General features: G+C 44.1%; 9 protein-coding genes, 8 long non-coding RNA genes and 1 pseudogene across 64 annotated transcripts; 10 read left to right on the forward strand and 8 right to left on the reverse strand.

Moving 5' to 3' along the window:
* Nucleotides 1–9,231: 9,231 nt before the first annotated feature.
* On the reverse strand, nucleotides 9,232–14,777 carry LOC140844472 (uncharacterized). Its single transcript, XR_012122848.1, has 4 exons — nucleotides 14,594–14,777; nucleotides 11,389–11,618; nucleotides 10,048–10,146; nucleotides 9,232–9,555 (listed from the first exon to the last, which is right to left on the reverse strand). It is a non-coding gene; the product is annotated as an uncharacterized lncRNA (long non-coding RNA).
* Nucleotides 14,778–14,931: 154 nt separating this feature from the next.
* YWHAQ (tyrosine 3-monooxygenase/tryptophan 5-monooxygenase activation protein theta) lies at nucleotides 14,932–52,059 on the forward strand. Its single transcript, XM_037026503.2, has 6 exons — nucleotides 14,932–15,077; nucleotides 15,453–15,810; nucleotides 46,252–46,375; nucleotides 48,339–48,502; nucleotides 49,170–49,265; nucleotides 50,989–52,059. Exons 2-6 carry the CDS (start codon nucleotides 15,517–15,519, stop codon nucleotides 51,046–51,048), a joined length of 738 nt encoding a protein of 245 aa, XP_036882398.1. The 5' UTR covers nucleotides 14,932–15,077; nucleotides 15,453–15,516; the 3' UTR covers nucleotides 51,049–52,059.
* Nucleotides 52,060–68,569: 16,510 nt separating this feature from the next.
* Nucleotides 68,570–127,917, forward strand: ADAM17 (ADAM metallopeptidase domain 17). Of its 10 annotated transcripts, none has more exons than XM_037026450.2 (19): nucleotides 68,582–68,822; nucleotides 78,431–78,563; nucleotides 85,435–85,565; nucleotides 86,349–86,437; nucleotides 91,010–91,178; nucleotides 92,068–92,201; nucleotides 93,994–94,083; nucleotides 96,002–96,115; nucleotides 98,412–98,556; nucleotides 98,659–98,747; nucleotides 102,819–102,971; nucleotides 105,497–105,696; nucleotides 106,593–106,696; nucleotides 120,476–120,610; nucleotides 122,134–122,264; nucleotides 123,089–123,167; nucleotides 123,895–123,983; nucleotides 125,494–125,544; nucleotides 126,032–127,917. In XM_037026450.2, the coding sequence occupies exons 1-19, from the start codon at nucleotides 68,726–68,728 to the stop codon at nucleotides 126,380–126,382; spliced, it is 2,484 nt and encodes an 827-aa protein (XP_036882345.1). In that variant the 5' UTR covers nucleotides 68,582–68,725; the 3' UTR covers nucleotides 126,383–127,917. The 10 variants fall into 10 exon arrangements, 9 of the variants coding, with proteins under 9 accessions (XP_036882350.1, XP_036882345.1, XP_036882349.1 ...); XM_037026459.2 differs by having other exon boundaries at nucleotides 68,771–68,822; nucleotides 78,431–78,495; XM_037026453.2 differs by lacking the exon at nucleotides 68,582–68,822 and adding an exon at nucleotides 69,113–69,310.
* IAH1 (isoamyl acetate hydrolyzing esterase 1 (putative)) lies at nucleotides 127,916–139,599 on the reverse strand. 5 transcript variants are annotated; one of them, XM_037026462.2, is made up of 6 exons: nucleotides 139,124–139,260; nucleotides 137,828–137,880; nucleotides 133,868–134,016; nucleotides 131,649–131,810; nucleotides 129,624–129,745; nucleotides 127,916–128,287 (listed from the first exon to the last, which is right to left on the reverse strand). In XM_037026462.2, the coding sequence occupies exons 1-6, from the start codon at nucleotides 139,202–139,204 to the stop codon at nucleotides 128,105–128,107; spliced, it is 750 nt and encodes a 249-aa protein (XP_036882357.1). In that variant the 5' UTR covers nucleotides 139,205–139,260; the 3' UTR covers nucleotides 127,916–128,104. The 5 variants fall into 5 exon arrangements, with proteins under 5 accessions (XP_036882357.1, XP_073072969.1, XP_073072974.1 ...); XM_073216868.1 differs by having other exon boundaries at nucleotides 133,868–133,984; nucleotides 139,124–139,259; XM_073216873.1 differs by lacking the exon at nucleotides 137,828–137,880 and having other exon boundaries at nucleotides 139,124–139,599.
* Nucleotides 139,600–141,490: 1,891 nt separating this feature from the next.
* On the reverse strand, nucleotides 141,491–173,401 carry CPSF3 (cleavage and polyadenylation specific factor 3). The gene is made up of 18 exons (XM_037026543.2): nucleotides 173,065–173,401; nucleotides 169,933–169,996; nucleotides 168,772–168,869; nucleotides 167,992–168,120; nucleotides 166,534–166,711; nucleotides 165,248–165,337; nucleotides 163,734–163,884; nucleotides 161,059–161,234; nucleotides 159,917–160,075; nucleotides 158,829–158,975; nucleotides 157,721–157,873; nucleotides 155,260–155,368; nucleotides 153,992–154,090; nucleotides 152,755–152,849; nucleotides 151,133–151,220; nucleotides 146,018–146,087; nucleotides 143,389–143,485; nucleotides 141,491–141,675 (listed from the first exon to the last, which is right to left on the reverse strand). Exons 1-18 carry the CDS (start codon nucleotides 173,112–173,114, stop codon nucleotides 141,574–141,576), a joined length of 2,055 nt encoding a protein of 684 aa, XP_036882438.1. The 5' UTR covers nucleotides 173,115–173,401; the 3' UTR covers nucleotides 141,491–141,573.
* ITGB1BP1 (integrin subunit beta 1 binding protein 1) lies at nucleotides 173,345–184,394 on the forward strand. 3 transcript variants are annotated; one of them, XM_037026546.2, is made up of 8 exons: nucleotides 173,345–173,499; nucleotides 176,465–176,547; nucleotides 177,485–177,589; nucleotides 179,810–179,888; nucleotides 181,144–181,280; nucleotides 182,859–182,951; nucleotides 183,493–183,647; nucleotides 184,151–184,394. In XM_037026546.2, the coding sequence occupies exons 3-8, from the start codon at nucleotides 177,518–177,520 to the stop codon at nucleotides 184,203–184,205; spliced, it is 591 nt and encodes a 196-aa protein (XP_036882441.1). In that variant the 5' UTR covers nucleotides 173,345–173,499; nucleotides 176,465–176,547; nucleotides 177,485–177,517; the 3' UTR covers nucleotides 184,206–184,394. The 3 variants fall into 3 exon arrangements, with proteins under 3 accessions (XP_036882441.1, XP_036882440.1, XP_036882442.1); XM_037026545.2 differs by having other exon boundaries at nucleotides 183,493–183,642; XM_037026547.2 differs by lacking the exon at nucleotides 182,859–182,951 and having other exon boundaries at nucleotides 183,493–183,642.
* Nucleotides 184,395–184,839: 445 nt separating this feature from the next.
* ASAP2 (ArfGAP with SH3 domain, ankyrin repeat and PH domain 2) lies at nucleotides 184,840–346,365 on the reverse strand. Of its 5 annotated transcripts, none has more exons than XM_073216809.1 (28): nucleotides 345,915–346,365; nucleotides 284,121–284,193; nucleotides 262,708–262,853; nucleotides 247,763–247,837; nucleotides 246,042–246,091; nucleotides 243,475–243,604; nucleotides 241,015–241,100; nucleotides 235,768–235,843; nucleotides 235,431–235,517; nucleotides 228,383–228,486; nucleotides 228,216–228,285; nucleotides 222,844–222,931; nucleotides 221,044–221,092; nucleotides 220,797–220,963; nucleotides 218,481–218,614; nucleotides 211,774–211,868; nucleotides 207,350–207,539; nucleotides 205,916–206,001; nucleotides 204,045–204,160; nucleotides 203,007–203,074; nucleotides 201,598–201,711; nucleotides 199,279–199,531; nucleotides 196,397–196,531; nucleotides 194,809–194,980; nucleotides 190,211–190,260; nucleotides 189,662–189,750; nucleotides 189,111–189,233; nucleotides 184,840–187,268 (listed from the first exon to the last, which is right to left on the reverse strand). In XM_073216809.1, exons 1-28 carry the CDS (start codon nucleotides 346,038–346,040, stop codon nucleotides 187,194–187,196), a joined length of 3,027 nt encoding a protein of 1,008 aa, XP_073072910.1. In that variant the 5' UTR covers nucleotides 346,041–346,365; the 3' UTR covers nucleotides 184,840–187,193. The 5 variants fall into 5 exon arrangements, with proteins under 5 accessions (XP_073072910.1, XP_073072908.1, XP_073072912.1 ...); XM_073216807.1 differs by having other exon boundaries at nucleotides 189,662–189,753; nucleotides 345,915–346,364; XM_073216811.1 differs by lacking the exon at nucleotides 201,598–201,711 and having other exon boundaries at nucleotides 189,662–189,753.
* A 58,974-nt stretch (nucleotides 346,366–405,339) lies between these two features.
* Nucleotides 405,340–502,623, reverse strand: LOC140844481 (uncharacterized). Of its 2 annotated transcripts, none has more exons than XR_012122870.1 (4): nucleotides 502,255–502,623; nucleotides 498,518–498,659; nucleotides 422,198–422,418; nucleotides 405,340–405,725 (listed from the first exon to the last, which is right to left on the reverse strand). It is a non-coding gene; the product is annotated as an uncharacterized lncRNA (long non-coding RNA). The 2 variants fall into 2 exon arrangements; XR_012122869.1 differs by having other exon boundaries at nucleotides 501,736–502,623.
* On the forward strand, nucleotides 457,044–624,343 carry MBOAT2 (membrane bound glycerophospholipid O-acyltransferase 2). Of its 12 annotated transcripts, XM_073216961.1 has the most exons (15): nucleotides 503,104–503,354; nucleotides 538,181–538,428; nucleotides 544,024–544,169; nucleotides 551,690–551,767; nucleotides 579,867–580,003; nucleotides 590,623–590,718; nucleotides 601,031–601,086; nucleotides 601,843–601,897; nucleotides 604,893–605,076; nucleotides 608,853–609,045; nucleotides 609,385–609,488; nucleotides 612,357–612,421; nucleotides 614,297–614,429; nucleotides 616,526–616,677; nucleotides 618,397–624,343. In XM_073216961.1, the coding sequence occupies exons 7-15, from the start codon at nucleotides 601,035–601,037 to the stop codon at nucleotides 618,620–618,622; spliced, it is 1,164 nt and encodes a 387-aa protein (XP_073073062.1). In that variant the 5' UTR covers nucleotides 503,104–503,354; nucleotides 538,181–538,428; nucleotides 544,024–544,169; nucleotides 551,690–551,767; nucleotides 579,867–580,003; nucleotides 590,623–590,718; nucleotides 601,031–601,034; the 3' UTR covers nucleotides 618,623–624,343. The 12 variants fall into 12 exon arrangements, with proteins under 12 accessions (XP_073073027.1, XP_036882425.2, XP_036882424.2 ...); XM_037026531.2 differs by lacking the exon at nucleotides 579,867–580,003; XM_073216926.1 differs by lacking the exons at nucleotides 503,104–503,354; nucleotides 538,181–538,428; nucleotides 579,867–580,003 and adding an exon at nucleotides 457,044–457,175.
* LOC108384272 (hepatitis A virus cellular receptor 1-like) lies at nucleotides 586,209–587,204 on the reverse strand (annotated as a pseudogene).
* A 6,194-nt stretch (nucleotides 624,344–630,537) lies between the features above and the next one.
* Nucleotides 630,538–747,073, forward strand: KIDINS220 (kinase D interacting substrate 220). Of its 9 annotated transcripts, XM_073217009.1 has the most exons (32): nucleotides 630,538–630,697; nucleotides 641,665–641,810; nucleotides 648,339–648,437; nucleotides 649,150–649,248; nucleotides 660,955–661,053; nucleotides 662,108–662,209; nucleotides 666,279–666,377; nucleotides 668,007–668,204; nucleotides 670,414–670,512; nucleotides 672,486–672,584; nucleotides 673,849–673,947; nucleotides 679,778–679,955; nucleotides 682,643–682,807; nucleotides 683,819–683,998; nucleotides 684,769–684,934; nucleotides 686,551–686,702; nucleotides 686,881–687,170; nucleotides 687,902–688,042; nucleotides 688,795–689,038; nucleotides 689,198–689,286; nucleotides 690,802–690,946; nucleotides 695,397–695,559; nucleotides 719,526–719,704; nucleotides 720,646–720,872; nucleotides 722,958–723,068; nucleotides 723,812–723,868; nucleotides 733,816–733,944; nucleotides 737,634–737,732; nucleotides 738,728–738,964; nucleotides 741,282–741,362; nucleotides 745,999–746,055; nucleotides 746,938–747,073. In XM_073217009.1, the coding sequence occupies exons 2-31, from the start codon at nucleotides 641,703–641,705 to the stop codon at nucleotides 746,047–746,049; spliced, it is 4,185 nt and encodes a 1,394-aa protein (XP_073073110.1). In that variant the 5' UTR covers nucleotides 630,538–630,697; nucleotides 641,665–641,702; the 3' UTR covers nucleotides 746,050–746,055; nucleotides 746,938–747,073. The 9 variants fall into 9 exon arrangements, 8 of the variants coding, with proteins under 8 accessions (XP_073073110.1, XP_036882489.2, XP_017496642.3 ...); XM_037026595.2 differs by lacking the exons at nucleotides 745,999–746,055; nucleotides 746,938–747,073 and adding an exon at nucleotides 641,274–641,414 and having other exon boundaries at nucleotides 630,541–630,697; nucleotides 741,282–744,308; XM_037026594.2 differs by lacking the exons at nucleotides 745,999–746,055; nucleotides 746,938–747,073 and having other exon boundaries at nucleotides 741,282–744,308.
* A 7,095-nt stretch (nucleotides 747,074–754,168) lies between these two features.
* On the reverse strand, nucleotides 754,169–770,939 carry ID2 (inhibitor of DNA binding 2). Of its 2 annotated transcripts, none has more exons than XM_017641157.3 (3): nucleotides 770,449–770,939; nucleotides 770,070–770,133; nucleotides 754,169–755,850 (listed from the first exon to the last, which is right to left on the reverse strand). In XM_017641157.3, exons 1-2 carry the CDS (start codon nucleotides 770,794–770,796, stop codon nucleotides 770,077–770,079), a joined length of 405 nt encoding a protein of 134 aa, XP_017496646.1. In that variant the 5' UTR covers nucleotides 770,797–770,939; the 3' UTR covers nucleotides 754,169–755,850; nucleotides 770,070–770,076. The 2 variants fall into 2 exon arrangements, with proteins under 2 accessions (XP_017496646.1, XP_017496645.1); XM_017641156.3 differs by lacking the exon at nucleotides 754,169–755,850 and adding an exon at nucleotides 768,535–769,294.
* On the forward strand, nucleotides 770,895–834,287 carry LOC118973920 (uncharacterized). Of its 6 annotated transcripts, none has more exons than XR_012122903.1 (5): nucleotides 770,895–771,033; nucleotides 771,293–776,992; nucleotides 777,376–777,462; nucleotides 801,958–804,695; nucleotides 825,472–834,287. It is a non-coding gene; the product is annotated as an uncharacterized lncRNA (long non-coding RNA). The 6 variants fall into 6 exon arrangements; XR_012122905.1 differs by lacking the exons at nucleotides 801,958–804,695; nucleotides 825,472–834,287 and adding exons at nucleotides 779,172–779,223; nucleotides 779,646–780,727; XR_005063448.2 differs by lacking the exons at nucleotides 801,958–804,695; nucleotides 825,472–834,287 and adding an exon at nucleotides 780,759–781,707.
* Nucleotides 808,617–811,676, reverse strand: LOC140844492 (uncharacterized). Its single transcript, XR_012122913.1, has 2 exons — nucleotides 811,141–811,676; nucleotides 808,617–808,973 (listed from the first exon to the last, which is right to left on the reverse strand). It is a non-coding gene; the product is annotated as an uncharacterized lncRNA (long non-coding RNA).
* Nucleotides 834,288–853,767: 19,480 nt separating the features above from the next.
* Nucleotides 853,768–922,871, forward strand: LOC140844497 (uncharacterized). The gene is made up of 3 exons (XR_012122920.1): nucleotides 853,768–854,494; nucleotides 918,584–918,714; nucleotides 919,879–922,871. It is a non-coding gene; the product is annotated as an uncharacterized lncRNA (long non-coding RNA).
* Nucleotides 922,872–933,213: 10,342 nt separating this feature from the next.
* Nucleotides 933,214–937,292, forward strand: LOC108399026 (uncharacterized). The gene is made up of 3 exons (XR_001853563.3): nucleotides 933,214–934,095; nucleotides 935,170–935,286; nucleotides 935,415–937,292. It is a non-coding gene; the product is annotated as an uncharacterized lncRNA (long non-coding RNA).
* A 26,586-nt stretch (nucleotides 937,293–963,878) lies between these two features.
* LOC140850629 (uncharacterized) lies at nucleotides 963,879–966,647 on the forward strand. The gene is made up of 2 exons (XR_012133594.1): nucleotides 963,879–964,081; nucleotides 964,818–966,647. It is a non-coding gene; the product is annotated as an uncharacterized lncRNA (long non-coding RNA).
* Nucleotides 966,648–981,572: 14,925 nt separating this feature from the next.
* LOC118973939 (uncharacterized) lies at nucleotides 981,573–1,021,204 on the forward strand. 3 transcript variants are annotated; one of them, XR_012122916.1, is made up of 5 exons: nucleotides 987,815–988,376; nucleotides 992,078–992,366; nucleotides 1,002,061–1,008,066; nucleotides 1,009,462–1,009,670; nucleotides 1,011,181–1,021,204. It is a non-coding gene; the product is annotated as an uncharacterized lncRNA (long non-coding RNA). The 3 variants fall into 3 exon arrangements; XR_012122917.1 differs by lacking the exons at nucleotides 987,815–988,376; nucleotides 992,078–992,366 and adding an exon at nucleotides 981,573–982,757; XR_012122914.1 differs by lacking the exons at nucleotides 992,078–992,366; nucleotides 1,002,061–1,008,066; nucleotides 1,009,462–1,009,670; nucleotides 1,011,181–1,021,204 and adding an exon at nucleotides 988,920–989,804 and having other exon boundaries at nucleotides 987,802–988,376.
* Nucleotides 1,021,205–1,153,433: the final 132,229 nt, after the last annotated feature.

Consider the following 1,153,433-nt stretch of genomic DNA (forward strand, 5'->3'; position numbering starts at 1 on the left):
GATAGTTCGATAGCATCTGAGGGTGACTTTGAAAAAGAACAGGTATGGGCCAGAAGCAGCTCACTCAAAGACAGTGAAGTCAGCGGGAGAATCGATAGAGGGATCAATATCCTTCTGGTAGATTGTGTACAACTGACAGCCTGGCCTCAGAAGTGGGCTTCTCGGGAGCCTGGAAGGAGGCCTTGGTGCTCATAAGCCAGTGTTTTTTCAAGCTAAGAATTCGCTTATGCATTGGGAGTGTGTTCAACAAGTCGTAGGTTTCATTGATTCTCTGAACTTCAGGTGAGATTCAGGATTCTTTTGTCTTGAGTATCACCTCATAGCCTATTTCAGTTCCTAAATAAGTAAAAAGTGTTTTCGGCTCCAAAGGGTTTGCTTTGCGTGCACAGTGCAAGGGCCTGGGACCCAGTATTGGGACATTCGTAGGTCTTGGTTCTAGTTTTGGCTCTGCCACCACTTGGGAGCTCTCAGATATCGTATTAACTAGTCTGAGTTCAGTTTCTTCACCTGTAAAGTGGATCTAGACTGTGTGGTTCTAAGATGTCCCCTTCAGTTAGCAAAAGAGGTAAACAAGGATTGATGGGAAGATCAGAAGACAAATATCTTACATACAGAAGGAGCTCAATAAATGATTGTGAGTTGAATTACTGTAAATTACAGAGCACTCTGCAAATATGAAATCTGTTACAATCTTTCACATTCTGGCTCCCACCTCCCTCTTCAGCCCCATTTCTCATCTAGCTGCCCTAGACTTGAAGTTTCCAGCACCAGCACCTGCTCATGCTTTCCTGAGCACACTGTTTTCTACATATGACTCTGAGTCTTTGCATGTGTTCTTCCCCCTGCCTAGAATTCCTTTCCACCCTGCACCCAGGCACTCTCTGGGCTGACATTTATTCATTCTTTAAAAGCCAAATTAGATGTCATTTCCTCTGGGAAATCCTCCCCCACCTACCCTTCCTCTACATTACATGGGCATTTCCTTTCCCAGAGACCATTATCTTGTCCTCTTTGGGGTTACTACAGAATCTGGGCAAACCTCCCTCCTGTAACTACTGTATTGTTCTGAAATGTACTGTATTATCCTGTCCCCATGGACCTAGGAGCTCCCCAAGAACAGGGGCTCTGTGCTCCCCTCTGTGGCCCCAGCCTGGGCAGTGCTCAGGAAAGCGGGTGCAGTTCTGACAGGCTCTCAGCGTCGATTTGTCTGAGGATGTGCCAGATGCCCTGTCTAGGGAGGTCCCTTCCTCTTCCTTTAAGCTCTGAGGCTGGTCCCCCTGAAGTGTCTGGGCTTTCCTGCACCCAGGAGACCCCTGTCCCCAAACCTCCCTGAGATGGGAACCTGCATTTAGTTATGTTCTCCTCACCCCTAACCACAGCCAAGGCTATGGGGCAGGAGCCAGGTGAGGAGCCCACCTGACAGCCAGGAAGCACCAAGACCACCCTCTTGTCCCCAGCTGTGCCCACAGCTTCCCGTCTTCCTTCATTGCTGCCACTGTCCCTGAGAGGAGCTCAGAGACCTGAGCACTGGGGACTGAGGTGTAGACAATTCCCTTCCTCCCAGCCCTCCTCTCTGTCCCTGTAGTTCTCTTTCTTCTTTAGGCAAACATTTGTGGACAAACTGCCATGTGGTGCAGCCACTCGGCTAGGTGCTTGGGACCCAGAAACAAACATTACAGGCCCCGCCCCTGGAGAGCTCACAAGGAGACCCACAATCAGTCAAGAGCAGGAAATGCTGACGTCCACAAGGGCACAGGCATACCATCAGGGAGTGATCAGCAGGCGGCAAGTCCCACAGGAGGCCCAGGCTTAGGAGGAGGACACTCAGGAACAATGTGCGCTATCGAGGCTGCGTCAGCTGTGCCTCTTCTCCGAGTGCCTCTTCCTGAGCTACGCAAAGGTGCCATGTGGTTGAGTGATGGCCCCGGGTTCAGAGCAGTTTGAAAAAGAGGGCAGTTCTGGAAGAGGAGAGCCTTGGTCTCAGTGGATGAGTAAATCTTGTTGGTAACCAAGGAGGCAGGACATTCTAAGTGGAGGGTCGAGCATGCTGCTCAGAGTCAGGGAGCAGGAAGCCAGCCTGAGGGGCCTGGGGGCAGGGGCAGGCAAGGACCAGGCCTGGGGGCTTGGATTTATCCTTCATGTGGTAGAGAGCCTGCGTAGAGGTTCAGGTAAGGTGAGTGGCATACTCCTCTCCTCCCCGGGACCCCTCTCTGCAGATACCGCCTGTCTACCTCCTCATGGGCACTGCCCAAGTGCCATTGTCTGAGTCCTCAACCTCCTGCTACCACACCGCCAAGCGTTAGCCCACGGCAGCAGCTGACTTCCCTCTCCTAAAGCAGCCGCTGCTCACAGCTTCCTTCGCCATGCGCCCACTAATACAGCACCGGGGTGCGTCCGATCAAACCCAAAATACGCAGTTTTGTTGTGATATCCAAACTATTTCACCACCAAGCAGCGCAGGTTCCACCACCTGCAGAGTAGACGCACATGGGGCCAGGCACTAATTCTTTTGTTTATGGCCAGGGGTGTGGGGAATCCACAGGGTCCCCAGGAGGAGCTGGAGCCCCAGGGGAGAACTCACGGGGCCAGAGGCAGCAGCTGCTCACTTGTGGGAGCAGCAGGTTCCGGTATGTCAGTAACCCACACCATCACTCTGGGGCACGTGCAGCCTCGCTCTGCGCCCCATGTGACCTGCGCACGAGCTCACACCTCCAAGGTGGAGACTGGAATCATTGCTCACTAAAGCTCCCTTCATCAAGAGATGATGTGGGCCCTGATTGGAGTGAAGAGCATTCAAGTTAGACTCAATAAAGACAGAACTGGAAGGAACTTCTGCTTGTCAGAAACATTCTTCCTTGCTAACCAACAGGACAGTTCTTTGTACTCAAAATTCTGGCTAGTGATGAAACTACGCTTAAAAGAATCTGCAGGGCATAAGGAGCTTCCTGTGTGAAATTATCTGTGAAAGCTGTCAGGGGCCTAGAATCTTGCACCAGGAAATACAGACAAATTCTTGCTGTCATCAGAAACCAGGAGAACGGTCACAAAGTGAAGGGCATGTAAGAGAAGAGACACGTCATGTCTCTGATAAAATGATGATGCCTGTAATGCCGGCTGACTGCACACTCCCACTCTCAGTTGGCTACACTGGAATCAAGGATGACACCAAAGGACACATATGTGCTTATTCACAGGCACCCCAAATGGTGTCTCACTTGCTTGAATCAAGGAATCAGATGTGGCTGTGACTATGTTGAAGGCGTTTCTGAGTTTAATTACCTGGAATGAATCATTTTTAACCACCAAATTCCTGACATTGGTATTTATTGAGTACCTACTATATGCTGGGAGAGAGACACAGTCTCTTCCCTCATGCTGGGGAAATACCATGGCATGTAGTGAACACTAAATCACTTTTCAAAGACTCTGAAAGATGCAAGGAACCGAAAAGTAGCCTAGATAAGGCAATATAGAACCTCAAGCCTCGCAAAGTACCTTCAGAATCTGTGATGCTTAACTTCAGTGAGTACTTTTAAAAAACCACCTTAAAGCTTTTCCATCAGCAAATATTTGATTCTCTAATCAATCAATGGAGTACCTGCCCAGCACTGTGGATTTTGCCTACAAAGCCATGCTTCAAAGCTACACCCGGTGAAGAAGGAGAATGCACAGTACTTCTCAGGCAGACAGAGCCTCGCCCTGGGAGAAGAGACAAGGTCTGAGCCATTTCCTCCTTGTGTGAGTTTCTGAGATGCCGCCAGCCTGTGTCCCACTCCGCGGGCACTGGAGTCTCTTCTCACCCCTGCCCCCATGCTTGGTTCCAGATGCTGCCCTGCACCTACGCACACACCATCAGCCCACTTAGAGCTCTGGAGCCTAGATGGTCCTTGCAACCTGGCCGCCCAGACAGCCCATTACCCAAGGCTCTAGATGGGATCCTGTCCCTGGAACACACCTTTCAAAAGGGCACCGGAAGAGGAGCTCCAAGTGGTAAGGAAGGCAGAGCAAGGCTGCTGGGCAGGCCCTGGCGGAGCCAGCTGAGAGAGAGGACAGTGCTCACTCCTCCAAGGCTGTGCTCCCAGGCCCAGCAAGAGATTCCAGCATCATGAGGGCGGCCAAAGGAAACATCTCAGTTGCCAAGGTAGACTTGGGGAGGGTGATTTGGGACCAGAGCAAGCTGGGGTGAGAAGTGAGAACTGGGGAGAATGAGGCTGGCAGAAACGTCATGTGCACACTTTTTTTTCTGCAAAAAGTTGAGTCTGAGTCTTTGGGGAAGGTGGGAGAACCCGCAGGGAGAGGGTGACCCCTTCCTTCTTCACAATGACATGGAACAGACAATTCCATCTCCCTTTCAAGAGCAACTGCAAAGGAAGGAGTCCTTCCTGGTGAAGGGGGTAAAGATGGCCAACATGTGCCTAACAACAGCCGGCACAAACTGAGCCCTTACTGTGGGCCGGACGCTCTTGTGCTTTACACAAATTTGCTCATTTAATCAACAACCACTTTACTAAAGAGGATGCAGAGATGCAGAGAGGTTAAGTAACTTGCCCAGGGCCACGTGGCTAAGGAATGTCAGAACTGGGCTGGAATCCAGTTTTCTGACATCCACTCCAGACTCTGTGTGGAATCAGCTGTCTTTTGAACAAAAGCTTCAGATTACTTTTTCCCAACACAGAAACTGTTCCGAATTGACATTGCACATTTAATGACCACTAACTACTCTTGTAAATTATTTCTCTTTTGTAAATTTGGTCAAAGCATGCAATGATCAAATCTGTCCCAAAGTCTCCCTGTGCACCCTATAGTAATGGTATGGGGGATGTACTTTTCCATATATATAGGCTATAATTTGGAAATATTTGTAAGCTGATAAGGTCAGAGGATTATTTGAAAATCAATTTTACAGGATTTAAAATCTTCTTTCTACTTCACACAAGAAAGGGTTTGGGGGTCAATACAGAGAAAATTAACTACAAAAAGATGCTTTGGAGTGATCTGGGATGGCTTTCAACCCCTACATCTAGTCAATGTCTCTCACCCCCATCCTCCTCCCCTCAGCCACCATCACCAGAGCCTTCATTCATCTGCCTCAGCTTTTCTGGAGTTTTCTGCAGCAGCTTCCTCCCTCATCTTCTTACCCATCTTTCACACTGTAGCCAGAGGGATCCTTCTGGAAAATTCCATCAGGTCGTTTCTCTTGCTTCAAAGTATCTGACAATAGAACGCAGGCGGTGGTCGCCGGAGCTGGGCTGGGCAGGGGGAATGGGGAGTTGTTTAACGGGCACTGAGTTCCAATTTGGGAAAGTTAAACATTTGTGGACTCTTGGATGGTGGAGACTAGTGCAAATGATGTGAATGTACCTGTGCCACCAAATTGTATATTTAAAAATGGCTAAAATGGTCAATCTGGTTATACATATTTTACCATAATAAAAGAAGAGAAACAAGAGTCTCTGATGACTCCCAGTGTTCTCAGAATTCAATCCTCATTTCTCAGTAAGACATTCAGGGCTCTTGGCAGTGTGGCCCTCATCTTCATTAGCAGCCTCGTCTCCTGCCTCCTTGCCTGGGCTACACCCGAGGACCAAGTCCCACGCATCTGGTCATGCTATTGTGACTCTTTGCCTCTATCTATGCTGTTCCCTTTCTGGGGTGCACTACCTCCCCTCCCCTCAATGGCCAAGAACATTCTGTCTCTAAGGTCCATTTAAACCAGGTCATCTCCTCGGGGAAGCCTTCACATCTCCACACACCTGGCTGCAGCTACGACTTTCTTCCCTAAGGCATAGATGGTGTCTTTGTCTCCTCTGTCTCCCCAAGGCCTAGCAGGCCCTCAATAAATGTTTGTTAACTGTTTAATGAATAAGATTTTTGTCTCCATCCTGGGAGAGCATTACAAGACATACATAAATGAAGTAATTCATTTCTAAAAAATATGATGCAATCTAGAGGTGGAATAGCGTCTTTGACAAGAAAGAGAACTTCGTGGACCTGGGAAGAGGTCCAGTTTGAGTGGAGACAAGCCTTCCAGGCAGGAGTGTTAATGACAGCAAAGTCCCCACTCTTTTTTCTGGAAACGGATGAGATTCAGGCTACAGCTTTTTCCAGGCTCCAATGTTCATGTGCCCTCTCCCCCATGGCCCCATGGCTTTTGCTTTTCTGCACCATGCAGATCAGAAGCTCAAGCATAATTAAGGGGACATGGGCAATTGTGGGGCTGCCCAGCATCTGAAACCCGTTCCTTTGCTTGAGGAATTCCCTACTGTATGAGTCTTAGTGGGAGGGGGAGCCCACTTTCCACTCTGGAAGGTATGTATTCCAGATAACTATTTCCCCATCTTGTTCTGTAGTGAGGTACGGCACAGGACTCAGGCCTGGCCAGACACCCCACCCCGGATTCTGAATCCAGAACAAGTGAATTGTGAAGCAGTAATTGTGGAGAATCCTTTTTGAGGGAAGTGGCAAGGCTGCCCCAGATTTCAGATAGGATGGGGACAAGGCAAGGTGCAGGTCCCAGTGTCTGGTGTCCTGGGAGTGCAGCAGGGAGAGCAACAGGGATCTCGGCGAGGTCTGCAGTGTGATTTTGGCCTGGTTCTGACTGCACACCCTCCCCTGTGCCCACCCATTTTAGAGGACCGGCTCACCCGTCTGCCTCACAGTCAGTAAGAAGTAATGGTAATGGTCTCACAGTTAAGCCCAGCAGAGTCAGTTTCTATTACTGGCAACTAAGGACTCTGATGTAGAAATTAACCTTGACCAAGCTGGGTCCCTGGTCTTCAGGAAGGGGAAAGGCAGCATGCATTTTCTGAGCATCTACTAGCTAATGTAGCTAAAAATGCTTTTTTTGAGGAGGGTCTGAGGACTCTGAGGCCCCTGTGATTATCTCATCTGGACTGGTCAGATGAACTGTGAGATGCAGGGGCTGCCAAATCCCTGCCCCCAGCACAGCCAGGCTTCAGCACTCAGGCTCCCAATCCCCAGCCCTTCAGCAGCTTCAGTGGCTGCTAGGACTTTCCATTGAAGACCCAAGATTACTGACGATGGCCCAGTGAGCTAGGTTTTTCTTTCACTAATTTTCTGTTTATTCTCTTTTGTTTTTTATCTCCCTTATTTGGTCTCATATTCTGAATCCACTGGCTCAAGAGGCGACAAGTTGATGCCTTTTCCCCTTTATTTCAAGAAGCTTGTGAAACAGCTGAGCAGCTGCGGCATTCTGTTTGAGCACATTTCAGCCGTCCGCCTGCTGTGTGATCCTTCGAAGGGGTGCTGGGTTCATCAGTTTGGCTGGCCATGTATTTGAATTTCAGAACCAGGAGCGGAGAGAGTGGCTGGGACCATTTGCTCATTAGCATTGATTAGAGCAATCAATCTCCAGGCACCTCGTGGCATATTAATCCCTGAGCTGGGTGGCATCATCTCCTTTCTTCCAGGGGTGGATTTCAACGGAACAAGCTCTTAGGTATTTTGTTTAGATGTATGATGTCCCCAGATTTCTTACCTGGACTTACTGTTGCTTTGAGGAAGTCCAGAGGAAAAATTGTCCAAATAAATTAGGGGGTTATTCGTATTCAAAAGGATTGTTTCCTCTGCAAAAGTTTGCTTCACTGGGTTCTCTTAATTGTCAGGCTTCTGGTGCACTGGGGAGTTTGTTTACAGAACTGGACTTGACTGAGGGGAAGGAGGGCCATCAGGGGCTGCCTGGAGCTTCCAGCCCCTCCCAGCTAGAGTCATGGGTGCCTCCAGCTGGGGGCTGGACCCTGGCCAGAACCTGAATTGTACTGATCAAGCAGCCTCAGCTCACTCTGTCTGGCGGCCACAGTGAGCTTGCCCGCGAGTTCTCCTCGCATCCTTGGTTAATTTGTGTGTTTGGTTGTCCATTTCTTGGCACCACGTGTACCTGCCAAGCACTCTGCCAGGCTCCGGGGACATAACCCTGTCTTCCTAGGTCCCAGGAGAGGTGGTGTGCAGGCTTCATGCTTGGGGAGCACAGGACAGGGGGATCTCACCTAGCTGGAAAGGGAGAGGAGCCCAAGGACAACCCCGAGAGGAGGTATCATTTCTGCTGAAACTCAGAGAGGAGAGGTTAACCAGGTGAAGGTGGGAGGCAAGAGGGCAGCAGGAGCAAAGCTGGTGCAGGAGAGGAGTCGGGGGAGATCACTGGGGGCTTATGAGTCAGTTGAAGATTTTGAGTTGATTCTGTTTATCTAACAAACACATGTGCAGCGCTCTTCAACACACTGCACCAATATTATCACCAAATCCTCAAAACAGCCCTGTGAGGGAGGTGTTATTATTACCGTCATCCCCACCTTACCAATGGGAAATGGAGGCACAAAATAATTAGGTAACCTACCCAAGATCACATCTAGTGAGTGGAGCCAAGATTCAAACCCTGGCCATCTGGCTTCTGTCTAACCAGGAGCTGTAGCTAAACACAGTTGAAGGTTTTAAGCAGGAAAGGGATGCAAAGGTCAGAATTGCATTTTTTACAAGATCCTTTCCACTGCAGGGGCCAGGAGGTTAATGTAACCAGCCTCCCCGTGTGACCTGCACTTGCTAGGCTGCCTATGTGGCTGGGCTGCTTGGGGCAGAAGGAGGTGGAGAAGGCAGAGGAGCTTCTGCCTCAGGGCTCCAGATGCCTAGCTCTCCGCAAGGGGTCTGCATTCCAGCATGTTGTCCAGAGCCACCTTCTCAGGGTCAGCCGTGTCCAAAGCTGGCTCCCACATAAGGAGGAGCAACCGTGACCTTCCTGCCCTACCAGAGGCCTCTGCGGGGGTGGCGGACAGGATGAGGATGCAGACCGTCGTTGCCTCAGTGGCTCTCCCCTTTGCCTATGGGGACTCCTTCTCCACAGTCTTCTGATGCTCACAGCTTCTGCAAAGCTCCAGCCTGCACGCATGTCTCCCTTCTCTCATCTCCTACAGCGCTTACTGTGAGAGCCACACACAACCAATTCCTGTGTGCATTGTTCTCAAACTGTTCTGTGCTCATTCATCCGTTCAGCTGCCCAGGAATTGTCTGCAGATGAGTCATAATTTGGAAGATGGCTGAAGATTTGTTGCTTTATGTACCAAAACTTTAAAAAAAATCACAACACTTTAGACAGCAAATATATATATATATATATATGCATACACACACACAGTATATAACATCTTCAATAACAACGATGAAACGAGAACCTCATGAACATTTTGGGCGATGGCTATGGCTCACTGCTGTCCTTAGGCCCTGCCCAAGACATATGGGTCATGTTTCCTCCCCCAGAGTGGTGCCCGCCTTTTGAGCTTTTTCATTCGTTTTTAGTGGGGTTGTTGTATCCACCCTGTCAACTGACTGCCTTTCATAGACCTTAGAAGTGGAGCAGATCCCAGGTGAGCCCGTGGGGACAGGCTGGGCTTTTCCCAAGGCCCCAGCTCTTCCTCTCCTCGGGGTCACCTGGTGAGAAGGTGGAGTGTATTCCAGAGGGACTCCAGGTGTGATTCTGCTCTTCCTCCCACACAGCCACTCTAGGCCACTGTGGCCTTGGGAATCAGGTAGCCAAGCATCCGAGAACTGAAAAGACAGGGGGACCTTCCAGGTTGTTCCCTGAGTTCCAAATACAGGGCCCCACCTCTTTGCTCTCTGTCAAGGTCCTTGTAGGCACAGACTATGTCTTAATTATTTTTGGAATCCCACCCCTAGGACAGTGTCTGGCACATGGTAGCCCCTTCAATATTTGGTGAATGAACTTATAATAGTTGAACTGAGTTAGGGGTTGGGAGTATTCCTTTGAGTGTACTGCGTGTGAGCATTAGTGCAGGAACTTTCTGGCATTTTTTGACTATTCAGGGGCCTTCCAGGCTAACTTCAAGGTTTTTAGTGTGTTCTTCATAGCAGATGCAACTTGTGTTTATGGAATACCTGTGGAATATACAGCTTTCTTTATGAATTTACTACCATACTAGAGATTTCTTTTGGTTGGGCACATAGTAAACATGCAATGTAAATAACTGCTCTTATTAGAAATGTCCCCCTTGATCGCCTGGATTCACTTTCAAAACCAACCTTCACTGAATGCTTTTTATGAGGAGTCCGAGTCTCGACCAGGGTCATGGAGAGAAGATGCAGCTCTGCCCACTGGAGCGTCACAGTCTAACGGGGTAGCTGGGAGAAGAGAGGAGAGAAAGATGCGTAAGTTATTAAAGGGAAGAGAAAAGGGACCAGCAGTTACCCTTTCCTTGCAGATACACGGAGTGTAAAAACAGTAAAATAAAAAATGAAACAAAACAAAACAGTAAAATCAGCCACCGACTCACTGGCAGATACATACTTAGCCACCCACCAGACTCGAATAACTAAACACTGCTCCTAGCCAGGCAAACAGCTAGGCTCCCATCTTCCTCTGCGAGGAGCAGAGAGTCTGGTTTATTCTTGGAGAGGAAGGCTGAAATCAGACAGACCTGTTTTTGAATCTAAACTCTATTGCTTACCAATTTGGACAGGTAATGTAGCCTCCCTGAGCTTCAGTTTATTTAGCTGAACAGTGGAGATGATAATACCTAAGTTTGTTAAGGGGCCCTAGGGATACAAGATCAAAGAAAACCCTCACTTTCAAGAAACTCAGTCTGGCTGGGAAAGACTGATAGGTCATAGACATACTCTTAAAGCCATTAAGAGATACATCATTTGTTGAGTGAAAAAAGAAAACTACTGGATATATTCATCAAATTCTCCAGAGAAATGGAACCAATAGGATGTGTACGTATAGAGAAATATATTGATTCAAGGAATTAGCAAGTCTAAAATCTGCTGGGTGGGTCTGCAGGCTGGAGACCTAGGAAAACTGATGTCTCCGTCTGAGCCTGAAGGCTGTCTGTGTGGGCCCAGGAGGAGCTGATGCTGCAGATGGAGTCCCAAGGCCAGCTGCTGGAGAAGTCTCTCTTCCTCGGAGGAGGCCAGTCTTTTTGTTCTTTTCAGGCCTTCAACTTATTGGACACGGCCCACCAACATTATGGAGGGCAATCGTTTCACTCAAAGTCCACTAATCTAAATGTTAATCTCTCCCCCAAACACCTTCATGGAATAATGTTTGATCAGAAACCTGGGCGCCCTGTGGTCCAGCCAAGTTGACATATAAAATTAACCATCACACTGACCCATGTAATGGATGTAATCACATGCATATAAAACCACATATCCAAAGGAAAAGAGATATTTAGGAGGTCACCAAAATGCTAACAGTGGTCACCTATCAGAGGCAGAGTCTCAGGTTCTATTTACTTTCTATTGTACATTTATGTATTGTTTCATTTTTTTGTATAATGAAAGCTATCACATTTTTACCAACATTTTCATTATCATCAATATAAAAGCAATCATGCACTTTAAAAAATACTCAATTATTACCTGCCATATAAGAAATGCTGGAGGGATGTCAGAATGCTGGAGTCCTTCCTCAAGAGCTGGGCTTACAGAAAGCTGGTCCAGAGGCCTGAAATTCTACACATGAAGTTTTATTCTTCAACTGTAAGAGCTTTCATTCCTCTTAAAATCCGAGTTATGACAGAAGAAATACCACTTGAAGACCTCTCTGCTTTTGTAATGATGGAATGACTTGATTCGTTTTTTCCTGAGAGCTGGAAAACAATATGTGGCTGAGAGGTGTCGGGGAGAAGCCAGAAAGGAGGCAACTGCGGGCACAGAGGGAGGCCTGCAGAGGGCAAAAGTAGGCCTCACCTGCTGCAGGCCTGATGGGAGACTGACCCAGCCCTGACCAGGGAATGGGTGGGAAGACCTCACAGACCGGGCTCCCTTGATTTCCCCACCTGTTCTGGCTCTCCGTGAAGCGGACACAGCATCTCTAGGTGGAGTGGACAGGGAGTGGCAAATTTTACCCACTAAATGTAAATATTGACGATGATCACATAGGAATTGGGGGTGAAAAGTCCCACTCAAATATCTGTCAGTAAAATATCTGCCACACGGCCAGAGAAGGAGTTCCCCGGCATGACCCATTGCTCTGAGCAAATAATCCACTGAAACAATTTAGGAGAGTAAACTCAACCAGGACTCATTCATTCTGGAATGTACACTGAATGCAGCCATTATGCAGACCATTAACTCCACTAATTACAATAGTGATTCAAGAGCTAAGGCTCCTTGTTCCCTGACATGCATCTCCCTTCCGCGCTCTGCTCTCCACCCCCAAGCAGAGGGAAAGAAGGAAAAAAACTAACGTTTACTGAACACTTGCGATCTATCCAGCATTTTCCTCTGGGATTGTTCCACCAGTGTTTGAGGCAGGGATTATTTTTACAGGTTAGGGAACTGAGGTTCAGAGGGAATCAGTGTCCCGGCTCAAACCACAAATAAACAGTACTGCTGAGATTTAGATCTTTTGGCTTCAAGTGCAGGGTGCTCCCTCTTGCTCCAGCAGCTTCTTCTCACCAAGTAATTTAGAAAAAAATAATAAGAACATTAAACAAATAAAGTAATAACTTCTCAGTACTTTGTTAGCTGTCTGTTCCCTACAGTTCTTCCCAGCACATTGGATGTAGATATCCAACACCTTTCATATTGACTGGGATGAAACTTCTGAAGGACAGACTAGTCTGATCTTCCCTAAAGTCCTTATAGCACTGAGCAAAGATCTGGCATAGTGGTTGCATGGATGGGCTTCCATGCCCAGACTCTGCCACTCACTAGCTGTGTGACTCTGTGTGTAATAATTAACCTCCCTGTGCCTCAATTTTGTTATCTGTGAAATGGAGATAAGGAACATAATAGTACCTACTTCATAGTGGCATTAGCAGGTCAAATGAGTCAATACTTGCAAGACTTTAAATAGTGTTTGTTGCATGTGATCACTCAATATATGTTAGCCTTTTATGTGTCCAGGGACTTCAAGTCCCAGAGCTTTAATTGTCTGCCTCCTGAATTCTTTCAGGTGCAGAGGTCTGTAAATTTGCACTTATCCCTCTAAACCTTCATAAAATACTTTACAGTTTTATAGTGTGTCATGGTATCCAAGGAGTTTTCACCCATGATTCCAAATGATCACTAACTATATGAGTTGGTGTTCAATAAATATTTGATGATTGAATGAAAACAGATATTCTGGAGACTGAGTTACAAAGAACAGCAAAAACTTGCCCAAGGTCACCCAAGATGACAATAGAGCCCAGACTTTCTGACAAAGAATTAGTGTGCTTGCCCCTTCACGCCTCCCTCCCACAGAGGTTCAGTCCCCTGACATTTCCTCTCATGGGTCACTGTTTCCCTATCCACCTCCACTGTTCGTCCCCTTGCCTGATCTGTGTCTAATTTCAGTAAGCTTGAAATTCACTGGTCATACAGAAAGCATTTTATCTGACCTTCCACGTACAAATTCTTTCCATTGGGATTTCTTGGTGTCCAGCTCCACCCCAGCCCACATGGCCATAAACACTCGTGTGTCTGCAGCCTGGCCCCAGGGATTCCAGAAATAACAGCAGGGCCCGCCATTAGAATGCTGGAACATAGTAAGGCATTTTTGCATTGACACAGGTCCTTTCCAACCCAGGCCTCTCCTGTCTGTCAAAGCACAAAGCAACCTTTACAAGTCAGGACAGGGAGGGGCAGCTGGGAGGGAGTTTAGATTTCTGGAAAGTCTGCACCTTCTTCTGCCACTGTACTCTCAGATCTTCCATTCTAGAGATTCTCCAGAGCTGCGCCAGTCTCCACTTAGCATTTGAAATTCTTTCTCAGCTGTGGCATTCTTTGGCTTTCAGTGATCCACTCCCTTGGACATGCTGACACTGGAATCGTAGCACTGAGCACCCACATGGCAACTTTCAACTTAAGATGGCACAAAAGCCACTTCCCTGAGTCCCAGGACAGCCACCTTATTTGCCAGGGCACTGTGGATGCACCAGGACAGAAGGGAGTGGATGGAGGGGAGTGCCTATTTAAAGAGAAGGCAAAGTGCTAGAGATGACCCCCCACCCCCGAAAAAAGGGCATCTGGGGCAAACTTTGTCACTTCAGAAGGGTGTTCACTAGAAGGTCAAAAGTCAACATACACAGAGAGAAGTTTAGCTTTTCAGGTGTCCTCTCAGTAATACCAGAAAACAAAAATGGTGCACATAGAAAACAGTGGTGTGGAAAAATATGTACCTAGATGCATAAATACGAAGGCTGGAAAGAAAGAAAACAACGGTTGCTTTTTGGGGGTGAGTGACTTAATGGGTCTTTTTCTCCAAATTCTCCTTAATGTCATTTCCCATTTTAAAGACAACCACGATATTGGGCATTGCCCGCGAAACCTGCCTGGATTTTCTTGGGAATTTTAGGTTTGAGACGTCCAGCGGAAAACTTGAATTTATCATGTAAAAGCCATTCCTAAGTCACTTTCTCCAGAAACAAATGCCTCTTTTAATGAAGATGGGACTATTTTTAATTCGCAGGACAATAGCAACGTCATTAAAGGCTGGATTCAGTACACTGAGCTCCGAACCTTTGTCGCGAATTGGAAGGTGGAGGAAAGAAAGGCGCTGATGATGTCACCCTCCCGGGCCGGCCTCACAGGGACCGAGTAGGGCCGCAGCTGCATCAGCCCACAGGACGCAACGCACCATCCTCGCGGCCCTGCAGCAGGAGACGCGGCCACCGCGGGAGAGGTCGAGAGAGCCTCCTACTCGGGTGCCGCACCCACGAGTGCCGGGGGTGGCGGGGAGGATGAGGAGAGTTGGTAACAGCATCGCCATGGCAACAGTGACGTCCTTTTACCCTGGATCTAATTGGAGGAAACCCCGTGGCCGAAGCCGCAGCCTGCAGGCCAACCGAACTTGCCCAAGCCGACCCACCCTCCGAGCCTTCGCTTCCCCACCAGCCCCGCCCCTGTCGCCCCCATCGCGCGCTCAGTCCTCACTGGCCAGAGGCTGGACGGGAGGCGGAACTCCAGGGGCAGCGCGGCGCATTATTGGGCCATGGGAGCGACGGCAGGGCGCTGGGATCCGCCCCTCTGCTCCAGGCTAGGCTGAGACGGGAGGGTCCTCGGCTAAAGCCAAAAGCGGATCAAAGTGGTAGGACTCGCGCCGCGGCCGCGGAGACGTGAAGGTGAGTGCCATTGTCGCCCCTGTCCCTGCCCGGGCCTGGCTGGGCCTGCGGGCTGGGCGGGAGTCCGGCCCCCGAGAGTGGGCGGCCTAGACGCCGCTCCCCTCAGGGACGGATCCGGCGGGAAGGCTCGGGTCAATGGCCGCTTCCATCTTGGGCCGGGCGGCGCGGGAGCGGCCCTTGCTCCCTACCGCCGCCGGGCACCTCCGCGGGGCGCCCTTCGGCTTTTGGGCGCCTCGCGGCAGCGTGGGCAGGGGAGGGAAATTCAACTGGGCCGCGCGTGCGGGGAGGACAAAAGGGACGGCGGGCGGACGGGCGGCGGGCATTGTCTGACGGCGCCGCCCCCGCCTCTCCGTCCGCGCGCCCGCCCGCCCGCAGGCCCTCCGCACGCCTCCTCCCGATCCGGGTCGGTGCTCGCCCTCGCTCTCCTCTCCCGGGCCTCATGGAGAAGACGGAGCTGATCCAGAAGGCGAAGCTGGCCGAGCAGGCCGAGCGCTACGACGACATGGCCACCTGCATGAAGGCCGTGACGGAGCAGGGCGCCGAGCTGTCCAACGAGGAGCGCAACCTGCTCTCGGTGGCCTACAAGAACGTGGTCGGGGGCCGCAGGTCCGCCTGGAGGGTCATCTCGAGCATCGAGCAGAAAACCGACACCTCCGACAAGAAGTTGCAGCTGATTAAGGACTATCGGGAGAAAGTGGAGTCCGAACTGAGGTCCATCTGCACTACGGTGCTGGTGAGTCCGCCGCGCGCCCCGGTGGTAGGAGAGGGGGCGGCAGGAGCTGGGAACTGGGCGTCCGGGCGCCGAGGCCCTTTTGTGTGAGTTCTTTCATTGAGAATTTCACGGGAATGGGAGAGAAACGTGCTCTGGGGCTTTTCTGTCTGCGGATGTAGAGGTTTTGAAAAGATCAGTCTTGGTCTCCTTAATATGTAATTTCAGTTCTTGAGATTCAAGAAGCTGCTTTTCCAGGCAAGTGAGTAGATCTTTTCCCAGATGTTGGGTTGCTCCACGCAATGTCAAGTTGGAACCTCCAAGTAGGTTTGTACAAGACAGAATCATTTTTAAGCTTACTGAGGAAATCAGGTAATCCTTTAAATGTATTTAATCGATTCATTGGCAGCACCTTTTCGATGGAGACCCTGTAGATTTTGCCCAAAAATCTGGTAATGGAAATTTACTTGGAAAATCTGAACGGATACTGCATTTATCAAGTAGGAATATCTGTATGAGCTTTTCCCTGTTAAAAACGGGGGAGGAGGAGAGGGGAGAGCTGGTAAATATGAAAAAGGCACAGCAAAATTTGAAGAACAAAATGTCCTGGCAAACTTCAGTATTTAATAACATTTCCTTTCTGTAACATAGCCACACTTAAACACTACTGTGTTGAATTCATTTTTGGTGTGGAGTAGGCCAGGAAAGCTTTCCAGGTTTTGAGCTGTCCAGTCTTAAGGGTGGCTTGGCTATTGGGTGGAGTTAGGTGACTGCTCTGATTCACCCTTATTAGTGAGAGAACATTTTTAGCTTTGTCATTGCATGGATCTTTTGATCGGTAAGATAAGTTTTAAAACCTAAATATCAGCATTATATCCTGGACTGTTCTTAAGTGTTTTAATACTGCAAAGAGTCATTTTTACCGATGAAATGTGAACCATCTGATGTAATTGCCTTTTTTTTTTTTTTTTAAGTGTCACTTTTGTAAGAGGCCTACTGATTCTTGAGATGTTTTTCATTGCATTTTAGGCAGGCTTTGAAAGATAGGCATGCTAGTTGGGTGATTTTTTTTTTTTTTTTCCTTACCCAAGCAGGAATAGAGGGGAAAATGCCTCTTTGCTCCCAGCCTTCTCTTTGCCCCTATCAGATTCGTTGGGCAGGAAATTTTTAACTTCCTTAATCTGTTTTACCCAGTACAGATTAAAGGTGATCTGAACAAAATCATAGTTGGTGGAGATAGCTGGTAAAGGGTCAAAGAAAGCAACATGGAGAAGTATGTACTAAGTGGAGGAGGCTTCATTGAGATTTTTTGCTTTAAGTTACATTCATAGGTTTTCTTAGCTTCCACTCCCTGCCTGGCATGGAGTAAGCACTTGTAAAAGCTTTTTGAACAGAATTACTTATATTCCGTACACTGGCCAACTTGAAAGTGATGGTAGACTTCAATAGCATATGGTAATGGTTATTGACAACACTGTGTTATCAAGTAAAGACTCAGAAGCATTCCATATGTTAAGGAGAAGCTTTTCTATATATGTGTCATATAGGGGCTCTCACAGCATATTTTGGTCTCTTTTTCTGTTCAGCTGTTACCTTGCAGTTTATTGGTTACCCTGCAGCAATTCAGAATACCACAGAATTTTTTCTGTTCTCTAGCAAGTTGACTCTCAGTCAAAGGAATATTTGTTTTATTTTGTGGTTCTTATAAATCTTAGATTGTATGATGGCACAAGTGGTGGAAAGTTTGGCTCACTTGATAGGTGAGTTGAAAGAGAAACCCAAGTGTATTAGAATAGAGCTTTCATACAGATCATTTCAATAGAACCCCTAAAGTTACAGTAATTTTTTTATACAAAATGAAATACAAGAGTTTGACTATTAATTGTAGGTACCAGGGCATAAATAAAATATTTTTATTAGTAAAATGACTTTAGACTTAACTGACTTACTGGCCAACTGATAAGAAAAATCCTTGGGAAAGCCCATCTTCAAGTTGGCAACTTTATTTGAGAACTTATATGTGCAAGGCACTGTGCTGAGCATATGGGAAAGAACAAAGCTGAGAATCATTGATTTTGTTTTCCAATAATTTATACTAAGGAGTGCGTATGAGACATACACAAGTGTAAATGTATAATTCCCTTAAGGTGGTTGTGAACAAAGCAGTGCAGAAGAAACAGACCTTAGGAAAGGCTTCACAAAGAGTGGCCCTTGGAGTGAGCATTGACGGTAGAGAATCAGCGGAGGTGGGGGTTGATATTTTAGGCAGAAGGACTGACTATACAGGATAGAGCTCATTCAGGGAAAAAGGTTTCTGTGTGACTGGAGCAGAATATGTGTAAAGCTGTTGAGGAGAAATGCCTGGAAAGGAAGGTGGGAGCTATAATTTAGGAGGGAATATCAGAATTCTCATTTAATTGAAAGCTGGAAGACATTGAAGATTTTTGAATGGGGTACATGTGGGAGCATCCAGAATTCATGGTTTCAGTGTTTGTTAACAGTTTCTAATCTGATAGACAAGGAAGTGGTGATAGCCTAGTGAACAAGAGTTTAGTAATTGATAAGACTGCATATTAAATTACTACTTTATCAAAGTAATGAGGAAAGAAGAGTAAAACTTAAAGTTTCTGAACATGAGTGCTAAAATGAGATATTCTCTTTTTTTCCTTGTTGAACAGGAAGGGATTTGGTAAGAAGAAAGTAGGTGAAATGATCTGTTAAAGATGCCTAGTAAAAGAGTAACGTGAAGGATAGGCAAAAGTTTGATCCAGAGATTGTCCTCTTCCCTTTCATAGAGTAGTTGGGGGTGGTATTATTTGGACTATTTACTCAAACTGATCGTGCTAGACAGCTCTCAACCTTTTGGATAATCACTGTATTGAGGGCAGTTACTGAACAGTGGAGGCAGAAAAAAGTGAAAATCAAAATAAGTAATCTGAAGAGCAGAGGAGGTTAAGAGGACCCAAATGGCCAAGACCAAACTCTTCATAGAATTTTAGAAAAGAGAATATTTCACCAAGTTACCTGTCAGTGTCATTTGTGAAATCAGAGGGCCGTGTTAAATTTCTGGGTCTCTTCCAATTCTAATTTTTGGGGACTATAAAGTTACATAGATCCTAGCCATTCTCTCTCTGCTGTGACCTAATTCCTCCCAACTCTAAAATGCATCATTTTCAAAAGTTCAGGTTGAAGAGCACATCATCAACTGTATATGAAATGTTGAAAAACTAATTTTAGTGAAATGGCTTCAGGAGGTGATGCAGAAGTCATCATCGTTTGTAAATTAAGTTGTATGACAACCAGGAAGTGGTTAGAAAGCATCTGTAAAGTGGAAGTCCTTTAGAACTTGGTGTGTGAGATAAAGGCAAATCAAAGGGGTCACCAAAGCCCTTCTAGGATTTGGGGACAAAATCTGTCATTTACAAAGGCGGTGCCTTGGAATAAAAACAGGACACTTAGAAAATGTATACAGGATAACTTCTGCCTTAAAAAAAAAAACCCATGTCATCCTTGATGTTGATTGTCTCTTAATAGACTAATTTCGGTAGGCTGCCTCAGTATACTGTGAAAACAATTTAAAGAACTAAGGTTAACAATCTTTTAAAATAGCATATAGAAACTGTTGAACCACTGTGTTATATATTTGAAACCAACATAAGATTTGTATATCAACAGTACTTAAATTTAAAATAAAATAGCATATAGAAACTGAAAGTTGTTTATGCCAGTGTGTGTAAAAGCTCTGTAATCTTAATTCAGTAATGTGCTTGAATTTAGTTAAGTATTCTATGAAAATGTGTCTTGTGCTGGTTATTATTTTGAAGTAAGACTGTTAATGTTGTTCTTGATAGTAAGTGAATCTTGATGTAGTTCCATTGACGTAATAGAAAATTTATGAGTCTGGAATCAGACAGTTTTTGAATCATTGCTCTGTAACCTTGTACTTTTATGATGAATGACAAGTTTCTTAATCTCTCAGCCTCTATTTGTTCTATAAATTAGTGATGGTGGTACCTGCCTCTGTAGGCTCGTAGTTAAAATAAAAGCTAGTACCCGACATTTATTGGGACTTTACTAAACACTGAGCACTATTTTTAGTACTTATATGCTCACTTTGTTCTTATAAATTAGGTTGATAGTATTGTTTCTGTTTTAAAGTTGAGTGATCGGAGGCATAAGGCAGTTAAGTAACTTGGTCAGCATCACAAAGCTAGAAAGTGGTTAGAGCAAGGATTTGAACCCCTGTGGTGTGACTTCAGATGAAACTAAATGAAATACTTTTAGCCCTAAATACATGGTAGCTGACAGGATCACAGTGTGAATCTGTATTGGAGAATTTGTACAGTTTAATGAATACAAGAGATGATGTTTGTAAGTTACATACAAGGGAAGATAGAACTGTGGTGGACAAAACTCCTTAGCTGGATCTTTTATCTTTTGATTTTGAACTCTTTGAGGCAAAGAGTTCTATTTTGAAGAGGGAAATAGAATGGAATATTGTAAATGCAGGCATGTAAGTGTAAGATTAGATTAGTGGTTCTCAACCAATGTGAATTTACCACACCTCCACCCCTTGGGGGACATTTGGCAATTTCTGGAGACAGGTTTTTGTTGTCAAGACTTGTAGGGATGGAGGGGGTGCTACTGACTTAATAGTGAGTTTAAAATTAAAAGCCTGAAAGCTGCTAAACATACATATACTGCACAGGAAAATCTGCCACGACACAAAGAATTACAGCCCCAAATGCCTCTAATGTCAAGTTGAGAAACTCTGGGTTAGATCGTAAGTAAAAGGAGCATCATAATAGTCTTTTGGGTTATTAACATGATGGCAGCTTCTCAGAACACTTTGTGTAGATTTCAGTCATTTGTTTCCTTGTCACTATGGTGTATGCTACTTAATTCTACAGTTTACCATTCTGGAATTTAGTGAGTTCTGTATCTTCAAAGTTCCACCTCATGGTTGCTTCCAAAGCCATGAACTTTGTTCTTTAAACAAGTTGGCAAAGAGGAAAAAGATCCAACTGAATTATAATGAAATCTGTTAGGAAGAGGTGGTTAAAATTGATGAACAGCAAATACTTTCCTCTTCTTCATGACTGCCATTAATAGTTTTAACCCTAGCTGTGTGTGTATTTGGATGTCATGTAATTACACCAATGCCCTGTTGAATATTTAGGTTGTAAACAGCTTATCTTCATTATAAACAACACTGGAAAGAACATCTTTGTTCAGGGCATTATGTAGGATTTACTTACCTTAAGTTCTTAAAAGGGAAATTTCCAAATCAAATGATAGGGTTTCTTTTCCCAAATGCCTTATGTATTTACACTGTCATCAGCAGTTGTTGGGAATGGCCATTTCTTTCCCCATACCCTCTCCAGCACAAATAGATTTTTGAGAATAACAAAAATCTAGTGACTGGAAGGGTTGAAGTTTACCTCCTTGTTCAGTATTGGATGTAATGAGGACTACCTTTGTTCTCACAAAGGGCTCTTTACCAGACTGTTTTAAAGTCTTATATGCAGTTTCACTTATAAAATGATACCATAGCATGGGATTAATTAATTCAGGGTGCTTGACAGTTGGAAAATAAGCTTGATCATATTGACGTTCTTTTATGATGTTTGTCAATACCAGTTTTTGCATTTAGCTCTAGTTCTTTCACAGTAACAACAGGAAATATCTTTGTACCATTGACGTTCTAGGGTTGGGGGTGATGCATCACTTAAAAGATGTGAAGAGAAGAAAAATCGTAGTTCATCCATTGCAACTTTAGTTAAATGCTTAATTCATAGGAAAATCAGTGATGAAGATTTCATTAATATTTTGTGATAAATAATTTGAACAAATTTGAAAACATTATTTGCATATTTGAAGTATTTAAAGACAAAATAATGATGATAATATCCAGGACTTCAAATTATGGGTGAGAATGGGTGTAACAAGAGCATCTGTGCATTAATATAGTTGCAGCTGGCTTTAACGGTAATTCATTATCCTATTCTTTTTGTTCTTATGTATTTCTGAAATTTTCCATTATTAAAAGCTCTACTTCCCTCTGAAATTCCACTCCTAGGTATTTACACAAGAGGGATGAAAATGTAATTCCAGAAAAAGAATGTTAATAGCAACTTTATTCTAAGTGTGAAAACCTGAAAACAATTCATTAATAGGAAAATGGATAAACTGTAATATACTCATGCAGTGGGATACTACCTAGCAATAAAAAGGAATGAACTACAGATATACATGACTATATATATATATATATATATATATATATATATATTTAGTCATGAATTTTAAAACCATGCTAAGTGGAAAGAAGGTTCGACAAAAAAATACGTGGTGGGATTCCATTATATACATTTCTAGAACAAGCAGAAGTAGTTTGTGAGTAAAATCAAGAAAGTAGTGGCCCCTAGAGATAGAGGCAGGGATTGATTGGGAAGGGGCAGGAAGGAGCTTTCTGTGGGGATCGTGATGGTCTTTTATATTGATATTTGAGTTACGCAGGTGTATGCATTTGTCAAAATTCAGTAAACGTGCACCTAATATTTGTGCATTTCATTGTATGTAAATGGCTTCAGAAGGAAAAAAACCTCTAGTTAGTGATGTGCAGGTACTGGTATCTTCAGTTTATACAGAAACTAGTAGAAATGAATGGGTACATGATAAAGGAAGTATGGTAGAAGATTAATGCTTTGCTCCTATTGTTGGTTGCCATGTTTAAGGGTGTGATACTCTACACTGCTCTGGTTAAATGCCCTTAAAACCTGTAGCAAGAAAAATAGTGAAACCTGTATTTTGCAGACCTCAAGATATAAGAATGTTTAGAAAGGTATTAATATCTACCTAGGAGATAGGACTGATAGACTTGGCTCCATAATATTTGTTTTTATTTGGTAATGAATGCTAATTAGGATGATGGAGTTACAGGGTGCAGTGGAAGATTTGCATACTTGACCATAAATACCCTAGGGCAGTGGTTCTCAAACTTCTTGGTCTCAGGACCCCTTTGCACACCTAAAACATGGTGGAACACAAAAGTCTGTGTTTGTTATACCTGTATTTACATTATTAGAAATTAAAAGTTTTGTGATCCATTTGGAATAATTACTAATTCATCTGGAATAATAAACCTATTAGAAGTTAACATGTCTGGTTTTTTAAATTCTGGTGAAATATACATAAAAAATTTACCGTTTTTAAGTGTACAGGTCTACAGCATTAAGTACATTCACATAGTCATGCAACCATCACCACCATCCATCTACAAACCTTTTTCATCTTCTCCAAGCTGAAACTCTGTACCCATTAAATAACTATTTCCCCATTCTCCCCTCCTGGCAACCACTGTTCTACTTTGTCTCATAATTTGACTACTCTGGATACTTCATTTAAGTGGAATTGATGTATTACTCTTTTTTAAACTTTAAATACAACAGAATGAGAATAATGGCATTGCTTTACATTCAGTATGTTGCATTACCACATCTCATGAGAATGTCAGCAGTGTAGCATCTTAGTACTGTGAAAATGATTCGACTTTGTGCCACACCACCACCAAAAGAGTGTTGAAGGAAAGACCCTTAGAGGTCCCCAGAACACACTGAAAACTGCTGCTCTAGGGGAATTCTGTCTTGATCACTGTGATGGGTATTGAGCAGTTTTCTTGAGTAGCTGTTATTATGTTGTGACAATGAGATTTGTTAGTGTTTCCCTCACTTCCCATTGTCCTGTTCCTTTACCCACCAAATTATTCCAGGAAAATAAGTGTGGAGATCAGAAAAGCACAGACTTGATAATAAAGGAAAGAGAAAAGTTGAATATTTAGGTACTAAGTAATAAATAGTTCTGAGAAACTAAAGAACTGGTATTGTTGGAATGGCTTCTTCCTTATATTGAGAATGGTAATGTAAGCATATTAAGATCTCTGTCCACTCCCCAATACCCAACCCAAAACAGTTGGCATGAATGAAATGTGTAGATACTGGTCTTTAGGAGCTGGGTGCGCTTTTTGAAAGTTATGCAGCTTTTGGAGACAGTAAGCTAGGTTAGCCATAAGCCAGCATTCGTTGAAGCATTTCAGTGAAACTTGTCTTGCACACAGATCTTGACTATCCATTTACCTTTTTTCCTATACAGATGAGCAGTATTCAAAGACCTCTCTGTCCTCTGGACCTTTTGCTCCAGTTGGATTTGGCATAATGTGGCATATGTATTGTATAATATCCTTAGATTGCTGACCTTGATTTGAATTTTTTCTCCTGTATGTTTGCTGCAGACTTTACTTAGAGACATGGAGAAACAGTGCAGGTGGCCAGACCATAAGTAAGGCCTTCTGTAAATTTAATGTAAAAGAAGGTCTTAGATTGCTGTTTGTAAATGTCTGGGTAATTGTGGGAAATAAGTGGGAAAGTCTGTGAAATGTTTTAAAACCAAACTGATACTCATTTTCAGATCAGACTTTTTACTACCCAAGTAACTTTTTGATACTCATTTAGAATTAATTTTTCATTTTCCCTCTTGTTTTGCTCATTCCACCAAAACAGTTCTGAAAAGTTTTGCTCTTTTAAAAACTACAGTGTTAGACACACGTAGTTGTAAAATATGTATTAGATGTTCTGATCTTTGGTCCTGGTACTTTTTCCAAGTATATGGCTATAAACTGTTTATAGCTTCAATACTTATGTTGCCTTCCCAGAATTCTGGTGGACTAGTGAAGAAGGTAGTGAAGAAGGTTACAGTAAGGGTTTACGCATTATTTAATCAGAAAATACTCTGATATTTGGGACTGATTGCAGAGACCAGGTATTTGATTCTTGGTGATGTCTTTGGCAGGACTGACTATCCCATTAATAAAGCTATGCTATGTGAAAGTTAATTTTTATGTAATTTAGTTTTTAATGTATTCTTAAAGTTCTTTGTACAATGTTTAAACCTCCAAGGACTGACATTTGAAATGGGAAATGGTACTGAAGTGACTTTCTTGAACAAATTGTGATGAGAATCTTTATCAGATGATCCCAGTACTTTTCATTTCCTCCTGTCCTTTCCCACACCTGCCCAGATACTTGAAAATAGTTTTTTTTAAACTTGAAAATTGTCTAATTAGAGAAAGGATCAAGTTAGTAACAACTTCGGTAGATCAGGGAAGGGGATAGAGGAGTGTGCATTAGCTGGGCGTGATGACTAAGTCTGAGTAAAGAAAATATTTAAATGGCAGTATCCATTTGTTCAGCAAATTTCTTCAATTGTTTATCCAAGTTTGCATTTGATCTGTTTTACACAGAGATGACACTGTATCAGAAAAAAACATTTTCTGTGTTACTTCTTGTTAGGATTTTCAATCTTTAATGGTTGCTGTATTAAATACTACAGAGTAACCTTGTGAATAACTTAGTAGGTGGAAGTGAAGCTGAACCTCCATATTATTGTTGATGATCAGCTGTACAGCTTTGGAAAGAAAAAAGATAGAGGTGATACTCTTTATAATGTATATCAAAAATAGTGATTTGTCTTTGATCTAAATGGCTTGGTAGATCTTTATAAAGCTTATTTCAACTATTGGTAGAACTGATTTCTTTTTGGTTTTCTGTCAAGATACCAAAGCAGCATATCCAGCCCCCAAATCTTTTGAGTCTTCTACTAAGATTATTAGTATAGGTTCTCAAATATTTTCTGTGGAATATAGTACTGTCTTTCCTGTGTTAGTAAAATTTATAAGTAGAGAGTTTCTGGGAAAAACAGGATTAAAGGGATGGATGGAGGTCACAAATTGATCTATAAAAGCCCTGAATGTTTTGATTTAACAAATATTCTCTGATCACCTTGTGTGCTGTTTTTGTTCTGTTTTGAAGTATTTCCTACAATAAAGATAACACTAAAAATTTTAGTGACATTTTACATACATTTTTAAGTCATAGTAATGAGTGCTATGCAAATCATTTCCTCTTTTTCTATTCTTTAAAGAAACTTAATGATCTCCCTCCCCTAAAGTTTCAAAGAAATGCTTGTAAAATAATTTGGCTTAGTTACAGATACTATCCACATTAGGGAAGCTCTCAATCTTATTTTCATTGTCTTTTACTAAAGGATTTGGAACATCGTTTCATATTTATTTTTTAATTCAGTATAATTCAAATACCACAAAATTCACCTCTTTAAAATATATGGTTCAGTGGTTTTTACGAAGTATATTCATAAAGTTGTGTAGCACTGCTTCTATCTAATTCCAGAACATATTCATCACCACCTAAAGAAACCCTTTACCCATTAACAGTCAGTCCTCATTTTCCTTTCCCCTAGCACCTGACAACCACTAACCTGTTTTGTATCCCATTAGACTTACCTATTCTGGACATATCATAAAAAATGGAATGCTTCAATATGTAGTCTTCTGTGACTGGCTTCTTTGACTTAGCATAATGTTTTCATAGTTCATCCATGTTGAAACATACTTCTTTTCTTTGTTTCTTGTTCTTTCTTTTTTTAATAAAATTTTTTTACTGTAGCACACACAACATAAAATATACCATTCTTAACCATTTGTAGTTGTGTAGTTCAGTTGTTTTAAGCATATTTATATTGTTGTACAACCATCACCACCATCCATCTCTAGAATCATCATGTAAAACTGAAACGCAATACTCATTAAACAGTAGCTCCTGATTTCTCCCTACCCACAACCCCTGCAGCCACCATTCTACTTTCCATCTCTGAATTTGACTACTATAGGCTCCTCATGTAAGTGGAGTCATGCAACAGTTGTCTTTTTGTGTCTGGCTTATTTCATTTAGCATACTGTTTTAAAGGGTTATTCATGTTGTAGCATGTATCAGATTGCATGCCCTTTTGTGGCTGAATAATACTCCACTGTGTGGCTATAACACTTTTTTTTTTCTATTCAGTCATCCATCCATGGACATTTGGGTTGCTTCCACCTTTTGGCTGTCACAAATAACGCTGCTGTGAGCATTCATGTTCATATTTTTGTATGGACATGTTTTCATGTCTGTTGGGTATACAGCTGAGTCATAGGTTAACTCTGTTTAACCACGTGAGGAATCGCCAGACTTTTCCAAAGTGGCTGCACCATTTTAAATTCCCACCAGCAGTGCATTACAATTGCTATATCTCTATGTTCTCACCAGCAATCCTAGTGGGTGTGCAGTGGTATCTGCTTTTGATTGGCATTTCCTGATGATTAGTGGATGTTGAGCATATTTTCACGTGCTTGTTAGCCATCTATCTTTGGAGAGAATTGTCAGTTCCTTTGCTCATTTTTAAACTGGGTTGTCTTTATTGGTTTGTAATAGTTCTTTATATGTTCTGCAATCTAGACCTTTATGAGATACGTGCTTTGCATATTGCTTTCTTTCATCCAAGAGTTTTTTATCTTAGGTCTTAATTTTATGATTTTGATCCATTTTGAGTTAATTTTTTGTAAAGGGTGTGAGGAAAGGGTCCAACCTTCATTTTTTTGATGTGGCTGTCTAGTTGTTCCAGCACCATTTGTTGAAGTATTAGCTCATATATCGTTGATCTGAAATTCTCAACTTCTGGAAAAAATAACCAGAAGTAGTTTGACATAAAAGTTTACTTAAGGAAAACTTGTGATTACTCCAGCCAAATTATTCTTAGTGCTCCAGCCAAATTGTACCTCCAAGATACTCCATATTTTGTTTCTGTCCCCCTCCTCACTGCTTTTCTCACTGGTAAAGCCTTCCCTCTCCCATTTCTGTATGTTAAAGCCACACCGATCCTACAAGATATAATTCAGGTTCCACTGCACTGTTCCATAGTCACTTACAAATTATAAATTATTAATACTTTCAGATCTCTTTCCTTGTATTTATCCTATGTGTAGTAATAGGCAGATGGGACTTGGTTTGCCTGTAAGGAAACTGAGGCCTGTTGATTTACTTACATAGCCACTTAGCTAGGAACTAAAAATCACCTTTTCCAGAATACTGCTCTTTCCTTTCCCTCTGCCTTTTATTGTAAAGCCTTCCTCTACAAACCCCATTCTTTAGATATGCCTCTCCATTCTCTCAGTTCTCTCTCGTGGAAGTGGGGGAGAATCAGGGCTTTATAAGACATCCATTCCCTTCAACTAGAGCAGCTTCCCTTTATCTCTTTTAATATATACTGGTATTGCTTAAAGAGACTTGGGGTGTGGGGATCGGGGTGGAATAATGACCGCTTCTTAAATTTTACAACTGTTAACCTATTAGATTTAGTCCAAGTTCTTTAACAGATCTAAGGAGACCTTCCAGCCTTTCCCTTTGGTCTCCTTTCTCACTGTTTCTTCCTTCTATGCTACAGCCATGTGGAACTACCTGTGGTTTTCTCCTGTGTTGTGTACTTTCTTACCTTTGCTCTAATTCTCTCCCCTGTGTAAGAATGTGTAGTTACATTAATACTTTGTTAATGTAACACATTTATTAATGTAACAATAAGAAGAAAGTACTTTCTTTCTCACCATCTAATAGTGAGACAGCGTTCTGTATTATCTGGAGTTTCCCAGGGTCCTGAGTTTCTCTTGTGGCTACCCCCAAAATAAATAGCAGTCAATTCAGATCAATAAGGGTATATAAAAATAAGGATTTCAATAAACACCCTCTGTAAACTGCCCCCCCCCCCCAAAGAAAAATGAGGACTCCATCTTTAGTTTGTCCTCTATATACTGTTAAGCACTGATTTATTTTTCAGGGCTGTTTTTTGTACTCTACCCAGTAGTTGAGTTGAATATGTAATTAATAACTCATATAAGTTTAGTTGCAAATGTGGAATAGTTTTCTTACCAGAGCCTCTTAAATTCCTGTTGACCCTGTTCTTCCTTTCCCTTTGTGCCCTGTAACATAGTTGATAGACTAGGGAGTTGTATATAATAATATAGTTGCAGATAGAAACTTAGGTGTCATGGGTTAGTCATAGGTGGAAAAGTAGTCTTCAAATAATTATGTAATTTCTATAATATAGAAATGGCTTAATCCAATTTATCATAGACTTAGAAAACACAAAGGCCATATGAAAGTACACCGGTGTCTTTGCTAGTATAAGCTATTATCTATTTTTAGTATTTTTTCCTAGGATATAGCAAGACTTGACCCAAATACTAAACTAGCAAGGCAGTTTTGACCTATTTTTAATTACTAGAACATCCTTTCTGCTAGATATCAGTATGTCTCTCCAGTACCAAACTAAGGTTAGATTTACTGTTCTTTTTGGAGTTGGGCCCCCCATCCCCATCTTTGAAGGAAAACTTGGTCTCGCTATCATTTGTCTTTTTCTTTGCAAATCAGTGGCTAAAGTAGTTTCTGGGTAATAGTCAATTTCAAGTTCTCTTTTAAGGGGAAGATGCTGGTACGTGCCTTGGTTCTCTGGTAGCACTGATCTGTAAATATTGGTAAATTATGGTTGTGTGTGTAATTGTTTTTGATGCAGATTGAGGTTTTCAAAGTAGTCACCAGTGGATGTATTAAGCTTTAGAAGGATGTCCTTCCAAATCTGTATATGTTGGCCAGAGAGTTGGGGATCTTTGAGCAGAAAACATAACATCTCCTATATCCAGCTGCTAAAATGTAGGGATATAGCAAACACAAGTCAGAGATGAAGGGCTGGGCATTGCATTGTTTCTGATATTCTGGAATTGGCTCAGCTGCTTTGGGTGAAGTGAAGGGACAAAGACCAGGATATTCTTTAATTAATGTTGGCACATTGCAGTTCACATAATCCCATATTTGTCAGTGGCTAAAATGTGTGTCTTCACCACTGTGTTCAGAATAGCTCTGTAGCTGAGTTCGAAGACAGGGTGAGCATTCTTATACAAGAGCATTTTATTGATTGGTATTTTTTAAAAGTGTTCATTATTTACAGAAAGTAGGGCTCACAAAGGGCCATCCCAGCCCCTAAAAAGCTCCACTGTGCTATTGTAGTATCAATAACTATACCATTGTTATGGGTAATAATCATTTTGCATGGGTGTGGGATGGTGATGGCTGGAGAGCCTGTGGACCAGGAGAACAGTTAGAAGCATTTGGAGCAAGGAGATAGATAAAGCTTTCTCTCCTTTTTTTGAGAGCCTTGGATTCTTGTCATTTGTTTCCTCCCTTTCCTCTGCTTGTTTATCTTATGGGTTTCAGCTCTTCAGTTTCTTGTGCCCACAAAAATACTTAACCACTTGACTGCATCGACTACTCTGGCTTATTTTCACTCTTACTATGACTGTGCTGGCACATACTCATGTGGGTTTGAGGAATGCATATTAATTCTCTAACCATGCTGACAGTTCATCCTGACACATTAATTCATATTAATTTTGATTCATTAATTTGACAGATAATCCAGCCAGTGTTGTGTTTCAGGTCTTTTGTTATTTTTAGAATTATGTCTCAAAAGAGAACACATTTTATACAAGGTGGTTTCCAATCTACACAAATAATGTTAACCCTTTCTCTTAGGAAGGCATATTCACATTCATGAATGCTCCCAAGTTTTATGAATGAATCCTAGTGTATGTATGAATTATCATAGAAACTGGAAATATGAAGGCCCAATAACACTTTTTAAGGGATTTTGCACTCTCGGGGCAGGCTAAGGAAGAGTTTTGCCTGGCAAGGGTGTCACATGAGTAAACCAGTAGTATATGTTGATGGCCCAAGGTTTGTCCTCTCGGCCTTTTGGGCTCCAAATCTAATTTGTTGACACTGAAAGGGGAACTGAAAGAATCATAAATTGGTTAGCGCAGATTTACGGGAGGACCCAAATTAGCATTAGGAGATTGCATGGTGAGCCCAGAAATCAACAAGATGGGTGACCCTAATGACGGGCTACTCTGAAACAGCTGCATTCAGCTCCAAAGAGGTGCCTCCCTGTGTTCGTAGACCCAAGAACCCTCTTCTGAAGAGTGCTGGAGGTACTACTGTGTTTGCTTTTTCCACTTGCTCCTTAGTACCTGCTGTATTCCCAGCATCTAACTTCATGAATGCTTATGCGCTCTGCTTCTTAGAGTGCCACGTCTCGTATTTGGGAGGCACCATGTTACCCCATGCTCTTCTGCTGGTATAGGAATGATCATAATAAAAATAAGGCCGCATGTCAGGACAGTGCTTCCCAATTCCATCTGTGCTGTGACACACAGAGAAGAACCGTATTTGTGTGACACACTGGGGAAAATGGATTTCTCCCCCAGCTTCACCCTGCTTCTGTGGTGGCTGAGAGGATAAGTCTCTTTTTTACCATTTGTATTAGTTGGAAGTCCTAGATTGGAGTCTAATCCTGCAAGACTGTGAGTGCTAGGCTATAAATTTATTCTTTAACAGGCCATTGGGATTTTGAGCAGGGGATTAACATGCCCAGAATGAATTTAAGGTTAATCTGGCAGAAAGGTATAAAATGGATTAGAGAAAGAAGAACCCCGAAACCTGGTAGATCAGTTAAGTTATTGGATTAGTTGAGATAAAATGATATGGTCAGCTCAGGTGATAGAAATAGGAATGAGACTGAGAAGATAGATCAAAATGCTGTTAAAGAGGTAAAATCAGTAGGGCTTGACAGCTGGTAGAGGATGGGAACTACAGAGTAAAAAGACAAAGGTACGACTAAGCAGCCTGGGATCGGCCCATGTGAGCCCGCAGTGGCGGCGCCAGAGGGGTCCAGGAGCGGCTCACGGAAGCTGGCAGCGGAGGAGCAGCCCAGGAGCAGGCAGCCCCCAGCAGCCGCCCAGAATCTCAGCCCAGTGCACAGCTGCCCAGGCCAGACCCAAAGGCCGCTGCTGCCACAAGCTGCCTGGCAGGGGTACCGCTTTTGCAGGAAAGTGCACCTGGCACGCCTGCCACTCCCCACAGGGCTCTGCACTACTCTGATGGAGACCCCGCCCACAGGCACTTAGGGGATTAACCCGGAAGCTGCTCCCGGAGTGCGGGTAACTGACACAGGCAGCGGAGAAGGGCAAGGTGACCAGCAAGCAGGAAAGGACTTTGTTCTCTGAGCTGACACATGTGCTACCACTACAGCTACCTATATCATGAAAAGGCAGAAGAATTTAGTCCAGTCCAAAATAGTCCAGAAAACCCCTGAGAGAGGGCTTGGGGAGATAGACCTAACCAATCTCCCTGAAAAAAAATTCAAAATAAAGGTCATAACCATGCGGATGGATCTGCAGAGAAATATGCAAGAGCTAAAGGAGCAAGTACAGAGGGAGAATACAGAAATAAAACAATCTCTGGAAGGCCTTAAGAGCAGACTGGACGAGGTGCAAGAGGCCGATAACGGAATAGAAATCAGAACAGGAACGCAGAGAAGCTGACACAGAGAGAGATAAAAGGATCTCCAAGAATGAAAGAATATTAAGAGAACTGTGTGACCAATCCAAACAGAACAATATCTGCATTACAGGGGTACCAGAAGAAGAGAGAGAAAAAGGGATAGAAAGTGTCTTTGAAGAAATAATTGCTGAAAACTTGCCCAAATGGGGTTGGGGGGAATAGTCGCTTAGGCCATGGAAGCACACAGAACTCTCAACAGAAGGGACCCAAAGAAGACAACACCAAGACACATAATAATTAAAATGGCAAAGATCAAGGACAAGGACAGAGAATTAAAGGCAGCCAGAGAGAAAAAAAAGGTCACCTACAAAGGAAAATCCACCAGCCTATCAGACTTCTCAACAGAAACCTCACAGGCCAGAAGAGAATGGCATGATATATTTAATGCAATAAAACAGAAGGGCCTTGAACCAAGAATACTGTATCCAGCACGATTATCATTTAAATATGAAGGAGGGATTAAACAATTCCAAGACAAGCAAAAGTTGAGGGAATTTGCCTCCCACAATGTACCACCTCTACAGGGTATTTTAGAGGGACTGCTCTAGATGGAAGCACTCCTAAGGCTAAATAGATGTCACCAGAGAAAATAAAATCACAGCAAAGAGAGCAGACCAACCAAATACTAACTAAAGGCAAAAAATAAAATCAACTACCCACAAAAGCAGTCAAAGGAAACACAAAACAGCACAGAACAAAACACCCAACATATGAAGAATGGAGGAGGAGGAATAAGGGAGAGAAATAAAGAATCACCAGACAGTGTTTATAATAGTTCAATAAGTGAGTTAAGGTAGACAGTAAGATAGTAAAGACGCTAACCTTGAACCTTTGGTAACCACAGACCTAAAGCCTGCAATGGCAGTAAGTACATATCTTTCAATAATCACCCTAAATGTAAATGGACTGAATGCACCAATCAAAAGACACAGAGTAATAGAATGGATAAAAAAAAACAAGACCCATCTATATGCTGCTTACAAGAGACTCACCTCAAACCCAAACACATGCACAGACTAAACGTCAAGGATGGAAAAAGATATTTCATGCAAATGACAGGGAGAAAAAAGTAGGTGTTGCAGTGCTATTATCAGACAAAATAGACTTCAAAACAAAGAAAGTAACAAGAGATAAAGAAGGACAATATATAATGATAAAGGGCTCAATCCAACAAGAGGATATAACCATTATAAATATATATGCACCCAATACAGAAGCACCAGCATATGTGAAACAAATACTAACAGAATTAAAGGAGGAAATAGAATGCAATGCATTCATTTTGGGAGACTTCAACACACCACTCACTCCAATGGACAGATCCACCAGACAGAAAATAAGTAAGGACACAGAGGCACTGAACAACACACTAGAACAGATGGACCTAACAGACATCTATAGAACTCTACATCCAAAAGCAACAGGATACACAATCTTCTCAAGTGCACATGAATAGACCACATATTAGGCCACAAAAAGAGCCTCAGTAAATTCCAAAAGACTGAAATCCTACCAAACAACTTTTCAGACCACAAAGGTATAAAACTAGAAATAAATTGCACAAAGAAAGCAAAAAGGTTCACAAACACATGGAGGCTTAACAGCATGCTCCTAAATAATCAATGGATTAACGACCAAATTAAAATAGAGATCAAGCAATATATGGAAACAAATGACAACAACAACACAAAGCCCCAACTTCTGTGGGATGCAGCGTAAGCAGTCTTAAGAGGAAAGTATATAGCAATACAGGCATATTTAAAGAAGGAAGAACAATCCCAAATGAATAGTCTAAAGTCACAATTATCGAAATTGGAAAAAGAACAAATGAGGCCTAAAGTCAGCAGAAGGGGGGACATAATAAAGATCAGAGAAGAAATAAATAAAATTGAGAAGAATAAAACAATAGAAAAAATAAATGAAACCAAGAGCAGGTTCTTTGAGAAAATAAAATAGATAAGCCTCTAGCCAAACTTATTAAGAGAAAAAGAGAATCAACACGTCAACAGAATCAGAAATGAGAAAGGAAAAAATCACGACGGACCCCACAGAAATACAAAGAATTATTAGAGACTACTATGAAAACCTATATGCCAACAAGCTGGAAAACCTAGAAGAAATGGACAACTTCCTAGAAAAATACAACCTTCCAAGGCTGACCAAGGAAGAAACAGAAAATCGAAGCTGGCCAATTACCAGCAACGAAATTGAATCAGTAATCAAAAAAACTACCAAGAACAAAACCCCCGGGCCAGATGGATTTACCTCGGAATTTCATCAGACATACAGAGAAGACATAATACCCATTCTCAAAGTTTTCCAAAAAATAGAAGAGGAGGAAATACTCCCAAACTCATTGTATGAAGCCAACATCACCCTAACACCCAAACAAGGCAAAGACCCCACCAAAAAAGAAAACTACAGACCAATATTCCTGATGAACGTAGATGCAAAAATACTCAGCAAAATATTAGGAAACCGAATTCAAAAATACATCAAAAGGATCTTACACCATGACCAAGTGGGATTCATCCCAGGGATGCAAGGATGGTACAACATTCGAAAATCCAGCAACATCATCCACCACATAAACAAAAAGGACAAAAACCACATGATCATTTCCATAGATGTTGAAAAAGCATTCAACAAAATTCAACATCCATTCATGATAAAAACTCTCAACAAAATGGGTATAGAGGGCAAGTACCTCAACATAATAAAGGCTATATATGATAAACCCACAGCCAACATCATACTGAACAGTGAGAAGCTGAAAGCTTTTCCTCTAAAATCGGGAACTAGACAGGGATGCCCACTCTCCCCACTTTTATTCAACATAGTACTGGAGGTCCTAGCCACAGCAATGAGACAAAACAAAGAAATACAAGGAATCCAGATTGGTAAAGAAGAAGTTAAACTGTCACTATTTGCAGATGACATTATATTGTACATAAAAAACCCTCAAGACTCCAATCCAAAACTACTAGAACTAATATCGAAATTCAGCAAAGATGCAGGATACAAAATTAACACACAGAAATCTGTGGCTTTCCTATACACTAACAATGAACTAATAGAAAGAGAAATCAGGAAAACAGCTCCATTCACAATAGCATCAAAAAGAATAAAATACCTACGAATAAACCTAACCAAGGAAGTGAAAGACTATACCCTGAAAACTATAAGGCACTGTTAAGAGAAATTAAAGAGGTCACTAACAAATGGAAACTCATCCCACGCTCCTGGCTAGGAAGAATTAATATTGTCAAAATGGCCATCCTGCCTAAAACAATGTAGAGATTCGATGCAATCCCTATCAAATTACCAACAGCATTCTTCAAGGAACTGGAACAAATAGTTCAAAAATTCATATGGAAACACCAAAGACCCCAAATAGCTAAAGCAGTCCTGAGAAGGAAGAATAAAGTGGGGGGTGGGGGGGGAATCACACTCCCCAACTTCAAGCTCTACTACAAAGCTACAGTAATCAAGACAATTTGGTACTGGCACAAGAACAGACCCACAGACCAATAGAACAGAATACAGACTCCAAACATTAACCCAAACATATATGATCAATTAATATTTGATAAAGGGGCCATGGACATACAATGGGGAAATGACAGTCTCTTCAACAGATGGTGCTGGCAAAACTGGACAGCTACATGTAAGAGAATGAAACTGGATCACTGTCTAACCCCATACACAAAAGTAAATTCAAAATGGATCAAATACCTGAATGTAAGTCATGAAACCATAAAACTCTTAGAAAAATAACATAGGCAAAAATCTCTTAGATATAAACATGAGCAACTTCATGAACATATCTCCCGGGCAAGGGAAACAAAAGCAAAAAATGAACAAGTGGGACTATATCAAGCTGAAAAGCTTTTGTACAGCAAAGGACACCTTCAATAGAACAAAAAGGTACCCTACGGTATGGGAAATTATATTCATAAATGACAGATGTGATAAAGGGTTGACATACAAAATGTATAAAGAGCTCACACACCTCAACAGAGCTCACACACCTCAACAAACAAAAAGCAAATAATCCAATTAAAAAATGGGCAGAGGAGCTGAATAGACAGTTCTCTAAAGAAGAAACTCAGCTGGCCAACAGACACATGAAAAGATGCCCCACATCCTAATCATCAGAGAAATGCAAATTAAAACCGCAATGAGATATTACCTCACACCAGTTAGGATGGCCAGCATACAAAAGGCAAACAACAACAAATGTTGGCAAGGTTGTGGAGAAAGGGGAACCCTCCTACACTGCTGGTGGGCACGTAAATTAGTTCAACCATTGTGGAAAGCAGTATGGAGGTTCCTCAAAATGCTCAAAATAGAAGTACCATTTAACCCAGAAATTCCACTTCTGGGAATTTACCCTAAGAATACAGCAGCCCAGTTTGAAATAAGACATATGCACCCCTATGTTTATCGCAGCACTATTTACAATAGCCAAGAAATGGAAGCAACCTAAATGTCCATTAGTAGATGAATGGATAAAGAAGATGTGGTACATACACACAATGAAATATTATTCAGCCATAAGAAGAAAACAAATCCTACCATTTGCAACAACATGGATGGAGCTAGAGGGTGTTATGCTCAGTGAAATAAGCCAGGCGGAGAAAGACAAGTCACAAGATTTCACTCATATGTGGAGTATAAGAACAAAGAAAAACTGACGGAACAAAACAGCAGCAGAATCACAGAACCCAAGAATGGACTAACAGTTACCAAAGGGAAGGGAATCTGGAGGATGGGTGGGAAGGGAGGGATAAGCGCCAGGAAAAAGAAAGGGGGCATTACGATTAGCATGTATAATGTGAGGGGGGGTGCATGGGGAGGGCTGTGCAACACAGAGAAGACAAGTAGTGATTCTACAGCATCTTACTGCACTGATGGACAGTGACTCTAATGGGGTTTGTGGGGGGGAGTTGGTGAAGGGGGGAGCCTAGTAAACATAGTGTTCTTCATGTAATTGTAGATTAATGATACCAAAAAGAAAAAAAAAAGACAAAGGTAGTAGTACCAGTCACCCTGGGTGGCTGGGAGTTAGGAGGATGGAAATAATTCGTAGTAGTAAGGAATGTAACCACAAACAGCTTGAAAATAAATTTACTTCTGTTTGGGGATATTGAGGTCTAGTAGATACTCATATTTCAGAATGTAAAAGAGTACTCAGTCATGTATCACTACGGGGAAGTTGGGAGTGTGGATGAGATGGTGGGGGGGGTTGCATTACTTCCATAAGCTTACTGCAGTTTATAGTGTGGCCTTTACCCATTTGAACGGAAACCACCAGGGTGGGGCCATCTTTCAGCGATGGATCCACAGTAATCAAGCTCATGTGATTGGTGTGTAAAGCCCACAGTCATTAGTCATTTACAGTGCGGTATAACTAGCACAAAGTCAGAAATACTTGTGTTGGCATAACCAGTATATTCCCTTTCAGGAGGCAGATACATTCCTCCCATAGGAATCAAATCATAATCAGGATGTTGTTTAATAATTGTGATATCAGGATAAGAGGAATTGGAGGGCTGCTCAGATGTTTAGTGACCATCACTTCCACAGCAGGGCATGGATTTGTCAGTCAGTTAGACTGACTGATTCACACTCTCCTAGACTGTATATTGGATTGTTTTCCTTCAGTGTCTGTGTTCCTTTTCTATTTCCATGTCTCTCGCTGTTCTGATCGACTCATCTGTATTTTTAAAGTATATTTATTTTACATACTTTTAGATTATATTCAAAATTTTCATTGTTATTAATTTGCTCTAGAAATATATATATCAAATCTAGACAAGAGAAAGTCTTTTCCTTCAGTGGTTGAGATATGTGTTCCCAAAGTATGCTGTGTTTATTTGTCTGAGAAGGTTTCCAAAGGAGGCCTTGACTTGGAGAAAGTTAACATTCGGTAACTAAATATGGGAGGCCAAGGGAGTGAGCCCGAAAGAAGCATTAGGGTGACACCCAGGTTTCTAACTAGGGCAGCTGAGTTCTTTCCCTAAGACAGAGAATACAGGGGGAGGAGAATCAACAGTAGAGTGTGTTAGGAAGGCAAATCTAATAATTTTTAAATGAATAAAGTTTTAATTCTCAATTGCCCATCTGTGGGTGTGTATGCGGATGTGTGTAGGAACACTGGGCCCAGTGCTTAACAGAAAGATTGGTGTGGTGCATGATGATTGAGGTATGTGTACTTAGCAGAGCTCTAAACAATTTATATTAACTCAGTCTTTGCAAACAACCCTGTGAAGAAGGGACTGTCATATTAACTCTGTTTTCATAGATTCATAAACAGGCACGGAGCTGCAAATCGCACAGCTAGGTAACAGTCAGATCTGTGAGTCATTAGCATGTACATATTGGTGTAAGTCATTCCAGTAAATATCTCAAGTGAATCCATGTCTTCCTTCAGTGGTTCATAGTTAAGAGGAGGAGATATATGTTCCCAAAGTATACTGTGTTTATTTGTCTGAGAAGGTTTCCTCAAAATGGATAGTGGTCTACCGAAATATTTGAGATCCTTGATTATTTTAATGAAATATTTTCTCCTGGCAGCAAATTATCAGTCAGATTTTAGAAACTGTGGTCTTAAAAGCAGACACTTAATGGATCAAAGGAAAAAAGAACCCATAACTATCCTTAAAAATTTAGGTAGTCCTCTAAAAGAGGGTTGGGAAACACGTGCCTTTTATAGCCACCTCTTACTTTTGCACATACTTAATAGGAAAGAGCTTTAGTACTTCTAAATAAATCTGAAATATTCTTTGCAAATGTGAGGTATATGTCCCATACATAATGTTATTCAGCATCTTGGATTAGCTTTGTGTTGCAGATTTGGGAGAATGGCAACTCTTCACAGATTGGTGACCAGAAATTTTAGTTACTCTAATCACTGATTGATAACTTCTCTTTATTCCATTACTTCTTCCTTCCCACTCTAAAAAGGTCTTTCAGTAAAGGTCTGAGTGGGAATTCTTTCTTTGTCTGGAAATGTCTTTATTTTGCACCTGCTTTCGTATGGTACTTCAGTTGGTTATGGAATTCTAGTTGATAGTTTTTCTCTGCATTTTGAAAATACTTGATTGTTTTCTAATGAAAAATCAGCTGTCAGTCATATTGTTGTTTCTCCCTTTATAGGTAATGTGTCATTTCTCTGGTTGCTTTTAAGAATTTTCTTGTCTTTGGCATTCTGCAGTTCTACTGTGATAGTCTAGGTATGAATCTATTTTTATTTTATCTTGCTTGGGATTTAGTGTGTTTTTCTACTCAGAAGATAATTATCTTTATACCACTACTGGGAAACTCTCAGCCATTACTTCAGAGTAGCATCTCTTCCATACTCTTTCTGTTCTCTTCTGGAGTTCCTGTTGTACATTATCTTAATTTAGACTGGTATCTTAGACATCTCTCTTTGCGTCTTTTGACTTATCTACAATTTTTTTATCTTGTTAGTTCTTTGTTCTGTTAGGATAGTTTTCTTCAAATATGCCTTATGTTTTACTAATTTTCCCTTTTTTTACTCAAAAAACTCTCCCCTTTCCCTCCCCACTTACAGGCTGCCTTTTCTTATTCATTGTATCTTACTCTTTTCCTTGGCTTGTTTCTTGTTTCTTTTTTTAAAATTTCTTCGGTTATTTTAATCAAGAAAATTTCAAACAAAAATAAAGAGAATGATAAAAATAACCTCCATGTGCCCATTACCCAGCTTCAGCAGGTAAGAATTGTTTTGTTTACATGCCCATCAAACATCCCTCCCCACCTTAATTTGAAGCTAGTCCTGGACAGCATCTATTTAATCCATAAATATTAAAATATATATCTTTAAAAGGGTTTTCAATTATTTTCAAGAGGTTTAATGTTATATTACACATTGTACACTATTCTATTCTGTAATTTCATGGTTACTAACCATCCTGTTTGCTGATTCCTCATTGTGGTGAACCTGTCTGTCCCTTGAGTAGCTTGGTTATTTTTAATATAGATGTAACTTTTCTTTGAAACTTGTGTGTGCCTTTACACAGTGGTTTTAAAGATTTGTTTCTGCTCTGCATACTATAAGCTTCAGCACATTTTACACACATAATCAGCCTGTGGACTGACACATGGTACGAAATAAAAATTTGAATAGCACCTGCATAGAACTCCAGGGTTTGGGTTTGAGTTTCTCATGGGAGACTACACCCTTCACTCCCTGGAAAAGCCCAGGAAATAGCTTTTTTGCTATTTCTTAGCAAAGACACAGTTTTTCTAGGGTCCCTACCCCTGCACAACACTGTCATTGTATTGTAAGCTTCCACTTTTTGCTCTGTTCCATCTTCCTATCGAGTACCTGGATATCTCTTCTTCCTTTGGAGGTTGCTGTACTTTTTCTTCTATTTTGTCTATTTCTACTTACTATTTTAGAAGAAGGGAAAAATCTGCTCAGACTCACTGTGTCAGGTTTTTTTATTCATCTATTTTAAGGTGACAACTCACAGATTTCTTAAGTCTTCCATACCATGAGTGAGTGAGGTGTACAGGCCTCTGTGTGTATTTTAGTCTGGTGTACAGCTATTTGGGTAACATTTAAAATATGTTACCGTTTCATATGGTCAGGTAGACAATACACTAAACACATCAAGACTTGTCTTTCAATTGGAAGTCTTCTGTTCATGTATTTTAGTTGTGTATGTATGATTTATGATTTAAATCAAAAGGTCACATTAACTTGTTTCTCATATTGGTCAGAAATGTTGATAATGTTACATCTGATTTAATATAATAGAAAAATATTAGCAATTGTAGTTTTATTGCCAAAATCTTTAAATACATGAAGTTCATATGAGATACATCTGGAAAAATGAACTAATATCATTAACATATAAAGAGTTATTACAAATCAATAAAGAAAAAACTCACTAGGAAAATGGCAAAGGATATAAACAGACTGTTAAGAGAAAAGGACATTCAAATGTTCAACTTCATTTATAACAAAGCAAATTGCAAATAAAACTAGAGTAAGATATTGCTACCTTATTAGATTGGAAAAGTTTTTTTTTAATGTTTGATAGCACCTTGGATTCAGAAGGATGTTGAGATACAGGAACACTCATAAATTGCTGGTGGGAATACAAATTGAAATTGCCTCTAGTGTGGACAGTTTAATAATTTATCCTAAGTTTCAAGTGTACATTTGGTGACATTGCTGGAAATTTTGAAAGATTTGATGCAACTTAAATGTTCATCAGATAAGGCTACTTAATAATTATGCTATGCCCATATATTGGGTACTGTGAGACAAGTTATAAACATACAGATATGAAATGGTCGTAGATGATTAAATATGGGAAAAGGAAGGTTAATTAAAACATGTGTTGTATGCTAACATGAGGGAGGGCGGATATACATGGATTTAAAAGTATAAAATACCCTAGAAGAATGTGCAGGATTAGTCATGATGGTTGTCTTGAGGGAGGAGAACTAGATGTTTAAGGACTCAGGGAAGGGGGGAGAAACTTTATTTTTCACTTCTAATTTTGTGTGATATGTATGTATTACCTATTGTTTTAATGGAAACTGGAGTTTCGTGCGTGAAGTTACAAATAAGGGGGAAAGTCTTGTGTCAAATTTGGATATGCCACCATGAGTCATGATTTTTCAATAGAAAAGTTTGCTGATGAACAAATCAGTGAGAGAACAGAGTGGGGAGACTTATTTTTCTTTAAAAATACTAGAGGGGTAGTTAACTATTGCATGTAATTTTGATAAAAAAAATAATTTAGAAAAACAAAATTCAAGGGAGTGCCGTAAGGTAGTGCTATGTACGAAACTGTTGCTGTTCCATCCATTTCAGCATGTTGCCATGCCATGACTGATGTTCATGAGTCTTCCTGTGTGATAGGCACTGCGCTAAATCCTTAACATACCATTTACAGAATTTTGTGAATAAAAAATATTAAGCATTTTTATCTAGAATGCCCTCTTTCTCCATGCTTTCTGCCTATTTGTAAAATCCTATTTACCCAAGTAATTTGATATCATCTTAAGAAAAACTTCCAATTCCTTATGAAATAGTTACTTCCTCATTTGCACTCCTATAGGACCTCTGTATTTACCTTTGACTCACCCAGTGTTTCTGAACAGGTATAAGGGAAGCAACAGTGACATTGAGTGGGTGGGGATCAGTGATATTAGGCGTCCCTTAATGTTTAGACATATAGTCCTGTGTAATTAATTGTACAACTGCTCATTCATTTAGGTAGGACACTCACAGTTATCTGAGGCCAAAACCTGATTTTGTTTTGTATTTAAACATAAAGTTTCTTTATTTTGCTGGTTTTAATGCATATAGAATTAACCAGGAATGTAACTACCATGTAAAATCCAAGAGAAGATTGAACTTTTAAATGAATTTAAGATAAAAATATTATTCTAGTTTGTTGAATGCCATGGACTATTATCACTGAAAACAAATGAGTTGTTTTGGAAACATTTGAAGTGATGGTAGGATTATTCAGAATAATTCACTTCTAGAGGTAGAATTAGTATTGGTGTTTGGTTTTTTTCCAAATGTTCTCTAAGACATGGGGTTGAGGAGGAATAGTTACTATGCTAAATTTGCATCAGTATTATTTTTGACAACTTTACTTCTTTACAGTGTTTATGATATATTGCTTTGTATTACAAATCCCTACTTATTTTTCTGAGATTAAGTTTATTCTAAGGTCCTTCAGCATCTCCTAAAGTGACCTGTAGGATAACTTACATTCTTCTGACCTTGTTCATCTTTGGGTTTCTTTGGTTTAGAATGTCCTCAATACTAGTCCATTTTGTAATTCTGGGTGATAAGTACACTGACTAATTCACAAACCTCAGATTCTCAAAAAGGAATGCGCTGCTTGTACTCTACCTCTCAGTCAGGTAACACTGTTGGGATTGGAGGGAGCCCCAATCTCAGCTCTCCAACCCTCCCAGGATCATAAAATTTGTTGGTTGAAGAGTTACAAAGGTGATCTGCTTAATTGACAAGAATAACTGTGCAGGAGAAATTAATGAGAGAACTTTTAACTACATAAATGGTCCAACAAATTCCCTTTCTCTCCTGATTTCTTACCAATGACCTTATTCAGAAAGAGTCTCTTAGCATGTCATTGTTTTTTCTCTGATTTGTATTTTTCTAATCAAAACATTTTTTTTAAAAAAAATGTTATGCCTAGGCTATAATATACCTTAAGTATTTATAGTCTTTATTTTATTCTATCTGGTATTACTAAGTGGTATTGATAATACCTGATGCAGCCATGATTGTTTTGGTAAGACATGAAGCCGAATCCAGTGTCTTTTAATTAGGCTAAAATATACGTCTCTACTACTGCTAGCATACGAAAAGACAGAATTATTCTGTACCTGTTGTTTCCTTCACAGAGAGCTAGTGGCATCTGACAAAGAACCATGATACCTGGCTGAAACTCCAGGATGGAAGTAATGCACAAGTCACTTTATAAAAGCCAACACTGTCAATCGTACGTAATGGCTATATGCAAACTAGTAATCAAAGTTGATAATTTTTAGAAAGGAAAAGTTTATAGTTAGCTTGTGAGCGGCTGTGTAGTTGCTAACGCAGTAGCTGTTCAGCAGCTTTCCGAATCCTTGGAAGGCCAGTGTGCTGGTGACAGTCCTCGTGTGCCACGCCCGTGTCTGGCTGGGTGACTGAGGAGGGGTTGGTGCTACAATCACATTCCTTTCCTCATCCCATGTCCTTATCCAGACTTTTCTCAGCCTCTGCTACCACACTTATACCACACTTAATCACAAAGTACTAGGTCTTAAAGATAAGTAGTAGCTTTTTTTGTAACAGTAAATCAAGTCTTCACCAGAGCTGATACCTTTTTGGAGATTCTGTGTAGGATCTGGTCTTAACTGACTCATTTGGGAGAAAAAGAAAAGTGAATTCTTAGTGTGAGTATAAACAGGTGGTGGTTCCCACAGTGTTAATACTGTTTGCATTATTTGATGCTACCTTTCAGAATCCACTCTTCAATTTTTTTTGTAAAGATAGTGATTACTGTGGGTCAGTTAGAGATTTATAAATAAATGATCTCTTTTTTGGCAATATATCTATTGCCACTCCCTCCCCATAAAAAAAAAAAAGCAACCCTATAAATTCAGTTGTTCCATAGAAATAGTTTTCAAATTTAAAATCATTCATGGTATATAAATAACAATGGTGTTAGAGAAAAAGTTACAGTAGTATGATTTTCTAAGATTTTGGGGAAGTTTCTCAGGTTCATTTTTTAAGAATAACTGATAAAATTGTATTGGTGCTTAATAAAAAGAAAATCTTAAAAAAAATTGTATTGGTGATGTTGAGCAAAAGAAATTACGACAGCCTGATCCTTAAATTCATTGTGCACTTAGGAATCTGGTGGTAGGAAAGCAGCATTTGTTTTCTCAGTTACCCTTAGTGTTTGGGTGTGGCTCTGAATGACATCTATTGCTGCAGTTTCTGGCCCAGCAACTTTCCAGATTTAAGCCACAGTTTTGATACTTGCCACTTTTATAATCTATAAACTTCTGGAGCTATGTCATTATATAAGTTTACTATAATTTTAACTTCCCTGAGCTTCAGACCTTAAAAAAGATTCTTTAAGTAAATTTAAGAATTTAAAGCATTAAAATAGATTTTCTGTTTATTTCCTTTAAATAACTTATAGGTGTAATGTTGCATTTTGTTGATCAGGTGAACAACAGAAATGTTCTTTGTTAGAATTACATTTTCTGAACTTACCTGTAAACAATTTTTTTTTAACTTTTCAGTCATATATTTACATGAATTTGAAACAGTCTTCCTGGGTGCTTATTCAAACTTTACAATTTTGTATTATAGTTGGTATGTTTATATAATATTAACTGATGATATCTGGCTATTTTTCTAAACTGCAAACATGATCATATCTGTTCCTTGATTAAATTTTTTCACTGGTTTCACATTGCCTACCTAGATCAGTGCTTCTCAAACTCTTGTGTAGGCAGAAGAGTGGAACACCTAGCTGGCTAATACTAACATTTACTGAGCATGTAACATGTGGAACTATACTATGCTTTTACATCTGCTTATTGGTTTTACTCCCAAAACAAACCTATGAGGTACAGTTGTTAGTATCTTAAAATTTCTATGAGGATTTTGTTCTGCTTCATAATATTTGTTATTAAAAAAGTATTTTAAAATTACTTAGCATCAAATAAAATTGGTAATCCCAAGAAGATACCATACTTGTCTTCTCTGACTTTATTCTCCCTGGCACACCTTGTACAGATACCTCAGTTCGAGATGCACTAACTCATTGCATCTGAGTGCACATTTCATTGAATGAAATGAGGGATAAAAGACATACTTAAGTAGTAACCCAATTTTTAAAAATAATTATATTCAGTAGACATGACTGTTGAATCACTGTGTAAGTTTCTGGACCAGGGCCATGATGACTTACTTGTTCCATGATTATGCTATTCTTTGTACCTGATGTCTTAAAATGTTTTGTTTCCCCTTCCTAAAATGATTTGCATAGCCCTGTTTTCTAACTGCTACATTCCTGTCTTTCCTCCTTGACAAGTCAAACATCCCTTCCCTAGGGAAGCCTGTCTAACCATCTCCAGCAGAGCCAGTTACTCCCTCTCTATGCTTCCCCAGCCACCTTTTTACATATCTCTTAACGCCTGGAATATGGTTAATGATGTGCTTACCTCTTTTCTTACTAGACTGTGAGCTCTTCAAGGGCAAGAACTCTATTTTGTGTCTTCATTATACCTCTTCTGGTCAAATACAGTGCCTGGCACCTAGAAGGTACCAGTAAATGCTTGCTCGAGTGAACGGATGAGTGAGCAGACAGACTTTCTAATTAATGTTGTATGTAATTTAGTTTTAATTATTAGAAGCTATGATTTGCTATGAGCCAAAGCATTCAGCTAATGGCAACCACCTGACCAGCCCATGCTCCAAATCCAAGGTGGTACATGCATAATTACTGTGATAGTTAATGATTCAAATGCATATTCATTTGTGTTCTTGTCTCTAATTCAAATACCATTTTATTAAGTGCCTAACACTTTATCTCATTTCTTTCAGGAATTGTTGGATAAGTATTTAATAGCCAATGCAACTAATCCAGAGAGTAAAGTCTTTTATCTGAAAATGAAGGGAGATTACTTCCGATACCTTGCTGAAGTTGCATGTGGTGATGATCGAAAACGTAAGTATATTTGGTTTATGGGTAAAGCTGAAATACAAAAATGGAAGGGGGAGGATAAATGGGACACTCTGACAGTAGTCTCTGAGTAGTCTCCAGGCCTTTTGTAACTAAAGATTTTGTAATCTACATGTAAAAAAATATTACCATATGTTCTCAAAAATGAAAACATAGTCATAAACTTACATTAAGTACCCTTTTTGAAAAATTAAACCCCAACTCTATGATTATAATCTGGTAAGATTTAAAAAAAACAGAATTTTTTTACTCTTTAGGATTTTGTTCACCATACCTTCAGCCACGGAGTCTTTGGTATATGCTTTGAGCCATTCTTTTATGTTACATGGCCTTTGGTGTCATCATATCTTGAAACTTAAAAGACAGCTGGAAATCACATGCAGAATATAGGAACAGAATGTACTTTCTCTATTTGACATATTAATTTATTAACTGCTACCTATTTTGAAGGATCATAACATTGCCTACTAATTATATATAACCGAATTCCTAAGGAGGAAAGGTAAAATGAGAGTATTATTGCTGTTACGTAATTTGTCATAGAAATCATATAGGAAAGAGAGTAACCAAGTTGCTAACTTGATTGTAAAAAAAAAATCAAAGTAAGTATATGAGCAGTGAACTCAGTCTCCTGAAGTGTTGGTATCTGAATATAATATAGGTGCAATTAAATATTGTATATGTGCCTACTATGAAATTTATCAAGTCATAGGTAGAAGTAGCACTTAATTCCTTTTATTTTTCTAATAAGTTTATTATTTTGTGCCTAATTTTGTCTCATCTAAAGAGTGCCTACTCCCACAGAATTAACTGCAGTGAGACAATTTTACCATCCCAAATATCAGTGTAATTGAAGATGTAAGGAGAAAACTGCTGTACCCTGCTGTAACAAAATCTGTATGCTAAACTTGTTATTGTGTAATTTCTGTTGCCATAAACATAAACAAAATTGAATGTGACAGATATTTACACAGAACTGAACATTTGAATGTCAGCAAGTCAAGGGGATGTCTAGGAGACTGGGACACAGCCCCAGCATTAATCTGATTTAACCGTTTTTGGCCGATTGACATTTTCTAGGTATTTACAGCCTTGTTGCTGAGACATTTTACTACTACTCATTGTAGTGTTTCCTTACAGGCCGGACAGCAAAAGCTTCTTAGTATGTGAGAGCTATACTAGCCATATTCAGATCAATTAATGTACCATTTCAGAGGAAGTTAAGTTCACGTATTCAGACCATAAAAGGGTAACTTGGTTTCTTTTAGGTCATTATTTCTAAGGCTATAATGTGCCAGTGGTCTTGTTCAGAAAACCTACCCTTTACAAAACATGATGGATATAATAGATTAGTATTGGGTAGGGGATGAGGAGAAGGTGACATTTTAGGCCAGCAATCAAACTGATCAGAGTAGATTTTGTTCTCTATATTGGTACTTTAATACTGCCTTTCACATAATACATCTTGATACCAAGGATTTTACAGAAAAGTCACAAAAAGATTTTGGTAGTGATGATCTTTGTGAAGTGTTTTCATTATTTTGGGAAAGAGTGTTACAGCCAAACTTACCCCTCCCCCCCCCCCCCAGTTTTCTTGAGATACTGTTGACATACATCAGTCAAATGATTTTTAATTTTCATTTCCAAGTAATAAAATAAGACATGAAGTAAGAAAATTATTTTAGCTCCAGAGATAGAAAAATCTGATAGGCTATCTCATGGTTTTTTTTTATTAAACTGATTATAAGCAAGCAACATATAAACTAGTTTTTAAATACCCAGTACAAGATAACGTGTTTTGGTTTGCTATGGTGGTTTTAAAAGAAGGCTACAGAGAAATACCTGGTTCTGCATGAGCTATCAGCATATGTTAAAGGTGTTAACATGCGGTATACTGGATGAATATTTTCAGTATCATGCTTTTTTATTTCTTTTTTTCCCCTCACAGAAACAATAGATAATTCCCAAGGAGCTTACCAAGAGGCTTTTGATATAAGCAAGAAAGAGATGCAACCCACACACCCAATCCGCCTGGGTCTGGCTCTTAACTTTTCTGTATTTTACTATGAGATCCTTAATAACCCAGAGCTTGCCTGCACACTGGCTAAAACAGTAAGTTGTGAGTCCAGAAATACTGTCTTTAGGTTATTTGAGATAACAAGTAAGTTGATTTCTAGACATTTTACTTGGATATCCAGGGGTGATTTCTACTACATTTGGATATCTCCTCCTTTTCTTACAATTATGACCATCTACCACTGCCCCTCTCAAAATTTTACTCTCTCAACTATGGTTTATGATCAATAACATCAGTCTAAAGATCATATTGGTCAGAGTAACCAAGGAAATGTGAAAGAAATGTAAAGGATTGGAAAGTAATGTCTGCCAGGTTTGATCACTAGAATAGCTGCATTCCTCAAAGTGTTCGAGAGTGGGAGAGTATAGAAGGGGTTTTGCAATACTAGTTCTTATTGGTAAAAAGTACTCTAGGCATAACCACCGTGCTGTGTCTCCTGTGAAAGAGTTAAGAAGTACTTGTTTCCTGACTCAAGTACAGATAGCTCTGTAAGTTTCGGGTCCTGCCAGCAAATTCTTACTCATACTCATAAGGTCATTCTCATAAACAGAATCTGAGGAAATTACTCCATTGAGCTTTGTCTTTAATTAAAAGTAGAATATAAAGGGGATGTTCATCTGTTATAAAATTGGCTTATAATTGTAGAGTAACCACTTTGTGTCAATCTAAATATTGTTTACCGTGAATATTAATGTTTATCAGGCTTTTGATGAAGCCATTGCAGAACTTGATACACTGAATGAGGATTCATACAAAGACAGCACCCTCATCATGCAGTTGCTTAGAGACAACCTAACAGTGAGTTGTTCATTCTTTTAATTTTATTTCCTTTTCAGGAACAAAAGTACTTTTATTTTGGACTCCCTATCTCTGGGGGGGCATTTATATAAGAACCACACTTTCTCTTAGAAAATTAATATATAGAAATGTATTAAGTTCTTTCTAGTATTTGGTAAAAGAGGGCCATTCTTCTGTATGCAGATTTCCAAGTTAATCAGGCAGTTTTGTGAGACCTTCCTGAGAGGGTACTAACATTGCAGGAACTCATAATATTAATGTCATTGGCCATCTCATTGGAATGAAAATGTTGATAAATTATGTTAATATGGAGAATTAACATAGTTTCAGTATTTTCTTCTTTTAGGTAAACTAGCTATAGCAACTTAAAGCCTCTGTAGGTATCTGACCTTTCCTAAAATCATGTGAAGTGCCTGGTTCTAAAAAACTTTTACTATGTGAATTGTACGTGATGTTCTACAGGCATTCGATAGGAAGTAAACCTGAATCTCAGTTTTCTTCCACCTCTGCTGCTAGGCCAAAACCTCTGTTTTGCTTCTCTTTTTAAATTTTTCTCCTCACTTCTTAGATAGGCAAATGATGAAGGACAAAATAATTGGAAAAAATACATAGTTTGAGCTTTAACTTCACTGCTTTCATAGGTTCAAGTAATTTGATATTTCAAAATCTTAGACAAAATGTGACAGAAAGGAATACTTTTTAATATAAATGTAATTCTCCTGGTCCCCCAGTTAGTGCTTTTATCTTTTGCTGGATAGGATTTTTTTTTTTTTTAGCACCATATTTGTTCAACTTTGCTAACCAGAGAAATTATGAAGACACTTCATTCCCAGCCACTAGAAATGTCTGTTGTTATGATGTAACAACAGAGGAATGATCAACATAAAATAAACATGTTCTATAGAAGAAAGGCAAACTGAGTGATTATACCTCTTCCCAGATGTACAGTGGAGCTCTCTATCTTTAACTGGTTTTGTTTTTCTCTCTTACAGAGACATTTCTTCAGGGATATTTGTTATGTTTGTGCCATTTATTTTAGTACCTTAACAATAACTTAAAGATCATGTAAGATTCTAGCCTTCTAAAATTGGCAGTAGCATCTTGGTATTGTGGTCTAATATAGAAGTCCATTTTGTGAGCTGTTGGTTATAGCCAGTATTCACTGTTCCCTTCTTCACTCATCATTGCATCCTAAAATTAGGCCCTCAAAGATCTGTTTAACTGAATACCCGACCTAATCAGGACCTCTTCCTGAACGTCTTTATTGCGCACATGTTGCGTCCTTGTAGCTTTATCGCCCACTGCTGTTTAACTTTTGGCAGCACACAAAGCCTGCCTGCCTCTTTCCCATCTGGTAGCCCTTCAGACACTTAGTATGACCATGTTTCCCCCAGAATGGTTTGCCTCATTAATCTAAAAAATTATATTTCAGTAGTTCTTTCAAGAAGAGCCTTAGGCTGCTGGGGATGGAGAGAGCATTAAATTCTAAGGATGTTACCTTGTTTTTTCTGAAATTAGAATACTTTCAAAAATAAAGAGAGAACTTTAAAACACTCAAGTAGGGCATATATCTATGTCATTTTGTAAATACATAGTGAAAAGTCTACAGAGATATACTTTTGGAGGAGTTGGTGGTAGTATTTGGAGTTTTGAGAAATAGAACTTTTAGTCTTAGTCATAGTCCCTCATTTGAATAACTTCCTCTGATTTTTTTTTTTCCTAGTTATGGACATCAGACAGTGCAGGAGAAGAATGCGATGCAGCGGAAGGGGCAGAAAACTAAGTGCATACAGGGTGTCGTCCTTCCCCCCATCAAGAAACCTTTTTACTCATCTCCATTCCTTCCTCCATTTGGATATCCTATAGCAAGGAAGCCCATTCATGTGTATGGAATCAACTGTTTATAGTCTTTTCAGCTTTGGGAAAACTCCATTCCTTGATTTGTGTTTGTCTTGGCCTTCCTGGTGTGCAGTTACTGCTGTAGAAAAGTATTAATCGCTTCATTTCATATAAACATACGTAACTTCCAGACACTTATGTAGAGGACTCAAAGTGTATCTGGTATTTAAGTAATCTGAACCAGTTCTGCAGGTGACTGTGTTTTGTATTACTGTAAAGATATGAACATGTAGTTAATTACAATTTAAAGAGTGTTCTACATAACTTCTTGATTTCTACATTCCCTCCCTTCTCTTTGGAGCTTTCCTTTCAGTAAGCAACTTTTCCATGTTTTTCATGTATTCCTTTTTGGTAGGAATCAACAAGTATTAGATTGAATGGAAAAGCATTTGACACTTCTGGGCTAGGGTCACAAATTGAAATGCCTCCTGTGTCATACATGATGGAGGTCTTGTGTGTCTGACAACAGGGAGCTTCCTTATTCACTCTTCATTTGCTGCTGTTTAAGTTGGCAACTTCCCTTCCCAATAAAAATTCACTGACACCTCCTGCCTTTGTAGTTCTGGTGTTCACTTTACTATGTAATAGGAGTAGCATGTTGCTGCCAGAATAAAAGCATTGCTTTTGGCAAATTAAAGTGCATGTCATTTCTGAATACACTAGAAAGGGGAAATGAATTAAAGTACACAAGTCCAAGTCTCAAACTTTAGTACTTTTCCATGCAGATTTGTACACATGTGAGAGGGTGTCCAGTTTGTCTAGTGATTGTCATTTAGAGTTGGACCACTATTGTGTGTTGCTAATCATTGACTGTAGTCCCAAAAAAGCCTTGTGAAAATGTTATGCCCTATGTAACAGCAGAGTAACATAAAATAAAATTACATTTTATAAACCATTTACTATGGCTTTGTAACAATTGCATATTCATATTTTGAGGGACAGGTGAATTTACTACTTTCTGAAGTTTATTGATACTTCCCTTTTATCTTCTGTAAAATGCAGTCATGAGACCCATATTTCTGCATTGTGATTCACTTGTTAGGGATGTCTGGAAATGTGTAAAATTGGATTTACATGGCTTAGAAGTAGTGTTTTATCTTAGGTCAGTTTTGTGGGTCATGTCTTCCTCAGATGTAAATGGTATCTGGTGAAATATTACATAGAATAAAGTGGACCTTTTAAAACTAGAAAAGTTAATTATGTGATTGTGAGTGCTTTGGCTGGTGGTAGAAATATGCCTTGGTGGGTATTCAGACAGAATGTCAGAGTTCAAAAGAAACTTGTCCAGTTTTCAAATAATTCCCTTTGTAAACATTCAGTTGTACCATGAGTGATTCCATATAATTTTGGTTTTATTATATCGCAATGGTTGTTACACTGATCTGTCTTAAGTATTGACCTGAGAATTTATTCTAAAGTCAGAAAATAATCTGAAAAATTAAGCTGTGTAGGATTATCTTTTCATCTCCTAAAATGTGACTATGAATGAGGTTTCATTTGCACTTGATTTGTTTTCTGAGGGGAAATAGAGACACAATTGGATGGGACTTGGGGAAATACCCATTTAAATGCAGTTAATAGGACTTCAGTCCCCAATAATCTAAATCAGTAAGATACTGTTGAAATAAAATTTTCAGTAAACATGGGAAGAACATTGTGAATTAGAAAAAATTTTCATGTCTTAATAAAGTAAGTGCTGAGTAATCACTGTGAGTACCAAAGTAGCCTTCCTTCTTAAAGGGCAGATTACTCTCAGCATTTAGTCCCAAGTTTTAATGTCTCCCCTGCTTTAGGAAAAATCAGCATCTTCAAAAAGGGTTCAGTATGTGCTATCTCCTTTTGACCATCTGAGTTGGGGGCCCCCTTGCATTAGACACAGAGGATATGTACAGACCACTGCCGAAAACTCAGCGGGAGAGGACACCTGTCCTCGGGAGAGGGGCAGGTAACTGAAGTTTCTGGGTGAAGAGGATTTAAAGCCATGTTTGAGCTTTCTCTTTAACTTTTTTGATTACTTTCTGAGAGTTCAGAAACTTTAAATGTTAAACCTGTTTTGTAGTTAAAAGTAACTTAGCAGTTTTTCCTTTAAAATGTCATTTAGGTTTCAGTAACTGAAAATAATTTGGGGTTGGGGGGAAGGGTGCATTCTAACACTGACCGTCCGAAATAGAAGCACTTAGGATTTCTGCTCCCACCTCAGGACATTCAGCTGTGATTTGTTCTCGGGCTGGGAAAGAACAGTCCTTTTTTATTTTTTTTGACAGGATTTGGTAGAATACGTTCATGTCTATAACATTTTCAGGAGAGACTGGTACTTTGTTTTTTAAAATTAAGAATAACACTAGGAAGGACATTTAAAGATGTGTAAAAATTCTGATAGGACAAATTCATTTGAGAAGATCAGAATCCTATTCACTTATTTTTAAATGGTATGATTTTTAAGCAGTTGAGCCAAACATTCAAAAATACTCGAGAAGGCCTATAGTAGGCACTGAAATGTGACTATTTTTGTCAAATTATGAGCTTGATTTTATTCAGACTGATTTCAGGTATCATGAAACTAACACTTAACCTTATTCTTTATGGTTTAGGAAGACTTTCATGTTAAACTTATTAAGACAGTTGTGCTGTATGTTTATTCTGCCATTTATTGTCATCCCTTCTGTAATTTGTGTTTAATGAGCTTTTTAGGAGGGTTATCATGTATGTATATCATGTCTATTACTATTGAATTTTGAGGACATTACAATTAAGTATTAATATACATCACTGCCACAGTAACAGTGATCCATTCAGCAAGTGCTTAAGGACCCTGTAGTACCTGAAGAAAATGGAGGTCATCATGAATCCACTTTGGGCAAACGGCATCCTTTGCTTAGCCATATCACACTTATAAATAGCTATGCCTTCAGAGCTGTAAAGGGAATAAATAACCACCTAGGGGAAAAGGCTGGAGGTTTCCCCATCATAAGTTTGAAATCGTAACACCTCAAGCATGCCAAAAAATGATGTGCTCCTTTTGCTTCAATTTTAGGGGTCCAGCATTCGTTGAATTCCATCTGGTGCCAGGTCATGTGCTATGCACATTCGTAGCAAATAATTTCCCCTTGATAGACAGGACATCTGATCAGGAAAAAAAATGGAATTAAGTGTCCAAAGTTAATTGTCCATTAAGTAGCAGACAGTTTTGAGTACAGAAGCTGCATCAAGTTCATTTCTGTGTCACCTGTGGGTGCTTCAGCTTGCTTACTATGGTAAATAATAGAATTATCTTTTTTTTATCATATTTGGAAGTTTGAGCTTTTTTTTTTTCCTCCCCTCTTCATCAATTTTCCCCTTAATTTGTCAGTTTTGCCCTTGAGGAAAATCGCAAAAACAGGTCAAGGAAAGCTAGGACATGTTGGACCTAACTTGCAGTTACAGAAACTAGTACAAAAATATTAACTGACTTTCCCAAGGTCCCAGCAACTAGCTGTTTGGCCTGAAACTAGACAACCAGATGAAAATAACTCCTAATTCTCTAACTCCTAATTCTGGCTAAATAGAGAATAATTAGAGAATAAATAAAAATTATTTCTTCTTGTCATTCAGATTTAGAAAATGAAGCCTTTGTACTTCTCTGGAAGTGTTTTTAAAGTTGTAAGCCCTCTAGTCTTCAAAAAGTAGGGAAATAATATTCATGACCAAGCATTTGTCAGATTTATGGTTCAAATACATTTTTTTATGTTCACCCTGAAGGCCACCTGTATTGTATGCTCAATGCTTCAGTAGAGTGGAAAGGCCATTAGCCAGGGTTCTAGCCTGTTTCCCACTAACCAGTAGTAGCTGTGTTCTTGGGCCAGCATACTGGGGGCCTGCCTCCTATGTTCACAGACCCTGCTTTTAAGCATCTTCACAAATATAACTCAGTTTCATAAAATTGTTGAAGTAGATTTTCTCCTATGGGTGAGAAAACTTGCACGGAAGCTAACGACATGTCCTTGGACTTGGGTCCTCGTAGTGGTGTCAGGGTTTGGACCTGGGTAATCTAAAATTGGTACTCTTAGCTACTGTGCTGAGGTGCCTTTTTTTAGAGATTAAAGCAGTGACAGTAGGTAAGTGCTCTGAAGCTTGAGGTTATGACCACTTAACAGATTACTGCCAGCTTTTTTTTCTCTTTTTAACAAACGAATGGAAAATACATGGTATGTTAATAAGGGTCACAATTTGTGAAGTCAGTTTATGTGAACAGTGGGTTGTGATGTAATACTGATTTCACATGAGTTTGAGAGCCATTGTTTCTAGACGGTCTTAAAGGCTTTGCAGTCCATGTCCTGGGCCTGTAAGTTGTTCACAATTTCACTGTTGTGAATAATAACCAGACTTTCTTGGTAACACTGGGTTTGCTCCCTGTACAGCATTGTAATGATGGCAATACTTTCTACTTTAGATTGTGCTGAGCAATGAGTTCCTTAATGCTCATTGGAAGAGAGGGGGAACTTTGTGAGAGTGATACTTTTATCCTGCATTGCTCAAAGTAGTATGTGAAAATTATGTAAAGATTATTTTATCTGTCCTCAGACACTTCTTCAACTTATCACAGCCTTGTCTAAGACTACTAAGGAAATATTTAAACCCCAGAAGCATGGCAGTTGGGATTTATTCAACTAGGAAAGAGACTTACTAAGGGCTTTCATGGGATACGAATTACTAAGTGGGTTTTGCAACTCAATTGAACCCTGAAAATAGTCCTTGCTACTTCAGGCTCCTAAATTCTTTTATTTGAGCTGGAATACAGCTCTTTCAGGGATGTCTGGGGTTCTTAAATGCTTATCAAAAGGATTAAGTACTGTAATTTGAACTAGAAATTTTCATACTTCCTTGCTTGTCCAGATAAAATTGTATAGCATAGACTCGTTTGAGATGGTAGCTGTGACAGACAGGTTTAGGTCTCCGTTTCGTTCAGGCGTTTGACTTGCTCTTGCTCATGGTAGGTGCTACCGAGGATAGCTTCTGTTCTTACCCAGGCCAGTTAGAAATGCCCTGTTGTGGCTATTAATAGTAGAAGTTCGCCTATTTATACAAAAATCATTTTTCTTTCTGTGACAGTCCATACTTGTTTCATAGATGATGTTGAAAGCTTGAAACGGCTTGTTTAGGTCCAGCTGCAATTTAACTTAGAAGTGCAGCCTGGTTTTCTTTCCAGTATGGAAATGTAGGGAAATGAAACCCACTCTGAAGCACCAGTTTATGTCCATTTTAATGGATGTGTATGCTGGAAGTTGGCATTCCAAAAATCCTGCCACTCATCTTGCGAGCTGTACGCCACCCCATTGATTTGAATGACGTTGGTCTGAAGGAGAGCAGACCACTTGTTTCTCATTAGCTGCTGACATTCCCAGGTGTTTGATCCATCTAGAATTAGTGCTGAGCACTCTCCATTCTCCACCTGCGGGTCTTTAGGCAGGGTTCCCAGCTCTTCTTGACACATGGTGTTCTTTTCAGCTAGTCTGGAACTTGGTAACAACCTTGGTTGGAGGACTCAGCAGAAAGATTTCTGAACACTTGTGTTCTGAGTCGCGTGGCAACACTACTACTTCGGAGATGAGAAAATAAATGGAACAAAATCATCAACTCTTTTCTGAGTTGGACTTGTCTGTTTCCACAACTAATATGAGAGACAGTGTGACCTAGTGGGAAGAGCAGCAGCCTGGAAGTCACAGCTTGCATGTTCTTTCATTCTTTCATTCACTTGTTAAACATGCCAAGTGCCTGCTAGGAGCCAAGGACTGTAGTGGGTACTAGAACTTGCGATTTTCACTTTATAGTTACAGGCTTTAGCTCTCAGCTTCTGCTTTCTCCTATAAAAGGTGGACACCTGTCCTGCCTGTGAGTCACTTTGTTTATGTCCAGGTATAAAGGGTTGTAGAATATATGTATGTAGAATACTCAGGTGGGAAAGAACCTTTTCTCAGAATTGAAAAGCTCTGACAAAGTGAAACCAGTCTTGTGGATGAGAATCAACCACACTTTGAGCAGACCTATTGGCCTAGATTTTCAAGGGCAGAGACACAAAAAGAAAATGACAGTGTAACTTGGGAATGCAAAGTTAAAAAAAAAAACTATTAAGCAATGGTTTTGCTTCTAATTAGCATTCTCTCATGGAATTGAATGGAGAAAGGTCATTCTGTTGAAAAAAGAAAAATCAAGACCCAGAGAACAAGTGCCAGGAAGAAATGCCTTCACTTCTCAGGTGTTACCTGTTCGGTAAGTGATTGATGGTGCCTCAAGGCCATAATTATCAAACTTAATATTGTATCTGGATTGCCTGGAAGGTTTGCTAAAATTTTTTTTTAATTCTGTAAGTCTGGAATAGGGTCCATAGATGATGTACATTTCTAACAAGTTCCTAGGTGATGCTTAAGCTGCTGGTCAGGAGATGGTACTTGGAGAAGCACTGCTTTAGGGAAGCACGAACAGTTAAGGCCAAAGTCAAGATCAGGTGAGTTTCACCGGAGGGCAGTAAATAAGTCAAAAGGATTCTGGATTGCACAGCACGTTGTTGACATTTTTGCCCACCCAAAGGTAGCAGAGGAGAGGCTCTCCCCTCAGCAACTAAAATTGGGTTGTGTATGCAAAAGAGCACAGGGGGCCCTCTGGTTAACTCTGCCTTAGCCCTCGGTCATTGCTCTTGTTAAGTTTGTATTAAAAATAAAATATGGTTTTACTCTAATCCAGAGCATGCAGATTTCATGAAAGATGCCCAGGGGATGAGTTAGAATTGATCCTTAAGGTGTTAGGTGAGGCTGGGGATCTGTCTGATGGGTTTGAGGTCGGAGGTCTGTATTCAGTATTAGTGGGGGATTAGTGATGAAGGGAGATTGGCCTAGAGCTTGAGGCAGGGAGCCAGGGATGTATCTCACAAAGATGGGCAGGAGGCCCAGAAACTTGGTAGGGCATCATCTGAGCTGACTAATGGCTATATGGATCACAAGGTGAGTCAAACTAGGCCCAGTATTGCTGCCAAAAGATAGAACACTTGAGTTCCTTCCTCTATTATTCATCGATCCCTCCAGTTCCTAAATTGTTGATTTAAGGCAAAAAATAAAATAGGAATGAGCCTTCTCTCTTTTTTAAAGATAAATAATATGTAGATGTTTAATATTGTGTCATGTTGACATACTTGTTTTTAGGGTGTAGAGCTGTAGAAAAAGAATCAGAAACCACAAGTGTTTCTTGTGACAGATACCCTGCGGTTAGCTCTCTGAGTTTTGCTTAAATTCCTAAAAAATCAAGTTATTGGAAAGGATAGAGAAGTGATATTCAAGTCTTTGTTGCTTGCCTAGTATATTTCCAGTCCTGTGTTTGGCAACAGAGAATTTGAAGACATAAAAGGGCTGGCCTCACCTCTCAAGTTTACTGTGGGGAGACATACATAATGAACCACATGAAACATCAAACACACCGAAACAGTGCCTATTACATGTGGCATAATGTAATTCCATCAATGAATAAATGTGTCCAGTATGTTAGCAGAAATGTCTGAGTTTAGGAATGGGAGAATATAGCCTGGAGAAGTGTGGGAAAACTAGGATGATCCAAATATAGTATGTTTTCTAGGACTTTTTTTTTTGTACTACCTGCTAATAAGGAGAGTTCCTGAAGTTATGCCAGATTCCTACAGTACTTGCCAGGAAGCAAAGGGAAGTCATGTGGCTCTAGATTTTCAATCTTGCCTCTGCCACTTTGTAGCTGTGTGACCTTGAGCAAGTCACCTCATCTGTAAAGAGGGATAATGCTCCCGAGGAGAGAGAATAAGATGGCATCATTTATGCATTCTGCATGTGGTATATATTTAATTGTAATATGCCAGGTGAACAAAACAGACGGGCATGGTACAGGCAACTAACCCAATAGATGTCTCCTGAATGAACCTTGTTTCATGCTGCAATATCATTTTGCTTAAATTCTTTATTATGAAATAGTTTATTTCTCTTTGCTGAAGTATTTTAAAGCAACGGGCATTATGTCTTTTCACTACTACATAATTCCATGTACGTATCTTAAGAAATAGGGCATTTTTTCCCTAATAACAGTCATCATCACACCTAACAAAATTAGATTTCTTCTTTGGCATCTATTCAGTTTCTAGTCTTATTTCACAATTGTCTGAAAAAATCATTTCTGGTGGTTTGTCAGACTGGATTCAAAAAGGGACCACACATTCCATTTGTTGCAGTGTCTCGTCTCAGTCTAGAACATCCTCCTCTTTTGGGTGGGGTCATTGTCTTATTGCAGAAGCCAGGTAGGTTCCTTTAGTATGTCTCCCATTTGGGCTTTGTGTTACTTGTGGTTTTCTTTAGCTAGTTCCTCTCTCACTCATCCATGTCTCCATAGAAGTTAGCTCAAGAGGCTTTATTAGATTTAGGTTCAGCTTTTCTGGCAAGAAATCTATGAAATGTGTTTCAGACTGCAGTACCAAGAGACAAGCTTGTGGATCTCTGTAAATACTGTTCCCTGTGTCTAGGGTACCCTACCTTTCCCTTTCTGCTTAACAAATTCCTATTCATCCTTCAAAACCTGTTTCACTGAAGTAGGGCTAGAGAAAACCCATGCTATCTTCTTCAGTTCCAAGTGAAGAAGGTTCTGGATGGCTCTGGGGAGATACTACTTCTTAGGTAAAAATGGAGGTACTAATCAATTTCTCTTCAATTCTTTACAGTTTAAATTTTAGAGTATGAGAGATGACAAACCCAAATTAGGCTGCCCTCTGTTGTAAGAAAAATCTCAAGAGCAAGTATCATCTCTTCCTCTTCAGGAGCTGAGAGCTCTTAACTCTATAAGGGAACATCATACCCTCTCATGTCTCCCGAAATAATGCAAAATTCAAATGAGTGAGACACTTAAGTGCTCAGCTTGAGTGCCCTGTTACTGAGGCATTGGAGGTGACAGTGACCAGCCTTCCAGCTGTTCATTTTGCATATGTGTGTTGGGTCCGTGACCCTGTTACTACCAACCGTTGGATTGCATGCTCATCTGTCAGATGGCAATCAAACAGTAACCTGTGTCAGCCCAGGTTCGTTTCTAGGAGTTGTCTGTAGTTACCTTGGATGAAAGTAGAGCATAGAGAATATGGTCGATAGTTCTGTGACATCTTTCTTTGTTGACAGATAGTAACTACAGGAGTTAGGATGAGCATTTAATAATGTATAAAATTGTGGAATTACTAACTTTTATACTTGAAACCAATATAATATTGTGTATCAACTATATTTCAATTAAAAAAATATATCAAAAGAACAAAAACGTTACCTTGGCATAAGCAACAGTCCTGGATTGGATGGAAGTCAGATGCCTGAGCTATCATTCCTGCTATTAACTAATGGGACTTTGGGAAAATCACTGAACCTCTTTCTGTAAACCTCTTTCTAGGCCAGGAAGGCCTAGGAATTTGATAAAGTTGGTTCAGGAGTACTTCAGATCCCATAGCTCTGCTTTGATCTATTTTATGCATTAAATTTCTACAAAAGATTTCTTTTGGAGATAGGGTGCCCCAGCTCAAAACAATAACCAAAAAATGGCTTTAAAATACCACCAGAATAGATGAGAGTCACATTCCCTTGTATATTTAAAATTTATATCTGTGTCACTAACTGGAATTTTTAATGGCTGTATGCTTTGAAATTATTCCTAGAACAAGGCAGAATATAAGTAAATCAATAACATAACTAGAGAGTCATAGTGATGAAATATCAAGCACTGTACGTGATACTGAACATAAGCCAGTGTTGTGATTCTGCACCGATGCAGAGCTTGTCTGATCCGTACTGCTTCAGAGTAAGCCTAAAAGTAAATGGTAGTGTCCGCCCTAGGCAACTGTTATGTTCTGGCTCCTCAGTGTGACCAGTCCCTCAGAAGCAAAGCACCGGACTGCACTGTGACCACACAGATCCGAATTAGGGGCTCCCATACCTGAGAGACACCACGGGACAGGCAGTTCTCCCTGGTTGTCATGCATAATCTGAACAGCATGGAAGCGAGTGCTTCTTTCTGTTTAAATTCTAAGATATTTATAGAAGCAGATCTCATTGATGGGGATCCCAGGGCCCCATCTCGTGGCTCCCTGCAGGGATGCCACGGTTAGCTGTGTAGATTGCCCACTGCCCAACTCTCCAGACACCAGTCACATCAGCTACAATGTGATACCACCCCCTTAGAGCAAGGAGTCCAGGACAGACACCCACAGTTGATTTTGACCTCCTTTTCCTAAGCCACATGATGGGTAAAAGATACATTTTTGTATAAAAAGGATGGGCTCATTCCCAATCAGCCAGGACTTCCAAGCCTGACTTTGTTTCTTTGTTTAATACACTTTTATTGAGCTCCAACAGAAGGCGGGGTACCGCTCTGCTGGCCCCAAGCCAGCATGTCCTGGCAAATTACTGAGGTATCTCAAAGGTATGAAAAGCTCTCACCTAAGATACTGACACTTTTCGTTTAGGGTCCTCGTGGCCACCGCTTTGCTGCTTTTCTTTCAGTCTCCTGCTGCCTAATCTCTTGGTCATTTTATGACTCATAGGAGGCTCTCTGCCAGCAGGCAGGGCAGGCAGAGAGGAGAGAAAGGCCAGTCCCACAGCTGCTTTACAGTAGCTTTGGGAAGTGGGCAAGGACGTTAAATTGCTGGGCCAGATTGAAAATGTGAGAGTTACTTGTGGATTTTATTGTTCACCCTCAACCGAGCATAAACTCAAATTAACCAGTTATTTCATTTTTGGGGTGCAGATTCATGTTCCTTAAATGGAATCACTCCTCATATCCAATAACATTTTCTCTGAACATTGTATGTGACCCATGACAGGGAGAGCCTTCCCCAAACAAGACCAGAAGCCAGGAGCTTGGGGAAAGAGGGGCTGGTCCACCTTGTCCACCTGAACTGGCCTCAGGGCTTCATGGAGAAAATGAGCTCAGTTGAGGAATAATAATTCAATCGTAAGAGCTTTAATATTAAAATTCAGAAGTAGACAGGGAGTAGTAGAAGGAAATGTAAATGTATTCCCTTCTGGCTTCGTGATATCATCACCTACTGTCAAAACAGCATTGTAAAATCAAATATTTTCATAATGAATGGCTTTTCTGTTTAAGTTGGTCATGCTGGTGCCCCAACAAATAGCTTTAAAATGCTAGTTATTTCCCCACATCGCTACCAGATAAAAACCAACCTCTCACTTAACCCTATGAGGTGGGTAGTTAAAACTACCTATTTTTAAAGTGAGTCAACTTGCCAAAGGGCTTGTGGGGTGTTCAGATCCAGGCTGTTTGCCTCCAAATTCCATGCCTTCAGTTCTAAGCCATAATGAAATTATAAATCATGAAATACGAAAGGATGAGACATGGGTCCAGAACCAGATAACATTTGTCCCTCTGCCCCCTTTGTTAGGAGGGCTGCCATGGTTTGGCAATTAACACAATATTTAGAAGAACCTGTGGAAAATATTGAGTATAATGTCAAAACTATTAAATCTACTAGGAGCTTCTCTGAGTTGGATTTGGATTAGGGAATTGCCTAAGTCACATGGGTTAGTAGATGCTTTGAGTCCAATAAAAAAGTCTAAAATTCTTTTGGTTAACAGGTCTCTGCCTTCTCTTTTTCAGTTACTAGGGGATCTTCAAAAGGTGACAGCTTCTAAAAAATGGTGAAGGAAGACCTGGAATCTACAACTGTATTTTAAGATGGCCACTAAAGGATGGTTAGGTTTTTGATAGCTAGAAATATGTTTTGGGCAAGAGGAATTTCAGAAGAAAAGCAAAAGGGGAGGAAACCTCATGGTGTGTTCCATGAGCATGAATTAGTGTATGTTTGTGTCTCTTCTCCTTCTAAGAACACTGGTCATTGGATTTAGGGCCCACCCTAATCTGGTATGACCTCATTTTAGCTTGATTACATCTGCCAAGACTTTCCAAATATACTTACTTTCCCAAACATGGGGGGTTAGGACTTGAACGTATTTTTTTGGGAGGACACAATTCTACGTACTACATGCTTTATATTCTCTAATTTAATTGACTAAAATGGGGGATATTGTGAGATATCTGGCTGTATGTCAGCCAACCTACTGCTATTTATTTAATAAATATTGTTGGCTGCCATATGCACTGCACTGTGTCACTTACTACGGAAGGTAACCAGATCCTGCCTTAGGAGTGTATGCTCTGGTAGAAAAAGCAAGATGGCATCAGTAGGCAAGAATGCAGGATAAAGTGAAGGATAGACCATAAAAGAAGCAAGAAACATGCTGTGAGGAGAAGACACTTGGCTAGTGTTATCTAAGACAAAGGAGATGCTGGTGGAGAGGAAACAACAACCAAGAAAGTCGCTACGTTCTTAGACTAGTAACGAGTAGAAATAGAGGGACTGAGCCAAACAGCTTCCTTGAACACCAATTCACCATATTAACTAGTGCTTCTCTGTAGAGTGCAATATTTGGAAACAGCTTTATATGATTTAAAAGTAAAAGGTTAATGTGACTAAAGGCAATGTGGTATCCTGTGTTGGATCCTGGAACAGAAGAAAAGTATTAGTGGCACAACTGTCCAATCTAATTAGTGGTTGCCCTGGACTGGGAGGATGGGGTAATGGAGAGTGCTTAATAGGTAAGGGATTTTTCTTTTGTGGGGATTAAAATGTTCTGGAACCATGTAGTGGTGATGGTTGTACAACACTGAATACACCGAATGTAAGAATGGTAAATTTTAGGTTATGTGTATTTTAACAAGTTTTAAAAGGCCATAAAGAGACATTATTTTTAAAATAGTGAGATCTGATGTTAATATTTCAATTTTGACAAGCATCCCAGGATTATTAAGACACTAATGTTAGGGGAATTTGAGTAATGAGTACATGGGAAATGTCTGTACTATCTGTGCAATTTTTCTGTAAATCTAAAATTATTCCAAAATGATAATTCTATCTGAAAGAATATAAAAATATATGACTTCAGTTTTTTTTAGGCCAGTATCACATTTTGTGTGTTTTTGTATCTATGTACCTATGTGTCATCTTTTAGAATATAAGTCCATTGAGGGCAAAGATATCATGTGGATCTCCTTGGTATTATTTTTTTCCCAGCTTTCTTGAGGTATAATTGACAAATAAAAATTGGACATACCTGTACATTGTGAGACAATCACCACAAATTAACACAATCATCACGTGGAGTCACCATGTTTTGTGTGTGGTGAGAACATTTAAGATCTGTTCTCAGCAAATTTCAAGGCAACAACACAGTATTATTAACTAGAGTCACCACACTGTTAGATCCCATTTTTCACTTATAACTGAAAGTTTTTATCTTTCCCCAACATTGTCCCATTCCCCTCCTTACCTCCTCCACGCCCCGGCAGCCACCATTCTAATCTCTGCACCTTTAATTTTTTTAAGATTCCACATATAAGTGAGATTTTTATAGCTTTTGTCTTTGTGTCTGATTTTCTTCACTTAGCAGAATGTCCTCCAGGTTCATCCATGTTGTTGCAGACGGCAGGATTCCTTTTCTCTAGGCTGAATAATATTCCCTTGGATGTACAGACCACATTTTCTTTATCCATTCATCTGCCCACAAATGCTCAGGTTGTTTCCTTGGCTGTTAGTGAATAATGAACACAGTTATGTGCATGTATTTCTTCAAGATACTGATTTCATTCCCTTTTGCATTATTCTTAAAATGCTAGTGGAGTTTTCAAATTTTAAACATTCCACAACTGAGTTCTGTTTTTCTGAAGAGCACTAAATAGAACAGTTTTCAGTTAAGGCCTCTGGTCACTGTAGAACTGGAGGGTACTTGGTGATAGCCTCTTCCCTGGGGCCTGTCAACCTAAGAGTAGTAACTTTTGGCCACTTCAGACCTGAGGTAATGTCAAACCAGCACAAGTTTCCATTTTTTCTCTTTATCCAGTCTATTCTCTATGTTCAGTTACTCATGCAGTTCATTTACTCTGAGATCTCAAGGGAGAGAGAAAGAACGAAAAGAACCAGCAGAGCTCCCTGTTTTGTATGCGTACAGTGCACAGGAGGTGTGACACCTCTGTTCACCATGTTCGGGTTAGCCGTTGCCGATAATTCTGTGATACAGGATGCCTGATAAGAAACATAAAAAATTGTGTGTGTATGTGTGTGTGTATGTATGTATGTGTGAGAAATGGTTATGAAAAATTTTTAAACTGAATCTTAAAATATTTTCAATGACATGGCTGGTTTCCTTCTCTTTTTCAGCCAGGGGGGAAATACTATTCCAGTTTCAAATAGGTCTGATTATTTTCTTGCCCATTGGAAAAATTCCCCAAAGAATCATCTGTTACCAGTGAGGATCCTCAATATTCTGTTTTTCTCCATATGTTTTCCATTTTTCTTTCTAAAAGGATCTGAAATAGGTTAAGATTTCTGAACTAAAATCTTGGAAACGACTTCTTGGTATGACTTGGAATATAGTCATATTCTAGTAAATAGGGTCTGTTGTCTGATGGAGATTTGTGGATTGACTCATATTTCTTGAAGTGCTAGCTTCACATAGATTTGTTCACTAGCAAAAAAACCATACAAATGTATGAACACTCAGCATTTTGAAATAGAGTGATGGAGCTCTATATATCTCTAAGCACTGCTGGGATTAGTATAGGCGAAAAGTGGCTAATAAGAGAAATAAAGCTAGGATGACAGAAGAAAAGAACCCCAAACTCAGCCAGAACCAAATAGCTATTTCTCTGATCATTTAGACAAGGTCTTATTGATACTGGGTGGATCTGGTAGTTAACTCCAGAATTATATGTGCCTGTACGTGTTTAATAATTGTAAATATTTTACTCTTTATATTTTACACTTAAATTCACTTTCAGTAAGAATTTATGTAAGTAATTCATTCTATATTCTATGGCATGGGATCAGTGAATCTCAAGAACCTTTTACTTATCCTTATTAAATCCTGAATTAAAAGAACCATTCACATGTCAAGGAGAGGCAACTGAGATCCAGGCAGCTTGGTCGTGTGATTTTTAAGTAGGTCAACGAGTGGGTGTGTAACAAATTATCCCTAATTTAGGAGCTTAAAACAACAAGTATTTATTCTCTCCCATAGTTCCTGAGGGTCAGGAGTCTGAGAATGACTTGGTCTGGTAGTTCTGGCTAAGGGTCTCATGGGGTTGCAGTCAAGTGGTTGGGCTTGGGGACTGAAGCCACCTCACAGGTCTCGTAGGGCTGGCGACATCACTTCCAAGCTCACTCATACAGTCTTTGGCAGCTCTCAGTTACTTGCTGGCTGTGGGCTGGTAACCTCCATAGGCTTCCTGAATGTTCCCTTGATAAGAAAGCTGGCTTCTCAGAGTGAGTGATCCAAGAGAGACCAAGAAAACAAGAGAGCACCCCAGATGGAAGGCACAGTCTTTTACGTCATCTTGGAAGTGAAATACCATCACTTCTGTCATATGCTATTGGTCACACAGATCAACATCGGTCCAGTGTGGAAGGAGACTGGGTACACAGGGTGTGAATACCAGGAAGCAGCGATCATTGGTGGTCCCCTGGGAAGCTGGCTCCCAGAGTGGTTATCCAGTTTCTCAGGTATTTGTATTCCACTGGACAAATTAAAAGACCTAACAATTTCAATTTTAAATGTCAGTATTTACGTTATGGTAGAAATGTCACCCTTTCCAACTACCATTTATGATGAAACAATTTTTAATGCATCTAGGAGGTATACATATTTTTTAAAAGTCTTTTGGGTCTAAGAGGATAAAGTTTCAAGACCACTGGCTCAGACTACTAGTTCTATTCCATGTGTCCCTCTTATACTTCTGGCTCTTTATCTCCCCCACGTGGTGCTCTTTTATCTTAAAGTTATGGGCACTTGATTAATGAAAGACAAACCTCCAATTGGAAATAACTTGCGCTCTGATTTGTAAATGGGAGAGATTATTTGAATCTGGATTGTCCCTGAAAATGTAGACTTCTGGATATGAATAAGAAAATGGACCAGGAGCTTTACTTTTTAAAAATGGGATTTATTTTAAAATGGGACACCAAGAGAATATAATCTAGGATCTACCAAAGTTATAAGCTGGAGAGCATGGTTCCTGGATGATCAGAATATAAGATGACATTCTTGTATTTAAAAAATTGTATACAATTGTCACATTTTTATAAGAAGCAATTTTTAAAAAATAGAATAGTTTGCAGAGGTGAAGTTCTGCTTACAGTTTGATTGTATATGCCATCAGTTTGTTTAATGAAGGCATAAACCTTAGATGAACCTCCAGGTTCAGTTAAGCCAAAATGCAGTCAGTAATTATGGATAACCGTTGGAAAAGATGCTGAGATTTTACTGAGACATAGCACAATGAACCTAAAAATTAAACCGATGTTTTGAGTATTTTATTAGGAACTAGCCTTGAAGCTTGACAGACAGGACTAACCTCTATTTTATTCCTAACAATTGTCCCCCCTCATTCTTAAGTGGTGTGTTGTACCGCACTTGCATAAACTTTAGATGAACCAAAATAGCAATACATATTCAATGACTCTTGAATGTTTTATTCAGTACCATAAACACTGAACTACACAGAGCTAAAATTTTTGTAAAACAAAACGCAAACTGCCTTGGGAATTTTCCAATCTAAACTAAAGGGACCAGGCAGAGTTGAATTTTAGTAAGGTAGCTGGAAGATTTTCGCTCCTGTACCCACCGATGAGGAGCTCGGTCTCGATTCCGGTACAGAGGCTACCTACGGCGGGGCCAATGATAAGCTCTGCATGAAGAGAGCTCCTGTTTATTTCTCTCCCTCCTCAAAGCCCTTTTCGCTACGATGCAGAGAGGCCTGTGGCGCTGGTGGTCAGGCGCTGCGCGCAAAGCCGACCTGGACCATTTGCGTCTGGGAGGCTGGTCTCCAAGCCGGTGCGTGACACACGCGGGCTTCTCAGGAGTCGGGAGCAGCGCCCTTCCCCCTCCCGAGAGCCCGTCCTTCGTCCTAGGCACTTAGCTGTTGGTCATGACCCCGGGCCTGGCGCCCCTCGTGCGCCGTGGGCCCCAGGGCGATGTCCACAGTTCGCGTAGTGAAAAGGGTGGCAGAGATCCTAACCAGATGCGGGACCAAGACCGGGGAAGCGACCTGCTTGTGAGCTCCCACCTCCCTCCCTGCGGTCACCCAGGGAGAGCGACGAGGCCGGCCGGGTCGGGCCAGGTCGCAGCGGTAGCATCCGGGCCTGCGCCGGCCGAGCCCCAGCGGGACAGGACACGGGCGGGAGAGCCAGGGCCTCCCGCTAGGCCGCGCGGCGCCCGGCTTCCGGCTGCGGGCGGTGCAGAGGCGGAGGCGGCCGGAAGTGGGCTGAGCCGGCCTCCGGGAGCGCGGCCAGCACTTCCGGGGGCCGTGAGTCGGGCTCTAAGCGTCTTCCGGTAGGCGGCGCGGGAGCCAAAAGAAGCTTGAGGGGCCGGGCCGGGCCGGGCGGATCCCCTTCTTCCCCAAATGTGAGCAGTGTCCCGAGTCCCCGTCAGGCAAAGGCTGCCCAAAGAGGTGAAGCCGGTGGCCGGGCCGGGAACATGAGGCAGTGTCTCCTCTTCCTGACCAGCTGGGTTTCTTTCGTGCTGGCGCCGCGGCCTCCGGACAAGCCCGGCTTCGGCTCCCCGCAGCGACTCGGTAAAGACCGGGGGAACTTGCCTTAGGCCGGCGCCTGGCGCGCGCTGCTGTCGGGGAAAAGAGGGCAGCGGGATCCATCAGGTGTTTGGGGGCGGGGTATGGGACGGCGGTGGCGCGTCCCTAAGTTTTTAGTGTAGGAAGGGGGTGTGGCTCTCGCATTTTGAAGAAAGAATGAAGACGGGCTTGTCTAAACGGGAAAGGGATGCCGCAGGGGGTCTCTCGTATTGACTAGGGTTCTGGGAGGGGTCTGCCCCCTGGGTGTGTATTTGGAGCGGGTGTCTGGAGGCGGAGATGTGGTCCCGGGCCCTGCGCTGCCAGGGTGTGCTTTCCTGTCAAAGCAGCCCTCCGGGAGGAGGACGGAAGGGCCGGCAGCCACAGCTCCCCTGGCTCTAAGGCGCGAGCTAGACTTTCCGCTGTAGGAAGTACTTATGCAGGCATCTGGTTGGAAGGCGGTGGCTGGAGAACTCAGAGTGCGTTATGTGAACACCGTAAGCCTGTATTTAGTTATTTAAATAGTAGCTTATTGAAGGTTCTGGGGGGGAAGGGGCGCTGAAACTTGTCAAGCCAATTCGTGATACTGTTAACTGTGAATGCCTTCCTTGCCATTTTAAACAAAGAAATGATCAGGAATGACCAATTTGATCAGTTCTGAGCCTATAAAGTAGAGGATTCTTACTTAGATTTTCTTAGAGATTGGCTTTAAGGATGGCTTTAAGGATATGTTTGTTGGAAATTAGTTTGTCTAAACCTATAGTATCTGTTAGGGGTCTTTATCTTTCAGAAGTTGACAGGTAAGATAGTTTGACTAATTAATAATAAAATACGAAACATAGTATATTTTTGCAGTGTGCGAAGTCGTATCCTCTGATTTTTCATGGTTGTATTGGTCCCCAAATCCCACCGTGATTCCATGTATAGATTGTGCAGATTGAGACACCATGTGGGTTTTCTTTATGGTTAATAAAATTTTTGCATTAGTTTACCTAGTAATTCCTTTTTGTTTAACGGACAGAAATTGTAATTATGAAGTTATTAAAGGTGTTGAGTGTGCTCACCCGAACAGGTGCTTTGTGGTTATCTCAAATTGAAGTGAACTACAGGTGACTAGTTTAATGAACGGCAAGGGAGGTTGTTAGGAGGTGGTGCGATGTGGTAAGTTAATACAAACTGATGAAAATTTTTGAGATAGGAGTGATCAGAAGGGAGGGGTAGGGGAGGGGTAGGCTGTGGATCCATTTCATAATGATAAATGTTAATAAAAAGAACATGTATTTTGAGATACTAAAATTACATTTTCACCACTCTAGGACAACTGTTTCACTTTTATTCTCCTTTTCACAGATGGAAAAATAAGCATGAATCCTAAGGGTGCACATCATATAGGGAAAAACCTTACTTTAGGTCTGTTCTCAACAATATTCATAGACCATAAGAGTGTTTTGGACCGTGTGCTTTTAATTTGCAAAGTGCAGACCACCAGGAAAATGTATAGACTTACTTGTTTATTCACCAAATGTTTGAAGAACACATATTGTATGCAAGTATTATGTGTGGCATTGGAAATACAACGATCAGACTATCTTCAGAAAGCTTTTGGCATAGTGGTATAGAGAGATCTAAAACAGGCAATTCTGAAGCAATGTGGAGGAACGTGGTAGAGTCCATATGGCAGGTATTATCATCAAGGGGCTCTCTGAAGGTGATACTTGAGCCAAGACTTTAAGGTTTAGGTAGGTGAAGAGGAAAAATAAGAACACTCCCTATGGGGGCACTTAGAGACTGTTAGAGTTGAATTGAACCTTTGAGATCATGTCTAGATTTTTAAATAAAGCGGCAGGAAAAATGAATCTCTAAGGGTGTAGTGAGTTTTCAAGTTCACGTAGTGATAAATATATGCCTTGTGGATATTTTTTTCTTTTGAAGAATGACTTTTTTGTGTGTTTTTTGACAGCTCAGGATTTGTTGCTTAACTTAACCCTACCATTATTTAAATTGAATTGGTCAAGACCAATGAATAGTTTCATAGTTAAAGAGGGTGTTTTATTATTTATTATCCTACTTATCATATAAATGTTACCATAACCACAGTACTAAATACGGATTAGGGAATTGACAACATTTTTCTGAAGGACAGAAATATGTAATAGAATCCTGGTTTTCGGAGTACTCCCCAGGTCACCCAAAATGATTGCAATTGAACGGTTATGAATTGCTTAATTTAGGAAAGTTATGAGTCATGTGAGCTTAGTCATGATGATATCTTGTTAAGTTGTAGCTGGGGTGTATAAAGTCCCACTTGATTTCAAAAGTGTTTTCCCTTTGTGTTACTTTTAATAAAAGAGGATGTAGTGGGTGGAAGGAAAGAAAATGTAGGTCACAGATGAGGGATGAAAGTTTGTATCTGAAACATGTATTTTGAAGTTTATTTTGAGGTTATTGGTGTGGGGCTTCTGCACATCTCAATACTCATTTCTCATTATTAACAGCATTGTTTTGCTCAATATTCTGACATCTGGCTTCCTCTTTTGATGTTAATTTTGCTTACAAGCTGCATTCCTTTAAAGCTGAAACACTTACCCTTACTGCTCCAAGGAAGATTTAACGCCGCTCTGCTTTGTACTACTCAAGCAGGTAAACTGTGTTTCCAGAATAAAATGAAGAGACGAGTTAATCAGAGAGTCATGGTGGAGAAACTGGAGAACTTCTGTTGGCCATTACAGGGTTTTCCAGAACATTAAATTTAGGTGTCTTTCTTCAAAGCCAAGTGGTGGTTGATTTTTGGATTCTTTACCATTTTTTATTTGTGAGAGATGGTGTTTTTAGTTGGAAGTATAATTTGAAGAAAGTCTGAAAAAGTTGGCATGAAAGGAAGGACAGGTATAGGCTTCACTGAGGTAGGGAAGTGAAATGACGTTTTTCTTCTGTCCCTTAATACTAAAATCATCCAAGGAGATGGTATCTCCCTCCCCACACATCTCTCTCTTCCCCCGCCCCCACCCCTTTAACATGAATTGTAGGCTCTGAGAAGTCTCATCTGCTGCCCTGGTTTCACTTCCCATTTGAGTGTTTTCTCATGACTATCAAAAACTTCTGAGGTAGACTTGTTCTCTGAAGCTTCACACTCATGTGTCCCACTTGATGTTTCCACTTCATTGTTCACAGGCACTTCAAATATAACATGTCCGAGATTACTTCCTATCTGTTTGATGAGAAGAATGACTATAGGAGACAAGGTTTAGTTTCAGAATATGCAGTACTGCTGAAAATTGTGGAAGTAGTCTCATTGCTTACCCTAAATTCGCATCCCTTTCATCCATAGAGCCTTATGGACCAATCCAAGTTTCTTCAGAGGGTCCCTTGGGCTGTGCTGACTTTCATGGACTCAGAGTTCCCATGTGACTGGTCTTGTGAAGAATCTTGGCCTAGGTTAAGTCCCAGCCTGGTGAAGAGCTCTTGACACGGAATTATTTGAGGCAGCACATCTTCCAACCTCCCTAACTGATACAGACCCATAGAATTAAGTTTTAGTTCCCAGGCTCTGGGGTCCACTGCCTAGCGGAGAGTTCTGCTGTCCTTTCGTAGTCCCAAGGACAGATTCACCCTTGGGTGGGGCTTGTTGCACAGTAACCTGGCCAGGCCACTCCCTTGTCCTGCATGTGTTGGGGAGTGCTGAAGAGCACTCAGGTTTCACGTGTATTCTGCACAAGCAGAATAAACACTTGACAGCAGCTCTGGTTGTATCTTTTCTGCTCTGACACCAGAAGTGGGAGCATGGCATTGATAGTTTCATTTTGGGGCACTCTTTGTACTCCATGCCCCTCAGCAGTGGAGAATGCACAATGCTAATGGAGTTCCGCATTCCACTTGAAGGTTGTATTCCAGGAAAAAGCCGTTTATTGTAAAAATAAAAAAGGCAAGCAAAAAGTCCACAAATGTTCCCAAACTTTTCTTATATAACACCTCACTGTTCAAAAATCAGTTTTATATTTAAAATGTTGATTCCGGGGTTGGTGAAAGAAATATGAGTATGCTTCATTGAACAAAGTCAGTGGTCATAAAAGCTTATCCTGGAGGTGAACAATTCAGATATAAGAGAACGTGAAGTGGAAGGTTTATCAGGTCTTAAGCAGGCCAATCCACATCTACATCCAGAAAGCCAGTTTATTGCAGGCCTGAAGGTCCAGCTTTCTCTTTATTCTTTGAGAACATGTGGAAGGAAAAAAGCATTGCTTTCTTTTTACCACCGATGTTGATGTTGAAAATCATACCGTAACAGACTTTCTTTCTCTCCACCTAAAATCACTCTAAAGACTTACCAGTAATTTAATTGCAAACATATGATGACTTAATGCAAAAAAGTCCTATGGAAATGAACAAGGTAATTGCAAACTGTATATAAGAACAAGATAATAATATGGAACACCAGAATCTTTTAGCATCCAGTTGTTCTCTTACATCAGCCCCTCCCCCAAACCTCCTACTCATGTTTTTTTTTTATCTCAATGACTGTGGTACCACTGTGTACCCAGATACCCAAGCCAGAAACCTGGAGGTCTTTTTGTGATCTCCGTTTGAATTACTCAGCAGCTTACTAGCCAATGTCCCAAACTCCAGTCTTGCTCCCCTCTGGCCTCCTCTCCACACTGCAATCACACAGACATTTCTGACAGCTGTTGCCCTCATCCACAGTCCCAAATCCTTACTTAGTTCCATCGCCCTCTATGAGTAGACCTGACTCCCTCTCAAGCCTCACACCCTGCATACCCTCTGAGCTTTCCGCACCTCTGCCTCCCAAAGTTGCTTTCATTTCTTTGAGTAGTGTGTTCTCTGTTGCCTGTGGACCTCAGCATATGTTACGCCCTTCACTTAGAACTCTCTTTATTTCTCCTTTTCTTGGCTGCCGCTTCATTCTTATGGTTTTAACTTCAATACTGTTTCCCTGGGAAAGCATCCTTGGCTCACCCCCAGGGGTCATGCTCCTGTGTCCTTCCATCACTTCCTGCAGCTTCCTCTCCCTTGGTGCTCAACATATTTCATAGTAATTTTTTTGTGTGGTAGTCTTGCTCCCAGTGTTACCATGTCAGGAATATATTTCTCTTTCCATTATATCCCTAGTGGCTGGAAGATAGGAGGGTTTCAATAAATGTTGAATAAATCAACAGGTTGGGTCTGATGAAAGGGAGAAAACTAAGTGCAGGATGTATGTGTAAGAAAGGAAGGAAGGGGGTGGAAAAAAGATTCAAAAGCAGTGAAGGGTGGGGTCTTTAAGGACAGCTAGACACTTGAGGCCAGGTGGGAGAAACCATAGCACCTGTCAGAGGAGAGCAGGGAGGAGTGGGTAGAGGATACCTAAATAATATCATTTGCTAGTGAAAGAAGAGAGGGGATGCGAACTGAACAGTCAAAGCAGGTTTATTGCTGAACCTGAGAGGGACCCTCTGTCTCGGCCAGCAGAACAAAGGAAAAAGAGGGTTTCTAACAGGCCAGGGGGCTTTTTTTGGCCAGGGTTTTGGTGGGCTCTTTGAGGGGAGGGGTCGGGGGAAAAAGTGAACTTGTGGCTTGCTGATGCGTCCTCTCGAGGATGCTTATAGCCTAGGTAAGATGACACCTAGGTCTCTCTGTGATGGTGGCTGGGCTTATTCAAAAGGCGTACTCAGGTGCGGATTGTATCAGCTAGTCTGACCACTTTAATTGTGTGTGTTTGCTCATTTGTGTTGGTAGCCAGCTGAAATGAGAAAAACTCAATTGTTTAGGGTGATTGCTGGAGCAACTTGTAGAAAGCGAGGAAAGTGTTCTCATTCTAGAGAGTACTGGGCAGCCACTGTGGAGTTTCTAAACGAGAGAATCTGACTGTATGCTGAACTAAGAAAGATAGTTAAGTGGTTCAGACTTAAGTTATATCTTAAATCGTACTGAGAGATTTGGATATGGATAAAGGATAAACTCTTGGGAAGTGGGAGAAATATAAATTCAGTTGAAAAAGCTTAGAAAATCGAGATTACCAATGGTTGGGAGTTTGGAAGTGAAGTGCAATCAATGCTGAGTAGCTGAGAGGCCACTTGCTGGTGAAGGGCAGTGGCTGGAGCAGGAACTCTGTTGGACGAGGGGAGCGTTGTTTGGAATGGCTCCAGGACATCCAATTTGAAAAACATCAATCTAGTTATTGAAAGAGGACAAATTACAATTGAAGCATGCTAATTAAAGTGCTTTAGTGAGCTACATTTTAAAAATGCTTATTATAGAAAATATACCTAAAGATAACCAGTGATGTTACTATCTTGCTCTTGTTTTCTTTTCTAGGCTTATTTTTCTACATAGTTAAGATCATGCCACATGAATAGTTTTTAAGAAAAATCTTCTTTTGTTTATTTAATATTATAGTGCATTTTCCCATGTTCTTAAAAACGTGTTGTTACCATTATTTTACATGATTACAGGTTTTTTTTGTATGTGTCACTTGCAAGTACTATAACTTGTCTGTTTCCCAGTTATTAATTTACCTTTTTTCTGATTTTTTTTCTTAATAATGCAAGGCTAAACAGTGAACATCTTTGTGCTTAATGCTGTTCACTTTGAACTATTTCCTTACTTTAGCCTAGTTCAGTGGTTCTCAAAATTGAGTGCGTCAGTATCACTTTGAAGACATGTTAGCCACAGAGTGCTGGGCCTCCCCCCAAGACTGTTCTGATTGAATAGGACTGAGGAGACCTGAAAACTGGCCTTTAACAAGTTCCCAGGTGACACTGGTGCTGCTGGTATGGGGGCTACACTTTGAGAATGACTAGCTATATTATTGACAGTGAAAATTCAGTGTTTGAGGTTAAGTTTCTCAGTCAGAAAGAGCGATTGTGATCTTGACTGAAACTGAGTTCATGTACCAACCTGTATCAGGGAAGCTGAGCTTAAGGATTGTATCACAGCATCTCAGCATTGAGAATTTGTGCAATTTGTGAACATGGGAGTGTTGATTGACGCAGAGTTCTGTGCTGGGTATTGGGAACTAAAGATATTGTGATGAATAAAACAGCTCCCTTTTGGTTGTTTTACAGTTTGTTTGTGAGTTAAATATAACTCAGAAGTGCCAGAAGAAAGGTGTAAGGAAAGGGCTTTAGAATTCAGAGGGAGGCCAGGTCATGTTTGGTTGACATGTTAAAAAGCAGGAGACCAAGAAGTAGAAGGTCCAAGAAGAGTTAGGCTATTTTTACAAAGTTTCAAAAGTATGATATCATTAAAACTTGGGGTGCTCAGCTAGACAGGCCCAAGTTCAAATTCCAGTTTTGTGCTACATTAACTTTGTGATGTTACTCTCCCAGAGTCTGTTTCTTCATCTGTAAGATGGGTTAATATCCCAGGGATGTTTGTGGAGATAATATCAGAAAACACCCAGAAATGGTTTTTGTAAATAGTTTGTAAAATACTCTTGTAAAAAACTAACACCCAAAATTGTTGAATAAACAGCATCCTTCTTGCAGGTTTTTCATTGGCTCTGCTAAGCAGTATAATTAGTAAGGACGAATCACCAGCAGCCATCCATTGGCATAAAAGTTGGTTGATGCCTTCTGAAACAGCTTTCCTCTGGATTAAATTGAAAAGGAAATTTTGTTAGCAGAAAATGGGTGAAACTCCTTAAGTGTGAAGTTTGCTGCCACTTCATTTAATGTTGTTAGAACCTTGAATGAACTTTGAAATTTACTTTCATCAGATAGTGGCATGCTTACCCCTGCTTTTTTCAGGTTTGCTTGCACCTTATCTAGCAGTGAGGCATTTTTCTTTGACACTATATAAACTGTCCCTTCCCACTCTCTGTCTCTGCTTCTCCGCTATCTTGCTTTAATGGCCATAGCACTGGCATATTATATATTTTCTTGTGCATTTTCTGTCTCCCACATTAAATGGGTGCTGTATTGCATTAAGCAAGGACTTCGTTCTGTTTAATGCTGTATCTGAATACTTAAAAACTAGTGCCTGGCACAAAGCAGTATGTGAATGGACCAATTGAGGGTATTTAGGGGAAGTGGAAGGGGAAAAGTATTGGGTGGATTCTGCCTTTTAAAAATGGTTTTGTGAGCATATTTAACCTTAGTAGCAATATGCTTGTATTTTAGGCTCCTGTTGCTATATTCTGAGGACATTCTAAGTCCAGTGGAATGATTTTGAATAGCATAGCTTCTGCAGTGGTATTTGTTGAGAGAAAAGGAAAGCATCAGCTGAAATATTTTTAGAGTTTTTACAGACATTAAGTTGCCAAAATTGTCTTTCAAAAATCCATCTGATTTTGGATGAGGCAGCAGTGTTGCTGTTGATGAAAAGTGACTTAGAAGAGTAGCATACACTATTACATCATAGTGTCTACTCTTGCTCTACCAAGTAAAAACTCTTTGTAGTCGATCTTTGGGGTAGTGAGTCTTTGCTTTTATTGGGTGCCAAGTCAGTCTGGTAACATAATTAAATTTTTTTTCCCCAGGGCTTTGTTTGGTTTTACCATTATGCTTCCTGATGTGCAGTGGATCGATAATCTGCCCCATCTGTTGAGGGCAGCAATGATAAGGATATTACCACTTTATTGTTCTTTAATTTAGAATATGTGATTTTTCTGTAAAAGACTTACTTTGCTACTTTTGGTTTGCTCAGGCCATTAATGTATTTGTTACTCTTTCTTACTACACATCAACTGATAATTGTTTGTGAGATAAATATAACTCAGAAGTGCCAGAAGAAAGGTGTAAGCAAAGGGCTTCAGAATTCAGAGGGAGACCAGGTTATGTTTGGTTGACATGGGCGGGCAATGGGCAGTTTGGCAATGGGCAGGTTGAGTTGCCACCTTGCTTTTAGACATTCTAAATACAAGCCAGAAATGCCTTTAATTTAGAAATTAGCTCATTGTATAATATAATTCTCTTTGAGATACCAAAATTATTCATATCTAATAAGAACATGGACTCATGTTCAGATTTCCCTAATTGTTGCAAATATCTTTCCACAATTGATTTGACCTAGAATCTAAAAAATTTCACACATTGGCTTGCTTGCTGTATTGTCTATTATGTCTCTTTCCCTCCCTTCTTTCCTATGCCATTTATTTCCTGAAGAAATTGGGTCATTTGTTCTTAGGAATTCTAACATTCTGGGTGTGGCTGATTGTTTCCCAATGTTGTTATTTAACTTGGTAACCTCTAAACCCTTTATGTCCTAATTTAGATCTGATTAGACTGTTCAATCTGTTTTTATTTTTGTGGGATTTTTTTTTTTTTTTGGTAAGAAGAATTCATGGGTTAGTACACATGGTGTGGGGGGATCATGGGGAAGACAGTGTAGAACAGAGAAGACAAGTATTGACTGTGGCATCTTACTACACTGATGGACAGTGATTGCAGTGGGGCATGGGGGGACTCGATAATATGGGTGAATGTAGTAACCACATTGTTTTTCATGTGAAACCTTCATGAGAGTGTATATCGATACCTTAATAAAAAAAAAAGTAATTCATAGGTCAGGTTGGCATTTCATAATGAGTTACATCAGGAAGAGTTTATTCTCTGACTCATTTTAGTGATACTATAATTGATTGGTAGGTGTAGGTGTTAATAACATTTTTCCCTTTATTTCAGAAAAGCTTGATTCTTTGCTTTCAGACTACGATATCCTCTCTTTATCCAATATCCAACAGCACTCGGTAAGAAAAAGGGATCTACAGGCCTCAACACATTTAGAAACACTACTAACTTTTTCAGCCTTGAAAAGGTAATTTGAATTATTCATAGAATAATGTTGGTAAACTGGGGGACTTGGTGTGATGAAGGAGAAAAATAAGGATGCTACTGAAATTTCACTTAGGGAGTTACATTTTAAAGATTTGTAATTTATGTAATTACAGTCTGTCATGATTCCTGTATATAGTGTATTGCTTATTCTAAAATTTATACTGATGAGTGTTAAGAAAAAGTCAATGGGTATTCCAGAAGCATTAATGATGATAATGCAGTTGTGGAATTCTAATAAAGAATTTAAATTAATTTAATTATTATAATACCTTAAATTTTTTGTCCTACTTTAGAACTATCAGCCATTTACTGAGTACTATTTTTATTTTATACATGAAGACACTGAGCTTTAAAGGTAAAGAATTTGTTCAGGACCCCACAACCTGGTGGTGAGCCAGGTCTAGAATTCCGTGTTCTTTCTACGTTTTCTTTTACATAATAGCATGAATTCATAGATGTAGTCTATTTGGGTAGTAATCTTAGTATCTCTTATGTTTTGTAGGTGTAAGTCCTGTTAGATAATTGCAGGCCACTTTCCAAAGTAGTGAAGCTTTATAAAGAGCTTTACTAAAAAGAAAAAAAACAGAATATAAATGGGCTGAATTATTCTTTATATAGGATAAACCTTCAACAAATTTTTTGAAAATAAAAGAAATACATGCAAACTACAGAAAGAGTAAGAAGTTTTCACTTCTTATTAACTCAGTGCACTTCCCAGACCCAGAGAGGTATCCTGCCTAACATCCAAAAGATTTTAATGCATATTTTTGCATACAGATCGGTACATATAGGCATACCTTGTTTTATTGTGTTTCTCAGGTATTGTGATTTTTACAAAGTAAAGATTGGTGGCAACCCTGCATTGAGCAAGTCTTTTGGCAACATTTTCCCAACAGCATTTGCTCACTTCATTTCTTTTGTCACATTTTGGTAATTCTCAAAAGTATTTCAGACTTTTTCATTATCATTACATTTGTTATGGTGATCTGTGATCTTTGGTGTTACTATTGTAATTATTTTGGGGTGCCATGAACTGTGCCATGGTGAACAGATAAATGTGAATTCTGACTACTCCACAACTAGCCATTCTTCCATATCTTTTTTTTCCCCTCCCTCTCTTTGGGCTCCCCTATTCCCTGAGACACAACAATATTGAAATTACGCCAAGTAACAACCCTATAATGGCCTCTTAAGTGCTCAAGTGAAAGGAGGTCACATTCTGTCACTTAAAGTTGAAAGCTTGGAATGATTAAGCTTGATGAGGAAGGCATATCTAAAGCTAAGACAGATCGAAAGTTAGGCCTATTGCTCAAAACAGCCGGGTTATAAATGCAAAAGAAAAGTTCTTGAAGGGTATTAAAATTGCTACTCCAGTGAACATGTGAATGATAAGGAAGCAAAACAGACTTCTTGCTGATACGGAGAAAGTTTGAGTGGTCTGGATAGAAGATCAAACCAGCCACAACTTTCCCTTAAGCTGAAGCCTAATCCAGAGCAAGGCCCTTACTGTGTTCCATTCTGTGAAGTCTGAGCGGTGAGGAAGCTGCAGAAGAAAAGTTTGAAGCTGCAGAGGTTGGTTCATTAAGTGTACGAAAAGAAGCCGTCTTCGGATGTAACAAGGTGAAGGAGCAAGTGCTGGTAGGGGAGTTGCAGCAAGTTATCCGGGACATCTAGCTGAGAGAATTCATGATGGTGACACACTAACCAAGAGATTTTTAATGTGGACGGAGCAGCCTTGTAATGGAAGAAGGTGCCCTCTAGGAGTTTGTTAGCTAGAGAGGAAAATCAATGCCTGGCTTCAAAGGACAGTCTGACTCTTGTTAGGGGTTAAGGTAGTGACTTTTAAGCTGAAGCCAGTTCTCATTTATCATTCTGAAAATCCTAGGAACCTTAAGAATTATGCTAAATCTACTCTGCCTGTTTTCTCTAAATGGAACAGCAAAGCCTGGAATGACAGCACATATCTTTGTAGCATGATTTACTAAATATATAAAGCCCACTGTTGAGACCTACTGGAGAGGAAAGAAAGATTCCTTTCAAAATATTACTGCTCATTGACAGTACACCTATTCACCCAAGAGCTCTGAGATGTACAACGACATTTATGTTTTCATGCCTGCTAACACACATCCATTTTGTAGACCATGGATCAATGAGTAATTTTGACTTTCAAGTCTTATTATTTAAGAAATATATTTCATAAGGCTATAGGTGCCATAGATAGTGATTCCCCTGATGAATCTGGGCAAAGTAAATTGAAAACCTAGTGGAAAGGATTCACCATTGTAGATGCCATTAAAAGAACATTTGTGATTCATGGGAAGGGGTCACAATATGAACATTAACAGGAGTTTGGAAGAAGTTGATTCTAACCCTTATGGATGACTTTGAGGGGTTTAAGATTCCATGGAGGAAGTCATTGCAGATGTGGAAATCACAAGAGAACTAGAATTAGAAGTGGAGCCCAAAGATATGACTGAATCGCCATCTCATGAAAAAATTTTCATGGATGAGGTGCTTCTTGTGGATGAGAAATCTCCAAGTGGTTTCTTGAGATGGAATCTACCCCTGGTGAAGATGCTGTGAAGATTGTTGAAATGGCAAAGTATTTAGAATGTTAGTGTAAACTTAGTTGGTAAGGCAGTGGCAGAGACTGAAACTATTGACTCCGGTTTCGAAAGAAGCTCTGTGGGTGAAGTGTTCTCAAACAGCATCACATAATACAGAGAAATTCATGAAAAGAAGAGTCAGTCGATGTGACAGATTTCATTGTTGTCCTACTTTAAGAAATTGCAGTAGTCACCCCTACTTTTAGCAACCACTACCCTGATCAGTCTGCAACCATCAACATCAAGGTAAGACCCCCCCCACCAGCAAAAAAGATTCCAGCTTGCTGAAAGCTCAGATGATGATTAGCACTTTTTAGCAATAATGTTAAATTAAGGTATATACATTATTTTTTGGACATAATCCTGTTGCACACTTAGAAGACTACAGTATACTGTAAACATAACTTTCATTTGCACTGGAAAACCAAAAAATTTAGTTGACTTTATTGTAAGGTCTGGAACCCATCCACAGTACAGTACCTTTGTGGTATGCCTGTATGCAGGTGCTGTAGATAACAGATATATTTCATTTTTAACAGCTGCATAATTATTTCTATTGCATAGAACTGTAGCAGTTTATTTACTAGTACCCTGCACATGGATATCATTTAATCAAAATGATTTTTTTCTGTAACAATGTTCCAGTGAGTTTTGTTGTAAATATACCTTGTCTAGGTATTTTCATACATTCCTAAATACATTCCTAAAAGGAAAGCTACTAGGTCAAGGATATACATATTATAAATGTTTCTTTATATTGTCATGTTTTTTCCTAAAGACGTTAGACCAGTTTATTCTTCTAGCAGTGGTATATGAGTTTACTAGTTTCCTATTATCCTTGCCAATACTAAGTTTTATTAACCTGTATATTTTGTCCCTCTGAGAGAAGATGGTATCTTATAGTTGTTTTGATATTCATTTTGTGTGAACTTGAGCATATTTTCATGTGTTTATGTCATTTGTTTTATTTTTCTGTCTCTGTCTTTTCATATACTTTTATCATTTCTCTATTGGTTTATAGAAATATTCTATTTCTATATATGTGATTTATCCTTTTGGTTACTGAATTGTAGTAGTGTTTAGTATATTAAGGAAATTGGCTTATTATGACATGTATTTCTGATACATTTTCCTACATGTTTTTAATTTTTCCTAGTTATTATCATCATCCTTAGATTATTTTTGAATAATTTATTTTTATTAGATATTACATCAAAATATTACCATCCAGCTTTCAAACTTAAATTAGAACAGTGATGATAATAATAGCAGCTATAGTTTATCAGGTGCTTATTTTGTATAATTTATTTCAGTAAGCACTTACCATGTATTATCTCTCATTCTCACTATACACTGCATAGAAGTTTGTGTTATTTCCTTTTTGAAGTTCCCCCATCCCCTCCCCCACCCCCAAATTGAGGCTCAGAGAGGTTAGGTAACTTATCCAAAGTTCTCAGCTAGTAAATGGAAGATAAGGGACTTTAACACAAGTCTGACTCCAAAACTTATGTTATTTCTGCTACACTGGTAGGAGTTTGGTGAAGGGGTGGATACGTATAGTAGTAGGAAATGAGTAGGAGCAAAGAAAGGGAAAACTGTAAGCAGATACAAACTCAAGGTTTAACTTTCTGGTTTCTTTTAAAGTAAGATTTGAGGTGGCCTGCAGAATCCTTGTTAAAGGAGTAAATACTGTCATCGCCATACATACTTTTTTATGTTTCATATGTGATATTGATTCATTAAGAAATGTTAAGCATTATTTATTCTCTCTGTGTAAGGAAGCAGAGAAATTTGTAATTTGTTATAGAGTTTTGTCTTAAATTTTAATGGGATGTATCCAAGAATGTATGAGAAGTTTGTACTAGGTACTTTAAAATAGTTTATTTCATTTAATCCTCAAAATCATTGTTAGTAGGTAGTATTATTTCTACTTGTAGATGAAAGTGCAGAGGTTAAGGCCAAGATCAGACACTGAATAAGTGATGGAAGTAGAGTTTAAGCCAGGCTTGTCTGACTCCAAAGCCTATACCCTTTCCTTTCTGTTATACTGTGTTATTAAAGCTTAAAAGAAAAAAAATGGGACACCTGACATGATCAGTTTGTATAGGGCTCAACTTATTTGTGTGAAAGCCATTTGTTAGTTGATGGTTATGGTAAATGATTAATTTCCTGTTTTTTAGGTAGTAGTGGAAGGCAGAATAATTTAAACCAAGATCACAAAATTAAATTCGACTGTGACTATTAGCAATTGAATAAGCATGGAAACACAGAGATTGTATTATAAGTTAAAAAGAAATTTTTTGAAAAAGAGAAAAAAACTTTGAAATTTGCCTACAGGTTATAATTATTCTTTTTTATAAATCAATAAACACTATTATTCTTAAGTAATGAAAAAGATAGAAATGCTGTTTTAAGTTGTTTTTTTGATAAAATTAGATATTGGTTACTCTTTCAAATATCTCAAGTTACTTGAAGGGGGCTAGAACTGATAAAGAAATGAAAGTGATACTTTTCCAGCTAAATGGACCATTAAAAGTAGATAGGGGATACAAACTTCCAGTTGTAAAATAAGTCCTGGGGATGTAATGTACAACATGGTAACAGTAATTGATAATATTGTATTGGATGTTTGAAAGTTGCTAAGAGAGTCGATCTTAAAAGTTCTCATCACAAGAAAAATATAACTATGTATGGTTACTGATGTTAACTAGACTTACTGTGGTGAACATAATTGTAAGTCAGAAGATAAATGAAAATGCTAAAAGAATTCTGGAAGTAGATGCCCTCACATAATTTTGAGAGGATAAAGTAAAATATAAATTCTGACTGACATCCTGTTAGAGGTTTTATAGCTCTAAGGTGAGGATTAGAAACTTTGAACACAGGAATTTTACCATCACTCAGTCCTTGTCTTTAATATAGAGCAGATTCTTAGTGTAGAAAATGAAAGAAGAGTGCAATTCTAGTGATATTTCTGGAAAGAACATTAAGTAAAAGTAACATTGAGACTCTTAAAGGCTCTAAACTACATAATAAGGCATTTATAATGGGGATGCTTTTCAGAGTTCTCAGCATAACTGACAGGGTAAAAATCATAGCTGTGCATGTGTGGGAGGATACATTCTAAAATAGGAGAAAATGTTCCAAGATTTTCTGAAAAATATTCTATTGTCTCTCTTTACATATGACCATTAAAAAAACCACAAGCAAACTAAAATTACCTTGTTGTGCTCAAAAAGTTAAAAATATTTGTTGCCATGGAAACAATCCCAGTCTAGATTCTTCTTTGAAGTTTATGCAGACCCATGGGGAAAAAAATACTTTATATTTTCAACACCACAGCTGACAAAATTTGTTCCTGTGCCTGAGATGAAAAACATACCTATTCTTTATCTTTGCAATTCATGGGCACATTGAAAGGGCTGTGGAAGTAATTGAACAATTCTTATATCCCACACCCAGTTTTTAGGTCAGGACTGAAAACTCATAGAAAACAAAGGAATACTAAGCCAACTAAGAACTAGAGTATGTATTTTAATGTCTGTGCTGGATATATTGTACTTATTTTCCTTACTGTATTTGTGGATTAATTTTTTTTCCAGATAAGTCCTCTTTAGGAAAGAGAAAAAAAAAGCATGGGTGCTTTTAAATACAGAAAGTAGCACTTACTAATTTTGCACAGCAATAAGAGTAGCTTGACTGCTAAAGGCAGCATAGTACAGGCTTTTGAAGTAAACCAAATTCAACTTTCAGTTTCACCATTTGCCAGCTGTGTAACCTTGAATATTTTAACTAACTTCCAAGCCTCAATTTTTACTGTGTGAAGTGGAGATAACATATACAGAGCATCTTGCACTGAGTAGGTATTCAATAAATGATATGAAACGATATCATTCTTTAATAAATTTTTAGGATAAGCAGTACTCCAGTTGAACTGTCCAGATGTGTGTGTTTCCTTATTTATTCTTCAGTCTCTAGGAAAGATCACTGCGTTAGTTCTTTGACTCTTTTTCCCCCAGTTCTACTTTCTTTTGGTCTGCCAAATTCTAAAAATTAAAGACATTTGTCTTTACAGGAGATAACAATGCTCTAAGTTCTGAGTAAAACAATAGTTATAACTTGCGTAGTGTTTGTTTATTAATGTCAACTCTTCTGTCAGATTCTTAAGAAAGTTTAATTAAATGAAAATTAGGCTTCTGTTTTATGTGCTTAGAGTGAAAAACAGATGTATTCTTTCCTTAGGCATTTTAAATTATACCTGACGTCAAGTACTGAACGCTTTTCCCAGAATTTTAAAGTCGTGGTGGTAGATGGTAAAGATGAAAGCGAGTATGCCGTCAAATGGCAGGACTTCTTCAGTGGACATGTGGTTGGTTAGTATGGAGCGAGTTTGTTTGCCCTTGTGTCTGGGGTGTTAGCAATCCAGATATAACTTGATTGCATATTCTTTTATTGGGGGGAGGAGGAAAGAGTGTCCAAGAAGTGCTTTTCTTTGTCTTATTTGAGCTCTAGCTATGTTAAGTTTGGAAGCAGAAACATTCAAACAGGAAGCATTGGGTATTTTCCAGCCTATCATACTAACTGGCTATTTTGATGATTAAAATGAATTTCCTCTTAAGTGTTAAGAATTGTTTTTTTTTAATCCATGGAAAGATTGTAGGCTTCCCTTATGAGATAGGAGATAAAATAATTTACTTTATGATCATTGTTATGTATTTACTTAGGAAAATAAACAAGCAATTGCAGTTTAAACTTTTTCTGAAATAAGTAAAAAGAAATGATGTTTAAATCCCCAAATAGTATATATAGTTCAGGCCTGTACATCCCAAATCATGCCTTCTGTCCTCTCAGTTATTTCTTACCTAAAAGTAGGTAGTTATTCCAGAAGAACATTGACACATTTATTTTGGTTTTGTTCTATAGTATACTCTTGAGGCTTGAGGGAGAGAGGTTTTAAATGAGCTGATTGAGGCTACCCCTTAGGAGTGAGAATACCTAGCTCTTTGCTGGGGCCTGTGTTGCTTGCTTGTAGATCTCTGTAGTATGTAGGGAGATGCCACTCTGATGAAGGGCTTGGTTGGTTTTTATTGACAGTAGTACATAGTTTATTTTTTTATATAAATATATTTTAATGATTAATTTTTTTTTCTCTTAAGGTGAGCCTGACTCTAGGGTTTTAGCCCATTTAGGAGATGATGATATTACAGTAAGAATCAACACAGATGGGGCAGAATATAATATAGAGGTAAATCTACATGTGCATTTTTTTTTCAGGCGTATGTATCTCTGATTTTTGAAATGCTGTTTTCTCAGTTGTGTTAAGACAAAGGTCTTTAAATGTTTTTTTCTTGCCGATGCTTAAAATTTTTTTTTTTACCAAGAAAGTAGATGATATTTTTAAAAATAATATTTTTTCATGTCTAAGAAGCTGTCCTAAGATGCACCCTGTCTTTTCTAAGTACCATGATTGAGAGGAAGTCACATGTGGGGTGGGTGAAAACTTTCCCTTTGGATATGGTTTCACTTTATTCTTTCCCTAATAATCCTACTATAAGTGTAAACATTCTCAAAGATGAAGGTGAAGTCTTATTTCTCTATTTCTCCCTTTCTCTTTAGATGCTCTGGAAATGCAAGACCAATAAAAGGTGATAGCTATAGTGTGAGAAGACAAAAGAGGAAACTGTAGGAGATACAGGCTCTGGCTGCTGTGCCATTGAAATACTAGCAGTAGACAAACTAGCCACATTTGTGTAACACATGGCCCTGTGTCACATATTAGTCCAGAAAACAAAACATTTGCCACAACTTTGTGGATTAGAGTGTTTCTGTGTTCCTAGGAAAATGAGAGTACTCAGAGTGGTAGTGATATCACCAAACAGGGCACCTGTGGGAAAACCGTGAGGATGATCACATGAGAGTTTTGAGTACATTTGAGTGCCTATTAGGGGTAAGACTAAGGTGCTGGTGCTGTACATACTATACGTTTTCTAACATCCAAACTGCATGGCCATTAGTCATTTGTGTCTCTAACATTGTGAAAAAGAAATGTCTATCTCTGGCCTTGCAGTCTATTTTGACTTGTTAATGTTTAGACTAATGTCATGGTTTTGGGGAGCCTAGCATAACAGAAAGAATCAGAAAACTAGCACAAAGTAAATGAGCATTTGTCTGGAATAGGCAAGTCACTCAACTCTTAAATTACTTACTCTTTCCATCAATTCATATTTTAAAAATACATGCTCCCTGAAAAATTCAGAAAATATAAAGGTTACCTGAAATTTCACTACTGGGAGATAAAACTTATTAGCATTTTGATGAATGTCTTTCAAATTTTTTCTCTCTTTCTCTCTCTCTATATATATACACAAATAAGTAGTTATAAGACTGTTTCTTCTTGTCACATTAGGACCATGCAGTATATACAGTTTGTCTTCATTTTTTTTTAACAATATAATTATGAACATTGTTCCATGTTAGTAAATGAAGATCTAAATTAGGGTTTTTAATAACTGCTGCCCGTTGGTTCATTGAAACATTAAAGAATTTATTTAACCAATTCCCTGTTGATGGTTAATTGTTCTGCTTCTAAAATTTGAAGTTAAATAATGCTGTAGTAAACAGCTTTGGGCACACCTTTTTGTGCATACATTTAGTTAGAATAGTCCGGTGATAGGGAGTAGTCTGGAAAACCACAGGAAACTATGTCTAGGCTGTGCCAGGGTTTCACATCAGCTGCTCCCACAACAGAGGTTCATTGTTTACTTTCATTGAGATTGATGTAGTCAGGTGGTCCTTTTCCAGCTTTGATACCTGGACACATGTCCTTTGCGGTTTCCATAGGAGGGAAACAGAAAGTCCCACAGGGGATTTTAAAGGGCTAGCCTTGGAAGTGGCATATATCACCTTCACCCCCACCCCATTCTAGAACTCTTATCTGTGACCTGCCTGCAAAGGAGACTGGGAAAGATAATCTCTTGCACTCAGAGTGATAAAAGAGTGTAGGGAATGCACAGCTTTGTTTCTGCTACAATGTGTGTGTCTGCGTATTTCCTTAGAATAATCTTTTAATTTTTAATTAAAAACGTGCATTTAGGATCCAAGTTAAATTTGCTCAGGTTCCTCACTTGTACTGTTTCACTAAGTACAAAAACTGCTATAATTAACATTTTACTATGAGATGTTTACTTAAAAGTAAACCCATCAGGTTATTGAAGGACTTTGGCATTAGATTAATTTTTAATTAGAAAAGTAGTTTATTACTTAGTATGGTGGTTCTGATATTCTTCATCGTATAATTCTTCTCTGCATTTACCTTGATAGAAAAATTGTTCATCTGTGCTAAAATCTTAGACATATGAATGAACAGAAAAGAAATATTTTTTTTAACACTTAACCATTAAACTTTTTAAGCCATGATTGATTTTATCACCATAGCTTATTATTTATGTAAATAAGCCTAGGCTAAACTTGAGTCATGAGATGACTTTTATCCTACCCAACTTTTTGCTTTAAAATGTTAAATCTGCAGGAAGATTAAAAGAATGCCCTGTAGTCCTTTATTAACTGGTAACATAATGCCATGTTTCCTTTATTGCTATTTTGCTAAAGGTCATTTGAAATAAGTTTCAGACCTAATGACACTTCACCCCTAAATGCTTCAGTGTGCATCTCCTAAGAATAAAGCTACTCTTATATGTAGCTTTAATAAAAGTAACATACCTAAGAAAATAAAAATAATTCCACAGTATTATCTAATAGTCAGTGTTGTTAGTATCTCCAGTCATTCTCAAAATCTTTATAGTTTTCCAGTTCAGGGTCCCATCAAGATAGTTGGCTGTTAATTAGTTATTCATCAGATGATTTTTTTTCTGGCAACTAATCAATAATGGTGATAATAGGTTTGCTTTTATATTAGTAGTAGTAACTATCTTTATTTTGAAATCTTAATTTATAAATGGATTCAGTAACTTACATTATCTTCAAGAAAGGTCTGTCACTACTTTACCCAGTGAGAAAAGTTATGCTCATTTAACTGAGATTTGGAACCCAGGTATCTCTGATCTCAAAGCCTGTTGTCTTTTTCTATGGTGGACTGGTTATATTAGGAAACTATTAGTATGAACTGAGAAATGTTTGACCCAATGGAAAAATTCTTTCTCTTTCTATTCATAAACCAAGTGAAGGTCCCTGTAGCCAAGCAGTTGGTTTGTTAACTTTGAGTTAACTAACAGTCTCTGCTAGCCCTGAGGTTCTGTAAACATTGTTTCCTAAATCTATCTCATACATGGATTATGAAAGAAGATATATTTGTTTGACAGCTTTATTGAGGTAAAATTCACATAGTATACAATTCAGTATTTAAAGTTTTTAATTCAGTGGTTTTTACTATATTCATAGTTATGCACACTTCACCACAATCAAATTTTAAAACATTTTCATCACCCACGAAAGAAACCTCATACCATTTAGCAGCCCACTACCCTTTGCCCCAATTCCCTAACCCTAGGGAACTGCTGATCTACTAGAGACTGTCTGTCTCTAGATTTGCCTTTTTGTCCCTTTAGATTTGCTTGGTCATTTGTATGAATGGAATCACACAGTATGTGGTCCTTTTTGACCGGCTTCTTTCACTTAGAATGTTTTTAAGGTTCATCCATGTTGTAGCCTGTGTCTGTACTTCATTTCTTTTTATTGCCAAAATATATTTCATTGTATAGATACATCGCATTTTGTATATTCATTCATCAATTGGACATTTGAGTTGTTTGCACTTTTTGGCTATTTTAAATAATGCTGCTATGAACATTTGTGAACAAGTTTTCGAGTGAGCATATATGTTCATTTCTCTTGGGTATATACTAGGAGTGGAATTTTTGGGTCATATGTATCTTTATTTTTAATCTTTTGAGGTACACTGGACTGTTTTCCATAGTGGCTGTGCTTTACATTTACTGTGTTGTTCATTCGCTATTCTCACCAGCAGTGTATAAAGGTTCTGATTTCTCCACATCCTTGCCAATACTTGTTATTATCTGTCTTTTTGATTATAGCCATCCTGGTAGGTATGAAGTGGTGTTTTTGTAGTTTAGATTTTCATTTCCATGACAGGTATGGGGGGAGATATATATCTTTCTTGAATGTTTCTTGCAAGCTGCCTGGTTCTGATGAGACCAGTGTCCTCACAGAGAACTTTGTTGTGAAAAACAGAAATATCCTTTTGATTTGGGTAATCTTTCATATATCTTAGTTTGATGTACTGTGGCCTTGTAATATTATAAGTGAAGATTTTTTAAAACCTGCCTTCCCTGAAATAATAAGTTTTAGGCGTACTATTGCAGGTTTCCAGTCTTTTTCATGAAAATGTTGGCTCTTTCTTGTGTATGAAACCTATCATGACAAAAAGATGTTAAGGAGACTGGAATGTAAATGTCATCAGATAGAACCTTTGTCTGACTTTCCTTGCTGTGTGTTCATCACCAGAATGGTGCCAACATACTGTAGGCATCATGCAACTATTTTTGAATGAATGAATGAATGGAAAGGAATATACATTTTTTTCTTTAGGATCTCCTAAAAGATTTCATAACTTGTGCAAAATAATGCTTTTCTCATATACAGATAAAAATCAAAGAGTCAATAATCCATTGTATTTATCAGCATAGAAACACTATAAAAAAAATTGAAATGATATATTTTTGATAAAATGACTAGTCAGTTTACTTAACCTAGTAAAGAACATTATCCAAGGACAAGGAAAGGATGTTGTAAGAATTTAATGTTTAGGAATTCTTATATTTTCATGTGTTTTCTATTTTAGCCACTTTGGAGACTAATTAATGATACTAAAGACAAAAGAATGTTAGTTTATAAATCTGAAGATATCAAGAATGTTTCACATGTGCAGTCTCCAAAAGTGTGTGGTTATATGAAGGCAGATAATGAAGAGTTGCTTCCAAAAGGGCTAGTGGACAGAGAGCCACCTGATGGTAAGACTTAAAAGATATATTTCAAGTAAGAAACAAGCATTATAGCTGTCTTCAATAGGGGTGGTTGTTTATTGATTAAAAACAAAAAAACACATTATTTTCAAGTACCTATAGTATTTGCCTTGAAAATGGAGTTTTCAGAAATTCAAATTAATTTTTTTGCCTATAATGTAAGAATTGAAAAGACTAGAAAATAATGATAACAATAAAGATTGAGAAAGGGAAATTGAATAATCTGAGGTAAAATATTTTTTATTTGTGGGTATTTAGAAATTACAAAATAATACTGTTGAAAAATAATCTTTAGGTAAGTTCATAAGATATTAGTTGGTGCCAGGAGAGGTCTAAACTGTTTAGAAAGAAGAAGGATATCAGTCTTGGGATAGATCAATTTAGAGTCATTTAAAAACAAAGCACCATTTTGGAGAAATACCCTGCTGTCCTCATTTTTTAAAACCTTAGAAAATATCACCAGTATTTTAATATATGAATAAAGAAGTTCTTAAACTGATAAAAAATCTGTTAACATAAACTGATTTTTAATGTTTGATTATCTTGATATTTTTACCATTACTTTGATTAATTTATAGACTTCTTCTAGAAGAAAATGAAAGCTTCATAGCCCAGCAAAAAATAGTTTTATTCTGTTAAGAATTTTTAGAGTTTCCTTGTTTTAAAAATTAAGGAGGTACTTTTCCTCTGTTTTAAATTCATAGCCTCATTTTTTCACTTTTCTCTCTGGCTCTGAAGCTTAAATATACTTAAATAATGTTTAAATAATACTTAAATAATGTTTGTTTAAAAAATATGCTAGATTGAAAGTGTTGCTATAAAAATACTCCTTGTTTTGATGAATTTTGATTTAATAGTGCATACAAATTCATATTAGAGCTTGTTCACCGGGTGAAGAGAAGAGCTGACCCTGATCCCATGAAGAACACATGTAAATTACTGGTGGTGGCGGATCATCGCTTTTACAAATACATGGGTAGAGGGGAAGAGAGTACAACTACAAATTACTTGGTAAGGATTTGATATTAGATAAGGTAATTGGATCAAAATAATCCATGTAGGTAGGCAAATTCCATTTAAGAGAAGACTGCTCTAAATTGGAAACACAGTGTGACAAGACCTGTTTCAGATGTTCTGTCATTTCCTTAAGTAAGGTTCTTACATTACTGTATAGAGATTCTGTTTTCAAGTGTTTGAGAACCCATTTTACCTTTGAACTAATTCTTTTTTGCACATTAGAATTTTGTGCATATTAGGTTTAGGGGAGGGTTCACAACATAGGCCTCCCTTCTTCATGCAGGCGAACTCTTTGAAAGCATCACAGCTTTAATGGCAGTGATCCTGTTGGTGACACATGTGGATGTGTGCCCCAGAGGAAAAAAAAGTATTCATGTGAATCTGTGTGTGTTATTTTTGCTTATATGTGTATTTCAGAGAAGATGGTCAGTTTGGTTTGTCACATAAAGTAGCTAATTGTTGGAATGAAACTGCATGAAATACATGGAACTTTCTTGGTCATAACTAACTATAGGCAGAGATTTAAAGTAAAGATTATAGAAGTATTGCTGCTGGGTTTCTAAGTACTTACCATTTTTATCTTTAAAAGTCAAGGGAATCATTTCATTGACATTTTCTGTTAGTATGACCTCATTGGTCATGACAGTTTGGCACTGAGCAGAATGCTGTTGAGGGAAGAAAAGAGAATGCAGCTATTCATAAGCTGTGAGCCTAGTGCAATAAAGCCATCTTTTTCATTGCTTTGCCTTTCCTGGTCTCTGTTTTATTCAAACCCTCCCTCACCCTGCTATGCCTTCCCTTCCCTGTCAAGTGAAAGAGTTTATTATGAGGGTAGTAGGAGTGGTGTTTGACGTCACTATAATTCTTGTTCTTAAGAGAGATTTTTTTCTGGAAAAACCTTCTTAATAGGGGTTTTGTATTAAGGGGCTCTTATTTACTTCTTTGTCCATTACACTAAGAATATGAATATAATGAGAGGTCTAGTCTTAAAGTTGTATTTCTTAGTCTTACTATAAGCAAAAAATGATTTCTTACCTATAACATGTGCTTCATAGTTGCTAGAACAAACCTTATCTACCCAGTTTTTGAACGATAGAATAGTATCTCTTTGAGGAAAAGATGAATAATAGGCACTTTATTCTTGTATATTTGAATCATCCCTGTCTATTAGACTGCTCCTCCCCACCCCCCAGTATTCTCTGCCCGACTTACCCACTTTCCCAAACCAGAGGACAGAAGAGAGGAGGAATGGTAAAACCTCATTTCTGTCTCCTTTTTTACCTGTCCTTGGTGCTGACTTTTGTCCAGTGAGGGTTGGGGATAGGGTCAGCAGCATCTGTCAGTGGTCCTTTCCTCCTTCCTGAGGGAGGCATTTGTGGTACTTGCCAAGAAATGGGGTGAGGACATAATATTTCTTAGAAGGAAATATCTTAGGTAAATTGACTTTGAACCTTCATTTTTTATAGTTGACTGGACTGGCAGTTTTCAAAAAGCCTATTACTTGATATTTTGATTCCAAATCCAATTGATACCCTGAAATTTGGAATTCGCTCTACCACTGTTTGGTTCTGCTAACAACACTTTTAAGTTGGAGGCTAGGAAGAGTATCTTTTTTGGAGCTGTCAATGAGGAAGAGTGACAACACTAGCTTCAGAGTTGGTGGAAACTTTTACAATGGCATTTTCTGATTAAACCGATATTTTTAATCCCTGCAGAATTTATATTATATTGCAGAGTGGAAAAGTTATCCATAATGTCTTTCCCTCACTTCTTCTTTTATAAACAGATAGAACTAATTGACAGAGTCGATGACATCTATCGGAACACTTCATGGGACAATGCAGGTTTTAAAGGTTATGGAATACAGATAGAGCAGGTATTTATCAGTGGATGTGGCTTATATTACTGAGTTAAGTTATATAATGTAAATATTTGTTGTTGGTATTCAGAACCCTATAACTTATCTTTAATAATAAATAAATATTCTCAAATGCCAGTGATTTTTTTTTCAGATAAATTGTACAGTGTTTTTGATATTAGTTATTTACAGGTTGTGAAGTTTTCTGTTCTTAGGCTGTTTTAGACAGGAAACCTTTTTATGCTGTTGTTATCTCGCTTTTCTCTGAATTCATGAATTCAGTTTTATCCCCTGCATGTTTTATTTTTCTTAGATTATGCTTTATGTCTTTAGTTAGAATTCTAGCATGTATTATTGAATACTTAGAAAATTTACTCAAAAATACTGTACATTTGCAAAGGCATTTGTACATTCAAAACTATTTGATCTCCTTTCTCCAAAATCTGATTTCTTATAATCTGTTCATAGATCACATCCAACAATAATGTACTGCTGTTGTCTTAATTATATCTCATAGTAAAAACTGTTCCAAATTGATAAGACTAATTAAAAAGATTAATTTGATATTGGGTATTGCTTTGGATACACATTTTAATATGTAAATTATTGTCTCTATTTTTCCAGGCTCTTTGTAGTAAATCAATCATATTCTTATAGTTGTATAATATAGAATTTAGAGGTTAAAGAAAAAGCCTTTGAAATCATGCATCATACTTAAAAATGTTTTTATAATACTTGTATAAACCTAAAAATTATTTTTCCCTTTTCCATTCTTTTTTACTCTTTCGCATTTTCTTTTTTAAGTTATTATTTGAATAGGTAATATTCACACATGGTACAAAAAGCCAGTGAAAAGTAAGTCTTCTCAACCTCTATCCAGTTCCTTCTCCAGAGACATCCATGTCATTAATTTCATATGTATCTTTCCAGAGAGAATTTATGCACGTATAGCATGTGTATGTATATATATGTGTATTTGGCACATTGGTGGCTTGCTGTACTCTTACGCTCCTTGCTGTTTCATTTCACAAATATGTTGGCGATTGTGGTACATACAAAGCTGTCTCACTTGTTTAAAATAGCTGCATCATGTTTGAGTTTTAGGGGACCAATAATAAAGCTTCTTATTGCCTTAGGAACTTGTAACCAATTGAAAAAAATAGGTGTGATATAGGAGGAGGTAAAGATAACAGCTTCTTTAATGATATTAGCTGGATCGGAGGCTGTGGTGTAGCTGTACAGTCACAGTGGGCTTCCACTCACTTCATCCCAGGATTGATATTAACCTCCCTCCACCATAGCTGCAGAGCCCACCCCAGTGAGCGTGCCCTATGGGGGCAGAGCCAACCAGAACAGACCTGCAGTAGGCAGGCGGTCCAGAGAGAGGCCAGAAATGACTGAGCTGGACATGGCTTTGTTCCTTTTCCTTGACTTGCAAATTGACACATTTCATCTCCTTTGGAGAGAAGCCTTTGCTCCTTATTTTTTATTTATTTATTTATTTTAAAGCAAGATTAATATGAATTTGTGCTCTCTGAGCTCCTGTTGTCTATAATTTTTTATTCCTGTGGTACGCAGTGATGCCCATCTAATTATGCTGAATCTCTGAATCATTTGGCTATAGTTGAAATACGTTAGGCTTATGGAACCCAAGTTCTCATTCTTTCCAACTAAATATTGAGGAAATGAAAGTTTAGGAGTATATTTATAAAGGTATAAATCATTCATTGACGTGTTTTCCATACCATTTGCTTCTTGGTTTGTTCTTAAACATTGAATATTAGAACTGAAAAATTTTATGGAATTTTTGTTCTGAAACATTTTTTCTAGAATGGTAGATGGTCTTTTTCTGAATAGCTAAAGCAATGCAGTATTATTTCAGAGTCTTGTGACTTTATTCTGAAGTGTTCTAAGTATGTTATCTCTTTAAGTATAGATTCGCATTCTTAAGTCTCCACAAGAGGTAAAACCTGGTGAAAGGCACTACAATATGGCAAAAAGTTATCCAGATGAAGAGAAGGATGCTTGGGATGTGAAGATGTTGCTAGAGGTAGGTCGTAGAATCCTGGATGTGAAGCTTTTAGCACCCTTTGTCATTTCTAATAAGTGGGTTGTGTCTGCATTAATGAAGGGGAACATTAGAAAGGTAATTGAAAACTAGGAACAACCCATCCTAGCTGATCCAACAATGACTCAGTCCCTGCATCAGGGCACACAGCAAGATGAGCAAAAAAAGCTGTGAAATGAAACATGCTAAAAACAGTGCTTTTTAACCTTTTTGTCTTTGAGAATCTAATGAAGTAATGGGACTTCAGAAAATAGATGGATACCCAGTATATAGAATTTTTGCATACTATTTTGTTAGTTCAGGTCTCTTTGAAACTTCCAGTTGATTTCTTATGTCAGTAATTGTAAAGTAGTATGAAAATACATTAAAGCATAGAAATATAACTTGGAGATCTATAAGTTCTCTACAGGAATTTGAAATTTTTGTGTTTTATTCTGGTAATGAATCTAAAAATATTTAATCTATACATTCCATGCCATATGGTTTCTTGCCTGGACAGGATATGATTTAATCTTTTTTGCCTTATCATTTCAGTGTCTGAGTTTGTGGGCAGTCTTGTTTTGTTGTAAAATGACTTTTTATGAAGTGAGAGTGTTTGTTTTTTAATATGTTAGTGTATTAGTTTCCTATGGGTGCTGTAACAAATTACCACAGATTTAGCAATCTTAAACAATAGTGATGTATCTGATAGTTTCCATAGGTTAGTCCTCACACAGCCTGGCTCATCTGGATTCTCTGATTAGAGTCTTGCAAAGTTGAAATCAAGTGTTCAAAGCTTGGATGGAATTAAAGGGTATTACTAACTCTTTACCCAGGTTGACATCATAGAGTGCTGCATCTCTAGTACTCCTCTGTAGTACTCCTACAAGCTTATCTAATTTGGACCCCTGCCACCCTGAGAGGTAGTTGAGACAGCACTGTTCTGCTTTTAATGAGGCTCAGCCAGTGCAGTAGTCTAGTAGGGCTGCCAGAAACAAAGCACAACAGACAGGGGAGGCTTAAACAACAGAAATTTATATTCTCATAGTTCTGGAGGCTGGAAGTCCAAGATTAAGGTGCAGTCCAAGGTCAAGGTAACAGTAGGATTGGTTTCTTTTGAGGTCTGTCTCCTTGGCTTGTAGTTGGCCATCTTCTCCTATGTCCTCATACGGTCTTCACTCTGTTTCCCAAGCTCTTATAAGGATACTGGTCATACTGGATTAGGCCCTCTCATATGACCTCATGTATCTTAATTACTTTTTTAAGGCCTTGTCTCCAAACACAGTCCCATTCTGAGGTACTGGGTGTTAGGACTTCGACATGTGAATTTTGGGGACAGTTCAGCCCATAACAGCAGGGTTAGATGACTTGTCCACAATTTGTTGTACAACTAGTAATAGCAGAGCCAGAATCGAGTGGCCAGATCATCTGACTCTTAGGATAGCTGCACACTGTACCTCTTTAGTTCTCCATGGGCTCACATCAGGGGAGAAACAAAAGGGAACCACTTGACTCCACAGATGTTCCTCTCCATTTCTCTTCCCTAAGGCTCCTTGCAGATTCCTAGAAACCTCAACCTGTTCCCACAGAACTATCAAAATCTCAATGTGGCCAGGATGGCATTTCCTGGGATCACCTCATTCCTCATGCAAGGCTTATTTTGAGCATTTTAAAAATCAAGGTCTTCTTAAGTTCAAGTCTATGGGCTGTTACAGTAGAGGTCTTTAGAGTAATATGGGGAGCCCTTTTAAGGAAAAAAAGTCCTCCTGAAGCACCGGTGCTGACTTAAATGGACTTTGTCTTTATTTTAGTAATGTAAAACTAGGAATATATGCTTTCCTATAAGTTTATAACTCTTATGCATTGCAAAGCCAAAGCAAACCTAAAAAAACCCTACAAAATCAGTAGAATCCTCAAAATACTTCTGAGGGATCTGTTTGGGTGTAAGACGCTGAAATCCCCTGGGAGAGCTATTGAAGCACTGGGGCTTACAGGGTTGGGAAAGGTGCAGTGAGGGCTGCGTGTCTTCACACCAATCCTGGCAGTTCTGTCCTGCTATAAAAAGCTCTCAAGCTCTTCCCTTTTGTAGTTCATGCCGCCCCTGGCCACCAGATGACAGCCTGCTTCTCACCTGTATAGGTGGGTGAGATGCTTAGGTAAGGAGCATTGTACTGCATGATTTTGTGCTTGCTGGTACAGAACTGCAGTCAGTCATAAGGTACTCTTCTGGAATATTTGGTTGTAACATCTTTTAGTCTAATACTATTATTCTAATTAAAAATACTTTTTTTAAAAAAAGCAATTTAGCTTTGATATAGCTGAAGAAGCATCTAAAGTCTGCCTAGCACATCTTTTCACCTATCAAGATTTTGATATGGGGACTCTTGGATTAGCTTATGTTGGTTCTCCCAGAGCAAACAGCCATGGAGGTGTTTGTCCAAAGGGTAAGTTTTCCATTTGTTATGTGTGGGAATAGCAGGCTGATTGGGTTATATTATAATTCTTTATTGAACAAGCAATTTGTCTCTGTTTCCTTTTTCCTTTAGCTTATTATAGTCCTATTGGAAAGAAAAATATCTATTTGAATAGTGGTTTGACCAGCACAAAAAATTATGGTAAAACCATTCTTACAAAGGTAAGTTCTTTTATCTTTTGAAAGGATAGATTTTGAGTTCATTGTAGTAGAATCTCAGCTGTTATATATTTATGTAGGTATCTTTTTAAAATGTAATACATGTTTTCTGGTGAGAAATATGAAAATAAAAAGTATAAAGTAGATAAAAGTTACCTGTTAAGCTTCTTTTGAGACCCATCAGGACCATTCTTCTTCCTGAAGACATTCCCCCTGGAGCCCTTCATCCTGCAGCTCCTCTGTGGGCTTCTTGTTTCCCAGTCCTGCAGCATAGCTGTCATTTGAGTATGTCCCCAAGCTCTCTAATTTCCTGGGCCTTGTGTTCTTCTTTCTTGATCCATTCCACCATTTTGGTGTAGCATATCCTCCAGGTGCTTCCTAGGACAGGACAGGCTACATGAGAGAAAATTGAGATTTGGCATGTGTGCAGATGTCTTTAACCTTCTCTTCAACTTGACTGATAATTTAGCTGGGTATATTCTCAGTTCTCTCAGCATTTGAAGGCATTGCTACATTGTCTTCTAGTGTTCTGTGTTACTATTAGAGTCTGAAGTCATTCTTATTTTTATCCTTTGTATGTAACCTGTATTTTCCTTGGATGATTTTAGGATCTTGTTTTTGCTCAGATACATTCTTTAAGAATGTGTTAGGCACATTCCAGAAAATCTAATAAACAGTGACTAAAATAAGGAGTGTGTTTGTCTTAGTTAGCAAGAGGTTCATGGATAGCATTCTGTAGGTGCTGCAGCAGCTTAGTGAATGCTCCCAGGATCTTCCCAACCTTGACTCAGCCATTCTAAGCAAGAGGCCTTTGTCCTCATTCATATCACTTCATGGTCATGAGTTGGTTCTCTTCTGTATTGCAGAAAGGAGGTCAAAGAGACCATAGCTAGTCTACTCTGTCCCTTTTAAAAAGGTTCTCTGGAAGCCCCAACCACTGTCTTCTGTCACTTGAGTGCCTGTACCTTCAGAGGAGTAAGGGAAGGTGACTGTTTTAGCTGAGTGCATTGCTTCCTGAGCAGAGTTAGGGTTCTTTAAGGAAGGGAGAAGGGCAGAATGGATATTGGTAGGAAATAGTAGTATCTGATACACTGGTCATTTGACCGTGATTTATACTTGGTATTTTTATTCCACTGTTTTGGGCAGGTGGGCCTTTCAATCTAGACACTCATGTTTTTAAATTATACAGAATTTTTTAGTTTTTTGATTAATTTTTATCCTTTTTTTCTGTTGTATGTGGAACAGCATTAAATCAGATATTTGATATCCTAGAATGATAGTCTGATTTTTCTTAATTTCTATTTGTCTATTTTCTAGATGCCCTAAATTTTATCTTCATCTTTTGAATTTGTTTTTCCTGTGAACTTTTTTGTTTTCAGTACCCTTGTTTTCTATTTTTATAACTTCCTATTCTTTCATCATTGCAGTATTTTACTTTTTTTTCTCTAACTTGTGTACTTCTTTTCACCTTCCAAAATTTTGTTGCCATCTGTTGCTTGCTCTTGTCCTCTCTCTTGTTCTGTATCTTTGTTGGGCTCCATCCTTTTTATTCTTTGCTGCTGTTTTAGTGAGATTGCATGACAGAGTAGAGACAAGTACAGTGTGTACTGTTCAACTGGAAGTTTCCCATAATTGATCTTTACTCTCAGAAATAAAAAAGTTAAAGGCTGTCAACTCATGTATCGGCAGAAGAGTGCAATATTGAAGAGTGGTAGAAAAATAAATTGTGTTGGAGTTGGAAACATAAATTATGGAAGTGCATATTCAGTTTTTAGTGTTTTGTGCTGCTGTAATGTACATCCTTCCATCTTCTTAAACCTTCTGATAAGTCAGCCACATAACAAAAAAAGAAATTAAAGCGTATTAGAAAGTTTTAGTTTGAAGAACCTGAAGAACAGTTAAGATGAAAGTGCATGATCCTGTAGAGAGAATAAGGCAGAAGAAAGGAACAGGGAAATATAATGGATATTGAAGAAAAAAATACTGGCATTTCCTGGACTATAAAAATGTAAAGTGGGACCGGCCGAACTAGTAGCAAGTATTTTAAAAGACATACCTGATAAGGGCTGCTTCCTGAAATACACAAGAAGCTCAACAGTATGCTAAATAACAGTAAGAAAACAAACAACCACATTTTTAAGTAGCCAGAAGATCTTAACAGACACCTCACCAAAGAAGATACATAATATCAAATAAGCTTATGAAAAGATGGTCAGTATTATGTATCAGGGAATTTGCAGATTAGAACGAGATACCGCTATACACTTATTAGAATGGCTAAAATTCTAAATGCAGATACCACCAAATGCTAGTGAGGATGTGGAGCAACAGGAACTTTCATCCACTGTGGGAATGCACAGTGGTACAGTCACTTAGGAAGACAATTTTGTGATTTCTTACAAAACTAAACCTACCCTTACCATATGATCCAGCAGTTACGCATCTTTGTGTTTGTCTGAATGAGTTGAAAACTTAAAGGCAGACAAAAACCTGCACATGGATGTTTGTAGCAGTTTTATGCATAATTGTGAAAACTTGGAAGCAACAAGATGTCCTTCAGTAGGTGAATGGATAAATCACCTGTGATACATACAGATAATGGAATACTATTCAGTGCTTAAAAAAAACCTATGAAGCCATGTAAAGACAGAGGAATCTTAAATGTCATTCCTAAGTGAAAGAAACCAATCTGAAAAGGCTACCAATTCCATCTATCTGACATTCTGGAAAAAGCACAACCGTGGAGGCAGTGAAATGATCAATGGTCACCAGGAATGGAGGGATGGATGAATAGGTGGAGCCCAGAGGATTTTTAGGGCAGTGAAACTACCCTGAATAATACTGTAATGATGGATGTAAGACATTATGCATTGTCAGAATCCATAGAATGTACAACATACTGAGCCCTAATGTAAACTGTGGACTTTGGTTGATTGAAAAATAAAATAAATTGGGATGAGAAAAGAAAAACATACTAATCAGTTTTTGGAAACCTTTTAATTTACAAAATTTTTTCTGATGGTGCTCAAAATTGTTTCTGATGTAACACCATTTTGATGTTACAACATCTTCAGTGTTTCAATTTCATGACATACTTTGCTTGGTCTTTCAGAATTTTTCTATTATGAGACAAAAATTTTTCTATTATAAGAAGAGCAAAAAATAAATTTACTTTGAAATTTTTTGAGATGTTTGAATGTCATCTCCTGGAGAACCCACTACTAAATTTTCCCGAAACATAATTTTGGAATTACTTCTCTCCAGTACACCTTTGGGATTTGAGTACCTTTTGATAAAAATGTCTCTAGCACCATTTTAATGTAAACATGTGGGAAGCTTCAGGGCCTTGGCTTCAGAATCAGGACTCCAATTTGTAAGTTCCAATGACTTTCAAAAAATATAAGTCTTTCAGGTTCTGTGGATTTTTTTGCTCCCTTACAGGGAAAAAAATCAGTAATTTAAATTTGTTATTCTTACTTTATACAGATAAAAACAGGAAAAAATTTTACTTTATTGGCTAAATTCATTGTTATATTCAGATAGAAATCTTCTGGTGACCTGATAGATGCAATATAGCTCTTTAACTGGATTCTAGTAAATGAGGTCCCCCAGGTCATTAAGATTGATAATGGACACGAACTCAGTCACTGAGATAAGGAACATTGTTTTTTTGTTCCTCAGTTGTGTTGTGTTTTCACCCCTTACTCTCACCCCCTCCCTGGTGCTTAGGTTTAACAGGATTTGATTGGGATGGGATGTGAAGGGAGGCATGGGTAATTAACCACAGTGTATGTTTGGAGTGGCCAGTGTTTGGTGCTTAGTTAAGAATGTTCCAGTATGTCTTGTTTTATTTTCTTAAATTGATTTAAATTCATCCTTACAATACTATGTAGTAGTATTAAATCCTGCTTATTCTGTTTAATGGTTATAATTGATAAAAGAAGTTATAGTCCAGCTGTTACTCTGTTGATCTTATTAATCATGCCCCCATTTAAGACAGTAGGGCCAGACTGGCCAAAGCAGGTAATTGTTGGGTATTGAGAAAAAATGTTTTCTGTTTTCTCTTTCCTTAAGGAAGCTGACCTTGTTACAACTCATGAATTGGGACACAATTTTGGAGCAGAACATGATCCGGATGGCCTAGCGGAATGTGCCCCGAATGAGGACCAGGGAGGCAAATATGTTATGTATCCCATAGCTGTGAGTGGAGATCATGAGAACAATAAGGTAGGTGTCTTTTTGGGCTTTTTTATTGTTAGGAAAAGAAAGAGGTTATGTAATTAGAATGACAGCTCAGAAAAGCATTCCATTCTAGGAATGCAAATTACAAAGTACCCTGAAATTTGGTTGTGTGTTTTAGAGTCAAAAAAGGTCCATCTAAATCTGGTTTAAGCTGTCATTTGGACTGTTTGTTAATCAGAGTTAATCATGTGTCACTTTGGGCTATATGGAAAATTAGTAATAGTAACAGCTTATGTTGAAGTTCTAGAATTTAGGATCTTGTGGGCTCAGATTTTAAGTTAAAAATATCCTGTGTTTTCATACATGGGTTGTCATTCATTTTAAATCTATAGTACTTCACAATTTGCATGTTTTCATAAACTTTTGCAATAGGGTACATAATTTTGCCAGAGTAGAAATCTCCTGTTGGAAGAGCCCTTGCTTTTCTTATTCATGGCTGTGTCTCCATGTCTGATAGGGGAACCAGGCACATAATAAGTATTTGTTGAGTACATAAGTAAATTGAGGATATACTAGTAGAGTACACTAGTTAACTTGGGGTAGTGTAGAGACGTTAGTAACTGGGACTAACTTTTAGTCCCAGCTCTTAGAGCATGAACTGAAAGTGCTCATAGATGTCTGGTCCTTTCATGTGACTGACTTGAGGTCGAGCAGCACAAGGCATGGTGAGGAGGGAGGCTTGCTGGTTCTGTTGCTGAGTTTAAGAGGGTTGGGGGAGGGGCTGAAAGTCGGGCCTTCCTCAGGAGAGATGGTACCATGTTTCTCCTGACTCCTCTTTTGAGCCAACCTGTGGCTGTTTATAGCCTGACCAGGAGCTAGAAGAAAGGGTTACTTGTGTGTTTCCCTGGCCTTGACAATGCTTTTAAGAATATTTTTCTTAGGTTCTTTTTGTCATCTTTCTTGATGTTGTATCTCATTTTCTTTGGCTGTTACATGTAAACAGCCCCTTCCTCTCTTGCTTTGCATTCATGTTTTATTTTTTCTGCCTGAGGAACTTTTTTCCCTACCCATTTTTGCCCATTCTCCAACTTGGTGCACACCCTGTTGCATTTTCCTCCTTTCTTTCAAATTTGTCTCTGCACTTGTAATCGTGTACATTGTAGTTCAGCATTGTTCAGTAGAAGGTTCTGTGATGCTGGAAACGTTCTGTATTTGCTCTACCCAAAGCTTTGCTATAAGCAGATGGTATTAGGGATTGTAACTCTTAGGAAGGTTAACTGGTGGGAGGAGGAGTGTATGTGGAGGCAATGAAAGTGAGTGCGTAGGAATGGTCATTTTTCCCTTAGCTCTGTTCAGGAGTCTGGCTGCTTGGGGCTGTGACTCTCATTAATGCATTCAAATTCACACTGAATCTGAATTTATTGGGATCCGATCTTTCATAAGTGAATTGCTAAACTGAGTTCATTAATCTGCAATGCTTATGAGTGAACCCAGCGAAACACTCACTACCTGAGGCCTAGACTGAAATAACCAGGCCCCTCAAATATCTGTACTATAAAAATAAATTGGAAGGTCCTTTTTAAAAAGTCCAGTTAGTGCTTCTGTTTAGAGTGATAAGGTCTTCAAAATCTTTCTGACATTTGATTCAGTGGTCACGGTTCCCTTTGAAGGTCCTGTGTTCTCAGCTCCTCAGGGGCTTCATGGCTCTTGTCTAGGGTGAAAGTAAAGCTATTTTAGCAATTTGCAGAGAACTGTGGAGACCCAACCTCAAGAAATAACTACATAAAGTTTTCCCCAAGAGTCTTACTCCTCTCTTGATAATTTCAGGTGATTTGGAAAAAGGGCTCCATTTTAGAGCTCCTGGTAAAAATCCCTAAGTTTATAAGGAGGCCATTTCTGTGGCTCTGTGCTGTAGCTGAGGCAGAGGCTCCTTTGAGACACCGGTCAACTGTAGAAAATGCAGAAGAACTGTTAAAATCTCAGGGATCCATGAAAATGTTTAGGTAACAATTTGGAATTTAATCTTTCAATAGATTCTATGTAATAGCATGCCTTTCACCAAGCTCAGCTGTTTAAAAGCTGCAAATATGGCTCATTTATATAACTGGCCAGGGAAGGAGGAGGAGGTAAACTGGAAACAGACCCTGTTCTGCATGTCTGAATCGCATGTATAGGAAGACAACTGTCTGCCCCATCTCACTGCCTCTTCAGCAATGCCAGGCTGAGGCCAGGCCTGCGTACAGTCTGGAGGAGATGAGCAGCTCTCCACTTGTGACTGACTGCTTATGGTCCCAGTGGGACTGTCTAGGATGTCTGGTCTCCGTGTTTGCATAGCCTGCCCTCCTGTGAAAAACTTTAGGCTCTTAACCATATTCACACCAGCTTCCTAGTATCTGTAGAGGATAAATGACATTTAGAGGCGGTAGTGATGGAACTTGACATACCATCTAGGCAGCTCTGATTGTGGCTCTCACATTAAGAGTCTGTCCCTAGAGAACAAGCATAAACACTGCATAGGAATGAATTTTTACTGTTCTTTTGGGGTCCTTTGTGGCCTTTTTTCTCTTAAGATGTTTTCAAACTGCAGTAAACAGTCCATCTTAAAGACCATTGAAAGCAAGGCCCAGGAGTGTTTTCAAGAGCGCAGCAACAAAGTATGTGGGAACTCCAGGGTGGACGAAGGAGAGGAGTGCGATCCTGGCATCATGTACCTGAACAACGATTCCTGCTGCAGCAGCGACTGCACGCTGAAGCAGGGCGTTCAGTGCAGGTGGGAACGCCCCTCACTGTTGTGTAACCAGGTGTCCAGATAACAGCGGATAGGAAATACAGGAGCTTTAGAATCAGAGGGTGTGTGCATATGTGTGTGTAGTGCACATGTGTGCGGCGTGTGCATGCGTGTGTTTATCCCTTTTTCCTCTTTCTTTCCTTTACAGCAAGAAAAATACTTTCTGGAAACCAATTTGACCTTATGTAACAAAATCTTTCATCTTGCATACTCTTTGAGGTAACAATCACAGTTCAAAGAGTCTTGTCTAAGGAAACAGAGGTACAAGAAAGATGATGTAACAAGGATGTTCATGGCTACATTCTTTTATAATAACAAAATATTGGAAATAAAATGACAATCCTGGAATATTATTATTATTTTTGTTTATATATACAATAAAAGAGTATTATAGAATAATGTTTAATGGCATAAACTAAATGTGGAGGACACAGGTTACAAATGAGAATGTACCTGTATGTCCATTTCCCACAGATAGATCAGTGCCTAGCTTAGAAGTAGAAGTGGAATCCTTTAGTTTATTGTGAATAAGTGATTTAACTGCATACAGTACATAGTACACTGTAAATCTGATAGGGAGTGGGCTCTGCCTGTCTAGTTTCTTAACCACTGACTCCCTTGTGCCCCTGTGTCATCTTTTTTTAAAAATTACTTTATTAATGAAAACTAAGGATACCAGGATGTTTTAAAGACGAGTCACTCTGGACCTTTCTGTACTTAATCAGACAGAGTATATGCAGGTGACATCAGCACCTGAGAAGTCCGAGTATGCAGGAGTGGGTGCCCCCTGTGACCTTCAGGGCCCTTTAACATGACCCTAGTGATTGCTGTGGGCTATCTTTTGACTTGAACTGTCCCCATCTGCTCTTCTTCTGCAGTGACAGGAACAGTCCTTGCTGTAAAAACTGTCAGTTTGAAACTGCCCAGAAGAAGTGCCAAGAGGCTATAAATGCTACTTGCAAAGGCGTGTCTTACTGCACAGGTATGTCCTCCTGTTGGTTCTCTCGGAATGCTTTGCTCAAGTGAGTATGTGTACATTTGAAAGCAGGGTTGTTTCGTTTAGGTGAAAACAACCTTTATGAACCTCATGTGCAGTGTTGTTTCAGTCATACTCTGTAGTTTGAGATAGGCTTGTTGTTGGTCTGTTTTATTCCTTTTCATTACTTTTTCCTCTTTTGTTCACTCCATTCCCATTACCTCCATTTTCCTCTCTCTCATAGGCATGTATTCTAATGTGTTTAATATTTGCCTGGATATATGTATTTTCTTGAAATATATCATAGTGTTATTTTGTGTATTTATGTGTTTTTAACATTCTCAAATGCTATTCTACTTGAAATCACTTTTTGAACTCAATATTATGCTCTTATTATTTCTCTTGCACTGTGTATCAATGTCTACATATCTGTGTCTGTATCTAGTTCATTGTTCTGGGTACCTTCTGTGTCTGTTTTCAGTAGTTAGTCATGTGATTTACTATATTTTATTTACTCATTGACCAAGTAATGGCTGCTTGGACTGCCTTCACCTTCTTGAGACTGCAGGCAGGACATGCTCTTACATCTCCGGGTGCTGTGGGAGCACCCCGGGTGCAGAGGAGGAGTGGAAATGCTAAGTCATAGACACAGGTACTACACTGGTCTCTAAAACTGTGGTACTGGCTTGTCAGTGCGAATGGGTTCCTGCATCTAGATGTCTAATTTTGGCCAATCTGATGAATGTAGAGATTTATCATCCTTATTTATGTTTTTCTGAACATCTTCTTTATATTTGTTAGCTATTCAGGTTTTTCTTTTGTGAATAGCCAGTTCATTTATTTGGCCCATTCTAAAAAGGTGGGTTTCATGTCCTTTTGCTATTATTGATTTCAGAGTTTCAGTATAATAATCCATTTGTTTTAAACACTGCCTATACATCCCTCCTATTTGTTAGCCCTGACACAGAACTCTTTCATTTAATGTAATCAGATATGTCACTACAAATTTTTCTGAATTGTGGATAGTTAGAGATTTCTGACAACTTCTGTTAGCTTCATAATTTTACTTTTACCTGCATATAATGTTCTTTTTTGACCCTTGTGGGTCAAAAAAATTTTTTTGACTTAAATTGTTTTATGTAATACTCTTCTTGCTACCCCCCCTTTTTTTTCTTATTTATTTGGTATATCCCATTCTTATATACATTTTTTAGCTTTCTGTATCCTTCAGTTGCTTGGTTTGATTTTTGTTAACAGCTTTATTGACATACAATTAACATACTGTACCAGTCACCCATTTCAAGTGTACAGTTCAGTGGTTCTAAATATATTCACAGTTGTGCAACCATAGTCAATTTTAGAATGTTTTCATCACCTCAGAAAGAAACCCATGCCCTTTAGCCCTCACTCCAGATCTCATCTCCCAGCCCCAGACAACCACTGATCTACTTTCTGTCTCTATGGATTTGCCTGTTCTGGACAGTTCACATAAATGCAATCATACCATACATGGGCTTCTGTGTCTGGCCTCTTTCACTTAGAATAATGTTTTAAGATCCATTCATGTTGTAGCATAAATCATCACTTCATTTATTTTTTTATATTTTTATACTTTTTATTTTTATTTTTTTATTAAGGTATCATTGATATACACTCTTATGAAGGTTTCACAAGAAAAACTGTGGTTATTACATTCACTCTTATTATCGAGTCCCCCCGATACCCCAGTGAAGTCACTGTCCATCAGTGTACTAAGATGCCACAGCATCCCTGTTTGTCTTCTCTGAGCTACACTGTCTTCCCCATAACCCCACAGATACCATATGCACCAATCATGATACCCCACAATCCCCTTCTCCCTCCCTCTCCACCTGTCCTCCCCAACCCCTCCCCTTTGGGTAACCACTAGTCCCTTCTTGGAGTCTGTGAGTCTGCTACTATTTTGTTCCTTCAGTTTTGCTTCTGTGTTATACTCCACAAATGAGTGAAATCATTTGGTACTTGTCTTTCTCTGCCTGACTTATTTCACCGAGGATAATACCCTCTAGCTCCATCCATGTTGTTGCAAATGGTAGGATTTGTTTCTTATGGCTGAATAGTATTCCATTGTGTATATGTACCACATCTTCTTTATCCATTCATCTACTGATGGACACTTAGCTTGCTTCCATATCTTGGCTATTGTAAATAGTGCTGTGATAAACAAGGGTGCATGTCTTTTTGAATCTGAGAAGAAGTTTTCTCTGGGTAAATTCCTAGGAGTGCAATTTCCAGGTCAAATGGTATTACTTCATTTATTTTTATTACTGAATAATATTCCATTTTACGGATATGTCATGTTTTGTTTCATTCATTCATCAATTGATAGGCTTTGGATTATTTCCACTTTTGGGCTATTATGAATAATGTTGCTATGAACATTGTGTGCAAGTTTTTGTGTGGACTTAAGTTTTCATTTCCCTTATATATACCCAGAAGTAGAACTGCTGGGTCATATGGCAACTATTTAATCTTTTGAGGAACTGTCAGACAGTTTTCCAACATGGCTGTACCATTTTACATTCCCATCAGCTGTGTATGAGAGTTCCAGTTTCTCCACATCTTCACCAGCACTTGTTACTGTCTTTTTGATTGTAGCCATCCTTATGCATATGAAGTTTTGCCTCCTTTTAGTTTTTCCTTTGGCTTTAAATTTGCATTTTGTAAGCTGTTACTCCAGATTTTACCTTGTGAGATCTCTGAGCACCACTTGAGTTAGCCAAATGTTAGGGACCTGAATATCTAAATCAAGCTTAAAAAAAACATTTTCTAGCTATGCTCTGTGTTTCTCTTTTTTATAATAATAACAGATTCAGAAAGATGTTATTTTTTTTAAATTAAAGTATCACTGATACACAATCTTATGAAGGTTTCACATGAACAACATTGTGGTTTCAACATTCACCCATATTATCAAGTCTTCACTGCCTCCCATTGCAGTCCCTGTCCATCAGCATAGTAAGATGCTATAGAGTCATTACTTGTCTTCTCTGTGCTCTACTGCCTTGCCCTTGACCTGCCTATATTGTGCTTGTGAATTATAATGCCCCTTAATCCCCTTCTCCTCCCCACCCACCCACTCTCCCCAACCCCTTTCCTTTGGTAACCACTAGTCCCTTCTTGGGGTCTGTGAGTCTGCTGTTTGTTCCTTCAGTTTTTTTTTTTTCTTTTCAGAGGGCATCTCTCATATTTATTGATCAAATGGTTATTAACAACAATAAAATTCTGTATAGGGGGGTCAATGCTCAGTGCACAATCATTAATCCATCTCAAGCCTAATTCTCATCAGTCTCCAATCTTCTGAAGCATAATGAACAAGTTCTTACACGGTGAATGAATTCTTACATAGTGAATAAGTTCTTACATGGTGAACAGTACAAGGGCAGTCATCACAGAAACTTTCGGTTTTGATCATGCATTATGAATTATAAACAATCAGGTCAAATATGAATATTCATTTGATTTTCATACTTGATTTATCATAGTGCCTGTCTGTGCCTGTCTTAGGTTGTTCCTCCCTTGAGGAATCTTACCCGTCTCTGGCTAACCAGCCATCTTCCGGGGCCATACAGGGAAATGTAAAGTTGGTAAGTGAGAGAGAAGCCATACTGTTTGGAAAGGTTAGCTTTTTACTTCTTTGCAGATTTATGCCCTGTGGCTTCTATGCCCAGCACTTGTCTCGAGGTATCTTTACCACCTGGAGAAATTATGATACTTGGTAAATTCGATATGAGGCACGAATTCTATTTAAGGGTTGTAATTAGGAAGGAAGAAGAAAAGCTATAGAGGTAGCATATGGAAGAAAACATGGGAGGATTGATTATTTCTTTGACATATCTTCTTGTAGAGTACCTTAAGCATGTATAGGTTTTAAACTACTAACTAACTTGTGCACACATATTAACATAATAGGAATACGGTGACATAAACTAAGCAAATCTATAATTACCAGCCATCTCCAGTGAAGCCAAGAAAACCAGTTAGGCACCCTAGGCATTTGTGAGAATTTGTCTATGATAAATTCTCCCTTTATTATTATTATTATTTTTATTTTTAATAAAATGCTGAAGTGGTAGGTAGATGCACGATAAAGGTAGAAAACATAGTTTAGTGCTGTAAGAGGGCAAATGTAGATGATCAGATGATCAGGTGTGTGCCTATGGACTAAGTATTAATCCAGGCTAGACAAGGGCAGCAAGACATCCACGGATGCAGAAGATTTCTCTCAAAAGGGGGGGGTGAGGTTCTAAGCCTTCCCTCTGTTGATCCCCAATTTCTCACCTGATGGCCCCCCTGCGACTGTGCCTGTCTTAGGTTGTTCCTCCCTTGAGGAATCTTACCCATCTCTGGCTAACCAGCCATCTTCCGGGGCCATACAGGGAAATGTAAAGTTGGTAAGTGAGAGAGAAGCCATATTGTTTGGAAAGGTTAGCTTTTTACTTCTTTGCAGATTTATGCCCTGTGGCTTCTATGCCCAGCACTTGTCTCGAGGTATCTTTACCACCTGGAGAAATTATGATACTTGGTAAATTCGATATGAGGCACGAATTCTATTTAAGGGTTGTAATTAGGAAGGAAGAAGAAAAGCTATAGAGGTAGCATATGGAAGAAAACATGGGAGGATTGATTATTTCTTTGACATATCTTCTTGTAGAGTACCTTAAGCATGTATAGGTTTTAAACTACTAACTAACTTGTGCACACATATTAACATAATAGGAATACGGTGACATAAACTAAGCAAATCTATAATTACCAGCCATCTCCAGTGAAGCCAAGAAAACCAGTTAGGCACCCTAGGCATTTGTGAGAATTTGTCTATGATATGATGGATATTGTCCAACTGTACTTGAACAGTCTGAGAGAAATCAGACAAATTAAAGCAACCGATTTCTGGGATCTGTTCACATCCTATATGTTCTTTTAACCATAGATAGTCTATAGTCGTAAGATTTTGGAGCACTACACCTTGCACCCCTCCCAAGTCCTGGTTGAGTTCCAACAGTACAGATCCGATCAAATTCGTTGTCTCACTGTATGCACATGCCAGCCTAGACATCTCCCTCCTCATTCCAGTGGCAAGTCCAGGAAACGGTGGGATGGACGCAGCCACAACTGCAGCATCGCCCAGATCCCTGTGGAGGCTTTTTGATGATCATCCCCAGGCACGAGTCCTCCAGAGAGTGCTGATGCCGGAAGCTCCTCCTCATATCGTATCTTAGTTCATTTTCTGGGTAGCCAAGCTAGTCCTTGATCTTCTGCATAAAAACAAACAGACCCTTTGCCCACACTTTGACATACCCTCTATAGCACTGTGTAGAACTCATTGGAGGTCAGCACACAGGAACTGCTTTTTTTTTTTTTTTTAATTAAGAGAAAGGAATATTATCAGAAAAGAGTACCTCCATAGCCGATCATCTGACACCCTTTAAGTGATCAAAATTAAGGATATTTAAAGCATGCGTTAATCTTTGATTTACCAATAGTTTTATCCTATCAAGGAGTAATCCCCCTTTTCTTTCTTTCTTTTTTTTCCTTTTTTTTTTTAATCTTTAATCTACACTTACATGAAGAATACTATGTTTACTATGCTCTCCCCTATACCAAGTCCCCCCTAAAAACCACATTACAGTCACTGTCCATCAGCATAGCAAAATGTTGTAGAACCACTACTTGTCCTCTCTGTGTTGTACAGCCCTCCCTCTCCTTTCTCCCTCCCCCCCATGCATGCTAATCTTAATACCCCCTTTCTTCTCCCCCCCCCTTATCCCTCCCTGCCCACCCATCCTCCCCAGTTCCTTTCCCTTTGGTACCTGTTAGTCCATTTTTGGGTTCTGTAATTCCACTGCTGTTTTGTTCCTTCAGTTTTTCCTTTGTTCTTATACTCCTCAGATGAGTGAAATCATTTGGTATTTCTCTTTCTCCGCTTGGCTTATTTCACAGAGCATAATTCTCTCCAGCTCCATCCATGTTGCTGCAAATGGTAGGATTTTCCCTCTTCTTATGACTGAGTAGTATTCCATTGTGTATATGTACCACATCTTCTTTATCCATTCATCTACCAATGGACATTTAGGTTGCTTCCAATTCTTGGCTATTGTAAATAGTGCTGCCATAAACATAGGGGTGCATCTGTCTTTCTCAAATTTGATTGCTGCCTTCTTAGGGTAAATTCCTAGGAGTGGAATTCCTGGGTCAAATGGTAGGTCTGTTTTGAGCATTTTGATGCACCTCCATACTGCTTTCCACAATGGTTGAACTAATTTGCATTCCCACCAGCAGTGTAGGAGGGTTTCCCTTTCTCCACAGCCTCGCCAACATTTGTTGTTGTTTGTCTTTTGGATGGCAGCTATCCTTACTGGCGTGAGGTGATATACCTCATTGTAGTTTTAATTTGCATTTCTCTGATAATTAGCGATGTGGAGCATCTTTTCATGTGTCTGTTGGCCATCTGTATTTCTTTTTTAGAGAACTGTCTGTTCAGTTCCTCTGCCCATTTTTCAATTGGGTTATTTGTTTTTTGTTTGTTGAGGCGTGTGAGCTCTTTATATATTCTGGACGTCAAGCCTTTATCGGATCTGTCATTTTCAAATATATTCTCCCATACTGTAGGGTTCCTTTTTGTTCTATTGATGGTGTCTTTCACTGTACAAAAGCTTTTCAGCTTAATGTAGTCCCACTTGCTCATTTTTGCTGTTGTTTTCCTTGCCCGGGGAGATATGTTCAAGAAGAGGTCACTCATGTTTATGTCTAAGAGGTTTTTCCCTTAATTGACCATATATGTTTGGGTTAATTTCTGGAGTCTCTAATCTGTTCCACTGGTCTGTGGCTCTGTTCTTATGCCAGTACCAAATTGTCTTGATTACTATGGCTTTGTAGTAGAGCTTGAAGTTGGGGAGTGGGATCCCCCCTACTTTATTCTTCTTTTTCAGGATTGCTTTGGCTATTCGGGGTCTTTGGTGTTTTCATATGAATTTTTGAATTATTTGTTCCAATTCATTGAAGAATGTTGCTGGTAATTTGAGAGGGATTGCATCAAATCTGTATATTGCTTTGGGCAGGATGGCCATTTTGACGATATTAATTCTTCCTAGCCATGAGCAGGGGATGAGTTTCCATTTATTAGTGTCCCCTTTAATTTCTCTTAAGAGTGACTTGTAGTTTTCAGAGTATAAGTCTTTCACTTCTTTGGTTAGGTTTATTCCTAGGTATTTTATTCTTTTTAATGCAATGGTGAATGAAATTGTTTTCCTGATTTCTCTTTCTGTTGGTTCATCGTTAGTGTATAGGAAAGCTACAGATTTCTGTGTGTTAATTTTGTATCCTGCAAGTTTGCTGTATTCCGATATCAGTTCTAGTAGTTTTGGAGTGGAGTCTTTAGGGTTTTTTATGTACAGTATCATATCATCTGCAAATAGTGACAGTTTAACTTCTTCTTTACCAATCTGGATTCCTTGTATTTCTTTGTTTTGTCTGATTGCCGTGGCTAGGACCTCCAGTACTATGTTAAATAACAGTGGGGAGAGTGGGCATCCCTGTCTGGTTCCCGATCTCAGAGGAAATGCTTTCAGCTTCTCACTGTTCAGTATAATGCTGGCTGTGGGTTTATCATATATGGCCTTTATTATGTTGAGGAACTTGCCCTCTATTCCCATTTTGCTGAGAGTTTTTATCATGAATGGATGTTGAATTTTGTCAAATGCTTTTTCAGCATCTATGGAGATGATCATGTGGTTTTTGTCTTTCTTTTTGTTGATGTGGTGGATGATGTCGATGGATTTTCGAATGTTGTACCATCCTTGTATCCCTGGGATGAACCCCACTTGGTCATGGTGTATGATCCTTTTGATATACTGTTGAATTCTGTTTGCTAATATTTTATTGAGTATTTTTGCATCTACATTATCAGGGATATTGGTCTGTAATTTTCTTTTTTGGTGGGGTCTTTGCCTGGTTTTGGTATTAGGGTGATGTTGGCTTCATAGAATGAGTTTGGGAGTATTCCCTCTTCTTCTATTTTTTGGAACACTTTGAGGAGAATGGGTATTATGTCTTCTCTGTGTGTCTGATAAAATTCCGAGGTAAATCCGTCCGGCCCCAGGGTTTTGTTCTTGGGTAGTTTTTTGATTACTGTTTCAATGTCTTTGCTCGTAATTGGTTTGTTTAACTTTTGTGTTTCTTCCTTGGTCAGTCTTGGAAGGTTGTATTTTTCTAGGAAGTTGTCCATTTCTTCTAGGTTTTCCAGCTTGTTGGCATACAGGTTTTCATAGTAGTATTTAATAATTCTTTGTATTTCTGTGGAGTCTGTCGTGATTTTTCCATTCTCATTTCTGATTATGTTGATTTGTGTTGATTCTCTTTTTCTCTTAATAAGTTTGGCTAGAGGCTTATCTGTTTTGTTTATTTTCTCAAAGAACCAGCTCTTGGTTTCGTTGAGTTTTGCTATTGTTTTATTCTTCTCCATTTTGTTTATTTCTTCTCTGATCTTTATTATGTCCCTCCTTCTGCTGACTTTAGGCCTCATTTGTTCTTCTTTTTCCAGTTTCGATAATTGTGATGTTAGACAATTCATTTGGGATTGTTCTTCCTTCTTCAAGTGTGCCTGGATTGCTATACACTTTCCTCTTAAGACTGCTTTCGCTGCGTCCCACAGAAGTTGGGGCTTTGTGTTGTTGTCATTTGTTTCTATATATTCCTTGATCTCTATTTTGATTTGTTCACTGATCCATTGATTATTTAGTAGCATGTTGTTAAGCCTCCATGTGTTTGTGAGCCTTTTTGTTTTCTTTGTAGAATTTATTTCTACTTTTATACCTTTGTGGTCTGAAAAATTGGTTGGTAGAATTTCAATATTTTGGAATTTACTGAGGCTCTTTTTGTGAGCTAGTATGTGGTCTATTCTGGAGAATGTTCCATGTGCACTTGAGAAGAATGTGTATCCTGTTGCTTTTGGATGTAGAGTTCTATAGATGTCTATTAGGTCCATCTGTTCTAGTGTGTTGTTCAGTGCCTCTGTGTCCTTACTTATTTTCTGCCCAGTGGATCTATCCTTTGGGGTGAGTGGTGTGTTGAAGTCTCCTAAAATGAATGCATTGCAGTCTATTTCCCTCTTTAGTTCTGTTAGTATTTATTTCACATATGCTGGTGCTCCTGTATTGGGTGCATATATATTTAGAATGGTTATATCCTCTTGTTGGACTGAGCCCTTTATCATTATGTAGTGTCCTTCTTTATCTCTTGTTACTTTCTTTGTTTTGAAGTCTATTTTGTCTGATATTAGTACCGCTACCCCTGCTTTCTTCTCACTGTTGTTTGCCTGAAATATGTTTTTCCATCCCTTGACTTTTAGTCTGTGCTTGTCTTTGGGTTTAAGGTGAGTTTCTTGTAAGCAGCATATAGATGGGTCCTGCTTTTTTATCCATTCTATTACTCTGTGTCTTTTGATTGGTGCATTAAATCCATTTACATTTAGGGTGACTATTGAGAGATATGTACTTATTGCCATTGCAGGCTTTAGGTTCGTGGTTACCAAAGGTTCAAGGTTAGATTCTTTAGTATCTTACTGCCTAACTTAGCTCGCTATTGAGCTGTTATATACACTGTCTGGAGATTCTTTTCTTCTCTCCCTTCTTATTCCTCCTCCTCCATTCTTCGTATGTTGTGTGTTTTGTTCTGTGCTCTTTTTAGGGGTGCTCCCATGTAGAGCAGTCCCTGTAGGATGCCCTGTAGAGGTGGTTTGTGGGAAGCAAATTCCCTCAGCTTTTGCTTGTCTGGGAATTGTTTAATCCCGCCATCATATTTAAATGATAGTCATGCTGGATACAGTATCCTTGGTTCAAGGCCCTTCTGTTTCATTGCATTAAGTATATCATGCCATTCTCTTCTGGCCTGTAGGGTTTCTGTCGAGACGTCTGATGTTAGCCTGATGGGTTTTCCTTTATAGGTGACCTTTTTCTCTCTAGCTGCCTTTAAAACTCTTTCCTTGTCCTTGATCCTTGCCATTTTAATTATTATGTGTCTTGGTGTTGTCCTCCTTGGATCCTTTCTGTTGGGGGTTCTGTGTATTTCCGTGGTCTGTTCGATTATTTCCTCCCCCAGTTTGGGGAAGTTTTCAGCAATTATTTCTTCAAAGAAACTTTCTGTCCCTTTTCCTCTCTCTTCTTCTTCTGGTACCCCTCTAATACGAATATTATTCCTTTTGGATTGGTCACATAATTCTCTTAGTGTTGTTTCGTTCCTGGAGATCCTTTTATCTCTCTCTCTGTCAGCTTCTATATGTTCCTGTTCTCTGGCTTCTATTCCTTCAATGGCCTCTTGCATCTTATCCATTCTGCTTATAAATCCTTCCAGGGATTGTTTCACCTCTGTGATCTCCTTCCTGACATCTGTGATCTCCCTCTGGACTTCATCCCACTGCTCTTGCATTTTTCTCTGCATCTCATCCCATTGCTCTTGCATTTTTCTCTGCATCTCTGTCAGCATGTTCATGATTTTTATTTTGAATTCATTTTCAGGAGGACTGGTTAGGTCTGTCTCCTTCTCAGGTGTTGTCTCTGTGATCTTTGTCTGCCTGTAGTTTTGCCTTTTCATGGTGATAGAGATAGTTTGCAGAGCTGGTACGAGTGACAGCTGGGAGAGCTTTCCTTCTTGTTGGTTTGTGGCCTTCCTCTCCTGGGAGAATAGCGACCTCTAGTGGCTTGTGCTGGGCAGCTGTGCGCAGAAGGGCTTCTGCTTCCTGCCCAGTTGCTATGGAGTTTATCTCCACTGTTGCTGTGGGTCTGGCCTGGCTGGAGCTGCTCCTCCAAAATGGTGGAGCCCTGTTGGAGGGGGAGCGGCCGGGAGGCTATTTATCTCCGTAAGGGGCCTCTGTGCTCCCTGTTGCCCAGGGGGTTAGAGTGCCCAGAGATCCCCAGATTCCCTGCCTCTGGGCTAAGTGTCCTGTCCTGCCCATTTAAGACTTCCCAAAAGCACTCTCCAAAGCAAAACAACAACAGCAACAATGAAAGAGAGAAAAAAAAAAAGGGAAAACGCGCGATTTTCTTTGTCCTCAGGCGCTGGTCTCAGGCACCTGCTCACTGGTCTTGCTGCCCTTTTTCCCTAGTATTGGGGTCCCTGTTCCTTTAAGGCTTCCAAAAAGCACTCGCCAAAAAAAAAAAGTGCTCCCATTCCTTTATTCTCCGGTGTCAGCCTCAGGCACCCGCTCACCAGTCCTGCCGCCCTGTTTCCCTAGTATCCAGGACCCCACGCATGCACTGTGTCTGCGCTCTGGTCCGGAATCCTGGGCCTGGGTGTTCAGCAGTCCTGGGCCTTCTCTCCCTCCCTGCTGACTCCTCTCCACCCGCCAGGGGCCGGGGGGAGGGGCGCTCTGGTCCTGCCAGGCCGGGGCTTGTATCTTACCCCCTTCGCGAGGCGGTGGGTTCTCGCAGGTGTGGATGTGGTCTGGATGTTGTCCTGTGTCCTCTGGTCTCTATTTTAGGAAGAGTTGTGTTTGTTATATTTTTATAGATATATGTGGTTTTGGGAGCAGATTTCCGCTGCTCTACTCATGCCGCCATCCTGGCTCCGTCCCTGTTCCTTCAGTTTTTTATTTTTATTTTTTTTATTAAGGTATTATTGATATACAATCTTATGAAGCAACATATGAGCAACATTGAGGTTTCAACATTTATCCGTATTATCAAGCCTCTGCCACACTCCATTGCAGTCACTGTCCGTCAGCATAGTAAGATCTATAGAGTCACTACTTGTCTTCTCTGTGCTGTACTGCCTTCCCCATGACGCCCCCCCCAAACACTATGTGTGCCAGTCACAATGCCCCTCAATCCCCTTCTCCCTTCCTCCCTGCCCACCCTTCCCTACTCCTTCCTCCTTCCTCCTTCCCTTTGGTAACTGCTGGTCCCTTCTTGGAGTCTGTGAGTCTGTTGCTGTTTTGTTCCTTCAGTTTTGCTTTGTTGTTATGAGGGAAATCATTTAATACTTGTCTTTCTCTGTCTGGCTTATTTCACTGAGCATAATATCCTCTAGCTCTATCCATGTTTTGGCAAATGGTAAGATTTGTTTGAAGATGTTATGTTATTTAACATTTGGAGAAAATTTATTCTTACCACATAGCCTTTTGTTCCTTGATATTTCATACAGAGTGCAACTAGCAGAGGGTAAGTTCATAGAAGGAATCAGCTTTCCTGACCAGCAGCATCAGTGTCACCTGGGTTCTTGTTAGAAATGGAAATTCTTGGTCCCCTCCCCAGGCCTACTGCACCAGCAGCTCTGGGGGTAGGGCCCTGCAATCTGTCACAATGCTTCCCCAGTTGATTCTGATGCACACTTAACTTTGAGAGCTATGGGAAATAGGTGATGCTGTGCTTTCAATTATTTTGTGTGTCTGATACTCATAAAAACATGTGATCAACAAATATTCATTGAGCATTTTTTATGTATCTGTTCAGGACAGCATCATATACTGAGAATACAATGGCAACACAGAGTATAAACCTTCCCCTGAACTTGCTGTACCTTTCCCATAGCCTTGAGGAGTAGTGAGCTTGTTGCATGACTGTCTCATTGACACTGAATGCTCTGCACCCACAGAGGGTTTCTAAGACCAGAGGCAGATAGATGTGAAGTGCCCCAGGAAGTGTCTGGCATGTAGTAGGCACTTAAGGAAAGGCTGCTTTTATTTGAAACAGGGAGGACTCTTTTTAAGTTCTTGTCACTACTCCACAGACCTTTTAGCCTGAATTGTTTGGACTGGTTTCATTCCTCAATTGAAGGTCCAGCCTCCAGAGCTCTGGGCAATGTCCATTGTTTTGGTGCTGTAGTTTTTCTCTTCTTGTGTGGACTCTTAACTGCTTATGTTCCTCATGTTCTAGAGTGTGTCAGTCATTTCATCCTCTCCTGAGTTGGACTTGCTCTGGTGGCTTCCCTTCGTCCTTAAGCATCACTGATTCATTTAAGAAATACCTGTGGTGTGCCTGCTGTGTGATAGGGATTGGGCAGGAGTTGATGCATTAATAGGTTTGCCCTTTGCTCTTATTGAGCTTAGCCTGGTGGCGGAGTAACATCATAACTAGATAATCACATGGATGGCAATCACAAACCTTGTGCTGTGAAGGAGAGAAGCAGCTTACAGTGATGGGGCTCGACAGTGGGGAGCAGCAGGGTCCTCAGGAGGCTGCAGAGAGGGCATCTTTGAGATAAAACCTAATGGGCGAGAAAAGCCAGCCAGTGCCCCCAAAGAGTGGCAGTAGTGTTCTGAGTAGACTGACCAGCGCATGTCAGGGTTTTCAGGTGAGAGGGACCTTGTAGGGGGAGGAGCCTTAAACATCAGGAGATTTTTATGTGATGAAGTTGGAGGGAGCTAGAGCCAGGCCAGCAGCTTGGAAGCCTTCAAGGGAGTTGGCATTAGTCTAGGTAACAGCATATAGCAATTTATTAGTGATAATAGTACATATATATATCATGCTTATATATGTTCTTTTATATGTAGGTTATATTTCACAATAAAAAGGCAAAAGCAAAATGCATGGCAGATGTTAAACAGTGACTGAAGTGAGGCTGCCAGTGTAGACATTTGGGAGCCTGAGAGCACAGGGACCCGCACAGCCCAGGGCTCAGCGCACAGCCAGGCCCTCAGAGCTTATTGGCTGATGGGATACGTGCCACTGTCGTCCTTGCCCGGGTCACTTCTGACTCTTTGAGGCAAGGTGCTCACTTTCAGTGACTTGTCTGCCCATTGTATGCTTTCAGGGAACAGCAGTGAATGTCCCCCTCCGGGAAATGCTGCAGATGACACGGTGTGCTTGGACCTCGGCAAATGTAAAGACGGGAAGTGTGTTCCCTTCTGTGAGAGGGAGCAGCAGCTGGAGTCCTGTGCGTGTAACGGTGAGCACATCCCCGTGCCCTGACCTTGCAGCAGGACAGAGGATGGCCTGTCTGCCAGGCCCTGTCCCCCTTCGTAGGACACCTGCAGGGCAGCCCTCACTGCTGGTCGGGGCAGTAGTGAGAACCCTGCTGGGGCAAGGCAGAGTGCTACGTGGAGACAGAACCCTCTGGGTTCAGATCCTGGCCCCTCCACCTTGTCTGTGAAAACTGTCCTGTGGCCTTCTGTTTTCAGACCATGTGGCAGGCTTGGGGGTGGGGTGGGGACCAGAGGCAGCTTTGTTGTGGTTGAGTAGGTGGAGGTCTGCCCCCCCACCCCATCCTGCCACGCGTACACACTGTGAAGGCAGCAGTAGCTGTCTGCATCCCGTTGGCACTGGACTGTGGTACTGCCTCGGAATTCAGAGTGAGTTCAGGACCTGACTCACTGTGCCAGGGTGTTCTGCTGCCCTCTGCACCCCACCAGATGTCTGGGACAGGGGCCTCTCTTAGCGGTGGCTGGTGACATCGTGCTGGCCCCTCAGACACTCGTCCTCAGGTTTCCACCCTCTAGTTTTAGAACCCCTGGATCTGAGGGGCCTCAGGGGCTGGCTGGGCTCTGAACTTCCTGCCCCATCGCAGGAGGATTCTGCTTTCAAAACAAAAAATCCAGAAGTCAGAACCCACTGGGTTGGGAACTCACCATTGGTACCATGGAGTGAGCGCTGCTTCCAGGTGGAGTAACATGTAAATAGGGAAGAGAGCACATGGCAGGTGCCACATAAATAACTTACCGAGTGAGTGCCAAGTGGCCTGGGATGCCCTGGAAGGACACAGAGTAAATGCCCAGGAAATGCGTAATGAATGATGGAAAGGCTTTAATTTTCCCTTTAAAGTGGTTTTGCTTGTTTTGTGTCCTAGTTGATTTCAGTTTCTCCTAAGTAAGTATAAATATGGGATTTTCCCAGGTCATGTTAAGACTGTCCCGAGTCACAGTGCCAGTCAACTTTTGGGACATTTCTGCCACTCGTATGTGTGTCAGATGGCTTATTTGATGCCCAGTTGTGTCCTGTCCACCCTTGTGCTGTTGGAGGGTGGTTTTGTGGAGGGGATAGTGGAGCTCAGTGCAGGGCTCATGGTTTGAGGGGTGGGGCACTGAACGCCAACCCGCAGGAGGACAGTTTACCCCCACCAGACTTGTGCTGGAGCCTTGGCTGCCGCAGTGTGTGCGTTTTGAACTGAGAAGCAGGGATTGAAATCGGCAGTGGAGTAAGAAAGTTGTGACAGACGGAAGCATTTGGCATTATGAAGGATTTGAAGCAGAGCAGTTTGGCTTTTATTCTGTTAAAGAAATGAAACAAGTTAGACTGTTTTTTCCTCGTGGCGTCTCAGAGGGCCAAGGAGCATGAACTCTGAAGTTACTCCTTGGGGGGTGAAATATGGATGGTATTAGCTGTTGGAATGGAAAACAAGTGTGATTCCTTCCTCTCTGGGAAGTGTGTGCACGGCTATGAGTAACGGCAGCTCTCGGGCCTGTTCCGTTGCAGAGACTGACCACTCCTGCAAGGTGTGCTGCAGGGACCCCTCAGGTCGCTGTGTGCCCTACGTCGATGCTGAACAGAAGAACCTATTTTTAAGGAAAGGAAAGCCCTGTACAGTAGGATTTTGTGACATGAATGTGAGTATTTATGTAGAGCTTTTTCTTTAATAGCTAGACAGGAAGTTATGTAAATACTTGACTTTGTAAATGAAAGGCAATCAGTACACAAGTGCTGCCGTGTCTCTCCAACCCAGTGCTCATCCCTGTGTGTCTGTAGGTCTGACTAAGGAAGGGGCCAGTGCTCTCAGATGGGAGCACTCTCAGGAGCAGGGGACCGGGTCCACAAACTGGGCAGGGCCTGGGGGCGTTGTTTGGTCAGGTCGGTTGGTTTTAGGCAGTGAGTCTTAATTATTTTGTTTTCTAGGCTAATTTTAAGATTAGCTGAGATTGCAGAATTGCACGTTTTGATTTTGAAACAGGTGCTGAATGAGTAGGAAAGACCTAGAGGTGGCTTGACCCACCTGAATCAGACCCTTTTGTTCTCCACAGAAACAATTTTATTCTTGCAGAATCACGGGACAGGACTTAAAGGGTTAGGGAGGCTTCCCTAGGCAGCGCGGTTGTGTTCTTCCCTCACTGTGTCAGGGGGATCATTGTAGTCCTTCCTGGAGCGCCCCATCTTCACCAACCAACTTTCTCCAGTTTTGTCTCCTGGTAATTCTACACTGATTTATAAAAACAGACTGTGGAAATGGCAGTGACAGTGTGTCCCACCTCCTTATGTACTCACTAAAAAGTTCCTTGGGTCAAAGACAGTCCCCTACATGCTTGATTTAATGATGCCCTTTCATGTTAATTATTTCAATAAAAACCACATGGCTGCTAGCTTTCAGAAGCAAGGATATTTCCTCTAGGGTTCATAATGCTCTTAGGGGTAATGCTGTTACATTCTGTCTTCATAGGGTAAATGTGAGAAACGAGTACAGGACGTCATCGAGCGGTTTTGGGACTTCATTGACCAGTTGAGCATTAATACTTTTGGTAGGTGATTTCCACAGGGGGTGGCTTGCTTAGAACAGAGCTAACTTTGGCAGCGATACCAGAAAAATATGGTTTCAGACTCATATGATCTGACCCTGCAATAGAAACGGAAGTATTCCCCACTGGTTTTTAAACAACTGTTGGCTAAAATAAAGTTGACTCATTATAGATCTGCCCCTGTGTAGGTGGATGCACTAATTCCCAGACAACAGAAGGCAATACTGAGTCAGAATACTGGCTGTCTTCTTTACTAAAAACAAGTATGTGACAGCCTAAGCATGGTTCAGTCCTATAGATTGTAAATCTGAATCCTGTTTGATATAAGAAACATTTGTTTAAAAGTGAGTGTCAGATTTTTCAGAAGCAAGGATATTTCCTCTAGGGTTCATAATTTAGAGTTTAGTCACAAAATTATATCTAGAGAGCAGTAACTTTGTCTTCTTAAGCATCATTACAATATTCTGTATGATGAGTCCGCTGCTAGGGATTGTACTGAGCTCTCTCTAAGGTAATCTGTTCTAATCAGCAAGTCCGTCAGGGCTGTTTCTGAAAAAGCCCCCGTGGTGGGGAGGTGGTTGGGTCTAGTGTGGTGGCAGTCCTCACAGTGCTGTCAGGGGTGCTTCTGTGCCAGCGATCTCTGGCATTTGACACAGTCATGCTCTACTAAGCCCATTTAATTTTAGATTTCCAAAGTACTTGATCAAGACATTGTTTGGAATGTTCACAGGGAAATTTCTGGCAGACAACATTGTTGGTTCTGTCCTGGTCTTCTCCTTGATATTCTGGATTCCTTTCAGCATTCTCGTCCATTGTGTGGTGAGTCACTAGGTTTTAAGTAATGAAATGTTACATTAAAGTTTTGAGCAACTCCAAATCAACCATACAAAGTTTAGAAAAGATAAAATTTGTTCTTAGTGAGATCTGATGTGATGTCTCCAATGACATTTTTATTTTCCCTAGGAAAGCATATTTTGTAAAAAGCTTAATTTACAATCTTTTTAAAAAAATTATACTTTGTGAATGTTTTGTTCTCATGTATCATTTCTGAAGAATTTTATATTTCCAAGCACAAGAGGCTGTTTAACTGGATTTGTCTAGGATCTCTGATGAGTGAAGTTTCTAAGCAGGCATTTTCAGGCATAATAGAGCAGACATCAGCATTCCATAGCTGGCACCCCGATGCCACATATAGATTCTTGGCACTTTCATATGGGGTATTCTCATCCTTCCAACAAGTAAGAATGAACAGTCTTTCTTATTTTCATTCAAAATGAGTAACAGCTCACAAGACGAATTGGGCTTTGTCTGAGGAACTCCAGGTACCTGATAAATTTGGGACACTTCTTCAAATCCCTTCACCTTGTTTCCATGGGAAAAGAGGATGTGTCTGCTCTAGACCTAGGCTTCCAGACTGACACTTTACCTAAAACTCTTGGCCAGTGCTTCTCATATGAGCACTAGGAGAATCCTGGCCTAGTTCTCATTACTGCCTTTCCCATGGCTTCTCCTGCCTGGGCCGTCTGCCCGAGCAGTGCTGCTTTGGATGGGGAGCAGCTCTGCTATAGCAAAGCTGTTCAGGGTCACAAGGTTCAAGCTTTAACAGATGGATGGCAGTGCCACCCGTTATGGTTGCTTTTACTTGGGAGTTGAACCTACTTTGTTTACTGTAAAAATTATGAATGTGGACCACAAGGCCTGACCAAGTTGTGACAAGAGGGAGGGTAGTGGCTTGTTTTTGACCACAGAATACATTCAGAGTGAGGGCTGGAGGCCACTTGATTCTCAGGCTCAGCCTCCTGCCTCCATCCTCCCCCCGTGTCATCTGTGGCACATCAGCCACAGGTAGGGACGTGGGAGGGGGAGGAGGCAGCAGATGGAACCACGTGTTCAGCCTCCTGCGCAAGAATGATGCAGGGACGTAAGGCCCAGTTCCTCCAAGAGCTTGGGCCACAGGAACTCCGCAACAGCTGGGAGAGTGTGGCAGCTGTGGTGGGCTGGGCAGTTTGAGGCCGGTGCTGAATGAGACAGCAAGCGGCCCCGGCCGGCCCCACCGCAGGGAGCGGCCCTTGCTGCTTCCTGCCATGGGGGAATCTCTCAGAAAAGTAGCACCGAAGCCTTGCCTCTTTCTTGATGTAATGCCAAGAATGAATTTCCTTTAAGTACTAAGGAAACACTTGCAGGCTGGTGGCAGAACTCTTGTGTAAGAAATTCATTCTCATCTATTGGACTTGCTATTTCTTCTATTAGTATTAGGAGAGCATCTAAGGAAAGAGCACCTCCCTGAATTGTGTGTAGGAATGACCTTTCTCCTGCCCGTCTCTCCTAGGATAAGAAGCTGGATAAGCAGTATGAATCTCTGTCCCTCTTTCACCCCAGTGTAAGTATACCGCGGGAAAGAAAGTCACTTCAGTGGCACTTTGGGGCCCTGCTGAACAAAGGCCTGCAGGTGGCCACCCCAGCAAGAGCCGCTGTCACCCTGTGCAGCCCTGCTCTGGCTGGTGGATGGTCATACTGCAGCAGGGTCTGGGTTGGATGTTCAGGTAAATTCTCCTGACAGCACCAGCCCTGAACATTTATTTTTTGTGTGAACAGAGCAGGAGTGGCATTGCTCCTACCCAAGGCTGTGACTGATTTAGCTGCTGACTGATTTGAATATGTCGAGGTCTTTTTCTATCTTGGGATCTTAACTTGGTAGGGTTGTTTCTTACGAGTGCTCTTGGGCTTCCAAATGGCAGCTCACTTCTGAGGTGAGGGAGAGCCTGTTTTAGCTCGCAGGGTCACGGTGCCAGCAGTGTTAAGGCCACTTGGTGAGGAAGGTTGGAGCTGAAAGACCTGGATTCATCTTTCACTCCATTTCTTTCCAGAATGTTGAAATGCTAAGCAGCATGGACTCGGCATCTGTTCGCATCATCAAACCCTTTCCTGCACCCCAGACCCCCGGCCGCCTCCAGCCCCTGCAGCCTGTTCCTGTGATACCTTTGGGGCCTGTGGCTCCAAAACTGGACCACCAGCGAATGGACACCATCCAGGAAGACCCCAGCACAGACTCACACGTGGACGAGGATGGCTTTGAGAAGGACCCCTTCCCAAACAGCAGCACAGCCGCCAAATCGTTTGAGGATCTCACAGACCATCCGGTCACTAGAAGTGAAAAGGCCTCGTCCTTTAAGCTGCAGCGTCAGAATCGTGTTGACAGTAAAGAAACGGAGTGCTAATTTAGGAATTCATGTTCTAAGCTCTTCAACTGTGCAAAAATATTTTTATAGATTTGACCTAAAATTACTGCATATATTTTGTGAAGATTTGGGAGAAATAAGGAAGTGACTTCACAGCAGATGCTGGTCATGTGTTTGGACTTCCTTCGCATACAAGGTTAGGCCCTTTTCCTTTTGAAGAGGTAAGGTGAATGAATCTAGCTTATTTTGAGGCTTTCAGGTTTTAGTATTTTTGATTTTTAAAATATCCTTCAACCTGTGGTGCAAAAGCAGAAAATACAGCTGGATGAAGTAATATGAATATTTACATTTTTGTAAATTAACTTTTTATACTGGTAATAGCACTGATTAAGGGAGGTGATCAGTTTTTTTTTAATACACTGTAATGATCCGCTGAATATAATGAGGCATTTAGCAGGTACTTAATGAGGATAACAGGAACACAGATTTACTTTTTGCCTTCAAGACAAAGGAGATAATGTGAAGTATACATTATCTCCAAAATGTTGGGTTCTAAGTATTACCCAGAGCTTTTAGCAGTAGGGAGAAGTATACATCTAAATCTAGGAATAATGTTGGCTAGTAATTCTAAGGTTAGTATTTGCTAGAATTAAAACAATCTAGCTTATTGTGAGGGTTACAAATAGTAGCCAAATTGCGTTTACAGAATCCTGCCAACTGCTTAGGGCCATAATTTGCTGGGCTGTTTTTCTGTGTTTTAGAAGTATCTTCAAGTATCTCTAATTCTGTTGTCATGCTCTTAAAAAGATACCATTCACAGAACTTAAATGGAGTATGGCTGCCTCTTTTCAACAGACACTAGTTGCCAAGAGGGTACATGAACTATTTCTCACCCAAAGAACATGTGGTTGTGAATGGGCCATGGGGTGACATGCTGGCCAGGGGAGGGAAGCTGCCGCCCATGGGCTTTATCCCTCCATGGCTGGTTCTGAAAGTCCCTTTGCAGTGACCTGCAGGTGGACAATGGCATTACTTTTTGCTTTAGTGCTTTGGGATGGTCTGCATTTACTGTGTGAAGGATAAAAATCATCAGATCGAATTGATTTCCTTAAAATTATAGTTAAAAGTTTTTTTCCCTACATACTGAGTTTCTCTACATATTGAAATGTACTCACCAGCCAACATATTTTAACTGAGATAACTTGTAAATTTTGAGGGCAATTAACCAAACCTGTGACAAACCCTGTCCTCCCTTCTGAGGGTGTTTGTTCTGCAGATAACCTGTTACACTAATACTTGAACTTGTTACCTTGTGGTATTTGCTGTCTTTAACTAGTCACAATATCCTTATATTTTAGTTACACTTTTAGAATCTGATAAAGGGTGTGTGGGTGTATGTATGGGAGAGAAAGTGTCCAGCTGAATGTAAGAAAACCATTTTTTATAAAATTGTGACAAAGAAAAACTTTAGCTTTTTTGCCTTTATAAAATTAAGCTGCTCGGGGTGTATTTTTAGCTGTGGCACTGACGACACCTGCATCAATCAATAAATACTCATTGTCAAACACGCTGTACTCAGGTACAAAGCTTCCCTGAAAAATTCTAATGCTTTTATTAATGTTAAGAAATACTAGTGTTTTTTTTGTTCTAGGGTCATGAGCAAAGACTTAAGCTTGAGAAAAAAAAATCTTTGATCATCTATCTTTGTTGACTGGCGACTTCCCATTTTATAAATTAACAGCCAGACTTGGTTTTCTCTGACTAATGATCCCCGTCTCCCAGAAGACTCAGTTCCGGTCCTGCTTCTGGTATGTCTCGCCAGTAAGGGAGCAGCAAAGGCAGGGAAGACACTTTCTTCTCTATCAAAGGCCATAGATGGGAGAACAAAAACTCATTTCCCTTTGGTGATAAGTGTAGTCCATCTGATAAGTAGGATGAAACGTCCTGTAAGGGAGAGGACTTGGTTAGAAAACTGGCTCGCATATCTTTAAAGGCCAGTGCACGCCTCTCCCTGCCGTGGCCACACCTGGCAGACCCCGTGCCCGGCAGCCTTCAGGTACTGCAGTAGCATCTGGGTGCGTTTTGCATTATCAGATGCTCACAAGCCCTTTGTAGATGTAGGTTTGTACAGATGGAGCTTCCTAAAACCGCACACCACTGGCATGTGAGCTGAGACACCTTTCTAGGTCGTCATGAGTGAATGTGCATTAATCTAAGCAATGAAAAATGTGGTGAAATTGCTCAGAGCCCAGTGTGTCACATAGGTTTTGACTCTCTCAGCCTACATAGTAAACTGATAGGCAAGTTACTAGGTAAAAGAACCATTCAACCTGGAACAATAATTGCTGGGATGTTAGAGGCCAGTCTCCCCACGCCCAGATCTCAAGAACATTCCTCATTCAGCCCTTTCTCCTTTGACAAAGAACCCTTCTCTAAGCAGAGCTCCCTGCCACATCCCTGTTAGAACTGGGGTGCGCAGCCAGTTCAGACTGTTTGCAGACCAGGGGTTTCAGTTCTCACTGCGTATCTCCCAGGCCTTGGTTTACATCCGATGAGCTTTAAGGAAGCCCCTCTCAGTGCTAGAATCGTCATGTGATAAGAAGGACTTTCTCATTTTCTCTAGCAGCACAACTTCTCCAAACTATCTCAGGTAGAAGCTTAACCCAGATAAAACCAGAACTCTGGCTGCAGACCCCCTTTAGCACTCAAGCTGCCAAGGCTGCTTCTGACCTGGGAGTCCACGGAAGTCAAGTCTACCCAGAGAAATGAAACTTAGGCTAAACACCCAGGAGTGAAATTGCTGGGTCTCATGCTGGTGTGTATTTAATTGTCTTCCTAAGTGGCTGGGCTTTCTGCCTTTAAAACAGTAGTTACAATTACATATCTCAAAATACAGATTTTAGCTAATACCATATTTTACTCAAATTCATTATTTTGCCTGTTAATGGGTTTTAACTATACTCCATATTCTAAATGCATCTGGCCTGGATGTTCTTAAACATGAACCATTTATTGCTTATTTCTCTAAATGCTAATTCCTCACTATTTAGTGGGTTCCCAGTGTGTGCTGCAAACCGCTGAATGCAACACCCTGACTGAGGAAGGGGCTGGGTCTGCAAGCGGTCCTGGCGCCTCTCCACCTCCCCTCTGCCCTGGCATTTGTGTTGTAATTGGTGAAAGGGCCAACTATCTTACCTACTCTGAGCTGCTCCAGGCAGAGCCACACGTACACGGGTCACCTGTGTGATCCTATGCACTCTGAACCGAGCAGTTAACGTACCTGCCTGTCCTTCTGCATGAGGGTCCACAGGTCAAGGGCATCAGTCCCACAGTCTTGGGCTACTTGTAAACAGGCACTGGCATATTCGCCAACAACTGAGTTCAGGCGATTTAGTTTGCAACCTGAGAAAAGCCCAGGTAGAAACATGATATAAACAAATCCTGTGTGAGTTCCACTGAGCTGGACAGCTTTCCTGTTCAAGTAAACAGGCACGTGTGCATGGCCCTGGCATGGGCCAGCACAAGCAAGGACAGGTTACTGGTATACCACTCCACCCACCAACAGGAGCACGGACAATGGGGACGAGGGAGCCGGTAGGGGTCACTGTGGCCTCTTGAGGGGCTTGGCGGGCCACCACCCTGAGTTTCTATGTGTAGCAGGAAGCCATTGCAAAGTGGGAAAATCATTTGTAGACTTTAAACCAGCAAAGATATCTTAAGAGCTGGAAGGGACCACAGAGGTCATTAGGCTAGTGCAGGGGTTCGTGACCTCTCCTCCAACAGGCTGGGTAGTAATTATGTTAGGCTTTGCAGGCATAAGGTCTCTGCCAACTCTTTGCCCTGCCACTGCAGCTCACAAGTAGTCATGGACAATACGCAGTCAGTGGGCCCAGCTGACTCCCAACAGTCAGCAGGTTGACCCCCAGTCTTATGTGGTGAGTCTCAAACTTAAGCATACGTCAGAACTACTCGGACTCCACCCCCGAGTTCTGATGTGGCAGGTTTGGGACAGAGTCCAACAACCTGCATTTCTACCAGTTGCTTAGGTGATGTTGATCTGCTGACCTAGGACCACACAAGAACCACATGCTGTCTGATGGCTCATAAACCTGGCTGATGCAAACAATAAATGTTTGACATCAGAACTCAATACACATCTATATAAGTATAGCTGATCTCACAAAACAATGCCTACTGCGTTCTAGATGTGATTTTCTATTTCAGTTAAAAAAAGGTGACTCAATTGGCTTCAGGATCCACACATGGACTGTTAACCTGCAATCTGAGAAGCACTGACAGTTCTGACTTACAGACCTCTGGCCATCCAGGCTGTGAATGTTCCTGCAACAGCGGGCTTCCTGCCTCACAAGCAAGCCCTTGACACAAGGCAGAATGCCACTCTGAGCTAAAACAGGCCACACCGTCCTCTTCCACGACAACACCCTTCAAATACCTGAGGGTGCCTGGCCTAGCTCCTGCTGTCTGTCCTCTCCTCCAGGGTAAGCTCTCCCATTTGCCCCTGGAGAGCGTTCCTTCACAGCTCTAAGTTCTGCTTCAATACTCTGAACAGACCTCTGTTAAAACACTATCACTTGCTGCAAGTATCTATTTACTTGTCTCCCTTACTAGCCCAAGAGGCAGGAACTGGGTTCTAGTCATATCTGTGTTCTGAGCATCTGGCCAGGTCCTGGCACTGTGCAAAGGTAGAGTTTGTGGGCACAGAAGTGCCTCCAGGAGGAGCAAGGCAGGACCTAGTGCTGGCGCACCCACTGGCTGCATTCCGGGGCTCCGTCACAAGCAAGGCAGCAGGGCCTGCACCCGAGCACCCCTGCCGGTGAGCCTGCATGGGACCTTTGCTTTGGGAAAAAGAGGTCCCACCGCTGCAGGGAGCTTCCACAGGCGAGGTGCAAAAGGGCCACACCACACCGAGGGCAGAGCGGCCAGCTACAGGCACTTCCGCTGCTGTGGAGCAAAGCACATCCCCAGGCTCAGAACCATGTGGGGAACCACAGTTTATCTATTTGCTCACAGACCCTGGCTCAGCTGTCTGCACAATTCTCAACAGCTCCAGGTGTGCACCTTGGTGTTTGGCAAACACCGGGCCAGAGGCTCAATTTGTCCAAAGCAAGAATCCCTTTTCTATGTTGAAATGATCTCAGGCAGGACTAACAGAAGCTATCCTTTTATTGTTGAACCTCAGTTGATTGAAAACAGACTGGTATGGATTCAGCCCTAAGAACCCGAGGTGCACAGGATGGAAACCACCGTCCCATCAAATGCTGGTCTGACACCGCACCTGGCTTACCTAGCGTGAGGCACTCCTTTTCCCAAGCTGCCTCACAGAGTGGAGGTGGCGTGATGAGGACGATCCTGTGCTCAGGGACGCCCACAGACCTCAGGTACTGCACCATGCTCTTTAGGTTCCCACTGTACTCGCGCAGGGGGATGTGCTGCTTGGGATTCTCATCTGTTCAGGAGGAACACGGACACTTCAGCCCAGATGCAGGTTTGCTCTAAGTGACAACAGATTAGCAAACACTCACAAATAATTATGATTCATCATGTCCCTGGGGACTTGTTTGGCACAAAGGACAGCAAGAGAAGGAAGAATTCAAGTACACGGTTCTTTAAAATACAGACTTCAAAAGCTCTGCCCTTTTAAGTACTCACCTCTTTTCCAGCAGAGAAATGAATCCTTTGGGTTGAATCGGTAAAGAAATGAGCCTGGGCTGCTGCCGAGACTCCCTCAGGACTATCCCGGTTCTGTCACTGAGCAACGACCTACCCACGGGTAAATGCTCAGCCTTCTGTCCTGGCGCTCTACCTGGTAGAACGAGGACAGGGCCCACTCGGGACCGTCGTGAAACTCACACAAGCCAAGCCTGCGAAGCAGAGCGAAGCGCCTGCGGCGAGCAGCACACAAGTGCATGTTGTAGGTCGCCTCTGCCGCTGTGGTTGGGAAGGACCGGGGTGGGGCTCACACCGAGAACCAGGGCCCCCTGCAGGCCACCTGCCAGCTATTGGAGAAAGGGTATCACCCAGAAAACCTCTCTTGGCACTTGTATGTACCTCTTTCCCGTCTTTTCCATGTGGATTGGTATACTTAAAAAAAAAACTGGGGACCACACTGAAGACACACACCAGATTGTTTCCGCATATCAGATGAGCATTTGTGTCCACAAACAATCCTCAGAAACATGGTGTTGAGTTGTAGGGTGACTACGATGCTTTTTCTTTACAGCATTCTACTTTTTTTTGCTATTACAAGTAACTATTCATAGAAACCCCTGCATGTATACTTGCTGCATTACTATTTCCTTAGGCTTCATTTCTTGATGAGGGAATTCTCAACAGATGCTGTCAAATAACTTTCCAGGAAGCTCACAGGTTTGTCCACCAGTAACGTAAGGGCCCCCATTGGACTCCACGCTCGGCAGCTCTAAGTATTACTGCTTAACACTGTTCCCTTCCTACTGGAGTCAAAAAGCAAAATTCCTCGTTTCAGTTTGCAGCTTTTGAACTGCTGAGGTCGGAACACATTTTCAAACCCATACTGACTTGCTGCCTTGCCGGCTTCTCTACTGGAGTATTTTTCTGATTGCCACCTTGAAGACATGAGACTTTTCGCCATGTTTTTGCAAATATTCTCCTCAATGTTTCATGTTTTTTCTGTCTTGACATAAAGCTATTTTATTTCATATTCCAGTTTTTCGCTTTGCAATTTCCTCCATTATTTTTAAGCTCAGCAAGTATTTTTCTGTATCCTAAATTTGATAAAAAATTCATCTTAAAAAAAAATTCTATTCTTGGACTTTTCCTTCCTACAGGTTTTGGTGTAAGATGTGAAGGGTAAGACCTGACTTTCCTAACTTTTGGTTACATTCTCCACTAGCACCCGTGCCTGATTCTTTCGCAGAGGCAGCACATGCTGCTCCTTCTCTCCAGCTCCGCGACTGGCCCCAGAGCGCCCACGAGTGGCCGCTGTGAGGGGAGGGAGGCCCGGGAGAAACCGGACGCTGACTACCCAGCCTTCTAAAATGACAGGCTGGCTTTCTTCCTTCACGCTGCGCAGAGGGAAGGGAAAGGGCTGCTCATGGCCAGGCCTGGTCACAGTGGCAGTTCTCCCAAAAACACGGGAGACGAGGCTCCTTCACTGCCACCCACGGTCCAGGTCTGTCCCTGGGGCAGGGGCTGCTTCCCTGCAAGGCTTACAAAGTGAGCCCTTGCTGCCAACTATGTCAACTAGCGAGAAGAAAACACAGGAAGTTTAGCACGGTACTAAATGGGCGTGAGAAGACATTACTGTTTGAAATCTGAAGTCTGCCAACAACCCAGACATGTAGGAAATCAAGTCAGGTATAAAATTCCTTGACATTAAAACCAGAAGAAATACACATAAGTAAACTCAGTGAACTCACTGTAAATTTGGCAAATTTTTATCTACTGGGAAATAACAGTTAAAAAAAGTACACAAATTTGCTATAACATAAAAATACTGAACTAGGAAAACAAAAATGCCTTTACCTTTTAGTGCACTGTCATTGGCACCAAAGAAAATTGTAACTGCTACTGGGGTGTCCAAACTGTTCCCTTCCCTGATTAAGCTTGGAAGGATAATTTTGGCCCATCTGGTATTATAACCTGAAAATCCACGATTCAGAACATCACATTTTCTGCAATGAAATTTTAAAAGAACATGAATTATGGGCAAAGAATTGTTCCCAGTCCCTGTAGCCAATCTCTGGTGAGTGTGCTCTCTGGGCTTGCAGCGCCCTTTGTCACGGCCCTGTTTCACCCTGACAAGAGCAGCACACAGTTGAAGCACGCCAGGCTTCCTTAAGTCATTCAAATACAGGTGAGGAGGAGACAGTTATGAACAAAGGGGCTGTGTCGGTGTGCAGATTAGCTGATCTCATGCACGGTCAGTGAGGTACTGCTTTAAAATGGAGTTTATTGCAGACAGGTACTAACCTGAGCAAGAATCTTAGCTAGAAAGCCACTGATTAACTGTAACAAGGTTTAGAGAAGATTCAGGTTCATAGCAAAACTGAGAGAAAGGTAGAGATTTCCCATATCCACCCCCCCACCACACGCAGACTCCCTCCCTATCAGCACCCCCCAGAGTGGGGTATTTGTCACAAGTGATAAACCTACACTGACACATATTATCATCTAATGATTTTATTATGATTTGATGATTTTAGTAAATATATTAGTCATGTTTCCATTTAAGCCAGTTCATTAATAGGCCCTTTTTTCTTCTAAAACCGAGTACACGCAGTACCCGGTGGTACAGTGAAGACAAACCAGGGGTCCTGAGCTGTCGCCTCATCACTTAGTAGCTGTGACCCTGGGTATGTTTGTTGATGCTTAAACTTGTCCATAATAGATTTTTTCTTACCAGTCTCGGAATTGAACTTATGGTTAGCAAATTGATGTGGCTCACTTTGGTGTATGGTTCAAATTCCTACATAGAAGCAACTAAGCAGAGATGCTCGGGCACCATGAATAACCACAGGCCTCAAGGCCCGGCAGCAGCCGCCACCAGAGGGGAGCAGGAGAGGCCTTGGCTTCGATGTACTCGAAGTTCCCAGCATTAGTAAATCTTGGTAAAACTGACAAAATAATAAAGTCACATTTCTAAGTGTGATTCTTGGTGTTTTTAATATGTGATGATTATTAAAAGCTAACTAGCCATTTTAAAGACCCAATTTACAATAATTCAAAATGGAATTCTCTGGAATTTTGACAAGGTGGTTTTTCTTAAATCCATCCAATGGTTTAGTCAGTGCAGCACTTAGAATCCAAAAGGCAAGGCAGCTTCCTCCCTGAGGCCCATGTGCGCGACAGTGAAGCTGCCAGGCCCAGAATCAGAGCGGCCAGTGCCTGGGTCTCCCACCCTTGACTAGCAACGGGGCCTGGGCCATTTACTTACCTTCTCTGCACCCTTCCGCCCCGGCAGCCGATCGCCTAACCTGCCAGGTTGTGTGAGGATTAAAAGTAATGTAGTGGCCAGATACACATAAGCAGCTCAATGAATGGCAGCTGTTACAGAATTTTTTCTTTAATTACTATAAGGCTGTGAACCAGGAAAAAAGTGCTTGTGAGAGGGTCAGGGTTGAAACTGTTAAGGTTTGCATTTGAAAAGGGAAGAATATTTGAATTTCTCTGGATTGAATAATATATTAAAAATGCTTAAGAAACTGGAAAATTAAGAAAGGCTATTACATAAATTAATGGCTAGTAACAGGTATTTTTCAAATGGAGATGGGAAAAGGAGGGGTTAAGAACTTAAAGATTCCTTCCAAAGCATGCAGGCTCTGTAACATTGCTTTCCAGGGAAAATGTAAATCAGGTGTTTTATCAATAACAGGCAAGAGTGTATCTTCAAAAGCAAACAGCAGATGCTTTACAACTGGAAAAGGCAAGTTTATTATAACTTCAAATCTTTCAAACCAAGTATTTTTAAAGAAATATTTTAAAATTGATGAAATATGTAAATCAATTTAAAAAGGATCTCAATGTATTTAAGAATTGTTAAAATGCTTTTATGAGTATACAAAGATCTTATTTAAAGCTAAAACTTAAAGATGTCACTATGAGACACAGGCAGTACCGAAGGGCAGTGACAGTAGGGGGGTCCCTAAACAACTTTCAGACTTAGAAACAGAGTTAAAACACTGGAACCGTCCAGGACTGTGCAGATGTCTAAGCAGACATGAGGGGCCTCGTCTGCAAAAAATTCACCCCAAGTATTAACAGCCAAAGAACGAACGCGTCCATCAGAAGGGCAGCTGTCTGCCGTGGAGCAGGAGGAAGTCACCAGTTATGGAAATAACCAAGGAGGGTGTCTGGTCCCTGGGCGGTGATGCAGACGGTGCTCTGAAGCCAGGCGCCGCCGAGCGGCTTGATGACCTGAGTGACTCAGCCTCTGTTTCCCCACAGCCCCCTAGTTCACCCTGCAGATCTGCCTGTTGGACAAATGGGGGCATTCCATTCTTCACCTTTTGTTCAGTTGGGTATTTAGTTTGTGATATGCTTGTGAGCTTGGCTTTCTTGAGTGTAGCCAGGAACAAGGGGAAGTCACACAAATAAGGCACAGCAGACCATAGCCTGTCCACAACTTTGTCTTTTCTTGCAATTACTTTCAATTTTGAAAAATAACTAGTTAATTAAGTGGCCTTCTAGCAACCACACCTATAAACTATCAATTCTGACAAAATTTTAGTACTAAAATTAACTATTTTTGAAACGTGTTGGTGAAACATTTGAAATGCCTACTAGAGTTTTTCAGGTCATCTGAATTATTATTTAGCCTTTCAAGTCTCTTCTATTTTGAAATTCAGAAAAGGTTAATGGACTAATCAAACAGTTACTGGACTACTAAAAATCAAAGCTAGTCTTTACTGAGCACTTTAGGCCCCGGACATTTGGCTAAGCCAGCACACATTAGCATCCGCCCTCCCCGCGGGAAAGCAGGTGCCCTGTCATCTCCGGAGGCTTAGCAGCAAGGGCCCCAGAGCCAGGCCACCTGCCACTTCTTAGCTGGTCAGACTTGCTATTTAACCTCTCTCCACCTTATTTTTCTCAGCTACAAAGTGGAGAGAATGACGCATCACCCTGTACAGGGTAACTGTCAAGGTTAAATGAGACCATATACATGAAACATTTTAAGTGGTCTCTGGCACATGGTAAGCATTCAATAAATGTTAGTTATGATCCTACTTTATAGAAAACAGGAATGAAATGATACTTTCATGTTTTTAGATTAAGTCCACTTAAAAAGAGAACGCATTTGGGAACAGAGAAAGTTAGGAGGTCAATTTTTTCATTTCTAGTTTATGGGATAAAAGGAGAAAGTGAAGACATTTTAAAACACATTTTATATTTAGAAATAAAATAATTTTCTTGGTGTGTTAATTATACTGATGAAGAAAATTATCAAGTATAAGAGGCTGGTTACTACTGGTTCTTGGGTCTACTGTCTTAATGTGGAAAATAATTTAAATATTTCTGAATATCAACCTCAAATTGGGTCATTGTTTCTCTCTTAGTGACTTTAAGTTGCTTAAATTAAGTATGGCAAATAAGAGACCAAAAATCATCATTTGGTACATTTTATAAAAAGAATTTGGGGAGGAAAAAACTATCCAAAAATGAATCCAACTTTGGTTTAAGAATCTATTTTGCTTTCAGCTGAACTCCTACTAATCATTCAAATCATAACCACCATAACTGAATAAGAACGTTTCTTCTTTAGAGGGTGAGCAGCTGTATTTTTTGGATCCAAACCCCTAATATATTTGTCAGAACCTGCAGTTTTTACTTAACCCGAGTGCTTGGCCTTCCTCCTCCTACCAACTCGGTAGGAGGGGCCAGCGAGGGCGAGCAGAGGGTCCGCGTCGCTCGCTCTCCTCTCCTGAGACGCAATTACATTTTCCATCAACAAATACTCAAGTTACCGGGTCTAGAAACTGTTCTCACCTGACCAGCTTGTCAGCCAGCGATGCTCCCCATCCACCCTGCTGGAAAGAAAACTGAGAAGAAAAGCCCATTACTCCTCATCAACGTACTCCGGACATTTCAGTAAGAGGCATCTGGTTTCCTCTTCGCGCTCCCAGGCTGGGCCTCCATTTGCTTTGCCCAGAGGTCACTTCAGGGGTTACTACAGCTACGCTTCGCAGCACCCTGGAAATAGGGGGCAGTTTTCTTCCTTGTCACTTGGAGTCACCTGCGTTGTATTTGACACCTAATATGAGAGTTACTGCTATTTAGAAAAGCTACTCAAAGCTGTGCACAATAAATAAAAACTGTATGTTCAGTTAGGAAATGAAGTCCACGCTGTACTACCTTTCCATAGTTGTAAATATTGAAAAGGAAGTTACAGAACTCGGGGTGTACACTTTTTGATACATGGTCACGTGCAATTCGGAAAGCCCGTACTGCCCTAGATGCCTAAAGATGTTACCAATTGTTGGCGCAAACACAGAAAACTGATTTAGGCGCGTCTGCATGCGAGGAAAAAAAAATACCCCAAAAACAAAAAAGTCACGGGAAAGTAACTCCCTCTCTGAAATGAGAACATATATTTTTCCTTACTGTGAACTGAAATGACCCTGGGTGAAAAGATCACCTTCTACTTTATTTGCGGAGGCATTTTATTCAAAATCAACCAGTTCCACCGGAGGAAGCACAGGGGCGCACTGGTTCCCAGGGCTCGCTGCAGCGAACAGGGTGTGCAGAACCGCGGGGTGCGATTCGGCCGCCGCCGCGGGCGGTCCGGGTGAGCCTCCGGGAAGCCCCCGCGCGGGACACGCAAAGCGCGGCGCCCTCGGGCTCTGCCACCCCCCCGGGCGTGGGCGCACGCGGCCCGGCCCTGCCCGCGCTCACCGCACCCGCAGAACCGCGCTAGGACTAAACGGGGCGGCGCGCACCCACGGCGCAGCCCCAGCGGGGCCGACACCGCCCCGGCCCCGAGGCTGCGGCCCGGCAACGGGAGCCTCCCCGGGCCCGGGAGGCGGCCGGGAGGGGCGTTCGGTCAGGCGGCTGATGTAGCGCGGCATCCGCCCAGGCCTGCCTCGGGGGCGCTCGGCCTTCGGGGCAGCTCTGCCGGGGCGGCGGCGGCAGGCAGGTGGCCTCGACGGCTCGTCCCGACGGGAGGAAGGGAGGCGCGGGGCGCAGGCGGAGCCGGGAAGACCAGCCCCGCGGCTCAGCGCCCGAGACGGGCCACGCGAGGGCCGAGCCGGGCTCCGCGGCCAGGGCCGGGCTGGGCAGCGGTACCTGGGTGATGGAGTCTCCGAAGAGCAACACCCGAGGCCACAGCAGAGGGCTGCCGCGGGCCACCGCGTCGCACAGCGCCATAGCTCCGGGGCGGGGCCAGGCCGGATATCCGGGAGGGGCGGGGCCAGGTCGGGATTGGGGCGGGGCGCGCGCAGCCTTATGCTCTGGTGGCGCCGTCGGGGCTGGCGGCCCTTCGTCCTCTGTGCCCCGCGGACCTCCTCTACTAGCGCCTCTTTGGCGCCCAACCAGTCACTTATAAGACGTGTTGCTTCTTGGAAAGCTCGGCCTCGTCTTCGTTCCTCCCGAGTTTGGTGCGGAGCCCACGTGCCCCCGAGAGGCGCCGCGAGGCCAGAGGGCCGCCCAACTGCCAACCCACCCGCCCTCTGGCCAGTGTCCCCGCAGCTGCCCCGGCGGACTCCCAACCCCGAAAGGAGGGCTACCGGGCTACTCCCAACAACCATCTCTTGTTAAGTAAAAACCACTGGGCGAAGGTTTTGACCTTGTTAAGGAAAACATTCCTGACATTTGCTCAAGACAGGCAGATTGTGCACCACAGGGGTTCGCAGTAGGGGATTCAGGAGGTAAAAGGGGATTTGTATAGCCAAGGAGCAGGGCGCGGAGTCGGGAGGGTGTAACATCACTGAGGCAGGCTCATTTTTTGCTGAACTGACCTGACAGGACTCAGGCTGAAGGCAGGCCTGCGTGACCTGGTACCGGGTGGGGGATTTTCGCTAAGGGCACCCTGACAGCAGGGTTCTTGCTAAAACTGGATGGGGGTGGCCTACTCGGAAGGCTAGAGCTTGACTCGGGTTTGATCAAAGGAGGGTCCTTGTCACCTCAGCCAGGCGGTGGAGTGTGATGGCTGTGATGAAAATGAGCCACAACGATGTCTTGAAACAACCCGGCTTGAGGCGAAAACCAGAGCAAGGGGCGCAGTGCAGTTAGAAAGCCACCATAACTGGTGGGGCTGGGGCGTCGGATGGGAGGGCGATGCAGCCAGGACCAATCTCAGGCCGGTGGTTCCCAGGCTTCGACTAGGATCCACCTGCGGAGCTTTAAAAACGTGCTGAAAAAGGACCCTCCCTCCAGACCAACTGACTTAACTAATGGTGGTTACATTACACATGGCACAGCATGTCTGTAATGCTCCCCAGATGATTCCAATGTGTAGCCAAGGTTGCGAACCCCTGTTAGGCCAAGTTCAGGTGTTTGCACTCCATCCCACTTTAGTCCTTCAGGGCAGGAATCAGAGAAGATGACTTGGGCTCAAAGAGCCACAGTGGAGATACAGATTCAAGGACAGTTTAGAACCTTAACTAAAACTGGTTACCTCAGGAGAAAGGACATGTTCCCTTTTGCTGTATACATTTTGTTCAGATATTACAAGTGTGAATATTGTATATCAACTATATTCCAATACAAAAAGATACTACCAATGTGTATTTTTTTGGTAACAATGTTTTTAAATCTATTATAACCAAATCTTAATGACATTTACAAAAAGTGACCTATAGACCTTGGATTTGGGCCAAAGACAAAGTAGGGTATCCTATAGAAATAAATATATTTCAAGTAAAAATTCAGATTCATGCATTGAAGTTTGTCACAAAAGCACAGGAAAAGAACAGTTAATGGTTTTAAGTCACCAAAAGGTGAGACCAGATGAAGACTAACCAGTGTGAGTGGGATTTGGGGACTATGGAGAACCAGTGCCCGAAGCGTGGCAGCGAGTTAGGTCACTAGCTTGTGCATGTGCTCACTCCCCTGCAGGCGGGAGCAACCAGAGCTTTTCCTTGGAGGAAATGGCAAAGGAGCCCCTAGCAGAGTTGACCTGCTCCTCAGCATTGGACACTCCTGTGTCTGACTTGTTCAGGTAACTGGTTAATGACTTACTTACACATGGAGCAATTCAACAAATGACACCTGAGTACCCTTGAACTTGCATCATAAAAATGATATTCTGAATCTCTCTGAATTGAATGTATGGATATTATACAAAGAAAATACTGAATCCCAGAAGTCATAATTTTACAGATGTATAAATTAATGAATTTGGCAAGAGTATCAGGAGAGAATAGAAAAGGGGCTTAACTTTAAGTAATAATCTCTATTCCAAATTCAGAATACAGATATGAAAATACCAAACCATCATTATTAAACAGGGTAAGATTCTGATTTAGTTGTTATGAGCAGATCTTAAAGGCCTCAGTGGGAAGGCATTACATGCCTGGAAGGAGAATCAATAAATTCTAAAATAACAGGCAGTTTAGAAGTTCTAGAATAATGGACAAATTAGTTGGTAATTTAGCAGAATTCAAACTGTTGGAATAAAGGTCATTTGACTTCAAAAGTAAATAGGCTACCCCACAGAAACTAATGTATTTTATTTTAAGTAACAGAAATAGGTCAAGCATTAAAAAAAGTTTCACCATATACAGAGACACAGGTTCTCAATGAACTGGCGTAAGGGCCTCATACAGTCTCTGGGCAGCCAGCTCCACCATTTCCCGGAGGGATTCATCATCTTCACTTCCTTCTTCACATTCTACAGCCTGACGGCGAAAGAACAAACACGCCTTTCAACTTACAGCGTCTAGAACTATCACAGGGAAGATAAACTTACACTCTTTAAAAACAATTGTCCCCTATAGGGGTGGGAGTCACAGGTGCACCCGGCCATCAAGAACCAGAATGGCTGCATCACACGCTTGTGGGCCAGTGTCTGGAAAGGGATTCCCAGCAGAACTGGATCTAATCCGTGATGAATTTTGGAGAAAAGAAAAATGTCTAGTGAGCTGTACTGACTTGAAAGCCCGTACCTGAGCCAGTAATTGGATCCTCTGATCCAAGGAATTTAGTCTGCAACACAAATTACTTAGCAAGCAATGGAGCATCTACTCAACATGTGGTATTAAATTTGATTTAGACTCACTAATAATCTTCTAGTTACTTTTTAACTACAAAACAACTGTTATTTAAGCAAAAAATTTTTTATCATACCACAATATTCCTTAAATAAAAACTTAGGAAAGAGAAAAAAGTAACACCTTTAATTCTGAGCAAATGATAACTACTGTTAACCTTTCAGTGTATGACCTCCTAGACTTTGGGCTTATACACACATATTTAAAACAAAAATGGGATAATTTATCACACTTGCTATCTTTTGACTCTTCACTCAGTAATGCAGCTGAACAACTATGCACGTTGGTAAAGCTACGTCATTGTTGATGACTGTACATGTGGTATTCCACATGGAAGGGCACCCCATACACATGATTTATTAGTCTCCTACTCTTGGATATTTAAGTCTTTTGCAGTTTTATTTGTTATGATCAATGCTAAAATAGGTATCTTGGATACATATCTTTGGGTCTAATTTTCTTTGATTAAGGCCAGTAAGTGGAATAATGTTTAAGGCCTTTGTTATCTGTATCGCCAGACTGCCCTGCAGAGAGAGGGCACCACCCTGCTGAGCACCTGGGAATAGCTGTTTTCCTCCCCCTTCACTATCCCCCAGTCATACTGCTCTTTACTCATGCCACTATGATATGCAAACAGTAATATTTCTTATGTTAAATTTGTATTTCCTGTAATTATTAGTAGATCTGATCTGAACACCTGTTTCGTGTTCATTGGCTATCTTTATTTCTTCTCTAGTGTATTACTTGTTTACATTCTCAGCTTATTTTTCTACTGATGTAAAACCTAGTTTCTTGAAAATCTAGTCAAAAATATAACAAAAGAAATTTAAAACATGTTATTTGTTTAGTAGAACTGTTCTAATCTTTCAAAACAGCCCCATGAGGAGGACACACTTATTCATTTATGCTTGTGAAATAACCCTGCAGTATCTGCTGCTGGGAGACCAGGAGGCCCCACGCTCTTGAATCTTATTGTTTGGAAAAGCCACTTGGAAGAAATATTACTGGCGCAAACAGAAGAGCAACCTCTCTGAAAAATCTGGAATCTACTGCACGTCAAACCACAGAAATGCCAAGGTGGTTTAAGGCGTATTATGGAAAACGAGAACAGTGGAGTGACTTACACATGAGAAACCCTGTAACAGAATGAGAACTAAAATGTAAGGATATAAAACTCTCCATATAATCATATAAACACAACCTGTGAAAAAACAAATGTAGGAAAAACTGGAAGGAAATACCAAAATGAAAAAAGTAAACTGTTAGGTGTGGGACCACAGATGATTTTTACTTTCACTTTACTTCCCAAATGTCGAAATGTAGGAAGGAACAGCCGCATACCCGTGTCTCCAAGTTAATATTTGCAGTTTTTCCATCCACCGTGACACCAAGAATAGAACCATCTTTTACACTTACACAGTCTTCTCCAAATATGTCCCTTAAGATAAACAAAGAAGCAATATTAATGGAGAATGCATTTACAAATTTGTATAGTTCTGTATATTTGGGAAAAAATAATACTGATTATAGGCCCTAATTCTGATGTAAAGCACTTATATCTGTACTTTCATCTGCTCTGGAAATGTACTGTGTAATTATTTACTATTATATATTTATTATTAAAACAGGTAAAATACACAGCTATCCTTTATTGTGAATGATTTATTCAGCAGGCATTGTGTTAGGCATTTTATACATATTATCCTAACCTTTTTGTAAGGAGCCCCTTTTATACAAGAAGAAAACAACACATAGTAAAGTGATTTGCCTAAAGCTCGTGTCAATTAAGTCAAATCTAGGTATCTAGACTGACCTGGCTCCCAGGTCCACTGGCTGTCTACTCCATTTAATCAATTACCAATGTCTCCTCTGAGTTAAATTTTGCATTTTCTGAGCTTCTTTTCCATGCCCACTGCTGTGCTAGCCACTGGGGACATGGAAATCCCAAAGACATCGCCTCTGTTACTGAGGATCATGAATTTCCACATTCATGCCCATCAGTTACAACAGCAGCCCAAACAGGAGGCTGGACGCAAGCGAGAAAAGATAGTCAGTGCATCTAAAAGAAAATCCATCGAGTCAAGCTGTGGCCACAAAGTATTAGACTGGGGTCGGAGGCTATCAGCTGCCTTCTCAGGCAGTTAAGTATGTTTGAATAGATTTGGCTGGGTAACCTAGTACTCAGAAAAAACACTATGATAACTACAGAAATATATTCAAAAGGTTTAGAAAAAAAGACTTTATTTTTATGTAATCAATTGTTGGTTTGTTAAAGAAACCAGTAAGTTTATCCCTATATAATCCTAAAGCTATGAACAAGTGGAGTGATAAGCTACAGTTGTTGAACTAGGATCGACTTGGAAGTTCAAGCACAGTGGTACCTCACAGTCATGGGGCAAATGTAAGCTCTGGCCCTTTATTTCATATTTATGTTTCTAATAGTTCAAATGTATGTGTGGGAGGGTGTGGGAGAGGGAACTGGGGGGGTGGTGGTGGCAGGGTTGTACCACCAGCTCAGCTCTTCCCGGGCAGCCCAGGCTTCTCTCCTGCACTCTGGGAACAGAGCTCAAAGCAGCAGAAGGGATCTCGTTACACGCCCTGGGCAGGTACAGCAGAGACTGGCAACTCCTTACAAAAGGGCTTTTTGACCTGGGCTCCGGAAAGGCTTCCAGGCAGGGGCATTGAACGAACCCCTTGAAAGCAAAGAGTATGTGGTTGTGTGCTAGTGTGTATTTCCCCCCCTGGGTGAAGTTCCATGGCCTCACCCAACCTTGCCCAGGGAGTCAAAGAACGAAAATGATTAAGATATTCAGACCCCAAGGATAGCAGGTCAGGCTTCCAGAAACTGCAGAGTAAAGCCCTGTGCAAAAAGACTAATGATTCCGGGGCCACTATAGCCACAGGGTTAGAACCAACACGGAACCTGCTGCCTTCTTCACGGCGACAGGAATCACTGTTCTTACAGCTGGTGTTCTCCTTTGCGGAAAGAGATACTTCTTAAAGTCAAAATGACAACACCAAGAACCCTTTTCTGAAGACGTGTGAAGGCTTCTGTAAGCAAAGCCATCATTTAAAGCCTATCATAAAAACCACTAAATGGCTGCTTTAAAAGATTACCAGTGTAGAATTTTGGGGAGAGGAAGAAAGGAACAGAAATGTTAACATGAAAACCTCCAAACATGCAGAATACCTTATTTTGGTAAGATGTCTAGCTAAGTAACTTTCAATTTTAAGAATAGAAGCAGTCATTTATTCAACAAATATTTGAGAAATTACTTTGTTCCAGGCACTTGCTAGGTGCTGAAATTAATTTGTATTTGTAATTAATTGTTTATAAAATTAATTGTAATTGAAATTAAATTGTGGTTATCTGCTATGAGGCAGTTTTATATGATCATTTTATTTGGAAAAAAAATTCTGAAATCAGGCTTAAAAAGTACTTGAGGAAAGGGGAAAGACCCAATGGCTGGTGTTTAGAAAAATACTGAGTTAAAGGTTATTCATAGTTCACAGACTGAGAAGAATCTAAAAGAAAACCATCCTTAACATTTAATTCACATTTAAGAAGTAAATCTATAATAATTCTTAAAGGCTTTGCAATGCAAGAATTAAATCTTAATAATTCTTAAAAGCTTTGTAATTCTAGGTTAAGATGTTAGTACTTGTCCTCAATAACAGTGTTTCAATCTTTACCGACTATGCCAGCCAAGGTAAAAGGGTCCTGAGGTGCCGTATTAAGTAAAATGCATTTCGTGGAGGAACGGATAACAGAACAGGTCACAAGTCCTTGGAGCTCACCTGGCACTCACTAGTGTTCAGCTAGAAGGAAGTGGTTTAAACTGCTTTACTGATGAAAACAGGCCCTCAGAGTTAAGTGCCCTCATCTGACCTTCCGACCATCAGCGCGGAATCAGGGCGCCGCCCTCCCCACTGGGCCCCGCAGCCCCGCCAGCAACGGCGCCACACTTACTGGAGCATGACCTCCAGCCTCTTGCTGTACACGTGCATCTCTAATTTTTTAGAGACCTTCTGTACTGCACCTGGGGAAAAAAAAGAATTTCAACTTCCAAATCCCTGTTTAGGATAATTTCCAAATCAATAATCAAAACAGAGTTCCTGAGAAGTCAAAGCGATTACAGAATCCTTCACGTGACAGACAGACAGACACAGCTACCCGCCGAGGCACACTGCTGTTTTCACCATTTTCTTCAAGTTCTTATTTTAAACTGTATGGCTAATGTTTCTCAAACATTTCCACATTTAATTTATGAGCAGAAGTGAGTGAAATTGCAACCAGTAGTGGAGCACAGCCAACTCAAAGATCTCAGAAATTTTTGTTTTGTCTAAAATGTCATATAAATTTAGCGTTCTATTACGTACAATGCACCTATAACTGTTTTAATAAAATCAACATTTAAAATCACTTGCCAGTTAGATTACTTAGCTTTCTCTCCAAAACAAAATAATCTGACATTTCAGGAAGATGAGCCACATTTGATCTGGAGTTTCGAGTACGCCTGGGCACGTCACTCAGTCCCTCTCGGGTGGTCAGCAGCAGCGCGACAGCGCAGAACAAACTGTCTGACAGTGAAAGTTACACGGAGTTAACCTATGACAGGGTAACTCTTCTCCTACGTGTAGTCCCGAGAGAACTGAAAACATATGTCTACACAAAAACCTGCACATGAATGTTTACAGCAACATTATCCATATAGCCAAATGGTAGAAACAACCCGAGTGGCCATCAGTGAATGGATGGAGTGTGGCCTGTCTATACAACGGGAAATTATCTGGCCATAAGCCGAATGAAGTAATGATCCAGGATACAACACAGATAAGCCTTGACAACAGGACACTGAGTGAAAGACGCCACTCCTGAAAGCACATGTATCATGTGATTCCATTGATGTGAACTGTCAGGACAGGCAGATCCATGGAGACAGAGTGCAGGCCAGTGGCAGCCTGGACCGGGGGTCACAATGGGGGGATCACGGTGTGAGCCTCTCTGGAAAGCAGCCAAGCTGTCATTCTTCTTAAATCATCCTATAATTCCTATTATAGTCACTGTAATTGTTTTTAATTGAATCTTTTCCTTCTTTTTTAAAAATTTAGATAAAATTGACATATAAATTATATTAGCTTCAAGTGTATGATGTAATGATTTGGTATTTGTACATATTGTGAAACGATCACCACAGTATGTCTACTTAACATCCATCACCATACAGAGTTATGAACTTTTTTCTTGTGATGAAATTTCATGAGTTTTAACTGAATATACAGCTAACAAGATGCCAGCCAATAAAGCTATATAATAAAACTTTATACTTTAATGATGATCATTAATTCTATTATCAAGTACTAAATAAGCACTTAAATGATACATAAAAACCATCTAATTAAAAAATACCTAAGCTATGAAAATATCTATTAGAAGAAACTTTCCAAAGTAAATATTTGCATACGTATCACTAATATTTATGACAAACTCTTCAGCTACATAAAATTATATATGAGATCACACAATTATATAAGAACACCTACCCTTACTAGGTCTTTGTGTCAGAAGGCCATGCACATGCTGAAACAGGTGCAGTGTGAAAGAGAGGGATGTGATGGAATAGAAGACTGTTACACACACACACACACACTCACACACACAGTTATTCTTTCCAGTGTGTCCTCGGTGAGATGGGGGGTATGACACACACACACACACACACTGTTTCCAGAATCTAGAGTGTCAGCAGGCTGAGACTAAGATCGGGCTGCTTCCCAGCCACACACACACACACACACACACACACACAGTGTTTCTTCCCAGACACGCGCACACACACACACACACACACACACACACACACACACACACACACACACACACACACACACACACACACAGTGTTTCCAGAATAAGATCGGGCTGCTTCCCAGACACGCACACACACACACACACACACACACACACACACACACACACAGTGTTTCCAGAATAAGATCGGGCTGCTTCCCAGACACGCGCACGCACGCACACACACACACACAGTGTTTCCAGAATCTGGAGTGTCAGCAGGCTGAGACTGAGATCGGGCTGCTTCCCAGCAGGTGCCTCCCGACTACAGTCGGCGAGCCGTCAGTGGCCGGATCAGACTTGAGGCTCTTTGCGGGCCCTACGGTCTCTGTCGCGACCGCCCGACTCCGCCTTGGCCGCTCAGAGAGCAGCACTGGGTGGTCCGTGTGCACATGACACTCGTGTGTTCCAAGAGAACCTTACTGATGAAAAGATGCAGGCCCTGTGGGCCCTGGTTGCTGACTCTGCTCTACATGTTAAAATACCAAGTTCGAGTAGGATAAAGCCAACTAGTTGTAGAATGAACGTGTAGAATGGACATCCTCAATATCCCCCACGTGCAGCCAAAGAAGCATGGGGGGGTGTCAGTCCTTGCAATGCTGTCATCTTCTGGGTGGGTGAGCACTGCTTATGAAAATTCCTGTCACTTCGTCCCACAGGTGACAACTTTCCATGCTGATGCATCACAAACACCCCCTGGTCACTATCTTATCTCTTTAAAATCCACGTCTGCTTTCTTTCTCTCACCCTCTAGGTCTGATCCACTGGAAGCACCACTGGCTTTACTTCCAAACTACCTCCAGAATCCACGGGCTGCCAGCTGCCCCCACCACGCCCACCCCAGCCTGCACCTCCCCCCCACCCGCGTGAGCAGACAGCACCCACCTGGAACCTGCGCGCTCACACTTGGCCTCCTCGGTCTCCTCTCAACAAGCACGAGGGTAAGCCTTTAAAAACTTTACAGTGGAACGCATTTCAGACTGTAAGGCCAAAGTCCTTAAATAGCCGAGGCCCCGCACACCTGCCTCACCCGGGCCCCGGGAGGCTGCCCCGCCCGTGCCAGCGTTGGCTCCTGGAGGGCAGCAGCCTGCGTTCTCACTAGTGAACCCTCAGCACCGAGAGTAACAGCTGCCGAACTAGAGTGCTCATAAATACGCGTTAAATGCAAGTACGCAAGCCCCTCCCTACTCCGGAAGGGTATCAAATCTGATTCTTGATACACTATAAAATGGGCAAGAATTAGGCCATAGGAGGCAGGCAGCTAGTGTCACAGAATGAACTCACACACAAGTCTATACTAACCAGTCTGCAGGGAATCTCTGTTGAAAAGCGCAGAGGCTAGCCTTACAAATAAATGTTTCTATTATTATGATGGATCACTAAAAATATGATTATTTTTAATTCAACTACCACAGATCAGAGTAAAGGCACATTTTTACTTTGTAACAGAATACTAAGAGAAATAACTGAGATAAAGTCAAACCAATCTGTGATAGTTCATGTATTCCTTCCTGTCCAACACAGACACTGAGGATCATCAGGTGATTATATGTTAAACCTCAGCACCTTTTTTTGTTCTCTAGCACAGTCATCAGCGGAGCCATCAGCAGCAGCTGACACGTGACAGCGTGCTTGACCGTTTGAGGCCAGCATGCTCTGTGACCCCTCTTCTACCACACAGCAGGGGAAAGGCCTTGGGGGAAGGAGCTCAGACATTCAACATCCCTGAAGACTTCACAATATTTGACTTGGCCTAGAAAAATACCAGTTTTGTAGAGAAATTTCATTTTTCAGAAAAGTATACAAATACCTGACCAAAATATTGACATGAGGTCATTATATTACAAAACAGACTTCATTTCACAAAAGGGTTCTCAGACTATAAAGAACAGAAAGTAACCTTGGAAGCTAAAACAGTTCAATTCAGGAGTGTTTGATTGGAGCTGAACAAATCCAAGACACAAATGCAGGCCAGCCGTGTCCTCAGAGAAGGCGTGGGTGCGAAAGGTGTGCCCACAAACCCTGGGTTTGATCTGTTGGGTCCTCTTCTCCGCCCTTCATCCCCGTCCCTCACTGCCCTGTCACAACTCCTGCACCACTAGCAGCTACGACCTTTGTCAAAGGTCCTCCCTCCCACATGCCCCTTTGTCCTTTGTGCTTTTATCACCTAAGATAAGAAAAATGTAAAGTAATAAGAGAAAACTGACAGCTGCCTTTAAGACTGTCCTGTCAGGAATGTATCTGTAGCCCAGGGCAAAGTTTGTAACCCGGGACACCATGTGACCATCGAAGGCGCGGAGCTCTTCTGTGGCTCGTATAAACATGCAGCTCATCTCCTCTGTTACGTGTACACAGGCGAATCCACCACCCACTAATTCATTCAACTAAAATTATCAGGGGTGTCCAAATTATAATCTTAACAATGACTATTGCTCAAAACAAATTTAAACACTTACCAGTACCTTGAATGAATGATTTCCATTTGTCTGGGCATTTATTTGTTTCACATTACAGATGCAGCCAGTTACAGGGGGATGGATTATTATTTGGCAAAAAAATTTTTTCTCGTGAAATCAAAGAACTACCTACTTTTTTACTTTTAAGAAAGAGAACTATTCTATCAGAGAGTGAGATCTGATGCCACGTGAAGGTAAAGGCCAGGAGGCTTCCCAGCACACTTCAAGGGTGACTCCTTCCCCTAGTAGCAAACACGGCTACCTTGATGCATGGCTTAAGACAGGTACTATACTAAGTTACGCATAAAATAGAATCAAATTGTAAAGAAGTAACACAAAAATATTTTCACTGGTGTTTTCTTTGATTGAAAATCGCTACTTAAAAAACAGTTATTGCAAAACTGCCCTACAGAATGAGAGATCCCATTCTATTCAACAAGTTTCATTAAACATAAATATATCAGGATATTTTCCTATCAGACATGCTGGCTCAATTCAGCAATATTTTGAAATTTCTGATTAAATTGTTTTTAACAGGACTGTTCCTAAGGAATTTTACCTTGGGTTGATGGCAACCACATTTTTACAGCACAAATGAAGACCCAGGACAAAAATTAAGTAAAATATTAGTAATATGCATTACTATGCATATAGTGTATCTTCAAGATACACTTGGAATGGAAACATCAGATTTCACGTTCTTTAGGATTCTATTTTAGTTCATAGAACAATGGGAGAAAGGAAAGCATTAATTGATAAAAATGAAATAATTCTGTACCTTTCCTTATTTTCGGGTTTGACTGGACTTCTAGTATCACAGTTGTTACTGTGTCTGCATACATGTCATTGGAAGGGTTTGCTAACCACTGTAAAGCAAAAGGCAGAGTTAGGAAGGCACATATATAGCCAACCACAAAAGCTGCAAATGCTACTCACCTATCCATGGACTCTTATTTCTAGCATTTTCACTGAAATTTAATTGACTCGCTGTTTACTGAAATGAATCATGCTGGACTTTTTACGTTTCCTACTTGTAGTAACGGTGAAATGGACTGAGCACGTCCCTTGTGGCAAGTGCTTTAGACGCGTTACTCACTCAGCTCTCACAGCATCTTCATTTTACAGAGAAGCGGACCGGGAAGTAGCTTGTGTGAGGCGATACCAGAAATAATTGCCGGTATGGGATCCAAACTCAGATTCCTGATCGCTGTATTTTAGTAGCTCAGATAGGAGGATAAGAGGGTATTTTAAACATTTACTTTTATTTCTCATATGAATCTATGATCCCCCAACACTCTTTCATTTGCCCAGGGCTCCAGAAAGTTTTCCAAATCTCCTGGGTTAGGACAACTAGCTGAATTATTTGAGGAATGAAAGTCTACCCAGTTTTTATCTCTTCAAAGAGTGTTTTCACAACCAACCTGATGCAGTTGAAAAACTTTCTGTAAGATTGTCTTTGACATGTTAATACTGGGGAAAAAAAATACATTTTCTAATAGTATTTAGTAGTAAGAGCTAAATTAATTTCTTTATCAAGTAACTTTACCCCTTTCTCAGATATATGTTTTATGTTACGGTATATAAGTTCTTGTTAGAGATAACCACTTTTTTTGACACTTTTTTCAGTTTTTTTTAGCCTCATAAATCAAATTTCAACTTAAATCACAGAACTACAGTGGGCCCAGAGCTGACAGTTTTTTTTGTGTTAAAAAATGACACATATGAACAGAGCAGGTGACCATTTAGCTAGGAAATTTATGCATATTTCTACCTGAAGGCAGAGAAACAGACAAGGTTACCTCCCTGGATCACTTAGTTCCAGGATTCACTGAAAGTCCTTCTTTAAACTTAACAGACACAACCTATCAAAATCAATCATCAAATTCATTTGGTGTCTGGCTTTCAAATTCTACCAGTAGAAATTTAAAATTCTAATAGTAGGAACCACATTAACCTAAATCAGTAGTTTTTACCCTTTGTGAAATTGGGTCATTTTAATGTTGCCTATTTGAATTTTCAAAATTCCACTCTCTTAAGGGTGCTACATGACAAGGCTATTTATTTCAAGGTAACAAGTAGATTTTTATCTTGAGAATGTAAAGACATTCTGATATAACTGAAGACATCTGGGACTACCACAAAATCAGTTGAGATTTACTCATGAGAGACCTATACTCTTTACACATACTAAAATATTAAGCCTTATTTAGTATTAGGTTCTATGTCATTATAATTACATAGAAAATGCCTCACTATGTTATATTCAAAAGAAAAATATACACATGTATATTTTCCTACAATTATCTTACTGATCGGGAAGAAACTCATTTTCTCTACAATTATACATGAACTCTTAAAATGTCTGTTTCCTCCTCTTCTGGGTAAATGATCGTATCTTACTTCTAATACCACCATTCCTGGCTCCTGTATTACAGTGATATTTTTGAATACTTTCAGAGCAGGTTTTTCTTGAATTTCTAATTCTTCTACATCACCTGAAAAAAAAGAAGAACTATTAAGATGTATATAATTTTCTCATAATCTTCCAGAGATATAATTATTCATTTGTTTTGGAGACAGCAGAAATAAATCTGATACACAATGAAAAAATATTTAATAACTCATTTGTATAGTCAAATTTAAACAGCTAAGTAAGTTTTTCATGTTAACTGTTTATAACAACTGAAAGATGTCAACATGTATTACAAAAATTCATATAATGAGAAAGGATTCACCTTAGACATTAAACATTTGATCAGCTACAGATTCTGGTGACTGTCACACATCTACCGTTTGTACAGGGATTCAGCCACTGGCATTTTTTAACATTCCACTCGTATCCTAAATTTAGCATGAGGCTAGTCAACTACTGCCAACTAGTCGCTTTTATCTGCTGTCTTCAGATATTTAACCATATTACAGTGAAACTCTCCTGTCTAAGATAAGATTTTCCTGGTCTTCCTAGTAACCTCTTAATTAAGGATTAATTCAGACATATTTTATTAATTTTCTATGTTATAACCTGAATTCTAATGTGAGGATCTGAGGTCAAAAAATATTTTCTTTCTGCCGGTTTAATTTATGGTAGTACTTTTTTACTATGTGAATTATGAAGAGCATCCTAACGGAAGGTGTGACTTGAAGTGCTCTTGCGTATCAGAGTTCACACCGTTTAACTCAGCCATCGCCCTCATGGAATACATACAGATCTTCACCTCGAAATGGCCTAATATGAAAACAGAATAGGTTTACTCTTTATTGGCTTTTGGCCGTAGTCATGCACTCTTAAAAAAACGTGCTGTATCCACTGGTATTGATGGAATCAGAAAGCTTATTTACCCTGAACAAAAAGTAGATAAAATTTAGGTACAGTAGACTAAAAAAGATTTTGAACACAAGGAGCAGGCACTACTGATATTTTCAGAATTTTAGGTGGATCAAGGATAGGAGGCAATGATGGGATTTCAAAAAAATGTGTATTTCAAACTTTTCATCCAAAGGTAGTAATAACATGTCCAAGTGCAAATAAAACTTGTGCAATTCTGAGACAATTATCAAAATAAATAACATCCCTTCCTAAACATATAATTATCTTTCTCAAAAACAGAAAATAAGTGAATTTCAATGAATAACACACCTGTCAATTTCTGTAGCTGGTAATAGAGCAAATTAAAAGGCCCAGTATACGGAATGGCTTGGGTCTGTTTCACAGTGCTCATGGCCAAGTCAGTATAATCTGAGGAGGAAATCAGAATATACTTTAAGTAACAGAACTAGCCCCCCAAAAACAACATGCAAATACACAGCAGGAGCAAAGAAAAGAGCAGCAGAAGCAACGTCAATGAGAGCACGTTTCTCAGAAAGCTCCCACGGTGCTCGGCAACCTGCTCCTACCCTGCATTTAACCGCTCCTCTCCCTCCCTGCCCCCCACAGTCAACTTATGCTCCAGCGTAAGGGGGCACCCTCATTTCCCTGGATACAGGCCTCGGACGCCTCCTGCCAGTAAGCTACCCATCGCCTGTCATCTTCTCTGCTTGGCATCTCCTGACAATCCTTCATCACTGGGCCCAAGTGCCACCAGGTGTGCAAAGCTTCCCCTGGCTCTTCTCGGCCCGCTCTCTCCTCACATACTCATCATGTGTTTCTATGTGTCACTCATCAATACTGTCATTAGCTCTTGACAGGACTGTTTCTCTCATTAGGCAGCTTTTCAAGGGCTGGGACTGAGCTTTTTAAGAAATCTTTAGTCCTCCAGCACCTAGCGCAACACCTGGCACAGAGTAAGATCTCCCGAGTCAAGGAACAAGTTATGTCCCACTGTGTCATGGTCTGCAAGCTGAGAGCTGGCTTATCTGACAGATGAAAACCCAAACACTGCTGCTAGTTCTTATTCCTTCATAAAGCACTTAAAATGTATTAGCAGTATATAAATAAAACTGAACACAGCTATTAACTTGAAGATAATACCATATTTACTAAAGTAATAACGGCTTAGCATTTACACAGGAACAGAGCACAAAGGCCCAGCAGGCAACATAAAACTACAAGTCATAATCAAAATGCTTATGTGGGGAGCCTAACTTTACTTCAGAAAACACAACCCCTGTGCCCCACTGTGAAAGGGGAAACAGGCTTGAAAAGGGTCGGCAGGGGTAGTCAATCTGTCTCAGAGGTGAACTTATGCTTCCAATGAAGAAAAAGATAGTTCACAAAGAATTTAAATGTTTCAATAGTTCAAGGAAGATTTTTTACCCCCATGAAGCTAATTGGATTATCAAATTTCACCTCCTTCCATTTTATTATTTGGTTGTTACTTAAAATTTGGTCACTAGTAAGGGAAGTTTTCATAGATTTTGTTCCAATGCTAAAATCATTTTATGCTTGATGTTTCTTAGTATACTTACTGGAAAGGTCACAAGGAGAAAGTATGTGATAATTAAAGTTTCTTTTAACAAGTATTCCTGAGACCCGCTGGCCTTGTTCTGGTTTTTTGTCTGCTAAAAAGCCCATCACCTATTAAAAAAAACAACTTTTAAGGAAACAGAATCTTGGAAAATGCAATTATTCAGATAATCATAATGATGGCTGTAAGATATCTGAACTATGAAAATAACACGAGTTTTAACATGAAAAATATAAAACCTTATATAGCTCTACCACCAGGGAAGTAACATGGTTACCGAGAGGACAAAGGAAAGAGTCACAGGAGCAGACCTGGTCAGAGTGATTAAGGATTCAGTTCAGTTCCAATCAGTTCAGCAACCAAGTAAACCTAATGGGTGCTGGGGCTTAAAAATTAGCCCTTAGCAGGTCCAGTGGGAAGGACGGCAGGGGAAAGGCAGGAACGCACGCGTCCCAAGGCTGGCTACGACCCGAGCGGGCTCCATCCGACCGAGGTGTGCGTCTGTGCTAGACCCAGCACTCGAAGGAACGCGTCTGAATAAAGGGGTCAGTAACTATCTGAAATACCTCATCAGTAAAGATAGTAAACAACTATCAATACAGACAGGGAAGAGCTCGTACCTCTGAGGAGGAAAACTTTTTAAGAGAAGAGAGTAATGATTGCTTACAAACTAACAAAAATGAAAACCTTATAAACATGAAATTCAACATTCTTCAATAGTAACTTCTCTCAACTACAAATAAGTGAATTCAAAGGGCACAAAGACACTGTAGTTCATACTTGTTTACTTTTCATGCAGTGACCAGGCAGCAATGTCTGTTCTTATGCCTACAATGGGAGAAAGCTCTATTTTGCACCGTTTCTTAGTGTTATTTTCTCCTTAAATGCTTGGGACTTCATGGAAAGGAGCCCTGCTCCCAGGAGAGGGATTCTGACACAGTGACATAGCTTGTCTGCCTGCAGAGGGAGGGCCTCAGCGAGCAGATGGGGGTGGCGGTCACTCTGGCTTCGCCCGCTGCTGCCTGCTGTGTGTTCTCTCTTTGATTCAACAGTGCACTTAGTTTCCAATACGCTGATTGACTAACATTTATATACCTGGTTGGCCTGACATTTCTAAAAAGTAAGGTGCATGAGTTTTGATAGTTCTTGGTGGATCTGACTTCCTTTACCTACTTCTCAGTTTTACAGGGTTGAGGATGGCTGCCATAAATCTCACTTCTCCCTAAGTAAGATTATTGCATTTGAGGAATAAAATAAAGCTAATGATTTTGAATAAGTAAAATTATGGCTGAAGTAACAGAACACTCCAATACAAAACGATATTTGGTAAAACAGATACTGACAATAGTTTCTCTATGTATACGTAAAGTTAAATATAAGAATGACATATATACCCAAAGTGTGTTCTCAGTTCTGCAAAGATTTTTTTGATGCTGCACACTATATTTCTTGAGGATTTATAATGTATAACAGCCTTAATAAAACCTCTGGGAAGTCCTGCTATAAAGAAATCAGCTTAGTTTCATTCAATTCAGCTTTCCCTTAAATTGTCTGATTTTAAAACTTTTCTCCCCTTCACTTCTCAACTAGCAGAGTTTGGACAATTCAGTCTTAGATTTCCAACTGGATATATTTTTCTACAGGTGTAAGACCCCTTCCATTAAAATGGTCACCTGAAAGTTCTGTGAATAGGAGTAAATTCAGTAGTAAATACAACCATTTGCTCTTCTTTGGCAACAAAAGCCTCACATTCTAGCTTTTGCTCATTTATTTTTTTCCCTCAAATTCAACCACAAAAAAAGATATTAATCAGCTAGTTTCCTCATATCTGCCTTATTATATATTAAAAGAATGCTATAAAGTTGCCTATTAATATAGATGTGATATTTAAAACTTCAGATTTGTAAGTTTTCCTTAGAAGTACCTTAGAAAGATTTTTAACAGAAGATAAAAATGCAGATTTCTTAAAGCATCCCTCTAAAATCTCAGGTATGATTTTTCTTAACTATTCCATCTTTAAAATCTGAAAATATTAGATTTCACCATCAAAAGGGACAAATTTTTATTATCCACAGACATACATGTTTAGAGACGTGGCTCCATCTTTAGATCTTTAGGGAAGATGACAAGAGGTGGACAGAATGTTTTACTGGATATAGTAAAAAAAGTAGTAATGAGTATTTGCTTACCCTTAGATATGGGAGGGAAAAGTGGGGATGTGGATTAAAAAGATCAAATTCAACTGCAGTAAAATCTGATTTATTTGAAAAGTTTCTACATGAAGAAATGAATTAGTAGAACCAAAGCAGCATAAGGACAAAATTCTCGTAGATACAAACTAGACAGAACTCACCATCAAGCACGTTATCTTGATTTGAGTAAAAGACATCTATTTTTTTTTTAACAAGCATAAATTTCCTGAAGAGAAGACATGCATGGGATTAGCAAACATCACCTTTTACCTTGGCTAGCTTTTCTCCTCTAAAGTTCAAGGTCACTGCTTCTGTGTTCCGAGGATTATGAACTTCTATGTGAACTTCATCATTATCTTCATATTCCCGAATCAGAGCTGCTTTCAGTCTAGCCATTTCATTCTGTTCTCCATGGACTAAAATCTATATAGAATACATTTTGAAAGAGCATAGGGAAACATTCTTAGTTCAGCTTAATAATGGCCTTTATCTGAAGTAGTTGAAAAATATGAAATAGAGATATACTTGAAGTTATTAAACTTTACTACTTTTAAGAAGCTCTAATCAACTACTTTGTATATGGTCATTTCTGTTTGGCTTTAAAAAGATCCTTAAATGGAACTATTTTAAGAGAAAGTAAAGAAACTTCTTTTATGCTCCAGTTTTGTCACTAATGAGATGTACAGCTTTGTGGAAGCCAGACTTCTGGCGTCTACGCTCAGACTGGTAAAGAGCTGGGCCGGGTGACTTCTGCAGCCTCTGCCAGGTTCTGACTCATGATTCTGTACAGAATTATTGCTACTCCAACTATCTTAGAAAACATCCATAGTGTCTGTTTGGTTTCTTAATACAAGACTTTTAAAAGAAGATTTGTTTAAAAAAAAAAGAAAGACCTCTGATATTTTCTTCTGCTTATTAAAGCAATACCAAAAAATATTTCCAAAGCACATGAAATTAAAGGGGGATTTACAACTATTGCCTGAGCTACCAGTCTCTTTCTACTCACTTTTATAGCCTGTATTTTACAAGAGATCTTACCCTACAGATACTGGTGATGATTCCTTGTCTGGGTTAACAGAGTCTAGCCAGTATCACGCAAGGGACAGGCGCACGGCCTCGTGGTGAAGAGCCCTGGCTTTGGGGCCTGGCTAACTGAGTACAAATCCTGGCACTGCCACTTACCAGCTGTGTAACATGGGGTAAGTTACTTAACATCTCAGTTTTCTCATCCACTAAACAGTTGATACAAGTTGATACATGTAAAACACTAGTCCGGTACCTGACACATGCTAACTAATAAATGCTACCTATTATTTTTTACCACTACACTGTTATTGTCTTATCCTGTAGATATGCTATACATCAAATTCAGACTAACCACATGAGGTGGTTTCAAAGCGCGAATAAATTCACTGGTTTGCTGGTAATCTGTGTGAGCAGAGAAAGAAATGTAATCAACAGACATTTTTAGTGGTAACTTCTGTCCAGACATGGTAGTGATTTCTTCTGGTTCAGACATGATATGCTGTTAAAAACAAAGAAAAATAAAAAACAAAACAAAAAAATTTATCCAATTAGCAAGAAAAAGTACATTTTCTGTTTTTCATGTAGCCATAGACTTTTATGTAATTTAGTTGAGCACAAAAAACATGCTGACACTACTGACTTAGTATCAAAACTTATTTTCTTGATTAAGCCAACAATCAGGAAAGGAAGTTCAGATGTCAAACCCAACACCTTTGGAGTACTGGAAATGAAAATTGTAATTCTTACAACTAAAAGGCAAACTTGTACTCCCAACAATGACCTGCTCTCAAAAAGTCACTTTCCAGATAGGAAGGCTTTTATAAAGAACAGATATTCTATTCTGGAAATCTATTTTAAGTACATAGCCAACATTGCTTAAATAACTTACAGAATAAGGTCAAGTAATAAAAATGATCAAAATGGCTAACCATAATGTATTTTAAAAAACAAACTATAAGTCGTAGATAAGAGGAGGTAAAAGAATATGATGCTTCAATGTTCAGGAATTGCCTTTACAGTATTGCACCTATTTTCTACAATGTCTACATCTTGAGTTGACATCAACCACTTTGTATCAACAGAGTGTCAGGCAAGCAACCCCAACACAATCTCCAGCTTTTCATTAGTAAAACTTTTCTACACTGGATGAGGGTATCCATGTGTTTGTCTCAAATAGCTTCCTTTCCATTTTTTTCTTTTTTTTACTAAAACCAGATAAATGCTTCTGAAACTTATCGTGCCTCCCAATCACCTGGGGATCATGTCATGCCATTCAGGGTCTGCATTAATTCCTCAACCTTGTGAACATCTCCGACTACCTATTTCCATCCTCATTTTTTGAAATCAAACCTGTACAATTCAATGGAAAAACCTGTCAGGATACTGCCACCTCTGTAGTTCTGGTCAAGAACAACACAACAGTCTGAGACTGTGACTGACCTTGGCGAGTGTCCCTTCTACACAGTACCCTGCTATGATGACGCCGTTCCTCTTGTCAGTACACCAGCTTTCAAAGAGCTCTCTGGATAAGCCGCTCTGCATCATGCCCGGGGAGGCCATCACAACACTGGGCCCGATGTCATCAAAATGGTCCATGCTCTGAGAAAGAAAGAGGAATGGGGAAGTATGTTAACGCTGGGGTCTGACAAGGCAGCCCTGATTTTGTAAAAATAACAAAAACTAGGTAAAAAGACTAATCACACTATTGAAAGGGCCTTGACAAGACTAGTAAACATTTTAAGTCCAATTTCCAAGTTCCTAGACAGCTTAGGCTAGAAATGGAAATAAAACGAAGTGATGAAAAGCAGTTAGTTCACACTGATCTAGAGAATCTCCCACTGGTAGCCAACAGGCCATCATTAGGACCATTTTCAGTGCCCAGCAGGCAGGCAGAAAGGCAGAGTCAAATGGCTTTCTCTCCACCCAAGACTGAACTGAGAGAATTTTCTCAGACTCACAATGGCTTTGCATACTTCATGAATATTTTGAGCTGATCTGGAAATCTGACCAAGAAGCTTACCATTGCTTATAAGGACAACTTGGCTCTAATTCTTAAACAATTAAACTTTATGAACAGAGGCTATTTTTAACTGGAAGACCACTTATGACTTGAATTATTTGGGGCAGTATTTTACTATCATTAAAGCATTAGTTTCAATGAAACAACATTTTTTAAATTAAAGATGATCAAATTTTATTGAATGTTCTAGAAAAGTAAACATGGAAATTTTCATCCATGGAATTTGCAGTGTTAATCAAAAAGATGTTTAGGTTTAAGTAAGAATAGAAAAACTTAATATGTAACAAGATATTTTTCTCACCAGCAGTTTTCACTTCTAGGGCACAGAGATCCCAGTTATTTAGCCATTGTAAATACTGAGAACATATGGAGACTTGAAGAAATGGCAACATTTGTTTAAGCAAAAAGAATATCAGTTGCTACATTTTTGTTTTCCTGTAGAAAAATGATGCCTGCTAGAGAAAAGGTAGGGCTTCAGCAGGAAGGATTCAGCCACAGATTCAATGACAGGCATCTCCCCCTACTGCTGAGGTATTTGTCTCCTCTCTTCCTCAGTACTCACCTTGAGGTTACTAATGTGTTTGAAAACAAAGGGATTGTTGATGTTGATCTGTTTGCGGATTTTGTCATTCATGGCATTTACATATGTCTGGTACACCGCCATACACTTCTTGGCCAAAGACGACGCATAGTATATTGGAATATCATGGAGTTCTGGGTGATTCTGCCAGTACTCATCTAGAGAGATTTCACAAGAAACAAGTGTCGTTTTGTTATGTGGGGTAAATAATTTAAAAAATATGATATATGTGATTAACTTTAAGAAGTTCTGACAACCAAGAAATAAATTAAAGCTATATTTTAAAGAGTTTAAGAAAAATTAGTCTGGTCCTTACTAGCCTACTAGATTTATAAAACCAAAACTTATTTCTAAATATTAGTGCACAACCTAAAAAAGAATGCCGTGATCACAGATCCAAGATGCGGAGGCTTTAAAAATGATCCAGTAGCAGTTTACATTGCTACTTGTTGCCCAGGAGATAGTAAATTCTGGATGGTTTTAAATGAAAATGTACTTTTATTATTTCAAGTAGAGTTATCAAAATTAGACTTTTTATCATTAGAACTTGCTAATTATAAAACAGGACTGCCAAAAGAGTTGAAACTGATTTTCAACACTTAAAAAAAAAGTATAAATATTCACATTATTCCCTGATAGCATTTTAAAAAAACTGCTAAACAGTTTCTGATAATTAATGAAAGCAGTGGGCAAAATACCTTCAAAAGAAGGCTTATTTTAAGGGAAAAAGCTAACTAAACCCCAAATAATATAAGGGCAGTATGCCCAGAAGATATCATTTATTCCACCAGGTGAGCCAGCATTTAAGGAAGGTATTAAATGTTTCACAAGCAATTTACATTTATTATTTCTAATTTTCAAAACAACCTTATCAAGAATTATCTCCATCTTGTTGATTAGGAAACTGAAGCTAAAAAAAAAGTTTGAATAGTTTGGGAATGCTATTTTTCTACTTGATTTATGAGTGACAACTCTACGGAAGGACAGAGACTTTCTCTGCTGTGGCTGTTACAAATATATTTCCTGCTTTGCCCTCTGGTTTATTGTACATGTTTTTATAAATGTAATTAAAATTTTTAATGGTGTTAAAGTTTTACATATACTTTATGATTTCTCAAATACAGTGCAATGCATACTTAATCCCAAGATCACATCACAGTCTATTTTTGTGTATTTTCAAATTTTAAATTTCAAATTTTCAGTATTAAAAGAAAGTTGAATAACATGCTCAAGGTCTTAAGGCCAGAATACAGATGAGATCTGACAGCCATTCAAACGGCTGTTCTCTTTCCGTGCTGTATCACAAGGGAGAATTTAAGGGAAAAGGAGTGACCAATTGCACAGAGCGGTCTCGGTTCACAGAAAGACTCATAATCTATGTTTTGATGGTAAGGTTGCCAGATAAAAATACCAAATTCCCAGTTAAACATGAATTTCAGTTAAACAACAGGAGATTTTTAGTGTAAGAATATACATCAAATATTTGAAGTATGTATTCAAAAATATTATTTATTATTTATCTGAAAATAAGATGCAATTGGGTGTTATTTTCTTTTGCTAAATCTGGCGACCCAACTGGACAGTGACAACATGGCTTCAACTCCCTAATTTCCTCTGCTTTTCAGATTACTTTGTTACTGAGACATCTCATTTCAAGATTTCTCAGGACAAAAATGACTTGCAGTTAGAAAGAAGGACCAAATCGGGAACATGAGAAAACTGGACTGGATTAGGATCTAGAAAATGTAGCTTCTACTAAGTCCTGTGGCTCCTACAGCTTTGCTTTGGATCTGAGGTCATTTATTTCAGTTCCTTCGTTTTCCTGAATGTAAAGGGGATAATACTTACCCTGCCACAGAGACGGAAGAACTGAAAGCAAGAGCTTGAGATGCGATCGTTTCTAGTTCTTCGCACTGAAGCTACATACGTACAAGGTACTCACTTGTTCTTTAAGAAGAGTGCCTCCACCCAACAGAGTCACAGAATGTTTGGGTTAGAAGAGAACATTAAATGCCAATATATGCAAAAAGTGATACTCATTGTTCCTCTTATTACAAAAAGTTATACATGCTCACTGAAGTATTTGGAAAATGGAGAAAAGCAGAAAATGAAAACGAAATCATCCACTTTCTCACTATCCAGATTAATACCTTTCCAGTCATTTGTGTATTTATACCTAACAAGGATCCAAGTATAGACTGTTCTGAACCCTTTTTTGGTCCACTTACTACTTTATGTGAAAGTATATAATTATTCAACTGTTACATGATTTTTTCTTACAATCTGGTATCTACTGACATGGTATTTCCTTAAAAATACTAAAATGACGAATACCCTTACCAACAAAGTTTTCTGTGCATGTCATTTATTTCCGAAAAGTGAAACTGTTGGGTCAAAAGACAGCATATTTTTAAGCCTCTTGAACACTGTCCGAAAAGACTTCTGATGGCAACAGAGGGGCATGTCATCATGGTCCCCACAGCACTGCATCAGAGTCACTATTTCTCTGTGCTCTTACTGGCAGCAAAATGTCTATTTTTAACTGCAGAAACGGAAGTCTAAGAATGTTCAGTGACCTATCCAAGGCCACGCAATTACCTTGACGTAACAGCACTCCAAGACTGTGAGATTCTCCAATGAGAAAGGAAAAGGCATACCTAAAATCAAGAGCAGCTCCTGAGCCCTTCCGAGAGCAAAGACAGGAATGAGACCTCTGCCCCCTCTGTTGACAATGTCGTGAACAGTGTTACAGAATCTTGCTTCTCGCTCTTCACGCTTCTCGTGGATGTGGGTCCCGTAGGTGGACTCCTAAAGAGCGCATCGCAAGTGTGAGACCAAGATGGATGGTTCACAAAGAAAACAGAATTCATACACCCATGAAATGCAGAATTGAAGTGGTTCATTTCCCCATAAATGTGCCATTTCTTGGACGTGTATTGTTATAATCATAATTGAAAGGAAGAGTAAAAAAAAAAATGTTAGAAATCAGATCTGGTTATATAGTAAGAACTTTTGAGAAAATGGAATCAGAAAATAGGCCAAAAATGTATCTTCTCTGCTCAAGACAATTTTGCTGTGTCTTTTAATTTTTTAAACCATTTTGCTTTCCATGGGTGGGAAAAAGGATATTTCTCCCACCTCTGATAAGTCAAGGCTTATAAATAAGCAGATAATGTTTCTTACATTCCTTCTTGTTTGTTTCTCACAGTTCTGTTTAAGAATCACCCCCAAACCTTGCTAAGTGTGGAACACTGGCGCGAAAACACGGGCATCCCCAGGAGCTTATCAGCCGTGCTGAGCCTCGGGCCCCACCCGGACATCCTGGGTCAGAATCTGCATTTTACCATTATCACCAGATGGCTCATAAGCACAATAAAGTTTGGGAAGTTCTGCTTCTATCTAAAGTACCAAATATAATGAAAACAACTACTTTTTTTTCCTGAGGGTTAAAAAAAAATTCCCTTAAATTAAGGTCAGTTTATATGGTGCTTATGAGTTGAGCCAAACTGAATTCACTTACAAATAAAAAGAAAAACTTATGGACTGCAGCATGCACTGTCCCTCACACTTGGGCAGTGGGGGCCTCTGTAGGTTAGTGAGGGACAAACAGCTCTTCCACTTGAACCACATACAGTTGGTAATCTTATATAAGCCACAGGCCTGAAAGATCTCTTTCCCAACCCCCTCCCCCAGAAGTTTCTGTGGAGTTAATTTTTTTTTCTTCCTCGGATTTGCAACCTAGTAGGCAGATAGGACACACACATATAAAGTAAGCAGGTGCTGTGGGCTAAAAGACGGTCACGATGGCAAAAGCAGTGGAGGACACCCTTTCTATGCAACCCTTAAGATGTTCTACCAATTTGGGGTAACTCACCTAGAGAAAAATATTTAGGAGCTAGCACATTATCTCTGATACTTGATTACAGTTAATACATTTAACAGCAAGAGAGTAGAGCTGTACTATGAAGAGAAACCAAAAAAATAATTTTTTATACTAAAAAACCAGATACATTTATATCTGATAACATGAGATTTTTCCCTACTAGAAAAAAATTATACTAAAAAACCAGATACATTTATATCTGATAAAATGAGATTTTTCCCCACTAGAAAAAAATACTGCTTATATTACATTAATTACAATAATTATATTAACTATACTAATACTTACAATGATAAGAATATCAGGTTTAATATTAGGAATTTCAGCTGCCATTAAGTGTCTGTCTTCTTGTCTTGAGAAATCACCTGTGTACAAAAGCTGTGAAAAAGATAAAACTAGGAAATTAGGATTTTGGAAGCCTTCATTTTAGTAGTGAGTATTTTTAGCTCATGAATATGAAAGTGAAGTTCAATAGAAAAAATAGCCTACAACCTATGAAGTTTAGATGCAATGCTTGTGTCTAATTCAAAATGTGTAACATCGGTCACAAATCATCCAGTGTTTCAATTATTCAGTCTAACTAAAAGGGAATAATATATTCCCTGAATCATCCCATAAAGGTAACCTGTGTATTAATAAACTTGAGAAGTGCTCTGAACATCTTTGAGAAAAAGGTCATGACAAGGCAAGATATCTAAGGTATATGGGAAAATCATCTAAAATGCAAAATAATATCATACGAGGATATGCACAAACTTTTAAATCCAGTTTCAAATTAAGCTGTGCATTTGTGCTGTTTTCTGCTTATATTCTTTTATGTCTTTGAGCAAACATCAAGAGTAAATGCTTTAGCAATACAAGGTACAGTTCCATGTGTAAAAATGTCAACTGTATGAGCACCTGCTAAAAATTTATGAAATGTTACACTAGAGCTCTGGTTCTCAACTCTCGCTGCACATAAGAATCACCTAGAAAACGTAAAAAGAAAACGACAGGCCACAGCCACGCCCTCAGACCTTCATTCAATGGGCATTTTAAACCGGCTCCCTAAGTGATTCTAATGTGCAGCCAGTTAGGAACTGCTCTTCTAGAGTCAGTCTCGAAACCTGGTAGTCCACCTATGTTTTCACAAGTTCATCAAGACTTCTGCTAGTCTTTTCCATCGGGGCAGCTGTGAAGATCCGTTCTGATGAGCAACTTTCCCTCAAGCAGTCCGCCCTCTCGGGGCTTACAGGCGAGTCCTACGACATCAAGAGGACGCGAATGCCAAATCACATTTCAGTGTTAAATACGTGCGGCCACAGAGAAAGATCTTCCCTGATCAGTTTTCTAAGGGATGTGGAAAAGGAAGAATCCTGTAGTGCGAGGGACCTTTACTCTTTTGAGATGCTGATTTTACTTTTTTCTAATCTTGGTATAAAGAGTTATTACCATGGGAACATGAACTATGATATTTAAAAGGAAAAAGTATCAACCTCATTTTATCTTATGTTTCTGCTGTGACACTTTGCAAGTCTTGGGGAATTTTCTTGAGTGGCCTCAAGTATGCCTCCCAAGGGCTGGAGCCCGAGTACCTTCACGCCTGCGATCTCTATCATGAACATGGCCGCTCCCAGGACGTGGCCTGCGTGGTAACACCAAAACTTGATTCCTGCAACTTCCTTAACTTCATGAAAGTTGATGGTTTCAATCTTGTCCATGCTCTCTTCCAAATCTGTCTCCGTATACAGCATGTCGTCTGCTGATATATTACTAAATTTTAAAAGATGCCAATGAAAAGAATTAAGGGTGAGATTTTTTTTAAGTCTTTGAATTCCAAAGTAATTGTGGATGATATATCCATGAAGTTATTTCTTAAAACTATATTGTATAGATTATGCTTTGTAGAATCCCTTGGACATTTTGTGTATTTTTTTTTGCTCTGCAATTATAATAAAAATGTGTATTGTGCAGCTACCAAGCACGATGCTAAGCAAAGCACCAGTAAATAAAGGCAAAGTACTCTTTAGGATAGTATTTCTCAAACATTTTTTCTGCCCTACACATTTGAGAGATATACCCACTCACATACACTGAACTACGACAGGGTTTCTGACACTAGATGTGAAAAGATTTCTCTACAGAGTTTAGCATAAATTTTCTCCTGAAAATTACCTACTTTACTTCCAAAAAAGCAAGAGAGACTGATGGTTAAGGACACAGGCTCTAGAGCCAGACTGCCTGGGTCTAAACCCCAGCTTTGTCTCTTATTGTGGTTGTCTCGGACCATCTCAGCAAATTACCTAACTAACCTCTCTGTGCCTCCGTCTCACCATCTGTAAAATGGGATTCATAACAGAACCTACACCATGAGGTTGATATGAAGAATAAACACGTTAACATACGTTAAGAATTGAGGACTATGGCTGCATGTGGTAAGCATTATTTTAGTATTAACTAGTGTAATTATTACTTAGGATAACTCTTCCATTCTTTTGTATTTATACATCAAGACCAACAAACTGCATCTTGGCTGACTTTGGAATGTACATATTAAACAGTAAACTTTTGAAGGTTAATAATTTGTGCTCTAGGTATTACAAAGCTCCCAACTTTCTGAAGGAGTAGATTTTCCTCTTAACAACTGGAAACAACTTTCCCAGAGAACTTTTTCATTTAAGGCAATTTGCTCTGATCAAATAATCTAAGATTTTAGTATATATTACTGTATAAAGTATATTGGTCTGACATTTTAATAAAATTATGAAATTCTGTTTATGGAATATTGTTATCATACTCTTTAGCTCACCTAAATTACAAAGACTTCAAAGGATGTAAAAACCGTGTAAAGATTTTAAGGCCAAGAAGGTGCTGAGTACACAGTGGGCATTTGATGAGTTGTTACTGAATGACTAAATTAATGACATCCTTTAATTAAAGGATCCTTTAAATAAAAAGAGAATGTCTTATTTCAAAATACAAAATGCTCCATGTCTTGAATCATATGTATTGTGGAGAATCAAATACATGCATAAATCTATTAAGTAATTTACCTAACTTTGACATAATCTGAAAGAAGCCATCTGTAAATAGCTTTGGTAGCATGAGTCATGAATGTTCTTCCTTTGAAACTTGTCTTCTGTAGAAACCAGGGCAAAGCTCCACAGTGATCCAAATGGAAACTGAGAACAAAACAAGATTCGATCAAACTATTATCCACAATATACTATGTAATGAAGCTGTTGTTCACTGTACAGAAAAGTTCGATGCAACAATTACATACTGATTGATACTTTCAGAACACCAAGGGCAGATAGAAGGGATACTGTATCCAGTTTTAGTGCAAGGAGACATTAAAAGCATTTTTAAACATCAAAATACTTTATCAATGATAGAGGGAAGAAGAATACACCCAAACCTACTCTCAACCCCCAAACCTACTCTCAGGAGCCAGAATTATAGAGCACTTCAGTGGTATAAAGTTGAAACATGTTGCTGTTTATAATAAATATCACGTACCCCTAGAAAGGGGCGGGATGGTGTGCTCCAGGAGATATGCTGGGAAAGGACTTGCTTGGTCTCGGTTTTACAACGACCCAAGGCATATGCTACCTCCTTCTCACTCTGGAGGCAGATAAGAGTAAGGTTTTCATAGGAAACTTCTCTAACCCGTGATGACAATATGGAGTGTCGTCTCTGACTTAGATATCTGCAATATGCTTCCTAGTCCAAAATACTCTTTCAAAACATCAGAATCTTAAAATCTGGTAAAGAATGATCTTCACAGTAAAAGTCCTTGAAAAACAGTGTCATTAATAAAAAAAAAAACTTACTGACTAATTAGTAGGAGATCAATCTCAGCTGGGTCAATTAAATCAATATAAGGAAGAGCGTCCATTCCTTCTAGGCCAGGGTGGATCCCACAGTCCAACTGAAATAGGCAGAAAAGAAGATCGCAAAATCCACATTCTATTAAAATTCATTCAACAGACACACTTATGTCAGATCCAACACACACATAATCAAGATGGACTCTGGAAGGCAATTCTTATTAAATGTGGCAAATAGACCACTAACAATTCTAATTTCCCAAGCACGTAAAAAAGACAGCTCACAATTAGGGTCACAGAATACAAAATACAAGGTATCTTCTTTCCAGCTAGTTTTCGTAGTCACTCTAACAATGAATGAACTCTTTTTTTAAAACTTTGATACCAGAGGCATTTGAAAAGTTTATAGATTTGCTACTACCCGATCAGGTTGTGAGAAGAGCATGATTAGAAATGGGAAACTTCCCAGGGTGATTTAAGTATTTTACAGCATTAGGGAACAAATTCTTAAGAGTCAGTCATTAATGAGTTGTCTACTCATTTTGGGGGTGGTATTACCAAATTAATACAATAATGACTAACAAAATGACGCTGTCTGACATATGCATGTTCTTTTAAGATTGGAAGACACAAAGAGGTAGAAACCAGAAGAACATGATGAGCTGTTGAACTGCCTTTCTAGTGGGGCCACAGAAACCATCTCCTCTAACCCCCCCGCCCTCTCTCTCTCAGATAAGGAAAGGGGGCTAGAGGAGCAGACGGCCTTGCTCAGGGGCAGGGGCCCAGTGCTAATGCAGGTGTCTCAGGTGCCAGACCAGGGCTCTATCAGCACGCAATGAAAGGTGTTGGGGCAGGCAGTTCTGTGGGGTCTTTCCTGGGACTGGGCCAGTCAGGTTGGTTAGATACTCCAAGAGTGGAATAGAAACAATAGCTCAGGAGATCTCGCTGACAATTTTACCATCTTGGAATATATCTTCTCAGTCTCATCAAAGCGCTAAGGAGAAGTCTGTACTGGTTTTTCACATTAACAGTGCACAGCACAGACTACATGCCAGTGGTGGCACTTTCCTGGGAGCTAAACAGGCTACCTACTGTACGAGAAGAGACCTACCACCCAAGTCGGACAGAGCCAGACTAGTAACCTGACTACAACATAATATTTACCATTATTTTTCTTCCTTTGAACTCCAGAATAATACAAGATCTTCCTACTTCCTGCCCAGCTCCACTGTAAAATTCAAGGGGAGAAATAAAAATGATTAAAAACAATCAAAATCAAGCCCAATGAATCCAAACTGTTTTACACCTTACACTATGCCCCATCTGGTGATGAAACTCACGTGAGGCAAATGAGAGTCCCACACAATTACAGAAGGAACAAGTGTTACTGTGGGAAAAGAGGGGAAGTGAGCCCTGGGAGCTCAGGGGTTTTGCAGTTATTAAAATCATGAGAGAAGGTGGTTAAATTCAATCTTTTGAATGTTAGCAGAAATTATGTATTGAAAAACTAAGTGAGCAGTTATGCAAGTTATTTAATAATACTTTCAGAATCAGCAATTAATTTAAGTATAAACCCATAAGCACTTAAACTTTCATTTTAATATATAATTGCATTTACCAAATACCTTAAATAGATATCTTATTCATAATTGTGATCTCAACTCCTTTTCCTTTCAGTGTATTTGATGCCAAGTACTTAAACATAAGACAGCCTTAATTTCCAATTACCACAAGATGCATTTTAAGCCAGATATCACGTTTTTGAAATCCCTCTCCTTTGATGCCTTTCCCCAACCATTCTAGGTCACAGTTCATTCACTCAGCATTAAGCAGCTTGCTTGCCAAGCACTCCATTAGGTGCCTACCATCTGGATATGGCTGCTGCAAGGCCCCTGACCTCACAGAACTCCTGGTCTGCTTACTAGGAGACAGACAGGAGGCTGATCCATCTCAGATCAGGCCACTGATAAAAGCCAGCAACAACGGCGCTGCTGTGAATTCCTTCTACTGAACTGGCCCTATACGCATCCTTGTAAGTGTTGCTAGCTCAGTCTTCTCTTAATGTTTCCATAGCAAATATTTCAAACTTTGTCCTCCTTCCTAACTTTTCCAGCCCTCTGTCCTCTTCTTCACTTGAGGTGTGGACCTTCTCTGCATCAAAGAAATACACAGTTCATATGTCAGTTTCCTCAACTTCACTTACCAACACACCCACACCTTCTGCCATTTCTCCTGTAACAGCGTAACAGACCTGTTTCTAAGGTTTTTTTTGCCATAGTTCTCCATGCATACAAGAAACTGAACACAGCTTCCTCACCAATGTTCCTTTACCATCTGCTCTTTACTTTCAGAATAACAACATTCTGCAGTCATTCTCATCCTAAAATTAAAATCCCTTAATTCTTATCTCCTGTAGTTCCCACTTGATTCCTCTTTACAGCCAGCTTCCTAAAAGAACCGTGTACACTCTGCTATTTCCTCATGTCCACTCACCCAATTCACCGCAGTCTGGCTTTTCCAACCATTCTCCAGAACCTCTCCTTGCAAAGCAGCTCTCTGGTGCAAAGTGCCAACGGCTCTTTTGAGTTCTCACCCCACTTGCTCTCTTGGCAGCCTGGCAGCCCTCACTACTCAGGCGCTCTCTGAAGTTCTCTGACTCATGCTTTCGTCTGTCTTGCTGGTTTCCCTCCTTCATTTCCTTCACACTCAGCCTTCAAATGTTGATGCACCGAGGGTTCCCTCCTGGGCCCTCTCCTCAGTCTTTGTGATCCTCATCCTCATGTTTCTGACACACTGATGACTTCCAAGCTTGTATTTGTGGTCCACACTGTTCTTCTGAATGCCAAACCTCTACAGACCCCTGGTCTTCAGGTATCTCTACTGGGATACTTCCCAGGCACCTTGCATTCAAAACTAGTTTTCACCTCGAGGTCCTTGCTCTCCTCTCTCCCTGGAATGCTCTGCCCCGAGGGGCTGACATGATCATCGACTTTGTGTCATCTGGGTCTCAGCCCAAATGTCACCTTCTGAAGCCTTCTTTCGACTCCCTCCTCCCATCTGCCCTTCCCACCATGCTGTCATGACACTTGTACTACATGAAACCACTGTATTTACCTATTTGCGGCTGGCTTATCACTATTAAAGTGAAAGCTACACAAGAGCAGAAACATGGTCCATTTTGTTCACCACTGTATAGCCACCATGCCTGATATGCAGAAAGCCTCAAGAAATAGTTACTGAATGAGTAAAAAACCCCAAATTATGACCCTTGGAAAGATTATGGTGAGTGAAAGAAGCTAGTCATGGATGGTTACATATTACATAACCCTGTTTACATGAAATGTCCAGCATAGGCAAATCTGTAGAGACTTAAAGCAGATCAATGATCGCACAGGGCTGGGGCGCTGCGGGGAAGTGGCTGTGGCTGCTTGTGGGGATGGGGGTTTCCATCTGGAGCGATGGAAATGCTCTGGAATCAGACAGTGGTGATGGCCACACAGCTCTGTGAATATACTGAAAACCACTGACTAGTACACTTTAAATGAGCTGTATGTATGTGAATTATACCAATAAAGCTGTTACAAAACAGCAAACTCCCAAATTTACTCCAGACTTGGCCCATCTCCTGTAGTTCCTGAGTGATTGACATGACCATTTCCCAGCTGTCCAACCTAGGAGTGTGAGTCATTCTAACACTCTTCTGCCGGCCTTCCCTCCCCACAACTGCCCCTTTCCAATTCAAGTGATCAGCTACCAAGTTCTAAAGAGTTTACTTCCTTAATCTATTTCTTTCCAGCACACTGCTACTCATTTCACTCATTCCAAGCTCTCATTGCTTATCACTTGGATTATTTCACTTATGTGTCATTGGATTCCTTTCACTTAATCCATCCTTTTATTCATCTGCTACATCGCCACTAGGAGCAATCTTCCTAAAACGTAATTCCCATTATATCTCATTCCTGCTTAAAATCCTTCGTTGGCTCCCTGTAACTGACATGATAAACGCTCCAACTCCGTGTGCATACAAGGTCCTTCGTAAACTGGACCCGGAGAGCATCTCCCATCTCATCTGCTAAAGTTTCAGGCACAGCCATGAGGAAACTGGCCGCAAACCATGACCATCTCATTTCCCATGTGCCATTTCCTTCAGCCTGTGTGGCCTGGCCCACAACTGCGGACTATGGGCAGGCTGCCGAGGCGGGCAGCCGCGGAGGGACCGAGGCCAACCATCCGGTTACCCCCTCTGCCGCTCGCTCACAGCCCGGGCTTCATTCCCTCCCGCTGGTCCCTTACAGGGGTCGGATCAGCAGCTGGTCACTCTCCTCAGCAGGAATCGCGGACATCTCGGGACTCTGAAGGCGAAGCGGGGGTGAAGAACAGGTCGCCGGAGTCTTTCCAGTTTGCAGGCACAGCCACGGGAACCTACAAGAGAAAGAACCCCATCCACCGAGAGCACAGCTTCCGGCATCCCGGCATCCCGGCGCCCGCGCCGCTAGGCTCCTCCCCCCGACTTCCGGTCGGAGAACCCCGGTCGTGAGGCTCCTCTCCGCGCAGAAACCGGGGGCGGGGTCAGCCTGCGTCTGCGCAACGCCTCGGAGGCGGGGCCCGGCGGGCGGGGCCGGGGGCCCGGAAAAGCTGGCGCTGGAATTCGAGCCGGAGTGGCGGCCTCGATAGTGGGTATCTGACCCCGACCGCAGGCAGCCGCAGGGACGGGCCAGCGGCTGTGAGGTGAGAGCCGGGCCCTGGCCGCTCCGAACTGAGCCCGGCGGGGAGGGAGGGCCCCGAGGGTGGCGTGGGCAGGAGGCCCGCGGCGGGGCGGATGGGTGGGGCTGTGGGGCCGCGTCCCCAGGACCCAGACTTCCCGCGCCGGCACCGCGGCCCGCGGCGGCGCGGGGTGGGCGCGGGCGGGCCCGCGGAGGAGGCAGAGCCCGGGTGCCGATTCCCCTCTGCGGCGCCACTGCGGCTCTGTGACAGGCGTCTCACGGGCGGGTTCCGCGGGACAGGGCGACGCGCGTGGGGCCCTCGCTTCTTGTGCTGGCGCCCCTTGGCTTCCCGACCGCTTCCACCCGCTTCCCGCGCTGCGTGGGGCCGGGCTGTGTCTGTTTACTGTCATCCTCGCACCTGCACGGCGCACGCGCAGCACGACCGGCAGAAGACGGGGAAAGCGGGGTGGGGTCTGGAAAGAACTCTGGAGCCTGGTCCGTCTAAGTGCCAACTTGGCCCCACCCACAGCTAGCCTGGCGACCTTGGGCAAGTCGCTTATTAATATCCGCGTTTTGAGAGGGGCTGTAATACTGCCCGCTGCGTTGCTGGTTTATATGGAGGGTTAGAGGTAGATGATTAGATAGATAGATAGATAGATAGATAGATAGATAGATAGATAGATAGATAGATAGATAGATAGATGATAGATAGATAGATAGATAGATAGATAGATAGATAGATAGATAGATAGATAGATAGATATAGATATATTTTATATGGAGGGTGATATATGGAGGGTGATTGATAGGTAGATATAGATATAGATATATTTTATATGGATTGTTATATATATAGCAGCTGGACCTGCGCAGCACCAGGTCGGTGTTCAGTATGTGGCAGTTATTCTTTGGATGTCATCTCCTAAGAAAGTTTTCCAGTTCGTTAAGCATGCCGTCTGCCAGGCTGTGCCAGGCATTGGGTACCCAGAGATGAATAACCTAGACACCTTTGTGACCAGCTCACAGGTCCACGTGAGAGAGAGATCAGGGTGTCCACTGAAACTTGTGGAGCACGGGTCACTTAGCCCAACCTGGAGGTCCAAGGGAGGCTTTCTCGAACTAAGTCTCGAAAGGTCACTTAAGTTAGCTGAGTGAATGAAAGGTAGAAGGGCATTCCTGGCAGAGGGAATGGTGGGAGCAAAGCATGGAGACATGGGGCAGAGTGCGTGCTGCCAGCCCCCATCAGCTTTGCACTCCTTAGAGATGAGGTGTGAGGCTGGTGTTGAAGATGAGACTGGAGAGGTAGGTAGGAGCCAGGTCATGGAGGACCTGGCATGTCTTGGTACAGAGCTTTGACTTCAGTCGCTAACTTGGGGGAGCCAGTGAAAGATTTTAAGCACTCAGTGACATCAGATTGGAATTTTAAAGAGATCATTTTAGCTGGAGCATGGTGGTAGATTTAAAGTGGCAAGGAGTCCAGCTGGGACATGAATTGCTTCCATTACATGCCATATTTCATGCATATGCATTTTCATGGGTTGAGGATACACCAGTTTCATCAGATAATAAAAAGCATTTCTACACAGCAGTGGCCTAGTGATTTGGGGCCCTGTTAGGAACATGGGTGTGAGGATCATTCAGGTGGTCTATTCAGTGGATCTTAGTGCTTGATTCCATGTGGGCAGGACAGAGAGGTGGGGATGACTTCCTGGTTCCTACCCAAACTGATATAATTTACAGAAAGGGAGAGGAGAGCAGGTGTGGAGGGGAAGATGATGGGTTTGCTTTCACATTTTTGCATTTGATTAGGTGGGAACATCCAAACGACTATCAGTATGTTTGGCCTCAGTTTTATGCATGAATAATTTAGAGACAAGAATGATTTGCTTAAGAACACACATCAAAGTAGCAGCAGATATCAAAGACTTCAATAAGTGGGGTTTTTTTTCCCTAAGCTCCTAGATTGACAATGGAAAGAGAATCTTGAGAGTTGCAAAGGCATTATAGTATAATGCAGTGATTTTTCAGTTCAAATATTCTAGGGATGCTTCAGGATTTCACTAACAATGGAACCAAATTAGATTTTAAAATCATATTTGAAGTTGTTATACATAATTTAAAATATAATGCACTTAAGTATGCTAACACCAACATTTTAACCCATCGGAGACCACCAGCATGGTATTTTATGCTGTTAGGTTAGCCCCAGTTTGTGCAGACCTCGGACTAAGGCTCTCCTGCCATGTCTCTTACTGAAAGGTATCCTTCCACGGCAAGGCTGTCACATGCAACTAATTAACCATGGAGGCCTTCTAATCAGTCTCCCTCTTTCTACTCTTATTCTGTGCAGTTGGTTCCCTGTCCAGCGGCAGCCGGAGTCATCTTTCTAAAACAGAAATCTGGTCATATCACTTGACTGTTGTAAAAGCTTCTAGTCCTCCTGTGAAACCCAAAATAACCCCCAAACTTTTGTCGTGGTCCGCAAGGCCTTCTGACACTCCTCACCTGTCATTCCCTCCCTCCTGTGACGTCAGGCGTGGTCCCTGGGGCCTCTGCACTTGCTGTCTACTCTCTTTCCCCCCTCTATTCCCCGTTCCCTTAACTCTCACCTCCTCCGAGCATCTTTTTCTATGGAGAGGACCCACCCCTCCCTCCCATCACTTGCTCTAGCTTCCCTTGTACCAGTCATTCTTTCCTACTGATGTGCTTTATATATTTTTTGTTGTTCTCTGAAAATGCGCTCCCTGAAGTCCAGGGCTTTTTCTGCTTTCCTCACTGACGTATCCCAGCTCCAAAGGGCTCCTCACTGAACCAGTCAGATTTTCTTGCTACTCCACAGATTAAGCGGAAGTATAGAAATAAATTGGATGGTGAGGCTGTTGAAAAAGCTCAGGCTCGGGAGTCTGTCTTGGGCACGTGGACGAAGGCCAGATCTGGTGAGTGGGATTCGTTGACCATCCATGGTTTACTCCTCCTGTTTCCTTCGCCAGGTACACTAACTGTGCCAGAATGGCAGGATGCCACCTGTGCTGACTGCTGTCTGTGAAGGCGATAAAGTAGCATTCGTTCTCCAGTAAGTAGATTCCCTGATCCCTTTTAAAATCTCTTTGGAAAACTTTGTTTGGTTATCTTACTCGTAATTCCTCTTGAAAGATGAGTCACAGGTCCCTCATCTATAAAAAGCAGATTATAAGCTATCTTCTGTGACCCCCGGACAGTGCAACTGTAGTATGTGGCACAGAAGGACCCTCAGAAAACATCTGGAGCAAGTGAATATGTCACCAGGTTGCTGTGAGGACAAAATGAGACAATGTATTTGGAAGTACTTCAACTAGGAAATGCTACACAGTCAAAAATTTTCTAAGTCTAATAGATGTGCTCCAGTGAAACAGGCAAGGATAAATCTTCTTTCCAAAGCATGAATTATTTTTTAAAAAAGATTTATATAATACTATCCCCAGGAACTTATGGTCCCCTCCTTCCCTGGCCTTACTGGGGTGAGGAGGTGAGAGCCAGATCTAGGAGTGGGTTTATGTCCGCTTTACCTAAAGATAGTTGAAGACTTAAAGAAAAGTGCACATTTCTGAGAGGAACACAAGCCCTACCATTTACGGGATGTGAACCTGAGACATAACTGAATCTCAGTATCTTGGTTGGTAAAATAATATGTCACTTACTTTAATTGATTAATTGTCACTTACATCTTGAATTGATTAAGGAGGACTTAAATATTTTGAGAACTAGATGACATGACATATGTCTGTTACTTCTGATTAACAGTGCTTTTCATCCCTCTAGATAGGATGAGAAGTTTCCTCCCCTTTTGGGTTAGATATTTTATAAGTCAAAGAGAATAAAATTTAAATTTGGGGGTCAAAGGAAAATATGTTTAAGTAAGAGCAGTATTTCACAGAAGGAATACTGGAAGGAATTGACTTTATTCTTATCATGCATAAATAGGTTTAAAGTTGCTTTTCTTGATAGATGGCTAACCAACTTTGTTCTTCTAGGGGAGCTCCTCTGGGTCAAGCTATGGTGAAGAAATGTTTCGGAAAGGCAAAAAACGACACAGCAGTAGCAGTTCCCAAAGCAGTGAAATCAGTACTAAGAGCAAGGTGGGGGAAACGGAATTAGGGGCAGAATCATAAAGCTATGAGGATTCTGTTTCTTCTAACAGACACGGTATAAAGGGTACTAGCCATGGGAGACTTGATGGTATTCCTCAAACTAGGTGTGTTATAACATTTGTTTTTCGCACTAGAGACACATTCTGTGCTTGATTTAATTTTATTTTGTTTGGTAGATTTTTCTAAAAGCTTAAATGCACTAAGATGGGACAGGACATTAATGGTGTCATTGAAAGACTAAAGTTTTTTTACATTATAGAAATTGTAGGTAATTTAAGGGGCTGGATCTTTGAATTCTAGGGTTTGTGGTATGTGTGCATAACTATAATTCTATTTACTTAGGAGTTAGTTGAATAGTGAGGCATACGTCATGATTAGAACCCTAGAGAAGTGAAGTATTTGAACAAGGGACCTTAGGGTCCTAAGTTCTAGTTTGCTGGAACTTGTCCAGCGAGCCCCATATTTTTACTACTAATGGGGCCCTTTTATCATTTTCCACCCTTGTGAACTTTCTATTTTTAAAGATGGATGGACAGTGCCAGGACTTGGAGAGGCAGTAGGGCAGCCCGCGGCACCACACATAGGGAGGCCACCCCCAGGGGGCGCCTCACGCTAACCTGCGGCCGCCCTTCACCAGTGAGGACACACCGGACTGCCTGCCTTTTGGGATTCTCAGTCAGGTGATAAGCAGTGCTTTCACTGACCTGATATGCTTCTAGCCAAAAGCACAGAAACTTGACAATTTAGGAATCCTGTGCCACCTTAAGAGTAGGAAAATTGAGTTTTCTTTAAGGTTTTTGAACTCCTGAAGTTAGTTAAGACCCTCTCTGATGTTACCTTCCCAGCCCTTAAGGGTGAGGACCCCAACCCGAGTGAGGATCCGTGGCTGGGCCAGCTTCTTGTTTTGTAGATCAGCATCTGGAGAAAGGGAGAATTACCAACTTGCGGCTGGCAGAGTAGGACTAGAGCCCTGATGTTCTGACTCAAGGGCCTTGCTAATGGCTGGAGACGTCAGTTCCAGGCCTTGGGTTCCTGGATGTGCTCACGGGGCTGGGGAGGTACGGAAAGGGACCATGCACCGTGGAGGGAGGGGCTTGCCCCAGAGATGATGGTGAGCCACCCCGCGGCTTCTAAGCAAGTGTGGCTGTGGGATTTGTCCTAGGATGCTGTAAGCTTTTGTTGTATATTCTGAACGTGGGAAAAATAGGCCCGTTTCTCCCTTCCTGTTCCGCTCGCTCAGAGGGTCGGCAGGTGCTGATGTTCGCCGGTGCGGGCTTGCAGAACAGCAGCTCACTCTGCTGCTCACCAGGCTTGTGCTTGTCCCAGGAGTCAGTCTAAATTCGTAACAGCATCTTAATTCCAGCTCCCCTTCCCCATTGAAAATTAAGGTCACTTCTGATTTTCAGCACCGCACGTGACATCATGGACGTCTCTGTGCATACAGCTCTGTTCTCATTCTACATTATGTTCCAACACGTGCACTTATTGAAAAGGGGCAGAAACATATTTAAGACGATACGTTTTTGCATTCACCTTGATTTACTTACTAACTTTGAGGTACCAAAGAGTGACTTTTTGGAATCAAAAGTTTTCACACAGTGCTATTTCTAAATAAATTAAGCACATCCAGAGTATAACCCTGTAGAACAAACTATATAGGAACATACATGATTCTACTTCGCTTAACAGTATTGTTGGGGTTTTTTTTCTTTGCAGTTCATGTTGATAGTTATGCTCTGTCTGTAGGCAGCCTGGGTTCCAACTGCTGCGGACTGGGTGCTAGTTGGAGTGGTTGCAGAAGCACTGGGGTGGGAACTAGAGATCTGGGGCATTTTTTACATGTAACACTGGGTAAATCACTTCACCCTTCTGGGTCTCGTTTATTAAACAGAATAATATTCTCTGCTGCTTTTTACACAGAGTTCTTCTTTGGTTCAGTAGAAATGATGGGGAAGCAAGGTGTGGATTTTCATGTTAATTTCAGGTATCTTGTGAGGATACAGGTAATGGCTTTGATTTACACTGGTATGTTGACATCACATTTATCCAAATATTGTTATGGGAAGAATAGTTGGGATTACCTGTTTTTTGAAGTTTGCTATAGAATTTATCTTTAGATAAAAATCTGTCCAAACTAATTTGGATGTTTGGTAGTGAACTTAAGAGAAGATGGTGCTTCTAACTGTTTAAATTTTTGTTACTTCTCAGTCTGTAGAGTCTAGCCTTGGGGGGCTTTCACGGTCCAGCACTGTGGCCAGCCTGGATACAGATTCCACCAAGAGCTCAGGTATGGAAAAAGGCTGGCTGGTTATTAAGGCTTTTAACTGAGGTTCATTTTGATTTATCAGGGTAGCACAGTACTTCTTGTGTATTTGGGGTTTTCTCTCTCTCCTTTGCTGATTTTCACAGGAATTTAGGAACAGTCCAAGATCTGGTGGGAATGTGGGTTGGGAATGTGGAGTGGCTGACACCCCTGTCCTGGTGGGTTGCTAGGGCACATGGGCTTGTGACGGGTCCCAGAGCAAACAGGCGGTGGCAGTGTATGAATTATATTGGAGTTATCTTGCTTGTGGGTATAGGATAAATGCCTGGCTGACGAAAAGGACTAAGGAGCTACTGACCAAGAGATGTATCAGGTTGTAAACATCAGCAGCACATGGTAATTACGTGCAGCATCTGTCACAGACCCTTGAAAACATTTATGCAGCCACCTGAAATTAGTAGCTCCTGAGAAACCAAAAGGTGAACTTCTAACCCAGGTCCATTAAAGGCTTGTGTCTAATGGCAAATATACTTACTATGTTCATTTTCTTGTCTAAAATCCTTCCATTTTCCCTTCAGGATCATAGACTAGTGAGCCTATAAAAGATGGTGATGGGGACTTAGAAGAATCATGTGATGTAAAAGAGAATATGGTAGCATCTCTATGCTTCCAGATGCTTTAAAAATACCAAAAATGTAGGCATCTTTTTATTATATAAACACAACCTGCAAGTAATCACATAGTCCTCCCATAACTGGTAGATAATGTAAATACTTTGTGATAAATTCTGTGTCGGCTGGTTTTACAGCAAGTGTGTACGCATGTGCATGTGCGCACGCACACACACACACAGTTGCCATCTGTTAAGAGATTTCCTATCTAGCATTATTCCACCAATATGGAAAAAAATGTCTTTTTTCTGACTGAATGGTAGAGGTAGACCAGGTCTGCTGAATCAGAAAAGAAAGTTAACATGGTAAAGAGGGAGGAGAAACCAAAAAGAAATTAACTATCATTATATATGATAAAAGGAACTCAATAATTATCTAGCTGACATTTTAAATTCCTACTGAGGTTTTTATACATTTAGCATATTGTCAGTCACTGAGGAAAAAGTTGGTAAAATTTAAAGTTTTTTCCTGTTGCATCATAAAATCTTTATTTTTATTAAAGGTTAAGATCTGACGAGACAGTCTGCTTTGGGAAAGGACTGAGGATATCCTTATATAATGCAGATACTTTTGAAGTCTTATCATTACAATTTTCCTTTCACCTTTAGGTCAAAGCAACAATAATTCTGATACCTGTGCAGAATTTCGAATAAAATATGTTGGTGCCATTGAGAAACTGAAATTCTCTGAGGGGAAAAGTCTTGAAGGGCCACTAGACCTGATAAATTATATAGATGTTGCCCAGGTAAAAACATTTTTTTCTTCAATTTTAGAAGATTTCCAGAGTAAACTCATGGCTTTAGAGACAGACTTTTGCTCTTCCAGGTCTTCCTACTGTCTCATCCAGAAGCCACACTTTTCTCACTGTTACAATGTTTACTGAGCGCTGTGAAGGCCAAGTCGCACATGAGCACAGACATAGTTCCTTCCTTCAAACCGTAGTGCATTAACTATTGTAAGATCTGTCCCCTTGCCAATGGTGGAGTGGACAAACAGAAAGAACACTGTATATAGTTAGTGAATTGCTTCCTGAATTTCTAGAAAATGGAATCACATGTCTTTGTGTCATTACCAAAGGGGTATTACTGCAATGGAAGATTCTTTTACCAATTCTTAGAGTGTTGGTTACTCTTAAGAATGTATGGTCTCTTAAAAGTCATGGAGAATGGGGTCATTAAATATAAATGTCTCATATGCTTATGGAAGCATAAGAAGTTTCTTCTGAGGGATGTCAGCCAGTTGAATTTGCCACTTAACAGAGAACTCTTGACAGTCTGGACTAATGCCATTAGTATCCCAGCTTTTAGTCTGGAATACAAGGTCATTCCAACATGCAAGCGACAACTAATCAAACTAACATGTTATACTGAAAGACGGCTAGTAATTCCCCCCTCCTCCGAAAGTTTCACTAGGGTTATTTTCATTCTGATAAGGACTGCTAAATTTCTCATATCACTGTAGAATTTGGGCTTGTTGAAATTCCATTATTACCAATAGCATTACTATTTTATTATTCATCTTTTGATTCTTGGAGTGCTTTATATCTGTGAGGTGACTGGAAAGAAGTCACCATAGCTGCGTGAGGGCCCGACAGGTCAGGCGCGTGGCCCATCCGCCATCCTTTTTAATGTAGGGAAGTGGTTCCACAAAAATATTTGTAGTCTGGAACATCCAGTGCTTGTAGACTAGATCGTAAATATTTTAGAGAAGGCAAGTAAGGTGGTATTCTGACTTAGGAGATGAAGCTGGATAATCTAAGGAAACCACCAGGTACTATCTGCTGCTTTGTCTCTGAATAGCTCAAAATCGAGCTACTGATTTTTTTGAGAGCTGAGTAACCATCAAGCAGTTTGCTTGCCCAAAGCCCTGGGGCAGAGGGATGTTATATCCTCAGCTGGGCAGGATATGAAATGGCTGAGAAAAATGGTGCCTGCGGCTGTTTCCTGGCCATTTCACTTGCTGCCATTAGTATAAGCTTTGCGTATCCTTAAATCTAAACAGACTTTTATTTCTTAATGTAAACATGTTACCCCTCATTGGGATCTGTGACGAGTACTCAGTTTGTAACTAGGGTCAACACCAAGGCCACGGGAGAGGGCAGTCTGCAGGGAGTGCTCTGAACTTCGCTCAGATTAGTGGGTGTAAAAAAACATGGGGGAAAAATTTCCTTCGGACTCTGGAGAGAAATTCTTGCTGGGTTATTGTGTATCCCCCATTCTTTAAAGGGTTTGGTTTTCAGATGGCCAGATATCAAAATTGTCTATCAGACTTAAGAAGGTTAACAATTTTAATGTGTATCATGTAATTTATTTTCACTTTAAAGCAAGATGGAAAGTTGCCTTTCGTTCCTCTGGAGGAAGAATTTATTATGGGCGTTTCCAAGTATGGTATAAAAGTATCAACATCAGATCAGTATGTAAGTAAATAATTAAGGGAAAATGTGTTTCAGGTATTCAGGAGTTGAGGCTGGTATGGGCTTACCTGTCGTTAGGTCTGCTCCTACCCATCCCAGACAGGTTTGTAAACTTTCCTGGCAATGGTCTGAACAGTGACTAATTTCTTAGGGTGAATGAACACGGCTCCTTTAGCTTCCCTGTGTAATAGGGCCCAAGCCAACACCCCACTGTGGCCCCTAATGCATTTTCAACTTCAGACCCCATGCCAGCTCAGAGTAGCTGTCAGTGTGGAAGCTGGGCATAGAGAACAGGATTGTGAACTTAGATCTTACTCCTGTCTTTCTGGAATTTAAGTAGGAAAGTATAATCCTGAAGGCACACTATCTCACAACTACGCACACCAGAATGACCCTTTGGGTGAAAAACCTATATAACTATTTTCTGCCAGATCCATGGGTAGGTTCTGTTAAAAGCCTCATAATACATTCTGCATGGAAAATGTTGTAAGAGTGGAGAAACACAGAAAATAGTCACGATCTTTCTTTTTCCTGACTTCTGCAGGATGTTTTGCATAGGCATGCTCTGTATTTAATCATCCGGATGGTGTGTTATGATGATGGTCTGGGGGCAGGAAAAAGCTTATTGGCTCTGAAGACCACAGATGCAAGCAATGAAGAGTACAGCCTGTGGGTTTATCAGTGCAACAGCCTGGTAAGGTCTGTTGCCTTGGTTGGTCCCTTATTCATCAAATGAGGTGGCAGTGCCAGAGACTACAGTCTTCTCCAAGGCTGAACAGATGCGATCCACCATGTGTCGAATACCTGGCATAATACAATGAGTGTCAGGTCTGCTAGCTTCCAGACCTGCTGCAGGTTGTGCACTATTCGTTAGGCCAGCAGCAGCACTCCTGCGTGTGGGGATCGGGAGGCCGGGCTCTTCACAAAGCTGGCGAGCAAAGGCGGTATGGGCAGAGGCCTCCTCCTTTTCTTACTCCTGATGCCCCTTCCCCAAGGCCGAGTTCCCGTGCCCCATGCACAGGAAGGGAGCCAGATGGAGGTGTTGTGCTGATCCTGGCAGGCTGTGTCCTGGGCCTTCCAAAACTGCAGATATTTAGGTCTAGGAGAGGTGTTAAGAGGGTCTGATCTATCCCTCTGCTGGTCAGGTTAGGTCCAGGGAGAGATTTATGGGCTCTCTGACTGTATCTTGTCACTTAATGCAGGAACAGGCACAAGCAATCTGCAAAATTTTATCCACCGCTTTTGACTCTGTATTAACGTCTGAGAAATCTTGAATTCTGCCTTCAAGGGGAAGTCCACTTCTTGTGAAACATCAGCTGTTTTCCATCTGCAATGTTGAACTATTTGGAAATATGAAATTATCCTTTGATGTAGATTTTCTGAGGAAAATGCAATGTATAAAACACTGATCATTTGCTTTTCTATTAAAGTGTGTATTAACAGTGAGCTAACTCTTAGTGAAGTTTTCTACTTTCTGGGACAAAAAAAGAAATCTCACCTGTCACTTTTAAACATAAATAAGCTTACCACCTAAGTGTCACAGAAGTGCACTCAGTGACAAGGAGCACGAGAACTTCCCGAGGGAGACTAATGCCGTCTGCTCTGAGTGCTGAGGACAGGCGGGGGGTGGCCTGGGGATCCAGATTAGGCTGGTTTGGAACAGTGACCCTGCTAACTGAAGATGCAAAAAGCAAAACTGTTAAGTGTCTTGTCAGGATAACATGCTTGTAAACCACATTATTTACCTCAGAGTTAAGAGAGCCTTAAAGATTACTATTCATGTTAAAAGCAATAGTATACAAAGAATCTCTTGTACACTAGGCTCATGAGTAAAAAAAAGAACTCTTTTAACATATTACTCTTGAAAGACTTCAAACATTAAAAACAATACTTTCGTCCATTTAAAAGTATTTTATTTCTTTCTAGTCAAATGACTAGTTAACAAGAAGAGTAAACTTATTAAACATGCTCTAATTATAAATCACTGCAGTAAGGACAATGAAAATAGGAGTTGATTTAGGTTATACAATATATACAGTTGCGCTGTAACTAGACAAAGTAATCAGGTGAATAAATTGAATATCATACATCTCAAATAGTATTCCAAGCTGCATATTATGTTACCCACCCCTTGACAGATCACATAGTAATTGTCTGTGCAGATATTCTGAGTCCATCCCTAGAAGTCAGATCTGATGTAAAATGGCATGCAAAAATGCCAGAACCCTGTAGCTAAGTTAATGAAATGTAAACTTTAAATATAAATAGATATCTACAATGTTTTCCTTTCTCTCCATTGCTTTTTTTTTTTTTTTAATTTGCAAAGAGCAAATAACTAGGAAAGAATGTTAGCAGGGAAGTTAATATAATTTCTTCTCTGGCAAGAGTAGTATTAATTACTCCACAATAGCACCACCAAATTGTAGACTGGAAAAGTATTTCCTAAATCCTTATGTACCAGTGACCCTGACAGATAAGTCTGGGACTGGTGATAAGAACCAGCTGTAATTCCTTACATAGCTGGCACAAGCAGTCAAAAGGCTGACTGTGAGATGCAGATGCAGGAGGATTGTGGTAAAACAGACATAAGAAGTGCACTGTGCAAAATACATCTGTTTACTTTCTTAAATCTATGAAAATTAACTAAATGAAAGGTTTAAACAACAGAAGTTAACAATTAGTGAAAACAGATGTAGTGCTTTAAAAAAAGCCTTTAATTACAGATCTACCATGTTTTTACTCAGAACTTTAAAAGACAAAAACCAATTGTCATACATCAAAAAACATTCCAGTTCTGTCTTCTTTTATAATAGCAACAAAAAATAAAATGCAACTTAAAAAAAAAACCCTAACAAATTCTACATTTGTAAGAGTCTTACCTAAGGACAGGCTGCTTCAATCAAATGTACCATCGTAACATATGCAATAAAAGCATTGTTGCCTCGCTTTCTAAGCCTATACTTAAATTTATCCCTTTACTTTTAGTAAAAATCCAAGTGGGCATTTTATGCCTATTTATTCTCTAGAGTGCCCAAATTCCATATTCCTACTATGAATCTTAGGCTCACAGTTACTAAATAGAGGTATGACAGTCAAGTTCATTAAACTAATGAATTTGATTTTACTACATATAACCTAATCCCCCCACCCCCAGTAGCTTCAGTTTAAGAATGATAAGATGGGCTTCAATAGTAAAACTGGGATGTGTTTGGGAGTTTTTATTATCTGGGACCTACAGATTTCCAATACGCTCGATCACGAACAATGAACTGATTAGATTTCAAGACAGTGTAACCACCATTTTTGGTATATTATATAAATACAAGACACTAAACTGAGCAAACATTCTCAGAAGCTAGAAAGGGAAGGCAGCAGTACACTTCAACAGGAAACAGCAAGTCTGTGTCCACACGGGGTCTGTGCTCTACCTGTGACGCGGGAGGGTCAGGAACACAAATCCCAGAACCCCTAAAGCATATAAACTAGTTTATTTTAAAGAAGTGTTTTGCAATCCAGCATCCCATTTTTAACCAAATTCTGAAAACGCAGTTGTATATGACCTGGAACAGAGCGGACTATTACCATATGCTGGAATACACCATAAACGGGTTCTGTGAACTAGGATCGTTCACAACAGGCCACAAGCACACGCAGAATACAATGACAGCTGCATCCTCACAAATTAGGGCTGGCAAGTATGACGCTAAGGTGTAAGTTTTCAAGTTGCTTTAACTAAACACTGAGTGGATTTAAAAGGAAATCTTTAAATGTATCATTTAAAAAAATGTCCTTAAAGGTGAACTGATTGCATTTTATCTAGGAAGTCCAGGGGATGGGTTACAGACTTCTAAAGTAAGTTTACTCAGTTGTGCTGAGGATCACGGACTCCAGAACTGGAGCAAGGAAAGCAGGATGTCTTTCCAATACTAAAACATTTATCTGTACGTTCAACTAATTCTGTACATTCAGGATCTTGATTATGCCATCAAAATAACTTTTCAGTTCACCTTTTAGGAAATTCAGGTTCTCCTAATAAAAGTATAGCAGTATTTCATGAAAACCACAAATTATAAAAACAATTAATTTATACATATAAATTGCCTTGATTTTTAAAAACAGAACAGTGGCCTTATAGAATGTGGGCTACTGTACAGTTCAAGAAACTGGTTATCTTGTAAGAGTTTTGGTACCAACAACGAAACAGGAATATAACTGTTTAAAGATGTGTTTTTGTTCAGTAGCAATTTAGTCAGCAATAAAGTGCACAAATGATACGGGAAATGCTCCTTTGCGACTGGGATCCCCATCAATGTGGCCAATCTGAAATAAAAATTTAGGTTGTTATAAAAATTCTAAATGTTGGCAACTCTGCAGGACATTATAGCATTTCGAGGGGGGGAAAAAGATATGTTCTAAAGAATCTCTTTTGAGAAAGAATTAATTGGGTAAAGTGTCTAAACTTTTTCCTTTTTTCTTTCACTACATTTCAAAACAGTATGTCCCTGTATCTGCCAGGAACTCCTGCTAGCGTGTGTCAGGTGTCTTCACAGAAGCACACTCCCCACTGGGTCCTGGTGTCTTGGGTGCAGGCAGAACTGCCAGCTGACCACTGCCTCCCACTTGCCTTTTTTTTTTTGTTAAGGGGTGAAGAAACAGTGCCAGAAGTTTGTGAGCTGCAAAGTCACAGAAAGTGGCAAACATGTGACTTGGCCCTATTTAAATGTAGTCAAGCATTTATGGAAGACTTCAGTAAATCCATTTATTTTTGCTCTGGGTAAATTATATAAATTATGCATCAAGTATGATTTCAACAATGTAAGTTACATAGGTAAGTCTAAAAGAAAATCACCAAAATGTAAGTGGTGGGGGCTAAGATTATGGGCAGCATTTACCTTTTTCTTTACACCTTTCTGTATTTTGCACAACTTTTGAATCAACAGTTTAGGTGACTGTGCGTGCTGTCAGGCTGCAGGCCCATCCTTCATGGTGGCTTGTACGTAAGTGTGAAAGCCAGATCTGCCTTAGATCCTGGGTGTGCAGGCAGCTGGACAGGGAGTGAGTTCAGGCCCTCACCCCCGTTGGTGCAGGCTGGGCGCTCACTGCCTCACCAGGGCTGGCCACACAGCAGGAGCTCAGTGAGCCGCGGCCCAGTAGGCTGCCAGAACTAGGACACTGGGAGCAGCGGCCCCCTTTACTGCCTATGATACACGTAGCAAGACTGATGGAGGCAGTTCTGGACCAACAGACATGTTAATCCTTTAAGGGGGGCCATGGAAAGACTCCAGAATCCGGCCGTGCCAGAGTTAGTGTTGTGAAACACCCAATTCACAAGGGTCCCAGAGGCAGAGTATCTACAGTTCATGCAGGTGGGAGGCCCACTAGGCATACAGACTGACACAGCTTGCACTCAGTAAAGCACAGCCACTTCCATGAGTCCTGTTCACATCATCATGACATACATGACCTATTTGAGTCTGGGCTCAGTCTGCAGAGCCAGGCCATTTCTGTTGTGTGGCAGGCACTGCCAGATGCTTTGTGTACACTCCTGCGTTACTTAATCCTACCGACTTCATTTCATTACAGCTGCCTCTCAGCAGGGGCCTTCTGCATTATCTCTATGCCAGTGCTGTGGCGACCTTTCACAGGCAGATGGCTATGCTTAGTGACATAACAGCTTGTCCATGGTCACCCAGCCTGCAAGTGCTGAGTCTGGATTCTCAGGGTCACAGGGAAGTGCCATGCTCATCTCACGAGGCCCACCTGGAGGTCACAGCTCCTTTCAGGACTAAGACTGACACCCGGGCAACCCGGCCCCAGGTCACTATGCCTTACTCCACCAAACAGGTAGCTCAGGGAGGACGGCATCTCCTACAAAACACGGCCTCAAACTCAGGGCCCTCCTGTCAGACCCTCAAGGGCCCTCTGGAAACAGCAGCTCAAGTGGCCTGCCCCCCCTGAGGAAAGACCCCCAACCCCAGGATAAATCAGGCCCACTCAGAAGCAAGCACACATGGGTAAGACATCTGAGGCTAGTATCGGGCAGAGCAGCCAGCAGACCTGAGAGCTGGGCAGAGAGGGCCGCACCTGGAACGATTCTCAGGCCAGGTGGTCAGGGTCAGCTCTGCCCCTCCCAGACCTGTGCCAGGACCAGCCCCGACTTACCCACCACTCCTGGTCCTCCTCCCCATCCACGATGATCACATCCCCCTCGGAGAATGTCAGCTCATCTGGGTTGTCAGCCACGCAGTTATAGAGGGCTTTGACCCGCTTGGGCTTCAGCTTGGTCTGAGGAGAGGAGGGGCCAGAGGTTAGTGTGGCAGGGAAGTATTGGCCCCTGAAGCAGGGGGACCACTTTGCTTTTAACTGGTCCCAAGTGTCCCAACCACAGGCCTGGAAACCCACAGATGTGAAAACGGGGCGGGTTAGAATAGCTCAGGGGCCAGGGGCTCTTCTAGGAGGAGGCCGGAAGACGAAAGCTAAGGGGTCCCTGCCGAGTGCAGAGAGCAGAGAGCATGCAGCTCAGGGTGCGGTGGGGTCTATCCTGGGCTGGGCTGGAGGCCAAACCCACCAGCTGGCGAGCTCTGGGGTCATGTCCTGCCCAGATTCAAACCAGGTATCTGGGAGGAAGCCTCCTGCCCACCAGCGAGGGGAAGAGAGAATAACCCGCTGTGCTGGCCAGAACAGAGGCACAAAAGGGGGACTCGTCCTCTTACCGTCTGCGACTTCCTGGGCATGGGCGCTGGGGGCTGCAGGACCACGGTGCTGGACAGAAGACCCAGAGCTTCTGTTCCAGAGAGATCCACTGCTTTAGGGCCAAAATAAATCAATTTTACAATACTCCCCTCAGTCATGACCATGAGATATGAACAATATAAAAGCTACAGGGTCATATCTGAAAGGCGAACGCCCTGAGACCGATCTGTTGAGGGAAAAGTTCCTCACAGGCCAGGCCAGAGAACCTCGGGAGTCTGTGCTACTTTTGCAGAGTATCCCAGGTGTGCACGTGTCAGCATGACAGGTGCTGGCACCTCCTCCACAGGCGTTCAGATGGCTCCCAGGGCCTCCCTGCTCACCCCCATTAGCAGAAGGGGGCAGGACAGAGCAACCCCAGGAGAGAGGCGTCGGCAGCTCTGAGGGGGCAGGGTGGCTGCTGAGTGCAGGACAGCTGAGCCCTGATACAGGGTTGGCCACAGCTGGGAACACCCACGTTGTCCCTACAGACCAGGTGTGGAAAAAACCCCAGTTCCAAATGAAATCATTACCAGGTCCTCTTGGTTGGCCTTTGTGGATCAGTGGAGTTGACCTGTCAGCTCTATAAAGAAGGAGAAATAGGTTTACTGATGTCTGAGGCCTGAAAGGCATCTGCCCCTACCTCGCCCTGTTATAAAGGGACCATCTGTGTTCAAGCTGCAAACAGGTCAGTGGATTTTTATCAACTGTCACTCAATTACCTCTTTTTGAGAGGCTCAGAGGACAGTGCTAGACCCAAGGTTCCCAATACAAGCAAGGCTCTTCCCTGTCTGTGTAGGTCTGCAGGTGATGACCCAGTCCAGGGCCGGAAGCTGGGTACCAGCCACTGGCTCTGCTTCCAATGAGCTCAGCCATTCCCCGTGGTCCCTTCCCTGTTCGGTTCCGGGGCCCTGATGGCTCTGCCGGGACCTGCCCAGGCACTGTCGGTCAGCATCACCCACACCTCTGTACTCCTGCTTCTTCTCCTGCCCGTGCTCATGGCTCAGGCCTCACCCAGGAGCCTTTGGGCCCAGCACATCCCAGAGCCACAGGAAGAAACCAGGTAAGGGAGTCAGTTCTCAGGGCTAGCAGGCAGGGTCTGTTGACTCAGACTTGCCACTTGGCAGACCTGAATAAATGGGTTCCTGTGAGTTGGCATTTTCATCTGCAAAAGGTATGACACCAGTTCTGTGATCTCTCAAAATGAGGACAAGTGACAGTGTTTGTGAAGAGTCAAGAGAGAGCTCCATCTCGAGTTCCCTGGTGAACCTTACTACAGCCGGCCCAGAGCCAGGGACACTCCCGGGGCTGACACATGCCAGGGTTGGGGGGCAGGAGAGGATGACTGGGGGAGAAGCACAGCAGGACACTTGGCTGCAGCCCACTTCTGCCTGAGCACTTCCTTTGAAGCCCTGGGTGAAACCGATGAGGGCCCTTAGAGCTCAGTCTCAGAACGAAGGTGAGGAAAACACAGCAGTGATTTGTTCATATTTTCAAGGAGCCAAAAAGGCATAGCAAGTGAAGGCCCTGCCAACCTGACTGGTCTCTCCATCTGATTCCCGGCAGTGCTGAGACAGAAATCATGCCGACTGTAGGCCCCCTCACCGTCAGCCACCCGGCTGCAGAGGCTCACGAGACAGCCTGATACTCTTAAGACACCAGGCAGCAACCTTTTTCTTTAAAGGGCCAGACAGTAAACGTTTTAGGCCCTGTGGTTATAAGGTCTATGATGTGACTACTCAACACAGCCACCACTGCGTGAGAGCAGCCATAGGTAATGCGCAAACCAACAAGCATTGCTGTGTTCCAGTAACACTATTTATGGGCACTGAAATCTGAATTCCATATATTTTCACGTCATGAAATACTGTTCTTTTGTTTTTTTCTGACCACTTAAAAATAAAAAACCATTCTTAGCTCATGGGCCATACAAAACAGGCGGTAGGCTGGATCTGACCTGTGGGCAAGGTCTGCCAACTCCTGCTCAAGAGAACACATGTGAAATTCCAGATTTGCACCCGGGACACAGAGGGGTGGGGTGCTTCCTGTACAAAGAGGACACTCTGGTGAATCTCTTGAAAAGAGAGCGGTGACGACATGCTTCCATCCACCCAAACTTATCTTGGAGCGACCCCAACATCATCTGCTTGCCTCTCCCCACTGCTCCTTTCAGCCAGAGGAGATGAGAGGCACTGGTTCCATGGAACAGAGATAACCAGGCAGGACTGTCCTGGAGAGGGCACTCATCTGGCAGCCCAGTGAGAACTCAGTCCTGAGAACCAAGGGAGCAGCAGGAGGCCACTGAGTAGCTGGACAGAATGGGCCTGGCATGTGGCACAGCACCCACAGATCTCAGGGCTCCCCAGTGGCTGCCGGCACCAGCTGGGTCCCATCAAGAATTTCAACGCATGGTTCGGTCTCTTACAGCAGCTCAGAAGAAGTGAATCTGAGGGTGTCACAAGGGAAAAGAAGCAAGCTGAAGCATGGCACAGACCGCAGGAACTGAGAGAGAGAGAGGCACAGCCTGCAGCCCTTTAACACGGACTTGAGAGCATAGTCCTTACAGCCTAACTCAGGAACTGATCAGGTTTTGTTCACGCTGTTTAAAAACATCAAGGCAAGGACACGGATGTTTTATTTTAGAAAAAGACCTTGTAAAGCAGCATTAGACAGGTAGAGAACCCCAGACTTGAGGGAAAAGCCTCTAACAGAAGTGAAAACAAAGTGAAAAACATAGAAGAAACAAGTCATGCAGAAAAGCAAAAGCTAATAAAATAAACGAACACCCCTCTCAAGCCCATTATTAATGTGCGATGAGAGAAAATGATCCCATGAAACAAATTAGATGCTATTAACTTGAAAATTATTTAACAGCAGGAATGAAAAACTCAGCAAAAGAACTGGAAGACAAAATCGAGAAACTCTCCCAGAAAGTAGATTTAAAAAGCAAGTAAGCAAGGAACAATGCCAGAAAGGGAAACTAGAAAGCGGCAGAGCTGGCCCCTGTATGGAGCCGCAGCGAGCAGGCTGCCCAGCGGGGGCTGCACTTCCAGCCCTGGCCTCTAGGTGGGGCCATGGGACTGGCTCCCATCAAAGGAGCAGAGGCATCACTGAGGTTAGCTCGCCTCCCCAGTCTCTTTCCCTTGGGAAGTCACCCCAGGCCCAGGAGATAAAGACGGTGTAGCCAGAAGCAGAAGAGGTCTGAGTCTCTGACTCACCCCATAGGTCTGCTGCACAAGCAAGAATGTGGATACCCAGCCTTTTGTGGGCAAAAAGTGAACCTCCCTATGTTGAAGCACTGAAATTCAGTGGTGGGCTGCTAGAGAACTTAGCCAACCCAGTAGAAAGAGAAAAGATGATTCACGTAGAGCAGAGGCCAAGGGGGGGGTCTGAATTATATTCAAAGAACAGAAAAAAATAACAGTTATAGGCATTAAAAAAAATCAATGCCATTTCTGAGAACTGAATGATGTAGTTTATATCCTGAAAAGGCCCCATCATCTACCTGGTGGCATGGATGAAAACAGACCAAGCCTAGGGAGTCATCCTGAGCAGGAACAAGAGGCCTGATGGGTACATGAGTGGGACTAGGAAGGCATCTGCCTGACTGGGGACAGGGTGGCCTGGTGGGGGAGTGAGAGCACCAGCAGGCTGGGGAAGGCCCTCCATGTGGGGTCCCAGGTCTCAGCAGGCAGAGGCAGCTTCTGCACAGAGGAGGTGGGGGCAGACAGGTGAGATGTTTCCTAAGGTACTGACCAAGCAAGTAAACAGGGGAGCCAGGTATCTCACCATCAGAAGAGGGACTAACAGATACAGAGAGGGAGAGAATCAGAGTGAACCCTACAATGTGATTAAAACATTGCCCCCAAATCTTTACTGAGAGCTGGAGTCTGTGACCACCTGGTGCCACTGTACTGCCCCCACCCCACCTCTGGCCCAGTCTGGGCTCTGCCGCTGCCTGACCAGTAACATCTTGCTTCATGATGCCCTGCCCGACTCCAGGGCCAGGCCTATCTCTTAAGCTTGTTCCTGATCCCAGTTACCATGAAGTGAGGAAGCCCTCATCACACAGAGAGGCCACATTCATGCAAGTACTCCAGCCAACAGCCGCAGGCGGGGTTCCAGCTAACACCAGCATCAGCCACCATAGTGGAGGGCAGAGGCCTCTGATACCAGCCTGCAGCTGAAGGGTCACTTTCTGTGTCAAACCGGACCCAGCCTTTGAGTCTTTTCAGCTATGGCCCCAGAAATCCCAATAAAATGGTCGTGTCTTCTAGCAGTAAGGTTTGGTGTGGTTTCTTTCTACAATAATTTAAATGAAAATAGTGTGAACTCATGGATTTCAATATAGATAGAGATAGGGATATAAATGTTTATATGTGTGTATATGCATGGATGATTATGTATGTGTGTGTGTATCCCTAGTTCTGACCACTCAGAGGGCTGGTCTGGGAGCAGTGACACTCCAACAGCAATGAGCACACAAAGCATCCAGATCTCGGCTTCTAAATATCACTGCCACTAACAGGAACCATTTTCCATGGTAAGAATCCAGATTGTGAGCCATGGATGGGATCCCTTTGCAGTAAAGGGTGTTATTTTAACAAGTAGATAAACTTGAATGGGGTCTGGAGACTGGAAGGTATTAGTGTATACATGTTAATTTCCTGATTTTACTGGTTGTATTATGAAGGAGAATGTCCTTGTTTGATGGAAATACAGGCCCCACATTGCAGAAGGTCCAAGTATGCTCAATAACCTTTTGAGTCAGCAACAGAACTCAGAGGCCTTGTGTCCTGAGGACTTTAAATAACTCCAAATCCCAGTGTCTGTACTAAAGAGAATCTAAATTCATTATGTGGATATAAGATATACATTTGTATGAAATGTTACAGTTTAAAATTTTTTGATAAATTATTTTTAAGACACCTGAAGCCTGATGAATTAGTTATGTAACACTTGATTCCAGATGTTACAGTGGTAGAAATGTTGGAAATTTCAGATGTTCATACAGAAATCTCAGCAGAATAATAAACGGGGCCATTGCCACTGGGAAGTTTCTTGGGGGCAGGAAGCATGGGGATGCCGATTTGGCCAGGCCCCGGGAAGGAATTTGAAGAGGGGTGGTTACCCTGGAGTGGGCCTCTTCTGAGGGAGGCGGCTGGGTGGCTGTGGCGGCAGGGGTGGGGGGGCAGCTTTGCTCAGTGGGGTCCCAGGCTGGGCTGGCTTGCCCTGCTGGCTCAAGGCTTCTATCACACTGGGTGTTTTTGCTACTGGAGGGGGTGGTGTGGGAGCCGAGGGATCTGTGGGGAGAGAAAAGGAGAGAAACACGGGTCAGAATTCAGGTGTCAACATGCCCAGCCTTCTCGCCAAGGCTCTTCCCATAAGGGCTTCTTTTTTCTTGTCAATATTTCATAAAGGAAAAAACTACTCTCATTTAAGATTTTCAGGAAAAAGTATTGGCGGGGAGACCCTCCAAGCCTCTGGTTAGGAGTAAAATGGTTCTCTGAGCCCAGGTGTATTTTCTCAGCAGTGGGGAAGCCAACAGTCTTCTGCTCTCCACCCCGAGACTGGCAAAAGAGCAGCAGGAGGCTGACAGGCGGGTCTGGCGCAGTCCTGCCCCGGCCCCGCCACTTCCCAGGAGGTGGTGAAGAACCGACTGTGAAGGCTCCACAGGCTGGAAGTTGGGGAGGAGGAAGGGCTCATCGTTCCCTACATTTCACAGGCGAGGAGGATGAGACTCGAAGACGGGAGCCCTCACCAAGGGTTCCAGAGCCGGCAGGCCTAAGACAGGGATCTAGACCTCAGGGCTCTGCTTCGCCCCCTCGCCCTCCCTAAGCGTCCAGCTTCTTAGCCTCATGTCCTTCCTGCAGCGGCAGCCTGCCTCAGGACAGGGCACGACACCAGGGGCAGGCGGCTCCTCTCCCAGGCCTGCCACTGGTTGAGGAGGGCTCCTTGTTTCCTTTTTCTGCTTTAAAGGAAAAGTCAGAATGCCGACTCCAGCATGCGGACCTACAGCCCCAGACGACGGGCAGCACAGGGACTTCTGGGACCTGCTGTGCCCCCAACTCGGGGATGTGCCAGGCCCCTTGCTGTCTGACTCGGAGGTGTCCAGGCTGGGCCCCCCTTGCTCCACCCCAGCCTCTGGAAGACACTCCCAGACCCGCTTCCCTGCTCTGAAGGCGAGCAGGAAAATCCTGGGCAACTCTCTCAATGCTCAGTGCTTTCAAAACAAACCCAGAGCAGCAGAGCAGGAGGGGGACACAGGGGCACCGGGGGCCCGCCTCCTCGACCCAGGAGAAAAGCCCCTGCTCCAGCCCCCTCCCCTGGGTTCTGGCACTTCTACCCACATGTTGACACTGAAGAAAAATACATACCAGATCATAATTCAAATGACTGTGCCGAAATATTAAGAACCACCAAGTGGCCAAAGGGAATGAAGCCCTGTGCCAGTGCATGAAAGGAGGAAGTATTTCCGAAGTGGTTGGGAAGACAGAGGGAGAGTGAGGGGCCCCCGCAGGTGGGGTGCAACAGACGGGTGTGCAGCCGGGGGCGAGGCTGGTGGGGGGCGGGAACACACAGCGCCGGGCTCCTGGCAGTATCTGCACCAGGGGGCGCGCGGCTCCACAGCGCTCTCCCCACGTGGCCGCCGAAGGCACCCCCAAGCCATCCAGATCTACAAAGCCCACCGGCAAGGAAGGAAGAAGGAAACAACGTACTGGTAGATGTCACTCGAAGAGGGGGCAGCGGTGGATGGACAGCTGGCGGATCTGACGAAGATCGCTGCCGGCTTACACCGTCCACACCTACAGAGTTTGTCTTCCACAGGGCGTTAGCTGAGGAGGCTGTCTGAACTGCACACGCACACACACGCACACACACACATGCACGCACAAGCACAGAACAAAAACAGAAACAGAACACTGCATTATTGTCCTCTCTCTTATAAAATGGTATGATCCTTCTAGAATAGCCTTAAGACCAAAAATAGAATGATTTTTAAAAATTCTTCTCTCTGTTATCTGGAAGAGATGATACACACCAAAACAATGATGCTCCTGGAAATTACTAGCTGTTTTTCTCAATCATTCTGACTTTACTTCTCACATATAAATACGGTTTGAAGAGGGAAATGAGTAACGACAATGACATGTCCTGAGCACTGCCCTTGGGGTCCTGAACGTACGCTTGTCTCTCCCACCTGTAAATCCTCCCCCAGGGGTGTGGGTCACTGCCTTGCACAGGGAGAACCTGTCCCAAGAAGACAGAGCCCGGGGAAGGGCGGGTGCACATCAGAGGCATCAGGTGGAAGGCTCTCTCCCACCTCCTGCTGACACATCTGCGGGCTAAGCTGGCACCCAGCAGGCTCAGGTGACACTCAGGGAGATGGTGCTGCCCTGGTCACAGTCTTCTGCCCCACAAAGCTCTGTGCTCTTGCTCCCTGAGCAGCATCTGCTCAGGCACTAGGGTGACTGTGTCTGAGGCTGTGCACGGCCCGCACAGAGGGTCAGGCCTGGAGATGGAAATGGGCCATATGGCAAAGACAGGCCCTGGGGACCAGGGGAAGCCTTTGTACTTCTCTGCCCTGGCGCAGGGCATGACAACGTCGGCTCCCTTTTCTATTTGTGGTGTGGGGACTCTGCTGAACCAAGTACAGACTAGACAGAGAACAAGAGAGACCCTCCGGGCGGCTGGCAGGGAGGAGGCACCATCTGTATCACCAAAGGAAGACATGGGGCCGACCCTGCGAATGGTGAAGAGAAACAGGAGGAAAAAAACCCAAATCCTCTCATTCTAAGACCTCAGGAAAACAAGAATAAAGATGAACAGTGTTCCATTCCTTTTATGTGAACCAACAGAGCAAAAGAAAACCTTTTCTCATGTGACAGAGTCTGTAAAAGTCACCAAAGAGAGTGGAGGTGACCAAATCATTTTAGCTCCTGACTGACAAAGTTAATACATGCACACAGGATGTGGGAGGAGCTGGGAGAAGGCAGTGAGGCCCCCAAGGACTGACCACAGCTGCTGCCCTGGGCCCCCAGCATCCCCGGTGAGGATGACAAGGGAGGAGGGGCAGCCTCTGTCCTGCTCAGGGACCTCCCCATCAAGCCAAGGCGCGGCACAGCCGGGGAGGCAGGCACTGGTGCGGTGGGAACTGCGGGGCAGCCGAGTGGGCTACCTCGGGGGCTTAGCTGGTGTGCACCTGCTCTCCTCCTGGGGGTCTGCTCCTGAGGGTATGATTCAGTGGCCCAGACAACAGGCTCATCGGCCTTCTCTTGGCCTTGCTGAGTGCCAGGGGCAGAGCTGCACGGGAGGGTCTGCGAGGCACCAGGGCGAGAGCGGTAGAGGGGCCCGGCCCCACTGTGAGCACAGACCTGGTGTGATGGCACGCTGCTGAAAGTGCTCACCACCACCCACCTCTGCTGACCTCCCAGAAAGCCCTGCTCGCAGGCCGTCTGCGCCCTGGCTCTGGGACCACCAGCAGCCCCCGGCCCCTGTAGCGCCCGGACAGCATGGCCGGGCAGGCTCCTGCCCTACTTTCCCACAGGAAGCCCTCTGGAGGCCACTGGCCCCGCCGGCAACCCCAGCCCAGAGAGGAGCTGGCCACTCGCTGGACCTCTCTTCAAGGAGGACAATGGCCAGCCGGTCTTCAGTGTTGGGCAAATTACTTGACTTTGGGGGGTTTCAGTTTCCATTTTTATAAAAACAAATGACAGCTCCTGTTGAGTCCCACTTGTATGTTGTGAGTGAGTGCAGCAAGCTGTGGCACTCCAGGCTCCCCAGAAAGGCGGGACAGGAGCCTGCCAGGCCATGCTGTCCAGGTGCCACAGGGGCTGTGGACTGCTGGTGGTCACAGAGCCAGGGCGCAGACTGCCTGCGAGCAGGGCTGCTTTCCGGGAGGGCAGCGGAGGTGGGTGGCGGTGCGCACTTGCAGCAGCGTGACATCACGCCAGGTCTGTGCTCACAGTGGGTGCCTCGCAGACCCTGGCACTCAGCGAGGCCAAAAGTAGGCTGATGAGCCTGTTGCCTGGGCCACTGAATCATACCCTCAGGAGCAGACCCACAGGAACTGCTTTGTCATTTTATAATTAGGCTGAGCACAGTTCCTCAAATTAGCATCCTTTTATCCTTCATTTCATGGGGAACCTGGAGATAAGAAATAATCCCAGGTGCCACACACTGGCAAGTACAGGCCAGGGAGAAACAGACAAGGAAAGGATGCAGGCTAAGGGAGGGGCTGTGAGCAGTGAGAAGCAAGGAAAGGCACCGAAGGTGTGCAGGAAACACCTCAGGGAATAGCGTCGTGAGTGGGCCCATCATCTCAGGCCTACATGGTGGCATCCCCGCATTCCCTGAATCACACAGATGCCACCCCTCTGCCCAGAACAAGAATAGAGTCAAGATACTCCACCACCATTCATCATCCCAGAAGGGAATTACTTTAGGACGTAAACAATCTAACTATAAAACAGAAGAACCAGATGAAAGTACCATCCTGATGCTGGCTCAGGTGTCGTCTGGGGGCAAGGCGACCAAACTTCCCCAAGAAAAACCCCAACAACAGCCCTTGTGCACTGGCAGGGCCACCACAACTCTGTACCTTTGGCAATGTTCCTCGGGGGGAGTGGGGGGGCACTGGCATTGCTGGGGGCCACAGGCTGCGTGGGCGGAGGGCTGCCGCTCAGGATGGCTCCATACGTCTCGTTCTGCAGGATGCTGGGCATGAAGCTCCTCTGTTTGTCCTTGGCCAGGCTGGCGGCATCTCTGGCCAAAGACACGGCATTAGACTGCAGCTGGTTGGACCCCAGCTGGTAGAAGCTGACAGGCCGGTCTTCTCGCCGACTGGGACTGGGCTGCAGAGGGGTGTGAAATGCAGACACACTGACCTCCTGGTCACAGCGTTCAGTCTGCTGGTGACCACTTCTCATACCCCACTTCTACAGCCTGGTGCGTCTGTGGCTCTCAACTGTCACATGAGAGCTGCAACTTACAGCTCAGTCTATGTCACTTAGTGGAAACACATACACTCACCCCCAAAAAGCCATGACTTATAATCTACAATTCTCCATTCTGTGAAGGATTTAAAACAAGCTATTTCACCTTTACTAGGCAGAATGATTGAAACATAGCTCTGCATTTTCATGATATTTCTCTTCACATACATGATTTCTTAGATGACAGAACAGTACAGCCGCTCTGGGCACCTAGCTGCCATTGATCCCCAACAGCTAAGCAGTGAATTCAGGGCAGATCAATGCTTTCTTTCCATTACGAACTGGAACTCTTGAAATTCCTCTAATTCAGGGGTCAACAAACCATGGCCCCTGGGCCATCACCTATTTTTATAAATAGAATTTTATTAGAATACAGCCATGCCCAGTCATTTACATACTATCTATGACTGCTTTCAAGTCACCCTGGCAGAGCTAAGTAGTTGCAACAAAGACTTATCATAAGCCTAAAATATTATATGGCCCTTTCAGAGTTTGCTGACCCTTTTTCCACCTGACAGTCATGTGTATTGAATCATGACTCAGGGAAATTAGATCTAATTTCCATTTCAAATGTCAGCTTCATTATAACAGCTATGACTTTGACCTAGTTGCTTATCCTGGCTGACCTGTTAAATGGGTACAACTGTAACTGCTTGTCTAGCACAGTGTCAGGAGCTTGGCAGGCATCAGCATCAGCTGTTGCACCCACCCTCCCCTCATAGGACCACTTGCCCAGTCGAGGCTCTGGCCAATGAGACGATCAAGTCCAGCTCAGGTGTGCAGAATGTATGGCTGGTGGCTCTTCACACACAGTATTAAAGTCTAACATCACCCAGGGCCCTGTGAGCTGCCCAGAGTCAGTGGGTGAGTGTTAGCGCGTGCTGGGGATTCTCACGTGGTCTGTGCCCTCTGCTGAGTCGCTGCCCCTGACGAATGTGGCAAGTGCCTGATGAGGAGGCACCACTCTGGGGCAGCTGCTCACACTTCCTCCTCTGTTTAAGGTAGGTAAGCATAAAGGGAGCCAGCTCTTCTCCCACTGATAACACTTTATAGCTGACTTAGTGAAGAAGTTTCTTATTCTAAGAAATAGTAAGTATAGATATTAACTGCTCCATAAACAAGGATAGTCCAATAGGCTTCAGAAATGCCACACACACACACACACACACACACACACACATATACATATATAGCTAGACATCCTCAATACACATCAGGTTACTAAAGTCCCACAAAAATAAAAAACTTTACATGACATTCCCCATTAATTTCATAGTGGCTGGGAGTGTGGGCTTTGGAGTCTGTCTGCTTGATTCTGCCTCTCAGCTTGAGACTGGTGTTCAGCTGGCAGCCTTCCAGGGGACCCCAAGTGTGCTAAGAGTGTCATCAGAAGGGAGCTGGACTTGAGGCAAATGCCCTCGGGCCTGACCCAGATGGCCTTTCAATAGCATGTCACTGCAAGAAGTCAATCTCTCCTGAGGCTTCAGCGACCCTATCTGATAAAGGAAAGAGTTGGACCAACACGCTCTAAGGGTCTGTTTAGGATTTCAGTTGAGGATGTAAGATCAGCTAGGTGAACATGATCACCAATACTGGGGGAAACCTGGCTCCTTATCGCAACATCCACAGTGAATGAGCTTCCTCTAAAACCCAGCAGTCAAAGGCCCTTTCCTTCATACAAAAGATAAGCAGCTACCTATGATTACATAACTCAAAGCCCTTTATATTAACATGTAGAGGAGCTGGGAGATAGGAGGCAGTTTGTGGGAAGTTTGAAACCAAAACCTACTGATATCTATGGAAGCAAAAAGTAAACTCTTTCTTTTCTACAAAACAGCTTTCTGCTCTGATTACAGGCTAGGGCCCACATTGCTCTGAATGAAGCTTGTCATAAAACTCCTAACGTTTTACAACCTGGCACAGACCTGCAATTTCTCATCCACATCATCATCACTTTCATCCAGGTCTTCATGGAGCAATCGCCATTCATATTCGACGTGCACATGGGAATTAAACCTTCCAGATAAGGCTTGGGTCAGCTGAGAAGAACAAAAGATTGTCGGTGATGCTGCTCAGGCACTCAGCCACCTGCAGCGGGCATCTCCCCAGTCATACAAAAGACAGCAGGCAGTGGCACAGGGAGGTCAGGACCCCTGGCTGGGGAGGCAGAGATACCGCACCCTCGTTCAAGTCCAGCCAATTTAAATCTCTGGGTCTCAGGTTAAGACCCTCTCCCTAATTCACAAATGACCTTGAAACTCAAACCTGATAACTCCCATTAAGTGCTTTGTACATCTACTGTGTGCAGGCAAGGGATATATGAGATCCAAAGGATGACGGTCAGCCTGTGGGTACCAGCAACTGCACACGGACACAAACTCAACCTATGGAGAATAAACGTGTCCACTAAATGTTAACCCAGCCGTTTTTGACCAGCATGAGAGAATGATGTGGACAACTATTTTTTCAAGGAATGTAGATAGCCAATTCCATTCTAGATTGCTTAGGTGAAAAGTTAATTCATTAGATAAAATGGGTGTCTTAGCACCCATTAAAGCTTAATTTTCTCCATAGCCAGAGAGCAGCTGTGTGACCTTGGACAAGTTACTTGACCCTTCTGTGCCTATTTCCTCATTTGTAAAATAGGGATAGTAGTAGAAACCATGGGATAAGGTAGTTATCAAGATTAAAGTGCTTAGACTAGTACCTGTTACTTAACCTACATGTCTTCAGCAGTCACTATGAATAGTTGTACTTATTGAACACTTACTATGTGCCCACTGTTTTACAGAGCTCAACAATAATTATGCCACAACCTTGCACAGTGATAGAGCTGACTTCACCATACAAATCAGGGAGTCCCAGTGGAAAGAGCTGGCCTAACTTTGCCAAGTCACAGCATTCTGCAAGCCCACATCTGCCTGACCTGGTGAGCTCTGTCCACTGGCCACCCTGCTGCTTCTTCTAAAATGGGAAAATATGGTGCAGAATGACCCCAATGATTTGGGGATAGGGAATAAAACCAGAAGTCCAGCTGTGGCGAGCTTCTACATAGAGGTGAGCCAACAGCTCATAGATTCCAGAGAATAGCCAAAGTGGTGGCAACCTCCTGGCCTCTGCTCCACAGCCCCAGATCACACAGGCTGCTACCAACATGGCCAACCAGCAAATACTGACTTGGGTTGCTTGCAAGTGTGACTGTCAGAGTGGTGGTCACCTCCTCTCTAGAGACTCCCCATTACACTTTCTCCAAGTCTTCCCACCGGGACCCATGCCATGGGGCTCAGAGAGGTGGTCCTCATGGGGCAGGCCAGGCTTGACCCAGGAGACTCACCAGCTCCTCACAGCGCTCGTGCCTGAGGCGCCTGGCAATGTCCAGCGGCGTCTCTCCTGACTCATTAGCTAAAAGGCAGGACAACAAGAGGCCATGTTATGGCAAAAACAAGCAAAAGCCTGACATTGAATGGCAGTTAAAAAGAGATACATTGAAACAGCACTGAAGTAAATTGAACGTGACTAATGAAATCCAGATAGTTTGACTTAGCTGGGTTTGAATTTGTCTTGTAATTGCATGGACCTGCAGCAGTATACAGTCAGTAAGACCTTTAACACAAGGTCTGAGTTAATCATGAAAACAAATAAAAATCAATATGCAAACTACAGGTCATTGCATAAAGCAGCCACCATAATTCTCTAACCAAGAAGACTGCTACTCTAGTTCCTGGCACCCAATTATAATCAACTTTACACCTCTTTTTAAGCAGTATGTAACCTGAAATTGCGTTTTTTCTTCTAAATAAGCCTCAGACAACAAGGTTTGATTATTACTTTTTAAACAAGAAACTCGGCTCAGGCAGGTGCTGCTTTCTTCTGCTCTCTTTACTATCTGCTCAATGGTTCTTCAAAAACACTTCCCCTTGACATAATCCCAGCTGGTGCCCTTGGCTAGGCTGCCTGGCTGATGGTCAGTACGGCACGGCTCCAGGGTAGAGGGATGGATGAAGGCCACACAGATCAAGGGGTCCCTCTCAGAAGTGACTGGGTGCCAATGACAGGAGGGCAGTAAATAGTCTCCCACCAGAAACCTTGCAACCTGGAGCCAGGAAGAGGCTAGATCTGGTTCCAGGTGGGTGAGAAGCCCCAAACCTTGTCCACGTTCCCCTCTGTATCAGGGACAGCTGCAGGGCCTGCCCTCTGCCTCTCACAACCCTTAAAGTGCTTCTGAGTGATGGAGAAGTGCTGGTGAGGATGCGCCATGCTGCTGCTCAGAACATGCACAGAGGCCCCCTCTCAAGGGCAGGGCTTCCCCTAGCCCCGGCCAGGGCCCCGCAGCAGTGCAGGAGCTACACACAGGAGACAAGAGGCGGCTCACCTATCTCAATGGAGGCCTTGCCCCGCAGGAGGAGCTTGAGGCACTCGGCGTTGTCCGTCAGGCAGCAGTAGTGCAGCGCCGTGCTGCCCTTCCCTGTCTGCTTATCCAGGTTCCCACTGGCCAGAGCGGGGGTAGAAAGAGAAAGTGAGTCACCAGAGGCCGGGGGGCAGCACAGGCAGGCGCGCCAAGCAGTCAGAACCACAAGAGGAGGATTTCTCCCAATCCCCCACAAGGTGGGTGAGATGCAGCACCAGCCCTGCTTGTGGACGTGGCACTGTCGGGGAGCTAACGGCAGCAAGGGCAGAGAAACCTTGAAGGAAGAGGCATGTGCTGTTACTGAGCAGGGCCAAGGGGCTGCGTCCTGCCTCCCCCGGGGCCAAGAGCATCCCTCCTGCTTCTCAGTACCCAGAAGCCTGCATGACTTGGGACGAGGTGGGCATTTTTCATTAAGCTTGTTTCACTGACACTCTCACCAGGAAGGGGAAAAGCCACTTTTCCAAAATCCAGAGCCCTAAAGCTCCCCTCTGAGCTTGTTTGCCCTGGACTGCCGTGAAATAGGCCTAAGGGGGGATCGGAAGATTTCAGAAGTGCTACCAGTGTAAAACAGGAGCAGGTTATCCCAGAAAAGGCACTCATGCTCTCCGACGTGAGGCAAACTACTGGCCCTACAGGCAGAGGCAGCCCTGATTCTGAGGAGGAAGGACAGCAGGGCTTCGTGCTCTCTGCACAGACAAGTGGGAACAAGAGGGTGGCCACCAGAGGTGATGCCCATTGCTCCCATCAGGATGGAACCTGCTACGCTTTCAGCGTGCAAATAAGCCTTACTTTGTGATCTCTCTCCTGCTGAACTCCTTCTGTTCTCCCTTCTCTTGCCCTCTGAGAATTTACACTGAGGCATGGTGGCAGCATTCATCTGTTTAATCCACTGTTTGCTGAGGCCCTGTGGCGCTCTAGTCACTGGGTGGGCATCAGGCTCCATCAGAGCACAGGGCCACCCTTGTGGCTTCCATGGTGAGTCCAGCAAACCGCTGACCCCAGGGCAGGGAGCTGACCTGCCCCAAGATCTGCTACCCATGCCATTTCTTCTCCCCTCCCCCAGGGCCAGCAGGAAAAGGCAGACATGCAAATTACCACCTTGCTTCTGCACGAGGCAACTCCCACTACATTTGAGCAATTTCAGTGGCTTTTAACCTGCATTGCCCCCTCCAGTGCACCCCTAAACCACAAGCAGGTCAAGTACACTCTGACAGGTCTTCACCTCCAGCTCTCTGCTGTTAGGTAAGCAATGCACAAGTAAGGCAGGACGCATGGAACAAGGGACAAGGGTACTGCAGGGGCTGGGCCACTCTACATGTGCACCTGCTCTCCAAAGGCAACTTCTAATTAAAATGTAAAAATGTGCAAACCAAACAAAATGCTACAACCTAGTGCTGTGGGTTACAATCTCAGCTTAGGCTTGTGGCTGAAGTGTTGATCTCTGAGTACCTCTTAGCTCTCTCCTCTGCTCAGGGTACCCTGCTTGGGTCTTGTGGGACAAGTCTGAGGATGGCACAGAGAGTGGTCATGGGGGTCAGAGACACAGTCTGCTTCCCAGGGGCCCAGAATTCATCAGACGTATCGACATGGTATCTTGCTGAGACCCAGACACAGTAAGTTGAATCTTGCAGATACTGCAAAGGGTCTCTCTCCTCTCCCTCCAGGACTTTCTTAGGATTGTATTGGCAGCCCGTGCCTGGTAGTGCTTTTCCTGTCCTTAATTCATGTTTAGACCTTAGAAAACACACAACTGAAACAATGAGGCACACCTGATTCCTTCTGCAGAAACACCAAGGAACTAAGTCAAATGCCTCCCCTACCTTTAGAACACCTACCTGTTCTGAACTAAAAAGTCTACGATGTGAAGAGACATCCTGTCCACAGATCGGACTGCGAGGTGGAGGGCGGTTTCATCTGGCTCCTGAAGACCAAACAAAAACATCCCAGAATCCCAGGAGCCATCAATTCCGTGCCCAATGTGAGTGAGGTTATGCATCCTTCTTCTAAAAGCCTTTTATTCTTTCCTTCAATAAACTTCTCTCTCAGACATACAGGGCCCTGTTCATCTCCATGGCAAACTTGCTGCCCTTAGGAAGCCGCAATTTCGAGACTGGTCCTGTTCCTAACTTGATGGGAAACGAGGAATTCAGGGGTTTCCTTTAAAAGTCGCCTCAGCCTTATGTCCCAGTTCTTGCACCAGCAGCATGAGGTGCTCCCTGTAAGCAGGGGCCTCAGCTCCATGACCCCAGGAAGGCTCCCCAGGCCTCCTGTGCCTGAGTCTCTTATTCTTGCTCTCTGAGTAAACATTAAGTGTTTATTCTGAAAACAGGGTTTAAGTTCTTCATTCTATACTTACATGGAAGGCCATCAATACTAAAACATGACTGTCTTCAATTCATACTAGGGGCACGTGATTACCACTGCCTTTTCTGAAAGGAAGTTCTGGTAGGTGGGGGAGAGACCAAACGAGTGTTGCTTCAGGTAGATGGGTGGGTGGGAGAGCTAGAGGCAGAGGGAATATCCATGGACGGGGGACAGTGGACGGAGGAAGGCACTGTCCCTTCCGCCTGCCCAGCCTCTCTGTTGGCCGGGGCCACACCTGTCCTCAGGCTGTGCACAGCACAGAGCCGAGTGTGCCCCACCCCACCCCACCCCACCATGGCTTGAGTCCCCTCTCTCACCTTCTTAGTCTCAGACACTGAACATTAAGGCTCCATAGAATGTGCTCAGCTGCTAAGGGGCAATCCTAGCTCTGGGCAGCTTTATTCAAGGGTAAAGAGATTTCAAGGGAATACATGTGTGAGTCCACAAGGGCATGTGGTAGAGAAGTAGGACACACACCGACTTGTGACACTTGGGTTGTTTCCTGTGGACCTGATCCTGTCTCTTGCACTCCTGCTCCCTTAGAAGGTGGGTGTGGGGGGCTCAGGCTGAAGGGCTATCAGAACTCTCCCTCCCAGTGTGGCCTCGGGGCTGCTGCTGAGCTCCCCGTGTGCCTGGGGTAGGGGGGCACCACAGCTCTCGTGGGAAGCAGGTCGGTCTTCCTGCAGGTTGCCTGGGCCACTGAGAAGCTGCTCCCTTCCCCCAGGGAACGGGCTTACTTTCCAGATCTGGTACTACGTGTTTTGTTTAAGAAGAAACCACCCATTTCTTCTCCCTGAACTCAGTGATGTTTTCTTTTAGAGAACTACGCTGCCAGCATTTCTCGTTACACTGCCTTGCCACTTCACCAACACCTTTTTTTTTAAAGTAGCAAGCCACACTCTTACATGTCCATTGGCCAGTGGGATTTTTTCTGTAAGATCCACACCATCGGCATACGCTTGGAGCAATCCAAAAATATCTCTCGTTTTGACGGCCTCACAAAGGCTGTGAAGTCTGGCCGTGTTATCCGCATGTTTTTTCCTTGCATACTTCCTCTCAATGTACTTGGCAGTAATGTAGTCCTTTCTTACATTCCTGAAATCAAACATAATTGCCCTGTAAATGATTAAGTGCCTCCTTTAAACATATCTAACCTTCAATCATCTACAACAACTTTTAAAAAAACCCTGCCCACACCTCCTCATAGGAAGCACTGGCCGAAAAACCTGGAGCGGGGACACGAGCTGCCGTGTGACTCTGCTGCAGGGCCTGCGTTCACTGTGACTCCTTGGAACACTTTCAAGAAGCACTGAAATACGAGCTTCCAACACAAGAGGCATCAGGCCCAGTGCGGGGGTCCGGGGGCCTTGCCCTGGCCAGGTTATGGAGGCTGCAGGCCCCTCCAGAGCAAAGACTACATCTTCTCGTTTATGAGCACCACACCTGGCAGAAAAGGTATCACTACATGTCTGATGGACCCAAATGAACCGCCAGTCCTTGACGTCCACTTTCTGGCCTTTATGTGGCAATGTGTTCACAGACTCCACCTCTCCAGGGAATGGGAGAGGGAGTAACCTGGAAGGAGCCAAAGAAGCCTGTGGCTCAGTCTGAGCATGCAGGGAGAGCCAGGCTCTCGGTCGGATGGCTGGATCTCAAAGCGGCCCCGACGCTTCCGTCTGGGTGACTTGTGGGCAAGCTACTCAACCTCTGTTAGCCTCCCTCCCTAGACAAGGCTGTGCACAGGGCTGTCACAGGATTAAATGAGACAGAACATTTAAGTATTTAGCACAGACTTCTGGAAACCAGATGGAGTTACCATAACAGGGAAAGAAGACAGGGCTAATGGCGGCACAGGGCAAGGGGAACCTGGTTGGCCCTCCTTGGCTCAGTCACTGCTCATGGCAGCCCTGCATCAGGGCTGTGCCAACTGCATCTGCTTTACTACAGTCAGTTACCAAGCCCCTCACATCACCACCACGGGGGACCTGGCTGAAGCACACCAAAGTTGGGGAGTGGACAGGCCAACTCCAGGCCTCCAGGGTGTGGCAAGAGTCCACCCCAGAGAGAAATACCTCTGATTAAGTCACCTAACACATCCAGCACCTGGGTGTTTATGCACACAGACTCTGCGCGAGCTGTGATGCATTCTCACATGTCACCTCCATGTTACCCTTCCCGGGCCTGTGCATTGAGCTGAGATAGGCTGACTCATCTGATCCACACCACAATGCTGTCGACTGTTTTTCATCTCCAACTTGCAACTTGCAGATAAGTAAACAGAAGTTCATTGAGGCGACATTAAATTCTATTTCCTTAAGCAGCTGGTAAGCTCCCTTGAGCAATCTCAGCTCTACTGGCAGGGCCTCCTAGCACAGCATGATGCCCAGAGATGGCTCAGGGACTGTACAGGCTTGACACGCGATATCTGACAACCGTCTGATGATTCACATGAAACTCCATGGGTTCCTGACAGGTGTCTGGACTGGATGGTTGTCAAGTTCTAGGCAGTTTGAATAATCACTGTGGGACAATCATCACTATGACACCCCCCCCCACAACACCCTCACCAGGAAGGGGCTAGAGATAAACTGGATCTTTTAATTATGTTTTTAACATATTATTAATGGGTCCAGGGCTTTGTGTCCCATGAAGGTTGACCCCACACAAGCAGGGGCACCAATCTGTGATACCACACTCCCCAGCTTTGTGAGGGAAGTTTACTCTGCCAATGAGACCTCCTCTTAGTCCCTTTTTTTTGAAAGGCTTAGGCTTTTGGAAAAAAGCGATGAACTTAGTATAACAATGCACTTGGCATATGGTCAGGAGAGGCTGCTTCTATTCCCATAGGACAGGGCTTGGAGAAGCATCCCAAATTGCGGAAGAGAACAGTTGTGCCTCCGTAAGCAGATACAAATCTGGCTGCATCCCTTCCTGACTGCTTATACCTCTCGACACCCATAAAACCCAAAGTCTGGGTGTTCACAGGCCCCTAGAGAGTCTTTGGCTTCTTCCTTCCACAGACATATCTGCAGGCGGAATGCCGTCTTGAGATAAAGCCAGAAACAATGCTTCTTTTCATCTGGAAGTAAAATCTTAGATTATAAAGGAAACAGAGGTGGGACTTTATCTTGACTTTGCTGATTAATTAAATATGTACTGAACCACCATAAGCACACACTATAGTGGGAAATACCAAAATGAGTAGGAAGCAATTTATTATAAAAATATACATAAATACCTGGGTCTGACATAAAGTGGAATGAAATGTTTTAAAATAGAGCTGAATGCCACAGGAGCACAGAGCCCAGTGATTAATTCCAACTGAGGAGCTGTGAAAGTAGGTGGCATTTTGCCAAAGAGGGGGAGGGGTAAGGTTCCTTTCCATTTGTGCCACGGGTGTGGGGGGAAGCGTCTCAAAGCATTTACATTTATGCATTTCTACTGAATGATTCCAAGCAGACAGTATTTATTTTTTATAATCATCTAGCCTCAGAATAAACAAATTCTCTGCTTTTGAAAGGATCCTTGGTACTGGGAAGAAATTATTCATTATACACTTTGTTCAAAACTGATCAGTATCTCAGAGCCCTGGCACTTTCTCCATGACAGCAGGTGTCTGTAACAGTAAATAAGCCCACTATACTGGACTGTGAAGTTTCCCTTACTAAACAGGACCTTACAGCTATCCCAGGAAGAGCTGGCTCACCCCCGGGTAACTCTCTAACTGAAACCTAAGCTGAGGGGACCCTAGCATTTCAGGGTCTGTGGAAGCAGTGCACGGAGCTGAGCTTCTATGGCCCAGACCATGGCGAGCAGGCAGAGCTGTTCATGCCAAGTATGGCCCATGTTACCTCATGATCCCACTGATGTCCCATGGCTCTGTGAGGTGGGGATTTCCCTGTTTATATTAGAGGAAAGGCCCTGAGAAGTTATCAAATCTACCCAGGTCCCACCATCGGATAAGGCATGGGATTTTTATGTCCCTTACTGCCTCTCCAGGTCTGGGTAAGAACAGAGTTGCATCTCAGACCTGCATCCAGAGAAGGTAATAACCTCGTAAGCCACGTGCCTGGCATCTAAAACCACACCCTATCATTCTCATGGAAATGCGACACCACAAACATCTGCTACAGGGCTCAAACATGAAAAGCTCCCTGCAGACACCGATACCCATGAGGGTGCAGGATGGACAGGGTGCCCGCTCATTCCCACTCTTCTCAATTAGCTGACCCAAACACCAAAGAACACCGACCCTGCAATCTTAGCTTTCTCAAGATCCCTGAAAATGGTCACAAAGATCTAAATTCTCTGCTTTTGCAAAGGGCCCGTATACCACCACCTGTATGTAAAACCTCCCCTAAAGCCTCTGCTCGTTGTTCCTCGCCCAGTGTCCTTTAGAGAACTGGTGCCATCAATTCCATCTCAGGCTTATTCCAAGGGAAAAGCTTCCTTATAAATGAATTCTTCTACTCTTAGCATATATTTCTCATCTCCCCCTTTCCTGCCCCAATACTTGACCCAACTCAGCACTCAGATGCAGGCGCTGTCTCTCTGACCTGGCCTCGGGCCATCCCCTCTGCCCTCCTCCGGCTGCCTCACTTGGCAGCATACTACGGTGGCTTGCACCCCCAGCTCTCTTGCAAGCAGACAGGCCCTTCACACCTAACAGGGCTGAAGTCTAAAGAGGGACGGGAGTGCACTGCCCTGACAGGTCAGCCTCCCAGCCACCTCGCTCTCAAAAATCAGTGCAATCTGGGCAAGTTACGCTTTGTTTGGTAAGATTGGCAGGAAAATCCCCTACCATTAAGCTCTGCCTCAATGTGCCAGCTGGACGCATGAGGCACATAAGATTCTCATTTAGGTTTTATGTCAACAGTGCAACAGAAACAAAACTTTGATGGAAACAATGTCACATTTGCAAGGACACTGGGAAAGAGAATTATCCATGTATCTACGACAGCCAACCACTAATGAACCCTCTCAGAGGCTCAGAATTCATGCCGAGACTAAGACAGGAGAGTGCCCGCGCTGCCCTATGCAGATGGCAAGGGTGTCCCGCACACCACCAGCGGAGGCGGAAACTCACTGCACCGCCTTCACAGACAGAGCCTCCTGCGGCCTCTTCCTAAGAAAAATAGCCACACCAAACTTCTATTTGGACACCCAAAAAGAATCAAGTGACTTAAGAGAAAAAAGCACCTTGGGCTGACTTACTCCCTAAAGAAGCAACGACTGATGTACTCTGAACTTGTCACTGCCCAGCTCTCTGGGGCTTGGGTACAAGGCCAGCCTTTGCTCAGAAAGCAAGAACAGCTAGTCCCATACTTACATGTCACTGCATGGGTTGGGCTTGACCGAGTCCTCAGCTGGAAGGCAGCACTCCATGATCTCATTAAAGCCTGCATTCCCAATGTTCTTGGCAAGCTGCAAAAAAACATGAGTCTGTTTCAAGGCACTCAACTATGAATACATTCCCCTGCTACACACCACTCACACATCCAATGATTAATGGCCACTAAGAAATAGGGCAATACAGTGGTTTGCCTTTAATGAAGATGGGCAAAACCCAACCCCAAAGGTGCCCATGACACCAGAGGGAGAAAGGGGCATGCCTGTCACAGGAGAGCGTTCTTGTAAGCCGGCGCCGGGATAGAGCACCAACATGCGCAAGGGCCTCCGCCCTAATCCATCTGTGCTCCAGCTGAAACCGAGCTGACCGCCCTTACTTACCCCCTCAAGGGAGGTGGCTCTGACACAGAGGAGAGGGGGCTGGTCTCGGAAACAAAGATACAGGTGCAAATCACAGTCCTATTTGCTGCCTTTGTGACCACAGGCAAGTTCAGTTTACCTGAGCTTCATTTTTCATCAGTACAATGGAAATGACACCTACCTCACTGGTTTATGATAATGATGACATGGGACAATTTAGGTGAAAGCATTCAGTAAACTTAAGCACTAAAAATGTAATGCATTTGTTCCAAATATAAGGTCCTCCCCGGCCAATCAGCCTTCTGACTTGTTAAAAATTAAATGAACACATTTTAATTAATGCTTACTGCATACCAGGCACTGTGCTCTACACAGCAGACACTAAGGTAAGTGTTGCCTTAGTCAAGCTACCCTGATAATGTGGCAACTGGCCATCTCCAGAATGGAAGCATAAACACAGAGAGACCAGGAGCTCCCTAGAAGCAGGGATTTAGGCATCTTCCAGGACCAGCACAGCACCTGACAGATCAGTTTCCAGATCAGCTTCCTCAGTGTTGCCTGTTGACTGAAATAAACAGAACCAGAAGGCAGCATGTGGCACAGCGCTTTGGGGAGAAAGCACATTGGCAATGGTGTTGTTGGGGTGCCAGTGGCTTCCAACGTTCTCCTCTCAATGAATTATGCAGACAAAGGTTATGGGGGATGTGCTGGAGGGTGAGGCTGCTGCCTGAACTGCCCCCTCCCTCTGGGAACTGGCTCAAGGGAGTGGCCAGAAGGATCTGGGTGAGACACTGTGGACCATCATGGTGGCGAGTGACATGACGCATTGAAACAGGATCATGAGATGCCGAAGGACAAAAGAAACATACAGGACAGGTTAATAACTGGGTGATGAGCCTTCCTAACTTGACTTTGTCCTTGATAAGTGAGCAGAGACTCCTAGATGCTTCCTTCATGCTTCTAAAGCACCACAACTCCACCTTGGTTCTCAGTCCTGGTGGCCTCAAGCCATCGTCAGGTGGCAAACTGCAGCTTCCCTCAGACATGGGGCTGATGGTCAGGGTGGCTCACCACGCCAGGGGACAGGTGCCAATGCACCATGGAGCCAATGCCTGGGAAGGATTTCTTGGGTAGTCAGCATCAAATACAGGACTGGCCCCTAGTATCAGAGCCTATCAGAGCCAGGCACATGCTAACGCTGTCGTCTTTCAATATAACGTGGACGCTGTCCCCCAGGCCAAGCACTTTGAGTCATTTTCTGAAGGTGAGTGGCAGCACAAGCCAGTGTCTCCCTGTGAGCGAGGGGCCCACATGTCTCCTAGCCTGTGACAAGCAGATGGGAGGTGGTGAGAGGAGGAGAGTTCCCGGGGAACAGGAAAGCTGCTTCCCTTCTGCTTGGGTTTGGCTGGTTTACTTGGGGACAGCTGGTCCAGGGAGCCACCACCTCCATGCGTCACACTTGTCCAACGCAGAGAACCGTGTTGCCTCCATTTGCCAAGCTCTGGTGAACATTTCGGCTTGCTGAGAGCTCCCTCAGAATCCTCAACAGAGCAGAGCCTTCGCCGATGGAGACTACACGGTCATGTCCAGAGAATGTCAGTCCCAGCAGGCCAATGGGGCGGAGCCAAGGAAGCAGGCAGGCTGGCGCTAAGAGCTTCCAGCACACACGCCCTCCACTCCCAGAGTACCAGCCACCACAAGCTTGAGGGTTGGGCCGAGGCAGACACAGGGTACAGTCAGATCCAGAAGGGCCTGAGTGTCCAAGTGCTACATCACTCAGAGGGGTGACTCCCAGTCAGCCCATGAATGCACATGGACTCCTCAGGTGTGCTGGGCACTGGGCATGAGACACGACCCTGCTCGAAGGGGCTCTGTCTAATGAGACAGAAATGAATTAAAAAGAAAAAGAAATGTCCAGCAAGGAGGGCTGGAGTAGAAGTCTGCACTGGCCGTGAGAACAGAGGCAGCAGTTACCTGATCGGCTCTGCCACACTCACCTTGCAGGTGAGCCTCCCTGCACAGATGCACCCTGAGGAGAGGTACCAGGAATCCCTGTTTCCAGACACCCTGAACTTCTACCTGCAGGGCCCTCTGGGCCAGAAAGAGGCCTTAGATTTTCATCTAGAAATTGTTTTTCGAATTTGGAGTGAAGATAGGGGAGGCTTCCTGCCCTGTTTGCATGTTTGCATGTTTCCAGGTGGAGGGACATCAGTTACTGTGACATTCTTCTCTGTTCTTACCCACCTAGAGGAAGGGCAATGTACAGAAAGGATTCCCTGCCTGGAGCTCAGCCTCTCCCCCAAGAGGACACCACAGGCCTCAGAGGTTGGTCAGGCTGCTCTGCTGCCTGTACCTGGGTGGGCGACACGGGGTCGGAGGTGCAGAGGCCAGGGTGCTGTCACTGCATGTGTGAACCTCATCAGCCAGTTCAGCTTCTTTCAACAACAAATCAGACTTTTGATTTCTCAACTGGTTTCAAATCTGTGGGGTGTTATTTATTCGGCCCCTCCAGTCTCAAGAAGTGTGGAAGGCTTAGGGAGCATGTTGCTCCTGCAGCAAACATATAATTGGATAAAGGCCCAGGGAAGTGAAACAATTTGACCCCAGCAGGCAGAGCTAAGAATTGCAGGCAGCTCTAATTTTTTTGCATCGAAAGAAGGGGGCACAAAAAAATACTCTAAGTCTCATGGAAAAAAAATTATATATTCTGTTTTTTACCAAAGCCTTTAAACATTCTAATTTTGATATATTTTGCAAAGTATATACTTTTTACTTACTTAAGTAGGATAGATAAAAATTATTTTATATATTGTATATGTTTTGGTGCTCAACTTTTTCTGATAGAGTTTGTGGTTAAAAAAAAGTTGAGAGTTGCAATTTAAAAGAAAGAAGAAACACAGGCTCTGGCGTCTGATGGTCTGGGTGTAACTCCTGGCTCAGGTGCGTGGGCCAATGATTTCATGTCTCTGGTCTCCTTTCTGAAGACAATTCTTGTTCACGTTGGCTGGGAAGGGTGTAAAGCACCTAGAGCAATGCCTGAAGCATAAAGTTGCTCAATAAATGGCAGCTGGTAAGACATTTCTTGTTGCCCTTGGTATGCTGAGGGGCTTCATTTCAGCCTCAGGTGATGCACCAGTTATCCCCCGTAAGGGAGTTCCTAGTCTCTCCAGGGCGTTTCTCCCCCCACGCTCTTTTTGATCTGGCTGATGGCTGACACTCTTTCTACTCGACAGCTTGCTAACCACCTCACGAGAAACTCACGGAACAGAGGCCTGAGTCAGTAACATGTGCTTCTGAGGTTCCTGACCCTGTTCTTCAATTTGATGGAAGATTTGTAAATTATCGACTTGAATTCGATTCTGCAATATCAAAATTTCTTATATTTATTTCACTTATGTTGTGAAATGGATCATATGATACTAGGACCCTGGAACCAATGACACTGTTTTATGTGTGAATTGAAAATCTTTGATGAAATCATGAGCATGTGAAGGAGGAAATTTACCTTTTGAAATCTATGCTTAACAGGAAGCTTTCTGGAAGTAGGCTGTTTAAAAGTCTACAGTACTGAGCTAGTGAGCACTTAATTAGAACACCGTGACTCCCAGAACTCATCTCATACTTCAATCAACCTAGTTTCTTTCCATTGAATAAGAAATAATCCTAAAGACAGGTAAAGGGAAGAAAAGATTACTGCTAACCAGTTGCCCTCATAATTGCTGCTGAAATCCATTCAATTAACATGGAAATCAAGCATGCTTTCAAATAGAATCAGATCATAAAGGAAATGGTGAGACCGCCCAGAATGCCATCTGATGAAAGTGATTGCAAACCCAAGGCCAGAAAATAATTTACAGATTTAAGCAAAAGACTTCTACCAAGAGGGATGTAGTGAGGCCATATGAGAGGACAAGAGTGCCACTTTGTGGGGTAAGCAGCTGTCTATTTAAGACCATGATGCCAGCCAGAGAATGAAAATTCCTGCTCAGGTACTCGCTGTCTGTTGGGCCACTTAAAAATCCTTCTGTCACAGCACAGCACCCCAAGATGTGAGCGCTGTTCCTGGTTTACCTGAAAGGTAGACACACTGTTCCTATAAAGTAACTCTGTCCAGCCTGCACCCAGAGAGGTGCTGTGAAGTTCTTTTCCAGTTCACCCTCTTATTTCCTTTAATAGGGTAGGAAGAGATTTAATGAGTGTTTGCTGCTTAAGAACACATACGATGATAAACAAATTAGCTCAAGACACTGACGTCACTGCTCTAGGAACCTGAAAGGTTCAGAAGTGGAGGAGACAAACCCGAGTGGGACCTCCCGGTGGAGGCACACATCAGAACACACAAGTCAGTTTTGTGAAAGAATTTTCTTAAAATCATCTTGGAGGAGGAGATAATAATGATAGCTGATATAGTTCTTAACATGTGCCAGAGGTAAACCTAAATACACACACACACACAAAGAAAAGTAAGTGTATCAAGCCTTCAGGAAATCTTGTTAAAGCATCTGACTGTCTAAGCAAAACAAAATAACCCAGCTGCTCTAAAAAGGCTCAAAATGCTCCTGCTTTACAAATGAACACTAGTACTTGACACACGCACTCTATCACTCTATCACTTAACCTAATGGCTGAGCAATGAGGGTTTTGGACAGGATGTCATATCTGCAGTCCTGGCACATGGTGAACAGGGCTGGGGAGAGAGGTGAGAAGACGTCCACCTGCTGTGAGCGACCAGAAACCAGACACAGGTCAGGGCACACGGAGGGTGGGAAATAAATGCCATGTGATTCCAGCGGCCTTTTACCGTTTGCTTTTCCAATGATTACAGAGGAAAGAGACTTAGATAAGGAGTGTGAGTCCTGGAATCAGAGCAAAGGGGTCCTCACCCCAGAGCTGGCACTTCAATAATTACGTAAGCTTGAGCATATTAATATAACATTCTGAGCCTCAGTTCTTCCTTTGTACAGTGGGGGAAACATACCAAGGTCACAGGGTTGTAGTGAAGGGCAAATGAGCTCTTACAGATTAAGTGCTTTGCCAAAGTGCTAGGAAAAGATAAGCAATTACTATTTTGCCAGTGTCTCGAGGAACGCAGTATGGCAGTATAGCCACTCTGTTGTAGTTTACCAGTGCTTACTGAGAAGTAATTTGTGTTTCTTTGAAAATACAGTGAGAATCTCAAATCTACGCCATCATCAAATCAGCCAGGACACCACTTGTACACACACAGCTCTGCACAGGCTGAACACATTATTACATTAACAGTAACCACAGCATGTAACTAAGAATACAATGCTTGTGTCTTGCCAAGTCTAGCTTGGTTTCAGACTTTAAGCCATTACAGTGGTTACTAACTGGGGCTACCAGAATCCACTCCAGTTTCTCCCAACTTTGTCTTTCAAGTTCATAAAGGAATCGCTTGGAAAGACAGGAAGGATTTGACCAGATAGTTCAAAATGCATTACAAGTTCAGACAAGGTGGATCCAGTGTTGTCATCAATAAGATTTATGGCCCCTTGAGAGCTATACTGACCACAACAAATGATTTTCTGTCAAGACAACTGCTCTTTTCATTAAAATCAATAAACTTACTGTTTATTGTCCAACCCCAGCCACTCCAAGAAAGAATTTTAACACTGCTTTCTAAGCAGCAATTACAGACTCTGACAACAGGCCACGAAAGCTCGTGTCTTAGGTGGCCCCAAAGCATCCAGGTGTGATATGCCTTGTTTCTTGGTAGGGCCACAGTCTCAAGTCTCTGGAAGTTATTTCACAGAAAATGCTTTTAACTCCGGTATCATTCTATGTCACTTGGCTTATGTGTTATTCCTAAACCAAGAATAAGGTTCTTTTAGAAACAAAGTCAGTGAAAGCAAAGACCAGTATCTCTCCCAAAGGAAGCCCAGGAGGGCAGAGGAGAAGTCCACTGGAGGATGGACACCGCATGCCTGGCAGAAAATCCGCTGTGACTCAGGGAGGATGAGTCCTTTGTAGCCTCTGGCTCTGTTCTGCATCTGTCCAGCGGGGGAGGTGGACCTCACAGTGCCATCACCCTACTCCAAAGTCTTACATCCATCTCAGTGCTCCCTTCTCACTTTCACTTCACTTGATTCATTTAAGAATGAAGTTTTTGCAACAACAAGTGCCTCAACCAGTAGTAACTAAGAAGGAGGAATTATCAATGAGTTTCTAATTGCCCAAATCCATCTGAAATATTAACCACCACCAGCCCAGTGGAATTTCAAGAAACAAAGTGAATTTGAAAGCCAAAATAAAAACTTAGATTTCAGCTCATGTACTTCATTCCAAAATCAAGGACTTGAAAATTACCAGCAGCTCAGATGTTCCTAACACATCTAACGTCAGGGACTGCATCCTGGAGTAGTGAACGCCCAGCTCCCGATGGATTCCAGAACACTCAATGCAGGTCAGGATGCCCAGATTGGTGGAAAGCCACGTAGGATCTGCCAAAGACAACAGGAAAAATTGGAGCTCATAGCAAGTAGAGGGCCAGGGGTCAGAATGTTTTCCTGCACAGTTACTGAACATGGAGTTTTGAGCACGAGCATGTTCCTGATCCTTGGGCAGCCAGTCCCCTCATCCATCCGTAATTACCACCACTGGCACAAAATGCACATGTGCCCACATCCGTTCTCCCTCCTCTTCCCACCCGTCCATTTACTTACTCATTTCTCCTCCTACCCTCCCCTTCCTTCACAAGCATTCCCAAGTGACAGGTGCTGTTGTGAAAGAGAATAAAGAGGGCTCAGTGCCCTCTAGTGGCCACGGGAACCTCGGGGGTCCATCCTGAGTACAGACCCGGCACGTCACCCACCTGCTAGTACCAGCAAAGTGGGGGAGGGGGAGCATAGGAAAAAAAAGGCCTGTCTAAGTCTAGTACCATGTGGGGAACCAACTTAAAACATTCATGTCTGCATGGTTACAAAATGCTAATAGTAAGGACAGAGGACACACTATGAGCTGATGCCATGCTCTGTGTTCAGTACTTTGGTAGTAGCAATAATAGCTCTGATTGTGAGAGCTTCAGAAATTATAGGTACTTTCACACATACCTCACTTAATGCATGTAAGAGCGCCAGAAGGCAAACGGGGGGTGTCATCTCAGAAAGGAGAAGGGCTTGCTCGAGGTTCACGTGGGTACAGGGCCAAACTGCAGTCCTGCCTTGACCTGGGCTCAAACCCATACTTGCACCGCACCATGACCTGCATCACAGTCTTTCCCCTCAGAGCACCTGTATTTACTCAATGAAGCATCCTACTAGGTGCTTGGCACACAGTAGGTACTCAAGAAATGCCTGACAGATGAATACTGAACTTACTGAAAATGGGGCTTTCAAAATAAAATGCAATTGAGCACATTATCACAGCCTGTAAGTTCCATTCTTTGGAACTGCTTGTCCTTAGAAAGTCACAACAGGTAAATACTGTAACCTTGGTCAACAGATAATTGTGAAGTTATTTTTCAGGTCATAAAAAATGTTGTCGATGGAAGGAAATTCTCTGGACACCTGCGTCTTCTGTTCACTAGACCTAGACTAACATCTCTACTGTTTCATGCTTTTGGTAGGTGTGAGTGTACATTTAGACTTCACATCAACTTTCACTTCACCTCTATGGTCTTAGCATGTTCAAACAAAAATGTACACAGATTCAGCTTCTTTACAAGAGTGTTTCAAAAGTCCAAGTATTATAATTGTCCTTAGGAAAAAGCACAATTCACTGCTTATCATTTCCTATTTCATCTTCTGCTTAAGGTATTTTTCAATGGGTCTAAGACCCCATGGGGTAATCCCCTAAATCACCCTCAAATATGGCCTTTAGGGTAACAGGAAACTCATGGCACTTCTCAACTGTTCACTCTATTTGGGTTGTTTTTTTAATGAAAAACTCATATAATGAAAGAGTAAGTGACCATGCTGGCCAAGCCACCATCTTTCTCATTTAATAAATGTTTAGAAAAGGCTACTCCACAGCTCCCCGACTCCCCAACACCATACCAACTTAATCAGAATAAGTCAACTCCATAAACTCTTAAAATACTAGCTGTTAAAACCTACAATGATACTCTGTCCATTAAAAAACTATGCCCTTACTAGGCTTTATCTAAAATGCTGAAACAAACATCTCATTTCCCAAAGTGTGACACCTGGAGGGAACCCAAAAACAATCTTGACCAGTTCCTTCCTTTTCCATATAGGAAAAGTGGTAACTAACAGAGGAAGTGCCCCTTCCAGGGCCACAGACTAGACAGCAGCCTAGCATTACTGCACACGTTCTACAAGTAGCACAAGAGGAGGATGGAGTAACTCCCAGGAAAGGCCATCCCTACCCAGCCTCCGGAGCCCACGTGATGGCCAGATGACCTTGGTTTCACCCCACTCTGAGCTTGGGGTTTCCGGTCTCCGAAAGCACTGAAAGGCTGACTTCAGTCTCAGGCCCTCTACCCGCCCTGCCCTGAGGCCCAGAGACGAGTAGCTTCCCACTCCCACCACCAGATGGCATAGGATGTGGTCAGGCTGAGCAGAACTGAACTTTGTATGACATGAAAGGGAGACTCAGTGACAGGGTTTTGTGAATCGGAAGGAGACTGAAATGCCCTAGAGCAGGATGGGGGCCCTAGGTCACCTGGCGCCCCGCAGTCACAGCACACATCATTGCCCGTCATCCTCTGGACTTCAGAGATGATCTCCTTCGTCAGTTCCTGGACTATGTTATTCTCCCCAGTGTTGTCATCTCCCTTAAATGCATTATTTAAAGCTTCTTCTTTGCTGTTTTGCAGCACAGACATCCAGCTAGCAAACAACAGAGACACTGTGTTAAATCCCAAGTACTGTTGAGTCCCAGCCCCAAGTCCCACTTCCAAATAACTTACATTTGACATTCCTGTTCATCTTCTGCTTGAAAGTGGTATGTCCTGTCATCTGCATGGCAAAGGAGTTTTGTCAGTTCTGAGCCCAGACAGAAATCCGTAAGCAATTCCAAAAGGAAATGTTTCATAATTAACCCCAGAAGTAATCTTAACTCTCTGCTAGGACATTAACAATTTGTATAAAATCAAGCACCTTCTCACATCCTTTATATGCCTGCCCTTGACAGGTTAACTGTGGCTTTGTAATCCGCATTAATTAACCTGCCCTGTTCTCCACTCAAGTCTAAAGAGATTCAACTTCCAAAGACTGAAGCTATTCAATTAAATTATCACCATCCTTTCAAAAGCTTTATTTTTTTTAACATGCTATATAGTAGTTGGCCCCCAAAAGTAATTGTTAGAGCCCTCTGAGGAGTAAAAGAGTTTTCTAAAGTGAATACCTCAGGAATTCAGACTCAGTAAGTCCTTCAGGGTAGCACAGGCTGGAAGCACTTGCCTAAAGACATTTATTATGCATGAGGCACTAGAGCAAAGCCATGGATGGAATCTTGGCAAATGCCAGCTTGCCAGAAAATCAGATTTACCCAGGACTGCCTTCCCACACATCCAAAGAATGCGGTCATTCATGCTTGGTAGTATTAGGCACTTACCAGCTACAGAGCCTCCTTCGTACCTAACGTGCTATTATGTATGTAGGTTGGGGAATGCTTTGAAGTTGTTTTTGAGGCTGAAATAACTGCTTGTGCACCTCCCTAAGCGGGGTTCCATGGGCAAGCAGAGGGGTGCCTGCACCCACCTTCACCCGTGCAGGATTCAGCAAGCTTTGTTAACTACCAAGTGCCAATCAAGTCCTGAAGGGTGACATGATGCTTGTCACGGGTTACCTCTTCAGAAAATGGAAAGGTCTAAAACCCTCCAACTGTTCCCTGGCCTCTGGTCAACATCAGATTATTCTGTCAGGTTCCCTCCCTTTAACTCAAACTTTGGCTCTCTAGAGGTCGATAACCCCAATAGCAACCACATTTTCAACTATGGTCAGTTTTACATGCGTACACCATCTTGTACGAACAAAGGATCTGAGAGCATGCTCCAATGAGAAGGGTAAGTGAATCTGTGGCCTTACTAGACTGGGTAGGGACCCGGGATTATACACAGAATAAAGTCAACCTGTATTTCACAAATCAGTCTAGCATCTGAAGAACAGAACCAACACCACCCAAAGCCCTTCCACACATCACACTGCTCAGTGCCTCCCTGCAGCCCAGTGCAGTGCGTGTCAGAATGGGGAGATGGGGTACAAGGTATAACTACCATGGGCCTCTGTTTCCTCACCTAGGAAGGGGGAGATGGTCATAATTACTTCACAAGTTTGCAGTAAGCATTGAGTTATACAGTAAAAAACTTCCTAGCCCTCAGTAATACAACCCAACAGACATCTTCAGGCTCAGGGACGCTGAGGCAAATACAAGGCACTCCTCTTTCCAAAATGCTCGGTCTAGAGTTTTTCTCTACAAATACAACTTAGGTGCCCAAATCCCTAATAATTGCCTTCCGAAAGGGGAGCCGGGCCTTCCTTCCCCCAAAACTGCAGCCCTGCGGCCTAAAGCTGCCGAGGACAAAAGGGCCGCCTATGGTTTTCCAGAGACACGCTGGAGTTGAAAGAAAAAGCATGTGTATCACTGGAAATTAAGGCATTTCTCTTCAAAAACTGCTTCTTTAAAATGCACTGTCTGCAATGGGACTGATGTTCTAGAAGAGAGTTCAAATACTTTCTTTGTGGCTCAGCATCAGAAATAAACTTACGTGAAATAAGGTCAAAACACTTCTTCTCCTCGGGGTTGGTCTTCACCTGGCAAGTTAATAGGTTGAGCTTTGCAGGAGGCCGGTTAGCCTGTTTAAAAAAACAAACAAAAAAAAAAACAGAGATGGGTGGGAAGGAATGGAAAGTTATATAGTAAATTTTCTCATTAAAATACAGGATTTTCATTCGTTTGCAAAGATAGCTTTCAGAAGGCAGACCTCACGTAGAAAGGCACATCCCAGTGTGTCCTTGAATCTGGGCACCCCGAGGGCAGCCGCTCCTCCCTGCAAGGGACACTTGGTGGTCCACACACCACCCAGACAGCAAGACAACTAACGCCGGCTTTGAGGCAGATAGCAGTGGGCTTTCTAGGATGAAAAACGCTCCACAGCTAGAGCTCTGAGCCATTCCATCCTCAATCTACTGATGACTCACATAGTTGGCTGCATGACATGGGCACCCAGCTCAATTTCTGGTGATTTTAAAAGTGTTTTCATGTATGTAAACACTCACTTCCAGTGAAAGTAATCTCACAGCACAAGAATGACAAGAGAAATAATTTCCCCTACATTCTTATGTGATGAGATAGTTGATTCATAACCCTACATGCCAACCATCTGTCACTTAATTTTCAACAAACCCACCTCATTCACATACATATCCCCACCTCACCCCCCAACAATGGTAACAAGAGATCAGAATATATTTTTGTCAGAGATGTGTCAAAAATGGCTATTTTATAACTCTGTCAAAAACTATCATAATTAGTTGAAAAAAGCAAAGGACAGATGATAATTTCAGGAAAAAAAAGTTTGTGAACAGCAAAATTCCTCTCATAAATCTTGGAAAAATTTCCAAATCTTGGAAAAATTTCCAAATGTGAATGGCTTATCCTACCCACCTACAAAGCTGCTAAATTAGGAAAGGTCAAATGAAATGTCTTACACTTTAATTGTTCTTGTTCATCCCTTCCCGTGGCCACTAGCTGCATTAAGAAATTGTAAAAGCTTGGATTTAGGATTAAGTGAGATACATACATGTGCGTCAACATGAGGGCAGACCTGTGAGGTCTGTAAATGAAGACCTGCATTTACAGACCCCATCTACTAAACTCCAGAGGTGGGGGTGAAAGAGTAGAGTGTCCATTAAACGAGGACTGATCCTTGCAGTGTGAACAATTTGGGTTTGATAAAAGGAAGTCTGGATAAGCAGGACTTAGGTAAACAGGGCTGCACTAGCCTCTCCTGGTTCATGGTCAAGCTGACCCCATCTGTTACATGGAAGCCACTGGATACTCCCCACAAATTAGATGCCTAACAGAATCCTCAGATCATCAGAAATAAGAATTCAAAGACTCCAAGTTCTGCCTAATCTTACAAACCTTGACAATTTTAAGTAAAAGCACCATCAATCCAATTTTGGGTCTTTACCAACAGAATCACATGGCTCCCCGAGCAGCCGAGTGACTGGTGGTGGGTAGAAGCCCACCCCACAAAGCAGCCAAGCCCTTTACCACACGTGCTCGGCCCATATAAAGTCAGCATCTACTCCTCTCACCTGCAGTGATCAAAAAACTATATATGTGTAATTAGTGACATTCTTGGCCTACTTCCAAATTGTTGGTATCCACTGAGTCTTAGATACAAAAGCAATAAAAGGAACTGGTGCACTCTGATAAACACAGGAACATTTTCATTGACAAGAGGATGATTCTAAATAATAATAATAATAATACTAGCTACTAGCTACATTTACTCAGCTATTAATAATAATAATAATGCTAATAATATTTGCTTATCTGAGACAGGCACTGTTCTAAGCATTTTTAATGAATCAATTCATCTAATTCTCCTAACTGCCCTTTGAGGTAGGAACTATTCCAATTGTAGATAAAGATATTGGCTACATTATATATAAAAAAAGTTACTGGGCAGGCTAAATAAATTGATCAAGCCTGGGAGCAGTGGAGTCAACATTGGAAAGAGCCAGCCTGGCTCCAGAGCCCAAGCTCCTACCTGCCCCTCCCTCCTGTCCTCAGAGTGGTCTTGCATGGTGAGCACTGTCACTTACCGAGGCAGACCGTTAGGTATCCTTGTGCAGCAAAGAAGAGTTTGAATTAATGCCACCTCTTCTTCACTGCTACCCTCCTCCCCATCCCTGCCCCGACTGGTATTCTTTTGCGGCCCCTGTGCCATTGGGGATAATTGGTCATTCTGACTGAGACAACTGCCATCGGACAAACTTCTTACTTCACAGTGTATGACTACCACAAAATATGGAAGGATATTCAGTGCTTATCTGTGAAGCAGGAACAATTATAAACGCACATGTGGCTACATACTGAAAAGTAAAAACTATAAGAATGGGTCCACAATGATACCTTAATAATTAAAAAAAAAAGAAAAAGAAAATAAGTAAGTAAACAAACAAACAAACAAACAAATAAATAAATTCAGGAAGGAAGGAGACCAAAAAAATCCACAAAAAAACAGAAGGGGTCCACAGAACATACAAGCTGACCACTTTAAACAGTATCAGCTGTTCTGTTTTACATTAATAGTTATGTGCTATTTGTCTATTCAGATTAAGTATACAAGAAAAATTTATGGGAGAAAAACTTTAAAAACAAAATTCTATCCATTTAATCCCCTCCTACCCCTGCTATTGTAATTTGGGAAAAAGTGTCATCATTTAATTCAGCTATAGAACAGTTCTGTCTGATTCATCGGATCCCAGCATTCCTCGAGAGCCTAATTTGAGAAGTTCTAGAAGGTTTAGTAGAAGACTCAGGAAGGAGTGAAAACAGACCTGCAGACGCAGTGTCTGCCATGAAGGTCTAGATTCTTAGTGAAGCTCCAATTTGTATCATGCCAATCCATTGTTTCCCAATTTGTCAGGCTTCAAAAGTAAGTTTATAACTTGTTTCTGCATGATTGATAATCATTTTTAAGAAGTTTAGATTGTGTAAGAACCAATGGACATTTTTCCAGCCTAACCCAGTCCCCAGTCTTTGGCCTTATTAATTATTGTGTCCCAAGCAACACTTCTTTCCAGAGCCAGAACACACAACCAGCCTTGGCTAACAGGTGCACCAACTTGGGCTTTCACTGAATTCCTCCCAGACGGCATTGTTTGTCCCTCTGCTAGAGTACACAACACAACAATCTCATACCCTCTGAAGGCTGCCGGCTTCCTGGGAAGAAGCCAGTTTCCTAACAGAGCAAATACACCTTTGTGCCTCCATGACTTAAAGACCTGCTTCTCTACTGAGTACCAGATGCGGCTCTTAGATTCCCATTGACTCAGTAATGTCTTCAAAAAATTGCCCCTTTTTTCCCCTAGTGGTAAATCAGTCGGGGAGATGCTGGCTAAATAGGTAAGCTACCCAAGGAGCAAAATTAAAACAAAACTCAATAAAAAATGCATCTCTTAACTCTTTCTTAGTGGAGGTTAATTCAGGTCACCACATGCAAACACTCAGGAGACAGAGGAGCAGGCGGCTGTTAGGATTTGGCCTCCCAGAGCACGAAAAATGCACATGGGGAAAGGGGAGGCAGAAGGGCTTCTATACCAACACACTCATTTTCCTGGCAGGGCAGAGTGGCATAGCCCCCTCCTGCTGCCACTCCAGCCGCCCGCTCAGGGCCCAGGCTGCTTAGGGCAGCGTGAGCCATCAGATAGCACAGATTCCCTAGAGAGGGTTCCCCGAACACAAGGCACTTAACTCCATGTGCCAGCTGTGTGACGAGTGAGCTGTCAGCATGCTAGTGGAGCTAGTTTTAACTGTACCATCTGCCAAACTGGGGCAACTTATCAACATTTAGAAAAACTAAGCCTCTGTGTCATTTGAGAGGAAGCACAAGCAATGCAAGCTGATGCTGTCCGGCAAGGATGGCCAAGCCTGTTTCCATCTCTTATGGAGGTATAGAAGCATTCATTGGCTTAAGCTGAGGCCCTGGGTTCAGTGAACACTTTAATCAAGCAAATATACCAAAGCTGTAAACAGGTACAAAATGAATCTCATAGTCTTATTTTATGAAATTTTCCACACTGAGGCAGTAAAAATAAATTCGTTGTACTCAGTTCATGGCACTCAAGCCCGACACACACCCACATATCTATACAGAAAGAACATATCAGGATCCCAACTGCGTGGCCCCAGGACTGATGTGGCAATCATAACTAAGGCCAGTAAAAATTGGATTTCAGAAAAGAGATGATCTTTCCTTGCCCAGGCAAGATGCACATTAAATCCCCTAGGCGAGAGGCCCAAAGAGATCCTTTGAGATAACCTGATACATGCTAGTTCTACTGTCTCACCATCCCACAGCAGTCAGTGAAAAGGAGGAGCCCCAATGCAACGCCATTCCCCAAGTGAGGTTTCATCCTATTTCCCTACTCATAAGCACCGAGAAGAGCTGTTTCTCTGAAGACTACACTAGGCATGACCTTTCTAGAGGGGCCTGTGCTGTCTTTCCCCAGGTACCCACTTAGGACAGGGAAGGCAGGGGGAGACCCAGCATTCTCTTCACTACCACCTACTCACAGGACTGAGGCTGCCAGCAGACACATGGTGTAGGTCTCGGGCCTGGGGAGCACAAATGCAAGCCATCCCCAGTGTTCTCATTAGCAAGAAAATGGCAACCACCTCGGCCTTTAGACATTTTCAAAGAAGTCTACCAGCCTACACAGTTTTCACCAGATCCTATCATACCAGATAAGGTGATCATAATCCTAAACCACTGTGGAAGGAGCACCATGTGTGAAGGGCTGTATTTGAAACTGTGGTTAAAATCCTTGGACTCTGAAAGCTAGATCAGTAGATCATTTTTCTCTGATTGGTTTCTTAATAGATTCATTATACATGGCTCCATTTCCTGCCTGGGCTCTGATACACAAGATGACAGAAAAAGGACTTAAAGTTGGGTGCAGTGTGTTAGATTTCTATAATAAAGTTACTGAAATTGCTCTTTTCTTGAATTTCTGACTCTCAAGAGTCCTGACCACTTAAACACTTTCCCCTTAATGGAAAAAGGAGAAACCTTCCCAAGACTGATGTTCAATTTCCAGAGACAGAAAGCAAGAGAGCGCCTTGCTGTTTGTTCCTGAAAGTCACAGGCTTCTAACTGAAGGCCACTGGCTTATCAGGTGTTCCTGACTCCGTCAGGCAGTGAGTGAATGATAAGGCTTCCCTGGCTGCAGAAGCATAAATGCGGGGCAGGAGTACCCTGTCAAGAAGGGCCTTTTCTCAACAGGTAAGGCCTTTGAAATGTACCTTTGGTGCCGTGACCCGCGTAGGACAGAGTGTCCTCTGCTTCACTAGGCTCTTCACGCTCTCGCCTCATTACACTGTGAACTAAAAGAACATACTTACGGTACCATGGGATATGGTCAGAAAGCCATTTTTAACTGAACATTTCCTTTTCTGCCACACTTTTCGGATCCTTACAGATAAAGGGGGAAAAAAATAAGAGTTCAGAAATTTTGGACACAGGGGCTAATGAGCATACATTTGAACTGTAGTAACGCCACTCCACGTACCCATCGCTTTTCTTGTAGAGGTTGCCACTGCGCTCGGTTCCGTGTTCTTTGTTTCCCTGAGGCTGATGTAAACTATAGGCTGTACTCTGACGAATTTGTGAATCCTAAAAACAGCCAAACAAGTTGTTTTCAATGCTATCCAGATTCCAATTTTTAGAAAAGCAGTACACAAAATGACATTTATGCCCTTAAACTTTTTTTTGAATTACAAAAATTTCCTCTCACCACACCACAAAAGTGGCATAGAATTCATACCCAGGAACTCATAAATACCATGTACCAGCCTGGAGAAGGAAATGTCAAGAAACCAGCATTCCCACACAGGCCAAAAGAATGAGCCATCTGGAAGTTTCAAGGTCTGACTCGATTATGAGCCTGAAGTCCCTGACAGTGGCTGAGCGGCCCTTGAGAGAAAAGGTGACCTGACACTGGAAGGGGATGGCTTCAAGCAGAACAGAAACAAAAACAATGTTCTGCCTCTGAATTAGGCTGCCTGCCTCGGTTTCCTCCTTGGAAAAAAGGAAAACAATACCCAGTAAGAATTAAACAGAGTAAGGTTTGAGTAAAACAACAGGTGGGGCCACCTGGCACATAGCAGGTATTCACTTTCTGACCCCATCATCCCAGCAGGGGGATAATGAAACTGAACTTAGGTTCAGGGTAGGCCAGTCTCTAGGTCAGCTGAGAATCTGACGGAGTTTACGACAACTGGGAGACTCCAGACTTCAGCTTCTTGAGGGCCAGGACCATCAGTGAAACCTGGGTATCCAACAGGTGCCCCCTGTGTAACAGGTGGAATCAGAATCCAAGCCAGAGTGGAGGGGACTGCCAGTGCAGGCACTGGCTATGCTGGCAGACGGAACCCAAGGGGAGCAAAACTGAACAGAGAATTCCCAGGCCAACCAGGCAGGGATGAGACCTGCCTGTTTACTGAGGGACCCCTCTACCCAGTTCATTTCGTAATGGAAGAAACAGAAACACAATGAAATAAGTGATTTGCTCAAGATGCAGAGCTTGTCAGAAGCAGAGCAGAGGGTGGAAGGGAGCTCTGCCTCCCACTCTGACAGCCCTGACCTTACACCACATGCCCTGACCGCAGGGTGTCCCAAAAGACAGGGCCAGTGTCACCTCCACCATCACTCAGACAAGATTTCGGGAGACCAGGCACTGCCTAACCAATGAAAGAGCTAATGAACCACAATCAACGTGATCTGGAACCGACAGAGCCGAAGGAGGGAGAAAGCCATGGGGGAGTTTGCAGGAAGCGAGCTTTAAAGATGAAAGCAAGAACGGGAGGAGAACGAGGGAGGGTGATCAGGGCAGAAGGGACGACACACAGAGGCCTGGAGAGGAAAAGTGACGGCTATGGCCATCCTCCAGGGACACAAGGACAAACGGTGTGGCTGAGAATAAAGTGGGCCAAGTGGTAGAAGGGGCAGATAGACTTCAGTCAAAGTTTAGACTTCATCTGAAAACAACAGATGAAAACAGATACTTGACAGCTCTTAAAAAGATTTCTGAGTTGTAAGAGTTTTTAATTTTGATGAAGTCCCATTTATCTACCATTTCTCTTGGCATTTGTACTTTAGAAGTCACATCTAAGAAATCGTTGCCTAATCCAAGGTCATGAAGATTTATACCTATATTTTCTTCAAAAAGTTTTATAGCTTTAGCTCTTACTTAGGTCTTTGATCCGTTTCAAGTTAATTTTAGATTATGGTGTGAGGAAGGGGTACAAATGCATTCTTCTGTTTGTGGTGATCCACTTGTTCTAGCACTGTTTGTTGGAAAGGCTTTTCTTTCACCATTGAATTGTCTTGGCACATTTGTTGAAAACCAGATGACCATAAATGTAAGGGTTCATCTCTGGACTTTCAATTCTTTTCATTGATCTATATGTCTATCCTTATGTCAGTATCACACTGTCTTGATTATCACAGCTTTGTGGTAAGTTTTGAAATCAGGAAGTGTGAGTCCTCCAGCTTTGTTCTTCTTTTTCAAGATGGTTTTGGCTATTCTGGGCCACTTGCAGTTCTGTATGAATTTTAGAATCAGCTTGTCAATTTCTGTTGGGGTCGCTAGAAAGGTAACTGGGATTTTGATAGCAATTGGGTAGAAGCAGAACTTAACATATGCAGATCAATTTGGGGAGTATTGCCATCTTAACAACATTAAGTCTTATACTCCATGAACATGGGCTGTCTGGCACTGACTTCTGAACTCTAAAATATATATGGGATAACTCTTCAAAAAATTTTAAAAAATATTCAGCTGAGAAGTAATGTATCAGGTACTCCATTATTGAACTGACAACAGAGCCTGAACAAGCAGATGCCAAAATAGGAGAAATGTACTCATTTTCCATGGGAGTTCATGCAGTACTCATGCCTGCAGACAATTAGGGCAAGCAGCTCACTCATTAGAATAAGAATGGTCCCAGTTTCCATATTCTCTCAAAAGGGTAGCTTATTAGCACTAGAAATTGAGAGCAAACCCAGCCTTAAGCACCAGTGGGAATAAATGCAGTGGAGGAGAAATGGAGAAATACTGCTTACCTACATGAATCTCTGTAAAGGACTAAAAATAAACCTGTCAAAGGACTAAACTGCACAACCAAAAAATAGTCTATTAATTTGGGGAGAAAAAACCTGCACAAACTGGTGAAATCATGTGACAAACGCAGCTAGAACTGTTCATGCCAAGCATATTAATCAGAACTCTTCATAGGTCCTAAGAACAGGGTAAAGGACATTCCTCTCCTCAATAGAATTAGACCCTATGCCAGAGTTCAGGAAGAAATTACTGTTTCATTCTTTAGAGCTGGCACTTCTGGAATCCGGTAAAACATGCAGGCAAATCTGAAGCTGTGCAATTTAAAATCTGTAATAAGAAGAATATAATTTAGCAAAAAATGAACCTGTTTTAAACAAACTACATGTCAGCAGCTTCAAGGTGACTTGTAGGTGAACTAAGAAAAATAGCTTTCTTCAGCTGTTTGTACAGGTGTTTTATACAATACCTGGTCAAGGGAAGGGGCGGCAAATGAAGTCAACCCTTTACGTAACCACGACTTCAGTTTAATGAATATAATCCAAGGGAAAAAAGCCTTTCTTTCTGGGTAGAAGCAGAACTTAACATAGAGTGATGGATGCAGGGGTGGGGGGTGTCTGTGTCACCATGACTGACAGCCTCCCCAGGATACTCTGTACTTCCCAGGACAGCCAGGGATGACCTAAGCCTCGACTGAGTGAGCCACGCAGTATAGAGACTCAACGTCCAAAGCCTGCAGGTTAAGTGGGCATTTTATGGGCCTTTAGAAGACTCTCATAAAATTCTACCAGTACTCACATATCCCCCATCCTGTGACATGCAGACAAGTTCTCAGATCCCAGGAACCCTCTGTGGTCTTAAGTTTTGTGTGACCTTATGAAGTGTTAACCACGGGGTCCTGATGATGAATGACTGCCAAGGAGTCACTTCTGGATGCTTAAATTTTCTCTGTCAAGGGAGGGCTCAATGTCCAACTCACTGTCTTCCCAAGATATGACGGGTATGTCCACCCACATGGACACCAGCAGGAGCTGGAGGCTTTGCTGAGCAAGCACCAAGCCATGGTCTAAGAACAGCGTTTTCAAATCTCATTACCACTATTCTATTATTTGTGGGTAATTTTTAAAAAGATTCTTTCTGACATGGATATTCAAGTCAATAATATAGCTGCAAGAGAATGGGCTTGCACTGGAACAGACCAGGGTTCAAATCCTGGCTCTGACACTACTGAGTGCGCTCCAGCAGAGGCATTTATCCTCTCAGACACAGGCTGCAGTTGCGGACTAACATTACCTGCCTGCAAGTGATCCTCTCGGAAGGATCACTGCCACATTCATGAAGTGCCTGGAAAAGTGAGGCAGGTGGGAACTGCTGTGGCAATGGAGAGGCTCCCTGACACAAAGGGAGAGCGCAGGCGCAGAGTGCTGGTGAAGCTGGGAGTCGCAGAAGGGGGTAAGCTGGGCGAGACCTGGAAGCTGGGGTCAGGAGCAGGGGCTCAGCCTAGAGCAGGATCTGGCAGTGCCTACATCATAGTGGGAGGAAGGCAGAGGTGGGGGCCAGTCATGAAGACAAGGTGGCAGATGACAGGCCAACAGGGTGGGTCGAGCGGGCAGAAGGACCTATGTAGACACCACCTCCACCCATACTGCCCAAGAAGTGGGGAATTGGGTCTTTTGTCTAATAAGTTTCCTCAGCATCTAGGGGTTTGTTGAATGAATGAATAAACTACCAGCTGTTCATCAAGTCAATGGTTAAGTGGTTTACAGAATTATCCCTCTGATCTCATAACAGCTCTCTAAGGTGACATTATCACACCTGTTTAAGATGTAGAGACCAAGGCATGGAGAGGTCAGGTAACTTGCTCAATGTCATCCTGGTACAAAGTGAAAGATAAATGATTCAGAGTAAATCCATGCTCCTCTGCTCTGCCAGGCAGCTGCTCAGGCAAATTTTCTGTCCTAGTCAGAAGCTGGCCTACCTGTGCCCACCTGCTGGGACTCTACAGATTCTGAATCACCCTGTAAACCCTATTCCTGACACACACCTGCCACCCCACACCTTCTTAGAGCTTCCAGTACATTGCACCCCAATTAGTTTTCTGACTCTACCCGCCAACTGTAAGCCCCTTAAGATGTGAGAACTATTAACTTTTATTTTGTACTGTATCCAGCTTCGATAACTGTTAGGAAAATGGTATTTGAATGTGAATCAATGAACAAGTCTTCCACTGAGGCCAAATCAAGGGCCAGTGCTGGGCCACCTCAGTCAGTCAGAGAATCTAAAACAAGAGAGTGAGAGCTACACAATAATACAAAAGATGAAACCCCAACCACAAAAATTATTTTTAAAAATATAAAATTTCACTTACACACATTTGCTTGTTATTTGTAACTGTGTGCACTGACTGTCCAATTTATAGAATATTATCACTAAAAAGCAATGCAGAGTATCACATACAGAAAATACAACACAACAACAACCAGGAGATCGGTGAGTTTGATCTTGGGACATAAAGCCCAAGGGCAGTAAAGAAGGTTCTTATGACCCTCGGTGTAATCCGGGACAGATGGCCTGGTCAACGAAAAACCACAGACACAACAAACCATGAAGACTTCTCTGATCTGTGCTGGTAAATTTGTTATACTTTTCTGCAAAGCTATAAATAACCAGCTTTCTGACAACAGCCAGTTTTTCCAAATCTAATTCTGCACAGCCAAAGCAAACATAGCCCTTGCACTGTGCCCAGAGGACTACTGAGTGCCAGGATCTGTTCTCCTTTATTTTAAACCTCAGCTTTGCTTCACTCCAGACAAAAGATGCCCTCAGTTCCCACCAGTGTACAGAGAGCTGGCTGCCTTGGTGGCAAGCTGGCTCCCACACCTCACACCGCCTCTGCTAGTTAGCTGAAAGCCATTCTTTTCTCCACACTCCAAGTTCTTTTTCTTCTTCTTTTTCTGCTTATATTCCATGTTGGGAATATCGAAGTGTCAGGATCATCTATATTCTCAAGGTTGTGAGCAAGTCGCCACACTGTGGTAATTTCTAGCACTAACATATAACCTCAATCTGCCAATCTCTCACTTAGCAGACCTGTGTTTACCAAGAGCCTACTAAGTGAGCAGTATAGAACTCCAACATGATGGCAGAAGGCAGGAGGGCATCCTCAAGCTGCTTCAGGTCTAGCTGGAGAAAAAGCATCTGTGCACTTAAAGACACAGCCAAAACCCAAAAGGAGGAGCTGCGATTGAAGTAAGTCTTGAGAATGTGCTGTCTGGACTCAGATCACTGGGGCTGGGGTGAGCAGAGGCAGCTCAGAGGAGCTGTGGCTGAAGATGGACTAAAAGGACTCAAAGAATTCAGCTCTGCAGGATGCGAGGGACGGGTGAGCTGCTTCATTTTCACAAAGGAACAACAGCAAATGTGTAAGCCCGTAGACTTGGAAAATCTCCATTTCACTAATATTTGTGTATTCAAATTCTTTAGACTTTAATAATAAAACCCACTGCTATTGAAGGAGGAAGGGTTGTGAGTTAAAATGCTACTAGTCATTAATATATACACAGGATAAAGTGTTTCTTGAAGTTTATGAAGAAAGCATGCAAAAATCTCTAATTTATTAAGAACTGAACTACTTACTCTCCTAGACTTCGGTCACAAAAGGCAAATGCATTTGGGAGAAAAACAATAATATTCAGTTATAGTACAAGAACTTAAAACAAAATAGAGCATACCAAACTGTCAACAGTGAACTTTATGCTCTGAGTAGTAGTTTAAGAGTTATCTATTTAAAATCTATTAGCTATATATTTAGACATATTCCTTTACTGACAAGCAAGTGGATTTATGTTCAGTTCTACATTATAATGTCTACAATACAGTGAACATATCATAAAATTACCTTAAAATATTACTTTAAACAAGTTTTTAATGAGCCCCAAAACATAAATTATCACTGAAAATATGTTAGCGGGCAGAGAAGTGATTATGTGAAAGAGACGGTGCCAGAGACACTAAGGTTTTCTGGCCATCAGAATACAGCTGAAAGAAAATCTAGCTTTTCACATTTTACAGAACCTCAGGGCTGGGAGGCTCAGACAGCCACCTTTCCTTGTCGATGCCCACGTGGGTGGAGTCCACAGGTATCAGGGTAGGGAAACCATGGAGCACCAGGTAGGAAACCAATGGCATGAAGAACACGTGTCTATGTGATAGAGATGCTAAGAGCTACTCATCTGGCAACAAACAGCAAAAAAGGTTTATACACTGCCATTAAGGCTGTGCCTTTAAAGTAAATGCTTCCACCATGAAATAAACAGACCGAAAAAGATGGCTTTATAAAACCAAACTTAAAGAACAAGTAAGTGCTTGGTGTGGCATGGTATCACCCCAGAGTGACCTGTGGGGCACCTGGAGGACATGGATTTCTCACTCCTCAGCCCCCAAGCCCCCAAGACGTAGACACAAAATAATATGAGCTTTCAAAATTAAATGCCCTCACCTCTTTCTGTTCAACCTGCAAGGCTGATTTCAAAATATCCCGAAGCTGTATCAGCTGCCTTCTTTCTTCATCCTGCGCCTGTTTGATCTTCAGAAAAACAAAACAAAACAGAAGTGCAGTAAGATGCTGGAGGTCACAGGGCATTTCCACACAAATGCAACAAAGGCCTCCCACAGGACTGAGGATGGCGATGGGGACTACGAGCTCCAGGTGGCTACAGGGCTGCTAACGTCCAGGCAGCGCAGCATGCAAGCATAAGATTCACATAAGCAACATTCAAAAAGTGTTTGTTGCATAAACACCATTTCCACACTAATGTGGGAGGGAAGCTACTTACCGTGTGAAGATCTGTTGAGAGTGTTTCAATAGAAGGTTTGAGGCTTTCAACTGCTTTCAGTCCATCTTGGAAAAAACTAGGAGGAAAAACAAAGGGACACACAGTGTATTTCATAAAGAGGAAATAATTCTGTTAGAATGGAGAAAAAAACTTCTTCAAAGGAAAGTGACCCAAATCACAAGTAATTCCTGGGGGTGGGGGTGGGGGGGTGGGCGGTGGAGAGGACTACAAACAGAACCTTAAAATATCGGGCAAACCAAGAATGAAATGGCTCTCAAAATTATGAGGAGTGAATAGAAAAGGAACTGCAATTAGCCTAAGTATTTGTAATTTTTCTTGACCCATAAAAAATGAGCCCTGACTTTCCAGGCCTTTATTGACAGAGGTGGGAAAGCTTTGGCTCAGGAGTGGAAGAGTCCGAGGTCAGAAAGGCATGGGGTGCAAACGAGAATAAGACTAAAAACTTTGCCTTGACAAGTGATGTGGAAAGAGAAAGAATGCAGGAAAAACGAAGCCAGTTTGATGCCCATAAATAGCTATGCCCCATCAACAGAGGGAAATTGGTTGGAGAACTTGAGATCAATATCAAAAGGAATTTTTTTTTTAAAGCTCAGAACTCAAACCTTGTGAAGTCATTTATAGTAAGTGATTCAGGAAATGTGACAGAAGCTACATGAGTTTTTCTATAGCCAACAGGGGGCTGATGTTCACCATTGCCTCTGAAGCATGCTGTATATAACCCTTTTGACAAGAATGAAGAAAACACTTCCCAGTGATCCTAGGAGAGTTCAAAACCCATAACAGGACCTATAATGCCTATGTGATTTGGCCCCTGCCTGTATTATATCCATGCTTCAAATCCACACCAGTTGCCCCTTCACCCACCAGGTTCCAGACACACTAGCCTGGCTGTGGCCACCAGATCCTTCCTGCCCCAGGCCCTTTACATTTGTTGTTTTTTCCCTCTAGAGTTTTCTCTCTGCAGTATATCTTCTGTTTCCTCTGGCTGATTCCCACTCATTCTTCAAGTTTTAAGTTAAACACCACAACCTCATTAGTGAGAATCCATGATTCTCTACTTTAGAAGAGGTCTCCCTGCTCTTCTCTTAGAATGTTCTGTCTCTTGCTTCAAAACACTTTGCATAACTGCCATTATATATTGATCAGCATGATTATTTAAAATGAAACCCCCATTAGAGCTGAAGTTCCGGGAGGCTAAGGGCACAGTATCTACAAAGCCTGGCACATTTCAAGCACGTGGTATTTGTTGAATGAGACATAAACTGAGGAAAGAGGGAAGGAGTCTCCCACTTCGACAGCTGATTGGACACCAAGGTGACCACCTTGAAACGTGTGCTCATGTGAGGTGATGTTTATCACTTCTAAACTCTGCAATGGTCCTGTAGGACTTCCCCATATCAAGTATGTGATAAACAGAAGGGGTCATACAAATAATGCAGCATGAAACTGAATACAATAGTTCCAAGGAGGAAGGAAGGGGAAAACACACACAGGATGTGGGTTGAGAGCCAATTACCAGCTCAGTATTAGGTGTCACAGAAGCTGGACTATTAGAATTTTCTTACCTTAGCTTTTAGATTCATGCATAATTCCTCATTTTATATTTTCAGTCCTTTATTTACCTAGTTCATTTTTTTTCCCGGAATATAGAATATGCTTCTGGTATAGCAATTGTGTCAGCATGTTTTAATGATCTCTCCATGTGTCTGTGTCCACTGTTAGAGCAGAAACGCCATGCATTGTGCAGCTCTGTGCCTTCCACTCCTAGCAGTGGCCAGCACACAGCCAGTATGCCTTTTAAATGAAAAAGGAAATTTGGAAGAACAAATGCAGGAATGAGAAACTGAGCTTTTCCCTCTTCTTATGAACTCTTCTGATACTTATATTTTGTCTCAGTTATACTTCTTCTTCATATAACTATTACCATAATCGCTTCAAATTCTTGTGAAATAGACAGGAAATCAAGAGAGGGAGAGAAACAGGAAGAGCATTACAATAGGGAGTAGGAAAAATGTCACAGGAGACCAACACGGAAGGCCTGCTCCTGGGGAAGGAGGAAGCAGGCACACGGCTCCAAGGACACCCCCCTGCCTGGCAGCGGTCCCCACGGGGAGGAGAGCCTCACAGTACTGCTCCTCGTCGAGTGCTCACAGACCTGCTCCTCGTCACGGGTGTCATTTCCAGCATGACACTGGACAGTGTGCTTGAAATAATGATACAAATTTGGATTTAAGATTTGGATTTCATCTTTGTAATCACCTACCTAATCTTGACCATCTACCTGGAAAATCGCCTCCCTCTGATTTTCAAAATCCCAGTCTTTCTATACCCTCCTCAGTGACGCATCTTTTGGCACCTAGGTATACCCACCCTGGCATTAAGGAAGAGTTCAACGACAGGGGCCTGCTGCTTCGCTGCTGCCATCACCGTGACCTCCTAAGGACAGACCACTCTGGGGAACCCATTAACACTCCTCCAAGCTTGAAACAGTGCTTACCATCAACACTACCAAATACCAAATTTTGTTTTTCATTAAATGTTTTCTACCTTGCCTAACCAAATTCTCCAGGATTTCAAATATACCCACTGAGATTCAATCTTCAAGCTCCCACCAAGCAGGATGGCTCTCCCTGCTGCTACCACCTGCACGACAGTGCACCATTCTCACGGCCGGTGCCCATCTGCCACCTGCACCCTGCCCCTCCATCCCACTGGGCCCTGAACCTGTGTCTCATTCAACTCTTTCCCAAGTTCATCAAGCAACAGCTGATCATGGTATTTGTTTAAAGAACAAGTCAATTCAACACCCATTACCACTTTTTAGAATGTGACCATGTTTGTTGGTCTCATTACTGTGTTAAAGACTGCCCTACTTCTAGATTCCACTAGACAACAGGATCCTCAATGTTTAGCAGCAAAGGTTAGTATGACAAATTTTCTGGATACTCTATGAACTAGGTAGAAATGTAAACTCTTTCCTTAAATAAAATACAGAGAACATGTAGCACTCTTCAAGATGCTTAAAGCAAAGCTCAGCAGGAAGCAAAATAACACGCATCTAAGCGGTTCTATGGGTGGACACTCAAACGTGGCCCCCAGGATCTCATTTACACAGAGAAGCCTCTCTTCATTCCTGCCCAGAACAGCAGCATGCATGGAAGCACGTGGGCTGTGCAGGCTGCCTCTGGCCCTGAATGGTGCCTGCTCAAGCTCAGCCAAGCATCTGGGGGTGAGGTGTGGATGCTGAGAATGCTGAGTGGGGTGTGAAGAAGCTACCTAACAGTGCACGGCCATATGCCACTCCTCTGTCCCTGGCCTGAGGCACTCAGGCTCCAAGTTTTAAGCCCCAAAATGTGGATTCAAAAAGTCAAGCTGTTTGAATGATTTGAAGAGCATGCAGTACACACACACTCTCTCTCACTCTCATTCAAAAAGGAAGTAATGGAAGATTCATCATTTTTAAAGGTTACTGAGCTTATGCCCATAAAAGGCCAACTAGTTCACTTTTCCACAAGAGTTCTGTTGCTACCCAACTGATCAGTTTGGACAAAATAAGAAAAAAAAAAGGGAAATCCCAGAATAGCTTCTTTTTAAAAATAAAATATCAGCAAGGAAGCAACCCACTTCCTAAGCTGCCTCACATAAGGTTACAAGGATAGAAGGAATTTATATGTTAATCACAAAGTCAGGGCTTCAAATTTCTGTAAAATATTTCATCTTGGAAATTCTACAAATTAGGGGTCTTTTGGCATCCTCTGAGACTGTTTTTTCAAGCTTGGATCTTCTTTTAACCTAGGGTGAATGATACAGCACATCCTCCTTCGCTGTTTGACCTCAACCTCGTTAGCAATGCAATGTCACCAAAACTGTGTGAAGAATTCCAAAGCAGAGCTCAGTTCAAAACAGTGCAATTCACAGCTGAAAGAATGTGTCATGCACTATACAGATTAAGGAAATCAATGTTGCTGCCCCTCTCCTTGAAGAGAATATACGGTTCAGTGGGAGACACGACACGGTATTTAGGATGGCATCGTGGAGACAGGTAGAGCAAACAGAGGCAACATAGGCAGGACCTAGGCACCTAAGTCATAGCCTATGTCCACACTTGCCCCATCTGGTTCCTGCTCCAGTGTGCAAAGTAATGTTACTGGAGGAGCCTCCCCTGACACTTCCAATCAACACTACTCCCTTCTGATCACTGTCCCGTATTTGCTCATGTGCTTACTGTTGCTCTCCCCCACCACAAGTGAAGGCCCGTGCGCAGGAGAGCTTTGTTCTCTTCTTCCTCTATTACCAGAACTTCAAAAAGTGCCTGGCACATAGAGGGAGCTCCAGGAGCACTTAGAGAATGAATTCTCTGCTTAAAACCTTCCAAGAGCTTCCCAATAGACTTGGGGTAAAATCTGAAACTTTATAAGACTTCTAAGGCTGTCCCCGTCTCTACCCCATTTCATTCGATGCTCCTCCTGTGAATGAGCCAGGGCCTGTTTATGCTGGCTTCTTGGGGCCAGGCGGTAGAAGGAGGGCGAGGAGTAGGAAGAAAACGTGGCTGAGACAGGAGGCCCAGCGCGCGAAGGGCCCTGCCCCCCACCCGAGGCCGCCCCCCAACATGGGAGCTCCTCCTCCTCTTCCACCCACAGCCTCCTTTGCCATCACTGTCACTGCTCTAAGGATAATATAGGAAAGTATTTTCTTGATTCAATACACTGCACTGACACCATCTCATTTCTCTTTTAACAAACAAAAAACATCTGAGAACCATATGTTAGGTCAGACTACAAAAGAAGAGCAAAAATAAATATATTTGGTAATTACTGCAGATTTATATATTTATTTTTTGAATTTTTTATTGACATAATTCTGAAACCATAAAATTCACCTTCTTAAAGTGTACAATCCAGTGGCTTTCAGCATATTCGCACAGTGGTGTAACCACCAGCACTATCCAATTCTAGAACATTTTCATTGCCTGCTAAGAAACCCTGTCCCCATTAGCTGTGATTCCCCACTTTCCCCAAGCCCTGGCAATCACTCATCTGCCTTCTTTCATTTAACGTGCTGTCAAAGGTTCACCTGTGACATAGCGTGCATGCAGCAGTACCTGCTTCTTCTCACTACAGATTTTTAAATGTGTGTTTATTTTCCTCAATACAATACAACTGATCTACCAGAAGTTGCCGTATAGAAATATATGAAACAGCATTATAACAAAGAAAAAGAACTTACTTGCACTGGGCATGAAAATATTTGATCAGATTCTGAAGTAAATCCACTCCCTTTTTAATCTTAATTTCATTGACCTTCAGCAGATACTGTTAAAAAAACAAAAAAGGGAATGTCACAGATATAAGCAGAATATGAGCTTCTGAGGACAGATTATCTTTTCCACTTCTTTTACTATGGGCAGTGCTCATGGTGGGTGCTTAATATTTTCTGAATGCCATATTAAATGTTTCTTTTAGTTTGGTATGATATGAATTATCCGACATGCAGGTAATAAAGTGTTTAAGTAAAATTAGTAAGACATTATACCTTAACCTCTAGTTGCATTAGGAAATGAGGGTGGCCAGAATGAACGGGACCAACCTCCCCAACACTTCTGTCCCAGGGCCCTTTCTTTAGGCAGGTCACCATCTAGGACACTAACTGCTCATCTTCTGTAGTTGAGACTCTTGTCACTATGTCTCTAATCCTAAGACACTTCCCTGATGCTTAATAAAAGTGTGATTGCTATAAAAACCGAATTTTAAATTGAAATGAATTAAAGCCATTTTTAACTTGGAGAATTCATTAACAACCATTAAGACATCAGGAAACTCAAGGAATCTATAAAACCAGCATCAGGAAATACATTTGTTCTTTGGTAAAGGTTTACAAAACAAAGACTCCATAAATTCCCTATCTTCTCCACTGTCAGGATATGGTATAAAGAACCCTGAATACATGACATCTCTCATCTGTAATCTGGGAAACTCTTGTTCAAGGTTTCCTATCTCCTACTAGACTATGGATAGATACTATAGATCTACCAGAAGTTTCCATAAACTTCTGGTAGACCAATAGCCACACAGCCCAGTAGGATATGCTAGTAACCTGCTGACCGGGCTTCATAATTCACTAAACCTTTTTTAACAAGCTGTCTTGCATTGTTTAGGTAAAGAGATTTCTTCCTTCACAGCCAAATACAGAGCACAATCTGAGAAGGCAAACACACATCTTCTGGACTGATTAACACTGTGAGAAACAGCCCAGGCAGGTATTATTTTTATAATGTCCGTTTATAAAACAACATGTATAAAACAGCCTTTCTCCTATCGTAGTAAGACTTTGAGCTTAGTTAACTTCCTAAACAGTCACTGAATATAAAAGCAGCAAAGGAGGAACAAAGGAACAAGAAAGATATGAGACATGAAAAACCAAAGAAGACAGCAGATGCAAATCCAACCACATCGATAGTTACATACAACAGGAATGGATTCCACAGTTCCATCAAAAGGCAGAGAGAAACTGGATTAAAAAAAATGATCCAACTCTACATTGTCTATAAGATACACACTTTAGATTCACAGATATACCCAGGCTGAAAGTAAAAGGGCTGAAAAAGAAATTGCTTGCAAAAACAATCCAAAAGAGGGCTGGAGTAATATCAGACAATATGATGTCCTTGATCCTGGGGCCAATTCCTCCATTGACTACTTAGGAGATTAGTCTGGAATAAAAATTCACTTAAATATACTCCTGAACTATACATTCACAAAGGCTACCTCCCCACTGCAACTGACACTCTAAAATCAAAAAGTTCTTTTTGGATTAGCTTTGCTGTTGACTGATTAATAGGCTGAAGAACAACTGAGAGAGGCTGAACCCAGTCCCCAGACCTGTCACAAGTATCACCTGTGTACCCTGTACATTTACAACACGCTTGCACAGCTACAACACAAACAACATCGGGCACAGGGGCTCCGCTACCACGACCAGGAGGGCCAAGGCTCAGGCAAGGGTGGGGACTGTTCCACCTGCTCTTTCTACAAAGAAACCCACAAGCAAGGCATGAAAAGGCTGGAGCAATGGCCTTCACGATTGGTCTGTGATATTTCCCATCCCTAAGCATCCAGCAGGGAAATGCTCCCAGTGGCCCAAGGGCTCAGGCTGCAGGGTGGAGTGGAGCAGAGGGGCAGAGGAGCTCCCCAGGGCGCCAGGGCCTGTGCCTTGACGAGCGGAAGGTGTGTGGAAGCATTTTAGAGCATTTAGAGGCAGAGGCTTGGGTGCACAATGCTCTCACTCACTCACACTGAGAAGGCCAGAGGATGGCAGGTTGCATTTCTCTCCAGCTGGTTTCTCCCTGCCCTCCGCACTGATTCCACTGGAACAAAGGGAACCCAGTAACCTCACGAGAGAACACGAACGAGGGAGTATTTAGCTGAATTCCAGGGAGAGGGGGCAAGTTTGAGTGAGTATGTATGTGAGGTCAAAGAGAATGCTGTTTAGTGTTTCCCTGTCTTTAATAAGAGGTTGATGTTAATCTAATCCCACCACCTCCAGGAGACTAAGGCTGCCCTAGGAATAGAAATCAGACAAGCGGAGTCCAGTAATGTACTTGGTGAATTCTCTGAAGCCTCGGACAGAAATCAGACAAGGCTGCCTGGGCAGCCGCAGGCCCTGCAGGGCCCGCCCATGGCCTCTTACCTCGCACATCTGGAGCTGGAAGAAGCGCCGCTCCTTTTCCATCTCTTCGGCGATCTCAGCCCCACTTATTTCAGTACGTATCATCCCGTGGAGCTTGGCGTGCTCCTTTTTCTCCTTTTCTATTTTGGTTCTGCAGGTGAGAAAAACCAGGCTAAACGGACATGCCTCGGCACAGCGATCCACACGGGACAGGCTTGGGTGACACAAGGGCTCGCCAAGCCTTTTAGAAACAGGACAGCCTCCTGACTTACCTAATTTGCCTGGAAAGGAACATGCATTTGGTCATCAAAACGCCAAAATTGGCTTAAAAAAATACCTCCTTCCACAAAGCACCTACTTTGGGCCAGATCTGGGTCAGAGAGGTAGAAAGTCTGCTCGTGTCTCAGCAACAGCATTCCGCGTGTGGGCCGGCCAAGAACTCCGAGGGGCGCTGTGGCTAAACGATCCCCCACCTGCCAGCAGGGCTGCCCCCGCACCCTATCCCTCGTCCTCCTCTCCTCCCCCGCTCTTGCTTAGTGAAGTCACACCGGCTCTCTGTTTTGATGAGAACAGTGATCATCACTGTAACATTTCTTAGAAGTCGTTCAACACTACATGGGTTCCAGTGTGCCCATCATTAGGGGGCGGTTATATAAGAAGGGGCAAGAAATACAGTTTCTAATTCTTGTTTTTACCTTGAGGCACAGCCTGAATGAATATAAATAAATGTGAGAATGTAAATAGAAGACACCATTTGGCAGGGACCCCTGCACCAGGGGGGGAGTGTGACCGGAGGCCCGAGGTCCCTGGGGCTACAATCACACAACGCCCCGCCCCCTCCTCCCCAGCCTCCCTCCCCCGACACACACCACCTCAGATGGACCAAGAAACGGTCTGACAATGGTTATTCTTTAAAAAACCAGGTATGGAACTACTCCTCAGGAATTTTAAGGATATCTTATTCTTGTTTGTTACATATCACAGGACTTCTTGGGAGAAATCAATCTCACATGTAAATGGGTAAAGAGTTACTCACCTAGAATCACTTTGAGTTTTGAAGGGTGCTACTCCCTCATTCTCAAATTCTGGGATCTTGTGAGAAATTCTGTCCCTACCCTATCTGTGTGTGTCTTGCTTTGAAAGAATTTAATCTCATTCCCCTTTCAAACCTTTTCCTTCCAGAACCAGACGCCTCTTTCAGGCAACCTTCTTCAGAAACCCCTTCATGCCCTGGTGCAGTAACGACGAGCAGCGTTTTCTATGAGGCACCTGATGGTGGCAGCAAAAGGGGCTGGATGGGACCCTGCAAATTCACCTCCTGGCCCCAGCTCAATTACTCTTACTGGCTGACCAGCAGCAAACTACCAAGTCTTGATTTCCCATCCGTAAAGGAGGAATGGTGACCCTCTCCATTTACTGCACAGAATTGGCATGTAGAGGAAGGATGCTAAAGGCCAGGGACAGCAAATTTGGAGTGTCTCTGGGCTGAGCGGACCCTCAAGGTATCTCTTTAACCTCTATACACTCTATCTGTGCCTACACACAAATGCATGCTTAGTGAAACTCCAGAATGAGGGAATCCTGGCATCTTTCGGTATGGAAATTTAAGATATCCAGGATGGGACAAGTATCAAAGGTTTGGTGGTCCTTGGCTTGAGCTTTGTGATTCTTCACCACAGAACAGCTACCCAAGGCTGGTTTAAAAAAAAACCAACAAACCCAATTAAATCCTTGTAGTTACATCTGGAAGTGGCTTTCTTAACACTTCTCACTTTACCAGATGGCTTCATATTAAAGTTTCAGAAAACCCTACACTATTACCCAATGCACAACAATTACAAAGCAAACACAAGGCATTTAAAAATATTTTCTCTTTTGCAAGTAATTAAAGTAATTGAGACTGTTATCCCCACAATCACCAGCTCATTCTGGCTAGCCAATCCCTTCCACTCTGAGAATGACAAATCAATTGGAAATGTTACAACCACTGCCAGAGGTCACCCAGGGACAGCCTTGTCTACCTGGTGTTCAGTGGCAACTGTGATGCACAGAGAAGAGCCAACCCGCCTGTTCCTCATGTCCTCTGCCAGATGCAGCAGTCAGACAAAGCTGGAAGCAAGGGTCCCAATCTCTCCTTTAAAACCAAGGGACTGTACTGGTGTGCAGAAACACTGACAAAGCTGAAAGAAGACGCTTTCACAAATGACCAGGAAGATGACATCCAAAAATTGTGCTGCTGTCATAATGCTGATAAAATGGGGAAGGTAATTAGGGAAAAAAAAAAAAAAAGAAACACCTCAAGGGAAATTGGCCTTAGCTCCCTTTAACTTTCCTGAAAATTACATTTTGGAACCATATGACATAAAAGAAAAGGGACAGGAAAAACTTGTTTCAAGAGGAATTTATCACTGAATTTAGATACCAAGTATGAAAGCATGTGGCATCAAAACGAACCACAGCAACACAGTTTTAAGTGAATTTTCTCCAGGATTGAGGTGTATTTAGACAGTTCCTTTAAGCAACTGAAGTTTGGTTTAAGACTGAAATCTCAAATTACCTACATTAACTTTTTTAAAAGGAACACTCACATTTTTGTTTCATAGTCCTTCCAAGCTTTATCAAATGGCTTTTTCAGATCCTGTAAACAGAGAGGCAGAGGCATAAATTAAACAGGACTAATCATTAACTTCTGAGCAAGATAAACTTACTAATCTCTAGACTAGTCCTGCAGAGAGCATTAATTTCTGTAATAAATGATGTATGTGTCCCATGAGAAAAACCTAAATAAAAGTTTTAATGAGACTAGTGGTAGAATTTCCTTTTCTTTCCAAAAAAATTTTATAGAATATGCCAAATTTTGGCACACAAAGAAAAACAAGAGAATGTGGTATTATGTACCTGTCACCCAGTTATAGATAACAAGTACTAATTCATGGCCCATCTTATTTCACCAAAACCGTGCCCTCTGCCCTAAGATTATTCTGAAATTAAACCCAGAAGGACGTTAACATTTAATCTGCAAGTATTTTAGTACATCTCTCCAAAAGAAAGGGACTCTGATTTTTTCTATTAAAACAGGAAATCTCCCTAACATATGTCATCCTGATTTGGGCCCCAACAAGAGTATAAAAGATCTCCTGGATCTCCCAATTCCCTTTTCTGTCTGCAATTTAGGACCTGGTACTGATAAAGCCTGGCTCAGAAGTGTACTAAGCCACTAGAAATTCTATCAAATGCTATCTACCTATGTATGCACCCTTTCACAGGGTTCTTTTGGGACAAAGACCCCTTTTTTGGCAGGGGTTGTGGGGGGCTTATTCTTTATTTGTGGCTGTTCTTCGGCCCTCTGTTCACCGCTTGCATCTAAGGCCTCTGTGAACTGGGCCTTCCCACCCCTTAAGCCTCCCACTGTGTGGCTTCAGGCTACACTAAAACCCTCTGGAGCAGCACTGCATGCTTCTGGGTATTTGCACGCTCTTCCCTTTCCTCCCATTTTTCCTGGCTGGCTCGCTGACATGCTCTCCTGGCCCCAAGGGGAAAATGAATGATGTTCCTCGGGGTCCTAACAACTTGCTGGGCCCAGCTCCCTGCCCCAGCACCTCTCGGGGCTCACTCTGTGAAGGAGAGACTGAGAAGTGCCTGCAGTGGCCAGCCTGGGCTTCCAAATGGGACCAGGACATGTGCAAATCCAATCACAGTTCTTAGGAGACCGCGATCTTCTAAGAACACGGTCTCCTAAGAACTCGGGCTACATCATCTCCCTCCCATACTGCACATCTGTTTGTGCTGATGACACGCAAAAACAACTACTGCTCAGCATCTGGTGTCCAAATGCCACTTGAACCCTGACTGTTCCTGCTCACATCCTCGTGAAACAATTGACAGCTTAAGTGTGTATACTCAGCAAGGCACTTCCTAACAATAAACATCCTTTGGAGGACACAAAAATAAAGTTAGCTCAAGCCTAACTGGTGTAGCCCTTCCCATCAGGAGATACTGTCCTTGCAAGGGACCTTTTCTCTGGTCAGAAAGACCCCAGCTGGAAAACCAGACTTTGCACAGGCTGCCCTACTCAACAGATAGAGCCCCAAAATGGCATGGTTTCCAAAAGAGCTACTTATTTCCCTTCAGGTCCTCCCCCCTTACACATCAAGAGCACCGCAGGACACCCAGAAAGGCCGCGTGTCACCATGCCTATGGATGACAGGTGGTGCCAAGACGGCAAATCCAGGGAAATCGAGGCAGCCAGCAGCCCGTCCTGCCAGCCCAGTGAGAACGCACACGTAGCTGAAAGGTTTCTGGGCCATACCCCTTTCACCCCTTTCAGGTCACCCTTCAGCAGGCTGTCCAGAGGGAAGGAGATGATGTTGTTCATATTCTGAATCTAAAAAACAAAAACAAAACCACTCTTACTCAATTTCCTTTTTAATCTCAAATCAGGGCAGCAAGGATATTACAGAACACTTGGTAATAATTAAGCTTCATTTAAAACCTGACCAGTATTAAGTATGACTGCCTTATTCATTCTTACATTCTTTGTAGCATTTTCACCTTGCAAATGAATATAGAACTAATGAAGTCTACATCTGTTTTCCATAGTAATAACCTATTATTAAACTATGAAGTTTGTGGAAAGATAATCATTACAATGAAGAAAAAAATATTTCAAAATAATCAATTACAAGATCACTTTAAAGGCCCTGAAATAGAAGTGCGAACACCCACTTCCTGCTCTCATTCAGGATTCCATCAGGATGCCTTGGGGCTGGGCTTTTGCTCAGTTCCTGGGATCCACAGACTCTTGTCTCCCTCTCACAACCCCCAACAGGAAACCAAGGAAAAACAGAGCAGTGGGGGCTTCTGTCTCCTATGAACGTGTATGAGTGAAGGTTGAGAGAGAAGGAGAAAAAAGGCCAGTGTGTGTGCATGCTGCTGGTGACAGCAGACAAATTAGAAAAGGAGGGACAAGCAGTCTTGAGGTCCTGGTTCTTCTTCCTGAAGCAAAAGGCAGGAGACGGTGGCTTGGCAAGTTGTCACCATGGACTACACTGAGTGGAATCAGGCCCTCCTGAGACACAGCACACTCGCAGAGAGCAAGCCGTCCCTGCCGGCGGCTCACAGGAGCAAACTAAGACACAAAGCTTCAGGCAGGAGGAGCTTCAGGCACAGGCTCCCCGTGCTGGGAATGCTCCAGGAGTCACTCTCCAACAAGAAAATAAGCTGAAGAACTACTTTCTCTTCTGTGCAGGCTCAGAACACTCCCTTACAACACAACTGCCAGCTGGCACCGCTGGGGCCTTGTGGCATGTGTCACTTCGGTTCACACACACTGAGATTACAGGCCTGGAAAAGGAGAAAGACGAGAGGAAAGACTTTGGAACCTTATGCGTTCATTCTCATAGCTGGGCAAAGGAAAATTTTAGTTGAATAAAATTACCTTGAATAGAAGACCAACTATAGGCAAAATTTTTAAGGCAATATGACACCTGATTTCTATACACTATCCAGTATGTTGAATTTCAAGATGGGGAAAGAAATTAACTGGAAAAATATTGGTAAGCTGTGTAGTAATGTCTGCACCATCTATCCTGCCAAATAAGTGATCAGTTAACGACTGTCATTTCAGAAATGCTTTTTTTGGGTAACTTCTGTCCTAGACTTACACCACTTAACATTTGTCACACACCTGGCAGTCCTCCAAGGTACAAGGTAATCAGCTATGACTGGCTAGGACCAGCCTGAAGAGTCAAATTTTTAACACTGAAAAGCTGAGGTCAGGGCAAGGTCCTGTGGGAAGTAATGGTGACAAACAAGCTGTGCTGATGAGAGTATGACAGTGAGCGCACCTGGGTTTCCATGGTAAACTCAGGTAGGGATGAACACAAGTGAGTTGGGCAGGGCTGCCCCCTTTCCACCCACCTGCCAGGACACCTGCTGGCAGCTATGTGTGCCCAAGCCACCCCACAGCTACCCTGCTTCCTCGGGGCTCTTTACTCCTGTGACACAGCCCCTTACTGCCCTCCCCGCTGGCTCCGCTCCTAGGAGACATCTCTCCTCCTTTCCGTATTGCTTCTGTAGCTGCTCATCTACAAATTGCCCCTGGCCCTCCTCGCTGCCCAGTCCCGCAGCTGGCCTCTCTGCTCCTTTCTGGACTGAGGCAGCTGCTTCCTCTGAAGCCAGCCTCCAACCCAGTCTCTGCCTGCCTAACCCGTCCTTTGCAGTCCCCATGAGATTTATTTGGCATCATGTCCCTAATAAAGAACTAAACTTACTCCTGCATTTGAGACCCTCCACAATCCAACCTCATTTGCCACTTTTCACCTTCACATCCAACCAAATGGAAGTCTTTGCCATTCTCTGCTTGTCTGGTTCTCTGCTTGTACTCAGTGTGTCCTGAAGTGCCTTCCCCAGTCCAGCGCCGTCCCATCCATCAAGACTGAGGCAGATGCATCTTCTCCATCAACCCCTCTACCTCCCAGCAGGAAGTAACCCCTCCCTCCCCAAATCCTAGAATATTTCCTTTTTTAAAAATTTCCCAAGGCCCTTGAGGTTCTACTCTGCATTCACTTATCAATCTCACACCATAAATCTAAAGGGTGGCTTCAAGTGTACTCATTTTTACATTCTCCATAGCACCCAGCAGAGAACCTCACCCAGAACAAACACTCAATAAGCATTGGCCCAATAAATCAACATACTTAAGTATTTTATGAGCATCTAATACATGAGAAACAGAATCTAGATATACATTAATACATTGAAACCAAACATATATAGCCAATGCAAGTGTGGATTCAGTAATTCATTCATCATTTATTTACCAAGTACCTATTTTGTAGATAGCAACAAGCTGGCTACAATGAAAATCAAAACATGATGCATGCCATCTCAGAGAAGAATAAATATATATACACCAAGAATTAAACAAAAAAAATTTTTAAACCACATGCAGCACATTTTACTCTATATAAGTACCAGTGGCTCCTTGTGGAGAGACACTTTGGCCTTGAGGCGTCAGGCAGGCTGACCTGGGCTTGGGAGGAAGGGGACTGTCCCAGTTACTGAGTCCTGAGACCACTGCCAGTTCCTGCACATGATCACACAGCCACAGCTAAAGTCAGAGACACAGGCAGTTAGGTCCTGAGCATTGCCAGGAGAGGAGCCAATGGCACTACCTTGGACAAGGCACGGCAGGAAAGAGGAAGCAGAAGTAGCCCAAGGTGGGGGAGGTGAGCTGCTCAGGGTGGCAGGCTGAGCCACAGGCATCAGAGCAGCTTAGTCACATGGCGGGCAGGGAGGAAAAAGAACAAGGTGCTTGCAGTTTAAACTGTGTTTCAGGGAGAAGTCTAGTACACTTTTTATGCAAGGTGTATGTAAGTAAGAGTGCATGCACAGTCATACGGGAAAAGTAGGGGAAAAGAACTCTAGTCAGAATTTGGTTACTGTATCTATTTTTAAACTATTTGTTATTTAATTCAAATTAGAACTTAGGCACTCATGACAGGTACTGGGGTCAGAAAAGGTAAACTAAGCTTTGGTAGCCAGAGTGAAGTACTGAAGTGGAGAAGTGGCGACTTATGGACGCCCAAGCACACTTGGCCAGCTTCCTTTTGTTTGATACCAGGGACAAGGCCCACAGCCCAGCAGTGAACATGACATTAAGCAGCAGTTACAATGGTGATGAGCACAAAAAAGGAGGCTCAGGGGGCCTTAGGGAGTGACAGGAAGTGGAGCGGAAGACACACAGCGGAGGGAGACAAGGACCAATTAGACAGAACCCCAGTCCTCAGGAATTCTCTGTTTAATAGGGGATATATAGCCCACATTTGAGTAAATAAACTGCCACATGAACTCTAAAAGCCCTAAATAAAACACCATGGAATTTCTGAGAAGAGCAAATTGCTTTCAGTCTGGACACTGGGAATTCTTTGTTCATCAGGGGTTATGTGAGATGCACATTCAAAAGGTAGAGAGACCTGCCTTACAAGATGGGGAGGAGGGTGTCTCAGGCAAAAGGAACCATGTGGAGATGTGGACAGAGGCACATGGGTACCAGTGTGTTGGGCGAGAGAGCAGAGGGGCTGGGAAGACGGGGCCATCAAGGGAAGCTGGACGCTGGGTCAGACAAGGGGGTTCTGGCCTTCATTCCAGGCGATTTTTCTTTCTGGAGTTATTCATATGATCTAAAATAAGAAATTATTACTTCTCTAATCAGAACATAATTAACTAAATTATTACAGAAGAGACAAAGTAGATTAGTGGTCACCTGGGGCTGGGGATGGCAATCAGACCTTATTGGGGGGAAGAAAACACCCTCAAACTGCTTTATGGTGATGACGGGACCACTTTATAAAGTTACTAGTAATCACAGACTTGTATACTTGAAATGGGTGAATTTTATGATACAGAAAATACACCTCAAAGTAATTTTTTAAAAGAAACTGTTGAAATATAAACAGAGCACTCATCAATGGACTCACTGATAAAGTGTCCATACTCCTGGACACTAGACTCTGCCTGCCCCCCACATTTACGGTGCTGACAGATGTACCCGTAGGCATTAGGCACCCTGACTCAGGGTGAGCGGCCCAGGAAATGAGTGCCCCCTTGTCTGCCACGTGTGCTGGAGCCCGGATGTTCTCTCGGCAGGAGTGCTTGCAGCTTGAAGGCGGGGCTCTGACTCCTCCTCTGACTGTGGGTGCTGGGGCAGCCCCAGAGCCTCGGGTCCCCTGCTGACTGCACCAGCCTCTGCTCTGTCTGAGAGGGATCAGAACCACAGCCAGGACCACACACATCCAGCCTTGACTCGTAACATAATTTGTATGATCTGTGGGAAGAATTAAGTTGTCCTGGGTAACCTGACCAGAATATTTTCTTTTATGTTCTGACTTTTAACAAGTACATTATATATATAAAACTGCTTTTGGAAACACCAAGCATGATTTGAATACAAAGTATTAATTTTTACCACTGATATTAACTATATAATAACATAAAACAGGCAATATTTAGAGTAAACAAGCCTCCCTTCTCCCTCTCTTCCTGTCTTCCCTTTTCCTGGGTTCACCTGGATGTGCCTGGTAAGATGAGCCAATATGCAGTTACAGGTCTGTGACCGCTCAGGAGAAATAAAATGATTCAATTGGTGGGGCAAGTGGACGGGCCACCGGAGACCAAGAACAACCTTGGCAGGCTAAGGCCACAGCTGACTGGCAAACACAGACAAGGAGATGGGGTGTGGATTGGAGGAGATACAGCCAGCTTTCCACTCTCTTCTTCCTAATTATTACTTTTTTTTTTGGTTTAAAAATTCCTTGACTCTAGCTTTGTCACCTCCACATTCTCCGAAACCTTCCTGCCTTTCCCCACCCTTCCTCGGCTCACAGGGCCCTGTCTCACCTGCTTCTTTAGCTCCATTCCCTGGTTACCACCCCTGCTTATCCAGCCAAAGCGTCAACCTTGGTTCTCCATGCTGCCCCGCCTCAGAACCACCGTGCTGCTTTCTCCCTGATGTGGGCAAGGGGTAAACTGGCTGGGCAAAATGATCTTGCCCAGGGGGATCCAACTAGAAGCCTGAACCCAGACAGGATTCTCACACTGTAGCTCTCTGTTTTTAAGGATCAGCAATGAGAAGAGAGAATGAAAACAAAAAAGTCAGTAAGCAGACTGTTCCCAGTTCCAGGCTCATAAATCTAGAAAAGAACAGGGTCTTCCTCCAAAATCCCTAATAGAGTCCAACTCTCTTTGGGGATAATCAAACTGGTCTTCCTTAAAAGACCAATTTATTGCTACATAAACACAGCCAAAGAATCTAACTGAAACTTATCTGTGTCATATGAGTTCATTTTAGTATGCCTAATTTATGAGAAACCTGAGAGGAGAGAAGACCATACTCCGAGATCTGTTTTCCTTTTGTTTTTGGTTTGGGCAAATGCTGTTCAATCAGAGTCAAACAGGTAAAACTAGGGCTTCAAAGAAGGGAAAACCATCTATTTGCCTTGGCACAGGCTGCAGCAGCACCTCCTTGCCAAAAGGGAGGGTGGCAAAGACCTCAGACCTCAAGCTTCAGTTAGGGGCACGCTGAGCAGAGGCATCAGCAAGGACGCATCCGCATGTAACAGCAGTCACTGCTGGCAGCTTAGACCTAGTTCCAGGAGCCACAGCCTGAACCCAGGAGTATGCGGGTGGTGCTGGGAGTGCTATGGGGCAGGTCAGGCCACACACCTGTGCTGTCCAATGCACTGGCCACTAGCTCCATGTGCTCATGCAAACTGAAATGGATTAAAGTTAAATCAAGTTAAAAACTGAGTTCATCAGTTGCACTAGCCATATTTCAAATACTCAGTAGCCACAAGTGGCTAGGGTCTTATTATTTTGGATAGAGCAGATACAGATGATTTCCATCAATGCAAAAAAGTCCTATTGGACAGCAATGCTTTGGACCAATGGCCTAGGGAAAAACAAAGCAGCTTTATTGAGGTGTAACTGATATACAGCAAACTGTACACATTTAAAGTGTACAATTTGGTAAACTGACATATGCAACCACAAAACTGTTGCCAACATCCAGAGAGTGAACATATCTGCTACCCCCAAGTTTCCTCATGTCCCTTCTGCAATTCCCATCTCCCAGATCCTGACCCTCAATCTCCAGGCAACCAGTGATCTGCTTTGTCACCACAGAATGTCCTAGAATTGTATATACAGGGACTCTCACATTCTTTTTTGAGACTGAGCACACTTACTCTGAGTCCATCCATGGTGCTGCATGGCGAACCCATCCTTTTTTCCTGCTGAGCAGTATTCCACTGTCTGGCTATACTGCTATATGCTTATCCTGTTGACATCCTGTCCTATCTGTTTAGCTCTGTTGACAGAGTTTGAGTTGTTTCCAGTTTGGGGGCAACTACAAATCTTACCCATAAAGCTGCTGTGATGGGATAGGGCTCTCAAATAGTGGCCAGGAAGGCCTTTTTAAAAGGTGACATCTGAGCAGATGAGGGAAGCAAGGCAGAGCCAGGTGGAAATCTGGTGGAAGAACATCCTCAACAGAGGGAATTCTTAACACAAAAGCTGTGGGCCAGGCATGTGCCTGGAAGGTTCAAAGAACAGTTTTCTAGGTTCTTTCCAAAGGCTGCTTATTTAAAAGAATGAGCACCCAACCAAAAAAGCTTTCAGAGAAGCAGAAGGTACTAGGCACAACAGCTTAAAGAAATCACTCAACAGTGTACTGCCATTAATCTAATTTAATATGCATTACAACCACACTGAGAAGGGGGTGTTATCCCCATTTTACAGATAGGGAAACAAAGAGAGGACTTTGCCACCCATGTTGCCCCAAAATCACACAGAGCGTTGCCCCAAAATCACACAGAGCTGAGCTGAGACACTAAAGCCAGAGCTCTACCATCACTTCACTACCAACAGGATTTAGAGCTCAGCCTCGCACGGGAGGGCAAGGCCAGAGCAGGAGAGACTGAGCAAGGCCTCCTTCCAGCAGTTCCCCCAGCCCTCCTTACACAAAGCAGCCCCCAGGTAAGCGTGAGGAGACTACAAAGGAGAGCCCCATGGGTCACTTTCATCCCGGGGTGCACAGGCTTCTTCCTGCGCCAGCTGTGCATGGTCTGCATGTGTGCAGTGTGCCTCGCACTCACACAGGGCCCCACGGACACATGCTCCCAATCCTCGCCTCTGGCAGAAGTGCCACTCTGATAGCTGAATTACAAAGGGAGGGGGAACCCACCCCCGTTATGACACAAATAGGGAGATCGAAACCATGTTGGCAGCTTTACATCAGAAGAGGGGACAGCTGACCTGGTTTCTGCCTTCAATGCTGCGTCTCTGCTGGTCATACTGCTCTGGTCTTTCAGGCAGGTTCTAAGTGGAGAGAAAGTAGTGGCCTTTTGCCCTCTTCCACCAAAGGTGAAACTGCACACTCCAGCCTGTCTACAAACCTTGCTGAAAACCCGCTACAGCAACTCTGAGAGGCAGAGGGGTGGCTTGGAAGGAAGACCTGGGACTTGTGCAATCCACAACTTCTCCTAAAACTCACAACATGTGAAAATATTTGCTCAGGCCATGAAACATGAAAGCATCTTTTCAAATTTATTACCTCCAAGAATCCAAGGCTGGAAAATATTTGCTGGTCTCTCCTAAACCCAGGCACCCGAGGTTCAGTCCTGAGGGGTCACACCCAGAAGGATTCACCAGCTGCCCTCTAGGGAGGCTGGCTCCTGACCAGCAAGATCAGCATTGCTGGGGAACATATTAAGAAATACAAATGGGCCCAAAGCTCTGGGAACAGCGCCCAAAGAGTGTGGTAACAACCCTGTAGGTGCTGCTGATGCTCTGAAGTTAGAGAACCACAATGTAGTGGGCAGGGTGTGGGCCCGTGATTTCTCTTCTAACAAGTTCCAGGTGATGCTGGCACTGCACTCTGAGAACCTCTGCTCAATGCTTCTCAAACGTGAATATGCATACAGCCTTCACAGCTTATAGTCCCTCTTCAGACCGCCAACCTCTCCCAGCCACCAGCACTGCTCCTTTGTCACTTTCTCCTTCTGTCATCAAGCTCCCCCAGATCAGTAAACACCTGCTGTTGCTCCTCCTCCACCTGATCTTTCTCCTCATGCTACCCCAACTTGTCTCCTGCCTTTATGGCAGAGTCAGGGAAGGTCACTATGGTCTCCTGACTACCAAAGCCAAGTCACTCACCAGGATTCTCTTCCTGCTCCTCGGCTGCCCCAACCTTCATTCACATTCTCCACTCCTGCCTGCTCACACATTGTCTTTCAGGTTTTTCAAAAGATTTTCTCTTATGTTTAAGGTCCCCTACATTGTGGCAGTTGTCTTTCAATAGGCAGCAATTGAGCAAGTACACAATGACATAAGAAAGCAAACCCTATTTTAAGTTCATTAATGCTTTCAAATCATTTTCTTCTGAAGAGCTTGGGTCACACATGTGACTAGTAGTTAGAAGTGCAGCACACTTGTCTACAAACCTTGCAATCAAGCCTGTGCGCAGAAGGACCTGAGGATGCTTTCTGACAGCGCATGGGGCTCCTCGGCTCTGCCTCTACCCCAGGTTCCCAAGGACCCAGGGACTAAGGGTGGAGCTGGAACTCACTGCTCCACCTTTCAGGGCTGCACCCCTGGCTCCAAGGCGTTTATACAGTGGCCATCACAGTACTGCATTCTAATAAAAGTGTCTGTGTGTCTGGCCAAACAGGAGTTATTAGCTCTTACTGCCCCAAACAGCACCAGAGTGGCAGGCACCCAGCAGGCTGCCACCCTCCTCAGCTGGGCTCTGCTCCTGCCTCAAGGCCTTCTTCGTATCCTGGCCCCCACATCCCCTGTCTTTTCCCACTGTCTTTGACCTCTAGAAGTCAGGGCACTGTGGGTGTTACAATGAAGTTGCACCATCTTTCCAAGAAAAAAGGAAATAGTATCCAAGTACAGTTTGCACATGTGGGGTGGCTGCACTACAGCCAAACTGTAGGCTCTGACACTGGCTTAGTGCTTTTGTTCTTTTGGTCAAACTAAGGCTGCACTTTTGGTTTCGGTCAGGGATTGTGACCATAGTAAGCTTACAGTGCTCAAGCCTTGACAGTCCAAGACAATGACTTTCCAACTGTTTAGTAGGCCTGTTAAAAATCTGGCAAAGTTTTCTAAGTGTCCAATGTAACTATCAGCTAGTCTGTCCATGAACTCTGTTCCCCTAGAGAAGCCCTAGCCCTCAAGCCAACCTCCCTCAAAGCTTACAGAATCCTGCTTTGCATACAAGTCTAGAAGCCAAGTCAGCCAGTTTTCTAGCTCACAGTAGAGAGTGGGACAAGAAACACTGCAGACAGGCCTTGGTAGCAGTAAAAAATGGCAATTAGCAGGGAAAAGAGTCAGAATATTAAAAATCTGATGTTGGAAATGGGAAGTCCATAGTCTGGCACCAATCTAGGGGCAAATACTCCCAGCAATCAGGTAAAAGCCACATGAGGTTTCTCTAGATTCTAACACAGTTCATTGATTCATGCTGAAAACAATGGTAAGTCTTCCTCCCAAAAAGATGAAATTATTATCATTTAACAATTTAATAACTTAATCATTTAATAAGAAAGAATGTAAGACATTTTAGTATATGACATTTTCAATAGAAGAAGTTAAAAGAGATGAAAATGTTTGGAAGTCCTGTGGTGAAGCCCTCCGGCAGGAAGCTCTGTACACCAGGCGATGAGCATCACTGACCGCAGTCAGCTCACATCTCCCTGAGACTGAAGGTGTGGGGAGCGCTGCTGTCCTAGCACCCATGCAGCAGGTGGGGATACCTCGCTGCCAGGCACTGCACACATCAGACAGACAAAGCCACAAGCTACCATGCGCCCCCACAGAGCTTGACCGGCTCTTTATTCTGTGGCTACGTCTTCTAACTCTGATCATTTGTGTAAAAAACAATGCATGACTTATATGCAAGTTGTACAGGGAACTCACAGGTTCCTCTTTCAATGTGAGCAGAGTGAAATTTCTTGGCCCCTGGCTGCTCCCGGTCCTCCCTCCTGGCTTAGCATCTGCTGGCCCCTGCTTTCACCCAGAGCAGTTTCTGTGGGCTGAGAGCAAGTATCTCACAATCAACTCTCTGAAATCACAGGCAGAGACTACATGTGTGTAACTGGCCTTTCATAAATCTGTCCTTCAGTGCAACTGTTCATTAAAAAGCCACTTCTCAGCACAGAAGTAGCCCTTGGAGAAAATCTCTCCAGGATTCTCACATCCATCTGCTTAGCAGAAAAAAAACCTAAGAAACGAGGCTGACTTTACAACCAGTTTAAAATTTCACAGGTTACATTTCTACACTTCCTTGTTTTTCCCTTTACCTGGCATAACCGCAGAGAAAATTCACAGACTCTCTGAAGGTGAGATTCTTACCCATTAGTAACAAAATCTCACTTTATATTAAGTTGGCTTTTCTTTGGAGATGTTCCAACTGCTTTATAAACATTCTTTCATGCTGCAAAGCAGGTAGATAGTAATTAGTCTCCCTTCTGGACAAGGGGTAGAAGAGAGACTCATAGTCACATAGAACAGGCATGTGTTTCAAATGTCTGACGGAAAGCAAAAGCAAGGCTTTAAAAAGAAGAGACAGGACACATGTGACCAAAAATAGGAATGAGAACGGTATACAAAATACCAAAAAAGGAGAATTCCCCTATAATCAGCTCACTCAGCAACAGCTTCTGAGAAGCGGCCACTTGGCGCTCCAATGACAGGCAGCTCCACTGGCACTTGCTTGGAAAACCAGGCCTGGTGAATGTGAATTTGGGCACATGTATCCCTCTGACTTTTGTCAGGGAACATGATCAACAATCCTAAATCCATAAAACAAAAGCCAAAATTAAAGGAATGCCCACAGACTTAAAGCTGTTACTGCCTGGACTTCAGTAAGTGAACGCATCATCACAACAATAAAGTGTGGCCCATGTGCTAAGTTTTAATTTATAAAAAACCCTTCCCACTTACTCCTTTCACCTTGTTGCTGGCCTTGGAGGCACACCCAGTTTTCAGGGGAGGAGACTGGGGCCAGAAGACTCCTTGTGGCCACTGCCCTCCCTCCCATTCAGTCTTCCCCGAGGAGTTTACAAGAAGCTTCAACTCCTTTAATGCGACAGTGGAAACAGCACAGGTTTGGAGTGTGAAGACCTGGATTTGAATCCCAACTCTGTCCCCTGCCAGCCTAGGCCCTGGTCAGTTACTGTGTGTGTGCCAGATTAGATGAAGATTATACAAGCATCCTGCACAGCCGTTAGGAGGGTGACGTGAACTAGTACAACCTAGTATATCCCTAATGCCCAGCCCAGTGCAGACTGTACCACGGTGCTCATTAAAGATGGCTGCTGACAAATACTCGCTGCAGAAAGATGGGAGCAACGAGGCCTTGCAGGAGTGTCTGAAGTGCTCAAAGTGGCAGAGCTGTGGGGTGGTGGGCAAGGAACCAGTCACAGGCCCTGCCCTGTTTTCTGTTTTGTAGAAAATCAAGAAAAGAAGGGGCTGCTTTTGTTTAACCATGCAGCAACTCATGTTGATAACTGAGTACAAGCTAGTTTGTTCAGGGTTCTGCCATGTGGAGTGCGGAGGTGGGCCGTTCTCCACCTGGAGGCACACACTAAAAACTGTCAAGAACTTGGAGCTGTCCCAAGAATGGGATTTAAATCATGTGGAGCCTTAACTCTAATCAATCAGGTTGGGATAACTGACTCATGTTATGGGATCGATACATACATATATATATATATAAGAATTAAGTTGTGTAAAGCAACTGGCTATATTCTACATACAAAACCAGGTATGGTGTTATTATCTCCATTTTATAGCTGAGAAAACCCAGGTCTAGGGATCAGCTGAATGAACACAAAAGAGCTCATGGCGTGGGAGTCCCCCTGCCTCGGTTTCTCGCACTGCTGGTGTTCTGGACCGGCTATTCCCTCCACCTTCTGCGCGGTCACTGCTGGGGCTTCCCTCAGACATCCTTCCGGGCTCCCTTTCACTGCTTTCCTTCCACTTGGATCCTGTTTCCTGACTCACACAGCTTCCCCTTTCTTGGCTTCCCTCTTCATTTTGCTAAAGGACATCCTTTAGGAGTTTTAGAGAAATGATGCATGGGAGCTAAACATTTTTAGCCTCCCATGTCTGAAAATATCTCAAATTGTACTCTGATGCTCAGCGGGCTGCATATAATTCCAGGTTGGAATTATGTTCCTCAGGGGTTAATGGCATTACTCTGTGCCTTAAAGTTTCAGTGCTACTGTTGAGACATCAAGGCCATTGTGATTCTTAACTCTCTGCATGCTTCCTGGAAGCATTTAAGATCTTCTGCAATTTCACATGGCGAGGCCTTTCGGGGGCCCTTTCCCTTACTGTACCGGGTGCTCAACAACCCTTCAATCTGGAGACGCCTATCCTCTCCTACCGTCGCTGTACTATTGCATTCCTGACGTCCTCCTCTCAGCCTTCCTATTCTTTCTGAAATGTCTGTCAGTTGGATATTGGACCTTGAGGATTAATCCTGGTCTCTTAAGCTATTTTCTGAGAGATTCCTTCTACTCTAACTTTCTCACTGCACTTCTAATATTCTATTTTCTTACATTAATCATCTCCCTGCCTTTCTTTAATGACAAACTACACCCACTCTTCCTTTCCAGATAGTGTCTACTGACTTTGGAATTGAAATACAGTTTCTTTAAAGTTTTCTTCTGCTCTTTGCATTGCTTCTGTTTCCTCCGAGTTCTTTTCTGTTTGTTTTGGCCTCTCCTTCTGGAAGCCATTCACTCTTCCTGAAGAGTGGGCTGCAGCTCTGCGTGCACAGAAGGGCTTCTGCAGCCAGGACCTGGGGATCAGGGTGAGCTGCCTTTCACTAGAAGACCACCTCATGCCAGCATCTACACAACTCTTCCCTGGGACCATTCATTTCTCCAGTTAAAAAAAAAGGGTTCTTATCTGACTCAGTGGTGAGACCCTAGAAAGCATGCGTGTGGGTGTTGGGAATGGGGCTCATAGCGCCTGGCTGCACTGTTCAGTGTGTTTGCTGCCAGCTCATCCGGGGCACTAAGAAAAGTACTTAATAAGCAGGTAACCAACTCGATAAAATCCCAAGAGATTCCAAATTAACCCAAGTAAAAAACTTAAAATGTAGCAATGGCTTTTTATTTTTACCATTTCCAAATGAAATATTTTATAAGCAAAGATGGGAGAGAGACCAAGAGCCTCAGTGATCTGGGCCTTCCCCTCCCTGTTACTCACACATCATGTCCCTTGTTTCTGCCCTTCCAAGGCCAGACTTACAAACCCGCCATCATCACCATTTCAAGAATAATGAGCTATTTTATCATGCGTTATGAGCTTGCTGACAGGAGAAATGAGAAAGACACCGTAGTTTGTGACCTGCGTAGAAAGCATCAATGGATTCTTGGTGGGTCATCCATGACTCTTAGGAGAAGCTAGGGGGAGAAAAACAGGAACGAGAAGCTGGGACCATCCCAGTGTGCTCTCGTCTGTGGAAGAGCCACCTGGCAGGGCTGCACGCACCCCCTCAGGCCGCCCACTACTTCAGTCTGTTTCCACGAGGGTGACATAGAACTGCTGAGTGCAAGAAAGAGCTCCATTCACTTCACATCACCCAGCACCTACCACAGGCAAGAAGAACCAACTCCACTCTTAAAAAGCTAGACTTTTTTTAGGCTCTGTATTTGGGAGCATAGAAGGCCTTTAAGTATTCATTTTCTGTGCTTTGATTATAGGTTACTTGCTGCTGTGTAAGACAGGCCCGAAACATTTATTAAGTAGTGTAAGTTTAAATGCATACTATAATTACCAGAAACAGACTATTCTACACAGTTTAGAAACTATTAAAAGTTGAAGTCAGAGGCCCTTAAGGTGAATGCATTTATCCATTTTGTCCCACAGCTGTGCACATTTAAAACACTGCATTGGAAGATGTGGTACATATACTGAATGGAATACTATTCAGCCATAAGAAAGAAACAAATCCTACCATTTGCAACAACATGGATGGAGCTGGAGGGTATTATGCTCAGTGAAATAAGCCAGGCAGAAAAAGACAAGTACCAAATGATTTCTCTCATTTGTGGAGTACAACAACGAAGCAAAACTGAAGGAACAAAACAGCAGCAGACTCACAGACTCAAAGAAGGGACTAAGCAGTTACCAAAGGGGAGTGGTGAGGGACAGCGGGTGGGAGAGGGAGGGAGAAGGGGATTGAGGGGTATTATGATTGGCTCACATGGTGTCAGGGGGGATCAAGGGGAAGACAGTGTAGCACAGAGAAGGCAAATAGTGACTCTGTGGCATCTATCTTATGATACTGATGGGCAGTGACTGCAATGGGGTATGAGGGGGGACACGATAATATGGGTGAATGTAGTAACCACATTGTTTTTTCATGTGAAACCTTCATAAGAGTGTTATATCAATAACACCTTAATAAATAAATAAATAAAATTGTAAAAATAAAACACAGCATGGAATTTAATTTAGAAAGTCTTATTAGAGTAAAATTACAGTTCTAAAATTTATTCCAAAGTGACCTGATGTGTATAAGAAATATAATTTCTTCAGTTATCTCATGAGCTATGAAATGTATGCCCAGCTTATCAAACAAACATTTATTATCCTCTATTCAGCTACCTTTCCAACCAAAGTAATCACAGCATTTTATATGTTACCCATTAACTGCATATGCATGACACTCACCAGGTTTTTAAAAAGTGCTGTCAACTCCTTTGTAAACACTGAGAACTTCAGGAACGCACTTCCTAAATCCGGGTCATCTCTGCACACACAGTTGCCACCAAACTTCTCCAGAGCTTGTGTGTACTGCTCTTCATTTTCCACATGAGCTACAATTGCAATGTGAGACACAGTTAATGTATCAACCTCGTCATCCCCTGTCCCCACCAGGTTCTTCCTAGTTGTAAATAAAATCGAACACGATTAGCAGAGCTGAGAAAAGGCAAGCTCCACCAAGTCCAGAAACAACTTTGCTGTCCCAGTAACACCTGTTGTGCTGATCACAAAGAACAAGCTTGAGGACCAGGAGGGAGAGAGGCTCACAGAACTGCTATAGTCTCCAGCCCATCAGATGAGACTGCAAGGGAACCCCAATGCTTTCCCCACCTCCTAGGACCCACCCTTGGCTTACATGATGGAGGAGCCACCATGCAAGTCAACAGACTCAGACCTCGCCTACAGAACCATCAAGTAATGCCTGTTGTCTCTACTGTGAAGCACATGATTCTAATCCAGAGCCACACACCATAGCTTCTCCTTTTAACACAGGAAAAGTTGTGGTCCTTGGAGCACAGCTAGGGCAGCAACAGTTAAGTTGAGTGCCTTCCTACTCTACTCATGACGCATTCTCTGCCCAGGGGCCCAGCCCTCCCTGACTCGTGTGTACCCCACAGACTCATCCTTCCTCTGGGAAGCCTGCCATGACTCTGCCCTATGTGCCAGGCATCTGGCTTTGCTACCTTCCTGTCCTTGCACTTGGCATGTTACATTGAAATTGTCTGGTAAATGTGTTCTCCAATATGGTAGAAGTGTTTATGGGATAGGGACTAAGTCTTATTCATCTTTGTGCCTGAGATATAGAACAACGCACATGTAGTTTGAACAAAAGAGCAAGCCCTGGTAATCTATCTGATGGCATTTTACTATCATGAGGCCTCAGAGCAGCACATTAAAGACTGAAAACCTGGATTCTGGGTCTCCAGCTCAGTTGTTCTCAACCCCTGATGGGACATTAAAATCAGGTATGAATTTTTATCAGACCATAGAAGTCAGAGTTCCCATATCAGACCTCAGAAATGGGGGTGGCAGATTCAGAAATGGGGATGGGGTAGGAGCCACAAGTAATTCTGGCAAATTAATGTGAATATAATTCCCTCACTTCTAGGTCAGACTTCTTAAATCAATCTAGCTAGTCTATAATAAACATAAAACAACCTCTGTTTGCATGGAACTACCTGATTTCTACTTTTTCATTATTTCAATTAGAAATCTAACAACCATTATAGGCACAACAGGGGAGGCAGACATCAGCCTAACTCCACCAAATTCTTCCTCAGGGTAATAAAATGACTGTCAGCCAATGCTGACAACTGGGGCAAAGGAGGGGAACATTTGTTTGTGGCGGGCAGCCTCTGGCCCTGCACCAGATCCTCACGATCCATGAACGGTGTGCCCACACATCCTACCAGGGAGGTGCTCTGCCCCTGGCAGAAAGCTGACTGAGGTTCAAACCCAACTTCCTGATCCCAAAGCCCATCTGGATGCATAAGGGGTTTCCTAAGTGAATCTCAACACAAGAGAAAAGTAATTCCACTGTTCAAGCCCTTTTTCTTTTTACATTCTAGTAAAGGAACTGAGAGTTCTAGATAAACGTATTTCTGGGAATGTGCTCAGCAAATGAATGAGACACAAACACATATACACACAGAGACTGAAGAAGGTGTGGTAGGCAGAGTGGTCAGAGCCCTTGGAAGATCTGGGTTGTAGTCCTCTTCCTCCCAGTAAATATGTAAGACCGTGACAAGCCACTGACTCACCGGGGCTACTGTCTCTTTAACACTGAATGTTAAAGGCCTGCCACGAGGTACTTGCTAGATGGGGAATCAGGTAGGGACATGTGGTTCCATCACACTCAGCACACACGCATCGGCAATTGTCAGTGGTTAGCAGCAGCAGGGACAGAGGTTATTCATACTGAGCACAAATGAATAATCGTTTTTTCTATACTTCACAACTTTGTAAGATGTTTGTTATTTCTCATAATGAGATCAAGTAACTTATCCTAGGAAACAGGGCCAGAAAGTGGCAGTTCAGACCTGGGATTCAAACTCAACTTTCTGATCTCAAAGTCCATTCGTGTACTCTGTTACACAGATGTTCATTTCATTGCTAAAAATAGCTTACCTTGCCAAAACCAAGTCCCTAAATTTTAGATTTTTAAAATTCCATTTCAGAGATGGATCAGTTATGCCTTCTATTTTGCTTCTAGTTATAATTCTAGCACAAGTGGTTAACAGTGAAAGGCAGTTCCTTTCAAACCACAGGCTACTTTGTAACTATTTCAAAATTTGTGGTGGAGAACTGAGTAATTCCAGCCTGGTTTTAGAAGGAAGCGACAGCCGCAGGCAGAGGACAGCCACAAGCAGACACTTCATTGGGTGACAGCAATTGGAATGTAGAAACCAAAGTCACCTGAGAGCCACATGGTGCCGTTTAAATGGTGTCTGGACCCTTCCTGCTGCACTGACACCCAAAGGAGATGGGAGGAATTCGCTCTTAGTAAACACTACCAGGGCCTTTTGTTCCATTTAACCTGACACTACGAGGTGTTATTACCATTCCTATGATGTTATGAATAAAGCTGAGCTCAGAGGTACATGATTTGCCCAAGTTACATGATCTACACAGCTGGTAAGAGGAGGGACAGGGTCAAATACACCCTCTGTTCACTAAACAGGCTCCCCCACAGCCCACGGGCGCCTGTGGGACAGAGTGAGCTGACTGTTCTTTCCTGGTAGTCAACCACCCAGCACAGAGGGAACCGCCATCAAGGCTTCACATTCCAGCACCAATAAGTAATGAACAAACTTTCATCATCCCTCCTCTGGGCTTCTCAATTGACCACCTGGTGCAGCTTACATTCTTTAAAGTATTCTTTCCCTTATAAATCTTCAAAATAATGTGTCAATTCCAGCAACCTCAGTAGTGATTGATATGTCTTTTGGCTCCTTTTCCTCTTCTTCTTCATCTAATGTGTTGGCATTTAAAGTGTTCTGATCCACTGCAATCATTATTTTCTGATGCTCAAACTGCCCCAACTTAGATCAGTGGGAATCTCTTCATGCTGATCTAGTTGGAGTTTTTAACATGGATTTCTCTTCTTATGAACAAACTGGAAGCTTCTTGCTGAAGACCACAGTCCTGTACCTCTGTGCCTCCCGGCACCACCCAGCACAGTGCCGACTGTAAGAACAGTAAACCCTCCATAAACACATACTAACAGACTGACCTGCACCTCCACATCACCCCAAGTTTGAGAGTTTCCTACTAGAGAACAGAAAATAGTTGAGTGCCTTTATTTTTCTTTTCCCAAAAACAGACTTATAATAGGAACCTAAAATAAATTAACTTGTGAATAAAGTTTCTGGAAAGAACTCAAATCAGGTCTATCAGTTTTTATTTACAAAAGCAGTGAAAGCTGTTTTTCTAAAAAGAGTTCCTTCTCTTACCTCTCCCTTGTTCAAATATATCTTAAACTTTGGTTCTTATTAATGATCCAGATTTAAGAATTTGCCATGTGGGAGGGACTTATTAGGAAAATAAGAATCCACACCACTGAGAACATGGCAAGATAAGACCCTATTTCTTCTCAGTTCTAACCCAGCAGCCCTCTATTTCCCATACCCAATGCACAAAGTCACCCTTCCCACCAATCCATTTGGAGGGAGGAAATGAGAGACTCTCACAGAGAAATCTACTGTGAAGCCAGAGAGCATGCACACGTACTGAGTTTAGAGGTAAAGACTGGGTTTCACTGCTTTTTTTTAGTTCACTTGATTTTGTTATTTAAAAAAAAAAAACACACTGTTATCAAGGAGAAGGCCCAGTGCCTATAATTCAAGCAAAAATTGCTGAATCCAAACAGGACAAAAGGCAGACCCCTTACTCCTACTCAACAGACCACACTGCCACTGACCCAGCTCTGCCAACATGGGAGGGTCCCACAGCCAATTTGCTAATGGATCACCTTTAGTTTACTTATGCCTCGCACACTGTGCTCATTCCTTCCGGTCCTGCAACAGTGTGTGACAGTATGCAGGGTGAGACCCAGAGACCAGTGTGAGCATGGGAGCTGGCATCGATATAAAGGGTCAAGAAACCAAAGCTCAGAGAGGCTGCTCACGCTCACACAGCTTGTTTGCAGCACAGCAGGAATGAGAGCTTGGGTTTTCTGGCCCTCCCATATTCTTCCAACTACGCTGGGAACCATTTTTTTATCACACAGTCACTATTCTGGGCCACCACAAATATGTTACAATCCTCCAGCCAAGCACATGCACGGTAACCCAAACACCAAGCGCCATAACCAGAGAAAAATGGGGGCAGGGTGGCCTCAGCTGCCCAGACTCAGCCTCAGTGCTCGCCTGACTAGGACCCTCCAGCCCCCAGGGCATGGCCGACTGCTGGCCGCGTGGGGGCCAGGCTGAAGCGCTCATCTGAGGGCACCGCACACACCGACCGTCCACACAGACAGCTCTGCCAAGGATGCACTTAAAAGAGACATACGTGTCCTCTGCTGTAGCAGCTTCACAAAGACCCTCCTGGAGGGCATAGTGATTGACATTCACGTGTGAGCCAGTTTTCATATCAGGATAATCTGTACAACTCAGTGTGGAGGAGACCGCTTCCCCTCAGCTGTCAGTTGTATGAGTCACCTGGTTTCAGATCTAACTCATGGCATGCAAGGTCATGGGAAACCAATTTCTTAAAGTAAAAGATAATCCCCATTTCTTAACAGGATCTCTACCCTGTGAACATCCCATGGGAGAAAACCATTTTTAGAACTTTATTTCTAGAGTCATCCCAGTTAAAAATCTTTCAGTTCACAATTTGGTAATCTGTATCAAAAGTCTTAAAAACATTTTTGTCATCCAATAATCCCACTTCTAGAAATCTATCCTAGGGAAATCATCAAGGTGATCAGAGATATGGGTACAGAGCAATTTATAAAAAGTGGAACTCATATAGTGTATAAAGCTCCAACAATATGGAAACAAACAACAGCCTATCAACTAAGTAGAATATTATGTTGGCTTTTAAAATCAAGTATCAGGAATATGGTCAGGATACAAAAGGACACAAAATTGTATATTTTAGTCAGTTTAATAATAAATTAAATGTAGAGAAGAGGCTTCAAGAAAAATAGATCATAATGTTAACAGTGGGGGTAAAGACAGCAAGCGCTCAGTAAATTGTGGCTTAGTACAGCTCAGTATAGTGTTTCCTATGTATTCCTCTTCTGTTCCCAGATGAGGGAACAGAAACACCTCGCCCAGGGCCGCAGTTCCGAAGGGCGAGGCTGTGGTCAGTGGGGGCGGGCCTCTGACTAGGAGCACGCCCTGGCCTTCCCTGCTACACGGAATGGAATCTAGCTGGGCTATGACTTGATCACTTTTCTGAATTTCCAACATAAAAAAGACAGACATCTGCAGTGTCAGCCAACCGCTGAATGATGTTGGCTCTCTGCGCCTGTGCCTCCTGGACAAGCTGATGTGATGCAGACGGCCCTCAGACATCATCCCAATGAGGACCCAAGGCCAGAGGGTTTCTACCTCACAACCCCTCTGAACCCACATGCAGGCCACGCAGACAGAAGGTAGCCCCTCTCTAGGGGCTTGATCACCTGCCATTTCCTCCACTTTCTTCAATACACTGGGCTCCTTTCTACTTAAACTTCACTCAAAGCTCATTTTCATTTACTGGGCATCCCCTTTGACCTTATGGAAGCCACAGTCCCCTCCAGTCTGCGTATATTCCTAGCAGAGGCAGCAACCATTAATGAAGACCAAGCTACGGGTTGGCTATTAAAGTAAGAAGACTTGTATGTGATCACCTCATATTCTTTGATCCTGCCCTTTTTTAATGACAACACAATGACAGTTCCAAGTCTGTGTGAATAACTACAGAGCCCCAATTACTTCTACATTAAACTCCTACTGCTCACACTAGTGTGTTTGGAAGCCAAGGGAGAGGTGAAGAATTGAGAATGGTCTACTGGATGACGTCTTTATGGCGGTCCCTCCTGTCACTCCAGATCACTCTGAGCAAAGAACACATCAACATGCACTTTGATTCACCCATTCTGTATTTCCTGATTACCCTATCAGTCAGGGTTCCTGGGTGCTAACAGGTGAAACCCAGTCATGTTGAAAGCCTGAAGTGCAGCAGGCACTAATGAGCACAAAGGCCCTCAAGGAGCAGGCCTCCAACAGGAGACGGAGACTCTCCAGACAATGGACTCAGTCCAAAGACATAGGCTAGAAAGAAAATGACACTGGTGGGATTTGGACACTGGTAAGGCCAGCACTGGGGAGAGGCAGCGGACAACGAGGCTGGAGAGGCGGGCATGACCAATGTAGGTTTTCATCCCAGGAATGGAGGGCCCCCCAAAGGTTGTAAAGTACATGATAAGACCTAAATTTAAGGAAGCTAAATTCAGAGGGGACTAAGATGAATAAAGCTTGGTACCTGTCAACACACAATTCAGCAAGACAAAGACAGACAAGCAGTAACGATCACTGTGGTACATGACAGGAGGTAGCAAGACAGCCGAGTAGGGGGGAAAGAGTAAATTTTCCTGGAGCTGGTGATGGGAAGGCTTCTCAGAGGAGGCAGGGCCAATAGGAGTTTCCTCCTTCAGAGTCCATCCAGAACAGGAGACCAAAGCTGACCTGCGGCTACTGGCCTCACCCCAGATTCTCCTTTGCCGAAGAGCTCTGTTCCATTTAAGCTCTGCCCAAAACCAAATCGGAGGAGACTGAGGTTGTGCCAAAGAACTGGCAGTATCTTCCCTTAGCCCAGAATCCCCAGGTGTCTGCACACACAGCAGGGAGGTGAAGGAACGTTTGCTGAATGTGGACCACCAGCTCTTAGAACGTCACATCCAAGTACATAGATGCCTTTTGCTGACAAAACAATTTGATCAGCCACATTACACAATGTGCATTTTGCCACTGCACACTGCTTTCAGCATTTTTCCACTTTGTTTTTACCTTCTATTACCTAAGGGATACAATTCCCATTACTTACAGAAGCTTACCAGATGCCTCCCCCCAGCTCCATGGAGAGCACAGCAGACCTGGGAAAGAAATTATTTTGGTGGTGTGATAAAGTCCCCAGAGGCTCCATCCCTCAAGGACAAGTAGCCCCTGGAAAATCTATGGTCTCCAGAACCTCACATAACAATAGCTACCATTCAGGCAGGTGAGATTTTATATACATATACACACACCTATATATATAATCTTTCATCTCTACAACTGCTATGTGGGATTCTACAGATGAGGAAACAGGATCAGGTATTTGCTAAATAACGTAGTCAGTGTTTCATAATAAGTAAGGCAAAGAGTCCATCCACTCTGTGACAGTATCCACATCTGTAAACCAGGGGCTTTTGGCTTGATTAGTGGTTCCTTAATCTTTTGTTTACCAGAGACACCAATAAAAATCAGAAAACGTTTCAGATTCTCTCTCCAGGAAAAGGTAAAAATCAGAAAATGTTTCGGATTCTCTCTTCAGGAAAAGGTATATTTACATAATTTTCATACAATTTTTGGGATACACAGACCCCTTAAGCCCTAGCCTAGATGAGCCCAAGTTCCCTACCAAATAAACATAACAACCCTAAGCATGAGTCATGTTAATACTTGTTACCTGAAGGCACAAACCTTAGTGCTCCTTCAGATTAGTTATCTTCCCATTAATATGTTGATCATTATTGACCAGACTCCACAAGTAATCCACCTAAATTCCAGTCATTATTCTCAACCAGTGGAGAAGAGACAACTAGAATCTCAGAGCTTGGAACTGGAAGACATCTAAGGGTCTCGACGGTCCACGTCTCCACCTCCAACTTCCTTAGAGACAGAGGGCCGCCAACACTCTGCTGGAACCCCTCCAATGACCAGACCAGCTCACCACTGAGCCTGCTCAGCCAGCTAACTTCTCCCTCATGTTTGGATCTAAACCTGCCCCCATGAAAATCCCAGAGAGGAACAGATAATGTGTCTCACTTCCTCACCACAGAGGAAGTCCTTAGATGTAAGAAGCTCCAGGTCCTTCCAGTGTCCTACAATGAGGTTTTCAGCTCCAAGATTGTGAGGTTCCCCTTAAAATGTTGCTCTTGTAATTCAATTAGTGAGACAGCTACCTTCTATTTTAGAAGTGCTGTATACTTCCCTAGGGTCACCTGTGACTCACCTTCCAGCACACTTCTCATTTACAGGCTGGTACTGATATTGTGATCAAACCCACCTGGAGCTTTCACCCCATAAGGATCGCTGTGGCTCAGACAGACATTACCTAGAACCTTTCCCACAGCATTATGCTTGGCTTTTCTCCACTGTGTACCCTCACTCTCACCCTGCTGTGCACCAGGCAGGGCAGTGCAGGGGTCATAGGAGAGACAGCAAAGCAGATCTGGGTTTTAGTCTCAGCTCCTCTAGTGGCTATGACCCGGGGTCAGTTGCTACTCTGCACCTCAGGGACCTTATCTGTAAATGAGCCACTGATGGACCTAACTCAGAGAGCTGTTGTAGGATTACATTTATTAAAGTACTTATTAGCACAATGCCTGCCTGTAACAAATACTTTGCAAGTGTCAGACTTTTATTACTATTATGCCCCCACTCTCAAGTTTATGAACATCAATACAAAAGGGCTTTTTTTCACCATCATTTGTTATAATCTGTTCCTTTCGACCACAGATATGGTATACCTCTATTTTGTATGCTGAATTTTACCGTCTGAGGATTCCATCATAAGAATGTTTCTTCATGTTGCTATGTAACCACAATTCCACCAAGGGGCTAACCCTACTTTAGTTACTGGAGACCTTCAGCTTCTCACTAGGATAAGCAGTGCAGCAAAGCAACAAGCATCTCCGTGCATCTTCCCACAGGAAGATTTCCATTTCCTCCATGCACAGTGCCCAACTGCCTTCCAAAAACTGTGTGCCCGTTCTCAATGCCACAACAAAGTAGCAGAATATTCTTGCCAAACACTGAGGATTATGATGATCTCATTATTTTCTTGTGTAACACAAAGAAAATCATGCCAGATAATAGTACCTTCTCAGTGCACAATGCAACTTCACTTCCTAAACTATTATATTTCTTTAAAGATACTCTATCCTAATTATATGATGTCTATAGTGGAAATAATTCTCCATATTAATTTTAAGCTCTATATTAATTTAATAGTCATTCTAATAGCATTGCAAATAACAGAAAATACAGTTACTGAAATCTCATTTTCTTTTCTAGGTAAAAGATGATATGGGTTTGAGGGAAAATTAGCATTTCTTTCTTTGAATTTTTCATTTCAAGGATGTGACAATTTCCCTAGGACGTTCAGATCAAGGATGAGGAAGGGATATTCCGCTCTGAGTACAAATACCTCCAAGTCTTTAAGATACAGTAATTTTAGAGAAGTGAAAATGAAAGTCTTTTCTTGCTTCCTTCTTGATGAAGATGAATTTTTCCACCCACTGATGTGTCAAACACAGCTGAAAAATGTTAGCTTCAACTTCCCAGCAGGGGAAAAACATCTTTGGGCTGAGACAAAGCTTGGGGAATTTTAGGCTGATTAAAGTTTTGGAATAAATATGAAGTGGGTTTCTTTTTATTTTTAAGACATTAGACAGCAGTCTATTATGAGTGGGAAAAATTAATGTAGAAAGTTTCTTGACAAATCATTATAATAGGTGCTTTTGCAAATCTGCACACAAGGTGCTCTAGAAAATATAGCTTAGCTGGGTCATCTGTTATCCTTTTGAAAGCAGGGGCCCATCATAATATACTTCCTGTTGTGTAACAAAACTATTGTTTTACTTATACTGAGGACATACTGACACCACTCTGGCCCAGTTCAATGTCTGAGGTCAGGGTGTGTGTCTTAAGTATTCTCAAAAACCAGCAGCTTCAGCAGCACCTGGGAACTCAGTTGATTAGCAAATACTCAGGCTCCATCCTGCTCCTACTGAACCAGAAAATCTGAGGGCAGGGCCCAGCAATCTGTGCTTTAATAAGACCTCTAGGAGATTCTAGGAGCCTCTGAAGTTTCAGAACCACTACTCTCAAGCAGGGGTTGGCAAGCTTTTTCCTAAAAAGCCAGAGTGTAAATATTAAAGGCTGTGCGGGCCAAAGGCAATGAGTTGCTATTGGCAAAATGGAAGTGTACATGGCAAGATGGTAAAAGCCACTCCTAGCTCACAGGCTGTAGAAACACAGCTGTCTAAGGCATCTCAGATCTCCTTTCTCCATAAATGCATATAAATCCTCACATAGCAGAATATGCAGCCCGCTATAATACATACTGCTTACATCTAACATCTTAAGTTTCTCCTACAGTTAAGAGGACAGTTTTATGAATTTACAGCAGAAACATAACATTATTATGCTTCTTGGAAAAGGGGAACTGAGGTTGCAGATGGAATTAATGTTGTTAATCAGCTGAAAATAAGAGAAATTATTTCGGATCATCTGGGTGGGGCCCAGTGCAATCACAGCATTCTTAAATATGGAAGAAAGAGGCAGAAGTCAGTATCTGTTATGGACAGAATTGGGTCCTCCAAAAATTCATACATTAAAGCCTTATCCACCAATGTGATGGTATTGGAGGTAGGGTTTTTGGGAGATAACTAGAATTAGATGAGATCATCCGGGTGGGGTCCTTATGATGGGATATAAGAAGAGACCCCAGAGAGCCCACTCCTCTCTACCACATGAAGACACAGCAAGAAGGCTTGTCTGCAAGCCAGGGAAAAAGCCTTTACCAGAACCCAACTATGCTGACACCTTGATCTTGGACTTTCAGCCTCCAGAACTGCAAAAAACAATGTCTGTGGTTTAAGCCACCCAGTCTGGTATTTTGTTATGAAAGCCTGTGCAAATTAAGGCATGTCAGAATGATACAGCATCATAAAGACTCCACTGGCCATTGCTGGCTTTGAAGATGGAAGGCCACAGACCAAGGAGTACAGGCAGCCTTTAGGAGCTGAAAGAGGCAAGGAGATAGGTTCCCTCACGGAGCTTCCAGGAAGGGGCTCTGTCAACACCTTGATTTTAGCCCTGTGAGACCAGAGTGGCAAGATAAAAATTTATGTCAATTTAGGGCTCTCAGTTTGTGTAATTCATTACAGTAGCCATAGAAAACTAATAAAAGACAGCAAAAAAGGCTAATGCTGTATCAAGTCTCAGCTTGATGCAGATGGGTAGTAAGGGTGGGTGGGTCTTCAGCAGGTGCCCAGGACAGCAAGAGCATATGGACACATCAGGAGCGGGGCTGGGTGGGAGACAGTGTGCCAACAGCCTGAAACGCTCACGGAGCAGTGAGAGATCAGTCAGCCTGGATCAAAGACTGTGATGAGCGGTGGAAATCAATTCGTGGTCAAATATGCCAATCCATGACAAACTAGACAGGTAGGTAGAGAAGTCCCCCAGTCTCAGGTAAATTAAGAAATAGGAGACAAAAAAGGTATGTGGCAGTAAAGGCAAAAAATTATTTTTGCTGTCTTTTTAATCATCATAAACTGAGTGCCCTTCATATGCAAGCAGTTGCCTTAGAACGTCAAACACTCTTAATGATGCGAGGGCTGTGGGGGCTTCTCTCAGAACTGCCCGCCTGGCCGCCGAGCCAGAATGAGCGTACAGTCACAACACTCCTGACCAACTCTGCTCGCTAGCAGCTTAATCCCTATTGAATATGCCTCACTTATTTCTGATGTCTGGTTCTAAAAAAATTTTATCTATCCTTAGAATCCTCTACTAAAAATATTCAAAAGAATGTGCTACTAAAAGCAGTTCTAGGGAAGAGTTCCAAAAATGCTGTGAACAATGTCAGTAACATCACAGGAAAAAGTACCAGGCTTCCTCAGGTGACTTTTAAGTACACAATACTTGCTCTGAAATAAAGACTTCAGGACTTTACTTCAAAATCAGTATTCTGGTTTTAAAAAATATTCAGACTCATAGCTTTATAATAACTCAAATGTGGCATGATACAATAGATGGGTAAAAGATGACAGAAACAGGGAGACCCCCTTCAAGGTCAGGCTAACAGCCTGTGTGTGTTAAATTCCACAGCAAACTTCTCGGCGGCCGTAAGCCTCAATTTCCTCCCATTAAGCAGCAAATGCCATTTCAAGCAGACTGAAGAGCGTGTGCAGAGAGAAAAGGTGGCACCCCGGGAAAATGGCCAGTTATTTCAAAGAAGGGCACAAGAGCTGGGAGGGACCCCAGACAGGTAGCCTGTCCAAGTGATGCAGGGAGCTAGGACACCATCTGGCACTCTGCGGCATTTGAGCAGGGGCTTCGGCGGGGAGGGGTGATTGAGACAGTGGCCGTTTCAGAGGCAAATCACTGGAAAAGGGGAAGACCTATGTCCTCCACAAGACACATGGGCATATATTAAATCTCCAGTAAGTCCTGCAAGAAGAGAAACCTATTTACCTGTGCTTTCCCCCAATCTCCCTGAAATTCTAGTACCTGCACAGAGGCCTCCTCTTCTCTCCCAGGCTCTGGAACTCACCTTCATGCACATGAGTGTGGACAAGAAAACAGAGCAGAGTCTTGAGCAGAGATGGAACATCACTGGGTCGTACTTTACAAAGTAACTCTGGGGCAGGCAAAAGAATGAGGTTTGTGGCACATGCTCAGCAATATCGGTCAGAAAGGCAGATTAGACCCCTAACACCTAGCATCCTGATAACAAGTGCTTACATCTTCTCTCTTCTAGGGCTTATTTGCTTAAAAGCTACACAATTGGGTGCTGTGGCCTCCAGAGACACAAAAGACCAGCAGCTGTCACACAGCCAGTGTTTGCACAAGCAGCACATTGCTTCATTTTTATTTCTGATCAGAACAGCTTTCTCAATGTATGACTTTAAAATCACTTTTAAACCTAATCAGAACATAAAATTTCCTTTCCACTAGACTTAAATTATAAACTCAAAAAGCCCAAGGAAACACAGCAAAAAAAAAAAATGTCTTACAATACTTTTTGAAATCCAGTCCTTGTCACCAGAGCATCTACGTCTAAGTAATTTCTGGGAAGACTTGAAGATAGCTCATCAGTGTGCCAAACACAGTGAACACACACGGTGGCCTCACAACAGAGCAGACCACTGAACACAGTGTGGACCACAGAGCAACTTGGAGCTCCTCTAACCCTCTGATCTCAAGCTTCTCACTTGTATATGAGAAAGGTTTGTTGGAAAGACTGGCATAATGTACAGAAAGCACAAGTATGCAGTAAGTGTTTGTGGGTAAAACTGCAATAATTCCAGAATCTCTCGCTTGGCCTTAGTACATCTCCATATCAAAGGTGTTTCCAAGGGGTGGAGAGAAGTAGCCCATGTCCAGATCAATGGGTAATTACACTTGGGGAAGCGAGGGCATATCTGGACCAGAGAAGTTGGGTGGGGCTCCTTTTTGCAGCCAGGTTGGGAGAGACACAGGTGAGCAGAAGTGGACAACAGTTTGTAGGCAATTAACATGTTTCTCCCACTTCATTTCTCCCTTTGACTGATTTCAGTTTCAAAGGTATTTTGCCCCGGGCTGGGAAGATATTTCCCCCCCAGAATTACATCTGGTGGTAGTCAGCAGGACCTCTGAACCCAATATCTATCTTCATGGGTGTGATGCTTGGACAGGCTGCCCCTAGAAATGGTGGGGGGATCCCCAGAACACCCCTCCCACCCTGTGGATGGTGGGGAGGCCCCAGTGGCTACAGTGGTAGAGGGTGCAGCTTCACCTGAAAGCTCCCTTTCTGTGGGGCTACCAATTAGGGAGCCCTAGTGGAGAACTATTCCAGGGTAAAGCGCCTCCTAGAGGTGTGGGGCCTTCCCCAGAATTGAGGGAGGGTGGAGACACTGGAAGCTGTGGAATTAGCCCTCTGTGAGACAGAAGACTGTTTGGAGCCCCTGAGTGGCCATGTAGGAGCCGGGATTGTGAGATGTCTGTTTCTCGAGATAGTGGAAAGGGTTACCGAGGAAAGAGCAGTGCCTTCGGCCCCAGAGATGGTGGAGATGGCAGGAGAGAGTGAGGGGGTGGGGCCAAGGGCTGATGTGTTGTCAAGGCCACCACCCAAGGCACGAGCCTCTCCCATACTAAAGGTCCACCATGTTGTAATTAAGAAAATAAAAACACAGTAACTGCAGGTTTTCCTCAGGGGAGGAGATGACCCCTCCCCAGGTTGTGGAGCACTCCATCCTCCGCCCCTTTACCCAGGATGAGCTGGTGGACATGAGCATTCAGTTTTGGCATAAACTGTCAGAACCTCTGACTACATGGCTTTTGTGTGTCTGGGTTATGGGGGTAGAAAACATTGTTATGTTGGATTCTGAAATGGGTAGAATGGCTTCCCTGATGACTCACCCTTCCCTCTGGCAGCAGTTGCAACGTGCCTGTGACACCTCACAGAATCAGGTGCTACTAGATTGGCTGACCTCGGTCATCACGGCAGTCTGGCCTAGTCAGGGTAATTTACCTGACTTACCCACTAGCTGGAAAACATATGCAGAGCTCCAGCAGGTGTTACAGGAGTTGGGCATGAAAAATATCATCTATAATATGGACCCCCAGGGCCCTGATGAGTTGTTCACTGTAGGAATGAGAAATCTGGTGCTCCATAAGCCCCCATCTCTTTGGGTCCCAAGTGTCTACTCTCGCTCCCCACAGAGCAACCCATAAGTGAGGCTACTCACACGTTAGCAGATCTGGGGGAGGTTGAAACATTAAGAGCACAGGAGGAAGTATGGGCTACAACTGAAAGGAGAGGTGCAAAGGGCCCGTGAAAGTCTCAAGGACCCACATGTGGCTTGATTTGATAAAGGCTGGGGTAGTGAAATAAAAACTTGATGGGCAGCCCAACAGGATCTTGTTAGCAATGTGGTACCAATTAAAGCCAGAGCAGCAGTTCCAGCTGCTGAGGTCCAGGACACAGGAGCCAAAGGCAAACCCCATGTCCAGCCTGTGCCTCTGCAAGATTCCCTGGGGGGCAGTACTCAGGCTCTGTCTGGGCTCTCACCCCCACAGGAGGACGATTGGGCGGTGTGGTTTGACTGGGGGGGGTGGTCAAGGCCTTAGGGGAGGTGGAGAGTGTTTATCCCACACTTGGCATAAATTCTGAAGCCCTTATACCAGTTGGTACGAAATAGCATCAGGTGGGACTGGAATAAAACATGCAGCTGATTTTATTGCTGCTAAGAAAGCAGTTAAGGCCATATAGGCCTTGAGTATAATGACTCATCAAGGCCCTATGAGTTAGATGTTCATGTAGCCAAAGCTGGTTATGGATGAGGCCTGTGGCAGTGGCTTGAATGTACATGCCAACATATTGGATTCTCGTCACAACTATGGAAAGAAACAGAGGTCCGGTACACCTTGATAGAGAAGCAACTGGCTGCCATGTACCATGCCTTGCTGGCTACAGAGCCCATCACTGGAACAGCTCTGACTAAGGTAATAACCACCTATCCCACTGTGGGGTGGGTGTGAGACTAGACACAAAGGCACAGACACCTATACTGGCCAAAGGGGTGTATACTTATAGCAGCGTAGCAACCTCTCCAATAACCCCTTAAGTGGAGAACTCCAATGCTTATTGGGGCCAGTGATATATACCAGTGGAAAGCAGGAAGAACTTGCTTTTGAGCCATTGGTAGCCAAGAGTCCTTATCAGAAGGGAAAAGCCCCTATATCTGAAGATGCTTGGTATACAGACAGCTCCAGTGTGGGCAGCCCCAAAGTTAAGGGCTGTGACTTTCCATCCTAAGAATGAGACAACATGGATGGAGGATGGAGAGGGGAAGAGCAGTCAATGGGCTGAGTTGTGGGCTGTATGGATTGTGATCACCCAGGAGCCCTCCCCTATAGTTGTGTGCACTGACAGCTGGGCTGCCTATTGGGGCTTGACCCTGTGACAACTGATTTGGTACTATGCCAACTGGATGGTTGGTCACTGGTCCCTCTGGGGGCAAGAGTGTGGGAAGACCTATGGGCCTCTGGTCAGACTAAGACAGTTGCCGTATACCATGTGAAGCCATTTGCCTTTGGCATCCCCAGGGAATGATGAAGCAGACACACTGGCCCAGGTGCATTGGCTGGAAGGAAAGCCTGCCTCTGATGTAGCTCAATGGTTACATCAGCATTTCTCGCACACAGGGCAAAAGACAATGTGGGCTGTAGCCCATTAGTGGGGCTTGCCGTTAACCTCTGAAGAAGTCAACAGAGCCCAGGAGTGCCTTGTGTGCTCTAAGAGGGACTTATACAGAGTCTCACACGAACATGGGACAATAGTAAAGGGACTGATACCCGTTGTCAGGCGGCAGACAGACTATATTGAGCCTCTGCCCATATCAGAAAGATATAAGTATGCCATGACTTGTGTGGACACAGCTACTGGCCCACTGGTTGCTTGTCCTGCGTCATGCAGATCAGCAAACCACCAAGAGAGGTCTAGAGTGTTTCTTTGCAACCTATGGCTGGCTGCAGGTGACTGAGAGCAATCAAGGCACCCCTTTACTGGACATGTGTTACAAGAATGGGAGCAGCAATTAGGAATAAAGTGGGAGTTTCATGTATCATATAACCCTACTGGGTCAGACATGATAGAGAGGTGCAATGGTTTGTTGAAATCTGGCCTGAAGTTGGACAACAACAATCTATGGAGCTGTACACTTCTGGACAGTGTTATGGCGTTTGAATGAGAAGCCCCAAAAAGGAGCCTTAACCCCTGTGGAAATGCCAACACACATTGCTTTCTCTCCTATACAACTGTGTGTGCAAAACAAAGAGGAGTTATTGAAGCCAGGATATGGCCAGCAGAGCAACATGCTGTTCCCATCCCCAATGGCATTAAACCCGGGAGACTCTGTTGAGTGATGTGGCCCTGGACTTTTTGACACATGAACCAGCGATGGCTGGCCCTTCTGGAATCTTGGGGAAGAGGCCTGGAAGCTTGCCTCTTGTGTGTTCCTAGAGTAACAACAGAGTGGCCCCCAAAGATCATGGTAGTGTACCCGGGAGGTAAGAGAATCTTACGGGTAAGTTTTGTTTCATCTTTACAGCCAGTGTATGTACCTCCTGTAGCCCTATGTATTGACCCATCTGTAACTCCCACAGGGAGTGGGGTGAAAGTCTGGTATACTAGACCAGGATGAGATCCCATTCCTGCCACTGTCCTATCACAGGACCGCTGTTTTGCATGCATCCTACCTGATGGACAAGATTTGTCTATGCTTATATCATTAAAACATGTATTTTATCGCCCGTAAGTTTATTTTCTTCTACAGTTCCTGTGGCCTGGACTTGACCCCTGGCTGCAGCTGCTGCGTGATGATTGCTCTGAACTCCCTGCCTCTTGAGCTACTGACCACCTGTGGAATGGGGAAGCTATGGACTTCATCTGCATAGGACTTTGAACCTAGCTGAATCCTCCAGGTTGAGGATTATCATGATTTTATTGCTGTTGCTATTGTATGTTATCAGTCTGGTTACAATGCTCCAGTTTTCTTTCACAGGGTCCACTGCCTAAGATGGGGAACGAGTAGATTGTGAGGCAAGATTTCTGGAGGGGTGGGCTGTGGGTAAATTTGCAGTATTTCCAGAATCTCTTGCCTGGCCTTAGGATTTCCATTACGCTATGGCTCTTTGCATTTTCATATCAATAGGTGTTTCCAAAGGGTGGAGAGTAGTCCATCTCCATATCAACAGGTAATTATTAGGGGGAGTTAGGGCATATCTGGACTGGAAAGGTTAGGTGGGGCCCCTTTTGCTGCCAGGTCACGAGGACAGGCGAGAGCAGAAGTAGACAACTGCTTGTAAGGAATAAATGGGTTTCTCCCACTTTATTTCTCCCTTTGACTGATTTTGGTTTCAAAGGTATTTTGCCCTGGGCTAGGAAAATATTTTCCCCCCAGACTTACAGTGTTCAACCGTAAAATCAATCATTATTCCTTCCTGTCCCCCTCAGTTTATCCAGTAAAAGAGCTAGTGGCAGGTGACTTCCTTTTTGGATACTCAAACATTTGTTTTAGCAAATCTCAGTGCTATATTAAGCAGAGGGTTTTATACTCTTTTCTTTGATATTGACTTTTAAATAAAAATATTTTCCCTATATATGTTTACTTCCAGTTAGGTGTTAGTCACTGAAAATGAACTCTACTTCCTTCTTTCATAAAATCAGTAGTTGTGAGGTAATAAATTGATATTTATATACTAACAAGCTAGCATGGTGGCAATTTTTGGTTTTGTTTTATTGTTAAAAAATTGTAGAGGACTTTGAAGAATATCTAGGTGAAGCTTCCCCACCCTGGCATTATTGACATTTTGGGCCAGATAATTTTTTGTTGGGGCCTGTCCTCCACATCTTGGGACCTTCAGCAGCATACTTGGCCCCTAATCACTAGCTGTCAACAGCATGCACACGTGTTCAGTTGTTAGTAACCAAACCTCATACAGGGAGGGGTGGTGTAACTGCCCTGGTTGAGAACCACTGATTTGCCTTTCAACCTGATTATTATTAAAAAGTGGACTATTTTAGAAACAAGGAAGCCAGGGCTAAAAGATGCTAAGGGATTTACCCCAGGGCACAACAGATATTACCATGAATGCCAGGCTTCAAGCTTAGTTAGGAACTAGCTCAGTCTTGAACAATTAAGTGCCATGTGTTCTTTGCTTTCCTGAACTTATTTCACATTCCTTTGGCACTTAGCACAACTTAATACCTGTCTTACCATTTTAACATCAATACAATTTCAATATATAAAATATGCAAATTAAAGGGCAGAAAAATACAAAGTCAAAACTCTAAAACAATCACTTCTTAGCATATTTCTCCCAAATCTTTCTTCCTAAGTATATACTTTTTTTCCCCCTGTTGGTAAATTTTTTATTTTCTCTTTATCCCTGATGTCAGGACAGTAGGACATGCCTTGAGATATGCCATGTCCACCCATAAACATATACATGCAAGTACATACACATAAATATATTAAGAGCATGAGAGTGTGTGTAATTTGTTCTCCTTAGTGTTCATTAGACTTTCTCAATATGAGATCTTAAATATCTTCTTAGTTCTGGGAATTTTTTAGCTATTTACTTTTTCAAAAATTTCCATTTTTCCATTCTCTTTCTCTTGTCTGGAACTCCTATCAGGTTAATGCTAATACTGGCTTTTCTGAATCTATTCTTTGTGACTCACAATTTTTATTTTACATTGTCCATCCCTTCAACTCCTTGTGTTCAGGCAACATGGGGCCTCACTGATTTCCCCTTCTCATGTGTAGAGCCTGCCATTTAACAAATCTTTGAAATAAATTTCAATTATGTTTTTCACTGTCAAGCCTTTCACTGGTACTTTTTCAGGAGTACCTTTCATTTCCCATTTTAGAAATTTGATAACCTTCCTTGACCCTTTAAGGATATTTGTCCTAGGTTCTTATTTAAAAGTCCTGTTCTGATTGCCCTATTCAGTTTCCTCAAGTATAGGTTCTTCTGTTTCTTGATTTTGGGGCTCTTCAAATGTTAGGCAATTCTTAATATCTTTGAAAGAGCAGAAGTTTTTCATTTTGATTTGGTCTATTTTAAGGCTTATTGCCATCTGTGTCCTACCCCAGAAGCCTTTGCCTACCCCATGTTGTAAAGATATTCTCCTGTGTTCTTCAAGAAGTTTTCTGGTTTTAGTTTCTACATTTAAATCTATGATTCATATCAAATTAATGTTTATGTAGGGTATGAGAGGGTGTCATGTGCCATTTGTTGGAAACACCTTCATTTCCCCATTGGACTTCCTAGGTCAACTTTGTTGAACATAAAAAACATGTAAATATGGGTTTATTTTTAGACCCTCTATTTTGTTCCATTGATCTATATGCTGACTCTTTCGCCAGTACCAGTCTTGATTACAGAGTCTATAGTAATAGATGTACAAGACTTTTAAGTCAGGGAATTTAAGTTCTCCAACTCATTCTTCTTCCTTTCCCAAGATTATTTTGGGTATTCCAGCTCCTGTGCACTTCCACATAAATTTTAGAATCAGCTTGTCAATTTCCCATGCTGGATTTTTGATTAGGGTTGTTATCTTGAGATCATTTTGGGGAGAACTGACATCTGACGATATCGAGTCTTCCAGCCCACATCCATCATATACCTCTCCATTTCTTTGGATCTTGTTCAATTTCTGTCCGCTGTGTTTTGTGGTTTTCAATGTAGAGTTCTTGCATATCTTTTGTAAAATCTGTTCCTAAATACATGTTGCAATTCTTCGTTGTAATTATCTTTGTAACTGAGATTTCCTACTACCCTCTTCTCAATCTTGGCTTGCAGCCTTCCCTGGGGGAGATGCAAAAACAGCACCCAGACTGGCGTTCACAATACTTTAACTGGGTGGAGGAAGGAGTCAGTGGGACATGTATTTCCAGGCTATTCTCCATCCCTCCTGACATCTCAACCACCTACGGCATTCTGCTCCATTCGCTACTTTCATTGAAGGAAGGTACCCCGAGGGTGAAGGGACGAGTTAGGGTACCAAGTGGCAGGCTTCTGTAGAAGTAGACCAGGACACCCTGTCCCAGGCCACCACCCTCAGGCATTCACAGTGTTTCTGCCATGCTCAGCAGCTGCATGCTCCCCACAAATCAGCTCCAGGCTCCGTGGGATTCTTCACAACTTCTAGTCCCCCAAGGCTGCCACTTTCTTGTTTCTGAGTGACACAGTCACTTAATATAGTCACTTAATGACTTTAAAAACTATTTTCTATCACTTGTAAGGTTTTGTGTGGGAACAGACCTGCCACACATATACAGCCTGAAATCTTTAAGTCAAAGGTTGCAGTGGCTTTTTTTAAAACATGTTTATTAAATCTAGATCTAATATTACTTTGAGTAGTTGAGTAAACTTTAATATTTATTCATTTTCTTCCCAAACAAGAAAGGCAAGCATTAGGTAAGAGAGAAATGGAAAGGTCATTCTGACATGATTAACAGCTCAAACCAAAGAGCAGAGGCAGGAGTGAATCTGGTGTCTTTTGAACAAATTTGACAAAGTTTGTGTGGGAAACTGTGTGGCACTTCAGAGAACAGGAAATGCAACAAGGGTTAGTGTGGGGGTGGAGATGAAACCCAACTCCAAATTTAGACAATTAACAAAACAAAACACACTCCTAAAAGTAAACACCCAGCTCAGAGTCTGTAATATGCATGCCCAGAAAGAGGAGTTTAATTGATTATTCATTGATGGTGGTCAATATTATGGCATCAGAACTGCAAATGCAATCGTTTTCCACAAAAATACCTGTAAGAAAGAATGTATACTCACCCAGCCCAGAGATATTTATTGCTTTCACGGATTTCTTCATTTTGTAAAGAACCATCCGGTCCACGTCCAAAGCCTACAATAGAGAATGTATTAATTAAAACATGTGCTTAAACTTAGATCATGACTACGAGAAAGTGTCCATGTGAGCTCTGAAGGCCCCTCTGGGATATTTCTGGGGGACAAATCCTCCGTGTGGCATGAAGATCTAGCTGTCAGGAAAACCAATGCCTTCCCAGGCGCTTCATCCACCCAAAGTATGGCAGCTACCTCTGCCCACACTACCCGCCAGACGTTAGCCTCTGCAGTGACACCAGTTAGCTTGGACCGCCCACTGCGAACCAGCCAGGCTCCAAGTCTGTGATTCTTCTCAAGGGAGGGCAAAGGACAGCGGGCAGGAGAGGAATAGGTATGTGCTGGGGCACAGTGCCCCATGTTCATACCCCAAGAGAGTCAGATTACAGGATCAGTCCACCCCTGCCAGAAGCAGTATGGTCTATAGTGGAAGGCAAACCCACTCTGCATTTGAAAGGACCCAAATGTGAATTTGTTCGTAGCAAGACATGTTCTTAATTCTCCCCAAGCCTCAGATTTCTCTGCTAGAAGCCAGGAATAACAATACCTACTATGCAAGGTTGAAGGATTAAATAGACACACTTAAATATTGTATTTATAGACCAATCACTTACTTATAGGCACTTATACTGTCCAGCACATAAAAGGTACTCAAATAATATTTGTTCAATGATTAAACAAACCTGGAGATTTCCCTGCAGCTCTGCTTTCACACAAGATCCAGGGGTAAATTTCCTTCTAACCCAATTAAATACCACAGAAGAGCAATGGTGTCACTTTAAGTTGAGACAGGAAGAAGCATCTATAAACTGGGATAGTGACACCAACTGCAGGGCTGCTGCAAAGATTAAACGGAGGACTGAGGGGAAGCACCCAGCCCGATTCCTGGTGGACAGCAGATCCTCATGAGCAGTAGTTATCATTATTCATTGTGAGTTTTGATCATAAAAAAATTGCAATGGCCTATCATCTGAAACAGAGCACGCTGCCTCAGAGAAATAAATTCTGGATTTCCAGGCTTCCTGGGTTAACCTTTTAAATCCATTTTTAATCCCAGCATTGTAAGTCCTAGCTCTAGCGCAACAGTGACAAGTTTACTCAATGCTAAAAACAGAGGTGACTGGTGCTGGCATGGCAGTAGACATTCACTAGAGTGGCTACAACAACAAGAGAAGTTATAATAAAAAAAGCATTATATGCTGACATATTATAGAGAAGGGTAGGTAAGGACTGATGCAAGAGTCAAAAGTTCTTGTAGAGCGTTAACTTTCCTTTTCCTAGGAAAGCATCTCTACTCCATTCCTCACCTTCCCCTGAGATATGAAAAGGAAACAAAATAGCCCATGGAAATCCCTACTGCACTCTCCTCTCTCTCAGTCTCATCAATGTTTATTCCCAATCTGCTACCTAGCAAACAATATCTGGCAACACATGCACTGGCTCCCGGGTTTTGGCAGTGCCACAGATGACAGTGCGCTCAGGGCTGCGGCAGAAACGCTAGCCCCTGAAGCCTGACCGGCCGTGCGTCAGAGGGCACAGCTCTCACACACAAAGCCACCAGTGCGAGGCATGAGTCAAGGCTCTAGGCAGCCCTGTCCCAGGTAAGGGCTGTTGCTGACAAACACATTTGGCCTACTCAACATCTAGTCTAGCACTGGAACAAATCTGGTCCTGCACAGTCTTCAGAACTGCCAGAACAGTATCTGACCTGCATTCAAATAATAAAAGCTGTTCCTCCTCCTCAGAGCTTCCCACACAGCGGAATGCACCAGCACCAGCACCAGCCTGGTTCGACTATGGAAACATTATAGGTCAGCCAGTACTACTAAGCCCTTTCTACATTCTAGGAGGTGAGGAGGGAGAAAACATCCCGCACAGAGAGGAGAGAAACACACAGTTCCAGGGCCACTTCGAGCCGGGTCGCTGGTGATGCTTGCTGATGTCCTCAGAGCAAAGTCTCCGCTCTGCAGCACAGCTTTAAAACCTCTTCACGATCTGGCCCGTTACAGCGGCAGCCTCCTCTCCTGACAGCCTCCTGCTTCTGTCCCAGTGAGCTACTGCAGCTCCCTGGCCTGCTTCCCTCTGCTTCCAAGCACTGCACACTCTCTTCCCTCCTTAGAGTACTCTCCCTGCCTCCTCTTGGCCCAGTGGCTTCTATTTCGACTTTGTGAGGTGGTTTGGGACCTCCTGGAAGCCTTCTCGGATGGACCAGTGCTATGCTAGCTTTTCCTAGTGTGCTTTGCTTACTCGATGGTTCAGCTGATGAGCACCTACTGTATGCTAGGTACTCAGCTAGATATCACAGATACATCAGTGAGCGAACAGGGCAATGCCCATGGCTTCATGGAGTTTACAGTCTAGCAAGATAACCCCCTATATAAGCACAAAGTCAGAGTCCAGCACCTGGCAGGTACATTCACCTGCTTTTCTACTGTTTGGCTCTGCCTGGACATGTGCGCCGCTCCATGTGGTGCCTACCACCCACATGAGTCTGTAGAGCTCACAAATGCAGGTATATTAAAGTGATGATATTTTGGACATATTAGATTAAACAAAATATTAATAAAATTAATTTTACTGCTGCTTTTTACTGTCTCTAATGCTCTCCTCTAAGGGCAGGGACCTGCTCGTCACTGTGTCCCCAGTGCCTGGCAGAGAGCCTGGCACAGACAGGACTAAAAAAGCAGTTCAGTAAGTGACTCTGAGACTAGAAAGGCAGCAAGGACTCAAACCAGGACAAGGCGTCCTGGCGGAGACCCAAGACAATGGGCGGCTATCAGAGGAGGCTTCCTAGCACAGGGAAGGGAAGAGTTGGACTTCAAGATCATTCAGGCCACAGTGAGAACAACAGACCTGGGCTGGCAGGAAGTGCACTTGGGAAAAGGACAACCACCAATGAGAGCCATGGCTGGGACCCGTGGTTAGGAGTCCATCAGTGCTTGATGCAGGGCAGCACACCTTCTGGAAAAGTCATTGAGAGGCCAGGGGAATCTATTCTGACTCTTCTTAACTGGATTTTAGCTCTCCTTATGCTAAGAAAAATGGGAACTGGCAGTAGTTGTATACCCAGTGGGGAAAGCTAATCAATGATGACATACGTTTTACCGCAGCTGAACTCTGACAAATTTCCTCCCATGTTATATTGTAGGGCACACCCCTCCCTGATCATTTACTGCATGAAAGTCTCCTAAAAATATGCCAGCACATGGACTCCTCTACTTTTGTTACTAAAGGGGGTGTGCTGTTTCCTGAATGCAGAAGAAGGTGGATAAAAAATAACTATTGCTTTTCTACAGTCTGTTTAAGAACAGCTTGGAAATAATGGTGAGGTAGGCGGTAGAGGTAATTTTTAATTAAAATTGCAAGAGGGAAAAGCAATTATCTCCCCACTTAAAAACACACCCTTCATTATGGTGTATTTATAGAAAATTAAGATTAAACTTGGTCAGGAGAAGTTAAAATGATTAAGCCTAAATGTTTGAAAAGGCTGTCACTTATATATATATAAACACAGCACTGGAATATTAAAAACAACAAAAAATAAAACTTGAGTCTCAAGAAACCAAAGGTGTTTTACCAATCAGGCTGAGATTTCTAAACAGGTTAGGTGTGCACCCATGCCCTTCTCCCCTCAAAATCTACCCAAGTTTAAGATTAAAAGAAGGTAAAACAGCTGCAGGTTTGGCCAGAATCTGCGTGTAAAAACTATAAACAAAGACAAAAAGTTAACAGCCAATACAGACCTAAGTAGTAACTGCAGCACAGCTTAAGTCTGGCCACAACCCTCATTAATCCTGAGGAGCTAGACTAAAGCTGACCTTTAGTTTATAAATCAAGCTTCAGAGTAAATTTATCACATAAACAAGAGGGATGTGTCTCAGATATTGCAGAGGAAAATAAACAACTGCTGTCAACCACTCTAAAAGCGTCTCTCTCAATCCCCCAACGGCTTTATTAATAGCCACGGTTCTTATTTATTCATGAAAGCAGCTCTTCTCAGTCTCTGCTGCTCATCCAAGCTGTGGCCACAGCTCCTGGGACACAGCAAGTGTGAGAAAGGCAGACCCTCCCCAGGAGGGGACCACAAGATTGTTCTCTCTTTTCCTTTTCAGATCAGGATGGTAGCCACTAGCCACACAGGAATATTTAGAACGAAATTAAGATTAAATAAAATAAAAAACTTCCGTCTTCTTCTCTTGCCACTTTTTTCAAGAGCTCCAGCCACACACACATACCAACTCTTTCTAAGTAGGCGCCCCCCACCCGCCTTATGGTTTCCCCTGAGCCTTCAGATCCCTCGGTGTGCCATCCCCTAGGACTGTCCCATAGACCAATGGTATCACCTAGAGGGTCTTCTTCCTGTTTCCATTTAGAGGGCTGAGTTAGTCTTTATTCCCAGAGCCCTACCAGGGCCCCTACCCTGGCACAGAGGCAGCTATGTCCGAAGGCTGTTCTGGGGGCCAAATCCAGAGCCTGAGATAAGCCTGGAGCTGACCACGTGGGCCCCCCTGATTCACAGGCCAAATCCGGCCCTCGGCCTGTTTCATGTGACGGTGAGCTAAGGATCTATATAGATAAGCATTTCCCACTGATGTGATGATACGGCAATGGGGAATATTGACTGTGAACCCCAAGTAAGAGAAATGCCATCCACACACACTCCCTGGAAAGAATTCCACACTTCTCATTAGTTACCAGAAGACTGTACTCCATTATTATTATTATTTAAACTTCACTAATAAAACTTTGTGGAAATTACTTCTCTCTCATTTTGTAAGTACTTACATAGTGCCTCAATTCTGCCTCTAGACCCACAAAGCTGAGATATTCACTATCTGGCCCTTCACCAAGTCTGCTGATCGCTGGCCTAGAGAGGCCATGAGAAGTTTCTCCAACACTATCAGCCGACCCCTGCTGCTTTTGGCAAAGTGCCAGCTTGGTCTCCAGGACCCTAAGACTCTAAGTCCTTAATTCAAGACAGCAAGCTGGGGAAGGGGATGGCTTCATTCTTGGAAGCCAAAGATGGTACCCTAGAGAAAAAGAGAGGATGGAAGACCACCTCCCACCCAATCCCATCCCTGACTCAGGCCACCTGAGAGTCGCATTCCTCTCCTGTCTCACCTCTTCCCCATCAATGCTTTTATGAAAGGTTAACCTGAGAGGAAATGACATCTTTCAAAGACAGTAGAGCAAATGACAGAGCAAAACAGCACCCATAGCTGTGCCCTCAGGATAGCTTTGTCAAGGCAGAGTCATACAAACATTTAGAAGGCGGCTTTGTCTCATCACGTATTTGACTTTACTTCTGAAGGAACACAGAACATTAATGACAGTGTCAAATATTTCCAGAAGCCTTCTGGGAAGCACAGAAATGCACTGTAGTCTGTACCCTCGGTTTCAAGCCAGAGCAATAATGGATCTACTTCCTTCTGGGGAATAAGACAGGGGCCTGGAGAGCAGCAGGTGTCAGGAAGAGTGAAGATCAAATAAATATCCAAGCTAAATCACAGCTGTGTAAAATGTGTGCAGAAGGACAAACTAAAGGGCACACTTTGGGGCCATCTAATAAAACTGAAGTAGTATACATACAACTGCACCAGGAGACAAGGATGCTCTTGACACTCCTGCAAAGAGCCAAAAACGGGACTAATCCAAGATGCCTATTAATGGTGAAACGGATGAATTGTAGATTAATGTAACAGAGTGTTACATGGCAATGGAGGCAAGTGAGCTTTACTAGGCAGAACAGAAGTGAACTTCACAAAAAGTTAAGAAAAAGAAGCAAGTTGCCAAGTATATAAGCAATCTAATACCATAAACATTTAAAAGTAGGAAAAAGTAGATTATATTGTTTATGTTTAGGGATGTATATACTGCTGATAAAATCCCAGAAGCAAGGAGACATTGATCACACACTCGGGATGGTGGCCACCTCCGAGAGATGACAGGTGGGGCTGGCGAATGCTGTTGGAATGCTGACTGTGCCAGGGTGGCGAATGCTGTTGGAATGCTGACTGTGCCAGGGAGGCCAGGTGATGGCTGAATGCAAACCATTCATTAAATTACAGCACATTTCTTTATGTACACATATGATGTACTAATATGAAAGTAAATTTAAAGCAGTTTTTATAGAAAAGAAATTAAGATCAACTAGATTTTGGGGAAAGAGCCAGAAAGGTTGGCAAAGTGAAAGGGCCTTAGAGGGGTAATTTATTAACCTGGCATCTTGGTCACACATAATGAATGAAAGGGAATTTAGAGATTCCCTAGTCCCATTCCTAAGCCATCTGCAAACAGGTGACACCAGTCAGTAAGCTGGGGACAGAGTGATAACAGAACTCAGGTCTGCCACCTCCCAAAGTAGGCTGCGCTTAAGGGCAGGTGAATGGGAAAGATACACTTCTTTTATTCCTGAGAATGCCTCAGATTCTGTGCCCATCTGCCAGAACCAGTGGTCGTGGCTCTGTGGGCATCTCTTCAGAGGACCGCCAGCCTCTCACCCCCAACTGGACCATGGCCATGTCCTTAATCACAAGTGCCTGCAACAGGTGCAGACCTGGGGACCATCAGGAGGGCAGGCTAGCACACCTGGCCTGTGCACATACAGCCGACCCTGACCCAGGCGGGCGTATGCAACACTGAGAACAAAGAGCAATAAAGCAGCTTCCCAAAGAGCCAATGCAATGGAGCTTTTTAAAATTCCATCCTGGGGAGTAGGAAAGTACAAGATTATTTATTAAACCAATTTCAGCCACACACAAAAAACTGTGAAAGAAGTAAACTGTTATAACCGAGAGAGGACGAGCAAGTGCCACATTATACACATAAACTGTGCAGGTGTATATAAGGACATAGGAAGCAAGTAATCACTGCTGTCCCAGGAAAAGGTGGAGGGCCTTTCGGATTTGCCTAAACAGTCATTAACATGAGCATATTATGCTGGAAATTTTTTTAAATTAAGGAAAAAGTACTTCAATATCCTACACTTGGTCACCTTTTTCAATTATTTTCGCATCAAGGAGGGTACTGAGGATTTGTTCAACCCTGAGCACAAAAACATACCAAAGAAACTGATAAAACAATAGAGAAAAATACAAATCTGCATATTTACATAGATAATTATGTACCCAGAAAGAAATCGTGGAAGACGACACACGACAGAGTCCCAGTGGTTAACCGTGGAGACAGACAGGCAGTGAAGGGGGGCTTGGTTTTCAGTACTGTTTGAAGTATTTACTGCACAAATATATTCATGTATGATTTGTGTAACTAAAAATCAATAGTGAAAGAGAAAACAGCTCTAGAGGATAAAAAGGAATGTCATGCTAGCCCCACCTGGCCAGCTGAAATGCTGGCCCTGGAGCATTCTGGAATGCCTGAGGGACCCCCCAAAGCTGGACCCCAGGAAGCTAAGAACTCATAATATGTGAAGGCCCAAGGGCAGATAAAAGAAACACAAATCTTAAGAATAAAGGCCCTGGGTGGTGGGGAAGGTCGATGGTTTGAAATCCAAAACTGGCCTGACTCTGGCAGCTAAAGGCACTTTGCTCTGGTCTTCCAGAAAGCAAGCTTCCAAGAGGAACAAAGTGTGTCCACAGAGCTGCTCCTCTCCTCTTGTTTATTTGATTGTTGAAACATACCACGTCCTTTGTCCTTTCCACATAAATTGTCTCTACAAAGTTCTCAGCAGGACTTTTAAAGGAGAGAAAACAGGGAAGAACCCCAAATGCCCAGCCTAGGAGAAGAGCCACACAGACTGGAGTGCATTCATGTGATTACATTCTAGACAGTTGTTACTACGACTAAAGTGGATTGTGTCACATGACATGAAAACGTTAAGTGGAAAAAGAAGAGGCTATGTAAAAATGCCTTGTAAACAAAGGACAGCCTTGATAAAGCAGGAAGAACCAGTACCACAGCCTCCCCGGAACCCTGTCACTGGAGACTACAGCTGTGAACACAGGCATTTACCAGATCACGACTTCAGAGACATGGAAACAGATAGATGACTGTGAACTCCAGCTTCATAAAAATGCTTCATGTCCTGATTTTTCCTTAGGGGTAGAAAGCTTCTGAGATGTGGGGGAGGTGGAAAGGAAAAGGCAAAATTTTGGAAAGAGAGCTAAACACAGCCAACAGCAGCAGGAGGAGGGCTGGCCTGGGGACCCCAAAACCTCCAACACCACATTACTCAGCTCACTCCCTTGGACTAACACAAGGCAGGAAATGGGCCACCTCAAGAAAACAGGTACAAAGAGAAAGGACACCACACGAGAAGGTGGGTATCCCTGCTAGACTCAGCGGGAGGGGATGGGGTAAGGCTTAAGCCTGCCCAAACAGAAGCAGCAGGAGAGGTTGGGGGAACACCTTTAGCTGGGGGCAAGATCAGCCTTCCCTGTCTGTCCCAGTTCCAGAAGACAATGTAATCACAAGCCAGGCTGATTTCCCCAGGAAACAAGGATCAAGCCATATGACCTCCACTTCAGTAACATAAACAGGGCAGAGGAGACCTGAGATAGCCATTTTCCTGCTGAGCCCCCTATGCAAATGAGCCGTGAGAGCAGGGCTTTGCTGAGACTTTGCAGAAGGTTCCAAAGGGTGGCCTGGGGACACTGTACCACTTGGTCTCCCCACCCCTTTTAAGCGTACGGACTCTACTGTTCCACCTCAAAGGGCCTTGCTGCTGTCCACTGGCTGCCAGATTGGAATTCTATGTATTCTTTCAAAAAGTACCTCGTGAACCTGTGACTAGAGACTTCAGGCAACAAGTGCATTGAAAATAGGAAAAACCATTGTTCTGCTCTATCTCATTCCTTCTACTGCCCGTACCATTCACTCCTCAATGTCACCTGCAGGGGGACACCAAAGAAAAGAATCCCCAGACTAGGAGCTCAGTCTGGTCCTTCAGGGCTGGAGCTTTTTGGAACAGTGCAGTGGGTAGAAATCAGTGGTTTTGAATCAGACAGACATGGTTCTAAACCAGGCTCCACTTCCCAGGAGCCTAATCTTCCAAAAATTACTTGACCTCACAGACATCAGTTTCCTCACCTACCAACTAGGAATATAGTAACACTTGCTTCACAGGGTAAGATCATTAACAGTCTATCTCTGGCATGCTCTAGGCACTCATTAATGGATACTTTTATTAGGGTTCTCTGGTTCTCAGAGGGGCTAGATCTACACTATACCAAGCACATTTAGGAACACCATCAACTGTGTACAGTCCCAGTCAACAGGAGAAATATAATCAGGTCTGATAACAGTTGTAAGAAAAAAATACCTATGTAGCTCATGCCAGTCTTTCGTTTCCACTAAGTTTTTTTCCATCAACATTTATATTCTTCAAAACCTTTCCTGGTGTGTTTCTTACTCCCCAAAGGGGTGACACAGGCAGAGGCAGGGCACAGCAGATAGCAGAGCAGGATGCTCTGGACCAACTTAGCAGAAGGGAGTCCCTCATCCGCTCCAGGCTTTAACATGTAAGGTCAACCGGAGAAGAGTGTGCGACCTGGCTATGAAGTGCAAAGGGAGCAAGCAGGCATCTGGTGTCAGCCCATCCCCTGCTCCCCCACCCTACAGACCCCTCAGCATAAGGACCCCATTTGCAAAGCGAGGCCGCAAGGCAGGCTCGTCCCTCTCTTGCCTGTGTGACACACATGTCAGTCCAGCTCGGTCCAAGCTCTGGCCACTCTCTCCCCACAGGCAGCCACATGTTCAGGTGAGGGACAGGCCTGCATGGTCTCTGAAGCTCTAGGAGTGTCCCAGGAATGAAACAGCTATGCTGTTACTCAGATAAGGTTGCTGGCAAGTGAGAAACACCTTTTAGTTTCAAAGACAGAGGAGATATGTAGCCTAAACAGGCCCCTGCACTCCTAAGTGTCACTCACATGGCCGTTTCCATTCCACAAAGCACTGCTTATGCAATTTTTATGTCTTGGGAAGTCACCATCACTTTTCCCAATTTAGAGTTTAAATGACTTGGTCAAGGTTATTTATTTGGCTTTAAAGTAATAAGGCTAGGAGAGTTCTAGCAAATTGGGGAGCAAGTTTCCAGTGTGTTTATAAGCCTGGCTTCCAGAGCCGGGGGGAATGCAGGGGGCCCTCCCTGCAGGCTGCTTGGCTTCCAGAGCCGGGGGGAATGCAGGGGGCCCTCCCTGCAGGCTGCTTGGCTTCCAGAGCCGGGGGGAATGCAGGGGGCCCTCCCTGCAGGCTGCTTGGCTTCCAGAGCCGGGGGGAATGCAGGGGGCCCTCCCTGCAGGCTGCTCTGCCTGTTCTACTGCTGGGGAAGATAATCCCCCTTGTACCTCTCACCCTCATGTTTCCTTTAAGCCCTTTCACCCACCTCGTCCAGAGCTAACCCCACATGGAAGGCCCCTTCCACGAGAGAGCTGTCCACCCCATTCACGGAAGAAGCTGCTCTGGCAACTCCTTGGCCCATGTGGCTCACTGGCTCCTGCCACCCCTACTGTGCTGCATCTGACGTTCACCAGCAGCACAGGCGTACACACCCAGACTACCTTGTGTAACCAATTCCGTGGTTTCAGAATCTTCCTAAGGGCCGGAGAAGTGGATAAAGGTGGACGGTGCTGGGGGCTGGTGCCATCATTTGCACATGTCCAGGTCACACAATCTACTCTGGGGCTCTGAGGGGAAGATTAAATAACCTCTGTCTTTAGTCCTGCCATGTTTTGATCTTCCACGTCTGTTGTGGTTTCCCATCCCAAAGGCCTGGCCCCACTACCCTGCAATAGAATGGGGAGCAGTGGGTAGGACACCAGAGGAGAAAGGGAGAAGGCAGGCAGGCAGGAAGCAGTAGGCCTGCTGGGGCTGCAGGTCTGACTGGCACTCAGAGCCAACCCCTAATGCAGCAGAATGGCTTTCTGACAGAGGAGGGTGGAAACCCAAGTAAGGCTGGGTGCTGACCAGATCTCTTGTGTCCTTTATGCTTCACTACAGAGGTCCCAGGGCCTGCCCCATTCATGGCTCCCTACCCCCAGATCTTCCCATTCTAGAACTGGCCTGTTAGTTTTCTGTAATGCAGGTAGGTAGTCAGTGTTGCAGGAAGGGGAAACAAACTGAAGGAGGGCCAAAGTCCGTGTGGGAACTTCCCAGGCATGTTTTCTGCCCCCTGACAACACACTCTTCACCCCACTTCATTCTCACGACCCAGGCTTATTGTGAGAGCCTCTGGTACAAGAAAGAGCCCATGGAAACCCAGGCTTAATTCCCCATCTCCACAGAAATTACTTATCTCCTGGACCTCTATCTCCATATCTCTAAGATGGGGCAATAGTATCTATTACATGGCTATTGTGAAGAATATGCAGTAAGAATAAGCACATCCCTGGCAGCTGGAAAGGATCTGGGCTAATGTGAAGACTCGTCCCCTCTCACCACCCCTACCAATGACGGCACAGGAGAGCGACCAAGTCATCTGACAGGTGACTGACATGAGGACCGGATGTCACTGCCTTTGAACTGGGCCCTGTTGTGGCTCTCCTCCAGCTGCACTGCTCTCCACATATGGTGAGAAGTCTGAGAGCCAGCAAGGTGGCACCTACAAGAAGCCCAGTCTGCCTGCTACAATGCACGGTGGACACCCAGCATCCCCAGGAGGCTATGCGGACATCTCCCTGAACTTCCTTCAGTGTGTTCAACCCCAGGCCCAAAAGGTGTCTGTCTGGGGGAGAAGGTGAACAAAGCTTGGATCATGCTGGACTGATAAACGTGTGTCACACAGATGTGAGGGGGGCAAGCCGGCCTCAAAGTCTTGCTTTATAAATAGGGTTCCCTACACCAAGGAGCCTCCAGAGTCGTGGAGGAGGAATAGGCTGATGCCAGGCACCCACCCACTCCCCTTGCATTTCATAACTAGGTCCTGCTCTGCTCCATTTGACCCTAGGAATGCAGAACCCTGCAGGGCCCCAGGTGCCAGGGCTTAAGGAAAGCATGGAGTTTGCACTTGCCCCGAGCTTCAAACTCAGTGGGGCTCTGTGGTTGCTTTCCATGTCCAACATCAGAAGTGTCCACTTGAAGTAAAGATATCTCTCTTAAAAATGTACACAGAAGGCTGGATTCTACCTGGCCCACTGACAGGTCTGCATTCTGACAGGCAGGCCATCCTTGGAGCAGGGAGGCCCCAGAGCCAGTGAGGAGCAGTATGAGACCAGAGATAAGGACCCATCGAGAGATGTGAACAGCCTCATCCCTTCTTTTTCCCTCAGAATAATTCTGCCCTAAGATAACATTCACTTACTCAGGAAGCAGGAGAAACAGACAATAAGTTGAGGCCAGAGCATGGGACAGAAACACAGGAAAGGCAGGTTAGTGGGAGCTCAGAGAGAAGGATAAGGCATCAGAGAGGAGGGACTCCTGATGGCCCAGGGCTGAGCAGCTTGGCAGGAAGAGCAGGTCGCAGGTCCTCCCAGGCAATGGGGCAAGGCTGGAAGTGGGGGTCAGAGGAGCACAGGCACAAGCAAGGCAGGGTCTCTGTCAGAAGGGCAGCAGGAGAGGGTGGGATGTGCAGCAAAAGGCATGAATGGCTCTTGGCCGAGACAGCTCAGGGCCCCCGTGGGCTTCCGGGGGTCATTAAAGGCTGTTTTCAGCATTTGGGGATGTTAAGCATTTCTCCCCAAGGAAGAGACTCAGATCATTAGTTTTACTTTCTTTGTTCTCCATCCAAAGAAAAGAAAAGCAAAACCCCAGCTAATAAAACAAGAGGGAAAACAAAGGAGTGGGTTCCCTGGACCCCCAAAATTGAGAGGCAGAGGCTAGCCTACCACCCACTTGGAGGAGGCTAGCGGCGTGGGCAGGTCTCAGGGCCAAGTCCTCATCCTTCCCCATCAACCAGGCCCCGGCTGTGGAAGCATTCTCCATGGGACACAACACCCACAGCATGCTGCAGTCCCCAGAACTCCAAAACTGAGTCCCAAAAGCAGACGCCACATTTAATGGGGCTGTTGGTTTAGTCTGAAGGGTGAAAGATGAAGGGGAGGAAACAGAGACAAAGATAAAGACCCAAGATATAAAAGTAAAGATATTCCAGATTTCTTAGACCAGAATGCTATATCAGCTTTGAAGCTAACATACGAAGTATTTATTATCCCTCAAAAATGCAAATATGCAAATTATTTACTATTCCCCAAGAAACTGGTTGAAACTACAATGGTCTGCAGGAGAGAGGATAGCTTGTCTGGTCCTGCCGCTTCAGGCCTACAGCCCAGGTACTCAGAGGGTGTACCTTCATCACATGGGCTGGAAGTGATGGATGTGTACTGTGGGGAGGATAAGCCCAGTGGCAGGGATTCTGGGCACCATCCGAACAATGTCACCTAACCATACTGTGGCGCTGATAAAGTCACTCCCCCCTGCAAGGTTTCAGACATAAAATTCTATGAAACTCCTGTTTTTCTGACAGTTTGTACTTCGGCTACCGTTTCAAGGAGGGATTATAATTACATCCAAATAGATATGATGTGATGGTTTCATTTTCCAGATGAAACTAGGAATCCTGTCTGAAAGCTAATAATAAAATAATAAATAATAATATCAATTAATGACTAGCTATTAATACAATCCTATTCCAAATGTAAAAACAAAATTAACTAAACTCCATTGCATTTCCCTGGTATGGTTTTCTCTGAACAGACAGGAAGAAATGTGAAGTGCATGTAAGTACAACTAACCTGAAGGTCAAGGTACAAACATAATAATATCAGCAGTCACGCCGGGCTGGGGGTGGGGGTGGCCAGCAGTAACAGTCTCCTGCAGCCGCACAGTGCTTTCAACATAAAGTGCTTCTGCAGGTATTGTGGCTGGTGGTCCTCAGACCCAGGCAGCAGGGAACCCAGGTGATATCACAAGGCAGAAACTAAGGCTCAGCAAGTTGCTGTTTTGCCAAGGCACAGAATTAATGATAAAAACAAGATGTCACTTTTCTAATTTCCTTCTCAGTTCAAAAAATATTTCCACATTCTCTTAGTCTGTTGTCCTTTCTGACATCACATGCTGTTTCCTTAGCCTATTTGAAGTAAACAACTGTTAAAAAGTCAAGAAACAACAAACCAGGAAAATAAAGCTATTTTATCTTGGGGGAAAATATTTTAAAAACCTGCAGTCATTCCATAATGCTTATTTGGCAGCTCTTTTGTTCACATCTCTGAGAGTTTGTTCATACCGCTGTGTATGAAAGAGTCCTGCTTTCAAAGCCTTAACACTTCCCGAGGCAACTGAGACTTCTTAGAAAACTGAACCCCAGGGAGTTGTCAGCTCTTTCTGGACAGGGATCCCCATCTTCTGTCTCTCAATCTAGCACGTAGCACAGTGCCTGATACCTGAAACTGCTTCGGAAACATAGGATGAAGGAAACCACACTCATCTGCTCTTAATACCCATTGATGCACCACAGGCTCCACCAGGGAAAGATCTCCTGCAGTCGGTAAGCACAGTCACATCCTCAAGACAGTGACAGATTGTTAGAAGGGCGAGGAGCCCTGGGAAGGGAGATGGAGCAGACAAGCGGCGCTGTGCTGGCCTCTCCTGGCACCCAGCTGGCTGCAGGGGATGCATCAACTGGATGGAGAAGGAGAACCAATAATGGACAGGAAAAATGGCCAAGAAATAGTCAAGATGTGTTTCACTCACTTGGTCAGTGGTATTCTAAAACACAATTCCTCTGTATGAATTAAAAAGGTATCTTACTAGAATATAAACTGTTCAAATATATAACATCATGTTCTATAAACTGAATCAGTGAAAATAATAAGGCTCTTTTCATTCACTTGAAGTTGACAGCTTGGATGCCTGAGCCCTGTATGTTGCTTATGCAAGATGGAGAAAATCCTGATTTGCAAATATATATAGAAACAGATGGTCACAGACATTCTTTTTAAAAAACAGCCCAGGATATTCTTTATTTAAACTAATCCAAAAGCTTTGAAATAGTAAGAAATTTGTTTCAACTCTCTACCACTAACACCATCTAGTATCTTCTTGCTGTCCGATCTCAAACACATTAGACAACAAGCACCTACACCATATGGTAACTGCTAAGCCCATGTATTACCCTCATGTCTGAAGTATATTCCTCTTGTACGAGTGTCTGCTGGTTTGCCTGACTTAATGGAAGGCAGCACATGCACATACAGAGATATGCTAAACAACAACTTTTAACATCTTGGTGCCTACATGGCTGTGCTAACTAGTTTATGTCTTGGCCCCCAGAGATGTGTTTAGCACACAGTTGGCACTCAGTAAATCATTCTGTGAATTAATTATGCTGCCACGGTAACTTGCTTTTTGAGGACCCCAGAACAGCTCTTGTCCTCTCATCTCTGTGACTATCTGAATCTCTAGGAAGGCTGTAGGTCTGCATCAGTCATTCTATGAATCTACACGTACACATGTTCCTCCATTCAAAACAGCCAAACTGCAGAGCTACACCACTGGAGCAGCTCCCATTGATAAGAACTGTTCCTCAACACCTAGTGCACCACCAACAGGCATACAAATAAACACAGTGGGAGAGGAGCCGTGATAGCGGCATGAGTAGGACAGCAGAAATCTTCTTCCAAAAACCATATATATTTTTGAAAATACAACACATACAACTATTCAGAAAAGAGAGACCGGTGGATACAGTACAACAGCCAGGCTACATCTACATCTGCGAGAACTCAGCACCTCACGAAGGGGCTAAAATACAAGCTGCAGCCCAGTGAGACCAGAGCGCTCCCCCAACCCCAGCTCCTCAGAGGGAAGGAGTGAGAGCAGGGAGGGAGTGGAAGCCCAGAACTGCTAAATGACCAGCCCTAGTAATCCGCACTGGGAGCACAGACACACATTGCATGGTGTGCTGGTGTGCTGGATATTAAGGAAATGGAAAAGTAAAATCTATGAGCAGGTTCCCGCAGCTGGCTCCCCTGGGACAAAAGAAAATCGAGTGCTTTTTGAAAGTCTTAAAGGGACAGGGGCCTCACAGCTGGATGGAAGCATCCCAGTACACTCAACCCAGCAGGCTGGGAATTCTGAGGAACTTCGGGTGCCCAAGACCCCTGGGTGTCAATGCACCCCTGAAGCCGCTCACGGCGATAGGCAGCCTGCCAGTCATTCCCCCAGCCGGCATGGGCCCGACACAGCAGCCGAGCAGCTAGAGAGTGGCTGCGTGCACACGTGGTGGCCGAGCAGCCAGGGAGTGGCAATGTGCGCCCACAGAGGCAAAGCAGCCGGAGAGCGGCCGAGCCCACAGCAACCACCCAGAATCTCCTCCAAGCATGCAGCCACCCCGGGCCAGACCCAGAGGTCGCCACTGGCGCGCAGCTGCCCAGTGAAGGCAGAGGAAACTGGGGCAAAGTGCAAAGGGACGCCATTCCCGCAAGAGAACACACCTGGCACGCCTGCCACTCCATGCAGGGCTCTGGGCTACCCTGACGGTGACCCTGCCCACAGCACCTTAAGAGATAAATCTGGAGGCTACTCCAGGTGTGCAGGTAACTGACACAAGCAGTGGAGAAGGACAAGGCAACCAACAAGCAGGAAAGGGCTTTGTTCTCCCAGCTGACACATGCGCCACCTGCCTATGACTACCTCTATCGCCATGAAAAGGCAGAAGAATTTGGTCCAGTCCAGAATTACCCAGACAACCCCAGAGAGAGGGCTTGGAGAGATAGATTTAACCAATCTTCTTGAAAAAGAATTCAAAATAAAGGTCATAATCATGATGATGGACCTGCAGAGAAATATGCAAGAGCTAAAGAATCAAGTTAGGAGGGAGAATACAGAAACAAAACAATCTCTGGAAGGACACAAGAGCAGACTGGATGAGGTGCAAGAGGCCATTAATGGAATGGAAATGAGAACAGGAACACACAGAAGCTGACACAGAGAGAGATAAAAGGATCTCCAGGAATTTAAGAATATTAAGAGAACTGTGTGACCAATCCAAACAGAACAATATTCACATTATAGGGGTACCAGAGGAAGAAGAGAGAGAAAAAGGGATAGAAATTGTCTTTGAAGAAATAATTGCTGAGAACTTCCCCAAACTGTGGGAGGAAGTAGTCTCTCAGACCATGGAAGCCCACAGAACTCCCAACACAAGGGACCCAAGGAGGACAACACCAAGACACATATTAATTAAAATGGCAAAGATCAAAGACAAGGACAGAGTATTAAAGGCAGCCAGAGAGAGAAAAAAGGTCACCTACAAAGGAAAGTCCATCAGGCTATCATCAGACTTCTCAAGAGAAACCAGGGCAGAAGACAATGGCATGATATATTTAATGCAATGAAACAGAAGGGCCTTGAACCAAGAATACTGTATCCAGCACAATTATCATTCAAATATGAAGGAGGGATTAAATAATTCCCAGACAAGCAAAAGTTGAGGGAATTTGCCTCCCACAAACCACCTCTACAGGATATTTTAAAGGGACTGCTCTAGATGGAAGCACTCCTAAGGCTAAATAGGTGTCACCAGAGAAAATAAAATCACACCAAAAAAAGCAGACCAAACGAATACTAACTAAAGGCAAAAAATAAAATCAACTACTCACAAAAGCAGTCAGAGGAAACACAAAAGAGACCAGAATAAAACACCTAACACATAAAGAATGGAGGAGGAGGAATAAGAAGGGAGAGAAATAAAGAATCATCAGACTGTGTTTATAATAGCTCAATAAGAGAGTTAAATTAGACAGTTAGACAGTAAAGAAGTTACCTTTGAACCTTTGATAACCATGAATCTAAAGCCTGCAATGGCAATAAGTACATATCTTTCAATAATCATCCTAAATGTAAATGGACTGAATGCACCAATCAAAAGACACAGAGTAACAGAATGGATAAAAAAGCAAGACCCATCTATATGATGCTTACAAGAGACACACCTCAAATCCAAAGACATACACAGACTAAAAGTCAAGGAATGGAAAAAGATATTTCATGCAAACAATAGGGAGAAAAAAGAAGGTGCTGCAGTACTTGTATCAGACAAAAACAGGCGTCAAAAAAGAAAGTAACAAGAGATAAAGAAGGACATTACATAATGATAAAGGGGTCAGTATAACAAGAGGATATAACCATTAAAAATACATATGCACCCAATACAGGAGCACCAACATATGTGAAACAAATACTAACAGAATTAAAGGACGAAATAGAATGCAATGCATTCTTTCTAGGAGACTTCAACACACCACTCACTCCAAAGGGCAGATCCACCAGACAGAAAGTAAGGACACAGGGGCACTTAACAACACACTAGAACAGACGGACTTAACAGACATCTACAGAACTCTACACCTAAAAGCAGCAGGATACACATTCTTCCCAAGTGCACATGGAACATTTTCCAGAATAGACCACATACTAGGCCACAAAAAGAGCCTCAGTAAATTCAAAAAGATTGAAATTCTACCAACCAACTTCTCAGACCACAAAGGCATAAAACTAGAACTAAATTGTACAAAGGAAACAAAAAGGCTCACAAACGCATGGAGGCTTAACAACATGCTCCTAAATAATCAATGGATCAATGGCCAAATTAACACAGAGATCAAGCAATATATGGAGACAAATGACAACAACAGCATAAAGCCCCAACTTCTGTGGGATGCAGCGAAGGCAGTTCTAAGAGGGAAGTATATAGTAATCCAGGCCTATTTAAAGAAGGAAGAACAATCCCAAATGAATAGTCTAAAATCACAATTATTGAAACTGGAGAAAGAAGAACAAATGAGGTCCAAAGTCAGCAGAAGGAGGGACATAATAAAGATCAGAAAAGAAATAAATAAAATTGAGAATAAAACAACAGAAAAAAAAATCAATAAAACCAAGAGCTGGTTCTTTAAGAAAATAAACAAAATAGGTAAGTCCCTAGCCAGACTTATTAAGAGAAAAAGAGAATCTACACACATCAACAGAATCAGAAATGAGAAAGGAAAAATCACGATGGACCCCACAGAAATACAAAGAATTACTAGAGAATACTATGAGAATCTTTATGCTAACAAGCTGGAAAACCTAGAAGAAATGGACAACTTCCTAGAAAAATACAACCTTCCAATACTAACCAAGGAAGAAACAGAAAATCTAAACAGACCAATTACCAGCAAAGAAATTGAAGTGGTAATCAAAAAACTACACAAGAACAAAACCCCTGGTCCAGATGGAGTCACTGCTGAATTTTATCAGATATATAAAGAACACATAATACCAATCTCCGTAAAGTTTTCCAAAAAAACAGAAGAGGAGGGAATACTTCCAAACTCATTCTATGAAGCCAGCATCACTCTAATACTAAAACCAGGCAAAAACCTCACAAAAAAAGAAAATCACAGACCAATATCCCTGATGAACATAGATGCAAAAATACTCAACAAAATATTAGCAAAGAGAATTCAAAAATACATCAAGAGGATCATACACCATGATCAAGTGGGATTCATCTCAGGGATGCAAGGATGGTACAAAATTCGAAAACTCATCAACATCATCCACTACATCAACAAAAAGAAGGGCAAAAACCACATGATCATCTCCATAAATGCTGAAAAAGCACTCGACAAAATTCAACATCCATTCATGATACAAACTCTCAACAAAATAGGTATAGAGGGCAAGTACTTCAACATAATAAAGGCCATATATGACAAACCCACAGCCAACATCATACTTAACAGCGAGAAGGTGAAAGCTTTTCCTCTAAGATCGGGAACAAGACAGGGATGCCCACTCTCCCCACTGTTACTCAACATAGTACTGGAGGTCCTGGGCATGGCAATCAGACAAAACAAAGAAATACAAGGCATCCAGATTGGTGAAGAAGAAGTCAAACTGTCACTATTTGCAGATGACATGATACTGTACATAAAAAACCCTAAAGACTCCACTGCAAAACCACTAGAACTAATATCAGAATTCAGCAAAGTTGCAGGATACAAAATTAGTACACAGAAATCTGTTGCTTTCCTATACACAAACGATGAACTAGCAGAAAGAGAAATCAGGAAAACAATTCCACTCACAATTGCATCAAAAAGAATAAAATACCTAGGAATAAACCTAACCAAGGAAGTGAAAGACCTATACCCTGAAAACTACAAGACACTCTTAAGAGAAATTAAAGAGGACACTAACAAATGGAAACCCATCCCATGCTCTTGGCTAGGAAGAATTAATATTGTAAAAATGTCCATCCTGCCTAATGCAATCTACAGATTCAATGCAATGCCTATCAAAATACCAACAGCATTCTTCAATGAACTGGAACAAATAGTTTTAAAATTCATATGGAACCACCAAAGACCCTGAATACCCAAAGCAATCCTGAGAAGGAAGAATACAGCAGGGTGGATCTTGCTTCCCAACTTTAAGTTCTACTACAAAGCCACAGTAATTAAGACAATTTGGTACTGAGATCTGAACAGACCCACGGACCAGTGGAACCGAATAGAGAGGCCAGATATTAACCCAAACATATATGGTCAATTAATATATGATAAAGGAGCCATGGACATACAATGGGGAAATGACAGCCTCTTCAATAGCTGGTGTTGGCATAACTGGACAGCTACATGTAAGAGAATGAAACTGGATCACTGTCTAACACCATACACAAAAGTAAATTCGAAATGGATCAAAGATCTGAATGTAAGTCATGAAACCATAAAACTCTTAGAAAGAAACATAGGCAAAAATCTATTCGACATAAACATGAGTGACTTCTTCACGAACATATCTCCCGGGCAAGTGAAACAAAGCAAAAATGAACAAGTGGGACTACATCAAACTGAAAATCTTCTGTATGGCAAAGGAAACCACCAATAGAACAAAAAGGCATCCTACAGTATGGGAGAATATATTCATAAATGACAGATCTGATAAAAGGTTGACATCCAAAATATATAAAGAGCTCACGTACCTCAACAAACAAAAAGCAAATGATCCAATTAAAAAATGGGCAGAGGAGCTAGACAGACACTTCTCCAAAGAAGAAATGCAGATGGCCAACAGACACAAGAAAAGATGCTCCACATCACTATTCATCAGAGAAATGCAAATTAAAAACCACAATGAAATATCACCTCACACCAGTAAGGATCGCTACCATCCAAAAGACAAACAACAACCAATGTTGGCAAGGTTGTGGAGAAAGGGGAACCCTCCTACATTGCTGGTAGGAATGTAAATGAGTTCAACCACTGGGGAAATCAGTATGGAGGTTCCTCAAGAAACTCAAAATAGAAATACCATTTGACCCAGGAATTCCACTTCTAGGAATTTACCCTAAGAATGCAGGAGCCCAGTTTGAAAAAGACAGATGCACCCCTATGTTTATTGCAGCACTATTCACAATAGCCAAGAAATGGAAGCAACCTAAGTGTCCATCAGTAGATGAATGTATAAAGAAGATGTGGTACATATACACAATGGAATAGTATTCAGCCATAAGAAGTAAACAAATCCTACCATTTGCAACAACATGGATGGAGCTAGAGGGCATTATGCTCAGTGAAATAAGCTGGAAAAAACTGAAGGAGCAAAACAGCAGAAGACTCACAGAATCCAAGAATGGACTAACAGTTACCAAAGGGAGAGGGACTGGGGAGGATGGGTAGGAAGGGAGGGATATGGGGAGGGAGAAAAGAAAGGGGGTATTATGATTAGCATGTATAATGTGGGGGGGGGGGTTTACAGGGAGGGCCATACAACACAAAGATAAGTAGTCATTCTACAATATCTTACTATGCTCATGGACAGTGACTGCAATGGGGTACATGGGGGGAACTTGGTGATGGGGGGAATCTAGTAAACATAATGTTCCTCATGTAACTGTAGATTAATGATACCAAAATAAATAAATGAATAAAGAAAGAAAGAAAGAAATACAGTGAACTTACACCCCCAGAGTCCATTCCTATCAAAAGCTCAAAGTGTTTCAGCGGTATCACCTTACTGCAAGGGGATGCATATATCAGATGTACATCTTGGCTTTTGACAACTTTTGAAAAGTTGTTGGAAATAAGATCAAAGCATTAGAGATTATGCAGAAACCCTGAAGGTCCTCTGAAGAAGCTTAGGGTCCCCACATTCATTCTGCCTGACTGCCTTCGTAATCTTAGGCAAGTCCCTTCACTTCTGCAAAACTATGAAGAGGTGAACTCCGTAACTGCAGGCACCACCTAGAACCATTTATGGCTAGAATATACAGAACCAGCATGCTACTGCTGTCTAAGCACCACTGTTCATCTGCACCACATAAATCACTGCACAGTAACAGGATGAAGTGAGGCCATCTCTTTAAAACGCTACAGGAAAATTTTGTAAGTAAATTGCAGGCTATGGATTCTTTAAATTTTTTCTGTAAGAATGATTGATCCTGGATCCCAGGAATACCTGTGATAACATTCGACAGAATATGTCTTTCAGAATCCTACTTCAGATGACTGTTCTATTTCTCTTGAACAGCTATTTACCATGACAGCCATTCAGCACCTATTAGACTCTCTCCTCTCATGATGCATTTCATGATATAAAAAGCAACTTCCATGAGTACAGACATACAAATCAAGTAAGATACACAAAGGCCAATAAGGACATAAAAAGATGCTGAAATCATTAGTTATCAGGGAAATGTAGTTAAAACTTACATTCAGGTAAGATTCCACTGCACACCTGCTAAAACAGCTGATAATACTGAGCTGAGGAGAGGCACCGGCACTCTCATACCTCACCAGGGGAAATGAAAACTGGTACAGCCACTTTAGAAACAGCATGACAGTTTCTTATAAAGTTAAACACACACAGCATATGACCTAGCAATATAGGGACCCTAAATCAAAAAATAAAACATATCTACAAAAAGACTTGCACTCAGATGTTCATAGTTTTATTCATAACAGCCCAGGCCAGAAAGAACCCAAATGCCCATCAGCTGGTGAGCTGGTAAACTGTGTTACATGCATACAACAGGATATTCGTCAGCATTAAAAAGGAGCCATTTAAGGATACAGGCAGATACAGATGGATGAACTGAAAAGGATGAAGCTAACTGAAAAGAAGCTAGCCGCAAAAGGCTACAGATGGTACAATTCCATGTACATGAAATTCTGACAAAGACAAAACTATAATGACAAAAAGCAGACAAATGACGGTCAGGAGTGGGGAGCCTGACCTCAGAGGGCAGGAGGAACTTCCTTTCCTGTGGTGACAGGTATCCTATGTTGATTGTGGTAACATGACTGACCCATTTGATAAAACTCACTGAATTGTTCACTTAAAACTAGTGAACATCACTGTATCAGGATTATACCTCAATTAAGGTGACTTTTAAAACTACAAGTAGTAACAAAAAACATGACATGTTTCCCTAACTTTTCATCCCATTTATCTCTTTGGCTGTTCTCTTTCCCTTAATATTTTTTTCAAGCCTCCAGATGCCCTGCCTCTAGATTCCCTGTGATCATTCCTTCATTTTCAGGACAATTAAACACCACAATTTACCTCAGGATAGAATGCGGCTGAGGGAAGCACAGGGGCCTCCGAGGGATGCAGTGACTGGCTAGTAGTTAAGAGAGTTGGTACAGGACAGGTTATCGGACCAGGCACTTCATGCACGTAGTCCTAAATTCAAGTACCTTCCGAAGTCCCTTAAAATAAGCGTCTCTAGAGTCACTGGCTTCTCAGTCACTTGGATGCAATTCCAACAACCTAGCCTCAGCCACCTGTGTGCCCTTCCTGGCCCCTGGCCCTCAGCAGCAGTGTCTGTGGCTCTCCTGACACTCACAGCTGGGCCTCCAGCACCGCCCAGGGGCAGCACATTCTGCAGGTTGACCTGCTAACATCTACCTGTCAGTACATCCCAAGGACACAGTCCAGCTCATTCCAGAAAAACTAATGAAAGAAAAACAATGTACTACACATGATCATTTGGGGGGGGGGGCAGTTTTTTAAGGAAAAGAAACAATGAGAAATGTGGGCACACACTTTCTGTTCCTGAAGTCTTGTTTCAATTCCCCTCAGGGCTTTCCCTGGGTCCTGTTAACTCACATACAGCCTTCCTTCCTGCCAGTTCCCTCCCAGATGAGCAGCTGTTAATCTCTCTCAGCCACTGCAACCTCCCCCTTACATCATTCCTGGAGGCATTACGTTTTCTACACTAATTTCCTGCCAACCTCTCCCCTCCCTCACCAAACCAAAGGTCCCTAGGAAGGACACTTGCCCCCATGAACTCAACAAGGCTACTCGCCCAGGTTCCCTTCTCCTCCCAAGGATCGCTGAGCCCCAGCACTCAGCAGCTAGGATGGAGGAAAGGGAAAATCAGACGAGGTAATGCATTTTTGGTAAAGTACAAAATGCACGTGTTCTCTCCCATCATTAATCACACAAAACCCACTCACTGAACATTGAGAGTTAGCAGCTCTGCTTCGAGCTGCTCAATCTCTTCACATCCTGCAGGCCCAGACACAAGCAGAAGCCCTGGTCCCCAGGCTGTCAGCACCTGCCAGAAGCAGAGTCCCGAGAGGCTGCCCTGCTGCATCAAATGGAAAGCAGTTTGTGGGAGTCAAGTCCCTGTGTTCATGGCTGGCCTCCTCAGGACCTCGGCTGCTTTCTCTACAAAATGAGAGACTTGGCAGAAAACCCCAACCCACCTCCATTCACATAATAAAACTCCTTAATGGGACAATTAAAGCTCCACAGCCTGACTCATGTCCAGTCTATCTCCATCATCCCTTTACCAACCCTCCCAACGCGATCCCATCAGACACTCAAGCTCTGCAGACCCCTCGGCGTGTCTGCTCATGCCTTTCCTCCCAGTGAACACCTTTTCCCACTCCCCCTCCAAGCACAGCCCCTCATAGCCTGTAGAAGCCACCCAAAACCACATCTTCCGGGAAGCCCTCAGCCCCTCGAAGCTCCCAAAGTCCTGATCCGACCTCTTTAAGAAAATCTACTTTCACCCTGTCTTATTTCACATAGTTTAAGGTTGAAAAACTGTCTTCCCACTAGATTTTGAGTTCCCTGTGTCTTCTCTATTTCTGCACCCTCCAATGCTGGGCTGTGCTTTGCTCACAGATGATCTATGATGGTTGCATTTAATTTAATCTCCATGGCCCCTTCTCAACTCCAGCAGTTACTGTTTTGAGTCCATGAGCGAGATTAACAAGAAGAGATGCAACATCTCAGAGGCCAAGGAACTCCCTCCATCCTAACTGTGATTTGTAGTTTCTGAGCACCATGGCCTATTACCTGTTCCTCTCTTGGGTGCTTACTGCTTTCCATCCATCTGATGACTATTTGTGGCCTCAGCTTAAATTAAAAAGCACCACACTGGATCCTCCTCAGGGGCCAATGTGCCCTACATCTTTTCATATATACTGTGGAATGGGAAACACTTTATGCATTCCAAGCCTTGTAAAGTGCTTAAAGATCCAGAACCCCAGTTGCTGCATGAGGCCCTGGGTCTGACATCCCCAGTTATGCATGGCACCTGGGGTGCCACATGAACTCTGGGAGTTTCAGGAACAACAGCCCAATGACCCTGCTTTACATTTCGTGTTCTTTCCCCATGCCTAGTATGAAGTGCGTGTTCAAACACCATTAGCTGAACTATGAGTAATAATACCATATGTGTAGCACACCTTACAGATTATAGAACTTTATGCAACAAATATTAGACCCACACTTCGTGTCAGGCAGTGTGTTAAATGCTAACAGTGATTAAGATGGAGTTACTGCCTAAGGAGATCCTGTGTATTATTTCATAACCATCTCAAAACATTACAACTGCAGAACAGTACTTCCTAACAATCCCAAGAGGCAGTTTGGGCAGGTAATGTTTTCCTCCTTTTACAAATGGTGCAACTGAGGCTCAAGACATGAAGCAAAACTTTCAAATAAGAAAACGGTAGTGAAGGGAAGAGAAATAAACCCAGGTTTGACCCTGCTCCTACCCTCCTTCCTCCATGGCTGTAACGTTGGAGGGCTGGGACAAGGCATCTTGACATGCCTACACTCTTCAGACCTTGAGCAGGATCAGCCCCAAAAGAAGTCTGGAAACTTGGCAAGAGTCTGTTTGCAGGGCTGTGCCCCTGACCAAGCCCCCAGGTGCCCCTGTAGTGCCCCCAGGAGATCCTGCCCCATTCTGGGGGAGCAGCGCATCTAACTCCACTCAGCCACAGCGGGACGCCACCCAGAGGGGTCATTTTGCCTGAGCATGAGCAAGTGTCATGCAGGCTCTAGCTCTTGCAGAGGCTCCAGCCCCACACAGGAAGTCAACTTCCTATCCTCCACACCAAATGTGCTGCTCTCCACTAAGGCCCAATATGCCCCATTTATGGGACAAGACCACCTTTATTTCCTTCCCACGAATTATCCATTGATCTCAGGAAGGCTCTTCCTAGAGGACAATCCTGGCAGACTCTTAGGGGAGTGTTGTGGCAGACACAGCCTTATGATAGTCTCACAAATCAACCCTCATCTGAGTAGAAAGCAAGTCCAAAAGGGTGGTTCAAGTTTTGGATTCAGACACCACAGACATCACGGAAATGAAGAGTACTGTATGAGGAAAGCTCTGCCATGCCCTTTGGAGACAGAGCGCAGACAGAAAGAGGCTAGGGCACAGACAGACCCTGGTGTACAAACCAAGTTCATGCTAAGTTCACCCCACATTTAAGGTTCTCTCAGAAGAGAATTTTGAAACTGAAGCCTCACAGCAGAAGAACAAGACATTAAACCCCTTTAGAGTTGTAAGGAAGTTAGAAACCTGGTCTATGCAGTGACCCAAGGGGCAGCCTGGCTCCACGACTAACTGGCTGTGTGGCCTTGGCCAAGAGACACACTCTTAGCCCTTGCCTGGGCCAGCCCATCTCAGATCACAGATTGTCCACAGGAATGCTAAAACAAAGTCTCTTTTAAACATAAAATTCTAGGAGTCTAAGATTCTATATACGTGGGGGTGGGAGATTTACATGCCAAAGTACAGCTTTATTTAATACAAACTTTATCCTCTGGATTCGGGGACAGGGATGATTCCTGGTGACAGATGAACACAAGGGCCACCCCACTCCCCACCAACACTGAGCCCAGCACTGAGTTCATGGCAGGGTCGAGGACAGCAGCAGTGGCCACTCTGGTAACAACTTGGAGATACTAAAAAACCATGATTAAGGACAAGGAGCTCAACCACAAAGAATTTATAATCTAATTGAAATATACAGCCTACACATCAAACGGTGTAAGAAAATGTACACAGGGGAAAGTTACTGCCGTACACAGAGTCCATAGCAAGGAAGCAGCATAAATTCCCACACTGACCCAGTACCTGTATCCAATGCCTTCCAGGCAACGTCTGGCTGATTCTCCCAGCGACCTTGAGCTAGTGGAATTACCCTTGTTTTGTAGATGAAGAAACTGAAGCTCAGATAGTTAACTCTTACTGGGCCACCTAGCAAGTAAGTGGCAGGAATCAACAGGATTTCCCTCAAACTTGAAAAATTAAGAGTTCCACATAAATTAATTATTCAGAAAAAAATGACACCGAAATATAAGGTTTGGTTTAAAAAAACAAACAAACAACATGTTGGTTGTAAATCCCATAGAAACAAACTTTATATTCTCCTGTTTTCTTAAACAAAGAATGCTGAGTATCATTCGACCTTAATACTCAGGATCATAGGCAACACCAAAGATTGCCTGGCTTGTAGCACTGTGGTTAGCGTGGGACGTGGAACTGCCGGCCACTGCGCTGAAAGGCCCTGCTCCACTGTCAGCTGTTCCCCCTCCGGGCCAGCTGCCTTCTTCACCTACCGTCTGTCCTGGACTCTAGGGCAGCTGAGCTGAGGTCGCTTCTGTTGACTTCTGGTTCCTGGATATGTTCCAGATGGCAGAGGTTGCTAAAAGTCTGACCTCTAGATAAGTGGAGCACACTTATGCCCAAGAGCTGGGGGGACATATCATAAAGAGGTTACCAGAGTGTGTGAGTGTGTGTGCATGTGTGTATGCATGTATTGGGGGGAGGGGAATGGGGCCAAAGAATTACAGTTTTTTGGATTGGCCCAATTTAGTACCAGATTTAAACCTAAGATAGTAAAGTGTAGGGTAAGGAGAGAGAGCGTATATAAGGATAGAATATGTCAGCATGTGTGAAAAATACTACTAATAGCTCTCCTCACAGAACACCTATTCTGTGCCTGGCTGGCACTGGCCTGTTTGCCCTCTGAACATGGTTTCATTTAATGACTTAGTATCATTCCCAAATTTCAGAATGAGGAAGTTGAGGACTGGACTGAGCTTTTAAGACCAAAGACACAAGCCAGCAAGCAGCACAGGTGGGATGGAACACAAACGCCAATGCCCGTGCAAGCTACTTCCATTGTGTCATGCTGCTTTCCAGCAGCAGCAGCCGGCAATCCCACAGAAGCCCTCAAATCAAAAAGCGAGACTACGTACAGAAAGAAACACAAGGTAATAAGGTCCATGAAGCCAATATCCCATGAGGCAGGCAAAACTGCTGAACTGATCACCAGGTGCAGAGGAGGGCTGTGGGCCATCTGAGACTCCCCAGGCATCTGGTGATCTGGAACCGTTCCAAGACGGCACGTCTCTGGCAAAGGGCAAGTCTCCTTAGTTGAGGGGCAGAGTTCATTCACACCAAGATTCCTAGTTGCTTCCTCTGCAATACCAGATCGATGCAGCTTGTGCCATCAAAACTCATGAGCAGACAAACTGCTGCGAGGAAGATTCTTCTCAATTAAACGATTACTGGATGATTCTTCTGCATACACCACGTGCCGGCTTGTATGGGAGCGATTAGCGATTAACTCCCCAGTGACAAGCCTCCCCACGATGAGGAACCATCAGAGCTAAACGATTTGGATGTACAGTAAGGATGATCAAAGGGCAGAAAAGGATGATTAAGGGCAGAAAAGCAAGAATGGCATACTGTACTGAAGCCTACTAAACTGAAGACATTCTATGGGTTTTAAAGAATTCTGGATCCAGGATGAAACCTTACATACAGCTGAATGATTAAAATTTCATACAGTTCACCCATAAATAGAAAGTTAGTTCACCTATTTTAAATGTCTAGGGTATATGGGGTTTGAAGAGACTCCCATCCAATTTTTTTACTCACAAATGTAAAGAATTGCCCAAAGTCCAGCAATTTTTCAGGGGCAGGGCCAGACCCCCAAACTGTAGCTCAAGGTGCCCAATCCAGAGCTCCTGCCCCATCCTAGGGCACACACCCTCCTGTTCTTTTATTAAACTTAAATAACCACCCCCTCTGTATACTAGTTTTTAAGGTTTTTATTATTAATACAATCAAAGGTGGGGCTTACCTTTTTTGTATCTGGGCCCCAACAACCACCACAACAAAATATTGAGAGAGAAACAGTCATGTCCTAGGCACTGTTCTGGTGGCAATCAAAACAAAAAACCAAAGTCTCTGCCCTCTGGACCTTCAAGCATCATTCCAGTGGGGAGACAGACAGTAAACTGGTAATTGTGTGGCATATAACGTGGCCACCAGGATGAAAAGAAAGCCAGGCACTGCAAGCTCTGTGAGAAAGGGATGTCTGCATCCTCTCTCTTTGCTAATATGTCACCGGCATCCAGTAGGTGCTCAATAAATATTTTTTGACTTTAGAAATACGTGGACAGTGAAGAGTGGTACTATTTTAGAAAGGGAGTCAGGAAGAGTGGAGCAAGTGAAGGTTTCTATGGCCAGGATTCTCACCTGGTCCTGTTCAGCTTGCTCACTACGCACGTGTGGGCAATACATTGTTACCTACTCTGTATAAAAAGCTCCACCCAATGCTCTGGGTGACACTGTGGCATGGCTCCAAGGCTGCAGGAGAGCAGAGACTGAAGTGGTGGCAGCACTGAGGACAGAAACTGAGGCAGCTGCAGGAGTGGAGAGGCCCAGAGGCAGAGATCAGACTCGCTCTGAGTGGATGGGATCCTAGTGATTGACCTGCCACCGTGGGAATAAAGTTAGGTGTAAACCCCTTCACCCCAAGAATGTTCCATTGTCATTTTTCAGTGTCACTGGATCCATACTGAATTTGTCAGGGCTGCAACCCACTGGCACAACAGGAATGTGAGAAGAGAAAATAAGCAACATCTGAAGGACTTAGAAATTAAGCATGTGTTACACAAGGCGACTGTCATCAGATCAAGAAATGACCAAAACCAAACTTATGACTAATCTTTCAGGGTTTATTTTTACAGAATGTTCCACACCTAGCACAGTGAAGGGCCACACAGAAACAGAATAAATGGACTGGCCTGCAGGCTGGCTCGGATTCAGGGGAGGGTCCCGGGGGTGGTCCCACCCCAAGGCCACCCCCAGGTGTCTCTAGAACCCGAGAACAGTAGCAACGGCAACTTCAAGTCTCCATACCAGTCTTAGAAGGATCTAGAAAAACATCCTCTCCAGCAAAGGCACGACTAGTCTGTCTCAGACCAGAAGCTCTTTGTATTCAAAATCAAGCATAGCTCTTAGATCTCTGTTAATAACAATCATTTCATTACTACCACCTAATGCTGAACCCCGACCACATGCAACATGCTGTAGGAGGCATGTAATGTGCCTGATTACATTTGATCCAACAATCCAGCAGAGTGGGAAACGAAAAGGGACTTGCCTACATGTAGTGGCTAAGACCACAGGTTTTAGAGAGAGACAGTCCTGGGTTCACATCACACACTTCTGTTCCTTATTGCCAGGGCACCTCAGGAAACAATTTAACCTCATTGGGCGTGTGATTCCCTCAATGGTAATATAGGGACAGTAAAATCCACCTTCCTAGGTAAAATGATTATGAAGATTAAAGTAAACAATACATTCAAAATGCCTCAGACAAAGCACGGTGCTTGGAATGCCGGGTGTAACTGTCATCCGTGATGAGAGCAAGAGCATTGCTTGTGTCCATGGCACCCATTGTGTGAGGTGGTAAAAAATTTAAAAAAGGGACTTGCCTGAGGCCACACTAACAGTAAGAGGTGAAGGTTCACATCCATCCAAATCCAGGCCTATATAGTTCCTGCTTCCGCCTTCTCCACCACAGTAGGTGTTCACTTAACTCTGGCTAACTGCAAATGAACTCCAGCACCATCAAGTCACCAGGTAGAGCAAGCATTTTACTTGAGTAGAAAAGCTAAATAACCAAGTCTAAGCCATTCTTCTCATGATGCCTTACAAAGGACCTAGTGAAAATGTTTTTCTTTATATTACACATTCCAGTTATTTTGAAAATAAACACACATTAAATCCAACCCCTGCTTTTTCTATAAATGCTAGTAGGTGCCTGGTAAAGTGTTCAGGGCAATCATTAAGCACAGTCTGCAGTGTGGCACCACCTGGGAGCCCTTTAGTGACTGTGTCCTCTAACCCAGCAGACAGCAGAGCCACTGAGGCAGAGGAGCTTAAGATGAAATGTGCGTCCACTTAGCATGAGTATTAATGTGTCCCACACACTGTGTGCTAGGAGTTGTAATTGTGTTCTCATAAAGGGTTTCCTGTTCTAACGGAATCGTAAAAGCCTAGAATATTCATTCGAGGATTTTACAGAGCCCTCTCTGCTTATGCAGATTAACATTCACTTGATAGTCCAAAATCAAGAATTTTAACTTAATCCTAACCTTAATGACTTATTAAGATACTCTACTTGAAGGCCTGAATATATTCAAATTCTCATAATGATGAGTTTAAACGAAAGTACTATTTCCATTAATCCCCAAAAAGGAAATTTCACATACGTACCTCATAAAAACTAATACACACATACAACCTCTCATTCTCAGGAACAAAATTTGCTGGCTATTTTTATCACACAATTTCTTAATTATTTACATCTGTCCCTTAAAACTAGACCTTGAGCCCTGGAAGGTCCATATTTATAGAATTCTCAGCAACTAGCATAGTAAACAACTGAACTGCAAAATGAGTAATGAACAGTTGAATGAATGCACACCAGAGTGACACAGTATATTCATTCTGCCTCAAATTAGTCTAGGTAAAAACCAGACAAGCTTCAGCTTCTTTAAGTGGAAACACTACCTCATTCTCTGATCCTTATCTCCCTTCAAAATATAGCATATCTTTGATTTTCTACCAAACCATATCTCAAATTACTTTGAGTTAATCTCCATGACATCCAGTAAAAGCAGATGCTTCTAAACAAAATATAGTTTTATCAGTTCCTTCTGATTTGGTTACATTTTCCATCTGAGTTCCTACACTAACCGTCATATCTATAAACAAAAATGTTCATTATAAAAATATTTTCAAGGCTCAATAGGGCAAAACATTCCTGTTCCTGGAAACACGAATAAGTACAAACCTTTGTTAATACTTAAGCCTCCTCTCCATAATACCTAAAGTTGTTATTCAGGGTAGGCCCAAACAAAGAAAGTACATGAGCCTTACCTGTGCATCTTCTTTGAGCAAAAATTTGTTTTCTATGTTGTTTCCCTGGCCTGGTTATATCCAGGCAGGAGCCAATGCTCACCGAGGTCTCATACCTAATGGTCTGAACATATGTAAGTCTCACCTGACAGTGATCACAGTCAATTCTGCTTCCCCAGTATCATACTGCTCCAGAGAGGGCAATTTTCATCCATAAAGGAAGTAGGAAAAGAAAGAAAAGTTGGAGCAGAAAAGAAAACAAAAAAGTGATAAAATGGTGATTAGCTGCAGGTTCCCTCTTTAAATCTACACTGGCATCATGAAGAGCCACAGGCCTTTGGGTCACCTCCTCCTAACAGGGATCCGGCCACCAGTTAAAGGCTTCAGAAAGAGAGCTTGGAGAACACAGGCCATACTCTATGCCAACAAAGAATGTTCACTCCCGGCCAGGCCAAAGGCACATCAGGTGCCCCCACCACCAGGCTGGAGAAAGGCCTGCAGGTGGAATGACTCACGCTTTACAGCATCCAGTTTCCCAAGGGCTGATCCTCTCACAATAGGCCTATGGAAGCAGACTGCCAGAAGCTACTGTAAAACCTCGGTTCACTTACTCAACAAACATTGAGTTGCTAGCACGACCAATGTGCTGGTACCATGCTAGGTGCTGGAAGAGCAACTGAAATACTCAGCAAGGGGCAGAACCTGCACTTTCCCTGGTCTAGGCCAGGTTAGATTCTATCTGTAAACCACCAAAGCATGCTACCATAAGGTCGCAGTCCAAACACAGCACCTGTCATTACTGTCTGCAAAAAATTCAGGTTTCGTTCCAGCACAGAGGACGGACGTGTGCCCTCATTTCCAAAATAAGAAATACACACACACTTTTAACACCTGTGCAATATACCTTGTACATTCATCTCCTTTCTTCATATGAGGAAAGCAGAGTTAGAAGAGGCAAGCACACTTGCCCAGAAGTAGAATTCCAAATAGTGGATTTGGGTTTGAAATTCACATGTGTTAGTCTAATAACAATATTCTTAATCTTAGTGTTCCCTGGAACATTAAACTTACTTGGACACTAACACATGCAACCAGGGAACCCTCTGTTGTCCGCCAATCCCTCAGTCCTTTTTTGCCTGCTGAATTCATCCTCTGAGGCCTGAATCAAAATGTCAGTCCTTTCTCTTCTCTTCCCTTTCCTTGATTTAGCATAGTGTCTGGCATAAAGTAGTTGCTTAGTAAACGTTGGCTGCATTGAAAATACACATGTCCACAACAGGAAAGTCATGGTACATTTTTTTCAGAAGCATGAGCATTTACTCAAATCAATTTCATTTTCATGTATGTATATATGTACTCAAATCTATGCATAAGGAACTCATAATCATAGAGCAGCATACAAGGTAGCAACAGGGCAATGGTTTACCAGAAAACCTTTCACTGAAAACTATTCAGCAAATAAACAATTAGTTTTTTATATGCATAATACAGTTCAACAAAATTCTGCAACATCACTGCTTAGTATTGATAAGAGAGCTTCCTGGACATATGCTGAATTAAGAAAGAAGACTGTTGTTCTAATAGACAAATATATGAGCTAATAATATTTAGTCTGGGAATGTATTCTTGTACTCATCCTCATATTCAGATAGATCTGTGAGGACAAACTGTGAAAATCTTGTCTACATTGCTCTAGAAAATAGGTCTCATTTTTTTCTTCCTGACTTAGTTCCTTTCCATAAGCCACCCCAAAGTGGGAATACAGGGTAAAGAACTCAACTTGGAAACAAGATTTGGATTCAAATCTAGCCCTGCTTTTCATCAGCTACGTGGCCCTGGGAGAGTTACTTAAAACTCTCTACCACTGAGGATTGTTGTCTATTTAAATTAGTTTTTTTTACCAGTTAGATGGATTGAAATGGTTGGCATATACACGGTGCTCAGTTAATGTCAGGTGAAATGTAAATTACTTCCCTTACCTTCCAAGAAGCAGGACTTGAATCCCCTCATTTGTAAAATGAAGGTCATGGTACCTATGATTTTGGGTTGTTACAGGAATTCAGAGGACATAAAGACCAGTGTCTTGCCTATAATAAAGGCCACAGAAAGGTTTGTTATTCTCTCCCACGCACATATGGTTTCACTCTACTCAAAATGCAATGAAATAGTAAAAAGGTTAAGAGATGAGTTTTAAACAGATCAAACCCCATAGGAGTGGCTATTTATGGAGAGTAAATGTTGTCAATAACTCTGAATGTACTATGTAATTATCAAGTGCAGAATCCACAGATCCCAGTATGACGACACAAAATCTGTGCTTACCCTACACACAAGCCTTCCAAATCAAAGGGTAGTCACAGCATTAAAAATGTAATGTAATTCACAGTAACAAGCTAAAAAAGGAAAACCATATGGTCGTTTCAATTGATGCAGAAAAGGCATCTGACAAAATTAAACTCTCATTCATGGTGGAAACTCTCAGCAAACCAGACATAAAAGAGAACCTAATCTAAAGGACTTCCACAGAACACCTGCAGCTAACATCATACTTAACAGTGCAAGATGGCATGCTTTCCCCCAAAGGTCAGGACCCAGGCAAAGTCCACTCTCCCCACGACGCCTCAACATTGTACTAAAGGCCTGGAGAGTACAGTAAAGTAAGAAAAATAAATGAAAGGCAAACAAACTGGAAAGGAAGTCAAACTTTTTATTCACAGATGATATGATCATCTATGTAGAAAATGCTAAGCAATCTACAAAAAAAGCTACTAGACAGACCAGTAGGAGGGAGCTTTCTGGGGTGATGCCATGGTGATTACATGACTGTAGCTTTGTCTGAGTTCACTGAATTGTATTCTTAAAATTGAGACAACATCCTATTATATGTAAATTACACCACAATAAAGCTGACCAAACAGGAACACATACCTGCACCCCCACTCCTCACAGGCTTCAGCCCCACAGTTCCTGTTCACTAGGAAAACACAACACTCTATTTATAACTGAAATACTTCATGAGCTGTGGTTTCACCATCTCAAGGGGGAGTTTCTGAATCGTAAATCAGAAAAAGCCCTGGAGAAAGACATTTTAAGTAATACCGGGATGAAACAGCTTCCAATGAGGTCGGATAAAGTGATCAGGATTCTGCCACGTCTAATAAGACAAAGCTTTATAAAGAGAATGTGGCGATAGTGCAATACAGCTGTGCACAAAGGGCATTCGTTCACAAAAACCTAGAACATTACAGCTGTAGTAGTCACCTATCAAATATCCCTTAGTCCAGCTTTCTGCTATTATAGATGAGGAAACTGAGGCTCCTAAAAGAAGTGACTTGCCAAAAGAACATAAAGTTTCTACCAAAGACCAGGAGGGTAAAGTCTAAAGCTACTCATCTTAGGACAAAACTTTAATTAAGAAATAAACTAGAAGTCAACACACTCTTAGAAGAAAATAATACCTTTTTTATCCAACACAGGAGAGAAGAAAGAGGAAGAAAAGAAAAAGAAAAAGGATCTTAACTGTGTTAGAAATAAGTTACAGTTCCAAATTTTAAAGTCAGGGCATTTTTTAAAAAAAGCAAAATGCATCTTGTGTTTCTCATATGCGTGCATTAGCACACACACACAATATAATGGGGTAATAGAATTTTTAAAAATTAAAAGCAACCTAACAATCTTTAAATTTCCCTTTAACTCTCTCTCCAGTGGAATGCCTTCCTATTTTTATACATAATTAAGATTTTTTAAAATACAGATAATTATAATAGTAAATTAAATTCAAGTTCTTTATACCAGTACTATGGTGGTTTTAATTTTATTAATCTTCATATAATAGTAAGATATCAAAACACATCTCAAGAGGAGGCCACATGTGACATTCTGTACAGTACCAGGTTAAAGGGAAGAAAAAAGCAGGCAGAGATGAGAACATGCCAGAAGTCTAAGGGGATAAGCAATTTAATGCAACTCTTTTAAGATCTCAATTGACTTAATACAGTCAAATGACCTGAAGTCACAATCTTTACTTCATAGCACTTGATTAAGCTTCAGCATACAAAATTTCTAAATCATTTCCATTCTGTCCAACTTGAAAAGAAACTGAGGCCCACCAAGACCCTCCATCCTTTCTCCATGGAACCAGGGCCCAAGAGCAGTGAGGGTGCGAGGAAGGATCCCCTCAGCCCTCCAGGCCTCCTGCTACTTGAAAACCTTCCAGCCCACGGGCTCTCAGCTCAGCACTAGTGACATCTGCGGCTGGAGGATGCTGAGCAGCAACCCTGGCCTCACCCATGAGATGCCAGCAGCTCCCCTTCCCCCAGTTGTGATGATCAAATACATCCCTGGGCCCTGCCAAAGTCCCCTCGGAGGGAAAACAGCCCAGGTTATCAACTCTGTTCTAGCCTAATCCCACTGCCATCGCATTCAAAGGTGGTCCCCCACTCATCCTCCAACTAAGTCCAATGGGTTGCCACCACCGTGGCCACACCATCAGGGCTCAGAGCCTCTGACCGAACAGCCTGACCAGCTTTTTAAAGTTCCCATCACTCTGCCAGCTGGCCCAACCCACATGGTACCAGACCGCCACGCTGCACAGGACCCACCCCTCTCTAAACCATGGCCAGTCCCACCGTGCCACCCCTTCCACAGCTCAGAGCAGCCACAGCCCAAGCTCTCACTCTCCAATTTCCCTGTTATTTCACTTCCTAATATATCAAGCTTTCTAATCAGCCTGCCAACAGGCCTGGGGCTACACAAAAAAGAGCCACGGTGTGATGATTTACAACATCCGGCCTCCTAGAATGAGCAAGGCCTGTAATAAGAACTGAAATAACAGCAAGCCACAGCAAAATCTGCCCATCCAAGGGAAAGAGCCAGTGCTCCACACTCGCTACTTGTGGTAATAAGGCTCTGAGAGCAACTCTGTCCAGGGTTCCTGGGACACACTCCACAACGGCAATCCTGGTACAGATGAAGACAGACCATCTGCTTGGTTCAAAAGGTCGTCTAACTCACGTTCAAAACTCCAGGCCCCATATCCAATTTGATTAATTCCATCATTAGTCACTCTTCAGCCACACACAGATCACACACAACACAAGAGGGAAAATTTCAGTTGCCGGACATCAGGTCAAGGCAGTGAAACACTGCGTCTGGAGAAATTCGCCTCTTGGAGACAAGGCCGAGTGGGGGTTGTGGGTTTTCCTGGTGGAAGCAAAACAGTAGAGCCATCCCCTGCTGGCACCACTCAACATCAGACAGAAGGACACTTCACACCATCTGAAATTCCTCTCTTTACACTTCCCCAAACAGGATGTATTCAATCGGTGAGTCATGAAAAATAGGGTATTTCTAGAAATCTACTGGAAGGAAGATGAGGGAGAAAATTTCTAAAGAGAACAAAAAGACAACATACAAAACTAATCAAGCATTCACAAAGCTGGAAGTGGGTTCCTGGGCCCTCTGTGACCTGGCCCCAGAGTGGTCAGCCAGCCTTTAATTTCACTCCAGCCTCTGCACAACTCAAGAGTCCAACCTACTGCTCCCCAAACAAATCCATCTTCCTGCACCTGGTCATACCTACTCACCTACTCATCCTGGGCTTTTTATGACCAGTTAGAGCCCCAGCTTCTGGATCTACCAAATGCAGACAGCACCTACCTCACAGATGGTGAGTCATGCCTGTCCGCCCCTCTGTTCACCAAGGCTTCCAAGTGCCCCACAGGAAGGAGTAACCTCTGCCACCAGGGCTCTGCAGAGACACGTCACACACATGACCCTGTGTTGGTACAGAGTGTGTGCCATCTGATCTCCCCTACAAGATGGTAAAGCAGCATACACTGCTGTGAGCCCCCACCATGTGACTGTGGGCTACATGCTCCATACGGGTTCTGTGTGTAAGTCTCACCCAATCTGTACCTACCCAGTGTTACCATCAGTTCTCCCATTCTATGGACTTAGGAAGCTGCAAGCTTAGAAAGCTGACAGGCAGCACAGACAGTGTCATGAAGAAAAACATGAACTCAAGAGCTCCAGTGCCTGGGGCAAAAATTCGGCTTTACCGCTGCCTTGCTCAATGATCCTGAGAAAGTTACTCTCCGTGTGTCCAGTTACCTTTCCTTTAAACACAGGGATGACAACAGTACCTACACATAAGGTTGTCCTAAGGATTAAATACACTTAACTTCTATTAAGCACTTAGTGCCCGTCGCACAGTGTTATATACGTGTTTGTTAAATGAAAGTAAGTAAATGAGCATGTTTGCCTGTGGTCAGACAGGTATTAATCTGTGAAATCAGTGTTTGAGTCCAGGTTCAACTGGCTTCAAAGCAGATGCTGGAAGCACTACATGGGTTGAGCAATACCGTAAGCTCCACATGGGAACAGACCAATTCTTATCCATCTCTGTATACCTGCAAAGCTTACTGGTCCCAGGCCATCACACAAGTTTTAGAAGCATTACTAAGAGAGTAAATGAAATCTGAAGAACGTATAAAAAGCTATCTCTGAAAAGAGATTATAAACACTAAAGAACTACCAGGTCCTAAAAAAAAAAATACAAAAAGCCTAAAAGCCTCTCTTCAAGGTACCCATTCATCAGGATATCCATTCTGCGAATGCTTACTTTAGAGGCCTTACCATCATAGGAAATTTCTGCAAAACAGACAACACTACAAATAGCAGACAGGGTGACAAGCCACAGCTTCTCAACTCCTTCACCATCTGGCACTCTTCAGAGTCCTGATGCAAAACCAGCCTTCACTGTGACAGTCACACAGACACCACAACCCCTCCCCGCCCTCCGGGACAATCATGAGGTGGCTCATGAAGCATCAAAGCTGTCCCTGTCTCTGGGTCTCCCTATTGCAGAACCACTTTGGTCCTACTGAGTAAAAAAGTAAGGAGCACAGATCAGCAGCATTTCCCATTCCTCAGAGCCCTGATGGAGAAAGACTGTGGGGAACCCTGGAACTCAGCCTCCAGTGGGCAAGGCAACCTCAACCCCTTCTACACAAGGTCACAAGTGCTGGAATCTACATGCACTAATTCAACTTCCCAAACACTACGCTTTAAGAATCAAGTCTCTTCCCAACAGCCAGAGGACCCTTGCAGCCCACCACTCCTGGAACACTGTGCCTCACTCCCTGAAATCTAAATCCACCTGGCACCGTTTTACTAATTCAACTAACATGTATTATGTTCCATGCACTGTCTGGATGCTGGGGATGCCTCATTAAATGAAAGAGTAAAAAATCCCTGCCCATTGAAGCCTGTGATCTAATGTGGGAGAGGGGGAGATAGAAAATAAAGTAAAACTCTAGCAAGTATTTTAGTCTAGGTTAGGAGCTGAGGTGCTAGGGGGAAGAAAGGGTCAGGGAGCCGCACAGGTAGCTGGCTTAATGCGGCATCAGCACATTGAGAAGGCGATTACCTGGGGTGGAGAGAAGATGGTTCTTGTCAGAAGGAATGGCCAGGGCAAGGTTCTGAAGTAGGAGCACCCTGACATGTGGGCAGAGCAGCAGGAGGCAGTGTGGCTGCAGCAGGGGAGGGCGGGGGAGTTTACGGTAGACAAGACAGTGTGGGGTCCCTCACCAAGGGCTCTCACTGAGGAAAATGAGGGTGTGCTGACAGGACACAGCAACAATCACTGCCTCAGCGATGTTTCCTAAGTGCCGGCCATCAAATAAACCCGGGAGGTCTCTGCGCTCAAGGCCACAGCCCTTCGAAGACAGCTGGGTAAATGATGTGACAGCGTGTATGCTGATCACTAGCCCTGAGAGAGGGACCCAAGGCGGCTCTGGAAAGCCAGGAGGAGGATCTAAGGCGGCCTCTGAGGAGGGATGCCCCAGCTGACCTTCACAGGACAGGCAGAGATGCGGTGCAGAGGATGTGGGTTCTACCCATGGAGAACCCACACACACAAAAGACATGATGTGGGGTGGCATGACATGGTGAGCATGGCTGCTGGGGAGCGTGGGAGATGGGCTATGGAGGCAGGAAGGGTCCAGAGTCGGGTCATTAGCCAAAGACAAGGGGAGCCACTGATGTATTTTAAGCTCCAGAGTTAAAGACAAAATCTTTGTTTTAGGATAGTCACTCTGACTTGGGCACAGAGCTGCTGGTAACTTGGCTAATAAATGATAGGGGTATAAACTGCAGCTGTAGGAATGGAGAGAAGGGGTCCAAGCAAGAAAGGCTGGAGACTGGTTAACCAACTGGAAGCAAGTCACGATGATCCACAGACACCACTTCCCAAAAGGAACACTGATCCAGAGGGCGACAGATTAGATAGGGCTGGGCCCAGCCTGCATGCCTCCTACCTACAACAGGAAAGGGCACGGCTATGGGAAGATGGACAGAGACCAACCCTCCCCCTCAGCCCAGTAGCAGCAGGTGAAATGTTAAAGGTGAAAGTTCCCAAAGAGAACATGCAGCACAAGGCAAGAGAGCTCCAATCAGTAAAAGGAACATTGGGATCCAGAAGATGGATGCCAGGGACACTCAAGGGCCAGGGGCACCTGTGAGCAAGAACACAGCCCTCTGACAGGTAGGAGGCGGCACAAGCAAGGACAGTTGCCTTCAAATGCAAGCCAGGCAGGCACCCAGGTGACTCAACAGGGTACTAGGCAGCCTAGATCTCTGTAAGGAGACAGTTCTAAAGTACAAATAATAAACACTTTACTGGCATTCGTTAAGCATGTGGCAGGCCTGGTTCATGTCTCAAACCCAAGTCTGTATAAAGCTCCAGCTGGTACCACCACAGAGACACCCATTCAAACTGGGGCTCAAAATCAGGCGTGACTTCATCTAAGTCTCTGAGCAAGTGCCTTTGGACCAAGGTCAGAGGAAAGAAAGCTCAGTTAGGGGAGGAAGAATGCAGAACAAGACCCAGGGCCTGAAAACCCATCATGGGTCAAAGGGAGATTGTCACCTGCTCCTTGGAGGTGACAAGGCCCAGCTAGAGGGACAAGAGGAACACGATCACACCAGAGAGCCCTTCCAGCAGGCAGAAATGCCACCCTTCTCTCCTGCTGGTGGGAAGGGGAAGTCCAAGCGCCCATGCTGGTAGAAGAAGAAAGAGGAAGGAAGCAGCACAGGGAAAGTGATCTGTATATGGTCACAGACCAACCCAAGCTGGGCTGTGGTCTCCACTGGAAATGGGAAGGCTTTCCTGCTGTCGAGGGGCAAGAAGCTGACCAGTCTGCTATCACATGGAATAAGCCAAGGGCCTCCCTCACAATTTCCAGGGCACACAAAACCCCACGGTTGTGCCTGCCACGCAGACAGCAGGCCCTGCACCTACCTGGCCGCCTTCGCTTACAGGCTCATCAAAACCCTCACAGATCCTGTCTGGTGTGGTCGGAAGGGCTTTTCCAGTGATTAGAAAATGCAGACATTTTCCTGACAACCTTCCCTCAAACGAGGAAAACCTCTCCTTTCCCCATACCTGCCAAGATGGAAAACAAGAAACACCCTCTTCACCGGTTAGCACAGGAGATGTGGGGACTATACTTAGCATCACAGCTCTAGCGGAGCTGCTCTCCATCCCTCCGCCCCTCCCCTAGTACCCAGGGAAAGCTTCCTACAATCTGGGTACAGGACTGTTCTCTGGGGAAGCAGTCACAGCACGGGTTTTTCTTGCTGGTTCCAGAGACCTCGCAGGATCTAGGCTCAGCCCATGGGTGCTATAAGACTTCCGCATGGGAAAACTGCTCACCGAGACTGGGGCTGATCCAGGTACACTGTGGCTCATCCATATCATCACTAGTCCACTGGGTACCCTACAAGCCTGTTGACTCCTGCAGGTTGTTAGGAATGACTTGACATTGCCATAGCAACTGGCTCTGTATCTTCTATTTATCAAACCATATTATAACTGTTTGTTTACACATCTGTTTACACTGTGAAACTGTGAACTCCTAGAAATCCAGAGTCTCTCTTTAATCCCATTAGTAAATGCCCCATTGCCTGGATGAACAGGACAGGCAGTCCTTCAAATGATGTAAAAGAAGCAAACAGTAATCTCTTGCAGAATCAGAAAACTATTCTCAACCCATACCTTCCTTTTCTCTTAAAGCAAGGCCAGGACCCCTCCTCACCCCCCACACACTCATTCCTACCCCAGCCCACACTGACAAAGAACCCAAACACCACCCCTACCCCAATCTAGAGGTAAACAAAGTGGGCACAGCCCTCCAGGGTCTAGCACTTTCTTAGCAACCTATCTCTCTGCCTTAAGCTCAGGTAGTTTGTCCCCCTTCTAGACAGCTCTCTCATCACCTGCTATATGTATTCATTGCTTACTCAGCAAATATCCTTGAGTGGTCTTTTGTGCTCCAGGGTAACTACTGCCTGCTTCTGCTTCCAGGTCCTAAACAAAGGCTTGGGTTCCTGCAGGAACCATGCCAGCCACGCTGGTTCCACCCTCCTCTCCAGATATGAGCAAGGCCTTTCCTACCAGCCTAGCAGCACAGCCAGGAGGGCAGTCATATCTCCTGCCTTTGCAGCTGCCTCCAATACCCAGCTCAGGAAGGGCTGGACACACAACACTCAGGCTGATTAGTCAACAGATGAAGAGACTCCTCTGTCAAGGCCCAAGGGAGTTCAGAAGGCGAACAACAAGGTAGAGTTGATGCGCACTCCTGTCATTGCCACTGAGCAAAGTCTGGCCCACTGACAACGTCCCCTGAGCAACAGCAGAGCACAGCCTGGAAGCACCACTTAGGCTGAGCAGGAGCCCCTCCAGCACATGATGCACACCCCCACCTCACTCTGCTGCTGGCACTCTTCTATCTTTGAACCTGCTTGGATTCTTTGTCCCTGAATCTGAGATGGCAAGATCCAGGGGAGAAAGAGAGACACAAGTTTGAAAAGGCAAAGACAACCTTCCTCCCAAAGTGTTCCCCCTTCCTTGCCGCAACACTCCCAAATCTGTACTAAAACACCCCTTCTCTGCTGAATCACCACCACTGTCCTGTCTACTTTCTGCCCTGCCCCCGATCAGGGCATCCCACCATCAGAAGGCAGCCAAGGCCTCCAACAGGGAGCCAGGCAGCACTCACACCAGAAGATGCTGACTCTTCCACCTCTGGGGCTGTAGTCTCATGAGAGGTTTTGGAGCTGCTGCAAGTATCACAGGAATTCAGCAGGAAAAAGGAATATCAGTGCACTTTGTTACTATGACAATAAAATGAAACTTTCAGCTTACAGCACTATTTAGGAAGATTATCCTTCATGATCTCTTTGTCATCTGAACAGCATAAATTTACATATATTAGGTATCAAAAGAAATAATTTGCATTTGGATGTGCCAGCTCATATACACATTCTGCTGTCCTATGGGATTCTGCGAAATTCAATGCTCGAATAGCACTGTAGTTTTTCACCTATGTGATGGCCAGATGGAAAGAGACCATTCATCAGTCCCTCACAGATGAACTCTGCTCAGGAGGAAGGGCACCGTTTACTTTGTCCAGCGTAACAAAAATGCATTATTGATTTATCAGTCCCCAAATGGGCTCATTTCTCCTGCAGTCACCCAACTGCCCTTCCCCAAAGAGATTAATATCAAATATCAAAATACAGCAACCAAAGGCATAAGAAAATTATAAAATTGGTAACTGTAAAATTGTAAAAAGGGGAGTATTACACTCAAAAGACTGGGCACCACTTAGCTACCAACTAAAGTCCTCTTCTCAAGGATACAAGTGAGTAGGCAGAATGTGAAAAAAGAAATAAGCCATGTAACTTAGAATACTCACTGTGACACATGACAGAAACATTCTTAACACTGAAGAAACATATGTTTCTCTCAAAAGGATATTTCTTTCATTCCAATGATAAATAACTAGAGCCTGATGACTTCTCTAAGGTTATATGGCCAAAGAGCACCTCCTATCGCAGACATGACATGAATTTTCTTACATTAAAACTGGGAGTCCTTAAAACCTCATATTTAAGACCCCCTCTTGCATTTAAACTATGATTACACCTATACTTACAATGTTATCTGGGCTTTCCAATCTTGATGCTATTATCTGGTTATTATGAATAAACAGTACCTTCCAGAATAGCTAATACCACTAGTATTAATAGTAACTGGTGCTATTAACTCTATTCTGACACAATGTACAAATTTCTAAATTACCTGTCCTCTCTACTGATTTCTAAAGACAGTTAACACATAACAAACAATGCATGTACAACACTTTGAATCTCTTTAAAATAAAGACTGGATGAAGACATTGTTGAGCATATAAAATCTGCACATATGCACATATACTCAACAGTGTTGCACCTACACATTTTTTAAAACTCAGTAAAATGGTTACTGAGCAGCTCCCAGATACTCAGATAGTTTAAAGTAACAGAAAGATCATTCACTGGGCATCATTCATATGTGATTCAATTGTCACGACAACCACTTACTGAATATCTTATAAAACCATTAAACCTCTAGAAGGCTGTTTCCTCAGCTGTAAATTGGCAGAAGACCTGTCCCATCCAAACAGGGTTTTGAAACTAGTGAAGAATAAATAAAAATATGGGATTATTAGAAGAGCTCCTGCAGAGTCTGCACTTTGGTTTCAGGATGTAAGGACACAAACACAGGAAATAGGTCCACAGTGCAAATGGTGCATTTATTTTATGAGATTAATTACCAAATGACACTTAGGGAGGGTCTCCATATTGGGCACTGCAGGACACAGGGCACATGATACCAAGCCCCTCCCTTCAGCAAGCATGTGCTAATAATGAAGGGCTAAAAGGTGCAGCAGAGGCCAGTTGCCCTAAAAATGTAGGGGGTAGGGCTAATAGAGGCTGCTAGTGATACATGGGAACTTAAGCACAGCAGGGCAGGAGAAGGACCTGAAGGTGGGTAGGATTACAGTTCTAGGAAGGGGAGGAATCCTCTGCCATCTGACAGTCTGGTACATGGCTCCCTCTCCGCAGGGGCAGGAGGGGGCCATCCTACCTGGTCTGCACACCAGGTTCCCTCATCCTCTGGGCAGGGCTCTGCTGATGACCATCCTATGCCAGCCTTCCCGGGACACCTCCCAGGTGCACACTAATCCTTCCACCTGGCCAGGTGGGAGATGGGGCTGGCTCCTTGGCCCATGGTACCAGCCTCTAACCTCTTTCCAGATCACCACGCATCTCTCATCCCTGGGATGAGAGCTGGTGAAGCAACATCCAGAGAGAGAGCCCAGGCTGGTGATGTCAGGCAAGGGTATAGCTTGGTCTACAGGCTGCTGACATTCTAGCGGATGGGCATCAGGTTTCCTTGTTTTTTCTGGGCTCCCTGTGACCTTATTCCCTGATCCTCCCTCCCAGTTAAATGCGTCCCTGAGGTCAACTACGCAGTCTGAAGAGGGAAAAGTGGTCCAGGATGATCCCTCCTGTGACAGCTGGGGAGGACCGCCAGGTAGAGGCCAGAGCTCAGAAGAGGACAGCATTAGCTGTGCTCCCTCCACCCACCTCTCGTTACTGCAACGCCCTGCAGCATGCAGTTGGATGGCCTTCCGAACTTACAGAATCCCCAAGCTGGAAGGTGCCGTCCAAGTCATTAGTGGACATTCTCAGATCAAGAAATGAGACCAAAAAAAAAAAAAGTAATTGGAGGAAAAACAGCTCAAGATGGGGAGCAGCAGCCAGTGCTGAGTGCTGCAGGGCCTAAGGGAGATGGCTGGCTCCCTCTCACACACCTGGATGACCACAGTGCATGCGTGAACGCAGGTACATAATGTACCTCACAGGTATTGAAAGAATAGAATAATGGTTGAATAAATTAATGGATGATTTTTTGTTTGTAAATGGTTAAGCTCCTTAAAGGTAGAGACAAGATTGTATTTTTAATAATTTTAGTCTAACACTCACTTCTAGTATATACTCTATGTATATTGCCACCTGCCAGAGATCAAATCTCAACCTGAGTCCCTACTATGTGCAAGGCACTGGGGGGCAGTAAGCACATGAGAAACAACCTCTGCCCTCAGGGAGCTTATTTGCTGCCACCTCCTCCCTGAAGCTTTCCTCAGCTCTCCCTGGCAGGATCAGTGTCTCCTTCCCTCTAGTTCATGAATGGCTTCCAGGAAGGAACTCTGGAGTCCAGGGCCTGATGCAGAGCAGGTGCTCTACATATTTAATGAAGGCCTGAACCCATCAACCACAAGCCAAGCAACCCTAGAAGAGGGCCCAAACCAGAGAATGCATCTGACAGGCAGGGAGCTGCCACTTAATTGCCTTGCAACATGTCCCTTCCTTTGTATTCCCAATGCCCTGTGCAGTAGCCAGTGCTTCCCTATTGGGCTCCCTGTCTTGGGTCCTTCTCCCCTTTGACCCTCTCACCCCCATTCCCCACACAAGATCTGTCTTTCATAAGCCTACCTCTATTCATTTCAGTCCCCTACTCAAAAGCCTTAGGTATTTCACCACGACCTTGCACAGAAAAGGCTGCGCTTCCACAGGCAGCAAATACCTGGTCAATGCAGCAAGCGGGAATGTTTAAAACGGGTTCGTTCGGTGTGTGGACCACTAGGCTAAGCAACTACAAGGCTCCTTACATCCAAACAATCTCTCCAGGTTGCAACAGGCTCTCCATACTCACATCTAATGCTCTCACCTGCAGTGGGCAAACATTTTCTGTAAAGGGCCAAATAGTAAATATTTTAGGCTTTGCAAGGCACATACAGTCTCTGTTGCATATTCTTTACATTTTTGGGTTTTTCTACAACTCTGTTTAAACTATAAACACCACCATTTTTAGTTTACATTTTCTGCATACAGAAACAACTGTGGGCTGTAGTTTGCCAGCCTCTACCAGACCAAACAGGGACAACTCTGAGTGCCCTGAACCTAACCCCCATGGTTCCAACTTACACTGTACCCTCCTCTGTCTTCCTTCTTGAGGAGATTCCTGCTGAACAGGTATATGTAAGCTCTGAGAAGGGAAGCAATGGCCACCCCCCAGCACACAGCGAGCAGCTATAGCCGTTGTGGACCATGCTTCACAACTGCAGAACACTATGCTTCAGAATGTGAGACATCCCAGCTCTATCCCGATGATGGATGGATAGATGGAAGGATGGACAGACAGGTGAATGGACAGATCCATCAATGCATCAATGGATGGATAGACAGAAAGATGGATAAAAATGGAACCAACCAAGTGAATTAGAGAGTAACTGCTTTAAGACTTAAGAAAATAAAGTGTTTCTCATGGACTGGGGATATTAGGGAAGATTTTACAGAAGACATGATTTAATATATTTTTCAATGAAGCAATTGGATATTAATTGGGATACTTTATAAGATGGAGATTTAGATCATTCTTAAAAAGATTTTCCTGTTTCAAGAATGACATGACAATCTTTATTTTGCAAATCAAAACATTTATTTCTAAACCTATGGCAAGGCTTTGAAGGGAAAAATATTTTTAAAAAATCACAAAAGCAAATAAATACCTGGACCTTCACATTTGATGGACATTTTCTGAGAACCATGTGCTGGGCTCTGAGGAGTCAAAGAGAAGCAATGCTCAGTCTTCCTGCAGGCACACTCACAGTCTGCTACGGGGGGGTCCAACATGAAAACCAATAACCACAAGCAGGGGGAACTTGGATTTTGAAGCTCCCTCACCCCAAAGGAAATGCCAAAGTACTCTGAGGTCAGGCAGGAAACCACATGGCTAACTCTCCCTTGCCTCACACTCCTCAACAGCAGATGTTTAAAGGACAAGGGCTGTCCTCACATAAGTCTGCATGTCTCAGAAACAGATTCCTACACCATTCTGCCATGGCCCAAACCCCAACCTGAAAGACATGCCACGTGTATCATCTGGGCCAACACCAAAGGAAGGAGTCATTCCACATAAGTTAATTTTCTCAGTGGAATGAAATCAAAATTACATGGCAAAACTCAAAAATTATTTTCATGCAAACTCTCCTCAATGGATTACATGCTTCCCTGCCCACCAGGGCAGAGGGCACTGATTTGGACTATTTCTGCTTAAATGTGCTCTGCAGTGGCATCATGAGACCCAGCCGGATTCCTGGGGGAGGAGCGAACCCACATTTCTGAGAGAGTCTAATTCTCTCTTTTCTTCTATTCCACCGGCCTCAGCCATTGAATGCTGTTCATTGAACACTGTTCTCTGCTGTTTCTGTTATTCACCCGAATAATTGATTTTCCTTTGAAAAAACAATAACAAACTTTCTGAAACACTCATTTGCCAACACTGCTACTCCCTAATTCAACCCAAAATCTAACAAAGTGTTAGAACCCTGTAACAGCTCACGGCATCTTAGGGCAGAAAGAAAGCCCAGAATGTGCTACGTCAAGCTTCACTGGCTATGTGCATGGATGCTTGAGGGATGCAAATGCAAGGAGGTTCATAAATTAAAAGAGCAAATAAAAACAGGAGCCCTTAAGAGATTTCCTATTAGCTATGACTAAAGCAATTTGTCATCAGATCAATCAAACCTCCTTTTACTTTGCTCTGACCATAAAGAAGAAAGCTGTGTGCTTCAAAAATTAAGCTCCTTCCACAGTGCTAAAGAAGATGATAAATTATTTTTAAAAGACAGAACAATAAACCCAGTTCTGGAAACCTGAGGGTCAGCAGGACGATAGGAAAGGAGGCCAACTTTAAATGCCATCACCAAAGCAGCAGCTTACCAGTGACTTTAGAGATGTTGGAAGGAAGGTGTCCGCCAGAAATCCCAAATTAAAGCTTCCCTCCTGAGTCCTCTGCCTGAAATATCCTCTTTTAAAAAGAAAATACATGGCCCCAAGGGTCTGGAAATATACAGAGGTTGCGGGGGAGGGAAGAGAGAAGGTAGGAAAATAAAGGAGCTGAGAGTTTGAAGCTTTGGATGCTGCCTGGGTTGCAGCATAAGCAACCCAGTCCCTGAGGAAAAGACAGAAGCAGAAGCAGGGAAGAGACAGAGCAGGACGACGACGAAGACAAGAGCCGCGTGCCCAGCTCCCGACCCTCCCGCGGGTCAGCCCTGCACAAAGCAGCCAACTGTCTCTCTTCCACATCAAAAGCCTGAGACCTGGCAGGCTACAACCAAGACAAAGAAAAGCTACAGGTTCTGACAGCCCAACAGCTCAAATAGTAAGCACACCCCATTCCATTTGCCAAATAAGAAAAACAAACAGAATTTACAAAGAAGAAAACCAGGAACCTCAATGACCTTTTGTTAAGTGAGTGGTCTCCAAGGTGAACAAATCAAGGAGATGCTTACAGAAAGAAGCAACCAAAAGGCCACATTAACCAGCAAAAACAATAGGTTGTTCAGAGTTCACCACTGCAGAGACAGATGAGGCCTGGCATGAACTCCCAGGTGACTTCAGAACACCCTGGCTGAATAATCTTGAAACCCCCTTACCAATTCAAGTGACATTTCCACTAACTTACTTTGCAACCTGACCAAGCAGGTAAACTCTTTTCTCCGTATACTGAGCCCAAAAGAGAAGGAACAAGGCAGACTATGTATCTCAGCTGTGCAAACTGTTTCCTTAATAGCAGTCAGTCACTCCATAGTTAGCTCCCCTATTCTGTGCAACTCTTTTGAGCATTTAAAGATGATGAAGAACTAATCTAGCAACCAGGCAATAAAAATAAATAAAAGGAAAAAATAAAACTATCTCTATTTGCAGATTGCATGATTTTGTACATAGAAAATCCTAAGGAATGCACACACACACACACACACACACACACAACTATTACAGCTAATAAAAAAGTTCAGCAAGATTTCAGGATGTAAGATCAACATACAAAAAATTAATTGTATTTCTATAGATTCTCAATGAATAACCCAGAAATGAAATTAAGATGACAATTTCGTTTATAATGGCATCAAAAAGAATAAAATACTTAGGAATAAACTTAACAAAATGTGAGACCTAAACAAAACTGTAAAACATTGTTAAAAGAAATTAAAGATTTAAATGAGTGGAAAAATATCCCAAGCTAATAGATTGGAAGATGTTGAGATGGATTGTTAATACGTCCATACTCCCCAAACTGATCTGCAGATTCAATGCAATCCCCATTAAAATCTCAACTGGCTTTTTGGCAGAAATCGACAAATTAACCCTAAAATTCACAGGACAATGTAAGGGACCCTAAACAGCCAAAACAATTTTGGAAAATAACAAAAACAAGTGTAGGATTCACACTTCCTGCTTTCAGAAATTACCATAAAACCTACAGGAATCAAGATTGTGTGGTACTAACATAAAAGATAGACATAAAGATCAATCTGAATATAATTGAGAGTCCAGAAATACACCCATACATTAAGGATCAACTGATTTTCAGAAAGGGTGCCAAGAGAATTCAACAGGGAAATAACAGTCTTTTCAACAAATGGTGTTGGGACAAGTGGACAGTCATATGCAAAAGAATGAAGTTGGATCCCTATCTCACACTATATACAAAACTAACTCAAAATGGATCAAGGACATCAAAGGAAGGGCTAAAACTATAAAACTGTAAGAAAATACAGGTACATGTGTTTGTGACCTTATATTAGGCAATAGTTTCTTACATATGACATCAAAAGCATAAGCAACCAAAGGAAAAATAGATATTAAGGACTTTATCAAAATTAAAAACTTCTGTGCTTCAAAGGACATCATCAAGTGGGTGAAAAGACAATCCATAAAATGGGGGGGAAATATTTGCAAACCATATATATACTTGTTGAATCTAGAGTCTAAAATATATGAGGTACTCTTATAATTCAACAAGACAACTCAATATAAAAATGGGCAAAGAATTTGAAGAGGTATTCTCCAAACAAGATATATAAACGGCCATAGGTACATGAAACAGTGCTTAACACCATTAGTCATCCATCAGGGAAATGCAAATCAAGCCCATGAAATACCACTTCACACTAGAATGGCTATAATTAAAAAGGCAGACAAAAACAAGTGTTGACAATTACATGGAAAAGTTGGAACCCTATACACTGCTAGTGGGAATGTAAAATGATGCAGTCTCTTTAGACAACAATCTGGCAGGTCCTCAAAAGTTAAAGAGAGTTACTGTTATCACCCAGAAATTCCATGCCTTGGTGTATATATCCAAGAAAAAATATGTTCATTCAAAAACCTGCACAAGAATAATCACAGCAGCATTATTCATAATAGCCAAAAACAACCTAAATGTTCGTTCACCTGATGAATGGATAAACAAAATGTCATATATTCAAACAATGGAATACTAATTGGCCAGAAAAAGGAATGAAGTACGGATTCATATAACTTGGACGAACCTTGAAAACAGCCAAGTGAAAGAAGCCAGACATAAAGGGCCACATAGCATATGATTCCATTTTATAAATCGCATTATATGAAATGTCTAGACTAGGCAGATCCACAGAGACAAAGTAAATTAGAAGTTGTCAGGGGCTAGGGAAGGGGAATGAAGGGTGACTAGTTACGGGGATGGAGTTTCTTTTTGAGGTGATGAAATTTTCTGGAATTGGATGGTGGGGATGGCTGCACAACTTTGTGAATAAACTAAAAAATCACTGAATTAGTTTAAAGGGGTGAATTTTTTGGTATGTGAATTGTATTTCAATTTTTTTTTAAAAAGCAACCACAAAAAAAAAGTGCCTCAGAAAGCCACAGAAAAGTTTCCTTCCCCCCCCCCCCCCAACTAGAGGATATAATTCAGAACCTACACTTTCTTTCAGGACTACAAATTAGCCCTTCCTTCCTCATTTTCATTCCCACCATTTACTTCAGAGTCTTTTCAAATCCAATATATGTGACACAAAGAACCATGTGATTTTTCAGATGGGAGAGGGTAACTCAGAGATTAATGAGTCCAAAACCTCATTTTGAGACCAAACATTCAGGATGGTGACTTAACCCGAGGCCATACAGCAAAGCCGACACCAGATCAGAATAAGAATCAGCTCTCCTAATGCCCCAGCCAGTGCTTTTTCCACTTCACCATGTCAACACAACCACACCTGTGGGGCTTCCTAAAGGGAGCACATCTCCCCCTGGCAAGAATACTGGCCCCACAAAACCCAAAGCAAAGCTATCAGAACCCTGGTAGCAGGAAATCGGTACTGACTTCAAGTTCAACAGTCCAGATTATTTAATGATCACAAAACTCTGTGATGAGGAATACAACCTGCTTTCCACCAGAGGAGCAAGGCACAGCAGAGAAACATTCAAGAGACCAACATGCACAGCAAAGACAGTAAAAGCTGCTGCCAGGTGAGCCAGAGATGGACGACACCACCCGCCTGTTCCAAACTTAAGCTAGCAACACACCCGATGAGATTCCAGCTCAATGGCCGACTACTCTGTTGACACCAGTGATATGTGGCAGGAGGGAATCTTTAAAGAGGGGAACGGAAGAGGTGAAGTTTATTTTTACCTCTAACTTCTCAAGAAGTATGGATACGAACGTTCAACAGAAAGATTAAGTAGAGGAAATAGAAGAGGGAAAGAATGGCAAGAGGCAGGTGGATCGCGCTGCAGACGTCCTAGACGCAGAACATTAAAGCCGGAAAGGAAGGCCCTGCCCTTCATCTCACCCACCCCTACACTTATAAACGAGACCGCTGAGGCAGGGCCAGTGAGACCGACCACCTGCCCCAGGTCCGAGAGCTGCTTAGCAGCAGGTCCCTGCCATTGGGAGTAAATACAGTACAAGGACTTAACATTTCCCCTTCCTTTCAGAATCTCCCCGAAATCCTCTAACTGGCACCAGGGTGCTGTCTCCTCGGCTCCAGTCTGCCTAGACATGCCACCCGTGAGTCACCCTTCAGTGGCCACCCTGCAGAAAAGAGATGTGCTGACCAAGCAGGAACACTGTGTGGATCTGATCCCTGCCTGTGTGGCTCCCAGCCTTACACGCTGCTGTGACAGTATGTGTTCAGTCCCTTGGTGCTGGGGGCCAGGTACATCCTTTTAACTCACTTAGGGCAATTAAGATCACTAAACACCTCAAACACTGAGTACCTCCCTGGGGGTGAGCGTGTGATGACCCAGCTGGGCGAGCGCACATTCTCTAGGTCAGCAACAACAGGGCCTGGCCTGCAGAAGGTCAGCAAGGATCAACCTCAAGAGACCCAGCAGGAGAGGGTCAGGGTCAGGTGGCTCATTCAAGGACAAACACGAAATAGACCCCCAAGGAAATGAGGGCTAATCTCAGCAGATCAGCATTCCTGGTTCTATCAACTGCTGGTTGTGGGAAGAGAGATCTGCAGTGTTGTACCAGGATGCCTCAGCTGCTTCTATTATACAAGATAACCACAGGGCCTACCTCATAGGAGAGGTGACAGGATTCAATACACAATTTACAACACAGTGCAGTCCTTCACAGAGAATTAAGGCTCAAAGAAACATCAGCCATTGTTGTCGTTTATGTTAAAAAAGAAATAAAATAATGTCATTTCTTCAGGGAAGCTAGGGAGAGGCCCCAAAATCCTGATCACCTGGCTAGATTCCTAAAGACAAGGGAATTCATCATTAGAGGGAACTGTCCTCATCAGCCACCCGATTCTGTTGACAGCATTTGTGTATAAAATCTTACAGACAAAGCCATCTTCAGCATCGAGTGGAAAGATGACATCATTAATAATACCGGTAGCAGGGCAAGCCTCCTGCCAGGGTGTGCGCCATGCCCCAGGCCACTCAGCTCTACAGGGTGGGCATGTCAGCAGAGAGATCAGTGAAGAGAATAAAGAGGAACCATTTCTGCAGCAATAAGGACAGAGGAGACAGAGAGGGAACAGAGTAGTAGCAAGGATTTCCCAGAAGCATTCATTCAAGAAATACAACAGATGCATTCTACTAAAACTAACTGCAAGAGGGACCTGCTCACAGAGGCAACTGCGTGGCAGGCCTTTCCTGGCTCAGCCTCTACAGAGGCTGTTGGCTGCTAAAAGAGCAGACTCCCATGTCAAAGTCCATGAGTTTGAACCCCAGCTCCACAGTTTCCTAGCTCTGTGATGTTACAGAGGTTTTGTAATAATTAATATTTAATACATGTAAAGAACTTAAAGTATGCCTAGCACACAGTAAGCACCCAATAAATGCTAGAAAGAAAAGAGAAAAAAAACAATAGTGACTACAGTTAACACTTAACTAATCTGGGGATATCTCAAACACACTCCTGCAACAACCGTGCCATTTCAAATAGGTAACCTCACCCCAAACAACAGACTCAAGTCTCCCTTAAAACGCTGAGCAGAAGGCACCTACAAATCTATTATTGCTACGGAGTCAAGGACTGTGTATGACATGCTAGGAAAACAAGAAAGGTAAAAATAGAAGTGGCCTGCAGGGCAGCCCAGCTCAGGGTCCTAACTACAGGACTTGTAAGATGTCATTCACAGTTTTGCAGAACTCTAAGGTATGCATAAGTGTATGAACTAACCCATGGGACCATGTGAGAAACTGCCAAGCCCTGACCTTGAAAAAATGCAGAGTGCACTATAGCTGTCAAATCACAACTGACAGCTTCACCTGTCACCCCCAGTTTCTCTAAATACCTTTACTGCTTGATATTTGTAACACTGACTTAGAGTGTAACTCTTCTCAGCTAGACTCTAAGAACCAATTCATGACAATGACAGGATAAAAATTATAAAGGCTGTTTAAACAGCATTGTTACAGAGTCAATTGCTCACTCCAAAAAAAGGTTAACTAAAATAATCTTACCTGGAATTCTAAGTCTGAATATAGAAGGTCCGTTAACTTGGATATGGGGTGTGGGGAGTGGGAATAAATTTGTATTTCATTAGCCCCTAACTGAAATTTAGCATTTTCTTCAATGAATATAAGCAACACACCTTGAGTGTATTAGCAGTAGCTGTGACTCCAATAGATACATTAATATAAGTTTAGAGTTAAGAAATGTCTCACATTTATCAGTACTTCAAAATTGAAGTATTTATTAGATTCACTACCAAATCTTGATATTTAATACTTTAGTAAAGAAGCATAATAGTATGACACAGGTATTTGCTAACTGTATTTCAATATATTTGGTACCCTTTGAAATCCTATGTATTTTATTTGATGCATTAAAACATCATTCTGAGAAGTCCACCACCTTCCCCAGACTGTCAGAGAGGTTCATGGCCCAAAAAAAGGCAAAGAGGATAAAGTACGATTGCACTCAAGATGAGAACATGGGTGATTTACAGGGAAGGAACTATCCCTGTCCACTCTTACATGCCCGGCACCTGACAGTGACAACATATTGGCAGGTGTCTGATACACATTTATGAATTAACTCAATGCAACCAAATAGAAACAAAAACACAGCCCAAGTATCCCAGCTCTAGTCAATGGCCCATTTATTCCACATTGTTGACATAATAAAATGACAGTACAAAAGTACCTGGAAGGGCCTGGCAATCACTTTAAACCCATGTGACACAGAAGAGTGTAAGCAAAGAAGCCAGGTTCCTGTTGCGAGGCTGACTAGGTGAGTCAACAAACGCCTCGTTTTAGTAGGGAAAGAGTAGAGATGTTTAGGGAGCTGACTTAGGGACCGTACCCCAGGCATCCGACAAAGCCAAGAAAATGGCACCTGCCATCATCTGCCTAAGAGAGGTGAACATACCCCTCTGCCCCAGTCTGCACAGCTATGCTTAAATGCCGCCAAGTGGAGTGTGCCATAAAACAAAATATATATTGGTCCCAACACAAGTTCTTTAACAAGCGGTACTGAGCAGCACACAGCCGGCCTTGATACCGACACTAAGGAGCACCTGGGAGTGTCAGCCTCACCACGGGGACATGGGGAAATCCATTCCAGGCAGCTGGAAGGAACTGGGGATGGCTACAGCCTTCATGGACACAGGAGCTCTGTTCTGACCACCTCATCCCCGCGTACACAATCCATCAGGACAATGGACCTCAATCAGACCTCCATCACTCCCAATGCTACCCCTAGTCCAAGACTCTCTTGCCTGCCTGACTGCCATAGGATTCCCCCGGCTTCAACCCATCTCCCTCTTTCCTGTCATGTCCCGCTAGCCTACACTCCCTGGAACCACCACCAGGAAATCTTTAAAATGTGAATCAAATAATGTTACTCCCCACTCAAACCCTCCAATATCTATACAGCACATTAAATGAAATCTACTCCGTCCCAGGACCTGGTTCTGTCCCCCTCATCCTTCTCTCTCTCACCCACTTCTCTCCTCCAACACCACCGTCTTCAAATGCCCCGAGCCCACTCACATCACAGGGCCTTTTCACTTGCTGTTCTCGGATTCCAGCTCTTCCCTGGCTGGCTTCTTCTTGGCATTCCGGGCTCTGCACTAATGTCACCTCTTAGGGGAGGCCTTTCTGACTTCTTTCCCAATCTCCAAAGCTACTTTCAGTTTCCTACCTAACATTACATTACATAATTATGTTTACTGCAGTGATCATCAACACCATTTGGCAGCTTTAAAAAATGCCAATGCTCTAGGCCCCACTCACACCAATTAAGTCTGAATTTCAAGGAATAGGTCAGGCATCTCTGTTATACAACCCCACCCCTGCCCCTCCAAGTGATTCTACTGTGCAGCCAGGGTTCAAAGTCTAAAACAGTGCTTTGCATACAATGTGCATACATATTATTAAAATGTAGATTCTGAGGTGAGATCTGAGATTCTGCATTTCTAACAAGCTCCCATGTGATGCCAATGCTACAGGTCAGTGGACCCTTGAGTTGCAAGAGTCTAAAACACATTGTCCAACAGAAGTTTCTGCAATAAAGAAGTCTGTCTACACAGTCCAATACACATGTGACTCTCGGGCACTTGAAATGTGGCTAGTGTAGCTGAAAAACTGGATTTTTAATTGGACACTGGCTTTCACATTGGACAGTGCAGGTCTAGAATGTACATGCTCCATTGAAGAAAGGTACCAGTGCCTAGAAATGTAGAGTGTAAGAGAAGAATCAAGGAATACTCCAAATTCTTGGCCTGAGCAGCCCTCTGTGGATTGGGTGGTCATGAAAATCCCATCAGAGGACTGACTGGCCCCCACCTCAGGAATGCACCAACATTTACCAGAAGCAGGAACAGAAGACCATACTGAAGACACCTTAGTGACTAAAGCATGTGGTAACCCACAGATGACTACCCCAACTTCACGACTCAATAGCACATCACCATACAAGCCTCTCCTAACAGAGCCCCAGGCACACCTGGCCACTCTCAGCCCTGGGCATCATGATTCTGGACAATCCTGTAGTCACAGCCCTCACGTTGATTTATCACACTCATTTTTTTGTAGGATGTCGTTTTCTCCCACTAAGCTCTAGGTTCTTTCAAAGAGAACGTGTTCCTCTTGGTATTCTTTTCCCATCACATAGCACACAGCAGGATCAATGAGTACTGAAAAAATAACAGGGTCTGGAACCACCAGTAGGAGCATTAGTACTTTCAATCACAAGAGAGAAATTGAAGGGGAAGGAGGACTCACATTAAGACCATTTCCTCCTTAAATGACTCAACTGCCAACACATAAATTCTTCAGAACACAGCATAATAAGGTGATCCAAAAACACAAATGCATGGCAAGAAGATGTCCTTCTGACAACAGATCCAAAATCTGTTAGTCTGGAATCTGGAACAGTTGTTTTTCAAACAGTTCACAAAGGGCTAAGATTCAGAATCACTTTCTTGTCTAAAAGGCACGTAGGCCCAGTTCCCACAATAACCGCTGGGAGGGACATCTGGCCCCAAAGACAGCAGGGCCCCTGGGAGTCTGTGCAGCCCAGATGCTCATTCTACCCGTGCACTTGTGACAGCAATGAGATTTCCTAGGTAAGCAAGGACAACAGCACAGAATTATGTCCTGGAAGGAAGGAGATTAAATTTTAATACTTCAAAGTAAACATCAAATTTATTTTTACAACTACATATTTAACAAAGCCAAATAAGCAAGGTAGAATGGATGGTGTTTTTTTAGGAGGATTTCATTACAAATATGAATATTCCAACTACGTGTATAATTTTTTCCCTATTTTGAAAATATTTCAAAAGTGCTCAAGACTCATAGAAACTGAGACAGAAATAAAACCTCCCCCAAAAGGGAAAGAAAGCTCACTTTTCAAATTGATGCTACAACTACTTTTTATTTCCAAAAACAATAAGCAGATTCCAGTTGTGGCACCAGACATCACTAAAATTGTGCAGAATTACTTCACCCAAAGAAAGTGATTTCACCCAGGTGAAAATTTTAAAACACGACTATGTGCTGACCAGTTGCCAAAACAACAAACTGCTTAAAAAAGGAGCATGGGTTAATACATATATACTAGTTTTCCATTTACTTACCCATGCAACCATTCATTCATTTCCCCCACACTTTCTACCACTGTCCTCCATATAAATCCCATCTTGGGGACCAAATGCCCTCACCAACTTCCATGGATTAACTATAATATCTGTTAAGCAGTTACCATTTACTAAACAAGTTGCCCACTGTGCATCCTGCTAGGTATTACCTCATTAAACTCTCTCCACAGCCCTCTGAGAAGAGAGGTATTGCTACACAGACTTTAAAGCTGAAGAAAATATTGGGTATGAGAAATATTGGGTATCTCACCAAATGAGAAAATATTGGGTATCTCACCAAGTTCACAAAACTGGCAAGTGGTGGAGACTGAACTTGAACCCAGGTCTATCTGATAAACAATTAATTTAGAAAATTCAGCATTATTAAAAGTAACAAGAAAGCAGCTTCTTTTCTGAAAACAGCATGGAGCCAAGTTCAAGTTCCAGCTCAACTAGCTCTATAACCTTGAGCAAATTAATCACTCAGAATTAACTAATTTCCCAGCGCATAATGCAGAGATGAGGAATAAATACAACAAACTTCCTAGCATGGGGAAGGACCCAATAGCTATTAGTAGTCCAGTTACGGGTGTACCGACCCACAAAAGTACACCTCAGTTGTAAAACAATTTTTAGAAGATACATTGGAAATAACAGGGTAACAAAGATTAGCAGGTTTAAGATTAGTTTACCAAAATCATAACTTATTTGTTTAAACATAGGACCAAGAGCTTGCATATTTTAAGTTTAATTTCCTTCTATTAAAAAAGTAACTGTCACAATACCCACTCTCCTGTCTCCTTTTAGTAAGAAAGGTAAATTCTTATAAGCCCAAAATACACAGGCATCACTGGCTAATAAAACCATATATGGAACAAATTTGGTAATGGGAATGAACATGGAAACACCCAGGAAAAAATCATTATTTAAAGGAATCCACAGTGATTCCTCTCAGAACATGAACAACTTTCAAATTTAGTTATTTATAAATTCAAGTTCAAATCATCATGGTATCAATACTGGACTTGCTTAAAGTGAGACAGACCTGTAATGATTTCAACTTTTTCATTTTTGAGACTTTAACCACTTCTTATGCTTAGATGGCAAAGTGGAGCAAGCTTACAGGTTTAATAAAATGACCAAATCCAGTCTTTTTATCTGCTTAGTAACTGAGCTCTAGAGTAATCTCCTGCACAGCATACAAAAAGGGCTCAGAATTATACACTGCAAACTAAAATTAATCAGAGAAAGGGAATGCCAATTTTAAGAGAGGTTTCTATTTGGGTAGCTTTCCAACATCTGCCAGTGTTAATATTTAACTGAAAAACTGCAGTGAGGAAAAGAAAACAAAATTTAAACACAATTAAGCTTCTTTTTACAACATCATGTACAAAGCTTTTCTTTTCTCAACTATCTTTTTGGTTGAAATCATTCCATAAACATTATTAATGGTATATTCTCAAAACATTGTGAAAATTTTCCTCTTGCTTTTCAACCAGCACTTCTGAAGAAACTTCTTCCGGCGATCCCCATCTGCCTTGTTTGAAGGTGTCATTTTTAAGCCTTGCTGATAGAAGTAGAATTAAGGGAAGTGCGATCACACAAGCACTACAGAAGGTTTACATATAGCTCTAATCCATCAAAAAAAAAAAAAAAAAAGGAAAAAGGGAGGATGGGAGGCTACTCTAGTTATGCTTAAAACATTCAGAATGCTGAATCTGTTACTTTTGATTTAGTCCAGTATTGACTGTTTATGTCTGTAAAGAAAAAATCTCCATTAAGGGAAACATTCTGAATTTTTTTTCCCAAGCAATTCCTAACAGCAGATGCTTTGTTCAAGTGGGTTAAAAACTGAATGCCATCACCTAATTCAGAGCTCTCTGCTGACCTCCCTTCAACTCATGCTGACCCAGTCACCATCTAAAATACCCCATTTTAAGGCTGTAACTTGACCTTCTGGCCAAAAGATTCGTAATCATCTATTCAATATTGGCACACATGTGGCTTGTAAACCAGTTACCTATTCTGGGCCAAGGAGACTGCCAGGCACTTCACACACTGCGTCTCTGACCCTCATAACAACCCTGGAAAGGCTGCATTACCAGTCCCGTTTGGTAGGTGAGGAAAATAAGGGCAGAGAGGTGAGAAGCTGCCCCAAACCGGCATCAGCGGTGGCCCTGGCCGCCCAAAGTGTCCGTCGGCCCAAGCTTGTTGGTTCCCAAGTCTCTCTCGCAGGGGTGGACGGCTTACTCGTTAGCGCGAGACGCGAGCCTTAGCACTGGGCTAGAGGCGGGCCTTTTCCAAGCCGACGGGAGAGACGTGGATCAGGCGTCGGGGCAGGTGCGACACACGTAACCGGGGCGGCTATCGGAGGCCCTGGGGCAGCCCGGCTCTCCACCACCGTCGGGCACTCCTCCCCCGGGCGCGGCGCCGAACGCGGCCGGGCCTTCCTGGCTAAGGTGTGCGCACCCCTCCTGGGCACCCGGGTTCCCTCGGCCCCGCCCGAGAGGCGCGCAGAGGGGGCGAGCGCCGCAGCGAGGGCTGGGGGCTCCCGGCGGCCCCGCGGGCGGCGGCACCTCCGGAACAAGTTGGGAGGCGGGCGCCGGGCGAGGAGGGCGAGCCGACGACGCGGCCGCCGCGGGGGCAGAGGACCCCGCTCGCCGCCCACCCCGACTTTCGGGCCGAAGTTGGCCGCGCTGGGGGAGCCGCCCGGCCCCCGGCCCCGCGAGGAAGATGCGGCGGGCGTTCTGAGAAAGGCCCAAGGTAGCCGTCGGCCAGCTCCCCGGAGCCACCACACGGAACAAAGGGCTTCCGTTTCGGACAGGGTTAGCCCCGCCGCGCCCGATTTTGAGGAAAAGAAACTTTTCCCGGGATGCGGGAGCGGGGTCCGAGGCGGGGCGGGCCGGCGGCGGGCGGCCCGGGCGTGGGGCCGCGGGGCCGCCTGGGGCCGTTGCCGCCCGCCCGGCAAGGCCCGGCGGCGCCGCTCACCTCCTCGATGGCCGCCACCGTGTTCCGGCACTGCGCCGTGCGCGTGGTGAAGCTCGAGGCCGTGGGCGCCTTGTAGTCCTCATGGGTCTCGGCCACGAATTCCGACACGGAGATCTGGTCCGGCATCGCCTCGGCGCGCGGACGGCCGGCCGCCTCAGCCGCCGCGCGGGCTCCGACCCGCCGCTCGGACGCCGCCGCCTGCGCCGCGTCCGCAGCGCACCCGGGCCGCGGACAAAGGGAAGCGCCGGGCGCGGGCCGCCCCGCAGGAGCCGCCGCAGGACGCGGTCTGCAGTCCGCGGGGCCCGGCGGCGGGAGCAGGGGCCGCGCGCAGCCCCGCGCAGCTCGGGCCCGGCCGGTCGCCCGCCGCGCCTGAGGCTCCGCCGCCGCCGCCTGCCCTCGCGAGCGAGCCCCGAGGCGGACGCGCAGAGCCGGCGGGAACTGCCGGCCACCCAGCCGCGGGCCCGAGCGACTCCCGCGGAGAGGGGCGGGTCCGAGCCGGGGGCGGGGGCGGGCCGCGCGCTGGGCGGGGCGGCGCGGAGGGCCAGGCCGCCAATCCGCGCGCTCGCCGCCGCCGCCGCCGCCGCCGCCGCCGAGAAGCCGAGCCCGCAGGAAGGAAGGAAGGCGGCGCGCGCCCCGGCCCGCCGACCTCCTCGCCCGCCGCGGCGCGCCGCATTGTCTCGGCGTTCGGGCCCCGCGCCGCGCGCTGGGGCTCGAGGGTGCGCCCCGTCGGGCAGGGCCGGTCTGCGGGCGCCGCATCGGAGCTTCCACCCGACGGCTTAGGCCCCGACTCCCACCCCGGATCTGCGAGGCGCCCGCAGAGTGTGCAGGACACCCTCCCGGGCCGAGCTGCCTCCAGCCCCCTGGTCCCCACCCGACCCGACCCCGGGCTTGGAACCTTTTTTGGGGTCCTCCCTAAATCGCAGGGAATGCCCATCCAGGAGAGGGAGAACGCATGAGGAGAGCGCCCCCTACAGGCCTCTGCGCTCCGCCCTGGGCCAGCACCGCGCCACCCACTCACTCCTGCGCCCAGCCAGGCAGCACCCACCGCGGGCTTGAGGCTCCATAACAGGATACGACCGTGTAGCGATGGCTTCTGTGCTTTGCGTATAGTCACCTAGTCCTCCCCACCTTATGAGGCAGGTGAAGACACGGTTCTTTGTTTTACAGAGAGGACAATTTGCCCAAGAGCACACAGTGAATGACCTAATAAGGATTCAAACCCAAGTCCCTCTGAGAAGTCAAAGCGCTTCAGAGTGCTTACAGGCCCCCTGTAAGTGCCCCAGTCGTGTTTCCTAAGCTTATACAAATACAGGCCATTCTTGGTTAGTTGAAAATAGTTTTAGAGTATTAGGCCAGGACCCACCCTGGGGAGATAACTGAACACACTGAGGTGGAATTCCTGTAGCAAGTGGAGGGAATCGAGGGGGGTGCAAGACAGAACCAGGACAATGAGCTTTTCAGTAGGTCTCAGAGAAACAGGCAACAATACCAGGGCAAATCTCATACAACTGGTCCAGGAGAAAGTTTCAATTAGTTCAGATTTTCATGCAACAGCTCTTAAGGAAACTTTGATGGTTATTTTTTAAAATCCAGAAGTTCTGAATACACTAGTCAAATAAAATCACACCCTATAATTCTACACCAGGCATGTGGCATGGTTTCTGTAGCTGCCAGTAACAAACGAAGAGAAACTACAAAAACCTTTTGTGCATCTGAAAAAGGAAGTGTGAGAGACATTGGAAATTCAGTATGTCAGACAAAGCAGTCTCCTAAAGCTGCAGGACAGTGGACCACTCAATCTTGTCTAAGCTCCCGTGTAAGAATTTGCTATATGAGATGGCAGCTTGGGTCAGACATTATGTATGGCCTTTGGTATTTTCACAGCATTGCATATGAAATTTCGCTTTCTGAAATATCTGTATTAGTGGATAGCTTTTATTACTGCACTGGACAGGAAGTTACAACTTTAAACACTGTAGCATCTTTGCTTCTATCTTCACTTTATGTTTTTTCACCCTTTTGTTGGTCTTTGGTAGTTTCCTCTATTTGCAACTTTCTACAAGTCAAGTCCTGTGTATATTGCTTATATTAATAATGCATCCTCTCCTACAACAGGCAGATACTGTTCCCTCCTAACTAGTTTCCCAGCTACAAGGGGTTATTTTGTTCTTTATCTTCCTTGACATCGGAGAATATCACAGATAACTTTTCAAGTCTTGATTTTTAGAGGACTAAAAATCTATCAGGCTATGAGGATTTAAGAAGATAAAGTAGTGTTTTTCCTTGGCATTTAGTACATTAATCAGACTGATCAAGACTTGTACGTGAACAAAGTTTAGCTTGGAGTTCTGTATTCTCTTTATATGCAACTCCTGTTATTTCTTGTGGTTTAATAGAACTTTTCAGGTACAGAGACCTTTAGTAGCCCCAGAAGTTAAATTGCAGGGCTGCACTGCGTTATGCAAGTGGATGAGGAGGCTGGTGGGAAGCAAGTTGTCACCAGGCCCACTGGTGTAAAGAGGACATCTGTGTTAGAACACTAAAGCTGGGGATTCCTCCAGTCATCCGTAAGAATCTCAAAAAACCTTGCCCCATGCAAAAGCCAGGAACTAAAGCAAGATCAGAGCAAGACATAGCTAAGGCATCTCCAATATTAATATAAGAATGAATAGTTTCCAACAAATAACAATAAAATTAAAGTTGATTGTGGATCAGGAAAACATTGCACACGCTTCTGTTTAATGCACGAAGAGAACATACCAATGACACCAGTATAGGCCTATACTTCAGAACTTTAAAATCGAAATAGCCCTGAAAATCTAAAGTTTTAAAAATAACTTTTATTGGTAAAATTGACCTGAAAATAACTGACATGAAGCTATTTATAGTCTTGTTTATCCCACTTCATATGAATTTCCCTGAAAAACATAAATGTGCTTCATTATGGGACACTGCTGCAGACCCCACTGGAGGTGACTTGGAATACCTGATATGTGTGCTATATTACCTTTCTAAAACCTGAAAAATTCTGAATTCCACACACACTGGGAGTTTCAGATAAGAGGTTGTAAGCTTGTATTATTTTTTTTTAAAAAGAAAGAAAAATTAAAAGAAATGTGGTGTTGCAGACTTGTCATTTCCAGGGAAGAGGAAAGAAACTCTCCTCTCAAAGTGAAGTTCTCAGCAGCCAATTGACAGTGGCCAATAGCCCATTTTCCAAAGGAATTTCATGCCTCCAGTAGTTCTCAAGAACCTGAGATTTTTCACTCTCTGATCAAGGTGTAAAATATGTTCTTAGCTCTGAAATTTGCTTGAGGGTTGGCCGGTTTAACACAAGACTTATCCAGTTTCACTTGGTATTAATTTGTAAATGATTACTCTTGGAAAAGACAGATCTGTGCCTTAAAAGGACTGTGGAAAATGGTGTAATGAAAAAGGGGGGGAAAACAGCAACCAATAAAACACCCCGAGTGATATGAACATGTAGGCATAATCAGAAGTTTCTTTTCCATAGCTTAATGATGCTCTCCCCCAACAATGTTACTAAAGGGACCCATTTATCCCCAAAGTGAGAGAACTTTGAATTCATTTACCAGTGATCTCAACTTAGCACTTTAGGGGGGGAAATTAGCACACAGAAACTATTCTACAAATGAAAACTTAGATTTTGATATCAGCTTCGCTTCTCTGTGACTGCAGATAAGTAAATTAACCCCTCTAGACCCAGCTCACTTGCAAAATGAAAGAAGCTGGACTAACTAATTTCAAAGGCTTCTTCCTGTCCTGGCATCCCCTGGTTCCACAGCACATGTTTTATGTCAGTTTGGGCACAAGAGGGAGAATTCCACAAGGGCCACGTTGCTACCGAGAATCTAATCAGTGGTCCTAGGCATTTGAGAATGAGCATATTTTCGATGACATTTAAAGCTAATTTTTGAAAATGTCATTTTAAGTTGATAGATTTAGGTGACAAACCGACAAATTCATAGCTGAACTTCACATTAAGATACTTGACATCTGTTCATTTTTATTTGTTTGTTTTAACAAAGCAGTTTCTATAGGTGACACTCTTGTTGAACTGCAAGAGGCAGTTCCAGAAAAATGAGGTAGAATATATACTGTGCTGAAGTGAGCTACCGCTGATTCCAGAGAACTGACTGTTAAATTTTCGGAAGTTTTGCAAACTGCCACTTGTATCTCTCTGGTAGAAATACTACTAGGATGATATACTACTGCACACGTCTTCCCAACTCTACATTCTGGTAGACTAAAATTATCCATTGTAGGAGCATTTACACCAGGGAAACTGTCAAATGCTAAAAATCAAGGCTTTATCATTTTATTGTCTAAACTTAATAAAATGATGGAGAAAATGTTAATAATGCAAATTAAACTAGAAGTGTGCCATGCCTGTAGCCGTTACATTGTGAGCAGTGAAAATACTTGAGGTAATATTTTTCCAATATTTGCAAAAGGTGGTATGATTCAGCCGAGAGACTGCTTGCATCACCGGCGCAGGAGTGAAATCACAGCATACATCTTCAGGCCTGCACTTTTGTCTTATTCATTATCATAGAAAAAATGTTGAGCAACATTTATGTCAGAACTACACTCATTTGTCAGTGACATGAGCAAGTTCTTTGCTTAAGTGGATAATAATCAAGCATTTACTCATAATCTTTTTTGTCAAATTGTGGTTGAATTGCAAACACTGATTGGCTATGAATACAAGAGTTTGGCAAAAAGCAATGAAAGCATTCTGTAAGAATCAATTAGCTATGTGGAATTTCCAATAAAAAGTATTGTGAAAGTTGTTATTACTTATAAACTGGGTGCTACACATTTTTTTTATTGGTGAAAATTAAAATAAACTTAGGTATGTACACACATTTTTTTCTGAGACAGGAAGTTGTTAAACATTTACCAGCCTCCTACTGGGTATGATTGTATTGCTGCTGCCAGGAGGCAGAGCATTAGACCTTCCCACCCTGAGTCATGCTTATGGGATAAAGCCCACAGGATAAAACCTCATAAATTGGACTAAACACGCAAGGGTAACTTGTGTTAATTAAAATTGTCCTAGAGTAATTAAGAAAATGCCATTCATTGTTTCCAAGTGCTTAGAACAACATAATCAAGAACCCAGAGAGGGTGTGGTCTGTTTTAATGAGAAAGCAAAGAATGTTTAATTAGCCTCCTGTATGTAAATAGTTTTTCTACAGCTTTTACAGAGTGTGTGCAGTTACTTAGATCCATTCTTAGGTTTTGTAGGATCCCTCTTGGGTGGCACAGACTTGTAAATCATCTGCAGGGGCTTCCAAAGACTAAGGTGCTCCAGTGGTTCCCTGTTGGCCCCAGAATAAAGCTGAAACTCCTTAGTCACAATCTGTCCCAGGATTTTCCCTAACTCCTGTTAACTTCTCCCTGCCTTGTTCTCATTTAGGGTTGGCAAACTGTAGCACAGGGGCCAGATATGACCCTGCAGTCTGATTTTGTACTGCTCTTAACCTCAAAAGAATGGTTTTGACATTTCCTAATCGTTGAAAAAAAATCAGAAAAATATTTCGTGACATGTGAAAATGATAAGAAACTCAGGGTGGAGTATTCATAAAGTTTTATTGGCACACAGCCACACCCGTTCATTTTCATCTGTGGTGGTGGAGTTGATTAGATACAACAGACATCGAATGGCCCATATAAATGTTGACAGTCCTATCTGGCCCTTTTCAGAAAAAGTTTGCCAACCCCATTGTAACCACACTAAACTTCTCATTTTTCTCAACTCACAGAGCCCCTTTGCGTGAATGAATGGAATGTTGTTCTCCACCTTCAATATCTGCTTCCTAGAGGACAAGTCCTAACTCAGTATCCATGGCCTTTCGTGGCTTCCCCACTGCCCCAGCCACATCCCCAGCCCCTCACCGCCCAGCAGCCCAACCAACACTAAGGTCACACCCAGCTTCATTGTTCAGGACACACACTAAGTATCTCCTCACTTCTTGGCCCGGCGTGTACTTCCTCTTGTCCATCTGACAGACTTGTGGTCCTCTTTCAGGATCGAACCCACGCCTCCCCTCCGTGAAGTCTCTTTTGAACATTCCAGGCAGGATCAGTTCTCTCCTCCTCTGCCTCCACAGCACTTCAGACATCTCTCCAGTGCTCTTGTTAGGAAATGAAATGAAGGGCCAGCGTCCACATCCTCACACACTCGGAAAGGCCTCTCCTGCCCTCTCCCCTCCTGTGCTCCCTCCCACCCTCTGTTCTCAGTAATGTGTGAAGCAACAGTGTCAGCCAAACAGTCAGCCAGAAAAGAAGGAAGCACTCATTTCACTGAACTGATAAGTCTCAACTTCACTCTGGAAATAAAATACCTCAGCTCCCCCAAAGTTCTGGATGCTTCCATTATGGAAACATTCACATGATATCATGCCTGGAATATTTGTTTTCTCATCTTATTGCCATCAGTAGACAAGGCTCCTGGGGGAAAGAGGGATGCAGTTTATTTGTCTTTGTACCTCTAGCTCTAAAATGCAGGGTAGGCACCCAGTAGGTGCTCAATGCGTGTTAATAGAATTGAATCTCATGGAGGTATGTGTCATTCAACACACAAAATGAGAGAAGACATCTCAATTCAATATGAGAAAATTCCAAGGTTTGAGAGATGTGAAGACACAGTGGGCTTTCCATATAATGGTGCCTTCTCTGTCAGCTCAAGTTCTGGTACAGATACGTTTGTAGCAGGAAGTGGAACTTTGGATGGGGGTTAGGGAGATGTATTGCTTGATGATCTGACCCCGTCACACACTGAAATGAGCGATCATCCTCCTTCAATATGGAAGCCTTACTGTGGTGTCACCTTCCATACGGTGGTGTTGTGACATCATCACATGTGAACTTAGGTGCTCCTGCCCCCTCAACCCTTGCCACTCAAAGTGTGGGCACCGTACCATCAGCATTGCCATCACCTGGGAGCTCCATAGAAGCACAGAATCACAGACCTACAGAATCAGAGTCTGGACTTCAACAAGACCCCCCAGGTAATTTGTTTGCATTTTTAAATTTGAGAAGCATTTTTCTAGGGCCCGTAAGTGATACATGACAACCAGGGACTTGGCCGTCCCACCCTGTCAGAAGCCCAGTATTCAAAATTATGTAAACTGTACTATACTAATGGGACTTGATAAAACCTAAAGGGGGGGTTTAGGTTTTCTTGAGGTTTCTGAAGATTTCTTTCAGTTCTGAGGTGCCATGCTACAACACTTCCTATCTAGTTGCTTCTGTTCTACATTGCTCAGTATTTCAACTAATATTTCCTAACTACTTACCAGATGCTAAGCACTGTTCCCCAATCTACGACTGAGCAGTGAACATGCCAGAGAAGGTCACTGCTCTTGTCAGACTTAGATGGTAGCAGGGAAAGGCAGATAGTAAATATGTCAATAAAATAGCTTCATGTGAGTCCCATTGACAAAAATGAAATAGCATGATGTAATAAAGAGTGACTGGGATGGGTGAGGAATTGCTACATTAGAGAGGACAATCAGGTAAGACTTCTTGGAGGAAATCACATTTGAGCTGAGTCCAGAATGCAGAACTTAAATAGCCGTAGCTTAAACAGCTGAGCACAAATCAGAAAGGAGTGTATTAGGAAGGAGCAGCAAGCACAAGACCCTTGCGCAGGAACTAGGCAGGACTTTAGAGAGAGAAGGTCAGAATATCTGGAACGTTCTGAGCAAGAGAGAGGAGAGGAGATGGAAGATCATGTTGAGGAGGTGGGCAGGGCTAGATCAGGCAGGGCCTCGTAATCTTTGTCATTTTCCAGCATGCAGAGGCCTGGCAGGGTTTGCTTTACACTTAAAAATAAAAAAGATACCTTTGGATGCTCTTGGAAAAGTGATTACAGAAGGGCAAGTGTAGAGGCAAAACATGTGGATAAAACACTAATTAGCAATCGATAAATCAGACTTCATCAAAATTAAAAGCTTTGTACTTCAACAAAATACATCAAAAAAGTGAAGAAAACCCACAGATAGTGGGAAAATATTTGCAAAAAAGATATCTGGTAAGAGAGTTGCATCTAGAATACATAAAGAACTCTTAACAACTCAATAATAAAAAGATAACCCAATGAAAAAATGGGCAAAGGATCTGAATAGACATTTCTCTGAAGAAGATAAACAGAGGACAAAAAACACATGAGAAGATGCTAAATACCACTAGTCATCAGGGAAATGCAAATCAAAACAATAACAAGATATATTTCAAACCCATTAGAATGACTACAATTAAAAAAGCAGACAATAACAGGTGTTGGTGAAGAAACTGGAACCATCATATACTGCTGGTGGGAATGTAACATGCTGCAGGTGCTCAGGAAACCAGCCTGGCAGTTCCTCAAAAGTTTACGCATTAGAGTTACCACATAACACAGTAATCTCAGACCTGGGTACATATGACCCCCAAAGGAATGAGAGCGTATGTCCACACAAAAACTTGTTCACACATGTTTATAGCTGAATTACTTATAATAACCAAAAAATAGAAACACCTCAAATGTCCAACAACTAAAGAATGAATAGACAGAATGTGCTAAATTCATATAATGTGTATTAGCTTGCTAGGGGTGCTGTGTAAAGAAACACAACTGGGCAGCTTAAACCGAAACTGACTGTCTCAGAGCCGTGGAGGACAGAAGTCCAAGACCAGGGCACCAGCAGGTTGGTTCCTTCGAGGTCATGAGGGCGAGTCAGCTCCGGGCCCCTCCCTGGCTCCTGGTGGTTCGGGGGCAGGCCTTGGCGTTCTTGGGCTGTAGACACATCTCCTCTCTCTCTCTCTCTTCGTGGTCACATAGTCCCTGTCCTTGTGTCCAAATTTCCCCTCTTTATAGAGATATTGATCATACTGGAGTAGGGGCCCACCAATTCCAGTATGATCTCAAATACATCTATGATCTCCTGCAGACTAATTATATCTGCAATGATCCTAGTTCCAAACAAAGTCACATTCGGTAGTATTAGGGGTTGGGATTTCAACATACAAATTTTGAGGGGACACAATTCAACCAATAAAACAATGGAATTATTCAGCCATAAAAAGGAGTGAAGTCTTGACACAGGCTACAGCATGGATGATCCTTGAAAACATTATTCTAAGTTAAAGAAGCCAGACTCCAAGACCATACATTATATAATTCTAAGGTAGACCAGAGACATGGGACCAGCATCATGATTAACTTTTCCCACCTAGGATGAAATGCCAAGATATAAATAGTATAGTAAAAACACGAGGGACTTCACCTTAAGGTAAGATTCCATTTTACAAACAAGGGAATTAGGAGGTAAGATTCCTAACATATTTTATGGTAATCAGATAATAACCTACCCTCTCTTAAGGCAGAGCAAGCAGTCCTAAATGGTATGTCCCCACTGCTTAAGGGTAACCACTATCTTGGAGAAGAACAGGATCAAGAAATTCCTCATGTTAAATTTATCTTACAGAATATCTAGAGGACAGACTATGGAAAATGACATAATGTCTCTCATTGGAAGTAGACATCATGAGACCACATGTCAAGCCTATGCACCCACCCTGCCCTCTGCTGGTCCTTTGCCCCATTCTTGAAATCCTTAAAAGACAGAATCCTAAGCCTTTAAGTGCATCTCCTTTCTGAGGTTGCCTGTTCTCCCAGTTCTTCGAATGTGTACTTTGCCTTAAATAAAAACTTCTTGCCGGTCAACTTACTGCATTTTGCCTCTGTGCTTTTCCAAGCCTCTTTGGAGATTAATAGGAGACCCTTTCCCAGTGGTAAGCATCTTTGTTACTTCACTATTTCATTCACTTTTCTAGACTTAAGCACAGGACTTCATTCTCTCCTATTTCAGACAAGTAGGGAAGGGCTACTGATCTCTGACTTGGGTTTGCAAGTTCCCGTCACCTGGGTGGCCAGACAGGATTGCAGCTATACGATCATACTCTTTAGTAGCCTGCCTGAAAATCTTTCTTGGCCTTTGGCAAATTCTTAAAATATTATCTCACTCCATCCAGTGCTCTGCAGCAACCCCACATCCTGGGGTGGTGCGGGCTTAGTTCCCAGGCTCTGCAGATTCAAGCGGACACTGGATGCCGGGTGACTCTGCTTTCAGGAGTTGGCAAGGAATTTGCCTTATGACAAGCAGGAATTCAATGAGCTTCTCTTTCCTCCCTCTGTTCTTCCTTGCTCTCTGCTGCCTGCAGGGCAGGTGCCATTCACTACTATTCTTGCTTTAATGAATTCCTTCCTTACCTAATACTTGTCCAACCTGTTCCAGAATTCTTTCTCTATCAGAGTTAAGAAGCATCCCCCAAACAGATTGAGGGTCATCTAGTGCTCAGGGAGAGACCTCCCCAGATGTAGCTGCCAGACACCAATTACATGTATATGGAATGTCCAGATTATGCATATACATGTCCAAAATATTTAAGACCTCATAAAGATAGAAAGCAGATTACTGGTTGCTTAGGGTAGAGAATAAGGGGGAACCATTAAAGGGTATAACGTTTCTTTTTGGGTTGATGAAACATTCTAAAATTGAACCAAGGTGATAGATGCACAACCCTGTGAATATGCTAAAAACCATTGAATTGAATAATTTAAATGGCTGAATTATATGGCATGTGAATATATCTCAAAAAAGCTCTTACCAAAACAAAAAAAATTAGTGTTATAAAAAGCATTAAAGAGGAGGGATTAAACAAGATGGCGGCATGAGAAGTCAGGCAGAAATCTCCTCCCAAAATCACATACAACAAAAATACAGCAAATACAACAAATGCTGAAAGAGCAACTGGAAAAAAGACTGCAACAGAAGGCCTAAATCTGGGGAAAAGAGAAGACCTCATGGAAAAGGGTAAAGTAGAAAAGCTGTGATCTGGCAGGATCCAAGCCCACCCTGCACCCCAGTTCACCAGCAGGAGGAAAAGAAACAGAGTGGGCAGGGAGTAGAAGCCCAGGACTGCTAAATACCCACACCTAGAGATCTGCTGTGGGAGCATGAATGCACATTACCTGGTGCTCTGGAGATCAGAAGGGTTGGAAAGTAAAGACAGGCAAAATACTCAAGAGACTGAGATTCGAGCCACTTGTGGAGAATAGGTACCCACAACTGGCCACTCCGGGACAAAAGAAAGGCAGGCACTTTGAAACACTTCCCAAAAGTGAGAGGGCTGCTAAAAGGGCAAGGATTACACAGAGCTTGCTGCTCAGGAGGAAGGACAGGTGGACAAAGTTGTCCCGGCACACTTAGCCCAACAGTTTGGGAACTTTCAGGAGCTTCAGGTGCTCCATCCCCCTGGCTGGCAATGCAGTACCAAGGCCCCCAAATGCGATACGCAGCTTGCTACTCCTTCCTCCCAGCTGGTACCAGTATGCAAACTTGCTGCCCCCATCACTGCACCAGGCCAGCCGAAGGGCAGCCCCACCTATGGCAGCTAAAAGGGCATAGCATAGAGGTTCCTCCCTGCATGCTCAGCCCACTGGCCCTGGCAGTGGAGGCAGGAAATGCAGACAAGAAGCAGGAAAGAGCTCTTTTGTCCTGGCAGGCATTGGTGCCACATGCTTGCAAACCCTGCTGTCATTCCAGGGGCTCAGCAGCTCCAGAGAGTAGAGCTTCTGGGCGTTAGAGGGTGCCACTTACACAAAGTCATTAGGAATATGAAATGGCAAAAGAACCTGGAACAAACCAAAATCCCATAAACACCAGAAAGAGGGCCAAGTGAAACTGAAATCAACAATCTTCCTGAAAAGGATTTCAAAATAAAAATCATAAACATGCTCATGGATCTACAGAAAAATATTCAAGACCTCAGGGAGGATTTCAAGAAAGAGACAGAAACTTTGAAAAACAGAGTATCTGAAATGAAACATACAATGGAGGGATTTTAAAATAGATTAGATGAGGTAGAGGAGAAAGTAAATGAAATAGAAATTAGAGAACAGGAATACAAAGAAGCTGAGGCACAGAAAGAAAAAAGGATCTCTAGGAATGAAAGCCTATTAAGAGAACTGTGTGACCAATCCAAATGGAACAATATTTGCATTACAGGGGTACCAGAAGAAGAAGAGAGAGACAAAGGAGAGAAAGGGATAGAAAGTGTCTTTGAGGAAATAATTGCTCAAAACCTCCTCAATCTGGGGAAGGAAATAGTCTCCCAGGCCATGGAAGTACACAGATCTTCCCACAAAAGGGACCCAAGGAAGACAACACCAAGACATGTAATAATTAAAATGGCAAAGATGAAGGACAGGACAGAGTATTAAAACCAGCCAGCCAGAGAGAGAAACAAGATCACATACAAAGGAAAATCCAACAGGCTCTCATCAGACTTCTCAGCAGAAACCTTACAGGCCAGAGGGAGTGGCATGATGTATTTAATGCAATGAAGCAGAAGGGCCTAAAATCCAGAATACTCGACCTGGCAAGATTATCATTTAACTTTGAAGCAAGGATTAAATACTTTCCAGATAAGCAAACGTTGAGGGAATTTACCTCCCACAAAACATCTCTACAGGGTATTTTGGAGGGACTGCTATAGATGGAAGTGCTCCTAAGACTAAATAGCTGTTGCCAGAGAAAATAAAACCACAGTAAAGGAAGTAGACCACTTAATTACTAAGCAAATGAAAAATCAAATCAACTACCCACAGTCAGTCAAGGAATAGACAAAGAGTACAGAATATGACACCTAATATAGAAAGAGTGGAGGAAGAAAAAAAAGAAGGGAGGAAAAAAAGAACAGATTGTGTTTGAAATAGTGTACTAAGTGAGTTAAGTTAGACTGTTAGGTAATAAAGAAGCTGCCCTTGAATCTTTGGGAACCATGAATCTAAAGCCTGCAATGGCAATAAGTACATACCTATCAATAATCACCCTAAATGTAAATGGTCTGATTGTACCAATCAAAAGACGTAGAGTTACAGAATGGATAAAAAAACAAGACCCATCTATATGCTGCCTGCAAGAGACTCACTTCAAACCAAAGACATACACAGACTAAAAGTGGACAGATAGAAAAAGATATTTCATGCAAATAATAGGGAGAAAAAAAGCAGGAGTTGCAGTACTTGTATCAGATAAAATAGACTTCAAAAAAAAGAAAGTAACAAGAGACAAAACAGGATGTTATAAAAATGATAAAGCAGTCAGTCCAACAAGAGTATATAACCATTCTAAATAGCTATGTACCCAACATAGGAGCACCGGAATATGTGAAACAAATACTAACAGAATTAAAGGAGGAAACAGAATGCAATGCATCATTTTAGGAGACTTCAACACACCACTCACTCCAAAGGTCAGATCAAACAGACAAAAAATAAGTAAGGAGACAGAGACACTGAACAACACATAAGAACAGATGGACCTAACAGACATTTACAGAACTCTACACCCAAAAGCAGTAGGATACACCTTCTTCTCAAGTGCACATGGAACATTTTCAAGAATAGATCATATATTAGGCCACAAAAAGATCCTCAGTAAATTCAGAGGGACTGAAATTGTATCAACCAGCTTCTCAAACCACAAAGGTATGAAATTAGAAATAAATTATGCAGAGAAAATGAAAAAGTCCAAAAAAACATGGAGGCTTAAGAACATGCTCCTAAATAATCAATGGATCAATGACCAAATAAAAACAGAGATCAAGCACTATATGGAGACAATTGAAAACAATAACTCAACACTGCAAAATCTGTGGAATGCAGTGAAGGCCATGCTAAGAGGGAAGTATATTGCAATACAGGCCTACCTCAAGAAAGAAGAACAATCCCAAATGAACAATCTAAACTCACAATTAATGAAACTAGAAAAAGAAGGACAAATGAGGCCCAGTCAGTAGAAGGAGTGACATAATAAAGATTAGAGCATAAATAAATAAAATTGAGAAGAATAAAACAATAGAAAGAACCAATGACATGAGCAACTGGTTCTTTGAGAAAACAAACAAAACAGATAAATCCCTAGCCAGACTTATCAAGAAAAAATAGAGTCTACACACATAAACAGAATCAGAAATGAGAAAGGAAAAATCACAACAGACACCACAGAAATACAAAGAATTATTAGAGAATACTATGAAAAATTATATGCTAACAAATTGGATAACTGTCCAGAAAAATACAAGACTGACCCAGGAAAAAACAAAAAATTTGAACAGACCAATTTCCTGCAATGAAATTGAATTGGTAATCAAAACACTACCTCAGAACAAAACCCTTGTACCAGATGGCTACACCACTGAATTTTATCAAATATTTAGAGACCTAATACCCATCCTCCATAAAGTTTTCCAGAAAGTAGAAGAGGAAGGAATACTCCCAAACTCATTCTGGGAGTCCAGCATCACTCTAATTCCAAAACCAGGCAAAGACACCACAAAAAAAGAAAATTACAGAACAATATCTCTGATGAACAGAGATGCAAAAATACTCAACAAAATATTAGCAAACAGAATTTAAAATTACCTCAAAAAGATCATCCATCATGATCAAGTAGGATTTATTCCAGGGATGCAAAGAAGGTACAATATTAGAAAATCCATCAACATCATCCACCACATCAACAAAAAGGAGGATAGAAATTACATGATCATCTCCATAGATGCTGAAAAAGCATTTGACAAAATTCAACGTCCATTCATAACAAAAGCTCTCAACAAAATGGGAATAGAGGGCAAGTACCTCAACATAATAAAGGCCATATATGACAAACCCACAGCCAACATCATACTGAACAGCGAGAAGCTGAAAGCTTTTCCTCTAAGATCGGGAACAAAACAAGGATGCCCACTCTCCCCACTTTTATTCAGCAGAGTACTGGTCATGACAATCAGAAAACACAAAGAAATAAAAGGCATCTAGATTGGTAAGGAAGAAGTTAAAACTGTCACTGTTTGCAGATGACATGATATTGTACATAAAAACCATAAAGAATCTATCCCAAAACTACTAGAACTAATAACTGTATTCAGCAAAGTTGCAGGATACAAAATTAATACACAGAAATCTTTGGCATTACTATATACTAATGATGAACTAGAAGAAAGAGAAATCAGGAAAACAATTCCATTCACAATTGCATCAAAAAGAATAAAATACCTAGGAATAAACCTAACCAAGGAGGTAAAAGACCTGTACCCTGAAAACTACAAGACATTCATGAGAGAAATTAAAGAAGACACCAACAAAAGAAAATATATCCTGTGCTCACGGATAGGAAGAATTAATATTGTCAAAATGGCCATCCTGCCTAAAGCAATCTACAGATTCAAGCAATCCCTATCAAAATACAACAGCATTCTTCAATGAACTGGAACAAATAGTTCTAAAATTCATATGGAACCACAAAAGACCCGAATAGCCAAAGCAATCCTGAGAAGGAAGAACAAAAGCTGGGGGAATTATGGTCCCCAACTTCAAACTCTGCTACAAAGCCACAGTAATCAAAACAATTTGGTACTGGCACAAGAACAGACCCATAGATCAATCAAATAGTATACAGAGCACTGATATAAACCCAAACATACATGGTCAATTAATATATGATAAAGGAGCCATGGATATACGATGGGGAAATGACAGCCTCTTCAACAACTGGTGTTGGCAAAACTGGACAGACATGTAAGAGAATGAAACTGGATTATTGTCTAACCCCATACACAAAAGTAAACTCGAAATGTATCAAAGGCCTGAATGTAAGTCATGAAACCATAAAACTCTTAGAAGAAAACACAGGCAAAAATCTCTTGAATATACACACGAGCAACTTTTTCTTGAACACATCCCCTTGGGCAAGGGAAACAAAGCAAAAATGAACAAACAGGACTACATCAAACTAAAAAGCTTCTATACAGCAAAGGACACCATCAGCAGAACAAAAAGACATCCTACAGTATGGGAGGATATATTTGTAATTGACCTATCCTATAAGAGGTTAACATCCAAAATATATGAAGAGATCACATGCCTGAACACCCAAAAAGCAAGTAACCCTGTTAAAAAATGGGTGGAAGATCTGAACAAACACTTCGCCAAAGTAGAAATTCAGATGGCCAACAGGCACATGAAAAGATGCCCCATGTTGCTAATTATCAGGGAGATGCAAATTAAAACCACAATGAGATACCACCTCACACTGGTTAGGATGGCCGACATCGAGAAGACAAGCAACAACAAATGCTGGTGAGGATGTGGAGAAAGGAGAACCCTCCTACACTGCTGGTGGGAATGTAAATTAGTTCAACCATTGTGGAAAACTATATGGAGGTTCCTCAAAAAACTAAAAATAGAAATATCATTTGATCCAGGAATTCCACTCCTAGGAATTTACCCAAAGAAAACAAGATACCTGTTCAAAAAGACATATGCACCCCTATGTTTATAGCAGCACTATTTACAATAGCCAAGAAATGGAAGCAACCTATTTAGTCTATCAGTAGATGAATGTATAAAGAAGATGTGGTACATATACACAATGGAATATTATTCAGCCATAAGAAGAAAACAAATCCTACCATTTGCAACAACATGGATGGAGGAGCTAGAGGGTATTATGCCCAGTGAAATAAGCCAGGTGGAGAAAGACAAGTACCAAATAATTTCACTCATCTGTGGAGTATAACAATGAAGCCAAACTGAAGGAACAAAACAGCAGCAGATTCACAGACTCCAAGAAGGGACTAGTGGTTATCAAAGGGAAGGGTTGGGAGAGGGTGCATTGGGAGGGAGGGAGAAGGGGATTAAGGGGTATTGTGATTGGCATACATAATGTAGGGGGGTCATGGGGAACACAGTGTAGCACAGAGAAGACAAGTTGTGACTCTGTAGCATCTTACTATGCTGATGGACAGTGACTGCAATGGAGTGTGTGTGGGGGACTCGATAATATGGGTGAGTGTAATAACCACAATGTTGTTCATATAAAACCTTTATAAGATTGTATACCAACGATATCTTAATTAAAAAATAAAAAATAAAAACCATTAAAGATAAAAAAAATCATACGACTTCTAGGGTTTGGAGTCCAAAGTTCAAATCCTGACTCTGCAACCTTTGTTAATTTGAGCAAGTAGTTCTAGGAGGTTTAGCTTCTTCCTGAAAGGACAGGATTGAATTGGAAGTATGATCATATATTTAGCAGGTGGTTATAGAACTAATTGGAGATTATTTAGGTAAAATAAGTAGCACATAGGTGCTGCTCAATAAAAGCTATTCTTAGCCATACATTTTTATAGCCCACCCTTGAAAACAGTGGGCTTCTATCACAGATAAATCTTTGGGTTATTTATTTATTTTTAAATGGTCAGATAAGGCCTTTTCAATGCCTCTCAAGAAGCAAAATCCCAAAATGTAGTGAAAACTTACAAGCAAAACCTATTCCCTCCCATCATTTATTCCACAGAAGGACCCATGTCTATGCTGCTTTCCTGCCTCTGACATCTCTTCCCTGATTTTTGTTTTTATTCCTTGAGTTGATAATTGAAGCTGTCAGGAAAGACTCTTACTGAGCAGTGTCACACTGAGGACTTCCAGCTGGGATTAAGGAGCATGTTGCTGAGTTGGAGAAAGAGAGAGAAGGCCTCTTAGGAAGGAGCCCACACTCAAGGCAGTGGGGGATTTGCATGTCTGGCCTGTTTACTTATTCCGTCTGCATCTGGGAGGGCTTCTCAGTGTGTCCATTGTCTCAGGGATGGACCTGAGCCAGCATGTGTCTGAAGAGTGGGATGAATACAGAAAGACGCCTGGAGAGTGAGTCGCTGAAATGAAGTTAGACAGCAATTCTTGCTGCAGGTCTAAACATTTCCTGGTGCTTTAAAGAGAAAATTAGAATCAGATATTATTCTGGTCATGAGTTGAGCATCTCCATCACAATACCAGGAATCTTAAAGTCAAATACTATAAAGGGATGCAATTCAAAGAGATGTGAAGCCTTCGTGGATGACGCTGCATGTGCCAGGCCCTGATCTATACTCTGGGAATTTGGACATTGAAGGTGAGATTCTGTCTGCAGAGGCACCTGGCTTCATGCACAGAGACCAACAAATGCCCTTCAGAGAAGCATTCTTCAGTCTGCAGAACAGGAGCTCAAGGTCACCGAGAAACATGCCTGGAGCTACGCTGGGCTTGGTGTTGATGAGCTGAGTGTCAAGTGTCAATAGAGCCTCCCCCAAAATTACGCTTGCTCCTAACTCTCCAGACAGTCTATTTTATTTCATCTTGTCACTATGCCCCGAACAGGTCTTGTCCAAACAATCCTATGATTATGACTCATAATCCACGCGGCAGCAATCTTATTTAGAACATCATTTTTAAGAATGATGTCGTGAACTATGAGGAAGGGCAGAATGGTTGGCACAATCTCCCACCTCCCAACCCTGTTCTGGTGGTTCTATCTTTTCCCCAGAACACTCCCTCTGCTGTCCCTATGCCCAGTGTGGGCCTCTCCTATTACCAGGTCCCTGCAGTCACCCAGGCCAGCATGGGCTCCTCCCCATTGTGGTCACTTTGTAACTGCTGGGGGCACGGTGGGCATGAGCATGGGCTGGCCCACTCCTCTACCAGTGCTCCCTGGCTCCAGAGCATTGCTGATACTTGCCAACTGTAAGAATTTCCAGGGACTGTGTTTAAAATCCGGACTCCAGAAGGTCCTACTGTAGACTTACTGAATCAGTTTTCAGGGGAGGGGCCTAGAAATCAGGATTTTTAATATGTGCTCTGGGAGATTTTAGATAAAGCAAGTTTGGGGAGTTTTATCTAGCATTTTGAAGGAGAAACTTAAAACCAAGACTTTTGGACTTCTTTAGAAGTGTACACATGTGTTGGGACAAATCCTAAAGGTGAGTGAGTTTGTAAGTGAGCAAGGCCCCTCCCAAAGTGCAGTCATTCTTTCAGCTCTCCAGGAAACCTCTTAAAAATTATGAGCAGCAAAATGTTCCCAAGGGCTCTGACAGTGCCTAATACTCATTCCAAAAGTGCTTGCTTAACTGTCGCCATGAGTGGGTGTTTGCCGGTAGGATTTGGAGCTGTGGATATCTCCCGCCCTGGTGCAGAAGTGACGCCCTTAGTCATACAAGAGACCTACTCATGGCTTTAAACAGAGACCTTATTTTCTCAGTTCCGTGGAATTTCCAGTGTCTGCGAGCCTGTATGTGTGACTGTCTTTGGAAGGATTGGTGAGCGCTTTCCTGAGGTCTTTGAACTTCACCTGGGGAGCGGTGTTATGCGAGCTGCTTCGGGCAGTGCTGGGGTCTCGCAGCAGATGAGCAATGGCGCGCTGCCTCTGGATTTGGAGGCCGGCGCTTTTCCTCCAGGGTTCCTTTCTCTGTTGTTTTTAGCCCGGGGCTGCATCCTGGATACCAGTGCTCCAGCGTCCCCCTCCTTCCTGTCCTGGACTCTCCCACTGTGATGAGGTTCTCAGCCAAAGCTGACTCCCCCTGCCAGCTCTGCACCGCATTTTGTTGAGTCCCACTGACAGAGGCCAAGAGGGATCTGTGCTGTTTGGTCCGGCCCTGTTCACATTTTCCATAAGGCTGTGAGCATAACAGCTCTGAGCCTGGGCTCCCAGTCTCCACCAGGGGCCTGTCCTGAACCTCCACTGGGCAGCCTCCAGAAAGCGGCTAGGAGGCCCCCCACTGGGCCAGACCTGTGGAAACAGCAGGTCGGGCACACGGGGCCGTCCAAGTCATTACTCTAGTGCCAGGACACAGCAGAGGAATAACCAAGGGATTCAGTGGGAGGAGGGCCAGCTGGTCAAGGCCTCCTTTGTGCCCTGCTCCAGAATATGACACCGCAATCCAGGCTTGGGCTCTCAGAAGCAAGGAACACATCTCACAGAGTTTGAATCAGATTGAGAGGTGCTGACGTAATAAGCGAATAGGACTGACCCATCTGGGTGGAGTAGGATCTCAGAGTCCACCGGCCTGCAGACTGAACAACGGGTCTCACACTTACTGAGCCTACGAGGCCTCTGGCAGAGCACAAGACAGCTGCTCTTCCTTGCTCAGAAAGGCTGACCAGAGCATCAGAAAAGATGGCTTTCTTTGATGGAGGCCCCAGTGAATGACGGCCCAATGTAAATAGAGTTTACTTCTCGGTTCTGTTAATTTGCTTTTCTTCCTCATTTCGTTATCCAAACAAGAACTGTGGCACCATCCTAAGTCCTCTTCCGTCCTCACCCCGCAAATCCCATCAGTCCCCAGAGCCTGGTGATCCTAGTTGTTCCCTGTCCACATGGTTGCCCCCTGCCCTCCCTTCCTCCTCCCTCACTGGACAGGCCTCATCCTTTTGCGCTTGGAGGACACGGCTTCGTGGCAAGTCCTCCCCTCTGAAGCCCCCTCTGCTTTCCGTCCATCCTGTTTACAGGGGTGCCCGAATTATCTTTCCAAAAGTGATCCTTTAAATGTGCAAATCCAGTTACGGTACTTGCCTAAAATTTTTTCAATGGCTCCCCATAGTCTGAATAAAATCCAAATTCCTTAGTGGGCCAAATAGGGCACTTCACTGTCTACACTGCCTAACTGTACAGCCTAATTTCTCATCACATCTCACATATATCAGGAGAAAAAGCACACTTGATCCATTCATTCATTCACTCATTCATTCATTCATTCATTCATTCAGAGGCCCTATCATGCATCCGATCCGGTGTTAAGCTCTGAGAATCCATTGATGAGCAAGGTATCCATAGTCCCTGATCCCCTAGAGCTGGTAATCAAAGTGGGAAAACAGACTTTAAGCAAAAAGGTGCAATTTCAATGGATGCTATGCCAGAGCACTTGCAGAAGGATGTCATTTAGCCTAGTGCGCAGGGAGGACCCCCGATCCAAAGGAATTAGTGAGCAATGATGAACATGACTTAGAAGCTGGTGGTGAGAGATGGAATGCCCAAAGATTTGAAGGTGAGAGAACTTAGTGTTTCCAAGCAACTCAAGAAAAGTATGGCCTGTGAGTGATGAGAGATACAGCTGGAGAGGTGTTCAGGAGCCCGGTCATGGAAGAGCTTAGAAGATTCCATGTTAAGGACTTCGTGACCTTACCCAGGGGCAATGAAGAGCCACAGAACCAATTGAAGCAGATTTGCATTTGTAAAGTTCTCTCTGGTTGCACTTTGGGTAATGGGTTGAACCATTTATAGCTCCCCAAATTGTCATGCATTCTGCCCAGTTGTGCTTTAGTACAGCCTTCCACAGACTAGGATACCCTTTTGTTCTTATCTACTCAGTAAGCTCCTTCCATCTTTGAAAACTCAGCTCAAAATCCTTAAAATTCACAACCACCCTCCCCTCTGCTGAGGTCGAGTCAGGCACTTCTCTGCTTCAATGGCATATTTATTCATCATTGTGGTGGAGTTGGTTTTTTTCCCACATAATATGTCCATCTGCTTTACTAGGCTGTGAGTTTATAAAGGGGTTCCAGTCTGTATTTCTTTCAGCTTTATATCCTAAGGTCTAGCACTTAGAAGTTGCTTTCAACATATTCTTGGAATGAATGAATTTACACCAGGGGAAAAAAACAAACAAACAGAAAAGTAGGGATACCAGACCTCCGTGACTCCCTCCATGTTCTGTCCTCCCCTCTTCTGGAGGGGTCCCACTCACCCTAGACCCAGAAGTCCCACGGGGCTTACCATCGCTGAATGCTCTTCTAAGTGCATCGAAGCAAGTAGGCTCCTGAAGGCAAGGAGACTCTATAGCATCCTTCCTGTCTTCAGTCATGCTGGAGACCGCTGACTTTGTACCTAAGTTTGGGCAAAGGCCTGGTCAGAAAGTCTACATTCAACATTGGCTTCATGGGGGGGCACTGGGGAGGCTATGTAGTACATAACTCTGGGGCCCCTTCCTGTCAGTTTCCATCAAGCTGCATATTTATTAGTATGTTTTTGGGGGCGGAGGCAGATGGCAGTAGTGTCTTGAGGAAGGGGTAGCTTTTCCAGCCACACAAATGGGCTAGGAGTGTATCTTTAGTGAAGGTGATAGAAACTTTGTTCAGTTGATTGCTTATTATTTGTAAGTAGCTTCGAGCAGTTTTTAGTTAAGATTAATTGATTTCAGGAAGAGCAGGCTTGCTTTTTTGGAAAGGGTTTTAACATCAGCCAGGCAGAAATGTTTGATTTGCATCATCTGCCCCACGATGGGGCCCAGGGCACTGGAACCTTGGAAGCAGTAAACGCCTTTGCTGAGTTTACAAGTTGTTTTTGTTCGTAAGTACAAATTGATGAAAACTGAGATTCATTCATTCATTCATCCAACCCCTTTATTCATTCACTCAACATATTTATGGAACATCTTTTTGGGGGTCCATGATTTGCCATTTGCTATTTGCCATGTCCTCATAAAGCCCTTATTATGCAGGGACTGTCATTCCCAGGGCACAGCTTATAAACTAAATAGGAAAGTTTAAGTTCTGTGCTTAGAGCAACACTTTCAGGACACAATCACACTGGGATTCCAGCCTGGGCCCTTCCCCTCCGAGGACTTAAACTCTCCCAGTGGGGACGAAGCATACAGGGGAATAACCACGATCTGCAATCGAGTGCGACGACTGGCCTAGGCCGAAGAGCCGCCCGCAGTGCTTCTGGTAGATAAGAGGCAGGAGAGACGATTTCCAAGATAAGGAGATGGCTTCCTGGAGGAGGTGGCACTGAAACTGGTCAGGGTAGGATTTGGATATGCAGAAAGGGGATAAGACCCCTCTCTCTGCAATCCTGTGCTAGCGGTTCTAAAAGCCTCTTTGGAACTTTAAGTCTTAGAAGGATGCAAACATCAGAAGGTGATAAAAAGAAATGAAGGGAAGAGCAGCGAGATTTAATGACACAAGGTTCTCTCTTGGCACAGGCCCATGAGGAGGCATCTAAGAAGCCATGGCCCCTGCCCCCATGACCAGCAATTCAAGAGGCAGGCAAGTGGCCACACATCGCAGAAGTATTCACCAGGTTGGAGGGCATCGAATCAGCAACGTCCAGGAGCCAAAACAATGTTTGATTTTATCTCTGTAGGCCATACAATGTGAAGCGCATTCTTTGGCAACCATGGGAAAGGCAGATTGCTGGCTTTTCATGATTCTTTGAAGTTTGATAGTACGTCAGTTCTCATGGCAGTTCTTGCAACAGAGACGCCAGGCCTTGTGCTGGGGCAGGGTGAGTGTGCAAAATGAGTGTGGTGGGAGTATCAGAACCTGTGACACAGCTCTGGGCGTCCGTGCTGCCCTGCCCCTTCTAATATGTTCGGTTAGAGAGCTTGTCTGGCGTGTATTCCAGGGCTGTCATGGGAAATGACTGCTGTCTTTAGGTATCTGTTCTCCATGAAACTGATCAGGGTAATGTTCCCACTGTGGGGCCCTATCGTTATGAGTGTTGTTTTAGTGTCCAGTGTATTTATTCTATGGGGTTACTTCCCTAAAATTCAAATTTATTATGCTTTCAGAATTATTTCTCACTCCAGATCACTCTAAGTTTTATTTCATAGCCATCTATGGAATCGGGCTTAACATGTGAACTAAATAATCATCAGGTGGATCCTAATAACTTTGTACAAGTGATAGTCTTATGAAAAGTAACAGCCTCCTACTCACTAGTATGCTGGACACACGTTCTCTTTTGTTTCAGGATTCTACAATCTGTAAGGTAGGATTTCACACTGAATCACGGATGAGAAAAGCCGCTCAGTGAAGTAAAGCCGTTTCCAGCGGCCCCAATCAGTGAGGGGCACAGCTGGGACGGGAACTTGGGTGTCCCCACGGGCCCCAGGGCCTTTCCAGGAACAACAGGCTCCAGGTCGGATTCCAGAGATGTGGTGCGGCAGTGAACCTCCCCCTTCCCTGCAGACAGGACGTCCGGAGCACCAGGGCTGAGGTGATGTCCCCTTACGCTTCTAGAATCATGGGGAATGTGATTCAAACAAAACCAATGAAATCACACCTGTCCTGCACAAAAGGAAAAAAGAAAACCTCATGAATCAGAAGGGACACAGCCAGCTGCCTTCTTTATCCACGTAAGGAGCATACCAGAATGCCCCAGGGCACAGACCCTCGGGAAGGGACTTCTGAGTCCTCCCCACCAAGCCATCCACGCAGTCCCCTGCCGTGAATGCGGATGGGGCCACTGGAACTGTCACCTCTCTCAGACAAGAAGCAGGGCGAGCAGGGAGCTCTGTGCAGCCCAGCCGTCCTCCTGTTCCCCCCCTCTTTGTCACATGATGTCATGGAAAGGTGTCTTTCTGAAAGATTAAAGGTCAGTTAAATGGAATCCAAATATCCAATGGCTGCTTTTTTGAATGGACAAAAAAGGTGTGTGATCTGTGGGGGGCCTTGCTTGCCGGGCTATTCCAGCCCGGAGATAGTGCCCCTGTTCTGAGGTGTGTGACAGAGAAGGGACCAGCAGAGAAACAGGCTCTTAGGTGGTGCCAGGGACAGATCTTTGGTGTTTTTCTGCTTCCCCTGCTGTTAAAGTTCTGGGTTTTAACTGTTCTGTCCTGAGTCAGATTTCTTAGCAGGTCACAGACTAGAGAATAAAGCCTGGTCTTGGGCACAGAGGCAGCTGGGAGCTTGCAGCAGAGCCACGCGGGGCCCCTGAGACCCTGGGAAGCTCCCATTCCAAAGGGCAGGCTGGCCTGGACCTGGGCCGTGGGCAGGGTCAGGCCCTTGCTGCCAGACAGCCGGGCCTGGGAGACAGCATCAGGCTGGCGAGGGCTGTGCCAAGGACTTGCTAGTAGCTCCCATCTTATCACCCAGGGATGCAATTGCTGGGGCTGGATAATTGACATATGTTCGCCGTGACAGATGCAGCTTTGAAGCGCCTGAGCCCATGCGTGTCTCTTTCACTAGTGATGAGCTCTGCCTTGGGAGGGCAGTTCTGTGGGCGAGGGGAATGTGTGTTCAAGCTCTCATCCCAGGGCAGGGGTCAGACTGAGACCTGAGGTCATCATTTCTCTCATTTGGGCCCCAAATCCCTATTGTCTTTGTCTTTATAGTTATCCAGGAAACATTTGATGACCCCAAGGTTGTAAGCCAAAGAGTTAATGATTACTTAACATTAATACATGTTTTTTAAACGCTCTTTTGTAGTTTATCAGTTTTTAATAACAACACTAATAACTAACCTGTATGTGGAGTTAGAGTAACATCATTTCCTTGGTCTCACCGTGAGGCTGGCAAAGTGAGGGAGGCACTCCCACCGCCTCTGACATTCAGAGATGCTGACTGATACGCTTGCTCTGTCGCAGAGTAAAGAAAGGGCAGCTGACACAGCCCGGGTCTCCTGGCTCTGCGGTGCCGCCTCAGACAGTGCCTCTCCCTCCCCAGGCGGCTGGCTTCAGGGCCCGCCCTGCTTTCCTGCCCTCTCCCCTCTGGTCCACCTGGGGTCCCCCACCTCACAGCGGGGTGCTCCTGCCACCCGAATGGCATCCCACCTCAGTCCAGTCCATCCAGCACAACGGAACCCCTCGGTCAGCCCAGTGGACACCATGATCCAGCACAGAGTACCTGGTGCCACTCAAATAGTCCTGGAGTGACAGAATAAACAAAAGGATGTCGTTTATTCAAAAAATTTCAAAGGCTCCATCGACCTATAAAATAAATGTTTGAACTGCTTATCAAGATGCTCTGTAAAATATTTCTCTATTAGTCAGTGCCATTTACACTTTGAGAGATGAAAAACCCAATCACAAAGAGCCTAATATAAACAAGGGAACTGACTGGCTTGTATAACTAGAAAGCCCAAATATCAAGAGGATCAACTGAACTACTGGGCTCACAGCGGTCGTCACACCTGGGATGCCCGAGGCCCAGTGCGGAGCCGGAAGTGGGGGCTGAAGCAGCAGAGATGATGAGCGGGTGGGGAGTAAGGGACAGGCAGGCGAGGCAAATCCTGGAACCCGGATTTTCACGCAGTCCTGGGACATTTGTCTGGTTAGGGCAGGTCCATTTAAGCAGCTTCAGTGGGGCGTGGTAAGGACTTAAGGCCAGGCCCCTTCCCCTTGGGGTGGGAGTGGAGGGGGTGCTGGATTATGTTATCCAGGCGGTGGAGTAGTCAGCAGCTCCCACCTGATGAGAGCCATTTTCAGGGTACACCTCACTCCCCGACCTGAGTGAAAATTATTTCCTTCCTGTGAAGAAAAACACCAGGGCAGCTGACGGCCCTGGCTAAGTCACACATATGCCTGAAATCAGAGACCTGCCCCAGAGAGCTGTTTCCTGTGTCTTTCACGGCCATGATTTCGTAGGTTCCCTTTATAGTCAGGGTGGGATTTCCCTGATTGAAGAGAACAAAGGGAAGTGATCCAGGGTTGATGCAAACCAGCCGTATTTCCCCAAAATGTGTGTGTGTCCCCAGACCCCAGGGCAGTATAAGCACACTGAGATCATGTTACCTATAAATTCTCCAGAGGTTTCTTTAGGCATCTGAAGGGGCCCTGCAGTTCAGTATTGGTGGGCTCTGGTTGATTAGGTGTTTTTAGTGTGAGCATATGTGTGTATTAGGAACCCACGTATGCATACATGTTGTGTATGTGTGTAATAGGAGCCCACATGCATGTATATGTGCATTAGGAGCCCATGGATGTGCAGATGATACGCATGTGTATGTGTGCAGTAGAAGTCCATGTGCGTGTATATGTTATGTGTCTGGACACGATCACTATCAGTCCAGACCATTGCACAACAATAAATTACTAATATCCTAAAGGCCTATTGGATCCTTACCTGCTTTTTTCTGCTACTTCAACCAAAGTTGCCAAGCCGGAAGGGCTTCCAGAAGCCTGGGAGAGGCGGGTAAGGCCTCTGGAAGATGTGCTGTGCTCGCTTCGGATTCAGAGCCGCTCCAACGGCCAGTCATCTAACAACAAGCTGGCCTTAACCTTCAATCGCAGAGGAGGAAACCAAGGCTCAGAGCTCCCAGATTGTAAAGGGTAAAGGCCAGATTCAAACCCGGGTTTCCTGACTCTGCAGGAAGGGCTCTTTCCACCAGGCAAAACCCAGAGTCTGTAGCTGGGCAACCTAGTTTGAACCCCAGCTGGACTACTTAATAGCTGTGTGACCTCGGGCAAGTGACTTTCTGTCTCTGTGCCTCAGTTCTTCATCTGGAATGCTATGAGAATTACAGGAAGGACTGCAGATGGAACTGTGTGTTGAGCACACAGTAAGTGCTACGTAAAGGCACTCTTACCCTCTAATGATTATTATACCACACTGCTACTGAAAATGACTTGCACCCAGAGAAACAACATTGTGGACGAATAGGAAGCCTCTTTTCAAATGGAAGCCCAAGAAGGCTAAGAGCCCTGGGAAAGCTGGCCCCTCCTTCATACCTTGGTCCATGTGGCCCTCACCAGGGAGCCCAGATCTAGGACAAGACCTGCACGGGGAAGGAAGGTCACCCTGAGAGCTTTGGGGGGTTTGCCCTTATTGGCCTAAATTAGATGGTCTGATGGCTGTTTGGAAAAATGCACTGCATTCATGATGTATTTTCCCCATCAAAATCCGTCTGTTTAGTTCTTTTTTAAAGGGCATTCGTGAGTCACTCAGCAGGAACAAAGAAGCTTCAGTCTGCAACTTCCACGGGGAAACAGTCTCAACAGTGTGGGCTCACATGGCTTTTTGAAATCTGAAAACATGCCTCAGAGGTGCCCTTAAGCACCTGATAGCAGCTGCTCCTTCTTGACAGCTGGATCCCACGTGTAAACATGATTTGTGGGAACGCGCTGGCATCATTTGCATGCAGCTGTAGACAGCTGGGGGACAGGGGGTCCTGGGGAAGCAGCCTTACGTCGCTTCGTGCTTGTTCTGCCTGGTGGAGCCCCGTGTGCTCCCAGATGGGCTCACTGCAGTGTTTCAGAAGTTGCTCCAAAGGCAGGTGGCACTCCTTCTCTTCTTAGGGGCAACTCTCCAACTCTGCAACTCAGTCCCCAAGTCACCAGTGAGAGGCGAAGCCGCCGAAGGCAAACGGGAGGAGAGGAGAGCTGTGAGGGGAGTCCTGAGATCTCGGGCTCCGACCCATTGTGCCCTGGAGGCCTCTGGGCCACCCGCTTCCCTTCACCCAGCCTGGGGGGTTGTCCCCTGGCACTCCCTCAGCCCTTGGGCTCACCTCTGTCTGATTGCTTCCTACTCTGCCTTTCAATGCCAACCTGTCTGTCTGCCCAGACTGAAGGTCTTGACCTCAGGCCCTGCCTCACTGGCAGCCCCAGAGCAGGCCATTGTAGGACTTACTCCATGATCTGTGAGCGGGGCTAAAGGCACGAGAGCTTTGGAGTGGGTAGTCATGCTTGTTTGATGTGGGTCTCCCAAAAATACCCTCCAAGGGCAACTGAGTGCAGCCTCAGACTCAACTTCTTTGGCTGGCATTAAAGTCTCTCTGGAGTCCACTTGGGAAGTGCAGCTTGTTGGGGTTCGCGGCCAGGGTTGGCCAGTGCTGACATTCCCTACTACACCTTCATTCTTCCTGTTGCTTAAAACAAGGATTTGATCAATGGAGCTAAGGATATGGTAACTGGAGCCCTGGCAGCCACCTTGGACTCAAGAGGAAACCATATTTTTATGCCTACTTTATAGTGAGGAAACTGAGGCTGAGAGAGGAAAGATCAGAGCTGAGATTCAAAAACGCAGATCAGTTGCAATGGCTGACAGGGTGAAAACATTTTCTTGGCATTGAGTATACGCTGAAGCAGCACTTAACCACTGTTCTGAGTCACATGTCCCTTAGGACTGCCTGCATATTTAACACTCTGAAGTGTGCCCACTTCATCACTTATTTAAGAGCTCTGACATGACTCTCTGTCATTATTGTCCATGGCAGGTTTCCCACTGGTCTCCAGTTTTGAAAAGTAGTCACAGCATTTTGGTCATTACTGTGACATGGTTCTTCAAAGCAGTTTTTTGTTACAGGAAGATAGAATTGTCAGAGGAAAAGAGTCTTGAGAACTGAGTTAGAATATTATCAATAAACAGGATTGCTTTCTGGGGTCAATTTTTGGATGTTACACTTAGAGACGATGCTCGTGGCCAGAGATGCTGGTACACACCCTACAGTGCACAGCACAGGCCTCCACGACGGAAGTGTCCCATGCTACGGGAGGGGACCCAGGACTAGACCACTAGTTGAGCTTATGCAACACGGCATCCACTATTTTATTTAGATGTCCCAGTAAGAATCTTAGGGTCTACATCCTCTCCTTTCTCTGAATATTTCTGCCTTTGGCTAGAGGAAAAAGTAGTCTGGCAGAGTCTACTCAGTGGACGTCCAGTTGGTATCCATTATTGATAATACAATGATACCTTTTAAAAACAGTCTCTACTTCTTTAGTAGCTTCGATCTATTGAATAGCAACTTAGAGATAATCCATTTCAGTGATGGCAAGTCCACAGCCTCTGTGCCATGCTGTTCCCACTCTAGCCCACCCCTGCAGAAAACCAACTCAATCCGAGCATTTCTGTAGGGCTGAAGTGCAGCCTCTTGCTCCTTCCCAACGCAGCAGTCCGGAGACAACTGCCAGTGAATATAGATGGCATGATACGTGAGACCTATTTGACCCCCTCTCTGTGGCTTGCTAAGCCAGGGCCAAACTGAAATTAGAATCTAGGTTTTTCACCTTCCTGTCCACTGCTCATTTCACTACCCTATGCTAGGGATTGTAATTTCATTAATATCTGTTACGATTTGAATTATGTGCCCACAAAAAGCTGGGCTGGAACCGTAAGCCCCAGCACCTTATGAACCTTATTTAGAGATACGGTTTTTACAGAGGTAATCAAATTAAAATGAGGTCACAGAGATAGACGGGCACAGAGGGAAGACACTGTGAAGATGGGGAGAAGACAGCCATCTAGGAGCCAAGAAACACCTGCGGCTATGGAAGCGGAGGGGCCTGGACCCGATTCTCCCTCACAGCCTCAGGGCAAACAGCCTTGCTGGCTCTGAGACAATAAGTGACTGTCATTTAAGCCTTCCAGTTGGTGGTACCTTCTCACCGCAGCCCTAGCAAACTAATACATCGCCGGCTGGAGCAGTCTTCCTTAACGAAAACCAGTTACTCCAGATTTGATCCTCATTGTTATGAACTTCTCTGATGTTTGCATATTGTTTTTCATTTACCCAGTGTCTTATTTGGTACCTATTTGCATTCCCTGCTGGGTACTAGACTAGAAAAAATTTTAAATATCTTAACGGTTAGGGTAAGTCAAGTAATGTGAGTCCTTTGCCTTTGTTCTTTTTCCAAGTTGTTTGCTGTTCCAGGTCCTTCTTATTTCCACATGGAATTTACATCAACTTGTTGATTTCTACAAAAAGACCTGCCATGATTTGGATTGGAACCACCTTGAATCTATAGATCAATCTGGGAAGAACTGACATTTTAACAATATTGAGTCTCTTGGCCTATGAACAAAGAATATCCCTCTACTTATTATATCTTCTTTAATTCCTCTCAGCATTATTTTGTAGTTTTAAGCATGCAGTTCTTGAAAATCTACTAATCCTTAAATATTTCATATTTTTGGTGTTATTAATGGTTTTTAAAAATTTCAGTTTCTGATTTCTCATTGCTAGTACATAGAAATGCAATAGCTTCTGTATATTGTATTGATCTTATATCCTGAAACCTTGCTAACCTGAACTTAATAGTTCTAGCTTATTTTTATAGATTACAAAAGGTTTTCTATGTAGATGATTATACTGGTTGTGAATAGAGACAATTTTACTACTTAATTTTTCTCTTGCCTATTACATTAGCTAGCACTTCCAGTACAATGTAGAATAGAAGTGGTAAGAGTAGACATCCTTGTCTTGTTCTTGGTCTTAAAGGGAAAGCAGCCAGTCTTTTAACATAAAACATGATATTATCTGCAAATTTGGGGGTTTTTTTGGGCGTGGGGTTTGTTTTTCTGTATACTACCTTTATAATGTTGAAGAAGTTCCTTTCTATTTCTCATTTGCTGATAGTTGACCCTCCTCTCTCCAAATGGATTTTTCCAATGCTTTTGCTGCATCTGTTGAAACAATTAGATTGTTTTTTATTTTATTTTGTTGTTATGGTGAATTAGAGTAATAGATATTAAAATGTTAAACCAACCTTGCATTCCTGGAATATCTTTACTTGGTCATGATGTATTGTTGGATTTATTAAAATTTTGTACAAAATTTTTGTGTCTTTGTTCAAGGGGGATATTGGTCTGTAGTTCTCTTGTAATGTCTTTCTAGGGGGACTCAGACTGGAAAGCGCTGCCTCAGTGCTGTGCTGAGTATTGACAGAAGGGTCAAACGGACAGAGCTGAATGCACAACCCTGAGGTGAAAGGATCTTGCTCTGCAAATAGACATTGTTGGTCAAATGACACAGGCTGGACAGCAGCCACTGACAGGTCTGATTAAATCTAAGAGCTGGCGGGGACCTTAAAGATCACTGAGTCCTGGGGCCACCATTTAGTGCGGTGAGCAGCAGAGCCATGGAAAGAGCTGACGCCCTGACTCACGGTCCAGCACTCAACTCTGCTTGTTGACTAGCACCTATTCACTCACTGCCAGCTGTGTCCACCGAGGAAGCATGCTGGAGGCTTGCCCTCTCCCTGGATAACTCTCTTGCTCCCTTGACTCAGCATCCCTGGGAAGGGAGTCACCCACAGAGAGGGATGCTCCTGTAGATGTCAGGATGAATGGAATCACCACTAACTCATCCAGTGGCTTTGGGCTGAGTCTCTGGGTCTCAGAGCCTTTATCTGTAAACGAAGACGCTGGCTTTAAGACTCTGCTCCAGCTTTCTGATCCTCAGTGTCCAGAGTTGTCCTTTCCCAGTATCTGTCAGGTTGGGCTTCATCCACAAACTAATCAGGAAACAAAGCATGGCAACAAGTCAATTCCCAGCCCTGGTTTTACAAAGCCTCAGGTCTCGTGCATTATCTCCAGGGGTGCACAAATTTCTCAGGGAAAAAGGCATTTTCATCCCTTTCATTTTCTATGCCATGCAGCACCCTAGGATGGGAGGCAGGTGTGAGCACCCTGAAACAGAGAATAGGCTCTTCACTAGGAGCCGGGTGTGGGCCCTGTGGGGGAGATGCTCAACCCTCATTCCCAACTGCCTGAACCCAAGCCTACAGCAGACAGGCGCTTGGTGGGTTTCCTAGTCTGCCTGACGCCTCCCTCCACCACGAGGCATTAGACAACAGCTTGGAGCAGTTGAAGGCATGGCCCAGGTCACCAGTTGGTGGAACGGGGTCATTTCCAGGACGGCTTAGCAGAGTTACTGCTCTTGGAGGACACAAAGGTGGCAGACCCAGGGCTAGTGCCTGAAGGCCCAAGGGGAGCTCAGGGAAGCAAGAGTTGTGTGGAGAGGCCACTGGAAAGGAGACACAGCAGCTCACAGTGACCCAGAGGGGATAAAGTCCCTGATTTTCCTCCCTCCTTTCACTCCCTACCTGGGCTCCCATTCAAAACCAAACAGGAGCCTGAGGACCCGGGAGAGCAGGCCAGCCCCTGCGGGTAGACCGTAAGGTAGAGAGGAGTGCAGAGATGGGGTCCGGGGCAGAGCACATGGCTTCATGGAAAGAGCGCTGGATGAGGCCCCAGGGGGACATGAATTATCTGTGTGAACCTGGGCATATACCCTCCAGTGTACAGCCTTCAGTCTCCCTGAGGCACCAGGAAGTTCCACAGATGCTTTCCAAGTGCCTTTTCCTATTTAATATGCTCTGACCATCTTGACGCCTTCTTGATGTAGTATAGCTACTCCCTTCTCAGCTTCTTGAGATTGATTAGGCTGCAACTACCAGATAACATAAATAATAACAGCTTAAAGAAGATAGGGGGATGTCTGTTTTCCTTATGCAAAAGATGTCCAGTGGAGGGCAGTCTAAAATTGATATGGCAGCTCCTTGGAGACTCAGAGACCTTCTATTCCTTCTTACAGCCATCCTTGGCAGGAGTTTGTAGCCCTGAGGTTACAGGATGGCTGCTGGAGCTCTAGCCATCATGTCCCTGTTCCAGGAAGATAGAGGTGAAGTTTAAAAGGCAGAAGGGGCTTTCCTAGAAGCCTCGTGCAACACATTCCTCTGAATCTTCTTTGACAGAACTCTGTCACAGGGCCAAACATCACTGCAGAGTGACTGGGAAAGTTAGTTTTTCTTAAAGGTACATTGCTTCCTTGAATTGAGTCTCGGTTTAGTTAATCAGGAGAAAATAATGGTTATTGAGTTGGTCTTTCTCAATCCCTGTCACAAGATACTAGCCCCAAAGAGAAGATACTGGTCAACAGTAGCCCAGGGGGCGGAAAGGACTCCATGCCTAGTACTTGGTTAACTTCCCAGCAGGTGCCAGCATGCCCCAGTGACCATTTGCTGGGCTGAGCATCTGGGAGAAGGTCCTGGCTCTTGCACCCCTGGGTGCCAGCTGCACTCTGCCTGCTGAGTAATTTCTATCCCACCATTTTTATTTTTACTAAGGTATCATTGATATACACTCTTATGAAGGTTTCACATGAAAAACATTGTGGTTACTACATTCACCCATATTATCAAGTCCCCCCACACCCCACTAAAATCACTATCCATCAGTGTAGTAAGGTTATCCTGCCATTCTTGTCCCACACCTGACCCATCATGTCTGGAACTCCATATATCCACACCCTGACTCTTTATAATAAGGTATCACATAACTGGAGGCTATTTGAATGGAATTGTTCTATTTTTTAAATTTAAAGTATTTGATGTATTGAACTTAAAAAATGACCTACAAAGGGGCATGATTTAATGAAGTAAAAGTTATTACTTCTTCCTAGCCTTAAATAGGTTTTTTCATTCTGGCTGTAGATACGACAAAAGTGAGTGAGATGGAGACTAATACCAGGGAGAGAGCGCTGCTGGCACTCCTTCTGAGAAGTGGCTGGAGCCAAACCTCATGGGGAAATTGATCAGATGCAATTTTTAGCTTATTGATGAACTGCTGTTGAAAGCCCATTCATTAAAACACACTCTTACAGATGAATGATGGAGTCATAAACTGCAAAAGCCCCAGCAGGAGGGGATGCAGCCACTGTCCCTGGAGGCACTGGGCAGCTCTTGAAGTGCCTGCCTGCGAACTGGGCTTGGGCATCTGCCCTGCAGAACTGCTGCTGGGGGAAAAGCTAGGGCTTCCAGGGCAGAATATCCTGGGTCTCACCTCCAGCTGCACTCAGATGAGTATATCCAATATCTCTGAGCTTCTCTTCTCCTCTTCTGTAGGCGGAGATAATGATCCCACATTACAGCATTGTGCATAGGGGATTCATTAAAGATCTGTTTTTAATTGTTGCATCTGAGGCTTGAGTTGGAAAGGGAAAGCCGAGGATCTGAACGTTCTTCCAGAGACTCACTAGCCGTCCCTTCTCTTGCAAAGCAGAGGCCAAATTCATACTGACTTGTTCAGGGTTCGGATCATGCAGGACATAAGAAGCCCTATGCTGGTAAGACTTGCCTAAAAGAATGTTCCTATTTATTGAGTTAAAGCAGTTGAGCTATTCATCATTAGACACCCTCCCTGTGTTCATATCAGGCCTTTAGGAGAATGACTTGGGTCAAGAAGACCCTTTCATTTGTCTTCTTCCTGCAGCCATGGGGAGCTGGGCCTCAGGAGGTGGGGAGCATTCCAGAGACATCCTCTGGGGCCTCACACAGTGCCTGACACCTGGTCATGACACTCTGACATTCAGAGGAATTTTCTCTCATGGCTGGTTCTGTCTTGCCTGAGGGTTTCAGCCCCGGGCAAGCTCACTATGGATTTAGTGAGACTGAGACATGACAATGGAACATGTTCTTGGGGTAAAAGGGTTTATACCTGGCTTTATTCTCCTGGCGGTAGGTCGAGCACTAGAATCATGTCTGCGTATGACCGTCTGCAGGTCCTCAATCCACCTCGTCTCTGCCTCCACCCAGAGCACTGGGCAGAGCTCTTTATACAGTGACTCAGTCACTAACAGCTCATTGCCTGCGCGTGTGGGAGCAGCGGCCTAGCTGCAGGCCAGTCACATCGTCAAGCAGTTTAGGGTCAGGGGAGGATCTTGGCCACAGGAACTTCCATTTTCCGCACAGGACCAACAAAAGCAACAATCAGGTCTGAACATCATGCCCTCAGAGCCGCCGTGACATACAAGCCCATCTCTGCAGTGTGTCCTCTTCTGGTTCCTCCGTCTTTTTCCCAGACAGCCTCGGGACCGAGGTGGCGCACTCTGAGCTGCTGACTTTTCCTCCTCTCCCAGGTCCTCTCGCAGTTCTCCTCCCAGCTGAGGGCCTGACGGGACTTCCCATTCTAGGCCGAGTGAGAGGCCACAGATGGCTCCCCTCTGGGTCTGGACAACTTGGCCCTCCCCGAGCCCCCTCAGGGCTGCTAGGCCCACACTCCAGGTCAGCAGCTGGGGGGCCGAGAATCAACCATTGATGTCTGTTTCCTCTGGGGGACAAGAGGCTGATGGTGGTCTTCCTGGGGCCCACATTCTCATGGTCAGCACAGTGGGGAGCAGCAGGAAGGTGCAGGCCAAGTTCCATTTAGCTGGGCTTGGGATTGACCCTCCCAACTCTGTTGCTGACTGCTGTGTGACCCTGGACAAGTGGCTTAACCATACTGAGTCACTGTTTCTTTAGCTGTAAAATAGTTTTCAAAGAGACCCAGCATAGAGAACTGCTGAGATGATCCTGGGAATGATGGACAAGGAAGCGCTGGTGTGGCGTCTGGGAAATGAGAGGCGAGACCAGCCCCGCCCCATTCCTCCCAAGCCTGAGTCAGGTCCTCACTGAGGGCTGTGTTCTCTCCTTCAGGGACACATCACCATGCTTTATAATTCTACATTATTAGAGCCAGCTCCCTGCTCCCATAGCTCATCTCCACATTGGAGCAGAAGCTCACACGGAGTATATGCACGGCCATTTTTGACACAGCCTTGAACACTGCCTGACCTCTGGCTGCTCAATAAATATCTGCTGGGTAGACAAACCTTTGTCCCTTCCTTTGACTGACTTGGCCCCTTTCATCACACCAACTCCCTGAACTGGCTGTTAGAATAATCACGCTTCCCCGTCACCGCCATTTTCCAGGTTCTTAGCTAATGTGAACCAGCAGTTTAATCCCCACAGCAGCTGTGGTTCCTATTACATGGGTGCAGAAAGCTGCAGCCCCTTTGCACATTCAGATCCTTAAAAGCCAGACTGGTCTGGGGTGTGCAGAGCAGACATGCGTGGGATGTCCTTGATACCAAGTCAACTCCCTGGGCTCCTGAAAGTCACATTCGTTGTAGGCATCAGCATCGTGGAGAAGAGTTGATCATTTTACATTCATTTTGTGCCAAGGAAGGCCGCTCTGGGCAGCAGTTCTGCTTGGTGTGAACCTCAGCGCTGGCGGCACTGGTTCGTGCTTTGATTTATTTGCTGGATGCTGTTCACTAGCTGTGTGGTCTCGGACACCTCGCCTACAAGTTCCTTCACCTGCAAAAGAAAGATATTAAAGTATCAACTACATAGGGTCGTAAAATCACAGTAATGATTATAAGGTGCTCATCACAATGCCTCGTGCAGGGTAAAAGTACTTCAGAAACTTTTATTACTACGAAACACTTACTGACCACTCCATGTGCCAGCGCCTGCTGGGTGCCAGGGAAACAGAAATGAGTGAGATGAAATCCCTGCCCTTCACGTGTTCCCTGCGTGATCACAGAGATGCATGTGGAGCCCACTCATTTCAGCAAAGTAAGAGACCACAGGGCAGGGAGCAACCAGCTTCTTGGAATGGTCAGAAGGACCCCAGAGTAGGTGACAGTGAGCTGAGACTCTGGATTAACATGAAACATCTGACCAGCTACACCAGATGGGGAGGGTCCTGGAGATTGGAATGCCCCACAGGGGTTGGGATGGGGAGCTGTGTCCTACCGCCACCCTCCATGCTGGAGGCTGGAAAGGAAGAGTCCTATTCCAAACAGTGGAGGCCACAAACACAGGATGGGTGGTGATTGCTGGGAGGGCACAGAAGAGTCACTGAACAGGAGTGTGGGGACCAGAACAGGAGTGTCAGGGGTGGAAGAGCAGAAAATGGGGAAGGAACACAGCGGTGGAGCCACCTCACTACCTGAAGCAGGTGCATGGTGTGCACCTGGGGTACCTGCTCTCCAGCAAGCAGCCACATTTAAACAGCAGGGGTGGGGTGGGCAGAGGTGAGACCCAGGGGCAAAGGAGTCCCTGAAAATCTGCAGCATGATAGAAACAAGGGCAGAGGGTGCAGACAGGTGGCTTACAGGACATAATTTCCCCCCAAACCAACAAGAATACAAAGAGATGACCAGTTCATTAGCAATCAAAGATACGCATTGAAACAACAAGGAGAGAGCGTTGGAAAACTATTAGACTGACAGGAAGTAGAAACCCGCATACAGCCAAGTGCTGGTGAGGATGGGGGTAAAGGAGACCCCTTGAACCTCTGGTCAGAATGTAGACTGCCTATCGAGGGTTTGGGGGCACCTGTCAAATCAAGTATATATTTACTCTCTGACCCAGAAATTCTGACTTAAGTCCATAAGGGACAAATACAAAGATGATCCCAGCAGCTTTATTTGTGCTCGCAGCCAGGGAGATTGGATGTGTAAGTGGTTTTTATCCATACCATGGAGAACTATGTAGCAATTACATTAGCTGAGAAGTACACAGGACAGAGAAAATGGTAGGAAACAGGATGTAATAGGACTATGTGCAGGCATTAAAACATACCCAAAGCAGCAACATACATTTTGCAAGATACATACAAACAAAAAATATGTATTACATGTATTAATATTATTGCCTTTGGGGAGAAGGGAAATGAGACAATGGAAATGAAAGAGAAGAAATAGATAACTAAAAAGAAGGGTCTTTCCTGGAACAATGATGGTATTAAAGATACGATTAACTCAGCCTCTTGTACCTGAAATGGGAGGAAAACATGTAAAGGCATGGCAAGCTCGGGGAGCACTGGTGGTGTGGAGTGCTGGGTGGGACCCTGAGGCCGATCTGAGGAAGGTCAGTCATCAGGGGCCACGGAAATGTCTTGAGTCGTTGGATGAAGAGCTATGGAGATGTGGAGGAGGCGCCGGACAGGGCAGGCCAGCCTGTGAGCTGCTGCTGTGATCTAGGTCAGGGGGTGCAGACATCTCTGCAGGGGCCAGGTGGTAATGATTTGGTCCTCAGGCCGTGGTCTGTAGGCCTAGGCATGGAGTAGAGTGATTCAGGTCGGGCCAGTGGCAACTGGAAGAGGAGAGATGGGGCCAGGTACACATGTTGTTGAGGGGATGGAACTGACCAGACTTGGGAGACGGGGGACCGGCTGGTTGGTGGACCATCAACCAGGACAGGAAATCCAGGGGCAAGAGTGGGGTTTGAGGGCAAGGGTTCATTTCAGGACTTGTTGAACACGAGTATTTGTGTGGCATCCAAAGAAGATGTCGAGTGATATGCCTCCAACAGCTGGCTCTTGAGACCCGTAGAAAGGTTGAGCCACAGATACAGACTGGATGTAGGTTCAGAGCTCATTCTTTGCCTCCCTCAAGCAACCCAGGTATCTGTGGGCCTGGGAGAGACTTCCCCACTCCCACGTCCAGGGAAAGCCTTTCAGCATGTCCCATTCCCAGATGTGGTCCCTGGTTTGGGCTACAACCCAAGAGGTCTGATCAAGGTGAAGGTAAATCTCAGGTCTCTTGATTGAAATCCTTCCCTCCCTCTCTCCCTTCCTTCCTCTCTCTCTCTGTCTCTCTCTCTCTCTGTCTCTCTCTTTCTTCCTTTCTCTCTGATTATAGCTGCCAGTGGACATGAACTCTAAACTTGCCATGTTGCTACCAGCCCACCTGTGAAGACAGCCCATGAAAGCGGGTAGGGGGAGGGAGTCCTAGGGAATGGGCAGAGCCCCTGGCCAGGGCACTCTCAGATCCACTCTCCACCCTGGCCATGAGGCAGTTTCCTGACTGTTGCAGCTGGTGTGAGTGGTCGTCGCACATGTGTGAGAGGTGTGGGCATGGTGTAGCGTGAGAATGAAGATTACCAGGCCCTTCCTGAAATGACCATGACAACTGCTTGTATTATTATCAAAATGTTTATATAGAGCTCACTGTGGGCTTGGCACTGTGCTAAGCACTTTACAAAGATGAACTCAATTCACGTTGGTGTGAAGGGGTAAGTGGTATCATTGCATCCATGTTATGGGTGAGAAAACTGAGACACATGAGGCTATATAATGTGCCTGAGGTCACACAAATGGTGGCAGAGCCGGGATTCAACCCGGGAATCTTAAGAGCATATGCCCTAAACTAAAACATTTCTTCTGCTCCGTGCACCTGGCTCTCCTCACTTTCTCACCAAAAATCTCGTGGTCAGCACGGTTAGACTTGACGTAGCATGAGATGGAGGCTTGGAGAGGTTAGTTGACCTGTCAGAGGCCACACAGATGCAGGGCGGGTGCAGCTGGTATTCAAACTGTCTCCAAAGTGCAAACACCTCTGTCATACCACCTGACGTCTGACAAACTTGAAGGACTAAGAAGAATCCCAGACTGCAGAAAACAGAGCCACATGGGGGAGAACAGTTGCTGGGGACCCCCAGCTGAAGGAGGAAGCAGAAAGCACTGAGCCCAGGAGGGGAACCTGGCCCGAGGGCTGGAGGCCAGGGTGTAGACCAGCCCGCAGGGATGGAGTGTGCACCCTGCACATGGGAAATGCATGTTGCCCTGTTGAATCCCCAAAGCATGACTCCCAGGCACCATTGTCTGCGTTTTACAGGAGAGAAAGCTCAGAGAGATGAGCTATCTTGTTGAAGGCCCCGCAACCAGCAGAGCTGTGGGTGGGGCCAGGGAGCTCCTTGAGGCTCTTTCTGAAGCTCCATCCGGTTCTGGAAACGGGAGGGTCAGGTTTTGCCACTTGGTTTGGCTAATTAGACCTTCCCTACTGCAGCTTGTCTGTCAGTCTTAAATCAAACGTCTTTACTAGTCCTTTTTGTCTGCCCTTTGCTCCTGAAACCTTGTTCAATGAAAGAAATGGATTTTACTTCAGCTCCTGTCAACGAAAACTAGAGCTGGGCAGCAGCTAAAGCAGTGATGTGGATTTTCATCAGGAGCTCTGTCAACGGGGGAAAGAGGCCCCAGGACAGAAGTGGGCTCAGTTTGAACACAGCATGGACAGGCGGACATTTACAGCAAGGTGGGGGGTTGCCAGTCAGTGGATGGAGAATTGGTAATAGGAAGGGAGCACTAGGGGTCACAGGGGACTCTGGTTAGACTGACCTGGCAGGATTCTTGCAGGAGGCAGGTCAGCGGGTGGACCTTGCCTGGGGGGAAGGTGAGTTGAGGTACTTGATCAGGGTGGAAGTTCTTTCTAAACTGACTTAACAGGGTTCTTGCTACAACTGGGCAATGCAGGTCCTGCAAGGATAGATACCAAGGTTAAGGCCTAAAGGCTTTAGAGGAGCCCATCTAGACAGAGGTCAAGGAGAGAGTTTCATCACTGCCTAAATTAATTCTCTATGTCTACCATATAAGCAGACTTTAAAGCAACGCCTGAGCATGTACTGCACCCAGAAGCTGGAATGAGAGCGCGGTGTTTGTGTTTAGACAGGGTCACTGGGGCTGCAGGGCAGAGGCAGGTCTGGAGCAAAGGGTCTGAACTTCAGCCTGGTGGTTGGGGCAGTGGGTGGGGGCCTGGGAACCCAAGAGAGCACCTGGGTGAGGGATTGGGAGGGGGTTGGGGGAGGGGGTCCCTCAGACCATGTTAGCTTGGAGAACCTGGGAGGCCGGATTAGGGGAAGGCGGTCGGACATACAAGCCGAGAGAACTGACAGAGGTGTGGGCTGGGCACAGAGACACAGGCTTGAAGACACCTTTTAATTTTTTTTTAACTTTAACATTTTAAAATAATTACAGAGTCACAGTCAGTTGTAAAAATATAGTGAGGTCCCACGTACCTTCTGTCCAGTTTCACTCAGTGGTAATATCTTGCATAACTGTAGCACAAGATCAAAACCAGGAAGCCAACAATCCAGAGATTCTTCAGATGGCCCCTGTTTAATAAGCCATGTGTATAAGCGTGTGTGTGTGTGTGTGTGTGTGTGTGTGTGTGTACGTGTGTGTGTGTAGTTCTATGCAACTTCGTGACACGGGGAGATCTGTGCGATCACCGCAACCGCACTTATTTTCTGTGTTTACATTCAGTAACGGCATCCTGGAGGCATCTTAGAGATTCTTAGGGCCGCGGACAGAGAGGCTTCCGAGGCGAGGGAGCAGAGGGACAAAGGGAGGAGGCTCGGAGAGGAATGCCGGACGGAGGAAAAGGGCTTTGTTTTGGCCGCCGGGGGAGCCTCCTGGAAGAGAAGGTCTGTGAGAGGAAGGACGGCCGCCTCCCCTCAAAGGACGCGGTGTCCACTGTGGCCGCCGTAGCTGGTCTTGGCTCTTGAGCCGGAGGCTTTCTGGTCCTGCTCCTGGGGCGCCACGTCACCGGCCTGGGAAGGCCGCTGTAATGGTCCCTAAGCTACACTCCCCAGAAAGCAGTTCGCCTTGCGCATGCTTTGTTGGGCCATGTGTACCAAGTGTGGGCTGAGAAAATGTAAATATACTTGTATCGTATGTCAACACCACTTAATACTGTTACGAAGAATCGTTCTGAGGGCCGGTGCTGGGAGGGGGGCCCCGCGGGGCGTCTGGTGGGGGGCGGGACGCTCCCGCGCAGCTCGGGTGTTTGTCCCTAACGGGCGCTTAGGGGCCTTTGTTCAGCGGAGCCTCCCGAGGGCCTCGGCAAGCCAAGGGCTCAACAGGAGGGTGTTTGCTCCCCGCGGGAGAGACGCTCCTTATTTCTTTAGCATCAATTTTATGCTCTTTGTGTTTTTATTCCGACATCTGCACTTTAATTCTTTCCACCATGGACTCTGCATTTTGCGATTCTGAAGATCATAGCCTCAGACACACACCCAATGGAAACACGCCCAAGGCGCCCCAGTGCCCGAGGGGGAGCAGCGTGGCGCAGCAGCGCCACATGCTGGTGTATGTGAGCGCTGCACACCAAGGAAGGCCGTTGAATTACTTAGAAAGGTTCCTCCAATCTCCTCCCAAAGGCACTGAGTTACCCAGCCTCAGATGCCGTAGCTTTGCCTCTCACCCAGCGCGGAGAAAGCAAGCCTGGTGTAGGAGAAAAAGTCATGGACCTGGGAGACAGGGACCAACGTTTACGGTCTCCTACTGTTTGTGTATCAGGAGTTACGCTGGCTGCTGAGAACCAGAGATGACCAGGACATGGCCCCTGACGTCCCAGAACTCACACCCTGCGGAAGGAGACAGAGCTAAGACAATGACAAGCGCTAGAGACGCCTGGGGTTTGAGTTCTGGCTCTGCCCCTTGCCAGCTCTGGAACAAGTTAGTTAAGCTTTTTGAATCTCAGCTTTTTTACATGTAAATAGGAAAACAAGTCCCTGGTGTGGTAGTTTTTAAAAGACATACTTTATAAAAGAGATTCACTAAATGGAAGGTAATTATACTTCTTACATAATAACAACTGGTCAAAGAAGGGAGTACTGGAAGTGGGGTCAGGAAAGGCTTCCCAAATGCAGATACATTTCAGCTGAGTTTTGAAGGATGAGTAGGGGTTTTCTGATCAAAGGGGAAAGACATTCTGGATGGATGAACTGTGTGTACAAAGGCATGGCTGTAAGAAGCACTATGGTGCACTTGGGAAACGGTGAATAGTTTGGGTGTGTCTGCTGTTCCCTCACAATTAGATTCATTTTAAATATCTTTGACTGGAATATCCCAGAAGTGCTATTCCAATGGCACAGGATTTTGCTTAGTTCAATTGTCATGCTGCTCACTTCGGTTAAAGTGCTGTCAGCCAGGTTTCTCCCCTATAGTTACCTTTGCAAGTAACAAATATTTTGTGGGGTCATATGTTGAAACTATGTGACTGTGCCATCCCTCATCAGACTTCCAATGTATTCATCCGTATCAGTGTGCCCTGGTGGTTTCCTATTTACTCAGTGGGTTATAATCCACTACTATCATTATTTGTTTGATGTTCAAATTGTCTCAGATTTGGCCAACAGGTTGCCCCTTGAAGCTGGCTTCTGTGTCCTTTTGACATTTCCCCCCTTCTCCGAGCACTCCCTCCCTTCTGGTGTAACAAGGTATCCCAAGCTCATTTTGTGCTCCGCCCTTGCCCTGGAACCAGCCAGCTCTCCAAGGGCCCTAGTTCCCATTAATAAAGAATAGAATTTAAAGTCATTTTCTGGGTGTTGGGTGTGCTCATTGCCATTAGGGGAAGGTCACTGCTTTTAGGCCCTCTCAGTGAAATATATCTGTGTATATGTGTGGATAAAACATACATATGTGTATATGTGTATGTCTGTACATACACATTCACATCTGTCATACCTATCTGTACACTCACGTATTTAGATCACATATTCACTTATTTATCAGCCTCCTGTTATGTTACCAGTCTCTTAGCTAGATGGCTTTTGAGCTTTCAGAGGACTGGAATATTAAAGCTTTTTGAGACCATGCAGTCTAACCTCGTTCTGTTACAGATGTGGGGGGAACTGAGACCCAGAGCAGGGGAGAGGTGAGCCCATGAACAGGCTGGCTGGGAAGCGGCAGGAAGAATGCCAGCTGGCCTCACCCTTGAGCAGATGGGGGCTGTCTCCCGGCAGTGGGGGCTTGTCTTTTGAGAGAGGAGTGGGCTTCCCTGGGACAATGCAAAGGCAAAGGAGAACACTAAGAAATCAGATGCTGCCTGGAGGTGAGAAAGGCTCTGACAGTCAGAACTGTCCACACTGGGAACAAGAGGCCGGGGAGGCAGCGAGCTCGCTGATGCAGCTGCCGAGGGCTCCCGCCATGGGAGCTGGTGGAGGCCAGAGCTCAGCTCCTCTCCTGTTCTGCCCGTGACCACCCTCTGTGCTCCAGTCGGCCATGTTTTCTACACACAAGGATCTGGTTCCACCGCCTGATCCTTCTAACACACTCCTCCCCTGCAGGGTCCCCTGGGTCCAGCTCACTACCCTCAACCCAGCACCCCAGCCCTGGACCCTCTGGAGCCTCCCCTCCCCCTGAATTTCCACCCCCACCAGCCCTCCACCTTGCAAGGGAAACTCCTGCATGCTGGGCTATCATCTAGTTAGAAGGCCTGGCCGCAGGTCAGGTGTGCGGTTGAACGTGAGTTGGGGGCTGCAGTGTGCAAGGCCAGTGCCTAGAAATTTCTCACCCTGCCTTCTCCCATGTAGAGGTGTGGCTTTTCCCACCCATCCCAGGGTCACCCAGACCCTTTGGGGTTCAGTCTTCCCCACTCATCCAGACTCACTGACTTGTTGAGGGTTCTGGCCCTTTTGAGTCAGCTCTAGAGTTGCATATGCTCTTCTGGGGGTCATCTGAAGGCCCTGTGATCCCAGGGGCTGCCTTCGCAATGCCTGTTCGCTGGGGCCGCCCTGCAGATTCCTCTTCTGCTGGGAGTGCTGCCTGACAATCTGATTCTGCCAGAAAAACCAAGGTGACCAGAAGGTGGCGCTGCTGGGTCAGAGCCCTGCACCTTACATGTAGGTTAAGTTCAGAGCAGGGGCTGAATTTCGAGAAGAGAGGGGTGGCAATTGGAAATAGACGACGTATGGTCCCCCTAGAAGCATTCTGTGTGTGTGTGTTTGTGTGTACCAGTAAACACATATGTGAATACATGCCAGCAATAAAAATACATGTATATCATACATACCAGTACATATATATACATGTACACATTGTATACACATGCATATATACCAACATGAATATATATACTCGTGCACGCATACTAATGTACACACACACACATACCAGTATATGGATGGATACATAGATAAAGCCCAGTATATGTATTTAACAATATATATAATAAATATGCACATATACATATCAGTACGAGCACACAGGCATGTATATATGTATGCATGTACTGATATGTATACATGAGTGTGTGCAGCTATGCACTGGTATGTGTGTCTGTGCACATATGTATGTATATACCAGCAGACAGGCACTACCAATTTGTCACTCTGACTTCTAACCTGTTAGGCTCCGGGCAGGCAGCAGCTTCTCTCCAGATCATGCAGGACAAGTCTGGATCTCCATTCCCCTTGCAGATTTCTTGATCACATGTGGACAAGATCTTAGCACACTTCTGATAGGTATCAGAAGGAGTCCAGCTGGGGTGCAAGATTCTCATGGCAATTACAAAGATTCACAATAAACAACACATTCACAATAATCAACCACATAGCTGTTATTTATGTGTTCTCAAAACACAGTATGGAATGGCAGTGATTTTCCCCTGGAGGAGATAGCATTTATCTCTGCACAGGAAATTGGGGATGTGGGTGGGGGACTTTGAAACCAAGAGAGGGAGACTTGCAGCAGTCCTGGCCCTGGTGGGGGACGAGGGGGAGGTTCTGAGCATAGCCCAGGCAGAGACTGAGACTCCCTTAGAAAGAGTGGGCAGTGGGCAGGGCTCTGTGACCAAGGAGCTTGGCTTGTGGGTCCAGGCTCCAGGCAGAGAGCAACAGCGGAGCTCAGAGAGAAACAGGAGGGGTCGGCACCACCCAGGAGCACTGTGAGGTGACTCAGGCAGCACAGGGCCAAGTTTGGGGTTGCACCAGGACAGCCCTGCCACCTTTCCTCAACAGCAACACACCACATCAAGCCCTGGGATGACATTTGAGAAGGCATCCTTTGGGGCTGGGGGCTCTTGGAAGGGCTTGGGAAGGAGGACCCCAAGATATCTTTGAGGAAGATGAACTAACCTGAAAAGCACGAGGAACGTGACTATTTTATTCCCGAAGCAGGTGAGGTTGGAATCTGCTTATAAATGCATCCCTGCCTTTCTCAGACAGAGCAGGTGTTGCTACCCACTTTCCTTGATAGAGCGTGTGTATGTGCGTGTGCATGTAGCTGAGTGCGCTGGGGCAGATATAAAGCGTAGTGTTAATGTCTTATGGCCCAGGTTCGTGTTAAATGCTCAGGTCTCTGAAGCACAGTCCAGAAGAGCAGTCTTGGTCCCCAGAGGCCACAGGGGCTGTCTGCCCAATGATCGCCCTGTGTAGCTCTTACGGTTCCAGAGAAGAAATGTCTGTGGAGGATCTTATGGCAAATCAAAAACTCTAGAGATTGAGAGGTTTCTGAAATGGAAGGGTTTATTGAGCCTGTACAGATGCAGCCAGATAAGGACTGAGTCCTGGGAAAGGAAATTTCTGCTTCACTGGCAGCAAGGCTGGTTAACAGAAACAACTTGTCTGCCAGACTCACCAAACAAGGCACATTTATGAGGTGTCTCAAGGCAAGAAAGTTAATTAAATTCACACTGGCTACAGATAAAGAAGGTGGGCTAACAGGAAGTGGGGAGGGTCCTGGGATGGGTGGTGAGTCCATTGAGAAGGCTCGTGGATTGGTTGTTGATGTTGGTCAGACACTGGTCACTCACAGGGGGATATGGTGGTCCTGGGAACCTTCTAGATGCTGGTTGAAGTGACTTCAGGAATGCGGAGTTGCTGGTGAGTTGTGGCCTGTGGCTATTAATGGATGACCTTCCTTATCTCTCTCCTCATTCTCTGGCCCTTATGTCACTTAATTTAGGACATTTCAGAATTTTTGCCTTGTCCCTTCCCACTGGTTTTCTTTAGGCAAGGCCTTGATCATTATGGCTCGTTTTCCATCTTTGTCAAGTGGGGATTAGGAACGCCTGCCTTTGACCTGTGAGGCTGTAGGGAGGTGCCCCATGTATGGGAGGGCTTGGTAAACAGCAGATTGAGTGCCTGGGGCAGGTCCTGAGGCTCAACATGCTGAGTCCATAGCTCGGGGAGATCTCTAGTGCTGGCCTGGTGCTGGGGCCAGCTGGGTGGGAGCTGTTGGGTGAAGGTGCACAGCCAGCACGTCTGTTAAATGTTAACACAACCACGTCATTCATGCCGCTACTTCCTGTTCAAATGGAGGCCCTGCCCCACCAGCCTGAGAGCTCGTGTATGGCCTGAGAGTTGAGGGTAGATGTGAGGGTTTTGGTAGTTGGCTTATTTTACAGGGTAAGCGCCTGCCTGACGCAGAACCAATGTCACTCTCCTCAAACATCCTGCAAGCTGCTTGCTGTCTTCTTTATGGGGCTTCTGACTCATGATTGAAATAAATGCTGAAACTCTGCTAAAAAGAAGTTAGTGTCCTGGCTGTGCTAGAACATTCCTCAACCTTGATGGGTACAATTTTTAAAGACGCAGTGCTGATGGAGGCTTGCCTTTTCTGGTGAGAGAAGAAACAGGTGTCAGATGGGAAGCAAGCTCACCTGAGGCAGGTGCCTTTCAGGTCGCCTGGGTGTCCTGCACCTTTCCTCTTGCAGCGAGGGGCCACTGCAGCCTTTGCGCTGGACACCTGGCCTGTGCCAGCACCCCAGCTTCCCTCAGTGCTTGGTCCCTCCACATCTTTGGGCGAGTCATCAATTTCCTTGAACCTCATTTTCCATCTTTGTCAAATGGGGATTGGGAATGCCTGCCTTTGACCTGTGAGGCTGTAGGGAGGCGCCCCATGTGTGGAAGGGCTTGGTAAACAGCAGACTGAGTGCCTGGGGCAGGTCCTGAGGCTCAGCATGCTGAGTCCACAGCTGGGGAGAGCTCTAGTGCTGGCCTGGTGCTGGGGCCAGCTGGCTGGAGCTGCTGCTGTGTGGCCCTGTGGCTGTCCCTCTGGCTCGGAGATGAGGTTAGCCACACGGCCACCAATGTCCAAATCAGGGAATGGTGGGGACTCCTAGAAAGTTCCTCTTCCCAAATGTGTCAGGAGTCCTTGAGAGACGTACTACATACAGGTCTGCTCTCCTGTTCTGTGTGAAATGTGCATTTGTCCCAGTATGACTGCTGGGTTAGGGAACAAGTTGAGCATAACATGAATTTCAAGTTTCACACTTGCTTCTGAACGCTTTGTCTTGAGGAACACGAGGGAATCACAGAAAGCTGCATTCCAGCCAAGGAATACACATACAGACACACACATGCACACATGCTCACACACACATTTGTATACACACCACACATGAGCACATGGTGGGCACACACCAGCACACCAGCACATACACCTCCCACATCTAGCTCCTCACTAGCCCGGTGTGCTATGCGCCACACCCACCACACCCAGTGTCACCCCTTTCCCTTCTTTTCTGTAGCTTCCCTCTTCCTCCAGGTCACAGCTCACAGGCTGACCCGTCCATGCAAACCTCGGGTCCATTTCGAAGGCACAGTGCTATATTTGTGCTGGCATTGATATGTTTCTTTATCATTTCACATGGGTAAATCTGAGCTACTGTTTCAATTAGGCCCCTGTCTTCTTTTTCCAGTTGTTGCTGATGAAGCCCCTAACTCCATTTCCCCCATAAGCCCTGTGGTTTTTATCACCTATGCGCAGGGTGAGTGATTTTCAGGAAGGCCAGCAGCACAGCAGACCTGGCTGTGGTGAGCCTCAGGACTGACCCCCGTGGTTGCTGGGCCAGGGCTGCGGGTGGTGACGCCCAGGTGTCAGGACACTGCTTCAGGCGGCACTAGCTGGGCTGGATCTTTGTGCGTGTCCTGCTTCTTGTACTGGGGGTCCCATGGGGACATTGGCAGCCACACACACTAGGCGCTCCTGGGATTTGTGCTTGTTCACTCAGTTCCCACCACAGTCCCATGAAGTTGCTAATAGTATCATTATTTTACACATGAGAAAATAGCCACAGACAAGCTAGGTGACTTGCCCACGGTCACAGGCTAGTAACCAGAGGAGCTGGGATTGGGCCACCCCCACTAACTGTCAAGTGCCGGGGGTATTTTCAGCTTTGCTGGACATACAGTCTCTGTGCTAATTAGCGAGAGCTGCCATAACAGTACACAGACGGGGAGCTTAATTAACAGAAAAAGATTTTCCCATAGTTCTGGAGGCTGCAAGTCAGACAGCAAGGTGTCAGCAGAGCTGGTTTCTCCTGAGGCCTCTCTCCTTGGCCGGAAGATAACCATCTAATCCCCGTCCGTGTCTCTACATGGTCGTCCCTCAGTGTGTGTCTGTGTCTTCATCTCCTCTTCTTATATGGACACCAGTCATATTGGATTAGGGCCCAGCCTCATGACCTCATTTTACCTTAATTATCTCTTGAAAGGCGCTGTCTTCAAATACTGTCACATTCTGAGGTACTGGGGGTCAAGGCTTCAATATATGAGTTTGGGGGACACAGTTAAGCCCATAACAGTCTCTGTTACAGCTTCTCAACTCTGCCGTTGCAGTGCAAAAGCCACCAGAGACAATATGCAAACAAACATAAAGGATGTACCAGGACTTTAAAAGTTTGTATGGGCTCCAAATGGATGATTTGGGGGCATCATGAAATATTCTTCTTCTTTTGATCTTTTCAACAGTTATAAAATGTAAAAACTGTCCTCACTCTGGGCCATGCAAAAACAGGCAGTGGGCTGATGTGGCCCATGGTCATAGTGTGCTGTCCTTGCTCTGTAGTAAGAGAACTGACTCAAGAGATACGAACGCTTTAATAGCTCTTGAAATGCTTTGTAAATGAAACCACAAGGTTTACACAAATTGATGTTGGCAGGAGTTTTTAAGTGTTCTAGTTTCACCACAATTTCATGATAATTACTTTTCAATATTTGCTAATTTTTTTTATTTTTATACTTGATTTATATATGGATCCCACACTTCTCCCTTTATTATTATTATTATTATTATTTTTAATAAAATGCTGAAGTGGTATGTAGATGCAAGATAAAGGTAGAAAACATAGTTTAGTGTTGTAAGAGAGCAAATGTAGATGATCAGGTGTGTGCCTGTAGACATGTGTTAATCCAAGCTAGACAAGGGCAATAAAACATCCACGGATGCAGATTTCTCTCAGAACAGGGGCGGTGAGGTTCTAAGCCTCACCTCTGTTGATCCCCAATGTCTCACCTGATGGCCCCCCTGCGACTGTGCCTGTCTTAGGTTGTTCCTCCCTTGAGGAATCTTACCCGTCTCTGGCTAACCAGTCATCTTTCGGGGCCATACAGAGAAATGTAAAGTTGGTAAGTGAGAGAGAGGCCTTATTGTTTGAAAAGGTTAGGTTTTTACTTCTTTGCAGATTTATGCCTTGTGGCTTCTATGCCCAGCATTTGTCTTGAGGTATCTTTACCACTTGTAGGAATTATGATACTCGGTAAATTCGATATAAGGCACGAATTCTATTTAAGGGTTGTAATTAGGAAGGAAGAAGAAAAGCTAGAGAAGTAGCAGGTGGAAGAAAACATGGGAAGATTGATTATTTATTTGACATATCTTCTTGTAGAGTACCTTAAGCATGGAGAGGTTTTAAACTACTAATTAAATTGCGCACACACATGAACATAATAGGAATACAGCTACATAACCAAAGCAGATCTATAATTACCAGCCATCTCCAGTGAAACCAAGAAAACCAGTTAGGCATCCTAGGCATTTGTGAAAATTCATCTATGATATGATGGATATTGTCCAACTGTACTTGAACAGTCTGAGAGAAATCAGACAAATTAAAACAACCCATTACTGGGAACTGTTCACATCCCATATGTTCTTTTAACAGTAGATAGTCTGTAGTTGTAAGATTTTGGAGTGCTACAACTTGCACTTCTCCTAATTCTTGGTTGAGTTCCAACAGTATAGATCCAATCAAATTTGTTGTTTTACTGAAAGCACAGGCCAGCTTAGATATCTCCTTCTTCATTCCAGTGGCAAGTCCAGGAACCAGTGGGATGAATGCAGTTACAGCTGTAGCAGCGCCTGGATCTTTGTTGAGGTTTTTTGATGATCATCTTCTGGTATGAGTCTTCCAGAGAGTGCTGATGTTGGAAGTTCTTCTTCATATCGTATCTTAGTTCATTTTCTGGGTAGCCAAATTAGGCTTTGATCCTCTGTATACACACAGACCCTTTGCCCATACTTTGATATGCCCTTTATACCATTGTGTAGAACTCATTGAAGGTCACCACACAGGAACTGCTTTTTTTTTTTTTTAAGAGAAAGGAATATTATCAGAAAAATGTACCTCCATAGCCGATCATCTGACACCCTTTAAGTGATCAAAATTAAGGATATTTAAAGCATGCATTAATCATTGATCTACAGTTAGTTTTATCCTATCAGGGAGTAATCCCCCTTTTCTTTCTTTCTTTCTTTTTTGTTATCATTAATCTACACTTATATGAAGAATATTATGTTTACTAGGCTCTCCCCTATACCAGGTCCTCCCTATAAACCCCTTTACAGTCACTGTCCATCAGCATAGCAAAATGTTGTAGAATCACTCCTTGTCCTCTCTGTGTTGTACAGCCCTCCCGTTTCTCCCCCCCCCCCATTATGCATGCTAATCTTAATACCCTCCATCTTCTTCCCCCCCCTTATCCCTCCCTACCAACCCATCCTCCCCAGTTCCTTTCCCTTTGGTACCTGTTAGTCTATTCTTGAGTTCTGTGAGTCTGCTACTGTTTTGTTCCTTCAGTTTTTCCTTTGTTCTTATACTCCTCAGATGAGTGAAATCATTTGGTATTTCTCTTTCTTCACTTGGCTTATTTCACTGAGCATAATACCCTCCAGCTCCATTCAAGTTGCTGCAAATGGTAGGATTTGCCCTCTTCTTATGGCTGAGTAGTATTCCATTGTGTATATGTACCACATCTTCTTTATCCATTCATCTACCGATGGACATTTAGGTTGCTTCCAATTCTTGGCTATTGTAAATAGTGCTGCCATAAACATAGGGGTGCATCTGTCTTTCTCAAATTTGATTGCTGCCTTCTTAGGGTAAATTCCTAGGAGTGTAATTCCTGGGTCAAATGGTAAGTCTATTTTGAGCATTTTAATGAACCTCCATACTGCTTTCCACAATGGTTGAACTAATTTACATTCCCACCAGCAGTGTAGGAGGGTTCCCCTTTCTCCACAGCCTCGCCAACATTTGTTGTTGTTTGTCTTTTGAATGGCAGCCATCCTTACTGGTGTGAGGTGATACCTCATTGTAGTTTTAATTTGCATTTCTCTGATAATTAGTGATGTGGAGCATCTTTTCATGTGTCTGTTGGCCATCTGTATTTCTTTTTTGGAGAACTGTTCAGTTCCTCTGCCCATTTTTTAATTGGGTTATTTGTTTTTTGTTTGTTGAGGCGTGTGAGCTCTTTATATATTTTGGATGTCAAGCCTTTATCGGATCTGTCATTTACAAATATATTCTCCCATACTGTAGGGTTCCTTTATGTTCTATTGATGGTGTCTTTTGCTGTACAGAAGCTTTTCAGCTTGATATAGTCCCACTTGTTCATTTTTCTGTTTTCCTTGCCCAGGGAGATATGTTCAAGAAGAGGTCACTCATGTTTATGTCTAAGAGGTTTTTGCCTATGTTTTTTACCACGAGTTTAATGGTTTCATGACTTCCACTCAGGTCTTTGATCCATTTTGAGTTTACTTTTGTATATGGGGTTAGACAATGGTCCAGTTTCATTCTCCTACATGTAGCTGTCCAGTTTTGCCAGCACCATCTGTTGAAGAGACTGTCATTTTGCCATTGTATGTCCATGGCTCCTTTATCAAATATTAATTGACCATATATGTCTGGGTTAATGTCTGGAGTCTCTAGTCTGTTCCACTGGTCTGTGGCTCTGTTCTTGTGCCAGTACCAAATTGTCTTGATTACTGTGGCTTTATAGTAGAGCTTGAAGTTGGGGAGTGAGATTCCCCCCCTACTTTATTCTTCTCTTTCAGGATTGCTTTGGCTATTCGGGGTCTTTGGTGTTTCCATATGAACTTTTGAATTATTTGTTCCAGTTTATTGAAGAATGTTGCTGGTAGTTTGATAGGGATTGCATCAAATCTGTATATTGCTTTGGGCAGGATGGCCATTTTGACGATATTAATTCTTCCTAGCCACGAGCATGGGATGAGTTTCCATTTGTTAGTGTCCCCTTTAATTTCTCTTAAGAGTGACTTGTAGTTTTCAGGGTATAGGTCTTTCACTTCTTTGGTTAGGTTTATTCCTAGGTATTTTATTCTTTTTGATGCAATTGTGAATGGAGTTGTTTTCCTGATTTCTCTTTCTGTTGGTTCATTGTTAGTGTATAGGAAAGCCACAAATTTCTGTGTGTTAATTTTGTATCCTGCAACTTTGCTGTATTCTGATATCAGTTCTAGTAGTTTTGGGGTGGAGTCTTTAGGGTTTTTTATGTATAGTATCATGTCATCTGCAAATAGTGACAGTTTAACTTCTTCTTTACCAATCTGGATTCCTTGTATTTCTTTGTTTTGTCTGATTGCCATGGCTAGGACCTCCAGTACTATGTTAAATAACAGTGGGGAGAGTGGGCATCCCTGTCTAGTTCCCAGTCTCAGAGGAAAAGCTTTCAGCTTCTCGCTGTTCATTGTAATGTTGGCTGTGGGTTTATCATAAATGGCCTTTATTATGTTGAGGTACTTGCCCTCTATTCCCATTTTGCTGAGAGTTTTTATCATGAATGGATGTTGAATTTTGTCAAATGCTTTTTCAGCATCTATGGAGATGATCATGTGGTTTTTGTCTTTCTTTTTGTGGATGTGGTGGATGATGTTGATGGATTTTTGAATGTTGTACCATCCTTGCATCCCTGGGATGAATCCCACTTGGTCATGGTGTACGATCCTTTTGATGTGTTTTTGAATTCTGTTTGCTAATATTTTGTTGAGTATTTTTGCATCTACATTCATCAGGGATATTGGTCTGTAATTTTCTTTTTTGGTGGGGTCTTTGCCTGGTTTTGGTATTAGGGTGATGTTGGCTTCATAGAATGAGTTTGGGAGTATTCCCTCTTCTTCTATTTTTTGGAAAACTTTAAGGAGAATGGGTATTATGTCTTCTCTGTGACATAGAGAAGGGGTGAGATACAAGCCTGATAAAATTCTGAGGTGAATCCATCTGGCCTGGGGGTTTTGTTCTTTGGTAGTTTTTTGATTACTGCTTCAATTTTGTTGCTGGTGATTGGACTGTTTAGATTTTCTGTTTCTTTCTGGGTCAGTCTTGGAAGGTTGTATTTTTCTAGGAAGTTGTCCATTTCTCCTAGGTTTCCCAGCTTGTCTGCATATAGGTTTTCATAGTAGTCTCTAATAATTCTTTGCATTTCTGTGGGGTCCGTTGTGATTTTTCCTTTCTCATTTCTGATTCTGTTGATTTGTGTTGACTCTCTTTTCCTCTTAATAATTCTGGCTGGAGGCTTATCTATTTTGTTTATATTCTCGAAGAACCAGCTCTTGGTTTCGTTGATTTTTGCTATTGTTTTATTCTTCTCAATTTTATTTATTTCTTCTCTGATCTTTATTATGTCCCTCCTTCTGGTGACCTTAGGCCTCATTTGTTCTTCTTTTTCCAATTTCGATAATTGTGACATTAGACCATTCATTTGGGATTGTTCTTCCTTCTTTAAATATGCCTGGATCCCACAGTAGTTTTTGCTTTTGCTGTATCCCACAGTAGTTGGGGCTTTGTGTTGTTGTTGTCGTTTGTTTCCATATATTGCTGGATCTCCATTTTGATTTGGTCATTGATCCATTGATTATTTAGGAGCGTGTTGTTAAGCCTCCATGTGTTTGTGAGCCTTTTTGCTTTCTTTGTACAGTTTATTTCTAGTTTTATGCCTTTGTGCTCTGAAAAATTGGTTGGTAGAATTTCAGTCTTTTGGAATTTACTGAGGCTCTTTTTGTGGCCTAGTATGTGGTCTATTCTGGAGAATCTTCCATGTGCACTTGAGAAGAATGTGTATCCTGTTGCTTTTGGATGTAGAGTTCTGTAGATGTCTATTAGGTCCATCTGTTCTAGTGTGTTGTTCAGTGCCTCTGTGTCCTTACTTATTTTCTATCTGGTGGATCTGTCCTTTGGAGTGAGTGGTGTGTTGAAGTTTCCCAGAATGAATGCATTGCATTCTATTTCCTCCTTTAGTTCTGTTAGTATTTGTTTCACATATGCTGGTGCTCCTGTATTGGGTGCATATATATTTAGAATGGTTATATCCTCTTGTTGGACTGAGCCCTTTATCATATGTAATGTCCTTCTTTATCTTTTGTTACTTTATTTATTTTGAAGTCTGTTTTGTCTGATACTAGAATTGCAACACCTGCTTTTTTCTCTCTGTTGTTTGCATGATATATCTTTTTCCATTCCTTGACTTTAAGTCTGTGCATGTCTTTGGGTTTAAGGTGAGTCTGTTGTAAGCAGCACATGGATGGATCTTGCTTTTTTATCCATTCTATTACTCCGTGTCTTTTGATTGGTACATTCAGTCCATTTACATTTAGGGTGATTATTGAAAGGTATGTACTTATTGCCATTGCAGGCTTTAAGTTTGTGGTTACCAAAGGTTCAAGGTTAGCTTCTTTACTATCTTACTAACTTAACTCACTTGTTGAGCTATTATAAACATGGTCTGATGATTCTTTGTTTCTCTCCCTTCTTATTCCTCCTCCTCCCTTCTTCATATGTTGGGTGTTTTGTTCTGTGCTCTTTTTAGGAGTGCTCCCATCTAGAGCAGTCCCTGTAAGATGCCCTGTAGAGGTGGTTTGTGGAAGGCAAATTCCCTCAACTTTTGCTTGGCTGGGAATCGTTTAATCCCTCCTTCATATTTAAATGATAATCGTGCTGGATACAGTAGTCTTGGTTCAAGGCCCTTCTGTTTCATTGCATTAAGTATATCATGCCATTCTCTTCTGGCTTGTAGGGTTTCTGTTGAGAAGTCTGATGATCACCTGATGGGTTTTCCTTTGTAGGTAACCTTTTTTTTCCTCTCTGGCTGCCTTTAATACTTTGTCCTTGTCTTTGATCTTTGCCATTTTAATTATGATGTGTCTTGGTGTTGCCCTCCTTGGATCCCTTGTCATGGGAGTTCTGTGTACCTCTGTGGTCTGAGAGGCCATTTCCTCCCCTAGTTTGGGGAAGTTTTCAGCAATTATTTCTTCAAAGACACTTTCTATCCCTTTTTCTCTCTCTTCTTCTTCTGGTACCCCTATAATGCAGATATTGTTCCATTTAGATTGATCACACAGTTCTCTTAATATTGTTTCATTCCTGGAGATCCTTTTTTCTCTCTCTGCATCAGCTTCTCTGTGTTCCTGTTTTCTGTTTTCTAGTCCATTAATGGTCTCTTGTATCTCATCCATTCTGTCTTGAAGTCCTTCCAGAGCTTGTTTTATTTCTGTATTCTCCTTCCTTAGTTCTTGCATATTTCTCTGCAAGTCCGTCAGCATGGTTATGACTTTTGTTTTGAATTCTTTTTCAGGAAGACTGGTTAAGTCTATCTCCCCGGGTTCCTTCTCAGGGGAAGATGTAGCAGATGCCAAAGCTGTCTGGGTTAGTCTTGTCTGGATCATATTTTTTTGCCTTTTCATGTTGACAGGTGCTATTGACTGTCAGCTGGGGGGCCAAACTTTCCACTTGCTACTGGCCTTTCTTTACTGGGACAACTGCGACTCCTAGTGGCTCATGTTGGGTAATTGCGTGTAGACTGGGTCTCTGTATCTTGCCTGGCGGGTATGGAGGTAGCTCCTTTTCTGAGGGCGTGGCCAGCCTCAGGCTGCTTCTCTGCTATGGTGGGGCCTCAGAGGGGTAATGGACGGGGGGTGTTTGGCTGCTTACCTCTGTGAGGGGTCTCAGAGCTGTTGCCCAGGGGGTTAGTGTGCCTGGTTTTCCCTGTAATTTCCAGCTGCTGGACTGTGACCTGTGTTGTTTCTGGCCAGCTGTTGTGTCCCTGTCCCTTTAAGACTTTCAAAAAGCACTCGCTTTTCTTTGTCACAGGGGCATCAGCTTCGGGACCTGCTCACCAGTCCTGCTGCCCTGTTTCCCTAGTATCCAGGGCCCCGCGCATGCACTGTGTCTGTGCTCTGGTCCGGATGGCTAGGGCTGGGTGTTCAGCAGTCCTGGGCTCCCTCTCCCTCCCTGCTCCGACTCCTCTCCTCCTGCCGGGAGCTGGGTTGAGGGGCCTTGGGTCCCGCTGGGCTGTGGCTTGTATCTCACCCCTTTCACCAGGTGCTGGGCTCTCGCACGTGTGGATGTAGTCTGGCGGTTGTCCTGTGTCTTCTGGTCTCTCTTTTAGGATTAGTTGTATTTTCAAAAATGTATATGTTTTTGGGAGGAGATTCCCACTGTCCTACTCATGCTGCCATGTTGGCTCCGCCTCCAATATTTGCTAATTTAACACTTATAAAATAAAGCCTTTTCCACCTTTGTGTTATTGGAGGAATGCATGTCCATAGTTTAAAAGTCAAATAGCTACATAACCTCTGACAAAATTGCCATCCCTTGCCTCACTCTTTCTACTTTAGCTCCGCAGTGCAGAGACAGGCACTTTCAGCTCCTCCACCTGTACTGCAATTTCCCCATATTTCTAAATAACATGCTCTCACTGCTTCTTGTCGATGCCCCCCTCCCCATTTTAGAAATTATTTACTGTCTTTCTACTAACGAAGATCAGAATTTTTTCCCTTATGCCCTTTCTTTCAATTCTTCCTCCCCATCTTCCCATATATTTAACTTTTGGATGAATCAATGTTTGCATTTTTACAATCAGGTGGATGGTCTTCATGGCTGAGCTATATTGAGTTTCTTTCTTGTCCAATTCTAAGTCCTTTGTGAGGTCATTGCCCTATGTTCTGTTTGCTTCCATTTTCTATGTCCCTAAAGATAATCATCCCAAATTCTCCAACACAGCTCCTAAGCTCTTCCTTTAATTCATTGTTCTGAGGACTCAATTTAAAAAGTCTAGAATCTCATATCCTATCATTCTGAGAGGTTTATATAACTAGAAGGCATCTAGGAAGAAACTAGTCTAGATTGAAGGACAGAGGAATAAAAGGATGGAAAATACAGAAAAGAGTTTAAGAGAATAATGGAATATAGCAAAGAGGTCCAACGTACATGAGATTGAAGTCACAGAAAGAGAGGAGAGAAAAGGGGGCAGAAGCAATTGTCACTGAGAATTCACCAAACTGACAAAAGGCGCTCAGCCATGGACACACAACCATTACAAACACCAACAGAACAAATGCAAAGGAAGCCGCCCTCTTACTGGAGGTGACTGTTTACTCCGCGATGCTTTCCCTCAGAGCCCCTGCACTGCTCTGTCAACATCCTCATCTGCTGATAGCTGAGCATGTTAGTTTTCTAATGCTGTGTCACAGATCACCTTAAAATGTACTGGCTTAAAACAGGGACAGCTCTTTATGTCTGCTGGTGTCGGTGGGTCAGGTACTCAGGAGGGGATTCGCTAGCTGGATCTGGCCACCTAGCTGCACTCAGATGTCAGTCAGGATGCTGTCACTGGAGGGCTTCATGGGCTTAGCAGATCCTTTCCAGGGTGGTAAGTTGGTCCTGGCAATTGGCAGGAGGCCTGGGCTTTTCTTCACACAGGCCTCACTGTGGGGCCGTCTTCATGGCACGGCAGCTGGTTCTCCGAGCATGTGCATCCAGAGACTAAGGTGGGGGCCACCAGACCTTTATGACCTGGGCTTGGAGGTCGTAGGTGGTACTTCTGCAGAATTCTACGGGTCACCTAGGTTAGCCCTATTTTCTGCTTATTGTAGTTTAAAATATGTATGTGTCTACCTATCTATCTATCTATCTATCTATCTATCTATCTATCTATCTATCTATTTAGGTATATATTCATAAAACACAAAGTATGCCAATGTATAAAGATCATGTTTGATCTTTACATGTGCAATCTGGTGGCGTTCATTATACTCATAATGTGTGCAGCCATCACCACCCTCTTTTTCCACCCCTTTCCATCACTCCATGCAGAAATTCTGTACCCATTAAGCAGTAACTCCCACTCTCCCCTCCCCCAGCCTCTGGTAACCTTTAATTTACTTTCTGTCTCTGTGAATTCTGCCTGTTCAAGGTTCCTCATAAAAGCGGAATCGCACAGTATTTTGTCCTTTGTGGCCGGCTGATTTCTCTTAGCATAGTGTCAAAGGCTAATTGTAGCAAATGTCAGAATCTCATTCCATTTTGTGGATGAATAATATTCCATAGTATGGCTAGACCGTGTTTGTTTATCCACCACCTGTGGATGGGCCGGCCCTCCTGTAATGAGGGAGAGAACCAAAGAGAGTGAATGTCAGGATCTGAGACTCAGCAGGGGCCGTCCTGGAGGACGGCCGCTATGGTGAGATGACTGTTCAGTCAGTCTCCCACTGGAGTCCTCTGGAGAACACCGTGCTTGCTCACCATTGAATCCCCACTTCCTGGTGTAGGACCTCACACAAAGTTGGCGTGGAATTTTGCTGAATGAACAAATATTTGGCAGCCACTGACAAATAGAAAACTTTCAGAGAATGTTGCCCCAGATTTCCAGGGTCTAGAAATCTCCCTAAATGCAGGGAAGACTGGATTTAACCTGAGTGAGAGATTTTATTTCTGAGGGTCAGAGGAGAATGTGACCAAGGTCAGCAAAACAAATGCAGAGACGGAGGGGCCTCAGAGACAGTCTGTCCCCACACCCGTTCAAGGGTCCGAGGAGGGTATGTTGGTTTGCTAGCCTGCTGCAGCAAAGTGTCACCTACTGGAGGGCTGAAAAACAGCAGAAACTCCTTCTCAGTCTGGAGGCTAGACGTGCAAGATCCAGGTGTCTGCAGGCTGGTCCCCCGAGGCTAGAGGGCGAGTCGGCTCCAGGCCTCTCCCAGCCTCTGTGGTCTGCTGGCAGTCCTGGGCGCTCATTGCTTGTGGACTTCACTCTCCTCTGCCTCTGTCATCACATGCTGTTCTCCCCATGTGCGTGTCTGTGTCCCATCTGTATTTATAGGGACAACAGGCATATTGGGTGAAGGGCGACTCTCCTTCAGTACATCTTAATTGAATCTGCAGCAACCCTGCTTCCAAAAAAGATCACATTTGGAGGTCCTGGGTGTTAGGACTTCAACATACCTTTTACAGGGGACACAATTACCCGTAAGAGAGAATATGACCCCATCAAGTCTCCCAGCCACTTCCTTGATTGACTGCCTCTGATGCCCAATTAATACCCAATTATCTTTCTGATTCTTGCAATTCTAGTAGCTTCTGGTACCTATTATTCAGAAAAAATTAAACTTTTGTAATGGAAGGAAAGAAGGATTAGTGGGTTGCTGATTTTGCTTTGACAGCCATGTCTTGACAGCCACAGGCACGCTACAGATTGAGGGAGGAACTGCTGCCTGAGACAAAGGGGCCTTGACACCCCTGCCAGAGCGCTCTCCAGCTTGCAGTAGGTACTTCCCCTGGAGGCACCCGCAGGAGAGCTAATGGATCTGCACATCGCTGCCTTGAACCTTGGCCAGGGACACTGGGTTTCTCATGCAAAGAAGGTGACTACAGTGAGGGCCCAGAGATGGCAATTTGCAAAGTCGGAAATGCTGCAGGATTCTGGGTCAGCAGGCTCCGGAGTACTCGTGGTGGGTCAGAGGAAGCTCACAGCCCAGCAGGAGGATTCCCGTCTTGTTGGAGCCAGACAGCAGAGCTGCTCAGAGAAATGTCTGCTCTGTGTATCTGAGCATTTGTGTGACAGGGATGAAGAGTGGCAGGCTGGCTTCAGGGGTGTGTGACCTGTACAGTCTTAGAAGAGCTCCGAGCTCCGTTTAATGCTCTGCTGTCACCATTTGGAATCATGAATGCATTTTGAATGGAGTCCTGCATTTTCATGTTGCCCTGGTCCCTGCAAACTATGAAGCAGGCCCTCACTGCATGTTTATTTGGGACACAAGTGCTGCCATGGACAGTCTTCAACCCACGTTCTGGTGCCTTAGAGAACCCAGCACTAGTGGAGGAAAACAGGAGGCTGGCATTCAGGACCCGCTGGGCTTCAGTCTCACCATTGCCGGCACCTGAAACAGCTGTGAGATCTTGGGCACATCATTCAGCCTCTCTTGGCCTCAGTTTCTTCATCTGTAAAACATACTCTCAAATAACAGCCCTGCCTGCCTCACGGAATGGACGTGAGCTCCTGAGAGTGGGGACTCTACTCCTCTGCTCTGCACCGCGTGTGGAATGCAGCCCAGCACCCGCATACAGACTCAGTGCATCCTCAAGGCTTAAAAACACAAGTTAAGGCAGGGCAAAGCCTCAGGCAAAAGCCCCTGTGAATGACGGGATTGGCGTGATGTGTCATCAAACACTGATGTCTTATGCAAATCGGCCAGCTGGGCTCTGCTGCTCTCAGGTTTCATTTGAGAGGGTGACAGAACCTGCTCACCCCAGGGCAGGCCTTGGGACATGCCTTTCCAGGAACGCGCTGAGACAAGTATCTTAAAAGAATGCGTGTGTGCTTCCTCTCGTCAGCCCAGTTCCAGCAGACCCAGCCTTCCCTTTGACTGGTACAGAATGATCAAAGGAGCGGCTGCCATGCAGAGCTCATTTAGGTTGTCCCAGCCCTGGTTACTCCTCTTTCCATTTACTGCACGAGGCTCCAACTTAAAGGACTGCAAGGGGACAGACTCAGGCTGGGGCCCTCGGCTGTCTCATACTCCTGTCTCCATCCTGTCACCTGTGCTGGGCACCTCTGCACACCTGTGTTTGGTGTTTCCTGAGCTGGACCCTCTCTGGGTTTTTTAATTGGGTCATTCTGCAAAAGGTTCTGAAGAGAGCCAGTTTCATGTATTTTAGCCTCCCTCGTTTCCCGAGGCTTCTTGAAGTGAAATGTGAGAGAGTGGCTGCCAGTAGCCGTGTAGCTTCCTCTGAAGTCTAGGGAACTTTATCGTTTGTTTATTAATTAGGGTAACAGCTTTATTATGATATAAGTCACATCCTGCACAATTAGCCCATTTAAAGCATATAATTAATGGTTTTTATATTCAAATAATTGTACAACCATCGGCACAGTGAATTTTAGAACATTTTCATCATCCAAAAAAAAAACAACCACAGACCCTTTTGTGGTAACAGGCCAGGCCCCTCACTACGCAGCTGCGAGTCTACTTTCCGTCTCTACTGGGTTGCCGCTTCTGGACACTTCATATAAATGGAATCACAGTACTTGGCCTTTTGTGTCTGGCTTCTTTCACTGAGCATGTTTTCAAAGTTCATCCATGTCTCAGCCTAGGTCAGTACTTTATTCCTTTTTACAGCTGAACAATATTCCATTTTATGGACAGACCACAGTCTGTTTATCCATTCATCAGTTGATGCATACTTGGGTTGTCTCCACTTTGTAGCTACTGTGGATAATACTGTCTGAACATTTGTGCATAGATTTTTGTGGACATGTGTTTCCATTTATCCTTCATTTTTTGTGATTTTTTTTCTAGGAGCCAATATGGTCTCTGGAGATTCCTCCTGGATGATGCCGAGTAAACTGTCAGTCTGCTTGGGCTCAGGTTTCTTGTTGTAAAACAGACGTGGGAAGAGTGGCACATTGTGTGCATGTGTATGTCCACAGCCGTGCGTGTCTTTCTGTGTCCGGCTGCGGCGAGGGTGGGGAGGGGGTGCTGTCAGGATCAGGCCAGGAGGGTTGCCGGAGAGGCGCCCCCAAGAGCGGCTTTGCTGGAGGAGTGGCAGCTCATAGCCTCCTCCTGCTTTCTCTCCCGGTTCCCCTTTGCTGAGCTGGTGAGAGATCAGGTGAGAAGAATCTGAGGCAATTGGAGCTCAGGTCTCAGATCGGCACAGTTGCACTTGGAGAGACTTAGGTGGAACCTTGCCATCAGTGAGTCAGTCAGCGGGGACTGCCTTACCTTTATGCTGTGGCCCTGTTTCGGCAGGAGCCTAGAATGGCCCCTGAGTCAGTGAGGGCCGGGCTTCCCCCAGAGGCCTTCCCCAGAGGGCCGAGAAGACACACCGTTCCAGCATCCACCCGTGGCCATTTTGCTTCAGGTTGGCGGTCATCTCTGGCTTCTGCAGGAGTAGCCCTGATTTGGCCAAAGTCATTTGGATTCTTCAAATGCAGCTCGGAGGAGTGGAAAGAGGATAAGCTGTGAACTGGATACTTGATTTAAACCTTTATTTGGTGCATGGCCATTGGCAGGCCGCTCATCCTCTCTGAGCCTCATTCTCTTTATCTGTTGATGAGGGTGACAACTATTTACAAGATTACTGAGAGCATCAGAGAATGAACACCAAGTGCCTGGAGAGAGAAGACAGTCAATAAAAGGTAACTGTTTGTGGTAGAACACTGAGTTTCTGTTTAAAACACTGATCTACTTAGAACACAGCTGACTACCTGGTCAGTCTCTTCTGACCTGTGGGCAGAAGGCAGAGAATGAGGAAGCTAATTTTGCTTTCAAGTCAAATACATCCTCTCCACAAATGATCCTTCTACTACATCTCCGTGTATGCGTGGATTTCCAAAGGACTCTGAATTTTATCTTGATGAATTTTAGTAAGTTTTATTGCATGTCTGAGCCACCATCAAATATTTTACAAATATTCATCCACCTAACAGTGAATCCAAGTCCATTTTCTAGGCCTCCTCTGAGGGGCGTAGAGAAGAGAAAATACTTGAAAGGTGTGTGAGACATAATATTTTCACAAAATAGATTAGAGACTGAAGGAAAGCTTGGCTCAAGAGGCCCCAGACGTGGGTTTTGGTTCTGGTGTTATCGCTGCTATTTCACTGTATGAACATGGGAAAGTCACTCAGCCTTTGATTTGTGGATTCCTTTTAGAATAGAGTTGAACTACGTGGTTTTTAAGACCCTTTGCCAGCCCTGACAATGGAGAAGAATGTTTGGCGATCATCTTCAGTCACCTGGCCTTCCTGGCACACAGTCACCTCTGCCTTCATTCCTTAGTGGGTGGGACGCACAGTCTGGGGCGTGGGACGCTTGTATAGGCCGGCCTTCCTGATTCCAGGCCTTAATCACCGCACACCCACATTTTGTCAGAACCAGAAAGGTGAGATGAATTACACCTGGATATGGGCCAAAGGTGAGGCAGTGTCACAGCGCAGATGGCTTTGTTACTTCATCTGTGTCTACCTTTCATGGAGGAAATTTCAAACATATGCAAACTGGAACAAACAGTATAATGAATATCGACATACTCATCATCCAGCTTCAACAGTTATTAACATTTTTCCATCTTGTTACATTTATCCCCCTTCCCTAACATGCTTTTTAATATTAATTTTATTTTAAGGCAAATCTCAGACATTCTATCAGTTCACTTGACAGTAATTCAGGATGGATTCTAACTGGCATATGTAACTGTCCATTACATAACTCTAATGCCATTATCATGCCTAACAAATTTAACAATATCATTTACCATCTAGTCTGTATTCAAATTTCATGCATTTCGAAGGCTGTCCAAATTGTGAAGGATGGATAGTCATATCCAGGCATTCATTCATTCAACTGACACCAGGAAGTCTTCCATATGGCCAGGCTTTGATGGCGTTCATTGTTCTGCAACTGTCCAGGATTGGCACAGGTTGCCATTGAAAATAGGGTATCTCTCAGGATGGGTGGGAGAAATTTGCCAGATGCTCACAATCCCTTTTTTCTTTCTTGGCACGCAAGTGCAAATGCATTAATTTGGATTCTACTAGTTTTGTTACTAATTTTTCACACACAGGGTTCAGGCGTGGAAACAGTGCATTTGATGGGTAATTGTCATTTGCATAATGTATGATGTTCCAGATAAATGTGCCATTGTGTACTTTGTCACTCTCCTGCTATTGCGTGTTTGTGGTATTCAGTTTTTCACTATTGTACATAGTTCTAAAACAACTTTTTTTAAACATTTTTTTTCCTACTTTATAGTTATTTTTTCAGGATGTATTACCCAAAGTAGAATTGGTGGATCAAAATCTGTACATATGGCCTGGACATTCTACAGAAATATTAATACAATATTCTCAGGGCCACCATGCAGAATGAGGTCAACATTCACCTATGCCCTACAAATGATAATTTTTTCTTATCCTAATATTTTACTACAAAAATTTTCAAACATGAAGAAAAGTTGGAATAACTTTACAGTGAACACTTACCACATAGATTATGCCCTAAATACTTCACTAATCTTTGCCATCCAGCCATCCAATAATTTGTCTCACTTTTCATGAATTTCATGAATAAATTGCAGGCTCTTGTAGACTACACTCAAATACTTCAGCATGCACATCACTAACCAGAATTCAGTATTTGTTTACAGTTTTCTCTTTTGAGGTCAATCTTACGTAGAATGGAATGCACAGATCTTAAGTGTGCCTTTGCTGAGTTTTGACAAATGCACATGCAAACCCCTATCATAATATAGAACATTCTTATCAGTCCAGAAAATTCCCTCATGTCCCTTTCCCATCAATTCCTGACCCCGTCCTCCAAAAGCCTTCACTATTTTGACTTTTCTACCACAGACTTTTTTTCCCTAGAATTCCAGAATTTCATATAAATGGAATCAGGCAGTTTGAAATTTTTTGTGTAAGGGTTCTTTCACTCAGCATGATGATTTTGCAATGCATCCACGTCAGTGCACGCATCGGTGAGTCATCCTTTTATTGCTGAGAAGTGCTCCATTGCTTGAACATAGCACGATTTGCTTATCCACTGATGGACATCTGGGCTTTTTCCAGGATTTGTAAATTATGGAGAGAGCTGCACTGAATACTCTCATTCAAGCCTTTTTGTGAATTTGGATATCTTTTTGCTGTTTCAATAGATATGTCATGCTACCTTTAAATTGTTGTAATTTCCACATCTTTAATTGCCAGTAATGCTGTGCATTTTTACCCTCTGATAATAATGATCCCATTTCTTGAATGCTCACTATAGTGACAGGCCCTCTAATTTATCCTCATAAGAATCCTGCAAAGTAGGTATAATTATATCCATTTTGCATATGAAGGGACAGACGCGGGCTCATTGCGTGAGTCATGTGTGGACTCTGACTCCTTGTTGAGTGAGGCTCCCTCTGGGCCACCCTGCGGCTCCCTGGCTGTGACCACGGCTTCTGAGCGAAACTCCTAGACACATCTTTGCTTGCTCACTGCTGGGAGGACCATGTAGAGCTGTACCTTACGCAGTTCTACCAGTCTTAATCATTTTGTTAATAAGCTCTTTGAAATTATATTGGGGTGCCATATTTTTCTCATTCTGTTGTTTTCCCTTTAATATACATTTTGTAGAATTTTGTTGGACAAAGACTTATTTATTCAGACCCATCTATCTTGTCTGATGACAGGTTCCATTTTTAAAGAGCGTATCTTTGCTCCACAGCTAGAATAGATATGCAGTTCTGTTTTCTTCTTTCTTATACTTTTTGTGTTTTGCTTCCTAACATATTGGAGATGTCTTGCCATACATGGTAAGAGATACAGAACTACATACATATGACAAATGCCTGCTCAGTAAATAAATCCAAGACGGAAATGCTACTTCCATTTTATACGTGGGAAATAGAAGCCAAAAGAATTAAAACCTGTATCCTGAAGTGGCAGGGGAGGGCAGAGCTTGGTTTTAACTCCACTGCTCTCTGAAGGGAGGGGGCGTGTTGTGCCCCACACTACTTACACAGGAACCCCTCCCAGCGCCGTGCTGAGGTTACAGAGTGTGGGTGCTGTTCAGGCTTCATTTCTCTGCCTTCTTTGTCTCTTTCCTGCTTCCTTTAAAGTTCAACATGTAGCAATTTTTAAAGTCAACAGAGAAATAAAGCTGGCAGGGGCCTCACAAGTTCATTCTTTTACTAGGCAAACACTGGCTGCACGAGGTCTGGTGTCAGGGCCTCAGTACAGAAGGAGAGACAGCACCCAGACCTGACCAAATCTAGGGAGGGAAATAGACGTACAGCAAATATAAGGTGATGTGAAAAGCCCAGGGAAGAGACTCATCCAGGGACTAGGGCCCTGTTCATGGGGAGCCAGGATGTGTGCCTAGGAGGACATGGAGGCCCAGAGGGTGAGCAGCTGTTGTCTGGTGTGGGGGTGAGCAAATGTAGGCAAGCACTGAGGAGCCCAGCCCCAAGGAAAGGAGGGTAGGGCCGGGGTGGGGCGTGGGGGGGCAGGTTGTGAGTTGCAGCTGCTTTGGAGTATGGGGGCAGGGAGAAGGCGCTACAGGAGGACAGGAGGGCAGGGCAGGGCCGCCCCATCTGGGTGGGCCTGGAGTGTGCAGAGGAGTGGGATGGGGCCGCAGGGCGGTGAAGCTGGAGCTGGGCTGGAGAACAAACTCTGGCGACAGGGGAAACAGTGGATTTAAGGACGATGAATAGGAAAGGCAGCCACCCAACAGACAGCTAGACATGCTAAGGTCCAGTTAGGGTAAGGGTAGGAATGGCGAGAAGAAACACTTAGGAAGTAGAATCAGCGGGACTTGGTGATTGATTCAGTAATGGGGGAGGATGGGGAGGCCGGAACCCCCACTGGATGGGACAATTGTGGTACACATCGAGGGAGGAAAAAGAGGAACAAACAGAGGTTTTGGGAGAGATCATGACTTCCATTTCTGACAGTGAGCTCAAGGCGGCCATGGCCGGCCCACACGGTGACTGAAAGGAAGCTGGGAGCTGCGAGCGGCGTCTCATCTATAGGTACGGATGTGAATCATCAGGAAATATCTGGTGTTTGAATCAACTAACAGTTGAACTATCCGAGAGAGCGAGTAGGGAGGAGGGGTGGGCCAAAGACAGACCCCACAGCATCAAGGGACAAGTGAACCAGGAGTTCACCAACTACGAGGGGAGCCACACGGGCCCACAGAAGCTGGGGTGCTGCAGGGGCACATGGAAGGGACAGCTGGGCAGAGAGCCACTGAAACGGGGTGACCAAATGGACCCTGAAGACCCCTCGGGGTCTTGGTGACTGGGGGTGGGTGGGGTAAATTCAGATCACAGGTGATGGAGTGATGAGGGAGGGAAAACCCGAGGGAACACCTGGGTGCAGGCTTTTCTTTAAAGAGGTTTGGATGAAGAGGGAAGGAGAAATGAGGAGATAACTACAAGTGTTAGGGGAGTTTTTCCTCTGGTTGGTGAAGACTGCGCATGTGTAACAGCTGAGGACGAGAAGGAGGCCCGCGGAGGGATCGCAGTGCCGGGCTGAAGGTGGAGGGAAAGGCCATGGGGCCAGGCCCTGGGCGGGGGGCTCAGGGGTGGGCTGGAGGGCTTGCCGTGAGCTGGGCAGGCCCACCTGACGGCAGCTAGCACGCGAGGAGGGGCTGGGCGGGGGTGTCCGCGGAGGAAGTCTGTCTGGCAGCAGCACTTGCCGGAGGCTCGAGGGGCCAGAGGCTTGGGGCTGGACCCTTGTGGGAGTTTGGTTGGAACTTGGGGCCCTGGAACATGACCTGAACTGGGAGAGCCAGTGGGCCACGATGTCTGCAGACACAGAGCAGACCCTAGAGCTGTCAGGCTGGACGCTTGGCAACCAGGAGGACAAGGGCCCTGACGGAACAACGCCCAGGGATTGCAAATCCAGGGCCCTGCCTTCACACCAGGCTGGCGTTCCAGAACCTGGGTGGAGTCTGAGTCCTGGGAGCATCTGCTGCAGTCCAAGAACACCTACACTGTCGTGGTGAAATGGAAATCGGTCCAAGGCACCCGTTAGGGATGGGCAAACTGTTGTGAGAGGAGGCAAACGCCTTTCTTCACACCCCTTATGACAAGTGCTGGAGCGCGACCACCAACCTCCCCTGTTCACACCCCGCCTTTGCTCTCAGGGGATGAAACCGTCCAGTGCCCTGGTTCTGGGAAGCAAGGGCCAGGTCTGGGTGCTTGGTGCTCTGGGCAAGGCTGCAGCAGTTCCAAGCACCTGCCCTTGCCCTGTACCTGAGAGAAAGTATGTAGACACCTTGCACTCAGATTACTCCCAGGTCACCCTCTGCATCAGCAAGTCTGGTTCCTTTAGTGACCCTGATATGCACCAGTCCCTTTGTTCATGCCTTTCCCCCTTCCTCAAAGGCTCTACCACTTGGAAGTTCTAATGGACCTCAAGTGCACATAATTGGTTAAATCATAATCTTCGGCTCATATTATTATTATTGGTGCATGCACAGCCCTAACAACTTACTTACCTGCTTATGTTATATGTCACATACATGTTAAAGTAATGGAATAAACAAACACCTGTGAAGCCACTGCCCACCTGAACATTGGGCCTTAACAATGCCTTAAACCCAGAGGGGTGATTCACCCATTCCATCCCCCTTCCTTCATTTCTCCAAGGTAACCACCATCCTGAGTCCTGTGTGCATTCTCTTCTTATTTTCCTTCTTATATCCCCTCACATTATCTATATGTATTTATCTCTTCTATATTATTCCTTCAATATATCCATTAAATTTTAATTGTCTTTACCTTCTTTAAGAGAGTGTCAATGGTTATGTAATCTTCCAGGGTTTATTTCTTTCAACTGCATTAAGTTGAGGAACATCACCCACACTGTTAGGTGTCACTGTGGTTCGCTGATTTTGACTGTTGTATGACACTCCATGGAGTGCATGTGCCTCAGTCTAGTTACCTGCTTATCTCTTGATAAGCATTTGAATATTTTTGTACATAGAAGTTATTCTTCAGTATTTACCTAATAATGGAATTGCTGGGTCCTAGAGTATATGAGTGTCTGTCTGGGGTCTGTTCAACTGTTTTCCAAGGGGGTTGCCTCATTCAAGCTCCCACCAACAGATAAAGAAGACCTACAATGACATCTTCCCTAGCACTTAACAGTGTCTTAATGTATACTTCTTAATTTGTGCCACCAGAATAGGTGTGTATTGGTCAGGGTTCTCCAGAGAAATAGAACCAACCAGACAGATAGATGGGTGGAAAGATAGATAGATACATAGACATGTATCTAAGAGAACACTTATTAGAAGAATTGGCTCACATGATTAAGGAGGCTGAGATTAAGGAGTCCCAACATCTGCTGTCCTTAAGCTGAAGAACCAGGAAAAACAGTGGTGTTGGTCCCAGCCCAAGTCTGAAGTCCCAAGATGACCGATACCCGAGGGCAGGAGAAGATGGGTGTCCCACTCAAGCAAAGAGAGCAAAGCGCCCCTCCCCCACCTGCCTGTCCCATTTGGGCCCTCAGTGGATTGGCCAAGGCCCACCCACACCGACGAGGGCACTTTTTTACTCAGTCTACTAATTCAAACATCAATGTCTTCCAGAAACACCCTCATGGATGCACCTCCAAAAATGTTTTACAAGCCTTCCAGGCATCCCCTAGCCAAGCCAAGTTGACACATAAAGTGACCATCACAGTGGGTAAAACGGCATCTCACTGAGTCCTGTTCCATTTCCTTCCAGGCCCAGTCCATGAAGAACGTCCTCCTCGACCAGCACGCAGGACCAGATACTGTTCTGGCTACCGCTTAACCAGCTTCTCCCTCCCGCCCCCACAGCGTTCTTGACTCCTTGACATTAGGGCAAAGACATGAGAAAAATAAACCCTAGAAGATTACATATCCATTGACACCCTCTTAAAGAAGGTAAAGACAATTAAAATTTAATGGATATATTGAAGGAATAATATAGAAGAGATAAATGCATACAGATGATGTGAGCACAGTGTACATCCTTCAATTAATGATTGCAGGACAGGGATTCAGATTCATTAATATTTGGCTTTTAAACTCAAGTTCTTTCCATTCCCGGATGCTGCCTCCAGGGCTTTGATGAAGATTAAATGAGATTTTTAGTGAAAAATGCCCAGAACAGAGCCTGGATCCCAGCAGGTTCCTGAGAAGGAGTCGCTATCGTGGTCCTTCCCCAGACATCTCCTCTCCCGCAGCTCATCCGCTACCCAGTCCTGGGTGAAGCACGAGGGCACATTTACCCCTTGTAATAATCAATATGCATTCCAACATGTTGATGGAAAACCACCTACACCATGCGTTTCATCTCTAAGGACCCGTGGTGCTTGGCAAGCAGCTCCCAGATGCGAGGCGGGATCTTTAAGCCAAACAAAGGGGAAGAGATCATCTAGGAAATTCTGACAAGGAAAACTACTCTGGTCTGATGCCTGTGGGCCACTCATGCCCAGACAGGGCCTTTTGCCTGGATCGCCTGAGTGGTGTGTCTGCGTGGACCCAGACACATTTGCTTATGTTTCCTAATGGCTCTTCAAGCAAGGGGGTCTCCCTCTTTGGTTGCATCCCTGGGTAGCAGGAGAGCAGGGCACCAGGCCGAGCAGGGCTGGCAGCCCCACAACCCCCCTGGTGCTCCTGGGGAAAGGCCCCTGCACAGCCTGAAGCTTCAGTGGGTGTGCCAGGGGGAGGGAGCCCTCCTTCTGCTCTCCTGAAGTCTTTCTCCTCACCAGCTGGCTCTTCTGTTCTACCCACTGGGGTGCCTGCCTGGGCCTGGGGAGCCGGCAACTAATCCCTACTGGGGATTAGCCAGCCTGGCCGACTGGCGTTTTAGTAATCATAATGCTTCTTACATTTCTGCAGCGCTGGACTTTCACATCCATTATCTTGCCTGATCCTCACAGCAGCTCCACAAGACAAGCATTAGTGGCACCATTTTAGATGGAAAAATGAGAGTGGAAGAGAATGGGTTTATCCCAGGTCACCAGGCTGGAAAGGGCAGAGCCAGCACCAAACCAAGGGGAGGGGACCCAGAACCAGGTGTCCTGACACCTGCCATCTTGCTGCATTCATAGGAAAAACAGAGTTGGTTTTTTTATGACCAGTGACTTCATTTTATTTAACACTCATATTGTGCTGACGCTCTGCCAGACACTGTTCTAAGCCCTTTACAAACGTTAATTCCTCTCACCCTTGTAACAACCCAATAAGGGAGGGACCATTATCAGCCCCACTCACAGACAGGGAAACTGAGGCACAGGGAAGTCAGGAAGCAGCCCACAGTCACAGAGGCTGGGGCTGAAATCTAGGCTGTCAGTTTCCGTCTGCGCCCTTGGCCTCCACACTGCCTCCAGCTCCAGGGGCCCCACGTGGACTCCCAGCGACAGCCCATCCCTCCTTCCAAGACCCAAAGGGTCTTTAATGGAGGCATTTTTAATGGGTTTTTAATGGAGGCATTTCCAGCCCCTGTGAGAAGTAATGGGGGCTGTTTCTGGCTGTGGGAGGCCTTTCTAGAGCTTGTCAGATTGTACCTATAGGCAGGTGCCTCGTTGTGGGATGGGACTAGGCAGGAGAGAGGTACAGGTCTAGTGACACACTCTCTCCAAATGAGATACCGTCTCCCTGCAGAGGATTGGAATCTGGGCAGTAAATGGGAGACACAGATAAGCAACCACCCCAGCTGATGCTCAGTGGCAGACTGTGACTTCAGCAAAGCAGCCATCACTTTGCTCTCTTCCAGAGCAGAGTTGCCACACTACAGGAAGCAAGCAACAGCTGACATCCTGCTAATTAAAGCTGGCAGAGCATCTTTTGACAAGGACCAGAAAGATCTTTGCAAACACTAATGAATTCTCCCCACCCCATGCTGGGGAGAGGGACCGTTTTCCTAGTGTACCAGCGAAGGCCTGGGTGGTCAGGTGATGGCCTCACTCCCCGCCTCAGAGTCACAGTTCAAGAGGCCTGGATCACCAAGTCTTTGCACGGTGCCTGTCTGGCTGCTGTCCTGGTCTGAGTCTTCTGGACTCAGGAGAGATCTGAGGCCCAGCTCACCTCTTTTTAAAGAGCCACTGGTGGCAACCAGGCTGGATTGACCTCCTCCCTCTAATCCTTCCCTTTGTTTGTTTCCTTTGCAGCCAGCGGAGGAGAACTGACATCCTCCGTGGGCATGGGTAGCAAGCCGCTGAGTGAGGGTTTGGCCAAGTCACAGACTCACATGTAGCTCTGTGCTTTCGCTTCCCTAATATATTTCTCAGGTCATTTTTGTGTATCTGAGACAAAGACCTTCTCTTCCACCTCCCTCCCCTCCTCCTCCAAAGCTGAAAACATGGGACTCGCCACAGACGCGTTGGTGAACTGTGAGGCATCACACGGTCCTCTCCCCACCACCCGTCCTGCTTCTCAGGTGCTGTGCATCTGTGCAGTTGCATGATGCTTAAGACACCATAAAACAGTTAAGTGAAGTGAAAGAAAGAAGAAAACAATGAAATGATGCTGCTAAAATGAAAATATTTTAGAAAATTGCGATCCATCTTGTGCTGAATGACCAGCTGCTGGTATTTAAGGCTTTCCTGACCAGTTGTGGGTTCATTCATTTAAACAAGTGTTTGTTGCGCGTTCCTGAGAGGACATGGCCCTGGTGCTGGCCTTTCAGGGCACAAAGAGGTCAGGGGGGATGAGATGGGTGTGAGCCCAGGGAAAGCCCAGCACTGTGGGCCTCTAACAAGGCTTGTCTTCACTTTCCCTGTTTTCCATATTAGCTGATCTGCTATAGTCATTCCTTCCACTTCGCTCCAGTGAGTTGAAATTTGCAGATATTTGTCTTGGCTTCTAGTCTTTCTAGCTAAGGTGAGTTTCAACCAAAAGCTAAGAGCCTCTTTCAGATTCCAGTTTCTTAGAGGAAAAGGCAAAACAAACAATTCCTAAAACCTTAAAAGGCTCCTCCTCCCTCCGCTAAAGGCCAGCCAGGTGGCTCTCCGCTCCTTTCAACATCCAGTTCCAGGGCCGACATGCAGCCCTGTGTCCTCAGTTTGGCCCCTGCAGGCCCGGGTCATCCTGGCACCCACGTGCATGCCAGCCCCTCCTGCACACTGGCCCTGGCCTCTTCCTCAGCTCCCCGGTCCGTCCTGTTCCCTGGGGCAGCTCCCCAGCCCCGTGCAGTTCTGAGCTGGTCTTCACACCTTCCTGTGTCTCAATCCTGGTCTCTGTCTGGCCCTGAGGCTGCCTGGGGCGGCCGTGGTGACCAACCCCCCTGCCCAGCTGAGGAGCCCATGCTGTCCTCCTGTCATCTGACGCCTCTCTGCCTGGCAAGTAGGACCAGAACCGACAGGTTCTGACCTGCCCAGTGTCCTCACAGCAGTGTGGGGCTCCCCGGCCTGCCTCTCAGGCACCAGCTCAGTCCTCCCCTGGAGTCCATCTTTGGCTCTCACTGCCTTCCACCTGTGCCATGGGGTTCTGCATCCCTTTCCAGCCGCCCCATTGGGCTGTTCCCCAAAGCTTCTCCACACTGAGGCTGCATCAGGGACATGTCTTCCCGCAGTGTTAATGACAGTGAAACATCCGCCACCTGCCCGTAACGGTGCCGGCCGGCTTTCACTGATGTTCTCTCTGTGTCAGAACGGGGTGACATATTCCATCTGCATTATTGCCACTAATTCTCCCAATAACCCTTCTGAGAGAGAGTCTGTTATCTTCTCTTCACTTATAGAGAAACTGAGGGACAGAGAGGTTTGGTAAATTGCACCAAATCACACAGCTTGCAAGTGAGAAAGACCCGCTTTGGCCCAGGAACTCTGCTCCCCGTGCCCTGCTCTGGAGGACTGTCTCGCACAGCCACTGTTCACTTCCTCCTTGGAGTAAATTCACCAGGCTCTGTCTTCACCGCCTGCTCTGCTGGGCAATCCTCCTAGGCCTTTAATGCTTCCCACTCAGGAAGAACCAATGGAGAGGAAAGGCGGGGTCCCTGTCCCAGGGAACTCGAGGGGGCAGGGAGCCCTGCAGATCCTTTTGTCCCAGTGATGGCCTTGTCTGTCCTCTGCTCTGAGGGCTGCTGCTGGCTAGGAAGCCTGGGCACAGGGCTCCTGTCTTAGCTCGGCCAGCTGCCAGCTGAGGGCATCAGGTAAGAATTTCCTCACTCCTCAGTTTCCTCACCTGTGTAACGGGTCATCATAAGGGTAAATGAGATGACTAGTTGGTGGTTCTTGGGGAAGGGTATCGTAGCACATACATGTAATGCTGTTGGTGAGTCTGGGGGAGGATAACTTTACTTTCTCCTGGACTCCCTCCCACTCCCCACCCCTGGTGTGTCTTTTTTCTTGGGTTGAAGTGAAGTTGATATACACTGTTACATTGGTTTCAGGTGAACAACACGGTGCTTCAACAATTACATACATTAGGAAGTGCTCACCACAGTAAGTGTGGCCAACATGTGCCACTGCCGTTACTACAACATCATTGGCCACATTCCCTGTGCTGAACTTTTTGTCCCTGTGATGCCCCTGGTACGTTACTATATAGCTTAGTCCTTTTAGGTAGCAGCAGATAGGTCAACGTGCTCATTACCTCAGCAAAGGGAGGTAGCAAAATAAGAGAGAAAATGAGGGGGATATCTTTTGGGCTTTCTTGGCTTTCAAAAGTTTAGGCCCTTTCATGAGGGAACCTTGTGGATTGATAGAAATGTTCTATATCTTGTTCATACTGAATACTTAAGATCTGTGCATTTAATCATATACAAATGACACCTAAAAACTCAAATTGAAACAAAACCAACAGAGGTCCTTAGAGGAGCAGACAACAGATTTGACAGAAAATGCAGGAAGGAAAAGCATGGTCAAGTCAAGGCTGGCTCTCCTTGTTTCCGGGTCCCCTGTTGGACAGAGTCAGAAGCAAGGATGGTCCTTAGGTGGACAGGTGCCAGAGACAAGAGGCTGAGTGGCCTGGTTCTCAGGCTATGAACCTCAGATTGGCATCAAAATCCCAAACTTAGAAGTAAAGGCCTCTAGAAGAAGAAATGGCACTATGTGTCCAGGTAGACAGGAGCTCTGTCCATGAGCAACAGACGGGAGCTGCTGAACTGTGTCCCTGAGTCTGAGAGTAACAGTGAGGGAAACTGGGAGGTGACAGCCCAGGAGAGGGTCTGTGGAAAAAACGTGTGGACACTCAGTCCCAGGGTCAGATGGGATAGTTTCAGTTGATGCCAGTGTGAAAAGATGACACTGATGGTGGGATGCCCCATATCCCAAAGCCTCAGCACTGGAATTCCTGCCATCATCACCCCACCCCTGGAACTTATCAGAACCCCAAAGAAAAGTGGGCAGGAGAACCCCAACATGACTGAGATTGGTTGTCACTGCCCCAGAAGAGGGAGAGCTAATAAATACAAAAATGAAGTTATGTGTTTTGCATATGCATGTTTGATTTCTGAGAGTCATACCACTCCGCAAGATTTTCTTAGCTATAGATTCCAATCATGCGATACACAGAAAGGAGCCTGCAAGGCCCCAGTGTGCTCTCAGGGCACCTCGGCTTAGTTCATTTAAAGTAGACACCTGAGCTGCTGCACAAAGGGTTTCAGAGCTAAGAGGTGTTCCCGTTAAATATGCTCATCATCTAAGTGTCTCAGTAATGACATTAGTTGTGTATTTCTTGGTAATACTTGCTGAAGCCTAACACATGGGTTTTATGATCTAGCACTGTGGGGACTGGGATAATGTGTATTACCTCCCAGGTTTTGATCATTAGGGAGGCATATGGGAACATTTGTTTCCATTTCCTCTTTTCCTACCTCAAATCTCTCCCAGGAATCAGGGCTGAGCTTGTCTCCCTGGTGGGGGTCTGGTGATGAAGGATGGCTGTTGGTTGCCCGCCACAATGCCTGGGATGGTTTCCAGCTGCAAACCCTCCTTATCTGGCACATGACTGCTGATGCCAACGTCAGGAGAACAGTGCACGTGGCGGGAGAATGATGTGGGGGCAGCAGAGTCTTGCATCGGCCTTGAGTGAATCCTGCAAAGATTGAAAACAAACACAAAAAAGGAGCCAGTTTAATAGCCTGAGTCACCAAATGAAATTAACCAGCACCAAACTATACAAACCAAACCCTAAGGTCAAAAGCATGACTTGTTTAAAGGAGACGCAAGTGTAGCCTTCCGTGTTCCGTCAATCACTGGCTCTGTGCCAGAGGCAAGTCACCCATCTTCTCTGAATGTCAATGTCATTTTCTTTATAAAGGACATAAACATCATCTACCTCACAGTATTATTATCAGGGTTAGTGGAGAAAGCGATTTGCATCTAGAACTATTTAAGGACATAATATGAACACTAAGGGCTAGGCTAGATTTGTCTTCTATGATTGTAGGACTTAAATGTTAAATGCATTTAGGGATGTGTTTTTGTTAACCTTTAGATATCCCTCTAGAAAAAGAGATTTTGTATCAGTGGGTAGTCACTTCCATTTGCACTGGAAATTCTGGCTTTCTTCAAGTGTTTATTTACATAGAAAAGACCACCTTGATTCCAAACATCTCTGACTACCTGGCTTTTTTCTTTCTTTCATTCATTCATTCAAAACACAGAAGCCAAGTGGTTTGGGACCACTGAACCTCCATCTAGAAGACTGTCCCTGTCTGAGACTCTGAAGCCCACCCAGTTCCCAACATGAGGTGTGTAAGGAGTCTCTAGGCGTCCTCGGAGGGCTGGGGAAGGTCTGGCTGTGCAATGGTCCTGGAGGACAGCATTGCCCAGAGCGGTTACAAAGTGACAAAATGTAAGTTCTGACCTTGAATAGCACAGAGCAGCAAAGAGGGTAGAGCTTGCTTTAGATTCCTTGGGTTGCCTTGGGGCCAGAGGTAAGAGACAAAACCTAACAATCAAAGCTGGGTACAATGAGCAGAGGGAGTGCGCCCATGTGTCTCGCCAGTGGGTTTCAGTGCCCAGCAAGTTCACTCTTGATTTGGTGAGACTGAAAAATGCCAATGGAATGTTCTTGGGGTGAAAGCGTTTATACCCAGCTTTATTATCATGGTGGCAGGTCAAGCGCTAGAATGCTGTCCACCTCAGAGCAAGTCTGCAGGCAGCGAGCCGGTCTCTGCCTCTGGGCCTCTCTGCCCCTGCCGCCATCTCAGTCTCTGCCCTTGGCGCTGCCACCACTCCAGCCTCTGCTCTCCTGCAACCGTGCGGCCCAGAGCACTGGGCAGAGCTCTTTGTATGGAGTCAGTAATAGCATAGTGCCCACATGTGTGCAGTGGGCAAGCCGACCAGGGTCAGGTGAGAATGCTGGCCACGGGAACTTTCATTTTCTCTACACTGTGGTTCCCTTGTCGGCTGTCACCCTGGCTGAGCTTTGGGGAACCACTCCTGGAGGAGGTCCTCCTGTGACCTTGGCTCTCTGCCCTGTCTGCTACTATCTGCCCCAGCCTCTTTGGGCAAATTCCCAGGCTCCTGGTCTTGTCCTGGCTAATAAGCCTTGTGTCTTGTCCCCTGTGGATGTATTTCCAGGATTTAGATCCTCCTGGACCCACTCTGGGGCTGTCCAAGGCTCACAGCAAAGGCCCTCCCCCCAGTCCAGTGTCCATGCTTTATTCCTGCTCCTAGAGCTTGCTGTTCTGGCCCATGTGTGTGTCCTCCCAAACCATGTGCACATTTGTGTGTTCATTAGTCATGTCTGTCTCTCCTACTAAGCTGTCAGCCTCCTGAGAACAAGAGCTGCCCAGATGCTTTCTCCTAAGCAACAAGCATGAGGGAAGCTTGGGGGATGAATGAATCAAAGCAAATAAATGGATGTACACACACTTCATTCTAGGCAGCTTCCTTTTACATCTATTATTTTCCCTGATTCGTTAACAATGTCTGAAGGGTCACAATCCTCTTTAAAGATGAGAGAAGAGAGAGAGAAAGGCCTAGAGAGTATTAATGAGTCCACCTGTCTGAGGCCGCATGGCTGGGCAGGGCTGGATGGGACCGGGTGCTGCACTGGTCATGCTGACCCCTATTTGAAAATATTGAGGCTGGACACACACACACACACACACACACACACATGCACAATAACTGTGAGGGGGTGGGAACGAGCCCAGGCCTGGGTGCAGGATAATGTGCTATAAATAGTAACAGCCATGGCGCTTCCTTCAGAGACTCCCCTGAGCCTGGGGAAGATGCCGGTGGAGCGGGACGCACTGAGCTTGACATTCTGACATGTCAGTGGCCACCAGCCACGGTGACCACAGCCCTGGAACCATCCCTGGGGTGACTGACATGGTGTTGCAGGAAGTGCCTGAAAGCTGGAGAGGGCCCCTGCGGCTCCCAGAGCCTCTCTGGGGGTCTTCTGGCACTCCCCTGGGCCAGTTTGATCCCAGCACACCCCACCCTGGCAGGCCTTTTCCTCCTGCTCACTGGGCACACCCTGACGGCCAAATGGCCATTTTCTGTGCCTGCATCTCAAACAGCTATTTAAGTAGAATTTCAAAAAGACTGCTTTTCTTTGGGATAGTGGGGAAGTAGACGTGCCTCAAGTCACTCTCTCTGTCCCTCCTGCCCTCCACAAAGAGGGTGTGTGATACCCCTGTAGTTTAAGACCCTATGAAGAATCTGCTCGTCCGCCCGGCCGGCCTCCACCCTAGCTTCTCCTCTGATGTCCAGCTCCTTGCTGGCTTCTGGGCCTGCTCTGGACCCTCTGCTTTGGTGCCTTTCCTCTGGCTTCCCAGCCTTCAGGTGCCCACCCTGGCAGCCCCTTGGGGTCTGCCCACACTCTCCAGCCCCAGACCTGAAGAACCCCCACCCAAAGAGGAGGGCTCAGCCTCCAGGAGGCAGAAGCAGGCCCCTGTGTATGCCTGTCATTCTGGCACTTTCTGTGCAGGCCAGAGCCACCTCAGCATGTTGAGCCCTCCTAGAACCGAGTCAGGGGCCTTTGCAAATCTCGAGCTTCAGCTTATTGCCTGTGGTATTTCATGGTGCCTCTGATAACATCTGGCATGTGGTCTTTGTTGACAGAACAGAAGCTGAGAAGCCAGTTGCTGTGGAGTGGGCCTGGCTGTCCTGGGGGCTGCTCTCTGCTCTGAGGCATCGGGCCTGCCAGGCATGCCAGCTCCTCTGGGCAGCCTGCTGGCACTCCTCTCTGAGAAGTAAGCCCAGAGGGCAGCACAGCTCTGAGGAGGCCACCCCCCCCACACACACAGCGGAGGAGACCACAGTGGAGGAGGGGCTAGTGTGTGTCCTTGGCCACTAGGGAGACGCTTCCCTTTCCCTGGACCCAGTTCAGTCATTGGTGTTGGGAGGCAGTGCGCTGTGCCCCTCTCAGATCCACTTTCACTTTTTGATTTTAACATGATTTAGGTCGTTCCCATGACTCTAGGTTCCCAGGAAATTTGCGGAAGCAGTGGTCCATCTGGCACACGAGCCCCACTTGTCTGCCCCCTCCTTCCCATGCCTCTTCCCCACAGCAGAGACCCCACGTGATGCCAGAGTTCTGACAGTGGGACTGAGCAATCTCATGTGCCATCATCCTGCGGCCTTTGCGCCTGTAGAGTGGGCAGTGTTTTGCCCAGACAGGGAGCCCCTGGCTGGCTTTGAGGCCCCTGCAGGGAAGGAGTGGGGCTGCTGAGTTCTTCAGCACCCACCCTGCTGGCCTCCTTATAGGGGTGTCCTGAGCCCAGGGACTTCTCCACAGGGTGGGGGCAGCACAGGGCCACTGCACTTCCCAGGCTCCCTTGCAGTTCGGGCTTTTGGAGACTGTGTTTGTTATTCCACTTCCAGGCCTTCCTGCCAAGTGCCCAGCAGCCTTGGGAGCAGCCAGGGAAGTTCAGCTCAGGATTCTGATCACTGCTGCCTTCATCCCCAGAATACCAAGTGGGCTTGGGTGGCCGCGGTCAGCACCTCCGGCTCCCCCAGCTGCCTCCTCTGTTGGGAGTGGTGAGTGGGGCCCAGGCACACTGGCCCTCCAAACCCAAACAGCTGTAGAGCAGCATTAGAGCCAAAGGAGTGGATATGGGCTTCAACAGTTGGCGTGGTTTCAGCCTGTAGAGCTCAACATGGCACAAATGACAAGAATAGCAATGACGGAAGCATTCACTGAAGGGACTGGGCAGCTGCACCCCGTGCCCACCTGCCACCCGTAAAGGGATGTTCCTTGGGCAAAGTGCGCTGCAGACCTCACGCAGTGAGCGGTGCCATCAAAACCCTCCCACTCGAGCTCCCTACCTTCAGAGAAGAGCAAGTGTTTGTTCCAGAAGAGCGTCAAGTGCCCAGAGGGGTCACATTTCCTGAGGCTCCCCATCTTGGTTGTAGAATTTACCCAAAGTCTACACCCTGCTCCTTAATGGGTCCATGTTGGTTTTATTTAAAAATAATATTTCAAATACCAAATGGCCACTTAATTGACAGACTTTGCCCCAAATTTCTGAGTAAACTCGACGCACTGAGAAGACGCACCACACCCACTCTCTGGCCTTTCTCCACAAGCCCTCAGGGAGCACATGAGCCCTGGACTGAAGAGGAAGAGACAGCTTCATCATCACCATGTTTCACTTACTTTTCGGGCATTGTCAAGCATGCCCACTCACTACAAATGTTGTACGTAATCAAGTCTCAAGTTCACCCTCCCCCCCGAGGTCTTGCTGCTGGATACTCTCCCATCATTCATCTCCCCATTGAAAGCTGAAGATGCAGAGCTCAGCAAGAATGTAAATTCTCCTACAACAGGCCCTGATTTCAGCAAATGTTAGCTCTAGGTGCACCAGAGTGGGGCTTAAGGAGATGGCTTAAGGTGCTGGACTAGATGCCTCCTAAGGGGTCCTCCACTTAGGGATCACAGAGTGATGACAAAAGGGCTTGCAGGACCGGCGCCTTGGACAGCTGGGCAAGCACATGCTGGTGCCACGACTCCATGCCACAAGACCAGAGCTTCACATGTGGTAAGAACTCAGCAAAACACTGGCTGTTTGAGCTCTTCTATTTCTGAGGACTCTGTCGCCATGCAGTCAAAGATGTGAACAAGTGACATGGTATGTATGAAGAGTCGTGGTGTGGGACTCCACAAATGTTTGGGTAAACCTGAATCTGGCTCCAGTAGTCAGTGGTTTTCCCAGGGAACTAGGTGGAAGGTCAGTTTTCTTTGAATGACCGGCCTGGTTGTGGTTGCTGGGAAGTCAGAAAGAGGTGGGGTGGTGGCCACAGGACAGTGTGCATTAACACAGAGGCCCCAGGCGCCCTGGCTCAGGGGGCGAGGCAGAGGTGGTGGAGAGGAGACTGGACAGGTGGGCAGGAGCCGGGTGGGGAAGGCCTGGCACTGGTCTTGCTTGGAGTTTGAGTCTCATCCCGGGGGCTCTGAGAAGCCAACGCAAAATTCTGAGTGGTGAAATTTCATGCCCATCTTTTCAGTTCAGGAAGATTAGAGGGAATGACGACACAAGCAGGGAGCCCAGCTCTGAAGCTACTGGAGCACCACAGGTAAGAGATGGTGGAGGCACTGGGGTGGCTCAGCCTTTGTCTTTTACAAGAAGAAAGGCCTCAGAATGGGGATTATGGGTGACAGTTCCAAGAGTGGGGAGGCACCAGCCATGGTCACAGCTGCACATGGGCATGTCTTTGATGTTGTTTAGTATCCTTTCTCTGACCCAATAAGACACTGTATGGAGAAGGATGGGAGGTTGTTGTTTTCAACTTTTACAATCCTTAAAAACTAGTGATAGTTGCCCTCACTGGAGAGAAAATCATGAACAGCAGGGCTGCCTCCCTAGGCATGCGGCACAATCCAGGTAGGGACTTAAATTTATCAGTAACAAGGAGCAACTTCCCCAACCTTCCAGGCAAGGTCTCCTCTCCTGATTCACCTTGTTCTGGAAGCTGGCTGTGCCGGCCACATCCTCCCCTAGGAGCTCGGGAGAACCACATGATTCTGGCCAACGGGGATGCTGGCAGCAGGTCCCTCAGAGCAGAAGTTACATGTGTAGAGAGTCTAGGCTTGGGAGCACTGGAGACCTGGCCTCCGAGCCCAGGGAGTACATGGATACGAGCTCCTCACCTCAAGTATTTTAGAGTACCTATTCCCCAACTAAAAACAGAAGTAAGCCTCACAAATTCCAATCACCACACTGGAAAACTGTTTAGATTCAATGGCTCCATCCAACACCCAGGAGGGACAAGGACAGCCTGCGGAGCTGGTGCCTGCGGCCAGATGCTCACAGCCCCAGTGGCCTCTCAAGTGACTGGACACGTTAAAGCGAGCAGCATTGTTTAACATGACTCGTTGAATCAGGTGGGAATCAAGGTCTTATTAAGTGACATAAAGGGAAAAAATTAAAAGACACACTAGCTTCTAGGAATATATAATGAGGAAAAGACAGCCCTTTCAACAACTGGTGTTGGCAAAACTGGACAGCTACATGTAAGAAAATGAAACTAAATTATTGTCTAACCCCGTATACGGAAGTAAACTCGACATGGATCAAAGACCTGAATGTAAGTCATGAAACCATAAAACTCCTTTGTTATTTGGCTCTTCCAAGAACATGTGTTCAATGGCAGTTGCCTGCTTTGAGCAGGCTCAGTGGACCTCCACCTCGTGAGCCAATGTTTGTGGCCCCTCCTTTTTTAAGTTTGCTGGCGTTCCATCATATCCTTTTCTCTCACTCACTTCTGAAGTCTACTCTGTGTGTGTGTTAGTACAGCCCACCTTAATTCTCAGCAAGGTACATCTTTTGTATTTTCCAGGGACTGGGGGAAAGGAGGTAAAGCCCCAGTAACATGTAAGCACTACCCACCTTCATGAGCATGTCAAACCCCCAGTGAGCAATCAGAGCACAGAAATAAGTCCTTCACAGCCTGCCTGCAGGAGGGTAGAAGACCATTTCATCTTCAATCTTTTTTATGTCCTAATTAACAATGACTGGGTTATCTGGAACACTTACACGTTATTCCTAGCCTATTAGGGCACATATCCTCCAAGATGGCCATTTATGCTATTGATGTTTGTTTACAGATGTGACTTCAATGTTAGAGTCCTTACAGTCCAAGGGGTAAGCAGTTTTCTGGTGTGGCTTCAAGGGAAAGGAATGCTTTCGAATTTCTCTCAGGTGTTTGGAGGCTCCATGCATGGAGAAAACCATTCCACAGAGTCATGTTCTGAAATATGGTAGGAGAAATGACTTGGTTGCTGTTTCCATGCATCAAGATAACAGGGGTCACATTGCCAATAGAAAAAGTTCCATACAACCCAGATGGGAAGGAATAACTTTTGTCTTTTTAACCCACAGATAAAATATAAGCCTTTCAATGCTATAAGAGCAATTTTGTTCAATTCACAGGAAATTGCATTGGTGTAAGACTCCAAGCTATTTGTGTAACACTTTATCCATGATGATTTTTAACATGTCAGAGTGGAAAATTGGACTCACAACCTTTGGGAAGTCTCCACACTGAGCAATAACTTTTGAAAGCAGTGCTGGTATGAGGTAATTGTATTAGGACATTTAATTTCAGACCATTCGAGCTGTCACCTGAACTCGCTGGTCACATGAAATAGCTTATACTGTCAAACTCATTCTATGGTGCCATCAACATTAGTAGAGTTAGGGCTGGTGGAGCCACTGGCTTGTTCAGTAAGTGTCTGATTTTCCGAAAGGAAAAGAGTAAAAGGGCCGATCCCTTTGTGTCATGACCTTGACTCTCCAGTGGGCTACGTGCAGGCAATCCTTTGCAGCACTGAGGCCTAACAGAGCCCGAGGACCTCCTGCAAGGAGGCCTGAACTCAGATCCAACACTCTGAAATAGCTAAGTCTTCCCTAACTGTGGTCTTAACCTTACTGCCTGGTTGTCACAAAAGGATGGCAATGGGGTGGATGGAAAGATACAGTTAGAAGAGGTTATAAATTTAACTTAATGGTGAAGAATACAAAATTATATGGAGACCGTGACAGAAGGCAGAAGACCACATAGACATAAATGTGGTTTCCCAGAATCCCCTGGGTCACCAGCTTATAGTATCACTGCCTGGCAGGAGGGCTGCACCAGGGAAGAGTAGCTTACTTTGCCATTCTCAGTGGGAGGTCATGACTTACATTCTCATTCCCAGCACCACTTGGAGACTATCTACATGCCTACCTCCTAACAAGTGCAAACAGCTGGTAACCTCCCCAGCACACACAGGAGATTTACTGTGACTCTGGATTAATTGCTGAGCAGACCCAGGAGTCAGGCCTGCTTCCCATCCATTCCTGCACCTCAGGAAAAATTATTTCCTTATAAACCCCTTTTGGACAATAAAGCAACTGTAGCCTTAGAACATTCTGAACTGAGAGGTGGGGGTCAAAATGTCTTTGCTTTGTCCTGTAAACATACAGTCAAGAAGCTTGAGTATTTGAGCCTCTTGTTTCCGTTTACAAGAAAACACCCTCCCACACTTGTTTCCCTGGAAGGCTGCTGCTGAACATACCATGATAACAGCACAGGACAAGGAGAGTCATCAAAAAGTTAGACAGCTGCAGCTGTCAGGGGAGAAATCTGGGTAAGAACGTGACATCCAAACTCATGGAGAAAGGAAGATCCCATTACCAACTTCAAAGCATGGGGTCCAGGGATTGACACAGAGTAGACACGCATCCATGCCCTATAATCAAGGGGCCAGGTCTGTCCACAAGAAGAGGCATTCTAGACAAAGACAAGTTACCATGGATGGATGGGTGGGATGCAATACCTGCTTATCCTGCCAGCAAAGCTGTAAGGTGCCATTTCCAAATATGCCATGTTAATCTTCTAGGATTACCACCCTGTAGGGTGTACTCAACTGAGCAATCATTTTGCAAGTCTCCATAGTTTTAGATGACTGTATGTAGAAGACTTTTTCTATCAGATAATATTCATTAAAGAGCTGACCATTTGTAAAATCAGTCCCCACTCGAATGTTACTCTTACTTAATATTAGTACCTATCCTTGATAAGTCTACCTGCATCTTATCAGTCCCTCACCAATTATAATTAGGTCAGACAATACAATGCAAACACATGCAAATTTCTTATGAAGTAATACTGTAAAGTTTTAAAAAGATGTAGGATTTTCATGAAGTTGGTGCAGTGAGGTCGGAAAATGGGCTGGTATCCAGTGAAAATCAGTGAACAATTAGAAGAACACAAGAACACTGCTAGGAAAGAGAAGGCTTTGAATAAAAAGCGTCAAGAGAAACCCTTGGGAGAGTTCATGAAGACATGCTTCTTTTTCAGATCATTTTTTGAAAGTCAAATGGACAATGAAGAATGAGGTTGGTTGTTATTGGGAAATACTACTAATAAGAGCAACCAACATTTAGTTCCTTCTGTGTTCATTCTAAGAGGTAGTTTTTCAGAGCAACTATAAATATAAGGTATATTTTCACTTTCTAGATAAGGTCCCAGTCAACATTTTCCACTATTTTCTATAAAAATTTAGTCCCTGTTTTGTTCTTTAGTCATTCTTCCCCGTATCAATTATCTTCAGATAATATTCCAATGATATATATTTGATGTGATGCTTATAATACATGACACATATAATGGTAAATAGAAACTTTGAGACACAAGCATTGAAATACAGCTTTTTTCCCTATTTACTTTTAATTAACTTCACCTTCTTGTAACCAGCACATCCAAGTCATGAGTGAATTCAGATGAACACTAGTCAGAAGATTATAGAGTTTGTTTTCCAAGACTGTATATAAATATGTGTGCCAACTGAGGCTACCCAGTGAAGTAAACCTCTCCAATCCTGCAGTGCCACATAATGCCAGTTTTAGTTTTGGCTTTGCCACTAATTATCTGTGTGACTCTTCACAGCTTATTCCCCTTCTCTGGGCTTCAGTTTCCTCATTCATAAAGTGAGGAGATTGAAGTAGATCAATGGTCTCAAACCTGATTGGACATTAAAGTTGTCTGGGAGGATTCTTAATATGTGTTTTCTTTTAAAAGTTCAGAGTATCCCTTCCTCTGCCTCTCTCTAGGTCCATTGAAACAGAATCTCCGTGGGTGGGGCTCTGGCGTGCAGGGATTCAAGCTCCTAGGGGGGTCTAATCCAGCTAGGATGGGAATCATTGAATGAGGTGGTTCATTCCACTTTTAGTATTATTTAATTTTCTTCGAGTTTAGTGTTAGGGCTAGGGATATGTACAGGTGCAAAGGAAGTGGTTATATAACTCCTTCCCGTTCTTTTTAAATGTTTGTAACAAATAGCTTTCTGATAAATAGTGACACTGTGGGGGTGGGGGGAGGACACACCACCATTGTTTTTGCCACATTTTTTGTGAACACAGCATTCTCACTTCACAAAGACCCATGTTCCAGTGAAACAGGATGCTGCCACCTTATCAAAGGAATGTCCTACAACTGCTGTGACTAAACTGAGGTGACAGACAGAAAAGGGAGCAGATGTGGTGACACTATGGATTGAAATAGAATTCGTACTTTTCTTGACCACAGTTGGCCCTAGGGCTCCTAAGTTGTCTAACTCCCCTGGGTCACAGGAAACTGCCTGACGAATTCTGGAACAGGGCCGAGTGCCTGGTGCTGTAGGGTCCAAGCTCAGGGCTGCTGGGTCAGGACCATGCAGATCAGTCTCTGCATAGGCAGCTGTGGGCATGCTTTCCTGTTTTCATGGTAGACTGTGCACAGTAACAGGCTGAAGCCAACACCACTCACTTCCTATTGTCAGGTTACCTTCTTTTCAGCCTCTCAGAAAAAGAGACTATTTTGAAATTATTTTTTGAGGAATTAAAAGAAGATTAAATGAGGGGAACTTGGCGTAGGGGAGAGTCTAGTAAACATAATGTTCTTCATGTAATTGTAGATTAATGATAAAAAAAAAAGAAGATTAAATGATAAGGATTTCATGGCAGCTTCTTGTTATCATTAATTATCCCAGACAGACCCAGTGATAATGGAACTTGAGTCGCGTCAGCTGCATCTGGGCCCTCTCAATGACTAGGCCTCAGCCTTGGGCTTTGCCTTCAGATTGCTTAGCCTGGTGTTAGAAGAATCCTGATATATAATCTTAGCAAGAATACCCCCTATTAATATCTCATTGCCCTAACTTGCTTTCAGCAAAAAATCCTGCTAGGTCAGTTTATCAAGAGTCCCCCAAACTTTGATGTCTCTTCTTAGTAGTTTTCCATTCACTGACTTTTTATTCTGCTCCTTGACTATGAATCCCCACTTGGCCTTGACATCTTTAGAGTTGAGTCCAATCTCTCTCCAATGTTGAAATAGAGTTGATTTCAACATAGGAAATAGTCCTCTTGCAATAGTCCTGAATAGTCTTCCTTACAGATTTCACAAGTGTCAGAATAATTTTTCTTTCACACTGTAAAGTGACAGCACAATATTGTCCAAGCAAGATCTGTGAAATATTAGCACCTTAGGAAGTTTATAAATGTTCCAGACTTCAAAAAAGGGTCCACCCGAGGGATCATGGGAAGATGGCAGCATGAGTAGTTCAGAGGAAATCTCCCCCCCAAAACATACATATTTATGAAAATACAATAAATACAACTATTCCTAAAAGAGACACCAGTGGATGCAGTACAACAGCCAGGATACATCTACATCTGCAAGAACTCAGCATCACACGAAGGGGGTAAGATACAAGCCGTGGGAAGGCGGGACCTGAACGCTCCCCCACCCCAAAACCCGGCAGGAAGAAAGGAGTCAGAACGGGGAGGGAGTGAAAGCCCAGGACTGCTAAACAACCATCTCTAGAAATTCGCACCCGGAACGCAGACACAAGGTGCATGGGGTGCTGGATATTAGAGAAACGGAAAAGCAAAACCTGTGGGCAGGTCCCCACAACTGGTGCCCCTGAAACAAAAGAAAAGTGAGTGCTTTCTGCAAGTCCTAAAGAGACAGGGACCCCATAGCTGGATGAAGTTGTCCTGGCAGCTGGGAATACCGGGGAAACTTAGGTGCCCTAAATGGAGGCAGTGCAGCTCTGAAGCCCCTCACAGGACTAGGCAGCCTGTCAGTCATTCCGCCAACTGGCGCGGACCCCGACACACGGGCCCAGTAGCAGGAGAGTGGGAGCGTGCACTGGGGGCGGAAGCGCTAGAAGGAACCAAGAGCAGATCCATGCGCTGCAGGGCTAGCCCGCAGTGGCGCGACTGAACAGCCCAAGTGCGGCTCGCATGCACCGGTGGAGGTGAAGCCAGAGCCTGGTAGAAGCCTGTGCAGAAAAGCCATGTGCACACCAGAAGCGGAGCCAGAGGGAGCAGGAGCGCTCCCAGGAGCCGACCAGAATCCCAGCCCAATGCATAGCCACCCGGGCCAGACCCAAAGGTGACTGCTGCTGCACAGCTGCCCAGCAGGGTCGCCACTAGCATGGAGGAGCGCACCTGGCGTGCCTGCCACTCCCCACAGGGCTCCACGCTGCTCTGACAGACACCCCACCCACAGCAGCTTAGGAGATTAACCTGGTGGCTGCTCCAGGAGTGCAGGTAGCTGTCACAGGCAGTGGAGAAGGGCAAGGCATTCAGCAAGCAGGAAAGGACTTTCTTCTCCCAGCTGACACACCCACAACCTGCCTACAGCCACTGCAATCACCATTAAAAGGCAAAAAAATCTGGTCCAGACCAAGACAGTTACACCTGAGAAAGGATCTGCAGAGGCAGACCTAACCAGTCTCCCTGAAAAAGAATTCAAAATAAAAATCATAAACATGCTGACAGAGCTGCAGAGAAATATGCAAGAGCTAAGGGATGAAGTCTGGAGGGAGATTACAGACGTCCGGAGGGAGATCACAGATGTCTGGAGGGAGATCACAGATGTCTGGAGGGAGATTACAGAAGTGAAACAAACTCTGGAAGGATTTATAAGCAGAATGGATAAGATGCAAGAGGCCATTGATGGAATAGAAACCAGAGAACAGGAACGCATAGAAGCTGATGCAGAGAGAGATAAAAGGATCTCCAGGAATGAAACAATATTAAGAGAACTGTGTGACCAATCCAAAAGGAACAATATCTGCATTATAGGGGTACCAGAGGAAGAAGAGAGAGAAAAAGGGATAGAAAGTGTCTTTGAAGAAATAATTGCTGAGAACTTCCCCAAACTGGGGGAGGAAATAGTTGCTCAGACTACGGAGGCACACAGAACTCCTGAGAAACGGGATCCAAAGAGGTCAACACCAAGACATATAATAATTAAAATGGCAAAGATCAAGGACAGGGACAGAGTATTAAAGGCAGCCAGAGAGAGTAAAAAGGTCACCTACAAAGGAAAACCCATCAGGCTATCATCAGACTTCTCAACAGAAACCTTACAGGCCAGAAGAGAATGGCATGATATATTTAATGCAATGAAACAGAAGGGCCTTGAACCAAGACTACTGTATCCAGCACGATTATCATTTAAATATGAAGGAGGGATTAAACAATTCCCAGACAAGCAAAGGTTGAGGGAATTTGCCTCCCACAAACCACCTCTACAGGGTATCTTAGAGGGACTGCTCTAGATGGGAGCACTCCTAAAAAGAGCACAGAACAAAACACCCAACATATGATGAATGGAGGAGGAGGAAAAAGAAGGGAAAGAAATAATCATCAGACTGTGTTTATAACAGCTCAATAAGCGAGTGAGGTCAGACAGTAAGGTAGTAAACAAGCTAAACTTGAACCTTCGGTAACCACAAATCTAAAGCCTGCAATGGCAATAAGTACATATCTTTCAATAATGACCCTAAATGTAAATGGACTGACTGCACCAATCAAAAGACACAGAGTAATAGAATGGATAAAAAAGCAAGACCCATCTATATGCTGCTTACAAGAGACCCACCTCATACCCAAAGACATGCACAGATTAAAAGTCAAGGGTTAGAGAAAGATATTTCATGCAAACAACAGAGAGAAAAAAGCAGGTGTTGCAATACTAGTATCAGACAAAATAGACCTCAAAATAAAGACAGTAACAAGAGATAAAGAAGGACATTACATAATGATAAAGGGCTCAGTCCAACAAGAGGATATAATCATTATAAACATATATGCACCCAATATAGGAGCACCAATATATGTGAAACAAATATGAACAGAATTAAAGGAGGAAATAGAATGCAATGCATTCATTTTGGGAGACTTTAACACTGCACTCACCCCAAAGGACAGATCCACCAGACAGAAAATAAGTAAGGACACAGAGGCACTGAACAACACAGTAGAACAGATGGACCTAATAGACATCTATAGAACTCTACATCCAAAAGCAACAGGATACACATTCTTCTCAAGTGCACATGGAACATTCTCCAGAATAGACCACATACTAGGCCACAAAAAGAACCTCAGTAAATTCCAAAAGATTGAAATCCTACCAGCCAACTCTTCAGACCACAAAAGCATAAAGCTAGAAATAAATTGTACAAAGAAAGCAAAAAGGCTCACAAACACATGGAGGCTTAACAACATGTGCCTAAATAATCAATGGATCAATGACCAAATTAAAATGGAGATCTAGCAAAATATGGAAACAAATGACAACAATAACACAAAGCCCCAACTTCTGTGGGATGCAGCAAAAGCAGTCTTAAGAGGAAAGTATATAACAATCCAGGCATATTTAAAGAAGGAAGAACAATCCCAAATGAATAGTCTAATGTCGCAATTATGGAAATTGGAAAAAGAAGAACAAATGAGGCCTAAGGTCAGCAGACGGAGGGACATAATAAAGATCAGAGAAGAAATAAATAAAATTGAGAAGAATAAAACAATAGAAAATATCAATGAAGGGAGCAGCTGGTTCTTTGAGGAATAAACAAAATAGATAAACCCCTAGCCAGACTTATCAAGAAAAAAACAGAGTTTACACACATAAACAGAATAAAAAACAAGAAAGGAAAAATCACTATGGACACCACAGAAATATAAAAATTATTAGAGAATACTATGGAAAATTATATGCTAACAAACTGGGTAACCTAGAAGAAATGTACAACTTTCTAGAAAAATACAACCTTCCAAGGCTGACCCAGGAAAAACAGAAAATCTGAATACCAGCAACAAAATTGAATTGGTAATCAAAAAACCACCTAAGAACAAAATGCCTGGACCAGATGGTTTCTTTTCTGAATTTTACCAAACATTTAGTGAAGACCTAATATCCATCCTCTTTAAAGTTTTCCAAAAAGTAGAAGAAGAGGGAATACTCCAAAATTCATTCTATGAGGCCAGCATCACTCCAATACCAAAACCAAGGCAAAGACACCACAAAAAAGGAAAATTACAGACCAATATCCCTGATGAGCATACACGCAAAAATACTCAACAAAATATTAGCAAACCGAATTCAAAAATACATCAAAAAGATCATCCATCATGATCAAGTAGGATTTACTCCAGGGATGCAAGGATGGTACAACATTTGAAAATCCATTAACATCATCCACCACATCAACAAAAAGGACAAACCACATGATCATCTCCACAGATGCTGAAAAAGCATTTGACAAAATTCAACATCCATTCATGATAAAAACTCTAAACAAAATGGGTCTAGAGGTCAAGTACCTCAACACAATAAAGGCCATATATGACAAACCCACAGCCAACATCATACTTAACAGCAAGAAGCTGAAAGCATTTTCTTTAAGATGAGGAACAAGACAAGGATGCCCACTCTCCCCACTTTTATTCAACATACTACTGGAGGTCCTAGCCATGGCAATCAGCCAGCACAAAGAAATAAAAGTCACCCAGATTGACAAGGAATAAGTTAAACTGTCGCTGTTTGCAGATGGCATTATATTGAACATGAAAAAAGCCTAAAGAATCCACTCCAAAATTACTAGATCTAATATCTGAATTCAGCAAAGTTGCAGGATACAAAATTAATACACAGAAATATGTGGCATTCCTATACACTAATGATGAACTAGCAGAAAGAGAAATCAGGAAAACAATTTGATTCACAATTGCATCAAAAAGAATAAAATACCTAGGAATAAACCTAACCAAGGAAGTGAAAGACCTATACTCTGAAAACTACAAGACACTCATGAGAGAAATTAAAGAAGATACCAATAAATGGAAACACATCCCGTGCTCATGGATAGAAAGAATTAATATTGTCAAAATGGCCATCCTGCCTAAAGCAATCTACAGGTTTAATGCAATCCCTATCAAAATACAACAGCATTCTTCAGTGAACTAGAGGAAATAGTTCTAAAATTCATATGGAACCACAAAAGACCCTGAATAGCCAAAGCAATCCTGAGTAGGAAGAATAAAGCTGGGGGGGGCGGTGATTAAACTCCCCAACTTCAAGCTCTCCTACAAAGCCCCAGTAATCAAGACAATTTGGTACTGGCACAAGAACAGACCCAATAATCAGTGGAACAGAATAGAAAGCCCAGATATAAACCCAACTATATATGGTCAGTTAATATAAAATAAAGGAGCCATGGACATACAATGGGGAAATGACAGCCTCTTCAACAGCTGGTGTTGGCAAAACTGGACAGCTACATGCAAGAGAATGAAACTGGATTATTGTCTAACTCCATACACACAAATAAATTTGAAATGGATCAAAGACCTGAATGTAAGTCATGATACCATAAAGCTCTTAGAAGAACACATATGCAAAAACCTCCTGAATATAAACATGAACAACTTTTTCCTGAACACATCTCCTCAGGCAAGGGAAACAAAAGCAAAAATGAACAAATGGGACTACATTAAGCTAAAAAGCTTCTGTACAGCAAAGAACACCATCAGCAGAACAAAAGAGCATCCTACAGTATGGGAGAATATATTTGTAAGTGACATATCTGACAAGGGGTTAACATCCAAAATATATAAAGAACTCACACACCTCAACACCCAAAGAGCAAATAACCTTATTAAAAAGTGGGCAGAGGATATGAACAGACACTTCTCCAAAGAAGAAATTCAGATGGACTACAGGCACATAAAAAAGACGATCCACATTGCTAAGCATCAGGGAAATGCAAAATAAAACCACAATGAGATACCACCTCACACCAGTTAGGATGGCCAACATTGAAGAGACTAGGAACAGCAAATGCTGGTGAGGATGCAGAGAAAGGGGAACCCTCCTACACTGCTGGTGGAATGTAAGCTAGTTCAACCATTGGGGATAGCAATATGGAGGTTCCTCAAAAAACTAAAAACAGAAATACTGTTTGACCCAGGAATCCCACTCCTAGGAATTTACCCTAAGAATGCAGCAGCCCAGTTTCAAAAAGACATATGCACCCCTATGTTTATCACAGCACTATTTACAATAGCCAAGAAATGGAAGCAACCTAAATGTCCAACTGTAGATGAATGGATAAAGAAGATGAGGTACATATACACAATGGAATACTATTCAGTGATAAGAAAGAAACAAATGCTACCATTTGCAACAACGTGGATGAAGCTAGAAGGTATTTTGCTCAGTGAAATAACTCATGCAGAGAAAGACAAATGCCAAATGATTTCCCTCATTTGTGGAGTATAACTACAAAGCAAAACTGAAGGAACAAAACAGCAGCAGACTCACAGACTCCAAGAGGGAACTAGCAGTTACCAAAGGGGAGAGGTGGGAGAAGGGGATTGTGGGGTATCATGATTGGTGCACATGCTGTGTGTGTGGACACAGGGAAGACAATGGAGCTCAGAGAAGACAAATAGGGACTCTGTGGCATATTACTACACTGATGGACAGTGACTGCAATGAGGTATGGGGGGGGATGAATAATAAAGGTGAATGTAATAACCACATTGTTTTTCTTGTGAAACTTTTATAAGAGTGCATATCAATGATACCTTAGTTAAAAAAAAAACCTGCACACTGAAAAAAAAAATTGCCCTGGTGCACTCAGCCCAACAGGTTGGGAACTTTCAGGAGCTTCAGGTGTTCCATCCCTATGGCTGGCCATACAGCTCTGAGGTGCCCCACCACAATACACAGCCTGTCAATCCTTCCTCCCAGCTGGCACCAGCTCACAAACTTGCTGCCCCTGCCATTGTGCCAGGCCAGCCAGGGGATGGCCCTGCCTACAGCAGCTACAAGTGCAAAGCACAGAGGCTCCTTCCTGCATGCTCAGCCCACTGGCCCTGGCAGTAGAGGCAGGCACTACAGACAGGAAAACAGGAAAGAGCTATTTCCTCCCAGTGGGCACCAGTGCCACTTGTCTGAGACCTCCACCATCGCTCCAGGGGCTGAACAGCTCCAGAGAGTAGAGCTGCTGGGCATTAGAGGGCGCCACCTACACCAAGTTATTGTTTCAAATGCAAAACATCAAAAGAACCTGGTACAAACCCAAATCACACAAACACCAGCAAGAAGGCCAAATGAAACTGAAGTCACCAATCTTCCTGATAAAGATTTCAAAATAAAAATAATAAACATGCTCATGGATCTACAGAAAAATATTCAAGACCTCAGGGAGGAATTTGAGAAAGAGATAGAAACTGAAAAATATAGTATCTGAAATGAAACATAAAATGGAGAGATTTAAAAGCAGATTATATGAGGTAGAGGAGAAGGTAAATGAAATAGAAATTAGGAACACAAAGAAGCTGAGACACAGAAATAAAAAAGGATCTCTAGGAATGAAAGAATATTAAGAGAACTGTGTGACCAATACAAATGGAAGAATATTCACATTATAGGAGTACCAGAAGAAGAAGAGAGAAAAAAAAAGGATAGAAAGTGCTATTGAGGAAACAGTTGCTGAAAACTTCCTCAATCTGGGGAAGGAATAGTCTCTCGGGCCATGGAAGTTCACAAATCTCCCAAACAAGGGACCCAAAGAAGACAACACCAAGACATGTAATAGTTAAAATGGCAAAGATCAAGGACAAGGACAGAGTATGAATAGCAGCCAGAGTGAGAAGAAAGATCACATACAAAGGAAAACCCATCAGGCTATATCATCAGACTTCTCAGCAGAAACCTTACAAGCCAGAAGGGAGTGGCATGATGTATTTAATGCAATGGAACAGAAGGGCCTTGAACCAAGAACACTCTATCTGGCAAGATTATCATTTAAATTTGAAGCAGGAATTAAATGCTGTCCAGATAAGCAAAAGTTGAGGGAATTTACCTCCCACAAACTGTCTCTACAGTGTATTTTGAAGGGACTGCTATAGATGGAAGTGCTCCTAAGGCTGAATAGCTGTCACCAGAGAAAAGAAAATCACAGTAAAGGAAGTAGACCACTTAATTACTGACTAAGCAAATGAAAAATTAAATCAACTACCCACAAAGTCAGTCAAGAGATACACAAAGAGTACAAAATATGACACCTAATATATAGAGGCGAGTGGAAGAAAAAGAAGGGAAAAAAAGAGAACCTTTAGACTGTGTTTGAAATAGCATAATAAGCAAGTTAAGTTAGACTGTTAGATAGTAAAGGAGCTGCTCTTATATCTTTGGTAACCGTGACTCTAAAGCCTGCCATGGCAATAAGTACATAGCTATCGATAATCACCCTAATTGTAAATGGACTGAACGCACCAATCAAAAGACATAGAGTTACAGAATGGATAAAAAAACAAGACCCATCTATGTGCTGCCTACAAGAGACTCACTTCCAACCCAAAGACATATACAGAGTAAAAGTGAAGGGATAGAAAAAGATATTTCATGAAAATAATAGGGAGAAAAAAGCAGGAATTACAGTACTTGTAGCAGACAAAATAGACTTCAAAACAAAGAGAGTAACAAGAGACAAAGATGGACATTGCATAAAGATGATCTAGTCAAACCCTTTCATTATGTAAATAAGAAGCCCAAGGTCTAGAGAAGTTACATGGCAGGTACCAGGCCAGTTAAGTGAGTGAAACCTTGATCTGGAATTAAAATTCAAAAATACAAACTTGTAGTCTCCACTCTTTATGCTAAATCCTGTTGTTAATCTATAATTGTAAATCAGCAGATACTTACAAACCTCCTGCTATAATACCTGCATTATGCTCAGAAATCATGTTGTATTAGTTTGCAAGGGTTGTCATAACAATGCAGAAATTTCTCTCATGGCTCTAGGTGTTGGAAGTCCAAGATCAAGGTGCTGGCAGGGCTGGTTTCTACTGAGGCCTCTCTTCTTGGCTGGAAAAAAGTCACCTTCTCCCTGTGTCTTCATGGTTGTTTCTCTATGTGTGTCTGTCCTAATACCCTCTTCTTACAAAGACACCAGTCATATTGGATTAGAGCCCATTGTAATGACCTCATTTTAATTTTATTAGCTCTTTGGGAACCCTACATCCAAGTAAGGTCACATTATGAGGAACTAGGGGTTAGGACTCTAACACTGGAATTTTAGGGGGACATAATTCAGGGAAATTTTAGGGGGACATAACACATATATAGCCCAAAGATTTATTTATAATTTAATGTAGGATAGAGATCTATTGATTTTTTTTCCTACAATTTTTTTTGTTGCTATAGACTCATCTGGAAGAAATTAAAGTAAAATATTTCTCCCATCCTCTGGAAGTCTAAACTCTCTTTTCCCCAGAGGGAGAGCCACTTGTTTGTTTTTGATGTTTGAAAGGATAGAAGATTCCAGGACTGAGTAGAATACCCTGAAGACAATTCATCCCAGACTTTTGTATTTGTCTATGCCCTGAACAGAAGTAGTTGTAGTATCCTAGAAAGCTCAGAGTTTGGGGATTTAAGGATTTAAGAAGGGAATGGTCTTTGCAAGTGAAGTCAGATTCTTTGAGCCTGGGAAGGGCAGCTGAGGAGCAGGGGCATGCTAAAGGGGGCAGTTGGGTGGGACAGTTGTACATATCCCTGGAAGCACCGAACACTAGTAGCTTTGACCATGGGAGTCTGCTGTGCAGATTGGTATTAGATCTCTAGACAACCTCAGTGTAGCTGAGATGGCTGATTGTTCCCCAGCATCCATCCTCTCCTTCTTCCATTTAGGGATGGAGCCTCTAAGAGTGATAGCAGGGCACATAGCCACCCAGGTAGATATTGCAGTTCCCAGCCTCCTTGTAGCTAGGTGAGTAATCTGAACAGGTCTGACTCATCCCATTGGAGACAAAGCAGTATGACCTGGAGTTGCCTTCCTAATTCCTGTGGGCTGGAACATAAACATGGATGACGGTGAGTCAGCTTCAGCCACACAATGAGGACAGCGCCCTGGGAGGAGGCACAAATAGCAGAGAAATGGAACCCAGATCACTGAACGACCCCATAGCACAGAGAATTTCACTGATCTTGGACTGCTCAGCCCTGGACTGTTACTTGAAGAAGAAACACACTTCCTTTTTAAAGCTACAGTTTTTTTAGAATCTTTTTGTTTTGGCAGTTTAGCTTATAGTCATATCTTAGATCTAGCAAGTAAGCTTGAGTCATGCATGTAGTAGAGAAACGCAAATAAATTCTATCTGATGATAAAGTATGCTAAAACTGCTTCCTTCTTAAAAAATCAGGTATAATTGATTTCAATTTAGACCTATAAGAACCTTTAAGTAGATTATATTTCTCTGAAGGGTGGCACTTTCTTTTGGACTAGAGTATGAAAATCTTCTTGGCAGAGGGAAAACTCTTTATACTAATATAAAGAACACATGATATTTTTAAAAGAAAAATGTAATGTTTTATAGAAAGCTTGAAAACTAAAAACATGATGAAGAAGAGTAAAATCAAGTCAGCAGAACCCACTGTTGATATTTCATGATATGTTCTTACCAGACTTTATTCTTCACACACACAGAACTTTATTTTGGAAACTGGGATTCTCTGCATATATAGAATTGCATCCTGCTTTTTTCCTTGGTACAGGATGATATGAGTATAAAGAATTCCAAGGTCATTAGAAATTCCTGAAAAATAGAATTTTTAATGGCTGATATTTCATCTTGTGACTAGTTTGTATTTTATTTGATCACTGTCCTTTCACTGAACACGTAGGTTGCTTCTCGCTGTCTTTGCTGTTATACATTGCGGTGACTGTCTGTAGTGGATAGGTGTCATGTTTGGCGGTGGAATATCTTAAACACCATCCTTACATCTGGATAACTTGGTAATTTCCCAGTTTCCAAGCCCTGCCTTGGCAAGTCAGAAGCCAGAAGATTCCCTTTCATAGACTCCTCCCTTTCAGAGCTGGGGGCATAGATTCAGATACACTCTTGACACGTAGCCTTGGAGGTGGACAATGCCATGAGGCCACCACGGGCGGGGGGTGGCTGGCTGGCATGGCGGCATGCGGATTTCAAGAGCCATAGTGGAGGAGCACTGCGTGCAGCTGTGCTGAGAAGTGGGGGCCACTGAGCCCCGCTAGAGCAGCTTGGATGGCACAGGTAGACACTGTTCCATATTGTGAGCCACTGAGCTCAGAATTTGGTGCTCCCAGAGCCAAGTTCTCTGAGTTTTTCACTATCCTGTAATTAAATTATGACTGGGTTAAATAGCCAGAGTGAGTCTGGCTGAAGAGGATCTGACACAGCAACAGCTTCATTACTGGTGGGAGCGTAAAATGGGAAAGAGATTTCTCTTCTTCCTCTTAAGAGCATCGTCCTCAGAAAATGTTTAAGTACTTTCTTATCTTTTTAAGCTGTATGTCTTTGAAGATTAGATTAAGTCTTTTTTGTTAGCTGCCTTAAAAAAACTTTTTTTTAAGCTTTATAACCCAGGAATGTCTTTCTCAAGAACCTGGAGCTATCTCTTGAAAAGGCAAACATCTTGAGAGCTATCTTCCTGAAATATAAGCATCACAGGAGGCAGTTAGTTCCCCTACCCCCCAATTCTTGCAGGAGAGGAGGGGCCTAACTTTGGTGGGGGTCTTGTTCCAATTTGCAAAACTATCTCCTCCAAGAAAATAGGAGAAACTGGTTTTTCTCCTGGACAAAGCCCACAAGTTGACATAGATGGTCACCTCAATAAAGTTAGGATGGACTGTGTGTGACAAATGGTACTTTCAAGTCATTGCCCTTGAGGACTCGTTATTGTGGGAACAAGGCTGAAGGGGCTGTATCAGCCTGGCTACAAAAGGGGGTGAGGTTCTTTTCTGCCTTTGCAGGCTCTTAGCAGATTGCCTGCGATGTGCATCACATCCTGGTGTAATGCTTATTTAATCATAAAAGTGTTTTCTTTCTCTACTACCTTTGTGGAGAGGATTTCTGGGTTGAGAGAGGATTTTGCTTCTAATTATATTTCCCCAACAGCTACCCCTGGAGGCAAGCAGCCCGCAGTCCCATGGGATCACAGTAGTCCTGAGGGAACACCCCTTAGAACTCTGGCAGGGCTCAAAGGGAAGAGCATTTTGTTATTGACTCCCATCCCCCAGCTGGTCAAGTGGGGTGTGAAACCCCAACACTTCTGGATTTTGCATGCAGACAGCCTCACAGTTATCCCCCACTGGAAAGAGCTGGGGCCAGAAGGGGAGGTGAGACAGAGGTGAGACAGAGGTGAGACGTGCCACCTCAGGCCGGGCCTAACAGGGTGCCTCTATGAACTGAAGCTGGTCGAAACCAGAGCGAAGCTGGTCTTGCAGCGTGTCTAGAGGAAGGTGATTTGAAGTGGATCAAGAGAGGTGCCTGGCACAAGCAGGCTCTTTTGTTTGTTTCTAAAGTAGCAAAAATCTTAGAGTAGGTTTTGCTTTGATCCTAAGGTGCCATAATTTAACAACTGGTGTTTCCTTATTTGGTAATGCTGCTTCCCAGGTATTTGCTTAGAAATAACACCATACTGGTGCCAGAGAAACAGTAGAACAAATTGAATATACTACAGCATTTCATTGCATGGCAGTTGAGTGATTCAATGTTTCTTAGAGAACACAGAATCTCAGTGTCAAGAGAACCCTAAGAACCATCCAGTCACAGCATCTACCTAAAACAGGGAGTCCCCTTTCAATAGCCCATCTCTTCTGTCACCCACTCTTTACTTGTGTATTTCTTTGTGGCAAAGAATTCTAAAGGATGGTAACAATCATTGTCTCCATCTAATGGCAATGTTTAGTATTTTTATTTAAATTCTTTTTCTAATAGCACTAGAAAATTGAACAAGTGCAATATATAGGATTTGTTGCGAAGTTAATAGACCTAACTAGAGAAAATCATGATCAGCTATAACATGGCCTGATGACATAGATATGTTATATAATATACTCCTTTAGCTGTAATAAATGGTAGAAGATATGCCAGAAAGATAAAGATAAAAGCAAGATCACACCAAGCTAAACCTTCCAAAGAAAACCTCAATGAAAGTATTCCAAACAATGAAAATTAATCCTGACAACACACCTACAGTTGCAGAATCATTTAAAGGAGGCTTGAATGAACTGAGACCAACCACTTTTATCTAAAAGAAAAAGAAAGAGTCTTAAAAGGAATGCTCTGTACTTTAGAGACTGTGCGGCACTATAAATGTTCTCAGAGAAACTGAGGCATCAGAAGGAGTTATCAGGAGCTGAACAGTTGCAGCAAAGAACCGGTGGGGCTGACAATACAGCAGTGGAGAAAACCCAAACTACTGCTAAATTATATGAACAGATGGTAAGGGTCCCAGTGAAATGAACCACTCTGCATAACTGAATAAGATTCCACCTAGTAATATTGATACCAAAGAAATCACACACTGCAATTAAGATATTATTAAAGAAGATATTCCTGTCATGAAAGACAGTTTATTTTTGGATAGTGAGAGGTGTCTTTCTAAAAAAGACAAAGGAAAGCAGGGTCATTGTTCTGAAAAGGCAGAGGGCCAGATGGTGAAGTTAATTTTGTACCCTTCAGAATTGTGTCAGCTACTTTGCTGTGTCTAAAGTTAATGCCATGATTAGAAAAGAGTGGGCCCTCTGAAAGGTGGACGGAGCTGTGATGTGATGTGGTGACAGAGGCAACTTGGATCCCCAAACTCTCCATAGCTCTTCCCAGTTGGAGTTGGGACGCAGCAGGAGGCACACAGAGGGAAGGTCCTAAGCCAGCACGACTTGCTGTCCCTCAGCTGTGTTCTTAGGCCGGCGCTGTTAAGAGAAGGATAAGGTTGCTGACCCACCCTCAGATGAGACTGTTGTTAAGTAAGAGAAGCCATGAAACAGGGCTTAACGCTGTTGCTGTTGTGCCTGTGAAGCAATGACCATCATAAATAATGTGTTTTCAGGTTTTGTATGTGCCAAGCTTAAGTGTTTTATGTGCTCTCTTCACAAATGACTTTACATGAGCACTCTTACCATTGCCATTTATAGCCACGGACACAGATTGGGGAAGTAAAAAACTTGCACAAGAGTACATAATTAGGATAAGCCAAGATCCCCAAACAGGTCAATTTGACTTCAACACCTACATTCTTAACCTTCACACTATATGACCCACTCAGCCTGGGGGGTGTAGAAAATGTGAGATTAATGAGATTAAATCACTGACATTGCTTATAGCAGAGTCTCCCCTACATGAAACTGACAGATTTCCCACTCTAGTTTGCCAGAATTCACTTCAGAATAAAACAACCCAGCCCTGGTGGTAAGAGATCATGCCTGTGCTAGCAGGGAATCAGCCTTGTTAGGCATTCTTTGTAGACCCAGCTACAAAGAATGAGGTTGATAAGCAGGGATAAGGCATGTGTGTCACACACATACACACATACACACACAGACTTTCCTAGCCGAAGGGCAGTTCTTCATAATGCTCCTCTCAGATGTGGTATGTAAGCACGTAAAAGCAGCTCTTCCCAGTGGCTAAACCTGAGCAAGTGACACTGTCCGGGAGGAGCAGCTCAACAAACTGATGCCTATGGCATTTTCTGGCCCAAACCAAGGGCCAAGGGTCGTGCTGCTGAAGACCCCTTCCTCCATCTCCACCCTATTCTTTTCTAGATAGGGGTATTATTGTGTGTTCCTGTTTTTCTTCTTCTATGGGGGACCCTAATGAAAGTCAGAAGATGTCCATACTCATTTTCAGAACACATTTTAAGATGCTCACGTTCAACTAGTTTGATGGATCTTAAGCAAATTTAATATCAATATTAATCAAAATATAAAATTAATCAGTTATAAAAATAAATATATCTATTACTAATATAATACCTATAACTACTGTTATGTTCGTTGCTAGGGTTTTATAATGAAGCACCACAGAGTGGGGAGGTTTAAACAATGGAAATTATTTTCTCACAGTTCTGGAGGCTGGAAGTCCGAGATGAAGGTGTGCGGACGTGTTTTTCTGAGAGGCCTCCCTGCTTAACGTGTAGATGGCTGTCTTTTTCTTATTCTTCACTTGGTCTCCGCTCTGTCATATCCATGCCTCAGTTTCCTGTTCTCATAAGGACACCAGTCATATTGGATTAAGGCCCAGCTCAACGACCTCATTTAAAGTAATGACCTCTTTAAAGACCCTGTCTCCAAATATGGTCACCTTCTTAGGTATTGGGAGTTAGGACTCCAACCTACTAATTTTGTAGGGATGCAATTCAGCCCATAACACAAAATACGATTTATATAAGAGTCAGACTCTGTTTTTTTTAAAGTGAAATTATACCCTTTGGCCAACACCTCCCTGATCCCCCTCTGGCCAGCTTCTGTTCATTTTAAAAAGATATTTAAAAATACTATTATTTCAACAGAAGGCTGGTTAAAAAAAAGTGAAGCAAAGAAAAATGACAAATGAAAACCTAGATGTCTGAGAAGCGAGTGCTGCTGGGCTGGCGCTAGAGTCTCTGAGGCTGGCATGGGGGTGAAGGGGGGCAAGAGAGTGGGCTCTACAAGCACTGGATAAATTGCAGACTGGGTTCAGATACTGCTCCCCGGGCAGGGAAGTGTTGTGAGGTGACCATCACAGGACAGCAAGCAGACAGGAAGCCCCAGGAAACAGACAGGAAGCCCCACACAGAGGACAGAAGTCACACAGGAAGCAGATAGGAAGCCACACACAGTGGACAGAAGTCACACAGGAAGGAGACAGGAAGCCCCACAGGAAACAGACAGGAAGCCCCACACAGAGTCACACAGGAAGAAGACAGGAAGCCACACATAGTGGACAGAAGTCACACAGGAAGCAGATAGGAAGCCACACATAGTGGACAGAAGTCACACAGGAAGCAGATAGGAAGCCACATGCAGTGGACAGAGGTCACATAGAAAGTAGACAGAAAGCCACACACAGCAGATGGAAGTCATACAGGAAGCAGACAGGAGGAAACAAATTCCTTCTTTCCTTGCAGTCTTGTACACTTCCCTTGGTGCCCTTATTGACAGCCAAGCATGAAGACATTGGCAGAGGGGAAATGTAGTTTGCAGAGTCCCGGGTCCAGCAGCACAGAGTGGAGTAGAGAAGGGTGAGTTCAGAGCTAACAGACAGTAACTCAGTATCTGGCACATGGATCTCTCAGTCTGTTCTCCCAGCACTCTGAAATGAGTTATAATCTTGCCCCAGTGGGTTTTTCATGGTAAAGGAAAACTCCCTTTTCCTAGAAAAAGCAGAATTCACTAAGTCCTTACTCATGAAAATAACAATCATAACAAACTCCTTCACTTAGGGACTTCCCTTGTTATTCCTTTACAATGTTCCACTTTGGGCTTCCTTTACACATACCAGTGCATTTTAGTTGGAGAAAATCCTTCTAACACCATTAAACCCCCTAACTCACTCTCCAGCTCCCAAGTTTCCAAGTATGCAGGGCTTATGCCAGCATGATAGGAGCTATAGGGATATTAGAATGACAAGTACGCTAACTAACGTCAATATGCAAACATGTTTACATAAAACAAAAAATGAAAGAAGAACACAACATACTTATAACAATGTAAAGTTTATCATTTAACATGAAAGGATAAAAATGGGATGTCAATAAAATTGTACAATAGTAATTGCAGTTTAATGTTACATTAAGTTTTTCATCCCCAAAAGTTGTGCAAGTTTGTACCTGGTTCTTAAAAGAAAAATAAGAACATGAGAAAATTTGTTCATTTACATTCCCCAGACTGCTTTTCTGTCTGATCTCAATGTTCCTTTTGTTTTTTTATCTTCTTTGAGCAAATGAAGTAATGTTGGTTTTGTCTGGCCTATACACACAGCTTTTTAAACAATTCATGCTTTCACAGCTGCTTATTCTAATATTAACAGGCTGAGTGGAGTTTGCCCTCTGAATTCTCAAAATAAGATTGAGATGTATGATTAAGGAAAATGCACTGTAAAAATCATGACTAATCGTCACAGAGCGAATTGTTCTTTCCCCTGTTTTTGAAAAGAAATAAATTACCTGACTTTGTCCTGCTTTGTACAGAGTGTGACCCAGTGAAAGTATTTGTGTGCTTGATGATAGTACGAAGTGGAGAGGAAAGGGAAAAAGCTCCTCCTATGAAATCTTCCTTCCATAGGAAACTCTCGATCTTGGATGAGAGGGGCAGAGAGAACAGCTGGGAAGATCTGGTTCTTCTCTGCCATAAACCCGCCTTTGGGAAATTAATCAAGGGACCCCAGCGAATGAGTGGGAGAACAGATGATTGAATTAGAATGACCTCACCTTCTGTTATTGAGCTTAAGGTCATCTAATGATATTCTTACAACCATCCTCTTTTTCTCCTCATTATAGCTAATTGCTCTTCTCTTTATTTTTCCCACCCATCTCAAAGAAACATTATTCTAAAACTTTAATTCAATGTAACAAATATATGTAAGGTAATCACCATGCACAAGATAGCCCAAGTCTCTAAAAATTCCTTTTCCCTTTTAAACCAGCTTGAATTTATTACATTATATGCAGCCAAAGTAATACTACCTAATATAAGTGCTTCTTGCAAAACAAAGTCCAAATTCCTAAGAACTGTACTCAAAGCTCTATGTAATCTATCTTTTATTACAGTTTCAACCACATTTTTTATTGTTTCTTTTTTTAACACCCTATTGTTTCTTAATTAAAACTTTTTCTCCAAACAGCCTGACATACTCTGTATTCTTACACATGTGCATCCCCTGCCACACCACTGCTCATCTTCACTTCCCTTCACCTGGTCTCTTTGAATCCCAGCCATCTTTCAGAGCCACTTAGTTCAAAGCTCCCTTTTCATGATGGTCACCACTCTTCTTTTGATTATTTGTGGCACTTACTATTTGTGCAATTGATTTGGCATTTGCCATATACTCTCATGAATCATTATTAATTTTTTTATCTTTTGCGTGTGTTCTGAAGGAAAAGCAGAAGCAAACATTTTCTGGTAACTACTGATGTTGGGCTGTTTCCAAAGCCTACACCCAGGTAGAAGATTATGCCCAAGGGAATGCAAAATAACCCCTACATTCACTCACTAAACTGTGTTTATCAAGCACATTCTATGTGCCAGGTACTCGTGATGAGTACACACAGGGATCCTGGCCCTGCTCATCTCACAGCTGACCTTTGTGACACAAACAGGCCACAGGGAGCTGAACCCAGAGCCCAGCTCACACGGAACATGGACTGTCATGGGAGAGAAGGACATGTGTGTACTGAGCTGACAGAGGGAGAGAACATTCTGGAGTCAAAGGTCATCAGTTGCAGGCAAATCTGAACCAGCAAGACTCCACACATGTTGGAACTTTGGGGGGAGGATGGAAGAGATAAATAGCACTGCTTTTTTCCACGCCAGGCTTTGGATTTAATTGAGAAATAGACACAGGACCCAGACGGAAGGAGATGAGCATGAGGCCATTGATTTGTTGCCAGTGGAATGTTATCAGTCCCTGAACTGAATTTACCCCACCAATGATTGGTCTCATCTGCCGACTAGGATCACTAGATACTAGGAAGCAGACATGGATTCAAAGCAAGTTAGCACCTAGCCAGGTGGGATATTTTGCAAAAGCAGAAAAGGTAATGGAGGTATAGTTCCTGCGGATAAGGTGAGGGTTCCTATGGCGAGGACTCTCACCTGGCCCTGGTCAGCTAGCTCGCTGTGCATGTGGGTAATGCGTTGCTATTGACTCTACATAAAGAGCTCTGCCCAGTGCTCTGGGTACATGGCCGCACAGCTGCTGCATGGCTGCAAGGCTGCAGGAGAGCAGAGACTGGAGCGGTGGCAGTGCTGAGGACAGAGACTGAGATGGTTGTTGGGGTAGAGTCCCAGAGGCAGAGACTGGCTTGCTGCATGCAGACTCGCTCTGAGTGGATAGGATTTTAGTGATTGACCTGCCACCATGGGAATAAAGTTGGGTACAAACCCTTTCACCCCAAGAATGTTTCATTGTCATTCCTCAGCCCCACTGAATCCGTAGTGGACTTGTCAGGGGCTGAAACCCACTGGCAAGACAGTTCCCATACTCTGCTTCTAAAAATCATGATGTAAAATGCCATCTCCATGCTCTTTTCTGGACCTCTGGGGAGTCAAAGAGGCAATCTCTAGTAACACATAACCATCCAGGAAAGCATTTGGAGAGGAGAGGTGCGGAAGAATGTTATAAAGGTCATTGTCATAAGAAATGTACAATGATTTGGGTTTAAATACGAGTTCTGTCATTTATTCACTGTAATGTTCTGTAAATAACTTCACAGGGCATCATTTTCCTCACTTGTCAAATGTATATCTTACCTTACAAGATTTTTGTAAAAAACACACCTGGTATGTTATAGATCCTCAAAAAATGTTTCTAAAATATTCATCTAAAGGAAGCCTTTTGGGACTGACCCAGGAAGAAACAGAAAATCTGAACAGACCAATTACCAGCAGTGAAATTGAACTGGTAATCAAAAACCTACCTTAGAACAAAACCCCTGGACCAGATGGCTTCACTGCTGAATTTTATCAAACATTTAGTGAAGACCTAATACCCATCCTCCTTAAATCTTTCCAAAGAGTAGAAGAAGAGGGAATACTTCCAAACTCATTCTAAGAGGCCAGTATCACTTTAATACCAAAACCAGGCAAAGATACCACAAAAAAAGAAAATTACAGACCAATATCTCTGATGAACATAGATGCAAAAATACTCAACAAAATATCAGCAAACCGAATTAAAAAATATATCAAAGAGATCAAACATCATGATCAAGTAGGATTTATTCCAGGGATGCAAGGATGGTACAACATTTGAAAATCCATCAACACCATCCACCACATCAACAAAAAGGACAAAAACAGCATGATCATATCCATAGATGCTGAGAAAGCATTTGACAAAATTCAACATCCATTCATGATAAAATCTCTCACCGAAATGAGTATAGACGGCAAGTACCTCAACATAATAAAGGCCATATATGACAAACCCACAGCCAACATTATACTTAAGAGCGAGAAGCTGAAAACATTTCCTCTGAGATTGGGAACAAGACAGGGATGCCCACTCTCCCCACTGTTGTTCCACATAGTACTGGAGGTCCTAGCCACGGCAATCAGACAACACAAGGAAATAAAAGGCATCCAGATTGGCAAGGAAGAAGTTAAACTGTCCTTGTTTGCAGATGACATGATATTGTACATAAAAAACCCTAAAGAATCCACTCCAAATTTACTAGATCTAATATCTGAATCAGCAAAGTTGCAGGATACAAAATGAATACACAGAAATCTATTGTATTCCTATACACTAACGATGAACTAGAAGAGAGAGAAATCAGGAAAACAATTCCATTCACAGCTGCATCAAAGAGAAAAAATACCTAGGAATAAACCTAACCAAAGAAGTGAAATACCTATACTCTGAAAGCTACAAGACACTCATGAGAGAAATTAAAGAAGATACCAATAAATGGAAACACATCCCGTGCTCAAGGATAGGAAGAATTAATATTGTCAAAATGACCATCCTGTCTAAAGCAATCTACAGATTCAATGCAATTCCTATCAAAATACAACAGCATTCTTCAATGAACTAGAGCAAATAGTTCTAAAATTCATATGGAACCACAAAAGACCCCGAATAGCCAAAGCAATCCTGAGAAGGAAGATTAAAGCTGGGGAGATTATGCTCCCCAACTTCAAGCTCTACTACAAAGACACAGTAATCAAGATAATTTGGTACTGGCACAAGAACAGACCCATAGATCAATGGAATGGAACAGACTAGAGAGCCCTGATAGAAACCCAACCATATATGGTCAATTAATATATGATAAAGGAGCCATGGACATACAATGAGGAAATGACAGCCTCTTCAACAGCTGGTGTTGGCAAAACTGGACAGCTACATGCAAGAGAATGAAAGTGGATTATTGTCTAACCCTGTACACAAAAGTAAACTCAAAATGGATCAAAGACCTGAATGTAAGTCATGAAACTATAAAACTCTTAGAAGACAACGTAGTAAAAAATCTACTGAATATAAGCAAGAGCAACTTCTTCCTGAATGCATCTCCTTGAGCAAGGGAAAAAAAAGCAAAAATGAACTCATGGGACTACATCAAACTAAAAAGTTTCTGTACAGAAAAGGACACCATCAACAGAACAAAAAGGCATCCTACAGTATGGAAACATATATTTGTAAATGGAATATTTACAATATTCTGACTGGAGGTTAACATCCAAAATATATAAAGAACTTACATGCCTCAACACTCAAAGAACAAATAACCCAACTAAAAAATGGGCAGAGGATATGAAGAGACAGTTCTCCAAAGAAGAAATTCAGATGGCCAACAGACACATGAAAAGATTCTCCACATCACTAATCATCAGGAAATGCAAATTAAAACCACAATGAGATATCACCTCACACCAGTAAGGATGGCCAGCGTCGAAAAGACTAAGAACAACAAATGCTGGCGAGGATCCAGAGAAAGGGGAACCCTCCTGCACTGCTGGTGGAATGTTAAGCTAGTTCAACCATTGGGGACAGCAATATGGAGGTTCCTCAAAAAACTAAAAATAGAAATACCGTTTGACCTGGGAATCCTACTCCTTGGAATTTACCCAAAGAATACAACCTCTCAGATTCAAAAAGACATATGCACCCCTATGTTATTGCAGCACTATTTACAATAGCTAAGACATGAAAGCAACCTAAGTGTCCATCAGTAGATGAATGGATAGAGAAGATGAGGTACATATGCACAAAGGAATACTATTCAGTGAAGAAAGAAACAAATGCTACCATTTGCAACAACATGGATGGAGCTGGAGAATATTAGGCTTGGTGAAATAAGCCAGGGGGAGAAAGACAAATGCCAAATGATTTCCCTCATTTGTGGAATATAACAACAAAGCAAAACTGAAGGAACAAAATAGCAGCAGACTCAGAGACTCCAAGAAGGAACTAGTGGTTACCAAAGGGGAGGGTTGTGTGAGGGCAGGTGGGGAGGGAGGGAGAAGGGGATTGAGGGGTATTATGTTTAGTACACACGGTGTGGGGGATCACGGGGAAAACAGTGTAGCACAGAGAAGGGAAATACTGAATCTGTGGCATCTTACTACACTGATGGACAGTGACTGCATTGGGGTCTGTGGGGGGATTTGATAATATGGGTAAATGTAGTAACCATGTTGTTTTTTCATGTGAAACCTTCATAAGAGTGTATATCAATAATACCTTAATAAAAATAATAAACAAACAAATAAATAAATAAAAGAAGCCTTTTGATTCTCTAACTTACCTTCTGATTAAATAAAAAATTTCTTTTTTAGTAATAGATATAAAAGCAATGACTCATTAAGAGGATATTGCATAGATTAGTTGACATGAAGCTTATTTGTTCAAGCTTATGGGAGAGAGCAAATACGCATCTGCTTTTATTTAATTTCTCCTCAGCACCTGACAAAACATCAAAATTTTGGAGGAGTGGGATGGAGTTGACAACAATATATTCTAGATTATAGAAGTCCAAAGGCCTTAGGGGTTTGTCCAACTTTTATCCTATTATACTGGGTATGTATTTGACACTATGGCATCAAAGGCCTGCAAAGTCCTTCTCAGTGACATTGAACTCTAGGACAAGATCATCCTATGCGTGCCCCTTCCTCTTGTGTCAGTTACTGTGATGAATTGTTCTGCTAAAAAGTGTTTCTTCTAATTTTTATTTCAACAGGAAAACATGAAACTGCTCATTAAGAACAAGGAACATGTAAACAGAACTTAACATTTGTTTTTTGATGTTCAATTAGATACTTATAATACCATTTCAAAAAATAATCTCTAAATAAAAATGCCACTTCAAATCCAGGTAAATAAAGCAGAATAAAAGCAATAAATAAAAGATGACTTGAAAACCAGAGGGAAACGTGGTATTTTAGCAAAAATAATCAAATTTTCAAAAGCCAGCTAGTCATTTTGACTATTTATTGCTAGGATTTCCATTTGCTCTACTTATGCAAGAGTTGCTCTACTTATTGTTGGTGTTTACATCAGAGCTTCTAAAATTGGTTACTTGTTGGTTGAAAATTGACAGTGTAAGATCTTTTTTTTATTCAACAAGCTTCATTGACTATCATGTGATCTCATATAACCCTAAAGAAATTACACTCTAGACCAGGAAATGGACATGCAAATTGGGATTGCTCAACAGAGGCCTTGCATTCCTTCCAACTTTATGATATACTGAAAAAACAAACACATAATAAGCATTCTCAGGACAGGATTATAAAAATGTGGTATATTTTTAATATTTACATTTAACCATTGAAGTGGGGTGACAGAAATCTTCTTTAATCCTATCAGTGTATCTCTGCAGCTATTTATAGAACCTATTCAGAGAAAACAGGGAACAGCTGAGCCTTAGGCTGTGTGTAAACAGGCCCTGATGCAAACAGATAATACAGGAACTCAGCCCTGGTCTTACAGGCCACTTCTGGAAGGAAGATACACAAGATTTCTGCTGACTGGAGTAGTCTGAGTCTGCTAGTTCGAGTTTACATGGGCCCAATGGAGAAACAAGATGAGTGTCTGGCTGGTTCAGGTAACATCTTCCCTAACTGCTTTTAAAGGCAAAGCAAGGGACTTGAGCTTGAATTAGGGGAACTGGATATTGCCCTGTTCAAACAGCTTTCGCCCTGACCACACCAAACAACATTAACACAGTTCTAAAAGCCCGTACTATACAAAAAGGTACACTCAGACGTGACATTGCCTTCCCCATTCCTTGCACTTAACTCCATTCTACCTGAGGCGATGAATTTCATTGGTTTCTTTATCTTTCCTGTATTTCTTTTTTGCAAAAATAATCTGTTGGATCAACTCATCTATCTCCTGTCTGTCTGTCTGTCTGTCTATCTATCTATCTATCTATCTATCTATCTATCTATCTATCTATCTATCTATCTATCTAATCTATCATTTCATACACAAAAGATAGAAAAATGTACTCTTTTGCCCTGTGTTTTTTTCCCACTTATATTCGAGAAATCTTATGGATATCCTTCATAATTCCTTTTTTATGGCCGCCTAGTACTGTGTTGTGTGTATATACAATCACTTTAACAGATTTTTAACATGCTTAACCACGATTTTTTTCAGTTTAAACAGATTTTCATGTCTCATTTGATCCTTGCAAAAACCCTGTGGGGTTGGCAAAATGTATGTCATTATCCCTGTTTTTTATTTGAGAAAATAGAGATTCTAAGGGGAGATGCAGGTAAGTACGACAGAGTAGAGTCTAGAGACAGTCAGAGTTTGAGCCCAGCACTCCTCTCCCTACACCACAGTTTGAGAGTGTTCAGATCTCTTAATTTCCTACAGTATAAGGCAACTCAGATGTTTTGGGCTAGTCTGGAATAGTGACCACTATTTATAACATGTCTCTAGGTTTAATAAAGATAATAATAATAGTAATAATGTGTTCTGAGTTCTAAACAATTATGTTAAAACAGAATTTTGTAAAAGTCTTTGTAAAGTGAATTACGAAATTTTGTAAAGTGACCTACACTAGGACCCTGACATACTCAATCTTACTGATTTGAGAAGAGTTAATACAGGAACTTATAAGAAATGGAAATTAACATAATAATGAGATAAACTTTCCTAATGATCAGATTGGTAAAAATTAGCAAGCCCTACCAGACCAAGTGTTGGAGAAGATATAAAGATATAGTAACATTTGCATATTATGATGAAAATATGCATTCAGTCACTTTGAAGAAGAATTCAGCAATATCTTGTAAATTTAAAGCTATGCATAGCTTTAATATAACAACATGTAATGGGTTTATTATTGCTGTTTTTAAAGGAATGAATTAAATATTTTCAAATTTTCTGTTTTAATCTTTAATATGATAAATATGAGAGTTCTAACACACATCTACAAAACTCTTTGGGATCCTAAATAAAGTTCAAGGCTGTAAAGGGGTCCTGAGACAAAAATGTTTTAGAAGCTCTGCCCCAGAGACACTCATTAGAAGATTGTTGGTAACAATAAAAATGTGGACACAACCTTAAATGTCCACCAGAGAAACTCAAATATGCTGCTGTATACTCACACAATGGAATTTTATATGAAAAAACTAAAATGAATCAACTTGGGTAGATCTAAAAAAAATGAACCAATGTGGATAAAGCAAGTCACAGAATGCTGCATAAAATAGGACATATTTTCTTTAACATAAAAAATTTGTAAAGCAATATAATGCATTGTAGACACATGTATACATAATGAAAGTTTAAAAACATGGCCAGGAATGATGTATTTCAACTTCACAAAAGAGGGTTTCAACTCTATCAGTGATTTTTTTTAAAAAAAGGTGTATTTGAGGTAAATATGGGAAAATATTAAGATTCTTTTTAGGAGGTACAGAATAAATGGTTACATTATTACCATTCCTATCTGTGTATTTGTAATACAGAAAGGGAGAGAATGACGGCATGAAGGTCATCCAGATAATTACAGGAGAAGAGGTACTTATCTAGGCAGATGATCAAACATCCCTTAAGGTGAGAAGAAAAAGCCTGAGATAATGCAAAAACATACCTCTGAAGATGTTTTACCTTCTTTGAGAGGGAAGGAAAAAAAATCTGCTGAGGTGTACTATAAGGTCAGAAGAAAGAAACAGATACTTACTGTATGGTTCATACATGGTTGTAACTATCTCACACAATAATCCTCAAAACAACCCCCAGCAAGGTATGTGATACATAGCTTTTGGGATAATAATACTTTATCCCGTACTTACAGATGAGCAAATCAGAACTCAGAGGGGGTGCCCATAGTGAATTCATGAGGAATCAGACTGAGCCCAATGTCTTCTTGACTCAAACAAGAGAGTTTTGCACTTGCACAATTCTGTGTGTGCTTCTCAAGGAGGCAACCCAAAATGGAGAGGCTGAGCATCTAGCATTTCTCTTTAATGAAACTTCTATTCACAGTAACTAAGGAATTCAAACACTTCTAGAGCTATCAAAATTTAATTCTCATAAATTATTCTGACTATGTGAGAAACTTTAAAGAACATGAAGTCACACAATAGTTAAGCAATTGGTTCTAATCCTTTGATTAGAACATCAGTTGCAATGTCTGGAATGTAATTCTGTTTTTCTTTTGCAGAAGAGAATAATCACACTGATTACATCTGCCTTTGAAGGGAAACTAATTATTTTAATCATGATTCATTTCATTTTGAACATATTAATGAATGGAAACATTTGTGGAGCACTTTCCATGTGCTGTGTTACATACTTTCTTATCCATTATTACCTCATCCAGTTCTCACGGCAATTGCCTGAGGGTTTTATAGTCCCCATTTTACAGATGAAGAAACAAATGCGCAGAATCAGCCACTTACACAAAGTGACACAGCAAGAGGTGCAGTGTTATCACCAACCCACGTCTGTCTGACTTTGTCATACCATGCTTTTAAATAATCACTTATTAGCAATTCTAAAGATAAAATCTTAAATTGACTATGAAAGGGAATATTGCAAAGATCTACTTTGCGAGGGAAAACCAAGCCAGAGCAACAACTGCCTTGTTGTTCATTTAAAACTTCCCAGAAAGCTCTTTGCCTGCTGTCCCAATACTGAACTATTGAACTGGCATTGCTCTTCTCTTTGAATCCTTTACCTGATCCTTTAGGAGGCAGGCTTAAGCAGCAGCTAAATTATCAATATGATTACTTCTGTAATGTTCATAATTTTGAGCATGAATTTTAAAATTTTCCTTCCATCAAGGGGACATAGTTTTAAAATTTCCCAAAAGTCTTAAAAGGTTCATAATTGAAGAGAAAAATCCCTCTCCTGTCTTCCTTCCATTGCCTGCTTCCCAGAAGCAATTACTGCATTCTTTCAACTATTTCTTCTGGAATATACCTCAATATTTTAAAATAACTTGCCATCAGTGTTCTTTCAGTCTGTAAACTTTAAATCCACTATACTGATGAGCAATACTGTAGGTAAGGGTTTAGCTCTTTATCATGCCTCCACTCCCCTCATCTTCCTGACTTGATTTTTCTGGTACAACAGCTTTGTTTCAATACAATTCGCATACTATGCAATTCACCCTTTTGAAGTGTACAATTCAGTGGTTTTTAGTATATCCAAGGAGTGGTACAGCCATCTCCACCACCCAGTTTTAGGACGCTTGCGTCACCCCGTAAACTCTGTACCCATTAGCAGCCACTCACCATTCTTTCCTCCCCTCAAGCCTAGCCAAACACTGACTGATTCTCTGTCTCTATGAGTTCGCCTATTCTGGTCATTTCATATCATGGCACTTTTTGTCTGGCTTCTTTCATTTATCTTGATATTTTCAAGGTTCATCCATATTGTAGCATGTACAGTACTTCATTCCTTCTTATGTAAGGCTGAACTACATTTTATTTGGGTTGTTTCCACTTTTTGGCTATTATGAATAATTATGAACATTAATGTACAAGTGTTTGTTAAACATATGTTTTCATTTCTCCTGGGTCTACACCTAGGAGTGGAATTGTGTAACAGAGAGTAACTCTATGTTCAACTTTTTGAGGAGTTGCCAAGTTCTGTCCAAAGTCGCTGCACCATTTTACATCCCTACTAGCAATGTATGAAGGTTCTAATTTCTCTATATCCTTGTCTGTCTTTTTTATTTTAGAAATCCTAGTGAATGTGAGGTGGTATCTCACTGTAGTTTTGATTTGAATTTCCCTAAATACTAATGATGTTGAGCATCTTTTCATGTCCTTATTGCCCATTTGTATGGAGTTCTTTTTGTATTCTGGATACAAGTCCTTTCTCAGATATATTATTTGCAAATGTTTTCTCCCACTCTATGAATTATCTTTTTATTTTCTTAATGGTGTCCTCTGAAGCACAAATGTTTTTAATTTTGATGTAGGCAAATTTATCAATTTTTTTCTTTTGTCCCTTGTGCATCTGATGTCATATCTAGGAAGCCACTGCTTAATCCAAGATCACAAAGATTTACTCTTATGTTTTCTTAAAAGTTTTATAGTTTTAGCTTTCGCATTTAGGTCTATATGTTATTTTGACTTAAATTTTTGTATATAATGTGAAGTAGGAATTCAATTTAATTCTTTTGTATGTGCATATGCACTTGTTTCAGCACTGTTTGTTGAAAACCTCATACAGTTTTACAAGTTTTGGTTACATCACTACTTGGTATTTACATTATTATATATGTGTAAATATATTCTCTGCTGAGCCAAGAGATATACTGTCATTGTTTTCTTTCTTGTAAAACATCTGCTTTGCCAAGAGTAGTAGTAGCCTCATTTTTATTGTTGCTGTTTCTTCAATTTCTTTGAACCTATGCCTACATCTCTCCACACCCTCCAAAAGCCTCTATTTCTGCAAGACCAAATCTATCACGTGGTCTATCTCTTTTTCTAGAGACATCCCTCTGGGATGTCTCTGCCTGTACCAATCTACACTTCTCCCTAAGAAATAAAAAACAATTCCTGCCCAGACTCCCATAGCACTGTGCAGACTCATACACATACTCTCCTCATTGCAGTTTTTTTTCGCTTCTACCTAGGCTGTCCTGTACTTCCCTTGATGAGTCCTGACCATCACCATGACCTCCTTCCCCTGTTTGGTCTCCCATTTCCTGGATCCTATTTCTCCTCTATTTTAATTTATTTCCTTATTTTGGTGGAATATAGGCTCCAGTAGCTTCCTGAGAAAGTCCATGATTGATAGATTATTTTTTATATTTATGTGACTAAAGATGTCTTAATCTCTGTGCTCATGATTAGAATTCAAGTACAGAAGTCATTTTCACTCAGCATTTTTGAAAGTATTCCTCCACTGTCTTCCGGTTCTCAGTGCTGCTATTGAGACCATTCCGACGTGGTATCTGAATCCTTAGCAGCTGCCTCACTTTTCTCTCCAAAAGTTTTTATGAACTTTCTTACACTTGATACTCTGGACTTTCATTACGACCTGTCTTGTGTGGGTCCTCCTGCCACACATTCACACATTGCACTAGAGATGTGAGGAGTCCTTTCTCTCATTCTGGGGACTTTAGTGTTTCAGCTCAAGGAAATCTCCTTATAATGCTTCTCTGATAATTTCTTCTTCATTCTTTCTCTATTGAAATCCCATGACTCATAAACTGTACTTCCTGAATGCTCTTTAAAATTTTTATCTTTCTTTTTTTCCATCTCTATCTCTTTATTTCACTTTGGAGGGATTTGTTCAACTTTATATTTTGATCCTTTCACTGACTTGGAAACATTTTTTGGCTATCTATTTTTAATTTTCAAGAGATGAGATCTTTCTCTCTGATGATACCTTTTTAAAAATAAATAAATGTCTGTTCTTGTTCTGTGGATACAGTATCTTTTCTCATCTCTCTCAGGATATTAACATTACTCATATTAACATTGACTCATTTCCTTTCAAAAGTTTTTATCTTGGCTAGTTTATGCCTCTTGTTTGTTGAAACCTTTTCTCAAATGCCAAGTAAACTGTAAATCTCGTATTTAAGACTAGGACACAAAAAGCTGATTGAAAGTTGTGTGTGTGTTTGTTTAGGTGTGTGGTTGTGTGTGTGTGTAGGTGTGTGGTTGTATGTGACTGTGGTGTGTGTGTGTGTGTGCGGGGATAAGAGAGGACTGGGAATAGGAGTTGTAGACAGTCGGGCCTCACTATAGTGCGAACCAGTTTTTTTTGCAGGGGAGATTGGGGTTTGGGTTAGGAGTTTCAGAAGTCTCTTGACTTTAACAAAGACAGAATTGGTGTTTTTAATTTTTATTTTCCTTTTTGGATAATTTTCAAGAGGAGAAGCAGGTGACATCTTCCGGTCATCTAAAAAAGAAAGGCCCTTGATGAATTATTTTCCAGTGCTTCCCAAAGTAAGGGGACTGACAGAAGAGAATGGAGGCCACTGGAAGAAAGAACAAAAAAGCTGTAAATTTTTGGTGTATATTTTCAAGACTGTGTTACCATGACAGTCACACAACCAGTGTACTGAGTAAATACAGGACTGCATCCTTCTGGAAGAGCATTCTAGCACATTCCTAAGCCTTTTTTGAGTCAGAAATCTCTCTTTACCGCAGGTGACACACCACTGGATTTTGAGTTATCTTGGAAAGAGTTTCATATCATAGCAAAAAGAGACACATCTTTATGGGTCTTTTCTTTTTTTTTATTAAGGTATCATTGATATATACTCTTATGAAGGTTTCACAAGAAAAACAATGTGGTTACTACATTCACCCATATTATCGAGTCCCCCCACTTACCTCACTGGAGTCACTGTCCATCAGTGTAGTAAGATGCCACAGAGTCACTACTTGTCTTCTCTGCGCTACACTGTCTTCCCCGTGACATCCTCCACACCATGTGTACTAATCGAATCCCCTTCTCCCTCCCTCCCCACTCGCTCTCCCCCACCCCTCCCCTTTGGTAACTGCTGGTCCCTTCTTAGAGTCTGTGAGTCTGCTGCTGTTTTGTTCCTTCAGTTTTGCTTCATTGTTATACTCCACAAATGAGGGAAATCATTTGGTACTTGTCTTTCTCTGCGTGACTTATATCACTGAGCATACTACCCTCTAGCTCCATCCATGTTGTTACAAATGGTAGGATTTGTTTCTTTCTTATCACTGAATAGTATTCCGTTGTCTATATGTACCTCATCTTCTTTATCCATTCATCTACTGATGGACACTTAGGTTGCTTTCATGTCTTAGCTATTGTAAATAGTGCTGCAATAACATAGGGGTGCATATGTCTTTTTGAATCTGGGCTCCTGCATTCTTAGGGTAGATTCCTAGGAGTGGAATTCCTGGGTTAAACAGTATTTCTATTTTTAGTTTTTTGAGGAACCTCCATATTGCTTTCCACAATGGTTGAACTAGCTTACATTCCCACCAGCAGTGTAAGAGGGTTCCCCTTTCTCCACATCCTCGCCAGCATTTGCTGTTCCTAGTCTTTTCGATGCTGGCCATCCTAACTGGTGTGAGGTGATACCTCATTGTGGTTTTAATTTGCATTTCCCTGATGATTAGTGATGTGGAGCATCTTTTCATGTGCCTGTTGGCCATCTGAGGCCATCTGAATTTCTTCTTTGGAGAAGTGTCTGTTTATATCCTCTGCCCATTTTTTAATAGGGTTATTTGCTTCTTGGGTGTTGAGGCATGTGAGTTCTTTATATATTTTGGATGTTAACCCCTTGTCAGATATTTGGTTTACAAATATATTCTCCCATACTGTAGGATGCCCTTTTGTTCTGCTGATGGTACTCTTTGCTGTACAGAAGCTTTTTAGCTTAATGTAGTCCCATTTGTTCATTTTTGCTTTTGTTTCCCTTGCCTGAGGAGATGCGTTCAGGAAAAAGTTGCTCATGTTTATATTCAAGAGATTTTGCCTGTGTTTTCTTCTAAGAGCTTTATGGTTCCATGAGTTACATTCAGGTCTTTGATCCATTTCGAGTTTACTTTTGTGTATGGGGTTAGACAATAATTCAGTTTCATTCTCTTGGATATAGCTGTTCAGTTTTGCTTTTCTGGGTCTTTTCAATCTCAAACAAATTCCTAAAACCTAATGACAGTTGAAACATAGAGTGGAAAAGTTCTTGGAAAGTCAAGTAGTGTGCATTGACAGGAGAACCTGAAAAGCTAGAGTTCAAAATGACCGTCCCAAGTAATCAATAAAACTTGGGAAATAAACAAATTGGCAAGGAGAAAGAGACTGCATCATTCAACAAAGAGCACTTAGATGAGAAGATTCATTTAACTGCATTCTGGCATGCAGAATCCATTAAAATGCCAGCTTTCTATACAAGTTTTTAAATTATTTTGCTTGGAATGATAGTTTTTATCTAAGTGTTCCAAGAAGTAGCATAATGTGTCTCCATATATCATCAACTTAAAGCCATGAATTAAATGTATTCAATTATTCATTTAAACTATTGGTTAGCCCTGTATATTTTTTTCATATCAAATATTTTATGCTTGCTTCACTGAGATAATCTCATATACTTAGTAATCTGTGGTTCCTTGCCTATTTAAGCTATTTTAGCACTGCACTAAGAAATGTTTTAGAGCTTCAGACTCATACAAGTCAACGGGACTTTTGCAGCTTTGTCCCAAACAACTGGAGAAGACACAAGATATCTTTCCCTAAATTGTTTAAGGTGCCTCTAGATACTCTATGTCCTTTATGGGGAGAATGTCCAAAGGCAACACTAGACCTAAGTAAAATTACATGCTCTAAAAACTAAGTTTTACAAAAGAAGGACATTAAAATTACTTGAGCCATGAGATAAACACTTCACACATTATGTAACCAGGGTTCTGAGATACGTAAGATACTGTTTGGCAGAGGATACACAATTTGGATTTAGAAGCAGATTATAATTACTTGCATAACAAAGCTGGCCTAGGAAAAGCTAGTATCTCCGAAAACCTTGGAATCCAAAAGAAAGATTGTTTATCTGTTTCAATTGCACCCTTAAGAGTCTATCAAAACCTTTGGATGATGCGTTTCTTCTTTAATGTCTTCCTGTATTTCTACATAATTCTGTAATCTCTACTTATTTCTTTAATATTGCATCAGAATTAATGGACTCTATTTTGAAAACTGTACAGTCCAAAAGATATAAATGAATTTATGGGAATTTACAACAATAAATATTTCTGATACACTAAGCAGTAAAAAGTTATTCCTAGAAATTCCCTAGAAATTCTGCCCCACCCTCATAAAAAAAATAGAATGTTTCCTTTTAAACCATAATTTCTTTTTTTTTTTAGATAATTATTTTTTATTGAAGGGTAGTTGACACACAGTATTACATTAGTTTCAGGTGTACAAAACAGTGATTGAACATTTATATACATGATAATTCTAGGTACCAGCTATCACCATACCAAGTTGTCACAATATTTTCACTATATTCCTTATGCTATACATTACATCCTGGATACTTTCTTATTTTACAATTGGAAGTGTGTACTTTATTTATTTATTTATTTATTTATTTATTTATTTATTTATTTATTTTTTGTGAGGGCATCTCTCCTATTTTTTTCGATCAAATGGTTGTTAACAACAATAAAATTCTGTATAGGGGACTCAATGCTCAATGTATAATCATTAATCCACCCCAAGCCTAATTTTCGTCAGTCTCCAATCTTCTGAAGCATAACGAACAAGTTCTTACATGGAGAACAAATTTTTACATAGTGAATAAGTTACATGGTGAATAGTACAAGGGCAGTCATCACAGAAACTTTCGGTTTTGATCATGCATTATGAACTATAAACAGTCAGTTCAAATATGAATATTCGTTTGATTTTTATACTTGATTTATATGTGGATACCACATTTCTCCCTTTATTATTATTATTTTTAATAAAATGCTGAAGTGGTAGGTAGATGCAAGATAAAGGTAGAAAACATAGTCTAGTGCTGTAAGAGAGCAAATGTAGATGATCAGGTGTGTGCCTGTAGACTAAGTATTAATCCAAGCTAGACAAGGGCAATAAAACATCCACGGATGCAGCAGATTTCTCTCAGAACGAGGGGGGGTGAGGTTCTGAGCTTCACCTCTGTTGGTCCCCAATTCCTCACCTGATGGCCCCCCTGCGACTGTGCCTGTCTTAGGTCGTTCCTCCCTTGAGGAATCTTACCCGTCTCTGGCTAACCAGTCATCTTCCGGGGCCATACAGGGAGATGTAAAGTTGGTAAGTGAGAGAGAAGCCTTATTGTTTGAAAAGGTTAGTTTTTTACTTCTTTACATATTTATGCCCTGTGGCTTCTATGCCCAGCATTTGTCTTGAGGTATCTTTACCACTTGGAAGAATTGTGATACACAATAAATTCGATATGAGGCACGAATTCTATTTATGGGTTGTAATTAGGAAGGAAGAAGAAAAACTATAGAAGTAGCAGGTGGAAGAAAACATGGGAAGATTGATTATTTCTTTGACATATCTTCTTGTAGAGTAACATAAGCATGTATAGGTTTTAAACTACTAATTAAATTGCGCACACACATTAACATAATAGGAGTACAGTCACATAACCAAAGCAGACCTATAATTACCAGCCATCTCCAGTGACACCAAGAATGGATATTGAATTTTGTCAAATGCTTTTTCAGCATCTATGGAGATGATCATGTGGCTTTTGTCTTTCTTTTTGTTGTTGTGGTGGATGATGTTGATGGATTTTCAAATGTTGTACCATCCTTGCATCCCTGGGATGAATCCCACTTGGTCATGGTGTACAATCCTTTTGATGTATTTTTGAATTCGGTTTGCTAATATTTTGTTGAGTATTTTTGCATCTACGTTCATCAGGGATATTGGTCTGTAGTTTTCTTTTTTGGTGGGGTCTTTGCCTGGTTTTGGTATTAGGGTGATGTTGGCTTCATAGAATGAGTTTGGGAGTATTCCCTCCTGTTCTATTTTTTGGAAAACTTTAAGGAGAATGGGTATTATGTCTTCTCTGTGTGTCTGATAAAATTCTGAGGTGAATCCATCTGGCCCGGGGGTTTTGTTCTTTGGTAGTTTTTTTATTACTGCTCGCTTATTGAGCTGTTATATACACTGTCTGGAGATTCTTTTCTTCTCTCCCTTCTTATTCCTCCTCCTCCATTCTTCATATGTTGGGTGTTTTGTTCTGTGCTCTTGTTAGGAGTGCTCCCATCTAGAGCAGTCCCTGTAAGATGCCCTGTAGAGGTGGTTTTTGGGAAGCAATTTCCCCCAGCTTTTGCTTGTCTGGGAATTATTTAATCCCGCCATCATATTTAAATGATAGTCGTGCTGGATACAGTATCCTTGGTTCAAGGCCCTTCTGTTTCATTGCATTAAATATATCATGCCATTCTCTTCTGGCCTGTAGGGTTTCTGTCGAGAAGTCTGATGTTAGCCTGATGGGTTTTCCTTTATAGGTGATCTTTTTCTCTCTAGCTGCCTTTAAAACTCTTTCCTTGTCCTTGATCCTTGCCATTTTAATTACTATGTGTCTTGGTGTTGTCTTCCTTGGATCCTTTCTGTTGGGGGTTCTGTGTATTTCCGTGGTCTGTTCGATTATTTCCTCCCCCAGTTTGGGGAAGTTTTCAGCAATTATTTCTTCAAAGAGACTTTCTATCCCTTTTCCTCTCTCTTCTTTTGGTACCCCTATAATACGGATATTGTTCCTTTTGGATTGGTCACATAGTTCTCTTAGTATTGTTTCGTTCCTGGAGATCCTTTTATCTCTCTCTATGTCAGCTTCTATACGTTCCTGTTCTCTGGTTTCTATTCCTTCAATGGACTCTTGCATCTTATCCATTCTGCTTATAAATCCTTCCAGGGATTGTTTCACTTCTGTGATCTCCTTCCTGACATCTGTGATCTCCCTCCGGACTTCATCCCATTGCTCTTGCATTTTTCTCTGCATCTCATCCCATTGCTCTTGCATTTTTCTCTGCATCTCATCCCATTGCTCTTGCATTTTTCTCTGCATCTCTGTCAGCATGTTCATGATTTTTATTTTGAATTCTTTTTCAGGAGGACTGGTTAGGTCTGTCTCCTTCTCAGGTGTTGTCTCTGTGATCTTTGTCTGCCTGTAGTTTTGCCTTTTCATGGTGATAGAGATAGTTTGCAGAGCTGGTACGAGTGACGGCTGGAAGAGCTTCCCTTCTTGTTGGTTTGTGGCCTTCCTCTCCTGGGAGAATAGCGACCTCTAGTGGCTTGTGCTGGGCAGCTGTGCGCAGACAGGGCTTCTGCTTCCTGCCTGGCTGCTACTGTTGCTGTGGGCGTGGCCTGGCTGGGGCTGCTCCTCCAAAATGGTGGAGCCCCGTTGGAGGGGGAGCGGCTGGGAGGCTATTTATCTCTGTGAGGGGCCTCCGTGCTCACCGCTGCCCAGGGGGTTAGAGTGTCCAGAGATCCCCAGATTCCCTGCCTCTGGACTAAGTGTCCTGCCCTGCCCCTTTAAGACTTCCAAACCAAAACAACAACAGCAACAACAAAAGAAAAAAAAATTAAATAAGTAATAAAAAAAAGAAAAAAAGAAAAACGCATGATTTTGTTTGTCTTCAGGCACCAGTCTCTGGCACCCGCTCACCTGTCTTGCTTCCCCGTTTCCCTAGTATTAGGTCCCTGTCCCTTTAAGACTTCCAAAAAGCACTCGCCAAAAAAAAAAAAGGCCACTCCCGTTTCTTTGTTCTCCGGCATCGGCCTCAGGCACCCGCTCACCAGTCCTGCTGCCCTATTTCCCTAGTATCCAGGACCCCATGCATGTACTGTGTCTGCGCTCTGGTCGGGATGGCTGGGGCTGGGTGCTCGGCAGTCCTGGGCTCCTTCTCCCTCCTGCTCAGATCTCTCTCTTCCCGCTGGGAGCCAGGGGGAGGGGCGCTCAGGACCCGCGGGGCCGGGGCTTGTCTCTTACCCCCTTCGCCAGGCGCTGGGTTCTCGCAGGTGTGGATGTGGTCTGGATGTTGTCCTGTGTCCTCTGGTCTCTATTTTAGGAAGAGTTGTCTTTGTTATATTTTCATAGATAAATGTGGTTTTGGGAGGAGATTTCTGCTGCTCTACTCACGCCGCCATCTTGGCTCCCTCTAAAACCGTAATTTCTTATACTTCATATTTTGAGGGTCAAATTCTGAACTGTTTCTTGGAATTTCCCCCAATTCTTGTTGCAATTCCAAATTGGCAAGAAAGACTTTGCTTGTTATCTGCTAAGTAATTATTTCATCATAAAGCTCATGGGAGGAAGGATCTCTATTGCCTCTACTTGTGAAGATGCACCTTTCAAAAAGATTCAAACATATTACACAAGGGATGGGAAGAGCTACAGATGCACGTGATTTGTTTCTGGCAGAAGCACAAATGCATTTGAGGTATCAGATTTTTCCATTTGCATTGTCTAGCAAAATGTGAGTTGCCGAATTTGGAGAGGCTTGCACGTTTTCTGCTCACAGGGTTAACAAAGGTGAGGGAAGTCCTATGGTGTAATTGGAAGAATATCTTGTGAAATACATAGGTCTTGGACCAACTCTGCTGCAGATTGATGTATCACCTTGGATAAAACTCCTAAACGAGAGCTCTGGCCCCATCTTTGCCACTTAATGTGTGGCAAACTTCTGAAATTCTTTGAATTTCAGTTTCCTCATGTATAAAATAGGGATAGAAATCCCTAGTTGCAAATAAGTTTCATAGTTACGAGGCCATATATGAAGAAGTGTTCCACAAATTATAAAATCTTATAAACATGTAAGGTATTATTATTAGTAAACATAATGCCTGTAAGGGAATTTTCAGTTATGTAAAAATGTACAAATACCATTATTGTGCCATTTCCTTGAAATGCTATCAAAACATGGGATTTTAGAGAGCTTTTTATACTGTCGTATCTGCTCCACCCAAGGTAGTAAACTCTGGAGGCGGTGTCCTCCTGCAGAACTGGTACTGTGCTGGCTTCCTCATCAGGGACACCACATAGCACAGTGGAAAATAGCTTAACTTATACCAGGCCTCAGGGCCACCTGAGTTGGGTGGCTAAACGCCGACATGACCTTCAGGAAGCTGCTGACTTACTTGTCTCTGACATGAGGGGTTGAACTAGATAATCTCTCAAGTTCTATCCCATTATGAAATTCTATTATTTATTATTTTATATTTGTTTAAAATATCAATTGCTTTTGAGGGTTCACTAGAATGATTCAGAGTTTCTGCGTCACATAGTACATGAGGGGCTGTGATTACAATTGTGGAGAAGCCCTGAGCTACTTGAACACAGGATTAGGGAGAGGAATTTTTGTTTCACTGCCCAGAGTTGACCCTGCACAGCTAGGTGCCCACCAAGTAGAATATTCACAAGCTAGGAGCTGTAATTAAATGAATAAACACGAAAGTGATCCTGCCTGCAGGCCTGTGGAGGTAAGCTTTGTTGCCATGGTGCTCCTGGGAGCAGCCCAAGTATAAACCTAAAGCAGGGGGCCTGACTCCATTGCTTTAAAGTTACCTCCTACCTTGGAGGAGAGTCCCAAGTCCTAAATGCCCAGGGACTTGATGAATACAACAAGCATTTCTGAAAATTAGATTTTATTTTGAAACTGTTCATCAACCAAAGGTATTCAACATAAAAAAACACAGACTTCTGAATGAGATGGACATTGATTTGAATCCCAGATTGGGTTTACTAATGGGAAATGTAAGGCAAATTGATCTCTCTGAGCTTCAGCTTCTTTATCTCTAAAGTGAGGTAATAGCTACTTTGCAGACTTACTGTACAGGAAATACTTTAAAATACCTGGTGCATATTAAGGACTCAGTAAATGATCATTGTTATTATTTGATAAAAACGTATTTCTAAAATTTTGTGTTTAACTATACAATTTAGATAAGAATGAGTGTGAAGGGTTTCAGAATGAAAAGAAGGTATTTGAAAAGTTTTTCTCTGTTTTGAAGGTTTAAATTGTAAAGTCACAGAGCTGTTACCTGGATTTTGTTATTCCCTATTATAGCATATGTTGAAGAAAAGAGAGATTTTTCTGTTTGAGCTGCCTAAGAATCTAAACTACAGCAGAATTTATTTAGGTCCAATGGTGTGCTGGAGCTGGCTCACACCAGTTCTTGGTAGCTGTGTTTGTACTTGGGTTCCTAACTGCATTCGGTGACAACTTGTTGAAAGCTGAAACTGGCCGTATTGGGAGAATTGACACCATGGAAATTGGCAAACATTAGAGTCAGATCTCTTTAATTTTTCCAGAACCAATTAAACACTTCCAAGCACACCACTGGATAAAAAACTTCTGGGATTTTTCTTTTTCATGTTTGGTTTTATTTTTTAAAATGTACCTTTTCAAATTATTTTTAGCTTCTCTTTGAAATGTAGGCTTTATAAGGACAAGGACTTTATTTACTGATGAATCCCAAGTGTCTAAAACAATAAATACCCCAATAAATATTGGATAAGTACCTTGACCTTATCAGGCACTTACAACTTGCTACTATTCTGAATCTCTTCAAATGTTCAAACTATCACTAAATTGGAGCCCGAGTTTCTTTCTCTAAAGCAGAAAAAACTTAAAGAGATTCTTTGGAAAGAAAGCAATTATCAAGCACCAAATTCTAAGTTAACACAGCAAATGTATAAAAATAAAACTTTGAGCCAGACTACATTTTAGAGGTCTAGATAAGTTATTCACAAAATAACCTCCAGATCTTTTGAACAAGTTAGTCTATTAAGTCAAATTGTTTGGCTTTATATATCAGCTACCTCAATGATTATGATTTGATGTAACTGATAATGTTTTCTTCCGCAGAATAACTAAGACTATAAGCTGCTTCTAGAAGCTAGAGAAGCTGAGACATAATCGACCCCTGTAGTCAGTATGCTTGCCTTCTTATTTTATGTTCAAGAACAGACTGCTATGCCTCTGGTCAGACCCGGCCTAAGTTAATAAAGTGGAAATGGTAAAAGAAGAAACATTTTAGGAGATGTTAACAATAAAATAATTGACAAGAAAATGATAGGTTGGCTGGAGAACTTGGAGGGTCTTAACAAAAAGGTGAGTTAGTGTAAAAAAAAGTATTGAAGAGTATAAAAGTAAAGGATTGAGAGTTTCCTGTCACTATTTGAAGGGAAATACTGTGAGCCTGGTTTTCAAAGTGTTGTTTCAAATGTCAGAGAAACATTCAAATGGAGATGTTCTGCAATAAAGCTGGGCTTTGATAAAATAGGCACTGGCCATTGCCAAAACCTGGCTCACTGTCAGAAAAAGACCCCAAATTCAAATAAGACTGAGAAGCACTGCAGAAATCTTAGAGATTCTTGGATGTGAAAGGACTCCTGAAGATAAAGAAATCCTCCTGATTTTAACCCACACTTTGCTGAATAATTAGACCAAAAAACACTTTTTGTGCAACAAATAGAAAGCTCCACCAAATACCTCAACTCCTGGCATTTCCTGTCACATTCTGTTTTGGTCAGGTGGTTGTCTTTCTCTTGGACCTTGATCTTTGTGATTACAATCCTAGTAATTAATGCACCTTAATTTTACCTCTAGCCCCAAATGAACCACTATTTTAATCAACCTTTTGTTTTTTTTGTTAGACCAAAATCTTTTGGATCACAGGTACATTCCAGTAATTCCACTAATCCACTTAGCTATGACTTTACAGATCTTATTTTTGCATGAATAGCCCCATACATTTTATTTCTTGGAGCAGTGCTTCCCAAAAGAATGTTCTGTGAAAACGGAAATGCTCTCTCTCTCTCTGCTCTGTCCACATGTCTAGCCACATGTGGCTGCACTTTAAATGTGGCTAGTGCAACTGAATTTCAGTAGAGCTTAATTTTTAATTTAATTTAAATTTAAGTAGTCACATGGGGATTATGGCTATAACATTGCACAGCACAGTCTTAGTGGGTCCTGTATACTGTATCCGGGAAAGAAATCAGAGGATAGAAGTCATGTCAATAAGGTAAAGCCATTTAATAACTCCCACTATGCACAAAAACATTGCTGATCAAATATCTCTTCAAAATACATTATGTTGAATATTTTTCTAGTGTGCTATCTGCAAATTTTTATTAACAATAGATAATTTTTTTTGTGTTATGGAGGAAAGGTGTTATTAAAGTACGGTAAAAGAAACCACTTAGTGGAAAGCTAATATCAAAGACTAAAAAGGTTAGGAAAGATAGACTTTAAATAATGAGGGAAAAATTAGAGATAACATCCAAGGGTATTCATTTTGGATCAACTCTGATGTAAAATTGACTTTCGTATATTCCAGTGGGATAAAGCCAAATCTGAAAAATAAAAAATCTGTATGCATGAAGTGCCTGCTTCTATCATATGGCCCACCTCCCAGGTGGAGTCATGGCCTTCCATTTGGTAAGAATACAGCACAGGGTCTCCGGTGTTCACAGAAGGGCACCTCACGTCTAGGAACTGGAGCATTTGGGTCTCCCTTCAGTTTACAGTAGTGGTTATCTGTCCTTCATCAAGTTATGAATTGTCCAAAGTTCATGTCAAAAGTCTAGCTGAGACAACTGATAAATGGAAGGGCTTTTTTCTCATAGTTTTATCCCTTTATCAAGTCAAATCTCTGGAAAGCATGGACTCAACTTGTATCCCCTTAGCACTTTTTTCATAGAAGAAACTTCACATTATACCTCAGCTTTTATCAAAAGGCCACATAAGGAACAACTATAAGTAGAACTTCTGTGCTTCTTTATGAAATTACAGGGAGGCATTGTCTGGAGAGCTGTTCATGATATCTACCCGCCAGAGTTTCTCTCAGATGCTAGAGCCAGCGAACACTTGTTTCATGATGAATGGAAATGTTTCATTTTGTAAGGCAATGAAAATATGTTGTTTCCCTCTTTGTCACCATCCCCAAGAAACTCAAAGCTGGTTATGTGCTTATTTGCAGTAGATTTTTCCCAGACTGATATTTTTTCCTTATCTTCCCTCACTAATACTTAGTCATTTTATTTTTCGTGTTATAGTAATGGTTTTATTACAGTCATAATTTTTATGATACTCTGCACCAAATCCATTTTGAAACAGGTGACAAAAATTCTTTCCTTAACCAGACTCCACTCAGGCTGCCTGGAACGTTGCAAATAGGCTCTGACTCTTCGACTTGTGTGTTTGTCTCTGCATCATCCAATCTTGGCAAGAATCCTGCTAGGTCAGTTTAACCAGAATCCCCTCTTACCCCTGTTTCCTGTTAGTAATTTTCCATCCACTAACCCCTGCCCTACTCCTTCTCTATAAATTCCCACTTGTGCATGCTGTGTTCAGAATTGAGCCCTGTTCTATACCAAGGTCTCTTTCCCCCTATTACAATAGTCTTGAATAAAATCTGTTTTTATTGCTTTAACTACTACCCAGCTCTGGGTTTTCTTTAACAGATGACAGAATATAAATATAAATTCATATATGCAGATTCATTTTCCTTCCTTTGTCCCCTAAAACAACTGGGACACCTTCTTAGAGTTATTGTTCTAAAACTTTGGGTTCAGTACTAAGAGTCCAGTCAATGTTCAGGGCTGGTCCTCACACCTCTTCCCTGGTGCTCCTGCAAACATCTGGCAGATCCACCCCGCATCACGTCTCTGTGGGTTGCAATGCACTGCTAGAACAATTTGTCAAGTGTCATTCCACCATGACATCCCATTTCAGGAACTCCTCTCATTCAAAATGAGGACTTTGTAGCCCAGTTTTTCAAGATCTTCTATTTCTTTTGTATTGTCTACAGCTAACATCTTTTGCACATGAAAAGCCTTAATCAAGAGTGTTGTTTCCAGTAAGTATTCTTCCTTCTGCACAAACTTAGAAAAAAATTTCCATATTGGCTGAAGACATATTTTACTAGTTTGAGTGGAAGATAAATTCTGACTTCATGCTGCTTTACTTTCTTTAATATATGTTAACTACAAATATTTCAAAAGAATAAATTATATATTAAGCAATAAAGCAGTCTCCAAAACATGCTTAACTCGGAGGCAGTTCACAAATGAATTCAGATTTTTTCCCCGAGTTTTGTGCCTCTACTTCAATATTCTTCTCATTCTGCTTGTGATGATCAGAATTACACATGAAATATAATCTGCCTTCTAGAAGATAAAAAGATAGAAAATTCTCAACTGAAGAATTTTTTAATTCAGATCTTTTCAGGGAGTCTAGTTTTGCAAACTGAAACAGGGTTCTGTTATAGGCTCTCAACTAGGACATTTTTCTCTGATACTGAGGGACAGTCTGATTCATAAAAGGTGGGTAGAAGGTTCGTTTGGTTTAATGCAGACTAATCTTATGGGGCAGAGATGGTATTTCTGTGTTCAGTTTTTAAACCTAGGCATTCCTTAGACAAGAGAAATCTGGCTGCCTTTCTCATGGCTGTTTGGTTTTCCTTTTAACTGAAAAATGTAATTTCTATTTTCTCTTGTTTATATGCATGTTAAATTACTGAGTTGAGAGTACTGTTAGTTACCTGATAAATAGGAAGTATATTTATATTGCAAATCATATGCATGCAAGGTAAATTAAATGCATTATTGTTCATATTTTAAGAAATATAGGCTGTATAGCAGTAGTCTTTGAAAGATAACTGTTGCTAGTGAAAAGTTCAGGCATCTAAAGATGGTAACAATACTCTAGTTACTGTCATGCAAAAATCAAAATTAGCTAATAGATTTCCCTCCGATCAACTACACTCAAGACTGTTTTCTTTTAAAATCTCTAAAACACCTAATTGACTTAAATGTCAAATATCATTCAAATAAACCTCATAAAGCTTGATTAACTGATAGGGTTGTTTTTTACCCCCTACTTGAAGAGTAGTAATACTGGTTTTACTACTCAGAACTTGCAGCACTATTATTGCAGCCTCAGCAGCTAGAGTACCAAAATTTTATTCGTGGGTCAATAGGAACAACAAAAATTTTCACTCCAAGTTTCTTACCCTTGAAGCTATTTAGACAGGGAAGTGTGTGGAACCTGTGACAAACAAGCGTTGTCTCTGAAGCCAGTATCATGTCTATGACAATCTGGGGAAATTAAAACCACAGACTTTCAGAGTAGAAAATAACTTAATCATCCTGCAGCTCCCTCATTTTACAAATGAGGAAAATGAGACCCAAGGGGACTTCCTGGAGGTTAGTCAGCTAGATACTGAGTGAACTGGGATGAAGATTCTCTACTCATTTTATCATATTACATTACAGATACATATTTCAGGGCAGAATTTACCTTTTAGTTTGGGAATATGAAAGATCTGATGTCACCAAATAATCAAAGCATAGCATTAAAAATAACACCTGAAGCCAGTGAACACTTTTAACATCACCAAAAAAGAAACACCCAAATATTATGTCTCCTGATGACATGCAGTAGGAAGTACACATTACCACCTGTGAAAGGTTCTTGTCAAAAAAACCAAACTTGAATCTGATTAAGGCTCTAGATCTAACTACCAGTTGAAAGGAAAGACAGAGGATAGAGGAATATGCTAAACACCACCACCGGGCCACTACTGGAAAAATCCAGACTGGAAAATTCTATAGAATGGATGACCCAGTTTCTTAAGAAAGAAGAAGGAAAGAAATAAATCAGAAAAGAGGGAGAGAGGATTTTAAGAAATAAAAGAGATATTAGTCAAATGTAACACATGGATCTTTTGATTCAAAAACACAAAAATGCCAGAATTTTATAGGACAATCAAGGAAATTTAAACACCAGCTGTTATTAGATATTAAATTTCTATTCTTAATACTTCTAGGTGTGTATCTTTTAGAGATACAAACAGAAATATTTATGGATTAAATAATATAATGCCTAGGATTTGCTTTATAGTTATCTATTGGGGGACAGGGAAGTAGGTTCTATAGATGAAAGATTTGATCCAATGTTGATAATTTTTGAAGATGAGTGATATTTATTATACCATTCTCTCTATTTTTATGTATATTTGAAAATCATAATTACTTAAAAAAATCATTGCTTGTATCTGCCTTGGAACTTTTACAGATTATCAGTCTTACTTAAGCTGATTTTTTTTATTAAGGTATCACTGATATACAATCTTATATTCAGGTTTCACATGAGCAACATTGTGGTTACTACAGTCCCCTTATTATCAAGTCCCTACCACATACCCCATTATAGTCACTATCCATCATCATAGTAAGATGCTATAAAGTCACTACTTGTCTTGTATGTTAAGCTGATTTTTTAAAATTTAAAGATAGCTGTACAGATAATTAGAATAATTTTTGAATATTACTTTCATCTTTCATGTAGGGAACAAGAATTTATTGACAGAATTGTCTGCAAATATGGCCACCAGCAGCTCTTCCCACCCCTGTACATGTGTGCTGCTCTTTCCATCAAGAGGTGGACTGGACTGTATTTCTCCTCCCTTTGCAACTGGTCTGGCCTTGTGGCTTATTTTGATCAACAGAATGTAATGAAAATGACCTTGTGCCCATTCGAGGTTAAAGACACCCCTATGTTTATTGCAGCACTATTTACAATAGCCAAGATATGGAAGCAATCTAAGCGTCCATTAGTAGATGAATGGATAAAGAAGATGTGGTACATATACACACTGGAATAGTATTCAGCCATAAAAAAGAAACAAATCCTATCATTTGCAACATGGAGCTGAGAATATTATGCTCAGTGAAATTAGCTGGGCAGAGAAAGACAAGTATCAAATGATTTTACTCATTTGTGGAGTATAACAACAAAGCAAAACTGAAGGAACAAAACAGCAGCAGACTCACAGACTCCAAGAAGGGATTAGTGGTTACCAAAGGGAAGCGGGTGGTGAGGGGTTGTGGGGAGGGAGAGAGGGAGAAGCAGATTAAGGCGTATTATGATCAGCACCCATAATGTAGCGGGGGTACTTACTAGGCTGATGGACAGTGACTGCAATGGGGTATGTGGGGGGGACTTGATAATATGGGTGAAGGTAGTAACCACAATGTTGCTCATGTGAAACCTTCATAAGATTGTGTATTAATGATACCTTAATAAAAAATAATTAAAGGGGAAAAACTTTATAATAAAACAAGAAAAGCCTTAAAAGAAATGACAACTTCCACTTTCACCCCCTTGGAGCCCTGGGTTACAATGCGGGGAAGTCAAGCTATCCTGTTGGAGACGGAGACCACCTGGAGTGCATCAGTGCCCCTGGAAGCAGAGCGCATCAAGGTCCCAGACACGAGTGCGCTTAGATCCTCTTGTCTTAACTGAGTCCAGCTGACACTATGTGGATCAGCGATAAGTCGTGTCCACTGAGCCTTGCCCCAGCTGAAGATCCACAGAATGGTTGTTCAAAGTCACTGTTTTGGGCGATAATTTGTTACACATCTATAGAAAACTGTTACAAAGGGAGAAGGTGAAATCCTTTCTCTGTGTTCAACATGTTTCTTGTTTGAACCCAAAACACTAATTTCCATTCTCCATGCCTGTCAAGAACTACCTAAAGTCCCTGAAGTACAGGAGATTGGCTGTTTCCAGGTTGTTTCCTCCCACAGGCTTGGGGCAGAGTAGGTTTGGGATATGCCTGGAACATACTGTTCCAGGAATGCTTCCAATGTTGGGGAATCAGGAAGTACACAAAAAATTATAGGGAAATATCCTAAGGACACAGGTACCAGCATGATGGGGCTTCCAATGGCTAAATCTGGGGCAATTTGTCTACCAAATAATTAAGTACAGTAATGAATTATAAACCATTTATGAGTAGGAAATCACTAATATCACATTATAATGAAAAGAAAGGAAGATGGGAAGAAAAAGATTAATCAATCAATCAATCAATCAGGCAATCAATCAAAAGATGAGTGGGAATGAGGGAGGGCTCACTCTTACACCAAAATACTGAAGCTGAATGTCACAAGCACTGGGAGTGCTGGAGTTGGAAAGTCCCCATTTTCCAACCATTATGGTAAAGATTGAGTGTGGCATTCAATGGCTGTCAAGTTGAAGGGAAATATTTATGAGTAGGATATTTGGGAAGTCTTAATGTGTCACCTCCTAATAAGACTGCTTATTAGATGCAAAGGAGAAAAATAAACAAAAATCACAGAGTGGAGAGATTGGACAGCACCTTGACCAGGTGATCAAAATGAACATCACCTATGAAGTAGATGGATATGCAAATTATACAGTATCACCTGTGCACTATTACCCCAATCCAGTCAAGAAGGAAACACCGATAAGCACAGGGTGATGAGTGGTATATTAAAAAAAGCGTTAGTATCAGTGTCATGAAAGACAAAGCCTGTAGAAATGTCCCAGATTGAACCAGGCTTAAGAGACCTGATACCTGACCCTAGAGTAGATCCTTTACTGGGAAAAATGCCCCAAAGATTAAAAACTGCTGTTAGATCAACTGATATTAGATAAATGCATTATCAATATAATTTATAAGTTGGTAACTGTATTGTGGTTATTTATAGGAAAATTCCCTAATCTAAAAAAATACACACTGAAGTATCTAGGAGTAGCAGGCTACAATGTATGTAATTTACCTTAAGTGATTTGGGAAAAAAATGTGTGTGAAAAATGAATGAGTAAATGAAGAAAAAAGTAAATAGTGCAAATGAGAAAGCAAATGGGATAAAATGTTAACAATTGGTGAATCTGAATCTGGATGAAGTGCTCCTTGCACTATTTTTATATTTGTAATTATTTTCAGGCTGAAATTACTTCCAGGTAAAAAGGTAAGAGAAAGTTCTACTGTTCTGAGATACAGCCCATAAAACGACGTCTCAGTCCTCAAACCCAAATTACCTTTCTTTTCTGGACACCTACAGCACTTTACTGTTTTGTTTCTGTATTTTTAAAGGTCACATGTGCCTTGTGTTGTTCATGGTTTGGGGTGGTTGTGGGTGTGGAAGCCGTGTCTTGTCTTCTCAACTGCATGTTGAGTCCTCAGCCCTTTGTATCCGCCTCCATGTCCCTGGTAGAACACTAGCACAGAGCAGGCGCTCTGCGTAGTCTGGAAAGAGCCCTGGACATGAAGATTCGGCTTAAGTCTCTCCTTTGCCACTCATTTGCTCTGTGCCAGCACGAAGGCGCTCCCAAACACAAACTAATATTCATTTCTGTCCATTTTCCCATTTGTTAAACTGGAGGGGTATACATGGCTTTTTCCATTTTAAAACCAGTGGTTAAATATTTGGCTATATTGAAGGAATTTTATTTTCAAGAAGTACCATGTCATAAAATTAGGAATTAGAATATGAATTTCATATTAAAAAAATATTTCATAGCATATCAGGATGCAGATAATTAAATTCAACTCTACAATTTTGATAGTCCAAACATCTTAGAAGTGATATTTTGGGCAAATTTATTGAACCATACGTAGATCTTTCCACTTGTTTCATTTTGGCAACATTTCCTCATTACCACGAATACCATGGTGATGCAGACTGAGGCGCTGAGAGCTAAGTCCCCTGCCCTCACACACTGAACTTATCTTTTTTAGCAGTTAAGCTGGTTTTCTATCAATCTATACACTTTTTATCCAGCTTCCCTGTGGCTAATGAAACATACTTGCAAGATACCTGGTTGAGGTAGATTGTGTGCCCGAGGTTCTTGGCAGTGTGATGTTCATTTAGTAATTCTGAATTTCTTACTTTGTTATTGACGCTAATCATTTTGAGCAGAGACCCACAGTTTCAGTCTCCTTTCTCATTCCTCTCAAGGATAAAAATTGTTCAGGTTTCAGATTCAAGCTATGAGAAATCTCACTCAAATGTATGTTTTGTTACTGAATGATGAAAATAATGGAAATAAAAAAAGACTTATTTTATTGATTGAAACAAACTCTTAATTTGATCATTGCCTATTTTATATCTAACCTACCATCAGATAAAAATTTTTTTTTTTTTTTTTTTTTTTTTTTTTTTTGAGAGGGCATCTCTCATATTTATTGATCAAATGGTTGTTAACAACAATAAAATTCAGTATAGGGGGGTCAATGCTCAATGTACAATCATTAATCCATCTCAAACCTAATTCTCGTCAGTCTCCAATCTTCTGAAGCATAACGAACAAGTTCTTACATGGTGAACGAATTCTTACAGAGTGAATAAATTCTTACATGGTGAACAGTACAAGGGCAGTCATCACAGAAACTTTCGGTTTTGATCATGCAATATGACCTATAAACCATCAGGTCAAATATGAATATTCATTTGATTTTTGTACTTGATTTATATGTTGATCCCACATTTCTCCTATTATTATTATTATTTTTATTTTTAATAAAATGCTGAAGTGGTAGGTAGATGCAAGATAAAGGTAGAAAACATAGTTTAGTGCTGTAAGAAGGCAAATGTAGATGATCAGATGATCAGGTGTGTGCCTATGGACTAAGTATTAATCCAGGCTAGACAAGGGCAGCAAGACATCCACGGATGCAGAAGATTTCTCTCAAAGCAGGGGGGGTGAGGTTCTGAGCCTCACCTCTGTTGATCCCCAAATTCTCACCTGATGGCCCCCCTGCGACTGTGCCTGTCTTAGGTTGTTCCTCCCTTGAGGAATCTTACCCGTCTCTGGCTAACCAGTCATCTTCCGGGGCCATACAGGGAAATGTAAAGTTGGTAAGTGAGAGAGAAGCCTTATTGTTTGCAAAGGTTAGCTTTTTACTTCTTTGCAGATTTATGCCCTGTGGCTTCTATGCCCAGCACTTGTCTCGAGGTATCTTTACCACCTGGAGGAATTATGATACTCGGTAAATTCGATATGAGGCACGAATTCTATTTAAAGTTTGTAATTAGGAAGGAAGAAGAAAAGCTATAGATGTAGCATATGAAGGAAACTTGGGAGGATTGATTATTTCTTTGACATATCTTCTTGTATTGTACCTTAAGTATGTATAGGTTTTAAACTACTAACTAATTTGCACACACATATTAACATAATAGGAATATGGTGACATAAACAAAGTAAATCTATAATTACCAGCCATCTCCAGTGAAGCCAAGAAAACCATTTAGGCACCCTAGGCATTTGTGAAAATTTATCTATGATATGATGGATATTTTCCAACTGTACTTGAACCATCAGACAAATTAAAGCAGCCCATTTCTGGGATCTGTTCACATCCCATATGTTCTTTTAACCATAGATAGTCTATAGTCATGAGATTTTGGGGTGCTACAACTTGCACCCCTCCCAACTCCTGGTTGAGTTCCAACAGTACAGATCCAGTCAAATTCGTTGTCTCACTGTATGCACATGCCAGCCTAGACATCTCCCTCCTCCTTCTTATGGCAAGTCCAGGAGACGGTGGGCTGGATGCAGCCACAACCGCAGCATCGTCCGGATCCCTGTGGAGGCTTTTTTGATGATCATCCCCCGGCACGAGTCCTCCAGAGAGTGCTGATGCCGGAAGCTCCTCCTCATATCGTATCTTAGTTCATTTTCTGGGTATCCAAGCTAGGCCTTGATCTTCTGCGTAGAAACAAACAGACCCTTTGCCCACACTTTGACATGCCCTCTATACCACTGTGCAGAACTCATTGGAGGTCAGCACACAGTAACTGCTTTTTTTTTTTTTTTTTAATTAAGAGAAAGGAATATTATCAGAAAAGAGTACCTCCATAGCTGATCATCTGACACCCTTTAAGTGATCAACATTAAGGATATTTAAAGCATGCGTTGATCTTTGATTTACCAATAGTTTTATCCTGTTAAGGAGTAATCCCCCTTTTCTTTCTTTCTTTCTTTTATTTTTTTTTAAATTTTTAATCTACACTTACCTGAAGAATACTATGTTTACTATGCTCTCCCCTATATCAGGTCCCCCCTAACAACCACATTACGGTTACTGTCCATCAGCTTAGCAAAATGTTGTAGAGTCACTACTTGTCCTCTCTGTGTTGTGCAGCCCACCCTCCCCTTTCTCCCTCCCCCCCATGCATGCTAATCTTAATACCCCCCTTCTTCTTCCCCACCCTTATCCCTCCCTGCCCACCCATCCTCCCCAGTTCCTTTCCCTTTGGTACCTGTTAGTCCATTTTTGGGTTCTGTAATTCTGCTGCTGTTTTGTTCCTTCAGTTTTTCCTTTGTTCCTATACTCCTCAGATGAGTGAAATCATTTGGTATTTCTCTTTCTCCGCTTGGCTTATTTCACTGAGCATAATACTCTCCAGCTCCATCCATGTTGCTGCAAATGGTTGGATTTTTCCACTTCTTATGGCTGAGTAGTATTCCATTGTGTATATGTACCACATCTTCTTTATCCATTCATCTACAGATGGACATTTAGGTTGCTTCCAATTCTTGGCTATTGTAAATAGTGCTGCGATAAACATAGGAGTGCATCTGTCTTTCTCAAACTTGATTGCTGCGTTCTTAGGGTAAATTCCTAGGAGTGGAATTCCTGGGTCAAATGGTAGGTCTGTTTTGAGCATTTTGATGCACCTCCATACTGCTTTCCACAATGGTTGAACTAATTTACATTCCCACCAGCAGTGTAGGAGGGTTCCCCTTTCTCCACAGCCTCGCCAACATTTGTTGTTGTTTGTCTTTTGGATGGCAGCTATCCTTACTGGTGTGAGGTGATACCTCATTGTAGTTTTAATTTGCATTTCTCTGATAATTAGCGATGTGGAGCATCTTTTCATGTGTCTCTTGGCCATCTGTATTTCTTTTTTGGAGAACTGTCTGTTCAGTTCCTCTGCCCATTTTTTAATTGGGTTATTTGTTTTTTGTTTGTTGAGGCGTGTGAGCTCTTTATATATTCTGGACGTCAAGCCTTTATCAGATCTGTCATTTTCAAATATATTCTCCCATACTGTAGGGTTCCTTTTTGTTCTATTGATGGTGTCTTTCGCTGTACAGAAGCTTTTCAGCTTAATGTAGTCCCACTTGCTCATTTTTGCTGTTGTTTTCCTTGCCCGGGGAGATATGTTCAAGAAGAGATCACTCATGTTTATGTCTAAGAGGTTTTTGCCTATGTTTTTTTCCAAGAGTTTAATGGTTTCGTGACTTACATTCAGGTCTTTGATCCATTTTGAGTTTACCTTTGTATATGGGGTTAGACAATGGTCCAGTTTCATTCTCCTACATGTAGCTGTCCAGTTTTGCCAGCACCATCTGTTGAAGAGACTGTCATTTTGCCATTGTATGTCCATGGCTCCTTTATCAAATATTAATTGACCATATATGTTTGGGTTAATTTCTGGGGTCTCTAATCTGTTCCACTGGTCTGTGGCTCTGTTCTTGTGCCAGTACCAAATTGTCTTGATTACTATGGCTTTGTAGTAGAGCTTGAAGTTGGGGAGTGAGATCCCCCCTACTTTATTCTTCTTTTTCAGGATTGCTTTGGCTATTCGGGGTCTTTGGTGTTTCCATATGAATTTTTGAATTATTTGTTCCAATTCATTGAAGAATGTTGCTGGTAATTTGAGAGGGATTGCATCAAATTTGTATATTGCTTTCGGCAGGATGGCCATTTTGACGATATTAATTCTTCCTAGCCATGAGCATGGGATGAGTTTCCATTTATTAGTGTCCCCTTTAATTTCTCTTAAGAGTGACTTGTAGTTTTCAGAGTATAAGTCTTTCACTTCCTTGGTTAGGTTTATTCCTAGGTATTTTATTCTTTTTGATGCAATGGTGAATGGAATTGTTTTCCTGATTTCTCTTTCTATTGATTCGTTGTTAGTGTATAGGAAAGCTACAGATTTCTGTGTGTTGATTTTGTATCCTGCAACTTTGCTGTATTCCGATATCAGTTCTAGTAGTTTTGGAGTGGAGTCTTTAGGGTTTTTTATGTACAGTATCATATCATCTGCAAATAGTGACAGTTTAACTTCTTCTTTACCAATCTGGATTCCTTGTATTTCTTTGTTTTGTCTGATTGCCGTGGCTAGGACCTCCAGTACTATGTTAAATAACAGTGGGGAGAGTGGGCATCCCTGTCTGGTTCCCGATCTCAGTGGAAATGCTTTCAGCTTCTCGCTGTTCAGTATAATGCTGGCTGTGGGTTTATCATATATGGCCTTTATTATGTTGAGGTACTTGCCCTCTATTCCCATTTTGCTGAGAGTTTTTATCATGAATGGATGTTGAATTTTGTCAAATGCTTTTTCAGCATCTATGGAGATGATCATGTGGTTTTTGTCTTTCTTTTTGTTGATGTGGTGGATGATGTTGATGGATTTTCGAATGTTGTACCATCCTTGCATCCCTGGGATGAACCCCACTTGGTCATGGTGTATGATCCTTTTGATATACTGTTGAATTCTGTTTGCTAATATTTTATTGAGTATTTTTGCATCTACGTTCATCAGGGATATTGGTCTGTAATTTTCTTTTTTGGTGGGGTCTTTGCCTGGTTTTGGTATTAGGGTGATGTTGGCTTCATAGAATGAGTTTGGGAGTATTCCCTCTTCTTCTATTTTGTGGAACACTTTAAGGAGAATGGGTATTATGTCTTCTCTGTGTGTCTGATAAAATTCCGAGGTAAATCCGTCCGGCCCCGGGGTTTTGTTCTTGGGTAGTTTTTTGATTACTGTTTCAATTTCTTTGCTTGTAATTGGTTTGTTTAACTTTTGTGTTTCTTCCTTGGTCAGTCTTGGGAGGTTGTATTTTTCTAGGAAGTTGTCCATTTCTTCTAGGTTTTCCAGCTTGTTGGCATATAGGTTTTCATAGTAGTCTTTAATAATTCTTTGTATTTCTGTGGAGTCTGTCGTGATTTTTCCATTCTCATTTCTGATTATGTTGATTTGTGTTGACTCTCTTTTTCTCTTAATAAGTTGGGCTAGAGGCTTATCTATTTTGTTTATTTTCTCAAAGAACCAGCTCTTGGTTTCGTTGATTTTTGCTATTGTTTTATTCTTCTCAATTTTGTTTATTTCTTCTCTGATCTTTATTATGTCCCTCCTTCTGCTGACTTTAGGCCTCATTTGTTCTTCTTTTTCCAGTTTTAATAATTGTGATGTTAGACTATTCATTTGGGATTGTTCTTCCTTCTTCAAGTGTGCCTGGATTGCTATATACTTTCCTCTTAAGACTGCTTTCGCTGCATCCCACAGAAGTTGGGGCTTAGTGTTGTTGTTGTCATTTGTTTCTATATATTCCTTGATCTCTATTTTGATTTGTTCATTGATCCATTGATTATTTAGTAGCATGTTGTTAAGCCTCCATGTGTTTGTGAGCCTTTTTGTTTTCTTTGTAGAATTTATTTCTACTTTCATACCTTTGTGGTCTGAAAAATTGGTTGGTAGAATTTCAATATTGTGGAATTTACTGAGGCTCTTTTTGTGAGCTAGTATGTGGTCTATTCTGGAGAATGTTCCATGTGCACTTGAGAAGAATGTATATCCTGTTGCTTTTGGATGTAAAGTTCTATAGATGTCTATTAGGTCCATCTGTTCTAGTGTGTTGTTCAGTGCCTGTGTGTCTTTACTTATTTTCTGCCCGGTGGATCTATCCTTTGGGGTGAGTGGTGTGTTGAAGTCTCCTACAATGAATGCATTGCAGTCTATTTCCCTCTTTAGTTCAGTTAGTATTTGCTTCACATATGCTGGTGCTCCTGTATTGGGTGCATATATATTTAGAATGGTTATATCCTCTTGTTGGACTAAGCCCTTTATCATTATGTAGTGGCCTTCTTTATCTCTTGTTACTTTCTTTGTTTTGAAGTCTATTTTGTCTGATATTAGTACTGCAACCCCTGCTTTCTTCTCACTGTTGTTTGCCTGAAATATGTTTTCCATCCCTTGACTTTTAGTCTATGCTTATCTTTGGGTTTAAGGTGAGTTTCTTGTAAGCAGCATATAGATGGGTCTTGCTTTTTTATCCATTCTATTACTCTATGTCTTTTGATTGGTGCATTAAGTCCATTTACATTTAGGGTGACTATTGAAAGATATGTACTTATTGCCATTGCAGGCTTTAGATTCGTGGTTACCAAAGGTTCAAGGTTAGCTTCTTTAGTATCTTACTGCCTAACTTAGCTCGCTTATTGAGCTGTTATATACACTGTCTGGAGAGTCTTTTCTTCTCTCCCTTCTTATTCCTCCTCCTCCATTCTTCATATGTTGTGTGTTTTGTTCTGTGCTCTTTTTAGGGGTGCTCCCATCTAGAGCAGTCCCTGTAGGATGCCCTGTAGAGGTGGTTTGTGGGAAGCAAATTCCCTCAGCTTTTGCTTGTCTGGGAATTGTTTGATCCCACCATCATATTTAAATGATAGTCGTGCTGGATACAGTATCCTTGGTTCAAGGCCCTTCTGTTTCATTGCATTAAGTATATCATGCCATTCTCTTCTGGCCTGTAGGGTTTCTGTTGAGAAGTCTGATGTTAGCCTGATTGGTTTTCCTTTATAGGTGACCTTTTTCTCTCTAGCTGCCTTTAAAACTCTTTCCTTGTCCTTGATCCTTGCCATTTTAATTATTATGTGTCTTGGTGTTGTCCTCCTTGGATCCTTTCTGTTGGGGGTTCTGTATAATTCCATGGTCTGTTCGATTATTTCCTCCCCCAGTTTGGGGAAGTTTTCAGCAATTATTTCTTCAAAGACACTTTCTATCCCTTTTCCTCTTTCTTCCTCTTCTGGTATCCCTATAATACGAATGTTTTTCCTTTTGTATTGGTCACATATTTCTCTTAGTGTTGTTTCATTCCTGGAGATCCTTTTATCTCTCTCTATGTCAGCTTCTATACGTTCCTGTTCTCTGGCTTCTATTCCTTCAATGGCCTCTTGCATCTTATCCATTCTGCTTATAAATCCTTCCAGGGATTGTTTCACTTCTGTGATCTCTTTCCTGACATCTGTGATCTCCTTCCGGACTTCATCCCACTGCTCTTGCATTTTTCTCTGCATCTCATCCCACTGCTCTTGCATTTTTCTCTGCATCTCATCCCATTGCTCTTGCATTTTTTTCTGCATCTCTGTCAGCATGTTCATGATTTTTATTTTGAATTCCTTTTCAGGAGGACTAGTTAGGTCTGTCTCCTTCTCAGGTGTTGTCTCTGTGATCTTTGTCTGCCTGTAGTTTTGCCTTTTCATGGTGATAGAGATAGTCTGCAGAGCTGGTACAAGTGACCGCTGGAAGAGCTTCCCTTCTTGTTGGTTTGTAGCCTTTTCCTGGGAGAATAGCGACCTCTAGTGGCTTGTGCTGGGCAGCTGTGCGCAGACAGGGCTTCTGCTTCCTGCCCAGTTGCTTTGGGGTTTATCTCCACTGTTGCTGTGGGCTTGGCCTGGCTGGGGCTGTTCCTCCAAAATGGTGGAGCCCCGTTGCAGGGGGAGCAGCCAGGAGACTATTTATCTCCGTAAGGGGCCTCTGTGCTCCCTGCTGCCCAGGGGGTTAGAGTGCCCAGAGATCCCCAGATTCCCTGCTTCTGGTCTAAGTGACCTGTCCTGCCCCTTTAAGATTTCCAAAAAGCACTCTCCAAACCAAAACAACAACAGCAACAATGAGAGAGGGAACAGAAAGGAAAAAAAAAAGAAAAAACACGCGATTTTTTTTTTTTTCCTCAGGTGCCGGTCCCAGGCACCCGCGCACTGGTCCTGCTGCCCTGTCTCCCTAGCACCAGGGTCCCTGTCCTTTCAAGGCTTCCAAAAAGCACCCACCCACCGGTCCCGCAGGGAAGGAACGCTCAATATTCTTGGTCCTCAGGCACTGGTCCCACGCGCCCGCTCACCAGTCCCGCCGCCCTGCCTCCCTAGCACCGGGGTCCCTGTCCCTTCAAGGCTTCCAAAAAGCACTTGGCAAAAAGAGAGAAAAAAAAGGGGAAAAACGCGCGATTTCTTCCGTCCTCAGGTGCTGGTCTCAGGCACCCACCCACCGGTCCCACAGAGAAAAATGCGGGATATTCTTTGTCCTCAGGTGCCGGTCCCAGGCACCCGCTCACCAGTCCCGCCGCCCTGCCTCCCTAGCACCGGGGTCCCTGTCCCTTTTAGGCTTCCAAAAAGCACTCGCAGAAAAGAGAAAAAAAAAAGGGGAAAAACGCGCGATTTCCTCTGTCCTCAAGTGCCGGTCTCAGGCACCCGCCCACCGGTCCCGCAGGGAAAAACGGGGGATATTCTTTGTCCTCAGGCGCCGGTCCCAGCCACCCGCTCACCAGTCCCGCCACCGTGCCTCCCTAGCATTGGGGTCCCCGTCCCTTCAAGGCTTCCAAAAAGCGCTTGCCAAAAAGAGAAAAAAAAAAAAAAAGGGGAAAAACGCGCGACCTCCTCCCTCCTCAGGCACCGGTCTCAGGCACCCGCCCCCAGGTCTCGCAGGGAGAAACGCGGGATATTCTTTGTCCTCCGGCGCCGTTCCCAGGCACCTCCTCACCGGTCCCGCCACCCTGCCTCCCCAGCAACGGGGGCCCGTCCCTCTAAGGCTTCCAAAAAGCGCTCGCCAAAAAAAAAAACTGCTCCGGTTTCTCTCCACCCGCCGGGAGCCGGGGGGAGGGGCGCTCGGGTCCCGCCGGGCTGGGGCTTGTATCTTACCCCCTTCACAAGGCGCTGGGTTCTTGCAGGTGTGGATGTGGTCTGGATGTTGTCCTGTGTCCTGTGGTCTCTATTTTAGGAAGATTTTTCTTTGTTATATTTTCATAGCTCTATGTGTTTTTGGGAGGAGATTTCCACTGCTCTACTCACGCCGCCATCTTGGCTCCCTCCAGATAAAAATTTTTAAAGGGTCATCTGTTTTTGAAAACATTTGCTCCACTGATACAGTAATAAACTATTTTTAAAGTTTTATTTATAGCTACAAACAGAACTTCAGCTAAGAAAAAGTTTTTAATTGAGCATTATTCTTTGCAATTGTCAAAGCTCTTATGATGTGTATGAGAATTAAATGAAAGGTGCTATGTCCACTGAGTTTAGACATATATAGTAAAGGAGGTTTGCAGTTCACAGAAACACTGTTAGATATGTTTCTGTCTTCAGTAAACACAAATATTTTGTGAATAAATGAACAATAACTGACATGTAAGGAAATGTTAATTTCATGCACTTTGCATGAATTTTTAAATACTCTCAAAAAACTCAATGAGCTGCTCAGTTAAATCAGTGAATTGGCTTCTTTTTTTTATTAAAACATCATTGATATACAATCTTATGTTGGTTTCAAATATACAGCACAGTGGTTCAACGGTTACACATAATAAATCCTCACCCCCTCTAATGCAGTTACTATCAACCAACATAGTAAGATGCTACAGAATCATTGACTATTTTCTCCATGCTGTACTACTGTCCCCATGACCAATTTATATTGTGATTGCAAATTATTGTGCCTCTTTATCCCCTTCATCCCACCCCCACCTGCCACAACCCCTCCCTCTTGGTAATCACTAGTTCCTTCTCAGTGTCTGTGAGTCTACTGCTATTTTGTTCTTTCTGTTTTGCTTTGTTGTTATATTCCACAAATAAGTGAAATCATACGGTATTTGTTTTTCTCCACCTGGCTTATTTCACTGAACATAATACCCTCTAGATCCATTCATGTTGTTGCAAATGGGAAGTTTTCCTTTCTTTTTATGGCTGAATAATATTCCATTGTGTATACGTACTGCATCTTCTTTATCCATTCATCTATTGCTGGACACTTAGGTTGCTTCCAGATCTTGGCTACTGCAAACAGTGTGGTGATAAACATAGGGGTGCATATGTCTTTTCAAATCAGGGATTTTATTTTCTTCAGGTAAATTCCTAGGAGTGGAATGAATGGCTCAAATGGTATTTGTATTTTTAGTTTCTTGAAGAACCTTCATATTGCTTCCCACAGCAGCTGCACCAGTTTACATTCCCACTAACAGTGTAGGAGGGTTCCCATTTCTCTGCATCCTTGTCAGCATTTGTTATTTCTTGTCTTTTGGATAATGCCCATCCTAACTGGTGTGAGGTGATAGCTCATTGTGGTTTTAATTTGCATTTCCCGGATAATTACTGATGTGGAGCATCTTTTCATGTGCCTGTTGGCCATCTGAATTTCTTTTTTGGAGAAGTGTCTGTTCAGATCCTCCACCCATTTTTTAATTGGGTTATTTATTTTTTGGGTATTGAAGAATAGGAGTTTTTTTATATGTTTTGGATGTTAGAATTGGTTTTATCTTGATTTTGTTATATGTGGAAGTTTTAAAGGCAAAAGCAGATATCTTAAACTTTCTAATATTGGGGCCATTAATGCTAACTTTGCTTATCCACTTGCGTTGAATCAGATTTATTTAATTTTCTAGATTGGAACATAGCAGTAAATTAAAATAGTTATGGCCTCAGAGGAACATCCTTCTGCATAATTTTGTGTCACTTTTGAGCCCTGGTTTTCCTCTACTGAATCATGCAGATTGTGCTTTATTTGTTAATTTACCTTACATTGGAGAAAGTGGAAAATTTGCCATGATTGACCTTGTTGTTTCCATTGCTACTTTTTAAAGGCTGACGAGGAATTATCTCGGGCCATAGCTTTTACAGATATCAAATGGTCATGGCTGAAAATGATGTTCTGAATTTCTACCTAGTTAGCAGCAGTGTGATGGCTCATTTCACTCTATCACTATTCTCTAAATACTCTAAACATAACTGTAAGTTTTGACTTCATGAATATCGTATCTTGGGAAGAAAATATGTGGTTTATAAAAATAGAATCAAATATATCACACAGACCATCAAAAATAAGACCACTGCCCAAGGTCAAAGATGCAATTCACCTTCTACAGGAATACCATTAAGGGGGAGAAGTAATATTGTACAAAATTCATGACCATGTTAGAACCCACTGCCCACATCTTCAAAAGCAGTATGGTTTTTCTAAAACTAATGGATTTTCAATATATTGGTTTATAACTCACCTTCCTTCTTTTAACTAAAGCATGTGTCATTTCTAGAAATCTAAGGTGTATTTTAACTTGGAAGTCTAGAGAGTTACCATGAGATTGTGTACATTTTTAAGGTGAAGGTCAATTTTTTTCACTAAAAAGTTTGCCTGACAAAATGTTTACGTCCCAAATCTTCAGAGAGGTCTTTATTCAGGGTAGGTTAATACTTTCATATTTCAGTAAGTATAAAGTGGACATTGGAAATACTTTATACATTTGTCTAATTCATACACTTAAGAATTATCTTTGCAAGAAAGCCTTGAAATAAAAATAACTCAGAAAATAAGTAAACTTGGTTCAAAACTTAAATCTGAATGTTGTTCATGTATAATGCAAAATATTTTAAATTATAGACATGCACATGTGTTTGTTTTATTTTCTAAATAAACTAATTGTTAGCAACTGTGATATTAATTTGGGGTAATTTACTGATGGGTAAATTCATATTCTTTGATGTGGTGGTATATCTTATGATATGGAAAGCTGGCTGATTTAATGAGCACCCAATTCAATTGGAACATAGTATAAACCACTACTTTACTACATGTAGGTATTACTCTAAGTGATATTTATTTGCTGTTCTTTGTTACTCATGCTATTTTACTGTAAGTTGAGTCAGATTCTCTTTGTAAGTATAGCGAAATCCATTATTTCAGCAAAACCTGCTCAGCAGGCGATAAGAATTGTTTGCTCTTTTCTTTGGGAACATTTTACATTTAGAGTCAATGAAGATGCTATTGTGAGTCTAGTGCTGATGCTGTGAAAATCAGAAACATGAGGTGGGTCTCATATTTCTTAATGTTCTCACTTATATTTCGTAAGTGGTTGACTTAGTAATTGTGTAAATAATGGAGCAGGGTGAGCTAGCTGATGGGCGCATTGCTCTTGCCCATAGCTTTGGGTGTGTTCCAAGCGCTTGTTTTGTTGTGCAAATTCCCTTTCTCAGAATATGAACATTTTTAATGTGTGAAACATATTTTATTGTCACTTTATTTTGTTACTTTAATTAATTACAAGAATTTTCATCGACGAACATATATATATATATTGTGTGAATGAATTACTGAAAAATATTTGAAAAAATAAGGTACATCAGGAGAAAGTTGGAAGACAAAGTTGAGAAAGTCATATACAAGAAAAGACAAAGAGCTAGGAAAGAGAGAAAAAGTAAAATTAGAGCATCAATCTAGGAAGCCCAATAGCTTATAAATAAGAATTCAATAAAGAGAGAACAGGGATAATCAAAGGGAGAAAATTATCAAAGAAACAAGAAAACTTTACTGAATTGGAGGTCATGTGTTTCCAGCATGACAGGAACCACAAAATATCCAGGCACAATGAAAGACCCACCCCGTCACGCATCAATAAAATTTCAGAATGTCAGTGATCAAAAGAATATCCAGAGAGCTTCCAGAGAAGGAAGAAACAAAACAAAACAAATCAGGGCACAAAGAATCAGAATTAAGGTGGCATTTCTTAATAGAATCATTGAACTTAAAAGAAAATGGAGTGACACCTTCAAAATTCTAAGTGCAAAAGGCTTTCTGATACAATCTGGACCTGTGTACCACCTTTCGAGTAAGCCCACCCACCATCGCAGAGAGACCTAAGTGTCATCTTCCCTAGGCTACACGCATTCTCAGGAGGACACGTCAGCGAGCCACAAGCCCACCCTTCCCCTGACCCCTCCCCTCAAAGAGCCCACCAAAGCCCTGGCCATAAAAAGCCTCTTGGCCTGTTAGAGACTCTCTTTCCTTTGTTCTGCTGGCCAGGACAGAGGGGTCCCTCTCAGGGTCAGCAATAAACCTGCTTGGACTGTTGAGTTCGCACATCTCCTTTTTCCTTTAACCTATCCCCTTTCCCTTTCTCTTTCAATCTAAAATTCTAGACTTAGCTTGGGCAGATGTTATAGACCGGTGCTCTCAACACCCACTCCCCCTTTGTATAGCCTTCCTCTGCTTAACCACTAGAAGCTAAAACCCTGTTTCCCAGCCTCCATGACAGCAACAGTTCTGCATGTTACCAAGGTCCCATCAAACAAACTCACCCATGAGACTTGGAAGGTGGAGATTTGTGAAGTGGCAGCTGCACAGGAGTAGTATGAGATATTCTGGGTTATCTGGGTAAAGGTTGTACTATGTCTGTGTTTCTCAACCTTTTTTGTTTTTATTATTCCTTCACTGAGGAGCCCTTTTTGACATTTTTTTCCCAACCATGAAATTTTAATACCACAGATATGCTGTGTATATGTTTATGTGTATATATATATGTTATAACATATATATATAACATATATATATATGTTATATTTTTAAAAAGTAAGATTTTTTTGGCCTCCCCATTTCCCCAAAACAATTGTGCCCCTGTTGGGGCAACACTGCCCCCCTTGAAAATGCATGTAGTATCTGGTCCTCAGAAAGTATAAGTACCAGCACACGGCAGTGGCAGTGAGGTTACTATTAGAATAGTCCAGTGGTGTGACTGCGTGTTACTGAGTGTTGAGTGGAACATCCAAGTGTTTCAAAACAGAGGACAGGTGGAAGAAATCCTTATATGACACCAAAGGAAAATAGGAGGCTGAAGGTTTGCTTTACAGCTCAGACGGCAGCCAATCCAGAATGCAACAGGAGAACGTAGGGATCCAGAACATTTGGAAAAACATAGAACAGATGATGCCATGCATATGACCATGTTGACAGGAATTTTAGACTTGTGTGGTAGCATTTGGAGATGAATTAGTGATAGTTACATAGAAAATGGAATGAATTTTTTTAAAAAGGCAAATGTTAAATGCAGGAAAAATACAAAGTAGAAGAGAGTTAGAAACATAATCATAGTATATGTGACTCATCTTTGAACAATATTTTTGAGGTCATTTTTATGGAAACTTTGAATACTTATTTAACCCAGTGCAATGATATAATTTTATTGTGAGAATAGTATTGAAGAGGGGATAGGAAAAGAGCTGTATTCTTGTCATCCATAGTAAGGTGGTTAACATATAATGTTTAAAATGAGAGTCTTGAAATAGCAACATAAACATCATTTTTAAAGAAAATGTGAAAACAGAGACAGTTAAGAGTTGAAAATGATAACTGAGGGAAACAAAAATCATGCATGGGCAGAGGCAGGACAGGGACTTTCCTTTTTTGTTAGCATTACACTGCTATTTGATTTTTTTACTTGTACATGTATTACTTGAAAAATAAAAATTAAATGAAATTCAGAAAAAGCAAGTTAAAAAGAAAAGCCTCTCCTAGGCAGAGGCCTCTTAACTGCTTCTTTTTTCATTTTCTCCCCAGATATTCTTTTCAATATTTGTCTATAGTTGCTTTTTCTTCATAGAAGACCTCACTCAGATAATACCATTCCTTGGCGAAGGCTTTAGATATGCATATTTATAGGTTTTGTTCTAGATAAGCCTCTTAAAACTGGAAACTTTGGTAAATTAATTAGCTCTACTTCCCAAATTCGTTTCCTGGTCTAAATGCTCTATCACTTGACTGGTGTATTGGCCAAAGCTAGCTGTCAAATGCAGGACCTCAAAATTGGCAGATTTCTGATATTTGTAAGAAACCACAGTTATCAGAACTATAGAGGAATATTTATGCCTTCATTACACATATACAGTCAAAAGGGATTTACTCCAAGCATTTCATTTAAATAGAAAAATGGATCTAGTAATGTTAGTTGTCATAGTTACTAGTACTAATTTAGTATTAGTGGATTTAGTTAATGTTTTTTGTTTTGACAAAGGAAACGGGTTATGGATTTATTATTTGTAAATTGGAAAAACATTTAATGAAACCTAGTTAAATTACTGGTTTGGGTATAAGAGTCAGCACCTGTGAATTATTTTTGTGTTTATTTAATTAAAATAAAGTTCTTAACACAGTAAGAGCCTAGAGCAATGGTTCTCAAACTTCAGTGTGTTCTTAGGAATTGCTCAATGGAAGGTGGTAAAATGCAGATTCCAGGTCCCTGACCTAGAAATAATTATTTTTCTCTTTCTCCTTTAAAACAAACAAACAAACATGGATTCTGCATTTGTTTGGTGTTGTCCAGGAATCTGGATTTTAAACAAGCGTCCTGGGTGATTCTGATAAAGGCGGTCCTGTGGAAGCCAATGAGTCACACTGACTTGTTTGTTTTTCCTTTAATTTATTTCTAAATGACACGTAGGGAACTCCAAAGGGAACAGTTTTAAGTGCTCTCTCAGATAAGTGCCTAGGGACCAAGTTGCTGAATATATTCTACACAAAGAGGGAGAGTAAGATCACGTTCCTGGCTCCCGTCCCAGAAAAATGTAAGATCATTTCATTGGTTACCAAACTGGATGCTAACCAAAAAAAGATAAATATTTGTGGATTCAGAGATGTATTTAAAGAAATACTGCACAAAAGTCTAATGACACCTGGAATTTTCAAAATCATCAGAGTAATAATTTTTAAATGTGTCACAAAGTAATACTCCAAATTTGAATTACACATCACTTGGTTAGTTCTTACCCATGAAATCCTTACATAAACTATTCTTGGTCTTTTTTTTTTTTTCATACTTTCTGCTGTGTAGGTTGTAAAGGTTCAGAACAGATATTGACAATTAAAAAATGAAATAATCTAACTTACCACAGTATATTCCAGAATTTAAGAAGAAGAAAAAGTTTAAAACTAGTTGCCATATTACCTATTTCTGCAAATACAAATCTCCGTTAGTGCTTTCAGGTGAAGTAGGCCATTCAAATTAATATTGTCTTTATACTTCACATTTTAGCTTTTTTTCCCCCCCCTTTCTCACCTGGAGGGATAACCTGTACCAAACTTTTGTTGTTAATCTACACTTCTGCTTGTAAGAGTGCATGTGGTACATGTGGTCAGTGTGGCCACATACCATGGACCTGCAACCTATAGTTAGTGGTGAGGCTGATGATGCTGGAGGAGGTGATGATGGCTGATACTTATTGAGAGCTTAGAAAGGGACAAGCATTAAGTGCTTGATGTGCATTAAATTATTTGAACAGCACAGATTACTATTCCCATTGTACAATGAGAAAATTGACGTCCAAGGAGGTTAAACAACTTGCCCAAATCAAGTAAGGAGTAAGTAGGCTTCAAACTCAGGTAATCTGGTTCCAGAGCCTGGTATTTTGTGTAATCTTACCCCTGGTACATAATGCTTCAACAAACTAAGGGATTATATTTCAAAATGAAGAATCTAAGTAAGGGGCTTCTATTGGTATATTGTGGCTTCCACCTAATCTGCATCCTTAGTTTGGAAGTGGCAATCCATTATTTATGAATCTAATAATACATTTGGTTTAAGTATCTTGGGAACATTTGGTATTTGTTTCATTATGGGTTTTCACTTAGTTTTAATGTGTTGTGATTTTAATAAGACCTGCCTTGTAATACATAGCATTTTAAGACTAGATTATAATTTATGCACACAAATCCAAATAAGAGAGAATAACTATTGGCTTTCAAATGAAAATAAATTAAAAGATAATTTGATGAAATTGAAACCAGGCTATTATCTGATTACAAGGATATTCCTTAAGAGGTACCTCATGTTTAACCAGAGGAGTCACCTGTTCAGGAGAGCAAGTCCTTCGGCAGGGAAACTGGATTAGATATGGTGACCACAGACTTTATATGTAAAGATGACTCTCCGAGTTCTTCATTGCTTAGAGCTCAAGCACTGGTATTGTAAACTGGAGCAAAACTCAGCATCTGAAATGACAGTAATGGAGGAAGGGTTTAAGCACAAAGTACTTAAAGCAAATTATGTTTTATTCTGACACATTTACCCACAGAGGGAAATTTGCAAAAAGTGATGGGCTTCTGGGGGACTACACAGAACTCTTTGGTGGGCTGGAGAATCACTGAAGCTTTCTCTTCATTACAGAGCTGGCAGATGAAGAGGGGCTGTAATTGCCCCTAGCAGTCAGAGTATCCTATTGAGAAGAACAGTGATATGTCAACATATTTAAAGAAGGGGACTCTTAATTACAAACAGAAATAACCTGAAATATTAGTCAAAACTCGAAGATGAGACTTTTTTTACCCAGTGCAATACCCAAGCAGATGCAGTGAGTGCATAGTGGTGATGGTGGTTATAATGAAATCTGGGGTGGATATTGTGACTTACATTAAAGATGTTTCATAATGTGGATGCAAATGCCATTATGCAAACAAGTGGAAGCCTGACAATTTGTACTTTGTTTTGGGGATCAGAGGCTTTAGATGCCATACTTACAATACATAAAGCATAAAGGAGGTATTCTTTTAATTGAGACTTGACTCATATAAAGGTGAAAAAGCCAAATAAATCTTTGAGAAAAATGAAATATTTCCCCACAGTGCACAGGTAAAACAAAGATCATCACAGGTCACTGAGAATAATAGGAATTTTTAAGAAGAAAGGTTAATTAGAGATATAATAAATCAGAGGTAGTTCTGAAGCCAGTGGAGCAACTGGAAAACAATGCAATTCTCAGACTGATGAGTAATAATTTTGCTTGCATTTTCTAGTCAAAGAAACCTAGAGTGAATGTAGTCTCAGGGAAACAGGAAACACGCTCTAGGAATTCTCGGGAATCATATAATTTTAGAGGATGATGGGAACTTTGAAATTGTTTGTTTCTTTAATCACCAAATGTAGAGACAATGTAACTGAAGATAAGTGATTTGTTCATTGCTGCAAGTCTCATCAGCTGTGGAACCAGAAAACACGTGAGCCAGGAGTTCAGTGCAAGTCTCCTGTTTCCTGTGTGTGTTACTTGTGGTTCAGTGTACTTTGTTATGTCCTAATTGAAGCATGTTAAGATGTTAAAGGATGATTTTATGAATTTATTTTCTTGGTTTCAATTTAGGGTTAGCTTGTAAGTACTTAAAGATGCCAGCCAGTTAACTGGGACTTTTATTATGTATATGGTCCAATGCCCATCATTATCAAAGTTATTCTAAAATATAAGGGCACAGAATAGGCAGGATAATTGCCTGATCACTCCAATTTCATAACACATACCATTTTTATGAAACAAAAGCAGTTTGGCAGATTATTCATTTCTTCTGAGTGGTTTGTTCAAAGTTAAAAATAAGTTGGGAAAGGAAGTTTTCATTCTAGCAATCCTTAATTACCATAGCCATTTTAGGAGGTGACAATGAAGCCAGGAAGAGAATACTGGTAAACACTTTATTATACGTGAACTCTACTCAGTACTCTTACAATTTGGTCTAAGTTAGTAATGTCAAAATGTGGTTGCTATATTGAAATCCTTTTCCTAAGAGTTATCATTTCTAATACCAATATTACTAGTATCTTTAAGAGTAATTTAGCCTATTATTAATTTCATGCTCATAGTCACAATCCTCCTGTGAGGTAGGAAGAACAGTTATCATTATCTATATTTAACGACGAGCAACTTAAGGCACAGAAAAGTTAAGCAGATTTCTCAAGTTCACAGCTCTTTGGTGGAAAAGTCAGGACTAAAATTCAGGTCTTGACTTCCAGCCAAGTTTCTTTCTCCTGGATGTGTTCGTTTGATTTTTAACTTTAAAAAAAGAACCTTATTGGTACTGGTCTTACAGTACCGGTTTTGTGTATATGGCTGTTTCTTCTTTAGATTCTAAGCATCATTCATTCTTTATAGAATCTTTCCTCCTCCCTGCCAGTTTGTGAAATTAGAAAGCACTCAATAAATGTTTGTTTTTAAGAATTAAGAACATGAGAATCAGTTACAGGATGCATATTATTTGAGGTAGGACAGTAAGGCATTATGTATAATTAGCTCAATTATTTCTCCCTTCATCACAGTTTAAGAGCTTTTGGTCTAATTAGCAGATACTGGTCAGAAAGCCTACATCAAATTTAGGCTACTATGGGCCTCAGTTTCTTCATTAAAAACATGAAGATGTAGTATTTTTAATATGAGAAAAAGTTTCCATTTTCAGAATTTCATTTCTCAGATGGTAATTAACATTTCCTAAGTTTTACCATATACCAAGCACAGTGCTGAGCAGTTCATTTAGGTTAGCTTTTACAACCTCATAACCCATGGAGTTGGTGCTATTACCATGCTCATTTTTACACATGAGAAAGAAATTGAAGCTTAGAAAGGTTAAATAACTTGCCCAAGATCTTGGCAGCTAATAAAAGTCAGAGGCAGCCAAAAATGGGTCTGACTCCAAAATCTAAGCTATTTTTAATGCTATGTTATATTATACCTATAGCTTTACAATTCTGACACAGCTACATTTTCCAGATGGCTAAAATTCTCCCCTTTGCAAATGTTAATTTCATGCAGACACCCCAAATAGAGAACTATGTTCTGTCATGTCCTACTAAAATAAAAATTCAGTCTAAGGAAACTCCTTTTTGTAGACATTATTTGTTCTAGACCTGAGATTGTATCTTTATGTTATGTACTTTAGGTTGCACCATGTTCCCCACACCCACCTTTTAAGTTTCTTAAATGGTATTTGTTTTTCCTTCAGTTTGTGTGTTCAGACACTGTATGCTTTCTCTATACTTTCCCAAAGCAGAGAAAAGGAAACATTTTTTTAATATTATATTAATAGAAAGCTCTGAATTATTGGGATAATGTTTCAATGAGTGGCTCACTGAACAGGTTTGGTCTTTAATTGATCGCATCTCCCATTGGAACACCACCCCAGGGAGAATGGAGGTCCTGGCGTTTTGATTCTGCCTTCTATCCTTTTATTCAGTTTGGTTTTCAGGATCATAGGAACCAAACAATCAAAGAATGTTAGGCAGGAAAGGATTGAACCCAATAACTCCAACTACCTTCTTTCAGAGTGACAGCTGAGGTCCAGAGTAGTGATTTGCTGAAGCTCCTGTTTTCACATCTGTGTTGTCTCGTCGTCCAAGACTCTACAGTAATAATCAAGTATATCTGAACACCTGATAGCTGATGGAAATTTCTGGACTGGGTGTAAATGTGAGGAAGAATAGGATCTGCTGTTTAAGAGGTAATCTCTGAAGGTAGATTACTTGGATCCCAATCCTTTCTCTGCTGTTTATTAGCTGTGCCCTCTTAGGCAAGTTATTTTCCTGTGATTCTAGTACCATCTTAAGTGGTTTGTCGTGGAGATGGAGTTCCACCTTCAAGGCATTTAAAGCAGCCTTTCAAGTATTTAATGCAGGTGGTTGAACTATCATTAACCATTAGTTTTACCAAAAATTTCAACTGTCAGGTTGTTGAATTTTGAACGAGCCGGGTGTTCTCCTCCGGCATTCTTCCTCTTTTGAAGTCTAATAAATAAAAGCTGACATTTGCATTTTGAAGAAACTCAAATGGCTTACTTTTCTTACGTTTGGGCAAAGAGACTAGATGAACACCACACCACCAAGCACACTGAAGGTACGAGGAAACTACACCTAATTGAGAGTCTGGGGGAGAAGGCGATTCTTGAAGAGATGCTGGCAACGGCGTTTTCTTCTGAAGTGGGTGCTGGCGGTTGGCCTCCAAGGGCTAGAGTGACGCCGAGGGTGCTGGTACGAGATTTGTCTCCTTGGTGTTGGGGGCAGTCGCGGTGCCGAGCTGGGCCAGCCTCACCCCTAAAGGTCCAGGTGGGCTTGAGGGTGACTTAAGAGGCACATGCATCTGAAATTGGCCTCCAGTTTGGGCTTTTTCACAGCGATCCGTAGAAGACAAAGGGACTTATCTAGGTCACTTTTTTGGCTTGTTCCCCGCCTCCCAGCCCCCGCCTCTGTCCCCAACTTCCCCTGCACTGGCTCGACGGCGCCCCTCACTCCGCTCCTTTGGCGCCTACCCTGCTCCCTTTTGTTGTTCGGGTTCCTAAGAGGGGGTGGGCTGGCCGCCGACCCCCGGGTAAGGGGAGTAAAGGATGAAGGGTGACGACTCCCTTCACAATCGAGGCGCGCGCAGCGCCGCCTGCCAGCCGCAACCCGCCGCCTCTAGGGCCCTCGGCCGGGCCTGGCATGGGGGCAGAGCGCGCGCGGCCGGCGCCCTCTGATTGGCTGCGGGCGTCGGGGAGCCGCGCGGCGATTGGGCCGTGGGGCTGTCTGGCGCGAGGGCGCGCGAGGTGTGGAGGGGGCGCCTGGAAGCTGCTGGAAGTCAGGGGGCGGAGCGGGGGCGCGAACGGCAGGGGCGCGGGCGCGAGCGCGGGAGGGGGCGCGGCGCGGGAGGAGGGCCGAGCCGGTCACCGCCCCCGGCCCCTCCCCGGCTCCGCCCCGCGCCGCTCAGACCGCGGGCGGCCCAGGGGAAGACGCGCCGGCTGCATCCCCATCCTCGGCGTCGCCGGGCACAGCGCGCGGGCGAGCGGCGCCGGTGGCCGGAGGGCGGCAGGCGGAGCGCCAGGCCGGCCATGGCCACCACCAGCACCACGGGCTCCACCCTGCTGGAGCCCCTTAGCAACGCCGTGCAGCTACCCATCGACCAGGTACCCAAGGCGCCCTGCTGGCATCGCGCCCTCGCCGCCCCTTCCCCGGCCGTGTGCCATCCGCGCGGGCGCCAGGACCCGGGCGCGGGCTGGAGCGGGGGCCAGCCCTGAAGGGAGGCGGCGATCCTCCGGTCATTGTCCGCCTGCCGCCTTGAGCCAGCTGGCCCTTCCCGGCGTGCCCACCCAGCCCCCATCCCGGCCTGTGCCCGTGTCGCCAGGGTGGCGCCGGGCACCGACGTGCGCGCGTGCATGCCCGGCCCTGCTCCAGCCACAGCAGCGCCCCGACCCGGGTCGTCTTGCATCGGGCGGTCGGCGAACCGGACTTGCGAAGCCGCTTCCAGTCCCTGTGCGCACGGGTGTAGACAGTATCGACACGCTGTGTTTCGGGGTAGCCAGGGTGTCCGTGTCCTGCGCGCGTGGCAGCGAATGCCCACGGGGAAGCAGGCTGCATGCGCCCAAGTGGAGAGAGCTGGGTACGGCGCGTGGCGTGGAGGAGCCCCGCCGAGGGGTCAGCGACCTGCACCCTGGGATAGTTTCCGTTGAAGTGTGGTTCAGTTACCGAGAGGAAGGCAGGGGTTAGGCAGAAGAAGTAAGAGCGAGGTTAAGCCAGGATTTCTAGCTGAGAAAGTTACAACCTTGTTGATAGAAGAAGCCACCCTACCCCCTCTCTCCCACCCCTCAGAAAAGCATTTGATAGTGTACAGGGAATATGGGCATTTAAATGGGGCCAGTTGAGTTTGTATGAAAGGCCTAAGAATTGTTTGAAAAATAAAGGGTATTTTGATGGGCAAAGCAGCACCATTTTTATTCAGAAAAGAAAGTTTGGAAGTATTTTGTAAGAGTGACATTTCGGGAAGTTGTTGATGGGGGTTGGGGATAGATAATCGCTCTAGCCCCAAGCTACAGGTAATTAACTGAAAATTTTACTTAAGAGTTTTTCAAGTGTATTTGATCTACAAGTGTTTGCACTTTACAAGAGATCCTGGTTCACTGTCCTCTTGAAAGTGTTGCTGTCATTCGATGTCATCGGGCATTTCATTTATAATACAGGGTTCCTCTGTGTCCAGACCGCTGTCTCATAGCAGCAGGATTGGAAACGTCTCCTGTGCCTAACATGACAGTGACTGCTTTGTGCTTTACTGTTTAAGAAAAAAAAAGACTGAAGTGTGTCCATCGAGTATAAAAAATATTCTTTCTGTTCAAATCTGAATTCTTTACTTATTTTTCAGTCACCTTTTGGTTCATAATAAAATACCTATCCCCACAAATCTTGAACAACAGCTACAATGTGTAGCATGCTAGTGAATTTAATCATGTACTGTAAGAAAGCAGTCTTCTCTGTTTATTAATAAACTGATCAGAACTTAGGGTTTTTCATTTTCTCAGTCCTGTGAAGGATGCTCACTTTTTCAAACTGAAGTACAGTGAGTTTTTGGTGTATTACACCCCAGGCTAAGTAGGATACTGCCAGGGTATCAGCAAATGCAGGGTAGGTATCTTAAAATTTCTATTGCTCTTGAGGAGCAAGAGAGATAGGCCTATCGCTTTTTATTTATTTGAGGGAACAGGTATATTCTTTCTCTGCCTACCATGATGAAATACTTTCTTTACTACGCTAATACCTTTTAATTTTCTATACAATGCTTATAACACTTTAAAGTGATTGCATGTTAATAAAGTCATTTAAACATATCAGCCATCCAGAGCAAGTTCTTTTCAGTACTGAAATAAGCAGGAGAATCTAGGGAAGGTGACCAGACTTTAAATTTTTGACCTTCTTCCTTATTATCTACAAGTCTTGATTTGGTACTTTGGACAAACTTCATCTTCTTGGGATTACTCAGAATTTTTATAGCCATTTGCATTTTGAGTTGTTTTTTCTGAGGTAGTCTTAAGAATATTAGATTAATATCACACAAGCCTTAACTTTTTATTGTGAGAATAAGCTGTTTCTTTGAAGCACTAGATAATTGATTTTTTGCTGATAAAGCTCTTGGAATAACTGAAAACTCATATTATAAAATTGGATGAATAAATATTTAGCCATCATTTTAAAATTGAGCAAAATAGAAAACAATTTTTGTACCATGTAAATAATTGAGTCCAAGCTGAGAGAAAGCCTAGAAATTGCTTTTAATCAGATAGTGTGATTTAACAGGAAAAAGGAGATCAGGAGATGAAAAGTATAAAAATATAACTTGTTAGTATGTTGATTTGGTATGTGTTAATTGACAATGTTTTGAAAATTTAGGAAATTTTAAAAGCAGTTGTTTAATGTCACAGGAGAAGAACCTTAGGACCAGAAAAATAGTTCACTAGTTTTTTTACTAGCATGTGTACTTTATGAAATGATAGAAATTATTGGCTTGTTTGGAATATAAGAAGGTACATTGCAAGGTAGGTTGAAGAGAAAGGAGGAAATGTTTTACAATAAAAACAGACAAGGAAAAGGAGCAAAAGATTTTGCCTTACACTCCTGTATTGTTTAATCTTTCCTTAGAATTCCAGAGTGACCTTGGGATAACCATAGTGTTTGTTCAGTGGGCCTTAAATTTAAATAAAAGTATAAAATCTACCTAGTGAAGTTGAATGATGCCTTAAGACAGAAAATACCTAACGTCTGATGTTTCCCCTTCTAGTCCTTGTGTTCCAGGTGAATCTGTTCTAGGGTGGTGGTTCTCATTAAAGGGACATATAAAGGGGGCTTCTGAGGAGGATTTGGATAAGGGAGAGCTGTATGTACCAAAGACAGGGGCCAGACTGCTGTCAGGTGAGACTGGCCTCATCAGACAGTTCTTTTGGGGACAGGGTCATTGTTTAGAGATGATGTGCTGAACTTTTAGGGTGAGGGTAGGGGCAAGAGGAAACTCAAGAATTTTGAAAGCTTTGGAGGAGGGAGGGAAAAATAAAGATAGGTGGGGTCAGGGAGGGAGGACAGCCTGCTGTGAGTTACTGATCCTGCAAAGTCAAGTGATAATTATCCTGGGCAACACCTTACAGCTTACACATATCTCTCATGCATTATATTATTTAACTGAATCTTCACAGCACCTTACAAAGTCAGATAAAATTCAAGGCCTGAAGTTCAGTTATATATACTATATATATATATATATCTTACATATATGTACTTTATACATAATATATGGTATTAAGCATTTGAATAAAAGATCAATTTCAATTCATAGTCTTAATACCAGGCAAATAATTTTGATAGCTGGGTTGTTTTTTTTAGATCTGGATTGCCATTGTATTTTTGGAGGAGAGGATGGCGAGACAGAACTTGCCAAACACCGAAGTGCTGGTGGAAATAGTTGGGATAGGGAAAACCATGTGTATGTAAGAGAAAAGGAGTGTGGAAGCTTATGAAATTGTGGGGTTTTTTTGGTCGGTTTGTTGATTGACCTTTTCTGTATATTTCTCCTGTGTACTATATAGACAACCAATGAACTGAAGTAATATATTAGGAAAAAGAATAGTGTAAAACATTAACTTCTTCAATTCTCCTTTACTTCTGTACCACGATGAACCCTATATTGTAAATGAAGAGATAAGTGACATTCCCAGTAGTGAACCTTAAGAATATGACTCCTCTTTTAGGAGATGGAGGTGAATAGCAACAAAAGAAGCAAATCAAGGATTTGTTTTATTTTAAAGTTGCCATTTGAATGCTCTCGTTTTAGGACATAAATACTGAACTTGTTTGTCTATCCTGCCTGCCTCTCCACCCATAAGGAGCATGTCTTTATCATGAGAACCCTGAAATGCTGACAATCTGCCATGGAAGATTCCTTTTAATAAGGAAGGCATATGGGACAAAAAAGCTTGCATCTGTATTTTAGACCCTGTCACTTGACTAATTTTAGATATGTCACTTTACATAAATGAGTTTTCTCCTGTGTAAAATGTGTGTTGTGCTTAGTTTTAAAATTCCGTGATTCTTTGGTTGTTTCACTAACTGAAGAAGCTGCCCCAAATTCTTTTTTGACTGAGTTGGAGGGAATATAAATACCAACTTAAGGGAGGAAAATGGGCTAATAAATTTTGTGGATGTTTTCAACAGTAAGAGTTGACACTGCGTCTCTTTAATCAGAAGCAGCTAAGCTAAGTACCACATACCCTGAAAATGGCAGTTAATGGTGGTGTCCTGTCTTCTGTCGCCCTTTATCCATAAAGGAGGAGTGCGATGGTGTCTCAGAAATGGCACTGTTGGGTTTGAAACCAGGCTCTGCTGGTCTTGTGCTCTTTGGCAAATTACTGTATTTTTCTTTCAGCCCAGTTTTCTCATCTGCAAAATAAAGATAATAAATAGTATTACTTGTAGATTGTTGTGAAGATTAAAACAGATCATCTATGTAAAGTGCCTGGCTCCCAGTATATGTTCCACACACAGTCCTTTTTACCCTTTACAAATTATGAAATATTTGGAGTTTATATTTTTATTGTATTTATGAAATATTTGGAGTTTAATATGTGAGAAGTTACTATCTGTTCACGTATATCCCATTTTTAATCTTCAGGACTTCCTTTTTAGGGAGGGAAATCAGAGGCTGAGGTTCAGTGGTTTGCCCACACAGTGATTAAACTAGGATTAAATCTAGTTTTGAATTTGGAGTCACATGTGGTTTTTCTGCTTCTTTACTGTTTCAAGAGTTCTTTGTCCCCTTGCTTTTAAAAAAAGCTTCCTGTGTTGTCACCGCCTCGATAGGTACAAATAACCCTTGTCTCTGTTTATTGTGGTCCATCAGGATTGACTTTCCAGGGAAATAATGAAAACAGCTCACACAGAACTTTTGCCTGAAGTCTGTGTAACAGGTTGGATTCTATAATCATAGAATTTGGCAAGATTTCTTCAAAGTAAGACAAGCCATAAACATGGCCCCCAGAAGAGTGATCATGTAATGGTTTTGTGAATGCCACAGGTGAAGCTTGGAGTTATGCTTTGGTAAATAGGTAGGGTGTGGAGGGGGGAAACCAGCTAACGGGTGAAGAGATGCAGTCAGGGCTCAGGAGGATTTGAGCAGGTGCTACTGACACAGCCCTTCTTCCTTTGCTTATCAAAACCCTGACATGCTTCCAAGCCTGCTTCCAGTGCACCTTGCAAGTAAATTTTCTTGTGAATCCCACCTGACGTGACTGATTTCTTATTTGGACCACAAAAGCATTTTGGATTTTGCACTATTCTGGCATTTATATTCTGCTTACTGTTATATGTATCTATCAGGGTTCTGGTAGGAGACAGATTGAACAAGGTAACCAAGGAGACTTTAAGAACTATTTACTAAGATAGTGGCAGGTTTAGGAGAATCTGCAAGGATTACTAGCTCACTAGGTCTGGAGGGGCAAGGGGCAGGAAGGAGCAGAATCCCAGGGGGATTGCAGGGGCTCAGGATGAGGATGAGTGCCAGTCCCTCCTTCCCATCCTCCACCTCCTTCTGGGTCCCCTTCAGAGGGCACAGGGTACAGTGGAGGGTGGATCCGGAAGGCTTTTAAATACCCTCCAGATCATCATGATTACTAGTAGGCATTTTACAGTGCCATTCATTCCGCTACCTGAGAATTTTATGTGTGTTCACATATAAAAGCCTTTTGTCAGGCCCCTTTATGCACATCTCATTCTGTCTTTTTCTTTTTAGTCATGCATTTTGAAGGAATAGTATTGCTCTTCATTCTTACTCTTTCTTTTTGCCTAATGCCTGTTCACTCTTACAACCATTGTAACCAGGCTCCTGCCTGCAAAATTAATAGTCAGATCCATTGGCAACTTGGAGAAATGTAATACTAAGCAGTTATTTCCTTGCTTAAAACTCTTGCAGCTTCCATGCTGCCTATTGCAGTGTTTTTTAAATGGCTGTGAGACCATTTGTATAAAAAATCATTTGGGATTATTATTAAAAATATATGTTCTCCATGTCTACCCAGACCTACTGAATGAGGGCCAGGGAACTTGCATTTGGACAAGGCTCCTTCCTGTCCCCTTCCCTCCCACCTCAGAGGTAGATTGCTACCTGCCACATTTTTTAAGATTCTCCATATTTTTAAAAGGTCATACAGTGTGATGTATTTTGTGTTTTCATATAGCCACTTAACATGTAACCTCCAAAATATAATGCAGTGTAACTGTGCATGAGATTTGGGAAAATAAAGTTCCAAGTGCACTTTAGGTGGCATGGCCCTGAAATGTGACAGGTGTTTAGTTGAATGATGTGCACGTCTCTTTCAGCCCTGTCATTGTATCTCTAGTAACTGTACATATGACCTCATGTGTGGAAAATGTCAAAAGTCTAAATCTGGGGTCCTTCCTGAATGTGAGGCCTGCCTTGTGAGAGCCTGTTCCACCTGGTCTTACTACATGCATGCCTTTGAGGACCACTGACCTAAAGGAGAGACTTAGGGCCTCTGAAGTATGGCTGCTAGATCCTTTTTTGTTATTCAGACCCCCCATTCTTCACACTCTCACAGGCTCCCAGGACAGGAGCAGTAATTGCTTAAAGCCATGCGTATAGAGGTGGTACAGCTGGAATTTAGACCCCCAACCACTGCTGCTTGAAGTACTGTTAGTTATAGTTCCCCTCAACACATTTTCCTGTCATTTAACTCAGTGTCTTTGATTAAGCGATTTCCTCAGCCGGAGATGCCTCCCACCCTTTTTTTTTAGCCCAGGAAGTCGGTTCTTTTCAATATCCAGCTAAAGCCTGTATCTCCTTGGTGAAGCTTTTTAAGATGTGGTGCTTCCTTGCCAGTCACTTGGCGCCCCCTTTTCGGGCCTGCGCTGTGTGTATAACAGGCATGCGCACCATTCCTGAGTTTGTCCTCCTACCTGAGGGTCCTCCCGCATGGAGCCGGGCAGGGAGCTGCCTAGACACCGCTGCAGCATTTCTGTAATGAGGCCGTGCCCCGGAGAAGGCTCCGGAGTCACTCCACCCAGCCTCCTACGCCTGACTCCAGCCATCGCCGCACAGCGATGGCCCAGGATCACCCAGATCTCTGTCTTAGGAAGAAGGTAGTGGGTACATTTCGGGGGTCTTTGCCCATTCCACTGGCAGCTTGTCAAATGTGTGTATCTTTCCAACTCTAGGAAGTAGTGGTACGATAATCCCCCTTTGCTTTCTGAGTGACTTGCCCACCCTTGCTGGTAGGGCCTCCCAGGCAATCATTTCCCTCATGTCCCTTGACTGCTTTAACCTGCTCTGATACCATGTGTAGCACTTAATTTTTTGTGTGTGCTTATTTTCTCCTCCTCCCTGCCAAGCTGTAAGTTCCTCAAGAATAGGGTCCTCTTCTCACTCATGTTTGTATCTCAGAGGCACAGGGACAGCATTAGCCTACAGTACACTTGGAGTAAGCAGGACTGATGTTGTGACGAGCTGGGCTGCCTCAAAGTTTGATACCACTTCTGAGCTGTGTGGCCTTAGCCTTGACTGGCCTATGTACGCCTCAGGGTCCCATCTCTGAAGTGGGCAGACCGTGGGTCCCATCTTGGAGGGTTGTGGTTGGCATTAGGAAGCAGTGCATGTGAGATTGGCCAAGCGCTCAGGGAGAGCCCAGTCAGTGTTAGAGGTTACTACCTGCAGGGGTGCTTCCCCAGGGGCTGTGGAGGACACAGTACTGACCAGATGGAGGCCCATCCCACAGGGTTTTCATTGTCTATCAGCATGTTTTCAGCGATCCATTTTGCAAGTAGGTGAGCATGTCCTGTATGCCAGAGAGCGTGCTGGACACTCAGGATGTGAAGGAGTGGCTGCCGTCTAATACAGTGGTTTTCAAACTTTCTGAACAATAGCTAAGAGGAGCTGGTCAGGGGCGCGGTAGAGGTTCCTGCTGTGGAGGGCCGGTGGTGGACCCGTGAGGGCCAGAGCGCTCCAGTGGAGGGCTGTGGGAGGACCCCTGGGAGATCCTGGAGATCTGTTCCCTGGGAACACTACTCTTTGACAGTCTATCTTTGGTTTCACACCCTGCCTTGCTGGAAGGCAGATGGTGGGGCTGGGAAATCTGTAGGGACCCTTCCCTGAAGGAAGTTCTTCCTTGTCTTTGCAGCTCCGCCAGCTGAGCTCCCCAAATCAGGTTCAGGTCACTGTGACTCGCTTTCCTCCAGCTGCAGAGCCTTGGGAGTTAAGGGGCTTGTGGTGAGGCCCACAGGGGACTGCACAGCAGATTGTGCATTAGGAGGAGGCCACGCAAATCTTTTCATCTGACTTTTTATTTTCTTCAGACGGTTACTTAAAAGAAGACATGCAAAAGCATTGAAGAATTTTCTGGTAATGTGAGTGATTATTCAAACGAAAATAAAGATAGCTCTGAGAGGTACCGTTTTCAGCTAGATGATTACAGTGTCAGGTGATAAAGGGTGACTGAAAGAGAAGCTTTATCAGCATTGTTATCAAGAGACTTAGAAAAAAGAAGCCTTCAGAGTATGTAATGGTCTGTATCCATAAAGCATGAAGTGCTGCTGCTTTTAGTGCCCTGCCCACTCTGCTTTCAGGGGGCCTCCTAAAGGACTCCTTTGGGATATCCCCCACGCCCCCCAGCCAGCTTCCAGGTGCCATGAGCAGATCCTCCCCAGTAGCTTGTGTCCTTGTGGAGTGAGGAAGCTAGGGGATCCCCCAACCTCAAAGTAGATGTACCCCATTCTTCCGTGAAGGTCCAGGCCTCTGACCAGCTTGCCCTGCTCTGGTCTGGACATGGGACCAAAAGGTAACATGCTTTCTGTTTTCACCCATAATCCCATAGAAATTTTATTAGTTTTTTTTTCTTTATTATTTTCCCAGCTTTATTGAGGAATAATTGACAAAACTGTATATGTTCAAAGTATACAACAGGATCATTTGATATGCATGTGCACTGTGGAATGATTACCAAGATCAAGTTAATTAACACATCCATCACCTTTTAAACTTTTTTTTTTTTGAGAGGGCATCTCTCATATTTATTGATCAAATGGTTGTTAACAACAATAAAATTCTGTATAGGGGGGGTCAATGCTCAATGCACAATCATTAATCCATCTCAAGCCTAATTCTCGTCAGTCTCCAAGCTTCTGAAGCCTAACGAACAAGTTCTTACATGGTGAACGAATTCTTACATAGTGAATAAATTCTTACATGGTGAACAGTACAAGGGCAGTCATCACAGAAACTTTCGGTTTTGATCACGCATTATGAACTATAAACAATCAGGTCAAATATGAATATTCGTTTGATTTTTATACTTGATTTATATCTGGATCCCACATTTCTCCCTTTATTATTATTATTATTTTTATTTTTAATAAAATGCTGAAGTGGTAGGTAGATGCAAGATAAAGGTAGAAAACATAGTTTAGTGCTGTAAGACGGCAAATGTAGATGATCAGGTGTGTGCCTGTAAACTATGTGTTAATCCAAGCTAGACAAGGGCAGCAAAACATCCACGGATGCAGAAGATTTCTCTCAAAACAGGGGGGGTGAGGTTCTGAGCCTCACCTCTGTTGATCCCCAATATCTCACCTGATGGCCCCCCTGCGACTGTGCCTGTCTTAGGTTGTTCCTCCCTTGAGGAATCTTACCCGTCTCTGGCTAACCAGTCATCTTCCGGGGCCATACAGGGAAATGTAAAGTTGGTAAGTGAGAGAGAAGCCATATTGTTTGAAAAGGTTAGCTTTTTACTTCTTTGCAGATTTATGCCCTGTGGCTTCTATGCCCAGCACTTGTCTCGAGGTATCTTTATCACCTGGAGGAATTATGATACTCGGTAAATTCGATATGAGGCACAAATTCTATTTAAGGGTTGTAATTAGGAAGGAAGAAGAAAAGCTATGGAGGTAGAAGATGGAAGAAAACATGGGAGGATTGATTATTTCTTTGACATATCTTCTTGTAGAGTACCTTAAGCATGTATAGGTTTTAAACTACTAACTAACTTGCACTCACATATTAACATAATAGGAATACGGTGACATTAACAAAGCAAATCTATAATTACCATCCATCTCCAGTGAAGCCAAGAAAACCATTTAGGCACCCTAGGCATTTGTGAAAATTTGTCTATGATATGATGGATATTGTCCAACTGTACTTGAACAGTCTGAGAGAAATCAGACAAATTAAAGCAACCCATTTCTGGGATCTGTTCACATCCCATATGTTCTTTTAACCGTAGATAGTCTATAGTCATAAGATTTTGGAGTGCTACAACTTGCACCCCTCCCAACTCCTGGTTGAGTTCCAACAGTACAGATCCGGTCAATTTCGTTGTCTCACTGTATGCACATGCCAGCCTAGACATCTCCCTCCTCATTCCAATGGCAAGTCCAGGAAACGGTGGGGTGGACGCAGCCACAACTGCAGCATCGCCCAGATCCCTGTGGAGGTTTTTTGATGATCATCCCCCGGCACAAGTCCTCCAGAGAGTGCTGATGCCAGAAGCTTCTCCTCATATCGTATCTTAGTTCATTTTCTGGGTAGCCAAGCTAGGCCTTGATCTTCTGCATAGAAACAAACAGACCCTTTGCCCACACTTTGACATGCCCTCTATACCACTGTGTAGAACTCATTGGAGGTCAGCACACAGGAACTGCTTTTTTTTTTTTTTTTTTTTTAATTAAGAGAAAGGAATATTATCAGAAAAGAGTACCTCCATAGCTGATCACCTGACACCCTTTAAGTGATCAACATTAAGGATATTTAAAGCATGCGTTGATCTTTGATTTACCAATAGTTTTATCCTATCAAGGAGTAATCCCCCTTCTCTCTCTCTCTCTCTCTCTCTTTCTTTCTTTCTTTCTTTCTCTCTCTCTCTCTCTCTCTCTCTTTCTTTCTTTCTTTCTTTCTTTCTTTTCTTTTTCTCTTTCTTCTTTCTTTCTTTCTTTCTCTCTCTCTCTCTTTCTTTCTTTCTTTCTTTCTTTTCATCTTTCATCTACACTTACATGAAGAATACTATGTTTACTATGCTCTCCCCTATATCAGGTCCCCCCTAAAAACCACATTACAGTTACTGTCCATCAGCTTAGCAAAATGTTGTAGAATCCCTACTTGTCCTCTCTGTGCTGTGCAGCCCACCCTCCCCTTTCTCCCTCCCCCCCATGCATGCTAATCTTAATACCCCCCTTCTTCTCCCCCCCCCCTTATCCCTCCCTGCCCACCCATCCTCCCCAGTTCCTTTCCCTTTGGTACCTGTTAGTCTATTTTTGGGTTCTGTAATTACGCTGCTGTTTTGTTCCTTCAGTTTTTCCTTAGTTCTTATACTCCTCAGATGAGTGAAATCATTTGGTATTTCTCTTTCTCCGCTTGGCTTATTTCACCGAGCATAATACTCTCCAGCTCCATCCATGTTGCTGCAAATGGTTGGATTTTTCCACTTCTTATGGCTGAGTAGTATTCCATTGTGTATATGTACCACATCTTCTTTATCCATTCATCTACCGATGGACATTTAGGTTGCTTCCAATTCTTGGCTATTGTAAATAGTGCTGTGATAAACATAGGGGTGCATCTGTCTTTCTCAAACTTGATTGCTGTGTTTTTAGGGTAAATTCCTAGGAGTGGAATTCCTGGGTCAAATGGTAGGTCTGTTTTGAGCATTTTGATGAACCTCCATACTGCTTTCCACAATGGTTGAACTAATTTACATTCGCACCAGCAGTGTAGGAGGGTTCCCCATTCTCCACAGCCTCGCCAACATTTGTTGTTGTTTGTCCTTTGGATGGCAGCTGTCCTTACTGGTGTGAGGTGATACCTCATTGTAGTTTTAATTTGCATTTCTCTGATAATTAGCGATGTGGAGCATCTTTTCATGTGTCTGTTGGCCATCTGTATTTCTTTTTTAGAGAACTGTCTGTTCAGTTCTTCTGCCCATTTTTTAATTGGGTTATTTGTTTTTTGTTTGTTGAGGCATGTAGCTCTTATATTCTGGACATCAAGCCTTTATCGGATCTGTCATTTTCAAATATATTCTCCCATAATGTAGGATTCCTTTTTGTTCTATTGATGGTGTCTTTCGCTGTAGAGAAGCTTTTCAGCTTAATGTAGTCCCACTTGCTCATTTTTGCTGTTGTTTTCCTTGCCCGGGGAGATATGTTCAAGAAGAGGTCACTCATGTTTATGTCTAAGAGGTTTTTGCCTATGTTTTTTTCCAAGAGTTTAATGGTTTCATGACTTACATTCAGGTCTTTGATCCATTTTGAGTTTACCTTTGTATATGGGGTTAGACAATGGTCCAGTTTCATTCTCCTACATGTAGCTGTCCAGTTTTGCCAGCACCATCTGTTGAAGAGACTGTCATTTTGCCATTGTATGTCCATGGCTCCTTTATCAAATATTAATTGACCATATATGTTTGGGTTAATTTCTGGAGTCTCTAATCTGTTCCACTGGTCTGTGGCTCTGCTCTTGTGCCAGTACCAAATTGTCTTGATTACTGTGGCTTTGTAGTAGAGCTTGAAGTTGGGGAGGGAGATCCCCCCTACTTTATTCTTCTTTTTTAGGATTGCTTTGGCTATTTGGGGTCTTTGGTGTTTCCATATGAATTTTTGAATTATTTGTTCCAATTCATTGAAGAATGTTGCTGGTAATTTGAGAGGGATTGCATCAAATCTGTATATTGCTTTGGGCAGGATGGCCGTTTTGACGATATTAATTCTTCCTAGCCACGAGCATGGGATGAGTTTCCATTTATTAGTGTCCCCTTTAATTTCTCTTAAGAGTGACTTGTAGTTTTCAGAGTATAAGTCTTTCACTTCTTTGGTTAGGTTTATTCCTAGGTATTTTATTCTTTTTGATGCAATGGTGAATGGAATTGTTTTCCTGATTTCTCTTTCTATTGGTTCATTGTTAGTGTATAGGAAAGCTACAGATTTCTGTGTGTTAATTTTGTATCCTGCAACTTTGCTGTATTCTAATATCAGTTCTAGTAGTTTTGGAGTGGAGTCTTTAGGGTTTTTTAGTACAGTATCATATCATCTGCAAATAGTGACAGTTTAACTTCTTCTTTACCAATCTGGATTCCTTGTATTTCTTTATTTTGTCTGATTGCCATGGCTAGGACCTCCAGTACTATGTTAAATAACAGTGGGGAGAGTGGGCATCCCTGTCTTGTTCCTGATCTCAGAGGAAATGCTTTCAGCTTCTCGCTGTTCAGTATAATGCTGGCTGTGGGTTTATCATATATGGCCTTTATTATGTTGAGGTATTTGCCCTCTATTCCCATTTTGCTGAGAGTTTTTTATCATCAATGGATGTTGAATTTTGTCAAATGCTTTTTCAGCATCTATGGAGATGATCATGTGGTTTTTGTCTTTCTTTTTGTTGATGTGGTGGATGATGTTGATGGATTTTCAAATGTTGTACCATCCTTGCATCCCTGGGATGAATCTCACTTGGTCATGGTGTATGATCCTTTTGATATACTGTTGAATTCTGTTTGCTAATATTTTATTGTGTATTTTTCCATCTACATTCATCAGGGATATTGGTCTGTAATTTTCTTTTTTGGTGGGGTCTTTGCCTGGTTTTGGTATTAGGCTAATGTTGGCTTCATAGAATGAGTTTGGGAGTATTCCCTCTTCTTCTATTTTTTGGAACACTTTAAGGAGAATGGGTATTATGTCTTCTCTGTGTGTCTGATAAAATTCCCAGGTAAATCCTTCCGGCCCCAGGGTTTTGTTCTTGGGTAGTTTTTTGATTACCGTTTCAATTTCTTTGCTCGTAATTGGTTTGTTTAACTTTTGTGTTTCTTCCTTGGTCAGTCTTGGGAGGTTGTATTTTTCTAGGAAGTTGTCCATTTCTTCTAGGTTTTCCAGCTTGTTGGCATATAGGTTTTCATAGTAGTCTTTAATAATTCTTTGTATTTCTGTGGAGTCTTTCGTGATTTTTCCATTCTCATTTCTGATTATGTTGATTTGTGTTGATTCTCTTTTTCTCTTAATAAGTTTGGCTAGAGGCTTATCTATTTTGTTTATTTTCTCAAAGAACCCGCTTTTGGTTTCGTTGATTTTTGCTATTGTTTTATTCTTCTCCATTTTGTTTATTTCTTCTTTGACCTTTATTATGTCCCTCCTTCTGCTGACTTTAGGCCTCATTTGTTCTTCTTTTTCCAGTTTCGATAATTGTGATGCTAGACTATTCATTTGGGATTGTTCTTCCTTCTTCAAGTGTGCCTGGATTGCTATATACTTTCCTCTTAAGACTGCTTTCACTGCGTCCCACAGAAGTTGGGGCTTTGTGTTGTTGTTGTGATTTGTTCCTATATATTCCTTGATCTCTATTTTGATTTGTTCATTGATCCATTGATTATTTAGTAGCATGTTGTTAAGCCTCCATGTGTTTGTGAGCCTTTTTGTTTTCTTTGTAGAATTTATTTCTACTTTTATACCTTTGTGGTCTGAAAAATTGGTTGGTAGAATTTCAATATTTTGGAATTTACTGAGGCTCTTTTTGTGAGCTAGTATATGGTCTATTCTGGAGGATGTTCCATGTGCACTTGAGAAGAATGTATATCCTATTGCTTTTGGATGTAGAGTTCTATAGATGTCTGTTAGGTCCATCTGTTCTAGTGTGTTGTTCAGTGCCTCTGTGTCCTTACTTATTTTCTGTCTGGTGGATCTGTCCTTTGGAGTGAGTGGTGTGTTGAAGTCTCCCCAAATGAATGCATTGAATTCTATTTTGTCCTTTAATTCTGTTAGTATTTGTTTCACATATGCTGGTGCTCCTGTATTGGGTGCATATATATTTAGAATGGTCATATCCTCTTGTTGGACTGAGCCCTTTATCATTATGCAGTGTCCTTCTTTATCTCTTGTTACTTTCTTTGTTTTGAAGTCTATTTTGTCTCATATTAGTACTGCAACCCCTGCTTTCTTCTCACTGTTGTTTGCCTGAAATATGTTTTTCCATCCCTTGACTTTTAGTCTGTGCTTGTCTTTGGGTTTAAGGTGAGTTTCTTGTAAGCAGCATATAGATGGGTCTTGCTTTTTTATCCATTCTATTACTCTGTGTCTTTTGATTGGTGCATTAAGTCCATTTACATTTAGGGTGACTATTGAGAGATATGTACTTATTGCCATTGCAGGCTTTAGGTTCATGGTTATCAAAGGTTCAAGGTTAGCTTCTTTAGTATCTTACTGCCTAACTTAGCTTGCTATTGAGCTGTTATATACACTGTCTGGAGATTCTTTTCTTCTCTCCCTTCTTATTCCTCCTCCTCCATTCTTCATATGTTGTGTGTTTTGTTCTGTGCTCTTTTTAGGGGTGCTCCCATCTAGAGCAGTCCCTGTAGGATACCCTGTAGAGGTGGTTTGTGGGAAGCAAATTCCCTCAGCTTTTGCTTGTCTGGGAATTGTTTAATCCTGCCATCATATTTAAATGATAGTCGTGCTGGATACAGTATCCTTGGTTCAAGGCCCTTCTGTTTCATTGCATTAAATATATCATGCCATTCTCTTCTGGCCTGTAGGGTTTCTGTCAAGAAGTCTGATGTTAGCCTGATGGGTTTTCCTTTATAGGTTTTTCTCTCTAGCTGCCTTTAAAACTCTTTCCTTGTCCTTGATCCTTGCCATTTTAATTATTATGTGTCTTGGTGTTGTCCTCCTTGGATCCTTTCTGTTGGGGGTTCTGTGTAATTCCGTAGTCTGTTCGATTATTTCCTCCCCCAGTTTGGGGAAGTTTTCAGCAATTATTTCTTCAAAGAGACTTTCTATCCCTTTTCCTCTTTCTTCTTCTTCTGGTACCCCTATAATATGAATATTATTCCTTCTGGCTTGGTCACATACTTCTCTTAGTATTGTTTCGTTCCTGGAGATCCTTTTATCTCTCTCTATGTCAGCTTCTATACGTTCCTGTTCTCTGGTTTCTGTTCCTTCAATGGACTCTTGCATCTTATCCATTCTGTTTATAAATCCTTCCAGGGTTTGTTTCACTTCTGTGATCTCCTTCCTGACATCTGTGATCTCCCTCTGGACTTCATCCCATTGCTCTTGCATTTTTCTCTGCATCTCATCCCATTGCTCTTGCATTTTTCTCTGCATCTCTGTCAGCATGTTCATGATTTTTATTTTGAATTATTTTTCAGGAGGATTGGTTAGGTCTGTCTCCTTCTCAGATGTTGTCTCTGTGACCTTTGTCTGCCTGTAGTTTTGCCTTTTCATGGTGATAGAGATAGTTTGCAGAGCTGGTATGAGAGACAGCTGGAAGAGCTTTCCTTCTTGTTGGTTTGTGGCCTTCCTCTCCTGGGAGAATAGCGACCTCTAGTCGCTTCTGCTACCTGCCAATTTGGTATGGAGTTTATCTTCGCTGTAGCTGTGGGCGTGGCCTGGCTGGGGCTGCTTCTCCAAAATGGTGGAGCCCTTTGGAGGGGGAGCGTCTGGGAGGCTATTTATCTCTGTGAGGGGCCTCTGTGCTCCCTGTTATCCAGGGGTTAGAGTGCCCAGAGATCCCCAGATTCCCTTCCTCTGGTCTAAGTGTCCTGTCCTGCCCCTTTAAGACTTCCAAAAAGCACTCTCCAAACCAAAACAACAACAGCAACAATGAAAGAGGAAAGGGCACTCGCTCACCGATACTGCTGCCCTGCCTCCCTAGCACCGGGGTCCCTGTCCCTTCAAGGCTTCTGAAAAGCACCCGCCAAAAAAAAAAAAAAAAAAAAAACAGGGAAAATGCGCAATATTGTTTGTTCTCAGGCGCCGGTCCCAGGCACCCGCCCACTGGTCCTGCCGCCTTGCCTCCCTAGCACTGGGGTCCCCATCCCTCCAAGGCCTCCAAAAAACACTTGCCAAAAAAAAAAAAGGGAAAAACGTGTGACCCTCTCTGTCCCCAGGCGCCGGTCCCAGGCACCCGCTCACCGGCCCTGCTGCCCTGCCTCCCTGGCACTGGAGTACCTGTCCCCTAAGGCCTTCAAAAAGCACTCGCCAAAAAGAAAAAAAAAGGGAGAAACGCGCGATTTTCTTTGTCCTCAGGTGCCGGTCCCAGGCACCCGCCCACCGGTCTTGCTGCCCTGCCTCCGTGGTATTGGGGTCCCCATCCCTCCAAGTCTTCCAAAAAGCACTCGCCAAAAAAAACAAAAGGGAAAAACGCGCTATTTTCTTTGTCCTCAGGCGCCGGCTACAGGCCCCTGCCCACCGGTCCCGCCGCCCTGCCTCCCTAGTATTGGGAAAAACACGCGATTTTCTTTGTCCCCAGGCGCCGGTCTCAGGCACCCGCTCACCAGTCTTGCTGCCCTGTTTCGCTGGTATTGGGGTCCCTGTCCCTTTAAGGCTTCCAAAAAGCACTCGCCAAAAAGAAAATAAAAAGGGGAAAAACACGCGATTTTCTCTGTCCTCAGGCGCTGGTCTCAGGCACCCACCCACCGGTCCTGCCACCCTGCCTCCCTGGCATCCGGGTCCCCGTCCCTTTAAGGCTTCCAAAAAGCACTCGCCAAAAAAAAGGGGGAAAAACACGCGATATTCTTTGTCCTCAGGCGCCGGTCCCAGGCACCCGCTCACCGGTCCTGCTGCCCTACCTCCCTAGCACCGGGGTCCCTGTCCCTTTAAGGCTTCCAAAAAGCACTCGCCAAAAAAAAAAACCGCTCCGGTTTCTTTCCACCCGCCAGGAGCCGGGGGAAGGGGCGCTCGGGTCCTGCCGGGCTGGGGCTTGTATCTTACCCCCTTCGCAAGGCGCTGGGTTCTTGCATGTGTGGATGTGGTCTGGATGTTGTCCTGTGTCCTCTGGTCTCTATTTTAGGAAGAGTTTTCTTTGTTATATTTTCATAGATCTATGTGTTTTTGGCAGGAGATTTCCACTGGTCTACTCACGCCACCATCTTGGCTCCGCCCAAATTTTATTAGTTTTTAGAGGGTTTTCTGTGTCAACCTAGGTGTTTGCAGAGGGCCAGAGTTGTAGATAATGAGTTACTCAGTTACATGTGTATTAAAATAAAATAAATACCTCCCTGCTTATACAAACAAATGGAAAATTTTTAGTCCTTTCATTATCTTTTTGAAACTAAATTACATGTAGAATTATAATATAGGAAAGACATTCAAGTGATACTTACCTTGTTGAAACTGAATGGAGAGAGGCTCTGTCTTTTGTAAAACCATTACATTTTCAAAACCATTGTCACCTGGGTGCTCCAAAAATAGTGGTTGAATTGAATGCATTTAATTCAACAATATAAAATTTCAAAGATGAGTCTAAAGACCTGCAATGAAGTTCTAGAAATTAATTGTATGGAAGGCGAATTGCCTGAGACCAGCATTAAAGTTTATTAATAAACCCTGGGAGTTCTCATTTATTGTAAGGTGCTATTTAGCTGACCAGGTCATGGGTTTGGTGAAACAGCTGGTGCCAACGTATATTACAAATTCAGGTGTCTAGAGGGCACCAGGCAAGGAACCTAGTGAATGTTCATGTAGATGTTCATGTATGGACAGCATGACTGTCTGGAAAGCCCATGCCCAGCCTAAAAGGAAAACCCCTGCTTACTTTAGCTGCTGGTTACCAAAACTGATTAATTCAAGGGAAGCAGGGACTCTGTTATGAAAATGTTATTTAAAATATATATATATACATATGTATATATATATAGATAGATATTCTGAGCTCAAATAACATACCTAGGGCTAGATTTAGCATATTGGCCGTCAGGAAGTAGTAGTTTCCTTATAGTTGATGGAAGTTACCAATCGGGAGTGTGCTGTCCTGTTCTGAGACTTCAAAGGAACATGGGCAGGTCAGATTAGAACCGTAATGGGGCATTCAAGATCATGGAAGGCTTGGAAACTGTGCCAGGCAACAGTTGAAGATGTAATTCTTACATTTCATCACTTAGTAATTTCATCTTTAAATTGGCCAGGAAAATTTCAGTTTATCTGACTAGTTATTTTCATTTGGAGAGGGTCAGATCTTGGAAATAATCTTGCAAGTTAATATCCCATTAAAACGGGAAGGCTGAAATTTCATTTTATTCTTTTTGCAGTTCTGGTATTCAGTTATTGGTTGGTCTAAGTTGTCAAGGCTATTTTATGGGGTGTGACATTTAAAAAAATATGTAGCTAGTAGAGAATAAAGTAGTACTTGGAAAGGTCTTCACTGCCTTATAAGCCCCTGTCAGTTTCTCAGTTTTTTTGGAGTATGTATTGAATTTGGGCCAGAATATTTTATTTTATAACTCTTCAGGCTTTGGAGTTTAATCTCAGTATGCTTCAGTGTGAGTGTTAGCAGGCTTTTTCTAATCCTGGGACTGGCACTGCTGTTCAAGTTAGCTCCGTAAAAGAATAGATGTGACAAAGATTTTTGGTGTCTGAGTAGGCTGAGAGGATGAAGTCAGAGGGCAGGGTGGAGGCGCCCTTACTAGTATTTAGTACCTGAGGGGGTGGTTTGGAGGACTGTAGGCTAAGGTTATAATCTTGTTGTAATGTGGTCCCTGTATCTTTCCTGTAGTATGAAACTAGTTATGTCTTTTGTTCTTGGAAAATATTTTTAAAAGCCACACAGTAAAGGAGTATCTTGGTATATTTGGCATTACTGCATTGAGCTTCAACTTTCCATTAGATTTGAATGGAAATTTTGATAAACTAATCAAAATCAAAGAGTAGAATTTGGGGTATTTTTGAATTGCGTACTTATTATAGTTTCTGTATAGATTGGAAGGATTCATTTCTAAAGCATTAGGTTTTCTTTTTTAAGGTATAGGAGTATAAATTAATGGAGAAATATGCTGTTCCAAGGTTTTGGGCATAGATGCAGAGCTTTACCACGTAGGACTGTAAAGCGATTTATAAAGTAATTTGTTAGGAATGTGGCTTGGTAGGAAAACTTCAAAAGATGTAAAAAAAAAAACGCTGCTTGGAATATTAAAGACAAAAGGATGCTGGGTCCATTTCACAAGACAGAATACTTGGGAATAGGACCAAAGGCCGCTCTTGGATTGCTCTCCTTTTGTACTGATTGCATTGGAAGCAGGAAACTCTAGAAAATAATGAAAATCTTGAACTGCTTTTCCCTATTTTGTCCCAAACTTTAGATTTGGTATATTCATGATTCTGGAATTTTAGTTCTTGTAGGAGCTGAAGGAGGAGGGCGGTCCGGTTGATGTGCTTGGGTACGTTGGTAATGTGGATTAGTGAAAGATTAGCCATCATATTATGTTGGGTGATAGACGGAGTGAAGCAGGGTGAGGTAAGAAAGCCCAATGTTTCATATATCACTGTAAGTTACACATCATAAGGGGGTGATGGACTGTGATCAAAATCAAGATTCTTTTCTGAATTGGGAAATCAAGTAAACTAGGTATATAGTTTAGAAGACAAACCTTTGACACATTGGCATCAATCTGAGAATTGTAGAATTAGGAAGTTCTATAGTGAATGTTGGTTCTTTCAGAACAATTTATGAAAAGAAAGTTGCCAGGTTATTGGTATCACTTTAGATGTGAGGAATTACCATTTTGATAGTAAAGATGGAAAGGGATAAGCAGATACCATTGTTCTTCAAGTAGGTAGTATTGGCCAGGGTTTTTATTAGATCCTGAGATGCAGATTTGAGCAAGAGTGGTTCTGGCTTTTGAGCTTCTGGTCTACCGGGAGGAGAGCGACTGCCGAATATTTACAGCATGTCAGTGAGTGTCAGAAATCAGAGACGTTGGGATTAGTTTAGATAAGTCTGCTGCAATAGAGTCCCAACAATAAGTCAGTGACTTAAAGATAACAGAAGTTTATTTTTCTCACAAAACAGTATTAGTGTAAATGGTCCAGGTGGGTGGATAGTTGTGCCCCACCTAGTCATACAAAGATGTGTGTTCCTTCCAACACATTGTTCTGGTAACTGCAGCCTGATTATTGGCCTGGTTGAGGCCAGATTGCTTAGGTCATTGGTTCTTAAGCTTGAGGTTGCCTGAGAATCCTCAGCAATATTTGTTAAAATACAGATTGCTGGGTCTTATGACCAGTTTTTTATTCAGTAGGTTTGCATTGGGGCCCAATAATTGGAAAGTGTAACAGGTTCACAGGTGATGTTACTGCTGCTGGTTGGGAGACCATACTTTGAAAACTTGGAGGACTCCGGTCATCCAGCAAACGAGGAGGAAAAACCGCTGTGGTTGCAGCCATTGGCCAGAAGTGGCACATACACATCACTTTGACTCACCTTCCTTTTGCTATAGCTTTGTCACGTGATGACAGGTCACAGAAGGACATGGGTGGGGTTGAGGGTGCAGTGTAATAAATGTCGCCTATCTGGGCAGCCATGCCTAGCTGGTTCTGCTGCAGTGGGGGAGCAGGGCAGGCCCCACCACTCTGTGGACATCTATGGAAAAGCAGCTGTGGCTTGGGGTTGGGTTGGTCAGGGCAAGGTAACTTTTCAGCCAAAATTTGAAGGGTAAGATTCCCTGGCATCTCCCAGAGCAGAAATACAGCTTGTAGTTGAGGAAACAGTGCAAAGGAAATCCGGGGCAGGCCCACTCCTTCAGTAAATAGGGATTGATTGCCAGGCTTTGTGCGAGGCCTCCAGGTCAGAGATGAGAGGGCAGGTGGGCAGGGCGGGTGATTTAGGTGATAGGAAAGCAAACACATTTCACGGAGTAAGACTCTAGTGCTTAAGATCATGGGTTTAGGAGTCAGCTGGGTGTTAGGTTGTGGCTCTGACACTGAGCATCACAAGCTGGTGAGTCGCATGAGCTTTGCAAGGCAGAGCCTAGTGCATAGTAAGTACTCTATAAATGTCAGCCATCACTGTCATTGCACCTTTGGTGTGAATTGGCAGTGTGAAGTAGAATATTCTCTGGGAAATCTCTGGTGAATGGTCAGCTGGCTTCTCCTCGAATATGTCTGTGATGGAGAGTTTGCTCCCTTTATTAGGGCAGCCAGTTCCATTTCTAAATAGCTATAGTTGTACTAAAAATAAAAATAAAGTTGCTGATGGGTAATAAGCTTGTTTTCCTAAATAGTACAGTTGAGACAGGGATGGTAAGCACTAGGCACGCCCCAGATACCACTTTAGACCCAGTGGGCTCACTGAGCACTCAGCTGGGTGACCGTGTGTTCAGGTGTGAGAAAAAGAGCTTGTCCAGGCAGCATGGGTGAGATGCTGGGGGTGACCTAAGACTGCATTTAAATAAGGGTTGAAGGGTAGACTTAAATCCAGTCACATTTTTTGTCAAATTCTAATGGCTGAGGGTTAAAAATCAACATTGAGTTAAAGCTGAGTATTACCTACGCAAATCTCAAAAATTTCTTTGTCTTCAGCTCCTGAAAATTATTGACAGTGTAGTCTGATCATTTCAGCAAACATTTGTTTCCCTCCATAAATTGAAAACAATAGAAAATCTCTTCTACAACATTCGTGTGAAGACTGTTGATCTCAGGTTTAATTAGTGAGAACAAACATGTTTTGTATACTCCAGTTCTCTTTCAGCCTTACTTTCCTTTTTTGTTTCTTTTTCATATTCCTTATGTATTTTTATTATGTGTGTATGATTCACTATGGCTATTAATATGTGTGACTGTAGGGTCTTTCTCCTTGTGAAACTGAGAGGGCAAAGCTAATTGTTCTGCTTTTAATTCGTTCACACAAGATGTGTAGAGTTCCCAAATAGAGCTTTTCATTAAAAAACATCTTTTTTTGTGACTTAAGTGAAGCTAAAGAACTAAAAATCAAATATGGTTCTTAAAGTTTATTTTGCTTTATGTTAGCACACTAAACCATTTTACAAGTAATAGAATTATGGAATAATCTGATCTCTTACTGACTTCAAAAAATTTGTAAATATTTGGCTCAAAGGATGCAAGGTTGTCTCTATGGTTGTCATATAAATGCACATTCCTCAGTGCTCATGTTGATTTATTGTTTTCCTATCCATCAGTTATAATGACATTTTACTTTTTAATAATAAACATGCATTTATATTTTAAGTGATAAAATATTAATATATAAATCACAGAAGGTGATTTCTCTCCAAGTTAAATATAGAATGCTTGTCTCTCTATATATTTGAAAGTTAATGTTCATATATGAACAGTAAATATGAATGACATGCATTGTTTGCATTGTTGGTGTTATTTTGCTGGTCACAAAGGACAATAGGCTATCTCAAGTGATAAAATTGACATATGTGACAAATTCAGGGACTCAGGAAGTGACGAGGAGATAGTCCTTAGGCCATTCAGCCTTTTCAGGCCAAGATCCCAACTAAAGCAGAATAGTTTGGGCTTTGGGCTGAATAACAAGGTAAAACTGAACTTCAGTTCATCTGTAACTTGAAAAGTGGGTGAAATTAGGTATTTCTTAAGTTTTTTGCTCTTTGGAAGCTGATACTTCTTTTATAACATATAAGTGTATTTGAAATTGTGAATTTCTAATTTCATTTGTATTTTCACTAATGTGTTATGTACCTTAATAGGAACTGAATTTAGTTTGTATGTTTTCTGCTTTAAAGAGTAATACGAATACATATACATATATATTATATAAAATATGAAAAATACCAAAGGGTATAAAGATAAAAATTTTTAAATCATCCATTTAAATTTACCAAAAGTCAAAGACAACTTTTTCTAACTTTGTGTGTGTGTGTGTGTGTGTGTTTAAAGTTGGGTGCATACTGATTATAAAATTTTTGTGACCTTTTGTTTTTACTTAACATTTTGAGAATCATCTCTAATTTTATTAAATTGATTTCCAAAACCTTTATAATGTTCAATCATTGGATATATCACAATCTAATTATTCCTTGGTTGGGTAATTCTTTGCAGTAAATTTCCTCATGTATACATTTGGTGCATATACCTGTTTATTTCCTTAGGAAAACAGATTTCTTGAGTCTGAAACAATATGCAAAATCACAGGTTTTTAAAGTACTATTAGAACTTCAACTTTTTCTTTTAAATTATTGATTTTCTCCTTTAATATTTTAAATTACATTTTCATTTCTTCTATTTCTTCATACTTACACGCTTTCCTTGGCTTGTTCTGGACTTGCAAGTTCTCCCATGCACGTTGGAAATTCACCGTTACTGCCTCGCTTGGCTGAGTGGCAGCTTACAGCGTGGATGTGCTTCCCTTGCTTGCTGTGCCGTTAGGATCTGTCTGAAAGGATTGAGAAGGTGCCTTATCAGGTGGCTTGTGGTCTCCTTTTATACCTGGCCTCTGGCTGTGACCAAGTGAGGGCTGCACACTGTTTTTCCAAGTGCCGCTCTACTAGGGTATTTCCCCCACAAGACCGAGCTCTTCGGTACAGGGACTAGATCTTCCCCTCCTCTGTGTGGCTGGTGCCTACCTCTGCAGGCAGTTGTCAGATGTTAGTGTTGCATATTTCTGTTTTTAGAAAAATGATACTAAATTAATGTTTTAGTTTCTAAATCATTTGGAAGTCTACCAGTATTTTTTTAAAACAAATCAGTTACTTAAAAGCACTTCTAAAATTTCACCGTTATGCTTAACCTCTCCATGATACTTGCCTACAAGTTCTCCTTCCAGTTTGTTTCGTGTGGATAGTCAGACTGAACGTGAAAGGAACCACTTGTGGGCTGGGTGGTGCTGTCAAGGGATGCTGATGCTGGCGCTCTGCCTCCGGACAGCCTGTTGATGCTGCCTGCCTGCCTTATGCTCAAGGCCGCCCTCAGCCACCTCTACGGAGGTGTCGTGGATGACTGAGCAGATGCTCCCATTTTTCCTTCCTCCTCCTTATAGCAAGCCCTATGTTCTGTTCCTGAGAACAGGAAAAACTCCACTCTTCCTTGATTTCTTTATCAATAGGTGAAAAAGAAACAAAAAGTTGTCTTATTACTTAAGGAAATATATTGTAAAGAAAGCGAAGATAGACATTTAGTTCAAATCAAGGGTCATGCCCTGCTCAGAGCCCTCTTGGGAATTCTCTTCTCACTTAGGATCCCAAGTACTGCCATGATTTGGCACTACCGACTGCTCGACCTTCATTTCCTTCGTTTTTTTCTCCTTTCTGTCTGATCTACACTGGCCTTCTCACAGTTCTTTGAATATTTTAAATAAGTTCCAACCGCAGGGCCTTTGCATTTGTTCTTCCTGCTCCCCAGATATGTGTAGGTGGCTCCTGCACTTAATGTGGCTTCCTGCTCCAGGCCTTCTAAAGGGAGCTGTCTCTGATCACCTCATCTCAAAATAGAACCCTCTGTCGTGTTGCTCTTTTAGTCTCTTATTTTTTAAAATATTGACATGACATTATTTTATACATTTTGACACTGTATGTTCATTTGTTTATTGGCTGTTTCTCTCACTAAAATATAATCTCCCTGAGACAGGGACTTTGTTTTTTTTCACTAGTGCCTAGTGCCTGGAATAGTGCCTGGCACATAGCAAATGCTCAATAAATATTAGTTTATTCTATTAATGAACTGGGAACTTGATGATTATATGTGTTTTTTAGGTTTCATTTCTTAAAGCTAACTGTGTATAATTCATCAGTAGCAAATGTTAGAACAAATGGCTGGTTTAGCATTAACTTTTGTTTGCTTTTTGGAATTTCAGCTTAAGGTCAATGCCCTATCCATTTGGTAACTTATTTTTCTCTTGTTGGGAGGCATCGATTTCAAATGGCGATTGTGCTGCTTTTTAGGTTGGATACCTGGAACTAGTAACCTCTCTAAGCTGAAGAAGCCTCTCAGTTCCCACTTATGTAAAATTGAGATAATGAAGTTTTAGGGTTCTAGTAGTCAATAACCCTCTCTTGGCAACCTTAGAGATACAAGAGTCAGATAGACATGGATCAGATTGTCAGCCTTTCTGATAAAAGCTGGGTTGGAGGATGTCACTTGGCTGTGCTGACTCATGGAGTCCCAGGACTTTACTCCTGAGTTAGCACAGGCAGAGCTGGGTGCCTGCCGGTTCCCCGGAAGGAACACAGCTTCCTCCGTCGCTGCCCACACAGTGAAGCCGGCTCTGGGCTGGCAGGTCTAAAGAAAGCCAAGCCTGTGTGGTGACGTTGTTCCTCCTCGGATTGGGAGTGGGGAGGGGAAGGGCACGGGCCAATGCTACTGACTTTAAGTTGCTATAGCAGGTGGTCCATTATTAATTAGAGAATAGAGTAAGTTGATAATATTGGGGAATTTATAGTTTTCCCTTTTCCCTTCCTTCCCCCAAAGTTCTTTACTTGTTTCTAGAGCCTTTTGTATTATTCCATCCTCTCTCTCCTGGGGAGTTAATTTTAAAAGCCATATTGGCAGGAGATTATATGCAACCACCATGTGCTTTTAGAGGGAGCCGAAAACCTCACCCGTACCTGCAAGGAGACTTGTTCAAGCTCCTCGACGCCCGTCTGTCTCATCCAAGAGAGGAGTGATTTCCAGAACTTTGGTTTATCATCTCCCTGCTTTTCTTCATAGTGTTAACCACACACATGGGTATCTTTGAACAACACGTGCTGAGTTTGGCTCAGTTTTGACTTTTGACCTGTATGTAAATGATTCATACTGAATTTTCTCTTCCCAGTCTTGCTTTTTAAATCAATAGTCAGTTTGCCAGATGTATTTCCATTTTCACTCCTGCTGGGTGTGAATGTACCTCAGCATCTGTTCTCCTGTCCACGGCCCTCTGGGTACCTTCCAGTGTTTCCTTACTTAAAAACAACACTGCTCTAAATGTTTTCGTTCATGTCTCTTTGTCACACAGGCAAGGTTTATCTACCTAGGGATGGAATTAATGGTCATGGAGAATGTAAATTTAACTTTACTAAATGACGCCAAACTGCCTTCACCAATACACACTCCACCAGGAAGTGCATTAAACTCTTGTTTGGCCTCCTCTCCGGCACCCAGCACCTGTTGTTATCAGCTTCATCAATTTTGGCCAGTCTTCCGGGTATAGAAAGGTATTTGTGATTTCCATTTTCATTTCTCCTGAGCACAGTGAAGTTAGTGTGTTTTCATATAGTTTCTGGCCATTTGTATTTTCTCTTCTGTGAAATATTTATTCCTGCGTTTGCTTGTTTTCAAATCAGGGAGTTTGTCTTTTTCTTACTTATTTTTAGAGGTTCTCTATATTCTTTATCCATTATGTGTTGTAAAGTACCTTCTCTGAGTTCATAGCTGATCATTCATTTTCTTTATGGTGTCTTTTGATGAAGAAGTTCTTGTGTATATGTTTTTAAAGTAATTAAAAATTTTAAAAATTGTGATAACATATATACATATATAAAACTTCCATTTTAGCCATTTGTAACTGTATAGTTCAGTAGTGTTTAGTATATACACCGTGTTGTACAGCAGATCCCCAGAACTTTTCATATTGCAAAATGGGAGCTGTATACCTATTAAACAAACAACTCTCTATTTCCCTGTCCCCCAGCCCCTGGCAACCACTATTCTGCTTTCTGTGTCTATGAATCTGGCTATTCTAGAGGCCTCATCCAGGTGGGGCTCCCCCAGTGGGTCTCAACCTGCTCCACTTCTGTCCAGCAGGCCAGGGAGGCTGGCAGACCATACCATGGCAGATAAAGGATCAGAAGTCTGTATAATGTTTGTTGTTCTTTCTCTTTTCTAAAGTTGGTAATCCACAAATGTAGATAGAGGTTATTCTTATTTTCACATTAAGACTGTACAGCATACAGAGGCTATAAATGCCAAAGGTTGCTTAGTTAGAGCTGGAGCAAGGGTTTGTTTTTATAGTTTACTAGGTAGGAACGTGCCGCTTACTTTTGATCCACAGTTGTCAGCCTGCTGTGATGTGCTAGGGGACATTCACGTAAGACACACTGCCATTTCTGTACACTGTGTTACGTGTAGTTCCCAGGAAACCAGTTGCCTCTCTGCTGCTTTTTTCTTAGAATTATGAGGGGCAAGAGTAATATTTTAGGATAACCTTTATTAAACTTAATTGTTCACAGACTCTACTATTTCAGCTTTAATTAGTGAAAAATTCCTTGTGACATGCCTCAAAATTGAGCTACTCTGTTATGATTCAAAAATGCTGACTTTCTTTATCAGCTGTGTGTAGCTACTTAACATTCACCTTGGGGTTGGTGTAAATATTTGATAATCTGAGATGTATGGCTGGGCTTCCAGCTGTGGCTTCCTCCGTAGCCCGAGAGCTCAGCCTGCCTACTCTTGTTAAGAGTTTGGTAGTGGGGTCATTGTATCATGACTGTGTGACGGCTCCTCAGCACACCCCACAGGAGATGATCAATGTTGGTCTCTTGTGATCAGTTGACCATGTGTCACTATACAGTTTGAAAGTCAAATGCTTGTGATTTATATCAAAGAATTAATTACTTTTTAGCCCATGCTTCATATTAAGTTGGTATCAAGCAATAGGAAGAAGAGACTACACATATATTAGGAATATTATTGTGGTCTGAATAAGATAAAACGAATGTGAGTGTGCAAGTATGTAACAGAACACATTTGTTAAGTGCTGGTCATATGCCAGGAATAGGTGCTGGGGGATACAGTAAACAAAATAGAAACCCCCATTCTCATGAAGTGTACATACTAGTGAGTATTTTAATGATTTATTACAGGATAATTAGTAGTGTGTGACATCATGAGGCACAATGATTATTTGCGATTTTTTTTTTGGTAGCAGTGTCTGAAACCTTTAAAAGTTCTAAAAGAAAAGTGGGAATGGGAAATTAAAAATGCTTACATTGGCTCAATTGGATAATGTGTACGTGCTCACTAGGGAAGGATGATGAGGCGAAGTGTCTCAGATCCCAAGCTGATCATTAAAGGTGATGCTTTTTCTATTGACATGATCTTTGTTGAAAAGTATACTGTTTTTGGTGGGAGGCAGTATAATTTCAAACTGAAATCAACATATTTTTAAGTTGATACTGTACCGACCTGAAATCTGGTGATAATGAGGCAGCCCAGGAGAACAGTGAGTATATGGCATAATTTGAAACTTTATAAAATTAATAGGACAGTTGATATTGAATTTTTTTTTAGGGTGGGTGCTTTTTATCCAGTAGCACTTAGTCTCCTCGATATCAATAATTTCAAGTTAAATTAGGGAAAGGTTATTCTTACTTGGGGTAATGCTTCTGATAGTCATAGCAGGAATGAATGAATGAATAAGTTACATTACTTATAAGTTAATAAATAAATCCATTTTATTCGCAGATATAAATAAGTAAACAAATTTATAAGATAATGTTAGTGATAAGCACTGTAAAGTCAGCAACATGAGAGAGACCGTGAACGACTGGAGATGCTGCTTTAGCGTGTCTGGTCTGCAAAGCTTTGAAGACATGAGGTTTGAGTTCAGGTGTAAGTGGAGAAGTACCGGGTTCTGTGCATTCCAGGTCTGGGGGGCAGGGCTTTGGCCTTGAGGAGGAAATGGGTTGGTGTTACAGAAGTTGAGTGTGGTTTGAAGGTCAGCAGTGAGAGAAATATAGCAGGGTTAAGGTTTTATTTTAATGATGGTGGGTGGTCTGCTAGAGTGTTTCAAGGTTGGGAATGGATGTGGCTGTGTGACTGGCTGCTGCGTGGTGACTGACCTGTGGAGGCCAGAGAGGAACCAGGGAGACCTTGGAGGTGTGGTTGTTCAGCAGGAAGTGCTGTAGCCATGAGGTCAGGGCCAGGGCCCGCAGGGCAGGTGTCACCTGAAGATGGAGCAGAAGGACTTGGTGGTGGATCCGATGTGGAAGGCGAGGGATGAGTAGTCCTCAAGGGTGATGGCTAGAATTTTTGGTTGAGTGGATGACTTTATGATAACGGTTTGTATACTGAGATGGGTGCTTTTGAGGGAGAAAGTGGAGGGGATGGATCAGAGTTCCCTTTTGACCACAGTAAAGTTTACAGACTTGTTAGATGTTGGGGTGAGGAGGTTTAGTGGGCGACTGAATAGGTGAGCCTGCAGCCTAGTGGAGAGTCAATACTACATGTATGAAGTTAGGAGTCGGGAGCACAGAGATGGACTCCACCAGAGGATGGGCCTCTTCACTTTACTTCTCTTTTGAGGACCTTGGGCTGGATGGCCTTTATTCTCCCTTCTTTCTGAAAACAGGCATTTCTTGAGTCACAAGGACTGAGGAACTTGAAGTGATTGGAATTTTCACTAAAATGCATCTAGCTTTTCATATCATGAATATGATGAATGGAGAGAAATACAGGCATTTATGTTCCACACCTGTGTTCATTGCAAAATTGCTTTCAGTTCCTTGTCCACAAAGCATGATAATGTAGCTGAAGTGAAATAGCCTCCCCAAAGTAGGTCTCACTCACACTTGTCTTAGTATTGTTTTGAGATTTATCCATGTCGTGTGTGTCATAATAGTGCATTCCTTTTCATTGCTAAGCAACATCCTGTTGTGTGGACGTAGTAGGATTATGGCCAGTCATTGTGAATTTAGACTCCTCTTACTTCCTCCTTTCAGCAAGTCTTTTGATTTGCTTCTATTATTTGTAGCCACCTAAGAGACAGATACTGGGGTGTACACGCACACGCTCCAAACCCTCTTCATAAAAGGAGAGATGGTTCCTTGTTCTTACATTCATCCCCCTTTTTCCTTTTCAAGGATGAGCTCCTTGTGAGTCATTTGTCAGTGAGTCTGACAGGTGTGTGGACATTGAGCAGACGAATCCTTCTTTTGTGTGTTGGTGTTCTGTGTGATATTTTAGGATGTGTGTATGGTGAATTTTTGAATTTATTTTTATCTGGATTGAATTTATTTCAGCAGATCACTTTTACCTCAGCTTCATAATTTAGCAGTTGTGGATACAATTAAATCTAGCACCTTTTAAGTGCATGGGCAAATACAAATAAATTCCTTCTTCGTTCACAGGAATTTTATATGGATAGTGAAGACTAGAATTAAATGAGATAGCTCTCATTAACCTGGTAGGTAGAAAGTACACACTTTTAGCCTTTGTGGGGGTTCATTAAATCACTTGCTTTCCACTTCTCTTCAGTGCACCTGGAAAAGCTTACTGTTTTTGGTTTCTATGGATGATCTCAGAATATACTTCATGACTGGTCACTTAATAAATAAACCCCTGGGAGTCTGGCAGTTTTTAATGGCCTCAAAGAGGAGAGAGCTTGGTGTCTAAGGGACTGGCCTGTCCTTGTAGAGAAGCGTTCTTTGCTGGCTAAATCCAGTGTTTATGTGGGATTGCGATGGGCAGTTGTCATATAATTCAGGACGTAGGATATAGTCCCAAGAGGCATGCCATATACATCCCTCTACGTTGTGCTCTCATGACCCCAGTCCATGCTGCCGCGCTACTTAGCGACTGTCTTCTTGTTCGTTTGTTGGTCTTCTTGCAGACCTATGCGGTCTGTGGGTGCAGGAACTGCCATGTCTATTTTGTTCATGTACCTGAGCAGTAAGTATTCACTGAATGGTGAATAGAGTGCATCTTTATGCTTATATATACATATTTTTTACGTTTGGTTATCAAGTTTCTAACTGTAGGAGTTACTATGAAGAGCTTTAAGCCCCTAAGAAGGATGGAAGATAAATACTAGTTGGTATGTTCTTAATAGTCTACTACCCTTGACTTTAAGCAAACTCTTAAGGCATGATTTTTCCCCCTACTTTTTCTTTCAGTGAATTAAAAGCACAGATGGAGCCAGGCACTCCACTCCGGGATGGGTAGAAATGCATAGAAAAAAATCTGTTCCCAAGCCTTGAGAAGCTCACAGCTTAAAGGAAAAGACTAGTAGACTAGTAAGTGACAAGTGCTATACTGAAATGATTTTAAAAGTGTTTTTGGAAGCCCCAGAGTATGAGTAAAGCTTCCGTAGTTTCTATTGAGAAGTTGGGTGGAAGCAATCCCACTGACTGAGATAGGAGGCCCAGGAGGAAGGAGGCAGTTTTGGGAGAATGCTGAGATAGAGGAGGTGCAGTAAAGGGTAGTTTGCGTGTCCAACTTGGGTTTTGTGCACACTCTTACTTTATTGGACAGTCTGTAGATTTTCATGGTGGTTTATAAGTTTCCCAAATTTTTGATTTGGATTCATTTTTTTGATTTGTAGGGAGGTTGGCAGTTCTTGGATTAAATGAGCTCTGTATCGCTAATTCTGTACTGTCAATTCTGGCATTAGTGGAGTTTATGATTGAAAGAGTTGTTTTTTCCCATGGCCATGGCCTAATCATGTTTAAAAATGCTTATTATGTCCTTGAAGACATGGCTGCCATTCCATACTCTTAGTGAGATGAAATCAGCAATACAGATGCAGAGGAGAGGGAGGAATTAATTACCATCTTCAATCTCGCTGCTCAGTGTTTTGTTTGGAAATTGGAAACCAAGCATGTATCACTTTTTAATTATTTGGGGGTAGATAATACATGTCCATAGTGTAAAATAAAAAGGTAGAAAGGGGTATACAGTGAAAAATAAATCTCCCATTACCCCTATCCTCTACCCTGATTGTTACCAGTTACTGGGGTATCCTTCCAGAGACATTACCAAGGGCATGTCTGTTACCTTGTGGCAACCCAGGGATAGTGTTCTTCCAGGATGGGCTTGTTCAGCGGCGTGGCGATGTCATCAAGGCCTGCTTCTTTGGTCTTTGTGTGTTGAGTTTAATCCAGATGTTGTAAGAAGCTGTAATTCTTTCATTTTCATTGTTGGGTGTAGTTCCCTATTGTACAAATACATTACAGTATATTTAGTCATTTTCTATTAACGGGCATCAGGTTTGCTCGAGCATTTGGCTGTTATAAACAATGCTGTTTTGAGCATTCTTGTACATGTCTCCCGGTCCCCATGTTATGCCTCTGAATAGTGGAGTGGCTCAGTCATAGGGTTTGAGTCTCTTCAGTCCTACAGGAAAGCACCAAGCTGTTTTCCAAAGTACTTGAGTCAGCCAAGTGTGAGAAATCCCTTGTCACGCCGTCCATCCTTGGTATTGTCAGACTTAAAATTTTGGCAACCTGCTATGTATCTAATGGCATCTTTATGTGGGTTTAATTTGTATTATTTACTAGAGATTGAAAAAGTAGTTCTTTGCCTTCTCTTTGGGCCCTGTCATAACTACCTAACTTAGTTAAGATATGTTGATGAAGACATAGTTCCCAAACATAGCTGTCCATAAGGTTTGCCTGGGGAATTAAAAAGAAAATACAATTTCAAGGTCCTCTTTCAGACTACAGGAATAAAAATTCTGGGGCTAATGGCAAGATCTGTCTCTGACCAGCTGTGCCAGGTGATCATTGCACAGCTGGGCTTGCACAGGTAGATTGCACATGGCCTGTGTTGCTAGAGGCTCTGTATCTGCAGGCCCTTGAGAACCCCTTTGATCCTCGGCCACGGTGTCTCCCACCTCCGCCAAGGCGGGGACTCTTGTACTGTTAGAAAAGTAACATCAGCACATATTAGAACATAAGAATGCTTAATTCTGATAGAGAGGTAATTAGCAAACTCTTGGATAGTATATGTAATACTTTTCATAACAAAATTTTAAACTTTTAAAATAAAGTATATCAGATTTTTCAGTGCTGTCTAGTAGAAATATGTGAGCCACAAATACTAACACATATGTAATTTTGAATTTTCTAATAGACACATTAAAAAAGTACAAAGAACAGGTGAAATTAATGTTCATAACATTTTATTTAATCAGCATATTAAATATTATTTCAATATGTAAACAATATGAAATTACTAATGAGGTATTTACATCCCTTTTCATACCATGTCTTCGAAGTGTAGTACATATTTGACAGCTCAATTTGGAGTAGCCACATATGGCTGGTGCTGTCATATTGGACAGCACAGCTCTGTTCAGAAAATTGCTCAGTGATAGATGTGTAACTTGATATGCATTTTGAACACCCCAGAAAATATCTCCTCATATTGCAGTAAAAGGGAGGAAATATAAAGCATAAGAAGAGAAAATACACAGTCTCTTACACATTTTTTACAAAAACTTATTATCCGCACTTGAACATCTAGTGATTAGTCTTGGCAGTGGGGAATGGAAGGAATAGGACTGGAGGGAGGGGTTTACACAGAGGGCTTCACTGTGTGTGTGGCATTGGCCATACTGGAATATTTCAAGGCTGCGTCCTTCCCGTTGCCTCCTCCTTCGACGTGACCACATCTAACAGTCTGATGTCTGGTTTTCCTGTGCGTGTGAACACGGAAGCAGAGCAGCATGTGGCAAGCAGCATGGACTCTTGTATAAGGGGGCCTGGTTTCACAAGACAAGCATGAGGGTTATGTGACACTTTCCGGAAAAGCCCATGGCCCGTGCCTGGAGCTTATCTGGTATCTCTTGAGCACCTGCAGTTAATGATGTGTGGCATATATGAATAAGATGTATGGAGACTATTCAAAGGTCTAGTACATTGTTGGCGCATTATAGGCTCATAATAAGTGCACGAAAAATACATGGTTAATGAATGAATGTATACTGAACAGTGAATAAATAGTTTTTGTTTTTCTTTTGTTCTGCAACTTACACTTTTCATTTAATATATAGCTTGGTGATCTTCCATGTCAAAGCATACAGAGCTACACGATTCTTTTAACCACATTTTTAAAATCTACTTTAATCAAAATTTTATTTTTTTCTGAGAGTTGTGTATTAGTGTCTTTGCCCATTGACTTAGGAATTATTTCTACATTTGAATACTAACCCTTTTTATGAATCTCATACATGTATTTTTTATTCCAGATTTTTACTTATAACTTTATTTTAATACTTTTTGATATGTGGAAGCTTTTAATTTTTTGCATAGCAGATTTATCATATAAAAATATTTTTAAATTAATTATATTATATTACATAAAATAAGATTCTATAATCTCTAACATTCTTATCAGGACATATAAGCTAAACTTGTCATGAAACTAAACCTAATTTTAGTTATCATACCAAGTCAGAGGAAACCAGATCATGCTGTAATAACAAACCTTCCCCTGATCCCACAGGCTTAAAATAACAAAGTCTCTAATTTCCACTTGGCAGGGGGGTCTTTGCTCATCATTTCTGGAACATTGCAGACAGACAACTCTGAAGGATCTTGTTCTGGTAATTTGAAAGAAGTGACACACATCACTTCTGCTGTTCACTCACTGGCCAAGGCTGGCACCACAGGGAGTCAGGAAAATCAGTCTTCAGGTCCTCAGAGGAGCAGAGAACCAGATGGAGGTGAATAACGCTAATGACCACCACAATGGAGATGGACTGTTAATCTGTGGAATTTGTTTTTCAAGGTAGGAGGCAGAATCTGGTTTCTCGGTTTCTTCATCTGTAAAGAGGAGATACTAAAGCTTATCACCTAGGATTGTTGTGAGAATTAAGTGGATCATTGTGAAGGGCTCTGGGCAGTTGCATCAGTTTGGATCCTCTGCAGAGCAGATGCCGGGGAGGTGTGCAGAGATCTCCCTGGGTAAGTACTTGGGGGAGCAAGTGAGGAGGGAGCTGGAGGAAGGGGAGAGCCGCCTACAAGCCTGACCCCTGTGCAGTGGACGGGCTGGGTAGGAGGAGCCTGGACTGTGGTGCCCTTCCAGGAAGGGTCTGCAAAGCTGGAGTCGCCTGTGTAGGGGAACTGGCCTGCCTTAGAGTCCCTGCTGCATCACTTACCGGGAGCAACCCAGGGGAGGTGTGGCCTGGGCAGACAGCTGGCAGGGGATTTTGAGTGCGGGACTGCTGGTCAGGCGGAGATCTGCGAGGCGTGTACTACTCACACCTGCACAGCAGGGCTTGGCACACCGGAAAATGCAGTCAGCATTAGCAACAGAGCTTAGGAAATGGGCTATGACTTCAGTTTTTCCCAAAGAAAAGTCCTTACCCTAGTTGCAGTAATTGGGTTACCTAGCCTCTTTTTCTGCTGATGGGAACTGCTGCTTTTCTGCGGATGGGAAATAAACCCTTTATTGAACATGCTGCTGGACATTGTTCATACCTGTTTTGAACAGTGCTATGGTGAGCCCTCTTGTATGCTACCCCTGTTTGTGCCACTTTACTGGGGGTGAAGGTTGAATTTCTTGGTAAAGGATACATTTTAAGGTTTGATGGCCATTATCAAATTCCCTTTTCAGAGATATGCTGAGTTACAGTGCGCCAACTGTAGAGTGCTGGCGTCCTGACGCTTAGTGCCTCCCTGACTGTTAAGTTTGCACTTCTTATGCTTGAGAGAGATTTTTCTGATCTTTATTGTTTATTTATAAATGTTCATGCCTTTTTCTACTGGTTAGTTCATAGTTTTCTCGTGGACATGTAAAAGTTCTTTTATATTAAGAAAATTACTTTTTTTTCTGTAATATTTCAGAAAATATTTTCCTCTACTTTCTCTTTTGACTTTTTTTTTCCATTTTGCCATACATAAAAAGTCTTCTTATGGAAAAATCTACTGGTATTGTCTTCTGTAACATGTGTATCTTCTCTTTGAGAAAGTCTTTTTAATCTATGTAAATGCTTTTTTCTCTCATTTTAATGAGATGTAAATGACATACAAGATGGTATTAGTCTAAGTTGTACAACACAATGATTTGGTATTTGGATATACTGTGAAAATGATTACAGAAAGCTAGTTGACATCTGTCACCCCACATAGTTACAGATCGCCGTGAGTAACAGAGGAGGAGGTGAGCTGATGACTTGTCTGCCACTCCCTTGGACCCCTGCCTCCTTGAAAGCTTTTACAAATTTATTTTGGGGTATTATTAAAAACTTCTTTGTCCTTAAAATAAGTTAATCTTGTTGCTGTTACTATGGAGCGCCATCCATGTTTGAGCAATCGGCTTTCAACCTTAGTGCCTAGACACTGACTTAATTGTATGGTTGAGCCACTTGGTGTTGAAGACAGTACTTCTCTCACCACCTCCTGTACAACATGCTCCTTAAAGGGCATCTTCTGGTTTGTCTACAACTATTGCTTTTATAAGTACTTCTGTGTGCAAGTTTTCAAAAAAGGCCTTTCATATAAAGTGAGGTGTGCTATAAGTAAGTCTTTAATTAGCTAAGATTTTTTCATCCTTGCTTCTTTCTCGCCCCCTGCTTGCTGCCTGCTCTCCCAGACCCCACTCCCAAGTTACCCAGGGCAATTTCTTTGAAGGCCTGGCAGGTCATTTGTATAGGCATATTTTCAACAAAATAGTTTTGAAAAGAGAAAATAAATATTTTTAGTCTAAATTTCTTCCCTCTTGGAAGAAAGCTTGTATACACTTGACCTGTAATAAGCCAAACCAAATGTACAGGAACTCCACATAGGATCTTTGTTATGCATTTATCCGCTGTGCGGAGTAGCCATTGCTGCTGTTTTGTTAACTAGGATGGCAGTATTTTGCTATCAGGTAGTATGTTTTCTAAAGTTTTGCCAGTAGCAATCAAGGCTGACTTTCAGACATTTCTCTGAAACTAGAGAGGCAGCCATTGAACAGCCTGCATTCGGTCAGTCTTGGATTTGAGCCTGAATCTTACCTGTTGCTATCAGTGACCTGGAGATGGTTGAGTAAGATGGGGATGAAATGGCACCTTGCTCTAAGGATTAGGTGAGGCAATCTGTGAAGTTACCCACACTCCATGGCTGTGTTAGTTTTCCTTACATCTTTACCTCTCCAGTGTTCCTTGGCCTCCCCAACAATACCCCACCATGAAAGGATGACTAAGGATATGGTTTCAGTTTGGGAAAGTTTAAGGCCTTTCAAGCAGTTATCTGAATGTCTGGGAGTGTGTGCATTCTGGAAGCAGGTAATCTGAATTCCACACCTGGATGTCCTACAGCTTTTTCTCTTGACATGCGGTGTGTTACCCAGTCCTCCTAGTGTTTCTGCCATTGTCTGACTGTGCCAGTCCTTACCCTTCATAGCCCGGGTTGTAAGGCCCAAATACACAGTGTACCTTTGAGGTGTTTCTCCAGATCACGGGATGGGAGTGTTCCTCTGGGCTCTCCCGAGATGGTGCCTTAGCATTTACGTGGTTCAAGTTCTGCCTGTGACTCACTTCTCTGGTTCTGTGGGAGCAGGACCATATATCATGCATCTTTATGTCCACTTACCGGGGCCATTAGTGGACATTGGATGAGTCATTCTTAAGCCGTGTTATTTCAGACAGGTCACCGCAACAACGAGACTTCGTTTCTCATCCGTACAATGTCGCTTTCTGTTCTAGACATTCTACTTCAGTTGTTCTCACCACAGCCACCGATTAAGTAGCGATTGCCAGATTAGGTGGCTTGGTTTGGACCTCATGCCTTGTGGACGTCTGACAATGACCATGGCCTCTTGTGCCTCCCTCCCTTCCCACACACAGCCTTCCTATCCTGCCGACTCCTGTTATTGGCCCCGTGTGTAAGGGTGGCACGGTCTGTAGGATTCTGCCCTGGGCCTCTTTGTCTTCATAGCTGTCCCTCAGCTTTGCACCCCTCCCGGGTCCCGTCTGCCTGCGAGCTCCAGGCCTGTCGTGCAGCCCTCCTCAGAGTTCTGGGTTTCTGGGCCTCCCTGAGGAAGGCGCCTCTCCTCCTCATGCTTCTCCCACACCCTGGTCTGGCTGGATCCTGTAGACCAGCAGCACCTTGCGGCCTTTCCGTTCCCACATGCCCGGTCTAGCGAAGGGCCTGTGGGTCCGGGGCCTGCATGCCTTCGAGCTGCTTCTCTCCGTCGCCCTGCAGCCCCAGGCCCTCCTTGTGCAGAGAGGCTGAGCACCTCTCCACCTGCTGTAAACACTCATTGCTCTGTTCCCTTCTTTGCAGAAGACAATGGACCGCAGCATTTTCTTTCAAAAATCTTCCATGGTGTTTCAGTACTTATGGGCTCACCTATGAAGGCCCCAGCAGGACACACAAAGCCTCTCACTTTCTGAACACGCCTGGCTCCTAACCTGCCCTCCCAGGCCTTGCCCACACTGCACCCCTGGGCGTCTTTGGGCCCAGTGTTTCCTTTACCTCAGGCTGTTTTTTTTTTTTTTTTTTTTTTTTTTGCTTAGAATGACCTTTCCCTAATTTTCCAACACAGTTGTTCTCACATCTTGGGGATTATCAGGACCTGTGTTTTTGTTTTTCTTTTAATATTGACTTTTGGCCCACCCCCAAAGATTTGGACTCATTGTCTGGAGTGAGACCTGCTCTCACAAATTTACCTGTAAGATGACAATGTTGAAGTGGGTATTTACAAAGATATAAAATTCCATATGTCATTAGCCCTAGAATGCTGACCTAATAATTATCGCACTTTGTTTTACATGAGACAAAAACAAAATGAGAGAGAGAGAAACTGCTTGGACGGTTGTGGAAATCAGCTATGATTGGGAACTCTTATCTTTCCTACTTTGTACATTCACCCCTTCGTGCTCTTTCCTTTGGGGTTTTCTTACAGCACTTCCTGTAATAACTTTAAAAGACACTTTAATAGTTGAGTTGAAGTTCTTTGTGTCTGCTTTTTTCATTAAATTGTAAAGTCATCTGAGGATGGTTCTAGGACTTGTATGTTTTTCAATTTCCTATGCTTTGCCCATGATTGATGCCCATGGCTGATACCTTTTTGTTGAATTAAGAGATATTGGAGAGAAAATTTCTAAGTAGTAAGTTTTGTAGATGTAACTAATATCAAACAGTATTCATTTCTTGGATGTATTCACTTTGTGCTTATTAAAAATAGATTGTTAGAATTCTTTAGGAGGGAAAGTGTACAGAACCTGCTGGAATGACATTTTGCTTCTATTTAGTCTGTTTCAAGAACAATGGTCTCTTAGACAATGTACAACAATGTGCAGCTGTTTTTCTTCTTGTAATGCAAGAAAAAGCACATAGTTGTCTGTGTCTTTAGGCGGAGATAGCTGTGGATCTGGGGCAGCATCTACATGTAAATAGTGTGACTTGTTTTTCATCATTGAGGTGTCTGAGACAGTCATCTTGTTGTGTGTGTGTTTTTTACCAGTTCCTAGTGTCAAGTGGATTTTTTCTTTTATTTATAGATGTAAGACATACTTTTCCTTAACATTCTGTGAGAATATACTGCATAAAAGAAAAATAGAGATTTTTCTGAAGTCTTTAAACTCTGTTACGAAATTCTTCCTCTTAGCCTTTTACTTTCTCAGCTTTGCCTCCGCAAAAGAAATGTTAAGGGAGAGAGAAGAGCGGCAGCACCATTCCAGCGTCTTTTCATTCCTTTGCGCCAAGGGCGATGTAGTCCTAGTGAGTCACGGAGAAATCTGGAAGTTGGCATTGGTGGGCTTGAGAATGTTCTCCCTGGTGGTTTTCTGAAGGGTCCTCTCTCTGTTGTCACTTGCCCACTTGCCTCCTGAACCAGTCCTTGAAATCCCAGAACTGAGACATTGGGCTCCCACTGTTTCACAAGTGGGTTTTAGACCAGCTGATGCCCCTTGACAACCCCCGCGCCCTGCCCCCCTGGGGTGGCTGGAGAACTCCAAACAGAAGGGTGCACTCCACAAGTCCCTTGAGGATCTTGGCCAGATCTTGACCCAGGGGAATTTTGAAGAAACTCAGAGCTCCTTTTTTCTACCAGTTACAGGGTCACCTAAGTGATGAAAACATGTTTCTCTTTTCCTTAGCCACAGGGCACCTTGCTTTCCACTTTATGTCTGCAGCCCATGTTCCCCAGGTTCTTCCAGCCGCCCCCTGTGCTGGGCACCACCCGACCCAAAGCACAAATGCTGGGCACAGGCCCTCACTTTGAACTTGAGGCTGTCATCCCTGGGAAGGACCCTGATGCTTGTTTTTGTTTCTTTTATAAACCGGAAGGTCTTAATTTTATACAAGCTTGGTATTTTTTTCCTGAGAATTTAAGTGTGACATCAAATGAAAAATTCAAGTCTGTGTTGCTAATGTGAAATTTTAATTTTTCTTACAGGTCAACTTTGTAGTGTGCCAGCTCTTTGCCTTGATAGCAGCCATTTGGTTTCGAACTTACCTACGTTCAAGCAAAACTAGCTCTTTTATAAGACATGTTGTTGCCACCCTTTTGGGCCTTTATCTTGCACTTTTTTGCTTTGGATGGTAAGTAATTATTTTGATCATGTTTAAATGAAGACTTTGGACATCTTTGTGAATCGAGTGTGTAGAAAGATACATTATGTAGGGTTTTGTTCTTATATTTACTTAAAAGCTTTATATTTTTTATTTTCAGTAGAAAAAATAAAGAGTGGAGAATGGGCTCTGTCCCTCCAGTTTGAACTCAGAGGGCAATTTACTATTTATAATTTATGCAAAAGGCAATATGAAGAAAAAAGACATATAGGCGTTTTTTTCTGTCACCAGTAGTTCTTTTTACCTATTTTGCAAATCTCTTACGTCAAGACAAAGCATTTAACATTGTTTTTTCTTTCTGTGCAAGTGGCTTTTTAGAGTCTGGTGAAGTCCATTGATAGAGCTCTATTACCACTTTTTAGAGAGGTTTTTTGCTTGCATCAGATGGGGAAGCATTGTATATGATGGAAAGCTTTTATTTGTGACCCTTCAGATGCGCTGTGGTGTGTGTGTTCTCTAGTTAGCGCCCTTCTTAATCGTCAGGGTCACCCTGAGAGCTCTGAATGCAGAAACATACTCACCTACAGGTGACTGGCTGTGGGATAGAAGAAATCAGGAGAAGAGCACGCTTTCTTGGCGGAGCAGCAGAGACCGACTGAAAGGCTTAGTGATTTCTTCTGAATTTTGCTTTTTTAGTAGAGCTTGTGCAGCGCGCTCATTTGCTTCCTTGTTCATGTGCTCACAGATAAGGCTTTCTAGGATTGCGCTTCTGCAGACTCTTGTTTGAGATGGAAGTTCCCTGAAAGGATGGAAATGCACCCCTGGGGTCTGTGGTCTAGGATTCTGGTGAGGTTGAGGAATCTCTGGGACTCTGAGGATGCCTCCGTGCTTGTTCTAGGATGTTGTTTGATTCTTCTGAGGGTTGGAATATACTAGTATTTCTTAATCTAATTTTTGCCTCTGGCAGTTGCAAGTGTTTCCTAGAAACTCATGAAAAATCAATCAGGGATAATTTAGTCATTCTCCACCATACTGCCATGTGATCTGACAGGCACTGCCAGGTAGGGGCGTGTAGTCCTGGGATTTGGCTAGGCTCTCTTAAATGAAGTGTCTATATGGGCTTTTCTGCTTCCTTGGTAAGGCCAGATTTGCATCATCAGAATTTTCTTACGTTTCTCTGGTGAGAAACCTGATTTAAACTCATAAATCATGCCACTGGGATAGTGTACATGCGCGCATGCGCGTCTGCGCGTGTGTGTATATGTGTGTGTGTGTGTGTGTGTGTATTTTTTTAACTTTTTATTTTACTATGGGTCTTTTCAAATACGGAAGTATAGAGGATAATATAATGAACCCTCATATACCCATTAGCCAAACTAAATAGTTTTTAAAATTCTACCCTTCTTATTTTATCCTTTCCCTGCTTTATTTTTCTGGATTATTTTGAAGTGTGTCCCAGTCCACACATTTCACTCAAGTGCTTCAGTATGTAGTGTGGATGTGGATTGCATGTTTTAAGGAGGGGTTGGGGAAGGCTTGTAGTCCAGAGTGGCCAACTTCAGGGACGCCATTCACGGGGCAGTCTGTGTAAACAGAGTAGGAGATTGAATTAAGTATTCTCTCCTGAGATCGCGCAGCCTGGAGCATGCCAGAGGGGAGCATGCAGCTCTTCCCGTGGAGGTCTTTCCTGAGAAGGTGTTTTCTTGCTGTGAAAACTTCTCAGATACTTTGTAGCACGCAGAACCTGACCTTACTGTTAAGAAGTCCTAAGTATTTCAAATTATATGTGATAACCAGAATTTAAAAAAAAAGAGTTCTCTATTTTTTTCTTGAAGTAGAAACTTTTTATATGCCTTTCTTTGGGAAGAAGTATTGTTTTTGTCTATACCGGGTTTAAGATAACTCCCTGCTAACTGGAATGAGCGGGGAAGTAGAGTATTCTTTTGATTTGCATTTTAACACTGCTTTTTTAGGCTCAAAGGCAATCATACCTGTTACTGATTTTGACAACTTCCCTTTTGGAAGATATGTTAGTACTCTGTAAATACAATTGATCATTTTACCTACATCTGATCTCAGCTCTTTTTAAATTGCCATCTGCAAGTTTCTTTTAACTGAGAATTTGCTTTTACTTTTCATTATTTATTTTAATATCTTTGATAACAGTCTAGGTAGTGGAGTAGAGCTTAGACTCTACAGTCAGGCAGGCCTGGATTCTACTCTGGTTGCCCTGCTCTGGTAGCTGTGTGTGCTTGGACATATTATTCAACCCCTTTTAGTTTCACTTTCCTCATCTGTATAGTGGAGCCAATAATTATTGCAAGAACAGAAAGATGTAATAAAATGGAAAAGGGCTTAGCGCAACAGTGGCCCATGGTGGGCATCAGGGTTACTCAGGGTCAAGGCCGTTGTCATGATTGTCATTACCACATCCAGGTGGTGGTCCAGGTTGGAAAGTTTTATGTTGGTCCAATCTTTCTTAGTGTTTATCATACAGTATTAATATAGGGTATTTGTGTGTCTCCCTCAGAGACTGTCCCACCGACTCTATTCCCAGGGCCCAGCACGGTGCCTTTCAGAAGCAGACATTCAGTAAAGCTCACTTGAACTGAAGAGGTGTTTTTCAACCTTTTTTAAATTTGTGCTCTTTTTTGCTGAGAATATATATATTTTTCTAGATCCCCCCATTATCAAGTCCCCAGCACATACCCAATTACAGTCACTGTCCATCAGCATAGTAAGATGCTATAGAGTCACTACTTGTCTTTCTCTGTGCTGTACTGCCCTCCCCGTGCCCCCCAGTAGGTTATGTGTGCTAATCGCAATGTCCCTTATTCCCCTGCTCCCTCCCTTCCCACCCACCCTCCTCAGTCCCTTTCCCTTTGGTAACTGCTAGTCAATTCTTGGGTTCTGTGAGTCTGCTGCTGTTTTGTTCCTTCAGTTTTTGCTTTGTTCTTATGCTCCACAGATGAGTGAAATCATTTGGTACTTGTCTTTCTCCGCCTGGCTTATTTCACTGAGCAAAATACTCTCTAGCTCCATCCATGTTGTTGCAAATGGTAGGATTTGTTTTCTTCTTATGACTGAATAATATCCCATTGAGTATATGTACCACCTCTTCTTTATCCATTTATCTACTGATGGACACTTAAGTTGCTTTCATTTCTTGGCTATTGTAAATAGTGCTGTGATAAACATAGGGGTGCATATGTCTTTTTGAAACTTGGATCCTACTTTCTTAGGGTAAATTCCAAGGAGTGGAATTCCTGGGTCAAATGATATTTCTATTTTTAGTTTTTTGATGTACCTCCATACTGCTTTCCACAATGGTTGAACTAGTTAACATTCCCACCAGCAGTGTAGGAAGGTTTCCCTTTCTCCACATCCTCACCAGCATTTGTTATTCCTTGTCTTTTCTATGTTGGCCATCCTAACTGGTGTGAGGTGATATCTCATTGTGGTTTTAATTTGCATTTCCCCGATGATTAGTGATGTGGAGCATCTTTTCATGTGCCTGTTGGCCATCTGAATTTCTTCTTTGGAGAAGTGTCTGTTCATCTCCTCTGCCCATTTTTTAATAGGGTTATTTGCCTTTTGAGTGTTGAGGCATGTGAGTTCTTTATATATTTTGGATGTTAACCCCTTGTCAGATATTCATTTACAAATATGTGCTTCCATACTGTAGGATACCTTTTTGTTCTGCTGATGGTATCCTTTGCTGTACAGAAGCTTTTTAGCTTAATGTAGTCCCATTTGTTCATTTTTGCTTTTGTTTCCCTTGCCTGAGGAGATGCGTTCAGGAAAAAGTTGCTCATGTTTATATTCAAGAGATTTTTGCCTGTGTTTTCTTCTTAGAGCTTTATGGTTCCATGAGTTACATTCAGGTCTTTGATCCATTTCAAGTTTACTTTTGTGAATGGGGTTAGACAATAATCCAGTTTCATTCTCTTACATGTAGCTGTCCAGTTTTGCCAACACCATTTGTTGAAGAGACTGTCATTTTCCCATTGTATATCCATGGCTCCTTTATCGTTTATCAATTGACCATATATACTTGGGTTTATATCTGGGCTCTCTAGTCTGTTCTGGTCTATGGTTCTTTTCTTGTGCCAGTACCAAATTGTCTTGATTGCTGTGGCTTTGTAGTAGATCTTGAAGTCAGGAAGCATAATTTCCCTGCTTTATTTTTCCTTCTCAGGATTGCTTTGGCATCCATATGAATTTTAGAACTATTTCCTCTAGTTCATTGAAGAATGCTGTTGGTATTTTGATAGGGATTGCATTGAATCTGTAGATTGCTTTAGGCAGGATGGCCATTTTGACAATATTCATTCTTCCTATCCATGAGCACGGGATGTGTTTCCATTTATTGGTATCTTCTTTAATTTCTCTCATGAGTGTCTTGTAGCTTTCAGAGTATAGGTCTTTCACTTCCTTGGTTAGGTTTATTCCTAGGTATTTTATTCTTTTTGATGCAATTGTGAATGAAATTGTTTTCCTGATTTCTCTTTCTGCTAATTCATTGTTAGTGTATAGGAATGCAACAGATTTCTGTGTATTAATTTTGTATCCCGCAATTTTGCTGAATTCAGTTATTAGACCTAGTAGTTTTGGAGTGGATTCTTTAGGGTTTTTTATGTTTCATGTCATCTGCAAACAGTGACAGTTTGACTTCTTCCTTACCAATCTGGATGCCTTTTATTTCTTTGTGTTGTCTGATTGCCGTGGCTAGGACCTCCAGTACTATGTTGAATAGAAGTGGGGAGAGTGGGCATCCTTATCTTGTTCCCAATCTTAAAGGAAAAGCTTTCAGCTTCTCGCTGTTAAGTATGATGTTGGCTGTGGGTTTGTCATATATGGCCTTTATTATGTTGAGGTACTTGCCCTCTGTACCCATTTTGTTGAGAGTTTTTATCATGAATGGATGTTAAATTTTGTCAAATGCTTTTTCAGCATCTATGGATATGATCATGTGGTTTCTGTCCTTTTTTTTGTTGATGTGGTGGATGATGTTGATGGATTTTTGAATGTTGTACCATCCTTGCATCCCTGGAATAAATCCTTCTTGATCATAATGGATGATCTTTTTTATATATTTTTGAATTCGGTTTGCTAATATTTTGTTGAGTATTTTTGCATCTATGTTCATCAGGGATATTGGTCTGTAATCTTTTTTGTGGTGTCTTTGCCTTGGTTTTGGTATTAAAGTGATGCTGGCCTCATAGAATGAGTTTGGGAGTATTCCCTCCTCTTCTATTTTTTGGAAAACTTTAAGGAGGATGGATATTACATCTTCACTAAATGTTTGATAAAATTCAGCTGTGAAACCATCTGGTCCAGGAATTTTGTTCTTAGGGCTAAGAATATGTTTTATACTTGCTGTTAGTGTGATTTGAAATTCAAAACAAGTATAATGTGATACCTAAAAAAAAACTGAACTTTGGGATAATGGATTGCTTTGTTTTCAAAGTGCTTGGGCTGCTGGTAGGATTCGGATGCCCAGCCCCAGGGTTGCATTCTGTCCCATGCCTTGGAGGATAAGCCAATGGATGAGTTGCCCAAAATAAACAGCTTGAGTTTTAATGTGAGTTAGGATATGAGGTAGGTATATGACTTCAGGACTTAGCTTCCTTAACTCTGAAGTGGTAATGGTTAGATTATAATAGTCTTAAGGTACTGTCTACTTTGAATTTTTGCTTTACTAATAATACTTAGTAGTTGAATGCTTACTCTGTGTCATATAACCTAGTTTTATGCATTATTTCTTCATCCCGAAAAATTAGTGGCTACTGTGTATTTATTATGCTCCTTTCGCTAAGGTGGTCAAGTGGTATAGCTGCAGATGGGAAACTAGGTAGAAAATGGCCAGCACAGTAAGTGAGTAGAAAGACAATCTGATGCTTGTCACAGAGATCAACAAAACAGAGGTGAAGGCAGATTCCTTCTCTATGGATAAACTTACATTGTCACAGTGACAGGCTTGTACAAGTGGGAGTCCAGCAGAGTGTTATGTTGTACCCCAAAGACTGCCAAGCATATCCTCTGAACAGTGATGCCGGAGCAGTGGGTGTCTGTGATATAAGGTGCTTTGAGAAATAAACTCTTGGCTTCTGAAGTTGTCATATTCCTCATGTTCCAAGGAAATTTACTCATAGAGAAGGAAAAATATTTACAGAGAATCCTTCGAAATTTTTCGAAGACAAGTATCTTTAATGAGTTCTCTCAATTAGTAAGCCCTTGAAAGTATTTATCAGCCCTTGTCAGTGTCTTCGCATCAAGTCTGTTAGTGAATTGTTAGTGCTGGCAACAAATAGGAGGCAGGTAATTCATTTGAAGGGTGTTCATTCTGATCTTTTTTTTTAAGCTTCCTTCTGTTTCCATTTATACTCACATAAGTTTTTCTGCTTCCTCACAGCCCTCTGGTTATAATAATACTCCAAGCCAACATTGTTTTTGTATGTGTGTGGGTGTGTGGGTATGTTAGATGGAGGGAGAGACAGACAGACAGACAGACTGACCAACATACTCTGTATAGTGGGTAAAATAAGTTCCTTCACTGGGCCTGCCTCGGAGCCTGCTTCCTTCCTGTTTATAGTATTTCTATGGAAAAATTTGTTCAGAAATTTAAGTAGCTTTTTCAAATTGAAGGTACCTGCTATTCCATAATGATTAGGTTAAAAAGTAGTTTTAATCATAGGTTAAGATCCTTACTAATGTTTTAAATTGTGTATAACGATTTGAAATTATTTTCACAGATTATTCATGCCATCAAAGGAGAAAGAAAATTGAAAGTTTGTGTGTGTGGATGTGTATACATAATCTTAGGGATAGTTTAATTGATATTCAAACCAGAAGTCCTAATCACATTTTGCCTGGATTTTGTAAAATAAGTAGATAAATTAGTTCTGTCATTTAATGATAGATTTCTGCATTGGAACATTAGAAAATACTGTGTCATCTCAGCCAGAATGTTTTGTAGATCAATTACTGCAAATGAGAGATTGACTGGGAAACTTACTTTGCTTGAGCCATCATGTTTTCAGAGTAAATAGATTTGGGTGTATCTGCTTTTTAGTAAATTCTAATATTCAGTACTTTTGGTTGTTTTTGGTGAAAAGATAAACTGAAAAGTACAAAAGTGCTTTTGGAGAGGTCCATTTGGGTGAGCAAGTAACTGGTGCTTTGTCAGACTATTCTGAATCCAGATTTATTGCTCCCTTTCATCATTGTGCCTTGAGTTACAGAAAAAGCTGTCATCCTTGAGCCACATACCCACACTGTGCTTTCCTGTCGCCAGGAGACAGAGTGCTGGGGTGCTGAATGTGGCTTAGGGGTTTCATGCGGTGTTTCCCACTGCGTTGGGGCCTGCTGTTGGGGTTCCCTCTCCAGGGTATTGGGTATTCACCGAATTTTGAGCTTTGGAGGTTTGAGTGTTCTTTATTATCTGGGAATGCCTCGTGTTATACAGAAACACTTTTTAGCCTAAGTTGTTTCAACTTGATGTATGTCAGTGGGTATCCCTCTTCTAACAACGCTCTTACTTTTTATAGGTATGCCTTACATTTTCTTGTACAAAGTGGAATTTCCTACTGTATCATGATCATAATAGGAGTGGAGAGCATGCACAGGTAAGTGTCCACTTTATTCACATATAACTATGAATCACTGTAGTAGAATTAGGTCAAAATAGAATTTTATTATGCTAGAAGTTATTCTAAATTGTGATGATTTTTCTCAAGAACTGTCACAAATACAAAAATTAAATCATTGATATCCACCACTCTGGTTACTTGAAGCAGGATTTCTCAGCCTCAGGACTGTTGACATTTTAGGCCGGATGATTCTTTGATGTATGTGACTGTCCTGTGTTCTGTAAGGTATTTAGCAGCATCCCTGGCCCTACACACTAGATGTCAGTAGCACCTCCCCCAACTTGTGACAACCATGAATGTCTCCAGATACTTTCAGATGTCCCATGGCAGGCAAAACTGCCTTCTGTGAGGAGCCCCCTGCTTAGTCTTAGGGTGATGGCAGTGGAGAGAGGGAGTGAGGTGAAAAGGCTGAAGAGGGATTTAGAAGTTAACTAGGAAGGACTTGGTGATTGATGGGAAGTGCAGGTAGGAAGAAAGGTAAAAGGTGTCACAGATGACTGGTCCCTGGCTTGATCAATAGGGAATATGGACATACTCTTTTCTGAGGTGCGGACTGTGTTTAGGGAATAAGCAGTTCTAGCTGGTATATATTCGGTGCCTGTAACAGTGCTTCGTAGGAAGTAAACACTCAGTGAATATTGGCTGAATTAGTTTATGCCAACTCTAAGGTATCTGTGAGACACACACTAGGAGCTGGTAGCTGGGTGTAGAGGTGTGGGCCAGAGATTTAAATATGGGAGCATACGTGTGTAAAACATATATGGTTGACCCCTCCAGGGGCAGGCCCTGCTGGGGCTGTTCCATAATACCTGTGGTGGCATATGCACCGTGTTTTTGAATTCTGAAGTACATGTGGCTCGAAGAGTTTTGCATGAGGAAACATAGAGCCATAGCTGATTGATCAGCTTTTTTCTAAATCTCACTCTACTCTGCATCATTGGCGTTTAAATTGCTGGTCAGCCCGTTTTGATGTGCTTCCACTTGGTTTCCACTGACATCACCTGCCTTGGCTTTCTCTGCCTTCTGGAAACCAACCCTTACAAGTTGTTGGTGTTTGATTTTAATTTTTATAAGGGGAGGAAAGTATTTTGATGGTGTTTCAGGTGAAGCAGTGTTTGTACCACTATGGTCTTATTTTTAAAATCTCATACAAATGAGAGGTTCAAAGTGAGATCTGATTTTTAAAAAGAGTTGTATGTTTTTAATCTGCATAATAGAAGGAAAACCTGATTAGATTAGGACTTCTCTATTAATACATAAGCTACTTTGTATCATGCTTTTAAACTGGAAGGTTAGCAAATTTATATATCTAGTCAAAGGAAATTGTTTTTTTTCCTGAGGGACAACGGCTGTCTGTAAGGTTTACTTTTGCACCTCAGCCATTAGCCACATGTGCCTTTGTGCATTTAAATTAATTAAAATTTAAAATTCAGTTGTACTAGCCACAGTGTAGCACATTCTATTGGGTACTGCAGCTTTAGAGACCTACAGCTGATAAAATTAGTTATGTCACTCTCACACAGTAAGTATTTAAGAAAAAAGTGCCACTTGCCTATATACATATGCTGCTGACAGAATAGGATTTCAGTGTTGGCATTTGACACTATTGATGAGCATATTAGAGTGAGTAAATTTTGCCATATTGGTTGCTAGGGCTGGCAATAAAGAGGAGATAGGGAATTAATTTGAAAAATCTGTATTTTAATTTATTTTAGCTCCTTTTAATTTTAGTTTATAACCATATATGTTTTCCTGTTTACTTTTTTTTCTTGTAGTCCATTTATGCTTTCTCTTAAAACTTAGGCCCTTAGGTTAATTTAAAATGTTTGATGGGTTAGAGCTTAAGAATTTCACTTAACTATCCTACCTAGATGGGCCCTGCATCATGCCTACATGCTGTCCAAAGTTACTGGTTGCATAGAGTGCAGTTCTCTTTATTACCTTCAGTCTGTAAAGCTATGGCATATGTAACATATTTCTTTGAACAGCCAAAAAGTATTTAAAATGAAGGATTTAGACTTCCTTTAGTACTTAACAATTTAAAAACTCTTGAATCTGTTTTATGTACTTTTTAAGATGTTCTCAGTGTAGTTGTTTCACTTTCTGTAACAAATGCATGAGTAAGTTAAAACATTTTAATACAATGTAAGCTTTTTTGTGGTTTCCTTTAACATATATATGTGATTTTATTCTGATCCATATACAGGTAATTTACCTTTAAAACTTAATCCATTTTAAAATTCAGTGCTTTTTCTAGTCATATAAGCTTTGAAATTTTTGAGGAAGAAAATTGAAAACCTTAGGTGATACAGAAAAAAAGGGCATGGAGGGATAGAATGTCCTGTATTTTAGGATACTAATTATCCTTAATTAACATAGGGAGCATTTAACTTATACCAGATTTGCCCAGCATCGCAAGAGCAGGGTTTGACAGACTATCTGTACAGGACTAGATAGCAAATATTCTAGACTTTGCAACACATGCAGCTTCTGTCATAGCCAGTATCTCTGTTGTGATTCAGAAATGGCCATTGATATTATGTGGGCAAAATAAGCATGCCTGTGCTTCTGTCAGACTTTATTTACAAAAACAGGTGGTAGACTGTATTTGGCCTAAGCACACTCCTGCCAAGGGATTTTAGGAGGAGGCGGCAGACAGACGTTCTTCTTACTAGCACAAAATAGGAAATAAGTTTAAGTTTACTAATTGGTAATTTAAACCTTTTTACAGCATAAATAGTGGAATATATGACCGTGTTTATTAGTGATTTACTATGGGTTATTGTTCTAAAGCAGGTAGTTTCTAAAAAGTGGGTTGAAATGTTTGTCTTCTTGTCAGTATAGCTTTTGTATGAAAGGGAAGTACAGTCATTCAGGGCCTGATGTTTAACACTTAATGTTGTAATGAAAAATATTTTATTCAAAAAGTTATAAAGGGAATAGTAAAATTACAGCACATAAGAGCCGTATCAGTTTTTTTCTACATATTAGTAATGAACAGTCCAAAAATGTAAATGTAAATTTAAAAATTCATTTCACAGTAGCATCAAAAAAAATTCTTAGGAATAAATTATCAAAAGAAGTAGAAGATACTACACTGAAAATAATTTATCATTGCTGATAGAAATTAAAGAAGGCCTAAATAAATGGGGCAATATGTTATGTTCATGAATTGGAACACTCAGTGTTGTTAAGAAGCAAGTTCTCCCAGTTCTGATCAATAGATTCAATGTAGTTCTTACCAGGATTCCAGCTGGCTTTTGGTTGCAAAACTATAAATTCACTAAATTTCATCAAATTATACAATTAAATTAGGTGAGTTTTAGCATATACATTACTTGAAGAAAGTTGTTAAAAAGATGAAAACATTATAAAGGGAAGTACAAGAAAGCAGGTCAATATTGAAATAAAACAGCATACATTTCGAAAGTTGGTTTAAGGATTTTGTGTATTTTCTCATTTAGGCAAATTTATATGTGTTCATATGCATCCAGATTTTTCTGAGTTTACAGTTGACTCTTGAACAAGGGTTTGAACTGCATGTATCCACTTACACACTTTTTTTCCAATAAATATATTGGAAAATGTTTTGGAGATTTGCAACAACTAAAAAAAAACTCACAGCTAAACCATGTAGCCTAGAAGTGTCAAAAAAATTAAGAGTAAGGTGTGTCATGAATGCATAAAATAGATACTAGTCTATTTTATCATTTACTACCATAAAATTAACAGTAGGCAATTTTAGTTAAGTTTTGGGGGAGTCAGAAGTTATACACAGATTTTTGACTGGGGGTTGGGGGGGCCAGTGCCCCCAGCTGCTTTGTTAGCTGGACTAGCAGTTGTAGGTATAAGAATGAAGGGTCATCGTTTGTGATAACAACAAAGCAAAACTGGAGGAACCAAACAGCAGCAGACTCCCAGACCCCGAGAAGCGACCAGCGGTTACCGAAGGGGAGGGGTGGGGGGTGGGGGGGTGGGGGAAGCGAGGGAGAAGGGCAATGAGGGGCGTCATGATTGGCACACATGGTATGATGGGATCACGGGGAAGACAGTGTAGCACAGAGAAGACAAGTAGTGACTCTGTGGCATCTTACGCTGATGGACAGTGACTGCAATGGTGTGTGGGGGGGACTTGATAACATGGGTGAATGTAGTGACCACAATGTTTTTTATGTGAAACCTTCATAAGAGTGTCTAACAATGATACCTTAATTTAAAAAAAAAAGAATGAATGGTCAAAAGGAATGCTGAAAACCTAAAGTGTCCTCAAAGGAGGGAAATCTAGATGTTGAATGGGGGACTTAAGTATCTTTAACTATTGTAAAGGAATATATTTGCTGCTCTTTGGAGCCCTAAGATGGAATTGGTACCTCTAGTTGAAGTATGAAGAGGCAGGTTTTTTAGGCCAAGGAACGATGAAGTCAGTTATAGTGAGAATATTTAACAGTGTGATTTGTGAGGCGCTGCATTTGCAATTGGAGATATTTAATAGATGCTCAGGGGACATGTTGGTTTGGAGGAGGTAGCGAAGGCGCCAGGTGCTGCCTAAATTCTCCTCTGATGGGAATGCCTGACAAGCCACTTTGGGGGCTGCTGGAGCCACAGAATGTGAGATACTTATGAGCCCTTTTCTCTCTCTTTTATGCCACAGTTCTTCTCCTTTCTCTTTGGATACCCAGTACCTTTTTTTTTTGGTTCTCTGCCAGAACAGGTGGTAGAGGACGAGGGAGCTAGTGCTGGCCACCTGAGCCAGGGGGCGGCACCCTTATTTTATAGATAAACAAGCAGGGACTCTGAATTTTTAACATAACTGTTTGAGGTAACAGCAGAAAATGGTGGTTTTGAACTCACATTGGTTCTACTCTGAGATTTACTGTTTATTCTTTCCTAACAGTCATGCTGTTTTGAGTAATTAAGTTTCACCTGACTGAAATTCTTCACACTGTCATAGGCAGCTTGCCCCAGTCTCTGTTTGTGAAATGGGAAGCTCTTTCTGTTAAAGGAATTACATCAGCAGACAGAGGGGCCTCTCTCTTGAGAAGTAGGGTGAGGAAGGGTAGGTGAGCCTCTTTCAGTTTTGACATCATGCTGTGAGAACTGTCTCCATGGTTAGTGTGTGTGCGTGTTTGAAGATTTCTTGGGTGGGTGGGGTGGGTGGTGATTAACCTTTTCTTGCCTTAGATGACCTCTCTGTTTTCCCCAGAGATCATGAACTCTGGGAAGCAGCTGCCAGAGGCCCATTTCCTGGGACATGTGCAGTGGACAGAGTAGGAGACCCAGTTCTGGCATGACTCTCTCTTTGGAACTGCAGCCTCGAGATAAGGACAGCCCCCAACTCCTCCCTTCCCACCCATTGTCTCCAGACCCCTTTCCCTAGGGCACAAGACTTGCCATCACTCTGTCCTGTCAGTTTGTTTGGGCCTCCATTCTGGGTGGTTTAGCTCATAGGACGTTTGACTCCAGGCCAGGAGTGGGGAGCAGTGGGATTTGCTCAAAGACCACTTAGCCAGGACGTGGCTGCAGTGGGACCAGCGGTGGAGCACATTGCTCAGGCAGACGGTGGCGTGGGAGGGGCAGGTGAACTGTGCCCATGCGTGAAGGAGCCGTGAGCAAGAAACTCAGGGCAGCCCTTCCTGGACGACGTGATGCGTGGGTTTGATACAAGGGCTTTAGCTGCTGGGGAGGTCGTATGGAGGGCCTTTACTGGCAGGGTGGACGGCACAGGCCAGAGCACTCAGGCATGAAAGAGCAGGGCGTGCACGCATGCTCGCTTCATATGTACACCAGTTCTAAGGTGTGTTGCATGTGCAGTGCCTGTTACACACAATGCCTAGACACATGCTGAGGGGCGGGATGGTGTTCCATCTACAGGAACACTTCGTGAGGCCTTCCATCTCCTTCGGCTGGGGTGTGTTATCTGTGTAATTAGGCCCCTGTCCTGTCAGATGAGGAACAAATGAATCAGGTGTGTTTCATATGTACCGAGAGATGTAGGTAGGGCTAAATGCTTACTTTTTAAAATCCAGTATTTCTCTAGTATATACTATTTAAAAACACACTCATGTACTTTGCTTAATAAAGGAAATGTATGAGAACAATCTGAGTGTATATTTTGGTATGCTTGGTGTGTGTCCTTTTTTCTGAGCCCATTTCTCCATGAGTATTTTCCTTTCCTGGAGAATTAAGTCTCTGTCTTATATGGGCTTTGCCTACTTTCTTCCCTCTGTCTGGAGTATTCTACAGATGTTTCAGATTTCGCTTTGACATTAGATCTTTAGAAAGGCTTGCCTAGATGACCTAATCCATGACAAATTATGCTACACATAACAAATATGGAATTGTATTCTTTTCCTGCTGAGAATTTATCTTCAGTTTTTAATTATAAATATATTGGAGATTTACTTGAGTAATGTGTTTTGTCTTTGTAGACTGGAAATTCTGTGACTGCAGTCATGTCATGCCTGTTTAGTTTTCTGAATATAGTACAGTACCCAGAAGATTGTATGTCTTCTGTATGTGTCAGTGAATGAGTGAATAATAATGTGACTTCTGCATGACAGCAAGCCCTTGGCAAGTAGTCTCCTAGAGCTCTGGCTGCTGGGCCATAGCCTCTGCCTCTGTGAGAAGCCCCGAGCCCCGTCTCAGCTGCCCCGTGGGTGCTTTGTGAACAGGCCCTGTAATAGTCCTTGTTTTCTACTCTTCCTGGAGCAAAGGCCCAGCCCTGCTGCTCAGACTGGGGCACCTATGCTGGCTGGGCTTTCCTTCAATTGCTGTTTCCAGGGAGGGGAAGATGGGGCAGTAATAGCAGGGATGGAAATAGGGATGGGTGTACAGAGGCAGCCTTGCCCGTTTAAGTTACAGAGGAAGAAGAGCAGTGGAAATGGTCCAGGCATAGCCAGCTGGAATCAGGAAGACATTTTCCCTGGAAAGGTAGCAGAGTGTAGCTGGGTTCAGTGCTAATTACTAAGTTTCTGTGGGTGGGCATGAGAACCTACATGCCTTTCATGTTAGGTTTTTGTTGTTAAACTTTTATGTGGGGGAACTTTTTTTGAGTTCCAGAAAATCTCAAACTTTTGGAACACAGCAGAAAGGAATTTTATTTAAATATAAGTAGCAGAAATGTGGGATGGCTAAAAGGGGGAGGGTAGAAGGCCTGTTAATCTAGAGAGTTAAGCTTCATAATTGGTGAGCAATTTTCAACAACAAAAAAATAACCTAAAGAAAAACTGTGAAAGATGTAGGTATGTACAATACAATTGTACCCTATTTCCTGGATTGCCAGGCTGTGTATGGGATTATATCATAAGAGCTGCAGGAAAGTGATTTCAAACATCTCTGTCATACGGCTCAACACTCCACCAGTTTGAACAAGCATTTCTCACGTGCCAAAGTGTTTCCAGAAATTGAAAGGTAATGTAGTTGGGGGCCTCACTTTCTCAAATGCACTGTTGAATTTGGGATATTGAGACAGTCAAGTCATGCGACAAAGAACTTGTTTACGCTTCTGCTGGGATCCAGAGATAGAGAAAAGATATGCTCAAGAACTCATACACCTCAGCATCAAAAAAACAAATAATGATTAAAAAATGGGTGGAGGACCTGAACAGACATTTCTCCAAAGAAGAAATACAGATGACCAACAGGCATGAAAAGATGTTCCACATCACTAGTCATCAGAAAAATGCAAATCAGGACCGCAAGGGGATAAGACCTCATTCCAGCCAGAATGGCCACCATCCAAAAGACAGGAAATAACAAGTGCTGGAGAAAAAAGAACCTTCCTACACTGTTGGTGGAATGTAAATTGGTGCAGTTGCTATAGAAAGCAGTATGCACATTCCTTAAAAAACTAAAAAATAGAAATAACTGTTTGACCCAGTACTTCCACTTCTAGGAAGAAAAAAAAACCCTAATTCAAAAAGATATATGCACCCCTGTGTTTATTGCCACATTATTTACAACAGCCAAGATATGGAAGCGACCTAAATGTCCATCAATACATGAATGGATAAAGAAGAGGTGGTACATGTACACAGTGGAATAGTATTCAGCTGTAAAAAATTCCTGCTATTTACAACAACATGGATGGACTTAGAGGGTATTACACTAAGCAAAATAAGCCAGGTGGAGAAAGACAAATCCTGTATGATTTCACTTACTTGAGGAATCTAAAAACCAAGCAAAACAGAATGAATAAAACAGCAGTAGACTCAGAAACACTGAGAAATGACTGGTGATTACCATGGGAGAGGGGCTGGGAAGCCTGGGTAGGGAGGAGGAGGGGCATAAAGGGGCACAGTAATTCACAATCATAATATAAGTTGGTTACGGAGATGGTAGTATACAGCATGGAGAATGATTATGTAGTATCAGTGATTCTGTAACATCTTTCTATGTTGACAGTAACTGCACTAGTGGGGGTGAGGATTTAATAATATGGGTAACTGTTGAACCACTGTGTATAATTGAAACCAATATAAGGTTGCGTATCAACGATACTTACAAAAAAAAAGAAAAAGGAAAAGACATTCTCTGTCTCAGCACGCTGCGTACTGGCAGTCGCTTGTGGTCAGTGTTACAAGAGCGGGATGTGCTCAGGGCCGAGGGAGCTAAAGGAGGGAGTGGCCAGCTTGGTGTAGGAAACAATAGATACCTGATATTACATAGAATTATACTAAAGTATATTTTAAGTAATTGAGAAATATTAAAAACATTATCCTCAGATGCCTCCTTTATTGATATTAACATTGAGCGGCCAGCCAGGACATGAGAAGAGATGGAATTCAAATTCCAACTCCGCTGGGTGGCCATAGTGATTGACTGGATGATCCCTGGTTTGGAGTCAGTTAAATATGGGTTTGAATTCAAACTCTGATAAGTTTTTATTAGCTTTGGGTCCTTGGCCAAGTTACTTTGATCTAAATTAAACCAGTGACTCAGAGAAGAAGCATGTGCCTACCTGCTACATACTGTGGGTGTCCAGGTAATCCTTTGTTTGTATAAAGGGTTCTGCTAACAATACGAGATGTTCAAATTCTGGATGAAATGCTTTCAGAGGTCGTTCTTAGTTAGCAAAGTATTTTGTTGATTTTCTTCCTCTTGATGTCATGTCAGGGCTTGTTGCTAGTATTCATGCTGTCATATTTACCACTGTGCACTGTGCTAATTCACTTTTTCTTCTCCCCAGAATATGAACTCCTCGGCAGGGATATCTAACTTATTTTTTAATCCCATTGTTGAGCATTTAGGTGATAGAGGCTCAGTAAGTCAGGTCACCTCTTCTGTTCTGTTCTGTTGAGTGAGTATTGATGGTTCTTGCTTTTGAGCCTTTTTTCCCATCTGCTTTTGGTTTGGTATTTCCAAACAGATCTGTTCATTTGTGCTGTGGGCCTTAAGTGGCATGCTTGATGGGTTGCTTGGCAGCTCTGTGCAGGTTTCTTGCGTCCCTTCCTCCCCTCAGACTTCCCCTTAGACTTGCTGTAGAGCCATGGCCCGGGGGGTTGGGGTGGGGAAGAGGCACTTTTAGTTGATGTGGCCTTTATCTCAATCCACCATGAAGAGCAGACAGTACAGAGTTCATTTTCACCTATCATCTGCCAGTACTAACAAGACTCCTACAGTGTGGTTTCCTAGATAAAAATGTCGTTAGGAACTGCCTCAGCTTTACTAGGAAGGAATAATGATCTTGGAAGTGCCATCTGGCAGGGAGAAGTCTCAAGTCACTTGAAAATTTGTCTTCAGTGAAATTAATTAGCAGTGGTTAATGGCTCTGCAGGAACTCTGTGGGGAAAAATATTAACTTCACTGAGGACAATCCCATGATCCCTTGAGAGGGAATTAAAATGTGGCAGGAAGGAAACTGGACTCTTAGATTGTTTTCTTTTGTGCTCTCTGTGGACCATGTTCAAAAGCCTTGCCGTGGTTTGGAATAAAGATACAAGCCCTTTTGGATTGCTGTGCTAAAATCTGAATTCCAATTGGAAAACCATAAGTAATTCTAAAATTGATTTTTGTTATCTTATTCCCATAACAGCTAATGTTCTGGCAATTGTTGTGTACCAGTCATTGAACAAATCACAAGCATTGTTACTTAGTCCTACTGACAGCCCTTGGAGGTGGGTGTGGCAGACCTGTTTCAGAAACAGAAGCAGAAGTTTCTAAGTGGTAGGCCTGGATGGGAACTAGTGTGTCTGATTGCTTTTTACTTCTGCGCTGTATTCTAAGGATTAAACATTGTGATTATGAGAAGGTGTCATTAAAAAGAAATACCCTAAAATCGATTGAGGAGAGGTGATGGGAGCCAATAGGCTCCCCAACAGAGGCAGGGGTCTGTGTGTGTGTTACTCCTCCTTAAAGATTAAGATGCCTTTAGCCAAGAGGATGCAGTGGCCTCTTGGCATATTGTGCTTAGGATGTAAGGTTTTTGAAAATTCTCATTTCCCATAGGAAGGAAATCCTGTACTTGGTGACAGGGAATAAATAGGATGTTCCGGGCCTGACGGATTTCTGAAAGTCTTTAGCCAGAGCATCATTCCATAAAATCCCATACTGCGGAAACGGTGGGATTCAGATTCCTGTATACTGTTAAGTCAGTATTGTATCTCTTTTGGAGCTATTTGAATTCTAAGTATTATTTCCAACTTTAAACTGGATCTCTGTTAAGGAGGTTTTACTCATCCTTGAGTAAGTAAGCAAAGCTTATTTTTCCTTGGTTTAAGGGTTTTTATATGAAGTAGGTGGATTTCATTTAATGTGGGCATTCTTATAAGACTAATCCACAACACTTAGTAAATAACGGTATTAACTTTGTGTTTTCCTGTTGTATCTTAATGTTAGAGTAAAAAGTTTGCATAGGTTATTTACATAGTGGGGTTCTGGCAGGTCAGGTCTGTTTAAAATGTCAGATTGATAGCTGACACTCCAAATTAATCAGTTAAAAAACAAAAGAGGGTTTTGAAGATACTATCCAATTAGATGATATAACTTCCTTGTTTTAAAAATAACAACTAATGTGTTATTAAAAATAACCACATAGTTGTAATAATTATAAATAAGAATACGTCTTATTGGTAAAGTGTAAGGACTCACTACTTCTGGAAACTAATCTTTTACAAGATCCTAATCCTTGCCAGAATGTTGAAAGAAAAATTAAGAACCCCGCACATAACCATTTATGAGAATGAACAAAATCATTCAGTTGTGTGGCAGCTGTGGGTGTCCAGGTAATCCTGCACCATGCCATCGATGTAAGGTATGTGGTCCATGTTGTAGTTCTGTGAGGGAAAAGGTGTGTGTGACTGGGCTTTCTTTTCATTTTTTTTTCAACTTTTAAGTAGGAAACAAAGAATTTGTTTTAAAAAATTAGGGCTTGCTAAGTGATGACTCTGACTGTGGTGTGTCGTTATGGTGAACGTATTGACATGCACAAGTTTTGTGTTCACTATGTTGGAAACAGTACGGTTTAATAGAGTCTTTGGACTTTGACTTTGGAATTTGAATGATGGAGTGACTTCCAGGCACCAATCTGAGTTGAGACTTTTTTTTACCGTCACCCTATGTAACAGTCCCAACAATCCACCTAGTGTGGAAGGTGTTATTGTCTGGTGTTAAGATGAGGAAAGTGGGGTTCCAGAAGGTGAAAGTCACTTGAACAAGTTCACAAAACCAGTAACTGTCAGCCCTGGAATTCATGTATGAGATTCATATGTGTTGTAACATTGCTTATTTACTGAGGTTCTTTCAAAGGTTTTTTTTTTCAAGTTGGAGAAAGAAAAATCTTTTCACCTGTTTACCAGATGGCATAAACATCATTGTTTATTTTTTGAAAGGATAATGAGCTCCATTGAGATGTATTGTGACTGGCTTTTTCTTACTCTTTATTAGAATGCAGTGTTGGGTCTTTTAAAAGGGTTTAATCTTTGAATAAATATCTGAATAATATTTTAATCTCTAAAATCTCTCCCTTTATTTAAACTTGTTCATATGTATATAAGTGCTATGCTTGAGGTTAATATTTATTAAAATACATAGTATGTCATTACTGTCATTTGATGAAAACCAGAATTTTAAAATACTTTTAGATGTATTTATTTGTAGGGAAAGAGTACTGACCTCCTCCTCTCTGTTGCTCGTTTATTAAATAATTCTTCCTTAGAGCAGTTATGGAAGGACAGACAAAGGGTCACAGAGGAAGTGTCTGATGACCTGGGAAACTGCTAGGCATTTTGGTGGAAGGACATCACAGCCAGTGAGCCTGGGCATCTACTTCTCACAGTGAGGTCTGAGCATGTGCTCAAACTTAATGAAGCACAGGAGAGATGGGATTGCTTGTCTTTCCTGGCCTAGAAACTAGCATTGGCATATTACTGAGTATGTCTTAGCCTGACTTGGTTTAGGAAGAAGGTGACAGGATCAGGATGGACTGGGCACGATTTGCTTTTCAGATTTTTGAAAAATCTTACATAGAACTCATATTATTGTTGGAACGTAGTCCCCTTTCAAAACTCTAGTGATTAGAGTTATTATGTGCAAAGCTTTTTTTTCTTAAACATGAAAGCTTTAAAATGTTTAGAAAACAGATTTAAAGAGTTCAAAGTAAAATCCAACCAAAGAGAATGGTAGAATTAAGAAGTGAATAAGGTGAAATCCCTGAAGGACAACTGAACACTTTAATCACACTATTGGCAGTTAAACTACCATGAATAGCTAACATTTATTAAATGCACATTCTGTCAGTAACATGTTAAATGCTAAAGTGCTTTGCTGTTTGAGCCTTACAACTGCGCTGTCCTGTCATACTGTTGTCTCAGCTTTATCATTAAGAAAACGGAGACTCAGAGAGGTACATATCTTCCTCACGTCCATGCAACAGGTCCTCAGGAGGTTCACATTTTGAAACCACATCGGTTCAATGCCCAAACCCCATGCACCCAGCCACTTAACTCAGCTCCTCCCGTCATTTCACGATGTGGATTTTCCATGGAACTGTTTGGCATTGCACCCCATTTTATTTTGGACTTGTTTTCCTTCATTGTTAATTGGTGTATATGCAAGTAATATAAATTATTCTTAGTGTGAAGACTGAATAGGGAAGCTAAAATTTTTAGTTCTAATTCTTGGATTAGTTTCTTAATTTATCTGGGCTTCATTTGATGTGTCCTCTTAAGTGTAAGAGCCAGACCTAAATGATTTTTCTTGTTGCCAATACACCTAACAGAACATACTTTTATTAGTAATAGTGTTTTCCATCACAATAAGTTTCCCTCTTTGTAATAAAGGGTTATATCAGAATTCGGGGGAGTACAATCATGACTGGTATATCACACACCTTCACCAAACAACAAAACAAAAAAGGTGCCAACCGAATTTGATATCTGATTTAATTTTCGTGTCTGCTAACCTGTCAGGGGGGAGTTCTGCCTCCCCGCTTGTTTTCCTTCCAGTCTTGGGGCTAATCTGGCTGCTCTGTACTCTGTCACTCCAAAGTGCCGTCCTCTGCCATCCTCTAGGTCAGGAGTTTGCAAAGTGTGGTCCAGAGAATCCTGAGAGTCCCTGAGATCCTTCTAGGAGGTGGTAAGGTCAAATCTATTTTTATAATAACATGTAGACATTATTTAATTTTTTAATCTTTGTTGTCTCCTGAGCGTATGATGGGGCTTCCCAAAGCTACGCGGTTTGTGGCACTGCAGTGGAGTCATTTGGGAATCCAGCTGTCTGCTGTTGAGCCAGACATTGAAGAGATTTGTGAAAGTGTACAACATTCACTTTTCTCACTAATTTTTTTTAAATACACTTATTTTTCATAAGAATGTTTATGTTGGCATGAATAGGTTTATTATCATTCTTGAATTAAATATCAGAATTCTCAGTTTTATTCTAATGTGGTAACATCAGTGGTTGTTGTGCACGGGTTTATGCTTCATTAGTTTTCTCAGTAATTATTAAGAGGGGAAAGGATCATGAGACCAAAAAATTGGAGAACAGCTCTCTAGCATTCTTTCATGCCTATTGTAGCCGGCCTTGCGGAGCACACGCCCAGCCTCTGATCAGAACCAGCTGAGCTCGCAGTGTCCTTCCTGTGCGCACCTCGCTGTCCGCTTGTCTGGGCTGCTCTGCTTCTGAAATCTAACCCCTGCACCAGCTGAGACCACAGCCCTCTGTATGGCCGCTCCCCTACTCCCTTGCTCCTGCTGGGTCCTCCACGATTGGCCTCTGCCTGGTGGGGCGGTGGACTGATGGACGCGAGCAGAGAGGAAGCCGTGACGCTCTTCCCACTTCCACTGCCCCGCTTCTGCTGGTCAGGGTCCTCCTGGCTGCACTTCCCTGGTGAACTTCATCCCTGCCATTCTCGCTCCCTCTTTCTCTTTCCATACACCACCAGGCGGATGTACACTCTCGGATGCACACAGACCTCTTCTTGGACGTGGCAGCCGAGTGTTGGCAAGACCCACAGCTTAATGATTCCCTCTTCGTTTCGGGCTTCCCATCTCCTGAAAATTATTTTAATTGATGTTTTTCAGTTCCCTTTCCCATTCTTTTCAAAGATTAGTCTAAATTTTAGCAACCTTTAAGTGCATTTACCTTATTTCTGTCCTCTCACACTTAACAGAAAACATAAATTCATAACTGAGAGTTCTAATATGAAGATACAGATGATTCTTGGCAATAATCATTGAAGATGCAGGATAAGGTTTAATATAGTAACAGAAAGGAAGAAAAAGGAGGGTAAGTGACCCCTGGAAGGAGGAGGTGTGTGTTGACATGTAAGGCATGTCCAGCAGCGCCTGGCCTGTCGTAAGCACTTGTTAGTTGTCATTTCCCTCCTGACCCCACAAGCTGGCTGCCGACCCACAGCTGCTGCTTGTCACCGTCTCTTCCCTGGACTTGTCCATTGGCCTGTCTGTTGGCCACCCTACGCTCTGCTCTGTCCTGTGCTCTGCTGCCCAGATGATCTGCTTAAAAACCTGCCCGGCCTGGCTCTCTTCTGCTTCAGACTCTGTGTTGGCTGCCACTAGCTGGGCAGCCTGGCAGGCTCTGCGCCTTTGCCAGGCCTTCCTCTCCACAGGCAGTCACAGGGCTCGCCCCTCATCCCAGAGCCCAGCCATAATGAGCCATCTGTGGTTCCGTGTACACACTCTACTGTCTCACACTTGGGTCCTTTGTGTCTGCAGGGAAACCCCCACCCCGGTGTGAGTTCCTGCTGGCCTTTCAGGGCCCTGTTCATATGTGACTTCTGGACTAAAGCCCTTTGCCCTTTTCCCCTTCCTGATGAATTAGTTGCCCTCACTTTGTGTACCTTCTGCATTTCACATGTTGTGCTCAGTGCATGTTTGTTCACAGGTGGTTTCGCACTGCAGCCAGGGGTCTGACTCGAGCCACTGCCTTCTCATCCTGCGCACCTGCCCATAGCTCTGTCATGCCTCTCTGCCTCAGTCCCCTCATTGGTAAATCCGGAATAATGATAATACCTACCTCACAGGATTGCAGTGAGGATTAAATGAGATAATATACTGTATTTCATTAGTTATAAGAGACCGTTGATTGAAGATGTATCATTATTTTATATACCACTAAAAAGGATGATAGGCCATCAGTTGCGAGCAGATTCTTGACTTCAGGAATGTTAAAATGTGAAAATACGCAATCAGATTCAGTGAGATAAGGTATGCAAGCCCCCTGGGGTGGCGCTGTGGGAATCACGCCATGCATATGGTAGCCAGCACGTGTTGTCCTCCCATACTGGCCTTGGGACCTGAGAGGACAGAGAATTACTCAATTTTGCATCCTCAGAACCTTGCCACAGGATTAAATGATCAGAATGTGTACTTCAATGTGGCTGAATGACTGCTCACTAGCAGACCATTCTCTCAGACCTGTAAGTAGTGGGCAGACAGAAATATGTATCTTTTCTTTCATGTCCCAATTTCTGCGAGGTCCTGACCGGCTGAGCTTTTACTCAGCTGTGGCGATGTGTTCTTCCTGTTGCTACTTCTTGGATCTTCCATATTAAGAGCCACAATATGGATTATGGAAAACTGTAATTCAGTCTTTCTTTTTGCTCTTTCAATTGAATCACTTATTTTTCTGCTTTCCGTCCAAATGTTTTTTCACCCTGAAATATAATAAAAGGATGAATGGTCTTCTCTGCAGGTAGGGAGTGCGATCAGGACCCTTTATTAAAATGCAGCCAGCCCCTGGGGAACAGAAAATGATAGGTTCCTAATCTTCTGCTTGGTAGAGGCCCAAGGTCTTTGTTTTGGGACTGGTTGGGTGATATGGAGCCTTTTTCAAATTTTTTTTTTTCAGAAGCCTTGTTTTAGAAGCAACTAGAATAGATTGAAATCTAGATGCATCTTTTGTGGATAATGATCTTTCTCAGTTGCTCCAATATTCCATCATTACATTGTCAGATGTAGTTTTGATGCTATTAAAAGGTTTAAATTTTTGTTTGGTATATTTATTGATTTACTAGGAGAGGCTGAATTAGGGACTATTAATCAGATGATATTTTGAACTAGAATTCAAATGTCTTGAATCTTGATGTAAACTGTAAAAGTATGTGTTTTCAAAGATAAACTTAAAACTATCATCTAAAACCCAATTTTATTTGTATATTTGAGTCAACTTTAGAAAGAACAATTAAGTAAAACTACATTGTTACTGAGCCAGGTGTGGGAGCAAAAGTTGGATTTTGTAAGAAAGCAGAACGATAGCTTTGGCAGTTTGGTTCCATTCCTGTCATCTGTAAACAAGGTGAGAACAGGAAAGAATCGAGTGGCTGCATGTATCAGTGTCACTATTTGTGTGTCTGTTCTAGTGAATATAGCTAAGCTCCTTTCCTTTTTTTCTTTCATGAATAAGGCTTTGTAAAAGAACAAACAAAGCCCCTCATGATTTCTGTTGTACTTGTGACTCATTGAGATTTCTTTGTTCCAGTTGAGAGAACACCTGGTCAGGAAGGCAGGGCAGGTACCAGAGCAAAGCCCTGACCTCTCACAAAGAGCAGAGTTTTAGTGAGGAATGTGTATTGCCTGCAGGTCTATAAGGCAGGAATTAAGAGTATGTTCTGGTCCCCAGATGCCAGAAGCTGGTGCATCTCTATTCAGGGAAAAGCCTAGAGTGGGGATCCTGGAGAGGTGACTACTTCACCCTGCAGAGGACAGCGGCGTCCTAAAGTGACGGAGCAAAAGGAGATACCGCTGGACCTTCTGTGAAAATAGCATGGCTGTCTTTTTTGGTAAAGCAGATGATTTTTATAGTATTTTTAAATTCTTCTGATGGTGTAGCAAATATAAACTGATTTCCTATTGACGGAAGTCTGTTCACTCTCCTTAGTGAGGTCTGGCGCCCCCTCTTGCCACCAAGACTTCTCTAGGTTCAGATAAGTTCCTGATTTTCTGTGTTGGAACTTTGGCCTCCCCTTCAGAAATAATATTTCTGTGTTAGCCTACAAAAACCCTACAGAAATCAATGGAATTTTCCAGCTATTGAGGAATGAAGAAGTCAACGCATTTTCTCCCTAAAAAACAGCTATAAAACTGGACCAACTTGTCAAAACCATTTTAGAGCTCTGGAAATTGACCAAAAGCAAACAACAGTTTGAGAAGCATTTATTCATAAAAAAAAAAAAACCCTGCTGACCTTTGAGTAAGAACAGTGGAAATATGATATTCTTGCTTGGGGTTGCCTCCATTCCTCATGTCTTGGCAAAGTAATTCTACTAGTGGAGGGCTGGCCATGAAAACAGCAGCTTCGATCCCAGGGGCGATTGACTTGGTTTGGAGCAGAGGGCAGAAAACCAGTTCAGTGGCTGACAGAGGATGCCTCTGGCTCTCCTATCCTGAGGATGTGGCCCATACATTTGAACAGAGACCCTGAAAATGAGAGCCGTGACTGACTGGAGGCTGCATTTATGCCCAGGGGAGGCCCAAGAAGGCCTAGGGGAAATAAGGGCTAGGGCAGACTTCAAAACAACTTGACCACTGAATGAGCTCTCCAACCAACACCTAGATACATTGGCAGCGGGTGGGATCCATACTGGCTGAAGGTGTGGGAGCACAAGCTCTGACTACTCATTGGCTGTCCACTGAAATGTAGCAGGCCCAGGGGTGACCGCTAGAGCAAGGCTGAAAAATAAAACCGAGAACTTGAAAACAACAGAGGGCATCAGCTGCTGCCGTGCCATGGGTGAGAGATTCAGCAGATGAAGTCCTAGCTAAAAAGCAAACAACAGTGCTACAATCAAGCTTAAGAAATAAAAAAACAATCAAAATTGAGTTACTATATTGAGTATTTCACATGTTCAGTTTTAGATAAAAAATTATAAAAAGGGAAAAAAAGCAGTCAGTTGAAATTCTTTAAATGGACCCAGAATTTGAATTTACCAAAGGTGTCAAAGCAGCTATTATAAATTGAGAATATAAAAAGGATGAAAGGAAGGTATGACCATGATTCAATAAATAGGGAATATCAATAAATAATAACTATTAATGTAAGACCTAGAGTTGAAAAAAGTTAATAACCAAATTGAAAAATTTATTAGATATGCTATATATTGATTTATGATGGCCAAAGGAAGAATTAGCGAACTTAAAATTGAATCCATAGATATTAGCCAGTCTGTACAAAATATTAAAGAAAAACAAACAGCCTGGAGACATGTAGGACAATATCAGGTGTACCATCATGAGTACTGAGGTTCCAAATGCAGAGAGAGAAAGGAATAGAAAAAGCATTCGAAGAAATAATGGTCAACAGTATCCCAGATTTGATAAAAACAATTAATCTATAGATCAAAGAAGCTCAACAGACCCCAAGTAGGAAAAAAAAAACCCTGTATCTTTACCAAGATACATAGTCATGCTGTTGAGAGACAGAAACAATGAGAACATCTTGAAAGCAGCAAGAGAAAACTCTACATACAGAAGAACAGTACAGTCCTTGCCAGAAACAGCGGTGGCCAGAAGGAAGTAGAATGGCATATTCTAAATGCAGAAAAATAATGTCAACCACAAGCTCTGTATCCAGCAAAATTATCATTTGAAATGGAAGGTGAAATTAAGACATTCCCAATTAAACAAAGACCTGCCTTACAAGAAATTCTGAAGGAAATCCTTTGGTTTGAAAGTGTAACAGACAGTAACTTAAATCCACAGGAAGAAACAAAGAACTATGGAAATGGTAAATATAAAAGATGGTATATATATATATATACATATGTGTATATATATATGTGTGTGTGTATATTGTATATATATATATACACATTTTCTTAATTTCTTTAAAAGATATAAAACTATATAAAGCAATAATTGTAAGTCTGTGCTATTGGGATTATAACACATGTAGGTGTCATACATATGACAAGAATATCGCAAAGGATGAGGGGGGATACGGAGCTGTATCAGAGCACATTGGCTATATTTTATTAGAATTAAGTCAGTACTAATCTGAATTAGACAGTGATAAGATACATATTGTAACCCCAGAGCAATCACTAAGACAATAACTAAAAAATACACAATGAAAAAAATTAATAAAGGAATTAAAATAGTACACTACCAAACTTTTTTTTTAACAAAAAAGAAGGCGGTAAAGGAGGAACAAAAAAGAGCTGAAACAAAGCTAAAACAAACAGCAAAATAGCAGATGTAAATCTAGCCATATCAGTGATTACATTAAATCAATCAAAAGACAAATTAGATAAAGAAATATAATCATATGCTCTGTACAGACATTCTTTAGATGAAAAGGCATGAATAGCTTACAGGTAAAAGAGTAGAAATGGTAAATCTTGCCAACAGTAGCCAAATGGGTGCTGGAGTGGCTGCAAAAAAGATTTCCAGAAGTAATAAATGAGTTTGTCAAAGTTGCAGGATATAAGATCAGTATACAAAATCAGTTGCATTTCTATATATTACAAATAGTCCAAAAATGAAAGAGCAAAAACAATTTTATTCCCAGTATATCAAAAAGAATAAAATACTTAGGAACAAATTTAATAGAAGAACTGCAAGTACACTTAAAAACTAGAAAATATCCCTGAGAGAAATTAAAGAGGATTAAATGGAGAGGTAGTTCATATTCATGGGTTGGAAGACTATATTGTTAAGATGGTACTTCTCTCCAAGTTGTTCTACAGATTCAGTGCAATTTTGAACAAAAATTCCAGCAAGCTTTTTAAAATAGAAATTGGCAAATCAATCATAAAATTTACATGAACTACAATGGACCTTGAGTATCCGAAACAATTTTGAAAAAGAACAACAAAGTTGGATTTACACTCTCCAGCTGCAAAACTTACTCTAATGGCACAGTCATAAAGGTGCTGTGATAGTGGTGGAAGGATAGACATGTAAATTATTGAAACAAAACTGAGAGTCTAGAAATAAACCCTTATATTTATGGTCAGTTCATATTTGACAAAAGTGCTAAGGCTGTTCAGTTGGGAAAGGAAGGTCTTTTCAGCAGATGGTGCTGTAACAGTTGGGTGTGAGAAGAAATGAACCTAGACCTACCTCATACCATACATAAAAATTAATTCAAAATGTATCATCAACCTAAATGCAATAAATGAAACTATAAAACTATAAGAAAACATAGAAGGAACTCTTAATGACTTTGGGTTAGGAAAAGACTTAGATATGACACCCAAAGAATGATCTATTTAAAAAACTGATTAATCATAGAATGAAAACTTATGCTCTTCAAAAGACACCTTTAAGAAAATGAAAAGGCAAGCCACTGGAAGAAAGTATTTGCAAAACATCTATCTTATATAGGACTTGTATCCAGAATATGTAAAGAACATTTACAACTCAATAGTAAGACAAACAACCCATAGTCTTTCTATTCTGGGTGTTGAGGCTCATGAACTGTCTGCCTTCCTGGAATTAATATTCAAATGTGGAAGACAGACAACAAGCTGCTAAACAAATACACAAGCAGTTATTTCACAAAGTGATATGAATGAAATAGCAGGGTGCTATTTAGATGAGCTGAGAATCAAATGATGGGAATGAGCCAGCTATTCATGGAACCAGAGGGAGGGCACCGGAGGCTGATGAAGGAGCCTGTGTGAGGCTCTCAGGAGTGTTTGCTGTATTCTGAGACTGTAAAGAGGTCTGGTCTTGCTGGTGCCTGGTGATAAGGTCATCTGTGGTATCAGATGCAGTCAGAGAGGCAAGCTGGGCCGGAATGTAGCTTTATGTGCCATGGGAATTCCCACGGAAGCCCCACTTCCATCCCCACCACAGGAATTGTAAGCAGGGGGCCATATTTTGTCAAAGTATTACTCCTACTGCTCAGTGTAAACAGGATTGTTAGAGATTAAGAGTGGTAACAGGAATGCAATCAGAGCATACTGGGAAGTCAAAAAGAGATGTTGGTAGCTTAATCCAGAAGAACAGCCGTGGACACAGAAAGGTGTATATAGTTGAGTATACTTTAGAGGTAGAACTAATTGATAGATTGGTGTGAGCATGAAGAAAAGGGAGGAATCATCTTTTCAGATTTGAGCAGCTGGGTTGATTGTGTTTCATGCCATGGGGAAGGTTAGGGGAGAGACAGTTTATTGATCAAGAGTGCTTTTTTGGCCACGTTAAGTTTGAGAGACCTTATTAGACATTCATATGAACTGGCTGGCTGGCAGTCAGACAAGTCTAGTGTTCAGGGTAAAGTCTTTCAAGCCTTAGAATTAAATGAAATAATGTAGGGAAAAATGTAAAAAAAAAACCAAAAGCTGCTGCTTGAGGCTTAGTTTAAGCAGCTTGTCTAAAGTCACAGAGCAAGAGATCAAGCCAGCATTCCATCCTTGACACCTTAGTTTTAAAACCTGACTTTTTCTTCTCAGTTTCTATAGGCAGTATGTTATGAAAAGTGTTTTTTCTTTTCCCTGTAAGTTCTCAGCACTTTCTTTCACATCCTCTACCTTAGCTAGGAACTTATTTACTTATTTCCTCATGGTGTTTAAGTCAGGTGGTCAGACTTCCAGACTTTCTTACAATCCATCATTTATGTAATGGTCCTTATTATTCTCCTAAAAATTATTTAATCATCTTACTTCTTAGCTGAAAGACCTTTGCATATAGGAGAATAGCCAAAATACCTACTCAGGAAATCCATGACCTTTCAGAATACTTTGAACCCTATTTTACTAAATAAACTTCTTTTCTGTTGTTTTTCCCAGTTTTTGCTAGATAGGTGTCATGCTGGGCACAACATGACATGCGACTCTTGGCTCTATGCACTCCACTCCCTGGGAAGTTCGTCTGCCCTGTATTGCTTTTATTCTGCTTTTGGAGCCTACATTGATGTCGCCGTCCTAGGAGGAGCCTTAGTTAGTTCTCTGCCTTGTGGTGGTCTTCTCACACTACTTCTGTTCTGCCACTTGCCCACCTTCCCATAACCATTAACTCTTGCACGCATGTGTCACAAGCAGTAGAACTTCACAGAATGTCTTCTTTTTGTCAGCCACAGTTCTAGACACTCAGATACTCAGGTATCTGAGATTTTTGAGGAGCTCAGTCAAATGAAGAACATAAACTTCTAAGAAAGAAACCAGTCTTAACACAATGTGATAAAGATATTCTGAACATAACACTGTGGACATACTGAGAGTAGTTGGCATTTAGATAACGAATCCTCTGAAACCCAGCATTATTACTCACAATTGGCTGTCAGGCATGGTGGCTAGTGTAAGAAAATAGTAATTTATCCTCCATTTGCCCCGTGGTCCCAAGCACATAAGCCGGTGAGAATTACACCTGGGACTTGCCTGGGCTGACCCCGCCTTATCTCTAAACATCCCCACCCTCCCCCAAGGCAACAGGCCGAGCGGATCCGCCACAATAAAAGGCACCACGCTGCTACCCTCTCTCTCTGTCTCTGTGTGTCTGTCTGTCTCTCTGCTGCCCTCTCTCTCTCTCTGTCTCTCCGTCGCTCTCTCTCTCTCTCTCTCTCTCTCTTTGTCTCTGTCTCTCTGTCCCCCTGCTCTCTCTCTCTCTCTCTCTCTCTCTCTCTCTCTCTCTGTCTCTGCTCACTGCTGCTCTCTCTGCCTCTGTCTGTCTTTCTGCTGCTCTCTCTCTCTCTCTCTGTCTGTCTCTCTGCTGCTCTCTCTCTCTCTCTCTCTGTCTCTCTCTCTGTCTTTCTGTCTGTCTCTCTGCTCTCTGTCCCGCTGCCCCCTCTCTCTCTCTTTCTCCACCCCCCTCCCTCTGGGGCAGCCACTCTCTCCTTCAGATAATAAAGTCTCCTGCGTGGGCCCGTGTCTCCTGAGTCATTCTGGGTAAGGAGGGTTGCGGCGAGACACCCTTTCAGCTAGGATCCCTGACTCAGTGGCAGATTCTTGAAATGAAGAAGGCTTGTTTTACTGTTCTTTTTATTCCCTCTGTAGAAGGCGAGTGTGTTGAGTCAAAGGGACATCTTTAACAAACTTCAGGAAAAGATGAGACATGTGATCTTAAAATGTGAAGAATAGCTGTCGTGTATTGTATCTCTAAGAAAGGATGTTTATAAATGTGGTAATAGTGGAAGAAGCCTTTGAACTTATGGAGACTACATGGCTAGGTAGTTGGTTATTCACCTGTTGGTTATTTGAGGATAAACGAAACTATTAATTGTAATACCTTGGCAGAAACTATCTTAGAATGTATTATTACATACAAAGTAAAATTTGAGACAAGTATTGCACATGTTAAAGTTCCATTTAATTATAACTGGACTACCACAATAAAATTCAGGAAATGATCGAGATTTTAGAAACATGATGTCTTGATAATGGGTTTAAGACTACATTTTGAGACTTCCAGTTACACGTAGCAAATCGAGCACACGTTTATCTGTACTCCCTTTTGAAACTCCATTTAAATGGTAGCAAAATCCTGGGGTAACAAAAGTTCTTAAAGAAACATGATTTTGTTCTGGGTGCGGTGGGTAGCCATTGGGAAGGCCTGAGTACTCTGGATGCCGTGTTTACAGCAGATTAAGGAGGGAGGCTAGTCAGGAGGCTATCACAGTGGCCCAGGCCTGGACCTGCTCCTAGGCAGGATTACTCAGTCCAATGTGTATTTTGAAGATAGATTCGGATATGAGTATGAATCCTACATGGTGTGAGATATAAAGATAGATTTGGAGATGTTGGATATAGGATATGAGTCATAAAGATGTATCAAAAATGACTTTAGTTTCTTGGGCAAAGCACCTGGGTGAGAGACTGTGCCACTTACTAAGATAGGGAAGACTTAGGAAAGAGTTGACTTGGTGGAATCAGAATTTCTTTTTTTGAACATGTTAAGTTTGAGATACTCATTAGGCAGCCAGTTAGAGAGGTTAAGTAACTTGTAGTTTGTTCAAGTTTGGAGATTAGGAGACATATTTAGGCTCCAAGATTAGAATCTGGGAGCCATCAGTTCACAGTCGGTATTTAAAATGATCAGACAGCATGAAATCCTCTTAAAGATAAGTGTAAATGGAGAAAAAACTAAACCCTGGAGAAGGATCTGCACAGGAACTTTTGTAAAATTTGTTTGTTTCCAAATAATTTTTATATCAACTTTAGGTATAATTAACCTAAAACAAAATTAAACTACCAGTTCAATGAATTTCAACAAATGTATAGACCTGTGTAACTACCACCCAAACGGAGATACGGAACATTTCACTCATCCCAGTAAGTTCCCTCAGTCAGTCAAGCCCTGTCCCCTGCGGCCAGTGACCTGCTTTCTCTCGCTATAGATTAGTTTTGCCTGTTTTAGAAATTTTATAGAAATGGAACCATCCAGTATTTAACCTTTTGTGTCTGGCTTTTTAAAAAACAGTTTATGTTTTTAAAATTCATCCATATCATTATGTTTATCAACAGTTTTTCCCTTTTGTTGCTGAGTAGACTTCTGCTGTATGAATATAACCACAATTTACATATCTTTTCACCTGTTTATTAGTGGACACTTGGATTGTTTCAAAATTTGGGCTATTAGGAATAAAACTTTGAAAACATTTTTTTTATGAATATATATTTTCATTTCTCTCGTGTAACAGGAAAGGAATTGCTGGGTCATAGGGTACAAGAGTGTTTAGTTTTACACTCCCACTGGCAATGTAGGGGAGTATCAGTTACTTTACATTCTCACCAGTACTTGGTTTTATCAGTCTTTCCAGTTTTCGTCCTTCTGATGGGTATGTAGTAGTGTCTCACTATGACTTTAATTTAGATTTCTCATGATGTCAGCCATCTTTTCTTGTGCTTCTTAACTATTTACACATCTTCTAGGACATGTTTGTTCCAATCATCTGCCTTGAATTCCACTATCTTATAATTCATTATTTCTATATTCTGGATGTAAGCCTTTTGTCAAGTATATGTATTTTCATTTTTTTAGTGGTGACTTTGGAAGAACAGAATATTAAAATTTTGATGAAGTCAATTTATCAGTTTTTTATCTTATAGTTTAGAGCTTTTTGTCTTTTCTAAGTCATCTATCTGCCTTAATGTTACAAACATTTTCTTCTGTACGTTTTATAGTTTTTATCTTTATGCATAAGTTAGTGATCCATTCTGAGTTAATATTTGTGTGTTATGAGGTAAGGGTTGAAATTAAATTTTTTCTATGTATCTATTTGTCCCAGAAAAATAAAGATGGGATAAATAAAACATCTTCGTCTTTATTGCAAATACCATCTTTTCTTTTTTGAATTGCAATTCACCATATATTTGTGTCTTTATTTCTTGACTCCTTATTCTATTCACTGACCTATGTGTCTAATCTTGCACAAGGCTTGCACATCTGACTTTACTTTCTTCTTAATTTGCCTTCCCCTTCTGTCTATGTCTGTACTTTCCAAGACTGTTTGCTTATATACTTGTTTTATAGTGTTCCATGTATTTTTAAAAGTTGCTTCAAAAAGTATATAGAAAAGCAAAGACTACAGAGTAGCCAGTGGTGTTGGAAAGAGAAGAGCAAAGTTTCAAGATTTCAGTACTGAGGACCTGATTTCAAGAGTAGGTATAAGCACACAGAGTCTTGGCAAGTACAGATGGGGGAAAGGCAAAATAAGGAGAAAGTAAAGTTAATATTCAGATGTGCAGGCCTTTCATGTATTTGGGCGACAACCAAAGCTGTCGGAGCTCAAGCGCCTTGGAAAGTGAACCGTTTGATTTAATTTCAGCACATTAAAGCAAACACTCATTTGTCACTTTCTGTCTTTATACCTACCAAGATTTTGAACCTTTTCATGATGTTACCTGTTCTCCTCATTTGAGAAGATTCTTTTTCAGTTCTCTGAGCACTTTTAGTTCATTGATTTCCATCCCTGAGCGCTTTTTTTTCTCCCTGAACAATTTCCATTCTGCATCTAATATCTAAATGAATGGATATTTTAGATGTGATTTTTCATTTTGAAATAAGACATTTCAACATTTATATTTTATTCAATGTTTATATTGCAATGAGTAAGAAAATGTTCTGTTCTGGAACTCTTCAAATGCTGTTGATTTAATTTTGATATGAGTAATAATTGTTCTGCATGCTTTAGGTTACAAAGAGCAGAAATCCCAACTAATAGTGCCATAATGGTATAAACAGTATAGAAAGATTTACCTCCAAAAACAAGAAGTCATGAGGCAAGGCAATGCATTTTGGTTAATTCAGCAACTCATTCTTCAAAAAAGTTCTATGTTTTGTTTTGTTTAACTTTTCAATTTTGCCATCTTAGTCTGTTGACTTTGTCCTTAGGCTGGCTGCTCTTATAAGCTGAATATGGCTACTGTGTTTATAGACCTGACAAGAGCAAGTGCTGCACGTTAAGCAGGAGAAAAGCCTTTTGAAAAGCTCTGTGTTGCAGTTCATTGATCAGACCTAAGTTTATGTGTACCCATGAACCAGTCAGTTGCATGGAGGACAAGATCACAGCGATTGAGTTAGAATAGTCAGGATCTCTGTGTATCTGCATTTTGTGAGAGAAGCAGCATTCAGAAATAATTCCCTTAACATCACATAGGTGGGAATAATAAAAAGTTATGGAGTCATTATTTACATCTGAATCAGGTCTGTCTGGGCTTTATTTTCATGTACGCTTTTCTGTTTGAAGAAGATACTCAGGGAAATTCATACCTTGACCATGGCTCTTACAGTAATGTCATGTGTATACGTATTGGTGTGTATGTCTGCCTTCCTCTGCTGATATGTGATTGTAAAAAATCAAAGGCTTTCCCCTCACTCTTCCCTGCAGTCTGACTTCAAAGAGAAAACAACGGAAGTTCAGCTGTGATACGGGTGAGGCGTACACTTTTCAGTTGCAGATGATGGGGGGACGCCTGACCGCCTAGGATTCATTCTGGAGTTAGTTGTTCAGAGCCAGTGTTGCCCAGCCCAGCAGCAGCACTGGAGAAGCAGTTTTCTTCTCTTGTTCTGTGGTGTTGTCCTGAGCCTGTCAGCTCGCTGCCTCATGGATACAAGATGTTTGCTTCAGTAGCTGTCACATCCGGGCTCTAGGAAGAAAGAATTCAAAGGTGTGAAAAGCCACACCAGCTGTGTTTATCCCCCTTTTCTTCAAGGAAAACTGTCTAGCTGTGCATTGGAAAATATTGTGAGCCACAGATATAGCCCTAAATTTTCCAATAGTCACAGTTAAAAGTAAAAAGAAACATTAAGCTAATTTCAGTATTGTATTTTATTTTACCCAGTATGTCTAAAATGTTGTTTCAAAGTATAATCAGTACACAAATTATTAATCATTTATTTTAAATTCTATTTTTATACTAAGGATTCAAAAATCAGAGTGTATTTTACAGCTACAGCACATCCCAGTTTAGACTAGCTGCGTTTCAAGTGTTCATTAACCACATGTGGCTAATTAGTGGTATAGTGATAAATGTTCTAACTAACTGGATTTGTGGGAAAAGAAGTATGCATAAATATACACCCACAAGTTTATTATAAATTTTACCAATGAAGTGGATGTGTAATGTGTAATTTACAAATAATAAAACATACAATTCTGTTTATTATAAATTTATATAGCCAGTTGATTCTCACAGACTTTTCACTGTTTTTTTTTTTTTTTTTTTTTGCCAAATCCTTAGAGCTAACCTATGGTTGCTGACTGTCAGACTATAAATAAATGCTTGATGACACTTCAGTAAAGAAGCTGCTCATGTCACAGACAAACAAATGGAGTTCCAATATGAAGGTTGACTGATATTTTTGGTTATATTAATGGGTAAGGGAAAATAATAAAGATATATGTTGGAACTTCACTCATTTGTGATATGAGCTTCTTTGTTGTATTGAATAATAGTATTTGAATACTGGAATATTTCCTCTTTTTTTTAAGCTAATCACAATGTAATGGCTACAGTCACAACATACTTTTTAAAAGTTTAATGTACGTTATTACCATTTTCTTCATTATTTTAATTTTAATTCAGGTCAGCAGACGTTTTCTATCAACAGCCAGGTAGTAAATATTTTAGGCTTTGAAGGCCATATAGGTGCTGTTATAAGGCAAAAACAGCCAAAGACATATGCAAACAAATGGGCATGAATGTGGTCAAATAAAATTTTATTCACAGAAATGGCTGTGGGTGAGATTTGTCCTATAGACTTTAGTTTGATGATTCCTGGTTTAAGCAGTCAAGAATTACAGTCTTTGAAGATATGTCAAAGAAATAATCAATCTTCCCATGTTTTCTTCCATCTTCTACCTCCATAGCTTTTTTTCTTCCTTCCTAATTACAACCCTTAAGTAGAATTCGTGCCTCATATCGAGATTACCGAGTATCATAATTCTTCCAAGTGGTAAAGATACCTTGCGACAAGTGCTGGGCATAGAAGCCACAGGGCATAAATCTGCAAAGAAGTAAAAAGCTAACCTTTCAAACAATATGGCTTCTCTCTCACTTACCAACTTTCCATTTCCCTGTATGGCCCCGGAAGATGACTGGTTAGCCAGAGACGGGTAAGATTCCTTAAGGGAGGAACAACCTAAGACAGGCACAGTCGCAGGGGGGCCATCAGGTGAGACATTGGGGATCAACAGAGGTGAGGCTCAGAACCTCACCCCCCCCTGCTTTGAGAGAAATCTTCTGCATCCGTGGATGTTTTGCTGCCCTTGTCTAGCTTGGATTAACACATAGTCTACAGGCACACACCTGATCATCTACAGTTGCCCTCTTACAGCACTAAACTATGTTTTCTAGCTTTATCTTGCATCTACCTACCACTTCAGCATTTTATTAAAAAAATAATAATAATAATAATAAGGGAGAAATGTGGGATCCACATATAAATCAAGTATAAAAAGCAAACGAATAATCATATTTGACCTGATTGTTTATAGTTCATGATGCGTGATCAAAACCGAAAGTTTCTGTGATGACTGCCCTTGCACTGTTCACCATGTAAGAACTTATTCACTATGTAAGAACTTGTTCACCATGTAAGAACTTGTTCGTTATGCTTCAGAAGACTGGAGACTGTTGAGAATTAAGCTTGGGGTTGATTAATGATTGTGCATTGAGTCCTCTATACAGAATTTTATTGTTGTTAACAACCATATGATCAATAAATATGAGAGATGCCCTCTCAAAAAAAAAAAAGAATTACAGTCTTTGCCAATTTTCATGGTATAAATATGTCCATCATGTTAGATTAAAGCTATGAACTTGGAAGTCTCTGAATGTGGAGAGGAAAGAAATGCTTAGTAGCTCACCACTCACTATACAGTATTTCCACCATTCAGGTACAACAGATGCAAATAATCTCAAGAGCAGAGAAAATAACACATGATAAGAAGGAATTGGGAAGGGATGAGTTTTTAATACTTAATACCTTTGTAATATAATTTATTTAATTTAATGTTTAATTTTTAATAATGGCTGAGTTTAATAACCAGTTTACAAAAATTCTTGAAAAATTAACAACTTTTTTGAGCTGGTATGAATCAGATCTAGATTATTTCTGCAGATAGGATTATTGGGCAGTGTGGATCTATACGCCTTTTCCTAGAACCTTAGCTGACTTCTGCCTACATCTCACAGGCAAGACCTGTGTGGCATGCTACCTCTAGCTGCAAGAGAGGCTGGGAAATTGAATAATTCGTTGTTTGGCCTCTATAGCAGAGGAAAGCAAGGAAGAATGGAGGTGGAAATACATATGGAATCAGCCAACTTAGTGTGTCTACTACAGTTTTGTCCTTGAACTTTTTCATGGTATGTCAGTATATGTTCATATACATACAGACATATGTACAGATATATTAATCTGTATAGTTTTTTGTACCTAAACTGGGATTACATTTTAAACATACTATTCTTTAGCCTCCTTTTTCCCTTTAACATTGACTTTCACTGTGTGTACATATGGATGTCTGCTTATTCACTATTACTGAATTCCTTAGTGTGGCTTTCTATTTTATTATTTCCATTTATTTCAGCTAATTGGAGACACTTAGTTGGTTTTCTGTTTTTATCATTAAATACAGTGCTTTAGTGAATATATATATGTATGTGTTCTTGTACATATCTAGAGGTATATTTATTTTTTAGGATAGACTCCTAAAAGTAAAATTGGCAGTTCAAAGTGTGTACCAATTCTGCTGTATACTACAAATCACCTACCCAAAAAAAGGCTTTTTAAAACTTGATCCCTACCAACTGTGTTTGAGAGTGCCTGTTTCTCCTACCCAAACTGGATATTGCCTACTTTTAAACTTTTGCCAATTATACTGGATATGTATTATCATTTTAATATGCATTTCTTTATTATTATTATTACCTGATCATTCCTTATCTTGAATGTCATTTATTTTTCTAAATGGACTGGCTCCTCTAAATTTTTTAAATTCAATAATTTACTCATTCAAATTCTCATCCATTTTTCACTAGAATTTCTTGTCCTTTTCTTGTTGATTTATGGAATTTCTTATTAAGGAATATTAACCTGTACTATATGTAGTAAGTAATTTCTTTTACTTACTCAATTTCCTGTTATCTGTTACATAGAAATTTCCAGTGTTTATATAATAAATATTTTGTCAGATTTTATCTCATGGCATTTATGATTTTTGTCATGCTTATGAAGGTTGTCCCATTCCAGGATTTTGAGGGTATTCTTTTGTATTTTATTCTGGTACTTTTCAAGTGTATGGCCTTATTTTTTACATTTAGATCTTTTCATAATCTGACTGGCGTTTTGTACACGTGTGTGGTATGAACTGGGAAACTTTTTATTTCTGAAGGGAGAGCCAACTTTTTCACTTCATTTACCTCATTTGTCCTTCTCCCACTACTTTTATATGCCAGCTTCATAATAAACAAAACTTGAGTTGCACAATGAGTCTTTTTTTGAACTGTCTTCTCTGTTTAATCTTTTGATCTCTTTGTGAAACAATACTACATTATAAATCACTGTGACGTATTCTTTTATCTGCTAAGATAGGGCAATTCCTCCTCCTCCTCTTACGTTTATTTAGTTTTCTAGAAGACCTTGAAAATCAGCTGGTTAAAAGTACTGTTAGGATTTTGATTGGGATTAGGATGTCAAATTTAGAAGTTAATTTGAGGAGAGTGGACTTTAAATGTTGCTTGAATTTTCAAAAAAAGTCTAAAAAAGTTCATTTTACTCATAGTAACACATATCCTTCTTTCCCACTTCAAAAACTTCCATATGCTTTCCCCCATGAATTACTGGTGTTTCAGGGCCCACAAAGGACTAAATGTTTTGATAGATTTTTTTGAACGTTAAGAAAGCATCCTTTTCTTCTAGGTTTATTAAGTGCAAACACGAGTGGGTGTTATTAATTGCTTTTTTATGTGTCTATTATAACTATTTTTCCCCTTGGTTCATCACTATGATGATACATGCTACTAGGCTTGCTCTATTGAATCATACTTGCACTTTTCAAATAAGCCCTACTTGATCAAGGCATCTTTTTTTTTCAAAATAAAAAAAAATCTCTTTTATTATTAATAAGTGTGCATGCAAATGAAACTAGTCACAAAGAGTCTCAGACTTTCATGTACTCACAGAATTATCTTCATGGCCATCAGTGAAAGATCGGTCCTGCTCTTTAAAAATGTGCAAACTTTCCTAAGTTTAAATATAAGGTTTTAATTATACCAGTGTCCAAATGCTTGAAGACAGACTGTAGAAAATAGAATCTCAATTGTCTTGAAAAATCAAAGAAAAAACTCAATACACGCTACAAGATTGATGTATTTACAGAAAAAAATTTAATATTAACTAAATACCTCCTTTTCCTTCCCTCTTACCCATCACCCTCTTGGGTCCTGACAAATTTTTTCTACAATGTAAGATTATAGCTAAATTTAGCCAGTATCTTTAAAAACAACAAGTAATTCAAAACAAAACAAAAAAACGTACCGTGTAGCAAGAGATTTACAAGTGCAACACAACTGAAATTTATTGAGCACTAATGCTAGATCTGCTATTACTACAAACTCCACCAAAAAAAATAAACTTTTGCACTTCTGTAGTGTTTTTTACTTTTCAAACACTTCCCACAAGCAACATGTTATGAGAATTACCGCTATACACTAATGTAAGTCTGGAAGTAGGTTAAAACATTTAGGCATAAACAACCATATGCCCTAATGTCATCCAGTGTTATTGCTAAGAGTTAAGATTAGAATGTAGGTCCTATTCCGAATTCTGCTTACTCCCTTACCCCATGCCTCTGCGTATTGTGCTGCAGGGTGTTACTAGGCATTCCAGTAGTCATTGCGCTCATGAGTTTCAAACAAGTTTTGTCAACAAAGCTAACCCAACTCCGAGGGCCTGTCGTGTGCCATCATAAATCTCCAGGAAGGATATGGAATATAGAGCAAGCATCATAAATTCAAAGCTCCAGGCACAGAGCAGGTGACAAACATGAGCATGCAGGAAAGGCGAGGACTGGGGGGCTGAGGGAATGTGACCTAATGAAGCCCTGATGGGACTTGCAGTCCAATGTTACAGGGTCTTTCCAGAGAAGGCACAAATCTTGGCTTTAGTCTAAAATATCTATATTTGTACATGTTGTTTTGAATTTTTTAGACCAGATCAGGCTTGTCCCATTTCAGAAACTCAGTATAGAAGTTTAACAATTTCATTTGCCCATATAACCGTGATTCAGAGGTCCTGTTAATTTCATAGAACTCGGCAAACAGTGTCAAAAAACTTACTTTAGAAAACAAACTCCTGCCCTCCTAGACCACTGGGGTGTGAATAGCTCTGAACCTCAAGCCTGAGTTATTTCAGGGTATTCTCATGTTGAAATTCATACCCAGCCTTGTTACCTATTCATGTAGAAATGCTTCTGGTGGCCAAAAATGTCTTTGGCTTTAACTTTCTTTTCACTCTCTTGGCAAAACCAAAAATATAATAGAATCGTGGAAAAATAACTGGGAGTAATTTGATATGAAAAAAAAAAACCCTTCATCCTTCCAAAACAACTTTAAAAATCAAAGTGGTTTGGGAACAATTTAGAATTTCATTTGAAACTAACACTCTCAATCAGTACTGTTAATAGCTGCAAACTAACTCTCCTAAGAAAGCCTTTTTCCTTATTTTCTCCCTTTCTTTTTTCCTTTTATTTAATTCTGCCCTACCTCATTTTAAATATTAGTTCACAGAGCCTGACAGCTGTCTACATAAGTGCTTAGAACTGTGGCACATGTGTACAGAAGTAGCTAAATCACAAGGCAATCAATTTTCTTTCCATGGTCTGTACTTGGTCTACTCACTACCCTAACTTCTTCTAACTGCAAAAATACTCTTCCTAGTCCCAGGGAAAGCACTTAATACCTTTTATTTCCAGAGCCACGAGAAACCAGATGTACCTATACTGCTGAAATCACACTCACTTCTATTTCCTCATGAGGGAAATAAAAACTTGTGTACCCCCATAATTTGAAAGCTTTGGAGGACTAAAGAAATGTGACATTTGGCGTTATAAGATAAAAAGAAAGAGATAATCATGAAATGCTTCCAAGTGAAGTACTTTTAGTCCCAAATCAGATTTGCTGATTTTAAGTCCTGTTCAACTTTTCTTGACAGTTTTGGTGACCAAGGTAGTTCTTTTCCTGTCTCGTCAGGGAGAATTCTTGATGGATACAGGGTTTACGGAGTCTAAAGAGAATATACAGTCTACAGCATTCATTTCCTGTTGGGGAGAGAGCCCTGCAATGACCAGAAAGTTTGAGCCAACTTTAGTATAAAAAATTAAGACTCTGGTACCAAATGAGATCGACTGTACACAGATGAGCTAGACTCACTCAGCGTCACTGGCATGTTCGAATGCGTGTGAAATTGGCAGAAAAATCATGCTGGAGCTTCAGAGGCCTCTGACATGGTGATAGCTGGTCACTGTCTTCCACAGTCAAGGACATAAGGCCTTCCAGGGCCAATGGGTCTTATTCCATGTCTTACTCCAAGACATAAAGATTGTCCTTAATAATGTAGATACTGTCTTCTGCTCGGACACACACTTCAGCTGTACTTTGTAAAGCTCCAATCTGAGGGTCAGTGAAACCATGTTTAGTTGCTCCAGCTTGTTTCTCATGCATAAGTATTTTTTGGTGATTATGGCAACCAAAAAAATGAGCAATACCATGGCAGGAATACAGATTCCAATGTAGAGTCTCTTACTGGTGATCATCCGTGGATTTTGTGCCGAGGACACGTGAGTTTGATTGCTATGCCAGAGGCCATCTGAAGACTGTGTCACAGTGCCACTGCCATCTGTCGGGCAAGAGTACAGTGGTGAATTGGTCGGTTGATAGTCCTCGTTCCCTGCAGTGTGGTAGGCTGGGTTTCGGCTGTCTGCACTGGTGAAGATGAAGTGGCAACTGGTTGGAGGCTCTGTGTGGGTGCAGCCACTGGAGAAGCAGAGGTAAAGACCCTAGGTGATGTTGGAACACGGGTGACCTCAGCTGGCTTTATCTCCAATGATAAGGTGTGTTTCACATCATTAAACCACCCTGGGTGCTCAACATGGCAAGAATACTAGCCACTGTCAGCCTGGGCTGCATTCTCTATGATCAAAGACACATTCCCTTTCAAAAGGTCTCCCTCCAGCTTATAACGTGTATGCTTCTGAAAGGTGATATGGGTTCCATCAATCCAGACAAGTTCATCTGAGCATAGATTCCTAGGACACGCACCTCGGCCCCAGCACGTGGTCGTGACTCCATTAGCTGTTGAGTAGGTGCAGGGCAGTATGACAGGCTGGCCCACCACACACTCACTTGTGCATCAGAAACTACAGCATCTGTCAGAAGCAGTATGAGGCTTGAGATGGCCACCCAGGCGTGCATGACGGTATGGCCAGTGGGTGAGGCAGCAGATGCCCAGCTCGTCTGGTGGTCTGTCACCAATTCTTCCTCTAAAGGTTTTTATGGATAAAGGCTAAGGCATCTTATTTTAAATAACTGTTACTTTGAGTTTGCTAGATTCTTATAAAGGAATTACTTCAGTTATCTATTGTGGCATGATAAACCACCCCAAACTTAATAACTTAGCAACAACTTATTATTGTTTTTCATGGTTCTGTGTGTTGACTAATTCAGCTTGGCCATCTTTGCTTGGGGTCTCACGGTGTCACCGTTCAATGTTGACTGGAACTACAGTCATTTGAAAGTTTGACTGCTTGACGCCTGAGCTGGTTCCCTTCTACAACTGGTAGTCAATGTTGACTGTAGGCTGGGAGATCAGCTGGGATTGTTGACTGCAGCACTACCTGCTGCCTCTCCCTGTGGGCTTGGGCTGCCCACACATGATGGCGGGACTCAGAGAGAGCATGCGAAGGACAAGCATTCCAAAAAACCCAGGAGGAAGCTGCAGGATTCCGTAGGAACTAGCCTTGCAGTTTCAGGGAGTCATTTCCATTGTGTTCTGTTGGTAAACCAAGTTACTAAGTCCAGCCTAGGTTCAAGGAGAGGAGAACCATACTCCAGCTCTTGATGTGTAAAGCTATATGTACAATAGAGGGAGTTGTTATTGGGGCAGCAATCTTTGGAGACAGTCTATCCTCTGGCCCCCACAATTCATATACATCCTGCATAAAAATACACTCATTTTCCTTCCCAAGCCCCAAGGTCTCACCCCCTTATGGCCTAAGATCTCTTTCTTGTCTTGTTGTCAGGTCATGGATGAGGCTTTGTGGGTGTGGTTCCTCAAGTACAGTTCTTCATCTGAGGAGCAGTAAAGTAAAGAAACAAGATTTTGGCCCCTTACATGTCCGGTATACAGTGGTGAACAGTGATAGGGTAACTGTAGTAGACCCTTCTGGTAATAAAAGAGGGAATGCAAGTCACTTTGCAATACCTGATCCATAGTAATTGTGCAATCCAGACAGACACCTGTTGCCAGTTGCTCAGTTAGGGCTCATACCTAGTCTCTACATGTATTCTCTGGCTCTGGACTTCACACTCTGAGCTATCCTTCCTGTCTCATAAATAGTCAGATTTTGTGTTGAATAGCTTTCATAGCCTGCTGCCTGCCGGTAGATAGTTGGGGACCTAAAGATCTCTCTTCATTTTGAACTGTTCCTGCCTTTCAGTCCCATCTCATGTAACACCCCTAGAATGTGGGCTTCCTGAGTATCCCATTTTAATCTCCTGCATTAGACAGAAGTCACACCCACACAGCTCTTAGAGACAGTCTCATTTCACTCTTGTCTGAAAGGGCTGTGGGAAAACACTCCTAGAATTCTTAAAAATGTTCTTCTTATCTACAGAGATTAAGAGGCATTCCCTTAAGATTCTTGGAAACTTTTCCCGAGAGGTTCTATAAAGGTGTGTCCTTAAGTCTTTGTGAGATGTCATCAAAGAGTACTCTTGACTTCATCTCTACCCCAATTACTTCAAGAATATTTTGCTGACTAGAGTGTCCTGAGACCTTCCTGTTTTTCCTAAAATCTGCTCACAACCTGAACACTTCTCTTAATCAGTTCATCTCCCTATATCCATGCCTTGTCATATGCCCGTAGAAGAAACCAGTTGACACTTTTATTAGGTATTTCTATTTTCCATTTTAGGGTGAGCGAGGTTTTTACCCAATTTCTGCCACTATAGGACGCGGCTGCCTTTTCTGTAGCGTCCAGTTAGAGTTCGCTTGTTGCCCATCAGGCTGCCCAAGCAGTCTCCTCAGGGACTGTCCTGCTCCTACTGCCCCTCAGTCCTTAAGCCACGCTGTGTTCCAAGTTTTTGTTGTGGCAGCAGCCTATTTTCACTTATCAGTTTCTGTTCTGATTGCAGCAGCCAACAATAAATGGGTATATTATTTTGCTAATGATTCTGTGGGTCAGGAATTCAGGAAAGGTGCAGCTGCATAGATCATCTCTTTCTCCTGTGGCGTCAGCTTCCTCACTCACATTATCTCAGGACCTAGCGTGTCTTTCCCTCTCTCTAACTCACACTTCCTCCTTCCTCCCCATTTTCCTTGTCTGTCTATCCTCCCACATGCTGTCCCATCCTCCAGAGCCCCTATATGTGGTGGGCTCAGAATAATCACACTTATTTCCTGACAGCCAACTTCCAAAAGGCAGGAAATAGAAACTGCCAGGCTTATTATGGGGTCTGCCTGGAACTGCAGTGTTATTCTTACTGGTCTGTGCAGTTCGAGGGCCATTTGGGTTCAAAATGGGGAGAAAGATAGACTTCCTCTCGATGGGGCAGAAGGTCAGTTTGTAGAAGAGCGTATGAAGGGGAGATACTGCAGTGGACGTCTTTGAGGTACACAGTCTACCAGACAAATTTTAGAAATTATTTCAAGTTTGATTTGCCAGCACTTTGTGTGTGCGTATACATGTGTTTGTTTTGTCAGATGCGGCTCTCAGGAATGCAACTTTGTAAAGCATTCCGAATTCCTAGGAAGCTTTCCCCCTTTATTTCTTGCTCAGGAATAATTCAAGCGGATCAGAATTACCTATTAGTCTAAAGTTTGATCTTTTTCATAAAACCACCTGAATTGCTTGCATAATTAGTTTAAGATTTTTATATTTATTGGTTTCATCTATATTATATATGTTTAGAAAGTTCTTCCCCAGTTTGAGAACATTTGAGTATTTGTCCACAATTCCTGTGTGTTTTGGCTTTAGGTTGTATGTATAATCCTTTAATCCATCTAGAATTTAGATGAGGTATAACCGTCCCCTAGTCCTGTTGTTAACTAAGTAGGTGATAACCCATTCCCCATAATTTGCATTACAGCGTTCGCCTGTGCGGTGTTACATAGTCTAGAATCTGGGTTTCTGTTCTCTTCTATCAGTATGTAAACTCTTTTCCCATGCCATGTTTTGAATTATCTTAACCCTGTCCCAAGCATCTTAAGGTTGTGAAAGTCACTAAATGTTCATGCCCATAAAATATGACTAAATACCCCTCGATCCACACTAAGGATTTATGAATTTAGGCTATTAAGTTTTAAAAATCTTATCAAGAATTTGTTTAATATATAATTTAGCCAAATATTTTTATGCTAAACTGTGTTTTCTAGAAAGAAGTGGAATAAATAGAAGAATATACCAATATTCAGTTTTATGCTTGTGAGCATGACTTTCAAATATGTAACTTGGTGTATGGAGGTTTTTTAGAAGGAAAAAAATTAATAAAGGCAGTAACCAAATGCATTCACCACTGAAGACAGTACAATATTCAAGTAATCTAAAACATACTAGTAAAGAATTTTTATAATTTGTTGAAGAAAGCTATTTTTGGAGTATATCTAATAATATTTAATTTTTAACAATATTATATAATTAATAAATAACTTTGGAATGTACATTTAAACAGAATGAATCTTTTATTTTCACTAATCTAGATTATTTTTGTTTTCCAGATACTGTTTTGTGTTTGCTTTGGGATACCTCACAGTGTGCCAAATTACTAGAGTCTATATCTTTGATTATGGACAGTATTCTGCTGATTTTTCAGGGTAAGATTAAAACTTTGATTCAGTAGCCTGTTTTATCTATTCTAACATGTTGGTTCAAAGGCAACATATAGCTGCTTTAGTAGTTAAAATGAAAAGTTATTGATAAACATTTTAGGTGAAAATTCCTCTTTGAATTTAGAATTTTTCATCTTACCAAGTAGTCTTTTATAGTGCAATCTAAGTCACATAAATAACCTGTCCTTCTAAATTGACTTACATAAATCTCTAAATATGTAGCAATTAAATTTGTTACATTGCATTCTGATACTGAAAGGATTTGCTAATTCTGATAGAAATTTCTACACTTATTTGTAATTATTGAAAACCAGTCCCCCTTAATGAAACATCCTTGCTACCCTTTCTTTCTTTGTTCTCCTGGTTCCCTTTTATACAGTCATTTACCAGCTTCCATGTAAGACCTGGCCACTTGCTCCTGCTCCTTGGAACCCATGAGACTTTTCCTGGACTAGAGAGACCCGAGGGCGAGCCTTCTCAAACCACAGTTCCTAGAGAAGACCCTTGAGCATGTGTTTTAATTTTAGGCATTTCACTTTTATAAAATGTTCTACATTCTTATATCTAGTATTCAGCTGAACAGTAGAAGTAACTTCTGGCTTTTATTGCTTTAGAGAGGATATAGTTCCTCCATGGTACTCTTTGCCCTGTAACAAAACTGATTGAATGTTATGAGGTAAATGCAGTCAGCATCTGTATGAAGGGACATCTGCTCACACCTTGGTTCCAGGTGGGGAAGTTAAAGACAAGCCTCTGTATTCTTCGTGTCACACTTGACAGCTTTCTGAACAAGATACAAAGACCTGTTTTAAGTCTGCTTGAGTCATCTGGACAGGATAAAAAGTGACCAGCAAATCCAGTCTAAGGATAAGCGAAGTGGAAAAAATAAACAACCATGGCATCTGTGAAAAACAATTAGTCAACAATAGAATTTAAAAAGATCAATTTTTTTTTCTTCTTAATGGGATTAAAGTAGTTTTTTTAAAACTACTTTTATGAAACAGATTTTAAAAATAGGCTTGGGTGAAAGAGAGACCCACAAGAATAAGAGACACCTAAACAAAACTGATTAAGGGCACTGAAAAGTCTGGTTAGTTAAGTTATAAAATACTGAGTAGACTAGAGAAATACACCTGGAAATCAGAAAAGGGGAATAGGTGTTGGTGAAATGGTTTGTATTCTTGAAGAAAAAGAGCTAATGAGAAGAATCAAAAATATATTGGGCCCCGGTAAAAATCTCAAAGGATTTTAAGAAGTAACCCAGGTCACATGTTGTCATCATAGTGTAATGAAAGTTAAGAGTAAGTTGTAAATGTTTGAAAGAATCAAAGTCACTGAGAAAATTTAATCTTCCTGGGAACAGTGAGTATACTGGTGTTGTTCATCATCGTATCCTTAGGGCTTAGCACATAGTGACATTAAGAGATTACTTACTGAATCAATAATAATACTTTACTTAAAAAGAAAATAGAAAATACAGTGAGAGAACTGGAAAATACCAGTGTGGAAAAACTTGAGCAATGTGGACAAAGCTGTACCAACATAAATCCATAGCTCTGAATACTTGTAGTATAATGAATGAGAAATAAATTAAGCATTTAATATGAAATAGAAACAAAAAAGAATAGTCCTGACTAATTCAGTTTTTGCATGTTGATAACAGAAATGTCAATGTTAGCAGCTGAAAGTTTACAATAGTGTAAAATAATGAGTTTTCAAGTTGACTTTTAGAGTCCCAAGACTCGGCAGCAAATACCAGAAGTGCTAAGCAGAGGAGGCTCTAGCTCTGTCTAACTTCAGCCACATCTGTTGTGTGTTTCTCTGGCTTTATACTGGAATTCCCATAATATCTCATTTAAAAAAATATTGTGCTGCTTGTATTTTTAAACAGATTAAAAAAGTAGCTTGACATAGCTAATTGAGTATATTAAAATGGATTGTGAATACAGAAGTGTCTGATGCAGTGTCTGCTGGGCCGTTACAGCCTCTCTTTCAGTCTGTTTTTAGTCATTACCTTTTTTCTCTTCCCTGCTGTTCTAAATTCTTGTCCCTGGCTAGGTGGGGATTGGCTAACTGCTGTTAAAACAGTGACATAATTTCAGTGGCTTAACCCCCTAATAGTCTACTTCTCAGTCACATGACAGCCCTCTGAGGAGCCAGCCTCTGCTCCACACAATCGTTTAGGGACCTAGGTGCCTTCCTTCCTGGGGCTCCACCTCCTTCAGGGTCTCTGGAATTTATTTAAGATTAAGTTGATGGAGAGGTTGTGAAGTGTGAGCGAAGGGAGAGCATGTTCACCTCTTCTGCTCACGTCCTATTAGAAAAGACTAGTTACATGGCCCACAAATTAGAAGATAGCTTACATAGAGTTTACAGTAACAACAAAATGCATCTTAAAAACACCAGTTTTATATGACATGGAATTGAATATTTTGCTGATATTTAAAATCTCATTAAATTATTTAATCATGATTTAAAATGTTTTAGTATATAGAAAGAAAATGACATAGTATTTTAAAGATGGACAACCTGAAAAGAAACTCCCAGTTTAATATGTAATTTTTATCTATTGGAAGAAAACATTTGACCATTATTAGTGAACTGATACATTAGACGGGGACACATTAGCTGAAGGAGACCATCCTGGCAGAACTAACTTGAACTACTCTTTTTTCATGGGCACAGGAGAGAAAAGAAGCCATCTAGAAGCAGGGCTCCTATTAATGAAATATTCAGGCATTCAGAAGGCTTGAGTGTGTTATATAACACAGGAGCAGAAGAGACCCTAACTTGATTCTAATTAGGGTAAATATAATAGTTATCTAACATGTTAGGTGCCTAAAGAAAGTAGAATTGAATGAAGTGACCCAGCCTTTGTGTCAGGCTGTCCTGTTGCCTGAAGCTAGAAGCAGAGGAGAGGATGTGAAGCCAGGCTCTTGCAGAGGAATCACTTGGGAGCGCCTTTGTTCCAGGCAATCTTACTTGCACAAACCGTGGCAAACTCGTGTGTGTGTGTGTGTGTGTGTGTGTGTGTGTGTGTGTGTGTGTGTAGTTAGGTTTGAGATATATATTTTAAGTGATTAAATAAAAGGGACTTGTTTCTTAATAGAAATATCTTTTTGAAAAACTGGTTGAAAAGGTACTGAAGTTGTTAGCTTTTATGTTAGCCTCAGAAAATAGATACAGGTATAAAACAAATAGATTTCCTTTATATCAGCAATAACTAGTTAGAAAATACAGTAAAAAAATGAATCCTAGTTTCAAAAGCAATAAAGACTATGAAATACCTAGGAATACATGTAAAGAGAAAAGTACAGGCCCTCTGTCTAGAAAACGATTAAACTTTAGGGTATAAAAAAAAGACTAACTGGAGAAACATCTTGTTTGTTCAGATAATAAAACTCAATACTGCAAAGATGGTAGTTCTCAAGTTAATCTGTAGGTATGATGCAGCTCAAGTTGGGGTTTTGAGGGAAATGAGATAAATAATTGAAAAGTTTCTCTAGAAGAATAAGTGCTTGAAAATAGTAAATTAAATCTAAAAACATACTGCTATTTGTAAAGCAGCCATCATTTAAATATTGTAGGACTGACATAGCAATAGACAAATCAAAGAAGCCAGAGTAGAGAAACAGACCCATGGATCTGAGAATAAGTGTACAGAATAGAAATGGTAGGATTACAGATCACGGGGGGAAAGCCCCTCTCAATTACTCAGTAAATGGTATTGAGACAGAAAAAGAAAGGTAAAGGCTGTCCTCCTATGTAGATAAATAATTTGTAGATGGAAGCAAGAATGTATTTTTTGAGGGGAGGGTGTGCAGGAAAGTAATGAGTTCTGATTGGAATGTGTTTCTTTTTGTGGCGCCAAAGGGAGAGCTTAATGCATCCATGAAAAAAGATACATGTGACAAGATTGTCCATTCAAATAAAGAATGTGCTTTAGAGCAAACCAGGCAGTATCAGATGCTCAGTAAATGTTCTGTTACTGCTCGACTCCTGCATGTTTATTCAGCCAAGGTTTGTTGAGCATGGGCTGTGCATTTACTAGGAGCTCTGTACTTCCGTGAGCAACCGTCCTATTAAGCGTGAGAAGGGATGGATCATGTGGTCTAAGAGCTACAGGTGCTACTGTCTTGTTCACTCCTTTTGGAAAGTCTTAGTCAAGCCAAGCATCTAAATTTAGGCATCCCTCTGTGCTCTGTGAACTGAGTTCTGGAAGGCCCCTGGCTGCTCTTTTCTCACACTGGGCCTGGTGACTGTGTTGTAAATGGGGAGATATAAATTATTCAGCTGCTAAACCTTAGTGTTCCATTTAACCTGTTTCATCCTGTGGGAGTGTCTCCCAACACTTTGCCCTACATTTGGTTAAAAGAAACGTTGTTTCCTTGATGCCCACTGAGTTCAAGTTACTGAGAGTAAACAGACATGGAGCTATTACATGACATCGTGTTCCCCGCCCTGCCCAAGCCTTCCCTTCTGGTTTTGTGTGCACGGACAGAGCAGCATGGTCTAATGCTGTTCATCAGAAAGGTGCAGTGTTTCCTGCCTCTCAGCCCTCCACGCCTCTCAGCCCTGTTCTGCCCACTCTTCCTTCTTCAGTTCTAGCTCTTCCTGTCTTTGTCCTGCTCATCCCCTGGCTCTGCTTGGAACACCCTTCCCCACCGTGCCTGCATATCCAGGATCCCCCAATCTGAAAGCCCTGGGTGAAACAGCTGCTGGAGGTGTTTTCCCCTCAGTTTTCTCTATTGGAAGTTATTTCTTGTCTCTAAATATTTCTTCAAAGATCTCATTTGGCTCTTAACACTTTTTTATATAGTTATTCACAAACCTGTTTATCTCCTCTTAGTGAGAAATCTCCTTCAGAGACAACACTTCACAGTTACTCGCTGCATCCCTCAGTGCCTTACGCCTAGTCACGGTGCCAGTATTTATTAAATGAGGTTTTATAAAGCTTCTGCTGTGTCTCAAATACTGTCCAAAGTATTTTGTCATATTGCTGTTCTATTTAATCCAAGAGTGGCATCATTATTCCCATTTTATAGGTAATAATTCCTGGAGGAAAGTTAAATAGCATCCCAATATTGCACAGTTGATAGGCAGTGGAGTCTGCATTGAAGCGTTTTCTGACACGTGAGCCCTGCTGCCCCCGGTGTGACAGGCGTCCTCCCTCCTCCACCGTCAGCTTCGTGCTCCCTCGAGGCAGTGGCTCCTTCCTCCAAGCCAGTGGCTCTGGCCAGAACCCTTGGTAGATCAGGTGTCAACCCTGCGCCGAATCGATGATCACATCATCATAAATCCTGTGGTCTTGCTGTCAGAGGATGGCTGCAATCGACTCAGACCCCGCCTGGTTGCCTCCTCTCCCGCCTGCTTATCCCTACCCCCAGCTCCCCTCAGGCTTTTCTCCCCAGAGCCAGAACACACCCCTGTAAAACCAAGTGACCCCTCTGTAAAGCCCTCCGGTGCCCCATCTCTGGATCAGAGCAGTGTGCCCCCAGCCCTACAGAAGCTGCTGGGTCTGAGCTCCGCAGCCAGCCGTCTTCAGCTTCTGCTCCTGTCCTGCTTCCCCACCTGCTTCAGTCTCGTCAGCGTCCTTATCAGACTCCCCACGTGCCAGTCACACTCCTGCCGAGGGCTGGAACTGTTCTTCTCTGGCTGCAACATTCTTACTCGGACCTCCCAATGGCTGCTGTCCGGCTCATTCTCTTTAAATGCCCCTCTGGGTGAGGCCGGCTCTCCCCTATCTCCCTGGACCTGGCTTCATTTTTCTGCTCAGCACTCCGCAGCATCTGGCACATGACACACGTACCTGCCTATTCGTTTTGAACTCTGTCTCCAGTACAAAGTAAGGTCCATGACAGTGAGAACTATGCCTCTCTCGTGGCTGCCTGCAGCACCTGGGGTCTTGTCTGCTCGTGAGTATTCGCGAGGGAGTGACTGGGTGGCTTGGGAGCCAGTGGCCTTGTGTCTGGCCTCTCACTGAACATTCGTTTGGCATTAAGTACATGGAGTTTACTTGGTTTTGGTGGGTTTTTGTTGTTCACGGAGGAAGGAGATGAGAATGAGCACGCTGCCTCGGCTGGCAGGTAACTTGTACCCTGGTGGCAAACTGACCTTTTACCCAGTAGAGGGCTGCGGTTGCTTTGCAGCACTAACATACAGACATCGTTAGAGCTCAGCGGTCTCCTGGAGACAACGGACAATCAAGAAAGTGATTGTTCTTTAGCACGCATTGCTCTTTAGTAATGCTTAACTACAGTTGAATTTTCCTGTGTGATAGAACTAAATCCTATTATTCTCATTCTTTGTAAAAACAAAATGCATGTAAATGTTTTTTAAAATTAATTACAGTATCATTGAAGTATCAACTGTCTTATGAAGGTTTCACATGAGCAAGGTTGTGGTTTCAACATTCACCCTGATTATCAAGTCCCCCCCAAACCCATTGAAGTCACTGTCCATCAGCCTAGTAAGATGCTATAGAGTCACTACTTGTCTTCTCTGTGCTGTATTACCTTCCCCATGACTTGCCTATATTTTTTGTGTACTAATTATAAAAAAATGCATGTAAATGTTCTTTAACTTTTGTATCTTTTTTAAAAATTTCAATTCTTGAGTTTTTTAGTTCTTTATGTCACATGGGTTATTTTTTTATATATCACCTGAAACTGTTTCATCAGTAGAAGTATTTATTTTGAATAGCTTCCATTTTTTCCCACATTCCTGGTAGCTTGCCTGTGGAAGGAAATATCTCTAGTCCACCCAAATAAAGTGGTGGTGGTGTACAGAAATACAGGCGGCTCCATCCACAGTCCTGGCCTTGGGAGATTCTGAGCCGCCAGCTTCCTACCCTCCTTTGTCTCTCAGCCTCCACCCTAGGGAAACAGGGTGCCTTTCTGATTCACATCAAGTTATCTCAGACTTTCTAGGACCTAGGAAGCAATTAGATACCGGAGGCTCCATTAGATGCAAAGTCAACAAGTGGTTAAAATGTCAAAAAAGGTGTAAGTGAAATAATGGTGTGAGTCACTCTGTCACTGAAGCAGGTATTTATGACAAAGGGCACCATGAAGAAACCCCACTGCAGTTCGTCTCCTTCTGCACAGGGTGAGGTTTCTCTTCCTCGTCCCTGGCTCTGCTCTGTCTCCGGGGCGTGCACACGCCTGTCTTGGACTCCTGTCCGTTTGCCCCTCTGGCTGACTTTTCTGAGCGCTCATTAATGTGCTCATCCCTGCCGACCTTCCTCTGTAGTACTTTCTCACTGTCATTCATAACAAAACATTACTTCATGTCCCTTGGTAATAAATTTGTCTTCTACCGTTTTACTCTCATATTTGTCGCTCCCTGGCTCCCCCACCCTGTGACAGGCTTGACCACAGGGAGTGGAGCTGCCATTAAACATGACGAGATGTTTATGCAAACCCATCAGTACTTTGAGCCTATGGATATGCCAAGTTCTAAGGTACACAGATAAATAAGGCATTGTTCCTACGGTTTGGTAGCTCATGACTTTTGTGGTGACAGAAAAATAAACAAATAATTACAGCATGGCAAATACTTTTAAGCACAGACGATAATGGGCAGGCAGGCGGGAGCAGCATCGAGCTGCAGAAGGATCATGTATCATGACGAGACACGTAGAGATCAGTTTATTTGCTATTTTTAAAGTATTTGTTGAGCACCTATCTTGTGCCAGGCACTGTGCTAGGTGCTAGAGATTCAGTGGTGACAAGGACTGTTAATTCCTTACCTTATGGACTTTCCAAAAAGGAAAGACAAATTTTAAAACAGCCACTGTACTTTGAAAAATGAAACCCATGAATGTGAAAATACTTTGGAGGAAACAAACAAGAAGCTGAGATTAAACAAAGGGCATGTGTGCATGTCCAGGGGGCTCTCGTTCAGAGTGGTTGGTAAGCTGAGACTTGAAGAAGAAGGAGCTATCCTTGCACACTAGTGCCAGGACAGGTAGTCTCAGAGGAGGGCGCACCACTGGAGAGTCCAAGTGTCAAGATTGCTGTGTGCCTTCCTGCCGTCCCTGTCAGGGAGCATGATTCTTGGAACCAGCCGTTCAGCTTCACACCACCACCCTTTTCCCAGCCCAGCTCACTTTCATGAGAGATCCTGCATCCTACACACCTGAGAGAAGAGTATCAATGAAAAATTCAGTAATTCACCTTGAAAATAGAGTTTTATTTGATCCAAAATTTGGCTCTAGACCTGGGAAGGTCTAATTCCTACAGGTGGGGTAGGAGATATGTTCCAAAGAGGCCGAGTCATACAAAGTTTGGTATCCATGAGCAGACATCGAAGAGAGGAGAGAACGTCAAAGGGGCACATTTCATTTACATAAGATAGGTCATGCGAAGAAAAGAGATGATGGGGTGGTGGTGGTGGTAAAATACATCCTGGTGGGTATCTGGCATCTAGGAGGTTAAGGAGAAGAGTAAACATTTTGCTGTCCTTTAAAACAGGGTGCTAGTTGACTAGCTTTTAATTCAATTGATGGCTTTTTTTTTTTTAATGTGTGTGGCCATTTTGCGACTCCCAGACTTAATGAAACCTTCAAAAACTAGTCACTGAAATCTTTTAGGTGGGCCCTAGTATAGTGGTCAGCTTTATTTCACAATGGGAATTGCATGGGGTACCAGGACAGCCAAGGGCACGGTAAGGTCATATATACACTCAAAAAAGACATGTTTGCATCTTTGGAACATCTTATGCCTGTTATATGTACTTAACAGTTTAGCATGTCACTGAGCTGTTAAAATAAATTTAATTATTTTACCGGTTTTTATTATGTTCTAAGGTAAAAATGGGAATTAGAACTGAAAGGTATTTTATAATTCTTGGTGAGATGAAATATGAAGAGAATTAGGGAAGGTGAGAAAATGATTCTCTTCCCCCAGGGAAATAGAAATTATAAGGCATTTTCATAATCCTCAAAGGCATGTAAAGTTTCATGCACAGCTCAAAGCAGCACAGCGATAGGCTGGCTGAGGAATAATTTCCCGAGAGTGAGTGGCATGAATATAAGAGCTGACTTTTAAGGGAAGCCAAGGAGTCTTCTCCCTTACGGACTTTGATTTAAAAACAGTTGTCATCTGATGGTTTTTTTCTTTTGATGAGCTCGGCCTGTTAGGTGAGGAGAATCAGCTGTGAGTCCTCAAGGACCCAGGTCTGTGCCTCTAATTCCCAGTGGGAGGGACATTTCACACAAACCCTTGAGGGCAGTACTGACATGGTGAGAAACATTTTCTGTCTTTACGTGCTCAGATTTTGCTGATTGTGGCAGCTGATGCTGACCAGTCCTGTACCCAGAGCAGTGGGGCTGGTGGAAGAGCATGGGGACTTCATGGTGGCGCCGAGCGTCCTCCTGTGTCTTGCACTTGCTGGCTGCATGACAGGCCTTCATGTAGCTCTTTCGTGAAGCCCTTTGTGAAGCCCTTTCCTTGGTCTTGCAGTGTGTGTGTGTGTGTGTGTGTGTGTGTGTGTGACTGAAATCTGCATACTCTTGAGCAGGTAGAGCTCACATTCTACCTGTGGGCACAACAAGATTGCCTGGCTTTATTGAAATTCCAAAAATACAAATAAGTCACTTGTGGTTAATTGTTCTTTACTACTAATGTCTGTAAGCGAATGGAGTCAAGGATAAAAATGTATCCTGGTGGTTTTCTTATGTGAATTTGTTTGTTTTCCTTTCTGAGTTACCCATTCAATCAGAGATTATATAATATGGAAACAGGATGGCCATCTTCTTAGCTGTAAATGGTTTTCCAGGCCTCTTTTCTCAGAGTCCCCCAGTGCCTTTCACAGGCCACTGACCCTCGGCTCCTGGCTATGAGAGCCGAGATGTGGACCTTGTCCCTATTCCTTTCCCTGTTTCCCTCTTTCTGTTTTGTTCATTCCTTGCCAAAATTCCTTTAGTTTTCAACATTCCCCTTTTCCGAGGCAAGCTACTTTCCAAGCCTGTGCCTGGGTGCTCTCTAAGCAGCACCCGCCAGAGGCACGCCCCCGGAGGGGGGCTCACTGCTCACACGAGGTTCCTGCCAGAGGATGAGCTGTTTCTTTTTTTCTTGCTTTTCCTGTACCTTCTCCAAACATAGCAGCCCTTGTGTTATAGCTCTTTGAAATTCCTTGGAGGCCTTTTTTATGTTAAAAAATTTCAGAACTTTGTTATTATATGTTATATAATTATATATTATTATTATTATAAGCAGAATAAACTCATTTTCATACATAAGTATTATTTTACATTTCCTTTTCTAAAATGTTGATTTTTTAAATTTTGTCACAGCCCAATGATGATAATTACCCAGAAGATCACTAGTTTGGCTTATGAAATTCATGATGGTAAGTATTTAGAAATTATTTGAGCTATTACCATAACTTTCTGCTCTCTGTTAGAGGAAAGAAAGGATGGAGGTAAGATGGGAAAATTTTAATTCTGCTCAGGGTTAATAAAGTGTGTTTATTTTTCTTCAATGTTGCATCTTAATTTTGCATTTTATCAGTGATAAGCACAGTAACCTCTTGTGATTCAGTTGTATGACCCATATTAGTGGCAGATTAAAATATAAAGGTAACAGACGTTTGGTCTAAGTCAGGTTTAAGTGGTACTATTTAATTTAGTTCTCCTTTGGTGTTTAAATTAGGTTTAGGATTCTAGTCAGTTGATGTATAAGCATAAACAACATCCTCCTATTTGGGGAAAAAAGGTAAAGAAATGGATGAAGATGATACATGAGGACAGTTTTTATTCCTTAGAGTCTTGTAGGAGTAAGGCAATCATTCCTTGCTGTATGTTGAGCTTCTGGCCCACAGTATTTGTGTTAGTCATTTAAATCATCCAATATTAGGAAAATTAGTAATTCGACCCTTGATGTGTTATTTATCTTATACATTAGATGTGTTGGAATTCATGATGGTCCTTTGACATGATTGAGCCTGCATTGCACTGAAAAGGAAACAATTGTACTAATTTTACCAAAATTGGGATTACAGCAGGAATTTCAAATGAGTACAGGAATGAAAGTGAGAATGGGGAAAATACCATTCTTTTTTGGGGGGGGAATCATAATTGATCAAAGTACCTTTTTTATTTTTCAGGGATGTTCCGAAAGGATGAAGAACTGACTCCATCACAGAGAGGTTTGGCTGTAAGGTTCGTGCCTTTTAATTGTACCCTCCATGGTCCGAGCCACCTGTGCTGGAGACACACTTCCCTCAGATGGCTAAGGCTCACCTGTCCTAGAGAGACTGACTTCCCAATAGCCAAACCTGCCTCCCTCTGCCATGTCCCCACCCCCAGGCCCATCCCTCCTCAGCCCAGGTTCTGTCCCCACCACTGGTCCGATAGCATTCTTTCACCGATACCATCATTAAGGTTGCCCTTAATCTTGACCAATCTAATTGTCAGCCAGCTCTCAGCATCGTTGATTCGAGTTCAGTTAGCCACTCGGTCCTTTGGGCCCCCCTTTGTCTCTCCCCCAGGAGAGTGCACTCTTTCGGTTTCCTCTCTCCTCCCTGGCCATTTCTCCCTATCTTCTTGGCTGAATCCTGCTCCTCGGCCCAACCACTGAAAATTGTGTGCTTGACTCCTACTTGGTCCGTTGTGGTGGCTCTCTCAGCAAACCTGTCAGGACTGCACGAGAGGCCCGCCAGAGCTGGCAGCTCCTTCCCCTCCTCTGCACAGAAACCCCTCCCTGCCCCGTGTCACTCTGTCACCTGGCCCTGCTTTGCTTTTCTCCATAATATGTTTTCCTGTCTGGCGCTATGTGTTCATTTTGACCGTCCGTCTCCCTCCCCTGCTCCCTCCCTCCCTCCATGAGGGCGCAACTTCATCTTGTTTGTCTTTATATCCTCATCCCCTCGATAGCGGTTCACCACTGAGGAGGGCTGTGTGTTGTCCCGCCACCTCCTGACATCTGACAGTGAAGACGGTTCTGGCCATCACAGTGGAGGAGGAGGTGCTACTAACATCTAGTGGGTGGAGGCCAGGGATGCTAAACATCCTCAGGTGCCCATGATGATCTACGAAAAGAGTTATTGTCCAAAAATACAATGCTAGCTTGAGAAGCCCTAACTTAGGGCAGCACATAGTTGATGTCGAATAGATATTTATGGAATGAAAGAATGAATCTTCCATTTAGTATCATAAACGAAGTATTACAGTTATACTTAGTTCTCATTTTAATAGCAAATATTTAGTTATCTGCTTAGTAAAATGACTTGTCGTTTGAGCCAGAAATTACTTCAGCAAAGTTCATGGTTCAGGTTATCTCCTGTCCTTGCAAATTGTGATACATAGTTTGACTTGGTAAGACTGAGCTGCGACTTGATAACCTGGCATTGTTCTGGGGCTTGAAATAATTGGTATTGACAGTGGAGCTCTGTTGCTGGGGCACAAGAAGTTCTTTTGTGACTTCGATTGCAGGACACTTCCCCTAGTGTTTGAGGCAGTGAGAAAGCATTCTGTCTCAGCGTTACATAGAAAGAACTGTAAGAAAAAAGTCTGCCAGAAACATTTTGCTCTCACCGATTTTGAGCCCTCACAGAAAATACTTAAGGTTCAAAACACTTTTAAATGTAGAAAAATAATTCTGTAAAAATCTAAAAAGTAGTTTCGGTGAAGTGGCGACCTAGCTAGTGTCAAGTAGACAGGAAACACTCTTTTCTTTTTGACTGTTAAATACATATCGGGGTTCCGTCAACTTCTCTCATTCACCAAGAGTGCTTGTGTTTTTTAGGAGCCCACTTTGCATGTTGGAGAGGAAGGAAGGATTGTAACATTTAACGGCTTACTGCCCCCAAGCGTAGCTGTTGTTTATTTTAGTTTATATTTGTCAGTGAATGGCCAACTTGACAAATGGAGCTGGTTTTAAAAAAATAAATAGACATCCACTCCTCATTCACTTACGTGATAATATACGTAGTCGAAATAGTCTCCTGTGTTGCTCACCATTTTTCGCCTGGTCACCCGCACTGAGAATTTGAATAAATAATTAACGTTAAGACACCATGTGCCTTTTGGACAGACCTCAAAGCAGTTGAATGAAAGATGCCGCACGATATCCGGGGTTCCTCTCTCCCACCCCCATGCAGTTTGTCAGCAACCCCCTGGGCAGTCCCCCCCTGCCGCTCTCCGCCGCTTCCCCCCCTGCCGCTCTCCACCGCTTCCCCCCCTGCCGCTCTCCACCGCTTCCCCCCCTGCCGCTCTCCACCGCTTCCCCCCCTGCCTCAGGTCCCAGTGGGCTCCTTCCTGGTTCTTCTACTTCTGCCTGTCCCCTGTCCCCACACAGGCTGGGGGATTCTTTCAAAACATAGGTGTTTTAAAACCCTACTGTACTTTTTATCTCTTTCAGAATAAAATCCAAAGTTCCTCTGGCTTAGAAGGCAAGCCCTGTGTGACCTGACCTCGGGTCTCTCTGACTTGCCCGTCTCTTTTCCCTGGTTAGTCCACTCCAGCCCCTCGGGCTCCCTGCTGCCAGGTGCGCCCCCATATCTCAAGGATTTTGCACCCATTGCTCCCTCTACCTGGAATCCTTGTCTCAGATACTCACAGGGCTTCCTCCTTCACTTCCTTCCAGTCACTGCTCAGTTGTCACCTGTCAGAGAGCCCTCCTCTTATTACTATAATAAAATATCCCCTTCTCTTTGTAGCACTTCTGTAACACCTCTGAAAATACTTTCTATACATGTTTTAGTTATCTGTTTTCTACAACTCTTATGTGCTCTGTAAACACAGGATTTTGTTGTTGTTGTTTACTGTACTATCTGTCAACCGTGGAGATCAAGGGCTGGCACATAGGATTTGAGCACACACAGATTTGTTAAATGAGTGAATGATTGAACAATAAGAGATGGTTCTTTATGCCGTATCTTGTCCATGTTAGGTTTGTTTCATCATGAGTTAAGTAGAAACCCTTCATGGTGTTCATAAAGATCTGTATAGAAACTCTTTTATCTAAAAATATTGTTGAATACCATGATATCAGGATGTATCTTTTAGATTCTTATTGTATGGATGCAAATGAAAATTGAGGCTTGTTGTATTTTGGAAATGGTAAGAGCAGTGAAGCAGATGATGATTATTCCTATCAAATTTTCTGAAAGCTTATGTTACATCTCACAACTTGCATGTTTTTTTTTTATTGCAGGCGTATGCCAAGCCTACTGGAGTATTTAAGTTACAACTGCAACTTCATGGGTATCCTGGCAGGCCCACTCTGCTCTTACAAAGACTACATTACTTTCATTGAAGGCAGATCATATCATATGACACAATCAGGTGGAAATGGAAAAGAAGAAACACTGTATGAAAGAACAGAGCCATCTCCAAATGTAAGATCATGTGATTTATCTGGAGCCTTTATAGCTTGTATTGATTAGTCTTGTTTATTTAAAGATACTGTTTTTAAGTTTTGAGTTTACCCATCTATGTCTTTAAAAATATTTTTCAAAATAAATGACTCTTCACATGGTATCTAGCAGTGATGCCTAGTAGAACTACAATCTTGATCAAAGAAAGAAAATTAGGTTACCTAAAAAACTATGCCGAGTTCTGTGAGAATAATGCTCTATAGTTATGGAGTATTTCACATGATGGCCCTTCTCGTGGACCTGGTCCAGCCTTATTTTCTGGGCTTTTTCTTATCTATACACCTTATGTTCCAGCAACCTCAGGGTTGTCTTCTCCTCTCCTGCCTCCCCTCTCCTTTCCTGATCATTTCTAGTTGAACTCTTACCTCTCTTTAAAGGCCTACCTGAAATACCACCTTTCCTACGAAACCTTTCCCAATCCCCACAGTAAAGATAGTCACTAACCCTTGGCTCGCACTTCCCACGGCCCTGCACTGCCCTAAGCCCTTCACCCGTTATCTCAGCCCTAACACCGCTCCTACAAGGCTGGTGCTCTTAGTCTCACTATTTAATGGATAAGGAAGCTGAGGCTAAGTAATCTGATCAAAAAATTCCAGGCTGGCAGTAGGAGAACTGGAATTCAGACCTAGGCAGTCTGGCTTCAAAGTCTGGTAAGTTTCCTCACAACCAAGCCGTCATCTTCAGTTCCTCTGAACTACTGGGACAGCTGGAGCTGCTGAGATTCTGCGCTCCCAAGGAAGGCTGTGAGACGCTGTGTACACTAGGTTTCTGTTGGATTGGATCTGGTGGAGTCTGAAAGTCTCATGAGAAAGAGGCAAATCAAAAGGTCTGGGGCAGAACAGGGGGCCAGTATGTTTTCTCTGAGTATGGGGCTTGGAGGAAAGGACACCTCCTTTCTTTCTGCATGAAGAGTGAATGACACGGTGTGTTCCATTCACAAAAGCTCCCATGTTATCTCTTTTCTGCCATGCGACTCATTGTGTTTTACACCAAAAAGGTGCTTTCTCTTCATATTTCCTTTTACTAGTTCGTGTTAATTTGTATATGCCATATCCAACTGGGTTGAGTTTCAGATTACAAAATGGTATATTCAAATCTCTTTCAATGACTATTTTATGTCCCTAGGCTGACAACTTAATCCTTTAGAGGTCTCACTACCCAAAGAGAAAGTAAAGATAATTATGGATGACTTTCAGATTCCAGTTTATTCTGGAATACTAGAAAGAGAATTAAAACTGAGGAATCAATACTGGACATAATTTTGTAAAGTATTTGCAATTCATCAAGTGCTACAAACATGTGAACAGTAGTAAGTCAAACCATCAAAGAATAATACAAATTTATTCTTTGCCACACAGAGTGGCACCTCACTCTGAAGCTTTCTGGGCCTTGTGCTTAAAAAACGTCAGTTTCCTCTTTTGGTTACAGACATCATAAATCAGAGGTTGTTGACAGTGACAAATAATATATTATCTCATTGTTTTAATATCTTCTTATTTAAATTCCATATGGATATAGTTCACACAGTCAAATAGTGGTAGTTAGTAGTAGTTATTTACAAATCACTCAGAGGCCATTGGAAACTCTTTGTGCATAGTGGGCTGTGTAAATTTAGGATCCGAAGTAGGACAGTCAGGTAGCCAGTAGCCCTTCTGTTGGGGACCTTCCAATTAACTTTTTCTACATTAGGTAAGGGAGAAGTTTGGCTGCTGGAACAAGGACCAAAATAACAGGGGCTTAAACAAGGTAGAATTTTATTTTTCTCTCACATGGCCTCAAGTGTAAGCACTCCATGGATAATATGATGGCTCCATGGGTCAGGGATCCACGCTCTCCTGTTTTGGCCATCCTGAGGGTGTTGGCCTCATCCACACAGTCTCAGGTGGCTCACCATAGAAATTGTATACATCACTTGTGATGACATCGCATGAACTATGTCGCTTCCCTCAGCTGTGACAGGTGGTCTTGAACTAGACTTTGGTGCATCCATTCCATTGCTGTGGGTGAAGGGGGCCTGGCTCCTGTAGGTCTCCACTGTGCTGTCCGCAGGTCTTTTCTCTGGACCGTTTGGTTTCTTGAACAAAGGGTCCCCTAGTCTTCTGCCTCTGGGTACACAGACTTGACTGCTGGTCGCTGGGGCTGGGCAGGGCAAGGGGCTGAGGATTTCATCTCTCGGGGTGCAGACTTCTTCCCTGGTCTCCACATTTTCATGCTATCATTTAACCTAGCCCCTCTGTGGACTCTTATCCCTCAGCCTGGATCTTCGCTCATTAGGCTTCTCTGAGAATTAACGTCTGCCCTCCTGCTAGAATGGTGGAGGGGTAACACCTGCAGGCAGAGAGGCTGTGGGAATCAGGGGAGTTACACCTGGCTCCCCAGTGTTAGGCCCTCCCTCCTTCCTTCCCAGGATCCCACTTGGGCTGGGCCTTTTGGGGGGTTCTCACTGGTGTGTGCGCCACCTGGTGGTTAAGGTCAGGTGTTTGTTACTTCAATTTTGTTTTAAACTGAGATGGGGAAACCGTGTGTATAGTCTAATGGCCTCGGTGTTTGTCATTCTGTCGCAAAGATGGTACACCTGGTTTTCAGGTTAATGTATGAGGCTGTTGGTTTCGCCTCACTTCATTTGTAAGTACGATTTTTCTCTACCTGTGTAAGATCTCTTTCTATTCAAACATATAGGTTAGATATTTTGGGGAGGGGTGAAGAAAAAGTAGCCTTATTTTGCTGGAGAAAGCTTTAAAAGACAACCAGGAAAATGAGATTAAGAACAGTGCAGCACAGCGTCCTTGGACTTTCGGCACCTGTGAGCAAGAGCACCTGAGAGTAAGATCAAGTTTTCTCGGGAGTGCAGAGGATGGACATGTGCTCTGACTCTTGCCTTTGAGCCATTCTTTTGGCACAGTTACAGAAAGCCTTAAATGTAGGTGTTCATTTGCAAGTTACCTTAGTTAATTTTAATATTATTTGATTATCATGCAGGACACTACGTCCAAATACTTTAACATTGCTTCATTTGGGTCCAGCCCTTTGTTTCTTTCCCTTGCTAGCCGGTACCACCTCCTTTATATTGAACCAGATTGAAATATTCTGGCCTACTAAACACGTGATAACACCAGGAGTCTGGTTCTTTCCAGGTAGTTTAGCCTGACCAGCTGCGAGTAAGGGATCCCTCTCTCTCCTGTCAGTGTCTCTTCTGCAGATCTTGTAGTTTTCTCAGGTGTGTAGCTTTTTTGGTTTCATAATTCCTGAAAAAAGTTGCATTAAAGAACTTTCAGATTTGAAGAAATGTTTATTTTGTTTATTGTAAAAGTAATGCCCATGAAAGACCTAGAATTTGGAAAATAAAAAGCACAATGGAAAAAAAAGCTGATCGTGTGTATATCCCTATAAAGTCCACTACCAAAATATATTGGTAACATCTTTGTGTACCTGTGCTCACTGTTAGATTTTTTTCTTTTCTTTTTTTTTTTTTTACTCTAAGTTCTGAAAACACAGACTGGGGTCCCTACAGTGATTTGAGCCATAACCCAAAGATCGTATTAGCAACAAGGCTGGAAATGTTCGCATGTGAGACTGCGGAGGGCCTCACATGCTGAACACAGTGTAGTTTATGGCTTTGAACAGAAAGGAGGGTTACAGGGCAAATGCTACATTCAGGAAGAATAATCTTGTACTAACACAAAATGAATTAAGAGGAGTGGAGATGAAGTTTGTGAAGTCTGGTCTTGTACTTTCAGGTGGCAGTCACTCAGAAGCTCTTAGTCTGTGGACTTTCCCTATTATTCCACTTGACCATCTCTAAAACATTACCTGTGGAGTATAACATTGATGAGCATTTTCAAGCTACAGCTTCCTGGCCGACCAAGATTATCTACCTGTACGTCTCTCTCTTAGCTGCCAGACCCAAATACTATTTTGCATGGACATTAGGTAAGTAAAGTATGAGTAGACATTTCTGTTAATGGGTTGAAGTGTATCTTACCCTGTCGCTAGCCACGAGAGTACCCCCCTGAGGCTATATAAAGACCAGTTAGAAAAGTCGGAATCATCTGGATGGGAGAAGCAAACCTTACAGCACATCTCCTAAATTTCCAATGGCCACTAGGACATCCTACAAACTGGATGAAGGCCCATTTTACTGTATCAGATAAAAATGAGAGTATATCTGTTTTCACTGTTTAAAAGATCATTGTATGATACATATCTGGGAGAACAAGGTAGGTTATTACTTATGTTCTTAATACTCTTTATTCGCTTTGTTCACTGCAGCTGATGCTATTAATAATGCTGCAGGCTTTGGCTTCAGAGGATATGACAAAAATGGAGCAGCTCATTGGGACCTGATCTCCAATTTGAGAATTCAGCAAATAGAGGTTAGTAAATCATTAAGAAGTTAGCTGCTGTGTGATACTCTAAGTACCATAATTTGCTTTCATAGGCTTTGATGTGATGTCCCAAGAGTAGTATTGAAGGATTTCTATTAATAATACTCACCTCTCCATTCAACCAATATTTATTGGTCGTCAATCATGTGTCCCAGGTACTACGGATCCAATTAATGAGATGGGTACAATCTGGGCCCTGATGGGGCTTTAATCAGTGGGGGTAACAGGGGTACAGAAAGATAGGTTATGATCAAAGAGGTGCAGGGTATGTGCATACTTACAAGATAGGGATCCACTATAGATAAAGTGGCTCAGAAAAGGGGTCCTGAAGGAAGTACTGAAGGAAGTTTTGAGTCCTAAACGGTAAGTAGGAGCTACCAGGCACCCCAAGGAGAAGGAGTGAGTCAGGGCATGCAGCTCGTGTTGTGCACAGCATAGAGAGTGGTGACAGATGAGAAGTAGAGGCCAGGCCAAGACAGACTCAGAAGCCTTATTAAGAGTCTTGAACTCTTTTATACGAGCCGTGGAACACTTGGTAAGTTGAAAGCCAGCAGGTGAGGTGTTGAGAAGGATCCTGCCGCATCAGGTAGAATGTGTTGCCCTCGTGAGACAGTGACCTGTTAGGAGGGCATTGTGTTAAGTGATGGCGACCTAAACCAGGGTCATGACATGGGGCTGGACAGACATGAACATGTTAGAGGTCTGTTCAGGAGACTCAACAGAACTTGATGACAGCTGGAGTCAGCAGAAGAGAATGAGTTATGAATCCTGTGCAGATGTCTGGTTTAAACAGCTAGGTTTGTGTTGATATCTGTCACTGATGTAAGGACAAAGGTTTGAAGGGAAAGATAATATATTCAAATTTCTGACCTAACTAGGTTGTCCAGTAGGCAAATCAATGACCTGATACCAGGTGAAGCATGTGAGCTTGAGATGGTAATCTGAGAACCGTCATCATGTAGCATTTCAAGTTTTGGAAGAAACCCCAAGAGTAGCCCCGAGAGAGCACTGAGGGAACGAGAAGCCATGCAGCCTGCAGAGGAGCCCCCGCACTGGCAGGATGGGCAGAGGGCGCTGCTCAGGAGGGAACAGGGAGACTCAGAGTGACGTTGCTTTGCAAGCCCGTGAAAAGGGTTGTGCCAATGGTAGAAATCACCAGCAGTTTAGGTGAGAGGCTGGCAGAGAGCTCTATGATGAGTGGATCAGGCTGGACCCACCGGTGAACTTCAGCATCGCTCAGAGGGGCACAGTCATTAAGTGCCCACAGATACGATGCCATCTTTCAAGTGCCTTGAGCCAAGACAGAGCCTGATCGGGTGTCTAGGTCTTTCTAAATTTAGAGGGAATGTGGAGTCTAGAAATGTAAGTTAAACACCAGATCCAGAAGTGGAAAATTTTACCAGACAAATGACACAGGTGTTTTCAGTAAATAAGTGGCATGGGAAAGTGAGGCCAATTGAGTACGAAAATGGTATTGGCTTATGTTGAGGAGTAAGAATAAATTTTATTAGGTGTGATCACAGTTTTTTTAAATTCCTTATTTATTGCTTAAATTGTGAACCATTTACAGATGAAATAAAATATCTGGTATTTTCTTTGAAATACTCTTAGCCATGTCCGTAATGAAAATGGGAAAGGGGAGGAGAAAACTGATAATTGTGGAAATTGAGTAATGAATATGTGATAGTGTTTTCTAACCATTTGCTCATTATTGCCACCCTAAAGGAGGCTTTTGAGACACTTTTTTTTTCTGTGGTCCATTATTTACTACTGTCGTCAAAGTGTCAAAGTCCTTTTCCTTTTAATTTGCCTGCCTGTCAAAATTCTAGCCCTGAGTCAACCGTACTGCCCGTCTTCCCTGTGTGGAACATCTGGCTGCTGAGTGCAGAGTATCCCATAGCATGAGACCTTTGCCATAAACCCATGGTTAACACAGATGATGTCCTGCCATGAAATTTAGTCCCAAGATGTGCAGTGTATCTGCTCGTGTGCCATTTGTATACATATGTTTTAGGCATAAAAAGAGTAACATGTTTTTGCCCCCTAAGAGCCAGTTTTCATCCTCTTGGGGGCAACATTGCCCCTGTTGGGAACACATGGTATGAGGAAAAGTAAAGAAAAAAGAAGGGAGTTTATTTTTCTGCAGGAAGGAATGGTCATCGGTGTTAACCGTGGACGCATGGCAGAGGTCTCGCATGTTTGTGTAACAACGCCAGATGTTCCGAGTAAGAAAGATGGACAGGACAGTTGACCTGGGGCTAGGATTTTAATAGGCAGGCAAGTTCACAGGAACAGGATTTTGATGACAGTAATAAATAATGGACCACAGAATCTGAGAGGTGAGAAGAAAGTGAAGACCAGGGAGGAGATAGTGATTTAGGGAGGAATAGAGGCCAGGAGACCAGAGGCTCGTGGAGGTTGCTTCACGGGAGAAGCTTGAGTGGAAAGGTAGGAAAGGGGGCCCGGATTCTAAGTTGCAGGCTGACAGGAATGGAGGGGAGGGAATGAAGAGACTGCAGCTTATGGGGATGCCTAGTCCCCAGTGAACGTGTCACTGGAAGGTCATTTACATAACTGTCCAGAATTTCTTTGAGACAATTCCATAACAACCCTGTGTTATCAACATCTATAGGACAAAATGGTGACTGATAATCCCTTTATTTTGTAGATGTTCCTACAATAAATAACTCCTTTTCTAGAATGATGTTACTGTATTGGAAAAATAATGTTAAGGAGAAAAATCAGTACACTGCCATCATTGGCTTGTAGTTTCTTTTTAGCACAATAAAACATTATTACTTCTATTTAAGCTTCATTATTTGGTTGGCCAAAGAAAAAAGTTCCTTTGTTTTTTAGATGTCAACAAGTTTCAAGATGTTTCTTGATAATTGGAATATTCAGACAGCTCTTTGGCTCAAAAGGTATGTTCCTTCAAGAACAATCTCTGGCTGTGCTCTGGCATCTGATACTGGAGGTTGAGCTCACCAAGCTCAGATTAAATTAAGTGTGTTGAGTGACATTGTGATCTTGGTGGTAACCAGGAAACACTGTTAACATCTTCCAGAGCAAAGGTACTGTCAAATCTGAGACCTGCCTTGGCTTGAGTCATGAATGTGGCTATCATTGTCCTCCCAGCCCCGCTTAAAGGCATCTACCAAGGTCTGACGTCACCAGTGTCTTCTGCTGCTCTTATTCAAGTGACTACACAACCACTATGCATATGTCCTAGGTTTTCCAGAACAGTTCCAGTTGTAAAATATTTCAATTCAAGAGTTCTTTCTATGTTGGGTACAGAATATATAGATGAGTCAAACAGAAAACCCAGCCCCCTGCAAAGAGTTTACAGTCTTGTTGAAGACCCAGGAGTGTGACTGCCACGTGCTGTGCCCTGTAGTGAGGGTGCTGACAGTGAACAGCAAGTGTGGGCACAATGGGAAAAGAGGGGCTTGTGCTTTTTAGACCGGAGTTTTGTCATGTGGACAGGGGAAGGTAAAGGCAGCGATTCTGTCTCATTGCCCCCAGTGGGACACATTGCCCTGTTGTGGGTTTATTTCATTAAAAATAATTGCCCCTCTAACAATAGAGCTGTAAGCACCATTCTGGGTAAAGCACATGTCCCTAACGTCCCTCATTTATAAGAAGTTGAATATCTTCATCCCTTGAGTTATCCAAAATATATTATCATCACTTTATAGTGCCTTGCAGCCTCCCCAGGGGCTGCAGATGTTCTGAGCTAATCTGTTGTAGTATTTTTGTTGTTATATTTTAAATTTGATACCTTAGGAAACTCTTACTTTCATCTGAGTTCTCTACTTTGTTACAAGAAACTTTAGACCAAGCATAGCACACTTGCTAGAAAGAATAGTGTTATCAGATCGGTTGAAAGGTCTTAATGTTATTAAAGAATATAAAATAATGTGAAATAAAAATTGTTCGAGTAGGCAGTTAGCCCAGAGCCGGAGGGGAGAAAGGACGGCAGCAGACCACCCAGTCACCCCCCCAGTCACACCCAGAGGCTTCCCTGTCTCCCTTAGAACAGCCCCTTTCATGGTTCAGCGCAGACTGATAAGAAAAAGATAGGGGTCACTGGGACCTTCCCGACTTTAGAACATATGCACTTGAGGAGCTCCTTGTTGCTAACGACCCTGAGACCATCGTAATATTATGACATAACTTACATTGCAGCTTTAGCCCCTCTATGAGTAGTTTCTCTTAGACGCTCATGGAAACAATAATGAACACATACTTGTGAAAAGAGGCTGAAGGGGAGGGAGCCGGAGGGATCCCAAAGATCACGTGGGAATGACCGAACAGGAGGGCGGATGCAGAAAACCCCTTAAAGACAAAGTGTAAAACCCTGCAGGTGGCGACCCACCCTGGGGGTCAGCCCACTCCCGTCTCTGGAGCCACTTTCCTTTCACTTGCTAAATAAAAACCTGCGGCTTTAACTCTCCACTGAATTGTGTCCTTGTAAAAGACAAGGACCACCCGCCCGGTAACAACAATGGCTTTATGGTAAAGGATTTTTTGATTATAATACAGAGTCCCAAACTCTAGAAACAGCCATTTAACCTATTATATATACCAGGAAAAAGATGGAAATGAAGTTTATTTCCATAAATGTGACACAATAGCTGTCACCTCCCTAAAGTCACAGATCAAGTTACTGCCTATGACAAGTTGTAGGTTTCCTGATTACCCTAAATCCTGTGAGGTAGTGAAAGAATGACCGTTGTGGGCTTAATAGGCTTTGATCCCTCACTCCTCTTGACACTCATGTTTTCTGTGGTCTCCAGGGTGTGTTACGAGCGAGCCTCCTTGAGCCCAACCATCCAGACGTTCATTTTGTCTGCCATTTGGCATGGGGTGTACCCAGGGTACTACCTGACATTTCTGACTGGAGTGGTGATGACATTAGCAGCGCGAGCCGTGAGTATCCAGAAAGTCATTTTATGCCCCTGTGGCGGTCCACTGACCTGGTGTGAAAGGCCCACTGAACAACCCCTGTACAAGGCAGGCCTGCCTTCTTTGGCCCCGGTCATGTCCACTCTGGCTGGAAGTGAGGTGTGTGGCTGGCATCACTGTTCGGTGCTCCCGTGAGCTCCACGGGGCTCCTCTGAGGAGGCGACCCGGCACACAGGAGCACCACCAAGTGTTCACTCTCTCCACAGAATTTTCTGAAGGGGAGCAAAAAACTGAGTTAAAAGATGATCAGACAGCTACGTTCATTTCAGAAATGTTTCTGGAAAGCTGTATCCTTTGAGTCCTCATTTGGGTGCAGAGTGGAGTATGGATGGGCCTGGATCCCGTGGGTGGGCTGCTCCTGGTGGTAAGCACCACAGTAGAAGCGGGACACAGTTCTTCACAGTATTTGCTAGGTTGGGACCTAGAGTAATATTTTGGATAACAATTGAGAAATTAGGTTGGTGACATGAGTGGGCAAAGAATGACAATTTAGTGTTAAGTCCTTGAAAGTCAATCAGAGGAAAGTGACATGAATAAGTTTGAACAAGCTTGTGAAGGCACCGACAGGTGAGAAGGCTTCATTTAGCAAACTAGCGGGTATTGACTCAATTCTAAGCTATCTTGGGGGTGTTTGAAGGAAGTACCAGGAAGTATTAACTAGCAGCTCTACCTTCTGATGTTTTGTGGTCTAGGGGCATACGAGTGTGTGTGTGTGTGTGTACACCACAAGGCATATATGATGGATTCCATGGGTTTTATAGATAGTACCTGAGGTGTTTAAAGATGAAAGAAATCCCTTTCGATTGGGTTGACTAGAGGCGGCCTCATTAAGAAGTCAGGTTGGATTTAGGCTTTGAAAGATGAAAGTTATTTTCAACAGTGAGTGAAGTGTAATAGAGAAAATGGCATCCTGGGTATGGAAATGACATTAGCAAAGCCAAGTTTGAAAATGCACGGTGTATTTGGGAATGACAAGTAAATCTGGTTGAAGCAGAGGCTTCCTGTCTGCATAAATAGTGAATGATTCCAGAAAGACTCAGCAGGGCAGAGACTGGGGGAAGCAGGGCAGTAATAGGAGCCCTTGCAGGACACACTAGGGAAGAGCCTGATGCTGATTCTGTCCTCGTGTCAGGGAGTCAGGTGAGGTTTCCCAGAATGGGAGTGTCATGCTCAAAGCCAGGTGACCGGAAAATGATTTGCCATGGTGGACAGAAGGGGGGAAGGAGAGCAGGTCGCTGCTGAGCAGTGGGAGGAGCTGGGATTCGGCTCTGGCATGATGAACGATGGTCTTTCGGGAAGAGCCATAACCATGCCCCGGGTCACCTCAGGAAGACTCCTGTGGTGTCTCATGGCAGAGCCACATTTCCCTTATAAACATGTTAGACCAGAAAAGCAAGGAACACAGTAGAAAAAAGAAAATAGTGCTTGGTTAAGTTTGCATGTTTCAAAACTGAAATGTTTTCACTTTTTTGGAAGCTAAGAAAATATCAGTTGTTATTAGAAAACCCCTTTTTTGAGAAGCTCTTCCTAGCTTCCATTAACAAATGGATAATGTACACAATTGCCGCTCCTTTTATTAAGTGCTGCCTGGCCTAAGCTCAGCATGTAATATCCACCTGTCATTCACAAACGCAGAGGTTCAGGAAGGGGAAGTATGTCTCATTTCACAGTGGCAGAAAAAACCTAAAAATAGGTTAAACTATGCTAAAGCTTACCACATATGATTTAAGGTACTCGCAGTTACTTTTAACTTTTTTTTTTTATCTTAGATTTTAATACAGCTTCACATCTACAGAAAAGTTGCAATGGAGTTCTGCCCTTTGCACAGAGTCACACATTTTGCCTGGGTGCTTTATCATGCTTTCTCGGTATTTTTTACACAGTCATGTGTTGTTGTTTTTCTGAACCATCTTTTCCATAGTGGTAGAATCATCTTAGAGTGCCACCAGCAATGTATGAGAGTTTCATGTACTCTGTAACCTTGAGACAGTTGATAAAGTCAGGGTAATTTTATAAGCAATGTTAAAGATAAAGCAAATATTTTTGTTTCTTTATTTCAGATGAGAAATAACTTTAGACATTATTTCATCGAACCTCCCCACCTTAAGTTATTGTATGATGTTATAACATGGATATTAACTCAAATAGCAATAAGTTACACAGTTGTGCCATTTGTACTTCTTTCTATAAAACCATCATTCATGTTCTACAGGTAAGTGTTACTCTTAAAAATATTCTAGTGGGAATAATTTTATTTTTAAAAGGAAGTTGCTTGCTGTTGGGGAGAATAGGAAAATGGTACCATAGCCATTTTTCCTGCAGTTAAGTACATTATCCATTACTTTTTAATCTTAAGCCAAGCAGCCTCAAGTTCTTTATGGAGTGACTCACACCGCCCAGCCCTCAGATGAGACTATGGTTTAGGCAGAGAACTATCAGCTGGGTAACCACTGCCTCAGATCTTCCAGAGGTTTAACTAGAAGGTGTAGTTATTCTTTCTACATTTGGGTGTTAGCCAGATTTATTGTGGTGATCATCTCACAGACATACATATATTGAATCATAATGTACACCTGACACTAATATGATGTTACGTGACAGTTATACTTCAGTTTAAGAAGAGACATCAGGCTAGTTTTGCCCATGGCCATAGTTCGCCCACTTCTGTTTAGTGTCAAGGCGTAGGAGTTCACGTGTTAAAGCAGAAGCTTAGGAGTCACTGGGGATATTTTGGGGAGTAGAAGTAAAATATGCCTTCTGACAATCATGAGTAACTAACTGTTGGTAAAGTCCGTGCCAGGAGTTTAGACTGCCAACTCCAAAAAGGAAAGGAAAATCTTAAACAGGATGAGTAGTAAAGAATATGATGAAGCAGTTTTAAAAAAAAAAAGGTTATAGCTTGTTCTTTACAAGGAATTATTAATGTTCTTAATTTCTTTAATCAAAAGAGAGTTTTGTTTTCTTCATTTCTCATGTTCTCTGCGTTTGTTTCCACTTCATTGGTTCTTTGTCATTTCCGTATAATAGAAATTATCCTGAATTCCATATTTTGTTTATGTTTACCTCTTCTCCCTCCTCCACCAAATGCCACTGCCCCATATCAGTGATATCCTTGAGATCAAAACTTTATTCCTAAATAAACTCTTCATTTTCCTAGCATTTAGGATGACAGCACATTCTGGTCAAAAATTGTTGAAGTGAATATGACAGTAATACAAGAAGACATTAAGTAACTCCTGGTAAAATTATAATTTTAACAAAAGTATTACATGTTCTTAAACATGACTGAGCCATTAGTTGGAGTTTCTATCCCAGGTGCTCTGCCCACAGTCACTTGAGCTTATGGCTGTAGAAGCAGTTCAGGTCACATTTTGTTTATATTTAATTTGGGGAATGATACTGCTAATAATGTTTTTCCTAATAAGACCTTTATTTTGTGACGGTAACATCAAGAAGCAATAGTGCTTGTTTATTACTCACATCATTGGATTATTTGTTACTTAATTAAGGACGGTAGATAGCAGGGGATTCCAGCATATTAAAAGGCTTTATGACCCCTGCATTCTGTCTGTCTGCTCAGTATTTGATCCTGTGGATTTGAGAGATTATTTTCAGATTGCTGTAGCTACTAATCAATACCCCTTTGTTTTTGTTCTGTTTAGCCATGGCCTTATGATCCTTAAAAAACATGTAATGTGGTATCTGGTATCATGCTTCTAAGAAGTGGCCTGGGCTTATGCAGGGCTGTATGAATACCCATTGGCATACACTGGCATAGACTTTCATCTGAGAAGGGCGAGGGTGGGGTTGGGAATAAAAGATAATGTGTACACATCCTAAGTGGGACATGTGACATTTTGACAAGTATATAGTTACTAAGGATTGTTACTTATCAAATCTGAACAAAGGAAATTTTCCCCTTTTTTTTCAGCTCCTGGTATTACTGCCTTCACATCGTTGGTATCTTACTACTACTACTGTTGCCAGTAAAAAAAGCCCAAAGAGGAAAGAATACACATGAAAATATTCAGCTGTCAAGATCCAAAAAGCTAGATGAAAGAGAGAATTCTTTGGGACAGAATAATTTTTCCACAGCAAACAGTGTTTGCAATCAGAATCAAGAAATAGCCTCTAGACATTCATCATTAAAGCAATGATGGGGAAAACACTCTGATGGCTATTTTTTGTATGTTAACAGAAACCAATCTTAGCACCTTTTCCAGGGGTTTATGTTTGTTTGAAAAGAGATTGAGTGGGGGGAAATGGGGCAGCTATAGATGGGTGATTTCCTGCATACCAGATTGGAAAAGGAATGAACTATCCCCTTCCACGCCTTGTCCCTGCGAGCCACGCCTTATATAAAAAGATGTCCACTATTCCAGTGGCCGCTCAGGACCTCAGCGTATGTCCAGAGAGTCATATGTGTGCCCTGCTGCTGAATGTACATTGCGTACCCCCAGGTACTGAAGAGGTGGACCAAGAATTGTGTCAGTCTGAATGACTGAGAGAAATTAACTTTTCTAAATGAATGTCTTGCCTTAATTTCCTAAAATATTGTTCCTAGAAGGTATTTTCAAGTGTAATATTGTGAGAATGCTACTTCAGTATCCATGTTGTGTGCTGTAAAGGAATTCTGGAGGAATTTGAAACACAGTTTAAGATTGTGGATACCTCAAAAATGCAATAAACATTTCAGTATTTGAAGGGTTTTCTTAAAGTATCTCAAATGACTGCAGTAAGTAGCGAGACTAAACAGCAATGGATGCCAAATTATAGGTAGCTTATTTTCCTGGAGAGCTTAATTACCTTGTGTCAGAGAGCCTTTCCAGGAAAAATTTCTTAATCAGAATGAAAGTTTAGTAATGCGATATTTTAAGCTTATTTTCATAAAAGAGGGAGGATGATGAAGGAAGGAAGGAAGAAGGGCAGGAATGAGCTGGAGCTGGAGCCAAGCCAGCTATAGCAGGGCATGGGGCACAGGGCAGGGCCCAGGTGCTCAGTAGAAGTGCTTTTCACCCTTATTTATCTGCATTCCTTGTGATTATGTAAGACATAAAAGTTTAATAAGTTTTTAATGTGGTGGGCTTTTAAATGAAATTTATCAAGTATAAATTATATAGAATTATAAAAGGATTGTGAAAATATTAGCGGTAGATTGCTTGAAGGTTAATAGAGAGAAATCAATGAGTAAGGTTACTACTGGGATAATCACTTTGTTATCCTTTGCAGTTTAATTCCTATTTAGGATAGTTTTAGGGAAATTAAAACTTAAAGTCACTGGGTCTGAGCCACATTTTTAGAGAATAATACAGTTTCCAAACTCTTAAATTCTCTCATTAAAATTTTGCTGTTAACTCTTGTTGATGAGTTTTGGATTCTTTAAGTAGAAAAATGTGCTTTTATCTTACGAGAATTTTTTGCCATAATTAATCTCATTTTCAAATTACTGGGTGTCCCCTTTAATCCCAGAGAGTCCCGTGATGGCTGCAGTAGCTGACAGCAGCAGAGTAGGATGTGACCAGCCTGGCATTAGGGGCCTGGCCCTAGATCCTAAACCCCGAGCTGGGGGAGAGAGGGGTAGGCAGGGCCTTCTGGCTTCCCCTGCATTTGACTAATCTTTTATGGAATTTTCTTTTTGCCTTACATTTTCTAATGAAATGCAAATTGTCTATTTATGGTGAGTCTCTCTTTTTTTAAAAATTGTTGTCATTAATTATTTGCAATGAAATTAAGGACAGAACAACTATATGGCCCAAGCTATGGACGTAGTATTTCATTTGAAGAAGAAAGGAAAAGCAAATGTTCTTGAAACTTTTGGCTCTTAATCAGCAAAATGTCAATATATCTTTTTAGAACTTTGGAAATCTCCTAGTCTTTGTTTATATGAAATGTTTTTACTTTTCTAAGGTAAATTTTTTCCACCTGGTGAGGTTAGCCATGCCCTATTACCTCCCAGGAAAGGATACATAGCTAAGTAAATTTCTCTTTTCCCATGCATTAAAATTAAGGTAGCTGTGTGTGGGAGAGGATAGAAAAGAATAATCGTGGAAAGCATCTGCCCCCAAAAATGTCAGTTAATTAATGCAGAGAATCTGAACACTATTAAGTACACAAAATTTGAGTACAAGACAAGTCTAGGCATGTCGTAAGTGAAAACGAGAAAGCTATTAAAGAACTTTTTTTTGTTCCCCTGTCTAGCTATTTCCAGATAATCACCATTTATTTCTGTTACCTGACTGTTTACTTTCTTAGCATGTAAACCTAAAGTCACTGTTATTATATTCAATAGGATTACCATCCAGAAGGCAAGGTGATTGATGAATTTTCCCATTACTTTGAAGATAATCCATAATGTATACAGTTTGACTGATTTTCATCCCTCTGGATCTAGTTTGTATGTAGTTTTTGAATAGCTTTTCTCTTATTTTAGAGAATTATAATGATAAATGTGTAACCTAGAAGAAAAACTAAAGGAATCTGATTCTCAACTTGACTTTTCTAAGGAGAAAATAAACTTTTTGTGCTCTTTATTATAAACTGAATATTTCTGCTTAGGGTGTTACAAAGATTAATACACTTATTAATAGTTTATGGTAGAGGAATTGAAAATTGATATTTTTCTCTACTACTGTTAAGTAGGAAAAGATTCATTGTAATATGTACTTGCTTTGTTTTGATGAACAGAACAGGATTCAGTGCGTATTTCTATTATTTCTCACTCTTCCGTTCTCATGAGACCACTCCAGAGATAATCAATCAACATCATATTTATAGTTTTGTTTATTAATTACTATACTACTCAGGGAAAAAAAATGAACAAAAATAGTTCTTCCCTCAATCTCATTTTCTTGAAATAATTACAGCTAATTTAACCTGGTGTATCTCAGCTGTCACCATTGTAGAAGTGGCTTATTCTTGGTGTTTAGAATAAGCATTTTTATTGGAACTCAGGGTAACTGGGGAAATTTATTTAACTTCTAAAAATATTTATGTGGCTTCAAAAATGTTCAGCCACCACTTAGGCTGCCACCATGCTTTTGGGTAAAAAGTATGTTTTCTATTGATTCCCTTCATGTGCGACATTCACCTACAGGATTTCCACAGATACCAGTTTTGAAAAAAATTTGCCGTAAAAGAATGGTTCTAAAAAGTGAATGGACCACATATTGAAGCACTGATTGTCCTGGGAGGAGACCGGGATCTCCATTAATGGCTCAGTCATTAATGAGCTCAGTCATTAATGAGCCTTACGACTTGGACAAGTCTCTTGACCTCTAGGTGAAAGTTTTTTAATAAGGAACCAAAGGGTCAGTTCCAAAAGCTTATGACCAGTTACGTTTGTAATGAAGGGAAGCCGTTAGCAAGATTTCTAAGAGTCAGGGAGAAGGCAGATTCACAACCAGAACTGTTGTCATGGTCATTACTTTTATTACTTCAGTACATGGCCCTGACTTTTCAAAAGGTTTTCTTGGCAAGAGGAAAAACTTTCAGTTTATTAAATCTGAAGGCGCGGCAGCATACCATTCCCACTGAATAATGGCCATTGAACTGAATCATTCCTACTGAAATAGTCTCTACTGAAGAAAACGTATCTTTCTTTTGCTGGCTCTGCTTTTTGGTTGGTTTGTGCTTTGGAAAATTGAGGAAGATCCATGCTAGAAAATATTTTATGCCAATTTCCCACTTTACTAGACAGGCTGTACCACCCTAGAACTTTTCAAATATTATTTCATTCAAAGATACTTAAAGCATTTTTAATTCAGTTACGCCTTATTTTAAACTACCGAAAAATTGAATTAAAGTTTTTGCCATTAAAATAGTTAGAAAATGTATACTTTTATTCAAGAACTAGACCACGCTTATGACAAAAATCTTTCCTATTTAAAATTAATACTTTGTAAATTTTACTTTGTGTGTTAATGAACAACTCTGGACATTGATGCTTTTGTGTTTCCTTACTGGAACAAACAGTTTATACTATAAACTGTTCAAAATTATTAGTTAATTGGTTTTAAGAGTTCTACTTTATAGCTGAAAGGAAATATTACTCAAGAATGATGGTGCCAGATGGCGCCTATTGTTGCTGTGTCAGTGAAGGGTTTGTCCAGTTTTAGATGTAAAGCAGTATTTTGAGGAGTTTTTTTCAGCTGCTAATAGTCAATCCTGGCGGAAACTGAATACATCAGATTTAACATAGGTGCAGAATTCTAAATAACACTGTGAAATGTGATCTTAACTGCCCTGAAATAATTAATAAAACTGTTGCTCTTAATCTAGTGTACACTTAGTGAATGGCTGATCGTTGGTATCTTTATCTTAGATCCTAAAAGATCTAGTTTTTGCAGCCCTTCCTTAAAAGTAAAAGTGGGTTATCAGTGCCTGCCCCTAATGCTGAAGGAGATTTGCATTTAAAAAAGAAATTGAACTCTGAAAGTAAGATTTGAAAGAGTACGATGTAGAGGGACTCTACAGTGTTTTTCTGCAGCACCTTGTAGTCAAATCTATTTATAGAAACTCATTACAGAAGAAAATTTTAAATGAAATTTTCCACATTGGTATTTTGTAGGAATGCTCTTATAATCAACGACTAAACTGCTTTTTGAGGTTCTTGTACAGAGAATGAAGCGTTACATTTTAATTGGGCTGCTTAATAATGTTTTTATATGTTTGAAAGTAATATTTATTTTAGTGGGTTTTTAACATGCAAACTCAAAGAACTGACGAGTGCTACGGGTCATTGATTGGGAAGACTTTCTGAACTGGAGCCCCACAGACACATTTTTATGCTAACTTGTCTAACTTTAAAAATGGATTATAACTGTCTTCTTTTAGTATACCTTTTATAAAGCAAACAAAAATAACCCCAAGACTATATGTTCTGTAAGTAATAGCATAAAGATCCCTGCAAAGCAGTGTCTTGAGCTGACTCAGTGATGCATAACCATCTCTCCAGTAATTTTTATCAGATTTTGTTATTATAAAAAGTAGAAATAAAATGAAAAGCTAAAATTTACAGAGCAACATCAGTAGAATGAGTAACCATTTTCTTAATAATACATTCGAGATGGAACCAGTGACTGGCTGGCTGCCTTGTACTGGCCAGAAATGACTGTGTCCTGTCCACTCTCTTTTGGGGGTAACTTCTTTGAGAAATTGATTTGTTAACACTCCTTTTTGTCCTTTACCATTAAAAGGCAAACATGTAAGGAGTTTGACAGACTTTAAAAATATTCTTCTTTCCCAATTTTAAGTGTTTTTGTTTCTGTATATACAGATGTGTCAACAAAGCGTATTTGCTCCTGGCCTTATATCCCAGGGAGAAGGAGTCAAATGTACTCCAACCCAGGCTTCTGTTTTCTGTCATCTGTTCTCTCCTGCCGCTCGATAGAAAACAATAGGACTGAAAGTGAAATAATTCAGGTGAAACCGGAGATCCTTTTTCATACAGAGTAAAAATGTGTGGTTTCATTCCTGCCCTCCTCTAAAGCCGTATCTTGCCCTCTGCCTAGAAATTTGTTACCCAGACAGGAGGGGCGTGGCTCCAGGCGCCGATGTTGGCAGTACGCAGTTTGCCTTCCCTGGGTGAGAATAGAACGTGCTGATCTGTGCTTTTTGTTTTTATTACTCCAAAATATTTTTTTAAGGAAGTGTTATTTTTCAACAGATCTATAAAGTAGTTCCCGTTGTATGTAAATGTAAACTACCACTGTGTCGGGTCCACTGGGACGTGCGCACGCCACCACCACTCAGTTCTGGTCTGTGTCCTCAGAGCTGCCATGGTGGCTTATTGCTATTTTAAAGATGTTTTTAACTTACATATAAGTGTCTTTTTCTAATTTGTGTGTCTTTAAAACTAATTAAACAGTAGTTTAAAAATACATGTGTGTATGTGTGTGTGTTTGCTAATTTCAGAGACTTTAAATGTCAACTGTAGAACTAAGTATCAGGCCTACCATGAAAAGTAATGGGCTTTTATTGAAGGATTCTTCAATAAGATGATAATATTTTAAGGAGTTATTGACTCTAACTGTTTAAAAATGATCTAAAAGAAACTCTTGTCAAGTTATAAACACTTTGGATGGCAAATTACACAGCCTAAAATTAGTATATGGTATATTGTATTCTCTCCTAAAGCAGAATTAAAGGGTGAGGAAGATGCTGACTTCCCTCAGTTAAAAAGGAAGAGCTGCCTTCCCAGTCCTGTTGGCCTTTCCCTATGCTCATGTCTGAATCTGGTTTTTGCTTTTGAGAAGCAGAGAACTGGAGTCCCCACTAGACGTTTATACCATGGTGGTGAACTTAACAGGAACTTTGGGGTGTGCTTCTAGGCGCTGCTGGAGACTGTCGTGAACAACTGTGGGGAAAACATGTACAAAGATGCCTGCCTGGACACGTACAGGTAATGCCAGGCTCCATGCTTTCCTCTGGATGGCCTCAAACTGTGGCTGCAGATTTAAATTACGCAATTTTGAGAGTCAGGGCTGCACTGAAATTGGGTCATGACACGAGCAGTACCGGCGCCGTCTCCGAGCTGCCTGCCACCCGGCTCTTTGGCAGTTGTTCACTCTGACGAGCGTGACAGCTGGGGTAGCTTCACACACTGCGAAGTAGGGAAGGCCCTGTTCTATACAGATGAACACTAATGTAGTTTGTGTTTTCTCTTTCAGTTATTTATTTCATCATTATTTAATGAGTTCCTACCCATGTGCTGGGTAACTAAAATATCACTGCCCTGGTCTGCAAGGAACTAAGTGATCTCTGTATAATACGGTGAGTATGTTATTAGAGGCTTGCCCAAGGGCCTTGGGATAAGGAGCAGTGGGGAGTGTGGGAAGAGTGTGGCAGTGGCACGGGGGTTGGTGAGGAAGTGTTTTACTGGGCTGAGAGATGTGGGAGGGGAGCTAGGGGAATGAAGAGCATTTGTCAAGAATTATATAATGTTATTCCACAAATGGAATAAAAATAGGAGGTAATGCAAGTTTAGATCTACTATGTACCAACTAACAACTTATCTTCCCCAGTTAGAAAAAGGAATAATAGGAAAATACTGAGTTTAGCCAATTAAAAAAAAACTAAGTCTTAACAAAATATTTCAAACAGATAGCTTAGTACTGAACAATATAACAGATGCTTATGTGCCCACCCCTCAGATTGAAAAGGTGGTATTTTTCTTGCCATATAGGTTCAAAAATTTTTTTTTGTAACAAGAACATACATAAACTCAGCACACCTGGCCCAGCCTTCCCCTTTCCCTTCTATCCTCAGAAGTAACTGTATCAATAGGGGTCTCTTGGTAGGCTTATAAGCTTTCTTAGCAGCTTAGCTGTGTGATGTTTAAAATAATTTTATGTCCTATGTGGTGTACCTTTTCCAGGTGTTTGTGGCTTGTATTCGATCTGCTTGTTGCTAAAGCCAGAAGGCAGCTTGGATTTTTAAGGTCATTAAAGTACTGCATTTCTCTTTACTGTCAAAATCTTTTCTATTTTCTTATGTATCTTTTATTTTTCAGGTATGCCTTATTTTGTGCCTAAGTCGTCTTTTGTCACGTCCTAGTCTTCATACCCAATGTTCCATCTCCCAGAATTCTCTCTACCACATCCTTCCCACCTCTGCTGCCTAGCTGACTCCGTTCAGCCACCAGGATACAGCCTCGTGTCATTAGTGAGGAAATGTTGAATGAGTTTGTGCTCTGCCAGGCACCGGGAGGAATGTAGAGCATTGAAACAGAGATCCTTTTCTTCTGGCTGCATTTCCCGAAGCTTCCAGTCATAAGCTCTCTAGTCTTTCTTCTTCTATGTGCCTTAAACTCATCACATGGTGCTATAAATGTTCATATATATTTGTTGAGAGTTGCACAATACATCACAGTGGAAGAAGAATGAGTGATGAATGTAGAACAATATACAAATTTATGCAGTAACGTATTTACTGCAGACTAATAAATTAATTCATTTAGCTATGGAACCTCCATTTCCAAGGGCCTTCATCACTGGCCACAGCCTGGGGTTGTTGTAGAGATGTCATTCCCAAGAGTATTGAAAGCCAGACTGAGGCAAATGTTTAAGGCAGGAGGACCACTTACACATGTACATTTCACAACTGGGTATAAACAATCAGGAAACCATCATTATTAGTTTGCTAAACTGAAATAACATATTTCTTGATTAAACATAGATTCTTTATTCACACAGAGCAATAGAGTTCTGTGGAATTAGATGAATACTAGAAAAATTTGCAGTGTGGTAAAAAACAAAAACCTTAATACTAGATTGAAGATATCCTGTAGATAAGATGAAATATTTTATATCCAAACCTTCAGTTTAGGAATTATTTCATCAGTTGCTCCACACCTATAGTAACTGATATCCCCTCCTTCACCTTTATATTTACATAGGCCCCACATAGCTAGTAAACTGCATTCAAGTAAGTAAAACCAAACCAAACCAAAAACCCACCCATAATCCTATCACTGACAACCAATTTGAATGTCTTGGTGCATTTCTTTCTAGTCTTTTTTTCTATTGATAGATGAAGAGAGATGTGTTTTACAAAAAATTTTGTAAACTTCATTTTGAACTTTTCATTTTTGTAACTATGCCACTTAAATTAGTAAGCTTAAATAAGCTTACTGAAAGGGACAAAAGAGAAATTAAAGATATAGTTAATATGTGGATTAAATAAACCACATGTTCAATGAACCCCACTCCAACATAAAAACAGAAAATAAGTTGTCAGGTTACATTTATAAACGTTTTTGAAGCAGTAAGAAAGTAAGCCACACGTACTTCTCTTTCTTTATATTGGTGCATGGTATTTTCCTGAAAGAGATCTTTCAGGGGCACAGTTAAACCATAAAATAAATTTTTACAAACTTTTATCCAGAATAACAGAAAAGTAGACAATGAAATGACTCAAGAAACAGCCAATGCAAGGAAAAGCCCAGATGACTATCATCTGACTTTCTGAATCAGTTTGCTCAGGGAGAAACTAAGAATCAAGAACTATTCTTTACCAGTAATCATGTGCTCTTGACATTTTATTCCATTAGGAATTTGGACCCATACACCACAACATGAGTAGGTATTTTTAGTGTAGGAGCATGGTGCTCTTTGGAGGAAATAACCTGTGTGTGCCCCTAGAAAATCTGAACTTCATGATCGTGATTGGATGGAAGTTTCTTTTATGTCTAGAGTCATGGCATTTCAATATGTTGGCCAAATCATCTCTATTTCCATCCGGATCGAAAATGGAAACTTCACTGTTCCCATGAAGCTCTGTATATTCCATCTCCCACCCCCTCTCAAAACCCTGCTGCTGTCTTGGGAATTCACGGCACATTGCCAGTAAAATGCCCTCTGTGTCTTTAGCAAGCAAAAACTGCCTGGTAACTTGAAAAATGGTAAAATGAAATGAAATATGATTAAGAGGAGAAGGTGAAATTTTAAAACACACCAACTAGCAGATCCACATTACGTATTTTTCAGGGCACAATAAAGTTAAACATCATAGTCTCGGAATTGAAGGGGGTAAAAAAAATCAACCAGTTGGTCTCACGCATACTAACTATCTCTTTCTGGTTCAGCTCCTGTTCCCTTTTGTGGGAATCTGCGTTGCTCATGAGTGAGTGTTGGCTTTGGAGGCTAATAGACACAAGGTGACAATTTAGGTAGAGCAAGATGCTGAGACCCTGGAAATGGAAAGAGTTCCAAATTTCAAGAAGGGGAAGAAAGAACTGAATCTCTTATTGACTTAATGTTGCCCTAAAATACTTTTGATGTGAAACTCTAAACTAGTATAGCTAGATGCAGGTGTTGAGTAGAATTTCCTGACCTTGCAGTGTCCCTTCCCCCTTCTTGGTCCTGCCATTTCCCTGATCCCTGCCTACCCTCCTCCTTTGTTTGAGGGCATTGCTCAACTCCCATCAAACCCAGAGAACACTCCTCTGAGCTACCATGTCCTTGCTTCTTGGTCTATGCTGTCTTGATAATATTTTCCTTTAGTATATTACCGCTCTGCCTAACTAGATTGTACTCTCAGCAGGAGGGGATCCTCATCTTCTTCAGTAATAATAGTAAGAATTTGTTGAAGAGAAAGCTTTAGAGAGGCTAAAACAGCTGTGGCAAGGCAGTGGGTTGGCAGCATGAGAGTGTGTCTGCCCTGCTGGTAGCCTGCTTTGACTTAGGTTGAGCTTGCAACAACTAAAACCCGAAGTCTTTTTCATATAAACTGATATTAACTCAGTTATAACTCTCTTTTCTCCAACTCTCTCCATTTGTCTCTCTCCCCCCTCCTCTTGAACCAAGGTTTTACATTTGCCTCTCCTGTTGCTTTTCATACCTGTCCCTAATACTGTCCTCTACTGTAGTCCTTTTCTTTCTGGTACCAGCCCAGAGTTAAGGAAGCTTCCTTCTATGTGTCTTTTATATAGAAGGATCATTCTGTTTCAATGGGTCAGGGAGGAGACTGGCAAAGGTACCAGGAAAAGTAATTAGTGACAATCATCATTAATTAAGGCAAGAAACGACATCTCAGGAACATCCCTGTGACCCCTCCCTTTTCCATAATGGAGGTTTAAAATAATTACTTTGGTCAATAAAGTTTTTGTTTCAAATCTGTGTTTAAGAAGTCAGGGAATTCTGAGTGGTGAGATTAGGGGAGATATCTCTTCAAATTTTTCTGTATTTTCCAAATTCTTTATAATATAGACATATTCCTTTTATAATCAGAGAAAAGAAACTTTTAAAGCAACGGGATGTGTAAAACACCGTTAAGAATTCTATGGAAAATCTGATTTACAATGAAACTGAAACTACGTAATAACATTGGACTGCTGAACTCATTTAGCTCAATATGCTGATACTGTTGAAAAAGATGAAAGGGTGATTAAAATTACAGGTTTGGCAGGGAGGGTGGTAAGGAATGGAAGGATAACTCGTATTTTTCCTTCTGCATTGTTTATATACCACATGACAAGTAGAAAAGTAGATTCTTGAAGTGATTCTGCTGAAGCAAGAAAACCCTTAGGATGCGTTTGTCAGGAAGACGTAGGCAAGGTGCCTAATCCGTGACAAGGCAAACAAAAGTAGAGACCTGTTTGAAACAAAACCGAGGAGAAATCATTTCAGCTCTGTTTTGCAATAGGTATATCCCTGCAAGATACGAGTGTTGGAGCCCATAAACTGAGAAGAATAAACGGCATTTGGCATGCGTTAGGAAATATCATCAAATAGGTATAATTTATTAACTGTAACTATTATGTTAACAGGGGAGAATGTGACGCAGTAGGATTATAAAGCGGCTTTATTTTTCCTCGGGACTGCCTTGTAAATGCTCTGTGTCTAATTGTTGCTCCCCACCCTGGAGGACAGTTTCAGTAGGACTCACAATTTTCATGATTTTTCTCCTCAGTCTTAGATCATAATATTATCTAGTCACTTTCAGTCACTAGAAATTTATTTTAGTAACCAAATGCCTGTGCTGGTATAATACCGCAACCCCTGAACTCAGGCTTCTCCCGTCCCCAGTCCAGTCGGCAAAGGAGGGGGGCTGCTCCAAAAGCTGCCCTCCGCGCGCTGCTGCTCCTCTTTCCTTCGACTCTGCGGTCCTGGGAATCCGACCCTCCTTTCACCCTCCGTTAAAATGTGCGCCGAAGGAAAGCGTGCCCGCAGCTTCTTTCCAGGCGACTGTCTGCACTGCTTTTAAAAATGAACTCCCCAGGAACAGTTCACACACTGAGTATCTTCAGGGGTTTTTATCGGGGAGGAAGAGGCGGGAAGGGGTTTGAGCGGGCCTTCATTTGTAGAGCATCTGCAAGGGCTCCAGAAGTTATCATTGCAGTTTAGGTCTTTGCATAGGCTTTGATTATAACGGTGAATAGAAATTATAAATCAAGTACAATAAAGAAAGACAGTGAAGAAAACACTGCCTGGGGCGCTTGTCAAAAACGCACCTATTCGGAGGCTAGAGGGAGGGTGCGGAACGCGGCAGGGCCGGCGACCGGCTCGCCCCGCCCGCCGCGCCCCTTCGGGCCCCCTGCCGCCAGGAGGCGTGGCCGCCGCCGGCGCCCGGGGTCACGTGGCCCGCCAGTTCCGGCGCTGGTGGAAGATGGCTGCCGGGCGTGGTGCGGGCTGTGCGCCGAAGGCCGCCGTCGGTGAGGGCCCCGTCTTCTGAGAGCGCCTGTGGCAAAGCGGGGCCTCTCCGCCCGAGCCGTCCTCAGGCCAGGCGGGGATACGGTCAGTGTGTGGGGCGGCTTCGCGGGTGGCCGGGTAGGAGGCGGGGGAGGCCGGGCGACGCGCGCCCGGCCGTCCCGGACCTGGAGTCTCAGGGGGTCGGTCAGGCGCCCCGGGGCGTGGTTGTTAGGGAAACAGTTTTTCCCTCGCGGGGCAGCCGCAGGCACACCCTGCGCCCCGAGAGCCCCTCTCGCCGGTACGGCTAAGGCAGGCAGGCAGGCGGCGAGGTTCCTTCCCCTGGGCTTCCAGGCCGCGCTCGTTGGTGGTCTCCATGCTCGTCGGCCGCTTTCATACTGCGCTCCGTTGCCCCATTGTCCTGCGCAGGCCTGTAGATTCCTCGCAAAATATCAGCAAGCCATTGATTACGACGCCTCTGTGATTTATCTAGTAAACGACTTCTTTGTTAGCAATGTGGGATTATTTTTCTTTCAAGTTGTTTTGACATATAGGGAGGTTTAAACCAATGAAAAATATTTTCTTATAAATAAATGTTTATGGAAGTACCTCTGCTAGCCGGTAGGGGCGCTGCTTACAAATGCAGCTTTCTCCGCCTTACCCTCAAGGATTCCCGTCCAGCTGGCCTGGGGTGTGGCTCTGTTATCACCCCTTCGGACCGAAAGCGAAGGGAGTGATTCTGATGCGTTCTGTCCCTACCCACACTTTGACAGCATTGAGGACCAGACATCTAAACATTTTTAAAGCACCGTAGGGAATCTGGTGCAGAGCCAAGGGTGAGAAATGCTGCGGCAGGTTTTTTTCTTTGTTCTTTAGCTTTACTAGCACAGACATTTCATCACAAGCAGTTTGGGTACTTGTGAAAACGAATATTTCTGGGCCTACCCCAGATGTACTGGATGGGATTCTCTGGAGGGGATACGTATATATTTTTTTATATTTAAACATTTTTATTATGGTAAAATACATGTAACATAGTTTGCCATTTTAACCTTTTTTTTTTTTTTTTGGTATCATTAGTCTACAATTACATGAGGAACATTATGTTTACTAGACTCCCCCCATCACCAAGTCGCCCCCACATACCCCATTACAGTCACTGTCCATCAGCGTAGTAAGAAGCCGTAGAGTCACCACTTGTCTTCTCCGTGCTGTATAGCCCTCCCTGTGCCCCCTGTCATTATACATGCTAATCATAATGCCCCCTTTCTCCCCACCCCCATCCCTCCCTTTCCACCCACCCTCCCCAGTCCCTTTCCCTTTGGTAACTGTTAGTCCATTCTTGGGGTCTGTGATTCTGCTGCTGTTTTTCTCCTTCAGTTTTTTCTTTGTTCTTGTACTCCACAGATGAGTGAAATTATTTGGTACTTGTCTTTCTCCACCTGGCTTATTTCACTGAGCATAATACCCTCTAGCTCCATCCATGTTGTTGCAAATGGTTGAATTTGTCTTCTTCTTATGGCTGAATAATATTCCATTGAGTATATGTACCACATCTTCTTTATCCATTCATCTACTGATGGACACTTAGGTTGCTTCCATTTCTTGGCTATTGTAAATAGTGCTGCAATAAACATAGGGGTGCATCTGTCTTTTTCAAACTGGGCTGCTGCATTCTTAGGGTAAATTCCTAGGAGTGGGATTCCTGGGTCAAATGGTATTTCTGTTTTGAGTTTTTTGAGGAACCTCCATACTGCTTTCCACAATGGTTAAACTAATTTACATGGGGATACATATATTTGACAAGCTTCCCAGCTAACTTTGAGAATCTTTGTTGTGCACTCTTTGTATGAATGATTTTCAGATTTGTTTTTCCAACTACTGTGTGGACTCTCCAACCCAACTTTTTTGGAGCACCTCACATTCAGCCTGGCCAAGGCGCCCCACAACCTCATTCACCCAGTAGAAGTGATGGGGAGGGAGAGGGTAATAACAATGTAGAGGTAAGTCCTGACCTCCTCCTGACTGACCTCTTTTGTTAACGGCAGCATATCCTCCATCGCCTACCCTTGGTCTCCAGTCATCTTTGACCTGTTTTATTCATTTCCAATCGGTTTCATAGTTTCTTTGATTTCTACATCCAGAATCTCTCTTCTGGGTATTTTGGTAGGTCAGGGGGTCAAGCATGCAAGATTTCATTTTGTTCAAGCTCCTGTCACTCATGTCTTCTCCATCCTCACCACCTGTTGCTTCTGTGGGCTGTCTGTCTTGGTGGTTCCCGGGCTGGTATCCAGGGTTCTAATTCTTTGTGTTTCTCTGGTCTTGGCCACGTACACTGCTGGGAGGTTCATTTTCCTTGGGTCATGGGCATGTGCCATCCCCCTCTTCCTGCTTTTGCTCAAAAACTACCAGTTTCTCTGCTTTATCTGTTGCTGTATTAGAGTTGTTCAGGAGGCATTAGCACTGAGCCTCATTCTTAGACTTGTAGGACTGAATGAGAATCAGCAAGAAATCAGGATCCAAGGTGGCTGCACCTTCAGCCTGCCTCTCAGGGGCCATATTTGCTTTCTCACTTATAAGGGGTCGTTTTCTCTCTTCAGAGCTGTTGGGTTGGCACTCTGCTGACTTGCTGTCTCAGAGCTTTACAGAGAGGCTTAGCTTATCTTTCTGAGCAGTCACATGTCATAGATCATATGTCTGTCCTTAACTGTGCTCTGTGGTAGCTCATAGTAGATCATGGTGGAGAACATGGCTGTTGGGGGTAGCTGGATCTGTGGGCAGGCAAAGTCCTGCAGAAGAGGCATTTTCAGTGCAACCTATTAGTTCTTCAATTAGGCAGTTATTATGACGTTTCTACTTGCTCTAAACCTGTGATAGGTTCCGGGAACGTAAGAATGAAGGAGAGACAGCCATTATCCCTGAAGAGGTTACAGATTTGACCACTCTCACTTTGTAATCTTCGGTTTCACTTTTTACTTAAACCCCCTCTGTTCTAGTCCTGGTTTCCTGGGTACACACCATGGAGTCACTCAGTAAATTCTCTCTCCATCTGTTTTCATTTATTTCTTTTGCCTGGTATGCCAGCATTTCATTTCCCATTGATGGGACCCATTCTAAGGATCAACACAAAAAGATAGTTCATAATATCCTAGCAGGAGTCGTAATTGCTCTTCAGAATGCTCATAGTGCTTGGGTTTATCTAGTTGTGCAACATTTGCTTTTTGAATTAGGTTGGTTATGTGTGAAACCTGTTTTTTTCATCTGTAAAATGAGAAATAATTTTACTTACTTTCTACATGATTACTGAAAAATCAAGTAATATCATACATATAAAAGCAACTCAGAAGTTGTAAAGTAATATGTAAATACCATTTTCATGATGAAGGTCTCTTAACGTCTCCTGGTGAACAGTAAGCTTATTGAAGGCCTGATAGGAATCCACTAAAGGCAGGCATGGGCCTTGCATAGAATGGTGCCCAGGAAATATTTTCAGAATAGTTGAGAGCTTGCTCCCTGGGCTTGCTTTGTTCACTTGATGTCCACTGAGCCCCTTCTGTGTTTCTGGGAATGTTCAGTCACTGGGGAAACAGCAGTGACCACACCAGACAGGCTTCTTGCCTGGGGACACATGCCTCCTGAATCTTTAAGGTTCGGAAGAGCCAAGAGGAGGGGGAGGAAGAGTAGAAGGAGGAGGTAAAGGAGAAGATGCAAGCTGGTCTAGGAGGGAAGGGGGCAGTCAGGAAAACCTCACTGGGGAATTGGCATTTAAATGGAAACCTGAAGGCTGTCTCCTGGTTGGTTGGGCAAAAGTGTGTGGAATGGGCAAGGGGGAGGTGGGGAGAAGATCCTGGTCCTTATGTAGTTGAAGGGGAGGATGACTTAAAGTTGACAAGAAATTTTTGGGAACGATGAGAGGAAGGTGAGACATGGGGTTAAGGGTATTTGTTTTAAGATAGATAAGAATAGAGCCTGTTTATGGATTCATTGAAGAGGGAGAGAGGGCTCATCAGAAGTAGAACCTGCGAGGGAGGGACTGGAAGACCTTATATTCTAGGTCATCATTTTATCAAACTCTTGATGTATTTTGTTAAAAGTCATTTTATAACTATCAGCTTTGGCATACTGTTTTCTCCTGTTAAATTAATAAATGTGATATGACTTGGTCAAATTCAGTTCAGGAAATATTTATCAGTTCTTTACTATGCCCAAGAAACTGCTTTAGGTGCTCTGAATTTGTGAAGGTAAGACATGTGAAGTTCCCACATTCAAGAAATTTAGTAAAGAAGGTAAGGATGAATGAATGTAGAGTCAGGAATTCAAGATGTATAGTGTTGAAAGATCAGCAAAGCCTCGTAAATTCACAAAGTAGAGAATCACATAATGAATCCTCATGTACTCACCCTCCAGCTGCAGCTAACAGTTACTGATATTTTGCCAGGTTCATTTCATGTCCCTTTTCCCCTAGTCACTCCCTTTTCCCCCTAGTAATTTAAAGAGAAATCAGGATCCAAGGTGGCTCCACCTTCAGCCTGCCTCTCAGGGCCCATATTTGCTACAGGGCCAAGCCTCTGTAGGGCAGGAATAATATCTTACTCAACTTGTCAGTCATAACCCCTAGCACAGTGCCTTGCAAATTATAGGCTGCCAATAAGCAGTTACTAGATCAAACTGTTACTGAATCATACTTGTGTAGAATTGTATTCATTTTCTCAGAATTAGATGACAAACTAGATCATCTTTCCTTAATAGATTAGTTTAAAGGTTATCTTTTGGGTGGTTAAGGACAAGCAGTTCAATTTATAAGATTTTTTTTCTTTACTGTCTAACACTTCTGCTTAATTTCAGTCTAAAGGAATCCAGGTCTGAAGTCCTGATCCTAGTTTCTATCCATAAGGGTGGTAACTATTTCATGTGTTATGTGTCTAAAGGTGATGTACATACAGTCCACATAATGGATTGGGGGAGAGAGGTGACAAGATTTGAAACTTATTATTTTCAGTCTTTATTTTCTTTTGAGGTCAGTGTGTAAAGCTGCTTTTCTTTACTCATTCCAGTCTTATGTGATATTGTAGTGAGGGAAAATATTTGATCCAAGTAAGTGCTTTATCAGACATTTTGTGTTTAAATTTTTTGTTTTAAAGTAATTTCAAACTCACAGAAAACTTTTAAGAACTCCCGTTTACTCCTTAGCCAGATTCATCAAGCATAAAATTTAGGTGCACATAGCATGTGGGATTACATTCCTGTCAATTCCATAACCATTTATTGACGATGTACTTGAGCCCTTACTTCCTTGCTGAGGATGAAAAGATGAATCGGCGTGATCCTGTTTTTGAGGATTTTATAGTAAATTAATAATATTATACATTATTGTAAGTATAATACTGAAAGTATGCACCAAGTGTAAGTGTGCAGGATAAAACTGTCCAGGACAGGGCATGAGAGAATAGAGGGGAAGAAAGGAGGAGGAGCTCCCAGATGAGGTGACCCCCGAGCTGAGCTGGAATATGAAGGAATGCTTCAGTCTGTAAGAAAGTTAAAGCTGGGTCAAGCAGTCCAGGTGGTTGATCAGCGTAGGTACGCTTATTCATTCTCTAGATACTGGGTGTCTCCTGTGTATCAGATCCTGTTCTGCGTGCTGGAGATTCAGCAGCAAACAAAACAGAGATAGTCCCCATACTCATTGGGTACATTTTGAGGTTGGGTGGGGAATGAGGAAGGCAAACAAAAAAAACCTTTTTTTTAATGGTGTCTTGAGTGATGCTAAGCACTATCTGGAAGAATAAAGCAGGATTATGGAACGGGGAATGATAGTGGGGGTGATGACTGGTTTGCACACAGTGGTCAGAGAAGCTCTGACCAGATGACATTTGAACAGAAACCCAGTACAGCCTGAACAGAGTGAAGGAAAAAGAAAGTGGTAGGAGATGAGCTCAGGAAGGTGGAGGAGGTGTGGAACAGATCAGCTAGGGCTTTGTAGGTTGGGGTAAAGGATCTGGGTTTTATATTGAGTGAGAGGGTAATAGTTGAGAAGTTTTGAGCACAAAGTGGCCATAATAAGCGTAATGATTTTGAAGGACCACTCTGGCTTCTGAATGGTAAGGGCTGGGGAAATGGCAAGGACTGCCCGCAGGCCCGGGGGTGTCAGCACGAGGGTGGGTTTAGGAACTGCGTGCGGGTGTTGCGAGAAACTTAGATGCACAGAGAAGAAGAGGAAGCTGGAATTAAGAGGACCATGGGAGAAGCCACATTCGGGAGTTTATTGTTTCCTATCTGGAGGATACAAAACTCAGTAAATGTTGGGCAATATGGTCACCACTGTAAGGCTGGAGGCTCCAGGGGAAGGGGTGAGCCTGCTGGACAAGCTCAGGCCTCACCAAACAAGGCGAAGAGACCAACAGGTTCCAGTCTGACAACATTCCAGAGTCTGATCGGACAACATTCCTAACTAGAGCCCTCCCCCAAGCTAGAAGAGTAGTGGTAACTTTCCAGTGCCTGGCTAAAGGCCAATGAGAGACCCCCACGTACCCTAGGCGAGCCAATCCCCGCGCCACTGTACACCTTTGCTCTCCCTCCCCCTGTCTTCTTTAAAAACTCGCTGCCTGCCCTGCTGAGTGTGACTTCCCCGGCCTGTGACTAGCCAGACCGGGGAACGTCGCCCGGGAATTGCGCTCAAATTAACTGCCTGGCCCTTTGTTGCCTCTCGCTGCCTGCTTATTTCGGCTAGAATTTATCCTACAAACACTATTGTTTTAGTATGGTTTGTTTGTAAAGAGAGAAAAGTTATACAGGGCATCTACTAACCATTTGGCCTTTAGGTGGAAGCATTTTGAATATACCAAAAATTTCGTTAGCCTATTAAATCTTTGCAAATTCTAAAAATGAGCTTAATGCAACATAAAGATTTTTTTATGGACTTATTGTTGGCTATCTGCCATTTCCAAAGATAGTGTCAAGATATTAATTTTTTTACTAATTGTGCAGAAGAACCTTATATTCCCATTAGACAGAAAATACTCTGGACAATAGATTCAAATAATGTCTATTCAGCCAAGAAATATAGTGTCTTCTATGGGCCAGGAACTGTGCTCAGAGTTGGGTGTTTGATATAAAAGACCAAACTCATTTATATACTCATTTCTCTTGTATATCCCACTAGGATGTAGTAGGAGAGACAGCTGTTAAACAGATAAATATGTAAATCATAAGTTTAGAAAAATGCTGTGAAGGAAACGAATAGGATTCTATGGTAGGGAATAATCCAGTTTAGGGGCACTAAGAAAAGGTACTTAAGAAATGTTAATATTCTATTATGTAAAATAACTAAAAATTATTGAGTTTCTATGTGTGTTAGGCACTCTTTTAATTCCTTTGCATGTAACTGTGTAATTGTTTAAAGATGATAAAACCTAGACACTGGGGTAAAGAAACTAGCCCAAGGTGATAAAATGCTTAAGTAGTAAGGTTAGGAGTCAAACCAAGGCAGTCTTGCCCTAGCGTCCATACTTTTAACTACTACTACCTTAAGCTGCACTGTAAGAAAATAGCCCTTTTGAAGAGATAACATTGAAACTGAAGGTTGGACAATGTTCATGTTTTTGTGTGTGTTCACATATGATTCTGAAGTGGTCTTGTTTTTGTCTTGATGTCATGATCACATCTGATGTTGGTGTTCTGTGAAATTGTTCATGTTTGAATGAGAACATCAAGGTCTAGCTAGGCCAGTTCCTGGCAGTCAGGGGCTGCTTTTCTCTTTCTTTAACCTTGTTTTGTAGGCATTGTGATAGGTTCAAGGTGGATCCTGCCTCAAGAACTTATAGTTTAGGGGAGATGTGGACAAGGATAAGCAAAATGGAAAGTTGAGTGTGGTATAAGCAGTCTCAGTTTAGATGTATGCATAGGGTGTGGACCCAGAGCAGGGGACTGGACGAGCTTAGAGTCAACAGCCAGCCCGTGAAGACTGCAGGAGAGGGTGATGTTAGAGCCACATCCTGAAGGGTGAGTAGAAGCTTTCCAGGCACGTATGTGGAGAATGGGCTTTCTAAGCTGAGGGGGCAGTAAGTGAAAGACCTGGAAAGAAGAATGCATGTGACAGCCAAGGAACTGGAGGTGGGTTAGCCTGGCTGGAGCTGAAATGGGGATGCAAGTCAGAAAGCAGGTTTGGGTAGAGGGTGGGAGGGAGGGGAGAAAGAGATGAGGCTGGAATGCTGGTGAAAGTGGGGCCAGATTGTGAAGGATCTGCATGCCCACCGTCATAATCAGTGATTGAGTTTATGAGTCCTTACTGATCTGCACAGAGATTTTCATAGGAATTAATAGAATTGAATCTCGACTATGGCTTTAAAAGGCTTAGAGGGCTTCAGTTTTTTGAATTACTTGTAATAAAGCCATCATTGTTTGTTCACCAAACATGGGTTTATGGCAAACTAACAAAGATTTCAAGGGGAGTGTATTTTTGATCAATCTTGCTTCAGTGTGGCAAGTCAATTGGAATGGGGAACACTGGAGGAAGGAGACACAGGTTAGGAGAGTATCATGTTGATCCAGGTGAGCGGTGGTGCAATGTAGAGCTTTAGGATGGGTGCCTAGATCACAAAAATTCCCCCTTTTCTGGAAACAGTGCCTGTACTACGTGACCTTGTAACTTCCTCCCAACTCTGTGACTATAGTTGATTGGTTTTGGGTTGGCGCCTGACCCAACCTAGGAAATTAGAGCTCTTTTGAGTTTTGGATCTGGAAACAAAGAATAGTCTGCTTTCTCAGGTTTGGGAAACTGATTTGGGCTGGGTAGCTGTTGGAAGCCATGTTCCCATTTGTGTAGAACAAGTTGGTCTATAATGAAAGCATTTAAACCAATAGAGAATGAGAATTCAGCTGGCATTTGAGGACCAGTGACACCCATGTTCCCCATGGTGTGGTTATGGGGAATAAACCAGTATCTTTAAATTTTCTGCTTTGCTTAAGCTAGTTCAAATTTGTCCCTTGCACCCTTAGGATTCTAGATCAGTGCGGCTGGCGAAGGCCCTAAGCCAAAACCCTGAGAGTAGTGTTGGCCGATCTCCGACACTAGGAGGTGAAGTGGACAGAAAGTGGGAATGGTTTTACCATATTTTTCTGTCAATACATTTTTGGGAAACATTTTGATGACTGTATTATTTTACTATGTGAATGCATCACAATTTATGTGATTCCCCCATATCTAAGTTTATTTTTATGAATAAAATTGCATTTAAAATTGTCCATTTTCATGTGTTTTTAGAATTGATTCTTAGATGTAAAGTTAGTGGATCAAGTACAAATTTTTTGGAGGACTTTTTTTTAAAGTAAGGTATTAGGTACAAATATTATTCATCTTTTTTAGTGCCCAGTTTTGAATTTTGACAAGTGCATATAATTGTCTAACTACCACCATAGTCAGGATGTAGAACAGTCCAAGAATTCCCCAGATTCTTTGGCACTCACTGTAGTCACCTCATTCCTGAACCTTAGACCCTGACCCCCTCTGATCTCTTTTCTGTCCATATAGTTATCCTTTTCCAGAATGCCACATAAATGGAATCATACAGTGCAGTAATTCTTGTCTTCTGGTCCCACAAAGATAGACTTCCATCCTACATATAAAACACAATTCACTCCATCCCAACGTCCCCCAAGGGCTTAGCTAATTGTAGCATCAACTCAGAGTCCAAAATCTCATTTGAATCTTGTCAGCTCAAAAGGTCTAAATCTCTTCATCTAAATCAGGTATGAGTGAGGCTCTGGGTATAGTACATCCTGATACAGTTCTATCCGTCTGTGAACCTGTGAAACTCAAGGAACAAGTCATGTACTATGTAAAATACATTGAGGGGACAGGAATGGGATACCAGTTAGATACATTCCTGTTCAAGAGGAGGGAAAGTGGAAGGAAAAAAGGAGTCATCAGTCCCAAGCAATCTTATTCTCTTAACAGAGCAAAATTTTTAATTTTGATGAACTCTTAACAATTTTCTTTTTTTAAGGGCCATACTTTTTAGTGTTAAATCAAAGAATCTTTGCTTAATCCATAATAGTCTATATTTTCTTAGAAGTTTTGTATTTTTGCATATTTTGCATATTTGCATCAGTTTTGGGTTAGTATATTTTGTGCAAGGTATGAGTTGAAGTTAGTTCATCTGTCTGCATTTGGATGTCCAATTGAGTAAGAAACGTTCCTACTCTTTTGGAACTTACATTCTAGTTGTAGTAGATGGACAATAAACACATGATACGTTTTATTTCATGTGGCCATGGAAAACAAAGCAGAGCAAGGAGGTGGGAGTTTGGGGACAGCTGTGGAATATATGTGAGGTTGTTACATTTTATGTCACATGGACAGGTTAGACTTCCCTAGAAGGGTGACTGAAGGCAGTGACCGAGTGAGCCATGTGCGTGTCTGGCGGAAAAGTTCAGGCCGAAGAGCTAGCCCACAGGCCCTGAGGTGGCACAGAGCTAGACATGTGCAAGCAGTGAAGTGCGTGAGGGGTGGTTGGAGATGAGGGTGCTGAGGGTCAGGTAGGTCATTTTTGGAAGAGCGCTGTTGGCTTGTGGAGGGTAGACTAGGGCGGGCAAGTGGAAGTAGGGAGAGCACTTAGGACCTCGGTGAGAGGTCACGGCAGCTTGTACCAGGGTGGTTGTAGTGGTCAGATGTGAACTCTGTTCATAGGTAGAGCCAAAAGGAGCCGCTAATAGGTTGACCATAGAGTATAAGTGGACAGCTAAGGCATGGAGAATCCCAAAGGTTTGGCCTTGAAAGAGTGCAGCTGGAGCTGCGATTACTGAGCTGGAGAAGACAGCAGGAGGAGCGGTGGGTGCTTTATTTTTTAGGGGTGGTGATGAGGAGGGTTGGGAAAGGTTGATCTGGGGTTTGGGGTTTGGATGAGTCCAGATTGAGATCAGTGTGAGTCTTGGGAAGAGAGCCTTGGGCATTTTGACAGCTGAGCTGTGGGGCCTTGTCCCTCCCGCCAGCAGAGGTGTTTTTGTACAGGCTTAAGCATAGTGTAGTTAGTTTTTTCTCATCACAAATTATGTGTATTTTATCTAATTGCTTTTAACAGGCTCATTGGAATAAATATAACTACAGCTTTCTGTGAAAATGTCGGTTCTGATATCACAAAGTGTAATAAATTACGTAGAGGAAGAAAACATTCCTGCTCTGAAAGCTCTTCTTGAAAAATGCAAAGATGTAGATGAGAGAAATGAGGTAAGACCAAGTTTCTAAAATTAAATTCTTTTCTCAGACATTTGTTGGCTACCTACTGTGTACAAAGCACTGTGTTAAGGATAAAGGTGAGTGATAAATAATGTAGTTCTCACCCTCAGTAATACTGTTACGAGAAACAACATTGTAATTTCTTATAGTTAAAAGTACTTCAAATTCCATATACTTGGAATACATTTAAACTTATATAAGTAACTGAATATTGAATTTACATTTTTGATTGACTTTTTTAATCCAGGTGGAATAATTAATATTCAGGAAATTTTATTATTAAATGACAGTGTTTCTAGGAACTTTTAGAGGGCTTCTAGACTCAATCTTCTTACAAATAGATTAATCAGACAAAACCAGGACTTTTTGAAATATTTTCTTTAATGGAGTCCCAGCTATTTTCCTGAGTGGTTCATTCCGTACACCTTGGGGTTTTAAAGACCGTATGTCTTTAAGAGACACTTAAATAGGTCATGCATTCTGTTTAATAAGACAGGAAAGTATATATTTACTATTTTCATTAATTTAGATATTTCTATTCAATGATACAAGAAAGAATGTTGATCTTATTTCATTTTGAACAGCCAAGCTGCAACACTTTCAGGACTAATAAAATTTCTGTAGAAATTTTTTAAGTGACAAAGTGTGTATTTGTTTTATAAAACTTAAGAAAAAGAATCCTGTTTCTTAGAACTATATTTTCAATATAGTATAATTTTTTGCCAGTGGATAAGATGAATGAGTAGTGATTTAAGTTTTATACGTATGTATGTATGTGTATATGCATACATGTGTCACTGTGTAGACATGTAAAGTTTTATTTATAAATTTTTTTATTGTGGGAAAAACATAACAAAATTTACCATCTTAACCATTTTTAAGAGTACACTTCAGTAGTGTTCAGTGAGCCACATTGTTGTGAACTATCTCCAGAACTTTTTCACATCTGAAACTCTTCTATACCCGCTAAACATCAGCTCACTTTCTCCCTCTGTGCCCAGTCCCTGGTAACCACTCTTACTACTTTCTGTATCTGTGACTTTGACTACTCTGGGTACCTCATATAAGTGGAATTGCTTTATGACTGGCTTATTTCATTTCTCATAATATCCTCAAGATTACTACATGTTGTAGCGTGTAATAAAATTTTTCTTTTTTAAAGTTGAATGATACTCCATTGTATGTAGATAATCACATTTTGTTCTACTGATGTACATTTAGGTTGTTTCCTCCTCTTGGCTGTTGAAGAAAATAGTGCTGCTATGAACATGGGCGTGCTGTCTTTAAAGCTGCTGAATCAGCAGTTGCTATATTATGATAATAATTATTATTTTTGATGTGGTTACCTAATTTCATTAAATGTTAACTGTCATTAGGAAATCTTAACAGAAGCTTTATTATTGCAATGATATTTTGATAGCTAATGCTTTTATTGAATGTTTATGCAACTGTTATGATAATTATACATTGTATATCTTAGTTCATTTAATTTGCATAGCAACCCTGTAAAGAATATGCTGTTGTTTATCTTTATTTACAGGTAAATGACTTAATCCTGCAGTTTCCTATCCAAGATACTATCTGGTAGAACCCAAATTTGAACTTTGTTCTATTTGACTTCAAACTATAATCTGTTTATGTCCTACTGCCGTTCTTTGAATCTTCAGAATAAGTTCATCTAATAATAATGTCTGTGTTTTCAGTGTTTGTATATTGAACAAATATATAGGCATACCTTGGAGATACTGTGGGTTTATTTCGACTACCACAATAAAGCGAGTGTCTCAGTAAAGCAAGTCAAGTGAATTTTCAGTTTCCCAGTACATATTAAAGTTAAGTTTACCTATACTATAGTGTATTAAGTGTGCAATAGCATTATGTCTAAAAAAACTAATAGACATACCTTAATTAAAAAATACTTTACTGCTGAAAATGCTAGGCACCATCTGAACTTTTAGCAAATCATAATCTTTTTGCTGGTGGAGGTCTTGTCTCAGTGGCTGCTGACTGATCAGGGTGGTGGTTGCTGAAGGCTGGGGAGGTTGTAGTAAGTTCTTAAAATAAGACAGCAATGAAGTGTGCCACATGGATGACTCTTCCCTTTCATAAGTGATTTTTCTGTAGCATGTGATGCTGTTTGATAGCATTTTACCCACCATAGAGCTTCTTTCAAAATCATAGTCAGTCCTCAAACCCTACCCTTGCTTTATCAACTAAGTTCATGTAATATTCTAAATCCTTTATCATTTCAACAGTCTTCACATAATCTTTAATTCCGTAGATTACATTTCAGGAAACCACTTTCCTTGCTTATCCATAAGAAGCAATTCCTCACCCCTTAAAATTTTAGCATGAGACGGCAGCGACTCAGCCGTACTTTTAGGCTCCTCCCCTAATTCTAGTTCTGCTATTTCCCCGACATCTGCAGTTACTTCCACCACTGAAGTTTTGAACCCCTCAAACTCATCCAGGAGGGCTGGAAACTTCTTCCAAGTTCATATTAATGTTGATATTTTGACCTTGTCCCATGAATCAAAAATGTTCTGAATGACATTTCAGGTGAGTCCTTTCCTGAGGATTTTCAACTTACTTTGCCTAGATCCATCAGAGAAATCACCATCTATAGCAGCTATAGCCTTATGAAATACAGTTCTTAAATAATAAGACTTGAAATAGAAATTACTCTTTAGTCCATGGGCTGCAGAATGGATGATGTGTTAGCAGGCATGAAAACAACACTAATATTTTTGTACATGTCCATCAGAGCTCTTAGACGATCAGATTCATTGTCAGTGAGCAGTAATGTGAAAGGAATCTTTTTTTGGAGCAGTAGGTCTCAACACTGGGCTTTTAAATGTTTAGTAAACCATAGGGCAAATAGAAGTGTTGTCTGTCATCCAGGCTTTGCTGTTCCACTTATAGAGCACAGGCAGAGTAGATTTAACATAATTCTTCTTTTTTTTATTAAAGTATCATTTATACACAATCTTATGAAGGTTTCACATGAACAACATCGTGGTTTCAACATTTACCCTTATTATCAAGTCCCGCCCCTCGCCTGCCATTTCTCTCCCCATCCACCCTCCCCAACCCCTTCCCTTTGGTAACTACTAGTCCCTTCTCGGAGTCTGTGAGCCTGCTGCTATTTTTGTTCCTTCAGTTTCATTTGATCTAACATAATTCGTAAGGGCCCTAGGATTTTCAGAATGGTCAATGAACATAGACTCAACTTAAAGTCTCCAGTTGCATTATATCCTAACAAAGTCTGCCTGTCCTTTGAAGCTTTGAAGCCAGATATTAACTTTTTCTCTCTAGCTATGAAAGTCCTGGATAGCGTCTTCTTGCAATATAAGGCTCTTTCATCTCCCCTAAAAAATCTCTTGTTTAATGTAGCCACCTTCCTGAATTTTCTTAGTTAGATCTTCTGTATGCCTTTTTGCAGCTTCTCTACCAGCATCTGTGGATTCACCTTGCACTTTTCTGTTATGGAGATAGATTCTTTCCTTAAACCTCATGAACCAGCCTCTACTAGTTTCAGACTTTTCCTCTGCAGGTACCTCACCTTTCTCAGCCTTCATAGTATTGAACCGTTAGGGCCTTGCTCTGGATTAGGCCTCAGCTTAAAGGAACACTGTGGCTGGTTTGATCTATCCAGACCACTCAGACTTTCTCCATATCAGCAAGAAGGCTGTTTTGCTTTCTTATCATTCATGTGCTCACTGGAGTAGCACCTTTAATTTCCTTTAAGAACTTTTCCTTTGCATTCATAACTTGCTGTTTGAGCAAAAGGCCTAGCTTTTGGCTTGTCTCAGCTTTTGACATACCTTCCTCATCAAGTGTAATCATTTCTAGCTTTTGATGTGAAGTGACAGACATGTGACTTTCTCACTTGAGCTCAGAAGCCATTGTAGGGTTGTTAATCGGCCTAATTCCAATATTGTGTCTTAGGAAATAGGAAGGCCAGAGGAGGGAGAGAAGAGGAAACAGCCAGATACGGAGCAGTCAGAACACATTAAGTTCTCTGTCTTACATGGTCACGGTTTGTGGCCACCAGAACAATTACAATAGTAACACCAAAGATCACTGATCACAGATCACCATAATGAATATAATAATAATAATAAAGTTTGAAATATTGCAAGAATTACCAAAATGTGACACAGTGAGCAAATGCTGTTGAAAACATGGCTCTGATAGATTTGCTTGACACAGGGTTGCCACAAACTTCAATTTGTAAAAACATAGTTATCTCGGAAGTATAATAAGTGAAGTACAATAAAACAAGGTATGTCTGTACTTTGGTTAGTTAATAGCATTAACACCCTTCAATGATTATGAATAGTCAATAATTATTATAAATTATTATAATGAGATAAAGTTTATAATTAGAGATTGTTATGAGTTACTTACAGAAGTGGTCATTTACTATATATTAGCATACTTGGAATAATGATGGCAGTTTAAAAAGGTCAAGATTCCTTGTAGACGCTTTCTATGGGAGTACTGAGTTTAAAATAGCTTCACTTGGGAGGAGAAATACAGTACATGAGTAAGCATAAAATTACATTAATCCTATTGAATAAGGCATATTTGGTAAAAAGCTAACATTAGGCATGAAGTAGCATTTAATTGATATTAATGATATTTATATCTACTATTGTATCAATTTAAATTGGAATTTTAAAGTCACAATTTGAAACAACCTAGGATTGTTCAGTTATGGTTCTAGTGTGAAGGTCGGGGGAAAAAGTAGCTTTCTGTCAAGGCTTCACTTAGCATTTGGCTTCTCTACAGCTTCTGATAAAACTTAATTTTTATAGAATTCTGTAAAAGTGTTTAGATTTTCATCCCTTCTTCCTTGCTCTTAAAAGTAGAGCATATAATTACTTCATGTTACTGTATATTACCAGTTTTGAAAAAGTCTCTTAAATATTACATCAATAAAATAATGTAGGTGCAATTGCCTGATAGTGTGCTTATTAGCATATTATCAGCTGCAGTCAGTAAGTGCTGATTGCCTTTCCTTTCTACTTTATTTGTAACTAGATAAATCTCTTGGTCTGTGAATATTCTTAGTGATGGTAAATCTTTGCCCTTTGTAGAGTAGTGAAGGGATATTATTTAAAAAAAAAACAAAACTTCACTCTCAGCTTTCCTTGGTACAAGGGTATAGCGTTGAGGTTGGACTTTATTTTCCCATCTAAGAAAATGAAATGTGACTCTGTGTCTTGCCAATGGGTTCCAGCCCCGGGCAAGTTCACTATGGATTCAATGTGACCAAAGAAATGACAGTAAAACGTTCTTGGGGTGAAAGAGTTATACTCAACTTCCATGGTGGTGGGTCAATCACTAAAATCCCATTTACTCAGAGCAAGTCTGCATGCAGCCAGCGGATATCTGCCCCTGGGCCTCTCGGCCTGCACAGCTGTCTCTGGGTCTCTGTCCTTGGCGCTGCCACCACTTCAGACTCTGCTCTGCTCTCTTGCAGCCTTGCCACCATGTTGCACAGGGTACTGGGCAGGACTCGTTATAAAGAGTCAGTAACAACTCACTGCCCACATGTGTAGTGAGCTAGCCAACCAGGGCCAGGTGAGACTCCTGGCCACAGGAACCTTCATTTTATCCACACTCTAAATGCAAGTCTGTTAAGTGCTTAGAAAGACTGAAGGAATAAAGGAGAATTTAAAAATGTGTCTTCTACAATTCTTGGGAGAAGTGTATGTCCTCTGAAGATGACTGCTTTTAAAGGCAGTGGTTATTTAAGGCTGATACACCTAAATAAGTAGAAGTGGGATTACCTAGGAATTGGGAAGAGCAAAAAGTTGCTGAATAGGAGATATTTTGCATTACAGCATCCTGGGAAGAGAAATGTTTTCGCACCTTTAGTACTATCACTGTTAGCCTTGTGCTTCTAAACTGTTCGATATCATGGCATCTGCTGAACATGATAATGTGTATACTCCACCTGAAATTGATGAGTCTTGGTGCTGGAAGGGACCCATCCTGGATCTAGGTGCCTGGGACCTGTTCTGCTGTCTCAGGGCTGGGCCAGTACTGTCTCTTATTGCTGTGACTTGTTCTAGGTACACAGTCTGGGCAACTCTGATATAGCCAGAAGAGGCCTTAGTTTAATGAATTAAGGTTATAAGGGAGGGCTTAACAAAGATACCATCTTTGGTTACTATAGATAACTTCAGATTTTTATATCCATGGTGGCAATTACTTTTCAGAGCCCAGTATTACTCGTGTTTACTTATTTTGAGTGAAATCAGAGCTGAAAACACTTTGCTAGTGCTGTGGTTAAAAAAACAACTCTCTTATTTTAACTTTCATTTTCTCTTTTACTTTTATGGTATTAGTGAACTGAAAACTTAAGATTTCAAAGGTGCTTCTAAATTAAAGAAATACTATAAACAGTGCTGAGCATACCATCATGAGAATGTAAGTGAGCTATATTTAACTGGTATTTCAGTTGAAATACAGCATGTTGACATGTTCCCTGTGTTTTACATTTTTTAGTGTGGCCAGACTCCGTTGATGATAGCTGCTGAACAAGGCAATCTGGAAATAGTGAAAGAGCTAATTAAGAATGGAGCTAATTGCAATCTGGAAGATTTGGTATATACTGAAATAATTCACTCATTTGTCTTTTATTCCTTTTCCTTAACTTTGCTATTTCTTTGATTTTTAGAAGTGAATCAAAAGTAGTAGATTACTTTCAGGTATATCTCAACTTTGCCTAATAATATTCTGTCAGTTTTTTTAAAGTGGTAATATAGGAGAGAAATTTTTACTGTCAATGAAAGGTCCCAGCTCTTCAGTTTCTTATGTATTGATGGCAGTGGCTGAGTAGGGAGCACATATTCTTGGATACTTGTAGCTTTATTTAAAAAATAAAGGAGGATTGTTCTTTATCACATGATTTCTATACTTAGCATGTGGCATCGCTTAGTTTAATAGCTTGTGACTGTGCTCTTAAGTCTGATTACAGGCTCCTTAATTTCAATTTATAGTAATGTTTGCTAGCCACAAAGATTAGTTTTAAGGTGTCAGTAGACTTCTTTTCTCCTTTTAAAAAACACAGTATATGATGAGAATTCCAGTAAAAAGTCTGAATTAGTCGTGAAACCATTTCTACACCATTGTAGTAATACAGATAGACAGAAAAATTCTTAACAGAGCTTATGCTTCAGTGTTATTTTAGAGTAGTTTAGAGTGAGTCATCATGTCAGTTTGGTCTGATCACTTGTTATATAAATTCAGATTTATTTTCCCTCACTTTGGAATGTTGTATTTGGTTTTGAGAAGGTAACATTTGTGTCTGTTCAAGGATAACTGGACAGCACTTATATCGGCCTCAAAAGAAGGGCATGTGCACATTGTAGAAGAACTACTCAAGTGTGATGTTAACTTGGAGCACCGTGATATGGTATGTGCATTTTCTTTCTTTTTTTTTCCTAACTAAGGTATCATTGATATACAATCTTATGAAGGTTTCACATGTACAACATTGTGGTTTCAACATTCACCCATATTATCAAGCCCCCCCCACTCCATTGCAGTCACTGTCCATCAGTGTAGTAAGTTGCTGTAGAGTCATTACTTGTCTTTGTGCTGTCCTGCCTTCCCCGTGACCTACCTATGTTGTGTGTGCTGATTACAGTGCTCCTTAATCCCCTTCACCCTCCCTCCCCACCGCTCTCCCCAGCCTTTTCCCTTTCATAACCGCCAGTCCCTTGGAGGCTGTGAGTCTGCTGCTGTTTTTGTTCCTTCAGTTTGGCTTTGTTCTTATACCCCACGAACGAGTGAAATCATTTGGTATTTGTCTTTCTTTGCCTGGTTTATTTCAGAGGATAATACCCTCTTAGCTCCATCCATGTTGTTGTAAATGGTAGGATTTATTTTCTTCTTATGGCTGAATAATATTCCACTGTGTATATGTACCAGTCTTCTTTATCCATTCATCTACTGATGGACACTTAGGCTGCTTCCATATCTTGCTGTTGTAAATAGTGCTGCGATAAACATAGGCATTCATATGTCTTTTTGAATCTGGGATCTTGTTTTCTTCGGGTAAATTCCTAGGAGTGAAATTTCTGGGTCAAATGGTATTTCTATTTTAATTTTTTGAGTAATCTCCTTATTGCTTTCCACAGTGGTTGAACTAATTTACATTCCCACCAATACTTTATGGTATATTCTATAGTTGCCCTTTCTCCACATCCTTGCCAGCATTTGTTGTTCCTTCTGGATGCTGGCCATCCTAACTGGTGTGAGGTGATATCTCACTGTGGTCTTAATTTGCATTTCCCTGATAATTAGTGATGTGGAGCATCTTTTCATGCCTGTTAGCCACTTGAATTTCTTCTTTGGAGGAGTGTCTGTTCACATCCTCTGCCCATTTTTTAATTGGGTTATTTGCTTTTTGGATATTGAGGTGTGAGCTCTTTATATATTTTGAGTATATGCACTTGCATGATGGGTTATTAAGGAGCTGCAATCTTACTACCAGTAATAGATACGTGTGAAATCTTGTGTGGTGTTGTAATAATGTGTTCAGGATCTGGGGTTGGTCATTGAAATGACCCTCAAGAATGTTTTAAAACCCATGTGATATAATGTACCTTTTAGAAGATTCCAAGTAATCATTTTCAGTTTGAGTTTAGAATTGCAAAATATTGTTAAAAACAACTCTGTCTGTTACCATATCAGTATTTTAGAACTTATGAAATAATTATTTCCTTTAAGAGGAACCTAATTTAGTTTTTAAAATATTTTCAGTTTAAAGTTATAATTTTCAGAATAATATTTATAAATTTATTTTTTAAATATAATTGTGTTCAGACATGCCATCTATATACATTGCAGGTTAACAAGGTATGATTCTTAATTATTTTAGTTCTTATTTGATCATGGTATCTGTTTAAAGCCTAGAGGTGAAGAAAGGGATCATTTCTAGCTTATTCTGCAAAATATTCAGCCTTTTCAAAATTAATTTTAACAGTGGAAGGGAGGAAGGAATCAATCTGCCTACATATATAAACATGTATTACTTTGCTGATGATGCTTTATGAAGTACAGGTGGTCTGAGTTTTTAAGAAACTGCAGCATTCCACTCTCTTCTTGCAGTTAATATTGTGCTGTAATTACATAGTCTTTTTACTGGTGTAATCTTATGTTTTTTTCCTCAAAATTTAGTGAAATTGGCGATAATACTTATTTTTATAGGAAGATACAGAACCATTTGTATCCTATTTCTGAAAAGAAGTACATTGCTATAGAAGTTCAGAGAGAGATAATGGTGCTGTCTGTCAGTAGCCTAGGCAGAGGACGAATGGGGCAGGTGGGAGTCAGATGTGGTACTCCTACTATTATCTTGTTGGCATGTGACGTGGAAGGAAACTCATGGAGTTACCTAGTTCTCAGTATTTTATTAAAGGAGCCCTATCCCAAAGGTGTCTTGCCAGTGGGTTTCAGCCCCGGGCAAGTTCGCTATGGATTCAGTGTGACCAAAGAAATTGACAGCAAAATGTTCTTGGGGTGAAAGGCTTATACCCAACTTTATTTCCAGGTGGCAGGTCAGTCACTAGAATCCCGTTCACTCAGAGCGAGTCTGCAGGCAGCAAGCCGATCTCTGCCTCTGGGTCCCTGTGTCTACGCAGCTGTCCTCTGGGGTCCTCTGGGCCCCTCTGTCCGCACAGCCATCCTGCACAGCCGTCCTCCAGGCCTTTCTGCTCAGTTGTCCCATACAGCCGTCCTCTGGGCCTCTGTCCTCGGTGCTGCCCCCACTCCAGCCTCTGCTCTGCTCTCCTGCAGCCTTGCAGCCCTGCCACCGTGTTGTGCGCAGAGCACTGGGCGTAGCTCTTTTTATAGAGTCAACAGCCATGTATTGCCCACAGGTGTGCAGTGAGCTTGTCAGCCAGGGCCAGGGGAGAATCCTGGCCACAGGAACTCTCATTTTATCCACAATCAGTTTATCAGATGAATTAATATTAGGTACCTATTCTTTGACTATTCCTTAGGTGTTTTATAGCCTCTCTATCATTGGCTTCTCAGAATAATCCTATGGGCTAAGAGTTAAGTGTGTTCTCAGTGTATCTATTTCAGGAAACTGAAACGAAGGAGTGCTCTTTGCCCAGTCACTCACCTATGAAGCAGTCAGGCAGAGTTTTGAACCCAGGTCTGCCTTACTGTAAAGGCATTTTTCTCTGTCATTCTTCCATATGTATTAGGGGACTTAGGAACTGTAGAGTATACTATAAAGTATTAGGAATGTGTTAAAATGTCGTAAGATTCAAAAAAGATTTCTTAAACTTTTTTAGTTCTCCATATTTCTTCTTATTTCCCCGAAGTAATCATTACAACACCTTTTAACATTTAGAGGGTCTTTGTGTTTGGCTTTGAAACTTCAAAAATTGGGAAACTGAGGACTGTGTCTACCTTAGCTGTTAGTATTGAGGGACCCTAACATCCAAGGATTGGGTGGGTGGCAGTAGCTGCTAAGCTGTGAGGGAAGGCAGAGTCCCTGAGGCTGTGTAAGAAGAGGAGAGTGGCCTCGAGAGGTTGTCTCGGTTTCAGGACGAATTCCATGATAAAATGCCAGGAAGTCTAGTGATGCTTCTTCCTTGAGAGCAGCTTCACTTGGCACCAAACTACAGCTACTGTTGTAGGCACCTGGCTCCAATCTTTTCATTTTGCAAGTTTGGGCGGAGTTTTCTTAAGGTTAAATTTTTATCTTGTAGATTCTTGCATAAGGTAACATTATACAGATCAAAGTGAGGGCATATTAAAAGAATTCTGGGCAGGCATTTTGAAGATTAAAACATTGGTGTACATAAGACGACCAAATACCCAGCTTTCTAATCTGACCTCAATAAATTATGTCAGCTTTTCCCTGTCTCATGACCTTGACACTTTTGAAGAGTACCTGTTTGGCATTTTTAGAATGTCTCTCAATGTAGATTTGTCTCATGTTTCTTATGATTAGATTGAGATTGCTTTATTGGGAAGGGTACACAGAAATGTATGCCCTTCTCAGGTACCATGTCTACAGGATACTAGAACATATCACTGGTAATGACCATATTTTTAAGAATCTTACTGCATTTTGCCCATTCAGAGTACTTTTATAGTATGCTTCACAGTTCCTAACTCCCCTGCTAATATATATGGAAGAATGATAGAGGAGAAAGGTTTTGGAATAAGGTAGACCTAGGTTCAAAACTTAGCCTGACTGCTTACTACATGATATCACAATGTGTCACTGGTGATATGAACCTTGATCTCTTGGCTTAGGAAGGGTCTGCCAGATTTCTTCACTGTGAGATTATTATTTTTCCCTTTACAATTACTAAAAATTTTAGGGAAGATATTTTGAAACTATACAAATACCCTGTTTTTGATTAAATTTTTACTCATTGGTTTTAGCATCTACCAATGTATCTTGCATGTAGCCATTATTACTGTGGTGTTATAATGGTGATTTTTCTATTTGCCTCATTCCTCTACTTTTATTAATTGGAATTCTTGTGTAAGGAAGAGTTCTCAGTGCACATGTGTGTGTGTCTCTTTGCCACACTCGCTCATTATATATCTGTAGATATATTTGGACTCATAATGATTGGGAGCATCTCCACCCTTTCAAGATGCTTTGTCCTCTTTTTTTAAAGCACTTCCTTACTTTCTGGCACCACGAGATGCTTCAAGGCTCAGGTTCATCTTGGGTTTTCCCTGGCTTATTTCTCTGATTATAGCTCTGCAATCAATCACTTTTTTAAATTGAAAAATGGTATTTAGAAACTAATATTTAGGTGTTAGGCATGCTAATTGCTGCTCAGGTGTCACTGCTTAAGTCCTCAATGGATAGATATGGGAAATACAAGTCTGTATACTAATTCTTGCATACACGTAATCTATTTCTGTTTTTATACATATATAAGAATATATATATACATATATATTTGAATAAGCCAAACTGATATTGCCAACTCATTCCATTTTAGCTTTCTCCCTTCCCTTGATTTGTAACTCTTCTCTGATAGTGAGAAACCTGGTTCTCATCTATACAGTATATTTACTTACTTGTTCAAGTCCAGTATACAAATAAAGTAGTTAATAGAATTTCTAATCTACCCTGAGAGAAACATTTACCTACTAACTACAGTGTTTGTCCATTGTTTTTTTTTTGTCTTAAGCCTTATAGTATTCAGTCAAAATACTGCTTGCCAAAGTTCCATAGGGTCAGCTTCTAAGTAATTATGTAATTGCAATTAATTTGTAATTAGATTAATTTGTCCCAGTCTGTATTCTGTCCTTCCTCTCCATATTCTGGTTGATCTTGAAAAAGTTACATACAGTAAAATTTACCTTTTGTGGTGTATAGTTCAATGCTTTCTGATGAGTGTGAATGTCATACACCCAGCAGCACAGTTCTCACAGAACACTTTCATCACCTCAGCACCCCCACACTAGGCCTTTGCGATCCACCCCTCTCCCAGCTCCTCAGCCCTGGGTCACAACTCATCTGTTTGTGCTTTCTATAGTTTTTGCCATTCTTAGATAAGGGCAAGTTTTTATTTTTTATTAAGGTATTATTGATATACAGTCTTATGAAGGTTTCACATGAAAAAACAATGTGGTTACTACATTTACCCATATTATCAAGTACCCCCACAGACCCCAATGCAGTCACTGTCCATCAGTGTAGTAAGATGCCACAGATTCACTGTTTGCCTTCTCTGTGCCTCACTGTTTTCCCCGTGACCCCTCCACACCAGGTGTACTAAACATAATGCCCCTCAGTCCCCATCTCCCTCCCTCCCGACCCACCCTCCCCCACCCCTCCCCTTTGGTAACCACTAGTCCCCTTCTTGGAGTCTCTGAGTCTGCTGCTATTTTGTTCCTTCAGTTTTGCTTCGTTGTTATACTCCACAAATGAGCGAAATCATTTGGTTATTTGTCTGTCTCCGCCTGGCTTATTTCACTGAGCATAATATCCTCCAGCTCCATCCATGTTGTTGCAAGTGGTAGGATTTGTTTCTTTCTTAAGGCTGAATGGTATTCCATTGTGTATATGTACCACATCTTCTTTATCCATTCATCTACTGATGGACACTTTGATTGCTTCTTGGCTATTATAAATAGTGCTGCAATAAACATAGGGGTGCATATGTCTTTTTGAGTCTGAGAAGTTGTATTCTTTGGGTAAATTCCAAGGAGTGGGATTCCTGGGTCAAATGGTATTTCTAATTTTAGTTTTTTGAGGAACCTCCATACTGCTTTCCCCAATGGTTGAACTAGCTTACATTCCCACCAGCAGTGTAGGAGGGTTCCCCTTTCTCCACATTCTCGCCAGCATTTGTTGTTCTTAGTCTTTTTGATGCTGGCCATCCTTACTGGGTGAGGTGATATCTCATTATGGTTTTAATTTGCATTTCCCTGATGATTAGTGATGTGGAGCAGTTTTTCATCTGTTGGCCATCTGAATTTCTTCTTTGGAGACTTGTCTCTTCATATCCTCTGCCCATTTTTTAATTGGTTGATTTGCTTTTTGGGTGTTGAGGTGTGTGAGTTCTTTACATATTTTGGATGTTAACCTCTTGTCGGATATGTCATTTACAAATATATTCTCCCATACTGTAGGATGCCTTTTGGTTCTGTTGGTGGTGTCCTTTGCCATACAGAAACTTAATAGTTTGATGTAGTCCCGTGAGTTCATTTTTGCTTTTGTTTCCCTTGCTTGAGGAGATGTGTTCAGGAAGAAGTTGCTCATGCTTATAATGAGGAGATTTTTGCCTATGTTGTTTTCTAAGAGTTTTATGGTTTCATGACTTACATTCAGGTCTTTGATCCATTTCGAGTTTACTTTTGTGTATGGGGTTAAACAATAATCCAGTTTCATTCTCTTGCATGTAGCTGTCCAGTTTTGCCAACACCAGCTGTTAAGAGTCTGTCATTTCCCCATTGTATATCCATGGCTCCTTTATCGTATATTAATTGACCATATATTGTTGGGTTTATATCAGGACTCTCTAGTCTGTTCCATTGATCTATGGGTCTGTTCTTGTGCCAGTACCAAATTATCTTGATTTCTGTGGCTTTGTAGTAGAGCTTGAAGTTGGGCAGTTTAATCACCCCGCCCCCACCCCCCCCAGCTTTATTCTTCCTTCTCAGGATTGCTTTGGCTATTCAGGGTCTTTTGTGGTTCCAAAAGAATTTTAGAACTATTTGTTCTAGTTTGTTGAAGAATGTGCTGTTGGTATTTTGATAGGAATTGCATTGAATTTGTAGATTGCTTTAGGCGGGATCGCCATTTTGACAATATTCATTCTTCCTATCCATGAGCACAGGATGTGTTTCCATTTATTGGTATCTTCTTTAATTTCTCTCATGAGTGTCTTGTAGTTTCAGAGTATAGGTCTTTCACTTCCTTGGTTAGGTTTATTCTTAGGTATTTTCTTCTTTTTGATGCAATTGTGAATGGAATTGTTTTCCTGATTTCTCTTTTTGCTAGTTCATCATTAGTGTAGAAGAATGCAACAGATTTCTGTGTATTAATACTGTATCCTGCAACTTTGCTAAAGTCAGATATTAGACCTAGTAGTTTTGGAGTGGATTCTTTAAGAGTTTTTTATGTTCGATATCATATCATCTGCAAACAGGGACAGTTTAACTTCTTCTTTGCCAATCTGGATGCCTTTTATTTCTTTGTGTTGTCCGAATGCCGTGCCTAGGACCTCCAGTACTATGTTGAATAGAATTGGGGAGAGTGAGCTTTCTTATCTTGTTCCTGACCTTAAAGGAAAAGCTTTCAGCTTCTCGCTGCTAAGTATAGTGTTGGCTGTGGGTTTGTCATATATGGCCTTTATTATGTTGAGGTACTTGCCCTCTATACCCATTTTGTTGAGAGTTTTTATCATGAATGGATGTTAAATTTTGTCAAATGCTTTTTCAGCATCTATGGAGGTGATCATGTGGTGTTTGTCCTTTTCTGTTGATGTGGATGATGTTGATGGATTTTCGAATGTTGCACCATCCTTGCATCCCTGGAATAAATCCTACTTGATCATGATGGATGATCTTTTTGATGTATTTTTGAATTCAGTTTGCTCATATTTTGTTGAATATTTTTGCGTCTATGTTCATCAGGGATATTAATCTGTAATTTTCTTGTGTTGTCTTTGCGTGGTTTTGGTATTAGGGTGATGCTGGCCTCATAGAATGAGTTTAGGAGTATTCCCTCTTCTTCTACTCTTTGGAAAACTTTAAGGAGGATGGGTATTAGGTCTTCACTAAATGTTTGATAAAATTCAGCGGTGAAGCGATCTGGTCCAGGGATTTTGTTCTTAGGTCATTTTTTGATTACCAGTTCAATTTCGTTGCTGGTTATTGGTTGGTTCAGATTTTCTGTTTCTTTCTGGGTCAGCCTTGGAAGGTTGTATTTTTCTAGGAAGTTGTCCATTTCTCCTAGGTTTTCCAGCTTGTTAGCATGTAGGTTTTCATAGTATTCTCTAATAATTCTTTGTATTTCTGTGGTGTCCGGAGTGATTTTTCCTTTTCGTTTCTGATTCTGTTTATGTGTGTAGACTCTCCTTTTTTCTTGATAGGTCTGGCTCAGGGTTATCTATTTTGTTTATTTTCTCAAAGAACCAGCTCTTGATTTCATTGATTCTTTCTATTGTTTTATTCTTCTCGATTTTATTTATTTCTGCTCTAATCTTCATTATGCCCTTCCCTCTACTGACTTTTGGCCTCGTTTGTTCTTCTTTTTCTAGTTTTGTTAATTGTGAGTTTAGAGTGTTCATATGGGATGTTCTTCTTTCCTGAGGTAGGTCTGTATTGCAATATACTTTCCTCTTTGCACAGCCTTTACTGCGTCCCACAGATTTTGTAGTGTTGAGTTATTATTTTCATTTGTCTCCATATATTGCTTGATCTCTGTTTTTATTTTGTCATTGATCCATTGGTTATTTAGGAGCATGTTGTGAAGCCTCCATATTGTTTGTGGGATTTTTCATTTTCTTTGCATAATGTATTTCTAGTTTCATACCTTTGTGGTCTGAAAAACAGGTTGGTACAATTTCAGTCTTTCTGAATTTACCGAGGCTCTTTTTGTGGCCTAGTATATGATCTGTTCTTGAAAATGTACCATGTGCAGTTGATAAGAATGTGTATTTTGCTGCTTTTGGGTGTAGAGTTCTGTAGATGTCTGTTAGGTCCATCTGTTGTTCAGTGCCTTTGTCTCCTTCCTTATTTTCTGTCTGGTTTATCTCTCCTTTGGAGTGAGTGGAGTGTTGAAGTCTACAAGAATGAAAACAGTGAGTTCTATTTCCCCTTTTAATTCTGTCAGTATTTGTTTCATATATGTAGGTGCTCCTGTGTTGGGAGCATAGATATTTTAATGGTTATATCTTCTTGTTGGATTGACCCCATTATCATTATGTAACGTTCTTCTTTGTCTCTTGTTACTTTCTGTGTTTTGAAGTCTATTTTGTCTGATAGAAGTACTGCATCTCCTGCTTTTTTCTCTCTGTTAGTTGCATGAAATATCATTTTCCATCCCTTCACTTTTGGTCTGTGTATGTCTTTGGGTTTAAAGTGAGTCTCTTGTAGGCAGCATATAGATGGGTCTTGTCTTTTTATCCATTCAGTGACTCAATGTCTTTTGATTGGTGTATTCAGTCCATTTACATTTAGGGTGATTATTGATAGCTATGTACTTATTGCCATTGCAGGCTTTAGATTCATGGTTACTAAAGGTTCCAGGTTAACTTCCTTCTGTCTAAGAGTCTAACTTAGCTCACTTAATATGCTATTACAAACACAATCTAAAGGTTCTTTTTTTCTCCTCCTTTTTCTTCCTCCTCTGTTCTTTCTGTATTAGGTATCATATTCTGTACTCTTTGTCTATCCCTTGATTGACTTTGGGGATAGTTGATTTAATTTTGCATTTGCTTAGTAATTAACTGTTCTACTTTCTTTGCTGTGGTTTTATTACCTCTGGTGACAGCTATTAAACCTTAGGAACTCTTCTGTCTTTAGCAGTCCCCCCAAAATACACTTTAGAAATGTTTTGTGGGAGGTAAATTCTCTCAGCTTTTGCTTATCTGGAAATTGTTTCATCCCTCCTTCAAATTTAAATAATAATCTTGCTGGGTAGAGTAATCTTGGTTCGAGGTCCTTCTGCTTCACTGCATTAAATACATCATGCCTCTCCCTTCTGGCCTATATGGTTTCTATTGAGAAGTCTGATGATAGCCTGCTAGGGTTTCCTTTGTATGTGATCTTATTTCTCTCTCTGGCTGCTTTTAATAGTCTGTCCTTATCCTTGGTCTTTGCCATTTTAATTAGTATATGTCTTGGTGCTGTCTTCCTTGGGTCCCTTGTGTTGGGAGATCTGTGCACCTCCATGGCCTGAGACTGTCTCCTTCTCCAGATTGGGGAAGTTTTCAGCAATTACCTCCTCAAGGACACTTTCTATCCCTTTTTCTCTCTCTTCTTCTTCTTCTGGTACCCCTATAATGCAAATATTGTTCCGTTTGGATTGGTCACACAGTTCTCTCAATATCTTTCATTCTTAGAGATCCTTTTTTTCTTTCTGTCCCTCTGCTTCTTTGTATTCCTCTTCTCTTATTTCTATTTCATTTATCTTCTCCAATGTATCTAATCTGCTTTTAATACCCTCAGTTGTGCTCTTGAACGACTGGATCTCTGACTGCAATTAATTTCTGAGTTCTTGAAAATTTCTCTACCTCCATGAGCATGTTAATGATAATTTATTTTGAAATCCCTTTCAGGAAGATTCATGAAGTTGATTTCATTTGAATCTTTCTCAGGCGTTCTATTCATAATTTTACTTTGAAGCAGGTTTCTTTGGCGTTTCATATTTGTATATGGCGCCCTCTAGTGCCCAGAAGCTCTACTCTCTGGAGCTGCTCAGCTCCTGTAGCAATGTCGGGGGTTGCAAGGGAGTGGTATTGGTGTCTGGAGGGAGGAAAGAGCTGTTTCTTGCTTCCTGGCTGCTATGCCTGCCTGCACTGCCAGAACCAGTGGGCCGAGCACACAGATACAAGCCTCTATGCTTTGCGTTCATAGTTGCTGTAGATGGGGCTTCCCTCTGGCTGGCCTAATGCTGGGGTAGGATTTGCCTGATAGCGAGTCAGGTGAGGCTGGCTGAGAGAAAGATGCGGTAGGCTGTGTTTCACGGAGGGGGTCTGAGCTTTGTAGCCAGTCAGGGAGCTGGAGTGCCTGAAGATCGAGAAAGTTCCCAACCTGTTGGGTAGAGTGTACCCAGACAATTTTGTCTATCTGTCCTTTCTCCTGAGCAGTAAGTAAGCTCTGTGCAATTCTAAGGGCAAGTATTTTTAAAATTTGTTTTAGTGATGATAAAACAGAATCAGAAGGATTAAGTGATTTATATTCTCAGAACCAAATGTGGAATCGTCTAAATACTGATTAAACAAAACAAAACATGTGTTTCTTAGTAGAACTTGATTATATTGGTCTCTTTTATTGAATTGCATCATAGCTAAATAGAAAATTGTTCAATAAAAAAAAAAATGAAAAAAAATTGCTCCTGTAAGCTTAGAAAATAGAGAGTTATTATGCTGTTAATTCATACTTGATGAATTTGCTGACCCCTGAAAATCATGATCTACATCCAGATCATGGCCTTAGCATTCTCTCTTTTTTATCAAGAGGTTACTGTAATGATCTGAGATTCATAGGATGTGTTTAAGTGCAGGAGTTGAATATGATTGCTGGATCTCCCTCTGGAACAAAGTCTAGACTCGTACAAGGAGGAGAATATCTAGGGACATAGAACGTTTCCTTAAGAAAAAGTTTTAAGTGGCAAAAATACATCTGGGAAATTTAGAAGAATCCAACATGAATGTTCCCTATTTCAATTTCTATGATACTGTACAAACTTTGGAGTAATCATTTCTGGTCTTAAGAGATTTGATTTATTTCAGGTCTACTATATTTCTTTCTTGAGCTTGGGAATTTAAAACTACATGGTGATGCCTTCATAAAACAATGGTTTTATGAAGAATATTCACAAAAGGAACTTCATTAATGACGTTTTTGTACTTGGAGATGGTGTAAAGTTTCTCTCTCCTTCCTTCTTTTATTCTAGGGAGGATGGACAGCTCTTATGTGGGCATGTTACAAAGGCCGTACTGAAGTAGTGGAGTTGCTTCTTTCTCATGGTGCTAATCCGAGTGTCACTGGTCTGGTAAGCCTAACAAAAATTCATCTGTAATATAAGTGGTAAAGTAGTTTATAGATATTTAAGGCTAATTGTACTTTAGACTTCATAGCAGATAGAAATGATCTAGACCTTACTAAATATCATAACATGACTTCAAAACATGAGAGTTTTTTTCTCAGGCTAAGCTGAAAAAAATCTCAATTTTTATCAACAAAAGGCAAGTAAAGGAGCTAAAATATTAATTAAAACTATATAACATTCAAAAGGAGATTCTGAAATCCTTAGTCATCTTGCCTGTTCTCTGTGGGTATGTTTTTTTTTTTAAATTTTTTATTAAGGTATGATTGATATACACTTCTACAAAGGTTTCACATGAAAAAACAATGTGTTACTACGTTTACCCATATTATCAAGTCCCTACCCATACCCCAATGCAGTCACTGTCCATGTGGGTATGTTCTTTTAATCTAAAGTCTTTAATGAAAAGGACATTTACCAGTATTGATACCATTTGTCTGTATATTTTTACAGATGGTGATAACATGCATTACTACTTTGCTTGAAACTTGATCTCAGACTGTAGATTGAGACTATTTTATTGATGGCTACCCCTTTCATAATATATATGTATACCAAAACATCATGTCATATACTTTATCTTATAGTTGTATTTTTATATTGAGGATATACTGCAGTTATATCTCAGTAAAGCTGCAAAAAGGAAAGTTAATGGAAGGATTAGATAAGAAAAGTTTCATATTCCTTTTATTAGTTTTGCCTGTTGGCTAGATAATCACATTAAATGTATTGAATCTATAAAAATAATGTGTTCATAATATGTATTTATTTAATGTTGAGTGCATCTTAGTTGCCAATTATGTATTATGAGTATTGTGTATATTTTTAAAGTGGAGAATGGTCTGTAACTTGATTTTTTAAAGTATTACTTTATAGTACCTTGGTTATTTACTTTTCTTAGCAAATGTGTTCTGTAAATATTCACCTAAAAGATTTTGTCTTTGCCTCCCTTGCTCCCTTCCTCCTTATTTTCCTACCTCCCCACCTGCCTGTCTCCTAGCAGTACAGTGTTTACCCAATCATTTGGGCAGCAGGGAGAGGCCATGCAGATATAGTGCATCTTTTACTGCAAAATGGTGCTAAAGTCAACTGCTCTGATAAGGTAAGTCAGCAGGCTCTTTCCAGGTTCCAGTCCATAATTGTGTCCACTCAGTGTGGCCAAGTTACATTTTCTTGTGATCTCATGAGACTGCTCTCATGTACCTTACATTTATGTGTATTAAGTATTTTATATACATTTAAAAGGTATATGCTCAAGATACCTTATACGTATTATGTACTAAGTGCCCTTCCATTGTTTTATTTTCTTTTTTTTACATTTTTAAATTGAAATGTAGTTGATACACAGTATTGGTTTCAGTTGTACAACATGGTGGTTCAACGATTACATACATTGTGAAATGCTCACCAGTTAAGTGTAGTTACCAACTGTCACCATACAAAGATATTACAATATTATTGACTATATTTCCTATGTGGTACTTTAATCCCCGTGACTTAATTTATCTTATAGTTGGAAGTTTGTTCCTCTTTATCCCTTTCACTTATTTTGTCTGTCCTCTCACCCTTCTCCCCCATGGCCACCACCAGTTTATTCTCCATGTTTAATGGTCTATTTCTGTTTTGTTCGTTCATTTGCTATTATATTTCACGTATAAGTGAAATCATATGTTATTTGTTTTTCTCTGTCTGACTTGTTTCACTTGGTGTAATACCCTCTAGGTCTTTTCATGTTGTTGCAAATGGCAGAATTTCTTTCTTCTTAAAAGCTGAGTAATATTCCATTGTATATATGTGTCACATCTTATTTATCCATTTATCTATTGAATGACACTTAAGTTGCTTCTATACCTTGGCTATTGTAAATAATACTGCAGTAAACAAAGGGGTACATGTATCTTTTCGAAGTAGTGATTTTGTTTTCTTTCAGTAAATTCCAAGAAGTAGAATTACTAGGTCATATGATATTTCTATTTTTAATTTTTTGAGGAACCTCCATACTGTTTTCCATAGTGGCTGCACCAATTTGCATACCCACCAGTGTAGTACGAGGGTTCCCTTTTCTCCAAATCCTTGGTTATTCCTTGATTTTTTGATACTAGCCCTTCTGACTGGTACGAGGTGATATCTCATTGTGATTTTATTTTCATTATTAGTGATGTTGAACATCTTTTCCCATGTCAGTTGGCTCTCTGTATGTCTGCTTTGGAAAAATGTCTGTTCAGGTCCTTTGCCCGTTTTTTAATCTGATTATTTGTTTTTTTTTTTTTTTTGGTGTTGAGTTGTATGAATTCTTTGTATGTTTTGGATATTAGCCCCTTACTGGATATATTATTTACAGATATATTCTCCTATTCAGTAGGTTGCCTTTTGTTTTGTTGATGGTTTTTTTTTTGTGTGCAGAAGTTTTTTAGTTTGGTATAGTCCCACTTGTTAATTTTTGCTTTTGTTTCCCTTGCCTGGTGAGATATATCCAGAAAAAAAAGTAAAACAGATGTTGAAGAGTTTACTGCCTATGCTTCAGGAGTTTTATGGTTTCAGGTCTTATATTTAGGTCTTTTATCCATTTTGAGTTAATTTTTTTGTATGGTATAAGACAGTGGTCTTTCTTTTGCATATATCTATCCAGTTTTCCCAGCACCATTTATTGAAGAGACTGTCTTTTCTCCATTGTATATTCTTGCCTTCTTTGTCATGTGTTAATTGATCATGTAAGTGTGGGTTTATTTCTGGTCTCTATTCTGTTCCATTGAGCTATGTGTCTTATTTTTGTGCCAGTACCATACTGTTTTGATTTCTGTAGCTTTGTAGTACAGAGGGAGTATGATACCTCTAGCTTTGTTCTTCTTTCCCAAAATTGCTTTGGCTGTTTGGGGTCTTTTTAAATTCCATACAGATTTTAGGATTATTTGCTCTATCTAGTTCTGTGAAAAATGCCATTGGTATTTTGGTATGGATTGCGTCGAATCTCTAGATTGCTTTGGGTAGTATATCCGTTTTAGCAATATTCATTCTTCCTGTTCATGAGCCCTTCTATTATTTTTTATATCACACCATCATTCTCTGGAAAATAGATAGGGATGATTTCCTGTCTCTGTTATTGGAAGTTTTCTGTTGTAACTCTTCTTCCTACATCAGTCCTGATTCTTTCTGTGTATTGTTGCCTGAATGATCTTCCTAAAATTCAAGTGTAGTTACCTATTTTTCATGCTTAAAATCCTAAAGGCATCAGTCCCTGGTATAATGTATGAAGACAGGCCTTTCCTCCCTTTTTACCTTTTCTTTTGTTATATGTATCCAAAAACTACTTTGCATGCTAGACTACCAAATGATGATGATGTAGGTTCCTGAATTCATCTGCTCTACCCCTTCCATGCCATCACAGTGCTTCTTCGCCGTGTGGCATGCCCTCTCCTTGTCTGCTTTCGCTTCTCGTCGTCCTTCACACTCAGCTCATTTGCCTTAGTTCCAGAAAGCGCCTCATTTTGTTCTATTCATTTTTTAAAATCTTTAATATTCACCCTGAACATTTATAAGTATTTAAGAACCTGACATATTGACATATTATTTTGGAACTTGACACATTGTGGGTAATAGTGAAATATAGGAAAACAGTGATTAATTAGAGAGATTTTGATAATTAGAATATATTCTCATCATAAATTTAAATAAGATAGTATTGCTTAACCTGTTGGGAGTGGCAGAAATCATCCTTTTCTTTTTCTGGATGGTGTTTATGCAGGTGTGTATATATAGATACAGCTTATATATCTATATCTACCTATAGATCCATATCTATATCTATATCTATATATATCTATATCTATATATATATATATATACACACACACACACACACATAAATCATCAAGTAGTACACCTAAGATTTGTGTACTACACAGATCCTTTTTATAAACATGTTACAAAATATAATAGCTTAATAAGGACCGTAAGGAGACTATTGCAAATACTTGTAATTGTCATTTTAAAATTCTGTATTTGAGACAATTCATTAATTCAGATTGCCTTATAATTCAGGTTAGTGAGGTTTTATTGTTTGTGGTTCCTATCTCTTGGTGTTTCAGATTTCACACTTTGCAATGATGAAGAAACCTTTAATTTCTCCTTCTGGCTTATTGAAAAATGTTTATATATAACTTGGCATTCAGGGCCCTTCCAGAATCAGGTACTATGCTACCTAGTTTGTCACTCTTACACTTTGAGGAAATGTCTAGGACCTACTGTGCACAGTGCCCTATATCTGTACTAAACACAGATGCTAGAAAAACAAATCTCCTCAGTCATACTTACCACATTCCAAGTGCTCAGTAGTCATATGGGAGTGTGCTGGCTAGTGCAGAATTATAGTGTGTCTCTGTCAACACAAAGTTCTGGTGGACAGAGCTGTTAGAGAGAGTAGGCATTCATTAAACGTTCCTTTCAGTCTGCAGTCTCCAATGCAGTTGAATATCACTGGATATTCATGTGTCTCTTGATTGCCAGACTCCCCCAAGATACAGCATTGGTTTTATGTATGATTTATATTCTTTGATGTCTTTTAAATCATGTTACAAGCAGAAGGTGCTTTGGGGTGTAGTTTCTAGATTGTAGTTTGTTTTGTGAAGTATAGAGGCTGATAGTGGTATTGGTTAAGAGCACAGACTGAAGCGAGGCTTTTTGGGTTCCTTGGTCTTGTTCCACCTTTGTGACTTTGAGCCTGTAATTAGTATCTCAAGTTCTCATTAGCTCATCTGTGAAAATGTGTTATTGTGAGTTGTACTTATTCTTGTGGTAAGGATTACATAAGTTAACCCACACAGAGTATTTAGAACTGTATTTGGTATTTGGTTGTTATTATTTTTCCATGTAGTCAGACTGTTGGACTTTAAACTATTTCACAACGTACAGGAAGCAGTGAAACCTGTTGAAAGTTAGAGGCTATGTGATTTTATGATGAAAAAATTCACTGATTATGAAAAGTAAAGTTAGTTAAAAGACATTTCTTTTATGTGGTGGTCAATCATCAAATGGGAAATACATGATTTATTTAGGATTAAAATTGTAATTGTAAATATAATCTAATAATAAAGCATGATTTTAATAAAAAATTCATGTTCAGCTTTTCAGTACAGTTCTGATAATAATTTTAAATTTATTATTTGTTTTAATAGTATGGAACCACCCCTCTGGTTTGGGCTGCACGAAAGGGTCATTTGGAATGTGTAAAACATTTACTGGCCATGGGAGCTGATGTTGATCAGGAAGGAGCTGTAAGTAATAAAGACATGATTTTAGTTTTAAGAGAGAGAATATTTTTTCTTCACAGCCTAGAAAAACATCTCTGTAGTTCTTAAATGATACTTAGAAAAATAAGCATTTTCTTCCACTTGTCCTGATAAATATATTATAGGTATTAAATATAAATGTGTTTTTAAGTATCTATTGCACATTAATTTTGGAAGGCTAAAACTATAAAGAATATCTTTCAATAATCAGTATAAATTGAAATACTCTTCAGATCAGTCTGAAATACTATTAATTGTGGGAAAAAGCTTAGAAAGCTCTCTTAAATTGCCTTTTCTTTAAAAATTTAGTATTTTAATTTTGAGACTTTTTTAGCTGTGACTTATTTTCCTTCTACAATAGACAGATTTTTAAAATACTAGAAATCAGTGGTAAAACCTAGAAAACTTTTAAAAATTGGTTCAATACATCTTACTGACCAGCAGTTATTAGTTCTTCATTGAACACCTGTTGTGTGTGCAGCCTGGTGCCATGTGAGCTGGTGATACTGGAGAAGCCTAACAAATGACTTTATCATGAAAGCAAATGACATCTATGAACAAGAAACAAGTAATACAGACTACTATTTACATAATTAAATATTACGTAAAATCGATCAAGGATTCTGAGAAGACATACTACCAAATCTCTAGCTCCAGTGTAACAAAAATGAACTCTAAATCATGCTTGACTTAATATCACCCAGGTCCTCCTGTTTTCCATATTGGCAGGAGCTACTGCTGACCTTCAAGGAGCATGTAATATTTTAGTGCAGTTGGAGACAGAGCATAATTCATAGACAGCCATGGAAGTCATACTTTTACTTTCTTCTTTTTGGGACAGTTTATCAAATGGAAGAGTGGCTTGTCTCTGTGATTACAGACTGCTAAAGAAATGAAAAGGCTATAACTATTTTAATATGTGAGAAAATCATAGCTTAGTTTTGGGGGTTGATCTAATAGAAATATTTTATAAGGAAATTATATGACATCTCAAAATAGATGAAATCTAAAGAAGAATTTTAACAATTCCTTTTGGTAATGAGTCAGATTCTTCTATTAGGTGATGTATTGTTATAAATGAGATGTGCAGTTTTTTACAAAACCACTGAAAATAATACAGATTTTGCAAATGTTTCTAGATCACTGTGATAGACAGAAGGATATATTATACTTTTATTGAAATATCCTATAACTGTTATTGTTTCATTGTTTTCTTCAGTTTTTCCTATAGCTTTTGTTGTTAAACAATTCTTCATTTGAAGTCTTATTGACCTTACTTTGGACTATTATTTTAGAATGCATTTAATTTTGAATCATCCTGTCAACTACTTTATACTTCATGCATTATTAGTTAAGAGGTCCAATTTCAAATGATCATGTAAACAATTGGGTGTCATAACAGACCTATCTACTCAAAAGAATTAATGTATCTTCGAAAAGAAAAATAAGCTCCTGGCCATTTTTGGTGTATGTCTGGTTATTGATATTGGCATTTTATTATCAGAAATAACTATTAGTAATAGGCCACCTTTTGAAAATATTAGTTGTAAGACTATCACATTAATCATGTTTTGTAGAATATACCAATTTCTTGGGCTTGTTTTTGTTTTTAAGAATTCAATGACTGCACTTATTGTGGCAGTAAAAGGAGGCTACACACAGTCAGTAAAAGAAATTTTGAAGAGGAATCCAAATGTAAATTTAACAGATAAGGATGGAAATACTGCTTTGATGATCGCATCAAAGGAGGGACATACCGAGATTGTACAGGATCTACTTGATGCTGGAACATATGTGAACATACCTGATAGGGTAGGTTACCTGTTTAAACTTGTCTTCTAGTGGTTATGTTAACTTTTCGCCACCCTTCAGGGTTCTTCATACACTTGTTGTAAGAAAAATTTTATTTCTACTTTAGAAGTAACAAGTTAAAAACTACTCAGTCTTTGTGAAGGGTGTTCTTTTCAATTTTTTCCATTGCTATTGTTATTGAAAATGTCACATGTGCTATTGGTCTATAACTGTCCTTGATACATATCACTGTACATGTTGTTCATGGTTGGTGTTGTTCATTGTCCAAAGGCTTCAAGTACCACTTTTACAGTTAGAATTTTCAGAATTGTATCTCGTGCTCTATCATCTTCTCAGAACTCTACACTTGTGTGTCCACTCTACTTGAGCTCTGTTTGATTGTCTAACGGGCCTTCTAAGCTTACAGCAAAAGAGAGGTCTTGTTTGTTTCAAGACAACCTGCTTTTCCCTCAGTTTTCTCCATCTCGGTAAGTGGTACCACCATTCGCCCTGTTGTTAAAGCCCCAGATCTACACATTAGCCTTGATTTTTCTTCCTCAGCTACTACATCTAATTCTTTAGTACATTTTATTGGTTCTTCCTCCAAAATATAACCTTTGTCCACTTCCTTCATTTCCACTACTACCTGCCTAGTCCAAGCCACCATCTCCCATTGTTACAGCAATAGCATCTGAACTGAGTTCTCTTGTTGTCTCTGATTCACTCTCCACACTGTTATCAGAGTGACCTTCAAAGCAGTAAGTCTCATACCTGAGACAAAAAGTACTTCTTTGTTTAAAGTCATCCAAGGCTTCCTTTTGCGCATTGGATAAGTGTTACTTCTTTACTTCATAGACGCTACATGACACTGTCCTTGCCTAACTCTTCGTCCTTATTTTGTACCATTCTCACTCCTGTTTCAATAGCTTGCAGCCATATTAACTTTCCCTTTCCTTTGCACACTGATCCCGGTGCTCCTTTGGGGCCCCTGCCCCAGTGGAGTTCTGTCTGGATTGCTGGTCTTGATGTTCATGTGGCTGGCTCCTCCTTGTCATTCCAGTCTCACCCCAAATCTTACTTCCTCAGGAAGGTCTTCTCCAGCTGTCCAATCCAAAGTAGCTGCCCAGTCACTTCCTATCACATCACTGTATTTGAATTTACTTGTGTGGCATTTGTTTGATTTTTTTATTTGTGTTTATTGTATGTTGTCTGTCTCCTCTAGACTGTTAATTTTTCAGAGCTGTGACCTTGAATCTCCTGTTTCCTGGTGCCTAGAACAAGGCATGGTGTATAGTAAGCAATGAAATATTTATAACTTTTTATTAATTTACTAGTCTGGACCCATATTAATGCTAACATTCTCAACTAGAATTTGTTTGCCTTGGGTTTGTTTCTGCTTCCAATGTAGAGTAGTTAGGATACTGCACAGTGGTGCTAAATCCTCAAGGACCTGCGTGTTGATTCATAGCCCATGGGGCCCTCTAAGGATGGAGATGAGCTCCAGCTCATGGGCCTGCCCAGCCCGAATCCCTACAACTGATTTGTTACTCAGCCGAAAGGAAAATTATCCCCATTACCAAAGGTATAATTAATAATTGTTGCTTGGTGAATGTAATTTCAGGACAAAGAGATGTCCTTATGAAGTAATGAATTTTATCTAGGTCGTGTACTGCGGAATGAGTCAGTCTTATGTACTGTTGGCCTGTAATTACAAATTAACTAGAATATGGATGCCGTTCTGGGAATCTGTCTTCTACCTTAATTAAATGCAGTTATAGACCCACTCACTGATGGCTCCAGCTTTACGACTCCCTTTTTTAGAATCCATGGCTTTCATCGCATAACGTTATTCCAAAGGATTTATATTATGTAATTTCCAAATGTTCATCTGGTTCATTGACAGCCATGTTATTTTATTTAGTTTACATTTATAATGGGAGGTTACCTTCAAAGAGAATGGTTTATTGTTCTAGGTGATTTGTCTTTTTAAGCTTTTGTTGTGGAATTTCAGAGTGCTCATTTTGAGGTATAAAGTCTTTGATCCCTTATGCCGAGTGCTGTTAATATCAGGTATTAGTATTAGTTAACTAAAATTTTTCTCTTATTTACAGATCCTTTTTTTTTTACAAGAAATTTGCAGAAAAAACTATATTAATACATGATTAATCTTAACTTCAGAACAGTGTTTATTTGTTCCCATCATTAAATATACTTTGTTTTGTCTTTTAAGAGTGGGGACACTGTGTTGATTGGTGCTGTCAGAGGTGGTCATGTGGAAATTGTTCGAGCACTTCTCCAAAAATATGCTGACATAGACATTAGAGGACAGGTATGTGTGGCTACAGTGCTGTCTTTATCTCTGAGTAACCTTGGTTGTATGTGTTGACGGAACACAATATCATTCTTCCAACTTTTCTATGGAGATAGACTTGTAAACCCTAATCTATTTAATGGATGCCTGTATTACTAAGTTTCACTGACATTATTATGAAATTTCTGTATTAATGTTAAGTTAGATTTAGATGGAAGTAAGCCAAAAAGAAGCTAATTTTTTCAAATATACCTCTCTTACTAGTGTAACATATAATCAATCCTGAAATGAGTAGTTTATGGTACTGAGACTGTTGGTGGCACTTTGAGTGTATGCAGTTTATTTTCTTTAGTATTTAACCTCTGTTTTGTTTTCTTCATTCATATGTTATTCTTCCATTCTTGTTTTATCTTTCTTTTCCTCTTTCTCCATTCTGCTTGCCTCCCCTAGGACCACTTGGCTGAAAGTGCCTCTGGATTTTGCTTAAGGCAGTCATAACTCATAGAGCTACAAAGGGTATTAATTTTATGTAAAAGCTTCCCTAAAGTTGTTAATTTATCCAGTATTTCAAGAGCCTTAGATTTAAAAAAACCTGTGCATAATAACCTATTCTGTTGCTGGACAGTCTGCATTTCTGCTCAGTTTTTCCTTGGTTTTAGCTTGCGTCCAAATCCATTTTTCAATCAATAAATACTATGCCAGATGCTATGAGGAGCTTAACAGGGGACTGTTGCCTGTAAGAAACATGTATTTTTGTGAGGAACATTTTACTTTGCTCTCTTTACTTTTACTTTTATGTTTTTACATAAATATAAAAAGAGATGCCACTTTTGGTGCAAGATGGTACCTGATTGATTGCCTAGTGAAAAGTTCAAATAGATGAGTCTTGAGGTGGGGAAAGAGGGCATTAAGGAAGGCTTTCGAGAGAAGGTGGAATTTGAGCTAACTTTGAAAGATGGGTTGGATTTAGCAGAGAAAGGAAGACTGGACATTTCAGCAAGGTAGTGGAATAATAGGATGTGAATTCAAGAAAATGAGAAAGTGAAAGACTGTATCCCTTAGCTGGTAAGTCAGGCTGGCGGTGGAATGATAGGAGGTGGGATGGTTTGAGTGCCACCCTAAGAAAATTGGGAAGCTAGTGTACATTTTTGAGAAGGGGAACTCCATTGGTGAAATTTTGGTATAGGAAACTTAGTGTGGCAGCAGCAGAAAATAATTCATTGTCTTTTGGGTTAAAATAATATTTTCACTTAAAGATGGTTACTGGATCATCTATTTAGGCTTTTATCTAATGCCTTTTTGTCTGCCAATCCTGTTTTCCTATGCTGTTGTCAGTTTAGTTTCGTATCTCTTGCTTTGCTTTCAGAGGCTGTGCGGATCTGTTGGTTTTTGAATGAGATAGGATTTTAAAAGATCTGGTCAAGATTGGTGTACAGGTGTGGTATGGGTGTACATTAAGAAAGCTAAAAATGATAAAAAACAATTCATCCTAAGTCTGTGTATTACATTCTCATGCAAGATTTTTTGGAAAGATTGGGCAGGTGAAGAGTGGAAGGGTCAGAACACTTACTTGTCCAGGGATACAGATCTCAGGGACTGACGACCCTCAACTCCTGCGATCTGATTGCAGTAACAAAAGCACTGCTGCCCTTTCAGCTCTGGGGGGTTGTTGCTTTCTAAGTCAAGTAATACTAAGTTTTCCTAGGCTGCTTTCATAAAGAATTTCTCAAAAGTAAATGCAAGATAGAATAAGAATTGGTAATATTTTCCACCATGCTGCTTGTTGGTTAAGATCCATTAATTCCAAAATATGTATTTGTAATTTTCCTTTTAACAATTTTCATTGAAAGTTTTATATAAATCTTATTCTTGCATCTTATCAATTGTTACTTCTTTAGAAATGTTAAGAATGATGTTTTATAGTTGCGAATAGCAGTTCCCAGTATTATATCTTACATGAAGTGATTGTTGATTTCTTTTTTATTATATAGGACAATAAAACTGCTTTGTACTGGGCTGTTGAGAAAGGAAATGCAACGATGGTGAGAGATATCTTACAGTGCAACCCTGACACAGAAATATGCACAAAGGTATAAAAGACATTTCTGTTCTCCTAGCAATACCTAGTGTTGAATATTAGTGCCTTCTTTTTAGTAATCTTTATTTGATATTAGAATTTAACTGATTTTATAGGTTATATAAAACTGAGGAGTAACTTTGTTATCCTTCCAAGAGCTGTGCATTCACAGCAAAATATAGTGTGTAATTTGTTACTTTAAATACTTTCAGAATATACAATATCAGCTGTTGATCAATTATGGACAGATCATTTATTTCCCCAGAATTCTTTTATGCTCCTGTTGTTTGGAACACAGAATATGTTTCCTTTTAAAAGACCATTGTGAGTGGTTATTGGTTCCCGAAACCAGCCACTTTAGTCTGTTTTACTGAAGTCATGTGAAAAATATGAAACTATGTAAGACTTCAGTGATTGTATTTTGCTCTTATGGATAATAGTTTCTCAAGAGGAGATATATTTGGAACTCTGGGTTGAGATGGCAGGAATTCTTAATGAATAAAGTTTTGGAGTCACCCATGAAACAATTGTGTTTCATTTGCTGGCATCTTTCTAAACTGGTGATGGTAACTTCGGGGCCCTAGAGCAGAAAGTTTCCTGGGATACCTTCTGGTTTGCTGGTGGCTCCTTGATAATCTTTCTCATTTTCTTTTGGAACTGTGCATTAGCTACTGTGACTCTCTGTAGCTTCTGACCAGGTTTCTCTCTTTCTAATTCAGTGATGAACTGTGGTCTCTTCTTCTTTCCCTTAATTGATTTTGCAAGCAATCATGAACTCTTCTGAGGTTTTCCAGAGGCATATTGCTTGTATCAAATTGTTTTACCTGTTACAAACAGATTCTTAGGTGCACAGAAAACTAAAGTGATGCTGGTATCGATTTCTGAAAAATCTAGATAATGGCCATGACTGGCTGGTTGGTGGGGAGTTGGTGAGACTGGGAAGTAGTCCCTGGAGGTGCTGCCCCAGGTGTCAGTGGTGGAATCTGGGGGATGGCAGCAGCTTCAAGGGGCAGGGAAAACTGTTGCCAGAAACGGCTGATAAGTAGCTGGGCACGTCCCATACTCAGCTGAGTGATATAAAATTATTTTGATACAAGCGATTGGTTATGAGAGGAAAAGCACTTTCTGTGTTAGTTTTTACTAACAAAATTCTCATATTTTTAACATAGACTAGTACCACAGTTAGCTATTTGAATTCTTATGTGTATGTTTTTGTGACTTTAAACACTTAGGAGTAAAGCTGTTAATCTGGCAAACCTTCTTATCTTTGCCTGCAGGATGGTGAAACGCCACTGATAAAGGCTACCAAGATGAGAAATATTGAAGTAGTAGAGCTGCTGCTGGATAAAGGAGCTAAAGTGTCTGCTATAGATAAGGTAAAATATCTGTGTATAAAGAAACTTTTTGGAAAGCTGTTGGTAGGCTGACCTATGTATGTGGTGGCCTAAGGGGATCTGATTTTATTTCGTGGAGGGAGAGATTACTTGCTGGAGACGTCTGTGTGGGGTTTGATGCTATGGTATCTTCTCAGCTGTTCCAGTAGCAGGCCGAGGAGCAGGCGGGCTCAGTATGCTTTGTTAAGAGGCTGCCTCCGACTGTCCTCCTGCTTGCCCCGGTTACGGGAGCTGCCATTGATGACCGTATGAGGAGGGTGTGAGCAGGTGCATAGCAGGTTGCAGGTGAATTGCCCAGACGGGCAGGAGCAGATGACTCGGAGCAGGCTGCCATGAACGTTCACGACAGGAGAGAAGGTGCCCAGCCGTACGTGCTCACCACGGCCCTTTCAGAGGCACTGGCATACTCCCCGTAAGGTGATTAACTGCAGTGTGTGATACTTCATACACACTTGATTCCTGGGCTTAGTTTGTTTTCTTTTTAAACAGGCTTCTTTATCTACTTCAATTGATTTCCTCCCTGAAAAGAATCTAATTGATTTACATATGAAGTAAGAAATATTAACAACTTTTTTCCTCTAAAAGTATAATGTGATTTGGGCTTTACTAATCCATAACAGATTGAAGCTTATTTTTCTATTGTTTATGAGGCAGTTAAACAAATTACAGAGAATCAATATGTATTTGCTCTTTATTTTATCAGGAAACAGCATTATTTAAAAAATGACATCAAACCCTCTGAGCCATCATCACCATATTAATATAGTTTCATATAAAAGAAAGGAAATTTTAATATTAAAACTCAGGAAAGACAAAGTCAGAGAAGAGATTCTCACATGAATATATTTGGCTTTATAGAAAACTTTCTGTCTTGCCTGTTTTTCTCATTCTGCTGTCTACCACCCGACTGAGTGCCCTTTAAGATTCCCTATGGCTTCATTAATCTGTAACATGCGTTTATAAGTAATTGTTTCATCCTCATTAATGTAAGTTTCCTGAAGGAACTGTGTCTCCGTATCCTTTTGTTTGTTGCTTTGCTCTGAGTCAGCACATATCTGCTGACAAGCACGTGATCCCTAAGAACAGCTGTTCATCCACTCAGCACATCTTACTGGGACATGACCAAGTGCCATCCTGCTAGAATAAGGGACAGGAATTGTAAGTCTTGAACATGATTCTTTGTAGAGGATTTCATAAAAATACATTTAAAATAAAGGTTAGTTTATTTTTACTTAGCCCATCACTGATCTCTGCATTTTCAGAAATTTTGTGTCTGGCAGAAATGCCACTGATGATACTTTTACCTTCTCACATGTTTGAGATAAGAAATGGGGTTCAGTAGGTATTAAGGTGATGAAATCTGGTGTAGGTATGTTTAGTTTGAGGGCTGATAGGACATTCAGGAAGACAGCAGGCATTGGGAAGTGTGGGACTAGAACTTGGATAAGAAATCAAGGCCTTGGTGGGACTGTGGCAGTTGAGAGAAGAGAGTTGCTGGGGAATGACTTCTTAAGATCATCTATGGGAAGAAATATGAAAACTTCACTTCTTATGGCATGTGTCGCATTCTAGTTTGTTTTACTGAGTCTCTTCCTATTGTGCGCTGTTTAAGGTCAGGGACTGTTTGTCTTCTGTCTTTACATCCTCTAAAGTTCTCAGCCCAGTGCGTTACAAATAGTGAGCCCGATATGTAGTCATTGTGAAGATCTGTGATGTAGGAAGAGAATCTAGGAAAGCAGGAAGTGGGCCTGAGGCAACAGAAGAAAGTTAAGATCAGGATAAAGTCATGCCACAGAAGCCATAGGAAGAACATTGCAGGGCATTTTCTTCTTAAAAAATTTTTTTAAGGTATTATTGATATACCTTTTTTTGGCTTTGATGAAACAGGAATGTGGGAATAACAACAATAGTCAACTCTTATGAAGGTTTCACATGAAAAAACAATGTGGTCACTACATTCACCCATATTATCAAGTACCCCCACAGACCCCAGTGCAGTCACTGTCCATCAGTGTAGTAAGATGCCACAGAGTCACTGTTAGCCTTCTCTGTGCCTCACTGTTTTCCCCGTGACCCCTCCACACCAGGTGTACTAAACATAATGCCCCTCAGTCCCCATCTCCCTCCCTCCTGACCCACCCTCCCCCACCCCTCCCCTTTGGTAACCACTAGTCCCCTTCTTGGAGTCTCTGAGTCTGCTGCTATTTTGTTCCTTCAGTTTTGCTTCGTTGTTATACTCCACAAATGAGCGAAATCATTTGGTTATTTGTCTGTCTCTGCCTGGCTTATTTCACTGAGTATAATATCCTCCAACTCCATCCATGTTGTTGCAAATGGTAGGATTTGTTTCTTTCTTAAGGCGGAATGGTATTCCATTGTGTATATGTGCCACATCTTCTTTATCCATTCATCTACTGATGGACACTTTGATTGCTTCTTGGCTATTATAAATAGTGCTGCAATAAACATAGGGGTGCATATGTCTTTTTGAGTCTGAGAAGTTGTATTCTTTGGGTAAATTCCAAGGAGTGGGATTCCTGGGTCAAATGGTATTTCTAATTTTAGTTTTTTGAGGAACCTCCATACTGCTTTCACCAATGGTTGAACTAGCTTACATTCCCACCAGCAGTGCAGGAGGGTTCTCCTTTCTCTGCATCCTCGCCTGCATTTATTGTTCTTAGTCTTTTTGATGCTGGCCATCCTTACTGGTGTGAGGTGATATCTCATTGTGGTTTTAATATGCATTTCCCTGATGATTAGTGATGTGGAGCATCTTTTCATATGTCTGTTGGCCATCTGAATTTCTTTGGAGAATTGTCTGTTCATCTCCTCTGCCCATTTTTTAATCAGGTTATTTGCTTTTTGGGTGTTGACGTGTGTGAGTTCTTTACATATTTTGGATGTTAACCCCTTGTTGGATATGTCATTTACAAATATATTCTCCCATACTGTAGGATGCCTTTTTGTTCTGCTGAAGGTACTCTTTGCCGTACAGAAACTTTTTAGTTTGATGTAGTCCCATGTGTTCATTTTTGCTTTTGTTTCCCTTGCTTGAGGAGATGTGTTCAGGAAGAAGTTGCTCATGCTTATAATGAGGAGATTTTTGCCTATGTTGTCTTCTAAGAGTTTTATGGTTTCATGACTTACATTCAGGTCTTTGATCCATTTCAAGTTTACTTTTGTGTATGGGGTTAAACAATAATCCAGTTTCATTCTCTTGCATGTAGCTGCCCAGTTTTGCCAACACCAATGGTTGAAGAGACTGTCATTTCCCCATTGTATGTCCGTGGCTCCTTTATTGTATATTAATTGACCATATATGATTGGGTTTATATCAGGACTCTCTAGTCTGTTCCATTGGTCTATGGGTCTGTTCTTGTGCCAGTACCAAATTGTCTTGATTACTGTGGCTTTGTAGTTGAGCTTGAAGTTCGGAAGTGAGATCCCTCCTGCTTTATTCTTCCTTCTCAGGATTGCTTTGGCTATTCGGGGTCTTTTGTGGTTCCATATGAATTTTAAGAATGATTTTCTCTAGTTCATTGAAGAATGATGTTGGTATTTTGATAGGAATTGCATTGAATCTATAGATTGCTTTAGGCAGGATCACCATTTTGACAATATGCATTCTTCCTATCCATGAGCACGGGATATGTTTCCATTTATTGGTATCTTCTTTAATTTCTCTCATGAGTGTCTTGTAGTTTTCAGAGTATAGGTCTTTCACTTCCTTGGTTAGGTTTATTCCTAGGTATTGTCTTCTTTTTGAAGCAATTGTGAATCAAATTGTTTTCCTGATTTCTCTTTCTGCTAGTTCATCATTAGTGTATAGGAATACAATAGATTTCTGTGTATTAATTTTGTATCCTGCAACTTTGCTGAAGTCAGATATTAGATCTAGTAGTTTTGGAGTAGATTCTTTAGAGTTTTTTATGTTCCATATGTCATCTGCAAACAGGGACAGTTTAACTTCTCTCTTGCCAATCTGGGTGTCTTTTATTTCTTTGTGTTGTCTGAATGCCGTGGCTAGGACCTCCAGTACTGTGTTGAATAGAAGTGGGGAGAGTGGGCATCCTTGTCTTGTTCCTGACCTTAAAGGAAAAGCTTTCAGCTTCTCGCTGTTAAGTATAGTGTTGGCTGTGGGTTTGTCATATATGGCCTCTATTATGTTGAGGTACTTGCCCTCTATACCCATTTTGTTGAGAGTTTTTATCATGAATGGATGTTGAATTTTGTCAGTGTTTTTTCAGCATCTATGGAGATGATCATATGGTTTTTGTTCTTTTTGTCAGTGTGTTGGATGATGTTGATTGATTTTTGAATGTTGTACCATCCTTGCATCTCTGGAAGAAGTCCTACTTGATCATGATGGGTGCTCTTTCTGATGTATTTTTGAATTCAGTTTGCTAATATTTTGTTAAGTATTTTTGCATCTATGTTCATCAGGGATATTGGTCTGTAATTTTCTTTTCTTGTGGTGTCTTTGCCTTGTTTTGGTATTAGGGTGATGCTGGCTTCTTAGAATGAGTTTGGAAGTATTCCCTCCTCTTCTACTTTTTGGAAAACTTTAAGGAGGATGGGTATTATGTCTTCACTAAATGTTTGATAAAAGTCAGCGGTGAATCATCTAGTCCAGGGATTTTTTCTTAGGTCATTTTTGATTACCAATTCAATTTCGTTGCTGGTAATTGGTTGGTTCAGATTTTCTGTTTCTTTCGGGTTAGCCTTGGAAGGTTGAATTTTTTAGAAAGTTGTCCATTTCTTCTAGGTTATCCAGTTTGTTGGCATATAATTTTTCATAGTATTGTCTAATAATTCTTCATATTTCTGTGGTGTCTGTAGTGAGTTTTCCTTTCTCATTTCTGATTCTGTATATATGTGTAGAGTCTCCTTTTTTCTTCATAAGTCTGGGTCGAGGTTTATCTATTTTGTTTATTTTCTCAAAGAACCAGCTCTTACTTTCATTGATTCTTTCTATTGTTTTATTCTTCTCAGCTTTATTTATTTCATTGCAGGGCATTTTCATTTATGTTGTAGAGTGATCCAAGTCAGTGAGAACTGGTTTAATTGGTTAACTTCTGGGTCATTGTCTTCAAGACCAGTGTGTGTGATGTAAAAGTGGGAGAATGTGTTGCAGTCTGAAGAAACCTTTTTTTTTTTTTTAACATTTTAGTTGTCATTAGTGCTGAATATGAATAATGTAATTGGAGGTTCTCATAAGGTAAGAAGGTAAGTTGATGTTAAGGAGAAGGGACAGGTGAGGAAAGTGGAAAGAGTTTGGAGTGGCTAGAGAAGGATCACTACAGCATGAAGGACTCGGAGGGAGAGAAGTTGAAGGGCACCATGCCATGGTGACCAGCTGACACAAGCCATGGGAGTAGATGAGATCACTCATGCTAGATGGGATAGCAGCATGGATTGTGACATTTTTTAGAGAAATGGAGATGAAAGTTATGAAACAAAATATAAAAAGTGGTTGACATCTGTGGACAGTAAATATCTGGATGGTGGATAGTTACTAACCTACGATGTAAGTGGCTCCATGGCCTGGGAGGAGCTGCAAGGAGAAAGCCTGTTGCTTCTTTTTCTGTGAGTTGAGGGGAGGGAAGAAGGACCTTCTGTCTAGAGGGTTGTGGGAGAAATAATATCAGAGAAAAGCTAGGTAAGGAACTAGAGATAGAAACTGTAGGGAGATAGAGATAAAAATTCATATTATTTATGAAGTTTTTCTATAATTTTACGGAAACATGAAAATTGTTACCGTATATGACTGTGAAAAACATGAGAGTTCAAGTTTCCTGTCGCTGTTTTACAGAAAGGAGACACTCCGTTGCATATTGCTATTCGTGGGAGGAGTCGGAAACTGGCAGAACTTCTTTTAAGAAATCCCAAAGATGGACGGTTACTTTACAGGCCCAACAAAGCAGGAGAGACTCCTTACAACATTGACTGTAGCCATCAGAAAAGTATTTTAACTCAAATATTTGGAGCCAGTAAGTATTGTTTTTTGTTCCTGACTGAACTTTTAAAAAATGAATGTTGTATGAATAAATTAAGAGATCAAGAGCAATTTTCCATTTACCACTTAACAGGAGATTACAAAATTTGAGGAAGTTATTATCTTTCTATGGAGAAAAATACTCCTTCCTCTCAAAAGCTCTTGTGTGTTGTACTGTAGCATTCTAAATTAAGTATATTCAGAGTCATCAAGCAGCTTTAAGACCTCTAAAAAGGTGACTACTTTTCTAAGTCTTTTTCCCCATGTATACTTTGCCTTTCTCCTGTGTGGCTCTAGCACAGCACTTAGAGATCTTTCCTTTGCTGGTGCTGGACCCACCACAGGTTGTGCCTCTCCGTCCTGGTGAAGGCTCTTCGCTTACTAAAACCATCTCTCTCCGAGGCACCTGTCAGGTGTCCCCTTTTCAGTGAGGCTCTAACTGGTCTGCCTAACCAGTAAAATCTTTGCCTTGTTGGAATACTTATGCACCCACCTGTGTTTATATTTTTGTTTTTATATTTATTCTATGTGGCTTCTTTTTCTATTTCTTTTAGAATTTTCTCCCTTCCAGATTCCAAGTTCTTCAGGGCAGGGGCTCTTTCTTCTTATCTTTGTGTCCTCCATAACATCTAGCATAATGCCTGGAGTATTGTACTAAAATAGGTTTTGATTGAAAATATACTCATTTTCACATGAGAATGTAATCATTCATATGCAGTGTTTTGAAATACGGGACAATTTTCTACTAGAATTAAAATAGAGGTAAGTAGGTCCCAGAAACCAACAGGAGATTGTAGAATACCACCATCTTCCGGCTTAGCTTCTTACTTATGTCTTGTTTTTAAGTATGAATCTATTATACTATGAGTTCTTATATGTCATTTTTTTCTAATTACAATAACAATGCACAGAAATTAAATTTCAAGAATGAAGACACAAATATAGTAAAAAGTGCAAATTTCTCATTGTCCCTTATCTTTTATCCTGTAATTGTTTTAATGACTCTCCAGGATTTTCTCTACATTTCTAAAAATATTTTATAATATGCATATAACCTTTAAAAAAATAAAAATTAGGTCATACCATGTTGTAACAGTTTTTAATAATGAATTATATCATGTTTTAATTGTTTCATAATCTTTCATTATAGGTTTTAGTACCACATTCAGCTCTCTGCTGATGAATGTTTGGTTTGTTTTGCTGTTAAAAGAGGGATGCTGCAGTGAACATCTTTTTGCATATATCCAATTACTTTTGTTTTTAGGCTTATTTTCTTGGAATAAACTGCCAGAAGTAGAATGGACAAGTCACAGTTTTCACTGATTTTGCATAATGGTTATAACAGTTTGTTCTCCATCAGGGCAAATATGAAGTGCCGTCCCCCACAACCTTGCTAACACTGCTATTTCCAGCCTCCCTAACCTTTGTTAATCAGATCAGTAAGAGAAACATATCTCATTTTAATTTGCATTGTAAAATTATTAGTGAGATTGAGATCTTTTAGTATGTTCATAAGCTATTTATTTTTTTGCCATTTTCCTCTTTGCATCATTTGCCTACTTTTTTCTTGAGTTTTTAACATTTTTAAAAAAATTGATTTTGTGCATCTTTATATGTTACAGATACTGGTCCTGGATGTATCCTATATGTTGCATCCCTGTCCCTAGCTTATTATTTACTTATAGTGATTTTTAAAAATTCTTCATCCAAAAGTTGTACATTTTTGTAGTTTGTCCATCTTCCTACAGTTCTGCCCTTAGTATTATATTGAGAAAGGCCATTCCTGTGCAAGGATTAAAGTTTTTCTCATATATCTTCTTTTCGTGTTTTTATGGCTTTACTCTTTACATTTAATTTTTTAATGTTTCAGAAACTTATTTTTGTTAAGGTATGAGAATATAGAGTTTAAGTTTTATTAAAAAAAATGGATGGCTTACCTCTCCTAACATCACTTACTAATTTATCCCTTCCCAACTGATTTGAGATGCCACTTAGGCTTATATCTTGTGCTGGATCGACAGTGTTCTAATTATTATAGCTTTACAGTATATTTTGATTCTTCTCCAAAGACAGTGACTCTTTGGTGCTCTTCAACACTTTTTCTCAGCTGTTCTTACATGTTCTTGCTTTTCAACTTTTCAAAAAATTCTCATCAGTTTTTATTGAAATTGCCTTAAAATGAGATTAATTTGGGGAGAATTGCTAACATTTGAACCTTTCTTCTAGAACCGTAGAATTTCTCTTTTTCTCTGAATACCCATTATATTCTTCACTCATATTTTATGACTATCTTTATATATGTATTACATATTAAATTTATTCCTGTGTACTAGTGTGTATTTTAATATTTTATTGATTCTGAAGTGTACCCTGTTCCACATTTTAGCATCTTTGAAATTGGAATGTATTTATAATTGATGGATAAGAAAGTATTATGTCACAATTTAGCAGCATTTTTTCTTTGTTGTGCATAATGATGATGCATCTTACAATCAGTAGGTATCAAGTTCTTTGAAATACAATTTTAATTTAAGAATCTCTGAACCTCTTTTGACACAGGTCTAACCATTTATAATAACTTTTTTCTCTAATTGAATAGCAGTTGGTAAATGAGAATTGATGTTCCTTTCTAATAGTAGTATCTCTCTTTAATGTAATAATATGGTGTGCTTATAATTACAGGACACTTGTCTCCAACCGAAACAGATGGTGACATGCTTGGTTATGATTTGTATAGCAGTGCCCTGGCAGATATTCTCAGCGAACCTACCATGCAGCCCCCCATTTGTGTGGGGCTCTATGCACAGTGGGGAAGCGGGAAATCTTTCTTACTCAAGAAACTAGAAGGTAAAGGGCATGTTGGTACAAAACCTGTATATATAACAAGTTTTTCTCTTGTTTTTTTTCTGAAGTGGAGAAAAAGAGTCTTATATGATATGGGTGTGTGTGACGCAATTTACCAAATTGAAATTAATTACTCCCTACTAGTTGATCACATGGTTATGTGAGTCTCTTGAAAACAAAGATCTAGTTGTGTTATAACACACTAAAATCCCTTGGCAGCAGATTTGGCTTGTGCTATGAATAAATATATCCAGAGCCCTTCATAGACTTGTTGGTTTGCGTGGCCACAGTTGCCAGCACTACCTCTTGTGCGCCCCCCTTCTGCAGTCACGGGCTGTTTGCTCTTGCATTAACCGACTGAACACTCCTCCTGAGTTCCACCCTCTATTCGGAGCTTCCTAGACAGCTTCCCCACCCACCTTTTGCTTGGCAACATCTTATTCATCCTTCCTTCAAGGACAGGTTTCAAGATTGCCTATAAAATTTTTACCAAGTTTTTGGAGGAAGAATTACTGTTTTAAGTCTCATTGGGCTCAGCACATACGTTTAAGAGCCCTGGTCCTCAAATGTGATAGGAGGGAGAAGGGGTGAGAGTCAGAGAGGAATGAAAGAGGTGCGGAGTTTTGAAGGCACATAGCAGACCATGGTATTTAGTCTTCTTTTTGGAAACAATACCTCTTGCTTGTATAATACAAACCACAAAAAAAAATTTCAACAAAATCTTGACAGATGGGAAAAGGAAAAGGATTTTGAAATGAAAAAGGATTTTGGGCATTGTCAGTATGAGGCAGGGGAGTAGCTCAGACAAATGTGGGTGTGCTCCTGGGGAATGAGGTTTTTATGTTTATCCATAGACAGCATTGGTTAATATGGTTACATAGTAATATTCTCTCTAGGGACTTCGTAAGTACCTAATAAATGTTTATACTGAAAATGTGAAAATTTCAAATTGAGTTAGAAGATGTATTTCTTAAGCAAAACAGTAATACAGTTTCACATTAATTTCTCTTTCAGATGAAATGAAGACTTTTGCAGGACAACAAATTGAACCTCTTTTTCAGTTTTCCTGGCTGATAGTATTTCTGACACTGCTACTTTGTGGAGGACTTGGTTTATTGTTTGCTTTTACGGTCGACCCAAATCTTGGAATTGCAGTGTCATTGAGCCTCTTAGCTGTCTTATATATATTTTTCAGTAAGTCTTTGCTTTCAGTCCTTTTCAAAAACAGAGAAAATATCAAGACTCATTGTTTACTTAAAATATTATCTGTATCTCTTAAAACTTGTGACTTTTATATAGGTGAGAAAATTGGTTTTTTTTGATACTTTGTAAGTTAGTTTAGAGGAACATTGTCCACAGCCTGGATGGATTAGTTTGCTTTAAAAGCGAGTGTACTACTTGTAAATATTGAAACAGAACTCTAATTTATAATACTCACCCTTTTATATGTTAACTAATGACTACTATTTAAATCTCTTGAAAATAACTCTTCACAGCCATCTCTGGCATGCTCTTGAGCATTTTGATCATGACTAATTTTTATTTTAACTTAAAGCAAAATAGAAATGTAAAATAAAGTTCTTGTTCTTGGTGAGGGCATCTTCAGTTTCAAAAAAGGAAATAGATTTACTGTTGGAGGAGCTAGTTACTTCAACAGTGCGAATAGTGATAGACCCAAAGTCATTAACATTCGAATCTCAACTAAGTGATATATTTCTGTTTAAGGTAGTATCTTTCTGTGTTTTTTTATGTCATATTTTAGTCAGTTTACTTTCCCCTTTTCACATTTCTTCTGTATTTTGGGGAGGTTCCCTGAGGAATTCTTTGAGGAGTAGTTAGGAAATAGCATGAGACCATGAGAAGTTATGTAAGTCTGTCATTACTTGATACTTGACTACTTGGAGAAAATAGGCAGCTTGACTAATGACTGTTTTGGATAACATTTTTAAAACCTTGTATTTCAGTTGTCATTTACTTTGGTGGACGAAGGGAAGGAGAGAGTTGGAACTGGGCCTGGGTCCTCAGTACTAGGTTGGCGAGGCACATTGGCTATTTGGAGCTTCTTCTCAAACTGATGTTTGTGAATCCACCCGAACTGCCAGAGCAAACCACTAAAGCATTGCCTGTGAGGTAAGTTGGGCCTTTTGACAAGTGACTTTTAGTAAGATGAAGCAAAAATCAAGTTTATAATGCAACATTTCTCAATGTACGTTCCAAAAACACTGGTCCCTTGAACTTTTTATATGAGAAATAATGCAAACAACATGTCCTGGTTAAATATGTTTGGGCAACACTTTATATCATATCTCCATCCTGTACATTAAAGGACCAGAGATACCTTTCCATAAAGAGATGTATTTAACTTTGATTTACCACATTCTATTTGAGCATAATCCTTCCCTTAGCTCCTGTGCCCCCAACACCTTAAGACACCTGTTGTCATCCTTTGGAAACACTTGGAAGAGTGCTGGGTGTAGGTTAGAGTCTTGGCATCTCCTTACATTAGTGTGTAACCTCAACAGCTTGGTTCACTCTCTGAGCTGCTCTTTCCTCATCTGTGGAAGTATTTACTCGCCTATCTAAAATTATTATTAATGTCAAATAGGAAATACATGAGAGAACAGCTCAGAAAAGATGAAAGACATGTATGTCAAGGAATGAAGTCGAGGAGTGGTAGAGGGCTCCGGAGGAAAGTACATGAAAACAGAAGGTTACAGGACTGAAAGCCAAAGCAATTCAACAAAAAGTAGCAATGTAATTAAGTATACACTTAATTAAATATGATTAAGAATTTTTAAATTATTATAAGATAAAGTACGTGTAACTTAAGATGAAATAGGCCTACAAATGTAAGAAGGAAAAATAAAGATAAAAACTACATATAATAGCTTATAGGATTAAGTATTAAGAATAGGATTTAAAATGAAAAGTTAGAATGAAAAAGTTAAGAAAACTATTATAGAGTAGAATAAAGTAATTTGGGAGATTACTTTTACAGAAAATAACATTTTACATGGATGAGGTGGTATTTTTTAAAAAGTTAATTAAAACCACACAAATCAAGACTGCACAGTACAGTACAGTCTGATCTTAACACTGTGTTTTGAATACAGTCTTCTGGATTGAGATGAGAGCTCAGGAATGGGAGGTGAGAAAGGAGCTAATGCTGAACTATATGCATTCAGAGAATCAAAATAAAATAATTCACTTTACCAAAGAACAACTGTGAAGTGAATATTTTACAACTTATTTTTAAATCTGGTGATATTTAAGCTATAAATAAGAAGTTCTAAAACTTGAGTTTTGAAATGGCATAAATTCTTAATGACTATACTATTTTCTCAAGGTTCTAATCTCTTCAGTTGGCACTCAGAGCACTTTGTGCAGCTCCTTTTGGTTGCGTCCTGACTTGGGGGGGGGCACCTTTTGATCTCTGTGTTATGAGATCTTTGAAATGTTTGATTTCTTGTCTAAGCTCTGTCCTAACTTTCTTATCCTTCTGCCATTAGTCAGAATTACTCCATCTAACTCTGCTACATTAACTGTAGTTACTGTCTTTTCCTATGAAAAGATTGTAGGATGTTAGAAGTGGAAAACACCTAATTGTTCTTTTCCCTAAGAATTTTAAAGATAGTAATTTGAAATAAAGAAAGTATAGGGTAAATATAAGTATAGAGATGATGTATGTTGAAGTTACTTGTTTCCTTGAGTACCTGAGTAACATTTTATTTCCTCTGTCCTACAAGGTTTTTGTTCACAGATTACAATAGGCTCTCCAGTGTAGGCGGAGAAACGTCCATGGCTGAAATGATTGCAACCCTCTCAGATGCTTGTGAAAGAGAGTTTGGCTTTTTGGCAACCAGGCTTTTTCGAGTATTCAAGACTGAAGATACACAGGGTGGGGCTTCCTCCTTCTTCTTTGTGTGTATGTAGAGGTTGAGGATGGGATGAATGTTCAGTGTATTTCCATGAAAACACAAACTGACCATCAGATTTGTCATATGCTGTGACTGCAACTAAGACTTTATAGATAATTTATATGCAAATAATTGTTAAAACCATTTGTTGTCTTACAGGTAAAAAGAAATGGAAAAAAACATGTTGTCTCCCATCTTTTGTCATCTTCCTTTTTGTCTTTGGCTGCATTATTGCTGGAATTACCCTACTGGCTATATTTAGGGTTGACCCCAAGCATCTGACAGTGAACGCTGTCCTCATATCAATTGCGTCTATAGTGGGGCTGGCCTTGGTTCTGAATTGTCGTACGTGGTGGCAGGTGTTAGACTCTCTCCTGAATTCTCAAAGGAAACGCCTCCATAACGCTGCCTCCAAACTGCACAAATTGAAAAGTGAAGGATTCATGAAAGTAAGCGCTTATGGGTTCTTAGAAAATAATCCTAATGTGAATATGTTACCATGACTGTGACCATTGGGCTTTAAGGAGTGTACTCTTTAAATGTTAACAGCGTTGCATTTGTTTTTAGTTTCATTTCACATTTTTCCTGTGAAAAAGTATACTTGAAGTGGACAAAGTTATAGTAATACCATATTTTTATAAAAGAGACTTCTCGAAGAATTTGTCAGATTACTCCACAGATGGTAATTCCTGCCTAATAATATAGGTTCCTCTAGAGCTCTGTAGATTAAGCACATTGAACCACCAAAACATACATGATAGGGTCATAATCTAAGAACCAAAAGGGACTTCATGCAGTGTCTGCAGCCCCTTCCTTTGATCAAGGTCACGTGTCATCAGGAGCCAACTGTATTGTGGTTTTAAATCATTTGAATTTGCATTCAGTTCCAAGTATTTTGACATTCAGAGCATTTGATCTTGGCAAGTAAGTCACTCAGCTCAGTCTGTCCTTTTAAAAGGGATATGACAGTGTCTTTCTCATTGTAAGGTGAAATGCCCTAATTTATGTGAAGTCACTTTGTAAGTTGTGAAGCACTCACTTCAGTTATCAGTAAAACTGCAATGGTAGCAAGGAACTTGGATTTCTTTACTTCCCGTTAGACGATTTTTTATCAGGCTTCTTAAGAAACATGCTTAATTTTCTCCTTTGATCAGTGCTGTCTGTCCTTTGCTTTGTATAGGTTCTTAAGTGTGAAGTGGAATTGATGGCCAGGATGGCAAAAAGCATCGACAGCTTCACTCAGAATCAGACAAGGCTGGCGGTTATCATTGATGGCTTGGATGCCTGCGAGCAGGACAAAGTACTCCAGATGTTGGACACTGTATGTCCTAGCCGCCCTGAAACTGCAATCCTCACCTACGTGGCAGCTGGGAGGAATGACTTCATGAATAGCTCAGATGGAATTCGAATTTTTCTTTTATAAAAATAACCAATTTTTAAAAATGTAGAATAAGAGCAAAAGAGTGTATGTTTTATCACAAACAGATTTAAACAATTTTAGCTTAATGGCTGTGGGAGGGAACAAAATGAACAGAGTAGCTCTGAAGTCCATAGTGTGACTCCAGCTTTTCTTGGCAGATGGTTATGGTTAGAACTGGAAACAAAAGTGGGGAAACCACAGAATTTGTAGAGTTTTTGTTAAAGAAGGGCATGTCAGTGGCTCTCCGTAAGGTGTGTGATAAGCATAGTGTGTGACTGGGGGCGGAGATCAGTGTGCCCAGTACCTCATGTACATTCATGGGTATTTCTCATGTGGCCACGAGTATAGACCATAGTGGGTAGAAAACCTTAAGCATGCAGACCAAAAGAATGTGGACCATGAGTGTCTCAAAATAGGAGAGGATTAATTGTTGTCTTAGGAGGTTTTATCACTTTCAGATGGTAAAAAATTGTCAGATGGTGAAAAACCAGACTTCAGTAAAAGACTGTTTTCATATAGAATAATTTTTTAAAGAAAAGGAGCCAGTATTTTAAAAATGTAGTCATCAAAGGTAACACAGATTTTGAAGACAATTCTTATTACTGTGGCTAATTTTATATTTATATCATAAATTTACATTTCTTCTACCACAGGTCCGAGTTCTGTTTTCAAAAGGCCCTTTCATTGCCATTTTTGCAAGTGATCCGCATATTATTATAAAGGCAATTAACCAGAACCTCAACAGTGTGCTTCGTGACTCAAATATAAATGGACATGACTATATGCGCAACATAGTTCATTTGCCCGTTTTCCTTAACAGTCGTGGACTAAGCAGTGCAAGAAAATTTCTCGTAACTTCCACAACAAATGGAGACATTACATGCTCAGATACTACAGGTAAAGATCAAGTTCCTCAGGTACTTGAAGTAGTTCTGTAGTTTTTTATGGTGACTGACCTTTTACCTTGAAAAATATTGTTGGTGTTTCCGTTCTCATTAAATATCATGTACAACAGAATTTTAGTACAAATGGTGTTCTCTTGATAAATTCTTTAAGGGATACAGGAAGATGCTGACAGAAGAGTTTCACAAAACAGCCTTGGAGAGATGACAAAACTCGGTAGCAAGACAGCCCTCAATAGACGGGTAAGGTGCCATTTGTTTTGTGCCATAATGTTTGTTTTGTTATTATTCAAATAAAAATAAGGTGATGCCACTTAAATAATCTGTTGTAAGTAGTGCATTAAGTTCATCAAATAAGTTTGATCACTGAATTTCCTTTCAGCTTCAGGTGTTTTTTCAGGGAATGTCGAACCTAGAGCCATCACTGTGAATTGTATAGGAGTCCCTGACCTGTCCTATCTTGCTCTCAACCCAAGGGCCACCCCAGACCCCAGACCAATTGAGTCAAAGTCTCTGAGAATGAGGTTTTAAGGCTTCCCGTATGATTTCATTCGGGGTTGAAAGCCACTGTATTCACTCCAGGTCAGATTGTATTCATTCCAGGTGCCCATTGCCTCCTCAGCTGTGAGGGAGAAAGAGGCTTGTAGGTGAGAAACGCTCCTGGCTTCACCTTCCTGTTGGCTTTCCTCCTTCGCTTATGTTTGTAGGTATGACTCTTTCATACCCACATAGCTTTTCCATGCCCTTCCCAGCCACCTTGGGTTTCTCCTTGAACGCTCTAGTTGTCCCTGACCTATTCCATTCCTAGAGTCTTCTTGTGTATAGAACAAAGGAGTATTACAAGACAGGAGGATGTCCACTCACAGGTAAGTTATGGCAGGAGTACTACTTCAGGATGGCTGGGTTGGGCTAGCTTTGGTGCTGCTTTCATTTTTTCCTAGTTAGCTACCAGTAAATTTGGACTTTCCAGTTTTTAAAGTGTGTCTTCAGTGACATTCTGATTTTATGCCTCTACCCTGTATTAAAGTAGGGGTGCAAAATTAATATTATGAACAACAACTAATAGCGCTAACTTAAGAGGAGGGTATCGTTTACCATTTGATCAGGACTCACGAGCTCCCTTTGGTGGCATGCATCACTCCCTTGTTTCTTGACCTTGGATGAGAACTCACCTCTGTGGTGTCCATTCCTCCGATCACATGGGATTCCCTAATCCACCCTGCCCACTTGAGGGTCTTTAATTCTTACGCAGTTGTGAGGATCGTTAGAGCAGCTGTGCCTTTTAGATGGTTGTCTCATATTTAAAACTAACCTAAAAATCAAAATGCTGACTCCTTAAAACTACCCAAGGGATTACATGCTTTATTATTTCAGGGTTCCCATAAATACTGAGCTCCTATGAGAGTTCAAATTGAATTCTGTTTATGTAATTCTGCTTACTTAACAATCTTCAAGGCATTCATTTAGCCTTCTCTGACTGTCCAGCTGCAAATCCAGAAACAACTGAAGCTAAACCATAGCCTTTGATGCAGTTGCTGCTATATTACTTTCTAATGCGTCTGTAAGGATTCTGTCTCAGGGAATTATTATGTGTCATCTCCCTGTGGTTTCTTTATTATTATTATCAAGTAATCTGCCTCTTTGACCAGAATTTTGAATTTTTGTTGTTGTCATAAACATATATTCACTTCTCAAAAAGCTGTAAATTCTCAGACTCGAAGTATGGGTCCATGCTCTTTGATAATAACACTATTTCAGGATACTTACCGCCGAAGGCAGATTCAGCGGACCATCACTCGGCAGATGTCCTTTGATCTTACGAAACTGCTGGTTACGGAGGACTGGTTCAGTGACATTAGTCCTCAGACCATGAGAAGATTACTTAATATTGTTTCTGTGACAGGTAACCTTTGTTTCTTACAGCTTTAATATTAACAAAACAATTCAGTTTCCAGAACAAAAGGATGTGCTGTGTTTGTTTACACTAAGTACAGTTTTGTTTGCATTAAGTTTATCTAATAAAATCAGTATTAGTTTTGACAACAAAAATCTACCATTATTTGAACATTGTTGTTTTAAAACTTGATGATTTAAAAAAGCTTTTATTTCATCTCAGGTTTAATTATTCTCTTTGTGTAAAGATAATTTTAGGCTAATTTGTATGACAGTATAATTGTAATTGAAAATGCTGACGTTCAGATTCTGTACACTGCTATTTTGTTTTAGTTTTCAAATGATTTATTTTTTTCTTTTTTTTGTGGTAAACCAAATACACACATCACAAAATTTACCATCTTAACCATTTTAAGGGTACAGTTCACTGGTACTGAATACCTTATTAAATATATTGTTGTATAGCCATCACTACTATCCATCTCTGTACTTCTTTTCATCTTGTAAAACAAATTCTATACCTATTAATCAATAATTCCTCTTTCTCCCCTGCCCCTCTCCCCTGGCAAACACCATTTTAGTGTTTCTGTCTCTGATTTGACTACACTATGTACCTTGTCTAAGTGGGATCATACAGTTAGTTGTTTTTTTGTGGCTGGCTTGTTTTCATTTAGCATAATGCCTTCAAGGTTCATCCATGTTGTAGCATATGTCAGAATTTCCTTCCTTTTTAAGGCTGAGTAATATTCCATTGTATGGATAGGCCACATTTTGCTTATCCATTCATCTGTTGATGAATATGTAGGGTGCTTCCATGGTTTGGTTACTGTGAATAATGCTGCTGTGAGCATGGGTATACAAATATCTTTTTGAGACCCTGCTTTCAGTTCATTAGGGTATATACCCAGAAGTGGAATTGCTGGATTACATGGTATTTCTGTTTTTAATTGTTTGAGAAACTTTCATTCTGTTTTTCACAGCAGCTGTACCATTTTAGATTCCCACCAAGAGTGCACAAGGGTTCTGACCTCATCTTCTACTTACTTGCCTCCGCCCCTTACTAACCTCATTGCTGTTCCCTGAAAGTGCCAGCCATGCTCCTGCCTAAGGGCTTCAGCACTTGCCATTTCTGCCTGTAATGATCTTTCTTTGGAGAGAGATGCATAATATATATTCTCTTACCTCCTTTTATGTCTTTGCTTAAATATCACCTCTCCCTCTTTGGCACTTCTGGCTTTATCCCTTCACTGCTTTATTGCACTCTGTACAACTGGTCACTTTTTAATATACTGTACCGTTTATGTATTTATTTTGTTTTTGTCTGTCTCCTTTCAGCAGAACGTAAGACCCACGTGGCCTGGATTTTTGTCTATCTAGTTTAGTTTTTCTTTCCTCAGTGCCCAGAACAGGGGCCCTGTTGTTGAGTGAATCACAGCCCTCAACGCAGTGGGAGCTGAATTTTACAAACATCTTGAGAAAAGCATCCTGAGCAGAAGGAAAAGCAAATGTAAATGCTCTCATGTAGGATCCCAAGAACAGTTGGAGACCAATCTGATTGGAGTTCAGGGAATAAAAGGGAGGGTGCTGGGAAGTGACATCAGAGAAATAACCAGTGGCTCATTCATTTTGGCCCTTACAGGCCCACATCCATGGCAAGCACTTTGGGTTACATTTAGACACTTTCAGTCATTTCAGAAGATGACCACGTTAATGTCATTTATTAGTTTATGTTGAGATAAGCACATTTAGGAATTAATGGTATTACACTTTTCAGAGTAGAACCAAAGTATTTTCCTAAAGCCTCATTTTAAATGCAAGAGTTTCTCTAATGTTAGTCTTCTACTAAATAACAGTCTTTCTAGACCATTACATCAGAACTATTTTTATTTTGTTTCATCAGATCTTGTTCTTCCTGAAAATGAAAGGTTTCTAGGTAAAAATCTAATTTTGTGAAAGCACCTTAATACCATTAGTTTCATTGCTTCAATATAGAAGGGTTATGTTGAAAAATAACTTACGAATTTAAACCTTTGTATTTTAATGGACTTTTGATAGATTACATGATAGATTTTATACTTAATTGGTTAAAACTAGTTAGCTATATGTAGAGAAATTTATTTAATTGAAATACAAAAATAAATAATTTATTGGATAGAATTTGAAGGCAAAAAACAGGCTTGAGTCCTGAGCATGTTAATTATCCCCTGGTAGGTTCCATTCCCTTATGTGTAAAAATGCATAAGATTCTCTGTTGCATGTTAAGATATACAGTACATGAGACTAATCAGAAAATAATTTGGAGTTTTAGTAGATGAAGTATTGGTGGGCATTTAATTAAGTGGCTTTCTACTTAAAAATTGTACTTTTTCAAATGTGCTTCATTTAAAATTTGTCTTAGTGAGTTACTTTAGAAGATAAAATTAAAAAGTAACCGTAGACACATTCATTGAACAAAATTTCTTCTTGCTACTGCTTTATTTCTTAACTATAATATGCTAGAATACTTAGAATACCTGCATCATTTTTATTCACTGACACACTTTTGAAATAGTTTTCCAGTTCTGTCTGTCACCAGGTTCACGAATTCTTGACTGCATTTGCTGTTCTCTTTATTTGACTGTCCTCTCTTCCCAAACTCAACCTCACCTAGCTCGGCTCCAGGGGTTCTGTTCTGGAGGGAACCTTCCCTTAACTGCTCCTTCTGGACTTGGTGCACAGTTTCTTTTCTCTCACAGCAATGTGTGTGTTTCCCCAGTAGAGTCTTATCTCATAGTGTTGCGATTGTTTTTTTTAATTTATCCATCTTTCCCAATACATCCTTGAATTCTTTTAGGGTGGGGAGTAAGTCTTGAATCTCTGTGATCAGTAAATATACTGAATGAGTGAGTTTTAGAAACTCAGTCAAGCAATTGTAGTTAGATTTGAGATCTTCACTGCCTTTTCCACGAATTATTATTTTGGTGATCAAGCCCAATTATTATGGGATGGAAATTGTATATACATTGTTGTCATCTTTGTCTCCAGTTTAGTTCTAAAAGTTTTTTCACCAGTTTCCTCATCTTCAAAAGTTCAAGAAGTGTGTTGTCAGTGTTGCATGTCCATTTAATGCCTTGCTTCTAGCTGCCTGGTTTTTAAAACTTAGTTCTCTGGTAACCTGTTCATACTCTGCTGAGAGTAGATCACCTCTCATCACAATTTATATCTGATGTATTCGTACTTTTTTATTGGTTTATTCTTCTGTCCCATTGGAGTGTAAGTGCCATGAAGGCTGTCATGAAGTGTCATGAAGAAACCATCTCCAACAAAAAAAAAACAAAAGAAGAAAACAAACAAACAAACAAACAAAAGAAACCATCTCTACTTAGTTAGGCGTTTTATCCTCAACATTAATATAGCATTAACTGAGATACTCCAGTTAGATTTTGTAGCTCTCAAATGCTTGTGACTCCAGCTCACTTAGATTGAAGGTAAAGACCCTGTCAACCATCTCACAGACAATAATCCACATTCCAGGGAAAAAAGAATCCAGTGATGATAATGTAGTTTGTGTGTGAAAGCAAATTTGCTGAGGGGGTGAGGTTCTGAGGACATGGGAAGAATTGGTTGGGGGGATTATTTATCTATACCTATTAGTAGAAGAGAAAAGACATTCATATTTGAACCAAAAGGAATAGATATCTTAGACTAAATATGAGCTAAACTGATACAATGAAGTAAAACTGATAAAATTAAAAAGCATTGATACAAGTAGTTCTGAATCCCAATGAAATCTAGAAGAAATCGATGAAGCAATGAAACAAAGCATCCATTCTGAAAGTTGAAAGATTGCAATTGTCTGCCTGTCAGCATGCCCAGTGGTAGAACACTAAATTAGAGTCCTAGAAAACCTTAGGGATGGATAGGGTTTTTAGAAAATATGTAAACAAATTTTAGAAATACATTATAACTCACCTGGCAGGTTATTTACATTGACCATCCTGAGTATCTAAAAATGAAAGTGATGGGCTTGCACGTCCATCTATAATGAAACAAGAACAGACCAATTGTTTGGGTTTAAGGTTCATCACTGGGCTCTTAGACTGTACTTTAGAGGGTGGAGCCCATCATGGGTGCATTGATGTTCTGCCCAGTGGTTGTGGGCAGCACTGAGACTGTCTGACACACAGTTTTGAAAGATTTTTGTGTGCGTGTGCATGATTAAAATAGTGTATAGCACCAGTGGCAAATCACACAAAAATTTTACTTTAGGATTAAACAGAATTATTTTTAAGCCCTAGAAGCTTTCCAGTATAGGTTCTTTGGATTATAAGCCATTTAAATACTAGGCTTGAATTTATAGTGTAAATTAAATGGCAAAATTTAAAGATTTAAAGTAAAATTATTTGTGAGTATACTAAATGTTTTGCTAAGCATAATATTACACATTTATTAATTTTAAACTGTTCTTGTATTCCTTAAAGGACGATTATTGAGAGCCAATCAGATTAGTTTCAACTGGGATAGGCTTGCGAGCTGGATCAACCTTACTGAGCAGTGGCCGTACCGAACTTCATGGCTCATATTATATTTGGAAGAGACTGAAGGTATTCCCGATCAAATGACACTAAAAACCATCTACGAAAGGTACTTTGTCTGACCTCTTTATATTTATCTTAGATTGAGTTGACTTTTCAGAACAAAATGAATGTGTGTAAAGCAAAATGAATGCAAGATAATATATATAAAATGTGTACTTCTGGATTCAACTAATAATCCTCATTAATTCCATTATAATTTTGGAGTTGTTAGCACAGGTATTCATCCCATCATGTAAAATCTATAGCTTTGTTTGCATATATTCTTTTTTCAGTGTAATCTATATGATAAAAAAATGTTCAGTAGTCTTAATGGCTTTATATATTTATATATACAAAATACAAACATTGAAACATTATTGTTTCCACTTTATTTGTTATTCTTAGTGCCTTCATAGAGTATTAAAGAGGTTACATTTTCCAAATCATTAGTGTAGGTCTTGTGACAGCTTTTTATCTGGAGGGTTTGGGAGCTGGGAATACTGGCTGGAAAACATTTTTGCATCAAACCATAAAGGAGTTATTGTTCTTTTATAGTCAGTCATTTGAAGTACTTTTAAAATTTCTACTTCTGATAAAGAAATTTTTTTTCTTGGAAGATGTTAAGGTAAGGCTCAGATCTGTTAAGTACATAAAGTTTAATAAGAGTTACTAGTTTCTTGCTAAGTTCACAAATACAATAATCTTTTTGTTTACCATGACACTTAGTACCTTCATAGTTTCTAGCTGTATTCTAAATAAACTGTGTCTTAGAAAGAAGATACTAGAAGGCAACTCTACAATTTTATAAATTGTTTTATATTTGTATATAATTGTTTTATATTATAATTGAAACTTACACATGTAAATGAAAGGGGAGATCTAACAAAGTATTATTGTTCATATGTTGAAACTTTCAAGATTACAAATAATTTTCTTAGACTCTTTCAGCAGATGCTTTTCCTATTTTCCAATCCCCATTTTTCATGTACACATTTTATTTTGTTTTCTAGGTAAATAGTTTTAGAATTATGGAGGATGGTTGTAGTATTAATCTACAGATTTGAGCTCTTCTTGGTTTTGCTGTTTATGTTAAATTAAGTCAGTTGTGTAAACTGCGCGTGCTGTACCAAGTAGGTGTTCCAGCAGATGGCAGTGACATACAATTACCATAGGCTTGTAGGGAAGTGGCACTGCATCTTGATGTTTTAGAAATCATTTTCTTACCATGAGATACATGATTGGCTTTTCCCTTGACTGTGTAGTAAAATACTGTTATAGTTCATGAATAAACATTTGCATCATAACAGGTGTGTTTAATTATGAATGTTTGCTAGATGAGCACAGTTATTATTAAACAGTTAAAATTTTAACATTTAAAATGTTTTAACTTTTTCAGTAATAATTCATACCAATATAATGGGATTTATTTTCAGATGGTATATTTTTATGTAAAGCTCTAATTAGCATAGACAGGTAGTCCTTTGACACCTCACTTTATCTTTGAGAAATTGATATTATTTGTGTGTAAATAAAAGCATCTTGGAGAAAGGGGTAAGCTTTCATTTAGGGACTATACACTGGATTTTTAGAGTCTGTTTGAATTGGTCCTAGAATAATAAATTCTTGGTTTCAAGATATTTGGAAACTTGGAAACGGGAGCTGCTTGTCTCACAGGGCCTTGTTTAAGGAGGAGAGATGGCTAAGCATTAGCATTTTCTCCTTTTGGTATATGGATCGAGATTTTTCTTCCTTAGTGCCTTCTCAGCCAGCTGGTTTAGTACCTCTGAATGTTCGCAAAGCCCAGAGAGGTGGTTAGAGTCGTTTCATGTTATTAGCAAGGAAGATTGTGGTTCAGAAAATTTAAGTAACTTAACTGAAGTCACTAAGCTTTTAAGTAGCAGAACTATTTCAATCCAGGTTTGTCAGACTCCATAAACTTACATGCTTGCCACTGTTACAAATTTTACATTTTAACTCCTTTTATCCTCACAATCTGTGAGATGGTATATACTATTATTCTCATTTTATGTATGAGTTTATTGAATCCCAGAGAAGGTAAGTCACTTGCTGAGAGCCTCACAGCCAGTGAGTGGTAGTTTTATCAACCTCAGGCTAAAGCATTGCTTTCTGGATGATGGAAAACTTTTCAGACTAAAAGTACTGTGCTTTGCTGTTAGAAAAGTGTTAGACCTTTTGACGTTTTCACCCTAACTTCTAGCATTTGAGCCTCAAGCTATATGACTTCCTAATGTTCAAGGAAATTTTTAAAAATTTACATTTTTAATTAATTAAAATATATTTTACAGACAAAAGAGAATATATATATATCACTTACAGTTTAAAGATAATAGTAATTTTCAATCTGTGAAATGTTTTTGGTGGGGATATTTTTCATTATCTAGTGAGAGTAACTTGGAGTGAATTTTTGTAGGGGGAATATTTTATTTTGTTCAAGTAAATATAGAATAGTATATATTGGAGGTGTAACGAGGTGATAAGACCTTTGTTTTGCCATTAAATGAATCCATTAGTTTAGACTTTAGCATTTGGTGGGCCTGCCATCCATCATTAATGGGTTAGATTCAGGGTCATTTTGAGATGCTTTTTTTTTTTTTTTTGAGAAAAAAGTACGTGTTATATGCTACAATACAACAATGTTTGTAGCTAGCTAGCATAAGGAAGAGAAACAGACAATGTATTAACAATCTTTGAGAATTCATTAAGGAATTGCCTTAAAATCATTAAATTTAAGATTACTTGGAATGAAAAACTATAGGAAGACAATTTGATCAACATATTGAAAAATCGTATATTGAAATATGTTAGAATAATTTAGTTGACTGCTTCTAGTTAACCATAGTTGAGTTCTTTGATGCTATGGCTTGTCATTTGAATAATAAAAAGTTTTATTTACAGCAGACAAAAAGCAGCAGTATATAATTGATATTCATTTATTAAAGAAATCTGATTTGGTAAAAACAGTCAGAAAATAGTATTTTTAACTCTAGTAGTAAAATTTATTTTTTTAATCCATAAAAAGCCTCATTTATTTTTATAGCAATTTGATGACACATCTGCTTGCTTTTATTCAGTTGAAAAAGAAAATGTTGGTTCTTGGTGTTTGGTAAAATTGCTTTGTTAAATTATTTTCTAAATTGTTCAACTTTTAACAAATGACATTTGATACTAACACTGGAAAGCAATTTCAGCTAATTAAGTAGATCCCTCTATAAACCATTGGAACATTAAGATGACATACTGTTCATTCAAGATTATTTTAATTGGTACAATTATTGTAATTTTCTTGCAATTATGTGTTGAGCTAAAAGCTTTTGTCTAGATCATTTGAGGGGCTTTTTTTGTTAACATACATTTAGTAAGAAGAAAGGGAGTAAAATAAAAACTGTAGATAAGATTTTTCTCTCTACCTTTTATTACAGCATTTTAGACAACTATTGAAATATTTTAGTATAAAACACTATTTCTGGCATTTTTCAGTAAGCATTTTAAGCAGTTATAGAGGCTTTTAAAAGATCAGTTTAAATAGTTTTCATGAAGATAATGTTTTAAATTTCTGTTTTGACACTGTTGAAGCAATCTTTTACTCAGGATGATACGGTCAGAATAATTCTGTGATAAGGGTATACCAGGCTTTATTTTGGTACTCTGTTTTGATTTTTAAAACGATTGAATATGTTTTGAGAGAGCCTCCAAATGGCAGCCATTTTCCATTTCATTGAAATAGCTACTTGCTAAGTAGACATAATGGACATCTAATTTTTAACATTTATACCAAATTCACCATGTTTAAATTATTGAAGGAGTGGTATTTCTGTACTTTATGTAAGATATTTTTCACAGTAAAACATCATATCTTATGATTGTTCTTCCTGACACTCAGCCAAAGTTTTCCTGAGCTAATTGTATAACCTTAGTTATCTCATTCCTCTCTTAGCTGTCACTCTCTCCTTCCTCTTTTCTTAATGTTCTGGGTGATCATTAGTTGTCCCCCATCCCATCCCGTCATGTGGCCATGATTATGCACAGGCTTATTTCTTTCGCTTGTGGACTTGTTATAAATTGCAATAGCATGAAAAATTGGATGCTAGTTAGTTAAGATTTGTGAAGAAGTCTCATCTCCTTTGTGGTACAAAGTATATCCTCTGTACTGATGATTTTTCTCTTAATTTAGGTTTTGTGTTAGTATAAATGTTTATGCCAAACAGTGTTTCATACATTCTGTTTTGGTGTTTTTATTCGGTTTAGAATCTTAATGAAATTCTCTCTTCTCGATATGATAATGACTTCTCTGTAGGTGTTGGTATTGTCATCATTCAACATTTATTAAATTATGGTCTTGTATATGATTATTGTTTCCATCTTTATTCTCCAAACACACTTGTCCTTAATGTGTATGTAATGGAAATACTTCATTCAGGGGCTCAATGTTTTATCAGTATCTTTATCTTTTTAAAAAATAGCCTGATCTAATAATCCTTTGCATAAACATGAAATAATTCTTCATACAGAAGGGGAAACTAAAGTTTGTGTTGAAAAAAAGAAAACATAATCTAAAATAGAAATCACGTTCTATCTGGATAGAAATAAATAACTAGTATATTTGCCAGGTATAATGTGAAAATTAAGCCTTCAAACTATGGACAAAGATGCCTGTAATCAGATGTAATGTTGATAATTAAATGTGCATTTCTGATTGTGCATTGTTTATTTTGATTCATTGTCTGTGGAAATTAATTAGAAAGCCCGGGTTCCTAAAGATAAAGGTGAAGGGAAGAATGTTTTAGTTTATTTTGATTTGCCTGCAAATGATGCCTACTTTTGTTGTTTGCAGGGAAAAAAAGGAAATTGTTAAACTAGACATGCTTGACTGTTATTTGAGTTTATCTGTTTATATATTTTGCTGCTTCGTTGTTTTATATTGCTCCCAGACTTGCAGCAACACTCAAAGTGTGAGAGAAATTAATGGGAGAACTAATTCTAAAGCTTAGAATTCATTCATTTATTCAGAAAATAGTGAGTAAGCACCTATTTTGGAATTGGCACTATTCTAGGAGCTTGGACAAACAGACACAGATCCTACCCCAAGCAGGCAGTGATAGGTAATAAACAGTATCTATAATACATAATTGCATAGCGTGTTAAAAGGTGACAAGTGCTATGTCAAAAATAACAGGAGTAGATCAGTGTCAGGGAGAGGAGGGGAGTGCAGGTTGCACATTTCCTAAGAGGCTCAGGGTAGACATCATTGAGAAGGGAGATGATGAGCAAAGAGTTGGAGGAGGCAAGAGAATTAGTCAAGCAGCTGTCTAGGGAAGGCATTTCTAGGTGGAGGGAATAGTCTGGACAAAGGTCCTAAGGCCAAAGAGTGCCTGGAGTGTTCAGGTCACAGCAACAAGAGATCTGGTGTGGTTAGAGGGGATCCAGAGAGGGGGAGGGCTTGGAGATGAGGTTGGGGAGGTCGGGGGGCATAGGTCATGGGCAGCTTTTAAAGGACCATTCGAAGGACTTTGGCTTTAATCCCCGGGTAAGATGGAGATCCATTCCAGGGTCTTGAAAAGCTGTATCCATACCCTGTATGCCCTAAGGTACCTATTTGGTTGTTGCCAGTATACCTTGACCTGAGTTAGGGAATCCTGTTGACCTAAGGGAGCATATTTTGAGAATCCCATGCTGGGAAGGGAATTGGAGTGAATCTGGGTGGAAAGTTAGGGTAAATGAAAAATGCAGAAAGTAGGTGGCAGTCCTACAGTAAAGACGAAATTAGTGGTGCATAGTGGCACTGCCATGAATACGAGAAAGCTAAGAAATGACTAACATCATTTGTAGTCTTGATGAAAGAAAACAAATTAGTTATTCTAAATATCTTCAACAGTTGATACAACTTATTTTCCTGTGTGTCATTCCTGTTGTAATAGTTTCTTGTTTCTTAAGATCATTTAAGTCTTTATTTTCTAATAAAGTGATGGATTTATAAGCCTACTTTTTGGCTCATTTGAAAAATTGCCTTCTTTCCCTTTAGACTTGCCGACTGCATGGCCTGTCCCCCTGACCTCAGCGTTTAGACCCTTGGTTGAGAGTGAATGGAAGGTGGTTTCCATAGCATTTAGAACTAACAGGTTTAGAGAACAACTAATGAATTGCTTATAGACTAATACCAGATTTGATATATGAGTGGCATAACGTGCAAATAATAATCATTACATGTCAAATTGGCCTCTCAGGATAAAGAGAGATAATTGGTCAGAATTCTATATAGAGGAATGGAGTTTATCTGGGGTTCCACACAGTCCTGGCATTGTTCTCCAGCCCTTCTTACGCCTTCTCCTCTAGCTTTCCACCTCTCCGCCTGCACTTAACTTCTCTCTGGCCCATCTTCCCCTCTCCCACCTGATTCTTCTGGTCTCATCTCAAGTGCCACTACCTCAGGAAGCCTTCCGTAACCAGACATATACCATTCTCCAAGATTTTATTGATGTGTTCATTATATACTGGATGTTACTTCATAGCACTTAGCATAGTTATCCTTTTATAAATATTTGTGTTGTTTGTTATTTCCTTAATGTTTACTTCCTGAACTACACTGTTAACTCCATGAACTATAACTTCCTTAAACTTTGCTGAATTCCTTACTTCTAGACATTCTTGGCATAGAGTAGGCAGTAGTGGGTATGTATGAAAGAATAAATAAATAGGATAATGGCATTTGGGTTGAGGTAAAAGCGTGGACTGGAAGAAGGTGATGAATGGGAAGCCACATTTTATCTTGAAAAGAATACTATTCTTATAGACTCTTGTTCTTTGGTTTTAAATGTAGGTTAAATGCTTCCTTTGTTATTATACTAGTATATCCCTGGGTCAGGCACATAGTAAATTCTCAGTGCACAGAGACTAAATGATGATTACATATTTCAGCTAAACCTACTACTGAAGTCAGAGTGCTGTTTTCATAGGCAGATCCCTGTAACTTTGAGGTCAGCGACATTAAAGGTTTCTTACGTTTATAATTCTTTTATGAATGCCAAGGTTTAGAGTTGCTTTGTATGGGTACACTTTTAGGCAGGTCCCTCCCACTTCAGTTTCTACTTATAGGCTGTTGTGTTGTTTAAAAAGGCATGTGACTTACTTGGACTTCCTTTTTGTTATACTGAACATTTTGATTGTGTTTGTTCATTTATAGGGTATATTATATTCTGGGCACATGCTAATAAAAGTACTAGCAAGTATTACTTATGCCTGCAATATATGCCATGCACTTGGTCAAGCACTTTACCTAGATTATTTCATTTAATATTCATAAGTCTGGGAGGTATAGCAGGAGTTACCTGAGGTCATACAGGTATGTCTAACAGGTAGAGCTTCCCCAGACCTATTTCTTGAAGCCAAAAGATGGCCTGTAACTACACTGGTGGGCAGTAGGTCTGAGATATTAGAAATACAGACACTAAACTAATTTTATTTTTGTTTCCAGATATATTTTATTTATTTTCAAAGGGATATTTAGAATAATTTATTATGTATTGATAGGAGTATGTAGAAAATTTTCAGAGGATTGAATTGATCTTTTCTATTAAGAAAACTCAAATTTCTTACCAACTTATGTAAAACCCTAATAAAGGCTTTATTTGGTTCTAATTGTGTCTAGTAACTGTGGTAGGTTTTGTATGGAAAGCTTAAAAATATAAGTTGTGATATTTAGCACTTAAACAGCTGGTACATCTGTTTATTTAGGCCTTCATGCCATTTTTATGTGTGCTAAGTGGCTGTAATTTTTTTCTAGGTAGCTTTTCAATAGCTTTTCTTCTGCTTTTAATTAGATAAAATTGATTTTTAAAACATTTTCTCCTTTAAACTCATTATGCCATTTTTTAGTGTTTTATGGTAATGGAGAACAAAGAATTTTAGATGTCCCAAAGTTGTTTGTTTCTGACTTAAACGTGAAAAACTCAAGTATATCAATAAGGCTATTTAAAAACAAGTAACAAAATCAGTTTCTATGAAATGTATGCTTTAATATGTAAAACAAAAAGTACTACTACCTATGTGAGTTTACAGTTTATAATACACTAAGAGTATTATGCTTGTTTGCATTTTTAGAAAAATAAATCTGATATTGAAGAATTCAAATTTGCCAAAAACTGTGTTTTTCTGAAGCTGTTTTTCTTCAACAGAGGCCTGTGAATTCAGAATTTCAAATCAAACTGTTGTCAAGACTTCAAAATATGAGAGTAAACAGAAGTAATGTATAACAAAAATGCTAGTTAATTGAAATGCTAAGGCAAGGTGAGGTATTGATGGAAAGCCACGCTGAAGTGGCATCGTTAGCAATATCCAAGAAGTCCACAAGATGGGAGTATTTCATTCGAAACATTAGCACGTTCAGCCAAGAAGAGAGCAAAATGCATTTTGCTTTTTTCCCCTTTTCATAGCAGAAAAAGAAACACTGAGTTTAATGACTGTTTTAAACTCTAAAGTTCATTTTCTATTCCTTTTTCTTAAATGGCTTTATAGGACATTCGTAGACACTGAGAATAATAATCATAGTCAAATGAATGGTTATCTGATCATATAGGATACTTTCTATTAATGTTTTTATATTTAACTTCTTATTAAGTACCTTTTTCTTCCAAAATTCTTTTGAATTAACTTTTGAGAGAAGAATGGCTATGGAAAAAGAGTAGTCTTTTAAAATTCATCTGCTTGCATGTTTTTATTTAGATTTTAAAATATTAAATCCTAAACATTGTAGAACTTGGGTTCTAACTTACTAAGCATTGAATATTTAAGATGACTTGTTTAATACATGTCTTGCTTTAATCTGAGGCACATTCGTAGACAGGCTTTGAGTTCACTATTTCCATTCTCTATGCCTGTTGTTCAGTTTTATTGTAAAATGTTTGCTTCCTATATATGAATAACATGACATTTTAAAAGATTTCTTAGAGATAACAGTAATATGAACATTCCTTAGCTCTTGGTAGCTCTTTACCATATTATTAGTGTTCCTCAAACAGCTATGAAGATTGGATCTCATTTACTTTTATCAGTATTTTTTTTCATATCATATCATAGTACAAACCCTTGATATAAAACCATGGCTTTGCTTTTTTTATGATAGATACAATTTTCATTTGACTCATCTTGAATTATTTTGCCTCTCTTCACCTGTTCACTGAGGTCTTCTCCCATTATGCTAGCTCGAAATTATTGTTTTGTCATCAGAATCGCTATTATCTGATCACTTGCATGATAGTAACTGGGTAGGCATCATGCTGTAGTACACAGTTTTTCAGGCTTTTTCCCTGTAGTGAAAATCTTTTTTGCAAATTAAATCTTATGTAGAAAGCAACCTAAGTGTCCATCAGTAGATGAATGGATAAAGAAGCTGTGGTACATATACAAAATGGAATAATATTATTCAGTCATAAAAAGAAAACAAATCCTACCACTTGCAACAACATGGATGGAGCTAGAGGGTATTATGCTCAGTGAAATAAGCCAGGCGGAGAAAGACAAGTACCGAATGATTTCACTCATCTGTGGAGTATTTAGAACAAAGCAAAAACTGAAGGAACAAAACAGCAGAAGACTCACAGAACCCAGGAATGTACTGGCAGTTACCAAGGGGAAGGAGACTGGGGAGAATGGGTGGGAAGGGAGGGATAAGAGGAAAAAGGGACATTATGATTAACACACATAATGTATTGGGGGGAGCACGGGAAGGCAGTATAGCACAGAGAAGACAAGTAGTGATTCTGTAGCATCTTACTACACTGATGAACAGTGACTGTAATGGGGTATATGGTGTGGACTTGATAATGGGGGGAATCTAGTAACCACAATGTTGTTCATGTAAGTGTATATTAATGATACCAAAAAAAAGTATTAAAAAAACAAAAATAAAAAATAAATCTTATGCAGAATCCGATAAATAAAGCAGAATGAATATGAATTGATTCAAATTCTAACATTTTCTAATAACTCCAGTTAGTAAGAAAAATGAGCTATTATGAAGAATATTAAAAATGAAGCATATGGTTAATTGTTGCAGTTCTACATGGTTTAAACATCTACTTATCTACTTAATTTTGGTAATATAATATCAAGAAATATTCTATCACCCTATAGAATATCAATTTCAAACTTGCTTTGTAGTGGCAAGAGGTCTTCAATTAATCTGATTCAGAAAGTTGGAAGAAGGTAATTGGAAATTTTGATCCATAGATGAATCACCAATATTACCTCACAGTTGCTCACATTTCTTTTTTCTTTTAATTGAAGTATAGTTGATACACAATATTATATTGGTTTCAAGTATGCAACACAGTGGTTCAACAGTTACATACATTACTGAATCCTTACTCCAACTAGTGCAATTAACTGTCAACATAGAAAGATGTTACAAAACCATGGGCTATAGTTTCTATGCTGCACTTCTATCCCTGTGATCAACTTATATTATGATTGAGTATTTCTGTGCCCCTTTATCCTCCTCACCTTCCCCATCCACCTACCCACGTCACCCACATGGTAACCACCAGTTACTTCTCAATGTCTCTGGGTCCCCTGTTGTTTTGTTCATTTTGTTTTGTTTTTAGATTACACAAATAAGTAAAACCATATGGTATTTGTCTTTCTCTGCCTGGCTTATTTCACTTAGTATAATACCTTCTAGATCCATCTGTGTTGTTGCAAAGCCTGGACTTCTTTCATTTTTATGGGTGAATAATCTGTCTGTCTAGCACGTCTTCTTTTTTTTGGTATCATTTATATACAATCACATGAGCAACATTGTGGTTACTAGATTCCCCCCATTATCAAGTCCCCAGCACATACCCCATTGCAGTCACTGTCCATCAGCGTAGTAAGATGCTATAGAGTCACTGCTTGTCTTCTCTGTGCTCTACTGCCTTCCCCGTGTAGCACGTCTTCTTGATCCACTTATCTGCTGATGGTCACTGGTTGCCTCAATATCTTGGCTATTGTAAATAGTGCAGCAGTAAACAAAAGGGTGAATGTATCTTTTTGAATCAGGGATTTTGTTTTCTTCAGGTAAATTCCTAGAAAAGCATATTTCTTATGATTAGTTTAAGTGTTGGATGCTGCTAGGTTGTTAGCCGGATCTTGTCATGAATTGTCGTTGATTTTCTAACTGGTTATTATACTTTGTACTCAGGCACATGGGGTGGAGTAGTAGCTTGTGTAATTTTGTGAACAGAAAAGTGCTGGGTTTTAAAAAATGAATCTAAGTATGTACATTAAGTGAGGAAAAACTATATTTCAAAGTTTGCAAGAAAACTGAAACAAAAAATGAGGATGACCTGGTAACATAGGCTTTTATGTTGGTCTTCAATGTGTTAAAATTTAATATATAACAGCATTCCATTTTATTATGTTTTTAAGGACCTTAAAAGGTGTTAATCATTAATTTAAGAATTTTGAACCATGTCTGTGGCACCTTGTTTGAAACAGTGTAGGGAACAAGATAACAGTCTTTTGAATCAGGCAGACCCAGGGTCCAACTCTGCCATTTATCTATGAGCTGATGTCAGGCCAGTTGCTTAACCTCTCTGAGCCTCGATTTCCTTATTTTAAAAATTGAAATAATAACTCATGGGATGTTGGGAGATAGCAAATAGATAAACTAGATAAAACACCTGGCTCAGGGAGCAGCAGGCAGTAGGTATTTGACAAATACTCATTCTTTATTTCCCTCTCAACTCTTTATAACTTTGAAATGTAATTTGCCTATTAGACCTTAGTCAGAACATTGTACGTAACACATATGAATGCAGACAGTGCCTTGTCAGTATTATGGCTGAGCCTAAGCAGATGCTTCCTTCAGCTTTCACATTTTACCCTCCCTGTTGGTTGCTCCTTTCTCATCTCTGTAGTTAACCAAATTTGCAGCCTTAAAGTTATTCCTCAGATGTTTCATTTTTATAGCAAAAGCCAAAGGAGCTTGAACATGGAAGGGATGTCTGCGTGGGCCAGGGATTTCCCTCATTGCTTCAAGACAAAGAGCATCTCCCATGTGGTGGCGACACATCTGCAGGGCCATAGGTAGGATCTTAGAAATCTGTGTCAGCCCCTTTGAAATAAGGAAACTGGAGGCTGGAGAGGTTAAGTGACTTGTCCCAAATCACACAAAGTTCACAAGTGACCCAGCCTTTAAATACATTTCTTACACCTTTAAAAAAATTAATCTCATTGCTCTTAGTTTCAATTGTCAAACTTCCTAGCCTTATTCTTAAGTTATCTGAGACAAAGGGAAGTCTGGATTTAAGAGGAGTTTTTGTAGTGAATACTCTGTTTTGTTTCGGAGTACCGCTAAGTTGCATTTGAAGTTGCAGTGCGGGCTTTGTATTCCTAGAAATCATTGCCTTTAATGGAATGCATCTAACATGTAAATATGTAGTAAATTTATATAATAGCTTCAAAGGGAGATTAATTTTCCTCCCGAATTGGATATACTAAATTTTCTTGTCAGTTGAACATACTGGCAAATTGAATCATCATTGGAGACTCATTAAGCATCATTTCTTTTTGAGTGTAAATGCTTTTTTGTCATAATAATTCAGTGCTTTTTTAACTTATAAAAAAGAAGATTTTTATAGTCATAAAATTTTCCTCCTATTATTTCTAGCCATAGTGTGTCTTTCAGTTTCTGATCATATTTGTTATTCATGCTCAAAAAAAGAAGCAAGAACAGCTGAAACATAGGAACAAGATATTGCCAGCAGCACTGACTTACAGCCCAGAAATGTGAACATGACTGGGAAAAGGGGGAGCTGTGTCATGTGAGGTGCTAGCTGTAGTGGTATCTCTGCCTCTGAGATCAGATCTGGTGCTGTCCAGGTTAAGCCTAACTGAAGCCCAGCTGCAGATACACAAATTGTGTGTCTAATGATAGTCTACTAATTTTGCATATTGAACACATTTTTATCCTTTAAATTACATAGCTACATGTTTCTTCCATTAGCATAAAAAATAGTCTTGGGCCCTAATAATTGGCCAAATAGAATACCCTCAGGAATTTTTTTTTTTTCTTAATGTAAAGTAAGCTCTTCTATTAAGTAAAAGAATAGCATTGTTTAGCTCTGCAAATGATTTCAAGGGCAACTTAGGCAAGTTCTTTTATGGTTTGCATTCTGTAGCCCTAATTAGAACATCCTCAAACATGTAAGTCAGTCACCTTGACTAGTTGAAACCAGAAACAAACAAACAAACCTGAAGGTTTGGCATGATTGCATATTCAGTGTGCTGCATGTGTAAGTGCTTTGTTGTTTCCTAGTGTAGTTATTGAATAGGATGCCTATGAAATAAAACACTATTTTTATAGGCTTTGCAAAGTAAGTATTAATGAAAATACCTGACACTGCACACTGTTGTCTTGAGAATCAGCTCTGACCATTACATGCATATGCTTCTTTGTTTTCCCTTCTAACAAATGTTTTTGCTCCATTGAGTTTTTTTCTGCACTAAACACAGCCTTTTGCATATGGATTTTTAGCTTTTATTACTAAATAATTAATTGGTTATAGTAAGGAAAGTGCCTATTTTTTGACCCTAGGCTAATGTCTTTTCAACATAATATGAAAGGTGCCTCATGGAATTGTTATCAATGTATTGTACTTATAAGAACAACAGAGGTGATGAAAACTTATGGGATGCAGCAAAGGCAGTGCTCACAGGGAAATTTATAGTGGTAAATGCCTACATTAAACTTTACACTTGAGGAACTAGAAAAAGAAGAGCAAATTAAAAAAATTTCAAAGCTAGCAGAAGGAATGAAATAATAAAGATTAGAGCTGAGATAAAGTAAGGGATAGGGTAACAGTAGTGAGAATTGGGGAAACCACAAGTTCTTTCTTTGAAAAGATAAAAAAAATGGACAAACCTTTTGCTAGACTGAAAAAGAAAAAAGAAAACACAAATAACTGATAGCAGAAAGTGGGAATATTACCACCAACCTTACAGAAATAAAAGGATTATAAGAGAATATTCAGTGGATACAGAAAAGGCAGTTGACAAAATCCAGCAATCTTTCATGATAAATATTCTCAGAAAACTAGGAATAGAAGGAGGCTACTCACATGATAAAGGGCATTTATGAAAAACCCACAGCTAACATCATTCTCAATGGTGAAAGACTGCAAGTTTCCCCCCTAAGACAAAAACAAAATAAGGATGCCCCTGACAGTGGATGAATGTGCCTCCTCAAAATTCGTACGTTGAAAACCTGCTTTCCCCAGTGTGATGATATTTGGAGGTAGGACCCTTGGAAGGTAAGTAGGTTTAGATGAGGTCATGCATGAGAGGAGAGTCCTCATGAATGGGATTAATGTCCTTATAAGAAGGATCAGAGAGTTAGCTGTAAACTAGGGAGGGGGCTCTCAGCAGAACCTCAACATCCTGACACCCTAATCTCAGACTTCCAGACTCCAAGAACTGTGAGAAATAAATGTTGGTTAAGTCACCTAGTCTATGGTATCCTGTTAGAGCATCCCAAGTTGACTAAGACAACTACTTTCACAGCTGCTTTTTGACATACTGGTTGTTCTAGCTAGTGCCTGCACTAGAAACAGAAGTAAAAAGCCCCAAATCAGAAAAGAAGTAGTGAAACTATCTCTAATTGTAAGTGACATGATCCTTATGTAGAGGAACCCAAAGAATCCACAAGAAAGCTTCTAGAGCTAATAAACAGATGCAACAGAATTGCAGGGCACACATCAACAAAAAAATCAGTTGTGTTTCTGTATACTTGCAATGAACAGTTGGAAAGGAAATTAAGTAAGCAATTCTATTTACTATATCATCTAAAAAAAAGTTTTAATTTATTAAAAATAAATTTAAGCAGTGAGGTTAAAGACTTATACACTAAAAACTACAGAACATTGCTGAATCAAAGAAGATCTAAGTAAATGGAGAGAGCCTATTTTTATCAAATAGGAAGACTAAATATCAGGATGTCAGTATTACCCAAAGTTAAAGGGATCCCTGTGAAATTCCAGGGCCTTTTTTTTTAAATCCAGAAACAGAAACCTGATCCTGAAATTCATATGGAGTTGCAAGGGACCTGAAATAGTCAAAACAATCTGGAAAATGACGAATAAAGTTGGAGGACTCAACACTTCTTGATTTCAAAGCTTATCACAAAGTTTCAGTAATCAAAACAGTGTGGCACTGGCTTAAGGATAAACATATAGACCAGTGGAATAGAATTGAGAGTCCAGAAGTAAACTCATATGCATGTGTCAAGTCCATTCAATGGGGGAAGGAATAGTCTTGTCAATGAATGGTGCTGGGATAGCTGAATTTCCACATGTGAAAGAAAGAAAGTTTGACCCCTATATCACACCATACACAAAAATGACTCAAAATGGGTCAACCGATTTTTTCCCAAGCACAGGTTTTTTTTCAATATCAGGGTAATTAAACTGAAAATTATTTTAGAGAATAGAGTTCTTTGGGAACAATACTTTTTGTGTAGTTTATATTCATTCTACAAATACTTATTAAGCAAAAATGGTGACAGTATTCTATGCTGGGCAGTGGAAACCCAGTGGTGAACAAAATCAAATTTGTTCCCAGCTTTAATGGAATCTACAGTCTAGAGGTGGAAAGAGATATAAATAATTCCACTTACGAATACTATAAAATTCTGATTGTGATTATGCGGTATGCAAGAAAGCATGTGTGCTGTGAAGGCTTGTAGTGGAGGAGTATGGCCTAGTTTTGGGAAGATGTCCCTGGAGAGTGGACTGAGCCTGGAGACAAAAGATGAGTAGGGATTTACTGGGCTAAGAAAGACGGGGAGCACAGTTAGCTTCTCTGTGTGAAAAGTTTTTGGTTGTCTGTCACAGATAGCAGTGGGTTTAACAAGGTATTTCATTTTATCTTTCATTTTTGACCCTCTGGCTACAAAGCTGAGTGGCTGTTTTCTGTCTGTGTTCCACCTACCTCCCAGAATGTCAGAAGTGCTGTGTGCATAGGTGTTTAGTAAAAGAGCGCTCACTGATACAAAGTATTTGATAGTCTGCTAGAAATTGTATTTGTTTCAAGGTAGTAGAATTCTGAGACAGTTAAGAGTTTTCCAGGTTTAAATTTTTAAAGGAAATTTATTTTTAACCTCTTAAGATTAAATCCTTTAGGACATTAATCAAGCTTTTAGATAAAGGATGGTAAATAATGCCTTCTTCATAAATTATACTTCTAGAGCTGTTTATATTTTGATTTAAAATAGAAATTTTTTCCATGTAATTTAAAACCTCATTTTGAATGGCAGTGATATGATTTATGTAGTTTCTGCCAAGAAATTAATATGGACTTTCTATAAACCACTGTCATTTATAATCAGAATTCTTTTAACTTACATTGGTGTTGGCATTAACAAATACTCCTAGATTGGTAGCATAGAAAGAAATTGCATTTAAACTTACTAGGAGCTCTTTGATGCCTGAGGTTTTATAATGCTTTCTGTGGGCCATTTAACTGCTGGCAACTTGAATTCACATGATTCATAATACTGGAAATTTAAATTCACTCTTAATTGAAAAGTGAAGTTACTTAAATTCTTTAAATACTAACCTTTGGAAAAATATCTGAAAAATAAAAGCACATATAATTTTGGTGGCCCACTGCCAAAAGATTATAATTTACATAAATATCTCTTTCAGTAGAAGATTAATGTATTGAGCTCAAAAGGTTAAAGTAGAGATTTCAATCTGGGAACCAGCCGTAGACTGCTGGCTTGTGAACAGCAGTATTGTTCATCATATTGAGAACACTGTTCACATTCACGTCTAAACAGAGTTGGCACTAAAATTCAGTTAATATGTTTCATGTGACTTGTCAGCTGTGTGTTTTTATCTAAATCTTTCTAGCTTCTCGTTGCATTTTACATTAAACTCTTGAAATGGATGAAGTACCTTTGAAACTATTGAAGCTCTGAAATTTTGGTCACTTCCGCAAATGGTTCTGTGCAATTGTTCTCCAAGTTTCCATTTCACTTTAAATATATTGAATAATAAATTTGAGTGCCATTTAAATTTATTAAGAAGTAATTCCTGTTCAGAGGGCTATTCTATTTTGTGTATGCACACCTGAGTCTATACAAGGGGCTTCCTGAAATTCATTTTAGGAATGAACTTGAGACAAAACCGTTATCCTTCTTTTCTCACTAACACCTGTTTTTTTCTTGTTTTCTGATTTTGTTCCCTGTATTTTCCCCTTAGATGGATTTTAATATTTGGCGACTAGCCAGGTATTGGGTTTAAGCAGTAAAAGTAATAGAAAATAAAACCTTTTTTTGTAAAGGGAAAAACTGAGTTAACTTTTCTCTAGTTTATGTAATTGATGTAAAAATTTGCTGTTTTATTTCTTTCTTTGCAAAGGCAAGAACCATGGTATTCTATTATAAGCATGGGTTTTAGAGCCATTCATGTGACTTAGGCAAGCTGTTTAATTGTCTGAGGCCCACTGTATAAAATAACTCCTTTCATCTTCACTGAGTGGTATCAATAACATGTGACATACCTGGTATATATGTTACTTTCTTTCCTCTATTTCCCAGCCTAAGTCCTGCATTTATTTAGCCAAAGGCATGTAATTGTGACCACACACTTGTTACCTAAGTAATTTTGTAATTATACCAATTGTCTTTGTTCTTGTTTTTATTAAGGTGGTATTAATATACACTCTTATGAAGGTTTCACATGAAAAACAATGTGGTTACTACATATACCCATATTCTCGAGGTCTCCCCACCGTATACCCCATTGCAGTCATTGTCCATCAGTATAGTAAGATGCCACAGAGTCACTACTTGTCTTCTCTCTGCTACACAGTCTTCTCCATGATCCCCCCCACACCATGTGTACTAATCATAATTCCCCTTAATCCCTCTCCCTCTCTCTCCCACCCTTACCCTTTGGTAACCACTAGTCCCTTGGAGTTTGTGAGTCTGCTGCTGTTTTTGTTCCTTCAGTTTTGCTTCATTGTTATACTCCACAAATGAGGGAAATCATTTGGTACTTGTCTTTCTCTGCCTGGCTTATTTCACTGAGCATAATATCCTCCAGCTCCATCCATGTTGTTGCAAATGATAGGATTTGTTTCTTATGGCTGAATAGTATTCCATTGTGTATATGTACCACATCTTCTTTATCCATTCATCTACTGATGGACACTTAGGTTGCTTCCATATCTTGGCTATTGTAAATAGTGCTGCAATAAACATAGGGGTGCATCTGTCTTTTTGAATCTGAGAACTTGTATTCTTTGGGTAAACTCCTAGAAGTGGAATTCCCGGTTCAAATGGTATTTCTGTTTTTAGTTTTTTGAGGAACCTCCATATTGCTTTCCATAAAGGTTGAACTAGTTTACATGCCCACCAGCAGTGTAGGAGGGTTCTCCTTTCTCCACATCCTCGCCAGCATTTGTTGTTCTTAGTCTTTTCTATGCTGGCCATCCTAACTGGTGTGAGGTGATAGTTCACTGTGGTTTTAATTTGCATTTCCCTGATAATTAGTGATGTAGAGCATGTTTTGTGCCTGTTGGCCATGTGAATTTCTTCTTTGGAGAATTGTCTGTTCATACCCTCCGCCCATTTTTTAATCCGTTTTTTTGCTTTTTGGTTGTTGAGGTGTGTGAGTTCTTTATATATATTGGAAGTTAACTCCTTGTCAGGTATGTAGTTTATAAATATACTCTCCCATACTGTAGGATGCCTTTTTGTTTTGCTGATGGTGTCCTTTGCTGTACAGAAACTTTTTAGCTTGATGTAGTCCCATTTCTTCATTTTTGCTTTTGCTTCCCTTGCCAAGGAAATGCATTCAGGAAAAAGTTGGTTGTGTTTATATTCAGGAGAATTTTGCCTATGTTGTCTTCTAAGAATTTTATGGCTTCATTACTTTTATTCAGGTCTTTGATCCATTTCAAATTTACTTTTTGTGTATGGGGTTAAACAATAATCCAGTTTCATTCTCTTGCATGTACCTGTCCAGTTTTGCCAGCACCAGTTGTTGAAGGGGCTGTCATTTCCCCATTGTATGTTCATGGCTCCTTTATCATATAGTAATTGACCATACCATATATGCTTGGGTTTATACCTGGGCTCTCTAGTCTGTTCCATTGGTCTATGGGTCTGTTCTTGTGCCAGTACCAAATTGTCTTGATTACTGTGGCTTTGTAGTAGAGCTTGAAGTCGGGGAGCATACTTCCTCTGCTTTATTTTTTCTTCTCAGGATTGCTTTGGCTATTTGAGGTCTTTTGTGGTTCTATGTGAATTTTAGCACCATTTGCTCTAGTTCATTGAAGAATGCTGTTGATATTTTGATAGGAATCTCATTGAATCTGTAGATTGCTTTAGGCAGGATCACCATTTTGACAATATTAATTCTTCCTATCCATGAGCACAGGATGTGTTTCCATTTATTGGTATCTTATTTAATTTCTCTCATGGATGTCTTGTAGTTTTCAGAGTAGAAATCTTTCACTTCCTTGGTTAGGTTTATTCCTAGGTATTTTTTTCTCTTTGATGCAGCTGTGAATGGAATTGTTTTCCTGATTTCCCTCTCTGCTAGTTCATCATTAGTGTATAGGAATGCTACAAATTTCCGTGTATTAATTTTGTATCCTGCAACTTTGCTGAATTCAGATATTAGATCTGGTAGTTTTGGAGTGGATTCTGTAGAGTTTTTTATGTACAAAATCATGTCATCTGCAAACAGGGACAGTTTGACTTCTTCCTTGCCAATGTGGATGCCTTTTATTTCTTTGTGTTATCTGATTGCTGTGGCTAGGACCTCCAGTACTATGTTGAATAAAAGTGGGGAGAGTGGGCATCCTTGTCTTGTTCCCAATCTTAAAGGAAAAGCTTTCAGCGTCTCGCTGTTAAGTATGATGTTGGCTGTGGGTTTGTCATATATGGCCTCTATTATGTTGAGGTATTTGCCGTTTATACCCATTTTCCAGAGAGTTTTCATTATGAATGAATGTTGAATTTTGTTGAATGCTTTTTCAGCATCTATGGAGATGATATGTGGTTTCTGTCCTTTTTGTTGATGTGGTGGATGATGTTAATGTATTTTTTAATATTGTACCATCCTTGCATCCCTGGAATAAATCCTACTTGATCATAATGGATGATCTTTTTGATGTAGTTTTTAATTCGGTTGCTAATACTTTGTTGAGTATTTTTGCATCTATATTCATCAGAAATGTTGGTCTGTAGTTTTCCTTTTCTGTAGTGTCTTTGCCTGGTTTTGGTATTAGGGTGATGCTGGCCTTGTAGAATGAGTTTGGAAGTATTCCCTCCTCTTCTACTTTTTGGAAAAGTTTAAGGAGGATGGGTATTATGTCTTCACTAAATGTTTGATTAAAGTCAGTGGTGGATTATCTAGTCCAGGGATTTTGTCTTAGGTCATTTTTTGATTGCCAGTTCAATTTCATTGCTGGTAATTGGTCTGTTCAGATTTTCTGTTTCTTTCTGGGTCAGCCTTAGAAGGTTGTATTTCTCTAGAAAGTTGTCCATTTCTTATAGGTTATCCAGTTTGCTAGCATATAAATTTTCATAGTATTGTCTAATAATTCTTTGTATTTCTGTGGTGTCTGTAGTGTTTTTTCTTTCTCATTTCTGATTCTATTTATTTGTGTAGATTCTCTTTTTTTCTTGATATGTCTAGCTAGGGGTTTATCTTATTTGTTTATTTTCTCAAAGAACCAGCTCCTGCTTTCATTGATTCTATTGTTTGATTCTTCTAGATTTTATTTGTTTCTGCTCTAATCTTTATTATGTCCCTCCTTCTGCTGACTTTGGGCCATATTTGTTCTTTTTCTAGTTTCGTTATTTGTAAGTTTGACTGTTCAAATGGGATTGTTCTTCTTCCCTGAGGTAGGCCTGTATTGCAGTATACTTCCCTCTTAGCGAGGCCTTCACTGCGTCCCAGAGATTTTGCAGTGTTGAATTATTGTTGTCATTTGTCTCCATATATTGCTTGATCTCTGCTTTTATTTGGTCACTGATCCATTGGTTATTGAGTAGCATGTTGTTAAGCCTTCATGTGTTTGTGGGATTTTTTGCTTTCTTTGCGTAATATATTTCTAGTTTCATACCTTTGTGGTCTGAGAAGCTAGTTGGTACAATTTCAATCTTTTTAAATTCACTGAGGCTCTTTTTGTGGCCTAGTATATAATCTATTCTTGAAAATGTTCCATGTGCACTTGAGAAGAATGTGTATCCTGCTGCTTTTAGGTGGAGTGTTCTGTAAATGTCTGTTAGGTCCATCTGTTCTAATGTGTTCTTCAGTGCCTCTGTCTCCTTCCTTATTTTCTGTCTGGTTGATCAGTCCTTTGGGGTGAGTGGTGTGTTCAAATCTCCTAGAATGAATGCATTGCATTCTATTTCCCCTTTTAATTCTGTTAGTATTTGTTTCACATATGTAGGTTCTCCTGTTTTGGGTGCATAGGTATTTATAATGGTTATATCTTCTTGCTGGATTGACCCCTTAATCATTATGTAATGTTCTTCTTTGCCTCTTGTCACTTTGTTTTGAAGTCTATTTTGTCTGAAACAAGTACTGCAACTCCTGCTTTTTTCTCCCTATTGCATGAAATATCTTTTTCTATCTTTTCACTTTTAGTCTATGTATGTCTTTGGGTTTAAAGTGAGTCTCTTGTAGGCAGCATATAGATGGGTCTTGTTTTTTTATCCATTCAGTGACTCTGTGTCTTTTGATTGGTGCATTCGGAGCATTTACATTTATGGTGATTATTGATAGGTATGTACTTACTGCCATTTCAGGCTTTAGATTCTTGGTTAAACTTCCTTACTATCTAACAGTCTAACTTAGCTTACTTAGTATGCCATTACAAACACAGTCTAAAGGGTTTTTTTTCCTCCTTTTTGTTCCTCCTCCATTCTTTATATATTAGGTATCATATTCTGTACTCTTCGTCTATCCCTTGACTGACTTTGGGAATAGTTGATTTGATTTTGCATCTGCTTAGTAATTAATTGTTCTACTTTCTTTACTGTGGTTTTATTTCTCCTGGTGACAGGTATTTAGCCTTAGGAACATCCATCTGTAGCAGTCCCTCCAAAATACACTGTAGAGACAGTTTGTGGGAGTTAAATTCTCTCAGTTTTTGCTTATCTGGAAATTGTTTTATCTCTCCTTCAAATTTCAAATGATAATCTTGCCGGGTAGAATATCCTTGGTTTGAGGCCCTTCTGCTTCATTGTATTAAGTATACCATGCCACTCCCATCTGGCCTGTAAGGTTTCTGTTGGAAGTCTTATGATAGCCTGATGGGTTTTCCTTTGTATGTGATCTTTTTTTCTCTCTCTGGCTCCTTTTAATGTTTAGTCTGTCCTTATCCTTGATCTTTGCCATGTAATTATTATATGTCTTAGTGCTATCTTCCTTGGATCCCTGTCTTGGGAGATCTGTGCACTTACATGGCCTGAGAGACTATTTCCTTCCCCAGATTGGGGAAGTTTTCAGCACTTACCTCCTCAAAGACATTTTCTATCCCTTTTTCTCTCTCTCCTTCTTCTGGTACCCCTATAATGCGAATATTGTTCCATTTGGATTGGTCACACAGTTCTCTCAATGTTCTTTCATTCCTAGAGATCCTTTTCTCTCTCTGTGCCTCAGCTTCTTTTTATTCCTGTTCTCCAATTTCTGTTCCATTTATCGTCTCCTCCTCTATATCTAATCTGCTTTTAAATCCCTCCATTGTATGTTTCATTTTAGATACTGTATTCCATAATGATTAAATCTCTGTCTGAAATTCTTCCCTGAGTTCTTGAATATTTTTTTGTACCTCCATGAGCATGTTTATGATTTTTATTTTAAAATCTCTTTCATGAAGATTGATGAGTTCAGTTTCACTTGATCCTTTTTCTGGCTTTGTGGGATTTGGTTTGAACCTGGTTCCTTTGACGGTTCATATTTGTATGTGGCTTAGTTTTCAGAAGCTCTACTCTCTGGTGCTGCTCAGCCCCTGGAGTGATGTTGGGGGTCACTGGGGAGTGGCGCTGGTGCCTGGAGGGAGGAAAGAGCTGTTTCTTGCTTCCCGGCTGCTCTGCCCGTCTTCACTGCCAGAACCAATGGGCCGAGCACACAGGTATAAGCCTGTATGCTTTTTGTTTGCAGCTGCCAAAGGCAGGGTTTCCCTCTGTCTGGCCTGATGCCAGGGCAGGGGCTTGCCAGTTTGTGAGCTGTTGCAGGCTGGCTGGGAGGAAGGCGCCACAGGGTGCATATCATGGTGGGGGGCCTTGGAGCTGCGTAGCTAGCCAGAGCGGTGAAGCCCCTGAAGCTCCTGTCCTTTCTCCTGAGCAGTAAGCTCTGTGCAATCCTTGTCCCTTTAGCAGCCCTCTCACTGTTAGGAAGTCTCTCAGACTGCCCACCTTTCTTTTGTCCCAGAGCAGCCAGGTGTGGATCCCTCTTTTCCACAGCAGCTGGAATCTCAGTCTCTCTAGGTATTCTGCCTGTCTTAGCTTTCCAACCCCGCTGATCTCCAGAGCACATGCAATGTAGGTTTGTGCTCCCAGAGCAGATCTCCTGGGCTGGTGTTCAGCAGTCCTTGACCTCCACCCCCTCCCAACTCCGTTTCTCTTCCTCCCACTGGTGAGCTGGGTTTGGGGAAGGGCTTGGGTCCTGCCGGATCACGGCTTTGATACGTTACCCTGTTCTGTGAGGTCTCTTCTTTTCTCCAGGTGTATGCAGTCTGGCACAACCTTATTTTCTGTTACTCTTTCAGGATTAGTTGTATTAATTATATTTTCGTATTATATGTGGTTTTGGGAGGAGGCCTCTGTCTCACCTGTCACACCACCATTTTTAATCTCCCAAAACCTGTTCTTTTTTCTTTCATGCAAAATTTCTTTTTAGATTAAATCAAGGTTGTAATTTATTTATTTTTACAAATCATTTTTTAAGTTTTAAGCAGAATTCTCCTTTCTGTTAGTGACATTAATGACCTTTTTCATTTGTTTCATGTTTGTAGAATATCAAAAAATATTCCAACAACTAAAGATGTTGAGCCGCTGCTTGAAATAGATGGAGATATAAGAAATTTTGAGGTGTTTTTGTCTTCAAAGACCCCAGTTCTCGTGGCTCGAGATGTAAAAACCTTTTTGCCGTGCACTGTAAACCTAGACCCCAAACTACGGGAAATCATCGCAGGTGGGTATTAGTGTAAGTTTAATTTTTTTCTTCTCTGAAGTCCTCAGAAAATTTCCTATTTCTAACTTACTATGTAAGTTTTTCTTGGCACCATGAAGAACCAAGAAATATTGAACTTTGGAATCAGATTCCTTTTAACATGTAGTCACCACTTTAAGATGTCAGTCCATTGTAGTTTTTCTGTCACCAATCTTTTTTCTTAATAGGGGGTGATCTCTGTCCAGGTGGGTAAGAAAAACTTTATATTTTCAAAAATTTTAAATGTTATCTTAAATTTGTGAGCTGGAACTTGAAGATGGTGACATTAAGGTTGTTCTTGTGGCAGCAGCACTGTATACATGTCCATGCACAAACATGACTTATTGAAACACACCATCTTTTGTATGATATTGACACTGCTGACCCACTTTTGAGTTTTCCAGGTATTATGAAAGGACAGCCTTAAACTGCTCCTATATTCTTTTCTTAGATACCTGTTGTAAGGCTTATGTCAAAGGTACAGTTTGTAGCTATGGAATTGTTATTCACAGGTGGGTGAGTTATATAGTTTGCACACTGACAGTTTGGCTAATATTGCATTTGTTAATACTAGAAAAGTGTGAGTTATTAATAGTAACACTTTCTGAATCATAAGAATTGTTAGAATAGCACAAATACCTTAAAAAGTCAAGAGAAAAATTTATAGTTCTGGTAACTGAAAAGAAGAATCCAGATGTTGGTGACTTTCCAAGTGGTAATAAAAGCTTTTATGCAAAGTAGTTGGGCTTTTCTCACTAGAAGGTTTATAGACTAAGATTTCTGTCCACTTTTAAGCCAGTTGGAATCCCTGACAGGAGTGCTAAAATAATGTTTCTATTGGGAACTAAAGAGGGATGTGGTAATTGGACTAAGTACTGAAGTCATGTTTTTTTTGCCGTCTGAGATACCATTTAATCTTCTAGATGTTCGTGCTGCAAGAGACCAGATTAATATTGGAGGACTTGCATATCCCCCACTACCTTTACATGAAGTGCCCCCTAGACCACCCTCAGGCTACCCTCAGCCTCCCTCCGTCTGCTCTTCTTCCACCTCCTTCAATGGTCCGTTTGGAGCTGGGGTTGTGTCCCCTCAGCCTCATAGCAGCTATTACAGCGGTTTGACAGGACCCCAGCATCCATTCTATAACAGGGTAAGGAAGGGCTAAGAATCTTAATTTTAAGAATTGTTTGTTGGGGAGAATCAGAAGTTTTCTGCTTATGGGTTCTATTATTATTTTGAAACTATAGTTTTAAAATAGGAAAAATGTTAAGTTTGAATTTAAAATATGTAAGTTTTTAAGAACTAAAAGAATTTTGAATATTAATGGGTTCCTGATCTCAGTTGAGTCTGAATATTAGAGATAGTTTTTGCTTTTATTTACTTTCTTGATAGGAAACTGAACTCTACAGAGGCAGCACTGACTACTCTGTGCTTCAGAGGAATCAGTTTCTCTGTTACAAACAAGTGTCCCACTTGTTATATCTTGTATAATAGTTTATATTATCATTAAAAACAATGATAAATTTCTTCACTAGCTCAGTAAACTTATATTAATACATGTTATACTTTTAAATATGAGAGAATAATGGAAAATGTGTTCCTAGGATTCAGATGTTATTGCCAAGTAATATAGTACCATAGCCCACTTCTAGAGTTTTATTTCAAGTTATCTTCAGTCATGTATAATTGTTTACTTAATATAAATATGGTAATTTTCTACTGAAAAGATGAAAGTGCAATTAATGATCAGTGGTATACAGACCCTGTCAAGCTTATTAGGCCCAAGCTGTCTTCATTGTAATGATCTTAGTATTTCCTATGGGAAAATGGAGTATGAGCCCTAGTATTATGCTTTCTGAAATTGTGCTCAAAGATTCATTATCATTTCTTGTTTTTGTTGTGTTCCTCTTTAGTCTGATTTAAGAAAATACAGGGGTTAGTAGTCATAAGAGCCAACTGAATGCCTAAATTTCATAAGAGCCAGGAAGAAAGAGAAGTTTAGAATTAATGTGACAAGGAAGGAATTCCAGAATTTAAATTAAATTTTCAGTTTTTAGAAAAAGTTGGCCATGTAAATAATAAGGCACACCATTAAGAGAGGTCCTAAGAATGGTAATCCATTCCTTTACTCATACAAGGAGAAGGTGGAACAATGGCATTTTATGATGTATTCCATCCTTATAAAATCTAACTGTGTGGTGTCAGTGTGAAATGCAGGGTTTTATTTACCAATCTGGATATCTGCTGTAATTTTACATATGATTGGTCATTTGATCATTAGATGACAGGTGAAGTTTTGAGACCAAGAAGTTTATTTTTTTAAATTACCATACCGTCTAGACTGAGACCTGGTGTTTGCTATTTTACATGAATAACAATAATGTGATGCTTTAATAGCATTTCATTATTTTTAAGACATTTAAAGTTTTCTCATGTTTTTAGGTCTAATTACTTTTTGCTGTAGTTATTTGATATTTTTAGTCTGAAATAAAAAATAAAAGAATTTTCTTAAAATGGCAGAAGTAAAAAAGGCAGGAGAAGATGTTACTTCAGTGAAATAAAGCTTAGTGAGTTTTAATCTTATTGTTTAGCCCATATAATCTTGTATCTCCTGTTTATATGAAGCTGGTTACAAGTGAATGTCATAGTTATAAATCTCATCTAAACAATGGATTCCCCATTAAAAAAATACCCTTGCTTATTTTGGAGATAGAGTAAACTCTAGGGTATAGGATATAAGGTAAACTGTAGGAACTCAGAGTAACAATATTCCTGGAATCCATGCTAGGGTAGTCTCACAAAAGACCTTTTTTTGGTCTTCCTTAAGACTAATTTTTTTTGGTAAAGAATGGTATTCTCTGAAGATTCCATTCTGCTTTTTAAAAAGAGATGGTGACTTAATATTTGTAGATTTGTTTTTTTTTTTTTGTTAAAACACTGACATATGGTAAGCCTATAAAATTGTTAAATGTAAAGAGAAACTCTTGTCAGATTGTAAGGTGCAAGACTAGTTGCTTTAAAAAAAAGCTTTATTAAATCAACAATGTAAAAATTTAAATAATATGCTTTAAGTTTGGGTCTGGTATAGAATATAAATGAGGCATTTTTTCTTTTGTTTTGTCTACATTAAAGACTTGGAGTTGTAGTTTACTGGTTAGTTTCATTTGTAAGTCTCATTATGCTTTGATTTCTGTAATTGTTTATCCCCTTGTTTTGTTACGTGTTTTTTCCATAGCCATTCTTTGCCCCCTACCTTTACACGCCAAGGTACTGCCCTGGCGGTTCCCATCTCATCTCACGCCCATCAGTAAAAACGAATTTGCCCAGAGATCAGAGCAATGGCCTAGTAAGTATATAAAAGGGTAACTACAGTATTAATCTAATAAGAAAAGTAGATAGCTTTAGAAGTTTGGTTATTTCCTTTCTGTAGTAAAAGAGCGCAACTTACTTTATAAATAGTTTTAAGAAACATAAGCTATTACTAATATGAAGTGTATTTTGTTTTCATTGCTGGTAAATATCAGTAAGAGGAAAATGACTAGAAGCCACAGTTAATAAATATTATTTACAACCAGAGTTTCTGGCTTATAGAGTGTTTGTTACCAAAACATTTAAAATAAAACCTTTATGTCTGTTAATTTCTAATAGCTTTTAAAAAACATACATATATGGTATATATATATATACTATATATATATGTTTCCCTGGTGGTATAAAAATTAGAGGATATATTGAAAGAACATTTCAGTCTAATGACAGAAATTAAATAGACTAAGGGAATTATTCAAATGTACTATTGAATCTAATGCAAAACAAAATTCATTTGTGCCTAAAATACTAGGTGTTCTATATAATCAACTTAGTTTAACAATTTAAAAAAGAAATTCCCAGTTAATATATTTTTATAAATTAGGATGCATAAGCTATAGAGCTTAACTATTCCTTACATTTTAAAATATTGTCACCAAAGGAAGACGAATTGCATCCAGGTTTCAGCGTCCTGGATTATCACGTTAGCATTGCGGTCATTCATCCTCCTAGGTCGCCTCACCCCTCACCTTTCACCCACATCTTGTTTTGTGTTGTTAGGAGGTTATCAGAGAGGATGCGGCCGAGGGGCTTTCTTCACCCACAGACTCCTCAAGGGTAATGGAGTATCTTGTGGTGTGGAGTGCGAGCATCTCATCGCTTCTGTAGCAGTAGCGACTGCCGTAATAGTGTTGACAGCAGTTCACTAACTCTGCATCTGGTGTGATGGGCATCTAGTGTAGAGTAGCTGACTACTAATAATTATAGTTCATGGATTAATGACACAGCTAATATTAACTTTTTTGTTAATTTCCTCCTGCTTTTCCCCTTTTCCAATGACAAGGGATGAGGATTTTTAATTGTCCAATTAGGAAGGGGTTTTCCCATACGCCATGAGGAGCAATCTGGTGGTGGTATTTGTTCCTTAGTATTGAGCTCTATTTTCATCTTTAACTGTTTTTTCTGAAGACTGCAATTGTAGTATACAACTACATGTGCATATACGTGTACACATGGAGAGTATTTTTGAAAATATCCAGATTCCCCTTAAGATTGCAGAAAGACATTATGAGCTAGATGGTGTAGACCAAAACAGATCTTTAGTGAATCATTCTCAATCTAGGTATCCACAGTTTATCAGACAATGTGAATGCAGTACTACTTTTTTTATCTGTGTGTTTATTAAAATATAATTTCCAAGTAAATACAGAGGTTGCTCAGCAAGTCAAGGGAATTATTTAAACCTTTTTTCCCCTAGCACCATAAGGTGGGTTTCTTTTAAAAACAAAATAAAACAAACTTTTATAGGAAATCACTTTGTATATTGATTATTCAAGACTTTATACTTAGTAAGAACTATGTTTAATGTGATTAGCCTTAAAATCTTTCTTTACTCAGTCAATGTGGAACTTAGAGACTCAGTTTGTGTTTTAACTTATATTGATTTATTTACAGAATGTTAATGCCCATGTAAACATGATCTAATCTAAAGCTATGCTAAAATGTGGTATAGCAGTTAGAATTAATGTGAATATTACATCCTGAGTTTATCCATAATTTTTAACTTAAAACGTGTGTTTGGGTAAGCATTGTTTTTTTTGACTCTAATTTTCTTTGAGTTAATGTCATTAAGAGAAGGAGGGGTTGATGATTCTTTTTAAGTCGTTAATATTTCAGCTGAAGTGTTTGAGTGACTTCAGTTATCCAGGAATGATAGACACAGTAAACCATAATAATCCTGCTTGGGTGTTGAGGGAATCTTTAATCCATGGATCATTGCCACTAGGTGCAAGAATGACTTTTAGTTTAGTCAGATAGCCTTTAATACTTATATTCATGCATGCAGTGCAATTCTCTGAGCTAAAAGTCCTCAGCATACCTTTGATGAAAATCAGATACTGTGAAGAATTTGATTATCTTAATGACACAGACATGCTGAAATAGTAGCTATTCTAATACTTAAGAATGTGGGCTAACACTTGTAATTAAAAGATGTTATTGTTTCTTTCAGGTGCCAATGAAGGAACATTAGGCAAATTTTAAAATGAGTTTTTGGGGAAGGGGAAATAATGCAATCCTTGAGATGTGTTTAGAAGTCTAATAATGAAGAGTAAATGTACTCTGCATATATTAGTGCCTTTGTTTAGAAAATAACCATACTATTTGCTGATCTTTTAATATTACGGATAGTTTTGTGATTTGCTTAGTGACTAATAGTTGCTTACCAAGCTTTCTTTGCTTTTAAGAAATTAACAATGATAACAGCATGCAAAGTTTGTTCTGTAGAACATTAGAAAAAGTAGGCACTTAGTTTAAAGCCATATTAAAAGCAGTGGTGGAAATGTGGAGAAATGTCTGTGCCAGGGAACATTATTTGGGATCTTTATAGCTGAACCAGCATAGGAGTAGTTAATATAAAAATTATTTAGCTGTTCATGGCTTATGTGGCTTTCCAGTCCTATAGTAGGAAACCCTATATTTCTGGGATAACAGAACTGCAGATTGAGTCCCATCTCTGCTCATTCAGTTCCACCCTATATGCAACACTTGATGACAAAGTTGCTTATAAGATAAGTCAGGAACTACACAAACCTTTTTGGACAAATTTTCATCTTGCCATTCAGACATAAAATAATTAGTTAAAAAAAAACACACACACACACCCCAAAAAAATCAGTCCATAAAGAGTTAACCAACTCTACTGGTTTCAGTGTAGCGGTGGTCCCATCTTTTTCTACTACAAGAAATTTCTGACAAACCTTTATAAAGTAGATCCTTAAGAAAATAATTGGGTTTTCTCACATTAAGGAACACTATAATGATTGTAGTTTGTGAGGGCCAACCAGGGACTTACCAGGTACATTTAGAAATGTCCATGTGTTTCCAAAGGTGAAAATGTATAACATAGGGCTATATGCTAATGTTCCCCCATAATTTTATAATAGAGAAATATATGCCAAATCTTGTAAAACTGAAAAAAAAAAGTAATGTTACACTCAAAATAGGCTCCCCAGAATACTAGAGTTAGAAAGGACTGGTGTTTTTCAAACCTCTAAGCAGAGGGCCCTCTTTAGAAATGAAATCAGAATCAGAATTCCAGTTCCTAAAACTGGTAAAAGTATAACTCTGGCCCCACCTTGGACTCGCTTTCCCCCTTCAGGCTTCTAAGGGGGTGCTAATGCCAGTGGTCTAGCTCAGCTCCACCGTACGGTGGGTCTGGGAGCTGTCCCTGAGGCTCACAGGAGGAGTGCTGGGTGTGGACCGAGATCTGCGTGGCCTGTGCCACAGCCTGTCCCCAGTCCCACGCTGCTGCCTTTGTTCCCGTCAATACTAAGCATGATTAGGTATTTGGTCTTTCAGGTTAAATAGACCCTGGTGGTGAGCTTTTTGCCTTGGACAGTTACTCAACTTGGCAGACACTCAACTTCCTCATCTGGAAAAAGCAGACCTACCTCATAGTTTGATGAAGGATTGCTCCCCTTGGCATAGTTTAAGTACTTAATTAATAATGACTACTTTTACTACTCCAAAGGCCAAATTCCATGGAGTTTTAAGGACTCAGACCCTAGAACTCCTTCGCATTAAACAGCTTTGTCTCAGCAGTGGGAGTAGTATACGGATACACCACCGTGGACTTAGATTAACTCAGCCTTTCATCTGTTGATGCTTCTGTGGCCCAAAGGGTATTAGTCTGTATTCGTAGAATTTAGAAGAATTTCCTGGTTACTTGCTCCAAACACTTTAAAATTTTGAAGTTTTCCAGAGAAGGTTTACTTGGTGCCTTTGCCTTCATTCAGTCCATCCCCACTGGGAAGTAGTGGTGTTCTGGGTGCTCCATGACCAGGGAGGGAAGGACCCATCCCGGGGGGACTGTCCCCAGCCAGGGCTCCACAGAGGCGTTTTGTTAGGATATTTCAAAGAGTTGCTTTTCTGAGTATTATAGTCTCTTTTTATTTAAAGCGTTCTGCTCATGGAGCTAACTGTGTTTCACTGAAAAGGAAGGACAGGTGTCGCATTTCTTCCCCCTCTTATCCTTGAATTATTTATCGTCCAGTACTACACGTGCCTGTGTGATCGTCCACTGTTTATCATCAAGTCTATAGGAGCCTGTTCAATCAATTTGGTTCGACACATTGATTATCTACCTGGCACTCTTCGACTGGGATACAGCCGGGAACAAAACTGACGAAAACCTGCTCTCATAGAGCTTATGGATTTGAAGGCTGCCTAGGGAATTATCAGTACCACTAAGTCATTCTTTCTTGTCTGTCTTGGCCACAGCCTTTACTTGATAACCTGTAGACACCTTTATTTAGCTCACCTTTATACCTCATTGAAAATAATTAACACAAGCTTTAATTATAAAGGACTTCAGAATTGTAAAAGTAGTGTTAATGATGGTATCCTGATTTCCAGTGTGCTGTTACCTTTACTTTTAGAGATTGATGAAAACGACTGAATTAATAAAGGTGTTAAAAATGAAGGTCTTGGTTTTCATTGAACTGGGTCCAATTGGTAGAGTGACTAAGTAAGATGTAAAAAAAAGATGGGGGTTCAACTGCAGATATTTTATTTCCACCACTGATTTAGAACTTAGAACCAGTGTGCAAACAAATACATATCCAAATCAATCTCTCTCTCACTGTTCAGGAGCAGACTTGGACGAGAAAGTTAAAGGTGCTGTGGGTCAGGAGAGGGCATGTTTTAGGTTCTGTTTAGATTGCAGGTACTCACTGTCATCTCTCAGTGAGTTCTCTCAGGTTCATTCACACTTTCTAAAGAATTTTGGAAGTGCTTTTTTATTATTCTGTTTCAATTTAGAAAAGAGTTGGCTTGTTTTTCTTTTAATAATACAGTGAAGAAGTGTATTCACTTCCAGCCTGAAAGTCTTTGTGCCAGACTTCAACTCAAGAAAACTTTTTTCCCTAAACAATGAATAAACCACCATGAAGTTGAGATATTGTCACAGAAAAGTACTGCAGTAGTGGCATCAAAATCCTAGAGTACAATTCAGAGTTAAAGAAGGACAAAATCATACTCATTGCAGTTGCTTAGTCTTGTGTGTTCTTTGAAAGATGCCCTCAAATGTAGAGTTAAGCCTCGTCTTTCAGCTTTGGCCTAGTGATTAGTTTCTCATATATTTTGAAGAATAAGTTACATTTTCCAACTAAAATTTCTTTTGTGTTTTGGGTATCTTGTAGTAAATTGTAATTTCATTAGCACTCTTTTTGATAATTTTTCAAGTCTCCATAGATATAATAGTAACTTTCTAAAAAATCTACTTATAATAAGGTTGATGTGTAAACTTAGAAAACAGGTTCCCATGAAGTACCATAGACATTAAATATTTTAAAAGAAAAATATTTAACTTTAGGGTAGCAAAGCTCTACCCTTCATTATACTGGCAACATTGTAAATGAACTTTGAACCACTTTTGTTGGTCATCTCCAGATTATCGTAACTATTTTAAGAATATTTACCTCCAGCCTAACAGATACAGGAAAGTAACTAATAGCAATGATCAGTTTTTAAAAACCAGTATCACTAAAATAGTTACGTTAATCATAATGTGCAGATATTTTTTGCCATTACATTATAATTTCTTGAACTGTAAAGCATGTACAGCCTTTCTTCTCAAATGGTATTTTAGTGCATCTGTTATGTGCCCAATGCTGAATGAAACACCTAATTTTGAAAAGTATATTTCTAAACATTAACTATAGTATGGGGAGGTAATACTTAATTTTATGGAGTGATCATGTGAATTCCCAAGTATTTAGACCTTATTATGAAACTGGTTAACTTTGGTTATTTTTTAGTCAAAATATTTAAAAATTAATTTAAGCTTGTTTGTAGTAGTAACACCAAGTTCTCATAGCAAATTTTATTTACCTGGTTTACTTTGTTAAATGTATGATCCATGATTTATTTTCTTTAATAGAAAGAACATAAATTTTGAGAGTAAAATTTTGAATCACCAAAGACATGTTAATGAAATTAAACTCGTAAGTGTGTGCATTCCTTGTATTGTGTTGGTCTGTTCAGAGTCATGGGGAAGAAGGAGGAATGAGAACAGTGCTGTTGTGTCAGTTCCGCGTGTGTGTTTCATGTTGTACTTTAAGCTTCTGTCCTTCACTCTTTTTTTGTTCCTTCCTTAAAGCCGTGTGACTCTGGCTTTAACAGAGACAGGTACAGAAACTTCCAGTGAAATCTTACTAGACTGTTAGAAGCAATTATTGGCAACTTCATGCTGGGCTGTTGATAAAACTGCTCATTTCAGTGCGTTGTGTTTATTTTAACAGCTGCTTTCAAGCCTTTGCATGGCACTCATTTCTGGCTCATCAATTCTAAGCTTATTTAATAAATTTACGAAACGTGTTAATGTTTCAGAGTGTAGTTTTAATCTACTTACAGCATAAAATGATATAGTTATATCAAGGTAATTTCACTGTTAGTTTTACTTTTACCTAGATAAATTGTATTTTTTTTGCGTTTTCTGAAGTTTATATTTAACAGTTTAAACAAACTAACATCTGCATTCAGTTTTCCATATTAGAAAAATTTTTAAATAAATTGTGATATATGCTGAGATTATCTGTTCTTGATTTACAAACAGGTAAATTTTAAGTAAGAACATGTGATGAACTTTATTACCATTCTGTGTATTGTCAAAGTAATGCAATTAGTTTTCTATTGGTAATTTCCCTGTTGAATTATTGAATGTGCTTTTTCCTTATCACTTTTGTATTCTTTCTCATTACACTTATGAGATTTTCAGCCAAAAATCATTATTTTGGTTACCAAGATTCATTTGGTTTCAAAATAATTTTATTATATGTGATTATTTTAGAAAGGACCTAGAAGGTAATTACACTCATTTAGTCAAGGAGCACATTGTAACATATTTTAATTTATTGAATATTTGTCCCTTATCTTGATAAAGCCCAATTTACAAATATTAAAGAGTTGGACTATAGCTTTGATGTACTTCTAGGGATCTCATGTCTATGTGTATGTCTTTTTTTTCTTATAAAGCTTCTAAGGGTTGTTCAGATATAATGTATATTTTCTACATAATTCCCAGTGAGGGAGAAACCATGTTTTAAAATAATTGATAAAAAGTAAATTTTAAAGGGTCATGAAAGTAAAATTATGTGGAGTTTTCTATTTCACAGTAAAGGTGAGTATCTTTATTAACATGTCTCTATTGCAGATTTCTCACATTCTCTCTGAAAAAAAGATACTCTAACATTTTACTTATCTCAACTAGGCTGTCAGAGTTAATCTGTTCCTTGTCTACTATATTTGCCCTTTTAATTTTTTCTCTTTTCTTTTTTTATTGAAGTATCATTGATATATGATCTTACATTGGTTTCAGATATACAACACAGTGGTTCAACAGTTACCCATGTCATTAAATCCCCACCCCCTCTAGTACAGTTACTATCCGTCAACATAGAAGGATGTTACAGAATCATTGACTATATTCTCCATGCTGTACTGCTATCCCCATGACCGACTTATATTATGATTAAGTGTACTTACCCTTTTTAGAACAACCAGAAATAGAGTTCTTTTGTCATTTAAAAAAAAACCTTTTTACTTTAAATTAATTTTAGACTTAAAAGGTACAAAAATAGTATTCAATTAATGTTAATATCTTTTATAAGTATATTTTTCAAGAGCAGAAACTGAAATTGGTATAATACTATTAACTAAACTACAGACTTGATTTGAATTTCACCAGTTTTTCCACTAATGTCATTTTTCTGGCCCACTTGTGTTTTGTTATTTCTCTTCAGAGTCCTTTGATCCGTCACAGTTCCTCAGTCTTTGTGTTTTTCTAACTGAACACCGGTCATGTATTTTGTGGACTGTAAACCCTCCGTCTGGGTGTGTCTGCCGCTTCCTTGTGATGAGCAGGGTGGCAGTCGCAGACTTGATGCTGTGCTTTCGCCGCGCGTCATGTGCGAGCGCCCGGATGGTCCAGTCTCACTCAGCACTGGCATTTCTAACCTATCACTTAGTGATTGTGGCATCTGGCAGGTTTCAACACTGTGAAGTTTTATTTTCCCTTTGTAATGAATAAGTATTTGGGGGGAGATATTTTGAAACTCTGAAAATATCCTATTTTCTGCTTTTACTTTGCCTATTAACCTCAGTGTCCATTGATGCATCCTGTGTATACAACCACTGTTATGGTGGTGTTTTCCTGATGGAAATTTTCTATTTCCCTCTTGTACATTTATTGATTGGAATTCTAGAAGGAAAAGCTGTTCCTTCCTCATTCATTTACTTACTCAGTTATTTATTATATCAGTATGGACTTATGAATATTTATTTTCTCCAGTGAGTTAAATCAGTATGATCAATATTTTGGTGTTCAAACTCTTCATTTGTGATTGTTGAACCAAGAAAATGTGAACTGGAGTAAATGTATTTAGAGAGAAGAGATGGGTTGAGGCATAAAAACGTTTAAGAGTATTAAAGATCATTTAAGAGATAAATATTATTCAGCAACAAAAAAAGAATGAAGTACTGATATCAGCTATAACATGGATGCGCCTTGGAAACATACTAAGTAAAAGAAGCTAGTCACAAGAGGTCGGTCACATACTGTGTGGTTTCATATATGTGAAATATCAGAACAGGCAACTCTATAGAGACAGTAGGTAGATGAGTGGTTGCCAGCGCCTGGGAGTGGGTGTTACAAGGGGATAGATAATGACTGTTAATGGGTACAGGGATTTATTTGTAGGGATAGGAAAATATCCTAAACTTGATGGTGATGGTTTCACAAGTATGTAAATACACTAAAACATCATTGATTTGTACACTTTAAATGGAAGAATTGTATAGTATGTGAATTATATCTCAAACTATTTAAAGAGAAATAAAAAACAAATATAGTTATTAAAACTCATAGAAAGCATTTGGAATTTCTGTAGTAGATAATGGGTAATTAATACTTTGAGGATTGATGATAATGATCCAGGCAGAAAATAGATGTATAGATTCACGAAACTAAACAGTGGAAACACTGGTGTTTTGCTCTTAGTATTTTTGAAGCAGTTGAACTTTGGACCATATGATTTTTGGTCCAGATAATTTTCACTGAATTCAATGAATGTAGATGCAATATGTGAGAAGCTGAAACAGATAGAAGGGCTGGACCAGAGTATGCTGCCTCAGTATTGTGCGACCATCAGAAAGGTGATGTGTGTGTCCCTGTCATGTTTCAAATATATCTTTAATTAAAAACAAACTATGAATACATGTCTCTGATGCAGCATATTTCAAGTCATTAATTTCCTAACTTTTACAGGCATGTCTTATATTTGTAAACTTGCTCCTTCCCCAACTGTCTGTTCAATATTCTCTTATTCCTTAACTATATTTATATATAATATATATATGCTGAGTATATACTCTGTGTGTATATAGTTATTTACAAACTCTATTGTAATAGAGTATTATGCATTCATGTTACAAATAATGTTTAACAACTGACTAACCAGCAGTTTTGGCTGTGTGATAGTCTACTTTGGTCCTGAAATGCTAAAAGAGGCAGTAGAAATATAAATTTATACATCCTTGAGGATAGGATATATTTTATTGATCATTTTAAGATTAGGTTGAACAGTAAAACAGGACAGATCATTTGGAGTATTGTCTTCTTTATTATGGTTATAGTTTCTACAAACTCTTCAAAAATAGACAGTTGGAGCAAGAAAAATATGAAGTTGTAATTCCTGTAAGATAGGGTTCTGGTCCAAATCTACCACTAACTAGCTATTAATTCTGTGATTTTGAAGTCAGAACTTAGCCTCTCTAGATCACTCTGTCCACATGTGTAATTGGGGAGACTCATATATAACTGACTACAGACAAATGCCTCTGTAGTATGTCAACACACTCAGAAATGTTTCTCTTCTAGGTAAATTAGAATTGTTTATTTTGACTTTTCAATGAGACCAAATTTTAATGGGTTGTATATACTTTAAATAATAGTGTGGTTTAATATTTACATGATTATTGTAGAGATTCTTAAGGAGACGATTTAGATCCCTTAGGCATAAAATATAATCAAGATCTGAGAACTTCAGCTGTTGTGGACCATTAAGCAAGTCTATAGAAACACTTAAAGCTATTTGGTATAGGTACTTTATTTCAGACTTCTCTTTTGTATCTTTATAATAAAGGTGTCATTAACTTTCCCTCTTTGTTCCTTTGCCTTTTAAAAAAAACCCTGTCCTTCCTGTTATTAGAGGCTGTACCCTCTCGTCTTGAGGTTATGCTGTAAACATTGGGGAAGTAGGCTTGGTATCTTAGAAAAGTGGTTTGGGTCAGGCTGTATCTGCTATAATGAAAGCTGCTTGTGAAGGTTTAACAGAGCTAAATCTATTCATTTCCCCCATATATGCACACATCCATTGTTTTTCCTTAAGTTTGGAAGTTTGTTAGGACATTTCATAGTGTTATATCACGAATGTTTCTCTGTCATGTGACTGCATGTGTCTGGCATTAAATGCTATTCATAATGTGTTTTTCCACGACTTGCCTAGGGATCAGGCCCAGCCTCAGGAACAGTATCACTGAATTCAATGAATGTGGATGCAATATGTGAGAAGCTGAAACAAGTAGAAGGGCTGGACCAGAGTATGCTGCCTCAGTATTGTGCGACCATCAGAAAGGTGACGAGTGTGTCCCTGTTGCTGGGACAGGGCTAGGGGGTGGGTGGATGGCGGGGGCACTTCAGAGGAGCTTATCCAACATGGGGTCTCTGGTGAATGGGAAAGCTCTAAATGGAAACATGGTTCTTTTTTGTATCCTAAAATTGCCCTATTATCCCTTAATTTATAAATGAATAGAAGAAAATGAAGTATTACAATATTTAAAATGACTTAATATAAGTAAAAAAAATGCTTTGATGAGAAATACAAAGCTCCAGGGGATTTCACATTTAGATAAACTTAACTCCAGTCTGCCCCATAGGACATTCAAAGGCCTTTTCTTTTTTTTTTTTTTTTTTTTTTTTTTGAGAGGGCATCTCTCATATTTATTGATCAAATGGTTGTTAACAACAATAAAATTCAGTATAGGGGGGTCAACGCTCATTGTACAATCATTAATCCATCTCAAGCCTAATTCTCGTCAGTCTCCAATCTTCTGAAGCATAACGAACAAGTTCTTACATGGTGAACGAATTCTTACATAGTGAATAAATTCTTACATGGTGAACAGTACAAGGGCATTCATCACTGAAACTTTCGGTTTTGATCATGCAATATGACCTATAAACAATCAGGTCAAATATGAATATTCGTTTGATTTTTGTACTTGATTTATATGTAGATCCCACATTTCTCCTATTATTATTATTATTTTTATTTTTAATAAAATGCTGAAGTGGTAGGTAGATGCAAGATAAAGGTAGAAAACATAGTTTAGTGCTGTAAGAAGGCAAATGTAGATGATCAGATGATCAGGTGTGTGCCTATGGACTAAGTATTAATCCAGGCTAGACAAGGGCAGCAAGACATCCACGGATGCAGAAGATTTCTCTCAAAGCAGGGGGGGTGAGGTTCTGAGCCTCACCTCTGTTGATCCCCAAATTCTCACCTGATGGCCCCCCTGCGACTGTGCCTGTCTTAGGTTGTTCCTCCCTTGAGGAATCTTACCCGTCTCTGGCTAACCAGTCATCTTCCGGGGCCATACAGGGAAATGTAAAGTTGGTAAGTGAGAGAGAAGCCATATTGTTTGCAAAGGTTAGCTTTTTACTTCTTTGCAGATTTATGCCCTGTGGCTTCTATGCCCAGCACTTGTCTCGAGGTATCTTTACCCCTGGAGGAATTATGATACTCGGTAAATTCGATATGAGGCACGAATTCCATTTAAGGGTTGTAATTAGGAAGGAAGAAGAAAAGCTATAGAGGTAGCATATGAAGGAAACTTGGGAGGATTGATTATTTCTTTGACATATCTTCTTGTATAGTACCTTAAGTATGTATAGGTTTTAAACTACTAACTAATTTGCACACACATATTAACATAATAGGAATACGGTGACATAAACAAAGCAAATCTATAATTACCATCCATCTCCAGTGAGGCCAAGAAAACCATTTAGGCACCCTAGGCATTTGTGAAAATTTATCTATGATATGATGGATATTGTCCAACTGTACTTGAACCATCAGACAAATTAAAGCAGCCCATTTCTGGGAACTGTTCACATCCCATATGTTCTTTTAACCATAGATAGTCTATAGTCATGAGCAAAGGCCTTTTCTTTTATGTTACATTTTCTTTAATTGTAGCATTTATTTGTGACTTAATAGTTTCAAAGTAAACCATACTGACTTCCTTTTCCCCAGTTTCTCACCTTTGTGTTTTATAGGACTTCCTATGTCCCCTCTGATGAAACCTCATAGGTTTTAGTTGTCAAGGCTAACACATACGAGGAAGTTCATTTACTCCTAACTCCTGTTCTTGCAATTCTAGCAGATAAAGTTGGATGGGATTTTGAGGAAATTTTCCTGTACTATACTATACAAGGCTGAGTCCTAGTTATAGTACATATTTCCATTGTTACGCTTTTTCTATCAGAGAATTATAGCAAAGCAGAACATCAGTATCAAGCCTCTATGTTTGCATACTTTATAAAGAATGGCATCTACAAAGGTTTTTATATAAATTATGAGCATATATAGATAACATTTTACTAATTTTAACATACATTTTAGTCAGAAAGATTTCAGATAATGTCAGTTTCCTTACGGATCTGGTTAGCACGAATCCCTGTTTGCAGTAGGGTCGAGTACTGTCTTTCGGAGGTACATTGACGCTGTCGTCTCCACAGCTCAGGTAGTGTCAGGAAAGAGTGAATCCTTGTGACAGTTTTGTTTCCATCAGGACAGTGGTTTTCTTCCCACTCAGCACCTTGCTCCCAGGCCTGGCTTTTAAGTGCTGCGAGGTTCCCTGTGTTCCCTACAGCAGGTCTTCTGTCCTAGCCTGCTCTGTACATGCATTTTGCCAACATTAACTTGGGAACTGAACATTGTGCCAATTGGTGAAACAGGTACTCCATATTTTACCACAGTTAATAGTCAAGTTTTTGTATTTTGTAAATCCCTAGGCTACCTATTATTAATCAAGAAAATTCCATCACTTCTTATTTGGGGGAGACTAGAATTACAGAGACCCAATATGACATGGTCATTTTTTGTGAGTGTAAAGATGGGGACATTAGTGGGTGGACATTCTTTATCTGAAGTTACTAATGAAACCAGTAAGCAAGTTTGTCAATGCTGACTTCACTTAGAACTTAATCAGTGAACCACACACTTCCGAGGACAGATGCCTTTGTCCCCTCCTGGGAGCTTGTATTCATGTTCGTATTTTACAAGATCAGAGGAGAAAAACGAACAGTTTTGTTATTGCTCATAACAGGGTAGGTATTTTTGGAAATAGTTGGGAGGGTTAGCTTTTGGGTTGATTCTTGAACAGTGGTTTATTTTACTTTAGTGCTCAAGATGCTTGGCAAATATGGTGTGGCTTCTGTTGTTCAAATTCAGCTTGATTGTGATGTTATTACATGTGGTGATAACCTTTTTAGGAAGATATTTTCTAGTCTCTAATGATTTCCTTAGTATTAAATATAAATGCACTTTTTAATCACTAATAATTCAGAATATCTCACATTTCGTCTGTGTTTATACCTCTATTTATTTTAATCCCAAATTTTGCTTTATTTTTATATACCAAGTCTTTTTTTATTAAAGTATCATTGATATACAATCTTATGATGGTTTCAAGTATACAACACAATGGTTCAGCATTCACCCATATTGTCAAATTCTCACCCACTCAAGTGGGGACACTGTCTATCAACATAGTAAGATGTTGCAGAGTCATTAACTGTATTCTTTGTGATGTACTGCCATCCCTGTGCTCAACCTATGTTGTGATCGCAAATTATTTTCCCCTTAATCCCCTTCCCCCTCCCCTTCATCCTCCCCAGCCCCTCCCCTTTGGTAATCACTATTCCCTTGTCGGTGTCTATGAGTCTACTGCTTCTGTTTTGCTTTGTTTTTATACTCCACAAATAAGTGAGATCATTTGATTTTTGTCTTTCTCTGCCTGGATTTTTTCACTGAGCATAATACCCTCTAGATCTATCCATGTTCTTGCAAATGGAAGGATTTCTTTTATTTCTAATGACCAGTTACGTTAGTAACTTCAGACAAAGAATGTCCACCCACAATATTCCATTGTGTATATGTACCACATCTTCTTTATCCGTTCATCTGTTGATGGACATTTAGGTTGCTTCCATATCTTGGTTATTGTACATAATATACTTGTATTTATTTTTATTCAGGCAAACATAAATGGCCGTGTGTTAGCTCAGTGTAATGTTGATGAACTGAAGAAAGAGATGAATATGAATTTTGGAGATTGGCACCTTTTTAAAAGCACAGTAAGATATTTTATATTTATAGAACTACTTATAACATTGTATAAAACAAGTGCCCAATAAGTACAGTCTAAACTGATTTTTCTGTATTTTAAAAAAACATGTGAAAATTGCACTGGATACTTGTGTAAACCTTTATATGTTCTGTTGTGCAGAATATACACAGCAGCGCGTGGCAACCTTTGCCTCTTGGGCATTTCACTTGGAAATTTAGGAAAGAGGCAACTCACCAATTCTCTGTGCTTTCACTGACAAAGACTCTCCTTGACCTGCCTCTAGTCTGGCCCCTCCAGGCTTCTAGGCCTCAGCCTTGGTGTCTGTCCTCATCAGGCCTGCTGCATTGCCTTCACAAGAATCCTGCTAAGTCGATTGAGAAAGAACCCCACCCTCGATGTCTGATCAGGCTTGATGCCTGATCATGTTCCTCACCCCCACTGTCCCCCAGGCGGTGTCTGATCACCTTGGCCTGCCTCCAGCAAGAATCCCATCTAGTAGGCTCATCCAGAACCCTGCCCACCCCGTGACCCTTGTTGCTTCCTCTTAGAAAATTTTCATCCACTGACCGCACCCCACTCTGTCGTAAATGCCTGCCTGCGCATGCTGCGTCAGACTGAGCCCAGGTCTGTCCTGAGGTCGTTTTTTTCCCCTGTTGCCATGGTTTCTGAGGAAAGCCTGCTTTACCACTTGAGCACTGATTCTCTTTGACACACCACAATTGCATTTTGTTTTGTTCTCAAGTTAAATTTTAAACTAAAGTTATATGTAATTGTCAAATTAGAGTGTAATATATATGATTATTGCCATTACTTGTTTTAGTATTAATTGAAATGAAAGAGAAGCAGATACAGTACAAAGTCATTAGAAATTCACTTATAGGAAGCATACCTTCTCATTTCCATTATAATAACTTTATAATGTTTACTTTTTAAATAACTTGGGAAGCTTCTAAAATGTGATTTGTCAATGTGGATGTGAATGACATTTTTTCCTCTCTTAAGGTACTGGAAATGAGAAGTGCAGAAAATCAAGGGGTCCCTGAAGACCCACGTCTACTTAGTGAGAACAGCAGCGGCCCAGTTCCGCATGGTGAACCTGCCCGTCGCTCTTCACACAGCGAATTGCCTCATACAGAGCTTTCCAACCAAACTCCCTACACGCTCAACTTCAGCTTTGAAGAACTGAATACACTCGGCCTAGATGAAGGTGCCCCACGTCACAGTAATCTAAGTTGGCAGGTATTTATTAAATATCATTTTCCATTTTAATGAGGATTTGGGGCAGTATCTAATTCACTGAGATTGTGTCGGTACATTTATGATGTCATTGAGAAAATACTTAAGGAGTACCTAAGTGAGCAAGATTGGGGACTCCTTATTCTCAAGGAGTTGTATTCCTCTGGAAAGGACAGTTGGTAAAATTAAAAAAAGATACTTCAGAAATTGGTAAGAACTATCAAAACAAAATCGGCTAATGGCACAGAGATTAAACAGGAACTGGGCCACCCTTAGGTAGTCAGCAAGGTTCAGTCTCCCACTTGCAATTTTTTGTTGAAGTCATTGATCATTGGCTGAAACACTTCTTATTGGAAAACTTGCCATATACTATCCCTTTGAGCACTGTTGGTTTTTTAGTACATACATATACTGTTTATGGATATTTGTTTTCTTTTTATTACCTGATGTTAGGTACAGGTGAGTTCTTTCTGTGGATGTTCTTAGAAGAGGGAGGATAGGTAAGGATCAGCCATAAAAACAAAAGCGAGAGACACACGAGGAATAAGGGGAGAGTGAGAAGCAGGGCACAGCAGAGAGGAAGACAAGTGGGAAGGGAAGATAGTAGCATTGCAGACAGTCTGTACTGGGCAAGGGTGATACTGAGAGAAAGCAGTACCTGCAGGTCTGCCGTCTGTAAGGGGCTTTGGTTTGGTAGTAAAAATATTTTGGTGGTTGTTTTGTCTTTTACTTAGTATCTACCTTACTTCTTTAAGTTGAGAAGCCATTTTATTATTGGTATTGACCAAGATAAAACTTCCCTAAATTTTAATAAGTCCACTAGATCCTTTGGTCTCTGTGTTTCCGTAACAGTAGTTCTTTTTTTCCCTGGGATCTCTTTTACTATTTCTTAAGAAATCTCCATCCTCTGCTTTTCCATACTTAGTATTTCTTACTGTCACCTGGAAGCTCACAGCCTTCCCATTAATGCAACACTTCTCAAACTTTTAAATCTCAGAATCCCTTTACACTCTTAAAAATCATTGAACACTCTGAGGAGCTTTTGTCTGTATAACTTTAAATCTGGCAATATTTACTGTATTAGAAATAAAAACTGAGAAACTTCAGAAATAATTATCAATTTATTTAAGATAAACCAATTACATTGTTAACATAAAGAGCATTTTTTATGAAAATGACCATATTTTTCAAAGCAAAATGAAATTTAGTGAAAACAGTATTGTTTTGCAAATCTCTTTAATACCTGGCTTAATAGAAGACCCCCCCACCCCCCCATCTGCTTCTGTGTCCGATCTCATGATACCACATGTCCTGGAGCCTCTGGGAGCCCCACTGGACAGTGTTGTAGGGATGAGCGTGAAAGGCAAACGGCGCCATCTGTTCCCAGAACAGTTTACCCTCGTAGAACCCGAAAGGGGTGCACACATTGCATGGGAGAGCGGAGGACGGCCCTCTTCTTACGGTCTGGACCTGGTGACGGGCACCTTCTCACGATGGGCCATTTTCTCCCTGGAAGGAAAACTCTTTCCCCTATTTCTGCTTCTTTGCTCAGTCTTTGTTTGCTCTGGTCTCTTCTTACAGTTCACTGATTCTTTTTCTTACATTTCTCTCTCTTTTCCTAATCTATACTTTTTACTCATATATTAGCTTTTCTGGGATCTTAAAGTAATTCTAACCCTAAAACCTCACATTGGAAATCAAACTTCTAAAAATACTTCATTTCTTTGTTTATTAGCACTGACTATTGGCCTCATGGATTCCCATTTCTGTTCATTTGAATCACAAATTTATCTGCTCTATTCCACTCTATCCTATTCCTGTAAATTTTTTTTTTTTTTGCATTTTGAGTATATTTTCTTAATCTGAATTGGAATTTGGTAGAAACTTCATGTTGTACAAGTTTCATTTTAACATACATTGAGGACTTGAGTATTTTGTTTTTGAGACATATCTTTAATCTTTCTCTTTTCTAAGAGGAATTTTGGTATTTTATCAATAAAAGTCACTTGCCTTAAATAAAAGTTTGAAGTTATAAAAACAAGTGCTAAGATTGTTACTACAACCTTGAATTATACTTTTAAATATTAATAATTAATTTAAAAAATTTGTATGAAGCTTTGTACTGACAGTAAAATTATCCATAAGTTCACAGCTGTTACTAAACTGTTATTCAGAATTTTTAAAAAAGAATTTGGCACTTTGAGGACTTCAAAAATTCGTAGTGTATATATATATATATTTTTTTTCCTAAGCTGATGTTTATTATGCTTTTTTTTTTTCTTATTTGAATTCCTAAATTATTTTTTTTCTGTCTTCACAGTCACAAACTCGCAGAACCCCGAGTCTTTCAAGTCTCAATTCCCAGGATTCCAGTATTGAAATTTCAAAGCTTACTGATAAGGTGCAGGCTGAGTATAGAGATGCTTATAGAGAATATATTGCTCAGATGTCTCAGTTAGAAGGGGGTACAGGTTCTACAACAATTAGTGGCAGATCTTCTCCACATAGCACATACTATATGGGTCAGAGTTCTTCGGGGGGCTCCATTCATTCTAGTTTAGAGCCAGAAAAAGGGAAGGATAGCGAACCAAAGCAGGATGATGGGAGGAAGTCATTTTTAATGAAGAGGGGAGATGTTATGGATCATTCATCATCAGGGGTCTCCACGAATGATGCCTCCCCTCTGGATCCTATCACTGAGGAAGATGAAAAATCTGATCAGTCAGGCAGTAAACTTCTCCCAGGTAAGAAATCCTCCGAAAGGTCAAGTCTCTTCCAGACGGATCTGAAGCTTAAGGGAGGTGGAATGCGCTATCAGAAACTTCCAAGCGATGAGGACGAATCTGGAACAGAAGAATCTGATAATACTCCACTGCTCAAGGACGATAAAGACAAAAAAGTTGAAGGGAGAGTAGAGAGAGTGTCAAAGTCTCCAGAACACAGTGCTGAGCCAATAAGAACCTTCATTAAAGCAAAAGAATATTTATCTGATGCCCTCCTCGACAAAAAGGACTCATCTGACTCGGGAGTGAGATCCAGCGAAAGTTCCCCCAATCACTCTCTGCACAACGAGGCAGCCGACGATTCCCAGCTTGAAAAGGCAAACCTCATAGAGCTTGAGGATGACAGCCACACTGGGAAGCGAGGAATACCTCATAGCCTGAGCGGCCTGCAAGATCCGGTTACAGCTCGGATGTCTATTTGTTCAGAAGACAAGAAAAGCCCTTCTGAATGTAGCTTGATAGCCAGCAGCCCTGAAGAAAACTGGCCAGCGTGCCAAAAAGCCTACAACCTGAATCGAACACCCAGTACTGTGACTCTGAACAACAACAGTGCTCCAGCTAATAGAGCCAATCAGAATTTTGATGAAATGGAGGGAATCAGGGAGACTTCCCAAGTCATTTTGAGGCCCAGTTCCAGTTCCAGTCCAGCTGCTATCCAGAATGAAAATCTAAAAAGCCTCACACACAAGCGAAGCCAACGTTCAAGTTACACAAGGCTCCCAAAGGATGCTTCAGAGCTCCTCGCAGTAGCCTCTTCTGATAGTACAGGCTTTGGGGAAGAAAGGGAAAGCATTCTTTAAGAAAATCAAGCAAAAATGGAATAGTATTAATATACCCCTATGACAGAATTGACCTGAGTTTTATAGTGACTTCATCCGTGCCCATCATCTTTGTACATTTCATTCACGAATAGTTAATGGATGGGAAGGCCTTTGGTAAAGAAGACTTACATATACCCTACAGCCGAGGGAAGTGTAAGAAAGGGGGGTTCATCAATTAGTCTCCATTGTCTTTGTAATTAGAAGCTTAAAAACTCCCTATTGTTATATGACCCTGTGAAATTTTTTGAGATAAGATCTAAGTGTAGAGTTAGGCCAGGCATATTTTATTAAAAATAAAGGGTTTAATTTGCCAAAGAAAATAAAAGCTAGAGATCCCTTTTGTAGAACATTCACTCATCAAATATTGGAGGGAAGACATGGTCTTAGATGAACCAGAAGCAAATTTTGCTCATAAGGGATAAAAGATAAGAATTTACAGGCTGTGGAGTAGCCCAGAGATTGAAGGCAAATGTTCTGTATATTGAAAGCCAGTGTTCTATATAATGGAGACATTGCTTATCAACAGATTTTTAAATCTTAAGTAGAAAATGCATGATAAAAAGCTTTAAAAATTGATAAGAAATTGAGTCAGCAGTACCTGATACAGAATCCCAGGAGTGGGGCCATTATGAGCTGCTAAGAGAGTGGCCTGTGGGGAAGGGCCAGTAGCCTGTCTGTGTCCTGGACACACTTCTCTCCAAATCTCAGACCTGGCTTCCAGCACCATCCACTTGCCTGAGAATCTACCTTCGCCTACTCTGTAATTCTTTTAAATTGTGTGCATGACTTTTCTTAGCCCAGCAATGAGAGAAGAAAAACCCATAAATTCTCTGGAGAATCAGAAAGACCTGGGTAATAATAGGCACTAATAAATATTTATGGAATGAGAGAATGAGGAAGTAACATAAAAAATGTCTGTGACAATTGACTAATGATAAGGAAATATTTAATTAGGTAAAACTAAATCATTGCCTTCTATCCCAGGTCAGAGTATAGCTACTCCAGCTATTCTTAAATCAGCATGTTAATTCTGGGGGAAGATCATAAGGAGATACTTTAAAAAAAAGGTTTAAAAACATGTAACAAAGCAAGGGGAAAAAGAAGATAAAGCTTGTGTGACTTCTCATTTATTGTTAGCAGAGTTAAGAGAATGATAATGTTTAAGAATTGTGTAGACTAGAAATGTACCCTGTCATTGTGCATTGAAATTTTTTTGTCGTTTTACATTGTTTAGTGTGTAAAATTAAGTTTGGCAGTATATCCTCAGTCACAGATAAGATTGTAGATGGTTAGATAGTAGATGTGCAGTTACCTAAATTTAGTGTTACATTTGTGATGTTTTGCACTTAATGGAGTTTTATTAATATGCTGAATAAATTCTTTACTTGACCAGTCTGCACTAAATAGTTGTTCTTTTGGGTTTCATTGCCTTAATGTTTGGGTATAATCTAACATTTTCATAATGTGTTTGTTTTGCATAACCTTAACAACTATTTTAACCAATTAAAAGAAGGCAATATGCTATTGACATTATATATTGAAATGTTAATATTTTAGTATTTATAGTGTTTATTAGTGTGCAGTTTTGTATCATTAGCGGTTATACCAGAGGTAATAGTTTGTTCCTTTTCAGGTGAGTAGATGAAGCCTAATATTGTACTAGATTCTTCATTGTTTGTGGAGTTAATACTAGAGTATTAAGTGTACAAATAGATTTAGAAACAATAAAAAATTTGCATGGTATTCTGACTCATGAATTTTTATTCACTATAGTGATGGTGATTCATATTTTGATTAAAAATAAACAAGTAATTTGTGTGTTCATTTTGCCGTAATGTTTGTTACAGATGTTCAGGTTCATGCAGCAGTCATGGCAGCTGGCTACAGTTTCTGAGCTGCCCCCTGGGTCTCTTTGAGGGAGCTTGGCTCTTGGGTGGTCCCTGTGCCCAAATGGTGCTTCAGTGAAGCATTAGTGCCCAACTGTACAGCTCTGCACTGTGCATTTCTGAAGCTGCAAGTAGTTTATCAGATCCTGGGAGGGTATCAATTTAATTATTATATGAACATTCTGGAAAAGTTTGCGTTTTCATTTTGGTACAGAAATTGACAAACCAGATGGATTATTGAGTCACACCGTAATCCCTTTGAATCCATGTGTCAGTGTGTGTGTACATCTATATCTATTTATAATACATAGCTCGGTCTGATTCTCACATACGCAAAGCTCTGCTTAAAGCTGAGTCGGAAATGATAGAAAATCGGTGCTCTAATCTTGATAGTCCTTCAAATGCTACATCTTTTTTAGAGTCTTACCATATTTTGTAAGCCATTTTAGCTTGAAGCCACACATAGTTCAGTTCACGTGGCATAATATTAAACCAGATCCAGTCACGTTAGACATACAGAATGGTGCCTGTGAGTACAGCCTCTCTGCAGGAGAGACTAGAAGTGAAGCTATTGCTCGCTCTCTGTTGATACGACTTTCACAATGCTGAGTGTTTAAGGATTGTCTCAAATTCCGGGAAATTTAAGCATCCATAACTGAGACAACATTTTCAATAGTAACAGGAAAACTTGTTTATGTGTTAGATTTTACGTATGTGAGCTACTAGTCAATAATTTTAATTGCCTAGCCAAGTAACTTCAGAAATTTATTTGCTAAAATTCTCATCTTAAGTTGAGAGCTCTTTAGATCATTTGCATGTTATAGTGCTGCAGTGAAATATGTCTGTAATCATGGGTTTTTTTTCTTACAAATACTATTAAAAATATTTTTTGAATGAAATCCTTTATTCTTCTGGCTAACATACTAAGTTTAAAAGGTTTTAAGACTACATAATTTTTGGTTATACCAGGAATTCTCAGCCTATTTAGAAGTATTCCAGAGTTTTTAAAAAACCCCTGAATTCCTGACTCACTCTTGATTAAATCAACATGACTATCTTGAAAAGAGAACTAGAGGATACCGTTCCCTTAAGGATGTGATGAGGAGGGAAGCTGGTCAGAGGGAAGGTCCAAGAGGACCGGTTTCTTTGGCAGATGCTTGGGATCGAGTACCTGGTCTCCTCCCTTCCCCACTTGCCCCTTACAGACTTAGACCCTCATTTGGCAGATGGGAAGAAAGAGGCGTGGAGACTTGCTTTGAGTAAGGGTAGGGATTGGCCAGCATGGGTGGGGTGGGGTCTCTGAAATACTGTATTTTTAGTTTCCAGGTTGTGGTGCCCAATACTCTTCCGTACCTCAGAATTTTAAGCATAGGCCATAACTGTGCAATTATTTTGAAAAATAGAAATTTTTATGTTAACAGTGAGCCCACACTGGATGGTCTTTTAATGGCTCATCACTTCAGAAAGGTTGAGAATCCTTGGTTGACACTGATTAACTAGAAAGAGAATTTAACATCTTACGTAATCTTAAACCCTTTCGTGCCTAGGAAGAAAATGCTGCCTTTGAGATAGATAGATCTTCAGAGGATCCATTTTAAACTAAGGTATGTAAAAAATTAGTTTTCAAAGTCAACTCATTTTAAGCCAGTTGTTGAAAACATTTTCCTCTGTTAGAGAATTTATATTCTCACCACTTGAAGAAATAGAGTTAAGAAGCATCTAAAATGCTTCTTAGAAATCAACCACTATCACCTCCACGGCCAAAGCTTGTTAAGTAAAATCACTAGTAAAGCACAGCCTCGGTTGCACTGCCTTGTCTGCTGTTTCCAGGTCTGGGTGGTGGGTGAAAGGTTTCCTAATGAGGCCTTCCTGGCACTTGGAGCAGAAAACTTGAATGGGGCTGGGTGGCTATATGATTAGCTCTATCTTGAATTTCCAGTTACAGTGAGGCATTCAGAAAATAATGGATTGATAGGAATAAAGGGGTTAATCCAGAAGGAAGATCAATTATTTCCAGACTGTCAGTAGGATGACTCTTTAAAAAAGTCAACAGAAGTGTTAGTGATTTGACGTAGCTGGAGTGAAGACCAACCAAAGTTGGCAAAAACACAGATCATAATACTGTACAGTAAAGGCAGTGTGACTGTCTTAAAGCACAAATTACTCTGAATCTGCCTATGGAGTGTAATCAGTCATTTACCAAGAACATGCCTAAGTCCTTAATTTTCTAAGGCTAAACATGCTTCTTGTAGTGCTATTTACACTGGTGATATATATTAGGAACCCTTTCTTAGTTTTGCCAGGATTTAATAAAACAGGAGATAATAAACAATTATTTGGACTTGAATAAATGAAATTTTACTTTAAAAAATATAGAACTATATGCTTCATATTTGAAGTAAGTTGTTTGAAATTTAAGACCGTCTTGATTACTATCATTTTCTAATTGTAATGTGTATGTCATACTCACCTCGTTTCCTTTCAAGGCAGCCAGGGCTGTAGCTCTTGTACCCTGCCCATACACCTGGCACTTCGGTTCTCTCCTCGCAGTTGGCCTCCTCATCAAACTTAAGGGGGTAAGGAAGATACTGTCTACTATTCAGTAGTCCTGCTATCCTGGAGAAGAGAGATTCATTCACCTCTACCAGTTTTCTTTGCTTTTTGTAGTTGTAAAATTTGAAAGAGTTTTAATGAAGTGTTCTTTCTGTACAATTTTAGGGAAAAGCCTCAGTGTATAATGAAAAGCATGTAAACGAATTCTACATGACCTGACATTTCATAGATCTTACAGCATCTTGGTCAAATGTATGATAAAAAGACTGTTATTTTCAAAATTATCATAGCTCCTGACAGATATTTTTAGTTGTGTTTCTGAGAGTTTGTAGAGTGCATATTGTTATACTTAATGCAAATTAAACTTTTTATTTTTAAAGAAAATTATTTTCTTTTTCAGTTCCTTGTGTTTTTCTTCCTCTTCTACCTGAGTTATTTTCACTCTTTTGTGTCTTCAGTTTTTTTATAGGTTGTCATGTATTCACCCTGTTTTACCATTAAACATTCTCTTAAGAGCAGTAGAATGGAAAAGAACCTCACAACAGCTTTTAGACCAAATTCTGGATTTCAGATAGCCAGTGAGTGAACAGTCAGTACTTGGTAAATGGGTGAATAAAGTCTACCTAAACATGGAGAGTCTGCCCCCAAATCCGACACTGTCTTAAAATACTGAGTTGGAAGACCTTAACACTGTGTTTGTGACATGGTTCCTTACAGGCCCCACCCGCTCTGCCCCTTTCTACCCACCCTGTTATCTGAGTGGCCCCCATAAACCTTTCTGTTTGTGACTCAGGACTCTTTCAGGACATAACAGCTTTTTATGTTTTCTGTTACCCTAGGGAAGGATATCCACAGCCCATCTCAACGAGTGCTGTCAATTTAAAGTGCTAGGCTCTATGTTCTGCATGGATGTATTTTAAATCCTTGTGCACTTCGCACCCTCTGTTCAGCCCTTTGTGGAGTCAAAATAGTTCAACTGAACATTTTACTTTAGGATATTGAAAGTGTTTTCAGGTATAGCTTAGCTATGGTGAACATATTTTCTCTGAGCCCAAATTGGCTTCCATCATTATAATGAGGATTTTTAATAGGACCATACAAGAAAATGTGACATGTATATATCTTACCTTTTCTATAGCTCAGTTTTCAACCTTGCCTTTAGTAGGATTAGTCATCATTTTCACTGACCACTCTCCATTGCTCTGTCAATCCCTACTCAGGTTGACTGCTCTGATAAGTTTAACCTACAGTAAATGTGTCATACTGGGATTTTATATTGAATATTTTACATGAGGGCCATTATATGTGGTTTGAAATGTTTCTTTATTAAGGTTAGGCTAATAACCCTAAAAATCTCATGACTTAATACATGTGGAGTTTATTTCTTGTTCCTGTAGCAGTTCAGTGTTACCTAAGTTGACTTACGGACTTAGGGACCAGGCTTCTTCATCTGTGGCTTCACCAGGCACCAAGGCTTCCAAGTCCTTTGCCCCATCTGCATCCGGTGGTACACGAGAGGAGGCAGATAGCCTGGAGGATACTGTCAGGCCTGGAAGTGGTGTATACCCCACTTTGACTGGCCTTCCTAAGACGTGTGGTTGACTGAGCTGCAAGTAGGTGTACTGTATGCGCTGTAGGAAAAACACACGTTTTGTTGAGCACATAGGAGTCTTCCCTGCCCAGATACTTGACTTAAATTATCCACAGCGGATTAAAACTGTGGCTCATCTTTTCAACTTTAATAGCAGTAGTTCTTTTTCTTGATATCTCTTTTACAGTTGACTTTGGATGCAGTTTTCATTCTGTTAGGAATTCTCTTAAAACCCTATCACCTAACCTAGAAGAAGGATTTTAAACAGGGTGGTTTTCAATTAGCCACTTCTTTCCATACATCTGAGAAATAGTTCACGTGGAGCAGGTTACAGGGAGAATTACGCAAAATGAAGAATGGGAAAAAGAACAGAATTTCACAACTCTTAGCATCCTTTCTTACCCAAAGACTTTCAGACCATTCAGAATCTGCCTGCTTTTTAAAGATTTGATTATAAATATTTATGATAAAGCCTTTCTGATGCTATTGATTAAACTTTCTTCCTCCTGAAACATGGGCAACAGACTCTTGGTTGCTTCTTACACCTGGCAGATGCACGCAGCGAGATGCGACCCTGAAAGACCCCCGCCCCCAGTGTGGGGATTGGTAGTTGATGAGAAGTTAAACCTTTGTTAGTGACCACTGCTGTCCCAGAAATCATAGCTCCCATCCTTAGGAAAATTAGACTTTATGTCTACAATTTGTTTTCAAAAAAACTCTGCAATCTGTTGACCATTTTCCAGTTTTTTCCTATCAGTGTTTCATCAATTCTAAGATGTACATCTTGACTTTTCTGCCATATCTTAAAATAGACAGCATCCATGGCAGTGTTTTTTCCTCAATGTTTCCTAAAAGCATGACACATCCTACAGTTGATGGGAGTCTTGCTTGGGCTTAAGGAAGATGATATTATTTCAGTGTATGGTGTGGTCATGTTGAGTTATATCTTAAGCAATAGGAATGGGCTAGTGATGATTTATATTCCACTGACCCCCAAAAGTCAATGTTCAATGTTGAATGTTTTGTCAGTTATTACTCATCCTGTATTCATCTCGGGTAGTTTAGGTATTGTTATGTACTTACAATAAAAATAGCTTACATGCACTGAACACATACCTGCCTGACAATATGTAAGACCTCTACATGTATTAACTCATTTAATCTTCACCACAACCTCCTGTACCGATTACTATTATCCTCAATTTACAAGTGAGAATTTGAGAGACAACAGAGGTTAAGTAATTTTCCAAGGTCACATAGCTACTAAGTGGCAGAGCCAGGATTCAAGCCCAGGCTGTGTGGCTCCACAATGCCCACTCTTTATATTACATTTATCTTTATTGTTCTTTAACTAATTAGGGATGAGTCAATTCTTACATTTTTCCAAGATACATTTTAATTTTGGCTTCATTTGCTGCATCATCATTATCTACTTGTTTTAAAATAAGGCTTGGTGTCTCTCAAAGGGCTCTTCCAAGAAAGATAAGTCTTTAACATTCTATAGCAATGTGAATCATATTTATAGAAGAAAAAATTTTCGTACAGAACATTTCTTTGTTCCTATTAATTATTTTGGAACAATTGTTTGATTAAAGATTGACATTTTAAAATGTCTTTTATCCTATTATTATTAATGGACTGGACCACTACATTAAAGTTTACAATGTTGAAAATATCCATTTTATTTGCAGCCTTATTGTGATACAGCCTTCATATACTTGTGCTTGTATATGTTTATTGTCAGTATTCTGTGTTAAATTATAATCCTGAAACTACTATATGTATTCTTTATATTCTATTATTGAACAGCATTAATGCTTAATAAATGCTAATAGATAAATAATATTTGTCTATTTTTAAAATTATTACTGCAGTGGAGTTTTTTAAATAATTCTGGTTACTGTCTCCTAAGGAGAGAAGAGCAGACAAGAGGCAAAATGGGATCCTCTGTTTGTCACAATGGTAGCTAGTCACTAAAGGGAAGAAACCAGCAAACAGTAATAGCGGATAGACGGTGCACTGAGAACATGGCTGGCTGACAATTCAGTTTATATAACTATCTGCCTAATAATTTGAGTGCTTGAGCCAGACACTGTTTTAAGCATTTTACATGTATTAACTCATTAAATCTTTACAAACCTGTGAAGTAAACACTATTATCCTGAATTTACAGATGAGACTAAGATACAGAAAGTTACAAGTTTTACATAACAATGCATTAGATTTTTATAGCGGTTCCCTAAAATATTGGCATTATTATTCTTTTTATTTTTGAGAAAACTGAAGATTTGGGAATCTGATACTCACTCACCCCCAAGGTTACGCAGCTCAGAAACAGAACAAAAGCAGCAACCCTGACGTTCTGACTCCAAGTCAGATTATTTTGCCACCGCATAACTCAGGATTCTTCTGTTTTCCATATTCCATTGTAGAAAAGCTTGGTGCAGAGTGTTAAACACCTGTGAGTCTTCATGCTCAGCTGAATGAGTCCCAGCTTTCCCACAGCAGCTCATCTTTTCCGTACTTGTACCCTGAGCCACGGCAGTCTCAGTGCTGGGCTGTAAAGTGGTCCGGAGCTGCAGGCCTCCCTGAGTATTTAAAAGTCCTGTGTATCCCAAAGTGAATCTTCTGTCTGGCTAACATAATAAAGTAAACATTAATGTAACCACAGCCAAGGTGAACAAACAAACTGCCAACAGAAGTCTTTTGTGTGTCTTTCTGGAAGTGCCCCAAAGTACCACACCCTAGGCATTTCCTTGCTTACCTTTATGGTTGTACCACTTATGTAGGTATCCATCCTTGAACAATGTGATCTGGTTTTGATCTCATACAAGTAAAATCATTGTTTTTATCATTGACTGGCTTCTTTCATTAAATATTGTTTGCAAGGTTTATTTCTATTGATGTACATAGGTGTAATTCATTTTCACTGCAAAGTAGTGTTCTATTTTATAAATATAACCTATCTATTTACCTTATTGGATATTGGGTTTCCAATTTTTTGTTTGTATGAATGTGTTACATGTGTCTTGGGCTATATGTGTAAGAGTTTGGACTTTTGTATTCAAATTTCTGAGTTTGAGGACTTTTGTATTTGTGTAATCAGAAGAATACCGCAAAAACAAAGACCCTTTAGGTTTATTGCCTTTCTAAACCTCCCAGGTAAGTTCATGTGGAGATGCTCTGAAGCTTAATGAAGGCATTGGGAGCTGGGAGTGAGTGACAGCGCAAGAAATTGTCATTAGGAAACAGGCTGAAATCAGGACCTTTGGTTTGGGAATGAAGCAAGGAGAAAACAGCTGTGGCTCAGAGCACTGGTGCTGTGGTGGGCTGGCAGGGAGAGTGTGCCTGTGCCCAGTGAGCCCTGCGATTCCTCCCCTTCTCCAGCACCAGTGGGACATTTCCACCCAGCTGTTGGCTGGCACTTCACGTGCAGTTAGTCGAAAACAGAACTTAGAACTTTCCCCCGGCCCATCCAGCGCCCCTGTTTTCCTCCTTGTCACTGGTGCCATAATTATCTGTTATTCAGGCCCAGAAATTGAGGAATCTTGGCTTCCACTCTATTCCATTTCCTCATCTGTTCAGTCACGAAGCTCTGAGAGTGTCCCTGTAGTGTCTCTCCAGACTGTCCCTTCAATGTCCCTCTACTTTGAATCTAACCACCACCCTCTCCTGCCCCATCTCTTCCCCTCTTCATTCCAGTCCGCACGCAAATGCACATGAGGCCTCCAGAAATGCAGAGGTCGTTTGCTGCTCAGTAGTGGTGACTGACCTGTCACTCACAGTATCCAGTTCCAGGGACCTTCCCTGGCCATTCAAGGCCCTTCAGAACACGGCCCCTATTTACTCTGTGAAAATTGATTGCTAAGCTAAAGTTGTCCACTGACATGATTTCCCCAAATATTACAAAGATCTCTGGGAGATTAAATTCACAGATGGTTCTTATTTTTGTGACTTTGTCCCCCTACTCCGTCTCATGCCCAGATGCATGCTCTTCTCTTCCCCACGTGCTGAAGTGCTTTCCTTCCCAGCACAGTATCTTCTACTGAAATGCAATTCTTGGGCTATCTTTTAAGGCTTGGAAACTTACCACAACCTGAGGGAGTGTCCGTTTGTATCTTAGGCCATAGCCACAGCCACTTACAAGGTATTGGGCCAAGGGCTAAACTTGAACTTGGCGGGTAGCAAGTTAATAGAGTTTATTACTGAAAGAGCTGCAACAAGTTGAAAAATAATTGAACCTTAAATATTTTAGGTAAATTTAATGAATGGTAAGTGATTATAAATGTTATTGTATAACTTAGGGTAACAGAAATGTCCTGAGTTTAGCAACACATAGAAGCATAAGAGACCTTCTCCAAAGAGACCTTAAAAGATTCAAGTCTAACGCCCTTATTTTATAAGTTAAATAATCAGACTCAGAGTGTTTCCAGCATGTTTGTAAGTTGTTGACTTGAAGCAGCATTAATCTCAACATTGTCTAAATTAATCTTGTTCTAGCAGCCTTAACAAATAGAAGAATGTATGATTATGTATTGGCTTAAAGGAATTGACCATTATTTGGAGCAAAGAATATCAAGATTATATGAAGTCAAATTTTCATGCAAAATATAAATACATAAAAAGGGATTTTCTTGGAATGAAATGACATCAGAAGTGAAAGTGCAACCTTGAAAATTAAGCAAGTATGGAAGATACTGATGGAAGAAGTGAACAGTCGGTGATCCTCGCAATGTGGCAAGTCCTGGGAGAAGAGGTCACTTTTGAGAGTGAATCGTGCTGAAGGATAACTCGAACCCAAGGTAAGACTTAAAAATCTGTACCAGGAATTCGAGTGACAAGTGGAAAAATCTAAGGCTTAGCATTTGTTCTTTCCAAGGAAACTGGACAAAAATAGCATGGGTTTGAAGAAAACAGTAATGGGTGATGAAAGGTGGCATTTTCTCTGTGACTCAGAAACAAAACATCAAAGTTTGCCCTGGAAAATTACCACATTCCCGATATCCCCAAAAGCACACATGTCGAAATCACAAAGAGCATGTTGCTTTGTCCTTGTGCCATCTGCAGGACGGTTCAAAGTGGAGATCAAGAGGGCATCATTCTCGTCACGTGCTCAGACCAAAGGGCCACAGGGTGCTTCGCTACACGGAGGTTGGATGGGGTCTGCCGGCCTTACCACGTCCAAGGCCCAGTTGAAAGGGGACTTTCTGAGAGGCAGTTTCTGGCCAAAATGCGATACCAGAGTTTTCATTTAGTTCACCCTCTCCCTTGGGGTGTTCTGTGGAAGGCTGGTTATTCAGATGTTAGCAGGGTTTTACACAAAAAGCCAGATTTGTGGTCCAATGAGTTTAGAAAATCCAAACAGATTTCTTTGTTATATTATTTATTAGAACTTTTGATACATATCTTGAAATTCTGAGAAGAGAAAAAGGTATGCAATCTCTTCCACATATATCTTACCTGGAACCCTTTTTCCTTGAGCAATGTGTAGGATACGACTCCAGAACATCCTGTAAAGGGCTTTGCTTAATTAAGGCCTTTCTTCTAAATGTCTTTTAGAAACTTTTAGCAAATCTATCAGTGAGCCTATTCAAGAAACTCTTGATGTTCCTATTAAAATGATTTCCAGAACAGAGCCCCCCAAGACTCATCTTTAGAGTGTAAGACACTCATCTGGGAGTCTAAACGCTGGCACCTTCTGTCAGCTAGTCGCTCCAGTATCAGGTCAGGATGGGAGAGTGGTCATGTGCCTCTCTTTCCTCTCCATTCCGACATATCACCCTGTAAGGGCAGAGCGCCAAAAGGGAGCTGACAGCAGGGGGAGGGCTCGGCAAGTCTCCTAGTCTGGAAAGCCCAGGGAGGCATGGTCTGGGACTCAGCAGAGACACGAGCCTTCCGGGGCTGCTGGCCCAGGGGCCCTGAAGAGAAGACTGCTCAGTGCAGGGCCCCCAGAGGCAGAGGTGCAGGTGGGGTGAAAGATGGAAGGTTGACTGAAAGACCTTATCCTGCCATCTAAGGCAGGCCCATTCCCTTTGGTCTCCCGGAACATTTTCTAGGGAAGTAGTCAAGTCAAGAGATTTCCAATTCTTTGCTACCAATAAAATGCAATCAAGTTGTCATGGGATGGAATACTAAAAGTTTGATAATGAATCTCTGCAGTTTCTAGCATATAACTTGGAAGAAGTTTAAAGAATCAGTGACATTGCTTTATCAAAATGGCTTCCAATTCCACCTACTTATTTATGTGAGTGAGGTTTCTTGGCACTTAAACCTATACAAATAAAAGTTCAGGGATTAAAATTCAGGCTGAACTCTGGTTCATTCTATACAGAAGTGATATTCATCCACAGACACTTAAAATAATTGGAAACCAGTCTCACCCATCTCACTAAGAGAATTATTGTCTATAAAATATTAACGTTTATAAAATGTTTCAAGTGTTGAAGGATAATTTGTGATAACTAGAAACAAAAACATTCATAATTTCAATACATATGTGCATATATATATATTCTTTTTGTAGGAAGGCATAATAGGGTGATAAATGATTCTTAAATGCAAACATATTACATTTTATTACAAGAATAAAATTTTGTGCGGGAGTGGAATAGAAACTCTAGTTCAGTGAGAAAAAGAAACAGTGTGAAAATTTCTTCTCTCAAAGAAGAAATGGTTCTTGTATCTTATTAAATATGGGTGATCATGGCTATCAAATTGCACTGATATTCCAGTGAATTAATTTAAGATAATAATGTAACAATTTTGTGTGAAATTCTATTTTGCAGCCATTTAAACATGTAACACAAATTTTAGATGGCATCTTAAAAATGTGTGAGTAGATATATGGTTTTTCAAAATCCTCTCAGGAGATTATACAAACAAAAATATTTGAAGGTTACAACTGTTAAACCGTGTGCTACCTTACCTTTTGAACATGTGCAGGTTATCAATTGCTATGCAAGAAATCACCTCAAACCGAATGGTATTAAACAACTACAAATATATATATATATATCTTAAATAAGTATCTTTCTTATAGTCCTGGGGTTGACTGGGCTCAGCCAGGTGTTGTTCTTCAGGGTCTTGCATGCAGTTGTGGTCAGATGGTGGGGGGCGCTGACGGCATCTCAAAGTCTTTGCAAGTCCGATGGGTGACCTTGGCATGGCAACTGTTGGTGGCAACCCGTACACATGGTCTCTCTCTGCAGCTTGGGCTTCCTCATAAAATGGCAGCTCTATACCAAGAGTGAATGTCCTGAGATAGAGAGGGAGAGAACCAGACAGAAGTTGTATCACCTTTTATGACTGAGCCTTGGAATTCAGTGTCCCTTCTGCTGCACTCACATAGTCCAGCCCAGGTTCAGAGTCTGGAGACAGCCTCCACAGCTTGTCCTCAGAGTGGCAATGTTCTAGAAGAGCATGTGGGACCAGAAATATTTCTGTAGGCATTTTTAGAAAATCCAAATGGCCACAGATCACTACAGGGATAAGGAAAATGGACACTGTCCTATGATACCATGGTGGCAGAAAATGACGAAGATGTAGGAGAGTAACTCTGCTGGCATCCCAGCCTGACCTTAGAGAACCATTTATCTAGGGCAGGAGAAGAATGACAGACAGCACGGGGAGCTGAAAGGGTCCCTCACTCGGCTTCTGGCGAGACTAAGACGAGCCAGTGCAAGGGCTTGTCCCCAGTCCCCTGGGCGTGACTGCATCAAGGGCAAGGTGCCCTCCTCTCTGCAGGCTTCACCTCAGCCCTGGGTTCCTCCACACAGGTCCGTGAGGTCAGTGTGGGGCAAGAGACTGTCTGGGTTGAAAATATTTGAAATCAAGTAGGTATTTTTCTCTCAGCATTGAAGCCTTCAAGGTACTTTTGGTATGTAATCACTGCCATTTTTTTCCCAGAATGATTTTTACTTGGAAAATGTCAGTTAAAATTTACACCCTTACTATAGTGAAAAAGATGTAAAAAATAGAAATGGCTTTCTTTTCAGACACTGTCACCATCTCTCTCTTGCATATGGCTTCCAATAAGAGTTTTTTTTTCTTCCCCTTCTATTTCACTGATTTGGCTTTGAAATCTCAGAAAACTTGGGCCTTTGCCTATAACTAAGAATGTAAAGTTCTTACACAGAAAATGTTGAAATATATAAAAATCTTCGATATATACTATTTTCAGATTGCATATCAACATAACATTTAGGATTGAAGTCCCTTGTCTTTACTATCTAGATGCTACATAAAAGCTATCAACTTCCCATGTATGTATGTGTGGAAATGGCCCAAAGGTCACTTTCAACATTTCCGTAACTTTGGTTCCTTTATCTACTTTGACCAATCCCTTGGGCTTGAATAGTATCACTCTGAGTGGTGAGATTGGAGAATACTATCAATTGTGTATTATATGTTTCCAGTAATTAAAATATTTCCCCCAGACAAGCTGCATACATACAGCTGGGCAGGAGGGAGGGAAGGACTCCTGAATTTTAACCTCAGCTGTTGTATCTTGTCACTCGATTTATTATTAGAATAATCATTTCAAGTCCAAAAATCTTTAATAGTATGGTTATCTATCTATCTATCTATCTATCTATCTATCTATCTATCTATCTATCTATCTATCTATCTATCTATCATTGTCTGTCTGTCTGTCTGTCTAGTCTCCCAGACATGTCAAAATGATTCCTGCCATTTTAGAAGTGGAAATGTTACTTACCACAGTTGAAGGTTCTTCTTATAGCCAGGTATTTAATCAGCTGGGAATAATATTTAGGAAAAGTAAAATGATCTAATGAATTATGATGTTCTGTGATAACTGGTTACTTATCATGCTATTCTTTTCTTAGTTAAAAAAAAATCAAGTTAATTGTGGTCTAGTTAATAAGTTCAAAATATATTGGCTCTAACTAAAAAAAAACATCTGTAAACCAGTGACATCTAGATATCTCAGCAGCTGGAGGAAACGCCAGCATAATTCCTGAACTGAGTTTTAGTGACAAAGCAAGATATGCCTGGAGGAGTTGCATGGCCACAATTATCCCTGCCATTCTACCCAATGTCTCCAGTGAGCTTCTGAAGTGGCGCCTGCAGCGGAAAGTCAGCTACTTTCTGCCTGTAGGACTGATGGGTTATTGTCCTGCTCAGATTATGGGGTCTCTTGATTTTTACCAGCAGCAAAGGAGTCAGGACACCCGGCTTGCCCTGATCCCAGCCCACCCCACAACCCAAAGTTTTTCATAAAAAGACCTTGTGTCGCCAGTCCAAGATGATCCCAGATGGCTCCACCTCTGGTGGTCACACCCACACCCTATGGTCCCCTCCCATCAGACCAGGGTCGTCCTGTGTGACAGTGGTGGTATGTCACCTCTGAGATTAGGCTATACAAGACTGCAGCTTTGGGCTTAGACATTCTGTCTGCCTCACTCTGGGGAAAGCCAGCTGTCATATGATGAGCAGCCCTATGGAGAGGTCTATGTCCCAAGAAACTTAAGACCTCTGGTCAAGAGCAGGTGAGGAACAGAGGCCTGGCCTGCAACTATGTGAGTGAGTTTGAAAGTGGATTCTCCAGTGTGGCCAGGACTTGAGCCTGAACCACCCAGTTAAGCCACTCCCGGTGCCTGAGCCTCAGGAACCATGCAGGGCAATAAATATTTTTTGTCTTAAGCTAAGTTTTGGGATACTTTGTTGTGCAGCAATATAGAACTGGGACTAACTAAACTCTATTTTAAATCCTAGACTTGGTGAGCTGTGGGAGTTTCTCCTCTGAGCAGCACGGGTCTCCCATCAGACAGGAGAGGTTCAGGGGTGGAAGGCCTAATGGGCCAGTTAGGGTCCAACCAGGAGCTTCAGCAGAGAGAATGAAATTGTTAAGTAGGTAGAAAATGTTAACTAGGTAACTGAAAAAGTGGAAAAAGAGCTCTAAGGTATTATGAGTGTAGTGAGTGAAGAAGGATTTCCAGCTCTGGGCTGAGGACACAGCAGGCGTTGGAATGATTAACATTCAGAAGCTGTGAGGAGGGGATGCCCCTCCCCTGACTGGTGGTGGGCTCTCTGAGCTGGAGGACAGCCCTCTCTCACCTGCTATTGGCCATCTGAACCCAGAGGCCACCTGCCTACAGAGCCCACACTACTGGGCTTGGAGATGAGAGACAGTGACTAACTCAATTCCTGCCTCTCCTTGCAGCCTCCCAGCCTTGCCCTGCTTTATTTTTCTTCGTAGCTCTTATCATTTTCATATATAATAAAACTTACTTGTGTATGGTCTCTCTCTCACTGCTGGAGCTCAAGCTCTGCTGGGCTGGGGGCTTTGCCTGTCTGGTTGGCTGTGCCTACAGCCCTAGAACAATGTCTAGCACATAGTAGGCATCCAATGTTTGTAGAATCAACAAATTATAACTAAATGTAACCCCGTTGACACATCAGAGATTGTTCTTTGGAAGGAAGTGTCTCCTTGTTTAGCAGAAGCAGCTTACTAGGGGGGAGTATTTTTTCTCATAGAAATAGAACACCAGACAAAAATAATCAGCAGAACATGGCCTGCCCCATTATCGTGTGTCCTGATATGATTTGGACTTGCTCCTTCATCAAACGGAGTTTATGGGGCTAGTACCTGAAGGCACATACGTATTTTGGAATGATTCTCTGACATCATTGTCAGGTACAAACAAAACCAGGGCTTGACAAACTTGTACCAAAATACCTTTCCTAGTCAAGACATTCTAAGATTGGATTGACTCAACTAGTTTGGATTAAATTGAAATTTGAGATTTTTCACTCCCTTAAATATTTTACTTTGAGGATTAAATTTTCAGTTGACGTTTTTTTAATGAGCATTTTTTTCCCTGGGAGACTTTAGCAAAATCTGATAAAATTAGAACATTAAGAATGGCCTTTCGTTTTTCCTTGCTTGTGGTGCTTCGATAGGATTTTCAGAGACATAAAATGTTTGAAGGAATGTGTGAGTTTTAGAACTTTCTTCCAGGACTGATGGAACTTATTTAGAAGACTATATTTGTAAAATAAAATTCACAGCATTTACTCTAGGTGGAAACTTATTTAAAACTAAGATCATATTCTAAAAGGATGGCATAATCATGCACGTGGAAATGTACATACTGTTCTCTTCTGCTTGTGACAGTGGGGAGATGAGGAAAGGACAAGAGAACATTTCTAGACCTTGTAGAGTTTGTCTTTGCTGCCAAATGGTGACACCCATAATGGGCGTCCTTGTGTACCCAGAGCAGCGTCTTGTCTCAGCGGGTGCAAAGGCAGCTGAGCCAGGTAAGAAAGGAGGTTTCAGTTGTTCTCCATCGCGGAAAATCTTGAGGACAAGAACAGAATACCAGGCAACATGGCAGGAGGCAGAACCTGCGAGAAAGCTTCCCAGGCAGTCTACATGCCAGGGTAGACACAGCACTGTTTTTTTCTAACCTACTTATCGTGAACATTTCCAAACACAAAGAATGGCCATGAGCCTGTCCCTGGGCTGACACAGCAGCATTTTGCTGTGCCTGTATCATCCGTCCTTGCCCCCTTTGACTTCTTCTGGAGTGTTTTGAAGCAAACACTAGACATCATGTCTCACCACCTGTAAATACTTCATTATGCATCTTAAAAAGCAGGGTCGTTTTCCTATGTAACACAATACTAACTTCATATCTAACAGAACTAATTCTTCAGAAGTATCCAGTTCTCAATCCAATTTCTCCAGCTGTAAGCTGATTGTCCTTTCGGAGTTTAGCAGTCCAAACAAGGCCCATTCATTGTTTTTGGCTGGTACATTTCTTATGTCCCTTTAAGTTGTCTTAATGAAGGACAGCTCTCTCCCCACCCCCACCCCCCTGGCATGTTGGCAAAGCTGGGTCAGTTGTCCTGTAGAAAGTCCCCATGCTGGGCTTGTCCGACTGCTTCTGTGGGGTGTCATTTTGCTTCCTCTCATCTGTTCCCCATAGACAAGAAGTTTGATCTAAAGGCTTTATGTTAGTTCATATTGGGTTGTGACAATTCTTTTTCCTAAAATACTGCACGAGTGATGCTGTGACTGCTGATTGTAGCACACTTAGTAGGTGACACCTAATAGCTGTCCTGAATTTTAGTGAGAAGTAAATTATTTTCTTAAAAAGAACCTGATCATTTCATTTTAACATTCCCCATCGACCTTCCACCTAATGGTTCTGCTAAATTCTGCTCAACCTCAATGGTTGACTGAGTCAGTAACTACCTTAGTAATCGTATAGGTGCTACTACATTTGTCATCACATTCGTTGTTATGTTTGGGACTGCAAATGGGGGCTTTCTGATTTTGTCTTTCTCGTGCAGTTATCTGAAATACAGCTCTACTGGAAAGGCAGAATAAATGTTTTATTATTTCCTTTTGCTTATCCATTTTTTTGAATGATTTGATGCCCTAGAAACCTCCACTGGGATCCAGAGTTTAGTTTTATTTTTTGTCTCTTTCTTTTTACTTTTACTTGCTGTCCCAGCCTAGGAATCAGCCCTTTCTCCAAAGAACTCTGGTTCCTTTCAGTGGCTAACGGTGCTAGAGAATACAGACTGGTAGAAGGTGCTGATTCCTGCCACTTTGCTGCGAGGCATTTTCAGTGGAAAGCTGGGGCAAAAAAATTTTTTAGAGGAAAAAATGAGTCTAAATGGACATTTTCAGTTCAAATATAAGATTTCTGGGCTTTTACTTATTTAACTTTATATATGTACCTCATTTCTCTTACACTGAAATCTTAGTTCCTAGTAACATTATAATTACTTCTTTACTTATCTTACACTATACATTTAATAGCTTAACTATAACAATGTTGATACTATTACCAATAGTATGGCAACTAAATGAAGTTTATGATTTCGTTGTAGTTCTTTGTCCTTAGAACGTAACCACCGGGAATGTATAATCAAGCTACTGTGTTCTACAGTCAACTGGGGCAATTCTTTTCTCTGTGTGGGTATGTCATCAACATAGAATTAGATGAATTTGTTTCCATTATTTAAAAAATTTATATGTGGCTGTTTTAATTTTTAAAAAACATTTACATATCCCAAGTCAAAGCAATATAACAAGATAATTCAGAAGCATCATGTTTACATCATCTTCTCCCCTTTCTGTGCCTCCCTCATTGACAACCATTTTAAGTGATTTTTGGTCTAGTCTCTCACTTCTCTGGAAACATAAACAAATGTGAATCTCTATGTGTATTTTACACTTTCCTTCTGACACAAATGTTGGCCTGCCACTCGCACTGCTCTGCTAACCTCTCCGCTTGACATTACATCTTGGAAGCCCACATCGCACCTATAGCGCTTCCTCCCCGCAGTGTACTGTCCTACGGATTTTCTAGTCCCTCACTGATGGACATTTACTGATGGGTTGTTTATAATCGTTTTTTTTTTACTATTAAAAATAATGCCAAATAGATTAACTTGGAGAAAATCGTTCCATCTTTTGCCAGTGTAACTTTGCGATAGACTCCTAGGAGTGGGAGCTGGGTGAGGAGGAAATACACGTTTTGCTAGATGCTGTCCAATTTGTCTGCATACAGGCTGGGCTATTTTATCATGAACAATGTACAAGCTTGTCTCCCCCCAAGTCTTGTCAACAGCATATATTGTTGCTTGTGGACTTTTGTTCATCTGCTGGGTGAGAATCAGTATCTCACATGGTTTCCATTTACACTTTTCTTCTTCCGAATGAAACTAGCCATCTTTTTGTATGTTTAAAGGCCATTGTTTTACTTTACCTGTGAATTCTTTGCCTTGTGTTGTTGAACTTATTCTTCCCAGTTTTTAGGATATATGTGTGTGGCCTATCAGCGCAACTGAAGGCTTGTCTAACATTTAGACCTGTCGGATGTTAAAGAGTCAGTGGTAGCCTCTGTGATGCACTCCCCTCTATCGCCAAAACCTTCAGTTACATCAGCCTGCATGTTGGACCTCTCCCTCTATCCTGTCTCCTCCTTTGATTTTGTATATAGGATCTCTGTATCTCTCGGGGCTATTCTCTGGGTTATTTCCTCAGATCTGTCTCCCACTTCATGAATTTTCTCTCTAGTAGCTTAGAAACATTTTTTATTGTAGTGAAATACACATAACATAAAACTTACCTACCCTCTTAACTATTCCTAAGTGTGCAGTTCAGCGGCACTAAGTGCACTCACACTGCTGGGCAACCGCCCCCCCCTCCCCCCCAGAGCTCTCTTCATCTTTGCGCCTCTGCGTCTTTACACCAATGACAGTGCCTCCTTCTTCCCTTCTCCCCGCAGGCCCTGGCAGCCACCCTTTTACTTTTCGATTTTGACTACGCCAAGCACTGCACCTAAGTGCAATCAGTCAGTACTTGTCTTCCTATATTTTACTTAGCAGAATGTCTTCCAGGTTCACCCATGTTGTAGCATATGTCAAATCTTCTCTTCTTTTTAAGACTGAATAATGTTCCATTGTATGTATATGCTATATTTTGTTTATCCATTCATCTGTTGGAGGATACATGCTTCCTTATTTTAGCTTCCATTTTTAGCTATTGTGAATAATTCTGCTGTGGATATGGGCACACAAATATCTCTTTGAGGCCCTGTTTCAATGTTTTTGGGTATACACCTGAAAGTAGAATTTTAGGAGATTCGGTAATTCTATTTTTTAATTTTTTGAGGAGCTGCCTTTAATATTTTCCACAGGAAATTGCATGAATTTCCACAATTCATGAGCATGGGATGTATTTTCCACTGTATTATTTCACATTCTCACTAACAATGTGCCGAGTTCCAACTTCTCCACATCCTCCCCAAAAGTTACTATTTTCTGCTTCTTGTTAATAGCCATCCTAATGGGTGTGAGGTGGTATCTCACTGTGGTTTTGATTTGCATTTCCCTAGTGATGTAGATCATATTTTCATGTTTTATTAGCCATTCCTAAATTTTCTTTGGAGAGATGTCTATTCCAGTCCTTTGCCCATCTTTGAATTCGGTTGTTAGGTTTTTTTGATTGAATTTTAGGAGTTCTCTCTATATTCTGGATATTAATCCCTTATTGGATGTATTTTCTCCCATTTGTAGGTTGCCTTTTTACTTTGTTGATAGTATCTGTTGATGCACAAAATTTTAGATTTTCATAAAATCAAGCTTGTCTATTTTTATTTTTGTTGTCTATGCCTCTGGTGTCATATTCAAGAAATCATTGCCAAACGTCATGAAGTTCAGGCCATGTTTTCTTCTAAGAGTTTTAGAGTTTTAACTCTTACATTTAGGTCTTTGGTGTAATTTGAATTAATTTTTGTATATGGTGTTAGGGAAGGGTCCACCTTAATTCTATTGCATGTGACTAGTTTTCCCAGTGCCATTTGTTAAAAAGAGTATCATTTCTTTATCAAATGGTCTTGGTATACTTGTTAAAAATCATTTGAGCATTGAATCCCCTATACAGAATTTTATTGTTGTTAACAACCATTTGATCAATAAATATGAGAGATGCCCTCTCAAAAAAAAAAAAAAATTCAGCAGTGAAAAAAAAAAATCATTTGACCACATATGTGAAGGTTTAGTTTTAGGGTTCTATAGTGTACTCCACTGGACATTATATTTGTCCTTATACTGACACCACACTGTTTTGATTACTGTAGCTTTATAGTAATTTTTGAAATCAAGAACCATAAGCTCTCCAACTTTGTTCTTCAAGATTGTTTTAGCTATTCAGGGTGCCTTAGGTGTCATGTGAATTTCAAGATGTGTTTTTCTGCAAAAGAAATCATTAGGATTTTGACAGGGATTGCATTGAATCTGTAGATTGCTTTGTATGGTATCAATATTTTAACAATATTAAGTTCTCCAATTCATGAGTGCGGGATGTCCTTCCATTAATTATGTCTGAATTTCTTTCAGTAATGCTTTGTAGTTTTCAATATAAAAGTCTTTTACTTCCTTGGTTAATTCCTAAGTATTTTATTATTTTTGTAGCTGTTGTAAATGGAATTATTTTCTTAATTTTCTTTCAGATTGTTCATTGTTAGTGCATAGAAATGATTTAGTAGTTTTTATTCTGGGTTTTAACCTTTTCACTGAGTTTTCAATCTCAATAACTGTATCTTGTGATTTTCTTGTTTTCAGTTAGTTCCTTCATATTTTAAATCATTTTAGTTATCCTTACTTCACAGCCTTTATAGTTATTTGGTTTTAATCTTTCTCTTCATTGTATCTACTGATATTTTCTCTCCTGGTAGATTGTTTTCCAGAGGTTTAAAAATGTTTCAAATTGTTAAGCTAACTTTCACCAACCCATTACACGTGAGAATTTTGTATAGTAGGTGTTGAGGACTTCTCTGTCCAGAGAAGTTCTGTATCTGCTACTGCCAAATGCCCAGGGGCATCACTAGCCAGGAACCTATTTTATGTTAATTTATCGGCCTTAAAATTTTTCAGACTAACCTAGTAATATCTAGCTGAGCCTCCAGTGCCCATGCAGGCAGACCCATGGCTATGAATTTTCAAGGGAGCTGTTTCTTTCCTACCCTGAGCTGAGGCTGACAGACAGGACTCTTTATGATCTTCCTGGGCAGTGAGGTTTTTTTTTTTCTAGTTTATACTTTGAGACACAGGCTTTCAAAGCTCCTGCATGGTGGTCTCACTTCCAGTGTCTGGCTTCACCATTGTCAAATGTCAAAATGTGTCTCCAATTCCTGTTGGGCCAATACCCCTAATTTACTGAGAAAGGCACCCTCACCCACATTGCTGCAGAGCATGCATGCCCCCGCCGGTTGTCAGTCCCTGCCTGGGTCCTCTGTAGAGTTCCCTGGCATTCTCGCAGTCCTGGGTGGGCACGCCCTGTAGCACTTCAGTACCTGCACCAAGCAAAATACCCACTCTTACGCTTCTCAACAAACCCTGCTGCCTCTGCCTTAGATTGTCTTTATGAGGAAATACACGTTCAGAGCCTCAGCAGAACCAGCATCCAGGATGACACTGAGCCTGGCGCACCCTTCCAGGAGCAGAGCATGCCAGGCAGTGGAAGGGTGTGGGGTGCGTCAGGCTGAAAGGGATTCGGGAAGTCCTGTAGCCATGCACCCACATAGTGGCGAGCCCTATAAATTATTATCCTGGAATTTTTTTTAAAAGCTCCATGAAACAGCCTTTTATTGACAAGAATGCTATTTCCTATTAAATCCCACATCTTTGTCCTCAGAAGCCCCTTCTCCACTCCAGGAAAAGGCTGAACCACCATGTGCTCCGGTCACTCACACCACATCTCTTGAGTCCAGTTTCTGTAGAATGGAGAGACCACATGTTTGCCTAGCTCTGAGGACTTATCCATGGCTTTGGTAACTGAAATTAAATGTAAACTGACCTGCACATTTATTGTTTGAGGTTAGTTTGACCTGGATTCCAAAACCAGATAAAGATAGTGCAAGAAGAGAAACCACAGCTCCATTTCATTCTCAGAAATTCCAAATAAAATATTGGCTGTCAGATTGTAAGAGTGCATATAAAAAGTAGTAATACATCATGTTCAAGTAAGGATTTACTGCAGAAACACAAGGCTAGTTCACATTAGAAAAATCATTGTACTACTCTGGAAAAAAATCAATTATTCTATCAGCAGTAAATTTATCAACATGAGTAAAACTATTAAACCAAATTCACCCCCAAATTATTTAAAATTAAAAAAAAAATCTCCACCTAACAATTGAAGGGTTCTTCCTAAATTAGATAAAAACTATGTTACAACAAAATCCGAGAGTCAGGTCATGCATAATAGAGAAGGTTTGACCCATTCTCATGAAATTCTGGATTAAGGGAAGGGTGTCTGCTCCCACCCCTTACTCCTTTAACAGAACTTTGGAGGTCCTCATTAACGTTATTTAAGCAGTTTGGAAAAATGAAATATAATTAAAAACCTTGAGGTAAGACAAGGGGAAAGGTTCTGGCCTTAATTTTATCTCAAAATTCTTTTTTTCTTGTTGTTGTTGCAATCCAGTTATAATCTCTTTGAGGCCAGGGATCATGTCTGATACTTGTATTAAAATCCAGAACAGCACCTGAGAGTAGAGTTGGTGGTAGATACTATGTAGCAAAAGGCGATTATAAGTTATGTAGCAAAGGCGAAATAAGGATCACCTGTGGAAACGACTGTAAACATGCTAGAGAAGTAATCTGTCATGGAATCAGGGCTTATTTTCAAAAGGTTCTCTCTCCCTGCCGTTCCCCTCTCCAGTGCAGCAGCTGAAAGCTCGCCCTTCGGCTCCTAGTGCCCAAGCCTCCCGGCACAAGAGGACCTCGCTCATGAGTCACTGCCTTCCTCCCTCCGGCCAGCAGGTGGCGCCCGGCCTCCACCGGCCGGACAGGCAAGGGCACCCTGCCTCCGCAGGTGCCGCTTTTCCTGGACGGGGCAGCACTCTGGGGCGTCATCCGAACGTTGCAAACAGTCCCCGGCCCCCAGAGGCTGTGTAGGTGCTCGAAAGGGCCCACCCCGGCCGCACGGCTTCCCGGGAAAGCCAAGGAGCCCTTGCATATGACCGTCCCCGTCCGGGCAGATGCCCTGGCCCAGCCGAGCTGAGCACAATCGTAGCCACAGCGCGTCTGCGCCCCCGCCGGCGCTCCCCCGGAGGAAAGGACCTGTCCTGCACTTCCCGCCCTCGCCGCGCCGGGTCCCAGCAGTCGATAGGCGTCCGGACGTCAGGCGACAGGTCCGAAGGGTGGTCTGCGTCGGGATGACCCGCTCCAGCCGGGTGCCTCTTGCTAGAGCCTGCTTCTCCGGTGTATGGTTATCAACAACGACGACGGCCCTAGGTCCTGCGCCCAGCGCAAAGAACGTGCCCACCTCTGAGCACAGAAGCCACCCAGGCCACCCTACGACCCCCGCCCCGGTGAAGGAGGGTCTCGAGCTAGCCGGACGCAGGATCGGCAAGGTTTGGCCAAGCCGACCTCACCTCTCCACCCAGCCCGCTGAGCGGTGCTGGATTGATTCTGCGTCGGGGCTGGAAGTGCTGCCACCGCCGGGGCAGACTCGGAGACACCACCCAAACACCTGCTCCGTGGGCCTGAGAGCAGGCCCCAGGTGAGATGGCCACCCTCCCCCGCCTTCCCCAGTTCCGGCCACCTCAGGCCAGCCTTCCAGAACCTCCCACCCCAGGTCCCTCACACCTAGAGTGGTTGCTTTTGAAAGTATATGTGCATATACATTTTAGACACGACTTTATACTATGTATTTTAAAGTCCATATTTTGCCACCGGAGGGCTGCTAAGGAAATAGCTTGCTGATACTTTCCCTGTGACTTGAAAGGCTTTTCTCCTTTCCCTCCCCCTTTTCCTTTCCCGGGGCAGCCCATGGGAGCAGTCAAGGGTGAAGGGCAATTTAATAGCCACCTGCCTTGGAAAGTGGGCCCAGTCCAAACCCTGGCTCTGAGAGCCTGGGTGAACTACAGGTGGGGGTACAGGCCAATCGCTCAAGCCCCACTACAGCTTCATTCCCAGGGGTAAGCAGTCACCCCGAGGCGCCTTTTTGCCCTGCCCCTAAATCTTAATCATGTTTGGAATTCTATGGAGCCTTTTCTTTTCTGATTAACAAGCATTTCATTTACTCCAAGTGTGTTGTAACACTTACCCAGATGGGTAATGAAAAAACCTTCCAACTCCAGACTCCACATTTATTTTGAAGGTCTCTCAGGAGCCACAGCAACTCCTTAGTTTGAAACTCAGCCCCAAGACACAGAACTAATTTTTCCCTGAGGAACTAAGATTGTTTATAGCCTCCCCAGTCCCCCTCAGGTCTCCTAAGAAGCTAGAAGCAGCCCTTTGCCCCCTAGCCCTGACCACATATCTGGTGAGTTCCTTTGCACACAAATTCCAAGGCTTAGCGGGTGGTGGAAGGGATGAAGAAGGGGTTGAATTAAATGGCAGGAGAGATTACGAGAGAGAGAAATCTTAAAAATCATTCAGAATTCAGGTATTGACTTCAGACATGTTTTATTATAATCTTAAACAGTCTACATAAATTTGAACTTGTATTTATTTGGGTTCAGTTGTAACATCGCATAATAAAAATCAAAGCACTGGTCCTCTGAAATAAAGCAGGCAATCACCATTCAATAAACACACTTGATTTATTTTGTATAAAAGGCTTAAGTTTACAACTAAACTTTTATAAAAAGTTTAGCATGAGTAAGTACATCATTACACTTTGCAGAAATGTACATCTCTGCCACTATACAAGAAAACTCTAATTAAAGAGTTCACAAGGTTTCACTCAATATATATATATATATATATTTATATAAATATATACACAGCATTCAGTAGGCTTGCGTCAAAAAGGTAATTTCTGACCAAAAGACTTCATTTAAAGTAACTGAATACTGGATCCTTCTGGTATTCACGCTCCACCTTTGAAAAAAGGCAAAGTCTGCTTAAATTGGGCAATTCCTTGTGATTTTAACATTTTTCGCTCCCCATGCTGGGAATAGTATATAAAGAAAACCTTCCAACTGCAGAAAGGGCATTTTAAAAGTCTTTTTCATAAATAACTAATTTCACAGTCCAGGTCAGAGAACACACCCTGGGGAAGATGATCATTCCTAGCTTTCCTTCCATTTTTTAAAAAGGTCCATTCAGCTTGTCCTCCTTGTGAAATGGTTGAAAAGTAAGTTCAGCGCCTTAAAGATCCTGTGGATTTGTTGTTGTGCAAAGGGGAAAAAAAAAGTCATGAACACCTGCAAAAGATTGGGAGAGAGAGGCGTGTTCAGGAGAATGTAGCCTAAGGGCAGAGGCGGCAGACTGGCGCCAGGAGGGAGCCGCAGTTTGAACATTTAACCAAACACTCAGAGATTGGGCAAACCCTGGCGTCCAGATGCAACACACGCACTCGGCCTCGGCAGCGAAAATTAAACAGTAAAACAGCAGAGACTCAAGGGAAAAACTTCCCAACACAATCTCCTATTTGGATCTCCAACGGCAGCGCTCACAGGCGCCAGTCTGCTGCTTGTAACAATTATTTGATTGGAAACAGTCCTTTAGTTAACAGATAGGGAAGTCGGCATCCCACATCACAGGGGCTGAGCACAGGGTAGCAAAGCTTGACTAGCTGAATCCCGGAGGGCTACAGTTTTAGGGAAGGAGGATCCCAATGGAATTTGTAGCGATAAGGTTAATTATATGGAGGTTAGTACCTCATAGCACCGCAGTAATAGTAGAAACCAACCAGGGTATTACATGCGTGACAGAAGCCAATACACATTTTCCTCCGCTACCTTCATAGTAAGTAATCGGCTTTTTTTTTTTTTTTTTTTTGGAATCTTGAGTTAGAGAGGCTAGAAACCTCTTCGGGTCCTGTACGTGTAGACAATGTAACTCGCGCAATACATCAAGGTACACGTTCATTTACTAAACACTTTACAGATACTCAAGTACCCGCATATACAAATGGACAAACACACGCGCACACACACTCCAAGAGGCAGTTTATCAAAGGCACAAGCCAACACTCACCATTTCTTCAGCCACAGAGCGCTTTGCTGTCATTTGACATTAACTCAGAAGGGAATTCAGAAGCCTGCGAAAGAAAGGGAATAAAAGGCCCGGTGTTAGACAATCTTACAGAGAATGGGTCGCTTTCTCTTTTTAGAAAAGTAGAACAGCAAGTTTCATTAAACACGTCCATGCAACAATTCACTCAAAGATAGATGAATTAACGCGTCGGAACTTAGCAATTTCACGCACTACTCCATCTACAGATTTGTTCAAAACTAAAGTTAATGAGCTCAATCTGTAAATCACGACCTCAGCGTCTCGACAACAGGTCAGCTTCTGGCAGCCCAGGCGATCGCAGAGGTGCGCGGCCGCGGGCAAAGGCGGGAGGAGGTCTTACCTGCAAGGACAGGATGCTGATGTCCGTGTTCAGGGTGGTCAGCGGCGTCCTGGACGCCTGGCTCTGCCCGGGTCGCTGGTGGTGCAGGCTCACAATAGTGGGGTGCGAGTCCAGGGCGATCTGCAGGTCCAAGATGTAGTCTATGACGTGCTGCAGGATCTCCATCTTGCTCACCTTCTTGTTCTGGGGGATGCTGGGCACCAGCTCCTTCAGCTTAGAGTAGCAGTCGTTCATGTTGTACAGCAGGCTCATCGGGTCGTCCACCGGGGTCTTGCTCCGGGAGATGCCCAGGCTGTGGTCCGAAAGGCTGTTTTTCCTAACGGACCTCACTGGACTGAAGGCTTTCATGCTGACCACGGGGAAGGAGATTCCCGGAGGGAGCGAGCTGTCCTGGAGCTCAGGCCGCCGCCGCTGCCGCCGCCTGCGTAGCTTCCTACGCTCAGCACTGGGATCGGCTCAGAATGAAGCCGGGAGCTCGGCGGGGCGGCTTTTATCCGCACTAGCCGGGGCCACACGATCCGGTTTCCCTGCATTTCCATTGGTGGAAGGCGGCACGTCCATCAGACCGTACGGGCAGTCCTATTGGTGAGCGCGGGCGCGGGGCGAGCTCTCGGTCCTTCCGCGTTCGCAGCCAATCCTCGGGGGTTGGGCGGGGCGGGCGCCAGCCCAGCTGGGGTGGTAAATAGAGTACAGTAAGCGTGGGGCGCGCCGGGCGGACGCGAGCGGAGGGGTCGGGAGGGGAGCGGACCCGGACGCGAGAGGAGGGGAGGAAGCCAGAGTGGAGAGGCTGGCGGGTGACTCCGGGAAGCCTAATGTGAATCTTAATTCTGATTTCAATGTCCAGGCAGGACCCTCGCCCTAGGGTGTCCCCCGACAAGCTTGCAACACCTCGGAGCTTTCAGCAGCCCCGAATCACAGCGACAGGAGCAAGGTCTTCACGGTAGAGGGAAAGCCACCGTCCACGGTGACCGACGGAATGTCATCAAAATAGCACTTCTGAAGAAAGTGATAAGGCAAATAAGTTTGCCATTGACAAGTGACATTTGTAGAGTGAATTCGGTCTCTAAGACAAGGGTAAGCTATGTAAAAAAACCAAAACAAAACCCCAAACCAAAACACCCACGCACGCATTCACCGACAGGTTGTGTGGGATCTGGCACCGCGAGCAACGCGGGAAGCAGTATTGTAAACTGAGTACTTACTGGAAATCGTGCCGATTGCAAAGGAGACCGACCAGAGGCAGGACGCTTTCAGAATTCCTTTTCCAGAACAGGGCAGGGTTATTATAATGATCCTATTAATCGGAAATCATTAGGGAAATTTGCATATTGAAGCTTATTTACATACACTGCCCTTGAGAGGCTGCAGGTCTGTGCCTTACAGTGTAGGTGGCAAAAGAATGTGATTAATTATGCAGAAATAGTGATTGCTGGTGTCACATTCCAGCACTTACAGTATTTTTAAAGCTTTATGGCAGCCCTAGCCATTGATCGACATCTTCACATTATATAAAAAACATTCTGTCATATATGAAGTTTGAAATCTCTGTCCTGGTCCCGAGTACAGCTTCAGGGTTTTTCCTTTTTCTTTCTTTCTTTTTTTTTTTTAATTTGCTGTAAATCTTTAAGAACTCATTCCTGTAGTCTAAATAAAAAATGTGCAGCTATTTACTCAAATACTTTTCAGTTACTTCAACACCTAATTCAACTGAAGACCACGGATAAATTAGTTGTGCTTTGAGCCTTTTATTTTTCCAGAAAACAATAAACTAGAAACTTCGAGAAAATGTAGTAGTTGAAAGTATCTTGCTTACTTTTGTCTCAATCTCCATCTCCTTTGCATGTAAGAAAGAGGAAGGGGCAGAAGAAAAAGAAAGGCTAAATAATGGAGAATCAGTAGTTTTCCCTTCTATTGATGAATTCCTCAGCTGGTGGGCCAGCAGGTCCCTGTCACCAGCTGCAGCCATGTGCCTGCCCCAGGGCTTCTCTTTAGGGAGGCAGAGTTGGTGGTGCCGAGGTGATGTGGCACTTTCAAAAATTCCAGCCACTTCAGTTTGGAGACGGAGGTGGATGGTTTCCTGACCAGCAGAGAAGTCTGTGGAGGGTCTGGCCCTGCCAATGCCGCCTGCAACTCCGTTCCTGACAGTGTTCGATTAACAACCTCTCCTCTGATATTAAGTCTGGAAATGATTTAACACCCGAATCCCCCACAGTTCGAGCCTTTTGATGTACTTTGTGTGCATGTGTTTCTGTCACATACATGCCACAGTGGAACAGATTTTGTTTTGACACTATTTTGGTTCATGATGTTATACTTTGACTATTTTACAATAATAGCCAACGTAAACAAACATCTTTGGGATTCTCAAATTATTACTTGTGATTCTTGGACATTGCGGCTCTGCGATACTGACGCATTCCTAGCTTTTTCCAAGGACACCGTATGTTAACATTCGTGCCAGCCTCATTATCCCAACAGCCAGACTGGTTCGTAATGAGCCTTGTGCAGTACTGCTTTACACACTTGCAAAGTTGATCAAGGCAGTGCCTTCTCCCATGATCATTTTTGTACCCTGATGTAGTAAAACTGCTAAATATGGTGAGCATTTTCTGGTGTTTCTTTCTTTAGCTGCCATGTCAGAGTCCAGTCAGCTCGATTGTGTTGAATCCGATTCGACTGGCACCTACCCAGTTGTACATTCATTTTAAAGATCATTTTAAGGGGATTATGAGGCTGTATAAGTTAATGATTTCTAAAAAAATACCTGCGTTACTAGTATGTCTGTCTCAGGAAGTCCAATACGAAATTACCTTAAAAATTGTGTTTTCGTGGGGAAAATGGTGCTGGAGCATTGTCGGGGTGGGTTAAAAGGCATTGAAAAATCCGTCAATTGGTGTCTCTGTGGGTTTGCATTTGAGGCCTCTAAAGTTCAAACGGTCCCAGCTGCCGAAAGGGGCATGGATTTGCTAGATTCGTGGGTGGTGGCAAGGTGTGAAGGGCTTCCGGTGGGGGTGGCGGCACCGTCGCCTCCGCTCACCCGCCGGGACGCCCTCCACTTAAAGCTCCCCCGACCGGGCTCCGGGGCTCATTCCCTCTGTCTCCGTCCCGAGCCGGCCGGCGGCTCCCCACGCTCTGGCCCCTCGCGGTAATCAGAAGCAGCTCCGGCCGGGCCGCGGCCGCCCGTGCAATCCCCGCGTGATGCAACGGGGGCGGGAGGAGCCTGCGGGGGGCTCGAGATCCGCCCTGCACATCTGGCGCAATTGGGAGCGCTCGCCTTTCTTCCCCCCGGTTTTGTTCTCACAGCTGTGTCCATTCCGCCTGTGACCCCCCGAGTGATCCCTGACAGGTGATGAATTGGCGGCGGCGGCGGCGGCGCGCGGGCCAGGCCGCGGCGGGGCCGGAGCCGGAGCTCCGGAGCAGACTCTCTGGCGCCAGGCGCGTGACGCCGCCCATTCACGCCGCCCTGCAGCCTTGTCCTCGCGGCGCCGCTCAGGCGGCTGCCATGGCAACCGCGCCGTCACTCAGCGCGCGCGCCCAGCTGATCAATGCCTGCGAGGCCCGGCGGTCCCAGGCTCGCCCCGGCGCGGCCGCCCGGCCCGCGCGCACCTGCAGCCGCCGCCCGTCTTAAGTTTCGAGCGATTTGGGGGAAGGAAGGAGGACCGAGAAGGAAAGCCAGGGGAGGGAGGGTCGGGGGCAGAAGGAAAAAAGCCGGGAGAGGAAGAAGAAAGAAATCTTCCTTTTGCAGAAAGAGGCATATTGGGGCTTAGAGGTTACCAAAGCACAAGGTTTTACTTTGTTTTGCAACCGAGGCGTTCAGGGTGAGGCTGGCGCGAGGGAAGGTGGATGGGGAGAAGAGGGCTTAGTGGATGGCGAGATTTATTTATCCCTTTGGATCCTCTCGGGGATGACTTTGGTGCTGGACTCCTAAAAATACCTTTGAAGGACCCCCCACTGCCCCCCGCCCCTCTCCTCGGAACTATTGGAGGTTGCCCTAAGAACATCAGATTTCTCCAGACCTCTCCACCCCTTCGCCCCAGGGAAGGCGGGAGGAAGTGCAGCCGGGACTGTGGCTTCGAGCCTCTGCGCTCCCGCGGACCCGCGTCCGCGTCCTCGTTACCACTCCAAAGCCGGGCAGACACAGCCCCTTTCCAATGCTGCATTTTTCTTCTGTGAACATCAAGACGCATCAAGAGACTTCCAAGTTAGCCTGCGGGCGCAGACGCCGCTTCGGTCCTGGCTTTATCTCTAGGGAAACTTCCGTTTTTAGAGCCAGATGCCAACATTCCCGGACAGTTTATGGCATCCGGATCCCTCAAGGGCGCTCATCTGCAGTTTAGAGTGTTAGCAGCAGTTGCTTGTCGGCTGTCCTGGAGAAGAAATCCCGAACACGGATGTCCTCTGCTGGCCCTGAAGGGGGTTGGGGGGAGGTGCACAACTGTTCCCGATGCTCTTATCTGGGTTAGCAGAGTTTGTTGTGGTTTTCGAGGAAACAGCATCTGGATTACATAAGGATTCAAGTTTTTGCTTTACTTGTTTATTGAATACCTTGGCAAGAGGTGGCCCTTACTCTGAAACCAGATAACCGAATTTGGGTCTAAAACAGCCTTAGATAGGGGCGACTAGAGGGGAGGAAAGGAGCAGAGCCACAGAAAGCAAACCACGGGGATGTTTATTTTTCTCCCTTTGGGTATTTTTTTTAAGACCGGCCCAAGCTCCTCCACTTCTTGACGCACAAGCTAGTGACTGCATTAACAACGCGCCTGAGCTACCACAACGGCGTAGCAGTCATCCCTTCCCCCACACCACCACGATCCGGCCCTAATTCCTTCTAGGATCGGCGCGCGGTCCTGTTTGCCCAGGGATCTCAAGGGCACCAGGAAAAATGCCGTGCTAAATCCAATTGCTTTCAACCGTCTGATCTTCCTGTAAGGAGATCACCTTTCAGCTCCGTTCAAAGAAAGCAAAGTTTGGGAAGTTCGGCGGAGGGGCCGATTTAACTACCAGCACAGCAAATATTTAGTTACAAATGCTGTGAAGGGCCCCGATTTGTGGCCGCGCTTGGCTTTCACAAAGGATTTTCCTGTGACTTTTGTTCCGGTCACCAAATTAAAAAAGAAAATTAACTTGAGCGAGAGATAAGGTCTTGGAAAACAATCCCGGGCCGCCCGCGAGCTGGCGGGCGCGGGGCTGGCGTCGCCGAGTCTACGCCGCCCCGAGGCGCGCGTCGTGGGGTCCGGCCCCAGCTGGGACCCTCAGCCGCCTCGCCCTCCCCGCGTCGGAGCGCAGCGCCCAGGCCTCCTTGGCGTCCGCCGGCGTCCGTGGGAATCCGCCGCAGCCCCCTCCAGACGGCGACGAGGGCAGGCTTGCACGGAATCGACCTACGTCTTAATATTATAATGCGGCACCAAAAGCAAAACCCCAGGCTCCAGCTTGAGAGCCCCTAACAAGAAACACATTGTGTACTTTTTTTCTTTCTGGCCGAAGCCACGTTTGCGCGCCAGCCGGGACGCAGCGCCAAGTCCGTGACTTCAGTGGGGAGGAACCAGGGGAGGAACCCGCCCGCCCCGCAGCACGTGCGCGCCCGACGGGGGTGGCCTCCCCACCGCGACCCTCGCCGGGGCCGCCTCCAGGGCCCAGGCGGGGAGCCGAGGGGGGTGCGCTTGGCGGACACGGGTCCTGGGCGGGCGGCGCTTTGGGCATAGCCCTTTGGCGACCAGAGGCCGGCACGGCCCCACACCTGAGGCCTGGCGGCACCAGCGCGGTAACTGTAATCGCTGATCTTAGGTTGAGTTGATAGACTTGTTTATAAAATGATTTTGACACCCATCCCTGACCTCCTGCCTACAGCTGGATGGCTTTCACTTCCCTGTCCTTTTTTCACTTTACTGTGTCCCCTTCCTCACCCCCACTCTGCCAATCTCCATGACAATTTACATACCTCTTTCCCAGTTAGACCGAAATCACAGAACATTTTGCAAGGCCCTTGATACCTGTCACGTGTCACTGCTACCCCATTCTGCAAAAGGGGACAGGATCTAGGGCTGCATCCTCTGGGAGGCAAGTGCTGGGGACTTCGGGAGCAGAAGGTACCTGTAGGGACTCCTGCAGCAGTCCCTCGGCACCTGCTATCAGCATTCTGGGGGTCCTAACATCTTCCCAGTGCCAGGACCCAATGACACCAGGGGCCTGGGTCTGCTTCCATGCTGCAGCACCCATCAGCAGGACCCTGGAGGAAAGGCCAGGTGAATTAACTCCTATATTTTATTTTAACCATGCCTGCCTTTCTGGAACTATGTGAGGAGCACAGATATTATATTTTAAAGAAAAAAGAGCCACATGGTGGTCCTTTTTAAGGGAGATTAAACATTTGCACTGGGTAAGAATAATGAATTATTTACAAGCCTTTCACAGCTCACCTGTTTTGCCCTTTACCTTGACCTGATGAGTTAGGCAGGGCAGATGCTGACCCCATTTTACAGAAGAAGCTGAGGCACAGATGAATGGGCCCAAACTCCCTGGGACAACCTTCTGTGACCATGCAAAGGTGTGTGACCTTGACCCCATGTGGGGTGTTGATTACTTTTATACCTTGCAGTTTGTTCCAGTCCTGCAGTGCTGGATTACCCAAAGCCAGGGATTTGCAAAACACTTTGTTCTCACCTTCCTCAGAAGTTAACACTGAGTGACTGAGCTTGACCCTTTATTAACAAAAAGTCAACTTAGATCTGGGGACTTTTCAAAGCTTAGTGTATGTACCACCTTTACATGCAGAGTCCTGGGGCCCACCTCTGGAACTGCTGAATCAGAGAGTTTAGTGAGCAACTTAGGAACCAGCCTTTCAACAAGGAAGTGCTAATGTGCGGGGTGCAGGGACCACACTCTGAGACTCCTCAGGTGAACAACTGGCTTATTGAATCACCCCTGCAGTTGGTGCAATTTGCCTTCTGGGAAAGAATGAGCCATCTTGGACCTGAGGACCAACACATTTGTTTTCAGAAAACTTAAGAGGACAAGGTAAGTCTGTTATATTTACCTATGTTTTTACTTTTTCCCTGTTCTTTCTTCCTTCTTGATGTTCTAGTGTTCTTTCTTTGATACTTTCTCTTCTGTTTCAAGAGCATCCTTTAGATGTTCTTTTAGGGTAGGTTTGTTGGTGACAAGTTCTCTTAGTTTTCCTCCATCCGAGAAGGTCTGGTTTCCCCTCAATTTCTGAAGGATATTTTTGCTGGATGTTAAATTCTGGGTTGGTAGTTCTTTTCTTTCAGCATTTGACATATTGTGTCACTTCCTTCTGGCCCCATGGATTGTGATGAGAGATCTGCAGTCATTCAAACTGCTTTTTCTCTGTAGATAAAGTATTGTTCCTCTCTGCCCACTTTCTTTGTCTTTAGTTTTCAGAAATGTGCCTGTGATGTACCTTGGTGTAGACTGCTTTGTGTTATTCCAGTTTGGGATTCTCTCAGCTTCTTGAATCTGTAGGTTTTAAGACTTTTGCCAAATTTGGAAAATCTTCAATCGTTATTTCTTCACATACTTTTTCAGCCCCACCTTCTTTCTTCTCCAGGATCCTAATAACATGAATATTAGCTCTTTTATTATAGTCTCACACACAGACATATGAGACTAAGGTTTTTTTATTTTTATTTTTTATTCATTTATTTTATTACTCTACTTTGTTTTGGTTGTACGAATTGGGTACTTTCTGTTGTTTTATCTTTGAGCTCACTGATTGTTTCCTCTCTCCTCTCCAGCTTGCTTTTGTGCTCATCCAGTGAGTTTTTTTCTTTGGCTATTGGATTTTTCAGCTCTAAAATTTCCATTTGTTTCCTCTTTATATCTTCTGTTTCTTTGCCAAGATCTTCTATTTGGTTTTCTGTTTTTTGGAGCATCTTTGTAATTGCTCATTGAAAGCTTTGTGATGGCCCAGAAGAGCCCTAGGATGACCCCACTCCAACACCGGCTGACCACACACACACTCACTGGAAGCCAAGCAATAAGATCACGAGAGAGAGGAAATTGTTGTCTGAAGCCACCCCGTTTGTGAGTGGTTTGTTACATTGATAATGAGATGGCCACCAAAAGAAAAATTAGAGGGGGCATCAGAGTTTCTAAGAATGACTTTGTGCATGCATTGTAATTATAATCATTGATAACTTATTTGGCCTTTTCTCCCCTGAAAATAACTTTTTTTACAACACATAATTTATAATGAATAAAAAAGCACATCCTCACAGCCAAGAAAAGTGCATCCCTTGGAAAGAAATGCATGATGTTTTATTTGACAACTTAGGGTCTAGTACATATTTAGGAATACAGTGTAGGTCCTTTTTTAACCAATCAGAATCCTTACCAACTTTCCCCCAAGGTATAGACTGTATAAACAAATGTGGTGTTTATATTTTTTTTGGGACCAAACCAAGTAGGATAAAGGGCCCAACAGACTCCAGAGCCCCAGAAAGGACGAGGAGGCTGAGTGGTTGAGGAAGGTGGCTGAGTGAGGGCCTAAAGCTTCCCTAGTGAGGGTGTAAGAGCATCTGGTGCCTCCAGACATTCTAGAAACTGTATCAGAGAAACATCTCAAAGGCATCACTTCCCATCATCAAAACTTGTAGGAGATTTTAACATTTTTTTCTTTACAAGACATTTAGAATTTGGGTATGGGATTGTCATGCTTCCTAGTTAGGACCAACCTCTTTATCTCATTGTCTTGATTTGATGTCCAGAGTCTCCTGTGATACTGTTTGCCCTTCAGAGGACACCACTGGTATGAAGACGGTAAGGCTTGAGTGCTGAGAAGGGGCAATAGCTGTTGGCAGCTGCCCAAAAGCCTCTATCTTGCCCTGTGACCCCATCCCCACGTGGCCACTTCTGATCCTGAGAAAAGAGGCAGGAATGGGTTGATGCAACTACAATTCATTACATCCTGCTTTGAAGTCATGAGTCCCGTATTCCCAGTCAGGGGCCCCAATAAAATGCAGAAGAGCAGAACTCTTGCAATAAAGTGTCCCAGTTCTTTTGGCCACTGCTAGTGTGTGTGGGGGGGTGTGCTTGGAGGGAGGTGGGAGCTAAAGGCTCCCGCCTCTGTCCCTTTCAAGAACCCTTGAAAAAGCCTTGGCCTTTAGGGGCAGCTTTAACATGGCCCTCTGTTTCTTTATGCTTCGTGAGCATCTGCACACCTGACTGCAGTGTGTCCCCAGGTGAGTCGCGGTGAGCTCTGGGCTCCCAGCTTCTCCATCTGCATGTTGAGGTTTAAATAAGGTAGAAGACCAGAGGAAGCATTTCAACTCGGAATTTACCCCTCAAAGTGAGTCTGAGAACCGGCAGCCTGGGCACACTGAGAAATGCAGGATGTCGGGATCTAACCCGTGAGAATGAACCGGAAGCTGCAATTAACCAGAGCCTGGATGGCTCCTGGGCAGCGAAGCTGAGACGTGTGGAACTGACATTCTATCTGAGACTGTGGACAGAGCCATCTAGCAAAAATGCTCACACACTCACCTTTAAAGTAGCATCTTTTCAAGAGCAACACCATCCCTTTGAATCACTTAGCAGACTTAACAGCACTGCTGTCTCTGGCTTTCACATTGACCAGCAGCGCAGGGAGCAACGGTCCCATTTTGCAGATGAAGTGGCTGAGTGCAAAGGTGAGCCCGTAGCCACACGGCTGGGGTGTCACAAGGGAATCAGGACTGAAGCTGAGGGTGCGTTTTCCTTTGCTGTCCCACCAGGGTAACATGGGGGAATGCCTGTGGGCAAGGACATCTAAGGGGCCTTGTGTGGGAAGCAAGTCTGGGCATCACATTTGGCACTGGGGGTGCCAGGTCACCAGTGTGGGCACTGGGCTAGGGACGGTGCCCTGACTCGGCTGAGACCACAGAGCCTGAGAATTGCTGGGCTGAAGCCCCCACCCAGGGCCTCAACCCCACACCGTGTGGCAGCTTGGGTGCTCCCACATTCTGGCGCAGGCCGTTGTTTGGCCTGATCTCACCAAGGCTGAAAGAGACCCTCAGAGGTGGGACCCGCTTGCTTTCCTGGCTTATGTGTCAGAAGACTGCCCTGTAACCTGTGCGTCAGCACAGCCAGGAGATGCTGGAGTCGGAATCTGGACACACACCTGTCTGACTTCAAAGTCTAATCTCTTCTCTGAGTTACTTCCTAAGGCTTTCTGAGAGTGTGCCAGACTCATTTAATTATCTCTGGGAGAACTGCCTGCTTTAAAAAAGGAAGCTTGTACTGCAGATATTTTACCATAGTTTGAAACATGACATTTTGAAAAAAAATATTCTTAACCATCCTCCCGATGCCTGCAGGTTCCCTATGGGCCGCTGTGTCCTGATGACCGCCCTTGGGGGAAAGAAAGGCCACGCTGTCTGTGGGGCTACAGACGGAGCGCCCTGCACAGGTCCATGCGTGGGACGTCTTCTGGGCGGTGTGCCAGGGGAAAGCTGCACACTTGGGTGCGTGTGCCTTGTCCCAGCACCATGGCCAGGGCAGGCGGCCCTTTTGATCCTGTTTCCCTGTTCATAAGTGTGACTGGTGACAGCACCGCCCTCTGAATGCGATTTTGAACATTCCAAGCACTTCAGATGTACTACCTGGAAGAATGTAAATGCTCAATAAATAGGGTGGCCAGATAAGATGCAGAACATCCATTTACATTTAATTTTCAGGTAAACAATGAGGGTTTTTTTAGTGATAGTCCCCGTATTTTATCCGCTAAATCTAACAACCTTTTCAGTAAATGATCACTGTGACAGCCACAACCACTCCTTTTGACAGAGCCTAAGAATCTGTAAAGAAGTAGGAACTGGCTTTTATTTACCAGCTGGGACTAGTTAAGATAACAGGCGAGAAGATAACGTGTAGAATGTGGAGCACAGCCAAACCGCTGTGGAGCCGTCAGGACCAGAACGGCCAGAGTAGGCCACTGCAGGGCTCTTTTGAAAGCTGCAGTTTCCATAGACCCTCTTGGACCTAAATGGGTCCTCAGCTCCCCTCCACTGTTCTGCGCATGTCTGCTCCTCTTATCAGGTCCCAATCCATTTCCAGGGCAGGTGTCTGTGGCCGAGTTAGCTGCTGCAGTGCGGACGGCTGTAACAAGCAAACCCGAGGGTGTGTAACCACCTCCCCAGGCTGAGGTCCGCCTGTCACTCAAAGTCCAAAGAGGGTGTTAGCAACGGCAGGCAGCTCTGCCCTGAGCTGTGACTCAGGGATGCAGGCTCGGCCCGTCTTTGTGGCTCTGCCATGTTCACCGTGTGGGGCTCATCTACCGCAGGCCTGGAGAAGTGGAGGGAGCAGGGAGAAGTGGGGAGCAGCCCCTGGGTGGTGTGGGTCAGGCCTGGAGTTAGCTCACACTTGTGCTCGCATCTATTGGTTAGAACAGGGCTTCTCACCCCTGACACTACTGACCCCCTCCAGCTGGAAGATTCTGTGTTGTGAGAGGCTGTCTTGAGTGGGATGTTCCTTGGCCTCTCTCCCCTCCTGTAATTGTGACAGCCAAAGATGTCTCCAGACATTGCCAGGTGTCCCCTGGGGGGCAACATCACCCTGGCTGAGACCCACCGGGTTGGAGCTCAGGCATGGGGCCACAACCCACCGTAGTGGGACTGGGCGTGTAGTCTAGTTGTGTGACCAGGAAGAAAATACGCCCACTTAGGCCTGCTGGCCAGTCTTTCACATGTGACCTCCAGCATGCTGCTGGCTGTCCTGCTGTCATGACCCGGAAGCCTGGGGCAGAGCCGTGGCCAGTGGGTGAGGGGAGATAGCAAGAATTTGAGAGACAGGCTGGACTTGGATGGAACAAAGGGATTCCGGAAGGCACCACCATGTTTGGCAGCAGTAAGCATTTTTGAATAGATGACTGTTTTTGAGAAAGATGCAGTGGAAGAGGAAATGACCTGACAATTCAGAGATGCTTTTAAAGATAATGCCTGCATTCCCAGGCTGCCCTGGGGTGGGAGTGGGTCTGGCCTCTGCCATGTCGTGGGGAGGGGGCTTTGAGGGGTACTTTTGTCTTAGCTCAAGACCCTGAAGTTGTGCAGAGGGAAGAGCAGACTGGGGGTAAAGGGAAATGTAAAAATCTGGTATCTGGGTGTCTCCTCAGGGGGGAGTTGCCGGCGGAGCGCGGTACGGAGGATGCGCACCATTGTGTATATGGCGTTGTGTATGCGTATAAACATACCTGAATGAGAGCAGGAGGAGACAGGGAGGAAGCTGATTCCATAGTCCTTTCATTAATGTTTACATGAGTTGAACACGCAAACAGATCTAATGAAAACATGTCAGTAATGAAACGACAGAGTTTGCTTTAAAGAGGGAAGTGACTGCCTTGTGAAGTCAGATCGTACCTCAGGCTGGAGGAGAAGACAGGTTTTCCAAGCTCAGAAATCACAGCCAATGTGAATGGTAGCACTGAGGAAACAGAGCTCAAAGGCGAGAGGGATCCACCCAGCCACCCACCCATCCCTTCATCCAGTCAGTATTTTCCGACCACCTACTTTGCACCAGGCACTCTTCTAGCAACTTAGGAATCATCCACGAATTAAACTGCAAAATGTTTTTTTTTTCCCGTCATTTTAGAAGGCCAGGATGTTGCCTTCTAGTGGGGAGGGACAAAATAACCAAAATTGGTGAGTGCATGGCACGGGTTCCTAGAAGACGATGAGGTCTGCTGCAGTGGGGGTGGGGCAGCTCCGAAGAGGGTGGTCCCGGGAGGCTGTGCCGAGATGGGGACATTCGAGCAGGGACTTGAAGAAAGCGAGGCCCCCGGCTCATGTCGCTTGGAAGTTGACTGCAGTAAAGGAGCAGAGGGTCGGGCAGGAGCTCCCCTGCCTGTGGGTGGGCACATAACCCTGCCAGCAGCCCCAGGGACTCAGTGACAGCTTTAGGGGATCCATTTTAGTGGGAGCAAGGAGCTGAGACTCAGGTTAAATAACAAGACTCCTCAGAGTTTCTATTTAACAAGTCATAGAGCCACTAAGTGTTTGGTGGAGGGATGATGGAGACACGCTGTGCTGCTTTTAGTCAAGTCCGGGGAAAACTGAGGATATTGACCAGTGGAGGACAGCAACGTTTCCCCGTCTGCTCAGAAGCTGCGGGCCGTCTAGGCAGTGGTGGGACTTTGCTGTTTCGTTGTTGAAAGCACTGCCAAGGAAAACCTGTCTAGAATGATCTGGAAGCTTCTGGAAAATGCAGATCTGTAGCCTGCCCCCTACATATCCCATAAGAGTCTGGGGGTGGGCTGAGAAATAAGGCTTTAAATTTTTTCACAAGATTCCTGGGCAATCCTGGGATTCTGCTTTAAGAAACACTCCTCAGACCCACACCCCAGGTGGAAATTGACCACGTAACTGCATTTTAGATGAGGTCACCCAGGTGAATCTTACGGTTGTACATAAGATTGGAAGTGGCCCTGTGGTCATGCAGTGCAGTTTCTGACTTTTGGGGACATTGGAAGTACAGGAAATAACCACTTGAGTTTACTCACGTTCCATTTAAAAGCATGATTATTTATAATCAAAATAAATTAGGTTGTTCCTTTGAATGTAAACTATACAATATTAGAGAGATCAGAGGACGGCCTTTGAAGAAATCAAATTTAAGTGATCTTTATGTTTTGATAATGATGAAGTTCTGCTGTTCATTTTTATTTCATACTATTTCTGTCTACACGTATCTTTGCTCATGGCTCTGCACCATTCTCTGTAGGCAGAGTTCTAGGCGATCCTGTATTAACACCACGCGGCTGTTGTGTGAAAGCTTCGGTGGTTCCGCCGTTGGTGGAGTCTGGCCCGCCTCCACCCTTCCCCGCGTCGCCTGTGCCTCTGAGGAAGGTGCCGGCCCAGTCTGCTCCAGCTGCTGTGGGTGCCCTGGGTGCCCTCCCTCCCTCTGGGCGCGTAACTCAGCATGACTCAGCAACCTGACTTTTTAGGGGAGTCAGGAGGTTTTGCCACACCACCAACATATGGTAAACATTCACACTGTTTAGCAAAATCATGGTAAATTAAACACACCAGGAAAAAAAAGGCCCAGATTTCCTCACACCCTAAGTGCAGGAGATCAGGTCCAGGAAGCAGGGATCACGTTGAAAAAGCCATTTTCTCCCTGGCGCCGAACAGGAGAGCTGTTGCTCAGAAAGTGGAGGAAGAAGGAATGAAGAGGATGAACGAGGAGGTAAGAATGCTGAGCTTCTCTGCCCAGAGGGGCTGATGGACGTGTCTCCGCCTGGTTGGAAATAAACCAGCCAGCCAGGAGGAAAACCACGCCCAGGGTGTGCTGTGACCGCCACCGCAATGGGGGGAAAGGTACAGTTCATTCCACAACTGTGAGCTTACCGAACCTTTAGCTTGGGTCTTTCCCTTTTTTCTTTTTAAGTGGCACGAAAGTCTGGCTAGTTAGAAAGGACATCGCAGCGCCGATCCGTAGACACTTGGCAGTCTCTGCAAACGGGATTTTCATGCCGCGGGTCCTGCGGTGAGGGCCGAGCTGGCACTCACCCCTGGACAGCCGCAAGGAGCTCCCTCTTCTCCCTCGGCGGCCCTAGGGTCTCACTTAAAGAACAGCCTCTTTGAAGCAGCTGGTTTGCCCTGGCCTCCGTCCTGGGATGGTTTCTCGGTATTTGGGGTTCACGTGACAAAGGACATAGGCTGGATTCCTTGCCTTTTAGAGCTGACTCTTTTCTTCAGCTGAAGTAGCTTGTTATGTTTCAGGAAAATTTTGCTTTTTAGGCCATAAAGTGGAGCTTGAAGACTGGATGAGACTTTTGTGTTTTGTTTATGTCTTGACTGTGTACTGAAGGTTTGAAGGGCCTGGGAGGGAGGAAAGAGAAAGAGGTTTGCAGGGATGCCCACCCTGTCCCCAGGGGGTGGTGCACAAGCAGCTGTATGGGCCTCAGTGTTTATCACTCCAGTTAGTCAGGGTTTAGCACATGGGTAAGGCAACCTCCACAGAATCGTGCTCTCTCCTGCCAGCCTCGTTTGGTCCTCTGTATGGCACCTAATGCTCTTGGCGTGTTCTCATGGAATACACTCCTGCAGAATAGGGCCTCATTTATCCTTTGCACCCCTGTACCCCTGAGCCTACAGCAGTGCGTGGCACAGAGCAACCCAGGGAATGCATGAGGATGCACTTGGAAAGCTGGCTGTCATGAAAAATTCTCTACGTCAAAGTCTCTTCATTGATCCTCATTTAAAAATACGAGGTCAGTGTCTCCAATTTCCTCTAAATGAGCAGGAATGGGGTGATACGTAGGTCTGTGAGTGTATCAGAAGACATCTGGCTGAGCAAGGAATCTCGAGTAGAAAGAAAGGTTGAAGGACATGCAGCCCTCATGGAAGTACACCCACAGCCAAGCACAGACGTGGGCACCCATTTATGAATGGAGTCTGACCACTGGCAAGGATGCCAAATGTGATTTGACCCTGGACGGATCAGGAGAAAACCAGCAACTGATTGTTTTTTTACAAAAGTGTGACACTCACATGGTCTGAGTTTTGTTCTATTCAGTTTTTACCCGACAGTACGTCCTTTGACGTTTTTACCCGACAGTACGTCTGGAAAGAAAATTGTATTTTGAGGTGATCTGCTTCCTACCAGAAACAGCATCGCCGGTGGATAGAGGAAAGACAGTGCAGGACTCCTCAGAGATGTCATGATTGTTCTTAATAAGTAGTGTTTTCTTTCCTATGTAAAACCCTTTGGAAACATAAGGGAATGCCAGCTCTGTTTTTTTATCCTGCTCCCCCTACTGTAGACTAAATGTTTGTGTCTGCCCAGGGTATTTGGGGGCGGGGCCTTTGGGAGGTGTGGCCTTTGGGAGGTGTTTGGGAGCGACTGAGGTCAGGAGGGTGGGGCCCCCGTGCTGAGATCAGTGCCCTTACAAGCAGAGCCACCAGAGAGCATGCAGGGATGTGGCAAGCTGGCTGCCAGCCAGGTGGGGAGCCCTCACTAGCCACTGAATCTGCTGCAGTACAGCTTCCTGAACTGAGAGAAATAAATGTTTGCCACTTAAGCCAAATTTGCACTCAATGTTCACTCCACACAGCACATGTCATGCTGAGAAGTGAAAAGGTGAGAGGGGCCCCGTCTCTGCTCCCCTCCAGAGAGTGCATGGGCTGGGCACGTGGCAGACATGCGCATGTAACAAATGCACCTCCAACCCCAACAAACAAAGCTTTGGATTTCCAAGCAACGGTGTCAGGACTAGAGTAACTATGGAATTGATTCTCTGCGACAGCACACTTATGAGAGCAGCAGGGAATGCCACTAACAATGAGGAACAACACTTGGGCAGGTGTGAACCCCGAAGGTCCTGGGCAAATGTGCCACATGGTTGCTGAACTACAAACTGGTTGGTGACGCTTTGGATGCTGCAAAGGTTTCCACTGACACGTGGCAACTGAGCAAAAACACAATGTGCAACTGTTATAAAACACTGGTGCCTCTCTGCTCACTATCTGTGCGCACCAGATGAGTGACTTCACAGCCCTGTGGTGAAGGGTAGTGAAATTGGATGTAAGGGACAGTTTGGTGTGAAGGGCAGCAGTTGGCTATGTAAGGACACAGCAGGTACTCAGTTACAACTTCCGAGAGCTGCCAGCCTCCTCCCAGCCAGTCTTGTACACAAATGGGGCCAGAGTAGTTTTCTTCTAGCAAAACTGGGGTCCTGCTGTTCTGCTCCTAGCCTCTCAACAGTTGCCCACTGTTGACAGAAAGAAGTAGGGCTTCTGCACCAGGACTTCTCTGGAGTGCCCCATCCTGGCATGGCTCCAGGTCTCCACTCCACTGGGCTCCGTGCTCTCTGGCCCCTGCACCTCTGCTCACGGGCCCTGGAACGCCTCATCCCCACAGCTTCACAGGATACCTTTAAGACCTGATCCTAAATCAACTCTCCCACAGAGGCTCCCAGTCCTGTGACCGGTGTGGGTCCTTCTAACGCTTCTGTGCCTCACCTGGGAAGAACCACGTCAGGGTCTTGTCATCGCCCGCCTGAACCACAGCGACCCCTCAGAGGTCATATGTATTTCTTACTCATCTCTGTCCTCACAGGGCCCACTGTGGGGTGGGTGATTTGAGACTAGCTGCTGACTTGGCTAACTTTCCCTACGTATCTCCAAGAAAGGGGATCCTTCCACCCCCTGGTGCCACTGCCCAGTATCTCCAGAGGCAGGGCATAGGGACATGAGCTTCTCAGGTTCAGGAGGGGTCCTGGGGATGGCACGGTCCCTTGGCTGATGTGACCTGCTCAAAGCACAAAGCATTTTCCTTGGGTCTGGCCCAGGGTGAGGTGGCTTCATCAGAGGGAGGAGCAGGTGCAGTGCCTCCCCGCTTGCCTGCTCTGCCCAGGGGCCCCCACACAGAAAAAAACAGCAAGTGCATGATTACAGGAGTCACTGTAGTTCTCATCCTCAGCTGCCACGAGAGTTGTCTTTAGAAACTCAGATCTGAGCAGGTCACTCTGTGTGGTTCCCACAGGGGACAGAAGACCCAGCGCTGCAGGACAGTGGCCCACAGCCTACTTCTTCAGCCTGACTGGCCTGCACAATCCTTGCCACTCAATGCTTGGTCCCAACTGTCCTCAGTCCTCTGAATAGGCCAGAGCACACCACCCCGGGGCTCCTCAGCTTTCCGCAGACCCCCGTGCCTCCCCCACTGCTCAGCCTAGTCTGGAAGATCTCCCATTTATGCCTTGGGTTTGCAAAGCCTTCTGTGACCTAAGCTTCCAGTTAGAAGAGGCCATTTCCCCCCCGAAGGCTCCGCCCTGCCCTGTGCAGATGCCTCTCAAGGCACGAAGAGGGCCCAGGGGGTGAGTGTTTGGACCCTGGTCGTTGGTATCTCCGCTTCTCCCAGACTAGGTAAGCCCCTTAGAGATCTGTTCACTCTTGTTTCCCTAGCACTAGCACCTGCCACGCACACAGAAGGACTCCGTTAATATTCATGGAACAAATGAATGACTGAATTTATTCTCAGCAGAACTAAAGCAGCAATGAATAAAAGACACATAGCCGATTCACAGATATTCACGACACCCTAAGAACAGAAAGACCTGGACGTACACACCTTTTTCTCTGGAATGAAGCCTCGTGTAAAGCGTAATTGCATTATTTACTGACAAATCTTCTCCCTCTAGAACACTCTACATTGGGCTTGAGAGAGCCAAAGCCCACCATCAGGCTTACTGCTATGTGGTGCCTTTGGACAACAGGACAATAGGAGGGCCTGAGTGGGCAGACACACATGGCCCCTCTGGGCTTGTGGTACCCAACAAGCGGGGGGAGCGAAGCGCGAATGTCAGCCGCTATCTTGTTGCTTTAATCGATTGACCTGTAATGCTGAAGGCCGTGGAGGTCAGCTTGCTGTTACGGCCCTCTTATTACTCATTTCCCAAAGCAGGGCAGAGCTGCAGCCAGGCAAGGAAGCAGGTACAGTGTGAACTGTTAGATAGAACATCTTGTCCTGTTTTATGCCCAAAGGTACTACACTTTCGGAAATCTCCTTAATTCTGAATGCTATCACTGCCATTTCAAAAGGGGGTGAGAGGATGCATTTCCTTTTCACCCATTTTAATGCTACTTCTTTAGAAGCTTATTCCTGGGAGGCATTCCTATGATGCCCTGAACTTTCTGATTTATCTCCTAATGAAAATCAGCACTTTCTGAGCTGGTCCACGACGGGTCGTGAAGTTGGGAGTTTGCCCCAGGAGGGAAGTGCCACTGAAAATCTTAATGTTCAGCTCCTCCTGTCATCTGTAAAACAGCTCTGCTCGCGGATCCTCCTGGCCCTTTCTCCGGTGAGGATGGAGCCTTGCTCACATTCCAGGGCCCCAAACAGTTTCTTTCTTCTTGCTGAGTTAATGATACTTTGAAGAAAGCTTAAGGTTATTGAAGTTATTGAACCGGGGAAAGTGTGTGAACTGGGGAAAGGTCAGGTGTGATCGGGGAACATCTTCCCATAGAAGTCAAGGAGGATGAAAGGTGTCAGCTGCTCATCTCCTTTTCTGCACAGAACCGCTCAGCCGTCATCCCACCGAGGCAAGCAGTGTGCAGGGCGGGCCTGCCTCCTGAGACGTCAGCCCATGTGCTGCTTCCTACTACAAAGTAGTCGCCAAGCTCAGAGGTTAAGGTGAACGGTGACCAGGAAATCCAGCCTAAGCCTCCTTTCTGATGGGGATGCCAAAGACATCCGCTTGTAAGGAAAACCGAGCCCTTGGTTTTCTGAAAAGCTGGCGGGAATTGTCAGGCCCACGAAGCAGGGAGACACTGGTGTGAACAGAGGTATCATACAGGTTCAACCCTCCGCTTGGCTTTTGGTCGAAGGCCGGTGAGCGGAGGCTGTGGCAAGGGGGAGGCTGTCGGACGCCCAGTGATCTGGAGACATGCAGACCTCCGAGGCTCGGGGGGAGGTTGCAGAGCGGCACCACTGCCAGCCGTCTGAGAAGGGCCACAGTCACACTCCGGGCCCGCTATGGAATGTTCTTCATTCATGCCTGTAACGTGGGCACTGGTGCTGTGGCAGCTACTGGAATAGGAGCCCAGGAAGCAGAGACGGAAGATGCAAATTTGTAGGTGAAGCAGATGAATGAAGGTGAATGTTGCGAGGCCACAGGGTCAGTTCAAGGAGAGAGGCTTGGCTGGTGGGCGGAGACGCAGAGCAGGCAGCTCATCCCAACCGGAGGAGGCGGGGCTCGGGGTCAGGGCTTCCTGGGGAGGTGGGCAGCAGTGATGGTGACGCTGATGATGACAGGTAGCGGGTGACGCCACGCCAGGGCTGTGGAAACGCCTCCGCCTGTCTACCTTCTGTGCTCCTTCCTCCAGAGGTGGGCATACTCTTGTCACTTTGGCCGTCTGAGCACTGGGCAGGGAGTCCAGGCCGAGAGACGGGGGCACGGGGCATTGAGGATCCGCAGGCATTAAGGTGGGAGCCCGGGAGAGGCCGTGTCCCGAGGCCCCAGGAGGGTGGGGCTGGCCCTGTGGGCCGCGGTGTTCCTCGCAGGTGAGCACCTGATGTAGGTGGTCAGGGGTGATTCTGAAGCAGGTAGGGGGACAGGGTGAGATTCACTCCTCAGTGCTCCCTGGTGGGAGGGGAAGAGGAAACTGGACAGGAGGTGAGGACAGCAGTGAGCCGGAGATGAGGGGGGCGAGTCACGGCACTGTCAGCCCCAGCCCTGTCCCAACGATGACACTGAGGCTCAGAGTGGACCTCAGGCATGCAGCAGGTATGCGGTAGGACTGCAGTGCAGCTTTCTTAACTCTGAGGTAAACAGGCTCCCCACCTCACCATGGAAACCAAGTATGACCTTTTGTCCTCTCAGTCCTGTGATTTTTGTCTGAATCTTTCCATCCAGCCTGCAGGCTACAATTGGGTCTCTTTCAGGGTCACAGAAGGGGGAAATCCTTTCCTCTGAGCTTTTCCCTTTATGCTCCGCTTCAGGAGGCATTTGTGGCCTTTGAATGGAGAGGCGCCTGGCTCGCACGGGTTAGCTGGTGGTTCTGACAGCAAAGCAGCTCATGCATGTGGCCAGGCATGGTAGCTGCTGCTGGGGTCTCCAGAGAACACGGGTACCTAGTAGACAGGAATGGCCCTGTCCTTGCTTGAGGTAGATCTCAGTGGGGTACAGTTTCTGCACCCCTAACTCTCCCCTGTGTTGCATTACCAGGCCGGCAGAACTGAATTGATTCACCTTTACTGAAATATACATTTTAAATATGTAGTTGCTAGTGGTAAGCTTTGTTTAAACTTAGTTGAAATTGAAAGCTGCAATAGGAATTTGAAAATCTTCCTAAACTCTGCAAGTAAGTTCACTTCTTCAATAGGATCCCAGAGTAAGAAACTTCCTTCAAAATAGTAATTATCTGGAAAAGTTAAGGAGTTGGGAATAATAGAAGCCCCTTGACCATAACTTGTAACAAGTGAATGTTAGGTGGGTATAAAGGAGGGTGGAGGCACAGGAGAAAGCCTGCACCAACAGCTGCAGGTGCTCGGTTCCCGAAGAGAGGGGCTCTGGGCCCAGCTGCAGGGGCCCCGTCGGTGGGCCGGCCCCATGGCCACCTGTCCCGTTTCTGTCTGTGTCTAGCGAAAGTGCTGGGGCGCCAGTAGCACTGGTGCCGCCTCCTCCCTTTTCCTTTAGAACCTACAACCTGATTCACCCCATCTACCTTCTTTTGATAAGCCCCGAGTTACTCAGGCCAGCGTTGTCCACGTGCGCAGAAGCCCAGCCCTCTCGTAACTGCAGCTTCCTGTGTAGCTCTGCAGCTTCCTGCAGGATGCACACACATCCGCAGGGTCCCAGGCCAGCTTTGAGCCTTTGGCATGTGCATTCGACTTGTGCGTGGGGTAACAGAGGAAAAGGGCGTGGAACGTGTTCAATGTGAAGGAAAGCTTCCAGCTCCTTCTAAATTAAAACATTTAGTTAAGAATGTTTTGATTTCCCAAAAGGTGGAGGGACTTTGTAGACAGAACAGCCTGCTAGAGACCAAGACAGGAATGAATGAGCTTTTGGTTCAAACTATCTTTGCATATTTTTATTCCTCTCATTTACCCCAGAAATAAAATCAAGAGAATTGGTAAAAATAAGTGTACAAATACACATAGCTGTGAACACTTAAAAAGTGGTGTCTTCACAGTGAAAATGAGCCAGAAACAGGAGGAGAAATCAGTAACACTGATCTGATCTTTACATAAAAATAAGGTATTTTGTTCACCAGGGATTTTTGCATTAATTTTGGTTTCTTAAATATTTCAGTAAAATATGATTTATCTTGACCACTGAGTTTTTGACATCCCCTTTAATGTTTCACTCAAGGCCTCTCAAATCTTCACCCTAGTCCTGAACTGGGCTGACCCATTACCTGTCAGTACCACCTAAGCCCAGATTCACTGAAGGAGGTAAGGAAATACCAGAGCTCCCCTAACCCCTCTGCCTGGACCCCCTTCTCTTTTCTCGTTCTGGCAAGATTTTCTCATCCTTCAAGGGCCTGCTCAAATGTGCCCTTCACTCTTACAACTCTCCAGGCCCTCCCACCCTTGAAGGACCCCTCCCCTCAGGCGCCCCCCGCCCCTGTGCTCCTCTCTGCTCGTGCCCTGAGTCCCCTGCATGTGCGTTCTCCCCGTGTCTGTGTCTCCTCCTCACCAGGCGGGGAGCCCTTTGAGGTCAGACACCATGCTCTCTGTATTTATGTCTTGCATGATTTTGTTAGTGTGTGGCTGGTGGGCACCCACTGAATGATTACAGTGGAATTTCTGGGTGCTAAGGTGGTTTTGCTGAGTATTAATACACTGTGAGTTTGAAAAATGTAACGGGCCATGTGTGCGTCCTTCCCTGTCCTGGTGATTGGCAGTCTCTGGGTGGTGGCTTGTGGGGTGGGCCAGGGTGGGAAAGGTGGTGACACCTTGGAGTGCAGGAATCTGGAAGGGGGGGATGTCATAACAGGGGTTGTGTAGCTGAACAGGGAATGGAGAGAGGGGTAGGGGAGGCCATCCAGAAGACACCCACTGAACAGCTCATTCAACAATACCTGCAGGCCAGGGTCTGGCTGACGAAGACAAGTGAGCTGTGTGAGCTGTGCTGTCAAACCATAGGTATGATTGGATGGGGGGGTGGCTGCCAGGAAAAGTAAGGACCTTGAGGTAAGGGACCTGCGAATGCGGAGGCATCGTGGAGCACCGACTGCCCCACATTGGAGAGATACTGACAGACAAGAAGGAAAATGATGGTCATGTGACATTTTTCCGAAAAGGAGGTCGCCAGAGTGATCTGTACACGTATTTTTTCCTTTAAACCCAGGTCAAAGAAAAGGAGGAAGTTAAGGGCTATGGAAAGGCTGTTGGTAACTTCAGCCAAAATAACTCGATAATATTTTTAGTTTTACTGCTCTGGGATATTTAAGGAAGATAAATAGGTTTTGTAATGAGACCAGAGTGTACAGACTATTTGGCTATTATAAGCTGGACTTCTGGAGAAGCAGTGAGCAATAATTTAGGAAGGTCATGAAATGGGGAAAGCAAAAAACAAAACAAAAACACTGGTAAATTAGAACCCAGAAAACAGTTCAGGCCTGCGCAGAGATTGCCGGGTCATCGGGACCAGACAGCACAGTTCTCTAACGTGAGGGCCCAGAGCAACAACATTCTCGCTGGGCCTGGAAGTGGGCACAGCTGGGCTGGGGCTGGGGACCCTGCTGCCCTCATTGAGGCCTTGGTGCTGGCCACTGGCTGGGTACTCTCCTCTCCGCGGTGTGGCCTCTCTTCATGGAGTCCCGCATCACCCAGTTGTCTGCCCTGAATTTCTTTGCAGGCTGTGTGAAAGTGGACATGCGGTAGGTGAGGTCTTGTAAGCTATGGGCTCCACAGTGGCCGGTGGGGCTGGAAAGTTAGTGTCAGACAGGGTGCAGGAAGGAGCAGGAAGGGCTCAGGATACTGAGCTGATGATTGGAGGAGGAGCGGAGGGTCTAGGAGGGCCCCTGAACAAGGGCCCTCAGCCCTCCCAGCACTGAGGCTGTGACTTTGCCCTCGGAGGACAGAGGAGCCAAGCCTGTGGAGCCGGGGGCCGCCTCAGGTTTGCAGTGTCAGGTGACCCACATACTGTTGTTTCTGCGGGTCCTTCGAGGTGGAGTTGAGGCAGGTAAGGCTTGGGGGGTGCAGGGGGAGGGGCTGCCAGTGATGCAAGGCCAGGTGGCCTGGGGGCAAGGGCTTCTAGCCAGACCGAGGCACACAAACGCTGGCCGAAAAGCAATGCCCCATGACCTCAGAGGCTGTGGCCCACTGGGTGCCTGGGCTTGTCGGGCAGTCAGGCTGAGGGGGCCTGGTGGGACGAGAGCTCTCAGCTCCAGCGCCTGCTGCCCACTGAGGCCTGCGGTAGGGACTGGGGGCACTGGGCAGGGAGGCACAGCTCCAGGAACATGCTGTGCTGAAGACTGTGTGGGCACCTCCTCACCCAGGCTCATGCGGGGTGGGTCACACACTGGGGGGCAGCTTCGCCCCCACTGCGCTGACCGCCCTGTAGTGCTCAGAAGGCCTCTTCACCAGCTGGTGGCCTGCACTGGAAACTTGGAAAGGGCTTTGGCTAAGGGCATGGCTATGGTGTGAGAGAAAGTAAGTCTTGGTGAAGTAATAAACCGGAGAGAGGTGGCTGGGAAAATGGAGATCTTCTAGATCCATAGCCTCCTGTCACCCTGGGAAGAAACTCTGTGGCCTGGGACAAGGGCCACCTCCCCGTCACTTTCCCTGCTGCCCCTGACACTCTTGCCCTGAGAAGGAGGGTGACAGCCTTGATGGGAGTCAAAGGGTGCAGGCCCACTGATGGTCATGAGGCCCAGAGTAAGGGGGCAGCAGGGGCCCCTGGCCTACGTCTCCCCCTTCCTCTTCCAACCTCTGGGTCTGCACGGAATTATGAAGGCCTTTCAAGGTGCCTGTGGACACCCCGGCCCTTGAATGCAAGCTCCTGTTCCACAGCCCACAAAAGCTGGGCCTTGAGGTGTGCTTAGCAGTGGTGTGGTCCCTTGGGGAGAGCCCAGGAGTGGAGCCCAGCCCTCTGGCAGAAATTTCTGGGGTTGTAGGCATCCAGGACATGGTTTAGAAGCTGGGGTGTGGTCTCCCTGTGGGTGGACCCCCTGGCCCTGCAGTCCCAGCATCTGTTTCTGGGCTGGCTGGCACAGCCCCGCAGACTAGGGCGCCTGAACAACAGAAATGCATTGTTCGTGACCCTGGAGGCTGGAAGTCTGAGAGCAAGGTCTCAGGGCTGGTTCCTTCGGAGGCCATGAGCGGGAGTCGGCTCCAGGCCCCGCTCCTTGGCTCGTGGATGCCATCTTCATGTTCAGATGGCATTCCCCGTGTGTGTGTGTGTGTGTGTGTGTGTGTGTGTGTGTGTGTGTGTCCCGATTTCCAGTTTTACAAGGACACTAGTCATACTGGATCAGGGCCCACCCTAATGACCTTCCTCTGATTTGCTCTGTAAAGTCCTATCCCCAAATAGGGTCCCACTCTGAGGTTCTGGAGGTTAGGACCCCAGCAAAAGGATTTGGGGAGGAAACAATTCAACCCAGAACAGACACGTACCCTTGTGGGGAGGAGCTCAACCAAGTAGGGTCAGTGTGGGGCCCTTGAAAGCTTAGGGTCCAGGGTAGGGCCAGGGTTCTAAGGATACTGGTGGCGGATGGGTGAGGAGCCCAGGAAGGCCCTGAGACTCACTCAGGAAAGCCTGAGGGGCAGGGGGACATCTCTGAAGAGCCCCTGAGCGTGGGGGACACAGGGATCAGACCTACATGGCAGGACCCAAGTTCTCAGCCTGGCTGCTCCCCAGACCAGTGGCCTCAGACTCTGGGTGGGACCCCATCAGCATTCAGTGTGTAGCAAGTCTGGGGCCACTACTTTGGGAGCCTGGCTGGGCTGCTGGGTGGAGGCTGAGGTGGAGGGTGACTGGTTTCAGGGGTTTCATTAGGAGGGTCCTGCACCTTCCCAGATGAGCTGTTCGGAGGGCTGAAGCCAGGTGGTGACTGAAGGATGAGCGCAGGAGACCCATTTAGGAGACTTTTCTGGGGTACATCCTGTGGGTCTCACACCCAGTGTTCTGAGTGGAGGGTCCAGAACATGACATAACCACCAAAGGCCTCCACCTCCTGCTTTTTTTTTGTCCCATGAGCCTGTAGACCCTGGAGGTCAGCAACCAGAGAGCTGCTTTTTTCAAGGATGGTTGAAGGAAAAATATTGGCCAGGGAGGCATTTGCAGGGCCTGTGATGTCAGAACAGCTTGATCTTGACCTATAGGCTTGTGAAAGATGCTGAAAGAGGGAATGGGACATTGGCAAAGAGCTGGGGTCACACTGGCCTCAGCTCTGCGGCCCTGCAGTGCAGGCATGGCTGAATGAGCTGCTCTGTGCTTCCCTTGGCAGCCAAAAATCCATCGCATGTGGTGAAGAACATTTTATCCAAACCATCACTTGCATTTGGACACAGGAATCAACACAAAACAAGCCTGAGCTCTCACAGCCCACCGGCTCTTCGATGTGCCGCGGGAACATTTGCTGAAGGCCCTCAGCCTGTCCCCTCTGGCCTGTCCCCAGGATGGCTCACAACTGTTTGCAATGAACGTGACATTTATTCGTCTTGGCTATGAGCAGAGTCAGGTGAGGTTATTGCAAATCGAATATAGAAATACTCATTTTTCCTTCCAAAAAAGGCTCTTAAATGTCAAATCAAATTAAATGAAATCATTGTATCAGGGCAGAGCACATATAAGTTGCAGATGGTGCAATCTTTTATAAATTCCCCCAATCTCATGCTCCCCCTTAGATGTTATTGACCTGGGCCAGTTTAAATAAAGTTCAAATACACTTATTAGTTGAGCAAATGTCATTTGCTAGAGCCTGAGCAAAATTCATGAGCTAACTTCTCCTCACTTCCCCCACTGCCCTGCCCCCCCACCACACCCCACCTTGTCTGGTTTTCCTTGCTGAACTAATTACAAGGTTCTCTGACAGCAAGTTCACATGATGTAGTTTAACTCTTCGGTCCACCTTTAACTCTCAGCACCCAGGCCTCTGCACTTCTGGGCAAAGCTGGAGCCCCAGGGCTGAGGACACAGAGGGAGGGAGCCAGAGGCTGGCGCCCCACCTCGAGGGAGCTGCGTGGGAGGCTTGGCCACGTGATAAACAGGCCCAGCTCCAAAAGGCAGGAGTCCTGTGCACAGATGTTGTAATGTTATGAGATAATTTTGGCGCCTCAATGGGGTGAAAAGGGTGGATTTGTCAGAGGGGCATCCCTAGGGCGGTCCTTTCTCGGGCAGCACCAGGACTTCATTACCATGTCAATCCTGGGAGAAGGCCCTGATTTAGCACGCAGAGGGCTGCATGCATGTGGAGCGGATGGACCCCTGAATGAATAGTGAATGGGAACCGGCTGGGCTCTGCCTTCAGCTTTGTTCCGGGGCTGACCAGGGTAAGGGACCCCAGCTCTTGCAGCGCAGATGGGAGGAGGCAGCTATCTGATGGACTCCTTTCCTCTTTATCCTGTCACTGTCTTCCATATTCGCACACTTATTTCAGTTGCCTAAACGAATGTGCTTCAATTTCCTCCCTCCACGAAAGCAAACTTAGCTTTGGGGGAATTAGAGAAGAAACGCAATAGCATATGTAGCGATAAACATTCACATTCCCCTCCCCCCCCCCCCCCAATTTGAAGTTTAAGAGACTCGGTTTTGGGAATTTTAGAAGTAATTGAAAATGTAACTAAAAAATCATGAAAAGGACAATTAAAAGTTTGAATGGCCAGTTCAGAATCACTTCTGCAGCTCTCTCCCGCGGGAACGGAATCCGTAGATTCCCGCTTCTGTCCCGAAAGGTTTCGTGCTTTCAGAGAGAGCCGCAGCTTCCGAAGGGCAAGTGCTGTAAATCAAAGGACTCTGGCATTATCTAGTTTCCTTTCTGGCTTTAAAAGTTAGAACAGATGTCACAAGAGAGGACAAAATAGATTTTACCCACCAAGAGGGGCTTTTCTTGCCATCAGTAATACGAAGTGCCTTGAAATGCTAATGTACACAGTTTGTGTTGCCGGGTTTGCATAGAGATGGTGGGAAACAGCTCTGATCCCAACAAAACCTTTTGTTATTAATCAAGAAAATCTGGTCTTCTGAAGCAGCACAGAGCTGGAAATTAGCGAGGCCAGCAACGAGGCCAGGGAGCAAAAATGCGGTAGAAGATTCCGACGCTGCAGTCGGCCGCGGTGTCTGGGACCAGGCGGCATGTCCCTGTGCGGCCCCCCCCCCCCCAGTCTCTGCTCTCCCTGAGCCTCCACACCTAAGGGCGGAGGGATATTTCCCTTGTATCTTGTACTTTATGAAGTCGTGTTTTTCTTCTTCAGCAATTTCAAGCAGCAGGCTGGGAGAACATCCATTAAAAGCGCGCTAATGAAGTGGTGCTAAGAAAAGAAAACTAAACACCACGAAATCAAAGGGGAGCATTTTGCTTGGCTAATGGGCTTGATTATGAGATTTTACAGGCCCTTTTATAAACTTGAATTTTATTTTGTGCTAGGGAACAGGAAATTTCTGTTTGGTTTTAAACATACATGATCGTACCACCAAATATTCCTAATTTAAAACCGGGAAAGGAGAAGAGAGGAGATTCTAGGTCCAAGGGAAGAAGGGGTAGGAAGAGCCCCGCCAGTGGTAGAAGTACAACCTTTACACCTGGTGTTGAGAGAGGTGGGTTCAGAGGCCGCCGCGGCCCTCGATCTCCCCCCCTCCGCCCAGCCTCCGCGGCGCTCAGCGTAGAGCTCTTCTGCACACGTTCCCTGTGGGATCAGGTGTGCTCCGCCGCGCCTCGTCTCCTCACCTGGAGCAGATCAGCCTCGGTGGAAGAGGCCGAGCCTCCGTCTCATAGGATGTGTAGCAGCATCCCTGGCCTTTACTCACCAGATGCCAGTAGCACCCTCCTCCCATTGTTACCACCAGAATGTCTCCAGACCACCTGCCTGAGGTGGTGGAAACCACACCCGAAACATTCTAACTGCCCGGAGTCCAGCCTGGTGCTGGGCCCAGAGGCCGGGACACAAGCTGGGACACTGATGTTACCGAGAGCTTGGCAAGGGACAGAGAAGTCAATTCCAAAGAGTGGATCGGTGCATGCTTCCAGTGTCTGTCCCCAGCCTGGAGGGTCACCCAGGGCAAGTGCTGGAGCCCCCCGTCCGAAGCCTGCAGGGTCACCCAGGGTTGCCTGCTCATGCAGTGTGCGGTCCTCCACGGTTTGCATGTGCTGAGCTCTGTGGGCAGATCGTCCTCGTGGTGTGCAAGTGTGGCTGCCAGGTTTTCTCTCTGGTAGGATTTTTAGGGGGGCCTTCTTGCTCTTTATACTGTGCTCATTATCCTTGTAGGAAAGCCTTGCTTTTTGGACTAAGGAGTTTTTGAAAAGTTGCCTGCATATAGGATAATAAGCATTCACTTATGAAATCTATACTGAGTACACATTGTGTGCTCTTTTCTACTGAAAGTGAACCTAGAGAAAATCTGTTATAAAGTAAAACACTTCATTGTATCAGGGGCCATCATCTTCCTCCCCATCCTGGATTTGCTTAAAATAGAGTAGACACAGCTCTAGAGAAAACACTGGAAGTTCCAATGGCCTCCAGGAGGAATGTAGAATTGCAATTACATTGACAGGAGGTCAATGAGAGAATTGAGATAATAAAACAATAATATATTAATAGAAGTCGAGGGCATTCACAGATAATGGCCAATCTGTGTCGCACTTAAGAATTCCTAACTGTGCTAATGGTATGGGCCATGTCGTGGACTGTGTCCTGGTGGGCCCCAGGGAGTCCGATTTACTTAGCTGTGTGCAGACATGGGGCTCAGTGACCTGGGGGGCTTCCCAGAACAGGAGGTCTCAGTTTCACCAACACATGGGTTTATAAACAGCCACTCTGGTTTGTCTCATTGGCTGAGCGAGCTCTGGCCTCGCTGACCTGAGGCCGTCCGGGGAAGCTTGGGGCTTTCAGAACTTGTGCGGTGGGAAAGGAAAGGTACCAAAAATCAGCAGTGGCTGAGGAGAGAGGACTATGGGCAACTGGCCTCAAAGTAGCTTCTTCTCAACTGCCCATGTGTTCATTTATGTCTCATGATGCTGCCTGAAAATCTATCAGGTAGATATTCATTAGGGTTCACCAATATTTTCTTTTTGAAAATGCTCATGTCCTGTATGAGGTGGTCTGGGCCCAGTGCCTCTGTCTGACAGAGGAGGCAAATCCCTTGGAGTGACATGATATTGGCCGTCCTAAAGCCGGCAAGGCAGGGCCGCCACCTCTCACCTGCTGCTGTTCTTCCAGGGCGCTCAGCCAGGGGGCTTGGCCCCCAGCCTGCACCGATCCTACAGGGCCCTGGGAGGCTGGAGGCCCGGGATAGAGGGGTGGAGGCCCGTGGGACCCCATCCCTGAAGGACAGGCACTGTCAGAGTCTGGGACTTCCACCCAGGGAGAGGAGGGCACAGAGATGGAGGGGTGAGAGTTAACTGAAGACAAGTGCTGCCCCCCCGGGACTCCCTCACGCTGACTTGTCTGGAGTGGGGGCGGGGGAGCTTCTGTCTGGCTCCCTTTCCCCTGGAGCTGGCCCCGTGCTGGGACTCAACATGCACGTTGTCATCACTGATGTGAAAGCCAGCAACCCCAGGGAGGAAATCAAATTTTGTGGGCTAGCTGGTACCCGCAGGACCAGCTCAAACACTGCTTCTGAGAGACGAGCATTTTGCATTTGAGCCATTTAACTTCTTATTGACTCTTTGGAGCACAGCTTGTAGGTGGGCTGAGGCCAGGGGGAAAATGGCACCTGCAAGGCCACCTCTGTCAGCTTGTCCCCAGAGCCTGTCAGCTTGCCTGGGTACTATCCACGGGCATCAACATTTTCACGGTCACCTGTCCCCACAAAGTTCCCCAAACTGGTCCTGCTCAGAACAGCTTAGTTTACTCTCAGCATTTAAAAAAGAGCCACTGGTGTGCGGAGAGCCCCACAGTATCCTAGACAGACTTCACCTGCAGGGTGCGTGCAGGGCAGAAAAGGCCCCCTTATCAGCTCCTTAGAAACAGACAACAAAGAAAGGCGGAGCCTGTGGGCCCCAGCGCTGCTCCGCAGGGAAGGGTTTGGTGTGAGTCCAAAGCCCCTCTGCAAGCTAATGAGGACCATTGTATTTGGGCAGAAGACAGGGCAGGAGCTTATCGGGAGGAGCGTTAGATTACCCCCTCTGGTTTCTGGAGACTTTTAAAAGGCAGCCCTTGGAGGGTTTGAGGTTGCAGAGGTGTGTTCCCTGGGGACCACTTCTGGGGATGGTTCCTGGGGACAGCGCAGGACGTCTGCACCACAGACGAGGGGAAGGGGGAAGACGATAGTTTCAGTCAAAGTCACCCCGTGATTGCTTGAGTCCTGGGAAGTCAATATTTCTGAGCTGTCTTCATGGTTCTGGGGTTCAGAGACGGTGCAGGGCATGGGGATAGGCTTTCAAAAACGACATCAGTGGAGAGACCCAGAGCTGGCGATGCCTTTTCTGATGGACTTTGAGACTATATCCTGTCAGTCTAGATTTAGGATGACTGGATTTAAAATCAGGGCTGTAATTGAACATTAATCAGTGCATGGGAAGCAGCAGGTGACAGGTTTCCAGAACCTGCCTCAGCCTCTAGGAAATGTCCTTACTGCTGGAGAGGTGGGCCGACAGGCGCTGCCCTGCTCAGGGAGTGCTGAGACATTTGGGGCAGGGCCCTTTCTGTGCATTCAGGGGACTCTGGGGCTGCCTTCCGAGTTGCTGACGAGGGTTTTCACCTGGCAGGACACCTCCAGGAAGAGAGAGCAGGAATGTTGGTATTCTGTTACTGTTCTCGGAAAAGCCGGCGGAGCTATTCCCCTTCTGGGAGGGTTCATTTCATCTGAGCAACTGTGCCAGGATCCACTTTAAGAAAACCTCCATCTAGAAGTGCTGTGGGGTCCCCGTGTCCAGGACTCCCCTCTCACGCTGTCCTTTCTCTTCCCTGGTACAGAACAAGAAAGACAAGAGGTTTTTCATAAAAGAATGAACAAACCCCTTCACCGACAAAACAACGAACCCGGCCATACCCACTCAGAGAAAATTACACACTGCTAATAAAGTGGACTAGGATCGAGCATGAAAAATTACAACATGAATGATGTTGGATGAATGATAATGAAAGAAAAATGGTGAATAATTAGGCAGCAGCGTTTCTGGGAAAACACGCCTCGCACTTCAGTATCATTTCCCATCGGCCGAACATTCACGTCTAATTAGAAGGGAGCAACTTGTTCCAACCAGGGTTTCATTCTTATCAATTCCTCTGAAAGTCTCCAGTTTTGTAAAATGTAAACAGAAGTAACAGAGGCTGGCCACTCACGGAGGAGAGCACTTTAGGAATGTGAGGGCGGAAAATGCAACAAGGAGCAAGATTTGTGGTGGTGTTGTCTGGTTCACGCTTTAAAAAAGTTCTGGGCGAGGACTGCTGGGTGCAGGGGGCTGCTACACGACCACCTCAGTCGCAGAGTACTCTGGAGGGCAACGGGGGGATGCTGCAGGCGTCCAAGGTGGGGAAGCGGCCTGGTTCCCAAGCACAGGACTCTCAGCCACCCAGGGGTCCTCAAACTCTCAAAGCCTCCTGGGACAAAATGAGTTTCAAATCACTTGATTTAAAGGCTGTCATTGGCTTGCCTAGATATCCGAGACTTGGTCCCTGCAAAGCTCCCCAGAAGTCAGGGCCCGTGGGGAGAGTTCTCAACCCTTCCCGAGACCAGGGAGGTGGGAAAGGACGGGCCATGGGGAAACATCTTCTCTGTAACTTCTTGCAAGCCTGTCTGGGTCAGCTTCCTCCAGGAGCCGTCCCAGCTCTAGCTTCCAAGTGCAGACTTGAACCAACGTGGCTTTGTGGAGCCTCGGAGTCTCTGAGAACACTCAGCAAAGAGCCTCTTGTTGAATTTAGCAAAGCCTTCAAGCACCGGAGAGACTGCCTCTGGCCCTGACGTCTGGGTTCCTGTTGGAGGGCCTACCACCCCAAGGAGTGTTGGTAACGACAGCTACCCCAGCTGACAGGTACTGAGCCTCAGCACCTGCTGGGTGTGTTCTGTTTCTCAGTGCCTTCCACTCCATCCTCCCCTGAGGCAGGGGCTTGCACTGTGCAGATGGGAAACCGAGGCTCAGATTGCTGAACAGCTAGCCCACAGTTGTGCAGCTGGTTAACAGTGAGGCCAGACCCAGACCTAAGCCCACAGGGCCTCCTCGGCTGCCCTGGGCTGTGTAGGGGGAGGGAACAGCTGCTTGCAATTGTCCACCTGAACTGAAGGTTCCTAGTGTCTGAGGACAATTGAAGTTTCAGGCAAACTTTTATTTGTTTTAAAGTGGCAGTGTTTGCCAGTGATGCCTAAAATTTAAAAACACATAAATTAGAACAGATTCCAGCTTTTATCTATAATATTGTCAGTCTCACTCTAGTTGGTTTCAGGAGAAAGGGAGAGAAACAGGGAAGGAGTAGCCGCAGCTGGTGGGCTCCAAGTTACACCTGCAAGAAAGAATGCCTTGCGGGTCTTGACAGAAGAAGGTTGAGAAATCTCTGCCAGGAAGTGGCGGGGTTCCATCTTCTTTATTTCATCACAACCTGGGCATGGGAGTGAAATCTTAAAGATCAGAAAACCTGGGCAGATATGTGACTATTGTGTGGGTAGGATGTCCTCCAGAAAGTTGTGTTCAAGTCCCAGCCTGGGGTACCTATGGATGTGACTTTACTTGGACATAGGATTTTTACAGATATAATCAAAGTAAGATGAGGTCATATAGGTGGGCCTAGTCCAATGACTGATGCCGTTATAAGAAGAGGGAAACTTGGACACACACACAGAGAAGATACAGAGACAATGCCATGTGCTGATGGGGCAGAAGTTGGAGCGATGCATCTGCAAGCCACGGAGTGCCAAGGAGTGCTGGCAACCATCGAAGCTGCCAGGCAAGGAAGGATCCTGCCCCAGAGTCTCAGAGGGGGTGTGACACTGCCCACGCCTTGATTTTGGGCTTCCAGCCACCAAAACTGTGAGAAAATAAGTTTCTATTGTTTTAAGCCACCTGGTTTATAGTAATTTGTCATGGCAGCCATGGACCTGAACGCACCAAGTATTCACCCGGCTCCTGCCGTGTGACTTACACAATTCTGTGTCAGTTCTGCCGGGATGTGGGATGCTGTGCGCATCTGGCTCATAAGCGGTTTATTCTTTGCTGCTAGCAAAGGAGAGCAAGGGTGGGAGCTGGGAGGCCCTTCAGGGGCAAGAGGGTCTTGCCGAGGAGGAGGCAGGCGGATGGCACTGCTGGCGGAGGGCGGCAAGAAGGCCGGCGGCCTGGCCCCAGGAGTGACTGGGTGCGCAGGGCCCTCCTGGTGCTGGCGCCCGACGCCAGCTGGAAAGAGGAATTGATATTGGGCGCCACGCATGATGGGGAGCTCTGAAAGAATCAGAGCAGGCGCGGACGAGAGCAGGGTGAGGACGTTTAAAATATTTGGGCTTCATTCAGAAGTCCACGGGGGTGAAGGGGACGCCCTCCAGTTTCACAGCAGAGTTGCAGACAAAGGAAGAATGTGCAGTTTCTTCAGCCCCGGGCTGCTCAAGACTGCAGGGGAGAGGGAAGGGCAGCAGTGCGCGGGGGGCGGGGCGGGCCTGCAGGCTGCCGCCCTGGGAAGGGCAGCAGCGCTGGAGGATGCTAGAAGAGGCCTGAGGCTGGCAGAGGGAGGTGAGCACTGGGACAGGGGAGGCAGCGCAGAGGGGCAGGGCGGCCGGGGAGGGGAGGGCAGAGCGAACGTGATTCCCGACAATAAAGCGCTCTGGAAAGGCATTAATATGGTGCTGGTGAGTGACTCAGAAGGCAAGCATGTTGGTCCTGTTGTAATGTGGGCGCCGAGTTATGTCGAACGAGCCGAAGGGGTTAGCCTCTCGTGAATGCGTGGGGGCGGCTGACTGCACTGGAGAAAGAGTTAATGATTAAACTGTTTGCGCCACCACCACGGGCCGGGGCCGGTCAGAGTCCCAGGGCCTGACCCCGTCCTCACCCGCCCCGTTGGTATGTGGCCCACACGGAAGACCACAGGAAGCTCGGACCACAGACCCTGGACAGCAAGGCATTTTAGTTTTGGAAACGGCCGGGACAGGAAATTAGTGGGGCTGATTAGGAAAATCAATTTGGCTTGACTTGAATTTGGTCAGCAGGAGGGGAAAGGTGAGGGCACGGGGGCCAGCCCTGGGCCAGTGCTGAGGGAAGCCCTGGACTCCCCCTCTTTTCCAATGGGGAAACTGAGGCTCAGGGAGGCTACTGGGCAGAAGGGTCTGTGGCTGGGACGGGTGGCGGGGCCGGGAATGAGGGTGCAGGCCTCGTTGGCTCCGATTTCTGTCAGGCCCACGCCCCACAGGGCACCCCGCTGACCTGGGCTCCTACAGCTGCTGGAGGTGGGGCTCGAAGTCCCGGACAGGAAGCTGGGGGCGCAGTCCCTGCCCTTGTCTCTGCCCCCCATCATCATCTGATAATCAGGGAAGAAGCGGGAGAGGGTGCCAGCCCCACATGACCGCCACCTGCCCGGTGGCCCTGGATGGCCTTATGACTTCTACAAAGGGGTGGACAGCGCCTTCCTCCAGCACCGTGGGGTGGGCCAGATAGCATTTTAGGATGCCTTCGAGTGCTAGGATTGCATGAGTCTTGATTTCTGGAGATTTTTGATGATAAAGAACGTCTTTGTGCTCAAACAAGCAGGGCTCGGGGCCAGAAGGTTGTTGCGCAGGATGCTGACCGCCAGGGCCCCCGGCCCCCGGCCAGCCTCCTCAGCTCCTGGCTGCTCAGCCTGTCCGGCAGCCCCGCTCCTGGCCCTTGGGGGCATGGCTGTGACTGGGCTACTGCTTTCCCCAGCTGGGCAGTTCTGCTTCTCGCTCCACAGTGCCCTGCCCTGCCCTGGCCCTACTCTGTCCACCCCACCGTCAGTCTGACAAAGGGACTTGGGTCTCGGAGACCCTCCTGTGGTCCCTAGGGCTCGGCACTACACACTGTGCATCTCACCCTGCCTCGGAGACCCTCAGCCGGGTCCCCAGGATGTCCTCTCCGCCAGAGGATACCCCAGGCCAGGGCTGCTCAGGGTCCCTGGGCACTCTCCCTCTGGGGGCTGCGGTCACTCTTCAAGCCCAGCCCTTCCAGCTCTTTCCCTTCTGTGACTCACAGAGCAGAAGAAATGCCACCTTCTGGATGAAACTTCCTGTTTATCTGGTGGCTAAAAACGGGACCAGGTCCTTCCTGGGTTCATGAGCCTCCATCACACCCTGGGGGTGTTGCTCACTAATTACAAAGATGACACATGGGTGAGGCACCGAGGCCGTCTTCTCCTCCTGACACTAGCCTGTCGCCGTAGGTGTCCGCAGAAAGGGGGAGCAGAATGAAGGCTCCTCAAAGATGCCTGCGTCCTAAGGCCCAGGACCCGTGAGCATGGTGCTGTGCATGGCAAAGGGACTTTGCAGGCAGGCTTAAATCAAGGATGTTGGGATGGAAGATGGAACATCATCCTAATTATCTAAAAGGGCCCAAGTCCTGTCAGTGTGGAAGAGGGGGCAGAAGGGCAAGTGTCCAAGTGGCGCCATCCGAGGAAGACCCCACCGGCCGCTTTGGCTTGGAGGGTGGGAGGGGCCAGGAGCCACGGAACGTGGGCTTCCTCTAGAAGCTGGGCGAAAAAGGAAGCAGATTGTCCCCTAGAAGCTCCAGAAAGAACATGGCCCTGCAAACACCTCGATTTTAGCTCAGTGAGACCTATTTTGGACTTTGTGGGCCTCCAGAATTATAAGATAATAATTGGTGTTGTTTCAAACCATCCAGTTTAGGATAATTTGTTAGAGCAGCAATGGAAAATAAGTACACTGGGTTACATCTTTTCTTGTGACATATCTTAGAGAACAGTTCTCCATGTGCACAGGTCCAGGGATGGAAACCGACTGCAGGGTGCAAGGAATCTGTGAGCCTGCAGGCCCCAGAGCCTCCTGCCTGTGTGCCAGCTGAGCTGTGTGCCAGCGTGGCAGTGCTGTGCTGTGTCATGCTCAGAGAAATAAGCTTTCTCACACTCTCCAGTTAACCTGTAATCGTCCGGCTGAGAACAATTCCTCCCAGGCTCTGGGGACTGGACGCAGCAGGGGACTATGCTCTGGGCTCTGGAGGCTGGTCTGTTGGCTGGACCTGGGGGGAAGAGGACGGAGGCCCTGCGCTTGTCCCCAAGAACTTTCAGTTCAGCCAGGGACAGGTGTGTGCAGAGAAGGTCCCCAAACAGGGCAGTGCTGGGGTGTGGTCACAGGGCATGAGAGACCCTGCAGCAAAGTGTTTGGGACAAGGAAGAGGTCCCCTGGCAGTGGGGAGCAAGCAGGATCAAGGCCAAGTCTACACAGAGGGTGAAACGCGGCCTGTGGGAAGGTCCCAGAGGGGACCTGGGCAGACGGTGGGAGCTCGGAAGTCGTAGGGCCACAGGCACGACTGCAGGGGTGAGGCCCAGACTCCTGGGCCTCCTTCCTGGGCACCACGGTCTCCTCCTGTGGCAGCTGTGGCCATGGGGTAGTGAGCAGCACGGATGCGTGTTCTCTTGTCACTGTCCCAGTAGTCCCAGAAGCCACATGCAAGGCAGGTCCCAAGACAAGCCTCTGTGGGCCCAGGTCCCCCAGCCACACAGACTCGTGGTGTGAGCAAGGGGCGACCTCGGTTTGGGGAGACTGGGAGATTCCTGGGTTAGCTTCTTATCCTGCAGAGTCTGCCTATCGCGGCGGATTAACTGGGTTTAGAAAGAGCCCCGTGGTCTGGGGAGGGCGTGTTGTGTGTGGCCAGACAAGGGGAGCACGGGGTGAGTTAATATTTACAGAGGCAAGGGCGGGGTATGAGGGGGCTCCTGGGGGCCATCAAGGCAGGGCGGCTGCAGAGGAGCAAAGCCCTAGGGAGAGAAGACCTTTACCTCTCGCTTCCAAGCTAAAGGACCCTCATTCAGAAAACTCCTCCGGGGTCTCCCCTGTTCCAACGATGTGTTTTTAAGTGTTTTCTTGGGGCCCCTATGCTGTGCTTCTCACAGTGGTCCTCTGAGCACCCGCAGGTTCTTCAGCAACGAGTAAGGCCTTTCGGATGAAGGCGGCCGTATTTGGGCACAGTCAGAATAGGAATTATAGGATTGAATATTTCTGGAAAATAAACCTTTGGAACTTTTAATGGAGGAATCAGTGAAACCAACTGTGGTATCCCCTATAAAGCACCTTCATTGGCACTTTATTCTTTTATGAGTACAAATTTGCTCCCTGACTCCTTAAAAGTGAGTATATCCCTCCTGTAAGACTAATACTTGAGGAGAATAGTCCACTGCTCTTTAAAGTAAATTTTAAATGAAAGTATAATGTGCAGAATAGCTTCCTAATTATGTTTTCCCCATTGAATGATTGTATCCACTGCTTTTATATACACATAAAATGACTATTAAGATAAAATAAATAAAACCAGAATTTTATGATAAGTGCCATTTCCTTTCCCAATGTACATCCTGTTAATGGATGTGGCCATCAATAATAATTTCTTGGGAAGCATGCATTTTTATGACAATCACAGCTAAGGCTTGTGGCGTACTTACAGTGTTCAGGGACAGGCCATGATCCACATGCGTTATTTCCCTTAATCTATTTAATTCACTTAATTGGTGGCTTCTAAAATGATCCCCTATTCACAGATGGGGAAACTGAGGCAAAGGAGGGTTGGGTAGTTTGCCAAGAGTCACACATCACGTGGGGCGTGGGAGGACACCCAGCCCCAGGCTGTCCCCTGGCCGGTCGTCCCCTCTCTGCAGGGCGGCAGGGTGGCCTAGCAGTGAGCGCGTTGCCCCAGGCCAGAGCAGGCTTGCTTTCTGTGAACACTTGTCCAGCGGCTCCTGCTGGCCGTGGGCTTCGGCTCCGTCCCAGCACCTCGTGCCTCATGCCCAGAGCGAGACCTGTGCCCCACAGCACCAAGCCACCAGCAGTTAGCCTGGGGGGAGCAAAGGGAAGTGGAAGGTAACACATTTTTCATTTTAAATTCGCTGCACTGACTTGTCAAGTAGAAATTAGAACCATGCTGATTTTTGGATGTTCGCACACCTAAAAAATCTAGAGGTGATAGGCAACACTTCTCAGCCTGTTTGGTGCATATTCATGAATCCGGCGTGTCACCAAGGCCCTGAGTGCTGCGCTGGGACAGCGAGGGTGCGGGTCTCTCCTGTTCCTAAGAAACACCCGGGGACACTTCCTTCTCTCACCTGGAGTGAAAAGCATCAGCCCCAGGATGCTTGAAAGAAGGGCACGAGCGCCGTACCTCAAGGGCCAGCACCCCTGGGAGCTGGCCGCCTGTGGAAGGGTACCGTGTCCCACCTGGGGGCCAGCCCGCGGTTTGCAGGACGAGTGCCGGCCACCCACCCGGCTCCTTGTTCCTTAAGTGGCCTGTCCTGGCTGCCTGTGCCTGAGCCCGTTTGGCCTCATTCTGCCCCACCCAGCAAGCCTTCCTATGAGTCCCGAGTGCCTGGCCCACTGCTGCCACACAGTGCCATCAGAGGGGCTGTGACCGTCAGGGTTCTGGGACGCCAGCTGAGGCTTGAGCCACGCAGGCCAGCGTCAGGGTGCTTGCCGGGAGAGGTTCCAAAGGCGTAGAGAGCAGCTGCCCCAGTTCATCCCCAGCCTCCTGCCTTCCCACTTCCACCTAAGGGCCCTCATTCGGAGGTGCAGTGGTCTGAAGGGTGATTCTGAGTCTATTGTCATGGCCTTAGACTCGGGCTGTCTCCTTGGTGAGCCCCCGTGCCTGGTGGCTGAACGCCTGCTGAGGTGCCGGGGCCTGTGCCTCCCGGTCCGGGGCTCTCCTGTGCCCACGGCCACGGTGGACTCCTGTGTCTGCACACCCGTGAGCTGTGGGTGAGCAGGTGGGCCTGGGGGGAGCTCAGCTTTCCAGCACAGCTGCGTGAGAGCTGGGAGAGTTCATTGTCACAGAACAAAGGCAAACCTGTGCAGGTTTAATCCTTTGTTTAATACAGTCTGTTATCAAAGAGAAGGGCCACCGGCCCCAGGGGCTGAGCAACACGCTGGAAATAGCTGTGACTCTTGGACCTTGGGGCCTGGCTGCTGCGTGACTTCAGATGTCCTTTGAGGGAGGTCTGTGCTTCCCATCCTACTCTGCGGAATGAAGCAGGCCCCTGGGGACAAAGTCCTCACATGCTCAGCAGGACACCAAAGCCACAAAGTACAGGCCCTGGCCTCCCCTGTCTCTGCCTTCCCCACCCCCAGCAGGTCCTCTGATTCTCTCAGTCGCAGCTTGGGCACTTATTAGCTGTGTGACTGTGGGCGAGTGTCTTAACCTCTCTTAGTCTCAACTCCCTCATCCATCAAATAGATGTGGTGACCCTTGTCTCAAAAGAACCTTACTTCCTGTGAAGGTGCCGGGCATCTGACACGGGGCCTGGCGCTGCCGGTGCTGAAAGGAGGGTCATTCCCCACCCCTCCTCCCTTGCCTGCCTCCAGCCTTCTCCTGTCTTGGACGGCTCTTCTGTGCTTGCTTTCTGTTAAGTGCCCCTCTGTCACACCTTTGTGGGCTCCCCACTGACTGCTGGCCCCTTACCGGGCCTGGCTGCTAGGACCCTGAGGCTGCGGAGGGGGCTCAGGAGGCCACAGAGATTTGCCTGAGTGAGACCCTCCAGGCTGACTGGGCAGGAGAAGCCCCTGGCCCCGGCTTGCCTGGAGCACATGCTGTCAGGAGCAGACAGGCTGCTTAATTGGAGGCTTTTCCTTTGTGAAATAAAGACAAGAAAAAAAAGTGTTGACCATGGCTGTTCACTTGTACATACCAGTTCCTGAGGGGAGCTAAGGAGCACAGGGTCTGGAGGGAGAGGGCCCTGGGAGTGGGGAGACCTGGCTAACCCATCTTGCTAGGTAGGTCCCTGACCAGACTGTTTGGAAAGCAGGCTTCGGTGTGTGTGCGTGCGTGTGCGTACATAAGTGCATGCACACGTGTGTGTGTAGAATGGGGAGCAGTTTGTCTGATACCCGCCCCATCCTTGCAGAATTTACCCCCTTGTCCTGGCTTCTCTTCCCTGTGGTGGCCCGGCCATGGTCCCATCATCTGTCTAGTCTCCTTTCCACTGATGGAGGCCTGGCTGCATGCATTTCCTTACCTCTAAATGGAATTGCAGTTGGCACCTCCTCCAGTGGTCCCAGTGCAGAGAAGGGCCTCTCGCAGCTAATCACCCAGTGTGCGATTCCACCGGGCAGGAGGCTCCAGGCTCTGAACAGGCTGGGGCCACACCCCGTCTGACCACTTGCTGGGCGGTGGCCCTTAGGAGTTGCTTCAACTTCTGCTTTTGCTGGTCTGAGGAGTCGGAGCGTCCATGACGGACGTGAGAAGCACCACAAGGCAGCCATAGGAACATTTCGGCTCTAGTGGCAGCATCCCTGGGTGGCCCGGACTCAGTTTCCTGCCTGGTACATGGTGACCAAGCAGGCGGCCCCTCCTTGTGAGGCGAGGACCTGAGGCTGGCAGAGGACCCTGCTGGGACCCTCTGCACCTGCGACCAGTGCCTGGGAGGCTTCCCACCGTGGGGCCGGTCCTGCACCTGAGCTCAGGTGCAGAGTCAGCGGTGGAGAAGGTTTTAATGGGGCAGCTGATGGGCAGCCGCAGGTCCTTTCTGTTTGCCCACTCCGCCCGGGTCCCTGCAGGTGGGACTTAGCTCAGAGAGCCCTTTATCACACTATTCCCTTCTCTGAGGGTCCCTGTAATGTAGGGATTTCCTAGTTATTTTTCTGTTTTATGGCCATTTGAAATGGCTGTGACTATGGCCTATGTGCTTAGAGTTGAATTATATATTGACAGATCTCTCCAGACTCTCTCACACACTCACACATGCTCACAGACCCATCTCACGCTGTCACACATCCTCACACCTCCCTTGCTCACATAGCCACACTCTGTCAACTCTCTTACGCACATTCACACACTCACACACGCTCTCTCTTACACGCATAAGCACCTCATCTACTCCCGTCTCGCTGCTGCCATGGTTGGGCCTGTAACTGCTGCGAGCTGTGAGCCGCAGGCCGAGGAGAGCCGCTGCTGTCCCTGGGCTTGGAGCCCCGTGGGTGGCTGGCTGGGCAGCGTGTAAGTGTGCTTTGTGGAGCCCAGTGGCACCTCACTGATGGCAAAAGGTGGGCTGCAGGAGTGGGTGCTGACGCTCCAGCCGTGTTCCTTATTTTCACTTTAGTCAGATCAGCTTCACGTGGAAAAATGTGTCTGCTAGAGCACCTCATGAGCTTTCTTTTGAAGAAATAATGCTATTGTTAAAACGTTTGAAAATGGCTGGCCTGCTTCCTACAGCACTGAGACACTTGGGCTGTATATGTCCGGCATCTGCATTTCCACAGCCAGTCATGCAGGGAGGTGGGTGAGGTCACTTGGGTGTGAGTCTGGCAGTAGCAGCTGGAAACTGGGGTGGCTGTGTTTGTGGAGATGGGGGTGCTGGCAGCAGGGCTTCAGGGGTGGGAGAATGCTACCCTTCAGAATGCTTTTTGGGGAAGCATGGCACTGTTTTTTCTCCTGGAGCCAGCCCCTCTGTGACCCACCCATCTGTCCATGCCCTTCTCCACCTACCCATCTGTCCAGGCAGCCCTCCCGTTCTAGCGCCACCTCTGGTCTGCCCACCATTCACCATGTCGTGAGCTGCGCCTGGGGAGAATTGGCAGTGCATGGCCTGGTGAGGCTGGGGCCTGGCCCTGGACCACTGCAGTGCGACCTGCTGCTGGACCTGAAGAGACAATTGGGGTGGGTCCCTGTTGCAGGCTGTATGAGAAAGTCCAGTCCAGCAGGCTGATCAGGTGTAAACACAGGGTGAAAATAGGGAAGATGGAATATCCCGGGGTGCAGTTTGCTCTGAGGGGCCTTCTTGCCATCACAGCATATTCCTGGAGAAGCTGGTGATGCCAGGAAATCAGGCAGGTCAGGGAGGCAGGGCCTCAGCCACTAGACCTGGCCAGGCTGGGACTACCTGATTCTGGTTGTCAGCAGATGGCCTGGATCAGAACTAGGGGCCAAGGGGTAGACCAGAAGTCTGGGTTAACTTGGCGACCGTGTCAGGCCCTCTCTTACCTCAGAGCCTCGCACCAGCCATCCCCTCGGTCTGGAAGGCCTTCCCCCAGATTTCTCTCCCATCGACTCCAGCCGTGGCTCCAATCTCACCTCTCAGCAAGTCCGTGTTGACTGATCTATTTAATGTACAACCTGCCTCCCACCTCCCACCGCCCAGCTCTCCTTCCCTACTCCTTTCCCCCCCAGAATATGTGTGACCTTTGACCCACTATATAACTATATATGTATTAGGTAGGCTTGTTGTTCATTATCTACCTCCCCCTTCTAGAATGCAGGTCCTCAACCAGTGTTTGTTCAGTGAATAAGCTTGACTCTGGCAAGTAGGGGCCATTCTCTTCCCCACCACCTGCACAGGGAAGGAAATTATGTGCGATGTTGGAAATACAATAGATCTGTCAATGGCACAGGAAATCAGTCTATTCTATTTGTTGGGGGACAGTCTTTACAATGGCCAGTTTACTAACAGAAGAGGAAACAACACCATTGCCAGGCATGAGTGATGTGCCTCTGTGGTTGGCACCATTCATATCCCCATTTTAGAGATGAGGATGCTGAGGGTCTGGGAAGGTACATAATTCACTCTAGGACTTGCGGCTTCCAAGCTAAGGTTGCTGCTTGGGCTCCCCCAGCTCCAGAAGCCTCTAACTGTTTCCCCTGCTCGTTTGCCCCCAGGTCCATGTTGCCTCCCCTGAGGAATGCTCAGGGGGCCGCACCCCCGTGAGAGTGACTCAGTGCTTCTCTGGGATACATAGCGGCTCCTATCTCTGCTCTTTAATGCTGTCTGCCAGGGATGGTGAGGGGGAGGGGGAGAAAGGAGGAGTCAGAGGCTGAGGCTGGGAGCCGCTGGAGGCTGTGTGCAAGGCTCCCAGTGTTCAGTCCCTGGAGCAGGTGCTCAGCTCTGGCCTCGGCCCGGCAGAGGCTTGGAGTTGCAGCTTCAATTTTCACTGGTTTCTCTGCATTCTGGTTCTGCAAAAGGGGCTTCTCGCTGTCTCCGAGGCCGATGAGATCGCAGGCGAGCTTGCTGAAATCGGGTCCCTGCCAGAGCAGCTCTCTGCAGCCAGGACTTGGCGACTGAGTTTGTTAGCATAGCCCTGGGTCCAAGGGTCACTGCCTGGCTCTTCATGGGCAGTCAGTCTGCAGCATTGTGTGTGGTGGGGTGTGTGTGTGTGTGTATGTGTGTGTGTGTCTGGGGATTCAAGGCCAGGGGGCTGCCCTGGTGCCAGGGCTGGCCAGGTGCTCTGAAGTTCAGTCATGTGGCCAGCTGGGCTCTTGCTCCCAGGAAGGCACTGGGCATCCCCAGGACCCTGCTACAGGCAGCAGAGAGAGGTCTGATGATGGGAGGTCCAGTTCCAACAGGTTGGAGCGGATCCTCACCACGTCCTTTAGATGCTCACTGTAGCCAGACACAATTCTTCTGCTAAATGGAGCTGAGGTCACGAGTTTGAGCTAATCTTTTTGGGGTTTGGGAACCTGTGGGGACTGACCATGTGTGGTCAGCCTGAAGCCCTGGACCAGCTGCTCTTCTTCCCCTGACCCCAGGAGGATCAGCTTGTCCCAGTTTATCCAGCAGGGCACTGTCTTACTCGCTAGGAGTGGCATCAGCAGTAACATTTACTGAGGCTGCTGTGTGCCAGGCTCTGGGACGCAGAGTTAGATCGGTGTCACTGCCCTCCAGCTGCTCATTCTCTAGAGGTGAACACCTATTTCATGCAACTGGAAGTTCAACAAACTGGAGTGTTTCTGAATCAGGTGTATGCTTGCAGCTGAGAATCCAGGGCTGAATAAGACACACAGAATTACATTCTTGCACAGCAATGACCATGATGCCAGTCCTGATGGAGGTCTAGGGAGAGAGGCGGGTGCATGAGAGGGTCTCCAGCGCTAAGCTGGGGAGTTGGAGGGGGTCCTGGGAGAAGTGGGGCCAGAGCGGAGACCTGTGAATTAGGACATAGTCATTTAAAGTTTGGGGGTGGAAGAGTGTTTCCCACAGAGGGAACAGCATGTGTGAAGCCCTGAGACTAGACAATTCAGGACCAGAAGCTAGTTCAGCATAACTGGAGAATGGTTAACAAGATAGGCAGTGATGAGTGATGCAGGGATGGTAAGCAAGGGACAGATTGTAGGGAAGAGAGAAGCATAGAGGTAGGTGGCTGGAGGGAAGAGGGAGGGTGTGTGGTTTCTGGAGGGTGGTCAGGGGGGCATCTGGCAGGCTGTACTCAGGCTGGAGTTTGGGGGCTGCAGGGGACTGGTTGGTAAGCGAAGCCACCGAGGCGATGCATGCCTCCAGGGAGAGGGCGAATGACAGGAGGCCAGGACCCAGTGCAGGGGTAGGGCAGAGGGAGGGGCTGCCAGAGCAGAGGAGGCTGACCCGAGGCCAGCACACCGGCAAACCCAGAGAGGGAGATGGCCCGGAGGGGCGGAGGGACATGCTCTGCGGAGGGGCTTCTGCAGGGGTGAGTTCACCAGACAATTTCGGGGCAGGACAGGGGAGAGAACTAGAGGGTCTCCTGGACCTAACGGAGGCAGTGAGCATCAGGCAGAGGCCAAGTGGGGGATGAGGAAGGGGGGCAGTGGGGCGGCCAGCTCTCGAAGGCCCATCCGGAAGGCAGAGAGTCCAGACCCATGTGTGTGCTGTTCTTTGAGAGGAGCCCGCAAGCTTGAGAGTTGATTGCAGAAAGCTGGGGGAGCAGGCCGCCTGACCAGGGCCGTGGTGGCGGCTAGAGGCAGAGAGGTCAGGAGGTGAGCTTGAGGGCTGGGCCTGGGGCGGAGGGGGCTCGAGACCTGCTCAGAGATGGGCCAGTGGCCCGGAGTGGGGGCTCCCTTCTGCCGGCCTCTGTTCCTCCGAGGAGAAGCCAGATGCTGACAGCAGAGCGAGTCAGTAGCTCGGGGCTCAGGGGAGCGTGAGGAAGGCTTACGGCTCTTGCCTGGGGGCTGGAGGCCGGGCCAGGAAGCAGGGAGGCTGGCTGGGCAGAGCGGGGTCGCCTGGGCCGCGGCCGGGACACGGGCATCTCCGGGGGCTTGGGTTCCCTCTCATGGAGGTGGTGCGCACAGGGCGGTGCACCTGTGCCCAGGTGTGGCCTCAGGTGGGCTGCAGGTTCCTGGGGCGTGGTTTCCTTATCTGAGTGGTGAGGGGGCCAGACTAGAAAAGCAACATGGGCCCCTGGAGACCTGGGATTAAATTTAAGGCCAGGCTGAAGACTGAGTTTATTTCACTCCTTATTAGCGTAGGAGGGGCGCCAAGGAGAAGTGGATATTGAGGCATGCCTGGAATGCGAGCCCAAGAGGAGGGAATTTCATCACTACTTTGGGATTCTGCACTGGGTTCTTTTCCATGGAATTTAGGTTTGTAGGTTAATTGTAAAAATGTTACCAGGAGAAAAAGCCCTCCTGACTTCCCACAGTCGATCTGTCTAGTTGTTGAGTTCCCCTGTCTGTTTCCCTTCTGTCTGCTTGATTGTCGCGTCTGGACTATTTTGCGGCTCTTTGGCATCAACAGCTGGTGGTGGAAAAGTGCAGAAAGGAGGTGAAGGTGTTCATTTGTTTCCATGTTGGCAGAGCTGATGGAAGCACCTATTTCTTCACCCATTTGTTCTTTCATGATGAAGAAGCCTTCAGTTAGAAGGTGAGTGAATGAATTCACACTGGAATCAGGGGTGTGGAGAGACCAGTTAGTATTTCCTTTATCTCTGCTCTCTTGTCCTCTGCCTGTCATAATGAAAAATTATGAAAATTGAAAATAAGCATTTATAATAAGCTCCATGAGGGACAAAATGCAAAAAGAAAGCAAGTGGGCTGTGAGTGCATTTGGCTCTGTGCCAAAACTAAGTTGGAATCAACACTGGTCTTAAGGAATTTGAGAAATGTAAATAAGGTTGTTATTTTCTCACATGTTCAAGCACCCCTGTCACATGGCAATATGTCATGCATCCTCATGAAAGGAAGCACGTTACAGAAAAAAGCATTTCTGTGCCTTCAGACTCCATCTTACAGGTCGAGAGACCAGCGGGGAACGCTGGGGGCTCTTACTTCCGCCTAAGCCCCTGGAGGCTTGATGGAAGGCATCAGTCACCTCCCTAGCTCCCCTTTCTTTTCCTCTGTGAGAGCAGACATTTCTTTGGGAGCGTCTGTACTTTTGTGGAATCTGGAGAAGGGGCACCACCTCCAGCCCCCTGCCCGCGGGACACTTCTCCCGGGCTCCTGATGCCAGCCGTTTGAGAGAAGGTCAGTTTCATCCTCTGGAGGTGACTTACTCTGGAATCCCCTCACCTACTCTGAGCCGGACTGGGAGCCCTCTGGGCACCTGTACGGACTGTCCTCCAGGCAGCTCCATCAGGCTGAGTGTCCCTTTGCTTCTCTGTCTTTAACTATATTAACAAAATTGAATATGAAATGTGAAACTGATATGAAATAATATGTGAAGCGAATATGAAAACAAAAGTGTGCACAAAGCTTAAGTGCATGTCCTCATGAAGCATTACGAGGTGCACACGCAGTTGTCCAGAAGGAGCACTTCTCTAGTGCTCCAGGGGGTCCCTCATATCTCTCCTAGTTCTGTCCCTGTGCTGCTCCCCAAGGTGACCACTAGCCTGACTTTTAATAACACAGAGTAATTTTGCTGTTTTTCACCTTTATAGAACGGAATTATACTCTGAGAAGAGTATGTATTCTGCTGTTCCTGGATGGAGTATTTTCTAAATGTCACTTGCATTACACTGACTAGGTCGTCTACATAGTCATTTTTTGCCTGTTGTATCTATCCATTATGGATTGAGAGGCGTGCTGTGTTTATTTATTCTTGTAGTTCTATTAGTTTTTGCTTCATTTATTTTGATGCTCTGGTGTTGGGTATATACATGTCAAGGATTTTTATGTCTGCTTTGAGAAATGATGCCTGTATAAGTATGCAATGCCCTTCTTTATTTCTGATAATTTTCCTTATTTTCAAGTCTGCTTTTCTGAAATTAATGTAGCTATTCCAGCTTCTTTTTGGTTTGTGTTAATGTGCTACATCTTCATCTTGTTACTTTTAACCTATCTGCCTGTAGATTTTAAGTAGTTTTATTGTATTCATCATACAGATGGGTCTTATTTTTTTTTATCCACTTTGACAAACTCTGTCTTACAATCAATGTATTTAGACCATTCACATTAAAGTGATTATTGATGTAGTTGGGTTAATATCTACCATATTTCTAACAGTTTACTATTGTTGTATTTCTTCATTTCTTTTTTCCATCTTTTTATGCCTTCTTTGGCTTTAATTGAATATTTTTTATGACTCTATTTTATCTCGTCTATTAGAGTATCAATTACACTTATTAAAAATTTTATTTTTAGTGGTTGCCCTAGAGTTTAAAACATATATTTTCAACTAATCTATGTTCACCTTCAAAGAACAAGATCTGAGTTTCTTAACCTATATCATTTTCTTTCCCTCTGAAGATTTCCTTTTAACTTTTCTGATAATTTTTGGTAATGAATTTCCTGTTTTTTGTCTGGTTGAGAAAGTTTTTTTATTTTTCCTTCACATGTATTTAACTCATTTAAACAGATTTATTGAGATATAATTGACATACAAGAAACTGCATGTTTTTAATGTGTATCATTTGGTGAGTTTGGACACATGCATGTAACCATAAAAATATCACCACAATCAAGGTAACAGACATGCCCGTCACCTCCTACTGCCGCCTTGGCACCTTCCTTTTTTCTGACGTACAGAGAGCAGTGCATAATTAATGTATATAACCTGGTGAGTTTTCTCCCTCACTTCTGAAGGATAATTTCTCTGGATATAGAATCCCAAGTTGGCACTTTTCTTTCAGCACTTTAATATTTGACTCTACCCTCTTGCTTGCATGGCCTCTGTGCAGAAGTTGGCTGTAATTCTTATCCTGGCAGATAAGGTGCTTTTCCCTCTGGCTGCTATTCAAGATTTTCTCCTTGTTTTTCATTTTCTGCAGTTTGGATGTGATATGCCTGACTCTGTTGTGTAGATTTGTTGGTATTAATCTTGAATGATTAATCTCTGAACTTCCTGGACTTGTGGTTTGGTGTCTGTCATTAATTTTGGAAAATCTCAGCTAGTCTAGTTTTAAAGATTTCTTTTGCTTTCTTCTCTCTCTTCTCTTTCTGGTGTTCCCGTTATGCATATGTTACACCTTTTGAATTTGTTCCTCAGCTCTTGGATATCTGTGCTATATTTTTCATCTTTCTTCTCTTTCATTTCTGTTTGAAAAATTTATTTTGACCTATCTTCAAGCTCACTGATTTTTTTCTTGACCACGTCCAGGCTATTAATGAGTCCATCAGAGGCATTCTTCATTTCAGTGCTTTTGACATTACAGTGTTTTAAAATTTCTAGCAGTTGCTTTTGATTCTTAGAGTTTCCATCACTCTGCTTACAATACCCATATGTTCTTGCATTCTACTTTTTCCATTACAGTCTTAATGTATTAATCATAGTTATTTAAAATTCCTTGTCTGATAATTCAAACATCTGTGGTATATCTGAATCCGGTTCTGACGGTTGATTTGTCTCTTCAAACTGTGCTTTTCTTTGCCTTTCATCATGCTTTATACTTTTTGTAGAAAGACAGATGTGTTGTCTCAGGGTAAAGGAACCAAGGTAAACAGTCTTTAGTGTGAGGATTCATGTTCATCTGGCTACAAGTTGGGCTGTGTCTAGTGTTTGCTGTATCTTTAGGTACTAGAAGCTTCAAATCCCTTTGAATGCCCATATTTTTCTCCTCTTAACTTTGGGCTTCCCTAAGTACTCCTCCTCAGAGAGGGTCTGTGACTCACAGTGTTTCAGGTGTGATCCAGGTGTTCTCTGAGCCCTGGTGGTGTAATGGCAAGGCCTTGGAAAGGAGAAGTGTCTGTACTCTTCTGATTGAATCTCAGTCTTTAATGGGCCTTATTTTGAGGCTGTGACCTTCACAAATGATATAGCTTTAGACCCCTATGCTCTACTGTCTTCCTTGGCTGCAGTGTTCCCGATCTATTTCCTTGAAGCAATGATCCTTGTTAACTATATTTCCCCATCATTTTTCTGGTCGGCAATTCAGGAAGCTGGAGAAAGCGTTGTATTAGGAGGAATGTCCTTCCCCAGCTGGGATACACCTGGCAAAGGCTTCTCCCTTGGAGAGCTGCCGTTTATTATGGAGAATGCCCTGGTCATATCCCATAGGATCTCCCTTTCCTTCCTGGCCAGAGACTTGAGGGGATTTTTCTTGGCTTTTCATTGTCAGAATTTGGAGGGTATCCTGAGGTAAAGCCCCCAAAGTATGAGAGGCCTCCAATCCTGTATTCCCAGGAGCATCTCTCTTTTAGGCTAGTCCACACTCAGCCTTCAACAGTTCATCAAAATTACTACGTAAGTGTCCCTACCCGTTTATCACTTAGTCTAGATAAGATCTTGATGTGACTCTGAATGTACCTTGTTTTTCCAGATTTAGGGATAGCAGTTTGCCTTGCAATACCAATTTTCTGATGAGTCCAAGAAAAGTCATGGTTTTCAGTTTTCCAGATATTTCTTATTACGAGGACAGTGGGTGATGACTTCTGATCTCTTTACATGCTGAAGCTAAAACTGGAAGTCCAAAGTTTACTCTGATCTTGTCTTGGGTTGGATTCATGGCATGTTTTCATCTCATTTTTCTCTTGTTTTGGTGGAAGGAATCTTCCAATAGCTTCCTGAGGTTTGTGGACAGTAATATGTTGACACCTTGAATGACTGACACCATCTTCATCCCACTTTCACACTTAGTTGATGGTTTGGTTTGGTATAGGATTCTGTCTTGGAAATAATTTTCCTCCAGATTTTTGAAGACCTTGCTGCATTGTAATCTAACATTCAGGGCTGCTCCTGAGAATCAAAATTATTCTGGTTCCTGAGCCTTTGTATGAGACCTATTTTTATCTCTCTGATAGTTTGTAGGACCTTCTTTTTGTCCTCGGTGTTCTTAAATTTCATGATAATACACTTGGGATGAGTTTATTTTCATTTATCATACTGGGTGTTCAGTGGGCCCATTAGGCTGGAAACTGTCTTTCGGTTCTCAGAATTTTCTTAAATTATATCTTGATGTTTTCCTTTGCTCTGTTTTCCTTCTCTCCTTCTCTGGAACTCTATTTTCAAATGCTACGCTTGTTGAATAAATCCTTCAGTTTTTGCTGTATTTCCTCTACTTTATCTTACAATCTTTCTAATGAGCTTTCTGTTCCTGATATTAGGTTTGAAATGGTCAATGCTGTTTTTATTCTCTACATATTCCTTTAAAAAATATCTTTTTTAATGAATGCCATATCTTTTTATCTGCCTGAGAATGTTAATAATAGTTTTTCTGATCTTGATGTTTTCTTGTCTGTGTGTTATCTCTGTTCCCCCCAGATTGCCCCTTTTCTCCCTGTTTTGGTCTCTGTCTCTCATATCAGAGGCTTCCTTCCGATGTCTAAGAATCTTGTTACCTGGCTCATATTTAGGAGTGGGACTTAGGAAGCTGACTGGAAGCACTGAAGTGAGATTGTCAGCTGTGGGCTTCATTGTAGAGGAATATGGCTGGGGCTGCTTTGTTGCCGAATCACTAGCTAATCAGCATCTTTAGGTCTTTCTTTCTGGGCTAGTTTGAGTTAATCCTCTTCCTGAAGGTGACAGGTTAGACATTCTGGAAGCTGAATGAGAGAAGGGGGTTGGGAGTGGGGGTGCACAGTCTTAGTTTTCCGCACACAAACCTTCATTTCTGTGTGGCGCTCTGGTCCTTGCTGTGCCTGGTACCTCCCCATCTAGGCCCCTCCTCTGTGCTCCTTGCTCCGGAGAATCACTTTTACTCCTCTGTTGGGGTGGGAGAAGGGATTTGCAGACCCAGCTGCTTCTGAAACAGACGTTAGCTCTCCTTTTCCCTTCTTGAAGTATTTGGGGCCACCAGATTCTGAGCCCTTTGTGGATTCTGTTGGGTGGATCTGGTGGTGCCTTGGCAGGACTGCCCTTGGACCTGGGATGGGAGTGCTGGAGAGTCCTGAGTCCCCTCTCCCAGCTGTGCCCTGTCCCCAGGATTAAGGGGGCATGCCCACCCAGAGCTTGTACCTCCTTCTCTCTTTGGGGGAGGAAGGGAACCTTGAAATTCCGTGTCCAAATGACTCCCACCCTGGTTCTAGGGCCTGTGTAGGCTTCCTCCCCCCGAGCTTCCTGTGGGGTGGGGGGACTATGCTGCCAACATGTGTATACCTGGGCTGAGGTGTGGCCAAGGGGTGGCCATCTGTGGGAGGTATAGATGGAGCAATGATGGCAAAGCCCCTCAGATATGGCAGAGCTGGGAGTGGGAAGGAAGGGAAGGGCCAGGGGCAGGGGCTCTTCTGGAGCAGAGTGCAGGGATGTCTGAGGACTCGACCCCAAATTTGAGCATGAATGCTAAGGTTTGAATTGTGTCCTCTGGTAGAGGTATATGGAAGGCCTAACCCCCAGTGCCTCAGATAGTGACCTTATTAGGAAATAGAGTCCTTGTAGATGTCATTAGTAAACAGAAGGTTGTATTGGAGTATAGTGAGCCCCTAATCTGATAGAGTTGGTGTCTCTGTAAGATGAAGGCCACGTAAAGACAGAGACATGGGGAGATTGTCTTGTGAGGGCAGAGGCACGATGGGTTAACAAGCCAAGGGACACAGGACTGCTGGCCGTCACCAGAAGCTGGGAGAGAGGCATGCGACAGACTCTCCCTCAAAGCCTCAAAGGAACCAAGCCTGTCCACAGCTTGACTGTAGACCACCAGCCTCTGGAACCTTGAGAGAATACATTTCTGCTGTTTGAAGCTGCCCAGGGTATGGTTGCTTGTTCAGCAGCCCTAGGAAGCTACAGCACCATCCTTTCATACCAATATGAGGGCATGTTTGTCACGAGAGAGGAACAATGATATTTTTTTCATCCTTTCAATGAACCTTGTTATCTTGGTTTAGCTTTTATTTAGAGTTTGGGCATGTGGCCTCCTGCTCAGGCCTTATAAATGTCAAGGGTGAGCTGGTTTCTTGGCCTTCCCCAGTTCTGGCTTGGGAATCAGCTTAATCCTAGTTGCCCAGCCAGTGACCACCGCCCTGTGCTTCCAGCTGCTAGCGTTTCACCCTGTGCTCCCCCTCGCTGCTCTGCCCCTTGCAGGTCTACACTGGTGCTAGCCAGCAGAGCATTCTTTCGTGATGGGAATATTCCTTATCTCTGCGTTCAGTGTGATGGCCACTAGCCATATGGGGCAGCTGAGCTCTGGAGATGCGCTGGTGCAACCTACAAACTGAATTTTACAATTTATTTAATAAAAATGTAAATTTAGCACATGAAGCTAGTAGCTAGCCTATTGGGTAGTACAGATCAATACTGTAAAACAAAACAAACCACAGATATTTTTGTTTTCTAGGTAGTCAGGGAGGTAATACAAGTAGAGGGATGCACTCCCTCCGCTCTCTCTACTGTCTCTGGCAAGACTTAAATTTTAATTCAAAGACATCTTAGAACTAAACCAGCAATAGTGAGTTAAAAGAAAGATCCTGTTCCCGCATAATGGATGAGCCCCATTAGATGGTTGTGTGTGTAGGGTGGCTTTTGCAGTAGTCTCTCCCGTCACAGGTGAGGGCCTGGGCAGGTAGGAGGCTGCCTTGCCTGTGGCCATGGATGGACTTGGGGTGTCTGCCACCAGGCCTGCTCAGCCCCCCATCCTCATTACTCATGGGTCCTTGGCCAGCTGGCCTCATCTCTGGCGGTTTGGCCTTCTGTCGGGGATGCTCAGAGCTTCCCGAGACTGCACCAGACACGCATTCATGATCCCAGACATTCAACTTGGCCTCCCAGGCCCTGCGGCCACTCGGCTGCTGGAAAACAGATTGGGTTGGTAAAAATATGTGTGTGTGTTCTCACAGAACCTGAGAAAATCACACCTCCACTTTGACAAAAAAATCTGTTTGTGCCACTCCAATAATCACCTCCTAACTCGTGGGATAGCAGGCCATATGTCTGTGAAGTGGCTAGCAGTGGAGATGGTCTACCTCTGTCGCGCTTTACAAAGTACCTTTTCCTGGCTGATCAATCCTAAAATAAAAAAGAGCCAAGCCACAGTCTTCTGCCTCCAAACAATGTTCCCAGTCCAAACTCCTCCTGGAGGTGGAGTGTGTGGGGCTCGGACACTGGCCTCACAGGCTCACGACACGCGGCATGCGTGTGCTCAGGGGTGAGAGCAGCCAGCTGGACTCTTAAGTTAGAAGTTCAGTGCGGGGTGAGGACAGATGCCAAGACCCAGAGAGTGCAAGCTGGGAAGGTTCTGTCTGTAGAAACTTATGCTGGGGTTTGATTAAGTGGGGGACCTCCCGCCTCTCCGGGGAGACTGGGGCGTTCTGACCCCAGAGGCTTCTTGTCCTCAGCCCATCTTACGTTGTGATGCTCCGCCAGGCTCCAATGAAAGGTAGAAGGTGAGCGATCTGCAAGTGCGCCCCTGGCCTCCTGCCTCCACTCCTGGCCCTCAAGGCCTTTTTTGAGCATGTGGCTCAAGAATTCAGCCCTGGAGGTGGTCATTGTCCTGTGGACGCTAGTGCACTCAACAGAAAAGTGACAACCCCTAGGAAGGGTTTCTTTTCTCCCTGAACTCTCCCCAGAGTCAGCTAGAGCTATTCTAGAATGACGAGCATCTTTCCCACAACACTGCGGAACAAGCTGGTCTCTTGACAACTGACTTTGTGACTTTAGGTTGATCTCAAATGTTACATATCTTGATTTTCTCACTTGTGACTCAGAAGGGCAGCGTGAGAAGAAATCAAGTTGAGAGATGCAAAAACACTGTTAAGAAGTTTCTGATTTCTGTGCCCATTTCAGTTTTATGTTACAAAATCTACTTGTTACATAAACAGTTAACACTATGTGTTGTACTCAGGATGACTCATGCTCATTCCCTTATTTAAATAAAAATTATTGACATCCTTTGTGGAGTGAATTTACTGATTATTTGGAAGATCTGGGAAGTGGAGTTTACCTCGTGCTTTTTTCATTATCCATCAGGTGAGAATTTATAAAAGAGTGTTAGGGACTGAAGGTGCCCCCCACCCAAATTACAGGTTGAAGTCCTAATTCCCAGCATGCTGGTATTTGGAGATGGGACCTTTGGGAAGAAATTAGATGGTGAGGGTGGTGCCCCCACGAATGGGATTAATGCCCTTATAAAAAGAGACATGAGAGAGAGAGATCTCTCTCTCCACCATGGGAGGGCCCATCCGTAAGCCAGGAGCAGGGTTGCACCGGAGCCCAGCCTGCTGGTGCCTTGATCTCTTCCAGCCCCCAGGACTGTGAGAACCAAACGTGTCTTGTTTAAGCTGCCTGGTCTGTCGTATTCTGTTACAGCCACCTGGACTGACTGAGACGAGGAGCGCGGTCTGTCATTGCCATGGTCTTCGCGGGTCTGGCCGACTGCATGAGACGTACACGCTTGTCCACTCCTGGGGGCCTGCCAGAACACTTCAGCCCCCAGGAGGGGCCTGTGGAGACCTAGGAGCCAGCCCTCACTGCCATTCCCAGCGCTGCTGATCGCCCAGGGAACACAGGGGCTCAGTAAGAGGGCGCTATGACGGACGGCAGCCGCGCTCCGGCTCGGAAGGAAGGCCAGGCGCCAGGAGGGAGAGACACCTTTCATTCCCGAAACCGGAAGTGACATTGGCATGCAAATATTAGGCCTGGACCTCCAGGGCCCTGCCTCGGATGTGCCCTTCCCGATCTCCTCCAGCTGGAAGCCATCTGCCCTGGAACTCCCTCGGCGCGTTATCTGCTCCTCTGAGCACGCACTGCTGTCTGCCTTCGGAGAGTTATGAGTTATTTCTGAACCCGCCTTATCTCGCTCGCAGGACCGCTAGCGCCTCCAGGGTCAGGGCTTTTGTAAACACCTGTCATCTTCCTGGGAGCCCACCGCGGGCCTTGCCCAGGGGTTAGCCCTCAGCTGCATCCAGTCCTGCGTTGCGTCAGATGCCGTTCCCGGTTGCGGGGCTGAGCGGTTTCTCCGCACCTGGAGGCTGGCGCGCTGGCACCTCGGGAACGCAAAGCCCCAGAGGAAGCAGCCCTGGGAAGGCCGAGGGGTGCGTTGGCTCCTTCCCCGCCCGGCTGCGTTCCGTGCCCGTGAGCTCTGTGTCTTCCCACCTAGTGTCGCCTCTCTCTGCTGTGTCCTCCCCGCCTCCCCTTCTGCTGGGCTGATTCCCCAGCCAGGGGCCATTTTCCATCTCTCCCTGTTGGAAGCTCACCTCTCTGGTCCCTGCAGCTCCCCCAGCCTCCTCCTTCCCTTCCTAGGCTGGCCCTCAGCCCCGAGAAGCCCCCTCTGCCTCACTCCAAGGCTGCAGGGACCTGGCGCCCCTCCTGTCCTCCTCTGGTGGCCTGCATCTAAGTTTTGGGGGTGTCCTGCTCCTTGCAGGATTGGGTGTGCACTTCCTGGTCTTCATTTGACTCACCCTGTCTGCAGTTCACCCCACTGAGGACTGTCTTCTGGAAGTTTCTGCCCCTTTGGCATCCTCATCAAGTCGCCTTGTTCTTGTGGGGCAGCATCTCTACCAGCTCCTTTTCCTCATCTTTAACTGTTAGTGTTCATCGGCCTCCACACACACACACACACACACACACACACACACACACGCCCCTTCCTCCGCCTCCGCCCTAACGGCCCCATCCCGCCCGGACCCTCCTGCACAGCCCTCCCCACCGGGGGAGCGCCCTCAGGCAGCAGGACCCCCCTCCGCCTCTGCGGACCACTCCGCCGCGGCTGGAGTCTTGCACTGGTGCTCCTCCCACGTCTTGGGATTCAGCCCACTCCGTCTCAGCGTCTGCCGGGGGGTCTTTCACGGCTGGCCCCCTCCTGCAGCAACAAAGTCCCTGGCAGATGCCCAAAGGCGAGATGTTTGTCCGAGCCTCCCGCTCTGCCTACAGGCGTCTTCTCTTCCAGAACGAACCTCTGGTCTGCATGCCGGAGCCTGGCACAGGGCACCTCAGGGGGCCGGTCTTCACATACCTCACCGCGGTTGAGACAGAGGCTCTGTCTTCTGGGCTCCCACAGCCCTTCAAAACCTTTTATTAAAAACACCTGTTGCATTTTCCGGTAATTGCTCGTTAACCAGCTAGACTGAAAATAACAGGGCTTCTGTGTGCCAGTCGCTGTGCTGAGAGCTTTTCACGTTTCAGCTCATTGTATCCTCACAACTGCCCTGGGAGAGAGAGATTGCTGTGGTGTCTATTTAAGAACATAATGGGGAAACCGAGACACAGAGAGGTTAAGGAACTTGCCTAAGCTCACGCAGCCAGCAAGCGTGGAAGGCAGGTTGGGTCCAAGTCCATACGCGTGGCCTCTGTCACCTACAGCAAGCGCTCTGAAGTGTCTTCCTCACCCGTCTCTTCACCCACAGGATGCTGGTCACTGGAAGGCCTTCGGTGCACATGTGAGTGAGCCCCACTTTCCTCCTTTCTTCAACTTCCTCCATCCACATTTCCCTTTGAAATCTCCCTACTCTTTACTTTCTTGGTCCATTTCTGTAACTTAAGTGAGAAAACAAATTCAGGACACTCTTGCTACCCTTTGTTCAAACAAATAAATTTGATCTTATCCATGGAAGTGAGCACCACCCACCTTAAACAGTCACTCCCGGGACGTCACCACCCCCTGGCACATTTCGGATGGCTTCTTTAGGAGCCAGCTGTAGGGACAGCCCGCCAGTAGTCTAGGAAGCATTCCGTGACTTTGTATCACCCCCTGCACAGCACCCGCAACACCCCAGGGATTCTCCCAGGTGTGTGTTTACCAACTGGAAGTGCTTTGCCTGGCATGTCATCAGTGTCAGTAAGTATGCAGAAATGATGTACTTAAAAATTCCTGTTCCCTAAATGGCTGTCACGGCCTGGGAGGCAGAGGGGGACACTGCATTTGGGCTGCTGAGCAAAGCACCACAGACTAGGTGGTTTAAAGAAGAGGAATTCATTTCTCCAAGCTCGGGAAGCCCAAGGCTGAGACCAAGGTGTCGGCAGGCCTGGGTTCCTGAGGTCCTGCTCTGCAGTGTGTAGATGGCTATCTTCTCCCTCTGTGCGTGTCACTGTCTCAATCTCCCCTTCTTATAAGGACCAGTCGTGTTAGAACTGGACCCAGCCAGTGACCTCATTGTACCATAATTACCTTTTTAAGGGCCCTATTTCTAAATACAGTGACATTTTGAGCCACTGGGGGTTAAGACTTCAACAGATGACTTCTGAAGGAGACAGTTCAGCTCCTAAGAGGCACTGACCGAAGCTTCGGCTGTCCTCAGCTTTGCAACAAAGGACTCCGTGACCTTGGACACGACCCACCTTGATGGGTTTCAGTTTCCTTATCACCAACATGGGTAGTCAGACTAGACCACCCTGGGTATTTACAACTTCAAAGCTTTATGATAACCTATAAAAACATCATGTTAGAATGAAATATGGCTTCTGGGACACAGGCAATACAAGGGCTTTTGGCATTCAAGGCTGCCGACCCACAGTGTGGTCTGAAGTTTCTCAGTATTTGACAACAGGCTTTATTATCTCTTCAACTTGGTCAGGCCAACCATTTCTCCTGGGTTCTGAAGGTAACAGCAACACTGTTTTCCTGGAAACATCCTCAGTGAAATATTATTTGATTTTTTTCAGTCTTGAGTTCCCAGGTGGAAGCTCCTACACATGACCTAAAGGAAGGAAGGTGTCTGGTGCTTTCTAAGCGGACCAAGGGCACTTTCTTTTCCAGGTAATTCTGTCTATACAGGCTGTTAAAGGGCAAAGCCAGACTAAACAACTAGGGGATGAGAAAGAGTCGGCAAGGACATCACAACCCTTCTCATTGTGGGCATGGAGGCAGACCCACTCAGTTTCAGGACAGCTCTGCTCAGCTTGGAACCCACCTGTAACTTTCAGGATCCCTAGAGTCAGCTGGGGTGGGCAGCGCTTTAAAAACAAGCCTGGAATAGCTTGCAGCCCATTCTTACCTGAGCAGTGACGCGGCAGATTCTCGCACCCCAGCGTCTGTCCTGCTTCACGGGGCAGTGGTTGTGCTGCCCCAGCCAGTCCCTCTAACTGGGCAGTGGGGACGGTGGGGAAGAGGAGCTGGTGCTGGGTGGTCTCTGAGCAGGACCAGATTCTCCTACCTGGGAGGCAGGGGCAGGAGGAGGTTGGCTTCATCCTTCCCTTTACTTTTTAAAACTCGTCTTCAAACCCAGCATCTCATAGCTGTGCAGGCAACCAAACTTTTCAGATTCTTAGTGTCCTTCCCTGTGACATGCAACACTGATGCCTAGGGGAGTGGGTGAGGGATGATGAGAATCCTGCTGGTGTAGAGCAGGGGGCCTGATCCGTGGCAGCTATCAGATGGTTTATTTGTGCTAGCCTCTGTTGGTCTGGGTGAGATTGGACAAGGCTGGACGTTGGGTTGAAATTTCCCATCAGGAATAATACGTGCAGCCACTTTTCCATTCAGTGCAGCTGTCTGTGCAGTCAACACGGGTCCAGACATTAGAGGCACACGGCACATGCTCCCATTCTTTCTCTGGTCCTTTGCATCTCACTGGAGATCCGTGGGATCTCCTTTCCCATGAGGGATTCACTGGGCAGAGGGACATGAGCCCGTCCAGGGTCATAAGGCTACAGGAGGATGCATGAGGCCCTGGCCTGCTTCCCCTACTGCTGATCCTGCAGTCCGAGGGCCAGGCTCCTGTACAAGGTGCTCACCGTGGTCCCGCAGAGAGCCTGCCTCAGCCCTGCAGGGTGCACGGTGAGTGCCGGGGCCATCACGCAGGCCGAGTGTTCCGTTTGTCTGAGCTTGTCAGTTGTAATCACAGGAGGCACGGCACAAGAATTTAGAGCGAAAACTTGGCTTTGCTAAGGTGTCCTCTCTTTCCCAACATAGGTGAGACCATTTTTTATGTAATCTGCTTGAAAGAAATGCATTAATGCATTTAGTGGGGGAGGAGAAGTGCTTTCATTCTCTGATGACTTTTCTCTCTCGATTGCATACCAAAGTTGTCAGATCAGTAGGGAATTGTGTGTGAGGTTTTGTCACGGGGAGAGGCAGTTAGGGGATTTGTACCTTGATATTCCCCACAGGGGTGGATCCCTTCCCAGGACAAAGGGTAGGTAAATAGAAACTCTAAAATGCATGTGACCTTGCAAGGTCCAGTGTAGGCCTCCTGCTGGAGTGGGTGGGCGTGGCAGTGATGAGGGACATCAGCTTCATCAACATGAGAGGGGGCCCCCTCGGGGCCTGAAGTGTGGACACACCCCAAGAGCTGGTCATACTTAGCCCAAGGCTGGGGGCTGAGGACACCCCCTGAAATAGTTCTGGGGGTCTGTCACTTGCAGAGGGTCAGGGAGGAGAAGGTGGCTAATGGTAGGTATCGTCGAGGTGAGAATGCTGGCTTTAGACTCAGGCATATTCAGCTTGGATTCTTGCTCTGAAGTAGGCTGAGAGGTTTTAGAAAAGTTAGCCAACCTCTTGACATTTCTTGAAGTAAAATGAAGATTATAACACTGACCTCAAAGGGATGCTGAGGGGATTTGATGAAATGATACCTGTAAAGTGCCTGGATCACTGCAGATGCCCCACCACGGTGTTCCAGCAGGCTTCAGACGGGCACATGTCTGCTAGGCAGGCTGTACCCCTGGCGCTGTCCCTCACTCACTGGGGACCTCATGCAGGCTAGTCAACCTGCCTCAGCCTCAGTTTCTTTGGAAAATGGCTATAATAATACCAAGCTCACAGGGTTTTCATGAAGCTGACATGTGGTGATGTATGTACAAAAAGATTAGCATGGACTATAAAATGCCTCCCAGTCTGAAGGCTGTTTCCAGGAGGGTGGGAAGCAGGATGAGGATTCAGGAGGCCTGCAGGGAGATGGAGACCACAGGGGCGAAAAGAAGTGACAGTGGAGACAAGTGGCCTTTTGCTAAATGTGGTCTGGCACTGCTTCTGGCTTCCAGGCCCTGTGCTCAACATCCAAGACTCAGAGACCCTGTCTAGTGCTGGTGCAGAAGGCTTAACCCCGCTGCAGGGCCGGCCCACTGCCGCTGTCCATCGCCTAGCTCTGTGCCTAGACGGCTCACTCCCCTCGCCTAGGGGAGATGCCCCGACCCCTTGCCTGACCCCAGCACATGTCCTGATTCCCTGGCCCTGCCAGCCACTCGCCTTCCAAACGTGTTTCAGACGGTGGTGGCTACTCTTCTAAGGCTCCTGCCTCCTCTAGTTGTCCTGCCCTGGGCCCTGATGCCCTGTGATGGCCCTGCCTGCCACTGAGGGCCAGCTTAGCTTGACGCCCTGCGCCCAGGGCTCAGTCCTCAGCCGTGTTTCCTGCGGCTTCCTGCCCCAGTGGCCCCCGCTGATTGCCAGCACTGTGCTCCACGCTCAGCCCAGGGCCCTGGGGCCAGCACCCCCCAAAGATGCCTTGGGGGGAAGTGATGAATCTCAATAAATTCACGGTACTGCCTTTAGTTTTCTTTTGAAAAAGGCACCAGGAGTAGCAGAGCTTCTGTGCTGGTGACCCCAGGGCTCCTGGCAGCAGTGCCCACTTGTGTGCCCCGAGCACTTGGAGTCACATAGCCAGGAACCAGAGAACCCGCTCTGGAAGCCTGTTCTGGCTTTGCTGTCTGGGGGCTCCCTGCCCTGGGCTGCCAGCCCTCCCTTATGCCTCCCGGATACATCTCTCCCCCTGCTCCCCAGCCCCCAGCCCCAGACCTCAGCCACAAGGCATGGTCCTGTGACCACGCCCACATAATGTGGGGCCTTCTCCACAGTCCATTGTGCCTTAGTTTCCCTCTGGAATACATGACGCCATAGCAGCACCCACACAGAATGGGTGGTTCTTGGCCAGCCATCAGATGAGTTTAAGAATGATGACATTTTTTTCTTTGTAAGAAATAAAGGAAAAGACTGTCTTGCTAAGTCAACAAAGTGGCTTATATGGCTGTTCACTTGGCCAGGCAGCTCCTCAGTGACTTGTAATGGGCCTCAGCTCTGCCAAACTCATTTTTCACTGCAACCAAGAAGATTTATCATTTAAAGTGTCCAGCAATCTAAGGCCTGGTTGAGGAGCTTGCAAACAGCAGACAGGGCCGGGCAGAGGAGGTTAGGATGGTCAGGACTTTGGTGGTCTTGGATACCAGCCTTTTATAGATGAGCATACTGGGTACCCCTCTCCCCCTCCCTGCCAGAGGAAGGGACTGGCCAGGTCCCAGTGGGTGGCATCCGGGCAGGACTAGAACTCGGGCCAATGGACTTGGCCCAGCTCTGTCCTGACAGTGTTCATACCAACGTCCCTTATGAAGGATTCTTATGCAAAATGCAGCTGCTGGGGGAGCTTGAGCAGGTCCTCTTCAGGAGGCGCTGGAGGGGTTCACTGGGGGGAATCCCAGCCTTAGCATCTGGGAGCTGGAGGAGGAAGTGGGGAGAAGCAATCGTTGCTTGCCTTTGTCAGTCTGCCTTGCAAGCCTGGATGTATTCAGTTGGGAATTTCTCTCCCTCAAAAACAAAAAACCCCCCAAAACAAGAAAGATTTGCTTTGAGCTGTATGGAGCATCTCTTAAGGCATTCCTCGTCACAGTGCTGGTGAGGAAGTGGTGGTCAGTATCTTGTCTGTGGGCGACAGAGAATTTACGCATCCAGCCCCAAGTCACCCTGGCTGGGAGATGGAGACGTAGGTTAGAATTCAGCATCTCTTGCTGTGACTCCCAGGTTCCATCTTCTCTCAGTATCACTGAACCGATGGCCTGCGTCTGGTTGATGTGTTCACATGTCTTAGGGCCTTTCATGTGGCCTGGGGGAGACCCCTTCCACCTGCTGCTTCAGAGCAGAAAGCTCAAACCTCTGTGCAAAGTCACAGTGAGGTAGATTTCAGCCCAGCACAGGGAGAATTGAATCAGAGCTGCCCTGGAGCGGGGGGAGCTGCCCGTGGGTGGGGAGTGGTGCTCCTGACACCCTGGGTGTCGTCTGCAGGGAGTGGTTCTTGGACAGGGCTCCCAACGGGGCTGGAAAGCTGGGCTTGGAGCTGTGGAGGCCTCCTTTCTCTCTGGCAGCCTCCAGCGGCTGGCATTCCCTCTGTCCTCTGCATGCCTAGTTAGGGCAGTACACTGGAGAGAAACTTAGGACCCTGCCCTTAGAGAAAGTACTGTCTTGTTCACCCAGGAGGGCTGTGCCCCTGGTCTGCTGCACCCTTCCCACGTGGTGCTGACACCAAAATGGGATGCAGGGCGTGGGGAGGCTTTGGGGTGGAGTTTTCGGAGCACAGACCGAACCAAGGGCAGATGTGGAGCTTCGGAGTGTCAAAAGGCCGGTTCTCTGCCGCCAGCCCAGGGTGGCCTCCTGCCGAACGTGTGAACAGCGTGTGGACAAAGAGCCCTGGCCAGACACAGCCCCAGGACTTCCAGAATCCTAACTGCTGCACAGCGCTCCCGAGAACCTCTCATGTCAAGGGCATAGGTTTATAATAACAAATTTCATCTTTTGAAATGCCTGCTTGACTGCATATCCCAACTTCTAGCTAGTTGAGAGAGTATTTAAACCTAATGTTTGTAGACTGATCACCGTTTTCTGTAAACCAATGTGATTTGTTCCTCCAAATCACCAACAGATCTGGAACCTCATGTGAACATTGCCTTGTATTATTAACTCAAGGAGAAAACATTCCGCTCATTATCTGCTGAGGTCATCTCAGTGTTTTTCTTGTGTCTATTAGTCAGAAATTCAAAAGTTCTAGGCTATAGAGTCCTTGTACTCACTATCTGGTTTTACAATGACCTGTAAATAATGATTTATCACATTTTACACACACACATATATATATATATATATATATTTACACATACACACGTATAATATATAATGTTATATACAGTTATATATAATAAATTGTGTGTATATAAATTTTTTACCTTTTTAAAGATTGAGATATAATTCACATACCATAAAAGTCACCCCTTTAAAATGTATACTACAGTGGTGTTTAGTATATTTATAATATTGTACAACTATCATTGCTATCCAATGCCAGAACATTTATAACATCCTCAAAAGAAATCCCATACCTCTAAGTAGTCACGTCCCATTCCCTCCTCCCCCAGGCTCAGGCAGTCACTAACCTCTCTGTCTCTATGGATTTGCTATATAGCTTGTGAATAAAATCGTATAATATGTCGCCTTTTGTGTCTGGTTTCTTTCACTGAGCATAGTGTTTTCATGGTTCATCCATGTTGTACCATGTATCACTTATTCATTCCTTTTATTAGCAAATACAAATAAATGGGCGCGCCACATTTTGCCGATCTGTTCCTCAGCTGATGGACAGTTGGGTTGCTTCCACTTTCTGACTCCTATGACTCTGCTGTGCACGCTCCTGCAAAGCGTCTGTGCGGGACCTACGCTTTCAGTTCTCCTGGGTACGGACCTAGCAGAGGAGTTGCTGAGTCATATACTAACTACGTCTGACTTTTTGAGGAACTGCCAAGCTGGTTTGCAGAGTGGCTGCACCATGTTATATTCCCACCAGCAGTTCATGAGGGATCCAGTTTCTCCACATCCTCAACATCTTTTTTTAATTAAAATATCATCGATATACAATCTTATGATGGTTTCAATAACACAACGGTTTCAACCTTCACCCATATTGTCAAGTCCTCACTCCCTTCATTGCTGTCACTGTCTGTCAGTGAAGTAAGATGTTGTAGAGTCACTGCTTGTCTTCTCGGTGCTGTACTGCCTTCCCTGTGACCTACCTTCATTGTGATTGTGAATTATAATGCCCCTTAATCCCCTTCTCCTCCCCACCCACCCACTCTCCCCAGCCCCTGCCCTTTGGAAACCACTAGTCCGTTCTTGGAGTCTGTGAGTACGCTGCTATTTTGTTCCTTTTGGTTTTGCTTTGATTTTATACTCCAAAAATGAGTGAAGTCATTTAGTATTTGTCTTCCTCCGCCTGGCTTATTTCACTGAACATAATACTCTCCAGCTCCATCAGCTCCATCCATGTTGCTGCAAATGGTAGGATTTGCCCTCCTCTTACGGCTGAATAGTATTCCATTGTGTATATGTACCACATCTTCTTTATCCATTCATCTACTGATGGACACTTAGGCTGCTTCCATGTCTTGGCTATTGTAAATAGTGCTGCAGTAAACATAGGGGTGCATATGCTTTTCCTAGTCAGGGATCTTTTTTCTCTGGGTAAATTCCTAGGAGGGGAATTACTTGCTAAAATGGTATTTCTATTTTTAGTTTTTTGAGAAACCTTCGTATTGCTTTCCATAGAGGTTGACTCAATTTGCATTCCCACCAACAGTGTAGGAGGGTTCCCCTTTCTCCGCATCCTCTCCGGCATTCATTTTTCTTGTCTTTTGGATGTTGGCCATCCTAACAGGTGTGAGGTGATATGTCATTGTGGTTTTAATTTGTATCTCCCCGATGATTAGCAATGTGCCTGTTGGCCATCCAGATTCCTTCTTTGGAGAAGTGTCTGTTCAGATCCTCCGCCCATTTTTTAATCAGGTTATTTGTTTTTTGGGTGTTGAGGTGTGTGAGTTCTTTATATATTTTGGCTGCTAATCCCTTGTCAGATAAACCGTTTATGAATATATTCTCCCATAATGTTAGGATGCCTTTTTGTTCTGCTGATAGTGTCCTTTGCTGTACAGCTTTTTAGTTTGATATAGTCCTACTTGTTCATGTTTGATTTTGTTTCCTGCTGTCCATCTTTTGTCTAGCCATCCCAGCTGGATATGAAGGGGTATCTCATTGTGGTTTTGATTTGCATTTCCCTAGTGACTAATGACAATGAGCATCTTTTCATAGGCTTATCGACCATTTGTATATCTTCTTTGAAGAAACGTCTATTTAAATCCTTTGCCCATTCTTGAATTATTTTTCATTTTATTATTGGATTGTAAGAGTTCTTTATATATTCTGGGTACTATACTATTTTTAAATATGTGATTAGCAAATATTTTCTCCCATTCTTTGAGTTCTTTTTTCATTAAAATTTTTTTTATTGAGTTATAGTTGACATGTAATATTGTATTTGTTTTAGGTGTACAACATGTCACAATGTGGCAATGATATACACTATGAAATGTTCACCACAGTAAGTGTAGTTACCATCTGTCACCATACACGGCTATTAAAATATTATTGACTATATTCCCTAAGCTGTACTTTTCATGCCTGTGACTTATTTATTTTATAACTGAGAGTTTGTGTCCCTTTCACCTATTTCGCTTATCCTCACACCCCTTCCCTTTTGGCAACCACCCTAGTGTTCTCTGTTTTTATGATTGTTCTTGTTTCATTTTCTTGACGATGTTCTCTGTCACACAAGCTTTTAATTTCGATGGAGTACAATTCATCTGCTTTTTCTTTGCCTGCTTGTGCTTCCGTTGTCATGGGTAGGAAACCGTCACCTAATCAAAGGCCATGAAGATCTATGGCATGTTTTCTTCTCAGGGTTGTGTAGTTTTAGTTCCTAACTCTTAGATATCTTTATGCTCAAATCATCAGGCTCAGTTCTGGGAACATTTCTTCCCCATCTTTATTGTACAAAAGAAAAAAAATTAAAATTAAAGAAAAAATAGATATTTTACAAACAAGAAAATGGACTTCAAGATCAATTCCATAATTTACCTTATTCATTTACTCTTTTGGAAATATTTCTCTATGTTATTATTCTTCTACATTGTAATTTTATTGGTGGGACATTATCCCATTGTTTGGATGGATATAATTGTTTAATCCCTATTGTTGGTCATTTAGGTTATTCCCATTAAAAAAATATAATAGTACGGCAATGAGTATGTGATAGTTTCCTTAGAATAAAATTCTCAAAAACGATTTTGAAAGAGTAAACCCTTATTTCCAGCATTTTAATAAAACAGATATACAATGGTTTCCTGAGAAAATTCTCAGAGAAAATGAAGGATAGTTACGTTAAAAAATGAACTCAACAACTGCTTTGATTTGGGGGAGGTGCCATCTTGATCTTGTCTAATGTTCAAATGTTTTCTGTAGATTATCATGTGACAATACCAAGAGCCTTTTCTTTGTCACTACAGTTATAATTTTAATTGCTATGTAATACTGCATTTATTTGATGTGCCATAATTTAGTTATGTCAGCCAGGTATTGAATTCTTGAGTTGCATTCCACCTTTACATACAGATGACACCGCAGTACGCGTGTCTGTGCACGCAGCATTTTTGAACCTGTTTCCTCAGGGCTGGTTCCCAGCAGGTGGGTTTCTGGGTCAAACAGAACATTCTGAGGGCATACCTTTTGTTTTGTTTCTGGAAAGGGCACTGCCTTCAGCAGTGTATGAGGGGCTAACCTCTAGGTGAGCACAAGTGATTTCAAATGTTTCAGCACAGATTCTAGCTGAATAGCTCCTGAGTTATGGATGGTAAAATTACCGTCTATTTTATTACTAATTTTACTCGTTTAATTTAAATTGACATGATTCTGTGGTCTTCACATGAGCTGCATATTTCACATGCATCCCTTTTCTCAGAGAGTGACATTTCAAAAATTTCTTAATAAAGCAGAATATATGGGACTATGCTCTATTAGGACTGATGGGCATGGTCTCTGAATTGTGAAATGTTTAATGTTCAGAGAGGTATGACGTGGTTTCAAGTTAAAAAAAAAGAGATCTTTCCGTTGTTTCTCATGCCATATTCATCCGGAGCTGAAGACTCCCCCTGTTTTATCTTCAGTAACCATGAAGTTGCATCCAGCCCACAACGGCACCCTCTGGCCACCTCCCGACCCCCGACCCCCGTCAGCTGCAGGCTTCTGTCTGCCAACCTGGGCCTGTGGGAGGTTCTGAGGGGGTGGCTCTGGGTCCAGTTTCTCAGTCACTGTGGTAAAGACCTTTGCTGCCAGAGTTCCCTTGGTCTGAGGGAAGTGGGTTCACCCAGTGTGCCATGTGCGAGGGTGCACTTCAGAGCGTGCCCACGACTCTGGGGGCTCAACGCCCCAGTTCTTTGGTGAGACTTGGCTGCTGGCCTGAGAGCTCTTGGTGGCCTAGGATGCCTTGTCAGTCATTGCCAGTCAAGCTGGCCTTAGGGCAGGTTTGGCCCAGGAGGATGTTTGCCCTCTGGGCTTCAGAAGCAGGAAACTCACCCTCCTGTCAGGTGAGGGAGGCTTGTCCACGAGGGGCCCAGGTTGGTAGGACTGAAGGAGAACTGGCTGGGGTTGAGGAGGAGTCCAGCTCTGGGGAACTTTGTGCGAAGGCAAGGGGCTTTCTTGGCAAGTTGTTAATAGCAAGCACAGCCTTCCCTGTGTGCTGGGGAGGCCTGTGACAACAGCCAGCGTTGTCTGCTTCCTGAGGCTCCTTGGTTTGGCTGTTCAAAGGGCCCAGATCGAGGTGTTTGTGTAGAGGCATGTGAAGAAGGTGGTCCCAGCCCAAGGGTTTTCGACTCTGAAATTTGGCTCAGATGGCATCCTACACACCTGATTGGGGAAAACAGCTCTCAGCCTAGAAAAACAGGTTGTCTCCGCCCTTGTTTCCCATGAGCGTGGCATCCACCTGGGAGACTGTCAGGTCTGGGGTGAGGTGCCCCTGAACGCCCTGCCTCCCGCTGTGCCATCCACGTGTGCCCTCTGTCTGTTGGACCTGAGGTGGACTTGAACTCTGGCTTTCCCCATGTGGTCTGCCTGGGGCGCTCCTGGCCCAGCTCTGGGCTCTGAACCCAGCCTTCCCCCACCCTGCCCCACCCCCACTGAGGAGGCACGGAACCTAGTCCTTTTTGGTTCTTCCTCCAGAGGGGGAAAGAGCAGGATGTCTTCCTACAAACCAGCTGTCCTGCCTGCAGGTGAGGCCTCCTTGACTCCTGAGACGGGCTCCTGGGAAGGCCATCAGGGAGGGGGAGAACATATCCCCAGGAGAGATGAGTTGTCCCTAGAGGTCACAGCCTCCTTGTCTTGGAGATGGCATCACGGCCCTGGCCGTCTCTGTAGCTGGAGACCGAGATGGTCTTCGGGGGATACTCCCTGCAGCCCGGCATCCTGCCAGTGACCCTGTCCGGTATACATCTGTCCCAGGACACCTCTGCTCGCCCCTCTCATTCCCACTCCCACCATCTGGGCTCAGGCCTTCATCCGATATTGTCCAGGTATCCCCCACTTTGTGGAAGATTGTGTCAGGCCACTTTGCATTTACAAAAGATGCACATCAGTAGCTGTTTTGGTAACCAAAAGAAATCAGAAAAGGATTTTCGCTTTGATGAAAGAAGGCAAAAAGAGACAGGAGCGCTCAGCATTCATTTCACAGCAAGCTGATACCATCCCAGCAGCGAGAGTGCCCAGCCCGCTCCTTCCCCAGAACCACGCTCAGCATCTCAGCACCAGACCGCCAGAGCTCTGAACCCTGTCTGTGTGCATCTGTGCTTTATCTCGATTTACTTCGTGAATCCATTAGCAACACAAGTCTTGAGGTATCAGAAAAGCCTAAGAGAGGTTATTTCTAGGGTCTGGGAGGGCTTACAAGTGTTTCCAAATAAACTGATTGTAACTGCTTCTTTTCTTTATGTCATGGCTCACAAAACTTTTCCTAGGAAGGCGTATCCACCACATATTGAGTTTTCATCCTGTATTATATGTTTGTTGCATTTTGCATATTGCATCTCCTTCATTTATAGTATGCTTGTCATATTGTACATTCATGAAATATTGTATATTCATTTATTTTGTCTATTGCCATTCATTTTATATTGTGTATGAGTCATATATTGATGCACATCGATGCAACAGGGCTCCTAAGAGGTCTCTTGTGTCAGGTCTCACCAGCTCCCAGTCAGCTCCTGTGCCTTGGTTCAAATGACTTTTCTCAAGTGCAGCCCCTTTCCAGTCACTGGCCCTGGTTCACGGATCCCGTTAAACTGTCCCCTTTAGGCTCTGGGCTTCTGGGGTGGCCCCAGCTTCCTTGCCTGCCTGTTGTTCCTCCCAGGTTCCTTGGGTCCCTTGGTGATGTCAGGCGTTCTCATGCTTCTCTCTCTACCGGATCAGCTGGCAGGTACTTTTCAGAAACACGGACTAGCAATCACACAGCACATGATGGGCCACAGGGCGCCTTGGTGGGCTTGAGCTGATCTGATCTTGTCTGTTGTCCAAGGGAGGTCTTGCTAGCATCCGAGATTGCCTGGAGAGTAGACGGAGGCAAAGGGGGGCTGGCTGGCTGGACCAGGGTCACACAGCACAGGGGGGAGTGAGCTGGGATATGATTGTCTTCCGCCTCCCAAGCCAGGGTATTTCTGTGCCCCTGTATTGCCCCCAGGACTCGCTGACATTCTCACTGACTCACATAAAGTTCTGCATTAATACCCTTGATCATGGAACACATTTGTCCTCTTGTCTCTCCTAGTCCCCTAGCGCGTTTGGCCTTGATGGGCTGTGGCCACTGTCTTTTGACCTCGCTTCTCCCTGCAGCCTTTATCTCAGTTGATTTCAGCTTATCTCTGCTATTCTCAGGCTGGGGATCCTGTACGGTCCTCTCCAGTCCCTGATACCCTCCAGTGTGCTCAGGCCCAGAGCTCAAGGTAGGTAACTTTCTTCCATTCCTGTCAGCTGTGCACTGACCAGTCACCTGGAGATCCATAGCCCCGTCCCACTGTCGGCAGGCCCCTCCTCCATCACATGCACCCTGGCCACAGGCTCCACGCGCTCATGCACATGTCACAGACTCTTCACGCCCAGGTGTTTGCTCAGTCTTCCACAAATGTGTGCACACACATGTCACACACCACATGATGTCCCAGGGAGGAAGCCAAGAAGAGTGGGTGAGTGTTGTGTGATGTCCTCACTGCAAGGTTGCAGTCTACGCTGCAGCAGAGGGCCTGAAGGAGTGGCTCACGGGGACATTTGGGCCTCCGGAAGCAGGCCCAGTGGGGAGTTCTTCAGGAGGTGAGAGTTCAAACCTGGAACGTCTGCCTGCTGCTGAATGCCTCGTGGGAAGCGTGAGGACAAGGGGAGAGGAGACACAGGCGAGCAGGACATTTCTGACGTGGGCAGAGTTTTTCTCTAATAGACGCCACATTTACCACCGTGCGTTTGTCGTTGAGGGAAGGCTCTGTGTCAAAGGACCTTGGCAGGCAAAGTGCCGCCCAGATTGTAAGGGGCTCTGGTGGCAGCGTTTCCTCCTGCAGGACAAGTGGGCCCAGCAGGGACCCTTAATGTTTATTAAGGAATGGTCTGGAGGGCATTTTAGTGTTGGGTTCTTTTATCCTTGTGTTTTTTTCAATAAAATGAAATTATGAATAATATAAATGTATTTTTATGGTGTATGTTTTCCCGGGAATTCGTGGGGTGGAGACACAGTTCTCATCAGGTCGGGCTATGGAGGAAGAAGGAAGCCTAAATGAGGCTTCGTGGAAGTTCATAAGGGAACAAAGCCATTAAAAATGCCCACTGTTTTTGATCCACTTTTGATGCATGTGTAACCTCCATCTCCAGGGCACTGGCTTCCTTCCGAAGGGACCAGCCTTTAGCTGGAATGGAAGTGGCTTCCAAGTATCAGGTGGCACTTCCGAGCTCTTGGCAGCCGAGGCGTTCTCCCGTGAGGAGGAGGCCCGCGGAGGCTTGGGGAACACCTGCGGGCTCTGCCCGGCTGCGGGGAAGGCGGCTCGCTCAGCCCGAGCTCCACACGTGCAGGGCAGCTCTGTGCCCTGGCGAGGGACCAGCTCAGGGCTGCCCCAGACACCACGGCCACCGGCTGGATGCACTCTGAGCTGCAGGGGATGGACGCATCCCAGTGCGCCCCGGGACGCACTCTGGTGCTGGCGGGGTCCCGCTCTTAAAATCGCATCTGCATCAGTACTTACTGAAAAGGAAGGGGAGATTTAGGTTCTCCTCCAGATACATGGCCATGGACACTTGTGGCCAAGTGTGCCCTGTCCTGGGGAGAAGGGAGGGTGTGGGAGTTGTCAGTGAGGAGGAAAAGGAGAAATAAATTGAGGTGGTTTAGCCACCCAGGTCGGCTGACACTAGGGCTCCTCTTGTCGCATTGCAGAGAACTCTGCTTTCCCAAGGTTGCCTGTCAATCAAGGTTCACTGCGGGCTGTGAGCAGTGTCCTCTTTGGTAGGAGGGAGCATGTCTTTGCTGAGGGATGGACCAAGAGGGGGCACGTTGGGAAGCGTGTGTGTGCATGTGCTTGCACACCTGAGTGGGGGCAGAGCCCGTGGCTTCCTCTGGTAAGGACTTTTAACCTACTCTTACAGTGAGGCAAGCCCAGATGGTTCAAGAAAAGAAAAAAGACAAAAAATATCCAGGTGATAAACGATGACTGCATTCCTTTGCTAGAACCGCCCTAACAGAATGTGGCAGACCGGGCGGCGTAACAGCAGGACCTGGCTCATGGTCTGGAGGCCGGAAGTCTGGGAGCAAGGTGCTGGGGGCTGGTTCCTCCTGTCCGCCCCCGGGCTTGTAGACGGCCACCTTCCCTCTGGGCGCGTCTGTGTCCGAGTCTCCTCTGGTAAGGACACCAGTCATAGTGGAGGAGGCCCACCCCAATGACCTCATCTTACCTAAATTTCTTCTTCTTCTAAGTCCCTGTCTCCAAATACAGTCCCATTCTGGGTTACTGGGGGTTTGGACTTCAACATATGAACTTTGGGGGACACAATTTGGTCCATAATGATGACTTTAAATCTGTACAGTTGAGTAATGGGTTAGAAAGGGAGGGCCGTGCCTGGCCCAGCTCAGATGCCTCTGGGCGTCGCTACTCTCGCTCCCTGCCCCGTGTCTGCGCCCCACTCGGTATGAACTCCCACAGCGGGACAAGTCTGGTTGAACCACAGGCCCGGCCATGATGTGGGCTTCTCCCCTCCAGCCTTCTATGCTCCTCAGGGAGATAATTCCACACATCGCGGGAGAGATTCTCATAGAATTATTGCTCTTTCTTTCTCAGCAGAGTCTGGGAAATGGACCACCAGCTGAAGATGGAGTTTTATGGGTCCTTGGGAGCTCTGTGCATATTTTTGATGCTACCACAGGTGAGAGGAAACCAGGTATCGTTGTTCAGACGCAGAACGCTCTGGAAGTGAGCCGAGTGGCTACCCAAGCCTGAAGTCAGTGAGAGGCTGAGCCTGGAAGAGAGACCAGATAGATTCCTTTAGCTCCAGAATCCTGCAGCGCCCCTCCCTGCTGAGAACTGTCATCCCACATCTGTGGTGCCTGATAAGCAGGCAAGTGGGTGAGGGGAGGCTGTCTGCAGGGTTCAGCCAAAAGCCCCTTCCTGAGGCTCTGTTCCCCGTCCCGGGCCTCCTCCCACTGACCGTAGGCATCTAAGGATGGTCTTTTCTATGCGTCTCTCTGTCTGTCTGCCTGACTCAGAGCCTTCTCATAGTTGGGAATTTGTGCACTGCACAACCTGTGCAGCTGAGCATGACAGCCCTGGATGTATGTGTTGTCTGTCCGACTCTGACTTCCTGGTCGGGACAGTGAACAGGAATGGGAAACTCAGACAGGGAGTGCGACGTCCCTTTCCCAAGTGAGTCAACCCAACTTCTCCTCCTTTCAGAAGCCCAGCTAGCAGATGAATTTGGTAGGAACTATTTTGGCCAGAACATTAAGTTGGGGATGTTTGTTGACCCCTTGTATCAGAGCTCTGAGGAGTCATTTCCTTGGAGCTGACATCAGACATCCGTGACATAGACAGCTCTGAAGAGAAATGTTTGAAAATTGCTCTTCACAACTTCTCTGAGCCTTAGTTACACTTTACAATGTGAAAAACCAATAACTTGAGAGTACATGAAAAGATGCTCTTCTCTGCTGATTCATAAATGCAAATCAGATCAAGATGCCATTTTCCACCAATTATATTGGCAAAGACGAACAAGTTTGGTCATCTGCACTATTGACTAGGGTGTGAAGAAATAGGGTCCTAAACATTGCTGGTGGTAGTATAAATTGGTCCAGATTTTACTTTATTTGGTGGCAATTTTACATTACATATCAACATCACAAATGCACACATTTTGAGACTTCCAATTCTAATTCTAGGAATTTATCCTTCAAATATACTTTGGCAATGCAAGCAAAGATGTGAACAAGGTTGCTCATTTACAGAAGATTTGAAATGGTGATAAACTAAAGGCTTGGCAGGTAAATTATGATATATCATATCATGGAATATTAGATGGCCATTGAAATGAATGAGGTACGTTTTGTATGGACAACATGCCAAGATATGTTATTAAGATTAAACAAAATAGGCAAAAACTCATGATGATTGATATACATCTGTTCTTTGCAAAGAACTATTTGTGTGTGTTTGTGTAGACGGGAAATTTCTGGACAGATGCACAGAAAATTGTTGATGGTGGTTATCTCTGGAGAGCGGGGGGGTCCGTGAAATGGGCAGGAAACCAATTTGTGATTGTATGACCCTTTGTAGTGATCAAATTTTTTCGGCACATGAGATTTGTATTTTAAGAAGGCAGCCCCTCCCGCCAACAAAAATCTAACCCTTCATAAGCCATTGTGAAAGTCAAATTGGATAACTCAATTCTCAATTCAATAAAATTTTATACGGCACTGATTATATTCCAGCCGTGGGCTAATGTATGCAAAAAGGCTTCACAAACTGTTAACCACATAAAAACTGAGAGGAAACGATTTATTTCAGATAGTATAGCTAATTAACCAAATATTTACAAGAACCAGCTTCCACTTATAAGACAGACTCCTCTAGAACATAAACATGCATAGCAAATGAGCAGTCATTGTTATTTTACTAAGTGCTAGATTTTAACAATACAGAATTATAACCTTAAAAAGCACAGGCATAGCAACTCCCTCCAAATCCTTCCAGAAAGCCAGGAAGTGGTGTGAAGACATCTTAAGACCAGGGATAGGTTGTTATATATCATAAGCCTGTGATAGGAGGGAGGGAGAGGGAGAGAGGTTGGGAGACGGAGGGGCAGAATGCTCCTGCATGGCCACTCCTTAGGGTGCCATTAGACCATTTTAATTCTTTGACTCATCCTTACTGTGACTTTTTGGCCTGAAGATGTTTAAAGATGTCATAAATATTCAGATATTCCATTAAACAAGGGTTCCTCTGTCTGAGCAGCCGCCCCCTGCTGACCGCAGTCCTGGTATGAAGCCTCTGATGTCCCTGCGTGCATGCCCAGTGCACTGATATCTCTGGCTAAGATTCTACTGTAGCCAACTGGCCTGACAGCTTTATGTGAGCTTCTAGGGCTGCAGCACGTGTCCTAATGATCCTACAAGGCCGTGGCAGGTGCGTATTCTGTCAGCTTACAGAGTGGTGTGAATCAATAGATCAGTGAGCCGTCCATCCTGACCCTCTGATGACTATTCCTGGAAGGTAGGAAAGGATGTGGCTTCTTAGAGCCCCAAAGGCATCATCCTGCCCTTAGTGATTTTATACCACTGTCCTTCCCCCATCTTCCCTGCAAGAAGCAGCATGGGCCAGACCCTGTTCATTCTGGAGGAGAGAGGACAGGCTGCCCTGGAGCGTCACCAGGTGACCCTTCCCTGGAGCTGCGTTGTCTGGCTCGGACCCCAGCTGCAGCACCGCCGGCGCGGGTAAGACCCGGGCAGTCCCTGTGGCCTCTCTGTGCTTTAGTTTCCCACCTCTGAAATGCTGAGGTTGCCCAGTGAGTTAGGACAGGCAGGGTACTCACACCCCACTGAGCACACATGAAATGGTTGTTACGTGAGCAGACCCGGGGCAACTTTGGGACAGGGGCTCGAGAGGGGTCCGGAGCTAGAAGGGAGGCCTGAGCATGACTCTGGCTCCTTCTAGGATCATGTTTTGAGTTGCAAGATGGTTCTGGCTGACCTGTTTTGGAGGCTTTTGACCCAAGGGTCACTGGAACTCATGGGGCTACTGGGAAAGCTGGTGGGCTGGAGTGGGACCCAAACAGGATGCTCAGGGTGGGCTCATGGCCATAGGCCCCAAGGGAGGGGGTCACAAAGCACTGGCAGGTGGACCTGGCTTCAAATCGGGCTCTGCCACTTAATAACTTTCCACCTGCCTTTCAGGGTCCCTGTTTCCAAATGTGTAAAATGGGGATGACTTTATACCAAGTTGTTTTGAGGACTAGAGAGACTGGGCATAAAGTACTTTGTGGGGGAGTGCCAACCTGGCACCTGTTGGTTGGTTATAGGGACTGGAATTTGGAGTGATGGGGGGCGCTCAGGACTGAAGCCTGGCTTAGGGGAGGGAGCTGGAGAGCAGGGGTGGGGCTTCCCCTGTTGTACCTGTGCTCCAGCACCAGGCTTGGGGCAAAGCCCTGGCCCAATTCTATGGCACCCACAGTTGGGGCCCTGCTATGGGGTGCTGGCAGCTTTTGTGCTGCTTGTCATTGCAGTCCAGGTGGGATGTGGGACAAGGGGACAGGGTGGACCTCAGAGAACAGGGTGCTTGTGTCACCCATTACATTCTGTCTGGCATCTTTCTAACATGCTGAGATTTTAGGGGAAAGAGAGGTTCCCCAGTGCCCATATGAGGTGAAAGGTCCGGTCCCCAGGGAAGTCTGCTGGCAGAGGAGGAAGCAGAAGTTGGAGGGCTCGTTTCCTCCCCTCCCTGGTGCTCACTCAGCCTGCTGCCCTCCTTCAGGCCTCGGCTCCTTGGTTCAGCACAGAGCACAGCCAGGAGCCCCAGAGGGTCCGATGTGGCCCTCTAGCTGGGCTGCGCCAATGCCCGGGGCTGTCCCATTGTCAGCAGCTGGGGGTGGGGCAGGCAGGGTGAAGACAGGGTGGGCCAGGCGGGCAGGGGGGCCTTCCAACTCAGGTGCTTCCTCCCTTAGATCTGTGCTGCTTGCACGGCACATCTTAGGCTCACGATCTGCTCTCAAACCACTGCTCTGTCTTCTGGCTCCAGGCCCGAGTCCTGTCTCCTGGACCCCCGGCACTGTGACCTCCATGGCTTGTCCAGATCTACCCCATCCTCTCCAGGGGTCAAATGTGAGTTCAACTTTGGGAGAAGGCAGGCGAAGCCAAGCTGGACACCCAGATGCAGGAAGGGCCTTCTCTCGCCCCCTCTGCCCCCTGGCCTCTGAGAGCTGCCGCTGCCCCTTTCCTTGAGCCCAGCATCTGCTTTGCCAGCAGCTGAGGGCCAGGCTCTTGCCTGTGAGCCTGGAGCTTTGTTGAAGAAGGAGCATGGCAGCAGGTGTCTCAGAGGAGAAGCTTCTAGAGGGGTCCAGTGCCACGCGGGTGTTTCTGTGGGAGCTATCTACGGGGGACCAAGTTCACCCTCAGTAGGCAGGACTCTAATCACAGGGCGCCCTCTGCATGTAACCTTTCCTTCTGCTTCTGAGCAGGATGACATCTCAAACGGCGAGATCCCCAATTCTCACCTTGCAGGGCTCAAGTCAGGTGATTTACATCCAACTTAGAAGTGGAAAGTTCAGAGCTTTCTCAGTGGTTTGAATAATAATAATAAAAAGGGATCCTAGAACAAAATGAAAAGGCCCTAGAAAACCCAGACTGTCCCAGATCCCCAAACCCAGCTGTGCTTCTCCTTCCTTGGGCAAGTGACAGGATTTAAGCTCTTGTTACTGAGATGTGGCCTGGGGCACATTTCAGGTGCTCTGGCCATGGTGGGAGCTCGTGGCAATAGTGAGCCCGTCCTTCTAGTCCCAAATGGACCAGGGAAGTTGAGGCCTGTATTAGTCAGGTTTCTCCAGAAAAACACAGCCAATAGCCAACTGAAAGTGTGTGTGTGTGTGTGTGTGTGTGTGTGTGTGGACAGGCTGGCACTTCTAGCATCTGCAGAGCAGGCTGGCAGACTACAGTTCAGGTCTGAAGGCTGTCTGCTGGCAGAATTCCCTCTTTTTCAGGGAACATCAATCTTTTCCCATTAAGCCTGTCAACTGATGGGATGAGGCCCACCCACATTATGCTTTACTCCAAGTTGGCTGGTTTAAATAATAATCCCATCTAAAAAAAATACTTGCATGGAAACCTCTAGCATAATGTTCGGCCAAGTATCTGGGTACCGTGGCCTAGCCAAGCCCCCATCTCAGCCCCTGAGGACAGTTGGACGCTCACCTGCAGGCAGTTTGTGCTCCACCTGCACAGTCCCCTTGCTGCTGTCCCCTCAGGCTGCCACCACGAGCCACAGGTTTGTGGCCTGGGGGCCCTTGGGCTTGCTGCTTGCCAGCCTCAGCCAGGTGTCCTCTCAGCGTGTTTCCCAAGACTGTAGTAACAGACTTTGATGACACCCACACCTGGGCTTTGAATCTTCCCTTTACAACTACCATTCAAAAGTGACTTAACTTTTCTAATTGTCAATTTTCTTACCCATAAAAGGATTCAAATACTTTCTAACCTTGTAGAGTTCTTACAAAGACTAAATGATGTGATAGATGAAGTGTATTTAATTTAAAACACCAACACTGGTTGAATGCACACCATGTTCTGAATGCTGTTCACGTCTCTTTTAAGCATCTTATAGACCCATTTAATCACCTCCAGCAACTTTATAGGCAGGTACTATTATCATCAATGTTTATTTTTAAAAAACAGTTTTATTGAAATAAAATTCACATGTCATACAACTCACCTGTTAAAAGTGTCCAATTCATTGCGTCTTGGTATATCACATTATTAACTTTCAAAATTGTGATAAAATATATATAATAAAAAACTTTCCATTTTAACCATTTTCAGTGTACAATTCAGTCACATTATTACGTTTACCATGGTGTGCAGCCCTATCAATTTCCCAAACTTTTCGTCTCCCAAATGGAAACTCAGTAGGTGTTGAGCATATTATCTCCATCTTGTAGCTGATAAAATCAAGACATAGAAAGGTGAGGAAACAGAGCTCAGATTCCACAACAAACACGTAGTGTAAACACAGGCGATCTGGATTCAGAGCTCATGCTCCTAATCCCCACACTGAATTGGGTATTTAATAACAGCTCATGGTTACTGAGAACCCGCAGGTGCCAACACTTCCCTTCAATCCCCATAACAACTTGGCAAGGTAGCTGTTATTGTTCCTATTTCACAGCTGAAGAGACTGAGGCTCAGGAGGCTGCCTAGTCACAACCACAGTGTGGGGTAGAGCCAGAGTTCGAACCTGGGCCTCCCTGGCTCCGAGGTTCATGCCTTTCGCCCTGGGGCACAGCTTCTCAGGGGACCCACGGTGCCTTGGAGCCTTCTCGGTACGGGGCCTAACGCCCAGCACACAGTAGCTGTATAAAAGGCCCGTTGGGAGGGAAGACCGGTGGTTCCCAGGGGCTCAGCGAGTCCTGCAGACGGAGGGGAACTCGTGTCAGGGTGGAGGAGCCCTGAACCCAAAGGCAGGGCCCACTGCGTCCTGGTTCATGGGAGTCTGCGGGGAAAGGGGTGGCGTGCCCTGGCATCACGAGGTGTGCAAGGTATGCGAGTTCTCTCTTATTCCAGTCCCTGCGTGGTTCCCAGGGGCCCCTGGCACCCTGCAGTGACTGGTCTGACTCCTGTAGTCTAATCAGCTGAATTAGATGTTTGCACCAGTTTTGGGGTGGGAGGGTGGGGTGGTTAAAGGAGAGAAACATTATATCTAGGCCAGGGCTAAAGAAAGCCTTGATCTGAAAGGGTCTTAAACAATGGAATGGACGTAAAAAGAAGTGTTTTTTTGACAGGTACAGGTGATGCTTGGAGGCAGGACTAGGAAGGTGTCAGTTGGGATCTGAGGGATGGAGGGGTGAGCAGTCCTGGACCAGGCTGGGAAGGTACACCCCGCGAAGGAGCCCTGGGGCGAGGGCAGAGGGTGGTGGGCAGCCGGTGGTGGGTGGGCCGGGGCCGGCCTCCTGCTGTGGGGCAGGAGAGTCAGCTCAAGGAGCTGCCCTTTGCCCTGAGACCTGCCCCTGGGCCCTCAGCACGAAGGGGAACCTGCCAGGCGCCCACACTGGAGGCAAAACAACCTATATTTCTGACTGAGTGGGAAGGGCTGATGCAGGTGGTCTCGAATGCGTGTTCCTCTTTCCCCTGATGTCTGGAAGGGGAAATCAGCTAGGACTCCAGGCTGGAGCTCTGACCCCAACTTCCTCAATCCTGGCTCAGAGAGGCGCCTGTGCAGCTGAGCCCCACGTCCCGCACACCCCCTCTTCTTTTTCTTCCTCTGCACACCCGGCCCATGGCCCTGGCCCACAGCCCTAGGGAGGGCAGCGGCCCCTCTGCACCCTATGTGCCTGCTGCGCCCTGCATCGCCCTGCGTCGGGTCGGGCAATCATGGCCTCAGTTTTATGAGTGCCCAGGGAAGCATTTGGTAAGTGCAGGGGCTGAATAGTTGAGTGTGTGTCCCCCTCAGGCCCTGAGCCAGGCTCCTGGCAGGGTGGCCCTCCTCCGTGCAGCCTAATGCTGCATGACCGTAACCAGGCTGGGCTGCACAGCTGGGGTCTTCTCCTCCCACCTGGGACCAGGCTGCTTCTCTCCCCTTAGGCCCCAGGCGGCAAGTGCTTGCACTTCAGGCATGCTTCCCGTGTGCTTGACATTCCTGCTCCGACTCAGGGAGCCTCGGGTGGAGGGAGAAGCAGGTGCACCGCCAAGGAAGGCTCTTCCCTCCACAAGGCCGTCTGGCAGGAGGTGTGGGAACCGGCCCTCTGAGCCTGAGGCAACCCGCGCCCCAGCCTCTGCGTTCCTGGCCTGGGAGCCTGCTCCCACCCTCAGAACAGGGCCAGGTCACCCCTGGAATCTGAGGGGCCAGTGCCTTGTCTCTGTAGCTCAGGGACATGGAAAGCAGATTCTTTGACTTCTCAGCATTCCTGGAAATGGCCTTAATTTTCTGGAAGAGGAAAGTAGTATCTGGATCTGGAACATTCTGCTTCCTCGTGGCACAACTGCTGCCACTCAGTTCCCCCAGGAAGGCTGGGGCAGCTGCAGTGTCCCATAGTGTTCACGGGACAGCCTGGCCCTGGCTCAGTCCTGCAGGTGGGTGGTGGGCGCTACCTTCACGTGGCGCTGTGCGCACCCACACACTTCCTTATGTCTGTGCTGAGCCCCCAAGGAGGCTGGGGTGAGTCCCCAGGGCTTCCTGAGGACCTGTGGGCGTGGCCCCGAGAACTACAGGCTGCAGGTAGAGTTCCCAGGCTGCTGAACCAGGGGCCTTGCCCCTGCAGCCCCTGGCCACCCACCACACCTCTCCCTCCTTCCCACCGTGTCTTCTCCTTGGTGGTGGCCTTGATGCCTCCGGGCAGAGGCCTCTGGGCTCTGGCACCTTCGTGCCCCAGAAAAATGAGGGTCAGAAAGAAGCAGGCTCTGGGTCCCCTTTCCTGGAGGTGGGAGGAACCCCCTCTGTCCCTCCCTCCCAAACTACCCCTGGCCTTGGTGTCATCCATGCATCCCTCCAGGGTGTCGTCATCCTCGAGGGCCATCTGATAAGGGCTTTCATAGCACCTGGGTTTGGAAGGCGTCTCTGGTACCTCAGGGCATTTCATCTGAGCCCCTTGTGAAAATGCCGCCCCCTGCAGGAGACACCCCAGAGGAGCAGCAGGGGTACCTGGGCTCTGTCGTGATTCGCCAGCAGGGCTCGGGGCCCAGGCTTCAGCATCCAGCTGCACTTTGAATGCACTGATGTCTGTTTGCAGGACTGCATGCAGGGTCTCAAGGGCAGGGTCCGAGCTTCTGATGTTGTATGCAGTATCAAGGGCCGTGCCCCACGTGTAGGACCCTCAGGAATGCATGCCACTCTCTCTAGCTGCTGTCCACCAGCGGGCTCACCAGCCTGGGTTCTGGGTGGGGCCTGGGCTCTGATTTTCTGTCTGACTGCTTTAAGGAAACTTCACCCAGCATCTGCCCTTTGCCTGAAGAGCCAGTGAGTTTCCTGTCTCCCCCAGCCTCCTCCCAGGACCCCTCCTGCCCCTCCTGGTGTTTGGAGCATGAAGGGCTGCCCCACCTCCTCATGTGTACATAGAGGCTCTGTAATTTCCAGAAGAATCCATGAACCTGAAAAGTCCACCTGCCAGGCAGTCTGTCCCACCACCTCGCCGCGAGATTCCTGGCCTCTCTGCTCTCCCTGCCCGAAGGGGAAGGCCTCCCTCACCACGGCTGACCCCATGGCGGCCCTGTTCCTCCTGCCTCAGCAGCTCTTCCCACCTCAGCAGGCTCAGCAAATTCTCCTCTGCTGGTTGGGCCCCATCTAAGGCCATGTGATCTGGAGCTGCGTCCTGGCTGCCCAGATGTCTGTTCTCTTGCAACCGGCAACCTCGCCCTCTAGGGCAAGGCTTTTCTCATTGGCCCTGTTACCTGAAGGGCAGTGGGACAGTGAGAACCTCCCCTCAGAGTCAGGGCATTGTCATCTGATGTGGTCACCCAGTCTCTGCAAGGGAGATTCATGAAAAATTTCTGATTTTCACATTGTCACAGAACAAAATAAACCCTAATTATTTCATACCATATGTCACTAATTTCGTGTACTATTAGAGTCCAGCTTACGAAAAATAGTTGGCAGTCCCTCTGGGGGAAAGCTAGACCCTGAGTCCTGGGATGGGGGGATAAAGGGGTCATGTTTTTAGATGCGCAAAATCTCGTGCTTGCCCTCCCCTCACCTGACCCAGTTCCTGACCCCCGAGACTCCGTTGAAGTCACAACTATTTTGTTGTTTTGTCGTTAAGTCTACTTTGTTGAGAAGTTGCAGGACTTTGCCTTCCAAGCATGGATGACTGATTCAGGAGTTTGATCATTTTAAAAATAAGTAACGTTTACTGGGCACCCATTCTGTTCCAGGCACCCTGCTAGGTAGACTGTGTGGACACAGCCTGCGTTCATGGGCTGGTTGGTCTGTTGGTTTAAATCCTGATTCTGCCATTTGCTGTGTAATCCTGGGCAAATTGTTTAATCTTTCTGACTGTCAGTGCTTTTACCTATAACATGAAGATGGGAATTCCTGCTTCACTGTATTCACCTGGCATACAGTAGGTGCTCAGTAAATGGCAGCTATTCTTATTGCCATTTATCAGACTATAGCGTGTCCGCTTTTTCTCACAGGGATGTTGTCAGGGAAGTTACTGAACTGTTGGCTCTTGAGTCAGCTGGCTGTTCTGAGTTTTGGGGTCCCTTGGAAGGATTGTGGGGAGTTGGCCAACTGGCTTCGGGCACATGCCAGGCTGTGGGCTGTGCTGAGTGTCCCAGAGACGGGAGTGTTGCTCTGTCCTGTTCTCATTTCCGTTTCTCAGTACGCTTCGTAATTGGGCCATTTTCAGTCAGCTAGAGTGGTTAATGACCTGGAGAAAGGATCCAGCCCTGGATATAGAACCCTCCTCTTTTGAAGTCCCCCAGTTTCTTTGTGGGTATAAACGTGTCTGTGCTTCCCCTCGTGGGCATGCCCTCTCTTCCCCTTTGATGCTGCCTCTATAACAACAGGGCTCAGAATTATTAATTCCTACTGCACAGCAAGGTGCAGTTTTATTACACAAGAAGGGGGGAAATATAATTGCTGTCCTGAGTAATCATTTTCCGAAGACTTCAAGCATGACCTTTAATTAATATTTCATTTGCAGCCAGGGTGGGTAACTTGAACAGAGCCTAAAAATATTGTTGGCCCTATGTATGGAGAGATCATGAACTGGAGACATAGAGCCAGTGTGTGTTGTTCAATTGTTTGCAATTATTTCTAAAATTAAAAATATTTAACCCATTAACCCATAATAAAGTAAGGGGAAGGCTTAGGGAGACGCAGCTTTTTATTCAGTGGGATAAGGTGCGAATTCCAGGCATAATCCATCTCAGCTCCTCCACCGGGGGAGCCCTCTCCCCTGCCAGTGGAATAGATTTGAGGCTCAGGGGCCTGGGGGCCAGTCACTCCTTGATCAAAGCCGGGCTCCCGGGTCATGCCTGACAGGCTTTGAGGGGCTGGACATCTGTGGGTCACTGCGTCTGAGACACTGGGAGGCATCATCGTCTTTGGCGTTCGCTGGAGCAGGGCACTTGAGGTGTTCCAAGTGCTTCCTGGGAGAGGACCAAAGGCCGGGCTCCGGGTGGCGGGGAAGCCGGAGGCAGAGCCCTCGTGGTGGGGGTACAACAAGGGAGGGCCTGGCTGGAGAGCGGGGGCTGGGGAGGGCGGGGGAGCGGGCAGGCCAAGGGTGGGGAGAAACGGATTCGCAGACCCTCTGCTGACCGATGGGGATTCTGCGCAGCTTCCTTCCCAGTGCTGGGGCTTCTAGCTGGTTGGGGACCCCGGGCTGGCTCCTGGGAGGTGACTAAAGGCCTTGAGACCCACAAGTCTACCTGCCCAGCTTTTCATAGCCTGCGTGTTGTTCCGTAGGTGTGGACTCCGCTGGGCTCACGAACAGCCCCCTGAGGCCTGTGGGAACATTGGCTGCTGTCGGCGTTTGCTGGACTTGTAGTTCATCAGCTTTAACGGTCAGAGTCCTCCCCACAGCCCTGAGGGAGAGGGGACTTCCTTGCAGGTGAGGGGTGCTGGCCTTTCGGCGAAGTCATAGATTCCCAAGGACACACGGCCGCCGCTGAGCCGGGAGCGATTTTGGTGGCCTGGGTGGGGGCTGGCTGGCGTTTGGCAACCGCAGCGGGACAGGCACGAGGGGCCTACAGCACCACCTGCTCTGCTGCCCGCTGGAGGCCCGCTGGGGTTTGGATGCGCAGGAGTCCTGCCTCCTGGGGCACGTCATCGCGAAGGGGCAGGTAACTGTGTATACAGTCGGGATTGTCTAAAACATCTCTGCTCGACCCCAGAGTGGCTGTGTTTCTGCGTCTTAGGCTTACAGAGTTTTCCTGAGAAACATGTTTTTAAGAAGTAGGCCCACAGCTTATTGACATATTATTGGTGACAGAAAGGGTTGTCTTAGTAATCAGTCATCTCGGGATTTCTAGCTGCGCTCGAGTCTTCTTTGTGTTTGTGCCAGAAGTTGTGTTGCCAGAAGACCCTCTTCTGGGAGAGAGGCCATGTGATTTGTGAACTGCCACCTGCCCCCTTGCCTGACCGAGTGACAGGGTTGAGGGCCACGTGGGACGTGGGAGAGGAGTGGGAATTTGAGGAGCAGCCGTGAGGTTTAGTGTCTTTTTGCCTGGACCTCATACAAGGAAGGAGGATGGTGGGGAGAGTGCTGAAGGCTGCCCCTCCCAGGCTAACTTGCTGGCTTGACCGCAGCCCCGCCGGCCAGGCAGCTCTGTCCTTCCCATTTGACACACACAGAAACTCAAGTCCTCAGAGACAGAATAACACCCAGGCACCCAGTTAGTGTGCAGAGCCAAATCTGAACCCAGTCCTCTCCTATCCACACCAGGGGAGAGCTCGCATGGTAGAAAAGGTGGGGCTCCTGGCGCCCCCTCCCTGGGGTGTCCACCTTCCTCCCCTGCTCCGCCTGCTCCTGCCGCATCTATACCAGATAATAAAATTGCCTCTAAAGAGGTTTAAATAGTGACTGCATTTTGTTTATTTTCCCTTTTACTCATTCCTTTAAAAAGAATTATAAAGTGTTAACTTGCTTACAAAAAGCTTCGATTTTCTTCCCTAAATCCCATGCCTCAGGAATGACCCCAGGTAGTAACTCGGTATGTGGTGTTCCAGACAAATATGAAATGTTAAATGAGTATGTAAATATTCACACACAGAGAACCTTTCATTTATACAAAATGAGTACATATAAGCAGATTTATTACAGCAATGTGTGTAGAAGCCAAAGATTGGAAATACCTGAAATGAAATAACCTCAGTGGGGGTTCAGTTAGATCTACTATGATACAACCACTTGATAAAAGTATTGTTTGGCTGTCAGGAAAAGGCTCTCCATGTGCAGGCCCAGGACCTGCCTGTAACATGTCATTAAGTGTAAGCAGGGCATACAGATGGTTGCACCACGTGGACACACTTACTTTCCACAGCAGCCTCATGTGTCACACGGGCAGCCCAGGCAGCCACTGCGGATCTGATGGCAGTGCTGGTGGCTGGATGTCTCTGGCCCAAGCCGCCAGTGACATCAGGATGCCCCCAGGGAGCCGTGGCCATCCTGGAGGAAGTTACTTCCTGCTGAGCTCAGGGCAAGTCCTGTGTTAGATGCTCCAGCAGGGGTGAGGGTGGGCTGAAGGGCAGGGGTGACGGTGGGGCCCCCAGATTGAACTGAAGCCTCCCCCAGACGGCAGCGTCTCAGAACTGTTCAAATGGTCACACTGAATCACTCCATTTCCACACGGGTAGAAACCCAGGCCCAGAGAGGAGAAGTGACCTGCCCAGGTTCACACAGCCGGGCAGAGGAGGGGATCAGCACGCCCACCATATGACTCCGGAGTCTGGGAGTCTGTGCATAGGGTGGGCCTGGACTGGCAGCCGCCTCCCCCTCTCGACTTTCCTTTTCCTCTCCCCTTCTGCTCCCAAACCCCCTCAGTTTGGCTTATACAGCCCCTGGGCAGAGCTGGGGAGTGTGGGGCGACTTGCTGAAACCCTGGCTGAGAACCTTGGTCTGATAAGCTCTTCTGGGAGACTTTGGGTGTTCCTGGTATGTGTGCATGTGTGCCCTGTGAGTGTGCATGTGTGTGGTGTGTGCCCTGTGGGTATGCATGTGTGGGGTGTGTGCGTGTGAGCTCTGTGTGTATGGTGTGTGTACGTACATGTGCCCTGTGAGTGTGTGTGGGGTGTGTGCGCATGTGCCCTGTGAGTGTGTGTGTGTGTGTGGTGTTAGAGGAGACAAATGGTGTCTCAGTTCCAGCAGTGTCTGAACTGACCCGGAGCAGGGGCCGCCCCCGGCTGCCATGTCCCCCTTTTCCTGAGGGCTGCCGGCAGGAGTCCCGTCTCCCGGAGCCAGGCCATCCCAGCAGAGTCTGGCACTTCGGGTTCAGAGTCAAGCTCTCAGAAATAGTAAACCACTGTTTCCCTGCCGACTGTTTGCCCTTATTAATTCAGGTAGCAATTAGCCATTCTGAATATTTGTCGACTAATGAGTTTTCCCTGTGGAGATGGCAGGATGAGGAATGCTTTGCTCTGACCTGGTCCACTTTCTCTGTTTCCCGAGGACGGGCCATGGAGGCTGAAGGAGGGAGGGGACAGAGCTTGGGAAAGATCTGCTCAGTGCCTGGGATGCCCCTTGAGCTGCTGGGGGCTCTGAGACGAGTCTATAGGATGATAAAAATAACCCACCCAGTTCTGGCGGTGGTTTTGCTTTCATGTCGCCTGGCCTCTTTTCCCTGTGGGGGCAGCTCCTGGCAGTTTGCCTGATGAAGCAGGTGGCAGTGTCAGGGCAGAGGCTGGAGGCTACTTGCTGAGTGGGGGTCACCTTATTCCAGAGCTGTGCCCTCTGAGTCCACAGAGTCACCAGGGGCCCTGAGTGCAGGGACAACGTGCTCAGTGAAAGGACACGCCTGGACCTGGGGGATGGGAGGCCAAGGGGCAGACTCAGGGGGACAGGTTGGAGAACACAGCCGGGGAGCCCATCTGCCTCAGCTCAGCTGTGACTTGGGTCAGAGACTGCTTCTTATCAGCCCTGAAGCCCCTTAGTTAACATGTGGCCTTGGTCTGCCTTTTTAGCTCTTGAGCTTTTTGTTTCTGGGATACAGTTGTCAGCACTGTCAGTGCCCATGGAGGCACCTCTCAGTGCGCCATCGGCAGGAGGGCTTGTTACTAAAGTCTGAGCAGCCTCCTGAATGGGAACACTCAACAGGCATGAATCCACTTCGGGGAAGGGAGAAATAGGTAAGTCAGCAAATAATGCTACACCTTTTCTGGGGGCTGGGGAGCACTGGAGCTCAGATCTGGGCACTGCAGCCCAGTCCACCAGGATGGGAGGTGGGAGACTCCCTCCAAACCCTGTCACTTGCTGCCTGCAGGGACACATGGATCCATGCAGTCCCAGCTCCTTTCCAGCACCCCTGCGGTCTCTGTCTCTGCAGGACACTCTCCGCCCATTTTCATCTAAGTGGACATTTCAGATCAGGCTTGGAAGCCCTCCTGGCCACCTCCTCCCTGCAGCTGTGCCCTGGTGCCTGGTCCTGGCTGTGGGCTGGGCCTGTTGCCTGCACTTCCTCGTCTGTGAGCCCCTTCAGGTGCTGGGCACACTGCATTCCCGCCCCGCCCCACACCACCCTGCCACTGCACAGCTGCAGCGGCCTCCTTAGCTCCACCATGCCCCTGACGGCTCGGCACGTGCCTGCCTGTCTGGCACAGGTGGGCCAGCCCTGCTGATGAGGGAAGTGGCTCTGGTCATTTGCACACGCTGGTACTGCTGCTCCACCACTTACTGTAGTTCAAGGCCGGGGACCTTGTTGTCTGGTGTCTGGGGTTTCCCCAGAATGTCAAGGCTTGCACTCTGCCCTAAAGTGTGGCCAATCCGTGGCCCCATGTTTGAGCTGGTGTCCCTAAACCATGGTGGCGGTGGTTCCTGTTCAGGTAGGCTCAGGGAAAGTGCTGGAGTCTTGGAGTCAGGCCTGTCTCTAAGTCCTGGTTCTCCCAGTTAGGTATGACCTTGGACAGCTTACGTAAGCTCTTCAAGAACCCCTTCCCTCGTGATGCCTGTGTCTTTGGGGTTTGCTGTCTGCATACTTGGCATCAGAGAGAGCCTGGCAATGTGAACTTGGAGTGCAGGGGTCGGTCTGTGGGTGGCCCTCCTTGCAGATCCTGCAGACCGTCAAGTGGCCTTGGGGTCTCCCTTTGATCCTCTAGGAGCCTGTGGGACGGGGCATCGCTCCCTCCTCCCTGGAGCCAGGAGAGCGTCCCCTTGGCTGTGATGCAAGATGTGGCTTGAAGGGCCCTGTGGGAATGGGTCTGGCTCCCAGCCAAGGTTGGGGTGACTCCTAGGTATTTTCTAGTTCACCAGAGGGACTGTGATGAAGTAAACTCCATCACAGAATCTCCAGGCCAGGAAGTGAGGAGGCTTTGGGGCCTGGTCCAGCTGTTCTGACGATGGCAGACAAGGGCCAAAGCCAGTTTCCTCTGTGGCGTGAAACTTCACACACGATCCCTTCAGCTGTCCTGGGAAATGCAAAAACACCAGGTGCAGGTCTGTCGGTTAGAGCCTCCATTTACATTACCTGGGGCTTTTCTGAGGAGCCTGCTCCTGCCCGCCCCGGCGGGCGGCCAGGGCTTGGTTGCTCCAAGGCCACATCTATCTGAGGGATGCGCCAGCCAGGTGGCGGGGCCACTCTCTGCTCCCTCCATGGAGACTTTTGACTCCAAAGAGTAGGTCAGTACAACAGCTTCAGACTCAGGGCTCCGTGTTCCCAATCCCTCTCATTCCCGGGGTGTCCTGGAGACTCATCTGAGCGTGGGGATGGTAACATTTCCTTGGAGGCGGGGCTGAAGATTCAGTAAGCCAAGGACATAAGGGGCCTGGTCCTGTGCCTGGCAGGCAGCAGCTAATAGTAAGTGCAGCGGCCCCCCACTGCAGGCTCCCCGTGTCCCGGCCCTGCAGAGCATTCACACGGATCACCTTATCCGAACACACAGCGGTCTTATAACACGAGGAGCATGATCATCCCCATTTTATCAATGGGGAAACTGAGGCATGGAGAAGCCCAAGGTCACAGAGCTGGCCAGAGGCAGAAGCAGACATTTGTATCAGGCAGTCAGGCCCCAGGGTCTGTGCTGTCCCCATTTCTCACTCTGCTCAGGACATCACTGCCCTTCGAGCGCTGGCTGCTTGCTCCCCAAGCTGTGCATGCCGGGGCCCCTGCAGCTCCTGGTCCCTGACACCCCCGGCAGGTCTCAGGCAGCTGGCATGACCCGTACCTGGACTCTGTGCTGTTAGCCACAGCCCCCAGCAGCCCCGAGAGGCCCGCTCAGGCCCTGCTGCCCACCCGCGGGCAGGCTGGTGCTGGGGAGGGCATGGGCTCAGAGCCAGGGCAGTGCTGTGCTCCCAGCTCTGCTGTTTACCGTGGGGGACCTTGATTTTGTCACTAGTAAGGGTAAGGAAGAGGGTGGCTAGTTATTGTGTGTGTTCCTTTTAAAAAACATTTCTTATGGCTTTCTTTTAGAGCAGTTTTAGGTTCACAGCAAAATTGGGAAGAAGATAGAGATTTCCCATCTATTTCCTGCCCCCACACATGCACAACCTCTCCCATTATCATCATCCACATTGGACTGGGACATCTATTATAGTCAGTGAGCCCACACTGACACATAGTAGCCGCCCAAGTCCACAGTGGACATTGGGGGTCATTCTTGCTGTTGCACATTCTGTGGGTTTGGACAAATGTATAATGATGTGTGCATATTTCTCATATCATATGGAGTATTTCCATTCCTCTCAAAATCCTCTGTGTCCCACCTATTCACCCCCCACCCCCACAACCCCTGGCCACCATAGATCTTTGTACTGTTTCCATAGTTGTGCTTTTTCCAGAATGTCACAAAGTTGGAATCATACAGTTTGTAGCCTCTTCAGATTGGCTTCTTTCACTTAGGAATATGCATTTAAAGTTCCTCCATATCTTCTCATGGCTTGATAGCTCACTTCTTTCTAGCACTGCACGTATTCCTCTGCGTAGATGCACCACATTTTATTCACCCACTCACCTACGGAGGACATCTGAGGGGCTCCCGCGTTTTGGCAGTTATGAATAAAGTGCTGCAGATATCTATGTGCAGGTTTCTGTGTGGACGTAAGTTCTCAACTCTTGGGAAAAGAGCAAGGAGCGTGATTGCTGGGTCACATGGGGAGAGTATGGGCAGCTTTGTGAGGGACCCCCCAGCCTGTCTCCCAAGGGGCTGCACTGGTTTGCATTGTGTGCCTGCTGCTCCACATCCCCAGCAAACAGCCGCGTGCAGGTTTTTGGTGCTGTCAGTGTTCTGGATTTTGGCCATTCTAACAGGTGTGCAGCGCTGTCTCATTTTGGTTTCAATGGGTGTTAGTTTCATTTTTAGCTTTACCTAGATTCCCCTACTATGGGTCTGGTTTCTTTCTGCGCTTTGTTTACTCAGCAAGTCTCTCCAGAGGTACTTTCCCTTATAAGTGTCTGGGCCTATGGGCAAGACTCAGCCCCAGCTGGTTGCCTGTGAGACGGTGTGTGTGTGTATGTGTGTGACATGTAGGTACAAGGATGAAGGAGTGAAGTGAGAGGACTGAGGGGAAGTGCCTGGGCCAGTGTGGGCACTCAACGAATGTTTATTGAATGAATAAGAGAAAATCAAAGAAAGCTTCCTTGAGGAGGTGTCATTCTTGCTGAGGCTGGAGTTTAGGTAGTGCTGGGTCAGGGTGAGAAGAGGGCGAATGGCAGGAGCCAGGCTCAGGCACAGGGAGATGCACGCAGCTCCCAAACCATAATCGAGTGAGAGGTGCGGTCAGGCTTTGTGTTGTCATGAGCTGTGTATTTGGTGGTGAGTGAGTTCCTGGAGGAAAACAATAAAGATCCATCTGTTTGTTCAATAAACATTTACTTGTCATTTGGCTCAGTGAAGGCCAACAGGAGGCTGCGGGCGGTGTGGCTAGTTTAGTGGGGGAAACCAACCGAGAGCCATTCAGGGCCCTGTGGGGTCCTGGGTGCCGGGGTGGCAGTTTTAAAGGGACAGGGAGCGTGTCAGATCAAGGTCAGAAAGGAAGGCACTGTGCAGCCCGTGGCTTCCAGGGGGAGCGAGTGTCAGAGGGAGGGGCAGGTGGAGCAAGGTGCTCGCAGGAGTGCAGAGGTGGGGAGCTGGGGGCCCTGGGGGGGCCCCCATACATGCATGTGGTGGCTGGTGAGATGCTGAGTGCTTTTGGGGCAGCAGTGCTCAGGGTGTCCTGGACTAGGGGTTCTGGTGAAAGCGCAGATCCCTGGTCCCACCCATCTAGAGAGTTTGCGTCAGTGGGGCCTGGGAACTTGCATTTTGGTTTTGTGCTTGTATTTTCTGCACCCAGGAAGTTCTAACATCTCTGGTCCTTTGACGTGGCAGACATGCCTCTTGGGGCCAGAAGCCACCCACGCTGGACACCCTCTGAAATCCCCAACATTGCTGCTCCTGTGGGAGCCCTGGAGACTTATGTCCCAACTGCCCCTTCTCAGCCGGTCCTGCAGGGATGCCCCACAGGGGACACATGCAGGGACACCCCACTGGGGGTCTGATTTCCCTCCTTGGTCAGGTGACAAGCCGACAGCTCATGGTTCATTTCCTCTCATGTATTTTGTTGCCCGCCTCCCTGTTGAAGAGACGACTTCAGGTGGCCGATCAGGGTGCACAACATATGACCGTAGTGTAGATTTAAAGTGGGAGAAAGAAAGAGAGTAAAACGAAGGAGGGGACAAAGCAGAGTGAAGAATAAGGACGCTTGGCTATCTTGGCTGTCATTTCCCGCAAACCTGCTCTAATTCCTCTGAGGGTTTCGGCTGCTTTGTGGGCTGTGTGACGGGTCAGGGTTTCAGCTGCCAATGCTCCTTCTGCTGCAAAAGCCTCGCATCTCTAAAGAAGCTACAGCCACCAAATCTGAACTTGATTCTTTAATGAAATGTGCTTCTTAGTAGGCGCACGATGCCCAGTGAGTACTGTGTGGCGGTGAGAAGGTGTGGCACCCTGCTGTGTTGCTGGGCTCTGCCAATGGCTTTGTCCGCTGGTGAGCATGGGGTCCCTAGGCTACTCCCGATGCCAGCCCTGAATGCACAGTGGCTGCAGGGCCAGGTGGCCTCTGGACCTGACCCATGGTTCCCAGGCCCCAGGGGCCCCCAGGCCTCAGGTCAGCTCAGAGGTGACCACCCAGCCTCTCAGTCTTCTGGGAGCCAAAGGGGGTAACAGCCCTCCACCTTTCAGGCTGTTGGGTGGATGGGGAAGCAGCTGTGATTACATTTGCTTGGTGGTCCTTAATGGTCCACTTGCATTAAAAGCCATGGTCTCAAGCTGTTGGGGCAGTAGACACCGCCGTCCTGTGACCTCCACACCGTAGATCTGTCCCTGGGCACCACTTGCTTTTGTGTCCCAGCGGAAGGAATGACGGGTGAGCGAATGTACTTGCCGGCTGAGCCGCTGTTTCATGAAAGTAAAGCAAACTGAACTAGACCAGCCAGAGCGACCTGAGCGCCACCTCCCCACGGAGGCCGAGTCCACGCTGTGGTTTTGTCTGCCCAGCACAGAAGTGGCTCTGAGCCCTCCTCCGCTGTTTCTGACATTGGCCGTAACGTAAGCCAGTTTTTTGGAATAATACAGTTGACGCTTTTCTCTGTGATCTTTCTTCTCTCCGCTCCTTGGATTTCCTCAGGAACACTATTCAAATGCAGCATCTGCTGTGTGTGTGTGTGTGTGAGGTCACAGCTCTCTCTAAACAGTAATTATTAAACAAAACCAAACAGAAGTCTTCTGTAAGGAGGTTGTTTACAAATATTTGCCACTTTAACAATTACTTGAGGTTGCAAGGCGCTGCCTTCCTGGCTCCTAAGTGATCTGTTTAGAGGGCCTGGCTGCGGCCCCTCGCTGACCTGGCCCCGTCCGCAGGGTGGCCGCTCTCCTAGGAAGCTGTCTTTAGCCCTGCTCTTGCTGACAGCGTGTGCCTCTGCCCCCTGTATGCCCCTGTGCACAGGATGAACGGAGGCAGGTGAAGCCGCTGCAGAGCACGTGCACTCAGGGGAGCCCTGGAGCTGCTTTCTCTCTGGGAGTGTGCAGGTGGGGGCGGGAGAGGCAGGGGCCAAGTAGGCCTCACCTGTGTGGCAGCTGCCATAGGTCATGGGGGGCTGGCGACAGCACCAGGAAGGGGTGGAAAGGGCTGCTCCTCTGTGGGGTGGCAGCTGGCCTTACAGTGGCCTCGGGTGGGGGTGGGTGGCAGACACAGGACCCAGACAGAGCGGTTGGTGAGGAGCTGAGGCAGGGCCATGCCTCCCTCCCTCCTGCTGTCCCCTTTCCTTCCTCCCTCCCTCATCACCTGCTCTGTGCCTCACGGCCTCCTGTTGGGCTCTGGGAAGATGCTGAATTTGGCACAGCCTCACCTGCAGGTCTCTGGCCTTAACTCCTTGGGGCAGGCAGGTCTGTTAACACAGGGGGCTGTGAGCAGGTGCCAGGCCCAGGATTTCCAGCAGACCCTGTGCTCAGGAGACAAGGGTTAGCCTGCTTTCTGGGGCACCTCCAGCAAAGAACCAGGCCTCCAGGAGCACGGCGCTGCCCGTGGAGAGGCCCAGGCCAAAACGAGAGGTGCTCCCATGGAGTTTCTGGCCGCGGCTGTGTCCCACCTCAGCCCCGTGGAGGCAGCACCATAATAAGGGCACTTTGAGGATGAGGCACGGGGTTGGGTGGTGAAGGGCACCCAGTCTTCACAGCGCCACGCTGCTGCCCACGGAGATGGGGTGGGGGCAGGCGGGCATGTTCTTGGGGGTTGTAAGAGAGAGGACTGTGGGTTGGTTTCCTATAGTCTGACTAATAGTTTAAGGGTATATAAAAGCAGAACTCATTTCAAATTTTAGAATATATCGGTTGTCTCATTCTGATTGAAACAATCCCTCCAGGGAAACTGTTCAACAGCATTTCTCAAAGTGTGACATGAGGATCCTCTGGGAATGGGGCTCAGGGGTTCGGGTTTACATGTGGATCCCATGGCATGGTGGAACAGGGCTTCTAGTGCTGGCCAGCTGGCAGATGCACTTTTAATTATACCTCTCTTGACTTTAATACACAGTGGAGTTTGACAAGCACTTTTAGAAGATGTAGCCCTGTATTTCTCTGGGTTCAGAGATGTCTTATGACTTGTGAGATAGTTCATCAGCTATGAGTATATTCAGTCTCTGTTCAAGTCTGTGTGCTATTTTTAGTATCCTTTGGGATAAGCAGTGTTATCGTTCACTACAAAACATAGCACTTTTTTTGACCCTGTATTAGTCAGGGTTCTCGAGAGAAACAGAACCAATAGGATGTGTATATATACATGGAGAAAGAGGGAAAGAGATTTTAAGGAATTGGTTTATGTGACTAAGGAGACAGGCAAGTCCAGAATCTTCAGAGTGGGCCATGGGGCTGGAGCCCCAGGAGAGAGATGGTGTGGCATTTTAAGGATAGATGTCATCTGCTGGCAGAATTCCCTGTTGCTTGGAGGGAAGTCAGTCTTCATTCTATGCAGGCCTTCAACTGATCGGATGAGGCCCACCCACATTATGGAGGTCAATCTGCTTACTCAAAGTCTACCAATGTAACTGTTACCGTCATCTGAAAACATCCTCATAGGAATATCCAGAAAAATTTGGCCAAACAGCTGAGCATTGTGGCCCAGCCAAATTGACACACAAAATTAACCATCACAGCCCCTAAATTTACATCATTTAAATATCCAGAAGTTTCTTTGGTTCTAGAAGGCTGATATAATATATTCAAGGTAGAGTCCTAGACTCTGTGGGGCACAGAAATACATAAAACTTCCTAAATAAGACTGAGTTCTTTCTATCAGTTGGCAAGGAGTAGCCATTTTGTACCTATCTCAAACATGTGCAAGTGCTGATTTATGAATATAGATAATATCTCAGAATCTTCTTTGATACAAGTCTTAATTGTTTTTTTATTAAACCCTTTCTCCCTTTCTTCCTTCCTTCAGTCAATGTCTAGTGGGCATCTAGCATATTCCAGGTGCTAGGCCAGGCATTGGGGAATCAGAGATGGAGAAGATATTCTGCTATCAACAGTGAGCTTGGAGCCCAGAGGCGTCTGGGTGCTCAGTCCCCTGGAGGTTAGAGGTAGAGTCTGGAGGCAGGCTCTCTTCCCTTCCTCGAAGGCTCCTCAGCAATAGGAGGCCTTAACATGCAGCCCCCAAAGTCCTGGGCAGTCCTGGGGGCAGCATTGCATCTTTTCACAATGCATCTTTTCTTCTACACAGAGGGGCTTTGTCACCTTTCTCTAAAGGTGGGATCAAGGCCCAGTAGTCTCCCCTGGCAGCTGGTTAGAAATGCAGACTCCCAGGTCTCACCTCCAATTTCCCCAATCAGTACCTGCACTTAAACATGGTCTTCATGATTTCTGTGCATGAAGGCCTCACATGTGTCTCCCCGGTCCTCATTCCCCTCAAATGCATGGAAAAGCTCTGTGTAAGCTGGAAGAATGACAGCCCAGCCAGTGGGCCATCCTGCTTAGGACGAGTTTCAGCAAGAGCAAGAAGGTGATTTCATTCTCAGGCTGAGCAGGGCAGACCTCCAGGGGTCTTCTTTTTGGTCTGGGAGTGGGGCAGCATCTCTGCCCCCCCCCCCCACTGACTTCTGGAGAGCTCTGGGGTGAGACATCTCACTTCTCTAAGATAATTTTCTCTTCCATAAAATGGGGATGATAAAGGAACCCTTCCTCTGTGTCATTGGGAAAATTTGCAGATCCATAGTGTATGGGTGGTGTGTGGAGAGTCAGGCACAGCTGGTGTGGCCACGAGGGCAGCAGGCTGCTCTGGAAAGGGCAGAGCACCTGGGGCTGGGGCCAGCCTGGCTCTTTGTGGCTGAGCGGGGGGTCCCCTGGCACAGAGGCTGTTCTGAGGATCATCATGCATGCAAAGCACCAGAACAGCAGCTATTATTTTTATAACAATTGGCTTGTGTAACTGCCCTGCATGCAGAGCCAATAGGCTGTGGTTTTGGGGAGTCCCCAGTACCTGACTCATCCAAGGACAGGAGGGGGCAGGTGGAGCCACTTTTGGTTGTGGCAGTGCCTTCTAGATTGTTCACAGTATCAGGCCCAGGATATCAGGCCTTGGCCTAGATTCCTGAGATAATCCTTAGGAAGCCCAGAAGTTAACATGACATGTTGCTAGGTAGATTTCTTTGAAAAGGTGTCCCCTCTCTGAGGTAGTGACAGATGTGGGTGTTGCTATGGTGATGGGTTGTCTATTTAGAAGCACAGAGCACAGTGGTTCAGGTGGCTTGCCTACAGTTATGGTCATGGGAGGCAAGCAAGCCCCTCCTGGGAAATTTTAGTGAGGGGTCTCCCTCTTCTGGGTCTGGTTTCTAATGCCAATTTTATTTTGTGCCTTGGGCGCCTGGACAAGATGGAAAAACCACTGCATATATTCAGAAGGACAGAATCTGTGCATAGCACAGGGTTCAAAGGTCACAGTCTTTTCAAGAATTGAAGGTAATTAAAAAAAAAATTCCAGGAGGAGCTTAGCACATCGAAGAGGAGTAGAATCTGTGGCCAGCCATGAGGTTATATCAATATAACAAGCCTTCATTGATTACCTCCTGTGTTCATTGACGTCCTGTGGCAATATGGAGGGTTGTGGGGGCCAGACAGGAAGGGAATGATTCATGCTCCCTGCCCTTCAGAAGTCGGGGTGGGAGGGCCAGACGGTACAGGCACAGGGGTTCATGTGCGGTGGGGACACAGGGAGGCCAAGAGGGATGTGTGTGGAGGGCGGGTTGAGTTCCACAGTGGAAGTCTGGTCTGAGGAGTCCATGCAGACGTGTGGGGATTTTAGCAGGATCTTGAGGCTAAGCAGGATTCTAGCAGCAAACGATTTGGGAAAAGGGTCTCTGAGGAGGCAGATGCAGAGATTTGGGGCAGAGCCAGTGGCCTTGGGGGCTGGAACCCCATGGTCCTGTGGAGTGGATGAGTTTGGGAAGCTTGGTGGGGGCTTATCATGGGGTGTCCTTGGTGCCTGGTGGGGGAGTTTGGGCTCTGTGCTACCAAAGTCTTTTCTCCTAGAGTGGGGCACGGCCGGCCAGGCCCACTGCTGTCAGAGGGGACTGGAGCTGGGGGGCCGCTGTGGACTGCTCAAGGGCGGGTGGGACAAATGGTGACAACGTCAGCCCTCCCACCTGCCTGGCAAGACCCACGGGTTCCCAGGTCAGTACCTGCTGCCTGGGCTGAGGCCTTGGTCAGGGGGAAGCGCTTCTTCCCCAGGCCCTCGGAGGGTCCCTCACCAGTCGGGAGGGAAGGCCCCCACACTGCCAATCTATTCTGGGCCAGAGATCTCTGGGCTTCCAACTGGGGGCCTCCCTCCTCTCTCTGGGCTCCCCAGGGCCTGTCAGCCCTGTCCAGGAGCAAATCTGCTAGACTCTGACCCTCTAACCTAGGCTGGTCTGAGCTGGCCTGGAGCCTGCCCTTCAAGACCTGGCATTGCCTGGGGTTGAACCCCACAGACGTCACCCTTCCTGCATGGAGCTGGTCAGAGAGCAAGGGGCACAGCGGGAGGAGGGGGTATCCAGATCTGGCTGGAAGGAGACCCAGTGCCCGCATGAGCCCAGGCCACTCACCGTGAGAGATGCACATGGCAAACTGTACTGCGCACACAGCAGCCTCTGACAGGACACAGTGAGACTGCACACGGCACCGCAAACCGAGATGACGGAGCCCTGGTGCTGACCAGGTGCGTGGCGTGGGGCCTTTGGCCTGGCTGGGGGAGGGCATGGGCTTGGTGGGACATGGGCAGCCAGGCCTTCTTGGATTCTGAAGAGAGGGCCCTGGAGAACCAGCGTGGGGACCGCCTGCTCCAGGCAGGAGCTGCCAGCACAACCCCACCTCCCCCAGCCCTCAGGTGGAGAGAAGAAATCCCTGCTTGGGGACTCAGCGCACCTGGGGTGATCGGACACAAAAGGGTGTGTAAACTGCAGATAGGATTCAATGCCATGGGGTTTGAAAATGAAACAAAAACAAACATAAAATTGATACATGTTCATAGCATACAATTTGGAAAATACAAAAAAAAGAGCTAGAAGATGGAACAACCATATGACCCCGCTCAGATGTGAAAGCTCTTCGTACTTTGTCCTACTAACTGCTGCTCTTTTATCTTCACCTGTATGTAAATTTCTACCTTTTATATCCTTTGGCCAAAATTAGATAACTCCATGTACAGCTGTAAAAAATTTCTTTTTCCCTTGGTAACATCTTACAACCATTTTTCCTTGTCAATAAACCTTTCATGTAACATCATTATTTGGCTTCCTGTAACTCATCCTTTGTATATAAACCACGTTTTATTCTGCAGATCTCCCCTTCAGTGTTCCTGTAAGTTGCTTCCAGATCGTCTCTATTCTGAACACTGCTGCAGCGATGGTCTGATTGTGCTGTGTACTTGAGTCTTTTGAACTGGACAGTTTTAAGCGAAGATATATTAGTGTAGGCAGTGTTTCTTTCAGGAGTGGTGTGTCCCCAAGTCTCCCCATCAGCTCAGGCCTGGATGGCCAAGGCTTCACCTTGAGCAGATGCAAGTCTTCATCCTGGCATTTTCTGGCCTCTGTGTCTGTTCTTTGATTTTTCTGCATCTCGTCTCTTTAGAATGAGAAAAAAATGTACATCTGTTTATGAGAATGGGAAGAACAAGTATCTGCTCATTTCTTGGCACACCAGGGAATGGCATCTCATTGCTGCCCGTGAGCTATCCATGGTTTTTAAGCAGGGCCGGGTCATGGGCTGTCACTGTCCTTGTTCCATGAGCTCTTTCTCTTAGGCGCCAGCTCTGAGCTCATCTTCTCGGGTCGTTCTCCAGCTGTTTCTATTCTATTTCCCTGGCACAGCCCGCAAGGCGGCCGTTCTCTCCAGAATCCAGAGCAGGCGCCACTCATGTTTTCCCACGGGATTTCCTGATCACAGATGCGAAGATCAGCTGACAGAGGGTGGAGACACTCTGAAGACAGCCCCACCCCAGTGATGTGATTTCCTGCCCATATTCGGGACTCCTTGTGTTGGAATCATAAGAAATGCACAACACCTGCCAGGGGACTGCCTGTGACTTCTTGGGACAGTTTCCACCACCCACTGGGTTGCCTCTCAGGATGTGGGCCCTGGCCTAGGGACCCACATGCCAACTATGGGCTCTGACCTCAGATCTGGGCTGCCTTGTCATGCTGCATCACAGACTTGCCAGCTGGCCTGTATCATGGCCAGTCAGTTGTGTACAGCCCCATAGATGTGGGCCCAGCAGGACCACACAGCTACGGCACGTCACCAAGTACACAACGAGGCTTGGAGAGAGTCAGTTTGGATGACAGTCATGTGAAAGGTCACACAGCAGGCTGCATGTGGGCAGTGTGCAAATTCTCACTGTACTGGACTGGCTGGGCATGCTCAGGCACCAAACACCGAATTCCTCTCTGTGGAGCAGACTCACATTAACCACGTGCATAGCACCGGTGTCTATGCTGGACGTCAGCTTATTATTTTACAGTGGAACTCCGTCTGTTGAAGGGTCTAGACAGCTGAGTCCTCTGCTTACCTATCCTGTGTGGGGAAACCTACCTGGCAAACCTCTTCTTAACCTCTTGGTTGCCTCGTGAGTGTGGGCTCAGAGCCACCGAGTAGGCTATGGGATTTGAATGCTTAGTGACATCGGGCTCTGATGCATGACTCCCCTGATCGCTGTAGTGAGGAGGCCTGCTGTTGGGACTGGACAATTAAAACCCACTCCTCAGACAGACCTGCTTCTCTTCTGGACCCCTGCTTCTCCGGGTTTCCACGGCTGATCGGTGCCCCGCTCTAGAGAATGCTGCTTTCCCTGGCTGCATGGCTCAATTTGTAGAGGCGGCTTTGACTTTCTATTTCACTTGTATCTGTGGCTGGTCTGATGTCCGGGTTAATGGTGTTTCCTGTAAAATTGCCTGAGCTTCTAAGCACATAATGAGCAGTGACTCTGGGGAGTCACTGAGCTTATGTCTACCACTGGCAGTTCTTTATTTTTGGGGTGGGGGTTCGTTGCTTTCCGGGTTCCGCTTCTCTGCCTTTGCATCTTGCCGCTGCTCAGCCCAGTCGGATGGCCCTCGAGGAGGTGTCGCTGAAATGTTGCTGTCCTGCCCCGCTGGACCTCTGATACCAGCATGAGGCAGTTGTAGAGGCAGATGCACCATGGCGGGGTTTGAAGTTTATACATTGCAGGCTCTTCTTTAAATACAAAATGTAAGCTACAATATTAGGTACACAAAAGGAGTATTTATTTAAAAAGGGCCCAGATTTGTAAGCGGCCTGAAGCTTATGGGTTTGAGTCCAGAGGACCTGTGATCACAGACCGTGGGCTCTCGGGAAGGAGCCTGAAAGATTGTCATGCTTAAACTTACAAGCCCCATGTTGATAATATTTACACAGATAATGCACAGATGTGCTCTTATAAATGTAAGGAAGGAAACCATGCCAAACAACATGTGATGAAAAGGACAAAATTCTCCTCTAATACTGCTATCCAATCTGCTCTCTCCTGTAAGTCCCCCCTGAGGACAATTCAGGGTGTCCTCCCCAGGCCTTCTTCTTAACATTTACATACGTGCATATCTGCCTCATTATTCGTAAAGGACACATAGCTGTCCATAGTGTATCTGCTCAGAGTTTACTTGGCCATTACTTATTGGTGAACATTTGGGTTTATGTCAGTCTGTGGCTTTTACAAACAGGCAGTCATTGCCTTTCACAAACATATTTTTTTTTTGCACATGTGGACATACGGGAATATTTCCGTGGATGAGACCCCTGGGAATGACCTGCTGGATTAAAAGGCATGGGATTTAAAAATTTGATAGATTCAACCAATTGTTCCTCAGAAAGACTACCCCTATTCACAGTCCTATGAATATCTCAATACTTCTTTTGATGTAGCTTATTAAGATCTATTTTTACCAACATAATGGGTGAAAAATGATATTATTTGCTATTTGTTTTGGGACGTATTGTTTTAATGGAGATCTGCGTGATTACTAGGAGGTAACATTTTTTTTTTTTAACTGGACTAACCCCAGAGTGAATGCATTATCCCCAAATGGAGAAAAAAAATGCCATGTTCAAAATATGTCCAGATTCTGGCCACTTCTTCCCACCTCTGCTGTTACTGCTCTGGTCTGTGCCTCCAGCATCCCTTGCCCGGACGCCTGCAGTCACCTCCTCACTGGTCTCCTGCTTCTCATCGGGGCGTCTTCTCACAGTGACGCCCACTAAGAGTCATCCTGTTACTACTAAGGGGGTTAAGGCCTTCCACAGCCCCTCCCCTCCCATCTCACTCACCAGGGAGTGCAAGGCAGGCCTTCCAGTGCCCTGCAAAGCTCCACGGAGGCCCATCTCCTCCCCATTGCCCACTGCATTCTGGGAGCCCCACCTCCCGCTCTTGCTGTAATCACGTGAGTATCACCTGGGGCTCTTGCGCTGGCCTCCCCTCTGCCCTCTGCCCTCTGCCTGCAAGGTTCTTTGCCCAGATACCTGCACATACTATTTCACCTCCTTCAAATCTGTGTTAAGATGTCATTTTCTCAGTAAAGCCTACCCCCATTAAAGTTACAAACTCTTAATCTGTTGCTGGTGCTTGTAGATTTGCATGGCACTTGTGACAAATTTTGTAATTATTTACTATTCTGCTTATGGTTCATTACCTGTCTGCCCAGCTATAATGTCAGGCTCTTGAGGAGGCTCTTTTTCCCCTAATTTATTTAAACTGAAAAACAAAACAACACAGTTCACCTAATTCTCCCATCCCTCATCCCCTGCCCCTGGCAACTATGAACCTTTTCTATCCATGGGCTTGGTTTTTAAAAAAATTAATTTTTTTAGGCTCAACATGGAAGAGAGATCAGATAACATTTGTCTTTCTCTGTCTGACTTATTTCACTTAGCTTCATGCCCTTGATACTGTCCAGGTTGTCACAAATGGCAAGATTTCATTCCTGAATAATATCTCATTATATGTGTATATGTGTATATATATATGCCATAGTTTCTTTATCCATCGATCATCCATGGAATCAGTGGACACAAGTTTTTTTCATGTCTTGGCTATTATAAATAATGCTGCAGTGAACAAGGGGGTGCAGATATCTTTTTGAGCTGGATACAGCAAAAGCTGAGTACAGCTGGGACTGGGACTGGAGCACCTGCACTTGGCCTCCATGTGCTGAGGGCTTTCTCTCCGTGTGGAGGCTGGGGCAGTTTGCCTTCTTGATGGAAGTTCAGGGCACCAAGGGCCAGGGTTGCAGCCGACTGAGGAGGAAGCCCAATGGCCCTTTACGGTCTTACCTTGGAAGTCATGCGGAATCATGTCAATTTCCTGAAAGCCATGTGCCCACTCAGATTCCAGGAGAGGGGACACAGACCCCACCTCTAAATGGAAGAGTGTCAAAGGATTTGTGGCCGTATTTATAACTGCTCCATCCTCCCCTACCATATATTAGATTTCCATGTGTAATGGCTCTATTTCTAGAATCTAGTAAGTCCCATTGGGCTGTTTGTGTATCACCATACATATATCCCAATTGTTTTAATTGTTAAAGATTATTATGCTTTGATATCTGGTAGGGCAAGTATTCCCTAATAGTTTTTCCTCCCCTCCCCCAACTTCTTTCGTACGTGTGTGTGCGCGCGCGTGTGTGTTTTTATGGATATTTAGGTCATTGTGTCAAGTTCCATGACAATTTTAAAAACGGAGCCTTTCCATTTCAGGAGTAGGATCTTTAATAAAAAATAATTGACAGTTTTCCTTATATAGGTCTTACACTTGTTTTGTTTGGTTTATCCCTATATATTACTTCTGAAAGCTATGCATGGGAATTGGAGCTTTCAAAATGTTTTCTAGTTCTTATACTGCTCTATAGAGAGCCAGTGAGTGTCTTCATGTGGCTCTCCCGCCATCTTACAGAATTCTCTTCTTCGTTGCAAGAATATTGTTAGATGATGTCTTTATAAATTTTTGGCTAGGAAGTCGTATTATCTGTAAGCAACCATCACTTTCCATGTTCACTGCAGGTTCATAGAGTTTATCGGGTGAGGGCACCTGCTGGCACCGTGTGCTGACTCCTCTTAATCAGATTGTGCTTCCTATGGAATTTCAGGAACCACCGACCTCATCTGTCCCACCCCTCACCATTTTACAGGGCCCGGAAACCCAGCTACTAAATGGCTTGGCCACGGTCCCCAGCACACGGGAGGCAGGGCTGGCCCTGGAGCCCCGGGCTCCTGACTCTGGCACAACGTCCTGCCTGCCCCCTCCGCCTGGAACCTCGCTGTCACAGCCGCCGCCTGCTCACTGAGGAGGGGGGCGCTCGGCAGTCCACAGGTGCTTTGCTCACCTGTGTGTACGAGCCTCGCGAGGGGCTCTGAAGCACATGGGGGTGTACGTAGGGAGCCTCTCCAGCCTTCCTATCCCACCTCCCCAGTCTCAGCAGCAGCATCCTGCAAACAGGAAGCGTGCCATCAGCCTGAGACGGAGGCAAATGCCCTTCGTTGGGGTGTCTGTGAAGGGAGGTGATACTGTCCGCTTTAAAGCGCCTATGATGGCAGGAGAGGAGGAAGGTGCCACCTCCGGCACAGGGCATGCCTTCCGCCAGCGGGTTCTGCTCCCTCCCTCCTCCCCCCTCCACCCCTCCCTCTGCACCCTCTTCTCTCACTTCTTCTGAGCATTTAACCAAGAAATGCAGCCTCCACTCCTGTTTCAGCTCATCCCTTGCCTTGGTCCCTGACATTGAAACAGTGGCAGGAGATGTTGACAAAGACCTCTTGCGGAAGAAATTCAGGTGGAGTCCGGGGTCACTGCAAGTTGACGGCCACCAGAGTTCCTCCTGAGTGAGGCCTTGGGCAGGGCGGGGCCCGGGGGAGAGCTCACCTGAGAGGTCCCCCGGGTGGACAGCGAGCAGCCGCCCGCAGCTCCCTGGCAGTGACTGTCTGCCTGGGCTCCCCTTTCGTGCGTGCGGTGTGTGCTTTGGCTCTGAGCCCTATTACCTGCTTCGCAGGTGTTTCCGGTTTGAGTCACCTGCGCGGACCCGTGCACACCTCTCTCAGAGTCCAAGGCTAAAATGGTCAGCAGCCTACCCTCTGCCCTGCTGCCCTCTTCCCAGGTCTGGGGCCCTGTGCCTCGCGGGGCAGGCCCTGGCCCTGCCCTGCAGTGGGCCCCGCCCAGGAGAGTCCCCGACAAACCCCACTCAGGAGGCCCGCACTGGGCTGGGCGGGGCCGGCTGGAGGCCACGCCTGCTGCAGCCAGAGCTGCTAAGTGGGAACCTGTGGGTTCTGTCAGGTCACCTCTTGCCACACATGCCCACATTGGAAGGTGCTGACTGTGGCACTTCCCCTGCCCCCTGTCTTCTCCCTGTCCTGTCAGGCTGCCGGACCACAGGGCTCAGTGTCAGGGCCCACTGCTGGGCCTCCTCCTCATGCGTGTCACCCTCACTAACAGGAGTGGGAGACAGCCAGGAGCAGCCACCTGTTTAGCTTTTCTAGATTCTTGGTCATACCGTCGCCACAGACGGGGGCTGTGTGCTGCCTGGGTGGGTGGGACAGCCGACCAGGCATGGGGCCTTCCCCTCAAAGGGTGAGGCCCCGGGTCACAGCCCCTCTGCACAGATGGGCACGTTTGGAAATGGCCAGCGTGCAGTGACCCTGCCTGTGAGGAGGGTATCACTGTGACGAGCTCAGATTAGTTCTCGCAGTTTACCAGCAGGGCGGTGCTGTTATGATCGCCTTGTTCCACAGCTGAGAGAACCAAAGCACAGAGCAGTTAGAGAACTTGCCCTGCTCACACAGCTGATGAGAAAGACAGTCAGGAGTCCACGTCCGGCAACCTGGCTCCAGATTCTCAGGCTTACCCACTTGGCCATCCTGCCATGCCTCAGTGGAAAATAAGGAGGATGACGGAAGCACTATGTTGACTCAAATGTTGTCAAATGAAGAAGTAAATGACCAAAATGGTTTCGCTAATTTTTGATTTCATGGAAGATTGTAACATTTCTTCTAAAATCCATAATAGTTTCATTCGATGCATTACCAGAAATGTTTGTGAACACTGTAGAGGGACTGGCTTTTCTCTGCCTAAGTGGAATTGCTTCTGAGCTATGAATTAAGCTCCATTCATGCAGCCAGACCCGCTGGTCCTTAGCAAGCGGCTAGGTTTCTAGGCCTTTTCTGGCTTTTCCAATCAGCATACTGTTTATAAAAGAACAATTGACTGAAAAACTAGGTTATTCAGACCTGAGTGTTTGGCAGACATTTTCCGGGAAATGAATAAAGTGAGCCTGCTTCTTTAAGAAAAATGACAGTATTTGTTGCCAATCATAAAACTGAAGTTTTTGAGTGAAAATTAGAATGTGATACCTAGTGGATTTTAATGTAACAGTGCTTAAAAATTAATTGATATGGTTTCAGATTCCATATTATAACTAACCTCTAAGAAACCACCATTTGTTAAGTTTTGGTGTAATATCAAAGAAGATCCACAGTGCAGTGATGTGAAAAATCTATAACAAGGTATCTCTTCTTTTCCAACATATTTGTTTGAAGCTGAGTTTTCTTCACATACTTCAACTAAAGCAATATAATGCTACAGATTGAAAGCGGAAGCAGATGTGAGGGTCCAGCTGTTTTCTCCTAATTCAGACATTAGGGAGTTTGGGGAAAGAAGGAACTGTTGCCATTCTGCTCACTGTTATTTTTGTTTTGGAAGATAGTTATTTTTCTTAAAATGTGAAATTTATGCCAATATGTAATTAATTTATTATTGTGTTTTTAATACAAATTGATAAACACTTAGAAATTTTCTGTTTTAATTTCTAGTAAACATCTTCAAATATAACCCACATGAACACAAGCTTTTTAGGGATGCCCAGTAATTTTTAAGAGTATCAAGTGGTTCTCAGATCAAAAAGTCTGAGACAGGAGCTTTTCAGAAAAGCCAGCCTTAGCCTAGGACAGACAGTTAAGAGATTCCTTCAAGGCCTCTGGGTGGTGGTGACAGACCTCCACATGCCCTTACCTGACAGGTTGCACCAACTCCAACTTCTGCTTTTTATGCAAATGGTTCTGATTCTGGTGTGGTTCAGAGAGCACCGGACATGTCTCCTCTTTGGCTTGCTATTTAAAAGTGAAATATGATGTGGGCAACATTTATTTCTGAACAGGGTGAGAAAAGAGAATGGCAGAATGTAAAGTTCAAAAGTAAATGTCTAGTGAGTAATGTGGGTGTCATCTGACAGGGTCTGGGGAATAGGAGGCGTCACCACAAAGATTTGGGGGCCATGCTGACATTAGCAGGTTTGGCACAATGCTCCCCATGCACACAGATCTGTTTCCCATCTACCTTTGCGGTTGCTACTTGGCTGTCTCACCTGGGATGATGGAAAATGAGGCCTCAGGTGTACCTCTTCCCATGGGCTGTACAGTTGCTTCATATAAAGCACTTGTGGGTTACTGATTGTTAGCACCCCCACATGCTTTTCTGCCTGTCTTGCCAATGGGTTTCAGCCCTAGGCAAGTTCACTATGGATTCAATGAGATGAAAGAAATGACAATGGAACATTCTTGGGGTGAAAAGGGTTGTACCCAACTTTATTCCCACGGTGGCAGGTCAGTCACTAGAATCCTGTCCACTCAGAGCGAGTCTGCATGCAGCAAGCCGGTCTCTGCCTCTGTGCCTCTATGTCCCTGTAGCCATCTCAGTCTCTGTCCTTGGCACTGCCACCACTCCAGCCTCTGCTCTGCTCTCCTGCAGCCTTGCAGCTGTGCCACCGTGTCACTGCCCAGAGCACTGGGTGGAGCTCTTTATACAGAGTCAGTAATGATGTACTGCCCACACCTGTGTGGTGAGCTAGCCAACCAGGGCCAGGGGAAGAATCCTGGCCAAAGGAACCTTCACTTTGTCTCCATTCCCCCATCAAGACAATACTGAGTTTATATTCTTAGATTTTAGGTGGAAAGATGTCTTTGTATTTCTGAGCGCTAAAGAAATAGAGGAAAGCATCTCTGGTGTGGTGTGTTTTTTACAATGAACAGTTTTCTCCTGCTTCATCATCTCAGATAATGTTTTCCCCATCTCAGCCCGGGTCTGGGTTCAGTGGTAAATTGTACACATTTCCACCATGAAGGTCCTCAGGATCTAGTCAGGGATTGGTGGGGAGCAGGAGGCGTGGGGGGCCTGGAGGATGCTCTCCCCAGGGTGTAGGGCTGCAGAGTGACAGGTGTTCAGGTGGAAGGGCGTTGTGAACTATCGCCCAGGTAAGCTGGAAGGCTGAGTCCAGGGTGACCCACAGAGAGGAAGCAGGTCGTGATAATGAGGGCAGGGCTGTAGGTTTATGGAGGGGACTCAGACGACTTTTCTAGCACAGTTTTATTGCTGTGATGAGTATTTTTTACTGGTCCTGTTGAGCACACACTGCCTCCTGCCAAGTCCAGCCCTGGAGAGCTGGAGTCCTCTGGGAGAGGTTCCTTGAGAAGGTGGGGCACGAACCTTACCTTGAAGGGTGACCAGGATTTGGGCAAGTGGAGAGGAGCAGGAAAAACATTCAAGAGTTAGGAACTGGGGTGAGCAGAGGCGTGGAAGCAGGAGCACAGGGGTCGTGTGGGCAGCAGGTCTGGGCTACGAGAGAAAAGGTCTTGGATTCCAGGCTTGAGTTCGCACCTTGCTCTTTGGCCATGGGGAGCCACGGGTGGCCTTTGAGCGGCGACCTGGTGCGAGGGACTCTCAGAAGGGGAGCCTGTAAATGCTTGAAGGGGGACCCCAGACACGGGAACCATTGGTGTTTCTTCATTACGGGTGGTGGGAAAGAAAAGGAACAGATGGGAGGACGGACTTGAGAGGGACCTGCTGCTGTCACATGGGGAAGGGGCGGGGGGGTGGTGAGAGTGGGCACCAGCCCGATGCCAGTGATATACAAAGGAGTGGTCCGTGTACTTGGAACTTAGTTTCTGGGAAAAACAAGAGGGAGAATTCTCAGGCTGGGAGTCAAGCTTTAGCTCACGTTGGGGCTATTACTACATCCTAAGAAAACTCCTGGGGAGGGGATCAAAGGTGAGGACGATGCACCCCCGGGCCCCCTCCCCAACTCACCTGCCTTCGGGCAGCCCTGGCCGGGGCCCTGCCTCTGGTGCCCCTGCCACCTGTGATGTGCCTCCCTTGGTGTGGCCTGGGCTCTGGAGGCTCGCTTCTCTTAAACGGATGTTGGCAGAAGTGATGCTATGGCCCTTCTGTGCTCGGGCTGCAGCCGCCTTGACTTCGGCTCTCTCGCTCACTGAGGGGCGCTGGCTACCACGCTGTGAGCCGCTCTGGGGAGACACCCCGGGGCGAGGACCTGAGGTCCCAGCTGTCACCCAGGGAGCACCAGCGGCTGACCAGGGTCAGGTGAGTGAGCTGGAGGCGAACCTCCCCGAGTCATGTTGTGAGGGGACCACGGGCCATCCGCTTGACTGTAGCCCATGAGAGGCCAGGAGCCAGAGGAACCGGCTAAGCCTCCCCCAGATTCCTGGCCTCCTGGACCCGTGAGACAATGCACACGCGTGTCAGGCTGCCGCATCTGGGGCCACCTGCCACACAGTTATAGACAGCTGATACGCCCAGACCCTGTGGAGCACTTTCCCAAACCGGACTTTGTGGGTTCAAGTCCTGGCTCTGCCATTGATAGGCTGGGCAACCTTAGGCGGGCTAGTTAATTCCATGTGCCTCGGTTCCTTCATCTGTAACACGGGAGTGAGGGGAGCACCTGTGCCACAGGGTGATTGTGAGCATGACGCGAGCGAGGCCCTATAAATCGATCACAACAGCATTAGCACTCAGTAGGTATTAGCTGCTGTTATGATTATAGCCGGTCCTTTGAGGGCTGACCTGGCGCTAACCTCTTGTACAGTTTTTATTGTTCCTATTGACCCATGCTGACCTCTCCCTCTTGGAGTTTCTATGGCTTCTTGTCTGCACTTCTTACATCCTAGCTGTCCATTTAAGACCCTCTGACTTATTCTCTGATGGTCTCAGATGAAACTCTTCCCAATTCTGAAGGGTCTCTAGGGGGACTCGGCAGAGTGCATGACACAGAATAAGAGGTTGAGATTAAATAAAGGGGACAGATGATGTGGGCAGAAGAATCAGCGTAAGGCCAATTATGGTTCCTGTGTGACCAGGGCCCAGCACTGTCCCAGCACGAAACAGGTGCAAAACAATCTCGTCACACTGCATGGGGCGAGCGGACAGAAGACGCTGGCTGGGCCGCACACATAGGCGCGAGGCCAGCAAGGGTTCTCCGTGCCATGGTGGTCCCGAGGACACCAACTGAGTGCTTGACAGATATTCATGGAGTGACTGGAACATGAGACTCTGTGTTAATTCTGGCAGATTCCGTGAGAGTTTCTGACTGGCTGATGTGGCTGGAGCTTGGGTGATGGGGAATGAGCCTCATCACCGTGAGAAGGCGGGGAAAGCTGAGAGAGGGCAGAGCTGCCAGGCGGGGGTTTGCACATGCGGCCGTGAGGCCTGGCGGCACCTGCCCCCAGCTGTGCCCCCTGTGCAGCTGAGTTTGTTTCTTCTTGGCAGCCCAGCTCACTGGGCAGGCCTGAGTGGGAGTTTGGCAGCAGGTAGGGAGAAAGCAGAGATCTTGACAAGCAGGGGAAGTGCCAGCAGTGCCTCCTGGCCACTGCACCCTGATCAAGCTCCGGGCGGGCGCCATGGGGTGACCCTGACTCCAGGGTGCCGAGGCTTGCTGTCTGGGCCGCCACAGGCAGGATGGCTTCCTGGACCCCAACCCGAACTCCTTGTCAGTGCTTGCCAGCCGGTTGGAACAGCTTGTTTAAAAGCCTCTGGCCGGGAGCTCCTTGTGCTCGCAGAGTGTCTGTGGGGCCTCAGCCCTGCGAGGCACGAGGGTTGGATGAACCTACACGGTGTGCTGTCTGCAGCTCGTACCCCTAGTAGTGGGCGGGGGAAGGCCAGGGTCCCAGGGGGAGTGGGAATGCCAGGGCTTTCCACCTCAGTGGCTGGGAGTGCCACTGGCATTCAGGAGGAGGGCCGGGCCTCCTGCAGCTCAGGGGCAATGCCCAACGGTACCCGCTCAAATGCGACGGGCTCCCCTTTGGGATTGCTAGCCCAGTGGGAGAGACACGTGCTCACCAATTAGCCACCCAAATAAGTGAATAATTACAAACCCAATTAGCTGTGATGAAGAAAATGGTATAGGAAGCTTGGAGGAGGGGGGATAATACAGGCCGTCTCTTAGGGCGGGGCGGAGGTGGGCACCCAGAAGAAGGCAGGCTGCCTCAGGAAGCCGTGAGCAGCTGGAATCATCAGCACGAATGGGCATTGGGTTGAGGGGCGAGTGCAGGGGTGAGGGGGTGAGGGGTGGAGCTAAGAGGAGGATTGTTCTAGAAAGAGAGAGGTTGGGAGAAACAGGGTGTGGCTGGTCATGCAGGCCCTAAGAAGACTGGATGGGATGACTGGTCTGTGTCCCAAGAGCTTTCTGCCTGAGGTGGCCTGACACAGCTGATTTTAAATACAGGTTTGGGGGTTATGGGGAGACAGGCTGGAGGGGAGGGTGGAGAGGGGGACTGGTTAGGTGGCCGGAGCCCTGCCTGTCCCCAGAGATGGTGTTTGCTTGTGCCGGGGATGGGATGAGGATGGAAGGCAAACGTGGACTTAGAGGCCAGGAGGCCAACAGGAGCTGGCGCTCTGAGGTCTGGGGTGACAGAGAGGATGCTGGCAGCAGCGACGGGGCCGCTCTGAGTTAACAGGCTCTGGAGGCAGGACAGGTCTGTGAGGGGGAGGACAGCAGGGCCTGAGCAAGAGGGTTGCTGAGACCTGTCTCCTGGACAGAGAAGATGGGGTGAATGGTGATGCTGCCAGGAGCTGGCTCACTGGGGGCAGTGGGTGGACGGTGGGCGGGAGCAGAGGAAATGGAGGCGGTCTGACAACCTTTGAAGAAACGTGTGGGGGGAAGAGAGAGAAAGAGGTAGTTGGAGGGGTGTGGGGCTGAGGGCAGGCATGTGTTTATTTAATTTTGGGTTGTGAGGTTCTAACCTGCTCCTTCCAGATGAGAGCTGGCTGGAGAGTCCTGTGCCACACCTGTCACATCACCTGAAGCGATGGCCCACTGCACAGGGGGTCACTGCTGCACAGCAGCTGTGTCCATCCCATCATGAGGGCACACCGTGACCATGCTCGCTCCACACACGAGGCCCAGAGTAGGTTTGTGACTTGCCCAAGGCCACACAGAGAGTAAAGAGTGAGGCTTTGACCAGGTACAGTTAACCACGGAGTCCAGCTGGAGAGTCCTGTCTTAGCCCTGATCTCACCCCCTTGGCCCGTCCGAGCCCCACCTTCAGCTGTACCCTGTGGCTGTCCCTGAGCAGATGTGGAGCCTCTTGAGGGAGGGCTGGTCTGTTCAGTGCCAGTGACGTGCTGCCTGAGCCCACGGCAGCTGACCGTATGGTCTCTTCCCAGCCCTGTGTCTGGTCTCCCTGGGCCACGTGGGAGTATTCGCGCCACGGCCACCAGCACAGACCAGAGCTTTTTGAATCCCTCTCAGAGCAGTGTTCAACACTTATCAGCCCAGAAAGCTGTTTATCCCCAAAGGCCCCAGGGGTGAACTTGGCGGAAGCCCTCTGTCTCAGACAAACCCTCTGCCTTGGATGAGCGGCCTGAGGGTCTCCTGCCTCCTCTGGAGCATTCCCATCTGCCCTGCACGTCACCGGGGCACCTTTTGCTGAGCTCTGGGGGCAGGAGGCAGTCAGGGCCACCCGCTGCCAGGGGGAGCCCATGCTGGCCCTGCGGGGTGGGCTGCCTGCCGCCTTCCCATGCAGCTGAAGGGGCTTATGCCGTTGTGACTCGGCTCCGTGCGTGCACCACACTGGCCCGGAGGGGACAATGTTCAGCCCAGAGCTGCCACGTGCATGTGCCCAAATGTAACATGGTTTAAACGAGGGCGCTGACGGGTTTTCACAGAAGGGGAAGGGCCGAGGCTCCCTCATGCTTCGGGGAGGGCCCCCCTGGCCTGTGAGCGAGTTAGCAGGGCACTCATACAGGGTCCTGGCAAAGACCCCCCTGCCCCAGGAGAGTGCTGCTGTGCCCACTCCATTTTCTAGAAAAAACACTGAGTCACAGAAAGAGGAAATGCCCCGTCCCAGGGCACAGCAGCAGTGAGTGGCAGGTCTGAGATGGACTCCGGGGCAGACTGCGAAGGTTCTCTATCGCTGTGCCCCTGTGTGACTCTCAGGCCAGGCATCCCATGGGCTCAGGATTGTCGTGGGGTCTGTGTAGGGCCACACACACCACCTGCCTACCACGGGGCTGGCAGACTGCGGGTGCCCAAGGCTTCCCTTTTCTGCCTCCCAGGCCCTGGCCACCACGGCTGCTGCCTGGGCCCCCGTGTCCCAACCTGCAGCCTGTTGGCCTCCCCCACATGATCGGCTGGCTCGTACATTTCCCCATTCAGCTGATGGTGAGCGCTGCTCTATTTTAAGCCCACATGGAAGTCTTTTTTTTATAAGGACCATCTGCTACCGGCCCCAGCCCAGATGATACAGTTAGAACCTACCCACAGCATCCTCTCCCGCCTTCAGACAGTTCCAGGAACGTGGGTGAGTCAGTCGCCCAGCTGAACTCTCTTCTCGCTGCCCGGGAGGTGGCCCCAGTACCAGCAGAGGGGGCCATGGGTGCCGAGGGGCGGGGGCACTGAGCTGCTTCTCAGAGACAGGAAGGGGACCCCTGCCCTCGCAGCAGTGCTGTCTGTTGAGAGAGCCCGAAGGCCCCAGGAGTGCCCAAGGCTGCCCTTCTTTGCTGAACCCCTTCCCCCTGAGGCTGAGACCAAGTGCAGATGCGCGAGCTTCTTCCCCAGCCTGTCACAGGCCTGTCACAGAAGGGCAAGCGGCTATGGGGCCTTGCTCTTCACCTGCTCTGGCTGCCCCTGGGTCAGCTTTGGGCTGCAAAGGATTTGGGTCGTTCCCTCACTGGGCTGCTGGGGTCGGCTTCCAGCCTGGGCCACGGGAGGATGGCACTGACACTGACTGTGGGCACTGACAGCCTGGCTCCCCTCTCCTCTCTTCCTTTCCACACCCAACGGCTCCTCTGGAACAGAGGATAGTTCACTCGGGGTCTAATGCAGAGACTGAAGTCACCCCTTGAATCTGCCCTCTGCCCCTTCTAAGCTCTGAGACCCCGAGCAAGGTGTACTTACCCCCGAGCCTCAGTTTCCTCATGTGTAAAATGGGGATAATCTGGCCTATGTCCTAGAGTGCCTGGGGGCATGAAATGAAATGGGCAATGTCTGGCAAGGGCCTGGCACCCTGCCTGGCTGTTATGTTCTCCGTCATTATGAACTTCAGGGGGTCCATCTTTGGAATTGACTGAAAAGCTGTGAGAAAACCTGAAACATTAGGTCTGTAACTCTGACCGCAGCCCTTCTGGCCACACATTCTCAATGTGCTTGGCCCTCTCCTCCTGAGAGCTGGTCATTTGGGCTGCAGGGACCCTGGCTAAGAAATGCTTGCAGAGCAGCTGACTTGATCCTGACAGCACAGTCCGAGCTGCTGTTATTTCACCGCAGGCTCAGTTGTTAGCACCACAGCCTCCCATGACGGGAGCCTGGGAACTCCTGAGCCGGGGGTTTCCTTGGCGCTCCTTTCTCCCTTCGGGCCATTTCTGTCCCCACCGGCTGGGCTCCTCACTTCTGCACAAGCCCACAGCTGCGTCCCGGAGCATTATCGGGTGTGGGCACCCCTTGGTGGCCCTGGGAGTGCCCCGTGAGCAGGCGCAGGGCTGAGGCCTGACAGCTCCACTTCCTGTCCCAGGGTCTATCTGCCGCTGCTTTGTGGAGCCCTTCAGTTTATCTGTGGTCAGTGTTCTTACCCATTTCCTGCCAGCTGCTACTGGTTTTTTAGTCAGCTCCGATAGCTCCGGTAACTGGGAAGGGACTCAAGGCTGGTGATTCACTAGCTCCGGCTGGCAGGGACGCTGACAGGGTCTGCGAGGGGCATCTCCCTCTGAGCACTGAGGGACAGCACCTACTCCGCCCCCCTGGGCCTTTCCCCATCGGCCCCAGTGAGACGCAGAAAAGACCCGCTCATTCATTGTGAACCAAAATTGGATTGCGCGCGTGTGTGTGTGTGTGTGTATGTGTGTGGTATAGGGAATTTTTTGCATGCACCAAAGCCAAAATAAATGCCATCATGTTTTGAGAAGTCAGAACATAAATCTAGGCTGAGCTTTGCCCTTCCGTGGGGAGCCCTGGATTCCCTCTGAGGTGTAACTGTGGTGAGCTTGCAGTGGCCTAGATTAGGGTATTGCAGTCACATTTTAAATTTTATTTCCTGGCATTTCCAAAAATGCAGAGGAAAATTCCCTGCGGTAGCAAGCGACTCCTTCAAATAGAAAACTTAGTATATGTCCATTAATTTTTTTTATGCTGTGGGCCAGAGTTTGGAAGTTGTCCAAAATGTTGGTAAGCATTAGTGAAGTGTCTTTAATTGTCTAGAGTGTCGCATTTCAAGGATGTTGCTGCTCAGTCACTCAGAGGGGTGAGGTGGGGACCAGCAGTGGCACCTGGGAGCCAGTATGAGATGCAAAACCACGGCCCACCCGGGGCCGCTGAGCTGGGGCTTCAAGCTGGGCTGGCAGTCTGGGTCTGACCTGCCTCTGCAGGTGGACCAGTCTCACCACAAGCACGAACAGCGGCACTCTAGGCCTCAGTGCTGGATTATATTATTTTTTTGATAGACATGGGTTGTGAGGAATGAAAATGATACTCTAGTGCAGAATTAAATGACTCACTCCACGCAGATTTACTGCCCCCCTCATGGGTACTGGGCTCTGTGCTAGACTTAGCCAGGGACCATCTGGCGCTCAGAGCCCAAATCCCTGTCCTCAGGGGTCCCAGGCTGGAGGAGACAGATAAAGCCAACAGCAAGGATGTCACCTACTCTGGAGAAGCCCCCTAGTGAGGGCTGAGCCTGGGGCTGGGGCCAGGAGGAGCTCGCTGCAGTAGTGGCTGGGAGCTGAGCTGCTCCTCCATGGGGGGGAGTAGATGAAGGGGAGAAAGAAAGTTGGAAGATTTCAGGGGCAGGGGTGATGCTGAGGATGGCCTTGCTAGGTTTGGGGTCCATCCTAGCAATATCATCTGGTGCAATAAGCTCAGACAAGTCCTGCCCCTCTTGAAGCCTTCACCATCTCATCTGTATAATGGGTGTAATGATATTGCCTTTACAATTGTTTTGAGGCTTAAATGAGGTCCTGCATGCAAGGTGCTAGCACAGCCCTCACTAAACCCTATAAAGACAGTAATGATTGCATCTGAGGGTGCTGGGGAGCCACTGAAGGGTTTTTAGTGGGTGAATGACATAAGCAGGGATGCTATAATTACTCCTAGAAACGCCTCATACATTTAGGCTAGTAGAGGCTCTTTGTTGAGCATAAGACCCACGTGCATTAGTATTTCCAGCTGTCATCACATTCAAAATGTGTCTGAGAAGGATTTTTACATCTTCAAAAGGACCCCCTCCCCCATTGCCATATTTTTGGATCCTAAAATCAACCAAATGCAGAATCTGACCACTTTCCAAAGCAATGTGCCTTTGCATGGAGAACAAAATTACAGAACAATGTTTTCATTTTTCTCACTCAAAAAAGTCACAGGGCCCAGAATACAAGAAAACCTTGCTTTTTGAAGCGCATGCCTTCATGTGGCTGCAAACCTCACTTTTAGTCACAGTGACAAACCTCATTGCCTGTAGGAGGACCTGGTTGGGAAGAACTTGGTCCAGTGACCTGCTTTCCACCCAGGCTGGCTGGACCCGCTCTGGCAATGCTGAGGAAACAGCTGATCAGGATTTGTTCTTTTCAAAAACTAGAACCCCCGGGGAGAGAGGAGAGCCATGAGTCAGGAGCTGAACCCTTGGGAGCCACCACCGCCTCCAGGGCATCCTGGGGAAGCTCAATCTTAATCCCATTCTATTTCAAGACATCCTCAGCCCACGCATCCTGCACAAAATCACTGGTACCTGTCCTCAGAGCACATTGTTTAGTGGGAGAGACACTGTTCAACAAATAATCCCATGAAGGTGTGGAAGGGGAGGGATGGGAATAAACCTCTTAAAGTGAGGACCTTGGCTGCGCAGAGCCAAACAGAGCCGGGGGCAGCACCATGAGCAGCTTGCTTCTGACGACCTCGGGTTTTGCACAAGCCTTTTTCTCTCTGGCTTCGGGAGGAGGGGCACGGTGTTTCAGGTGGGGCACCTCGAAGCACCCAGACGCCCACATTTGGATGCGATGCAGGCAACCCAGGTGCACTGGCAGGAAGGCGTGTGCAGCTGCCGCGCCCACATCAAAGACGTGTGGTCCAGTGTGGGAGTCCAGGGTGATCAGCGCTATTCCTGGTGTAGGCACTGACTTACTGTGATATGAAGCCTCCCTCTATCTTGGTTTCCCCATCTCTAAAATGGGGCAAGAGCTAACTTACCTGGCTCCAAAAAACCTGCAGGCAAACCACGTCACTGGTCAGGAACTTGGCCTGCCTGCTGCACCCTTGGACCAGAGAGGCCTTAGTGTCTTTCCTGAGGTCTTCTGAGGAGCCTTGTGGCTCGTGGCCGCTTTATCTAACTCAGTCCCCTTAGAAGTGCTTCCTGTCCAAGGTGAAGCTTCCCTGTGCTCTTACCCCTCCAGTCTGGCCTCTGCGCTGCCTCCCAAGTGTTCTTCCCGACCCGTGGTCTATTCTGCCCTTGCTTCATCCCCCTGAGAACTTTGGTGGAGAAACCCCCAGGACTCCTTCCACTGCCCCCCTCTCCTTTCCCAACCTTCCAAAATGTACGTGCCAGCAGCACAGAGCAGCTTCAAGTTCCATAGTCAGGCTGGGCCTTTTTTGAGTCCCAGGGCCTCTGTCAATGCTCCTGGTCCGCAGGCTCTTGCCGTCCATCAGCCAGGCAAACTCTCTTCGACCTTCAGAAGCTAGCTCTGTGGTGATGCCCCCAGGAAGACTCCCCTGACCCCCTATGTGCCCTACCTTCAGGCTCAGCATCGGGGGTGGGGGGGAGTTGGGGGGTCCTGCCCACTCCTAGTATCCTCCCACCCACCACCACAGGCCAGGCTAGCCGGGGGGCTTCCTTTTCATGGGGAGCAGGAATGAATCCACCTTGTCCCACTTCACTGCTAGATTCCTACCCCCTACCCAAAGAAAGGCTGGAATTCCTATTCCCAGGAAGCTCTGGGCCAGCCTCTCTGGCAGCAGGGATGGACAGCTGCCATGAGGCTGGAGACAGGAGGAAGGAGATGCCCTTTCAGGCTTAAGGCAAACTGGAGCTGGCTGATTATTGGGAGCGTGACTGTAGGGGTCCTGGCTGTGTGCAGTCACCTCCTCCTTGTGCTTCGATAACTCCAGGATTGCCCTCGGGAGGGGCCAGTGCTCCTGGCGGCTCTTCTGGGCCGTTCAAGCACCATCTGCATGGAGCCATTGTTTGCCAGAGCAGCGAGCTTGGGGGAGGCTGGGAAGGTGGCCCGCTCCCGGTCTCCATCTCTGTATCATTGGGCCTCTCCTCTCTCAGGTCCACCTCTCCCTCCTGGAGGCAGCTGCTCGGCTCCTGGAAGGACCCTTTGCGCGGAGGTGCCGGCAGCCCATCCTGTTTCTCCCTGGGCTGGCTGTGGCAGTCAGATAGCTCCCTAGGTCTGGTTTTTCCTGTTCCTGAAATTGCTGCAGCCTGGCGGTTTCTCTGGGCTAGGTCAGAAGTGGCCGTTGGGGAGCGTCCAGGGTGTGTGTGTGTAATACCTCAGTTTATAGAAACAGGAAATTCAGGATTTGTATCAGCTCCATGGCCCATGCCACCTTCTGTCCTAGAGAGGAAGGGGCCGCTAGTGCAGAGGCTGGGCCCCCACTGAAGTTGGCACTTGGAGGCCGGAGCATCTGGAGCGGGCCTGGCTTTGGCCTACGGCAGTGTCCGGCCCCTGGGCGTCTGCCTCTTCTCTGCTAGAATGGAGCCCGGATACTTTCCTGCCAGCTGGGAGGAGCCAGGCGGGAGGAGTAGGCTTGGCTCGGAGAGGTTCTGGACACTGGGTCTTGCAAGGTCTCCCAGCCTGGGCAGTCAGCCCTGGGGGGGTGACATGGGCCGAGAGTGACAGGTGACTCTGCAAGGGAGGAGAGGTCACACAGGGCGAGGAGATGCCGGCACAGCCGAAAGGCACTGGGGGCCGTGGAGACAGGTCGGGGGGCAGCTGCTTCCTTCACAGTTGACGCTGAGGCACAGAAGTAGAGTGACCAGCCCAGGGTCCCACAGCTTGACACCACTAGCCACTTCCCACGCCCTTGCATTGAGTGGCCCAAGAGGTCTCCACTTGGACAATGTTCTGGGCGGGACGGCTATGTCAGGGCCAGGCACCCGGAGAAGCTCTCACAGAGCCCTCTTGCCTAGAAGACTGCTGCTCAGGGTGGGGCCCCAGGGCCCCTCCATGCAGGGGTGTCTGTGCTGGAAGCTACTGTCCTAGGCACCCATGGGCCTGGCTGCTCAGCTCCTGGTGGAAGACACAGACACCTTGCCACTTGGAGTAGTTTGGTCCGGCTTCCAGGGCTCAGTGGGATGAATCTTGGAGCTGGGGCTCTTTTGATTATGTCTGTTCCTATCTGCTACTCTTATTCTGTTCAAAAGAGCCATGATTTGGTGTCCAGCTAGGAAGAACCGGGTGGGTCTTGAGTCCTGGCTGCTGGGCCGGGGCCTCTCCCTGGGGTGGGCCTCCCTGGAGCTTCTGAGACCACAGAGACCAGCCTTCCCCCAGGACTCAGACCTCAGGTCCCCCGAAGGCCCTGCCTGTGACTCCTGACCTCTGTGCACCTGGTCCTGGGGCCGGTGAGCCCCCCAGGGAGGGCAAAGCCAGGGCAGAGTCGGGGACAGCCTGGAGGCCAGAGCAGCTCACGCTGCCAGTCTGCCTTCACTGATTTCCCCCTTAGCTTGTTCCACTTTTAAAAATAGCTAATGAGGAAATTAATTTTGTCACCCAGATGTATTCAGTAAGAACATGTCAGGGAAAGACAATTAACCTCTGCACTGGAAAGTCCTTCTCAAATTAATGAAGTTCATATTTGTAGATGTTGAGACATTCATTTGGGGAGAGGGGCCACAAAAAGGAGAGACACCTCCAGGCAGAGAAGGAGACAAAGGAAGGGGTTGAGGTAGGAGAGAGAGATAACAGAGACAGAGATAAAGAGAGAGAGACAAAGAGATAATGGGCAAGAGCGATTGAGAGGAAATACATCCTGATGGGGCCAGGGGAGAGGGAGAGGTGAGGATCGGGGAAGGAGCAGGGGGCGGGCGGACAGAGGGAGGGCGGAGTGGGCAGGCGCACACAGGGCTCCGCGCTGTAAGGTTTTCTGAGAATTTTAAAGTATTCCAGGCACTCACTTGCAGTAGGATTTTGGGTAGGAGACTTGACAAACTAAACCACAAAATGAAAAGAGTTGGGGTATTTTTGAGATGTGGAATTTTCAGGCGCACTTTGATGGTCTTGTCTCTGTGTGATGACCCTGGATTCTTTTTCTCGTCAAAGACAGCTGGAAGCCCCAGGCTGAGGGAAGTGGCTCCCCAGCAGGAGGGCGCCGGGCCCGCTGGCTGGGTGCTTGTAAAGTTCCGTCCGTTCTGCGTTTCCCTGGAGAGCTACAGAGTCCCTGCTGGAGGTGCCCCCAAGCGCCAAGCGTGACCTCTCACCCAAGCCCTCAGCTCCCTTTCCCATGGAAGAACCAGCCAAAGATGACAGCCCCTTGGAGGGGGCCGGTCCCTGCCTGAGCTGGATCTTTCCATCCAGGCTGAGACTGGACAGAAAGGACAGGCGACCCTACACCAGGGACAAGGACAGGTCTGGGGGTGCAGGCTGATTGGTGCCCATGTAGGAAGAAGGGGGACAGAACAGCCAGACCCTGTGCTCTGACCTTCTGCAGCAGCAGCCCCCATTGGAGGAGCCCCAGTTTATGGAGCTAATCCCCACTTGGCGCTCCTAGAACTTGGATTGAAAGGGAAACTTCTTTGGAGACTTTAGGCTTTGGAAATGTCAGCTAGTGTGGCTTAGGGACTGTGTGACCTCTCGGTGTCTGTCATCTCCAACACTGACGTCTGGGCACTCATCCAGAGCTGCTGACAGGCAGAAGTCTTGGGACCTGGCTGTCCTGTTTGTTCCAGAGGCCAAGGCTTGGCTACCCGTCTCTAGCCAAAGACGCTGCTCTGCTCTCGTCCATCAAGACCATTTCTTTACTCACTTCCCACACCTGTGTGACGTGCAAACAGGACACGAAGCCTTCATCATTCAAATCCTGTCAAATTGTCAAAGCAGGGGACAGGGGAGGAGGGGAGGGGAACTTCTGCTCAGGAGGCAAAGAAGAAATGGAGAGACTCCCGACTGCTCCTCTGCAGAAAACCCAGGGGCGGCGAGGATGCTCTGCGGGAGGGCCCCAAGGCTGAGCTGGAGCCAGGCTGGGGCCTTGTGGAAGCTGTGAGGGGCTGCAGGGGGTGTGTGGGGGCGTGAACAGGGAGCCCCCAACACGGAGTGGCTCCTGCAAAGAAGTCTGCTCTTCGTTTCTACACTTGAAAAACTGCCAGACAGGCTGGCTGCATAGCCGCTCCGGGCCCAGACTAAAGAGGGCAGGATGTTAGGGTCTCAGGCCTGATCGCTGATGACCGGGCTCTCGGTAATCTCATCTTCCCAGGCAGCGTGACAAGCTTGCAGATTGCAGGCGACTGATAGGTGTCACCTATCTTGAGTTCAGTTAGGCCGTTGCTTGGCTCTGTGACATACCTCCCCCGCCCCAAGCCAGGGAAGAGGGGATATTAGTCCTGATCTCTGGGTCCCAAGCTGGGGGGACCAGAGCCTCTAAGTGCCCACCTCCACAGAGGGTCTCAGAGGGACCTCTCTCAGCACCAGGCCTGTTTGATGGTGTCGTCACAGCCAGGACTGAGGACCCACTGTTTGGCAGGTTTTGCAAAGGACCCCAGAGCTGGTGGGAGGGCAGCAGGCTGGGGAGAGAAGATCTGAATTCACACTGGCCTTGGGGAAGTGGTGAGAAATAGAGCTGGGGTGAGTGGGGCCAAGGGCAGAGCACGTCCTGGCCGGGTAGAGGTCTCTCCCAGGTCCCGCTGGGTCTGGGCCTGCTTATCACGTGCCTTTCCTGGGCCTGCTGCTGAGCCGGGCTGCACATCAGCTCACTCCCTTGCCCAAAGACAGTGGGTTAGTACTATGAGGCAGTAGGAACCTGGGAACACCCGCCAACTTCCACACCAAGCTCTGGCTGCTGCCTGCAGCCTCCCATCCTCAGGTCCCTGCCCCCAGAAATTAGCAAAGGCTGAAAACTTAGAAGCGGGAGGGGAATTTTGGGGGAAGGTGATACTGAGGCTGACTATTAGGACTGTGGAACATGAGGGTGAACAGTATGGTGTTGAGTGGGTGGTTCTCTCTCTTCTGCTCTGGACAATGTACAGGAGACAGGCTCAGACTATGGCTTGAAGGGTTGGTTGGGGGCAAGGACGAGGGTCTTCCTGAGAGAATAGATTACAAGTGGAGGCCCCTGTGCAAAGGCTCTTGCAGGTGGGAGGTGTGGCCTGTGGCCGTGGTCCATCCTGAAGGATGCTTCCAGGACTTCTGGAGGGCACCACCCTCCCATCACACAGGAAGGGGAGCTCCAGCCCAGTCCTGCAACCAGTCCAAATCTGCTCCCCAGCTATATATTAACAACAATTTCTATCTTGTGGGATTGTTGTGAGGATCAGAGGGAATAATGTAAGTAAAAAATGAGTTTCTGGTTCATAAAAAGTATAGGCTATCGCCCCAGTGTACATGCATGTGTGTGCAGAAGGAGTGGCTCTGTGTCGGGATGAATTGCTGCATGTTTTGGGGAGCCGTTTGCCTCACTGTTGGGCTTGCCCACTTCCCCCTGCACCTCCCAAGGCGGCACAGAGGCCATTCGGTCAGTTTGCTGGAGGCCAGGGCGTCGAGGAAGGCTTGGTCAGATCCCTTTCGGTAACCTCCTTGTCACCTGATCTTTCTCGCCCTTGTGAAGAAGAATTGGGAGCACAAGAATGGGAAGCAGCTGGGAGGTACGGGGAGGAGAGTAACCTGCAAAGAGGCGCCCCCATCTGAGGTCACTTCCCCTAGGGGAAGGGAACTCAGCACCCACCCTTGCCGAGAAATCAGGACTGGAAGTTCTGGAGCACCAGTGCCCCCAGGGCAGAGAGGCCCCTGCTCGGAGTGTGCCGGGAGCCCAGGGCATTTCTGGCTATGGTGGCTCCAGGCTGGGGCTGCCAACCCCCCACCCTCTGGCCTCCATGGGCAATAGGGAGATCTTCCAGCTCCTGCCTCTGCTGGTCCCCAAGGCCAGCCTTTGATGCTACAAGGGGTTAATAAGCTGCCACCCAGGCAGCAGGGTGGTTACAAAAGGGAAAAAAGTGGGGAAGTGGCACAAATTTAAGAAATCTCTCAGGGCTCTGGCAGCTGGTCACTTAGTTCCTGATTCTCTGGCTGACATAGTCCTGAAGGCCCTTGGCCTCTGGCTCCCCTTCCACCCAGCAGGGTGCACAGTACCACTGACTCAGCTCCTTACAACCGGGTGACCATGGCCAGGGGTCAACTGCATTTCCCAGCTGGTCTGGACTGGATGCCTCCGACTCAGGGAGGTCAGGAGACAAGATGTGCTGAAGTTCACAGGGTCAGCTGTGTGGCTGGAACCCAAGCCAGCATGCGGGACAGCACCCCACTCTGGCCATGTGACCTTGGCAAAGTTCTTGATCTCCCAGACCTCTGGTTTCCTCACCTGGAAAGCATGCGTCATCACAGTTGTGTTCGTTGCTTGGGCTGCCATAACAAAGTATCACAAACTGAGTGGCTTAAACAATAGAGATACATTCCATGGTGGAGGGTGAGCAAGGTGCCACTCGGCAGGCATGTGCCTTCTGAGGCCGTGAGGGAGAATCCGCTGCGGGCTTCTCCCCTGGCTGGTGGTGGTGTGGGGAGCACCTGTGTGCCAGGTTCTGTTCCAGGGCCTTCTGGGTAATCTCAGCAGCTCCTCATGACCGTGCACCCTGGCCTGCCTTCCTGTGCTGGCTGGTGGCCCTCCCTTGGTGCCGACTGGCCTCCAGCACCAAAGCCAGATGCCGACTCCAGCTTCTGGCCCAGGGCTCTGGTGCCCCCTCCCAGCCCCAACCCCCGCTGGAGCTGTCTCTTATGCCCAGCCGACTGATTGTTTAATCCTCCCCCCACCCCTGGAGTGAAGGTGGCCTTTGGGCAGGGCTGATATGTCAGTGGGGTGCAGACCATCCAGGCAGGGAGCCCAGGGGCTGCCGGAGTGCCCTTGGCTAGAAGGACCCTGCACAGTATGGTGGGTGTGGGTGGAATGAGGGCGTGAGGTGGCAAGACCCGCCACCAGCGATGGCCTCAGCAGGGCTCCGCCGCACAGATTGTGTCTCTCACGGGCAGCTGTTAATGGATTCAGGACTGACATAGACACTGTGGCTAGAAGGCCCTATGTCTGGCCCAGGGCCACTGCCTCGAGCGACTCCATGCTCCTCACACTTGCCTCCCCTCTTGCCCCTGGGGGTGGGACCCGTAATGCTTTGTGGACTCGGGTTATTTCCGGACTAGTCTCCATTTTGGGGAGTTGATGTTTCCCTGCAGGGTCATTGCACTAAGAGAAGTGTTGGTCCCACAGGATTTAGTAGAAGAGCTTTGTTGAACATCATAAATGCTTTTATTAAGGACCCCTCTCCATACCTTGAAATCTTAATGTTATCTTGTTAAAATACAGTATCTAACTCAGTAGGTCTGTGTGGGGCCGGAGATCCTGCATTCCTAACCGGGTTTCAGGAGGTGCCCGTGCTGCTCTGACTGGCACGTGACTAGACCACTGTGTCCTCTGAGTTTTAATCTCAGGATACCTTTATACTCTTAAAAATTATTGAAGACACCAAAAAGTTTTTGTTTATGTGGGTTATATCTTTTGCTATTTATTGTATTAGAAATTATAACTGACACATTTAAAAAGTATTACTTATTAATTCATTAAAAATAACATCAATAAACCCATTACGCAAGACCTCAAACATTTTTATAGATAAGCTATATTTTTTCCAGACAAAAAATAGAAGATATGGTATTAATATTTTTGCAAAGCTCTTTAATGTCTGACTTAATAGAAGTTGCTGGTCTGTCCTGTTTCTGCATTTAATCTGTTGCAAAATATTGTATTGTAGATATGTATTTAGTACTTTAATGGACCTTTCAGGTAATTGTGCTCATTCTTCTATGATACTGCTCTAAAAGTTCTGTAAAAGGTGATTGCAATATATGGACACTGTAACTTTAAAGTCTATGAGTCTATCTTACTCTTGAAGTGGATCTTTTACTCATGCATGATTCTGGGTTGTAATTTGGGAAATACTGCTGTACTGAGTTATACAGATATTCCAGGTGCTGACACATTTTGTTATCCAGAAACCATTAATTCACCATAAATCTCATCAGTAGAGTCTTGGAAAACTCTCAGTCAAGCATGTGGTGGTAGATACAAGTTTTCCAAAATTCTATTTTTTGCCTGAAATCTAAGATATTATCATTGACAGTAAATGCTCTCAGTTGTTTTTCTTGAACTAAGGGGCTCATTTGCTCATTTTCAAGAAGATATCTAAGCTTGAAAAGACATACTTCATCAGATGTCAGGTACCAATGTTGTTTCATGAAAAAAAAAAAAGTGGCTAGTTTAGCTTGTAACTCAACCACACAAGTTTCTCTCCTCCAGCCAACTTCTCCTTTCAGAGCATAGCAGAAGGGCTTTATGTGTCCATCCCATTTCATCACACAGAATAGTAGGAAAATGTATAATCAATTTTAGAGATATAATGAAATTAATACTTTTTTTTCTGCTTCATTAAGGTCATTCTTCAGTGAAACTGACCAGTGTGATAGGGAAGAATATAGTGACCTTTCATGCATTTTGACACCACTGCAAGCTGCCTTGATTTGTGCTATAGTGTAGGTGATTTCACCCCACCATTGCTTTAGAGCCATCTGTGCAAAAGTCAACATAGTGAGAAAAGCAAATGTTACCTTAGTAATATAAGAGGAGCTTTGATCTCATGGACCTGAAGGGGTATCGAGGACCTCCGGTGGTCTTTGGACCTCAACTGGGACTTTCTTCAAGTCCAGGGTGGACCTACTCCAGCAAGAATCCCAGGTAACCCTCAGCCTTGCTGACTCAAGTGGGATTCTCTCCATGTCACTCTCCCTTAACTTCTTTACCTTGAGGTGGGCTTTTCCCGAACACAAGTCAGACAGGCTCTTTGGAAATATTACCACATGTGAGTTGGTACCAGGGGACAATGGGAAAATGCACCCAGGAGGCCACTACTAGGGCAGCAATAAAACAGAGGCCGCCAGGCCTGTGTGGTCTGCCTGGAAGTGTCTAGATGGGCCTAGAGCTTCATGTTAAGAATCAGACACAGAGATCTTAATGCAATTCCGAATGAAGCACAATCTTCTTGCTGAGTCTAACAGGCATGGCAGCCTTAGGAACCAGATGGGGATTGGCTTGGACTTCTTTTTACCCTTTCTCTTTTGAATTTAGAAAGGAGAACATGAGGGCCAGCCAAGTGTCTTTTGGAATCTGTCTCTGCCTCCAGCTGCTATTCTTACTGTTGTCCTGAGTCGTAATTAGTGCCTGGGAGGGACAGTGGATGGATGTCCAGTGAGGGTGTGTGTTCAGTGGGGGATTCCTCCTGTAAGGTACCCAGCGGCACTCCCTGGAGACATCTTTCTGGGGTGAGGCAGTTTAGCAATGAATCAAGCCGCTGGTTCACCAAGGAGATAGTCTAAAGCCTTGGCCATGTTAGCCCTCTTCCCAGTGAGTGGGGTCAGGGGCTTAAATGCCATTTCTGGTCCATCTTCACCAGAAATGGAGCCCTCTTCGCTACTAGGCCTGACCTCCTGACCTTGCACTGAAGGTCAGCTGCTGACGGAAGGGGAGGGTAGTTTCCCTGGGGACGGAGAGTTGGCACACCCTGAACAGGTTGGCTGAATCAGGCCTCCCTGCCTCCCTCCCTGGGTCTCTCCCATCCTCCTTCCCTTCTCTCTGCCTCTCCCACTTTCCTCTCTACGGTGTCTGTCTGTCTGGGCTCTTTTTGCTTCTAGCCCATTCGTTCTTTGAGCTCCCCTCTGTCTCTGTGTGTCTTTCCTGCTCTTTCATCCGTGCCTCTCTGCCTTGCTCAGTGTTTTCTGTGCTCCCGGTCTGCACCCTCATGCGCCTCCTCCTCCACCCTCTCTCCTGCCCTCTCCCCAGAAGCGGGGACCTGTGCAAGGCCCCCTGTGGCCGTGCCAGGCACCAGCCACCATGCGGGAGGGGGACCCTGTTGTAGTGGATCTGTCCTTCCCACAACTGAAGGACAGTGAGGAGCGCTCAGGAGAAATCCTTTTCCCTCAGAAGCTCAGCAGCAATGACGCAGCTCAGTATTAAGAGAAGCCTGGCACCCCTCTGAATGCTCAGGGACTCACTTCCTTGCTCACCTGTTCTTATGCCCGTGTGTCTTTGGTGGAAGAGAAAAATAATCTCTCTTTCCTTTTCATTTTGAGGCAACTTGTGTTGGGTTTTGTTCTTGTTTGAACAAATTAGTCTAAAAAATTATTGTGTTTTTTTGTTTCAGATGTGCATGCCATGTAAATATCTTAATTTGAATTATCAGAATAATGATTACAATTTGTCTTGGGGAGGCTTAGAAGGATGACTTATATTCTGTCTCCAGGGGGTGGTGGGTGCTTGCACCATCCTGGAATTTTTTTTTTTTTTTGAGGGAAGGCAGCCAATGTTTATCAAACTCTTTACATATGCCAGACTCTGTGCCAGGAACTTGATACACATCCTTCCATTGAAAGCACCTAACTTGCCAGTGAGATGGACAGGATTTTATTGTTCCCATTTAACAGATGATCAAACAGACTCAAGGAGCTGTCAGTCAGACAGGGCAGCAGGAGCCCAGGGACAGTTGTTGGAGATCAGAGCAACAGGCAACAGATAGAGTGGCTAGAGGGGATGTGTGTGCTTAAAATGTGTGCATATGTATATGTGCACATGTGTATGCATGCATGTATGTACACGTACATATATGTGTGTGCCTGTGTACATGTGTGGGTGGGGCTGGGCTGGGTCAGAGTGCATCACACTGTGGCAAGAGATGCTGTCAGAGCAGGTATTGGGGCCTGTGTGGAACACCAAGGATGCAGTGCTAAGGAATCTGGCTGTTGTCCTACAGGCAATTTTAAGTGAGAAAGCATGTGGTCAGTCATGTGTTTTGGAAAACTCACTGGGAGAAGTTTGGAGGATGCATTTGGGAATAGCAGTGAGAGAGGAGGGCCGGCGGAAGTACGCCATTTAGGAGGCAGTGGCGAAAAGCCAGAAAGCCCCTGGTGGTTGGCAGTGGTGGGTGGCCATGGGGAACGGCCCAGGTATCCAAGATGAAGGAGGCAGAATCCCCAAACCGGGGAACAGACTGGATGTGGGGGCTGAGGGCAAGGGGGTCCAGCATGGTGCTTGAGTTTCTGGCTAGGATGCTTGTATGTGCCCCGAGACCCCTCCCCAGGAGGTGGGGGAGGGCTGGGCTTGGGGGCGCAAGGGGCTTTGAACCCAGATCTTTCAGACTAAAGTCCCTAATTCCATTCTACTGTCCTGAAGCTAAAGAAATGGGAGTGAGCACCCAATCCCTGGAGGTATTCAAGCCAGTCTGATGGCCTCTTAGTAGAGGTATTCAGAGGGCTTCCGGTCCTGGGAGGGCAGGTGGGCGGTGTTAGCCTGGGCTGCCCTTCTGAGCACCAAGCACTAAAGGCTGGAAGCTTACACACCAGAAATGCTTGCAGTCCCGCAGGCCGCACAGCCCAGGGCAGGTCCGGTGTGGTCAGGCTGTGGTGAGAGCACGGACAGAGCTCCTGTCTCTCCTCTTCCTACAAGGCTACCAATCCATCTGGACTGGGACCCCACCCTTACAACCCTGTTCCATCTCAGTTGCCTCCTAAAAGCCCCATATTCAAACACAGTCACACTGGGAGTTAGGGCTTCAATGTATGGATTCTGGGGGGACACAGAACCCCATTGCTGAGGATTAGCCTACCCAGTCCGTCTGGCTACTGCGCTGTCTCTGCTCAGGCCGACCCCGTGGCTGGCCCCAAGGAGAGGGGCTGGCCTGGGCAGCACCCGGCCCTGACCTTGGTGAGGGCCCTCGGAGCCTAAGATGTGTGTGGGGAATGGAGGACCCCTGGGTGGGGCCCGGCCTCTGCCTGGGCCACGGGGCGGTTCACGGTCTTGTGGGAGTCCCTTGGGAGCTGGCAAACTGCTTTTCAGCTCCTTGTCACTGCCACGGGTGTATCTCGTTAGTCCTGCCAGATATCAGCCCCTCTGACTAAAAGATGTTCCCCCCACAAGTGCTCTTCTTTCTGGCAAAGCTAAATAGGAATTACCTCCCTTCATTTCATGATTATTCAAGGGAGCCAATGTCAGCACATCGCAGAGTGAGGAATCCGGCCAAGGAGCCAGGAAGCAGTTGAGGTGCGCTGCCCCACAAGCCTGGAACATACCCCGAGATGGCTGCTGCCCAGGGGCCTCGGGCCCCTTGGTTACTGGGTGTGCCTCTGAGCTGGGCCTTATGCATAGGCTGCCTCCCCTGCTGGAATTTCAGGGTCGAAAGGAAGAGAAGCAGTTCGCTCAGCCAGGAAGCTCAGATTCGAGATGCTCCCTCAGAACCTGGGGCAGAGAGAGTTCATACCTGACGGCTGAGAAGATGCCGGTATGGTTCAGGGTTTAACAGTTGAATGCACATCTGCAGGGCACCCGGATGCCCCAGGAAGGTGCTGGCACTGGAGACAGAGGAACGGGTCAGCAGATATGGCCAATGTGTGTGTAGGTCTAAATTTAAAACTAGACACCTGGAGTTCAGGACAGAAAACTTCCCCTTGTGGCCATGGGAGTGTGTGTGCATTGCGTGCATTGCGTGTGTGTGAATGCACGCATTTTGTACGTTGGTGGTAGCCCCTGAACTCACGGTAAGAGGACTAGTGTGCTCTGATGAAAGACCCATTTATTTTTGGATGCGCCTTCTTGAGGTACTCTGGCCAGGCTGCTCCTGGCTCCCTCGACTCTGGTGCCTGCTGGGCCCCTGAAAGGCAGCGACAGGAGGCTGTCAGGGTGAGGCCTGCAGCTTCCAACATGGTGGGCAGAGGGCAGAGCCCAGCATCCTAATTATTTCCAAGTAAGGGAACAGGTCTGTAATTATAATATGAGGTCATCTTAATTAGAATGACATAAAATAATGTCTAAATTAGGCATCATCCCATTTTAGAGACTTGTCATTGACTCAAATGGAAAACCTTTCAGCCTCTCAGCGGTGACCTTTTAGATTGTCACTTGGTGATTTCTCTCTCTCTTACCCCCCGCTCCTGGCAAGGGGCAGAGCAGAGCAGGCGCTGGCCTCCAGGGAGTGCTCGGGCCTGTGTGCTGGCCCGCCTTGGCCTGGCTGCCAGGAGCAGGAGAGGCAGGGGCTGGCGTGGCCAGGGACGAGGCCAGAGGGCTGGAGGAAGGGCCAGGCTCCCCACTTTGTTCACGGCACCCCCCTCTTCCTGGAGGAAGTGTCATAGAGGATGGAGGATGCACACTAGGATCTTGACACCCGAGCTTCAACCCTGGACAGTCTTCAACCCCAGGCCCACCTGTGAATACCCCCATTTCTCTGGCCCTTGATCTCTTCATCTGTGAAACAGAGTTGGTTTCTGAGTGGAGGTCTAAAGGGGGAATAGAAAAATGGTTCATAAAGTTTCTGGAAACCCCTCCTTGTTCTTCACGAAGGATGGGAGAGTTTTGCTGCTAAAGCCAAAAAATAGTATTTCTCCCTGGTTTGTAGATACAGTGACATAAAAATGACTAATGGAAATGACCTGAAGCTCTCTGCTTGCTGCAGGGTCGCTTTCTGGAGGGGCCCAGGGGCACTGCTTAAGCCCCATCCTGTGTGCCTGCCAGAGACTCAGCTCTTCCCAAACTTGCCTGAGGACTCTGGGAGCGAGGCCCTCCCTGTCCCGTCCTGCTCACCCCTGGTGCCTCCAGCCCGGGCTGCCACATCAGGCCCTCCTACTAGGGCCTCTGGCCACTGGCACAGTGTCTGCTGGCCCCACTCATCCTGTCCTGCCCCTCTCCCACAGTGGCAGGGTCCTCCCGTGTCCCCCAAGTGGCTACATCCAACAGGCTCCCCCCCAGCTTGATGACAGGGAAAGAGGAAGGCCGGCTCTTCTGCTCTCCTCTGGCCAGTTGCCAGCCCTCCAGGCCAGGCTGCTCGCCTTCCTGCAGATGGAATGTGCCCTCCCCACTCCCACCTCACTTCTGTCTCCACCTGGGAACCTCAGAGTCCTGATGTCCCGCCCTGGAGAGTCTGCATCTGGGGCATTTCACCCTAAGGGCTTCCTCCAAGTAATAGGGACATGCTCGCCTCACATCCGCTCCCAAGGGAAGGTCTTGGCAGAGGACGATGTTCTCTCAGAACGTAAAACTGGCATGGTCCCCAGCAGCAGACAGACTCACTGAAAACCAGTCACCTACTTTGTTAGGACTCTGCAAAGAATAGGATGTTCTCAGTTTTAAGTTTCTCTTCCATGAATGTTTTAAATTGTGGCAAAATACTCATGCCATAAAAATTTACCATTGTAACCATTTTCTGAAGGGTGCAGATCTGTAGAATTATGTTTCTCTTCCGTAATTTCCAGTGCTTGTTGCTTGTGCCCACCTGAGAGTACTGCCTTCTGTGGGGTGGAACCCAGAAATGAACTCCACGTTCAAAGGTGAGCGTATCTGCGCTTTCACAAGGAGCGCTGTGCCCTCGGGTTGTGACCTAGGGGCTCGCCTAGAGTCCCGTCCAACTGAACTCTGCTCAGGTTTGATGTCAGCCCTGGCAACCTCTGCATATTAGCTCTGTGACTTTGGACAAGTGTCTTTGGTTTTCTTGTCCATAAAATAGGAACAGCGAGACTACCCCGTGGAGAGAGAATAGAGTAAGATAGTCCTGCCGGAATGCAGGCCATACCCGTGGTCCCAGGGAAGGTGTGTGTGGCTGTAACTGCCCTCCGGTGGTCAGGGGCAGCGTCTTAGCCAAGCAGGAAGTGTTGAACAGGCAGAATCCTGTTAGAGCAGGTTGAAAAAAATGAAAGTAACTCCAGCAATGGAAACTGGGTAAGAACTACTCCGGCCTGAAGCCGATCACTGACCTCCTGCTTCGTGAAGTTGATACGGACTCTCCATTTCCCTTTGTGCCTTCGCCTAACAGGAAAGCCCCTGCAGGTGTGGGCTGAGACTCACAAAGAAGGACAGGAGATAGCAGCCCTGGAAAAATAATTCCACCTATAAACACCTGTGTTAACAAGTGCTGTATTTGTACAGCTATTTTCTCTTTCAAATACTGTTTACACACACCTATTCTCTTACTCCGCTCAGGTGTGCATTGCATGGCATCTGGGGGCCCGCTGGCTGGGGGCCAGCCTGCCCGTCGGAAATGCCTGCCTCCTCTGCCTGGCAGTGGGGGCTGGGGTGGCCCGTCTTCCTGGGCTGCTGGATCGTTAGTGCTTCTGGGGCGACTGCCTGGAGCTCAGCCAAGTCCTCAGGAGCGGCTGGTCTGAGGCCTCGGTGTGGCAGGAAGGGCTGACATGGGGCCCCTGAGGGGACAGTGACCCCAGCTGGATGAAAGAGGACACCTGCTCTTTTCCAGGCTGCCCAGGTCACTTTGCATTTTCACACTGAGAAGAAATTTGAACCCCTCAACCACCTGAGTACAGCAGGCTCCAGGCTGGGGAGTGGGAGATGTGGCAGCGCAGGCAGGGGGATGTCAGCTCAGAGCAGCTCTCCCAGGTCTGAGAACCCTGGGCTCAGTTCCCACGTCCCCTGGGCTCCGCGGAAGCCCTCTGGATTCACTCTTGTCCTACCCTGGCGAGTGTCTCAGGCCTGACGGGAGCCCCACCGGGACCTGCTGAAAGCCCGGAGGGTGCTCAGACCCCAGCCAGTGTCGCACATCCATGCCACCCGGGCGGCCTGCGCTCCAGCACCTGACAGCCCCTGCCTCAGTCAAACGCGTGGGTAGTTATGAGCAACTCCCCTGGGGGGGTAGCTGGACATCTCTGCCTATTTATTTAATATAAACATTTTTTTAGGAAGAGCTGTGCATTTGTAGGAAAGTCAAAAGGATGGCGGAGAATTCCCGGGTCCCCCACCCTGCCCCCTCTTGCCAACACCCAGCAAAACTACACTGCATTTGTCTCAACCTGGCACCAGTGTCTGTCCATCACTATTAATCAAACTCCATGGGCTACAGAGTCTCCCCAAGTCCTCCTGCTCCCAGGGCCCCTCATTACATTCACAATCACACCTCTGTGGCCTTCTCTGGTTGGTGGCAGTTTCCCACTGTGACATCCTGGTTCTGGGTGACCTTGACGGTTTTGCCATCAGGTATTTTGGGCTTGTCTGATGTTTTTCTCACGGTGAGACTGGGCCTGTGTGTTTTGGGAGGAACCGCTGAAGCGAATCGCGTGAAGGGCACGTACTATCATGTCATCACTGTTGATGTGGCCCGGATCCCCCGGCTGAGGCAGTGTCTGCTAGGGACCTCCACTGGAAGGCCACTCGCCTTTCCGGACTGTCTTCTTCAGAGGCAAGTCACAGAGCGTGGCCCGCACCCATGGCAGAGGCCGGTTCCGCTCCAGCTCGTGAAGGGGCAGTATCTACAGAAATTACTTGGAATTCTTCTTTAAGGGCAAACTGTCTCTTCTCCCATTATTTATTTATTCAATCGTTTATTTGCACTGCTGTCACAGGTGTCTGTCTTAAACTTTGGGTTATACGGCCGGTTTCGTTGCTCGCGTCGGCTCGACTTTGGCTGCCGAGAGTTCTTTCAGGTTGGCTTCTGTGTCTCTTGGACACGCTTCCCTCCCTTTGGTTTCCAGGCGCTTCCTTACTTAAGAAGAAAGGCCCTGGCTTTGCGGAACACCTGCTGGCTTCTGCTGAGGTACTTTATTTGCATTTTCATTGTTTAATAGTAACCATCCAGTCCTTTCCTTAGCACACTCACTCTTCTGGCCAGCATGGAGTTTTCACTCCTGTCCCAGGAATGGGTATCAGCAGGTGGCAGAAAGAGCACCGTGGACAGTCAGGTGGCTGAGTGTGTGGCCCCGTTCTGCCCCTCGTCAGCTGTGGGAGCTTGAAGAGGTCCCCAAGCTGCCCCAGCCTCTGCTGTCTGACCTGTGAGGTGGAGACCATGCTGCGAGTCTAGGAGGAGGACTGGCAGTGCTGGAGACAGTGCCAGCCACGCGGGAGCCACCCAGATAAGATGCTTTGCCATTCCTGTGTCTGGCTCTGTCAATCAACGACTGTGTGACCTTTTTGACCTCTTTGAACCTCAGCTTCCTTATCTGTAGAATTGGGGGGCTGGACCAGAAGACCTCCCTTCCTGATGTCCTGCATGGGCCCAGGTGCAGGCTGGGCTGCTGGGGATGGGGGCATGGAGGGAAGGGTGGAGAGGGGCCAGCAGGGGCCCTGTGGCCCGGAAGTGAGCAGCCCAGCCCGAGGCCAGCGTCAGCCTCCTATCAGAAATGACTCTGCAAATCTGTCAGCAGAGAAGATATCTTTTTTTGCCCTGAAAGACACAATTTTGCACTGAAACTGTAACTGGCGCATCTGGGCTGAGCCCCCATGTGTTCCTTGAGCGCCCCGGCTGGCTGGAGATCATAAACCAGGCTCATCTGATAGGATGCTGACTGTGTTTGCTTTTCTGGGTACACAGAGACACATTTCTTTTTTTTTTTTTGAAATACAAGAAATGAACTTTAAATACAAAAACACAAATAGATTAAATGCTTATGGTTAGAAAAAGATGTAACAAGGAAAAAGTAAGCACAATCAGACTAGAATAACTTGTTGCATTAATACCAGACAAGACAGATTTCAAAACAAATCATATTACAAAAAATCAAGAAAAAGACTCACACTGAGAAAAGACTGAGTCAACAAGACACAACATTCATAAATGTATCTGTACTCAATAATAGAATATCAAAATATAGGAGCTAAAGATGGACAAAATTAAAGGGACAAAAACAGGCAATTCCACACTCATGATTGGTAATTTTAAGTCCTCTCTCAGCAACTGGTAGACCACCACACAAAAATTAGTAAGTTTCTATAGTTTCTTTATTAGATTCGTCCTTAGGCCGCCTTTCTGTAACTCGTGCGCCGGTGATACTTGCCCTGGCGCAAGTGCCACTGTCTTAGGTCTCAGATACACACATTTCATACCTTCTTAGATATCTGCTTTTCCATCTCTGTGTGTCCTTCTTTACCCAGAAGTGGCATTTGGCAGCTTCTGTCGACAAGTGGGATTTGGGTTGGGGTGTGACATTGGGTTTCGGGTGTGAATTTCCGAGGCTGGTTACAGGTGCTGAAACCAGGCCCTAGGTGGGGTGTGGCTGCTCACCGAGCTTCCTGTGGGAGCTGGGCCTCAGGCAGCCCATGTGGGCCAGTTCACCAGAGCAGGAAAGGGGCAGATCGGGAGGGAGGGTGCTGGAAACGGCGCTGGGCAGGGCGGGGGGGGGGAGCAGAGCCAGGTGCCCACATCTGGTCTGACTGAGCACCGGGTGGGGGCAGACAGGGAGGTGGCCTGGAGGGCCTGTGTAAAGCAAGCCTGGGTCGCAGTCCCAGAGGAAGGGCACTGAAGGTGCTTGCCCAAACCAGGTCGCGGGGTAGTGGGAGCCCAGGGCTCTGGCCAAGGGGGTGGGGTCCCAGGTTCCAGGGCTTGGCAGGGGAGGGAGTGAAGGAGAAGAGGGATCTAAGCGTGATCATCGGGGATGGTGGGCCTGGAGAGCAAAGAGGCTCAGAATGCATGAAGGGAGCGGGTGACAGCAAGGACCCACTGCAAGGGGAGAGAGGTCTGCTGGCCTCCCTTTGGTGTAAATTATTGTACCAATCTCTGTACAGATGGACTTCCACATGTGCATAAAGATGCATCTACTGAGATGTTTATGGAAGTGTTCTTTACAATAGGATAAAATTGAAACAATGAAAATGTCCATTAGCAGGAGATCAGGGTTTATCTGTGATATTATTTATATGGAGAGATACTCCGGTGATGTTGAAAAGACTAAGATAGGCCTGTAGGATTCGGTACGGAAACATCGCAAAGACTCGTTCCTGAGTGAGGAAAGCCCAGCGCAGAGCACAGCGTACAGTATAGCATCTGCTTGTATACTTTATCGGTTTGGATGGAACAGAAAACTCAGCTAACACTGGTTAAAAAATAAGGGTTTATTTTTCTCATTAACACTACTTCTGGAGGGAAGCAGTTGCTGCTTACCAAGGTTTTCAGGGACTCAAGTTCTTCCTCTCCTGTGCCACCTTCATGAAATCCATTGGCTTTTAAATCCTTACACTTACTCATGGTCCCCAAATGGCTGCTGCAGCTGCGGACATCACATCCAAGTACAACGAACAAGGAAGGGGACCTGTCAGTGCCAGACACATTGCCTTTTCCCTTTTCTTTTAAATCTGGAAATCAAAAGCTTCCCAGATACCACCTAAACTCACCTCTTTCTGCTATGGGTCAACTTACCCCCACATCTTGTCATCCAGGACAGGGTCACATGCCTATCCACAGCTTTAGGAAAACCAAGAAGCAAGTGTCTGGCTTTCCAGCCACTATAGCAAGGAGAGTCTGAAAAAGCCACTAAGTTAGTTAACCAACAGTATTTCCCCATGCATGTAAAAGCTTGTTGGGAGGGTCTTCAGGGGGCTCTCGATAGTAATTATCTCTGGGGAATAGGATATGGGATATGAGAGGGGAGAGTAGCTTGTTTTTTCATTCTATATCCTTTCATACTCTGACTTTTTTGTCACTGTGAGTGTAAATGAATTTTTCAATTAAAAAAGCTTAGTGAATTAAAGTCAGACAAAAGCAATTTCATCAGATGAAATGCAGGGGATACAATATGCCAGAGAGAGTTGATTCAGGAGACAGAGTCTGGGGGGGTCTGGAGGCTCCTGTCTGTGGGGGCATGGCCATTTATGGGGCTTCTGAAGCTGAGTCATTGGGGAGGTGGGCTGACGATGGGTGTGGGGGAAGAAGACCCTCTTGCCTGGCATCTGGGGAGTGGAGAGGGGGGTGTGGGGCTCACCCAGTTACGCACCCGCAGCGGGGAGAGGAGGGAGGCAGGGTTCAGGGAGCCGGGACAGCTGGATCTCCCAGCTTCTGAACGGTTACTTGGTGGGCGTTCATGACTTTCCTGCTGCTTCTCCCTCCAAAGGGCAGTGTTAAAACTAACTTCCCAGGAAGGCCCCTCCCTGTCCTGCCAGAGAGGCTAATATGTTTCCAATTTGCTTATTAACTGGACATGTATCTTTGGTGACGTAACATGCAGCAGAAATGGGAAGATGATCTGAATGAGTCCTTGAATCAGATGACTGGGATGGAATTGAAAGCAAGAAAAGAAACACATGCCTTTGTTTTCCTGAGGGTGATTGCACGGTGGGTAGGAGGGCACATGTGGGAGTGGAAGTGATCAGTGCCACCCAGGCCTTCCCCACCTAGCCAGTGATTTGTGGTGGCCCTGCAGGGCACTTGTCACGGTTAGACTCAGGACAAGACTTGCTCTGCTCTTTGGACAAGAGAATGGAAGACTCTGGCTTTGCCCTGGTTGTAAAATCAAGCTGCAGAATTTTGCAGAAGGCGAATGGTCTCCTAGCTCTCCACCAACCTACAGGAAGCTCTTCCCCATCAAAGTCTAGGGTAGGATATACTTTAGTTTGAGTCCCCTAAAGCTTTCCTTAGTAGCGGATCAATCTGTACCAGTGTGCATTTGACTTTTTGGGTGTGCAGAAGAAAGTCCAGTCTCCCGTGAGTCCTGATGCTCAAGAACAGAGGGGCCAACAGAGAGTGTTGCCCAGTGCATCCCTGACAGTGGATTGGGACTGATCGTAGGGTCCAGGGAGGATTTCACAGAGACTCATAGATGTTTCAGGGAGCCATTCCTTAAACTCACAAAGTAACAGATCACTAGATCTGAGCACCAGGGGCAGATGTGTGAGTCGGAGCTCACTGCAGGAACGGAAACCATGCCAGATACATTAAGCAGAAAGGGTCTTAATACAGGCAATCTGGTCTTTACAAAATGGAGGGAAGGGCTGATGAAGCAGGTTCGGGGCTGGACCCCTGGCGTGATTCCTGAGAGAATACAGAACGGGCCATTAGGAGAGCAGCTGCCCAAAGCTGCTGTGCAGGGATTCTTCAGGGCAAGTTCCACTCAGGGACATGCTTTGCATGGGCAGGTCATGGAAAGCAATTATTTCTCCTAATTTCCACATGTGACACTAGATGCTTCTGGGCTCAGCACTACCACACTTTGATATGTGGCCTTGACCAAGTCTCCGTTGCTCCAGTTGTCAGATGAGGGTATGTGACAAGCATGCAGGTGGCTTCCAGCTTTGGGGCTGTTTCTTACAGTATCATTCAGCTCACGCTTTGGGTCATGAGCTGGGCAAACCTTTATAAGCACTTCTCTAAACAGCAGATCTTTGTTCCTGAGTTTTCCAGACGTCAAGTGCACTTCGCTGAGGGGTTTTCTGAGAGCTCACAAAGATCAAAGCGAATTAGGAGGAAGAGAACTTGGGGGAAGCTCGGTAGAGCCTGAGCAAGAGGGCATCGCTGCCCTAGCAGCCGGGGTGAGATGCTGGGCTTCGCGATTTCCAAGGCCCTGGCTCCTTCTTGTTCCTTCTGCAGATGAGTAAACTTCAGCTCTGCCAGCTCGTGACGTTAGGGATGATGCTTTAGGGACCGCGGGGCAGTTGGAGGCCTGGGTGGGGGACACGTGTCCCGAGGCTTGGGTCCTGTGCCCCGCCACTCTGCCAGTGCTGGTAAAGGGCCCTGCCCCTTGGAAGCCCACCAGTCCCCAGCTGTGCACTCTCTGGTATCAAAAGGAGGGCAGGGAGAGTTGCCGAGGGCTCAGGATGGGATCCCGTTCTGCCATCTGCCAAGGGCTCCCGTGGTATGGGCGTAAGTGTTTAACAACTCAACAACAACCACAAAAACACAAAGTAAAAAGCTCATGTTTGCCCATTTCTGTGGAGTAAATACTCCCACCAGTGGGACCTGGCCGAGAGCACACCTGGCAGGCCCTGCTCACTCGTGGCTGTAGCGATACGTGAGGGCTGGCTCCAGCGCAGCACTGGCTGACGCGGCCCACTGCCGCACCTGCTGGGAAAGCCCGTTACTCAGGACAGGAGTGGGGAAGAGTGAGCAATGGGCCGGGGGTCACGGAGCCTGGGGAGCGCTCTCCATGGTTACAAGGTTCAGGGCTTGTGCCCTTGGAGGCAGCAACCTAGCTCTGAAATGGAGGATGCGTTGGCTGAAGTTACCTGCACCGGCCGCTCTCCAGAAGGTATGGTCTCAGGGCATCACCCTAACCACTTCCTGCCCAGTGTTGTGACCTCGGGGACTTGTCCAAGGTCACAGAGCCAGTGACTGCCTGTCCCCAGGTGCTTGCCTCACTGTGGGAATGAGCTCATTTATCAGGGGCCTCACAGGGGGTGATGCGTGGCAGCTCTCCCCACGGTAGGCTACAGGGAAAGGAAGGGGTGCTGACCGAGGCCTGGAGAGGACCCCAGATTCTCGGCCTCCATGGAGCCATCTCCCCCGGCCCACTGGAAACTCCCTCTCCTCATCTGAGGCCCATCTCACCTCCCTTCCCTCCTCCAGACCTAGGTAGGCGCTGGTGTAGCAGGGTGTGCAGGGGATGGTCAGGGGTTGTCCCTGAGGGGTCGGAGAAGGACACAGCCCCTCCCACCCATGGGGCTGAGCCAGGCGCGCATGGGAGCATGGAGCCCTGGGGAGGAAGGAGGGTGGGCCCCGGACTGTGCCCCAGGGAAGGACTCCAGCAGGAAGGGGCCCCTTCACAACAGTGGGACCCCAGATGCCCTTGGGAACTTATCCTCACCTCACACTTTAAAAAATTAAAATACTATTCAAACCAAAATGGCAAATCGATTGGATTCGGACCCAGGCTGCACCAATTCCCAGCTGTGATATTAGGTGGCTTCCTTCTCAACTCTCCACCTCAGTTTCTTCATCTGTAAAATGCAAATAATAGTTAATAGAATCTACTTGTAAGGTTGTTGTGTTAAGTGATTACAGATACTTTGGTCAAATGTGCCAATAAGTGCACAGTCCTTGGTAGGAAATCTATATTTAGACTTAAATATGTATCTATTTAATAGATTTAAATATATAAAGTGTACATTCAAATATATAAGAATGTATTTCTATTTAAATCTGTATCATGTGTATTAAAGTTGGTGGTCTCTGAATGCTGGGGTTCCTTGAAGTCTACTGGGGGTTCTGGCTTCTCGGAAGGGAGAACCTGTGCTCCTCGTCCTGCCTCCCAGCCCAGCTCCTAGGTGCCAGCCTTGTGCAGGCAGTGCGGGGTGAGGGATCCCGCGTAAGAGTGCTGTGGCGTGTGACGGAGTCAGACAGTGTCCCCTCCCCCGGGACCGTCTAAACCTCCCGCACCATCGCACCCCTGGGGATAGTGTGTCTGTGACCCTCCAGGTTGCACCCACTGTCTGCAGGGAATTGAAGAAGAGCTGAAGAACCCGGGGGGCCTTGGTGCAGCTGGACTTGGACTTCCAGATCTGCCACTTCTGGGCTGTGTGGCATTGACTATGCCTTAGTCTCCCCTAAGCAGCGGAGGCCACTGTCGCCACTCACGCTGGCACTGATCGTGAGAAGGAGGGAGGCAGAGGTACAGATATTAAATGAGATCATGGGACTGTGCCAGGCCCAGGGCAGGGACACAGTCTCTCCGTCCCAGTGGAAGTGCTGTTGTGAGGTCCAGGGCCCCGCGTTGCGTTGTCCTCATAAACCCTATGAGGAGTCCCAGTTCCTAGTGACCCGACATACAGCCGGTCTGACCAAGGCTGAGGGCCATGCCGCCTGCCCAAAGGCTGTGGAGCCTGGCCACGGCAGGGCCGTGTTAGCTGGGCGGGCTCCGGGTTCTAAAGCTGCCACCTCCTATTGTGTCTTTCCTTACTTTCTGCCCCGTTTGAGGGACTCAGCCCAAGAAACACCAGCCACAGTCCTGAAAGGGCCCTTTCTTTTGTGAGGACACCTGGCTTGAGATTGGGGCACCTGGAGGTGGCAAAGTGACAGCAAGTGTAGAATGGTTTCTGTTTGCTTCTCAGTTTTCAAGTGTTTCCTCTGATAACATTCATGGAGAGCAGCCCTGCTGGACGATTCCTGCCCACCCCGAGGGCTGGAAGTGCTCTGGCTGGGGAGGAGGCGGAGGGCAAGGAGCTGGAGGAGGGGAGGTGGTGGCCCCCAAGTGGCTTAGCGGGGCCTGAGCACACTGTTCCTGAAGGCCTCTAGAAAGTCTAATTTTCTCCACCGGAGCTTCCTTTGGGCTGAGGAGTTCCTGAGACATTTGCAATGTAAAGGGCAGCCATCCTCCGTGACGCAGAGGACGAGATACCATCGGAACAAGAGTATATTTAGAAGACAGGAAATGAGCCCTCCAGCCTGCCCTTGACTTTACCGCAGGCGTTTTTGCTTTGTGAGCACTCGGAGTTGACCTAGAGGCTGCAGGGTGACAGGAGAGGAGATGTTCTGTTGTTCTGGCCTTCATGCTGATGCATTCTCTCTTCCCCTTCTCTCTCTCTCTCTCTCTCTCTCTCTCTCTGTCTCTCTCTTTTTCTGTTTCTGACAGGCTTTGCTGGGGTTGTCCCGAAGTGATGGGGAGAAATGACATTTTGCTAGGAACTGAGTCATTTTGCTGGATTTTTTTCAGCCATGTCCCTGATTAGTAAACCTGTTTCAATAATGGGAAAATGCACAGGGTTATTTTTAAGTGTTCTCAGCACCAGTGTTCCTAATTCCTAGAACAGACATCAGTTGATAAACACTCAGCAGCTGCATGACCTTTGGCAAATTATTTTTGCTGCGCATCGGTGTGCTCATCTGTAAAACGGGGCTAACACTGCTTACCCCACAGGTGAAGGAGGAAATGACCAAAGGCACGCTTTGCCTGCCTCTCCACCCGCCTGCAGCATGCGGCGCCTAGGGACAGTCCATGTGCAGAAGGATCCTCTTGTTATTTTTTACAAGACTGTTCTAGGACTAGTTTGGGGACGGGGTGAATTCATTCATGTGCTAAGCACAGGTGTGTTTATTGGTTTAAAACCCAGCTTCGGTCAGCTATTGGGAGAAACAAACTGATTCAAGCTGTACTTGAATCATCAGCCAGGGGGATATTTGGCAACTGGGCTCAGTAAATAGACATTCACCAAGCTTCTCTGAGCTCGACCTGTGAGAACAACTGGAGAGAAAGAAAGAGATGAGACACGGCTGTGGCCGGGGCCTCTGCCCCTGAGTGGAGACCACACAGACACGATTACAAGGGCTGCGTGGAGGGAGAGATAGGGGCAGGGGGCAGCTAACCAGCTTGGGGATGCTCAGAAACGCTTCTCTGCAGATCTCATCGAACATTATTGAAAATCTGAGGCTACCCCGAGAGGCAGTGGTATTAGAAAGAAGAGGATGGTTCATCAGGGAGTTTCTGTAGGTACGCTCAGTGTAGACACACTGTCTCAGAATAAGATGTGTGAAATAGGTTACATTCCAAGGGAAACATATCTGTGTGTCTAATATGAATACCTCTACTGTCAATTTAGTGTCTGTTGAATGCTAGACACTCTGATCAGCGCTCCACATGGCCTCTCTTGCTTACTCCTCATAACAGCTCTGGGGGGTGAGGCCAGGAGACGACTGGAGTTGACATCAGCTCTGTGTGAAGGCAGGAGAACTCTAGGGCTGACTTGAGGGTCACCTGGGCAGAATGTGCCAAGACAGAGTGGGATTGAGCTCACCATGGAAGGTTCAGCACGCGTAAAGCAAAGACTTTCTGAAGAACTTTAGCAGATTTATTACCCCTCAGCAGTATGATTCAATGTGTCACATTACATGAATTATAATTTATGTGAAATCTAATACACAATTAGCTATATCATATATTGCATAATTGGTGCTTGGTTAATTTCTAGCCCTATAGCTTTCTCACCAGAGGTCAGAATTGAACTCAAATTAGTGGATGTGGCTACTGGTGAGCATTTCTGAAAAGGAATAATAGGCACACCTTGACACTGGACTGTTCTTGAAGGACCTGGAGAGTCCAGGGGCATTAGCATGAATGCAGTTGAAGTGTAGCGCCTCGGCCTTGGGAGGCTGGGGTGCTTGCGAGGAGAGCCCACCACCTCAGCGTTGACCTGTGCCTCTCAGAGCAGCTCAGGATCTTGAGTGTCAAGTGAGATAAGTCATGATTCTCTGTTAAGAAAAAAAGTCCAGCCCAGAAAGCCATCTGCTAGGGTTGTGGTGGTGGACACTGAGCGCTGACAGTTCTCAGCTAGGTAGGAGCCATCGTGCCTGCTGCGGAGTGGGGTGATTGCCAGTGAGGGCAGGGCTGAGGAATCCAGAGATTTTGTGCAAGTTCCAATATGCCCTGGGGCCCACTGGACTTCCCGCATCTGAGGCCCCCCTGCATCTGCCCTCCCAGGAGAAGAGGCTGGGGGTCAGTGTGGGGGCTCGCTTGCTGGCCCAGTCCTCGGGTCTGGCTTCCTTCTTCTGTGTTCTGTGGCTGAGTCAGGGTCCTGGGACACAGGGTCACTTAGAGTGCCCTGGGGCACTGAGCAAGAGCCGGAAGTGGGCCTGATGTTTTGCTGGTTGTTGGCAACCCAGCTGGGCATCTTGCACTTAGTGGTGGGGACGCAGGAGCAGAGAAGAGTGGCCAGTGGCCAGGCACTGGAGTTAAATATGAATTCTAATTCCAGTTCTGTGGTCTCAGACAAGTCACACACCTCTGAGAGACTCAGGTTTATCTTCTTTCCCAGAGGAAATAATATTTATTATTAGTGCAGGGAGGAGCAAACTGAATGAGATATTTAAAGTGCCCAGCACCGTGCCTGGCATGCAGAAGGTATTTGATAAACAGAAAGTGTTATTAATAAAACACGGCAGTTTGGGATAGCAGATCTGGCTTCTCTAAGAGAGCTGCTGTCTTGGAGAGATTTTTACATCCTACTGTACTATGCTAAAGAGACAACTAAATTCCTGTTTACATGTAAACCTAAACCCTCTTATTCTAACTGTGCCACCATCTTAAAAGACATATATTTATGCTTTCGGTTTTAACTGTTCATATGTTTAAAAGCGGCGCTCACTTCCAGAGTGATTACGCTAATGTGCATGAGGAGTTTAACAGTCGCACTGACTGAGCTAAGCATCTATTTGAACTGCATTTTACAAATAAGATGTTATCTTAAATAAGCTCCTAATATAACTCAGTAATCACTATAATACTTTTTGGTGAAATTGTGTTGTTATTACTGAATTTAGCCATGAGTCTCAAATACCGAACCTTTGAGCAAGCACCAGCAGTGCCCAGTTTCCAAGTTCCTGGCCTGGAGAAGCTGATGGAAGCGGTCCCTGCGGGCTTGGGGAGGGGCGGTGCAGGCAGACGGCCTTGTGCGAGGTCCTGGAGCTGCAGCTCACAGCCACAGTGAGCCAGCGTGAAGGGTCACACGTGCCAGAGGTAGAGTCACCCTTGTCAGAGCCTCGTCAAAGCAGGAGAAGGAACTATAACTATTGCCCAGCAAGCACATTCCAGTGACAGCAGAGATAGGAGGCAGCTCGGCCTGACTCACAAAGTGGAATGCTGACCAGGAAGGTTTCGGCCGGTTCCCAGTCCTCTCCGCAGGCTGATCCACCTGCATGACCTCCTGACACTTGCAAGAAGGTTCAAAAGGGGCCATGGGAACTGCTGGGGTAGGTGAGTTTCTCTGACTGGCTGCAGGCTGAAAGAAGGTGTCAAATCTCAAAGAGGAAATTTTAAGTTTATCTTCACATCTCATTGAAGAAACTGGAAAGTAGGACATCAAGGTGAAAATGGAGAATTAAAAAATACGCCTTCCCTCCCTCCCTCCCTCCCTCCCTCCCTCCATTCAATGGTTAGAAGCTTTGAACTTCAAGAAGGAAATGAGAATCAAGCAAGGAGAATGCTAGGAATCGAATGAAACAGTCCTGAAGGGAAACTTTAGAAGGACTTGCTCCCCAGGTGTTCTGGAAGCAGACGTGAACGGCAAGGCCACTGCCCTGGCCCGAACAGATCCGTGTGGTTCTCATGCACTGCAGGTCACCAGACTTTCTGAGGGAAAGAAGAGAGGTGTTATTTGTTTGCCATGGAAAAAGGCCCTGGCTCTGGAGTCAGCACACACAGGTGAAGGGTAGCTGAGGCAGGTCCTTTGGCCTCACCAGTCTGAGTATTAAATGAGTCCATGCCATCAAAGGGTACCCAGGAAGCACTTTCTAAACTGCAGAGTACTTTGTTCATTTAACGTGTGATTAGAATGTCTGCAGAGGCCAGGGTGGAGAAGGCCTTGCACATGTAGCCTGCTTGTTGGGACATATGGAGGCAACCAATGTATAGAACCTCCTAACAACCTTCCCTAGGGGTCCTTTACACAGGCAGTTGTTGCAAACAGTCACCCTGTCAGGCACAGTTACCTGAGGAGCTCCGTTTGTCAGGTGGGGGAACTAGTGCTTGGAGGAGCTTTGGCACTTGCCCCCAGTCACCTGGTTCAGACACAGAGGGGCTCAGAAGTTGGGTCCTCCTGTCCACAAGGCCACATCCTTCCTCCCTCACCCTGCTACCTTAGGGAGCAGCAAACCTGCCTACGTGAACCCGTGGGAGTCTAGAGCTGGAGTCTCTATGCCATGAACCCGCATGATGCCAGGATCTGGAACCTCAGGGTTTTTCCTTCTAGAATGCTGGCTGGCCTCATGTGCTCTGTCCCTGGCAAGTGACACAGTCATGAGGGTGCCTCTGCAGAGGACAGAGAAAGCAGGCTGGCTGGGCCTATCCAGAGGTGTGTCTATGTCCTCAGGGGTGCTTCTGCAGTCTTGAACCTTCTAGAAGAACTGCAGTCTATTTCCTTTCATAAAGTCACAGAGACTCCAAGAGGCTGACTGAGCTCGGTGTGGAGGTGCTCTTGGGCAGAGGGCTTATTTCAGTGTCTCAGAATTACCTGTGACTTAATTTAAATTACTGCTATAAAAGCAAACTTCCAAAACATGTGTGAAGTGTGTTCCCAGGTGGCTTCCATGCTGCCAGGAGCCCTGCTTATGCTTCCCTTTGACTGGGCCCACCGTGCCTCCCTGTGCTCACCCCGAGCTGCTTGCCAGCCCATAGTGCCAACTCCCCCATACAGATCAAGGAGGTCCAGGCTCTGTGAGCTTTAAACTACTTGCCTGAAGCCAGAGCCAGAGCTGGCCACTGAATCAGATCCATGAGCCTTTCGCCTTTCACAAAGGAGCAGGTGGGAGCTTTATTTGGGATGGAATTCAGATTGTAGGGCTGTGGAAAGCCGTGAGCTGCCTGCAGGACATGGGGGGGGTGGTGCTGGGGCTGCATGGCCTCTAACACCAGTTTGCTCTGAGATCCAGGACAAGTCTTGCTCTCTCATCTGTAAAATACCAGTTTGGATGACATTATGGTCTGAATTGTGTTTCCCTCCCAAATTCATGGGTTGAAGTCCGAACCCCCAGTTCCTCAGAGTGTGACTGTATTTGGAGGTACAGTTTTTAAAGAGGTGATTAGGGAAGACTGAGGTCATGGTGGGGGGGCCCTAAGGCCGTCTAGCAGGTGTCCTTGCAGGAAGAGATTGGGACACAGACACACAGCGGGGCGAGTACATGTGAGGACATGGGGAGAAGACAACTGTCTGCAAACCAAGGACACCGGCCTCAGGAGAAACCAGCCCTGCCGGCACCCTGACCTTGGCCTTCCAGCCTCCAGAACCAAGAAAACAAATTTCTACTGTTTAAGTCCCCAGGTGTGTGGTGCTGTGTGTCGGCAATTCTGGCAGATTATATAGACCAGCCCATTGCATAGCACACAGATGGAAAACACCGGTGTGCAGAAATGTGTCTTGCTGCTGTCTGCTGTACACTCTCAAAGGGTCCTTGGGAGGTGGCTGGCTGGGAATTGAACGGATGAGAATGGGTCTGGAGAGGCTTCTGGAGCCTGGGGTCTTGGACTTTGCAGCTGTCGGTTCCGGAGAACCAACGCGCCCTGTGGCCCTCTTTCCTCACTGCTGCCCTCTCGGCTGCCTCTGCCTCCCCAGGTGGGGCACGTGCGGTGGGTTCCTCTGTCCCTCTTGGCAGAATTTGACTGATGAGCAGGTAAATGTGACAGGAGGGAAAAGCCCAACCATGTTTAATGGCGCTCCAAGAATGGAAAAAAATCGGGACCACTCTTACAGGGCCAGGCTGTGGCATACGCGGCTGTCCCAAGCCCCGAGTGCGGGGATGGAAGGAGGCTCCAGGCACCGTCTGTCTGGGCTGTGCTTCCACAGATGGGAATCGGCTAAGAGGAAAGGGGATCTGTCCAGGGAGGGCTGAATCTAGGCCCCCATCTCCGAGCACCACTCGGGATATTTTTCACTAGACTATTCATTTGGGGAAGAGGAAAGGGAAAAATAGATTCTCTTTGGATTCAGGAACAGAAAGTGACACATTGAAACTCTGCAACTCTTCTTTGAATAAAGTTGCTTGTCTGTCTAGGTTCATTCTTTGCTGTTTGGAGGAGTTACTAGCAACAGCCGACGCTGTCACCCGCCTGCTGTGTGAGAATGACAGCGAAGGTCAGAGAAAGGGTGACATGCCCATCTCCATGTGTCTGTGCATCCCCCTCATCACCTGCATTGTGCATGTTCCATGGGAGCCTTTTCTCAGGGGCGCCCAGGTGAGGGCCACAGCGGAGGGAGCAGATCTGCATGTGTACCCCGCCATTCCATGGAAGGTGCCAGAAGCCTCTGGGGCCCAAGCCCCTCCTGCACAGGGCACCTCAGCCTGGGTCTTTCTGACAAATGGGCTTAGTGCCCCTTGTCAAATGAAGCAGGAACAGAGAGACCAGACCAGGGCAGCTGTGAAAGGTAATGTGGGTATCAGCTAAGTTCACCCAACTATGACTTTCACCGATTGGGAGCCTATTGTGTGTGCTCCCCATGTGGGGTCTACACTGCTCTGCAGGGCCGTGCACCCTACTGAAGAGGGAATGGAAGGGCAGAGGGTTTGGGGACTGCTTGTCTGGGGTCAACCAGCTGGGGGAGTCACACTCAGCCCATCGTGTTGGAAAGATGAGCTTTCTTCCTGTGACCATGTGGCCCCCCTGGGGTGGTGACCAAGTGCGGGGAGTGTGCGGGCCCTGGGCCATGCAGGGGCCTGGAGAGGAGGCAGGCCCGGTCCCTGCGGGGACAAAGAGCCTGGCTCTCTGCATCTCTGAGAACAGACTGAGAAGAAAAAGGAAGAAAGAGAAGAAGAAACTCCCTGCTGTTTTCATGATTTGAAGTTTGCGACCATTTACCTTCAGCATATTTTGTTTTGGTCTGTTTTTTCCTGCATGTCAATTTTCTTACAAAGGTGTGATTATCCCTTGGATGTAGGCTTCAGGAGACTGGATCTAAGTTTTTTCTCACTTTCTTTTTTATCCTTTATACCTACTTGCACAGTGCTTGCCGTGCGGTTGGTGTTCAATAAATGGTTTTAAACTTTGTAGAACAATAATATATATTCAGTTTTTAGTCTCTTGTTCTCATTTAAAATTATAATGTATTTTCCTCACATTTTTGCTGCCTTTTTCTAACTAGTATCTCTTTAATAAATGAACATAAAACTGTGCATGTTTTAATGTACTTCACCATTTCCTACTGGTGGACATTTAGGCGTTCTCCATAATTTTCAGAATACAGTGTATTCTTAATAAGTAATAAAGTAATAAACATCTTTGTGTATAAAACATTCTTCCATATTGTGGGATATTTCATTTGGATACATTCCCAGCAGGTACTTAGTAGGTCAAAGTATATGAACGTATTTATTTCAAATCCTTTGGATACAGATGGCTACAAACAGTTGCGCCAGCTGACACTCCCACCAGGAGGGCGAGAGGCTCGGGAAGACAGTGAGGTCTGGGACCAACCCGCCGCGGCTGGAGGCCTGGTTTTGACACCAAGTTGCAGGCGACTGTGGGTAAGTGACTTAATCTCTCTGGGTCCTGGTGTTCTCATTTGTAAAGTGGAAGTGGTGGTGATATCTCAGAGAATTGTGGCAAGACTCAAATGAGCAAAGTTTGTAAAAGCGCTTTATAGCCTTGTAAGATTCGGTAATGTGAGCTGTCTGGCTAAGGGAATTGCTGCCAGGCAGGCATCGGGCCCACAGTTTCCTGTGGCAGAGGGTACAGAATTCCAAGACAGGGACACGACACCCTGGGACTCAGGACACAGCACCATGGGGCTCAGGTGTGCAGTGCCTGGGGCTCTGATGGCTAGTGCCTGGGCTCAGGTGTGCAGTGCCTGGGACTCAGGAGCTTGGTTCTAGGAATGCCATTTGTGTGCTCCTGTCCAGCTCCTCAACCCAGCTGAAACTGGACCTACAGCTTGTTTCGTGTCCCAGTTCTATGACTCTGCTCGCGGTTTGCTGGCCCAGCCTGAACTGCACAGCTTCACTCTTCTTTTTCTTGTGGCTTCCATGCACTTTTTGCCAAAGGATCGTGTCAAGAAGCCCTTGGAAGTGAGTGGTGTAATTTCTTTTTTCTGGTTTGACATATTAAGGTCAAAACTACCCTGACACATCTATTCCCGAAGTTGCAGAGCCAAAGGAAAAAACACAGGACACCTAAGTGCTAGACCAGAGTGCATGGCTGGAGAGGAGTAGATTGTAGGGAGGAAAGAAACTGGCAGAGGGACATAGGAAGCAAGGAATATACACCCAGGAAACCGTTTCCTTTTCCCTTCCCTTGGAGGGCTGCAGCTTAAAGCCAGGGGATGCCAAGGGTTTCAGCTTGGGCTGCTGTGTAACAAAGTACCGTAAACTGGGTGGCTTACAAACAGAGATTTATTTCTCACAGTTCAGAGGGCCTGCTTCTGGGTTGCAAACCGTCTTCTTGTGCCCCCTCATGTGGCAGAGAGAGCTAGCTAGCTCGCTGGTCCCTTATAAGGACACTGATCCCATTCACAGGGGCTCTACCCTCATGACCTGGCCACCCCCCAGAGGCCCTGCCTTCCAATACCATCACACTGGGATTAGGGTTTCCATATAGGAATTTTGAGGGGACAGAAACACTTAGTCCATAACTGAGGATTTCTGGCAAGCCACCAGCAACTAGAAGAGGCAAAGAATGATTCTCCCCTGCAGGTGTCCCAGAGTGATCACCGCCGCGTCGATGCCTTCATTTTTGGATTTCCAGCCTCCAGAACTGTGAGAGAACAAACCTGTGTTGTTTTAAGCCACCCAGTAGTGGTACTTCTACAGCTGCACTAGTAAATGAACACAGGGAGTACGCCGGTGACCCCTTCTCTGGGTGGGCTACCTTAGCCCTGGGCCCTGTGGTATGAGGATGGGTCACCTTTCAGTTCTCTGCCTGCCTCCGAGGTTGCAGGGGGTGCCTGCTGACTGACTCCACTTCCCCTGAGCTGGGCCGTCCAGTTCTGATGAACTTGTGGGTTGTGTTATCAAAATCTTGAATACTTTTTGTGGTGGTGGTGGTTTTCTGGGAAAAGATACTGGCTTTGGAAAGAAATGGTGTTACTCGAAGAAGGAGATCTTCTTAGGTACCGAGTGTTGAAGTCCCTTGTGGGGACTGGTAGGGATCCTTCCCAGAAGGTGCTGAGGCCAGAGAGGATGGAGGGGGAGGGGGAGGCATAGGCGGTCCTGCTGGCTGTGCTTGCCAGGCAAGAGTAGGACTCTAAAGACGCCGTGACCTGTCTGCGTCCCTCTCAGGAGAAATATAACAGGCTTTTTGCTTTAGGCAGTTAAACTGAGGTCTGTGTGGCTGTTTCCATATGTGTTAGGAAAAACAGACTTGAGGGGCTGGTTTTGGCTGATGGCTGCAACCTGTTTCAACCTGGCATGGCCAGCTTTGCAGGAGCTGAGGGCCCGAGCTGGATCTATTGAAAGAGAGTGTTCCCCACAGTGCCCTGCCCTGCCCTCCTCCCTCCAACCCCCCTTCCAGTCTCCTTCATCAGCCTGTTTGTTCAGAAAAGGTGGAGAAAAAGTCGCCCTTGCTGGATAGCGATAGACGGGCTGCCTGTGTCCTGCACACTGAGGACATTGTTTAAGACGGTGCCACCTCTGTAAAAATATTGGTTCTGTAGTGTTGCCAAGATTTCTGAGTTAGCTATCAACTAGCACTCCTTGTGCAGACTCGGTCTGCCTTCTGACAGGTTTAATCAGTGTGCAATCCCTTTTAGAAAATGTTCACAGCATTTCTGAGCACATTTCCTCTGCTCCGTGCTGGCCACCAGCAGCCCTGGGTTAGGAGGGCTGGGAAGCTGTTGTCCCGGGGCAGAATTGGGTAAGCGTAACTCAGAAAAAGGCAGAAGTCTTTCTTGAACAGAACTTTTATCTGTTTCATAATGGTGTGTCTCTCGAGAATATCTTTAGCCATAGATAAAAAGGAAAAAGGTCCTAGTCGGCAGAGGAGATGGGTTGTTTGCACTTGAACCTTCAGTGTTTAGATTCTGAGACTCAGTCCTGAAGTCAAGGTTTTGAACCACAGGTACCTGCTGGCTTGGAAAGGAAGGCTTAGTGGGATTTCCTTTGATGTCATCACCTTGGAAAACAGAGTGTTGTAATTCTGAGGCTCTAAGTAAACTCTGCAATCTGTTTTTTTGTCAAATAATTCTATAGGTATGTAGATTGACAGGTGAAATTTATTTGAGAATGAGGATATTTGAGCCATTAATCTATTTGGCATTAGAAAAGATTATTTTCAAGTTTTGAAAATAGAAAAAAAGAGCTCCAAACTTAGGTAAATGATAGATTAATATTTTAAAAAAATGAAGCATGACCAGAAATTACTAATAAAATATGCTGGAACTTTGAAGTAACTGATTTAATACATAGTCAAAGGACAGTAATTTGATGAAATTATCAGATAAATTTCTTCCTGCCTTTCCTCATCCTCTTCCTCTCAGTTTCTTAAAAGTGACTGTTGTGAATTACAGATTTACAGTAGGGAGAATATTAATAGGGAAATACATACTTGAAGCAGCGGGCTGGGAAGTTAGTGTTTGGGTCTGTTAATTCTCTGCTCCTGACTTACTGTGTGACCTTGGCCAAAGCCATTAGCCCCTCTGGGCCTCAGCTCTTCCATTTGTGCAAGAGGAATATTGCCAGCCAGCTTCCGTGCAGGGGGTGCGATGAATGAGCCAGCACTCGGGAAGAGAGATAAGGGAAGGATGACAAGCAGCGGGGAGTTACAAATGACCCCTGCTCCTCCCCTGCCCCTTCTCAGGACTAGTGTTTGTAAGCTCTGATGTCATGTTCATTTGGCTTGTTACTCAAAACTATTGAAAGCAAATATTAACTCAAGGTAACGCAACTTGAGCAACACAAAGACCCATTAACCTGGAAGAAAGTATCTTTTAAACTATATTTTAAAATGAAGGCACATGATGCTTCCAGAATTGCTCATACATTCCTGTTTTGTGGCAGCAAGAACACGTGTGAGAAATTAATGCTGGGGTATTCAGGGCCGCTTTATAATCATGTCAGATCTGCACGTACTCCCCGATTGCTGAGACTCTTCATGGCTGCTAAGGTGCTTGTTAGAGAAATGGGAGCTAAATTTATAGTCGGCTTTTGTGGAGCCAATTTACATGTTGTACTGCTGGAGCTGAGAACTAAAGGAAATGTGCTTGAAGCCAGAATTGGCTTTGCGGCTCTGGTTTCCTCAGCTCAGCACCACCTGCCTCCAATCAAACTGTCCAATTACAGGAAACAATTGTTTTCTTGCTTTCTGGGAAGTGAAGAAATTCATCCAGTAAAGGACTGATTTCTAAATGTTTCTTTTTTCCTTGCTTAAAAAGAAAAAAGAACAGAAAAAACCAACAAATCCAAAACATCAACAGTGTTTCCGGGATGGGGGGTAGGGGAGTGTTTCCCTAACAAATTACTTTCAAAGTTCAAAAATCGGAATAATGCAGTCCCCACATTTTGGTGTTGACCCCAGACACCTGCTCTGTAATTACCTCTTATAATAACGTTATTAGCCATTCAGAAGAAAGGTTCTCCTTTTTAAGATGTAAGGCAGTAATTAAAGGCTGTGAATTTCACAGGTGAAATCTTGCAGAAAGTACGATTTTGAAGTCAAAGAATTTAGTGATCCACCTCTGGTTAATTAAACTTTCTTCTCAAAATAAAATCTTGTATTTGAAACAATGAAATCGGTGGTAATGATACTACTTATCTCTGAGTCCAAGTCTCATCTCTTTACATGCTAATTTGACTTGTTAAAGCTTATTTCTCTGAAATGGTTAAAATAGCAGAGAGGTTGAAAGGAAAATAAACCATCACCACGTGTAGGTGATACTCAGCTTGCACGGAGCACGGATGGTAATTCTAGTACATACTTTCCTCTGGCAGGTAATATTTTAATGGAACTAACAAACCAACTTCATTTGGTGTGTTTCTGTGTCATCTTTTGAGGTACTCTTCTTAAAATATAAAAACAAAATATTCCCTGTCTCAGTAAAAATAATGACTTCACAAACAATTGATGGGCACTTTGTCATACCATTCCTCTGTAAGACATTCACATTTCTGAGGCTACTTCCAAAAGCCTACAAATACCACATATAACTTCTGCTACCTTTGGGATCCACTGAAGTTATTTGAAGGGAATAATTCCACTTCACTCCCTGGGTTCTCCCACCTGTGGGATGTTGGCTTGAAGGAATTGCTGTTCTCCTCCTCCAGGAAGGCTTCCCTGTCTGATCAGCTAGGGGCCATCTCCCACTCTCTGCCCCTGCGTCAGCCCCGTCTCGGCTTCTGTCCCAGGCACTGGGTTCTGCCCTGCCCTGTAGAGCAAGCAGCTCTTTGGGAATATGAACTCACTGAGGACTGGGCTATGTCCCCTCCACTCAGTAGAAACCAGCGGCGGATGATTTTCCTCCTGCTTTTCCAGGTGTTTCCTCTGAGGTCTCTTGGAAACCTTTTCTGTTCTCCATGCTTCCCAGGTAGTGGGAGATGCCAGGCCTCCATCCCCTTCATTCTGCATACTCCTGGGCGACCTCATGCAATCCGGCGACTTCACCTATGACCTGCGGCCCCCAAACACGCAGGCCTGTGTCCTTGCCCTCCGTCTGCTGGAGGTCTGGGAGGGGGCCAAGCCCACAGGATCTAGAGGTCTTTTGAGCTCCGGGCTGGTGTCATATACTCCGTGAGCCTTAGCTTTCTTACCAAAGGGGTGTGGGATACTGAGGACATCAAAGCCTTTAAGCCTGAGAAACTCCTCCTTATTCTTCAAACTGTAGTTGGCTTAGGAGTTTTGACCCCAAGGCCCTCCCTGCCTGCACCCTCTCTCTGCCTGCATCCCCCGACCCTACTCACACCCGCCTCTGCCACTCTAGCCTCCTGCTGCCCGGGGCCGCCCCGCTTCGGTACCACAGGGCCTAGTGCTGGTTTCTGTCAGAGCCACAGGAGAGTGAGTTTCTCCAGGGCAGGCTGAGAGGTGCTTAGCTTTGTTTCCCTGGTGTCTAGAAGGTTCTCAGGGAATCTTTACTGAATGAACGGACCTGATTTCAACAACAGCTTCTGTGCTCCCTTCCTGCCTGCTGCCCTTTATCCACAAGATGAATTTCAGATGCTGCAAAGCGATGCCTTCATTGTGACCTGGTGACTCAGGGGATAACTGTGGGCACGGGGGCTTTCCAGCAACCTAGTTAGATGAAACCACACGGCAACCTTCCCACCCAACAGGCGACCTATTTCTCAATTCCTGTCTCAACATCCATTGCTACTGCATTCTGATGAGGCCAGGGCCACCTCAGTGCTGGTATTTGATGAGAAAAGGGAATTGAAATGTGCATGACTGATTTGGGCCTCGAGAAGCTGATAGGATGTCATCCTGTTCTTTCCCACAGTGGGAACTGGTCTATGGAAAGGGGGTCTCCCTGCGCCCCTGCTGGCCTCCCGAAAGTCCCATGCCCCGGGCCACAGTGCCTGGGATTGACAGGGCTCTAGCGGCCTCTCTGGTTGAGTTTCCCAATTAGAAGGAAAAATCGCTAATAATTCTGCTTCCACCCAGACCCTCATTTTGCTTTTTAGAGCTAAAGTGAAAACTGAACCCGAGAGCTTGCTTGATCGTGTTCGTTTTCGAGGCAGTGGGACTGCAGGGCAGATGATCTGCCTGCCCGTGCCCACAGGCCCAGGGGGCGGGCCGAAGGCGGGGAGCCACGGAGACGCTGCCCAGGCTGGTGCCCACAGGCCCAGGGGGCAGACCGAGGCGGGGAGCCGCGAAGACGCTGCCCAGGCTGGGTGTCTCCTCCTCCTCCCTTTTGCCCTCCGCCAGCCTTGCTCACCTCAGTCCCCTCCTCCAGGAATCCGTTCTGAGCAGTTCCCCTCCCTCCGGGACCAGCTTGGCCCGACCAGCCAGCCTCCTGGAAGCTCTGGGGGGTCTTGGGTGCCCCGCCGGGAACCGCCTCCCACTGGGTGTGGTCTCCTGCTCGCTGGCCTGGCCACCTCTGGAGGGCGGGAAGTGTGTTGTCCGGGGTGAAGACAGGGGGGCTCAGGGCGGGGCCGTCACCCAGTACAGAGGCATCAGGAATGGAAGAACCACGAGGCGGTGGTCGGCCCGCTGCCCGGTGGGCTCTTGGAACCTTCGGAGCAGTTTAAAAAAATAATGCAGAAGCCCAAGCCCCCAGAATCTCTGGGGGTGGCATTTAAAAAGTCCCTTGGGTGGTTTTACTGGGCAGGCAGGAGGAGAAGTGGAAATGAGAGAGAAGGACAGGAGGGGAGACTGGAAATGGCCGAAACCAGCCCTTGGGGGCTGACTGCTTGGGCCTGGGCTGGTCTCCCTCCTGCCTGACTCTGGTTTCCCATCTGACGAGGCAGGCCTGTCACTGAGGTTGCCGGCTTCTGCATACGGCAAATAAAGCTCCTAGAAGAGAATATGCACCAGTCACTCTTATTCTTGTAGATGCAAATGCGTCGTGTACTCTGGGCTTAGCCTATGGGATTTGGAGTTAGACAAGGCCTGGTTTGGGCAAGTTAGCAACCATTTGAATCTGGATAGGCTGCTTGGCTTCTCTCGGCTCTCTCCTCTGTGAAATAGATTAAATGGTATCACCCACATCACAGCGGCGTAAGGATTGGGTAAACTAAGAAATTCAAGTAATAATATTTAATAATCAGTAGCGATTTATTACTATTATTTTTACTAGGTTTTTCGATGAGCAGGTGGGAAACATACAGTGAATGCTCTCAGATGTTTATGGAAGGAAAAACAATGAGACAGTGACACGTGAGCTGTGGCTGTTCGGACTTCTCTACTAAAGCATAGCTCTTTAAAGCCTTGAACTTCAAGGAAAAGCTGTATGCCTTGATTTCAGACCTTTGTCTCTAGTATGTAATGCTAGACTTGTGAACTTCCAATACATTTCTGGAGTGGAAATACATTCTTTTAAATTTCTGTTAACAAGGCAAAAAGCTTTCTTAAATAAGCAATTATATTTCTTGAGATGTGTAAATTAAAGCACTATTCTTAATTTTGCTAAACTTGTCTTCCCTCTGTAATTTACTCCTACGGTCACATTGTTCCCGTAAGTTGCCAAATTGTGAAGCTCTTAGGCAGCCCTCCCTCTTAGCCGCTAGTGGACGTGACTGTGAGACAGAAGTTCTGTCTGGGGTCTAAGCCTGTGGGCCAGGAGCCGGGGTTTGCGATCTGGCAGACCGCCTTGCCCTTCATTCCCTGCCACAGTTGATGAAGTTAAGGAAGCGTCCATTCAGCCTTCCAGTATAGGGAGGCATGGATGAATGGACTTCAGCTGTGAAAAACCAAATGAAATGCTTAAAAATTATGGAGCAAAGTTGTGAATATCTACTTCAGTTGTCTGTTGGCCCAAGAGCCGCTTTCTGAGTGATAACATGAGCTTCTTCCCAGAGCAGACCCAGTGATTCCTGGCATCCCCAGAGCCCCCCCCAAACCAGGTCACTTGGGCTCACCAGCATCTTCCATCCAGGGCTCTGCCTGGGAAAGAATGAGTGGGTGTCTTACTGCTGTCACTGTCTGCCTTGAGAAGGCCACTGTTCATGGCAGGATGACACCTTCAGGGTGCCCCAAATTTCCAACCCTTGGGGAGCAGGAGGTGCTAGATTCCTGCAGAGACAGGTGAACGGGGAATATCCCCATACCTAGTGAGTCACCTGCAGTTCCCTGCCCTTGGGCAGGATGCCAGCCAAGCAGGGACGATACCCAGGGCCCCTCCGTCCTCTCCTGGCTCCTCCACATGAAACACCTCGTCACAAAACTCCCTGCCTTTCTGTGGATGCAAACGGGCCCTAATAATCAATAGCTATTTATTACTATTATTGTTATATAGTTATATATTACTATTATTGTTATATATTGCTATTATTATATATTAAAAAAAATTGATGTGTGAGTTTAGCAGAGAAGCAGGCTAGGCCTTAGTTCCGCCAGCTGAAAAGTCCTTGTAAAATATATAAAATCCAAACCAATCTCATTAAGCAACCTACAAAGACAGCATGGCTTCGATATGGCTTCCTGGAGAGCCATTTGGCAATATTGATCAAGAGTTTTAAAAATGTTCTCAGCCTTTTTTTTTTACTCAGCATTTTAACTCCTAGGAATTTATTCTCAGGAACTACTCGGATATGTTCACAAAGATCTATGTTCCAGGATTATATTTTAAAATTTATCCCACTAATGTGCATGTAAAATTAGAAATGAACAAATTTAATGTCCAAAACAGAGGAGTAACTAAATAAATTCTGGTGTTTACATATAGTAAAATATAGCAAAATATCTTAAGGCCATTACAATCACATTGCTGAGTAGTTAATGATATGGGAAGATGTTTATGTTGTAATGTTAAGTTTAAACTACTGCACATAAAATTCTAGGTATAGTGTGAGCCTAATTATTTGAAAACATATGTAGATAGAGCATATATTTGTGTATGTGTGTTTGTATCATAAAAAAAGACGAGGAAGTATGTGCCAAGGTATGGAGGAGAGTGGCTATACCTGGGCAATGAGACAATTTCAGATAATTTTCTTTTTCCTTTTCATGTATGCTGTTTTTCCCTAATTTTCTATAATGAGCATGTATAACCTAAAAAAATACTTGAAAATGATTCAAGCAACAGTGGTAATGAAAACTCTGTGAGATAACCCCCTGGAGGGAATGCAGGACACATCCTTCCAGGTGCCCTTGTGGAGGCCTCCCAGGCCAGGTCCTCCACTCTGCCCCTGCCCCGTCTCCGGTCCTGCGGCGTCGCCAGGCTCACTAAGAGGCAGAGATGGGCCTGAGTCTGAGCTCCGAGCCTGGGAGCGCCGGCGCCCCTGTGGTGTCCTGGGGGCAGCAGGGAGTAGCAGATAAGAGCCTGGACTCTGGGGTCAGCCGGGTGTGTGCTGGCTTCCCAGCTCTACTCCTTCAGTGTCATTGACTTGGGATAGGAATCCTCACCGCTAAGCCTTTGTTTTCTCATCTGTAAAATGGGGTCAACAACACAGCACGCAGGATTGTGAGGGTGACGATGCCTGCAGAGAGCTTAGTGTTCATCTGTCTGGAGTGGGTGAAGGTGACAGCCAGGTGTTGCCTGGAAGCTCAAAGCCCAGGTCCTCCCTTAGCCACTGGGTTCCTCCTTCTGGACCCCTGTGCTCAAAATCTGCCCCTTGTGTACCTGACTACACCCCTTCCTGGGAACCACTGCTGTGGCTGTGAGATGAGCTGGCTGGAAGGGACGGGTGGCCATGCTAATGCCAGGGACTGTGGCTGCAATGGGGCTCCTAGGACATCCTGGCTATGGGCCCATGTGCTTCTGCAGAACAGTCCCACACTCACACCGTGGGGGTGATGCCGGCAAGAACAACATAGCACGGGGCCAAATGCAAATTGTTTTAAAACACACAGATGAACTTGGTTCAGGTGGTGCCAAAGAGTTCTTGATTTCAGCTGAGAGTTATTCGGTGCACTTTTACTACCATCATCCAATCAAAATACAACTGTTCACAGAGTCATTAAGTTGTACTTATAGGAGATGCTATCAAGAAAAGCAGGTCACAAATTTAACCTGAGTTGCCAGCCTGATTTTATCTGCTTTTTTGCAAGCCCCATCGGAACTTCAAATCTCTGTGCTTTCTTTTCCTTTGTGAAGTTGCTACTCTGGACGCTGAGAATCAATTTGATTAAGTGATACTCACCTCTAGCCACTCAAAGCACCTAACTGCCCTCAAGTAAGCAATGTGATTCCCAATCCCAAGGAAAAGTAGGAAAGACAGCACCAAATAGGATGCTAATGGGGACACCTGTTGCATGGACTGTAGGTTCCATCAGGGGTCAGGAAACAAAAAGATGGTGTCACTTACCATGTACTGAGCCCATGAGCCCAAATCACAGTGCACTACCTGTGCAGCTGCACAGGGCCTTCACTTAGAAGTCCTGCTCTTTAATGCTCTGTGACACTGTTCTGAAATTCTTAGTTATTATGAGCCTGGTGCCCTGTATTTTCTTTTGCACCAAAGCTGTTTCCTTTTCTTTCTGAACACACAGCTAGACTCTATCTCTCACCCTCCCTTGCAGTCAGGTGTGGCCATGTGATGAGGTTTAATCAGACAAATATGTGAGTGCCATATGCATGCTGTGACCTGTAGAACCTCCATGCACGGTCCTTTTAAACACACACATGAGCTTGGTTCAGGTGGGCCAAAGAGTTCTCACCTCAGCAGAGAGATGCTTGTGCACTTTTACTGGCTATTCATGGAGTCATTCAGCTGTGCTTCTAGGAGATGCTGTCAAGGAAAGCTGGCCAGGATTTTCCCCTAACGGGGGTGTGGCCACGCGGGAAGCCTGTGTTGAAGATGGCATAGCTCCCATCAGCCTGGGTTGAATGTTTGGATAACTGTATGGAGCAGCTCTCCTGCACCCCGCTTTTTTGTCCCAGCCACTTGGAGCTGCCTCGGACCCTCATGGGAGCAAAAACTACAGGCCTCTTGTGCTGAGAGTCTCCAGATGTAGCTCTGTGGTCTCTGCAGCCCCTCCTGCTGCGGTGCCTCTCTATCAGAGGAAGAGACACTTTCTCAGGAACCTCCTAGTTGATTCCCTCACTCAGCTTAGTGGCCAGAATTAAGTCTTGTGTCTGTTCCTAGTCCGATCCCTTTCAAGGGTGGCTCACCACGATCAACTTGGTTAACAAGGACTTGTGCCTGAAGGCAGGACGCAGGTGGCAGAGCCAGGAGAGACATTTTGAGCCCTTCCTTGTCCCATTTTTATCATGAAAACAGTTTTACAGGTGCTGATTCTGCAGCAGTCTCTGGCTGTGGCCTCATGGCCAGAATTGTGTAACATCCTTTCCCTCCAACTCTTTGCCACCAGGGAGTCTGGGAAGGAGCAGAGTTGTTAAGACTGGCTTAGACCCATCATGGCTATTACCTGGGGCTGGCCTGTGGCTGTTTCTGAACCAAAGTGGGATTCTTCTAGTAAGAAACAAGGAGGAATGGATATTGAATAGGCAACAAAGGTGTGTGTCACAGTCTACACTCTAGAAGCTTGGGGTAAGGAGAGTGGTTTATAAAAATAAGGTAAGTGGGATTTGAACTGCTCCTGGCCAGGAGGAGGGAGGTTTCCAGGTCTGGAACACTTATTGATGCAAATACTTCCAGATCAGGTGAAGACCAGAGCAGAGCTCGCATCTGAGCCCATGCTGATGTCCAGACCAAATCCAGCATTCTTCTCACTGGCAATGTCCTCCTGTTAATCCAGCCCCTACAACTTCATTGGTTATTGAGTCTCTGTAGCCGAGGCCAGTGGGTATGGAGATTGTGCAGCCAACTAGGCCACTGATAAGAAGGGCTCAGTCTTCCTACCTGAGTTCTTTGGCTCTAGTGTGGTTTTCCCGTGGTCCTCCCATTGCGCTTCCCCCACTCTCTTTGCAGTGTCTTTGCCTACGTGTGTCACAGGACAGCTCTGTTCACCTGCCATCCTGACCAGGTGTGTGCCCAAGAGCACCGCTCCCCAACAGGAGTGCCATGGGTCACAGGTGTAATTTTAAACTATCTAGTAGCCACATTTTAAAAAGTAAAAAGAAACACATGGAAATAAAACCTATACTTGAATTAATGCAATGCAATGCAAATATTTCAACATGCAATCAGTAGAAAAATTCTCAGTGAGATCTTTTTTTACTCTTACTAAGTCTTTGAAATATGGTTTGTATTTCATACTTTACACATCACAATTCATACTAGCCACATTTCACATGCTCAATGGTCACATGTGGCTGGTGGCTGCCACATTAGAGTGCAGTTCTGGGGGACAAACACCACTCTACTCATCTCTTCATCCCTAGTGCCTGCTGAATAGTGGGCCCTTAGTAAATACAGAAAGAACAAATATGGCCACGCTGTTAGGAATGGGTCTTTCTCAGACATAAGTGTTTGGGGGGGTGGGTAGACCAGAAAGCCCTGAGGCAGTGTGGCTGGTAATCAAAAGCATGGATTTGCATTCATAGCCCTTGGGTAAGGCTTTATTAGCAGCTGACCCAGATCAAAACTTTCACCTCTTTGTGTCTGTTTCCTCATCTGTAAAGAGATACAGCAACACCTGTCTTGAAAGATGTCAGGACAGTTAAATGGGAAGATACACACAAAATGGGGAGTACTTGGCTTGCAGTAAGCCCTCAGAAGAGGCAGCTGTAGTTACGTGAGACTAAATGCTCCATGAGTCACATGGAGAAGTGGGGTTTTAGGAGCAACCGTATGGTTAGGCCAGAGCTGTGTTGGTTCGGGTGTAAGGTCTGGGTTCTCCTGCTTTGGGAGCTCTCCTGGGGGAGTCTTAAAGCCCTCCATGGTATTTCTCTTTTTGGCTATAGCTGGGAGAAGTCACAGGCCAACTGCAGGGCTTGGTAAGCAAGGACAAATGCCAGACGTGGCCGCTCTCACTTAGGGAGTTGCTGACTGTTCATTGTCCCTCCGGAGCCTGAGGGCTCAGCCTCTCCTGGGAACTCAGTGGCAGCTGGGCCCCTTCGTACTGGTGAGGCCCTGGGTCTCTGCCACCTGCTGTCTGCTGCTCCCACTGTCAGCCTCGCATGCTCCACCCTTCTCTTGGCACCCACTGGCATTTTTTTCTCTAAATTACCTGCCTTGAAGTATAGTTGTTTTAATAATGGAAACAAATGTTTCATTATTATCCCCCATTTTGAGAATGAAAAATCGGCCAAACAAGCCAATGCACAGTGACATTAGGAAAAGCTAAGGCTAACTTTATTAAAAAGCTTCTTTGTGGTATCAGGCAGGAAGTGAAATGGCTTTAAATGGCAAACATTTCTCAATCATTTAATGCACTGGCAATCTTGGCATTCTTTCTCTTCTGTCCCTTAAAGAAGAAAGCAGTGCCCAGATATAACACACAAGAGAGGGGAAGGAAACTGAGTCAGAGCATTGCTACAGAGCCTCTCGGAAGGGTCTCTGGAGCTTTGCAGGAAGGCCAAAGAGAGATGCGAGTATAGGAAGGTTCAGGGTCTGCTGTACGGTTATGCCTGGCCTACCTGGTGAATTGCTGCCTGTTGGTCGGTACTATGGGCCAAATGAGTTTCTCAAATCTGTCACTGTTGGAAATACCATAAATGCCAGATTTTGGACTTTAGCTTGTAAGTCCATTTTCTGTGGGTGGTGAAACCCTGATCCCCACATACAACATTTAGCCCTCTTTGGAAATGCCATTTGTCCTTATTTCTACTGCAAGTTAGGCTCTCTTCACAGAACATAAAAACACAGTGAAGCATGATTGGTTAAATCTTTTCCTGAAGAAAAAAATCGCACTTACTTATTGAGTACCAAACCAATAGAAATTAAAAGGGAAACCAGAAGATTGTTGCCACTGATATATTCTTGCAAAATTGTACTTTTTAAGACTTATTTATAGATCTCAAACAGGATATGGCACATAGGAGGTGTTCAGTAAATACCCCTTAATTGATTAAAATGAAGAAATAGACTTAAAGATCTTTAAGCGAATAGGTATCCTTTTAAAAATAGTAGTTGGTTTTAATCAGTAACAAAAATTGTTGTCAGGTGGAATCATGTTGATCGGGAGCAGAAGTCTGGCTAACACAAAACAGCTCTCGAATGTCATGACTTTAGGATCTCACCTGAAAATTCTCAGGACGGTTTCCCACATCTTATTAACCTTCGGGCTGTTCTGTAGTGGCAGGTGGGCAGCATTCTAATAAGGAAGAAAGAGGTGTGCCTCAGCATATGGCTGGAGCTCCTATTTTGAGTCTTCCAATGCCATCCTTTCTTAGCCCATCTCCACCCTCTTCGCATCCAGCGAATCCCCCAGGCTGTGAACCCTGCAGTGGAGGAAGCGGTTCCTGAGTAACCTGCGCCCGCCCCCCCCCCCACCACTCCATCAGAGGGCTGGTCTCAGGTAATGTAATTGTGTGCTTAGGGTCTGACTTTCCCACGTGAGCTCCTCAAGGGCACAGACTCGGAATTACTCACTTTACATCCCAGTAACTCCCGCTCTGTCTGGTAGGTGACAGTTTAACAAAGGCTGGCGAATGAATGAAGACAGATCTGTCCCTTGGTCCTCAGTCATGAACTCACGCTGCTGCTGGTGTTCTCTGCCGTGCATTTCTAGTCTTGCTTCTGTAGTTCCTCTCCTCCCCCAGATAAAATAATGAAGCCAGACTTCTTACCTTCAAAAGGCTAGTTCTATTTCTAAAGCTATTTTGTGGGTTCTTTTGAGAGGCTTGAAATGTCTCCTATTTCCCCCAGGAGAGTCCAGGTGAAGGGTTGGCAAATGGTGCCGCAAACCGAAAGAACTTACCCTTGAAGTTAAATGAAAATTACACTGTGTCCCTTCTCTTTTAATTTCAATCCCTGTCTTTGTCAGTTGGCAGGGACTATGCAGGTTGGAAAAGCTTCATTCCTTCCCCGCCCCCATGCCCTGGAATTCCTTGTAACCCCGTGTGATTTCTGAATTTCTCTCACTGGTTTTTATTGCTTAAGTGTACTTGAAATAACCTTTGAATATGGGAAAGGGTTTCAGCACAGTCCCACGGTAGCAGGGGACAGTCAGTGATTGTAGGAAAGTATTTTTTTACAGCCCTGACAGCAAGAGGCTGTTTTCTCGGATGGGCACTGGACAAATGTGCTGCACAATGGCTACTTGTAGAGGCTAGAGTAACTTCTTTGGTTCACATTTCTCCAGAAGGTGATCCCAGGTCGGTGGCCTGGTTAAGGCTCTTCCTTGTTTCAGTCCACCTGGTTATTCTCATGCTCATCAGACCTATGATTCCCTCTTTGATGACGCTCCCATGGCCAAAGGGGGGTATCCTGTCATCTTGGCACCTTGTTGCAAGAACAAAGTGGTCACCTCCGAGCAGGGTAAGCCTTTTCCAAATCACCTTTGTTCGGGGCTCTGAAGGAGCTGAGTAACTAGCAGCCAGGACTGTCCTACTGGGCAGGGGCAATCGGCTGCAGGGCATTAGCAATTGCCGTGGAGACTATCAATCATCTCATGAAACCTGCTGGGAGGGGGTGGGAATGAGAAGCCACAAGAAAATCATCTGCTTTTGGAGGTGGTTATTTAAGGCACTGGATTCTGGAATTAGAGGGAAGCTAAGCTTTGTAACTTCCCTTAAGAAATGCACCTGATGTGTACATGAGGCCTCATGGTCTACAGCGCTCTCAGGGCCTAAAGCTAGTTTTGTGTGTACGGTGTCAGTGTGAGGGTCTCTTTACATATGTATTTGCCCCACTGGGCCCATATGTATAGCTTGATGGCTGTAGGATTTCCCGACTGCCATGTGGAATCCTGTTCTTAGGTTTTCTGTTGAGAAGCTAGTAGCAGGTCACGATGATTTTGGGCATGATTTGGCTCTCCTGTCCTGAGGACCTACTGTGTGCTGAAGGCTTCACCTGCATCATCTCTGCTGGTTCTCAGGAAGCCTGTGTAAGATGGTGTTGTTTATTCTACAGGCGAGGAAATAACCTCCTAAAGGCCATGGAGCTCATAACCGTCAGAGCAGGGACGTCACCCCAGCTGGCTAATCTCATGCTCTTCCATTGCGGCCCCTCTGTAGAGGGTGGGGGTCTGATGAAGGGCCACCCTCTGGCCTGCTAGTAGGCAGTCCCTTGGGGGCTGCTCATGGCAGCTCCTGGGCCTCTCGGGGTGCACTCACTCGTCTGCCTCTTGGCCTCTTCCAACAGTGTGATGCATCCTCCGTCTTTGAGAGAACCAGCCAAGACTGTCTCACCTGGTAACACCCGGTAGGGGTAAGAGGTTCAGGATCCCTGGCACTGGCCACCCTGGGCTTTGTCCATCAGTCCAATTGATTGATCCTGGATTCTGGGGCGAGCGTAATGTCTAAAGCATGGGATTCTGACTTTGTAAAATGTCTTACAACGCAATCACCATTGAAAGAGCTGCATTTTGTTGTTTTTCTGGATGCTTAATAGTCTGGACACTCAGGCGCTGCCCTCTGAGCGAGTGAGGGCCCTGCAGGGGCTTCGGGCGAGCCGCGCAGTGCTGGAGAGGAGACCACGGCCATCGCGGCACAGTCACTGCCTTGTGAGGTTTGTGTTTCTTAACATGAGCTTCTTTTCCTTGTGGGGAAGACTCCAGACTCCACGGACAGGCCGGGGCTGGCTGGGGCTGGGTTTCCCTTTCCCTGACTATGTGCCTGCTTATTTCTCTTTCTAAGGATTGGACCCGCCCATGTCCCTTAAAGAAGGACTGTCTTCTAAGAAAGGGAGAGGACAAGCCAGAGGCCTCCCGGTTCACTGTCTCATCGCAATACTGACCAACCCCCGCAGGCTTAGCGCCTCTTTCCTTTAGATCTCTAAGCGGCCCCACTGGGGACAGGGGCGCACCGGTGGTGACACGGCCAGTCTGGCTCTCCAGGGCTGTGAGGGGAAGTCATTTACCTCTAACCTCACAGCCCACAACTGCCAAATGAGAAGGACAATGTCCATGCTGCAAGAATAAGCATGATGAGTTTAGCACCTGCCAGCATGCAGATGGTTCATAAATGATTGTTGTTCTTCTTGCTACGTAACAATCTTACATAGGCTTTCCAAACTCATAGGAGTTGGGAGGGCTCAGCTCTAGTGGCCCTTCTTCCTCACCTTACTCTCCCTCCTGCAGCTCTTGGCTGGCCTGACCGCAGAATCCACCTTGCAATCGTATGCAAATACAGACTGTGTCTTATCTGCCTGCTAGATTGAAGCTCACAGAGGTTAAGGCCTCAAGACAACAGGCTAGTTGGTGGTGGAACTGGGGTTTGAACACTGACCCGTATTCCTTATCCCAGGAAAATGGGAAAAAATAATTTAAGGCACCAAGTTCTAGGAACTTGCACAAGGCACTTTCCCTCACTTTTGCTTTGAGGTGGAATGAGCGGTTCTGCGCTGACCCTCACTGGGCACAGGGGCCAGGCCAGGCCTGCTGGTCTCCAGCATGCAGCACAAATGATGGGAACCTACCAACTTGCCAGTTTCCCAATCAGGGTGGACTGCACCCTGGACCCCTTGTGGACTGGACCCCTTGACATATGGGTCCAAACTCCTGCTAGAGGACAGCCGTGGAGGAAGTGCTCGGAGGGTGCTGGGCCAGCAGGAAGTGGGAGCTGTTCATAGCACAGAGGATGTGGCTCAAGTCAAGGTATGAGAAATGAAAGCTAGGGAGGAAGTAGAAGGGGGATCCGTAGGTGCCTCGAGGACAAGGAAGTGGCTTTGTTGGCAAAGGTGGAAGGAGAAGACAGCATGGAGGCTGAGCGCTGGGTGTGGGTATGTGTGGAAGCCGTGTGCCCTCTTTCAGTGTCTGCGTGAGGAGCAACACTGGGGCACCAGGTGAGACTTCTGATGCATGCAGGTTCCGAGTCATTTCTCAGAGGAGCCACTTTTGGGGAGCAATGTAACTTCCGAAGGCAATGAACCACTGAGTTCAGAGGTCTAGCAGACAGCAGTGAGGTCCCTTGGGACGTGCTGCTGGCCGGGAGCTCCGCTAGGGGCAGGAAACCCACTGAGCTCCAGTGTTAAGTAATTCCATCCTCACAATGACACTGAGAGGTGGGCAAATGCTATTACCCACACCTGACAGAGAGGAGGCAGCTCAGAGTCCCAGTGCCCAGGTAACTTGTCCAAAAGCAGAGGTCGGCAGGCAGGTTGATCTCAAGCAGTCTGTCTGATGCCAGAATCAAAATTCCTTCTGCCAAGGGGCTTCTTCATATCCAGGTCTTGCTTGGAAATTTTTCTCCCTTTACATGTGAATAAGGAGCATAATCAGAGGCCATTTTTTAGGTCAGGGGTCCCTTTGGAAGCCAGGTGAAAGCCAGTATCTAAGAGGACATCTACCCTATGATTTAGGGGCTAGGGATCCTGTGAGTGCATCTATAATGTCCACGGACACAGTTCAGGAACTCTGGAGATAGAGGAAGGGAAGCCAGAAGTCAGAAAAGAAAGAGGCCTCAATGGAAACAGATTCAAAGACTGAATTGTCAGTCCAACATGTGCATTATGAATTTGTTGCCTTGATCATAACTTGTCTCAATAAACATGGCTGTATTACCTCATGTGATAAATGTTGTTGGTAACGTATGTGTGAAGACAGACAGCTCATTTGGACATTCTACAGGTCCGTTTTTTTTCCTATCATAAAAGCCAGAACATAAAATAACTGAAAAGGACAGGTCAGAAAGCCGAATCTGTAGCATCGCTTCCCTTCCATTCCCATCAGGTGTCTTATGCTCAGGGCTATGCGCCACGTAGGGATGATGCTGTGAAGTCATCCAGGACTTTTCACAACATTGTTCTAGTAATCTTCAGAGGACCTGTGTCTCATAGAAATATGGTTCTCTGTATGTTGTACTAAATGTGTTATTTATTTTATACCACTTTTGAACAATCCTTAAAAATGCTCGTGCACAGGGGACTGTGGGCTGTTGGAAATGGAAGGGAGCCCAGAGACCATCTGGCCCAAACTGTCTGATTCTGCAGATGGGGAGACCGAGGTGGACAGAGCTTAAACTGACAGTCTCAGGGTGGCTGGTTGGCTTGATGGCCAAGCTGGGACTAGAACCCAGGTGTCCTGAAGTCTTACAGGGCCCAGTGCAGTGTGACCCATCTATCCCCCAGCACACAGTACTTACCTGTTACATGTGTGGCCAGGTAGAACTTTCTTCTGACCTGGCTCCCTCCTGCCTTCTGCTCCACAGTCCTGGAAGGGGGGGGATCTCTGGTCAGAGAGGGGAAGGCACGGATACTTTGCTTGCTGAGACCCCACACTCATGCTGGGGGCCACGACCATGGCCACAGAAAGGTGTGCTGGTTCAGGTGTGGTAGGACTGCCCCCGCCTCTGGGGCTGGGACCAGAAATAATGGCCAGCACCACCCCAAGGACAGGGGACAGTCCAGGGTGGGGTGGTATCCAGGAGCCAGAAAGATCCAGAGGCACCAGGGTGGGGAGAAGGGACAGGGCACCCTGGAGGAAAGGACCCTGTGTGGCTTGACAGGTGACTTGGTGGGAAAATGGAAACAATGTGGCATAGTGTCCCCTATGCTTTTGTGTGTGTGGGAACCATTTGAGGTGGAGGGGAGGGTCCAGCTGTCAGCAAGTAGGATGCGCCTGCCGGTGCACATTGGGCCCAGGCACTGTGGGAAATGAGTAGAAGTTCGGGTCTCCACTTTTAAATTTCTTAACCTCAGAGGTTGGTGTGGTCAGGCGCCAAATTTAGCCACTTAACCTCGGGTGCTTTGTATTTTCAGGCGTTTTCCCCCTTTCAATTGGGCTAAAACCTGGCTTGAAATGCAGTCCACGCTATTGCCTTCTGGGCAAACTTGGGTAAGTGGGTCCCTTAAGTTCTCTGATTCTTGGTTTCCTGGCTGGCTGAGTGGAGCTGCAAGTAAGCAAAACACACCCCGCTTTAAGAGTGAAGCTAGAACTCCAGTTAGAAGGCAAAGGAGCGGGCTCTGGTCAGATCACAGTAAGCTCGGTCCAGGGAAGGGCGCGCCCCCAGGGGGGAGGCCATCCTGGAAGCAGAAGGAGGGACTTGGGGAGCAGACCCTGCTGGCCACCCACTGCAGGGAGAGCCCCCAACCTGGACTGCCGTGCTGGGCTGGTGGTGCCCTGTCGCGGGAACCACACCCTGATGCCAGGATGTGTGCAACCCATGCACCGTGCTCCCTGCTCTCGCTCTGAGGTCACTGAGCAAACTTCTGGTTCAAATTTGGCTGTTCAATTCCCATGTAATTTGCCTACGTGGAACGAATCTTTGGCTGTAGTAAGAAAGAGCTGGAACTCCTGGGGGTCATATTTTGTTTTAATAAACGCATAGGTTGGCACTCTGGTCTCTGTACTTTGGTGTCCTGAGGGCTGGTAAGCATGACTCAGTATCGTTCTCACACGCACGGCCTCTGACCCAAGCCGCTGCGTCCACCCTGCTGGGCTCCTTCCCCCCAGCTGCTGCCCCTGCCCCTCCCCCTGACCCCATGCAAGGACTCAGAGCCACTTTCATTCCTGGTGGGTGGCTCTGGGCCTGTTCAGCCCCACAGTTGCATGCCATCACAGCTTAGGAGGAGGGGCTGGGCCCACGGCCGGAGCCAAGAGGCCTGTTGGCCCTCAAAATCACTAACTGAATGAATGAATGACTGGACTTACATAGGAGGCTAATAGAAGGCAAAGCTCTGGCATTTTGGGGGGTCCCTCTGTGGAAGGAGCAGCAGGCATGGAGACCTGGGGTTCTAGACTGGGCTCTTCCTTTGACTCTCTGCAAGGTCACAGGAACGTCAACAGGTCCTTATTTGTAAAGCAAAGCTGTCTGAGTAACAGCCTTGGTGTGGATGGGAAGGTGCAATCTCCCATAGCTTTAAGGACACTTAATATTAATTGTTAAGTTCAGTGAAGTGAACTGAATACAGAATCTTCAAGTTCACATGCAAGGGTGAAGGACAAGATGATTTGAAAGGAGGAGAACATGATGTAGGACTTGTTCTCTAAATATGAAGACTTATTAAAAAGTTGTTTTATTAAGATAGTGCATTGAGGCAAGAATAGAAAGTGAATCAATTGAACAGACCAGAAAACCCAGAAATTGACCCACATGGGAAGCTGGTGTAGAAGACAGGCAGAATCACAAATTAGTGGGGAATGTGTGGGTTTGTCCTCTGGCACATTTAGTTGTCCATATGGGGAAAAAGTTGTCTTTACCTCACCAAGATACCAATTCAGGTAGATTAAAGACAAACATGGGAAATGTGGAAATGTAGGAGACTGTCTTCTAACATTAGGGAAAGCATATCAAATAAGACACAAGATGCAAAAACCATAAAGGGAATATTCATAAATTTTGGTATTAAAATTAAAATTCTTGTGCAATAAAGATAGACAGCCATGTATTGGAAGGTATCTGCAATAAATTTACCAATGAAAGTGTTTGGAATATATAAATAGGTAACAGTATGACAGTTCCTAAAAAATTTAAGCATAGAATTACCATATGGTCCAGCAATTCCATTTCTGAGTATATACCCAAAATAATTGAAAGAGGAGACTCAAATATATATTTGTACACCCATGTTCATAGCAGTACAACATCCAGAAAGTGGGAGCAATCCAAGTGTCCATCAATAGATGTATGGATAAGCAGTATGGTGTATACATATAGAACGGAGTATCACTTAGCCTTAGAAGGAAGGGAATTCTGGTACATGATATGATGTGGATGAACCTGTGAAGCAAGCCAGTCACAGCGGGCAGACACTGTCTGATTTCACTTACATGGGGTCTCTAGACAGACTCGGAGAGCAGACAGTAGCATGGTGGGGGCGGGGCGCTGGGGGTGGAGGGGCTGGGGAGTTAGTGATTAACAGGGACAGCTTCAGTCTAGGAAAATGAGGTCCTGGAGAGGGAGAGAGGTGATGGTGGCATCACCTTGTAGTGCTTAGTGGCCTGAACTTTACATGTAAAAATGGTTAAAATGGTACATTTTATATTATGCATATTTTATCACAGTAAAAAGAAATGTGATACACGTCACAATGTGGATGAATCTTGCAAACATGCTAAGGGAAGGGAGCCTGTTACTGAAGACCACATGCATGATTCCGTGAAAGTTCCAGGATAGGCAAACCTAGAGGGACAGAGAAAAGGTTAGGGGAGGCTGAGGGGGAGAGGGAAGTGAGGGGACTGTGGGGGACGATGGCTAAGGTGTACAGAGATTTTTTTGGGGCACTAATAGAAAATATTGTATAACTCTAAAAATTAATTCTAGAATTGATTGTACGATGGATGTGCAACTCTGTGAATTTACTAAAAGCCACCAAATTATATACTTCCAGTGAGTGAAGTATATGTTGTGTGCATTATATCTCAATAAAGATGTTCCCCCAAAAGTTAGAAAAGAATATATAAATAACTCTTCAAAATAAGGAAAGTTAAAAACAACAAAGAGAAAAACGGGCCATTAGAGAATTCTTGGAGCAAGAGGCCTCAAAGACTGTATGTGTATGTAAATTTGTGAGAACAAGTCTGACTCCAGGGAAATGCAGGTCAGAGCAACAATGAAATTCTATCTTGTACTCATCAGATGGGCAAGAATGCAAGTCTTTTAATACTCACTGCTGGGGGAGATGTGAAGCAATGAGAACTGTCACACAGCCTCGTGTGGAAACACAGATCGGTGCAGATGTTTGCAGCATGCTTTGGCAATACCTGACAAATGTGGAGAGCGCTACACTGTGACTCAGCAATTCTACTAGCACCTACCTGAGGGGGTGCCTCCTACCAGGCCTGAGGTGTGATGTGAAAACATTAGTGCCATAGAGCTTGCGACAGTGAACACTTGGAAATGTCCTAAATGTCTATCCCTGGCTAAGGGATAAACAAATTGGCACATAGTCAAACAGAATAAGATACGCCGATACAAAATGTAGTGCACTTGGACTGTATTGATGTGGATGAATTTTCAAACAAACAAAAATACATGATATATATAGCAAGTAAAAGATAAATAGCATACACCATTTATGCAATGTTTATAAGCAAGGAAAACAATATTCACATAGTTTATAAAAAGGGCTTCAACCATCTGCAGTTTCTTAAATATCTTTTTCTCTTCTAAAATGAATGGCCTGAAGAAAATATGTCAAAATGTTAAGAATTATGAAATCTCACAGGTATGTCTGTAGGCATTTTTTTATATTCTTTGTATAATTTTCTGTATGTTTGAAATACTTTATAATTCAAAAGACATTTTAAAGATACACAAACTGCCATGTAATTGAAGTCATGTACATTATTTTGGAAACATATGCTTCCCCAAATTCCATTAATGGGAACCCACCTAGGAAGTTTGTTAGGCGGGAGCGTAACGAGGCTGCCTCCCAAGTCTGGAGTCACCCTATACAAATAGTCAAGTCAATCGTCTCCCATGTGAGCAACTCAAGGGCATGTCCTAGGTCCTACCTGCCCTATTCCTCATGCCCAGTATAATGTGTAGCATAGCCGATTGCCAAGTGGGTGAACCGTCACCGACAGTACTCAAGGAGGTGATGCTGACAGCAACCTGAAGAGCTGTTGGGGTTTCAAGGGAGGAAGGTGTCAGGACCCTCAGTGGGCTCTGCCTTCTAGCTCACAGAGCTGTCCCTATAGGATAGTCAGCGTCTGCCTATTGCTCCAATTAAAATGTAAAGCTACTTGCCACAGGGCCACCTTAGTAGAGTCTCTGACTCTTGTGAAAGATACTGCTTTTATTTTCAATTTTTAAAAAATAAAGATTGTATATGGTTAAGGGGTACATCATGATGATTTAATATGCTTATATATAGTGAAATAATTACAAGTCAGGCTAATTAACATATGCTCCTCCCATGTGGCCACATCTTTTTTGTGATGAGGCACCTGAATTCTACTCTGAGTGAATTTCCAGTATTCAGTACGTACTACCAGCCAGTCCCCATGCTGTCCGTGAGATCCTGGGACTTACTCGTGCTGCATAACCACACTCTGTCCCCTTGACCAACATCTCCCCATTTTCCCCACTTCCTCCGTTCTAGTCTCTGCTTCTCTGTATTCTGTGTTTTTAGATTCCACACATAAGTGAGGTCATGCAGTTTATTTTTTTCACTTAGCAAAATGTCCTTCAGGTTAATCCTTTTTGTTGCAAATGGCAGGCTCTCTTTTTTTTTTTTAAGGCTGAATAATATTCCACAGTCTGTGTGTGTGTATAAAAATTTCATAATTTTCTATTCATTCTTGGGAGATACTTAACCATGTGTGCAGCCACACCCTGTCTGAATGTGATTACCAAGAACTACAATGAAGAAACACTCACCAAAATGTCATCTGCATTCCTCTCTGAAAAATGGAAAGAACGTTATTACTTGCAGGCGAGTTTCTATAGCAGGCAGGAGTGAGTGCCCTGCTAGGCTGTGCTGCGATGCTGGGCTTTAATGGCAAGTGGCAGGAAGAAAAACAACTGCTTCTAGTTTGCTGATGTGATTCTTTTCCTGCTGTGGGCAAGGGGGAGCCAGTGGTTACAAACATGGGAGATGAGGTCCTTTTGCAGGGAGAGTATGTGTGTGTGTGCATGTGTGCACATAAGTGAAGAGAGAGCAATGGCTTCCCTTTCAAACTAAATTGCTTGATTTTACTCAGATGAGCATAATGAGGTGCCTGCACACTGTCAATGACCCAGGCCATCTCATTTCCGGTCCACCAGACTATACCAGGCATGGATGGTCTCAGCTGATTTCCAAAGTGCTGGGAAAGCTGGCAGCGCCTTTAATGAAACCTCTTGCTCCCCGTTTCTGGGCAGAGGAAGGAGTTTTGCAATCGCTACCTTAGCAGCTGAGATCCAGGCAGAAGATTTCCAAGCATTGACGGCTTCAGAAAATGTGTTTGCTTGGCCTCCACGTAATGACTGAGAATATGTTCACTTTAATGCTGAAAATCTGCATATAGTGCCCAATTAGTTTAGTGTGGAAGAGTGTGATAATATTTTAATACTATGGACTTCATGCAAAAATTTGCTTTCATCTGAGTAATTAGGACTACTGCAAGGTTTAATGTGTATTTATTGAGTACATAGTAATAACAGTGCATGAGCTGAATACTAAGGCAACGTGGATGCATTAGGGGCTTTTTCTTTTCAGTTCACAGAAAGTTGAGTCCCTTTTTCATAATATCTGTCGTGCTAAACAATAAGATTGGCTCTAAATTGAAATTAGAATGTCTAAGTGTACAGCCCAACTGTATTAGAAAAATTACATTGGTAGAACACTTATGTCCTCTTGAAATGCTTTTGGGAAAATAGTTTTCTTAAATTGGCCTCACAGAGCCTTTGGAAATATCTTCAGTACTGCAAAAGCGTTATTTAAGAATGCCACAGATCTTTTCCTAGCCTTCATTCTCACCAGTGGAGACCGTGATATATTGCAGGATAGAGAGTACAATTTTGTTTCTAATTTTAAAATAGTTTGTGAGAAGTATTTTTTTCATGTTACTTGACTCCCTCCTGCCCCCTATTAAAAAATAACTCATCTCTGGCGAAAAGTCTTAGCAGGATTTTGACTCAATTACCCCATGGGGAATGTGGATGTCATGTGGCAGGTGGCTGTCCAATGTCGGTGGGCACCCACAGAATGAGGGTGGTGCCTGGCCTCTCAGCCAGAGACTCTACTTACCATGGGGCCCAGTGCCCCCAACAAGGCAGGCAGCAGGTCAGCCAGCTCCTAGGCCAAGGGCCAGGATGCATTTGCATGGCTGCTTTAAATGGCAGAATCAGGGTCAAATCCATGGAGAAATCATGCTGTGTGACCAGAATGAAAAACCAGGGTTAAAAATTCAGAGCCACAGCCTTAGTTCATTCTTTGACCTGAGCCGTTAACATGAACTTCTTTCCTAAGTAGGTGACTTGAATGCAGCTTATCAGAGGATTCTTGTTTTGTTTTGTTTTTTTTTTTTTAGTTTCTGTGGTTCCTTTTTTTACCCACTAAGTGCTTACAGAGGCACGGCTTGAGGAAACAGTCGCCTCTCTGGGACTCATCGCAGCTGAGGTCCCAGCAGCACCCAGCAAGGTGTGAGTGGGAACTCAGCATGGTCGGGGGGACCTGGTGGCAACGGAGGCAGGGCTCTGGTTCCCCGGCCTGGGAGCGTAGCCTGCGCCGTCGGGCGGGTCCCTGATATTTCACCATGACCTCCACCCACAGTGTCGTGGCTCTTCTTACTCTGCGTCCAAACTGGCTGGAAGCAGTGGGCGCTGCCGCTCCTGGGCCACCTCTCCCGCCCCCACCTCTCCCGGGCCCTCGGCCTGGTGCCCAGTGGACCTCTGGGTGAGGGGGCCTTTGGGTCCAGCTGCCTGGGTCTGGACAGCTCTCAGCAGTCACCCTGGGCCTGCTCCCCGGCTCCCCTCTAGTTTATTCACCTACTTGCTGATTTGGAACAACTCTGTGGGCTCTTCCTTTTGAAGCTGTGCCCGGCTGCAGGTTCCAGCGTCTCCCACCTCTGGTCTCCCCACTGCAGATGCCCAGTCCTTGGTTATGCCATGTTCTCCTCCGGCCTCTCTGTCAAATGCCAGTTCCTGGGGGCCTCCCTGCACCTGCCCTCACATCTGTACTTTGCTGGCCTCCACTTACTGTCTCACCAGCCCAGCCTCAGTTCCCTCCAGGCCGTCCTCTACTTACACCCAGCCCTCTCCAGTCTGTCTGGACTGCTGCAGCTTTCCTGGGGCCCCCCTAAAAGAGTGCCCCTCTTCCCCACCTGGCTTCTGAACATGGTAAAGGCTAAGACTGTGAATAAAGACGGAGGTGGCACTTTCCTGCTGGAGTGTGTGAGGGCTTGGTGGCTTTCTGAACTGACCTGGGTTTAGGCCAGCTTAGCCTCCAGTCCTTGCAGCACTAGCCTGGGGCAGGAGGGTGCTGACGGCGGGTTGGGGGGCAGGTGAACCCTGATGCGTGGAGTCAACCTCAGGTATGACTACAGCCTAGAGCAGCAGAGAATGCATGTCCTCTTCAGACACAGAGGAGAAGGGCAGAGCTGAACCACGCGTGCCCAGCTTTGCTTCCTAAAATACCACCCAGACAGGCATCTCTACCCCTGGGAGGGCGTGAGAGAGGCTGCTAGGAAGAGGCACCAGGAGAGGGGAAGAGCGCTTCTCTCCCTTAGGAGAACAGACCGACCTTACAAAGTGCCAGAGCTGATCCTCTTGGTCTCTGGCTCAGCCTTCAAGCCCTCAATTTCTGCATATCCCCAATTTTATTCTGCAAAAGAAAACAACTTAGGAAAATGTTTTGTCTGGATTAGTCAAAGTTAGTGAACTTTGTCTAGAGGTTTCGCTTCTGCGTCTGTGCTTAACTGGAGCCACAGAGAGTCTTTAAAGGCTTCAAGGACATGGCTAACTGCCACAGCGATCACTGCCGGGGCCACAGCCAGAGGCATGGCATCAGCAGGGCAAGGCGGCGTGCTGGGAGCTGGGGACGCGCCCCTCATCTGTTCTCCAGGGGCAGAAAACCTCACCCCAACTGACTTCAGCAAACAGGGAATCTGTAGGGTTGTATGATTAGCTTCTTAGACAAGCTCCGTCTTTCCAGGCTTGAAGATTGCCATGACGGGTCATTGTCTCTTCATTGCTCTTCTTATTTTGTCTATGGTCCATTTTCAGGTCCCATAAGATGTCACTCAAGGGAGTGACAACTGGACACCCTCTGTAAGATGGTTCACAGCAAGGACAACCTCACCCCCTCTCTCCTCACCTTGATAGGAAGGGCAAGTCAGCTTGCCCAAGTGGTCGAACACCAGCCTGGCTTTATCCAGTTGACCCTGATTGGCCTGACCTGGGCCACATGCCCATCCATGGACCAGCCCTTGTGGCCTAGGAAATGGAATGCACTGAGTAGCTTAGCACCAACTCCTGACCACTTGGGGAATAATTCAAAAGGGAGGGGTTCTAACTCCAAGCGAACTAGGTGCCCTGTTTGCCGTTAAGTGGATGAACAATAAGCATCGTCCCGTACAGCAGGCTTCACAAACCTTAACGCACACGTGAACCGTCAGGGGGCTCATTAAAATGCAGATTCTCATTCAAAGGCCTCGGGTGGGGCCTGAGATTCAGTTTGTCACAAGCTCCCAGGTGTTGCCCATGACCGGGACCACACGGAGTAACAAAGCACTGCTGAGCCTGGGCTTGTGCCGTTAGAGATGACAGATGTACCACCTTCTCCCTGCCTGGGAGTGACTTCAGGACTACCTCCTCCCCCAGAGGCAGCCTGGTAGGTGATGCAGGTGACCTGGGGCTATGCATCCTATCAGGTCTTGAGTCCTGGTCTGATTCATTCCACAACTGGGTGCCTTCCAGCTCAGCCCCCCTCTGTCAGCACTGCCTGATCACCCCTGATGGAAAGTCTCTTTGCCCCCAAGCCCCACCAGCATTCTCTGTTTCTTTCACTGTCCTCGTGTTCCATATTTTACTCTAGTTGTTTGTGTAGGGGATGCCGTGCATTACAAGTAACCATTGCTAACTCATTCCCCTCAAACTTCTCAGCTAGACTCCCCTGGGCAGTCAGTACAGTTGGCTGGCATGTGGTTTTAACGAGGTCAGGGTAGAATCCCTTCCTCTGGTCACAAAGGGTCAGCTCCGGAGACTGACCGCTGGTGGAAAGATCTTATCAGCTGATGGGCAAGGACATTTGAGCCCTTCTTGGTGTTCAGACTACACCTGCTCCTCTTGGGCAGGACCCAGAAAAAAGAAAAAGACATGAAGACATGGGTCCTGCCCACTGAGATCCATGAAGGGAGACCAGAATAACCCACTTGAAACCACTGCGAACAAGACATGACAGGCTTATAATTAAATGCTCATCTGACGGACTCGAAGTGATGCTGGATTCAGAGGCGGAGGAGATTTGGGAGAGCTGGTGTAGGCTAGAAAGGCTTTGTGGAGAAGGTGGGACCTCAATTAAGTTTTGAAAGATGCCAGGATTTGGAGGAGGGCAGAGGGCATTTTAGGCCAGGGAAGCAAATAGTTCAAAACACTGCCTCATGTTTAAGAGTCAGAATATCTTTAAAGCGTTGTTTGAGTTGGCCACTCTGACATCACGGTGGGTCACCTCCATCGCTGCCAAAAGTGACTTGATATTTATTCAGACTTTAAAATAAGTTGGCCCATTACATCAGGTGTAAGGAATTTCATTTAGACAGTGACTAGATTTAAAGGCCTGGTTCTGTTGCAAGTTTTTTTATTCAGTGGCTGATTCAATGAGTCAAAATTCAATTGAAAACTGAAAATTGATTCAATTTTTTAATCAATGAAGTCCAAAGGTCTAGGAACCACTGACCTTGAAATACAGGGAAAAAAGGACAGTGAGGAAGAGAGACAGTGGGCAGTAGCCTTGTGCATTTTTTTAATTTATTTGTTCATGCCGTCCGGGAACACCTTGATTTGACTGCGCAGAATCACACAGCTACATAATATTTGGACCAATGACATAAACCCCCATCAGCCCCGCAAATAGAATTTTCAAAAACTAGTGGGACCCCAACTTCTCTCTGGCTTTGGTGACTGCACTGGCCCATACTTTTTATTTAATTTGAGCCACTACAGACTTGAAGAGATTGGGGATAGACAGGCCTGTCCTGTGTAGGGTGAATCTTGATGCCGCATGTGCACTGGCTCAGAGGAAGTGGGTGCTACCTCGGTGGAATCCCCCTGCAAGCTCATTTATACCGATCAGCATGGCTGTGTCTCATGGGGCAGTGTTCCTCGGGGATAAAGGAAAGGGAGAGAATCAGGAGCCAAACAAGCCTATTTGCTCTCAGGGACATTTAAATTGAAGAGTATAAGGGACAATAACACTAGAGGCTCTTCCAGTACTTGTAGGTCCAACAAGAAATGCTTACTGGGCACCAACGTGAGCCAGGCGCTGTGCTAGATAGAGCCCAGGTCACAGAATACCGATGCTGATGTCACCAACTTCGGCAAGGTTTTAAAGGCAAATGGAGTCAGGAAGTGGTCCCAAACCACTCTGTTTCCTGATTGCTTTAGGGAATCGCTAATTGAGAAGGACACTAGGATGGATCTGGTGTGAACAGGTGTGTGCGTATGAGAGGAATGGAAAGAAACCCACGTGACTGGGATGGGCAGGAACCAGGGCAGGTCCCTGTGGGCCGGGGTGGGAGGGAGAATGTTCACAGGTCTTAAATGGAATTAAAACCACTTGCTTGTATCAACAAGGAAGAAATGACACCAAGAAAAGGCCCAAGGAATCCAGTGGACCTTGGTCATAAAGGTAAAAGTATGTAATAAAAGAGAAGTATTTCTAGCAAGTAAAAGCCAAGAAGAGAAATACCAGGTGCTGCACCTGTTTTTCTTATCTAACCTTTTAAGAATGCTCTCACTGGCTTCCTGTATCCACACCCCCAGCTCAGGGGGGCAGTTGTTCCTGTGGGACAATTCTGTCCGCAGCCACTTCTCAACGCCCCATCCACAGGCTCTGGCTTTTCCCTTTTTAGTTCACATTATGGCTTTACCTGCCCTGGGAAAGGCCGCGGGAACCTGGCTTGGGGTGTGTGATCACTTTTTTGTGGTTTCTTGTTTAATTGTATTAAATATATAAAGGAGACCCTAGTCATTTTTCACACTTTTTTCTTTAAAGACCTTGTACACACACACATGCACAAGCACATTCAATGAAGTTTGTAAAGAAAGAAAGGCTTGAGACTGTTGGCTGCTGCACAGGCCTGCATGGTGGGCTCAGCCCCCCACTACCCATGCTCCCCATCCCTGCCGGCTCCTTCTACCCCCCCACTGCAGTGGGGAGCAGGAGCAGGACGAAGGGTGCACAGGACTGGATAGGCAAGAGCTCATGCAAAGGGCAGGGACCATGGCATTTTGGGTAAACGGGGGATAGAGGGGAGGGTGCACAGCTGCCTTGCAGGAGCTGCAGTCACCCAGGGGAGGGGGACAGCCTGGAGGCATGGACCCCTCTCTGCTGGTACCCTTAACCCAACTTTGCCACCCCCACCTTCTCCCTGCCTGGGAGCGACTCCAGGACTGCCTCCTCCCCCAGAGGCACCCAGGTAGGTGATGCAGGTGACCTGGGGCTATGTATCCTACCAGATTGGAGCCTGCATGGAGGGCCCGGGGCACTGAGTTCTCAGAAACCTTGCTGGCTGCAGGGACTCAGTTTCCCCTCTGGAATGGGGGAGGACAGCACCCCAAGCTCCTGGTGGATGAGGCCACAGCTGGGCCTGGCCCTCGGTCCTGCTGCTCCTCCCTGTGTCCCTCCTGGTGCCCCAGCGCAGGCACCGCCGGCTGCAGTGGGGTGCGCCCCCCGCACTGTTCCCTAGCAGTTCCACCGAAGTCAGGGAAGCATCTCCTGCCCACTAGGTTTTTGAGGCCCCTCACTGCCCCTCAGCCCGAGTAGTCACTTGCTCATTGCCCATCTCAAAATGAGCAGCGAAATAGCCCGTGACCAAGGTCGCAGCCTCAGCTGATGGCGCTCAGCCCGTCTGTGAGCCACAAGGTGAGGCTCCTTCAGGAGAGACCAGCCCACCGGAGTCAGCTGGCCAGGGAGGCTGCAGAACCTCAAGGCTCTACTGTTTACCAAGAAAGCCAGCTTTCTCTGCGGTCACCCCTCTGCCTCTGTGGAGCGAGGACGTGCACCTGGGTGGCAGGGGCGGCGGGGAGCGGTGCCTGCGGGGGAGCGGAGATGGGCTCTGCCCTGGAGCCGCAGCCGCCGGACCCGGGCCTTTGAAGGGCTTTTTGGGGAGCAGGGCGGTTGAGTTTCAGAGACCAGATTGTTTTCATTTTCTTAGTTGCCTTTATCAAGATACCTCATTCTTTTGACGTTTCCTGCCCTGAAAACTTTGAAGCACCTTGTGTTTCGCTGATTGTGTGATGGGCTCTCTGCAGGCGTGTGTTTCGAGCCTGTTCTGTTGCTTATCCCTGTGCCAACTTGAGAGAAGGCGGGAAGGATGGCTGGTGCCCCTGCCTTCCGGAGGCCGGAGATCCAGGGACGTGGGGAGGGGAGTCTCAGGCCTGGAGCGACCTCTGGAGACATCATGATTCCCTCCCTAGGAGCACGTGCCCTAGCCTGGAGAGGTCAGGAAAGACATCCAGCATCCTCCTAGGACAGGCAGGGCTGCCTGAATGCTGCTGTCCGTCAGTGGCCTCTGACCTCTGGACCCGAGCCCATCTTTGTCAGTAGCCGTGCCACACCGTGGCCAACGCTGAGAGAACTTCCACTGAGTTCCTGTTAACTATGCTGTATTTAGTAACTGGGTCAAGATGGAAAAGAATTGTTTTTCTGTTCAAAGCTTTCTTTCGAGTCATTCATGAAGACATACCTCTTGCTGTTCAATGAAAATGTCAAAGTAGGGCAAATGTTTGGGCCTGGGGAAATTCCCGCAGAGCTTAGGACACGCCTCAGGTCAGGCTTTGTCCTGGGCGCACCTGCTCCGCCCTCGGGCGGCCTTGTGGCGGGCTGTGTCCTGGTCACCCACCTTGGGTGCTCCCCACCGGGAGGTGCTGACGGGGCCGGGCCTTCTCACCCGGTGTCTCCCCCATGTCTGTGTGAACACGGTCTCGCTGAGCGGGAGTTGGCCGGGGCTCTGCTCCCTCGGGACGGAATGGCCTCTGAACTTGGCAGGAGAGGGAGACGAGGCAGGAAGCAGCCATGGCCTCTTATTCTGTGCACTTTGGCCTGATCACAGGGCTCAGCAGGATGCAGCCAGACGAACTCCTACCAGGGGGAGCTGGGCTCCTGGGGGCCCCCCTGAAAGGGGCCCGAAGACCAGGGGCCCCTCTGGGCTCTGTGACGGAAGTAGGTTTCCTCCCCGGCCACAGCCCCGACTGCGGGGATGATGGTGCACACCCCCCTGCCCGGGGGCAGCTTCCGTCTCAGCGTCGGGCCGTCTCGAGTGGAAGAAGGTCGGAACGAGCGATCCTCAGTGACTGAGGGCGTGCGGGCCGCAGCTGCCTTACAGAGAGCTGTGGCTTTGGAAGGGCCATTTACAACTCATATAGTGACTGTTGTTTCCCCAATTTCTCTTCCTTTACTTTCAGAGGCTTTGCCTTCAGCTCAGCATCCTGAGCTGTCCTGTTCTATGCCTCAAACATCTGTGTTCAGGCCTGTGGACTCAGGAGGCCACCCTCCGGGCCGGAGCCCAGGCTTTGCCAGTTGTTAATTGTGTGGCTTTAGTGTCATTTTATGATCGGTTTCCCCCTTTGTCAGCTGAGGATAATAACAGTATTGGCTTTGTAGTGTTGTGAGGATTAAATGAGTTGATGACAGTGAAGCACTTGGATGATGGGGACTGGCCGCCTAAGCACTCAGGAGCTCTTAGCTAAATTTTACTCTTGTGTTGTTTGGTTAAGCTATTGATCTTAATTCAGCTCTTGGTGTGTGACTTGAAATTATCTTGTTGAGGGTGAGAGGGATAGAACCAATTTATTTCACCATTAGATAAATGGAAACCATTTGCTACTGTATGTTCTTGGGTTCTCAGAATAACTGGGTTAACTTCCCGGGGGTTTCTGGGTCTTCAGGCAGTTTGGAATGGGGAGGCTTGAGTAGAGTTCTGGAAGAAACTAGCACCGTAAATGTTGGTGCCCCGAAATGTTCACTCTGGTCAGAGCTCCACTGAAGGCGAACCAGCTCTAGGTGTTAGTGGGGGCGTGGTAAGCACAAGCCCCAAATTTGTATAAAATGTGATGTTAGGAGGTCATAAGTCAAATGCTTCTCAGTCTTGTGAACATGAAAAATGAGTAAGCATGATGGTTATGTCACTTGATTATTTAGTATCAGCATCTGAAAGTACAACACCTTGGCAAAGGGAAATCTGAAGACCCAGGTGGGGCCAGGGGCGGGGCTAGATCGGTTGTCTGCATGGTCGGACCGTGTGCCTGCTGGGCAGCAGGGGGGCTGGGACTCACGCAGCGGGATGCGCACGAGAGCCCTAGGCGCGCACCGTTCTCTCCTGGAACGCCCCTCGTGGTTGGAAGTTATTCCTGCTGATGTGTTCTGAAATTCTATCTCCTCCAGGAAGTTCTTTCTGGCAACGATTCCTAATCAAGAGCCATGAGGAGCTGACTTGGGAGTCTGCACTGTTAACACCCAGTGAGAATCGCTGGGGCAGGTGCCGAGTCAAGGAGGGCTCTGGACTTCCCTGGTTCGCACTATGTACATATGGGCCACAACCTACAGACTCGGTCTCCATAAGACAAAGAGGTCTGAGTTGTTCTAGAAATGGAAACAGCCTTGCCCTGAGTCATTTGTACCCTTGCCAAGTTGCTTTTGTTAGCCATCATTCACATTTCCTAGATAATCTGACACACATAGGCTTCTCTCAAACATCTTCCTCCATGTGGCCTGTGTAGTAACCAAAAGTATGACCTGGTGTCTCCTCACTAACACTGTACCAGCTAGTAAACCCAGAAGGGTGCCAGGTGGAAATTCCAGTCTTAAAAAAAAGGGTATCGATGATGATACAGAAGAGAAAGTTTTGAATAATGTCTGGTATTTATTGTGCAAGAACAATACACATGCCCTCGTTAAGGGTTTATGTTCCCTATCTGCAATCTTTGTAAGCAGAGAGTGCTGTCTGCCTCACACAGATAAAGACGATGAGCTTAGAGAGGACGTGTGCATCTTGCGGTGGACTTCAGAGTAAAAGGAAATGCTGCTGTCATGCCCTTCGTGGGTTGTATTCTACCCATGGGAGGAGCGATGGCTTGTGCTGATTCTCTAAGGTCTCTTGCTTTTCCCGATCTCCTCTTTGGCGACGGCATTTTGGACTGGGTCTGGGGGCGGAAGTATGGCAACGGAGAAGCCACGGGGTCTACCAGTGGGCCCCGCACACGAGGGCTCATGCTGTGTCGCTGCCTTGGTCTTGGGGAGGTGGAGTACTGTTTTAGTGAGCACTCCTTGCTACTGTTCAAAGCACTCCTCCCACTTTGGGAGCTAAGCAGTCATTGTCTCCGGAGGTGTAAGCTGTAGAACAAGGAACTCAATTCTTAGCTTTTGAATTTCAAAGGGCCTGGGAGTACAGACAATACATTTGGAAGAATGCTAGCTTGGAGCCAGTTTTCCTTCCCTGTAGCCCTGAGATTAAATAAAGATTCTAGAGATTGGAGAAGAGATCTGGGAGGATGCCCAGAGCTCTATCTTCACCCACACATCCCTCGGCAGTTGTGAGTCCTCAGTTGGAGGGGGTGGAGGAGGGTCGCTACAGAAACCCCAGATATGTTTGAGAACTCCTAGAGGGCTCTTGTCACCCCTGAAGTTCCCTGGGTAGGGCCCAGGAAAACCGCATTAACCCAGTGTCCCTGGCCCCCAAGGGTGAAATATTTTCATCGCACGTTTAGGTAGGCAGGCCTGATGCAGCCCCCTCACAGGACCCTGTGCCAGCTCTCACCCATGTGTAGAAACAACAACTGCACAGAATTGACTAGGAGGCTGCTGGACCTGAAGAGGGCCCACAACCGGGACAGGAGGACTTGGAGGCCGACTGCAAGAGCTGACACCGGGAGACCGGATGGAGAACGTTTCTGTGTGTACCAAAAATGTATCCACTGAGAGATGGCAGTGACTGAGGGCTGGATGCGCTGATGCTCCCGCCCCTATTCACTGTCTGGGCAATAGGCACTACGGGGCTCTGCTGTGATCCTGTAAAGGAAGAAATGAGGCTCTGAAATTAAGTTGTCATTGTAAAAATAAACAAACTATGTTTCCTGCGCATGCAAACCTGTAGGCTGAGATTCGTCGTAGCTCCTGCCTGGGTTAACCAGCAGTGGGGTTGTTCTCCTGGTGGCATTGGCAATTAGAGTGCCTCGCCCCGGGGAGGGTTTAGGCATGCCTTTAGTGATGATGCTGCCAGTCCGTGGCAAGGAGGGTCGTGGGAGGTTGGAGGCCTGGGGTTTCATTTCTCACCTTGACCTTCACTCAGAGCATGGCCTCAGCCATTAATTCACCATGCCAGACCTCCATTTTTTTTCATTTATAAATGAATATCGGGTTAAATTTTCTCTAATGTCCCTTGAGTTTCAATTTTTTAAGACCATAAATTCAAAATCAGATGTTAAGTTCATTTCAAATGGGGAAAAGAAAACTTCTTCTCTCCCGGTACTTGTATTATCAACCGGCTCACACTCTTTTCACTTATACTCTATTTTGTGCTTACTTCTTATGCAGCCCTGTAAGCAGTCACTCAAAGTGTGTGGCCAAGGGGATTTGGTTCCATTCTATCCTGCGGCTCGCTGATGGCATCTCCTCTGTGACTGCCGAGGAAATCCTGGTGTTTGCCTTGGTCTCTTATTTTGAGTTTGGTGTTAAAATAGGCACATGCTTTATCATGTGCTGACCTACTAATGCACAGAAATCCCCAATGTCAATGGCATTTAAAAAGGGAGCCCCAGGAAGATCACAGGGTTCCTGACCCTGGTGACCACCGTTAAGAATGCAGCCTTCCTCGTTTGCATGTCTGTCCTTGGATGTAAGTGTACTTTTAAAAGTGCCATGGAACCAGGGAGACCAAAACAGAGTTGTTGATACATATGTTATTTCTAAAGCAAGTAACAATACCGAAAGCAGAAGATGTATAAATTTAGATATTTTGTATTTTCATTAATGTCCTGATTGCTGAATACATATATTTGTTTAGTTCTAGGGAATGACTGAATGAGAATGCAAGGAGAAATGGTCATAACGTATATTGTGGCCATCTTTTTATGCTTCTGTCTTACAGATGATAATCGATTGTTTGAGTTCAATGATACAAAAAGTCACTTTGCAAAAATGACAGTATTTTTTCCTTTGATTGTGAGAGCCCCTTGCCCTGCTCCAAGGTGGTGTTAGAGGCCCATGTCCCGTGCCCCTTTGGCACCCTCAATTTACCTGTCGTTTGGCACTCCCCACCTTTTCCTATGATTTCTGTTAATGTGTCTCCTTTCCACCCCAGACAGTGAGCTCCCTTAAGAGAGGAAGGTGTCCTTCCTTATTGTAACACCAGTGCCTGAAAAAGGATTGAATGGTGGATGGGTGGTGGGTGAGGAGTTGAGATGGTGAGTAGGTGACCATTATCCGGCACAATGAATCAAGAAATGTATGACGTGAAACTGTCTCAGGCGAGCTGTTTGATCAGCTGGAAACAATCTAGAGAGCAGAAGTGCTGTTCATTCTAGAATTGTTGATTTGCACACAGGTGTTAAATAAGGTAAAGACAACCACCGTGTAAACAGCTCACTTGTCCATGATGACAGGAGGCATATTTGGCCAATTATCAGCTTGCTCAATGAAACAAGTTAGGAAGTCAGATTTGGTTCAATTAAAATAGATGACCAATTATAAGAAGGATGTCTAATTTGAAACTCTGCTATGCTCACTTCAGAAATATCAAGCTCATTATCTTGTAGAAGTGGTTCTCAAACTTGGTTATAGATTAGAATCACCTAGGAAGCTTAAAGTCCCAGAAATTGTATCAGACTTCCTGTGGGTGGGAGGCAGACATCAGTAGTTTTTGAAGATCCCCAGAAGATTCCAGGGGCCATCATGACTGCCTGCCTGGCTGCTGCACATAAAAGGATCCCTGGCTAGAAACTGCAAGATGAAACTGGCCTAAATATAACAAGAACATGGTCTGAGGCTTAAAAGTGCATACTTTGAAAAAGTATTTCCAATTAATAATAAATAAAAAACACGCACGAAAAATAGAGTGAAATCGCTCTGCAAGTCAATCTAATTGTTTTGAATTCATAATTAAAATTATTATTTTAGACCCAAGTTAATTGGATTTCATGTGCTACAATGAGCTTTCTCCATGCTTGGGAAGGTGAACATGTGCACAGCACCGTATAGACGGGGACGTGTGTGTGACATGAGATGGTTTCCTGGCTTCGCTGCCACTCACGTTGGAAGCCACCGTCTCAAGTGCCACAGGTGCAGCAGGCCAAATGTTTTAATGGCCCTTCCACCCCTGGGAATTAGATTCATTCCCAGAGAAAAGGGATTCATAAATCCTAGCACTGCCTTCCAAACAGCAGTCTGGTTTCACCAGGGTGATAAATTGTTCCTATCGAAACAGACATCGAGTCTCCCAGGGAAATCATGGGCTCCACAAGTACCAACGGGAACATCTTAAGTGGCCGGGGAATCAGGTCTGGGGAAATCAGTGTCTTTCTTTTTTTTTTTTTTTTGAATCACTTTCAACCTCTCAAATTGTAAGAGGTCCAGAAGAGCAGATGAAAAGGACAATGTGATTAACTTTAAATTAAACAAACCCCATCATAAAAATGTCCCTGGAAGCACATTTGTTTGAGGGCGTGGGATTGGCCGGCAGAAAGGTGTGTGGGGTTATCTTTTATAGAGTCTTTCTGGCGGGATGCTTCGGGTGGGGAAGCCAGCTGTCAGGGAGGGGTGATTTATGGCACCTGACCCCCTGGCCTATTACCTACGATTCTCCTGTGACTGCGGTGAAGTCAGAGGGGCCTGGTGCAATGCAAATGTTATCTGGACAGAAAACCCCATTAAAGCATTACCAGCGAGTCACAGTTTATCTTAAATCATTTTCCTTTGCCAAGCAGCCAACTGGACTCTTCTGAGGGCCTAGAGATAAATGGAAGAACGGAATAGCTATGCTGTTTCTCTTTTCCTATTTCCTGACACCTCTTGCCAGATGGTAGGCCTTGCTGTGGGGGACAATAGCTTCTTCCTTCAGCTCACAGCCTGCTTCCATGTCTTCTGGAGGTTTCCTGGGCGAGAGATCTCTTGGCTGCATCCTGCAGGACCCAGCCCGCACTGGAAGCCTTTCTGCTTCCCTAGCACTTGCATGTCCTCCACTACACGGGCTCAGCGAGCAGCCCTGTGAAAGCCCAGGCAACTCACATGAACTCATGCATCCGTTGAACCAGCATTACTGAGCCCCTGCCATGCACCAGGCACTGTGCCATGGGCCCAGATGCAAGGGGAGAGCCAAGACAGGTCTGTCCCGGAGAGACCCAGATCAGTATGCTTTTCATGAAGTCCAGTGGCACCGTGAGGCAGCGGGGACCCTGGGTCTGGGGGCTGGCTTCCTGCGCAGAAGAGGACCGCGGGGCCAGCTCTCCCGGCTGGGCCTCCCTCTCCTTGCCACCCAGTGGGAGTGGTGGGAGAGGTAACACTGAGAGTTTCTTCCAATTCTGTGCACTGAAGTAAGTCAAAAGAGTTTTTTAAAAATGTGATTTCTTTTGTTCTTAATTATTAAAACAAAATACTTTCTTCATATAAAGTTTATAGGTAAAAAGAATCAGAAAGAAAATAAAATCATCATATGCTACCCCTTGGGGACACTCACCGTTTACAGTCTACTTTGGTAATTAGTCTTATGCACATAGTCCTCTAACAAGGCTGTATTTCCCCCCGCTGGTTGCCATGGCTGTATTTTCCCCATCAGTACATTTTCCTGTTCAACATGATCTTCATAATTACTAGTATTTGCAATACAGCCGGCTCTGTGCGGAGCATTTCACACATCCTGGGCTCTCCAAGCCCCAAAGGCCGGGTGAAGTAGGTACTATTTACTCACTTTACAAATGAGGAAGGTGGGGCTGACTTTGCTTATGCGGTTTGGGGAAGTCTTGCTCTGGGAAGGAGGTGTCCTGGTTGTGGGATCCCAATGTTAAGGGTTCACAGGGCACCCCTGCCCTGCACATGTCTCCCATGCCTGAACCTGAGCTCTGGGGCTTGTCCCCCATTGTCAGCCCATCAAATTGTTTCCAGTTTCCCACTATTATAAACAATATGCTGATTAAATCCTTGTTGCTAAAAATTGGCATAGGATCCAACCTTATTTTCTTCAGATAAACCCTTGCTGTAGAATTGCAGAGTCAAAGGCCATGTGAACTTTTGAATATATGTTGCAAAATCTCTCTTTTCTCAATGAACAGTTCATACTGCCTGCCAGTGTATATGTAATGCCCCAACCCAGCAATGAGCAGATGGAGGCAGCTGCTGGATGTAATGCTGAATACAAGAGGAAGGATCAGACACTCCCCAAGAGAGGCTGGGATGCCAAGGGTGGTGGAAGGCTGCTTATCACAAACCCCCAGTGTGGATAAAATGAGAGTTCCTGTGGCCAGGATTCTCACCTGGTCCTGGTTGACTAGCTCACTGCACACCTGTGGGAAATACATGGATGTTGACTCTATATAAAGAGCTCTGCCCAGTGCTCTGCGCACAACACGGTGGCAGGACTGCAAGGCTGCAGGAGAGCAGAGCAGAGGCTGGAGTGGTGGCAGCACTGAGGACAGAGGCCCAGAGGACGGCTGTGTGGGATGGCTGTGCAGAGAGGCCCAGAGGACAGCTGTATGGACAGAGGGGCCCAGAGGCAGAGACCGGCTTGCTGCCTGCAGACTCGCTCTGAGTGAACAGGATTCTAGTGACTGACCTGCCACCTGGAAATAAAGTTGGGTATAACCCTTTCACCCCAAGAATGTTTTGCTGTTAATTTTTTTGGTCACACTGAATCCATAGCAAACTTGCCCGGGATTGGAACCCATTGACAAGACACCCAGCTACCCAGATTTGCCAGTATTGGGGACCCTGGGTTTCTAGCAGGTAAAAGGACAACTTCATAGGTTATAGGTCTTACCCAGAGACATCAGCTAAAGTTACTGACATTGCACAAATGCTGCCTTTTCATTTGCCTTGAGTTAAAAAAATAATACATGCCTTTACTGTCTTCTCCCCTGTAGCCAAGCCTGATGCTTATGCCAACTTTTCCCATGTAGAAATGTCAGATGAAATTCCAGTGCCATCGAATGAGACCTTTATTCTTCCACCTGCACATTATGACTCTAATAAACACGTTATCAGCTCATGAAAATGATGGCAAACAGGTGACTGAAGGATTTGATAAGTCAGCAGCAAAGATTAACAGTTCGTTTCAGAGAAAGCTGTGAGAGGCTCCCCTATTTAAAACAATCGTGGCATGTGAATTTACAGCACTTAAATCATTATCAGCAATTAGTTCTTGTCAAAAAGGTTGCAGCTGGCTTCAATTACAGGTAAGAGTTTTATAATTTGAATGTAGTAGTGCGTTTGATAAGTAGGACTTGGAAGAACACCCTTAGGGAGATTTACAATTTGAGGAAAACTTCAAGATATTTCAAAATTGAAAAATTCATCATTTTCAGCAATGCTTTGTTTTTAACATCTATTGTTATGCTTCTAGAAAAGTTTCCATAGACTTCATCCTTCAGCTGTTTTCTTTTGTAACAGAAAAATTACTGATGATTTAAACATTGCCTTTTAAATTACAAAAGGACTACAGACACTTTATTAAAAAATTCTGAGTAGCACAAAATAAAAATAACTCTTTCTAGATATCCCCTCATCCTCAGTCCTCCATGCACCAAAGATATGCACGTATAAAAAATTCTTCTAGAAATTGCCACCATAAATTTATCTAGAATATCTTTACTCCTACATCTTGATCAATCAACTTGACTGTGTGTACTAACTCTGAACTAGGAAAAATATGGATGTAATGCCTTTAAACATTCTTCAGTCTCTCACATGTTAATTTTTGCTGATGATGGATTTTTAAAGTATTTTTGTAGCTTCAGAACTTGAAGTAAAATGCTTACTTATTTCTTGATCTATCAACTTTAGGTTTGTGCCATTCTAATAGGTGTTCAGTAATATCTCGTTGATTTAAATCCTTGATATATGATGTATGTAGCATCTCTGCATAGGCTTATTTTCCATCTGCATATCTTCTTTGGTAAAATGTATGTTCAGCTCTTTTGCCCATTTTTTAATCAGTTGTTTTCTTATTGTTGAATTTTAAGTGTTCTTTGTATATTTTGGGTAACAATCTTTCTCAGCAATGTGTTTTTCAAATATTTTCTCCCGTCTGTGGCTTGTCTGCTCATTCTCTTGACAGTGGCTTTTGCAGAGCAGTTTTTAATTTTAATGAAGTCCAGCTGACTATTTCTTTCATGGGCCGTACTTTGGGTGTTGTAGATCCATCAACTTTAGATATTATCTTTTGATTCTCCATTAAGAAAGGGGAGAAAATTAGCATCTTTATAATCCCACTTTGTAATTTTTTTCCTCTTTGCACAACTATGCCATTCTATTCTTATATTGTCATTACATTTTTTATATTATATTTATATGTGGTACTGTGTAAGTTTTCTATGCTTCTAAGGATCAATTTTAAAAATGAAAAGTTAAAGAAATAGCATTTATAGTATGATTAACATATTCTTCACTGTAAAACAGATAAAGAGTTTTTCTATTATATCTGTTATTAAACGGATGCTATCTGAGGGATAATCTTCCAAGAATTAAGATTAAATGTACTTTTCTTTTCCTAAACTCCAGCTATTGCTCAAAACTAGGGTACCTTTAAATTTGCTTCACATTTAGACCATGTATGTTTTGTATAGTTATCTTCCCCTCCCTCGCACGCCTCCCATCCCAGGTGTGTCTTGTTTTCTTTTTTATAACCATTGTTTTTGTTTTGTAACCACATGTGTCTGTCATGTCCTTTAGACCTTTCAGGATCTTAATCATACAATGTACATAATTGGTTTTCCTGTCTTGGAGACCTTCTTTGCTGGGCCCTCTTGCTTTCTCTTTTAACTGGTTCATTGCTTTCTAGACACACTGCACAGCTGTCAACCTTAGAGTTCTTTCCTTTGATCTCCTCCTTAGTTCACTTTTAGTTAAATTTTACAACATTTTTTTTCTTGAGTTCCTTTTTCATTTTGGCAGAGTGTAACATCTCTCTGTATCACAGTTTCTTCATCTTTAAATTTAAGATAAAAATAATGTCATAGGGTTGATGTGACTATTCGAAGATGTGAATAGTACCTGCAAAGTGCTGAGAAGAGTACCTTCAAAGTATTTACTGCTCTGCAATTTTCTCAGAAATGGAAGTAAAACTCTCTGAGTCCTACAACTCTTAAAATATCTTGATTTTTCACTGGTCTCCTTGGTTGGTTGTTTGGAATAGAATTTCAGTTTCAAATTAACTTTCCCTTAAAATTTGAATGTCTCGTTCCTTTATCCTCCAATATTCATTCTATTGATAAGTCTGAGGTCAATTTCACTCTTGACCTTTGTAGGTAATATATATTTTTTCTTTTAGAGGTATCTAGGGTCCTTGTTTTATCTCTGATATTATGAATGTTAACAGAACATAGTAGGCTTTTTTTTTATTCCCTTTCCCTCATCCTGCTGGGTACCCAGAATGCTGCTGCTTTTTGAAAGATCATGTCTATCTTGAGTTTAGAAATAGTCTCCCATTTTATTTCTCTATTTTCTCCTCTCTATTGTCTTGTCTGCTTCTGGAGAACTCTCTTAAGGATCCCTTTAGGATTTTAAGAAAAATTCTCTTCTAATAATTCTCTTTTCACTGGGATCAGTTGTCCATTTCTTTCTCTGGAATATTTTCATTTTTCTTCTCAAATACCTGATGATTATTGGTTGAATCTTCATGAATGGAGGTCTGTGTTGGTGACTAAAGGTAGTTGATGTGGTTTCCTTTGCAAATATGTTGGTTTGTATAAAGCAAAACCATCTCCCTCTTGACCTGGAAGGCTGTTTGCAGGTTCTGCTCTCACAGGCAGTTCTGGTGGCAGAAATGCTCCCCCTGAGGTACTAAAACAGAGAGCGGGCAGGCTTGAGGCCTTCCACGTAGCCACTTACCCCAAATTATCCCAATTCCTTGGAGTCAAAAAATAAATCAAGTAAAATAAGGGCAGTTATTTAGTTATCTCACAATGCACATCTGTGTGCTGACTGGATTCTATACCTTCCATTGTTGAGGGGAGAAGGCAGCAAACACACTTCCCGAGACTGAACTACGATGAAGGGTCACCTACGGAATTTGCAGATCGGTCATAAATGTTTTTGGAGATGAGGCACCACTGCCCTTCTGCACTCATGGTTGCCTATGATTCCTCCGTCTTTTTTGCTCACTGAAGCTGATGGCCTGGTGGGCCTTCCTGTGTGCCCCTCCATTCGTTTCCAGGGGCAGCATTCATTCAATGGCATCACTTATTCAGATGCCCTTAGCTCAGGCAATGTGCTAGTCTCTCCTACCTTGTCCTCATCTCTGGAATTCCTTGCAATGTTCTGATCCTTCTATAATCTCTGGTGTTAGTCATCACCTCTGCGCTGATAAATCTCCCTCTCTAGTGCATGTCTCTCTTGAGCTCTGCTTGGGGGTGAGAGGGTTCCATCCCACAAGCTTCTCCCACTCACAGGTCCAAAGCTGAGGTCATCATTTTTCCTGCTCTCTTCTTCCCAAGTCCCTGTTTTGGTCTGTGGTTCCCTGTCTATCCAGGAGCCCAGCCTTAAAGCAGAGACGTCGCACACAGAGCCAGTCTTTCATCTACTACTCTCAGTACGTGTGTAATCCTGCCTTTCTTAGCCAATTCGGGCTGCTGCTGGAAGGCTTAAAACAACAGATATTTATTTCTCAGAGTTCTGGAGGCTGTAAGTCCTCAATTTGGGTGCCACCATGGGCAGGTGAAAGCTTTCTTTCTGGGTGGCAGAAGTATGACTTACAGCTGTGTCTTCACCTGGCGAAGAGAGATCACCTGCCTGTGTCTCTTCTTATAAGGGCACTAGTCCCATCATGGGGCTGCACCCTTATGACCTAATCACCCCCAAAGACCCCCCACCACCTAACACCATCACAATGGGAATTAAGCTTCAACTCATATGTTTTGGGGGGATACAAACATTCATCCCATAACATGGTTTGTGTCTTAACTCTCTGCCACATTTGTCCCCTTGTCTGTCTTCTCGTGCTGGGTTCAGGTCCTCATTGTCTTTGGTCTGCATGGGCTCATAGATGCTTTCTCTCTACATATATGCATCTCTTTCAGTACATTCTTCATGTACCCAGAGTGACCTTGAACTGACCTTGTGGCTCTTGCTGCAAGGCCCTTTGTGTGGAACCAGATCTGTCCTCTGCTCTAAGCATCCTCAGCACTCACACCTGATCCCCAATCCTTTATGCTCCAGTAATAACAACAGCAGAGCTCTCCATGGACAGGTTTTTATCTCTTTCTTTCCTGTTTTATTCACCACTGACCTCCAGGGTCTAGACATAGACTGACATAGAGTTGGTGTTCAATAAACAGGGTAAAAACACTCTGTACCTCCTCCCAACCATCCATCATGTGCTTTCTCCCCAGATCTTGCCCCAATCTTCTGGTTTTTCTTCTTTCTCCCGAGCAACCATCCAGGTGTCCCACACTAATGCAAAGTTCCCTGGTTGTCCTTCCTGACAGCAGCGGAGAAGAATGCATCTGCCACATGTACGCTGCATCCCCTGGGCCTGAGGCGGTGTTGACCTGCTCTAGTAAGGCTACTCCCCCAGCAGGTATGAATGGGGTTGCTTTGCTGAGCTTGAAAATGTCCACTGCCATCCTGTACAATGTGTTGGGATGTTCTAGGGGCCAGGATGGTGAATCAAATAGGCACGTGCGTGCGGGGCTCACTCCTGCATCTCCTAGGTCTTTGATCCCTGTCATTTCCCCTGGGGTGTAACATTGTTTTGGATTTCCTCTCTGTAGGCATGTGTGTGTGGTGGCGCAATTCAGAGGCCTCCACTCAATTTTCCCCACTGAGCTCTTACTTCCTGCTCCCAGAAACAATGTAGTAGTTCTAACGTCTAAAGTCTGTCTGATTCATACAATTCTGGGCCAGGAAGGTGGTCAGGGTTGGGTCTGTGGACCCAGGAGAGCCAGTTCGAGCCGAGCCTTGATAACGGGCCCCACCTGCCTCCCCTTAACACAGGGCTCAGGGGCACACCTCAGGTCCCTAGTTACCAGTGCCATCTCGAATCTGTGCCCAACAGTCCTCGGAGGGTCTGGGGGTTCCTGTCCTCAGGGTGCGGTACCTGAGTAAATGGGTGTGGCCTCTTTGGGAGGAGCTGGGCCCCATTCACACATACACTTGCTGGGATGCTTCAGGTCCTACCCCCAGGGGACCTACTTGTCCTTCAGTCAGTGAGATCCAGGCCTGAACACTGGCTCAGGCCCAGATACAGGTCAGGGCTGGAAATGGGCATTTGTGGGTGCTGTCTCCTTTAGCCTCTTGCATTTTTTTATTTTTAGTGGACAGATGGAGCAAGACCCTTTTGGACACTGATCTCACCACCCCAGGCCTGCTGGGTTTAGTACTTCCTCTGGCTCAGGCCTGCCTGGCTGCCCCTGCAGTGGTGCTGCCCACCTGTAGTTTGCCCCCCTCGTTCCTGTTGTTTGACGATTCCACCTGACCTGTTTCCACAGGGAGTCCAGTTCTGTAGCAACAGGACAGCCGCCGCTGAGCTTTCCCGCAGCGCGCCTCTCCACGACACACCATCTCTCAGCCTGACAGGCGGGGCATCTCCTGGGCTCTCGTGTGGCACACGGTCGGTTGGTCTCTGACCCTGTGTGTGATGTGTGCTCTGGAATGCCTGCTTGCTCCCTTCCTCCACTGTCTGGATCGCAGTCTTGGCATTACTGCTTCCCTTTCTAACTTTCTCCCAGTTACTGCGAGCCACCCCAGCAGTGTGTCAGCACTGCCTGGGGGCCTGCCAGAGTCTAACACTATTATGGAAGACTGTGCCCACACGGGCGGCTCCCTATTGCCTACTAGGTTCTGCCCATCTTGATCCATCCCCAGCCGTTCCCCTGGGGCTGTCAGCACTGCTTGGCCCAGTCCTGCAGCTTCGTCCCAGAGCAGGCCCAGTGCTCCCCTGCCAGGGGCTACTGTGACTTGAGCCTCGTCATCTGTTGGTGGGAGGGCCCAGCGGTGCACCTGCTGCTTGCGGGCCAGAGGCCTCTGCAGCATTTCCAAGCAAAGGAGGAGCTCAAGCCTTGGACGAGAAGAGAGGGCCACTTCTGCAGGCCCAGAGGGGCCTGGGGGACTTCCGTGAGCTCTGACCCAGAAGTCCCTATTCCAAGTATCAGGGTCCTGCTCCCTTTCAACCAGAGCCCTCCTTTGGCGCGGAGAACCTCACCTTCTCTGGAGCTCTGCAACCCTTGTAATCAAGTCCTGAGCCTCATCTTCAGCTTTTCCTGCCCTCTGGCTAGAAGAGATGAAAGTCACCTACGCTTCCAGGGGGGCGTCTGACCTGCATGCTTCATCTTCAGTTGACTTGGTGACCCTCAGGCTTTCACTGTGGCCAATAAAGGACACCCTCAGCACCAGCGATCCCATTCCATTAGCCCCATAATTGCCCCTTCCCAGAACTTCTCCTACGTCTGATGCTGTACCTGTCAGGGTGTTCACGCCCTTCCGTGGTATCTGACCCAGTTCACCAGCAGAAATGGTTTTAACACTTGCACCATGACAGTCTGCCAGGGGCCTTCGGTATGCCATGTGCCCCAGGGCTGGGCGCTTCGTGGACGAATGCTGTGCGCTCCAGCGCTGACTTCTGTCTAAACTGCTGTTTGCATATCTGGGATGGATTGTGTGCTTCGGGACTGGAAGGAGGATGCCAAGTGCCCTTCAGCCTGGGTTCTAATGAAGAGTGCAGGGCACACGTGCATTCTCACTGGTTTGAAAACACATTTGTGCGTATATCCAGAGGCAAGGATAGACACTGCCAGTCCCAACGGTGGTGATCCTAGTGGGAACAAGCAGATATGCTGGGCACCCAGGGGCCAGGAGTGCCGCTTCCACCACCCAGAAGAGAGAACAACCTTAGGCCAAAGGTGGACTCCTTTTAAAAACTGAAGTGGCTAAAGACTTGGAGAAATGAAGATGGAGAAAGAGGATTTGAAGAACCTGGTAAATAAATAAATAGCCTTTGTGTTTCCTAGGATAAAAAATATATAATTAGCCCTTTAAATCTCATCATCAAACTCATAAAGCACATTATTCTCTATCAACTGCCTTTGCAAAGACCTTGGAACAATTTCTTGAGACAAGGCACATGATGCTGCACTCCCAATCCTGACCCAACCCACCCCACTCACCATCTCCTTTCTCCTGCCTCCCCCCTTCCACACATATCCACTGAGTGCCCACCCCATGCTAGGCACTATTTCAGTCCTGGGATCACACACCCAGAAGGGCCTTTTGTCCTTTCCCAACAGCCTCACCGGTGTAGGAATGACTCAGAACTTGAGATTTCCAAGCCCCATTCTGGCAGATCCCCTCTCTGATGCCTCCAGGTCTCTTTACGTGGGTTTCCTTGTTCATATAATGATGGAATAATACTTTACATGGACTTAAGGAGCACCAGTTAGTATTTATAAAGTATGTTGAACACGCAAAGAATAAAATCCACCAAATGTGAACTCAGATTTGAACACATTTTACTGAGTTTCAGCAATTCTAGTGTGCTGGCCTGGCAGGGCCTCATAGGTATTCAATGTTACCAACTGCCTGTCTTTCCTCATATTAAAGACAATCTCATTTAGGAAAATTCACGCTTTAGAGTTATCCTTCACCCAGCAAATCACATAGACAGAGGCACAGACATGGTAGCTTTCTTTTTCTAAAATGCAAGAGCCAATGCATATAGCAATTAATTTTTTGTTTACTTGAAACTTTCACATACAAAATGTTTAATTTTCGCATCCAAGCTGCCTGCTCTTTTGTGCATTGAATGATGGTACTGTTCTCCTAATTACTCAGCCTCACTGCTACTTCTGAATACTGCTTTTCTTCTCCCCCCTTCATCTTCTTAAGAAGTGCTCATGAAAAGCAGAATTCTTGTTTTCCCTGGTCTGAACCCTCCATCATGTAGGGTGGTCTCTGGTCCCAGGCTCGCTCTCCTCCGTGTTTGGACAGCTCTGGTATAGATACAGTCCACTCAAGATTCCTACTGGCAAGGATCTGCTTTTTGTAACAATCCTTTCAAGCCAGGTTTTTTTCTAAATAATAAAAATAATTTATAAAAGCCTCCCCTGGGAGCAGCTGTCAGGCCACACAGCTTGTAATTATAAGGGGATATCTGAGGCGTTCACTCCATTTCACTTTCACATGTTTCCAGCTGATTTCTTTATAGTCATGTTGCTTTAATTAAGTTTGGTTGTTTTAGGAAACAGCCTTGCATTCATGTTCTTGGGAAAGTAATGAAATTAAGCAGGTATGGGGATGCCTGCCCTAAGGGTTTGGCCCACTGAAGGAAGGGATGGTAATGTCCTCACCTTTGAATTGAGAGGGTTTGACACCCAGTCAAGCTCTGTTGTGAATTGGAGAGACATAGGAATGAATGAGGAAAAGAACAGTGGGTGAATAGTAGGTGTGAAATAGGTGTTGGTCTTCTCAACTGCAAGTGCAGCTGTTAGAGTGTGCAGAGGCACGCTCTTCCCCCCTCCGCCCCTCCCTTTGGTTAGAACTTCACTCCTGTTCAGATTCCCCTCCTCCCCCTCCCCCTCCTCCCCTCCCCCTCCCTCTCCCCTCCCCTCCCCTCCCCCTCCCCTCCCCCTCCCCTCCCCTCCCTTCCCTCCCCCTCCCCCTCCCTCCTCCCCTCCCTCCCCTCCCCTCCCTCCTTGCCCCCCTCCTCTTCTCGTTTGGACCAGGGTCTCAGTACGTGTGAGCCATTAGCTTTACAGCTCTACTAAGAATTCTTTTCTCTCACCAACGATGCCTTACTTTTATGTAGGTAGGACCCCAAATCAGAGCCAATTTATCCATTAAGCCTGGTAGGGACAGTGCCTGAGGCCCACAGTGCTTTTAGGGACCTATGAAACATTTTAACTTTTTTTTTTTTTGATCAGAATTGAAACAGGAACCTTCAGATTGAAGAAAATGACTTAATATACAATATTAACATATTCATCTTTTTACCAACATATAGTGAAATATAATTTTTAGTATTATTTTATGGAGTAAAGGACTCAGGGAGGGAAAATGCACAGAGCCCAAGGAAGTCATGACGAGGCCCTGTCCCCAAGGCTCTGTACCTTCCGACGCAGTCAGTGGCTCTTGATCCCGACTGACACTGCAGTCACCTGGGTACCCCCCTTCCTAGGGATTCGTAGTTAGCGTGTCTGCAGTGGGGCTCAGGCACTATTCTTCGAAAGCCCCTTAGCTGCCAGGATGTGCAGCCCAGCTGAGAACCACTGGGCTGGGTGCTAGATGTTTTCATACCCTGCTGTCTAGAGTGGTCCCTGGAGGACCGCATGGCTTGAAGGTTCTGAGTCGGCTGCCCTGGGGGAGGGGTGGAGACCTGTGTTTCTAACAGGCTCCCAGGGGAGGGCCGTGCTGCTGGCTCAAGGCCCACCCTCCATACGCGTGGGGTCTGCGGTGTGGCGGTGCTGGATTCCAGCCGGATCAGAGAAGCGCCCAGCCCGGTCTTAGCCCAGGCTGCCTCCAGCACCTGAGTGGGCTCCTTACAGAAAGTCGAGCACCTGCACCCAGGGGTCATGGCCTTTCTGGCCATGGTTTCAAGTGAGATGACCATAGTTTAAAAAGAGGGACTTGGAAGGCTCTAGAGGAGACGCTGTTCCTTGCCTTTTATAGTTTCCAGTGGCTGTTGGCATTTCTGGGCTTGTGGACACGTCACCACTCTCTCTGCCTCCGCGGTCCCATGGCTTCCTTCTTTTTCACGTGTGTCAAAGTTCCCCTGCCTCCTTTCATAAGGACACTTGTGACTGTGCTCAGGGCTCACCGCATGATCCAGGATAAGCGCCCCGTCTTGAGGGCCAGAACGTAATCACACCGGCCGGATCCCACATCAGGTAGCATTTACAGGTTCTGGGCCTCAGTACAGGGACTTGGGGGCATGATTCAGTGGACCACAAATGTGCCCAGGGCTGCTGCCTCCTCATAAGTGACAGGGTGCTCACGTGTTCTTCAGTAAATGAAATTCGCTTTGTATTGTGACATGTGGGACCCTAAAGCACAGGGCCTCGGCAGGGGCCCCTTAGCTTCTCCTGCCTGTCCTAAGGGCGGTGGGGGCTCTCTAGGTTACTTGCTGCTTGTCACCTAGCAAGAGCTACAGAAACGCTGGGATCGTGGAATGTCGCCTGCTCCCTGCGTGTCGATCAGTGGTGTCAGGCACAGGGCCTTCCCAGGGGTCTCTTTTAGCGGCTCTCAGTGCCCTCCTGGGATCACAGGTCACACTGTTCTGCTTTCTTGAATGCCTCTGGGTCCCTCGCAATACCCATGCACCCCTTCTGGAAGCCTCTCAGCACATGCCGGGGGCACTGGGAGGCTGGCAGGCGGCATCTGCCCTGACGCACGCCCAAGCCAGCGTGCTGGGTTCCCACTGTGCTCATTCCCGGATCTGCGGGCTCCCAGTGTCTGCTCCCAGCTGGCCTGGGAGCTGGCCTCCCCTCTGGGTCTCTTCCTTGCCCAGACCCAGGCTACTGATCGCACTTCTCCTGCACCAGTATCTCTTCCACAAAGCTCAAAAGTGTATTTTCATTTTAAAAGGTCTGAGAATCATTCTTTTCTTTCCCTCTGTCATATTGAGGCAATATTCCCACTGTAAAGGCATGGCTGCTGGAATGCAGTAAGGGTCACAGAAATACAGGGAGAACCACATGTAGGCTCCCCCATGTTCTTGGGCTTGGCTTTGTGAGCCCGCCGTGGCCTGGCCCCTTCCTGCTTGGCAGGTCTCTTCCAGCAAGCTGCCACACCCACTCCACTTAGGCCAAACCAAACTACTGAAGTATCTAGGATGTGGCCTTTTATTACCTCTTCCTGGAAGGCCCATCTTCTGTCTACCCCCGAAAAGAATCAGCTTGAGCTTCTTCGCTTTTTTAAAGTAGAGTGAGTCCTTTAAACTCTCCTTTAAACCACCACCACGTGTGGCAGAATCAAGTGAGAAGCGTAAGAGCAAACATCCCTTGAGCAACGGAAAGGCGCCTGGGACTTTCAGCGCGCTGGGGAGTCCCTGATTCCTGGTCTCCCTGCTGTTGGCTGTAGCTGAATTCCACCCGGACTTTCCATTCCTCTGGGGAGCTCTGGGCTGTCCAAAGTGCACACGTTGCCATTGTCCACCACAGGGTGCTCTGCCAAAGGGTGAGCACAGTGCCTGGAGAATCACCTTCCCTGCCCCCAAAAGATGCCACCTGCCCTAATATCGGCATGATTTTGCCAATTCCTATCAAATCCCTGCCTCATGCGGGTGCAGGCTGGACGCAGAGGTTCACAGACGGGTAGGACGGTTCCTGCCTCATGAAGTTCGTGGTCTGCAGCAGAATTTTTCAAAGTTGAGAAATGTTTCAACTCCTTTTAAAGGACAGAAAAGAATCTCAGTCATTTGGTGTTGTTTTAGACAGATTTATTCATACGAGCACATCACTAGGAGTTGACCTTTTTATGCTTGAACTTCCTGCACTTCTGTAAAACAAAACACATTTTCTAATTTGGTGAAAACTGAACTGAAATCCACTAAAGCTGAAATTCGCAGGGTGACGTGGGAGTGGGTCGTGGTGCTGGTGGCTGGGCCCTGCGGAGTTTGGCCCTCACTCGCTGCCCTGTCTGGGGTGATTCAGCTCTGCCATGGGGTGCTCTGAACGTCACCCAGTGCCCTGCGAAGGCAGGATGCCGGCCACTCCCGCAGCTGCCCTGTTTGGGTCAGTTGGCCTCTGTTCTTTTCTCATTAGCCTGCATCCCTTAAAGCAAGTCACGAGGACCAGCGCCACTGTAAACACAAGTCCAGCAGGTGCTGAGATGCCTGGTCATGAGGAAATTTACCAGGTGACACAGAAGAGGCCCAGAGTAGTGTCTTCTTTTAAGATGAAGAGCAGTGAAAATGGAAAAATTTTACTTTTTCAAAGAAAAGCCACTGGTGGTTGAGACTGTATCCTGGGATCTGGGTCTGCTAAACACCCATCTCGTGACTGTCTCACATTTTCCAGGTTAGCTCCCATTTCAAGTGTCCTGCTTCCCTGTCCGTCTGTTTGCTATGTGTTACTTCCCAGTTTTGGTTTGGAGAGCTGGGTGCTGACCACCAGTCTCAAGTCACCTGTTTTGCACCTTTGCACACTTCCTGTCACCCTGGGATGCTTCTCTTCCTTCATCGGAATTTCCTCACCCTCAGGGCCGGAGACCAGCTCAGGCTGACGTTTGTCAGGAAGCCCTGCTATCTTCTGGCTTGACTCTGCTCTGTCACGACACTGAGCATGAGTGACCACACATGACCCGTACGTTTCGACTCTGTTGTTCTGTCCTCCTGGACACTTGTTCTGAAATCCCCCCTCGGTGTCCAGCAGAATCTACACACACCTGGTACTCAGTGCATCTTTGCAATTCAACTGCAGTTATGGTCTCTTTTCTGGACGATGGAGCTGGTGACTGGCTGCTGTGGGAAATTGTGGCTGCTGCCGTGGTGTCTGGAGACTGTTTCCTAAAACTGCAACATTGACGCGTCAGGGAGACCCAGGGAGATGCTTGGATAGGAGCAGACCCGGCCCAGCACAGGCTGCTTGTGCATGGGAGTGCCTGTGGGTAAGCATGTGTACGTGTGGGCATGCGTGTGTTAGTGTGCGCATGTTTAACCACATCCCACCGTTCAATGAACCAGGTGAGGACACCAGCGGGATATTCTCACCCCACTGCAGCCACTTGGATCCCTTTCCCATTCTGTCTCTTCCTTCCTCCTAGGGGATTAGTGATGAATACAAGGGGTGCGAGGACGCTCTTGTGGAATATTCTCCTTGGCAGTGTTATTTAAAATGAACTGTCTGAAATGGTTCCTGGTGAACTCCTTTGCCACGGTCATTTGAAGTACACGAGATACCGTCATCACACCCCCAGGGCTCTGCTAGACACAGGGCGCTTCTGAGCAGCTCTCATTCCCAATCGGTGTGATTGTATCTTAGACTGTTCACATCCCTCTGGAGTTTTCTTTCTCTCTTTGTTTTTTTTTTTTACTGGTATAAATGAATCAATTATTTAAGGCGAACACTTTGATCATTATGAGCTGCTGGTTTGTGGCAGAAACCTTAGCTGTTCCCGAGCTCCATGCACCCCCAGCCTGTGCTGCGACCCTTCCCTTTGAAGGCCACCTTGTGCTCATAGCTCCTGCTGAGGTCACCAGCGCCCTCTGACCACAGAGCACTCTGGTTGGCCTCCGGGACCGTGGCTGGCATGCTGGGATCTGCACCCCTTCAAGGGGCTGTGCAGGTCGCTGCTCTGGGTCTTTGCAGGAGTCACATGGCGAGTTTTCTGCGGCAACACTTACACGGATTTGGAGAAAGAAATTTGGGGGGTCACTCGGGATCCATATGAATTAGCATTTATATCATATTAATGATGTGCTAATTGCTCTTACAACCTTTTTAATGCAAATTAATCTAGTCCTGTTTGCTTTGTCACGTACCCAGTGTCACACCACACCTTCTAGCCTTTCTACTATTGCCAAAGTAATTAGCAGTGCCCCATTAATAAAAACATGGTTCACGCCTGCTCCCCACTACACAGTGGCTGTCTTCTGCGGGGAACAAGATTGTTCCAACACTGTTCAGGCCATTTTAAAGTTACAGTGTCTCTCAGAAAGAGGGAACCTTTAAAAGGTACCGTGGTGACATCTGTGTGTAGAATTTGCTGAGGTGGAATCCGCCCACAGGAGGCAGTGAGATCTGATGCCATCCGAGCCTCTCTTCCTCGGCCCGTCTCCTCTCTGCTTTCTACATGGACTATGTGATGGGGACTTTGGGCAAGTGGGCCCAGCTGGGGCCCGGGGCAGAAGGAAAAGCATGCACCTTGTGTACCCAGCCCCATGCTCTCCAGGATTTTCAACCAAGCGGAGAGTGTTGACCTCTTCCTTTTCTGATGGAACAAACCTAAATGTGACAAGGGGGCGGTTCTCGCCAACAGGAGACAGTGGGGGTGGGGAGGGGGTGGAGAAGGTAAACAGAAGCTCTGTGATAAAAAACCACACGCATACAAAAAGCCCTGCATTGCCGGGTCTGTTTGCACCCCACTGTCAGCCCTCACGATGCTGTCCAGAGGGAATTCAAAGGCCACTGTGAGGCTGGTCAGAAGCCACTGCTTCAGAAATGGAAGACTGGTGAAACAAGTATCTACCTGTCTTCATTTAAAGTTTTCAATATTTTGTTCATCATGGACTCTTTGCATGAAGTTTTATTTTTAAAGATATTTCATTAAAAATCATTTATCTTGATTACTGAGATGTTTGGCACCCATTAATAGCTCACTAGCCTCGCCCTAATCCCGTCTCTGCCAGGATTAAGGAATGGGTGACTTTCTTGGTTTTGCAGCAAGGGTGATAAACCTGGTGTAGAAGGAGTATTGCTAGAGGTGTTTGGGATTCTGGGGGTCTTTTCTGGGACTTCCTGCCTCTTAAATATTTGGGAAAAATCCCAACGTCTTCATTATCTTTGACATTGATAAGACAGGCCATTCTGCTATGTCACTGATGACGGGGTTTTTATAGGGGTAGCTATTTTAAATCTTTGATACAAGTGGGGTATTGTAAACAATAAAAATCATTCTCAGGAAAAATTTGAGTCACCCGAACATGTGCAATGTCAAAGATGGATTTTGGATTTAAAGTTTTAATTTGGGTTTTAATTTGACTCTTCTACTTTTTAGCTGAGTGATCTTAGATTAGTTGTTCAAGATCATTGAGCTTCCATTTTCTTATCAGTAAATGAAAACAAGCCTATTTATAGGGTTGTTATAAGGATTGAATGAAACAATCTGGGCAAAGTAGTTGGCATACATTCGATTCTACAAACTTCTAGTTTCCCTCTTCTTCTGGAAGGAAGACCTGTGTTCACAAAAGAATTCTCGATTCTATGTCCCAATGGATGTTCCTTGGGCCTTTCATTTATTCAGTTACACAGTTCGTAGGTTCTAGTTGCAAAGGCCACTGTCTTTACCCAAGCCCTTGAGCCGCGGGCCTCAGCAGGGCATTTAGCATAGGCGGAGCTCTCAGCTGCCCCTGGACCCTCTGTCGGCTCCTACCGGCACAGGACAGGCCCTTCTCTCCTCCCTGTGCCCTCCTTTCCTGCTCAAGTTCCTCCTGAGGGACCTTGGCATGCCATGGAGTTCCTTTCAGGCTTTACTGATGGCTCTATGGGGTTACACTGCGGGGGGTGGAGGGACACACCAGTGAGGGTGGCTCTGTCACCACGGGGGGCAGTCTCTGCTAAGTTCGAAGCACTCTGTTCTCTATTCGTCACAATACTGTGAGTATTGATTGCTGTTCACTTTAAAACCCAATCCTGTGCCACAGGATCCCCTGGAGGGAGATACTACTGGCTGGTGGCCCCAACCTCATTTCCAGTCCCCTCTACTTTTGCTACCTTCCAGCAAGGAGAGGCCACATGGTACAGTGCTGGCCAAAGGGACAAAAGGAAGCCAAGTTTTGTTAGAATTCCTGCTAGAGTGTTGACCTCTTCCTTTTCTGATGGAACAAACCTAAATGTGACAAGGGGGCGGTTCTCGCCAACAGGAGACAGTGGCAGGGGGTGGGGGTGGGGAGGGCATTCTCAGAAGGGGCCACCGAGCTAGAAAAAGAAGCCCCTTATTTGTTTAAGCTGCTGTGGTTAGGTTTTCTGTCACTTTCGCGGAACCCTTCGTCTCTGGTACACCGCCATCTCCTGTGCTCCAGGGCGGACCAACGAACCTCCAGAGGATAAACCCGAGCCAAGGGCATTCTAGCGCTGGGAGGTCAGCCCCTGTGATCCCATGGAGCCTGTGTTCCTGGCCTTCTCCAGCCTTCAGTTGAGCTGCCCTGGAGGCCCCTGGGTTCCTGATGCAGACAGATCCCTGGAGGATCTACCTGCCTTTCAGCCAGACCTGCCCTGACATGTCAAGTGCAAATTGCAGCTGCAAGCTTTGTGTGGATTCCAGCTGGGCCTCGTGCTTCTAGAAATGCTCGATTTGGAAGAGATAACAGTTTCTGCATAGTGCACACCTGAGAAGGGGGGCAAGATGGGCTTGACGCCATCATTAATTGCCAAAATATGGCCTTGTTCTAAGAAATTCTTTAAAACCTACCCAACCCATTTAAAGTTTGTTGGTGCAATGACATATTAGAACATTTGTACATTTGGAAGGAAAGGGCATTATAGAGATAGAAAGTCATAAATTGTGATTTTCGGTAAAGGTGCCTTCCAAATGGAGTATGTCAGAATGAGGGAGGTCATGACTTGCCTACTTGTCAACCATACCCAGGTGCTGGGATGAAGACGAGGTCCCCAGAATGCTCAGTGCCCCTGCCTCTTGGTCTCTATGGCACTGCCCGGCCCTGGGGTCCCCCTGGCCTCTTCTGGCCCTCCTTCCAGCTGGGGCCTGCCTATCAGCAGATGTTGACAACTGAGCTGATCACTCATGTCAACAGCAGGGAAATATGCAGCTGGTATATATTCAGTTTCCCAGAGAACCTATAAGTTTTACTTCAAAGGAGTGAATAGAATTTCAGGTACCAGAATAGACTTGCTGGGCTGGGGGCTGGTGAGCACTGGTGAGCGGTGGAAGAATGACATTTTTTATCGGAAGGAAGATGCATAACCCTCTTCCCAAGCTCTGGTTATATATAAGGGTGGCATATGTTTATCTAGAATAGCTCTTGTGAATCTGCTTTTTAAAAAGCCTTAGGCAAAAACAGTCTTCTGTAGGTTGTGGCAACTGTGGGGATGCTAATTTTGTAATGAGCCTTGCAGTGATTGACAGGAGGCAAAGCAATAAAGGGCGGAAGATGGATGGCTCAGAGACAGGAGTGGGCAACGAGCAGGAGTGGACTTGGGTGACAGAGGACAGGTGAAGCAGACACCATAAAGATGAGTGTGGAGAGGAATTCCAGCCAGAGGTCGTGAGGCTTAATCAAGGGCTACGGTGGGAAGAGCAGAAGGCCCTGCGGGCCCTCCCACTGCGCTCTCTCGGGGGCCCCTTTGGACGGACGTCTTGGGTGGACTGAGGGGGAAGGAGGGCCTCAGTGGGGGCGGTGCCCCTATATCTCTGCACGAAGAACCCTGGTGCCCTGCTCCCCAGAGGGCCCCAAGGAAGCCTTCCTGGCCTATGAGAGAAGGGGCAGAATGGGAGGAAGGGCCCGGTCTTGGTGTCTTGCCAGTCGGTTTCAGCCCCTGGCAAGTTCACTGGATTCGGTGAGACTGAGGAATGACAATGGAATGTTCTTGTCCCATTGGGTTTATACCAACTTTATTCCCACAGTGGCAGGTCAGTCACTAGAATTCTGTCTACTCAGAGCGTGTCTGCATGCAGCAAGCTGGCCTCTCGGCCCCTGCAGCCGTCTCAGTCCCTGTCCTCGGCGCTGCCACCACTCCAGTCCCCGCTCTCCTGCAGCCTTGCAGCCCTGCAGCCGTGTTGCCTGGAGCACTGGGAGGAGCTCCTTACACAGAGTCAGTAACAATGTATTGCCCACACGTGTGCAGTGAGCTAGCCAGCTAGAGCCAGGGGAGAATCCTGGTCACTGGAACCTTCACTTTATCCATAGGATTTTCTGACTTCATCTTTATCTGCAGTCTGCCTGCCTTTGGGTAATTTGCTACTTAGACTCAACAACAGAACTCAAGTGATTTCGTCGTTGGGGCCTTTTCTCTCTGCTGCCTTCTGATGAAGCTGATGCTTTGCACACGACGGCCACCCAGGAGCATTTGCTGACTGAATGGAAGAACTCAGCTTGGGGACTGGCATGAGGCAGAGTGCTGGGGGCACCCAGTGTCCTGGAGAGACTGGCCTCTGGTACGAGAAATCACCTGCTGTAGAAATCTTTCAGCCCCATGTGGATTGTCACCCTCTTGGGACAAACTGGTGGGAGACGGCATTTTCCCTTCTGCCCTGGACATTCTCCTCTGGGGCTCTTCCCCTAACCACCCGTTTTAGCAATGAAAGAAGAATGATTGAGGCATGTTTCCTCATGGGTTTTCATGCATTGTCTTGGCTGGGAACATTTGGACACCATTCCAAGTGTGATTTTTGAATAGACTTAAATTTCTACTTGACCTGCTTTGGTAAACAGGCCTCATTTGTAAAGTTCATTTGTAAGCTCGGAAGGACTGCTCCCAGTCCTGTGGCTGCCACCGCACAAGCCATCATTTAATGCCCACAAATCACCTTGCTGTCCTTGTCACATGGTGGCACCTTTGGTACCACCGAGCATTGTTTTGTCACCACCTTTTGTGGTACCTGGTACACAGTCAAAACTCACAGACATTTTGCTGAAAATGCCTTCAGTGTTGAAGATTTCTTTAAAGTATATCTTTCATAAATGGTGTGAAGTGGATGCTTCAAACAAGTACACAGCTATTTCAAACCAAGACATTTACCTTGACTTCAACTGCCTCTCAACTGTGTTTTAGGACAAACTTTATTTTTGACCTGAACCATGTAGACAGCAACCCTGTGCCTCCATATTGCCCAAATAAGTAAGTCATTGGTCTTTCCTACAGCATAGTGTGTGGGTGATATTGTGTGAAGCATTTACAAAAATAAGATGAGCATCTAATTATAATTCAGTAGTTAACTTTGGCTGCCCCCTGGCCTGTCGGTGCATGTGTGTGCATGTGTGTGTGTGTGTGTGTGCACGTGATATCACATGTGTTATGTGGCAGCTCTCTGCTGGGCTAGTCCCAAGCCTCTTGCTGCTCTGAGCTGAAGATGCTCTCCCTAGATGTAAGATTATATGTACAGAGGTTTTCCCTGGAAGCCTGGGGTGGATAAAGTGAAGGTTCCTGTGGCCAGGATTCTCACCTGGCTCTGGGTAGGCTAGCTCACTGCACACATGTGGGCAATACTTTGTTACCGACTCTATACAAAGAGCTCCACCCAATGCTCTGAGGGACAAGGTGGCACGGCTGCAAGACTGCAGGAGAGCAGATATGAGCCTGGAGTGGTGGCAGCACCGAGGACAGAGACAGATGGCTGTGGATAGAGAGGCCCAGAGGCAGAGACCGGGTTGTTGTGTGCAGACTCGCTCTGAGTGGACAGGATTCTAGTGACTGACCTACCACCATGGGAATAAAGTTGGGTATAACCCTTTCACCCCAAGAATGTTCTACTGTCATTTCTTTGGTCACATTGAATCCATAGTGACTTGCCTTGGGCTGAAACCCATTGGCAAGATACCTGGTATGCAAAAGAAAAGAGAAGTCCATATTTTTATTTAGCAGCTATGTAGTAGTTGAAATATTTTTAAATTAAAGAGAGTTTGGTTAAAATGTGAATTTAACAACCTTAAATCAATTAGCATATGGTGACTACCTTCTCCAATGGGTGGAAAGATGAGTCAGGAATGGTATATACTCCTAAGAAGCTCATACTCAATGAAAGGAAGGAGATATAGATAGGTATGGGTATATAGAGATAAATACATAGGCAGACAGATTAAGTATTTATTTCGGGATAGTTTTGGGATGTCAGGCTCCGGTGTGTTGATCATTGCATCACAGTGAATCTTCACAATCCCCGTGCCTAGATACTGTCGCTGGTGTTCTTTTACATCTGAGTAACTGAGGCACAGGAAGGCGACTGAACTTGCCAAGGTGTTCACAGCTAGCAAGCAGGAGTGTTGACAGTGTAGGCAGTGGTCCTTCCTGGGGGCCACGCTGGCACCGTGCCACCCACACTTCAGCTTCAGCTTGCCCATCTCTGCAGTTAGTCCAGGATGTGATTGACCCAGCAGACTGAGGAAGACGCTGTTGCAGAGGGTGGGCATCATGGAAGTTTGGGGGCCCTTTGGGTCTCTGTCTTTCCGGAGACAAGGAAGCTGGCTTTCTGGGGTCCTGCCTGCCCTGGGCCAAGGGGAAGGGCAGGGAAGTGGCAAAGCACAGACAGGCCCTTCCCTCCAGTGGCAGCACCTCGAGGAGGTCCTGAACTGGCAGAGGCAGAGCCAGGCACAGCTCCCCAAACTCCTGGGTCTGGTTATTAAACATGACCAGGTGCCAGTAGGGTGGGGAGCTTTAGAAGACTTAAAAAAAAAATTGAAGCACAGGTTAGAATCAAGTTCAATCAGAATCTTGAAAGTTAGCACCTGGTCAAGGTTAAGGAGCGGTTCAAACTTTGGAAACAAATGGATCAACCACATGAAGTTATGAAAGGTTAAAGACTGATTAGTTTTCAGTTGAAATAAGATTTTGGAGTTGATAAAGGTTCTTTGGCAACAGATGTATCAGGGAAGGTAACAATAGAAAAACTGAAGTCAGAAAGGAATTAAGTCCAGCTGACTGCTTGGTTCAGATAAGTGAAAACACTAAAATATATATGAAAAGAAGGTGCCAGAAATCCTTTCCATATGTTGTCATGCATTGCTCGCATTCATGAGCTAAATAATTCATGCTGTTTGTTAGAGGGCCTTGACGTAAGCCCACCTTGGGAACATCGGTTTATTTTTCTGCTGCATAGGTTATTGACAATATTGAATTTCCTGTCTCCAGAGGGTAAACTTATTGTTATGAACAGGTGGTATCATGTGAGAAATGCTGTTGCCATGGAGGTGATTACAGATGCTTGGGGACAGGGTGGCCATTGCAAAAGGCCAACTGAACAGGGCTGTAGCCCTGCCTGAGTTAAGGATGCTTGAGAATTTGCAGGTGTGGGTCATCGAAACCAGAATCTTGCTTGTCCACCTTGCTGAGGGACTTTACACTCAGGGGAATACTAGCACCTCTGCTAACTGCCTGGCAAAGTTGACATTTACAAATGATATCTACATTCCACAGGGCTGCTCTCTGACATGAGAGGGCTGCCAGGCAAAAATGTGGCAGCCCCGATTTACTACTTAATTTTTACAAGCCGGGAAGTTTCCACAAAGTTACAGAACACAGGACAAAGTGCACTCATGCACTCATTCATCCATTCATTGAAGGAAGTGCTAGTGAGTTTAATTTGTGCCTGGTCCGTGGCAAGATGCTGACCACTCTCAGAGGCACAGGCTTGGTCCATGTAAGTTGTGAAGGACAACTAGATGCACAGTGCTGGGAAGTTCAAACCTCAGTGGCAGAAATGTGTGCCAGTGCATGCAGGCTGATGGTGTAATCAGAACAAGAGAGCCAGGTTCCCATAGGGAGCCCCTCGGAGGAGGTGTCAAGCAGACCACTCACGAGGGTGGGGCCTCGGGGCAGTGGGAGGGGCTCCTGGGCACAGGCACTGTCCAGAGCATTGGAGGCATTGATTTGAAACAGCCTCCTGACTCAGGGCTGCTCTGCTTAATGTATTGCCTTCTGAAATTTCCTATTTTGCTTGGAGTCAGTACCACAAAATTTGGGGTCTGATTATTCTCAGAGGTTCTAGTCTTGTGTCCCCAGTTAGATTCACAGCACCTGTGTGGTACAGAGCATGGGATGGGGTACAGAGAGAGTGCTCGGTGGCAGAACAATTGGAAACACGTGGATCTCCACGTTCCAATATGAAAGAAGGTTCTGTCAATACCACCTACTTACTGGGGTCTAACATCAAACACCATAAAATCCAGTCGTTAATATTTATTAGACATGGGACCCTTTTCATTGCAGATTGAATGAGATGACGCTCACTTGCAGTAATTCAGGGAACAACCCAGTCTGAATCTTAGACTATTTGGAAGAGTTACAGTTACACACCTAAGACAGACAGACACTGCCTTTTAGGAGTCAGTAGGGAGCTCTGATACTGAATATTTAACAGTGACTTATTTCCTGTAACAATTATTTGTGAGCGCTTCGGATGTGTTGAAACAATGGATTCTCTGATGCGTTTTGACACTTTCCCCAAATACTGTTTATACATTTAAATTGCTGTGTGAAAGAAGACGGAGGGCTGCTGGGCCAAGTTAAACCTCAGCCTAGCATAGAGACTTTCAGATCAGTGAAGTTTGAATTAAGGAAATCTCACCTTGGCTCACAGTAGGTTTTCCCTGTTCTCAGTGTGAAATATGCAGGGCGAAGGAGAGGCCCTAGAGACAACATGTCGGAGGATTAAGAGATTTTATGGGGACAGTCAGTGGAAAACAGAATTCAGGGAAGTCGTATGTCCTTCACGGGGTGCGCCACTGAATACAGGCTTCACCATTGGCGTGTTTGTGCAGCACCCGAGCTCCCTGGCGCCAGCTTTCTGCACGGTGTTGCCATCTGAGGAGTAGCAGAGTCCTGCCTTTGTCTCATGGGATGGGAGGACTTGCCCAAGGTCGGTAAACTGGTGGAGCCCTGAAGGGCAGACTGCGCACCGGAGCCCAGTGTGCCGTGCAGGCTGCGTAGCAGCTGGCTCCTCTGACGCCCAGTTAGGCAGTGACCAGGCTGCGGGGAGGAGCACCCCACTTGCTATCACAAGCATCTCTGCAACACTTTCCTTACCGGCCCGCATTGTGCCCTGGAGCCAGGAGCACCATAATGAAGTGGGAGTGTGAGGTGCGGGGGGCTCGGGGTTTGCTTTCGAGGAACCGTCAAGAGTGCCCAGGTCTAATGTTGTCTCTCTTTTGGCGAAGGATCTGGGGGTGAAACTTTGGCCAGTGAACAGAAGAAATTGCTATGGAATACTCCCCCCTCTACTATTTTAATCAAGGCCTCTCTGACTTCAGCTTTTTTAGGGTGCTTTTCTTTTGGGGTGCTGGGCTAGAAGAAGGCCCTCTCAAATTCTGTCCTTGAAGCAGTAGGCACAGCAAGTGCTCTGGAGTCAGCTGGCTCTGAAGTTCTGGGGACATTGTGAAGTCGTCAGAGTGCAGGTGACATATCCATTTCTCATCTCTTGCTAGAAATCACCTGACTGGAACATGAATTACTTTTGTGATGCAGAAACCCTTGGCTATGTGAAGCAAAGCTTCACTTTTTTGGGCTTATTTTTAAAGGGGAGAAGTGCTGATGTGGGCCAGATGACAGTCACCTTGGAATCATGTGCTTGTGTCTATAACCGGCTTGCACACCTCTTGCTAAATGTTTTCCTGTTTGTAGAAGCATGTGGCTGTGTTGAAAGAATTTCACAAGAGCGCTGGCCCATTTCTCTTAGAGTCCTTCCCACATTTTATTGCCTGCTTCTGCTGATAAGAAATGCCAATGCAGTTTGGGTCGAAACTGCATCAGAGAAGAGTCAAAGAGCTAAATCCAGAGAGAGCTTCTTTTAAAAATAGTGTGACCTGGCCTTTACAGTCTAGGTACGTGCCACCCTCTTCACCTGAGGATTGAATCCACAGAGTGCACCCCTCAAAGGTAGGTGGCCACTCTCGCCCCGTTGCCTTGGTAGTTCTGGTTAACACCCAGCTGGCCAGGTGCAGTTAATAATAATCTCTCCATTTGCTCTCAAAAATGTCCAGTTGGACAATATATATAATAAGGCACGCAGCTCATTTCTAGCTCACAGGTATTCTGAAACACTCAAGATTTTTCCTAGTTTCTTCACGTTGCATTTTCTTTGCATCTTTACAGCTGGTCTGGTGTGGAAAAACAATGCCATTTATTTCAGTCTTTCATGGTCTAGTGGCACATTTTCTTATCCCTGGCTCCTTTAGAAAAAACTAAAATGTCAAAATGTACTTGGTGTCCTTTGACCAGGTTCCACCTGCAGACTTAGAAAGGGAGGCGTGTTTCCCCAATTTCTCCTACCCTTGAATGCCTAGGCAGTGGGAATGGAAGTGACCGTTAAAAGCACTGGGTAGAGGGGTCTGGGCCACACGGGCATTGAGCGCTCTCGCTGCAGGAAGGATGCTTGTGCTATTATTCTGTCCTGCCGGCTGTTGCAGTTTTATAATGTAGTTTCCCCAGATTCCTCAAGGAATGTTTCTTCACAAAGGCCTGCTCTTGCGCTGCCCAAGGGAGCCGGTCTGTCTCTATTTTCCCCTGCGCTTTTTATTGCTCAACGCTTGGTGACCGTCTCTCGGCTGTTTCAGCTGTCAGCGTGGACTGGTGGACCTTGGTTGGCCTCTCTGTGCTGACCTGGACTGCTGGGAGGCGATTGCAGTTCTCAATCACCATGAGACCGTTGAGGGAAAGGTGGACCTTCCAAAAGGCTGTCAGTGCAGCAGCAGGAGGTAAATCTGGCAGGAAAAGGGAGGAAAACAAGGCCCATTGCTTTCCTGTGAGACAGAATGCGGTGTGCGCTGGGCGGTCTACAGAAATGGCGCCGGCAGGAAGAAAGGAAGCACCGCATTGATTTGTTCCCTGGTATTGTTGATACCGCACAACTGACACTTGATTCATTTATCCACGGGTTCATAAATCATTCATGAAGTGCCTACTAAGGCCACGCAGTGTTTAGGCATCATTCCAGAGACTTCTAAATAATTATGACTGATCCCGGAGCTCAGGGAACCCTGGGCTTAGACGGGTGACCGGCTGTGACATGACTCTTCGGGAATTGTCTCTGAAGGGAAGGTAGGCCCGGATGTCCTGGAGGCCCAGAGGGGCACCCAGCTCAGTCTGGGTGAGCCTCAGAGGACCCAGCAGGGGGCCAGCCAGATGAGGTATGAAGGCGGGCAAAAGGCAAGCTCTCTTCCAGGATGACATGCCTAAGGCACCAGAGAGTTCAGAATGGCCAGGGGAAGGTTCTTACGGGAACCTAGGGAAGATTCATGCATTCATTCTACAGCTATGCATGAAGGGCCTTCTCCGTGCGCTGTGTGAAGCCCACGTTTATGAAGGGGAGAACAGAAAGGCAGGAGAGATTGCGAAGGGTTTGTGCCCCAGCAGAAGGGGTCCTGACATTGCTCCAGAGCCGTGGGCCGCATCAGGAAGGTTACCAGGAGCGACGTGATTGGGCCTGTGTGTCAGCTCTCCCACTTCATCTTCTGCAGGACCCGGGAGAAGCACCCGTCCTCAGCTCCATTCTCCTGAGGAGGACTTTGAGGCGGGGAGCAGCTGAGTAGCTTGCCCAAGGTTGCACAGCATGGTAGAAGCGTGGGGGGCCGGGGCGGAGTTTGGGGCATTGAGAGGAGGAGGGGCGGAGGGCAGATACCCCCACCGGAGGCCAAAGGAAGGGCCTGGATGACAGCTGGCAGGGAGGGAGCTGTGCAAGCCGGTGGGCAGAGTCCAGCTCTCCTGTGCCTGGCGCCCTCCCAGCTTCCTGCTGCCCCGTAACTGCTACTGCTGGAACCCTCCTTGCAGGACAGGCAGATCATATCTCAAAATGTCCCTTGTTTTAAGAGAGCATGGGATGTGTGCTCAGGGGCGTGTTGCCAGCTGCAAGACACACCCCTTCAAATCTCCTTAGATGGGAGAAAGCTCTGTACCCAGCTTTGTTCCCATTTAAGGCTCCCAAGGGTCCAGCACACACTAACCTCCCATCCAGCAGATTGAAATTCCACCCATCTTGGGGGCTCATTGCATTGGCACCCTCTCTGGGAGGTCCTCCGGACTCTCCCAGTCAGACAGGGCTCGTGCCACCCCCGCTTCCCCGGGTTTGGCAGCAGCGATCAACTGGTTCCAAATTCTTATCCACAGTCACTTGTGTTTCTGTCTTGACATCTTGGAGGGCAGAAGCTGTTCCTTATTTATTTGCGTGCTTTGTTTGTAGTTGGTGTTTAATTAATCATACTGAGTAGGTGGTCAGTAAAAGGATTTAAAGAAAGGGAGAAATGTCCTGGTGGCGGTTTTTTTTTTCTTCCTTTTCTTTCCCTTTTATGGGTCATTTTGCAACCAAGCTATTCTTGCGGGCTATCCTTCTGATGTTTCTGTGTCCTCTCTCTATGTTCCCAGGGTTCTTGATTACTTTCCCATTCATGCCTTCATCAGCCTGACACATATTAGAATGAGCTGTGTCTCTGTGTGCCTGCACCCCCTGCTAGCCTCTAAGTCCTTGATGGCTGGGTTCTTATTCCTAAGTGCCAAGTCCTGTAGCTGGAACTTAGTGGAGGGTGGGAAGTGGCAGCAAAGTGGGGTGGAACGCCACTCCCCCTGGATGCCCCTCTCCAATTTCCCCTTGCCCATCCCCAGCACACAGCCTGTTCTCCCTGGGCCAATCAGCTGCACCCTTCCATCCTATCTTAACGGGGCGCAGGTGGCCCAGCCTCGCTCCATGTCCCCTCTGTGCTTCCTCTTGGTCTTTGCAGACCCAGGCTCACACATGATGTTGCAATGATATGGGCTTCAGCTTTGATCAAAGCTGAAAGCTGCAGCTGAGGCCTGAACTGGCTGGGAAATGAGCAGAGGCGTCCTTCAGCCAGTTGGGCCACAGTGTGCAGACCTGTGGTGCAAGAGCCTTTGCCACAGCGGCAAGTCAGAACCTTCTAAGAGATTCCTTTAAGATGGCCACACCATGGGGAAGGAAAAGGGCCTGCAGATGGAGAGTAATATCAGAGGGTGCTCCGTGACCCAGAGGAGGGCAGTTGCGCTTGCCGTCGCTGGCTGCCTGCCAGCTCACTCCCGCCCTCTTGATAAAGAGCGCAGGGTGAGGTGGAAAGGAGAAGGAGGAAGGAAGAGCACGCATGTTCCGGCTACTTCCTTCCAGTGTAAACACTGCAAGCAGGCTTGTTCTGGTAGCATGTTCAGTGGAAATACATGTTTCTACTGGACGCAATGCAAGAATTTTTTGCTCATGGAATTTTCACTCAACAATAGGGAAAAAAAATTGTTTTCTCACAGGCAGTTTTGGTTCCAAATATGGATTTGACAAGTATTTCCCCAAATGCCACCAGGACTGCAGCATGCAGCTGCTATGGAAATTTCAGAACTCTTAAAAGAACCCCAAATGCATTAAAAAAAAATCACTAAATCACAAATTTAAATTGTGCGTTTTATTGTTGCTAACATTTGAGTATGATGATTAGAGAGACCTCAGAGATCTCGTCTAAGAAACTGTAAGCTTTCATTTAGCTGTTGGACTTTTTGCACTTTCATTTAGCGTCATGGCGAAATACGAGCAGTCTGTTTGGCTAGTTTCACATCCTATTCATTGTAAGTTTTACTTTCTGGGGCTAAGACATTGATGTTTGGGTTTTCAGAACAGAAAGATGATCTTGAATATGAAACTCATGTATCTTTGTAGCTTTTTTATTGCAGTCTCACCACTTGGTATCGTATGTCAAAAATGGTCCAGGGTATCTCCTTAATCTGACGTGAACTCTGCTTGGTTTAATGCTGTTGTGATAAAGCATGCCAGCAAAATTAAAGAAAGTTGGTGTCTTCTACTCCATGTGACAGTATTATCAACTCACCCTAGTGCCTGTCACCACAGGGCCAGATGCAACTGGTTGGTTCATAGAAGAGAATTACGTGACCCCCTGTTAAGATTGGGCTGGGAACTTCCACTGGGCCATGCAATTCTGTCAAAAATGACTCAGCTTTTGCATGGCTGTGTTTTTAAAGCTCTTTTCATTCAGGCTTGATACTGGTTTTCTCTCTCAGTTCCATCTAGTTAATTTTATTATCTTCAAAATGTAAAACTACCCTGTTCAATTTTAAATTAATTTATGCACTGAAGATGTTGTTTTAGGAGAATTTCTTGTATGAGGACATCCAGTGGGTAAGACCATGTTGACTTCTTAGAATCCATCCTGGGATTAATGGTAATTCAGTTTACATGCATTAAAAATCTATATGAAAACTGTCCCCAGCGTTCACATGAACTGACTAATGTGGCTTATGGAAGGTATCTTGGGCACGTTTATAGACAGACACAAGAGATCTTAACAGTCTCCGTATGTGCACCCAACACAGGCAGGGGTGGAGTAGGACCAGACAGCAGAGGGAGGATAGCTTTTCATTTTAAATCTTCCCTGATTTTGAGTGTTACACCTGTAGGACTTTGACTCAATTTTACCTTTTCCAATCACCTGAATTGGCATCATCACTGGGATGCTTATTTAACGTAACTGTGTAAATCAGATCCGATTTTCTTTTGATCGTTAAAGGAGGGGTTGGGAGTTCACTCTGGTTGAGTTGGAACGCCTCCTGGACAAAACCCTGAGCTCATAAAAAAAGTCCCTGTCTTGAGGCCCAGGTGATGCTTTCAGGGAAATGCTGGTCATGGAGAAAGCTGCAGGTAGGAGCGCTGACTTTGGACTTCCCTGTGTATGAGGAGACTGCTAACCAGCATGGGAGAGACAGCGGCTGTCAGAGGAGGAGACAGAATGTGAATACATGTGAAGCAGGTGGCAGAAGGGGTGGCAGCATGAAGCTGGCCATAGGAAGTCCTGGAGTGGGGCCAGACCGCAGCTTGGAGCTTGGGCTGGGGACAGGCTGAGGCAGCTGGCTGTCACATCAGCGCAAGCTGGAGGGGGTGGGATGTGGGGGAGGGTCCCGGGGGGCTTCAGGACTGGCCAGAGCCCCTCTGGAGACTGGGGCTGAGTCTCACGAGGCTGGAAGGGAGGTGGATGGCCAGACTCGCAGGACGATGTCAGAAACGGGCCACTTACAGCAAAGACTGAGGCTGAAACACAAATAAAGCAAATCTACCCCTAATCAAAGGCAGTACCTGTGACAGCCCCAAGGGAAAAGGTACTGAGCCATCTCTACTGCCTGGCCTGCTGGGTTTACTCATCACGGAGAGGAGAGGAGAGGAGGGCTGGGATTGGATGGAAATGATGGGAATACTCAAAACACAAAAGGGAGGGGCGACGTAAGAGGCGGCGAGCGAGCCAGCCCATCAGAGGGAGTGGTAGTGGCCTTGCTGCCCTGTGGAATTCTCTGTGAGGATTGGCTGTGAGGGAGGGTGTCCCTTTATGACTCCTCCTAGGCCTGGTTCATACATTACAGGCCACACTGGTTTTGACATAAGGCGAACCCAGGCACACAGCTGGGGTGAAGTCGCTCACTAGACCGTGAACATCGCATCTTGTATTGCTTCCTTGAACAGAGGTGACTGGGCCACTTCTGTCCAAACTGCCAGGGCTACAGGTATTTCCCCTGGTGATCACTCCCTGAGATTTCCTTTTTCCCTCTCGCTTTCCATCACTGGGCCTGAGGGAATTGGGGTTGAGGTGAGTAACCGGGTTTGGGTTGATTCCAAACTGACCGAGCTGGGACTGGGCTCAGGGGAAGGCCACTTGGGGATTTGCTCCAATGCCTAGTCGGCAGTCGCCTTCTGACTCACCATCTACTCCAAGTAAGTGATGTCTGAGCAGAAGGCAGAGCAGAATGTGTTAGAAAGAGAGGTTGAGATCAAGTTTGCAAGCCCGCATTCTGGGATTTTTATTGTGAGCTGACTCAGAAAGAGAGGCTGCCCATTTTAGAAGCTGCTGATTATTGAGGGGCCTACAGGTGACAGTGATACTCACCTCCAGGACAGGTGGTGACAGGTGCAGGGAGCCGGCAGAAGAAAGGCAGTGGGTGAGACTGTGAAATGATTTACATGACCGGGAAGCTGGGTGCAGAGGGCAGGGGACCAGAGGTTTGCTTTAACGAGTCTGGGCTTTCTCTCCACGCGCTCTGCAAACCAAGCTGAAGCCATCCGTGAGAGCCCAGGCGGGGAGCAGCAGCTCTGCTCAGGGAGCCTGCAGTCCTCAGAAGACCAACTCAGGCACCAGGAAGGAACTCCCCCTCTCCTCATGGTGTGTCACAGCTTCAGGGGTGCAGCCCCAGCCGCCTGGGGCACCAGCCTCACCAAACCAGTTCGCTGAAGGGCCTGGTGGAGACTGGTGCTGACTGGGGGTGGGAAGGACAGGGCGTCCCCTGAATGGCATGCCTGCTGCACATCCTTCTCCCAGGGAGTGACTCAGACTGAGGTGGGTGGGAGGAGGCCCAGAGGCCCTGAGCCCCCAGACAGGCCATGCACGATGCCGCACCAGGGTGTCCTGGGAGTAGTGTGGTCCTGTCTTCTTGCCCGTGGGCAGCCAGTGACCATAGTGCGTGGGGCACTTATTCATAAATGGGGCCACCCTACCTCTATGCCAACTGCAGAGAGAGGGTGGGGCCCAGCTACAGGGTGGGGGAACCCCAGGATCTTTGGGACCCAAACCCCAGATGCATGTGCTGGGGTTCTGCTAGAAGGGCAGGCAGGGGGGCCTCATTCTCAGGAGGAGTACAGAGACCCTGTCATTTCCCTCCTCTCCCCACTTGCTCCCAGACAGCCCCCCACTTACCTCTGCTTGGCTCCTTTCAACCCTGAGCCCCGAGTCTGCCCCAGGCCTCGCACTGGGCGCTGCCATTGGCAGAGAACAGGCTGGGCCCTGGCAGTGTTCCGTCACCGCCAGCAGAGCAAAAGGGCGTTTGTCAACTAGCCTGGAAAATGGAGCATGTCCTCTGTTATGTACATGGAAAGAATTGCATTTAATTCCAAATTATTTCAAACATTATAGTCTTAAATAAAAAATATTGACTAACAAATGCATCTTCAGAGCAGGGTCTTTCTTAAACACTTACCAGTGTTTGCATTTTGAACTGTAAGGTAATACGCTGTGTTACAGATGTTGAAAAAAGAAGCCATTCTCTCCTGCCACCCTAAGGCATCTGCTCTTCTAGCTCGTGGCTGGTTTCTACCCCTGTGCATCAGTACTTTACATGTTTGCAATCTTGGGGCAGATGGAATTTTGCATATTGCTTTTTCACCTGGCTTTGAATGTTAAGCCTGTTGGATGTTTCTGGGGCGTCCTTGCAGTGAGAGCAAGCACCACACTCTTGAATGAATGTACCTTGAGTCACTCGGGTCACTGGGACAGGGTCTGCATGTGAGCTGGGAGGTGCCTACCATTGGAAGCTTCAATAATAGCATCCTTCAAAGTTCTAAAAAGGGAAAGGGAACATTAATTTTGAGTCACGGGAAGAGGAAAATTCAAGGTGTCATGGTGTGTCCTCACACCTATGTAGGCCGCCTGCAGGGCCAGCACCCCCTGCTGACAGGGCTGCGGTGGTGGTGGTGGGGGTCTGGGCAGCTCCAGCAAACCTGATGGAGGAGTGGATTTGGGGGGATTCCCCGCTCCTTCCCCTCCTTGACAGCAGCTGCGAGCTCCCAATTGGTCCTCTCCTCCTCGCCCCATTCCTGTCTTTCACCTTGCATTTGTGCACCTGGGAAGCCAGGGTATATGATGGGAGGGGTCTTCAGGTAGGTGGGTTTGTGGGCGCTGTGGTGCTGGACTGAGCAGAGCAGACCCCGCCCCCCCGCCTGGCTCCTGCTCCCCCGTCCTCCCCAAGTCCATCCTCAGGTCTGGGGATGGAGCTTCCCATGACATGTTCGCCTGGGTCCTTTCTCTGCCTGCCTGAGATACTGCATTATTTAGTAGTGGAAACCTTGCCTTCTTACAAAGTCATGATTCATGTACAGAATCTTGGAGGAGATGATACACCCAAGTGGCACTTGCAGAGTGTTGCTTGGGATATCATTTTGTGATGGACCTTGTTGTCTTGGGGAGAAGAGCTGCCCCCTGATCTGTGAGGGGCCGATCCTGGTGACTTCAGCCCCTTCATGATCTGGAAGCAGTGGACCCTGGCCTGGCTGAGGTGCCATCAGTGCCAGGCAACCCAGAAGAATACAGAAGGCAAGAGGGGTCCATAGTCGTGGGATTGTTGGAGAACAGTGGGAGAGGGATGAGGGGAGCAGGAGGCGACGGTGGGGCCAGCTGCCATCAGGACAGACCGCAGGCCAACTCTGAGCTGGGGGAGGCCGCCCGGGGCCGTGGCTGATGGGCTCTGGGTGGGAGCTGCTTTCGGCCTCCTCTCATTAAATCCCTGCAAGGCGGGCATTACAGTCCCATTTTGCTGATGAAGAAATGGTGCTCGGGAACGTGAGCTGGTCACTCTGTTGCTAACGGGGCAGAGCTGAGCTGCCTGCTGGGCCTAGGTTCTGGTTGACTTTGTTGGAAAGAAGGACTCAACCTCCAGCTTCCTTCCCTGTGCCAAGGTGGGGAAGGGAGGAAGGGAAAGAGGAGAAAGGCCTGGGAGTACTCAGTGTGACTAAAGGCTCAAGTGGCTTGTGTGTTTTCAGTCTTCTAATTCCCACTCTGCAGAGCCTGGGAATAGTACAGGTGCTAATGGCCAGACCCGTCAGCCGCCACCTCTCCTGAAGTCTGGGTACCCAGAGCGGTGTGCACAGCCAGCACTGATTTTTGTGTTCTTTTCAAAGCAATAAATGTGATCTAACTGTGGTCCCAGAAACAAATTAAGATCAATCCCCAACCAAACAGGTAACTGAAATCCATGGGCTATGCAAGAGGTGGCTCACATTTTGAAGTGCAGAACAGAATGAATGAAGTCAGCTTGGACGCTAATAAAGGCTTTCTGGCATACATTTTAAGACGCGGAGTGGTGTACTGCAATGAACCTAAATTTAGAGATGGAAAATTAGAACCAAGCTACCTATTTATTAACTCACCACTTTGCAATGAACTGTCATCGTGTTTTGGGTAGGTCTCTGGATAGTGCACATACTACTTTCCCTGTTGAAACCATAAAATTTACATTTTCTTGAGCATCTTGACTTTGGTTAACTTTCCTATGTGCTCTATTTTAAGAGCTGTGTTTCCTTTTCATCCTATTTCTTTACTAAATATGTATTTCCAGTGTTTTATAGTTTTCCTTTATGGCAACAACTTGATTTCACTGCAATTCTTGCAATGTTCTCAGGTGGGGCATAATTACTGGCTGCCAATTACTCTTTTATTAAGGGATATGCTACAGCTGATTTTAAAAGCATTTCTCCTCGTGAAACTGACAAAAGAAGGCCTTTTTGGGAGTCAGGCTGACCCTCCGCACAGAGCGTGCCTGCCTGCCCTGAAGGCGAGCGGCGTCTCCACTTCCAGACAAAGGCTGAGAGCTGCAAAAGGCCCCAGTGGCCCTCCTTCCCTTCTCGTTCCTGGCCGGAAGGTGCAGGACACCGTTCATATGTTCATTAAATGTAGCAGCACCGAGAAGTGGTGACTCAACCTTTCGTCGGAAGGAAAACTGTCAAAGTGGGTATGTTTCTCCCTGGGTAGCCATTCTTAAATTTTGAAAACTGTAAAAGCAGATCAAATATCTGAAGAGGACAAGCAGAGAGCATAAGTCATCCATTTATTGTGTTCATTCATTCTATTTAAAAGATCCAGTTGTTATTTCAGTGGTCTTTAGATGGTACCAGAGTTTGGATATTTGCGCGTCTCTAACTGTGACTCCCCTGCACGGAGCTGGTGGCTGTTAAGAGTTGTCGGTGCCTGTGTTTGTTCATGGCTCTCAGTCAAGTTGTTTCATATCCCTAAGGCCTCAGTGTCCCTACCCTCTAGTTGCACGTAGTCAGTGGAGATATAGAGATATTGGCCAAACAATGACATAAATAAAACATGTAAAATCACAAACAGGGAAGTGCTTAAGAAGTCTGGTTCAGGGTATCTTGCCAGTGGGTTTCAGGCCCCAGCAAGTTCACTGTGGACTCAGCGTGACCAAAGAAATGACAGTAGGATGTTCTTGGGGTGAAAGGGTTATACCCAACTTTATTTCCACGGTGGCAGGTCAATCACTAAAATCCCATCCACTCAGAGCAAGTCTTCATGCAGCAAGCTGGTCTCTGCCTCTGGGCCTCTGTCCTCGGCGCTGCCACCACTCCAGCCTCTGCTCTCCTGCAGCCATGCCACCGTGTTGCCCAGACCACTGGGCAGAGCTCTTCATATAGAGTCAATAGCAAGGTATTGCCCACACACATGTAGTGAGCTAGCCAGCCACGACCAGGTGAGAATCCTGGCCACAGGAACTCTCATTGTATCCACAAATGTGCTCAATGAGGATATTCCAGGTTCAGGAGAGTGGGAAAGGTTCCTGTAGAAAATGCTCTTGAGGCAGGACCTGAAGGATGGGTAAGAGCTAAGGAGGGGAGACAGAGAGGGAAGGGAGCTCTCTGCAGAAGGAACCGCATGAGTAAAGGACCTGTGGTCAGAGGGAGTGAGGTATGTATGAGCAACTGAAAGGCCAGTGTGTTTGGGGGTCAGAGAATGAGTGGTAGGAACCAGGGCACAGAGGGTCTTACAGGGCAGATTCATAAGTTGTCTTTTATCGTAAGGGCATGAGAGAGCCAGCAAAGGGTCTCACGTGTGTGTGTGTGTGTGTGCGCGCGCGTGCACATGTGCCTGGGAGTCTACCGGCAGGCTGCTGGTGGTGGTGGTGGTCATCACAACTTGAGGTGTTTGTTAGGGTCACTGTGGCTTCAGGTCAGAGGGAGCCGAGCAGGTGCAGGAAGTCTAGCAGGGGTCCACCACAAAGGCCCAGGTTGGAGAGGATGGTGCCTTGGGCAAGGGTGTGGTATAGAGATGGCAGAGGGGTGGGTGGCTTTGGGAGTCGCCCGCAGGGTTTGGTGATAGTTTGTCAACAGGCTGTGCAGAACAGTGAAGGGCTCCAACCCCACATCTGGGTAAATGCGGGCCATTCCCCAGGCCAGCCAGGGCACGCTGGATTAGGAAGGGATCATGACCCCTGGTTACCCCTCAGCTGTTTGTTTGAGTTGCCAGTGAGATGGCCTAAGGAGAGGACAGGCAGGCAGTGAGGTGGGTATGGACTGCGGAGAGCTTCGGGCTGACGCACACATTCTGAGTTGTCCATGTGGGGACGAGGCTGAGGCTGAGGTGTGGCCGGGCTTCCCCAGGAGAGAAGAGAGGATCTGGCTTTGGTCTTGAGGAGCTCTAGGGGCAACTAGCTTGGGGACGGCCTGAGGACGTGGCAGAGAAGGTAGGCTGGAGAGGTGGCAGTTAGTGTCTGAGGGGCTTCCAGGGTGGGAGCGTGGTGGACGGAGCTGACTGCTGTCGAGGGGCTGAGATGAGGGGGAGACGTCTGTGGTTGGACTTGGGATACTGAGGTCCTTTGCAAGTTTTGATCATAGTGGGATTTTGTAGAACACAATTTTCATGTCATATCAGAAAAGACTCTTTCTTATTAGAGGCAAGATTAACTGAGATGATCTCAGCATAGCTCTCGGGCTTCCCGAGCACTGGAGTGCAGAGAACTATCCTGTTTTCTGTAAGAAGGAGGATCCATAATGGGTACATCAGATTTTCTCACCAGCAGCAGTGCCGAGTTCTGGGAAGGGCGATTCCTGGTTATGAGACCATCCTGTGCATTGTGGCTGTTTAGAAGCTGGCCTCTGCCCACTAGCTGCCCTTGTAGCCTCCCTCCCCAGACGTGACAACAAAAAGTGACCTGGTCAAACATCTCCTGGGGTGGGGGATGTGGGCAAAATTGTCCCTGGTTGAGAAAGACTCATTTAAATATAATAACTTTAGAAATGAATTTGATAGGCTTGTATTTCTTCTTAGTTTCATCAACTACCAGCTGTATGGGTTGGGCATCCTTGGAATGGCTATGACGTCACAAAGACAAGTACTGGGAGGGGAAAAAAATCATTGATTTAGTATCTGAATAGCATGGTGGCCACCCAGTACTCAGCTACTGTGAAAAATAAAACATAGGGATGGGCTGACCCTGCAGGTTTTCTAACTTTTAGGAAGCATGAAAGCAGACAGTTTGTGTCCCATAGGAGAGAGAAGTACCTCTCCCTGGTGAAAGCACAGCCCACACCTGGGGGCACAGTCTGCCAGCCGTTCCCCCCCGCCCCCCACTTTGGGGCTTATGCTTTGCAACAAGCTTCTGTTAATATTTAGGAAGAGACTTATAGCCCTTCGATGTTAAAAAAAAAAAAAAAGTGAAATGAACATTGCTAATAGGATGGCGCCCTATCTCCCAAAACATATAATCTCCTTTCTGGGGTTGGCAAAGTTTGCAAAATAAATCTCATCCAGTGCCACACTGACTGCAGTAGTTGTCTTTGACACCCTGTGCTATTGAAATCCTTAACGCCTTCAGCTGACTTCAGCAAACAAATCTAACAACCTAGTTAAAACCAAATAGTTTTATAGAGATGCCATAAGTTCTTTCTTAAGTTATAGCAGGACAGACTTAGAGAGGCAGACAATAAAAGCCCTGTGGTCGCTCACATACGATATGCTGCCGCAGAACATGAACACAGCGATGCCAAGCCAAGAGGCAGCCCGGGACGGCTGGGCTTCTGGAAATCAGAGCTCCGTTTGCTCAGCGCTCCTCTGTGCCCAGAACAAAGGGTGTTTTGATTTCCTGCTGTGTTGCACGGTTTTTCAGGGACATGTGTTTAATGATTCTTTTTACGTTAAATGAACTATAACAAGAATTGTACTAATAGGCTCTGATGGGATGTCGTGAGAAAGAGCGCACACTTCCCGCTAGAATGTGACGGAGTTTGCCGGTTTCCCGGAGAAGCCATGCACACTGGAGCAGGCGCTTTCTTCCGTCCGGATTGGACAGCTCACCAGTCAGGGGCCTGAGGCCTTGGAGGGGGAATCAGACTTCGCCTCGTCTGCCTTCTCCCCATGGTAGTTTAGAGAAGGTTGTCCTTTGGTGTCACGAGGTGCGCCCTGGAGCTGGTAGCTCAGAGCTCGATTTCTGTGTTGAGTTGGCCTCATTATGATCCAGATACTGAGCATTCTGTATGGAAATCGTGGAGGCTCTGCTGTAGGATATAACCCAGAATAGCAAAGGCAATGTAAAAGGAAGAAAGGGGAAGAGCGAGGAAGGAAGAGTTTTTATAAGCCTCTCCTTTGCACCTATGGTCTCAGGGCAGAGTCTTCAGGTGTTTCTAGGCTGGCATGGAGGAAGCCACCTTCGTGCTCACGAGGCCAGTGGGAGCCCCTCGTGGGGTCACCAGCCCATGAATCTCTTGATAAGTATATTAGGGTTTTCCAGAGAAACAGAACCGGTAGGATCTATGCGTATATATATATATACACATCCTTCCCGTGATCTTCCGTCTGCAAGCCCGAGACCCCAGGGAAGCCCATAGTGTGATTCCGTCTGGGTCCGGAGGCTTGAGAACCGGAGAAGCAGAGGGGATGGATTCCAGTCTGGATCTGAAGGCATGAGAAGCAGCAGCACCGAAGGCCGACGCCATGTCCGAGCTCTCCACTGAGGCAGAAAGGGCTAGATTCTCTCCTCCTCCACGTTTTTGTTCTCTTTGGGCCCTCAAGGACTGGATGGTGTCCACCCGCCCTGGACAGGGCAAGCTTCATTACGGAGTCCTCTGAGTCAAATGCTAGGCTCCCCTGGAAACACCCGCACAGACTCACTCAGAAATAATGTTTAGCCAAATATCTGGGCACCCGGAGATTCAGTCAAGCTGACAAATAAAATTAACCATCACAATGAGGTTTTGAGAAAAGCTGTTCTGATTCTAGAGATGCCAGGATTCACCATGGAATAAAGGGCATTAGTGCCGAAAGGAGCCTGTTAGAGCTTCAGGAGCAATGAGCTCATGGGGAAGCTGAGGCTCCGCGTCGCACACGGGGCAGAGGTGGGGAGCGGGTACCAGGACCTTGAAAGCTGAGCAGAATACCTCATGCTGACACTTTGGGGTGATCATTTGGCATGGTCCCCCAAAAAGACAAAATAGCAAATGGTGAAGAAGCTCTGGGGCCAGCTGGGCATGCTTAGGTGCCCAGGCCCCACGGGCTCGCCTGTTTCAGTTGGGGCCACATGTCGGCACTCCCCTGTGGTCTGTGACCCAATTGTGAGGGGATGTTGCGTCTTTGTGCCCCACTGAGCTACCCACGCCTTCTTTCCTTTTCCAGTGAACCTTTGCCTTAGAGCTATCAGCCATGCATATCTCAGAAGTCAGGTTGGTTACCCCTCCCAAGGACTTGCGTATGAAACTTTCTCCTTTGATTCTGGCAGTGATTTGAGTGCGCGCCTTGGGGGCCACATGTGAAGCCCTGATGGGAGGTCCTCCGCGTCCCGATGACCAGCAGCAGGAGGTAAAGGGCGGGTCTGACTGCAGCAAGCCCAGGAGGGCCCATCGCCTCTCCCTGCCTCAGCTTCCTGGCCTCTCTCCACTTCCCCCTTCTACCTGCTGACCTCACAACTTCCCCCAAACCTAACCGACAGGCTAGAAACCCACAGGGAAGCCTGTGGTGGGAGCTCTGGGCCTGCAGAGGGGGAAGGGAGCCATTGTGCTTCCGGTGCTGAAAGATGGCTCCCACGGAGGGCCTTGCTACCTGCACTCAGTGGCCTTTTAGAGACGGGGCCCCTGCGGCCCCATCCTGAGCTAGTCATCCAGAAACAAGAAGAGTGCCCGGGCGGCCCTTGTCTTAGCTCAGCAGCTGGCGCAAAGGCGCAGGAAGCTGTTGGCCGCATATGCAATGATTTTTCAAAGAAAGCGTTAACTTTTCATCACTACGTTTGGAACATTTAACCTACTTAAGAGGAGTACCTCTTGGCTTTGTCAATGTGAATTTCTTGCAGAGAAGCGTCCTGTTTGTTAGTTCTCTTTATTCTGGGGCTCTTAGGCATTTTCAGATAGTTCTAAAAATCAGCAAATATTTATTGCGCATTGAGCACAGCTACCTATGGTGGAGATTCGAAGGAGGGTGTAAACAGTCCTTCCCACCTTCCCAGGGCTTCTAATCTCCAAGGAAAGCAAGAGTGAAGCCAGCTAGCAATAAAATAGCCACGATCTAAATAAATAGGACTCCCCAGAGCAGTCCAAGGGCCAGGGGGCTCCAGGACTGTCCTTTCTGAGGGAGGCAGGCTCTGGCTGGGATTCCAGACCTTTGAACTGACCTGTTAGTGGCACAGACACAGAAGGAGGTATTCTTCAATTGTGCCTGCAGTGGAGGGAACATGGTTTATGCTTAATTTTTTTTTTTTTTGCTCAATATTGGTTTCCATCCTAGAATTTCACACTGTTTTATCCTCAGAATAGTCTTGTGCAGGATCTTTCTAGGAGACTGATTCTCTGTGTCATCAGGAGGTTACAGGGACCAGGGACCTGTGAAATGGGGACTGTGATAAAACTTAAACAGCTGAGGTTGCTGATAAGTGGGTTAACTAACATGCATAAAGCCCCTGAACAGCCCCTGCTGCTTGCAAGGCCAGTCAAAGCTGGCTGTTAGGGCTCTCCTCGCTTCGGAAGCCTCACACAGACCCTGCGGGAGAGGGGCTTTTATCATTATGTCACATATGAGGAGAACAAGACCCTGGACCGCAAGTCTTCTCACAGGGATCATGTGACAGACACGTCATTAGAGGCCGTGTCTGTCCCATCACCTCCCTCCTCCCAGAATTTCTGCCTCCGAGTATGTATCAGAAAGCCCTGGAAAGCCTTTAAATAATCACTGTAATTTTCAGGGGATAAAATGCCCCATTTTAGGATTGACTACAAAGTTAGTGTCAAGAGATCAGCTTCTGGGGCTTTTCAATACTGTATCCGTGTTGTCGAAACACTTCTTTCTTCTGTTGTTTTTTTCCCCTGCAGATCAAGAGAGTGCTTGTCTCCTAATTACTAAAAAATAATTGCCATTTATTTTTCTTCCCAAAATAAACCTTATACCTGTTTTGATGTCCTTGCTCCAGAAGCATCCAGAAGTCATTATGCCCCGGGGCATGGAAGGGTGATTCCAGGGGCAGGATGAGCCCCGGGGCAGGAACCGGTGGTGCTCAGAAGCGGCAACAGGCGCTTCAGGATGGCCATCCCAGAGGCTCTCGTGCTTAAACTTCACTTCCATAATGAGTGACGTCACTGTGTCCCCGGCGACCCAGGCTGGAGACCTGGCACTGTGGCTGGCGCCTCCTCCTTGCACACCTTGTCCCGTGCCACCCAAGTCGTGCTGTGCTTTCACTCCCCTGCCTCTGCTGGCCCTCCATGGGCTTGCCCAGGATGGGACGGATGAGAGTGCTCAGGTGGCCTGTGGGACAGACACCCCCAGGCGTGTGCCCACAGGCCTCCGTCTGTCTCGAAGCACAGATGAAGTGGATGGGAGGTGGGGCTGCAGGGGGACGTGCAGGAAGCAGTGGAGGCCGGTGGGGGGTGTGGAGCGGGGTGTGTGTGCAGCAGGAGCCATGCGGCCGAAGGCCGTGAGGAGGGCCCGGGTGGGTGGACTTGGCCATGTTGTCCCAGCATGTGGCACCTGTGGGCTCTCCACTGTCTGCACGCTGGGATCTCAGGGCCTCCTGGGCAGGAAATCTTTGTTTGTTCCCCCAGACCTGGCACTGGAGCTTGAACGCTAGTGGGGCCTGGAAGAATTAGGTTGAATCTAACTGGGTCCGGGCACCGGCATTTCCCCTAGTGGAGAATATGCTCAGTTCTGGAGCTTCAGGTCTGGACAGGCTTTTTGCCTCTTGCTGAGAACCTGAGGGGCTTCCAGCCTTCATGGAGGAGGCGCTGCATATGGACCCTCCCTGTGTGCCCCCAGGGGGACCCCGGTGTTAGCATTCGGAGGCTCCCTGATCCCTGTGGAAATCCTTCGTCTGCGTATTCCCTCTGAGTGGCTTGCTTGACTAGTAGATGTCACTGAAAGGAACCCTTTCTCTGGGAAGATTTGCCTGGCCCTCTGTGGGCAGCGTTTTTCAGAAGTACTGGCTTCTCTGAGTGTGGTGAGGGCCTGTCCTGGGAAGGAAGGCCAGAGGCCCAGGACACGGGCCCGTGTTTCAGGAGGTGTAACAAGATCTGAAGTCCTGTTTGGCCAGGGCACGTGTCTCCCCTGAGAGTGGCAGAGGACCCCCCCATGTGGGCAGCCTGGGGAGCCCTCTCCTGCAAGGCTCTCTGTCTGTGCATAAGAAGGCTTTCTTGACCACTTTGGCCAGATGTGACATGTTTCCGAGTTTGAGGGTCTGCAGTGGGTGGCCCCTTTGGCCCTTTGGGGAGGGACCCAGGGCTCCTTGTTGGGGGGCTGGTGGCAGGAGCAGCCGCCTTCTCCTGGCTCTGCACTGACTTCCAGCTCTGGGGCTCTGTTCCCCGAAGCTGCCAGCACCCTGCTTGGGCCCCACTGGTGGGGGCTGTCAGGAGCCCTGTGAGCCAGCCCCACCTTGGACTCTGTGAGGCAACTGGGATCTTGGCTAAGCCTTAAAGATAAAATCAAATCTGTGCTGCCTTCTCTAGAAAGAAAAGCCAACCTCATCCTTATACTTCACCTCTCCCGGTGTCTGGAGGACAGAAGTAATGGCTGGTGCATGTAAGCCACCAATCTTCAAGGGCCCCAACCTCCTTGTCCCCCTGTGTCCAGGCTTCCCCATGACTCCTGCTTCCTGAAGCAATTCATGCAATTGCACACCCTGTCCCCTTCCCCTGGAAGTCCCCTTGGTACAGACCCTGCCCCCGCATCATCCCCTCCTCATTTATTAAACACCTGTGCAGGCAGGTTGTCTCAGGGCCAGAGATGCCTGGCTCCACAGTCCCTGTCCACTATTGATTAGCTGTGTCTCCCTGGGCTGCTATCTAACCCGTCTCAGACTCAATCCTCTCACCTGTCCAACAGGATTCTACAAGGTTATCTCCTTTTGCAGGTGAGAAAGTGCGAGGCACAGTGTAAATTATACAGCTGCTCTTCTGTTTCTTGTCATGCCCGCCAGCCAGGCAGCAGCTGCCCCTTCCACCAAAGTGTGAATCCAGCCCGGTGACCGTGGTCCTGGCTGGGCCCCCGGGCCTTTTCTCATGCTCCCAGCCAGACTCAGTTTTATGTTCTACCTGGGCTTCAGGAGAGAGAATTTTCAAAAACTTGAATTAGAAAAAAATAAGAGTCAAAGACTATTTCTAGCTTCTCAGCTGCTTCAGCAGTCCCTGCCCCTTCTGAAGGAGCTGGGGGGCAGGATGGTTACCCAGCTTTCTCTGTGGCTGTTGTCACTGTCCAAGTTGTTATGTGGCTGTTTGGCCTGGATGTCTGTCATACTGGAACATCAGCTACTCAGAGCAGAAGAAGGGCGGGAGGGAATGAATGAATGATACTGTGCTTATGGTACTTGCACCCAGCTGTCTTCTCCTTTTCCAGGTAGGTTGATAATCCTCTATTGTGCAGCAATTTTTTTCTTTTAATTTCTAGGTTCATACAACTGAAACTGTCTTAGATTTATGTAGAAGAAAAAATTTCATATCACCTTTTTGCTGTGAGCTTTGGGAGGGAGGTTTGGAGTATGGGCCCTTGGTTGGAATTTAGAAGGTGTACAGGATCAAATCATGCCTTTTCTGACTGCTCCGTTCCTATTTATAGCACTGTAATGACTTTGCTGCCCTACTGGCCAAGGTGGAGTTTAAATGACTGACCAAGGGGGGGAAGTAATTCATTTCTTTTTCCCCCAGATGCTATTCCCTCGCCTGCTTTTCTTTCGCTCTCTTCCTATTCAGGTCCTTTTATGATCTTTCTTTGTCAAGGACGTTGCTCATGATTGAGTGCTTTTATCTGCTGCTCCCCAATATATCAATTTGGATAGATTTAGGACAGATAAAAATGCTAAAAATAGCCTCGTTTCCCTTTACACAGAAATCTCAGGAAGATTTTTAACTAATGGCATTTGGCTCGTTTCAATTATTACGGTTACTTTGCTTTGAGTTCTAGAGCCCCCTACAAGCCTAGGTCTTCTCGGCATCAAGGAAAACCTGAGAAGCTTGAATGAACTACCCAGCTGCACCGACTCCTTTCTGTTTTACAGATGTTGAAGAGAGCTGGCCATCGAGAAAACACACAGGGAACAAAAAGGGACTTTGATCCCAAGCTGGACCCTAAGTCTGTATGAAACATGGAGGGTGTTAGCAAGAATGTCTTGCTTTAAGCCAGTTTCATTCTGGGTGAAGTCTGTACTTGAAGTTCCTCTACTAACCTGACTGTGCTTGCAGGTGGGGCAGAACTGATGGAGAACCTGGACCAACCGCCCGCCCTCCTTGGGCCCCTCTCAGCAACCATGAGGTCTACATGGAAGTGTAACTCCAGGTCTTGTGGAAGTGAGAACTGCAGCGGTAGCCCCCGACTCCCCCCACCCCGCCCCACGTCTATTTTGGGGCTTCTGCCTCGGGACTCCTCTCACCTATCTGAAAGGCTGGCTTGAAGTGGACTCATTCAGGACCTTTCTTTATAGAACTCAGAGCCTTTGTTTGTAGCCTTATCTTTGTCCTCATGGCATTAGAAGCAAAGATATTTTCCATTACACTTTTCTATAACGTGCATTCTGCTCCAAGCTCTGCGGTCATGGGTACAATTACACTGAATCCTGATCTGACTGCCAGAATGCAGCCTGAGGCTGAAGACCTGGGACCAGGAATGTCTGATCTGGTGGGTGGACCCTGGCTCAGATCTTACCTAAATCATCAGAGAGGTAAATTGAAACAGAGACAATAATCATGGCCAGCCTCACTCCCCCATCCTACAGAAGGGGTGGGAACTGAATTTTAAGCAGCTGGAAAGATGTAAAGAGTATATAAATTGCATTTTTTTCAATTATGATTTTTTTTACTATTTATTCTGAGGTCCGGTTAGAATGTAATGTGGAATTTTATTAGAGAAAAGCTAGCATAACTTTGTAACCTGCTTCAACTCCTTCAGATACAATTGTGGTCATATCACTTTTAAATTTCCAAATAATTTATTGAGTGCACATATGCCTCTTTGTACCTGCCTCTTGAGGGCACCCTCCGAAATGTATGTAAACCTGGGGATAAGGGGTTACTTAATCAAAAGAAGTTCAGTTAATTCTGCTTCTAAATGTCAGTCAACCAGAGAGCTGCGCAATCTCCCATTGTTGTCTCTTACCACATGGTGGCAGTGTTGAAGGTGAACCTGCACAGCTCTGGGGACACTTCTACACTGTGTGTTGATGTCCTGCGTTCTCCATCTCTGCACCAGTTGGGGTGATGGTCTACTGGTGGCCTCCTGGGACACAGTCCTCCTCGTCCACACTGAGCTTAGCCAGCGTTTCCCTGGATCAGGGCACAGTGCTGGGAGCCAAGCTCTGAGGAGTCACTAGCACAAGCTGTGCCACAGCAGTGCTGCCCAACAAGCTTAGGCCATGTACTGAGCCCACACCAGCAAAGAGATTCCCAAGGACTTTCTGGATTCCTCTTTGGGACCATTGATATCTTTCCTTACAGATGTTGGGTCAGAACCACCACTGTACTTCCTGACAGACCCTTAATGTTGAATGGCTGGCTCTGTCCCTTTCCTTTTCTTTCAATAGGCTCTGGGGCTTCTTTAACAGACCTCTTAGCCTCACCATCAGTGGCCAGTTCCTCATACCAGAAGGGAGATGTTTGCCTTTGCTTGAATACAATATGTTAATTAGGTCCTAAAGGAGAGGCCCAAGCAATGTTTCATCAAAGGAAGAAGATGTCTTCTGAGGTGGATTGCTATTTTACCTGACAAAGACAGGTGTGTGTGTCTATGGCGAAAGGTGGTGGGTTGGGTGTGCGTAGCAAATAGTTTTGACATTCAGTTACAAAAATTTCAAAACCACACAAATAATAGTTAGAATATAGCATTCATTACCTGTGGACTGTGGACTCCCTTAATCTCTCTATAAACTTTATCAGTTTATAAGCTTTATCGTTATCAGAAGTCTCACTAGTTATTTGCTAGTAAATTGACTCAGATGTCTAAAGTTTCAAACCTGATTTCTGTAATTTAAGTAATTCCTTTTCTCAAGATATAATTCTTCAAAATTTGGGGCAAATATTTCCTTAAAAATGACTTTTGAATTTCTAATATTAAAAGCAGACCTACATTAAGAGATAACTTTTAAAAAGTCCTTTGAAATCCATAAGGGCCATGACCCTTAGAGTGATACAAGTGAATGTCTATCAATTCAAAATACACACACAGAGGCAATCAGGGACACTGAATTAATTTCCAAATAGATGCAAAACCAGTCAAAGTCAACAAAGCAACAATTAATTGCATCACTCCCAAACACAACCAGCATTTCTATAGAAAAGAATCACTTGCATTACTATCAGTTTTCAACAACTGTTTTTATTTCAATAACTATTGTGAAATAATTCAAAGAAAATAAAAGGTGGAGATAACTGGGAAGAGTAAACTAGGTAAGACCCACAGTCTTTTTTTTTTTTTTTTTGGTCCATTTCAAAGTCTTACACAATTTTTATAGACACTTGCCTGGTTTTAAGTTCAGAAAAAATGCTCGCTAGCTTGTAGGATATCTTAATGACAGTGATAATTGACTTTGGTACCCAAACTTTAAATCAATAGCTGCATAATCAAAATAGTGAAATAAATGAGATGACGTGTGGAGGTGAATTGCAAAGGTGCACCTTTTTCCTATTTTGCCAAGGATTTTCAGATTCATATCCAATTGTGTATTCTACAGCTCCACTCGCATGACTTATAGTTACCTCAAAATTAACAAGGCCAAAACTTGGCTCCTGATTCCCATTTCCACTGCTCAAAACCCTGTCTTTTAGTCTTACATGTTAATGACATCACCATCCACCCAGTTGCTTAGTTCAGAGAGCCCTAATTCATCTTTGATTGTCTGTTTCTTTTACATCTCACATCAAATTGGACACCCCATATTGTTAGTTTTACTTCCAAAGTATCCCTCCAACCTGACCACTTCCCATAATTACCAGTGTTACTACCCTGTGCCAAGTCAGTACCAGTTCTCTCCTGGGTTACAGTTACTGTCTCCTAATCTGGAGTTGGTCTTGCCACACCCAGTCCTTCCCACCTAAATTCCTTTCCCCAAAGCAGCTAGATGACCTTCTGAAAAATGTAACACAGAACATACCACCCCTCTGCTTAAAATTTTCCAAGGCATTTATATTGCATTTATAATTTGCAAGTCTTTCCTCCCTCCCTCATGTCTTAAAAGGTTTACCTGCCAACTACAGACAGTTACCTTTCTGTTCTCTGGCTGCCTGGCTCCAGCCACACCAGTTTTCCTGCTGTCTGCGAGGCTCTGCTCATTCCTGCTATTGTGCCCTCTGCAGAGACCATTCCTCCAAGATACAGGTCTCAGGTCAAATGTCACCTTCTCAAAGAGGCCTACCTTGAGCATCATGCAGGATTTACCATCACTGTGGTCTGCCCTCCGGTTTTGTGTTTCATCCCCGTTTTCCTGACCTCTCGCTCTTCTCCCATGGCTTTCTCATCTGCTTCCTCCTTTCCTTCCATCCTCTTATTTATAAACTAAACATAGCTTACCAGTGTTTTGCCTATTGTTTGTGGTTTTTACAGAAATAATTTTATGTGTCCTATTCTTAATTTAAAGACAATGAGTAAAATGATTCGCATTTATTTGTATCTAAAAAGTCCTACACACCCAACCAAAGTAAACTGAATTTAACATACAGCTCACAATATATGTTTCTGTAAGCCAGTGGCTCTAATGGAAAAACAATGAAAAGACTCTTCATTGCTTTTCTAGACAAAGGCTTCAGTTCCTATCCTTAAAGTAAGGAATTCTAGAATAATGCATTTCTTTTGTTTTTAATTAAGGTATCATTGATATATAATCTTATGAAGGTTTCACATGAACAACATTGTGGTTTCAACATTCACTCATATTATCAAGTCCCCCTCACACCTGATTGCAGTCACTGTCCATCAGCGTAGTAAGATGCTGTAGAGTCATTACTTGTCTTCTCCGTGCTGTACTGTCTTCCCCATGACCTACCTATATTGTGATTGCGAATTATAGTGTCCCTTAATCCCCTGCTCCCTTCCCACACACCCACCCACCCTCCCTGACCCCTCCCCTTTGGCAACTGCTAGTCCCTTCTTGAAGTCTGTGAGTCTGTTGCTGTTCTGTTCCTTTAGTTTTGCTTTGTTCTTATGCTCCACAGATGGCAAATCATTTGGTGCTTGTCTTATCCACCTGGCTTATTTCACTGAGCATAATACCCTCTAGCTCCATCCATGTTCTTGCAAATGGTAGGATTTGTTTTCTTTTTATGGCTGCATAATATTCCATTGTGTATATGTACCACATTTTCTTTATCCATTCATCTACTGATGGACACTTAGGATGCTTCCATAGCTTGGCTATTGTAAACAGTTCTGCAATAAACAAAGGAGTGCATATGTCTTTTTGAATCAGGGGTCTTGTTTTCTTTGGGTAAATTCCTAGGATTGGTTCAATTATTTATATAAAAGGAATTATTGGGTCTATTCTTAGTTTTTTGAGGAACCTCCATATTGCTTTCTACGATGGTTGAACTACTTTGCACTCCCGCCAAGAGTGTAGGAGGGAGTGACACATCCTCGCCAGCATTTGTTGTTTCTCGTCTTTTGGATGACGACCATCCTAACTGGTGTGAGGTGATAGCTCATTGTGGTTTTGATTTGCACTTTCCTGATTATTAAGTATGTGGAGCATCTTTTCATGTGCCTGTTGGCCATTTGAATTTCTTCTTTGGAGAAGTGTCTAGAACAGTACATTTCTATTATTAATGGAAAATGAAATAAAAAGTGTTCTATTGAAATAGGCTGCCACTTAGGTTCATGTATTCTTGCACCTAACCTATTTTTCCCTTGCCAATTGTTCAGTCATTGCACTGACAGGCTCTCTTTTACACAATTACTACTTTTTTCTCCCCCAGGAAGATAAAAAGGCTTCTTATCATGCATATTAATTTTGGAATTCTTAAAATAATTTTAAAAAACCAGGTGAGATAAATTTAGAAGTCATTAAAAATTGTAGAATAGTTTGACTTTAGAAGAACTTCATACTTAAAAAAAAATCTTTCTTTCTAGCTATAAAAATATTGGCTGAATTAAGACAATTAATTAAACACAGATAGTACCAAAATGGGAATGGGAAAAATCACTGTGCAATGTTTATAAAATATGTTCTTGCCTGAAGTTTCCACAGGCCACCACTTATAGAATGGTGTTATGTGTGGGTCCTTCCCATGGGGTCTGCCCCACATAATAATATAAAGTCTGAACATGGCTCTAATTCAGCTGAAGTTTAAAACGGTCTTGCGGTATAACTTAGCCTGGCTTCCACTGACCGGACAGCACACCATAGGCAGGGTTTGTCATTCTGTAATGGAGCCCTTTGTGCTGCTCTAACACCACACGTTTTATTTGTCAATTTAATCTTAGATATTGAGAATTTTCTCCATGTATATACTTCACAAGAATAGCTTTTGTTTCACTGCCGAGTTGAGTGCATTTTGAACACTGTTTGAATCTCCCAAGTCATTTATCTCTTATATGCAAATCCACGTGGGGATGACACAAAGTTGTGAGTCTAAGAAGGACGTGCCAGGGCAGGTGTTTTATAGATTGGCTTCAAATACAGCTCTAGGGATCGCTTTAAAACATGTTTTTATCCCTGGGTTTGAATGCAAGGGTTTTTTTGGTTTCTGCTGCTTTGATTTTGTTTTCCCCGTCTCCACCTGCTCTGCGCTCCTTGCTGGCGCCTGCGTGCTCTGCTGCGATGCTGCAGATGCAGGTGTGGCCTCCTTTCCTCACCAGTCCGAGAACTCTTGGAGGACAGGCATCTGTCTTGTTCCCGGGTGAGCAGTTTGGTGCCTTGCTAGGTGTCAGGCACAGATGAAGCTCCCAATGAATGTTTACTGCATAAATAACCATGCTAATCTGAGGGATGTATGGCTCAGAGGCCAACAAGGAGATTTCGTATGGTGGTACAAACCTAGTTCAGTCCGCGGCTTGTGAAGACACACAGGAGTGTCTAATTTCTCTGTGTTCTGCTCTTTATGTTTGGAAAGTGTCCAGGTCACCTCTGTAGTGAAGGCACTTGCATTTGAGGATAGACTGGAGGCAGGAGCACAGCCGGTGTCAAGGAGAGAAGCATGGAGTGAAAGGCCTTAGCGATTGTTCAGCCCCCAATCCGCGCAGTGGCTCTGAACCCGGCTAGACCTCAGGTGAGCTGCCTGTGAGCACCATCTGTGCGCGGTCACGCTCACGGCCTCGATCCCTGAGGACCGGAAAGTGCAACTTGAAGAAATGAGTCCAGAGGCAACTATGGGCAGTGAAAAGATAAGTGGGCCTGCAACCAGGTTACAGGAACAGCGCTGGCAGGGCTAGTCATGCAAACTGGGGATAATGCCGCTGAATCCGTAGATAATCTATGGGTTAAATAACAGTGGATGTGAAAACATGTCTGGCACATACGAGGTGGAACACGGCATTGGACCATGACCTGATCCAGGTGCTGGGTCTTAAATTATTCCAGTTTGCCTTTTTTTCTCATTTGATTAATGAATGAATAGTGGTATGTTTGCTTCCCTCTGACCTCACTGACCTGGTAAAAGAATTCTCTTCAGTCACAAGCAGTCCTCTACTCCAGTCCAGGAACCCCCCTTAGTGCACAGGACAGAGCGGTGTCCCTGCAGGACCCAGACCTGAGGCGCTCTGTGAGCAAGGGCCCTGGAGTCCGACAACCTGGGGCACAGTCTTCCTGCCCCCCTCCTAGAGAGTCATGGCCTCAAAGGTTTCAAGAGGACGCACAGACATACTGAAGCCTGGTGTTGGTTACCCTTAGGGGTGGGGTTGGTGTACAGAAGGTGGGATTATCCGTTTTTATTTTATAAACCTCTGTACTGTTTGTTTACAAGGAGCATGTTATTTTTCATCAGTTAAATCCCATAAAATAAAAATAATTAAGAAAAGGAGACTGGAAAAAGGTTCTGAGAAATCCTGCCATGGGAAACCTAGGACTTCCCAAATGTTTCTGATCACACAATCCTTCCCTGGGTCTCTGGAGCATTCTCTGGGAAGTGCTCTCATAACATCCATCTTTCATGATTGCAAACATCGTAGAATAATTTAACTTCAAGAGGTAGCAGGGGTTAAAACAAAACCCATATGCCTCATTTTACTAGAAAATAAAGTGAAGCCCAAGAGGTTAGTAGGCCTGCCGGGGGTGGCATGGCTCAGTGATGGCAGGTGGGGGTGCTGCCCCCTCCTTGACCAGGGAGGAGAAGCCTCTGGTGGCTGGCTCTTGGGATCACGGCACCCTTACATCACAACGTGGGACATTAGCTGTGTAAACAGGTGAGAACTAGGAAGTCAGGGCACCACCTCTGCTCTGTATATTGTGCTTCAACATTGAACACCTCAAGCTTTTCTATAAATAAACGTTTTCAGGTCTGGGCTCAGGGACTTCTGTCACTACCCTGGGGGGTACGAATTCAGTGTCCCCATACTCTCCCCCACGACTGCATGCTCCACCAGGAGAGGGCCTGGCGAGGGCTGACCTGCATGTCAGTTTGTGTCGCAGCTGCGATTGTGAGTTCCTGCTTCCATGCCTCCACCAGGCTTCCCAGAGACTTTAGAAGTGCTGGATGGGCTGACGAGGCACAGAACTGACTGACTGTGAGCATGCCGCGCTAAGCCCCAAAAGGACACTTCCTGGGAAACTGTTGTGGGCATCATCTGGCTTCTTCTACCAAATGGGAAAGCTGCTGGTCCCCCAGCACTCCAGGCCACTGCAAAGGGTAGGCTTCTGCCTCCATCCAGGTCCCAGGTATGAAACATAAAGGGCTTGTGCTTGCAGAGACAGGGTGGGGGGAAGTGGCATAACTGTATTTCTCAGGCCAGCAAAGTACAGGGGGGCAGACCCACAGAGTTCAATTTTGACATTTCCTAATTTAACTAACTAAAAACAGAACAGAACACAACTGGCACGCTTACAAAACTAGGCCTGAAGTCCCTGAGCGAATAAGGAGCAAAGAAAGAGTGGATGCAGGCAGGGGGGACTGGGACGGCCTTAGGTGGCCTCTCAAAGGGAGGTCACCCCGTGTCATTTATAAAAGGTAAGCGCTGCAGCCAAAGGGCCACGAGCACCACGCTGCAGGGTGATTTATGGGAACAAGACTGGCCATAAATCAAACCCCTTTGTTTGAGGTACTAGTTTCAGCGCAGAGATCAATTTACATGCAAAGAGGATGGGGAAAAATTATGCCATATTACGATCTGCAGATTTAGATTATAGAATTTGATTTCAAACTGGAACAAAGTTTTTCCACTCTTGGACAAAATGCCCTAGCGGGGAGTTCCTTTGGGGGCAGAGCCCACGGGTGGTGACTGTTGGGGATCTTCCAGTTCACAGGGAGGATGGCTGGATGGGCCCCAGCATGAGGGGCCTCCGAGTGGGAAACACAGGAGCTCATTCCTTCTGATGCTGTGGTCCTGGCGCCCAGCGCTCTCAGGGCACCATTGCTGACAAAACCCCTTGGGCTGTCGTCATTATCAGCGGCGTTTTTGTGCCCTGCACTATTGAGGCTCCTGGTGCCAACGACATCGTTAAGGGGGAAAGACAAGACTCCAGGCTTCTTCTCAGCAGCTTGACGGGGCTGGGGGGCAGCAGCCAGCGCTTAGAGTTTCTATGTGTTTTTCTGCTTATCTGAACATATGATCCTGTGTACTTTCTTAATGGTTCATAATTATCTCTCACGTATAGACCTTGTCAAGAGATGAAAAGCTTCCTGAGAGCATGGCTCAGACTTTGGGTCCCCTTGATTTTTCAAAATGCCTAGCATTTTGTTTGGGAGCTAACAGATTCTGGGATGCTCTTGCTGGCTTGAGTCAAATATCTATGGAGACAGAAGAGAGTCATTGCATGAACACTCAAAGCCCGGGGGTTATTCAGAGCCCTCATCTCAGCTACAGAATTAGCTCTCTTTCCCCTAAAGCCTTTTATCATAAATACCACTAGAAAAAAAAGAGGGTTATGATATGATATCATCTCTTTGGGCTTCTCCTACTCTCCTGCTGGTTATGAAATGATCAAGAGTGTAGAAAAGTGGCCAAGAAAACTCAGAAGGGGAGAGATGAAGAGGGTCGAGAGAACCACAGACAGGGGGGTGGCCCCAGAGTGACTGGGACAGACGAGCCCCTTCTGAGCACCTGCCTGTTATTTGTGAAACTATCAAGTCTCCAAGTCTACAAACACAGAGGCCTCTTTGGGGTGTGGTGCCCGCTCTACCAGGCAGGGCAAGTTCATTTTTACCTATCTGCATTTATTTTCACACTAGGGTTTCAGGATGACTTTGAAGTTCATTCTTTCAAGGACAGAAGGGAATTCCTACTAGTCCACTGACAGTAAAGTTCACGACAGAGAACTTCATCTGCATGCCATTACTGTATTTTTGGGTGTTCTTGGAGATTTTATTCTGTTTACTCTGAAAGAAAATCTGTTGAACACAAATGTTCTGTTTCTAATACAATTTTGGAGAATTATATGCATCTGTTGTGGAGTGCATTGTACCGGTGCTGAGAATAAAGGGACTGAGGGCAAGGTGGTCTGTGCCCTTGAGCTTGGGCCTCATGGAGAGAGGGGCCGTGGTAAGAGGTGCGTCAGGGCTGCGGGAAGATTCCCCGGGAGCGGAGCCATGGGCTGGAGGAGAGGGGCAGCCTGCTCCAGCCGACCCGGGGAGGGGCTGGAGGAAGGGCTGTGTTGAGAGAGAAGTTTGATTCACCTTGAATGCGGCCTCTCTAGGCAAACATGTGGCAAAGGGTGTTTCAGTTCAGCTATGCAGGTGGTACCAGGATTTGTAAAGAAAATATCTGGGTAAGTTGCATCTTCCAAAACACAGATATGATGTGAAATCAGCCCCCTTCAGTCTTAAACACTGATTTTTCATCCAGTACAGGAGGCGTTAGACTGGGTGTTGCAGGACAGTGTAGCCCCCGGCATTCCTTCTGTGTGCACAGCCACTAGGTCTATCCCCCAGCACGGAATGGAGCTGTGTTTGTGGAAAATTCAGTTAACCCTTTAAATTCTTATTCCCTTCATCTCCTTCTCTTAACCTTGAGCACTTAGCAGAAACGTCACTGTAGCCTATAAATAGTGGCTCTCTTGGAGATAAGGATGAGATTTTGCTTATACTGCTCTACCGTAGCCCAACTTTCTCTATGAAAGTCAGTAACACTCTTCTAAGGTGACAAATAATTTTGCTAAATGATCTACTGCCTCTCTGACCCAATGGAAGAAAGCAGTGGTTTTTACTTTTGAGAGTGAGAATTTAAAAATATGAGAAGTCTGTAAACTGTGGGTTCCCTCAGTGTCAAACTCAGAGGAGCAGAGGTTTCTGGCTTTTCAGTGTTCTGACCTTCCCGCACAAAGAAACCACAAGCAGGGAATCAGGACCCAAAAACTCAAGCAACACACGCACACCAAGGGCAGATTCTTTCCCAGCAGGCGACCTAGGAGATTTTCAAAAGAACGGAACCAAGATCCTCAATCTGAAAAATACTCATGGCTTCGTTTCTGTACCACTGCCCACGGGCTAGCCTCTCTTCTCCAGTTTTACATGAATTAACTCCTTCAATCCTTCCAACAGACTTAGGAAAAGGAAGCTGTCATTTTCATCTTATAGCTGGGGAGTCAGGGGCATGAGGAAGTCAAAGAACTTGCTCAGTGTCACCAGCTGGGCAGGTGCCGGAGCTGGGCTTGGAGTCCCTGCCATCGGTCTGCCAGGTGACATGCGGACAACCCCACCTCTCTTCTGAAGAAGGCAAAGTTCTGTAAAATGGGTGAGACCGTCACAATGCAATGATGCTAATATGTTTTGTGGTTAAAAACAACACCGTGTTTTTCTGTTTAAAACAACTTTAAATGTTGCTGTAAGGAAATAACAATGACAGATTATCACTTTTCCTCAACAGAGTTTTGAGATGCAGAATGTTTTGTGAGCATTTTAAGGCTCCAAACACCAAAATCCTTAAAAAGTTATCATGAAATGGGAGACACTGCCAGTAAGCATATATCCCCTTCATATTGGTTAAAATAGATTTTATTTATATTTTGGATAGTTCATACATGCATATGACACAACATTCAAAACTAAGAAGGGAATGAATGAAAAGTGAGATTCCCTTTCACTTCTGATTCCCAGTCATCAAATACCCTTCCTCAGAGGCAGCCAGAATTAGGTGTTTCTTTGGAAATTCTGGAGGTATTCTGTGCATATATATATATGTGTCTACATAGTTTATTGTTGAGGGAAGTGGGACACAAATGGTAACTTCTTATGTATCAATAGTTCAGCACTTTGCTATTTTTACTTAAGGTTATAAGCTGGAGTTCAACATGAGCTTGGGTCATAGTAATACATTGAATCTCATCAAACTAGTCATTGCTTATTAAAGCAATTGATTTCTCAATATACAATTTGCATCTGGCCATCTTACTAAATTAATTTACTGTTTATGACAGTTTTTCAAAGATTCCCTCATATTCTCCAAGATAGAGGTCATATAATATGAATTCCTCTTTCTAACTTTCATACTTCATATGTTTTTCTCTTATCAGTTTGCTTGGGCTAATACTGCTGGAACAAGACAGTGGCTTGCTTATCTTTTCCTTGACTGTGTTGGAAGCTACTAGTTTTTCTCTATTAAGCATGGTGCTAACTTTGGGTTGACACATGTACACAAACTGAGCGTACATACACACATACTCAGTTGACATTCTTTTTATAGATGTTGTATCTTGATATCACATTAAAGAATCACCCACCTTTTCCTATATTTAAGAATATTTTAAGAAAATGGATGTTAACTCACATAAAATTCCTCTTCGCCATATATGGAGATGAGCATTTGTTTTTTATTTTGATATATTTATATGACAATTTACATGATCCACTCAGTGAAGGGACATGTTAGCAGGAATTCTTCATGGGACACAGGGCATGTGCTTTGGATCACTCTTTTCAGATTTTATTTTCAAAGTCATCTGAAATATTCAGAAGCAACTCTGCCCCAAATGCTGAGTTTCTCTTCTGCTTCCTGCCTCACTGACAGACTGCTTCCTGTATATATGGTGGGTCTAATTGATTTCCCATCCAGCCCAACATACCATCATTCTTTTGTGCCAAATGCATTATGGGAGCTGCCCACTCCTCACCTCTGCCTGCTGTCCCCAAGAAGGGAGGTGCATTTTCTCTTCAAATTATGCCAATTTCTTTATCCTCTCAGCCTTGTCTAAAATGTACAGCCATGGAATCTCTTCTTTGGCTTGACTGTCACTGCATTTTGCATCCTTCCCTTATATATTACGGTTTGGTGTACCTATGCCTCTGAGTTTTGTCAAATCTTGCAGGTTGGTTTTGCAAGAGATTTGAAATATCCTTGTTACTTTGCTATGTTAACACTGGAGGTTTTCATCATATTTTAAAAATATTTGTATCTTAAATATAGAGAAATTCAGAGATGGGAAATGATTTTGCATCTTTCATGTGTAACATATTGGCATTCTTCTTGGCATGTATTTCTTAGTAATTCAAGAATTTCTGTTAAGCACATCATTTTATTTGGTTTATAAATTTAACTTTATTATAAAAATATTTTGATATGAAGAAATAATGTGATCTGTGAATCTTATACTTAGGTAGTTTTATTTTCTATGTAAATACAACTTTGGTAGATTTTACACGAAACTTCAAAAATTTCAATTTTTTTGGAAAATTGACACCACATACTAAAAATCCATAAAATGTCTTATGTTGCCAAATATATACATTGATACGCAACTATAATAGTATCTCTTTGTATAATTCAAATATTAAGGTCCATTCTCATCTCTCTTTTGTACCATTGGGTGGTGCTAAATATGTCATATTCTTAATGATAAAATTTTCAGGAATATTCTCTGTGTAAAGTTAGTGAAATTAGGATCTTAGGGTGATTGACATGATTATGGTATCAAAATTAAAAATAGCATGACTAGGAAGTACAACAATTTAATATAATTACATAAACTGTAGAGATTTATTAAGTATCAACAGCATTTTAACTGTTTCAATATGAATAGCATCATGTGCTAAAGTAAACCTGTGGCCTTTTGTAAGGAACAGTTTGTGAGTGCCTCATCTCACTATTTAAAAGGGAAGGTAACCCTCCTTCAATATCACTTGAGTCCTTTGTCCTTCGGGGAGTGAAAGTCCACTTAGTTTAGCCAACATCAGCATGTCTGATTTCTCCCTGTCATATTTGATTTCAGTTTATTGCATTAATCTCAACCCTTGGATGAAATGTGATTTCTGTAATCTGCTTACCTGAAGAACCTGGATGAGGAGCTTCACATAACTGTGACCTCAACATATTTTTTTCTCTTACATGTACACTTCTGCTCATTATGGAGGTAGAAATGCTCTAGGCCCTCCAAAGGGGAGCAGGTGACTTTTAGTGTCACTTGATTGCATTTCAGTGGCCAAACAGCATGCTGACTCATTTGCATTTAGCAGCAACATATTTGTTAAATTGTTTTAGAAAAGGGGAAAGAAGGGAGAGGTGGTGTGTTACTGATTTGCAAAGCCCTGCAGAGAGCTCATAGTTATTCAATGCTGTATTCTTTTGACAGATTTTCTTCTTAAAAAATAAATATTCATTTCTTATATTTCAAAGCTACAGTATAGCTATGAATGCAGATATTTGGAGATCCTTCTTTACCTCCTTTTCCTAAGGGTCCGAATCGCTAAAGGCTCCTATTGTTTCATTGCTTAACTATCATGGTGCTAGACAGCAGAGGGCTGGCTGGGTTAAGCACAGTGTGGTGACCCAGTTGAGGGGAGAGTGTAGGCAAATGAAGGGGGTGGTCAGTCTTGCCTCATGCGTGGGCAACTTGTTAACAGACAGGATGGCCAAGGGACTTGCAAAACCCTTCCCATCCTGGTTACCACATTCTCCCTTAGGTGCTGCCTGGCTCTGTTTCCTGCCTTGTCTGGGCCCCTTTTACTAAGTCTCAACCAGGCCCTCCGACGGACCTGCCCATCATTCTGTGACTGCCCGTCACTGGCGTGCTTACTATGTGGAGGCCTGAGAAGTTCTGAAGTGCCTCGGGAAGGTGGGAGAGGACAGGAGAGAAGGGGGAAAGCAAGTCAAAGGGGGAGGCCCTCCTGTTGGTGCAGGTGCCCCTGCATTGGCCATGCCTTCCAGCCGCCTGGTGTCCTGGCTCTGGGGACCCCGGAGGCTGGGTGGGAAGCACAGGCACAGAGCTGAGCCTCCTGCTGGGTATGAGGAGCCAGGCGCCTGGGGTTCACATGACAGGGGTTCCATTCCTGCGGAATTCTGGTGGGGAGATGTTCGGGGTGCAGTGGCCTCAAGGCCTCCTTCAATCTACAGTGTGGCTGCTGCTGTCCCCTTGAGCAAACGGCCCTGCTCACCTGTGGGCCTCCATGAGGAGCTTTTCCAACAGGTGCCCCTGGTGGGTCCTAGAGTTCACTGCATAGCTAGAGAGCATCTGAATGGGCTCCAGGCCTGGCCCCTCCCCAGAGGAGAGGGTGTGCATGCCATGGATGACACGCATGCAGAGATCACTCCTAAAATAAAGTATGTGCCATTCAACCAGTTCTCTCCACTGGCGACATTTCATTCATTCATTAAATATTTTAGTTATACCAGTTTTTCTGCAGTGTTTTTGCACATTTGGGTTTTTTGTGTGTTTTTTTGTGTCCTCTGTTTTGGGGATGATTTTTTAAGCAGAGAATGAAAGGATTGGGCAGGACTCAAATCGTATGTGGTGACTGGCAGCTGGGAACTGAACAGCCAAGGGCGAGTGGGAGCTGGCATGGCCCCAGCTTGGCCGTGGCAGGGGACTAGACGGCCCCGGGGCCACGGAGGGAGGGGGTCTGGAAGCACGGATGGAGAGGGCAGGTTGCGGAGGAGGTGGGTGCAGGCAGAAGACTGGCCTTGGAGATTCACGGGGAAGTTGCTGGGCGCTGGCATGGGGTTACCCAGAGAGGACTGGAGGGGCTGAGCCTAAAGGCTGGGAGGATCCAGGTGGCCTTGGTCTGGGAGTTCAGCCATTGGCAGGGGGAGGCTGTGGGAACAGGAGGCTGGGACAGAGAGCCGCTGAGGAGCGTGCGGACCAGCCAGTGGCTTGGGTGTCAGGCGGGGTGGGGGCAGGGCTGGGAGGGGTGTTGGGAAGGCCTGCTGCCCCTGAGGTTTGGTTCTTGGAGCCCAGGAGTGACATTAGCAGTTCAGGGCCACGGCTGGTGGGTGATGATGTCCTTCAGGTCTGGCTCTTGATAAAGCTTGGGATACCGTAAACTTTCTTCCAGGCCATTCCTCTCCTTCTGAGCCTTGCTCATCTGCCCTGGTGTCTGTAGTCTGCTTGGGCTGCTGTAACAAATGCTACTGACTGGGCAGCTTAAAGAACAGGCGTTTTTTTCTCTCCTAGTCCCAGAGGCCGGGCATCTGAGCTCGAGGCGCTGGCAGGGTGGCCTTGCTGAGGCCTTTCTTCCGGGCCTGCCGATGGCTGCCCGCTCCTTGCTTCTTCACAGGCTCACCCCTCTGTACGTGTGTGCCCTAGTCTCCCGTAAGGACACGAGGCATCCTGGATTAGGGTTCACCCAAAGGGCCTCAATTTTAATTTACTTCCTTGAAGACCTGATCACCAATGACGGTTGCATCAAGAGGTACTGGGGTTGGGACTTCACCACATGAATTCTGTGGGACGCAGTCCAGTTCATGACAACGTCTTGCCTTCTTGCAAGCGCAGAGGACTATCCCAGTTATGGAGCTGCAGTAAATCTCCTTAGGCTAAACCCTGATAAGTGTTTAGTAAGGCATAATTTCCTTTACCAGGCTTTAAAAAAAAAAAAAGGGGATGCATAGGAAATAGGGACTTATTTTTGACAGGCCAGGATTTCTTAAAGCCAGGAGTGGATCTGGGTTCCATGGAGTCTAAAGCTTATATAGATTTGATGTTCTCTTAAAAAAGAGAATTAAAAATGATGAATACAAATTAGGGATAGAAGGTAAAATTTACTTAGAATGGAGAACACAAACTGTAAATCGAAAAGTGGCAAATACCACAATCATAACTACGATTTTGTATACAAAAAGCCAGAGGAAGAGCATGCTGCCAGCTGACTGCCTGACACCCCTCCGCAAGACTATTTTCCCCTCAAGTTTTCGGCTCTGTATTCTTCGCCTCTTCATCAGACAGTAATTTTGTAATATTTTCTTTTGAGTCAGTAGAAAGAGAACTCAGTCTTTCTCCCAGCGTGGCTGATGGATCCTTGTTTTGGATCATTGACACTGGGAAGTGTCTTTCAGCTGTAAGTCTCTGCTGGTGGTGAGAGCTTGGGGCTGTGTTTGCAGAGGGACTTTCCGGGGTCACCTTGGCAGCTTTGCATCTCTCTGGACAAGGGCTAGTGCAGTAGTGCGTTAGCGGCTGGCCCTGCTCAGTCAGGCCCTGCACCCCCTGATCTGATCCCCACTATTGGTGGTGAGCTGGCCATTAAGGCTGAGCACGGGGCAGAGCCAGCAGGACGGACAGCTGCTGTCCAGATCCCTCCCAGCGGTTAGACACAGGGCTGGGTGTGCAGCCAGGGCTGGCTTGTTGCAATAGGCTGGTTGGTGTGGCCACAGGGCTGCAGCCTGTAGCTTATTTTCATGCCCATTGCAAGGAGGGAGACACCCCGGCTGGGACCAAGCTGCACACTTCCAGAATGGGGCTAGAGGTGCTGCTTTCTCCCCATGTGTCTTGCCAGTGGGTTTCAGCCCCGGGTAAGTTCACTATGGATTCAGTATGACTAAAGAAACGACAATAAAATGTTCTCAGGATGAAAGGGTTAAACCCAACTTTATTTCCACGGTGGCAGGTCAGTCACTAAAATCTAATTAATTCATTCAGAGCAAGTCTGCATGCAGCAAACGGGTCTCTGCCTCTGAGCCTCCCTGGTTGCACAGCCATCCTCTGGGCCTCTGTCCTTGGCACTGCCACCACTCCAGCCTCTGCTCTGCTCTCCTGCAGCCTTGCAGCCCTGCCACCATGTCTCCCAGAGCACTGGGCAGAGCTCTTTATATAAAGTCAGTAGCAAGGTATTGCCCACAGGTGTGCAGTGAGCCCGCCAACAGGGCCAGGTGAGAATCCCGGCCACAGGAACTTCCGTTTTATCCACCCCATGTCTAGGAGGAGAACATGCAGAGCCTTGCAAGGGACCCATGCAGGGGAGGGGCCCTGAAGTTTAAGCTGCATGAGCAGATGGCAGCTGCTTAGAAAGCCTTCCTGGGCTCTCATGACCCTTGCTGAATGTGAAGATGGATGAGGGATTTTTTTTCTTTCCTGAGCCTATTATATGTCAATAGAGATGAGATGTGTAAATGTGTAGCTTAGTTTCTGTCTCATGGTAACTGTTCAATGACTGGCAGCTATTAGAGTTATTAGTAAATTACCATCTGCTTTAATCATTCTCCTGTGAGTTTTATCTGAGCTTATGAGTTTCCCAGAGACCCCTCATGCTTGGAGAAGTCACAAAGCTGAGGCCCAACTTGAACCAGGTCCCTGAGTTCAGTCCCCTCTGTGCTGGGACGCCTGGGGCAGAGCTGTGGATCTTCCTGGTGACCAGCGTGGGAATGACCGGCAGAGTCTCCAGATGGTAGCCATCTCCTTGCTGACGAGCCACGGAGTGGGCCCTCCAGGGAGCACCTTGTTAGTGGAGAATCCAGAGAAAGGTATGTGGTTCTTGCCTTAATCCGTTACCCCAGAGTTGAGCTAATTCAGTGCATTGTTAACTTGGATGATTTGATCATAAGACAGAAATTCTTCTCTGTAGCTTAAGCCAAAGAAGGAATTCGTTGATTCATGCAATTGAAAAGTTTAAGGTAGGACCAGCTGGCTCAAGCGGGCAGAACTGGAGAAAGGGTTAAATGGAACCATCAGGATTCAACGTGCCCTGGCACGGGGTTTTGGGCTCAGGTGCATTTTCTCCATGCGGAGGACCCAGGAAGCCTCAGCCTATGAACCCCGAGGTCAGATAAGCCAGGGGAAGGAAACTCCTGTCTCCTACTTTCCTCCAGTGTTCTGGAGGCTGATGCTCTGGTTCTAACTGGCCTGTTGGGTCGCATTCCCTTTTGACTGAGTTGCTGTGCCAAGCGACAGAGGGCTCCAGTGGCCCAGGCCTGACCTCTCCACACACTCTGGGGGTTGGGGCTGTTTGCCAGTCCAACCCTCACCATGTAGCCTGAGAGTGGTTTGGGGGGACCCTAAAAGCACAGCCTGGTCCTTCCCCAAAGGAGAGGCCCTGGGTGTTAGGTAAGCAAATATTGTAAATACCTAGTAAAATAATGCACAATAACTATACTATGAGGTTATCACGGGCACTGTAGCTTTCTATACAAATGATAAATGCAGCCACAGTGCTTAGCAAGTGTGGATAAAATGAGAGTTCCTGTGACCAGGATTCTCACCTGGCCATGGTTGACTAGCTCACTGCACACCTGTGGGCAATACATGGCTGTTGACTCTATAAAAAGAGCTCTGCCGAGTGCTCTGGGCGTGACACGGTGGCAGGACTGCAAGGCTGCAGGAGAGCAGAGCAGAGGCTGGAGTGGTGGCAGTGCCAAGGACAGAGACCCAGAGGACAGCTGTGCGGGACGACTGCGCGGACAGAGGGGCCCAGAGGCAGAGACTGACTTGCTGCCTGCAGACTCACTCTGAGTGAACGGGATTCTAGTGACTGACCTGCCACCTGGAAATAAAGTTGGGTATAACCCTTTCACCTCAAGAACGTTTTGCTGTCAATTTCTTTGGTCACATTGAATCTATAGTGGACTTGCCTGGAGTTGAAACCCACTGGCAAGACAGCAAGTGACCAAAAATGTTTCCTGATCTGATCTGCCACGAGACTCTAAGTTCTAGGAACAAATACTGTTGTATTATCATCAAGCATATTGTTAGCATATACAGCTGTCTCGTAAGTATGTGTTGAATGAATTTGCAATAGGATTTTGGGGTGTGGGGAACAGCATATCAATGCTGATTGCTTTAACCTGGGAGGCTGAGATTATATACTTCTGGGGTCACAGGGCAGGATTCCTTTGAAAATACAATGTTGCTGTCTTCCCTTACATTTGTAGGTTTTCAAATTCAAATGTGAAGGGAGCCGGGAGTTTGTGACCTCTGTTTAAGAAGCTGCCGATGCTATGAACAGTTGCCAAACTTCTTTATTTATGATGTAATGTGAGTGCTTATTTTCCTTGTATCTACAGATTTACTTCATGTTGCAGTGTTTCCCGGAGGCCTTGGCAGATGGGTTTCTATGTATGTTCCTGTGTACAAATAAATCCTTACATTTTCACCTGTCTTTAATAGCACTCACCTGACACTGCTCAGGGAGCCATGTGGACAGTGGTTCAAAGTCGCAGAGCTGACGCTTCCTCCTGGGGGCCCCCAGGGTGCCCTCCTCCGTCCTCTCTTTCTCACACGCGTGGCATGTATCTGTTCTCTGTACGTTTCCATCTCCAGTTAGGCAAGAGCCCTGGCTTACTGACGCCTGTGTCACCAGTACCCAGCACGCAGTAAGCACTCTAGAAAATATGCACCCACTGAATGCATGAATAGGGCTGTTATGAGGAATATTGCCTATAACAGGAAAGGGGTGGAAAAGGGTTGTTTTGGGGAAAATTCTATTGAAAAGATACAGAGCATCTAAACTCACACTAGATAGTAAACACAGACAGTCATATTTATTAAGCATTTATTATTTGGCACCAAGTTAGTCTCTGTGGGAGTCACAGAAAAATATAAAATTAGACACCCACCTGGTTGAAGAACTCAATGTATTCCAGAAGGCATTAGAGAAAGTATGAAGGGGCATGTCCTCGGAGTCACAGAGCTGTGATGCGGGTGGCTGCTTCTACCCTATCCAGGGCCAGAGGTTCTGTGGAGGAGGGGCCGTGGACTGAACCTTGAAGGTGATCTGTTAATCAGGATTCTTCCGGATGTGATCAGAGGTAACCCAATCAAAGCAGGCTTAACATTTTAAATAGGATGGGGGAAGGGCTTCAGTAGCTGGGTTAATGAAAATGACCTGGGAGTTCGGGCCTGGAGAGGCTGGGCTGGCAAGGCGTAATCAGGACCCATTTGCTCTCTGCATGTCTGGTTTCCTCTGGGGCTTTGCTTCAGGCCATCACCTGCTTAGCCCGTAGCAGCTCCAGGTTGCATCCTCACGGTCTGGCAGACAGGGGGGCCCTCTTTCTGGATGGCTCCAGCAAATGTCCTGGCTTCACTCCGATTGGCTCTGATGGTACGTGGCCCTGCCCTGTGCCCTGTGGGAACATAAGGTGCTTTGTGTAAGCCTGACTCCCAGGCTCACTCCTGAAGCTGGGGGCGGCATCAGTAATTTCACCTGTCAATGATGTGCATTGAATGAATTATGAATACATGAATAAATGAGTGAATTAATGGATCAATGGCAGGATGGATTATGGATTTGGGGATAGCCAAGGGCATGGTATAGAGAGAGAAATGTGCTTTTGGTGTCTGTGGTTGTTAAAGCCCTCTTCTTGTGGCTGCCAGGGAGGCCCAAGCTCAGGCTCACAGGTGTACTGTCCCACAAAGTCCCTCTATTTACTGTCAGTGGGACACAGACTCAGCTAGCAAGGACCCACGGCCACCCACCCACTCAGGTGCGGCCACTTCCTTTTATTGAGCAGGTGCACCATCTGCTTAAGACGTCAGCTGCTAGGCCTTGTGTCTGGATGGCTGAGGCACACTGCAGGGGACAAGTGGGAATATTGGCAAGCTGTGCTTGGTTCAAACCCTGAAAGTGAGACAAAGCCTGGGCTGTGGCCCTGATCGGGTGGTTTAGATGTGCATGCCCTTCCAAACATGAGAATCCTAGGGTCTGAGTCTGGGAGCTTAGAGGTTGGGAGGACCACACAAAGGAGACTCCAGAACTGTGGTGGTGTTTTGAATGGCTGCCACGCCCTTTGCTGATAGCTTCCTTTGTCCCTGGTGCACAGTGGGTCCCCCTTAAAGCCTGACCCTTGACACCTGACCTTTACCATTATCATCTGATTTTGAACATCTGGGGCTCTGCAAGTGGCATGGCTCTGCCCTGCTCTGCACGCTGCTTCCCGTTGAGTGGGGCCCACCCTTGCTTGGCAGGCAACCTGGTCCTGCTCACAGTGAACTGCACAGCTTCCCTATTCCTGGTCCAGGGATTGATCATGGACACACCCTCATCCCCACCTGCTACCTCCACTGTCCTTTCTTCTGGAAGAACTTTTAATGCAAATGTGATGTTGTTATATAAATTAGCAAAGAGATGTTGAATTGAAGTGCAAAACACTGTGTCATATTGTCATCAATGGCGTGGAATAAGTCTTATGAGGAGACTCATGATTCTATGCCAGTTTCTCCAGACTGATCTTGAAAAGGGGTTTGTTAGTAGTCAGCTTCCCCGGTCGGTACCTGGGGGGCCCCTTACCTCTGTCTTCCCTCATGCTCTGTGCCATTCAGTCACCATGTCTAATCAATTTCATGTCCTTCCACCTCTGGAATTGCCTCTTGTTTGGATTTTGTATCCAAATCACCTGATAGGTCTCTCGGCCTTCAGTTCTGCTTACCTCCCATTCGTTTTCCATGCTTGGGCCAGAGTGAGCCCACGGGAACCCCAGCCGTCTAATGCCTCCACTGTCTTCTGACCTTAGAGGAAGGTCACCGTGGGAGCTGGTTTCTGCCCCCTCCTCCATCTCTGCTCTCACCTGCTCCTCAGCACTGGATCCTCAGAGAAGGAAGGGATTGGCTCTCTGGAGAGGATCACTAGGATGACCCTGATTTGGGGGAAATCTTCTGGATTTCCTCCTGCTAACACCTGCAGAATCAGGGCCACCACAGAATCAGAAGCTGTCTGGTGTCTCCTGGGACAAGGAGAATTTGGGCTCCCAAATGTCCCCTGTTGTGGACCATCTCCCCTGATTTTCCCAGAAGCCACGATGAAACCAGGACTTCCTTCTCATCCCAGTTTCTCTGACGCCCCCACAGAACTCTGTGTGGCCCTCGTACACTTTGTACCCTCGTTTTGTCTTAGTGACTCCAACAGGGCAATATGTGTGCCATGGTCCCCGGCACAGCTGAAGCTCATCGACAGGGCCAGTCTCCATTCAGCTCAGCTTCCTCATCTGTTGCGCCTTCCTCTGCCTTTGTCCATGTCTTCTTCCAACCTAGGTTGTGACCTTATTTGTTCCCATCTGAGTTACGGGCCAGAATCTGGATGCTGGCAGTGCTGGGGACAGAACTCTGTGCCAGGGAGCAGACTTTGCTCTGGCTTAACAGCAGTGGGCACTCAAGGGGTTCCATTCGGTAGCCAGCTGACCCTGGATTTCTTTTCAAGAAAACCATAGGAATTATGTCAAATTAATTGCCGGACTGCAGAAACACCAAGTGTAGTCACAGCTTCCTGACACGGATCTGTATGAGCCTGGACTCGTGGGGGGTTTCTCGGCATCTCAGTCTGCCCCGGGGAGCAGTGACCTGGGTTAGGCCCTGGCCCACCGTGTTTAGCTGTAGGAGCTTTGCTGAGTATTAGTATTATTTGCCAGGCCTGAGTTTGCAGCCTCATGCCAAATGGAGTAATGCTAACTGTCACCCATGCCAGTGGCTCTGGAAATGTCATCCGTGAAACACAGTCGAAATGGTAGTTCTTGTTTAGGCTATAGTTCCTATTAGTTAATTTCTCTACATCTCAGATACCCATGCACAAAATGGGAGTATGTTACTAAACGTCCTCATTGGCTGTTTCTAGAGAAACGTGGGGAAGTGTCCCCGCCAGCAGCTAGCCTGGTGGAAGTTCTCCATTAGTGGTGCTGGTTAAAATCATGGCACTCATCTGACCTGCCACTGTAGTAACATTATAAGAAAAAGAAATAAGACCAGAGTGGCATGATAGGAGAGGGGCAGTGTGTGTGTGTGTGCATGGTAATGCTCTGTGGTAACAGAGTCCCTCCTGTGTTTTGAAAAGTGTGATGGCTCCTTGATTTCACAAGTTCAGTCCTTTTGGTGCACCCATCACAGGTTGGTAATTACACCCGTGGGAACTGGTATTCCCTGGGGATTAATGTTTAGTGCCAGCTTGAATGTTAGAGCCACAGTTAGAATATTCATTATGCTAATAATGTTACACCATTCGTCTTATGTATATTTATGTATGAGAAGATATGATAATTCTATGTAACTTACTGGAGGAGCAGGGAGCCTAGTGTATCATGTGAAACATTCTTTTCCTAATCAGCTGAGACAGGAAAGAGGAAGAAATTAGCATCAGCTGAGGACCTGCAGTGCACCAAGACCTGCGTTAGGGGCGTACATGCGTGATGGCACGGGACACTCTCAGGCACTTCCCATTTTATAGGTGAAGAAAACAGTTTCGGGGCAGGAAGTAACTGACTCCAGCCACAGCAGTTAATTGGGGCTTAAGCCATTGTTGAATCCAGGGCTTCTCTGTCCGGCCAGGAGGACCTGGGAAAAGATCTCTGTGTTGTTCTCTCTCAGTTTTGCCTTCCTCACGAGGGGAGAGATGTCTGCAAAGCAGTTAGGGATTTTTAGCAAGAGAGAGGGCTGAAGACAAGCGCCAAGCACCGTTTAGATAAATGCAGCGTCTCAGTCGCTCCAGTTCTTTATTAAAGGAATGGAAAGGCGTTGATTAGTACAAGCCAAATGCAGGGCTCAGGATAATGGCCGGATTCTCAGTTTTGGTCATTTTTCACAAATTCCTAGTGGTGATGTTATCTGTTCCATCACCGGTGACTGTCAGACCAGAGGGGGCAGGAGAAGGGATGGAGGGAGGGAGGAGGGGCATGTGGAGGATTGCGGTCACTCATCCCTGGGGGTGAGCTGGTCACAGGACACTGGCTGCCTCTCAGGCCGTGCCAGGGACCTGGAGGGGGGCCCTGTGGGGGTGAGAGTCCTGGAGCCTCCGTGCTGTGACCTTGGGCAGCTATTCCCCCTGTGTGGGCTTCCATCTCCCGCTGTGTAAAATGAGACTGTGCTAGATGGGAATTTTTTAAGATGCAAGTGACAGAAATTCAAGTAAATAAGAGCTGATCCTCTTTATCTTGGGTTGCGGACAAGCTTCCTGCAGACGGTGAGAAATCTGGCCATCAGCATCTCTGGGCTTACCAGCCCCAGTTTAGGACTCTAGAGAAAAGAGAGCTGTTCTCCCTAAGTGTCATACCTAAAATGCCAAGGAAGGCTCTGGGTGGTCTGTCTTGGGTCACAGCTCTACTCATGTGCCTGTGGCCAAGAGGGTGGGAATCTTTGGCTGCTTTTTGTAAGAAGAAGCTGGGGGCAGGGATACTGGGCAGACATTGGCAACTGATGTCTGCCAAAGAGAAAGAATAATCCTGGTGAATTCCAAAATATGCCAAAATATGTTTACCCATTTTACCATTTAAATATTTACTAATTTCTCCCAACAAAAACTTGCTGTTTTCCTTATTTTCTTCCCTCTTTAGTGTGAAAAAGATGATTTTCAGAGTAGGATGGAGTTTTATCTCCTTGTCCAGCATTTCTTCTGTTAAAGATTTGTTTTATCACTGATGGGCTTCTCTCCCCTTCAGCAGGTGCAGAGGACCCCCCCGTGTGTCACGGGGCATCTACCCAGCAGCCGGGACCGAATCCCAATGTGTGAAGGAAGACTTTTCATGCTGTTATCAAGACAAAGTGAGTCTAACTCCCCCTAGCTTTGTGAAGGCGTGCCCACGCGAGAAAAGAATCAGCATTACATTTTATTACACAATTCTATTTTCAGAAGAATCTGAGGCTACTCACCTGCAAACACTCACACATGCCCACAGAACACACACACACACACACATACACATACGACAGATCAACCAGGCAACCAACAAAAAGAAAAACAGCAATGACTCAGTAAGTTTAACAAGGACGAAACTGAAATGTAAGGGAATAAAGAGGAGAGTAGATGGCCCGAATGTTGTCACATGACAGTAATAATGGTCACCACCATGTAAGATCACATCCCCTGAGGTTCCAGGCAGCTGGGACAAAGAGGAATACTCTGTGACCTCTGAGAGCAGACCAGTTTCTCGGGGGCAATAAAGATTTCCCCCATGAGATAGACATTATTATACCCATCATTTCTAGCTATATTTTAAAAGAGATTTCATACCTGCATTTCTATGTACATTTCAATGAATGGCTCAGGGACCATTTCATGAACTACGGAGACAGACTGCATGGCAGGTTACCTGCATAGGAAACATGAGTCGTGATGCTGCGGACTTTTGGCTGGCATGACCAACTCCAAACACAGAATTCATCTGGGGGGATTTGAGAGGCACTTGCTGTAGACACTAAGATACAGTTTCACATGTCCACATTGTTAGGTTCAGGCACACCCATCTATTATCTGAGCTATGTGACATCTCTACACACAGCAATGTGTCATTTTAGAATGACCCTTTTCTGAAATGCCCTGATACCCTTAATGTCCTTAAAATGCCACTTTCACATGGTGCTTGGGTAGCACAGCTCCCTAGAAATTACTTGTCTAATGAATGGGCAAAGTCTAAAGGCCTATGATCCTTAGAAAATAGGAATATGTTTACTCCTTGGGCAAATTTCTGGTGAACTACCCTGTGACTTTTGAAATGGATGCCATTTTTAATGCACATGGAATGAGACCAATAAAAATGTATCTGCCAGGGGAATTGGAAGTAGGAACTTTTCAAAAGACTCAATATACTTTGATTTTAGCCATTCATCTACAGAGAGCTAAAATACTGGTTATGTTGGAAGAATCTGTCTAGTCAGTATTCAGAGTGCCTACCAAGGGCTGGTATGATTCTAGGTGTTGGAGACAGCAAGGATGAGAAGGAAAAACCTCCATTTCTAGTGGGGAGATACATGATCAAAGAGATAAGGACACTTTGGGAGTGATCAGTTAATAGGTTTTATGTTTTCATTTTGATCACATTGCATTTGAGATGCTTACTAAATGTGCAGGTTGGTTATACCAATGGAAGCTGCTTAATTACAAGTGCATTTTTTCAAAAATCTTGGGATACATTGCATTCTGCTTATTTTCTGGAGGGGTCTTAGTTTTATTTGACTTCTAGGTAAGTAAAGCCTCCTCTGCTCACCACTTCATTATCTTCTCTATGTTTCTTTCCTCCTTTATTTACTTTGTCTCCTTTCTGTTGCTTTGGAAGAAGAATAATAAAACCTATTATTTTCCACTGCCCTCAGATACGGTATTTGAGTATAGCAAATGCCTGCAATTCATTCATTCATCCATTTATTCATTCAGCACACATTTGCTGACCTCCCAGCGCTGTGCTAGGCTAACATACGAAGTTGGAAGAGGTGGATACAAAGAAGAGTAAAACAATGTGGAGAGCTGTAGGGAGACAGCATGGTAAATAAGCAGTCATGACATTCAGCCACAAATAAACATAAAGAGCAGACGGAGCCCCCAGAGGGTTTAGCCCTGGGAGGGCTTCACAGCAAGGGTGTCTTTAAGGTGCTCAGGAAGCAGAGGGGTGACTGAGGCAGGCTGGAGCCAGGCTGGAAGGGCTGTGGGTGCTGAGATAAGGAATTTGGATCTGAGTGGTTGACGCTGGTCAGTGTTTAAAATAATTCCACACTGCTCTTCTGTGTGCCTGGGGGTGGCCATCTGCACCCACAGCCTTCTCCATCCTGGCAGCATGGTGCCCCAGTCATGACTCACACAGGAACCCAGCCCTCTGTGAGGACCCCTGCTGTGTGGACCCTCACTTCCAATTCTGGGAGGAATAAAGTGTAGAAACTATTGTTGGTGGTAAGATTGCTCATTGGTGTCTGTGGCCAAGAAAGTAGGGGTTCCATCTGCCAGCATTTCAATTAAGTGTTCCAGTTTTTACATCTGGTCAGGCCCCACCCAGGTGGTGATACACAAATGTACATGTTGACAATATTGTGTGAGTCTGCATGTAAGTGTGAGCATGTGTGAATGCTTGTGTGTGTGTGAGTATATGTTGCGTTCACTACCCAGGCAGCCATGGCCAGCCTCTTCTGGAAGAACTCGTGTCAAAGTAAAGATAAACTGCTTATAAAGACAATTCACAAGCAAAGAAGAGGACCGATTTTTGTTGTGAAAATATTTTCAGGCAGTTTAGAATGAGAGGCTTCCAGACATGGTTGAAAACTATGCTGAGCATGAAACAAAACCCTCTACTGCAAACCTCATATGAAGTGCATGTCCAGCATAAATATTTAACATTATTAAATGCAAGTATTTATTAAAAACAGGTTTTATTTTAAGGGGTTTGTGGACTTATGGTGCTGAATGTCACCCAGTGTTAGCATGTATGGCTCTACCTTTCAGAGAAAAGATTCAATAGCAGGCATTTAGTGAGATCTGTACACCTACAAGCTGCAGATGGTTTCATTTTATAAGAGATGAAACTGCATTTGGTGGAACTGATTAAATATAAAAACACCACCATCTGCCATTTATTCTAATATAAAATGGTTTGGGCAGATGCTGACATCTTTCGAGATGATTGATTCATCCCTGACAATAGAAGATGCTCAGAGGGTTCCAGCTGCCCACTGCTCAGACAAAACCCATTTACAGGTGCGAACACCAATTGGGGCAGGTTGATTTGGATGTAGCAGGTGACCAGGCTGCACCTTAATAATGAGCAGCCAGGACTTTCTAAGTGCATCGACTGCCTCCTCCCCACTCTCCACCTCCCTTGACTTGTGGCCCCTATTTAACTGGAAGAATATACTATACCCAGGCTGCATTCTATTAAGTGCCTGACGCCCCAGCACCAGGGTAACTGGAAGAATCTATTCTCATTTTAGCACTGAAACCATCCAAATGCTTTATACATGTGCTACTACTGGGTATAGAATTCTTTTTTCTAAGTGGATTGTAGGATTTCATTTAAAAATATATTGTTTGCAAAGAAGCCATGCCACATGTTACAGATTTACTTAGAAACAGCTGAATCCATATTGCTTAAACATCTATGGTGATCTAATGCCCTTCACAGAAGTGGCAATAAGTTGTATCTTTGTATAGGAATATTTTCCAAACAATTTTTTAACAACCTAAATACCTTTAGAAAGAAAATTTAGATGTCAGGACATTTATTTGGTGCTGTGTTTATAAAATATTCCTCTACTTACATAGTAATTGTTAGCTATAAAATGTTATTTTTTTTCTCTAATAGGATTAAAGCCAGAGGGGAAGCTGGTTTTTTTCCATCTTGTTTATCACATTTTAAAATATTTGAATTCCTTATGAATTGTTCAGCAGATGACTTAAGATTATTTCTTGATATTATTTTTGATTAAATGCAGCAAACCTGTAAATATCACAATGCATTTGTGCTGTGATTCCATGTACCCACGGGCATATAACTGCATGTTCATGCAGATGTATTTCCACTTCGGTGCTCAAAGAAAATTCTGTTATTTTGAATCAGATGCATCCACTTATTTCCTTCCTATTTCCTCTTGCCCATTTCTTCTACTAATGCTTTCTAGTCTGGTAATCAGATTAGATTTCATCTATTTCTCTGCCCACATTTAAGGGGTCCTTGCAGGAAGTGTTCCTAAAGACTTCATCTTTCTGTTCACATTCTTAGCAGCTCTTACCTACTTCCTCTGCTCTCTGCTACTCACATTTCAGTCTTTAAACCACTTTTCATATCCTGCCTTCATCTCCTGACCCTCACTTTTCCATTGTTCTTCTCTGTACTGTTTATTATTTCTTTCTTATTTCTCCAGATTTGGGGAACACCAGCATCAGCCTCTCAGTGTAGTAGGAAACCCTGATGGGGTAGTTGCTACTACCTCACCACGCACACCCCTTTTGTAATCTACCCCACATCCTTCTTCCCAAGTGCTCTCTCTCCCTCTCTCTGTCCCCCTTCCCACTTCTCTCCTTTCCTAGAGCATCTCCTTGCCAAGATCTGGAAACACTAGGAAGAATAAAACACTGCTCTGGATAGAATTGTGTCCACCGACCCCTCCCCACAATTCGCATGTTGGAGACCTAGCCTGCAGAACCCCAGGATGTGACCAGGTTTAGAGAGAGGATTTCTAAAGAGGTAATCAGGTTAAAGAGAGGCCATTCACGTGGGCCCTAGTCCGATCTGATTGGTGTCCTTGCAAGAGGAGAAAGTTTGGACAGAGACACACAGAGGGAAGACCAAGTGAAGACGCAGGGAGAAAACAGCCGCCTCCAGGCCGAGGAGAGGGCTTGGAACGGACTCTCCTTCGCAGCCTCCGAGGGAACCAACCCTCTGACACTTGGGTCTTAGACTTTAGCCTCCAGAACTCTGAGACAATACATTTCTCCTGTTTAAGGCCCCAGCTTGTGGTAATTTGTTTTAGCAGCCCTAGCAAACCATTACAGAGACTGTCCCTGCCTCGGGGTCCCACTGGAAGGGAGGTGAAGGGGCAGAACAGCCACGAGACCGTGCCAGGCGCTCTAATGAAGCTCCATGGGAAATCAGAGTCTGGGGAAGGCCGTCTGAGAGGGCCGGCAGGGCTGCTTGGAGGAGGGGGCATGAGGGTTACAACTTGAATGGTGAACAGGTCGCTTAAAGTAGATGCTTAGAAGACAGTATTCTGGGCAAAGGGAAAACCTGTGCCAACACAGGAGGGCAGAGGAGAACTGAGTCTCCAGGGGGTTTTGTCCAGCCGCTCAGGTACCTTTTCCCTGCACCCCTCTGTCCTTCATGATGTGACACTACCTTCTGCCTCCACACCCTCTTCCATTCTAAGGGACACCATCTGTCTAATGAGCAAATATGCTTGTCTCTGGCATCAAACCTTGGATCTGAAACGTGGGAAGACACAGCTTAGTGGCTGATATGACAGCGCGTGTGTCTCAGCTCTCTGGCTCAGCTGAGCTCAGCAGAACCGCCTTCTCTTGGGGTCACTCAGGTGCTTAGGTTAGATGGTGACAGAAGCTGGAATTTGTCTGAGAGCTTGACTGGCTGGGGTCCCAGGTGGCTTCCTGGCTCACGTCTGGCTCCCAGTTCCATGGCTGGACCTTTCTCTCCCTGTTGCTTCTCCATATGCCGGCTTGGATATCCTCACAGCGTGGTGGCCCCAGGGTGTTTGGGCTTCTTGGGGTCCTGGCCTTCTCCAGAGACAAAGGCAGAAATATGCCCCCACTCTTAGGAGTCGTGCAGCAATGCTTCTGTCATGTTCTGCTGGCCACACCAGGCCGGCCAAGATTCATAGTGAAAGGGGCTGCCGAGGGCATGGTGGTGGGGAGGTGTGGCTAACTGTGCAAGAGTTGCCACAGCACTTTTCAGGGAGTAATCCTGGGTTCACGGCGAGTCCCGCCTTCCTTGTGGTAGTATATGAGGTCGGTGTCAAGAGTTTCAACTAGCCACTGGCACCATGAAATAGATTGTCTTTGTTTTAGAAAACTGGACCAAAAGGGTCTCAAATTTAGTAACCAGGTTCCCTTAGCTGGTGCCAGGAAGGCTGCATGCAGACGTCGCAGGCCAGGGCTCCCGTGGACACCCCGCCAGGCCCACGGTTTACAAGCAGTGGAAATCGGAAACATCTTCTGGCTCGTTTGATTGCTACAAGGTGACGTCTTTGAAAAGCCGCTCAGCCTGCCTTTAATGCCCATTAGTGTGACTGTCCTGCTTCCTTATAGGAAGTGCCCTGGAACATCTGATTCTATGACCCTCGAGTCGTGATGGGGAGGTGTTCGAGGAAATCCTCTCTGAAGCCAAATCATTAATATTTAATTTAAAGTGAAAAATTCAACTGGCTACTGATTCCTTATCTGTGAAGTATCTTTCAATCCTAGTTAGAAGGATTAATTCTTCAAAACAAGGAGGCTTGTTTGCTGAATTGTTTCAGGAGACATGGGCATCAGTAGGGACAGCACAGCTGGATTTTAAGTCGCAGGCAGAAGCCAAGCACCTTCTGATCTTCCTGGGCTTGCCCAGCTCACCAGCCGCTCCTGGCAACTCTTCCCCAGACCCTCTGTCCACAGACTCTACAATGGCTGTCTGATTTGTGCCATTTTCCCTGTGATACCAGTTTTCATTTTTTTTTTTTCCCTGAGAACAGATTTCTTCTGCCATATGCTCATTTAATTCTAATTGTGGTGCGTCAACATCTTGTGCAGTAAGTGAGGCTGAGCTCTGTGTGACCCGTGAAACCACGTCATTGCGAAAAATCTCACTGGGCAGGGCCTGATAACTTGGATTCCCCATTCCTGATTAAAACTAGCACAGGTCCAGGATTTTTTTGTCCTTTTAATTGGAAGGCCGTACTGTTTGATTGCTCCCAAATTGCATCATCTGTTAGGGAAAATAATCGCTGTGTAGTATGTTTTTAGAAGTTCAGTTTCCCTGCAGGACCCAAAATCTGAAACTGGCATTGAGGGCTGAGAGAACGAATGTTCATTTTAAATTCCCCGTGCCCAGGAATGGAAGTGTCCCGGGCCTCGGAAGCTGTCACTCCACACTTGCAGGTCTTTTGCCGCAGCATCCGGCACATGCTTGCGTTCAAATGTGCATCTTTTGGCAGAAAGGTCAGCTTCCGGCTCCTGGGGCTGTGGAGTGACAACGTGCCCTGCCAGCCGAGCTCCTGCCTCAGAGCTGAACGGGGCATGCTTTCAGTTTGGGGCAGAACTGGGGCCTCTCTTTCTGGGAAATTGTTTGATCCCTGTTTCTTTGTGGCTGAGACAATGGTCCATCCCCTCTCCTCTCAGAGCTTCTTTCATTGGCAGTGCCTCCTGGCATGCGCTCTTGGACTTCTGGGCTCTCTGCACAGATGTGCTGGGTTCCCGTTGCCTGTGGCATGGCCTCTGCCGTCCAGCAGGGCACAGGGGTGCCAGCTTTATTATCCATTCAGTGCCGAGTGGCTGACCCAAGGTTGCGAGTTCAAATCTGATATGTCAGCAATTTAATATGAGGAGCTGTTTATTTATTTTTTAAGTAAACATGAGCCAGTTTCTTTCATACCTCCGAGGTTTTCGTGAGTTCTCTGTCACAAATGCCCTTGTCTCTCTCATACACCTGAAAAGCCTGCACTCATTCCTAAGGAATCCCCCAGCTAGATTTAACCACCGTCCCTGCAGGCTGTGTGCACAGGTACGCATGTATCACCGGTGAGCATGGAGAAATGCCCAGCAATGGTAGTTTTTCGTGTCCTGCCTGTCTGTTAGCCTTTAATGCCTTTGTAGCCTCAACCAATTCACTTTTCAGTCTTCATGTTTCTGAACTCTTCTTTCACGTAGAAGCTCCTCTAATCTTTCAGATTGCCTCCGTTGCCTTGCTTTTCATTTTCTTATCTCTTTCTGTAGAGATATTCACCAGAAGAGTATGAATATGAAATTAACTTCTCCTTGGAAATTAAATAAATAAAAAAACAATGAATTTTCAGGGGAAAACCAGTTCATTTACCGTTTCACCAAACTTTCATCTCATCTTTTTTTTTTTTCCTGAGAACTATGTCAACTGAGTAAAGGTTGACAGGTGTTTCTTGTTTGCTTTATGATCATGTTTCATAGTTTGTCTTGCTATTCAGGAAGGCTGAACACCTTCAACTTTCGAGAAATAACCTAAACCAGATCCTTGAAGTCTCCCTTGGTCGTTAAACACAGTCTTCCTTCAGATTAGCCAGAGCAGGAGCATTTACACCATGGAAATGGGAGACACTGCAAATCTGGGCTTTTTCTTTTTTTTTTTTTTTAAATGGATCCAGTTTATCATTGCATCTCTAGTTACAAGGGATCAGTTTTGGTGCCCATGGGCTCATATGTACAATTTAGATTAGCTTTTAGTTCATGAAACATGGGTGTTCTATGAGATTGTGATAGGTGCTAAATCAAAAAAGGGGTTTTGAAGAATTATGAGGTAAACACATTTAAAGATTTTTTTAATCAAAGGCTTTCTTATGGGGTTTAAAAATGGTAATGTGCATTGTGAATAATGAAAAGAGAGAGGGAGATTTTGAATGAGGTCTTTCCTTAATTATTTAAGTAAAGAGCCTCCTGTCCTGAGAATGCCTACCTATTAGGACATCTGGTCCCTGAGAGATTCTGGTTGGGAGTCGTTCTCCTGAAAGTATGATGTCACACTTACCTCAGTGACATGTGTTCTGTTCTCCCTGTGGGTTGTGGAAGTTGGCTGTGGATGGGTGCCCCATGAGCCAGGGGCCCAGACTTCCTGGAAGTTCCTCATTCAGTCCGAATCTTCTGTCCCTGGCTTTCCCAGTTCCTAATCTATGTCCCATTCGTGCCAGATCATGCTTGTCAGTAATACATGATCTCTGGGACTTGAAACATCTTTTTTGGAAGTCTAAATAAACTTGTGTGCTTTCTTCCCCTCAAGTGCTGTCCTCTCTAACATCCTAATTGGTTAGGTTTTGCTGTAGAAGACTGCCCCCCTGCCCCCAAGTAATTGTGCTTACGTGTTGGGTGATAGCCCCATGGTTACAGGCTGTATGTTTGACATGCACGGTGGTTCTCATCTAAATACAATGCAGCCACACAGCTTCTCATAACTGGGATTCAGTGCCTATGTTTGCCAAACCTGTGAATGATAATTCTGCTTGAATTCAATCACATACTGAGGGTCATATCAACATTTTGGTGAAGCAATTTTTTTCATATGTCATTAGATCTTTCTTTGTAGCCCATTGATATGAACTGTGAGAAATAATTCAAATGGAGTATTAACAAAAACCAAGAAAAGAGTTTAATAATGGAAGTAAGAAACATAAGAGAGTCATTAACTCTAAACCTACACAAACATTCTCTCAAATGTTATCTGCAGGGCTCCTTAGGTCTGTGTGCTGGCAATTTGCAAATCTGTCTTACTGAGATTTTAACTGAGATGAGGGCAGAAGTGACAAGTGGCCTGACATCCTATATGGATGGTCTAAACAAGTGAAATTCCATGTGATAGATGCCCTTTTGGTCTCAGAACTGTTGAGAGACTGGACCTCCCACATTAATATTCATGAGGGGTAGAGCAGCTATGTGGAGTTTCTGTTTAGTTTTAGGTGACAATTAAAAATGGGCTTTGATCTGATGATTTCAGTCTTAGAAGTTTAGGTTAAGGAAATAACATATAAAAATAATTACCACTGCACCATTTATCAATTTAAAAAGTAGAACATCTTTGATGTCTAACAAGGGATGATTTATAAAGCATTATGCTCGGTATATTAAACTATACCAATCATTTAAAATGATGATATTGATCTATATTTATTGACATGGGATATATGCATTGTGTAGCGTTAAGTACAAAAGTTACTCATGAAAGAGTCTGTTAGCATAAATATAACTGTAGTGTAAAATTTATACATACATATGTTCCACCCCACAAATATGTGTGTACATATGCATAGGAAAATACGGAAGTTTCTATATCAGAGTGTTAATGATAGGTCTCTTTCAGGGAAAGAAATATGGATTAACTTTCTTCTTTGTGCTTTCTGCATTATCTGATTTTTAAAAAATATAATTTTGTTTTCTTCTTTTAAAGAAAATGATAACCGTAAAGCTGTGGGTTTTATTTGTCCAAGGCCCTGAAATCCCCTACTCCCCATAACTGGCATCCCCTTTTCCCCCTGCTAGTCAGGTCACATGTGTTCCCATCCCATTCATGTCAGGAGTCCCTGGGCACCGTGTTCTGAGGTTCCATCCTCTGGAGCTCAGCCTCCAGGCCTGCCGTCTGCCTCTCTGGAATTCAGCCTCGTTCCCGAGCCTAGTACCATCCTTGTTTTTTTTTCTGATTCATGTCCTTGAATCCTTGCCCTATAGTCTGAAGCACCCTGACTGTCCCAGGGCCATCAGTCTTTGTGGGCCTCCTCTGACACTGGCAGGTGGCTTCACTCCCAAGCTGATTGTTGGGGGTCCTGCTCTCTGCTGACAGACCCTCTGCAAACCTCCCTTCTTGAGGCCTATCACACACTGAAATATTTCTCACTGCCCACCTACCATCTGCCTGGGACCTGAGCTGTGCCCACCAGGCTGGACAGCCTCCCAGTCTGGCAGGGTGACCCGCGCCTTTCGCTGGGCCTGGTGGGTCTCCTTCCTCCTCAGACCCATCCATCCTGTCCAGTAATTGTATCCATTTCAGGTGTGAATCTGGGGAGGTTCTGCCCCACCAGGCCCCAACCCAGAGCTGATGCTAGATGTAAGTGTATGTAACTATTGATAAATCTGAATAAACTCACCATTTAGTGGGAATCCTGGTAGAACTGATGGGAGGTAGGGTGCAGAAATCTTTTGAAAGATCACTAGGAGAGATGTCTGTGGCTCGGGGGCTTGCTGAGGGTCTGGTGCCGCCTCATGCACGGCACTCTGCTGCAGCCCCCTCTTCTTCCATTGCCTCCGCCCCGTCCTGTGGACCTGCTTTCTGACAGGAGACCAAGAAGCTTTGCCACAAGCTAGTACCACTTGGAGCAAGGGTTTGTCTTTAAATGGAGTCCTGGAGACTGTCCCAGCCCCAAGCCAGGCTGGGGTGATATATCAGGCAGGCATATTTTTTCTATATTTTACTAGATTTGCTATTCATATGGAGTGGCATCTACTCTTATCTTCTCTTGGCCCCTTGCTAAGCACTGGCAGGTCTACCTGCTTCATTTCTGGCCCTTCTCCTTCCTGTCTTCCTCTTTGCCTACTGCACTGTGTTAGCCCTTCAGACCCCAATTCCATTTTGGCAGGACACAATAAAACCTGTAACAGTCCATCCTCTGGCCTCTAAAAACTTATGTCCTTCTCACATGAAAAAAAATTTCTACCCATTCTATTGGTCCAAAGAGTCAAATGGCCCCAGCTAACCCCAAGGGGCTCTGAAATGTAGTCGACCTGGGAGGTAGGCTTCCTTACCTGGGGTCACAAGATGCAGAACGCTTTTGCATCCTGAGCACGTTGGTTATAACTTGAGGTAGACAAGCCAGGCCTGACACAGATGGGGCAGGCATTAAAGAAAAAAAAAAATCAACTGTTTTTAAATGTGGAAACAAGGCTGGGGATTCTAGCGGGAGGTTGAAGGTCACACGGCTAGTGGTGGAGGGAGAGGAGCCTGCTCGCGGCCCCCATCAGGGCCCCGCTCCTCCCATTCTGTCACACTCATTTGTCTGTGTCTGGTCTAGCAAGAGCTCATTTATTGATGAGTGACCCCAGGATGTATTTTTAGGTAGGGTATGTAGTATGCATGGCATGGTGCAGAACAAGTGAACACAAGGAAATGGAAAGGCCAACGCTGGCTTGGGAATCTGGGGGTATCTTCTCTCTGGTCCAGCCATTTGCAATTTTATTTTAGGGATTCCACTGTGTTGAAATTAGCCCGGAGAGCCTACCCGGTATGCCTTTGGAGCAGGTGCTCTTCCTGCCCAGGGGAATCTGGAAGGGTAGTGAGCTCTGCTCTGCTGTTCTTGCTCCCCTCTTGTCACTCATTCGCGTCACAGCCAGACCAGGACAGGCCTCTGACTCTTTACGTGTGGCCCTTGCATTTCCCTTTGGTCTTGTCTGATGTCCTAATACGTAACACAGTCTGCAGCTGATCAAACTGCAGTAACTCAGTCTGCAGCTGTTGCTTTTTCTAAGCAGCACCTCTGTGTTCATTGCCACCACGATTAGCTTTGCCTCATGGATAAAGAAGATACAGTGTCCCTAGGCACTAGAAATAGCCTGCTATGTGGCTGCCCTGGAGAACCTTCAGGAAGCTCTCCTCTGGCCGAGGCCAAGACAACTCTCCTGGCAGTCACTGTGTGCAAGCCATTAAAATATGCTTCTCTCTCGTATCCCTCCCCCTTCTAAAATTTAGAAGGTCATACTATGTCTCTGGTGTCAAATAATTGATACAAATGCCTATTCTCATTTAGATGCAATTGGCAAAAAGGAAATCATTGATCTGGTGAAAATTAGGCTTTAAAAATTTTTTGCCAGGGTGTTAGCTACAGAAATGGTGTTATTAGAAAATGTCCATTGTAAATCATGCAAGCCCAACACTTGAAACTCATTAAAGTCATGCTTTACCACGCAAAGCAATTTTTGCTTATGGCAAATGGGCCTTATTTGTTTTGTATCATTATGTGGGTAGGCCATTGCGTGGAGAAGTCTTATAGTTAGATTCACAGAGTGAAAGTGAACCGTGTGCAAACACCTGAGAAATTTGTGTTGCAAGTATAATGTCATCTGTTTCCTACTAGTCAGAAGAAAGAAAAAAAATAAAGGATCGTCTGTAGAAAATTGGACAGAAGTTAACACAGACACAGCAAGCCTCCATCTCTGCTCTTCCCACCGCCCTGCTTCCCCTGCTACTGTGTGTTATCCAGCTCTGTGCCGTAGGTCCTCATAGGCACCTCTGTCGTGATTGTTGGAAGGCTGAGGGAAGTAGCACAGCCCATGTTAAAAAGAGTGCCCAGCATGCATTACATGCACAGCTGATGTTAGATACTATGATCATTATCATAATTCCATTAGCACCCCACACTCAGATTGGGTCCTGCTCCTCAAATCTGACGCTCAGCAGAATGAGGTTTATGTCAACTGGACCTTCCATAGCCACCATCTGCCTACAGACCTGTAGGGCGTAGTGCTTGGGGTACGTACATAGTCACCTGTGGAGTGATTTACAAATTGGACATTGATGCTTCTTGGAGTCTGAAGGCCATAAAATCTGCTTTAGTGCCAAGCCCACACAGGGCTGTCAGGATAACTGAATCACATGTGCTCCAAAACCCATGCAGAGATGGGGTTCTTGAAGAAACTGCGTATATTTTGATCATTTTATACAAAACCTCCCAAGTTTTATGACTTGAACCTCATCTGTCAACCTTATTAACATACACACTGTCAACTCAGTGTTAGAATGATCACAGTGCTGTATGCTGACAGCCACATCTGGCACCTTTTCCACAGCCTGTGTTTATCTGGTTGATGTAGCTGACTGACAATGTGGGGTCCAGTTCTGCTGCTGCTTTGTGTCCATCTCCTTAAACCCTGTAGGCTCTCTGAGTAAATGCTGCTGCCGGTGGAGGTCCTTCAGGGAGGACCCCTGGCTTCCGTTCCAGCCTCCCATCGGTTGCCCACAGCCTGTCTGCCAAATGTGGGGTCGCATCCAGGTTCTCCAAAGACACTTGGGTATCCTTCCTGCACAAGGCTGTCAGGAAGAGTAAACACACAGGATTTGTAACAAGACTTGGTTACAGTTGCCATAAAGGTGAGAATTATGATAAAGCCTGAAGCCAAAGCTCTTTTTTTATGAACCTGTGCAGCTGCCTCTCCCAAACCACAGTTTTACCAAATTTGTTAACAAGTCCATCTGTGGACACGTGTTAGTTTCATTTGTAGTAAGATGGTGCGTGGGGCCTTTCTTGTGCAATGAGGACTCATGGGTAGAAAACAGAATGCGTGAAGTGCTTCCATATCCTAAGGAGAAAGCTGGAAGTTGGGGTCCACAGGCCCTTCGAACACCACCCACTGCTCAGCCCCGGCTACTGCACCCCTGGCTGTGTGAGGAGAGCAGGGGGGCAGGTCTGGCTCCGGCCGTCGGGGGCGTGTGGTGTCCGGGTGCTCAGGAGAGCTCGGTGGTGCCTCTCTGACGTTTGAAGATGTGCTCCATTGCAGAGACTGTTGCCTGCTGCAGATGCAGGCATTTCCTAAGGCAGAGGGCAAACTGGGGCCACAGTATTAGGGGCCTTGGGGAAAAAGGGGTCCACCTCTACCCTGTTCCAGCTTCCACGGTCATTAGTTGGCCTAGAGGACAGGATGGCCACACCGTCCGCAGTACCTGGGTGGGCACTCGCGGGAAATGCAGCCTCTCTGGTGCCCCCACCCCAGTGGAGTCAGAATCTGCACTTTGAGAAGGCCCGGGTGGTCCGCCAGCACCAACTGAAGAGAGGAGGGAGGTGCAGGGAGATGCCACAGCCCCACCCACCCCCACACTCCAGGGCACGGGTGTGACCTAGCACGGCAGGCCTTCAAACATGAGCTGTGCAGTTGGTCTCTGCCTTCCCCAGGCAGAGAATGAGGGAGATGGCATCACCTGGATTCAAGATGCCCGGGGTCCATCCTGCCTCCCTCCCTCTCTAGCTGTGCGACCCAGAGAGTTCCCAGCCTCTGTTCCCTTGTTTGTCCAGAGGGATGGTAATGGTGCTCCTTAACAAGAGTGAGGTGAGTAAATCACACCGATGCACGGGAATCCAGGACCAAGCCCTGTGGATGCCTGTTGGGGGGAACAACCCGAACAAGGAAAGATCACAGGAGAGCCAGAGGGCCTGGGCAGGGCCACTGACCACAGCAGCACTCAGCGATGCTTGGGCATATTGGGGGCGGTGGGGGTGGGGGTGTCATTGCGGAGAAGGTGGGCCAGTAGGGTCAGGTCATATTCAGGCTGGAAAATCTGTTTGTGTATTTCTGCTCAGAAGTACAAGACAATCACCTGATAATTGCTACAGCATTTGTTTTTGCTGAGAGCTTGTGCGGCCCTTTCAGAGACTAATACATATACTTACGAGTAGAAGCAAAGCTCTGAGAAGGCTGTCCAGGGGGCTCCCAGTCAGGCAGACTGGGTGAGCAGTCTGCCAATGAACCCCTGCTTCCAAGTGTAATTCTGCACATGCACTTGGATTTCACAGTCTTTGATCAATAATTTATTTGGCTTGTGACTGCCGGTGACATGATTTAATATCTCCAGCTAAATTATGTTCCCATAGGAACACTCATTAATACCAAAGGAAAAAATTACCGTTGCCACAGTGCTGGCCCCTAATTGAAGTAAGCTTGTATAAATGCCTAGATTTGGTTGTTTGGATTCAAAAAAAGGGCATTGTGATCAAATCAATATAGAGTGTCTAAAGCAGAGAGATCTCCATGTGTCCAGGACTAAAGGGAATTCTTTGAACGTCACCCCCTAATTGGGAACACCTAACATTGGTCCATATTTATAACACCCACCACCCAGACCAGAACTGGAAAGACTGAGGTGATGTGCACCCAGGAAAATGCAAATTGCTTGGGAGTCCAAGGACTCACTCAGACTTCCTAAGGCATCTTTCCTGCGGGTGGCGTCCCCTGTGTGTTTCTCTTGGCACCCACCCCCCTACCATGCTTAGTGTCAGCCTTGTCTGGAGACCCGGCAGAGCATGGGGTGCAGGTCTGTGGCCACCACAGTGCTGGGTGTATTCCCTGAAGCAAAGCTACTGCAAGTTTTGATTTCTCATAAAAAAGGGAATCCGGGACTCAGGAGATGTGTGAGACTGAGTTAAACACTAAGAGCAGAATGATTTTTGAAACAACTCCTTTGTTTTCACTCCTTTGTTACATTATGGAGTCACAGCTGATACCTCTTCCCTCATACTGGGATCCCCTCCTTCCCTTGTCTGCTGCCACTGTCCTTGAATGTAACAGTACTCCTGGTATAATATAGTAGCCAAGAGCGTCGGGCTTGCTGTCAGACTGCCTGGGTTCAGATTGTCACTCTACTGCTCACTGGCTGTGTGGTCTGGGAAAATTACTTAACCTCTCTGTGCTTCTGTTTTCATGTCTATGAAACAGGCATAATAATATTATCTTACCTATATAATTGTTGTGAAGATTAAATAAGCACTGAGCAGTAATATAACTATACTCAGTGCAGTGCTTGATATATACTTATGATGCATAAATGCTAATCATGTATATTCTTTATTATTATTTCTATATTACTATTACCAGTGGTTTCCTAACTGGTCACCCCCTACCTCCAGTCTTTCAATCCCAATAAACCACTGTTTACGGTGCTGCTGATGTGAAATTCTGGAAGAGCTACTCTGATTAAAAAAAGAACCTTAGTGGCTTCCCAGTTCCCGTGAAATAAAGATCAGGATTTATAGCATAATACATAAAATATCCATGACCTGGCCCAGCATGGCTTTACACCTCTTTATAGTTAAGCTAGCTCGGTCTCAGGTTCCTAATAGTCCTGTCTTTGTCAGCCTGTGAGCTGTGAGTTCATGCTATCCCTACTCCCACCCAACCCACCCACCCACCCACCCATCCATCCATCCATCCATCCATCCATCCATCCATCCATCCACCCATCCATCCACCCATCCACCCATCCACCCACCCATCCACCCACCCATCCACCCATCCATCCATCCACCCATCCATCCACCCACCCACTCACCCATCCATCCACCCACCCACTCACCCATCCATCCACCCACCCACCCATCCACCCATCCACCCATCCATCCATCCACCCATCCACCCATCCACCCATCCATCCATCCATCCATCCACCCACCCATCCACCCATCCACCCACCCACCCACCCACCCATCCACCCATCCATCCACCCATCCACCCATCCACCCATCCATCCACCCATCCATCCATCCATCCATCCATCCACCCATCCACCCATCCATCCATCTATCCATTCATCCATCCACCCAGCCATCCAGCCATCCAGCCATCCAGCCATCCAGCCATCCAGCCCTCCATCCAACAAATATTTACTGAATATTTACTCTGTGCCATGTGCTGAGCTAGGCAATGAGGATACAACAATAAATAAGTAAAGAAAAACTGAAAAAAAAAAAAAGGTGGGGGATATTGACAACTGTTGCAAAGAAATGTGACCAGGCCATGTAGGTGGAGGGCGTTCCTTTAGTTGCGTAGTCATGAAGCCTGCTGTGGGAAAGAGGCATCGGAACAAAGACTTGGGGTGGCTACTGTGAAAATATCTGGAGTAAGAAAGTTCCAGGCAGTGTCAATTGCTGACGTGAAGATTCTGCAGTAAGCTAACTGTTGCGACAAACAGCCCTCAGATCTCAGAGGCTTAACAGTGAGCATATTTCTTGCTCACTTCAGAACCCAGCGTGGATGGGCAGGGGACACTGCACCCTCTGGCCACACTGATGACGCGACCCCACAGCCTTCTGGGGACCCAGTTTCTTGTGCATTCATCATCAGATGGGAACAGAGGGAGAATGTGGAGGGTTACAGGGCAGGTTTTAGGATTGGGAAGGGGCAATTATCACACTCTACCCATTCTTCGGGTCCAAACTATGGCATAACTGCAAGGGAGTTTAGAAATGTAGTCTCTCTCTGGGACTAGGGAGAAAAAAGGCAGGACTTGGTGACACATTCTGGTCTGTCTCAAGCCCTGAGGCAGGAAGAAATCTGACCATCGACCATCATAGGAACAGGAAGAAGGCACCACAGGGTGGAGTTCAGCGGGCAAGGGGGCAGAGGGCAGCCTGGAACAGCTCCTGCACGTATTCTAAGGAATCTTGGCTTTATTCTAATATCAAGTGGAAGCCTTAGTGAAGAGTTTTATGCTAAGGAGTGACATGAACAAATGTATAATTACGGGACCTCGTGAGGGCAGGGAGAGAATTGGGGCAGTGTACTGCTGCTGCAAATCACAGCCGATCCTGTGACAAACCAGCACCCATTATCCTATAACATTTGGGGATCAGAGGCCTACATTCTAAGTGCCCAAAGGGCCGTGTTTCTCCTGGAAGAGCTTCAGGGAGAGCCCGCTGCCCTGCCTTTCCAGCCGCTGGTGGCCGCCCATGTTCTTGGGCTTGTGGCCTCTTCCTGAACTTCTCAGTGGACTAGGACCCAACTCCGCAAACCCCTCTTCTGTCATCATAATACCCTCTCCCTCTGGCTGTAATTCTTCTGCCTCCCTCTTATATAAACCCCTGTGATTACACTTGTTCACCTAGCTAATCCCAGGTCATGTCCCCGCTGCAAAATCCTTAACTTGATCAAGCTGCAAGGTAATGCAAAGTAACGTACCCCAGGTTCCAGTCCCAGGGCTTAGGGTGAAGCATCTTCAGGGGCCGCTTCCCAGGGAACTGCAGGGAGCAAGGACAATGACCAGCTGGCTAGTGAAGGTCGCTGTCATTGTTCTAAACTGAGATAGCAGCAAGGCGGTGAAGAGAAGTGCGTGGATCTGAGAGCTGTTTGGGGGCAGGACCCACGTCACTGACTGGTCCTGGGGACAAGAAGGGGGAACAGAGGAGACGCTCAGCTTTCATGCTTGGAGGTAACGGATGAAGAAATGACTGGAATCATTCAAAGAGCCTATTCAGTAACGGATAAGGGGTAAAAAATCTAAAATAGTCCATAATTTATAAGGTTTACGACAAGGAAAGGATCCATAATTATAAACTGGTTATCACTGGATATTACACACTCATTTTGTCTGAATCATTAATTAGCAAATGAATCAACAGCTGCTGATGTCTCATAAACAGCTATTCTAACTTATTTTTTAAAAAGTACTGTGCAGTAAAAGGGAAGACCTAGAGAGGTGAAGAGTGAGAAATATTCCTTAGAATTATTTTATGTTTCAGGGTATATTTTAAAAGCCATACTCGTGAGCTATCAACTTTCACTCAAAAGGCTGAGCTATAATAAAGTAAGCGCTTTCATTTAAAAATTGGTGTGGAATAAACAGTTGCATATTTTCTAATATCTCAAGGACATCTGAGCTCCTTGAGAGACTGTGAGCCTAGCTTCCGCATCTGTTTTTCCCTTCCTTCTTTTTCAGGGCTGTTCCACTTATCTGCCACTGCACCGTGAGCTCCCCCGCCATGTGGCGGCTAAAGGCAATGGCCGTTTATCATGGTTTATGATTTTGTGGGGCAGGATTGCAGTCTGGGCGCCCCCGGACTCCTCTGCTTCCCTTGGTGTAGTCTGGGGTGGCTCCGCAGTGCCCCCCTGCTGGCCCGGCTGCTCTGGCCCACCCCGGATGGCTTCGTCCACAGCCTGGGAGGGGGGCCAGGCGGGCTGCATGGCTGGGCTCGATGGGATCCCCCCTCCTCGTCCTCCATGCAGTGTCTCTGGAAAGGGTTCAGACTAGGACCCAACGTGGAAGCTTCCAGTTCTCTTAAAGGCTAGTCGTAGAACTGAAGCCAGCTTGCCAGATTTAGCAAATAAAAAGTATAGGATGCCCAATTCAGTTTGAATTCGAGATAAATGGCAATACTGATTAGTTTAAGTACTTATAAGTATTGTAAGTATGTCTCAAGTATTCCTGTGACGTACTTACACAAAAAAACTGCTATGTAAGGGAAATCAGATCCAACGGGTGTCCTGGATTTTTTCTGGGCAGCCAGAGCCTGGAACCACTTCACTGTCATCTAGCGAGGCCATCACAGGGCGGCCCAGACTCAAGGCAAGGCAGGTAGGACCCGTCTCTCCATGAGAAAAGTGTCAACGAAGGCGGCCTCCTTTCATTCGCTACCACCACCGAGCTTTGCCCACCCATCGGAATGTAGGGATCACTGTTGAAGCTCTCCAAGTCCGTCCTAAGTGGGCCAAGCTGCTTAGGGACGCCATTTGCCTCAGCTCCCAGCAATTGTAGTACATGGCACACGGGGTTAGGAAAGGCCAGGTATGCATCAGGCTGTAAGGAATCCCTTTAGGAACAATATTGTAAATATTTGAATATTTCAAAAATCAGTCTCAGAGGACATTTATTTTCTTAACACCAACCCAAGCCTCTCAAGGTAACCTATACTGCTATACATGTCAACATATTTATCTTTCTGACATTCAGGTGATTTTATTCTGCCCATCGTATTCTGCTGTCGTCTACTGAGAATAGTAAGGCCATTTCTGTGCACCGTGTGCATTTCCCGTGGCTGCTCTGGCTGTGATGGCAGAGCTCATGTCCCCATCCTGGACCGACTGCCGTGCTCCTGACCTCACCCCTGGGGCTCAGTGTAGAGGGGATGTTCTTCAGATCCCCGGGTGGCGATGTGTAAGAAGGACATTGCAATTTACTTGGAGTGCAAACACGGATCAGATTAGATGTGGGGAAAGTACTTGACATACTGTGAAAAGGAAAGACGAGTTTTAGGTCTTGTCACAGACAGTAAATTCACTTAGAGGAAAGGCCCTATGTGTGAGAAACATCTCGCATTGAAGGAATTAAATGATCTTGTCATTTGTAAAAAAGATTAATAGAATTTTAGGACAGAAGGAGCTAAAATGAAGCTTGGTGAGTCACAGTGGTCTTTCACATTTGCTATATTCTTGAGATAATTATTAATTAACACACCAGAAATGATTTTAATGCAATATTATGGTACAGATTTAAATGCTCAAATACAAAATGTTTCTTGTTAAGATTTCTCATCCTTTCTTAGAATTAAAATGCTAAACTAATTAAAACCAAAGGTATTTCAAAAACATTTTGCTTCCAAACAGATTTTTAATGTATGCCAAGCCAAGTATAAGCCTAGAGCTATTTTTTGGGGGTGGTGGTGGTGGTGATAGAATCAGAAATCTATTAAAAATGGAATTTCTGATGGATGTTCTGGCCACCTTTCCTCTATTTCTATGTAACCTGTATGGCAAGAAAGACATTTAAGGCAGAATTTGGTGCCAGAGTGTGTAAGAGCATTAGTCAAAACTGTCTAAAAAGTAAGTGACGCTTTATCAGTATTTTGCTTAAGCCAGTCCCATGATCTTTCACTGCCCCTAGAGTAAATTTCGATTTCCTTGCTATGACCTAGAAACCCCAACAAGATCTGTCTCTAATTTTTTATCCCTCGTCTCATTTTTATCATTGCTGCACTTTAGCCATTTTAGCCTTTTTTCCTTCTGAACATGCCAAACTTGTTCCTGCCTCCAGTTTTTGTGTTTTCAATTCCTTCTAGAATGTTCTTACCCCAGATTGTCACCTAGCCTTCTCACCATTCTGGATCTAACAATTCTATCTAATGTGATTCTGGTCTAACCCATTTCCCGGTGATATTCTCTTAAGAGCCTCACGTGACACTGTCTGAAGTGTCTTGATGTTTGTTTCCTTGTTTCTATCCACCTCTTCCCGGTGGAACTCAAGCCCCACGAGGGCAGGTCCTTTTCTGCCGTGTTCAAATCCTCCATACCTGTAACAAAGCTCTACCAACAGTTGTTGAGTGAACAAAGGCCCTTGTGCCATCCACAGACCATGCGAGGTGACTTCCGAGCAGCTGACTAGGAAAGTGGAATCTGTTTTGAAAGAAGTTGCCCACATCTCAGTGTGAGGCCTTGAAGAAGTTCAGATAAGAGTGTGTCGGCAGGAAGTGGGAAACATACACGAATATGCTTGGCTCATCTCTAAATCAAAGAGAAAGAAAAAAAGAATGATGACACTAAAATCAAAAGGCTGGTGGCAGCGAGGGGCCTGAGGGATCCATGGTAAGAAATGGAGGCTGATTTTTTATTTTTGATGTTTTTTGATCTGAGTCTCTATAAGGTCCAATTCATTTTCTTCCTAGGTTTGGAAGTATTCAAGAAATGCTTGTGCCAAATGTTATTTGGGAGCCCAGTGCTCTCCTTGTTGCTCATAGCTCACGTTCACTCACGTTGACTCACAATCGTGAGTTATTTCCAATCTGACTGTCCTGTCCCCTCTCTGCCATGGGCAAAGGCGCCCTGGCCTTCTCCAGCACCTCTGCTCTGTCTCGCTTTCTGACCTGGCAGCACATGATACCCAGAAATTTATCTGACAATGTGTTGATAGATTTCAGGGTTCCGTGAAATTTGATGATGTTCCGGGGAGACATTCTTCAGGAAAACTTGTGTCTTAGTAGTTGTGGTGAAACAATAGTTTTTAAAAATATCTTAGGATTCTGTGAGTGCCTTTATCCCTTCTCTGTCTAAACCACTCTCCCCTACGAATCCTGAAGTCATGCATTTGTGGGTAATTTATAGGAAGGTCTGAACCAGCAAGCAGTGGATGTGGTCATCAACATGTTAAAAATGGGCCTGGCATACTGAAGGGCTCACTGTATGGTACCTGTTAATAATAATAGGGAATATAAGTAAAATAGCTAAAGGAGAAAGAAAACTTTATCATTGCCCTTATGACCTTCTGATTGGTCTACAAGATTAGTAGTTGTTAGTATAGCTTTCCTTTCATGTGGCTCTAAGGGAATTAGAGAACAAATTTAAATCAAGGGCAATCAATGTGTCTATAAAAGCATATATTACACATGTAATGCATACACTAAGCAGGCAACATGTGGAATGTCTCCATGTCCAGGGACACGTGTGAGTGACGAGACCGTGATCCCAACCCCAAGGAGGTGTCCTCGGTCAGGAACACACATTTATCAGGAAGTGGTTCCAGCACTTGATTGTGTTTCTGAAATTTAGAAATATTGTTTCTCACTTCAAAACATTGAGCTACCACTCTGTTCACACTTTATAACATTTTTGCCAAGAAGAGAAAACACCAAAACAGTGTTGTTTAAAGAGTGTTGTCTCTCTCTGACTAATCAGGGAAGGTGGCCACCACCCAGACAGTGAGCCTCGTTAGAGAAATGGGAATTATATTAGGAAATTAGCATGAGACTTGGGAAAGAGCATGGATTCAGGATTTATGAATGGCCATGCTGGGATCCTCTCAAACCTCTACTGTTTCAGCTTAGTTAAGTTAACCAACTCTCATGTGAAGCTTCTGGAAACTGGAGGTGGCACACAGCCTTGTCATGCTGCTAGAGAGCTGCTCACGGTGACATGTAGAATGCCATGTACAAGCCATGCCCTGTGCTGGAGGGCTGAACAATCAAAAGGGACCACAGTTGGCTTCCACGGGGCACTGTCTTGTTTCCCAGCGTGCATCTGAACCTCTGACCTTCCAGGCGACCTGTACCTGCCCACTTGCTCCCATCTTCCCCCACAAGTGCTGTTTGTCTCCAACTCGAGAACTGTTTGACCACTCAGAAGGTTGGTTAACATGGCAACTTTCATTCTCCATTCCTAGTGACTTATCTACATGTTTAATTTCTAATAGGGTGAATATTGATAACCCTCATAAATAAAAATCCTTTGAAATCTCAATTTTTAAGAGTGCAAAGAAGTCCCGAGACTAAACATTTGACAACTATCGATCTAGTCAATGGATTTAAGCCTGGCTGAGTATGTGGGATGGGAAGTCTTTCCTCTCATTCATTTACTGAGTTATCTAACAAACCTAACCAGGCATCTGCTTTGTGCAAATTATTGGACTGTATGTTGGGGACAGAGCACCAGATCACTCACTGTTTCCACCCTTAGGAAGCTGAGTGTGAGCTGATGTAGGTGGCTGGCCCTCTGCCAGCAGATTGATTGCTAACGTCGCAGCCCCACTTTGCAGGGTTTCACCTCACAATGTGGGTGAATGAGCATTCGTTCTGGGGAAGCGTGCATGGCAGTCGAGGTGGCTGTGCTGATGACCCATGTAAGAGTAACTGCTGTTTCTGTTTTTCTACCTGTGGGGCAGCCAGAATGTTCTGGTCCTTCTTTGTGGAGCCTTTAGGTTAGCATCCCCCTCAGGATGCCGGAGGCGTTGTAGCCCTGCGATGCTGACCACTGACCACACTCCAGCAGATAACCATCTCCAGCGCCCCTCTGCCCGGAACTGAGATGGTAGAGCGGACTCTAAACACAGTTTGGGTTCTGTGGTCTTAGGCTGGTAACTGCCTTTCTACACTCCACTTGTCTTTGAAACAGTGTTCTTGTGTTTGGCCCTCAAAAGAATTGCCTCCGTAGACAGACTTTTCTGCTCCTTTTAGCACCTGGGGCCAGAGAGGCCATAAACGGTTAGAACACTTCTCTCGGATCCCCAGCCCGTTTGCGGCTTTCATCCTTCCGTTGAATGCATGACCCAGTTTTCTTTCCTTTAAATTGGTAGCAAAGGAGAATTGGAACAAAAGAGCATTTTCAATAATTTTACGAAGAAATTCAAGATCGATTGAAATCTCCTGTTCATGTAGCCCATGGGAAATTTCATCTTCTTTTAGTTTACAATGGATTTTCCAAATAACTTCCAGGTCTTTAATATTTGCTTGACTATTTGATGAGTGACATCATTTTACCCAAAATAGTTATGTGAAAAGACTGAGCACAAAAACAGCCATGTTGTTTAGATGAGTTTTTATCTTTCTTACTATTATAGTGTCCCTTCTCAGGGAGGAGTCAGCTGCTAAATATATTATTATACTATAGCAGTATACTATAATTATATATATATATATAGTGCCCCACTCTTTACATTTTCAAAATAATAATAATAATAATAATAATAATAATTTCTATTAATAGTTCCTGCACTTAAGGTTTGCACTTATGTCTTAGGAACATTTAGTTTCATTTTAATTTGAAACCAATACTGAAAATACAGTGAACCGTAGAGCACCTCCTCTGTGCCTGCCTTGCTGAAAGCATTTTACCAAATTTAATTCATTTACTCCACATTGCAACCCTGTGAAGTAGAGGTTATTCTCCCTAGTTTTATAGATGAGGAAACAGAGGCACGAGAGGGTGAGTGACTTGTCCAGGTCACACAGCTCGTGTGGCAGTGGAGAGAGATTCCAGCTGCATCCAAGCCCACGACCTTAACCACACAGCACTTGGAAGGGTCACCTGGTGAATCATGGGTCACCTGGCAGGTGACAGAGCATCTAATGGGTATCGGCTCACTTAATGGGTCTTGGCTCATCTAGCAGATCATGAGACCCCGGCTCAGTGTCCTGCAGGCAGGGTCTGGGGGCAGAGTGCTAACTGTTGGCAGGGTGTCCACAGTATATAAGCAGGATATTTACTTGTTTTTAGGACCCTTCCCTTCATATATACTAGGTCTCCCTCTCTTCATTTCTGAGGCTAAATTGCTGAAACAATTAGGGGTCCACCATGATGGGCTGGGTAGAGACAGAAAGGGGACCGTGTCCTGGGAAAGAGCACTGGGCAGGGTGTTGCTCAGCGCCCACCAAGGGGCCTGTTCTGACGGTGAGAGCACAGCTCTGATGGGCACTGCTTCTGTCAATGCCAGCCCTGGACAGCTCAGCCTGGACCCCACGTGCCAGGCCCAGGGCTGGCCGCTGGGGACTTGCTCTGATCACTGGGTGGGGGAGGGGGGAACCATTTCCACAGGGCTCAGCTTTAGGGGATGGAGGTAAGGTTTTCCTTTCCTTTGTCACAGTAGAACATGGGGGAATTGGGGCACATTTTTTATTCAGTAAAACATTATATATTTAAAGGTCATAAGAAATGTCTTCCACTGTGCAAACCAGAGAGCTGCAGTCATGGAGCAGACTTGGGGGTGCACCATCGGAGGCCCTGGAGAGCGGGGGCTCAACACAGCTGGACCCACCTCTCTGGCAAGGCCCCTCCGTCTGCACAGATGGTCCGGGGCCTGAAGCCCTGTGGCGTGTAGGTCACTCTGCTCTTGATGCACCGTTTGGGGACATCCCCGCCTCCAGGGCACACGATGGCCAGCTCTCTCCTAGCCGGGAGCCCAGCAGTCGGGGGCCCTAGGACCACCGTGGTGCCACACCTGCGCCAGCCTGGCAACGGGAGCTGCATGCGCCCTGGCTTGCTCCCCTTGGTTGGCTTGGGCACGGCTGCACTCACTTCTTCTGGACCAGGGACCCTGGCGGCGGGCAGGAGGATGGCACCTGGGGGGGCTCCGTCCTGTGCTGGGATGCTAGGAAATCACGCTGGGTATTGAATGCCTGTCACATGCTGGCTGGGGTGTTCTGCACTTCTCCTGGTTCCGTTTAATGCTCACAACACCCTGAGGAGCACAGGACCATCCTGCCTGTGACAGGAGAGGAAAGCAAGGCCAGGGGGTCACAGCTAGTGGTGAGGTGACAGACTGAGGGTCCCCGTGAACCCAGAGCTGGCAGTGGAGACGGTCACAGGCTGGGCCCTTTTGGGGGGCTCCCCAGCCACCCCCTGTTGGTTGGAGGCTTCCTGCAGCATGCCACGGTGCTGGGGCCTCCAGATGGGCACGGAGAACTTGCCAACGGGGGTTTTTAGAGTTGGAGTCCAACTACAACGTGTGTAGAGGTTCCTTTGCCCCATAGCGCTCTTGGGATTCCCCTCGGCAGTGGCGGTGTCTCTGTGACACTGGGCCACAGGGACCGGAGCACTGGGAGGGCGAAGAGGGTCCCTGGGAGGGGCAGCAGGACCGGCTGCCCCTGTGTGGTTGTGCCTCCCTCGCCTGGTCCCCAGGGCCCGAGGTAGGTGCCCAGGAAATTCTCCAATGAATACATTAATGAAAATCGCAACAGGCTGCTGTTGCTGCTCTGCCAGCCTGGTGACAGTCCCTCGCAGTGCAGAGGTGGCCGGGGAGGGGACGCTGGTAGGCGGCCAGGGAGGGTGCTGCCTGTGGCCTCTGGGTGCCGTCCACCACTTCCCACTGCTGCCTCACCCTCCTGCCTCTGGGGCCTGGGTTCAGTCCTAGCAGCTATTTTCAGAAAAAGGATCCTTTGAGAGAAGAATGCATCTGAAATAGGCAGAGGGACGGCAGGGGGCAACCCCAGGATGGGGCCGTGGGCGCGTCCTCACTGGGCGGCCCCTGAAAGGGAACGCAGAGTGGTCTGGTCGGGCGGCCGCAAACAGGTGCCTTTGGCCTTGGGGTGGGTGATCCGTACCAGGGCCGGTAGCCTTTCTGAGATGCTGGTGGGAGCCACGGGCACTCTCTCCAGGAAAAGGGGAGCAGGTACCCATTTCAGGAGCTGGCAGACCCCCTGCATCCGACTGGCTTTAGAAACTGCATTAGAAAGAAGGAAAGGGCTGGTCGCCACAGGCTGGGGGAGATGGAGAGCGAGAAAGCAGCCACCACCGGCCATTTGCTGTTTTTCAGAATCTGTATCATTTAATGAAATGATGCTCTTTATATTAAAAAACCATCAGGAGAATGCCAGTGTTTCTATCAACTCTTTTTATCCCTTTGACCAAACTGAAGTTTACTGGGAAAATTCTGAGCCACTCAAACATAAAGCCCACGAAATGTACAAGGGCTGCCGCGGGAGGGGTTATCTGAGTGAGGCAGAAACCAGCTCACTCACTCACTTCCCTTAGGATCACGGGAGAGGGGCAGGTCTTTAGTGAATTTCTCCAAATTATTCCAGAACCGTGCCTGCGGCCCCTGCTGAAATTATCATGGAAAAGCCATCACCATTTCTGCTGCTCCTTGGGGACCTTTACGAGGTTCTTCTAAAATAAGGACTTGGGGCTCAGAGAGCAGCAAAGCCAGGCCAGGGCTTGGACAGAGGAATTCCCGGAGCTCCCCACAAAGCCCCGAGGCCCGTCCTGCACTCCGTGCCTTTAACCTAACTTGATTGTTAGCCTTTCAGCAGCAGGAAGTTGCATAGCAAAGGCTCTGATCCCGGCCCCGGTCTGGCCGCTCGCTGGTCTGGGCGCTGGGCATGGGTGCAGCCGTAGCTGGGTGGCGGGGGGCCAGGGGTTTGCTGGGTGGGAGCAGAGCTGTGACCCTTGCTGGGACGTTGGCTTGGCAGCAGCTCCCCTGTGCCTGCCGTCTCGGACCAAGTCTCTTGTGGTCAGCCGTGGCCCCACGGCGCTGGTCAGCACCCAGGGGCAGCGGGCGGGCCAGTGGGAACAGCTGGGCTGTGTTAACACACCTGTGTTTTTCTCCTGGCTGTTTGCTTCACAACAGGGCTGCTGTCAGCAATTGTGAAACATGTTCACACCGCCCGCCCACTCTCCACCGCTCTGTGACACTGGTTGGCACTCCCATCGGGGTTGAGCTGCTTTATTTTATTTATTTTTATTTAAAAAGGGACACCAGAATTCTTTATGTCTGGGAATAAGCCAACCTGGCCCAGAGTTGAGCACAGAAATATTCCATCTCACTTCTGTGCCCAGAATTATTTTTGTTTTCTTCGATACACAACCTAGATACGGCTACAGCAAGGAAATGGTTGATTTTCAAAACCAAAACTCCTTTCCTGTTTATCAGTTCTGAAAAAAAAAAAATTCCACCTTTGTTGATGGCTATGCCAGTTTATCTCCGTGGGTGGTGTTTGATGCATTCTCTCTTTCATCCGTGCTGTGCTCCTAATATTGCACCAAAGGAAGTGGCTGGTACATCTTCAAGCCAAGACTAGAGAACTGATATTTTTACCAGGATTGACGCTAATCCCTGACACACGAGGGACTTGGCAATGGAAAGCACGTGGGCTTCGGCATCAGCCCAGCCTAAGGTCACTTAGGAGTTAAGTGCCCCCGGGGCAGGCAGCTTGCTCTCCCAGCGGTTGCCCGGGCTCACAGGTGGCCTTGGGAAACCAGCAGCAAGCCTCAGGCTCTGCTTGGCAGAATCTCAGTGGATCGCCTGCTTGGGTGTCTTCCACCTGAGGGATCTCAGCTCCATGAGCGCAGGGGATCCACCCATTCGGCCCATTGCTGTGCTTCTGGAGCGTGGTGCCTGTAGAGAACGGGCACTCAGAAAACACTTGCTGATTAAATGAATGAGTGAACGAATGAATCCCAGGGTCTGTTTTGGAGCACAGCCCTCCCAAAGCATGTTGTTTTCATTAGTGAGGTGAGGTGGGTGCTTGAGTGCAGACAGCGGAGGGAAAGGAAGAAGCCAAGGTCTAGGAGAGTTTTGTGACCCCATCCTCCCCTGCCTCACCCCCACAGAGAAATGAAGAATTGGGGGTGTGCTGCAGCAGAGGATGGGAAGCGCTGGAAGGAGACTAAAAGGAGAGTGTGGCCCTGAGAACTTGCAGGCATCCAGGGCAAGAGTTCAAATGGGGACACATGTATTGAGGATCTTAATATTTACAATTGTCCATTTAGCTTACAAGTTGTTGCATGAAACGGTGTCTCTCCTCCTGCCTTGACCTGGGTGACCAGCTTCAAATTTGGAATTTGAGCTCCTTGAGGCTTAGTGGCAGCCTGACCTCCCCCTTGGCACACGCCCCCATCCGTCTGTCCCCTGGGTCCCCCCGATGTCCTGCGGGGACTCCCACCAAGTTTGCAGGCTCCAGCCCACGCAGCCTCACCCTCTTCACCACCTGCCTGGGGGCCTCAGTCTCCCCACACTCAGCGGTGCACACACCACAGCAGGCTTCCCAGAGGACAGACGACCCATGGAAAAGGCAGTGCGAGTCCCGGAAGTGGCCCAGGAATACTAGGGTCCTGGGTGCCCAGACCATGGGTATGGGTGGCTAACCTCCCCTGGGGGAAGCATGCTCTGGGCCCCATGGACTCCTGCCCCTGGGAGAGAGGAGCAGCCCCAGATGGCCAGAACGGGGTTCCCAGAGTGCCAGCCCAGGGCCCAGGCTCCTGGTCAGGGCACGCCGCTCTCCTGCAGCCGAGGCAACGGACAGGCTCTGTGGAGGAAGACGCCCCAGAAGGCCGGGCCCTGTTTGCTCAGGCAGAAAGCGCTGGGCTGGGATTTAGGCGGGGCAGTGAAGACCTTTCCCTGCTCTGGGCCTCAAGGGGACAGCTGGCTCCCCTGTGCCCAAGAATTCCCTGCAGGGACAGGGCTGCAGTCCGCAGGGCACCTCTGATGACGCCATTCGGTTTTCACAGTGGCCCTGGCTGGAGCAACCTGAGCCCTCACCCCATTTTACAGATGAGAAGACAGAGCTCCCGAGGCTGGCAGGGCCTGGTTAGGACTGGTTTTGCACAGATTCCAGGCTTCAGCCAGGGGCATGTAACTGGGCAGACGCAGGAGACATGTGAGTCCAGAGCCCCTTTCTCTGCACCAGTGCTCAGAGGAGTGGCCTCCCCAGCCAGCGTTCAGTATGGCCCTCTCAGCACCGGGGTTCCCACCTGCTATGACTCCTCAGATGGACCCCAAGGTCCTGCATCGGATGCAGTTTCCAGCACCTTCTGAGTATGCCAGGCTCACTTGTCTCCTGCGCCCTTGAGCTCTCACAGGGTGCAGGAAGGGAGGGGCTCCCTCAGCCTAGGGGGTCTGACCCCACTTCTCCTAGGCCAGGCTCAGAGGTTACTTGGTGACCCCTGGGAAGTGTAGCTGTTCACTGCTTGCGGGGTGATGTGACTAATAGGATATGGGAGATGGAGGGGGCTGGCAGCAACTTCACCCCTGCATGGGCCAGTCTGAAGCAGGGCTCTCCGTGCAGCTGCTTCCTGGTGTCCCACATGCATGGGGACCCTGAGTGTCCCTTGCTGGCTGGTGGAGTGATGCAGCTGGCCTCTGCCCCCCAGGGTTGCTTCCTGTCCTTCCCCTGCTAACTTCCCTGCCTCTTGCCATTTCTGACCAGGACTGAGTCTTCCAGGAAACCATTAGCATCTCAGCTTTACCTTAGTTTTTGCCTTCTAAAGAATCTGAGCTGAGCTGAGTCAGGGCGGCGGGGTTTCCCAGTCTGTGGGACATTCTGCCTCCGACTGTGGCTCCTGGGCTCCATGTACTTTGGTAAAATTTATTCTCTAGCTTCCCTGGTTAAAAACAAAATAAAAAGGGAACCATTGAGGGATGGATTCCCAGATGGAAACCCTGACTCACTGGCTTCGTTAGTGGGGTCACTGTGTCACAGAACTTAGAAAAGCAGCCTCTGTGTAGTCAAACTGTCTGCCCTTGCATCACAGTCCTTACTGTGTGACCTTGGGGAGGTTACTCAACCTCTCTAACCTTAGCAGCATCGTCTGGGAAAAGGGGAAAACCACAACATTTATACCAGGGGATTGTGGAGCAGATAAAATAACATCAGGTCAAAAACAGGCCCATCATAAACACTCAGTAAATATTACTTATCATTCTGAGTCATTCAAAACATATCTACCTGCTTTGACTTAACAGCTCTTAAACAGTTGTTACCATTTATTGAACATCTACGCACAGAAGAACTTTGCCCAAGCCCATTCATTTAACTCTTTGGCATTTTACAGTGAGGAAACTTAGGCTCAAGGTCAAGCAAAGGGCAAATGCCCTGAGTTGGAAGTGGTGCCCAGTCTGCATGACGCCAAGGCCCATACTCTCCCCACTAGCCATTCCCTGGAGACACAGACACACCTCCCCTCTGAGAGCACACGAGTGAGCAGCCCTGAAAGGGTGGGCTGACCAGTGGGCGGTGCCCCACCATTCGCTCCCCACTGAGAGGTGCTGCCCTGTTTTTAAGCAGTGGAGACATGAACTGTTAATAGTGTTTCTTTTTGAGTTGATGTGGACAATGACTGCTTTTGCCACCCGGATGTGTGGTTATCTTGTGAGTCGTGAGGACGGATGAGGCTGTGGCTATGCCTGTGGCTCCTGTGGGAGGGCTGAGGTCGGGCCCAGGTACTGCTCGAAGGTGGAAGCTGTCAGGGGCACCTGGGTGTGCCGGACAGTTGTCAAGGTGTGATGCCACTTCATCCTCGGAGCACTGGCAGTCGTTAACTAAATGCCCACCCTTGATTAGCATCCAGGCTGAGCTTGGCCATGGTTGTCAGATGCAGCCTGGTACCCCACACCACCTCTTCGCTCAGCCTCAAGGAACATGCTTTCACTGGAAGCTATACTAACACCTGAGGCTTTACCTGTGTGTGTGTATTTGTTTTGAACTTCACTTGGGCTGCTTGTCTAACTCATCCTTACTTGTAAGGAGCTTACTGAGATGTATGCCTCTTACATACGGTGATACCAAAATATACTTTCTAGGCAGCTGTGGACGGGGCTTTAAGGACTGTGATATGGAATAACTAAATCTGGGGTGATTTTCAGATATTACTAAGGGCTTTTGATTTGCTTTTTAGAGGAAATCGGAAGGTCATTATCAGCACAGGTAAACCATAGAGCTGAGTGAAAAGATGAACTGCCCAGCTGTAAGTTTCCGATGTCCCTTTGGTGTTTGTGAACTGTGTGAATAAGATCAGCTAGGTTCATCTCTAGAAGACTCCCACTTGTCATTGTTGACCTTCTTCGGTTGTTCAGAAGTGTGCAGTGCTTTGGTGCAAAGGAGAAATGTTTTGAAGATAGACGTGGATTTGAATTTTGGGTCAGATATTTAGTGACAGTGGGACCCAGAGCAAGTGGATTTCTGAGCTTCAATTCTCTCATCTATAAAAGGAGGATAGTAATAGATAACCTCAAAGGGTCATAAGGATCAGAAGTAACATGCATGGAAAAGCAGACAGGGTAGTTTCAATTAGGTTACTTTTACTGAGGCAGACAGCTGGCAGGCCAGCAGAGTGAAAAATCAAAGGCACTAGATAGTGAAAGTATAGAGGCTGCCTCACTGATGCTACTGCTGTATTGTTACTGCAGGAGACAGAGTGAAGGAGCGAATGTGGGCAGCAGCTGTCAGGGATGAAGCAGGTCACCCAGTGGTGAGCCCCGAGGTAAAAGCCTTGCAGGGCTCTGCAGGGACTGCTGGGTCTTGGTGCAAAGAGGAGGCAGGGAACCTGACAACTCCTAAAGGAGACTGTGTCCCAGAGGCAGGGACAGCATGCCCGAGTGGCTTTGATCACTTAGGGACCCTGGACATGCTTTCTGGATAGGTAAATAAATCTCTGCTTCCTACCTCTTCCAGCCCAGAACGGTCCATCTCCAATGACAGACACTGCTTGTTAATTTTTATTAAGCTGGTTGTTTAGCTTCCTGAAATGTCTTCTCAAGTAAGAGCCCAGAGCTGAGTGAGAGCTATGGGTGCTGTTCTTGGCTTTTCCCAAATGCATTGCATCAGCTGCTGCGTTTCTGTTCCCCCACGTGTGGGCGTGGCTTTGGCATGGGTTGGGGGGCAGCATCTTCCTGCTCTCAGACTCTTCTGTCTTTGGTCCTGGGACCACCTGCCCTCCACTGACATCCAGTCACAGAGTCCTTCTGGCAAATCGCACCCATTCTGAACCTTGTTACTAAGTACTTGCCAGAACAAGGAAACGAGCCTCAATACATATAAATTTGAAAAATATAAATAAATCAGAAGAAATTGGAAGGGAAAAATTCATTCATCTTTTCACTAATAATAAAGGATGCCTAGTTTTCTGGTGCAAGGTTCAGAAGCCGTTTAAAGTCAAATATATATATGATTTGATGTGTAGAAATATTTCTGTTTTCCTGCAAGCTGAAGATAAGGATATCTGCCTCAGAGTTAGAGGTGAGACTCTTATCAAAAGAAACTCATGGATCTTTAAAAATTTGGGCTGGATTTTTAACTAATAAAAGTCCTGAAATTCAAAGTAAGATTCTCTAATGTTTGCTCATGGCTTTCCGCTGTTTCATAGTATTTTCACATACATGAACTTATTTCTGTCTTCCCACCTCAGGAAGTTGGTAGACCAGGCATTATACCCATTTTACAGAAAGTGAGTCCCTTGAGTTAATAAAACCCTAGTCTGTATTATTTTCTATTTTGTCTTCAGCAGTTAGTATAGTGTCCATAACATGGAAAGAAGTTTTAAAAAAAGTTACGTGAATGTATGACTGACTGACCTGCTGCATGAATGAATGAGAAACTGAAACACATGCACAAAATTAAGTGGTGTATCCAAGATCACTTGGCATCACTGCCATGAATTTAATGAAAGAGACAAACATTTTGTACTCTTCAGAAATCACCGTCAGAATATTATATGGTCCTATCGCAACCATGAACAGTTAAACAGAACAGTTAAGCAAAGTTCTGCCATTGCATCAGTCTGTTATTGTCCTGACAACGCTGTGTAACAAAAACTTAAAAATCTCAGTGGCTGGTAACCAACATTTATCTGTTTCAGACATGGGTCTGTGGGTTGGCTGAGGTTTTGCTGATCTGATTAGCTTGGCCAGGCTTGGTTCCAGACTTAAGTTGGGATCAGGTTTGCTCCATGGGTCTTATTCTGGGGCCCACACTAAAAGGGAAGTGGCTATCTGGGCCATGTTCTTATTCTGGAGTGCAGGGGCACAAGAGGACAAACCAACCATGCGCACATGTTCAAAACCTTTGCTCCTATCAAGTCTGCTTACATCCCATTGGCAGAACAAGTGTCTGGCTAATTCCATAGTCACTGGGGCAGGAAAAGAGGCAGAGGGATTATTTGTTAAACCATAATTCAATTTATCACTGCCAATCGGAAGGCAAGGAATTTAACTGAACACATTCTCAAGCTCTCTATCAGCTTCGTGTATCTTCAGTTCTTGTATAAAATATTCAAGGGAGCTTAGCCTCTTCACCAGTGGAAACTGTCTAGTCATACCCTGATCAGAATTCAAGGCCAAGCAGGACCATTATTTGAGCTGTAGATTTAGCTGTTTGGTATTCACACATTCCTAATGATCTTGGGAAGTATAATGTTTTCTAACAGCTGTAAAGACAAGAGATTTTAACATGATCAACTGTACATAATATCCATGAAATTACATTGAACAATGTAATGATGTGTTATGCTGTCATTAGCACGTTATGAACACCTAATTTGAAAGGTTAATGAAATTGGCAAACATATGAACACCATGGATATCATCAATACCATTTAATGACAAATCTCTTGTTTTCATTTAAGGGCTCCTCTGAAATGGGAAGACCCCATCACTAAAACTGCCTTTTTGGGTCATGCATTAAAAAGAGTCTGCACAGTATGTTTTATTTTAGTTTGGAGTGTAGGGTTATAAAATACTTGGTACTGCAGGTCTAAGTATAAATAACATTTAGTATAAGATCACAGTTATTTGAGGTAGTCACTTTGTAGTTTTATGAAAAGGGGTGCCCTTGCAGAGGGGAATGTTTTCAGTCGGACAGGTCAAGGGAAGGTCAGGACCGAGGACCTGCCATGGGGAGAGTCATACTCAGCACCAGGTTGTGCCTCCACAGAAAATGTCCTGTCTGGGTCACATGGTGTAGGTTTTTATTTGAAGCTGGGAAGAGTGATGTGAGGAGACTGTGTTTTTCATCTCTACATCCTGAAAAGCTTTTAGTTTAACCGATTGTTTTAAGGCAATAGAGTCTGTATCAACAGATGTCAAAAAAACAGACACATAGGAGGAGCCCACTTTATTTTTGTTTACAATATGACACTCTTAAAAAAAATGGGTACCATCTATGTTAGCATTTTCACATAAAGAAAAATGTTCAATATATTCTGTCCTTGGGTATCCAGATTACCTCTTCATCAATCATACTAATGCTGGCGCTCATGCTCACAGTACCACCAAGAGTGATGACAACAGGCATGTCTTTACATTAGACAAAGCATCTTACACACATGATCAGCTTGATCCTTTTAGAAAGCCAGTGAAAGTATTGCCAAAGTTATAACTCCCTTTCGTCAATGATGAGTTCAAGGTTAAATGACTCGGCCAAAGTATAAGGGTCGAGGTGTGCAAAGCTGTGACTTGTGAATTCTGCTTTTTCCATTATGCTTCACAATTTCTCCAAGTAAGCCTTGTGGAATCACAGCATCTGGAGGTAGAAGAGATGAGATGCGGGAATTGCCTTCACGGCATCCCAGGAAAGCGATCTTCCAGCTTCTGTTTCAAGCCTCTGGAGAGGTGAGGCTTGCCCTGATGCTTACCTGATGCTGGTCTGTCTGACCCTCTGCTGGTGGCCTCAGGCTTATGCTACCTACCGTCTGGGTGGATGGGTTCGTGGAGGGTCCTGAAAAGGGGGACTTCACTGTCTCGTTCCTTGGACTTTCCAAGTCCACTTCACCACCCTCTGAACCTCAGCACCTTCAAGTGGAGACACGAGTGCTCAGTTAGTGAGCACGTGGATGCCTTGAACAGGATGCCAGGGTTTGTCTTGAGCTGGTGCTGACTGTCGTGCCTGGTCTCATGATGTTTTACTGTCACAGTTGTTCTTTCACCCTCTGTCTGCTCCTGTGGGTGAGCCGGGCCCACCAGTCCTCCTGGGTCCCCAGTCACCCAGGGCACCCACCCTGCCCTCCCTGCAGGAGCCCTGGGCACACCTCCTCCCGCGGCCCATGGCTGCCCTACACTCCCGGAGCACCTACCACAGGTACTCAGCTGCCACCCATTCGCCCAGCACCCTGGCTTTGGCATGCAGCCTGATGCCTGGGGATGGGCATAGGTTCAGCGTTTCTTTTGTGCTTTTGGGATGCTGACCTAACCCCTGTAAGCCTCAGTGTTCTTACTCTGAAGCCAGAGCCAACACTTCTTGAAGGGCTGTCCTGCGCGTGGGACAGGAGGGGTTGCTGCACGCTGCATGGCAGGCGCGCTGTCCTCAGGATGCGTCTATTCCCTCTGTCAAACTCATTTTTCCACTTGCTCCGCACTCTGGCCTGGGAGGCAGGGGGGCTTCCAGGTGGACATATTGAGCTTTGAGGGACAAGTGACAGGCTCAAGGCTACCCAGCTCCTCAGGGACTGAAATCAAACTTGAATCTGGGACTTCAGATTCTAGATCCTGCATGTTATCCACTATAAATGTGCAGAAGTACCATGACTGATCCAGTAGGCTCTCAAATCAATTAAATCAAACAGCAGAATACCATCATATTCTGGTCTTTAATTAACTTGCATTGTATGCTAGGTTTCGGTTGTAAGACTGTCTGGAAAAATCAGCAAAACTTTTATTAGAAAGGGAAAAAAATAGAGGGATAGAGGAAAGGGGTTTCCTAGTCTGCTCAGTTTTTGGGGGCTTGAGACCCTGAACACTGCAACACAGGCCATCAAAAGCCCTAAAGGTGAAACAGTCTTCTCTAACATGCTGATCATGTTCCTTGTTGCCAAGATCTGTGAACAAACTTGAGCAGATCCTCAAGGGAGAAACAGTAATACATCATGGTGAGCAAATGCTTTATTCTATACAGAATATTTTTGCAGTCCTGTGTGTTAGTCGATGCAAGCCAGCCCATACCCCTGAGGGTGTGTGTGCCTGTGTGTGCACGTGTGTGCATGGCTTTCTGCCTCCAGCCCACCCTGACTCCCCTTTTCACCCTAGCAGGGCTGTCTCCGTCCCCAGACTGGGTGTCCTAGCTGCCTTGACACTTCTGAAATCACACCAGGTATGATTCTATCTCAAAGACTGAGGAGCTGACTTGAAAAGGAGCCAGTTCTCATGGTGTCATTCCTGACAGATTTCTTAATTAATCTGCTCGAATTGTCAATAATGTAATTCACTGTTGATTTAGAAACTAGTTATATGAGCCCTGCTAGTGCCATTGTGGGAAAACATCTGAATAATTCAGCTAATAGATGGGAAACTCACCCAGCTTGCTGGAGCACAGAGAGGGAATAGCTAATTCGAATGAGATGAGCTCGAGTAGGGTGATTCTAGCAAATTCCAGGGAGCGGGGAGAGGCTGTCGTATTACTGGGGGCAGCAGCTGCCTGGCATAATTATTGTCATTTTGGTTTTTGGAAAAAAGAACATGGGTTTCACAGTCTTTCAGGCAAAGGCCATTAACACACTCTTGAAAAATACTGTGGGATTTCAGTGTAAAGTATGTGATCTAACTGACTGCTAACTCAGTTTCACTCACATGTTAAGTGGGCCTTATTCTTGTTATGTTATGTTATTTTTATATGATTCTTACTTGAAATATCTGAGTTTAGTAATAACTATCACCAAAGGAATATAAAAATGCCTTTTTTCTTTCTGGGAGATTCACAGTTATTTGGGTGTTTCCCAGAATTGGATAGATATGTCTTGAGATTTTGGTGATTACCCTTTTACACCAAAACTGGTGTTGAAAACTGTTTTGAAAATGGAGTTGATAGAATGGTGAGTCTAATTATGTGAAGAGTCTTACGTAAACATAAAAACCCAATCACTTTTAGTTATATACTTAACATTTCATTTTTATTGAAAATAATAAAATTATACGGAGTTGAGCTGTTATACTAAATTTTTTCGCCATGATGGTTAGAGTTTTAACAACCCCTAAGTGCAGATGAGTTAGTGCTTAAATGTAAACGTCAGTAAGAATTGCGCTGCTTTCAATAGGAAACGTTGACTTGCTTGCGTCTATCTGCAGTCTCATAATTCCCTCCTGTCTCTCTCTTCCTCCCCGAAACATCCTCACGAGAGTTCATGTGCACACACACACACACCCCTCCGACACACTCTCACCACCCTCTTCCCTGTCACGTCTATTCCAAATTTCTGTCCTGAGGCCTTCAAAAAGAGAGAAAGATCAAACAGTATCTGGTTGGGATACTGTGAGAAACTTCTAGAAGGAGAGTCTGTTAGCTTGCAATCTGTTGCCTTATATTTTGAAAAAGCCAGGACGGATTCTACATCCTAAACTGCACTGGCTACTGTAGGGGACAGATTTGCCTTTTGGGGGCATCGTCAACAGAACCTCAGCAAGTGACATTTGAATGGAGTGAAGGAGTGGCAGGAGAGCTGTTTTGACAAACCTCTGGGCTTCAGCTGCCCATGCATCGCACCCTGTGTAGGGAGAATGTGCATGCAGTGCGGTGTGGGCAGGATTAGGGTTGGCTGCATATCGTAGAACATCCCAAGTAGCAGAGGCCTGGGTGAGATAAAGGCGAGCTCTGTCCCTCATACTTAGGCCTGGCGCAGGCAGCCAAGGGCGGGGCAGCCACCCCTGGGACCAGCGACCAAGGCCGCTCCTGTCTGACTGCTCCACCATTGCAGTGCACAGTTTGCTGAAATCTCATGGTCACCTCACGGTCAAGATATCTGTGGGCGTTCCAGATGTCACATCCATATTTCAGAGAGCAGAAAAGAGGAAAAGGATATAAGAGTCCAGTCCCGTGCCTTCTGCTTTTACGAAGCAGCCTTTCTGGAAGCCTCCCTTGCCCCACCTACGCAGGTTTCACCTTGCACATCCCGGACCAGAGCTCAGATGGCCACACCTCACTGCAGAGGGGCTGGCACTGTCCTTTCAGCTGGGCACAAATGGTTGAGATTCCTTATGGGAGAGGAGGGGGCTGGATGTTTGATGACTGCCCCAAGGCTGTGTCATAAGACCTAATCCCTGCAAATAGAAGACACTTCAGAACAAGCAGTTATTACAGCTCCAATGAAAGCACAAATAACTGCTTCCTATTTTTACTGAATGCCTGAGGATTCTGAATTGAGTCGATTTGAAAAGAGTGTTGTTTGATGATAGCCTTGGACATGAGTGTATCAGGCATGGCTTTCTGGTACTTCCACTGTCTACGTTCCCAGCTCCAGTCCGGAGATGAAGGACTGATAAATGCTTTCAGGGCGGGTAGAATTGGTGACAGGTTCTCTGAGTTTTCTAATGACATTGGTTATTTGGAGAACAGTTTGCCTTTTATTGAAAAAACTTTGTTGTTATTTATGTGAGTGACACTAGCATTCTCTGATTATGTATTCCTTGGGAATCTAATTTGTAAATAATCACTTGACAGAATGAAATTGGCTGGAAAATTCTGAATATGCAGAGGCAGAGGTGGGCCCCCAAGAGGGGCTTTTAGCTGAAAGGCCAAGTGCCTGAATGGTCCAATTGCAATTTTTCATCTCTTAGCATTTAGCAGTTAATAAAATCCCTAGTTTAAAACCAAACCAAACCAAACAAATTCCCAGGCTCTACACACAGCGGACACACTTAGCCAGTCATCAGCCGAGGTGCCGGGAGCAGCTGGCCTGCTGAAGTGCCGATGAAATGCTTTCCTGCCAGAGAGCCAGAGACAGGGGCCAGAACAGACGGAGCAGGCCTCCCCGTGTGTAGACAGGGAGGGGAAGGCTGTGCACTGAATGTTTCTTCCCCCTCAAATTCACATGTTGAAGCCCTAACCCCCCAGTGTGGTTATGTTTGGAATTAAAGTTAAATGAGGTCATGAGGGTAGGGCCCTAATCCAGTGGGATTAGTGTCCTTACAGAAAGAGGAGGAGACAGCAGAGCTCTGTGTGCGCACACACCTGGGGAAGGTCCTGTGAGGACATCGTGAGATGGGACCGTTGACAAGCCAGGAGGACAGCTGTCACTTGAAATCCACCTCAGACCATGGTCTTTGGCTTTCAGCCTCCAGAATTTCGAGAAAACAAATGTCTGTTGTTGAAGCTGGTCCATCTGCAGTATTTTGTTATAGCAGCACAAACAGACCGATGGGGACTGGTGGAATGAGGGTGGGTGCCTATGAAAGAATGCAAAGCCAGCCGCTGACCGGTGGTCCTCTCAGGGGCCTCCTTGCAGCTGCCAGTGCTCCCATTCCCGCCCACTCCGAGCACCCCATGCCCTGTGCCTCCTCCCCTGATTTGCTCTCTGCTGCGAATGCTTGGCTTTTTCTTCACCCACTGATTCATTCTTTGGGTCACTCCTTTCAGCTGAGTCACTGAGCACCTGTTAAGTCCCAGCTCTGTGTTGCACGTACATCTAAAACAGCAGAAAGAAAGAAACAGCTTCGGCTCCGGCAGGGACCAGTCAAAGGGGAGGAGATAGGCAACGGGACTCATGCCAGTGCCTCCAAGCGGGCAAGTGCTGGGGGCAGTGCTATTGCAGGCGCTCAGTGCATGTTGAATCATTCAAGCTCACAGTAACCCTGTGACATAGAGGCTGGTATTGCCTTAATTTGCAAGAAAGAAGGAGGATTTGCAGGTGAACCAGCGTCTTCAAGGACATGCAGCTGGTAGGAGGCAGAGCCAGGTGACATAGCCAAGCAATCTACACCAGGCCCCATGCTCAACTGCTGCCATCAGACAAAACTGTTACAACTCAGCTGAGAGACGCTTCTCTGGCTTAAGCCCTGGACATTGCAGGAGCATAACAGGAGGACCCTCTTGGGCCTGGCAGGCCAGGAAAGGTCTCCCCAGAAAGTTATGTCCAAGTGGAGATCTGAAGGATGGTAGGAGCTAACAGGGTGTAAAGAATAAAAGAAGATACAGCAGGGGCCAGGGAAGCAGAAGGCTCAGGGGGTGCTGGGAGCGGGAACACAGGAGGTGGGGCAGAATGAGGTGGCGAGGCAGGGGTCCACACCATGGAGGGACTGAGAAGTGCAGAGGACTGCCACTGAGTTTCAGTCAGGGGGATGACATGATCCCACCTCAGTTGTGCTTTGCAGAGCAGGTTAGGAGCAGCCAGGACTTGGGGCCAGGAGCCTGGGCAGTATCACACACACACTGTTGGGGTACGAGGGCAGCTTGAGCCAAGGCTGCAGATGCAAGGGCAGGGATGCCTGGGTGCAGGGCTGGGAGCCGATTGTTAAATTCACAGGAATTGTGGGAGCTGGTTATCAAACACCATTAATAAAATTCAATTATAAAAACTGTATGATTAAATAAATCAGTAAAAAAAAAAGTATACATACTCAGATTTATCACTCCTAGTTATTTTCCTATTACCTATTTACTAGTCTCTCTTGTCTTGAAAGGATTTATGTCCATTGCATCTGCACAGTGGACCTAATGTGTGCTGCCATCAGCAACACTTCAGTAGCTTGACGTTTGCTATTAGGGGGAGTATTTACACCAGGGACATTGGGAAACATTACAAATCAAGGTTCTTCTTTTCAGTGCACTCTGGATAAGTCACCAGCTTTTAGAGACACACAGAAGAACCCTGTTTATCCTTCTGGGCTCCACCTGGAAGCCTTCTTCAACCTCTGGATAAAGAGAGCCTGCCAACATGCACCTTCCTTGTTGCATTCATCTCAGGAACTTACATTTGCGACTGCATCTACTTTCGTCTGTGGGCACCTTGATCACCCTATGGAGCAGAGGTGAGCACAGAGCAGGAGCTCTTTCTGTGCTGGAAGAACGGACAAGCCCCTGAGTGAGCGAGGAGAATGGCTCACTTCCCCACATCTGTCCCTCCGCTGCCTGTGGGGTGAGTGCCCCCGCACAACTGGGCAGAACACCAAGACAGCGATAAACCTGAACTGCTCTCAGCCTCAGAAGCAGCCCGATGCTGGAGCGACATTTTACATAAACGTGTGTACAACTTAATACTGAAATGCCTACTGAGAAACTACTTGAATAAGGCCACATTTGAAAGAAATGACATCAAAAATGACTTAGTAATCTGCTGCGCTGAGGAGAAGGTGCCCAGGGAGCTTGGACTACACATCAAAGGCATTCTGAGGACGGGTTGAAAGGACAGCCCCGCGCCCCGGTCACCCCGGGGAAAGCTGTCTTTTAACTGATCAGAATCAAGGCCCATGGGGTGCAAGGACATCAGATTTGTTTGAAAAACGGCATCCTGTTAGTCTTGGAAAGTAATTACATGAAATCACCCAAGTGCCACTTCCTCCCCTCCTCCCCACACCCTCTTCCAAATAAGAATTTGTTCAGCACAGATTCTTGGAGCCTCTCCGTCTGCCCTGCAAGTCGCCTCGGTTCGTCCTCTGAGGGCCAGTGCTCAGCACCCTGACCTGGGCGTGGGAGAGAGCCCCCTGCACCTCCTCTTCATCTGGGGTCCCCAGTCCCCGGGGTTCCCCTCCTCAGGGGCTCACTCCTCTGGACTCGCCGTGGTAGTTTTCCTAGATCCTCAGAATCAGGAGAGTCAGGAGACTTGAGCTCACCGGTTCATTCTGCCGGCTCGCATGGGAGGCCAGGCCAGGCCTTCCGGAACCTTTGCCTGGCAGCAAGCCGGGGGGCTCTGTCACCTCGCACTCCCCACGGAGCTGCTGGAGGTCCGAGGGCACCCCCTGCGGTGGACTGCGCAGCGCTGTGAGCTGCCATCCCTGGCCTTCCCGATGCCACGACTAGGCTCTTGGTCTCCTCTCACTGTGCGTGTGAAACCTGAGGCCCAGAGAGGAGCAGCAAGGTGACCAGGTCCCTGCAGGGCCCACTGAGTTCCTGCTGGGGAAATGCTGACCCTGGATGGGGGACCCTTCTTGCCAATTCTCACCAGCTCCACAGCAGGGAGGAATTTCATAATAGAAAGTGATTGCCACCATTTCTCTATAAATGTCCACGTGGGGAATCTAAATGCCCCCACAGAGCCCTGGTCCACATGCTCTGCCAGTCGGCTTTAGGGTGAGTATGAGGGGCCCGCTCCAAACAGAGCCACGTCGGCCAAGTGAGCGTGTCCACTCTCATCATCTAATACACCATCAATTCCGATTCTGCACATGTCCTTCTCGCTGTGTGCCCTCCGTTACTGTGTAAATGATCATAGGAAGAACAGCAGGTGCATACATAGCACCAACTCTACGTCAAGATCATTGCACGCGGTTTGCATATTTTAGCTCATTTAATTCTCACACCTCCATTGGGTAGGCACTGCTGTCATCCCCATTTTCAAAGGAGAAAACTGAGGTATAGAGCAGATAAATAATTTGCTCCCAATCTGGTATGTGACAGTCAGGATTTGAAGCCAAACTCTGTTCCAAAAATCTATGTATATCATGCACGGCTTTGCAGTGCTTGACGTACATGACGAGGTGAGCGCTGTGTGTCGGGGTGACAGAATGGGCCGCCAAGGTTCCGAGGTGTGAACTGCACACCCTACTGCCTGTCCTACTGCCACAGCCTGACCTCTTGAGCAGTGGCTTATCCCAGGAGGCTGGGGAGGACCCTACAGTTGGCACCCATGTCCCTGGCCTTGAGGGAGGGGTCAGTCCTGAGCTGAGGCTCAGCCTCCCCTCTCAGGCTCCCGCAGACCTTTCCCTCTACTGCTCTGGCCAGTGTCCCAGCCTCTCGGCCTCTGTCCTGTTCCTTCTGTGCTGTGTGCCCTCAGAGTCACAACTCTCTGGCCACCCTAGATGACCTGACCCCACGCAGGTCTCAGTGACCCCCATGGCAGCCAGTCTCCATCCCCTTCTAGCCCTTTCCTCAGAAAAATATATTACTTCCAGGCCAAGTCTCCCACAGCGTCCCCCAGGGACAGAGGTGGCCTCGTCAGCACTGATGGGCTCACTCGTGTGCTGAGGGGCTTAGAAAGGGGACAGTGAGATAGATGAAGAACTAATGATTGCGGCATGCTCCACTGAGTGCCCAGAGGGCCAGCAAAGGCTTTCCTTGGGGGACAAGGTCTGGGGATGCCCCGATCCCCACCAGCGCCACCCTGTGTGTCTTGCTGTGCCTTGGGTCCAGCAACGGAACTGGCCCTCAGCAAATATTTACTGAATGAATGCATCCCTGAGTCATTCCCACCCTGCTAGGTTTGCTCATTCATTCAAGTGGTTCATTCCAATTATTAGTCTTTCATTCAGCTTCCCTGTGTCCCCGTTATGTGCCAGGCCCTGTGCTAAAGTCTGAAAGCACAGAGACCAATTAGATACACACCCTCGAAGTCAGAAATACATAGAGAGAATCATTTGCAGGAAGTGAGTGCAGCAGTGGAGACGAGATAAGGCTTCCAGGTTAGCTGAGTCCTGTGGACAGGACGGGCCTGGCATGTGAGTGGCAGAGGAGGGATCCGGCAAGACCCCAAGGAGCAGGAGGCCAGCAAGTCCCCCTGGGGCGGGAAAGCCAGAGGACAGGTGCCCCCTCATCTGTATCAGGTTTCTCCCCAAAGTCCATGGCCAGCTATTTTCCCAGGACAGATGATGTTGCCTCTCCCAAGGCTAGTTTTCCACCAGAGCTTCTTGCTCTGGCTTCTAGGGTGACCCCTGGCCCTGAGTGTGACCTTCTGGCTCCCTTCCTCTCTTTCTACCCTTAGCAACTTGCAAGTGGGTATAGGAAGTCTGCCGGCCATCTCCACCCACGTCCCCAGAGTCCTTGGTCCAGGGACTGTAATGCACTCAGACCGCTCCTTGTAGGAGTCGTTCACTACCCAGTGGACTCCAGTGATGGCCTGTTTTTCCACAAGCAAAGTGGTCCTTCAGTGAGGCTTTCAAATGTGAGCCTCAGACAGAGGACAGTTTTTAAGGGGCTGTAAAATGCAGATGGCTTCTGAACAGGTTTCAGGTTCCATTTAATCAGAAAGCCTTTCAGAAATAGTCAAGCCCACTACTAGCACAGAGCTAGTACCCACTTTATGCCTGAGGAGTTGACTATTTCTTTACATCCCCTTGGATTAAAAGAAAAGTCTGAAATGGGTGGATTTAGGGTGGATTCCTTCAGACACTGAGTTCTTCTTAAGAAGCTCACATAGAAGTATAAAACAAATGGGACTTGGATTTCACATTCTTGATTTTATAGATATGGAAACTGAGGTCAGGGAAGTTCAAGGAAGTTCCTAAGTGTAAACGACTAGTAGGTGGCAGAACCGGAGCCCGGCCTTGCTTCTCAGCCCTCACGTTTCGCTCATTGGCCTCAGAGCAATAACTTTTAATTCAGTTGACCGGTTATGATCATCTGCGTGATGAGCATCGTACCAGGTGTTGCGGGACAACACCCAAAGAATGCAGAGTCTTGGCCCTTATGGGTATTACCATCTAGTGGGGGACGAAAACTCCAGGACATTAAACTCATGCTTAAAGCCAAATGACATCATTGCTGCATGGAGAGGCACAAGTCGCTACCAACTTCACAGTGTTGGGAAATAGTATGTGAACAGGATGAACACCCCACACTGAGATGCGGGGGAAGGTGGTAGAGAACTCCTGATACACTGTCTTGGAAATAAATAACTGTGCATGGAAATAAATCTTTTAAAATCAACTGCAATTTTGGCAATTGTTTCTGCATTTTATTTCTAAATAAAACAGAAGTTTGGGGATCTTTTTTCTTCTTCATTTCCATTTTCCCAGGGAGTATGGTGTTGTTTGAAGCTGTGAGTGCGCGTGCGCACACAACACACACAGAACTTTCCTTTCAGGAAGGAACAGTTGTCCACATGGAGAATTCTGCACTGTAAACTCTTCTTCAGCCAGATTATATGCAGGATAAGTGTTGACTTTCAATCTGTACCTCTGACATGAGTCATTGAGCGCTCTGATTCTTAGTTTATTTGTCCTGTCTTCAGTAAAATGGATTGAATGCAGGGTTATTCAACCATGGTGTGACGCCGTGATGCCTCCAATATGGGACTGATGAAACCTGAGTGCCTGGAACTATCTTACAGAAATATAAAAATTTAATTTGGTCTGTAGCCAGCTTCCCTCCTGCTCAGGAACATGGGTGAAACATCTGGGGAAAACAACTCATTAACTAAGCCCTGGATATTTGCATAATACCTGCTCTATCAGAATCTGACTCCGCACTTCCATTTGGCCTCAGATATAACTTAGATAGTTTATCACAGTGATAAATCTTGCTTTAACGTCTTCCATCCTTTATTTCTGAAGTATTATATGAAATTATAGCTCCATTTTTAAAAGCTCAGAATGAGATAATTGTATTGATTTCTAAAGTAAAATTTCAGATTTTCACATTTGCCCAACTGCTGTATCTTTTGCTTCTCGTTCAGAGAGACTGTTTTTAGCAGTCTCTTCCCAAAGCTGAGGGTTTGAAGCACATCCTCTGTGACAGGCTTCAGAGGTTCTCTGCAGCCTTTCTCCCACTCTATGGGTAAATCCTATGTGTTTATGAGACTTTGCAGGCATCTGTAAAGAGAAGGTCCACATTTTCACCAGGTGTTTATAGTAATCCATGGCCCCAAGGGGTAAAAACCTGTTTCAGAGCGATCGCCCATGATTTGGAAACTAGAAATGGTTTGAAATGCCATTTAATGGGAATTCATGTTTTGCAGATGGGAAAGCTGAGGCTCAAAGACATGCAATTATTTTTCCTAGCCCAATGCAACAAGACAGGGACAAAATAGCCTGGGAGTCCAGAAGCAGAAATTTGATTTTCTTTTAACCTGTAAGTCTCAGGGTGACTTCCATGGCTCTGGGTGAAGTGGTAATTGCTGTGCAGAAGCACTTAGGATATGTCTTGAGTGGACCCGTCTTCTCATTTGCCTTTTTTGGGAATTTATTCTGGCAGCTGGTAGGTATCTTATCCCACAGGCCTGTCCAGAAAATCCTGTTTACTGTTAAACCACTCACCCATGCCAGTATCCAGTGCTATTCTTTTTGGCCATTAGGAGTCATCACATCTGGGGCAGTACTGCGCTGTGTGTGTGTGTGTGTGTGTGTGTGTGTTTATGCAGGCATGCACACCCTTGCAAGCATATGTGTGAGAGTTCATGCTAATGCAATTGCAAAACAAATACTAAATGTCCATAATAGGGAACCAAGACAGAAAGCCTTAAGTTCCACTTTGGTTTGAAACACTTGGCTTTCTAGAAGTTGTTAAAGAAGGCGTGTCATTTAGGGACTGTCTTCTTAAGCCTGGGTGGGTGCCCCTAAAATGAGAGTACCCACTTGACCTTACTTTCTTTTGAGAGAGATAAGCCTGGTGAAATTCAAATACATTGGAGACTTCCAGGTCAACTGTCATCTCAGCAAGGGATATAAATGCTTCCACATGGGGTGGCTTGGGAGACCTGAAAGAGACTGACCATACAGTCATGTCTGTTCCACCAGAGGCTCTGTTTTATAAAAGCATGATTCAAACGCTGTTGGACTGCAAGACAGTACAGAGAACATGCAGCGTGAACCTTGTATTTAATCAGCTATGTAAACTGAGACCCACGGAGGAGTGACCAGCTCAGCAGCAGGTCAGGGAGGAAAGCCCGGGGCCTGGGGTCTTGTCCTTGTGTCATGTTCAGGTTGCCTGCATCAGGTGACACCACAGGGTGAGCACCCAGAGGGCACACACATTAATCATCTGCTCGGTATGCAATATTGCAAAAAACCCCTGCAAGATTGACACAATAACAGAAATAATGGACAGCACAGAGGGTAATGTGCTAAGCACCTTACTCGAGTTGTGCTATAAATCTCTGTAGTAGTATCATGGTACATAGTGTTGTTACCCTTGTTATTTTACACATGAGGAAACTGAGGTTCTGGGATGTTAGGAATCCTGCCGGAATGGCTTAATTAGTGAGCGGCCATGCTGGAGCTGCAAAGGAGGGTTGATAAAGCTGTGCGCTATGCTGCACAAGACTTCCATGCCCCTTGGCCGTCTGTCAGTCTGTCTGTTTTCCCCAGAGCACATCAAAACTTCTCAGTTTCCTGAGCAAACCATGTCAAAGGCAGAAGCATGAGTCCGTCTACACTAAGCCTGGATTTCTGAATCTGCGGTGCCCAGGACAGGTGGGTCCCTCCCAGGCAGGGCAGAGTTTGACCTAGAGGCTCTTCATGTCCTCCACTTACCACCTGCTTCTCTGGCAGCTCCTTGCAGTGGGGCGTTAAACCCTGGGACCAGAGGCCTTTTATAGCAGTCTATAAATTGTTTTACAGCAATCAGACCATTATCCTTTACAATACTTGCCATTTTATTTCCAAATAAATAAGAGTTTGGGGTTCTTTTTCTTTTCCTTTTTTTGGTTCACAGGGAGTCGATTTCAGTTTTGTTGTGCAAAGTTCACAGACTCCTTGGGTGCCTTCATGCATCCTGCCCTCCGTGGAATGGCGCCTGAGCCCCTCCTATCCCAAAGCACTGGGCTTCAGGGCTCGGCGCCGCATGTTATTCTTTCCTTCTTTTGACTGTGAACAACACAAACAAAACTGTGATAAATATCTGGGTTTATCCTCAGTTACCCAAATGCTTGTGGCCGATTCCTCCTGTGCAGCCTGCATCGCTCCTCAGATGCGATTCCTCGCCTCACCCACAGCCCACCAGGAAGGATCAAGAGTGCGTCGGCGGTTGTGGGAGGGCTCTTCACAAACATGGGTTGTCTCGTGTGTCAGGCCCTGGAGAGGAGGTGAGCACCATGCAGCCCTGATGCTTGGGTGGCCTCTGCTGCTCGCCTGCAGCTTCCATTTGCTTTGCTCCCTGACTGATGGTGGGAGGGGACAGAACAAAGCGAAGGAACAGAAACTAGAGATGGGGGCTCAGCAGGCCTCTCCCTGTTGACCTCAGAATCTTGGGGTGTCTTCCCGATTTCCTGTCACTTGCCTTGAGGAGCAGGGTTGGAGCTGTTTTCTCAGTGGGCAGATGCAGTGGTCCTTTGGTTGGGGTCAGCCCACATGGGCACAGCAGGGAACATGTCCCAGGTTTGGGCTGTCTTTGCATAAGCTCCAGGGTCTGCTCATTGCACAGGGAGGCCAGGGCCACCCAGTGGACCTTGCTCTGCTCTGGTGATGACAGGGGACAAAAAGGTGAGGGGTGGGCAGGGGCAGCTTTGCAGGACAGCTGGGTCTCTAGAAAGGATGCATCTCACTGCATGGGCTTCACTGTCAAGGTTGCAGGGGTCACCGTCCTCGCCCCTCAGCCCTGGCTTTGGGACCTCTTGATCAGGCACACAAGTGAAGGCTGTTCTGGGGAAGCCCCACCTCTTAGCTCAGAGCCCGGCTGGTCATGGAGGGTGTGCACAAAACACAGGGACGAGTGCTTTCAGCCAGAAGTTACTGCCATCTACAGTATTCAGATTTTTTCCCCTTAAAGCAAAATCAAAATACTAGCAAAAGTCAAGCCTTCTTGGTGGCTAATGATAATGTGATCTTTCAGTTCACAGAAAATGATATGCTTAAACACTGGGGAGGTGGGAGGAGTGGGGGGGAAAAAATAGAAAATATAGTAAAATGGAGAATGACCTCTAGATTAGCAAATAGCATTCTTTGGAAAGATCCCAGAACATTAAAACCACTTCATTATTTTTGCTATTCTACAATAGAGGATATATTAATATTCTATATACATTATAATTTTAGTCCTTACAAAAAATTTGCAATTTGTATATTCCTAACCCTTTCCACTACTAGAGATACTAAGTTAAAGAGGGTTTAAGTGAAAGGCTTCCCTGACAGGACTCAGCAGGGTCGGGACTGACCATAGGTGCATTGGCATGACGGGGACCCAGGTCCCTGCTCCCAGCTCTCCTCCCTCGGGAGCTCATCCACACAGAAGTGCCACAGGGAGTGCTTTGCACAGGGAGTTGTTTGCACGGGGAGGGCAGGTGTGGGTGGCAGCTGCGTGTCTGCCCTGCAGTTTGCACACATCTCGTTGACCTGCCACGGACACTGGGAGCTAGTGCTTGTTACTTCTATGCTCTGCTTTGCAGACATGGAGCAGAGCCTCAGAGGACTAGGTAAATGGCAACAACCAGGCCAGTTCCTGGTTCTTCACCCTGGGTCCCCACAGCAAAACCTCCGGTTTGAACCAGAGTTCTGCCCAACTGACCACCCTGCCAGGAGCGTGGGCATGTGGACACTCCCGACTTGCTGCCTGGAGCACATTCAGCTGGGTTTTCATCTTTGCTTTTATGGGTTTGCATCACTGCAACAGGTTTACCATATTTTTCCTTTCTCGGTTTAGAAAATAGCTTGGCGTATCCAGATCTTTTCCTCAGATAATTTGTCTGTATGGTGTCTGGACATCTTCTCCTTGAATGTCTTTGGAAAGAGGCATGGGCTTCAGGAACACTCAGGACACCTTTCTGCTATAACTTGGGCCCCTTCCCTTTGGCACAGAACCATGTAACTGGCCACACGTCTGACTATATAACTGGCCAGATAAACTTCTCATGCCATTTTCCATCTCAGACTCTGTTTCCAGGAAACCTCTAAGGCAGTTGACATGGGAAGTAGTTGTGAGAAATGGATTCTAAATGGAAAACTGGAGACGGAGCACATGGCTGCTGACAACAAGGACCCCATCACTGGTGGCATGTGGAGCACAGATGGTGCTGGAGTGGCATTAGGAAATGGTAACTAGAAGGTCCATGGGATTGGGTGACCGTGGCTGAGAGCTACTGATTTGTTGAAGAGGGTGATAAGCTCAGGATGACTCATCGCTGGTTTAAGGCAAATGTGAAAGCTGAAGTTCCTCTTGGCAACATTTAAGAAAATCCCCATGTTCTGTAGCTGGATGGCAGGTCAGCTGGAGGGCGCTTTAATCCAAATAATAGAATTTAAGGAAGGTTAAGTTTTCAGGCCTCCAAGGTCAGGGTCCTAATAGGTAAGACATGGGGCCCCAATTCTTGGGGTGGAGTACTTTGTACCCTATATTTCCCAGAACCCTCTGGGCCTGCAGAAGTGGTTCTGATAAAGGCCAGGTGGTGTACTCACCATCAGGAGCATGGTGGAGGCCGTGATCCTAATGAGAGGTAAGATCAGGGGAGCACCAGGGGGTACCTTGCCCTGCAGAGAGCTATGGAGATGGTCTATAGACATGCTCCTGCTAGAAGTAAGACAGATTGGCAGCCAGCAAGGGTAAGCTTAATTTATATGATTAAAATAAAATCGAGTATGGATGATCGGGGGAGACCATCCCAAGCAGTAGTCGGGGTGACTGAGTTCTTTCTCAGACCCAGGACCCATGGACTAAAGGAGGAGCAGAGGCCTCCCAGAGAAGACCCTACAATTTTAGAGCAAGTCTTCTCAGCTGAGCTTCCCCCAGCTCTTCTCCAGAGGGGCCCAGGCTGTGTGGTCAGGCAGGGGGAGGGCCTCAGGTTTAGTAAGTTGTAAACATAACAGTAGGTTGTAAACATCATCACATATCACACCGGGGCAGGAATGCCAGCCATGAGTGCCGCCCTCAAGGTCAGAGAATGTGGGGTTTGTGGTCCTTGTCATAGTTCAATTCAGTTTACCAGTGTGGCCCCTGCACAAAGCAAAGGGCCCATGATAAAGGACAGAGAACTTCTGCAAAGTGAATCAAGTCACAGTTCCTTTGGCAGCTGCTCTGCCAGACGTATTTTTAGCTGGAGAAGATTAACGCAGTCTCTGGCCTATGGAAGGAAGCCACTGACTTGGGGAATGTGTTCTTTTCCATTCCCAGGAAAAAGAGGACCAATGGTAGTTCAAATTCACATGGAGCAAACAAAGGATCCTGTCATGGTCCTGTTCCAGGTCCATGTTAACTCCCCCGCTCTGCCATTTTTCAGTCTGAAGTCACCTGGACTATGTGGACATTCCGCTGAATGTCATGTTTGTCCATTGCATTGATGGGATAGATGAGCAAGGAATGGTAAATCGGTTGGAGGCCTTGGTAAGACACATGCACATCAAAGGCTGGGTGACAGACCCTACAGAGACTCAGAGGCTTCCCTATCACTGACATTTGTAGGGGTCCAGAGACTTGGGGTTGCTGGGACAGCCTCTCTGAAGTAAAGAATGATGATTGCACCTCATATTTCCCACTATTCGAGAGAAGCACAATGCTTAGTAGGCATCTTCAGATTTTGGAGGCAGCATGTTCTGCCCCTCTAAATACTGTTATAATCCATTTTCTGGGGGCCATGGAAGGCTGTTATCTTTGAGTAGGACCCAGAGGGGAAAGCACTCTACAGCAGGTCAGGTGGTGGTACAAGTGACCCTGAAGTCTGTCCATAGAGCCTGGTCCGCCCTACCGTCCTCATTGTAGATGTGGTATAGTGTGTCAGATCTCTATAGCACTAGAGAGATGTATGGTGGAGAAAGACACCATGGAAAGCCCTGGAAAAGTTACAAGGGAACTACTGGCCTTCTGGAAAGAGCCCATGTCATCAGCATCAGAGAAGTAGGCACATGCTGTCATGGGAAGTCAGTTAACCACATGGCCAGGCTGGCTTCTCTCGGCCCCACTGCCTTGCAGAAGTGGGTGGATTCATCATAAGGGGAACTGGGCATGAACAAGGTCAGAGTGCACGAGGAAGTCACATGAGCAGTCGGCTGGGCTCCCAACACCCGGCACTCTTCTGGATTTCTCCCCCAGGTCACAGTGATGGTCCTCTGTGGGGCCAGGATGACTTGATGTATATCGAAAATGGTCTGCAGGTGACATCACTCAGGGAGGGCCTTGAGAGGTGGCCATGAGGGGGATCCTCCAGGGAACATGCGTCTTCTATCTGGCCGGGTCATCTGGTCACCCACATTGTAAGGAAGGAGAAGTGCCCTGAGATAATATATGCCATTTGACACTTGTGGCAAATTCATGGCTAAGGGGAGAACAAGGAGGTCAGACAGGCATGGCTGGACTTACGGGAGTGGGTGGCCTTACCGGAGTGGGTGGCCTTACAGGAGTGAGCACCACTGTCAAGATCTGTTTATCACATGGTAACGTCCAAAATAGTGCATTCATGATGGAAGAGAAGACCAAGTGGTGTAATGACTTGGCCACTTGACATCAGTCAGGCCACCCCAAGTGCAGGTGCAACAGATGCCATAGTGGCAGTGAGGAGGTTGCATACCAGCCCATCGGTTTGGGCTTCCATTCATCAAGGCTCTCCAAGTACTGGTGCTGCTGAAGGTCTAACCTGCTAGCAACAGAGACTAGCAACACCAAGCCCCTCAGTGTCAGTGATCAGCCCTTGGTAGACCATTTGGAAGGGATAGGAATGGGTCTTGAGTGGGATCATCAAGTCGTCTTGGCATAGGGCTGCCTTTCCTGCCTGCAGGGCCTATGCCAGCGCCACCCTTCACCCACAAAGGATTCCACGCAAGACGATTCCAAGGCAAGGGACCCACCTTATTGCAATGGGGTGCAACAAGCACATGACCAAGAGACCCACTGTTTCTATCCAAATGACACCACCTGGAAGCTGCCCGCCCATCAGAGGTGGAGAAAGCCTCTTAGAAACATAACCAGGGTTCCCGACTGGAGCTAATACCCTGCAGGAGTGGGGAATTATCCTCCATGACACAGAACACACTCCGCGTCACCAAGGCTGTCTCCCTAGCAGGTAGAGTACAGGGACGGGGAACCAGAAGGTAGAAGGAAGAGTGGCCTTTCTTACCATCACGCCCAGTGACCAGCTGGGGGAATCTGTGTCCCCTGCCCCAGCCATGTTAGGCCCCATGGCCTCCAGAGGGAGGGTGGCCTCCACTAAAGGCGCAGTAAACTCCCCCTGTACTTCCCTGTTACCTGCCACCTGGTTATTTAGTTTCTCATAATTGATCAACAAAGAAGAAAAGGGGTTTTCATCCTGGCAGACACAGTCAGCCCTCGTCTCTAGGAGCCGGGGTGGGGCTGTAGATGCATGGCGAGGCCAGGGAAGAATGTGGTGGGCACTCCGAGGAAGCACCGGTGTCGGGTCACCCCCACAGGCAGGCCACCTAGACCAGAAGAGGTGCAAGGTGAGTGCGAGGGAAACCGTGAGCTGATGGTGGAGGAGAGGATGGCAGAGCCAGTGACACCTGCCTTCAACTACTGCAGTTACCTGAGTCTCCCAGGGAACCAGTCCAACTGCAATTCCGCAGGAGCTGTCCCCTGACGGGCACCCAGGTGACAAAGTCAGGCAGTGGCAAGCAGCGCGGAGCTCTACCCAGCTCTCCCCTTGGGGACAAGGCACCCACCCCTCGGGGGCCTCATGGAAACTGCCCTCAGCCATCAGAGCAGCCTCCCTCAGAGGTCCCTCAGCTCCCAGCGCTCAGCCGGTGTTCAGTACTGGAAGGGGGTTCAGAGGCCCGGGCCCTCCGCCTCCGCTTGGGAGAGACCTGAGAAGCCGTCTCCAGCTCCAGAGCCCCCTGCAGGCAGCTAAGTCTCAAGTGAACCCCATAGTGAGTCATCCTCCCCGGTGCCCAGTGCCCCCCTCCCCTGCTTTCTCAAAGACGGGCCCCCCGGGAATGCTCTGCCGAGAATCTTCTTGGGGCTGTTCACCATCTCAGACTGTTTCCAGGGAATACAAACTGGCTATCCAGTTCCAAAGCCTGGGCCTTTAGGATATTGGAAAGGTGCCATGGAACATACAAGGTTTTGGGAAAAATAAATGAATAACAATAGTCCCCTCCCAAAAAACAAAACAAAAAATAAAATTTGGGAAAAAGTTCCCCGGTAAATATTCTTTTTTCATTATGTTGTAACCCTCTTTATGTCTAATGGTGTTTTTGCTTTGAAATGGACTTATTTTTCTGATGTTATTGTAACTTCTCTGGTTTTATTGGTAGCATTTCCCTGGCAAGTCCAAAAACCTTCAATCTATGACTTTTGTTTAGTTAATGTTAATTTGAGTTGATTTGGGTAGACAGCTTATTTCTCATTACAGATTCTGTGAGGCATTCCTCACGGGGGCTGGGGTCCTCGGGGCTCCGAGCTCTGTGAAGCAGGTTCTCCTGCTGGACTCTCCTCTTTGTAATGGGACCTGGACTTTTCCATAAAGGCCATGACAATGAAAGTTCACCAGATTCTCTAAGGCAAGACTGATTTTTATTGCTACTCCTACAACTCTTGTTTCTAACTTTCTCCTTGATTTGACCTGATAATACATAAAAATGTTTTTAAGAATTGAAAAAATTAGCCAGAATTTCTAGCTGTTTTCAGTGTTTAGTCTGAACACTTAACCTGCCATGTTACTGGAAGCAGAACTCTTAGGGGTAAATTTTTAAAGAAAGAAATTATTGATAATGGTGAAATTTCATCATATAGTCACTCTTCATGTGAGTGTTCATTTTAATTCACTTCATGTATGAGAAACAGAGAGAGAGAAGGGACTCTTCACCATTTATTGGATGGAAGCATGTTACCAAACAATTTCAACAATTGATGTGCATGATACAGTTGAGACAATAAATTTGGAAATAAATTAAAGCCACTTAAACAACTGTTTTGTGGAACAAATAAGTAAGATTTGAATATTTATGATGGTAAATCAGATTAAGTTGCTGAGCACTTTTTCTAATCTGCCATCAATGATGCAAAGCTCTCAGGAGTAAGCTATCAAGTTTTTGTAGTGTGTTTTGATTAAATATAAACTAATCACATTTTCATGGTTATGAAATAGTTTATCAAATGGGGGAGGCAGTGAAAACGGCATTCTCCTCTGGAAACATATGCTTTACAATGTAGACTTACAAAAATTGTGTCATAGTTCAACATTTAAATTAAATAAAATCTCCAAAAGCTATGAAATGATAACAGATTTTGTACATCTGGTGATAAAGCTTCATGTTGATTTTTAAACAAACTGTTAAACTGAAGTTTTAATGTTTCAAAAGTTTTAATGTTCCAAAATTTTCCCAAAAGAACCTTGAGCTGAGGGCTCATTAAGTTTTAAGGGCTGTCCTTCATGCAAAGTTTGTAAAAACAGGCTGGGCCTTCAGGATTCTTTCCTTTTTCACTAAAATACAAGGTGTGACATTTAGGACAATTTGTAAGTCTTTCGTTTTTCTAGTCTCCTTCCATTCTGAAGTGGATTCTGCTCGGAGGAAGCACGCAGCGAAGACTGGGTCCTGCAGGGAGTTGAGGGAACAGAAACGCGGCGTGCCCTCGCTCTCCTAGCCGGTGGGTGGTGGGGGACATTTCTGCTCCGCCAAAGGACCATTTCACCTCCTGTTACCCTCCAGGCCGCATCCTCGCGCTTGGCCACCTCAGGTGGCCACCCAGGTTTCCAAGCTGGTGGAAGGGCCCAGAGAGGGTGCATGTGCTGGTCCCAAGCGCCCCCACCCTGCGCCCTGTGCCCCCCAAGCCCGTGGCCCGCGCCTTTCCTCGCCGCGTACCTGCGCCTCTGCGGGCCCTGCCCTGTCCCTCGCAGGCCCTTCCTCCCTGGCACTCCGCGTGGGCCTCGGGGTGGCTGGGACACGCCGTCCACGCTCCCGCGAGCGGGCACACGCGCCACCTCTCCTCCTTGCTGCCCGAGGTGGGTGTCCCGTGTCCTTCCCACCACTTCCCTCCCGCCCTCGCACCCACCTAGGTGCAGTCCGGGTCGGTCTGCTCTCCAGGCTGCTGCGTGGTCACCAACGGCCTGCATTTTAGCCAGGCTGGCGCCTGCGGCCTGGCATCGTCTCTTCTTCCTGGGCTCTGCTTGCATCCCTGTATCTCCTGCCACCTCTAACTCCTCCGCTCCATCTTATAAGGACCCTGTGATTATGTTTGGCCCGGAGAGTCCAAAGTAATCCCCCACCTCAACATCCTTACCTTAATCACATCTGCCAAGTCTGTTTTACCCTGTAGGATAATGGTGTCGCCAGTTCTGGGTATGATGATGTGGCCATGTTTGGGGGGCTATTATTCAACCCACTACCCCCCTTCCCCCGAGTCACCTCTTAACTTTGGAGCACCCCAAACACGGACCTTGGCCTGCTTCTCTTCTCTATCCATGCCCTCAAAGAAGTTCTCACCAAGGTTTTAAATGCCATCTTTAAGCTGCTGACTTCCAATTTATATCTCGTCTTGACCTCGCCTTGAAACAACAGTTTTGAATCCTGTCTGCATCCTGTCTGTCTACACTCAGACATGCAATAGTGATCTCAGATCTAAAATCTTCAAAGCACTCTTGATTTCTCCAAACCTGCTGTTTTTAGCTTCCTTCAGTTAATGGCTCTATCATCTGCTTTGTTACCCACATCGCAAATCCAGGAATCATTATATACTCTATTTTACCCATCTTCCACAGCTAATCTACTAGCAGCCATCATTCCATTCCCAGCCTTCACCATCTCCAGCTTGGGCTCCTAAAATAGCCCTAACCAGTCTCCTTGCCTCCCCTCACCCTGTCCTAGTCTACTCTCCACCCATCAGTGCATTTTAGAGACGTTTTTATTGCAAAGTATTTGTTTGCAATACTTTTTTGGCCAGGTATTCACCACCCACAAGTTAACAGCCTGAACATTTGCTTCCTGTAGTTTTTTTTGAAGAAATAAAAGATGACATGTTTGTGAAATCTTCTATTTACCCCTCTTTAATCCTGTTCCTCTTCTTTGTTTCACTCCCAGAGGAAACCACCCTCTGGAAAATGTGTCTTTCTTGCTGTGTTTTTATGCTGGACAATGTAGATGGGTTCATAAATGACAAAGAGTATCATGGGGTGTGATTTACGCTTAATAGAAGCATATTATGTCCTATGATCCTGTCATGGTATTTTTAGCATTGTATCTGAAATGTATCCATGTTGATAGACATAGATTTAGTTCATTTAAATAACTGCATAGGTATATCATTATATGAACAGAGCACAATATAGTTCATCATTTTCTTATTGTTAGGCCTTTAATAGCAAAATTTTGCTATTGAAATACTACAATGGTGAGTATATATATATATATATATATATATATATATCTTTTTGTACACGCTTGAGAAATCATATAAAAATTGTAAATTTTAAAGTAGCTGAGTGTGAAATGTTAGTGCTTTGGAACTTAGGAAATTTCTTTGCAATGTTATAAAGACATTCTTTATATTCTTGTGCAAAATGTTTACTGTTTTTAAATCGAGGTTTTAATCATTCTGGAATGTGCATGTTTACATTTGTGTGTGTGTGTGTGTGTGTGTGTGTGTGTGTGTGATAGGGTTAGCCAGTTGTTCCATCTCCATGTAATGAATATTCTAGCCTTTACCGACTGAATTTTAATGCCACTTCAGAGAATACCATGTTTCTAAAAGAGATGCTGTAACAGGGATTGTAGACACATACTGCCTGGATTCAAAACCCAGTCCATTACTTAAGGTGTGTGTCATCTTCATCATGTTATATAATCTCTCTGCATCTCTACCCTTTTCCCTCTTATCTGAAAAAAGGAGATAATATTAATAAATGCCTTCTGAGGACTAAACGAGCAATACTGCACTTTGCTTCCTTCCCACAGAACCTGGCATACACTAAATGCTCAATGAAAGTTAGCTTTCATATTTCCATTATTACTACTTTTATTTTATGTGTGGGTATTTTGGGGCCCTCTGCTTTGTATCATTGGTTTATTTGACCATTTCTGGGTCAGTGACAAGTAATTTAACTATTATAGCTTTCTAGTAATGTTGATATCTGAGAGGGAAAATACTGCTGTTTGTCAGTTTTCAGGTTCTGAGAGAAGGAATATGGAGATAATTTATTGTAATGAATTTACAGATTAGTCTGAGAGAATTGTATTTATGGAGCGTTTCCACATTAAATATGACACATTTCCCTGCTTGTTTTGGCTTTCATGTCTTTGAATAATGTTGTATAATATTCCTCATAGATGTTTTATACATCTTTTGTTAGATTACTTTGAGGCGCCTTGTGTTTTGTCATTAGTCAAGAAGACAGTGCTTTTTTTAACTTAAAAATAAACGGAATGGTTATTGCTGGTATTGATTTTTAAAGTTGGTTTTGTCTTCCAGCAACCTCATTTCTAATAATTTGTTGTAGTTTCCTAGGACTTTTTCCAGCATCTTATCTATTGCTTTCCACTCACTCTATTTCTTTGCTTTTAAAAAATATATATCTGTATGGTAATCATAATCATTAAAATTTATAGTGTTTTCAAAGTGTTAGGTACTTGTCTCAGCACTTTGCATATACTCTTTCCATCCTCAAGGCAACTCCATGAGGTAAATAATTTTATTCCTCTTTTACTGGAAGTGTTAGAAAAATAATTATTCTGACATTCATCAAAGTGGAAAGGAAGACTTTATTCGGGACTATTGCATTGAAAGTACCGCAAAAAGAGAGAGAGATTGGGCTCCGTTCTGAACGTAACAATGACGAGTAGGGATTTACACCCAAAGAACAGGGTGAAGAGATCAGTGGATAGAAAATTACTGAAAGGGAACATTAAGGGTGGGGAATTCTTGCTATACTGCCTTAGAATTCTTGCTGAAGTCAGGTCAAGGACTTAGACTTTAAGGGTAGGGGTAAAGAACTTGATCAGACATCAAGGGCAGTCAGATATCAAAGGTGGGGGATTCTTGCTAACACGGCTCATAGGGTTCTTGCTACAATAGGGTGAGACAGGCCCAAGACAGGACCCATGGATGAGGCTAAGTGGAGAATTGGGATCCGAGGAGTCTGCCTAACGTTTGGTCAGGGAGGGAGTAACTGTCAGTTTACATTTGAGGTAGAGAGAATTTGAGCCGGCTCCAAATGGCACAGCTAGTAAGAAGTAAAGCCAGGTCTGAAACTCTGGTAGTTCGGTTCTAGGGCCACTGCTGTCCATCCCTTTGCTATGAACAGCGGAGGTGGCTGCGGGGATGCTTCCCTTCTGACTGCTGTTAATGGGAATGAGGCGTAGTTTACACTGTTTAGTAGGATTTTGATATTTGCCAGAAGCTTGGCTATATACCATTTATGTAGTTAAGGAAATTATTGTATACTGCTAAGAAGTTTTTTTCTTAATCTTAAAGGAATTTTGAATTTTATTTAATAATATTACTGCATCTATTGAGTTAAACTTATGACTTTTTTCCCCCTTTAAATCTATGTATGTGGTGAATTACACTCAGATTTTCTGATATTGAACCATCCTTTATACCTAGAATAAACCCAAATGTGTCATAGTGGAAATGAATTTATTATAAGCTCTAAATATCTTAATTTAGCTTTCATTTCTGAAACATAGTTCCAAGTTTTGTTTTTTGTTTTGTTTCCTTGAGAAGCTGTTGCCCAAAATATTTGTGACTACAAAGCGTTAAATTATCATTATCCATTGCCTAGAAATATAAGAAAGGAAGTGGTGGATTATTTACAATTTAACATTAATATAATGTTTAGGTTAATCTATGTTGATTTTTGTATTTTGTCATCATAAAGTTGAGTAAAGGGACAAAGAGCTTTCCTCTAATGTTTAAAGTTTTGCTCCATTAGTTCCAATGTCCATTGACCATAATGTGGGAATCAGAAGGGTGCTCCGGCCATTTTCCCTCCTTTTCCTTCCTTTGTTGAAATTGTACAGGCACTCCAGCTGTGCAGGTCCTGACCATGGAGTAGTATTGAAGGGACCATCTCTGTGTCATCTGTTGGACAAGACCCTATGGCACAGGGCCAGACGTCCTGCAGTCTGGGGTTTAGAAGACCTGGATGGAGGCATCTCTCTACTCTACTGACTGCCTGCATAACCGAGTGTAACCTCAGGCCCTCAGCACTGTTGACTCTAAAGTGAGTGTGACAGCAGCAGCCCCCAGCCCAGCATGCAGCACACTGCTAGGACTAAGTGAGATCGGGCACGTATGTAAAGGCCCTTTGGAACTCACTCTCTGCACGTGGGATAAGACATGGTCAACGGGAAGAAAAGCAGTCACTTGATGGCCAAGCATCAGGCCAACGGGTAGGAACCCTCCCATCCACTTCCCCACTGACGTCCCTCTGTGCTTCCCTTCTTGCTGCAGAAGCAGGCAGGGGACTGAGATGCAGATTTCATTCATTTTGCAAAAAGGGTCCTGAGATTGAAATCCTGGTCATGCAGTGCTTGCTTTTCTGGTTGGATTCAGATCTGGTGGGTTGAGCTGGTCAGTTTCTATATCCTGTAATTCTCTCTCCTGTTTTCTTGCTGTTCTTCTTTGCTCCATCTGAAGCTTATTTGCAGGGCACGCAAGGCAGTGTTCCACCTTTAAGCTGCTTTTCCCCGAGGCCCCGACCCGTCCTGGGCCCTATTGCTATCATTCTGACAATGTCCCACTCTGATCTGGCTGCTGCAATTCTCATAAAGGAGCTCAATTGCGCTAATTCCCATGTTCTGGTTTTGTTTGCTCAAAGGGAAAAACCTAAAAGATGCTCACTTTCCAGTTGAAAATCATGATGAGGCATATAGTCCAGAGCCACTTAGCACAGCAGGCATCCCCATCTCTGGTTTGGAGGCAATATACCAGGCTTCTCACCACCCCACCCTCCCCCTTGCTTTTTATTGTCCAGTGGTTGGACTAATATCCCAGAAGCCTGCTAGGTTGGAGGGTTACCCAGGACCTGAAGAATACCAGCTACCTGTGAGGCTTCTCCTAATTGCTTTTATTATGATTAATGTCATTTCAGTATCAGTGTGCTTTAATGGGACTTCTCGCTGTTTATGTATGTCACAAATCAGAAGGCGAAAAATACCAAAACAGAAGGGCATGTGTCTTTTCAAGTGTGTTTGGAGGCAAACCAAATGGTGCATTTCTCTTCAGATGCTTTCTGATTTTTGGTCCAGGACACTCAGAATAGGAATAGAAGGGCTGCTTTTTGCAAAGGGCTGTTGATGTGCACCCGCCAAGGGCTGGTTTTACTAGTACAAAAGGTGACTCCTGAGCTTGTATGTATTGACTCATTAGTCATTAAGGAATTTACTCCTTGGCACTAAGAAATAATGACATCTGGGTATAATTAAAGTGAAATTTTAAAGTTGATGCTAATTTAATGGTATGGTCAACTTTCAATTATCCTTAATGCCAAAAGAGGGGATGGTATGGCTAATCCAAATTAACAAATGGCCTGGAATACATTAAATTTTCTCGCCCTGAAGTCATCAGAATTGCTGTTCTAATTTTGTTACAAGGGGCTAATGTTGAAATGATCATGAGAGTCAATTTTGGGGAAAATGGGGGCAATAGCACACGGAAGAAAGGTCATGGCCTGCTAAGCATGCATATCAGGAAACCTAGTTAATAGGTAAGGAAACAGATTCAGAGTTGAAACACTTGTCCATGTTCATTTTATAAAAATCAGAATAAGTGGTTCAATGTTTCTCAGTCCAATCCATGTGTTGAACACAGGGAAAAAAATATTTTTATCTAAACCTGAATTTCAATGTGTTCTACTCTTTAGAAAACAGCATAAATTCTCTTCTGAGTACATGCTGTTTTCTTTATAAGTGAAATTCTTGCTTAGGATAATAGCATGGTTTAGAAGAAAACAGCAAAACAGAGATAAAAGTATACAATTTTGCACAATGAATGGATAACTGAGGGTGAGGGTACCTTTTTTATTGCAAGTTGATAGAACATTTGGGGATCATGGGCATCTAAAAAGCCAATGTTTATGTTACTGGCAGTGAAGTTCTTTGATGTCACAAAATGTCCTTCACTCCAAATCTTTAGCAAAGTGTGCCGGGAACAAATACCTGATACCGTGGTGTTGGTGGGTTGCTTTGAGGCAGGAAAAGAGAATGCACTGGGAGGTCAGATGAAGTGAGGGGTGAACAAGAACCGTGTGCTGCTCAGGGTTCTCTAGAAAAACAGAGCCAATAGGATATCTATGTATATTTATGTATTTTTTATATGCATGTATAATATATGCCTTTTTTTAATGGAGATTTATTATGAAGAATTGTCTCCTGTGGTTATGGAGGCTGAGAAGTTCCACGATCTGCGTCTGCACGCCGGAGCCCCAGGGGAGTGGACACTGTCATTCAATCTGCATCGGGAGGCCTGCGAACCAGGGGAGCCGGTGGCATAAGTCCCAGTCTGATGGCGGGAGAAGAGGGGGTGGGATGTCGGCTGAAGCAACGAGGCAGGAAAAGGGGGACATGTTCTTCCTCCCTCAACTTTTGTTCTATTTAGACCCTTAGTGGATTGGATGAAGCCCACCCACACTGGGGAGGGACACCTGCTTTACTGAGCCCACCCATTTAAATGTTAATCTCACTCAGAAACAGCTCACAGATACACCCAGAAGAGCCTTCAATCTGGGCATCCATGGTCCGTGTTAACACATGAAATGAACCATTATAAGCTGCCTGTGGAAGTGTAAGCCACAGGGCATTAAGGTCTTGGAGGGGCCCTGGGGGCTCTCTGGGCAGGGAAGAGTGAGGGTCAAGTCGCCTTATATAAGCCTTTCAGGGCAGGGTGAATTCAGCAGGCATAAGGCTTCTGTACTGCAGACAGCCAACAAAGGAACTGGTTGCCAGCTAGTTACCAGCTTACTTTCAGCCAGCAGGTTTAGAGCTACGTACATACCACCCTATCATATTCTAGAACCATGACACTCAAAGTGTAGTCTTTGGGCCAGAGCTTGTTAGAAGCGCAGAATCTCAGACCTATGCAACCCAAATTTTCATGCAGGCAAACCCACAGAATCCCCTAGATAACTCATCTGCATATGAAAATCTGAGAAGGGTTGGGGTGAAATAAGGAGACATGGGAGTAGAACGTTGGAGTGAAGGTCGTGGTGGGGAAGGTGAATCGGGATTTTGAAATATTTGCAAGGCCCCACCTATGGCGACTGGTCGCCACTCAGAGCTGAGGTGGAATGTGCAGTCCTGAAGTCCAGCCACGCCCAGACTCGCAGGTTAGAGGTAGGCAGAGTGCTCACCCTTCCCAGGTCTGAGCTCTTGCCTCCAGACGATGCCCCCACTCTGGTCCAGTCCTTTCTGGACTCCCTCTCTCACCCCACTGCTCTCTAGAAGCTCAGCCTGCAGGGGGAAATACCTGTTCGCCTTTTTCTTTCTTTTCCACAGCCTTGCATTCAAAGTATGTTTGTGTGGTCACATTTATTATCTAGCTCACAGGTCACCATCCTGAGGGAATCAGGGGAGAACGAGCCTTCCCTGGGAATAGTGGACTCTTCTGATATCGGAACAGAGGGCTGACCTTGACCTGACCCACTTCCTCTAACCAAGGCTGATTCCACCTGCCCTGATCTGGGGCAGTCAGACATCTCTCTGGTGGCAGTGAGCCTTGGAACAAAGGGGCACTTTGGGATGATTGCCGAGGAAGAGCAAAGATCACACAAGACGACTTCTGTCTGAGCACCAACGGCACAGGCCTATAGCGGACAGAATAACGTCAGACTCTTCCTTTCCTTCAGTTAGCCTGAGCCCTGAGCTTTTCATTCATGACTTAATTATGGAGTGTTTATCGCATGCTGGTCCCTGTGCTGGACCCTAGGCGTATGTGGCCTTTGCTTTTAGGGAATTTACTCTCTAGGGAGGACAATGGAAGTAAGGAAATCACACTGAAGTGAGTGTACAGCAAGAGCTGCAGTGAGTGATGTGGAAGAAAGGGTGGTCAGTGCTGGGGAACGTGTCGCAGTGGGGGGACCTGGGGAGGGAGACCAAGGGAGGACCCGTGGGGCAGTGGCAGCTGAGCTGCGTCTAAGGTCCACTGGGAAGTGCGCTGCGCATGTGGGCAGGGGAGTGGGCGTGCAGGCTCTGCATCCAAAGCAGTGCACCCGTTGCAGAAGCTGAGAGCGACCAGCTTGGCTGCAGCCCAGCCAGGGAAGGGGAGCCGTGGGGGCGGGGGGAGGCCATGAACTAGGAGAAGCAGGGAGGGGCCACAGTAAGGACTATTTTTAAGCAGAGGATGGAGGCTGGTGGTGACTGGTCAGATTTGTCCTGGAGCTAGGGAGGAATTGGAAGTAATCAGTATCTAAATATATAGGGAGCTTTTGAAACTTGGAGGAAAAGATTAATGTAGAAGCCAAATAACAAACCTTATAAAAATCAAGGCAAAACTGTGTGGTAACTAAACAACTGCCCACCTGGGGTGTTTATAGCTGCAAACACTCCTTAGAAAGGGGCAGAAAGATCGCATGCTTCAGGCTGCTCCTAAGGGCTCCTGGAGGCACAGGACCAGTTTTCAGTGAGAGAGTTTTACTGTTAGCAAAGCACAGCTATATGGAAAGCTCTGTTCTTGTTTTTAAGTAAAATGGGAAAAAAATTTTCTTTTGCCAGGAGATCTGCAATTTAATTTCTCTAAGTAAAAGTCAAGGCTTGGTAATGGTTTCAAGACTACTGTTTATGGCTGAGCAGGCAGTCCCTCTGTGCCCCTGGCCCTAGCACTGGCCTTGCCCTCTCCCTTCCTGTCTCCTGAATCTATCGATTTCATTAGAAGATAAGAGTGACAATGATGGCTTATAGTACTTGAGAGAAATGTAAAACTATTAGCAGGTCGTTGTGGAAGTCAGAACATGCCCTGGTAAGCTGCTTAGGAGGCCAGTGGCAGCCAATGACATGGGGATTAACCTGTTTGCGGAGGGGTGGGGGGAGTGTGCGTGTGCGCATGTGCACAGGCCATGGGCGTGTGTGCATGCGTGTGTGTGCACAGGCCAGGCACTAGGGCTGCCATGAGGAACTTGTAGATGATAAGCTCTGACACTGACATGATGGATGCATTGGTTATTGACACAATTGCTTTTCCCCTGCCTTTCTGTCTCCCTAAGTTTGAGTTGCCGGCTCAAAATACATCTGTTTGACCTGAGGACTGCGTTTTCAGGGAGGGGCGAAGGCTCTCTGGCCATGGCATCTGCTATTGGGAGTGACCAACAGGCGCTCCTGGGTGGCTGCCCGGTGGCCAGCTGTGCCACAGTGCACTATGACCCGCCTCCGAGAGGCTGCCTCTGATGCTGTCCCCTCAAAGCAGGGCAGCCACTGCAGGCTCAGTCCCTGCTGACCTTTCCTCACAGGACAAGAAGAGACGGGGCTGGCTCATGCGCGTGGGAGGGATGGGCACTGTTAAGTCTTGGGAAGATCCTTTGAACAAAATGAAAACAATTTCCTTTTAACATTGAAGGTCACTAGTGATCATGGAGGTGAGAGAGTGGGAAGGGGTTTGCTTACATCTCTGCTGCTCTTGTTTCTTCGTCTTGGTGTTGGTGGTGTGACAGTTTGCATATACTCCATATGGATGCTTTGAAGATCATGAGGTTATGGGACTTAAATAATCATTTGGTGCAAATGTACAGAGATATTATGCACAGAGGAAGGTGGGCAGTTGGTCCTGTTCCTGACGGCAGGGCCAGAAGAAATGGGTGAAGGACAGCAGCCCAGAGGCCAAGGCTGCCGGCAGAAGGTGGACAGAGGGTGTCTGCTTCAGCCAGCTCGCGGCTGCTATAGCGAAGTACCGGAGACCATGTGGCTTATGCAACATTGATTTCCCAGACTTGCCAGATCCAGACATCGGCGATTTGGTGTCTGGTAGAGCTCACTTCATGGTTCACAGATGGCAGCCTTCTTGCGGTGTCCTGACAAGGCATGTTAGGTTATCATTTGAGCCTCTAGATCTTCATCTGTGAAATGGAGAGAATATTATTTTACTTGGTGGTTCTCAGTTTGAGCTGCTGACTAGAATCCTTGTGCGCCATTTACAGCGCCCAATGCCTCGGCACCTGAGACCACTTACATCAGATCTCGGGTGGGGAGGAACCCAAGGGGTGTGATGGTTTAATGTCCCTCCAGGTGATTCCAATGGGTCAGCAGGCTGGGAACCGCTAGAAGTGCTCCCAGGATGGCTGTGGGTGACAGGGCACCTCGCAGAGTGTCTGGCCTGGGCAAGAATGCCAAGCAGTCCCATGCTGTGCTGAGAAGAAGGCTAGCAAGGAGGGGGAGGGGGAGGAGACAGGGCGCTGGGTGTGTGTGTGTGGCTGTCAGTGGAGGGGTCCTGTGAGCATGGGCCCCTGTGGGACTCACAGTCCTTTGGGTGGCTGGAGCACCGGGGGACAGTGGGTGAGGCCAGGTTATGGGGGCTGTGGGCCACAGCGAGGAGTTTGTGCTTCATATCCTGGGCCATTGGGGGCCATGGGGGCCACTGACAATGCTCTCACTCCTGAGGGACGTTTTCTTGGCAGCCCAGTTGTGGCCATCATCTCATGGGAAGATGTGGGCCATGTGGGATCAACAGATGTAATGTCCCCAGAGTAGGACTCTTATCCCTCTTGCTCAATGGCATGTCCTCAGTGCCAGGAATTGTGCCTGGCACATAGGAGGGACCCAATCAATGGCACTGACTGAAAGAGGAAGTGCAAAAATGAAGGAAAAGCTCAGCAGAGGCAGCGTGGTGTGACAGGACAGGCAGGCAGGTGCAGGCAGAGCTCTCCAGCCTGCGCTGACCTCAGGTGGTGCCGGACAAGTCACAGCTCCTTCCTGGCCTGTTCCTTGGCTCTTGAATGGAGGGTGTGCACTTCTAGCTCTCAAGTCCAGTGAGAATTAAATTCTGGTTCTGAGCGAGTTAGTGATATCCTTACTGATATTGGGGTCCTTGGTGAAAACTCCCTTTGAGAGTTTTGGTAGTGTTTCAGTGAGTTCTGGGGGCCAGGCCCCAGACTGTAGAAATGGGCAGCTCACCATCTGGGGCTGCTGGAGGAAGCTCAGCCCAACCATGAGTTGGTGGCCTGCATGGGGGCAGCGGTTGGACCAGATCCACAAAAGTTGTTTTCGCGGTTGTAGGTGCAAGTGGTGTGCTGGTGGAGAGAGGTCCACGGCCCACCGTGGACAGACAAGGAGCTCCCGGGCAGGGAGCCCCAGCGGCTGGTTCCCATCCCGGCTGCTTCAGCTTGGTGCTGTGGCTCCAGGCAAGCCACTTCATCTGTTTGCTTTTCAGTTTCTTTGTTGTAAAAGGAGGAGTTTATATTAAGTGAACTCTATAGGCCGTTTTTGGCTTTCAGTAGCTATGATTCCATAATGTGGTCTGAGGTTCTTTTATCTTTATCTGCATGTCCCTTTGTTTCTAGAAGATCCAGGCCCCACGACACCTTTCCTTCCCTGTGCCTTCAGGAACGAGAGGCTAAAAGCTGACTCTGCACCTCCGTGTGCCTCTGAGCCTTTTGCACAGAAAAGCTGATCTTTTTTCTTCTTCTTTAACAGATATTTTTAGCTTTTCTAAAAGCTTCTCACTGTGAGCCTTAAAAAGAAATAAGAACTTCTTCCAAAAATGCAAATGCTCTGGCAAGAAGCAAGAGGGGTGTTTTCAATCTTCCCTGAACCATTGTTTTCCCTTCCATCAACATTTGTTCCCAGGGTAAAGGGGTGAAGGTTGGAGGCACAGAGGGCGCAGAGATGGGGTGGTGTCTGACGGCCAGAGTGGCTCTGTGGCCGGCGGGAGCACTTTCCTAGGAGCTGCCCCATGGTGTGTGTGCCATGGGCCGGCTTTCCTCCGCCGGGCGTTTGTCCGGTGTGTTCCTTATCACCCCTGGGTGGGGAGGGGTTGCCCTGTAGGTTCAGAAGGCTGTGCATCTCTGAGCTCAGAGATAAGCTGCACGGGTCTTCCTCCCCATTCTTAGGCAGGCTCGGGGAGTCCATAAGAGCTGCTGGTGGCGCTCAGAGATGGGCGGGGGTGGCCCTGCCACAAGGGAGAAACAGGAGCGAGAGGGAAGTGGAGTTCTGCTTGGCTTCACTTGTCCCCAGCTTTAAATTTTCCTCACTTGAAGTCCGTGATATTCCAGCAGCTATTTGAGGTCTTGTCCCCAGTGGTGTCACTGCTTCTTCTGTGTCTCCACAGCACTAGGTTCCTACCATGAAAGAACATCCACTGAGGAAGGAACGTCTCCCCACCAGGAGGAGGATGGCAGAAGCGGAAGGGGACTGCCTAACGTAGCGGTCATTGCACCAGGCATCTTGTGAGTCGATTATTTCACTTACTCTTTGCAACAATCTTGCGGTTATGTCTAACGCATATTTTTGATCCCCTAGTATCTTGCTTACAGTAGCTGTTCCCTATTTGTTCAGTTGTCTGATCTAAGATTTTTCATTTACGTTTTCCTGAGCTCAAAATTCGCCTATGTTCCAAATAATGAATTGGCCCAAAATCTTGTTGAAAACAACACATTTTGGTTTTGTCTATGTCAAACTCATGGAACATTAGTGAATGCAGCCTCTTTAAGGGGACATTTAATAGACTCCAGCTTGCAATTATTTTGCAGAAAGTGGTGCTACTTATATAATGATCTGCATATGAAGGACAGCCCTCCGGCCCTTGCACACTCAGCCACACGTCCTAGGATGTTGGTCATAGAGGAGAAAGAGGCAATGCGACCACGGCCACACACCCCAGCTTCTGGATGCACAGCTCAGCTTGCCTGTGGCTGGACGACAGGGCTGTGGAAGCTCCCTGTTCAGAGAATCATGGCTCTGTCAGGACGAGAACCAGAACGCAGACCTCCCACTAGTTTTCTCACGGAGACCTGAGCCCCACTCTTTACAATGGAGGAAACGTGTGGCTCCAGAAGGGAAGTGATGTCTCAGATATTAAGTTTGTCCTGGTTTGTCCTGGCATCTTGGTGACTGGGGCCAGAGCTCCTCTTCCCTCCCTCTGCCTTCTGCTCCACCCATCGTTATCCCCCATCCTGCCGCTGACTTGGATAAACAGTGTTTAATTGGTCCTCTGGGCATTACTGACTTATTATTTACTCCACTGCATTGAAAGGCCCTCAGAAGATAGAAATGAATCCAGTCATCTCTGAATATCAATTTTGAGTTGAGCCAAGTCTCACTGGTTAATTCTGAGGCATAGTGGGGGAAGATGCTGGAATCATGCTGGGTGACACATACATCTTTTGTCTCAGCCAGTGGTGTCATCATTGAATTGAGTGACTCTGAGGGGAAGGAGCCCTGGGAAGGGACATTCACATTCAAACTGTGGTTCCTTTTTGTAAGTATTCTTCCATAATACCACCCAGTAGAGTTCTAAATATTGCTGTGTTCAGAAGCATTGGCTAGCAGCAAAGAGAATTTGAATGAGAATAATGAACAGAATTAGAGATAGATTGGAAAGTACACATTGTTGAGCAGTTACTGTGGACCAGACAGTCTTACTGAAGGTTACTTGAAGGTTAGTTTTCCAAGGACAGTCTTACTGTCCATGCATTAGCTCATTTAATCTGCTCATGACCTGAAGGGTGAGATGCTATTATGCCCATCTTATCGGTAAAGAAACTGAGGCTCAGAAAGGTTGGGCAACTTGCTCAAGATCATGAAATTAGTATTAAGCTCAGAACTGGAGTCGAGTTTAATCTGATACTGAAGTCCGACCTTGTTCCGCTCCTAACAGGAAATGCTCTAGTATTTCCCTGGTCCCCACTCTGATCAGTTACTGCAGCCTCAGCACAGGGCCGAGCACTTTGGGGTTCCAGGAAGTGTAAGACACTGTCCATGTCCTCAAGGGACACAATTGTGACCTACTTGACCCACAACACATTCAGTAATAGTTCAGCCAGGTCATCATTAAATGCTAAATTATAGGTTCAGAGAGCTTCATGGTGGCTTCAAATTTTGAGGGCAAGCTGGGTCGGGATTTGATACCTGCTTCTTGATATAATTAGGGTCTGGATCTGGACAGGTGGATGGAGGAAAGTGATCTTCCTGAATGTGCAGTGAGACCAGCCCAAAGAAGGGGAATGGTGGGTAAAAATAGGGCTTTTATTCAACAAAACTAGATGTGCAAAAAAGATGTGCCAGCTTGGTTCAGTGTCTGCTGCGTGCTGGCTGCTCGGGAGGCAGACGGGGGCAGTGACAAAATGTGGTTCCGAAACAGAGCCCTGGGCCCCTAACCTGTGGATGAGAAGCGAAGGTCCTCAGGCCAGACATATTCTGCACCCTCCTTTAGCTCACCCAACACCAAGAGGGAAACTTGTAACTGTAACTTGTAACTTATAACTGTCAATCACCTGAAGGTTAGTTTCCAAGGATGACTGCCATTGCATGATGACTGCCATTACTAGTATCCTTTAATAGTAGATAAAGCCGCATTACCATGTCATCTGGGATTGTATTTCACCCATGAGAAATTTAGGGGAATCAGCTACCTCATTTTCTTCCTATGATTACCTAGATTTTTGTCACTTTTAACAGTAGTACAGTCTTTTGATTATGTATCACTATTAGGAAATTATTTTTAAACAAAGGATCCTATATATATATGACTATTTATGAACCATATGCTATATAATTGTGTTAAGACACAGCACTTTTAACATAGATATCAGAATAGAAGTCTTATGCTTATGAGATACACGGAAGTTCTAGAAATTTCTCTCTGAACCTCAGTGGCTCTTCATGTGTATCTTCGGAGAACACTGGTTTAGGCCACAGACCTTAGGACAATGTCTTCCAAAATGGCAAACTGTGATGTTCAAGGGCTGCCATAAGAAATATCATAGACTTAAGCAGCAGAACTATATTGTCTCACGGTCTGGAGGCTGGAAGCCCGAGATCAAGGTGTTGGCAGGGCTGGTTCCTCCTGAGCCCGTGAGGGAGGGTCTGCTCCAGGCCTGTCCCCTGGCTGCTGGGGCTTGGGGACTGTCTCTGGTGGTGCTTGGTTTTGTAGCCACATCACCCTGAACCCCTTTTGCATCTTCACATGGTGTCTCCCTGTGTCTTTCACCTGATCCTCCCTTGTGTCCTTGTCTGGATTGCTCCTTTTTATGAGGACACTGTCATACTGGATTGGGGCCCACCCTATAATCTCACTTTCACTTGATGACTTCTGTAGAGACCCTATTTCCAAGTAAGGCCACATTCTGAAATTCTGGTAACTAGAATTCCCAAATATATATTTTTTGGGGTGTGGGGGGAAACACAATTCAGTATAACATCTGGTAAACCTATACTTTGTTTTAAGCAGTTAAAATGTGCCTGAAAAAGTAGTATTCATAAAGGTATTAGTAGGGGCATTATTTATACACTGGTCTTTATGGAGCCCCTCCAATTTCTCCCAGTGAGAAGCAATCAGTTCTTCCTCTCTTCATCTATAGAAAGCTTCTTTAACCTTTCTTGAGCTCATATTTGTTTCATCATGTATGACGGTTGCCATGGCAGATTCTCACACATGATTGAAAGCTTTCAGGGAGGAAATATTTTCATTAACATCTTTGTCCATTTGCTTTTATAACAGCTTCCTACCTTTCCACCTGCCAGTCCCAAATGTCAGTTTCTACAGTTTTCTTATAAATGGTAGATGATCAATAAATTCATCTTGAATTAAATTGAGCTTTTTGTACAGTGTCAGATCCTTGCATGCAATTCCTGGTAACTTCCTGATCAATTATCTTTGTGCAAATCATTGAAATTCACAAGCCTCCTTCGGGTCAAGCAAGTTTTCAAGTACAGGACGTCTCTCCCTCACCCGTCATCATTTTCCCCACAGTTTTTAAAGGCAAACTGAAAGCACTTGCTAGTACGTGTTCAGGCTCACAGAACTTTACTTAATTAAGCAGAACTTGGCTAACATCTGGGGTGGAGACACGTTTTCCCCACAGAAAATTGCCTTGTTCGCTCTGGATGAGTCATGTCCCTAAGTCTTGGCCCGGGAGTGGGTGTTCAAGGGAATTGTGTCCTGGCCTCCAACGACCATGAAATGCTCCTTCTGTAAGTGGCAGGATATTTTGGATGATGGCAGACGCACCTGCACTTCTCTACCAGCTTTGGAGGAAGTTTTATTTTCCTGGTGTCACAGAGACTTTTAATTTAAACCTTCCAAGTTCCTGCTTATCGGCTCCCTGAGCTGCAAGACGGCGAGGGAATATATCATTAATACCTAGGCCTACTGTTGGTATTATACATATATTGCTTATTTTGGCTTTATTAAATAACTATGCTGCTTTAGAAGAGGCTACGATTTTCAGCTTAGTATTGATTAACTATTTTGCTTTATATCAGCATTCAATCAGCTCGAGCAGGTATCTGTTGCTGTGTATATTATCAACTGTTAAATGAGAAAAGATTGGTTTCTTTAAATCTATTTTCCACTTTTATGTTACCCATCAGCTGGGTTCATGGCATAATTTTATCATCCCAAAGTTTTATTGTTCCCTATGAGAACAAGAACTTGTCAGACAGTGAGCCCTTCTCAGAAAAATAATGGGGCATAGTAATCACCTCCATCTTTTTGACTCTGAAATAATTTGTCCTAGAGAGTTGGCTAAGGGAAGTCACTTCCCATGTTGGCCAACCAAGCTCTTCTGTGGGCAGTGGACAGCAGTGTGAAAGAGCCACTTCTTTTTCAGCAAAGTGGGCATGATTGGCATTGTTCTCCTTACCAAAAATGGCTCATTGGTAACTGGCTGAAATATTTTTTTTTACCTACAAATAAACTTTGAGACAACCAAATAAGGATCTAGCAAAGTTCCTGACATATAGTAACACACATTTATTATGATGCTCTTTTGTGTCATACATTTCACAATTATCTCACTTAATTCTCACAATGAGCTTTTTCTAAAAAGGATTCATAAATAAGGAAATTGAGGCACAGAGAGGTTAAGTGGCTTGCCCAAAGTCACACAGCTGTGAGTGGCAGAGCCAGGATCAGAAGCCAGGGATGACCACATCTAAAAACTCTGGCTCTTGGCTCTGTTCTAGTGCCCATGGGCTTTCAGCATAGCTTGCTCTGCTCTGCCCATTTCAAGAGATTAGGAGTTTTCCACCACATTGGACTTTCAAAATGGACTGCGTCTCATGTAAATGAAGACTGTCAGCCTGCCTCATGGCACAATGCTCATCTCTGTAATGTACTCTCACATGTTGGAAGAGTTGTTTCACACGATGACATAATGGAAATATTCCACTTCCCTCCAACAAATGACCTTTTATTAGTTTGAGAGAGCAGCTTACATACCAGTGAATCAGTATCAAAAAGCAGAATTATTTATTTTTGAGAAAGCTCGCCACCCACCTGCATGTTCCCTTCCGCTAAATCCCCTCCCTCAGACTTCAAGGCAGTGAGTTGCAGGGGATAAAACATAAGGCCTTTGTTAATTGCAAACTAATAGTGCCAGGAATATATGCAGATGGCACCTGAAGTCAATTGCTGACAGCATTATTTTCTGGTTATATTTTTCTTTCCTGCAGCACAAGTGAGCCCAAAGCAAAGGCAGAGAGTGGTCTTAGATTCTTGTTTAGTTCTGCGTTTCTGAAGGATGAAATCCCTGTTCGTGGCTTATCACTGTTCTTATCTTACAAATCCAGTGGTTTTTTGCTTTTATTTTTCATTAATTTTAGCCAGTTCCATGCTTCAGTGGCTCACACACAGGTGTGACTGTGTCCTTCACAGGACCCAGGTGTGACTGTGGACAAGCTGTGTACCCTAGACTGCACTCTCTTAGCTGGTAGACATTTTGCTGCATTAGTTTGCTCTTTCTTGAGCAGTTGCCTGTGTACCCCCAGCTTTGTACAGGTCCTTGGGGACATGTGTGCTTTGCTTGGCACTTAGATGGCCATCATCAAATAATGTCTTTTCTCTTTCAAAGCTGACATTTCAGTAACTGTTTTAAAGGTTGCATGCCAACTGCCCAAGTCAATTAAGTAAAGGCAGAATCCAAAATTCGTAGGAGAGAATGATCATGGCATCAAACTGGGTGATGTGGGTGAAATGAAGCACTGCCCTGACTTCCTGGACAGGCGAGGGGAGCGCTCTTGAAGCTGACTTTCAGCCAACTGCGTACAGGCTCACTTCCCTGTATTGTTCTCGGCAGGTGTTGTGTTTTTTACAGACTGAAAGTTCGTGGTAACCCTGCATAGAGCAAGTCCATTGGCACCGATTTCCAAGAGCATTTGCTCACTTTGGTCTCTGTGTCACATTTTGGTCATTCTCACAGTATTTCAGACTTTTTCATCATTGTTGTATTTGTTACGGTGGTGTGTGATCAGGGGGCTTTGAAGTTACTGTTGTATTTGTTTTGGGGGTGCCATGAACCGTGTCCATGTAAGACGGCAAACTGAACCCATGAATGTTGGATGTGTTCTGACTGCTCCACCGACTGGCTGTTCCCACCTCCTCACCGTCTCTCTCTCCCTCCCTCTCCTCTGAGACGTAAGAGTATTGACAGCAGGCCAGTTAATAACTGTGCAATGGCCTCTGAATGTTTGAGTGAGAGGAAGAGTCTCACGTCTCTCACTTTAAATCCAAAGCTAGAAATGATTAGCTCAGTGAGGAAGGCGTGTTGAAAGCTGAGACAGGCCAAAAGTTAGGCCTCTTGGCCCAAACAGCCACGTTGTGAATGCAAAGGAAAACTTCTTGAAGGAGTTTAAAGTGCTACTCCAGTGAGCACATGAACGATAAGAAAGCGAAACAGCCTTCTTACTGATATGAAGAAAGACTGAGTGGTCTGAATAGAAGATCAAACCAGCATCAATGTGCCCTTAAGCTGAGGCCTGATGCAGAGCAAGGCCCTGCCTCTGTTCCATTCTGTGAAGACTGAGAGGTGAGGAAGCTGCAGAGGAAACATGTGAAGCTAGCAGAGGTTGGTTTATAAGGTTTAAGGAAAGAATCTATCTTCGTAACAGAAAAGTGCAAGGTGAATCCGCAAATGCTGGTGGAGAAACTGCATCAAGTTATTCAGATCTAGCTGAGATAATTAGTGAAGCAAATTATGAGTCAGGTAAACAACAGATTTTCACTGTAGACAAAGCAGCCTTATACTGGAAAAAGATGCCATCTAGCACTTTCCCAGCTAGTCACAGAAGTCAGTGTCTGGCTTCAAAGGACAGGCTGACTTCTCGTTAGGAGCTAATGCAGCTGGTGACTTTCAGTTGAAACCAGTGCTCATTGCCCATTCTGAAATCCTAGGACCCTTAAGAGTTGTGCTAAATCTACTCTGCCTGTGTTCTATAAATGGAACAACAAGGCCTAGATGACAGCACATCTGTTTACAACATGCCTTATTGAATATTTTAAGCCCTACTGTTGAGACCTACTGCAAAAAATATTCTTTTCAAAATACTACTGCTCACACACAATGCACCTGGTCACAAGACCTCTGATGGAGATGCACAACAAGATTCATACTGTTTTCATGCCTACTAACACAACATCTGTTCTGCACCTCATTGATCAAGGAGTAATTTTGATTTCAACTCTTTTTTATTCAAGAAATATATTTCATAAGGCCCTAGCTGCCATAGATAAGTGATTCCTCTGATGGATCTGGGCAAAGTAAAATTGAAAACCTTCAGGAAAGGATTCACCATTCTAGATGCCATTAAAGACATTTGTGGTTCATGAGATAAGGTTAAAGTATCCCTTTATCCTGAAGTGGAGCCCAAGGATGGAATTGAGTCACTGCCATCTCATGGTAACATTTTCATGGATGAGGAGTTGCTTCTTATGGATGAACAAAGAAAGACTTCTTGAGATGGAATCTACTCCTGGTGAAGATGCTGTGAAGCTTGTTAAAATGGCAACCAAGGACTTAGAATGTGACATAAACCTAGGTGATCAGGCAGGGGCAGGGGTTGAGAGGGCTGACTCCAGTTTTGAAAGAGGTTCTCCTGTGGGCAAAATGCTATCAAACAGCATCACATGCTACAGATAAATGGTTCATGAAAGGAAGAATCGATTGACATGGCAAACCTCACTGTTGTCTTGTTATAAGACCTTGCCACAGCCTCCCTGGTCAGCCAGCAGCCAGCAGCCTCGAGGCAGGACCCTCCCCCAGCAAAAAGATTAGGTTGGACGATGTGTAGCATTTTTTAGCAGTAAAGTACTTTTTAAATAAGGAATACACATTTTTGATACATTATGTTATTTCACACTTAATAGACACAGAGTAGTGTGAACAGAACTTTCATAGGCACTGGGAAACCAAAGAATATTGATTTGCTTTATTTTAGTGGTTTGGACAGGAACCCACAGTTTCTCTGAGATGTACCTGTTTTTAAACAATTACTCAGACTCTCATGAATGATCCCAGATGTTGACAAAACTTTGGGTTTCACATTTTAGGGCAAGTGGTAGCAGAACTTATGACACTTGGTGAGGCAACTGGACCTTAGTCCGGGCTGAGCTGCTAAAATATCTGTCTTCCCAATCTTTGTAACTAATCCTTCTAGAGAAGAAGAGTGGGTCAGACCCAGGTCTGTCTGGCTATAAAAATCTTACAACAGGAGGAACAACTGAAATATCCTATTACAATAACCTCCTTCCGTATGGAAAAAAATCCATGCTCAGCAACCCAATGCTTGTGTTCCATGAGCATTTGCCGGCCGAGGAACAGGCACATGTGCTGAGGCGTGGGTGACCAGGATCAAGGCCAGCCTAGGGGCCTTGGGTCCTGGAAGCCCGCTGGAGTCCTCAGTGTGGCTGGAAGCGAAGGCCTGGCCTGAGCAATTGGTAGCAGGCTGGAAATCTGAAGATTAGGAGAGTGTCGTTCCCACTTAGTGGCACGGAGGGCACCTATTCATGCTACCTCTCAGTGTGTTAAAAATGGAACCAGTAATGATCACCCATGGGCATTCATTGCTCGCTGCACTCCTGTAATTAAAAGTGTTGCCCAAACTCTGAATAGTAGCAGGGACACAAGTTTAAATTCTGGGCTTTCCTCCAGCCGGGTGCTCCCCAACATGCCCTTTCCACACATCATCTCCAAGTCCCCTTTCCAATGTGTCTCTCATTTTGCTGAGTGGGTGTTTTCTACCCACCCCTCGGTGCTCTGGAGAAGGTATCCTCCCACCTCCCCAAGAGCTGATTATAATGGTGGGAAGTCAGTCCAGGCTCGGGCCTACGGGAGGCATTTAATGGGCAGAGAGCCTTTGGCCCACTTTGTCTCATACCAGCCTGCCCCGTGAACGGACCCAGCACCTGACTCTGCGAGCGGTGCTCGCCCAGAGAGACACTTCCAGGAGGGGGAGGAAGGTGGACGTGGGCGGAAGGGGTGCAGCGCGGCTGCCCATGCCGGGCCCAGCAGCCCCGCGCTCTGCTCTCTGTTCAGAATGTTCAGGCAGCTTCCTCTCGGTTCCTCGGTGCGTGCGTGCATGTGTGTGTGTGCATGCGTGTGTGTGACAGTGGTCAGGGAAGGTGGAGGGACCTTTGCACAGAGACAAAACTGAGCATGAATGCCACGAGGACAGACACATGGTCCTATGGGGTTTTAATGAGGAAGGAAAGAGCCCGTTGAGCCGTGGACGATCCGGAAGGATTCCTGGGACAGGCGGTCTCAGGCACTCGGAGTTGGCTCTGCAGGGTACGGAGGACTGGGATGGGGAGGGGCAGGCAGCCCGGGGCATTCTGAACAGGAGGGGTGCTGTCTGCAGAGGCACAGACACTGCTGAGGGGGCGCGTGCTTGAGGGGTGGGCGGTGGGCGTGTGCACTGGGATGAGGGGTGGCTGGTAGCTTAGTCTGGCCCAATAATAAGGTAAGAAATCAGGGCAGAGGTAAGGGCAGTGCCTCTTTTCCTCTCTGCACACAACGTACTCCCCGCTGGCACCCAATTCTAAGTTAAAATGTACTCAAAGCCTGTTTTACTGGTACAGTGCCGAGCGTAATGGGGGTGCTCAGTAACTCCTGGGGATTTCACTTATGGGTGGGCCTTTGATACCTTTCTCTAAGTCACAGGAAAAGTAGATGGGACCTGAAATACCTACTGTCTCCCTTCACCACTGCCCGTGGAGGCTGTTCCCAGTCCCACTTCCTTCCAGCGAGAGGATGAGAATTTTCTAAGCATCCTCTGCTGAGCCCTCCAGCTATTTGTAAGAGGAACTGGAAGCCGTGGCTTAACACACATGTAAGAAGTAAACGTGAGTTTACTTCTCAGCTTCTTGAAGGCTCTTCAAGAGAAGATTGCTGCAGAAGCCCGAGGCCTGTGGCACCCAGCTGTGCCCTCATGGACTTATCCTTCGTCTTCCAAAGGCTGGTTCCCTGGGTGTGCCATCAAGCGTAGTGATGCCTCCTGCAGCCCGCTGTTGTGCAAGCTAACTGAGAAACTGTGGCCTCAAGTATCCACAAAGGACTGTAGAAATGCACGTTTAGGTTTGGAACACAAATGCCGGTAATGAAGCTATCCGCTCCCTGGATTGCGTTCTTTCAGAAGACAAGGAGCCTGCCTGTGGGCCATCAAACAATAAGGGCAGCTAATGGTTGAATGCTGTAAGTGCTGGGCTGATTACATGACCACACTTGGCACTTTTCATGTGCCTGGTCTGTCAGGACCAGGCAGGAGCTAATAAGCAGGCGGGGAGCAGCCACCAGCCCTGAAAGCTGTAGTTGGGGAGGTCCAGGCCCTGAGAGGGGAGCTCCCGACAGTCCCTATTGAGAGGTCTGCCCCAGGGGCAATGCTGGGCTTCTCCTCCACTTCCGCCCTGGTTCTTGCTACCCCCGCTTGGGTTTTCAGAGAAAGGAAGTGCTATTATTCATGTGTAGAAAACCAGAAACTCTTTAGGAAGGATGTACTTTAGGGGGTCTCTGTCTGTCCCTCCCATCACCGAGCCTGGAAAACAGAGGACTTCAATAAAGATGAAGTCACTGAATGAGTGAGTTCAGAACTGGGGAGCGGAGTTTGGGCAGGCATGATCAAAGGGCTTTGTGGAGGAGTGAGAGACAGCAGAGGTGTGAGGGCTGGAGGGGGTTGGGGAGAGAGGGGGGAACAGGCCCAGCATTGCAGAACTGGCACGGTAGAATGAGGGCTCCACGTGGGAGATGGGGGGGTGGGGGCATCTTACACTCGGCTCAAGCATTCGGGGGTTCCCAGGCAGCAGGGGCCGGGCTGGGCTCTGTGAGGGGAGAAGGGAGTACTGCTTACAGAAGACTGCTTGGTAGTGGGGCCCTCGATGGACGGGAGTCCGGAGAGGCCAGAGGAATCCCATGTAGGTGCCTCAATTAAGGCATTTCCTGCCTTACGTGGGGCTCCCGGAGCGTGGTGCTGGAAGACCGTCCAAGGTTGCCCAGGCATTGGTATTAGCTTTCTCTTATAGACTCTTTGAACCACTGGCCCAAGAGTGTCCAAGAGCTGCACCTTCTTTGTGCTGAGGTTCTTTGAGCAGATTTGCTCTGGTAGTTCTCTGCTGGGGGGGAGAACAGCCAACGCTGGGGACCCCTCTGCCCTTATCTGGGGGGCTTTGTTTGCACCAGGATGACTTGCCCTGATTAGTTGGTGTCCAGTTCACCAAGGCCTTCGTTGGGGGCTGGCAGGTCATTCAACCCCTTGTCCTCAAAGCCACCATCAAAAAACCATGCTGATCAGACCTGCCTCCTGGGGTGGGTGCCCGCATTGCCCGACACCAGTGCTGCTGTGAAAGTGCTCCTCAGGGGGAACAGCTGTGCGGACAACAAAAGCCGTCTTTCCTCCGAAGACGCTCCCTGCTGGATTCTTTCGCTCTTGCCATGCCTGGGAGTGTGGCGTTTCGGAGGGAGCTCGGTGTGGCTTGGGATGAGCCTTTGACAGTGGCATTCCTTCAGGTGCTTGCCTACGGCTGGAGGTTTGAAGGTAGCCAAGGCGGGAAGGGACTTGGTGAGAAGCTTAAGTTGCAAAGATGAGCCTAGAGCAGAGGGGGCGGCAGAGAAGGGAAATAGATTGGCTTTGTTGAGTCTTTTTCTCTGGGCAGCTGGAATTCCAGGGAGGGCTTTGGATTTCAAAGTGACTTTCTCATTGATGCAGGAGAGCTGTAGAGCTGGTATCATGAATGCAAAAATGAAATACGTTTGCACGCCCAATATAGAAAAAGACATTTGACAAGTGCTTTCAAATGTATGAAATTATTTTTTTTATTGTTATCACATTTTTAGCTTTTCAGCTGGCCTTTGGGGCTAATTGAATCATACATGACTAATCCGTGTAAAGGCCCCTTGGGCTGGCAGACTGGCACTGCTATTGATAACACATGTGGGTCGGTTCCCCCTGTCAACCTCACAGACAACTGCGGCCCAATAGCTACATTTTCACCTGTACAGGTCACCCCTTCCCCCTGCCCTCACCGGACCCTAAGCTCTTGGTGGACCTGGACTGCAGGGCGGGTGCGACTGAAATCCTTTGATATCCTTTTTTAAAAAAACTTGAGGTCCATAAAGAATAGATAATTTCCTCCAGAGGTGGAACTTGTCCACCCTGTTTCTTAATCTTCATTCATTGCCACCCACCCTGCAGTCCAGGTCCACCAAGAGCTTATGGTTCAGTGAGGGCAGGGGCGGGGGGTGACCCGTTCAGGTGAAAATGTAGCTATTGGGCCACAGTTGTCTGTGAGGTTGACAGGGGGACCGACCCACATGTGTTATCAATAGCAGTGCCAGTCTGCCAGCCCAAGGGGCCTTCACACAGATTAGCCACGTATACCTCAAAACAGCCCCATTCAGCTGACACTGTAACTACCCCTATTTTCAGATTTGGAAATGGAAGATTAAGAAATGAAAGGCTCTAAGGCCACACAATCAGCAATGGCAGCCAGACCGGATCTGTTTCACAGGCAGTGTGCAGGCAGAGCACATGCACTGGCCGCTGCTTAAAACCTTCTGGTGTCTGGGGTCATAGGTCAGGGGGCTGGAGAGCACGTCCTGTGCCCTGTGGTTAAAGGAGCCCCAGGAAAGGGAGCTTGGCTTCGGGCCCACTGCTTAGTGTTGCTGGTGCACAATCAGCTTCTGCAGGGAGACACTGCAGCCAGGCTTAGAAAACGAGCAACTCTGTCTCCCCGGCTGGTGCTGTCTGGCAACCTGCGGGCGGCTGGGCTCTGCCCTCCTTGTCTGGCAGCTTTTCTCAGCTCAAGGGTGGGCATGGGGACCAGACCTGGGAAAGCACCTGCACGCTGGGAGTAGCCCGCAGAGCAGGCTGCCCAGAGCTGTCAGCAGAGACCATACCTAACCTTCAAACACCCCTTGAATGGCATTTCTCTGCCCCTGAGGGCCCCCAAGCCCCTTCAGAGGAGAGCGTCCTGAACCTAGTGTGCTGCACTCCAGAAGGTCCTGGAATCTCCTGGACCCAACAGAGAGCAGTTGTGCTGCTGCCGCTGCAGGTCTGCTGCTGGGAAGGCCGTCCCCTGTGGCAGTCAGGCGGCCTTTGCTCCCGGCAGGCCCATAAAATTCGGAGGACCCTGACCGCTGCCTCCGTGCCCTCCCTCACGCCTGGCAGGTGGAGTGACGCGTCCTCAGAGCGCGTCAAGTTCAATGGCACCCTTTGCTGCCTTTCAACAATCAAATCAAGCTTCAAAGGGGTTTTCCTCACTGTGGGGAGGAAAAGGTGCCATTGGGGGAAAAAAAATCATCCCACTGGCAAATTAAGAGGTAAGGGTCCACCGTGCTGTCATGATGCCAAGCAGATATGGGTTCAACCTGTTTATCCCAGCAACACCATTCTTCCCAAACTGGGGAATGAACGTGGGTTGGAATGTAGGAACACCTTCTGCCCTTTGTTGTTCTTTTTGAGCTTGATGTCTGAAACTAAAATAGAAACTGGCACTTGTTTGTCAGTGACAACCCTGCTCTCCTTTAGATCACACCACATTTATGACATTTTTATGAGAATTTATAAAGTTGCCCAAGGAATGAAAGTTATGCTCCTTTGAGCAGAGCAGAACTATGGGGCTATTTCTAAATAGCATGTTCAGCAAATTAATTGTTGCTCAGATAACAGCCCTATCTCTTCAGGGCCTCTGTTTGGGCTTTTCACCAAAGCTGGCAAGTTAATACAGACATTTTACAGCCAAAAGCTGTATTACTTACTAGTTCATTATTGTTCACATCAAAATTCATACTTTTCCAGATCTCTCCTGGGTAATGAACTAGATAGGGAACTTATCATTATGAAAAGTAATTTCTCCTGGTTCTCGCTCCAACGTGTTTAGAGAAACAGCCAAGCACATTACACTCATCTTCATCTGAACAGGTCCTGTGCCCCAGAGCGAGCAGACGCGCCGTATTTCTGGCCCCACACCTCCCTCCTCCCCAGCTGAGCCCCTGTCTGGAGGTAAAGTAGAGCCCTGAGTTCTTCCCTTGCCCCAAATCTTAGGTCAGGGTTATGTAAAAATGACAGTTTTAATGCTGAGACTCCCATTTTAGTCTACACACCAAGCTGTCTACGAATACTGAGATTTGGGCTGCTCTCAACTAGATGCAATCTTGCGCGCTTGCGTCTTGCTAACAGAATGGCTCTGCAGGGCAGGCACAGGCCTGAGCAGTGCGGCTGGGCATCCGGACAGCATATCCTCTGGGCGACGTGCAGAGAGAGGGAGATCGGAATCTGTAAGAGGTACTCAATCCCAGTTTCTTACCTATTAGTATATTTTCAGTCAAACTCAGCTTCCCACATCATGTAACCAATTTTATTCTTAGTCTAATATTTTAGCTTTTAATTTCAATTGATGAACATTTTATCTGAACAAAAGTGTTGCACACTTACGGTCAAAGTCTGAAAATGTTTTTTCCCTAGAATCATACCCAGGGACGGGAGAGGGACTTCGTGATTTCCAAGTGGGTTATATTTCGTCTGAATCACTGAGCAGCATCTCCTTCATTTTCTTCTCTTGGCTAGCATTTGCTGCCTCCATCTGTATGGGATGCCCATGGGAATTTTAGAGAAATGAATGTGGAAGGATACAGAGTCGAATCACAAAAACACATACTTCAGATGGAGCATTTCTCCCTAGAATTTTTCAGCAGCTAGAGAAACACTCTGATCACTTCCGTCCTATCACCCGGTCAGAGTTGGCCCTGGAAGGTTCCATGTTCTCAATGTGTAGAATCCTGAGCTGGTCTGTGTTTTGGGGACAGAATCTTAACACCTTTCTGAAGCTGGCATGTGGGTTTCTTAGCTGTGAACACATAATGCTTAGATGCTTCATTTAATCAGGACTCCCCGTTCTAGGACACCACCTACATTCCAGCACATGACTTCACGCATGCTTTATTTCCTTCTGATTGAATTGAATCATCAATGTGCTCCCAGACCGGGCCTCTCAGCTTTGCCTTGGTTTCTGAAGCCATGCAAAAAGCCCTTTGTTTCTTATTTAAACAATCCATGATTTCCTCCATTGCTTTTATAGAAAAGCTTTTGATAGCAAACGCTGCATTATACGAGTTCTTTTTCCAGAAAGACAATAACATGAAGACCCTTTCCATAAAAGCTAATTCTAGGGCAAGATATAACATCACAGAGCATGAGAATGGCATCCCACGGGGACCAGTTATAAAGACTTAACAGCAGTGTACTTTGAATTATTTTTAGATTTATCCAAATGGCAAAAAATTCTTAAGAGCCAACAGGACTCAACTCAGCGACCCAACTTGGTGGCCGTGCGCTGAGACTCTATTTGGTGGTCCTCTGTGAATGAAAGCATTTATAACTGAATGTACTGCCCCAGGTTACAAGTAATGGAATCCTACTTGGGTTTCTCAATGCTGTGGTCTCATTTTCCGTTTAGAATGGCTGTTGGGCTGCGTGAGGAAGATCGCTTGCCGAGGAGTTTACGCAGAGGCATTCCCGTTCCCACGTCAGCTCCGGGGCATTGGAGCAAAGCAAACACATTTTTCTGCTATGTGTTTTGTTATGAAGAGGCCTCCTTTCTCAGAGATGTGTTCTGATGGATGCTATTGTTTTTATTTATATGTGGAACAAGAACCTACTAAAGCAAAGGTCCGGCAAGATGCGCATGGCATCGGTGAGAGTGTAGATCTGGGCTAAAGTCATTTCAAAATTAAACTGGATGTTTTCTTTAGGGACTGGCCTGGAATGGGCCTTATTGAATCACTCAATATATGAAAGTGTTGGTTCTTATTTTAGTGGCCATGGGAGCGGGCACCACACTGGGTCGGAGAGGAGTGCCTTCTGTGGCTTCCATGCTCCTGGAAGCTGCAAATGGGAATTGGAAGAATGGACACAGGCCTTGCTTCTCGGGTGCTTCCACTGTCCCAGAATCAAGTCAGGCACACTGATGCCATCTTAGTTTTCCCTCTCTTGTTGGCAGAAGGGAAGTGGGGCACAGCAGATTGTTTAATGCCAACAGATCCATTAAATAAACCCCTAACTAGCTGCATTAGCCTGGGACTGTTTCCTCGACCATCAAATAGGGTGCCATCTTAATTAGGCCTCATAGGGTTGGCATGAGTCTAACTGATCAAGAGCGTAGAACAGTGCCTGGTATATAGGTCAGCATTCAGTGCATGCTAACTAGCATGCTGTGACCGCTCACCACCGCCAGCCTCATGGGTATCCCACCTACACTATCTTCTGGAGGCTGTCGGGATTTCCAACAGAACCTGCTGAAGCCTATGGCTCCCTGTGCATCTTGATCAGGACGTTCCACTCCTTGCTGACTGGCTCTGTAATTGGGGGCAGCTTGCCCTGTACACCTCAGCTGTTTGCCGATACTCGGAGATTTAATAGTTCCCGCCTCCTAGGTCTCGGGGCATCAGATGATGGTGTGTACCACGTGCTGTGTAGTGTGAGCGCTGCAGGGGCACTGGTGGTACTTCACCCGCCCTTGTCACCGCCTCTCATCCCATCTCTCCTCCTGCCTTTCACCCCGGAGACCTTGTCGGGTCATCTTTGTGGCAAGCACGTCACCTCACCCGCTGTCCGCCAGTTTCGGACCTAGACCTACAGGTTTGCATTTACCTGAGTTTATAAATTGGAGTGAAGCTAAGTAGAGAATGAAGAGTTTCCCTTTTCTGTTTGGCATTAATGAGCCATATGGATGATTAATTATCCTGTAATGGCCACACTCATCCTTCTGAGTTCAAGAGTGACAAGTGGCTTCTTTGGGTTTATTCCCACAACTAACTCTCCCCCTTAAATTTAACATCATGATATGCTTCTTTCTGAAAAGATGCGTAGGAGTTAAGGACTGGGACCCAAGTGTTCAAGGGAAGCCGTGGGTGAACTTGGTCCCTATTGGCCATCTAGTCAGCAGCGTTCCTGTGAACAATGCTCCTTGGTGTCTTCAAATGTCCTGATTGGAGAGACTGAACGTCAGTATTCTTGGAGCCATTCATATACCTTCTTCTACCCTCCCTCAAAAGGCAAGAGACTTAGTGGAGACCGTGTGGGGCACAAAAGAGGTGCTCATTCTTATCTGTTGAACAAGCATCTTAAAATCTAATCTGAGTTTTGTGTCTAGGGAATCATTTCAGAAGACAGCATGATTTTCAGGATGTATCCAAATCCCCCTTCTAAAGAGCTTGGTGCCTTTCCCTTCTCTCTCCCCATTTCCTTTATTTAAAAATAGGTGCATTGAAGCTTTGAAATCTCTGACCAAAGAGGCGAATGGACTGGTTCTATTCCTGGCTCTGCCGCCCTTGTCTGGCAGCCTGGCAGTAAACTTGACCTTTCTTCACTTGCCTTCTCCTAAGGAAGATGCGTGCTGTGTACAGACCCCACGGGGGCGTTGGGAGGGCTTCAGGAGTGAATACAACCATCTTGGGTTATAATAAGATGCTGCCAACCACTTTGAGGCCCTGGGATGAAAGATGCTGTGTGAAGGAGCATTGTTAGTACATTTTGTTAAAAATATGGATCAAAGGCTGGCTATACAGTAAGTGCTAAATGTTAATTATTGTTATAATATCATAATAAAGCAGATGCCAGAGTGCTAGGTCCCATGAGAAAACCTATTATAATAAGCCAGTGTGAAATGTACATGTTACAAAGATATTTGGCAAGGAGGCAGATTTGGTTTTGAAATCTCAATGAACAATTAAGCAGAATAAAAAAGTATATTTTAAAGCTATGAAAAATATAAGCGTCTTGACAAGCCTTTAACATAAAAATAAGACGCTGCCTTTTTCTCATAGAAAAGAGGCACTGTTATTGTTTCTTTTTCCCCTGAGCAGACGATATATTTGTGGCATCCTTGGATATAGAAAAAAAGAAAGCCATGTTCTTCCTTACAATGACCCCTAAAATAACTCTCTTTATGACAGAGATGAATTTGGGGAAAATTCTCTATTAAGTTTATAATAGAGTGAATCTAAATTTTTTTTTAACTTCAAATGAGTTTGTGTTTCATTGCCTGTTTCTGCCTTCTCTTCCAAATGCATTTTCTATTCGATGCCACTAGAGAATGGACTTCTGCAAGCATTCCTAAATGCCACCCGCTTCGCTCAGGTCAGTCTTTTCACATATTTCCAGACCTGGAAGCAGAGCACGTCACGTAATATCATCTGGGAAGAGGGGGAGGGACAGGAAACGAAGGCTGTGAAAGATGGATTTAGAAAGGGGGCCCTGTCTTAAAAAAAAACCAAGGTCAAGAGAAAATCATTTCTACGTCCTTGTGCTGTTTAAGAATGGAGTGTGTATGAACTCACCTAGCATATAGTCTTTTTCTTCAGAACCATGTGAGAAATCATTAACCAACTCCCTGGGGAAAGCAAAAGCATATATTTGCACTTGGATATGTTTTACCTTTGGGGAAGAGAGACAGGAGGAGGCCTGCACATCTCAGAGCAAATTTACAACAGATTATGCACCCTCGGTTTGCAGTACTATGGCCAGATTGTAATAACCAGCTTGGTTCTATCTCCATGCTTAGCTGCCTGACATGCACCCAGCCCCGACCTGCCAGGAATTCACTCAACACTAATTTCAGTTTTTCCTTTTACTCTTTAAAAAATGCATGTTTTGTTAGAAATACATGAGCACCATATTTGCTGGTCAGCTGTGTTCTTCTGTGTGGAGGGGAGAAGGTGGGAAGTCAAATATAGTAAAAAGAATTTATTTGGGGATTGAGTTGAAATGTGAAACGGTCTAGACTTTGTTATTTAAAAAAAGTCAGGGTGACTGGCAACAGAGCCCAAGGAAAACCACTGCCCTTGTGCCGATAAGCTTCAAAGGGAACAGACCTTTAAACCATGCCTGTCTTTGGAAGGAGGTGGCCATGGCCAGGGAAATGTGTGCCCCACCTGGGCCCTGCTTGGGGCTTGGGAAGCATGGACATCTTGTCTTTCTCAGGACAGCTGTTTCCCCATCCCTGTGAGATCAAGATTCCATGAGCATGCTTTGACAGCCATCTGTTAAAAATTAGATGAGGCTGGAACAGCAACTCCAGGGCTATCCTCAGGATCTTAGGAAGTGAAGCTGGTATGTGGGCAGAGCAAGGTGAGGCATGTGAGCGGATGAGAAGCTGGAAGTAGGGCTAGAAGGGGTTTCCTCCTCTAATCTGGCATTTCCTTCTCATCCCCACTGGACCTCAGTTTCTTCTCTGCTGAGATTCACCAGGTGATTCCAAAGGAAAGTGGCCCAGAGTCACTGGATAACAGAGAGAAAGCCATTGAATTATCTTTTTGCTCTGTTCGTAGTTCTCTCCTTGCCTGCTCATCAGCAGTTGGTTTAAATGATGATTTGGGGTTTTGTTGCTTAAGGTTTTTCTTTCATTTTACAACCGATATGGTCTGTGAAAGAGCATGTACATGTGCCAGGCAGAAAGGAGACAGGTAAGACCCAGCACTGTCCTTGACCTGCTGAAGGCCTGGTGGAAGAGCCATGGAAAATCAGTGAGTGCAGGATTACAGGACCCATGAGACAAGACAGAATCAGATGGGTTCATTCTAGGAGGAAGGTTGGAAGCCAGGAAAGCTGTCAAGAGAGATGGCCTGTGATCTGAACCTCACACGATGGGCAGCCAAGGTCGGCGGGATGGGGAAGAGCACCTGGCAGGGGAAACCACGTGAGCAAAGAGGCAGCAACGAGAAGCCGTGAGTGCCTAGGGGGAGGGCGGGAGCAGGAAGGGGTGGGCAGGACAGGGTCACCCCCAATCTGGCCTTATGGATGTCATGGGCTGAACTGCACTTCCCCCCAAATTAATACATTGAAATCCTAACCCCAGGGCCTTAAGATGTGCTTGTATTTGGAAATACAGTCTTTACAGAGGCAATCAGGTTGAGTTCCTTAGGGCAGGCCCTGATCCAGTGGTGTGTCCTTATGAAAAGGGGACCTTTGGACACAGAGACCCAGAGGGGAGATGACGTGAAGAGACACAGGAGAAGACAGCCAATTACAAGCCAAGGAGGGGCCGGGAGGTCCTTGTAAGGAGCCAATCTGCTAACATCCCAGTCTCAGATTTCTGGCCTTCCCACTGAGACAACACAGTTCTGTGACAGCCACTCAGCGGTGGTCCTTCGTGGGGCAGCCCCGGGGAACTAACAGGATGAGGCTGAGCAGGCTGTGCTTCACACACATTAATGTGGGTCCACACCGCCTGGCATCCGATGAACGTGTGGGTCTGATTCAATAAGGCTGTGGGTGCTGAGACTACTACTGACAAGGCCCCAATTGATGCCTATGCTGTCCGTCTGGAACCCACACTTTGAGGAACAAGACTACAGCTGGTGGTTCTAAAACTGAGCTTCACATACCCCTCAACCCGAGAGCTTTTAAAAAGTCTGGATGCAGGACTCCTCTGAAGACCACGTAGATGCAAGAGTCCTCCAAGACCACTGAGAAGTGGGAGTCCTCCAAGACCACTGAGATAGAGTCCTCCAAGACCACTGAGCTAGTCCTCCAAGACCACTGAGAAGTGGGAGTCCTCCAAGACCACTGAGATAGAGTCCTCCAAGACCACTGAGCTACTCCAAAACCGCGTAGATGCAGGAGTCCTCCAAGACCACCGAGCTAGTCCTCCAAGACCACTGAGAAGTGGGAGTCCTCCAAGACCACTGAGCTAGTCCTCCAAGACCACCGAGAAGTGGGAGTCCTCCAAGACCATTGAGCTAGTCCTCCAAGACCAAGGAGATGCAGGTGTCCTTCAAGACCACAGAGGTGTAGGCGTCTTTACAGACCAAAGAGACTCAGCTCTCCACCCAGTGGCATTAAAAGTGGCTGCGGACTGGGGCTTTCTCCTTTTAAGCCCTCCAGCAGGGTTTGCCGCGCAGTCAGGGTTGAGAATTGCACGACTTGGGGGATCCCTCAGCGATTCTGTTTAGCTGGAGCTCGGGGCTGTGCTCTAGACGTGTCGCCAGGGCCAGGCTGTGGGGGCAGGGCAGCCGACTGAGCCCGTCCCAGCCTTGTTGTTTTTCTCTGCAGAAACAACTAACGAACCTCATTAACAAGGACACAGCATTAAGGAAATTGACCGGGACCACTACAACCAGAGAAGAGAGGAGGGGACAGGAGGGGCGGAAACTACTATGCCCCGGGGGAGGCACACAAACACAGCCTCGAGGCCAGGCGCACTGAGTGGCCGTCCCCTGAGGAGGTCACGGCAAAGGGCACCGACGCCCACTGTCGGTGGGAGTGTGTCTTGGTGCCTCCACCCTGGAAGTTCGTCAAAAAGTAAAACTGGAACTACCATGTGCTCCAGCATGTCCACTTATGGGTAACTTGCAAAGGAAATGGGAACGGGGTCTTGGAGCGTACCTGCACCCCGTGGCCGTTGCAGCGCTACTCACAGTGTCTGAGTCATGGAAGCAGCCGGAGTGTCCAGCTGCCGAGGGGTGCACGAGATGGGACACCTCCACATGATGGGGTGTTATTCAGCCTCTAGAAGGAAGGAGCCAGCCTTTCGGGACCCCGTGGATGAGCCTGCAGGGCGTTACGCTGAATGAAGTAAGTCAGGGGTAGTGTGTGTGGTATCACACATGGAATCCAAAAAAGAAGGTCAAACTCATAGAAGCAGAAAGTGGAGCAGTGGTTGGTGGGCTGAGATACAGGGAGAGGTATAGAATTCCAGCTACAGGGAGAATAAGGTCTGAGGATCTGATGTAAGACGTGGTGACTCTAGTTGATGACACTGTATTATATAAGGGAAATTTGCTGAGAGAACTTGAGTGTTCTCACAAATAGATATGTATGTGAGGTGGCGGATGTGTCACTGAGACTGGGGTTCCTCTCACCGTGTATAGGTACATCAAATCACAGCATGCACTTCAAATATCTTACAATTTTATGTATCAATTATACCTCAATAAAGCTGGGGGAGAAAAAACATTCCCTCCTTTCTACCCCCACACCATTAACCTCCACCAGGATCATGGTGGGTCAAGTTGAAAGATGTAAGACACACACTCTGTCCCAGGGCCAGTACAGAGGGGAGCCCCAGGCTCAGGACACTAGGGAAGGTGAAGCCGCTGGTCCCTGCAGCCACAACACACATCAGACACAGCGCACCTGGCCAGATTAACAGGAAGCTGAGGCGGTTCTGTTAGATGCCAAAAGCCCAGGTTTTTCCCAGGACAGAATTGCTCCTGTACCAAATTATTCTGACAATTAAGTTTTTAAAAATGATCAAAACAAAGATAAAAGTGAGGTTGGTTAAGCCAGGAATTTCATTGCCCATGGCAGGTGTGCTGGGTGGTGAGTGCTAGCCACCTGGTGTCCCGTGTGACCCTTATTGGCTATAGTCACCTTCTGTTTGCTGACAAGGTTTGGAGAGGCGAAAGTAGTAACTGATGGAGCCGAACTGGAAACCAGACTTACTGTGTCTAAAGCTCATCTTTTTATTACCGCATTTGCTGCTTTGGGTAGGAGCTTCAGCTGCCAGAGAGGCAGACAGTCCTCTTATTTGGTAAAGATCACGGAATCCCTGTTGTGAGCCATGTGTTCTCTCCAGCTCTGATGCTTAGGCAGAGCCACCCCAGGCCTCAGTGGCGGGAGAGGGGCCAGTGTATGTGGGCATGCCGCAGGGACCCCCACTGAGGGAAGCGGACTTGGCCTCCCAGGTGTTGGCTCTGAGGAAGAAGTGGGGAGCCTTGTCTTCAGGGGGGAGGCAAGGCTGTCCAGCAGTGGCTGCACAGAGACATTTTGTGACACCTCATGAAGAAGAATCAGGTGCCTGGGGCTCCCGGAGGAGGACTCTGCTTAGCGTTGTCGGCCCTGTGGTGTTACAGTTGTTCTGGGTGGTGGTTCCAAGACTACTGGCATAAGCTGGCCCCTGGGGCTTTCATGGGCTGGCAGGATCCCGGTGACAAATGCTGTGCGTGAGAGCATTTCCCGAGCACTGTAACGCTCCGCCTCTGGAGTGTGGATGCGTGAGATTGTCATGGAGAACAGGGGCCCTTTGTGTCGGCTTTTTGAGGAGAGGGTGAAGAGGATTTGGGCTTATGAACTAGTTTCTTCAGGGAAGAGCCCAGAGTGGCCTTGGGAGAATCTGGTGGCAATGGCTTTGACATTTATACTTGCATATATAAAAGCAGCTACAATGTTTACATTTATTTACTTGTTTGTGTTGCTGGTTCATTTCTCTGTCTTCCCCACTGGATGCCCAGTCCCTGTGGCAGGGATGACCAGTAGGCTGCCAGCCTTTGGGGGCAGTAGCTGAGCCGCAGGCAGGAGGCCCAGAGGGCCAAGGACTAAGCTCACGGAGGCTCCCATGATTCTGAGCGTATCGCCTTGGTTCTGTGTGTGTTAGGGGCGTGACTGTTCTGAGCATCAAAATACATCTCAGGTAGGAAGGCAGAATTCCGTCTTCGGCTGAATTTATCTTTGCCTGGCGGGTCTGCTGTTTCAGAAGCAAAGGAAACTCAGTTGCAGAACTTACTTCTATGAAAACAAGAAGTAATAATTCTTCTCTTCACAATTCCAATATGTAGAAATCTGTCACAGGGAAGTTTCCAGGGTATTTGTTTACAAAATAAAACTTTATGAAATAACCATATCCTGTGGCCTTAACAAATTCACAGTGGGTAAAGGTAGGGACCAGCGTTAGGGTAGATTCCATCGTGTTTATTCTTTATATCTGAACACCAGTTAGTGGGTAAGACCTGCATGTCTCTGGTAAAACCCAGCGAAGTGCTTCCTGAAGGCTGTGAGTCCTGCAGAGGACCCAGCGCTGGGGCTTAGCGGGGCAGCTGCTCTTCCATTCTGGAGAGTTCGTTTAGTCAGAAGGCACCTCCCGACAGGAACATTTGACATCACCTCTCAGCCTGGCTCGGCTGGCGCCCAGCACTAGTTCTGGCCAGAAGGCCTGATGGCTACAGCGATGTGTTCCTCAGCACATCGCCCTCCACCTTGGTGGGGCAGCGCCGCCCGCCCCGGCTGACACAGCCCTCAGGAGGCCAGGGCCTGCACTCACGAGGCCAGTGCATTGCCAGCAGCAGGCCCACATTCTATACTCAAGGGCCCACTAATTAGGACAGTTAGACTCTATGTGATTAATGGCACTTGGCAACATTCCACTCCAAACTCTGGTGCCCTACCAGGACCTGGCAGGCAAGCGTGATTCCAGAATCGCTGTTTCCCTCAAAGCCATGCGAGAAAAGCTGGTGGGGAGCCTGTGGGCTCTCAGAGGCTCACTGATGGCTTCAAAGAAGGAAAAAGTTCAGCTTCTCATTTCTAAAACAGATATGCTGTTGGCTGACCAGTCTCTTTTGCCTAAAGAAAATGTCATTGATAAATCCTGAAGCTAAGTGTAGAAACTCTAGAGAGAAAAATAATGACTGGATCAGATCTGTTTTTACAGCTAGAGAAAATGTACTGGAAAATTCCTAGTAACTGAAACTAACTTTTGTGAAGCCAGGAACTTCCAAACTAAACATATCTACTAATCCAGTCCTGTTGAGTGATTCTCCATGCACTGATTTAAGGGTAGGCGCTCAATAACATCTCGTCTTTGCCATGCAGATAAGCGAGGCCTTTTAATGGGTGGCAATAAAATGAGGTTTATCTGAGAATCAGGTATTAGCTGCATGGAAGACTTTTTCTTTGGCAGTCCTAGGAAAGCTTCGGTATCCCAGTAGATGCTGAGTAAATAGTGGGGTGCAGGGCTGAAGTACAGCCTCTGCTTCCATGCACACAGTCCATGCTGGAAATGTAGGTGGGATTCGAAAGTAAAATAAGGTGTTTTTTACTTTTTACATAATACAATACATATTACAAAATATGCATTTGTTCTCTGTGCTGTGTCCTGTGGAGGAAGAAAAGATGGGCAGGATGCTGGAGTGTGGTGAAAGGTCTCATTGCTGGCCAAGTGTGGACAAAGGGGGAGCATGTGTGTGCAGGCAGTATTTGCAGGGTGGGTTGTGGGGGACGAGGACCCAGCTTGCACGTGGGGCCAGGGTGTGGCTGGAGGGCAGGGGGCTCGAGTGCAGGAAAGACCTGGGGCCTCCATCTCGCAGAAGCCCCTTAGTTTCCTCAGGGCACTTATGGTGGGTGGCTCCGCCTGGATGCAGGTGGTCACCGCCTGTCCTGGCTGAAGTGCCTTAGCGCCTCCTGCCACTGGACCCCTGGCTGTCTCTCCTGGCCTGACAGCAAATGGCGCTGGCTCCCCCTACCCGGTCCATTGCTGCTCCCTCCCCCAGGCTCTTGGCAGACCCCTGCTTCTTGTATTCCAGGAGCCCCTGCCACCCTGACCCTTATTCGTTGCTGACCACTGCCAGTCTTGGTCTTAATTCTCACGCCAGACTGGCTGCATCCAGGGTGGGTGATGTTGGAAATATGGAACTGGCCCATCAGAAGAGGCACCAGCTGGCTGCGGGCTCCCGGCCCCACGGTCCTGGTGCCCCGCAGGCTGAGAGCCCCGTTACAGCCTCCTCCAGGAGACCTGCAGTCAGAGGGGCAAGAAGACCCACATCCCGTCCTCAGCCTCGCCATTCGCTTTTGACTCTTTCCTGTTCACTCTTGTAGTCAGGACGAGCCGGGATGCAGGAACCTCCCCAGTCACCGGCTTACCTGACTTTCAAGAATTTTCAAGTTTTGCATGAGGGCAGGGCAAGAGTCTGATGGGCTCAGGATGGCAGGGGAGGCCTCGTCTGGACCCCTGGGCACCTCAGAGGTTCAGGGAGGGGGCAGACCTGAGTCCAGGTAGCAGCAGACTGCGTTTGGAAGTCTGGTCTGTGATGAGGCCAGTCTGGACAAACTTCGGTATCCGGCGTGGGTCCGCATGGGGTCCCAGAGCCTGGGAGGTTCCGGCGCAAGAATGGGTGCAATGGGATAATGCCTAGGGCAGGGGGGGAGAGGAGAAGAGGTGTACTACTTGAGTCAGGCGACATGCTACATATGGTGTTCTTGTGGCCTGCTGTGTAGACAGCCTGGCCCGGCTTCAAGGACTGACGTCAGGAGAACATTCTGTTGTGTCTGCACTCATAGCCCCTTCCTGCCTCTGTCTGGCTGACGCTCCCTGGCTCCCTGGCTGAGAATGGCCCTGCCCTTCCCCCAGTGTACACCTCAGCCACCCTGAGTGTAAATGTTTCCAAGGAAACCCACTTGTTATTCCAGCTACTGTATTTATACCCACCCATAAAGCTGCACATGGAAATGACAAACAAATTTACCATTTTTGAAAATTTGGCCCTTAAAGGGCATCAGCAAGAACATTGTGCCATTAACACAGATTGTTTTTAAAACACTTGAAAAGATCCAAATTCTGCTGAAATTAGGGGCTAAGCAGATTGAAAATGGTGCTTTGTATTCCAGGACCTCCACGCCATTTAGTGGAATACCCTGTACCATGCCAGGAGGTGATGTGACCCTGGCCACATCCTGCCGGTGTGTCCACGCATCCCTGGACCACGGAAGGCCACTGCACAGACACCTCCTGGGGAGACCAGAGAGGCTGGGCCTAGGGGAGGCGGAGGTGGGCTTCCGGCACCCCCCAGGTGCCTGTCCCAGGAGTGGAGCTCAGGGCTGTGCCTCATCATCCTCACAAATGTCTCACTGCCCACAGGACGAGATCCGAACCCTGTTCTGCTCTGCCACGGTTGCTGTGGTCCCCAGGCTCCAGCAGCAGCCAGGCCTCCTGGGGTGCCTCCAGACTGTGGTCTGTCTGTGTCCTTGCGCAGTAGGATAGCTGCCATGGCTGCCGCCCTTCTGCAGGTCAATTTCTGATTTCCTTCTGCTGTGGAACCTATCTTTCCAAAGGCCCCCCTTTTTCTTAATAATTATGTGTGGTTACAAAGAGCATGTTACATACTTTGCTAAGGAATTCACGTATAACATTTTGTTTTGAAAAACTCATGTCCACATTGCAGATGAGCAAACTGAGGCTCAGAAAGGTTGCATCACTTCCCTAAACAGTCTTTTAATACCTATGACGTACGGCCCCTTGAGTAATGTCAGTCATGACGCCAGTTTCTGTAGGTTGTCAGCAAAAGGTCCTTAAAGGGGTCATTGTTTCCCATGCCTGGTCCAGGGTGGCCGAGACCAGGCTCAGGTTACCACTGTCATGTCCCTCTTGCCTGGGTCCCAAGAGCTGGGTGGCCCCCTCCTCTGGACTCCAGTGGGATTTGTTTATATTTATCCCGCATTGTTGGTTTACTTCTCTCTCCTCTGTGTTTATGAGTTCCTCAGTGATGGAGCCTTGAACTACTTGTGTGCATTGCCTGGAGCAAGTAGGGGTTCAGCGAATACTTGCTGGTGGCTGGCCGGCTCCTTACTTGGGTGGCTGACACGAGGGGAAGGAGGAAAGCACGGGAGTGACAGCAGCAGGCCGCCACCCGTGATGTCAGCACAAATGCTGGGTCAGGGTGCACTGACCGAGGAATCAACCGGCTTCAGAGTTCTGTCCTCATAATATGAACGAACTTGGTTTGAATCATTTCATTAAAGTAATTTGGGAAATCCACGTGGTGATCTTGCAAGTCTCAGTACATAGCGGGGCACAGGAAGTCCGAGTGAGGCAAGTGCCTGGACCCCGCTTGTCCGAGATCTGCACTGGGGGCCCGGGGGGCCAGCAGGGCCTGGAGGGCAGAGAAGGGCAGAGGAAGGCGTGCTTTGCTCCGCCTGGGAGCAGCCCAAGTCCCCACTGAGGAATGGCAGCGGGTTAGTGTCAGCAGCCAAGGAGATGTCACCTGCGGGAGGAAGGCCCCTCTGGCAGGGAGCCTGGGGGATGGACAGCTGTCCCTTGGGCCGTGACTGCAGGCGTGGGCGGCCTCTCTGCTCGCTCCTGCTGCTCCCACGTAGAAGGAAGAAGTTGTGGCAAAGGTTGGCTGCAGTTGGTGCTGAGGTCTCCAGTAGTGTGGCTCTCGGGCAAGAATTCTTTTACATGCAGGTTCCTAAACTTCCCTGCAGAAACTGTAATTTACTGGGCCTGGGGCAGAACCCAGGCATCTGCATTTTTATCTGAGCAACACAGGTGATTGTGATGCAAAGGCTTCTTCCAGTCCAATTTGAAAGCACTTGCCTGAGACCCTGTGGTGAAGACACTGTTGGTTTAGAAAAATACTTGAAGGAAGCTGTGGTTATTTGACTGGATCGCGGCTGGGGAGTGTCCAGTGCTGGGAGGTGGAGACCATTGCAGGGACTGTTTTGAATGGAAAGGACACGGTACCTCCTTGGGCTGGGGAGGTTCTGCCACAAAATGACTAGGAGCTTAAGGGCAATTCCTAGAGATGGGCTTGCCACCGGGAGTGGTGGGCAGTGGGAGTGGCACTGGGGGAAGGGGCGGGCCCACGGCCCAGGCCGGGGCAGCCTACCCGACTGCTCTGGTGATGCGCATTAGCAGCAGCCCCCTAAGGTAGCTTTTCTGATTCTGTGCAGCCGTTTCCCTCTTTTGTGCCAAAACCTTCAATAAAAGTCTGTGCCACATATAGCACTAGGTTAGGAGCGCTCTGGAGAAATAAGGACCTGGGTGCATGCTTGCCTGGGTACACCTTCCAAGGAGGGGGGTGTGTAGCTCAGATGGTGTATTGTGCCCTGGGCTGTGGTAACAAAGTGCCCCAAATGGCGAGGCTTACACCCTCGCGGTTCTGGAGGCTAGGAGTCGGAGACCAGGACTTGACAGAGCTGTGCTCCCTCTGAAACCTGTAGGAGAACCCTAACTTGTCTCTTCCTAGCTGCAGGTGGTGACCTCCGTCCTTGGCATCCCTGGCTTGCAGATGCATCCCTCCAGACTCTGCCCTTTGTCACCTGTGTGTCTGTGTCTATGTTTCCTTCTCCTTAGGAGGACACCTGTTATATTGGCTTAGGGCCCACCCCAATAGCCCCATTTTAATTTCAATCATCTGCAAAAACCCTATTTCCAAATAAGGTCACATTCACAAGTACAGGGGGTTAGACTTGAATCATGCCCCCTACTGATGCCAGATGTGTGAGTGCACCTCCTTGTAGCCCCCACCCTCTCTCAGAATCTTCAGAAGTATTTTAGAGGGGGACTGAATTATTGGAAGAAAGTCAGCAGTTTGTGAGATTGGAGTTTGGGTATTTTATCAGGGTATTATAAGACAGGGTGACCCCCAGTGAACTTGGGTCACACTGCCTACACACGCATCAGGGGTGGCCAGTGCTCGCACACTGTTTGTCAGATGGATTACCTAACGTCATGTGTTCTGCAGCCAAGTCTGCGTCACCATCACAGGATTCAAGTCCGGCTTGTGGTGGACCGAGTCGAGTTCTCCATGGGGAGAGATACTGAATGCACGCTTCCAATGTTCAGACGATTCAGGGAAAATATCTGTGGGGCTTATAGGCTCTCAGACAAAAAGATTGCAATGCAGAGTCATCTCATTATTTCACCAAAGGTTGGACAAATCAGAAGATACTTGATACATTGTCTGCTTGGCTGGCTTTACAGTCTTCAGACACGGGTCCCAGTCTGATGTGTGCTTGATCATAAACACCTGGTCCTGGAAGCGTCTGCAGTTTGTTTCATTCTTGGAGACCAGGATGGCAAATTTAAAATTCAAATTCTTGTGAACAGCAGAGAGAATGTAGCTGTGAAAGTGTTTCAGACCACAGTGTTTTAAATGAAGGTTAATTTTCTGATAAAATAGGCAATGAAGGAAAAATTATCTCTGCATGCAAGCATGGTTTAGAATACTATAGCTCAATTAGATGTTCTGATTGTGCAAACAATCAGCTTCATGTCTTGTTAAACTTCTTCTTTTCAAATTATGAAGCTTTTCTGTACTAAGATTAGCAGGGGTATTAAGGATACAACAGACGAAGGATTCATCTGACCTAGAAGGAAAATTCTAACATAGGAGGGTTCAAAACTGAATGAGAACTTCCTACAATCCCATGGTGCAGCCAACATTATTAAAAAATTGTCCAGCATGGAAATTAACTGCTGGACTCAGAGGAAGGGGAAGTCATTATTTTTTGCTTTCTCCCTAAGATATTGAGTACCTTTTCCTTGATGGAATTTGCTTTGTGCGTACAGAAATATATCAAGCTTGTTAATCAGACCTGCACATGGTATTATTTGCAAAATAGTTTTTGGGATACAGGTTTACTCCTTATGGGCTGGGTTCTGGGGTAAGGGAAGCACAGACCATTGGAATTTCTTACATTTTGTTGCAAGTCAAATTTGATACCCTAAGTTTTAATGAGCACATAATTTTCCTGATTCACTCTCAAGTCTTTATTTAGCTGTAACTGGGTTGTATCCAGAACAAAGATGTTCAGTCATTTTGCACTGAGTCTTTTGCATTCTTGGCGCTGATAGTAAAGTGAGAGAATGCGAGCACACATTTTATGGCACTTCGTGGAGTGCGTCACTGAGTGAGCCAACGACGCCCCATCTCGGTAAGACATCGGTCACTGTCTGCCTGCCTCCCTCCTCATTGCTTCTCTCAGTGTTCCCTTCCTCGCTGCCTGTGCAGGGGGGGGAGCCAGGCCGCGACCCCTAACTGCTCTCCCTGCCTCTGAGCTCCCTCCGCCCCGTGCCCTCCTGCTGGTACCAGCTCAGCAGTGCCCAGCCTGTGCCCTGCCGGTCCCGATGGTGGCCGTGCACCATCACCATACCTTCTAGTGTGGCTTCTCTTGGACTTCCTTTGGGTTATCTTCCGAGGCTGTGTGCCAGCTCAGAGGTTGCATCTCCCGGGAAGCTTTCCCTCCCCTGGGTCCCTACCCACTGCGTGGGTCAGATGCCCTCTGGCTGGAGCACTTTCCACACTGTCTTGTCACCTGCTCCTTGTCCGTCTCCTTCTGAATCATAAGCTCTTGGGACAGCATCCCAGTCACGTTTGCACCGATGTCTCAGGCATGTAGCACAGTACCTAACATGTACTGGATCTTAACCAATATCTGTTTGCTCCTCGTGTGAGAAATAATTGAATGTATTTGTGGGTCCCCAGCAGAGACACAGGCTCTGCTCTGAAGATGAGAAGAACCTTCACTGAAAATCGAAAAAGTGTGACCCTGAAAGTCTGGGACTACACGGACTGCTTGAGACTGCTTGAGACAGTTGGTTTGTCACACTCTGGCCCAGTGAGGACAGGGGTGTGCCTGGCTGTGTGGAAGGAGAAACCCTAGGTGCACCAGGAGCCAGTCGTCTGGCAGATTCTGTCACCTAAATTTGGGCCAATGCTATGAGTTATTGAAAATGATGGATGAGATGATCATTTTATCTCAGAAAGGGGAACTAAGAAGCACTGTCCTGGGTTCTTATACATCAGCACATCATTTCTGAAGTGGATCCGTCTACAGTGAATGGTAACAGTCGAGGCAAATAGTCAAGACAAGAACTTTGGAGTCAGTCTGCTAAATCACACCACATTGGTTGTAAGAGTTAGGAACAGGGTTAATTTCTGTGTACCTCAGTTTTCTCACCTGTAAAACGAGATTTAAAAAGCACCATGAAGTTGTAGTGAGACTGAAAAGAGAATATATGTGAACATTTAGGACATATTTTAGCATATAACAAAGACTCAATAAATAACTCATTTAAAACAGAAACTGAGGTTGGAAGGGATTTAAGTCCCTGATATGACCCCTTAGCCAGAGGGGAGTGACTTAGCCATGGAGGAGTTTGAATCCAGATTTGTCTGTCTTACAAAAAATAGAGCCTTTTCAGCTCTTTTGGGCCATTTTCCTGGAAACCCACCGCTATGTGTACCACTGCCTCTGGTGTTTTGAGCCCTTTGATTCCTACTGTGGTTCTAGGGATTTCCCCATCAATCGTGAGCTGCCCCTAGGTTGTATTGTGAGTTAACCGACACCACGGACATTTTCATGGAAATCCAACTATATGTTGTTCCTAAATTTTTAGTCTTCAAAGGGCATTCCTGGACCTGGCTGTAAAATCCCATAAATTAAATTGAAATCAGTCACATTTATGGTGTTGCTGAAAAGTGTTAAGTGTTATGAATTTATGACTCTGTGCTCGCATTCCGCTGTTCACTGCTGCTGCTGTTAGGTCTTCCTCTCCTGGGTGGGATAAAATTTATGTTTGTGGGTGAGATCATTATAAATCTTTTGTGCACCACAAGTGCAGTTCTAAATGTTTGCAAGTGTGGAGAACCAGGCCGGTGAGATTCTGCTCTATCTCAAGGCCTGTAGCTATTGTGTAAGTAGTAAAAAACCCTCTCAAACCCGAACTCAAACTCAAACATCGAACTTTTTAAACAGCACCTAAACCTCACCAAAGAGGGGGTGCTTCATGATGGAGCTGAGCTTCTACTCTGCAGGTATGGTTTTAAAATTCTCTAAAAACTTTCACTGATGACCATCTTCAGACTTCTAGCTGAGTTCTGTGACAAAGGAACAGTCTCTCTGCATCAGAGAATTCATGTGTCCTTTCCATAATCAGTAGGGAAATGGAGGCCAGCAGAGGAGTTGGTGGCTCTTTCCTCATAATTTTTTGGAAGCTTGACCCTGACCTTGTGTGTCACAGAAGTCTTCAATGCCAAAGAAAGTGCAGACATCTGGAGAAGACTTTAAAAACAACTATCATGAAAGTGAAAACGTGTGTGTATCCTTTACCCAGGGACAGCCGGAGGCTGGGTGCCCGCCGCACCGGGTGACGTGAGCTCCATGACGACCAGGCCAGGCCTCCTGCCCAGCCTGATGCAAAACTGTAAATTAAACCCACTTGAGTGATGTGACCAAATTAAAAGGGATAAAAGAATGTGATGAAGTATCATTAAAAGCAAATAATGAGATAGATTTTAATATGCACACATTTTGTGCTGACTTTGTGCTTTGGAGCATGAGGCTCTCAATTTTGCTGTGCTTTCAGTAGGAAATGATGCCTAAATTAATCCAGGCAACAGAATCATCTGGAGGAACTTTAATAAAAAATACACATGTTCAGGGCCCGCCTCAGGTCTGAGTCAGATTTCCTGAAGCCACAGCCCGTGTCTCTGGTTTGGACGAGCTCTGTGAATTGATTCTTGGGAACCAGAGCATAGTTTGACAGTCACACTTTCTCTGCATTGTTTTGAAAATGTGTGTGAATTACTCAGTTTATCTCTTGATAGGAGAGAATTCTAAGTAAACTGTCATTTTCAGGTCTCACCTCTCTTCTGTAAATGGAGTGTTGGAGACCAGAAAGGTTTACTACTTGACCTAAGGTTGCACAGTTTATGGGGGCAGAGTCAGGACTTGAACCTAAGCCTCTTGCTGCCCTGCCCAGGGGTCTTTCACTAGACTGTGACTCCCACTCTGAGCTCTGAAGCACCCCAGGGTGCACCAGTGATCTCACCCAGACACTGCAGGATATTTGCAATGTGCAGTTTTCTAGGGAAATGCTGATGCTCTGTATCTGTCAGACAGTGTGTGAACTACTAGCTTGTAGTTCAGTTTCAACTTTGGGTCATGCCACATCCCTTTGAACATTTCTTTGTAAAGCTGGATTTTCAAAGGTTGCTAGGAATAGAAGAGCAACTACTATAGGAAAATTGGTATGACTCAGGATATAAGGGAGGTGACAGCCACTCTGAGGCCAAGGATTGAGAGCTCAGCTGGTATACACCTTCACAAGTAAGTGGCTATTTAGAATGAAAAAAAAAGTCATCGTTTTCTTTGAATTTGTGTTTTACTTTTTAAATAGCTTCTAACTTCCTAGGACTTAAATGCTTTATAACCTAATTACTTAATAAGTGGAACTATTAGATATTTCTTTTGGCAGAGGGAAACTAAAAATATTGCTGAGACACTGAGGATGCCTTGAAGTAAGGAAGTTTAAGAGCTTGGCCACATTGTCATTCCAGTGTAACACCCTGCGGCTGGACTTGGGCATTCTGAAGCTTTGGTTTCCCGGATTTCAAGAAAAGATCCATCTCAGCTCCTCTCCTTTCTGTGTTGTTAGTCTCACCATTTATTTCGGACTGCTTGCTTCCAGAAGAATCTGTTTATGAGTTTCAGGTGACAGTAGTTTTTGTTTCAGCAGCCAAACCTTGTGTTTCTCCTGAAATGAGATTCTGTTCAGAGCTGCCTCATGGGAGGGGAGGCTGCTGAATGAACGATGCAGGGCAGTGCATGCACATACCAGTCTACCGGTACGACCCCGTTCCTGTGAGGCGATAGATAGTAGGGGCTTCTAAACCCCCATCTAAATGCAGGTGTTTGCTGGCAAGTTTGTCTTGGTAAACTTTACTTGTCACTAGAAGAGTTGGATTGGAGGAAGAGCATGCAGCCCAGCTGATGCCGGAGGTAGGAAACGCCAGGAGGGGAACTGAAATGGTGACATGGATGCGCATGCTCAGAGCAGCTTCTCTAGAACTGCCTGCCTTTGTGTAAAACGGTGGCGAAAACGATCACCAAGGACCCAGTGGGGGAGCTCTGATCCTCCAGCTCAGATTCTACCAAGATAAGCCATTTTACTTTTTGGTCTGCTTTGTTTGATTGGCAAAAACAACCCTTTCATTTTCCTTGTGTTTTACTTTTCCCAGAAGCTTTTTTTTCTTTGGCCTCATCTCGTTTGGTTTGCCACAAACCCTGGAGGCAGGAGGTCAGGATCACTGTTCCCAGTTTGAGCAGATGAGAGGCCTTGAGCTGGTCAGGGGCGGAGCGGGACCCCGGGCCTCCGGCCCGAGCTCAGCGCCCTTTCCCTCTGCGGCACCTTGACAGCTTGAAGGAAGTGTGGCGATGCACACAGTCAACACCGTGACCGACAGTGAAGAGGCCATCCAGTTCACCCTCGCTCAGTGTCATGGCCCAAGGCTGCCCGCGGCGGCGACCCTGAGGGGCCTGCCCTCATCCCCGGCCCTCACTGGCCGCGGCCCCCACCTCTGCGGCCGCTGCTGGCCTTTGCTCGTCCGTCGCCTCCTGTGCTTCCTCCCCGGGTCTTCTCACGGTCCTTAAGCACAGTCATCAGCACAGATCATCATCTCTCTCTCCGCCTCTGTATTTCCCTAAAGTGAATTCAAACCCTTTCCACACTGTCTCCCTCCCTGAGGAGTAAGAGGGACTTTGCAGACCATCGGTCTGCACAGCGGAGGTCCATGGCTCTCCCAGCTCCACCGGGCCCTTCCCCGTCGGGGTGCCTACAGGTGGGAGACCCAGCAGCGCAGACTCGTTTCGTCGTCGGGGAAACAAGGCATTAAGGAGAGGTTTCCCCAGTGCTGCGCAGGCAGGGCCATCAAGCCAGCCCCACAGAGAGGAAGTGCCCGGGGCCTCCAGGTCGCAGGTGGGATGCAGCATGCGTGAGGCTGTGTTCATGTTCCGTCCGCACCAGGCCCACACAGTCGGCACTTTTGATCTGGCCTTTCAAGCTTGGGTGATGCCAGGAAATTGCATTTAATGGACTGAAGGCCACAGTATAGGAGAGAGAAGGGATTGTTATAAAAACAATAGAGTCCATTTCACCACTGTCCCTCCCCACACCTGTTGTCCCCGTGGAGTCCCTGGGTCTCAGCTCTGTGAGGGGAGCCCCTGGGACACATGGCCCCAGCGTGATCTGCTTGTGCTTAGGGACCAGGCTCCAGCACACACTGTGTCAGAGAACAATGGCACCTGTCACTGAGTCACCTCCGCCTGGCCAGTCATTCCAGCACAGGAAGCCATGCACCTGCGTTTCTTTGCAGTGGAGATAATTAATTTGGGGGGAAGTGTTCAGCTGCCTTCCTGGTCAGAGTTGAATTGATTTGCTTTATACTCACAGTCACACCCAACCCGTGAGCACTGTGAGTGTGTAAATAACCCCAGAAGTGATATGGTAGTGCCAGCTTTCCCTCGTCACAACAGTGCAGGAGACTCATTTCAGTGCAAGAAGAGGGAGGGAAACCCATCCACGCCCACTGGCTCCCCACACCTGGCAGACGGGCCTGAAGAGGACTTTCCTCCCTTCCTCTCCTTCCTGCTGTGGAACTGAGCCGCTCCGTGGACTTCCCACGCGACCCGCAGTGCTGGGGGCAGGTGCAGAGGCAGAAGGGCGGAGAGAGCAGCTGATTTAGCCGGAGACATTAGATATTCTTGCTAGCTTCCTGTTTCCCTTTGACTGTTTGTCATCAGCGACTGACATGTTTCCAGGACAAAAACCCCCCTTGTGCTCAGACGTGAAATAGCTGCCCCTGGTCTGGGCGAGTGTACCGATGAAGGCAGAGGTGATTCGTTGACTCCAGGTAAGGAATTCTGGAGCTCAGCCCCATTGTCGTAAGTAATCCTTCGACCTAGTGGAAGCGCATGCCCGTATCACTGCCCTTCATTCAGACGGGGACACTGAGTCTTAGACTTTTAACAAGGCAGGTCAAAAAAAGGTGGACTTGGAGCTGAGGGGCAATGAATTAATAACTGGGACTCAGGCTAAATTACATGGCCACAGTCTTCAACAGTATATGGCCCTGGAAGTGGTTGGGGGAGCTAAGAAGAAGAAAACCACTTACTATATAAGACATTTGTATTCCTTTTGCCTGGAATGGTCAAGAGTGGAGACATTAGGAGTTAAGAGTGTTTGAGACCCATTTCATTCTGGTGATTTCAGTTTTCGGGAGTAACTCCAATGGGTTGTTTTCCAGTATCTTCCATGGCTATTTAAATCTTTAAATGAAGGAATGCTTGATTATTCTCTTAGCCTCATAATTTACTCTTTAAAACATTATTTGGCAAATAGCTAAGAGTAAGGAAGTCATCAGTCTACTCCCTGCCGTCTCTTCTCATGAAGACAGCACCTTCCTGGTGCCAGTGGAGGGCGCTTGCAAGCCTAGTGGGCCTTCCATCTTCCCCATATTCCAGGGGCATATATAGGACAAAAATGCAAAGTTACATTAAAAAGGCACTGTTATGGGTACTGAAAGTGAATCAATAGCATATGAGGCATATTCTAGTCCCCTGCTGTAGAGCCAGTATGGAAATGACTTAGGTGAGAAAAATTATTTGACTGATGAATTTTGTCAAGTGGGCATCAGTTTCTGCTAAGGTAACACTAGCTACTGTTGTAGGTAGACCCCCTGGGTCCCAGGGACTGGACATCATAAGGAGTCCTGTGTGCTTAGAGGCTCACTGGGTGTCCTTGCTTCTCCCCTGACTTCCACATGCTCATTCAGTGATCATTGATCATTGATCGCTGAATCAGTATAGCTGCTCTGTCATTCTTGTCATTGAATTGGTGAATGAGAAAAGAGTTGAAGATTATGTGGGAAGCACTTGTCAGTAGGCGTGGATTGTATTGTTCATACTTCACTGGCTACGACTCAGTCACAGGCCGTACTTCATCGCACACAAGGCCTGTTCATGTATTCTGGTTTTGTACCAGGAGAGAGACAAAACATTTGATAAACAACTAGTTTTTTCCTACTCCACCTTTAAAATTGAGGAGTTGGACTAGATGACCTTTTAAGTTCTCTTTTTGATATAAATTCAACCACTCTAAGATTCTAAGGGCCCTGCCCTTCATGGACTTATGTCCTTGTGTGTGAATGGATCCATATACAACATCCCGAAGGTGCACTATATACTCCTACTGATAAGAAAGATCGTCAGTGCCTGAAGGGTGAAATTTGCGAACACTTCCATGACGACAGTTCAGTGAATCCAGACATATCCATGACCAGTAAAATATTAAAAAACAAAAAACAGAGAACAGGCCGTCAAGATGAAGTAAGTGGGGACATAAGTTGAAAACTGGATCAAATACCTGAAATAACTGCAGACAGAGGAGAACAGATTGCAGATAATGGAAACAAATGAGGTGAACCAATAGCCTTAGATTTCCACCCTTGTTAAGGGCACTTTCTAGATTTCTAAACCAGACAGATTCCAAGCAAGAAGGACTGGGAAGGTGTAGGATGATTAATTCCTAGAGTTTACACGACACCAAGAGACGTCCAAGTTCCGCCCAGCCAAAGTAGACAGTATTTACGGAATGCCTCCGGCATTCCATAGAGATGCCGGTGAGTCATGCCTTCCTTATGGGACTTACCTAGACTGCGGGTGAGACCACGTGAACGTGTGTTTTCTATGTATGGTAATGAGATCACTTGTCTGTAATGTTCAAATTCTTAGTGTCTCTCCTGAGATCTATGACTCTTGTTCTTTCAGTTACTGAAGAGGGGTGTGTTCCCCTCTTCAACTGTGATTGTGTGTTTGTGATATTTCTATTTGGTTTTAGCTCTGTGAATTTTTAAAATTTATGTCTCTCAAGGTCATGTTATTAGGTGTACTCAAATTTAAGTTTGTTCTATAGTCTTGTTGGATTGATCCTGTTATCTTAATGAAATTTATCTGTTTATCTTTATTGTTATTAGTATGATCAGAACAGCTTTCTTTTTATTAGTATTTTCATGGTATATATTTTTTCCACCTATTTACTTTTAAACTTTGTGTATCCTTATATTTAAGGTATGTCTTCTGTAGGAAGCATGTATACATACCTAAAGAGGTATACATATGCTTATATATAGTTGAATTTTTCTTTTTATAAATTCAGTCTGTCAGCCTTTGTGTTTTACTTGTAGTCTATTTAAATTTAAAAATATTGATTATTTGACTTTAAACCTGCTACCTTGTGAATGAATTTCTGTGGCATTTGAGCCAATGCATATGTTCCAGTTTATTTGTTAAAAACATTGAGTTTAACCTAACTGATGCAGGAACATAATCCTAAAAAGAAAAAAAGAAGTTGCTCTTTTTAAGGCAACTTGTGGAATGCAGTACACTATTATTCGTTAGCATTTTATCCTTGATGGTTGATGGGTGATTGTATTCGTGAGTGGGCAGGCACCCCTGCTTGGAAGCCTGCACAGTGCCCCACCCCCCATGGGTCCTCCAGTCCTCTCTGGGCAGGAGCGGCACCTCATCTTTGGTTTCCACACTCCAGTTATTGTATTTGCTCATTACAAGTCTCTGTGTCTTGGGAGAATGTGAGCTTCTCAGCAGGGATTCTGTCCTATGAACTCTCCTGTCTTGGTCCTGACACATCAATAGCTCTTAATCATTTTTGTTGAGTAAGTAGTGCACACATGGCAAGTTTAGGTGAACCCGATGGCATGAGTTTAGGTGGGACAGGTATTAGAGGTGTACTAAGGCCAGGAGTGGCCTAATGCGATCCAAGATCATTCTGAAGTTTCCCTCCTTGAGGATTCTAAAGGAATTCGGGTGAGGCGAGGGATGGGCTTGCTCTCTTTTGTTGACCCAAACTCCCAAGTGGGGCCTGGAATCAAATTAATCTCTTCCTTTGTGATGACAGTTTGGGAAAGAAATTTTTCATGAGGCTTGCCCATTATTTATCAGTTTTGAGGTCTATGAATAACTTTGAATACAAAATTGCACATGAAAATCATTGTGTCTGCTATTGAATAATTGACTGATCTGTCACTCACAGCCTCTGAATGAAGGGTCCTGGCTAATTGCACCTGTTAGCTACTGATTGTACCTGCAATTAGGCAATTGTGGGGGCAGTTTCTGTTTGCATTTAATTGCCTGGGCTAAAATGCAGAGTACCCTTTACAAATTTGGCCTATTATCTCACTGTGAGCTTTTGCAAATATAAGATGACCCCGCAAACAGATGGAGAAAATATATAGTTCTATTTGCTGCACACCAATTAGTGTCAATCAACACTAAGCCAACACTCCTATACTTGTCATCTAGTTAGGAATTTAAGTATGTTGAAACCAGTCAATACCCCATCATAAAACTTACCACTTCAGCATCCAGTTTTGCTGTGTTATTACAATGCATATATATCCAAAGTGGTTTTGATTCCTAAAACCTTTCCATGATCATATTGCATTTGCCAGACAGCCTCTGAACGTGTTGACTGTCGTCTTGTTACTTTCGGTGTGGGATACAGGACCCACCGGGATTTGGCACTTGGAGTAACTGACTTCACACTGGGGTCTATTTTCTGACTTGTCTCCCGCTCTGAGTTGTGAAAGCCTGCTCCACTTGTTGTGGAAGTGACTTCTTTTAACAGACCACTGTGTTAAGATTCCATGGGACTTTTGGGAGACTTTGCCTATGTTTGTAGAGTTTTTGTCTTTGCCTTTTTGGTCCTCTTTGCTCTGTGGTAGGTGCAGAGCTGTATTAGGGGCCCTTTTGAAAGTGGGCTTGCTTCCTGCTGCAGTGAGTGTGGCTGGCCAACAGCCTCTAACCTCCCACCATTAGTTTCCTCAAGATCTGCCTCAGTTTCCCCCCCATGGGCACGCCAGTCTCCAAGTAATAGAACCTAAGTTTCAAAGGAGTGTAATTTATTGAAGTAGTAATTATTAAATATTAATTATTAATAATATTACTTTTGGAGACCAACTCTTCCAAATATTTCTGAGTGAAATAAAAGCTCTGAATAGGTGCTACAGACTGGAGAGACTTTTTACTTTTGTATCATTACATCAAAGCAACACAGCTTTTGTTTTATAAACTTTATTCTTCTTTAACTAAACTTCTTTGCAATGCCTTTACATATTAACTGTTATTACAATGCAGCTAGTGTTATCTGGCAAAATTTCTACTTCGTGCCTGCCAAAATCTACATTGCAAACCATGTACTCTTTCTTCCTTAACCACTGGGCTTAGTCTTTCCAAACTCCCAACAAATACTAATGTTTGAGATTTGAGAAGGAGAAATTGGAATTCTTGGGAATTCTAAGAAATCCCTGTGATTATAAGTTAGTCTGTATTTTTTATAATATTATGAATTTTAAGTTAATAATGAATGGCCATAATAATACACAGAGTATAATTTTTACTATAGTGATATACTAAAAGTTTCAAAAGCTTTCTCTAGACAGAAGATGTCATAATAAATGTATGGTTCGTTATTATTATGAACTGATAAGATTACATCTTTTGATAACATGTAAAAGTAATCTCTTCCTGATAGCTATATTTGATAATAGAAAACATTAAAAGAAGAGAACCTTAACAAAAAACATATACCAAATAAAAATAATTTTAAAATGGAAAGATACTATCGCAAATATTTGATCTTTAAAAGTTGCCATTCTTTAAAGTGGCATTTTAAAATACACAAAGCCTCAATTGCCCTGTGCAATAGCCTTAATCTGTGTTTTGTAATGACAATTCCTGAAGTAGACAATTTTCTTTCATCTTGTGTTGAGTTGGTATAAATATTCTGTGTCTGGAAATACCAACAATTTGGCCGTTATGACATGTCACCGGTTTTCTTTTTTAACAATGAAAATGTTTTGTTCTTGCTCTGATACTGGTTTTGGTGTTGAAATCAATATTACTTAAACTAACCAGTTTCTGATTTCATGTGATATTCCACAGCACTGGTATTTTCTCTTTGCATTTCTTCTGGCAAAGTATTTGCAGAGAACTGTAGCCTATAGCAAATACTCAAACACTAGAAGCCACTAGAGAACATTACTGAGTATCATTTGAGTAATTGTAACATTTAGGTCTCCTAGGGTGGTTAGCATCACAGAATGTGTGTCAGTATTGCTAGTTTTAGTATTTATTTTACTTTTTAAACCTGCTGTTTCTTGGAACACCACTCATGGCATTTGTGTAAAGTATACTCTCTCTATAGATGTATTAGTATTTATTTTACTTTTAATAATGGTGCACCATGAGCAGCGGACAACACTGCAACAGCTACAAGCAACACCAGCTGATTAAATGACCATACTTCTCTGCTCCTTGCTCTTGTCCTGGTTTCCAGAAACTTTGGTCTTATCCTTGGACTCCACAGATGGCATTTCCTGTTCTCTCACTTGACATGAATCAGTGGCTTCTATTGAACCAATAATGTCTTTCCTGTTAACTTTATTTCTTGCAAGAAAATTATAATAATTATTCCTGTGTTCACACTTGATTTTCCTTAGGATTTGAGATTCCTGATTTCCTGAGAAAAATATAGATTTCCTGAGCAGGGAAGCAATTCCTGCATAAAAGCAGTGATCGCTATCTGTAGTTGAATAGTGGAATTTGTTGGGAATTCCAGTAGAAGAAGATGGAGTTTTTCTCCCTCTGTGATCTGCAATCCCGGGCAGGTACTGCTGTGAACAGTGGAGGCGTCTATTGACAAGTGAAAGGGTGTCTTTGTCTCCACTGGGCTTGTGGCAGTCACCGTTAATACTCTGTTATGGATGCCGAAGCAGCTACATGTGAAATTTCTGTTCTTTGCGGTCAACCAGATTAATTAAAAAACAATCAAGAGGGTTGGATTGGGAAGGAGTAGAGGTCTGTCTCAAAGTGATGGTACCAAGGAGAATCGCTTTGACATGGGGCAGCCTTTAGCAGAGACCCTGGTAAGTGCTACAGCCTAAGCGAGAAGGATTTGTTACATTGCTAGGTGGCAAGGACAGCAGAAGGGGAGCCAGGACCTCAGGCATCCATCCCTTCACACCCCGAGCTGTGCCCAGACCCATGCAGCACCCTCCTCGCATAGGAGGAAAAGGAAGCGAGGTGTGTGCGAGTCTGTGCTGAAACCGCCTCCCCAGGCAGAGCATCCCCGGGGAGGTGCCCCTCAGCCTTGGCTGGGTCCCTCTGCCTCATTCTGCCTGCACCTGAGGCTGCTGGGCGAGGCCTTGCAGAAGGACTGAGAAGAATTACCCATTGACATAACATGTTGATGAAAGGAAAGTCAACTTTCTAATGATCCCCACAGGAACTTACCTTAACATAGTTCAAGTGTGAGCGTCACAGTCAAATGCTTACCTACCGGCAGACAGCAAAAGACTTCCTGACCCAGGTGGGCAGGTGTATGATTTTTGCTCTTTAAGAACTGAGCTTATGAAACCGAGCATCTTTTAATTGAGGAAACTTTTGTCTCAAGAGTCAGGTGAATCAAACTCTGAAACAGATAGATATCTTTTTAATACTCTTTGAGGTCCTGATGTTTTTCATCACCATTCTGAAGCTGAATGTTATAGAATGTTTGTAATAGATAAATATAATTTTATACATTTAGGTAGCACCCTACCCTTCAAATGTATAAAATATATATATAATATATATTATATACATAGGAATACAGGACATGAGGCTGTTATTCATTTTAAAGTGTCTTATTAATTCATTAATATGAAGTTATTTGAGTCAATACACTATGAGTCACATACATGGATTGATAAAATATATATATATAAACATATATATATATATACACACACGCACATCGATATATATATATATATATATATATATATATATAGATTAGATTACCCCTAATATAATAAGCAGATACGCCATATCTTTTAATATGGTGATGTCATATTGGAGGCGATGATATGTCTGTGAACATGTGGAAAGGACAGTTTTTGCTTGAAACTGGTAATTTTCTGCTCACTCAGATGTCATAAATACAGGTTTTGGCTAGGGGGAAATCATGGGATTTATCTCTAAGCTAAACTGTGGGTGGAATTTTAGACCAGAAAGCACTCTTACATCTTTGTGAGTTACAGTGGAACTGGTTACTTTTATCAGTCTGCCCCGGCTGTGCCCTCTGTAAGTGATGGCGAACTGCGGTGCACTGGCAGGTCCCCACGCTGGGGCTGGGCGGACCGGACCCTGGTCGGCTCCAGAACTACTTAGTTCTGTGGCACTGAGCACACTGCTGTGCCTTGCTGGGCCTGCTTCTGGTGTTTGGCTATCTCAGGGTTCATTCTGGTTCAGAAAGCGTGTTATTCTGTGATCAGAATTATATTCTTGAACAAGTGTATGATTGAGTCCCCGGACGATAAGCTTCGGCAACCCTAAGCCTTACCCTGTATGATGCTTAGATGCAAACCAGTGCGACACCAGGTTGACTTGGGATTATTTTTGAACTGAGGCACATCTGTGTCAGTTATTCATAAGACATTTGCAGGTATGTTTTCAGCCACTTGTAACCCTTGGGTAGCCCTCTGGTCTGCTCCTTCTGTTTTCCTAGCTCATGGGGTTCCTCATCAACAGAGGGGCCCCTGGAACAGAGGCCTGCCATGACTTCCTCTCAGCCTTGGCTGCTTCCTGAGGCAGAAGAGCAGAGGCTGGTTTCTTGGCAGGAGTTAATATCTCCCACCCTTTCCTATTCTGCCCTTCAGACAGTGATGGTGTGTGACCCAGGGCAGGTAGGGCCAGTCGACTGGGCTGCAGATGCCTTCAGCCTCTAGGGTCCATAGGAGAAGACTCAAAATAGAATTGCAAATGCTTTTTTTCAAAAGTTGTTTGTTTGATGCCCAAAACAATTAAACACGGATTTTTAAAAGAATATTATTTCTGAAACACAATAGTTTCTCTCTAAGTGATTATATAAAACCACTAATCCATCTATCCATTCATTCACTTAATGAGTATTTACTGAGTACATGCTAAGTGCCAGGCCTAACGATGGCGTTAGGAGGTCACAGGAGAGGCCCAGCCCTGCTGTGACACATACAATTTTGTGTCAGTGTGGCTGGGCCATCTTACCCAGATATTGGGCAAATACCAAACTAGATGTTTCTGAGAAGGTCTCTTCAGATGAGGTTACAATTTAAATCAGTAGACTTTTAGTAAAGCAGATTATTCTCCATAATGTGGGTGGACGTCATCCAAACAGTTGAAGGCCTTAAGAGAAAAAGATTGATCTCCCCTGAGAAGAGGGAATTCTGCCTCCAGACTACTTTTATTAATTCCAGAGCGCAACATTAGCTCCCTGGGTCTCCAGCCAGAATGTGTTTGTTCACCTGGGCTTCTGAGTGTCAACAATAGCTGGTTCTTCTTAATAATAAAAACAGCAGCTGTGATAACAGAAACGAATATTAATTGAACACTTACTCTCTGCCAAGCATGCTCTAGGGGCTTTACAGGTATTGACTCATTTTATCCTATGACATGTAGGAGTGATCATTGCCTCCAAGTAAGAAGTGGCCGGATCAAGATGAGATTGTGGGCTGACTCTCTAACTGCAGCACTGGAGGTAGCTCTGACAGTGCCTGCGTGCTGTCTGCCCTACCACCCCTGCTGCCCCATGTAGCCCTGCCACGGCCTTTTCCTCATTTGATGGCTGCAAGGACCCCGTAAAGGAGGAGGGACGGCTGGCAGCATTCACCTCACACAGAAGGAAAGTGAGGCTCAGAGTGCTTGCATGGCCAGTGCCAGGTCCTGGGGCTGCTGCTCACAGACTTCGTTTTGCTCCTGACCCCAGGAGGTGCGGCTTCCACTGTCCTGTACCTTTTCTGCAAGGCTTGCAGTATTCACTGGGGTTGGAAAATGGCTTTTATCAGCTCTCCTAACCCCCACACCCTGGTGCCATGGAAAGGAAGTAAAATCGTGGCCAGTGGAGGCCACGTTGCTAAGGTCCTCTGTCTCCTCCTGTCTCCTGAGGCGCTACCTGCCGTGTCTCCAGTTGGAGAATTTTATTTTCTTCTCTCCATCTGCACAGTTTCCATTGGTTTGTGAGTTCAGCTTAAATCTATCCTTCTAGAGCCTTCTCTGCCAGCCCCTCCCTCCTCTGTTCTTTTCTTCCCAGCTTTTCTTAGCCTCAGGAAAGCAGGCATGATACTCTTACCCCATTCAGTAATTAACTTCTGAAACAGTCACCATGTGCTCTTATACTTAAAAACATCAGGTATTGTGGTTTCCCTCTTTCTCCAAAAAGCCTCCCAAGGTTTCTTTGTGGCTCCCTGTGGTCCCAGCAGAGCCTGGCACACAGACACAAGGAGTTTGTGTTTGTGGATTTGCTGTGATTTAATATGGTTGAATACGTGGTTCAGTCAAATTTGAAAATTACCCAACCACGTATCGTGTTGAAAGCGAGGCAGGGTAGGGAGGCCCGTGGGGCTGGGTGAGATCCCCCAGTGGGAATCCCTCCAGGCCCCTGCTGTGACATCCTGGAATTTTTGGCCAAAGCACAATAGGAATTTTAGTGGGTCTAATAACGACCCTGTGATTCAGAGGTTCAGCTTGAACACAAGTAATTTCAATTCAGTTCCCCACCGGGGAGCGTTTCCTGGTGAGAACTCAGAATTTGTTTTATAACACCTCTCTTAATTAGGACACTTCTTAATTCAAACCCTGTGCAGGCGGCCTGAACTCACAGCTCCTTTCTCTGACCAGGCTGCCTATCTCAGCCCCCAAGTTTCCTTTGCAGCAGTTGTAGAGAGGGGCAAAACCGAGGTCATTGCAACACTGAACTGAGAGGTAGGGTGGGGAAGAAAGATTGAATGGTGTCTTGGATGGCCAAGTGTGGTGAGAAATTGACATGCAGGGGACAGTCACCAACTCGTGTTAGAGCTTGGTGGGGCTGGAGAAGCCACCAGTGTCACATGACCAGACCCAGTTCCACTGCCCTGAGGCCTCAGTGTCCGCATGCAGGCAGTTTGGGCTGCCTCAATGCCGGCTGCTGGCCTGAGTATGACAGTGTTAAATACACCATCTGGCGATTTCGTGAGAGCCTGCTGAAGAGGCGGCGTCCGCCGGCCCTGCCGCCACTAGCCCCTCGTCCACCTGCGGGCCTGTGCGTCTTGCGGTATGGCCAGCCGGCCGACTTGGCCTGAGCTGGCCCGTCTGAAGTGACCGGGCTGGCGGGTCCGTCTAAGGGGCCTTCCAGCCCCAGAAGGCTGGCTTTCGCGTGCACGCTGGCAGGAGGGCAGAGAGCCGGAGCGCGGCTGCCGTCTGTGCGCATGTCAGACCCAGGGCCTTGGTCCCGTGGGTGCACTGGTGAAGCTCAGGAGCTGTGTGGACCTGCGTGGGGCTGCAGGGGGTGGGAGGGTTAGCGTTTAGAGGGAGGGGCAGCCCGGGGGCCTGGCTGTGTGGAGAAGGCAGAGCAGGAGCAGACCAGAGTTCCTGCCTCCCAGGTCTGTGGGTCTGTGGCTCCCACATGGCAGCCGGCACACCCAGAACCTATGGCTCCAGGTCTGGGTTCCTCATCGCTGCCAGGCACTCTGTGCTGGAAGGGGCACAGGCCAGGCCGATGGGCATCTCACCACTGGGAGAGTTTTGAACAAGCTCAGCTGACCTGGAAGAATCGCTGCCTGGTGTTCAGGACGGAAGTAAGTGTCAGAACCCACACCAACAGCCTCAGGAAAGCAGGCGTGATACGCACTGCACACTGCAGAACCCCAAATGCTTTTGTTCTGAAAATGATGCTTGTGCTGGCTGCCATTTATGGGGCCGGTTGCTCACCACTGAGGACCCAGGGAACACCCTACACCATTCGCAGGCATTCTCGGGCTTAGTCTGCTAACACATCTTGCAAAGCCCCATTGTCGCCCCCGGCCCCACTCTTCTGGTCATGGCCTGTGTCCTTGCTGTCCCTGCACTATATCACCACCTGACTTCTGTCAGTGCAGTAGACAGGCGTTTGCAGGGTGCATACTGGGGGCAGGACCTCCCCCCCTCCCCACCGGCATCTCCAGTCCGGTTGGAGGTCTCTGGCGTAGGCTTAGACTTGCTCCAGGGAGTCCAAGTCCCTGGAGGGCAGGCACTTCTCTGTATGTCCGCATCCCACGGTGCCCAGCCAGTTGGGGTGTTATTAAATGCTGCTTTTAGTGTTTTAAAAATAATAACAATAACAAAACAGTAATTACCGAACTAAGGAAGATAAATCCAGTAGTGATATATAGGTGATGAGATGTTTTACCCAAGAAAAATATGCTTAATTTCTAGTGGGGAAAATGGCATAACTGCCACAGCTACCATTTGATGTGGCCCATGTTTATTACCTCTGACAATCTGAGCAATCCTTCAAGGTATGTATTATTACCCATCTTAAAGAGCAGGAACCAGGTGCTGGTCCGTGTAATAAATGTAGTAAGTCGTGGTGTGAGTTATGGTGTAGGTCTTTTGGACTCCAAAGCTGTGATTTTTTTCTTAAGCCATGTTGCTTATTATTTTCGTTCATTGTGTTCATCTACACAGTAGATGTAATGTAAAAGATGTGCGTGCGAATTTATCCGGTGCCTGCCTTATGAGAGGACATAAGCACAGGGTGGATTATACGTCTTATTCTCATGGGAAGGATATATGCTCAAAGAATATGATTAACAGGTCAAAAATGGCTATGAGAAGTGCCCACGAGGAGGACCTGTGAGTTGCTGGAATAGTCTTGCTGAGCACTTGTGTTTTGTTTCTAAGCTAGTAGCACAGCTAGGCTCTGGCGCCAGAAACACTGTTGAAAACTAGATTTCAGTTTCCTGTCTCTTGCTAACCAGTTGCAACCTTGTTGATCCTGTAGTTTTGTTTCTCTCTCAAGTATGGGCCTTATAACTTGCCCACCCCAACTTGGCCTGGATCCTTCAGTTCCAGCTGGTAGAACTGACCGGCTTTGAGAAAGCTCCTAGGAAGGTCAGGCTTTAAAAGTGGAGGGATGCTTGGGCTGGGGGTGTGTTCAGGCTGAGCTGGTTGGGGTTGCTGAAAAGCGCATCCTGTTGGATTTGTGGGCTTGCCTGAACTCCCAGCAGAAAGGCAGGAGAACATTAATGATTAGGGCACCAATTTTTAGTAAATGAAATAGCCCCGTCCGAGACCTCTACACATCAAAACCTTGCAGGGGGTGGGATGGTGTCACACAGCTGCTCATACTAATGAGATACATTAACTCCAGGAGACCAGGGAGGTTTGTGAAGGGACATTATGGCGACCATTCTCTTCCTTGACAAAGGAACCTCCATTGCCACTTTACGTTCCTTCTGTCCCTGCCTGTCATTAAAGTGGAGTGGGGACAGGGCCTGGAGAGATGAACCTTTCCACCAACTGCTTCCTGGAACTCCAAGAAGCTCAGCTGTTCTGTGGACAAAGTGAATTCAGCACGTGGCACATAGCTGGATGAATATTCCTCACCACTGGGAGAAACTGCTAAGCCATATGGATTCTGGATCCTTCTAGATGCATAGATCACTCGGAATGGTGAGGGCTGTATGACAGCATGTCTCTCTTTAGTGTGGAGACTCCATACGGGTCTTTGAAAATAGTGCAAGTGCCGTGGAGCTGGTGGGAGGAGATGTCTCTGAAATACCATCCAGCAGGGGTGTGCCTGAAACCTGGGTGCTCTCCCCCAGTGGGATACAGGCGACAGACTGGGTGTGTGACTGGGACAGCAGACCTGCGGGCTTAGTGCAAAAATTTAGCACCTCTAACATATTGCCAAAAGAATGTAAGCCACCGAAAACAAGCTGAGTACTTCTCAAGCAAGGCATAGGTGGTGATTTTCTGCTGTGAGGCCGGGACCGTGCACGTCCAGGTGGCTACCTTGTTAGAAGGCATGTCTATCCAAAACCGACCCTGTCTTTGCAGGTCTGATAGAGTTTGCTATGTTAATAGAGGAACTTTCTTGCCCTGCTGTGTATGGGGTTTCCATAATTTTAAAATATCAAAGATTTTCAGCTGAGGAGATGGAGATGGCAGGGAGCAAATGCACAGATGCTGTTACTCAAACTTTATGTTTAAAATGCCTTCAGGGAGCTATCAGTCTTTTGGCTGCTGTTTTTTTTTTTCTTTAACTGTTTGCTTCTTTTTTGTAATGAAAGTATTTAAAAAGTGATATATGTTCCTGGCAGAAAGTGTGAAAAGTTCTAAAAAGTATAAAGAACCTAAGAAAAAGGTAATATATGATTGTACCATCAAGAGCCAACCCTAATGGTAACCAAAATACTCATCTCTGGTCTTCTGTAGAGGAAGATTATGAAAGGGTATGTGTGCATGTCTGTATACATCCTTTTTGCTAGACTTACGTTATCTGGTTATTTGAATGTTATCTTTTGAACTCTGTATTGTAGAGTAAGTCCTCCCTATGTTACTAATAATTTTTTGCTAGGAAATTTTTTTCTGCTTGAAAAATACTGCTTTCCTTACCATGTTTTCCTGAGAAGGGTTAAAAAGCAAACCTACCTTGATGGGAGCTTTAGTTTGGATGTAAATAAGCCTAGTTGTTATAAAGCATTGTTTTTTCCTAGAGAGAGAGAGACATTCCATTTGTTTCTGAGTTATAAAATGTTTCATCCCTTTGTGACATTTTTTGGGGGCACTGGGGAGGGTGCAAGATTTTGAAACTATTTAGTTTTTTCATTTGATCGTCTTTGTGGGTGAAATTATTTTGTGTTTAATTTATTAATTTTTACAGTGATTTTTATGGAACATAAATTCCCTTTCTCATGGAAAAAGCCTGAAACCCAGGTCAGGATCTGTGCACAGATCCTGCGGAGGAGCGTCCCGCCTCCTTTTGTTGCGTGGTGCTTGACAATCTTTTTTCCTCTTCTCTCCCCTACACACTTTTGGCTGGAATAGAATGTTTCCGAGCAGGTGTGTCCTAACCCAGAAGCCTGGGTTTAAGGATGCTTTCGTAAAAACAAATGAGCAATGAGCATATTCAATGCCATACAATAAGATCTCAAAATAGCAACTCCAGATTTTTAAAAATAAAAGATACCAAACCTAATGGAAATGACATGATTCCAGAAACACCTACAGTATAACATTTCTACATTAGTCAGAGAACTAGAGATAGAATTAGAGAAGCATTGGCAAAGAGAAATAGAAAGTTGTGCAATTTAGGCAGGAGCTAACTCACATAGAAAAGAATGTACCAAAGAGATAAAAACAGTGGAAGTGACCAGAGAAGAATTTCCTCTTCTCTGCAAACACCTGCATCAATGAATGCCAAGGGATGGGAACGGCAGTGAAATAAGCCACAGAATTATAAATACCTTTTATCTCTTATAAAATAATGCATCGAAATAGAGTTTTAGCAGGAATAGGAAGCTTGTAGTCAGGGCGACCACACAGTCTGCTTTGCTCGTGACGGTCTCTGTTCTTGGCTTAAGCCCTTGTATAGTTGTTATTAGCATTGCCTATGCTCCAAAAATTGTAGCAGTTTGGACATTAAGTTACATGGTCTCTCTATAATAGCGAAACTCAAATGTTTGTTATATGAAATATAATTAGTAAACACTGGTTTCATTCAAGGGTTTTGGAATGTGAGGTCGAAATGACAGAACAAAATTCGGCATGTTTACATCGACAGCTCAGATCTGCAGTGCCACTGGAGAGTGGAAGGCGTGAAGATTTCAGAAGAACCTGGGTATGGAAGAATAAGGTTATCTTCATGATTATAATAATGACGTGCTATTTGTAGGACCATTTGATTTCCAGCGACGTTCCATATGCCATATCCCTGGACACGTCTACTTGACCTTGAGTGGTGTGGAAGAAGGAGATGCCAACCCACTTCTGCTCTTGAGCTTTGGCAACCTCACGCTGGGGGTAGATGCCGTTGCTTATTGGTTCTGGAGGGAAGGGAATCAAAACAGACTGGAGCACATTCAAAGAATGACTGGCACCTCAGAGGCAGGAATCTTTTGGGAAAATCTTAGGAAATGAAAGCTGCTTATCAACACTGAGTTATGACTGATGGGTGCCAGCAGCTCCAGTTAGACAGCTTAGAGCCTGCTTTTAGAGAAGATGAATAGTTTACTGTGATTAATAGAAAAAGGGCCAAATGAGGAAAAGTAGCTCCTAATGAGAGCATTTTGATGTGGTAGGATTGATCATCTGGAAAAAGGTGGCTTGTATTCAAACTCTTTAAATGTATTGCTGGAAAGTTAAATTGATCCTATGGAGTTTTTGTTATTCTTTATCCTCTCTATTCACTTAACAGGATAGTATTATCCAGTAATTGTCCAAAAACAGCACGTTCTTTCCTTCCTAGAGAAATAATTGAAAAGAAGTGAATATTTAAGTTCAAAGGCTTAACATTCAAACGTCTATGTTTTGGGGGAGGGTATCAAATAGCTGGCGTCCAAGGCCAGCAACTGTCTGAGTGACTCGGGGTGTCAGTTGCTACTGGCTGAGGAAGGGCTGTACTTCCCCCTGGCAGAAAGATGGGTTCAGTTATTCAGATTTAATCCATTTGGGAATGACTTCATTGCTAGTGACCCAGTGATGGTTGTGTTCATTCCAAGAAGAGAACTTGTCCCAGACAGTTGGCTCCTTACTCCTCTGGAGGAGAAATCAGGACACACTGAAACTGTGACTTGCAGAGTGACCCCATTCCTCTCTCTGACGCATTGGAGAAGTAAAATGGGATGTTGGAAAAAGTCTGCCCTGAGCTTGATTTCCTAAGGTCTTAGGTCTGTTTTTTAATCTGTGTGGGGTGGGGCTGGGGGGCAGTCATAGAAGATTTGCTGAGAAACTCAGTGAGCTCTTGGATTTAAAGCACTTCAAGCTTTGCTTAGAGCCCATTCATTGCCCCTGGTTCTGATGCAGTCTGTTGCCAGTGGTATTTTACTCTCCCTGGTAAAGCCCCAGGCTCCTCACTGTCCTGGGCTGGACGATACCGCTGCAGAGCCGAGAGAGCGCTCAGGGACAGGCCCAGAGGGAGCAAGAGCCCCTCCGCCAAAGAGCTCGGTGGTTTCTATGGTTTTATTCTTATCAATCAGTCTATATCAAAGTTGATTTTGGTACCGTAGTGACGTAGTCTTTTATTTAGAAGCTTTAGAAGAAAGTTAAATGAGAATGGGCTGTAATAAATGACATAATATAGTTTAAATTTCATGTCAGTAGAAATAAATAGAACTGCTTTACTTAAGACATGTACCAACATCTTTATTTTTTCAGTTAACTGATTAATTAATATTAGACATACCTGCAGTGCCTTCTCATTTGAATTCTCTTTGTAATGTTACCACATTGCAGCAGTGCGTGACTTTCCTAGGCAACTCCTCAGAGGTAGAAATTTTACTGAGGGTTTTGTGGAAAGACTGAGGAAAGTGTTTCCATCATACACCATATGGCAAAACCTCAAAATTTTCCTTGAAAATCTTACAAAACTGCAGTCGAATATAATACAGTCAGAATATTAACCTTGCTAGCCAAGATACAGAGTATCTCCATCACCACAGCATCCCCTTTGTGGTCCTTGTATAGCCACACTTCCCCCACACACCCACCTCCCCTAGTCCTTGAAAACCACTAACTTGAAATTCCATTTCTGTAATTTTGTCCTTTCAAGAATATTATGTACATGGAATCATAGACTGTTAACCTTTCAGGCTTGGCTTTTTGCCCACTCAGCATGTTCTCTGGTGATGTATCCAGGTTGTGATGTGTAGCAATAGTGTGCTCCATTTTATTGCTAGTAGAGTATTCCATGGTCTAGATGTGCCACAGTGTGTTTAAACATTTACCCACTGAAGGACGTCTGGGCTATTTCCAGATTTTTGCTATTATGAATAAAGCTGTTATGAACATGGGTATACAGGTTTTGAATGAAAGTAAGTTTTCATTTTTCTGGGATAAATGCCCACGAGTGCAATTGTGTATGGTAGTTAAATATGTAGTTTTCTAAGAAACTGCCAAACTGTTTTCCAGAGTGGTCATACCATTTTAATTGCTGGGAGCAATGTACGGTTGATTAAGTTTCTCCACATCTGCCACAGCATTTTGTATTGTCATTGTTCTTTTACCTATTCTGATGGGTGTATAGTGATATTTAGTTTCGGTTTGGTTTTGTATTCTCCTAATGGATAATGATGCTAAACACCTTTTTATATACTTGTTTGCCCTCTGTGTATCATCAGTGAAATGACTGGTCATGTCTTTTTTGTATTTTATAGTGGACTTTTTTTTAAACTGTTGAGTTTTGAGAGCTGTTTATATATTCTAGAGACGAGTCCTTTGTTGGTTATGTGGTTTGCAAATATTTTCTCTCAGTTTGTATGTTGTCTTATCTTCTCAAAAGGGTCTTTCAAAGAGCAAGTTTTTAATTTTGATGACATGTATTTTATCAGTTTTTCCTTTTATAGATTGTGCTTTTGGTGAAAAGTCAAAGAAGTCTTTACTTAGTTCAAGATCCCCAAACTTTTCTCTTGTCTTTCCTTTATAAATTTTATAGTTTTATGTTTAAACCTGTAATCCATTGAGTAATTTATATAAGTTATGAGGTTTAGGTTGAAAAAAAATTACAAGAATAAATTGATACTTGCATATTTATCTTGTACCCCATGATGTTGCTGAACTAAATTACTAGTGCTTAGAGATTTTTATAGATGTCTTCCCCTTCACCCCCTTTTTTAGCTTTTGGATATCCAATTACACCAATACCATTTGTCAGACAGGCAACCCTTCCGTCATTGAATTACTCTTGGTACCTTTATCAAAAGTTTGGACATACTGATGTGTATCTATTTCTGGGCTCTTTATTTGTGTTCTACTGACCTATATATCTGTCCTCCACCAATACCATATAGTCTTGATTTCTGTTAATGGCTTAAAATTGTACAGACAGATTCCTCTCACTGTATATTTCCTTTCTGAAATTGTTTTAGCTACTGAGCTTCTTTGTCTCTCCATGAAAACTTTAGAATAATCTTGTCTATATCTGCTGGGTTAATTAAAAACTCTTGCTAGGATTTGGATAATAATTACATTAAACCTTTATATCAGTTTAGGGAGAATTAGCGTCATTATCATATTAAGTCTTTTAATCCATGAACATGGTATGTCTCCATTTATTTACATCTTCTTTGATTTCTTTCATCAGTGTCTTGTATTTTTAGCATATAAGCCCTCTATATATACGAACTCTTATTTTTTGGGCAATTGTCAATACTGTCATATTTTGAATTTCAGCATCCAAATGTTCACTGAGAGTTTATAAAAATACAACTAATTATTGAATGTCTTATATACTGTGACCTGGATGAACTTCTTTATTCTAAGGACATTTTTCAGCTTACTTGAAAGTTTCTTCATTTATAATCATAATGTCAGTAAATAGCGTAGTTTTATTTCATCGTTTCTAATACGTATACATTTTGTTTCTTTTTCTTGCCTCATTGCATTGGCTAGATCTTCCAGTACTCTGTTGAGAAATAGTGGTGAGAGAGAACACCCTTGCTTTGTTCTTAATCTTAGGGAAAAAGCATTCAATAATGTTAGTTACTATTTTTTTAAAAAAGATATTCTTTATTAAGTTGAGGAAGCTTCTCTCTATTCCTATTTTTCTGAGAGATTTTTACCATGAAAAAGTGTTGGATTTTGTCAAATGATTTGTCTCCATCAAGCGATATGATCTTGAGATTTTTCTTCTTTAGCTTGTTTATTGGCAGATTGCATTGGTTGATTTTCAAATGTTGAAACAGCCTTGCATACCTGGAATGAACCGCACTTAGTTATAGTATATAATTTTCTTTACATATTGATGAATTATATTTGCTAATATTTTGTTAAGGGTTTTTATATCTATGTTCATGAGAAATATTCTGTAGTTTCCTTTTTGTCCTATTGTTTTTGTCTGGTTTTGGTATCAGGATAATGAAAATAGCTTTATAAAATGAATTGGGAAGTATTACCTCCTTTTCTATTTTCTGAAAGAGATTTTAAAGAATTGGTGTGAGTTATTTAAACATTTGGTAGAATTTTCTTGTGAAAGTGTCTGGGATTGGAGACTTCTACTTTAGAAGTTTTAAAATAACATTTACTGTAATACTTACAGTGCTATTCAGATAATATACTTGATATCCAGTGAATTGCAGTAATTTGTGTTTTTTGAGTAGTTGGGTCATTTCATCTAAGTTGTTAAACTTTTCTGTGTAGAATTGTTCATAGAATTCTTTTATTATGCTTTCAGTGTCTGCAAGGTCTGTAGTGACTAATCTGTGTTTCATCTTGGATATTGTGTCTCCTGACTTCCTGGAGGTTTGTCAGTTTTATTGATCTTTTCAAAAACCAGTTCTTTATTTCATTGATTTTCTCCATATTTGTTTTCAAATTTATTGGTTTCTGCTCTTTTCATTTTCTTCGGTTTTCTTGTTTTGAGTTTATTTTTCTCTTCCCTTTCTAGGTTCTTTAGATGAGAGCACAGATGGGTTGAGACTTTTCCTCTTTCATAACGTAAGCATTTAGTACTATGAATATCTCTATAGCACTGATTCAGTTGTCGCATATTTGTGGGTATGCTGTATTTTCATTTTTATCCAATTAAAAAAAAATTTTCTTTGTGACTTCTTCTTTGACTAATGGATGAGTTAAAGTGTGTTGTTTAGCTGTCAGATGTTTATGTGTTTTTCTGTTTTCTTTCTGTTACTGATTTTTGTTTTTATTCCACTGTGGTCAGATAATCCACTATGTATAATTTCAGTTCTTTTTGATTTGTTGAAGTTTGTTATATAGTCCAGGATGTATCCCATGTTGATTATTATATTCTGAGAATTTTTGAAAAGTGTGTGTTTTCCATTGTTTTTGTTAGAGTGTTGTATAAATGCCTGTTAGATCTGTTTAATTCTTCTAAATCCTTCCATTTAGTTCTTTTTTCTAGAGAAGGGTATTGGATTCTTCAGCTATAATTGTGATTTGTCTGTTTCTCTTTTCAGTGTTATCAGTTCTTCACATATTTTATGGCGTGTTGTTTGATGCACACATATTTGTGGTTTCTATGTCTTTTGGTGAATAACCATTTTATCATTATATAATATCCCCCTGGTAATTTTCTTAACTCTGAAATCTACTTTATCTGATATTAATATAGCCACTTGGGCTTATTTTTTTGGTTAATGTAAGTATGGCATATTTTTTCCATCCTTTGATTTTTAGCCTATGTGTGTCATTATACTTGGCCCAGCCAGAGTCACTCCAGTGGCTGCTCCCCCATCTCTCACACATCTGGGCCTGCAAGGTGCTCTTCTGCCTGTGGGTCATTTTTTAAATCCACTCTGCCAATTTCTTTGTTTAATTGTATATTTAGACCATTTATACTTAATGTAATCACTGACATATCAGGGCTGAGGTCTGTCATTTTATTTTTTGTGTTCTATTTATTGTGTTTTTTTTTCTTTTTCATCTCTTCCTGTGGGTAACTTGAACATGCTTTGACTTTCATTTTGATTGATTTATAGTGTTTTTCGTGCATCACTTTGTATGACTGTGCTAAGTATTGCTCTAGGTCTAGGTATCATTATCTATCTATCTATCTATCTGTCTCATCTATAACTTGTCATAAGGTGTCAACATTTTACTAGTGTAGAAATCTTAAAGTCCCTTTACCCTTCCTGTTAACAATATAATTGTATTAAATATTTCTTCCATATGTATTTATAACAAGTATATCAGATAGTGTTAAAATTTTTGCTTCAACTGTCAATTATAAATAAGGAAACTTGAGCAGTTTCTGCATCTTTCTGCTCCCCTGTAGTGTAATGGACAAAATATACCTCCCATAAATGTGTGAGGATTGAATGAGATGTGCAAGGTTTGGTACTCAGTGCATGATGACACATCACTGTTGCCTCATTAAAACCTTTATTTTCCATAACACCTGACACATTGTGTGGAATATACTAGTACTTTATAAATCTGGTTGAATGAACTTAGAATCCATCTGGCATATCTCAGGGCCTTCTTACAAGGAGGCTTTTCAGAATGTCCCCTGGCTTTCTATGGTCATACTTAAAAAAAAAAAAAAAAAGAACCTATCTTATCTTAAAATACTTTAAATAAAATAGTCACAAAGTTTATTTAGTTCGTAACTATGGTCTATCCAGTTATGGATCAGATCATTTTTTAAGCTATAAATCCATAAATTGATGGAATGTAAATAATATAAATCCTTAAAGAACAGATTCTTAAAGCTAGAAAGGGACTTAGTCTTTTCACTTATGCAGAAATTCAGTCTATGAATTTCTTTAGGCACTATCCACTTGTTCATTCATCCATTCGTTCAGCACACATTTATTGCATGTATACTGTATTTGATGTGCTTTGTGAAATGCTGGGTAAGATGTTCCTTAAGGAACTTTGAATTGAGTGGAAGAGCCATGTAAAGCTGTCAGTAACTGCATGAAGTGCTGGCATATCCAGTATCCACTGTGTATTTATTATAGGCCAGGGACTGTAGTAAGTGCTTTACATGTATGAACTCACCTGGTCCTTACAGCAGACTGAAGTAGAGTACCCGGAAGTTCATACTCTTATCCTGTTCTATGACTGAGGAAAGATAAGACTGTAATGAAAAGCAGAGGGGGATTCCAACCCTTGCAGTCTGGATCCAGAATCTGGGCTTTGAATGACGAGGCTATGGAAGATGCCAGCACATAGTGAGGAAGCACCCAGTCAGTCTGGGAGCTGGGGATGGGCAAGGCCTACTTTCTGTGAAGTAAGGACCTGGGGACAGGGACCCACTGTTTCTAGAGACTGGTCA

Source organism: Manis javanica, chromosome 1 (assembly GCF_040802235.1).
Source record: "Manis javanica isolate MJ-LG chromosome 1, MJ_LKY, whole genome shotgun sequence".
Classification (NCBI taxonomy): Eukaryota; Metazoa; Chordata; class Mammalia; order Pholidota; family Manidae; genus Manis; species Manis javanica.

Coding starts and splice junctions, on each gene's coding strand:
- YWHAQ (XM_037026503.2), top strand. CDS start 15,517: ATGGAGAAGACGGAGCTGATCCAGAAGGCGAAGCTGGCCGAGCAGGCC. Junction 48,503..49,169: donor CCTGCACACTGGCTAAAACA/GTAAGTTGTGAG, acceptor AATGTTTATCAG/GCTTTTGATGAAGCCATTGC. Junction 49,266..50,988: donor TGCTTAGAGACAACCTAACA/GTGAGTTGTTCA, acceptor TTTTTTTCCTAG/TTATGGACATCAGACAGTGC.
- ADAM17 (XM_037026450.2), top strand. CDS start 68,726: ATGAGGCAGTGTCTCCTCTTCCTGACCAGCTGGGTTTCTTTCGTGCTG. Junction 98,748..102,818: donor GTAAAACCATTCTTACAAAG/GTAAGTTCTTTT, acceptor TCTTTCCTTAAG/GAAGCTGACCTTGTTACAAC. Junction 120,611..122,133: donor GGAGTCCTGTGCGTGTAACG/GTGAGCACATCC, acceptor GTTCCGTTGCAG/AGACTGACCACTCCTGCAAG.
- IAH1 (XM_073216873.1), bottom strand. CDS start 139,584: ATGGTTGTTGGGAGTAGCCCGGTAGCCCTCCTTTCGGGGTTGGGAGTC. Junction 134,017..139,123: donor TCGGAGACTCCATCACCCAG/GTACCGCTGCCC, acceptor ATTTCATTGCAG/AAAATGTGATGTTCTGAATC. Junction 129,746..131,648: donor AAAGGAGTGCCTCACGCTAG/GTAAGCCAGGTG, acceptor GGCTTTTCTCAG/GTTGCAAACTAAATCGCCTG.
- CPSF3 (XM_037026543.2), bottom strand. CDS start 173,114: ATGTCCGCGATTCCTGCTGAGGAGAGTGACCAGCTGCTGATCCGACCC. Junction 163,885..165,247: donor AACCTGATATTCTTATCATT/GTAAGTATTAGT, acceptor TGCGCTCTTTAG/GAGTCCACCTACGGGACCCA. Junction 160,076..161,058: donor AACACATTAGTAACCTCAAG/GTGAGTACTGAG, acceptor TTTCTTTCTCAG/AGCATGGACCATTTTGATGA.
- ITGB1BP1 (XM_037026545.2), top strand. CDS start 177,518: ATGTTTCGGAAAGGCAAAAAACGACACAGCAGTAGCAGTTCCCAAAGC. Junction 177,590..179,809: donor AAATCAGTACTAAGAGCAAG/GTGGGGGAAACG, acceptor GTTACTTCTCAG/TCTGTAGAGTCTAGCCTTGG. Junction 182,952..183,492: donor TATCAACATCAGATCAGTAT/GTAAGTAAATAA, acceptor TGACTTCTGCAG/GATGTTTTGCATAGGCATGC.
- ASAP2 (XM_073216807.1), bottom strand. CDS start 346,040: ATGCCGGACCAGATCTCCGTGTCGGAATTCGTGGCCGAGACCCATGAG. Junction 221,093..222,843: donor GTGTTTTGACCTTATTTCAC/GTAAGTTTATTT, acceptor TTTGCCATGCAG/ATGACAGGACATACCACTTT. Junction 189,234..189,661: donor TGCCCAGGAAGTCGCAGACG/GTAAGAGGACGA, acceptor TCCTCTCCTCAG/ACCAAGCTGAAGCCCAAGCG.
- MBOAT2 (XM_037026529.2), top strand. CDS start 503,280: ATGGCCACCACCAGCACCACGGGCTCCACCCTGCTGGAGCCCCTTAGC. Junction 544,170..551,689: donor GCACTTTTTTGCTTTGGATG/GTAAGTAATTAT, acceptor TACTTTTTATAG/GTATGCCTTACATTTTCTTG. Junction 601,087..601,842: donor GGCTTATGAAATTCATGATG/GTAAGTATTTAG, acceptor TTTATTTTTCAG/GGATGTTCCGAAAGGATGAA.
- KIDINS220 (XM_037026594.2), top strand. CDS start 641,703: ATGTCGGTTCTGATATCACAAAGTGTAATAAATTACGTAGAGGAAGAA. Junction 687,171..687,901: donor AAAGTGAAGGATTCATGAAA/GTAAGCGCTTAT, acceptor TGCTTTGTATAG/GTTCTTAAGTGTGAAGTGGA. Junction 689,039..689,197: donor TACATGCTCAGATACTACAG/GTAAAGATCAAG, acceptor AAATTCTTTAAG/GGATACAGGAAGATGCTGAC.
- ID2 (XM_017641157.3), bottom strand. CDS start 770,796: ATGAAAGCCTTCAGTCCAGTGAGGTCCGTTAGGAAAAACAGCCTTTCG. Junction 770,134..770,448: donor TCAGCATCCTGTCCTTGCAG/GTAAGACCTCCT, acceptor TTTCTTTCGCAG/GCTTCTGAATTCCCTTCTGA.